Consider the following 993,355-nt stretch of genomic DNA (forward strand, 5'->3'; position numbering starts at 1 on the left):
CAACTCTGCAGCTACTGTAATCAGAAGGGAAGAATGTCTTAAGCAGTTGAAATCCCCAGGAACCTTAGGCAAGCCAAATAAAATTACTCTCTTGGAAGTTGGCCCTGGCATGAGAATAGCCACCAGCACCTCAGGGAGAACTGCATGACATTTTTAGTAAGAGGATATAGTAAAACATTAGTTTCTCCTTCAAAAAATCATCACATTTAAATCCTTTGAGAATAGTGCAAGAGTTCGCCACTACTTCCATCTGAATATAGAATTACAGAATTTTTTTTTGAAATAGACAGAAGCTGACAAATTCACTGAGCCAAGGGCTACAGCATCCCTCAGGGTTTCACTTGAATACTCATAACAGATGGATGTCTAGACTGTTTTCGAACACCCCAGGGACAAAATTCCACAGTTTTAATTATGAAAACCATTTATGTAATGCATTAATATGCCTGTACATGATTTTCCTACTTTATATAGCAATATGAGGATAAAATGAGATAACATGCAGAATGTTGAACACAGAGTCAAACATTACAGAATTTAATACATTTTGCTTTTACTTCTTTTTCTGCCACCAAAAGTAAACAAAGGTAAATAAATTCCAAAGATAGTAAGTTCATTGCATGGACATTTTTTTTTCCTAATAGACTAGAAGTCTTTAGAACAGACACTATCATATTTCTTCCTGCACTCTCTGTGCCTAGCTCAATGCATTGCTCAACAGTAGGAAAGGGTATGAGGTGAATGGAGAAGAAGGGAGGGGGGAAGGAAGGAAGGAAGGAAGGAAGGAAGGAAGGAAGGAAGGAAGGAAGGAAGGAAGGAAGGAAGAGAGGGAGGGAGGGAGGGAGGGAAGGGAGGCAGGGAGGGAGGGAGGAAAAGAGAAGGTGGGGGATATCAAACAGGTAAACAGGCTTATATTTCTCCAATAGTTTCCTGCCACTTTCAGGATAGATAAACATCCACTTCCATAGTTTGCTTTCCAGGACAGTTCTTGCTTATCCTGGAAACCTCCATAACCTCTATAAACATACCTCATGTTCAGCTTCAGTCACACCCAATTAATATTAATTCCTCGAATACACTGCCCTGAGCCTTTGTATACATTATACTTCTAACTAGAACATGTTCCCCACCCCCTTATTTCTGTCTCCTTGTGAGCCTAGCTAACTTCTCCTCATCCTTTAAGCCTCAGCTAATGCATTTTATATAATCACAGCAAGTAATTTTTTTTCAATTCTTTCCCCTTCTGTCTCTGCCTGTTTCAATAAAATGTTTTGTCACTTTTTCTTTCCATGTGTTCATACATGATAGCATATTTGCTTCCCCAGGATGTACCCCAAATATTTTTTTGTTTCCCATCCTATCTGATTCGTTTATACCAAAGGCACATATAAAAAGTTTAACTATAATGTGTGCAACCTTTTTCATCCTAAATGTTGCTGGGTCCCTCCTAGTCTTTCCCTGCTAGGCATTTAGGAACCAATCTTGCAACCCCCTCCCTTAAGTAGATTATATCCTTTTGACTTTGGAACTCTAGAATATCCGGTAGGAAACTTTTTTTTGTTTTGTTTTGCTGCTTCAAAACAAACTTCTTGAAGGGCTGCTTCAAAAATTAAACTTTTTATTTTACATAGTTGTAAATTCATATGCAATTGTAAGAAACAGCATGGAGAGATACCTAATACCCTTTACAACATCACAACTAGGATTTTAATATTGATATAGTCAGGGTAAAGAACAGTTTCATCACAAGGATTCTTTGTGTTGCCTTTTAAACTACAACCACTTCCATTTCCCCAACCCTATCCCTGACAGGTGACAACTACTAATCTATTCTCCACTTCTTAATTTTGTCATTTCAAGAATGTCATAAAAATGAGATCATACAGTATGTGACATACCAGGATTGGCTTTTCCATTCAACATAATTCCCTGGAGATTCAACTAGGTTGTTGCATATATCAATAGTTCATTCCTTTATATTGCTGTCTAGTATTCCTTGGTATGGACATACTATGGTTTGTTTAATCAGTCACCCATTGACTGGTTGTTTCAAGGTTGTTTCCAGTTTTTGGCTATGACAAATAAAACTGCACATTCATGTATAGGCTATTGTTTTACATACATTTTCATTTCTCTGGAATAGATTCTCGGGAGGACAATGTTGGGGCCATGTGGTATTTCCATGTTTGGTTTTATAAGAAACTATCACTTTCATTCGTAGCCACAATATTACTATCAGCAACATTTACAAGCCCTCCAGCAACAGCACGAGAATTCCAGTTTTTCCTCATTCTCACCAGCATTTGGTGTTTTCCTTTAGATATTTTAGTAGGTACATAATGATATCTCTTTGTGGTTTTAATTTGCATTTTCCTAATGGCCATGATGTTAAACATCTTTTCATATGTGTTTGCCATTTCTTCGTTTGCTATTTGCCACCTGTATATCCTCTTTGGTTAATTGTCTCTTTATGCCTTTTGCCTATTTCCTATTTGGATTTATTTTTTTTAACGTTGGGTTTTAAAAGCTATTTGTATTAATATTCATTACCATATTAGCATTAATTAAAATTAATTTGTAATGATACTAGTTTTTTTGTTGGTTATATGGTTTGAAAACATTTTCTTCCAGTCTGTAGTAACATTTTCATTCTCTTAACAATGTCTTTGGCAGAGCAAAATTGTTTATTTTGCTGAGGCTCAACTTACCAGCTTTTTTTCTTCTATAGGTTATGTTTTTAATATAAAGTCCAAGAACTTTCTGTCTCCCCCTAGATCCAAGTATTTTCTCCAATTTTTTTTCAAAAAGTTTTATAGTTTTATGTTTCACATGTAAGTTCATGATCCATTTTAAGTTAATTTTTGTAAAAGGTGTTAAGTGTAGGCCAAGATCCTTTGTTTTTGTTTTTGTTTTTTTCCCTGTGGTTGTCCATTGGCTGCAGCATAATTTTTTAAAATTTTATTTATTTTTAATTTGTTTTTTGAAAGAGAGAGAAAGAGAGAGACAGAGCATAAGCAGGGTAGGGGCAGAGAAAGAAGGAGACACAGAATCTGAAAGCAGGCTTCAGACTCTGAGTTGTCAGCATAGAGCCCAACACAGGGCACGAATCCATGAACCATGAGATCATGACCTGAGCCAAAGTCAGATGCCCAACAGACTGAGCTACCCAGGCATCCCATGCAGCATCATTTGTTGAAGAGGCTACCTTTCTCTCATTCAGTTGTGTTTGAATCTTTGCCAAAGATTGGTTGAGCATATTTGTGTGAGTTTATTTCTGGGTTGTGTAATATGTTCCATTGATCTATGTGTCTATCCCTTCCCCGATACCACAGTCCCTGATTTTTATTACTATGTAGTAAGTTTTAATAGAAGATGGAGCAAGTACTCTCACTTTATTCTTCTTTGTCAAGATTGTTTTAGCTATTCAAGAGCCTGTTCCTTTCCTTTCCGTTTTTTGTTTTTTAATATTTATTTATTTTTGAGACAGAGCGAGAGACAGAGTGCAAGTGGTGGAGGGGCAGACAGAGGGAGACACAGAACCCGAAGCAGGTTCCAGGCTCTGAGCTGTCAGCACAGAGCCCGATGTGGGCTGGAACTCACAAACCGTGAGATCATGACCTGAGCCGAAGTTGACGCTTAACCTACTGAGCCACTCAGGCGCCCCAAGCCTGCTCCTTTTCAAATAAATTTTAGAATATGTTTGTCCCTATCTACAAAAAAGCTTGCTGGGATTTTGATAGAAACACTAATAAAACTATAGATCACTTTGGAGATAATTGACATCTTTATTATGTTGAATATCTCAATACATGAACATGATAGGTCTCTCCATTTGTTTAAGTTTTCGTTAATTTCTTTTATCAGCATTTTGGAATCTTTAGTACATAGTTCCTGTACATGTTTTGTTAAATTTATATCTAATATCTCATTCTCTTTAAAGAGATTAGAAGTGGTATTATACTTTTAATTTCAGTTGCCACATATTCATTTTTAGGATATAGTAAAGCAATTGATTCATTTTTATTGAGAAGTGATTCATATATCATAAAACTCACCATTTTAGAGTGGCATACATTTCTTTGAGTTTATCTTATTTGGGATGTACTCAATTTCTTGAATCTGTAGTTCTATTTCTTTTGTTAAATTTGGGACAATTATTACCTTATTATTTCTTTGAATACTTTTTCAGTCCTCTTCTCTCTTTTCTCCTTCCAGAATTCATATGATATGAATTTTAGTTCTTTTGTTATTGTTGCATAGGTCTTTAAGACTCTGTTCATTTTAATTTCAGTCTATTTTCTCTCTATTGCCAGGGTTGTATAAATACTATTGATCTGGCTTCATGTTCCCTAATTCTATCCTTTCTAATCTCCATTTTACTATTGAGCCCATCCAACATTAAAAAAAAAAAAAAACTTTATTATTGCATTTTTCAGTCCTATATTTTCATCTGGTTCTTGTTACGACTTCTATATCTTTGTTGAGATTTGTAATTGCTAACTTCTAAGCAAAGCAAACAACTACCAAAAATAGGAGAAAACTGTATGCGAAATTTTTAAATCACCTGAAATCCCATCTTAAGGAGTTTATCTATGATGAGATCAAATGAATGTTTTTGTCTTTAGTATATGTTCACATCTGTATGCCTGTTGTGGTGATCCATTAAACAATGGAAGATGATGTCCAAAGTTGGCTCACTAAATTTCTCTTTACTACATTGCACTCCTCATTCATTCATTCATTCATTCACTCTCTCATTTGATTTATGTCTGTTGACTACCTAATATAATCCCCAAAACTAGGGATATAAAGACTAAGGTATGTTTTTGCCCCATTTTTCCTACACAGCTTAAGAGATGACCTCTGAATTTACCCAAAGGCCCTTTTCAAAAATTTGGATATATCTTTGACTCCACCCTCTTGATTAACCCCACTTCCTCCCAACCCATTAACAAGTTTAAATTTTTCTCTCCAAAATAGATCTCGAATCCATAGAATTCTCTCCATATTTATACCAACATCTTTCCTCTGGGCTTTTTACCCACCTTTCAGGATGATCTCTCAGCTTCCTGTCTTAACCAGCAACCAAGTGATCATTTAAACATGTAAACAGGAACATGTCAGTGCCCTCTTTAAAATCCCCCAATGGCTTCTTATACATGAAGAAGAAAATGCAAATTCTTCATCATGGACCTCAAGGGTTTGTCTCTTTTTCCACTCTATTTTGTATCACTCTACTCTCTAATCTCTACACTTCTCCTACTTGTCCAAACTCTCAACCTCATTTCTACCCTGAGTTCTCTGTCCACATAGTTTTCTCAGGCTGAACATTCATTACCCTTCTCTGGCAAATTCCCATTCAATGTTTTCCACTTCTTTTTGAATGCAGAAACTCAAATATTATCTTTCAGTTTCTTCATAAGACCTCCCTATACCCCTAGTCTAAATGTGTAACTCCCACTTATTCCCTCTTGTTCCACTGTGTTATTTTTCTCAGAGTTCTTACCTCAGTATGGAGCTACAAATTTGGTTTCTGTTGGTTTAATATTTATTTCTTCAACAAGGACATATGGACTATGAGGACAAGGGTTATTACACCATTATTTATAAATATACACTTAATGAGCATCACAGTGCTTGGCACAGAGTAGGTGCTTGATACATATTTTTGAATAAGGGTCAGAATCTTGTCTTCAATTTATGATCAAACTGAGGAGAGATATACACAAAACCTAGATATTCTGAGTGCTATATTCCCTCCTTTCTACCACATAAGGTGTACATCTTGCAAATATATCAAGGATGGGAAAACAGCAATTGAATAATTCTGTTCCATCATTCCTTGTGCCTGGTGAGTCCTGTTGTTCAATGTCTCCTCTGGGTCTCTCTGATCTAATCACTGCCAGAAACTTCTGACAGCTCCACTCTTCTAGACTTATTTCCCTGAAGTCCCTCAAGGCCGTCAACAATTTATTTATTGAGAGCCTTTATTCAACAATTATTTATTGAGCATCTCCTGTATATCAGGCACTGTGTTTGGAGCTGGAGGAAAAACAGTAGACAAGATGAAGAGACAGAGTCTTAGCTTCTGTGGACTTTATATTCTATTATTGAAGACAGTCAAAAATTAACAAGATTTCAGATAGTCATAAGTAGTATAAAAATATAAAAAGTGATGTGGTAGAAATACACTGGTGATATGGGGTAGAATGGGGCTGCCTTTGACTAATGGATTAGATATGATCTTTCCAAGAAAATAGATTTGAATTGAGCTATGAATACTATGAGTGAACCAACCATGTGAACATCCAGGAAAGAAGGGCATTCCAGGCAGAGCAAATAACTATTATAAACATAGGAGAAAAGTAGGTATGTTTGGAGAGCAGATGGAAGGTCATTATGAGCTATGATGATTAACAATGAAGTTGAGGAGGTAGGCAGGATCCAGCTCATGCAAGACTGTTCAGTCCATAATGGGCATTCAGAATTTATTCTGAGTATGCAGGGAAGCCCCAGGAGGGGTTTAAAACAAGAGTGACACAATTAAAATTTTATGTAAAAAGGTCATTCCGGCTTCGATGTAGAGATAGTTTATAGGTGGGCAAGAATAGAAAGAAGCCAGTTATAATACTGTCTTCATAGTTTATGACATGGTTTATGTCATAGTGATGACAACTTGGTGGGGAAGAGAGAAGAGGTTTATTATAGTTTTGAGGTCATACCAGCACTCCTGAATCCCCCTCATTCCTTCTCCAGTTATTACTCTCCCCCCTATAGGGAAACTACTGAATTCTGACAGCATAGACAGGTGTTTGTTTGGTTTTATACTTTATGTGATAGGAATCACGTAGTATGAGCTCTTGTATCTTTCACATTTTTCCACATTGTTGCATGCATTTGTCATTTAATCTTATGGCTGTATATTATTGCATTACGTGATTCTATCAACATTAATTTATTCATTTTGCTGTTTATGACATGTGAGTGATTTCCCACATTTGGGACTATGACTAATAGTGCTGCTATGAACGCTCTGGTGCATGTTATGCGGTGACATGGAGTAGAATTACTAGGGTATAAGATATACATATGCTAGCTTAGAATATAGTTGCAGTTTTCCAAGGTAATTGCACAGGTTTACAGTCTCACTAGCAATTCTAGTTACTTGGTATTTTCTGTGTTTTTATAAATTAGCCATTCTGGTGGGTGCAAGAGGCATCAATTTTTATTTTCTTTGATATATTTGTTCTGTGTTTTTACTTTCTAAAGCTTTTTAGGCCCTTGGCTTGTATTCTCTTTATTTCTTTTATGTTTAGACAGTACCTTCCAAATCTGAATACCTTCCCTTTCATTGATAGGCTTATCATCCTCTGTTAGTCGGTGCTGCCGGACAGAAGAAAACACTTGCTTTCAGATTGTGCCTTCATATGCCTTGTTACCATTGAAATACAAAAATATTTCATTTCCAATAATCTCACATTGTCTTACAGTGATCATAGACTCTAATCATTATTTTGTGAATTCCACCAAAGTGTCATCAATAGATGGTTTCAAAGTCTCTTATCTCTTCAATTATTATTCTATTTGAATAATTTTCATCCTTCCTTGTTTTTGTGAGCCCATTTTCCCTTTAAACCAATCTCTACTTGTTTCTGCCTCAATAGTATTTGTTCCCCCTTCCTCCACCCATTTTTACCTAGTCTAGGATCCAAAGTAACTCTTAGGCATTTTTTCTACTTTGGTATGAAGTTGTATTTTATACATGAACTTAATTTCCCAGAAATTTTAGAAGAGTTGTTTTACCTAGAGAAAAAAAGGGTCATGGAATGGAAATTATTCTTAAACGCTTTGAAAGAAAGAGGCCTTCAACAACCAACGATATTGAAGACTATTTTCACAAATATGGTAGAATTATGACCGACTTGTTCCTAAAGTAACTTGTGACCTAAGAGTTAAACACTTCCTTACAAACAGTAGCCAATCAAAATGATTAATGTTTCTGGAACTTTGCTAATCATGGCACCATGTCAAAAGGTTAATTAGTTCAACTGAAAGTTATGGTCATAGTAATTTAGGATTGGATCCACAGTGGTGCTTGTGGGAATAGCCATTGACTCAGAAAATAAAGGACAGTAAAGATCTCCTAGTAGGCCAATTGAATTCCTTTGTATGTGTGTCTGTAAAAACATGTTTTGTGTGATATTGCCACCAGTTAATGAGATACGGAGGTGCTATCTCTTGAGTCCCTGTTGTCACATGGTTCTATGTTCTACTTCGTTTTTTTTGTTTTGTTTATTTTTGAGAGAGAGAGAGACTGAAAGCTAGGGAGGGGCAGAAAGAGAGGGAGACACAGAATCTGAAGCAGACTCCAGGTTCTGAGCTGTCAGCGCAGAGTTCAATGCAGGCTCGAACTCACAAACTGTGAGGTCACGACCTGAGCCGAAGTCAACACTTAATCAACTGAGCCACCCATATGCCCCTATGTTCTACTTCTATATGATTATAAACTACATAGCACAAATCTCAGATTAAGCTATTACCTTTTTACTGTCCACTCTTGGGTTCTAGGCATGGTTACATAAATTATAGAATAGATCTGCTGGAGTTCTGTAGTGACTGAGAAGATTTCTGCAAAAGAACATAAACTGTCTCCATTGCTGAACTTCAAGCATATGTGATAATGCCTGATGAATCAGTGCTCTGGTTCCAAAAAAGTCAAATTATGAGCAGGAGATTAAGAACTGTATGGAAAGAGTTCATTCCAAACGAAGAAGAAACCAGGCAGTTGGCTGAGGTCCAACAACAAAGCCTTTAGTCATCAGAGGAGGAGGAACTTAGTGTAATGTTTTAGCCGATCGATACATGATTTCATTCCAGGCTCAATTTCAAGGACCTATAAATTAAAACAGAAAGACTTCTTTTACTAAGTGCTAATACGTTGTGGCATAAACAACACTAATTTTCACCACCGTAACAAAAATTTGTTTAAAAATATTCAGAGGGAATATTTTTAGCTCCATAGACCACAGACACCTTTGTTGTGACTGAGGGCTCAGAGTGGACTTTCAGAAGCCGTGGGTGCCCAGGAAAGCTGCAGGAAAGACTGCCGTGGTGGTCAGCAACCTCAGCATCCCTGAGGATGGTAAAGGCCAGTAGGAGGGAAATGGATGCTGGTGGAGCATCACGTGGAGCACACAGTGCCTATGCAACCGTACGGACGCCATATGTTACGTCCTCTTCCTGACAATTTGTGAAATACTTCCAGGGGTGGGGAATCTCAGACTTATTTGTAGCCAGGTGTGTACAGACAGTAGTAGAGAAGGAGGTGGTTCAACTACAGGCGAAAGGATTTTGCAGAAGTTGGATTTTGTTATATTTAGCAGGTCAAGCCAGAGACAGAATAATTTAAGTTATAATAAGATAACAAATTTTATATTAGCTCTAATTTTGAAATTTTTCTCTGCATAAGTGCAACTATCCATCTATATAGTCACACATTTATACATTTTATCCGCATTCATTGACTGCCTTTATTTTTTCCCTCTGAAGCCAGAAACAAACAAACAAAAATATTTGTCATTGTGGTTGTGTAGCAGGATTCTCACTCAGAGGGACCAGACACTGAGGCCTTTTTTTCCAGGAAGCAGATTTATTTGTGCTAGCACGGACTCAACAGGCTAAGACCCCAAAAGGCTGAGCCCGGAACTCAGCAGAGTGTAGCCTTTTATGCAATTTCTATTTCTTTGTCTCCCATATATGGTGACACATATCTTCTGATTGGACACTGTTCAAGGTGCAAAACCCTGTCAGAGTTATGCATACATGTATAGGAGTTGACTGGGCTTTGTTGGCCCCCTTTTATCTGAGAAGGCTTTCACCACATTCCTTAGGGAGGGGCTCGACCTCTACCACAGTTGGGCTTGTTACAAAATTTCTGCCATTTTTTGGTTCTTTGTCTTAATTAAAGTCAATTCTAAAGTTTTTTCTTAGGTTCCCATCTCTCTTTGGTTGAATTTTGAAAATTGTTCTTAGAACCTTAAAGTAACTATATGTTTTTTTAAAAACCGTATCAACAAAAAATGGACATATTTGTTGTATAAATTATTAGTTACTAAATGCTCACCATCCTTCCCTCCTGATTCTAGTTAATGGAGAATAAAATCAAGGGACTAAATAAGGAACAAAACTAAGTACCAACTTTTTTACTGGTAGAGCTGAATTGAGAACTCAACCCGGATCGGGGGCCAGAATGGCACTTCTCATGGTCAACCCCCTGAACCGAGATTCCTGAGCATAAGACAAGCTGAGGGTAAAGTACAAATAACTTCCCCCCTCCAACCCCCCCCCCCAACACTACCATAGATGGGATATGTGTGATATTCCTCAGGCTCTCCTGGCTGCCCAAGAGCAAGGAACAGAAGGAAAACAAATGGTTAGCTGATAGAGATCACTGTCATGCAGGCCTCATTCTCCATCAGTTTACAAATATCTTAGTAAATTATAAGAAAAAGGCAATCTTATCAACAGCCTAATCTCCAGAAACCTATAGACTCAGTTTCTTGGAGCCCCAACATCACCCTCCCCTCCACAGTGATGTGGAGAACAAAGGCAAGAAGGAAATGGTAGGTAAGATTAAATTTCTTTATAACTTGCAACCCATTGACAGATACTTGAGATACACTCAGAGTATAACATTCCTCCAGGAACTCCCTATTGTCTTAATGTTAATGCCTTACCAGAGGGAAAACACCTTAGCTTGACAATAACAAGGTCTCCAGTATCTTTTCAGTCCTCTTTAGCTTTTGAAAGTCCTTCTGGAGGCCTCCCTTTTGTCTTTATCTCCCCCAACTTTATAACCGGTCACTGTTCACCACCCCAGTGTGGCTCTTTCAGCCCACAGGTCCAGTCATGTGCTTTAATAAAATCACCTTTTTGTACCAAAGACATCTCAAAAATTCTTTCTTGCCCATCAGCTCTGGACCCCACCACTCTAAAACCATATCACAGGGAAGTATTCATTCATTCACAGGCAATATTCATTCATTCACATTCATAGATGCTGGATTCATTAGATGCAGGATCCACCAGGACACTTTTTTGGTTTGGTGATCACAAAGGTTGTGGGAGTGCAAGATGGTCAGACTCTCAGCCCTTGAGGATACATGGGTGATTAGAATTGGTGGCTGAGGAGGATTAATTAGCAATGCCACGTTTCAACACAGTAGCCCTGCCTTCCAATAAATGTGGCCAACAGATGTTAAGTTCACCATTGGGATATTTTACCTCTGCTCCAATGTGTGGAGTATGTATAGACTGTCCTCTCTCCAAGGAAAAGGGTAGAAAGAAGTCTTCCCCAATACTCCCAAATTTTGTGCTCGTTTACTTGTGTTTAACAACCAAGCCTGTGGTCAGCAAAGGTTGTGGCTCTACCTCTTTGGAGGACGGTCTAGTAGAGTATCAGAGACATCCCACTCCCCATCACTGCCCCTCTGGTCACTCTCCTTCTGAGTCAATAGTGAATAGTTCAGTTTTTGTACCCAGGAAGCTCCAACAAAGCTCCAAACAAACCATTAAGTGCTGTAACTCACAGAATACAATGTACTCAAGGCCAAAAACTCAAGGCCCATTCAATTTGCAACCTCAAATTATGCCCAGCTTCATTGTCAAATATTTCCTATTAGAAACTAGACAAAAAAATCCATACAAAAGCAAGAGTACCTCCAATAATACAGTATAGCTTTACAGTATCTGACACAATTGAAATTCCTCCTATTATTAGAAAGGAATTAAAGACCAAAAGCAAAATCTGATTCAAGTTAATTAAACTTCAAGGAAATCAAAAGTCCAAAATGTTGCCTGTTCAATATGTTTCTATTTTCAGGAAGAAGGAGCTCAGTCATATGCAATCTGGGTTCTTTCAAGAGCAGATTGTCCTTTTTTCTGTGGGTATAGGAGTAGCCCCTTTGGCAACTTCAGAATTTAATTACTCCAATTTCAAGTCACATTCATGTGTGACATGTTATCAGACAAAGAATCCAAAGAGTCTATAGGACATGTAAAATGATCTCAGCTGCAGCCCTCGCTCATACAATTTAGAAGAGACAAGATAATTTCAATCCTCCTACAACAGTCATCCCCATCCACAATATAATGTCACAGTGCAATTGCCAGCGTTGAACCATAGCAGAAAAAAAAAAAAAAAATAGAGTAGATTTGACTTCAGTCTTACCAGAATGCCCCGGTAGTCTAGGCCAGTTCATTTTGAGCCCTGATACCAGGGACTTACATTCAGTTATGAGAATGTTTCCATTAAGAGGTTAATTGTGACATTGTTTCCCACATGTGATATACTTCTACATTTTGCAAAAATTGTAAATTTGCTGTGGTGGCCTCTCTAGCCTCCAGGCCTTATTTGAAGCTTTCTTCTTTCACTTTATGTGCATTTCCCCTCTTTTCATTTCCCTATCTCCTTTGAGCCATGGGATTCTGGCATGATGCTGGCATATGGATGCTGAGGAGTGAGCGCTGCCTCACTGCCTGGGGATACAATCTCCATTTCCCCTTGAGAGTTGGGTGCCCTACATTTTAAAAGAGCCAATGCTCCAGAGTGCATTGCATTACATCCTCCACAATGTCAATCTTCTGCTCTTTTTCTGGATTTCTTCAACTTCAGAAACATCTAAGGGCATTTTTAGCTGTGTACCATTTGCTGCTCCTGCCTCTTCTGGAATTCCTTGAGCCTGGGAACCCTGAGTGTTAGGGGGATCTTTCCCTTGTCTTCACATCTGCCTCAGCTGGAGATTTCCCTTCAAAATATTCCTGAGCTGAAGCTCCTATTGATTTTTCCAATCTATGTACCCTTAGTGGATGAAGAAGGGAAAAATATATCCTTTCCATGTGTACTTCATCCAGTGCTGTATTCCCAGGGTTTTAAAGCTGGTAGCACCTGAACCCCTTCCATAGTATCCCAAACACTGCTCCGTGGCCTCTCTTTTCTCATCATTTTCCATTTGCCTCCAGTGTTCGACTCTTCCAGCCAGGCCCGGGTGAGCTTTTAAATTTGTACTCGCTCCCTAAACTATTCTCTTTCTTCCTCTAAAGCAACAATCACAATATTAATTATAACAACCACCACTTATTAAATACTTATGGGGTGCCAGATCCTGTGCCAAGATATTTAAAGATAAATGTGTTTATTTCCCACAATGACAATTTTGAGGGTTAATGAGGTTAAGATATTTTCTGAAGTTTATAAAATTTAAATTAACCTAAATTGAGAGGGAGGGGGAGGGGCAGAGAGAGAAGAGGAAGAAAAAGATGAATTATCCACTGTCCACATTTCAGTAGAACATCTCTAGCCCTAATAAATGTGCCCTAAGTTCCTCCCCTTACCAGTCAGTTAATTTACTCTTTCTCCAATAGAGAAGAAGAAGCGAGGGGGTAGAGACTGTCAGGAAATACTTATTCCAGTGCTGGAGAAAGCTAATGCTTCCCTTGTGGTCAAGAGCCCAAGGTCCCTAATAGAGTTGTTTGTAGAGACTAAATGATTTCATATAAGTTAGCGCACATTACTAAAATCAGTTATTGCTGCTCCTTTTTTCAAGAATGTTCCAAAATCTCCCCTCTCTGGACGTGAGGAAGAGGGAATAATTGTGTTCTCCACTAATACCCAAATTCAGGACACTCAGCCCAGGGTGTGACTACTTACAATTCGAGTGGGAGGAGAACTTGTTGCTTCTTTCCAAGAGTATTTCTCTCTATCCTACAGCACGGAAGAAGAGGACGCTGGTTAGTGTTTAACTTGTGATGATTATGTCTCTTTTATGTTTTATGACAATGGTTCTCAATCAGTCATTTACTTGCAGTGTTACATATAAACTTCAAGGATTTTATTTTTCCTAAAAAATAGCTTGATTGTTTTTATTTCGAATATAAAGCATGTGGAATTTAAGAAATGAAACAGATGAACATAGGGGGGAAAAGAGAGAGGCAAACCATAAAACAGACTCTTAACTATAGAGAACAAACTGACGGTTCCTAAAGGTGAGGTTGGGGGTAGAGGGTTAAATGGGTGATGGGTGTTAAGGAGGACACATGTTATGATGAGCACTGGGTGTTTTATGTAAGTGATGAATCACTAAATTCTACTCCTGAAACTAATGTTACACTACACGTTAATTAACTGGAATTTAAATAACAACTTAAAACCAACAAAAAACAAATATAAAGCATGTCATTGCAAATATTATATACAACACTTAAACAGGGGAAAGAAAATAAAAATCACCAGTTATTCCACTTCCAAGAGACAGTTACTGTTAACATTTGTGGCAACTTCTCAGGGATTTTTCTGTTTATATAAATTCAGAACCTTAACAAAAGGTAAAGTGGGGCATCCATTCCACAAGTTCTAATTTGTAAGAATGTAATTTTTCCCTTAATAATATATCACTGGCAACAATCCATGTTAACACATAGACACATCAACATTTTAAACATCTTGAAATAGTCCATTGTAGGTAGGGGCACCTGGGTGGCAGTTGAGCGTCCAGCTCTTGATTTTGGCTCAGGTCATGATCCCAGGGTCATGGGATTCAGCCCTACGTCAGGCTCAGGCTGAGCGTGGAGCCTGCTTAAGATTCATTTATTTCCTCTCTCTCTCTCTCTCTCTCTCTCTCTCTCTCTCTCTCTCTCTCTCTCCTTCCCTCCTTCCTTCCCTCTCTCTGTTCTGCTCCTCTCCCCCAGTCACACAAACTCGCTCTCTCCTAAAAAGTCCATCGTATGGCTATGTCTTCATTTATATACCTATTCCCCCATGAATGGGCATTTAAGTTCATTCCAGCGTTTCGCTATTAAAATATGTGTTAAGATGAATATCCTTGCCATCTTTTAACCTTTTGCAGGTGTATTAAAATTCTGGGACATTTTCTGCTACATATAACCTCTATGTTAATTTGTCAGAGACAACATGTATTAAGGAGCTATTTTGTTTCTCAAGGCAAAGAGGACTTAGTCATGAATTGCTACTCAATTCAGCTTCACTAAGATTGTAATTAGCAGAATTTCTTATAAGATTTTGGAACTAGTTTGATTATAAATCCAGTTTCCAGTGTCATTATAAACTTTTCTATTATTTCTCTGCTTTCACAGGTTTTTAAATTATTTTTTCATAAAAGTATGTGGTTTTAAATAGAATTAAAAATAAGATAACACATATAATGATTTTTTGAAATTATTCAAAAAGTATGTGGTGTCTTTAACTTCTTAAGAACAATCTGTTATATTCTAAAGCATTTTTCAGTTTGGTTAGAAACTATCTCTAGGTTAATCAACTACTAGTTAAAGCAATGAGGTCAAGGAGAGCAATTTTCTCCTGGATTGTGTCACAAGGAAGAAGATCTGTATACTTTTTAAAGGGTAGAAGTATGTGCTCTAATGATATAGAAGTAACCTTTTCCTGTGGGACAATAGAAGTAGATTCCTATAACATAGAATGAGCTCGTTGCCTTGCCCTTGCCCATGTTTTGCTATGGACTCTGTTCAGAACACAAATTAAGAACAGAAGGAAAGCCACTAAAACAAACTCAAAGGCTGAAAAGAAACAGCTATGAATTTTTAGACATTTAGTATTTCAAGGTAACAATTCTTAGAGGTATGTAGCATGGCTAGCCTATAAACCTGAACTAAAATATATATATTTTGTTTTTTTAATGTTTATTTTTGAAAGAGAGAGAGACAGAGACAGAGACAGAGAGCATGAATGGGGGGGGGGGGGGCGGTCAGAGAGAGAGAGGGAGAAACAGAATCCAAAAAGGTTCCAGGCTCCAAGCTGTCTGCACAGAGCCTTGACGTGGGGCTCAAACCCATGAACCATGAGATCATGACCTGAACTGAAGTCAGACTCTTAACTGACTGAGCCACCCAGGTGCCCCAAAGTATATATTTTCTAATTCTCAATTTTGATCTCTTGTGTCTAACTTAAACATCTATATTTTATTTTTATTCATTTATTCATCCATTCATTCATTCGCTCCATAAATATTTATTGAGCATTTATTATAGTTCAGGTTATACTGTAGATTCTGGACAGACATCAGCAACAAAAGAAAAAGCAGTTGCTGTCCTCACAATTAATTGATGAATATTTTGTGATTCAGTAAGCTGTCTCAGATATGCCTGGATATCTAATACATATAATTCAGTCTTTCCAATTTTCTAACATAATAGGGTTTCCTGACCTCCTCCAGACTTGATAATTTGGTTTTTATGTTTGACTCCTGACTATCCTAACATGGACAAACCCCACCATGGCCATCAATAACAAAGACATGACTACTTTATTAGTGCACTCAATCAAATTTTTGATATTTACAAATGAGTCCTAATTTACATCCACAGTAAATGGCTTACTTCCAATAACTGATGTAATATTTCTTTAAAACCATCTTACTACTGCCCTCACCAACTTTGGGGAGCAGGGAAAATATAATTTGGTTTAATCCAATATTTATATTGATCAAATAATTTAAACTTTTCCTTTAAGTGAGAGTCTTATTCAAGTAAATTGTCCATCATTCAGATTTCCTGTGCTTCTCCCCTGCCCCTTCCCCATATATCCAAGATGGTCTCGTTCAAGGTAGAGAGGGCTACACCCACTGTGACTGGCAGGTGAGAAGGGACAGCTCTGCGTTCAGGTCCTCATATAGCTGCTGTCACATTATGCTAAAGTTTGTGGTTGGGGAATTTCCTGCATCCTCTTTGGTTTGATCAAGACTAGAGATTCTCCTCTCTTCAGCCAACTTACCTTCACTTGTTGGTGCTATGTGGTCATGGCTGCAGGGTCCTGTAGTTGGGTATAGTTGGCCACAGTACACTCAGTCCCAGCCAGGCCTCTGCAGAGCTTCTGGAAGTTACCACTGCTGGACTCCAAGCTATCTCTCCATCCCCACATCAACTCCACTCTAGAGTATGTGGTATCTTCCAGGTCCTTTCCACGGCACACAGGAGTCAAAAGTGCTCAGGAATTTTGTCTAAGGCTCTCATTCTGCCTAAAGACTGAGGGAAGGGTAGGAGGGGCACTCTGCAGCTATGTCCTCTTCAAGGCAGACTTGTTCAAACAGTTCTTGACTCAGGACTCGGTTCCAGCTGATTTTTTCTCCATCTTACTGTAATGTTTCCTGTTTGGTGTGACAGACATGTATACATGAGTCAGGTATGGCACAAACCCCATATTCCCAGCTTGTGCCAAAAATGTTTTTGATTTTCCTTGGGATTTTTCCATTTAAAAATTGACCTAGCTTAGTGAGGTACGTAGGCTAGATGATCTTAAGTCACAGTCCATAAAGCAAAACTACCACCAATAAGTGGCTACAAAAACATTTGGCTAAAGCTGATGGGGAGGTTGATACAAACAAGTGTAAGAGAGATATATCCTTTGGCAGGTAAAAAGGTATCTGGATCAGCATTACAGGATAAACGTGGTTGCCAGCACTCTGTATTTTCTCAAGTCATTTGCAATTTTAGAGATGCCCAGTTTGCACTAAAGCATAATGAAGCCCATGAGATTTTAACATCATCGGCCCAGTTTTAAAATGTAGTTAACTGACTTGTTAATGTAGTGTGAGTTCCTAGGACTGCATTAGGCCAATCGGTCTAATTAGGTTGCATACCCACTGGGCATGGATTGTGAGTGCTTTACTAAGTTTTTCTTTGAGACTTAGTGCGTTTTTAATCTCAATAAATTTCGTCCCAATAAATTTCAAAAAGTGGTATGCAAATCACCACTTAAATACTATGGAAATAAAAGCACATGATTTGTGGAACTAATACTTGCACTCGATTTGAAAACTGGTCTCTAACTTTATGAAAGTGCTTTGCAACTGTTACATAATTTTTTTTTTTTAAACAGTGAAGGAAAAACTCTAGTGACACCTGCATACATTACATTGTTGTTAGACTACTGGATCCCTGTAGGACTCTATAATTCTATGTGTATACAAAGACATTTTTAAAAATTATTCTGTATTATTTCCATCCAAAGTTTGGTAGACTGATTTATTAGTTGTTCAGCTGTTTAATCAGTAGCTCAAGATTCCCTTAGGAGTTTCCACTTCTTTAATAGGTTGAACTGATACAACATTGGTCTGTGTAAACATTACTATTGTGCTTCATTGATAGCTAACTTTAAAATTTTTATCAGAATGAACCATTTTCTACTCTCTACAGCTATTTTTTAAATGTTTATTTTTGAGATAGAGAGAAAGAGTGCAAGCAGGGAAAGGGGCAGAAAGAGAGGGAGAGAGAGAATCCCAAGCAGACTCCCACTGTCAGCATAGAGCCTGAGGCCAAGCTCAATGTCCTAAACCCTGAGATCATGACCTGAGGTAAAATCAAGAATCGGATGCCTAACCGACTGAGCCACCCAGGTGCCCCTGTCTATGACTATTTGTATCATATATATATATATATATATATATGTATATATATGTATATATATATATATACATATATATACATATATATATATATATATATATACACACTCAGAGGTAAAATATTTTTCAAGAGAAACTTTCTAACTATATGCCCATATTGTGCTATTTAGACTATAATACTCATGAGGGTACTTCCACACCTTTTCCATCTTTGATTTACAACAGAGTCTGGCACATGGCAAGAACACAACCAAATATGAACAAATAAATACCTCATTGAAATCTCCTGGAAATAAGAAACATGCAGTCATGTGTTCATGAGCTATCTCCTTGGGAAAGAAAAAGAACAGTGACTGTAAGGGACCCTGCCTGTGAAGATTCTGCCTTAAGAACATCAGTCAGGAGGAAACTCATTCAAGATTGAAAGATCTGTGTAGGCAAACATTTCCCTGCCAACAACATACCTGTATTTTGCTTTTGGTCATTGCAACTTTAGTTTCCTCGAGAATACCCTGCAGATTTCACAAAGTCTATATAAAATCCATATGAAATGCACAAATGAGAAAATAAACTCAACATTTAATAAACATTTTACAGTATCAGGTAATCCTAGAGTTGAAAAGAATTTTAGAGGTCATCAGGCCAAATTTCTACCAAAATTTAGAGATACTTTCCCAGCCATAGAAATTACTCAGCCTGAACCCTTTTACTAATAAAGGAATTATGTACTTTATAATTACATACTTATATGCTTATAATCAAAACAAAACAGATCCAGACCTTAGAGAAATGAGTGGGCCTGAAGAAAAGAACTGTACATGTGCGACAGAATAAATGGTTCCAGATAGAACAGAAGAAAACTGACTTAATTAGGAATAAGAACTATACCTGGACCAAAGGCAAACATGTTTCAGTAGCCAAAATTAATTAAGGAGACCAAAGCTATACATATGTGCGGAAATCGTAATTTCAAAGATAAGGTATCTTTCAGGCCATATCTGAGATTGCTAACTGAAACCCTCAATCCATTATTATTTCTCATCTTCATTTGTATTAAGAGTATTTTAACAATAAATATAATAACATTAACGGTAAGATAATCATTCCCTTTTCTAGCCTCCTTTGCATTGCAGTGTGACCATGTACCAAGTTCTGGTCTAAAGGACATGGATAGAATTTGTGTATGTAACTTCTAGGTCATACCCTTAGTAGGAAGAGGCATATTCGCTCCTTTGCCCCTTTTCCCCTTCTGGCTGGCTGAAATATGAGCATGGTGGTGAGCCATCTTCCATGTGGGTGAGAACAACCACCCAGAAATGGCAGAACAGCAAGATGGAAGCCCTAGATTGATTATGCTCAGACTATTACAAAAAAAGAGAAACTTTCCACTTCTTTAAGCTCCTTTTATTTTAGAGTCTTCATTAATACAGTTTTCCAGGTTGACAAATTGCAAAGCATCAGAATCTAATAATACAGATATAAATTTGTTTAAGTGATGTATAACAAACTTAAGCATCCTACAACAGATGCAATGCTTTCTCTTCATGAGCTGATGAAATATTTTCAAATTTATTATATTGTCACAGAAAACTTTAAAACTTTACCAAAAGTAAAGTTTGTGCAGATAGTTTTATTTGATCAAGAAAACAATAACAACAACAAAAAAGAATAATAGTCAAAAAACATTTGACTACATGGAAAAAATTTTTTAAATATTTATTTATTTTTGAGAGAGAGAGTGGGAGCAAGTGTGAGTAGGGGAGAGAGATAGAGAGGGACAGAGGATCTGAAGCAGGCTCTGTGCTTATTTATTTTGAAAGAGAGAGAGAAAGAGCAGAGAAGGGGCAGAGAGAGATAATCCCAAGCAGGCTCCACGCTGTCAGCACAGAGCCCTATGCTGGGGCTGAACCCATGAACTGTGAGATCATGACCTGAGCCAAAGTCAGATGCTTAACCAACTGAACCACCCAGGTGCCCTAGACTACGTGGAAGATTTGTAAATATATCTCTTAGGACATAGAAGAAATTAAAGTTGTAATTATAGACTATTCAAAAAATACAAGAACAAGAAGTTTCTTTTAAAACTTATGAACTAGGATCCCAGCACTGTGATTGTGGTCTCTGGATGGCATTTTCTACTGAAAGGAATCAGGACTCACTGAAGAAAGCATGTTGCAAGGCTAGGTCAGGAAATGTACAGTATGAATCTAGAACATTTTTCATAACAGAAAGTAAGAAAGCTCTCAAAGTATACTGGATTAGTGTCATAATGAATCAGGAACAAAAAGAGATTTCCACTGGACAAAAGTAAACATTTTGAAAAACAATAAGAATTAAAAAAAAAAAAAAATCCCATGTGGTTGAGTCCATGAGTTCATAAGGATAAATAACTTCCCCACTACTCACATGCCCAGGAAAAAAAAAAAAAATCACTGGAGATTTATAAAGATACTAGGGAACTGACTCAATATTTTTAAAAATATAAAAAAAGAAAATAATTAATGATTCATTCTGCCCTTCCCATAGGAACTATACCTCAGAATAACAAAATAATTGATGGGTGCAAGTTTCTCTTTATGGAAATTCTGCAGCTAATAAATGAAGAAGTAAAAAAAGTGTCAGTAACCATTCTGCAACCCCTAAAGTAAACCTAAGGTGAACGATCCACACAACCATCAAGAACAACGATAGGCACAAAATGACAGTATGACAAGAAGACAATAGACACTACATGTCTTTCGATGGAAGTATATAACTCCACCTTTGATTGAAATAAAATCTGCTCTGATAAGCACCAATTTACAGGGAAAATGACAGAGAAAACATGGTAAATGATACCCAACAAAAATAATCATCAAAATCCCTTTGGGAAACTACAGAATAAAGGAATAAAAAAAATCAGGTTTCTTCAATAAAAGGAAGGAGAGAGAGTGGTCTGTAGAGTATAAGACACTTTTATCAAGTTACCTAAGAATACTTAAATTTTAGAGGTTCGTATGGATGAAATGATCTGTCTCAGGTTTACTTCAAAACTTCCAATAGCAGAAGGTCCCACTGGAGATCTATAAATGAAAGAAGACTGGCCATCTGTTGAAACAATGAAAACTGGGTAATAGGTATACATGTGAGTTCATTACACTGTTCTACTTCTGTATATGCTTAAATATTCCTAAAATTAAAAAGTTAAAAAATTATGGAACAGGAACAAAGTATTTCTCAGAGAAAACATCTTACTCTGGAATATCTTCATTATTAAACAAAACATAAACTAATCATTTGGCTCAAGAACTTCAAAAAGAATAACAAAGCAGATGCAAGGAAGATAAGGCAAACTTAAAAATTAAAGCAGATATTAAAATTTCCAAAAGTATGATAACTTCTAGGTCATAAATGTTCTCTAGTACAGTAATTAGTCCCTAATTTCCTGTCTAACCTGTGTGAGGGCAATTAAATTAAACAGTCTCAGGGGCACCTGGGTAGCTCAGTCAGGTAAGCATCTGACTTTGGCTCAGGTCACATGATCTCACGGTTTGTGAGTTCAAGCCCGGCATCAGGCTCTGTGATGACAGCTTGGAGCCTGGAACCTGCTTCAGGTTCTAGGTCTTCATCTCTCTCTGCTTCTCCCCTGCTTGCACTCTGTCTCTCTCGCGCACTTTCAAAAACAAATAAATGTTTAAAAAAACTTTTTTAAATCTAGCTTAATAACAAAATCTAATGGAATTCAGTCAGAATAGTTTCCTCTCTCTCCATTTACACCCCTCATTCCTAAGAATATGTGGACTTCTTATGAGTCCTGGTGTCACAGAATCAACAGAGGTGATGGTAATGACTTCTTGCAAGTCAGTATTAGAGTCCCAGTCTGTTTATGAGACCTCATAGCTTTAATCCTAGAACTATTGATTCTCCTCTGACTGGAACTCTTGCCAATAACCCAAATGATAACTCACTGTAAACTTTCAATTCACTAGCAAACACCAAATTCTTCAAGAAGGATTTCTAGTCATGCTGTATATAGCTAACTATTGCCTTCCCTCCTACAGATGGTTTCCTGACCCCAACCCTCCCCCCACCCTGCCCCAGCCTTTTCCCCTGGTGCCTCTCTCCCCTGGTGCCTCCCTTTGCTACCTCTGTACAGGGCACAAACATCTGTAAGGCAAACTTTTCATCTGATAACTTTCTTCTGCTCAATTCGGGAATCTATCCCAAATAAAAACCATCATATAAACATCAGAAGATGATAGAATCTTCCATGTATAAGGGACCCTGATGTTCAGCTAGTCAAATGTTTGATGCTGAAAGTCACTTTATAACTTACGCTATAAGTAAACAGCAAATGTGCAAATATGTAGCCACTGTTTATGATATATATTTTCAATATATGGAATCATTTATTTTTCTTTAAAATTTTCTCCTTAAATTTTTGACTGGCCATAGCTAATGTAGGCAATATTTTATGTATCTATGCATCTAATTATTTGCCCAAGGATATATACAATATTGCAAATATATTTTGTTTCTGTGAGGCTGAATTTTTTTTGTAGGTAATACTCGATAGCAACACTTCATATTGATGTTCTGTGAATTAAAAAAGACAACAATGTAAATGTTCGACATAGTGCCTGATGCATGGTATACACACTGTATATCTTAGGTTTTCCTTAACAATTAAAAAAGGACAAACGTTTAAATATGAAATATGTACCCCTTATGAGCTGTATATTATTATGCCATTATAGTGGCAATAGTAAGAAATTTGGGTAATAATTCTTTAGTCAAGACATTCTTTTTCTGCTTTAGTCAGAACATTCGTTCCACTCATAATTTAGAGGAAAATTTTAGAGAAAATCATTTATAAAAGAATATAATTTACTTCCCAAACCATAAGAGACTCTTAATGGTAGAGAATGAACTGAGGGTTGATGGAGGGAGGTGAGTGGGACAGGGGCTAGATGAGGGGTGGGTATTAAAGAGGGTACTTGCTGGGATGAGCACTGGGTGTTATATGTAAGTGATGAATCACTCAATTCTACACTTGAAACCAATACTACACTATATGTTAACTAACCAGAGTTTAAATAAAAACTGGGGGGCACCTGGGTGGCTCAGTCGGTTAAGCGGCCGACTTCGGCTCAGGTCACGATCTCGCGTCCGTGAGTTCGAGCCCCGCGTCGGGCTCTGTGCTGACAGCTCAGAGCCTAGAGCCTGTTTCGGATTCTGTGCCTCCCTCTCTCTCTGACCCTCCCCCATTCATGCTCTGTCTCTCTCTGTCTCAAAAATAAATAAACGTTAAAAAAAAAAAAACTGGGAGGAAAAAACAAGAAATACAATTAAAATTTTTCCCCACAACTTAATGACAAAGACATTATACATTATATATACCTAATAGAAAAAAAAATGTCAAACAAAGAAAATAAAAATGAGGCTATTAATGGTGGCATGTTCATGTGTTATTGATTATGCTGATATAATTATGCAGAGATACAAGATTTTAGAAGGAAGAAAGAGTTAAAGGACATCAAATGCAATTCAGGTCATCTTATTCTCTGTACTTGGGAGCATTATTCATTTTCATTCATCCCAACAAATAAAATCATAAATGTGTCCGTCCTCTGTTGAGACACTTAGAAATAGAAATTTGACACAAATTTTGAAAATTTAGAGGAAAACCTTTTGCTATTATTTCAATATTTCTTTAATTTCTTTAATGGGATGGTGTGAGGAGTGAGAGGGGGGATAGGAAGAGACGAATAAGAATATAGTTTTAGGTTCTTCTAAGACATAAGCTAGAATTATTATTCCTCCACAGCATCAAATAGAGAAAGTACACAATGTATTTATATTAAAAAAAAAAAAAAAGCAGCAGCAGAAGAAGAAACCTACTAGAATGCATCTTGGATCACACAGTTGCCTAATCAATATCATTTTCTACTGATTTGTTTCCTTCAGGGAACTCTAAAAATTGAAATCTTGCCCAAACAGATAAAGATTCTTTTTCCCAATCTTAGTTTAGTTCTTTAATTTAGCGCAAATTTTCCAAACCCAGAAAATGTTTGAGTAATATGTACATAAGGGGTGCATCCAATGGGGTTTTCTATTAGATTAAGAGTTTACAGTTTTTTTCACGTGTTACATTAGACAGCAGTCAAATGTCACCAAAATTCATTCCTTTTCAGTAAGTACACGTTTCTCTACCTTCCCTCCTTTTTATCACCACCCATCCCTGTCTACTCCATTGAAAATATTTCCATATAATATACAGGTCAATTAGATCCCTCTATTTGGCAGTCTGTGGTTCTTTATCTCCTTAAAACTTGTTTTTTCATAATTTCCTTCTATTTGGAGAAACTGTTCAAACATTCTGGCTACTCAAGATTGCGTGTGTCCCTCATTACATTGTAAGTTTCATGGGGACAGAGACAAAATCTATCTCTAGGCTTTCTGTCCCCCATAGCAAGGTCTATACAAACCCAGCATCTATCTCAATCCATTTCCTGCCAAGAAATCATCTCTGATTTCTCCATTTGGAATTAATATCTCTTCATTGTAATTACTTGTGAAAACCCTAGCCCTGGTTAAACTCAGTTTTCTGACTTCTCTTCTTCTGCCCCAAGCAGCTGAACCTGGCTGGAACAAGGCAGGCATCCATGCTGAGTATAATTTTAAACTGTCATCAACACTTGCTTCAAATTACCAGCAGTTCTACCACATTTCCTCAGTTAATCACTCTCTCGTTCTCTTAGGTAAAGATTTCACATTTTCTTTTCTCTCATAAAACTCCAGTAACCCCTTTCCTTCTCTCATTTAATTTCCTTGATTCCTGTGTCATTGAGAAAATATAATCAACAAGAAGAAAATGTCCACATGCTCTTACTACTGAATTTATCAGTTTACTTGAATCTGTACTCGTATAACCATCCTTCCTGCCTCTGGCAATGATGAACTAATGGTGCCTCTATCTATGAATAAGCCTTTCCTTTGTGCATAGGATTCCATTCCTCTAATTTACTCTAAGGGATTATTCCTGCAAATGCAATTGGTCCTCTCTCTCCTGCATTGTCATTTTTCCTCTCTTATTGGATAATTTTTATCAGCATAAACGGCTACAACATCTCCCATATTAAGAAAGGGCCTTTCTTTACCACACATCTCCTCCTAGCTAATACTACAATTTTCAGTCCCTCTTTATAGCAAATTCCTTTAGATAAGTTTCTCCATTCTCACACCCTCCATATGTCCTTGTATTTTGTCTTAAATTCAAGAGCCATCAGAAGAGTGTTTGGCTTTATTTTCAAAAGATATCCAAATTTCAACAACTTTTCACCCCCTTCACCCTTTTCCAAACAGCCATGCTTGTTTACCTGAACTAGTGTTTCTACCTCCCAGCTGCCTTCTTCCTTCCTTCATTCCCAGCCCCCAAGCAGTCTGAGTGATGCATTTAAAACATTTAGTTAATCAGATCTTGACACCCTTCTCCCCAAACCCACTAGGGTTTTTGCGTTTAACTCAGAATAAAGTCCAAATCTGCAACATGATCTGAAAAGCTCCCATGATCGGGCCCTCCACAAACTCCCTGCTGTCATCTCCGACTAATTTCTCCTTCTGACCTCATCTCAATGATTCTACTCCAGCCACATTGTCCTGCTTGGTGATCCTGGAGCACGCTGAGCATTCTCCTGCTACAGAACTCGCCACTTGCTCTTCCCTTATCTGAAAAAGTTTGCCTCTCATTTCCTTTAGTCTCTGCTCAAATGCCACTCCCTGATTAGAGACGCCTTAGCTAACCACTCTGTTTCATCTCTATCCTTCTCCCTGCCTTATTCTCATTTCACTACCTGAATATTGCATAGGTATTCACTTACCATTAGTTTTCCCCTGCTAGAATGTAATCTACAGCATACTTTTTCTGTTCACTTCTCTATTTTCGACATCCAGAGCTGTACCTTTCATGTAATCACACTCAATAAATATTTATTGGCTAAATAATAATAGCGTTGCAGGATTTTTTACCTCAATACCTAGGGTTCATTGTCTTGTGGCTTCGAAGAATGAGGAGGTGGACACAAAATGAACAGCAAATTTTTATTAGAGTATAAGATTAGAAAGTAAAAATAGTAGGAAAACTCTCTTTACAGAAGGGGGCATTTGAAAGTAAACGGCCGTGACTATAGGCAAGGGTCCTTGTTTTACAAGGTTCTGGTCATGTCTCCCTTCCCCTTGTTCCTTCTCAGGTTTTACCATTATTGGCTTTATAACTCTAGGTGCTGCACTGTCCATTCCTGATTAGCTCATTTCCATTATAATGAGGGGTGGTCTATGGCCATACTTAGGTCTTTTGTCAAATTCCTAAGGGAGAGTAGGTGGGGTCTGTTACATTCTTAAGGGGAAACTTATGCCTGAGGGCGTTTCCTGTGGTCAGACACTCCCAGCATTGTTCCAAAATTTTTGTTTTTCCATATTCAGGAACCTCGGGTCCTAATCTTTCCATCTTTGTCTATTTTATCCTATCTTTTCGTGTCATAATAGCACACACTTAATCTTCCATTATATAATTTATTATACTTTATTTGCACTATTTATATAATAGATATGTACACTTTTGTTTCCATATACAAAGTGTATTTTGAGAGCAACCAGTGATGCCTAACCCTGCACCTGGATTTTACGTACATTATCTGTTTTAGCTCTTAGGACACCTCATAGACAAGGGTAATGTTATTCTTATTTTATAGATATGAAAACAAATCCAAAGAGGTGAACACTGCTGAACATGGTCACCATTCACAAACCCCATCCCTAGATCCCCAAACTGAAGGCTTTCCCTATTATTTTACATTTGAGTTTGCTTTTCTAACATTTAGTCCAAACAGTGCTATTTGCTGAAAATTTAATTAAATTAAGTAACAGGTCAGTTACATGTAAGTATCACTTATATACCTTTGAAACCTGGATCTATAGAAATAGCGGTTGAATTAACTATTTGACAAGAACTATTTCCCATTTTCCTTTATTTTCTTCATTCATTAATGAAGGAACATTTAAGTTCCATGAAATAAGGGAGTTGACGAAACCATTGGACATGAAAGGCTGGAAAATTGTGCTGTTTTGAGTTCAGTAGGACACCAACATTTCTATTTTTAGAAATATTTTTGGAGAGAGTAAAGCTTGATGAAGTACATGAAAACTTGAGCCTAATGTTTTATTCATTGATCTAAATTTTTAAAAATAAACTAACCTTAAGATTTTTTCAGATGTATTTCTATGTTACTAATTTTCTATTACTTTCTACTCATCTTCCCACATCCCCTCCCCCAGGCCTTTATATATTTTTAATTGTGACAGATACACTGTAGCTTAGAACAAATAGATGGGGAAGAAAAATAAAAATTCACTTTATAAGATCCTTTCTGTAATTTTCTAGATGTGTTTCTCTGCTCCCAAATTAATTACAGTTCAGGAAGTGATGTTGCTAAGACTCCAGCATCAATGTATGAAGATGCAGACATGTGAAAGAAGCTGGACTCCACATAGAGTATCTTTTCTGCACTGCTCTGCCTCTCCCTGTCTTATTCATCTCTGCGTGGTTGTGCCATCTACCCAGGGGCAGGATGTCTATTTTTACAATGCCCAGATATCACCTTGGGCATCTCTTTTCCATCTCTAGGCTTTCTGTCCCTCACGTCGAATCCGTCACTAAATCCTGTTGACTTTACTTCCTAAATAATTTTCTAATGTATGAACTTTTCTCCCTATTTATTGTCACAATCCTGGTCCAAGCCTCTGGCTCATGGCAACAGCTTTCAAACATGTCTTCCAGCTTTCAAACTCTTTAAATAAACAGCCAGTGTGATTTATTTTAAACAAAATCAACTCATATCTATGTCAATGTCTTCCCATTACAGTTAGAAAGAAAATCAACTCCTTTCTATAACTGCAATATTCTTTTTGATTTAGCCTGGCTAACACCGTTGTCTCTCTTACTATCTACCATCCAACACATGGAACTCCATCAGAACTTTGCAGATAGACTTCCCTGTGCCTAGAATGCTCTTTCCCAGATTCTTCATGGCTGGCTTCTTGCTTTCAGGTCTCAGTTTAAATTACTTTTCTTCAGACAGGCTTTCTGACCACCCAAAGTAAAGTAAGTGTTTTTATTGTATTCTCTGTCAAAAAATCATATTCATTTTCTTTGTAATACTTTTTGCATTCACAATGATGTGCTTATTTGTTGATTGCACGTGTCTCTCATTAGATTGTAAGTTTCATGATGTTGTTCTCCAGTGTATACCCAGGGCCTAGCATGGTGCCTGGTATGTGGTAGCTTCCCAATAAATAGTCGTTAAATGAATGAATGAACTACTACTTGAATTGTTTAGTAAACTTAGCTAACCAACATTATTTGGTTCAGACTATTTTACAAGATGTTTAAGCCAAATAAGCTTAATTATTAGATAAAACTAAATTATATACAGTCGTATTTTTACAATAGTTCTTTACATTTTTGATAGTACATGAGTAAATTTGTCAACAAAACATTAGTTATCAGCAGACTATAAACGTTGGGCTCCTTAATTAAAAGTGAAGGCATAGCTGACTCAGCACCGTGAGTGCCTTCAATGTCCCTCATGAAAGTATCTCCTTCAGTGATAACTTTTGTTCCCCTCCACAGGGCTAGGATTTATTTATGTTGTAGTACAGCTCTGGGAAAAGGACACCACATTGCCCACCTGCATTGCCCTCAAATTCTGCAATGATTCAAATCCACTCATGCAAACAGATGTCTAAAAGCAGTCAGGTCCATCTCCACCATCTCAGTGCGTAGATACATGTGAATCTTGGTTTAGGGTCAACTAGATCTCATATCATGTATACATCCACATGGCACAAAAAATGTGGGGTTTTTTTAATTCTTAAAGAGAAATTTTAATATAAAAACTTAAGCTTAAACACAGGATACAAAATAATGTGGAAAATAAATTGTAGGAAATTTGACTACAGACAGATTTAAGTGACATTATAATATAAGAAATAAGATAACATTTAGACTTATCATCTATTCACTTTTCCAAACTGTTGCTGAATTCTGGGAAGAACATGGAGAAAATAATAAGTTAAACGTTTTTTTAACATGTTTGTTCATGACAGAGAGTTTTCCAAGCATTTTATATGCACCAAATCACTTATGCACTACAAAAATTCATTGAGGTGGGTAGCACTACTTACCCTATTTTACAGATGAGTAAACATGACATGGAGATATTTTACATAACCTGTACAAAGTCATATAGCTAGTAAGTATCAGGAATAAGATTTGAATCTAAAACCTCCTTAAATATTGTACAATACTGCCTCTATTAAATTATAGTTCAATCCATTCTTAAAGAACTTACACATTAGTAAAATAGAAGATGTGCAGAAACAAATTACTAATCCTTTTATACAATTAATATTTATAATTTCAAAATAATTTAATATATTATTACATTAATGCATATAGGTAAAAAAAATGAGCATAATACTTAGTATATAGGATATATGTTGAAAATGTGTTCTTCTTCACTGAATCCTAAGCTCAGCTCTGTGAAATAAGAAAGTGTAGATATCAGGATGAGATAAACTTTCCATGATCATAAATTAACCTGGGAAGTCCAGTGACATATTCAAAACCTTATTTCTCACCCGTGAAAGGTGCCATGTGGGTCAACAAGGGCTCTTTTTCAAGCACAGATCAGAGAGATTACAATCTCTGATCATGATTATCAGCCAGAAGCCTCAGTCCTAGTTCTTCCATCTCAACACATGGCTCTGGAGCAAGGGATAGGGTTCAGCCAAAGAGGCACAGCAGCTCATAACTCCCTCAGTCTAATTCAACACAAGTCATTTCTGCTCACATTTTCTTGATTGGAACCAATCATATGACCTGAATACAAATCCAAGAGAAGTTGGGAAATGTTTTCCTGTGGCCCCATAAAAAAGAAAATAATGTAATAAACAAAAAGCACTATTTCTGCTATCCATACTAATATTCCTCTTATCAGATCAGTATAATGAGGCACATAAAGGTACAGAGCCCTGTTCTTGCTCATGTAGTCGGTAATGTTGAAATAGAACATTAAATAGGCTTTATCCATTTTAAATTAGTGGTCATTATACCAAGTAGCATAACCAAATAGTTTAAAATTTCAGGAAGAAAATATTTCTTTCAGTTGAGATTTATGGAAAGCCTTCATGGAAGAGGTGCCATTGAAATTATCAATAAAGGATAGATAGAATTTGTGTCTGGATAAATGGGGTAAGGGAATCCTAGGCAAAGCCTTATGAGCAGAGTAGTAGAAAGTATATATAGGAAATAGGAATTAACTCAATTTGACCAAATCAGAATAATTATTTTAATGTGCATAAGATTATACTAAGTAAAAAATTTTACCTTAATGTTATTCATACGAAAATCTAATTGCTCAGTTGGTATGGGCATTAATAAAGACACTTCTTTTTAATTTATGATTTGATCACTTTTCCTCCTTTTATTTTTAATGTAGACATAGGCTTGGGTTCTGAAACGTACCTATGATACCTGAAAACTCATGATTTATTTTAAGTTTGCTAATGGTAAAATGCTTCAAAATATTCCCCCAATCTCAAGTACTGTCATTAATGATTAAAACATTGGCATATATCTGACAAAACAATATGAAAGACCATATATGGAAATATTAAGTTTAAACAAAACTAATTTACATTTATTCATTTATTTACTCATTTGACATTTATCTTTCAAGGATTTGTTGTGTTCTAGGCAAGTTACGAGACGCAGGGGAGACATGATTGACACAAGGTCACTCACATTCTTTTTACTAGTACACTCAGCATAGAATTAAAATGAAAAAGATTTGCAATAATAAAGACATGCTTTATAAGTACTTGTATTTTTCCCCTTTTTAAAATAATTCAAATGTTAAACTAGCAATAAAATTAAGTACAATTATACTGGCATACAAAAGAACAGACTTTTATTTAATTATACCTGGAAGGGTTTAATGTAAGTAAAGCAGAGAATCCGCTTTTTCTCTCCGTCTGTGTATGATATCCTGAATGAAGGGGAGATTCTGAAGTGGTGGCAGCGGACTTGCAAAAGAAGCATGCAAAATATCCCTAGACAAAGTCCTAAAAAGATTTAAAGCTTTTATTTCTATATGTGATAATATTAGAATGAAGTAGCCAAGAGCACAGAAAACAACAAAAACAATCTGGCTTTCTATTTGTGTGCATCTTAAACACTAGGCAAAGAGGAATCACTCATGGGCAGATCAGCTACACAAAACGCGGCACCTGGACCCAGTTAGAAGGCACTTTAGTGTTCAGATTCTTTGGTCTCTGTGGTTACAGGAAGCTGGGTCCCATGAAGATTGTCTTGCCTTCATCTTTCTCACAGAGTGAAGAGTAGTAGGCAGATATTTGCCCAGAGTTTTACACCATGGGTTGTCGGGGAACTAGGAGACTGAGTATCAAGGATGACAAAATATCATCACAATTTTCTATGAAAAGTTTTCAAAAAACAAATTTATTTTAGGATCTTTGGCATATGAAGGTAATAGGTGGATTTTGGTATGACTTATATAATGTGTTATAATTTAAAACGAACTGTGCATTCTAGGAGGCACTGCAGGATTAAAGGAAGTTCCAACAGTGAATAAAAGAAAATAATCTAAATAATGTAAGTGCTCTCTGGGGTTACATTTTTGTAACTTCATTATTTAGTGGAATCTTCTGATGTGGGAAGCCAAATTATTCACTGGAGATAGATGGTGATATATGGAAACTCTAAGAGGCAGAATATTTCAAGTGGGACTTCAAGGTTAATTAGAAGAAGGAGGTCAGAAATTTATAAACCTAAGAAATAGTCTCCAGATTTTCTGTTTTAAAAACATAAACAAACAAGAAATGTATTCATAATCAAAAGACTGTTTTTATGGAGCTCTTGTTGTAGACAATGAGGGATATTTAAAAGAGCATGAGAACACATTATACCTGTTCTCAGGGGACAAAGATACCAAGTGATGAGCACTAGTCTTTGTCAGTGCTGAGCTGAAGTCCTACCAGCTGAAGCAGGACTGGAGACTGTCACACAATAGTTAAAGAGTGATATAAGTTAGGGTAAGATAAAGATCTAAATTTTTGGTTTTCAATCTTCTTTTTATAGAACTTTGGAGAAAAGACTCTCTCCAAATCCAAGGTTAGACAGAAAAACTGCAGGAGAAAACTGAGGCTTGAGTGGAATTTAGGAGAAGGGAAGGGAGATATTGAAAAGGAAAGGGTAGAGAATTCCAAGACAGGAGATCAGCTTGAACAAAGACATGGGAAGAAGAGGACAGACTTGGGAGTCAGCACCAGGGAGGAGTGGGAAGTTGTTGAGATAACTTAAGGAGGACCAGATAATGAGATAAAATTTTAGAGTTGATATCTTTAGCATAGAATCAATTGGAAGTCATTTTATAAAAAGTGAAATGTGATAATTACACCCAGTGTCTTCTGATGAGTAGTCTGGAAGGATTAAAAAAGACAGCTAGGAGGATGAGATAGGAAAGTCAGGGAGACCACAGATTACACTCATTCAAGTATAAGGTAATAAGGCACCAGAAATACTCTACATTATACAAAGGGCAAGGAGGGTCTTCTTTGACTGTTAAAATTAACTCCCACAATCACCCTCCCTAGTCTTTTCATGCATTTCTTTTTTTCATAGCTTTCTTAACCACTTTATTTTTATTTATTGCCTATCTCTCTCCCTGTAATAGGTAAGCTTTTTTTTTTGTTTTGGTTTTTATTCTTATATTTCTACAACCTAGAACAGTTCTTGACATGTGATAGCTGTTCAATAGCATTTTTTTTCTCATATATTAACGACAAAGATAAAAATGCTGAAAAAAGTACTACTTAGGGGCAGATTGAAGAGAAAGAAAAAAGTAAAATAATAATTTCAGGTAATAGTGCCTAAATTTTTTTTTCAAGTCACAGGAACAATTGGAGAGTTTTTATCCAATGGAGGAAATTTAGAGTTGGTTTTAGATTGGAACCTAAATGATATTAGGAAAGTATTATTCGGTTAGTGCTGTCTTTCCCACACCTAGCCCAGTGCCTACAAGATTAGTATTCCATAAAAAGGCTTTGAAAGAATACATGTTATTTGAAGATTGAGAATTAGTAAATGTGTTCTGTTTGGAGTCGGAAAGATAGGACTGAAGTACAGGAAAAAAATAGGAAGGATAGATGAGAAGTTTCAAGTTGGAAGCTAGATGATGGGGTGTGGCTGAGGAGTTTTCCGAAATTGGAAATGAATAAATAGTTTAACATGTTCATGCAATTTTGTGTAAGAATGGTTATTCTCATTTGACTGAAAACATGTCTTGGCAAATTTAGAAATTAATTTAAGAAATTTGCAGCCTGGAGGCAGAGCATACAAACACTAGACTTTTCGATTAATTTTATGCATACGTGTCATTTCTTCAGTAGGCAAATTTCTGAAAAGTTTTGTGCAAATCAAATAAGGGCAAACCTAATTACATTGACTTGCAGTAGGAGAGCTATTTTATTTGCATTTCTGATTGATTTGCAATTGGCACTGCTCCATATAACACCTTCATCAGTTTTTGCCCTTCAAGATTCTCTGTGAATCAGTTGATGGACCATCAGCATTCAAATTCATCGAGGGCTTACTATTTAAAGGATGTTTGTAATAAATGTCTTAGTTATATGCGAAAAACATATCTGGATATATTGAATTTTATAAAGAACAAGGAACATATATCATAAAGTCTCAGTTTTAGTATCATAAATAGAAATAAAGCATAGAATTTAAGAGTTGATGTGAGCTAGTTCATTAAATTAAAAGTAAGGTATATGATATTTTTAATCACTGTGAGAATTTGACCAGTTATTAAATCTTTGATTTCAAATTTTCCAAAACTAGGGACTTGATATGAAAACTTGGAAATGCCACTGATACTTTTCTTTTTCATTCTCTCAATATGAAGACAAGGTGAATATTTTTATAATGGGACTATTGTAATTATGTGCATCTGTGTGGGTGTGCCTTCAGTATATAATACACACACACACACACACACAAGTAACTACTCAATTTACCTTTCTTTTTCTTTCTCCTGAGAACACCTATAGTGCATAGTTTGAATCCACTTGAGCTAATTAATATCTTTAAGAAATTATTTTTTTACACCATCTACATGAAAACATGAGGGAAACAAATTTGAATACACGTTGAACCTGCTAATGGTATCTGAAATCAGTGACCTCAAGACCAACCTGAGAGGGAAGAACCTGGAGAGAAGGAATTCTTGCCCAGGCCTCCCTCTTAGATCTCCACAGCACTAACTAAAGTGTGCAGTTGGGACTCAATAACTAATAAGTCCTCTGCTCCAAAAATGATCAGATTTATTGGACTGCATATGATGTAGTCATTTCTGCTTCTTCCTATCTTCTGAAAAAAATAAAGTAACAGCAACATGAGTCTGTCGGGCCTTAGGCACTAACTCTTTTCAGATAGAATCCTCTTCCAAACTAAATGCATTTCTCATGTTTTTCTTCACCCTGTCTCAGCTATTCTTTTTTTTTTTCTCACCCAAATTCACAATTTTAATGCTGATGGACTAAATTCCTTTCCCTAGACATTCCTGCTGAAGATACAGGCAGAGCCAGCAGGATCATCACAGTATATTACTGTTCACATCTTTGATCTTTCTGTGGATTAAATAATAAGTAGGAATGAGAGTAAGTTATGTAAAGAAATGGCATCATTTGATTCTCACATATAAATAGACTCTGGTTATTATTTAAGATAGAGTAGAATGTGTTGCAGTAACAAAAATCCTTAAAAATCTCAGAGGCTTTCAGCAACATAAGGTTTGGATTTTGTTTGTTTGCTTGTTTGTCTTCCTTGCTCCTGCAACATGTCCATGTCAGTGGTGAGTGCTGTTCTGTGTTGTCTTTACTTAGGAGTGCAAGGTATTGCTTCATGCTGAGGGGAGTCAGCACCATCTCCTAAGGGCTTCCATCTGGAAGTGGTGCGCTCAGCTTCCCTTCACACTGCATTGCTCAGCCTCAAGGGGCTGGGAATATGGATCCATCAGGGCCCTGGAAAGAAGAAAATTACAAATCACAATTCATCTTATAAGTCCCTCACCTTGAAATAAACAAAAGTTATGCATATACAACTTACTTTTAATATACATTTTCAGCTTAAATTAGCTCATGTGCATTTGGGAAATTATAAAATGCAATATAAATATAGGTGTTAAAATTAACATATTTTAGATAACATAATCGTTAGAATGGAGAATTGGATACTTATGATAAATAGCTAGTTTTAAAGTGTTCCTTGATTTTTTTTTTTTTTGCCTTGATACAAATTTATTGAGTACCTTCTATTTTTCTGGTACTAGGTACATAGATAAACGAGACACACAGGGGAATTATAATCCAATAGAAAAGAGGTACTAGTAAATCAACGCTTTTGATAGATTGCATTAAATGTGATGACAGAAACAAATACAGGACGCAAAGAACTTACTGAAAAGAGAAATTTCACAAAGTGAGGTCAAGATGACTCTGTATACCCAGAGAGATTGCAGAGTGGTGACTTTGACAGAGTTTTAAATACTGAATAAAAATGTGTATGGATAATGATGATCTGGACAAAGGAAATACCATCTCCCAAATATAGAATATGAGAGTTTATATGATGGTGAGAAATTTCAAATTCTAAGTGGCTGCAGACTACCCTTGTGGGGGCAAAGGATACACACAGCAAACTATAAAGTGAGAGAGGTAGGCAGGTAAATGTGGGCCATGTTAAAAATGTCAACTTTATCCAAGAGATAATGGTGAAGCACAGGAGTCTTTCTGCTTTAGAGAGAACATTCTGTTGGAGGGTGAAGAATGAATCTTCACTACACAGTACAATACCTGGTACATAGTTGGCACTCAATATAAATTTTGAATGAATAAGTAAATGGTAGCATGTAAGGTAAAGTGAGATTATCTCACTATAATACATTAAACAATTTTTTAATTAGAAATTAAATTTGCAAAAATTTGGAACTATCACACATTCAAACTGCTGGTAATATTTATACTGAGTGTTCCTAAATGAAGTAATGATTTAGAAAGGCAGCTATTCATTCATTTATTCATCCATTGACTTGTTTTCATTGATTCACTCATGCAAAGGATGTATCTTCTATGTAAAGCACTTATTAAATGACATGAGAAGCAAAGATACCTGTAATACAGATTTTTTTTTTCCTGCAGGAACTCTGGGGTCGAACAAAAGATCTAAGACTCATACTCAAATAATTACTGCAATGTGGTCTATGGAAACAGGAATAAAAGAAAAACAGATTGGTGCTTATTTTGAGGTCAGTGGTTATAAATGGCTTCTGGAATAGGTATTGTTTAGGCTGGCTTCTTGACAGATATAGCTTAGACTTTCAGAGATAGTCAAAGTAAATGAGGTAAACAGCAATACCTATTCCAAACAATTTGTTCAATTTTGTTTTTTATTGTTATTGTTTACTTTAATCTGTCAAAATTATGAGACAGACTAATTTTTAACTAAGAAGCTGATTCAAGTAAAACAGTCAATCAGATAACCTTGAATTTATTTTGCATACAAATGAGCTCTCAATGCATCAGCTATTCATATTTAGTTACCTCTTCTGACTTGTGGAACAAATATTGACAGTCTCTTTTTTAATCACCAGAAAATTAAAATTTAGCAGCATTCCAAACAGGTTTCCAATTTTATTCTTTAGAAAAGAAGTGGTAACACAGCGGTTAAGTGCACATACATATTTTGCAGAAAATATGTTACATTTTATAACCCAGAAGTTGATAAAATGTTTTCCATTATATCATATTTCAATAATTTATTAACCATTTGAGTATTTATTGTGTTTGAGAAAATGTGCCAAGTCATTAATAATAATATTAGATTCATTAAGCTTTTTGATTTGACAGGCAGTGAAATGTTTGCTTTGTACACCTTATCTCATTTAATCCTCAAAACGACAATATGAGAGAAGTATTATTATCCCCATTTTACAAATGAGAAAATTTAAGTGTAGAGAACTTAGGTAACCTGCTCAATGTTACATAAAAAATATGTGGGGAGGGGCGCCTGGGTGGCTTAGTCGGTTAAGCGTCTGACTTCGGCTCAGGTCATGATCTCGCGGTCTGTGAGTTCGAGCCCCGCATTGGGCTCTGTGCTGACCGCTCAGAGCCTTGAACCTGTTTCAGATTCTGAGTCTCCCTCTCTCTCTGACCCTCCCCCGTTCATGCTCTGTCTCTCTCTGTCTCAAAAATAAATAAACGTTAAAAAAAATAAAAAAATAAAAAAAAAATATGTGGGGATTATGTATGCTAAGTAAAATAAATCTGACAGAAAAAAGACAAATACCATATGGTTCTACTTACGTATGTCTAAAAAACAAAACAAACCAGAAACAGACTCACAAATACAGAGAACAAACAGGTTCAGAGAGGATGGGGTTGTGGGGAATGGGTGAAAATAGGTAAAGGCGATTAAGAGGTACAAACTTCCAGTTATAAGATAAATAAGACATGGGGATGGAAAGTACACCACAGGGAATATGGTCAATAACCTCGTAATAACTTTTTATGGTGATACATATTAAGTATACTTACAGTGGTGAGCGCTGCACAATATATACAGTTGTGAATCACTATGTTGTACATTTGAAACTAATATACATTGTGTATCAACTACATTTCAATTTAAAAAGTAGAAATACAAGATTCAAACTCAGATCTGTCTTTTCCAAAATCAGTGTTCTTTATTGCTATACATATTAAATAGGAAATAGTAAGAAAAAATCTGATTCCACCTTAATGTCAACCAGGATTACCAACATATAACAGAAACAACAAGAAATGTAATCCAAGTGTTGAAACTGGGATTGGGAGTTCTGAGAGGCAGAGGCTGTCTTTTCCATTTTCAAATCCCAACATCTATCCTTGTTTGTTGATGTGTAATAATTGCTTAGGATATATTTATTGAATTAACAAATGAATGACTACAAAGAGATACAAGGAGGAATTGAAGCATCAGGAGACATTTTTGTACAAGAAGAAATTGAGAGGTTAGATGTTCACCCCAATGCCGAACATCTACCTAATCAAAATGTCTTGAGTTGAATCCAAACCATTCAATTCTAACTCTGTTCTTTTCCATGGTACCACGGCTGCCTTTGGCACTGTTTCAGGAAGATGGCACATAGATGCAGAGATGACACCTGTAATTTACTAAGATGATAATATCCTTGAACTCAGGTTTTGCCTTACATCTACTCTAAAGCTTCAGTGTGCTATTGTTTGCACTAGGGGGCAGTATATAGTGGTTGAGACTCTGAGTTCCTGGTCAGGCAGAGTGGGTTCAAATTTAGGTTCTGTCCTTTACTACTTATCGTGTGATACCAGGCAAGTTGTTTAACCTCACTAAACCTCAGTGTTATCATGTATAAAATAAATTTATAATAGTACCCACAGAACCGTGAGGATTGAATGTGAAAATCCATGAAAAGTGCTTAGCACAGCATTTAATGCATTTATTATACAGTCTAAAAGAACTGACTATTATTTTGCATTGCTGGGTGTATTAGTTTCCTAGATCCGCTATCACAAAGCACCAAAAATCGGGTGGCTTAAAACAATAGAGATTTATTCTTTCACAGTTTTGGAGGCTACCAGTCACAAATCAAGGTGTTGCAAGGCCATGCTTCTCTGATGTTTCTAGGGAAAACTCCTTTTTTGACTCTTTTGCCTTCTGGGTTTTATTGGCAGTTTTTGGCATTCTTTGGCTTATAGATTTATCACTCCAGTCACATGAACATCTTCTCCCTGCGTATCTCCACATCATCTTCCTTCTGTGCATGTCTGTTACTGTGTCCAAATTTCCCCTTTTTATAAGGATACCAATTCATACTAAATCAGAGCCCACTGTAATGACTTGATCTTAAATAGCTTACCTCTGTACACACCCATTTCTACATCAGGCTGCATTTTGGGGTAATGGAGGTTAGGACTTTAACATATTTTGAGGGGGACATAGTTCTATCTATAAGACCAGGCATCTACTTTTAATATTGCTTCTTAAAGGAGCCAGGTACGTTGAAATCCCCTGACCCAGAAGAGTGTAAAAAGCACTTCGCTGAGAACTGTCCCTTGTGTGTCCTACTTTTCTTCACCTAGCTTCACAGCCATCTCCTGACAGCCTCAATTGACAGTTGCCTCTTGGGTCTGGTTTAACTGTCACTCCTGGTCTAATTAGGAGAGCCACTTGCTGACCTGAAGCTTCCGTCCCCAGTAGGCCCCTAGTTCTGCTTTTCTTGCATCACTACCTGTCTCTGGTGATAGGATTGCGTCTCCTGGAGACTGACCTTGTCCTCATTTTACCTTCAGTAATCCTCTATTGACATAGATGATAGCGGTAATAGTTTGTATTTATTGAAAGCTCTTAGGAGGCAGGGGTGATACCAAACACTCCACAGGCATTGCATTATGTAATCCCCACATAAGTCCTATATGGTACGTTGGCCAGTGTACAGATGAGGAACTGAGGTTCAGAGAGGTTAAATGCATGAAATAGACAGGAAATGATGAGGCTGAGGGAATGGAAGAGAGAGCAGGCATAATCCGTTGCAAAATGAAATAACTTCCAAGCTTCTGGTCTGGTGTTTGGATGGATACAAAGTCATACTTTTTACTAGAATAGGGGACGAAAAGGAAAACCAGGTGTGGGGAAGGTGGGAGGTGATCATAGCTTTAACTGCAAATGTGTTCTGTGTGATGCTTTAGATTATGTAAATGACGATGAGGCAGTTGGATGTATGGGCCCAGAGGTTAAGGGATCCCTACTGTCTCTTCCAAACTGGTCTCCCTGCTTCTGCCTCTGCCCTTCCCCATCCTTCTACAGTCTATTTGCTATACAGCTACATTGAATCACCTCTCTGTTTCCTAGCAATGGCTTCTCATCTCATGCAAAACAAAACCCAAGGCTTGACCGTGACCTACAAGGCAAGACAGAATCTGGTGCCCTATGAACCTCTCTCCCACTCCTGCACTTCACTCTAGCCATACCAGCCCCTTTGCTTTTTTGCAAGGCAAGCAAGTTCTACATCAGGGCCATTATACTTGGTGTTTCTTCTACTAGAATGTTCTTACCCCCAGATATATGTATGGCTGGTTCCCTCACTTCCTCAGTGATGCTTTCCTTGACCACTGTATCTAAAATTTCAATTCCTACAAACTAACATTTAAAATCCTCTTTCTCAGCTTTATTTTTTCTCCTTTGTACTTATTACTATTTAACCTACACTAAAATTTACTTACATACCTTGTTTATTTGCTCAAATGTAAGCTTCATGGGGGCAGGGATTTTGTCTGCTTTGCTCAATGCTGTAACTCCAGTGTTTAGATGATTATTGGCACAGAGTATGCCTGCTATGAATATTTATAATTAAATGATTATGTAGGAAAATATGATCAAAATATAGATTTTATTCATTCATTCAGCAATTATTTCTTGAATATCTGTATTATGTACCAAACATTGTTCTAAGTTCTGGAAAATAACAAAATAGATCATATGTCTGCCATCATGGAGCTTACTTCCTAATTAGAAAGAGCAAAAATAAACAGTTAATTAAATATACTGGATACCAGATGGTGACAAGATTTAGGGGGAAAATAGTGAGCTAAGGAAGATGGATTTCAGAATCATGAACATAAAATGTTGGAGTCCCATGTGAAGTGAGGATCATACATAGTTTGTGACGTGAGGAAACATAAACATTAAAGATATAAGTAAAGGAAGAGGAAGCCTGTGAAGACATCTAAGAAGGAAATGACAGAGAAATGGAAGGAAAGCCAGGACAGTGTGGTATCATGAAAGTCAAGGAAGCAGAGAATCTCATGAAGGAAAGAATATAATCAATAACATCAAACATCTAACTTGCAGAGGTCAAGACCTATAAGGACAGAATGTATTTGTTAGCATTTGGCATTTATATGAATTTACAAAGATTAGTTTCAATGGAACAATGAAATAAGAAGCGAGATTACTGTGAGCTAAAAAGAGAATGGGGATATGAGACTATCAATAGAAGGTGATATGACCCACTCTTTTTCAACAAGCTCTGCTTTAAATTTAAAAAAAGAAAGAAAAGATAAAAGAATTAAGAAAATAGCTAGAGGAACCCATCAAAACTGTATTAGAACTATTTTGGATACAATCAGGATCTTGAAGATAGCTCACTTTATCTCTCTCTCTCTCTCACATACACACACGCACTCCACATATATACATTCCACACACACACACACACACACACACACACACACACACACACACAAACACAATATCCCCATTCATTAGTAATCTTAATTTTCAAAGAAAACAAAGTTCCCAGAAGCTTGTATATTTATGAAAGTTTGGTCCAGGATTTGTGCTCAACAAGTTGCAAGTCCAATTATACCCAGAGACTTAATGAAAACATAGGTCAATTACAAGGTATGTATTAACAATAAGAATAATAGCAGCTAACACTGGTTGATTACTTACTTGGGGTCAAATACTATGACAAGCGTGTTAAATTTATTTGTCCTCACTTTTGAGATGTGGAAACTGAGGCTCAGAGATGTTAAATAATTGCTCAAGGTTATAGGGCTTACAAAAAAGCAGAGCTGAGATTCAAACACGATCTAACTCTCAACTTTATGATTCCACTACACCAGGCCACCTAAGCTAAACAACACTTTAGTATCTTACACTCATCCAACTTATGGATAACTCCATGTGAGTCACAGACCAAAATGTAAAATACTAAGCTATATAAGTACTAGAATGAATACATGAGTAAATTCTTCTATAACCTGGTAGTAAACAAAACTTTCCTGTTATCCAAATTGAGAAAAATAAGGGAAAAGATGGAAAATTTTGAGTATTTTATTTTATGAAATAAAATAATTTCAAATCGGGAAAGTACTTAAGTTACAGACAAAGAGATAGTAACTCTAATATAAAAAGAACTTCTAAAAATAGAAAACTGCCACGGACCTTATAGAAAACTGGGCTAGGCATAGAAACAAGAAAAGAAGTGTATTAATAATCTATTGCCAAGCAACAAAGTATCCCAAAATTTAGCAGCCTAAAATGATGAACATCTATTATCTCACAGTTTGTGTAGGTCAGGGATTCAGACACAGCTTAGCTGAGTCCTCAGCTCAGGTTCCCACACAAGGTCAATCGAGGTGTCAGCTGGGGAGGTTGTCAACTCAAGGTTCCATGAAGGAAGGATTCTCTTACAATTTACTCTGTAAATAGTTTATATACTATGAACCAAATCAGAAGGGAGAAAGCAATCTCTAAAACTTCAAAGCAAAATGAAAAGAAAGAACCTAACTAGGTTTCAAGTTGGTGGTATAACCAAATAGGGAGGAACTATTTAAAATAAAATGACTTTAAATTTTTTTTTTTAATATTTATTTATTTTTGAAGGAGAGAGAGAGAGAGAGAGACAGTGTGAGTGGGGGAGGGGCAGAGAGAGAGGGAGACACAGAATCGGAAGCAGGCTCAGGGCTCTCAGCTGTCAGCATAGAGCCTGACTCGAACCCACGAACTGTGAGATCATGACCTGAGCCGAAGTCGGACACTCAACCGACTGAGCCACCCAGGCGCCCCTAAAATGACTTTAAAACACAGGAATATGTCTCCACAGTTGATGGGAAATACCCTAAAAACAAACAAATACACAAACAAGACTGACCCTACCCAAAAGGAAAAAAAAAAACACAACAAAAACCTTTAGTTATTGACAGTGTTGAAAAATACATATAATTATGTAGGTGTGCTCATGAAGCAGGATTTTCAGCACCAAAGAGATGAGGTATAGATGCAAGACCAAAGAGCTTAAATATAAACCCTGTATTCCTGACACAGAATTGGAATCTCAGTATGAACTCACGGTATATTTTCTCTAAGAGAAAAAAACAATAGCTCTATCCATTGAAAAAGACTATACGCAGTAACAGATCGGGTGGCAATAAAGCAAAGTTTATTGACCAGATTTTGGTCTCTAAGTATCATTTCCTCCTGAAGGGAACAAAGTAACTTAGAAAAAGAGCTGATTCTAGGTCTAGGGCAAAACATGTATGAAATGATCCTGGAACATTTTATTATACCAGAAGTGAGGAAACTAACCATGATAGAGTTACATCAAAAAGATCCATGAAACTAATGTGAAGACAATCCTGCTGGCTAAAAATAGGATACCTGTAGTACAAATAAAAATAATAATGTAATGAATTGAAACATCAAATACGTTTAAATCCATATATTTATAATTATATAATATTGTATATATTATATTATTATTATATATAATTATAAGATAATAATATATAATGATGAATATAATCTTAATAACATTATTGCAATATATTAAAATAGTATATTAATAATATGACAATATATTAATAGTATATAGATAATATATATTAAACTCTCCTTCACCTTTGGAATATGCTAAGAAGCCAATTCATGTTTTTAAACTGGTAAGTAAAGGGAACTAATCGAAAATGTATCCTGCCTTTTCTGCATAAATTGTACTATTTAATAATCAAATAGTTGATTAGGTGATGTTTCTCTTTATAGAGGTATTAGAGATAATGAATAAAGAAGAAATGATAAAATTAATATTTTTCAGTACCTAAAAGAACTAACAAATCTAGGTAATAATCTTCAATGGTTGATAACAGCACTAACAGAGGAAAATAAAACAGAACAAAACAAAGCAGATGTCATGTACACACCTATGAAATATTCATGCAAAAAAAAAAAAAACCCAAAAAACCAAAACTGGATCTACCTTCCTATACACAGAAATAGAGGGGATAAGAACATGTTAACTGACCCTACAGAGATGCAATTATCAAAACCTAGACTATAGGGACTTTATGGGTTAAATGACTGATTTCTTTAATAAATTCAAAGGAAAAAAGTTATGGAAAGAAAAGTTACAAATTAATATAGCAATAAGAGACATCATAACCAATTGCAAACTTTAAATCTTATTTGCATTTTTATTTGAATAAACTATAAAAAATAAAAATTACACAATAGGGGCAATTTAACTACTGAGTGGACAGATATTGGATGATATTAAACAGTTATTAAGTGTCATTATTCTAATTTTGGTTTGTTTTTTTTTAAAAAGTACTTATCATTATATAGAGATGTGTACTGAATTATTTATGAATGAAAGGACATGTTGGGAATTTGCTTCTAAATAATCTAGAGGAATGGAGAATTAGAGCAAAGACAGAACAAGTTTGAAGTGATAATTACTAAAGGTGAACAAGGACAGAAGGTTTTATTATACTATTCTCTGTAATGTTACATAGTTGTTGGGGTGTCTAAGTGGCTTTGTTGATTAAGCATCTGTCTGACTCTTGATTTCAAATCAGGTCATGATTTCAAATTCAGTTGTGGGGTAGAGCCCCAACTTGGGCTCTGTGCTGGGTGTGGAGCCTGCTTGAGATTCTTTCTCTCTCTCTCTCTCTCTCTCTCTCTCTCTCTCTCTCTCCCTCTCCCTCTCCCTCTCCCTCTCCCTCCCTCCCTCCCTCCCTCCCTCTCTCTCTCTCTCCCTCCCTCTCTCTCTCCCTCTGCTCCCCCCCCCACTCATGCACAAGCTTTCTCTCTCTCTCTGTCTTTAAAATATATATATATACTTTTACAATTTTCCACAGGAATTCTTTAAGCTGAGTAGTAGTGGGTCCACAGGTTTTTAAAAATATTATTTTTGTACTTTTCTGAATGTCTGAAATGTTTCATAATACAGGAAAAAACAGGAAATTGGAGCTCTTATCACATTCTGAAAGTAGCCAGTACCCCTCTATGACACATTTTATTTATGGTTTTATGTTAAGAAGTTCATTTTCAAATGATACTAACTTGCTGATTCCAGGGAAATCATTGAATTATTTAATTCTTTTTGGTCATCCATTTTCCTGTGGATGGGAACAAACGAAAATTGTTAATTAATAAACTTTATTTTTCTGTGCTTCATGTTCTTTGAAAACAAATCATTATTAAAAAGGAATGGTTTTATACCTGACCAATCTTCACACCAACTATATTGCTTTGGCCTTTTGTTTTTAATACAAAACTTTTTTACTGTACATTTTGAAATGTTTTCATCTTTCTCACACAAAAAAAGAGGGTAGTGTAACACATTACTGATTTTCACTGACAGGTGCTAGACTATGTGAAAAACCTTGTGGGATTAATTTTCTGTTTTGCATTTTTCCCATGCTATGCTGATTGGACGTAGCCCATGACTTAGTTCAGCCCCAAAACATGGCACCAGATCAATCAGTGGGTTTGGCACAACTTTAGTTGCTCTGGTATAGGATTCATTAGAAAGAAGTCATATTCATAAGATAGTTTAACTGCTAAAAGAGAAAAAATAAAAGTGTTTTGTATCCTTGCTGTTTTTTCCCAAAGGGAAAGGGAAGAACTGGTGTTAGGGGGAACAGAAAGAGTCAAGGGAGTGGAAGCCATGTTTCCTAGAGCCTTCAAGTCTGCCTCTCAACCTCAAGAATAAGCTTTGTACTCTTAGGAGTTTGGCTTTCCAAATTGGGATACCAAGGTCCTTTCACACATATATATATCCTTCTAAAACTCTGCTTTTCAATTGCGCTAGTGTGTTCTATTTTAGAACACTTCTCACTCACTCAATAATCCAAAAGAGAGACTTTGATACCAGAGCTAAATTAAAGAGGGAACAGTGCTTGTTTTCAGATAAAGTGAGAGTTACCAGCCTTCTTGAGAACATTATGTTTTGATTGATCTACTTTCTCACTGGCTCTTCTCTCTCAGCTTCCTTTTGGTAGAGGACCTCACTAGGTTCTCATCTCTGTTTTCTAATGGGGTTGCTATATCTAAATTCACCCTCTGGTCTCAGTGAAGGAAGATGGGTCCACAAAGGCTGACCCTGTTGCTCAACTCACCTTCTCACTCTTTTGTCTCTTTCAAAATCTATCCCCATGAGTAGATTTTCCAGGCTCTGGCCTCTTCATTCATTCATACTCCTATGGGTTCTTAATCATCAAATATGTGCACTGATCTGTCCTTTATTTGGAAAGAAAAACACAACAAAATAGGCTTTACCTTGTGACCTTCTCCAGCCACCATTCTATCACCCTCACAATTCTGATTCTCAAACTACTACAACAAATAATTTGGACCTGCTGCCTCTGTTTCTCTACTGCCTTCTGAAATCTGGCTTCCTCTTTGACCATTCAATGTAGAACAAAATTGTACAGGTGACCGGGTACCCAATCACCACATCCAGTGGCTCAAACATTTCCCTAAATCCCCTTGTGTGCTTGGCAGATTTCATCTGTGCTCCTCTTCCATGTCCTTTGTGAACTTTTCCTCCTTGGTCTCCTTGACACTGGGAAATCCTCAATATCTTCAAGCATTTTCAATGATGAATTCTCTGTTTCACTGGCTGCTCTATTATCCTTCACCTTACACTCCCTTTCTAAACATTTCTAGAATATTGGAGTTCTAGGGGGCTAATATTTAACACCCATTTGATTCTACTGCATAATATTGAACCAACTGGAAAACTAGACTAGGAGATCAGCAAATGGATATTAACTGTTTCTATAGATCAATGACCAAAAAAGGATGCTAATATTCTCTGCCTCTCCACTTATACCAAATTCAGAGACTGAAAGAACCTATTTAAGGAGACAAATTAGACTCAAAGAGCAGACTTACCCAGAATTGCTGTCTTCCAAAAAATAGAGGGTGCTGAATCTCCAGAATCTTTTAGCCTTTAAATAGATAAGATTTACCCAGTGGAAAGGCATGAACCAGTGAATGTCACTGTCACATGAAGTCAGATAAATCATGCTCCTGCTTGGGGAGAAGTCAGTAAGATATATCATGAGTGTTACTCTAAGCTCAGGAAGCTATATATACACAAGCAGTGTGGGATATTCTTCATTCTTAATCATCCTTTTTATGTAGATAAATCCCACATCTATGTCTCTGAGTCTGCTGTATTTCTACCTTTACAGTGTTAAACCTACCTGCCCCCCTCCACTTCATGTTCCCCTTTGCTATGGCCACTGGCACTAGCTCTCCTAGCCCTCCAAACAAAAATCTTTGGCATCATCTTTTATTCATCACTCTCCTTTGTTTCTATGGATTCTTTTAAAATGCCTATCCTACTCTTTCTCTTCAATTTGTACCTCTACCACCACCCTATTCGACTTCTTATTTATCATGTGTGCCTTAAACAACTACTTATTAAGTACATACCAGGTGCCGGGACATTTTTTAGGCAGTGGAGATATAAAAGAAAGATGAGACATTGATTCAGCCCTCATGGGGCTGAGAAGAGTGAACAAAGGGCTATCAAGCTATAACCCAAACAAATGCATGACCTCAACATGGACAATTGTAATACCTGAAAGGCACTTGGTGCTTAGCATGTGAGCCTGTAATGGGAGGATTTGGGAGGTGGGAAATAGGATCTCTGGGAAATGACACTCACACTGAAATATGAAGTATAAGCAGGGGTTAATTAGGCAAAGAAGGCAGAGAGAAACATTCCAGGCAGCATTCTATATGTGCAAATGCCTGATGATTGACGATAGCATGGTGAGTAGAGGTTGTCGTAAACAGTGTGTAGATTTAGGGATAATGTGGTACAGAATAGGGGAATTGGAAAGGTAATTAAGGGGTTATGCCATGTAGGGCCTTATACATCAGGTTAAGGAATATATATATATATGTACATATATGTATATATGTGTATATATATATATACATATATGTATATATGTGTGTGTATATATATATATATATATATATATGTATATATATATATATAATTTTGAGATCAAATAAAGTGACTGAAGTGTTTAAACAGGGCGACACGATTAGCGTTGGAGTTTTGAAAAGATCACTCTTATATTTTGGATCATTACCTTTGCTTCTCAAGCGATCATTTGTGTGTCTCCCATTCCCCTACTGTGTGAATTATTAACCAAACCAATGTTCAAATAATCCTCACTTTGTGCAGTTTGAAACTTGTCTGCTTCTTAATAAAATGGTATAGATATTCCCCATTATTTTTAATATAAAGCTCAGACTATTAGATATGCTTTTTTCTAAGGCTTGTTACCATCTGGGTTCAATCTCCCTGTCCAAAATAGTTTCCCACTTCTCCCCAAGACTGACCCTCCCTTCTAGATAAGCTGATTTCCCACCTGCCTCCAAAACACACCAGCCTTACTCTTGCCCCCTATTTGTGAAAGAAATGTTCTTTGAGATTTTGAAACTCTTGCTAAAATTTTTCCTCTTACAAAATTCCAAAGATAATCAAGGTTCCAGTGAAATTCTACCTCCTCTGTAAAATGATTGCTAACTACACTGGACCATGAGTTATGAGTTCACTCATGCTAAACTGATAGTATTTGTGTAGTTGTGACAGTTAAATAAGAATGAGCATTGCATAGGCAATTTCCTTCATGGGACATGATTCATTTTTCATTTTAGGTATCATCATCTTGGTTTGATGTGTTCATTTAGACCTCGATTATAGCCTTCCCAGTGATATTATTTTGTTATGCTTTGTTTTTCCATTATTAAGTGATTTTTTTTTCTAAAGAAAGATTTAGAAGTAGAGAAAAAGTGGAGCATCATAAGAGAATCTGAGTCTAGTTCTAATAAAATAGTCTCAATATTCTTAAAAATTATTTGGTAACATTTTTATGCTATTGAGTTGCTATTTCATAATTCACTCAAAAATGCCCTGTTGCTAGAGATTTAAATACTTCCATTTCATCATGTTTTAAATAACGTGGCAAACCATTATTTCTATTCTTAAGTTCCACTTATTTTCCTGGGATAGAGTTAAAAATATGTAACCAAGGATCCATTTGTTGTTGTTGTTGCATCTAAGCTAAAAGGCTTCCAATAAGGCTGTACTACAAAGTAGTGTATGAGAATGTTCACAACACATTCTCACTAGCATGGGTTTTTATCATTGCATATGTCATTTGTAATTCAATGTTTAAAAAAAACAAACATCCCAGTATGTTGTTGTTTTGATTTGGATATTTGTAAATAATGAGATGTGTCACTTGTCTCTTTGTTATTTGAGGGAGTATTAGGGAAATGAGTGTAAAAAAAAGGTGCAACTGAACCCCAGTAAGTGGAAGACTTTTTGATCTGAGGCTAGATTCTTTCATTTACTCTACAAATATACAGAGTGTCAAATATACATAGAGTATCAAGTACTATGCCTTATGTCAGATCGGCCATAAAGTAGTGGTTCTCAAATTTTGCTACACATTGGGATTGCCTAAGGATTATTAAACAAAACAAAACAAAACAAAAAAACACTACTACCTGGCTCCTATCTTGATCTAACCAGTATGGGGTATGACCTGGACAGCAACAGTTGTAAAAGCCTTCTAGGGATTCCAGTGTGTAGCAAAGTCTGGGAACTATGTCAGAGTAAAGAAGGATGGAGTCACAGAATATGGTCAGGGATGCAAGTGCTCTGAAGTGTATAAAAGAAGACACACACACACATACACACACACATACAACCACAATGTTTTGAGTCTGGCAGATTTTCTCTGCACTAGGTTACCTCAGACAGTGGCTTTGAGCAGTCCTACTTGAATGACTTCAAAGGGATATGATGAAACATTGGGCAGAACAAGACAATGATGATAAAACCAACAGCTATTTACTATCTTAGTCTGAATCCTAGTTTTCATTAGAGAAGCTTGGGGGCCGTAGATGCATCAAATGTGACATCCTCACTCTCCCTTCTGAATCACTTGGGTAGAAAGGAGCTCTGCCTAGGAAGTTCATTGTTACAGAATTCAAGCCTGTACCCAGTATGCCTATAAAAGAGATTGGCATAATGTTGTAAATATATTTAATATTTTGATATATGTGAATTATGTCATTTTAAGATAGTGTATACTTCATTTCCTCTCTGAATTGCTCATTATAGAGTATCTCTCTTTTAGAAAATATATGTAAAGCGTGTGCAATGGTTTTTATCCATCTCATTTTGATTTAGTTATCAGAACATACAACATCTGCTAGAGCTGAAGCCCATAGTCTTGGAAATTTTTCTTTCACTGCACTCTCAGTCTGCACATCATTAGTACAATTCAGATGGAAATTCCATAGAGATGCAATATTGCTAACAGATTGTACTTCCCTAGAAAATTTGACCCCCCAAATTTGATTTATTTAACATATTTGCATTTTAATGGATTTTTCTGAAGGGGTAATCTTATCAAGATGGGCTGCTGTGGTTTTACTGAGTAATTCACAATTTTCAGCTCATTTATATGTGTTTATTAATGTGCAGTATGAATATGTGCACAATGTGCGGGCACATATGGATTATGTCTACCTGAAATACATGTTTAAAAATTTTAAAGACCGAGCATTTGGTATTTTGGTTACCTTACAGATTAATCCTCTAGTTTAATATATTCCATTGAGTCAGTCTCCCCGCCTCAAGGTTAATAATAACTAGTGCTTCTGTGGTACCCTACAATTTATAGTACTCTTTTCACATACATTAACTCATTTAATAACATGCCCGAAGTCTTGGGAAAGCACGGTAACCTTTTGAAGCTACAGCAGAACTGCTTAAAGGGCCAGCTCACCCTCTGCAGCCTCCCTAACCTTCAAGGATGCAAGTTCCTAAGCCAATCCTGACGAAGCTATAAGTTTTAGGTATAGCAAGGGGATGTTGTCAGTGGATATGGTCAGAGGATGACCTGTTACCTGATGTGACCAGGTGAAGGCCTGGTACTCTCTCCTTCCACCAGCTCCAGCCTCTTCCCAAACTCCATTTGCTAGGCTTAACTGGCACAACTGTGTTTTTTCCAATGTCTCTTTCATAGTTCTTTAGTTCTCCATGAGAATCAGTGTGCTTTCCTCTAATCACTGGGATAGGGTGCCTATTTCTGCCACCAACTATTGTGGGAAATGGCTCTGGCAGAAAGATTTATCTACATTATCCCCCCACTCCTCTATTGGATGGGATGTTCCTCTCAATACACTGAATTCTAATTTTTTAATGTTTATTTATTTTTCAGAGAGAGAGAGAGAGAGAGAGAGAGAGAGAGAGTGAGAGCGGGGGGAGGGGCAAAGAGAGAGGGAGACACAGAATTTGAGGCAGGCTCCATGTTCTGAGCTGTCAGCACAGAGCCTGACAAGGGGTTCAAACCCATGAACCATGAAATCACGACCTGATCTGAAGTCAGACACTTAACCAACTGAGCCACCAAGGCACCCCTTAATGCACTGAATTCTTATCTGAAATGCTCACATTATTCCTTCAGATATAAAACATATATACCAACTCCAAGAAACTTGCAAGTACCTATCAGTCTCCATCATTCCTAAGCATCACATTTTATTGTCTTTGAGATACAGGTAAGTCAGAATATATGCTTTTCTCTATGGGATTACAAACTCTCATAAAACATGCCACCTTTATGTGTAAGAATAAAACTATTAAAAAAAACCCAGAAGTCTTATTAGAAAAATATCTGCCATTTTTCACCCTTTGAATATTTCCTTTTCAAACATTTTTTGAGGTCTTAGTGTATAGTTCTATGAATTACATCACATGTGTAGTTCAGATTATTGCCAAAATTGGGATGCAGAACAGGTCCACCACCCCAAAGAACTCCTTAGTGCTACTCCTTTATATCATACCAACACCCACTCCTAGTCTCTGGCAACCATTGATCTGTTCTCCATCACTGTAGGTGTGTCTTTCCAAGAATGACATGTAAATAGACTTGCATAGTATGTAACCTTTTGAGACTGGCTTCTGTCACTCAGCATATGCCTCTAAGATTCATCCAAGTTATGGAGTTTTATTCCTTTTTACGGTTGGGTAGTATACTTTAATATGGATATACCACATCTTGTTTATCTATTCAAATATATATTTTAATATATTTATATTAAAGATAAATGGTATTTGAAGAATTGACACAGCATATGTCAATATGATGCAATCCAGCCAGATCTAGATTCAAACATCAGTTCTGCTACTTATTAATCATGGGAAAGTGGGAAACCCTCTCTGAGATTGAGATTTGGCAAAGGCAGGGGGGAATGATACTTATTTTACAAAGTTCTAGAAATAAATAAGATTAAAGCATGAAAAGTGTTTAGCAAAATAATAATAATAAATCATGTCTGTTTTCCCTCCCATCTTCAACCACATTAAGGTAGGACAGTATATATTTTTAGAAATTTTTATTCTCCTGGTTTTCAGGTGTGGGGACTTGTAACACTGACTTTCTTATCATCTGTTTTATGAGCAGATGGGAGATAATCTGTTCTGCTATTCCTAGGTCAGATCTTTGTAGAGTGTAAATTCTTAATAAATATGTTTCTAAATAAGTGAAAACACAAACTTGCATGCTTTTCCAGTACAAGGTTATCTTATGGGGCGAGCGCCTACAGGCAAGGAATTTGGGAAACTTGTTTTGAGCAACACTGACAGAACTGGGGGTCCATGTAATCTGAGGATGATATATGATAGATGCATTATTTTCACTGGTCCTTGTAGGCAGTCATAGCCAGCTGGAGAGAAGGAGGCAATACTTAAACACAAAGAAGGCTTGGGTGATTCAGACAGCACTGGTAAGCCTTCTGACGAAAATGATTCCTAAGCATCCTTATCTCACTTGATACTGGACTCCATTACTTGTCAGTAATTGATTTGTTGCAATTCCTGGAGCATAGCATTCAGCATCCCAATCTATATGAGCAAGAAGAAGCAATTAAATTTCTGACCCAAAGACAAAAAATATATGTGTGCTTAGCCCAAACTCCCTAATGTTTATTCATTTTGTACTTCTGGCTGCACAACTGAGTAAGACTGTCCTTCAGTTTTAGTACAGTTGTACTGCCAAGTAAGTCGTTAAAGTTATGTGCCATTGATGTCATTTTAACTCATGCTTTCTGACTTTTACAATGAGGTAATAAAAATACACTTGGTCTCAAACTTAACTTTTAAAGAGTTCAACTGGAAATCTATCAGATTGGGAGGGCATGGATATCATTAAAAATGAGTAAATGTAACTTATTATTTCTTAATGTGATAATTTATGGAATAATCATCTGGATAGTTCAACAATCAAACATATTTGTATTGACCTTGTATAGGTTAATCCATTTGAAGTTGCCAATAATCAATTAGTTGGCATCTGTAGAAACGGCAAGTTCATATGGTTCAACCTAATAAAACATTCCAATGTATTGAATTGGGAGAGCAACAGGAGTCTGTTCTGGACTGCATTATGCCCCTCCGAAATTCGTATGTTGAAGCTCTAGCCTTCAATGTGACTCTATTTGGAGATAGGACCTTAAGGGAGATAACTAAGGTTAAATGAGGTCATAAGGGTGGGACCCTAATCTGATTGGATAGTTGTTCTCATAAGGAGAGGAAGAGACACCAGAGTTCTCTCTCTCCGTGCAAGCACAGAGGAAAGACCATGTAAGACCACAGTGAGAAGGCACTGTCTACAAACCAGAGAGGTCTTATCCAAACCCAACTGTGGTGGCACCTTGATTCAGACTTCTAGCCTCCAGAAGTGTAAAAATACAAATTTCTGTTGTTTAAGCTATCGAAGTCTATGGTATTTTGTTATGGCAGCCCAAGCAGACTGATACAAGCACCAATCCCCAATCCTCCCTGAATCTTCCACTCCTAGGTTAGTAGCTAAACTGGATCGTCAAATGTTAAAGGGATCTATGGGCATATACTCCTGAAGCCTATGGTCTCATTTCCAGGTCCACTAACCACCAAAGTGAAAACTCTGTGCCACTACAGAGCAGCTTCCATTTTAAATTGCTATTGTAGAATTACAAATAGGTATCTTGATTAGTAAAAACCTGACTTATTCAAATTGGACCCCACACACCCTGAAAGCCTCAATTAGGTGGAATAGTTCTAGTGGTAGTATCTGCACACTACTTTTTAGGCAAACTATGACTGGTGCTGCCACACCTCACCAGTAAATGAGGGGTAGTTGTGAGGTTCAGAGGTATGAGAGTAAAACACTTCCCCTTGCTTCTAGCATAGAGTAGTTGCTTAATTAATAGTTTTGTTGTTTCAATAAAACAAAAGCACATTTCAAGAAAAGCCACTACTGGGCATGGAGTACCCCCATGCTATGCACAGGCTGGGGAGTTAATTCATAGTGGAGGCTGAGGACAGCTCAGGGCCCTTTGCAAACCAGACAGCCAGTTTGGGAAACTGAGAGCAGAGTGGAGCGGCTCCTCCCTCTCCCAGGCAAGAGAACTACAACACAGCTCCACCTGTGGAGACACTGTGGGGAATTATATTTCGCCTCACCTGACCAGAAGGGCTGGAGACAACTACTGGAAACTGTATGGCCCAGGGGCACTCGAGCCAAGAGGCAGGCAGGCAGAGATGATAGTCCACTGAGCAAAGCCAGTAGCCTGGTCAGTAAGGGAACCAGCTCGAGTTGAGACAACAAAGAGTTTTACTGGCTTTACAGCTGCTTCTACTACTGCACCTGCACAGGGAATCTAATTTGTAGCCCCACTCAATGCTGAGTGCGGCATTCAGCCTATCAACCAGGGAACCTAATCAGAGCACACAGGAAGCTGTATTGCCTATTCTACAGGCCTACACAGAGTGTCACTTGAACAGAGAGGACAGTGCCTGGCTTCCCCCTTACACAGAGCAAAATCAATGGCCTCAGCTGACCATGGAATTCAGTGCCCACTCTGGCCTGATTCATGTCCCCAGACAATGAGCTTTGCAGACCTTGGGTTGTATCCTGCTGACGTGCCAATGCAGGGAAGCTAATTCACAGCCCCATCTACTACTGAAAATAGTATCCAATCCCAGATATCTAGTAAGCCTGAACAGAGAATGCAGGAAAATGTAGAGCCCAGCCTAAACTTCTCTTGGGTAGAGATCCAGCCAGCAGTCTTATCCAGCTATTCTCAGCCAGTGGCACAACACCCTCATTCCCATCTTCAGACTCAAACTTTTGCCTCACCCCAAAACAGACCATAATAGCAGCCTCCACCTGCCCAAAGACATTACCAGGAGACACCCAGAAACCCAACTGAGCTGACTGGTGAAGAACTGTCTCTGCCAAAGCAAACCTGTAAAGTCTGGGAGAGGGGCCCAATTCCTCAAATGTACACATACCAACATAAGGAATCAAGGATCACAAAAAATCAAGTAAATATGACAACACCAAAGGAAACTGATAAAGCTCCACTAACTGCTCCAAGAAATGGAGATCTATAAACTATAAAGAATTCAGAATAATTCTTTAAGAAAGTTTAGTGAATAAGAAAACACAGACAACCAAACAAAATTAGGAAAATGCATGAACAAAATGAGAAGTTTGAAAAGGGAAAAGGAACCATCAAAAAAAAAAAAGTCAAACAGAAATTTTAGAGTTGCAAAATAAATAACTGCAATGAAAAAGTCAGTAGAATTTCAAAAGTAGACTCAACCATGCAGAAGAATTACAACCTGGAGAATAGGATATTGAAAATTACCCAGAAGAGCAAAAAGAGAGAAAAAGAGTGAAGACAGCTATGGATTATAGGACACAATGAAAAGAACCAACATTCACATCATGAAAATTCCAGAAGGATAAGAGAAAGAGAAAGGGACAGAAAGTATATTTAAAGCAATAATGGCTGAAAACGTACCAAACCCAGGGAGAGAAATGCACATTTAGATCTATGAGGCCCAAAGAACCCCAAATAGGTTGAACCTGAATAAAACAATATTGAGACACATTATAGTTGAATTGTGAACAATCAAAGAAATGTAAATAGACTATAAAGATACAGTCATGAAAACAGTATGGTACTGGCATAAAAACAGACAGACCAATGGAGAAAAGGCAGTATTTTCAATAAATGGTACTGAGAAATGGAATATTCACGTGTAAAAGAATGAAACTGAACCCATATCCTACCCATTGCAAAAATGAACTCAAATGAATTAAAGATTTAAATGTAAGATCTGAAACCGTAAAATTCCTAGGATAAAAACTTAGAAATAAACCTCCTTAGTATGTTCCTTGGGAATGAATTTTTTAACATGATACTTCAGGCACAAACAACAAAATCAAAAATAAACAAACAAGACTACATCAAACTAAAAAGCTTCTTCACAGCAAAAGAAACCACCAAGAAAGTGAGAAGACAACCTACGGAATTGGAAAAAAAGTATTTGTAAACCATATATCTGGTAAGGCATTAATATTTAAAATATGCAAAGAACTCAAAAAGCCAAATAATCCAATTAAAAATGGGCAAAGTACCTCAACAGACATTTCTCCAAAGAAGAAGGCTAACAGGTACATGAAAAAAATGTTCGACATCACAAGTCATTAGGTAAATGCAGATTAAAACCACAATGAGCTATGACCTCATGCCTATTAGAATGGCCATCAACGAAAAGACTAGAGATAACAAATGCTAGTTTGTGGATGTAAAGAAAATGCAATACTTGTGCACTGTTGGTGGAATTACAAATTGGTGCAGCCACTGTGGAAACTAGTAAGGAGGGTCCTCAAAAATGTAAAAGTCGAACAACCATATGATCCAGCGATTCCACTTCTGAGATTATATCCAAAGGAAATGAAAAACCTAGCTTGAAAAGATATTGTACCCCCATGTTCATAGCACGATTATTACAATAGCCAAGACATGGAAACAACCTCAGTAGCCACTGATGAATGAATATTCATCATAATAGAATATTATTCAGCCATAAAAAAAAATGGATGGACCTTGAAGACATTATGCTAAACAAAATAAATCAGAGAAAGACAAATACTGTATGATTTCACTTACATGTGGAATCTGAGAGCAAGCAAACAAACAAAAACAACAACAAAAAAACAAGCTCATAGAGGAAGAGATCAGACTTCTGGTTACCAGGGGTGGAGGGTGTGGGGACAGGGAATTGAAGAAGGCGGTTGAAAGGCAGGAACTAGTTAGAAGACAAATAAGTACTGGGAACGAAACGCACAACTGCATGATACATAGGAAAATTAGGAGAGTAAATCTCAAGAGTTCTCATCACAAGGAGAAAATTTTTTCTTCTTTCTTTTCTTTTCATTGTATATGAGAAGATGGATATTAACTCAATCTATTGTGGTATCACTTCACAATATACATAAATCAAACCACAATGCTGTATACCTTAAACGGTGATGTACATCAATTACTTCTCAGTGAAACTGGAAAAAAGAGTTCCTCCAAAAAATGTGAAGGGTTTCTATTAATAAAAGCAGTAGTTCCCCCAAGATACCCTATTTTATGAGAATTTTATGAAGTTAATTAAGATTTTACTATTCATGTTCTTCTATTTTTATTAGAGATCCACAAGAGCCAGAAGAATATTAAAGGAAGCCATCAGTGAGTGGAAAACAAACTAAAATATTTTATTCTTACCCATTACATTAAATTGAAGACATCATTACATTTGAAGCATTGGTTATAATAAGGATAAGGTTGATGTAATAAAATATGATTAATCAAGGCCTGATTTAATAACAAAAAGTGATAATCAGAAAAGTACACATAACAACATGCACAGTGATAGGTTTCTCTTCCAAAAACTTCCCCCAACTTTCTTTCAAGGTGTTACAACATGTAATACTTATATTTTAGAGGTAATGCTTTCTGCTACTTATTATCTTCCATTGCAGCAATTAAGATCTTATAAAAAAGTTCTTTGTCTTTCTTTTCTTTTCTTTCCTTGACCAAAACTTTATTTTACTAGCTTATTTTGTAAACCCATAAGGTGAAAACAATCCAGTAATTTAATAATCTATCCAACCAAGTATGACTAAATTTATACCAGAAATTCATTAAGCCAGAAGTTTTCGTGCCCTCACTAAAATAGCATTCTAAAAATTGTCTGATTCTAAATTAATAATTGATTATGGTCCATATATGAATGTAAGGAACCATTTTTGTTTCACCGTATCTTTGTTTCAATCATTATCCAGTACACTGAAGGACAACTAAACAAATGCTTATTACCATTCACAATCTGTACCTTTGACAAAGGACCTGCAGCTGTCACCAGCATAGTTTGCCCCACATTTTCCATAACACCTCTAAAGAAACTCCAGTGTTAGCACAATTTGTGATTTCATTTAGGACAGTCCTCATTTATCACAGCACAAGTAAGGACTTTCAGGTGTCTTCAAGTAACATGATGTTACATAGACAGTTCAGCAAAATCTTACACAGCAAAATCTTATGCAATGAAAGTTTTGCTGATCCAGCAGTGGCAGGATTAATTATACCAGAAGAGTAATAATAACTATAATGATCATTTATTGTCATGAATGGCCCAGACTCTGTGCTACAACTTGGTGAAGTAGGCAGCATTATCCTCATTTTAGGGTATTACAGAAACTAAGAAACTAAAATGACTTCACCAAGGTCCCATAATTATGAATCTACAGAACAAAGATATGAGCTCGGTTCTGTTGAGTCCTCAGTTCTTGGGCTTGCTCACCCATCACTTCACTGACATACGCCTATGTCCTTATCCTTAATAATTGTTTAAAGTTATTCTCAGGGAACTTGAATATTTTGAAACTTCCCCCAATGTCATGGACCCATGGATTTATATTTAATCAAGCAATGTGAGTTTTTTTTAAATGATGGAAACATATGGTAAATAATCCAGTATTCACCTGTGTGGAAACAGAACAGATAGCAAATAATCAGAGTTTTTTTTTTTAAATTTTTTTTTTAACATTTATTTATTTTTGAGACAGAGAAGAGACAGAGCATGAACGGGGGAGGGGCAGAGAGAGAGGGAGACACAGAATCGGAAACAGGCTCCAGGCTCTGAGCCATCAGCCCAGAGCCTGACGCGGGGCTCGAACTCACGGACCGCGAGATTGTGACCTGAGCCGAAGTCGGACGCTTAACCGACTGAGCCACCCAGGTGCCCCAAATAATCAGAGTTTTTTGAGTTGGAACTCAGTACTGGGGAGAAAATTCAGCTCTCACTTAGATTAGGCATTTTCTCCTCCTAATTTATGATATACTTTCTAATGCAGAGTAGCCCAATGCTTTGATATTTTCAAAGCATTTTATTAATATAAGCCTTTCAATGTCTTTGTAAAGATTCATTAACCCAATTTTACAAATGAGCAAACTGAGATTCAGATATGCTGACTGCCACGGCCACATAGTATTATCATCATGTTCCAATTAACTCTTCCTAACTCAGTAACTTTTTTATTTTAATATAGGAGTGTTCAGTTGGTAACATATTAAATTTTTCTATTCTTTCCCAGCCTTAATGTCTCACAGATGTTAACTCTTTAATTTAGTCCATCAATTTCATGCCATTGATTTCAGTGATATATAACTACACTTAATATGTGCTCCAATAAAATATGTACTTGGTTTGTGATAACTGTTTTTAAAGTGAAAACTTAAAATAATACTGGAAATGTAGAATAATAGGATCAGCCGTGATGTAGTCACAGAGTAAGGCACTTTAAAGATACCTCAGGGGTCTAACTGAAGATAAATACTTCTTGACCAGGTCAGAAGTTTCTGGCCTTTGAGATAAACATCCCATTACAGTTGGAACCTCAAAGACAGACATACAAATTACTACACTAGCTTGTTTTTCCTTCTGTTTTCTTGAGAAAGCAGCTACCTCCTACAGCAAGCACTGACGATTATTCTGTGAGGAAGCAGTGTACTATAATGTCAATAATAAGAGGTCAAGGTGTAATCCCAAATGTCCTTAGCTTTCTTTAGTTTGCCTTTGAGGATGCTGTATCTTTGAATTTATATGAACACATTTAAGCACATTTCTTGAGTTAACCAGTCTTACATCTCCATCGTATCTCTTATTCAAGTTTCTGGGATGTTCTCTGTATTGAATTGAGAGTTAGTAAACTCATGTATTTGCTCCTTCTCTGGATCCAGTTCAATGAAGATCTGTCAAGATATTGCCTTTTGTAGTTTAATAACTATTAGAATGAATTGCCAGATGCCTTTACTTATTCTGAAAGCAATTACCTGGCCTATTTAAAAAAACCACTTTCCAAATCTATTCCCATTAGACTTTCCACCAATCTATATGTTAATATTTAAAGTTCCTCATTAGTACAAAGTCATCTAACTTTTCATGCTCATGAATCTCCTCCAACATCTCCAGCTCAAGTTTAGCATTATGCACATTCTTGTTGTTATTGTCACTGATTTTGTCATTGTTGTTGTCAAAAGGAGGACTTTGTTCTTTTGGAGAGGGTGCCCTAGTCTGTCTTATGTAAAGTCTTCTGAATCCTTCATACCTCACCATCTCAGCTATGCATTGACAGTAATGTTATTTTTTTTTTCTTTTCTATTTTTGCACCATGGAATGAGAAAAATTCAGGAAAATGCCTCGGCTTACCTCTGAGTTACTTGAAACACATGGAAACCCAATGTTTAATATTCTGTATCTTCATTTGTCCTTGGAAATGCTCAGTCATCTTTGACAAAATCATTCTGTCTATGAACTAATGAGGGCCAAACCCTTGGATGTTAGTGGAAAATCTCAGTCTGCCTCTCTTGATAGTCACAGATTTATTGTACAGAACCCAACTGGTAATAATTTTGAGGACCTAGGTACATTTCCAGTTCCCTTCAAGCAAGCCCCTTAGATTTTCAAAGTAGAAGAAGAATATGTTCATTTATCTAGCTATCCAAAAATAGTCAATGCATGGCTTCCCAAAGACCATTCATTCAGTTGGTCTTTACACTGCTACCAGCATAAAAGTCCACCCCCAATTTTTGTGCATTTGTCTTCTGCCTGTGGACGAAAAGTTATAAACCATATAGACAAGGATTACATCTTCCTGCTGGTCTAGCACCTTACTAGTTCTTATTAGAACATTAGTATTGAGGTGGAAAGATGAGAGATACTGCAAATGATAAACGACTCCCACAAGATTTGTCTCCGTATTTATCATGGTTCATGTTTTATGGGTGAAGAAACACAGTAAGATCGTAGTGGTTGTTAAGACATGCAAATAAATATAATGAGTCACTGGAAGTTGGAAAATAAAAGTTATAAATACCACAGTTTTTACTAGATTATCCTCCTTGGTAGGGGCTGAGATGGGGAGAATTTGCAGGACAGTACAATGTTTCAAGAAAGACTGACTGCTATAATATATTTGAAAACACAATGATGTGCTTAAGAATTAAGTTAAACTAAGAATTTAGGCAAGGATTCCAAAGGATTAAATATGAGCAGTGCTGTTGTTAATCTAGAAACAGTAAAAGGTAGATTACGTGGTAGGATTCCCAAGGATTCTTTGAAGTTGAAAAGATATATTTTGGAAAAGAATTAGGTTAAATAATTTATAAGAAAATAAAGTGAAGAATCATACTAAACAAGTACCTTCTTTTGGCTGGGTACTTTATATATTCTCACTTAATTGTCAAAATAAATAAGAAAGACTAGTTCACTTTGTCCTCGAAAAAGCTCAGACTCAGGAAAGTAAAGTAACCAGCCCAAGGGTACACAGCTCACGCTCTTTCATCCACCTCACATCATTTCTATGAATAACCAATCTGCTCAAATATTCATGGAAGTTGAATTTAATGTTGGTATCTTTATAAAGTGAGTTAAGATTCAGTATTAACTCTGATTTTCAGCATTGGATCATTAGTCAACCATAAATCAATCAATAACGCTATTTGACTATCTATGTCTAATGTGGACAAATGATGGAGATATTGAAGATTCTGAAGGAAAATAATATCTTATTCCTGAGATGGATGGCATCTCTTTCAGATGTGCATAAATCTATGGAAAAATATATACACCTACAGAATTATGGATACACCCAGAATCATTTTGTAAGCCAAAAATCAGAAGGAAGTGACTGGTGATAAATGTTGGAGTGACCCGAGTTAAAGTAGTCCAGATATGTTTATGTCTAGGAATCAAATTTTATAAATTTAAACGTGATATAGGTGCTCACTATGTGCCAGACATAAGTGACCATCATTAATCCTCATACCAACCTTGTAAAGTAGGTACTAATACTATCTTGGTCTTACCAGTGGCAAAACTAAAGCAGAAAAAAAGAGTCCAGCATCTTGGTCAGGTTTCCAGAGCTGGTAAGTGGCAGAGCTGGGATTTAAACTGAGGCAGTGCCAAAGTTGCTGCTCTTACATTCACCTTATACCTTCAATGTCAGTATGCCATGTAAGTAAGCAGTCTATATTTATCTTAGGACATAAAGATTAGGATTCCCTAACCCTTGCTATAAATCTTACATGTGAACATACTTCACCATTGTTCTTAGAGGAACACATTCATTAATTTATTCAACATATTTACTGAATACCTACAATGTGGCATACACTCCTCATGTGGGGGGACAGAACAGTGAACAGGACACACAAGGGCCCTGCTTTGTTACACTCACAGTACCAGGCACTCAATACATGTTAACAGTGTAATACAATGCATTTTAATTTCAAAAATAATGTATGTTTTCATTGGCTTGGATAAATTACCTACATCACTTTCCTTAATCCAAGTTACCCTTAAAATCTACCTTTAAAAATTAGTACCATGTTCCCAAAATTTCTATTAAGTAGAAAGGTTTGGGGGATTCCTACTTAGAATCAGAGGACTAGTTAAAACACTCCTACAGTCTTAAAATGATTCTCTGAATGGGTCATTAAATCATGTACCTTTGTAGTAGTTATATTTTCATAATAAGGTATGCCACTCTTGTCCACTTAAGGAACCATTCCCTCCCACTGCTCCAAACTGCTTATTATACATGTTGTTCAGTGTCTTTTATCCAGTAAGTAGCTATTAAAGGATGTTTAATAACATATGGAGAATAAGGTATCCTACATTAAAGAAATTCACACTGCCATTACTTCCCCAAAATACCAATCATTTGCCAAATTTAAATGGCCTTAGTAGCCTACCAATGTTGCTTTTTCCTATTACAAAGACCCACCTCTAAAAATCATCAAGTACAACCCATTAAAATGAATGAATATTCTAGAAACCTGCTAAAGTAATCTACATTTTAATGAGACGGGAAGGGCTCTAGGAATATTTCCATTCCCTTGTCTCTTACATATGTTTCCTTACCTGCCCTCTAGAGTGGAGGATGTGAGCAGTGTCAGGCTCCGCTAAGATCCTCCCCCACCTCCACCCCCACCCCCAAGTTTGCTGCCTAAGCTTGCACGCAGGGACCCACATGGCATCACGGAATGGGCTCTTTACATATATGCAGTGCCAAAGCTACTTACAGAGCTATGCACACGCGTGTATGCCCATGTATGGGTGTGCTTCGTACGCCTGTGATGGGACCCGCGTTGGTCTCCCTCTCCTTTCCACCTGACCGGTGGGGAATCCCAGCAATTCCCCGGAACTCAGGGAATAGTGAGATGAGGTAAATAGCTCTTTTCCCTTCCCTGGTGGCAGGCACCGCTGGGTGCCAGGAATCTGCAATGCCTCTTCTCACAAGCAGCTAATAAAAGGAGACTGGGAAGATGAGCAAGTGGAGAATACATGAACGATGAAAGGGCCGTTGTACGAAAGATGATGCTTCAGGAGCTACCGAACTATGATTGTGTTTCTACATTACAAAGCCCTAGGAAGCTAGAGGGGAGGCAGAGAAACTCCGAATCTAAAATGCTCTGAGATCATTTTTCTAATTGTGCCTGGAAACCACCGCTTGGCGTGTGTCCTGCGCGGGGTTAAAGAATCCAAGCGAGCGCCGGCTGAAACTCGCCGCGCGGCATCCGGCACTTTGAGCTTCGGTGGGGTTTGCGCTCCGAAGACGCGTCCACGCACCATTTTCCCAGGCGTTGTGCGGGTTTCTTAAACAGCCCAGCTGCTGCCTCAGAAAGGAGTTTCTAGAAGCTCCTTCTCTACTGCCTCCCCTCCCCCATCTTTTTTTTTTTTTTTTTTTTTTGGTTTTTACCCCCGCGAGGAGCTTCTCCGGCTCCACTGCGTCCGCCCTCCAAGGGGTACAGGTGCCGCTGTCCCGACTTCTGCCGCTCCGTCCACCGACGCCGCCTCCTCCGGGCGGGCCTGGGGGCTTCACCCGGCGCTGCTGCATCGCGAACAGTCTCTCGCTGGGCGCTGCGGCCGCTGCCCGGCGCCCGGGACTCCCCGCCCTCCCGCGCGACCCCGCGCCCGGGCGGGCGGCGCTTGCGGCGGGCGGGGGGCGGGGAGGGGAGAGGGGGCTCGTCTGGGGGTAGCCGCCTCCTCTGCAGCCTGCTGGCGCCTCGAAACCCGGACCTGCCTCCGCCTCTTCCTCCAGCGACTCCATCCCTCCTCCCGCGCCTCGTCCTCCCGCCGCCCCCGCCGCCGCGCCCCCGGTGGCTGCCTCGGCGGACCCGGGAGGGGGCCCGCCGCGTCCGCCGCCCGCTCGGCTCGGCCCGGCCCGGGAGGCGTGCATGCCCCTGCTGCCCGCGGCGCTCACCAGCAGCATGCTCTATTTCCAGATGGTGATCATGGCAGGGACGGTGATGCTGGCGTACTACTTCGAGTACACCGACACGTTCACCGTGAACGTGCAGGGCTTCTTCTGCCACGACAGCGCCTACCGCAAGCCCTACCCGGGCCCGGAGGACAGCAGCGCCGTGCCCCCCGTGCTCCTCTACTCGCTGGCCGCTGGGGTCCCAGTGCTCGTGGTAAGCCCTGGGGGGCCCGCCCTCGCGTCGGACTCCCTTCTGTCGCCCCTCACCTTCGGGGTGGAGGCCCCGCTGAGGGTCGGGGCGCGGCAGCTTTGCCTTCTAAGTTCCTCTAAGTTGTGGGCAGCCCCTTCCCCAGAGGACATTCTTCTAGGGCGCGTCAGGGGTGGGTGCGAAGGAATCCCGCACCTCTCCCCACATGCCACCCCCGCACCCCCTGCTGCGGCTGCAGTATTGGGTGGCGGGGAGGAGGATGAGAGGGAAGGGGGCCGTGGGAGGTGATGGGTGGGGGGTCGAGGCTGGGGAGGAGGTGAGCCCTCGGGTTGAATTTCTACTTCCTCCACTCAGTGGCCTTGCTCCGCTGGCCGCCTGCTCTGAGATTGCCTCTGGAAGATGAGCAGCGGCGGGCCGGCGAGGAGGAGAGGGCATCAGTTGCTGGGGTGTGGAGGGGACTCCTGCTTCCTGAGTCTGGGCGCGTATTCCCGTTTTACCACCGCCTTCCCTTTCACATGAAAGTGCCAGTGGGACTAAGCTGACCAGCGAACAAATAGCTAAAAAAGAAGGTTGAAAACTGCTAAGTGGAAGGGTCCAGCAGCAGTGCTTGCTGAAAAGCAGGAGCTGTGTCCAAATTACAAGATTCATTTAAAGGCTGCTCCAGTCTAGTCTCTGGGCATCTTAAGTCCTTATCTCTGATAGCTTTGCTTAAAATGCCTTGGAGGTTTTGGGACTCTGTGTGTGTGTGTGTGTGTGTGTGTGTGTGTGTGTGTGTGTGTGTATAAGGACATACACGCATATACACACACGTATAATTATTAGAAGGATTATCACATAATAATTTACATATGTGAATATGGTGCAAAGTTATTGGTAGAACTGGTGGTGTTTCTTAAAGAAAACATTATGGTTCCTCTGTTACTGTCAAAGTATTGGAGGTTTCCTTCCAGTGGTACCGCTTCTCTCTCTCTCTCTTTCAACTCTCAATAGATAGCAAACAGGAAATTGGAAAATGAAGAGGACAGGGAAAAGGAAGTTTTATTTTAGTGCTGAATGTGTACATTTTAACAATGAATCTTGAGTACATCGATGATATATCCTGGGTTTGGATATTCATGTTTGCTTTGATTTTAGGGGAAATGATTTAATATTTTTCCAAATAATGGGAGGTTCCTAACACACATAATGGAATCCCACCAAGTAACTTCTTGATAACTTCAAAGTAACTTCGTTTATCACAGGTACCATGATAGTTGATTTGCACCAGAAAGCGTTTTGTTTTGTTTTAGTGTTGTAATTTTCTAGAAATCCACCTTCATGTTTGTGTTCTCTTCCATTTGAAAAACTGAAAAAAGAAAGAAAATGTAGTCATTGGAGGGATTCTTTCTGCTTTCTGCATTTGTTGGGTTTTCAGGCACATGTTTTCTGGGTGACTAAATAGCTCAGGGTTTTTTGTTTTTGTTTTTGTTTTTTTTTTTAAGAAAAAAGCCTGTCACTTTTAGGTCACTTGTTTGGTTGCAACCATAATCAATAATGTCTGTAACGCTTCCCTTGGTAATTACTGTTCTGTGTCTTGTTTAAATGAGATAGCACTCTTCAGATCCTGACCACCCATCCTTGGTGGCAAGTGTCAGTTAGAGACAAGAACATATTGGCCCAAAGATGTTGATTATTTCCTACTAGGAGGAGAAAGGGAATTAGTCATTACTGAGTGCCTACTTTGTGCTGGGCACTGAAGAGTCATAATAGCATTTAGTCCTCAGTGCATTCCTCTCCAAATAACATTTGAGGACGCTGAGGATCAGATAATAAAATGGAAGGAGCTGAAAATAAAAATGAGAGGTGTGGTGTTTTTATGCCCATGGGACTGGCACCAAATGTCATGGTACTTCTACTGCTTCCAGAGAGCATGTTCTCAGAAAGAGGATGAGAGGGCTGATGCGGCAGGCATGGAGAATAAAAATTGAGAGGTTTTAAAAGGGAAGATCTCACTTGATTCCCATCATATTTTGACGTTCAGTCCTTTAGTTGCAAGAAAAAGAATTTGGGGGGGTCAGTCTGAAGGGAAGGAAGTGTTGGCATTTAGAGGCTACCTTTGCTGCTGGCCCTTGTTTTCCCTTCTGCTTTTCCAAACAGTACGTTCTCATAGTAATGGCAGTCCTGCCTTTCCATTCCTCTTGAGAATACTGGCTTGGCATAGTCACTCTATGTGAAAGTGATGTTATCAATAATAATACTAGTAATGCCCATGATTTGTCGTGTTATATACCTTATACCCATTTAATATTTGCATTATCTATGAAAGCAATTATTATTCTTGTCACCTAACATTTGCAAAAACTGAGGCTTAGAAAGGTAAACTAATTGCCCAAGGACCAGGGCTAAAAATGTCATACTCAGAATTGTAACCCTACTTTGTTGAACTCCCCAGCTGGAGTCTTTTCTATTATAATATACAAATTCAGCTTACTCTTAAGTCATGCTTCTGAATAAATGCCTCAAACAGTCTCTGTCCCCATCTCTTACATTTCTTGGACTGTAGTGATGAAGCTTCTTCATATTGTATATTTTTTTACCCTTCAAACATCATTTTTAATTCTTTAGATTAATTTGAAAAGTAGCTCTCCTCACTACCACAGTCAGTGGCTTTGTTTCACACTTGCTAAATTCATTTATCTAAAAATCAAAAGCAATATGTATTTTCACTTTTATCATTTTTATGTAGTATTGTTTTGGGGCCCAGGTTAGGAATCTAACAAATTTGGATTCAGATTCAAAGTACTTCCTGCTACTGTGTTAACTGTTGGGAACCCTACTTGCTGTGTAACCTTGAACAACTTTGTTTAATCTTGTTAAGCCTCAACTTCCTAAGTCTCAGGATTGTGCATATTAAATTAGATGTAATACATGAATGTCATCCTCTGGCCCATAGTGGATACTTCATAAGAGATAAGAGATCAGTAAATCATCGGCATTATTAATGAAGTGATAATTCAGTAAATGTTTATTGAATTCCTGTGTTTCAAGACAGAGTAGAGGTTATAACGAGAACTTCAAAAATAAACCAAACTCCTAAGGAGTTTACAGCCTAATTTGGGAAATCAAGTAAATATGCCAAGGTCATAGTATAAATCACCATAATAGAAGTGTGTAGACACACACACACACACGTACACACGCCACAAAGACTTCCGGTGGTTCAGAAGAAAATAAGATCATTTTTATTTGGAGGGGTGAGGAAAGGCTTCATGAAGAAAGTGGTGGCATTTGAGATGTGACTTGAAGAAGAGTCTGGAGTGGAGTTTGAGTTGGGACATCACAGAAGCAGCTACCTGGACAGCCACTTGGTAGCAGAAAATGCAGGCTGTACTCTTGAAGCAGCAGTTGGTTTGTCTTGTTTCTCAGAGTGTTGTGTGGGGAACATAGAGGTTATATGGCTAAAGAGGAAGACTAGGGTCTCATTAGTGAGTCCTGGAATGGCAGGCTGAAAGTTTTTCTCAATCTGTTGGGAATGGACTAGGGACATTGTCTGATGGGTGGTGTTTTAAGACATTTTGGGGACAGTAAAAACACCAAAAAAGAATTTTGAACTCTTATCTACAAGCCCATTTTGTGTTGTGAGATATTAGTTTAATTGTGTTTTCAGAAAATGCCTATAATTTGGGCTCATTTACAAAGACATATTGTATAAGCTCTTTGAAAATGTCCTGTTCAGTTTGATCTGTGTAGCATTTGCGAAAGCACCACATATGGAATTTATAGATACAAATTTAATTAGTGATCTTTGATTTTTTTCATTGATTGAAAGAACTGGTGATGACAGTGGTTTCTGCTCCCCAAATTTGGATACAGTGGCCATGAGCAGCTATTTATTGCTCCTTAGATCATTAAGCAACATGGGTGATTTGAAGGAGACCAAAGCTAGAGCGTTCTTCATAGAGCCAGAACCAAGGCAGAGAAAATCCAGCAGGGAGCAGGGTGGGTTTGAGGGTTAGGGAGCATCTCTAATTCCTATATCTGCATTCTCAGGAAACTCCCTTTGGACTCTGAGGTTCCAAGGGATATAGCTACTGCTGCTATCCCAAGGGTATTGCATCACTAAATGTAGCCGAGATACATGATGACAGAAAGGCATTCTGTATCCAGGGCTCCATCTTGTTAGATCAGAGTGCCTAAAACTTTCCCATAGACCTCTTCTCCTGTGAACCTTACCTTGAGTGTTCGCTCCCATTTCTACTGCTAGAACTCATGCCTGTGGCCTGGTGCAGGAGCAGCATGGATATGGATGTCAGACAAGTCTAGATTCTTATCTGCATTTCTCTCACTTACTATATGTGTGACCTTGGGCAAAATTTTCTTATTCATAAACTGGAGATAAAAATGCCTACCTCTTGGAAGGCAGTGCATGTAAAGGTTAAGATCACAGACTCTGGGAGTCAGACTGTTTGGGTTTGAAGCCCAGATCTGCCACTTTCCTGCTGTGTGAAGCTGAGCCAGTCTTTCTAGGCTTCAGTTTCTTCCACTGTAAAATGGAGATAATATGAGTATTGGCCTCATAGGATTATTAAGAGTATGAAATGGGTTAACATATATGTCAGAGTAGTGCCCAGCTAAATACGTGTCACCTACCATTAGTCCTCTCCAGGTTGTGATGATTAATCAAGATAATCTAAGGCACCTAGCAAAATACATTTGTTAGTGGATTCCAGGGCTGATGAAATATTAGATGTGGACAGAGGCCACCTAGCTCAGTCCACTCACCCACAAAAATTGGGGTGTCTGAATAGCAAGAATAGCAAAAATCAGAACTCTATTATTGACCTCAAGTAATGATTCCTACCTTTGATGACTCCTCTATTTTTTCAAGTAAGCTGACACTAGCTAATATTTCCTCTGCACCAGAAACTGTGCTAGATACGTTTAATGCTCACTATTGTAGTACTTTCTTTAAACACAAGTACTGTCATTAAATCCACTTAAAAATGAGAAATAGGATCTTTAGTGGGATTATGTATCAGGCCTGTGTTAAGTTATTTAAATCCATTCATTAATTTTTACCTTCAGCTTATGAAGGATAGTGAAAAGGTTGGAGTGCCAACCAGGAGTCCCATGGTGACAGTGCCAGAATCATGGAAGCCCGTGCCTCTAGTTCTTTACCTTAACACGTTAAACAAATCGTTTAAAGATTTTTGAGTCATAGTGATTCAATACTAGAAGAGTCAACATTTTCTCAAGTCATTTATCCTCAATTTCAGCTTTTCTGGTTTGATCAGAAGCTTTGTGTTCCAGTGTAGATAATGGTTTCAGTGTGTGGTGTAGGAGATTGTTTTGTTTCCTGTGAAGCTTGAAATGTTGTGGAGAGGTGGGTGGTGGCAGAAGGGATTCAGAGATATTTCTGTTATTCTGATCTGAAGCCATCTTTCTTATCTGTGTAGCATGCACTGACACAGTGCTGCAGGCATCTGCATTTAGGTGAAACCACCCTCCAGTTCTAGACCTGGCGTATGGAGGGCTGAGGCGGCCTTATTTTTGAGGAATGTTTTTTTAAAATGGGACCTACCACTAGATTTGGGGTGCAGTGAACACAGTGAAATTGTGTATAAATACTATGTATACACATATGCACATTGTATGCAAACACACACACACGTTTTCCTAGTAAGAGGCTCCATAGCTTTATCAGATTATCAGAGATATCCAAGATTCCCTGAAAGGTGGATCCACACTTTGAGGGTTTATGAATCTGGTTAAACTCCTCCTTATGTCTCTTAGGACCTTGCTTCACTTAGATATTCTCATTCATATTCATTCATTCATATTTTCCCTCCCTCCCTGTATCCTTTTTGTCTCCCTTTTTCCACAGATCTCCTCCACTTTGCATACCGTTGAAGAGATGGTGATGCTGAGGGAAAGGCTGAAGCTGGTCTGAAAACCAGCTAGTTTTCCTCTGCTTCTCCTTCTCCTCTCTCTTCCCCTTTTCCTTCTGCCTCTCCTCCTCCCCATCCCTGTCTCCCTTTTTCTCTTCCTGTCTTCTTTGCCCCCGCCAATGCCTATCACTTGGTAATCCTGTGGTTTTTCTGAGCCAGTTACCTTATCTGAAAAATGTTGACTCTTTTCTTCCTACGAGCTGTTGTGAGTATCAAATAGGTGAGAATACACTTTGGAGACAATATGAGGAAAACATAATGTGAGTGGATTACGTGAGTTACATACCCAGTTTGTCACTGGAGATGATTACAAAACAAATATTTCCAGGGAGCAATATGGATACCATCTATTAAGTTGGCATTGTATCATATTAATTTTTAAACTTGCATCATCCCAAAAAGACGTTATTTAGAAAAGTTTTAAATGGTGATAACACACCTACTATGTACTATGTATGCTCTTGCTTGAACTTGTATAATGAGTAAGGCATATTACTGACCTTCAAGAGTTCAGATATTATGCGTGAAGTTACAGCTTCAAGCCTTCGTTTTCTTGTCTGTGAAATTGAAGTAATGATACTTAACATGATACCTTATAAGAATTAAATATAAGCATTCAATAACTGATAGCTGCTCTTTTAGCATAAATGCTAATAGTATTTATTGATAGTGCACAGCAAAATGACATCATAATCATTTCTTTTGAATGAATGAGATAAACCATTTACATTTCACTTTAACCCTTTCATAAAGTATATGCATTAACACATCTAGGGAGCTTAGGCAATTTACTCCAGCTGGTAAATGACACATCCAGGATCTGAATCTATTACTTTAAGTCCAGTGCTCTGCTGACTACATGCAGTTTTCCACTAATTTGATTCACAACATAAAATGGCGGCGTTCCCAGAAGGCAGGGGTGAGTTAAAACATATAGATTATATATCAATGTGCTGTTTACAGTATCAATATGTTTGTTAATGTACAACCAGATATGAAAAGGGGATGTTCAAAAACATGTTCAAAGACAAAACTTCACTGGCTTTTAGAATCAATGGAGTGACCAGTAGAACAGCTCAACATTCCCATTCATGCAAGAGACAAGTTCTGATCTCAGAGATCTTAACCTATAGTTAGGAGGATCCTTTTAACAGACTTTGGAAAATCATAAAGAATATCCTTTAGATGGAAGATATTTTAAACTATGTGAAACGGAGTTATATTTCCAGTACTATTGAAACTATTTCTCAGAATGCCAGTTGTCACTCAGCAGGCTGGTTATGTTTTTAGCCCTATTATGACAGATGTAGTTTGAAAATCTGTCAGTAAAACCACCATTTTGTTGTTGTTGTTGTTGTTGTTGTTGTTGTTGTTGTTATTGTTATTGCTGTGAAAAACAGAGTCCTAAAGATTTTTTCCCATCCAGGTGCGTTTAAAATTCTAAAGGCAGTGTTTTGGTGGACATTTCTCAATGAGACAACATGTGTGAGTGAGTGTGTGTGTGTGTGTGTGTGTGTGTGTGTAGTGAATATATATAAGAAATTCCAAGCTTATTACATACACACACACACACACACACACACACACACACACACACACACACACATATATACATGGTCTGTAATAAACTTGGAATTTCTTACATGGATTAATTTTTATCTCCCTTGCTTCTAATCTATATAATGCTCCCACATCCATTCCCCCCTAAAAAAAAAAAAAACAAAACAAAAACAAAAAACAAACTTTATGGAACATTCTGCAATATCTGTTCGGACCTAGCACCACCTCTTCTGAGCAAATCTCTTGGACACCCACAGATAAAATAGGTGCATTCGCCTCTATGGTTCCTTAGCTTCTTTAACAAATTATAATATTAAAATAACCTAATATTTTTCATTATATTTGCATTATTTTTATTTATGTTTCCGTCACTAGACTTGAACATCTCAAAGTCAGGGTATTATGATCTGATTCAAGCTAATTTCATCCTACCCAATCTGTTTGGTTATTTTTGGTAGATACGGTATCCAGGCACCAACTGAAGTTTACAATGATGAGGTTATAATGACCAAATTCTGCTGAGCACGTAGTTACATAACCATTCATTAAAATAGGCAAAGTAGTCCATATGCCCTGTCCTGTAAGTTCAGTGAACTGGCAGCTTTTTATCCTTTGAGGTGTTTTAAGTGTATGAAACCCTGTATGAAAGGTTCAGCACAGACAAGGTGGAATTCTGTGCCCTGTCATGACATGCTTTATGCAGAAATCTTCCTAAACCAATGGCTGGACTCTAGATGCACTGAGAATAAGCCATTGGGATATAGGTTATAGGCCTCACTGGAGGCCTATAGTTTGTTCATTCAAGATTGGGAAACTATTTTAGTCAATCCACATAGCTTGAAAATATTCAGTTTCATCAGTAAAGAGTCTATTTTTAGCATTCATCATGTTAATTAAAAGTAATTGCTTTCATCAATAAAAAATCATTTTTATATCCATAATGTTAATTAAATCAGTTATTAATTAACATACAGATAGCAAAAAGACTTGTAGCAGCCTCTTTGGATTGGGACTTTTCTGGTAAAATGCTGGTGACTTCCCAGGACTTCCTTCCTCCCTATCTTCCTCATTCCTTCTTTCCCTGAACAAATATTTGGTGGCCACCTTCCGTGTATAGTATACCTTGAAAATAAGGCTAAAAGAGTTTACTTGACTTGGCTGCAAATCCCAGAACCAGGATTAAATTTCATCTCTCCCTTCTTCAAATCTTTCAAAGCAGTATCGTGAAATAAAAGACTTATGAAATCATAGGTCAGTTAAATACAAATGTAGTCCTGACATATCTACGTAATACCAAAATAGCTTGTGGCATTTCCTCTCTAAGAGAAGCAGGATTTGTGTTGATATAACCAGAACCTCTATTCTGAGTAAATTGTGTATTGTGTTTCTCATGTGATGATCCCCCCTTTTTAAAGAGTGCTTTAAACCATGCCAGCAAAAACTGTACTTTTCTATCAAGACTTTTTATTGAGATTTCAGAGTTAGCATTTTCTCACACTGGGGTGCACAGAAGCACTTTTCACACTGAGAAGCATCTTATATTTCCAGAGATCTCATCAAAGCAGAATGCCAAGTTTTCACAGACACCAAAATTGAGCAGTCTTGGATAGAGATAGTGCACCTGGAGCTTCATCTTGTAATTTAAAATGAAGTCCTGACATTTCCAATTAAAAACCAAAACAATATCTTTGGGTTGGTGACAATGACCTCTTCCTTCACAAGTGCCTTTACAGTGTTGGGTTCGCTCAGTTACTAAACTGAATGAAGAGACTTAGTCAAAACTACGTGACAACCCTTTTGGTCTTTCACAAAGAGACCTTTGTTTCTTCTTCTTTCTGGCTCCTAATCACATGATGATTTGGGGTCCCCTTTTTATTTCTCCTGGGACTAAGTCTAGAATACAGATACAGGAATCCAGTAGACACTTTATTCAAGCCACACTATCAGGTTCTTTCTGCCATTCTATTTTTGGAAAAGATTTGTGAATCCAGTGTTAGGAGATGCTTCTTTGTAGCTGGAATATTTTAGTCATGAAAACAGCCTTAGAGATCATGTAGTTTGATCTCTTAATTTTCAAATGAATGGCCAGATAAATTAAGTGACTTGCCCTAGGCCATACAACTAATGAGGAATTACACAAATAGCTGTCATATTGGTATATGTCAGGCATTGCTGTAAGTACTTTACATGTATTAACTAATTTAATCCTCACGTCATTGGAGATAGACACTCTTGTTATCTCAGTTTGCAGATGAGGACACTAAGGCACAAAAAGATTAAGCAACTAAGCCCGTGACCCCCCAGTAAGGAACTGGCATAACTCAGCAGAATGGCAGATATGTGTTTTTAACATAGGGATGGTCCTTGTCCCCTTACCTTTTTTTTTTTTTTTTTTTTTGCCATCTCTTGGTGGGGCTAAGTCCATCTGCAAGTAATCGCTTTGCAGAGCAGTATCAGTTGGGAGAGAGAAATTAAGGGTATGTGATTATTACAGTAGCTTTCTCTTTGTGGCTTTAAACTGTTGACTGAAAAGATTTCACTGAATATTATAGTTAGAGTTGACGTAGTCTGCGATAGTGAAGAGGTGTTGTAATAGATAAGGAAAAGAGTGCTTAGTTCTCAAATCATTTGGTTCTATGATGTCTTCTTTTGCGCTCCTAACATCAAATCTTTTCAGACAAAAAGTAAAACTACACTTGAAGCCTGCTACAAGTAGATGTAACAGAAACCTACCCATTTTTGAGAGCTTGTTTGGAGGTTCTAGCAGGGGAGCACAGCTACTCATATACCCTTGACTGAAGAAGGGTCCTCCTCTATCAGGGAAGGTTGTCCTCTTCGACTGAGTGAGCTTCTAGAGGGACACACATGGAGCAGTGAGGGAGGAAGGGGACACCCGCCTAGCCAGCCAGATCAGCTGAATCAACCCTGGCGATCAATGGGGTGACAGATGTCACAGCCAGATCGCCCTCACATCCAAAACCTACATGTTTTTGATGCACAGATTCCAAATTCTTATTGTGTGATTTTAACATAACACAATATAATGTAATTATAACACTAAATGTAATTAACATATAGCATATCTACTGCACTCAAGGCAGAGTCATTACGTTAAGTTAGGCAACTAGTTAGAGGCATGGAAGAAATACTCAGTGATGTGTGTGTGTATGTATGTATGTATATACATTTATTTTATAAAATTAAGTATATATATTTCAAGGAAGAACATAGACTTTATATATTTATATATATTGAAGTCCTTTTTCTTTGAAGGGACTTAGAAATACTCCTAAAATGATTGTAGAAATTTTGGGTCCGATCCTGTACTGCCATTTTCTGCGAAACAGCAGTGACTTAAGAAATCAGTTCTCTGCTGTGCTTTATGATATTTTCCCTGCTCTTCATTCCCATTTGCTTAAATACTTCCGAGCCTTTACTTTGGGTGACTCAAATCCCACTTTTTTCATGACTCTTCCTTTGATGCCTTCTTATCAATAGGGATCTACCTTTCTTTTAAAATCCTTTTTGAATAATAGTCTGTCCTCTTACATCTTCCCATAAAAGTGTAGTTGCAGGTGTGGGATGGGGCGCTGCAGAGAAAGCAAAATGAAATAAAAGGAACAGTAGCAATAATGAATGTATTACTGTATGGAAAGAGTGAATGCTATTGGTCGGATTGGTAATAAATTTTGTGTATGCAGGTTTTATGATGATCTGAAATTAAAATGAATGAAAGAAGAAACAAAGAAAGAAAGAAAGAAAGAGAAAAAGAAAAGAAAGAAGGAAGGAAAGAAAAGAGAGAAAGAGGGAAGAAGGGAGGGAGGGAGACTCACTGGCCTGATAGGCTATGGCCTTTGCTCCTAACTTTGCTGCTTACTGACCTTGAGACCTTGAGAAACTCAAGTAGCTCTCCAACCTCTGTATCATTAGATATCTGGTGTGGAAGGGTTTGAACTCCACCTGGGGCAGGAGACCGACTGACTCATGGCTCCTCAGATAGCCTTTTATGTGTATGAAACAAGTGTCACTAGAACACTTTACCTTACAATGCAATAAAGTCTGTTTCTCTGAGTTGTCTGCTCACAGCCGTCTCAACATTTGAAGCCATATAGAAAAACCTAGATGTTCTCCCAATGTATGATGTTATTTTTCACTTTTTTTGACTCTTGTTTTTTTGAGACTTACGAGTTTTCGTCTTCATATGGCATTGATTTGAGTCCATTTTGCCATTCTGGCTCTCACATTTGATCTCACTGGAGATGTGCTATTTTTAAGGCATGGCACCGGCCCTGAATGATGAATTTCAGGTGTACTTTCACCCCTGGCAAATACACCAGAAGTTCTGCATAGTGTTTTCTTTAATGCATTAGCCTTGGGGTCAGTATAAAGTCTCCTCGTAGTCAATCATCTCATCTGTAAAGGGAGTAAGTTAAACTTTTCTTCAAGTAGACAAAAACACTGCATGATGATGTACACTGTCTCCCTCCCATGACCACAGCAGACATTGTTAAAGTTTATGGCATTTTCTTTCCAGTTGAGACTGACCTGGGTTTCAGTCCTTGAAGTAGAATTCCAGGCAACATCTTCTAATTGGATTTGCTGTCTTGCAATCAGAAGATTACTAAAATGCTTCCAATTGCATGTAGCATACACAATGTAGTGTATTACATAGGTATGTATTATAATTATACATACATATTTTGGCCATCAAAAAATTATAAATTCCTATAGATCTGCATATACGTCTTGTATATTTTTGCCTCTTGCTCATCACATAGTGCCTAACATAATGCCTTTCAAATGGTAGATATAAGTATTAATGTATTTTAAGAGAACAGAATTGGAGAAGCAGGAATTAAAATTATTTGCGGTAACCATTCACAGATAGTTAGGCTATAAAGTTGAAATTATTTCTCTAAAACCCAAGTCTTAATATTTAATTTACTTACCAGTCATCTCTGATTTCAGATATTTTCCCCATGTACACTCATTTTAAAAAATTTAATCAAAGTTATATAAAATATAGTCCAAAATATTTACTTCAAATGAAGAATATATCAAACACTTATTATTTTGTTTTAAAAATCTTTAACGTCATTGTATTTTGCTTTTGTAACCACCATTTCAGTCTTTCATTGTCCACAGCACATACTTGTATAACTTTAAATTGTCACTATGTAAGCATTTATGTAGTATATGTTCTTTCTTCAGCAGGTGTGACACATTCTATATTTCATTATGTTCCCCCTTCCTGCCTTTTTTTAAGAATGAATTGGTGGATTTAAAGAGCACATCATCTTCCATTCTGTTTTGTAAATCAACGACAATACATTTTACATAGGAAATTTGTCTATATGGTAAATTACAAAACTATTTTTGATATTCTCGTGTAGGATTCAGCTAGCTGGCAGAGTTCTAAGTGAGATAAGTCATGATTTTATTGTCACTTAGATCTCTGAATCATACTCTGTACATTTTCATTAGTAATCATAAATTAAGAGTTGAAAGATTTGACTCAATACATGGAACTATTTTTGAGAAGAGTTTATTTCCTTAGAGAGTGATAAAAATTAGTGGTACTTTAGAAAATGACATTAATGAGTAAAGAACGATTTAATGCTGCTTGGGCAGGCAAATCACTTACAACTTCAATTAACTTCAGAAGGAAGCGGGAAAATGAAATTAGGATTTTATTGTTTATGGATACTTTTCGTTGAAATTTGGGATTTTCCAATTAGCCAATGGGTGCAAATGACATAGCCTGCAAGCAATCACATTAAAGCACAATGACCTGGCATTCAGTAATTCATTCCTTCATTTATCCATTAAAAAAACATTTACTGAGTTCTCCCTGGACAAGGCTTTGTGTATGTAATGGGCGCTACGTATTCAAAGATGGCGGAAAGGATCCCCGTCCTCAAAGAAATCAAAGTTCAATGTCAGTGAAGAGTGAAAATATACTAATCCTAAAAGCTGGCAGTGAGCCTGGGGGTGGAAGATAGAAGGAAGGATGAGAGACATCTGAGAGGAAGTGACGGTTAGCTAGTCAGGGAAGTGAGAGAAAGGCAAGAGCATACATATACAAAGTCATTTAGACTGGAGAAACCTTCCCAGGTTGAAGGAACTCCAAGAATGTCTGGAATGGAAAGGTGTGTAGTACAGAAGTAATTAGGCTCTTAACATAAGGATGCTTAGTAGAAAATACATTACAATAATTCTCAGAGACTCCCTTACCAGCCTGAAGAGGTAAACCTTTGACCCACATTCTAACTCTAAGCCTCACTTTTGCTACCTGCAAAATGAGACATCTAAATCTGCCTGTCTTACAAATAATTCTACTTCTGTGACTGATTTTAATTTAGGAAAAAACATTAGACTATTGTTTTAGAGTTTTAAGGAATCTAGGGAAATATTCCTCACATCAATCTTGGCTATCAAGTGTGTTCCAGAGGGCTTACGTTTCCCTACTTTAAAATAAAAATACTGCCGTGAAATAAATTAAAAAAAATTTTTTAATGTTTATTTATTTTTGAAGGAGAGAGAGACAGAGTGTGAGTAGGGGAGGGGCAGAGAGAGAGGAACACACAGAATCTGAAGGAGGCTCCAGGCTCTGAGCTGTCAGCACAGAGCCTGACTTAGGGCTCGAACCCACAAACTGCGAGATCATGACCTGAGCTGAAGTCGGACATTTAACTGACTGAGCCACCCAGGTACCCCAATAAATTTTTAATTAGTTACTAAGATTACCCCTCTGACACACATAGTACATGACTTTAAATCATTATATGCAACATGGACAATGGTGAAAGATCGACAATTAGTACAATTATGAAAGCTTATGTTGATATGCACAATCAAAATTTAAAATGGCAAGGATATTTTTGTTGCTATTGCTATGTTTTGCTTCCATAATAGGACATCTTGACTTGCATTTTCTAAGTTACATAGCAGGTGTGCTTACCTATGTAGTAAATATCTTTAATTTCCTAATTTTAAATTGGAAGTTGAAGTGAAATATATGCATCTATATGTTGCTCTAGAAATTTGAGGGCATGATATTCTGGTTCTTTTAGAAAGCATGGATTAAAATTTATGTGAAACCGCACAATACTATTCTTGGTAGGTGAAATTCATATTTTCCAGTTTATGGTATTAAGGATTAAATGTTCTTGGTTTTCTTGCAAGATGCTCTATCCTTCTAAATTTAGTCATCTAATTAAGATTTCCATTCATGGGAAGTGACTTTAAAGAGCACATAAGACAGGCTTTTATACAAACAAGCTTTGATTGGATTAATTGGATTTGCATAAATTTTATGATGTGAATGTGCTAGTGTCTTGGCTTCATTCACTTAGAAGGGATAACTTAAAGGAATTGGAAAGAGGAAACACATTAAAGGTTGCAAAGGAAGCATGTAAAAGCAGTCAGGTTAATGGCATGGCAAGAATAAACCATAAGGAGCTAAAGCAGCCCAAGCTTTAGCAATATAGAAACTGGCCAAGCCTAGAAAAGCTGAGCAGCAGGAAAAAGAGGTGGGAGATTCAGACAGACCACAAAATTTGGCTGCTTTTATTTTATTTTTTTTGTTTTTGTTTTTTGTTTTCTCGTCAGAAGATGGGTAGGCCTTGCACCTGACATGGGTTTGATTACAGGGACTAGGGGCTGTTGGTGCATTTAGGACTGAGAAGGCCAAGGCAAGGATGGCAGCTTGGACTGTGGGCAGTCAGGCTTCTGGGAAGTAGGTCTAATAGAGGGTCACTTGGTCATCAGAGACCAGTGCTGCCCCAGGGTTACAGAAGAGATGGCAGCCTAGAACTGGGACACTGAAAAGTAGGGCAGAGCAGGGCCGAATAGAGGAGGCAAAGACGTGGTGAGGCCTCATGTGAAGGCACATGAGTGAGACAGGGCAGGCTGGTCAGAATAAGCAAGTCCGGGGGACCGAGAGACAGAACAGGGTGGTGAGATGAGGCTCCAGGCCACACAGTCTACAATGCTAAGGCTTGGCAGCCCACATCAGGATCACCAACAGCTCAGATCAGGATCCCTTCACAGCAGGCAGTAATCAGAGCTCAGAAACCAGTTCTGAGCAGAGTCTAACAACAAATATGGGGTAATAGAATTAAGAGAGCCTTAGTGTAGAACCAAACTTTGGACCTTACAGCTGCGAGTGCAGAAGTGATCTGCAGATCGTTCATTCTGGTATTCATGAATTCATTAACAATAATGTAAATCAACAGTAGCAACAACATGACCCCTTACATTTGTGTAAAGCTCTGTCATCCACAGGATGGCTCACAATAATCATGCAAGATGGTTATAATCACTTAGAGATGATAAAACCCAGGCTCAGAAAAATTAGATTTGCTCACAGTCCTGCAGCCAGACAGTAGCACAGCTTAGAATAGAGCCTGTTCCTGGTGTTTTCAACCTTTGTAAAGTACATTGCAGTAAATAAAGAAAAGGGCAACAAGTGTGAAGATAATGAGAAGGGCTCTTCTAACCTCAGGAAGTTTACAGTCCAGTCAAGGATCCATGCTCTTGTGGAAGTAACTTTAACATTTCAAAAACTCCTTCCAGGACTAGGAGAGTGCCCGAGATTTAGGAGGCACTCAGTCACTGTTTAATGTATTAATGAATATCTAGAGAAGTGTTGTGGTACCCTACTGAAGAGAAGAATCAGTTTGGACTTAGGCCATAGAGAAGGCTTCTCTGAGAACATGGCATTTTAGCTATTCACTGACAGGATGCTTCCTTGAGAGGCAGGTGTGTTTGGATTTGGTTGGAAAGGGCAGAAAACTAATATTTATTGAGGTAGATTTAGATTCAGACATTACCTGGGTTTGGGTCCTGGATCTCCTACTAATTTGTATAACACAGGACCAGTTGCTTGACCTCATTGATTCTCAGCTTTCTTTTAGTAGGTGCTCATGGTATAAAAGCTAGTGCTTTTGCGCATGGTAATTTTGGGAGAAGCTAATTTAATTTTCACAACAGTTCTATCATTTTGCATTATTATCATGCTTTTGCAAAAAGAAGAAACTGAGATTCAAAAAACCTTAAGTGATTTGCATTAAAGTTACGTAATTTGAAACCAGAAAGTCTTCCTGGTTCCAAAACCCATTCTTTAAAAAAAAATTTTTTTAATATTCATTTTTGAGAGAGAGCATGAGCAGGAGAGGGGCAGAGAGAAAGAGAGAGAGACAGACAGAATTCAAAGCAGGCCCCAGGCTCCAAGCTGTCAGCACAGATCCCAAAGCAGGGCTCAAACTCATCAGCTGTGAGATCATGACTTGAGCAGAAGTCCGACATTTAACCAACTGAGCCACCCAGGCACCCCTAAAACCCATTCTTTTTCTACCACCCTCCAGTGACATGCAAGTGATGTATTGGGGGGATCATGGGGGAGTTTTTCTTCCCTTTAGTCCTTTTGATTGTGTAAGGAGTTTGTAGAAGGAAAGAGTTAGGAACAAGTGAAAAGAGCAATAATTTATGTGTAATTGGAACAAGTTTGAATATAACAATGAACCATCACTGATGGAGAAAAGGATGCTTAGGGGATGAGATAAAAATTCCATATGAACATCAAGTAGCTGAGATGCCAACTGAAAATGTAGCATTGTAAAGTAACATGAGGTAGTTCTAAAAATATAAACATATTCAACTAGTGAATCAAGATAATATTGGATTGAAATAAACAAGCAGAAAAATGTATGTCTTGTGGGTGTTTTGAATTAGAGAAAAGAGCTAGACCAGTAAGCACGTTAAATAGGAAGGAGATGAAAGGAAACTGTTTTTTTCATATCTCCTTTTTTAAATTCTGCTTTTCCCAAATTATTTTTTTGAGTTTATTTTATTATTTATTTTGGGGAGGTGGGGGAGAGATAGAGAGAGAGAATCCCAAGCAGGTCTGTGCTGTCAGCACAGAGCCCAGTGAGGGGCTCCATCTCATGAACCATGAGATCATGACCTGAGCCGAAATCAGGAATCAGGCACTTTACCAACTGATCCACCCAGATGCCCCTCAAGTTATTCTTAATTAATGTAGGATCCCAGATAAACAGAAATGATGAAAATGTAAATGTGAGGGTTGTGGATTCTCAAAGTACGATAAAAGAGAAAGCTGTCATACTACTGGATATGTGATATGAATAAAGATTTTTTAATATATTAAAGTATTAGCAAAACCATACAAATTGTCTGTATATGAATGTGTGGAATGGTAAGGAAACACTGACACTGAGGCATGGCCATAATGTCAGGTACACAAGTGTCCCAGTCAGATCCTACATTTGTCATAGCTAACACCATTCATTCAGATGGCAGCTATTTTGTTTGTGATTCAACCAGTCCAAGCCTCTTTTCATTTTTCCCATACCTCTCTCTCTTCCTCCCACTCTCTCCTTTCCTCCCTTCCTTCCTTCCTTCCTTCCTTCCTTCCTTCCTTCCTTCCTTCCTTCCTTCCTTCCTTCCTTCCTCTCTTCAGCAAACCTTTACTGTCTGTCTCTCTGTGCCAGGAAATAAGAGTCAGGAATTCATAGTTGAGACTTGGGCTTTGTAGACCTTAGAGGAATTTAACTCATTTCTGCTTTTCTCCTTTTGCTTTTGATAAACAAAAGTTTAGGGCCATCAAAAGATTTTACAACCTTTGTTCAAAGTTATATTTATGACCTATTTTGTAGCTTATAGCATCAGAGGTAGTTTTGATTGAGTTTTGCACAGGCATTTTGAAAGAGCATTCTTGCCCTTCCACTATCCTCTTATCATTTGTTATTTTTGGTTACTGGTTTGTAAGACTGATTTACAGGTACTTTCCAAAAGCTTCATCTGTTACAGTAAATGTATACACTATATTGATGTCAATGTTCTGTAAGAGCTCTCTCTATGCAGAAAACAATTCCCTATCAGATGATTAGCCATCCCTTCCTTGGCAAATTATCTCCAAGTATTAGCCACTATTTATAGGGAAACTAACCTGATTAAAAACATACTAGGAAGAAGGTATGCTTAGATAATGTCAAGATGAGGAACTAGATAAAGGAAGGAATTGGTTCACTTAGAACAGTTTATTGAGGGGCGCCAGGGTGGCTCAGTCGGTTAAGCATCCGACTTTGGCTCAGGTCATGATCTCACAGCTTGTGAGTCCGAGCCCCACATCAGGCTCTGTGCTGACAGCTCAGAGCCTGGAGCCTCTTCAGATTCTTTGTCTTTCTCTCTCTCTCTACCCCTCCCTGCTCACATTCTGTCTCTCTCTGTCTCTCAAAAATAAATAAACATTAAAAAAAGTTTTAAAAAAGAACAGTTTATTGAACTTGCTGCATTTAAATAGCTGGGTCTATAAAAAGGTTACTTAAGAATCCTAGTTGATCAGCAAAAAATCATGGGCAAGAAAAACCAAATTGTAAATATATTAGCACATGTTCATAGAAAGAATGGTAACATTGCTTTCAGAAAGGAAGGTAGAAAAAATAAAGGAGACAAATTTTGTGAGTTGATTCCTTTGATTTGTTTGTTTTAATTAGAATACATAGGAATAATGGATAGTAAATGGGTTGTTGCAGATGTGATTGACATGTCAGAGCTGGATCTAATCTAGGAACATGATAAACAACAGGGCAGTTTCATTAAAATACCCATACAACAACTAGAGTTTCACATGTATTTATTTAATCCATCGACAAATGTATGCTCGGTTGTTTAGTGGAACCTGTGTCATAGACCATTTTATCTTTTAAAGGTTAAGACACTGTAATAAAGAAACATGATAGAAAGTTTTCTAAAAGCTCTGCTCATATTTAATTTTATATTTCTACCTTACAAGATCAATTAGATATGTATGGTAAGTAAAAGCTTAAAAATCTGTACCCATGATGCCTGTGTAGCTCTTCCCTCTGCTCTGGTTCCTCTGAAAACCCAGGATTTGGTGAGCCATCTGCAATAATGATGGGCCAAGGGATATTAAAGTAGAACTTAGCTCCATAGTATCCAATAGAAATATAATGCAAACCATATTTTAAGTTTTATAGGAGCCACAATTTTAAATATTAAAAATTAAAAATAGTTGAAATTAATTTTAATAATATATATTACTTAACCTTATATATCCAAACTATTCAAAGGTAACCAATATAACAATTTACCAATAAATTATTTCCCATGGCTCTTTGTACAGTCTTTGAATCCAGTGCGTATTTTATACTTACTGCACATCTCAAATTGTACCAGCCATTTTTTGAGTGATCAGTAGCCAAGTGCTCAAGGCTAGTGTCAACCATATTCACAGGGTACAAATATAGCCTTTTTTGCCCCTGTTATTTTAGAGAAACTTAGTCATTTCCTAGTCTACTTTTTCCTCTAAGTGAGGGGAAAACTGTTGGACTGATATGCATCATTTTGATCTGTCCTTGAGAAGACACACCTGAAGAGATTTTTGAAGGTGTTTTCTCAAATTAACAAACACTTGGTTTACTGTAACTATTTACAATATGATTTTTAAAACACCATTTTGTTCTTTTTAATATTTTTCATGTTTATTTATTTATTTTGAGAGAGACAGAGAGAGAGAGCACGAGCAGGGGAGGGGCAGACAGAGAGGGGGAGAGAGAATCCCAAGCAGGATCTGCACTGTCAGCACAGAGCCTGATAGGGGGCTCAAACCCACAAACTGTGAGATCATGATCTGAGCCGAAATCAGAAGTCGTATGCTTAACTGACTGAGCCACCCAGGCACCCAAAACACCATTTTAAATAAAATACTTTTTTTTTCAAGGTTAGGAAAGAGAGGGGGATATGAAAATATTAGAATACTTTTGAAACTTAAACTTGGAACAGGGCATTTTACAGATTTCCTTTCCATATTGTCTAGCTATGGGAGGGAAAGATTCATGGCTGTGGTGGATTCTTCCCCATTGACTCTTCCTTTTGCTAACTCTTTGTATATGTTAAAGAAGCTGTGGGGAAAGGTTATTCATGGGACCTGTTAGGCATTCTTGTTTTTGTTTTTTTTTTAAATAATAGGATTATGTCTTATCTTCAGCATGAATAGTGGCAGCAAGTGCCTTAAAGACTGCAGTTCTATCATAGTCATATATACCTACCTACTTTCCCTCCTTCCTCCCTCCCTCCCTCCCTCCCTCCCTCCCTCCCTCCCTCCCTTCCTTCCCTTTTTTCTTCTTTCCTTCATTCCTCATTCATTCACACAACTCTTAGTGGATATCTGTTATATGCTAGGCAACTTGCTAGACGTGGAGGTTAAACAATAGAAAGGATCTCACAAATGCAGTGGGAAAATTGTGTAGGAAAGTGACAGACGTTAACATATGATGTCCATCACTGTCCTCAAGAAGACATATTATTTATTCTTTGTTGGTGTGGTAGAGCTTGGGCCCAGGTGTCTTAGAAATAGGGAAGCATTCCTCTCTTCCTTCATTTTATGAAAGATATTGATTATGTTCATGTTCTTGGGTTCCAGCCAATCTTTTTTCCAAGAAAATACAAGAGAAGCTTATGTCTGTGTTTATGTTCAGTTACCAGAGGCATCAGATCAGATTAGGTACACATCCGGAGAACTTAACACTTTACTATTTGACATTATGCATGGGCTGTGTTTGTGCTTTTATTTCAAGCATTGTCACCAAAATATCATTGTTGACAACTTTATTCGTACTGCAAATATTGGCACTGAAATACTGCTGCAACCTTGAATGCATCTGTGTTCATGGATCAGTGCTTCTCTCCGCTTCCTGTACATTTCCAAGTACATGAATCACACGCCATGATTTTTGTTAATGGATGAGGATAGGGCAGAATCTGTTTTCTTCTGGTACCAATTTACAAGTGTTCCCTCTTGCGTGGATGCCCTTTGCAAAGGTGAGATTGGATACAAAAACCTATTACCATGTATCAGGTAAGGCAGAGACCCACTGTGTAACCCAATGGGATAGATTAAGTCAGGAAGAGCTGGAGCATAGAAATTGAGGAATGGACACAGAAGGGTAGACTTCCTTCGAAGGTGCTTTGGGTATCTTCTCCTGCCACAGAACATGGCCGATGGAAGGAAGAGCTACAGAAGACAGGTATTCTGGGAAAGTGTGTCAGGGAGGCCAGTGGGGAGTAGTAGCATGGTATTGGACACAACACAGGTCCGGGAATGTAGGAGCCAGTGGGTGTTAGGAAAATCTGTTGCCGCTGTATGGAGTTAAGCAAAAGAATTCCAATGCCTGGAAGACAGATGGGAACAGGTAGTCTCATCCTTAGAGGGACTAGGGGTGTTGACTCGGTGACCAAAGCAGAGTCTCAGGAACAGAGATCAGCTAGTGGAAACCAGGCCCAAAGTAGGAATTGTATTTCTACTTCCACCTGAATCAGCAACAAAGATTTGATACTGAATCACAGACCTTGGGCTATAGTTGTGTCAATCCCTCCTGCCTAAGGTCAGGGTTTTCAGAGATCAGGTAGATCTGAGCTTAGTTTGGGGACAAAAGGGATAGAAGTATTTAAGTGACTCTGGCTTTGTGAAGGGGGTGATGCAGAGCTGACAGTGAAGTGGGATGACACACCTGTAATCTGTGTCAGAGCCCTACCTGCTACTCACCGAATTGATTTCATTATTTCAGTTGAACCCACTGTCAGGTCTTTTAAGGTTGAACTGTTTGGGGAATTGCTGCACTGATTCAACTAACAAGATTTTCTGAAAGGCAAAGGAAACATGAAAAAGTTTTATGCTTTCATCACTGTTAAGCCTTGTCTTGGAGGTCACCAACCAACAACCTTCTTGCTTGGACATTCACTTCTTCCACTTCTTTGAAACACCGAAGCCCTGTTCAAGGATCACCTTCCCACCCTTCCTTGAAATTGTCTCCTGTCCTGGGCTAGTTGATGTGATCATTTTCTTCCATCTCGCTGACACTCCTGCTCTATGTCCTTCGTTTGCTTCTCTTTTCCATTCTCCAGTTGTAGCAGATCTCAAAATATATCCTTAAGCCTTTCTTTCCTTCTGCTCTCCTCTCCTCATTATTGGCATGTGTCCCTTTGCTTTTCCACTGCTGTAAGCCCGGATCATGACCTGGAAGGATTACTGCAATAGTGACTTACCGGACTTCTCCCCCTCTTGCTAGTCTCCTCTGCTTCTGGATTGATTTTCCCAAAGCAGAGGTCTGGTCATACCTCTCCCCTGCCCAGAAATTGCATAGCCTCCCACTGTGGACAAAATGAAGTACTACCTTCTCACTTGGATCTCAAGAAATTTACATAACTGTTCCATGATAATCACCCACCAGTCCTCATATCTAGTCTACACTCAAGCCAAATTGGCCATTTACTGTTTCTCAAGGACATCCTATACTTTTCCTCCTCCAAGGCTTTATTTATGTCTCCTTTGGTCTGTAATTGTGTCAACCATGTGTCCTGGTTTGCCTAGGTCAGTCCCGGTTTATTCCTGTTGTTTTGATATCAATATTACTAAGCTTTCATTTCACATTCCAAAGTGTAATAGTTGGGATGATAAATTATATTGTCACGCTACCTGTAAAGCTCTTTTTCCTGTTCCTTCTCTCAGTCTTATTCCCCAGTCTGCACTCAAATATATTTAAGTTTGCTTGTGAAACATAGCTCTATCCTTTTAAGTTGTGTGCCATATCAATAACATCCACTTCCATGAGATTTTCCTTCTACTCTCTACCCTACCGTCATCAAGATCAAGGCCATACTCTTTGTATAAATTAGATTGCTTTTTCTATACAACTTAACCGCTTAAACAATAAGGAAAATTTATTATGTCACACACAGGGAGTGCCATTAGGATGGCTCAAAAAATGACTAATTCAGTATCTGAACAACACATCAGAGATCCAGATCTCTCTTCTCTTTCCACCCTGACATAATATGTGTCTGCTCTGCTCTTGGCTGGCTCCTCTCATGATTGCACAATGACCACCCTTGTTCTGGAAATCACATGCAACGATGATGATGTCTAGCAGAAGGATAAAAGCAAGAACCCATGTTTGGAGGCACCATTCCTAGCAAAGATCTCCTCATCTTCCTTGAGCACAATTTCAACTCATGCCCAGGCATAAGTTAGTAACAGATGGAGCCACCAGGACTTGACAAATCATTCATCCTTTGAGGCTAAGGATGGCCATGATTCCCTGAAGACTGTGGCTATAATAGAGAAGGTTGATAACTGAACAAAATCAAGACTCTGTGAGGAAGATGGACAGTTAACATTGATTAGACAAACAACAAAGTCTGCTACATGTAGGTTTGGGTTCAATCAATGTTTATTAAATAGGGGTTTAGTTTTCTTTCAGATATGAGGAATTTGAATTCACTTGAATATTCTAATACTGTCATGAATTATAAATACTGATATTAAATAAACATTTAAAATGATCAGCCCCGCACGTAACAGGTTCATTTCAATACTATTTTGCTTGAGTTCATATGGAGAGATTATAATTAAGATTTTGAAAGAAAACTTGATTGAGATTTTAATAGCCATCTAAAACTGCCGGCCAGCAAACTGTGCTCAGAATTGCTCATTAAGTAGAATTGTTTCCTGTTGCTTTTTGAGGGAATGTTTTTTCAAGTATTTGAGTCCTGTATTCATTGGACTCCTATCTATATTCATTGAGTCATATTCCTAGGACTCAAATATTCACAGGATTTCAATTACCTGTTACAAATTTACCTTTTGGTACTGAATTGCGGAATTCTCAAAATGTCTGCCAATTGTGAAATGTGAGAAACAGTAGATCAAAAAACTGTGATTTTGAAATGTGCTATGACACTAAGGGGGGCTTGCAAAAAGACTGCTAACGGAGGATCTTCTTTCATGCCCAGGACGGGACTTTCATTCTTCCCACTCAGGGTCTATTCAGGCTCAGCACCTCCCAAGATCCTCTGTGGGAAAGTCAGGTGGAAGCCAAAGTGTTCAGAGCAGTGCTTGTGTACTTTGCACAGTGGTTAGGAGCGGACTGTACAGATGGGGGCTTGCTCTACCTTTTGAAATGTTGTCACCAGGCCACAACACAGATGGTCTCAATGGGGGGACCACAGGAGTCCCAGCACCCCCTGGGCCTACATCAGAAAGAGCCAACACTATTAACATGAAAATATTCCATGCAATAAAGGATCAGAAAGACTCATTTGGTTTCTGAATAAAATAGAACAGAACAGAGGAATACCATTTCTAAACTCTTCATTGGATATTGCTGCTCAGAGTTATGGATCTTGGTGCCCAAGGGTTGGGGCTGGCATTTTATGTTTTCAGCAACACTCTTGCTAACTGCTGAGATGTGATGACTCCAAATATTTTGACAGCCTACAATGGGACTCAATAAAGAAGCAGAATTTAAGATTATGCATGGTTTGGACATTTGAAAAAATTTTCCAAAGGATGAAGGGGCTAGATAAGATTGAATTCCGTCCAAGAGTAAAAGTCAAGGGTTCAGTCTTACCTGAGGGCAGGTTTTTACATGCACATTCAAATACCTGTGTAAGATAATCTGAATCTTGTAAGGAGTGGTAGTGGGAAAATAGCACAGAAGCTGAGTAAGTTATATATGGAACAGATAGTGGACTTCAAAGTCATACTTTCTTCTCCCTTAATAATTCAAATCAACAGGCTTTCACATCAGTTCTGTAGACTTCTACTAGTCTATTCAGCTTCTGAAAATAAATATTTAATCATTATGCCTTTGAGAAATAATATAAATCTATAACTTTTCTTCAAAATTTTGCCTTTCTTAAAATGAACTTCCTGTTAATGTTATCTGAACATCCCACCAAACTATCCCATCACCAAGCCTTCAAAGTAACATTTTGGGGTAACAGGCTGATTGTAAAAATAAATTGCAGCAGATTGAGGACACATTTGGAAAATTAATATTCCCAGCTCCACTGCACTCTGTCCTCTGTAACTCTGTCCTCCACTTTTGTTTGAATAAATGTTACTGTTTGTTGGACAGTCTTATCTGTAAGCCCTATTTTTTTGGCTATTTTTTTTTTTTTTAAAGAAGAGACTCCTATCTTTGTGCTTTACATAGAAAAGCATATTAGGGGAAATTATATCCATAAGTACAAAAGTTTAGATAAAAAGGCTTTAACTCCTAGACTTTCCTTCCTAAAATAAAGCAAATTAATAAAATAATATCAAGGTTGGCATCGAATGATAAGTAAGTTAATATGTGTTTCATAAAGTGCTTTGGCTGCATTCCTGAAAAAATCTTTGATGATAAATATAATACTAAATGTAGAGTCACACTGCCTGGGTTTGAATCTCAGGTCTGCCAGTTACTACTTATGAGACTGTGGGGAAATTACTTAACCTCTTCATGCCTCAGTTTCCTTACCTGTAAAAAGGAATAATAATACCTACTTCACAGGGTGGTTGTGAGGACCAAATCAAATCAATATACATAAGGTGTTTAGAATAGCACCTGGTCTGTGGTAAGTGCTATATGTCACTTTTAAAAATGACAACAAAGGAAATATGTTAATGAATTTATATAATAAACATGTATCATAAGCTTAAATTAAAGGCATTTGAGATAAATAATAATCTGTTTTCTAAAATGTACTTCCCATTATATATTGGAAGCCCTTAAATTGGCTTGCTTAATAAATTCAGCTGAACCAGAGCTATTAGGGTTTCACATTTAAATTATAATTATACCTTTTCCTAATACACCATGAGCAGTAAGCTGGAAAGTTGCACTCATACCAAAAACAAATGAGACCAGACTGCAAAATGAGTTTATGTTCCAAGATTCATCTCATTCATTTATTTTTGGGTCTCAATCATGCTTTTCTTTGTGCGTTCTCATCAAACAATTTTAATGGCTTAGTAAAATATAAGGATTTCCTATGTAATCAACATTTACTCTTTCTGTGAAAGTGTTTTAAAAATAAAGTCCTTCAAATGTCTAGTCATTTTTTCCAGTAAAAATGAGTGGCCTTAAAAGACATTTGTTCTGGCAATCTGTTTAAAGATGGGAGAAATGAAAGCCAAGAAAACCGGAAGAAGATGGCCTCCAGGGAAAGATCTGTATGATGAATTTGAAATTGCAAGGAATGCTCTCTCTGCTTTCCCAGACAGAGCTGTCACCTCAAAAGCCTAATTTCATGAAAAGGAGTGTTATCGGAGTATCACAGTTTAGTCTATCAGGTGCATATTCCCTTAATGTGGGTAGGGTGCTTGAAGATAACCACTAATAACTCAGTCCTGTTGTACAACAGAAACTTATATTTCAATGCAGAAGAAATCTGAAGCATACAGCAGTATAGATTTTCTGAACTAGCAAAAAAAATAAACATTAAAAAAAAGTCAGGGGTGGAGGGCGCGCCTGGATTGCTCTGACTCTTGATTTCAGCTCAGGTCATGATCCCAGGGTTGTGGGATTCAGTCCTGCCAAGGGCTCTGAGCTGAGCTTAGGATTCTTTCTCTCTCTCTCCCTCTACCCTTCTCCCCAGCTCGCTCTCTCTTTCTCTCTCTCTCCTTAAAAAAGAGGGGGTGGTGAAATAGAGATAGAAATACTGTCTGCCACAAGGCAATTATGAAGAGCTACCACACTGGCTCAGGTCCCTTTGGTGGTTCTCCCCGGACTCAGCTGCCAGCAGACACCCCAGGGAAGTCCAGCGGGGCAAAGTATGACTCTTCTGTGCTGTAGGAAAGGAATGTTATTCTTGGATTGGAAAGGTCAGGTAAATCCCACTGTTGTTCCCTAGCCACTTTGTGCTGCACTTAAATGCCTTTTTATTTCCCACTTGTGACACTGTTTAGAATAATACTTTTCTCTCTTGTGTGACTTAATACTTGTCTTCTTTTGTATGAGCTATTATTTTCTCCTCTTCCTAATAACCAGAGAAATGGTGAATGAGTTTGTCATCACTTTATAAAGTTAGCCTTCTTCAGCTTTTTCTGAAGAGCCCAAATGCTTTCATTTAGTTATAAATAACTATACTAATCTTTCCTACATGTGAATTTCTCTCCTCTGAAAAGGAAGACTTGCTTTTACTTACTCTCCTTAGTGTTTCTGGGATACTAGCTTCACCAAATATTTAGGATTGTCCCTAGAACAAAGATTTCTAAGATCAAATGAGTTTAGGAAACACTGGGCAGTAAAGTTAACAGTTTTCTTTAACAGATTGTCATGCTTTTGGTCATATGGGAAAGCTGATTGGGAGAAAATTACCATCTTAAATGCAGAAGCTCACACAAGAAGGCTTAGACTGCCAGACCTTTCTTAAAATAAAGCAAAATTAAAAAAAATACATTGTAATGTCAAGTTTAACTCCACAACTAGACTACATGGAGTTGAATCCTGACTTTATAACTTATTAGCTGAATGACCTTAGTTAAGTCATGTAAACTCTCTGTGCCTTAGTGTCCTCATCTGTAAAATAAAGACAGTAAAATAATGCTGTCAGGGGGCAGCCAGAAATTATGAATCTTAATGTGCTAATCTGCACTGTGAATCTCTGAGGAGGATTAGAATTTGTAGCTTTTAGCTGATTTTTTTTTTTTTTTTTTTTTTTGGACCAGGAGTATCTCCTCTCCCCCCAAATCCATTTAACGTCCTGCTGCAAATAGTTTTAGAAGCACTGACATAGGGACATCTAATTATTGCTTGTGCTTCAAAGGCTTATTTCTGAAAACTCTATTATCTCAAATTCCCAAAGAATATTTGAATTTTATCATGTTTTTTTATTGTTGATAAAGAACAGGGGAAATTAATTTGAATGTGCATTTTAGAAGAGCTAGAAAGCAAGCCAATAAGCTGTATACTAGTTTTCATTAATTATGAATGTCATTTTGAGGAATGACAGATACATCATAACAGTACTGGCCTACCTTAGATTTGTGACCATGAAGATTTTGATGTTCTATATTAAATTTTTTAAAACTGCAAGTATGCAAAGTGACTTTGAATTATAGTGTTCTCATAATTCATTTTTCTTTTTTTTTTTTTAATTTTTTTAATGTTTCTTTTTGAGAGAAAGAGACAGAGCATGAGTGCAGGAGGGGCAGAGAGAGAAGGAGACACAGAATCTGAAGCAGGGCCCAGGCTCTGACCTTCAGCACAGAGCCTAATGCGGGGCTCAAACTCAGGAACCACGAGATCATGACCTGAGCCAAAGTGGGATGCTCAACTGACTGAGCCACCCAGGCGCCCCAGTTCATTTTTCTTATAGCTCATGTTCACTACATTTATGTAAATGGTTGGGCAAATATAAAGATCGAGTACAATTTAATTAACTAGCAAAGGAGTTTTTTATTGGTTTGCACAAACTTCTCATCATTAAAAATAAAGAACGTGCATAGTGTAAATCTGTGTCTTGTCATTAGACCAACCGTGCTTCCTTTTTCTGTATGATCATGCTACTTCCCCCCTCACCCCCAGCCACATGTACACACACGCATGCAGTACAAAATTAGTGTCAGGACTTTCACATTATCCTAACATGTCAAACTACTCTATTATCCTATTCCAAGCATCACAGATTTCCTTACCACGAACACTAAGCCATCACAGATCTGAGTTGGCTAGAACATTCAGGATCATCTAATAACAGCTAAAATTTGCAGAGTTCTTATTCTATCTGTGCTAGCTCCTGTTCTAAAAATTTTATAACAATTCTATTATTGAAGTCTTACAACAGCCCATGGTGGCATTATTTCTATTATCTTCATTTTATAGATGAAGACACTGAGGCAATGGTTCATACTATCCTACTGTGGAGAGACAAGTGCTTGGAGCAAAAACACTCCAGGTGGTCCTTCTCCATGGTGGGCTCCAGCCAAGTCCTCGGGCTTGGGGGGCTTTTAACATTGACCACACTTCCTAGATGGGGTTGAAGAAGACTGGATCCCTTTCTGTAAGATTATTCCAGAAAGGAACCCTAAATTTGGCCACTTGCATACTCAGTCCTCAGTCAGTACTTACTTTTCTTATCTCCTGCCTTCTTTAGTCATTCATCAGTGTAGTGAGTGTGTCTGTACTGGCAGATGTGCAGTGAGCTTCTCTGACACCCCCAGCATTTCAGCCATGGTAAGAAGTGCACGATTTGGCATGGTGAGAAGTAAGCCAGAGGACGAGCATGTGCTGGGGCGCTGAGCAGTGAGTGGCTTGTCAGGACACTTCATCTCTCCATGTCTCACTTAAAACTGACTGTGGAAAGTCAGAACTTCAGGTTTTTGTTTTTTTTTTTTAATTTTAGGTTTCATTTAACCTTGCCTTCTATAACCCCACCCTTCACTACAATGCCTAGAACAGCTCTTTGCACCCTACAAATATATAATAATTATTTGTTCAAATAAATATCTAGAAATTCCTTTAAAAATATCCCTGAAAAATGTAACACATGTGGTAATCAGGACTTTTAGAGCCCTTGAAGTATCCAGTAGAGAGCTTATTAAAACACAAATGGCTGGACCCCACACCCAAGGCTTCTGAGATGGTAGGTCTGCGGGGAAGCCTGCAAGTCTGCATTTCTTTCAAGTTCCCAGGTGCTGCTGATGCTGCTGGTCTGGGGACCTCACTGGAAAACCACTGCCTATAGAGCATTCTTAAAATTGACATGTACCTATCCTCTGGCTTCACAAGTTAAAAATGATTTAATAAGCTTGTCCCACACAGTGGTGGGGATAACAGCTTTGTGTGTTTCTTATCCTATGGGATAAGTTCTCCCATTTGATAGGTTGCCTATCATGTATATAAAATATACTATGTATATTTTAGCAGGAGTCTCCTGAAGACTGCAAACCTTAATTCAAGGAAACAAATCCAGTTCCTGGCCTCATTTCCTTCTCTGTAAGCTGCCTTTTGACCCACTGCTTCACTAAAGCCCCCAGAATGTGGGGGCCTTCTGGTTGCCACATGTCTGCAGTCTTAACCACCTCCACTACCATGTACAGATTAAGAGCATGGGTTCAGAAGATGAACTGCCTTGGGTTCAGATGCTAGCTGTTCACTCCACACCCAGTCCTCGAAGTTTACTTTATCTAGGCCTGATTTTCTTCATCTGTAGCTGGATTTTAATAACAATACCTACCTTATAGGGTTGTTTTAAAGATTAAATAGGTAAGTATTTGCAAAGTACTTAGAACAATCCCTAATACCTAGTAAATGCCATGTAAATTAGTTTCCTTTTCAATCTTTTTTCTTCCCAGCTTTATAGAGATATAATGATATATTGCATAACGTTAAGGTGTACAATGTGCTGATTTGATAGATTTATGTATTACTTCAAAATATTAACACCATAGCATTAGGTAACACCTCTGTCCTCTCACATAATTACCATTTGTGTGTATGTGTGGTAAGAACATTTAAGATCTACTCTTTTACCAACATTCAAGTATACAATTCAGTGTTATTAGCTGTAATCACCATGCTGTACATTAGATCCTCCAGAACTTGTTAATCTCGTAACTGGAAGTTTGTGCCCTTTGGCCAGTATCTTTCTACTCCTCCCCTAACCCCCACCCCTGGTAACCACCATTCTGCTCACTGTTTTTATGAGTTTGACTCTTTTTTTTTTTTTTTAAATTCCACATATAAGTGATACTATGCAATATAGGTCCTTCTGGCCCTCTGATTTATTTATTTAGCATAATGCCCTCAAGGTTCATCCAGGTTGTAGCAAACAGCAGGATTTTATTCATTCTCATGGCTGAATAATTTTCCATCGTATACACCACATATTCTTTATCGATTTATCCATAGACAGACACTTAGGTTGTTTCCATCTTAGCTATTATGAATAATGCTGCAATAAACATTGGAGTGCAGATATCTCTTTGAAATCCTGATTTCAGTTCCTTTAGATACATACCCAGAAGCAGGATTGCTGGCTTATGTGGTAGTTCTGGTTTTAATGTTTTAAGCTATTTTCCATAGGGGCTGTACCAATTTACATTCCCACCAACAAGGGTTCCCTTTGCTCCACACCCTCACCAACACATATTATTTCTTATATTTTTTTCCTTTATTTATTTTGAGAGAGAGAGAAAGCGAGTGGGGGAGGGACATAGAGAAAGGGAATGAGAGAGAGCATCCTAAGCAAGTTCTGCGAAGCTCAATGTGGGGCTTATCACCGGGCTTAAACCCACAAAACCCCGAGATTGTGACAAGAGTCAGATGCTTAACCAACTGAGCCACCCAGGTGCACCTATCTCTTGTCTTTTTGATGATAGCCGTTCTAACAGGTGTTAAGGTGATTATCTCATTGTGGTTTTAATTTAATTTCCCTAATGATTAGTGATTTGAACACCTTTTCATATACCTGTTGACCATTTGTAGGTCTTCTTTGGAAAACAGTCTATTTGATTCCTTTGTCCATTTTCAATCATTTTTTGTTTAGTTTGTTATTGAGTTGTATGAGTTCTTTATATATTTTGGATTTTAACCCCTTATCAGACACATGATTTGCATAGATTTTCTCCCATTTGATAGGTTGCCTTTTCATTTTGTTAGCCTATTGGTTTTTTGTTTTTGCCACGCAGAAGCTTTAAGTTAGCTTTTATTCATGATTTCTCTCACAGTTGCATACCACCTCAACTATCACTTACCTTTTCTTTAAATCAATCCACTTTACCAACAAATTGTAAAAGAAAATATATCATTACCATAAATGAAATACCAATATCAATTTGGAAATAGAAACTAACCATAAAATGAACATACTGAAAACCAGTGTTTTTCAATTCTAGCCAGTTATAATTTTCAATGAAAACTGAGCCTGAGATTTGCTCCCTCTTTATTAAAAAAAAAAAAAAAAAAAAAAAAAAAAAAAAAAAAAGACATTAGCAAGTTCTCACTGCTGTTAACAAGAAGTAAACCCCCAAATCTCACTGTTGTCACACCTTAGAGTTTATCTTTCACTCATGTAATAGTCCACTGTAGGGCTACTGATTGAGGCACTTAGACTCCTTCCATCTTATGTCACCAACAACCCCTGGACCCAGAGAAGTCCCTGCTTCCAGCCAGCAGATGGGGAGAGAACATGGAGAAGATACACATGATTTTTCCTTTTTGATCTGAAGCTGACATACACCATTGATCCTAATGTTCCTTTGGTAGAAGTCACCCAGCACCAAGCTTGCAGAGAATGCTGGTCCGGACTAGGTAGCCACTTCCCAACAGCAACTTTATCATATGAAAGTAAGAACACAAGTTTTTGTGGTCAAATTATGAAATATATGTACTTACAGAAAAACATAACCATAGTTTCTTACCTACTGTTAAGGATTGTGCAACTATTGTATCAGTAACTATATTACTTCTTCAGTAATTCTGAATTCAACTATATTAAAACATTGGATCATGAGTAACTTGTTCTGTGAGCGTTCCACAAGACAAGCAAACATTTCTAATAAATTTTAACTTGATAAATGAGCTATGTCTTGCAATACAAGTAGTAAGGGACGCCATGATCACAACTGAGCCAATGGTTCTTGAAATCCACTTTGATATATGAGTGCTTTGATTTATAAGCATGTTTCTGGAACAAATTATGCACACAAACCAAGGTTTTACTATGATTCTCCTCTCTCCTAACCTCAATTCCATTCAGAAACTATATTTCAAGAAGTTAGCAGCTACCTTAGCAAGAGTTTGGGAATCCATATACACACTAGAGAAACCTTAAATTCTCTGCATCATAACACAAATTTAAAGAGATAGTACCCAGTGTAGCTTTTTTTTTTAGCGATTATTTATTTTTGAGAAAGAGAGAGAGAGAGAGAGGGAGGCAGAGCACGAGTAGGGGAGGGGCAGAGACAGAAGGAGACACAGAATATGAAGCAGGCTCCAGGCTCTATCAGCACAGAGCCTGACATGGGACACGAACCCACAAACTGTGAGATCATGACCTGAGCCAAAGTCGGATGCTTAACTGACTGAGCCACCCAGGTGCCCCCCCCGCCTCCCCGGGGTAGCTTTTTACCTCTTGGTATGGCTTAGAACTTTCCTTGGCTAGCTTGAAATTGGTGTTGGGAAATGAGATCTCTCTTTACATGTGCCTGTGTAATAACCAAGAATGCATAATGTGTTTGATAGGAACCTAAATATAAATTCAATGCCTTCTTACATTTTAAAATTTAAGTGTGTCCCATGACTATACTTTTATGGATAAAGTTGCTTTTCAGATACTATTTCACATATAGATACTATTTCTCACCTGAAATATGAGACATGCCACGTACCATCACACTGATTGCATGGACTCTATACTGCTGCATTACATCTAAAATGTTCTGGTACCAATTTCAAACCAATGATGCACGGGTATCTTTGAATTATCACCAGTTGAAAGAGAGAGGAATTTCTAATTGTGGTTTTATAAATGAAAACGTAAAGCTATTTGGAGTTTGGCATTTTTTTTTTTAATGTTTATTTATTTTTGAGACAGAGAGAGACAGAGCATGAATGGGGGAGGGGCAGAGAGAGAGGGAGACACAGAATCAGAAGCAGGCTCCAGGCTCTGAGACATCAGCCCAGAGCCTGAAGCAGGGCTCGAACTCACGAACTGTGAGATCGTGACCTGGGCTGAAGTCGGACGCTCAACTGACTGAGCCACCCAGGCGCCCCTGGAGTTTGGCATTTGATGAAAGTCTACAGTGATTTCATCTCCCTACAAAAAACCTACTTCAGTATTTTGTCATTAAGGAATGTAGATAACAGAAGGTCAGCCTCTGGGAATTGAGATATGAGAGCAATGTTATGTTTATAAACATTTGTATTTGAGGATTTATGATTTGCTTCTGCATTTTTGTAGGTTGCTATTCATCAGCAAGATGAGGCTTTTTACTCACTGCCAAGCAGGGTAATAGATAAGATATCGGGCCACATACCAGTTCTCTCCTCAAAGATGGGATGAACATGTGGATGGGTCAGTTAGAAAGAGGGTGTGTGTACATCCTGCTTCGTAAGTGAAGTAGGACTCAAGTGACTCCAGGTTAAGAACTCCTTCTTGATAATGGTGAAAAAATAACCAAACCACCAGTCTTTGATTCCACATAAGAACGAAGGGTATGCGGAGGAAACATGAAGAAATTTCATTGAAAACGGAATCTCAAAAAAATAACAGAAAAGTTAGAAAGGGTAGCAAAAAGCTCCTTTGGAATTTGTTGGAAGTTTGGTAGGTATGTCAAAAGGATGAGGAAAGTCTTTTTCTAAACTCAATTCGTTTATATCTGGAGACCCCAGGATTCTAGAGGTCCTTATGAGGTGCTTTGTGCCCCAACACATCCCCTTAAAACTATAGAAATGCTAGGGATGGGGTAGAGCTCCAGGGTGTGACCTAGAATGGGGACGGGGGCTAAGCTGGCTTAACCTGGGAAAATTGGAAGAAATGCTTACAAGTTTCTGGGCAGAGGCTGTGGCCAAGATAGCTCTGAACTTGGATTCAGATTCTGGCTGTGCCAGTAACTGTGTGATTCAAGCATGTTTAACTTCTCTATTTATTTCTCTCTGGATATGTGTTCTTATCTATAATATGGGCAGATCGAGCTGGGTTTCATTCATTCATTCCTACAGCCATTCACATTAATTGCCAGTCACCGTGCTTTAATACAAAAGTATAAAAATAAACATTATACAGTCCCTGCTTCTGAGAAGCTGTCAGTTGAGTGGAAGAGACAGATGTTACTGATAATTATAAAATCATGTGAAAAGTACCATAATAAATGTACAAACTGCTACTGGAACACACAGAAGGAGGGATGGGTTGTACCAGGAATAGACATAAAGTTGCAAGAGAGAAGGCAATATTTAAATTATTGCCTTGCCTAACAAGGTATACTAAGCCATAGACCAAGTATAAAAGTCTGGATGTATGGGGGCGCCTGGGTGGCGCAGTCGGTTAAGCGTCCGACTTCAGCCAGGTCACGATCTCGCGGTCTGTGAGTTCGAGCCCCGCGTCAGGCTCTGGGCTGATGGCTCGGAGCCTGGAGCCTGTTTCCGATTCTGTGTCTCCCTCTCTCTCTGCCCCTCCCCCGTTCATGCTCTGTCTCTCTCTGTCCCAAAAATAAATAAAAAACGTTGAAAAAAATTAATTTAAAAAAAAAAAAAAGTCTGGATGTATGGAAATGCCTGGTATGTTGGGGGAATTTAAATGTTTAGCTATGGCTAGAACATGCCATGTGTGGAGGCTGTAAGAGTTGCAGAAGCTGAAAAAGTGGGTTTAGGCTCAGCTGTAAACAATATTTTATGACAATTCCTGTTATTCCTTTGGCTGTGAAGACACACTGAAAATTTTAAATAGGAAATTTGGATTGCACAAATTTGTTTTCAGTACATCAGTCTGGCAATAGATGGCTTGAAGACCACAGAAAAATGGAAGCACAGAGGTGAGTTCTGAGGATGCTATTAATGCAGGAAAGAAGTGATAAGGGACTGAATTTTAAAGTGGCAATAGTGATAAAAATGGACATATTCAAAATATAATTGAGATACAGAAGCAACAGGATTTAGCAACTGATGGAGAGAGGCAAATGAGGGGGGACATGGGTGTCAGCATGGTGTGTAATGGTATGAGGGTTTTAGCCTGAGTGTCCCACTGAAGGACTATGGGTTAATTGAGATGGTGACACGGAGAGGCAGGAGGTTCAGGATGGGAGAGATTAATTTCATTTGGATGGGAAGGTTTCAAGAACTTCAGTATGCAGATCTGAGCATGTTGAGATATTGCCGTTTGAATAAGTAGTTGGAGACCTGCTGTCCTTGTCTGGAGGTCAAGGAAAAGAGAAATATCTAGGATTCCTTGGAGTGCCAGGGGTTAGGAATACCTTAGGTGGAATAAAGTCCTCCAAGGAGGGCTTCTGACAGGACAAGAGAAAAAGAACCAAAATAAAATACCAGGGAACATAGAATTTAGGTTTGTAATTTACTGATGAGACCTTTTGCCCTCAAGGCAGACTCAGTCTTCTCTAGCTTCTGTCCAGGCCATGTTGAGAGCTACTAGGAGGGGCTACCTTCATGCCTCTTCTAACACTGCCTTCCTGGTTAGGCTTGTGTCTAAATCCTCTTCATCTATCAGGTAACATCTGTCCACCCTTTCTTTAAGAGTGATCAGGATTATGGGGCACCTGGGTGGCTCAGTCTGTTGGGCGTCCGACTTCAGCTCAGGTCACAATCTCATGGTCCGTGAGTTCGAGCCCTGCGTCGGGCTGTGGGCTGATGGCTCAGAGCCTGGAGCCTTCTTCTGATTCTGTGTCTCCCTCTCTCTCTGCCCCTCCCCCGTTCATGCTCTGTCTCTCTCTGTCTCAAAAATAAATAAACGTTAAAAAAAATTAAAAAAAAAAAAGAGTGATCAGGATTACACCTGCCTTTCTTTGATGGTATGTTAATTTGAATTCTCCTAGAAGCAGGCCCCACCAGTGATGAGATGCACAAGAGATTTGTCAGGGGAAACACCTATAGAAGATAAAGGTTTGGGGAGAGGTAGGCCAGAGAAGGCTGGGAGAGCCTTCAGACTATGATGGAGGTGTGACCCCTGTGAAAGAAAGCGGGGGTGGGGGGGAGGAGAATTGGGTGGCAAGCACCTCAGAATACAGCACGGTTTCAGGAAAGACTTGGCCAGGCTGATAGGCAGTTTTCAAACCAAAATTGCCAACTGGAGGTATCCCACATCTGAGGAATAGGCTTTCCTGCATACCTCCACCACGCCTACTTAGCCATTTGCTAGGAGGAGCCTGCAGGAAGTGCGGCCATAGTGGAGCAGCAGCCGGGCCCCTGTGCTGGAAAGCCTCCCTGCAGTAGGAGAATCTGAGTGGCACATTTTACTACCACCTCACATGCCCTCAGTGACTCAGTAACATTTCTTCCTAAATGTGCTACTGGTGGTTATTGTCCAAATTAGTTAAAACTCAGGCTTGTACCATTATTAATTATTTCATTTGTGTCCACCCAAGTAGATTATAACGCTTTCTTTAAATAGCAGTGAGAAGCACTAAGTTTTTACCTCAGAAGTCATCTAAGTATTCATTCTAAAAAAACTTGTTTTCTTTTCATTACATGAATTTGTCTGATAGTAGTAAACAGTGGGAGCTTTGACTAAGGAAATTGGCATGGGGGGAGGTTAAGAGAGAATATGATTTGGATGAGGAGTTCCACAGGTATCATAAGGAAGGGGGCAGAGCTAGAGCACGTGAAGTAGACACACCCACTGGAGGAAAGCAGACACTGGGGTCTAGGCACCTCCGTTTGATGAAATGAAGTCCTTGTAGGCACACAGAACACAGTATCCAGAGAACATGGTGGAAGGGGCTAGTCTAGAGCAAGAACTATCATGGGGTGAAGTCCAGCAAGATGTGATGGATAAGAATTGGAGTAGACATCACTGCAACTCCTTTTTTTTTTTTTTTTTTTTTTTTTTTGAGAACTGTGCTTTCTACCCACAGAGGCAGTTTTCATACACCGTGACACATCTTCTTAACTTTGGTTAATTGTTTGAGGAGAAACACCCATCCCAAGCTGACTCCCTTCTTAGAATTTGGAGTTGGGGTTCAGTAAATCTAATTAGTTGAACTTTCCCTAAACTGAGCTGATACATTCAAAACAGGGCTCTTGGAAACCATTGGGGCCATCATATATGCTAGGAAGTAAGGAGAACTGGCTTGCAGAAAGAATGAGTCAGGCACTGAGAGAAGAGCTGAGGTAAGAGGCAGTGTGACTCCAGAGACAGGGAGGGAGGCTAGGAGAATAGTTGCCTGGACTCCTGAGGAATTTCCATTCCTGGACCTAATGCTGAGCCCCATCCCTTGAGTTCTGAGATAACCTTCCAACCCTAGAGTAAATTCTCAGTTTTGCTTAATCCAGTTTGAAAGAGTTTCTTTTAGTAGCAGCCAAGCAATATTGACTGAGACAGCATTTTGGCAGATATGCTGAAGACACAAATAGGAAATTCGGAAGTGCACGATGTGCTGACATGCAACCAGGCAAGGGGTTAGCATTAGGAAAACTGGGAAGTGTAGCCCTGGGAGGAGGGGCCCAGACAAGGCAGCTGTTCGTCCAGTAGGAACCTGGTGACCAAACGAGTTATCAAGTCAGGGCCTGAGCATGAAGGATCTGATCATAGGAAGGAACTAAGGTGTAGGGTAGAGCCTTCATCACAGCACTGAGGCAGAAGTTGGTTATTGGGAATCAGGCAAAAGGTCAGAGGCTAACTGAGACTTTCTGATCTAATGAGGATGAAATTTATGCATGCATTTAGTAAGAATTATTGGGTATCTATTACATTCTAGGGAGTTTCGTGTATTAACAGACCTCGTTGGAGGGGGTCAGTGTACTAGGGGGTAGAGCCAGCCTGCGGTGGAGACCCCACTGATACCTGCTGTGAGGAGAGACATCTGAGAGGACAGAATCCAGCAGGGAGCTGGGCAGCACATGATGTGGAGTAGATGATAGGTTCTTAAAGTCTGGAGTATTCTAGGGCAAAACACACCTGGAAGAAGGTGAAACTGAAAACTCAGAAAGTAACTTCTTTCAAAGGGCAGCAGAGGAGTGATTCAGAAAGGAAGATAAGAAGATGTCAGGCACACAGCTAGTCTATTTGTCAGTTTCTCCTAGGACTCTGGTGGCAGCTAAGGAACCCATAGAAAATACCTCTTGTGCCTCTTTAGGCCGGATGAACCATTTCATCACACACCTGCTCTACTTTACCAAAGTTAAAAATTTTGGAATTTGGGAGGCTATAAACTCCAGCCTTTTTCCTAATTCAATCCAGGCTTACCAGATAAGCAAGACTAGATTCCTTTAATATAATTGAGCTCAATCCCTGATTTAACCTTGAACCCTGACCTCCTTGGAAGAAGAGATATAGTAAGAAAACAGGAAAAGTTAGAAAGAAGAAAAATTAAGAAATGCTTTATAAGTACTTATATTGGGGTAGAATTAGGTCCAACATCTAATCTCCTATGACTTCCTTCTTTATCTCTCACCTGTAATTTTGAATATTTTGTAATTACAGATATTACTTTTCATCAAGACCTCAAAAGCATTTCTCCAGAAGATATCAGGGACTCCTCATATAGTACCTTTACTTACCCCAGACAAGATGTACTGAAAACTAACCTTGACAATAACAAATGAAGGAACATACAATTGGCTCCAGTTTCTTTTCTCTTAATCACATTTCTAGTGTTGTTGACCATAGTGTTAAGTAGAGTCAAGGGGCCCCTGGGTGACTCAGTGTCTGACTCTTGATTTCTGCTCAAGTCATGGTCTCACAGTTGGTGGAATCAAGTCCTGCATCGGGCTCTGTGCTGACAGCGTGGAGCCTACTTGGGATTCTCTCTCTACCTCTGTCTCTCTCTGCTCCTCCCCTGCTCATATGTGCATGCTCTCTAACACACACACACACACACACACACAGAGCATCAAAAGATCTGGAGCTGAGTCAGCAATTTCTGCTTAGCTTCTGATTGGCCTGATGGGGTGCAAATTATTTAACATCCCTAAGCCTTCATTTCCTCATCCATAAAATGGAGTAATAACACAGGCTTTAATACCTTTCTGGGTGATTTTACAGGCCACTGCAAATGGTATAAACACCAATGGAAAATAGGCAGCTTCTTTAATAAATTAGCAGGTCCTTTAATAAATCAGCATTGTAGAGCAAAGAATCTGTACCAGCACCCAATTTTTCTCCTTACTGGCTCTGTGGCTTTGGGCAATTCATTTGAGTTCCAAATCTTGTTTTTTTTCAATTATAAAAGAAGTATGATAATATTTCTGTTTCATGTTTTTTTATGAAGATTATAATGACACAGGTATACTAAAGTATAAAGAATATATTAATGACTATAATTTTTAATACTGTCTCAGAATAGAATAATGAGATTTTGGTGAAGGATAATCTCAAGGCCAAACTTGAGAATTGATTTTTTCTTGTTATAAAAGTATTAATATAATTTTACCTTAGGATGTCTTTATCCAATCCTTTCAAGAATATTTTCACAGAAAATCATTGTGATTTCTTTGGCAGTGGCAAATTTAAACAAGACAATCACTTAAAAATAAAACATGGAATTCATTTACATACCAAAAATAAATGAGTGTGTCCTTAAAGCAAAGATCCTTTGTGTGTGTGTGTGTGTGTGTGTGTGTGTGTGTGTGTGTGTGTGTATTTTAATGAAGTCTTTTAGAAGACAAAAATGGTATGGTCCATTTGTATTCATAATTTATCGGTTTAATACTCTCTTGAATTAAGAGAAAGATGGCTTGTGTATATAAAGTTCTAATAAAAGAGTTTAGTTAAGCAAATATGATTCAGTTTTATATTGAGATTGTTACCACTCAAAGGAGTTACTTTTCTGCATTTTTTAAAAATAAGGTTATTCTACAGTATACTTGTTAAATTCTAATGTTCTTTAACCTTTTATTTCCTTGCAAGATAATAGTTGGAGAAACTGCTGTGTTTTGCCTACAACTAGCCACACGGGACTTTGAAAACCAGGAGAAAACTATTTTAACTGGAGATTGTTGCTATATAAACCCACTGGTGCGGCGAACTGTACGATTTCTGGGTATGTGTTCATTGAATTATTTTTATTGTTGCTGAAACCATGTTTATGTATAAGCTAACCCTTAAAATGATCAGCATTTTAGCCCTATGCAAATATTGGATTATATTTTATTTGAAATGTTTCAGTTTGATTTAAAAAATAATATTGCATATGACGTTCTCTCATATTGTATGACTCTACTTCAGGTGTCATTTCCATATTATTTTAAGGAAAAAAGAACACCACACTTGGATGTTTTCATATTCTTTAAGAAACTAAAAATTATATAATTAAAAGAAATTATTTACTGGGCTTATGAAACTTCAGAAACAATGCTTAAAGAGAAATGATAATCTAGTCATATTGCTGAGCATCATGAAAGACAAGAAAAATAGATTGGCAGATAAAAGATATGTTGTATAGTGCGCCTGGGTGGATCAGTGGGTTAGTGTCTGACTTTTGATTTCAGCTCAGGTCATGTTCTCCCAGTTGTGAGACTGAGCCCCGCATCGGGCTCCATGCTGAGTGTGGAGCCTGCTTGGGATTCTCTCTCTTTCCCTCTCTCTCAATATAAATACATAAACTTAAGAAAGACACCTTGGTGCTCCTGGGTGACTCGGTTGGTTACGTGTCCATCTTTGGCTCAGGTCATGATCTCACAGTTGGTGAGTTGGAGTTTGAGCCCCGCATGCGGCTCTCTGCTTTCAGTATAGATTCTGCTTTGGATCTCTCTCCTGCTCTCTCTCTCTCTGCACCACGCTCCCTCACCGCCGCCCCCCCCCCCCCCCGCCCCCACACACACACATGCACTTTCTCTCTCTCCCAAAAATAAAAAATAAACATTAAAAAAATAATAACAAAACATATGTTTATTTTTTAATTACCATATGTAGCTCTCCATGTTGCATTACCTCTGAGCTTTTTTTTTTTTAAATGTCAACAAAAATGCATTGGTGATTTTATTAGAGGAAAAGATTTACTATCACTATATGGGACACCTGAAACTAACATAACATTGTATGTTAACTATGCTGGGGTTAAAGTTAAAAAAAATATAAAAAAATTTAAAAAGCATCTACTGATGACGTTAACCTTCAATCTGAAATTCTAGCACTAATACATATAAGTATTGATAAGTTATTGCAGATCATTTCAATTCAGTAGAAATTTGGCCAAGACAAATTTTTAACTGACACAGTAAAGTTTAATATAAATTATTATTTCTTGTATTTATCAGATTAAAAAGTATTTCTGTATATACTATACTAGATAAAATTTAAGATAAATTCTGATCTGTATTTAGATTAAGATTAAGGATAGTGTACCCTTCAATATACTTCTTATAGCAGTGGGATCAAGATGAAGACTTTGGAGATATTATGCACAGATAAGCAAAGCTATATATAATCCTACTTAAAGACTAATCAAATGTCATCATGCCTATGAATCTCTCTAAAGATGGGAGGTTTTCATATCTAAGACTGTTCTTTTTATTGCCCTCAAGTTATACATCTCCAGAGCCCTCATTTATACTGTCTAAGTGATAACTTTTCTATGAAACTTTACAGTTATTTTTTTTTTTGCATACATCGATACTATGTTCTTGACTCGTTTATCTTTGCATGAGAGACATTTAATAACAAAATAAGCAATAATATACTCTAAACTAAAAATGATGAAATTGACACTTTCCAAAATACTGTTAAAGCAAATTTTATTATCCCTACTTAAGTAAATATTTTTCAGCATTTTCACACATATTACTAAGGAATATATACAGTAAAGCATATTTCTAAAGACTATACACAGTAAAGCATGCTTTAAATCTCTGTATGTTTCTTATTATATGATTTTATGAAATATTTAGGATTGCTTGGTTTGTTTCTTTTCCCTTGTTCATTATGATTTGGATGTTTCTAGTTTGTTATAATGGGAAGTTTATAAGCAAAATATTACTGCATCATAGGGCATCATTCTTTTTTTTAAGTATTATTTGATTTGATTTGATTTGATTTTATAGAGAGAGCATGAGCAGGGGAGAGAGGGAGAGAGAGAGAGAGAGGGAAAGAGAGAGAGAGAGAGAGAGAGAGAGAGAGAGAGAGAGAGAGAGAATCTTAAGCAGGTCCCACGCTTAACACAGAGCCTGATGTGGGGCTCAGTCCCACAACCTTGTGATCATGACCTGAGCTGAAATTAAAAATCAGCGGCTCAACCAACTGAACCACCCAGGTGCCCCAGGGCATTGTTCTTTGTACGGACTTTATTCTGGCGGTCAGCACAGTGGATACTGTCACGGGATCTCACTTTAAAGTATCTTTATAGTCAACTACAATACTGGTCTTGGGCCTGATGCACTGAATATTTTAATTCAAAAGCACATTTGGGAACTTTGCAAGTATGAAGAGACATTTCCATATCCGTATCAAATACTTTTCTCTACTTTAAACGGGAAAACTTATTACAGCAGATAAAGAGAATGGTTTGGTTAAATAAAATGAGTACATCTTAGCCTAGATTCCAGGGGAGTAGAGATGAAGACTTACCATTTAGGTTTCCATGCTGGGCCATGATGGTTGGAAGGAGAGTTTATGTGCATTAACATTTTATTGAGTTCCATTTTCTTTCATTTCTCTGCGTCTCCTAAATTTCTTCTTTTGCTAACATTTACTTGTATGACTCATGAAATGCTGGGAAGATGTAAAGAAAAAGCTTTTTATTATTTGCTTTTAGAATTTTTAGACAAAGGGAGAACTAAGGTCTTGTCTCATTGCCATTTGTATACACATAGAGTTTTGCTATGTGCAGGTTTGTGTGCATGAACCTTTTATAATCTTATATAATATTTCAAAAATTAAAAGGATAGCCATGCATCTGATACTGGAAAATTATTTGATCCTGCACAACTTTCCTGGTGACTTCCTACACAACCGCCAATGATTATGTAAAGATTTAGCAAACAAACAATCCTGAAATGTAGAACTAAGAAGAAAGCTGTCTGATTATTATAATAGAACTATATGGCTTTTTAATAAATGAACTGTTTGGGAAATATTCTTTTGGTATAATTTTTTTTTTATTTTTTTATTTTTTTAAAAAAATTTTTTAACGTTTATTTATTTTTGAGACAGAGAGAGACAGAGCATGAACAGGGGAGGGTCAGAGAGAGAGGGAGACACAGAATCTGAAACGGGCTCCGGGCTCTGAGCTGTCAGCACAGAGCCCGATGCGGGGCTCGAACTCACAGACCGTGAGATCATGACCTGAGCCGAAGTCAGCCGCTTAGCCGACTGAGCCACCCAGGTGCCCCTCTTTTGGTATAATTTTAAAATACCTGACGGAATTTTATTTCCCCAAATTATAAAAGAATAAATCTCTTTCACATTGGTACCACATCCTCAAAGGCTGTAGCTGTAAGTTTAATTGAAAATGATGCCAAGGAATGTATTTTGCCTATGCTACCTGAGGAGAAAAATAAGTTTTGGTTCTAATGACCAATGGCATTGAATGTGGAATATTTTTTAATTTGAATAAATTGTCAAGTTCTTCACAAAAGGGGACAAAAATTCTGTAAATACTTAATTTTATACCTTCAGATAACCAAAGCAAATAAATTTTAATGCTGTGAAGATAATTGAAAAATTATAATTTTGTTTGCATTATTATTTACTAAATTGCCCAAAATTTGATAAACTAAATTCCAACCATAAAAGATAAGGTGGGACTAAGTTACTAGCTGTTAAGTGGCTTTTTAAGATGTTTTTGTGAAAGCAGTGTAGAGATTAATCTGAAACATTCTTCTTTACTTAAGATTTTCCATGACATTTAAATGAAAACTAATGCTGTTGGATTTTACTGCTAAATGGCATCTCCAGCAGAGTTAATATCAGTCCGAATGGGTTTAAGAGGCATAATCAAAGGGAGACAACTGCTTTGCTTTATGTTTGTAAGGTGTGAAATATTTTCAAAATAGGGAAAAATAAAGATTGCTAACATTAGTTGAAGGTGAGAGACTGAGCCCTCTCCAGAGAAACGTGTCTCCTTTTTAAAAATCACATTATCCAAACACAGTCTTAGAATATATCTTCTTCTTTTATCTTATAAACCTGCCATGCATAAAACTGTAGCCAGTGGTAGACAGCTCAATATGTTAAATAACTTAACTCTCCCACCACTCCAGAAAGCAAAGAACTGGAGAGAAGTGGAAGTGGAGGGAACCATATGTTTGTAAGTGTATTTTATAGTTTCTAAAATATTTCCATGTTGGTTTATTGTAAACTGAAATACAAAAACAAAACAAAACAAAAACAAAAAACCCCAAAGAGTTAAAATGGTTTGTTTTCTTCCTCAGGTATTTATACATTTGGGCTATTTGCTACAGATATCTTTGTAAATGCTGGGCAAGTAGTTACCGGGAATCTGGCTCCACATTTTCTTGCCCTGTGTAAGCCCAACTATACAGCACTTGGATGTCAGCAGTATACACAGTTCATCAGCGGGGAAGAGGCCTGCACGGGCAACCCAGATCTCATCATGAGAGCAAGGAAAACGTTTCCATCCAAAGAAGCAGCTCTCAGTGTCTATGCAGCTATGTATCTGACAGTAAGTAAGGATTATTAACCAGTCTTAGTCTGTCCTTCTGTTAATTCTCCCAATGAAGAAATTATTTTTCTCTGCCATAATGGAAGTCACATTAACAGCTTTCTGTAGGCCATTTAATTTATTTTTAATAATAGCTGTTTGTACTGTGGATAAAATTAAGTCAGTTGACTCTCATGAGATTATGTGTGGGTAGTGGTTGCATTAAAAAATATAGCCATTAGCATTTCTATTTGCGAATATGTTTGTCTTTATGTTAAATAGGGTTTAATGGAAACAAATTTGTCCCATAGCAGTCCCCATAATCTTGCAATAGCCCAATTAAGAAAACTACCCAGGCCTCTCAGCTGCCTACTCAAGCTCTAATATTCTCTGGTGGTGGTGGGGAAGGGAGCACTCTTTTTTTAGAAAGATTTTTTTGTTTCATTATTGGTAACTCTGTCATCATAATATCTCAACCAGTGTTTTAATATGTTCTCACAGAACTAGCCAAAATGTCCTTATAAATTATTTTTTCCTTTATTCTTGAGTCTTTGCCCTCATTTTAGTAGTGAGAGCCAGGCCCCTGGTGTAGCTATCTGGGACCTCTAGGTGGAAGTAAGTGGTGATGGTCGAGTGCTTTACTGAGACGCAGGAGCAGAAACAAGGGGAACCTTGGCAGGTAGCTCTTGGCCCCTGCATTCCTGCCATCAGCCTTTTCCTCCATCACCACGATCTGCCTTGCAGCTATGGAGCTGGGCTCCAGAAAGCGTGCTCTGTAGGCTTTTCCATGGCTACAGTAAGAGGTTCAGAGAATTTAAATGCCTTCAGGGGTTCTCCTTTCTAATGGTGCCCATAGCTACTTTCTTCTGATTTTAGCTCATTGACAGGAGATCACAAACAAAATTTGAAACCAAATTTTATCACTGCTAATGACTTGAAAAAACTCAGACTTATTTTTACCCTCAAAGAGGTATTTGATTATGGAAATATCTCTGATATTCTTAATGCAATCATGCCTGCTTATCTCTAAAAACAAACAAAGAGCCAAGCAGTAAAATACCCCATGACACCTCTACTTGAGATTGGAAATAAAATTACTAAATAAGCAACAATTTAGGAGGGGAAATTTAGCATTGTACATAACATTTGCAGTGGCAGGGTAATTTTGGAGGCCATGAATGTATGCATTTTAACATTTCTAAAGTTTTCAGGCCAAGCTAATTCTATCCCTCACAGCCTGGACTTTTTAAAAAATCCCATCAAACAGGATTTTATAGAGTTAAAGATCAAATCCCATCCTATCCATTTTCTCTTCCACTGTCTTCTGACTTCTGTACAGTTTGTTAGTTACAACTCCCTTTTTCCCCTCTCGGTGTGCTCCCAACTCCGTTCCTTTAATTTCCCCTGATTTCTTTATTCCATCAGCTTTACTTTCTGTTTCCCATTCTCAGGTACTTCTAGACTTGATATGAAATCTGTTAATCCATGCATATTCTTTCCTATGCTAACCTGCTTGATGACATGTTACACCTCTTTTAGAATATGAAGCATTCAGCCTTAAAATGCAGATTTAAAACTTGAGTGAATCAGAAGTCAGAAAATAGTTTTCATTCATTGTCATCACGTCTAAATCTGACACTGGTATTTGTATCTGAGTATGAATTGCAAATGTACCTGCATATACATATGTGATCAAACCAATGGCTTGAGACAAATTCTAGAAGACTCTCTGAATCCAAACAAATCCTGTTACATTATTTTAGCACTTAATAGATGGTAGATTTTGCTGTATAACCAGCATTTGCAAATGGTGGCAAATGTGCTAGTATTGTAAATACTTGATCTTTTTGTTCTGCCAAAATTGTGTTTTCAAAGGCATTGCTTTTAGGACAAGGCATTATCTTTTTAAGTACTGGCGAAATCTTAATATCTTACCTTGCCTCTAGTCAGCTGGCATGTATTTTAGCAACTTCTTAGATATACATACATATATATATATATATATATATATATATATATATGTATAATAGATACATAATTATCTGTATAGTATATAATAATTATTATTATAGAAAATATTCATTGAGAATTTGTTATGTATCAAGCACCAAGTGCTTCACTTTTACTAATTCATTTAATGTATTACTAATTCTTACTGATGTCTTAAAATTTATTCTTTATTGTAACTACTATTTAGGTAATGATTGATTATTGGTACTAATTTTTTGAATCCTCATAAAAACTCCTTGAAGTATGTGGCATTATTATGCCCATTTTATAGATGAGGACACTCAGAAAGTGAAGTAACTCGTCCATATCCATAGAACCACACACTTTCCTGGCTACAATGATTCCGAGTATTCCAGAGAAGGAATCACTGAATCATACTAGCCCTAACGTATGCATGATCAGCTGAATTTCCTCCTGCTGCCACATAATCTCAGCATCCATCAAGGTTATGGTTGAGGGTTCAGATGGTAGATATGTTTAGAGAAAAAACATTTAACAACACTGCAACTCTTGGAAATCTTCTAACATTAAAACGTGGTTCAGACTAAAAGTCAGGATTCCTACTTGTAATTACATTGAAGGGTACCTCTGTATTTTTAACAATAGATTCTGTTCTCTACTAACTCCTTTTCTCTCTTCCCTACACCCATTTATGAGTATGTGAGTGTGGGTGGCTGCCATGGCAACTCTGAATATAACTCCTGCTGCAAATGTAGGCATTACAGTCAGGTTTTGCTGTTATATTTGATCCCATATACATATATATTTCTTCCCAGTTTCACTAGAGACACCTTGGGAAAACTTTATAATAGAAGTGTCGGGGTATTTTGAGCTAATACAGTCTCGTGAAATGCTTGCCAGAATTTTGATGAGTAGGTATATAGGAGAAAATAGCCATATAATCAGTATTTTCTGTGGAAACAGGCTTATTGCTGTATTTAGATATATGTTTGTTTAATGTTGTGTAAGTGTGGTAAACATATGTACATACATAATAAAAATAAATAAGCCATATTATGAAGTATATGAATAAGAACTGAGAAATATTTTTCTGATGTTTCTCTTTGTGGATTAGTAAATAAAATTAAGGAACTTGAAGTCCCCTTTAGCATTCGACTTTAATTAAGGCTTTTGGGGATAATTTGATAACAGAGTTGTTCTCTTTTGCTTTACTGAGAACTTTCAGGGGAAAAAAATCCCTATGCCTATTTTTGCAAATGTTGTTGGTTTCCCAGGAAAACATTCTGAAGGTTATTTAACCCTCAACCATTACATTTATAATTCAGTGTTAAGTCACATTAGAATAATATTTAAATTTAGCTTTGTGTTATTCATTTCATATGAAGTGAGCAGTTTTTCTAATTGTAAAATGAACTTCAAAGTTGAGAATGAGAAACAGTGTTTCATGACTTTCCAGTTGATCTTATAAATCAGTGACAGGAAGACATAAAATGATCTCCTTAGGTTACTTCCAATTATGACCTTATATTGACTCTCTGAAAAAAGAAAGAAAGAAAGAAAGAAAGAAAGAAAGAAAGAAAGAAAGAAAGAAAGAGGAAAGGAAGAAAATGAAGAAGGGAAGAAAGAGAGGAAGAGAGGGAGGAAGAAAGAAAGAAGAAAGGAAAGGAAAAAGGAAAGGAAGAAAATGAAGAAGGGAAGAGGGAGAGGGAGAGAAGGAGCAAGAAAGAGGAAAGGAAAGGAAAAAGGAAAGGAAAGAGGGAAGAAAGAAAGAGGGAGGGAGGGAGGAAGGAAGGAAGGAAGGAAGGAAGGGGTCAGCTACACTTGTTGGCCTGTTATTATTTTTGGTTGTGAACAAACCACCCTTCAAAACAAGAATTTGCTGTCCTCAGGATCCTGTGGGTTTTACTGGTCCTTAGAACCTTGCTTCTCTCATGTGTTGTGTTCAGCTAGGGGTAGATGGGGATGGGACAGCTCAATACCTGGGCCTCTCTCATTCTCAAGAGATTTTCTCCGAGAGGATCTGAGAGCAGCCTTCCAAGAGAGCAGAGACCTGAGCTACAGGGCGTCTTGAAGCTTGTGCTCCAAAACTTGTTCACCATCCCCATCTCTGGACTCTGTTGGTCCAAGCAAATCCACAAGGCCAGCCCAGATTGATGGGAGCAGAGAAACAGACTCCACCTATAAATGGGAGGTGCAGTACAATCAGACTGTAAAGAAGTTGATGTACTAGCAAAAGAGGAATTTGTGGATATTAAACAACTCACTGCAGTCTTTTCCCAGAATATTAGCGGAAAGCTCTGAAGTATCATTACCCCCCACCTTGTTGGTGTCCAGTCTTTGGCATCTACATGCTCTTGCTGCCCACACAGCCACCTTTTATAATAATCTCATGAGGTCCCATGTGCACATGGGCAGCCACAGGCTGCCAAGACGAGGGTTAAATAAACACGACCCACTGGTATCTGTTTGGCCTTCGTTTAGTAATATTTTACCTAATCTGTGTAGGGGCATGAACAGCTCCTCAGTGTGGGGTACAGGAATTTGGGGGATTCATGGCAGTTTTCCTGCAGCCTTTGATTTCATGAGACTGGTCAGGGATTGTGTTTGAAGGCGAAACATCAAAGTGGGTGGAAGGTAAAGCTCTGGGCTGCCCTCATGTATTTGCCTTCAGTGACTGATGAGATCTGGCTGCTATCACAAGGCCATTCCTCTAAATCTTCCCTGCTCAGAAGTAATTTAACGCTGAAGTGTGTACGATCCCTGTGCTCTAGATTTCAAATGAGCAAATCTGTGGTCTACTAGATAATATATTAAAAGGTATTTAGTGGGCACTCGCTCATAAAGTGACTGCTATACTATTACTGTGACTACTGTTGCCGGGACCACTGGTATTAGTCGATGGACAATTTTTTCCTGTCAGCCTTCAGCCAAGTGTCATAGGGGATGGGGAGGTTACCAAAGACATCTGCAAAGTACCCATTTAGTTCCAATGTTTTCGTTACCATGGCCCCCTTTTATAATTTACCTTCTTCTACCACACTCCTCCATGAACTTTATATTTCTAAATCTTCTGTCTAATATGATGCTTTCCCATCTCAACTTAGGCCCAGATATTATTTTAAAAAAAATTTTAATGTTTATTTTTGAGAGAGAAAGAAGGAGTGCAAACAGAGGAGGGGCAGAGAGAGAGGCAGACACAGAATACAAAGCAGGCTCCAGGCTCTGAGCTGTCAGCCCAGAGCTGGATGCGGGGCCGAACTCACCAACCGTGAGATCATGGCCTGAGCCAAGGTCAGACGCCTAACTAACTGAGCCACTCATGCACGCGTAGGCCTAGATATTAAACAGTGGCCCATGATAAAAAATATATAATAATGCTGTTTTGAAATTGTACACATACAATTATTAAAATGGCACACATACAGCTATTAAATATAAAGCAGTAAATGATTAAAGACGCCTGGATACTCTGCATCTTTACCTTAGTTTTATCTGGCTTCTGTAAGTGCCACTATAACTGGGTATTCTGGGATTGACTAATCACTTTATAATGGTTTCTGGTTCCCCAGTCACATCCCAGAAGTCCCTGTGTCTTCCACAATGTATCAGAACCAGTAAGCAGCATGAGATCACCATTGCTGCCAACTGACTTAATACAGTTCCGGCCAACAGCAAAGAGTACTGACATTTTAGTTAGTGCCTGTGGGTGGGCTTCTTTTGGGTAAATATACTATTCTATTAAGCTCTTACAAATATTGAAAAGTATGTCATAGAATTCCGTTAATATGTCTGGGGCTTCCTAGGTGCTCACCAACTCCAGGTTCGGGATTTCTGGCAGCACTAGCACATTCTATTTAGGAAAACAGGACTTACTCGTATAGGACAATATCAGACAGAGTCAGCCCTGTGTTATGACTTTTGTAGGCCCTAGGCACTTGTGTTTTCAGGACCTCCTCTGCCATTGAAAATATGTATATGCTTTACAACCTCATTGCTATAAAAACAAATTAATAACGTATATTAAATATTTTCTTCAACCTGAATGTTCACTTTTCCTTCTGATTTTAAAGGAAATTATAACAGTTTTATTGGTCCCTACAAGTATCTGGGATCTAAGTTCCATGCCTACTGGATAAGTTTTCCCTAGAGATAGTGCATAATAAAGTTCTAGATGGAATATGAATGTTAGTGTATCTGGTGATGACGGTGAGAGCCATTCAGTATCCAGGAAGGAAAAGATCACCGTGGACAAGTACCATCGGGGAGTGCTTCAGTGGGAAGTGGCACTTGGCCTGGGTCTTGAAGATGAATATGATTTGAATAGGTAAAGAAGAAGCATTCCAGAGATGGGGACAATGAAAGCAAAGACAGCAAGCAAGAAACAGCAGATACAATTAGGAACTAGTGAGGGGAAACCTCAGATGGGGAGTATATATGGGATTTAAGGATTAGCAAGAATAAATAAATCAGAAAGTCACTGTAAACCAACTTGAGGCTTAACATTTGGGTTAATAAGTAAGACGGGGTTGAAAACTGACATTACGGCAGTGCTTCTGAATTATTTTACTTAATTCAATTCCATAAATATATATGGAATACCTATAACGCATTAAGCCTGAACATACTGATATCAACTCCTTCTGAAGCTTAAAATGGTCCGATAGAGCATAAAGAGGGAATTAAAAGGGAGAGAAACTAAAAGTAAAGGGAATGTTATAAGGAGATTGTCAAAGAATCTCAGATACGAAATAAGGATTTAAAGATTGACAGCCCAGTGCTGATGAGACCAGAGTCAGATGAAATGAAGTGAGATGAAATGAAATTCCTAGTTTCTGAGAAATGGAATGAGCTTGGGCACCATGAGCTGCCATCAGCCTGAGCCACGGCAGACTGAGTATAGCTTTGAGTAGTTGGGAATCCCTAAGCATTTTCTCTTAGAGCACAGGAATAGGAAAGCCGGACCTAGACCCACAACCAGTGCTCCTGTATGCATTGCAGGGTTTACACACCGTCACCGCTTACTTCGATGCTTTGGCTAAACTTAGCCAAATCCCTGGGCCCGAGTTTAGTACTGTGTCCTGCTCTTAGATTTCAGCCCTCAGTCCTCCGGCTTCCATTTATGAGAAAGTAACAGTCTAGCCTCATCCTAAGTACTTTTTTTTTATAGGCCTTAGTCTTCACAGTGGCTGGAATGAAAGTATGGCTGTCTTCATTCTACAGGTAACAAAACTGAAGATGCAAGAGGCTAATTAGCTTGCCCAAGGTTATATAGCTAGTATTTGCTAGAACCAGAAATACAATGCAGGCCAGTATTGACTCCAAAGCCAGTATTTGGTCTTTTATATCACACTACTTCCTGGCATGTGCCCCAGTGAAAAGGAAGCAGCCTCATGCCCAGTCATGAAGAAAACTGGCCAATTGATTTTTTTAAAATGTTTATTTATTTATTTTGAGAGAGAGAGAGAGAGAGGGAGAGAGAGACAGAGAGCATGAGCAAAGGAGGGGAAGAGAGAGAGGGAGAGAGAATCCTAAGGAGGCTCTGTGCTGTCAGTACGGATCTCACAAACCATGAGATCATGACCAGAGCCAAAATCAAGAGTTGGATGCTCAACCGATTGAGCCACCCAGGCACCCCTAGTCCATTGATTTTAATTGAACATCACACGATATGAATTAGGAAGGTTGTTGAAAAACTGTACTCCATAAATTCCTGTCCCATGTCCTATTTTCCAGATAGCCAAATTGCTCAAACCCTAAAAGTAATATAAATGGTCATGATTATTGGATTTTAATTGTACTTTTGATTGTAAGTGTTTTATTTTTATGATTCTTAATTTTTAATATTCTATGTTCTACACATCATTTGTGATGCTAAAGAACTTTAATTGCTTTTGAAATGACAACTTTTATGTTACGTTTTACTTCTTTACGATGTACAGTAATTGGATACATAATAACCTAACCAGCATTGGCAGTGCTTAATGCTCATTAGACCTCCGTGGTAGGCACTATCGCTTTGACGGGGTCCAACAGAACCCAGTTTAACAATGGGGAGCTCTACATGTGTGGTCAAGCATTGCATCTCTTTCATGCCCAATAACACGCCCATACCCATTTTTTAAAAGATGCATCAAGCTTTGCTGCAGAAGGCATGGCCTTGCTCCTGAGCTCCAGGAGCCAACACGGTGATTCTCATAGCTTTGGACTGTATGCTTTCTGCCTCGACATCTCAAGCACCATAGAACCTGTGGATCCTGTGGCCCAAGTAGCAGGGCTGCTTGCCCTACAGCCTGTACTTGTTGTAGAGCCCTTTTCTTCTCCAGGCCCCACTTAGAGCTGGCAGCTTTTCATGTCATCCGGTATATAGGCCAGAACAATATTCATAGGTATGAGATGTGTTTCCCCAAGAACACGTAGTGATCTGAGGGTGTTGTGCTTCCTTTTTTGCGGTAGTGGTACAAGATGCAATAATTTGTCTTTTGCTTTGAGGGGATGTTTAGCATATCCCTGGCCAATGGATCCCTAAAAATTTTACTGATGTCCCAGGCCCCTGAATCTTACAGGGTTTATCTCCCAAGATCTGGAATGCGTGTATCTTTCCAAGACCTCCAGTGTGCTGACCATCTTTTATCTTGCTTGATCAGCATGATATCTTTGATGCAAAGAATCAATACGATGGTCTCTTCAGACTATGATCTGGCAAAGAGCAGGAGAGTTAATGCATAGGACTGACATACACCATGATGTAAAACTTTGCCTGTTCTATGTGAATGTGAACTGTTTCTCATCCTGTTTCTTTTTTTTTTTTTTTAATTTTTTTAATGTTTATTTATTTTTGAAGGAGAGAGAGAGACAGAGAGTGAGTTGGGGAAGAGCAGAGAGAGGGAGACACAGAATCCAAAGCAGGCTCCAGGCTCTGCTCTGTCAGCACAGAGCCTGATGCGGGACTCGAACTCACAAACTGTGAGATCATGACCTGAGCCAAAGTCAGACGCTCAACCAACTGAGCCACCCAGTCGCCCCTCTCATTCTTTTTCTTGAACAAGATAGAAAATAATGCATTTGACAAGTCAGTGGTCACTACTACTTAGCTAAGATTCAGGAGACTGTAGTTTTTCTCCAGGATTTGTCCAGCCTGGTTAATTAAATGGAGGTATGATAAGAACCACTACCCCTACATTCTTGAGATCCTAAGAGGTAGATAAATCTCCACCATCCCCCCTTCCTTAATGCAGTATTGTTTTTGATTCACTATCTTGGCAGGAGTGGGGATATAGTTTCATAAGCTTCCTATTAAATTCCCCCAATAGTCTACCTGCCAAGGGGAAAATGTCCACTAGATGTGTTCACAGACCTAGTAGACTTTGGCCCAGGTTCACTTACTACCTAGTCCCCATGGGACCTTGAAGCAGGGAGCCATGATGATGCTAATTCAGGTCTCCAGGCAATCAGTGTCCCCTTAGACTTTTTGTTCAATAGTCCTCAAAATGCCTGGATATTCTCCTCCCCCCAATATGTAGTCACCTGAATAAATGGTCATAGGTCCTTTTGGGGAAGGACTGGGAAAATCATTACAATACATACTTTCTGTAGTGTTATAGGGTCCTTCCCTCTAGGGACCTGCTGCCTCTTCAGTCAGTGAGTTTCATTCCAGTTTGGTAACTGCACAAAGGATTGAAACTTTTATTGGGGCATCCACTTTCAGCTCTGCATTCTTGTCATCTTGTGGGTATGTATTGAGTAGTCTTCTGGGCTCCTTATCTATTTTGCCTCTAGGGCACACTATGTTCTATAAATCATCTCCAAAACTTTCTGCAGGTCAAGTCACCTTGCCTGTCACTCAGGGCCTTATGCATTGTTATGATAATTGAGACACAGCCCCCTAACCCCTACCACTGCTCCTACGATTAAGCACTGGTCACTGGCTTCTGTTTCTTCAGGCATTCCATGGTCTGCATGGATATAAAGGACCCAGCTCTGTGGTAACCTCCCCTACCAACGACACTGGCTTATGGAGGAGAGGCACCCCTCAACTCCTGCACCCTGCTACTGCCCCTCTCACTAGCACATTCCTTGTGCCTCAGTGAATGGTACATCCATGAGGTCCTCCCATGGTACATCATCCTCTGGTGGGTCCTTGAGGCTCATGTTACATGTCCATTCCAGCAATGTCACTTCTCAGAGCCTTTTAATTCCTTCTTCCACTGTCTGCCGAAGCAATTCAGGCATGTCAGCTTCATCGAGAAAAAGTAATCATTTTCTCCAAGCTTTTAGGAACCTGCGCAGCAAGGAGTTTTTACTGTTCCCCAGGGGCCTTGCAAGAGTATTAAATCCCATATCCCCAGGGAGAGTGTCCTCATGTCCACAAACTCTCCCTTATCCTGTTTCTGTTTCAGCATCCTTGATAAAGCACCTTCAAAATCCCACCACGTAGGTCTCCCCTGACTCCAACTGGTATGCGCTGGCTAATTCTTGCAGCAGTTTTGGGGCAGAGTCGCTTTCTTTCCTTATTCCGTTTATCACATCCTGGCAACTAAGCCCCAGTGGTTGGCCTGGCAGCCAGGAAAAGAGGTGGGAGCAGATCATGAGCGGACCCCTATTGCACTGGGGGAAAGAGGCTTCTCACTTCCCCACTCGAAAGTCCCTGGTATGGGTGGGGCTGGGAGGAGTGCTAGCCCTGAATAGGTGGGGGGTGGTAGCCACGTCTGAAGGCTCTGAGCGTTTAGAGGAATCTGATGAACCAAAATATTCATGTACATCCACTCAGATTTCCCCATCCCCATGTCAAGGTGTTAGATTTTTCTAACTAGAGTCCTGACCTTGGTATAATGGACCTGCCTTAGCTGAGCAGTCAGTGATATTTGAAGGTCCCTTGACTCTTAGTTAGTAAGTGATAAGTTTGGACTTCAGCTTTTTTTACTCTGAAACTCCAGAAACAAGAGCTTTTTTTCTAAGTTCCCAAAGAGGAACTCTGGCCATCACACTCAGTTTTCATTTGTTCGTTAACTCTCCTCAGCTTTTCATTTTTCTTCTGTAGGGTGCCAACACAACTTAGTAAGAGTTGGCCAATTTCATTATCCCTCTAGTTAGTCATTGTTTCCATGGACTTCTCAGCTTCCCATGTCATTGGCCTGGTTAAGTCATTCCTCCCAGTTAGGGTGGCCAGCCATCAGACTTCATACTTCCAGTGCTAAAATCAGGAAAGTTTAGTGTAAACCAGGTTAAGTTGATTACAGTGTCTCCACCAGAACATTCTTCCAAGTCACTATTGGTGGGTTTTAGCAGTTGGATTGTTACCCAGTGCCTCCATATACTTCACAAGATGGGGTCCTCATTTCCAGCAAGGACATGTCCCTAAACCCCATCTTATCACCTGTTTTCTTAGATCATCCCAATTCTTAGGATCCTCCACAAAGTGGAAGGCTAAGATAGAATTAGGAGCAGTATTAGAAATACAATTAGGAAGTTACGATTTATGGGAAGCTTGGAGGGAGGTAACACTTGTAAAAGATAGAACCTCTCTGAGAAGTGAGATTGGAGAGGGGGAGTCTCAGAGTGTGGTGCATATCTGGCAAAGTCTCAACCAATCTTCACCAGAGGTTGCTCATTGGAAAAGCCTCATGTTGGGCATACATGGCCAAACCTTAGTACCCCTGCTGTGCTCCATCACTGGTTGGGGGCTGGCCAGAGAGATTGTGGCCTCTGCTCAAGCACTGTGAACTACACGTGGACATTCTCAGCTCACTGCCCTCCCTACAGCAGAATGGCTGGCTCTTTCCTGAAGAAAGAGGAGAGCAACTTACCTCAGTGGCTTGCCGCACTGCCTCCATCTTGTTCTCAGAGAGGTTCTATAAGCTAATGCACAGCAAGGGGTTACTACTGTGATGCATTATCTTCCGTGATTTTCTCTGTGCCAAAAATATTTTGAGTGCCTTAACATATAGGAAAAAAATTATGGCACTGTAATTTCAGTCATCAGCTCCCCCACCCCTAAATTGAAGATATAGTTTAAATCAAGGAGATTTCTTGGCACCTTTTCCGCCATCTTACAAAAGAAGTTACCTTCTCCTGTGAACACAGTCTGCTTTGAGCCATTTGTTTATTTATGCCATCTAAAGAAAACCTTGGAACGGGAACAAAGTATTTCAAATAGCAAGGAGAAATCCCTCTATAATAATATAGAAATTTAGAATATAAAAATAACTATTATTACTGAATGCTTACTGTGCTAAGCACTTTACATACATATATTTATTGCTTTCTCTCCTTTGTCAAACATATTAATCAGGCATCTTTCTATACATAAAAATGTATGCTATTGGAATAGTTTATGTACAATGTAGGGAAATGTGATTTCCTTAGACTTGCTAAAATTTCCACTATCAAAGAACAAAATCAACAACCACACAAAAACCTTCCATTAATTTGAGCCACCATTCCATTTCTGAAAGAAACTTCTAGAAAGATTAGTTTATATTTCTTCACCTTATCAACCAGTTTCAACATGGGTTTTGTTCACCCACCACCCCTCTGCCTGCCGCCACATACACTCTAATAATACTACTCCTTAGACTTCATCCACAGTGATCTTATCAAAAGGCTCTTCAGGGCTTTGTCTTGCTGACTGTCTCAACAACATGGAGACTCTAGCTCACACCCACCTATCCCAACTTTTCTCTTGTAAGACTTTGAGAACGTTATGTCCCAATTTGCTTCTTCCTTTATTAAGTGCTTTATTGCAATGTTAGAAGACCATCTACCAGTATTTACCAAGTCTCTGTTCTTGACCTTTTCTTCCTTCTGTTATCCTTCCCAAGTGCGAGCTCATTCATTAACCCCTCCATGTCTTCAGGCGAACCCCAAACTCCTTCACTGGTCTTAACATCTCTTCTGAACTCCAGACTGTTCCTAACTTGAACAGATCCATGTGGTGTTCCATCAGCTCTTTACACTCAACGTTTCAGAAACCAAAATCATAATCATAATCTTGCCATTGCTCCAAATGTGCTCCTGCTTTTGTCTCTTCTGATTTGATTATTGGCATTCCTACCTTCCCAGTTACCTAAGCCTGAAATCTCTGAGTCACCCTCAACCTCTCCCACTTCAACACCCCCACATCCAGATGCCTGATTAATTCTGTTGGTCCCACATTTGGAATATCTTTCAAATCCAAACTCTTCTCCACCCTGCCCCCCATACTCCTACTGTTTGAATTTGGCTCTTTTGTGTCATCTTGCCTTGACTGTTGCAGGAGCCTCCCAGATAGGCTTCCTGAGAAAATCCTACTCTCATCCGTCCATACTACATTCTGCCCCTGGAGTCAACACTCCTAAAGCATGAGTGTTAAGCAAGTCTCTCTTTGCATAAAAGCTTTCTGTAGCCTGCCCTCACCAGCCCTTCAAGGGTCACACTCTTACATGTGGCAGATGAGGCCCTCTTGGTCCTGGCTAAAATTTATCTTTTCCTATGGTATGTACTGAATTGCGTTTCTTGCCCCACTCCCCAATTCCCTACCCACCAACTTCGTACGTTGAACCCCTAACCTCCAATTGATGGTATTTGGGGAGGGAGTCTTTGGGAAGTAATTAGATGTCTATGAGGTGATGAGGGTGGGGTCCTCATGATAGGATTAAATGCCTTTATAAGAAAAGATAGCAGAGAGCAAGCTGTCTATTTCTCTTGGCCATGTAAAGACACAGCATGAAGGCAGCCATCGGTAAACCAGGAATAAGTCTCTCACCAGAACCTGACCATGTTTGCCCCTGATCTCAGACTTCCTGCCTCCAGAATTGTGGGAAATAAATACCTGTTGTTGAAGCCACCTAGTCTGTGGTATTTTGTTATGGTAGCTTGAGCTCAGACACCTCTCTTATTTCATAATCCCTCTTTTTTTTTTAATGTTTATTTATTTTTAGAGAGAGAGAGAGAGAGAGGGAGAGAGAGAACTGAGGAGAGGCAGAGAGAGAGAGAGAGGCAGAGAGAAAGAATCCAGAGCCCAACGTGGGGCTTGAAGTCATGAACTGTGGGATCATGACCTGAGCCGAGATCAAGAGTTGGATGCTTAACCAACTGAGCCACCCAGGTACCTCCATAATCCCTTTTTTCATGAGTTTAGTTCTCAGTTCATGGGAACTCCATTCACACTGGACCATTACCAGACACGAACCACAATAGTTTCATCTACTCCAGTACTTTTGCTATTCTCTCCATCCACAGTATTTCCAGTACCTGCAGATACCAGTCTGGTCAAAATTCTATTCACCTGTTATGTATTTGTCAAAATTCTCTACTATAAATAATAGAAAGCGAGTCTGGCTTTAGACAAAATGAAGTGAAAGGGCAGGCTTAGAATCGAGGTTCAGAGAATGAGCAGGAGCTGATGGGGTCTGAGCAGCCAGAACCGCAGTCAGAATCAGACCGCAGGAAGGGTGTGGGGAGGATACGCTGCTCTGACCGCAGGACCACGGACAGTCCCACTCCTGCACCTCTTGATGCCTCCGCCAGCACGGCTGCCAGTGGAGCGGATGTTTCACTTTATCTACTCTCTGTGTGACTTGCAGGCATGTCTGGTTGACTGTGTGTGCATCATGTGCTAGCAGCAGCTGCTTGCCAGGGCTTGGAAGGAGACATCCACCTTTGTGTGGTTTTGGTGGTGGGAAGGAGTATATGCTTCTCATACTGTGGAGTATGTCCTAGTACCAATAAAGGGTCGAGATGCTCTGTAGTGAGAGAGAAAGTGCTCTTCACCTTTGTGACCCAGATCAAGGTTGGTCTTTTTGATGTACTGTGTCATCTTTTCAACTGAAGTTAATCTCCCCATCTTCAGTGGCGTACCTAGTATATTTGACACCAAAGCAGATAATGTTTATATATTTTCCTCTATATGGAAAAAGTATTTTCAATTATAGTTATGTGATAACAGTAGTAATCATTATTTTATTGATTCGTTTTTCAGTTTTAAAATAAGCAAGAGTATATTTTAATTTTAAACACATAAAAATTTAGAACAGTATTTCATGGATTTCTAAAATTAGAACTTAGAAACAAAAATACCATACATTCATATTATTTCATTAGTTCATTGTAATGGAATATTTCATTGTTTCATTATATTATTCCTTAAGTTAAACATAAAAAACTCTCAAGTACTGGGGCACCTGGGCTCAGTCAGTTGGGCGTCCAACTATTGATTTCAGCAGGGGTCATGATCTCATGGTTCGTGAGATCAAGCTCTGTGGCAGGCTTTGCACTGGTGGCATGGAACCTGCTTGGGATTCTCTCTCCCTCTCTCTCTGCCCCTTCCCCTCTTGCTTGCATGTGCATTCTCTCTCTCTCTCTCTCTCTCTCTTTCAAATAAATACACTGAAAAAAACCCAAGTAGTCACACAGATTGGCAGAATTTGAAATCACCCAAGTTCTATTTTGTCATCTTTACAATTACAATCGTACCATGGGTTTTTTCCCTCTCAAATCTGTTTAAATGTAGCAGCATTGCAGTTGGAGATATTCTGTGGCCAAAGCATGCTTAAGTGGCTCCCAACCTTTACAGATGTACTCTGTAGACAAATATGCGTAGCTGAGTCCACATGCCAGAAGTCAGATGTATAGTTTGGAGTTCTTCAAATTAACTTCCTTAAGTTCTTCAAATTAAAATATTAATTAAATAATATTTATTAGAGATTATGCAATAAAATGTGCTCATCTGAAGCTTACATACATGTTCTTAACATTCAGTGGTAATTGCGGCAATTAGCTCAACTTAGACCAATGTCCCACCTACCATTGTTTCATAACAAATCACCCTAAACTTGGTGGCATAAAACGATTTACTATGTTCACAGATTTGCAGGTCAGATGCATGAAAAAGACACAGCATGGCTATCTTGTCTCTGCTCCACGATGTTCTGGCCTCAATTGGGAAGACTCAAAGTCTGACAGACTGTGTCTTGATATCTGGGGCATGGAAGATTGCTCATTCAGGTGTCTGCATCTGGGCTGGGACTTGAAGACTAGGGCTGCCCTCACATGGCCTTTCCATGAGCCTTGGCTTCCTCCCAGCATGGCAGCCTCAGTGGTCTGATTTCTCACAAAACACCAAGCACAGGTGTTTCAGAGAACTAGGCAGAAGTTCATAGGCTTTTATGAGTTCATAGTGTCACATCTGCTGCCTTTTGCAGGTGACAAGCAAGTCACAAGTCTGCTCAGATGCAAAGGGAGGAGAATTTGACTTCACCTTAGTGGGGGAAAAGCAAGGGAGCAAGGGGTTGGGAGACTGTTGCAGCCATCTTTGAAGGATACAATCAGCCACCCCAACAAAAGATTCTGGGGGGCAGGAGTGTATTATTACTACTATTGTTTAGAATTGCCTGGCAATCATAAGGAGCAGATAGAGATTTAGTAGGCTTTCTTATTGCATCCCTTTATTGCCTGCATCTGGGGCCGAATGTTGCCACTGCCCCACCCATTGTGTGCCACTGCTGGTGGTCTAATCTGGGAAGGCCTTAGTAATGTTGCATTTAAAAAGGGTCAAGATTACCATTGTTGTTTTATTATTTATGTATTTCTGCCTCCAGTAGAGTACAGGTTCGCTGAGGTTAGAGACCATTCTTTATAGTACCACAATGCCAGCAGTAGCATGAATATAATACAGACTTAGAAAAGTATGTTGATTGGTTCAAACGATGACAACTGTATCTTAAATGCCCACTATTTGTAACTAGGAAATTTAAGTAGATGACTTGTCCTTGTCCCCTAATAAATCTATAATCTCAAAGTATAGTGATGCAGAAAATGGTACTCAGATTGAGAGGCTGTGCTTACTCAAAGCACTGGATCAATTCCTCTGATAAATGGGTCTAATTCCTTAAATAAATTAAGCTTTTGCATTATTTTATGGAAATTTTTTTAGAGCCAAGAGAGAAGCGAGGACTTCTCGCTTGGCACTTATATAAGGCCCACAGGTCCTCCCACTGAGGCTTTTTGCCACTCTAACCTCAACTGGGAAAATCTTTAATCACCCTCATAATTGGAGATGATGCCTGAATGGGATCTATGCACATCCTGTGGGCGGACAGGTCCTGGTGCACAGCTATAAATGATCCTAGTTACCCTAGTTATCCATGCCTGTGGACATGGAGGCAGCTGTATTAGATTCACAGAGATGGTGGCTGGTAAGGTCCCTGTCCCTAGCTGAGCCTATGATTGTTCACCGCTGTGTTCCCACCATTCTGCACAGCTCCGCTTTGGACCCTCTTAGTGTATAAGGAACCCTAAAAAGCCCTAAAACTTAAGACCCTTGGCTCTTGTTTTCCCTAAAAAAGGGATACTGTATTTGTGTGAACAGCTGAATAACAAGTAACATCCTTTCACTGTGTGTGTTGGTTCTGTGCTAAATATTTTTCATAGATTATCTTGTTCAGTCCTCAACTTGTATGCCATAGGTACTATTACAATTCCCAAATTAAAGATGAGAAAATTGAGGCTCAGAAAAATTTAATAATTTGCCCAGAGTACACAGCTGGTATATGCTGGAGCCAGGATCTGAATCCAGAATGTTCCTTCAGTGTGCTCTAAACCACTGCTTTCCACTGCCTCCCCAGTAACTCAAGTACACATCCTGGAGTGCTGACCATGCAGAATTCCAGGTCTCTTAACCTTGGTTCTGTGTGGCTCACGTCTCTGTAGTTTCCCAGGAGTGGAGTTTTGACTCACATCATGGTCCCTTGCTGCTCACATGACAATGGCATAATGCCATGTTCTAGCGCTGTTGGCTTCTTAGAGTGAGCCAGAAATCACAGTGCATTCATCAGATAAGAACACTAAAGGGAGCCACCACACATAAATCAGGCATATTTTTTATATTTAAGTGCTCTTATATGTTAATTGCTATTATGTTTAACTTACGATGCCACTCACTAATTCATCTGGACCATTTTTTAACATGGAATCACTTTTTTTTTTAAATCACAGGTTTAACTCATTCTGTAATTGATTTTTTCTTATTCCATAAAGTTTTCTTGTTGGGTACTTTAATTTCTTGGAGTTAATGTGGTGTTAAGATTATAGTTTTGGAGTCATTTACAAATATGAAGAAGATAGGGGAAATTATTATTATTATTATTTTTAATGTTTTTATTTATTTTTGAAGGAGAGAGAGACAGAGCATGAGCCAGGGAGGAGCACAGAGAGAGGGAGACACAGAATTTGAAGCAGGCTCCAGGCTCTGAGCTGCCAGCACAGAGCCTGACGCGGGGCTCGAACTCACGAGCCGTGAGATCATGACCTGAGCTGAAGTTGGATGCTCAACTGACTGAGCCACCCAGGCGCCCCAAGATAGGGGAAATTAAGTAGCAAAATTGGACAGTCATAGGAGGTATTAACGTTAGCATGATAACCCTTCACTCCCACTCTACAAACTTGGTTCAGCCCCTCATCCTCACTTGCTGGGATAATCAATAAAATTTCCCTAGTATCCTCTCTTCTTACCTTTTGTGATCCACACATTCTTCAAGTAATTTTCCAAGTACCTGTCTAAACTGGGAATGATAACATGCAGAGCCAGTCTCATGGGTATATGAGCTTTGTTGTCATGTAGGCTCCAAGCTCAGGAGGGCCCCACACTTGGTGTAATACCCTACTGTCACCCTCTTGACATTCTTAATGATTTCTCAACAAGGGGCTTCTCATTTTCATTTTGCCTTGGACCCTGCAAATTAGATAAGCAGTCCTGGTACCATATAATCATGCAATCCACCCTCCTTCCCCACTTCCCTCCTCATAAAAGCTCTAGAAGCTCCTCTGTGAATTTCCTAAGAATTCATGAAATACCATTTAGAAGCATCTGGACTTTCTGTAAACTTCCTTCTTTTACAGTTCTATGATTCTGTGACCATAAAGCACTTTACAAATGTAATTATTAAGGGATGTCAGAGATCTAATATTTACACAAACACCCCAGAAATTGATCTAGTACTGTTTAACCTAAGATGGCATTAAATTTTCTTTATTTGGTTTGGTTTGTCTACTTGTTGTTTTATCAGACACATCACAATATTGACTTGTATTGACCCAGTGGTCACACAGTTCTTAGGATTTTTTTTTTTTTTAAGCAGTGACCTTTATCTTTTCCTTTAAATTCACACACCTATATTGAGTTTTCCAGTAATTATCAGTGTCATCAATTATCTTAGTGTCTGATGAGAAATGTCTGAAAGGGCCCAAAATAAAAAAAAAAAAAAATCTTGATTCACTCCATTTTTATCTTAATTCATGGCGCATGTATCACATTTTAAAGAAGAAATTTAGATTAAAAAAATCAAACAATTATAAGTTGGTTTAATTCCAAAACACTGAAAATAACAACTGGTTCAATTATGTATTAATCCATTTAACAGAAAATTATTGGGCACCTATGATGTGCCCAATTCATCACATTCAAAGACAATGACACTCAGCCCCTGGTCTCAGGGTGCATGCTTAACACTTAGATGTGGCTGGGAGGTGAAGGGGTATATTAATCTGCTAGAGCTGCCATAACAAAATACCCCCAGAAACTTATTGTCTTAAACAGCAGAAGCTTATTTTCTCACAATTCTGGACACCAAAGCGCAAGATCAAAGTGCTACCAGCCTTGCCTCTAGTGAGACCTCTTTTTGGGATGCAGATAACCACCTTCTTACTGTGTCCTCCACATGGTCTTTTCTCTGTGCTAGTGTGGAGAAAGCTCTGTAATATCTCTTCCTTTTCATATAAGGACACCAAGCATATCAGTTAGGGCCCCACCTTTATGACCTCATTTAATCTTAGTTATCTTCCTAAACATCTTATTTCTAAACATTGGGGGCTAGGGTTCAACATATAAATTTTGAGGGGACACAATTCAGTCCATAACCAGTGAAGTACCCCACAGTAGCAATAAAATGTGTACTGAGTAGTGCTTTCATAGATAGAAATGGACATAAGGTGGTGGGGTGGCCAGAAGGTTTCCAGGAAACAGAAGTGATTTCTCAGGGGAAGAGAAGCGGGGAAGGATGGTAGGTGTTTGAGGAGTGTATTAGTTTCCTACAACTGCCATAATAAATTGCCATAAACTTGGGGGTTTAAAACAGAATTACATTCTCTCACAGTTCTGGAGGCCAGAAATCTGAAATTAAGGGGTCAGCAGGGCCATGCTCCCTTTGAAGTCTCTAGGGGAGAATCCTTCTGTGCATCTTTTAGCTTCTGATGGCTCCAGACATTCTTTGGCTGTGGCAGCATACCTTTAATCTCGACCTCTGCCTTCACATGGCCTTTTCCTGAGTGTATCCCTTTCTTATCTGTCTGTATCTCCTCCTCTTACGAAGACATTTGTCGTATCTTAAGATTCCTGACTTAACATCTGCAGACACCCTGTTTTGCAAATAAGGTAACATTCACAGGTTCCAGGGATTTGGACTTGGACATATCTTTTTAGGGTTCACTATTCAACCTACTACAAGGACTCAGAGAGATGGGATGACAGAATGTGGTGCTCTGCGGGGGGATTTTAAGCAGTTTAGCATGGCTAAAGCATAGACTCTGGGAAGAGAATGAGAAGACAAGGCTGGAGAAACAAGAAAAGATCAGTAAAAATCGGAGCTTTATTCCTAATGCAGTAGAGAGCTGTTTGATTACTTGCCCCCACTGTGAGCTTTCTGCCATTCTTGCTTGCCCATTTAGAGATGTATACTGGTGGTGCACACCTTATCCAGCTAGCAGATGCATCTGTCTTTGTCCAGTATGTTTTTTTAAAAATGCAGTTACTTCCCCAAGAGTTTTACTTGGAGAATTTCATATCAGAACAATATAGCTACTTATTTTTTAAACACTAGTGGTATGATAGCCCTGGACCATATTCACCAATAACAATGGTTGGCTCTCTGCACAGCTCCCCACTCTAGAAGGCACATGTTCTCTTCTGTTGGCCTCAGTTCCTCTCCTTCATTGTCTTCTCTGCATAAGACTGAGCCCATTTACCTCAAACACTGTTGCTGTTGGCTTTTTCTCTACTTGGGCATTGTGACTCATTTACATTACCAAACTTGCTCTTCAGGTTGATGCATAAGTAACCTCTTTGCACAAGGTTTCCTCCCTTTTTTCTGCCTTAAATTCTCTTCCCCTCCTTTTCCTTTTCCTGTCTCCTATCTTTAAGTCTTATAAAAAAGCCTTCACAGGAAACTGCCTGGCTCTCCCTCCATGTCTGCCTGGGTTGTTGCTTCAATTTTACTGGAGGCAAGCAAAAGGTTTTGCATGCCATTTTATAGTCAGGATCTAGAAAAAAAAAAAAAACAAAAACTATTGATCAATTCGACTTCTATTTTCTGTTAATTCTTTCTGTGTATCCACACCTCAATTATTCTTACTATTGACTTGTATTATAATGATCTTTTTACATGTTTCTCTTTTTTCTTAAAGAGCTCCTTGATGTCAGCATTTAAAGACTTCCCTGTCTCTATATCCCTACCCCAAGCACATTGTCCAGAATGCAGTAAAGGCATGGTAAATGTTAATTAAAAATGAATAAGGGGGGGCTCCTGGGTGGCTCAATCAGTTAAGCGTCCAACTCTTGATTTTGGCTCAGGTCATGATCTCATGGTTCATGAGATTGACCCTGCATTGGGCTCCATGCTGTCAGCAAGGAGCCTGCTTGGGATTCTCTCTCCTTCTCTCCCGCTTGTGCTCTTTCTGTCTCTCTCTCAATAAACAGACAAATGAACAAACAAACATTGAAAATGAATATGGAAATAAATGAATGAATTCCATCCATATCTCTTTCCTTGTCTTGAGGCTTCACCTCCTTTTTAAACTTTTACTTACAACTTTTTCTGGCAGATAATGTGTTTTTAATAGAATTCTAGGAAATCTTTTCTTGCCTACCCAGAAACATAGCCTGATTTCCCTTCTTTGCCACATTTGCCCTGGGGACAGCATACTTGCCGGACACCAGCTTCTATCCACCTAGGAGCACACTCCTGCCTGTCTGTCTACTCCTTCTTCTGTCCTCTTCACTATGTCCTGTTGCCACTGAAGTTCCACGTCCCAGAAAAGTGAAAGAGTTTCAGAAACATGCGTGTGAAATAACCTCCTGTCTCTCATGTTCCCATTGAAGTTTAGATTCAATGGTCTAAACAGATTGCCACGGCTCCTGATTCCAACTTGCGTGCCCCTGATTCTGCCGAGAGTCCATCCTGTCTGCCTCCTATCTTCCAACCCCTGTGGAGCTTCTGTTGTACCACCTGCCAGGCACATCTTCCTCTAGTGCCGTAGGCACCTATGATACCTGTCTTCTCTCCTCAGGTTGAGTAACCTATTCCTTCACATAGTTTTCAAGGCCAGGTTTTCTCAACCTAATTCTCACATTTTATCCGGATATATCTGCTCACTCTTCTGAGACCGTGCCTTACTCTGTAGCCCTTGGTGCCTTTGCTCACTTCCCTGCATGCATCAAAATGCACTCCCAGCTCTGGCTCTTTCTTTACAATAAAAAGCCTTCCTAAACCATCCAATATATTTCCACTATTTGAAAGGTCAATGTGTTTTTAGTACTTTTTCATTTTTCAAAGCTGGATGGGAACTATCCCATATTTAGTCACAGCCTGTCAGTTGCTATAGCTGGAATTACCAAGAAGTTGGAGCACCAGCTTTGGCTATGTGAAGCTCATTTCCTCATCTCTGCACTTGGCCATTAGTAATATCATTATTGCATCTGATTCTGGTCTTCAGAACAGTTCACAGTTTCACAATCCTTTATTATTGGTTCTAAATTCTCCAAAACAGAAACAAAAACAAAAAACTATAAAAGCGATGTTATTTTTTTATTTTGTTTGTTTTTTGGGTGGTTGTGATTTTGTGATTTTTAGCACATATATATTTGGTCTCTATCCATAGTTCCTGGCCCACAGCTCTGAAAACTCTTGGAATTTCTTGTGACAAGACCGATAAATGTTTCTTTGTTACATTAATAAGGTGCCTTTGGAAAACCCTAGGTAACCATAAGACCTGGCCTAGTTGCCTGGGGAACCATCCCTGTGATCAAAAGGTTGAAACTTTCAGTCCAACCCCCTGACCTCTGGGTGGAAAGAGGGACTAGAAGTCCAGTCATTGCCATGGCCAATGATTTAATAAGTCATACCTATGTAATGAAGCCTACATTAAAAACCCAAAAGGATATGGTTCAGAGAGTTTCTGGGTTGATGAACATGTGGAGGTTTGGGGAAAGAGGCCCCCTGGAAAGGCCATGGAAGCTCTGTGTTCCTTCCCATGCCTTGCCCTATGCAACTCTTCCATCTGGCTGTTACATCCTTTTATAATAAATCCGTGAACTAGCAAGTGAAATGTTTCTGTGAATTCTGTGATCCACTCTAGCAAATTAATCTAACCCAAGGAGGGGGGTCGCTGGAACTTCCAATCTGCAGCTGGTAGGTCAGAAGCACAGGCTATAACCTGGGCTTGCAATTTGTGTCCTGAAGTGGCAAAGAGTGTCAGTCTTGAAAGACTGAGCCCTTAACCTGTGGAATCTGGTGCTGTCTCTGGGTAGATAGTGTCAGAATTGAGTTGAATTCTAGGACACTTGCTGTCTGGAGAATTCTTGTTGCTGGTGTGGGGAAATCTCCCTGCCAGCCCTTCCTCAGCCACTCACCAATGGAATTGGTGCTGATGCCCGAACCTTTTCTAATGGCAAACCTGATCTGCCCTGAATTAATTTGGTGAATGAATGTGAAGCTACTTAGAGTCTTATGTATTCTCCTTAACTGTGAATGTCCATATATTTAAATGTAGAAGTGTGAGTATGTTTCATTGTGGGTGTGGCATTTGACCCCATTGTGGGTATTGTGTAATGAACAGTACATGCCTCACTTTACCTTTCTAAAATCTGAAAATATTCTGAATTCTGGAATACTTCATGACTCAGTGGTTCATATGAGGGATTACACTGCTGCTTTTCACATTTGACCAATGATTAAACTAGGCTCAGAGAGAGTAAGTCACTCAGTAATGTCATATCCCCAATCTACTGGAGTATTAAGACTGGAACTCAGATGCTCTGAGTCCACTGGGGACATGACCCTCTCACTATGACCACCAAATGCAGATGCTTCCTGCAATGTGAAGATGGGAGAGAAAATAGATTCTTTTACCATAGCCATTAATTTTTCAGAAAACCAATAGAATTGTGGAAAACATACAGCTTCTTGGAGATCATTTCTGAAATATAAAAACTACTATGCACATAGGAAAATAGCTAAAGTAACACATAAGGTAAAAAAGTCAGAGTTAGATTATTTATTGTGGAATTTGCTGTAAGTTTTATATATATTTTTGTTCCAGTTAGATGTTACCAGTGTAATATAGACACAAGTCTAGTTTCCAAAACATTATGTTGATTCATTCATTCATTCATTCATTCATTCATTTATTCAGTGCTTCCTAAACTCTCAACTCTTCTTATGTTCCCAGCCCCTGTAGTGATGTGCGTGTTGGCTGCCATGTCCTGCATGGAGTTTTGGTGCCTAGATCAGCCTTCAAAAACCTGTATAGCTCATTAATTAATATACTTAACATGTAATTACAAATAGTGCCGTAGGACTCCCATGGAGTACAGTGTTTCCATGAGAAAACAAGTAAAACATTTTGATTATTGGTGTATAAGTGCACATAATTATCCTTCCAGGTGGGTATATAGATTTTCTCACTAGAAACTTTTGTTGGCTCTTGAAGCTGGGGACTAGTTGTACTTTACTCCTCCTTCACCTTACTTTCTACCCCCACTGATCTCCATTCAGTTCAAATTCATCTACTTGAATGCATACACAACCACCACCACCCTCCTTCCACACACACACCTAATTAGCCAATGAGTCTTACCAATTCAGCATACTAAATATTTACCCAATCTGTTCATAACTCCAGTTCAGGACATGAGGCTCCAACACCCGGAACCACTTGAGCCAAAGTGACACTTTAAAACTCAGATCTTCTCCTCGTGTTGCCTTTAATGGTCCTCCATTTCCTTTTCCTAAAAATCTAAACTCCCTCACTTGCCCCACAAATCCTTTGGTAACCTGGCCCCTGTTAACCTCTTTATCTAAATTTTCTGCCACTCCCCTCTCTGCAGGTACTTCCCAGGGCTCACCCCCAGCCCCACCCACAGAGCCTTCTGTCTGACACAGGGAGTTATTTTCAGTTCCTCCAGTGTCTCCTTTGTGTGTGCTCTCACTCCTGTTCAAAGAACTCCTTGAGCCCCATCCATCCCCCACAGACTGAGGCAGAGACCTCTCTATTCATACAACCTCAGGGCAGTCAGAGCATGGACTGCTAGTTAAACTGTTTGAGTTTGGATCCCTGCTTCATCACTATTAGCCCTAAGTCCATGGGCAAGTTACTTACTTAACCTTTCTGTGTCTTACTTACCTCTCCTGTTAAGTACCAATCCCACGGGCTTATTTGGATTACATAATTGGTACATGTGCAGCTCTTGGCACAGTCTGATGCCAAGTTTTAACTTTCATTATGATTATTGAGAGTGAGTCATGCTGGCTGCTGAAATGACAAAGAAGAAAGGGTGTTTCTATCCCTCATAAGCTAGCAAAGGAGAGGAAAAATATATCGTTTCAATACAAAAATGATGTCTTTTCACAGTAGTTATTATGAAACCTAAAGCTGGATAGCAAGATGAGAAGGAGATCACTCTCCCCCAACACCTGAGACCCAGACTGAGAATGTGATTTGAGATGAAGAGCAGGCATCTGGGAGAGAGGGATGTTTTGACATGTGACAACTTGGTTGCCCCAAACCTAGACCCTTGGGGTGAGGGGTAGAGGCTGGAGGGTGTGGGAGAAGAGTAGCCAGACACAGGAGGTCATGCTTTCCACTTCCTATCTTCTTCTTGAGGGAGACTGAGGTGAAAGCTGGAAATGGGATTAGAGTACGATAGGATGGATCTAGGCAGCTTTTAGTTAAATGAAAACTGAGGGAATGAGGGAGGGAAACCTCCAACACTGAGAGCTGGGTAAAGAAGGTGCCTCCCAAGATCCCTGGGTGACCAACTAGGAAATCTCCTGACTCCTGTGATTTAGCCACAGATGAGTGTTAGGAACTAGGTCAGTGATATCCTACAAGTACACTGTTGAGTTACCTCGAAATATCAAGCTGTGGTTAATATTTATGAAGTTTATTGAAATTAGTGTAAAATTGATAAAGTACTTTGTTGCTGGTTGCATATATATATATATATATATATATATGCAATGTAATATATATACGATATATATAATATATGATATATATATATGCTGGTTGCATATATATATATATATATTTTTTTTTTTCAATTCACATAAACACAATGACTATGAGACTGTGTGTGTGTGCATGTCTTGTGGCACACATTTCTTGTCCTCATTGTGATAGGACATTTATCTGTTTAAGCTATGATATGAATCTTTTCCTGTTATTGTATAATTTAAGATGATATCTCAAGATGTGAATCCAGGGGCGCCTGGGTGGCTCAGTCGGTTAAGCGTCCGACTTCAACTCAGGTCACGATCTCGCAGTCCGTGAGTTCGAGCCCCACGTCAGTCTCTGGGCTGATGGCTCAGAGCCTGGAGCCTGCTTCAGATTCTGTGTCTCCCTCTCCCTCTGCCCCTCCCCTGTTCATGCTCTGTCTCTCTCTGTCTCAAAAATAAATAAACATTAAAAAAAAAAAATTAAAAAAAAAAAAGATGTGAATCCAGTTCTTAACATTTAAAATTTGTCTGATTCTTTATGTTATATAGACATACATAGCGCACATCATACAGAGATCATATATATGAATAACCAATCACACATTCGTAATTATAGTTTCTTTCCTTAACCGAAGAAAGTCTGAAAGACCATGTGAATCCTAAGATCTACAAATTCAAACACTTTTGAGGATTAGGCAGAGATATTTGAGATGTGCTTTCACTGTTTTACCCCTGATTTCTTGTCCCTGACATTAAACTGAAGTTTATTTGTGTATTTTAAGACTCTCGCAGGTTCTGTTTTCTTCATTTGCCTTTAAGTTAACTAAAACTGATTCTTAAATTCATCTAGCAGTCAAATGCACACTTTTGTAGTATTTAAAGATCTCCAGATCAGTCTTTTACATATTAATTTTAGTTCCTTACTTATTAGCCAGCAAACTTTAAATCTTACAAATGCCAGAGTTCTTCAAATCATAGGAATCAAATATCTTTTTCTTGCATGTAACTCCTCACACATGGCATAGCTTTCTTTTCCTTGCGCATCACAATCAGAAATAAGATGGCAGCCTATCTTTATTTAATTTTTTTTTAATGTTTATTTACTTTTGAGAGAGACAGAGAGTAAGTGGGGGAGTGGAAGAGAGAGATGGAGACACAGACTCCAAAGCAGGCTCCAGGCTCTGAGCTCTATGCACAGAGCCCAACATGGGCCTTGAACCCATGAACCGTGAGATCATAACCTGAGCTGAAGTCAGATGCTTAACCAATTGAGGCACCCAGGCTCCCCCCACCACATCTTTATTTAAATATCATCTTACTTTTAATGTGGTCTATGGAAAACAAATGTTAAATGGTGAATATGTACAGTTCTTAATTTTATAGATGACACAGAAAATGTCAAGTAAAAGTGTTTTTTATTTTTCTAGCTGATAGATGAAGTGCCACGCATACGATATATTTATCAGGGGATCACAGAAATGGTCTCCATGTAAAATCAGCCATGGCTGCACTTCAAGGATAAGGTAAATGTGTCAGTGATGAAGGGGCTGCTATTTACAACCAAACCATCAATTGGCCATTGTGCTGGGGGCAGCTGAGTCACTGAGCATATTCTGATCTTAACTGCACGTACCAGCTGGTCCTGAACACTGAGGGTGTTGTTACTTACACCACATTTGTAACTCCCTACTGTTGCCCATTCAAGGGCATCAACTACATGATCAATTCTGTGTTCGTGATTATGTAATCTTTTGTTAGGTACCCACTAAGTGTATTGTAAGGAAATGGGTGACTGCCCTTCATTTTTCAATGACAATATGTTTGAGGACCTTTACCCCCATGCCCATATGGGAGGTAATTGAATTTGTTATTTCTCCCAGCAAATATATAGTTTTAATCTAAATAATATCTTTTTAATCCTTTAGGTATATTCGAGCCACAAAATAAACAAAAATCTTCATGGTGCCAAAACTTATATTCTTTGTGCAGTTTCTGTGCTAAATCCTACAAACTGTTATTGTCATTTTCATTTTACAAAGGATATAAAAATAAGACTCAGGGAAGTTAAGTATCTGTCTAAAGTCACAGAAATAATCAAAGGTAGATTGACATTTTAATCTAGAATATTAAACTCATAAAGTTGAGCTTTTCCTCCTATGGAATCTTTCAAGTACCTAAAGGGTATCTGTAAAATACAAAACAAATGAATAACTTGATGAGGTCAAACATTAAAAAGTAGCTGTTAAGATAATTAGAACCTGAAAAAAATAGACTGTGACTCTGAAATTCAAAATAATTCCCAAATATCACTTTACTACATTATGCTATTTAAGCTGTAATATATTAATAGGTATACAAGATAAATACAGATACAAAAATATAAATAACTATTGTCTGATAAAGCACAGGTGCCCTAAAAAATGGTTTTAGGTTCAGTGCCCAAGCCCAACCAAAGTAATAATAGAAATAACAAAGTAGAAATAAATGCTGAAAAGCATACAATCTTTTTTTTATTTATAATTAACTGATATATTTTTCATTTCCCTTAAATCATGACACTTATTCAGGTCAGCATTATCCAATAGATTATACAGATTATCCAGTACAAACACAAAATGAATCACATATAGGATTTTTAATGTTTTAGTAATCACATTTAAGAAGTTTTTAAAAAGATGAGATTAATTTTATAATATATTTTGTATAACTGAGTGTATCCATATTTACCACCATTTCAACATTAACGTAAAAATTATTAATGAGATATTTTGCTTTCCTTTTTTGGCAAAGTTTTCGAAATCCAGTGTATACTTGACACTTGCAGTACATCTCTATTGAGACACTAAATTTTCATCTGAAATATTTTATCTGTAATTTAGATTTCATAAAATTTACAGTGTAAAAACTAGATGCACATACCCAGCTTGCTCCAAATTTTTTAATTTGGAATTTTTCAGAGGTGTGCCTGGGTGGCTTAGTAGGTTAAGCATCCAACTTTTGATTTTGGCCTAGGTTATGATCCCAAAGTCATGGGATTGAGCCCTGAGTTGGATTGGAGACCTGTTTAAGATTCTCTATTATCTCTCTTCCTCAGCCCTGTCCCCCACTTGCACTCTTTTTCTCTAAAAATAAAAAAAAAATTGGAATTTTTCTAATTTAAAATTAGAAATTTATAATTTTTTTAAATTAAAAAAATTTTCTAATCAAATAAAGTGCCAGTTTTGAAATTTAAATTAGCTAAAGTTAATTAAAAATAAAAATTCAATCCCTTGGTTCCACTAGCCACATTTCAAGTGCTCAATTGCTATAGTAGCTAGTGGCTACCATACTGAACAATATGGCTCTAGGATTTCTCATCTATTCTTCAGTGCCTTTGAGAAGGATGGACCATAAGACAAGGGCCAACATCTCCCCATCTCCCATTTCCCCAGTTCCAGGATACTACCAGTCTATTCACTGCTCTGTGAGTTTGACTATTTTCGATTCCGCATAGAGAGATCATGCAGTATTTGTCTTCCTGTGCCTGGCTTATTTCACTTAGCATCATGTCCTTCAGGTTCATCCATGTTGTCACAAATGGTAGGATGTCCTTTTCCTTTTTTTTTTTTCCAGGAAGAATAGTATTCCATTGTATATGTACTATATGTACCACACAGAGATTTAAGGTTCAGCAATGTGACTATAGTTCATAATACTGTATTGAATACTTAAAATTTATTAAGAGGGCAGGTAGATCTTAAATGTTCCCACCGCACACATACATACAAAATGGTAACTGTATGAGATAATGGATATATTAGTTAGCTTGATTGTGATGATTACTTAACAATGCATACATATATCAAAACATCAAGTTGTATACACTAAGTATATACATTTTTATTTACAAATTATACCTCAGTAAATCTGGGGGAAGGTGGGAAAGAGATGAGACAGTATCGATCGAAAAGGAAGACACTGTTTGGTTTTAATAATCAAATCTCTCTTTGTCAAAAGAGAAAAGGAATTTCTAAATTCCAAAGCTACCTTTACATACCAAAAGCAACATTTGAAGATCTGAGTATTATAAGACAGTAATAGAGAGAACATAGGATATAATGTAAGAGATGTTATCGTCAACCTAGGTGAGGAGAAGGTGCATTTCTGGGCCTAGGAAGTGGGAAGATTGGAGGAGAGAAAGGACAGAATGGCAGATGTGATCATTTGGGTGAGTGCCCTTAGGTTAGAAAGCCTGAGAAGGAAATTGAATAGATAATAGATAACAGATTACAGTTAATAGATAACAGATAATAGAAACTCCAGAAAAGTTGAAGAAAAAAAAAATAGTTGGGCTTATACCTCATTTCTGGCTTAAAACTGGAAGAATTCAATCTCGATGCATCTCTAGAGCAGGTAGTGCAGGCAGCAGAAAAGATAGGCATCATGGAAACCAGAGTACCGTGTAACATAGCTGGGGAGCACAGATAACCCACCTGGGGCTAGAAAGCAGATGTGCTGGAGATACAGAGGATTTTTATAGCATGTGAGCCTCGATGGAACAAGTCAGTATGGGCTCACAAGGACATTAGCAATAGTTGTCATTAGAGCAACCTGTGGAGACCAAGTAGGAGATGCACAGGGCAGTGGGAACCAGCAAAGATGAAGAGGCCACTCTGTGGGACAGCCCTGTGGCTGCTCTGAGATTGCCTCCCCACTTGGGCCACACAGTCCTGCAGCTGGAGTGCCATTTTGCTGGAAAGGGAAGAGTGAGAAGCTGAGAACAACTGAGGGTTTATTAAACATTCCTCCCTCCCCTATTTCATTCCTATTCAGTCTTGGATGGATGCTCATGATGAAGTTTAGGTCAGTGATGGAAAATAAGGTAGCTGTATGCTTTATACAATCTAGATTGTTGTATATAAAATTTATGGCTTCAATATACTACTGTTCATTGCAGTCCCCTATCGCAGCCCTGAAAGGTCTGAATTATGTGAACACAAATCTGTCTGCTGCAAAGTCTATGGCCTTTCCATTATCACATTACCTCCCATCACCATTCTGTTATATGCCCTGTCAGGCAGCTTCACATTGCTGCTTGGCAAATCTATGAATGTGGATAAGTATGGATGCAACAATAAGACTTTCAGGACATTGCACAGCTGGCTTAATAAATGAACCTAAAAGATGGTGTTCAATGTCCCTGTACACATTTGCTACTAAATCTCTGGTGGAGTGCCATGAAGTTCCACCTTTGATGCTGTCTTGTTAGCGATGATCTGTATGGAGCTAACGAGAAGCTCAGAGAAAGCACTAATATGATGGATGGCATCCTAAAAGTTCAAACTGGTCTTGACAGGGCAGAATGTAATTTTGCAAACAGTTAAGAAGTTTGATTTTTTGAGTAATCCCAGGAGTCCAAAATGAGGGGAACTTGCTAGGGCATCAGTCCATAAGATAGAATCACAAACGATTTAGTAAATCACAAACACTCTGACCAGTAGTGGTATATTGTTGTTAAAAAAGAAAAGCAAAAAAAAACCAATTCCTTTTTTAGATTGTACTAATCAAAATAGTCAAAATGTGGAAATCAGTTTGAAGATAATCCAGTCCTAACCTAATTGTGAAATATAGATCTACGAGTAAGACCGTAGGATGCAATCCAGAAAAGTTACAGTTGCACTCCAGGCTGATCAGAGTGGATATGCACTGGGGACTTAATTTTGGACTCTGCATTTTGGGAGGAGGACTATAATATGTCAAAAGCACTAGAAAGAATGTCATGTTGCTGAGGGATCTGGCCACAGAGTTATTTCCATACTGATGGGTGGAATTGAGGCCATTTAGTCTGAGAAAGAAGAGGCAAAGGATAAAGTAGGTGGCAACTACCTGCAAAGAAATAGTGGCTCTCTTTAGACAGAAAACTTAGAAGAGAGGGAAAAATGGCAAAATGGCATATGGAAAAAGTGCAAGAAGCATAGAAACAAGAGAAGAAACCAAGTTCTCCACATGCTTGATCACAGTGACACCAAAAACCCAATTATGCCCATTCACCAGGCACTGCCTTCACCGTCACACAGCACGATAGGTCCTGGGCTTCCTGTGTTCTTCAGCCTTGCCCTGACTTCACCCCTACAGTTACTAGGCACTCACTGTGGGCCAAGCTCTGTGCTAAGAACTTTACCTATATGATGTCATTTACTCCTTTCAACTTTACTCCTAAAGTTCCTAAGAACTTTACCTATATGATGTCATTACTCCTTTCATATAGGTAAGAACTTTACCTATATGATGTCATTTACTGTGTGGTGATACTTTCACTAGCATTTACCTTTTGTACATAAGGAGACCAAGGCTTAAACAAGGCTTATCTACGTAAGTGGCAGAGATAGTAATTAAACCGCGTCCTATTGGTTGCAAAACAGATGAGCTACTCACTAGGCCACAGTTCTCTCCTCCTCAGGATCAGTTTTACAAATCCCAGTACATTTTTTGATTCACACACTGAGCAGATATTGATTGAAAGTAGTAGTTTTCTTTTGACATCATGACAGATTACCACAAACTTAGTGAATTAACCCAAATTTATCATCTTAGAGTTCTGCTGTTCTGAAATCCAACATGGGTCTCACCGGGATAAAATCAAGGGTTCAGCCCAACTGCACCCCTTCAGGAGGCTCTAGGGGGGAATTCATTCTTTGATTTTTCCAGCTTCTAGGGTTTATCGGAATTCCTTAGCTTATGGCTCCCTTCCTCTGTTTCATAGGATTAGTGTGTGGGAACCTTCAGGGAGCTATATTTCTCTTATCATAGGTGCCTCCCTGCACCAGGTATGGCTCCAGGCAGTATGAAATAGACAAGAAGGAGAAAGACAATAGCAAGTAAACAAATACATGCACCAGACAATTTCAGCTAGTGATATGTACTTTCAGACTATATAAGAGTTCAGAAATTCACTTTTCCCCAAGCATGCCATTCATGCATTCATTCATACAATAATTTTGAATACGTACTATGTAGAAGGTGATCTATACATATCAGGCAGAATGGTGAATGGATGTAGGTTCCACCTAATGGAATATTCTAATGGAGGGAACAGATAAACATATATACATAGAAATGGATAACATGATTTCAGATAGTAAAAAATGCTATGATTGAAATACCCTTTTCTCCTTCCCCTGCACATTTGCACTTTCATTTTATTCATTCTTTTATTCAGAAAGTCCAGTAAGGCTTTATTGAGTGCTCACTGTGTGTCAGGCAAAGTGCTAACTTATCACAGTGTTTATAATGCAGAACCCAGATTTCACTTCTGTATCTTCACTCTAGTGAAGGAAACAACTAAAATGAATAAACACCATACATGGTGGTAAGTGTTCTGAGAAAGGACAGACAAGATTCTTGGAGAGCACATAGCAGGGGTATCACTGCTGTCCCCTGGGTCTAGGACACCTCCCCCCACCCCCACCTAACCCCCGCCACTTCCCCTTTACTGGGAACTCTCATACTCATCCTTCTGGATCTCACCATAGATGTCTCCTCTTGAAGTAACAGTTTCAGGTGTATAGGAAGTAGGTGCTTAACAAACACAAATGTTTGTCTGTTTTTATTTACTTATATAATAGTATCATTTTTAAAATTTTATTTATTTATTTATTTTGAGAGAGAGAGAGAGAGAGAGAGAGAGAGAGAGAGAGAGAGAGAGAGAGAGAATCCCAAGCAGGCTCCATGCTGTCAGTGCAGAGCCCAATGCAGGACTCAATCTTACAAACCATGAGATCCATGAGACCTGAGCCAAAATTAAAAGTCGGACACTCAACCCACTGAGCCACCCAGGTGCCCCTATAATAGTCATTTTAATATTATATGGTACTTTCTCAACTTACCCAACAGATGGATGTTTATTATCCGAAGTGAGTCAATTCACATTACTGAATAACATGGGCATTATGATTACATTTTAGCAAAAGCAAACAAGCACAACCCCTCTATATGTGTGTGTAAGTTATTGTATCTATTTGTAGGCAAAGAGAAAGGTGTAGAAGAATATATATCAGGCTGTTAGCAGAGAGCAAATGATCAGCTTTGGCTTCTGCATCTTTGTGCTAATAAATACTCATGGAATGGACGAACAAGGACTACTAATAATGTTTAGATAATGGGGACACCTGTAAGGTAGTGAGCATCCACTGACCCTTAAGGACTGAGTGGATTTCCTCTTGCTCAAATCATAGTCTTCTGTTTGTGTTTTATTTTAGCTACATGTTGACATCTGGTTAACCTAGATGGTTTCATAAGTGAATTAAAGACCAAGAGAGCATAAATAATCAATTTCTGTACTGTATCCAACTTGCTTAATAGATTCTTATGGCATAACTTCCTCTTCTGCAAATTAGGAATAATAGACTTTCTTTAAGAATAACACAATTAGACTGGGTAAAAGGCATTTACATTCATAAAGTACCAAAGAGTTGTTGAGTAGAAGTGAAAACTCTCTAATTTTTCTTTTGTGACATCCATGCTGATTATGTGCCAGAAAAATCTATGTATTATAAAGCAATGCTATAATCCACCTTAAAGTTGAATGTGTTTGAACAAATGTCACCTTTTCCCATAACTTTTAAAATGCAATCTTTTTCCGTTCTGAGTCTGGACATTAAGTGGGAATCTGTGGAGGAAGAGCCAAATTCCCAGGCTATTCCTCATAAAGGAGCTTTTTCGTGAGTTTGCGTAGTGGCTAGACTATATCTTTGGACTTCCTATAACCAATGCTGAGTCATTAGAGCAGTTAGAGCAAACACTCAAAAGAGACTTCAGAGAGGCATCACCCAAGCTTATAGATTACTATAAGTGTACACAACTTGGACAAGTATCTGAGATGGCCTTTGAGGATGAAGGGGAAGACAAATGCTTTCCAAAACCATATAGATTCTGTAGATTTTCCATACACACCATAGTTACATTACTTTTTTTTTTTAACGTTTATTTATTTATTTTGAGGAAGAAAGAGAACATGAGTGGGGGAGGGGACAGAGAGAGAGAGAGAGAGAGGGACAGAGAATCCCAAGCAGGTTCTGCTCTGTCACCATGGAGCCTGATGTGGGGCTCTCCCACAAACTGTGAGATCATGACCTGAGCCCAAGAGTCCGATGCTTAACCAACTGAGCCACCCAGGCACCCCTACATTACTTCTTATTTCTCCCTAATAGCAGAGTATAGACGTAACCTCACCTTATGATACGAAAGCAGCCTCCTTTCTCCTATCTTTGACTTCACCTCTGTTGCATTCACTTATACTCAGCTTATGTCCATTGGCCATTTCCTCCATGCAAGAAATCAGTAAAGAAAGAAGACAGAGAGACTAAGAGGTGCCTTATTTCTCATTTACATTCTCTGTTCTCAACAGTGCCACCCCAATAGTCAGATTGTGTTTTCTTCAGTATAAGCTTTATCTTGATTCAATTTTTTTCATCTATAACATGAAGGAAATGATGAGATATGACTTATATTGCTGTTTCAAGAATTTAATAAGGTAATTAATGTAAAATACTTAGAACATTGCAACAGGGATCACTCATTAAATCAAAGCTACAATGATTATTAGCAATATTAGTACTGATCAATTGTCATTCCACCTTATTTTGTCTTAGTAAGGATAGGGTATGTTTAGAGTTCTGACAAATGTGAAGAAATGCAAAAGTAAGAAATAATTAATTAGCCGTATAGCTATGTTAAGGAAAATCTCACGAGCAGCCCAAATTTCACTCCCTATTTGTGTGCACTAGTCAAATAAGGAATTATTCCATTAGATGCATCACTGGAAACCTGAAGTAGTGTGATATCCCTGCCTTGTTATTTGTGTGGGCAGAACTCTTTAATACCTTCTCTCGGGATGGCAGAGTATCATTTTCTGTTTCTTGTCTCTTCTTGTTTCCGTCTCATGTATACTTATCTTTCGTAACTGAAATTATTCAGCTCTTCCAAGCACAGGCTTAGAATATACAGACCTAAGGTTGCAAGGCCAAGATGAAACAATTCAGCTTCCCACCCTCCTCTGCCCCCCCCCCCCCCCCCCCCCAGAATATTGGGACCTGAGAGCGACTGCAAAGGGCTAGAACTTGGATAGATAGAAGCCTTGTATCACATGGGCTGTTTAAATATTCATGCAGCCTCTTCTGGCAGCTAACAGGGCTGCAAACTTTGCCCAGAAAAAAAAAAAAGGCGGGGTGGGGGGGGAGATAATTACTGGATTTCATAGCATTCTGAAATGGCTGCTGTGAAGTAAAAACTTAAGCGCTGATGTTTGGTTTAATCTCTCAGGCAAGTGTATTTTTTTTATTCAACACAGAACAATAGGCAAGTGATTAAATGCATCTCTAAGTATTTTTTCTGAGTATATCATCAGTGTTAGATACCCACTGACATCAACAACATAACAATGTATTGTACTGTAAAAGCTACCTCCTTTATAATTACTTTACTAATGACTTGATGTATCAACTGACACACTTCCCGTGCAGTCAACAGCTTTGCTTATGTAGTAACACAAGGTTTAAATTATCGGCAATTGAGCTATACAATAAATAAGAATGAAAGAAAGACAAAATTATTCTTGAGTGTGGTGACTTTTGCAACTTGAGGACATTTCATTTAGTGCAGTCAATTGGCACTATATGCTCTTCATTAGCATATGTGAAGACACCAAAAACGCAGGTATCTATTAATTGTTTTGTTTGTTTTAAGGAGACATTTCCCCGGTTGTAATTAACTTTCTTTCTTGTCCTAATTCTGGCTGATAAAATTTAATTAAAACAAAGTAATTCCACAATTTCTAATAACAACATAAGAGCAAACACTGGCCCTGCACTGAGCCTCAAATTCCTTCTTCAACGTACTGTCTAGACATTTAGTGAAAATCAACCTTATTTTATTTTTTATAGCTACATTCACAAGTTCTGAATTATCAATTATGCATCATCCCAATACAGCATACAAAAATGTAAGCATTAAAAACACTTGTTCATCAGTTTGTCCCTTCTAACAGTAGTGATCTAAGATGTAAATTCAGATAAAACAATAGTTACATTAATCATTAAATATTAATAGTTTAATAGGTACATTGAAAATTTAAAAAAATCACTTGGAATATGAGTGTTGAGTGTTTCTAGATGATTAATATTACATAAGAATTGACCATTAGTAAATATCAGGTAAGTAAAATGAAATAATCACCATTCCTTTTTTTAAAAATATTTTTTAACATTTATTTATTTCTTGAGAGACAGAGAAACAGAGTGTGAGTAGGGGAGGGGCAAGAGAGAGAGGGAGACACAGAATCCGATGCAGGCTCCAGGCTCTGAACTGACAGCACAGAGTCCGACATGGGTCTTGAACTCACAGACCGTGAGATCATGACCTGAGCCGAAATCAGATACTTAACCGACTGAGCCACCCAGGCGCCCCGGCCATTCCTTTTTTTTTTTTTTTTTTTTTTAATTTTTTTTATTTTTAAGAGAGAAAGAGAGACAGAGTATGAGTGGGGGAGGGGCAGAGAGAGAGAGATAGGGAGAATCTGAAGCAGGCTCCAGTCTCTGAGCTGTCAGCACAGAGCCCAGCACGGGGCTTGAACTCATGAACTGCAAGGTATGACCTAAGCCGAAGTCAGATGCTTAACCAACTGAGCCACCCAAGCACCCCAAATAATCGCCATTCTTAAGTTTTACTTCTGTGAAACTTCCTTCAAAAAATTCATAAACTCTAGTTAATTATTTGGACCATGTAGGCCTAGATATGTCTGTAAATATATATGTGTACATACACATATATCAGATGTATATCATAAAAAGACCTTCATGAAAAGCTATGTTTTTCATTTAATGTTTCAGATGTACATCACCAACACAATCAAAGCCAAAGGAACAAGACTTGCTAAGCCCGTTTTATGTTTGGGCTTAATGTGTTTGGCCTTTCTTACTGGACTCAACAGAGTAGCAGAATATCGAAATCATTGGTCCGATGTGATAGCAGGCTTTCTGGTTGGAATATCTATAGCAGTATTTCTGGTAAGTAGAAATTTATTTGGATTTCATTGCATTTTTAAGAAACCTTCTATAATCATCTATGACAATACCAGTGTGAATCACCAGGTTTGTCTAAATGTGGTAGGTCAAATTATAATATGTACATTTGAAGTCATTCATTTCTTCCTCCTCCCTCATTTGTCCTGCCTAAAGTCAAATTTGGAGATGAAAAATATATAAATTCTACACCTAAAGGTGAACAAAATATTTTCATATAAAATGGAATGGGGCTAAAATGCTCAGTCCTCCTTGGGTACTTTTTAAGATTGGATTGCTTGGATATTTTAAAATTTCCTCAGGCCACTTTTCATCCCGGAGTATCTAGAGCATCCCAAAGTGCCCCCAGGGTCCCAGCACAGTCTTCTTGAACTGCCATGTCAGAGCACTTGGTAACAGGTAAACCTTGTTTGAGAGATGAATTGGTTCCCTTCAGTAACTAGAAGTCCATGGGTGGTTTCCAAAACAATACCATCTCAAGCCAGATTTTGTCAACTAGTGAAGAGACTATGTAGTGATTTCTAATGAAATAAGCACGCCATCTCTACTACTATTATAAAATCTCCTTGGAATATGACTATAGGTTTTGGTTGTTGGAAAATACATTTTAGTCCGGCTTTGGAAATAACTAATCCATTATAAGTATGAGTGTATAACATTTAACTCAGAGGGAAAATGTGTAGACTATAAATCAAAACATATTTTGGCATTGACGCATTATAATAGAAAAAAAACCCACTTTATTTCCATTTTGATTACATTTAAATTGCTTCTCGCGCTTAACTTCTCTTCTTCAGCTCCTTTCCCTAGTTTAGAACCAGTAAGCAAAAACTTGTATGAACCTTTCCAGCTAACAATTTTGTGTGCCAGGCATTTTAAGCAGTTCTTTTCTGTAGAACCTCCTGTGGTTAGAGTGGTGAGTATGACCTCATCTCTGCCCCACACTCTGTGCTACTTCTCTTCCTGATGTCACCCCCGCTGGTTCCCCAGGTACCTGGGAGACTCAGGCCCACCCCAGTGTCTCTTTCAGAGATATCCTATAGCCTCAGGAAAACTGGGGCCCAGACTTGGTCCAGAGCCTTTTCCTTCCTTTCACTCACCACAGTTTGAAACAGATTGAAACATTTAAAACAAAATAAAACCAGACCAACACCTTACATAAATCCTATGAAAAGAAATAACCAAACATCAAAATTTCAAAACACTAGTGTCACATGTAACTGCATTTCAGCCTCATGGGTCCAGAGAATCTTCACTGGCATCTTATCAATCTTCCTGTTTTATCTTCCTGTGGCTGTTGCCAACTTCCCTTTACTTCCAGTGACTATATTAACACCTTGCAAGACCAAATCTAGAACCCTAGTCACTTCCTCATCTGAGAAGCATGTGATGAACGAGTTGGACTGTGGATCCCCTTGGGCTCAAAACCCGCCTACTGCACATATTTAGAGTGTTCCATAATGGCCCTTCAGACATCCCCATACACCTAGACAATGAACTTATGAAAAGGTCATGTGAAAATAATGCTTTAACTGTAGTAACTAAAAAACATTTGTTCCTTCATGCACAACCACTTCTGAGTGTGTCTACAGGTGTGAAGTCCTGTGCTAAGAACTGGGGGTGCAAGGAGGCTCAGATAAACATGATCTATTTCCTGTGGGAGTTACAGTATGGTTCAGGGGTCAGACAGTAATAAGTTATTCCATCAAATATTCCCTTCCTCTTTTCCTTCATAGCATAAACATTTACTGAACCCTTGTTATAATGCAGGCACTGTGCTTGATGCTGGGGATAAGTACATGAGAAATTTAGAGCCCATGTACTTAAAGAGATCACAATTGGGTGGAACAAGATAGACACAGAAGGTTTTATAGAGGGTTAAATGTAATGACATCAGTGTGTATACTCGAGAGATCTCTTTTGGGATTAGGGATAGTTAGAAAAGGGAGGTGATACATACACTTGAAAGGTCTGTGGGGCATCTGGGTGGCTCAGTCAGTTAAGCATCCAGCTCTTGATTTCGGCTCAGGTCATGATCTTGTGGTTCGTGGGATCAAGTCCCGAGTCTTGATGCTTGGCATTTTTTCTCTAGCTCTCTCTGCCCTCCAACCCTCGCTTTACATGTGCACACACATGCATGTTCTTTCTCTCAAAATAAAGAAATAAACACTTTTTAAAAAAGAAAGCTTTGTAAAGTAGAGAGGTCTAAACGATGGCATAAGGAATGATGGGCAAAAAGCACAGTGCATAGAAGCAATATAAAATGCTTCATAAAAGAGGCATTTATGGAGCTATTAGTCAGTTGTAGGCCTGGGCACAGCATGCACATGAGAGGAGGTGGCATCCTGGAGTGGCACCAATTGTCCAGTGTCAGTGACAAGAGTGGGAAATACAAAAACACCGGGTGAATGTCCTGAATGGCCTTGTAGGTTAGAATAAGCTGGGCTTTTTTATTTTTTATTTTTTATTTTTAATGTAGGTGATTTGAGAACCACTGTCAGAATTCAGGTAAATTAAAGCTGGTTGAATCGCAGCTTCTTTTTTTTATTCAGTTTGTGCCTTTAAGCAATTTACTGAACCTTTCTGAGCCTCAGGTTCTTCCTCTGTAGTTTTTTAATGTTTATTTATTTATTTTGAGAGAGAGAGAGAGAGAGAGAGAGAGTGCACGATCAGGGGAAGGGCAGAGAGAGAGGGAGAGAGAGAGAAAGAATCCCAAGAAGGCTCCGTGCTGCTAGCACAGAGCCTGACACAGGGCCTGAAATCACAAACTGTGAGATCATGACTTGAGCCGAAACCAAGGGTTGGACGCTTTACGGATTGAGCCACTCAGGCATCCCTCTTCCTCTTTAAATGAGGCCAGTGAAAGCCTCCTTAAAGCTTATGAGGATTTAAAACTTTAAATAAAATAGTATATGTTCAACGAATGGCTACACGAATGACTGACATTAGTTCCATCAATGATAGTTTGCTTCTTTTCAGCTTCTTTTACTCTATGATACAATTTGTGCCTTGAAAATAGGTTTGCTGGAAAGTGAAACTCCAGGTGAGGATAGAGGAGGTAAATTGTACAGAACCAGGGAAATAAGATGGCACAAATCGGGCCTGTGTGAGCACAGAGAAAAGGGAGGGTATCTGAGAGGTTTGTGGAGGTGGAAGGTTTGGAGTTCGATGGCACACTAGAGAGGATGGAGGCGAAGAAGAGGGAGCAATCCGTGATGATTCCTGAGCTTCTCATTTAGGCAAGTAGAACGTTTATTCTGAGCAGCATCTACAGCTCTGGCCTGCAATGTCCTGGGGTGTCTCCAGTTTTCTTGCAGTGTGTGCAGAACTCTGAAAGTATTCCAGAATAAACGAACACTAACGTACTCCAAGCCTCTGTGTTTCAGTTAAAAGCATCCACATCCCCCAGTCACCCAGACCCAATGTCTAGCATCTGCCTTGACTCATTCTTCTCGTTCATTCCCCACGCCCGGTGATTCATCTGGTTTCAGTTTATTTCTTACAAAATACCTCCTCCACATCTTATTTCTTGGCCATTCTGACCATAACCTCTCAATTTTCAAGATCAGCACTTTACCCCTCCTCTGTCTCTCGGTTCCTAGCTGCCTCACTTCAGACTCTCCTCCAAATACCTCCCATTCTGCTTCTCTCCTTATTAGAACATAATCTGTTGCTAGTAACAAGACAAAAAACAAAACAAAACAAAACAAAACATTCCTGCTGTGCTCTTCCCAGCCAAGTTTATTTTCCCTCCTTCATATCCACTCAGTTTTCTTTGCATCACAGAAGGTTCTGTCAAGTCTGTGTTTGCCTCAGCAAGAATGCCCATTCCTCTGTATCAATTTTATTTTTTTAAAGTTCATTTATTATTTATTTTGAGAGAGAGAGAAAGTGAGTGGGGGGGGGGAGAGAGAGAGAGAGAGAGAGAGAGAGAGAGAGAGAGAGAGAATCCTAAGGAGGCTCCACACTGTCAGCAGAGAGCCTCATGTGGGGCTCCAACTCACAAACCATGAGATCATGCCCATGGCCAAAGTTGGACACTTAACCAACTGAACAAACCCAGTGCCCCTCCTCTGTATATTTTGGAGAGCAAAACAGAGTTCTGGGAGTCATGTGAACCTAGGTTTGAATCCTGCTTTTGCCACCTGCTATGTGTGTGACCTTGAACAGGTCACACTTTAGCTCCTCATTTTTTCTAACATAGTGGGGTCTCCCTGAACTGTATTTAAAATGTCTTTCCCTCCCCAAGGAATCCCTTCCTCATTCCCTATTCACTTTTCTCCATAGCATGTTCCAACTTTTATATACCGTATACAATATTTTTGTTTTTGTGGGTTTTTTGCTGTCAAGCTTACTAGAATGTAAGCTGTGCATGAAGAAGGCATTTATTTATTTTCTTCTCTGTGTATTTCCAGTAGCCAGTACAGGGTCTGGTATATAGGGGTTTCTCACGAAATATTTGATGGATGAATAAATGAATGGGGAACTGTTTTATTATCTCCCACATCTCTTTTGAGGGTTAAGTGAAATCCCATATGTCAGAAGTGCAGTGAAGCGTGTGGTGCAGAGAAGAAGATGCTGGTTATCATAGCCCTCACCTTTTTTTTCTTTAAAGGTTTGATTTATTTTTGAGAGAGAGAGAGAGCTTGAGCGGGAGAGGGGCAGAGAGAGAGGGAAGCAGAGGATCCGAAGTGGGCTCTGTGCTGACATCAGGGAGCCCAATGTGGGAGAACTGTGGGATCATGAGCTGTGAAATCATGACCTGGGCTGAAGTCATATGCTCAACCAACTGAGACACCCAGGTGCCTTGGTCCTCACCTTTGATGACTATTCAAATCCTTTTTGCACTTGAGATTTTTCTTAAACAAGGGCCAACTTGCCCAGAAAGTGTCCCTGACTACCCAGTTCTCCCATTTTTCCTGAATTTCCACTGTACTCAAAATCTGGCCTGTTACATTTTAACAAGGAATAATAATCTGTCCTGCTTATCACTCTCTTCCCGTGTGCATTTTCTTTAAAGTTAAAGAATAGAATCCCTATGCTTAAGAAAATACAAAACAAATACTAGCTGAACAAAAGTTGTAGATTGGTTAATATTCTTTTATACAAATGTATGCTTCAGAGTGCTTTCAAAAACGAGGGACTGCGTCAAGTCATGTAGTTCAAGTTACTGAGCCATAGAACTATGTGTAATGTAGTAATAACAATAAGAGTTATTTGAGTAGTCTTTATTATATTAATTCAATTATTCCTCACAACAGCACATTGAGATGTGAGTATTGTTGTCCCCATTTTTCAGGTAGAAGAAGAAGTCTAGTTTTATTGAGTTGCTTGCCCAGGCTCACAGAGTGACTAAATCAGAGAGCCCAGGATTAAGGCTCAGCCCTATTTGACCCCCGGAGACCATGCACTTCACCCCATGCAATAAATGTTTTACTTGCCACAAGGGAAGAGGGAAAATGACCACAAATGGATCAGATTAATTTATTAAAACTACTGGAAAAAGAAAACAAAACTATATGTGTAGTGGTGACTTATTAGTGTCATTTTTGTAGAACAGGGTAGAATTATAGAAGCCACTAATGTAAAAATAAAATGCTTCAGAGGAATGTCACTTTAAATTATATAGGAATATCAGAAAATGTGAGAATTTTTGGCCTAGACACTTGCTCATTCATTAGTCTATTCATTCACTGTGGCACTGGGAATACAATGGTGAGCAAAAAAAGAGAGACAGCATCTCTGCTTTCATAGAGCTTACCACCTTAGAAGAGATCCATGTCAACCAACGTGTTATATGCTAACAGCTGTATAATTTCATTAGGAATAGGTGCTTTCATGAAAAGCATCAGAGATTGATGTGATCAAACAGACAAAAACAACCTGGGGTCAGAGAAAACTAGTGAAGAAGTGATACTGAGATGAGATACCACAGATGAGTAGGATACGGTGCCTAAAGGGTGTGGAGATGAGTATTCCAACCAAAATGCAGTGAAAAGGAACAGAAGGTGTTTGGGAAGTGCAACAAAGGAAGGCTACAAGGTGGGCAGGGTTTATTTACACTCTAAGAGAAATGGGGAGCCAGCCACAATGGTTTTAAGGAGGGTGACATGATCCAATTTGCATTTTGGAAAGAGCATTCTTATGCCACTCTAAAAATGGATTGGAGGGAGCCAAGATTGGATTTAGGGAGACTTTAGAAAGTGGTGGTGATTGCTTAGTCTTTGGAGTTGGTGATGGAGGTAGAACAAAGCAGATACAAGAAATCAGAATTTTTAGGAAGGAAAATTGAGGAAATTGAGTAAAGGGTTGTGTGTAGGACCTGTAAAGGGTAAATCTAAGTTTTCAGCCTTGTGCAGTTAAGGAAGTAGACATGTGGGGGTGGTTTTCCTGAAAAGATCCAGAAAAAAATCAAGCTTTAGGGTAGGGTAAGAATATGGGCAGATCTTGGGGCACCCGGGTGGTTCAGTTGGTTAAGTGTCTGACTCTCGATTTCAGCTCAGGTTGTGATCTCGCGGTTTTGTGAGTTCAAGCCCCACATCGGGCTCAGTGCGGGCAGCGCAGAGCCTGCTTGGGATTCTCTCTCTCCCTCTCTCTCCACCCCCACTGTTTCTGTCTCTCTCAAAAGAAAGAAAGAAAGAAGGAAAGAAGGAAAGAAAGAAAAAGAAAGAAAGAAAGAAAGAAAGAAAGAAAGAGAAAAAGAAAGAAAGAAAGAAAGAAAGAAAGAAAGAAAGAAAGAAAGAAAGAAAGAAAGAAAGACGGGCAGATCTTGGGTTTCATTTTGAACATTTGCTGAATGTTTCATACCTTTGACAACCAAAAGAATGGACTAACTTGCTAAGATATTGCAATCTTTTCACTTACAATTTGAGAAAACTCAGACCCAGAGACTGTCCAAGAACATATAGACTTGGGATTAAAAACCAAATTTCTTTTACCTACGAGTTTTTACCTATGAGCATTTTTCTAATAGGAAATCAGTTCCATACTTGTGAATGTTAGCAAGCAAGACTTGTTAAATATTTGAATATGATTCCAAGGAAGATTTGGCAATTTCCTGCCTTATAATTTAAATAATAACAGTAATGAAGAATAATTATTATGCTAATAGATACTATTTAATGAATATCTACTATGTGTTTAAATAGTTCGCATATGAATTCTCAGCTGCTTCAGTGGTGTTGTCCTAACCCTCAATTAAGGCAAAGAGATAACTGATAAAACCTTTCAAAGAGTTTACCAAACCTAAATCACAGAAAAAGCAGTGACACTCATTTCAGAAGCCCATACTAACTCTAGATCAACTTTTCTTCATCTCATGACTTCTGTATATCTTCCATATATCCATATATCTAAAATATAGTTATTTCAACAAATTTCACTTCACAAGAATTTGTATCAGTTTTTTTTTTCATCTGCCCAATTTTTCATTAATTTAGAACATTAATGAAAAGGGAAATGTGTGTATATATTTCATGAAGTTAGTGTGAAACTGCTTGCTTGTTATGTTGTTATTGGTGAAACTTCTTGATTATATCCTTTGTACTCTAGGCAGTGGTCAATTGGCAAACTACAGCCCTTAGGTAAAACTTGGCCTGCTATCTATTTTTTTTTTAAGTTATAGTGGAACACTGACATGCCTGCTCGATTATGAATTGCCAATGGCTGTTTTCACACCAAAACAGTAGAGTGGAGAAGTTGCTGCAGAGATCATGCCAGCAAAGCCAAAAATATGTACTATGTAGAAAAAGAAAAGAAAAGAGAAGGGGAGGAGAGCGGAGGGGAGTGGGGGGAAGGGGAAGGAGAAAGGCCCCTGGGTTGCCTCAGTCAGTTGAGCTTCCTGCTTCAGCTCAGGTCATGATCTCACAGCTCAGCTCCTGGGTTCCAGCCCCATGTCGGGCTCTTTGCTGACAGCTCAGAACCTAGAGCCTGCTTCAGATTCTTTGTCTTCCTCTCTCTCTGTCCCTCCTCTGCTCAGGCTCTGTCTCTCTCAAAAGTAAATAAACATTTTAAAAAAACATGTACTGTGTGCCCCTTGCAGCCCAAATTTTCTGACCCTTCCTCTAGAACAATCACTATTAGTTTTTTGTAGGGTCATCATTTGATACTGGGTTTATCAAGTACCTATCTCCAAGCCTGTACCATTCCTTACTTTAAAGATCGTGATGGCATGATAAAGTTGATATATCAGATTATCAGGCTTTGATCTGTGTTTCTGATGTGTAATTATCCATGGAAATGGAAGGGTAATAAATATACCACAACTAAGGAAATAATTTTTTTGTAAGATAAAGTCTCATAGTATGTTGTTATATTTTGTAGATTTGTAAATTTTATTTAAAACCTGGAGAATAACCAAGGTCGAATTGGCCTTTGAAATTATTCAGTAATGAGCCCTACTAAGGAAAAGGCTTTCCAATGGAGCATTTGTGAAAATATACAATGTAAATATGTAATTATATAGTAAGCATTTATTTTTTAAAAAAATTAATATTAGGGGGTGCCTGGGTGTCTCAGTTGGTTAAGCACTTGACTCTTGATTTCAGCTCAGGTATTTGATCTCACAGTTCTTGGCTGATAGCACAGAGCCTGCTTGGGAGTCTCTCTCTCTCCCTTTCTCTCTGCTCCTCCCCTGCTTGTGTTCGCTCTCTCTAAAAATAAATAAATATTTTTTAAAAAATGCATGTTAGGTGATAACTGCAAGTAAATTCTGTCTTTTATTTTGATAATAGACTATAAAACCCAGAAAAAAAGGCTGAAGAATATTTTACCCACTACATAATATAAGCAAATAATAGCAAGAAACTTTCCTTTGTTGTTTTATTCACTATTTCTTAAAGTATGATTCATCTGCATCAGAAGATTTTAGAATATATTTCAAAAAGTGGCAACTCCTAGGCCCCCTTCTTCATCTACAAAATTGGAATCTTTAGAGGAAGGCTTAGGCATGTGCATTTTTAACAGTGCTGGGACTTTATTTTTATGTACACTGGAGTATGAGAACCTCTGATTTAGTTCAAATGCTGTCACCTGTCTGGTATAATCAGTTGAAACTAGGGTCAATTTCCTTTATGTAAAAGGTCTCCTATTTCACTTGTAGCCCCAGTAAGCTATTGTTAAAATGCCAAGTATACATGGGATACAATAATAGACAATAAACTAGGTTAATTAAAGGGATGCTACTAAATTAGAAAGTGCCAATTGTAAAAGGTTTATTATGAATGTAATGATCTTGAAGCATTGGAAATAATTAGCATTTAAATTAAGTTGTAGGTTAGCCACATTAGGAAAGGTTAGCTTGCTATGAATTTTTATAAGGCTATGATGTTATTTATGGATTGATTTGAGCATTGACTATAACCTAATTTAATGAAAATTTTGGAATAATAAAATTGTCATTATTAACTGAGCTGCACATTAATTTTGAAATTTTCTTGAACACATTTTCACTGGAATAACTATTAAAATTTATGCAAGATAAATATGGATGTAAAGTTATATATGTAATATTTAAGTAATTTTAATACTTTATTACTATGATTAGATATATTAAGCTACTCAAAAGGGTCATAGTCACCAGGAGTGTGGCTTTGTTTCAACTGTATTTTTTTCCTGAAATTTTAGGTTGTGTGTGTGGTAAATAATTTCAAAGGAAGACAACCAGAAAATGAACATCTCCACATGGATAACCTGGCACAGATGCCAATGATCAGCATTCCTCGCGTAGAAAGTCCTTTGGAAAAGGTAACATCTGTACAGGTGATTCATAATTTAAATTCTCAAATGTGATTGTTATCTAGAGCAAATGCATAATCATTCCTGCAAGTTCCTGCACATTTTTGATTTACTGAAACAAATTTAGAGTCTAATGTGGTATTTAGCAAGAGTTTAGTCACTGAAGACATCATCTTAGAAGAATGCATATCACATTGAAAATATTTCTTTGAATACCACATGCTAAGAGCTGAGTATACATGGAATATATTCTGTACTTTGCCATAACTTTGAGATAAGGAACATTGTGCAATGGTCTCATACAGGGGGAAATTACAAGATATTTTTATTTGAGAATACATGCATTTTTTAATATATTTCATTCTTTCCAGGCTCTATTTATGTGAGAAACTGCTTAGTATAATGCCTAGGACATAACAGTGCTCAATGAATTTCGTTGAATCTCATTATAGAAAGGTCTGGTCTCATTATAGAAAGGTCTAATGACAGGAAAACACCGATCAGGCCCTTCCTAATCAGGGAGGTACTGAAGGAAAGATTGGGAAGGATGGAGCCAGACCAGGCTGCTCTTTGAATGGCAAGTCAAGGCTTCATTAGACATGACAATGAACACAGAAGCCAAATAGTTAACAAAAATTTTTCTTGAGACTTTTTCTTGAGACTAATCTTGTGAACTAGAGAGGGTAATATTTCTTAAATGAGGATGCAGTTATGTACATTTGTAATTGGTTAAAAGATTGCTCCGAGGGTTACTAAAAGTATCCTCATCCCTGTCCATCTCCACATTTTGATCAATACATTAGATGAAGAGATCAATTACATGCTAATCAGGAGCTTCGATGGTGTCAATCAACGAGGGATAATTAATACATCAGTTGAGAGAATAAAAGAGAGACTAGATGCAATTAACAACTAGAAATAAAGCACATGTTTTGTATTTGGATTTAAAAAGAAGTTCATGTAGGGTAGGGTACATCTAGGTTAGCTGCACAAACAAAAACAGGCTCAGAGGGTATTGTAGGTTACCATTCAGCATGTGTCAACCGCATGTTATTGCTGCCAAGTTATATGATCTTACGTTCCATTTAGGGAAGATAATATCCTGAATGAGAGCATTAATAGTTTGCTGTGCTCAGACTAACTTGGAATACTGAATACTGCCCTTGGTGGCATAGTTTTAAGGTGGGCATCATAAAATAGAGTAGTCGGTACTCAAATATTTGTTAAATGAGCAAATGAATGTGCCCAAGATGGTGGTGCGTGGACTCAAAGTCATGGATTATGAAAGCCTGTGGAAGGAACAGAACATGATTAGAGAAAAAGAGAACTCATGGAAGACGCAGTAACTTTCCATATATATCTGAAGGACTACCGTATGGCAGAGGGATGTGATTTGTTCTGCTGGGGCCTCAGAGGTCACAATTAGGTTGAAAAGAAAGTGTAAGAAGACAAATAATGTCAAGAAAGAAGGAAAAATTTTCTAAAAATGGAATGGCTTCCTTAAGAGCAACGAAATTTCCTTTTATGATAAGGATCCAAGAACAGTTAAATAATCACTTGTCCATTGTACTATGGAGGGAATTCAAGCATCACAGTGAGGATAGAGGTTCTGGATCATCATTATAATAATAATAATAATAATAATAATAATTACCATTTAATTATCATTCATCATGTGTTAGGTACTATGCAGATTGCTTATGTAAATCCAACAAATATACTCCTATGCTCTGCAAATACAACTTCATTCCTTACAACAATTTTATTTATTTATTTTTTTTGATAAATTTTTTTTTAATATATGAAATTTATTGTCAAACCTTACAACAATTTTAAAGCTGGGTGTCATTATAGTGGCAAATGCTAATAGTCCAAAGAAGACCTTCTCCCCTTCTTTCTTTTAGTAACTGAATTCCCCAATCCAATTTTAGCTACATCCACCACTGCCCAGCCATAATCTGTATTTCCCAGCTACCATTGCAGTCAGACGTGACCGTGCAGCTAAGTTTAGAACAATGGGATGTAAGCAGAAGTGGTAAGCACAACCTCTGGTTCGTCGCTTGAAGATTCTTGTCTCTGTCTCTTCTCCCTCTTCTCATCAAGTGGAAAAGGTAGTGACTAGAAGTAATCTTTAACTTTTTTAAATGACCAATCCATTTTGACAGTGTAGGTTCCTGGCTGAGCTCATGAAACAGTCCACATACACCCTCTAGGTGGTTCTGAAAAAGAAATAAACTTCTTTCCTTTCTGAACCATTGGATTGCTTTCATCTCTTTGGCACAGTGGCTTAGCTGATGCCATATGACAATAAATGTCTCCATTGTAGAGTTACGGAAACTGAACTCCCAACTAGTTAAGCAGTTTGTAAAAGTCCACATCATTGATGAGCAACAAATCTATACAGTGTGACATTTCAAGATACATGTATTGTACAAAATTAGATCTTTTTTAGCTCAAGAAATAAAGATAGAAAGCAGCAGAATTTAGGAAGAAATATTAGACATATTTGGAAGACAATGGTCTGGGTAGCAATTAGTGTTCATTTTATATACCTTGGAAGTTAACTTGAACATTAATTACTATCTTCTGTTTAACATATTTATTTGTATAAGGATTCTTTAGTGGCCTCCTAGCATTGCCAAACATTCTGATACACCATTACATCCTTCTATATATACAGTGTATATTATATACATATGTATATATATATAATTCCTGTTGTTGAATTTATGCAAATTGATTTTCATTTATAGTGATTTTTAAAATATGAAAGCAAAAATATTCTACTAGAATCTATGGATTTCAAGATATCCGTGTTTATTAACTTACTTCTTTCATTCAGTTTTTGTTTGTTTATGACAAACTCATGTGCTCTGTTTTTACCTTGGTGGTAGTTAGGGAACAAAGATGATTTGAATCTGATTCGGTTCTCCCCTTTGCCCACCGAAGTGCACTGTCACATGCCTTGCTGAGCTCCGACTCTGCTTCCCACTCTATTCCCCGTTTGCAGGCAGAATGCTGTGTGCACAGGGCAGGGTCTACTCCTGCGACACACAGATCACACACAGGAAGACCATGAATCAAGGTGCTGGGGACACATCTCAGGCTTCCCTGTGGAGCTCTGCTGCTAAGACGACATGTATTTGTGCTCATTAGCTGGAAAGGGAGGAAGGCCATCACTTAAGGAAGCCCACAATGTTTCTCTTTCTTTTATGATAAGGAGTACTTGGAGTAAATATATTGCTTTTCATCATAGCTCACGATGGGAAACAAGTGAATGCAAAATTCTTCCCAACAGTTTGATCTTAGGAATTGATAGTTGGAGGGTGGCATTAGGTTCTTAAAGCTGGCCCTCTGAGGAGAGAAAGGGAGTCCAGTATTAAAGTTCCAACTGCAGGCACGCCAGTCGTTTAAGCACTGTTACGCCAAGCTGTCGTTTTCTGCTTGTCATTTTGTGCGGGGAAGGCAAAGGGTTTCTTTCCTTTAGAAGTTGTGTACTTATATAACCTCTTATGTTCAAAGTACATGTTTGATAAACTGTAAGCTACAGAGTAATTACAGCATGCCAGCATTCTTTATTTTTATGCCAGCGATTTATCCCTTAATTATAGGGAGTTTGTCATATAGTTAATTACCACAGTTTATGAGAAAAGTCATGATTTTTCTGAAAGCTAAGTAAATCTGAACATTCATTACATTTGGTTTTATGAAAAGAATTAATCATCTATGGAAGCTGGCCCATCATATCTCATAGTCCAGTAGATTTTTAAGTTGCCAATAACTTCATTACCGCTGTTTATAATAGCAAATCATAAAAGTCTAACTGTGTATCAGCCGTGAATGATTAAATCAATGTTGGTACATCCTACAATGGAATCTGGTGCATTATAATGCGGTGTTTCAGCTCACAGGTTCTGGAGGTAGACTAGCTGGGAATTTGGGACAATTTTGACCTTGGGCAGCTTATTCAAATACTCTGTGATTTAGTGTTCTCATTCCTTGAATGGTCATTGTGAGAGTTGAGCAAGCTTATAGTAAAGCACTGAGAACAGTGTCTGGAACCTGTAAAGCCCTTAACCATTGCCAGTGATAATTATTATTACCATTTAGCAGTTGAAATGGATAAGGTAAATCAAGATGTGGAAAGTTTTGATACATATTGTAAAATTTATCTTTTAAGTTGATATATATAAAATGTGTGTTATAAAATGTGTGTGTGTGTGTGTATAATGAAGCCAGTTATGCAAATTACCACACAAGATAATTTCTTTCTAGTAGGATCATTTATTTCTAGAAAAGAGCACATAGATGAGAGAGAGAGAGAAAAAGAGAGAAACTAGTTACCAACCTGAGAGCAATGCTTAAACCTAAGGAGGCAACTGAGAGAGTGGATCTGATTTCTTCTTTCTTTGCCTTCCTTCCTTCCCGTCCTTCCTGCCTCCCTCCCTCCTTCCCTTTCTCCCTTCCTTCCTTTCCTTTTTCATTTGTTTTCTCTTTTTCTTTCTGTAATGAATAATTGTATAACAAAAGCAATTACAACTTTTAAAAATTATCCAGTTTTCTTAAGCTGCTCTAAGGAGGTTCTGGTCATGCTTCCTCAGATTGACTACCACTGTGTTCAGATTTACCAAAGTCCCTTGGAAAGATTCCCTCAGAGCAATTTAAATCCTATGCTCCTTCCTCATGACTCACACGATCCTTTTTAAAGTGTTTGGTTTATTTTTATCTGCTGAATTGGGCATGGAGGCCTTGGTGTGGCTCAGATGCCTTTGTGCCCTCATGCCCAGGGTCCCGCTTCCTTTGGCACACCTGCAGCCAGCCATCCCCATTTCAGATACTGTATGTCCTGAGAAACCGCACACAAGCCCTGTGCATATGCCTTTTATTTATGGGATCCACAAATTCACACCCCACCAAGGCCCCAGAAAACCAACTTTGTTCATAGGTTGCACCACCCTTTCCTTTCAGACTCATCCTTTTCTGGCTCCTTCCTTTGAGGGCCCATGCATCTCAAACAAAAGCCTCAGTGGTGCTGGCTTCAGGATGTCTCCAAATACATGAAGATGTTCTTAATTACTCTTGGGAGTCCAAGAACCAAAAGTCTGACTCTCCTTCTAGGAAGTGGAGATGGAAACATTTACATATTCATTATCTTTAGTTCCTTATTTTAGCAAGAGCAAAGAATTAACATCTTAATAGCTGTGTTACTAGGAAAAACTAGATAGAGTAAAATTTTAGTCATTTCTACTAAATATCGTATAAATCGATCCAGTTTGAAGGATGTCACCAAAGGGCAATTAAAATGTTTCTTTGTCAATAAAGAAGCTCAATATTGCAGAATTGGCTAAAATCCTATAGAATCCCAGTAATACCCCAAAATTTCAAAGAGTAAAGATGAGAGATAAGAGCAATCTCTGAGAGAAGGAGTCTATTCTATTTAAAGCATAATTCAGCACCTTGAACCAACACCATTTTGAGACTGGATGAGCAAATAGGCAAATACACAACAAAAGAAAGTCTTCAGGCAAGAAGCTGTCCCTCTGGTCAAGCTTCTCATTAATATTGATTCATGGCAAATGAAGGAGTACTTTTCCTCAACTGAACGGGTGCTATAAATAGGGGGGAGAGTTGTCTTTATCTAAAAAAACCAAAAAGCTAGCTCCAATACTTCACCATCTACTTAGAGTAGAGGTTAGACTGAAGTGACTAGCAATAGTTCTGATGGTCCAACAACCATGAGAATGAAACTGTATAGGAATAAAGTGATAATCCTATAGTCTCAACTTTTTCTACCATTTCACTCATCAAATCACCAAAATTCTATTATAAAACTACACCCTCCATCTTTTCAGCTCAAGATCTAAGGTAAGGATTCCTTGACTATTTGTGGAACAATCTGGGGATAGCTAAATCTATTGGTCTTCCAGTGTAAATAATCAGGACAATTACTTAAATCCTTTATATGATATCATGACATAGATGAGAAAGATAGACACATTTTACGAGTTAGAATATGTTTTTGAAAAAAATTAATTACAAAAAATTTAAATTCATTATTAATAGTATTTTCTTTCCACTGTCAAGGAAATTAAAGAAAATATGTGAAATGAGAGATGAAAGGTAGGTGACACAATGGCACAATTAGGAAACTAATGTAAGAAATCAAAGAACATTATGACAGAATGGAAACCAATAGTAGAAACCATAAAGAACAAAATCCACACTGGAGAAAGACTTATCAGTATATTAAGGACAGGTTTCAGCATATGTAGTAAAAGAACAAGAATATAAAATTGACCAGAGAAAAGAACAGATACAGAAGACATGCTACAGAAATCTAACATGAATCATTGTAGTTCCAGAAGAAAAGGACAAATAGAAGTATAGCAATATTCAGAGATATATATCAAGGAGACTTTTCCTTCAAATAAATACCTTCACTCTAGAAGAGTTAACTAGATACAAGGTAAAATTAAAATATATACTAAAACTTAGATTGTATTTCTCAGTGAAATTTTTGTATTTTATTACTGAAGAAAGAGTCCTATAAATTATGTGGGAGATGTTATTATTATTCCCAATTATTAACTATCCCCTTCCTTAGGCAGAGTATCCTTCCTGCTCCAATTATCTAGGATTTGGTCAATAACATCTGAATGAACCTGATTTATACCCCATTAGTCAGAAACCTGTAGAGACATCAAGAGTTTTGTCAACTTTGTTGCTTCTGGGCCTCTTTCCAGGAAAAGTTCATTTTCCTGATAGGGGCTGTTCCTTTAGCCTGGATCCTAAAACGGGAAGACAAGGGAAGCAGAAGGGTACCCAGCCAGCAACCTGGAGCAGATCTATAGAACCTGCCCACCAACATGTGGTATGAGGGAGAAATACATATTTGTTGTTGAAGCCACTGAGCTCTTGAGGTTTTAATATAGTATACCTAGTGAAAACTAACACACACACACCAAGGCAGAAAAAGTTGGTTACCTACCAAAGTCTGACAGCACACTGGGCTCAGACTTCTCTCTCTATAATAGTAGATGCCAGAATAGAAAGGAGTAGGAGTAGTGTTTTCGGAGTTTTCAAAGAAAAAGTTTGTGATGTCAGAATTCTGTTCCCACCCAGGGGTGCCTGGGTGGCTCAGTCAGTTAAGCATCCAACTTTGGCTCGAGTCATGATCTCATAGTTCGTGGGTTCGAGCCCCATGTCAGGCTCTGTGCTTACAGCTCAGAGCCTGGAACCTGCTTCAGATTCTGTGTCTGCCTCTCTCTCTGCCCCTTCCTCCATCATGCTCTGCCTCTGTCTCAAAAATAAGTAAAACATAAGAAAAATTTTTAAAAAAGAATTCTATTCCTACCCAAAAGGTCATTTAAGTATTAAGACAACCATAAAATATCAGATATGTAAGAATTCAGAAATTACATTACTCATGAAAAGTTACCAGAAGATTTTTTACCAGTTAACTGAGCAGCACACCAATATCTAGAGCTCTCAAGTTAGAAAAGTCATTATAGGAGTGAATGGGCAAAAAGAATGGAAACCATTTACATAATTAATTAGAATTGACTATAGTAAATATAGTAACATAGAGAAAATTATAATTTTTAAACAGAAAATATATTTAAAAAGAAAATAATATAACAATGACAAGATGAGACAGAAATCCTAGATGTCAACAAAAGTAAAATTATGATAATTTCCAGCTTTTATGAAGGAGGGACTCAGCATCAATCTTTTGTTCTTGACATTGCTACCTAGAAAAATATAGATTCAAGCATTTTTAAAAGTAAAAGTTATCAAAAGTAATGAAAAACACCCTATAAAATGCCAGTAACAAAGTGTAAAGTATCAGCAACATATGTGTTAAAAGGTTAATGTCTGTAATATATGAAACATCCTAATTGAAAAATGGGCAAAGTTTATAAATATGCAATTATTAGAGATCAAATACAAATGGGAAATAAATATATGGAAAAGTATTCTCTGTCACCTTTTTCTCCTTTTTTCCCCTTTTTCTTCTTTTATTGAGGTATAATAGACCTATAACATTATATTAGATTCAGGTGTACAACATAATGATTTGATATTTGTGTATATCCCAAAATGATTACAATGAGTTAACATCTGTCACCATAGAGTTACTAATATTTTTTCTTATGATGAAGACATTATTTATAGTCACAATGCTGCACATTGTTCCCATGACTTATTTTATAACTAGAAGTTTGTAGCTTTTGACTCCCTTCACCCATTTTGCCCATGCACCACCCCTTGCCTCTGGTAATTACTGACCTGTTCTCTGTATCTATGAGTTTTGTTTTTGTTTTTGTTTTTTTTAGACTCCATGTATAAGAGAGATCATATGGTATTTGTCTTTTTCTGTAAACTTATTACTTAACAGTGTACCCTCAAGGTCCATCCATATTGTTGAAAATGGCAAGATTTCTTTCTTCTTTACGTTTAAATAATAGTCTGTTGTGTATAAACTTACCACATCTTCTTTATCCATTCACCTATCAATGATTACTTTGTAAATAATGCTGCAGTGAATATGGGAGTGCATATATATTTTCAAGTTAGTGTTTTCATTTCCTTCAGATAAGTACCCAGAAGTGGAGTTGCTGGATCATACCATAGTTCAATTTTTAACTTTTTGAGGAAACATCATAGAATTTACATTCCCGTAAGCAGTGCACAAGAGTTCTCTTTTCTTAACATCCTTGCCAACACTTGTTATTTCTTGTCTTTTTGACAATAGCCATTCTAACATGTGTCAGGTGATAGTTTCTTATGGTTAATTAGATTTTCCCAGACAATTAGTTATGTCGAGCATCTTTTCATGTACCCGTTGGCTATCTGTATATATTCTTTGCAAAAATAACATTCATATTTTCTGCCCATTTTTTAATCAGATTGTTTGTGGTCTTTGCTGTTGAGTTGTATGAGTTTATATATTTTGGATATTAACCTCTTATCTGATATATGACTTGCAAATATCTTCTCCCATTGAGTTAGAGGTTAGCTGTGGGCTTGTCACATCCGGACTTTATTATATTGAGATACATTCCCTCTATACCTATTTGCTGAGAGTTTTTATCATAAATGGATGTTGAATTTTGCCAAATGCTTTTTCTATATCTATTGAGATGATATTATTTTTTATCTTTCAATTTATTAATATGGTGTGTCACATTCATTGATTTGTGGATGTTGAACAATCCTTGCATCCCCGGAATAAATCCAACTTGATTGTACTGAATTATCCTTTGAATGTGTTGTTAAATTTGCGAAGATTTTACTGAGGATTTTTGCATCTATATTCATCAGGGATATTGAGCTATAATTTTCTTTTCCTGTAGTATCCTTTTCTGATTTTGGTATCAGAGTGTAAGGCTGGCCTTGTGAAATAAGTTTGAGTGTTCTTCCCTCTTCTGTTTTTTTGGACTTTGAGAAGAATTGGTATTAATTCTTTTTAAAATGTTTGGTAGAATTCACCAGTGAAGCTTTCTAGTCCTAGACTTTTGTTTCGGGGGAGGTTTTTAATTACTGGTTTAATCTCTTACTAGTAAGATTTTCTGTTTCTTCATGATTCAATCTTGGAAGACTGTGTGTTTCTAGGAATTTATCCACTTCCTCTAGGTTGTTATTTATTGATGTATAATTGTTCGCAGGAGTCACTTATGATCCATTTTATTTTTGTGGTATCAGTTATAACATCTCTTTCACTTCTGGTTTTATTTGAGTCCTCTCCTTTTTTTTTCTTGATGAGTCTAGCTAAAGATTTGTTATCTTTTCAAAGTTCTGTCACTTGTGATGAAAATTCATGAAGAGTCTTTTATGGGATGCTTATGAAGTTGGTTCTCACCCTGTAAGCAATGGGGAGCCATTAAGGAATTTAAGAAAGGAAATGCCATGTTTAGAATGGAGAATGAATTAAATAAGAGCAACACTGAGCAAAACAAAAACCAATCTGGGAGGTTATTGTACAAATCCAGATAAATTATTAAGATGACATAGACTGGATCTCAGGACAGCCATGTCATCTCATTTTGACTGACCAGGCATCATTTGGCAACGTCTGTTTTCAGTCAGATGCTGATTCTGATCAGAGGAGTTGCCTTTAGTCTGTTTAGGCTGCTATAACAAAGTGCCGTAGACCAAAGGACTAATCAACAACAGAAATTTATTTCTCAAAGTTGTGGTAGCTGGAAATTCCAAGAGCAAGATGTCAGCGAACTCAGTGGCCCATTTCCAGTGTCCCATATGGCAGAAGGAGTCCCTATTGTAAGGGCACTAATCCCATTCATGAGGGCCCCGCCCTCATGACCTAATCACCCCCAAAGACCGCACTTCCACTTACCACCACATTGGGTTTCACCATTGAATTTGGGGAGGACACAAGCATTGTCTATAGCACGGGTTATCTAACTATCCCAATGATTCACAGTGGAAAAGGGCTAACTGCTAGCCAGGCGTCACTAAGAAAACTGTCCCCCTACCGTCACCCCCAGAAACATGCTGACCTCTCATCTGTGACATTTGCCTGTCTTCTCCTCAGAGATTTCTCTTATTTATAATGAATGAATAAAGAGTAGATTGGCATTCCTTCCAAGGATCTTCCTGGGTCAGGCTGCATTCATCATAGTAGCAAAGCTCTGAGCCCTTTTGTCTTTTACCTCTCTCTTTCCCTCTGCTTTTCTCATAGCAAAATGCTGGCATTCAGATTTGCGTAGGTAAGCACATGAAAATAATAATGTGTGCATATGCATTATTGATTTTAACTGATGCTATACAGAAAATCTAAGGAGAGGAATACTTTAGCAAAAGAACAAAAACATTTTTAAATAAATATGAAGATAGATGGGATTTGATAGAAAAGGGTATATTTCTAATAGATCTAAGAATTCATGTCTACATAGTTTTATTAAGGCAGTTAGACAAGCCACTATAATCACTTATATCTAATTTGGGATAATTTCTAGAGTTAACTTAGTGAATATAACCTGGTATAAAAGATGCTTTTTGAGAAAATAATTTTATTTCTATCTAAACCTAGGCATTATTTTTTCTTAGATTATATGATCTAATCAAGTGGATCAAAAGGAATTCCCTTTTGCCAATGACACAAAAGGGAAGATAACTATAGGGGTAATTTACAAGATTACAGTTTTGTCTTTTAGGTAAAGGGCTTTTCACCAACCTATACTACCCAAGAAATTCATACTATAAAAGCACACTCTAACAGAAGCTTCACTTGAACGGAAGTGGTTAGCAGTGGTGACAGTTCCAAACATCTAGAAATGTCATAATGAGTGGATATTATTACAGATAGAAATTACCATGTTTAATTCCTGTGGCTATCGCAAAGGGAAATAATATGGATAGGAAAACCCTAAGGGAAATCACAATGACCCAGAGAAGCATATGCATTGACCTTTACATTTACTGTTTTGCAGATAATAAAATCACAAGGGTCGAGGAGAGCCTGACTTGAATTTTAGGCAGAGTGGGAGTGGGGGACAGATGGGAAGCCAGGCTTCTACAGCTGGAAATTCTGAGTTTGAAGCCTGGTGTGGCCACATAATAACTAGGCGGGATAAAACAAATTACTCCTCCTTACCTGAACAATTGGTACAATAATGATTCCCTTTTAGGGTAACTGTTGGAATTAACAAATCACAAATAAACTTCTTGGCACATGTGGGTGGTTAACACAAATTAGTTCCCCCCTGCAACAGTGATTCCCTTAATTGGATTTTCATCTTTTCTCAGACTAAGAAACCCCTATAGGTGTATTTCACAGACTTAAAAGTTTATACAGATTGTCTATGTCATACATAGCACATGTGGCAGAAAATATTATAGCTTAAAATGTTGCATCTATTAGTGTCATAGCAAATAGCCAAACAATCCTGTGGCTTCTTGCCAAGACGGATATGATTATACATTACCGTGCTCTCTGTGATAAATTCCTTCGAGGTTTCAGAATGCTATGCATGAATAACTATGGCAATCTAATTTCGGATTTAGTTGCTTTTCTATAATGCAAATCTTTGTTTTACAGAACTGCTGAACTGTAGTATAAATGTTACATAAGACCTTGTCAAAACAACTTTATTAGTGATTAGATATTGGAACAGTTAGTGAAACTAAATATATTCATATTTTAGGCATTTCTTCCTCAATCTAAGCTTTTGAGCACTCATGAAAAATATTTGAAGTAAATGAGTGCATGCTGTACTCTGTCCTCATTTGTTAAGTTTAATTTGCTTTAAAAAAAAGCCAATTGAGGATGGACATTCCATCAAGCATCAACATTTTAGGTCAGAAAAACTAGCATATTCTGTTATTACTTTGCCATTGTAATTTTTCCTATTTGTGCTTCCGTATATTTAGTATTTTTTTCCAGACTATTAATAAATACTAATATATTACACAAGGAATAAAAGCCAGATTTTTTTTCAGTTATATAAATGGCCTTTTATAAAAGCATCTTTTCAGTAAATTACTTTTGAATATAAACATGCTTCCTCATCTCATTTGTGTGAATGAATATAAAGTTGATGACTGCATTTTTAAATTAAATGATTCCTATAGTCATCAGTTAGGGAGAGACTAAAACATGATGGATCAAAAAATCGTTCTTGACACACACAGTTATACATGGGGAACTGCTCCCATCCATTCATTCCCCTCTTCTCTCAGATTCATTCCTGTATGGTGGTCTGTCCTACAGATATTTATGGAGGCCTTCAAAATGGAGCAGGAGCGCCATGACATTATGAAAGTTTTTTGTACAGAAAAATGTAAAATGTTATTTTGCTAAAACCGGGAAAATAATGAACTCATTCACAGTCTTCTGAAACAACCATAATTTTTTGTTGTTTCTGTTAAAGAAGCAAGTAATTTGTATATATTGTTTAAAATGTGAAAGTCTGGGCAAGCAAGACAAAAGTGGGTAACAGTATCCATATACTAACCACAATGATCACTGGAAACGTTTTCTAAAAGTAGCCTTGATGACCCCATCCATAAGTGTATGTGTGGATTTGTGGATAGTATAGGATCTCCTTGGATGTTCTTTTCTGTAGCCTGGTTTTGCTTGCACAACCAGTCATAGATATGGTTAGAGTCAATAAATATACTCTATCAGCATAATAGTAAAAGCTAATCTTAAGGGGAGCCTAATTTGTGCCTGCAAAGAACTTCACACATAAAACATCATTTTAGTTTTTATAGAAACCATTTGAGTATATCTTATTTTTCTCTATTTTACAGAGAAAAGAGACATAGAAAGGTTAAGTTGCCCAAGGTCACACACCTAGTCTGTGTTCTGAAACAAGAATACAGAATTGTATCTTCAACTTTCCATTTCCAAATATGTTTCATATTTATCACTTCAGAGCTAAAACTCATAATCACTATGCTATACAATATCATACAATTACATTGAAAACATTCTAATTCATACAAACTAACCATTACCTTTGTTAGGCATGGAGAATTCTTTCCACTTCCAATTTCCCATAATTATAAACAGTACTAGGGTAAACATCTCTACAACAGATATCTTGGCAATTGCCATTAATAATTTATTAAAGATATATTCATAGAGTCAGAAATGCTGGAAAAGCAAGGATGAGTACTCTTCAGGCTGTTGATTTGACTCATATCTTTATGTCCTCTCCAACAATGGAGAATATTATTTTTAATAATCTTTACCAATCTTATAGGTCAAAAATATATGAAGTACTTCATTTAATTTGTATCTTTTAAATACCCTCCCATATATTTATTTGATATTTTTCCTTTGAAACAAACATTGAAGCAGTAATTCAAGAATTGACAAACCAAACTCTAGATACCACTTGGCCTTTAGACTTAATTCACAATGTAGCTAATGGTCTCAATATATCCCCCCCACCCCCCGCAGGGTTTATTAAAGGCATACTTTACATTCTATAAAATTCTCTTTTTTAGCATACAGTTTTATGAGTTTTGTCAAGTGCATGCCATTGTATAATCACCACCATAATCAAGTTATACAACATTTCCATCACCCTAAAAAGTTTCTTCCTTTCCCTTGGTAGTCAACCCCTCTTTCAACCCCTAACCTCTGCAACCACTCATCTGTTTTCTGTTCCTACAGTTTTGCCTTTCCCAAAATATAGTATAAATGGACTCATATACTATGTAGCCTTTTGAGTCTGACTTCTTTCACTTGGCATAATGCATTTGACATTCATTCATATTATTACCTACATCAATAGGGTCTTTTTTTTCCCCTTTTTATTGTTGAGTAGTATTCTGCCTTATTTATGTACAATTTTTTAATCCATTCACTCTTTGAAGAACATTTGAATTTTTTAAAGCTTTTCACAATTATAAATAAAGCTAATATAAAAATTCACGTACAGGTTTTTGTGTGCATACGTATTTTTCCAAATCTTGGATAAATACCTAGGAATAGGAATTGTGGTTTTAGGGTAAATGTATATGTACACTTACCAAAATTTTCCTAAGTATCCGTGTCATGGTTCATGGTATTTATGGTTTTGAATGGGTCTGAAATGAATCTTGATGTGGCTCATCCAGTTTTTACTAACTGGTACCTTCTGGTGAAAATAGGCAAGTTTAATTTTTGTATTTTTTTTTTCAAATTTTTATTTAAAAACTAGTTAGTTAACATATAATGTAACATTGGTTTCAGGAGTAGGATTTAGTGAATCATCACTTTACGTATAATACCCAGGGCTCAACACAAGTGCCCTCAGAATAGGCAAGTTTTAAAATGAGGAGTTTGGGGGTGTCTGGGTGGCTTAGTTAAACGTCCGACTTTGGCTCAGGTCATGATCTTGTGGTTTGTGAGTTCGAGCCCCGCGTGGGGTTCTGTGCTGATAGTTCAGAGCCTGGAACCTGCTTCCGATTCTGTGTCTCCCTCTCTCTCTCTGCCCCTCCCCGATTCATGCTCTGTCTCTTCATAATAAATAAACATTAAAAAATTAAAAATATATAAATAAAATGAGGAGTTTTAATTAGATCCTGATTATACAAGAATTTATCATACACTTCATCCACTACCCACATCCTCTGATTCTTCCATCAAGTAGATTTGCTTATTTAGCAAATCTAAAGCATTTTAAAAAGTTAAAAAGAAATGAAATAAATAAGAATCCAATTAGTTAGGTAGCTTAAAATACCAGTGTAAAATAAGGCCTGGGTACAATGTATGGATAAGTTACCTTTTTTTAATCATCATCGGTTATATATAGTAAAATTTTATTTGCAATTAGATTTGTAATATATGAAATATGTAACAAATGTCAAATAAGAAGCATTATGGTACATTTCCCAGGATTCATGAGCTTACAGTCTAATGGGGGGATAGATAATCTTATAAGCAAATACAGAACAGGGTGGTGATGGCTATGCTGGAGGAGGACATAAAGGGAGATCTACCCAAACATAGCAACGCTTGCAGCGTCTTCTAAGGGGACATCTGAAGAACTGTTAGCTAAGTGAAGAGATGAGAAGAATGTTCCAAATAGAGGAATCAGCTTGCACAAAGATTTTGTTTGGCAGGTGAGGTAAGAACAGAGGCAAGAAATTTGAGGGTGCCGTTAAAGAGTGTTCAGGTGGGGTCCAGAATAAGGGTAAAAGAAATAGAATTAAGAAGGGGCAAGTGGGCTGGGCCAGATGGACAGATTAATGGCTGAGAAATTTCAAAAATGGCCAAAGAAACTTTGTAGTATGAAGGAGGTGGGACAGGAGGTAAATTGGGATTTTACACTGCTAACCAATCACTTTTCTACAACTTTAGGCAGTGGTTCTCAGACTGGTATAAAAGAGATTCCTTACCTTACAGCATTTGCAGAAAGGGCACATTTCTGGGAAGCATGCCCAGAAGGCCTGGGCAAATGTGGGCCTGGGAATCTATAGTGTATCAGCCACCTCAGGTGATGTGGATACAGAGCCAGTGTTGGCCTGGATCCAGCTGGGCCTGCCAATCTTCTGAAACAGTAGTTTTCAATATTAGCTACACATTAGAGTCATCTGGAGAATCTTTAAAACTACCATTGACCAGGCCACACCTCCGACCAATTAAATCCAAGTCTCTGGTGTGGTATCAGTATTTTTTCTTAAAGCCCCCCAGGTGATTCCAGAATGCAGCCAAGATTGAGAACCCATGCTCCTAAATATTCATTGTGGAAAGACTTAAACTCCCTAGCTCCTCGGGACTTGGAAATATGTCATATGATCTATAGCTAATGCTCCAGTAAAAGCCTGGCCTCCCTCTGGTTTAATTAGCTTATCAGTGAAAGCCTCCTGGAGAGTTCTCCTTTCTCTGGAGGGTTACGATTCTCTCAGAAAGTAGCTTTTAGCCCCTGTCTCCAAATAGTACAAAAAAGAAATTCCTGAAGAGAAACAAAATTCTGAGCTCATGTTAAACCCTGAACTGAAAAGAGAACTATGGCAAAGGAAGAAATGGTTCAAAACAATCCTCTTTCCCAAGAGAACTCTGGTTTTATCACATTTCAACTTTTATGCCTTCATAACCCCAACTTCTTAAAACATGAAATTGTTTAAAATGAATTTTTCAATCTGTTTCATGGCCTAAGTTTGTAATTCTCTAGTGATTTTTTCTCAGGCGGACCTAACATTATTTCTCTGTTACTAAAAATACCAGCTTCCCAGTCCACCAGAAGGAAAACTGAATGTGACCAAGTAGGGTTCTAGAGAACACACTCCAAGCATTACTCCTTTTCCTCCGTCTCTTTTATGCCCACTTTGCCTTCCTCAAGGGATACAATGAACAAACAAAGGACGCAAATAGCGAAATACAATGTTTAGGGGCTGGCATTCACCTACCTTCCCCTGATAAAATGTAGGCTGCATCTATATAGCTTCAGAATCATTGATTATTATAGGACCATGATTCTTTGTCCTAAACCTTGGTGAGATATGTTTTCCAGGATTCAAAATATTTTCTATTTTAGGGCAAAATACTGTGTGTTCAGTTACACAAGCAGGGTCTTGGGCAGCAAAGATAAATATTTCCGTAGCACAACATAGAGTATATATCACCTCACAGCAATTCACATTTGGTTTCGCCCACCAATTCACATTGGTTTGCACCAATCTTGTAAGATAACATTTGGTTTTAAAGTTTGTGCGGACATTAGAACTGTAGACTACAGCACTGTGAAATTCCAACCAACTATCATGTATATTTTTTCCTTTGTATTTTTTCTTTTTCTTTTGTTGCCCTAGCTTTTATAGACAATTATATATGTTTGAGTAGAGACAAGGACCTTTGTGCATATAATCTCATTTAATCTTAACAAGAATCCACTCAAATAGGCATTATTATTTCTCTTTCACAGATGAGAAAGCTGGGTCTCTGAAAGGTTAAATTGCTTGTGAGAACCTCCAATGTTATGGAGCCCACATTCAACACTTGACATTCATACTACTTGACTGCAGCATCCACTGTACCTCACAGCTTCCTTACCAGTAGATCTGAAGACAGGAATCATTGAATTAAAGACACTGTATGCACAGATCTCAAGTTGCAACCTCAATTTACGTTTAGGTTAAAAACCTAAGCTGACTGCTGACAACCTCCTATTAAAACACAAAAGCTGTTTATAATCACCTTGAAAGAAAGAAAAACTGAACAGTATTTAACCTCAGCGTTTGGTTCAATAATATAACACAGAACTTTAAGTAAACTAGTCCTTTGTCCAAGTAAATAAGTCAATATTAGATAAACATTTAAATAATGAATGAAACACATTTTGTAGGTGTCCCGAATTCAACCTATTGAGAATGGTCAAGAAGAAAATTCACAGGGAAGGTCCTTTAAAGACTGTCTTGCAAGGCTCTTCAGCTGGATGCTGGGAATAAGCCACTGTGAACATCTTCAATTAAGGCAATAAACGTATGTGCGCTACAGCGCACTGGTGTTGGAGTTGGGTTGCAAAGCTAAGGCAAATACAGAAAAATGTCCTTCTGTGCAGGTTCTAGTACATCCAAAATTCTAGGTACTTGATTGTTGTTATTATTATTTTACCCCTCAAATGTATTTTATTTTTTAATTGATTTTTCACTTCATGGGAATTTGACATTCCTCAACCAAATAGCCCTTAATAATAATGGGGTTTTTTGGGTTGTTTTCTTACCTGAAGTGCTCTTTTGGCATTTTCCCCTAGTTTTTCAAAGCGAAATGGTGAGTGGCACATCTTATCAGGTGACAAGTCATTGCCACATTGTCATAAGCAAATGATCATTTGTTTTAAATGGTGTTAAAAAAATCAGTATAATTTCTACAAAAGGAAGGATAGAATAAATAGAAAAAATAGAAATTTTTATGTAGAACTTAGAGCTTCAAAATTTGACATACTCTATAGACTTTAGAATTTACCAAATTGAAGAATCCAAAACTACTGTTCTCAGGAATAAGTGCTTGTTTTTCCATGGGACCTCTGCACTCAAGGACTGGATTCAGTATTTGGCACGTTGATTTGCTGTGGACTTGAGTGATCACTTTCTAATGGATATAGCACATTTTAATCTTCAACTCTCTGGGCTCCAATTCTGCCATCTCTACTCTGCATGTGTAGTTGTGAAAGGCAGTAATTGCACTGATCAGTTACATGACCACTTTCTTTGCGTGACTGTGAATGCAACTTCTATGCATGAGTTTCTGGTTTGTGTACTATGTGTTTGCAGTATTATCTCTTAGTAGGATTTTAGTATTGCAGATTAAGAATTCAAACAGATTAAAAGGAGAAAACCCATTGTTACCTAGTTTGCCTCATAAGAAGTCCATTTCTCAAGACAGGTAACCTGAAAATAATAGATGCAATTCTGGCTTTTTATGTTACTAAGAAAGATGCTGAGGGAAAGCGAGCACTGCCATAACTTCCTGCATAGGAATTATTCCATTTGCATATTTCAAATTACCCATTTACATACATTGTGGATGTAATTTTTATAACAGAATCATAGTGTCTTATGGATGGTAAGGACCTTAAATAATTACCCTTATTCTTTCTCTGGATTCCTTCAGGGGAAATCACCCCTATGCTAGAAGAGAATTAATCTTAGTTTTTAAATCTCACTGAAATAAGTAATCCATCTCCTTCATTCTATGGTGTGGGTTCATTTGCTCTTAGACAGTGAAATTAATGAACAGATGGCCCCATGCTCTCTGTATACTCCTTTCATGTACTTAGAACCTGTTATTAAATTTCCCCTTAATTTTCTCCTCCCTATGCACAGTCACTTTAATGTTTTATTTTCATCTGTTTAATCTGTGTGCTAATGACAACCTTTAGATGATAAGCCCCAAGCAGAATCCTTCTAATTCCAGTCAAATAGAAAAAAAAAAAGTCATCTCAAAAGTTAAAACTTAAGTGTGATGTAAAGCTAAAAGGGTGCTAATTGGAAAAAAGCAGGAGACTTGGGATCTAAAAATGTAGTCCATCTGGAAACTGTAATTTAACTTGGTAATGACTTAGCGTAATGAAAAGGGTAATATTGTTTGTACTTGACAAAGGATGAAAGAGAATCTCATGGCCACCAAAACATGATTTTTAAACTCCCACCCTGAACCCAATATTTCCTAGTTCTCCATAGCACACTTAGAGTTACACATCCAATGCCTTATTTCTAACATGTTCTCACGCCCCTGTTTGGGGCAGTCCCAGTTTCAGCCTGCTGCTCCCTGTGTATTATTAGCAACTCTTTTCCCTCAATATGTCTGGGTTTAGATGGTAATTTACAGGTTGCCCGATAGTCATTGCACACTCTTTGTCACTCTCTTCAGCTTGTACTTGTCACTTGGTTTTTCCTCTGCCTCTGTCCTGCCTTGCATTGATTATCAGTGATTTATTTCCAATACTTTCTTTGTTTTATTAAGGTCTTTTAATATTTCAGTTCTACCTTCCAAGGTGATGGGTGTCTCCTTCACTTAGGATCATCTTCAGCAAATTTAATGAGCCATGCAGACACTTGATTATCTAGGTCAAGGGAACAATGACACTTAGGCCAGTGGCCTTCGGAACACCATCCATTCTCTCTCTTTTATCTCCTTTTCTTTACTTCTGTCACTTTTTCACTCCTTCCCTACCACCATTGCCATTGAGTGGTTAATCTTCAATTTATATCTTAACATCTTTCCAGCAATTACTATGTGCTAGGTCCTGTCCAGAGGTATGACAATCCTGCCAGTTTTATACTAAAACATGTGTATCAGATTGTTTTTTATCAGTTCCCAAGATTCAAGTCCCCATGGGGCCACTGGAAATACAATTACGATGTACTATTGCCACAGTTCTGATGGCTTTTATTCAATCAGAGTACATTATGTAAACTGTGACAATATTTTTTGTCCTAAAGTCATGCTTGTACTTTTGTAAGGAAAAAAAATCAAGAAAACTCAGAGAGGAGCTGCTGAGTTCCCCAAAATTTTCATAATGCATTTTTTAAATGAGAAATTACAGTTTCTATGGTGTTCTTGTTAGTGAAAAGGCAGCATGTTCTGCTCACGACTGATTCCTACTGATACTATTTTTCTCTAGGCTTAAGTGGGTCAAACCTAGAACATAATGCTGTAAGCACTAGTCAGTGATAACCTTCTAGTTCTGGTTTAATATGCCTACATTTGGTGACGATAAATTTTAATTTCTTCACACACATTTCCTAAATGTTTTAGCTAGTTTAGACACTAACCTGAAAAGAACTACATATACATGGAAGCAATCTCATGACATGCATTCATTACGTGAAATTCTATTTATGATGTCTTTCACATATAAAGAGTCAATACAGAAACTGCTATGAAAAACACTTAAAGCAGGTAATATGATAAAATTCTTTTGTAAATGTTGCAGTTATTGGTTAGGACTGTCAGGATGTTACATCTTGACATAACCCTATAGGTAGCATAATTATGTCATATCAATTGTCCACTGTCATATTACAGCAGCCATGATTTGGCCTGCTACATGTTTGAATCCATTTAAATATTAGCCATTCCATAGGCTTTTTTTGTACATAGCTCTGTTGCTTTAAAGGAGGAGGAGAAGGAGGCAGAAGAAGAGGAGGAGGAGAAGGAAGGGGAAAAGGAAGAAGTCTAGGCCCTGTAAGGAATTCTATGATTGAAGTGAACAACAGAGATTGCAGTCTATAGTCTGGACTCATGCATCAAAACTGAAGTATTTGGAGTGACATCACCAGAATGACAACACAGGTTGTTCCTGATCTTGCTTCCCCCAAGAAGAACCAACAACCGTTTAAGAACAAGACACCACTGAGAGAATCCCAGAACGTGGGGGTGAGGCTGAAGTACCCCTGCTTTGCCACAGAGACCAAGATAGATTGCATTACAAGTGTAAGAAAAGCAGCTGCGTGTTGGCCCCGCTGCTCCTTTTACAGGCCAGCACAGCACCACCTGGAGAGGTCTCCCCTGAGCCTTCAGTTCTCCCAGGGAGCAGAGAACCCAAAAGGGACAACCAGCTACCCCCAGCATTGTGGGCTGCTTTGCAGGGGTCCCTACTCTGATCTCACACCATGGAAATTGCAGGGGAATCAGATTCAACCCCTGGGGTTCTTCATGTGTTAGAGATGGGGCAGGGGGCTTGCAACAACCAGTAACAACCAGCTCACGGATCTTAGCACACCAAATTCAGACCTGCAATGCCCAGGTAGTAATCCCAAACAGCAGTTTTACTAACCTACAGAACCAAAGTGAGGACGCATTCTGACTAGGGAACTTGGCAGTGCAGATCTGCCTGATACAGATCCTCAGTTGAGGAGTTTTGCCAGCCCTGGAGCCTGGTTTCTCCACAGCCAGGTGAGAAACGAAGTGATAGCATCACCTATTACAGAGAGTTCTTCCAGCCCCCTTGGTCCAGAAAGGCGGCAACAACTCCTGGAAGCAGAGCAGCCCAGCTGTGCTTGCTCCGAGAGGTGGGCAGGCAGAGCAGACACAAAACCAGCACTGAGCATGGAGGATTCCTGTGCTCTGCATAGGCAGGGGGATTAATTCACAGCCGAGACTGAGGGTAGCTTGCTCCTGGTCCCTCACAACCAGAGAGCATGTTTAAGAAATTAAGAGCAGCCTACAATAGTCCCTCCCCCTCCTACGTAGGCAAGGAAGCCGCAAAATAACCTCACCTGCTGTGAAGGGTGTGTTTTGGTTCTGTCTACCCAGAACGACTAGAGACAACTCCTGGAAGCTGTACAGCCCAGTAGCATTATGGCCAAGAAGCATGTGGGGAGAGCCAATAGTTTGCAGAGCAAAGCCACTGGCGTGTTAGGTCAGAGAACTTGGGGGTACAGGTCAGCTTGAGCTGTTTCTCCTGCTGTGCCCAGGCAGAGAATCTCATTCATACCCCACTCATCACTGAATATAGCCTTTAGTCTGTCCAACCAAGAAACCTAACCACAGCACATGGGAAGCTGCATAGCCTATTCAGTAGCCTTGTGCACAGAGCACTTGAACAGAGAGCACAGCCTGTGGCTTGCCCCATCTGCAGAACAAAACTAGTGGTCTCAGCTGACCAGAGAATTCAGTGCACACTCTGGCCTGATTCAGGTTCCCAAGCAATTAGTTGTGTAGGCTGTGGGAAGCTACTTCTTAGCCCCATCAGCTACTGAATATGGTACCCAGTCCCAACCATCTAGAAAGCCTGACCAGCAGAGCCTACCCCACAGCCTCACTTGGGTAGGGACCCAAGCCAGAAGTCCTACCCAGCTGTTCTCGCCAGTGGCATAACCACTCCATCCATGTCCTCAATTGCCTTGCCCCCAGATAGACCATAATAGCAAGCTCCACCTGCCCAAAGACCTACCATCAGACAGAACCAGAAATCCAAACTGAGCTGACTGGTGAAGAACTGTCTCTGCCAAAACAAGCCTGTAAATTCTGGAAGAGGAGCCCAGTTACTCAAATGTGCAGATACCAACATCAGGAATCAAGGATCACAAAAAATCAGGTATATATATGACACCACCAAGGAAACTCATAAAGTTTGAATAAATAACTCTAAAGAAATGGAAATCTACAAACTGCCAAAGAATTGAGAATAATCCTCCTAAGAATGTTAGTGTACTACATATTATAATTAAATCTAGTCATAGTTAGATTCTGCAATATGGTAATAGTGGTGTATTCAAAACTCTAGTTTAAAAGTTAAAAAAAGAACAGAGTATAAATAAGCATAACTATAATCTTTTATTACAAAATATAAAACATAACTTGTAATAGCAATAACCTAAAATGTGAAGGAGAGGAGAAATAAAGGTATAAAGGTTATAAATTCTATTCAAGTTAACTTGTTATCAGTTTAAATAAGTTATAAGTTTAAGATATTTTATGCATGCCTCAAGGTAACTGTAAGAGAAAGTTCTGTAGAAATTACACAAAGGAATGCAACAAAGAAGTTAAAGCATTCTGATACCAAAAGAGGTCAAAACACAAAAATGGTAGCAAGGTAAAAGTAAGGAACAGTGGATCTATTTAAAACAATCAACAAAATGGCAATGGTAAGTTTTTACCTATAAACAATCGCTTTAAGTATAAGTGGATTCAGTTCTACAATTAAAAGACACAGGAGGGCTGAGTGGATTTTTTTTTTTTTAAATATCTAAACATAGGCTGCTTACAAGGGCCTCACATTAGCCTCAAGGACACTTAGGGCACCTGGGTGGCTCAGTTGACTAAGCATCCAACTCTTGATTTTGTCTCAGGTCATGATCTCATGGTTCGTGGGTTTGAGCCCCACATCAGGCTCCACACTGACAGCACAGAGCCTGCTTGGGATTCTCTCTCTCTCCCTCTCTCTCTCCCTCTGCTTCTCTCTCTCTCTCTCTCTTTCTCAAAATAAATAAAGAAGAGACACTCACAGACTGAGAGTGAAGGGATGGGAAAAGACTTTTCAAGCAAATGATAATTTAAAAGAGCAGAGGTAGTTCTGTTTATATCAGACAAAATAGACTTTAAGCTAAAAATGCTTAAAAAAGACAAAAAAGGTCATTATATAAAGTGGTCAATACATCAATAATATATAAACATTTTAAGTATTTATATATCCAACATTGCAGTACCCAAATATATAAGGCAAAATTTAAAAAAGCTAAAAGTATATATAAACAGCAATGCAATAATATTTGGGGATTTAAATATTCCACTCTCAACAATGGATAAGTCTTCCAGACACAAGATAAATAAGGAAACAGCAGATTTTAATACTACAGACCAAATGGACCTAACGGACATATACAGAGCATTCTATCCAACAATATAGCAGAATACACATTCTTGTCAAGTGCACGTGGAACATTTTCTAGCATAGACTGTATATTTTGGCCACAAAACAAGTCTTAGAAAATTCAAGAACCTTGAAATCATACCAAGTATCTTCTCTGACCCACAATGACATGTAACCAGAAATCACTAACAAGAAGAAAACTGGAATTCATGAACACATGGAAATTAAACAACACTTTCCAGAACAACCAATGGATCAAACAAAAAGTTAAAGGAGAAGTAAAAAAAGTTTCTTGACACGAAAGAAAATGGAACTGCAACATACCAGAATATGTGGGATGCAGCAAATCAATTCTAAGAGGGAAGTTCACAGCAATAAATGCCTACGTTAAGAGTTAAGAAAAATTCCAAATAAACAACCTAACTCACTTTAAGGAATTAGAAAAATAAGGACAAACAGCTCAAAGTTACAGATCGGAAATAATCAAGATGAAAGTAGAAATAAATGAAATAAAGAACAGAAAAACAATAGAAAGTATTAGCCAAATTAAGAGTTGGTTCTTTGAAAAGATAAAGAAACGTGACAGTCCTTAGCTAAACTAACCAAGAAAAAAGAGAAAGGACCCAAATCAACAAAATTGTAAATGAAAAGAAGACATTACGATGGATACCACGGAAATTTAAAGGATAAGAGCTACTGTGAACAACTGTATGCCAAGACTGAATCAGAGAGAAATAGAAAATCTGAACAGACCAATTATTAGTAAGGAGATTGATCAAAAATCTCCCAATGGTGAAGAGCCCAGGACCAAATCATTTCACTGGTGAATTTTACCAAACATTTAAAGAATTAACAGCAGTCCTCAAATTCTATCAAAAGATCAAAGAAGAGGAAAAAACATTCAAACTCATTTTATGGGGTGAACATTATCCTGATAGTAAAACCAGAAAAGGATTTACTGGAAGAGACAACTCCAGGCCAATATCCCTGAGGTATATACATGCTAAAATTGTCAATAAAATACAGGCCTACTTCATTTTATTGTGATTCTCTTAATTGCAGTTTAAAGATACTGTGTTTTTGGGGGGATTGTTTGCTTATTTTTACAAGTTAAAGGTTATTGGCAACCCTGCATCGAGCAAGTCTATCAGTGTTGTTTTTCCAACAGCATATATGTCTCACATTTTCATAATTCTCACAATATTTCAAACTTTTTCATTATAATTACATTTATTATGGTGATCTGCAATTGGTGATTGACTCACTGAAATATCAGATGATGGTTAGCATTTTTGGCAATAAAGTATTTCTTAATTGAGGTACGTACATTGTTTTTTAGACATTATGCTATTGCACACTTAATAGTCTACAGTAAAGTATAAACATAACTTTTATATGTACTGGGAAACCAAAAACATCATTTGACTCACTCTATTGTGATATTTGCTTTGTTGTGGTTGTCTGGAACGAAACCTACCATATCTTCAAGGTATGCTTGTACTAGCAAACCTAATTCAGCAGTGCATTAAAAGGATCATTCACAGTGATCAAGTGGGATTTATCCTTGGGATGCAAGGATGATTCAACATATGTGAATCAATCTGTAACTTGAATGATACATCATATTAATAGAATGAAAGAAAAGAATCATATGATCATTTTAATAGACACAGAAGAAGATTTGACAAAATTCAGCATCCATTCATGATAAAATTCTTAATACATTAGGTATAGAAGGAACCTATCTCAACATAATAAAGGCCATTTATTGCAAGCCCACAGCTAACGTCAACTCAGTGTAGAAATGTTGAACACTTTTTCCCTAACATCAGGAGTGAGACAAGTATACCCACTCTCACCATTCCCATTCAACATAGTCCTAGAAGTTCTAGCTAGAGCAATTAAGCAAGAAAAAGATATAAAAAGTATCAGAATTAGAAAGGAAGAAGTAAAATTGACTCTATTTACAGATGACATGATTTTATATAGAGAAAACCCTAAAGACTCAACCAAAAACTGTTAGATGTAAACAATAAATTTAGTAAAGTTGCAGAATGCAAAATCAACATATAAAAATCAGTAGCATTTCTATACAATAACAATGAATTTTCTAAAAAAGAAATCAATCCCATTTATAAGAGCATCAAAAAATAATAATAAAATACCTAGGAATAAATTTAAGGAGGTGAAAGATCTCTACTGTGAAAGCTACAAGATGATGAAATAAATCAAAAAAGACACAAATGGTAAAGTATCTCATGTTCATGGATTAGAAGAATTAATATTAAAATGTGAATACTACTAACAAAAGCTATCTATAGATTCAGTGCAACCCCTATCAAGATTTCAATGGCATTTTATACAGAACTAGAAAAACACTTCTAAAATTTATATGGAAGTACAAAAGACCCCAAATAGCCAAAGAAATACTGAGAAAGAAGATAAAAGCAGGAGGCATCACACATCCTTATTTCAAGCTATACTATAAAGAAATAGTCATCAAAACAGTATGAGACTGGCAAAAAAACAAGTAGACCAATAGAACAGAACCAAGAGCTGAGAAATAAACCCAAGTGTATACAGTCAACTAGTATTTGACAAAGGAGACAAGAACAGTCAATGGAGAAAACATAGTCTTTTTTTTAAAATTTATTTTGAGAGAGAGAAAGAGAGCATGTGCAGGAGAGGGGCAGAGAGGAGAGAGAGAATCCTAAGTAGTCTCTACGCTGTTGGCACAGAGCCTGACAGCACTGGGTCCACCATGGGACTCTGTCTCGCAACCCATGGGATCAAGACCTGAGCCAAAATCAAGAGCTGAACACATAACTGACTGAGTCACCCAGGCACCCCAGATAGTTTTTTAAATAAATGATGATGGATGTTCACATGTTAAAGAATGAAACTGGACCTATACTTACACCACTTACAAAAGGTAACTTAAAATGGATTAAAGACTTGAATGTAAGACTTGAAGCCATGAATATCCTAGAAGAAAACATAAGAATAAAGTTCCTTGAGGAGTCTTGGTAATGATTTTTTGTATATGACACCTTAAGGATATGCAGCAAAACCAAAATTAAGCAAGTGGAACTACATCAAACTACAAAGCTTCCATACAGCAAAAGAAACTGTCAACAAAGTGAAAAGAAAACCTATGGAATGGGAAAAAATTTCAAGCCATATATCTGATAAGAGGTTAATATTCAAAATATATAAAGAACTGATACAACTTAAATAGCAAAAAACAAATAATCTAACTTAAAAATGGGCAAAGGACATGAATAGACATTTCTCCAAAGAAGATATACAAAAGGCCAACAGATATATGAAAAGATACTCAACAACACTAGTCATTAGGGAGATGCAAATTAAAACAACAATGAGATACCACCTCATGCCTGTTAGAATGGCCGTTATCAAAAAGACAAGAGATGCTGGCATGCATGTGGAGAAAAGGGACATCTTGTGCACCGTTGATGGATTGTAAATTGTTGCAGCCATTATGGAAAGAAAACAAGATGGAGAATCCTCAAAAAATTCAAAACAGTACTATCACATCATCTACCAATTCCCCTTTTGAGAATATGTATAAAGGAAACAAAAACACTAATTCAAAATGGTATCTGTACCCCACATCAATAGCAGCATTATTTACAATAGCCAAGACGTGAAAACAACCCTAAGTGCCCATTGATGGATGGATGTGTAAACAACTTGTGGTATATGCATACAATGGAGTATTATTCACCTTTAAAAATGAAGAAACCCTACCATGTGATAACATGGATGGAACTTAAAGGCATAATGCTAAATGAAATAAATCAGATAGGAAAGACAAATACCATATGATCTCACTTACATGTAGAACTAAAAAATTTTTAAAAATTAAAGAAAAACTACAATCACACACAGGAAAAAAAAAAAGATTAGATTTGGGCTATCCAAGGTGAAGAGTGTGGGGGAGGGGGAATGGGAGGAAGGTGGTAAAAAGATACAAACTTCCAGCTGTAAGGTAAATAAGTACTGGGAATGAAATGCACAACATGTTGACTATGGCTAACATGGCTGTATGATACACAGGGAAGTTCTTGAGACAGTAAACCCTAAGAGTTCTCAGCACAAGGGAAATTTTTCTTTTTTTCTTTCAGTTGTACCTATATGAGAAGGTAGATGTTAACTAAGCCTATTGTGGTGATCGTTTCACAACATGTAAATCAAACCATCATGCTATACACCTTAAACTTATACAGTGATGTATGCCAATTATTTCTAGAAAACACCAGAATAAAACTAGAAAAAAAATGAAGTATTTAAGGAGATCTTTGTCAACCAGCATAAGCCTTTCAGTCTGAGCATTTCACCAATTTGCTGTATTCCATCTGTCTCACAGGGAGCAATTAATCTGAACCTCCAACATACAGCATTAAAATTCCATTAACAGTGAGCAGAATATTAATGTGTCTGGGGTTGCCATTTTTATCTCTCCAAATTTCAGTGTTAATTTTCAATATAACACCTTAATCTATTTGGTTAATTAAGAATATTGAATGAAATATATAATTAGCAATTACATGGACACAATAATACATAGAACTTAAATGTATGTTTCTGCAACTTAAACATATCCGGGCTGCAATTTTATATTAAGCTAATGATTGTTTGTAAGAGCACTATATTTTTTACAAAGCCAGCTTTCCCAGGACTCTGATTTTGTAATTCCTTCTTTTTCAGAACCACATCACCGCCTTTGCAGAAGTCACATGATATTGAAGCAGACGGTTTGTCACTGCATTGGACATCGTCCCTTTTCACCATCCATTCATAACACCCAAAGTTTGTTTGATTACAAAAGAAGTTTATAAAATTGTCTAATAATTTTTATAATTTTAAAATCAGTGTCAACTTATCTGTTTCCCCCACTAGACTGTGAGCTCCTCAAGGGCAGGACTGTGTCTTCTCTGTATCCCCAGCACCTACAACAAAGCCTCGCACAAAGTAGGTGTTAAATAAAATGTGATGACCGAATGAAAAAATTAATTCTTAAATAAAACATTCACTTTAGTTTCTCACAGAATCACTGAGACTATGTGAAAAGAACCTTTATACAAATCATATTGTATAAGAAATCCCTCCATTTGGGGCTAGTTAAATTTTTTTAGTTCTTATACCTATTCAGCAGTATACCACATTTCATTTGAAGTGGACTTTGAAAGTCATGGGGGTTTTATGTTATTATTCAGCATGACATTATTTCCATCCTAACAGATTTCAGTGTGTGAAGTTACTTTTAGAAAATATGTTCTATACTAAAATAATGTTTGCACATAATATTATGCTATATTTCACTTAAAATACCATTCATACTATACATTCTAAGACTGGTGCTTCTGCTTTTGAAGGGGAAAATGCCAATTTTTACTGTAATAAGTAATGTATCATAATTAAAAATTATTTATTTGGACTTTTGTTCCTGACAGTTGTGGTTTAATCGTTGACTTGTAGCTTTTGAATAATGCAGGCAGTATTTAGGATATTTTAAGTGACTAAATCCAGCAATGGTTGCTTCATATTGAGCAATTTTCCACTGATAAAAGCGTCTCAAGAGGGGTGAAAGTCTCCATTCTTAGGCTTTTTACTAGTCAAGATTCCACATAATTTAAAACAGGAAGGAACCACACTCTGACACGAAATTTAGAATCTATAAATTCCAGAAATGTGGTTAATGCATTGTACTTTCCATTTTTATAGTACTTTATAGTTTACAAAGTACATTGACATTTATAATTTTATTTAATCCTTACAGTAACCCTGTGTAATCATTGAAAATCGCTTTAGTTTATAAGAAAAATAAAGCCAAGGCAAGGTAAATAATGTGCCCAATTCCATACAACTAGTAGGAGGCAGTTAAAACTTAAATTCAGGTTTTCTGACCCTGAACTCATATTCTTTTCAAATATACCACAGCTATTGTATCATTTTGGATACATCAAAACCTCTCAGAGTCCTGGACAACTACCTATGTTTAAAAAAAAAATGAAGAAATACCAAAATATAGTTACAAGAGCTATGTTGTATTTTAAATATTTATGTTTTAAGAATGAACACTTTTCAAATACACAATTATATGGTAACCTAGTTTTAATTTTCTTTAAAAATAATGTCAAGAATCTAGATGTGAGGTCCTTTGTAAAATCAAAACCTAAATCAGATATCTCTCCTGCGATCCTTACCCCCGTGCTCTAAACCCCAGCCCACAGGAGAGGCCCAGAGGACATACTCACACTGAGCATATGGAATGAAGGATGAGATCACGTCAATATAGGAAAGATGACAGGGCTAGAATTACACCATTAAATGTACTCCTTTACAATAACTTCACAATCTTTAAAGTGACCCTGGGTAGCTTTGTCTTATATAAGCAGTAGTTAATTGATTGAAATGAATCTTCCTAACCTTGACAGTATTAAAGAAAATAAACTTTAAATTTTCTCTGTAATTTCAACAGAAATCAGCAAATAAATAAAACCAAAGACTTCTCCATTATTCCCCAAATAGATTTTACTTGCTCTTTTCCATCACTAGGGGAATTAAAACACTTTTGTAGGGCCAAAGGCAGAAAAATCAATATTTTTACCAAATTCAGACTTCTATAGAAATTCAACTTTGTTGGAAATTTAAAACACGAAAACGGTTAGAATGCCTTCATTCTCTTCAACGGGTTTTTTAGGCAATAACAGTAATGGGGAATTCACTTACAGGAAATGGATATGAAAAGGATGATTATAATGTCTTTGGAGGCAGGATTACCAGTAAGATTTCTGGAGTTAAATCAGTTCTATGGGTTCTGGAATCAGTTTTTCAAGTAGCCAATTTGGCATGTTTTTCCTGTTGGAAGCCTTAGCTACATATTCATATGCAAATGTTGTGTCTTTGCACCTTGCTAAACCTGGTCCAAATGCAAGAGTTATAATTTCCTCAGAAACCCAGATTTTATCCAGGATCAGAGTAAAATCATCTCTAATATTAAATGTCATGGGCCCAAGATTGGACATTGAATGATCCTGCCATGAAAGAAATCCGGGAGAATAAAAAGATACACATGCATAGGGCAAAAGCCGGCCAAGAGCCCTGAACCATGATGCTATAACTGAAAATAATGAAAAATATGTTTAAGAAACTATTAATTTGTAAATATGTACATATGTAGTTTAGTAAAAGTAGGCAAACACATACTTTTCTGATAAAGACATCTTTTTATTCTACTTACTTGGGGCCCAGGTCAGTATAAATTGGTCAGCCTGAAAATTTTAGTAGTCTCTGTTTGCATGGCAGAAATTCTGCACATGTTTTATCTGATTCCTAAGATCATTTAAAAGGCTCTTTTATGTTAAAAGAGAGGTGAACCTTCTTTGACAGACTTTGTCTTTTCCACTTCTAACTGGGCCTCTCTTTTCTCAGGATCTATCCTAGCCAAATATCACAGTTACATTTACCATAGTTTCCTTTGTGAAAGAGCAGTAGGGGAAGACAAAATTCTCTGCTGTGTATTGTATTTTTAAAATAAAATTTTAAAAATTAAAAAAATTAAGTTTTTTTTTGTAAATTCTTTCTTAAGGGTATATGAATAAAGAATGTGATGTTATTAATGTGATGGAAGTCAGACTGTCTGACTGGAGAATGTTTGCAAAGGGATAACAATGGCTGACATTAGACCAGTTCTCTGGGCAGCTGCATCTCGTGGGCTATCCTGGGCTCTCTTAGCAACTTCCTTATTTGCAAATCAGAACCTGCTAGAAACTATCTGGGACACTGAGCAGGTATACAATCTACTATGTAATCTGCCTCCTATGTATAAGCAGGTTGCTAAAGAATAGATGTAAATGATCTTATTCTTGTCTCTAGGGCACCATTTATTAAATTTTGATTGCATGTTTTAAAAAAGTTTCCCTGGACATATGCCAAATGGTTCTGTTTATGCCTTAGAAACATTAATCTTCTCACAATTTGCCAGACATAGGCTTTGAAATGAATTTTGGAACTTTGGATTCTTTTAAAATATCAGTGAAGGAAATTTCTTCCAATTTTAAGTGAGTGATTCTCATCTAAGAAGAAAAAATAAGAGTATTTATGTTCTTCTCTATCCCCTTTACTTTAGATTATAGCTGGTTCTTAGTCTGATAAACCTTGGGACACAGTCAAGGTTTAATAAAAAAAAAATTATGTCTTCCCCCCCACGGCAAGCTTTATGAGCCATGGATGGTTACAGGATTTAAGTTCTAAACTCAGACTGACATTTTCAGATCTGTGGCCTTGCTCACAAAGACCTCCAGGTAAGAAAATAAAGATGAGTAGACACACAACCACCTTTAGTGTTCAGATGAAAACTCAAAGTTCACGTCTCAAAGATGCTATCCCTCACAAACACCATCCTGTGTCCTATTTACCTTCATATTATTGCATTTATAAATGTGTGTCCATTTTCACTTTGCTCTGAAATACTTTCACTTGTACAAAAGAGGGAAAAAAACCTTTCTTCCCAGGAGGATAAAAAAGGTATATTTTAAAATTGATATTAGATACAGAAAGAAATATCTTTCCCAACTAGTGAGACACTTTGAGTATCAATCAAGCTTCTCTAGAGGTACTGCTCTTACTCAAGAAGGCCTTTCACCCTTCTTTCATTCAGGAAATAGTGACTGATTCTGTACACCAGATACTTGGCAATATGCCAAATAAACAGTGGTTGGAAAGACAGACCTGGTCCCTGCTGGTCCCTGCTCCTTCAGATTGGACAGTTCAGCAGAACCAACACTGATGTTACCCTAAGAGGTCTGCTTAAAGTTAGGATGGGAGAATTGCCTTGGGGTTAGCCAGCTACCTACTCTCAGGACTAAGCAAAGAACACTTTTATAGATTACAGCAACAGCTAAGGTGAATAAAAAAAGAATTGCCTCCATAAACAACATTGTATAACTTGACTACTACTGAAATTTAAAAAAAACATTTTTATGTTTATTTCTGAGACAGAGACAGAGCATGAGTGGGGGAGGGGCAGAGAGAGAAGGAGACACAGAATCCGAAGCAGGCTCCAGGCTCCAAGCTGTCAGCACAGAGCCCGACGTGGGGCTCGAACTCACAAACCATAAGATCATGACCTGAACCAAAGTCGGTCGCTCAACAGACTGAGCCACCCAGGCGCCCCTGACTATTACTGAATTTAAAAAAATGTAAAGTGCTATAATAATCAGCATTTGCTACCCCTCACAAATCTGTGGTTCAGTGGGTCCATTTTTTCTAATCTCACCTGGGCTCATTCATGCATTCGTGACCAGACTGGTAGCTCTGCTGACCTTGGCTAGATATTCTCACATATATTGGGGTCATCTGTAGGCTGGTCTAGGGTGGCTTCATTTGAGACAACGGAACTTTTCTCTCTGTGGTATCTCAACCTGCCTCAGACTAGCTAAGGTCCTTCACATAGGGGGCCAAGACAGAGCAGAAGCATGCAGGCACTGACACATTGTCACTTCCATCTCATTTAGTTGGCCAAGGAAGTCCAAAGACCAGCCCATATACAAGGATTGGGGGAGCAGCTGGCAAGTCACATTGCAAAGAGGCGGATACAAAGATGGATGGAGAATAAGGGCCATTTAGCATTCAATATACCATAAACTCTTAACACAGCTAAACCTTAAAAATGTTTAAGCAGTGCCCCCCTGAGCTGAGCTTTTGAAATTATTAAGGGAAGATTTTTTTCTAACAAGATACCCACAAGACACCCCCAAATAACAATAGAAAGCAAGCTCATTGTATGTGAGCAAAAATGGTCACCCATTTGTTGGTCACCTATCACCCACTACACTCCAAAAATGTCTTTGTGATAAACTGGCTAGAGAATTACCCACCCAGTTTTTAACTGAAAGCAATGGGAATCTTGCTGAAGCTTTTCTAGATTTTCCCAGAAAGACTTTCTAGGTCTTCTCCTGTAGACAGTAATAAAGGAAGTAGTCATAATTTTATAAGAAAATGAAGAGAGAATAAGAAAAGCATATAAGCAGAAAGAATAAAAGAGAAGTTGAAGCAAAAGAATAAAACCTGAAGAAGTAAAAAGAATAAGTGAAATTGAAAACCAGGTTGTGAGTGATTGATTGTGTGTATGTGTATTGTGTATGCACCTACTTTGTGCAATTTTTATTTTCACAAATTTCAGTTACCATGGTGCTATGGACTGAATATTTGTGTCACCTAGAATTTGTATGTTGAAGCTTGGATCCCCAGTATGATGTTATTTTGAGATGGGGATTTTGGATCATGAAGTCATAGGTCATGAGGGTACAGTCCTCTTAATATTGGTGCCATTATCATAAGACACAAGAAAACTGTCTTCCCCTCTCTCTCTAAGGAAGAGAGATATGAGAAGACAGCTACCTGCAAACCAGGAAGATGACTTTCCTCAAACACCAGATCTGCAGCACCTTGATCTTGGACTTCTCAGGTTCTGCAACAATAAATGATTATTGTTTAAGCCACACAGTCTATGGTCTTCTGTTACAGCAGCCCAAATTAAGACATTGCTTAGTTTAATAACACCACTCCCCCATTAACAGGGTTCAAATTTTAGTTACCATGGTATAACAACTATGAGTTATTGCATAAAGTACAAGTATTGCTGCTAGTTCTTTTGTTCTCAGATCGCAATGTGTACACATATGGATGATCATCAGTGGCATTTTTAGAGCCTTCCAATGGTCACTGCAAATTTGTTATTTGGTTCATGCACAGACAACAAAGCACGCAACTGTGTTGATTCCTTGTCTCCCTGTGATAATTCCATGTGACAGTTTTAAATGCATAATTAAAAGAAGGAAGCAGCCAACAAAGGTGGAAAGGCAGCAAAGAAGAAAAGGCAATAATGCTGAAAATGAAATGCACATCAAACATACATATGGTTGTAGAAGACTTAGCTGACCGGGAATGTCGATACCACCACCATCATCAGGGATCAGATCCATACCATTTCAGAAACCTTTACATTTATTCTGAATACTTGGTTTTGCTACTGAAATGCTAAAGGCATGTAGACATACCAGCTGGGCCACCATCAACTGAGACTGAACACTGTTCGCTTTAACAGCCAGAACAGTTGAGGGAAAGTGAGTGTATTAATGAAAATGAGAAGAATTTGTGATGTAAAAGATAAAGATGTCTCAGAGGAAGCGACTCGACAAAAACACCCCACTTCACATAAAAGGTACTCTTGGAGATATTTCACAACACTGAAAGCTGCAAAGGATAGCTGATCCAAGCTAAGAAAGGAATATGACAATTAACCAAGGCATAGAAAATAATACTCCCATGTCATAAGTTAATATGACAGGAAGAAGGCAAGCACTGTTCAAGCTGTTCTGGATAAATTTTTAATAAAGAAATAAAAAATTTATTTTCAATGTTTCTAATGTTTTAAATTACAGTGTACTGAATAGATATTAGTTTTGTTATTTTTTATTTCTTATATATTCAAAATTGGCAGTAAGAAAGTTTTTAATGTTTTGACAAAAAAATTTAAGGTAAAAGATAAATTTTAACTTTTCCCATTGCTTATTAAGATCTCTTTGCACAGGGGCTCTTGGGTGGCTCAGTCAGTTAAGCATTTGGCTCAAGTCATGATCTCATAATTTGTGAGATCGAGCCCCATGTCGGACTCTGCACTCACAGCATAGAACCTGCTTGCGATTCTCTCTCTCTCTCTCTCTCTCTCTCTTTCTCTCTCTCTCTCTTTCTCTCCCAAAATAAATAAATAAACATTTAAAAAATATTTCTGCACAAATTCAGGTTGCACGGTTATTTTTTATGGTCCCACACTTCTGTACAAAGTAAAGACTACTTGTCTACATGCATATGTATACATATATGTATACGTATATAAGCTGTATATTATATATAGAAGCATATAGAGACCTTTACAGGGATATATTTTTTTTAAATTTTGTTTAATGTTTACTTATTTTTGAGACAGACACAGACAGAGCATGAGTGGGGAAGGACACAGAGAGAGAGAGACAGGGGAAACACAGAATCTGAAGCAGGCTTGAGGCTCTGAGCTATCAGCACAAAGCCCAATGCGGGGCTCGAACTCATGGACTGAGAGATCATGAGCCGAAGTTGGTCACTTAACCGACTGAGCCACCCAGGTGCCCCAGGATATATATTTTGTGTGTGTGTGTGTGTGTATAAAATCCCTAATATATATATTAAAGCTTTATTTTTGAAAGAAATGTTTTCTATGCTTTATATTAATACACAACATTATAATAGTCTCATATGTATTCATTATTATATAGATCTCTTTTTAAAAATTTTTAATGTTTGTTTTTGAGAGAGAGAGAGAGAGAGAGAGAAAGAGATACAGAATCTGAAGCAGGCTCCAGGCTCTGAGCTGTCACCACAGAGCCTGACACAGGACTTGAACCCTCAAACATGAGACCATGACCTGAGCCAGTCAGTTGCTTAACTGACTGAGCCACCCAGGTGCCCCTATATAGATCTCTTTTTATTGTAATTATTTGGTCACTTGCTTTCTATGGCCAAATTAACAAATATTGGCCTTATGAAAGGATAGAAATGTATTTGTATTAGAGTGCCATCTCAGCTATACAGACTCTTCATTAGAAGGAATAGAAGGGAGTGGGGGAAAAGTGATTTTTTTCTAAAGAACTCAAGCTTAATACTATAGGTAATCTTTCCAAATTATATTGCATATATTCTGCCTTAGTACATAAATATAAATAATTTAACCCACTTAGCCTTTTGAGCATGAATCATTTTTTGGTGCTCTAATAAAGTAAACCTCTTGGGAGTTATGAAGAGTTATGAAGTTATATAGGAGGTTTGTTTCCTTGATCTAAGGATTATTTATTTTTTTTCCTATTTACCTTCTTATAATTTTCTCTGCCCTCTGCTGTTTATTCTCATTAATTCTTGTCTTGAAATCTCTCTTAACAACCTTCTGACCTGCTTCCACTCTGCTATTGTATTAGTCAAGTCAGTCTGCTACAACAGAGGATCACAGGCTGGGTGGCTTAAACCATAGAAATTAATTTTCTCACAGTTCTGAGACCCAGAAGCCCAAGATCAAAGTGGTATTTGGTGAGGATTCTCTCTTTGGATTGGAGACAGCTGCCTTCTCTGTGTGTCCTCACATGGCCTTTCTTTTGTGTGCACGCAAGGAAAAACAGCTTTGGTGTCTCTTCCTCTTCTCAAAAAGACACTAGTTCTATCAGAATACAGCCCACTCTTAGGACCTCATTTAACCTTAGTTGTGTCCCAAGAGGCCCTATCTCCAAGTACAGTCACATTGGGGTTCAGGGCTCCAACATATGAATTTGGGGGACAGACAAATTCAGTCCATAACAGCTATCCACTCCGTTAAAATTTCATCTTCTATAGTTAAGTCCTACTGAGTAACTGAAGGATGCCAATGGAACGCAGATGACAAGGGTGTTATTATATGTAAAATTAAGTCAATTAGGATGAAGTGGCCTCTACTCCTCTCTCATAAGATAAAATGTATAGGCTTTGTGATAAATGTTTTCACTGCTGCTACTCTGACTTAATTGCTGTGCTACTGATTTCAGATGGTCTTCTATGGTTCAAACTAAACTCATCTGGTCATCAGAAGTGGGGCCATGATTCTATATTTGTTGTGGGTAAGTGTATTTAAAATAGTGTACTTTTTCCCCACTACTGAAAGTAAGAAAGTATAACCTGAGATTCCCAGATGTTATCTTATGGCATGATCTGCAAGAACCCAAATAGATGTGAAATGATTACATTTGCTCTCTTAGAGAATGCTTTTAGTGCATGGTTCAATGTTAATACAATTTGATTATAAATGAAATTTGAACTTTTGAGATCCTAAATTGCAATGATTCAATGTAAAACTTCAATGTTATGAAAATTTCAAGCTGTTTTAGCCAGATTGCTTTCTTTGTGATTTGGTGCTTTGTGTTAAGGAAGATCACCTTGTATGTTAGACTAGATAAGCCAAATAATATAGACCTGGTATTTTTAAGTGAGAAATTCTTAAGACATATGGTGACAGCATCTGGGATCATATCCATACCATTTCAGATGCTTTTATATTTGTTCTGAATACTTGGTCTTAATCTCAAAATGCTGAAGACATATGGACTTACCAGCTGGGCCACCATCAATTGAGACTCTAACATTGTTCACTTTAACAATATATATTTTAAAAAGATAGCATTGCTATTTTTCAACTCCATTTTTTTCCTCCATTATTGCTGCCTCTTTCTAATTCAACAGATTTCCAGGAACACTGGAAGGATAGCAGAAGAATAGTAAGCTAACTTCTCTTCTATCTAGGTTAATCTAGATGTAGTTACAGAATTGTTGTATACTGTTTATACCCTGAAATAAATTAATAGCATGTGTCAATTATATAATGATGCATATATTATAATATATTACATATATAATTCATATACATATAAAGTACAGAAACATAAAATATTTACTCTAATAATATTAAATGTTAAATATAATAATAATAATAAATATTACTGTATATATACATTGTATGTATATAATTTAATTTTGGATAATAGACCAAGAAAGCATTTCTGTTCTGATTATTCTAGATTGAATTGTGTCCCTCTAAAATTAACTTCCTGAGGTCCTAATCCCGAGTATCTCAGAATGTAAACTTATTTGAAAATAGAGTAGTTGCAGATATAATTAGTTAAGATGAAGTCATATGGGAGGGGAGTAGGCCTCCAATCTGACAAGATTCATGTCCTTATACAAAGGGGAAATTTGGACACAAATACACACAAAGAGAACAATACCATGTGAAGATGAAGGCAGAAACTGGGGTGATGCTTCTCCATGCCAGCGAATTCCAAGGCTGTCGCCAAATTGGCAGAAGCTGGGCAGGAGTCATGGAACAAACTCTCACTCGCAGCTGTTAGAGAGAACCAAGTCTGTTGACATCTTGATTCCGATTTCTAGACCCTAGAATTGTGAGACAATAAATTTCTCTTATTTATGCCACCCAGTTGGTAGTATACAGCCCTAAAAAACTAATATACCTTATTTACTGCCTGCGGTTTTCTGCAGTAGTGGACAAGGCAGACAGAAAGTCTTGAATCTTTGCTTTTCCATTGCCAGTTCTATGATTTAGGCCATGTTATATAAACTACTAACCTCTGTATCAGTCAGGTTATACTAAATTTTACTACACAAACAGTCAACTCCCAAATCTCAGCCCGAAGTAATTACTGTTTGTTTCTGGTTCATACATGCCCACTGAAGGGTCACTTGGAGGCTCTGATCTACTTAATAACCAACCTAAAGCAAGACCCAGGCTGGCAGAGGAGATTTTATTTGGAACATATGTATTCACTCTGGCAGAGGGGAAAGAAACCAATGGTGAGTGTGCCTGGCTTTTCAACAGTCTATCTCCAAAAGACACACATCACTTCTATTCACTTTTCATTGGCAAAAGCAAATCAACCATTGTTTGAATATGAGAGAGTGGAGTAGTACTCAGAAAGAAGAAACAGCACCAAATATCTGTAAACAGTCCCAATGGCCATGTGTCAGGGTTGATATGATCATAAACTACGATTAATTAAATCCTTCATATTTTCATTCAACAATGAGTTCTGTATGCCAGGCACTTTTCCAGAGAGCAACACACAAGACAAAAACCCCCACCTTTAACAAGTTCTCATTTTACTGGAGGAGTTAGTAAAATAAAGAAGAAGGTAAATGTGTAATACAATTTCAGATACTTATAAATGTTACGAAGAAAAGTGAAGGAGGGCAAGCTTACTGAGAGACACTGGAGTAAAAAGTAAGGTCGATATTTTAGGCAATGAGTACAAATTTCCTAGCATGGTCCATAGCAAGTATAGGCACCCAAGAAATGTTTCTTTTCCCCCAGCACCCTAGATCATTGGCATCAACAACAGAAGACTCAAAGTGAATTTTGTGACTATTAAATTATAAAACACAGAAAAGGGATTAAAATGCCCAATTCTGGCAAGGATGCAATGTAACTGATACAAGCATACATTTCTGCTGGCAGTATAAATTCCTTTGGAAAGCAATTTGGCAATGCATTTCATGATCCACTAAATTGCTCATAACCCTGACTCAGTAATTTCATTCCTATGAATCTGTCTCCAAAAGTAATATAATTTAATAATCACAAAGATGATTATTGCAGTGTTATTTGTGATATCAAAAACAACATGAATATGCAGCAATAGGGAAATGGTTAAATGGAGTATGACTTACCAACTATATAGAATATTATGTAGTAATTAAAATGATAATTATGCACATTATGTAGCAATAGGAAAAATGTTTATGATATAATTTTAAAAGGATGCAAATTATACCCTATAATTATGTGATGTAAAAATCATATATGTAAAAAATGCATAAGATTAAAAGAAAACATGGAAAAGTGAAATCTAGAATGCATAAATTTGTACTAATTAAAAAATGTACTTCATTCATTTTGTTACCTTTATCAAATGTTTAACAAGTACTTCTAAAGTATTGTTTAAATAACAGATTCAAAATTATAATTAAAAAAGCCATGGAGAACAATGATTCCCCACTCATTGGATTTGATCTTGACTGAAATCTTAATATCTATGCACTCTAATCTAATAATTGGAAACATCGTCACAACTTAAGGAAGGGGATTATTCTGCTAACATCCAATGAGTAGAGGCTAGGGATATGGCTTAACATCTTACAACATACAGAACAGCTACAGAACAGCTCGCATAACAGAGGATTAGCTGTCATTAATACCCAGGTTAAGAAAATCTGAAACAGGCAGTGGGAAGAATACAAAGTTGACTGTTAAGAAACCCAACTTTTAATTTTATTTTCACTACTCAAATGTTGACCTTGAGGCTAGCCATGTAAATTCTGTCCCTCAATTTACTTATTAGCAAAATGAAAGTAAATATTTATCCTACCTCATGGGACAGTTCTGAGAGTAAAATGAGAGACATAATGTGATAGTGCTTTAAGAAGTTGAAGTGTACCATATAAATTCTATCATTATATGTTTCAAAAATCTCTTTGATTACAAAAAATAAAGGTAGAAACAATTATTCAATGGCTTATGAATAACTGCTTTTGACATTTTTAATTTGTCATGTTTCCCCAGAGAATACTAATGAAAACCATAACAAAATACTGCCACTTTACCAATACTCTCCAAATAAAATAGTTTCCTTAATCAATTGTCTGTCCCCATCCAATGTCTTGAATTTCTTCATTGTCATTGGGTTCTTGACTTTAGCTACAAATGTGCCCAAGATCCTCGGTGGATGATCGAGACTCCACTTCAGGTTACCACTTCCACTCTACCATTTACTACTTGTTCCAACCAATTTCTCACCTCCCTTACACTCCACTACCAACTGGTATATATATAACCCATGCGTTTCTTCATTGCAACTGCTCTGCTTCACCTCAACCTCCCTTATGGATTTCTGGTAGCTAAAGAGAATGCCTAGAAGAAATGACACCCCAGTAGGTAGAAACTTCACCCTCATGGAGACAGAGCATAACTCCACACTCCTTAAGTGGGGACTAAGCCAAATGACTTTCATCCAAAGAAGACAGTATGGAAAAAGTGGAAAAAGAGTGACTTTACAGTTAAGAAAGTTGACAAATATTACCTCAGCCTGGTGATCAAAATTAACAGTCCTAAATCATTTTATGGTATTTACCTTTGATTTGATGTGACGAAAATGGCACTTTACCTCTGTGGTCTTCCAAAATCCATTAACCTACTCTAACCATGAGAAAAATATCAACGGATGTCCATCAAGAGACATTCTACAAAATGCTTAATGAGTATTCCTCAAAGCTATCAAGATATCAAAAACAAAATAAGTGTGGAAAACAGTGAAAGCCAAGAGGAGTCTAAGAAGTAGGACAAGTAAATGCAATATGGTATTCTGGATGGGATCTGGAACAGAACAAGGACATTATGTAAGATCTAAGAAAATCAAAATAAAGTATGGACTTCAGTTAACAATGCATTACTATTGGTTCTTTAAGTGTGAAAATGTGCCATACTAACGAAAGATGTTAATTAATTGGGGGCACTTTGGTGGCTTGGTTGGATGAGCGTTGGACTTTGGCTCAGGTCATGATCTCATGGTTCATGAGTTCCAGCCCTGCATCGGGGCTTGGAGCCTGGAGCCTGCTTCTGTGTCTGCCTCTCTCTCTGTCCCTTTCCCTATTCTCTCTCTCTCTCTCTCTCTCTCTCTCTCTCTCAAAAAAAAAAAAAAAACATTAAAAAATTAATAAAAAATAATAAAAATAAAATTAAAAAAATATAATAGGGGAAATTGGGTGTGGGTATATGGGAACCCTCTTGTACCATCTTCACAGCTTTTCTGTAAGCCTAGGTATTCTGAAATGAAGTTTAAACTTAAAAATAATGTTTTGTTTTGTTTTAAATTGTTCTCAGAGATTAGTCAGTGCATCTTCTTTGCTGAACTAACTGAAAGTCATAGACAGAAGATGAAATCCACATTCCATACTATTTAGACTTTGACTTCATGTATTGCCTATTACTAGTTATTCAAATTATTTTTTAACGTTTATTTATTTTTGAGAGAGAAAGAGAGAGAGACAGAGCACGAGTTGGGGAGGGGCAGAGAGAGAGGAGACATAGAATCTGAAGCAGGCTCCAGGCTCCCAGCTGTCAGCACAGAGCCCGACTTGGGGCTTGAACTCATGAACCCTGAGATCATGACCTGAGATGAAGTCAGACACCAGCCAGGCACCCCAAGTTATTCATATTATGAATAATGTTCACTTGGCAGCCTTTCTATGTATATTAGTCTACATATCAATTAAGAACTAGAGATATTTGATTTCTTTAAAAAGAGGAAAAGCTTCATGCTTCTTTAAAGGAACAGAGTTTACTGAGTGGGCTGCAACAAGGTGGATCTGACTGAAGTATGGGGGCTGAGGGAGCAGACATAATGGCTAGTGCTTGTCCAAGATAGAATGCCATTCTGATAGGTAATAATACAGTAACCCCTCAAAAGCAGGGAAATAGAAAATAAGGGGTAATCTAATATGTTAGTCTGTCTCAGAAGAGTCCAATAGAACAGGATTCAAGAGTAATTGTTATGGTAGATATGAACAGGCAGTTGCCAATGAGTAAATCTATCATCAGGGCAATGGTTCAGAAACCACTGAGCTAGGTGGGATATTGGGAGTGTGCCTCTGACATCCTTCTCCTTGGATGTGAATAGGCATGAAAACATGAGCATCAAGACAAGAATTTGATTACCAGTGGAAATATAAGATTAGGATCAGACACCGGGCATGAAGCAGAAACCCAGGTTTATTTAACAAACACAGAGCACTTGCGTGTCAGGCTATTCTAAAGCACTTCAAAAGTATTAATTCACTATATCTTTATAAAATAAGATAACTTTTCACTACCATTTTATTCTCAATGTCTGGGATGGAACATGGATCATAATAGGCCATTAGTAAATGTGTTTTGTAAGGAAGAAAGGAAAGGAAAGGAGAGGAAGAGAGGAAAACAGAGTAAGAGGGAAGGGAGGGAGGAGAACAAGGGAAAGATGGAAAGGGAGGTAGAGGAAGGGAAGGGAAAGAGAGAAGGAAGAAGGAGCAGATCACTGCCCCTAAAAGTCTGGGTTGAATATCTGAAATATCTCTTGTCCAAATCAAGACTGGTTGTAGGGAATTAAATTTAGCAGAGAATGGAGCACGTGGGGGGGGGGGGATTGAGAAGGTTATGGTATCTTTGAGGAGGGGATGGAGAAAACAATAATAACAAAATGGCTAACATTTATTGATCACTGTGTGCCAGCATTGTGCATGGATTACCCTTACAAGTCACTTTTATTATTAATATTATTATCACCCATGTTATAAGGAAAGTAACACATTTCATACCTTACTCTAGGTAACACTGGTACTAAGGTTCAATACTGAAACTCAAACCCTAGCTTTATTCTCTGCTCTTACCACTGTGTAAAATCTAGGCTAGGCACAGGCAGATCCTGACAAAGTAGATCAAAGAGTGGGCTCATTTTTGAAGCAATCGTGTTGCCTGTTTTAGGCAATCAGGTCCACTTGTAAGTGTAAGAAGCATGTTTTATGGAGTCAATACAGTCAGCATTTGTGAAAATGAGTCAGAAGGGTGTACAGGGACATGGTGTGCAGAAGGGAGGTGTTGGAGGGTGGAGAGGATAGGACAAAAGGCCTTGGCATTTACATCATATAAATCAATATCTGCTTTAAAATCTTGCTGATGACTGTGAAAGGCAGAAGATACTAAACAAACTCTGTGATGTAAGTCAGATATATACAACAGCAAGTAAAATAGCCTATTTTACAAGTCCCTTTATATGGCAGGAATTTTGAGAACAATTCAAACACAATGCACACTTGTACACAATTATTCTCTAGTCCAAAAAAAATGATTTTTGTCCTCAAGCAATACCTTGACCTGGGGGGGGGGGTGCATTTTAATAGTAAAATATTAACTGATCCAAAATTAAAGAGCTCAAAATGTCAGATAGTATAAGGTCCCCTTTAACCCAGTATCAAAAATGTAGGCATTTTATTCAGAGCATTACATCTTTAATAGTCTCAAGATGCATTAATGGGAACAGAATCATGAAGCTCTGGAGATGGCCTGTGCCCTGACTTCTTGTATCCTTGTCCTTGAACTTCAGCTCTTCTCCAATCTTTGTTTCAGCCCCAGAGCCGGGTTGTTAGCCTCACTCTTTTGAACTCGGTGTCAAAATTGTGCTATCTCAGAATCTGGTCTCAGACCAGATTAGTCAAATCCAGCCCAATTTCTTAGTAATTGTTATCAGTGTTGTTCAGTGAAGGCTGTGAAGCAGTATCCAGGCTGTGCAGGCGGGAAAGAATCCAGTGATTGATCAGCAATGTAGACCAGGATGCTGAGGGGAGGACTGGAGAACTATATGCTCTATCTGGCCTCCATGTCCCCTCGAGGCTTCTTTTTCTAGCACAGCCTAGCAAGGACCTATTTGTGTGATCCTCATACATGTACACTGAAAACAATGGATGAGTTCACCAACCCTCTGCCAGCCCTGGAAACCTGCTCTTCTGCACATAGACTGGGAGTTCTCCTTACATCTGTAGAGTGAACCCAGGCCCCTTCTGCCCTGAGCTACCAATTCTCACTTCCATTTGCTTTTGTCAGTGAGATAAGCCTACTCCAAGATCTGCCAAGTGTCCTGGGACATTGGCCTGAAAACTTGCCTATCTCTTGCTATTCTTGCCCTAAACAAATAGGTCAAGATAATACCCTTAAAGGTAGCATTATGATAAATCCCTCTTGGTCCAAGTTGCCAAACTTTATCTCCCACCATCTATAGCCCCTCCCCCAACCCAGACTTTGCTAATCCATCACCAAATGCATTTTCACTGAACCAGGATGCAGCTGCAGAAGCAAGCTTAACTTGGCAACCCAGAGTGGATAGGGAGGGGACCATGTTCTCAGGGCTAGGAATCCGCTGAATCTCTCCTCCCCATTACCAGAGGAGCAAGAATCTCAGCAGTGTGATTTACTCTGATGACATTACGTCAACTATGGGAGGGGAAAATTTAATTCTAGAGACAGACGTAGAAAGCCAGTATATCCTGAGCCATAGCCAGGACTGATCAGACAAAATTGCCCAGAAGACAAAAATTCAAGTTTCTTTCCATGTCTCCCTTTTAGTTTCTTCACAACCCAGGCTGCCTAGAGTCCCTCACCAGGTCCTCCCTGGCATTTTTTGTTTCTTCTAACAACTTGCTCCACTTCAAAACTTAATAAATAATTGTGTCGTTCCTTCAAAAGTAAGCTCTTAGCCTGAGTTCATTTTAGGTACTTGAGAAATGCTGGCTGGCTGTCTGATTGGGGGGTGGGGGCTGGGAGGGCCAAGAAAAAAATGCCCATTAGATACAAGGGGTTCCTCCCAGTAGGTAATGAATTAGAACCTTGTGAGGTTTTGTATAGAAATACGGGGCAGATTGTGACTGCTTGGATAAACCTTACATGTAACAGGGGTATGAAATAGTTAAATAGCAAGTCCCAGCTAGGTGGCACTGTGTTTTAAGTAAATAATTTTTAATGCAACTACAATAAGCTTGCTGGGAAGTTTGCTACACAGATAATGGCTTCCAAATAGTAAGGAGCAATTATTCAAGCTATAGTGCCTCATTAAAACAAATACTGCTTTATGGGCATAAGGTCACCAGATTTAGGAAACTAAAATACAGATGCCCATCTGGCTTTGAATGTCAGACAGACAATGTATAAATTTTAGTATAAATATGCCCTATGCCATATTTGGGACATATTTACAGAAAAAAAATTTATTGTTTGTCTGAAAATCAAAGTTAACAGTGCAACTTGTATTTTATCTGGCAACTCTATAGGGGCATCTCTTGTATATCTGGCATAGCATTAGTATTAAACACACATTTTCCTGTCTCTTACACCCGTATTCAGATACCCAGCCCTTTACTATGCAATTCCCAAGTTTCCCTGCAAATCTCCAGGGTGCATTTCATATGTGCTAAAAGTTACTCTATCACACTATATAAAAAGACAGTTGTCTTCTCTCTCACTTTCTCTCTTTCCCTCTCTCTCTCTCTCTCTCTTTTTCATTGTTTTCCTCTTTTGACAGGATGGTCTGGCCACAACATCAAGGCAGTAATGTTGATACCTCACTCCGGTCAGCTGCCACATCATCTCCTGGGTACCATGCTGTTCCTTAGGGGGCTCTGGCATCAACAGGTATCAGCTGAGTGACACCAGGGGCTACAGTGACCTCTGCTGAGGAGCGCCACATCCACCAGGAACCATCTCATCCACCTGACTTCGAAGCCTCTCGGGAGTGTTGTCTCCTGCCAGCTGTGTTGCTACTTAAGTCAAAGCATTGAAGGGGTTCCTGGGTGGCTCAGTCAGTTAAGCATCTGACTTTGGTTCAGATCATGATCTCATAGTCCGTGAGTTCAAGCCCTGTGTCAGGCTCTGTGCTGACAGCTCAGAGCCTGGAGCCTGCTTCAGATTCGGTGTCCCCCTCTCTTTCTGTGTCCCCCTCCCCTGTTTGTGCTCTGTCTCTATCTTTCAAAAATGAATAAACATTTTTTAAAAAAGCATTTAAGCCAGCTGTGTTCTCTGCAGAAATACACAGAAAGACTCTCCAAACCTCTTAGATCTGCATTTTCTCATAGGACCTCAAAACATTTGGCTTGTGTTCCCATATCTTGAAGAGTTGGAAGTTGAAAGTAAATAGCACTTTAAACTTTTTGCTTCCAATTCACCCTGTCCTATTGCCCACCACCAACATAATTCCACATAATTCACAGTAGTCAGATATGAATTCGATATGGGACTGAATTTGGCTTATTCCCACTCTGTGTTCAGAAATCTCTCCTCTGGAATGCCTGGGTGGCTCAGTTGGTTAAGTATCTGACTCTTAACTTTGGCTCAGGTCATGATCCCAGGGTCGTGGGATTGAGCCCTGTGTTGGGCTCAGGGCTGGGCGTGGCGCCTGTTTGAGATTCTCTCTCCTTCTCTCTCTGGGGAAAAAAAAGAGAAACCTCTCTCCTCTCATATACAAGGAGGCATTTGTTACTGGGTGAAGCATGTGTACTTATTCCTTCCGCCCAAATGAATTTTCTCCCAGGAAGCTCCACAATCACACAGAAATGGCCCCTAGGGGTGAATATTTAATCCTTGATTATATTTAATCCTAATACAACCAGGTGAGAGAGCTATTATGTCCCTCATCTTACAATAAGAAATCTGAGATCAGAAATATACCTCAGTCATAATCACTTGCTGCTGTCTGCTTTCACTCTGCTTTTAGAACATATCAAGGTCCTTCTTGCCTTTATATTTGTTGTTTTCATTGTCCAGAAAATAACAAACTCCAGGCTGACTCCTTAACATTCAATTTTAGTCAAGTGTCACCCTCCCAGGAGGCCTTCTCTGACCTGCCTCTCTACAGCAACTTCTCAGCCATTACTCACTCTCCCCCCCACCACCCTCTGATGCTTCATAGCTCTTACCAATTTGCAGTATCATTTATTTGTTTATTTTTATAATGTATCTGTTATTTGTCTTCCCAACTAAAATTTAAGCTTCAAGAAAGAAAGAACCTCAAACCTACTTTATCCCCAGAAGCTAAATAAATATTTGGTGAAATAATAAATCTAAACCTCAAGCTCTAGATGGTACCTCACAATTAAATCTGGGAATAATTATAAAATTCATTCTTCTTAGCTACTAAGAAGATATTTTATAAATATGTAAATACACACATTTGCAAATTTTATAGAGGATATTATAAAGATCAAACAATCTGGTGATATCGTTCAATGTTGAAGAGAAAGAAAAGGAAAATGGCAAATGTAGCTTTTTTTGGCCCCAAATAAAATTTGATCACTTGATAATTTTGCCTTAGATAGGTCCTCATAATAAAATCTACTTAATCTAAGGCAATTGAGAGCCTCTTTTCTACATAACAGTCTTCATACTGAAGACATTTCTGGAAATCTGTCATTGTACTTTTCAAAATAAAAAATCCCAAGCCCTTTAGCCTTCTCTTAGGGGTCCTATTGCTTTTCCTTTATTAGATCCAGATATGAAATACTCTGGCACTTGTGACTTTATTTGCAACTAAAATCAAGTACTGCAAACTCAAATGCCTACAAGGCTAGGAAGATAATAAAAATGAATGATCCTTTGGTCTTTGTGTCAATATATTTACATGGTATAAATGAGGGGTGGATGCCTAGATACAGGGCTGGTGGCTGCAATGTGCAGTTCCTGTCAGTTATTGCCATTGACCTTGAGTCGCTGGATCTTCCAATATTTCAAGAGAAGCCAGAAATCCAGATTTTTATGAGAAAACTTCTAAACCACTTTAGGCTATATACGCATGTTTGTGTATCCAATGCTAGCAGTTGTTTGTGACTCTAAGATAATGATTCTCTAGTTGTTTTTCTCAAGACACATGCAGCCTTTGGCTCTCTGAGACCTTTAACTATCTATGTTAGGACACATTATTCTACCAGACTGTGGGGGAAGCAACATGTCACATGGCATCCTCGATTAATAATGATTACCGTCCTTTCTCCGAGTTCATGTAAATGCCTGAGGCAGTCCTGGCAATTGACAATACTGAATAATATTAGAATAACCTTGCTTTTCTTCTGAGTTACATATTCACTTTTCTATATTGGGTTTTTTTGTGTTTATTCTTTATTACAGACCTCCCTGCTTTCTTTTTAGTTTATTGGCATTTGAGCCACCAGTATACCCCAGTCATATCATCAGATAATGATTCTCAATAACCTAATGTATGAAGTGTATTTTTTTTCCTTCAGCATTCTTCCTTAACTAGTATTCTAATGCATTATTTTAATTTGGCCCACTCACTGTACTTGAACAGCATACTATATATTCAATAACTGAACTATAGATTATATGTTAAAATTGTCTCATAAATCCAGCTCTTCCCCTTTACCAAATCAATTCTAGTTAGTTTCATTCCTTCTTACCCATTTCAGTAGGCTTCCAATTATTTCTTTACTTTAAGTTTCATGCCCATTTTGCCATTAACAATGTTGCCCAAATAAATATTCTAAGACTGTGGTTTTACCATAATCAGATAAATGTTCATATCTAATTATCTATCTTTTAATAGTCTCTCCAACAATCTAATATTTAGTCCCAAATCTTCAAAGACCACTTGTTTTCATCCCTGTCTGACTTTGCCAGACCCTTGTATCTTTCAGACTCTGGTCAAACATCTATTGATATCATGCAGAAACACTTGAATATAATATATAATGAGGGTCAGAATGGTGTCTGTGGTCAGGTAACCAAGGAAAAGAAACTAGCTTATAGAAGAACAAAGGGTAACTCTATGCTATAACCAACTTAGATACTCAGGTCTCTGGCCATATACTCGGCTGGAGACCAACCCACACATTAAGCTTGTGAAAAATGCCCTTAGCCATGCACTCAGGTGAGAAAGAGAAAGAAAAAGGAAGAGAGAAAATAAAATTCACTACCCTATAGACCAAAAAAAGGAGAAAAAGCAAAACAAAACAAGTTTACCACTTCATTCAAAGAGTAAACCTTCAAGGAGAGCATAAGAGTAGATATGAATCTGATGTTTCTTCAGGCGGCATCCGTCTCCCCTCCCAGTGAAAGCACTAAGTGTGACCCAGAGCTTAAAGATACAAATTTTCTTACAACCACCAACTTTTTCATCTGGTGCTCAAAGAAGTTGACTCTGGGGCTTTCTGAAAGGTGGTATGTGAATCTCCATTCCAAGGAGCACTCAATGAAAATTTGAAGAATATACAGTTGATGTCTTAATGCCAACTTTAGAACTTACCTTCTATACCTGTACATACCCCAACACTACCACCACCACCAACACTTAAAATGTGGTTTCACTAAATTCATTATTCACAATTTCTGCAACACATTTTTCTAAGACAGAAAGTATGCCATTTAAAAATTTTTTCCTTAGGGAAGAAATTAAAACTCTATTGAAAATATTTAAAAATAACAAAATCATGATTCAGTTCATGATCGAGGAGCTAGTATTAGATTTACCCTCATGTAATAGAAAACTATGCAACGGGAGAAGAGCAAACTGATTTCAAACATTGAAACATGGACAGTATAAGGCTGTGACCCTCGAAAGAAGGAAAGCACATGAGGTCAATTTCCCATTCATGCTGGCTTGTTGTCGGGAGAGATTTCCAAATCATTTCTGAGAAAATTGAAGAAGCAAAGAATTGCTATCTGGCTGGAGGGAGTAAAAAGTAAGTGGGTAAAAGAAATGGTTATTAGGCTTTGGGGATTCTAAGGCATCTGTAATTGTTAGGGCAGGCTCTGGAGAGACGAAACCACTGAGAGGAAGCCTGAGAAATTAGCATAGAGATTCCCCTCTAGTCGTTGGCCAGATTCTAAGCTGTGCTTGTGCAGGGCATGAGTCTGTGAGGATAAGCAAAGAACAGCTGCTGGGGGACTGAGAGGTGAACAGAGATTTCAGAGCCGCGGAGTGCGGGGGAAACATTGGCATTCCCATCCCAGCCAGATGGAGATATGCTGATGAACAACTTGAGCATTCAGTTGAGAACTCAGAAAGCCTATGCCTTAGGATTTAGGACCGCAGCCTAAGATCCTTATTCTTGCAACGTGCTAGGACTAACAGCGAATGAAAGCAAAGGGATCTGCCACGAATTTAACTTTATTTCAGGACAAAACCCCCTCTTCACAGGAAAATGACATCACCTAGAAGCTCTACCAGATATGCAAAAAGCAAGATGACCTGTGAGACCCATTTCAACAGAAAGTTGGCCAATAAAAGATTCATAAATGATTCAAATGTTGAAATTAGCAGTGAAGGAATCGGAAGAGCTGTTATAAATATGGCAAAATTTTTAGTAGAAAATATGGGCAAAATGTATGAACAGATAGAGAGTTTCAGCAAAAAGTTGAAACTCTAGAAGAGGACTGACTGGAAATTTTAGAATTGAAAAGAAAGTCTCTCCAAAACAAAGGATTTATTGAAATATTTAATGGACTTGAGAAAGCAGAAATTTTCATAATCCCAAAGTCAGTGATTTCAATCTATACAAACTATCTAATATGACCCAGAGAGGAAATATAAAAGAACGAAAAATGCAGGCCAAAGTTTCCATACATGTTGACTAATTTCAGACAGTTTAACATACATGCAACTACAGTCCAAATGGAGTTGAGACAGAATATGGAGCAAAACAGAAAATATTTGAAAAGATAATGGCCAAAAATTATCTACATGTGATTAAAAATATCAATCCACAAATTCAAGAAGTACAGCAAATTCCAGGAGAATGAATAAATATAAAAACCACACTGGGGCACATCAGAGTGAAACTTAAGCATATCAAAGACAAAGAAGAAAATCTTAAAACCAGCAAGGGACAAAAAACATATTATATTCATGAGTACACCAATAATTATGATGCTCTCTTCTCATCAGAAAGAAATGGAAGCCAAAAGAAAATGGAATGACATCTTTATTGACATATTCAAGGACTTAGAATCATATATCCAGCAAAAATATGTATCCAAAAATGAAAGCAAAATAAAGATGTTTCAGATAAACAGGTGCTTAATGCCTTCGACATTAGCAAAGTCACACCACACAAATAAAAAGGAAGTTCTTGGGTTAAAGAGAAATGTTCCTAGATAAAGTCTGGACCTATAGGAAGTAATGAAGATCGCCGAAGGTGGTAAATATGAGGGCAAATATAAAAGGTTAAATTTAAATTTTTTTTCCCCAAAGAACATGTAACAGATGCAAAGAGCAAGATAGTAAGTTTGAACACAACCATATCAATAATTACAATAACTCTAGGTAGACTCAACCACTCTATTTAAAAGACTTGCCGGGGGATTTGGGTGGCTCAGTTGGTTAAGCACCGGACTGATCTCTGCTCAGGTCATGATCTCACAGTTTGTGAGATCGAGAGTCACATCGGGCTCTGCACTGACCACAGGAAGTCTGCTTGGGATTCTCTCTCTTTCTTTCTGTCCCTCTTTCCCTCTCTGCTCTCTCTCTCTCAAAATAAATAAGTAAACTTAAAAAAAAAACATTTTTTAAAGACTTGCAAGGTTGGAAACAAGACTCAACTAAATGCTGTTCATAAGGGATCTATTTTAGGTATAAGGACACAGATATGATGAAACAAAGAAAATTATGTGGTATGGTTCAAAGTCAATGTGTATTAACATAGATAAAGAGGGAGAATTCCTAATGACAAAAGTGTCAATTTATTAGGAAGATACAATAATCTTAAATATATTTAAGTGAATAGCACAGTTTCAAAATACCTGAAAACATGAGGAAAAAAGGAAAAGAAAAAAATAGGCAAGTCCACAATCCCACGTAGAGATTTTCACATTTTTCTCCCAGTAATTAAAACATAAATCAGACAAGAAATTCAGTAAGGATACAAAAGACTGGAAGAACACCACTAACACTTGATCTAATTGACATTTACAGTGCACTATGCCCAACAACTGCATAAAATATATTACTTTCAAATGTAGACGGGAAATTCATCAAAACAGATCATATGCTGGGCTATAAAAATGAGCCTTAATAGGTTTAAAAGACAGAGAATGTTCCTTAAAAACAATGGGATTTAAACTAGAAATCAATTTGGAAAAGTAGAAATCGCCTAATATACGAAAATTAATTACCACACTTCCAAATAAGCTATGGCTCAAGGAATTAATTTGGAAATTATGAAATATTTTGAATTCATCTGACTGTTGTTTAAGAATAGACAAAGGGGCTGGGGCGCCTGGGTGGCTTATTTGGTTAGGTATCCGACTTTGGCTCAGGTCATGAACTCACCATTCCTGAGTTTGAGCCTCATGTCGGGCTCTGTGCTGACAGCTCAGAGCCTAGAGCCTGCTTCTCATTCTGCGTCTCCCTCTCTCTCTTTCCCCCTTCCCCACTCTCACTCTGTCTTTGTCTTTCTCAGAAATAAATAAACATTTTAAAAAAGTTAAAAAAAAATAGACAAAGGGGAGAAGGCAAGGCCAGAAACAAGGAGAGCAGTTAGGTGGTTATTACATACATCCACATGGCGTGATGTGGGTGGTAACAAGGTGTGAGACTTGGTCAGGTTCTGAATATGTTTGAAAATATAGACAATAGAATTTGTGACAAATAAAGTATATAAAGTATGCATGTATTCATACATATTTAGTATTAACATATTGATATTAGTATGATTAGTATTTAGTATTAAGTAAATAAAGGTAAATATGAAAAGAAAGAGAGAGGTCCAGAATTAATGTGAGATTTTTGCCTGAGTATGCAAAAAGATGGAACTGCCATTAACTGAAATGGGGAAGATGGGAAGAGAAACAAGTTTGGAGAGCAAATAGTGTAAGCTGAGTTTTGATCACAGATACTCACTTTAGATGCCTATTATCCATTTAGAAATGTCCACTAGAAATGACTCTGCTATTCAAGGGAAAGGTTGCAGTTAGGATATATATTTTAGAAACATATAAAATAATTTATATCTGAAATAAATTCTACACTATATGCTTGCATGCTGAGATCACTAGTAAAGACTTATCCCTGAAGCACCCTAACATTAAGCGTCCAGATAGATGAGAAAGAATCATCAAAAACCTCTAAGAGATGACCAATGGCATGGCAGGAAAACCAAGAATTTGATGTTCTGGAAGTCAAATGAAAGTGTTTCAAGGAGGAGAGATGACCGAATTTGTTAACTTCTAGTTGTAGGTCAAGTAAGATGACAACTGTGAATTGATCTTTGATTTAGAACGTGTAAGTCAGCTGGTGACCTGGAAAAGATTAGCAGAAGGGGAATGTTGTGGGTGAAAGCCTGACTATTGACTTCAAGAGAAAATGGACACAGAGTAAAATATGGACTTAGAGTAACACAGAGTATTTAGAAGTGAAGTGGCAAGAACTGGGAAATTCTCTTCTAATCGCTTCATCAGGAAGACAAGGAAAGTGTTGGCGATTAGGAGTGTGAGGAGAGGAGAGGAAGTATAAATTAGTTTATATGGGAGAATGGGAAAATGAGCAGGAAATGTGCTATTATTGTTGAGCAACATTAACAGCCAGTTAAAGTAATTCATTATGAACTTAAGTGAAACCAATCATCACGGTTGCTTGTTTTTCTCTAGACATTTTCATTTGAGCAGGTACAGGGATAAGGCAGAGATTTACATTTAACCAGGATTGGGACTTTTGCCACTTAAATACAAGAAATATAAAGGTGTATTCAAGGAAATGATTACAATGATTGACAATGGAACCTAAAAAAGAGAGGGACAACATGAAAATAAGTAAAAAGCTGGTAGAATCAGTGAATTTCACTATGGAGGGGATTGAATGAGCATCAGAACAGTAGGAGTAAGCAGAAAGACTAAAAGATGCTGTTTAGAGACCGTAGTGCTTGGCTGAAAAATTATAGAGGGAGTTCATGATTGGTGCTGTCAGTGGGAATGAGAGTCTGTGGTGGTTTAGAGGAAAAAAGTCATTGAATGACAGCAGTTAAAGAAACTGAAATTTTAGGGGCTTGGGAAAATAACCCAAATGAATATTGAAAGCACCCACTGTTATGACAAGGGTAGTGTTGGAGAGCATGACAGCAAGCCAGGAGCTAACATCTTCGAGGAATAAGAGGATGTTGGCTGGCAGATGGGTTGGTAGATGGGTTGCATACGGGTACAATCTGTTGGCTTAGAAAGGAAAGAGAACAGTCTAGAAGGGACATTTAGGAGCAAGAAGGATTCTTGCCTCACCTCTAATACCTGAAGTACCACAAGTTCAGGAGGGAAGACAGACACCCCCAAAGATATCCAACCCCAAAATGATTTCCTCAGCAGAGAATCTGCTTTCAAACTTGTTCTTAATGACAGAACAGTCCTGGTTTCTAGAAATAGCCCTGGAGAAAATGGTTGTCACTAAATCTGCTTTTCTGGCTGTTGAAGTGTCTGCTCCGTCTTGACACTTCCTTTGGTGCCATAAAAAAAGTGTTACTGCTGCATCTCTGGTAGTCTCAACCAACCCTCAATCCACTCACAACTTTGAAGATCTCACACCTTTCGACAAAATTAGTTTCCATGGGATGAGACAGAGGTTCTCTCTTGTCTTTTGCAGGGGAAGGATAAGCCAAGAGATGATGGGCTAGTTTAAAGCACACTTGGCTACTGTTAGAGGCAGAAGGTAGGAAAACTATGCTGTCAGGAAACACTAAATATAAAACTGAAGTATGCAATTTATCAATACTCTGGAACACACTAATAGGACTATGTGGTGGACCCTGAAAGCAACCAGAAAGTTCTGAAAGGTGAACCCTCCAAGCTGGGAAAATGTCAGAAGACTATATTAAAGAAGAAACACAATCAATGCACAAATGCTCATCTCCCTCATAATTTGGCATGTTTTTCCTTTTTAAGTTGGTTTTTCAGCAGAGGGAAACTCTTCTTAAGGGTTAACTTACTAGACTATTACACTATAGTCAGGAATGAATTCCTAACATCTGATGAATCACCTCCTTATGAGAAGGAGGAGAGAGTCAAGTGAAATGTGGAAGATGTCACAATGAAAGCACAAGATGGGAGCACTGACAAGGCAAGACCTAAGAAGGCAGACTCTAGAGACTGAAAAAACAAACATACAAACGAAGAGAAACGAAAATTGATTCCCCAGGGAAGCCTCCAGAAGAAAAGCAGTTCTGGTGACACCTTGCTTTTATTCTGACCTCCAGATTTGCAGGAGTATACATTTGAGTTGTTTCAAGCCACCAAATTTGGGGCAATTTGTTACAGCAGCAATAGGAAATTGAAACAGTAAACTGATACTCTACCACCAAGAAGTCAAAACAGTGGTTGATTTCACTACTTTCTCTTACAAAAGACTCCCTGAGCCTAGTGGAAAACACGTCAGGCTTCTGTTCTGAATAAACGCACTCCAAAGGTTGCAACCCTTAAAATAAAGATTCAAATGACTTTCATCATTTAATTAGGAAACTTGTTTGACAATGCCAGACCTCCTGCACTTTCACCCGAAATGGAAATGAAAGAGATTCTGTTTCCAGCATGAATTCCATAAGTATTTGTTGGCCATGATACAGAGCAAAATTTACCAAGAGAATTTTTGGCAATAAAGTAAATTGGAGATCTTTGGGTACTTGTTCTTTCCATAAGTGAATTTTATGCAATCTGACCAATGGCATTGATCTGATCTGTTTTCTTTTTCTTTCTCTTTTCTTTCCTTTTTTTTTTTTTTGGAGTGATAATAACAAACCTAGTACTTTGCCTTTGTACTTTGCCTAGTACTATAGCCTTTGACAAAATGTTTTGCATACATGTCTCAGGTGATTATCACCATGTTCTTAGGAAGTGATTGAGACTTTTATTTTTTATTATTTTATTTTATTCATAAAAAGCCTAAGTTTCAAGCAACATTGACTTCTCAAATGTCATCCAACTATAAATGACAGAGTAGCAACAGAAAATCTCTCATTTAATTATGAACACCGTATATCCACATGCCTCTTCATTTTATGCTGTGCTTTTCTGGTGTAAAATTTTTTTAAAAAGCAATGATGTGTTCTTAGCAAAATAACTGGATAAAATGTTTATTATTCTAACTTTTTCTTCTGATATATATATATATCATATATATATTATAATATATTATATATTATAATATATATAATATAATATATATTAATATATATTAATTAATATATTATAATATATAATATATTATAATATATATGATATATGTATATATAATATATAATGTATGTATAATATATAATATATATATTATATAATTATATAATTATATAATTATATATTTATAATTATATAATAATTTATATATATAATATATATATTATATATAATTTATTATATAATTATAATTATATAATATATAATATATAATATAAAATAATTATATATATAATATATTATATATATTATATATAATATAATATATTATATTATATTAATTAATATATATAATATAATATATTATAATATATATGATATATGTATATATAATATATAATGTATGTATAATATATAATATTATATATTATATATATAATATTATATATTATATTATATATATTATATCATATTATATATTATATAATTATATATATATAACTTTTTCTTCTGATATATATATATAATATATATTATATATATATTATATATATATATTTTCCAGGCACCAGGTCTACAACAGTGAAAAAGATGAAATTCCTATCCTCAAGATGTTCATTGTGTAGAAGAGACAACATGGTAGCTTGGTATTTGCCCTTACGGTTGGTGGGGGCTATGATAGGGGTAAATACTGGGTCAGAGGAGCAGAGAACAAGGGACACTAATATAGGATTGGGGACATCAGGGAGGACTTCTCAAAAGCGATAATTCAGATATGTCAACTGTAGCTGAGAAAATTAGTCCAGCAAATGGGAGATGGGGGTGGAGAAGATGTTTCAGGAAGAATAAATAAAGCAGGCTGGGAATAGGTTTCCAAGAATGTTTCAATAGGGCAGAACTGCCTTCTCCCCCAACACTGGGTAACACATTTACTATTCAACAGATGCTACCCAGATGCCAATGGGACAGTGTTGCGTCTTACTGGTCTTTCCAGGAGGCCACCTGAGTAGAAAGATTTTGTTTTTCTTTCCTTATTTTTCTTTTCTCAAGAAATCACTAGAACTTTCTGATATCAAATGTTAATTTGTTCACTTCATATCTAAAATGAGTTTCCTGATTCCTTCTAGGAGAACTGCTAAAACACACTTATCTTTTCAGACTTTTAGCTCTTGTCCATGAGGATACCCTTCCCTGAATCTTGCCAGTTTCCCTGCCCTGGAAAGAACAGATGTGAAAAGAACATCTTAAAATGTCATTACTACACCACTTTGCAAATTTCTTAACTCCAGATGTATCAGGCCTAGAACGTATAAAGCATTTTAACAGCTTAGAAATGCAAAATTAATGCAAAGCAATGTTATGTTAAATAACAGTTCACTGGTTTACCATGTTGTATGTTGTATGTAACAAACAGTCCAAATTAATTCACTAAGGGTCATGCTGGGGACTTAAGAAAAGAAAAAATCAGTTGCTTTTCTAACATGCAAAATTTACCCCTAGGTAGAATAAATTAATTTATTAAATATAGCTTCAGAATTTATTTATTGTGCAGGGTTTGGAAAATGGGAGATAGGTACACTCTTTTAGCTGTTTAAAACATGGGGTTGGGGCACCTGGGTGGCTCAGTCAGTTAAGCGTCTGACTTCGGTTCAGGTCATGATCTCACAGTCCATGAGTTCGAGCCCCACGTCAGGCTCTGTGCTGACAGCTCAGAGCCTGGAGCCTGGTTCTGTGTCTCCCTTTCTCTCTGCCTCTCCCCTGCTCATGATCTGTCTCTCTCTGTCTCAAAAATAAATAAATAAAAACATTTAAAAAAATTAAAAAAAATAAAATAAAATATGGGGTTAAGACGTTAAAATAATTTATCAAGAGGAGAGCCTGGGTGTCTCAGTCGGTTAAGTGTCCGACTTTGGCTCAGGTCATGGACTCACGGTTCATGGGTTTGAGACCTGCATCTGGCTCTGTGCTAACAGTTCAGAGCCTGGAGCCTGCTTTTGATTCTGTGTCTCTCTCTGTCTCTGTCCTTCCCCACTCGCACACTGTCTCTCTCTCTCTTTCTCTCTCTCTCAAAAAAAATGAATATACATTAAAAAAATGTTTTAATAATTTATCCAGAAAATTCATAAGACTCCAGCGGGGTGCAATGCACAAAAGGTGCCAGTGAGGCAACATGACTTTCGAGCAGGACCTTATCTTCTCCATTCATTGCTTACTTTCCTGCCACCTAAAACAGTGCTTGGCACCCAGTAGATGCTTAGTAGTTATATATTCATTAAGGGAACACATGAATACCTGTTATAGTTTGAATTATGTCCCTGCCACCCCAAACCCATGTGCGAAGTCCTAACCCCAAATAACTCAGAGTGTGACCTTATTTGCTGACAGACTCTTTAGAAAGGTAATCACGCTATAATGAGGTCATAAGAGTAGGCTTTAATCCAATACGACAGGAATCCTTCTAAAAATGGTAAATTAGGAGAAAGATATGCACACAGGAAGAACAGCATGTATTGATGAAGGTGGAGATCAAGGTGAAGTTTCTACAATCCAAGGAATAGCAAAAATTGCCAGCCAGCCACTAGAATCTGGGCGAGAGGCATGGAATAGATTATCTCTCACAGGCTTGCTGAGATCTTCATCTCAGATTTAAGCCTCCAGAACTGTGATATAATAGATTTCTGCTGTTTAAGCCACCCAGTTGTCAAGCCCTAACATACTGATGTAGTATCTTTCCAGTTATGTCTTGAATATCCAAGTTATCAGCTATCTTTATTTTAATGTTCTATATGACTTGCATAAGTTCTTCAGTTGTGTTTATGTCAGCATTTGACTACCTAACTGCTCTGTAAAATAGATCAACCTACTAGCTTTGTGTTTCATATATCATAAAACTGTTCACTGTGCAAGTGTTCAGAAAAATGCTTAAGTGCACACAAGCTATAAAATAGTCTCATCTCTTCCATTAAGTATCTTCCGCATATGCTTGAAGATTAAATGAGATGAATTTTTGCAACATATATACATGGCCCAGAGAAAGCCCTCAGGAGATGAAATTTGCAAAGATAATGGCTTAATTTAGTGTAAAAGCATGATGTGTTAAAATTATATATTATGGGTTTAAACTCTTACTAACCATATGACCTTGAGCAACCTACGCAATCTGTCTGTGTTCTTGGAGAGGTTATGTTTGTTCATGTTCTCTTGTAATGATTTTGTAATAGGATATAAAGATGATTGTGTTAATATATGAAAATCTCTTAGCATAGTGATGACCACATAGCAAGAATTCAATAAGAGATAGTTTTGTTGTTACCCATTGAATATAAAAACACTGTGCCAGACACTGCGTAGGAGTTGAAAATATAAGTGTCAAAAGTGAACAAGTTTTACTTCTTAGTAAATTCAAAAAAGCGTATGAAACTATTATGGTTAGAAAATGCCAGATACTGTAACTAATAAACCACCAAATTCCCATGACTTACCTCAATAGAAGTTTACCACCTACTCAAGCAAAAGTCCAAGGTGGCTGTTCCTGTTTGGCAGGTGTATCTTTCCTTTATGCGGTGATTCAGGGAACTAGACTCCTTCTGCCTGTGGCTCTGGATTCCATTAGGACCCCAGTGTCCTCTGCCTCCAGCCAGCAAAAAAGAAAAGGGAGAGAGTATAAGAGATGTTGGAGAAGCATAACTACTTTTCAAAAACCCAGATCCAAGAGGGACCATCCCACTTCAGCTCATGTCTCATTGATGAAAATCATTTGACCTGGATGGGAAAAGTCTAGAAAATGTAGTCTCTGGCCCAGAAGAACTCCCAGCAACTCATACAATGAAAGTGGGAGATGCAGCTTTGCTGCAACTGTCACAGAGCTATGTCTATGCACAGTGACAAAATGGAATGATCCCAGGGTGAGGAGGAAGTATAGAATATGGTCTGGGTGTGAAACCAGACATTCTCAAGGCTCCATATTAGAACTCTGGAGTTCTGAGCACTTTTAAACCTACTGTCTGTCATATAATAAACAGTAGAAACTCCTACTTGGTGGTACAGGCAGGAAAGAAAAAAGAGTGATGGGGAAATACTGTTAAATCCTACAGGAATTGATTACTATGATAGGACTCCAGAGTGATAGTCTAATGAAAGAATTTAAGCTTAAGGTTGAAGAGTTTTGATGTAGTTTTACTTCCACTCATCCCTGATAGTTTGAGGCTGTACATGAGCTAGAATATAATTACTTGGTGCAATCATTCTTCAGTAAACACAAATGGCTGGAGTGCGTTGGGCCTGATCTTATGAGGTATGATTGAGCTTTCTGCTTTTTGTTATTTTGCTTAATAAAAGATCAGTAAAACAAAAGCATTCAGTAGCAGAACTTAGCTTTTCAGAAGATCTTTTGCCCAAAACTAGCTAGGTCAGCAGCACTACTGCACAATTTTCTGCTGCACAGTAAGAGTTTTCAAATTCGATGCTGAAAATGCCATACATGGAGATACAACGCACAGAGCAGAGATATGTAAGAAACTTTCCAGGTTGTGAAAGCATTTTCTCAGAACTAATAAACCCAACCAAATGGTTGATGGCTGGTCTCCGGCTGGGGGAAAAAAGCTACCCAAAGGGAATTGTGCACCGACCAGCATTAATTTATCTGTGAGCCAACTGTTCCATATTAAAGGCAGTCAACAGAAAATGCTTTCCTAGAGGACTTAAATAGGCTTGGATTCAATTTGAAAATAATTCATTGTGTTAATTTTTTATTAAAATTATGTCTTCATAACAGAAGGGCAGAGTTTACTCTTATTTCATGGGTAAATTTTTAAAATTGCATAATTTAACAATGTAGAGTTTTTTCCTTTTTAAATATCCATAATTAGTGATGAAATCACAGTGTAGCATATACTTGCTATGGCTGAAATATTTCCTCATTTGTATTATTCAAAATGTTATTCTCTATGAGTAGTTATTTTTTTAAAAAGATATCGATAATTTTATCAGCAAATATTAGGGCTGTGGGTCAAATGATACTCAGAGAACACATGAAATTTCTATGTGCTGCCTTTGCTTTACAGAATATTTTCATATTTAATGGTAGGGTCTTCTTAAAATATTCAGTATTGATTGAAGTTCTAAAGCTATTTAAATATTCCATTAAAGTTCATCAAAGAAAAATATGAGCACTATAATTTAGTACAAAAAGGTTGCTACTAATACATGAAAATTGGTGTATCAAAAATAATGATAGTGATGCAGTTGCTTATAGGAGATAATGTTTTAGAAGTTGCATCAAATGGCTAGCTGTTTTATTTGCTAGGTCAAATGAGACGAGTCCAATTTATCTAATGCTGTTTGTCTCTTATATGACTAAAGCCTTGTGTATTTAGGAAGATACAGGTTTGGGCAATAAAGCAGGGGCCTACCTAAATGGGCCCAAGCAGTTAGTGAAAGTCCATTTCCATGGCAAGAAAAAGAAGACCTTTTACCAAAAGGGAAAATCTACATGATAGTTTATAAATTACAAGGAAGAGTATTTAAGGTCTAAGAATGAATCCTCTGTCCAGTAGTAAAAGGCAAAACAAAATAAATGAAAGAGATTATCACAGTCAGGAGAGCTTTAACCAGTAATTTATCCCAAGAGCTCCAAATATTAAAAATATTTAGTTTCTAGGGACTAGAAACTAAAAGGAATAGAAAGAGGAGTATAATAGTTTCATCGTCATCACAACTTTTTAGTGTTGACTTTCCAAATTGCTTTAATTTTTACATAAGAGAAGAGCTCAGTGGAAGGGGAACTGGTTACTGATTCTGGGAGACATATAATATGTGACTTTGGAAAAATCATGTATTCACCCTTGGCCTCTATTACCTGAGAGGTAAAATAGAAGGTTTAAATTCAATGACTCAAATCTGTCTTTTCCTCCAGTATTCTGAGCCTCTTGGCCATTCTAGTGCTGGGGCTCCCAGTTCAGTGACATAAAGAAGAGGCACCTCTTTCAACCTAGGGTTGGTCCAGCAGTCTGACGTTCCCCAGACACATTTATGGTCCAGAAACACAAAAGAAGAAACACCAGCTTGTGGTAAAATAATCACTGAAGCAGGAACTTTTAAAAAGCATATAGTACCCCAAATTCAACTTCAAAGCCAGACAGAACAGCAAGGTGATATTACTGTAAGTGATCCCCACTTCCATATATCATTCTGTAGTTTAGCTTCAAGAAAGACTTTTTATATCACAGCAAGAAAAATTAACCAAATGTTCAGAGAAACTATCCATTACTGAGAATAGATGACACTTTACAGAGTTGACTGATTGGCTTAACTGACATCTCATTCACTTTTGCACACAATCATAAAGTAACAGTTTTTCTACACATTGTCAGTGTGTAAGCCATTAGTTCCCAACTAAACCAGGAGACCTGTTTTAAAAATGAACCTGAGAAGAACCATTTCATATTATATCATTTTTTTCTTGCACAGTAGAGTAATATGGCTTCATGTTTGCCAAATGCGTTATCATGTTGGAGCCAAGAAAACTAACAAATAGTTATTCTACTGTAAAATTAATCTTGAATGAAGGAATTCAGATGGTCATAAGTAAGCATTTTCCCAGGCTTTATTCCAAAATCAATAGTGAAGTTTGATGTAAAGACTAAACGTATAGATACCCTATCACCTACCTCAATTCAACACGTTTCAAGAAGCTGAAGTAAATAAATTGTATGAAAACTACACATCTGTAGCACTCATTATCTCCATGGGCACTCAGCCCATGTCCTGTTATGAGATGAAAGGGGTTTGGCAGAGTTGAAAGAAAATTTGCAAATATGTCACAGAGCTCAGCTTTTCCTCTTACATATGACTGGTTGGCACTAAATTATTGGGTCCTTTGTCCCATCATTCACCTTCATCACCACCATCCAGGCCTCAAAGCTGCTTTCCTTCCTGCAAAAGTGTCTTGATATCCCTTTCCAAGAATTTCTCACAACAGGGAGATGAAATCAGAGACCTAGAGTCTGGCCATTCCAGGTTACACAACTTCCTCTTGCTCCCAAAAGAAAGGAATGAAAGGTTACTGATAAATGAATGAATTCATTAGGAATACCTGTAAGAATGGATAGAAAACAATCTTCCTGTCCTCACTTCCAATTAAAATTGGAACAAGACAAAGATTTGCATGGCCCCTATGAGGATGACATATAAATTTGTGAAGTATTCCATATTTTGGGGAGGTACAGGCTTTCAGTTATGGAATTAATAAGTCATGGGAATAAAAGCACAGCACAAGAAGTATAGTTATTGGTATCATAATAGTGATTACCTAGGAGAGAGGAGTTAAGATGGTGGAGTAGTATGAGGACCCTAAGCTTGTTTCGTCCCTGAAACTCAGAGCAGTGTCAAGCCATTTTGAACACCTAGGAAATTGATCTGAGGATTAATGCAACAATCTGCATAATTGGAGCCAGAGAACTTGGCAGGTACGTAGTGCAGACAGGTGAATTGGGGGAGAGAAAAGCTGTGCAGCCATGGAGGGTAGGGAGCCATTTTCTCAGAGAGAGGACAGAGAGAGAAAGAGAAAGGGGGAGAGTGCAGCATATCAGAGAGTGCACAAGAAAAGCAGCTGGAGAGAAAGAGAGAGTGAGAGTGAAAACACTCGCAGGGGACTGGACAAAAAAATCTGTTCCCCAAAACCAATGATGGGGAGAAAGAAGAGGGTTTCAGTGCTACCAGCATTCTATAAACAGTGGCGCGGAGTCTGAAGTTTCAGAACTCAGCATCTGGTGGTGCTCTGGTGAAGAAGCAAGGCAAATCCCCAGCAGCAGGCAGCATGGTCTGAGGGGTGTGTGTGCCACACAGGGACAAGTGGTTCTCCTGACTGGGGTACATTTGGTAAAGGCCTTAAGGCCTCTCCACGGGCAAAAGTCCTGGCAGACCACAGAGAGCAGCCATGTTTACTGATACTGGAACAAAGACACCAGAGGGCAGCAAAACTCGGCGTCGGCTGTGTGTTGTCATTTGCCATATACTCTGGGCCTCTGCTGCTGCACGACTACATGCACGTTTTCTGGGACAAGCCAGCACCTGGCCATTGCTTGGCAAGACCCTCCCCCAGAGAGTCAGTGCGGGTCCAAGCTGCAGGGGTCTCTGAAGTGTGAGGTTTTGAAACATTGCCCCATCTGAGATAAAATTCTGGAGGGAGGTGCCACCTGGCAAGCAGACAGCTTGGACATGGACAAGGCAGAGGCAGGAAACAGACAGAGGCCTAGACAAAGGAGGGGTGCTTGATTGTGGGTCGGTAAGAGTAACTTTTATTACTTAAAAAGTTTTAAATTTTTTAAACTTTTTTTTTCCTTTCTCTTTTTTCTCTTTTCTATCAAGTTTCTCTCACAAACAGACTGACATATACCTAGGATCTAGCTTCCTTTCTTTGATTTGTTTTGCTTTTAATTTTTAACTTTTATTTTTATCAACAAATGAGTCCAGGGTTGGATGGCTTCCCACGGGAATTCTACCAAATTCTAAAGAAGAGTTAATACTTATTCTTTTGAAGCTGTTCGACAAAATAGAAGTGGAAGAAAAACTTACAAACTCATTCTATGAGGCCAGAATTATCTTGATTCCAAAACCAGATAAAGACCCCACTAAAAAGGAGAACTACAGATCAATTTCCCTGATGAACATGGATGCAAAAATTCTCAACAAGATACTAACAAACTGGATCTAACAATACATTAAGTAATTATCCACCATGATTGAGTGGGATTTATTTCTGGGATGCAGGCCTGGTTCAATATCTGCAAATCAATCAATGTGATACATCACATTTAATAAAGGAAGGATAAGAACCACATGATCCTTTCAATAGATGCAGAGAAAGCATTTGGCAAAATACAGCATTCTTTCTTCATAAAAACCCTCAAGAAAGTAGGGATAGAAGGATCATACATCAATATCATAAAAGCCATATATGAAAGACCCACTGATAATATGATCCTCAATGGGGAAGAACTAGAAGCTTTCCCTAAGGTCAGGAACATGACAAGGATGTCCATTCTCACCACTGTTATTCAACATAGTGTTGGAAGTCCTAGCCTTAGCAATCAGACAACACAAAGAAATAAAAGGCATCCAAATCAGCAAGGAGGAAGTCATACTTTCACTCTTCACAGATGACATGATACTCTATGTGGAAAACCCAAAAGACTCCACCAAAAATTTGCTAAAACTGATACATGAATTCAGAAAAATTGCAGGATATAAAATCAACGTACAGAAATTGGTTGCATTTCTATCCACCAATAGTAAAGTAGCAGAAGGAGAAATCAAGGATCGATCCCATTTACAATTGCACCAAAAACCATAAAATACCTAGGAGTAAACCTAACCAAAGAGGTAAAAGATCTGTACGCTGAAAACTGTAGAAAACTTATGAAAGAAATTGAAGAAGACACAAAGAAATGGAAAAAGATTCCATGCTCCTGGATAGGAAGAACACATATTGTTAAAATGTCAATACTACCCAAAGCAGTCTACATATTCAATGAAATCCCTATCAAAATAACACAAGCATCCTTCACAGAGCTAGAACAAACAATTCTAAACTGTGTATGGAAACAAAAAAAAAAAACCTGAATAGCTAAAGCAATCCTGAAAAAGAAAACCAAAGTCGGAAGCATCACAATTCCAGACTTCAAGCTGTGTTACAAAGCTGTAGTGATTAAGAGAGTATGGTACTGGCACATAAACAAACACACACCTCAATGGAAGAGAGTAGAGGACCCAGAAAGGGACCTACAAACTTATGGCCAACTACTCTTTGACAAAGCAGGAAGATTATCCAATGGAAAAAAAAAAAAAGTCTCTTTAGCAAATCGTGTTGGGAAAATTGGATAGTGACTTGCAAAAGAATGAACCCAAACCACTTTCTTATTCCATACACAAAAATAAACTCAAAATGGATGAAAGATCTAAGTGTAAGAAAGGAAATCATCAAAATTCTAGAGGAGAAAACAGGCAACAACCTCTTTGACCTCGATCACAGCAATTTCTTACTAGACATTTCTCTAGAGGCAAGGGAAAGTAAAGCAAAAATGAATCATTGGGACTTCATTGAGATAAAAAACTTCTCACAACAAAGGAAATAATCAACAAAACTAAAAGGCAACCAACAGAATGGGAGAACATATTTGCAAATGACATATTGGATAAAGGGTTAGTATCCAAAATCTATAAAAAAACGTATAAAACTCAACACCCAAAAAACAAATAATCCAGTGAAGAAATGGGTAAAAGACATGAACACACACTTTGCTAACAGACACATGAAAAGATGCTCAACAACACTCATCATCAGGGATATACAAATCAAAAACACAACAAGATACCACCTCACACCTGTCAGAATAGCTAAAATAAACAACTCAGGAAACAACAAATGTTGGCAAGTTTGCAGTAAAAGGGAAACTCTTTTGCACTGCTGGTAGGAATGCAAACTGGTGCAGCCACTTTGGAGAACGGTATGGAAGTGGAGAACGGTATTGCTGATTCGAAGGGGCATATGCACCCCAATGTTTGTAGTAGCACTATCAACAATAGCCAAATTATGGAAAGCCCAAATGTCCACTGACTGATGAATGGATAAAGAAGATGTGGTATATGGCATACACACACACACACACACACACACACACACACTGGAATGTTACTCGGTGATCACAAAGAATGAAATCTTGACATTTGCAACAATGTGGATGTGACTAGAATGTAAATCTAGAAAGAAATCTCATTTTACTCATATGTGGAATTTAAGAAACAAAACAGATGAACATAGGGGAAGGGAAGCAAAACAATATAAAAACAGAGAGGGAGGCAAACCATAAGAGATTCAAATGCAGAGATCAAACTGAGGGTTGGTGGAAGGGTGTTGGGTAGGGGGATGGGCTAAATGGGCAAGGGGCATTAAGAAGGGCACTTGTTGGGATGAACACTGGGTGTTATATGTAAGTGATGAATCACTAAATTCTACTCCTGAAACCATTATTACATTATATGTTAACTAACTTGGGTCAAAATAAAAAAAAATTTAAATGGTATTGTAATAGTGTTGTGTTGTAATAGCATCTTATGGTGATGGTAGCTACATTTGTGGTGAGCATAGCATAACATATAGACAAGTTGAATCATTATATTGCACACCTGAAACTAATGTAACATTATGTGTCAACTATACTCAACTTAAAAAAAAAGTTTAAATAAAGAATCTTCTTCCTAAGTCCTCTGAATTTAGAATCCTCAATAGCTCTATGTTCTTGCCTAAAAATGAACTAACACATAACCGAGAGCTCCATCACTGAGAAGTTGCTGAATCCAAAAGGACATATTTGTACTTAATTGCTCCCAAATCCTTACCACCTTACCCCAACTACACCATTGATAGGGATGCTGAGGATCCTGAGAAGATGGCAGTGTAGGAGGACGCTGGGCTCACCGTGCGTCCTGCTGATCACTTAGATTCCACCTACACCTGCCTAAATAACCCAGAAAACCACCAGAAGACTAGCAGAACGGAGTCTCCGGAGCCAAGCACATACGAGAGGCCCACGGAAGAGGGTAGGAAGGGCGGAGAGGCGGTGCACGCTCCACGGACTGGCGGGAGGGAGCCAGGGCGGAGGGGCAGCCTGCCGGCCAAGCAGAGCCCCGAGTCTGGCTTGCAAAAGCGGAGGGGCCAGACGGAGTGTGTTCTGACAGCGAGTGGGACTTGACATCTGGAAGGTTATAAGCTAACAGCTCTGCTCGGAGAACGGGAGGGCTGGAGGACAACGGGAGGGAGAGTTGTTGAGCCCCGGAGGACAGAGGGCAGCTTGGCAGGGAACAAAGGCACTTGCCAGCACCATCTTCCTCACCCATCCCCCAGCCAAAATCCCAAAGGGAACCAGTTCCTGCCAGAGAACTTGCTTGCACCACGCAAACACCCAACGCTGTGCTTCTGTGGATCCATCCCTCCGGCAGGTCTGACTCCCTCCCGGTGTAGCAGGGCCCCTCCTGAAGCAGATCTCGGAAGGAAAAGCGAGCTGAGCCTGCCCCTCCCGCCCCTGTGCACCTTGCAGATCCACCCCAGCTAATACACCAGATCCCCAGCACCACAAGCCTGGCAGTGTGCATGCCACCCCACAGTGAATCCTGCCCCTAGGAGAGGGGAAGAGAAGGCACACACCAGTCTGACTGTGGCCCCAGCGGTGGGCTGGGGGCAGACATCAGGACTGACTGCGGCCCCGCCCACCAACGCAACTTATTCAAGACAGGACAGGGGAAGTGCCCCGCAGTTCCCCACCACTCCAGGGACTATCCAAAATGACAAAACGGAAGAATTCCCCTCAAAAAAACCTCCAGGAAATAACGACAGCTAACGAACTGATCAAAAAGAATTTAACAATATAACAGAAAGTGAATTTAGAATAACAGCCATAAATTAATCACTGGGCTTGAAAACAGTATAAAGGACAGCAGAGAATCTACCGCTACAGAGATCAAGGGACTCAGGAACAGCCAGGAGGAGCTAAAAAATGCTATCAATGAGCTGCAAAATAAGATGGAGACAACCACAGCTCAGACTAAAGAGGCAGAGGAGAGAATAGGTGAACTAGAAGATAAAATTATGGAAAAAGAAGCAGCTGAGAAAAAGAGAGATTAAAAAATCCAGGAGAATGAGGGGAAAATTAGATAACTAAGTGATGCATAAAGAGAAATAATCTATGCATAATTGGTATTCCAGAGGAGGAAGAGAGAGGGAAAGGTGCTGAAGGGGTACTTGAAGAAACAATAGCTGAGAACTTTCCTGATCTGGGGAAGGAAAAAGGCATTGAAATCTAAGAGGCACAGAGAACTCCCTTCAGACGTAACTTGAATCGATCTTCTGCACGACATATCATAGTGAAACTGGCAAAATACAAGGATAAAGAGCAAATTCTGAAAGCAGCTAGAGATAAACGTGCTCTAACATATAAAGGGAGACCTATAAGACACGTGACCGATCCCTCTACTGAAACTTAGCAGGCCAGAAAGGAATGGCAGGAGATCTTCCATGTGATGAAAAGAAAAAAATATGCAGCTGAGAATCCTTTATCCAGCAAGTCTGTCATTTAGAATAAAAGGAGAGATAAAGGTCTTCCCAAACAAACAAAAACTGAAGGAATTCGTCACCATGAAACCAGCCCTACAAGAGATCCTAAGGGGGATCCTGTGAGACAAAGTACCAGAGACATCGTTATAAGCATGAAACCTACAGACATCACAATGACTCTAAACCCATATCTTTATATAATAACACTGAATGTAAATGGACTAAATGTGCCAACCAAAAGACATAGGGTATAAAAATGGATAAAAAAACAACACCCATCTATTTGCTGTCTACAAGAGACTCATTTTAGACCTGAGGACACCTTCAGATTGAGAGTGAGGGGATGGAGAACTATTTATCATGCCACTGGAAGTCAAAAGAAAGCTGGAGTAGCCATACTTATATCAGACAAATTAGACTTTAAATTAAAGTCTGTAACAGAGATGAAGAAGGGCATTATATAATAATCACAGGGTCTATCCATCAGGAAGAGCTAACAATTATAAATGTCCATGTGCCGAATACCGGAGCCCCCAAATATATAAAACAATTACTCACAAACATAAACAACCTTATTGATAAGAATGTGGTAATTGCAGGGGACTTTAACACTCCATTGACAGGGATGCTGATTAGGTGAAACTATTAAGAGAGATTATGTGAATATAATAACATTGATCTCAACTTCTATATGAAACATTAAGCTCTGAAAAATATTTTCTGGTCAGGCTAGAAATAGCTGGATCTCAACTCTTCATGTCAAAACAAAAACAAAACAAAAATATTTCATTCATTTATTTTCTTTTCATCGGTGGCAGTTTTTTTTTTTTTAAAATGAATGAAAATTCTTTGATACTGCTCCCATAGAGGAGTCTGCTCTATGTCCCCTCTCCTTGAATCTGGGTAAATTTGTGGCTCAGTTATAACAGAATGTAGAAATGATTCTGCAAGACATCCAAGGCTGGATCAGAAAAGATAACATAGCTTCTGTCTTGTTTACTGGTATACCTGTGCTTAGGGTTTGGAACTGCTATATAAGAAGTCCTATTTCTCCCAGACCATTATGCTAGAGAGGCCACGTGTAGTCACTTTAGTCAACAGCCCAGTGAGGCCTCAGCAATTCACACTCACTTGAGTGAGCCATATTAGACACTAGACATTGCTCAGTTGGTCTTTCAGATGACTGTAGTCCCAGCAACATCTGACTGCAATCACATGAGACTCACCAAGCAAGAATTGCCTGATGAGTCCTTCTCAAATTCCTGACCCACAGAAAAATTATGAGCAAAAAGAAAATAGTTATTTTGATATGGGAAGTTTTGGGGTGCCTTGTTATGTAACACTTGTAAACAGAAGATGTCTTTTCCTGAAAAGATTTACAGCAATTTACAAAGGTAGAACGACAATAGGGTGGCATATATTAAAATTTACTTTCATCATACCACGCTTTTCTTTTTTGAATTTAATATTCATATAATTTTTAGAAATGCAAATGAAAATATTTTGCTTATTACTGGATATAAATAAAGTAATATGTAATATATAATATGTAACTTCCCAAGATGTATTTATTGTCTAATTTATTTGCATATTTATTGGATGACAAATATAAGGGTATATTCATTTAAATTAAACTATGATCTCCATATGAATCTTTTATTTTAACTGGGATAAAATTTACATACAGTGATTTTATGTGGAAAATTTGATGAGCTATGACAAGTGGGACATGCCCCATAATTACAGACCAATAATGATACAGAATATTTCAACCACTCCAGAAAGTTACCTGTGCCCTTTTTGGGTCAAACCCTACCAACCACAGTTAACCACTGTTTTGTCTATTATTATACAGATTAATTTTGTCTGTTCTAGAGCTTCTATAAGTAGACTCATACTGTCCATATTATTATAGCTCATTAATATGTGTTCTCAATAGAGGTATCATCTCCAAAGGGTGAAAATTGGTTCTTGGTAATGGATGAAAAAAATCTTGGATATTACAATGGTGAATGACACCCTAAATTTCAACCTAATCTGAAAAAGTTTTATTACTTAAGATGTAATTTATCTTATTATGGAGAATTTTAATTTAACTTTCTTCTGGAAGAGGGGAATAATAATTTTTTAAAATGTCAAAAAACACTGATCCATAGTAAACTTTGAAGTCATATAGGATGAGTCTTCCAAATCTGTTCTTTGGCAGGATTTTTTTGGCTATGCTAAGTCATTCATTTTCATATAAAATTTAGAATCTCATCGAATTCTATGAAAAATAATTTTGAGATGTTGTTTGGTATTACAGTGACTCTGTGGATTATTGGGAGAATTGACATCTAAACAATATTGAGTCTTCTATTCCATGAACACAATCTTTCCATCTAATTCTTCTTTAATGTCTCACAGCAAAGTTTTATAGTTTCCAACATATAAGACTTGCATTTCTTTTGTTAAAGTTATCCCTATGTATTCTATGTTGTTACACACTATTGGAAATGGTGTTTTTATATCTCATTTTATCATTGATTACTGCTAGTATACAGTAATAAAATGTATTTTCATAAATTGGCCACACTTATTGGTGTGTGTGTGTGTGTGTGTGTGTGTGTGTGTGTGTGTGTGTGTGTGTGAGAAATGCACTTTAGGATTATTTATATAACCAATTGTATTGCCTGTGAATAAAGATAGCATATCATTCCTTATTTGTTTCCAATCTTTATAGTTGTATTTCCTTTTGGTGTCATATTGCACTGGCTAGGAACCTCCAGTATAATGTTGAATAAAAGTGCACTGTTCCCAACTATAGGGGGAAAGCATTTTATAGTTTTTCATTAAATATAATGTTAATTATAGAGTTTTCATAGATGTTCTTTATCAGGTTAAGAAAATTTCCTTCTATTCCTGGCTTGCTGAGAATTTTTTAAAAATCATGAATATGTATTAAATTCTTCAAAATTATTTTCCTGCATCCATTAAAATGATCATAAGATTTTTCTCATTTATTCTGTTAATATGAAGAATTACACTGATTGGCTTTTGAACGTAATCTAACCCTGTATTCCTGGAATAAGCGCCACTTTTTCTTGATATATCCACCTCTTGTAAACTTTGATGAATTTAATTTTCTAATTAAGAAGTTTTACATATATTTCTATGGGGAATATTAAAATAGTTAATTCATAAATTATTTAGAAATTAGTGCTTCAATTTATAAGTATTTAGGGGCTTTCTATATTCTTACCATTATTGATTTTAATTCCATTGAAGTTAGAAAACACATTTGGTAGGATTTAAATCCTTTGAACTTTATTCAGACTTATTTTATAGTCCAGCAAATCATCTATCTTGGTACCTATTCCACTTACATTAGACAAACTGTATTCTGCAATTTTCTGTAATGTTCTAAAGATATTAATCAGGTTAAGTTGCTAAAGTCTTCTATGTCCCTAAAGATTTTTTTTTTTTGGTCTACTTGCTCTATCAGTTAGAGCTCTTCTGTTGTTAGAAGAATGTTAAGTCTCTATCTGTAATTGTGGATTTGTCTTTCAATTTGATCAACTTTGTTCATGTACGTTGAGGTTTTACTATTAGGTGCTCTGAAATCCCAGTCCCTCAGACCCCAAATCTGGAGTCACTTGGGCTAATATCATTATGTCATACCACACATCTGTCAACCTAAAAAAGGAGGTAAACTGAGGCAAGCTCAAAAAGATGAACTTATTTGGGAATAGCAGAGGAACTGAAATTTGGGACATGCAAACTGTAGCAAGGTATACATAAGTCTGCTAAAGTTTTGGGCTAGGCTGTTTTTATGGGCAGAGAATGTAAAGAGGGGAAAATTCAGTAGAGTCTGTTATAATAAAAACAAACGGAAACCAGCTTTAAAAATTTCCCAAGCAGACAAAACTAGTACAGTCATACAAGCAAAAGTTCAGTTCAGCTTGTTTTGGGAGACCAAACCGACCTGGGTTGTTTCTTCCTCTTGCCTCTGTAAACCATAACCCAAACTTTCTAAGGTTTACCTGAGGCAATTCCTTATCATTTAAGAAAATTCCAAATATTACCAGTTTTCTGTAAATCAGGCATATACAGGACATCTGTTTCTCAGTTCTTAAGCTGTTTTTCTGAGGGCACATGTGCTAAGATTTTTTCATCCACTGGTTCCATGTTAGATTGAGATTCTTTATACATCCAAGTATTGTCAATTCTGTTGTTCTGGCTTCAAAATATATCCAGAATCCAACTGTTTCTCACCCCCTTCACTGTTATCACGGTGGTCTAAATCATGGTATCCCTAATCGTTGCAAAACCTTTTATTGGGCCCTCAGTTTCTATCCACCCTATCATTTTTTCCTATACTCAATGGTGTTTTTAAAAATAAAATCAGACCTTGTTACTTCCCTGCTCAAATTATTCCATTGGTTTTCCATCTGTCTTATATAAAATCCAAATTTCTTACAATGACCCATAAAGTCCTATATGATCTGTTCCCTATTCCTACTTCATCTCCTATTACTTTTCCTCTCACTACATGGGCTCCTACCAACTGCTTGCTCTTCCTAGAGTACACCAGGCATGGTCCTGCTTCAAAGCTTTTGTATTTGATTTTCTTTCTGCCCAGAGGGGTCTATTCAAAAATATCAGCATGATACACTCCTTCTCTGTCTCTCTCTCTCCCATCTCCTTCAGGTCGTTATTCAAAATACATCCTATTTAAAATGGATTTTTATCTCCTTTTCTATTCTTCCTCGGTTTATTTTTGTTTTTTTCAATTTCACTTATCACCATCTTGAAAAAAATTTTTTTTTACATTTTATTTATTTTTGAGATAGAGAGACAGAGCACAAGTGGGAGAGGGGCAGAGAGATGGAGACAAAGAATCTGAAGCAGGCTCCAGGCTCCGAGCTCCAAGCTGTCAGCACAGAGCTCAATGCGGGGCTCGAGCCCACAAACCCTGAGATCATGACCTGAGCCAAGGTCAGTTGCTCAACCAACTGAGCCACCCAGGCGCCCCCACCATCTTCAATATTATATTTGCTTATTATCTGTTTCTCCCACCAGCATGTAAATACAATGAGAACAGATATTTTTGTGGTATTTACTGTTGTGTGTTTAGCATTTAGAATAATTCTTGACATGTAATAGCCATACAATAAATATTTGTTGATGAACAAACATACTTTTTTCTTATAGTACAATGGTTCTCAATCTGGTTCCACATAGAATCCTCTGGGGACCTTTCTAAAAATATTGATTATCAAACTAAACCTGACTATCTAGGGTGTGGTTAAGGTATGGATAAGCTTGAAAGTCTCCTTAGGTGATTCTGACAGGTAGTAGGAGGTGAAACTACTTACCTATTGCAATGCCTACTCCATGTTAATTGCTCAGTAGACAAATTGAATATTGACCTGAGTCTATGCACTGGATCTCCCAGTAAATTTGTTTAGAAAGAGTCTGAGCATCAGGTTGCCTGTAAAATAAAAACAATACCTCTATCTTACCTTAAGGGATTACATAAGATAAAATAGAAAATAGTTTGTAAACTATAAGGCATCCCCCCAAAACAAGTTATTTGATTAACTGATTTTTTTTTAATGAATTTGAGCTGGGTGTCAAGTGAGACCAAGATTCTATCCTGGTTTTCTGGGTATAAAACATTGGCCAAATCATTCACTTCTCTGGGTCTCTTTCTTCACTGGGAAACATAGAAGGTTGAAGAGCTAGAAGATAGATACTCCTGGTTTGGATACTTTATGATTCTGCAATATATAAGTTGAGTATTATAACATTCTATTCTTATATCTCTCAGTTTGGTTGATAAGACTTCACTTAGAAATTTCTAACACATGAGGCACCTGGGTGGTTCAATCAGTTGAGCATCTGACTTCAGCTCAGGTCATGATCTTGCAGTTCATGAGTTCAAGCCCCACATTGGGCTCATTACTGTCAGTGCAGAGCCCATTTCGGATCCACTGTTCCCCTCTCTGTGCCCCTCCTCCACTTGTGTTTTTTTCTCTCTCTCTCTCTCAAAAATAAACATTTTTTTAAAAAGAATTTTCTAACACACATCTGTAAAGTCCATGCTGACTCAGAGAGTATGAGCAAGCAGGGAGAAACTAGGCATCCATGACTCTATCCCCTCAAATAATGTGCATGCATTTAAAAATGGTAGTGAGAATCTGTCATTTGTGACATACACATTATTTCAGTGACATACACATTATTTCAGTAACAATTTAGTCATTCTACTCTCCTTAGTCATTCCACTCTCCTTATAGGCATATCCCACTGAACAAAACAAAACCAAAAATAACAAAACACAAAAACCAAAAAAAGCGACTAAAGTGGGGGGGGGGGAAGTCCTCAGTTATAAACCTTCAAGTCGGTACTCATATTATTATTAAAATGTGTGTACTACTCAAAAATGTTTTAGTACAATGTTGCAATCATGCGCTTTTCTTCTTCACTCATGTAAAAATATACTGCTCTTGTACATAGATTCCACCAAATATTTATTTTAGCAGATCATATTCTCTTACAGGTAGCATGAAGAAGGAGATCCACTTAGAAGCTGAGAAACATTTGGTTTCAATGATTTCCATGTCCACAAATTCCAGGTGGAATTCAGTTTTGATTAGTAAAGGTCAAAATTTTTGAATACTGATTATTATCAACAGATCACGCCCTTGCATGCCCTCATTCTCTGAATCAAAGTGCCAGGTAGTATCTGGCTAATATATTTCTCACCTAGAATCAGAACACATATTCTTTTATAAATTATAATGAATAATCTTGATGCTTAGTTAAAAAATAATGCTGCATTTTTATCTAGATTTTTACTTTGCAACACACTCTCTCATTTGACCTTGGAGGATATTGTAATGATAATTTTTCATTGCTATGGATTTTAGTCTCCACCTTGCCAAAGTCAAAATTCCAATTGATTATATATGTACCTTCTAAATGTATTAATGTACACTTGTATTTTTAATCCTGTTTATTTCTCCTCTTTTATGGTCTTAACTATTTCATACTCATAAGCATTTATATTCATGATATTTCAATCAAGCTTTTGCACAAGAGAAATACTTTTTAAAAATAATGACTTCTAAATATTTAATGAATTTTTGGCTGATAATAAAATAAGCACACTATTATTTTAGAAAATTGAGAACACAGACAAACTGAAAAAGTAAATAAAAAATAATGATTTTATGGAGGCTCACTTTATACATTGCTCAGGAGAAGTTGAGTCTTGCCTTAATCTTATAATGAATCCCTTAGTTCTGGTCTGTTCTTTTCTTCTAAATGTGTGACATTTCTGTAGGTTCAGTGGAAATCCCAAGGTGTTTGACAAGCCTGTCAGGAATATAGGCACACTTTAGCAGATTAATTCTGGCTCATGGTCTCTAATGAGGTGGCTTTTGGACAGAGCTGTGGTCTCATCTGAAGTTTCAACTGGGTGGGTGCAGGAGTGTCACCCATTTTCAAACTCACTTCTATGGTTATTGTTGACCTTGGCTGCCTCATCACATGGCAGCTCGCTTCCCCTAGGGTCATAAATCAAGGAAGAATGGGAGTGAGAACTGACTTCCAATATAAAAGACCCAATCATTTTATCACTTAATTTCAGAAATGATAGCTCATAACTTCTGCCATATTCTATCTTTACAACAGAATCGATAAGTCCAGGCCATACTTAAGGAGAAGAGGATTACACAAGGAAGTGAATACCAGGAGGTGGGAATCTTTAGGAGCCATCTTAAAGATTGCCTACTACTCCGTGAAAGCTTTTTTAATTAATAAAGCACAGAGCAACATTTTGTCATTGTGTACCCATTTTTAACTAGTTGGTTTGACACATTCTCATCTTCACAATAATGCAGATTGGCAAAACTAGTCTCAGAGAAGAGACGATCAAGATATACATAGTCTAAGTGAGTTGCTAGCTAAAATCACAACTTTGGTCTTCTAAATTCTTTCTTGTATAATCAAAACGTAGCACATTCGGAGGGTAACTCCTTCATATTTTTCAGGTTTCAGTTGAATCATAATTTTCTACAGACAGATTCCCCAATTCTCCAAGACTAAATTTGGTATACACTTCAGATACTATATAAGTCTCTGTTGTTGTCTTATTACAGTAGTTAATAATGTGTATTGTAACTGAAACTTACTTGTCTGAATAATAACTATAATACAAACTCTTTGAGGGCAGATATGGTGCCTTATTCATGGTTGCATGCCTTTTTTCGTTTTTCTACCAAACCTCTGTGAAGAACTTACCTGAGGGTCAGAAATGTTGATTTCTATATACCTCAGAGGGCATCCTATCAAAAATAATTTTGATGTTTGATCAGAAAAGAAGGAAAAAAAAAGCCAATGTGTGGTATAAAAAGATGGGAGAGAAGAGTAGAAAAAAATTTTTTTAAGAAAACTTTCTCCTTTATGATGCCCTTTTTACCAGATTTGCTCACTCACTAGCTTGAGAATTATTTAGTCTTAAAATGTATTTCCAAAATGAAATGGAAATAAGAATGCTAAGAACAGGTTGCACATTAAGAGGGCAGTGAATCAGTGTACTGTGGCCTCTCCTCAGTTACTGGGCCTTCCTGCTGAGGTAATTTGAGAAGTCATGACAGGCATTGACACTCCAGGAAGGTCATTTTTGACAGTCAGTAGTTAATTTTCTGACTTATAGTGCTTGCTTTTTTTTTCTTTCTAAATCTGGAAATGATGATTCTTTTGTATATCCTTTGGCTTTTCACTCATTAGATTCTCTAGGATTGCCAGAGAGAATTGTAGAGTCTTTGGAATGACAACATTTCAGCACTTTTTCTGAACATTGAGGAATATTGTTGCTGGGGCTTTTAGAGGATGGATTATTTTCTTGGCAGGTAGTATGGCCTCCACAGGGCTCATTAGACTTTCTGTTGGGAAGATCTAAAGTGCACAGTTGAATACTGTCATAAAAAAAACCCACAAAAACGTGGTTTGGGTCTAATTCCTAATGGAGCTGCAAAGACTACAGCTCCTTTTTGATCTCTGAATTCCAAAGTAAGCCTTTTACAGTTGTCATATTATTGACTGCTCATTCCAGAGCCATGGTTCTTTTTCTTTCTAAATCTTTTATGCTCAGAATGTTATTTTGATGCTTAGTACACATGAGCAGATTTGGCACCCTCGTGTATTTAATAATATCAACATTTTCTTCTGATTGTGTATTTCTGACAAAAGGACTCTTCTTTTTGCAGGACCTAGTTTCTCCAGGTTAAGCAGTCATACATCAAACTCAGTTGTCTTGTCTCTCTATTCTTTGTGTAAGCACTAAGTTACAATATCCCTCATTTGATCACTGACATAGAAATTTTAACGTATGATGTTCTTTTGGTGGTGTGGATGCAAGGAATTATTTCACATTTCTCATTTTTGGTATAAAGGTGATTTGCAAATTTTCTTGAGAATGAAAGTTAAGGGCAATTTTGTGTTCTAGATGATGACAGGGCTGCAGAGAAAATGACAAGGCCACTATGTGTGTAACCTTTCATTTCTTTCTCATTTATAACTGTTTCATATTGCTTTAGAAAAGTATAATTTGAAGAAAAAATAGTTTTATTCCACTCATGGAATAAGAAATTTATCTATTATTAGTTTTCCTCTCTGTTGCAAATAACTAATAGGTATGCACTGAACCACACAGCATGAGTTCAAGAATTATAACAACACAACATTACTATTTATATACATGTCACAAATTAATAAGTATATAGTGAGTGGTAACATTTTAAAATGTAGGTTTCTAAAATGAAAAATAAGATGTAGAGAATATTTTTTAAATAACTTCAAAGCATCATTCAGTATTTACTTAGATTAATAGATCTGATTGTGACTATTTCTTTTTTCCTTTCTATTAATAATTATTTCTCTTTTAGTCCTTTTCAGTCTTGTAGCATGTCTGAATATCTACAATCTATACCTCATTTTTGTTTATAATTGTTAAAAATTAGACTTGCCTGGATTTAATAGTTTGTCATAACATGAATGAATGGAGAATTTTTTTTTTAACAAGACGATAAATGTAGTATGAACTGAATGACCGAATGCCTACACAAGGAACACAGAATACTGGAGCGATTCCAACGATGTCATATCCATTCTTGTACAGTAATCCCAAACAGTGTGTTCACATTTCCAAGATAATCTTTTTGTCTTCTAATGGCACCAGACTATATTATCTCACCATTTAAAAAAGAAAAACAATAATGCTACACCAGTTTTGTATGTCATTTTGTAAAAGGAAAAATAGCTATTTATAACTCTGAAATCTATCTATTCTAGTTTTTGCTAATTAGCTTCTAATCTTTATCTATTTGCATCTATATTTTTTACATAACATACATTCCACTTAACATTATATCCTATACACTTAATCTCCATGCTTATTTTCATGAGTCTAACTTTTCAAAAGAGACTACTTATGTTGATAGCTAAGATGTTTGTTTCCTTTTCTAATACTTAAGGAAAAGTACAAAGTTAATACCAATTAGCTACATAATCACTGATGGGGGGTTGTTGGCAAGATGAAGTTTTAGGCAGACAATTTAAAATGCTGAGTTGGCTGTGCTGAATTGGGACTTTCCTTCAATCAGTACCTGTAACTACAAATGCCACACTCCTGTCCTTGCAGGCTCCTAAAAGTAAAGATTGCAATGCAAGCTCAGACTCTGTGAAGATCAAAGGAGATCTCTTTATAATCTTTAAAACTCCGATGGACGTGTTTTAAATTATGGTGATGATTATTAGGATTATTATTTTGTCACTAGCCAAAGTATGAATCAGTAGTAACAATAGCAGCAGCAGCAGCAGCAGCAACAACAATAACTAATAATAACACTTTCCTTGAACATATTTCCTTAAACTCTGAAGAGTCACTTTGAATGATTTAACGTTACTAAAAATGTATCCATGCACTTGTTGTGATGAGCATCAGGTGATGTATGGGAGTGTTGAATCACTATATTGTGCACCTGAAACTAATATTAACTAACTGCATGCATTAACTAAATGCATGTTAACTAACTGGAATTTAAATAAAAAATAAAAATAAAATAAAAATAAAATGGGGGAGCACAGCATAAAGTACAGATATGATGAATCACTATGTTGTACACCTGAAATTAATGTTAACATTCTATGTCAACTATACTCAAAGAATTAAAAAAGAAGAAATGTATCTATGCAAATATGTACTGTTTTTTTAACTGACTTTATTATTTCATAAGTAAAATAATTGCTTGTACTCTGTTGACAATGAAACATAATGTTTATTTTATAAACCTAGTCCCAATGAGAATAGAAGCCTCATAAAATTAGCTATAGAGCTGTCTAGGAGACAAAAAATGGGATCAATGTAAACCATTCATTGATATATTCACTCCCTACGTGAAAACACCTTTTTTGGTATGTGGTAAGAGTATAACAAAGACTAAAACTATACAGATCCTTACCCACATAAACTTAAATATTCAAAGTGAACCACTTAGGAAATGGAAGCCAATGAACCACATAGTTCTGTTACTTATTATATGATTTAAGAGGAGAAAAGAAAGGAATACAATAAACATTTAATTTCCCTGTTTTCTTGTTCAGAGTATAGTCCTTGTTAAGGCCTGTCTAGAAAATTAAGAGCTCGGGGTGTAAATATGTAAATGGATTATCTTCCTCAGGGGGGTTGGATAATCTTAATTTAACAAGAATTTCAACTCTGTGGTGGTGCTCAGCTCCCACTGAGATGTTCCTTTCTTTGCCAGAGTGATCAGCTTCGACCATGCCAGCACAACGTGTCTCCATCTGGGGCAGATGGTGAATGTACCTCATCTGCAGGTATATCTCATCTGCAAAGAGGCTACTTTGATAACATGGCACATATATTTGCAATTTTAACAAATATCTTCCTACATATGTATCCACACTCATACTCCAACTATGGGTAAGAAAGCTCCATGTTTGTAGTAAAGGTGGAGTCAGTAATATCTTCTCTTTAGATATTGGCATCTTATACCATAAAGTCTAAGGATCAGAACAAACCTTTGTTCTCTTTCTGTATTCATATCAAAAAGACACTGTACTACTTACAGTGTTTCCTGTGATAAATGTGCTTCACTTACTTTCAAATGTGAATACTTTTAATCCATCTTCAAAGAATGAACCTAATTATTGTGAATATTTTTCGTGCCAGATTAATAGCATACAGAGAAAATCACATGGGAATCTTCCTCCAATCAAAATCACTGTTGGGGGGCCCCTTCATCCACTTAATCCATATTTTTGTTATTTTTCTTCCTGCTGGTAAGTAAAGACATTCAATTGTAAATATACTCCAAAGCAGCTTTGAAAGACCAGGGAATTACTAAATAGATAATATGAGAGACAGTAGATGTGCTTGTTATAATGATGATTTCAATTTTTTAAAAATTTTATGTTATGCTCTACCTAGTTTTCTTAAAGTATCTATTGAAGACATAGAATTCAAAATAAAAATAAAATGAAGTACAAAATGTGATTCTCCCAATTAAGTTCAAATTTTAGCTGAAAGAAAGATAAATGCACATCTCTCTAGATGCCTTATTTAAACCCAAACTGGAAATTTGGTAATTTGTAACATTGGTGGGTTGGAAATGCTTAGCTGGATGTGGCTCCTTTGTTGAGTCAGAATGCCAGTGGAGACAAGTTCTAGATGGAGCAGGTAGAAAAAATCTTGAAAATCCATCTTCTGAGCTTTGTAATATTTCTGATATTACCCTCTGACAGACTACTATACATTCCCATTGTGTTTATGGTGATAGTCACTGATTGATTTCTGATTCTGAATTAATCCTTTTCCCAACTGAATCTGATCTTTCCACATTGAAGCCAAAACGATCTTTCTAAAATGTGTCTGATTCTTAAATCCCCCTGCTTAAAAGCTTTGATGAATCCCATTGCTTTCATAATAAAGTCAAAACCATGAATATATTTTATAGGGCTCTGAATGATCTGGGCATTGCCTACCTCTCAGCTCATCCCTATTCAGTGCCCATTCACATCCCAGCCTCTGGTAGAAATGAGTTCCTGAGTCTCTGAATGCACCATGCTTACTGTTGTACTTGGGCCATTGGCTTCTCTCATGCCGTTCTCTCTGCCCTGACACATCTACCCTCAGTTCTCCTCCAACCAGGTTGACTCTGAATAATTTCTCAGACCTTGGATCAGGTACCTTTTCATTTAGAAGGATTCCTTCTCTGTGTGGCTATAACTGGCATGAACAGTACACTTCTAATATCCTATTTTAATTTTCAATTTACCTGCCCACTAGTCTCTAAGCTTTGCAGGTGCCTCCTTGTAACAGCTGATAGGAGAAAACGACTGTACAGGAAATGTAGCATAGTTAATGAACTATATGGCTGCCATTCAAGGTTTTGGGAGGTGAGGGTACTGCAAATTCCATCCTATAAGAGATAACTGAAAGGTTAGAAAAGCAGAGAAAAGGGTCACAGTTTCGGGGAAATTCAAGCAGTTGAAAAAAATACTGTGGGAGTAGCACATAGCGGACAACACAATTAGAGTTGACCAAGTTTCCATGCACTCTTCGAAATTTCCCAGGGTCTCCTGCAGTTAGGTTATGGTCACATGACTAATTCTGGCCACTGGATCAAGTCACGACGTGTCACTTCCAAGTACGAGGCAATTAACAACAGATGATTTGTTGTTCCCATCTCTTTTTCCCTCCATCAAAGTGATCATGAGGACCACATATTCCAGAAAGCATAGTTCACGAAATTCAGAAAGGCATTCTGACCCAAATGAGAAAGAAGTAAGGCTTTACTGTGATAAGCCACTGAGATTTCAGGGTTCCTCTGATATGGTCACTAGAGTTAATTACTCTAATACAGGGAATAATGACTACCTTCAAGTATTCTGAGAAGCTAGTCACGTGAAAAAGTAACAAATCCCTGAGGAAGAGAATTAAAACTGAAGATAAAACACAGAGAAACAAATATTTTTAAAAGACAGACCATTTTGTAATAACCAGAGCTATACAAAGATGAATTTGACTCTGTTAAAAAACAAGCAATGTTGGTGTTTGGACACCATGGCAACCTTGCAGAAGGGACTGAAGCATTTCAAAGATGACTGGACCAACACTCCAACAGAGAGCCATATCACTGTGGAAGGAGCAATAGTTTTTAAGAAGAGGAATGATCCCCAGCAAGGCTGCCTGGGAAGTCCTGTGTTATTACTCTTTAATGGCAGCAAGAATATATATATATATGTGTGTATATATATATATATATATATATATATATATATACATACATACACACACACACCTGTCTGGGACCTGCTGCCACCTGGAAATTTACCTCTCATCTTATCACTTCATTTGATGAGCTTGGAAGCTACCTCAGCACCCAGATTATCCCTCCGATCACCCCTTCACCAGTGCTCACAGTTTCTCATACTGGCATCTTGCCTCTTCTGCATTTCCATTCATACCAGTCTCACTACTTTCTGGAGTCTCTTATCCATTATGTTGGAATTTCCAGTCATAAACATGGGACCTTAAAGCAATGTGACCTTGTACCTCCCAGACTAAAACTCAGATTAACTTGGGTGCTATCTGCCAGAAACAGGAAATTAGATAGTTTGGTGCTTCTGATCTGTTCATTTTTCACTCGCTACATGCTACAGTGACAAGGGAAGAACTTCCTTGAGGTAAATTTGCAACTGCCCCTTCCAGGGAGCATCTTGTTAGGAAGTAAGTTCAGTTTTTACCCATTTTACTGATTCTTAACTCAATGCACTTTAAAATGGATAGATTCAGTAGGCAGCAAGATGACAGTCACTCATTTATTCAAAATGTATCTATTGAGCACCTACTATGTACCAGGTAAGCTGAAATTATATTTGCATAGAAATAATACAGTTCCTGTTCTTAGAACTTGCATTCTTTAAAAAAAATTTTTTAAGTGTTTATTTACCATCAAAAGAGAGACAGTGCAAGCAGGGGAGGGTCAGAGAGAGAGGGAGACACAGAATCCGAAGCAGGCTCCAGGCTCTGAGCTGTCAGCACAGAGCCTGACGTGGGGCCCGAACCCATGAACCGTGAGATCATGACCTGAGCCAAAGCGGGACACTCAACCGACTGAGCCACCCAGGCGCCTCAGAACTTGCATACTAATGGGACTATAGAAAATAAATAAGTTGGGGGGCGCCTGGGTGGCTCAGTCAGTTAAGCGTCTGACTTCAGCTCAGGTCATGATCTCACAGTCCGTGAGTTCAAGCCTCGCGTTGGGCTCTGTGCTGACAGCTCAGAGCCTGGAGCCTGCTTCGGATTCTGTGTCTCCCTCTCTCTTGCCCCTCCCCTGCTCATGCTCTGTCTCTCTCTGTCTCAAAAATAAATAAAAACATTTAAAAAATTAAAAAAAATAAGATGTGGGAATAAAAAAATAAGTATTGATGAGCAATATGAAGGAGACGTACACAACGCTATAGTAGAATGTAACTGAAGTACTTCATTTATTCTGGGTGGGTTGCTAATATCCCAGTTAGGCTGTTTGACTTAGCCAGGGACCTTAATAATTAGACTCTTCATATCACCCACAGTCTATCTCATAAGCTGCCATATTTTTATCAGACAATTACCACCAAAACCCCAAACATAGTGATGCATATTGTTGGATCACAATCAACTAGGATAGCAGACTGGAAAGAAAGAGAAGATGTAGCATCTCTCTTGAAAGAGGAAAGTAGAACTCTTGCCAATGCAACAGCCAAGATTCAAAATTGAAGACATTTTCAGAAAAAAGGACCAAACAGAGCTGTTCAACCATAACAGCTTATCCCAGGCAGAGAAAGGACACAGATGGACAGGGGATTACTGCCATGTGCAGCCCAATGCCACCACCAGGTCAGGGCTCAGCAGTGCTCCAAGCCGGCATGCAGGAGAACACCCAAATGCCATACGCCATAGGCAGCCATATGCAAACCCCACTGAAAGGCCGGCTGGTTGTCTCTCTACTTTTTAAAACTGGCATTTAAAATCACTCTGGCAGATGGAAGAAAAGTATGTAATAAAAGTTGACATTTCATTTTACTCTGTATGTTTGTTAAGTTAATTCTGTTATCATTCACTGGGAGATCAGTACTGAATGGTAATCAGACTGTGACAGCTTGTAGCTAATATAAAGAGTATACAGTTTGTAAGGGCCAAATAGATATGAAATGATAAGCAACAATTAATCACAAGCATGTCATTACCTTACGAAGTTCCAGGGTGACATAAAAGGTAAAGACAAAGGTACTGAAGGCTAAATCTGTGTTTGGTCATGTATATTTTACCATGCATTTTCTTTAAGTTGTACATTTTAAGAAAGGAAGCAAGGGGAGAGGAAGAGAGTGAAGGAAGGAGGGTGAATTTCTATTTTTTAATTTGGTCAGAACTCTCACATCTCGTTTTCTGGACTAAACTAGCACTCTCTTTTCCAGTACCTTGTCTCTTTCATTCAAAAAGGCAGCTTTTAAGTAGATAACTCTTAGCCAAAGTCTGTTACTTCTAACTCAGAAATACGCCACTTCACACATTCAATTCAAATAATTAAATATGAAATATGAAGTTCTAAATTATATTCTTTGACCCCCAAAGTTATAATAAGTGTAGCTGGCTTTCCAGAATCCTTGGGAGTTGTCAAAGAATTAATTTTTCCTCCACAAATGGATTTCCTTTTTTTCTTGCTCCATTTATGTTATGCTATTCCATCTTTCTAGTTTTTCTTTTCTTTTCTCTTTATCCAATATGTCACTGTAGTGGATGCCACCAGAGCCTTGCCTCTGTACCTTCACCCACCACAGAGGTGTGCAGGTCCTATACATGCCAATGGCTTCTTATCTCAAGCCCCTGCATTCAGGGAAGGCTGGAAGAGCCAGAGGGTTAATGCCATCAGAAGTAACACTCATCCCTGGGGGGGGGCTTGACTTCATGGCCCGATACCCCGGCCTCCTCGTCTCTTGGTGGGAATATTCTGAGATGTGTTTTTTAGAGCCCTTTAAAGAACACCAGATAAAGTGAGATCCACTTGTCCACATTGGTAACCTCACTGTAGCACCATCTTCCCTTCTGTGTCCCACTTTCAAACTATCTCACTCTGCTTGTTGGAATCCCTTCTCAAATAAGCTATTAGGCCCACATCCTCTCAGAGACTGCTTTTGGGAGAACCCAAACTTAGACTATCACTAATGAAAACTAGTTCATCAAGCATTTAAACAAGCACTTATTATATGCCAGGCACTTTCCAATGTTTGCATGTAAGAATTACTTACTCCTAGAAGTTCTTCCCTTTAAATGCTTCACCAGAACAGTATTATTCCCCACACCCTTGGCGGGGCAAATATAATGTCCTTATTTTTGCTTGATATATTCTTTGATCTCTTTTATTATTTACTCTCCTATGTGTGACAATGAAAGCCCAAAGGACTTGAGTCTGCCCATGTACCTTAGCCACAGCACACTTCTTGCACATGTGCTGGGGATGGCTACCTCAGTGTGGCCCACTGAAAATCCACACAAAAGGAATATTCTAGGGGAAAAAAAACATTGGCAGTGGATATGGTAGATAATAGGCTAATACTCTCAATATACAAAGCACATATACAAATCAAGAAGAAGTCAAATATGAAGATTTCTTAAAAGGCAATAAATAACTTATAAAGGGCCCATAAACAGGAAGATTTTTTTTCAACAATACTAGTTGTAGTAGGCTGTTTGTTCCAAGAATAGCTGTAACAGCATCTCCCATTCGACATACTCTTCCAACAATATGACGCTGATGTTCCTCAAGCAATGTTACGTGACTTCTGAGGCTAGGTCATAAGAATGCCATGCATTTCCACCTTGCTTCCTTGGAATGCTCAGCCTTGGAACCCAGCCACCATGCTGTGAGGAAGTCCCAGAAACACACATGAAGAGGAGAAAGACCTACAGAAAAACCCAGAAAGACCTACATGAAGAGGAATTAAGGCCCCTGGCTGCCACCTCTGGGTCAATAGCCTTGACTGAGTAAATCTTCATGAAAATGGATCCCTCAGGCCACAATCAACCTGTCCTGTTCAATGCTGCATAGAGCAAAGATAAGCTATCCCCACAAAGCCCCACCCTAGTAGAGTTGTGAATAACATAAATGATTGTTGTTGTTTTAAGCTACTATGATTTGGAGTAATTTGTTATGCAGCAATAAGTAGCTGATATCTAACTTGATATCTGGAAATGGGTGCTGCCATAACAAAACCTTAAAGTATGTGGTATTGGCTTGGGGCTGAGGCAGGGCATAGGAGCTGGAAGGAGCTTGATAAGACTTAGTGAGATCTTAAAGGGACTTGAGGAGAGTGTTAACAGGTACATAAAGGACCTCAAAGCACAAACATTATTGGTGAGGGCTTAAAAGAAAATAAAAATGTTATGAATGAATAAGAATGAAATGTTATTAGAAACTACAGAAATGGGTTCCTTGTTATGTAGAGGCAGAAAGCTTAGCAACACTACTGCCCACTATAATGTGAAAAAATAGAAAATGTACCCTATGAGCATAATGCTCTAGCTAAGGGGATTTCCAGGCAAAATATTAAAATTACCACCTGGCTTCTTCTCCTAGTCTTTGATAAAATATAAAAAGAACAAGTTGAGCTAAAGAAAAAAACCTGTTAAATATCTAAGATTCAGGACTTGCTGGGCTCAAAAATAAAATTATTTCTCATTCCCAGTCTCTCCAGATGGCAAATGATTCTCAAATTAAGTATCACAGCAAAGATCAAATCCTGGATGGGACTATAAGCTTTTCTGTTGCCTTCAGAAAGTTCTAATATAAAGTCTTATATTAAAAAAAAAAAAAAAGTTACCCCATGGTCCAATAATTGTACTACTAGCTGTTTATCCAAAGAATACAAAAATGCTGATTTGAAGGGGCACATGCATCCCAATGTTTATAGCAGCACTATCAACAATAGCCAAACTATGGAAAGAACCCAAATGTCCACTGACTGATAAATAGATAAAGAAGATGTGGGGTGTGGGGTGTGTGTGTGTGTGTGTGTAATAGAATACTACTTGGCGATCATAAAGAATGAAATCTTGCCATTTGCAACAATGTGGATAAAACTAGAGTATATTATGCTTACCGAAATAAGTCAGTTTGGTGAAGACAAATATCATCTGATTTCACTCATATGTGGAATTTAAGAGACAAAAACAGATGAATAGAGGGGAAAGGAAGGAAGAATAAGATAAAAAGAGAAGGAGGCAAACCATAAGAGCCTTAAATACAGAGAACAAACTGAAGGTTGCTGGAGTGGAGGTGGGTGGGGGATGGGATCAATGGGTGATGGGCATTAAGGAGGGCACTTGTTGGGATGAGCACTGGGTGTTATATGTAAGTGATGAATCACTAAATTCTACTCCTGAAACCAATACTACACTATATGTTAACTAACTTGGATTTAAATAATAAAAAAAGTTCAGACAAACAAGGTCACTTTAACTACCTTAAGAGAATGTCTTGTAGATTTCACCAAAAAATGGGGCTTGTAAGAATATAAATTAAGTGTTTGGTCATTTAGTTTCTTTTTAGGCAGCCCAAGGTATAAAAGAACCAGCCTTAAAGACACTTGTACTTGTGGCTTTTGTGTACTAGATGCAACCTCAAGAATTATAGAAAAGTCACAAGATTTTAAAAAGAATTGTTTTGGCACAACCGTTGCCATCATAGATTCAAGAGGGCAAAGACAGTACAAAATGAAAAGAAACTCTGTACCAACATCATTTTATAGGCAAGAATAAGTGAAGAAGATTTGTGAAAAAGAAAGAACTTAGGGAACAGGACTAGGAGATCTTGAGAACCCCTATAGGGTAAGACTGAGCCCTAATAAAAGAACTGGCAAAATGTTTCTTGCTGGATTTCAGAAGTGCTGGGAGCCAGTGGATACTGTGTGCTTTTCATATCCCCACTTTTGTACAATTAATCTTATTCTTATACCACAATTGTACGTTTGGGGGAGAGGGAGCTGGAGGACATAATGCGTCCCTTTTAATTCATAACTCTTTAGATCAAACTGTAGCGAGTTGCTGTACATGAGGAGACTAAACCCAATTTAAATGATATAATACTGGACCTGAGCAGATGCTGTCATGGGATGAAACTTTGGAAATTTTGGAAATCCAGAGGTGATGTAATTTGCATGTGAAAACTATGTGAATTGTTATGGCCAGATGGTAGACTGTGGCAGACTGCATTTTGCAAAGATGGTTATCATCAGTATCTCTTATCCCACGTGGTCTTCTTACAGTGCCATCCTGATGCTCCTCCCATTGAGTGGTGACATCTATGTTCCCTCCCAGGGAACAAGGGCAGACCTTTGTAATTGTCTCAACTGTGGAAGTGATGCTAAGTGTCTTCTAAGTATGGGTGATAAAACTCTTCCTAAAGAAAGAATGTAGTAACAGAGGTGGAAATATCATCATGGGCCATAAGAAAATGGAAAACAGAAAGGGATTTTGGCAGTATATTTTCAGCACTTTCTAAAGAAAACAGGCAAAAAATCTGAGAAAAACAGTTCTTACTCACTGGAGAAGTGGAATGTGCTATGAACCAAGGCATCACCCTGGTTCAGGAAAACCATCCACAAGACATTTTATTTCTCTTTCTCTGGTTCTATGTCTACTGAAAAACATCCTAAATGCCAATTCAACAACCTCAGACTCTGTCACTGGGGAGGAATTGACTTGGGTAGAAGAAGGATATCCTAGTTGCTGGAAATGAAAATCCCTCAGGCTTCATTAGTGAAATAGGCATCTGGTTTACTTAAATTTGGTTAATATGAGTTAATATTTATTATGATCAATGAACTATGGTTATGTCATTGAGTTACTGGATCTCTAAAGGTGAAAAAAATAACCACTAGAATGTAAAAAAAGTGCTTGGGAAACCCATTCTAGAAGGCTTTCTGTCTTCCCTTTCCATCTTTTCATTTGAACATTATTCAATTTTTAGACTTCATGAAATGGATTTAGAAAATGTAGTGTTTATACAACAGGCTGAGTTGAAATGACAGGCAAGGGTAGATACAGGCCAATTAGTAGGCATTTATGATGTTAGAGACCTTAAATAGTGGTTTAAATATTTTCTCCAAAGGATTTTGCAATAAAAATAGGCATCTAAGTATGTAAATTGTATTTGTTATTTTAATACATTCATTACCAAAAGCCTGTCAGATTTACCACTCCAGTATCCTTTTGGTTGGACATTTCGTAGTCTCTGGCAAGTGAAAATTGTCTTTGAACATCTGCTAGAAAAAGAAAATAATTAAATCCATATGGTCTGAAACCCCATGAGAAATTTTAGGATTTAGAAAACAGCACCTAGATCTAGTAAATATATACCTGATTTTTTTCTTTACCATTTTGTGATTCTACTCTTTCCTCTTTGCGCTATCTGCCCTTATTAAACTTTTATATAGATACTTAGAAAATGACCATTAAATTATCTTCAGAAACTTTCCAAATTCAAATCCAGAATCAGATATGCAGTAAGGATATTTGACAAAAGAAAACCATGAACTTTCATATCAAAAAATGAGAGATATATCTCTAGCATCAACTATGCCCCCACCTTGAGCTCCATAGTGGACAGCTACATTCACCAAGCACAACATACTGACTCCCTTCTCTGTGTCTGGGAATACCCTGGTACCTCATAGTCTGCTTGATAACCTTCTTCAGCAGAATGGCTCGCTGGAAGTGAGTATAACATGTACTATTCTTTCAAAAGGAGATAACCTTAAAAATATTTTTTTAGAAAGTTCCCATTTACAGGTTAATACCTGATTTTCTCTTCTTTATCTTCCAAAATGAAACAATATAAACTTTAAGAAATACATAAGGAATTATCATTCATATTTAAACTCTATGAAAAAACATCATGATGCCAATCCCCAAATCTCAAGATGACAATGGTTACTTTTTTACAACCACAGTACTCACTACATGCTCTTAGCACATTTGTAATATTTCATTACTGTTTATTAATTCCCCTTGTCTTTTTCAGACTGAAAGATTTTTGAAGGTGGCCATGTTTCCCTGGCCTACAACACAGTCAGCATTATTAAATATCTTATGAAGGAACAGAAATGAAGAGAAAGGGGAATAAGAACACAGAGGCAGAGTTGAAACTATTTTATTCCATACTCTATATCCTATATTCTGGCCAAATATAAGCAGTATTGGCTTAGAATTATTTCAGGCTTGATGGAGTATGGAATAATTTATTAGTTTCCAGAACATCCCAGAGAAATGGTCATGGTGAATATTGGATGATTTCTGGGTCACTCAGAATTGTGTTCATTAGTTAGTTAGTTCTAACTAACTAAACTGGTTAGTTTCCAGTTCATCTTACAGATTATTTTCAAACCTGGACTACTGCACCTAATTTGAATACTTTCCAGTGATGGGAATTTCCAATTAAATGTCTGATTTCAGATGAAATCTCAAGGTGAAAAATTAATTCATTAAAATAATAATTAAGCAGCTACTCTGGGGGAGGCGCTGAGACATAATAGAGACTGAGACAACAAATGGGAATCCTGGTCCCCTCTCACTCTTGGGCATGGCCTAGGATTGTCTGTTTAATGGACAGATTGGGAAAGCAAGGAAGAGCTTGCATCATCTACTCCCTGTCCACTTTGCTCCAAGAGCTCCACTGTTGAAAACTGACAAGTTAGCTGGACAAGGACCTGTCGGAAGGCTTGGGGTCATCATACAAGGATAAGACTCACCTTTTGTCATTCAAGTTGACAAATTGCAGGTTATTTGCAGAAACCTGTTTTCTGTTATCTAAGCAACAAAAATTACCCTTCAATTTTCAAAGAATACAAAGAAATAAATCTGTGTTTGAATGCCTTTAGAATGGATTACAAAGCATGCTATATTTTCTGAGTAAATACGCTTTTCTGGGCATTACGTATAAGAAAACAAAAAGTCCCAGTTTATTATACACCACCAGAAAAGAATGTCTCTTAATTCACAAAAGCCCTTCTAAGACGAAGTTTATGTTCAGGAAACTGCAAAGGCCTTCAATGTCAGTCCCTGTATTTTCCAACCTTCAGTCTGGCGTGGAATTTTCTTCTCAGTGGTAAAGAATTTGTGTCCTAATTTATGTGTTTAGAGAATAAGAAAACAGATGCACAAAAAAATGAGGAAAATACCTTTTGAAAAAATCTAATATTTCAGAGAGTATCAAAGCAGTCCTCAGCACATTGATCAGTTTTGCCAAATGTATTTAAATGATTACTATCGCTTTCATTTCAAATTGTCACACTGAGGGCTTTCGGATTGCAGTCAGATGCTGGGTAGTAAAGAAAACAGAGACTTATTTCCTCATTTGTAAAGGGAATATATTTTGACTCACTTGGGGCTGGGTGTCCAGCCCCTTAAGTCACCCCCCTCTCCTGTGAGTTACTCTTACAGAACTATTGAACTCATGGCTCCACCTCTTGTTCCATTTCATCCTTACAGGGATGAGTAAATACGCTTTCACTTTCTCTGTTCCTCACTCCCATCCATCCCATTTATGCCTATGGATTTTAAATTGGAGTACAAGACCAGTAATTCACTAGAACCGTCAGAAGTAAAATTCAGGAGAGAGACAAAGTGGGAGACCTGGACCTGGAGGGCGAGAGATAGAAAAGCCATGCTTCGAGAAGAATGCTGGCGCAATTCTGATTGGGATTGCATTGAATGTGTAGATTGCTTTGGGTAGCATTGACATTTTAACAATATTCATTCTTCTAATCTGTGAGCACGGAATGTTTTTCCATTTATTTGTATCTTCAATTTCCTTCATAAGCTTTCTATAGTTTTCAGCATACAGATCTTTTACATCTTTGGTTAGGTTTATTCCTAGGTATTTTATGCTTCTTGGTGCAATTGTGAATGGGATCAGTTTCTTTATTTGTCCTTCTTTTGCTTCATTATTAGTGTATAAGAACACAACTGATTTCTGTACATTAATTTTGTATCCTGCGACTTTGCTGAATTCATGTATCAGTTCTAGCAGACTTTTGATGGAGTCTATCGGGTTTTCCATGTATAATATGTCATCTGCAAAAAGTGAAAGCATGACTTCATCTTTACCAATTTTGATGCCTTTGATTTCCTTTTGTTGTCTGATTGCTGATGCTAGAACTTCCAACACTATGTTAAACAACAGCAGTGAGAGTGGACATCCCTGTTGTGTTCCTGATCTCAGGGGGAAAGCTCTCAGTTTTTCCCCATTGAGGATGTTATTAGTTGTGGACTTTTCATAAATTGCTTTTCTGATGTTTAAGTACGTTCCTTCTATCCCAACTTTCTTTAGGGTTTTTATTAAGAAAGGATGCTGAATTTTGTCAAATGCTTTTTCTGCATCGATTGACAGGATCATATGGTTCTTATATTTTCTTTTATTAATATGATGTATCACATTGATTGAGAAACTTAATAGAAGACCATGGGGAAGTGGAAGGGGGAAAAAAAGTTAGAGAGGGAGGGAGGCAAACCATAAGAGACTCTTAAAAACGGAGAATAAACTGAGGGTTGATGGGGGTGGGAGGGAGGGGAAAGTGGGTGATGGGCATTGAGGAGGGCACCTGTTGGGATGAGCACTGGGTGTTGTATGGAAACCAATTTGACAATAAATTTCATATTAAAAAAAAAAAGAAAAAGAAAAGCCATGCAAAGCAGTGGAGAGATGCTTGGGTTACCAAGGGCTTTCCTGTTGCCATTTCAGTACATTATAAGACCTCACCATTCATCCTGCCTCTCAGTTTTGTTAGATTTCCTTTCCCCTTGTAATAAATCTCCCTTTACTTAACCTACTTGAGTAAGTCAGGTCTCTTGCTACCAAACAATTTCTAATTAGGGCAGGATGAAAACTATCTGTTAAACACAGTTGTGAGACTCAAAGGGAAATAGGGCTTGTTAGAAGATAAAACACTACTAAAACTGTTATTAAATATTTTTGTTATTAATATGATTAAAGTTTCATGCTCTTCCATCACCTTTTTTTTAAAACTGGAGTGGTGGATTTCTATTGTTATTGTTATTATTTCTATTATAATTAGCTGGTCCTATCAAGAAGGGAAGAGTGCATATGCTCTCAATGGTGCTCTCTTCAAAAACATGTATGTGAATATATGTAAATACACACACACACACACACACACACACATATATATATATATACAAGCACACAATTTATTTTAATCCAGATTAGAGCCAGAGAATTTAGGAAGGGATCGCTTAAGTGAGATGATAATATAAAACCAGAATTTTGAAAGCCACGTTTAATAGGTCATTCACATGCTTCTCTCTTTTGTTAAGCAGAGTTTTACTTAGCCAGCAGAGGAAGTTTTACAGTTTCAAAAATATAGGAATCCCATAATTTCTTTTTTAAGAATATCCAAAAAATGAGGCCATTATATTTCTCAAAAAAATTAAGATTCTTATATCTGATCAACCTCTTTCATCCATATTTAAAACACTTTTATTTTATTGTAATCAATGCCACCAGATCATACCTACATTTTTAGTCATTTCTAGGATAGATTGAGTATAATCAGTTATAGTAACCATGAAAGAGCTAAATTTAAATGTTAATGTAGCAATGTTCTTTCTCCCTCTTTTTTCTCTCTCTGTGTGTGTGTGTGTGTGTGTGTGTGTGTGTGTGTGTGTGTGTTAGAGCCCTTCACCTTTCACCAACCTCTCCAAATAATTCAAACCCTTTATAATTCTCATTCATAAATTCTGTGTTTATTATGTGCATTGGCCATTGAATTGATCATCGTTTCTCAAATCTGCACAATGCGCAAGCCCACTGCATTTTTTTATTTTAGGTTACAAGCAGAGTAGAAAACAGGCACACTTTTGTCATTTTAGGTCACAAGCAGAGTAGAAGACAGGTGTGCCCTTGGAAGGGAGCCTGCAACACACTCCACAACACACAACCAAACGGTAGAGTACATGCATTTAGAAAAATAAGGTAAACTAACCTTAAATGCAACCCAGAAGAAGTATATAGGAGAAGGAGGGATACAGAGACACATCCAGAGCTACAGCCACGTACTTGGAACAATTAATGAACACGAATAGAGATGTTATGAAATTTAAGATCTTCCCTGAGGAAACTGCCTGGCACACAAAAAGGTGTTGAATATATACATGTCTATTGGTAAAGAGAAACATTAAATACTCTCTCTCATTTTTCTAAACATGTTAAACATGTTAATTTCAAATTCTGATTCTGATCATCCTAGCACTTGCTGTCTTTGGGCCTTTGATTCTGTAGACTATAGTTTCTGCTGTCTGTCACTGATGGTGGCTTGTTTCCTTTTGTGTTTAAGGGAACTTAACTGTGACAGGACTTCGAGGCCTCTCTGTTCAGAGAAAATTTATGTTTACTTCTGCTAGGTGCCCAGGGCATTGCCAGCCATAACCACTTTAAAAGGATTTATTGATTTAGTATTTGGGGAGCCATACAAGAGGATTCCATACTCTGAATCCAGGCTTGTGGAAAATAATTCCTAAAGAAAATTGCTTTTTTGCAAGGGTGGGGTGGGTTGGAATAAGACTCCACGCTCAGCACAGCCCAACATGGGGCTCAATCTCACAACCGTGAGATCATGACCATGAGATCATGACCTGAGGTGAAATGAAGAGTTGGACGCTTAACTAATGGGCCACTCATGTACCCTTCTTTTTCTTTTTCAATGGAACCAGAGAGCAAGTTCACTCCCACCTTCAAGACTTTGCATCTGCTGTTTCTTCTTCTCTAGAGCCTCATGTTTGGTCTTCTTATCTTCCACGTTGTAAGTCAAATGTCATCTCCTTCCAACTGCAATTATTTTCACTGATTGAATTTTATTCTTCACACCCGTCACTCCATGAATCCACAAAAGTACAGTGTCCGTAACTCAGAACACATTTGTTCAATTGGTTACTTAAAGCAAATAAAATTTCCGTCTGTGATTACATCCGTCAAAAAAAAGACACAAGGATTTTCACCAAATTTACAGAATTTGTTAGAGATGATGAATCCACATTTATGGAAAGGGACATATGCAAAATGAACTTTGTGGAGTGCAATTTTGCTAATATTTTCATTTAAGTTCCCATTTCCTTTTATCCAAGATGGACTATTAACATCATCTATGTTATTAGACACCTAAAATAGTTTATTTATTATCAAACTTAAGAATAAAAGCAGAGACAGTTTATACAACCCCATGACAGGATATCACGAACTCCCTGAAAAGTCACACCTCTACATATGGATGAGTTGGACTAATAATTTCATGTACATTTAAAACAATATTTCAAAAAATATCTGCCCAAGAATAATTTATTGAAAGGGAAAAGTGCCTGGGTGGCTCAGTTAGTTAAGCGTCTGACTTCAGCTCAGATCATGATCTTGTGGTTTGTGAGTTCGAGTCCCATGTTGGGCTCTGTGCTGACAGCTCAGAGCCTGGAGCCTGCTTCAGATTCTCTGTCTCCTTCTCTCTCTGCTCCTCCCCCACCCATTCTCTCTCTCTCTCTCTCTCTCTCTCTCTCTCTCTATTTTGAAAATAAGTAAACATTAAAAAATTTAAAAAAAAAAAAGAAAGGAAAATGTCTCTTTATGCCTCTGTCATTATAGTTAAGACAATTCAATCACATACCCTGGGTGCAATGTAATATTCCAACTTAATTTGGAATCTTCTTTTCTTCTGTAGTTTTCCTCACTCACAGTTTACATACACAGATATAGAGGTAACTTATAAAGATACATTACAAAGTCCTGTTCAGAATATCATTGACAGTTTTCTCTTTTTTTGTCCTTTATGTCAGCAAAAAAAAATTTCACCTTCTCATTAGTTCTTCCTCATTTTTTAGTTTCTTTTGGAATTTTCTAAGTCAGAAAACACCTCAGTAGGCATATTAAACAGTTTAAAGTTTAGGGGAAAAATGACTAGTTCTCACTAAATGCACTATCTCATGCATTTTTCAATTTCAGCTCTAACTGCTGACTTTAGGCAGCTGTCAATTGGCTGTTCTCAGAATGTTGTCACCTGTTGAAAAAAATCTCAACAGAAATCCATCAGTGGTGGCAAGGAGTGTTTTGTTTTGTTTTAGTTTTACTCCAAGATGAGGTTCAATTTGGCAGCAGCTAAACTACGAGAAAGAAGCCAACTACAAACAGAGTTGTGTGCAGAAACTTGAATTAAATGACACTTTGTATTCAATTCACTGTAGTTGTTTTAGAGTCACTTCCATGTTGATGCCTCAGGCATCTTTTCGTTTGGCCCTGCCCATCAGCCCTTGCCCTTTGATCCATAAAGTGTCCATAGATTACCTTCTTAGCTTGGCAATACCCTCATGCTTGATTTTCTCCAGAATCTAAGCAATGAATTTAGCCATTGTTGTTTCTTCTCCATCAGGAAGCAAAATACCAAAGCATCAGTTACCAATACAAGGGCACCAACTTACATCCACATATTTACTGCCTGGTTGGTTTGGAGTTGGGTCTAGTGGCATAGAAAAGGAGAAATAAGAATGGACAAAGGGTTGATGCTAAAGGAAGGGAGAAAGTTCACATATGTATGTGAACATTTACAATCCATCTTCTGATAAGGTAAGTCCTAGATCCTAGAGCCAAGCTACATTGGATTGTCTGATCCCCTCTTTCTTCCTCTACCCTCCCACCTTCCCCAGCAGTCTGGCTCATTTGTTGAGACCCCACCATGTGCCAAGCACTGTGTTTTATCTGTAAGCTTATTTTAAAATACAGTACCATGAGTTATATATTTTTATACCCATTTTAAGGATGAGGAAATTCATGCCAAAAGAATCTCTTTCTCAGAATATCACCTCTAGCTGGTCTTCAAATCCATACATTCTTAGTTAGGAGAATGAGACATCTAAGACTAAGAGAATGATGACCATACATTTTGAGCCAAAAGTCCAGAATTTTAAAATGAGTGAGGTAGATTTACCATCAGAATCAAAGCTGTAAGTAGGTGGAGTATGAGTTCAGGGGAAATAGGAAGATCCTCTTGTCCAATAAAAAAAATCTCCTATGACCAGTGATTTCTGAAATTTGTTTAACAAACAACAATGAAAATAAAACATAATAAAAAAGGATAGAAATTTTAAAAAGTAAATATACATGAGGACTAAGGACTAATAATACCACTAAGCATGTATTTAGTTCTTACCATGTACCAGAGACTATGCTAAGCACGGATGAATTGTTTCATCTGTAATCCTAGTAACAACTATGTGATTAAGGTATTATTTTACTCATTTAAAGGTCATGAGAATGATATCAGCAAGATGGCCACATAAGATGTCCTTCATGATATCCCTTCTCAACAGCAACAATTTGGCATCTGTCTATGGACAAAAGTCCCTTTGAGGATCTGTGGGATCCAGCACCATGCACCAAGGGTCCTGGAAGCATCTTCACACGCTCCAGACTTTGGTCCCAGCTGTGGACCCTGAAGTGGCCTGGAACCACCTCCAGGACCTTTTGGCCATGGTCTGGGAGCCTCTGGAAAACACTGTTCTAGACAGCTACTCACAGATAAAAGAGCCTTTGTGAAAGTCCAGCAGAGAAGTTCCAGCACACCACTAGAGGAACATAACCTGAGATTGGACACATTGGAGTCAGAGGGAATTGTTGGACTCTCCCAGGTCACCCCTCCCCCAAGGCCATACAGTTTAACACCAAGACAGTGCTTCTCAGGCTCATGATTTCTCCTCGGAAGAATAGTGAGAGGATGTGAGGAAACACCTGGCTTTCTCAGCTGTGCAGAATGCTGCCAAAGAGGCCCATTTGCCTTGTTCCTCATTCAGAGTACAAGTCATGAGCTACATGATGGGGCTAGGGTAAGGGGCAGGGAGGGACAGGGAGAGTGGCAGCCAGGGTTTGGAATGAAAGAATCAAAGAGATGCAGAGCCTTCTAACCACATTACAGACTCCATGGGGAGGTCTGCCCACAAGCCACTAGGTCACCTTCAGATCCTCCCAACTGGCCTACACGACACCTCCAGAACCCCAAGTGCCTCACCTACACACACACACACACACACACACACACACACACACACACACACACACACCAACCCCATCAACCCCATGGCAGGCTCCTTGTGCATGCTCCCAATCGTAGCAAGAGCAAGATGCTTCAGACAGCTAGTAGGCATGCTCAGAAAGCCACTGATTCAGTGGGCCTGGGAGACAACACAAACCTGAGCATTTAGCACCAACCTTGGGAAACCGAGAGGGAGGCTGTCAGCATTCAGCCTGGTGCTTTGCAGGATCTAGAGAAGGCATTCAAGAGGGAACAAAAAGTGTGGAGCAGGTATATCCATAGAAGGTTTGAGAAAGCCTCAGAATCCCTAGCAAGGCTGAAAAAGATATTTTTCTCCTGAAGCTAATCAGTAAAGACTGGAGGAGGTGACAGCTACTTCAAATGCAAGGACAGCAATGCAAGACTTCAAGGAATGTGAAAAATCAAGGAAACATGACACTAGTATAGTATCACAATAATTTTCCAGTAACCAACCCCAAAGACATGGAGATGTGCAATTTACCTGATAAATAATTCAAAGCAGTTGTTCTAAGGACGCTTAATGAGGGGCACGTGGGTGGCCCAGCGGGTTGGGAGTCCAACCTCAGCTCAGGTCATGATTTCACAGTTGGTGAGTTCAAGCCCTGTGTCGGGCTCTGTGCTGACAGCTCAAGCCTGGAGCCTGCTTTGGATTCTGTGTCTCCCTCTCTCTCTGCCCCTCCCCCACACATGCTCGCGCGCTCTCTCTCTCTCTCAAAAATAAATAAACATTCAAAAAAATTTAAGGACGCTTAATGAGCTATAAGAAAATACAGATAGACAATTCAATGAAATTAGGGAAACAAAAACAAAGTAAGTTTAACAGGGATAAAAATCATAAAACTGTGGTTATTCCAGCACTATTCACAACAGCCAAGGTATGGAAACCACCTGAGTGTCCATCAATGAATAAATAGATAGAAAAAGGATGCCATGGTATGTATATTTATAATATTCCTTTATATATTATGTATAATATTCTATTATACATATACATAATATTCCATTATACATATACATGAATAATATTCCACGGAATATTAGAATATTATTCTGTCATGAGAAAGAAGAAAATCCCGCCATTTGTGTGACTGTGAATGGACCTTGAGAATATTATGTTGTGTGAGAAATTAGAGAAACATAAAAACCGTATGATCACTTATATGTGGAATCTGAAAAGCCTGAATCATAGAAACAGAGAATAGAATGGTGTTTCTCAGGGGCTGGGGGCTCTGCAAAGGGGGGAGATGGTCAAAGGGTACAAACTTCAAGGTATAAGATGAATAAGTTCTGGGGATTTATGTACAGCATGATGACTATATTAACAATATTATATTACATATTTGAAAGTTGCTAACAGAGTATATCTTAAATGTTCTCATCATTCAAAAGAGGAATTATGTGAGGTGAGCAAAGGGTTAACAAACCCTACTGTGATCATTTTGTAATATATTTGCGTAGCAAATCATCATGTTTTACACTTTAAACTTATACAATGTTATATGTCAATTATATTCCAGTAACGGTGGAAAAAAATAATTATTAAAACTGAGGTTTAAAAAGGTTAACTAAACTTCCTAAGGTCACTGAGTCACTAAGTGTCATAGCCCAGGTCTGCATGACTCTAGACCAAGTGCTTCAAGCAACAGAGCTAAACTACTTTGAGAAGGGGAACCAATGACTATAGCCTAGGTGACCTAAGTCACTATCTAAGTTGGAGGCCAAGCTCCATAGAAGAGGATTCCCAAGATTAACTGAACACTCAATGAATCACATCATAAAAACCATTTATGGAGCAATCTTAACACTGTACCAGACATTAGGCTACATGCTTTATCTGGATTATTTTGTGTTTTACTTACAACAAATCTAAAGGAGAAATATTAACATTATCCTTACATTGAAGTTGAGGAAACAGGTTTACAGAAAATCAGTATGTTGCCAGGACTTAAATCCTAGACTCTGGGAATCATATATTCTTAATCATTTTATACTACTTCAAACATCTCTTTAGAGTGAGAGCTCTAATTCCGTGTCCTTGATACCCTCGTACTTGAAGGGTTCTGCCCTTCCATCTGAACCAGTCTTGGGTGAAGCGGAGCTGAGTGGATGGAGTAGCCTCCAGCTCCTCCTAGTGGCTAGAGTGGCCACTAACATTTTCTGAAGGGTTTAAGTACTGAGAATCAAGGCATACCAGGAAACACCAGCTTGTGGCTATGTCTAAAGGCCCGGTAGGCATTAAACACCTGCAGTCAAACCCATCCTGAGCCTCTGAGGCCTCATTAAATGTCTGACATCTGGTAAACACCAGGGTACTTTAGCAACTGGGGAAGAGCATCACGCAGATTAAAATGATAAAATTACCCCCAAATTAGTTCGGCAGATGTGGAGCAGAGACACCAGGAGTTTTGTTTTTCAGTTTCTTCCTTGCATTCCACAACAATAAATATCCATGCTTGTTATCCCAGCTAATTACACAGTTCTCTAGCACCAAGGAAACTCCATTTTCCTTTCATTTCTGACACACAGCTTTACAAGCATCTCCTCTAATGACCTGCTTCTTCCTCTTTTAAGAACAGAGTGCTACAGCCATCCAGCTAGTAATTCAAAACTAAAAGCTACTCCATCCTCCAACCCGTATTCTTTTTAGGGTTAATTTTTAAGGCATGTCCTAATTACAGGAATTTTCAGTCTTTAAAAAGTGGCTATTTTCAGACCTGTTTACAAGACCACAATCTGAAGCATCAGTCAAAAACAGCTTGAACTGATTGCATCCTTCTCTGGAACAGAACATCTAGCAGCAGAACATCCATTTGTAGCTGGTCCATCTGCCCTGTAATTAAGGTTGCGTTGCAGCTCTGCTCCAAACTTATTTCTGCAGGAGAACAGCTGAGATTCCCCTAGATAAGATGTCAGAATATGTGCTACTGGAATTGCATCCAATTTGTTGGTTAACATTATCAGAGCCAATTTAGTGCTGAATTTAAATCACCAGAAATGTTGGTGATACGGCAACATATATCCACAGTAGCTTTTGTAAAGTCAGTAATCGCTGCCTTGCTCTCCCAGGAGCCACTTGAAAATCCTCTTCATAAGACCCATTCAAAGCTCAGGGAAAGAAACATATTGCTGTTGAATGGGAAAAAAATGACTCATTATGTACATCAATTCTGTATTGTGCACTTAAAGGCTGTAAAAACCAACCTTTCCAAATCACAAGTAATTTTTCACCATGAGTTCATTCTCGTGCCATTATTCACACAGACATATAATGTAATATGCATTTTAAAAACAAGAAATCAACTTTAGGGATCAAGTAGTTCAAGGATGAGAACAGTGTGGCTCAAAGGACTCAATGCCTCCTCTCAGAGTGAAGTGAGAATCTCTTAAAATAAGAACATTAATATCGGGGGAAATCTTGGGAACAACTTTTTTTTCATTAAAACAAATTCTATGAAAACAAGCAGCAAGTGTTTTCAGAGGCTGGTATACTAATATTATGTGAATCATATATTGCTAATATATGTTTATGTGTTTTTTATCCAAAAGTATAATGATTAAACAGACCCAAAGAATTCCTCCATGTAAAAATAGAGAATATAATATCAGACTGACAAAATTTGCTGAGAAGCTACTATGTGCAAAGCACTGTTTTGCTCTGAGGTACATAGTGGTATAAAAATTTGATACCAACTGCCTGCCCCTCCCTGTTTGTCTAATTTAGAAAATTCTTTCCCTGAAAATATGATGCCCTTCTCTCTTCTGGCTGACAGCCTTACATTATCCCAGAGCCTTACAGCCCTGAGATTTAGATTCAATTTTTGAATCACCACAATACTACCAAGGGAGAGGTAGGTAAAAAAGATGGATCCTGTCCTAACACTCAGGAGCGCACGTGCACATACACACACACACACACACACACACACACACACACACACCAGATTTTATGAAATCATTCCCCAAACCCTCTCTTAGAATATTCAGATAAATTAGCTTTTCCATTTAGCTCCCTCTCCTGACAAATATTTTAGGAATCTAGCTCCATACAAATGCTTTTTGTTTTCTCCCGAATGCAGAACCTATGAATGAGCATGTTTTCAAGTCAATAGAGACATACATAATTTATAAGGGGATTTTTAAAAAATCATGCATTTCCAAATGCAGTCATTAAGGTTACAGAAAGTAATAAAAATGCAGAGAGCATCTTGTGGTAGAGACAGGCATTGGGAACACCCTACTGGCTTAGCCAGAGGAAAACCACCCCACTGGTTCACTTAGCAACAGCTGTGGGATCCAGATTACAAATTCCTCCCAAGGCAGTATGAATATAAGCTTTGAAATATTCATCTCTCCTCCCAATACAAATTTGCTGATGCATTGCTGTCTCAATATTTCTATAAACTAAAACACCCCACCCTCAGAGCAGAGCAAGTTGAATCCTAAATTCTTAAGAAATAGAGTGTACGATGCTCAAGAAGGCACATATGAAAAGATTTTCCTTTGGAATCTCAAAACAAGTTGGCAGTTGGTAGCAAGAATGAACACAGAGATAAAATCAAAGACTCTATCACTATTTTAGGTTCTTGAATCCAAAACACAAACATATTTGTGGTTGGATTAATAGTTTCCTTTCAGGAGCCATCTCCAGTGAAATGCAGGGACATTATTACATAATTTAGACGAATATCTTATGTGTTGATTTACAAACATCACTACAGACTTGGACACAAACAAACAAACATCCAGACTAAACTATATGAAATGCATATTCACAGTGACTGGGAAATACCTAATGTAGATGGAAGGTAAAGTTCTGAACTACTAGCCTTAATTGAAACTGTGATAAAAGTGAAGTTTAAGAAACAGACAGTTATCCCGATTTGTATTCTAATTTTGTTTCAACAAGTATTGGATATATTCTGTATCCTAATAATAATAATAATAATAATTCCTAATATTACATCAAGTGCCAGAAATACAAGGATAAAATACACATGTCCTGTCCCCAGGAAGCAGAAAATCTAATGGGAGACATATATACAATAGAGTCTATTGTGACTAACAAATCTGCATACAGTAAGGACTACTAGGCTGTAGGTAAAGGAATTTAACCTGTTATTCAGTTAGCCACATTTTCATAAACATAGGCAAATAATTAACTTAGCTGTTATTTTTGCATTTAATAATTGCCACCATTTTATTAACAACATACTTTAACATGAACTATTTTATGCACTCTTCACCACAATTCTATAAAATAAGCAGGTAATGAAAAAAACTGAACTATCCATATATCTTAGATTTGGAAGTCACGTTTAAGATCTTTGAAGCCCATCTGTTGGTATTGAACATACATGGTGTTCAAGAAGGATTCCAAGCTCATGTTGAGGCTTAACGGGAAAGAAAGCCGCCATTGATTGAAAATGCCTGCTAGGGCACTCAGGACAGTAAGTGGCAGCATAACTCTTCTATTTGCTAATCCTTTCTGTCCTTTTTCTCAGCTGCTTTAAAAAACTACAATGAGATACCACCTCACACCAGTCAGAATGGCTAGGATCAAAAAGACAAAAAATAACAAGTATTGGCAAGGATGTGGGAAAAAAGGGATCCTCGTGCACTGTTGGTGGGAATGCAAACTGGTGCAGCCACTATGGAAAACAGTATGCAGTTTCCTCAAAAAATTAAAAATAGAAATACCTTATGATCCATTAATTTCGCTACTGGGTATTTACCCAAAGAAAATGAAAACACTAATTTGAAAAGATATATGTACCCCAATGTTAATTGCAGCATTATTTACAATAGCCAAGATATGGAAACAGCCCAAGTGTCCACTGACAGGTGAATGGATAAGAAAGATGTGGCATATACACACACACAATGGGATATTACTCAGACATAAAAAAGTGCGATTTTACCATTTGAGACAATACAGATGGACCTAATGGATATTATGCTAAGTGAAATAAGTCAGAGAAAAGACAAATTCCATATGATTTCATTTATATATGAAATCTGAAAAACAAAGCAAATGAAGAAACAGAAAACAAAATCAGACCCATAAATCCAGAAAATAAACTGATGGTTGCCAGAGGGAAGAGGGGTAGGGGATAGTCAAAATGGGTGAAGGGGAGTGGGAGATAGAGGTTTCCAGTTATGGAATGAATAAGTCACAAGGATTAAAGGTACAGCATAGGGAAAATACTTAACAGTGTTAAGTTATTGTTTCATGGTGAGTGATGGTAGTTACACTTTAGGTGAGTAGAGCATAACAGATTTATCGAATCACTGTGTTGTATACCTGAAACTAACGTAACATTGTGTCAATATACTCAAATTAAAAAAAAATTACTAATAGTATTAATGGCCCCTTAGTATGTAGCTTCCAGCTGCATTCTGGACACTGAATATTAGGTGGTCTTAGGTCTCTCCACCTAGATAATTCTGAGCCTTTACTCTAGTACAGAACAAGTTCCAGGATTTTTTCCTTAGCTCCATCATGTCCACAGTGTTATCCCATTCAGAGTGAATAATCCATCTTTTAATCATTTTAAAACATTTCACAGTAGTGAACCAAAGAGTGCTCAATGTAAGTTTTATTTGCCTTTTCATTGACATCAATATAACTTTATTATCCATAATGTGTTTGTTCAGCCAAGATTTTAATTTGCCTCTGGCTACTCTCACTTTGATCTTTTGCTAAGTGCTTCCTACTTCCCTACCCATCAACACTACTGATTTCTCAAATATTTCCAATAGCATATTTTCCCATTAAGTTTTTTTTTATAAGATCTGAACTTTGTGGAAGAAAATTTCTATGCACATTTTAAACATAAAAGCTACTGACACCATTATTATTTTATGATATTCTCATATATATGTACACATATATACACATACATATGTACACACACACACACACAGAGAGAGAGAGAGAGAGAGAGAGAGAGAGAGAGAGAGAGAGAGGAAGGGAGGCTTTCTTTGCATACTAACATTAACAAGCTCAAATTTTAAATTTGGTTTCATCTCAGAAACCATCATTAAGAGCAGCAAGGTAGACATACAGTCATTTCTATTCCAGCCATACCAAGAGTTGGTTATTATTTAGCACATGAATGTCTGGTTGAAGTTAAACTGACTGCTGTGGAGGACACTGGGAAAACACACAAACCCAAAGTATGAAAGAAGCCCTCAGGCAGAACACACATAACACAAACAAGTTAAGTTTTGGGGGAATCAAAAGTTATGTGTGGATTTTTGACTGTGCAGGGCTGGCATGCCTAACCCCTGTGTTGTTCAAGGCTCAAGTGTAATTTCATTCTAGAGAAACTTCCCCAAGAAACTAGTTTTATGCAAAAGGTGAATGCTTCAATATTATTTATAATAGTAAGCCATTTAAAACTATGTAAATGTCTAACAACAGATGGGTGATAAACTATGGTAGGTCTAAATGATTGAATTTATGACAGCCATAAAAATCAGAGTTTAGTACAAAAATGTCTTCTGTAATATCAAGTGGAAAAAACAAGATACATGATTTTACATTGTATTCTGACAAGTAAATAAGATTTTTCATTAAAAAGTGCAGGTAAATTATGCCAAATATTAATAGCAATTATAACTATATAGTATACATAAAACATTCTTTTTTTTGCATTTTCTAAATTTTTCTGTAAGAAATATGGATTGCTTTTTTCATGAGAAAAATATTTTTTCCATGAAAAGTTTTAAACTTCCCAAATTGAAGAATAATTTCTTTGGTAAGAGCATGGATTGAATGATTTCTATGCTGAAGAGTTAGTTGCACAATGATATGTCAGTAGGTGAGTCACCACAGAGAAGGTTTTTCTTCTATTGGTTTCCAGGGCTGAGATGAGGAGGAACAACATATCTAGTTATTGGCAAAACAGCAGTCCCGTAAGAAACATTCCATTAAAGAGGTTTCCAAAGTGATTAAAATATTTATATGCAGAGATATTTAGTCAACAATTTGTATCATGGAATAAAATAACAGTAATGTCAATGAAAAATACATATATATATATATATATATATATATATATATATATATATATATATATATATATTTTTTAATTTTGCCACTGTGAAACTGTCCTTCGTCTTTTAAGGCAGCACACTCCAAGCTAGAGTGTTAACAAGGGTGGCGAGAGAGAGAAAGGTCTGCATTCCTAAGTGTACTCATTTTTTTAAACAGCTTTATTGATGTAAAATTAACACACAACAAACACTGCATGTTTAACATGCATAATTTGATGAGTTTTGACATATGTACACACCCATACAAATATTAATACAATCAGGGTAATGAACATTTCCATCACCCACACAGGTTTCCTTGTACCTTTTAAAAATCCTGTCTCTGGCCTCTCCTGATTCCGCCCACACACTCTCTACCTGAATTAGTCTGTCACTACAGAATACAGATTAATCTGTCACTAGGGATTGGTTTGTATCCTAGAATTTGACAGAAATAGAATCATATTGAGTACATACTCTATTTTTACTTGCTTCATTCATTCAGCAAAATTATTAGAAGATTAACTCATACTGTAGAATATCACTAGTTCATTCATTTTTATTGGTGAACAGTATTCCCTTATATAACTTTTGCATAGAATAATAACATTGTCTACATGTGTAAAATCTAACCGTTTGCTTATCCATTCATCTGTTTTTGGGTATTTGATTTCTTCAGAGATTTTGACAATTAACCATAAAGCTTCTCTGAACAGCCCTGGACAAGTATTTTTATGGACGTGGACTTTTAGTTCTCTTGAGTAAATATCTAGCCATGGAGTGGCTAGGTCATAGGGTTATGTGCGACTTTTTAAGAAACTGCTGAACTCTTTTCCAAAGTGGCTGCATTAAATGCTTTTATATTCTTTTTTTTTAATTATCATCAGCAGTCAATGAGAGACACCTGCCACATAGGATGCTCAGTCCTTTCAATTTTAGCCATTCTCCTAGTTGTGTGGTGGTATCTCATTGCTGTTTTAATTTGCATTTCTTTAATGATAGATGGAGTGGTATATTGTTTCATTTGCATATTAGCCACAGTAGTATATCTTTTTTTGTCTATTCAAATTTTTGCTCATTAAAAAAAATGAGTTGGGGCGCCTGGGTGGCTCAGTCGGTTAAGCGTCTAACTGCGGCTCAGGTGATGATCTCGCAGTCTGTGAGTTCGAGCCCCACGTTGGGCTCTGTGCTGACAGCTTGGAGCCTGGAGGCTGCTTTGGATTCTGTGTCTCCCTCACTCTCTGGCCCTTCCTCTCTCTCTCTCTCTCTCTCTCTCTCTCTCTCAAAAAAATAAACATTAAACAATAAAAATAAAAATAAATTAAAAAATGAGTTGTGTTTATTGAGTTTTAGGAGGTTTTTGCATATTCTGGATACAAGTTTTCCTATCCATGATTTTAAGAATTTTCTCTTCATTACTAGTTCTTAACCATTGGGTCATGATGTGACTTACAGTTGATTTCTTTGTATCTTGGGCTTGAGATTTATTGAGATTCTTGGATCTGTGGGTTCATAGATGTCATCGAATTTGAAAATCTGTTAGACTTTATTTCATCAATTTTTTTTTCTGTCCTTGTCCCCTTTCTTTGGCCACTTTGACTACCAGTATATTAGCTAGCCACTTTTCAAGTCTCAGATTTTGTTGTTTCATAGTTCATGGATTTTCTGTTCATTTTTGAAAAAAAATTATCCTTCATCTGTGTGTTTCATTTTCATAGTTTCTATCCCGAAATCTTCATGCTTACTAATTTTACATCTTCAATGTTGCATTTGTCATTAATCCCAACCAGTGTATTATTCATTTTGAACATTTTAGTTTGCATTTACAGAAATGCAATTTTTGTCTGTTTTATATCTTCCATGTCTATACTTAACATTTAAACATATAAAATAGAGCTATGATAACTATTTTAATATTTTTTATTTGCTAATTCTAACATCTCTTTCAGCTCTGGTTCTCAATTGATTGATCTTTTCCCCTTCATCATGAGTTATATTTTTCTATTATTTTGCCTAGTTGATGATTTTTTTATTGCATACCAGGCATTATGAATTTACTTTGTTAAATGCTGACATTTTTGTATTGTCCTATATATTTTTGAGCTTTGTTCTGAGCCGCAGCTAGTTTACTTGGATACTGTTTGAACTTGCTTTTAAGATTTGTTAAGCAAGACCAGAGAAGTGTTTAAAACTAATTATTTCCTATTCTTGATAAAGACACTTCAGTGAGCTCCACCTGATGCCCTGTGAATCATGGGGAAAGGGGCTATTTTCAGCTCTGGGTCACTGGCAAGCACTGTCACCTTTACTCCATTCAGGTGGTTCTTTCCCTGGCCTTGGAGTTTCCTCACACCACACACTCACCTGCAAGATGCTAAAGACATGAAGAGTCCTGCTCAGATCTCTGGAGTTCCCGTTCTGTGCAGCTCTCTCTTCTCCAGTACTTTGCAGAGGCAAATCCTAGAGTCTTTTTGTCCTCAAACTCTCAGCTCTGTCTCTTCAACTCAGGGAGTTGGTCAGACTCTGATTGGGTTCTGCCTCCATACTTTATGACAAGAAAACTCTCTCACTCAAGACAGTAAGCTAGGGAAGTCATATGGTGCACATTATTTCCCCCCACCTTTCAGGAATCACTGTCTTATGTCACCTGAGGCTAGTGTCTTGATAACTCTTCCCTCACCTACTTTGTCCATTTGTTTATTTTTTCAGCTTCAGTGGAGAGTCTGTTCTCAGTTACTCCACCACAGTTGGAGGTAAATATACCTAAGTATATTTATTCTAATCTAAAGTGCAAAGCTCAGCATTCTGACTAGTGAATAGGCAACTAAAATGTCTATACAATCATGGAAACTCAAATATTCCTCTGTGAAATAATTCATACAAAAAGAAAAAAAAGATGGCTTGATCAAAATTGTTGATGTCATTGAATAGACATTGCTTTCAGTAAATATTTTGTACTCTATCTTCTTAAAAGTTGTTTTTAAGGGGTGCCTAGGTGGCTCAGTCAGTTGAGCTTCCGACTTCGGCTGAGGTCATGCCCATGAGTTCAAGCCCTACACTGGGCTCTGTGCTGACAACTCAGAGACTAGAGCCTGCTTCGGATTCATTCTCTCTCTCTCTCTTTCTCTCTCTGCTCTTCCCCTGCTTGTGCTCTGTCTCTCTCTCTCTCACAAGTAAATAAATATTTTAAAAAATCTTTTAATTGCTTTTTAAAACTAACATTATTCATATTATTCTTTAAAAAAATTTTTTTTAATGTTCATTTATTTTTGAGAGAGAGAGTGAGCACGCGAGCATGAGTAGGAGAGGGGCAGAGAGAGGGGGAGACACAGAATCTGAAGCAGGCTCCAGGCTCTGAGCTGTCAGCCCAGAGCCCAACACAGGGCTCGGACTTGTGAACCACAAGATCATGACCTGAGCTCAAGTCAGAGGCTTAACTGACTGAGCCATCCAGGGGCCTCTTATATTATTTTTAACTAGCTACAGTTGTTAAGGTGCCGTGTGTCAATTTTATTTTTCACTGCCATCTTAAAGCTTTTCTCAGTAGATTATAGAGATAAATCTAGAAATTATTCATTTTGCAGTTCTAGAAATTCAGGATATTTCCATGTAAATTTAATTTTAGAAGAATATAACATAATAAAACAATAGGAATATTTTACAATAAGGAAAACATAATTTTTGTGTGGATAAAATATCCAAATATGGAACTTCATATCAATCACTTAGACTGTACCTACAGGTAAAATCACTTTAATTGCTTTGTTTGAGTTGATTGCTTGGTTGTTTCAAACTCCTTGGCAATTCAGTTAAATTGGTTGGACTGTTATATAAGATGAAACTGACAGGTTGTTTCACTGAACTGACTCACCACGTCAATCAAAAATGGTTGAACTGGTTGTATATGGAGACATAAGACAATCTGGGAATAGCAGTCTTACATTGGATTCTATGTATGGGTTCTGGACAGCACCAAGAAAACATATTTGAATTATTTCTTTTCTTGCAATATTTTTATCAAATGGCTCTGAAGTTAAAACAATATTAAAGCTCTTAGATATAAGATGTCTTTGTTGAGGAAAAAAATAGTAGTGATTACGAATAGTTTATAGCATGCATTGTTTGCACCATAGAACAATGTGAGGAAATAATAAGTAGAACTTAGAATAACCCCCTGTTTGTATCATAGAACACGCATATTAACTAAGTTAAATATACACTACTAAGAAACTGGCCTAATATTTACCCAATGACCCCTGGTAAAGCTGACATAGAAACCTCAAAGGCATTCAAGAAATAGATTAGTACATTTATGCTGGATTTACAGAGAATATCATGGCACTTCTTGCCATTAAATGTCAGTAAGCATTATAGGAACAATAGCCCTTGCTTAAAACTTCTTCCTAATAGTAAGGTTTTTGGGGTTTCTGCTTAGAATGTTATTTTGTGGATTAAGAATCTTCGGCAAAGATTAACATGGAAGAACAGCAGTTTCTTTGAAATCTTGTATTTCAAAGTGGCTTTGACAGTAGCATATCCACTATTAGCATATCCACTATTCTAGTTCCCTCCTGAGTCAGTATGTTTTCATTAAGAAAGAACCAATACAGGCTGAACTGAATTTAGAAAGGAAGTAACATGGTGTAAGATGGAAATTGGAGTCAAGTTAAGGAAATCTACGATCTGAATGCCATGTCTCATAGACCCTCATCATTTTAGAGGTAGAAGATACTTTTAGTCAGCTAATACATTCCTTCATTTTGCCGACAGTCTAGGAAATGAAGTGACTTCACATAGAGACAGGATAAAGGCCCATCCAAGCAGGTCTATTTTTGGTTAGTTCTCAACATCTTACCTAGTAAATCACCACAATTGTTGACAGGGGTATTTCCTCCTCTCTGCCACTCAGCAGAGTTTCTAAAGGTGAGAGACACTTGCTGTGGCCACAGTCGTGGCTCTTCCTCCCTCTATGTGGTGGGGTTGATACCCTCTCACTTTTCCAAGGGACTTTGCTGAGAGAACTCCACTGTTCCCAGCACCACAGAACTAATGCTTCAGGGAAATGTAAAGTGGTTTCTGCTTATTAAAAATAAGCAAAAGCGCCTGGAGTTCTTAAATGGGGAAGACAGTTTAGGGTAGTGGTTAAGAGCACAGACCTTTGATGTGAATCACACTGATGGTCACGTGAGATCATATAAGCTGTTTGATTTCTCCAGGCCTCGGTTTCTTATCTGAAAAAAACGTAATAATTGTTTTGGTCTCATAATATCAAGTAAAGACTAATCACATGTAAAGTGTTTGACGTAGTATCTATCAAAAAATATTCATTGTTACTATATAATCAAATAGGATTGTCCATCCCTATGTTTCTTTTCCTGGAAGAGCACTGTGATCTCAATATTCATAATGGGAAAAATGATACTTTTATAGCTTACACCTTTATTGAGGCAACCCATGCTTTCATGTATCATATATGAAGTATTATAAACACCTCATCTAAGAATCAATACCAAACTGTTACCCAAGTTCTCCTTCAGATTCATCTGGGGCCACAGGTGTCTCAAAGGACCATGGTCTTGGAAATAAAGCAAAAACGGAGCTTCAAAGCCAGTGTGCTGGGGAGGACACTCACTCAAAAGTATTTGGAATTGGTGAGATAGCTTTTTCCACCTCTTCAAACCCCCCACCCCTTACACTCTTTTATTCCTTTCAGGCAAGCTGAATTCAAAGGACTGGGATCCATGTGTCCAGCTGATAACAGCTCCTGAAAGCTCGATGTAACTGTTACATCAGGGGGAATGAAGTAGTGAAGAGGAAAGTTTGAGAATCCCTGAATCAATTCAATGTCAAGTCTCTCTTTGCTCCTTGTACTAGAACCAGAGAAATGTATGTTGAAATAGTATATAAATAAATCATTTCCCTCTTATTTGTTTTAAAAGATCTTTTGATGAATGAATTTGAATTATTAAGCTAATGAATGAAGGTAAGGAAAGGGGAACAAATCTATTCTTCTCTGTAAGTTTTGTTTGGACATGCTGCAAAGTGAATGGCTCTCAGCCTTCAGAGAGAGTGTTCTTCCCACACAGTGTGCCTCTCTTTTACTGCTGTGCCACATATGACACAAGACACAATGAGCCTTTCATTTGGGCTTTGCATTTTTCTGATCTTCTAACAACTGGGTGTCAGATATCTCAATGTATAACCACCCACTCACAACAAGATTATACATTAGATTCTTCGTTATCTAATTTTATGAAAGATTTCTGAAAGCTAAAAGAATAAATTAACTTTGCCAAATCTGTGATAAAGTTTCTTTCTCTTACTGTTAATAGTATTTCCATGACTGTATAGTTAATCCCCATCCAGGGTAAGATACTTACATAATCCTAAAAGGAGGACCCTGAAAGTTACATGCCATACATTTTATTTGGGGAGCTATGTAGCCATATTTGTTATAGACTAAATATTATAATAGTATCTAACAGCAAACTGTTAAATAGCTATTAGAGTAAATCTTTCCTAATGTCATGTAAACATAAATCAAGAATGCAAAATCAAATATAACACTGTTATTTACATCTGTCACATTTAATGATCTTTTACCTAAATTTTCCTCCAAGTGGTAGTTTAGTGTTAACATTCCTGTGTTCATAAATTGTAGAGATGTGTAGTCTGGTGACTGCTTGTGAGCAGAGATGATGTTTCTCTTTTTTGCCATTAACATCACAAATAGATATTCAAAAGACACTTGTTTATTTCTAAATGAAACAGTACATAAATCAGAAACTGTGGAACATAGATATTAATGTATATTTTAAATAAAATAGTAGCTACAATGTTTGGAGTCATCTTGATGTTCCAGGCTGCTTTATGTACTTTTTATCTTTGCAAAGTCATAAACACATGACATGTGCTTTCATGATGATTGTGAGGGTAAGAATCTTGATTTCAGGCTTCTCACTTCCAGAATTGTGAGAAAATAAAATTCTATTGTTTTTTTTTTAAATTTTTTTAATCTTTAGTTATTTTTGAGAGAGAGAGAGACAGCGTGTGAGCAGGGGAGGAGCAGAGAGGGAGACACAGAATCTGAAGCAGGCTCCAGGCTCTGAGCTGTCCGCACAGAGCCCGATGCAGGGCTCGAACTCACAAACTGTGAGATCATGCCCTGAGCCGAAGTTGGACACTCAACTGACTGAGCCACCCAGGCGCCCCAAATTCTATTGTTTAGTACACTACCCAGTCTTTGGTATTTTGTTATTGTAGCCCTAGCAAACGAATACACTATTCTTACAGAAAAAAACAAACACAAAACGCTGACACTCAGAAAAGTTAATAGATATGTCTAAATCAATTAATAAATGATTGATTCAAATCCATGTCTTAACCTCAGAGTCCTCACTCTTAACCATTAATTAACAGAGCATTTGGTTCTCTTATCTGCATAACTAGATGGTAAGGACTCCTGAGGCTTTGATTGTATTCAGCCCACTAGGTGATCAATACTTAATAATTGGTGATAAATTTGTTGATCAATCTCTTTAGGATTATCAAGGAAATTAATATCTAGTGGTACCAGGCTGTAGAGGGAAAATATTGCTGTAAGTTCAAAGAGGAAAAAAAAAGAGTATGGGCATTTATTTCTTAAGTGATGTTAGTATGGAGAACATTCTTGAGAATTTTTTTTTTAATAAGGAAAGTTTTGAAAATTTCCTGTGACTTAGTAGCCCAAGCTGCCCATGTGCTGAGACTAAGTTTCCCTGACAGACAACAATGTAAAAAATGAGGATAGATAGATATATAGATAGATGATTCCAACCTTACAAAGGAAGGAAATCCTGCCATTTATGACAATATGAATGAGCCTGGCATAGAAAGACAAATACTGCATGGTATCACTTATATGTGGAATCTTAAAAAAAAGCAAAACTTACAGAAATAGGAGAAAAGTGGTTGCCAGGGGACATTGGGGACATAGGGAGCGGTTGGTAAAAGAGTACAAACCTTCAGTTCTAAGATGGATAAGGTCTGAGAATATAACGTATAAGTGGTAGCTAGTTGATAACATTGTATTGTATACTTGAAATTTGCTAAGAGAGAACTTACACTTTCTCAGCAAAAGAAATAGGAGTAACTATGTAAGGTGATGGATGTGTTAGTTAGCTCAAAGAAGGAACTTCCACAATGTATACATACATCAAGCCATCATGCTATGCACTTCAAATATCTTACAATTTTGTCAACCATACCTCAATGAATATTTTTAAATTAAACCTAGCTATAAACTGCCATGGATGATGGAAAGAAGAATGACTCAGAGATAATACATTAATCAAAGATTGGGTAATATTAAGGTTAGTCTCTGTCAGCACAGAGCCTGTTGTGGGGCTCAATGTCACCATGAGATCATGACATGAACTGAAATCAAGAGTTGGGCGCTCAACTGACTGAGCCACCCAGGCACCCTGACAAAAAATGTATTTAAAATATCTAGGATTAAGCACTTTATCAAAACCATTTTAATGGTAAAGGTTAACTAAAATTAGCAATATTAAAAATTTCCCAAACCCTACTGTAGAACGAGGTGCCTCTATGTGAAAGAGTAAAAGTAGTAACTGTCACTGAATAAGTTTAGGTAAAATCTGTCTACACTTTCCAGAAGCCGAAAAGCGAAGAAAGACTATATGAAAACAACATAGACAGTGGCTAAGTATGTCACCTAGAAGAGAAAACCTTCTGTGATAAGCATAGTCAGCAGGCAGCCTCCAGATGCCATGTAATGGGAGCCACTGTGATGTCCACAAGGACATCATGCTTTCCCCAGGCTGCTCACAGCCAATGGCTGAGCCTGGCAGAGGGAATAGAGCCAGGCCATTTCTGCTAATGCAAGACTCTTAATAGTCATCTTTTCTCTGGGGCCCGCTCCTGGCCTGGGACTTTCTCATGGCCATGCTACATCCCGAGGCCCTTCCAACCTAGACCAGTTTCCTTTCCTTTCCTTTCACCTCTCCTTTCTCAGGTTCAGATCCGCATTGCAGGCTGAAGCCCTTCCTTTCTCTGCTCCTCTCCCCTCTCTTATAGGTACTTCCCACCTGAATCTTAGATGTTTCTAATTTTGTCTTGGAGTGTGCCTCCTTATCTGATATTAATATTAGGGTATGAAATCCTATCTGGTTTTTTGCTTTCGAAAAATTGAGAAGGATCTAATCAAATGGTCCAGAAACTCAGGCAAATTGTTGTATAACAAAATTCTCACAGGGATTGGTTCCAGGTGCCCATACATTCCAATTTGGAGAAATGAGACACAAGGAAGTTTACTGGTTATTCTGGAAAAAGACTTTTCCTATTCTTAAAAACAGGTAACCATGGGAAGACAGTTTCTAGTTTCCTCTGGATATTGTGTATGTGAATATGAACCAAAGTCATCATTTTCATTCTGTGAGATAAGCAGGCAGAGGATAGGCCAACAAGCCAAGTGCTCAGGAGCGAGGGTCTGCAGAGAGGCAAAGGTGGGGAGACCTGATTAAGCTGGTCCTAAAGCACCCTCTCCTTCTGGACTTCCTAGTTAAGTGAGGATACATCTCCTCCTCATTTAAACCCAGTAGAGTCAGTTTCCTACTTATTACAGCCAAATGGATCCTACGTCTTTGTCCATGTTAGCTTTCCATTCCTCTCCGTGTGTCAGAACCTGTCCTGCATCCAACTTGGGCCAGTTCTCTCCTGCTTGGAGTGCATCCACTCCTTCACACCTTGGCAGCTCTCCTGGAATTGGCATGCAGTTTTTCCTCTGCGAGAAGCCTCCAGCTTCTCATACTTCCTCTGTGGAATGGGACTAATTTTGATGTGGGTATCAGCCTGAATCAAGATCAACATGGTGATTGCTGGATTTTCTGCTACAGAGTTCACCTCCCCAGCTACATCTCTGTCTCCAGCCTCTATAATCCCCATCTGCCAATGCTGATACTGATGTACACATTATTTCAGATTTACTCATTACTTATATATGGCACCTGTCTCCTCGTTAGACTTTTACCTCACTGAGGGCAGGTTATGTTTATTTTATTGACCGTTATTGCTTACAACAGCACAGATGAGGGTGTCTGGCACCTATTAGTGGTGGAATATTTATGGAATTAGTGAATTACTGAATAAATGGATGCATAGATGATGATATCTGAGTGCAAAGTGTTTCAAAAGATTTTAGAACCTCAGATTGTTCAAATAAACCACTTAAAGCAATAATAATTTAATTTTAACATCAGTAATCATAATACTTCAAGTAGGAAGAGAAAATCTTTTATGCATAATTATCAAATGCCTCATTTAACCAGCTCTGATCAGCTATTTAAATTGCATGTTCTGGGGTGATTTCTCTTAAAATGAGAAAGCATTGTTCTTTTAATATTACCAAAAGATTACCTTAACTGTCATGTTTTAGAAAGAAATACAAACAATCTCTTCAATCTTCACGACTTACATTAAGAGAAATATAAATAGGAACTGTGGAAGTTCCATTTTTTTCCTCTTGAACATATGCAGTTACAGCCTTAAAGAGCCACACATGCTGGGGCGCTTGGGTGGCTCAGTCATTTGAGCAGTGGACTTCAACTCAGGTCATGGTCTCATGGTTTGTGAGTTCAAGCCCTGAATCCAGCTCACTGCTGTCAGCCCAGAGCCTGCTTTGGATCCTCTGTCCCCCTCTCTGTCTGCTCCTCCCCAGCTCAAAAATAAATAAAACATCAAAAAAAAAAAAAAAGTAGAAAGAAAAAAGAAAAAATTACGCATGCTAAAGTGGTGGCAAGACCCACAAATAACTGTCCCATTTTAAAGGATCTCATTGCTCAATAACCTTATGAACATAAACATATTTTCAAATCTGGGAGAATTGTAATACATGAAAAAAGGGAGGAAGATAAGTAATAACACGCATGCAGTTGGCTTCCTGCTCCAATGATTTTAAATTCATATGTATTTCCACTAATTTACTATACATGTTCTCACACCACATGAGCATACACACACACACACACACGTACATTAATATGAACTTAAATATGTATCTATATCTATTTATATTCATACATATGCATCATGTTCTGAATCTTTCCTACTGTAATATACCTTAGTCACTAAGGCATTAGTTTGCCTTATCTCAGGATATCCCAAATTCATGGATGGGCTGTAAGTTTCAGGTATTTGGGGGTAACAAGAGGAAGCTGATGTAAAATTTAATACTTTTTTTTTTAAAGAAAGTAGTCAAAGTCAGCTGTGTATAATTTATTCTTGTACTTCCCAGCAATGTAGATCTTGGCAGATTAATTTCCCCTTTCCACAGATGGGAAATTGGGGCCTAGAATACTTAACTAACAAGCTCAGAATTTTAAATGCTAAAATGCCTTTTTTTCCTTTTTTACAGTATGCTCAGAATTTAATTCTACCTCTAACAATCTGAGAGTTTATCTAAAGCCATTATTAAACACAGAAGAACATTATTTCTACATTTGTAAGCTAGATGTCAGAATTGGGTTGCCAGAAAGAATGTGTTTCCAGGTAACTTTTATTTCTCTCTGAATTTAGGTTGCTCATGGATAACGTTGCTATAACCCTACATATCTCTGGTTAAAAAACAAAAAGCTAGAAATTAGGAACGTTTTCTTGATTAGTATAATACTTGTGGGTTTGTCAGTGCCTAATAGTTGCATGTTTCTATTTTAGATTATGTAGCAGTCAAATTGATTTTCCTATTTAGGAAGAAGCCTATGCTGTAAGATCGATCCTAAGATCCTTTTATTTTTTTTTATGCTTAACCTGTGGCCTGAATATATACAGACCTTTCTTTGCATACAAAATTTTATGCAGCATCATATTAATTAGGCATTATTATTAGTCTTTCTATAGAACAGGTAAAGGAAATTAAGTAATTTTCCTAAGGTCACACAACTACAAGTGATAGAGCCAGACCAAAGAGTGACTATAAGGTTCAAGTAAACAGAGGATTTTATATACATCATGTAAGATATTCTCACAGTGTGCAGCTTCCCAATAATGATATAACCTTGAGAATTCACAATGCAGTCTTTGGACTGGAAGCATTAACATCCCCTGGGAGCTTATTAGAAATGCAGAACCCCAGACCCCATTCAGACCCACTGAATCAGAATCTGCGTGTTAACAAGATCCCCAGGTGATTCTAATGCACATTAAAGTTTGAGAAGCAGTGGTATAGGACACAAGGACATTGAGAGGAGACCTGGGTTATCCTTGCTTCATTACTTCCCAACTTGGTCGTAATGGATAAATTTTTCTAAGATCCAGTCTGCTCTTAAACAATGGAGATCATAGTACTTCTGAATTTGAAATGGTAAAAAGTTTAAATGAGAAAATGAAAAAAATGATAACCAAGCTTGGCTGACACATATAAGGGACTTAATAACTGATATATATTATTAACTATCTCTTAAAAGTGCACTTAATTTATGCTTCTGATAGGCTTAGAATACCTGAAAAGATTACATCTCTTCTTTTAAAATAATTAATCATATAGTGGGGCAGTATATTGGAATACCTATTAAAATATCTCCTTCCATCTTACAGTATTTAGCCTTTTCTCAGCACCATTTAGACTTAGGCACCAATGGCCACAAGAATGAGATCATATGGTTGGTTAGCAGAGAAAACTGAGTGCACAAGTTTAGGGCCTGATGGGCTTAAGGCAGAAACAACAGACTTACAGGAATAGAATCAGATTGATCAAGCAGGGTGGAGTAGAGCAAAATTCTAGGCTTTTGGATTTCCCCAACTAGTGCAATTTTTTTACAAAATAAGTGAAGAAAAAATAATGGTGTTCTCCAGAGAAACGGAACAAATATGGTGTGTGTGTGTGTGTGTGTGTGTGTGTGTGTGTGTGTGTACGGAGAGAGAAAAGAGAGAGAGTTATTATAAGGAACTGGCTCATACATTATGGAAGCTGACAAGTCCCAAGATCTGCAGTTGGCAAGCTGGAGACCCAGGAAGACCCAATGTTTCAGTTTAGTAGAAAGGCATGAGAAAAAGCCAATATCCCAGTCTGAAGGCAGTCAGGCAGCGGGAGTTCTTCTCTTAGATTTGTTGTTCCATCTAGGCCGTCAACTGATTGGATGAGGCCCAACTTACTTTAAGGAGGGCCATCTGCTTAACTCAGCCCATGGATTTACATGTTAATCTCATCAAAAACACTTTCATGGAAGCACCTAAAATAATGTTTGACCAACTACCTGGACACCCTATGGTCATTCCAGTTGACAAATAAATAAATGATTACAGAGAGTTAAATTTTTATTTTATAAAATGAAGGACATTAAAATTATCAATACCTCATAAAAGAAGAGGCAAATTTATGACTTTAACAAAGACCCAATTTCTAAACAACTCATAAATTGAATTAAGTTTGGCTATGTGAAAACTATAGTACATTGTTTTTAATTTTCTGATTTTAATATGAACCAAAGAAAACTCTGCCAGAATGAAATGAGTCAGAAAATTGTGGCCTGGAGACTTCTGAGAGAGAACCTGCAAGGGAGTAAAAGGGGAATCTTCCAGGCATCATGTGACAAAGATCTGATTTTCTGTTAGTGAGAGTATGGAAGGAGTGGTGAAATTGTTACCCTAAAAATAAAAATGCCAGTATTTTACCAGCAAAAAACAGACAAACAAAAAAGGATTTATTCAGGAATAGCAGAGAATTACAATCTAGGACAAGCAAGCTATAGCAAAACCATAGGAAAGTCTGGAGAATAAAGGAGAGGAATACTATTTTATAGAGGAAAAGGGAGAAGTTGGAAAGGCTGTTATAAACAAAAAGGGCACTGAAGTAAACTGGGAATTGAAAGGATAGTGGCTTTTCATTGGCTGAGTTGTAACAATCTCTCATTGGCTGGGCTGTTGCCAGGTGGAGAAGAAAAACTTCTCTTCCTCTGGCTGGAACAGTACAGTAGTAGCTAAAGCACAATGTATTTGCAAGGTAAGTCACTTCTTGTTGGGTCTGCAATTGATGACAGGTTGTAGGACATGAAAGCTACCCCTTCTGGCCTCCAGATTTCATCTTAAATGAGGTTTCCTTTTATTAATTTTTATAAAATTCAGAGGACAACCAACTGAGAGTCCCTATGCTCCTCTGAACTTTGCTTTTCTCATATGAGAAAGGTTGATTGAGATATTATTAAGATCTCATCAAATGTCATGATTCTAGATGAAGAAACTAAGTACATCTGTGAGACGACAAAAATGAAACAACTTGTCAAAAACTTATGCTTAGGGACCTAATGAATGGTGGTGCTATGGACAAGAAATTTTGAAGTCATACTATACCTACCAGGTGGCTCTAGTCATTATGCAGTAGTAAGAAATCCATAATTTGTTCCTTTTATTTTCAGAAAAGAAAGAAAATAGGGCTCAATCTTATTTTTAAAAAGCAAAACAAAATAGGGGTGCCTGGGTGGCTCAGTTGGTTAAGCATCTGACTTCAGCTCAGGTCATGATCTTGTGGTTTGTGATTTCAAGCCCTGAGTTGGGATCTGTGCTGACAGCTTGGAGCCCAGAACCTGCTTCAGATTCTGTGTCTCCTCTCTCTGTCCCTCCACCACTCGTGCCTTGTCTCCCTCTCTCTCAAAAATAAATGAAAAAAAATTTTTTAAATGTTAAAAAAAGCAAAATAAAATAAAACAGCAAATTATGTCCTTTGCAAAGTATCTGTAGAGAATGAAATATATGGGCATGATACTACTGCTTTAGCTGTGAAAGTGCTTTTTAGGTCTTGTATGTTTGTGCAAGTTTCATTTGAGATATAATGAAAACATCAGTTGCTTTCAAATCGACAATCATCCATTATCTGTCACAGGTTGCCAGAATAAAGTGGTAAACTGCTAAAGGGGGGGCGGGGAGGGGAATATAACATGGTAGAGGAGTCCAGGAACAGATTGATTCATTACAAGATCAATTATAAACGTAGTCACTTACATTTAAATTAAAGGTGCTTAACTGCCATTTTTTTTAGGTGCTAACCTGGTTTAAAAGATCTGGTTATCTCCATACAACAGATTCATTTCGTTATTCTTAAATTTCAAATCTATATGAAACAGTGAGAATACTGAATTGATCTTTAGTAACAGTCCCTCCATACTCCATTCATGTAAGATGATCGTGTATTTGAACATATTTGTAAAAGAAAGCATCATAGCTTTGTTACTCAATATATTCTTCACATCAGTGTACTTTGATGGAGTCTCAATGCTTTATTTCAACATATGAATATACTTTATACACTGGGCTCAATCAAACCTAATCTAAAGGTTGTAATTTCAATACAGATGAGTGCACTAATGATTCAATTTCACAATCTTGTGCTATTTCTTAGCCAATAAAATTATGATTAACCTCCTATATAATTATATGTCCTGGACTAATGGTTTATTTACACTTGTAATCTCTAATTCATGTTCTTTGAAGAGCTATTTTTACTTCAGTCCATTCTCGTTGAAAAATTTTAGGCATAAGAACAGAATATTGTTAATTATGTAAATGTATAGAACTTGAACAATTTCAAGTGAATAAAATTGTATCTCCATTTTAAAATGAGAGTGTGGACAAAATGTTTTATCTTCCCCATATTCTTCTTTCTTCTGCATAAAGTAGCCCTTTTCTTTTGGCATGTGAACATCTAACATGTGGTCTGAGTGAAAGTTGCCATCTTCCTTTGGTCTTAACCCCTGCCTGCTGTGATTTGTCTAACAGTGAGAACCTGACCAAGGCTGTGTTGGTAATAGTATTTCGGCTCCTAACCACAGACTGGCCTGGGGCAGGGCTGAGGTGGGATAGGGAGGCATTGGCTGTAACCCAAACCAAGCCTTCCCTAGGGACTTTCACCTAAATTAAAACTGGAAGGGAAGAGCTCTTTCTTTCCTAGTACATAGCTGGGAACTTGTGATCTAGGAGGTACTAGTAGACATTAATCCAGCCCAGGATTTCTCCTCAGCAGTCTTGACATTGGGGGTCAGATAACTTCTTGTTGTAGAGGCTGTCCTAGGATGTTTGGCAGGATCCCTGACTTTTACCAACTAGATGCCAGTAGGACCCTCCTCCCATAGTGTGGTATGAAAAAATACCTTCAGATATTATATTATTTATTATATATTATATTATATTATATTATATTATATTATATTATATTATATTATATTATATTATATTATACCATACTGTGTTATTAGACTCTGCTAAATATCTCCCAGTTGAGAACCACAGAATGAACCTCCTATAAAGGTAGCAACAGGAGAAAAAAGAGGTCAACACTTTCAAGAGAAATAGGAAATACAGACAGAAAGAGAAATACACCCGTTCAGAACCAATTATACCCAAATATACCCTTTTCCTTTTTGGTTATATTAGTGCATCAATTCCTTGTGATCTAAAGTAGTTTGATTTCTCAACTGAGATGATAAAAATCCTGAAACAGTAACAGGAAAAGACAAGTGGAGGAACAGAGCTAAAGCACAATAAAAAAATCAATCCATAATAGGGCTTAATCAAGGCATAGATTCAACTGTTGAGTTTTGAAAAAAGTACAATAACTTACAAACCTATTTAAAGCAAAGACAAGATAAAGAAATTGATTATGAAATACATGGTCAACAACAGCATACATGGACTTATCTTTGTTTAAGAGCCTCTTATCTTCAAGGTAGTCTTCAAAAAAAAAAAAAAAAAAAAAAAGAAAAAGAAAAAGAAAACAAGCCCAGACTTGTATTTGTATCTTCTAGGGACTATAAACATGTCCAGTGATGATTTCCAATTTAAAGTGTGTCTGTGTGTGTGTTTGCAGTTCTCTAAAAATGGAGCATATATGTTTCCTAGTCAATCAACTGCTGGTAATACAACAACAAAAGCACACACTGGACCACACAAGTAATATCCCCAAATCGGATCTTATACCTGTGCCCACTGACTCCAAAGCTCACGAGTCATCCTCCATGATGATGAATTTCATCCAAGTACAGCCTCATTTCTCACGAACACAGGAAATAAGTTTCTTTCTCCCTAGGATTTCAAGTCAAAACTACAGAGAAATTCAGCATTGATGCTTCTGCTTTGAATAGCCAGTTCAGGTAAGAAAGACTTAATTTCCCTCTAGGAAACTGGAATGCAAGGGGGGAGGGGTGGAATCCTCAGAATAAAAACTAGTAATACCTGGCTACAAGCAATATTACAAGATGGACTTAAACTATTTTCAAAACATACTAAGTCTATTACCAGGTCTATATAACAGCTACTGGCACATCGACTTAAAATCCTTCTTTGTCTTTTTTGAAAGGCTATATGGCTCAGAGAAAATTAACTGAAAACAGGGAATCTGTTTTGGGAAGCAGTTATTGAAAGAAGGCATGTGTTGAATGAAACGTACATGTAAACTTCAGGGTAGATCTTTCTTCCAAGTAAGAATCAAATGAGTTATTTTGTTGTTGTTAAGGAGTTTTTTATGATGAGGTATGCAGGAGTCAGATTTCCATATTAATAACAACCACCACCATAGCACACATCACAACAATCAGTTCAAAAGCTGCACCAGGAGATCCACTTCTAGGACAACAACATAAGGAGTTCCAGGGACTCATTCCCCAGTGGTGAAAATTATGATGGTCCCTTCAGCAAATAGTGTTGGACAACTGGAGAGCCTCATGTAAAAGAATGAAACTGGGTCTTTCCATCACATCATATGCAAAAATTAACTCAACATGGATCAGACCTAACTCTTAGAAGAAAACATAGGGGTGAATCTAAATAACCTCAGATTTGAGAATGGATTGCTAAAAATGACATTAAGAGCATAAGCAACAAAGGAAAAAAAAACATAAACAATGAACTTCATCAAAATTAAAAACTTCTATGCATCAAAGTGCATTATCAAGAAGTGAAAAGAAGTATTTGCAAATCATAATCTGAGAAGGAATTTTTTTAAATATGAAATTTATTGTCAAATTGGTTTCCATACAACACCCAGTGCTCATCCCAACAGATGCCCTCCTCAATACCCATCACCTCCCCCCTCCCCTGCCTCCCACCCCCCATCAACCCTCAGTTTGTTTTCAGTTTTTAAGAGTCTCTTATGTTTTGGCTCCCTCCCTCTCTAACCTTTTTTTTTTTCAGAAGGAATTTTTATCTAGAATATATAAATAATTCCTACAACTCAACCATAAAAAGACAACCTCACTTTAAAAATTGGCAACAGATCTGAAAAGACATTTGTCCAAAGAATATATACAAATGGCCAAGAAGCACATGAAAAGATGCAATAGGAAAAAATCAAAAGTATGAGATACCACTTCACCCAGTAGGGTGGGTATAATACAACAAAAACAAACAAAAAAACCCCAGAAAATAACAAACATTCATGAGGATGTGCAGAAATCAGAATCTTCATACACTGCTGGTTGAAATGTAAAACAGTGTAGCCACTTTGGAAAACAATCTGGCAATTCCTGATATGGTTAAATATAGCTGTGATACAACCCAGCAATTCCACTCCTATGTATAGGCCCAAGAGAAATGAACATATATGTTCTCACAAAATGAATAAACCATTTTTATAGCATCACAATTCATAATAGACAAAATTGAAAATAACCTAAATGTCTTTCAACGAAAGAATAAACAAATATAATGGATAAGCAAAATGTATGGTATATCCATAAAATGGAATATTTCTTGCCACTTTTTAAAAAAGAATAAAGTACTGAGAAATGCTACAATACTTGTAGAACACATGTTAAATGAAAGAAGCCAGTCAAAAAAGATCACATATTATAGGATTCCATTGATTCATAATGGGAATAGGCATACTAGTGGTTCCTGAGGCCTGGGGATATGGGAGGTGGTGAAGGTTAGAAAGTGATGATAGCCAAAAGGTATGGGGTTTCTTTTTGAGGTGATGAAAAACTAGAAGCAATATAACTTTAATACAGTTTAAATAACTGTAAACAAGAAAATGTCTGCATAAATTACTACATATTCATAACATGATATGTTGTAGGGCCATTTGTGCAATGTTTTAGAGTTATTCTTGACTTTCAACATTTCCATAAGATACTGTAGAATGACCAAATGAGACGCAAAGTAGCATGTATAATAGGACCTCATTTTTATAAAAACAAATTTTAAAACTATGTGTGGGAGTGTTTGTGTGTGTAAGTCTTTACCGAATACTATGAGCATAGAAAAATGGAAGGAAGGATATATACTAGTTAACAGGACTTACCTGTGGGTATGCATGGTGTGTCTGGGGGATGGCCGTTGCGTGGATAGAAAAGAAAAGAGGGAGGAAAGACATGCAAAACTAAAGAGGAAAAAGAAAGGCACTAAAAATAAAGCATTTTTTATGTGATTCCTATTTAAATAATTAATGACCTTATTGGCTACCAATTCTCTGGCAGGTGTTCTTTCTCTCCCCAGTTTTACTGAGATATAATTGACATCTAATATTTATGAGTTTAAGATGTATAACATAATGATTTGATATATGTATTTACTGCAAAATGATTACCACAATAAGATTAGTTAACATCTATCACACAAACACAATTACAACTTTTTTTCCTTTGTGATGAGAACTTTCAAGATCTATTCTCTTAGTAATTTACCAAAACACAATACAGTATTGTTAACATATAGTTATCATGTTGTACATTGTATCCCCAGGACTTATCTTATAACTAGAAGTTTGTACCTTTCAGCCACCTCCACCTAATTCCCCCACCCTACTTACCTCTGGTAGGTGTTCTAAGCTTACTGTATCATTTTAACAACCTGTGAATTAGAGATCATTATTTCCATTATCTCTAGATGGCGAAAACCTGGTTTGGAGTAGTAAAATAGCTTGCAAAACAATATGGTTGGGGCCATGCTGATAAACAGGAAGGGTTCTCGCCCGAAGTCAGACCTCAAGGCTAGTAGTGCCACAAACACACTAAGATGGTATGAAGAGGTTCACTACTTACAGAATGAGGCTTTCTGGGGAGAGCAGGGCAGGCCTCTCGGGCTGCTCTGAAAATGGTTTGAGACAGCTAGAGAAGGAGAATGGCTTGGGGTTCTTGGGGTGGTTGAGGGTGTGGGTTCTTGCAGGGAGGAGGTATGTGGCAGTGCCAAAGCAGGGAAACACTGGTGCTTTCTTAGCAGGCTGCCCAGATGTGGGAAGACAGGGAGAAGGGGAAGTTTGCTTAAAAGCTACCAGGGCTCAAATGTCAAAAAAATGGGAGCCAGATTCTTTATTACAAATGGTTTAATAATTATGCATGCCAGTATTTACAAAAAACGTTTAGCTTTATATCTGCATTTGTGTATCTCTTGTTTTGATTAAAATAATTTAAATGTCTAGGTTCTTTTTGTGACACGGATTTAAGTGCTAATACCCAAATGATACTAATTCCTCAAGGTTCGGTCTTGAAAAATATCTATTTCAAAAAATTAGCAAATATTAAATAACATGTTCAGTTTCTAAATACATCCATAAAATAAATACAAAATCACTTTGTATGGTCAATCTTACTAGATTACTAGATTGTATAGGATTACTAACTAATAACTCAAATAGTAATTTCAATCTACCTTGGTAACTTTTTTTTTTTTTTGGAGGTGCTTGTGTGGTTTTTTTTTTTTTTTTAATTTACATCCAAGTTAGCATAACTTGGTAACTTTTTTTAATTGTGTAAGAAACTTTGTGTAACAACTTTTGTGTAAGAAAATTGTGTAACAACTTTTAATTGTTTAATTACTTTACTTTTAACCAAACCAAAATGTGAACAATTATCATTAAAGTTTTATAACACTAAATAATTTTTGTATATTTACTTCAAGTTTCTAATGTCAGAGAGAATAGGATTTTAGAGAAAATCATGATGAATGCATAGTATGCTTGGTAACACAGGCTTAATTCTTTTTTTTTAAAATTTATTTATTTGAGAGAGAAAAAGAGAGAGTGACAGAGAGAGAGAAAATGCATGAGCAGAAGAAGGGCAGAGAGAGGGAGAGAGAGAGAGAATTCCATCAGGTTCTACACTGCCAGCACGGAGCCCAGTGTGGGGCTCAAACTCAGGAACTTTGAGTTCATGACCTGAGCAGAAAACAAGAGTCAAACACCAACTGAGTCAGCCAGGCACCCCACATACATTGAATTCTTGTCAGAATCTGCTTCAGAGGCTTGAGCGACTAGTACAAAAAGAACACACCATAGCCAGTCATTTTATATTAAACTTTTTATTAAAACTGAGTCTTCATGATATATTTAAAAGGACATGTTCCACAAACAAATATTTCGACAAAAAATTTTCTATATGTAATTATTGGCACATAAATTTAAAATAAAAACTAAGCTAAATATTTATATATATTCATGTATATGTATTTGTGTCTGTGTATATATATATGTGTGTATATATACATATATATACACACATATATATGCATATATATGTATATATGTGTGTGTGTGTGTGTATATATATATATATATATATACACACACACACACACATATATACATATATATATACACACACACACACACACGAGTATATCCAATTCATGTCAATGATCTGGAATACCTGAGTTTCAAGCTGTTGGTTTTCCAGATAGTGCTAAATGTTTTTCATCCACTTTATAAAGGACACAGTCCATCCAGAAAGAGTAACTTTGGTTAATAGATGCTGTCTCCCAAAGATAGCACAGAAGTCCTCAGTGGGATTCAGGTTTATCTTCAGAGGTTTCTTCCAAGTGGAGGTCAGTCTGTGATGCAAGGAAGGATTCCCATGTAGCAAGGCACTGAATAATGGAAATACACCACGAGGAAATCAGCAGTTGTTAACTTTCAGCGGTGAATGGATTAATAAATCCTTCTGTATCTGTTCCTAGAGCAATTTGCCCTGCTCCTTTCTCCCACCAGCATGCCAGAATCCTTGTCGTTTTCTACATGCGTTAATTCCTAATGTGGGAAACTATTGTTAAATAAGAGGAAAACATAAAAGGTTTAAAGATGAGCATGGATTAGTTTGCTGAAATAATCCAGTATTACCCCACTGTCAGGAAAGAAAACTGCTCTAAATTATGGAGGAAAAGATGGATATTTGGATCTGAGGAGGTAGGCGTTAAGCATCTAGACAGAGCAGTGGGATGCAAACGTGCCTCCATTAGATTTCAATCCCACTACAGCAAATGTGAGTTCGGGCAAGTTGATGAATCTTTACTATGGCTTCTCCAGCCATAAATTAGGTTAATAATAGTACTTACCACTAGGGCAACAGTGAAAATTAAATTTCCATAATCTGTATAAATCTCTGTACAGAATTCCCAGCCCAAAGTAAGTGCTAAAAAAAAATGAGCAATTATTGTATTATGATGGTCTGTTGGGACTAGGTGGTGAAACTTGCTCACTAATGTGCCACAGGAAATGAAAAAGGATTAGAAGTGACGAAAGGTGGTGGGGACACACAAACAGGAATGTGGCCACTTTTGTGATGTTGTCTAGGACTGACCTGCCTACTAGCCTTGTCTCAGTTATCTGCATGATGTTTATCTACAGCATAATGTTAATAGTTTGCAGATATTTAGGATTCTTCTAAAGCACACTTACTTTAACATATATTCAGCCTGAGATGAAATTAATTAGGAAAGAAATCATGTTTTTTTTTTTCCAAATCTATATAGGATACACTGCTATTTACAAATACATATGTATGCATTTTTGATACAATACACTCCAAAGTTGGACTGATTAACACTGATTTACTTGCCTAAACTATTTTCACATCACTTCTTTATCCTCTAATCCCTTTGCAGCTTTACTGTGTGCACTTTTGACAACAAGTACTAAATGACAAACCGGTGGTTTCCCAAACACCATACAAACTCAAAAATTTAAAGCGCCCAAACTATAAACGTGCTGCATTCCAAAAAGCCTGTATGTATGGATTTATGTATGTATATACATATATGTGTGTGCATATAATATTTTTTCAAACTGAAGATTTAGAAAGTGGGAAGCATTTTGCCAAGTTAGGTTTTTATAAAGGTTATATGCAGTGATTTGATTGAGACAGTCTCGAGAGCCTAGGAAATGAATACTATGGCTAAAAAATTGGGTATTTGCATGAGAACAATAGGAGATACTGTTGAGACTTAATTGTCAAATAAAAAAAAAACTGAGTAAATTACTGGGTAATATACTCAGTATTTTGTGATATACTTATTTTGAAAGTTGGGCTTGGAATAATACAAATCTCATAAGAATAATCAAGTCCATCAGGACTTTAAGGGCCATTTTTGATTTAAAAACTTTAGAGAGCACTGGAAGCCAAGTTCCAGTATAAGCCAAGTATAAACCAAGTATAAATTTCCAAGTATAAGCCAAGAAGCATAATTTTAATCCCTGTGATGAATCAGTTCTGGAATCTGCCTTTATTCTTCAGTAAGTTACTAACTTTCTGATTTTCTACTTCCTTAGATGTAAAATTATGATACCTGTCTCATAGGGATGAAAAATAACAGAATGAGGGATAAGGAAGGAGAAGACAGGGAAAAAACAGAAGTCCAGGTTAGGACAGGGACCACCAAGAGTGGCCTCCTCTAACATGGTACAGGAAAAGAAGCCAGATGTCTTTATATCTAAATGTTTATCCTCATGAAAGGGCATTAAAGATAAATATCTCACATTTGATACATGTTTCAACTTTTAGACTTTAAGGCCTTTATAATTGGGGGATTGACATAAAATATCCATTCACTCAACAAGTATTTTTGAGTTCTTACTATGTCAGGCACTGTGAAGGTTCTGGGGCGTAATCCTGGACCTCATGGAACTTATGATTTAGTAAAAAAATACAAGTCAGAAAATATAATCAACTACAGGGTCTATGAAGTTACAGCATATGATGAAAATAAATAGTAGTGGGATCTAGATCAGACTAGGATGAGTTAACTAATGTTTCCTACTAGGAGTGAGCCTATAAATTTCTGTGCATGTCTGTGGAAGGGAAATGTGTGGTGGTTAATAATAAAGTGGTTAAGAACTTGGGCTCAGAACTTCTGCTGCTGGCCAAGATAGTATGATAGGGACTAGATTCACTCTTCTGCTAAAAGATGATTGATAGATAGATAGATAGATCAGAAAAAAATAATATGAAACAACAGTTTTCAAGACCCTGAACATCAGGCAACAAAGGACAGTGATCCCTGAGAGACAAGATAAAAACAGTATGAGCTCTATGATTATCCTCATGTTATACGCAGAACTTTATCCCCCCAAATTCATTTGTTGAAGCACACTGTGAGGTACTTCAAAGTTCATGTGTTGAAGTACCATAGAATGTAAAGTATTTGGAAAGAAGGCCTTTAAAGAGGTGACTCAGTTTAAATGAGGCTAAGATGGACCCTAATCCAATCTGACTAGTATCCTTATAAGAGGAAATTGGTCATTCAAGGGGACTATAGGAATGACAACACAAAGAAAAGATGACATGAAGACCAGGAAGACGGCTGCCATCTGCAAAGTCAAGAAGAAAGGCTTCAGAAGAAACCATGAAGCCAAGCCTGTCAACATCTTGATCTTGGACAACTAACCTCCAGAACTGTAAGAAAATCATTTTTTGTTGTTTATCCACTAAAGTCTGTGGTATTTTGTTATGGTAGCCTTAGCACACCAATACACCACTCACTGCAGTAAGAGAATTCCCAGGCCATGGCAGAAGCAGGGTGAACTTAGATTTAGCCAGGCAGGCACTCTGAGTTGAAGAGATGGGGCTAAGAGTCTATAGAAAAATGATGCAGGGGAAGTTTGTAAAGCAGAGTACCAGTGAAGAGAGAGCACTCTGGAGATCTGTGGAGGGTCTCCCTCTGGTATTCAGTGGGTAATGATCAGTAAAAGCATGTGAGAAAACTACCTAAGGTCAGGAAAAGAAGTAACCAGTGAGGATTAGAGTGAGCAGCGTCCATGTTCTCACAGGGCCTGGAATAGTACAGAATCCCACCAAAGAGATTGGAAAATCCAATAATTCATAAAATATTGGATAAAATACAAAGAAGGGTCTTGCCTCAAAACTGGGAAATAATTTTCCATCTATTACAATCTGGTCAAGAACCATCTAACAAATCTTGAAGTGAGACCCTAAAGGATCAAGGTGTGTCCAAGCAACTTCACTAAGTGCTACAGGAATAAAAAAATATTCAACAGACAACAAAATTCACAGTATCTGGTATCAAATTAAGATTACCAGGATGCAAAGAAGCATAAAAACACAACCCATAATGTGGAGAAAAAATCAACCACTTGAAACTAACACACAATGGAATATTACTCAGCCATTAAAAAGAACAAAATCTTGTCATTTGCAGTGACATAGATGGAGCTAGAGAGTATTGTGCTACATAAGTCAGTCAGAGAAAGACAAATAACATATGATTTCACTCCTATGTGGAATTTAAGAAACAAATGAACACAGTGGGGGAAAAAGGCAAATCATAGAACAGACCCTTAATTATACAGAACAAAATGATGGTTACCCAGGAGGTGGGTGGGGGACAATGGGTGAAATAGGTGATGGGGATTAAGGAGACCACTTGTTGTGATGAGCACGAAGTGTTGTATATAAGTGATGAATTACTAAATTATATGCCAGAAACCAATATTACACTGCATGTTAACTTACTGGGATTTAAATAAAAATCTGGAGAGAGAGAGAGAAAAAAAGGAGAAACTGACCCAGAATTGACAAAGATGTTAGCAGACAAGGACATTAAACTATAAAAGTGTCCTAGATGTTCAAAGAGTTAAGTAGAGGCAAGGAATATATGAAAAACAGATACAAATTGGACTTCCAGAGATAAAAATTACCATGTGGGCGATGAAAAATACAAGGAATGGAATTAATAACATACAAGAAAATGAGGAATAAAAAGTCAACATGAAGGTACAGCAATGGAAAGTATCTCAAAGGAAACACAGAAAGAAAAAAAAGATCAATGAAAAAAAAAAGGAAAAGAGCATCAGTGAGCTATGGGACACAGCTTGCAGTAGTATACTATACATGTCATTAGCTGAAAGGTGGAGGGCCAAAAAACTTTTTGAAAACATAAAGGCCAGAATTTTTCCAAATTTAATTAAAAAAATCAGAAACCCACAAATCCAAGAAACTCAACAAACTCTAAACATCAGAAACATGAGGAAGAGAGCATCAAACTACTTTATAACCAAATTGTTCAAAATCAGTGATAAAGACAATCTTTAAAGAAGACAGAAAAATCATAATGCTGCATACAAAAGAAGGAAAAATAGGGATGACAGTATTTCTCATCCAAAATACTTTAAGTGAGAAGACAACAGAGTAACATTTTTAGAGTGAAAGAAACAGCACTGTCAGGATAGAATTCTTTCTATGCCCAGCAAAATTATCCTTCAAAAACAAGGGTGGAATAAAGATATTTTCTGACAAACAAAAGCTATAGAATTTATCACTAACAGACCACACTACAAGAAATGTTTTAAAAAAAGAAAAATTCCATCAGGCAAAAAGAAATGAAACCAGACAGAAATATGAATCCATTCAAAGGAATGAAAACCACAGAACATGTCAATGATATGGAAACATATATATTTCTCTCATTATTTAAATTTATTTAAGATATAATTGACTAATTAATAATAACAGTAACAAGATCTGGTGAGGCTTAGAATACATGTCCATATAAAATATATGAGAAAAGAACATAAGGGCCAGAAGAAAGAGAATGAAGAATATAATTGTTGGTTCTTAAATGATAGGTTAAGTGGTATAATATTACTTAAAGGCAGACTGACAAGATTAAGGTGGGTCGCCTTGGTGGCTCAGTCGGTTGAGCGTCTGAATTCAGCCCAGGTCATGATCTCATGGTTCATGGGTTCGAGCCCTGTGTCAGGCTCTGTGCTGACAGCGTGGAACCTGGAGCCTGTTTCAGATTCTAGATCTCCCTCTCTCTCTGCCCCTCCCCTACTCACACTGTGTTCCTCTCTCTCTCAAAAATAAATAAACATTAAAAAAAAAAGATTAAGGTACATACCATAAACCTGAAAATAACCTCTAGAAAATAAAAGATATATCTAATATAACAACAAGAGATCTAACGTGAAATCATACAAAATTGTCTATTATCCCAAAGAAGGCATAAAGAAGAAAATGGGAGCAAAGAACGGATGGAACAAATAAAAAACAAACTGCAAAATAATAAACTCAAACCTAACTGTATCAATAATCAATTTCAATGTCAATAATCTAAACACTTCAATAAGACACAAATTGCCCTTAGTAAATAAAAATTAAAAAAATAATGGCCAACAGGTACATGAAAAGATGCTCAACGTCGCTCCTCATCAGGGAAACACAAATCAAAACCACACTCAGATATCACCTCACACCAGTCAGAGTGGCCAAAAGGAAAAATCAGGAGACTATAGATGCTGGCGAGGATGTGGAGAAACGGGAACCCTCTTGCACTGTTGGTGGGAATGCAAACTGGTGCAGCCACTCTGGAAAACAGTGTGGAGGTTCCTCAAAAAATTAAAAATAGACCTACCCTATGACCCAGCAGTAGCACTGCTAGGAATTTACCCAAGGGATACAGGAGTACTGATGCATAGGGGCACTTGTACCCCAATGTTTATAGCAGCACTCTCAACAATAGCCAAATTGTGGAAAGAGCCTAAATGTCCATCAGCTGATGAATGGATAAAAAAATTGTGGTTTATATACACAATGGAGTACTACGTGGCAATGAGAAAGAATGAAATATGGCCCTTTGTAGCAACATGGATGGAACTGGAGAGTGTTATGCTAAGTGAAATAAGCCATACAGAGAAAGACAGATACCATATGGTTTCACTCTTATGTGGATCCTGAGAAACTTAACAGAAACCCATGGGGGAGGGGAAGGGAAAAACAACAACAAAAAAAGAGGTTAGAGTGGGAGAGAGCCAAAGCATAAGAGACTCTTAAAAACTGAGAACAAACTGAGGGTTGATGAGGGGTGGGAGGGAGGGGAGGGTAGGTGATGGGTATTAAAAAGGGCATCTTTTGGGATGAGCACTGGGTGTTGTATGGAAACCAATTTGACAATAAATTTCATATATTAAACAAATAAATAATAAAAATAAATACATAAAAATATTGCCCTAGAGGAGGCTATATTAGATAAAATAGATTTTAGAACAAATATTATTATGAGAGATAAAGGTTATTTCATACTGATAAAGGCATCAGTTTATCTTGGCATAACTTAAAATATATATAATGAGAGAGCTTTAAAATACATGAAATAAAAACTGATAGAAACACAAGAAGACAAATCCACAATTACCATTGATTTTGGTATACCTCTCTCACAAGAACTGAGAGAATTTATGGACAGAAAATCAGCAGTGATACAGAAAACTAAAACAACATGATCAACCAAGTCGACCTAATACCTATAGAAAGGAAAATGCACATTCATTCATATGCACATACAACATTTACCAAAATAGGCCATATTCCAGGCTAGAAAAGAAGTCTCAATAAACTTAAAAAGAGTTAAGTCACATGAAGTTTATCCCCTGAACATAATGGAATTAAATTAGAAATCAGTAATAGAGAGATATCTGAAAAATCCCCAAATATTTGAAATCTAAGCAGGAAACTTATATATGTATTATTACCCTCTGTGTCAAAGAAAAACTCAGAAGTAAATTTAGGTATTCTGAACTGAGTGAAAATAAAAACATAACATGTGAAAAGTTCTGGGTCACTAAGGCAGTACATAGAAATTTGTAACACTAAAAGTCTATCAGAAAAGAAGAAAGGTTCATGATGAGCACTGGGTGATGCATGGACATGTTTGAATCACTATTTTGTACACCTGAAATTAATATAATACCATAAATTAACTAACTGGAATTAAAATAAAAACTTAGAAAGGAAAGAAGAGGAGCTCCTGGTTGGCTCAGTCAGTACAGCATGTGACTTTTGATCTCTGGTCATGAGTTTAAGCCCTACGTTGTATGTAGAGATTATAAATAAATAAACTTAAAAAAGAAAAAAAAAAACCAAGGTCTTAAATTATTTCAGTTCCTACCCTAAAAACTAATAGATGGATAGGTAAAACAAATTAAACCCAAACTAGGGAGAACTAGAAAGAAAAAGAAAGAAAGAAAGAAACAAACAAACAAACAAACTAAAAAGAACAGAGTGTGAATCAGTGAAAAAGAAAAGAGAAAAAATATTTAAAAAATCTATGAGACCAAATGTTAGCTCTTTAAGATGATTAATAAAACTGGTAATCATTAACCCGACCGATCTAAAAGAAGAGAGATGACACAAATTATTATCTCTTAGGAATGAGAAAAGTGACATCACTCCAGATTCTACTGAAGGAAATAAAGGAATATTATGGAAAACTTTACACCTATACACCGAGAGCTTGAAAGAAATGGACCAATTCCCTGAAAGACACAAACTACACAAACTTACCCTACAAGAAATAGATACTCTAATGAATTTGAATCTGTTGTTAAATATCTTCCCACAAAGAAAACTAGGCCTAAATGCCATCACTGGCAAATTCAATCAAATAATTAAGACAGAAATCATTTTAATTCTATACAAACTCTACTGGAAAATTGAAGACATAGTAATGCTTTTCGATTTACATAAACCAAAAACACTGTAAGAGAAGAAAACTACTAACCAATATCTCTCATAAACATAGATATAAAAATTCTAAACAAAATTTTGGCAAATCCAGCGATCTACAGAAAGAATTATATATCATGACCAAAAGGGATTTATCCCAGAATGTAAGATTGGATTAACATTCAAATATCAATCAATGTAATTGACTACTAATGTAAGAGCATCTCAACAGACACAGAAAAGGCATTTGCCAAATTCTGTCCATTTCCGATTTTAAAAAAAATTCAGAAAATTAGGAATTAAACTTCTACAACCTCAGGAAGAACATTTACAAAAAAACTAAAGTTAACATCATAAGCAGACATGCATTAAATATTAGCTGTTATTAGTATTTTCTTTTCAATGCCAAAAAAAAAAGAGAGAAAATAACACTCAGTTTTATAGATAGTCAAAAATCTCCTTCACCAAATTTTAAGTATGAAAAAGGCAGGAAATTAAAAAAGAAAACAATATACAAATCACTTTAAAGCTCTATCCACCGTGTCTACACAACAAGCAAAGTTATCAACTGGGACTGAAGGTCTGATAGAGAGCAGACCATACTTTGCATTTGGGGAGAGCCCCATTTCCCCTGGAACCTCATTTCTTCTAGAGCCCTCTGGCATCCTCTGCAAATCCACACACAATTCTATCTGTTAACCCTGCAGGGCAGCCCAAAGCAATTACTACTTTTAGGAGATAGTACATCTTTTTGATAACTCTGCCAAACTATCATTTGAATAAACTTCTGAAGTCCTCAAGGTAAAATTCAAAATGTAATTATGAGCAGTCTGTTCTATTTAGATTTCCTGTCAAATAAATGATCCAAATTGCACCAAAGACAGCATTAATTCTCATATGAAGAAATTTCTATTGTCATATTCTGCTTCAACCATCCTTAATAAATGTCTAAGGAAGATATTCAATAGACATCCATGCTGATTAGCATTGTGAATTAACATTTTCATTTCTTTTTTCTTTTTTTTCTTATTTGAGAGACAGAGTGTACAAATGGTGGAGAGGGGCACTGGGAGACAGACTCTCAAGCAGGTTCCACTCAGTGTGGAGCCTGCTGCGGGGCTCTGTCCCACAACCCTGGGATCTTGACCTGAGGTTGGACAAGAGTTGGACACTCCACCAAGTGAGCCACCCAGGAGTCCCCATTTTCATTTCTAAAATAAGTCCTAATGGGTCAGAAAAACTTAGTAAAAAAGACAAATTAGCCACTGAACTATCTCCTTACCATCTACCATACTAGAGGCAGAAAAACAATTTATGTATTTTGAAATATGGGTTATAGAACATCAGCATAGAAAAACAATAGAAATAACATGATACCTGCTATATGTCAATATGAATACTTGCTCAGGCATTGTACTGGTTACTTTATTATATATTACCCTCATATTACTACCTAACAAAGACTGTTATGATATTATATCACAGATGAGAAAGCTGAGGCACAAATGGTTAAGTACATTTGTGATATTCCAAATCTGATAAGTAGTATAGCTACTACTATTTATTCATCAACAAATGGAAAGTAACCAATTTCTTGAATGACCACCAGGGTACATTTAATAAGTCCCTGGGCCATCACAAAATACCTTTCTTTTACATAGTGGAAAAAGGACAATTTTGGAAGAGGTAGGTAAGAAAATGTATGCCTGCGGGGGCGGGGGGGGGGCATCACGCTGATCAAATTTTAGGAAAATGTACATATGCAGTTTGAACGTGTAGAAATTGATTCCCTACATACCTCTTGGAAAGTCTATATATTTCCAGGAGCACATACTCTTTGAAGATGACTTAGTTAATACATGCCAGACATACAATAAATACTCAGTAAATGCAGATGATTATGGAGAAAGAATGTAAAGAACTACACATTCAAATATGCTGGTTGTCACAAAAACTGCATTTTTCAATCTGAATATTTATCAATTGACATCCTGGCTTCTATTGCTCTCTAAAGTTGTTAATGCTGTGTTTTGCCATAAAAGTCTGATTCCCACTCAGGCTGCTAACCAATCAGGCTTCTCAGCCAACAAGGCTGAAGAACTGACCCTGAACTAGGTAGCTCCTCCTGAGGACACCAGACCTCTTTTGGAATTTTGATAGTTTTTTCTAAATAAACATGGGGTATTAACTGTCCCCTCCCACCAAATTTAGTCTTAAACTGTTAACTGATATTTGTATACTTATCCAATTATTGTACACAAATCTATTTTAAAATAATAAAAGATAACCCCTAAAACTCTTTTAAAAAGCTCTTTACTCTTTCTTGCTTTTTTAAGTAGGAAAAACCAAGTAAGACTCAAGACTCAAGAAATGGACTGTTTATACCACATAGTTAAACAGTTAGTTTACATTAAACTAATAAACATTTAGTTCGGTATCTACTGTGTCCAGGACTGTGATGATTGGAGGAGATACAGTCATCAAAACAACAACACAATCTCAAAACCTATCGTGAGACTTGTTTATAACTATAAATCATGTTGTTTAAAAGATATTTCTGGGGAGACTTAGGTGGCTCAGTCCATTGAGCGTCTGACTCTTGGTTTCGGCTCAGGTCATGATCTCACGGTTCGTGAGTTCGAGCCCTGAGTCTGGCTCTGCGCTGAGAGCGTGGAGCCTGCTTGGGATTCTCTCTCTCCCCCTCTTCCTCTGCCCCTCCCCTGCTTGTGCACGCTCTCTCTCTCTCTCTTTTTCAAAATAAATAAATAAAAACCTTTTTAAAAAGGAAATGCATTAAAAAAATATTTCTGTTATTTGGCTTCTCATTGCTTTCTATTGAGAAATTGATTTTTCACACTTTTAAATCATTACAATTAGTGAGGCAAGCAAATGTCTATCAAAATTAGAGTAACAATCAAACACACTCACCAGTATCACTGTTGGCCTGACCTTCAACACCACCCAGCAGCTCATTCTAGCTTTAGATTCTCGTATTAACATCAGAGAATCAACAACAGGAATTCTGTTAGTTGAATACTGTGTCATAATCTTCCACATATATTTTATTTGATATAACAATTTGGAAAAAATCAAGTAATTTCATCTTAAGATGCAATAGTTGAGAAACCTGTGTCTACAGATTTCAGTACTTGTTTCTACTGCTTCATGTTCATCACTGCAGTGAAAGTGAGCCAATAAATATGCTGTGCATGCACGCTACTAGGCAGGATGTTGGGGGGCCAAAAAGAAAGTTTATCACAAATCTTCATTAATTGAGAATCCAGTGCACATTTTCCCCAGGTGGCTCCAGTTTGTAGCCAAAGGCCAAAAACCTTAGTTTGTCTTTGAAGGGCATGAATGGAAAACAAAGTTGTAGTTAGGAAGGTGAGCCAGCGCCCGGGGAAACACATCCAACAGGTAAACAAAAGTCTTTTTGTTCCTACACACATTCTTAAAAACTTCTTAAATACACACACAGAATATTTAGAAAATAAGTTTTAATTCCAAAGCTAGTTTTGAAAGTAAATCTGTTGCTACTTCAGCAAAGATGGTGATGACACTATGCCATTAGAAAAGATAACTGATTCTTCAGTTCTTGTAAGTGGGTAGCAATCCTATAAGCAGAAGTGACCAACTTTTCCAGAGAATAAATGATGACAAAAATGGTGTTTCAATAGATACAATATAGCTTCCAATGAAAGCCCGTACATTTAAGAATCAGTATTTTCTCAAGCTGGGGGGCGGGGTATGAAGGGATTCTGTCCTACAATGTGACTTCAGGCAGATATCTTCACTGCTCTGGACTTGTTTACTCATTCACAAAATAAGGGGCTTGGTCTATGTGTATCCATTAAGTGTCATCCTAGAACTAAAAAAGAATTCTTCCAGGGGCTAACTGTAGCCAACAAGATGTTGAGAAATGAGATTACATACAATTTATAATTCTGTCTTGTTCTCTTTGGCTTGACACAGTGTGGAAATGCATCAAACAAAATTTTACCTCTTTCCTCAGCATAATTACCTCAGATAATTACCATTATAACTAATTTCCAAAGAGATGCTTCATAAGTTAATGAGAAAATACATATTACATATATATATTTTAATACCCAAACAAATCTGTGATGTTGGTACTATTATTTTTAGCATGTCATAGACAGGGATATTGAGGCTCACTAAAATAAAATCCTCAAGGTCTATCAGTTCGAAGTTACAACTTCTGCCTGTCCAAAGCCATGCTCTTAGCCAATATGCAATAATGTCAACATAAAGTTTGATGTCTCCATCTATAATGCTACCACCATGTTTGTGGAACAGCTAACAGAAAATTTAGTTTTATCCAAATTATCACATAAGTCAATTAAGAAAACATTATTTATATATTTCTATAATAATACAGTAAAATAACCATAAATTTGCCTAAAATAACAATGAAAGCTATTAGAAAATGTGATGAGTCAAATCTTACTATATATTTTTAAAACCAGAAATTTCCACATTAAACCAAAAGTTGTCATGCTTCTAGTTTTTTCCCACTAATCTAAAAATATCTTTTAGACAGTACCATGAGAATTGCATGTCTTTTAATAAATTAAAAATGAGAAATATGACTGAGTGTCCTCTATGTATTCTAATGCTGTGTCAAATGATCTTGGGCACAAATGACATCACCTACATTTGAGGAAATACTGAAGCTCAAATATGTAAACATCTATGTACTAGGCCACTTGGATGTGCAACATTTCAATAACTGCTTTTTTACCACCTAAACCTAAGACTCAAAACAGTAATGAAAAGTTGTAAGAAGTGTATATTTTACATTGTGGATGTAATCAATCCAGAAAGAAATTAGAGATGATGTTGCTAGAGGAAAGCAACTTCTATTATTTTGTAATAGCTTAATGGTACCCATTATATTTCATTTTTGGAAAAGTCTAAATTCAGCTTCTTGGAATCATCTGCCAATTTGTAATTTTAGAACTATCAAAAACTTAAAAATAACAGATTTTGCCTATTTTTTCTAAAACTTTTACATATCTGTCAAGAATATAAGTAATAAGCTCAATTTGTAAATCCTGCAAATACTTCAAAGACCAACAGAGTTAATGCAAAAGGACTCATTATCTACAAACGCCATCTTGTGGTCCATGTTTTTATTATTTTGTAGTAAGTCTGGATTTCTAACTCAAGATCTGCTAAAGATAGAAAGAGCCCTGGATATAACTTATTCCCTTTCTCTAATTTTTACACATGGGAAAATTGGAGCTCCAAAAAGTCTAATAAATTGGAAATCTTCAGAGGAAGAATTAATACAAGAGCCAAAATTTGAATTCAAATCTTTTCAACTCATACTTTTCTATACCACATCATTGTTTTTGACTAGTAACAAGCCAATTACATGAAGTCTGTCTGGTTTGGTATTAGACACTTCAAACACCAAGCTCATCTGTGTTTGCTTAACCATACCTTGAAAGTACGGCAAACTATAAAGAAGAGCACATTTACCTTTGAATTACTGGAAAATTATCAAGGCACAGCCATGTTGTTTTGCATTATTCTAAAGCATTTCACACATTTTTAAAAAATTTTATTCTCCTAGAGATTTATGAGGGCAGTGTGTGGATGGGGTTGGGAAGGGGAGGGTTATCAACACCTCTACTGACAGATTAGAAAACTGGGTTTAGAGAAGACATGATTAAAATTTTACAATTAGCTAGTGGCAAGCATCCTGATATCCAACTTTAATTTTTTTCCACCTCTTTACTTCATGATGTTGTATCATAACAGTGCATACACGCACATGTATGTGTTTTAAATCCTTTGTTCCATTTCTTTACAGGAACTGCTATATTCATTGGCCCATAGACTACAGTCTGTCATTTATGAAGCATAATAAGATGAAAGTCCTTGATTCAGAAACTAGATACTTCTAGAAGTTATAAATATGTAATCTTCATTCAAATCTTTGATTACCTTAATAGCAGAAAAATTTATCTAATCCAAAAGATGGCAAAGAGGCACAGACTGTCTATGCTATAGTATAACTGTCCATCTCACAGCTAAACTCAGCTTCATTTATATAAAAAATTGAGAAATAATATCACAGAATATGAGATTAATGAGAATATTTTGAGAAGTTTTTAAGAAAGCAGAAATCTAAAAATAACAAAAATATTCAAGACTTCTATCAAACATAATAAAAGATGTCCATGGTTATGTGAAAACATGAGCTCCAGTTATGGCTTTTGAATGTGCAATTCAGAACAGAAATTATCACTTAATAAAACAAGAGAATATAGCTGACCCTTGCATGACACAGGTTTCAACTACATAAGTCCACTTACATGCAGATTTTTTACATACAGTGCTGTAAATGTATTCCTTAGGGGTAAATGAAAATCATACCCTGCTGCATTTAAACTTAATTCTATAATTGACTGTGTCTTATATACTTTATATAATAGTTGAATATTAAGTACATTATAAAATTTTGTGGCACCTGGTGGCTCAGTCGGTTAAGCATCCGACTCTTGACTTTGGCTCAGGTCATGATCTCACAGTTTTGTGAGTTCAAGCCCCACATCGGGCTCTGTAGTGACAGTGCAGAGTCTGCTTGTGACTCTCTGTCTCTCTCTCTGCCCATCTCCCTCTTGTTTTTCTCTCTCTTTCAAAAATAAACATTTTTAAAAAATAAATTATAAACTTTTAAATGAGAAAGGACACTATTAACTGTTAAGAGAGGAACAGACTCTTAGAAAACAAATGGAACTTCAGAGCAGTGCTTCTCAAACTACCTATGGTAAAGAACACAACTTTTTCTTTCAGTGTCCAAGGACCATTGAATAAACCTACTGAGCATGACTCATCTGCAGTGTATATCACATGAATCCCCACAAAAGCCAAGTAATACCCAAACTGGCAGATACTTAATCGGCATAACAGGTCTACTAATCATCTACTTGGATGTCATGGTTATGTGTAATTGCTGCAGAAGATTTTAATTGATTACTTTCAATTGCTGATTTATCTTGTTACAAATCTGTAATAAGCAACTTATGGACTGGGCATCAGTCCACATTTTAAGTAGCATTACTTTAGAGATCAACATAATTACCCAAGTTTTCCCAAATTGTGTTCCATGATATGCAAACCTGCAAGAAGAAATGCTGATCTAGTCAAGGAAATTATGTCCTCAGACTCACAAACCATATAAGCAAATAAAGTACCTAAGAACTTCTTTAGGAAATAAACCTGTTTAACTTTATTTAATCCAAACTTGACTACAGAATCTTTTCTTTCAAGACTAACACTCATTAACATTACAAAAAACTAATTTTCTATAAAATGCATTGAGAGATCCTAGTATAGACAGAATTACTGATTTACATTATTCAACAGCTGTTTAAAAATTCCCAGTGGCAAGGAACTCATTTCTTTATAATGCGATATAATATAATATAGAAAATTTTAATGCATAGGAAATAATTTTGTGTGAGTTCAAATTATACAATTTGTAAGAGTTGGTTTTAGACATTTTCTGAAGCAATGACAAAACATGTAATCCTTCTTTCGTTGACTGCCCTCCAAATACCTTTCTTCTTTTCTAACATTTTGGATGAAGATGCATTTCTAAGACCATTATCATCATAAATTTATTCTGATTATATCTTAGTTTGTCAATGTTACTTTCAAAATGCATCATCAGAACTGAACTCAGTATTTTGAATAGTGAAAGATGCAGATACTTTGCTCTTTTTCTTTTTTTTAGTCATAAGTGTCTTCTAGCCTAACAAGACCTTAATATGATTCTCATAAAACTTAAATTTTGAAGAGAGCATATTTTAATGTGGTCACCAAGATAAAGACCTAGTGAATTAAATGAGTTGATTTCTGCAAAGTATACTATCATTTCACATGCTGAAGAGAATTTTATTGCAAAACAATTGTCACTTGAGAATAAAGATGCCTTTGGAAAAAAGACTAGTTAGAGGTAGATTTATGACTTGGAATATGAAAGCAGGACCCTGTCATCAATATAGAGGATAATATTTACCATCTTATTGCAGTGGTAGGAGAATATTTACCTGTGTCACTAAAAACCTGTATCAAATTACTAAGTTCAAAAGGTAGTTGGCTACAACAGAGCAGTCTTTTAAGCCAAGTAGAATTGAAAGTTATTCTAAGAGTTCACGGTTACCTAAACTTCAGATGGTTTTACAATAAAGGCTCTGATGAACATTAAAAAATCTTATATTTCTATTAGTTACATAGCTTTTTCTAAAAAAAATATTTGTTTTCCATAAACAGCTTCTGCGAGCAAATAAATCTGAGACATTACACAAAAGTGAACAGGTTTTTTTCCCCCTAAAGAGTTCCTGGGAAATGTAAATGTGCTAAGGTACATTGCCAACCTTGTACAATAAAATGAAACAGTGTAACTAGATGGAAGGCACTTGGCTATTAAGCTGTCATACCCAATGATAGCTAAAGTAAAATCAATGGAAGTAAATGGCTGTGTGATCAACCATGCTCCCAAATATACAACAGTTAGAGACCCAAAGAACTATACCCAGAGACGTCCTCTGATATTTGCAACAGTTGATTTTTAAAAAATTATTTATAAACTATCGTTTAAAAATTTTTTTTAATGTTTATTTATTTTTGAGAGAGAGAGAGAGAGAGAGAGAGAGAGAGACAGAGCAAAGCAGGGGACAGGCAGAGACAGAGGGAGCCACAGCATCCGAAGCAGGCTTCAGGCTCTGAGCTATCAGGACAGAACCTGACGTGGGGCTGGAACTTACAAACCACAAGATCATGACCTGAGCCGGTCAGATGCTTCACCTACTGAGTCACCCAGGCGCCCATAAACTATCTTTAATGTAGTTTTCCCTCAGCTCAGATTCTCACCTCCTCACTTATCCAAGATTCCTGGTAGAATCTATCAAACTGAGAAGGCAGCTTCCTGGCCTCTGTGGTAGCTAATCTCCAAAGATGTCCCTCCCACAACCATTAGAAAACTATAATAGTCTCCCATGAACATCCCAAGCAGGTTTTCACTGATGATTTTAATTCCTTAATCAATGGTGGAATCTCTCATCAAACAGTAAGAATACAAAGTTTTAAAATCTTAGGATATGGCACAAAAACAGACACATAGACCAATGGAATAGAATAGAAACCCCAGAACTAGACCCACAAACGTATGGCCAACTCATCTTTGACAAAGCAGGAAAGAACATCTAATGGAAAAAAGACAGTCTCTTTAACAAATGGTGCTGGGAGAACTGGACAGCAACATGCAGAAGATTGAAACTAGACCACTTTCTCACACCATTCACAAAAATAAACTCAAAATGGATAAAGGACCTGAATGTGAGACAGGAAACCATCAAAACCCTAGAGGAGAAACCAGGAAAAGACCTCTCTGACTTCAGCTGTAGCAATTTCTTACTTGACACATCCCAAAGGCAAGGGAATTAAAAGCAAAAATGAACTACTGGGACCTTATGATGATAAAAAGCTTCTGCCCAGCAAAGGAAACAACCAACAAAACTAAAAGGCAACCAACGAAATGGGAAAAGATATTTGCAAATGACATATCAGACAAAGGGCTAGTATCCAAAATCTATAAAGAGCTCACCAAACTCCACACCCGAAAAACAAATAACCCAGTGAAGAAATGGGCAGAAAACATGAATAGACACTTCTCTAAAGAAGACATCCGGATGGCCAACAGGCACATGAAAAGATGCTCAACGTCGCTCCTCATCAGGGAAACACAAATCAAAAATACACTCAGATATCACCTCACACCAGTCAGAGTGGCCAAAAGGAACAAATCAGGAGACTATAGATGCTGGAGAGGATGTGGAGAAACAGGAACCCTCTTGCACTGTTGGTGGGAATGCAAATTGGTGCAGCCACTCTGGAAAACAGTGTGGAGGTTCCTCAAAAAATTAAAAATAGACCTACCCTATGACCCAGCAGTAGCACTGCTAGGAATTTACCCAAGGGATACAGGAGTACTGATGCATAGGGGCACTTGTACCCCAATGTTTATAGCAGCACTCTCAACAATAGCCAAATTATGGAAAGAGCCTAAATGTCCATCAGCTGATGAATGGATAAAGAAACTGTGGTTTATATACACAATGGAGTACTATGTGGCAATGAGAAAGAATGAAATATGGCTCTTTGTAGCAACATGGATGGAACTGGAGAGTGTTATGCTAAGTGAAATAAGCGATACAGAGAAAGACAGATACCATATGTTTTCACTCTTATGTGGATCCTGAGAAACTTAACAGAAACCCATGGGGGAGGGGAAGGAAAAAAAAAAAGGAGGTTAGAGTGGGAGAGAGCCAAAGGATAAGAGACTCTTAAAAACTGAGAACTGAGGGTTGATGGGGGGTGGGAGGGAGGGGAGGGTGGGTGATGGGTATTGAAGAGGGCATCTTTTGGGATGAGCACTGGGTGTTGTATGGAAGCCAATTTGACAATAAACTTCATATATTGAAAAAAAATAAAATCTTAGGATAACACAAAGTTATTCATCTCTGTTTTCCTTGCTCTGATCATTATTACTGTGTAGCTTTACATTCTATTTGAAATAGGACTGACTGCTCACCAAAAACTGATTTCCATAGCACAGATAGTAAAAAGACAAGATTAATCATTAATTAATCAGTAGTGTTGGTCTATAGATTAAAAAATACAAAGGGAAAGCTCCTGGGTATTCAGTGGATTGCCATTGATGACAGTAAGAGAAAAACTTGGTGTTTTCTTTCTGATGAAGATGATCATTCCTAAATGAACTGACTGAATGGTCCATAGAAAAGTGGTGTGATGTAGCCTGAATTTGCTAATCCAGACTTTAGACTCACCCAGTGAGTGTCTTCCGGTAAATAAGTAGATAATGAGGGCACAAGAATGTAATGAGTTGCAAATTTTAACTGGTATGAAAATGTTTAGGCTGATTAAAAATCTAAGCATATTAGTTTCTCAAGCTGGTGTGTTGCTTTCCAGGAAGTCTAGTCTACGTATAATGTGAATCTATTCAATCCTGGGGTCTATAATGTAGTTCTGAAACATTCTTCAAAGAGTTTCAAAGATACATACACTTCTGAAGGGCTGTTTTAGCACCATCAAGAAATCTGTTTTCTTGGGTCTAGAGATCAGATCAGGGACCAGCTTGAGTAAATGGTATGGGGCATAAACACAAAAAGAAACGTCCCCTGACTTGTATTCAAAAATCCCTTTCTGAGATAACTGAATTATTCCCAGCTATTCTTATGATTAGGGAGTTGAGACACATTAACTTTAAAGAGAGTATCTGATTACTCAGTTTCATCCTAAGAGATTGTCAATATAAAATATATAACTTAAATGGTTCAATACAGACCATTTATTATGCCTCTGACTCAACATTTCAAAGGAAAGCTCAAAACCTACCTGTCATTCCTTGGGATCAAAATTACATTAAATAACTCTATCTGGGTGGATCCTCTGGCACTCCCATCCTTCTCTCTACAAGGAAGGCTGTTCACAAAGACTTTATTGTGTGATTGTACATGGTATATATCACAAAATACAGAGGTTAACTATTTTGGAAACAGGTGTCATTTTTACAGTATTCCCCCAAGCTTTCTCTGAAGCTAATTTTAGCATTTACCTAGCAATGAAAAGTAGTGTGCATTCTCCTGGGTGAGCAGAAGAAGTCTCCCAATCTTTCCAAAATAAGTCAGTTTAGGATTGAGGGTTACAACTAAGGCTTTGTGAGCACTGTTTTTGGGGCTGGTAAAGGAAGAGCTTTTGCATTGTTCGTTGGAAAAGAGAAAATACCTAGAATTTTCCTTTTTGTGGCAATGGATAGCTGTTGATTTAGTATCTCTTCAAATATACTGGATTTTAGTTACCTTTTATTTATATTTGTCTAAATCTTTCCACTTATACTTTCATTCTCCTGGATGGAGAAAACAGGAATGAAATAGAATTGAAGTAGTCCTGTATTTTCAGCTTCCATAACATGGTTTCCACTTTATTCACTTTAATAATTTTATTAGCTTATTAATTCCTAGCTTTCTTGAATCCAAAGAGGCTCCTCACACCCAATTCCATGTGACTTTGATACTACTTGGAAGTCATTCACTTTTTTTTCCCACCCAAAAAAACTTACTTCTTCCATTTTGAAATGTGCCTTCTGACACTGTTGCTTCTGTCTTCACCTTTGACCGAATCCATCTCTTTGTATCTTTGCCTTTCATAGTCCATGGTCCACAGATACAATTTTATCTGATTTTTTAACTGCTTCGCTTTTTAAAATTGTTCACTCCTTTTACGTCATATTCTCTTTTTGAGTCTGTGACTTTAAAATGACAACTAAATTTTCTGTAACTTCTTAAGCCACTTTACTAAATTCTACGGAATATGACTGAGAGTGGCCAGAGTTTTCTTCCTTTGCTCTTATGTCCCAGATTTTGAAAAGGGTACTTTCTCCAGGTTTCTCTCATGTCACGTAACAGTTCCTCTGTGTTGGATGGGATGAAGTGAAGGAAAGTCTTTCTCCCTCACTGTTTCTTTTAATTCATGTACATGAGCACAGAGTCCGTAACTTCTCTGACTCCCAGGTTTTAAAAGAAGAATGAAATTTTGGATAGAAATCTAAATGCCACTCAGAATCCTGCTTAGTTGGCAGTTTTATAATCACTATCAATACACATTAATGTCTTAAAGTCACAATGCTTGGGAACTATCTTTCCCTGGACCAGAGTGTTTTAAGTTTACAAAATTTACAACATGTTCCAAACTATGTATGCATCACTGAATTTAAAACAACTCCTTTGTTTGAATTTATTTTGCCATTCTCCAACGTAAGCAATACATTTCTAAATAAATACAACTATACTTCAAGAACTTCTAGGATGTTCAACGTTCATCCGTTACTTACTCTTTATAGGACTACTATATATATATATATATATATATATATATATATATATATATATATATATATATACACACACACACACACACACATATATTTTAATTTCCCTAATTTTTAAGTGGTCCATAAGTAACTGGACTTGGATTTTATGGAAGCATTTGGTGTATTATTCATCTGGCTAGATGGTGTACTCTTGCAGTAATTTTGTTTCTTTCTTCCTTTATTTTCCAGAAAATGTCCTATATTATAATCACTTTTTGCTTCCTAGATGTCCATGTTGATATATATATATATATATATATATATATATATATATATATATACATATACATATATATTTGTATTATTCGGTAGTGATAGAACCCTTTGATTAAATCTGTTCATTACAAGTCAAGGAAATAAAACTAATTTAAACGTTCTTTCCTTAAAAAAAGTTAATACATGGTAAAGCTGTAGTAATCAAGTAAAAAATATATATACTTATTATTCTTCCCCAGTAAACTGTAAGGTCCCAAATAACAAGAGTAAAAGTTTGAATCTGGATGCTCGATAGTGCTTAGCACAGGATTTTGATGTTAACAGAATTTTAAATGAATGATTTCACATGAGACAGCTTACATTTTTAAAGAAGGTTGATATCATTTGAAATGAACTGACCTCTGATCCGGTAATTTCTTAAAATTCTTATCCAGAAAGTTTTTAAAGTCTAATGTTCATAATTATTTTTAATAGTATTATTTGTGAGAGCAAAAAAATACCATAAAGCCTCAACTGTTCATTGTTACCTTTGCTAATAGAAGTAAACTAACACAATGTATTATATTAAGATTATTAGATAGGAAAGTAAACAAATGAGAAATATGGAGCTCAAAATAACATATATCCACTGTAATCATCATGACACAAAATAGATAAGTAATCATGTTTTTATGCTGACACATTCAGAAAGGGTCATGTAGAAATTTTAAAATATTTTAATCTGAAAATAGCAAATTATTTTTCTATAATTGTATTTAAGTATACCACTCTCTCCAGGAGAAAAGGTTACAGGCATTCTTTATTTTATGTTAATGTACCTAGCTTTTGTTGTTTTTGTTTGCTTTTAGTGTGCATGTATATTAATTTTATAACGACAGAAATAAGGCTATGCAACAAGGACTTCCACACATTAATAATTAAGTGAATATAATACTTAAGTGAATGTAATACTTAAAGTCATATAGTTTATTCCTTTGCACACTTTACTTTACAATATTAAACTGCTTTTTGTGGCAAAAGTTAACATATGATCTTTTCATTGTATCAAAATTAAACTTTCAAAGAGTGTATTCTTTTAGTTTGTAATACCTACCAAGCATCACTTCCTTTCAAATCCCCACCATCATCATAATCATCATTACCATCAGCATAAACAACCATATAAACAGACACTCTTTTGTACCTAATAGAGAGTAATGAGAAAATGTCCATGCGCTTAATGCTGCATGTCATGTTTTATGGTTTTAGCATCCCCTCACATTTTATCAGGAAATAATTTGCTTTGGTATTTGGGTACCAATATGCTTTGAAATTATTCACCCATGCTCAGTTGGATTTTTTGCTGTAGTGTCTTATTAATTCTTGTCTTTTAAAATAACTCATGGGGCGCCTGGGTGGCTCAGTCGGTTAAGCGGCCGACTTCGGCTCAGGTCATGATCTCGCGGTCCGTGAGTTCGAGCCCCGCGTCGGGCTCTTTGTGCTGACAGCTCAGAGCCTGGGGCCTGTTTCAGATTCTCTGTCTCCCTCTCTCTGACCCTCCCCCGTTCATGCTCTGTCTCTCTCTGTCTCAAAAATAAATAAACGTTAAAAAAAATTTAAAAAAAAACCTCATATTTATTCTTAATTATTGGCCTTATAGGACAAAATGGAAATAACTTTATTTTACTTACTTGAGTTTACGTGGAAGTGCCTGTTATATATTTGGTGCTGTCTCCAAATAAATTCACACATCTAAGTACTACATTTCAATGTGACAATAGCTATCTTCTGATACAGACCCATGCCTCATATTTATAATCTGATTTTCCTGTCACTTTGATATTTAAATTTTAAGTTATAAATAAGCTGTGACCATTTCACTTCATAAAACAAGTCCAAAGGCAAATGTTTATACCCCAATTCATCTATCATACTAGGAACAAACCCTTATGGAATTTATATTTGCAAACGTTGATGAAAAAAGAGGTATTTCTGGAAGAATGTGATTAAATTAAAAAGGAAATGGAAAGATTCTGGAACATTTCACTTCTCTGTATATCTAAGAGATTCTGAAGTTAACAGATAACAGCAGACTGTTACTGTTTCAGGCCACACAGTCTGCATGCTAATTAGAAAGCCTTGATTATTTAAGGGCTCCAACTTCCTAATTATGCTTGGACTGATATAGCAAATCAGTTAAAAGTTATTCACTCAGGGAAAAAAAACAACAACAACAACAAATAATTGAAACCACAGGGTTTTTTTGAATTTAAAGAAAACCAATGATTCCTTCAAAGATACACATCTAAGATGCAGTACACTTGACACATTTTTAGTAACATTTATAAATATAATTCACTTGGAGGAAGAGTTAAAAACATACTGATATTAAAACTGCTGTGAAGAACAAAATTGGCAAAATGACACAGTAATGCTAATTTAACTGTTTCTAAGAAAGCAATATTTTATATAATTTGAAATCAGTCTATGAGACTGACAAAAATGTGAATTTATGTGACAGGTAGAGTCAAACCCAAACATTTCAGTTGGGAGTTCAGTGGAATTGCCATGAAGATTTTCCCTTAAAAAATGAAGTTCAAACTTAGAAAAAAAGTTTGCAGAGCCTATCATTTAAAGGAAAATATAATCAGTGCATGTGAAAATATAAACAGTGTCATGTGATACTTACACCCTAATATACTTATGTTTTATAACTATAATTACTTATAGTATATTGCATATTTTAGTATTTGAGGCATTGTCCATAAATTATTTTGGTTGACCGTCATAACAATTCTGTAACATCAGAATGGACAGGTTGTAATGTAAAGGAGACAGAAAGTCTTTTTGTGGATTGAAATAGTTAAGTGGTAAGAAAGCCATAGTGACAAATAAATAAATAAACAAATAAATAAATAAATAAATAAAGCCATAGTGATAAATATCACCATAGTGATAAATGTCATTCAACAAAATATTTTATTTATTTTCGTTTTCTACTTTCATTTTTTTAAGTTTATTTATTTATTTTGAGAGAGCGGGAGAGACCGTGCACATGAGGGGAAGAGGAGCAGAGAGAGGGAGAGAGAGAATCCCAAGAGGCTCTGCACAGCTAGTAGAGAGCCCAACGTGGGGTTCGATCTCATGAACTGTAAGATCATGACCTGAACTGAAATCAAGAGTCGATGCTTAACCAACTGAGCCACCCAGGTGCCCCTCAACAAAATAGTTCAAATCATTTCAAAATCTGAGACTTATGGGAAATTCCTTTGAGATACTTGAATTTACTTAAGGTTGTTAATGCAGAATAAAAAAATTAAGGACAGAAAATGATCTTTTCAATCACTTGAGTCTCTAGGCCACCACCATGAAATCCCTATGTCAGTTCGCATCTCTGTCTGGTACCACAATGCTCCCTATTAGGTCTCCTCATGTCCAGTTTTGTTTCACTCTGAGCCATATAAGCCAGAGTGACCTTTCTAAAAGGCAAATCTGATAAATATTGTCACTTCCCTGATGAAAACTCAACGGCTTTTCCTATTTCCCTTAGAATGAAAAATAAAAGACTTATATTACGATGCCCTCTTCAGCCCAGTGTGGTTCAGGATGAACAGCAAAATAAGGCATCTAGGCATATTGAATATTTTAAGCTGAAGGAGTCTGAGACTATGGCAGAGGCAGGAAGGTCACTTTGATCTTCCATAACCCTCAGCCCCTGGTGCAGGTGGTAAAACCCTCATGAGAGTTGTTCTCCTTATATCTGGAGGAAAGGAAGGTACTTATCAAAGGAAAGGAACACAGAGAAGACACCTAACAAACAGGTCCTGTCATGTTTCTGCAGTCTATTATATACACCTCATACTCCTTAATCTACCATATTTCTACATGGCTGCCCACCTGTCATCAAACCTAGCAAAAAATATTCACATCTGCTTCTTAGTCCCTATGTCCTTATGAAGGCTTCTGTGTCACAAAGAACTTACATTACATCAATCTGTATGCTTTTTTTCCTGTCAATTTATCTCTATCATTTTAATTTCAGACCCAGCTAGGGACTGTCAGAGGGTTCAGGAAAACTTTTTCCTCCCCTACAAACCTCATTTTTCAACTCAACACTACCCCTGCTTCTCTAACCTCCAAAAAAGAGCCTCAGTTATTTGAACATATTCTCTCACTTCTAGGGATTTTCTGCATGTATTTTCTCTAACTCGAACTCTTTCTCACATCTTTATCTACCTACTTCTTATTCATCATTCAGGTTTCATCTTAACCACATCCTCTGCAGAACCTTCCTCATTCCTTCTAGATTAGGTTAGATTCCCTTGTAATGTCTTTCTACGCTAGAACATATTATACTTTATTATAATATTTTGTATTAATTGGCTGTTTCCCTTGGTGACCGTGCCTATGTAAAAAGGCACTGTATTTGTGTTGCATGCTATGGTCTCTCCAGGGCCCAGCACAGTGTCTGATGGAAGTAGAGGCTTAAGAAATGCTTATTAAATGAAAATAGTTAATCTTTTCAAAATATACAATATTTTACAGTCTGGCATGCACTATAGACTATAAAGCATAAATGTATCAATTTCATATAGTCATTAATTTAGTCAGAGATAAGGTTAGAGATGTATGTTGAAAATGCACCTGCTAGAAACAGTATGTTTAGAATATGCTTGATTAAAAAAAAAGGATGGTATAAAATTCATTTAAAATGATAACCACCTTGGGAACTGTTAGTTGTAAAAAAAAAAAAAAAAGATGAAAAACAATCATCTGAAATCAAAAGGATGGCTAGGTTCTATCTTGAACTAAAGGAAAAAAAGAAAAAAAAAGCTGAACTAAACTAAACTGAAATAAAAAGAAAGAATAGCATGCTCTTTTGTTGAGGTTTTGAACAGCTATAGAAGGCAAAGTGGAAATGGAAGGGAAACAAGGTACAGGACCTGATTTGATTTTCTGCTCATTGAAACCTCTGGTCCTTTTCTCATGTTGCAAATACTTTATAACATAAGAAAAGGAGAGGATGAGGGGAATAAGATGGGAGAATCAGTAGCAAGCATTGCCCAAGTGCTTTTAAAAAATTCAAATTCTTCTAAAACAAGAAACTGTGGGGAAAACAAACAAAACAAAATGGTAGCATAATTCTTTCCCACAGTCAAGGCTCAAATTAGGCACCTGGGGCATACTGTATAAGAAGGAAGACTCTTCATCCTTCCTCCACACAAACATATTTGTTTCAGTGGGTGGGTTCGGCATTACTCGATTAACTAGCAACTCCACTGACACTGAGCCACCAAGGAGGCTTTTGAATGTGACACTTGGTTCCTTAACAGACTCTTTCAACAAAGGACAGAAAGTAAAAGAGAGGACAACTTTCATAAAATGAAGCAATATCACATAGCACTAATTACCTGTTCATAATACTGGATATTCTCCTCAGCCATATCTGTAAATGCTGACTTGATATCATTTTGCATATTATGTCTCCATCTTTCCCAGTCTGCTTTCAGGGCGTTATTAGCGCATTCAACTTTATCTTCAAGTTTTCCAATCTCTTCTGTAAGCTGAATTAGATCACAAAGAGAGATAAATTGATCTATGTATTCTTGTTACTAAATGAATTCATCAAGTCTAAGCTGAACATTATATCAAAACATCTTAAGAATAATTCTTTGGAAAGTCACCAGCACTTACCATGTGTAATAACCAGTTATAGTAAAAAGAAGACTGGGCTCAGCCAGAGATGCTAACTGGAGTTCTAAGATGAACCATCAATTAACATTTGACCTTGTCCTAAGTCTGTCAAACCTTGGGCTTAGGTTTCACTATTTATAAAACAGAGCAAATTGAACTACAAGTTATCTTAAAATTCTTCTGTACTAACTCTCACTACCACTATTGTTTATGGTGATAATATTTATGTTAAAAGGCATGGTTTCATTAACCAGCTTCCTATTCCTGGGCTTCATTTTTCAGTTGTTTTTTACTAGAAAGATCAATTAACTCACCTGTTACAACGTCCATTCAGATTATGCACTCTAACCTGGAGGCCGAGGGGATCAACTTGACAAATTTCACCACACTGGTGCTAGGAGCAGGTTTATGTCTGAAGACACCTAACACCTAGTCCGTGCATCATTACACAGGCTTAGCATGATATTTACACCCCCTCACCACTTCACCTGCCAACCTTAGAGCATGTAATCCAGCAGTTTATTGGCTTGTATTTTGTGTATTTACATATTAATACATATATTTATACATATATATTTATTCATATATTCAGCACATATTTAAGTGCCTTCTCTGCACCAGGCATTCTTCTAGGAGAATTCAGTAGTGAAGACAATAGACAAAATCTCTGCTTTTACTCAAATGGAGAGAGACAAACCAAAAGCAAGATAAATAAAATAGGGACTATCAACTGAAAATTAATGCTAAAAAGAAAAATGAAGCAGAAATGTAGATAGGGAACATATGATGATGCAATTTCACATGAGATGACAGAGGAAAGCCTAAATAAGAAAGTGTCTTTTGAATAAATATCTTCAGTCCACAAGAGAGTAAACCATGGGGGTTCTCAGTAGAAAAGTTGTTCCTGGCAGAAGAAACAAGGGTAACAGACTGGAGGCGGAAGCATGCCCCGATGGTCCAAGAAGAACATGGAGACTAGCACGGCTGTAGCATATAGTGGAGTGAACAAAAAAGGGAAGGTTCTAGGAGATGAAGTCACATAAGGAATGGGTGACCAGATCTTACTGAGGCATGTAGTCTGTGGTGAGGTTCTTGGATTTTTACTGAGATCCAAAGCCAGGAAATTACATGCAGAAATCATACCATCTCTCTCATATCTTAAAAGGGGCATCATCATTACCATTGTGGTGTGATTGAAAGTATTTGAAAGAGACCATTATTTAAGAAGATCCACATTTCAGAGATGTTGAAATGCAAGAATGTCTTAGAATAAAAATGGGTTATTTTGCTTCTAATGCTTATGTGAATTATTACTCTAACATCATCATCACCATCATCATCATCATCATTATTGCTATGGAATTTCACCTTTCTGCCCTTATTCCGTCGTATTTGTTTTTATTTCCTAAGAATAGACACTTGGTATTACATAAATCTCTGATTATGAGATATCTATTTCATTAGTAAGGTTGACTTTCATGGTTTTTTTTTTTGGGGGGGGAGGCAGATATTTTACTTTCTTGTTTTGTTTGTAAACTATCTCAGGGAAGCCATTTATTATTTTATGAGTATGTGTACTCTTTGGAGTGATTATTTTGTTACATCTTAGAAAATTTGTCTAATGAGTTGTTAATGGGATGTCTGATGGTGGATGCCAGGGGATAAACTAAGAGTTAAACTGCTAAAAATGCCAAACCCAAACAGGTTCTGGGTCTGCTGGAAAAATCATAGGGGCTGGTTAGAAAAATTCACTCCTCTGGGTTGTTGGATGGAATCATGCAATTTTCAAGGTCAGATGGAAATTATTAGCATAATGTCTCTTTTATGTAGGATCAGGAGGTACCTACACCAACTGTGAGTGCACTATTATTCTCCTCTGCTTAGCATTTTTAGTCTAAAATTGTTATGCACTGGAGTGGGATTACTGGCAGACTGCTCTACTAAAATTGGCTTTCGGAAACAGAGTATCTGAATCATATATTGTATCTTTCTCCCCTTCATAACAGTTTAACATGATGTCCCTGCCATAAAGGGTTTACAACATAGTTTTCCCTTTGTCAATCTGTAACTCCCCCTCATAAAAGCCCATGAAGTGGTGGCCTGCCTGGTTGGTGCTTCTGCTGTGACAGAGCTACTAGAGAAGTCCTGTCCTGTTCTCTCACCTCACTCTCACCTACAGGAACGTTTGTAGGCTTATCAGCACAGAACTAGGATTAAGAAGACTTATGAAAGGTTAAACCAACTTCAGTTTAAGTTCCACTTCCATCTTTAAAAGTTATGTGACCTTGGGTAGGACTAGCTGTTGAAGCCCTAGTTTCTTCAACTATAAAATAGATATGAAAAAATACCTATCACATAGGGGTTTTAGATGCATGAAATAATGAACACTAGTTGACTTAAACAGTGCCTGACAGTTTGCCTACTAAATGTTATGTATTACCATCACCACCATTACCACTGCCTCGATGACCACCACCATCAGCACCATCATCATTAACTGGTGAAACTCAAGTTGATTCCCTCTTCTATTCCAGTATTTTGATTTCTGGAAGTACTGTATTCCTCTGCCAGGGTCTAGGTCTTAGGTTAACTTCTAGTGCTAGTTCTCAATCCCTTCTCACCAGTAAGGAAGATGATGCATATGCTTTAAATATATATGATCAATTCTGATCTTTTTTTGTAGCCAAATATGAGTAATTTTTCTTTCTTTGATGATTTCATCATTATTTTAGTTGGAAAAGGAGAAAAAAGACATTAGGTATTTCCCCACACTGAATCATCTTCCCATAATTTCAATTCTAGGAAACTCTAATTGATAATAAGCACAAAATATCTACTTCAAATGGAGAAGGAGCTGGACTATATCTTTCCTAATAATTTACAAAAGCCTAATATACACTTTTTCTTAGTTGACTTCAATTTAGCAGGGACTTAAATACCATTCTTGGTATAAGGAACTATGGATTCAGAGGGTGCCATCCAGGCTTTGAACATATACAGTCAATGAAAGTTAACTGAGGTGGGAGGGTAAGGTGTTAGAACCTGGCAGGCCAAAGAAGCCCCTCTAGCCACACAGCAGGTTTCAATAACTCGAAAAGTAGGAAATTTAATTCATTTTCTCTACTATAAAATAGCACAGAAAAGATGGAATTAAAAAGGATTAAAGCTTAAATAATTGTTTTCACAAATCCTGGAAGCGATTTGGTCCTCTTTTAGTGGAAAAATTTAAGAAGCAAGCAATCCTTTTTGCCAGGAAAATGTTGTAATACCAGAATAAGTAATACAAGATTGTAAGATAGTGGGGAAAAAAAGGGAAGATTTATATTTAACAGAAAGGCTAATGGGTAATTTCTAGCTTCAGTTATATTCAGCCAGAAATTAGCCACGCAATTAAATGAAAACCATTAATACTAAGAGCTCAGGCAAACAAAACAAAATCTTTCTCCAAAAGTAACTTCCTACTATAGTACCAGTAATGGCAACAATAATAATAACCATTTATTGCATTTCTGCCATGGGCCATTGCATTAAGCTATATACTTTACATATATTATTTCATTTAATCTGCATAATAATGTTGCAAATTTGGTATTATTATCTTCCTTTTACAAGTTAGAAAAGTGGGAAAAAATGAAAGAGATCTCATAGCTTTTTGTGGCATAATAAAGATTCAAACGAAAGTTCGCCTAAGTCAAAGCCCATGTTTTTTCCACACTGACTAAATAGCACCAAGCTAGTATGCCTGTGGCTTTCAAGGCTGAAATGATTCACCTTTAACTAAAGGAGTCTATAATCTATTAGAATACACAGATGCAGGTGGTACTTGGGTGGCTCAACAGGTTGAGTGTCCAACTCTTGATTTCAGCTCAGGTCATGATCTCACGGTTTGTGAGTTCGAGCCCCACATTGGGCTCCTCCCACTGATGGTGCAGGGCCTGCCTGGGATTTGCTTTCCCTCTCCCTCCCTCTCTGTCCCTCTCCTGCTTGTGTCCTCCTTCTCTCTCTCTCTCTCCCTCTCCCTCGCTTTCTCTAAATAAATAAATAAACTTAAAAAAAAAAGAACACACATATGCAAAAATGAAATAAAAACTAAAGCTATAATACAAAGCAGAATGTAATATATACCACATTAAGGAAAAAATTACAGTAGTATAGAAAGATACAGAATGTAGGATTAATTTTGATTGGGATAGGGGATGTTTTGACTGCCAATTCAGTAGGCAGGGACTGGGGAAGAAATGCCTGGATGAATGTAAGGCATAAACAAAACCACAGAGATGGCATGCTACAGACTGTGACGACAGAATGGATAAGAGGTAGGTTTGGAGTCTGGAGGTGGGCAAGTGGAAACAAGAAATGCTGCCAGGTAGGCTGATTGAAGATTCACTGCTTACAGGGTTTGAATGACATTGAGCATGAAATGGATTCTGCAGGAAATGGTAAATCACTAAAAGTTTTTGACCAGAACAGAGCTGTATTTCCTAAGTCAGATATAGAGGGATGGTTAAAAGAGAAAGGAAGGAGGAGAGGAAAAAGGAAACCAGTTAACCTGCACTAGCATAATGAAGAAACAATGAAAAATGATAAGGAGGATCTAGTTCATCCCCACTCATTCGCTCATCCAGCAGCATTCACTCAGCATCCATCTAGTTTGTGTTAGGAACTAAGATAATGGGTAGTGTAGGATGACCATGAACTCACCTCCTCCCATGGACATGCTGAATCTTTATCTATATACAGAGAAATTCCTCCTGAGGAACTCAGGGCTGACTGAACAGCCAGACAAAAATACCACCAAAAAAGAAAATTACAAGCCAATATCCCTGATGAATATAGATGTAAAAATCCTTAACAAAATATTAGTAAACCAAATTCAAAAACACATTAAAAGGATCATATTCCAGGATCATGTGGGATTTACTCCAGATGCAAGAATGGTTGCATCAATCAATGTGATACACTACATTAAAAAGACAAAGGATAAAAATCATGTGATGATCTCAATAAATGCAGAAAAAGCATCTGACAAAATTCAACATCTATTTATGACAAAAACTCTCAACAAAGTAGATATGGAAGGAATGGACCTCAACATAATAATGGCCATATATGACAAACCCACAGCTAACATCACACTCAATGGTGAAAAGCTGAAAGCTTTTCCTTTAATATCAGAACAGGACAAAGTGGCCCACAATATGATTTTTACTCAAAACAGTATTGGAAGTTCTACCCACAGAAATTAGGCAAGAAAAAGTAATAAAAAGTATTCAAATTGGACAGAAGTAAAACTGTCACTATTTGCAGATGACATGATACTAAATATAGAAAACTCTAAAGACGCTACCAAAAAAACCATTAGAACTAATAAATAAATTCTTTAAGTAAAGTCTCAGAATATAGTTAATATACAGAAATCAATTGTGTTTCTATATGCTGATAACAAACTATCAGAAAGGAATTAAGAAAATAACACCATTTATAATTTCATCAGAAAAAAGAAAGTATCCAGGAATAAATTTAACTAAGGAGGTGAAAGACCTGTACACTAAAAACTCTACGACATTGATAAAAGAAATGAAAGGCAACACAAATACTTGTAAAGTTATTCTATGCTCACGGATTGGAAGAGCTAATATTAAAATGTCCATACTACCCAAGGCAATCTACAGAGTCAATGAAATCTCCATCAAAATACCAATGGCATTTTTCAAAGAACTAAAACAAATAATCCTAAAATTTGTATGGAACCACAAAATTCTCCAAATAGAACAATCTGGAGGGAAAACAAACAACCAAAAAGAAAATATAAAAACAAAAACAAAGCTGGAGGCACCATGCTCCCTGATTTCAAACTATACTACAAAGCTGTAGCAATCAAAAGTTTGGTACTGGCCCAAAAAGAGACATAGAACAGTGGAATAGAATAGACAACCCAGAAATAAACCTACATATTATATGGCCAATTAATATATAACAAAGGAGGCAAGAACATACAATGAGGAAAAGACAGGCTTTTCAAAACATGGTATGAAGAAAACTGGACAGTCACATGCAAATGAATGGCACTGGACCAGTATCTTACAACATATACAAAAATAAATTGAAAACAGATTAAAGACCTGAATGTAAACCTGAAACAGAAAATTCCTAGAAGAAAATCATAGGAAGTAATCTTTTTAACATTGATCTTAGCAATATTTTTTTGGCCTCAGGTAAGAGTCAACAAAAGCTAAAATAAAACAAATGGGACCTCATCAAATTAAAAAAATGTTTGCACAGTGAAGGAAATCATCAACAGAACAAAAATGAAACCTACTGAATGGGAGAATGTATTTGCAAATCATACATCTCATAAGGGTGTAATATCCAAAATATATAATGAACTTATACAATTTAATATAAAAAAAAAACCTGATTGAAAAATGGGCAGAAGACTTGAATATATATATTCCTAAAGAACACATATAGATGGCAATAGGCATATGAAAAGATACTCAACATCACTAGTCACCATGGAAATGAAAATCAAAACAACTATGAGATATGACCTCAAACCTGTCAGAAAAGTTATTATCAAAAAGATAAAGGGGGGCCAAGATGGAGGAACAGCATGGAAGTTTTTTTTGTATCTCTAGTCCCTGCAATACAGCCAGATCAACACTAAACCATTCTGCACACCTAGATAACTGATTTGAGGATTAACACAACAATCTGCACAACCTGAACCAGAGACCTCAGCAGGCACGAGGCATGAAGAGGTGAACAGGGGGAGAAAGCCGCAGAGAGAGGGGAACTCTTTGGCTTCCAGATAGAGGATGGAGACGGGGGAGAGTACAGAAAGCATCCTCCCCGCCTAAAAGCAGCTGGGGAGAAAATAAAGAGTACACAAGAGACTGAACAAGAAAGGGAGAAAGGAGAAAGGAGAGGGTTTAAATTCCATTAAGACTCTGTAAACGGGGAGTGCAGAGTCTGAAACTCCGCAGCTCGATACCTGGCAGTGCTCTGGTGGGAAGGGCAAATCCCCACAGAGAGCGAGGTCCTCGGGGTCCTCAGGCCACACAGAGAGAGGAAGTTCCCCTGCTGGGAGGGCATTTGGTAGAGGCTGGTCCCAGCAAACCCCAGAGAACAACCACATCCTTTGGTGCTGGAACACGAACGTTAAAGGGAAAGCCCGGTGCCAGATATGTGTTGTAATTATCCACGAACCCTGAAATGCTACTGCTACAAGATCACGGGAACTTTTTCTGGGGTGGGCTGGCACCCAGCCACAGTCTCTGGGCATTGGCAGCAGAACAGTCCCACGAACGATCCTGGGGGTGAGCTGGCACCTGGCCCATTACTCACTGAGACCCTCCCCCAGAAGGTCTGAGTAGGTCAAAGCCGCAGTCCCTCAGAAGTGAGGGGCTGGGAAACACAGCCGCATCTGAGATAAAACTCAGGAGGGAGTTACCGCCTGGCAACCTAACGGCTTGGTCACAGACAGTGTAAAAGCGGGGAGTGGACGGAAGCCAGAGACACAGGAGGGGTGTGCGACTGCTGGTCAGTGAGAGCACAGCGTTCTGATACTAGAGACTGGGTAACTGAGTGATGCCATTTTCATCCCTCCCACGCATATGCATACACACCTACAGGCGCCATAACAATCTACCCCAGTAATGGAGAATGGAGCCATTACACTAAGCCCTGCCCAACTGGGCCAAACTCACTCTTCAGGAACACAAGTCTCTCTGCCTGCTTAGTTTACTGACTATAATGTGCTTCATAGTTCAACGTCTAGGGGAAACTGATGCAATTTCAATCGTACTTCAGTCTGTTTGCTGGTCCATCTATTCAATTTTTTTCTTTTCTTATTCTTAGGTACAGAAAGAAAAAATTTATTTTTTATTTTCCATTTCTATTAAAAATATTTTTTCTACTATATTTTTTATTTTTGTAAATTTTTCAAATTCTATTTTTTTACTTCCATCATTTCATTTTATTCTATTTCATTGTATTCACTTTTTCAAATTTTCAAACTTTTCTTTTTTTTTTCTTATCTTTCCCTTTTTCCTCTAATCTATCAAGCTCCTTTCAACAACCAGACCATAACATATCTAAGATCTACCATCCTTTTTTGCATTTTTTTGTGTTGTTTTTAATTTTTTAATTTTAGATTTTTTTCTACCTTATTTATTCCTTTTCTTCCTTCAAAATGATGAAATAGGGGAATGCAGCCCAAAAGAAAGAACAGGAAAAAACGACATCCAGGGACTTAATCAACACGGATACAAGCAAGATGTCTGAACCAGAATTTAGAATGATGATAATAAGAATACTAGCTGGGGTTGAAAACAGATTAGAATCCTTTTCTGCGGAGATAAAAGCTAGTCAGGATAATATAAAAAAAATGTTATAACTGAGCTGCAATCTCAAATGGATGCCACAGCGGCAAGGATGGATGAGGCAGAGCAACAAATCAGTAATACAGAGAACAAACTTATGGAGAACAATGAAGCAGAAAAAAAGAGGTAGACTAAAGCAAAGGAGCACGATTTAAGAATTAGAGAAATCAGTGACTCATTAAAAAGGAACAATATCAGAATCATAGGGGTTCCAGAAGATGAAGAGAGAGAAAAAGGGGTAGAAGAGTTATGTGAGCAAATCATAGTGGAAAACCATGCAGTTGGTGGGAATGTAAATAATTGTAGCCACTATGGAAAAGAGCATGGAAATTCCTCAAAATATTAAGAATAGAACTACTGTGCAATCCAGCAACTCCACCTCTGAGTATTTATCTGAAGAAAATGACAGCACCAATTCAAAGACATATATTCACCCCTACGTTCATTGCAACATATTTACAATAGCCAAGTGTCCACAGATAAATGAATGGATAAAAAACCCACGATCTATATCTATCTCTATCTCTATCGATATTGATATTGATATCTATATGTATCTATATCTATATATTTATATATAGATACACACACACATATATATGTATATACATACATACACACACACACACAATGGAATATTAGCCACAAAAAAGAATGAAATCATAACATTTGTGACAACAGAGATGGACAACATAATATCAAGAAGGTATTATGCTAAGTGAAAGAAGTTAGTTAGGGAATGACAAATGCTGTATGATTTCACTTATATGTGGAATCTAAAAAACAAAACAAAACAGAAACAGATTCATAAATATAGGAAATAAACTGTTGGTTACCATGGGGGGAGGGGTTGAGGGATTGAGGGTTGGGTGAAATAGGTGAAGATGATTAGGAGACACAAACTTGTAGGTATAAAATAAATCATTGGGATGTAACATACAGCATAGGGAATACTGTCAATAATATTGTAACAACTTTGTGTGATGACAAATGGCAACTAGATTTACCATGGGGAATACTTTGTAGTGTATAAAAATATTGAATCACTATGATGTACACCTGAAATTAGTAGGATATATGTCAACTGCACCTCATTAAAAAATAAATAAAATAAAAAAAGAAAGAAAAAGAACTAAGTTGAAGAGTGAATAAACAGACTTTGTCCTCAAGGACTCATACCCAAGAGGAGAGATTAAAAAATCAATCATATGAAGTAAACGTGAAAGGCATTTCATGTAAAGCAAATAGTAGTATGCAGTCCTAGAAGCATGTCTATTTGGGTGTTTCTAAAAAAATTACAGGTGGTTCGTTAAAGTTGGTACCTGGAGTGTGAGTAGGGGAATTGCAAAAGATGAGGAAAGAGAGGCAGGCAGTTGCCAGGTCCTAAAAGGATATCCTTTAAAAAAGACAAGTGAAATAACTGAGAGGGGCTAAGGAAAGGAAAGGAAAGGACCTGGGGACAGCAGTAACAAATCAGATTCCTGATGCAGGGGTCCTTTAGGAGAAAAGGTAAATGCTGGGAGACAGAATCAGCAGGGTTTGTCAACTGATAATATGTGGGCACTGGGAGAAGTCTGTTTTGCTGGTAAGATTAACTGGAGGAATAGGTCGAGTATCACACTTAAGCTCTGAAACTTCCAAAGTGACTTGGGTAGTTTGAGCAAGCAGGGAGGGGATAGGGACTTATCAGTTACATACAAACACATCTAAGTACTTTCAATAATGAAAAATTAGAACTATATGTTTGTTGAGGACAAATAAAACGGTAAGAAAAATACCCAGAGAAGTGCTCTGCATCTAAGTGCAGCTGATGTACATTCTCTATCTTTTGGGCAAGACTTCTCTTTATTACCAAGGTTTTTAGCTTGATATTTTAATGATGCTTAAATTGCCTTAGAATTCTAGAATAAAAAATAGTGATGTGGTTCATTTTTGAAAACTGTTAAAAACACTTGTTCCTGCGAAATAAATACCTAATCCTACTCATTAAAACACATAAATATATAACCCTAGTTCTATTTTTTGCCCATATCCTCTTTTGATATAATCAATTGTTTTATTGCACTATGCTTTCAAGATTTTCAGGAAACTATAAAACATTTACTGGTTTAAAGTAAGTAATTCAAATGTCATTCAGTATTTTAACTGAATTAAGTAGAAATTTTAGGTTTAGGGTACCTATAGAAGAATCAAGTCTTGGGGCACCTCGGTGGCTTGGTTGGTTAAGCATCTGACTCTTGTTCTCAGTTCAGGTCATGATCTCATGGTTTGTGAGTTTAAGCCCCACATCGGGCTCTGCACTGACACTATGGAGCCTGCTTGGGATTCTCTCTCTCTTCTTTCTGCCCCTTCTCTGAGTGCTTGCTCTCTCTCAAAATAAACAAGCAAACTTAACAAAAAAGAAGAATCAAGTCTTCTTCAGGAAATATCACATGTATAGTGATAGAGCTATGAGAAATTTGATACAAAAACAACAGAAAAGTTTTCTGTTAGAAAAGGAAGGCCATTCAGAAGTGGTTCAACATCAAGAAACACCTTCTAAGAGTTACATACTGAAAAGATGACAGTCTTTATTTACTAAGTTCATAATTGTTTATTTCTTGCCTACTACGGGCAAGGCACATGGTAAATGTTTGAAGAGTAGAAACCATGTAATGAGCACACAATTTCTTTGAGGCACCTGCAGCTAAATAAGTCTTACAAAAAGAAGGATTCCTATATTTGGGGTTTTCATTTGTTCTAGAAAGAAGCTTAAATTAAATCCAAATTGTTTTTTAGTTAAAAACTATTTTTCCTGAAAGATGAACATGACCAAACATTGGCAACTTTGTGACATGTTTCACTAAGAATTCTTACAAAGTGAATGAAAAATGTGCTGATCGCTGAGAAGGGACAAAGTCACAGAGGAAAAAATTAAAGAAAATAACAAGAAGAAAAAAAAATAATCACACTAAAAATAGTCTACCACTAACATCAACATATTAGTGTTAAAGTAGTATTTAATTACTCTTTCAATATTTAATTCCCTTTCATGAAAAGTACAGTCTAAGAGAAGGATGTCAGGTGGAGGAATAAAAGACGCATAAAGTTCATGTCATATCCCATCAACTTGGAGGTATTCTAGCTTCAGCTGAAGGGAACTTCCCTTTGTTAGGTTGGCCTTGTTTTGTTTCTTTGGTTCAGTTCAAGGTTATCTAGAGAATAGCCTAATGATCAAAAGGGCCGTGAACGGATGCACTGGGTTCCATCAACACCAGCTACAGCTTGAACCCTGGTCATCATGCTGTGAATGTTTGTCACAAGGCATGTGGGAAAGCCGGTAAAATAATCTGGATGAATCTATGCAGATCATTCATTATGCTAGAAAATAAAACCTACATTCTATTGGCATAGGTCTATGGACCATTGTTACAACTGTAGACTATTACACTATCTTAAAGGTAGTCAATTTTTGACACCCATGTCTGCTAATGCAACCACAGGTGCACTCAATTCCTCAAACTCACTTAACCACATTGGAGGTTTCCCTCCTTATTCCCTCAAACCTGACTTTGGGTGAAACCAATGTAGAAACCCTTTAGTATTTTAATTATGTTTATATTACTAAATATTTCTATTTATAGATTTTATGGAGTGTAATTTTCTATTACTTTTACAAATTTAAATTTGTAAGAAAATACACATTACAACCATCAGAAATAGATCTACCATTAGAGAAGTTATATAAATCCATGAAATATGGTTTATTAGCTATTTGTAACCTAATTATTGACTGAAATATAAAAAGAAAAAAATTAATTCTTTAAAATAGTATTTTGGTAACTTTATAAAAAAATGTAACAGTACATTTTAGAATCCTATAATTTTTTTTTTGTGACAAAATGTGATCCTGGAAATTATAATGTAAATATTTATTTATAAAGAAAATATTACAGATGAGGAATGTATTCTCACAAAGTTAGGGTTGCAAATAAGATACTAAAAATATAAAAATGGGGCACTTGGGTGGCTCAGTTGGTTAGGTGTCTGACTTAGGCTCAGGTTGTGATCTTGCAGTTCGGGAGTTCGTGCCCCGAATCGGGCTCTGCACGGACAGCACAGAGCCTGCTAGAGATCTGCTCTTCCCCTCTCTCTCTGCCCCTCTCTCCCTTGTGCTTTCTCTCTCCAAAAATAAATTAATTTCTAAAAAGCTATACAGCTTTAAAAAATATATTGTTAAAAAGAACATACTCCACAAATATAAGTCTTTAAAAATATTTTATAATAAAATATGGAAATAAATTCTGTAAAATGGGATTACCTGTATACTCATCAAATACATAAGAGGCAAATAAAATGTATCCAGACTACATATGTGATCTAACACTAAACATTTGAAAATAAGTGGACTTTTCTTTTTAGAAATTAAAGCATATTTAAAGATGACTGAGTAGGCTTTTTGCTCTTAAGACTTAAGTTTGATCTTTTGATGCTGTTGCTCTCAATGCATTTCCATTACTGAGGCAAGAACTTTTAAGTTTACTAACAGAAATAACCATTATTCCACTGAATTTGCTTAGCTAGCCTATGTCCTCCCACAAATGGACTTTGAGAGCTTCTTCGGACTTTCTGGCAGGAAAGTACAGCTATTTAGGAATTACTTTAGAATAGCTCTGGATTTGGCAAGGGCTGTGAAAAAGAGCAATTAGCTTTTAGAGGGATGGACACAAAAAATGGAGACCTTCTCCCCAGCCAGCAGAGTGAAATCACCCATTGTTATTAAGGGGATGACAAACAGTCCTAACTCCTTTACGTTCTTGAAAGCCTTTAGACCATCTTTCTTCTTTCTTGAACACTATCAAGGATAGCCTGGTAGTAAGAATAAGAGGGGAATTCAAAGGGGTGTCTTCAAGTCATAGTGAAGAGTGGAGTTAGGAAAGGGAGTCATGTACCTGCAAGTACCTAGCACATAGCAGATTCTTAATATCTGCCATCTAATTTAACACTTCTGAGTCCCTACCACAATCAGGTCCTGTGCTATATGTGACATACAGCACCTCATTTAACTTTCTCTATAACTCTTGGAGGTAGCTTTCTTTTGCCCAAATCTAGCTGGCCTAAGTTTTTGGTAATGCTAACAAAAATAGAATTTGTAGATGATGTGGATCCCTGGAACACTATATTCTCAATAGCCTTAGGCCAATTCTCAAAAATTTTTTTTTCTCCTGAAATGTGTGGCAAACTCAGTCTAAGTTTTTCTTTATATATATATATATTTCTGTCCCATAAATTTTACTTACTTGTGCTCCTTAAACCTCTATTCTCTTCCAAAATGCAGTTTCTTATTACCCTCAATGAGATAGAACAAATAAATTGAATATTAAACATTAATTTAAAAAATCTTTACATGCTTACTATGTGCCAGCCATTGGCTCAGGCACATGACCAATGGCACAGGCATGAACACAAGAGGGAAGGTCCCTGTCATTGGGAGTGTATGATATAGTAGGGGTTTAAGACACACATTGTACTAGGCATCCGCTCTTATTTTACCAATTGTTTTCCAGTCTATCAATAAGTTTGTTCTTTTTTTTTTTATATAAAATAAAGTACTTCCCAAACTAAAGTTTAAGCAATCTAGAATATCTACATTCAAAAATTCCTCTAAAAAATGAAATGTCTTTACATCCAATAACTATCCTTACTGCACTAAATATCCACTTGATGGAATTAAGCTAAGCATTGATATAGAGAAGTAAACAATCAAATTGTAATCAACTCAGAGAGGGTAATCACCTCATTTCCAGAACATTTCTGTATGTCCAGTGCTCTGCTGCATGTGGGGAGCAAGACATGTACCTGTTACAAGGGAGAGTGACCTGCCTTAGTGATAAGTTCCTTGCTTCCTAACAACAAGATGCTTTTGCATCTAGATCAACCTGGAGTCCACAAGTACTGTCTACTTAGGCAGCTTCACTCTGAACAAGTAACATTTCATCTTTCTTGGTTGCCTGAGGGTATTAATACATTGGTTTGGGCTCTTCCTCTTTTCTTGTCCTGAATTCTAAAAACTTCATAATCACACACATGTATAATAGACTCCTTAATAATAAGTCTACGGTTTGCTAATCCATAATATGAGGAGGAAGAGAGTACCTACTTAATAGGATTCTTTTGAATACTGTGTTAGCAAAGAACCTGGGACTTAAGCATTTAGCACACGTTAGGGTTAGAGGTGCACTCTGAAAGGATTAGTCTAAGTGTCTCAGAAATATCCTGAATGAATATGTCAGGCTCACTCATGTGCACTATATTAGAGACTCCTTACCGAGGACCTGCATAACAAAAGGAACAGCAATCATAAGAGAAACAGAGACACTTTGTTAATGGCTCAGAAAGCTCCTTCCAAAACCTAATGTATCTGAGAGTGCTGATGGCCATACTGGACGATGTAGCCAGGCCAAAACGTCTAAGTAAGGCCATTCTAACAGGCCTTTCTCCAAATCAGATACGTGGGGCCAAAAAAAGTCCAAAAATTACCTCCATTTTAAGGAACTAGGTTGCCATGTCACATTAATGGGTTAATGTTAGTATCTTGTTAATTATGAAATAATAAAATCCTAAAACAGAAGATGCCAACGGACCTTTTGCTCCCCTGACTCTGAAGGCACTTTAGAGTATACTTCCTATTAACTAAAAATACCTTTTCAAGCAACTGAAGAAGATCCACCATATTTCCAAACATTTTCTCCCCCCCCCCACCCCCAACATTTTCTTAGGCCTTTAGTTTTTCTTATTTATCAGATATTGGTTATTAGTTTTTAGGAAATGTATTAGTTCAGTCAACAGCTAGTTGTTGAACACTTGCTATGTGCCAAGTATCACGTTAGGTCCAGTGCCCCTGTGTGAAATATTTACCTTCTTTTCTCACTCATTTTTTGACATACTGATTTCATAGAGACAGATCTTTACCTGACATCAGAAAATTCTCTCAATTCTGATACTATTTCATGATGAGACTAATATGAAATGCCTTAATCTATGTTTCTCAAATTGGGATTCCTATATCCGCATTAATACTCAGAGATGGTCCAGAGAATTGCTTCTCTGAATAGTCATGAATAAACATGGTACAATCTTTTATCATATTTTATGTGGATAGTTATTTTATGGAGATCATATAAAATATTCTTAAATTAACACAAACATAATATGGAGTAATGATATGCAAATAAAACTTCAAAACAAAAGAGCTTAAAAAAATTTGAGCTTACATTGCCCATTAATGGGTCCCTCTCAGACAACTGGGGTATATGTTCCACCTTTTCTACATCAAAGAAAGTAACTCTTTTGGTAAAAATGTTTGAATTACACACTACATTAAAATGTGTGTTAGAAGCAAATCTGCTTGACTGCTGAACTATATATTTAATAAATAATTAATATACTTTGGCATGATAATTCTAGGGGAGTTAATTGCCATGATTACCAACAATTTGTCAAAGTATCATTTATTAAAATTACAGATTGAGAAAGCAGCTTCCTCACAGCCTATTTCTCCAGGAATAGCTGCCAGGATGATGGAAGAAAATACTAGTCAAAATTTTTTCAATCACTGTGATCTATCACTGTTAAGTAGCAGTCTAGGGGGGATTTCACTTACATCTCTAAGAATCACTCTCACTGACTATTCAGTCATCCATCTTTTATCACTCATGTCTTACATTATAATCTGGCAAGGAAACATCCTTTTCCTCACCCCATCACTGTCTCCACTTGCAAGTACAGTAGCAAGGACAAACAGCACAATTAAAATTTAGAGTCTCTCCAGTATTATGACTAGGCCCCTAATATCAAAACAGCTTATGAGGGTCTACTCCAAAAGCATTATTGGAAGAATTTTTTCTTCATTAAAAAATAATGGCAATCTCACAAAACTTAGTCCAATATGAAAAATTTTATGAGATTAGCAAGGCCTTGATAAAAAAACTGATGTTCCTGGTATAAGCAATAGTAATAACAAATCTTTCTTTTTCTTCCCAGCTTTACTGAGATATAATTGACGAATAAAATTGTGTATGTTTGAACTGTACAAGATAATGATGAATATCATTCTTATTCAGAAATATTAATACAGAAGTCCTAAAACACTGAGCAAACCAAATCCAGCAATGGCCAAGCTGGATTTTCCCAGGGATCCAAGGATGGTTCTGATGAGAAAATCTCTTAGTATAAGTCACCATATTAAGTGCATAATGGAGAAAAATCACAGAACTGAATGAGTAGATAATAGACAACTATTTAATAAAATTTACCACCCACATATGAGTCAACCTCCCATCACAGAGGATAAGAACTGCCTTAGCCTGATTAAAAATATAGCAGGGGGAAAAGCTATAGCAAACATCATTACTAATGAAAAAAATCTTGAAAGCATTTATTGTAAAATCAGGAATAATACAAGAATGTCCCATCACTAATAACATTATAATGCATTTTTAGCCAGCTCAGTAAGAAATGAAAAAAAGAAATATAAAGTATAATGAGTGAATAAATATCAAATACCAAGTAAATAAACAAAACTATCAATATGCACCCATGATGGGATCTTCTACATAGGAAATCCCAAAGAGTCCACAAATCACTAAAATTAAAACAAATTTAGAAGATTATTGGATATAAGATAAATCTGTTTAACTGAATTACATTTCTATACACTCATGCTGAAAAAAAGTTATAAAATAAATTTTTTGGATTTATAATTTATGATAAATACAAACAAAAAAATAAGGTTCTTAGGAATAAATTTATCAAAAAATGTAGAACTTTTTGGAAAAGACATTTTGAACTTTATTGAGAGATATCCAAGAAGACTTAAATAAATGGTGAGCATCTAAACAATCATTCTGTTTCATATGTTCTAGTTAGTTCTCTTTCCTTTCATTTCAATTTAATTATGTTTCTCAGATAATCCTTTTCAGAAGAGCATTTAGTACAAAGTAGGTTCTTTTGCTATTCTCTATTTCAGTCTACTGTTCATTTCCTTAACATTTATCAGAACTAACAATTATTTTTATTTGCCTATGTTGAAATGTAAGTTGTACCATAAGAGCCATGTGTCTATCTTTTGACCATTACATCCCCAGTACTTACACCATATGGGAATTTGATAGTTATTTGTAGAATAGATGAATTACTTTAGAAAAGTGAAATATTAGCAATGAATCTAGGCTTGTTTCCCTACTGCCTTTCCAACGATTATTTCTTTATATTTTTAAATACCACACAAAACTAAAATGTGCCCGTACCAAACCCTAAAGTCATATTATCACCAAAATTTCGAACAAAAAAAAAATACAATTTGAGAATAATAGCTATTCTTTCTTAAAGATATCTTCATTGTTTTCCTTTTAAAGTGGCTTCTCTATTATTTCCTTTTATGGAAAAAAAATCAACCATTCAATCTATTTATTCAAATGCTAAAAATTTCTCTTCATCATCAGAAAAGCTGGGAAATTATCATTTCCAAAAGTTCTTGAAAATAATATACCTAAATAAAAAGAGTTAGATTGCCACTCCATCAGAAGACAATAGAAAATTCAAAAATCTAATTCTATTCTGACAGCCATGTCTTCTTAACAAGTATTAATTAAATTGCAGGGGAGAGATAAGAGGGCTCTTAACAATAAAATTATATTATTTTCTGATTCGTGAGAGAGGTAAGATGTGTCTGGAGAAATTAGATGCTTGATTATATAATGCTGCTCAGGCATACATGTGATTACTAAGTAGTACCTTTTTTATATACTTTACAATACACACGTTTCTTAAAAAGTAGAAACCTTTCTCCCTAAAACCCATTGCCAATTTTGTCATCCAAGTGTAACATGCCCAGGAAGACACAATGAATTTTCTAAAAATGACAATTTGAGTCATAAACACCCACAAATGTAGTTGACACATCACCTTTCAAGTCAGCATCTCCAGCACCTCTAATACTCCTCAAATAAAGAATACGTTTTCCTGTAACATTAGAGGCAAAAAAGCCAATTATTTAAATATTCTTATTTTTTAAAATGTAGTGATCTCCCTTGAATCTTCTGCACAACAGAGGCATAGTAAATTCAGATTGGACTGAGGAAGATTTATTTTGAAGTGCTTCCATGAGTCTTTTTAATATAAATCTTTTTAAAAGGAATGATGTGTCTCCTTAAAAATTAAAAAGGAAGTCAAGGTCTTTGACTCTTTAGATGTAATAATTTCCTGTATTTGTTTTGGAAAAACATAATCTAAACTTAGAAAAGCAATATGCTAGGGATGCTTGTGTGCTTCAGTCAGTTAAGTGTCTGACTCCTGATTTTGGCTCACGTCATGATCTCCAGGTGCGTGAGATAAAGTCCCACATTGGACTCTGCACTGACAGCACAGAGCCTGCTTGGGATTCTCTCCCCCTTTCGCTCTTCCCCTCTCCCCTCTCAAAATAAATAAATAAATTTTAAAAGAAATAAAAGTAATATGCAATATTATCATTAGGTTTTACTGAGGTTAAATGTTATTTCAAAGCCAAAATCTAAACTTATGTATTTTACAGACCTTTACAGGCTCCCCAATTTTCTGTCAAGAAATACTTTTACTTTATTCACTGCTTAACCAAACAGTGTCTCACATATTATCTCATTAAGCAAGCAAGAGTAAGGCTCTAGAGGTTTCAGTGACTTTTTTGTAACTTCTTCCTGGAACCTAGGTTCTCTAACTCCAACCCCCAACATACTACTAAATCCTATTTTGGAGTTTACATGCTCATGAATTCAGAAAATGTACAAATAACTTACAGGGCTACCTACACACAGGAACTTCCATTTATACATAACTCTTTTTGTTAACTGACCTGTAACATAACCTTAGTTTCAGGTGTACAACATAATGATTCAGTATTTATACATACAGCAAAATGATCACCACAATAACAAATCTGGTTAACATCCATCACCATTCATAGTTACACACTTTCTTTCTTACGATGATAACTTTTAAGATCTACTCTCTTAGCAACTTTCAAATATACTCTACAGAATCATTAACTACAGTTACTGGGCTGTACATTATACGCCCATGACTTATTTATTTTATAACTGGAAGTTTGTACCTTTTGACAACCTTATATTTAACTTTTATTCAATGTTTTTAAATTATGTGCATAGTTTATAATATAGATACAATATACAAATTTAGCAGTATGAATTGATAATCTGTGAATTTAAAATGTACATATAGCAGGGTGGTATGCTCAGAAATATTTAAGTGATGAAGCATGTGATCAAAAAGTCTAGTGACTACAAGTCATCTTTGCTGAAGTATTGTGTACATTAATTACACTTTTACTCAGGTGAATTCTGATGTTTCAGACATTCATCTCTTTTCCATTTGAATTCCTACCAAAGCTAAAACCTCCATTAGATATAACCTTTCCTCTTTGACCCAACCAACAAAACTACCATACATAAAAAACAACTCTTATAGTTGCAACATATTCTAAACCAGAGCTAGCCAACAGAACTTACTGTGATGATAGAAATGTTCTGCTCTAGAGTGTCCAGACAGTAGCAATAGCCACACCTGACTACCAAAACAGTTAGTTCAACTGAGGAAATGAATTTTAAATTGTATTTAATTTTAAGTAATTCCAATGTAAATGTAAATAGCCACATGTGACTGGGTACTATATTATACAGAACAGCTCCAGAAAGCTGTGATTAATATAGCTGGAATAGCATTTATGCTTCAGTATGTAAGTTAGAGGTTCTCTCCCCAAAAGGTATCTTTTAATAAGGTTTTACTTGTTTTCCTAAAAAGCCTCTCATATTATTGAATATTTTTTGAATTACTTCATTCTTTTTTAAAGTTTTATTTATTTTGAGAAAGAGAGAGAGCATGAGCAGAGGAGGGGCAGCAAGAGGGAGTGAGAATCCCAAGCTGGCTCTGCACGGTCAGCACAGAGCCAGATGCAGGGCTCAAACTCATAAACTGTGAGATCATGACCTGAGCTGAAACCAAGAGCTGGACACTTGACCGACTGAGCCACCCAGGTGCCCCAGTTTTTTGTTTGTTTTTTTTTTTTTGAAGGTGACAACACAATAACTATTTCTAGAAAATGATTCATAATTCAAGTGTTTGATTATCATTACAAATAAGTATTTTAAAGTCTACTTTTAAAACACTGCACACAGACAGACAAAAAGAGCAACGAGTGAAGAGAGACAAGTCCCATCATACATAAAATATATTCTAAAACCTCCATTATTGAAACAGTATGGTTTTGGAGCTTAACCAACAGGCAGATTAAAGCAACATATAAAAAGGTCTTAAAATAGGTGCATATGAAAACAAAAACTATCAAAGGTAGTATATTTCACAGGTAGCATCAAAAATTACTGGGGAAAACATGATTATTCAATAAATAGTTTTGGCACAACTGGATAGTTACTTAGAAAAGTATATAGTTGAATCCACACCTCACATTCATAACCAGACTCAATTCCAATGGCTCAAAGATTCAAATATTAAAAAAAAAGAAAACCACAAAAATTAACAGAAGAGACATGAGACAATATTTTAATTACCCTGAAGTAGGGGAGGACTTTGTCACATGTTCTTAAAACTAAAGTCCTTTAGAAAAAGATAGATAAATTTGACTTTATAAAAACTAAACATTTCTGCATAACAGAAATCACTATAAAGAAAACTAAAATATAAATGACAACAAAAAAAGACTAAGAAGATTCCCTAATAATGCCAAGAATAGAGAAAATCTAATGATCAAAAATAGAAAATCACCAAAAAGAAACACAATTTTACATGAATTGAATAAAATTTAATAAATTTAATAAAACTAAACATATAAAAATGCTTGATCCCACTCATCATCATATAAATGCAAATTAAAACTACTACTTTCCATTTATCAAATGGGAACATTGTAGTTTAACAATGACGAGCCTAGGGTGGAGGGTACAGGAGTAAACAAGCAATCAAAAACATCCCGGAGAGGGGCACCTGCGTGGCTTAGTCGGTTAAGCATTGCATGCTTGGTTTCTGCTCAGGTCATGATCTCATGGCTTCTTGGGGTCAAGCGCTGTGTTGGGCTCTGAGCTGATGGTGCAGAGCCTGCTTGGGATTTTCTGTCTCCCTTTCTGCCCCTCCCCTACTCATGCTATCTCTGTCTCTCTCAAAACAAATTAAAAAAAAAAAAAAAAAAAAAGAAAAATCCTGGAAAGAATGTAAATAGCTCTCCCAGTGGAAAGCAATTTGGTGGTAATAATAATAACAGTATCAACAATAATAACAAATTCTTTTAACCCTTTCTTTGTACCAGACACTATTTTAAACACCTTATTATATACACTAATAAATACATTTGGCCCTAGGAGCTAAGTACTGTTATTTCTATTCTACAAACTAAGAAACTAAATCAAGGAAAAGAAGTTGACGAACTTGTCCAAGATTCCAACGCTTAGTAATGAGGTATCAAAATTGACTAGCCTCTGATTCAGCAATTTAACTTCTAAGTATTTATCTATAGATCAACTGGTATACTTACAAAATAATATTTGCACAAGGTTATTCACAGAAGCACTGTTTATATCAGCAAAAGATTAGAAGTAAAGGGTCACCAGTAGCAGTCAGATTAAATAAATTCTGATACTTCCATACAACAGAATACTATGTAGCTATAAAAGGTCAGTGACTGTAATGATGCCCAAGATATATTAATAAAACAAAATGCTGAAAACTTTATAGCATACTACATTCATTAAGAAAAGGGACATCAGAATGCATTCTTGTATTTGTTTACATCCATGGAAGGTTAGAAAAGTGGCTAACAACAGTAGGTACTTGTAACGTGGGTGGCAGGACCTGGGAGTCATAGGATATGAGGATGGGAAGAAGACATTTCATTAAATGTATGTTTTAAGACTTAGGAATTTTGAACCATGTGAAGGTATTACCTATTCAAATAAATCAGTTTCATTTTTTTTAAAACAACATCCTAATTTTTTATGTTTAGAGATAAAAAAAAATACATGTTTGGGAAAATATGTATTTTGAAGTTCCTTATGTTGTATAAATGAGTACTGACAGTTGGAGATAATACCTAGAGGGATATATCACACAGGGATTCAAAAGTAAGGCACAGAAACAGACTCTAAGCTCCTTTTTCCTGATTGTTATCTAACCCTTCCAATGAAAAGGGATGTTAGATGATGCAAGAGAAATGTTAAAGATGCAAGTGAGAGTGGAAAAAGGTGATATTTCTACATTAACATATTATTTTAGTTATTAATTCTAATATTCTTAATATTAGAAAACCACACATTCATATACGTATGTGATCTTAAATGTGTATAACTAAATTAATCTAAATGTTAAACTACAAATTTGACATTGGACAAAAACCTTGCCTTTTAGTGAGTGGTCTTTGTTGGGAAACTTGTGTCAGGGTAGCCTTACATTTGCATTTCTACATGTGATAGTGATGACCATATCTGGTATGTGTGCACGCCCCTTTTGTATCCTCCTTTATGGACTACCCATACATGATGTATCCAGCATTTCCCCTGTGAAAAGGTCTTTTAATACATTAAAGATTTGTTTTGAATGGATTTCTCTGTCCTCTTTCGTACTCATTTCAGATTAAAAGCTTCTAGATCAGAGGGTCTCCTGGTAAGGGCAGACCCTCTGGAAGTTTGTATATTTTGAAAATGTCCCATTGATCCTGAACTCTTACCTCTTCCAGGACACACTGCTATTGAGAACCATGGACACACATTAGGGAAGAAATTGTGCCTCCTTAATTCATTTCACACCCTCTTTTTACTGCGAGATAAGCAAAGCAGGTCAATTAATACCATGAAAACTGCTGGTTCGCTGTGAAATAATATTTCAACTCTCCACTAACGTTTCAAAGCAAGAGTGGCGAATAGAATTTATCACACATGCGTACTCTAACTGATTGATATCAGTTATCTGAAGCATGTTGATAAGCATCTTTTCAAGTGTTGCCCTGGAATACAGTTTTATAGCTAATATAATCTAATTGGAATACAGTTTCTAGCACACATTCTGGAGTGCTGCTTTGACAACTCCAACATGTGCAATACTGAGCCAGTAACTTTACCTCTCTGTGCCTCAGTTTTCACGTTTGTAAAATGAGGAAGTAATAGTTCCTACTGCACTGTATTGTGTGAGACTTAAGTGAGATAATACAGATACAGCACTTAGAAGCACAGTGTTTAAAAAATGTTAACTATCATCATCATCATCATTTTTAGCATAACATACCGATCTTGTTAAAATAAAATTCTATATGATAATTCCTTCAAAGAAGAAAAGAAAGAATTTCAACTTTCTGAGGTCATCACAACTCTGTATGTTTCAAAGTGTTTTCAAGTTGCAATTTCCAATGTATTATGAATCCTAAATATGATTTTTTGGAGGGGATAAAAGGAGAAAGTGCTAAACTCTTAAAATTCTTTTCTGTTTTGATTTTAGTAGACAATGCTTGTTATTTGTCTTTAAATATTCTGAGCTTCTCCTCTACTCTCAGAAAAAAAAAAAAAATAGTGTTTATAAGAGACCAGGGTGTGCGGTGCCAGGTTATAGGTCTGGATCTGCTATTTAACTAGGTATATAACTGTGGACAAATCACTTAACCTTTCTTATGAAAATCTCCACTACTACCGCCTTAGGTTATGACATCATCATCTTCCTACTGTACGGGGCTCAGCAGGTCTTTTTGTTTCCCATCCAGGAAACAGAGTGAGCATTTGAAAGCACCTACAAGTTCTTCCTTTTCCTTTCTCTTCCTGAACAATTCTGTCCTGAAACTTATTTGGTGGGATAGAGCAAAGCTGGTGTCCATGCCGATGGAGGAAGGGAGACAAAGTCATGGTGGCCCAGAGCAGGATATCAAAGCATCTGCAACATGACGAAGCAGTCCCTGCAAAAAGTAGTCTGGAATCGGAAGTAACAGCCCATTCAGGTTGAGGAGGGTGCCTTATTGCGGGGGAAGAGGAGGGCTGGCATGAGGAAACAGAATCCTAGAGTGTAAAGATGCTCTTGCATGGGTGTGGCCCAGCATACAGTGAAGAAAAAAAAAAAAAAAAACAAGCGGAGTGAGGTACTTAGGAAAGAAGATGCCATGTGAGATTGGTTACAAACAAGGGATTGATCAAATAAGTAGATACCTGAAGGATAATGGGAACCTGTTTCTCATTGTCAGAAAGGGGACTACAAATAAGGATAGAATGAAAACTAGAGTGAACGCTTATGATACCGAATTTTAACTGGAGGCATTGGTATGAATTGTGTTCAATATATATAATTAGACAAATAAATACAGATCTAAAAATGGGGGGGGGGTGGCTCAGTTGGTTAAGCATCCGACTTCGGCTCAGGTCACGATCTCATGGTTCATGGGTTTGAGCCCTACATCAGGCTCTGTGCTGACAACTTGGAGCCTGGAGCCTGCTTCAGATTCTGTGTCTCCCTCTCTCTCTGCCCCTCCCCCACTCACATTCTGTCTGTCTCTCTCAAAAATAAATAAATGTTAAAAAAAATTTTAATGTGTGTGTGTGTCATTATACAAAGATATATTCCCTATCTCTATCAACTCAGGTCTTGGAATTAGTGACACCTCAATAGCAACAAACATATCTAATGCCAAGATCCTGTATTCTAAATATAATTTTTTCCACTAAAAGTAACCAAGGCTTGTTAGAGAAAAGGTTGATTCCAGGGCTGGGGCAAGAAAAGTACACAAAGAGGCTCAAATGTCTTGTTGTATGAGAAAGAATGATGGGAACGTGTCAAAAGGGAAAAAAAAAAAAAAAAAAACAGCTTGAAGATTGCCCTATTAGCCAAATTGGGTGTAGTCTGCATGTCAAAATACACAGTGACAGTAACAGACCCACTGACTAACACAGAATACCACAAACATACACACAACACACACACATGTGAATCAACTGGAAGTTTAAAGTATGATAAGGAATAGTGTAATAATATAGTCTCAAAGTAGCTCCGCACAAAATGTTTATTACTTACAAAGGGAAAGGAGTGCAAAGCCTGAGCAGACATCACCTTAATCAAGTGATCAAAGAGGACATCATCATTAATGGGCCAAATAAGAATCCTATGCCACCTGACAGAGATCAATGAACAGGCCACAGCTTCACTTGAGCAATATTCCCGTCAAAGACTGATAACTTAAATCTAATCCTAAAGAAAAATCAAACAAGTTGGTATTGGAGGCGTACTACACAATAAGTTGCCTCTAGGGTGTAATGGTCATGAGAGTCACGGAAAGATTAAAGAACTGCTCCAGACTGAAGAAGACATGCAACTAGATGCTGTCAACAACATTATAAAACACTGGCAAAATTTGAATGGCGTCTGAGCATTAGATGAGAGTCATGTTTCAATGATAATGTATGCATATTGCTAGTTGTATTATGGCTACGTAGAAGAGTTTCCTTGTTTGTGAGAAACATGCACCATCAAGGAGTCATGAGTATAAGGATTGCAAAGTACTTTCCAATGGTTCAAAGGGAAAAAAAAAAGATTTTTGAGCTGTACTTGCAACTTATCTTTAAGTCTGTCAAATCAAGATTTTAAAAATTCCAAATTTAAGAGCACAGGACATTTCACATCATAAGTATTCCCTGCTTGGAACTTCTCGGTGGCTCTCGCGGCGACTAGAATAAAACCCAAGACCTAAGTTTTCTTACCCTGCTTTTTCAGTCCTCATTTCCAGACATTGCTATATTCCAGCTACACTAGCTATGACTATGCTCCTGGAACATGCAGGGCTCATTCCCATTTCAGAGCTTTGCATGGATTCTTCTTCTTGGAACACTAGTGCCCAGATCTTGGAAAGATTGGTCCTTATCAGCATCTAGCTGTCCTTTCAATGTTACCTTTCAGAAAGGCCTTCTCTTCTCTTCCTTGTATCTCTATCACATCACCCAGTTTTATTCTCTTCATAATTTATTAAGTTATTTATTATTAAATAAGCTAAATTTATTTGTTTATTAAACCATCGAAATCATTTATTTATTATTTTTTCTTTTATTTTCAGTACCCCTCAATTAGACCATAATTACCTTTAGGATAAGGGGCTTTGTCAGTCTGTCACTGCAATTTCCCCACAGCCAAGTGCTTGGACAGGGAGGCAGCTAGTAACTCTCGGGTGATTGGCAATCTAGTCCTTGATTTTCTCATCTATAAAATGGGAATAAACTACTACCTACCTTATCGTGTTGTACATTGAATAATATATGCAAATGATTAACACAGTGCCTGGCATACAATAGGTACCATATAGATGTGAAATATACTTACACAAGGGAAAACACCAATTTGGATCTAGAACCTCTTTGAAAGTCCAATAAGTATCTCCTCCTAAATTTACTGCCCTATTGTCTATGATTTAATAGCGAGAAGATGCTCACTTTTCAAAGCCTAGAAATATAACAAATCAAAATGCACTTAATTTAGTGATAACAGCACTGTGCTGGAAGAAAAAACTACTGGTTCTATTCTTTGCGTAAATATATATGTATTTTTTATTTTCAGAAGTGCCATTTAAATGATTCATACTTTGAATAATATGCTTTATGATACCATTATATATTCCCTAACATATTATTCTTTTATACTTTCTTCCTCTAACTTACCAAAATTTTTACTGACACAAGCTCTAGATTTATAAACATTAATTCATCTTCAAAACAATTTTCTTCAAAGTAAGCATTATTTCTGCATGTTCATGGATAAAGAATAATTAATGTCTGATTAAGGTCACAAGTTAAGTAAAAGTGAATCAAAGCCCTCTCCAGGCTTCAGACTCCCAGTGTGTTATTGCTCTAAGCATAATCAAATATTTATTGAGTGCCCAGGCAGGGCCGGGAGTGAAAGAGATATGTAAGACAGACCCTTAGGACACATTTCTTATTAACAAAAAGCCTAAATTAAAAGGAAATTGAATCTACTTTGAGTTTCTATATGGGACAGCTGTTTAAACTATTATATCTATGGTGGGCAGAACTCCACAAACAAAACCACAAATCCACAAGGGCACCATAAGAAAATGGCACCATAAGAAATTCTATTCTTAAATCCTGAGAAGAAACGACTAGAATTTTAAATCACTTCTCTTACTTATCCATTTGTTACTTTTTCTGTTGCGGTTAGGACAGTGGGGGGAAACATGTTCCTGGAGAAAGACACAGAGCTAACAATCTTCCTTTAGAAAATCATCCACAACAATGTTACACTGCCTCTGTTTTTCTACAGTCTTCCATTGTCTCTACCCTCCTTCCACCCTCACCCACCACAAACATACACAAGCCTTATTCATCAAGACTGTCAGTTTATGTGTTCTTTTTTCAAATAAGTACACATTAATATGCAATACATTCCTTAAGCGAATTTCATAGGTAAAAATTCTGGAAATAATACAAGTTTTTCACTTCACCTCCAAGTATATCCTAATTTTCTGAGTAACAGTTAACGTGAGCCAGTCAGTGATTAAGTTTGTATTCACAACAGACATGCTGGTGTTTGTGGATCCCCCCCCAAAATGACTAAAAACATGTGGTTTTTTTTGGTTGCATATATATTATAAAAATGTGTTGATTTTTGAGGTGATTTGAAATACTTTACCTCTAGTCCTTATTTATTAATACGCTTCTCATCTGTGCCATATTAGATTTGAGATGGCTTCAAAATGTTTTCTCTACAACTAGCTTAAACACAGTAAGAAGATAAAGGCATTAGTATAAAGGGAAAATAAGAGTAGGGAAAAACCATGGTAAAGCCTGGGTAAGGTTGACACACAAAAGGCACAGTTACTTGCTAGAGAGAAGTGGATCTGAATTGGGGCTGTCAATAGCCTATGGCAAAAAGTGGGATGGGATCAGGTATAAAACCCAAGATGCGTATATGCTGAAAACAAGCTAATGGCTGAGGAGAAATTAGATCCTCTTTTGCTGATGCTGAGACATAAATGAAACTTTTCTCAAGAATCCTCATAAATGAAAAATAAAATGTAGTTAGTGCTATTGACATTTATCATAAAGGATTTGTGGTTCTTCTTAGAATGTTCCTCGTTATAAATAAATGGTATAATATCAGGTATAGGTTAGTTAAAATAACTATGGAGTCCAAAACACAACTTGTTGATAGTCTGTATAAATTTAGATACATTTTAAAGTATCTATTCAATTACCTAGAGTGACTAGGTGGGGCCAGTGGGAGCACTTTTTAGCCCAAGATAATTGCTGCCTCTTTAAGAAAAAAAATTTTTTTTACTGTTTATTTATTTTTTAAGAGACAGAGAGACAGAGCATGAGCAGGGGAGGGGGAGGGGTAGAGAGAGAGGGAGACACAGAATCTGAAGCAGGCTCCAGGCTCTGAGCTATCAGCACAGAGCCCGAGGAGGGGCTCGAACTCACAAACTGCGAGATCATGACCTGAGCCGAAGTCAGACACTTAACCCACTGAGCCACCCAGGTGCCGCCCATATATATATATATATATATATATATATATATATATATATATATATATATACACACACACACACACACACACACACACACATATATACATATATATACACATCTATATACACACATATATACATGTGTGTATATATATGTATATGTATGTGTATATATATATATACATATATATATATATTACATTGTGAAGGTCTAAGAAGCAAAATTATAGCTACCACTTACACTTTGATCTAGAAGAACAAAACACACAATGTATACTTGAAAGAAAGTTCTTCTAATATTGCTTATAAAAATATTTACAATCTAACACTAATTAGGCACTGGGCTAAGAGTTTTCAGATGCAGATTTAAGAACACTCCAGGGAAGATATTCCCCACAACTGTTACAGTTGAGGAAATTAAGGCAAGGAGAGTGTAAGTAACTTGCCTAAAATGACACAGGCACACAGTGTGTGGGTGAAATCACATGAAACTCTGCAACTGGGTTTAAGAAGACCTCATATTAAATACTTTGCAGAGGCAGCTCTACTTAAAAGTGGCAGGAGCATAAAAACAAATGACAGAGGGGAAAAGTAGTATGGCAGAATTTCTAATGGAGATCCTAGGCTCAACTGACTCTTATTGATAGGGTAGACACGCCGTTTTACCATTGAATTAAATATCCATTAGCATCCTTTACAAGTTTATATAAATAGGAGTACCTGTTTCTCCCCCACCCCACTCAAACCAATGATGCCCTGAATGAGAGGCCTGCCAATGAAGGTACAGAGGGAGCAGAATGCTAGGTACTGCCTGGTACTTTGTTCTGGGAGGAGAGGCTGCTGAGGGCCTTCTTGATTACATAGCCTCACCTATTCTCCCATCCCTAACTTCCACCCAGCTGCGGTATACTACTCCAACATGTCCCACACTGTATATTTGTGGCACATGCTTATTAGTTGTTTACCCAGAATCAATGCTGCACTCCTCTTCTTACTACCTGAAAGGGCCCCAGTTTTTTCAGGTACTTGCATCAGTAGGCATACTGTTGCTTATCTAAGTCAGTTCTGATGGCTACATTCCCACTCCAAGTAACTGACTTGATCATGGATTTTTCACAACTCTGGCCAGTAAGAAATGAGGAAAAGTCTGTTGGATGCCTTCTAGAATAAATTATAAAATGAATACACAAGAAAAAAGTCCCTTTTCTTTCCACTGGACAGTGTCGTGTCTTTTACCACAGGAGGAGTGTGGTATGTGTACATTTGTGTTCCTGCATGTATGGGAGAGACACACGCATAGAGGCAAACAGCCTAAAAAGAAGGACAGAGAGGAAATGAGATGCTAAGAAATGAGGCATATAGAAAGGAATAAATTTGTAAAAAGGTCAGGGGAGAGAGGTAAGACAATAAATATCTGAGAATAGGGAGAGGTGACCTCCGCTCCCCTCCCACCACACAAAAAAAGTTATGTCAATACTGTCATCTCCTAGAAGCTTAGAGGAAAGTCAATCTTTCTCTGTGCAGCATTTAGTACACTATCAAGAACATCTGAAAATTAATAGCCACTATTTGGGGATAAGAGTAAAATACCGGTTCAAAAATAGCAAGTCATACAGAGCAAGGACCAGCTTGAATAAATTTGGTATCTGTTTGCATCTACTGAATGTGGCTATATGCAAATGCAGATCATAATGATCTTATGAAAATGCATTTTTTTTGCTCACATAAATATACTGCTAAACAGCTATGCCATTATATCTAGATCCAACTTTCAGATTCAATGCACATATTGCTAAATGTCAAATGTATTCATATTCATTTATATTTGAATGCTGCTTTGAGTGGAAAACTATAAATCATCCATTCAAAAATAAAAACAAAAATAAAATGGAAATGCAGCATTATTTAGCACCACAGATGAACCCTTATTTATCTTGCAGTTAAGCAGTGAAGTGAATAAGCATTTTCAAACAGAAGCTCTGACTCTGAAATCTTAATAACTAAACTGCAAAAACCACAAGTTCCTCTAAATATCTGAGTCGTCCTCATTATCTTGGTTATTGCTGTGCTTTTATCTCCATAGTCAAAATTCTCTTACTTTGACTGAACAATATGTATTTCATTGAGTATCTTCTGTATTGGAGCACATAATACAACTTTCGATTTCTCTTGAAATAATTTCTTATCTATACTTATCTTAATTATTCTCCATCAGGCTGTTTTTATAAATGCCTCATAAATGGAGAAGTGGTTAAAAAAATTAAATGACCCTAAATAAATCTGTTGAGTTCATCTTGTTGGCTCCATCATTTACCACCAGCCAAAGCTATATAAATTCCCTTTCCTTCTCCTCACCAGCTATTCCTTCTCCAGTTTTTAATACTGGAATATGCCAAGGCTCAATCCCACTAAGTCCTGGGACCTCTTTTTTCCCCACCCATTAGCGACTTCAACAAATCTCATGCTTTGAATACTATCGGCTAACATCTGCCAAATACGTATCTCCAGCTGAATCCCTGCCTTGGCCTCTGGATTTTTATAAGGATTTTTCTATGTACCTCCTTATTCAAAATCTCCACTTGGGTATCTCATAGGCACATCAATCTTAAATGTCCAAATCTGATTTCTTCATCTTCTCCACTAAACCTGTCCCTTCTAAAGTCTTCCTTGTTTCAATTAATGCCAATTCTTACCTTCCAACTACTCAGTCCCAAAACCTTGGTATCATCCTTAGGTGCTCAGAATCCACAGTTCTCCAAATAGCAAAGAGCTCTACCTTGAGAATGTACTTAGAATCTGACCACTTCACACCATTTTCACCCTGATCCAAGCTATCATGTGTCACTGGGATCGTAAGAGCTGGTCTCCAGCTGGGGTGTTCTCCTATCCCATGCACACACCACATACACGTTATGTCCTATCTTTCCTAAGCACAGTAATTGTTTTATAGCTTATGTCTGAATGTGTTACTCCTCAGTTCAGTCGTCTTCCTATTTCACTGAGACCAAACCTCATGACCTGACCCCTCTGACCTCATTTCCTCCAACTCTTTCACTTGCTCATTCTATTCCAGTAACACTAGTCTCCAGGCTTTTCCTGAAACGTGCAAGCATATTTATACTTTGCACTTATTGACTCTGCCTGAAATGCTCTTCTCCCAGATATTCATATGGTTCAACATCTCACCTCTTTCAGGTTTTACTTAATCAACTTCTTGGTAGTACCTTTCCTGACCCCCAATATTAAATTGCACTATTCCCAAACACTCCCTCTTCTCCACACTTATCACTACAAGACAGTCAACTTAAATTTTAATTAATTAGTTATTTATAATTGTCTCCATCCACTAGAATGTGGGCCTGTTTTCTTGACTGCTATATCCCCAATGCTTGCAATGGTGTCTCTCTTATAGTAGATACTCAACCACATTTGTGGACAGCTTTCATTAAGTATCTCTATCTTAAAGTTCATCTTATCATGATGTGAAGTTGTAGATCTCTAATTTTTTTCTCCCTTTTATATGCTATAATTTAGTCTATAGAGCCATTATTTGCCCTAATTTTCTTTTTTTTTTCTTTTCATTTTTTAAGTAATCTCTCTATCCAATGTGGGGGCTCAAACTCACGACCCTGAGATCAAGGGTTGCGTGCTCTACCTACTGAGCCAGCCAGGCATCCTTGCCCTCCCTGCAAGCTAGCAATGTGAAGAGTCACTAACAACTTGAAACACTGGCTTCCCTTCCTTCTTAAGTGCTACAGATTCGATCTTTCACCTATATTTCTCTCAAATTTATTCTCATCTGCAACTCCACTACTACCTCATCAGTCCAGGCTCTCACTGGATCCACACTGCCCAAAGGATAAAGTCCATATTCCTCCTGCTGACAAATAGCAAGTCTCTCTTCCTATCTGACTATGCCCTTCTTTTACAGCCACATCTCATCTCCCCTGTTATCTGTTCTCTATATATCAGCCTAGTTTTCTCATTTTGGCATGCTTTTTGAGCTTTTACTACTTTTCATAATACCAAGTCTGCATGAAATATGCTCCTTGCTCTCCAAGGAACAATGCTGAAGTCATTTTACAGGAGCCATCTCGAATATTACTTCTATAAAGTCATCAAAATAACAACAGCTAACAACCACTGAGTGCTTACTATGATTTAAATGATTTACTTCCATTGTATCATTTAATCCTTAAACAAAATCTAATTAGAAAGGTACTACTAATTTCCCCAAATTATACATGATAAAATAAGGCTACAAGAAGGTAGGAAACATGTTGTAGGTCACAGACTTAAAAATCAGATGAGCTAGGATTGGATCCTAGGTCTAATTCCAAAGCCTAAATGTCAAAAATCTAAATAAACAGCTGAATTGACCTTCGAATAGGTATTCTGAAAGTCTTTACTGAGTTTAGGTCATTTTGCAACCATTAATTTTATTGTTGTGCGAGATAAGAACTACAAACCACAAATTCTGGGGTGCCTGAGTGGATCAGTCGGTTAAGCGTCCAACTCTAGATTTCGGCTCAGGTCATGATCTCATGGTTTGTGAGTTCAAGCCCTACATCAGGCTCCACGGTGGCAATGTGGAGGCTGCTTGGGATTCTCTCTCTCTCTCTGCCCCTCTGTAGCTAACTCTCTCTCTCTCTCTCAACGTAAATAAATAAACTTAAAAAAAAAAAAAAAACAACAACTCATAAACTGTAAGCTGTCACTTTACAACTACCCAGATGATGAATAAAAGAATTCACTCTAAAACACTGTTTCAGTTTGCAAGAAAACACATCATTTTTGTGGGTATATTTTTGTGATAAGAAAGAGTAACAGTAATACCATTACTGTCAATTTACAGCATTTACAAAATTACAGGCAGGGTAAAAGACCAGAACCCTATTTTTGTACGCCACAAAGCCCACATAGAAGTCACCTGGTATGTCCAAAAGGACCTCTGGAATGTTACATCACTACTAATTTACTCTCCTAGTTTTTGCCCTCCTTGGTAAAACTTCATTTCACTGACCTTTTCATTGTGAGTTGCTTTGCTGGGTATGCATATAGCATCCCACCCAAAGGTGACTTTGAGGAAGCCTCTAAAGGCAACCCTGGCAGGTCTCCATAGAAATGGCCCCAGGGTTGTCTCCAAAGTGGCCCTGCTTGAGTTGCCATGGTAAACAACCAGGCTAGATTGCTATATTCAGTTCTCTGCCAGGGTCGCCATGGTGACTGCAAAGGATGGCTCCTTGGAAGGACCTCACAAGGGCGCGTTTCCATGGTGACCCTATCCTGCATATTTTAAGCAACTTCCCTCTGGTTGTTCTGTGACCAATCATGGCAGGTTCATTTTGAGAGTAACCCTGGAAGGTTTCTCCCAAAGATACCGTCATAACACATAGGGATTTGGAAGTGAGGCCTGTAAACAAACTGCTTGAAAATGTAAATGGTACCATTCATAAATCATTAAATTAGTCCTTATATGTTTTAGGAAGGATCTGTTTTGATGGCTAACAAAAAAAAAAAAAAAAAAAAAAAAAAACATTTGTAACGTCTGTTAAATGTGCCTGTTTCAAATCTTCATTTAAAATATCTTACAGAATATAATGCAGATAATTAAAGTTTCAAAGTTCCCCAATCTTACAACATAACGGATAACTAGGTAAAAAATACTTTATAGTGGATATGACACATACACATAAAATGAAATCATAAATACAGATGGATCATTAGGTTATAATGAGATATCAAGGAAATTTTTATAGAGCAAAAGACAAAATATTTGCAAGTCAAATGAAAAAAAAAATGTGTTTTTTTAGTTGAGTTGGGAAAGCCTAGCCATATTTGGGCCCAAGCTATTTTTTCCTGTATTTTTGTGGTTGGAACCATCTCAACTACTCTTCCTTTCAATTTAAAATATGAATATAAACCATTCTGAACAGATGCTTGATTTTTAAGCCATTTAACTATTCTCCTGAAACTTTAAAATACTGTACTTTTTCTAGTATTTAGTCAAGGGCAAATTTTATCTAATTGCTAATTTCAGTATCTTTAAAAATTACTTAATAAAAATAATCCACAGTTCAAAAGATACAATTATAATTTCTGCACATGTGCCCACTTTTTGTTCTTGCCAAGTGACTCTTTAAATTTATACACACACACACACACACACACACACACACACACACACACACACACACACACCTTACTGTGAAGAAAAGGTTAACCTTGGCTTTCCTCTTTTTTCTCCTAATCTTGAGTACTAGCTCCATTGGCTCTACAGTTTCCATTATTTATTTTCTCTCTCAGATGCCATTCTCCTACTCTGTCCACTATAGCCCACCACTGCCCATTCACATTCCACTCAGGAGAATGAACTTGAGTTTGAAAAACAAAAATAGTCTAGAAAAACAAGGATATTCATAGTCCCTTCTCAGTGAAGTCTCAGTGTTCTACACAAAGTCTGAATTTGTAGAGACTTCTTGCTTTAAGCCTTCAGTGTGTTTTTGTGAATCAGAGTAGTCACTGCCATTTTCATTCATTCATTTATTCACTAAATATTGATTGATTGATTGATTGATTACCAAGTATAAGGCACTGTTTTAGGGGCTGAGAGCACTTCAGGGAACAAATAAAAAAATTCATGGCTTTAAACTGCATACATAATGGACTGGGGGAAAGAGAAAGAAAGACAATACAAAGAAAACCAGTAAGTATGAAATCCTATCTTCTGTTAGAAAATGATTAAAGTAAGGGTGAAAATTAAAACAGAGAAGAGGGAGGCTGAGTCCCAAGCCAGGCTGGGATGGGGGCTAGGATACTACAGACAAATGGGTGGTTTCAAGAACTCCCCACTCACCTGCCATATGCACACTCAGTATCGTACTCATTACTGATCAAAATCCTTAAATTAAAAATAAAAAGAGTAAGAAGGTCTGCTTCATAGAGAACTCAGGAGAAGTTAATCAAAGTAATACTCAATTTTCCCCACATCTATACTTGCTCTCTGGGAGGCAGCAGGCTCTGAGGATGGCAAGTGATACCACCACCTCCAATCCAACTTCTGCTTCAAGAACTATATGAACTTGGGCAAGTTACTCTACCTTGAAAGCCTCTTTCTCAATTTTAAAGTGAGAAAAATAATTCCAAGCTGAAAGTAGTACCCTGAAGAGACGCAAAGACAATAAAATATAAACACTAAAATATTGTGGGTGATAATATAATGTTTGGAATTTACGTGGGAACATTTCAGAAAAAAAAAGGTGAGGAAAGAGAAAGATGAAGAAAGTTGGACAACATTTTGGACATTAATGATGCCCAGTGATGGGTACACGAGTTCATCATATCACTTTTTATGTTTGAAATCTTCCATTAAAATGTATTGCAAGGAAAGGATAAAACTTGAAATCAAAGACACTTCCTCCATAAAGGTTTTTAAAATAACTAGAAAAAAGTGTATAGGAACACCGACCTACTTTATATAACCGTTTGCTTATAAAATGAGCAAAAAGTGGATTTATTTACTGAGTGCTCACTAACCTTCTGGAACAATACTAGGTGCTTTCCATAGCTTCTTATAATATTCTAATTTAAAAAAATTAACTTCATACTTTACTTATCATAAGAGACAATGTAAGACAGGCAGAAAAGCATCATTGTTAAACTTGTAGATTCACTGGGTATTCAACGTATAATTTGTTTTCTAGAAGAAAGTTTAGTATCATCTACTGAATCCTTAAAAGCAAGCACACAATGGAGCTTTACACAGCTAATAAACATTTTAGAAAATGAATTCTATATGAGTGTATCAAGAAACTTAAAAACTTACCAGATCAGTATCTGCCTTTTTATAGGTCAAAGCTTCCACTTTGGAATCCAGTTCTGCTTGTATTTGGTCTCTCCTTTTCATAACACCCTTCATATCAAAACACAGGGATGGAATAAGTTGTACTTTGGTTTAATAATATTTTTATGAAAAAATATACATTTTAGAATATAAATGGCATCGCTTCCCAACTCATCAGTCATTTGGGGATATAATGACAAACAAATTTGTTTAATCTCTAAAAGTTAAACTGAAAGCAAGTATGTAAGAGAATTTTTTTCATAAACTTTTTATGAGTTTTCCCAATGCACATTTTACTGAAGCACTCTAGACATATACAGTTCTTCAAAAAGAGAAAAAAAAAAAACAAATAATCAAAAAATCAGTGGGAGCACTGAAAATATATACTATGGTGTAACCTGGTGGCAGTTGAGAGGTCACACGGGCCTCTCACCTAAAGTGTCTATAATAATTTGCAGCACACTTATTCAATTCCAAAGACATGGTTAATTAAAGAGTTTTTAATTACAGTGGGAAATCAGAAAACTGAAGTGTGAACTCACATTTTGAGATTTTATTTTAGCTTAAAATATATAAATATTAGTCAATTAGTCAAGCTTTTGATGAGAAATTATAGCCTCTTCTCTGAGAAGAGTTCCATCCTGTTTTCTCAAATAACCATGAATTCATGTTTCGGTATCCTTAAACTTTAAAACACCCTTGTGAAGGAATTTGAGTGCAGATTTCACCTTCATCTTTTATAATGTTTGCCAGCCTTTTACAATGTGTTTCCCCTGGTGACTCATTTTTCTCCCAAGACCTGCTACTTAGGCTTTATAGACACAACGACTCTTTTTATTTGTACTCATCTTTCACAGGTTTTCAAAATATTAGTTGAAATCATAAAATTGTGATAATGAACACAAGAGGCCTAAAGAGGTTAAGGAAAAAGTTAAGCTAACTCCAGGTAAGTAAAAAATTCAAACAGAAAGGGTGAAAGTACAGCATATATGAGAAGAGCCTTTATGAGGCATAGGTCTTTCAGGTGTTTTCAGGGGAAGGGGAGAACCTACCAACAAATCAGTTAAATGGAGGCAAGATAATTTGACAGAGTATGTGGGAACTGAGAGGCATTAAGGATAAAAAGCATCCTCAAAATTACTCAGTCTAGTTTTGTGCCTGGCGGAATTACTCCTAAAACACTCAAAAGAGATAAGCTTTTCTCCTGTTTTCAAAGAAATCAATAGAAAATTCAGGTAATTACTACATACCTTTTATATTTATTTCAGTGTTTCATTACCATTAATATCGGGAACCCCTTCCTATCTCTAACCCAAATGACACATACTACAATTTAGTCTCATTTATTTAAGGTCTGTTTTCATAAATATGAAGTACTGTGCTTCACATAGGTAGAAATATTTTAAGTAAGAGTTTGCTTCAGAAGACAACTAGTAAGATTACACAAGTTTAATCATTTTGTCAAGGTCTATACTTCATCATTTTAGCTCACATTGAAGAAAACATTCCAATATAAAACACAGCCAGAACTGCAATATAAATTGCTACTGATTATGCTTTAGGAGTCTACAAAGTAATATAATCAAATGAGAACCTATAAAATAATTCTTCTGGTTGCTATTATAATTTTTCCACACCTTTAATGATATATGACTTAAATTACATAATTTTCATCTTGACATAATAAAGAGAAAAACACATCTAATTAAGGGAGAAGAATATACTATTTTTAATTATACAAATCAGATCTCTTTGAACAACCACACAAGGGGGCTATCAATAATGAGGTAAAACAATGAAATGTAGCCAAGGAAATTGATGGAGACAAGGAGGAGACTCCTGAGCAGTGAAATGTTAGAGGCCTTTGGGAAGCAAGAAGTGTTTGTTTATAGAAGACCCTAATAAAGTCAAGTAACAGCAGCAACATGAAATATCTACAAAATATTTAATGACTGTGAAAGAAAAACCTAACCGTGAGAAAGAGGCAGATCTCATGCTGAAAGGCTAAGAGAGCTTTTCTTACCAAGACAGAAGCAAAATTAAAAAAAAAAAAATCCCCAAACCAAGAGTACATGAAAACAGACACGGCTCCAAATATAAATAGCAGAAGAAATGGACTATATCTGAATGCAAGTGGGCTCCTTCTCCCATTGCCACGCTAAAACACAACAACCCTGAGGGTATCAGTTTGTGCAAGGTGCTGTGAGCAGAACATAATACAGGATGAAAAACATTAACTTTGCAGATAGCATTGCTAAATCCCAAATATCTGGAAACCTTAACTTGAACTGAGGAGGTTAAATACAAAACTTTGATATAAGAGGAATAAAAGCCTTTGCAAATAGTGAAAGAAAACATTTTAACTTGAAGGATTTCTTTTTAGAAGCATCCAGAAGACAGAACAAACATCAAAATCCTACTCAAGTACTTTGTACATAATGATAGTAAATACATTGCTAAATCAAATGTACCTAGAAGGGGTAAAAGAACTCTTTCATGAAAAGAAATCTCTAAAGCACTAAAAATTTTTTAAGTAAAATTTTAAAGGCTTGGAAAAATGAATCATATTCTCTATATAAATCTTGACTGAAGATGTTTCAAATCTATGTGTAATGTACATTATTGTGGCTGAGTATTCCTGTCTTTTATTAACATATACTTCTACTTGTCATATCATTCACATAGTGAACTAATATTTATTGAGCATCTATATGCAAAGCATTCTACAGGATGGGAAAATAGTGGTGAAAAAAACTGAAATAGAAACTACCTTTATAAAGCTTATAATCAGGTCAGGGACTAAGGTAAAAGTATAAGGTGTTCTTACCATTAACATTTCACTATAAAGTACATACTCATGTACTACAGGAAGCAGGGCCTCTGAGAGTCCAGACATCCGTTTTTCAGTGGCCTTAGAGCATTTGTCAATGCAGCTGGCAATCCCTTTTAGAGTATCAACCAGATCTTCTTCTGACGCTGACCACAGAATATGAATTGGGCCATATTCTCTCATTTCATCAGAATATTCTAAAAACAAAAATTAAGCTCCTCAATTTACAGAAGTTTTAAAAATCTGTGAATTATAGACAGTAAGAAAAGACCTTATTTTTCTCATCGTGCATATGTTCTTCTAAATGAACATAAGAAGATGGCTATCAACTTTCATTAAATTGGCAGCAATTCCAATCCACTCGGGTCAGTCCTTGAATGACTAGTGTCTATGTGTAATCAGCAATAGCATCCTTTTTCATTCTCTAAAGTATCCTGGCTTGGAAGACAGATTATACGATCACCATATCTATCATGGAACGCTGCCTACCAAATAAACTACACCTGAGTGTCTCATAGGCAACATTACCTAAACAAGCTTGTCTTCTTTCTCCCCTTCCCCTGATTACATATCCTAGCTAAGAGTAATTGTTTCCAGTGATCTCAAAGCAAAAATGGGTATCATCCTATACTCATACCTGCACAGAGCCAATCACCAGTTTCAATATTTCTTAATACTTATCTATCTATCCATCTGTCTATCCATCCATTCATCCATCTATTTTTCTACCTATCTATCCTTATTTCCACTGTCATCAGCTCATCAGCGTCTGTAATGTACACTTCTGTAAGGGACTTATAACTATTCTTCCTCTTTCAATTTTTGTCACAGTATATAACACTGAAGCTTCTTAGCTAAATTAGAAAGTCCCTACATTGTCTCTCTGGGTCCAACTCTTGAGATTCTTCCCCCAAAATAGTTCGATTCAGGCCATGATAATTACTCATTCATAACTATCTCATGATTTCTCATTTAAACATTACACATACCCCTTTGCCTTGCCCTTTACCATTTCTACCATTTGACAAACTACTTCTAATCCTTTAAATACTAGCACAAATACTAGTAAATACTAGTACAAATAAATTCCTTCGGATTCTGTTCCAAAACATTGTATATGCTTTGTCCCCAATGAGCTGATCATAATCTTACACTTCTATTAAAGCCTATCATAATTTTATACTTGTATTATCCCATTCTATTATAATTGCTTGCATAAATCATATGCTCCTAGGCCATATGCTCCTTAAAACAGGGGCTGGGTCTCATTTTCTTTTATCTCAAAGCCTGATGCAGAATGTGTTCAATAAATATTTTTGTATTAGTGAATGAACAACAAAAGACTATTCAATGCTTGATAAGCCATTAATTCAAAAATTTGTATTTCATTTCAAAATCTGAATATTTTTACACTTTGCGTTTATAATATCATCCCTCTTTTTTTTAAAGTTTATTTATTTTGAGAGAGAGACAGAGAGGGAGAGAGAACACATGCATATGCAGGGGGAAGAACAGAGAGAGAGGGCAAGAATCCCAAGCAGGTTCTGTGCTGTCAATGCAGAGTCCAACACAGGACTTGATCCCAAAAACCATGAGATAATTACCTAAGCCGAAGTAAAGAGTCAGACACTTAACCAACTGAGCCCCCCAGGCACCCTGATATGCTATCATCTTTCAAAGATGGCTTTTTATGGTAGAGAATGTAGAAGTAGTGAATATTTTTTCTCTAACATCCATCAAATACAATGAAATTCTCTCTATATTTAATCATCTTACTACTCATTAGAGTTAGTTGAAATCTGGCATATTCCTCTAAATTAAACTATTAAAATGTCAAAAGTTTGTATGATCAAATAAACTGAAATAGATTAAAAAAATTTAAGACACTGGAAATATCAGTTGTTACCAAATAAAGGTATCAGGTTTAATAATCACTAGAGCCTTTCCAACTGCACCCACTTAATCAAGGCCTATCCTTTGTTTTAAATAATGGCCGCACTACACTAGCATTTCTAGAAAAATGTTCTCCCTTATCTCATTTTCTCAATTTGTGTATACATAAGTGTGTACCATTGAACCTTTGTAACATACATTCATTCATTTATTTGTTTGTTTATTTAAAGTTTATTTATTTTGAGAGGCAGAGTACGAGCAGGGAAGGGGCACAGAGAGAGGGAGAGACAGAACCCCAAGCAGGGGTTGTGCTGACAGCACAGAGCCCGATGTGGAGCTCGATCCCATGAAACGATGAGATCATGACCTGAGCTGAGATCAAGAGTTGGATGCTTAATCAGTTGAACCACCCAGGTGCCCCTGCAATATCTATTTTTCCACAGAGAGCTTTTATAAAATTCTAAACTGCGCTTACACAGCTCTCTGATTACATTTGTATGCAAACACTTACTGAGTTGCACTGTAATTTGTCTATTAATATATGTCTCCCCAACTAGACTCTGAGCTCAAGGACAGGTACCAACTTACTCCTCCTTTAATCTCCAACACAGAGAAGCAGTACAGCATGTGGTCAGTACAAATGTGACAAATAAACTGGGGAGCACAAGATATAACAAGATCAAAGAAAAACCTTGAAAAAAATTTTTAAATAGAAACCACTAGTTATGATCACCATATCTTCATGATTTGAATACGAATGAAATATCCTATATAGCTTAGGCTCCCAAGCTACAAAATAAAACATTCCATCATCTTCAAAGGAATCTGACAAGTGGGCTTCACACTCAAAAAACTAAGAAATCCCTCCAATTTGGGTCAGTGGCAATCATGCCCTGAAAATCAGAACTCAAATTTACAAAGTCTATCATCAAATCCACTTTTCCTTCTGAGCATTTCACAAACATTAGAGTATACCGAAGATTTTAAAACTATTTCTTTGCACCAGCAAATGTAAAGCAGCATACTGATGTTCTACAAAACTCGTAGGTCTCAAGAGTTTCCAGGAGCTTCTCTGAATTGCTATTCCACTTAACTATGCATCAAGAATATTCTTAACAGAATTGGAATTGTGGAATACAGTTAAAACAATTAGCCTCTTGAGATTTAAAAAAAAAAAAAAAGACAAATGATAAATAACAAGGGTGGACCAATAAGTCCTAAAAGAAATTATTAAACTATATTCAGTCACCACAATGACATCACCAAGTGCCAATGCATGGAAAAAAAAAAAAAAACATAGAGGGAAATGTACATTCAGCTATGACAACTTTTTCTATATTTCTTTTAACAACCAATCACTAATGATAAAGCAAATTTCCTACCACCAAATCATATGTTCATTCCTTTTTTTCAATCATTGAACAGCTTTTGTTGAGCACCAACTATGTGCTAAGCACTATCTAGATACTAAAAATAAAACAAATCTTTTCCCTTCTTTTCCTCATAGAATTTACTATTTAATAGGGGACATAGAAAATTAAAAAAAAATAAGTCATCAATATAGAGACTTAAAGTAGTTCATCTCTAAAACCAATTTATATTAGGAAGTATATTCTTTGACTTGGCCACCTAGTTCTAATGTAGTTAAATGCAATTAGAAAATTAGCAGAAAGTCATCATGGAATTGGAAAAAAAATCATCATGGAATAAAGTCCAACTTTTTTTTTTAAGGTTATTATCATGTTGCTATTTTATTTTTAAATGTTTATTTAATTTTGAGAGAGAAAGAGCACAAGTAGGGGAGGAGCAGAGAGAGAGAGAGAGGAAGACATAGAACCTGAAGCAGGCTCCAGGCTCTGAGTTATCAGCGCAGAGCCCGAAGGGGGCTCGAACTTACGAACTGTGAGATCATGACCTGAGCAGAAGTCGGATGCTTAACTGACTGAGCCACGCAGGCGCCCCTGAAGTCTAACTTCTAAAGTAAAATAAAAATAAGAAAATTGAAAAAAGGAAATGGTGACACAAAATAGGAAGAAGGACCTAATTTCCAATATATAAATTTCTCTGCCACGCTTGGACAGGTGTAATATAGAGTACTTTTTCCAAAAAAATCACGGAAAATGTGGAAACCCTATTTTCTGATACATCACTTCTTTGATTTTAAGCTATGATTCACATTGTACATTTAAGACCAACTTCATACAACTACAAAATCTTAAGCTCAGGGCTTACTTTGCCATTATTACTTATAAATGGGAACAAGAACAGCTAATAATTGATTAAAACAAATGGGGACTGGCCATGACTACCTTCAAAATCATATAGAAATCAAAAATTTTCTCAATATATCTGGGTATAAGCCACACACGAAGGTGAAATTCTATCTTAATGTTATGTGATACCTCATGTAAGGAGCTTGGAAACCACTACTCAGTCTGAACAAGTAAAATGCTGAATAGACTGAAAAATGAACAACTTTTCTTGGATCTGCAAAACAGGGGAGGACACAGGAAAAACCACTGCCCTCACGACTGGGAAGACAGATGAATACAAGGAATTGTGGGTTACTGGGCACACACTAAAGAGAAGAAACCACCTCTCACCACCCACTGCTGGGGTAGGGAGACTGGAACTGTAATTGATGAACTGCTGGAGGCTCAGTGTAGACAACTTTAAGAGTTAAAAGCCCCAGGGGGAACCCAGTCATGGGGTCAGTATTGTGAGATTTACTCCCAGAAGCTCAACTAGGTTCACTGTAAATATTGAATAAAAACTACTCCTGCTTCTTGCAGAGGAGAATTTTGAAATAGCCAGAGCACTGCTCTTCTTAACAAAGGCCTGCCCTCAGAGGAAAATAGTTAACCAGAGCCTAACCTGCTCAGGTATCATCAGAGACTAACTTAGAGAAAGGGAAATACTCAAGTCCAGCCGACTCTGGCCACTCTGGCCCAAGTAAGCAAGGAGAGAAAACTGAGAAACTCTTGTGAAGTTCACAGTCCAGAGGCACAGGCTCACTAAAAGACTGAGACCTGATCACAAAACTGTACAACGCTTCAGGAATAAAAGTTTTTTCTATATTTAGATCGACATAAGTTTTCTATATTTAAAACTATAGAACGCTTCTCCTCCCCCACACCTTACCACATTACTAAAGTCCTGTTTACAGCAGTTCCTTTTACCCAGTATCATGTCTGGTTATTAAGAAAAAAATCCTAATAAAAGGCAAAAAAGACAATTTAAAGAGACAGAGCAAACATCAGAATCAGACATGGCAGGGGCGTTGAAATGGTGAGACCAGGAATTTAAAGCAATGATGATTAATGTGATGAGGGCTCTAATGGACAAAGTAAGCATCACACAAAAACAGATGGGGACTGTAAGCAGAGAGATGGAAACTTTAAGAAAGAACCAAAAAGAAATGCTAACTTAACATTGCTTTACTACACCAGCAAATGTGAAGATCGGTCAGAAATTGAACAAGTTGGTAATCACATTCTAGTTATTCTACATACCCCTTTCTTCCTTGTAAATTCTCTGAGATATTTTGTCTATCAAATTTATTTTCTGGCTAAAAACTTCAATAAAGTTATTCATTTCCATGAACTCTTCTGGGCGGCTTTTTACTCCTCTCATTGACAGTGCAACAGCTCTGACTGTCTGCCCCATCCTGCTGAGTAATCCAGGCCCTTGCTTCTTGTGAGAAGAGAGCTCCTAGAAACAAACAAACAAACAATTAAATATTTGTGGTGAAGCAATATTCCCAACAAAAGGAAATGTAATTGGAAGGATAAAGATGATAAAAATGTTTCATAGACTTTTTTTCATGTAGTTTGAAGCAGGTGAATTTTATTGGGGTACAGTTCTTCCTCTATCTCCTTGATACTATTCCTTTTCAAAGTACTCGTGTAAAACATGTGTGCAGCTTTCCTCTCAGCATGGATCTTTAAAAGAATAAGGTTTAACAGCAGGAATTGTGCTTAAGGAGATATTGGGGAAGATGAGAGGACAATATGAGATGCAATCTATATTTTATAGCAGGGATTTAATAGAAAATGGTTGAGAGAAGATCTCTTAGGGTCTAAACTGCTCCCTGAAAAAAAAAGGAAAATTTTATTAATTCTTTAGTTATAATAATAGCTAGCATATATTGAGAGCTTCTAGGCACTACACACACACACACACACACACACACACACACACACACACACACACACAAACACACACATATGTAAACTCACCATAACACTTTGAGGTAGGTTCTACTATGATCCTCATTTTACAGAAGAAAATACAAGCACAGCAAGGTTAAGGAGATTGCTCAAAGTCCAGGTGAAATTAAGTTATGGACAAGGATTGATCTGATTCCAGAGTCTTCACTGCTAAGCACTAGCCAGCTCTGTCTTCTTAATGTCACTATAAAAGTTTGTAAATAGATACTCCCTGACCATAACTCTCCAACCAAGTGAAGTAGCTAAACTGTGACACTACCTCCACTGGCTGGCTGGCTGTAGAGAAAGATTTTTAATAATATATGTAACTAGCTCTTTCATAGTTAATCTGGGAGGGAGGAGTATAGACGAGCAAAATAGAAGAACCACTATAAAAGGATACACCACACAAAAGTAACCCTTTAGAAGTACAGCGTATTAAAAAAGAACACCAAGAAGAAGACCACATGACTCTGGTGATGGTTATAGCACTCGTTGAAATATAGGTTTGGGATCAAATAAAAGGTTACTCACAAGAAACAAAAAAAAAGAATCTATAAATAATAATGCCGACTACCAAATCCACAGATAAAAATATTATATATTATTTATCCAAATATTAAATAATATATTATCTTTCTCCAGATTTACTTTCCTACAGGTCTTACACAAAATAACACATATAAAGTAAACTTGTTTATTTCCTAGGCAGCATGATTTTATGTGTATATAATAACGGATGTCACCCTTGACCAGGTAACACATCTATCCGGGAGTGCTACAGCATCACTTGATAGAGTAAACATTATCAGAGAGAGCATAAGTCACAACTGGCAAGCTATTACTGAGAACTGACTATAGAGAATGCTTCCAGCAGCTTCTAAGGTTCTGGAGTCAGGCCACAAATTCATTTCACATAAGTCTCAAAGGACTTCCAAATAGCAGTACTATTTGTCAAGATTGAGATGAACCACTTTCTAGCTTCTATCACTTTGGCAACAACTGAGAGATACAAAACTCAACATGAGTCAGTAATCATTTAATACTGACCATGTTTCCTATCCATTTTCTTTCTTGGTGAGTTATATTTTCATAGGTGAAAAGAAAAAAGAAGAGCATATAAATTTTCTGCATTAGAAATAGATTCACTCTTCCCATTAGGTAATTGAAAGAAAAAATAAGAAAATTGTATTATCTATTTGGCTATCCATCCAACCATCTATTCATTTAATAAAGACTTTTATCCTAACTTGAATAGCCCTAACCCATTTTAAAAGCACACTGTATATGTTCAGTATTGGCTAAGTATGCAAGGAGTACCCTGACATTTAAAAAAAATTCAGCTACCAAAAGAAATATGAATATGTGTATGTGAGGAAGATAGAAGATGTCTGTAACGTTTATATGTAGATTTGACAGAGTTAAATCTTAAATCTGAAGAATACCTCTCCAGTGTTCGATAATCCATCTTAATTCAAGGACAGTGCTGATGGATTCATAAACGAAAACCAGAGGAAGCATACAACCAATATACATAAAGACACTAAAGGATTATATGAGTATAAATCAAATTTCTTTACCCAAGCTTGTGCAGTAAGAAATACTTTGAAGTCTTCATTAAATGTTAGAGTCGGGTGATCAGCAATTCGGTTCAGGAACTTATGTAGTGCCTTCCTTCGTGTTTCAATGAAGTCATCATTAAAGCGTTCCACCATACCTTTCACAATAAACTTCTCAGGCAATGGCTGAGGCAAAAAAGTTTTAAAAGGATCTGAGCATTATGTGGCATGGGATTATAAGGAATTCTACACTCTTCCTTTTTGGAAGACTATTTGGGCATTCATTTCTTATAAAAATAATTTTTCAAAATTCACACTGGAACCAAAACCTGCAAAATCTTAACATATTAGAATAGTTTAGAAAAACAAATCCGGGGGCGCCTGGGTGGCTCAGTTGGTTAAGCATCCCACACTTGATTTCGGCTCAGGTCATAAACCCATGGTTCGTGAGCTGGAGCCCTGTGTCCGGCGTGGAATGAGGGCCTCTCTCTCCCTCTGCCCCTCCCCTGCTCACTCACTCTCTCTCTCTCAAAATAAATAAACATTAAAAAAAGAAAAAAGAAAGAAAAAGAAATCTGTTACATAGATGGCAAGTTTAAAAGCAAAGGTTTCTGGATAAATGAATTACACTGATTTAAAAGTCTGACATTAGTTATAAGCATTCTAATGATTCACAAGACAAAATGGTAGCTACTCTATGGGAAAAATATGTAGACTTACTGGAATAATCAGAGTGGGGTGTGCTTCTTCAAGTTTTCCTTTCAACCAAAGGAAATCTTGATAACGTCTCCTAACTTCAAATTCACTGGAGTCAAATTCCCCACGAGATGTCTGAAGAAAGTAGGAAAAAATAACGACACATGCAATATAAGACAGAAGACATTTGCCTAATGTTATTTTAGATATGCTGAAATAAATGGGTCTCTAAGAAAAATTAACAAATTCTAATTATTCAGTGTTTGTCAGCCTGTACTTTTTTTGCAGTCATCAATTCATATAGCAGATGAAACAAAGCAAACTTTCCAGTATTTCCAGAAAGAAAGCAAACATCATGCTCAAATTTAAAATCCAAACTGAAAAATCTGTCTTAGAGCAGCCATCTGCCTTCCACAAGATTTTAACTACTATTATATTTGGCATGACTTTCTTGCTAACAAGAAAGTGTGTTCTGAATTTAGGTTTCAAATATATTTTTTCTCAAGATGATTAGAATTCAGAATTTGAGGAAAGTCCTATTTTTGTAATTTGGAAAATAACCTGAACATAACTGAGAAAAAATGTTTTCCTGGAATTTGCTCAAATGAATTGCTTTGGTAAAATTTGCTTTTAGTATATGAAAATTCTAACATTTTACAGAGTGATTTTACCACTGTTTAAAAATGTTATTAACGAAGATTTGATGTGAAAAGAAAATCTTCCTGTCATTTCTCAAGGGATTTTGAGTTATATGCCTAAACTCCTAAAAATTAAGCAAATAAATTAAAATATCTGTTCTCAACAAACCAAAAATCTATGCCAACACATATGACAAAAATAACATGGATACAATATCAACCTCATTTCCACTGCCTGAATCCCAAGCCAAAAAAAAAAAAAAAAACAAAAAACATTATCTGATGCACACTCACTCCCACCAATATCTTATTAACTAAATTTTTGCATATTAAAAATTATAGAGTGATATGAGCGTGAAATTTTCCTGGAGGAATAATGATGGAATAACACATTGCATACATATTTTGCACTCACCCAAAATATCAATCATCCACACAGATGAATGCAATTATAAAATTAAGTAGTTCAAGTCATAGATGCAATCTTAATTGTCTTGAAATAAGGTTCATAAAAGTTATTCTTTCCAAGGTTTATTCTTTTACAATGAATGTTTATAATATCATACAATATATTTTATCAAAACATTTCCTTTTTAGTGGGAAAAAGTGGAGGTAAATGATATGCAGAAGTCTAAGGAACTAAATGTTCACAAAACACTCTGAAATCTTAACTATGGGTACAAGTTATGGAAATGGTAAAAATAGGAAAACTAAATCTAGTAGAAACACAGTTTAACAACATATATATGAGTTGGTATGTGTACATATACATGCAAATACACACACATGCATACATATATATGCACACAAAACATGGTTTATAATCACTCATTAAACTTTACTTACTGAACACCTTCTTGTACCAGCCACATATGTATAGGTTTACCACCAATTTCCAAAAGTATAAATTGGCACAACCAATACTAAAATACTCAAAAATTGGGCAGTTCAGAGCTTTATATGTCCTGGAGAATTTTCAACACTTTAAGTAGAATAATCTGATAAAAATTCCAGCAAGAGGAAGATGTGAAATCAAGTCAAAGAATTGGTTGATTCTGTCCCCATCACTCTGTCTTTGACTTAAAAGAGTTTTCTAACATACTGCAGTAACACAGGAAGAAAACAGAAGATGTACAAATAATGCCTCTAATACAGAATCGTTTTCCATGGAAGCTATATCATAAATGGTCTTTAATTTTTCATGTCTGACCATAAAAGCTTGGGTAGTTGAAGTTTAGGACTAATGGACTCATGTGATCTACACCCCAAAATGCACTCATTCAACAAACACTGACCTTTGGTCAAGGGCAGTTACTCTAGGCTCTGAGGACTTAGAAAGCTGTTTTTGAGGGAAAATGAATTTTACAATCAGGAATATACTTTAATCCCTACTCCATGCTGGCAGGCATTTATGGGTTTGTCTTCATGATGTGGATGTGAGAGAGAAGACACTCATTAAATCTCGAAGCTCTTGTTTCTATATGTAGCAAAGGAAAGCACATCTCTTGATCTCCAAAAGAAAAAATACTTCTTTAGAATAGTCACTTCAGATATTTTAACCTGGAGAATAAAGGGCAATTTCTCATAAGGAGAACAGATGCTAGGAACATGGGCTTCCTCATACAATCATTTACAGCCAGGCCATTCTTAAGTATTCTTAAGTAGGAGATTGTCAGTGCACATATGTGCACATGTATATGTGCATTTATCCATATAATCTTAATGTCTATAAATGTAAATTTTAATAAAACTAAAACTTTCTCAGGGAAGCCACCTCTTAACCTCCACATTAGATGGGGTGCTCATGCTCATAAAATCCTATATTTTTCTCTCAGAGCATTTATAACTATAATTAAATAATTAAGCATGTAATTGTTTAACATCCATCACCCCCCTAGATTGAGAGCTCCATGAAGGCAGAGGTTATGTGTGTCTTGTTTGCTGGTGTAATCTCAATATACACACACAGTACCTGGGACATAATTGGCACTCAGCAAAACTTCACTGAATATATGAGAGAGTGAATAAATGATAAAAAGTGATTAACAAATCAGGACACTTGGGTGGCTCAGTCAGTTAAGCAGCCGACTTTGGCTCAGGTCATGATCCTCATGACCTCAGTGATGAGTTCGAGCCCCATTTCAGGCTCTGTGCTGACAGCTTGGAGTCTAGAGCCTGTTTTGGTTTTTGTGTCTCCCTATCTCTCTGCCCCTCCCCTCCTTGCACACTCTCTCTCTCTCTCTCTCTCTCAAAAATGAACAAATATTTAAAAAAATTTAAAAAGTGATTAACAAAAAAAAAGACTATATTATACATCCACAAAATGTTTATATATTTGTATCTGCAATGCATATTTTAGTATATGTAAGCATAGTCCATATATTGGATGCAATAAAAATAATCAAAGTAGAACAAAGGGACTTTTTCATAACAGTGAAACTGAAAGACAGTGTGCCATAACCATAAAGACATGCACAAAACTATAACAGAAAACACGCATAGTGTGAAGGCAAATGGTCTGGATTTAAATCCCAGCTCAGGTAATCACTATAGTGTGTAACCTTTGGCAGCTTACTGAGCTTCGATGTCCTCATGCACAAAATGGGGGTAAATCATAACATCTAGGTCCTAGGATCATTGTTAGACTTTAAACAAGTGAATATGCATAAAGCGGTCAGAACATTGCCTGGCCCAAAGTAATCACACAATAAATGTTAGTTAAACACACTGTAATATTATCAATATCTACTACTACTACTATTGCTGCTGCTGCTGCTGCTATAAGGGCAATACATCATTTAAAATATGGTGTAGGGGCGCCTGGGTGGCTTGGTCGGTTAAGCGGCCGACTTCAGCTCAGATCATGATCTCGCGGTCCGTGAGTTCGAGCCCCGCGTCGGGCTCTGTGCTGACCGCTCAGAGCCTGGAGCCTGATTCAGATTCTGTGTCTCCCTCTCTCTCTGCCCCTCCCCTGTTCACGCTCTGTCTCTCTCTGTCTCAAAAATAAATAAACGTTAAAAAAATTTTAAAAAAATAAATAAATAAAATAAAATATGGTGTAAATACAGATATTATATGTCTGTGATTAGAGTAAAATTCACAGGGTAGCTTATAAAAACAGTGTCTTTCTAAAAGAAACAAATAATGATGGGAAAATAATTCAGCTACACAAATTCTTTGGCAGGAAGGATGATGACAATGGATGCTTTTAATTAAAATAGTAATACCAGGAGAAATCTGGTCCTATTTTTAGCAATATGTCTGTATAAACACATTAAATATTCACAACAACCCTCCAAGCCTAGTACTGTTATCTTATTTACAACTGCGGAAACTAAGCATAGAGAGGTTAATTAAATTGCCCAAAAGACATAGCAAGAAAGGGGAGTAATCAAGATTGAATTCCATGCTATCTTGTTCTACAACCTCTTGATAGGAGTATGATACTATAAATTTCTTCACTCACCCATTGACCAAAAAGTTAAATTGCTTACTCACTACATCTAAGAATTGTGTTTGGAAATGTGGATAACTGAAGATATAACTACCTTCCTTGAGAGGCTCACATACTTGTTGGGAATAAAATAAACACACAGTTATCTACTCACATACAGGTAGGTGGCAATTACTGAACACTTATTATGTGTCAGGCATTTTGCTAAGTGTTATATGTCGATGACCAATCCTAAATCAATTCTTACAGCAACTCTACAGAACCAGGTTTGATTGTCATTTCCATTTTTTAGATTAAAAAAAAAACAACAAAAACCTTGAGGCTTAGAAGGATTAAATATAGGCTTAAAATTTCTTTGCTATACTGACTCCAGTGTTTTACATCCTTTAAGAATTCAATTAGAACAGCATGAGAAAACAGAAGAAAGAAAGAGGCTTCCAGCCTACAGATGCAGGGGGCAGGGCCATCGCATGCATTATCTCCAGTTGTGTCTTGGAAAATAAACATTAGTTCTTCTGTTTAGAAGAGGAAGGGCATAACAGAGAGAAGGAAAATTATATGCAAAGTCATGGGAATAAGAAATACCCTAGGGTATTCAGGTAACAAAAATAGGTCTAGATGAGTGGAGGGCAGGGGTATTAAAAATGGGGAGTTAAAGAGAGTAGTCTTACAGGAGTAGGTTGGCATCAGACTGAGAAATTCTTGATATGTCATACAAAGGAATTTGTACTTTGTTCTGTAGGAAATGAGGAACCCGGAAGGGTTTTAAGAACCTGAGTGAAGAGATCAAATACATGCACTTTTTACGACACATAACTAGAAGTGGTGTAGAATTTGCACTGGGAGAAGTGATTATAGGAAGATGGTCCAAAACCTTCTCAACTACAAAAGGGATGTAGGGTGTCACCTCAAAAAGAGAATACTATATTTTATGAATATAATTGCTAAAGGTTGCTATTACATGAAGGATTTTAAAAAACAGTTACCTGACTTGGTTGTTTTATTCTGGCAGAAGTAAACTCTCTTTTTGCAGAGACTTGCCCTAGGATCAAGGAGAGATTTCGATTCTACATTTACTCTGCATTTGAATTAGTGGACAACTAGTGGTATCTTATACATAAGATAAAGTGGCCACTGGCTCTTATTTGGAAAGAAAATGAAATTATATTTTGTAATCTTCAGAAAAAATGCTACATTAAAATATCACATCATGTTGTTAACTAGTTTTCTTTATTAGCAACCTGAAGCTCTTCTTTTCCAAAGACATTTCTTTATATTTTTTAAACTAAAAACAAAATGTTCCTGTTTAAAAAAAAATTAATGCTTATTTATTTTTGAGAGACAGAGACAGAGACAGAGAACAAGCCAGGAAGGACAGAGAGAGGGAGACAGAATCCGAAGCAGGCTCCAGGTTCCGAGCTGTCAGCACAGAGGCCAAGACAGGGCTCAAACTCACGAGCTTTGAGATCATGACCTGAGCCGAAGTTGGATGCTCAACTGACTAAGCCACCCAGGTGCCCTAAATGTTCCTGTTTCAACATGCACCACTGCTAAAAACAATGAGTGACTGCGGCGCCTGGGTGGCCCAGGGGGTTGAGCGTCTGACTTCAGCTCAGGTCATGATCTCATTGTTCGTGAGTTCAGGCCCCATATTAGGCTCTCTGCTGTCAGCCCAGAGCCCACTTCAGACCCTCTGTCCTCCTCTCTCTGCCCTTACCCCACTTTCTCACATGTGCACACATGCTCTCTCTCCCCCTCTCTCAAAAGTGAATAAACGTTAAAAAAAAATGAGTGACCATATGTGGAATTTGAGAAACTCAACAGATGAACAAAGGGGAAGGGAAGGAAAAATAAGATAAAAACAGAGAGGGAGGCAAACTATAAGAGACTCTTAAATACAGAGAGCAAACTGAGTGCTAATGGAAGGGAGGTGGGTGGGGGGATGGATTAAATGAGTGATGGGCTTTAAGGACGGCACTTTTGAGATGAGCACTGGGTGTCATATGTAAGAGATGAATCAGGGGGTTCTACTCCTGAAGCCAAGACTACACTGTATGTTACCTAATTTGAATTTAAATTTAAAAAAAAGTGTTGAAATTTGAATTTCACTGATTTCATACAGAACAAGTACAGATTAGATGCAACATCTTACCAAAAGTTCAGAGAACAACTGATTCAAGAAGGTGCTCATTAAAGATTTACCTTAGTAATAATCCTGTAAGTAATGAAAGTTTCAATTGTGGTAACATGGCTTTCAGGTTCATCAACTGTAATGAAAAGATCTTTCAAATCTGGCTCATCTTCAAACTTGATTTGGTTAATCATTGATAGAGGGGACGTTGGCATCATAGGGCTGAAGGAATTCATGTCCATCAACGAGGCATCCTAAGAAATAAAACACATTCAAAAATTAACATCTATGGAAGATACAATTTAAAATCCTGTTTTTCTTAGACACAATGAGTACTAATGAAATATGTCAAGAACAAGAAGGATGATTGGGTTCCTGGTTAAATATGGTATGTCAAACATGTATTTTTATCTCTGCTTCCTCTTAAAATCCCACTATAAAAATGACAACAAAGAAATAAACAAATTAAAGCAAACTAAGACAAAAAGGCATAAAAGACATAAACCCTCGAGGTAAAAAAAGAGGGAGACAGAGAGAGATGAAGCAAACAAAAGCAACTACTTTTTGGAAACTAGAAATCTGACTGAGGGGTAACTGAAATAGCAGTGCAAAGAAAGCTGAACAGTAAACCTAGGAGTTAATGGTAAACCTAGAAGGCATGTTTATAAGACAGAATCCCAGAGAAACTTAAGAATTACAGGCACCAGAAACCCATGGACACAGAGTGCTGACAGAGCTAAAACCAGAGGACTGGTTGAGAAGCTAATAAAACAAGAGAGTCAGTACCTTAGATTCCCTCACCTACCCCAAGCCACCGGGTGACATTTCTTCCCCAGTTTTGCAAAAAAGTGGAAGTTTACTTTCTGAAATGTCTCTGAAAAGGGTGCCAGGCAAAAGGGAGGAAGAGATAGCAAAGAAAAGTCCTACATACGAGATGGGAAGATAGCCAACTCTCTCCCCTCATCTGGCCCTATGAATTCTGGCATCAATGCACAAAATTCCACCCAGTGGTTGGAGGGTTCCTCTCTTAGCTTGACATTCCAAGAAAAAAAACTAACAGTTGCAGTCCCTGATGAGTGAGCCAGGTCTCTGCATAATCACCCTGCTCTGAAGCCCTTACCGTACATGATGAATATCTACTCCGCTTTTTATTACCTGATGTAGAAACTACGAAATATCTAAATATGCGAAAAGCCTCTGATATGAAAGAAAGATTCACAAACAGAAGACAGGAAGCAGTTAGAGAACAGAATGCTTAAAAAAAATGGATGAAATCATCAGAGATAAGAATGATATCAAATTCATGAATAAAAACAGGAGTTATATTGTTAAAAAATTCAGAAAACAGCAGCAAGACAATAAAAAAGGAGGCTCATGAAAATTGAAATATGATAATAGGATAACAACAGGAAGTTTGAAAGATAGAACTCAAGAACTAAGTTGAATTAAAAGGACAAAAGATGGAAAGGAGAAGGAAGTGTTTTTAAAAATTAAGGGATCCAGGCAGGTAGTGCCTGAATAAAACGAATTCCATAAAATGAAGAGGAAAATGTGCTTTGAACTGAAGTGTTTCCAGGTTGATAGGGCTTTTCCTGCCTCCTCAAAATGAATGGGGGCAGTGGTGGGGTCGGAAGTGCTCCTGCAATTACCATGACATTGCATAATACAGGTTAGCTTCCAGAGAGAATATAAACAGGTAAAATACAACAGAAATCTCAGGAATCAGAATGGCTCCAGATTTCTCAATGGTAACACGTGACACTAAATGACAATAAAATATCTTCCAAATTTTGAGAGGAGAATATCTTCTACCTAGAACTCTATATAGCCAGACAAATTGTCATTCAAGTATACAAGTAGATTAAAGTCATTTCAGATATAAAAGATTTCAAAAACTGATTTCCCATCCATTTATTCTTTGGAAGCTTCTTTAATTTTCCAAAATTATATGAAGGCATATAACAAGAGGAAATAGGATCTAAAAACAGGAGATTCAACAGAAAAGAGAACTACATGAAATTCTTGGGATGATCATGAAATTATGTTCCATGTTGACAGCTTTGCAGCAGAACTAAAGAACAACCTATACAGACTGGGTCAGGAAGACAGAGTCACCAGGGAGGCAGGGAGATGAACAGGGAAAAAGAATAAGGGAAGAGAGACAGGAAGGGAGGTGGACAGAGAGAAAGAGACAGGGGAGTGAGCAAAGGAAGGAGGAAAAAAAAAAGAGAGGGAAGGAAGGAAGGAAGGAAGGAAGGAAGGAAGGAAGGAAGGAAGGAGAAGGGAAGGGAGGGGAGAGGAGAGGGAGGGGGACAATGGGAGGGAGTGGAGGAAGGAAGGAAGGAAGGAAGGAAGGAAGGAAGGAAGGAAGGGAGGGAGGGAGGAAGGGAGGGAGGAAGGGAGGGAGGGAGGGAGGAAGGGAGGAAGGAAGGGAGGAAGGAAGGAAGGAAGGGAGGAAGGAAGGAAGGAAGGAAGGAAGGAAGGGAGGGAGGGAGGAAGGGAGGGAGGGAGGGAGGGAGGAAGGGAGGAAGGAAGGAAGGAAGGAAGGAAGGAAGGGAAAGGAAAGGAAGGCAGGTGACAGAGTACCTGATATGTTTAAACATGACAGGAAGCATGCCATGTTAGATATTGTGATGAATTGTGATGGGTGCAAAGAAAGCCAAGATGGAAAGAATGCAAGAGAAGTAGAAAGGAGGGATAGAGAAAATGAATGAATGAAGGAATAATGAATGGTGAACTCTCAAGAAAACAAAAGGTGTACAAGATAGAGAAAATGAATGAATGAAGGAATAATGAATGGTGAACTCTCAAGAAAACAAAAGGTGTACAAGAATTAAAATGTAATCATAGTTCACTCTATGGCCTTGACTTTGAATAAAAATAAATTGTTCTTAATTTTGAATTTAACTAAAAATGGTGATATAGTTATACTTATGGTCAGAAGAAAAAATATATATACTGTATATGTTTGAGGGGAAGAGACATTGCCTATAAAATGCTTCAAAAATGCAATTACTATGATGGAAAAAAAGGAAGATGAGCAACTATTCCAGACTGAAGACCAAAGAGACATAATAGCTAAACACAACATGTGATCTTGAACTGGATTCTGTACCAAAGGAGGAGAACCTTTGTTTTTTTTCTTTCTGAACTGTTATTGGGACAACTGGAGAAATGTGAAAGGATCTGTGGATGGGAATGTGGTATTGTGTCAGTATGGTTTCCTGATTTGTATATGCATACTGTGATTAGGAGAGTGTCCCTATTTAAAAAAAAAAAAAAAAATACACACAGATCTATTTAGGAGTAATGAAACAGCAAGTCTCCAATGTACTCAACTTAGCATACAGACAGATAAAGCAAAAGTTATGAAATGGCAATAATTGGGAAATCTAGGTTCTTTGTGATATTCTTGCAACTTTTCTCCCAGTTGGAAATTATTTCAAATAAAAAAGTATATTTATAGTCTTTAAAAGTCAAATAATTCTACAGAGTTTAAAATAAAACAAGACAAATTAAAAATTAAAAAGCAGCTTCCTCTTCTCCAGAATTGCTATTCCCATGTCATGCTTCTCAGAAGCAAATGCAGAACTCTATTTGCTGTTCTTTTTCCTTGTTACATTCCTTATTTGAAAATAATATACGTATTGCTTTTTTTTTTCAATTTTGACATTATCAGGTTTCCTACTAAGGAGAATAAAGAGTATTTATTTACTTAATTATGTGAGTATAGACTCACAATTCCTATGTTACTCAATGGGTTGTAATCCATAAATACTGTAATTTATTTTGATGTTGTAAGCATCCAAACCTGCCTAGTGGGAGCTCCTTAATGCTGGCACCTCTGTGTTTTTGATATGTCTTCATTATTCCAGAGCACTTTATATAACATAACTTGGCAAAATAAGATGTTTCAGGTTTACCTTATATTTTCCCTGACCCAGTTATAGAATCAGATATTTCTCCAAGGAGCTCTGGTTCCTTTTAGAGGAAATTGGAATTTGGAAACCAAGATATGAATGATAGGAAATGTATGTATAACACACACACACACACACACACACACACACGCAGATACACATCTGGATGTAGATATATACAGATCGATAGAAATATAAATAGATATTAAATCCTATGAGTTCACACTGATACCTCCAATTACAATTTGACACCATTTGACTTTTCCAGCCTCCCCTCTTTCCATATTTGTAACTCTTCTCCAGCAGAGAGAAGCCTGGCTCCCATTATCCTGAAGATATTTACTTATATGCTCAATCTTCCTACCTGTAACTAATCTCCTATCCAGTCCAGCTGTCTTCTCAGACCTGACCACATAAGCCAAGGCAGCCTATATTCACTCACAACCACACTGGATCCCTTGTCAGCCCCAATCCTACTGGCTACTTCCTTGGACATGCTGGTTGTCTCCTGAGGCATCATTTTTTTTTTAATGTTTATTTATTTTTGAGAGAGAGAGAGAGACAGAGTATGAGCTGGGGGAGGGGCAGAGAGAGAAGGAGACACAGAATCCAAAGCAGGCTCCAGGCTCTGAGCTGTCAGCACAGAGCCCGACGCAGGGCTCGAACTCGCAAGCTGTGAGATCATGACCTGAGCTGAAGTTGGAAGTTTAACCAACTGAGCCACCCAGGTGCCCCATCCTCAGGCATCATTTTTAAAGAAAGGGAAGGGAAGGCTAGATGTTATTTTTTTAACAAAAAATTTTAAATGAAACCAAAGGATAATATGCAGTAAATGTTAAATACATCTTTTCAGATGTAAAGATAAAACTAACAGTATCAATATGACATCTGAGTTATTTCTTCAGTAGTATATAATGATGTTTCCAACTCTATACTTTCTCTTTTAAATACAACTCTTAGTCTCCAAAATTAAGAATCCAGATTTCAGGATCAAAAATTTTGTCTTTTGTTATGTTATGAACAGACTAAAGTTAACCAAAACACGTAGAGATGAATTCTGCAATCAAGTCCATCAAACTTAGCAACAGAGTTGGCCAGTCCTAGCCGGAAAAACAAAACAAAACAAAACAAAACAAAACAAAACAAAACAAAACTACATTACATTACATTACATTACATTACATTACATTACATTACATTACATTACAAAGGAGGCCAAAAACTAGGTTCTAGTTCTTTCTCTGACACTGACTAAACAGGTAACTTTGAACAATTAATTCAGCCTTTCAAGGTTAAATTGAGGAGATGGAGCTAAAAATCTGCAAAATCTCTCCCACCTCAAAGGCTAAAATAATACAACTTCTAAATGCATTAATATAGGAAATTGTAGCAGATCCTGACATTTTAAGAAAAGGAACTTTCTTGCAGTACTAGGAATGAAAAAAGATTGAAATCATAATATGGACTTATTTTTCCCCTCAAAACAAATCAACTTAAATCCTTTGGAAGCATCAGTTACATCCAGAGCCCTGTTCTCAAGGCTCTTTCCACACAAAAAGTTAGTTATGTGAACTACAATACAGCATTTGGTTAACCCCTCAATGCAATAATACAGGAGATATTAGGGTAAGACACACCAGGTGAAGAGATAAGAACAACAGTTGCTCAAATTAAGAACGTTCAGATTAGGGGCACTTGGGTGGCTCAGCTGGTTAAGCGTTGGACTTTGGCTCAGGTCACAATCTCACAGTTCATGGGTTCCAGCCCCACATCGGGATCTGTGCTGACAGCTTGGAGCTCAGAGCCTGCTTGGGATTCTGTGTCTCCCTCTCTCTGCCCCTCCTAAGCTTGCACTCTGTTTCTCTCTCCCTCTCTCTCTCTTTCAAAAATAAATACGCATTGAAAAATTAAAAAAAAAAGTTCAGGTTATTGTGATTACAAAATGATTTGTGAAAGGAAAAACATTGAGGTATGACTTAGACCAAGGAATAGAAGACAACTAAGACAATAAGTGGGTTAATCAGACACAGAAAAACATAGAGACAATAAATGTTTTGCAACAAAAGTTTAGCAAAATAAATTATGGTATATCTCTATGATAGGCTACCATAAAGTCTATCCATGTGATAGAATACAATAAAGTGATTAAAAGTAATGTTTTAGAAGTAACTTAGAATACAGTTGCTGGAAAAAGGTTCATAGTATGTTATTAAAAGAAAAGAACATAAAATTTGTGTACAGTTAGATTCTTATGTGTATATGTGTGTTTATTTGTGTGTGACAGAGAGGATAGGAGAAACAGAAAGTGAGAGAGTGAGAGAGAGGGAGAGAAAGAGAGATAGCACAAAGTTACAAGCTATACCAAAAAAGTTAGCAGAAGTTATTTCAGGTGTTGGAATTGCTGTTGAGGTTAATATTTTTCTATGAGTTTCTATATTTCCAAATATTCTAAAATAAACATACATGGAGAAAGATATCAAAATTGCTAGTGTCAACACTGTGCAAAATATGTTCAAAGACAGTAGGAACTACTGGAATAAGTTAAAACAGTTGTCTATGGCCATTGGGCAAAAAAAACTCGGAGTATATTTGACTTCTTAACTCATCAATGCTGCATAATTAAATAGGAAATTTAAAATGTCTGGGATCACATTGGGCTTATCAAAATAAATTATGGAATGCTAACACAATGGAACACTAAACAGCCATTAAAAACATAATTTAGAGGTTCCAAATAAATGTGCCATCAGCATGCACAAAACTCTCTATATACAGTATATATCGAATACAGTATAGCCACTTCATTACTTAAGTACACGTTTTTGCAATCCAAAGAGGATTTTCGCTCACATGGAAAAAGGGGAAAATAGTGTTCAGTAACTGTTCTGCAGCAAGCCCTCATAGAGGTAGTGTACATCCCAAGCAGTGAGGGTGGCGCCACCAAGCTCCTTCCCCAGGAACTACACTCAGCATTGTGGCATCAAACTCCATGACTTGAACTGTGCCTATGTGCATCTGTGCTTTATCCCAATTTATTTTGTGCATCCTTTAGCAAAATGTATCCTAAGCTTTCGGAAAAGCCTAAGAGAGGTTGTTTTTTGGGTCTTGGAATGCTCAAAAACTTTCTGCATAATAGATTAATGGAAATTGCTCCTTTGCTTTATATCATTTTCGCTTACAAAAGGTTTCACAAGAATGCTCTACTTTGAGATAGTAGGGTGTGGGGGTGGGGGTAAAGGCTGTAGTAGCTTTTAAAGCTGACAAATTTTAATTTGATGAGCAAACGTACTTTAAATTTCCCTGACACTGCACACAACTGTGTGCTTTGGTATTCTTTGTAATCACCCTCTTAACTCACCACAACCCATTTCTTATACCTACTACATAATTTAGCATTCTATTTCTTTCTGCTTAAAATGCATCCTTTTGTAGAGTGGGAAAGATCTGCATGAATTTCCAAAGGCTCACAATTCCAGTGAGCATAGTGTGGTGTCAAAAATATGCTTCAATATCGAGCAGAGGAAGAAAATTACAGGCTGAAATTTAGCAACATCCAAGATTTCAGTAGAAGGATTTAAATTACTATGAATCACTCAAGAACATTCTTAAAACCTCAATAAAACTGACTATCTGAAGAGTTTTATATTCACTTCAAAAAAAAAAGTTAAGAAAATATAATGACAATACTTAAAAGATTTACATTTGGACAGGAATAAGAGAAGAAAATAAGTGTTTGAGAAGATCCAAAGAAGCAATTAACCAAAAAAGCCCTCCACTTAACCTTTTGTAGTGGATGCTTTTCAGGGGAAATGGATCATTAAAATTTGTTCTTTATAAACAAAGGTCTCGCCCCCACAATAATGTGGGCTCCTTTCTCCTGTTAGCTATCTCTTTCTCTCTCCCCACCCCCACCCCCAAACTTTATTTATGCATTCATTTATTCTTAGCATTTAGATAGATTATTATCTTATGATGTTTTGGACAATGAAAGTACATAATTTCATTTTCTTTCCTCAAGAGATAAAAGCAGAAGGGAACTTATCTGTGTGGTAATTCTCTACTTCTTAAATAACATTGAATATCTTTCTTACAGCTAGCATAGTGAAAACACACACGTGCATGCACACATACCCCAAAAATCTTGGGATGATTTCAGGGTGAGATGTGAACATGTATAATAGTGAAGCCAAATTATTGCAAGAAGTCACTGTCTTTTACCTTTACTCCAAACCAACACATCCATCTAAAGAGAAACCACTTAAATGACTTTACTGAAATAAACAGACATTAGTTAGAATTGTGTTAACATGATATTGAAATGTATTGACACAATCACTTACCAACTAAGTATAAGTTTTCCTTGTTGTTACTTTTTTTTTTTTTTAATTTATTTTTCAGAGAAAGAGAGAGAGAGCGTGAGTGCATGCCCGTGAGTGGGGGAAGAGGCATAGAGAGGAAAGAGAGAATCCCAAGCAGGTTCTGCACTGCCAGCAAAGAGCCCGACGGGGTTTCCAACCCATGAACTGTGAGATCATGAGCTGAAACCAAGATATGGACGCTTAACTCACTGAGCCACCCAGGCACCCCTTACTTTTGGTTTATTATAAGCATTGGTTATAGGTTAAATTGTGTCCTTCCAAAATTGACCTAACACCCCATACCTCAGAATGTGACCTTATTTGGAGACAGGGTCTTCATAGGGGAGATCAAGTCAAAATGTGGTCATTGGGGTGGGTCCTGATGCAATATAACCAGTGTCTTTATAAGAAGGACAAATTTGGACACAGAGACATGTACAGAGGGAAGACAATGTTAAGGAACGCAAGGAGAAAACAGCCATCTACAAGTCAGGTTGAGAGGCCTGGAACAGATCCTTCCCTCATTGCCCTCAGAAGGAACCAACCCCCTTGACACCTTGATTCCAGACTTCTAGGTTCCAGAACTGTGAAAAAAATAAACGTCTCTTATTTCAGATACCTAATCTATGTACTCTGTTATGGCAGCCTAGCAAACTGACAGCATTTCTATACATAGAGTAGTACACAATAAAGATCTAAGGAAGGAAGCAAGGGTAGAAAAGAAGGAAGGAGTGATGATTACAGTATTTCATCCTTGCTCCATTCACTCATTTTCTTACAGGTTAGCAAGCAACTCCAATAATTTCCGAGAAACGTTTTTGCCTCTCTCCTTTAATGCTCTCAGATGGTTTCAAAGTTCTACTACTGAAATAAATAAAATATATAGCTGAAATTTAAAATAAACAATGGCTTGCCAATATTTGAATACTCAGGAGATAAATACTAAAGAAACAGGTTAAAAGGTTAGATATGACCTTCCTAAGAGTTGTCCTTCCTATCTCTCAGTAAAAGGCTACTTGGGAACATCTCATAAATATAACATGAATTACTCTGATAATACTAAATCCTATCCACCATCTGTGCACAAACAGCTATTTTCTTTTTACAAGTAGAGGGAAAAAAATCAATGTGAGAAGTGTGATAAATCAGAATCATGGCATGAAAAGGCCATGCAAATAAAATTTGCTGATGCGTAAGAAACACGCACACCAAGAGACATCTGGTAAAAAAGCAACTTAAAGTGGAAGGAGTTTGAGAAACTGTGTTATGAGGGACACTCATCCTGATGGGCCTAAATTTAGACTTACCAGCTGTGTTTTGGTTTACAGCTCCTTCCAATCTGCCTGCTTATAATAATAATAAAAAATCAGAAAGGCCTTCTGTGGAACACTGTTGAAAATGTGATTGGGGGAAAAGCCAGCCTGTGTCGTGTTCTATAAAGGGGCATACAACACTCTAATCTTGTTTGACATAATTTCCAGGGCTATGTAGTATATATACCCTTGTATGCATATACCATAATTTATTTATCCATTTTTCTGTTTCTAGCATTTCTATTTTCTAACAGTGTTGCCTTGAATGTACTTGGACTTCCTCAGGTTTTGTGCACTACAAAGCTATATTCTAACCATAGAAATTTTTCAAATCATTTTATTTGACATAACAAATGATGTTATTTGTTATCAGTCCACCTCCCCCAAAATGTAGTGTACTTAATAAAAGAGTTTCTAGTAGGTCAGAGAGGTCATATCTCACCTTAGATCATAGAAGATTAAGGAGAGGATTAAAAAATATGAATCAATGTGTTATACACATCACTTGCTTGAAAGTTTTATATGAATTATCTTATGTAAACCTTACTACAAATTTAGCAATTAGTGATATGTGTGCAGTATGATACTCTCAGGTTGCTGGACAGCAGCGTCCCAGTTAGCCATATCATCACAAAGGTAAATAGTCAATATACTTACAACCATGCTGTACCCATACAACCAATCTGTTTTTCACTTTCAGGACAGTATTCTACAAATTTATTATCTCAGGTCAATGAGATATTCACCACTTTATTATAAAATAGGCTTTGTGTTAGATGATTTTGCCCAACTGTAGGCTAATGTAAATATTCTGAGCATGTTTAAGGTAAGGTAGGCTAGCTATGATGTTTGGTAGGTTAGGTGTATTAAATACATTTTTAACTTATACTACTTTCAATTTACGATGGGTTTGCCAGGATGAAACACCAACATAAATGAAGAAGAGCTGTATATATTTTTGCATGCATGAAAATACTCCATAATAAAATTCATTTAAAAAGTTATAAAAGGTGTGTCCAAATAAAATAAGGTATATTCTTTACACTCAGACACACACACACACACACACACACACACACACAAACTTACTGTCTTTACTCACCTCATAAAGAATACTGCATATATAAGCAAGGACAAATAAATAACACGTAAGATGTTAAGGCTGAAAGGTGAGGCTCCCTCACTACGTGTGTCCTCCAAACCACTGGTGTACCTGTATGTGTGCCTTACCAATATGTCATATTACTGCATGCTGAAGCCATTTAAAGCCACTAATGTTAAATCCACAAATGACAAAGGTCTCCTAAACTTGTCTTAAAATAAGTCTGGGGTACTGGATAACATACTAAACACAGTATCATACAGGTGTACCTGTATGTGTGCCTTACCAATAAGTCATATTACTGCATGCTGAAGCCATTTAAAGCCACTAATGTTAAATCCACAAATGACAAAGGTCTCCTAAACTTGTCTTAAAATAAGTCTGGGGTACTGGATAACATACTAAACACAGTATCAGCCAACTACCTATTATAGATGACTAAGCAGAAGTGGAGCAAGCCAGGAAAAGAATTATTCTAACCAGAATTCCTTGAAGAAGTTGAAAATATGTCTTATGGGCAGACAACACTGCAGATTCAACTCAGGAATGTAATAATAAAAAAAAAAAAAGGTACAGCATTACCAATTGACTGTACACTTCACAGGCATGACCAGGACAGATTCTGGCATACACTAAATTAAAACTACTCCCCTACACCAAAGCTCCATCTTTATAAATAGTTTCCAGAGAAAAGGCTGAGTTGCCTTGTTACCTAGCCACACCAACAACCTTAAGGGCATTCCTGAAGAGACTTAATCTATGCTTATAATGTATCAAGAAAACTAGTAGACAGTTAAAACACCTGTACCAAGAATACTCTTATCCCCTGAAATAACATGACTAATACTATTTATCATGAATTACTCAAATGGGGAGCTATACACACACAGGCACACTTCAGAGATATTGAGGTTTCAGTTCCAGGCAACCACAATAAAGGGAATATTGCAATAAAGTGAGTCAAATGAATTTTGTGGTTCCCAGAGCATATAAAAGCTATGTTTACACGAAACTGTAGTTTATTAAGTGTGCAATAGCATTATGTCTAGAAAATGTACAGTACATACTTTAATTACAAAACCCTTCCTTGCTAAAAAATGTTAACCATCATCAGAGCTTTTAGTGAATTATAATCTTTTTGATGGTGGAGAGCCTTGCCTTGATGTTGATGGCTGCTGACCTATCAGGGTGGCTGCTGAAGGTTGGGGTGGCTGCAGCAATTTCATAAAATGAGACAACAGTGAAGTTTGCCTCATCAACTGGATCTTCCTTTCATGAGCGATTTCTTCTTAGCATGGGATGCTGTTTGATAGCATTTTACCCACAGTAGAACTTCTTTTGAAATGGGAGTCAGTCTTCTCAAACCCTGCTGCTGCTTTATTTACTAAGTTGAGTCATATCCTGAATACTTTGCTATCATTTCAACAATCTTCGCAGCATCTTCAGCAGGAGTAGTTTCCATCTCAAGAAACCACTTTCTTTGCTCTTCCATAAGAAGCAGCTCCTCATCTGTGAAAGTTTTATCATGAGATTGCAGCCATTCAGTCACATATTCAGGCTTCACTTCTAGTTCTCTTGCTATTTCCACCACACCTGCAGTTACTTCCTCCACTGAAGTCCTGAGCCCCTCCCAGTCATCCAGGAGGGCTGGAATCTGCTTCTTCCAAACTCCTGCTCATGTTGATATCATGACCTCTTCCCATGAATACAAGTGTTCTTAATGGCATCTAGAATGGTGAATCGTTCCCAGAAGGTTTTCAATTTACTTTGCCATCAGATCCATCAGAAAAATCACTATGGCAGCTATGGCCTTATGAATCATATTTCTTAAATGGTAAGACTTAAGGAGTTGAAATTACTCCTTGATCCATGGGCTGCGGAATGGATGTTGTGTTAACAGGCGTGAAAATATTAATCTCATTGTCCATCTCCATCAGAGATCTTGGGTGACCAGGTGCATTGTCAATGAGCAGCGGTATTTTGAAAAGACTCTTTTTTTTTTTTTTTTCCTGAGCAGGAGGTCTCAACAGTGGACTTAAAATATTCTGTAAACCAGGTTGTAAACAGATGTGCTATCATCCAGGCTTTATTGTTCCATTTATCGAGCACAGAGTAGATTTATAATTCTTAAGGGCTCTAGGATTTTCAGAATAGTCAATGAGCACTGGCTTCAACTTAAAGTCACCAGCAGCACTAGCCCCTAACAAGAGTCAGCCTGTCTTTTGAAGCTGTAAAGCCTGGCATTGACTTCTCCTGTCTATACCTATGAAAGTTGTACATGGCATCTTCTTCCAATAGAAACTTGTTTGTTCTACATTGAAAATATGTTGTTTAATATAGCCACCTTCATTAATTATCTTTACTAGACTTTCTGGATACTTTGCTGCAGCTTCTACATCAGCACTTGTTGCTTCACCTTGACTTTGATGTTATGGAGATGGGTTATTTCCTTAAACCTCATGAACTTATCTCTGCTGGCTTCAAACTTTTCTTCTGTAGCTTCCTCATCTCTCTCAGTCTTCACAGAGTTGAAGAGCGTTAAAGCTTTGCTCTGGATTAGGATTTGGCTTAAGGAAATATTGTGGCTGGTTTGATCTTCTGTCCAGACCACTGAAACTTTCTCCATATGAGTAATAAAGATGTTTCATTTTCTTATCATTAGTGTGATCACTGGAGTAGCACTTTTAATTTGCTCCAAGAACTTTTCCTTTGCATTCACAACTTGGCCATTTGGTGCAAGAGGCAAAGCTTTTGGAATATCTCGACTTTCAACATGCCTTCCTCGCTAAGCTTAATCATTTCTAGCTTTTCATTTAAAGCGAGAGACATGTGCCTCTTCCTTTCACTTGAACACTTAGAGGCTACTGTACGGTTATTAATTGGCCTAATTTCAATATTGTTGTGCCTCAGGAAATAGGGAAGCTCAAGGAGAGGGGACAGCAACAGGGTAATGACTCGTCAGTGGAGGAGCCAGAACACACACAACATTTATGTATTAAGTTTGCCGTCTCATATGGTTGCAGTTTGTGGCACCCCACAAAAAATGACAATAACAACATCAAACATCACCGATCACAGTCACCATTAACAAATATAATAATAGCTAAAAACTGAAATGTTGCAAGAATTTCCAAAATGTGACACAGAGACACAAAGTGAGCAAATGCCGTTGGGAAATGGTGCCAACAGATTTGCTTGACACAGGGTTACCGCAAACCTTCAATTTGTAAAAAATGCCATATTTGCAAAGCCTGCAGTAAAGGAAAGAGCAATAAAATGAGTAAGCCTGTAATAAAGCATTTAAAAGACAATACCAGGGGCACCTGGGTGGCTCAGTCAGTTGAGCGTCTGACTTCGGCTCAGGTCATGATCTCACAGTCTTTGAGTTTGAGCGCCGCATCGGGCTCTGTGCTAATAGCTCGGAGCCTGGAACCTGCTTCAGATTCTGTGTCTCCCTCTCTCTCTGCCCCTCCCCTGCTCATGCTCTGTCTCTCTCTGTCTCAAAAATAAATAAAAACATTAAGAAAAAAAGAATTAAAAAAAAAAAGACAATACCAGAATTCCAGTAGCACTCTCAATAGTAACTAAAAAATGTACAGGAACAAATACGTGTGTGAGTCTCTGAAGATCTCATTACAAGTGCAAAACAGATGCTTATAAAACTTAAAAACATTAATCTTATATTTATATACCATAATAGCAAATACTGAAATTTTCTAAATAGCAAATACAGGACAGCGACTGTGCCTTTGCACCATATACTTACTCTATTTCATTTCATCATCTCAATAACATGATGGAAGTCAGTGCAATTATCATCATCTGCATTTTATAAATCATAAGTTTATCAACCACAAGGGATGATAATAAATCTCTGATCTCAACTGGCAGAGCCAAGGCTCAACCATCACTTCCAGCACATGTGCGCACACAAAAAGCACCCAGTACAGCAGCTTTACTTCATTCTACAAATGTTCACTGAATGTCAAGCATGTGTCAGGCACTGGATTGGGGCTGTAACAGCAGCCAAGACTGGCATGCTTCTGAGGCTCTTATGAAGTTTACACTTTAGTTAAGTGGGAGGGTTGGAGATAATAAGTAAAGATAGAGAAAAAACAAGAAAATCCAGATATGAGTAGGTATTGACAAACAAGGGAGTAAATTCCCCAAAAAAAGTAGGGTGGGTTGCTGGGGTTAAGGAGTTAAAGGTAGGGAGCAAGGGGGATGCTCTTGACAGAGCTATAAGTGGAAGTGTCTTTAAGGAGGTAATGTTGAAAAGGAGCCAATCATGAAAAACACTGAGGGAAACGGATTCTGGTCTGGAAAACCAATGAAGTCTATGACAGGAAAGAACTCAGAATGCGGGAGGACCAGAAAGGTGGCAAATGGCTGCAACAAAGCAAATAGCTTTGAAGGTATAAACAACAAAACTCATTTTAACATGAACTGCCTCAGAATTATTAAGTATTCACATCCTCATTCTATAGGTCTTGAAAAACAAGATGGGAGAACTCCACGATAAATGAATGTTCCACATTCATTGTCCAAAAGCAAGAAATCTGTTGTACAACTAGAGGTTTTTAAGGATCCATATGGGCTTGAGACTATCATAAGCATTAGCTGATTGGACTAATGACTGGATAATTTCTTACCTAGTGGACAATTTCCTTTTTTGTATTTAATACCTATAGAAAAAAAATGGTTTTACTTATTCAGAGAGGTCCAACATGCCGTTTGCCTATAACTTTGTCATTGTGGGAGATGACATGATTGTTCCCAGTGACCCTCTGTCTTCCTATGAGAGGATTATATCTCCTAGTCAACTGCCAGGTGACTTTCAGCACCTCCTATGGAAGGATTAGTTTCCCACCGCAATGGATTTGATCAGTGACTTATTTGGATAATGGTATATATCTGGGCAGATTTGAAAGCCATTGCCTATTTCCACCAGCACTCATATTCTTTTCCCTCTGCCAGAGGAATGTCATGTCCCAGTTAGGAGTCTCTCCTTCAGTCTTGATCCCTAAATGAAGAAGACATGTGTAACAGACTCAAAACTTGGAACAGACTCACAGTTCAGTTACAGTTGACAGGTTTACGAGAAAGAAATAAGCTTTTATTATAAGCAAGCCACTGAGATCTTGTGGCCTGTACTACAGCATAACTAGTGAAAGTTGATGAAAATAATCATTCAGTGTTCAATTAAATATATAAAAATGCATTTATGTATGTATGCATATATGTATGTATGTACATACACACGTTTAACTTTCTCAGAGTTAGTACCAAAGAACAAATTAGGGATTTTTTTTCCCTCAATTTTGAAGATTCCTATACCAAGAGTTTGCCATTTGTTTTTGATCACACATAATAAGGCTTTCAATATTAAGTAGAATTTCTCTTTCTAATGTTTTATTGTAAATGATTAACCTTTTTCATTTTTTTTAAATGTTTACTTTATTTTTGAGACAGAGAGAGACAGAGTGCGAGTGGGGGAGGGGGAGAGAGAGAGGGAGACACAGAATCTGAAGCAGGCTCCAGGCTCCAAGCCATCAGCACAGAGCCTGACGCGGGACTTGAACTCATGAACTGTGAGATCATGACCTGAGCCGAAGTCAGATGCTCAACCGACTGAGCCACCCAGGCACCCCTAACCTTTTTCATTTTAAAATAGAAATTTTATTTCTTATACCAAAAAATTAAAGCCATGACTAAAAAATAATAAAATTACAAGAAAATGAACCTAAAGTATTATGCTAAATGAAAGAGAACAGAGACAAAAGACCACATATTGCCTGATTCAATTTATATGAAATTTCCTGAAAAGGCAAATCTGTAGAGACAGAAAATAGTAGATTAATGCTTGTCTATGACTGGGAGTAAAAACAGAGATTAAATGTAAATGATGTGATGGATTTGGTGGTGGGGGGGGAATATAAAAGTGGTCTAAAACCGGTTTGCAGTGATGATTGTACAACTCATTAAATTTAATTAAAAAAAATCATTCACCTCTGGATGAAGTTTATAGTATATAAATTATACCTCACTGAAGTTAGTTTAAAAACAATCACAAAGAGTATGTTATACCAAAGCATTTCTCAAAGTAAAACAAACATATGTGTGTGTATATATATATATATACATATATATATACACACACATACACACTTGTATATATATATAATTATACATACATATGTGCATTATATATAAATATATAATTATTTCAGTTTTGATTTTTAAAACTACTGGTTTAACCTTCTGTTTTATCATAAGTGCATTTTACTGATTTTTTTACATCAGTATTTGCTAATAAATTTGATTTCCTGACTCTATCCTTTTTTATTAGCACTATAGGTATCAACATTGTGTTACCCAACATGATTGGTATATGCAGTTCCAGAGCTACTACAATATTCCATTTAAATCAGAAAATCTTTCAAGCATATAAATTTTCACTTGTTTATTGAGAAAACTTTAACATGCATTCCTAAAGTGAGTAACTGTAAAAGTTTATTTTAACTTCACAATTAGTCTTATTACAGCCTCTTCTGTCCTCTTTGGAAAGTGTGGGATACAAATAAATACAAGAATAAAATAAATTTTGAACACTACAACCGAAAGCTATTGAATCTGGTTTTTTTGATCACACTCATTTGTAAAACTGTAGCAGGTTATCAGTGCAGAGTTATACTAGAATATCCTCTCAGAACCTCAAGGATACAGAAATAAAATTCCACCTTTAAAACTCAATACAGTAGGGGCGCCAGGCTGGCTGGAAAGGCACGGGACTCCTGATCTCAGGGTCATGATCGAGCCCCACATTACGTGTAGAGATTACTTAAAAAGTATAAAAACCTTTAAAAATAAGAACTCAATAAAGTATACTTTTTATAGTATATTCTATTCAAATCTGGAGACTTTTGAAATCATTTTCCAAAAATATTTTTAATAATACTCCCCATTGTCATGGACCAATAAATAAATACTGTTGTCTGCATAAAAACCTTTGCTAAAGGTTCCCATGGATTTTTATCTTTTGGCTATACAACATCCAGTCCCTCTTCCAAATATAACATTGGCTATAGTTTCTGCTGGTGCCTATCCCTTTCTGCACCTGCATTTCCAGCCTTCAAATCTACTCTGTGAGCCAGCTAATATTCACCATTTCATTCCTTTCCTGCCATAATTAGTTTCCATTGCTTGCAACTGAGCTTCCTGATTGAGATAGGTGCTACTGGCTTTAAAAAAAAATTATTTTTCCAGGTGAAAGAAGGTTCCTAAATGATTCCCTTGGGTTTTTGGTTTTGTTTTGTTTGCTTTGTGTTTATTTCTTCTAATACAATCCAAACAGGATATTTTGTCCAGGAGTGACACTTAACATAGCTCTGTGTCATCCAGCAATAATATTTACTGACCATTTATTAAGACCAATTTGTTTTAATTCTATTTGGTTTAGTATCCTGATAGGAAAGACCAACAAAATACAAACTGAATTTACTGAAAACAGATCATTGGCAAATTACTGTAATAACTGGGTCTATACACAGGGGAAAAAAAGTCACAGGCCATATCATTCATTAACATATTTATCCCATAAATATTTAAAGTTCTTATTCCCTTACCATCAAGAATTGTAATCTATTGGAGACAAACAAGCAATCAAAATTTTACAGATAAGAAATAAATACCTCTTCATAAGACAATGTAGTATTACGAGATTGAAAACAGTATTATGGGAAGCACACAGTGAAGAAATTAATTCTAGCTGAAGAATGAAGAAACTCTTAGGTAAGAGAAAACTTCACATTAGGCCATAAAAAACACAAAGGAATTTGTGAAACAAAGTGAAACAACCTACATCAGTGCTTCTAGATCAGTACTTTTCAAATTGTAAGGTGCAAACAAATCACTGGGGAGTCCTGGAAACCTATAGATTGATTCATTTGGCCTGGAAAGTGGGTTCTGTGACTGCATTTCTAAGGAGCGCCCAGGTGATGTGATAGATTCATAGACACTTGAGTAGTAAGGCTGTAGAGGACACAATCTGGAGGCAGGAGAGCCAGCGTGCAGCCTGATCAAGCCCCTCGAGTGGCAAAATGTGTGCTCTGGAAACATCAGCATACTTGTGAGCATGTGGGATAGACTAGAGGCAGAAGATGAGAAGACTCAGACTTTATGAAACTATCTCAGCAGTTCTCAGAAGTAGCTGTAGAACAACTCTGCTTGTAGCAATGGGAACAGAAAGAAGGCACTGATTCCAGAGATACCAAGAAGATAAAACTGATGGGGACTTTTTACATGTCGGGACATGGAGAATGAATGAAAGGGTAAGTAGAAGGTAATGCTAAGTATTTTATCTGGGCTATTTAAGAAATTGTCACATCACCAGCAGAGAATTAAATGGAAACAATAACCAATGTGGGAAGAGAGAGATAAAAACTAGGTAGTGGCAGAACATAGTTTGATTTGGGAATTAGGTTGAAGAGAGGAATAGGATCATCTAATTAAGACTTTCCACTGCTCTTGCCATTGAATTTAGTAAGTTAAAATTCCATTTGTAACAGCCTCTTAATAGTGGAAAGGGATGGTCCGATGGTCACACCCTCCTCTCCTCTGGGACAGTTAGTCATCCAGCTTGTGCTAAAACTTTTTTAGTGGCAGAATTCACAGCCATGCTGAGTCATCCCTTTTCATTTTGGAGACTTCAATTAGAAAATCCTTCTATTGGAGTGCCGAGGTGGCTCAGTTGGATAAGCATCCAACTTTGGCTCAGGTCATAATCTCAAGGGTCTGGAGTTTGAACCCTGCATCAGGCTCTCTGCTGTCTGTGCAGAGCCTACTTGGGATTCTCTCTCTCCCCCCCCCCCCTCTCTGCCCCTCCCCTACTTGCTCGCTCGTACTCTCCCTCTCACGAAATAATAAACATTAAAAAAAGAAAATTCATCCATAAATGAACCTAAAACTTGTCTCCTCATATTTTTGACCTAGCAGTTCTAGTTTCACCCTTCAAAACTACAATCATCTAACCAACCTAGATCATAACAACTCTTCGTAAAGAATTAACCGAAGTCTTTTCCAAGCTAAACTACTTTTTGTTCTTCCTCAGCCTTTCTTCATATGTCAAAACACAGCATCAGTGAAACCCCTTTGTTTATTCTCCTTCACAATGGCACATGTGTGGCAAGACTTGCTGGGGCAGCCTTCCCCAATGCTCATGCTAGTGTAAGACAGTGTAGATGGATCCAAGCCCTCTGTCTGCTAACAGCCCAAACAAGATCTCAGGCTCAGTCTCAATACAGCATTCCAAAGAATCAATAACAGGGCACTGGCATCTGGATGAGATAATATATCCCTCTGCCAATTTCTGATAGAGACATTGATTTCCCTTTAAAATACAGAGAATGGAATGAAACTTCAGAAGTGGCATGGATAATTCAGATTACAGACTACAACTAATACTCCCTACGACCTTGAAAATATGGTGTCTGTTTGGATTCAATATCATGTCATTTCTGTAAACTGATCTTTCTTTCAGTCACTGAAAACCACTAGGAAGGTTTGTACCTAAAATGATCCCATTCAAGGTCTCCCTAAACTTACTCCAAAATTTACTTATTTATTTACATTCTATTGCTGACCATATATGCTTACACATAAGGAGAATTTGAGGATTTTTTTAATGTTTATTTATTTTTGAGAGAGAGAGAGAGAGAGAGAAGGAGTATGAGTGGGGAAGAGGCAGAAAGAGAGGGAGACACAGAATCTGAAGCAGGCTCCAGGCTCTGAGCTGTCAGCACAGAGTCCAACACGGGGCTTGAACTCATGAGCCATGAGCTCATGACCTGAGTCAAAGTTGGATGTTTAAATGACTGAGCAACCCAGGCTCCCCAGATCTTGAGGATTTTTTAGCTCCTTTCTACTTCACTCACCATTCTTCCTCCTCTGGGAGGAATGTAAGAGTACTTAACATGTAAGAAGGCTATGATGGTAGATGGTGGAACCTGTAGCGGTAGGTATAAATGTCCTAGATCAGTGCTACTTTCCTTTGCTTTATGAGTTCCTCTTTTTTTAACCATCAAAATGGTAAGACCCACTGAGGCAGGATCAGGATGTAGGCCAGGGAAAGGAGAATACATGACCTGACTGCTATAATCCTACATTCTAGATTTTAAGTGAGTTAGTTGAGAATGCACACACACATATACACACAAATATTCACATATATTCATGGATGCTTGCACACTATATGCACACACATAACCTATACATACATATACATTCATACATTCACACATTACACACATATGTATGCACATATGTGTGTGCATATGTATGTACAATATGTGTGTTGTTTTGTATATTTCAGTGCACATCACCAAGGGAACTCACTCATTTATTCACATTTCTTGAGTAACCATAAGTTAAGCCAGTAATAAAATAATGATCTGTTTAGGCTTCTGCTCAAACTGATAGTCACTAGCCACAGTCGACAACTTCTATTTTTATTTTATTTTTTTTTACTTTTTTTAATGTTTGTTTATTTTTGAGAGAGAGAGAGAGACAGAGACAGAGTGTGAGTGGGGGAAGGGCAGAAAGAGAGGGAGACACAGAATCCGAGCTGTCAGCACAGAGCCCAATGCGGGGCTCCAACTCACAGCCTGCGAGATCATGACCTGAGCTGAAGTCGGACACTCAACCAACCGAGCCACCCAAGTGCCCTTACAGCTTCTATTTTTAATTAAATACAATTAAAAGGTCAGTTCCTTAGATGTACTAGTCACATGTCAAGTGTTCAAAAGCCACATGTGACTAGTGGCTGCGACATTTAGACAGGCAGATATAGAATATGCCCATTATTGCAGTTCTTTTTGGACAACAGAATCCTATGGTGCCTGTGCATAGCTGCTGAAGAGTCAACAGTGCTGACTAAAGGCAGGAACTATTCACAAATTCTTTACACATAGTAACTCATTTAATTCTCATGTTTATTATCAGTCCTCATTTTACAGATGAAGAATCTGAGGCATTGAGACGCTAAGTAATTTGCCCAAGGAAACAAAGCTATTAAGCCGTGGAGCCAGGATTTCAAATACAGACATTTCTTACATATCAGATCCAAAAAGCACAGTGTCCCGCTGGATAAAGCACAACCTGCACTGCCTTTTTGAATCTAGCCTTGGGGGCTGCACAGTATCGCCTCCACCACACCTTATTGATCAGGCAGTCGCAATCCCACCCAGATTCAAGGAGGGGGCAGAGATCCCATCTCTCGATAGGAAGGTGGAAGGTCACAGAAGAGCATATAGGATGCATACAGGATAGGAGATAGAGATGTGGCTATCTTTATCCAAAGCTACTGGCCACATTTTTGTACTATGTCTTATGCTGGTTATTCTTTATTTTCACCCCCAATCTGCCAGCTCCCACCATCTATCTACTCTGTGCTTGGGAGGCCAACCCCTACAGATAACATCACCTGAGTGGCTTGCCCAGAGAAGGTCACAAGCAGGAGATCCAATAGCAGGAGGAGAGGAACTCAAGGAGTATACTGCCTATTTCTTCCTTCCTTTGGCACCACATTTCTGGCAGAGGCACACTTCTGGCTACATCTCTCTGTAAATACAGCTCCTGTGAAAGTGGCCCCCTTTCTACAGATCCAGCTTTCATCGGATTCCAGCAACACTGTATCTGTTCTCTTCCCATTAAACGCTAGGTGCCAATGGATTTTTTTTTTTTTTTTTTTTTTTTTTTTGGCCTCAGCAAGTTTCTAACTACCTCAGTATCCTTCGTTTGTTCCTGAACCCTGCCCCAAATTCTATAAGTAGTTCTTGTGTTAAACATTCTTCATTTCAGTCACTGTAGAGAATTCTGATTGTTATCAGGGCCATAACTGAACAGAGACAGTTCAGGGAACAAATATGAAAAATTAATAACCAAACTTCCATTATCTTCTTCTATGTATCTGACAGAATTGTTGAATGGAATAATTATGTCCCTCTATCACTATGTTGGGATTGACAGATTTCCAATATACATAGGAACTGGTTGTCTCAAAAGCTATATTCTATTATTCTTTCAAAAAGAACGTTTTTCACAAAAATGAGTGATTCTTTCAAAAGCATTGTTTAAATAAACATGCTCATTGTCGTATTTCTGATTTATCATAAAAACAATTTTCTATCCTTCTTATAAAACCAGATCACCTCTCTCTTTTCAAAGTGTTTATAAACAAAATACTAAAAAGTTCTATTGCTCTCATAGCTTTGCTGGAGACTGAAATTAAGCCTACCTATACCTTCCAGAGCTTCCTTTTTGCCCATTACATTAAAAAAACAGTTTTGGGGGCGCCTGGGTGGCTCAGTCGGTTGCGTCCGACTTCGGCTCAGGTCATGTTCTCACAGTTCATGGTTGGAGCCCTACATCGGGCTCTGTGCTGACAGCTCAGAACCTGGAGCCTGCTTCAGATTCTGTGTCTCGCTCTCTCTCTGGCCCTCCCCCGCTCACACTCTGTCTCACTCTCTCTCAAAAATAAATAAACATTAAATTTTTTTTGAAAAAATAATAAATAAAATTTAAAAAGGATTTTTTATTTATTTTTTTTCTTTTTTAGTTGTGGTGCACCAGCCTACAATCCATGTCCCCTCAAAGATGACTAGTGGTGAGGATAATTCCATCTGTAAATTGGCAGTTTATCTTAGATGATAATAGATCTCATTTTGTAGACCCAAATACCTTTTAGAAAGACCAATAACAAGATCTATCATTTACTGAGTACCAGGTAAGTACCTCAGTGTTTCACTGTGACCTAGCTACCTTTGCTATGTTTCAGTTACTCCTTCTACATATAACAGTATTTAATAAAAATAAAGGCTATATATTTTATTTTCATATGTTATTTCTTTAAAAAATAACTTTTTTAAAAAAATAGAGAAACTGGACTCTTTTCTCTAAATTTTTTTGCAAGCTGCAGGTCATTTTGGCTCAGCTCTAACACTATTACAGTATTATTATAATGTTTGTCCTTTTTGTGTTTTTGAATCATTGGTCATGTTCCCCTACCTTCCAACATATATATTGACTCTTTGAAGTCAATATCGTCTACATTCCCTATGGTCTCTTGAGATTTGGTATCATTTTTCTCCTCACTGGATTACTTGAAAACTCAGAACAATACATTGTTTTGTTTTCCATCTCTGCTGATTTATGTTGCCATTTAGAACTTCTGTCACATCTTCCACCTGGACTCCAAGACTGATAGCAAGAACTGAATCATGTATTTCTTTTTTCCAAATACTTAGCACAGTATCTTACACAAAAAATATTTAACATGTATTTGTCATGCACTTCCATCATGGGAAGAAAAGAATTAATAATAAGCCAAAGATGCCACTCTTTAAAAAACTTCTGGAGGGGAGTGTGACACATATTCACAAATAATCTAAGGGAAACGAACGCTAAATATGAAAGTAGTGGATCTCAAAGTACTAAAGGGTAATGACAGTATACTTTAGAAGTAATTGTTGAAAGCACCCCAGGGTAAACTGGTCAGTGGGAGAGTTCTACAGAGGAGCAGGCTATGAAAAGGGAGTGGTAGAGACAACAGGCCCAATGGAGAGGACTTTCTTAAATCTGCTTGTCTAACTAACTGTGGTTAATGGTTGTAAAATTCAACTAAATGAAATACAAGTAGGTAGCTAAAACTTAAAATTTTTCCAAGTATTGTTTTCAGACTTTAACAAACATTATATCTTTCTTTACCTTAACCTATGCGGCCAGCCAGCTTCTACAAAAGTGGTTCTTAACTTTTTCTAAGTGTCTACACGTGTAGTTATACACTAACAAGTAGGGCGGGTCCAGGTGTATGGAGCTGAAGCTTACATCCTTATAAAAAAAAACTTACAGAACAAAATTAGAAAGAAAAAACAAATGTTCATCTAGAAAGAGAAAAGAAATCTCAACAGCTCTTTGGAGCCTTCGAGATCTAGATTCCTTTCTTCTGAGATCTCTTCTGAGATCTTCTGAGATAGCTTTAGGCAATTTACCAGACATGCTAACTTAGAAATGTTTCTGGGTGCAACCTAGAACATCGACAATTTTCAGTAACTTTCAACATTTCCAGAGGCCTAAAGCAAAGGAACATCTGAAGTTTAAATTTCAAATAGCTTCTCCTTAGATCTGCCTCTGACAAAGGGGGCATTTGTAAGAAGGGGCTGGGAAACTTAGAATCTGGGGAAAGAGAAAGCACAGGACAAAACAATCCTAGATGATTGTGATACACAACTGCCACTCCCAACATTCTCCCTACCCCATGCTGGAAGTTTCACAATGCAGAGCCCTACACCAATACGCCTAGACTCATAGTTTCTTAGAAGGCATTGCAAAGCACTGGCCAATTGTCCTTGGTCTGAACATACAGTATGTGTGGAATATAAAAAGGCAGTGTTAATTTTTTTTTTTACAAGTGAACATAAAATAATTCCAATGCTTTAGGATTTAAACACATTGAAAGGTCAAATTAACTTTCTCAAGAGCACAAAGCTGATACTCTCTGAACATCTAGAATACAATCGTGCCTACCATTGCATTCAATCCTTAGGGGAGAAAGGAGTTTTGCATATCCCTCTCTGGGGCCACAGTCTGTTTGTTCAACTTGGTAACTTGAGTTCACTCTCCCAGAATATAGCTGTGGTTAGGAATGCTGCTTTACCTAACACCTCAAGGTAACTAACATGTAAGTACTGCACAGACTTCTTATCAATTAATGCACTGTTGTCATCGCAAGTCTTCTATCAGCGGCAACGTTAAGAAACTGGGTTGACATTCTAACAGCCCTGCAAGAAAGGTATTTTTCTTTTCCTAAAAGAAATTACAACCACCGGTCTACAAGCGCCACAAGCCTACCACTAACCATCAGTTTCCCTGCAACTATACTACAAGTTAAGAGGGCCCTTTGGTCCTAGATTTCCCCGGGGAAAGGAAAAACGAAAGCGGCTGGCGGTGGGTTGGGTAGCAGTTGCTGGCCGAAAAATCCTCAACTCCGTAACAGAGGAGCTTCCTGTTGGACCCAGGAACCGTTTTCTCTGAAGAGGGGATTCCCATGCCACCTCTTCTCGCTGGGCTTGAGACTCACCTCGGGTGTCAGTCACCCCGGCCTGAGACCCACAATCAGTAACACTAAATCAGGAATCATTTCTCTAGACTAGGATGAAATCTCTCCCAGAGTTCGGGGCTGGTTGCGCCCGAAAAGAAGCTGCTAGGGCGGGGGCACTTTTCGGGCCACTGCCTCCCAGGTTCGGAAACCGTCCGGATGAGGTGTCCGCGTCAGAGAAGAAAAGGGAAAGAGAAAAAGGGGGGGCGGGGGGGGGGCGTAAATCACAACTTTGCAGACGCGGCAAAGCCAAGGCCGTGCCGAATCGAAGGTCAAAGTGCAGAGGAGGGAGCGGCTGTGGTTCGGGGCCCGGCCCGGACGCAGCCCCGGGTGCAGCCAGCTGCCTGGCGGGGCTGGGCGGCCGGGGGAGACCCCACCCATCTGCAGCTCCGAGCCTCCGCCGGGGACGCGCCAGCGCGCCGGGGCGGCCGCCACACCGCGGTGCCAACTCCTGGAGTTGACTTGGAACTTTCCCGGGACGCGCCGCCGCCGCCGCCCTCACCTTACTGAACACCTCCAGGTCGTCCTCGTCCTCGTCCAGATCCAGCACCTCGGCCTGGAGCAGGGTGGAGGAGCCGCTGCTGCCCAGGAGGGGGGCGTCGACCCCCGGGCTTTCCCCACCGGCGCCCCCAGCCGGGAGGCCGGAGGAGCGCGCCGGAGATGCCAGGCGCTCGCCCTCCATCCCGAGAGTGCGCGCCCGGCCCGCCGCGGCTGCCAGCCCCTCTCCCCCGAGCTTGCCCATTGGCTCCCGCGCATCCTGCACCTCCCCGGCCGGCCCCGCTCCAGCCCCTCGCCCGCTGCGCAGACGCGGAACTGCCGGGGCGAGCGCAGGGCCGGATCGTCCCCACCTGGCCTGGGGCCTGCGGGAGACTCGGGAGTGGGGCTCGCGGGCCCTGGCGAGGTTGGGGAAAGGGCCGCTGTGCGCTGCAGGAAAGGCGAGCACTCCCAACTAGGACGGGGGCGTCCTCCCACTGCCCTGGCTCGGGGATTGCCTAGCGTGGGTTTCCGCGGGGGCAGGGGTTTGGGCTTGAGCGACAGAGCAAACCATCAACTTCAGGGAATCCGCAAGGAGGCTGGAAGGCAGCCGACCCATCCGGCCCAGAGAAAAAGCCCATACTGTATTTCCTGTATTTTAAATGGTTGTCTTTCTTCTTGGTTGTGGTTTTGGAGGCTTTTGTTTGTTTTTTGTTTGTTTTATTTACTAAGGCTAATGCAAAAATAAAAGACCTGAAAAGCACCTCTGTTTTTGTAATTGATTTTTGACCCAGTGACCGGACTGTGTGGTCATCTCGCTGTCAAGCCAGGGAAGTTGGATTTAAAAACTATTTTCAGACACTTTCCAATGTGCCTTTACTTCTGGAAGTCTTCCTGAAGTTAATGAGCAGGAACGTTTCTAAGAGCCGAGGACAGCGAGCAGGACTGGACCTTGCCACCAAAAAATAATCTTCAAACTTTGTGCTGCCCAGGCGAAGCTATAATTTAGTTGTTGACTGCTTATTATTATTTTTTAAAAAAGTAAGTTCCAAAAATAATGGAAAATTGAATACAAATTGATGTATGTTGGGACCATCTCCACGTTTTATTATTTATTGCCCTCAGTCCCAGCCAGCTCTATTCTCCATCTGCCCTGGAAAGAATGTCGAATAAGTTTGGACATAGTGAAGGAGGAGGCTAGGTCAGACTTGACTTCTGGCAAAATATTTAACCCAATGTTTAGAATTTTTAACTTCATAAAATTGAAAGGTACATATAAGATATTTGGGAGAAGTAGAGAATTTCTCTATTTCTTATTAGGGGACAAGGCCTTAATATGTGCTCACTTAGCCATTCAAATGTACCTCCCTTTGTACTTCTTCAGTCAGGCTGCTCAGCTGCCCTGTAAATGTACAGTCTTCTTCCTACACTTTATGGTTCCTGTGCCCATAATACCATTTCCTGCTCATCCTTCAGGAATTAACTAGAGTCCCATCTCTTTCAGGAAGACTTTCCAAATAACACAGCCTGTTCCCAGTTTAGCATTTAATTTTATGCCATCTTACAGACTGTATTTATTTATTTCATGTAAATGTCTTACATTCTTTAGTAAATGATAACATTTCAAGGTAGGGATCACATTATTTATTAATAAGCCACAGTATCAGATATACTCAAAAAAGGCTCTATCCCAAGGTCTAAAAGGAATACAAATTATTAAATGACCATTTTTTTTCCTCTCTAAGCTCATTCTGGCTAGTGAGAGATTCAAGGTTTTCCAATTGGAGTTGTTATGCCCGAAGTTCTGAAACCTCCCACAAAAGACCACCAGAGTCGTAAGTCAAAGCCAAGCGGCAAGGGTCATTTATTGCAGGTTCGAACCTGGACCTCCGCGCACTGGTTGCCGGTGTCGCTAAGAGGCAAGGCTGACCGATCGGGACCAACACTCTTGATAAGAGTGTGGCAGACCGATCGGACCAACACTCTTGATAAGAGTGTGGCCCTGAACAGCCGGGGTACAGAGTTTTTAAAGCCGATCACATCGTTTTATCATTATCTGGGAACAGAACAGAGAAACAGTTTCTAGATGAGTTAGAAATAGTTGCCAGATGAGTCAGAAACTGTTATCAAATGAGGTGATTATTTTAGACTTTCTGCCACTAAGTTGCAACCAGTGGATCTCTTTGACCTTGTCTCTGACGCTCTTTTTTGAGGTTTTGTTTCCTTCATTGGTAAAGCCTGATTCACAAGAGTATGAAGTATGATTTTCAAGAGTAAAAGCAAGGTTGTTATCTTTTGACCTTCAGTGTCAGAACAAAGTTTTATCTTTCAAGCTAAGCGTTAGCCCTACAGTACAATTTAACCCTTACATAGTCTGAACCAGGAAATTCTTAAGGATACTGTGACTCACACAATTGCCAGAAAGCATAGTGACAGGCTCAGAAAATGGGCAGAACAAACCAAGACTACACAGCTTGGATCACAACCAAAACCATGCCAGAGAACTAATGTGAGGACATTGCTGCCACCATTGCTGAACTCTGGATGCTATAGTATCTGCACATACTGCCATGAACACTGAGGTCACTGGACTTTGAGTACTGTCACCAACATGAGTACCACAACTGCCTCTGAGAAGTACCTCTGCTGTTGCTGACACACACACACACACACACACACACACACACACACACACACACACACAAATGCCCCCATAGTCCTCTTTCTTGGTGTTAATAGTTCTAGTTTCAAAACCCTGGAGGAAGGGTCTGCTGGGCCCACCTGCCCAAGTCCCGCAGAGATTTCTAATATAGCTCAGCTTTGCCTCAAGCACTCGGGAATATAGTCCTTAGCTCCCCAAATCTATTCATTACTGGTGCTGTTCCAAGTCTAATATGTCTATTCCTCCCACAGTTCTGCAATCCTGTTGATATTTTGCAACTCATGGACTAAGTTTTTTAATTTAATTACCAACATGCCATGTCTGCTTATTCAATGGCATGAAAAATCCTAAACTGATACATAACAGTCTAAGCTTCCCATTAAATGGGATCATCACTGGGCTCTATAATGGAAGAATTCTTATTTGGGTGCTAAAGCCTTTAAAATAGCATATTTCAAAATTTTAAGTACAGGTATAATACTAAAAGGAGGACAGGGTGCCTGGGTGGCTCAGTCGGTTAAAAGGAGGCCTACCCGGTCCTGTCCCTTGGTTCCTGGACTCTTATGCTCATTATAGGAGAAATAGTATCATATATTAAATTTTGGTTCTGAGAACGTACATCTTGTCAAAAACCTTCCTCTCTCTCTCACCTCCTCCAGGTGGAATCTCCTGAGACCATAACTGAGTCTTTCATACTACATTCAATCATCCATAAAGTTAACTGGTTCTGGTAATGGAATTCACGATAAGACAAGTCATGCCTTGGGCATTGCCCAGTGGTTTTGTTTCTTCTGCTGGAAGATGATTTAATTGATTAGAAGAAAAATGCTATATGCAAAGTCTGATGGGAAAGCAGTCAGTGAGTTCATGGATGATCATGTTGGGAGAAACTGAGCAGGAAAAGCAAACCCAATGTATCCTTGCCACTAAGGACAAATCATGGTATGCTCTAGAAAGGTAGCAGAGAGTGGACCAGAAGTAATTGCTATTGTAGCAAGACGAACACTTAGCCATAGAAGTAGCCAGTTCTCCTTTAGTGCGTGGGAAATCCATGTTACTAAGCTGGTGCATAGCATGCATCCCTACCATCATGGCTACTTGGTATGTGAGGCCACAGAACAAGCACAGCAGTACCTGGAAAAGCAACAGCATTAGCCTCCACAGAACAAGAATTCTTATCAAACATACTATTTGATCATATAAATTCATCAAATGGAGTTTTGAAAAACATTGCCATGGGCTATAAATATGCTTTTATTCTAGGACCATTCCAAGAGGTCCATCCACAGACATTTTCTCAAACCTCCTTGACTTCTGGATCCTACCTGGTTCCTTCTAAGTTCCACCCAACAACCATTTAGCCCATGTCCTTGAAACAATATAGAATCTTTATCCCAGCCTCTCTCCTTTGAAGATTAGTAGCCATTGCTATGTACCATGGAGAGGATTTCTCTATTCCATTTCCCTTTTTCACAGGAATACACTGATTCCTGAATCTGATAAGGAACCATCTGTAATTCAGATTTATAATTTTTACCCCCTAGTTAACTGCTCAAATGGAACTCCCTATGTGATCCTAACAGTATGCCTGTTGGGAGCAAGAGCCAAATACTCATGCAATGTATACTTTTAGGACTATTTTTATACATACCATTTCTACAAAAGTATGGTTTGCTGAAGGCTTATCTAATTTTATGATTTTTTTGGTTTAATATAGCACCTATTTCATGATGAGCTGCTCAGGTCACACAGTCGCACAATGTCCCATTCTTAGGTGTTTAGTGTTTGTCAAAATCCCACAGCAAGCCAAGGGCTGGTTTCCCACATGAAAAAAGGAGGGCATGTTTTGCCTTAAAACTTTAGTGTTTTTGATTCTCTTTCAAAACTTATCACAGGTTCCAGAGAGCATCCTTGTTTCCACAGGCTCATCAATAAAATTATTAATAGTAGCTAATTGGTACCTCCCTTGAGTCAGACACTGTTATTAGTACGTTATGTATGCTCACTCATTTAATTGTCAAAAACACCTTGTGAGAGGTGCTATTGTTAACATCCCCATTTTATAGACAAGGAAACTGAAGACCAAAGAGGTTTAGTAACTTACCCAAGGTAAGGAATAAGTGGTAATTTACTCTCACTGAAAGACAGCATTATGTATGTTGCCTTAAAAAAATAGAAACAAGGAATTATAAAGATATTTTGGGATTCTTGGTTCTTGAAAGAATAAGACTAAACATTTGAGCTGACACTCTGCCTGCCCCCAGGTGGGGTGGTAGGATTGGCCTGTATAATCTAAAAGTTTGAATTATCATGAAAGAATAATGGAAGTGAAAATTTGTAAAATATGCACTCAATAATAAAACTTTTCTTCATCAGCCTGGGCTCCAAGTGGGAAAGATATCTCCCCCAATATCCTAACCATGGTTCCGCAAGTCACACTTCAAAAAATTAGTGTCCCTGGGTTGATGATATATACCTGGGACCTTTGGTGCAAACAAACACAAAATCTCTCTCTTCAAACCACTTCTGACAGTGTTTCTATAGATAAAACTGTACTGCAGATGAGATCACAATTCAAGTTAAAAACATTCTAAAAACAAAAAAGTCTACCATGTGCCAGAATCACTACATAAAACTATTAAAAGGATTAGAGTCTAAGGAACACAAAAGTATAAATCCTTTAATAAATAAAAAGAATAAAAATAACTCTAAGATGTTATAAAAATAACTAAATATTGAGAAATGAAAAATACAGTCATTGTGCTGATGGTTAAATTTTTGCCTCTTCACTCCAAAGCATCTCTTGTTGCCCTGCTCTGTAATAATGGCATTGACATTTATCAATATTTCTGCTTTGCCACCTGGCATGATGTTAAGCCTTATCAATAGAGGACCTGGAAGGGCACTGGAGAAGGAAGGATTTTCCTTCCTTTTACTGGTACGCTCTCTTACCAGTGTCCTGTGGAGAGCCCTTTTTCCTCCTTTGTTTACCCCCTACAAAGTTTCTCTAGTGTTAAGTTTCCTGCACGTCACAGCTTTTATGGTGTTTTACCCACTATCAAACACATACAGCTGTGGTGGCATAGTCTGGAGACCCAGATATTGTGAGCCTGCCCCTGGCCCAGGTTGCCACACCCAATATTGTCTTCTCAGTCCTAGGCATGGACAGTCCAGAGGCACTGGAGTTCTGCCATCCCCTGACCTTTGTCCTGCACAGCCAGTCCAGAGCTGACCCAGTCTGAACGGAGCATGGACATGCACTGGACTCCTAAAGAGGGGGACCTCCCAAGCTCCTGACTCCAACAGTGTCCAGCAGGTTTTGGTGCCTAACAAGTTCAAGGCTTAGCACTTCCCAGAGTGTGGATTTTCAGCAGGTTCTGCTAATGAAGCACTTTGCTGACTTCACCATTCAGGAAGCCAACATGGTACTCTTTCCAATGATATCTGGATCTCAACCCTAACAGCGGAAGACCTTTACTTGGGTACTTATCTCAACACTAGGGGTAGTGGTCACATCTTATACATCTGCTATACTTACTTCTTTACCTTTCCTTTAAACACTCATTTCTTGCTCCAATCCCAGTTCAAAAATAAAGCTTTATATTAAATTTCCCCTCTCAGGTGCACCTGGGTAGCTCAGTCAGTTAGGTGTCCAACTTCAACTCAGGTCATGGTCTGGCAGTCCGTAAGTTCGAGCCCTGCGTCAGGCTCTGGGCTGAAAGCTCAGAGCCTGGAGTCTGCTTCAGATTCTGTGTCTCCCTCTTTCTCTGCCCCTCCCCTGCTCACACTCTGACTCTCTCTCAAAAATAAATAAACATTAAAAAATAAAAAATAAAAAATAAAGATTTTAAATTTCCCCTTTCAAATGACCATGTGGTCCTATCTCCTGACTGGACTGTGAACAATACAGTCTTGGTACTAGGAATGTTCCTAGGAGAGAGACCTACAAAAATGGCATTCTGGGTATCTTCTTACAATCAGTTGAATGAGTTTAAAAAAAAACAAAAAACAAAAAAACAAAAAAACTTGAGCCTGGTCTACAGATGGGTCTTCATGATATGCTAGTGCTACCTCAAAGTAGCAGCTGTTAGCACTATACCCCCACTCAAGCGTAAACCTGGAGGACAGTGCTGAAGGAAAATTCTCTTAGTGGCCAGAACCTCAGGTATGAAATTTGGTCATCTACTATGTATGGAGTGAGAACTGTCCAGAAATATAGGTCTATATTAATTCATGGGTAGTTTGTAAATGGTTTGGTTGGATGGTTACGGACTTGGAAAGAACAATAGTGGTAAACTGATGAAAAGGGAGCTTAAAAAGAAATATATGGTCAATGGACTTTTCATAACGGGCACAGACTGTGATGATATTAGTGAATGTGAAATGTCCACCAAAAGATCTCTACTGCAGAGGAGATTCTTAATGATCAGATGGAAAAACTATAGATTCTAGAAATATCAATTATCCTTTTTCCCTAGCCATCACATTCCTAACTTAGTGGGCATGTGAACTAAGTGGCTATGGTGGCAGGAATGGAATCTATGCATGAGCTTGATCACACGGACATTCCTTTTCCAAAGCTGACCTGACTAGTCTTGCTGTTTCATGTCTAATCTGCTAACAGCACAGACCAAAACTGAATCCTTAATATGGCACCATTCTTGGGATATGTGAAGGCAAGCCAGTCATCTGGTGGCAGGCTGATTACAATGGATATATGCCTTCATGGAGTAGGTGGAGATTTGTCCTCACTGAAACAGAAATTCTGGATGAGTTTTGCTTTCCTGCCATGTTTTTGCCAGCACCACCATTGATGAATTCATAGAGTATCATTCCATCATAGCATTCCATACAGCATTCCACCTGATCAAAATTTAAAAACTCATTTCACAACAAAGGAAATCATAAGCTCATTCACTTGGAATCAACTATTCTTACCATGTACCCCATAAACTGTATGTTTTCCATCCCATCACTTCTGGCCCCAAAGTGACTCGTATCTCTTTTGCTCACAACTAATTGGTCAGAACTGGTCACATGGCTCCATCTAACCCCAAGGGGTCATGAAGTACAATCGTATGTTCAATAGGCAGAGGGTCAAAGATACTTGATGAATAGCACAAATTACAGTCATGGCCTACAGCCTACATGTGGTTAATTTTAGGTAATTAACATGAGACAAAGACAAGATGATGGAAAGCAATAACCCAAGTCTGTGATTAAACCCATTTATTCTGCAAGATACAGTTCTTTAAAGAGAATTCTTTACTGGCTTAAAAAACTCAAGCAAGTATTTTAAATTATTAGCTTCAATTTTCTCATCCACAAAGTGGGGTAATTAGTATATACTTCAAAGGCTATGAGGATCAAAGAAACTAATATATGTGAAATAATTTGTGAAATAAAGACATATACAAATCTTAATTGTTTCATTACTATTAATGTTATTAATGTAAGCAGTAGCACATGATTGCCATATTTTGCCCATAATTTCATTTAGACACCCAACTAGTAATGTTTGGGTTAGCTCCCATAATGTAACATAATGCTTTGCAGTTTGATTAGAATATGTGGGTTTGATTTTTGTTTTTAAGGTTTCTCTTACTATTTAGGAGCACTGGCAATTTTCAAGTTCTCTGTCATTTATTGTGACAAAGGAACAAATACATGTGTTAGAATAATAAGGCAACATGATTTTAAACATCTTTAATTCATCAAAACCCAAAGGATATGGAGTAGGTATGTAATTCCATGACTAATAATGGCCTGCTTTTCTGTTGAATGTAAATCAGTGATCCCACTATCAAAGGTAGGATTTCATTGAAAACAAGAAGCAAATTTACTATCTAACATAACTAGAAATACAGAGGTAAGATGCATAGTAAGATAATTGTTCAATAATTGTTACCTAATTAACTGGATGAATAAACTGATTTAAAAACAGTTTATTATGGCCAATTTTTTTTTAAATGTTGATGTTATAACCAATGATCAGTTTCTCAGATCTACCATACTCCGTTCCTGTGGACAGACACATCAGACAGATCATTGCTATCACTGAATTTCATTTAAATGGTACCCAGTATAATGGGAATTTATCTCCATCTCATTTCAATCCTAGAAGGAAAAGATTATTTGAAGATATTTGCTTTAAGGAAACTAGAAAAAAATGTTCCAACAAGTCATATGTGCTTGGTAATGTTTTTGAATGAAAGGGTTATTGAAGGAACATAGAGAAGCCATATCTTAAAAGTAAGACTCAGACATTTTCTTTTTCTTTGTTAAAGAGAAATAGCTTAAATACTATAGTTTTACTGAGATATAACTCACATACCATACAATGCATCCATTTAAATTATAAAAGTCACTGTTTTTTTATATATTTACATATAAGACAGTTCCATAACCCCCCAAAAGAAACCCCTACTTCTATTAGCAGGCACTCCCCTTTAGCCCAGCCCCCAGCCCATGGCAACTACTAATCTATTTTTTATCTCTACAGATTTGCCTAGTTCTGCTCATTTTATATAAGTGGAATCATATAATACTATTAAATCTTTTATCCATAAACATGGAGTCTCTTTCTATTTAAGTCTTCTTTAATTTCTTTGAACAATGTTGAATAGTTTTTAGCATGTAAGTTTTGAATTTCTTTTATTAAATTTACTCCTAGATATTTCATTCTTTATTATACTGCTATAAATGGAACTGTATTCTTAATTTCATTTACATATTTTTCATCATTACTATATATAATTAATCAAGTTTTTAATTTTGCTGTTGTACCTTATAACCTTGCTTAACTTGATTATTCAGTTTAATATTTTTTAGTGAATTCTTCAAGATTTCAATATGCACAATCAAGTAATCCTCAAATAGAGATAGTTTCCCGTCTTCCTGTCCAATATGGTTGCTTTTATATCATTTGCTTCCTGTCTTAGTCGGGGTTCTCCAGAGAAACAGAACCAATTATATAATGAGCAATTGGCTCACACAATTATGGAAGCTGACAAGTCTTAAGATCTGCAATCAACAAGGTGGAGTTCTACAAGAGACCATGGTATAGCTCCAGCTTGAAGAACAGCAGGCTCAAGACCCAGTGAGAGCCAGCATTCCAGTTCAAGTCCAAAAGCAGGAAAAAGCCAATGTCCAGCTTGAAGGCAGTCAGGCAGGAGTTCCATTTTACTCAATGGAATACACTTTCCCCACCCCCCCCAGTCCTTCAACTGATTGGATGAGACAGACTCCCATTAGTGAAAGCAATCTGCTTTACCCAGTATACCAATTCAAATGTTAATCTCACCTAGAAACACCCTCATAGAAACATAACGTTTAACCCAATATCTGGACACCTCATAGCCTGGTCAGTATGACACATAAAATTGACGATCACAAGTTCACTCCTTATCAATATGGCATCCATTCACATCTCTTTAAGCGATATCTCATATGAAAATCAAGAAAATAACAGGGTCATAATTCCACCCAGCGTGGTACAACTATCTTGCATACAACCAAAAATGCCCCTCCTCCTGAAGAGGAAGTAAAGTCCTTGAGTGATGTTTACTCCTTTCCTCGATGTTCCATAACCTAAATACTATAATGTTAAAATTAACAATGCTTAAATACTGTGATATAAAGTCAATACACCTAGAGAGGAAAGAAATGGCAAACATCTTTGTTTCTTTTATATATGCATATACATGTACACACAGACACGAATATAACCATAACAAAACAAGGAATAAGGATGGAATACTCATGACAATTAGAGTCCTCATTTTTGTAACCGGTCAGGTGGTCAGAGCTGATATTTATAACTACCCTCTTCTGTTACTCATTCTGTATTCCTTTTGTATTCTCATTCCTGAGAAAGAACCCCTGTACATTGGCTGCACTGCCTCAAATCTAACCTCTGTAACATGAGAAAGGGGAGGGGAGGAATGGAAATGACGTACCTCACAGGGAGTTATACTGAACTCTTAATTGTAGCTGGGGAAAGAGGGATCCTTGTCTTCTGAGGTACACTCACCTGGAGTAGAGCTTCCATCACCATGAGCTGGGAGGGAGAAAAGAGAGCATGTTGTGTCTCAAGTGCAACAGACTCTCACTGTTCTAACAGAGATTTAGAGATTTTCTTGAATAAATGTTTTTGCATTTCCTATATGCTCTTAGGTCAGTTACCATTTATGGTTGCCTCTTGGGAGCTAGGAGAGCAGGCCTGTAGAGGTCCTCATTCAGCTATTCGGGAAGTTGTCTCTAATGCTTACTTTCTGTGAATAACACAAAGTCAAAAAAATTGCTCAGAGCAAGAGTAGTTTTCACCCTCTTCATTATGATGGAATTCATTATTTGGAAGACATGAGTTTTGTAATGTGGCATGATCCCAGGGAAAGCTTCTATTTCTTTGATTTTTCTTAATTAAACTTGCATTTTCATTTCAAAAAAGGAATTTGTCAAGCAATTTCCTTAATATCAGAACTTAGTATCAACACGTTGGCCTGGAGAAATATTTTTAAAGATCTACATTAGATACAGTTTAAGAAAATTAAAGTGTTCTTGTCTAAAAAACCAACTCTTTAAAATTCCTACTGGGTTGTAAGTAAGGCTGATGCAAAATAAACATATAAAAAAGACATAAATAAGTCCATTAAAACTCCCACATTTAATATCTTCAGGAAGAAGAACATGTGGAGCGAATATTTAATGTACTTTAAGAACAGAGGCAACAGTGTTTAATGTTCTCACGTATGAAACTATGAAACACAAGTTTTAACCTCCACCATCTCCTTTTGAAAAACTGCAGTCCTTATCATGAGATGGAATATTGCTCCAAACATGTTACATAGAAGTTTGGTCTTACAATATGGGAGAACCAGGTGACCCTACATCTTCGAGGGTAGAAACCCTAGCACATAGTCTTTCATAAAAATCTAAAGAGTATTTGTTAGCCATGTGATCTTGCATATCAAACTCCATTGAGGCATTTGCCCCATTTGGATGTAGCATACTCTCCCTATTTTTGGTAATGCCATCTACTTACTTCTCCATTGCTCCTTTTAATATATAACTTTTTTGGGGCATCAGATGCACTGCCTTTCTTTATGCTCAAAATCCTACACTCATCCTGAGTAAATCTATTCAGCATGATTACCTCTAAATTCCTTCTCTTCTTCAACTCTAAAGGTTTCCTTGACCATTTTGACTCAGTTATGCATATCTACTGTCAGAAAAAAATATATATATAATACATATACATATATTATATATATAACCTGATTTTAAGCATAAAAAAAGATACTCAAACCCAAAGCTAAAAGATATAGATAAAATTTACAGTAAGTTCCAGTTTTTTATCTATATGATTGTGCAAGATCTCAAAGTTTACTTTTTCAAATTTTATTGCTTGGAGAATTTGATGAATTCGATAAAGCTTCTTTAGAAAGAAGTTTGGTGAAACTGAGAACAAACTGAGGGTTGATGGGAGGTGGGAGGGAGGGGAGGTGGGTGGTGGGTATTGAGGAGGGCACCTTTTGGGATGAGCACTGGTGTTGTATGTAAACCAATTTGACAATAAATTTCATATACTGAAAAAAAAAAGAAAGAAAGAAGTTTGCTGATATTTATCAAATAAAAATTGTACATAGATTTTATCACTAAATTGTGTCCTTCTCCCAGCCCTCTGTGACTGTTTGAAAATAGGGCCTATCAAGATGTAACAAAGATTAAATGAGGTCACAAGGTGGGGCCCTACGCTGATAAGACTGGTGTCCTTACAATAGTATGAAAAGACTCTAGAGCATTCTCCATCTCCACATACGCACAGAGGAAAGACCATTTAGGATATAATGAGAAAAAGGCCATCTATCTACAAGCCAGGAAGAGAGGTCTCACAAGAAACCACAAGCCTTACAGCACCTTGATCTTGGACTTCTGACTTCTGGAATGGTGAGAAAATAAATTTCTGTTAAATCACTCAGTCTCTGGTTTTATTGTGGTAGCCTGAGCTAACTAACACAATACATTTTGACTCAGAAATTCCAGTTGTAGGTCTTTTCTCTAGATAAAGACATGGAGACACAAAGGAGGATGCTCATTACAACATGTTTGTAATTGCTAATAATTAGAAACAATTCCAGTGCTGCCCTTCTGTGTTAAATATTGTGAATCTGCTCATTCACATTTCATTTTACCACCTATTCTTCAAATTTGGAACCCTAAGAACTTTATTTTCCAGAGACCATAGCAGCTAGGATTCTGGGTACACATTAGGTCAATTACTTAGATGCATTCATATGGCATTTGGAAGGGAGGTGGATATTGTCTTCTTGCTTTTACTTGGTGATTTCCAAAGCTCAGCAAGGTGGTAGAAATGTACAGTCATTTTGCTCTTGCTGTGGTTGGTTTATTGACTGTTCCCAGAGCAGTAGCATTCCAGGATCCATTCCCCAGCTTCCTGGATGTTAAAAGGAGGTTGTGGTGGAAGCAATAGAAGCAGTGTTGGCATCTTGATTTGGGTAGAGCTTCAGAAGTGGTCTCAAAGGTAATGGCTATTTTAGTTGGTCAATTCCATATTGTTTTGGAAGATATTCTTGAAGGGCCTGCTGAGAACCCTCTTTGTAGCCTTTCTAATGCTTTGGTAAGCCCTAATTCCCTATATGTTATCTCTACCTGCTTTCCAAACCCAACACGGAGTGATGTACCTCCAGTAAGAAAATGACAAAATCAAGCATAATATATTCAAATAATGAAATAATCGAGGTCAGTTGAAGGAATGAACAAGTACTCCATGTATCAATAAACTCAGATATGATTGTTAAACATTACTAAATGAAAAACAAGTAGCAGAATGAAATGTACATACAACAAATACATAGCCATATACCTACATATATACCCACAAACCAATAATATATATTCTGTGGATATGTATGTTTGTACATGGAACACACATCAAACTGTCATTATGGTTTACCTTTGCAGAAAGGGAAAAAGGATATGGGTTGCCAAAAATGGCTTTAGCTTTTACTCAAATACATCAAGACATTTGGTTTTTCTCTAAAATTTAAAGGGGAATGCATACCTGTTTCCATGCTTTATGAAGACTTAATTTTTAAAAAGCTCCTCTGCCACCGAAACACTAGTTCAAGCATTGCGTTTCCTAAATACAACCTTCTATTATTCTAGCTTATTCTTTCCACTGTTCCTTCTGTGATTATTCTCATGTCTCCCTGGGCCCTCAGATCTTCGCTCTTACTACCTCTCTAATACATCACCATTCAGTTGAGATTTCCTGCTCCTTCATTTCAGTCATTCTAGTATTTATACCTCCCACCCCTGTTTTCTTCTTTTGCCTGGGCCTCTAATGCCCTCAACCTGGATAATTACAGCTATTCATTTCCCCAATATTCACACATGAGTAGCTGAATGAGAATTACTGAACATGACACATTGTTCTCAGTGTAACTTCATAATTACCTACCTCAACTGGGTCCTCACCGATGCCCAGTTATTCTACTATTTCTTTGTTCAACTCCCATTCTTACTCCCTGCTATGACTATTTCAAAAGTTGGATAGAACTCAAAAGTTCAGAGAAGACTCTGAACCTTGCTTGCATAACCTCCCTCCTTATTCTCAGCAGGCGACTTTATCTCCTACTTTGTAAAGAAAATAGTGTCAAACATACAGACTCACTCACTTCTCCCTACATGCAATCCTCCTTCCCTCTCCATTGGAATACTTGTCCTACTACTGAAGCCCTGGAAGTTACTGGGTCTCGATTTGACATCTGGAAATGTTGAGCCCATTTTGGGAGTACAGGAGAATATACCCTAAAAACAAAACCCACAGTATAAAGTTAAAAGACAGAGATGGGAAAATATTTGGATCCATAATGATAGTATTAAGTTTTTATCAAGCAAATTCAGAAGTGTCCTTATCAAAGATTCCATGGTAGTGCATGCAAATTGAAATGATAGATGTCTAATTGCTTAAGTTATGTGAGTCATTCTTTTTCTCTTGTTATTTACATTCCAAAGCCATCTATATTCTGAAAAAATATTAAGTTCAAGTTGACTTGAAAATGGCTACATGGGGATTTCACTTCCAGTCTACTCTTACCCACTCTATTATTATGGAATGTGAGATACATGAGATGGGTGCTCCTGTTAAACCCTTCATATTATATAGGACATGAGATTTCTTATCTACTTCTATGAGACTGGAAAGACTAAAATTCTGTTTTTCCGGGTTGCCAAATGCCTTAACGACAAAAGCACATTTGGGGGAACCTGGAAGTCTCAGTCAGTTAAGCATCCAACTCTTGATCTTGGTTCAAGTCATGATCTCATGGTTCATGAGTTTGAGACTCACATTGGGCTCTAACTCATGGCAGCATGGAACCTGTTTGGGATTCTGTGTCTCCCTCTATCTGCCCCTCCTCCTCCAGTGCTCTCTTTCTCTCAAAACAAATAAATAAACTTAAAAAAAAAAAAGACAAAAGCACATTTCCTGATTGTAAGTGTGTCAGATACAGGGCTAGGAATGTCATGGCAAATATTCTGTCAAGATAGAACACTAAGGAAAGAAAAAACAAGACAGTGTGCAGGAAATGAAGCCAGATACCTGGAGACTGAGGAAGCTCCTACAGTCCTGGGAGAGGTGGCAAATGAGACACCTCAGGGATCCAGACAAAGCATCCAGCGAGATAGCCCAGCTGTCTTGCAGGAGTTTGGGTGGGAAACTGCCTTGATTAAGTTGTTTAAGCTTTAGACTAGATCAGAAAGAGTGATGGCAATTTACAATCTCTGCTGGCTTGTGGGGCAGCTTTATTAGGCTGAGCAGCTGCTTTGTCACTGGCCTTAGGAGAAGAAAAGGTAGCTGAGAATCACTGGATAGAGTTTGATTTAAAGGTCAGCTTACTGGACAGATAAAGTGAACTAATTTTATTCTCATGCCCTTTAAAACCAATTTTGAAAGTTTTTCACATCAACATATTCCATATATGACAATTTCCATCATGATTAAAAAACCTTTATCGAAAACATTTTCATGACTCACACTGTCATTTAATGCAATTATGAGGCATTCGTTTGTATTTCAAAAAAAAATTTAGTATAAATTTTTATTAGTTAAAAAAATCAGTTGAGATTGTAAAAGCAGCGACGTATTTTATCTTGATTTAATTTGCCTTTGACAATTGAACAGCTTTTATTTATTTATTTTAATTTATTTTTTTAATGTTTATTTATTTTTTGAGACAGAGAGAGACAGAGCATGAACGGGGGAGGGTCAGAGAGAGAGAGGGAGACACAGAATCTGAAACAGGCTCCAGACTCTGAGCTGTCAGCACAGAGCCCGATGCGGGGCTCAAACTCACAGACAGAAAGATCATGACCTGAGCCGAAGTTGGACGCCCAACCGACTGAGCCACCCAGGCGCCCCTTGAACAGCTTTTAAAAAGCAATTAATGTTAGTTCTTTAGGAATTGAAATATTGTGGACAGATCATGTGAGAGAAATTAAAGTGGCTTTTGTCTTTCATTAGTACCTATAAGTCGGGGGAGGGGGGGGAGGAGCATACAAGAGTGGTATAGAATCTGTATATAATATATATATTATGCAAATATATAATAACATCCAAGTCTGAAAAATAATAGCAGTCTTCTCAACAAAGTTTACTTTTGAACATGGTATCGTATTTTAAATTCACAAAAGAAAAAACTATTCAAAAAACTATGAATTTATGTATATATTTATGTATCCACCTAATTAATATGTAGGCAATTTCAATTTTCCATTGTTAGTAAGTTTGATAGTATCTCAGTAAAAATAGTTTCAGTTTAGTGTTAGAGTCCAATTGTTTCTTCCAACTTTACAATGTTCTATTATAACAATTCATCTTGTTTCAAACTTACAGCAACATTCAAGTTTCATTCCATGGAACTTCCATTCATTCCATTTTAACACATAACATAAAAATGCTATTTATTCATTCATACATTTAGGATGAAAACACCCTTCCCCACAAGACTATTTAAGAATACCTTTTCATAGGAGACATGAGAGTATAGTGATTAAACATATGGGCTCTGGATTCAGAATACCGGCCTTAAAATTCTGACTTTGCCCCTTACCAACTATGTGGTAATTATTTAACACCTTCAAGCCCTAGTTTTCTCATTTCTGAAGTGTAGTAATAGTTGTGAGAACTGAATGAAATAACCCATAAGAAACACTTCATAAAATGCCTTGCAAATAGTAAGTACCAAAGGAATACTAACATGCCTAGGTTTAGAGGGCCCCCTGGGAGCATGTTATGATCTGACAGTGTTACAAACCCTTTCTACCTCCAAACAGCTTTTGGCTGCAACTAAAGGCCACATGGTATATGAACAATACACTGACTACATCAGAAAACTCAGATGTTAATGGAATCTGTCTCTTACAAACTATATGACTTTGGGAAACCTATTGAAAATGTCTACACAGGTTAATTTACAGTGCTATTGAAAAGATCTAAGTGGATCATATATGTGAACCACAAAGGATTTTATTATTAATAGGGTTGGACATAATGGTCACAGACAAGTTCCCAATCAGGTTGACTCATATCTTTGGATTAGGGCATTACTTCTTAAACTTATCTTCTTTTAGTCTGAAGAATTCCCAGCTCAAATGAAATTTTACAAAACTACAGTTAGAAGTAGATCACTGTAAGTCATTAGTCACTTGATTAAAATGGGTTGTTTTAGCTCATTTTTGCTTTTTAAGGTCCATAAAGTTCTCTCTAGCTTTCCTACATATCCTTTAAAAATTAGCTCCAATACCACTTTTTTTCTGTAAAGTCTTTCCACACCATCTCCAGGCAGTACATAATAATCACGGGTCCAGTCAACAAAAATAAATCTTTTCTAAATCAGCCAACTAACGTATTTCATAAAAAAGACTTAGCAAAAAGAACTAGTTACACAGATGTTCGGAGACTGGCAAATCAAAATACAAGACACGAGTAAGGAAGAAATAACACCTGCAGGAAGCAGCTAGCACACAAAGGCCAGGTAACAAAGGGAAGAGGTTGGGGTTATCAGAATGAGAAGCTCAGAGATGACGTCCTATGGAGCCAAATCCTTCTAAGGAGGGAGTCATGGCTGCTACTGATGGCTCATAGGAAGGCCCAAGGTAAGGATGATGCCGGGAGTCTTGAAAGAAGCTGGAATCTGAAACCAACTACTCCTGGCTGTGGCATCACTCCATGGCCGAGAAACACTGTCAAGATCAGCACACATGACATAAGGGAGGAAGCCCCTTATCTAACTCCTCTTGCCTTCCAATCTTTTTTTTTTTTTTTTTTTTGGCAAAACACAGTTGTAGTCCCAGAGTCACAGAAAAAGTATAAAAGGGTGAATCTGGAGCTGAGAGGTAATAACTGAAAAACTTGCACATAGAATTAGTTCCTTCTTCCTTCTTTACTTTCTAGTTCTGCAACACTTTGCTCCTTTCTTGTTAACATCTCTATTTTGCCATATCATATCTCTAGATATATTACTCACTATACTCAGTTCAGTAGAGTTTACATGAGTTCAATGAACACTTATAGAGTGGCTATTATGTTATAACCAGACAAATGAGGGTGATATAAATATAATGCAATTCTGTTCTTATAATCTTGGCTTATAACCTGATATTTTCAGATTTTCAATACAACGAAGCAAACACAATGATCCATCAGACATCAAGAGATCCAGAGGAAGACCAATTTGTCAAGCCTCTAACAGGAATAAGAAGATATGAGAAAGGGAAGCTTGAATGGGATTGAGCTTAATCTTAAAAAATGAGATGCAAATGTGAATAGCCTGAGCAATGTGACTTTTATAAAGCATAAGATGTAACCTAAGAAATGAGAAGAGATAAGACTGGAGAGATAGGCAATGGATTGTGCTTTATTTCCACATGGAACCCCAATAATTAGTGTAATGTCAAGCACATAGTGAACACTCAATAAATACTTGGTGGACATTGGAATAATGAAGGACCATTTATAGAATTATAGCTCATCATTAAATACCTAGGGAAGCGATAGCTAAAGAAGTATAGTGGAATCACAAACATAAACTTCAAACAGGTATTCTTCTCAAAATGAAAGTTGCTTAAGAGATAGCTATGACCAATTTCCAGACAATCAGCTAACATCTGGAAGGTGATTTAACATTAAACCCACTGTTCTGTCCAGAACAGAAAGAGTAAGCAGGGAGCAAACTGGAAGGGAATATTAGAAAATGTTCTTCTGACATTGGCTCCAACTTTGGTTGAGGCTGCAGGTGAAGCCTGGAACAGTACCTCAGACTGATGCCCACTGACATCCACTTAAGCATATGAGAGAACAGAAAAGTGAAATTGACCTACTGCACCATAAAACCCTGATAGATAGATCTGCCTGTATTTGGCTATTTCACAGGTAATTCCCATGAAAACTAGAATGAAAATTATTTTAGGAAAGTCTCTTTTGAAAATTAAGTACATTTTAATTCTCTGGCCAACCATTTGTAACATTTAAATAAAATACATGGACAAAGATAAAGAGAGAGAGAGAGAGAATGTGGTAATTACCTCACCCCTCATAAAAGCTCGGCTTAAATTTTTTCATGAATAAATAAAAATAGATAATATTTTGCATTCAGCTTGTTTTAGTTTTTTTTTTTCTTTTAGTTCCAATGTATTTCCTTGTTAATTAAAATTTTATCTCCTCATGAAGTTGTTTAACCTGGTTAGCTGATCAAAGGGAATTAAATTTCTTCAATGACTAAAGACAGAAATCTCCTGAAATATATAGTTAGGACATATTCAGGCTAAAAATAAAATCAATATAAGAAAGTGAGAAAATTTAATTACTTGTTTTGAAGAGTCAAAAAAAAAAAAACCCCACAAAGATGATAGTATCTTACTATGAAGCCCAGGAATATATTTAAAGTCAAAGTGGACTGAATCATCAAAGATAGTGCATTTTAATAGAAGTTAAATACAGAGTAATTTTTATGAAGAATTTTACTAATGCTTATTTTTTCTCCATTTCCAGAAATGACAATAAGCTTAGGTAAGAAGGAGAGAAATCTATAATTGTTATCAGAAAGAACACAGTTACAACATCCAAAGTAAAGAAGATTTGAATTGATGGCTCTTCTAAAAAATATATTAAATTGAAAACACGCATTTTCTGATTTTATATTAATGGCATTAAACACATTTTCTATTGGATGAGTTGAAGTATTTTCCCCAGAATGCAGGTGACTTTTGACTTTGGCTTTTGGTGGCCTCTGGTGTGACATTTTTATTGTTTATAAAGCAAATCTCTTTTATACTCAAAATAAATGGTAATGCTTCTATTGTTCTACTATAATGGTTAAGAAGCATCCTAGCCTAGTTCCTCCATATACTCTCTGTAAAAGTACGTTTCTTTATTTCTAGTGCTGAATGATTAATTGAAATAAATGCCCAAATAAATGCTAGAAACTACTAAAATTACCATTTTACCATTGGGGTAAGATATATTCTTTAATACATACTTCTCAAAAACATTTTAAAAATAAGCAGCGGCTGTTGCGTTGTATTTAATACTTGTTTAAGCACAACGTATTGGTTGTAGAAAAATTTTAAAAACAAACTGCTAAATATATCTTTAAAATAATTTATTTAAGATGTATAAATATTTATGTAAATAAACTTGTGTATATTATTCTTTTCTACATTCTTGATTGATTTGGATTTAGGATTATCCTAGATCTGTCAAGTTAATAAGGCAGTTCTATATTATTTTCCTTAGACTGGAATAAATTATGCTAGGATCAGAAAAACCTAATCTTTAAAATACAGTAAAACCTTGGTTTGTGAGGATAATTGGTTCCAGAAACATGCCTGTGATTATGTGCCATTTGGTGTCATGTACTAGTGATATTGCAAGGCATCACTCGTTTATCAAATTAAAGTTTATTAGAAATGTTTGCTTGTCTTGCGGAACACTCACAGAACAAGTTACTTGCAATCCAAGGTTTTACTGTGTTAAAAACTCACATCCATAAAACCATATGGCCCAAAATCTTTGGACAGTGATAATTATAATTATATAATACTTTTTCCTCAAATTTTCCTTAAGTAGTCTGTTCAATTAGTAGCTATCTTTCTTTGTCAATTATGGTAATTTTTAAATTTCTACAAAAATATCTATTTCATTGAGATGCACTAGCTTGGATTTGTATGTAACTTACCTTTAAATTAAAACAACAACCAACTATTGTTAACTTACTTGCTTTTTCATATTATTTTTATTTATTTATGTATTTATTTATGTTTATTTAATTTTGAAAGAAAGAGAGGCAGTGTGAGCGGGGGAGGGGCAGAAAGAGAGGGAGGCACAGAATCTGAAGCAGGCTCCAGTCTCTGAGCTGTCAGCACAGAGCCTGATGTGGGGCTTGAACTCATAAACCATGAGACCATGACCTGAGCCAAAGTCGGAGGCTTAACTGACTGAGCCACCCAAGCATCCCTTCATATTACTTTTAAATTTCTCATTTTTCTCAATTAGATTTTTCTTTTGAGTTTTTTCCAATATTCTTGTTTCACAGTTAGTAATTCCAATGTTTTCATGATTTCTAGTTTTTATATATATGTCCAAATCTTAATTTATTTAAAAAAATATTTCCCTAGAGCCTTTTTACATTTTAAGAATAACGTGTCTTCCTGAATATTTATGAATAAATTTTTCTCTTTGTTAAAAAAGAAAAAAAAGAAAAGAATTGAAGCTTATATATATTTCTGTATGGTATTTTATATGGTTTCTGTCTTTGATCTCTCTACAATTTGTTTTGATATAAGTTATGAATTAAGTATCTAACTTTTTTTTTCTACTAAGTGTACCAAGGGGTTGCAATGCTATTTACTTAATCAGTAATTTTCTTTACTGACTTGAAACACTACCTTTATAATAAAATAATGACATAGTTGTGTAGATTTTTGTGTCTGTTTAAGGGCTTTTTATTTTATTCAACTGATATATCTGACACTATACCACACTTGCAATATTTATGTCTTAATATCACTATCTGGAATCAACATTGATATCCTTATACATGTCCCCTTTTCTTTCTTATTTAACCTCCCAGGATTAGTCAACAAATTGTTCTCTTATATAGTCTTGAATAATCTTTGACTTTCATTATTTCACATTTCACATTCTCTTGGTTTTACTTTTGTTCTTCTATGTATTCATTTTTTTTCATCTGCAAATGAATTCTTATGTGTAACAATTAAACATGTTTTCTATAATGGACATATGTGAAAGAAACTGAATTTAATATTTGTGTGTGTGTGTTTATGTGATGACAATAGTAAATAAAAAGTTATTCAAAATGCCCACACTTCAGCTAACTCAGATTTCCACTTTTGGCTGTTAAGAGTTAACTTGCATTAGACCAATATTCCCACAATGGACAACCGTAAAAGCTTTCTAGATAAAAAGAAAACCTCTTCATAATCTTTAGGAAACAGCCATGGACAGCATTCAGAACTGATCCTGACAGACCAGGATCCCTGAGAGAAGGAAAATGCATTGAGCTCAGCCTAACATTTGGTGTCACTATTCTCCTTGAAGTGTTGTTGTTTTTAAATTGTAGTTAAGAGTGAGAAGTCAAGCAGAAAACAGCAACTAAAAAGCTGAAAAGCCTGGCAAAATTTTTAGGACTCATGGTATGAGGAAGACAAACTTCAATTCAGGACCTGCCAAAGATGAAGTCCCTGGAAGGTACCCTAGATATTCAGTTGGGATTCCTGCAGGGTTACATCCTGCAAATCAGGATAAACAGAAAACAGATTATCTCTCCCAAAGATTGAAACCTGGTTTTTCAACAGCTCAATCCACACTGGATTAAGGTGATCTACTCTTATATCAGGCTGACAGCCAGAAACGAAATGTAAATCTTCTATGAAGAAAGAAGACATCATCCAGATCCTCAATGTGCATACACATTGTCTGGCATTAAAAGCAAAATAAAGTGAAATTCCTATAAGATAGGATACAGTATTAAATAACTGAAAGAAAGAGAGAAATAGGCAGTATAAACAGACCCATAGGTGATACATACATTGGAGTAACTAGACTTAGACTTTAAAATAACTTCATTTTTATTTTTTTTAACGTCCATTCATTTTTGAGAGAGGGAGAGACAGAGTGAGAGTGGGGGAGGGGCAGACAGAGGGGGAGACACAGAATCCAAAGCAGGCTCCAGGCTCTGAGCTGTCAGCACAGGGCCCAATACAGGGCTCGATCCCACGAACCATGTGATCATGACCTGAGCCGAAGTCGGAAGCTTAACTGACTGAGCCCCAAAATAACTTTAATATCTTTTTAAAGATATATATTAAAATATATACTTTCAGTAGATAGCTGAAATCCATAAATAAGCAAAATGGATGCCCTAGAATGCACAAATAAAATAATTCAAATTAAGAAATTAATAGATTTAATATCAGATTAATACAGCTGAAGAGAACATTAGTGAACTTGGAGAAAGGTCAATATGAAACATCTGGATTGAAGCACAGAGAGGGCAAATAAGATGACAAATTCAGAAAAAAGCATGCAAGATATATGTAAATGCTTTTTTAAAAATCCTAAAGTATTTGTACTAAAGTATCCAGGTAGAGGAGAGAATGAAAAATAGGCAATATCTGAAATAGGTAATGGCTAAGAATTCTACACATTGAAAATTGGAGTCATCACTGATAGATTTAAGAATTGTTACAAACACCAAGCAAGAAAATAAAAAGAAAATGGCATTAAGGCCTATCAGACAAAGAGAATATTGTAAATTGTCAAAAGGAAATGGATGCAATTCTTTGCGACAGAAAAATAAGAGCTTCAAGACAAACAAGCCAAAACAAGAAGCAAAGTATTAAAATGTTGAAAGAAATCTGCTGCTGAACAATGAAATTATTTTTCAAAAATGAAGGTAAGTTTAAGATTTTTGAACAAACAAAACCTGAGAGAATTCTTTCCTCATAGATTCACAAAAAACTGGTAACTAAATTCTGTAAGCCAAGGAAAAAGCTGCATAAAGATGTTGAACAATTTTTTCGCTACTACAAAGTATGTCATTACATGGGTGAACCACAATTTATTTGACCATTGCTATGAACTGAATTTTTATGCCCCCCCCCCCCAAGTTCATATGTTGGAGCCTTACCCTCCAAAGTGATATTATTTGGAGGTAGAAACTTTGGGAGACAATTAAATTTGGATAAGTCATGGAGGTGGAGATATAGCCACTATGATGGGATTGGTGCCCTTATAAGAGGATGAAGAGACCCAAATTCTTGCTCTCTGACATGTGAGTAAACCCAGAAGGAGGCCCTCACCAGGACCTGACCACACCGGCACCCTTATCTCAAGACCCCCTGGCCTCCAGAAGAGTGAAAAATAAATGCTTGTTATGTGAGCCACCTAGTCTATGGTATTCTGTTTATAGCAGCCTGAATTGGCTAAGAAATCACTGCTGGACATTTATATAATCCAGTCTTTTGGTATTAAACACAACGCTTCAGTAAACTTGTCCATGTGTCATTTGGCAATTTTGCCAGTATAACTGTAGATATTACTCAAAGTTGAGCCACTAGGTAAAAGAGTGCACGTTTCTAATTTTGATAGACCTTACAAAATTGATCTCCAAAAAGTTTATGCAATTTACACTCCTACTAGTAGTGTCTGAGAATGCCTTTTCTCCCATCTGCTCTCCAACAGTGTGAGTTTTCAAATATCTCTTCCATTTCTTAAAATAATAGATTAAGAAGTGATATCATCACTTTCATTTAGCATATCTTTATATGATAAAGCAACTTTTAAAAAATATTTAAACACCTACTGTTTTTCATTTTCTGAGAATTGCCCTCTGTCCATATTTCTTTATTGCTGTTTTTTATCATATTGATTTGAAATATCTCTACAAAGATGAAAGAAATTAGCCATTAGTCAAATGTATTGTACTTTTTCTTATTTTTCTTCTTTAGACTTCATGTTTTTATGCAGATTTTAATTTTCATATGGTCAAATTAATCAGTCTTCACCTATGGTGTCTGGGGATTATACCTCATAAAGCATTCCTAATTCTGCAATGATTGGGGAAAATATTCCCCATATTTCATTTTAGATGTTTTATGGTTTTACTAAATCATTGATATTTCAAGCTTTATCTGATAAAAGGAATGTGGCAGTGTTTATTTTAATCCATCCTTTCTCCACCTTTATTGCATATATTTTTATATTAGTGGAATTTTAATTGCTGTGATATTATAACATCTGGTAGGATTAGTCTTTCTTAATTTCCTTTTTTCAAAGTTTCTGGGTGTTCTCAGCAACTTGGTTTTTCTAAATAAACTTGAGAATTAGCTTTCCTGATTTTAAAATTTAGAGAACTGCCATATTTACAATATTGTCTCATCTTATCCAAGACTATAATAAATCTTGGCATTTATTCAGATCTTTTTTAATGTCCCTTAGCAACATTAAAAATGTTTTGTTATATAAATATACTACCTTTCTCATTAAGTTGTTTCTTTAGTGTTTTGCACGGAATGTTTCTTTTAAATTTGACTTTTATTTCTATTATATTTTTAACAGTGTGCTGTTTATATATAGAAATGTCATACATCTTTATATATCTAGCATACTTACTGATTTCTTTGTGCCTAATAACTTGACAAATTATTATAATTTTAACATATAATAATAGTTATCTGCATGAATGAAAATATTGCATTCTCCTTTTAAATGTTATGCTTCATATTTCTTTCGCTTGCTATTTACCTTGGCTAAATCTGCCAAAATAATTAATGATGGTAGCAATAATGAGCATGTTTCTTCTTTTTGGTTTTAATATGAATGTTTCTATTGTTGAAACATTCAATCTGATGTTAACTTTTGGACCGATGTATATACAAACACACATATTAATGTTAGTGTTTTATATTTTACGTACATATACCTATGTATATTTATTCATCATAGTAAGTAGCTATCTCTGTGTACTTATTTTAATGGGAATATTTGAAATGAATGTTTTAAATCTTATCTAATACTTTTTAGTCTATGAAGATAATAATTTTCCTCCAGTCTGGACATACTAAATGGTGGATCCTAATAGATTGCTTTACATGAAATCATCTTTCCACTCCCAGCAAGAGTCTACTTAATCATGGCAAACATGTACTTTCAATTTTATTTGCTAATATTTTATTTAGAATTTTCTTTGGATTGATATCTCATGGTACTATCAGTCCTTAAACTTACTGTGTCAGGCTGGTTTGGACAATAACAAAAGGAAGCATTTTCCCTCCCTGTTGGCTGCTATGAACAGAGCAATATCACACAGGTCAATCTGGTATAGCTGTTTTTGTGTGAGGCCATGTGTTATTCAGCCTTTGTGTCTTTGAAGAAGGGGAGAGCAGGCATCAAGAACCACCTTGCCACACATGATTTCAGTCCCATTCTCCCATTCTGCTGGCTTTTTTTCTTTTTTTTTTTATGGAGATGATGCTTCCTTGCATTTGCTCTATTTTATTAGTCTCTCTCACCTCCCCTGATATCAGTTATTTATTTTTATAATGTCTACGATTTTACTTTTTATTTTATTTTATTTTTAACTTTTTTAACATTTATTTATCATTGAGAGACAGAGAATGAGCATGGGAGGGGCAGAGAGAGGAGGAGACACAGAATCCAAAGCAAGCTCCAGGCTCTGAGCTGACAGCACAGAGCCTGACGCAGGTCTCAAACCGTGAGATCATGACCTGAGCTGAAATTGGACGCCCAATTGACCGAGCTACCCAAGCACCCCTATGATTTTACTTTTTAAAGTGCAGGCCTAGTTCTGCTAACCCATTCTCATTTCCTTGCATTATTTCTCTTTCAGCCATATGCCTTTTCATTTCTGCCTTTACTTTCAACTGTTCCTTGATTATAGTACACTGTGAAGAAACCTATTTGAGTTTTGGAAGACACGAAGCATATTTATAAAATCTTCTTCTGTTTCCTATGTTAAGACATTTTCAAAGTTAGTGTTTTCTCCTCAGTATTCTTTTCCCTTGGCAGCAAAATGTTTTCCAAGGCTCTGTATTGTTATCCTTGTTTCTGTTTCTTTATTACTCATTTTCAAATAGAAGAGATCTATGCAGGTCTTACATTTGTTGTCAGATAAGATAGATGCAATATTCTTATAGCCCCTTATATTCTGCTGATACAGTGGCATACTTCATCTTCTTAGATCTAGACCCAGAAACTAGGCTCATATTCATATACAGTCAGTCTTTAGCTACCTTACAATGTCAGAAAGTTAGAGGACAGATAATTTGAACAGCAGACTTGGAGACCTGTAACACTTTCCTTGACTTTCCATAGGAATGTCCTTAAAGACACACACACACACAGACACACACACTGCATGTGCACTTGAAAATAAACAGTAAAAATAGACCCTCCTTGGAAATTTTTTACTTGCAGTATTTTCATTGAGGATTTTTTTTTTTTTTGGTAAGAATAAACTAGTAGTATGTATGCCCTTCATTCTGAGCCAGAAAAGTATTATTGGCCAAAAGCAGATATATAAAATTTTGAATGACCTCTGGAGATAGCATCTAACATTTGGTTGCAGAAGTCATTCTATGCATAAACAGTGTCCTTCCCTCACCTATCCTCTTTTGCCATAACAACATGTAGTCTCTTCCCTTTCCTTTCCTTCCTTATTCCACCAGCATCTACTCTATTTGTACATCCATTAGAAGACTACAATTTCCAGGAAGCAAATGCTGGAAATAATAGATGATACACTGTGCATTATGTTCTTGAAAATGTAGTCTTATTAGGAAAAGTGCTATTCATGGGGCATCAAGAGGAATGCATCCTTGAGAGATGGGTGGTTAATGAATACATACACACAAACACACACAAATACAAGTTTAGAGGCACAATTTGGCCTTCATTTATTAATATATCCTCACAAAAGTGAGTATTTTTTTCCTATTTGAGAACATGCTGTGCCAATGTTAGAAACACCCAGAGTTAGAACACATTATACTTCAGTTCATTATAATTCAAAGAAAGAAGTTGTTAGCTTAGTCTATGACATCTAAAAATAATAAACTTATCACATCTCTTAATTTTGTGTGAAAAGCCTATTTCATTCAATCTCCAACTTCACATTTTCTCCCAATTAAGTGGATATAAGAATATGGAGCTAGGTCACTGGCAAGTGATGATCCAAAACTTAGAAATAATTGCATAGTGCCTCAAATATATAACTTTATATAAATGCTATGAGAAGCTGTAAGCAATGAATAATCCATAAAGAGTATTGGGTTTATACTTCCATTAAAGGCTATGTTCCCTCAAGCCTTGAATATTCCATGAACAATTCAATTAATCTTTTATATATAGCAGACACAATAAAAATACTGATATGTTGTACACAAAACACTGCATAAAATAAGATTTTTAAAAATTACTTAAATTATATTTTAGCTCACCTTTTTATTTTCAAAGTGAATTATTTTCTTCTCAGACTGTAATCTAGGTTTAGTTTCATGTATTTTTAAAACTTAGTGACAGATGAACTCTTTCTAATCTATTATATATCATACTTTTCTATCTTTTATATTGTCATCCAAAAGCGAAACAGGTAAGTATAAATTTCTAGTTAGTGGGTTTTACAAAGCACACTGGTCATGTCAGCAATTTCAGTTACTCTTTTTACCTCCTCCTTTTCATTCCAAGTTCTTCATGATCTTCAGTCAAACTTATGGATACATTTCCTCATTGGTGCCTCCTGTTGGGGTTCTGTTAGCCGTATGGGGATGGGAAAACTCTGTGGTCTGGTTTTATGATAAATTTGAGACTACTAGGGGGCTTTCAGCCTGTCAAACTGAAACAAATTTTTCAGCATCAAGTATGAATATGTTTCTGTTTCTATAGTATAAATATTATTATCCAGTTATTTACATATGGATACATATTGCTACAATAGTGCCTAGAGAATCAGGAGTAGACAGCTGCCAACTGCTTTGATTTAAATTATAAATGATGGCACTAAAATAAACACCAAAAAAAAATTAAAGTCTAAAGAGATGTATCTCATCTATAGAAAAAATAAGTACCTGGTACTGAGGACATTTTAATCAGCATTTTCAGGCTAACAGGGACATCCATATAAAACAAATTTTTCTCAGATGGCTGAAAGATTGAAAATTGAAACACAAAACTTTTAAAACTTTTTAGGATTAAATTTAGAATGATTTTTTGGAACATTTTGTAAAAAATAAAAGCATTATTAAAATAAGTATGTCAAGGGTGCTTGGCTGGCTTAGTTGGTTGAGCATCTGACTTCAACTCGGGTCATGATCTCACAGTGCATGAATTCAAGCCCTGAACTGGGCTCTCTGCTCTCAGTGTGGAGCCCGCTTTGGATCCTCTGCACCTCCCCCCCCCCCCCCCCGCTCCTAACTCTGCACCTCCCCTGCTATCTCTCTCTTTCTAAAAAATAAATATTTTAAAAATAAATAAATAAAATGGTTAATTAAAATAATAAAATAAATATATCATTGGTCAAAGAGCAATATCTGAAGCAGAGTATATTTAAATCTCATCTACTGCTGTAAATTTGCTTCAGCTTCCTCATCTGTAAAATAGAGGCAATAATCTTACCTACCTAAAAAGTTGTTATGAGGATAGAATTTGCTCAATTCAGGTAAAGTAAGGAGGACAACATCTACAATACAACAATGTGTGAGTCAACTGGGACCCTGATTGAGGGGTAGCAATTTTCACCAGCCTGGTCTTGTTATGGTCAAAAATGGAAGTACTCAGAAGGACAAGTGGAAATATGAGGGTGCCTCCATTGGCCAAAACAAGTGACATAGCCAAATACAACTTCAACATGTCAGGGAAATATACAATTCCCATGTAATTGTGGGGTAAGGAACACTTATTTTGGAAATATTATCAAATATACTATACTTGGTAAAACCACCATTTGCAAGATTGGCTCTTTGGGGTTTGGTTATATAGAACCGTGGTGTGGTATGGCTGTTTGAGTAAAAAAGGTCAAGGTTTTTGTGCATAGGCTTAATTTGGGATAGTTTAAAAGAAAGAACCATGATATCATTTGCATTTGAGGAAGTGATAAGAGATTTTAAGAAGTGTGATTTTGATCTCTGTCTGCCGTTCAGTTTTCAAGAAAAGCAAATAAGAAAGAGTTATTTTGAAAATATTTTTTCTTTGCTGTTTCTTTGATTATGCCATCAGTCTGGGCCTGGAATGTATCACAGTAGCAACCAAGTCACTGAAATGTTAATAAGCTTTTTAAAAGAATATACAAAGTAATTTTTAAAATATCTTATTCAATTTGCCATACACATTCATCACACATATGTAACTTCTGGTGTTGGTTTGGCCTATAACCTTGTTAAGTTTTCTCAAATATATAAAGACATATCCAAATACACCTAATTTTAAGTGAGAAATGTGCATGTATTTTTATATGAGAATATTATATTAATATATAAATACATATTGGTATATGTGTATATAAGTATAAAGTATTCATTTAAATATGTCGTATTTGTCTTTTTAGGTCATTATGTGTAGATCTACCTAATTCTTTCTAATAGCTGAATACTATTCCATGGAATGAATGTTCCATAATATATGCACTAACTTCCACCTAGTGGAACTGCTTACATTTTTTTCTTTTGGAATTGCTTACATTTTTTTTGATATTTTGCATAATGTTGAAATCATGCATCTTTATATACTATTTCTATAGTTTTTAAGGGAGAGTACTTCAGATGGAATTGCTAGACTAAATAAATAATTTAATAAATAATATAAATAAATTAGATTTTTTTACAAGTGTTTGTTGTCACAGTATTTTGCAAAAACAATTTTTATAATTTTCTCTCTCAGTAATTATGTTTGAGATTATATGCTAGTACTGGGTGTACTCAACTTTTTAAATGTTTTTCAGTCTGATAAAAAAAATAGTATCTGGTTTGTTTTATTTTGCATTCATAACATTTTCAGATGAAAATGATCTTGGCACTTACTACCATTTCTCCCCATTCTATTTTCTTTTTTTTTTCTTTTTTCTTTTTTAAAGTTTATTTATTCTTGACAGAGACAGTGGGAGAGACAGAGCATGAATGGGGGGAGAGACAGAAAGAGTGGGAGAGACAAAAATCTGAAATGGGCTCCAGGCTCTGAGCCTACAGCACACAGTCCAACGTGGGGCTCCAACCCACAAACCACGAGATCATGACCTGAGCAGAAGTCAGAGGCTTAACTGACTGAGCCACTCAGGGGCCCCTCTATTTTCTTCCTTGTAACACTAGATACTGGAATTCTGAGAATTTGGAAGGTGTAAGGTAAGCAGAAGTTGTTCTTTGGTCAATGCTAGGCAGATGCATGAGCTTAACTCAAAGTAAGGGTGTAGTAGTAGGAGGACCCTATGCTTGCCTCATTCCTTGAACACAGCTAGATAAATATCAAATCATTCTGAATGCCCACAAATTGATCTGATGACTGACAGAACAAACTGCACACTAGAGGGAGAGAAGAGGCCACATCATTGAAGGTAGGAGGTGTGGAGATGTGGTTTTGGGGAGAAATGGATTGGGGCTGCTGTGGAGGGGAGAGAGCCCTTCTTGTGGAGAGAGGCTAGAGAGAGAGGAGCATGCAGGGTTTTGCACAAGGAAAACACTTCCCAAAATCCATTGACTGGAGAAATGAGAGGGGCTGATTTTTGTGATTTTTTGCAACTCATGGGGCTCAAAGACTAGAGTTTTAGAGGTCCATGATGTGGTTGGAATACAGCATGGAGGGCATTGCAGTGCTCCTGTAGAGAAGGCAGGCAGGTTACACAGAGATAGATGGGGCAATCTGAGAATCCACAAAGACACACTGGGAGAGATGGTTGCCTCTTCTTGGAGCACATCTGAGAGAGGGGGCACTGCCTCTCTGAGGACAAAGGAGCCAGTGGGTGCCATTTCCCTCTCCAGCCCCTCAGCATAAACCAACTTCAGTAAACAGTACAGCACAAACACTAGCTGCCTAAACTGTTTACATCAAGTCCCATCCTTCTATGCTCTGCTAGTACCACTTTTCTTGGGCAAGTATGCCTGAAAACCAGCACTGTGGGCCCATGCCCCAGAAGATCAGCACAACCCCCGCCCCCCCGCGACACACATTGTGTCTACTGACCACAGAGCTCTGCAAATCTTCAGCTGTAAATAGCATTCATCTGGAAATAGCATCTGATCTCTTTTAACAAACAACAAGAGCACACCTAGGTAAAACTCACCACACTTTGGACAAGGTCCAAAAACTCCCCACTGCAGGAGAAACTATGCAGAGGACTAACCTGGGGGATAGAGCAGCCATAATACAGCAGAAGAGTGCACACAGCATATACCAGAGATACTTCCTGAGGCACCAAGCCCTGGACAGCATATAAACTCTTCTTCATAAAGCCATTACTCTCAGAAGCAGGAAGCATACCAGGCTTTTCTAACACAGAGAAGAAGACAGAGACCTACACAAAAAGCCAAAATGGAGGAATTCATACCAAAAGAAAGAACAAGAAAAGATCATGGCCAGTGATTGAATCAAAACAGATATAAGCAATATTCCTGTCCATAATTTAAAGCAGTAATCATAAGGATACTATCTGGACTTGGGGAAAACATAGAAGACACCAGGGAGTCCATTACAGTAGAGATAAAAGAGCTAAAAACTAGTCAGGTGAAAATGAAAAATGCAACAACTGAGATTTGAAACTGACTAGATAGAATGACCACAAGCATGGAAGAAAACAGAGGAATGAATAAGAGATATAGAAGATAAAATTATGGAAAATAATTAAGCTGAACAAAAGAGAGAAAGAAAAACTTTGGATCACCAATATAGACTTAGGGAACTCAGTGATTTCATCAAACATAATAACCATTTGTATCATAGGAGTCCCAAAAGAAGAAGAGAGGAAAAGGGGGGAAAAGGTTTACTCCCAGAAACTTCCCTAATCTGAGGAAGGAAACAGACATTCAAATCCAGGAAGCATAGAGAATTCCCATCCAAGTCAACAAAAGCAGGCCAATACCAAGACATATTGTAGTTAAATTTGCAAAATATAGAGATAAAGAAAAAATATTAAAAGCATCAAGACAAAAGAAGTCCCTAACTTACAAGGGAAGACAGATAAGGCCAGCAGCAGATCTTTCCACAGAATCTTGGCAGGGCAGAAGGGAACGGCATGATATATTCAATATGCTGAATGGGAAAAATATGCAGCCAAGAATACTCTATCCAGCAAGACTGTCATTCAGGATAGAAGGAAAGATAAAGAGTTTCCCAGACAAACAAAAGCTAAAGGAGATTGTGACCACTAAACTAGTCCTGTAAGAAATATTAAAGAGGACTCTTTGAGGGAGGAAGAAAGACCAAAAGTGACAAAGACTAGAAAGGAACACATAAAATCTCCAGATGATTACTCTGAATGTAAATGGCCTATATTCTCTAATTAAAAGACATAAGATGTCAGAATGTATTAAAAAAAAAAAGACCCATCTACATTCTGCCTATAAGAGACTGATTTTAGAGCTAAAGACACCTGCAGGTTGAAAGTAACAGGATAGAGAAACAGTTACCATGCAAATGCATGTCCAGAGAAAGCTGAAGTAGCAATATTTATATCAGACATACTAGATTTTAAACCAAAGACTGTAACAAGAGATGAAGTAGGGTACTATATCATAATAAAGGGGACTATCCAACAAAAAGATCTAACAATTATAAATATTTATGCCCCCAACTTGAGAGCACACAAATATATAAAACAATTAATAACAAACATAAAGGAATTCATTGATAATAATACAATAATAATACAGGACTTTAACACCCACTTACAGAAATGGACAGATGATCTAAACAAAAAATCAACCAGGAAACAATAGCTCTGAATGACACACTGAACCAGATAGACTTAATACATATATTCAGAACATTTCATCCTAAGCAACAGAATACACATTCTTTTCAAATGCACATGGGACATTCTCCAGAATAGATCACACACTAGGTCACAAATCAGGCCTCAACAAGGAAAAAGGATTGAGATGATACCATGCATATTTTTAGACCACAATGCTAAGAAATTTGAAGTCAACCACAGCATCCTCTGCAAATCTCTCACTTGTGCCCATGGCAGCTGTGACTATCAGAGATTACCACAGTCCTGGCCTTGGCAACAGCAGCAACTTCCTCATTCACTGGAGCCTAGCGGTGAACCTCAGAGCCTTGAGTGGCCTTTCCTGACTCTCTCAGGTCTTTCAGTGAGTGTGTAAGCACTTGATTTTCTGTAATAAATTCCTTCCTGTTAGAAATGCCTGTTGTGATTTCTGCTTCCCTTCTCTGAACACTATCTGATAGATTATTTTTGGTGATTGGCCATTTATATTTCCTTGTTTATCAAATACCTATTCATAATCATGGCCCACTTTTATTGTTCTTTAAAATTAATTTTTGGAATATTGATTCTTATTCCTTTTTGTGTTACTCCTTTTTCCTGTTTTTTTTAACTTTAGTAAATGTTCTCTTGTCATACAGAAATTTTCATTTGTATGTATTCAAATCAAGTATTTTTTTCTTTATGACTCCCAGTTTCCTCTAATGCTTAGGAAGATCTTCCTCACTTCAGGTTATAAATATACTTGCCCATATTATTTTTCATGCTTTGTTACTTTATTCTTTTTTTTTTCTTTACTAAATTTGGAATTTATTTTTAAGTGTAGTATAAAATAGGGTTACATACTCATTTTCTTCTGAATTAAGAGCCAATTGTCCTAAAATATTAATTATAACACTTTCTTTCCCCCTTTCACATGTGAATTTTGTATTTTTGAATTTCATTGAATTTCATATGTGAATCTATTATTAGGACTTCTATTATCTTTCACTGATATTTCTGTATATATTTTTTTCATCACTATATATTTTTTAATCACCATTGCTTTTTAATAATATTTATTCTCTGGTAATGCAATTCTCTTGAAAATTCTCACACATCTATTTTTTTCTATGAATTTTGGAATGACTTTTCCAGTTCAAAAAATTTTGTTAAGCATTATACCAAATATGATTTAATTGCATTAAATAGACAGATAGATACGTGGATAGAGATAAGTACACAAAAATTTGGAAAGGATTGATACTTTAGGACTATTAAGGACTATCTAAAATCAAGTACTGAAAGAGCATGTTTCTGAATTTATTCAGATTATATTGCATGATTTTCAAAAAATCTCATAGTTTTCTTCAATAGCTTGTAGTTTTCTCATTAAAGTGCCTATAAATGGGACAATATATACCATGCAATTACATCTTTCTAGTCACTAAAATAGTGAAATGATTTATTCACTTATTCATATATCTCACTGTCTTTCATGTAGTAATTAATGAACCCAACGATTTATTACTTGAGAGTTTGCCCTATACTTTATATATATACGTGTTGCCCTACTTTATATATATAGGTGTATATATATATATATATATACACACGTGTATATATATATATATATACGTGTGTATATATATATATACACGTGTGTATATATATATATATATACGTATATTTTATATATATATATACACGTGTATATATATATAGTCACAAGGGATTCAGGAACCCTTAGAAACTGTTATATACGTGTGTTTTCAGGGGAGGGGAGTCTCAACTTTCAGGAGATTCTCAAAGGACCCCTTAGTTCGAAAAAAGGTCAAGAATCATCAATATAATAAAAAAGAATGAAGTATTAATACATGGTACAACATGGATGAACACTTAGATGATAGATTAGATAGATAGATAGATAGATAGATAGATAGATAGATAGATAGATATACACAGATGATAGATACAAAGATAGGTGCAGATGTAGATACAGTGTATTGGTTCTATTTCCCTAGAGAATTTTGACTAAAAAAGTTTTCAAATATTTGGGGATTTTCAAGAGATCTTTCTATGTTTGATTTTTAATTCATTCTATTATAGTCAGAAAATATACTTTATATTTATTGTATTGTGTGTATAGTCAGACAATACACTTTATATGATTTAAATATTTTTTAAACTTAGTGAGAATTGTTTCTGCCTCAAATATGACAGTCTTGGCAAACATTATGTGTGCATTTGAAACTAATGTGTATTCTGCTGTTTTGGGGTAAAATGTCCCAGAAATGTGTTTTAGGTCCAGTTACTTGATAGTGTTGTTCAAATTTTTATATATTTACTGATGTGGTATTCCATTATATAGGATACTTGTTTTGTCCATTTTGCAAGAGGGAAGCTGAAATCTCCCACTGCAATTATGAATTTTCCTAGTCTCATTACAGATCTGTCAGTTTTTGCTTCAGTATTTTCAAATTCTGTTCATAAGTTTATAAATGTTTAGGACTGCTATATTAATATTTGAATTGACCCCTTGATTTTTATGAGATGACTTTATGCATGACTGTATTTTTATTGATGTGAAATCTACCTGTTCTGATATTAGTATCGTCTCTTCAGCTTACTTTTGAGTAGCAGTAGCATTTGCTTTCTATTTATTCCACCTCTTCTTTTTTCTTTCTTATTTGCTTTCTATTTGTCTCATCTGCTTTTTCTCCTTTTTCCCTCTGTCTTCTTTTGCATTGTGTATTTTTTATTATTTCTATTATTTCATTTCATCTTTTTTGTTCATTTACTAGTTATAACATTGTCTTTTGTTACTTTAGTGATTGGATCAGCATTTATGGAGTACATCTTTAACTCATCCTAGTCCATCTACCTGTAAGTAATGTTATCCCACTTTACCTTGAGCATAAGTTCCTTACAAGAGTATCCTTTGATCTCTCCCTTCTGGCATTTGTGTTGTTGTCCAACACTTACTTCCACGCATGTTATAAACCCCAACACACAAAGAAAAACTGCTGCCCTCCCATGTTGTTATTCATCCAAAGCTTACACAATAGATTACTACACTCCTGGGAAAATGGTCCCCTTTCTCTATAAATGAAAAAAGATGGCCTCTCTCTGCCTACAACTAGAGACATCCAGGTTAGAAGAGGACAAAGTAATGTCTCTTAATGCTTTCAGGAAACCATATTCTTTTTGAAATAAGTATTTTTAACTTTAAGTGTGTTTTACCAAACTTTAGCTGAGGTTGTTTTCTTTTGATGGTGCTAAGCAATAATTGCACCAGCATCTAATGATCTTGTGGGGAAAATACAAACCATATACACATGATTTACAGCATACATGCCATTTTATATCCTAACATTGATAATAAATAGGTGATTATGTTTATGAGCACATATAAATATGGTCTTTATAATTCAGTATTCAGATTTTACCTTGTGTAACAGCTAATGTCAACTATTTTGCATCTTAATATAATATATAAAATGTTTATAAAAGGTACAGGCACACTGGGATATCTTGGTTCAGGTAACTTTATGAATGGGTTTACAGCTTTTGGAAAAAAAAAGGAACATAGTCACAGAGAAGTATATATATATATATATATATATATATATATATATATATATGTATACACATACATATATATAGTTTCATATATATGGTTTCATATATATGTATATATATATGTATATATGGTTTCATATGGATAGACAGATAGATAGATAGATGAAAGAGAGAGAGGTTTTAAAGATTTAGCTCATTGGCTCATGTAATTGTGGGGCCTGGCAAATCTGAAATCTGTTTGTCAAGCCAGCAGAGTAGAAATTCAGGTAAGAGATCATAGTGCATTATTGAGTCTGAAGCCTGGAAATTCAGGAAGAATTTTTATGTTGCAATGTGGAAGCAGAATGCCTTTTTTGGGATACCTGTCTTTTCTCTTAAGGCCTTCAACTAATTGTGTAAGGTTCATTCACATTATGGAGGATAATCTATTCATTTGTTTTGTTTTGTTTTAAAATATAATTTATTATCAACTTAGCTAACATACAGAATACGTACAGTGTGCTCTTGGCTTTGGAAGTAGATTCCCAGAATTCATCACTTACATACAATGCCCAGTACTCATTCCAACAAGTGCCTCCTTCAATCTGCTTTATTTCTACTCAACTGATTGTAAATGTAAGTTACATCTAAATACCGTTACAGCAACATCTAGACTAGTGTTTGCCCAAACAGACTATGGTCACTATGCCATAGTCTAGCCAAGTTGACATATAAAATTTACTATCACAGAAAGTAAATAACATATATCTAAATTACCTATTGGTCAAAGAAAAAAATCAAAAAGAAAATTAAAAATATATTTTTATCTGAATGAAAATTAAAACACAATATGGTAAAATTTGGGGGATGAACCAAAAGCAGTGGAATATTATGCCACTAAACATTTATATTGGGAATGAATGAAGATCCTTAATCAATTGGTTCAGCTTCCACCTTAACAAATTAGAAAAGAAAAAAAGTAATAAAGCAAATGAAACACAAAGTAAGCAAAAGAAAAGAAATAATAAAGGTCATAGTGAAAAATCAATGAAATATAAATCAGATCCAAATGCTAGTCCTGCTCTCATATTTGAGAAGATCAATAAGATTGGTAAGCCTCTATTTAGATCAATCAAGAAAAAAATAGAAGACACAAATTACCAATATCCATTCTGTCCTATTGATCTGTGTGCATATTCTTTCACCAATGCCATATATTCGTTCTTCTCTTTATTATCATAACTTATATGTAGTCCTGAAATCAGGTAGTGGCAGTCTTCTTATGTAAATATTTTTCAGAACTGTTTTGATTATCCTGTTTCTTTGTCTTTCTGTTCATATTTTAGAAGTAATTTGTAAATACTAAGAAACAAAAAAACAAACCAAAAAAACCCCCCAAACTTTGGGGGTTTGATTAGAATTGCATTGACCTACAGATTAAATTGAAGAGAATTTACATCTTAGCAATATTGTCTTCAAAACATAAACATAGTGTATCTCTCCATTTATTTAGGTCTTCTTTGATTTCTTTCATCAATGATTTTTTTTTAGTTTTCTGCATATAAATTCTGTACAAATTTTGTTAGCTTTATTCCTAAGATTTCATATTTACAGTGCTAGTGTAAATGGTATTTTTAAAATTTAAAATTCCAATTTTGCTGATAATTAAGATTGTGATTGACTTTTGTATATTGATTTTGTATCATGAGGCCATTCTAAAAATAGTCTTTAGTTCCAAGATCTGTTTTGTAGACATTGTGGTTTTCCTACATATGTAATCATATATTTGGATATTGTAACTATGTAGTTACAAAGGTAAGAAATAGTACTATGTCATCTAAATAATTCATATTTGGAAGAGACAAAATTATCCTCTTAAAAAATACATACAAAATTCTAATCACGATAAAACTGTAGCTTAACTGATGTTTGTAAACATATCTAAAGAAAATGTTAATAGACAGGAAATTTAGAAAAGATAAGCCAAAGGGCAAAGTGTTGACATTTAGAGACTAGGAATTAAACAACCACCACATTTCAGGGATGATAGACACTGAATTTTAAGGAAAATGAGTAATGTTTCTGTTGTAGACAGGAATGACCCATCATATCTGAGCATGGCCTGGATGAAAATACCTCCATTTGTCTGATTTCATTTCCTCCAAACATCATATTGATTATCATTTGGCTTCAGGTTCTAAAGTCAGAGTGCTTTGGTTCTCTTCAGCCCCAGCATTCAAAGGTTAGCTGCAGGCTTTTCAATATCTTTAAGCTCTACTTCCTTCATTTGCAAAATAAAGGTAAAGATAGCACTTCCCTCATAGGATTGTCATGAGAATTAAATAAGATAATACAGGCCAATTTGCTAAAGCAGGCATTCCTAAGTAAAAGAGACATGGCAGATATCTGAGTTTCCACTGTTTTTCCTGGCACTTCTCTTAAAAACACGGCCAGATCAGAAAACCCCAGTAGCCAGAGGCTATGGAGTATACTGTTGCTTCATAAACCCCAGTAGCTTCCCAGGTGTAATCCCAGAAGGGTAGAAAGAGGGCTGGGAGACACCAAAGACAGAGGCCACTCAAGATTGGTAGGTGGTAGGTTTAATAAGTCAGGGAATTTAATTAGGAGGCTCATCTTGGGCAGCTAGAGATGAGTAGATTTCCACACCTGCCTGCCAAATCTTAACAGTTTATATAGAGGCCTTAACTGGATTCAGTCACGTATACTATCCAAATGGTCTCAGCAACATATTGCTCTCTTAAGGCTATGTCCTTGAAAATGGCTCCCATTGTGGGAACAGGGGAGACAGCTTACATTTCAAACACTGGGGAGGGATGAGGACACTCTTACTGCCTGGGTCCAGTTGTTCAGTCAACTGACATCACATAACAGTTACCTCCTCTAACCCGCATCAAGGACTGTGGGAGCATAGGGGGCTGGAGATCACGGAGAGTTTTCTACATGAGGAAAGTGAACAGTAGCAATTAGACTCCTCTCCCGGGGCTTCCCAAATGGCTCAGTGAGAAGCAAATGGGCACCTGCTTGTGCTGAGGACATTATCAACCAAAAGTGGACTATAACAGCTAGTAAGACCTTCCTTTACCCCTTCTCTCTAATGCTTCCTTTCTTTTCCCAACCAAGGAGATGCTGGAAGGAGGAGAGACATTGTGGGGCAAGAGGAATGAAAATGTCCACCACATGGCAACTCCTTTCCATTTGCTATCTTGCAGGCACTGGCCGTGAGAAGGTGAGCACTGAATTATCTATAAGATAGAATCAACTGGATTTTTAATACCTGAAAACAAAATCAAGCTTATATATCCTACCCAAAATGTCTTAAGAGACCAAAAAGGAAAAGTAAATTATTGAAGAAAAAATATAACATGTTCATATTTGTACTCTGCAGGAAACAGACTGGGCAATTAACAGGTTTTTGTAACTGGAAACATTTTTTTCCTAATTGGGAACTCTTATTTTTTAACCTTTTCATGTAAAAAAAAGGCTTTATTTTCCTTTTATCATATTAATGAAGTGTTGAAAAAATATGTGTAAAATGTGAAGCATAATAATAAAATTCACAACACAAACCAGCTGAAATTTAAGAACTAGAAGGTCACAGATATTATCTACTAAGTGCTCTCCCCTATTGCACATACCTGTTTCTACCCTAGAAGTCATTGTTCTCTTCAATTTGTGTTCAAATTATCATTGTGTAGCAGACATCGTCAGTGCCCCACCTACATTCCCTTGGTATTCACAATTCCTGTAAATGCAGATGGAGTATTCCTGCAAGTGTATATGTAACACCATGCCTAGGGGATTTCTTTGGAGTGGATAAGGCAGGCTAGAAGTTCCAGAGAACTTGCTTTTTGATCTTTTTTAGTATCATTTAACACACACACACATACACACACACACACACCTCTTAGCAATACATTGTTCAGTTTTGTGGTATTATATATGTGATACCATATATTATATAGTTTTCTGACTCACTTTTTTCACTCAACATCGTGTTTCCAAAATTCATCTTTTTTGGGCATATTTTGTAATTCATTAATTTTATTACTATGTATACTGTCTTGTGAATAAAGTTGAATCAACATAATTTTTTTGGTTCTCATTATTTATTCACTGATGGATATCTGGATTGCTTCCCTATTCTTTCTGTTATGAACACAGTGCTACTATGAACATAGTTATATAAGAATCTCAGGGCACCTATGCAAAAGTTGTATCATAGTAATGTTCATTCCAAAGTGGTTGTAGCAATTTACACTCCCTCCAGTATAAGAATTCCCATTGAACCAAATGCTCTGCAACATTTGGTCTTGACAGCTTTCTTGATTGTTTTGTAGTGCTGCCTTTATCATACATTGAGTTCTCATACATAGATAGGTGTGTCTGGACTCATTGGAATAGTCAGCGGTTCATTTACATGGTATTGCACCAATAGCATATAACAGTTATTACTCTTTTGTAGAATATCTTAATATATCTGGTAGAACAAGTTTCCCTCTTGTGTTTTTAATCTTTTATGTTTTTTGAATTTTAAAGTACATCTGTTTAATTATATTATAACCATTAATGCAATATCTGCCTCAATAATTTCATTCTGACAATAAAAAAAGATGGCATAATGATGGTTTTAAAGCTGGTTCAATCACAATTTTAGAGGCTTATTTATCAAGAGTGAAAACAGAAGACTATTAAAAATAGCTAAAAAGGTAACATGTGTCATAGTGCTTAATGTTTCTGTAACTGTTGGTAAGGCTTACACCTACGTCTGATGCAGAATTCTTAATGACACTGAAATAGTTATTTTCTCAACCGCAAGGTATGTACTGGTACTGTGGGTCTGGGAGAGACTGGGGATGGGTACTACGCCTCGTCTCCAGTTGTGACTATGCAACAGGAGCAAGTGCGCTTTGTATCTATTCCAGAAGCCCGTCCCCTCCATAAATAACATCCTCCAGATATGTAGCAGCTTCGTGGCTTTCTTCTTCCAGCTTGTACAAGCTAGCAGCCTGTATGTAAAGCAGCTGTAGATTCTTCACTGAGTAATGAATGGATCAAAACATCCATGTCTTTTGCTGTTCTTGCGATCAGTGCGGCAAAAAGCTAGACGTATTCTTCTGTAGGATTAGTTGGCAGATCTTTGTTCTTTGCTGTCTGAGCATCAGGAAAGGGGGCGGGAGGGCCACAATGCTGTAACACTCCAATGGCATTACAAAACTGATCTGCAAGGGCACTCACCACGTCCTGCAGCTGTGTGAGCCTATCAGCCATGTTCCTCCACGAGCTAAGGGAGGCCAGAGACCCTCTTTTGTTTTTACAGGTTAACTATCTGTGGCTCATTTCTTTTTCTGAAATAAATTTTAGAGTAATCATTCTTCAAAACATACAACAGATTTTGTTTGTGGTTCCCTTGAATATTTATTTAGGTTGATTTAGGCAGTAGTGACTTCTTATAATATTGAGACATACGCAAAAGCATGAAACACCTCTTTATTTAAATCATCTTCTATGTTATTTACAGCTTTGAGGTTTTGTTCACAGAGGTCTTATGTATTCTTTTAAGAAAGCAATTTATTGTTATTGTTGCTATTGCATTATCCTCTTAAAGTTAATTTCTATTTGGCTATCGTTGGTCTAGAGAACCAAATTTCTCTTAAATAGGTGTTCACATTATCTGCAAATTATGTCAGTTTTATGTCTCATCTTCTATTGCATATATTATTTATTTTTCTTTCTTTATAGTCTTTGCCAGAACCTCCAATAGCATGTTAAATAGCAGCAGTGTTAGTAGACCTTTTTGTCCTGTTCCTCGTCTTACAAGGAACACATTAAAAGTTTTTCCATTAGGTACAAAATTTGTTGTAGGTTTTGGTATATATATCTTACAAGTTAGTCGTCTTCTATTCTTAATTTGCTAATAATGCCTTTTAGATAATGACAGCTTGCCTATTATCAAATACGTTTTTTGCCTCAATTGTAAAAATTACATAATTTTTTCTCTTTAGTCTATTAATATCATGAATTATAATTGATTAAATTCAATTTATTTTAAATTATAAGACTATTCACTGGATGTGAAGAGAGAAATATGACATTTAGAGCTGCTGTAGTGTGGGCAAAGACCTTGTTTAACAGTGAAACCAATACACGGAAAAACAGCAGAACAAAACTAAGAGATTAAGACAACCAGATCCTGACAATATTGTATGCATTGTGGCAGGAAGCCACACATGAATTCAGTACTCCCCTAAACATTTGTTGGGTAAGCCAATAAATTATCTGAAACCAGTGTGAGTTTGCTTTTGAGGTACTTAATTTGAAAACATTACTCACATAATTCAGGGTTTGTTTTCTTTCCAGCTGTCTAACACTATTTATGAAATAGTCAATTCTATCTTCATAATTTTGGATGCCTCCTTTACTTTGACATCAATTTGCAAAAATTTATGGGTCTGTTCCTTAACAGCGCTCCACTTCTTTGTCTGTTTGGTTTATTCCTATACCAGTGGCATTCTCTAGCTCTTCAGAGAGCTAGAACAAACAATCCTAAAATTTGTACAGAACCAGAATAGATCCCAAATAGCCAAAGCAATCCTGGGAAAACAAAAACAACAACAGCAACAGCAACAAACAAACCAAAGCTGGAGGCATCACAATTCTGGACTTTAAGCTGTATTACAAAGCTGTAGTCATCAAGACAGTGTGGTACTGGCATAAAAACAGACATACAGATCAATGGAACAGAATAGAGAACCCAGAAATGGACCCACAGATGTATGGTCCACTAATCTTTGACAAAGAAGGAAAGAGTATCCAACGGAAAAAAAGACAGTCTCTTCAGCAAATGGTATTGGGAAAACTCGACAGCGACATGTGGAAGAATGAACCTAGACCACTTTTTTATACCATACACAAAAATAAACTCAAAATGGATGAAAGACCTAAACATAAGACAGGAAGCCATCAAAATCCTAGAGGAGAAAAGAGGCAACAACCTCTTTGATCTCAGACACAGCAAACTTCTTGACTTCTTTCCAGAGGCAAGGGAAACAAAAGCAAAAATGAACTTTGGGACCTCATCAAGATAAAAAGCTTCTATACAACAAAAGAAACAATTAGCAAAACTAAAGGGCAACCAGTGGAATGGGAGAAGATATTTGCAAATGACATATCAGATAAAGGGGTAGTATCCAATTCTGTAAAGAATTATCAAAATCAGCACCCCAAAAAACAAATAATCAGTGAAGAAATGGGCAAAAGACATGAATAGACACTTCTCCAAAGAAGATATCCAGATGGCTGACAGACACGGAAAAGAATGCTCAACATCTGGGAAATACAAATCAAAAGCACAAAGAGACACCACCTTACACTTGTCAGAATGGCTAACATTAACAACTCAGGCAACAACAGACGTTGGTGAGGATGCAGAGAAAAAGAAACTCTTTTGCACTGCTGGTGGGAATGCAAACTGGTGCAGCCACTCTGAAAAACAGTATGGAGGTTCCTCAAAAAATTAAAAATAGAACTACCCTACGACCCAGCAATTGCACCATTAGGTATTTATCCAAGGGATATAAGTATGCTGTTTCAAAGGGGCACATACACCCCAATGTTTATAGCAGCACTATCAACAATAGTCAAAGTGTGGACAGAGCCCAAATGTCCATCGACAGATGAATGAAAAAAGAAGATGTGATATATATATATATATATATATATATATATATATATGATGTAATATTACTCAGCAATCAAAAAGAATGGACTCTTGCCATTTGCAACAATGTGGATAGAATGAGAGTGTATTATGCTAAGTGAAATAAGTCAGAGAAAGACAAATATCATATGACTGCACTCATATGTGGAATTTAAGATGCAAAACAGATGAATATAAGGGAAGGGAAGCAAAAATAAGATAAAAACAGAAGGGGGATACAAACCATAATAGACTCTTAAATACAGAGAACAAACTGATGGGTGCTGGAGGGGAGGTGGGTGGAGGGATGGGCTAAATGGGCAAGGGGCATTAAGGAGGACACTTGAGATGAGCACTGGGTGTTGTATGTAAGTGATGAATCACTAAATTACTAAATTCTACTCCCAAAATCATTATTACACCTTATCTTAACTAATTTGGATTTAAATTAAAAAAAAAATATATATATATACATATATATATAAGTATATATATATACTTATAAGTATATATATAATAATTATATATAATAATTATATAAATATATAATTATTATATAATAAATATTATATATATATAATAATTTTCTTTTTCATTTCTTTTTGATCAACAAATTTTTAGAAATGTATTGTTTAATCTCCAAATGTTGAGGTTTTCTAGGAAGCTTTCCATTATTGATTTTTAACTTAAATTTGCTATGGTTAAAAAAAACAAACTTTATGACTTCATTTTTTTTAAAATTGCTGAGATTTATCTTATGAATGAGCATGAATATGTTTTATCTTGGTGAATGTCCTATTTACACATGAAAATATTTATATTTAACTGTTGTTGGGTAGATTATTTAGATATATAATAATTTCATATAATTATTTATTATTATAATTATATTATTTATTATTATACCACCTATTTTATGTATTCATAAGGTCCAATAGATTGTTGGTGGTGTTATTAAAATATTCCATAACTTCATTTGCTTTTCTGTCTTATCAATCACTGAGAGAATATAGTTGAACTTAAAGTATAATTGATATGCCCGTTTTCTCATTTTAGTTGTCAATTTTTGCCTCATTTGTTTTGAGGTTTGATGATTGTGTATATAAACATTTAAGATTGTATGTTTCTGGTAAATTGATCCTTTTGTCATAATTAAATGAATATATTTTTCTCTGGTAATGTTTCTTATTTTGAAATCTACTTTGGCATTAATAAAGCCATTCCAAATTTCTTATGCTTAGCACTAACATGGTATATCTTTTTCTATTTTTTTTTTTACTTTTACCTATTTGAGTCTTTATATTTAAATAGATTGCTTTAAATCAGCATGGAGTTTGGTGGTTGTTTTTTTTTAAATCAATTCTGATAATCTTTGTCTTTTACCTTCAATGTTTACCATTTTCATTAATATAATTATTGTTATCTTTGGGTTTACATCTGCCATATTGCTATGAATTTTTTTAATTTTCTTGTATGTACTTTATCCCTTTTACCCTCTTTCCTATAAGTTTTATAATATCCATTTTAACTTCTCACAATCTACCTTCAAACAATATAATGGCACTTCATATATAATTAATAATCTTATAAGCATGTAATTCCATTCCTCTTGTAGTTTTTTGTGTTATTTTTTTGTCATACTAAGTCCTACTAAACTACATTGTTACTATTATTGCTTGAATCTATCAATTATGTTCAAAGTTAATTTTTTTAAATTTTATTTATTTATTCATTTTGAGAGAGAGAGAGAGAGAGAGAGAGAGAGAGAGAGAGAGAGAATGAACAGGGGAGGGGCAGAGAGAGAGAGAGACAGAGGGAGAGAGAGAGAGAATCCCAAATAGGCTCAGCACTGTCAGTGCAGAACCCGATGCGGGGCTCCAACTCATGAAAGGTCAGGAGATGAACCCTTAACCAACTGAGCCACCTAAGCGCCCCAATGTTTAAAATTAAATAAAAATGTTATCTCTAACGTATTTAGAAGTGAAAAAAGAATGGTTCCCCCTAATATTAGGAACAAAGCAAAAGCAAAAATGTCTCCTTTCACCATTGCTGTTTGATACTGAACTGGAAATCTTATTCAGTGCCATATACAGAAAAACAAACAAACAAACAAAAGGCACACAGATTGTAAAGGATGATAGAGAAGTGTCTTCATTCACAAATGACATGAGAATGTACATAAAACTGCCTATCTTTTTTTTCTGATGGAAAATTAAACTTATTGCCCCTATTGAAATAATTCCTATTTTAAAAGAAGAAGGTTCAACTTCTCAGCTCTGATCTTGGGAAAAAAAAAGATATTCTAAATAAATACAAAATTTATGTTTCCATCCTTAAGAAAATATTTTTCTTCTTGTTCTGGTTTTGTTCTTCTTCTTCTCCTTTTCCTCCTCCTTCTTTCCCTTCTCCTTCTTCTTTTACTCTAGTTTCTTGACCAGTTTCTTCTGAGAAGGAATGAGAATATCTTTGCTAAATTCAGGAACTTCATTCAGAGATTATATTTTGTCTGGCACGTAATCAAGAGTGCCATCAGAGAGGACCAAAAGGCTAAGCTTGGTATTTTCTCATCCACCTTATGTGAGGCAGGCTATTTGAATATTTGTTGAAGCATTGGAAATCATTGCATTTTCGGCACATTTAAAGATCCACCACCTACACCTGTGGTGAGCATAACATAATGTACACAGACTTGTCGAACCTCGATGCTGTACACCTGAAAGTAACATTGTGTATCAACTACAATTCAATAAAAAAATAAATAAATTACATATAGAACAGAAAAACATAAAGACCCACCATCTTCGCCTGTTATTTTCTAATGAAAATTAAACTTACAAATTCTACTTAATATGCAGAAAAGTTTAACACTCCTGGGGAAAGTTTTATTTCTATAAGTACTTGATGTATCACCTCAATTTTTATTTTATTCTAATATGAGTTGCAAAGAGTTGAAAATAATATAATCATTCTTTGTGTGTAGATGAACTCATGCTATACAAAAGTAGTAATAATGATGTTAATTGCTATGAAAAGGGCTTAAACAATGAGAATTCCTGCTAAAACAATAACAGTGGAGTTATTTAATAAATGTAAAGCGGGGCGCCTGGGTGGCTCAGTCGGTTAAGCGTCCGACTTCGGCTCAGGTCATGATCTCGCAGTCCGTGAGTTCGAGCCCCGCGTCGGGCTCTGTGCTGACTGCTCAGAGCCTGGAGCCTGTTTCAGATTCTGTGTCTCCCTCTCTCTCTGCCCCTCCCCTGTTCACGCTCTGTCAATCTCTGTCTCAAAAATAAATAAACGTTTAAAAAAAATTAAAAAAAAATAAATGTAAAGCAACTTGAGATATATTATCAAAGACTGAAATTATACTGGCATATAATCTCAATTTGTGTTTAAAGATCTTATTTCTTTTTGTCATAGTTTATCAATGTTTAAGTGAATGCTGTCAACATGTTTGAATGCAACTGAACTCTTCTCTACTATAGCACTTAGATGATCATTTATGAATTTTGACATGACTCTTGAGGATTTCTATTTAATAATGTTTCTTTAAATGCATCTCAGATGTGAGGTAAATTCTGGAGGCTGACAGAATCATATTTCTAAAGGGTTGCATTTGTCCTGTATTCTTGCTGTTTACTTTAATGTTAAGTAAAACCATTAGTCTACCTTTAAGATACAGCTTATAATAGAGAAGTAATAAGGTTTTCTGAACATTTTCCAGTATTTGCCTCACAAAAGTGACAACAAGAACAGATCATTAAGATTCGAGCAGTACTATGATCTAGTAGGTACTCTTCTGTATTTTATTACAAAGGATTGTCCAGGAGAGCTAGTCTACATTTTGGCATATTATTTTGAACTTACTTTAGAACATTGCTGTTTAAAATAGTGCTTATTAAAACAAACACCTCATCTTATTGCAGCCCCCTCTTCACTTTCACTGTAAGAAGACTTTACAACATAGTAATTGAGAGGGGTCTCAGTGAGATTTTCTGGTTTTGTCACTTCCTAATTCTGGGACCTTGGTCAAGTTCCTTGAGCTCTTTGTGCTCCTGCTTCCTTACATAGAAAAAAGTAATGATAATAGGATTCATTTCTTAGGGCTGTACTTTATGAAGTAATTTATGTCAGGGTTATAAAATTGACACAGAGGTAACACCTAAATTAAATTAGGAACTCATATTACTCTGAATTCATAAAAAATGTTTAGTTATACATTGTTGCCATATTTGACAAAGAAAAAAAAAACACAGGAAAATAATTCTTTCATTCACTCAGTAAGGAAATATTGAGAGCTTACTATCTGAGAGCACACAGGGCATGTACTAAGCGTTGGAGAAAGGATCAAACACTGTTTCTGACCTAAAGGAGGTCACTGGCTGTGGGCAGACAACTGAAATGACAATACAGGATGGTCTCTTCTAGGATGAGGTAGAGCTGGGATCTGCAAACTTTTTTCTGAAAAGGGTCAGATAGCTAATATTTTTGGCTTTTTGGGTCACACGGTTTTTGTTAAGTACTCAGTTCTGCTGTTGTGCTACAGCAGCCATAGACAATTGTCCGCAAATAGGCATGGGTGTGTTCCCCTAAAAGTTTCTTTATAGACACTGAGATTTAAATTTTATATGATTCCCTTGCATCTTCTTTTGGTTTCTTTTAAACCGTTTGAAAATATAAAAAACATCTTTCTCTTGGACTATACAAAATAGGTAGTAGGCCATATTTGGTCTGTAGACCACAGTTTGGGGAGCCCTGAGACAGAAGAAAGATTAAGGTTCCTGTGAAAAGTGGCTGTAAGTAAAGTCTTCCTGGAGAAAAGCATGACTGGCTGAGGTTTAAATATTGAGTAGGGATGATTCAGGTGAAAAAGTGAAGGAATAACATTCTAAGCAGAAAATAACGTGGGTAAATAACAGCCGCCAATAATAGTCATTAAAACGGAGTACTTATTTTGTGCTATGCACTTTAGATAAATTATTTAATTAACTCATCCGAATCATCCATATAAGACAGTCATTATTATATCTATTTTGCAGAGCAGAAAATCGAGACTTAAAAAAAAAGTACCTTACTATGGACATGTAGATAGTAAGTACCAAACAGGCATACTGAGATCAGATGCAAATGATTCCATGCATGAGCTCTTAAATATTATATTATACAATCCCATTAGATTTTAAGCTATTTAGAAACCAGCAAATACCATGTACAAGGCACTGAATAGATTTGAGTTGGTAAAGAAATGGAGCAAGATCGGTGCTCTATTAATGAGTTTGGAATTTATCCTGAGGTGAAGAAAGAACTATCACAGGATTTTAAGCAACAGAATCTCATGATAAGACCTGTGTTTTAGGGAGTACCTGGGTAGCTCAGTCCGTTAAGTGCCAGACTCTTGATTTCGGTTCAGGTCATGATCTAATGGTTCATGAGATGGGCAACCCCCACCCCCGCGGCTCTCCCCTCCCCTCAGCCTCTGCACTAAAAGCACAGAGCCTGCTTGGGATTCTCTCTCTCCCTTCCTCTCTGTCCTTCCTCCATTCAAGTTCTCTTTCTCTCTCCCTCAAAATAAATAAATAAACATAAAAAAAGACATGTTTTAGAAAAATGATTCTAGCAACATGGTGGAGAAAAACCCTTTGCCAAGCAAGGGCTCCAATAAATATTTGTTAAATAAATTTTTAAAAAAGGACAGTGTATGAAAAGGGTTGAAACAGGATACACGAAAGGCAGTTGGAAACTACAGCAATGATCTAGACAAGAAGTGATGGGGTCTAAATGCAGACAGTGACTGAGGGAATAGAAGAGGAGATAACAGACATATCGTAGTTCTCAAACTTAATTCCATAGCATAATTACTGTGGTGCTTTTAAAAATTACACATAGTTAACCTCATCCCTGGAAATTCTGATTCAAAAGGTCTGGGTGGGTACTAAGCATGTGCATTTTGTAAGGTGTTCATGGGTGATTCTGAGAAGTAGGCACTCAGGAAATAGAATGAGGGTCACATAAATAACGGCACATTGACTAAGATTAGGAATAAATGAAGGAGAAGATAAGTTACAGACTAAAGAAACTGCAGCAGAGTCATTGTGGTTGCTTTCAAATGGTGACATAGGACAAACGCTAGAGTGGCCCAGAGCTCTGGAGGAGAACCAGACAGCTGATAGAGAGAGGGAAGTCAGTAATCATTCACAGAAAGAGGATTAAACACATGTTCTTTGAGTTAAGTAATGTCCCATGCTGAATTCAAGATCAGAATAGCTCAGAGGGCAATCAGACATTTGAACTCAGGCCTACTGGCTTCTCAGTATCTTTAAAACACATCACATTTCAACTTTGGGGTTGTCCTTAATTAGGGTCAGTAAGGTTCTGCATGCCAGCATGGCACCATAAAATTTCCAGAAAAGAGGCATTTGCTAAGACTGTAGTCAAACACGGAGTATCAGCTGAGTTGGCCAAGAGGAGACAATCAGCAGCAGCAATAACACTCAGTGCACACCAGCTAATCAGTGGCACCCTGGGGAATGCAGTTGCCACAATTAGCGAAACTTTTTGCAAAGCTGAAACAGAAGCTGGTACAAGAGAGAATGGGCTGCACACTTAGTCAACACCTACAGCAATTTCTAAAAATGTTTCATTTAATAGAAATAGTCCATGCCATCAGTATGAAGGAGAATATCTGTCTTTTGTCTGTTGGAGAGAAAACATACATATAACTCTCATAAAGATAACTAAAACAGTTTTGATTAAAAAACGGAAAGCAGGGGCGCCTGGGTGGCTCAGTCGGTTAAGCGTCCAACTTCAGCTCAGGTCACGATCTCGCGGTCCATGAGTTCGAGCCCCGCGTCGGGCTCCGGGCTGATGGCTCAGAGCCTGGAGCCTGCTTCTGATCTGTGTCTCCCTCTCTCTCTGCCCCTCCCCCGTTTATGCTCTGTCTCTCTCTGTCTCAAAAATAAATAAACGTTAAAAAATAAATAAATAAAAAACGGAAAGCCACAGGGGCGCCTGGGTGGCTCAGTTGGTTGAGTGTCTGACTTCAGAAAACAGGTCATGATCTCACAGTTCATGAGTTTGAGCCCCTCATCGGGCTCACTGCTGTCAGTGCAGACCCAGCTTTGGATCCTCTGTTTGGATTAAAAGCTCTCTCTCCGTTTTATCCTTCAGTCTTTCTCCTCAGAAACAATAATTTTTCAACTATTTCTAATTTTTTCCTTGTATTTGTATATAATACACTTCTGTTGCTGTCACTTGGCTTAATTTTTAATATATTATTTGCTTTATTTTATACTCGTTCTCCTATCCCCCATTGATTCTCCTCTGCGTCTTTTTAAAAATAGCTGTATCACAACATTTAAGTCAATCGGCGGTGCTTACCTCATGTTCATATGGATATTATTCATGGCAGAGCCAAGTAGCATATCATGATTGTTTCCTTTCTAGTACAATCTTCTTTATCTTCCACACGCCCGGAATAAATAATTCTCTTGCTTTTTCATTTCATTTACTTTAAGCCTGTGTTGCTAATTCTTTACAATAGAACCAACAAATTCCTATGGCTTTCCAAATGCTCATACAACTAACCTCTCTCTCTCCTTACACACACACACACACACACACACACACACACACACACATACTTTCTTTGTGGAGAATGTCCTCTAGACTCTTCTATTTATTCTCTGTTCTGGACAGGATTCATCTATTGCACAGATATCCCTTTGGAGACTTCTTTTCCTATTCTTCTGCTTTAGACTCCTGTTTCCTGGATCCTATAGTTTCCTCCTTATGGATTGTTGCCTTTTTTTTCTAGATGACATTCTTCACTAGCTTTCAGAGAAATGGTGCCTGACAAAGTGTATTTCTTAGTCATACTTTTTTGAAGGTGTTTTTTGCCATTCCATGGAATTTAAAAATTTTGGTTATCGTATTTTTAGCTTCAAAGTATTTTTGGGGTGTCCCTTTATCATAGCATATCTTTTGTGCTAGAAATGAAATAAATCTTATCTGTTTTGGTGATATTAATTTAGTGATTTGCCAAAGTTTTCTTATTTTTCCCTGCGATACTGCTGCGGTCAACATACTAAGAGAGTAAGTCCAGAGGTAACAGGTGGTGGCTAGAGAATGGAAAGGTTTAAAATGGGGTTATGGAAGGACTACAGTTATTGGTAAAGACAAGAGAACAGTTAGCTGAAATTGGGTTGGGGGCAAAGCAGTGTAAGAGCTGGGCATTGTTCCCTCTACTCCTTTCAGATAATTCTCTCCCCAGCCTTGTGGGTGTTTCCTCATGTGTACCTATTGATCTGTAGTCCACAGAATTCGCTGTAGGACCATCTGTAGATGTCCTGTGTTCCCTATCTGTGCAGTGCTCATTTGTCTGTCATTCTGCCCCACAGTTCCAGTTGCCTTAGTGTTTCCAAGCTTCAGCTCTATCTCCTCAGCTCAGGGAGTCAACTGACTCTGTCTCCATTCCCTCTTCTAGCACTGTCTCCCAGAAATTCAAAGCAGTAAAGCTATAGCAATTGTGGGGCTCATCTCTTCTGTTCCCCATGTCTTGGAGATCATTAGCCTTTGTTGTATGGTGTAAACCCTTGTTTTATATGCATTGTCTGTTATTTGTTTCAAATGGGGGGAAATCTAGTCCCTATTACTCCATCTTGACTGGAAGTAGAATATTGAACTGCACAATATCTTGAAAACTGAAAACAGAAAAATATTATTAGGTGACTACTTAGGAATCATGGAGTGCCTGGGTGGTTCAGTTGGTTAAGTATCTGAGTCTTGATTTCAGCTCAGGTCATGATCTCACAGTCATGAGATTGAGCCCCATGTCAGGCTCTGTGCTGAGTGTGGAGCCTGCTTGGGATTTTCTACCTCTCTCTCTCTGCCCCTTCCCTGCAAGCTCGCTCTCTCTCTCTCTCTCTCTGTCTCTCAATAAATAAATAAACATTAAAAAAAGTTAGCACAAATAAAGTAACAGTGAGTATCTGGATTATGTTTCTGGGGCCTGAATGCACAATTTGAAAAGTGTTTTTGTTTTGGATGGTATATATAATTTTTTAAGTTTTTTTTTTAAGTTCATTTATTTTGAGACAGACCGAGAGAGTGCAAACGGGGGAGGGGCAGAGGCAGAGAGAGAGGGAGAATCTCAAGCAGGCTGTGCACCATCAGTGAGGAGTCTGACATGGAACTCAAACTCATGAAACTGTAAGATCATGACCTCGGCCAAAATCAAGCGTCAGATGCTTAACCTCTGAGTCCTCCAGGTGCCTGTGAATGGCATATGCAACTTAAGTCTACTAGATGTAGAGAAAGTGGTTAACTGAATTCTAGTGGGAATTCTTAAAGAAATTATTTATCTATCTATCTATCATCTATCTATGTATCATCTATCTATCTGTCATCATCTATCATCTATCTATCTATCTATCTATCTATCTATCCAACTATCTATCATTATTATTATTATCTATCTACCTATCTAATCTGTTCTATGTATCAGCCATCTGACTAACATGCTTGGTAAATGAGTTGGGATATTTCCCATTCTGTTCTTTATAAAATATTATAGTGCCTATGCTTTATACAAAAAATAATTTGTATGTCAAATTTAAGCAATACTTATTTTATAATTTAGTTTTTGCTACTTTAGTTAAGGAAAGCTTCCTATTTTAGGTGCATAAAATTAACCTCATATTTTTTCAGTTATTTAAAATTTTCTTATATTTAGCTTTTTAATCCAACTGGAAATTATTTCTCTGCATAGTGGCAGTAATGCTATGATTTCACTATTTTTCCATAGAAAAAAGCCAATTGGGCCAATGCTTTTAATGGAATATAGTCTATTCTTAATTAATTTGAAATGTCCCATTTGTCTTAGAACAGGTTTTGCAAGGGTTGTGTATCTTTCTGGGTTCTCTATTCTCTTCTATTGATATACCTACCTACTGTTGTGCCAAAAATACACTGTTTTAATGCTTGTAATTTTGTAATGTGTCTTGATATATAAGATCTTTTTCTACAGTCCTTTCAGAACTTTATAATTTTATGTAAGTTTTAGAATGATTTTTTCGGTTCCCTAGAATTATAATTTGAATTTCCATTGGTATGGCACTGAATTTATTAATTAATTTGAGCAAACTGACGTCTTTACAGCTTTGAATCTTCACATTCATAAAAAATGTTTCATTCAAGTTAGATTTTTAAATATTATTTAGTAAAATTTTATAACTTTCTTTATAATGTTATTATTTTTTCCTAGTTAGTTTATAGTTTTTATTGCTAGTGAGTACATGATCTATGTTTATATTACATTTTCTCTTAGGTTATTGCTAGTATATAGGAATACTTGCTTTCATATACTGATCTATGTTCAGAAATCATGCTGAGCTCTCTTAATGTTATTTCATAGTTTGTCTATGACTTTACCAGCGTTCACTATGTAGAAATACATATATATATACATACATATACATATACGTATATGTATATATATGTATGTGTGTGTGTGTGTGTGTGTGTATAAAATCTTCAAATAATGGTGATCTCATCTTTTCCTTCCCAGTCCTTATGTCACTTATCTCTTTATCCAGTTTTTATTACATCAATAAGGTCTACCAATATAATATTGATTTGCATCAGTGATAGTAGATATTTTTGTCTTATTTCTAATTTAAGGAAACTGCTTCCAAAATTTCACCAATAGGAATAATATTGGCTGTATGTTTTTCAAGTTGTAGAAATGTTCTCTTCTCCTAGTTTTTTAAATGTGGTAGACCTGTCTTGTTTATATCTTTGGGTCTTATAATTTCTAGTCACATCAGCAGTACTTCCAGCTTCCAGCATATACATCCCTTTGTCTAAGGACTTTCTCTCTTTTTCCAGTGTTTATGGCAAGTCAGGATCACTGGACATTGAAAACATCTAGAAGCAACCTTCTACCAATGACTGATAGGGATTGTTGGATAAATATCCTGATCTCTTGCTCCTTAAGTGGGCTGGCTTTGAGATGGCTATTCTGTCATGCTTCCTAGAATTTCCTGGTGAAATTCAGTTCAAGCTGCCTACAGCAAAAACTTTCTTGATAATGCATAATTTACTGGCTTGCTTCCTTCTCTGTAATACTTCCCTACTCCTCTACTGGTGTTTTCTGAGGTCATCTACTAAACAACAGATTTCTACTAAAATGTCGGTCTCAGGATTCTTCAGAGGAAATGTAAACTAAGATGCTAGTAAATATCTATACATTATATGTCTTTCAATGAAATAAAAGGGATTTGAATTTTAGTAAATACTCTTTCTGAATTTAATGAGATGAGAATGTTACTATACTGAATGGTTTGATATATTTTTGTCTTAAATCTCATTTTAAAGACTAGAGTTTCTTTTTTATAGTAAAATTTATTAAAAAGTTCAATTTACACTTAATAAAATTCACCCTTCTTGGTTGTACAGTTCAATGAATATATTGAAAAATGCAATAATGGTGCTACTATTATAATCAAGAAATATAACATTAATTGCTCCAAAAAGTTCACTTGTGACACTTTGTTGTCAATCCCTTCCCTGCTTTATAGTCCTTGACAATGACTGATTTGTTTTCTTTCTTTCTTTTTTAAAAATATTTATTTATTTTTGAGAGAGAGAGAGAGAGAGACAGCATGAGTTGGGGGGGGGCAGAGAGAGACACACACACAGAATCTGAAGCAGGCTCTAGGCTCTGAGCTGTCAGCACAGAGCCCAACAAGGGGCTCGAACTCACAGACCATGAAATCATGACTTGAGCTGAAGTCAGATGCTTAACCGACTGAGCCACTTAGGCACACCTAATGACTGATTGTTTTCTATCCCTACAGACATTCCTTTTCCAGGATATCATATAAATGGAATAATAAAAATATATAGAACATTTGAATATAGTTTCTTTTACAGATCATAATGCTTTTGAGATTTACCCATTTTGTTGCATGTATCAATACTTTATTCCTTTTTGTTACTCAGTAGGCTTCCATTGTATGAATTTGCATATGTTTATTCTCCAGTTGATGCATGTTTAGGCTGTTTCAAGTTTTTGATGACTGAATAAAGCCACCATAATTATGCTCATACAGGTTTTTCATATGAAAATATGTTTTCATTTGACTTAACACTTATTTTGCGGATTGATGATTCATATTGTTTTTAACTTCATAAATCTACAAACCGTTTTTATTTTTATTTTAAAGTTTATTTATTTTGAAAGTGAGAGAAAGAGAGGGAGAGAGAGAGAGAGAGAGAGAGAGAGACAGAGAGAGAGAGATCAGGAGTGGGAGAGGGGCAGAGAGAGAGGGAGAGAGAGGAAACCAAACAGGCTTTGCACTGTCAGCACAAAGCCTGACTTGGGGCTTGATCTCATGAACTGTTAGGTCACAACCTGAAAACAGACCTGAAGTCTGTTTTATGGTCCAATATCTTCTGTTTTGAAAAATGTCTCTATGTACTTGAGAAGCATATGTAACCAGTTTTTGTACAGTATAGTGTTCTATTATGCTAATTAGGTCAAGATGGTTGATGGTATTGCTCAATTCTTCTATATCCTTATTGATATCTGGGATATATATCCTACCAATTGTTGAGAGAGAGATGTCCAATATTTCCAACCATAATTGTAGATTCGTCAATTTCTACTTTCAGCTTTGTCGGTTTTGATTCATGTATTTCCAGAAGTTCTGTTGTTAGATGCATATACATTTAGCATTATTGTACCTTCTTAATGAATTAATTCTTTTACTATTAGCAATGATAACAGTTAACAATTATGTAATCTTTCTATTTTTGGTAACCTTGTTTTGAAGTCCACTTTGATATTAATGTAACCGATGAATTTTTCTTTTGACTAAATTTTACAAGGTATGTCTTCTTTTTCCATTCTTTTATTCTTAACATATCACTATTTTTATATTTAAAATTAGGTTCTTGCACTTCTGCCTTTTAATTGGAGTGCTTATTAGGCCATTTACAGTCAATGTAACTATTGTTATTGTTAGATTTAAATCAACACTTTTAGTTTTTTTTTTCTATTTTTCTTGTCTGTTATTTGTTTCTTTCCCTTTATCTTTTCTGTATCTACTATAGGTTTTTACTTTGTGGTTATTATAAGACTTACATAGGGGTGCCTGGGTGGTTCGGTCGGTTAAGCGTCCGACTTCGGCTCAGGTCATGATCTCGCGGTCCGTGAGTTCAAGCTCCGCGTCGGTCTCTGTGCTGACTGCTCAGAGCCTGGAGCCTGTTTCAGATTCTGTGTCTCCCTCTCTCTCTGCCCCTCCCCTGTTCATGCTCTGTCTCTGTCTCAAAATAAATAAACGTTAAAAAAAATTAAAAAAAAAGACTTTCATAAAACAACTTATAGCAGTCTAAGTTGGTAACAAGTATGAACACATTCTAAAGTTCTACATTTTTATCCCCCCACCACACTTTATGTTTTTGATGTCAAAATTTACAACTTTTTTATCTTGTGTATCCATTAACAGATTATTGTAGATACAGCTATTTTTACTACTTTTGTCTCTTAACCTTCATACTAGCTTTCTAAGTGATTAACCCACAAATTTTGCAACATTAGATAATTCTGGATTTTATGATACATCTACCTTTACCAGTGAAATTAATACTTCCTTATGCTTTCCTGTACGAATTACTGCCCTTCTGTTTCAGCTTCAAGAAGTCTTTTTAACATTTCTTGTGAGGCCTGTTTGTTTCTCTTGTCTTCTTTTTGTGTTTTTTTATTAGTTGAATATTTCCTATGATTATACTTTATCTCCACAATTGTTTTATTAGTTAAACTACTTTCTCTAATTTTGTTTTTAGTGGTTGCCCCAGAGTTTAGAGTATGCATCCTTAATGTATTGCAATCTAACTTCAAATATTAAATATCACTTTGTTTATCCTGTAAGAAACTTTTAACAATATACTTTCAATTCCTCTTTCCTTTCTGTTGTGTTATTATAGCCATACATTTTATTTTACCTATGTTATGAATTTAAAAATACTGTTAGTGTTTTTTTGTTTTGTTTTGTTTTTCACTTTAGGTAATTTTAGATTACAACATTTAAATATATTTCTTTATATTGATCATAATTTCTACTATTTCTAAAGCTTTTCATTTTTTTATATATTTCCAAATTTCTGTCTGAAGGACTCAATTTAACATTCCCTAAAGTGTATAAATGCTGGTAGTAAATTCTATTATCTCTTGTGTATAATACAAAATCTTTATTTTTACTGATATACAATTATGGGCTGACAGGTTTCTTTTCTTCCTGTCTTTCTTTTAGTACTTTAAAGATGACATTGTCTTGTGGCTTGTATAGTTTCTAATAAGGTCTGTTGTGATTTTAATTTTTGTTCCTCTCTGTAATGTGTCTCCTCACCCCCCTCCAACCATCAGTCTTCACATTTTCTCATTATCTTTATTGTTTTTTCTCTTTTAACAATTTGAATATGTATTAATTTGGGGATTCAAAAATTATTTATACTGTTTGGGTTTCTCTGAGGTTCCAGGATATGCTGTTTGTGCTATTTTCCTATTTCAGAAAAATTTGTGACTATTACCTGTTTACATATATTCTTTTTATTTTTAATTTTTTTAATTTTTTTTATTATTTAAAAAAATTTTTTTAACGTTTATTTATTTTTGAGACAGAGAGAGACAGAGCATGAATAGGGGAGGGGCAGAGAGAGAGGGAGACACAGAATCTGAAACAGGCTCCAGGCTCTGAGCAGTCAGCACAGAGCCCGACGCGGGGCTCAAACTCACGGACCGCGAGATCATGACCTGAGCCGAAGTCGGACGCTTAACCGACCGAGCCACCCAGGCGCCCCTACATGTTTCTTCTGCCCTAATTTCTCTCTTCTTCTTTCCGGACTTGAGGTACACATTTGTTAAATAGGTCCCACAACTCTTGAATGCTTTTTATTGGTTTTTTACACAATGAATAATTCCTACTGACCTTTCTTAAAGTTCTCTGATTCTTTCCTCAACCATTTCCATTCTATTGAGGGATCTGTCAAAGAAGTTCCTCATCTCTAATGCTGTGTGTTTAATGTCTAGAAATTCCATTTGATCTGTTTTGTTTGTTTCTTTGTTTGGTTTCTATTTCTGTGCCAAATTCCATACCTGTTTATACATGTTGTCCACACTTCCATAAAATGTTTATTATAAGAGTTATACTAACTTGAAGCCCCTACTTCCTGATGCTAGCATGTGGGTTTCCTGAGTCTTGGTCTGTTGGCTGCTTTGTGTCTTGACAATGAGTTGTTTTATCTTCCTTTTCAGTGTCTCATAACTAATTAAAAATTTAAAAATGTAATGACACATATCATAAGCAGAACAGTAAAGACAAGGTAAATAGCATTTATGATTATAAATGGACACTCTTCTTCTGTCAGTTAGTGTGGGGGAATGAGTAAATGTAGTCATGAAAATGAGTTTGATTTTGGTACTGCATGGTTATCTACAATGCACCACAGACTTCACGTTAGTCTAACAATACCTTGTACTTAGGGAGCGGGCTGGAGTGCTGGTGGATTTTCCTCAATGTCTGTGCTCTACCCTCAGTATTTATGCATCCCTGTACATCTGAATCATGGGAAGGGGTGGAGTAGGGGGTTTCTCCAAGGTCTTGCTTCTCCCTAGTAGTAGACTACTGTCTTTTGTTACTCCAGTTTTGAAAGCCTAACTGTGGTCACAAGGAAGGTTTTCTGTTTTGCTGGTTTAACATGAGTCTTAGTTTTGCTCTGTTCCTAGGCCTTAGAGGCTGTATTGCCTGTGTTACTAACCATTACATTTTACTACTGTCCTGTTTATTTGTACTTTTTGAAAAAACAGAACTTCTCTGTTCTTTATTTTAATCAGAAATTTCTGAGAGTCATTTTGTTTCATAATTATTTCTATTTCACACAATCAAAAAGTTTTCTATTATCTCTATTTTGTTACTTTGAGATTTTGCATCACTATTTTATTGTTTCTATTGTCTTTAGTTTTACTCCCTAGTTTACTGAATGGAATCCTTTCCTCATTAAAAAAAATTCCTTTTTTGTAATAAATGCATTTAATACTACTTCTTCTAAGAGATGCTTATCTATATCCTGCAAGTTTTGATAATAATGCTTTTATCATTTCCATTACCATTTTCCATTACCATGAGTTTTCTCATTTCCATTACCATTTCTTTTTTTTTTTAATTTTTTTAATGTTTATTTTTGAGAAAGACAGAGACAGAGACAGAGTGTGAGTTGGGGAGGAACAGAGAGAGAGGGGAGACACAGAATCCGAAGTAGGCTCTAGGCTCTGAGCTGTCAGCACAGAACCTGGCACAGGGCTTGAACTCATGAACTGTGAGATCATGACCTGAGCTGAAGTTGGATTCTTAACGACTGAGCCACCCAGGTGTCACTCCATTACCATTTTTTAAAACTCCTTTCCATTAAGATTTCTTCTTTAAGTTGTAACATTATAATTGTAACTTTCAAATGGGTTTTTTTAATGTTGCTGAGACTTACAAAAGGGGGGGTCCCTGTTAGCAATGGGAATGAGATTTACACAGCATAATTCCTGAAAATGATAGCCAGTTTTATATATTCTCTTTGTAGCAAAACTTGGCCTTGTAATTACAGTCTTCTATTGTAGGTGCGCCAAATATTCATATTCAAGTTAGTGAGAAGGTATAAAATAAAACACAGGAGAAGCTAGGAAATACAAAAATAGAATAAAAAATTAGGTTAAGAAAAAATTTAGTCCGTCAATGTCCTAGCTGTCATCCTAAAGCTGAACTTCATGGTAGTCAAAATATAAATAGTGAACACTAATCTAAATTTTCCATGAGGGAAATAGGAACTTATTCTTTTGTTTTTTAAATTTTTAAAAATGTTTATTTATTTTTGAAAGGGAGAGACAGAGTGCAAGTGGGGAGGGGCAGAGAGAGAAGGAGACACATAATCCAAAGCAGACTGCAGGCTCTGAGCTGTCAGCACAGAGTCTGACACGCGGCCTCACAAATCACGAGATCATGACCTGAGCTGAAGTTGGATGTTTAACCAACTGAGCCACCCAGGTGCCCTGGAACTTATTCTTTAGAAATGATTTTCCCAGTAGTTAGGTAACTACTTGTCTCAAAAAATTTTTCACAAAAGGGGCAATTTCATTGTATAAATGAGCTCCTCAACAACTTCCCTATAATAAATTTAGTAATGGTATCATATTTCTATTTCCATGCTTCTATGCAAAGGCTTCTGCAATTGATGTCTGTAGGAGATATCATTTGCAATGCCTTCTATGCCAGTGGCTCTCAATGACATTGGGCAGAACCCATGGTGCTCAGCTATACATATAGGCCCTGAGATATGTAGGCCAAGGCCATAACATGGAATACAGCTTAGGAGTAAGGAGTAATTCTTCAAGAGATAAAATTATTGTGGTTCCTGAACAATGGTCCCAAAACTAAAGGCAATGGGAAAACTCTATTATGCAGAACAACCTAATTTCTACCTGTTCTAAGTGGCTCCACAATTGTTTTTTGAGGGAGAGAGAAATAGAGTGTGTGTGTGTGTGTGTGTGTGTGTCAGCAGGGGAGAGGCACAGAGAGAGGGACAGAAAGAATCTCAAGCAGACTCTACACTGTCAGGACACAGCACGATGCGGAGCTCAAACTCACAAACATGTGAGATCATAACCTGAGCCAAAATCAAGAGTTGAATACTTAACTGACTGAGCCACTCAGGCTCCCCAGTGGCTACAGTTTTAATAGCTGTGTGGTCTTGGGTGAGTTACTTAACCTTTTTAAGCCTCAATTTGCTCATATATTATATAGGGATACTATTTATACCTTCTTCATAGAGTAGTTTTGGGGTCTACATGAGAACAATTATAAAAAAACACTGAACAAAATATAAAACTATTATTTTTTTTAATTGAGATAGTTCTTAGACTTCAATACATAGGGATTCCAGATGTTACTGGAAATACAAATATTTAATTTTCTATACTCTCTTATATCAGTTTTACTTTTAGTAAATGAAGAACTACTTAACTAAATGCAAATGAGTGATTAACTCTTATAAAGGAAGTATATCAGAGTACTAACACATGCCCATATTTAGCATAGGGAAGTTATTGGTGGTATTTCCTCCCTAGAGAGGAAATCACAAAGCCCAATTTCAAGTGCTGCTAGTGCTACTTAGTAAATGTGCATCCTTAGGTGCGTAACTTAATGTCTCTTGGTTCATTGCTTCATTTGTAGACCTGAGGGATTTGGGTGGATGATTTGAGGTCCCATCTGTGCATTTACCCTATAAGACTCTTTGCCTCTTATGGTGTTACTTTTTGAATAGTTCAAAACAACAGCATCATCAAATTTGGAATCCATCATGTCCCAGAAGTCTAAGATTAGTAGGATATGTGGTAGTAAAGTTCCAGTGTATCAACAAATCAATATCTAACTGCCATTTTGCTGTCTTCAAAATGTAGCCCTTTATATCAACAGAATGATACAGAGCTCTCTTTATTGGAAAGCAATCTAAGAAAGAATGATTTAGACAGAAAAGCTCAAGGAAAGATAAGCAAAGTCAAGGAGAAATACAAAGGTGACTTATAAAATTGACCCAAATCAGGAATCAAATTGATGTTAGGATTTGACCTAATATTTACTAGTTGCTTAGAAAAAAATTCCCCTGCAAAAAGAAAACAATGTTTGAAAGGATATAAATTTGTTAGATGTCTATAAGTATCTATAAAAGGATATGGAAAAAGAAAAAGAAAAAAGAATTGAAAGCCCTGAATCTCTTAGGTTATTTTAGAGTAGAAATTAAATGCACAGATTGAATGAGGCTTTTTGCATGCAGCTGAAATAGCCACACCTACCCAGCATTTTCCTTTGTTCCTCTTAGACAGTCTAATTGTTTCATAGAATAAAAACATCAGAGTTACTTTCAGGTTTTTTTTTTTAACTTACAAGCAAAAGATATCATTAGTGTTGCTAATAATCCCTTTCATATTTCATGAACAAATAAGTTGTGCAGGTGTCCAATCAGAATAAAATAATCCTGCACCCTAGGGGAAATTCCATGTAATTCTCTCACATTACCTTGCCTCTGTGACTCAGCTTTTTAAGCAGAGTTCACATATGTGTTCTACTTGTTTTTTATTTCCTGTAAGTGATAAAATAGTGATATGGGATAATGTAGCAAGTTCCCTTCTAGTTTATTGTGAGGGGTAGATCTGTGTTGATATATGGTGAGCTGACAGGCGAAAAAAATGAACACATTTAACTGATTCCAAATGTGTTATTTTCATTGATGATTCCCTGGTTTTAAAGTCAAGATATTTTGATTGAGCCTTAGAAGAATTGGACTTTTCATTCTTTAGCTTACCACAGAATTATCGCAGCTGGGGATCCCAAATAAAATTTGTTGTTTGTTCTTGCCTTCACTTCCTGTAGATTTCAAAGAGAAACACTGAAGCCCTGTGGGGAATGGTGACTGTCATTGATTTTGAACCAAATTATCAAATATGCCACTGGGATGAGAGATAAACCTCTAGCAGTTGAATATTACCCTCAAAATGGCAAGGCTAAAATTTCTGCAAATCCCCTCAAAAACTCCGAACACATAAAATCAGTGTCAATCAGTTTTAAGAACTCACTCAACTTGTATTATTAGAGAAGCTAAGTTCACATTTTCTTATTTCGTTTTTAGCATAAGAAGACGATATGCATCCTGCCTTCTGACTTAGGCAGTTCTTTCATAAGTATGATTGTACAGCTCATTTGTATAGATACTACTTTTTTGATACTTTGATTCTGCAAATCCTTTGTCCATCAATACTTAGAGGTTTTGTTTTACATCTTCTTAAATGGAAAAATCTGACAAAACTTAAGCTTAAAATGTTGGCCAGGTGAAATGCTCCCAAGTCCTTTTTTTTTTTTTTTTTCATTTTTTGGCAGGATCTGAAAACATTTGCTCTGACCCCCTAGAGCTAGAAGTATTGATTTTTTAATGGGTACACTTTTCTCAAATGGAGTCCATCGCTTAAATCTAACATCCGCTCCTCTATTGAAGGAGCAGTTTCTTGATTCCAAGTAATTACTGTTCCCCTTATTGCCATTGATATTGCTGTGTTTAAGAATCTATATATTCTCTCAAGGAAATTTAAAGTTGTTCTTCCATGCCAGAAAACAAAGATGCAATTGGATATTAATAATTTATGTTATTATAAAAGTTATAACAAAGAATTTTAAAATACAGACTTTTGTAACATAAAATTTTGAGTTTCATTCTATGAAAAACATACCTTATATCTTTTGAGATCAGGTGGGTGTATCTCCTCAGATTGGGGTACATAAGTCCCCACTATGTACAGATTCTTTCAAGAAGTGAAGGATTGCAGAGACTGTCATAAATTAAGATTTCTTACTTTACCTTTATAAAAAAGAAGAAAAGCATCTTGAGAGTCATGGTATCCAGTTGACCACAAATTTCAATGACTTGCATTGTTCATATAATCACTAGGCCATCTGCCAATAATCTAAAATGCATGATGGTAGATGGTGATAGAAGATGGTGACTGAATTTACAATAAGTTTATTGTCTTATGCAGTGTGGAGTTGAGACTTGTCTGTTCTTAGTTCCTTTAGCAACTCTGGACAAGATCATCCATCATTTTGACATCTACCTCCTAACGTGGCTTTGCTCATAGAGTTGGGCTACTGGCCAATATTCATTAAGTAAAAAATAGCTATCTGAGGGGTGCCTTGCTAGCTCAGTCAGTTGAGTGACTGAGTGACTGACTCTTGATTTGGGCTCAAGGCATGAACCCAGGCTCATGGGATCAAGCCCCACGTTGGGTTCTGTGCTGAGTCTGGAGCCTACTTAAGATTCTCACTCTCCTTCTGCCTCTCTCCCCTGCTTGCACTCTCTCTCTCTCTCTCTCCTTAAAAAAAAAAGAAAAGGAAAGGAAAAAAAAGCCATCTGACACTTTATTAATTGAAGGACCATTTGTTCTGGCACTACACAGTTTTGAAAGAGTATTTCAACCAGAGAGAGTTGAGACCACACACTATGGTAGAAAATCACAAAAAAGTCAGTGGATCTAAACCATAGCATTTAAGAGGTTCATTATGAGAGATGAAGCTGGAGAAGTTTGAAGGAGGGGTCAGCAAAAGATGCAAGGCAAATTGTTAGGTGTCATATATATGCTCTGGGGAAGAGGCTGGACTTGATTCTGAAAGTTGGAGAGCCACTGAAGTGACACTCAGCAGGAGAGTAACATATTAATGAATTGTGGTTTTTTGTTTGTTGTGTTATTTGTGGTGTAAATGTCCATTCTGGAAGCTCTACAAAGAAAAGCTTAGATCAGAAGGCACTGGAGTCCATCTGACCAGTTAGAAAGCTCTGAAATTGACTTATTTAAGAAATCTGAATGCATAATGAAAGCAGCAACTGTGAATTGATGTAAAAAGATTGGAACGATGTTGAGAATAGAATAGGTAACATTTATTGTTTGATTAGATATGGAGATATAGAAAAAAGTTGATAATAAAACTGACTACAGTCTCTGATTTGGGTAATTGAATGGAATTTGAAGTCTGTTTATCTTGTATACTAACACACAATCTTTCAAAAATGTTTAAGGTGGCTTACAAAGATTCATAATTAAGATGATTAAATATCAGCAGAAAAAAATTTTTAAAGGAAAAGGAAAAGAAAAATAAAAAGATCCAAATAGAAAAATATGGTCTTTTAATAAAATAAAACCAGAAATGGCACGAGTACATGAACAAATTTAATGAACACCTATAAACTTGTTAGAGATGGGCCACAAATCAATTTAGCACAAGATGTTTAGTAGGTTATTCAGTAAGAGGAACATGATCAGTTACAAGATCCAGGCAACTGCCTGGAAGGTAGCAACAAATCTACTGCTACAGAAACTCATAACCACTTCCAGTTCTGTAACCAGAGAAATTCACGTCCAAGAAGTAGTGCCGTTCCTTGGAAGAGGAAAGAGGGAAAGAACAGACTTTAGAGGGAAACAGTGCTAATTCAATCTAATCAATAACTCATGCCCTCTTTATTAAACAGATTTCTTACTTCTTCCAAAGACTCTTTCCTTACTGTCTAACACTTGTGTTCTTTTTGACCCCTGACTTAGTGGACCATGAAACAAGCATTTTTTGAGCATCTATAATATATTTTGCCAAAAAACTTTCTCTTGTATCAACTGCTTCTCTCTTTGCCTTAACAGCCCTGTTCTCCTTTAAGTCCTGACGCATTTCCTGTTTTTTATAGTGTAAGGGATCTGTACTACATTTTAACAGTTGTGTAGGCTGGGCCCCATAGGCCTTAAATATTTGAAGTCTTCCCTCTTGTTTGTTATTATCTCCACCACCAAAATTCTGTAAGCCAGCTTTTCTAAAGTGAGAAATGTGTCCCACTGGTAGTACTTGAAATGACTTTGGAAAATACATGAACATGGTCTTAAATAAGATGGAACCACATAGCAAGAAAATACTACTCTTTCAATTCTCTTTCACATACTGAGACTAATTCAAGAGAAAAGCCTCATTTTTGTTTGTTTTAACACTAATTTCCTTTGAACCAAAAGCTCACTCTTTGAACCAAAGAGGATAAGTGGATATCCTCTTAAAGCCTTTTAACTGTCAATGTTATGTAGCTAGAACTAAATAATTTATTGTTTTGGTTTTATTGTATTACTTTTTATTTTCAAAAAGTGATTTTTTTTAAAAAAACTTAGGGCAGTGAAATAGAATTTCCTTTCAAAATACATTTATTTCATTTAAGAGGTGAACTGAGTGATTTAATGATGATACTAAGGAATTAATATAAATGATATGCAAATATGGAAAAAATCACATGAAAGTTTTAATACTTGCTTCATAAATATGCCAAAAATCAGAAACCTGAGATGCAGGTTTGGAAAACATAACTATGATCTCCACCAAGCCAGACGACTTGCCTTTCTGCAAATATACTTTGCTGTTTTAGACATTTATGTCTTTGCTGTACTGGCACTTTAACTTCGATACCTCCCCCAGCCTTTTTACTTAACATAGCTTCTGCGTCTCCTTCGTCTCCTTCGATATGAGATCAAGATGCCTGGATTACAGGATGGTAAGCATTGCAGAGGGATGGGGTACTATCTAGGGACCGAGTAAAAAGTCTGTATACTGAAAGACAACCTGTCTCTATTTCCAGAAAAAACGGTGTGGGCATTTAATCTCTTCTGAAGAAACTAAAAGTTCTAAGAGAAAGGATCTTCCAATTCTAACAAATTGTAAAGTGGGACTAGCACTAAATTAAATGGTCAGTTTGCTGCCTAATTGGTCATGCTAGGATGAGACCTACCAGCCTTGACTTAATTAGATTTTTAAGAGCTACATTTTAAAATATGAATGAACAGGGGCACCTGGGTGTCTCAGTTGGTTGAGTTTGGCTCAGGACATGATCTCGACTCAGGTTTGCTACTGTCAGTGTGGAGCCCGCTTTGGATCCTCTGTCCTCTCCCCCATTCATTCTCTCTCCCTCTTTTTCTCTACCTCTTGCTCTCTCTCTCCCTCTCTCTCTCCCTCAAAAATAAATATTTTTTTTAAAAAATTTAAATAAAATATGAATGAACAGCCAGAGATAATCAGATATTTGAAGAGAACCTCCAAATGAATGAGGGATAATAAAAAAGAAAGAAAAAAAAAACCATAGAATAAAAGGATTTCTGAAAAAATAGAGATGAGATAGGAAAAGCTAAAAATTTCAAAACAAACTTAATAAGGACCATGACATCAGGATGGTAAAATACCACTTCCATCAAAGATGAACATGAAGCCATGAAAAAATAATCAGAAAACATGAGGGAGATAGACAAACCAAAAATTTAAAAGGAGAGTGGAAGATAAAGCTAAGCAAATCTCTCAGAGAGAAAGAGAAAATGACAAAGGGACCATAGAAGGGAAAAAAGTCTGTTAACTCTTTGACCAAGGGAGGTCCAGAAAAGCAGACAAGAGAAAATGGAGAGTGGTGTTGGGGATTATCAAATAAAGAATAGAGGAAAATTCTCCAGAGGTGAAGATCAAAATCATCAGATTGAAAGCTACCATTGAATATCACCCCACTACCCCCAAAGCTAAAGCATCATCAAAGTTTGGAACATGAAAGTTAAAGAGATTCAAATAGCATTCAGAGTAAACAAACATAAACAAGGATGGGAGTTGCATTAATTAGAAATCAAACAAACAATAAAATAAACATTTCTACCTTCATGAAGCTTATACTTTATTTTTTTTTAACGTCTATTCATTTTTGAGAGAGAGAGAGAGACGGAGTATGAGCGGGGGAGGGACAGAGAGAGAGAGAGAGAGAGAGAGAAGGAGAAAGAGAGAGAGAGAATCTGAAGCAGGCTCCAGGCTCCAAGCTGTCAGCACAGAACCCAACGCGGGGCTCAGACTCACCAACTGTGAGATCATGACTTGAGCCGAAGTCAGACGTTTAACTGACTGAGCCACCCAGGCGTCCCATGAAACTTATACTCTAGATATGAGAGACAGAAAACAAACAAAATGAGTAATTTATGCTAGATGGTGAGAACTATAGATAAAAATGAAGCAAAAATGGAATGGAGGGCACATAGGGAATAGGCATATCACACATAGTATGGTTTAGAAGGATCCCAGTGGACTTGTTCATTTCTCATGTCTTACTTGAGATAAATGTAGTGAATATAAATCTGAATTTATTGTATTGTATTGCATTGTATTGTATTGTATTGTATTGTATTTTAGAGAGAGAGCATGCTCACTTCAGCAGCACATATACTAAAATTAGAGAGAGCATGCAAGCAGGGGAGAGGGGCAGAGGGAGAGAGAGAAAACCCCAAGCAGGCTCCATGCTCCATCCCACGACCCTGGGATCATGACCTGGGTCAAAATCAAGAGTCAGATGCTCAACCAACAGAGCCACCCAGGTGCCCCCAAATCTGAATTGTTAAGAAAAAAATTTTAAATGTAAGCAAAGTGCTTATCATTTGGTGTGCAGCAAATGAACACTTAATACAAGTTAGCTAAAATATTAGTTATTCTAATTTCTTTCTTTAAATTTGCTCTCTTAGAGGTAGCATTTTTTATGGAGGAATAAGAATGAACTTTGGAGACTGAGACACTGGATTCAAATCTGAATTCTACATCACAATAGCCAGGTAGGTTTGGGTAAATTACATAACTTCACTAAGGCTACTTTCTCAGTTGTAAGATAAAAATACTACTAATTATCTGATAGCATTCTGGGAAAGATGTGTAAGGACAGCATACACATGTGCCCAATACATTGACTGGCTCATAGTTGGAACTCAAATATGAAGTTTTGCCCCTTCATCTTTGCTTTTTTTCTTTACTGTTGACATGTCTTATTATCCTATTTCAACCTTATTCCACACCTCTTATTAAAAACAATAAAGGATACACTTGTCATGATGAACACTGAGTAATATATAGAATTGTTGATCACTATATTGCACACCTGAAACTAATATAACACTGTATGTTAACGATTCTGGAAATAAAATAAAAAACTTAATAAAAAATAAAAATAAAAAATAGAAATAATTATTGTTAAGTCTTTCCCATTACTAGAGAGAACTTATTGGTGATTAATTTATGCACTCTTCCATCAGATATTTATTTCTTTCCCCTATATTTTCTGTCTTTAACTAATGTTTTACTACATGTATAATTAACCAAAATGTGATAAAGTAGAAAGTTACATATAGGAATCTCTAGCTTAACATTACTAATCCATTCAGACACTCTTTGCAAAATAAGGGGGGGGGGGGTGCGTAGAGAGAGAGAGAGAGAAAGAGAGAGAGATAAACCAAGAAACACTCTTAATTATAGAGAATAAACCAGTAGTTACGGGGGGGGGGGGGGGGGAGGGAATGGGTGAAATAGGTGCACCAAGTAATGTATAGAATTGTTGCATCACTGTATTGTACACCTGAAAGTAATATAACACTGTATGTTAACTACACTGGAATTAAAATTAAAAACTTAATTAAAAAAAAAATCTAGCCAGGAGGCATTTCTTTAAAAGGGAAAAATGTTGCTGGTCAACTCCAAACTCCTATCAGAGTGAGGGGGAAAAAAGGACGGTATATAATCACAAATTCTTACATTAAGAATACAGAAACCAGGGGCGCCTGGGTGGCGCAGTCGGTTAAGCGTCCGACTTCAGCCAGGTCACGATCTCGCGGTCCGTGAGTTCGAGCCCCGCGTCAGGCTCTGTGCTGACGGCTCGGAGCCTGGAGCCTGTTTCCGATTCTGTGTCTCCCTCTCTCTCTGCCCCTCCCCCGTTCATGCTCTGTCTCTCTCTGTCCCAAAAAAAAAAAAAAAAAAAAAAAAAAAAAAAAAAAAAAAAAGAATACAGAAACCATCACTTTGAAACCATCAAACAACATGCTTGTAAAAAACAAAACAAAAACATCTTTGTGTATGTAATACAATGGACTCCCTTAATACCGGCAGCACTTGAGATGCATAATCACTTTACTGATGTTTTGTTGACACTTTTCAAATAATCTATAGTTACTACTAATTATAATTGGATTGTATTTCAAGACTTTTCCCATAAAATACTTTTTTAATGTTGTATTGAGTTCCAAGGATGTCAATATATAATTTCCATATGTAAACATTAAGTGAAAAAATTACTGAAGAATATTTACATTCCGGGAAGTTTGTGTGTTGAAACTAGGAAGGGTTTTACTGGGAAAATATTAATGTGGAGACATTCTGCCAGTATGCAACTACACAGGCTCTGACAGTTTCACTTTAAAGAGCAAAGTTTGAATGGTTGTTTCATTGATGTTTTCAAACATAAAAATTGAAATAGATACCTTTATGGTCTTATACAGTCTGAACTTTTATACAGTCTGAACTTACTGTTTCAGAATCACAATTTAGGCAACTGATCTAAGGTGACACCTTTATTATATAGGATAAAATTGAGGTCCACTGGAGTGAACTGATATACAAAAGACAAGTATAAATTAGTGGAAAAGCTGGATATTGCAGTGGAAATCCTTTTTCTGTGCTCTTTCTTGTAAAACACGATTGAATTATGTTAAATTTTAAGGGAATGTTTTAATTGGAACCACAGTTTATAGATTAATATAATTTTCTGTGATATTTTCTCCTTTATTCAAGAATTGCCAAAAATTACAAGGAAAAAATATTTACACTCATTTTTAGAATTATATTTCCACTTTGAAATGTAATATATTTAGGACAAATATTTCAATGAAAACTGTATAAGTTTTCTTAAAAAGATAAGTGGTTCTTAAATAGTGATTCTTAAAAAGTGATTCTTAAAAAGATAAGTGGTATTTCAATTTTACAAATTTATAAAAAGTTTTCAACCTTAAAAATTAATTAGGTTTTCAACTTTCAGCTTGAATACACTTTAAAAGTTCAGGTATTTATTTATGATCTTTGACACTACCTAAAGCTCAGGCAATATACTATTTTCTCTTAATGTAGGTAACTTGTGCTTGATTTTATTTTAATTTCCCTAACAACATCAAAATCCATCCTAAAATCTTAAACCTCATCAAAGGCACTTTACCAACTGAATTTCTATCAATTTAAAACCTGTACCCATTCAATACTAAGGATTTTTAAAATCATAAATGTCAGTTTGAATGATTAATTTTTTTAAAAAACTGAACTTGTTGCATAAAAAAAATCCTTGAATAATATAAGGGATGACGTTGCCACTGCAACACATTTCAATATATCTAATATACCCATGTGTTTAAAATCATACATCTGTGGTATATAGGGGGAAATGCTTCTTTATAATCCTACTGTCCATCTCCTGTGTTTTAAATGAAGAAACTGAGGGTTACAGACATTATGTGGCTCATCAAGGTCACAGCATGATGGGATCAATTTAAAGGGCTGCTATACTTGAAAGTTAGTAAAAATCCTAAAATTGATTTAAAGCTATTCTGTTCTTTCTTTTTATCCATGAGAAAAGAGCAAAGTCACTTAGGGCATCAAGTGACTTCTTTTTTTCTACATTTTTAAAATGTTTTAAATATGATCGAATTTGTTTTTAATGGGGCCATTTGATTCCCGAAATGTCAAAAGTGGCAATCATTAGTAGCAATAACAAATACTTATTGAACACTTACTGTTGAGATCTTTGGTCCTGGGGACAATGGGTTTTATTTTGATCTTAACACTTTTTTCTCTCCCTCAATCTTTTTAATTCTGAGCAGACAAAACCAGGTAATCATACAAAGCTCAGTTTAGCTTATTTGGCAAGGCTAACGTGACCTGGGTCATTTTTTGCTGTGTCTCTGTAAATGATAAGCAAAACTTGAACCCTTTCCTAAGGCTGATATGAGATAATCACTGAAAATTCTAATATTGTAGCCAATCACCATGAAGAATAAATGGCCACTGCTCTCTCATGATACAAGCTGCTTTAAAACGATATACCCCTGAGCCTCATTGCATGTTCTGGTCTGAGTATTCTCAGTTTGCAAACTTTTTGGTGTATGCACAGTAAATTTTTACTAATTACTATTTCAGTGATTCATTGGTTTTACTTTGGCTATTTTGAACCTTTGATTGTAATACTTTTCTTAAAAGCAAGAACAAATTGTTTGCTAAGCTGGAAGGGAGAGTTGGAGGGAAAGGGAGACATTTACTGCAAACCAACCAAACAACAACTTTCTGGGATTTCTACCTTATGTGTGCTACTCATTCCTTCATCCATTTTAAGTTTCCAATGCTATTTTGTTTTAAATACATGTCGTCAAAGGAAAGTACAATATAGAACAAACTCTGATCCAATCATCCTGCTCCATCACTCATGGGAACTTTGGCAAAGCCTAGAAACATGTGGGCTAACAAGACTGAGAACAGGTGGTGGGAATGTTACCAGACACATAAGAGTACTCAGAAATCAAAGTTATTAGAGGAAATCTAGGAGGACAGAGCAAGAGCTTACCAGTGGCAAGTGGGTGGACACTGGGAATTAGAGTCATGCATGGTTCAGGAAATGAGGTGGACAAGACAAAAACTGAAAGAACACTGATGAGAGGTCAAGGCCAGTAGGCAAGTATGTCCATAAGAAGCATGAGGGCCTTTGAGATAATGTTGAAGAAAAATGCATGTAAGGCACTGTTCTGTACCAAATAGGAATTTAAATAAATGTCAGTCAGTAAATCAATTCCAGGTGTTAGGCTAGAGCCACTGGTGAGAGCAAGTAATAGAGCTAACTGGGATGAAAGAGGGCTGATGAGGGATCCCATGAGATTCTGGAAGTCCTGCTTCATGTAGGATCTGGTGGTTGGCTCTCCTTGAATACATGGTGTTTGCTTTGTTATTATGAGACAGTATTTGTGTGGCAGTCTCTGTAAATTTTTCTACCCGAGGCCAACTTTCTCAGACATAGTTTATGTGGTCAAGTCTCATGGTCTTAATATTATTTATATTTGTAGGTGCACAGATTAAAAATCAAAGAACTTTACATTTTAATAGCTAGATGTTCAGCAAAAGATACTAGGACTGTCAGAGTGCCAAGATAACTTCCTATTAAACACTGTAACATAACAAGCACTTGGTTTATTTGTCATTTGCTGTCCTAATTTTTGCACCTCTTTAAAGATTTTTTTAACACATGAAAAATCATCTCTACTATTTTCCAACCAACACCTTACAGTGGTGGTCGGAGGAAAAGTACAATAATCTCTATTTCTCCAAAAATTAAACTCATGAGTTTTATTCAAATTTAGTAAAGGAGTAAAGTTAGATGTATGATTAATTCGGCCTCTTAGGATAAATTCTTTTATTCTCTCATGCTAACGTTCTTAAGTGTGTAGAAATGTACTGTGTTTATAAAGCCAAATGCATATTTGCTGTCCAGGGACACTGACCAATTCACCTCATCCTTCTTTAAAAGACCAATTTGTCTCAATGTAAGATTTTGTTGCTACTGCGACAGGGTCTTGGGTCTTGCGACAAGACCAGGGTTTGGACATTTTTTAAATTGGCGGTGAGTGTGACATCATAATTTCTAATTAATGCCTTGTGGCATCCATTAATAGGTGAATTGAAAGCAGGTATTTATGTCAAAAAATGAATTTTTTTATAATCTACATAAAGGGTTTGATTTTAATCTGCTCTACTTTGAATTATAAAAGATTAGCTGTGTTTTGGGGGGCTCTTTTGCCTGGAAAAATTAAATATGAAAAATATATATTTTTTTCCACAAGAAGGTTGCTGTTAAAGAATACCATTTATTGGCAGAACAAATGATTCAAATTTTCCTCATAAAGAAGAGTGGAAGTATAATCTCAGGATAACTATGTAATGTCACTATTTACCTCATAAGCGTTTAAGTGACCTGGCTATGTGGAGACTACAGGACTGACAGGTGTGAAGTTAATCAATATCCAGCTTTAGCAGCTACATATACTTACAAGAATTTTAAGAAAGAAAGAAAGAAAGAAAGAAAGAAAGAAAGAAAGAAAGAAAGACAGAAAGAGAAAGAGAAAGAAAGAAAGAAAGAAAAGAAAGAGAGAGAAAGAAAGAAAGAAAGAAAGAAGAAAAGGGAAAGAAAGAAAGTCTGAAGTTAGACAAGGAAAGTTTTTACCAAGGTCACTAAACAGGATAATTAAAAAGAAGACTTTATTTTAGGCCCTCATGGCATTTTGCCAGGCAATATTTTTAGCTCTGCTTCACTTCAAAGGATTAATTCAGATCACTCATAAACTACGGAGCCTTGGAATAAAAAATGTGACTTTAGTAAGAGAAGACTAAGAAAGGCTGAGAGACAGGAGTGCAGGAAGGTACCAGCACTTAGAACTTTGCACTAGGGCACATGGTAGACATTCAATAAATACTTGAGCATGAGTGAATAAATACATGAATGGAAGAATAATAGTTAAGAGAAAGAAAAAAAAAGGAAAGGGTTGTGGACAGAGAGTGGCCATGAGGGCTGATGGAAAATGTGTTCTGAGAAGAAACAGTAAGAAGGGAACTTTGACCACCATACTGGCTGCAGGGACTCTACCGGCATTCAGTGGAGTACTTTTATTATTATTATTATTATTATTATCATTAATGTTTTATTTATTTATTTTTGAGGGAGAGAGAGAGAGAGACTGCAAGCCAGGGAGAGGGGCAGAGAGGGGGAGACAGAGAATCCGAAGCCGACTCCAGGCTTTGAACTGTCAGCACAGAGTCTGATGCAGGGCTCTAACTCACAAACTGAAATCATGACCTGAGCCAAACTTGGTCACTCAACCAACTGAGCCACCGAGGTGTCCCTGGTGTACTAGCTTATTTTTTAATTTTTTAAAATTTATTTACTTATTTTGAGAGAGAAAAGATAGAGCACAAACGGGAAGGGCAGCGAGAGAGGGGAAGAAAATCCCAAACAGGCTCAGCACTGCCAGGGCAGAGCCCGACACAAGGCATGAACTCACAAACTGCGAGATCATGACTTGAGCTGAAACTGAGTCACAGGCTCAACTGACTGAGCCCCTAACTTGAGTACTTTAAAGCTGGCGAGAAAGAGGCTCTACAGGACTGGGGGAAACCTCAAAAATAAAGGGGTCTTAGAGGCCTATACAGGAATAACACTTGTGAACAGGCTCTCCTTATCCTCAGGAGATTTGTCACAGTGTCAAAGAGGCTCCCGATTCTCCAGGAATAAAAAAAAATGTAAATAGGATATACACAGTCTTTTGAAGCCAAACAGATTTGGATTGAAAACTGGACTCCGTTACTTCATAGCTGTATGATTTATCTCTAGCGAATGACGTAACCATTCAGAGCTCAAAAGAGGAGACTACATGTCATATGCAATGGTCTAAGATATTTACTGGTAAAATGCTAGGCATTCAATAAATGTGTACTTAAGCAGTGTTTACATATAAATTTCCACTGAAAACAGCATCTTTACATTCTATAGACAAAACTTTCCTTTACATATTCTGATTTAGTTTGATTTTATTTCAGGTGGTTCTGGGCTGTTTTCTACATTGATGAAAAATTTTCCAACTTCTGCTGACCACATGTGCAATTAACAATATCATTCTTTGTTAGTTTTGTAATCAGGTAAGTCTATAGATATAAGGGATTTATATGTAATTTTAATTATGATTATCTGCTGAAAAAAAAAATTAGTGTGAAATAAAATCTGCTCCTATTACTGATATAAGAAAATTTTGATCATAGAAATGTATTTATTTGTGAATTATTTCATAAAAAGGAGTTATCTACCCAAATTAAATGCTGTTGATCATGCCTCCAAGCATCCAGACCCAATGAAGGCATTGAACATATTTATTTTCATGTTTATGAAAACCATTATTATTAGAGGCTACATTCAAATTATTAAATCTTTTCTAAGCTAAAGTTTTATTTCTTAGTTTTAAAAATGGAAATCTTTTCATGATGAAGACTCTCTGATGATTTCCTAGCAACTTTAGAGCTTGAGTTATTTACAAGTTACTGAGATTTCAATGTGTCTGTTCAAATAAACAAATAAATATCCTGTTTCACAATTTAAAAGCCTAATATTATAATGATATAAACTCCAGCCAAATTAATTTTAATTATGTAATCCTGATCACTTCTCAATATTATTAGAACTTGGTAAATGATCTGAAAGACTAAACATGCTTTACCAGCCAAGATATTTTGAAAATGAAGATTAATGAAGGAGGCTGTGTCTTACCAGATATTAAAAATGTATCTTAATGTTATAATATTAACACAGCTTGGGACTGTGACAGATATAGAAAGATATATAGGAAAGAATGGAAAATACAAAATCACACTCCAATATACAGCCTGCACAAACATACAGCATTAATCCCATACCAGGCATGTTTTTAAGCCTCTGACTATATTAATTCCTTTCCTTCTCACTGCAACTCTGTGGGATAGGCACTGTTAGCCCCTTGTTTATAGATACAGCTTGGTAGGATGTAAATAAATTTCCTGAAGCCACACAACTTGGTTATGGAGACTCGATTTGCATCCAGGCAGTCTGGTTCCTGGAGTCCATGCTCATAAACACTGCATTAAACCGGTTTTACTGTAAAGCTAAAGCAGAGGTCCTTAAAGTGTGCGTTGAGGATTTCTCGGGTCCCTGAGACTTTTCCAAACATAAGATCAGCAATGTTTTTATAATACTACTAAAGTATTATTCTCCCTTTCACTCTCATTCTCTTACAAGCATATAGTAGAGCTTCCAGAGGCTACATGGCATGTATTATTACAACAGATTCAATGCAGATGCAGGTAAGAGAATCAGGCTACCTTCTATTAAGCTAGACATTAAAGATACTTGCAAAAATGTAAGACAAAGCCATTCATCTCACTGAATGCTTTTCTTTTGGAAATATTATTTTTATGAAGTGTCATTTATATTAACATGTAATGGATCTTTTATTGTTTTCAATAAATAAATATTATACAAATTTCTGAGTTTTCATCTCTAACTCAGTAAATATTGAGAGATGCAACCTGTTTTTGTTATTTAGAGTCCATAAACAGGTCTGTGAGGTTGTCAAAAATACTTAAAGAGCGTAAGGGGGTTCTGAGACCAAAATGGTTGAAAATTGCTGTGCTAAATTAAACATTTCAAATCACACAGCAGAGAAAGTTTTATTGAACAGTTTAATGAACACATGGTTCAACCATTTTGAAAACTAAAAGTTGTATCCTTCCAAACAGTCTACAAACGTCTGATAGGAGTAGAAATTGGCAACAGTCTTTCTCTGGAGGATTCTGGCAATAAAGAACAAAAGCCTAAAAATGACTCTATTTAATTTATCAGTTTCAAGGTTAGCAACATATCTTAAAGAAATAATGATTAATTAACTAAAATAATTTAATTAAAATAATACTTATTATTGCTCTCTTAAAATGCTGAAATTTTAATTATACAAAAATAGGAGACATTAAATAATTGTGAGATAAGTAAAAAAGTTCTAAGCAGCCATGAGAATAATATAATCAAAGACTATTTATTGATGAAGAAATACTTCCTTAAATACTGTTAAAAAATATATACACACATACATACATGTGTGTAATATACATGTATATTTACTACTATGTTTTCATAAACATTTTTATATAAATCTCTACCACACACAAAGCATAGCAGAAAGAATATACATCAACATGTAAGCAGAGCTATTCTTTAGTTTTTGTCTATATTTTCTGATTTCTATATTATGAAACATTAATTTTATGTTAAAAATATTTGAATTTAAAATTTTACTTATGACAGCACAATGATCTATTACACAGCAACCAAAATGTTCAGGAAAAAGCGTAAAACTAAATGCAATGAATGATGTGTGACTGAATTTTGCAACAGCAGAACAAAAAATAACAAAAATAGCTATAAAGGACATAGTTTGCCTAGTGGGGAAAATATGGATATAAACTCTAGGCATGGTAGATACCAGTATTGCATACATGTTATATTTCTTTGGTGTAGAAATGGTTTGTAGTTATGTAGGAAAATGCTCTGTATTTTTTGGAGTTTTGTGCTAATGTATTTAAGGGCAAAGTATCAAGAAGTCTCTAACATGCTTTCAAAGGGTTCAGAATAAAAAGTGTGTACAGATTAAAAAAAAAGGAGCAAATATGGCAGAAGATAACAATAAGTGCACATAGGTGAAAGGTATATGGGTGTTTATTGTACTATTATTGCTCAAAATAATAGGTTTGTAATCTTTTCAGAATAAACTGTCTTGGTGGGGAGAAGAGGGTGAATAACGCTAAGGGTTGCAATAAGGAGGGACAATTAAAATGCAGAGATACAGCAGATAGCAGTTAAAGAAGGTCAGGCTAGTGAATCTTTTTAACCTTCATTGAGCACCCACTACATTTACTCAGTAAATGTACAAGTGCTGTGGAAAAATGATCCAGAGAAAGTTTTGGCAACAGGAGGAAATTTTAGGCAGCATATAAAACAATTTACAGTATGTATCATTACAGTTATTAAAATAATTGACAACCATATATGCATAGAAAAAGACTGTTAAGAAATATACCAAGCTGTTAGGAAGGATTATCTCTGGAAGTTAGATGCTTGGATAATTTTTATTTATTTTTCTATATAGTTCTTTATCTTCCAAAATTCTGACAATGATTAAATATTACTTTTCTAATAAGAAAAAACATAACTCTGAAATTAAATGCACCAAGCCATCTGGAATCTTTGCACTCCTGATTCATACCTATTACATTTTATTGAAACAGGATGGTGATAAACCATTTTCCACTCTCTAGCTTGTGAGAGCCTAATGGCCATAGCTGAGAAGTCACATTTCCATGAACTTTTCCATCAGTTTGTGAAAGTTTATGTGTGATAAAAAGCCAGCAAGTGCTGTGAGGAGGCTGTACAGAGAGATATCTGGAACAGATAGGCTAAATAATATTTTACTCTGAGAATTAAATCAGTTAGACAATAATCTATTGGAAATAAGAAACTCCTCTTCACTGTACCTTAACTATCCACTGCCATTAATGTAACCAAAGAAAAATATCAGTATGTGACAGTGGCCAGTTTACAAAGGCAGTGGTGAGAAGTAGATTAGCAGATTGTCCTTCATAGTCCAGTGAAAGCTCTATGGTCATCAAGTTTTCCCTCTTAATTGGAGCAATGAATCTGAAATCAATTACAGTGATCATTTTTATCTTAATATCTTTGCTGATAGAATAAGTTCAACTTTGCATGTGCAGTCAGACACAAAGGATGGATTGTGGTTGACGAATAAAAGATGGTTATGAATTTACTGAAATGGGAGCATAGTGTTCATGTACTTAGTTGAAAAATTCTACCTATTTATGGACCAGAGATTCTGGTTCAAGATGAAAATTCTTGTTTAAATAAAAACAAGAGAACTTATGGGGTGCCTGGGTGGCTTGGTCGGTTGGGCGTCCGACTTCGGCTCAGGTCATGATCTCAAGGTCCGTGAGTTCGAGCCCCGCGTCGGGCTCTGTGCTGACAGCTCAGAGCCTGGGGCCTGTTTCGGATTCTGTGTCTCCCTCTCTCTCTGCCCCTCCCCTGTTCATGCTCTCTCTCTGTCTCAAAAATAAATAAACGTTAAAAAAATTAAAAAAAAAAAAAAAAACAAGAGAACTTCTACTTTTAGGATCAGACTTTAGAGTTGATGTTTATATGTGTCTTGGTCTGTCTCTTTGGGCTGCTATAACAAAATACACAAACCTGGTAGTTAGAAACCGCAAAATATATTTCTCAGAGTTCTGGATGTTGGAAGTCCAAGATCAGGCACTAGCATAGTTGTGTTCTCTGGTAAGAGACCTCTTCCTAGTTCACAGCTGGCACTTTTTCACTGTGTAGAAGGGGCTAGGGATCTTTCTAGAGCCTCTTTTATAAGGCACTAATCTCATTTGTGAAAGATTGGCCCTTACGACTTAAGCACTTCCCAAAGGCCCTACCTCCTAATAACATCAACTTTTGGGGTTAGGGTTTCAAAATATTAATTTTGGAAAGACACAAATACTTATTTATTTTTGAGAGAAAGACAGGGCAACCATGAGTGGGGGAGGAGCAGAGAGAGAGAGAGACAAAGAATCCCAAACAGGCTCTGCACTGTCAGCACAGAGCCCTACGTGGGGCTTGAACCCACGAATGGTGAAATCATGTGTTGAGCTGAAATCAAGAGTCAGACACTTAACCTACTGAACCACCCAGGTGCCTCAAGAGACACAAACATTTAGACTGTAACAACAACATGATAAAGGAAATTGAACTACATTCCTTTTTATAAATAACCACTGCCATTATCCACAAACAATCAATTACAGGTTTTAAATGTAGCTCAACATTGGCTAATAATAAAGATTTGAGTCATCTGATGATATTTCTTTAAATTACAAATAGTCTTTTTTACAACTTACTGTGTATATCTTACTTTTAATATGGTAGGTCAGATCAAGATGAATCTTAGTTTATATTTTAGTGTGCCAAATTTCATCAAACTCTGTCAATATTATCCAAAGTTATACCAAAAGAATCAGACAACCAAAGACACCAAACTAAATGCAGAAAAAGCAAATCTTAAAATTGAAACAATAAATTCACATTTTACTATTTGGTTAGTAATTATCACTCAAAAAAAAAAAAAGAGAAAAAGTTTATATTTAGTCTCATTATTTTCCTCTGCAATTTTCCAATTAAGTAAATGAATATTTATTAATTACATTTAGGAGTTTTTGTTTCATTTTGGCCAAATGATCTCTTATTTATTTATATGTTCTAATGAGGTGATATTCTGAGTAAATGTGGACTACAAGTGAAGGGCATTAAGATATATTTTAATATATTTCTTGGTAAGAAATGGATGACAATCTATTATCTAAAAAGTGAGCATACTGACTATAGCACTTATATTATTTATGAACTGCCTTTTCTAAACATCAAATTGTAAAATTTCACCTAGAAATTTCAACTCTTATAGTTTAGGCTAGACAAAATCAGGAAAATGAATAAAATGTATGCACAGAATATTTATTCCAGCATTGTTAGTAATATTTTAAGAAATGGAAACGATGTTGACATGGAAATTGATTTAACCAATATTGAGCTCCATAAATATAATGTGTGTTTATATTTATATTTTTTTGGTATAAATAAAGGCCCATTAGGAGTTTTAGTATACATGGAGAACATTATTATGGTATGAATTTATCTGAAATGTTTATGTGTGTTCATGATATTTGATAGAACAAGTTCTGTCAGACATCCTAAATTGTTAACAGCATAGTGATTGTAGGGAGATTGTACTTTATATTTTGTATATCTTGTACTATTTGCATTTTAAACCAAACCAAAATCATTTTATAATTATAAAAAAGTAGAATTCCAACAACACTAACAATACCACCTGCTCTCTAGCCTATACTGATTGATAATGTGAGATATGTATATTAATGGCCTAAAGAGTCCTTTATTCCATCTCCAATCTCATCCTCATTTAGTTTGTTCCTCCTCACCTTTTGACTCAATGTAACATCACTTCCCTAGGAAAACCATCCCTGACATATCTAAGCAGATTAGGCTTCCCTGTTATAAACATGTTGCATTTATATTCTGTAAGAAAATGTGCAATTGGGGGTACCTGGGTGACTTAGTTGGTTAGGTGTACAACTCTTGATTTTGACTCAAGTCATGATCTGACAGGTTCATGAGTTTGAGCCCCACATGGGGCTCCACACAGTGTGGAGCCTGCTTGGGATTCTCTCTCTCTCCCTCTCTCTCTGCCTTTCCCCTGCTCATGCTCTCACTCTCTTTCTCTCAAAATAAGTAAATAAATTTAAAAATATATACATATACAACTGAAGTTTCTTGTCCCTGTCCATTTTCTTTTCTGGATCATAAAATTCATTTTGCAATGACTCAGTCTCTGATAATCACTGCTATATCCCTAGTGCCTAGCCCAGTGCCAGGCTCATAGGTAACTATCTATTATATGTATCAGTGAATGAATTTAAAAATGTGATGAATTATCTGAGAAAGGATAATTTTCTTGATTTCTAAGTTTTACATAAAATATTACAACATATTTATATTAAATTCATATTTAATAATTTAACTTAACTATAAGAATATGTTCCACAGACTTGTCCTGAAATAGTGTGTGTGTGTATATTTTTATAAAATGTCTCTCTCTCTATATAAAATGTATCTAAGCATAGCACTGAATTATGTTTGAATAAGATTATTAGATCACTAATATATTATAATACATAATATATATTTAATATACATATAATACATATAAATTTTAATATACCAAATATATATTATATATAATACATTATATACATGTATCTACATATATATGTATATATACACATACATAATGTCTCTAAACATAGCACTGAATTTTTTTTGACTGAATAAGATTATTAGAACACCAAATCCACAAAGTAAACCCAGGAACATTTATAGAAATATAAAAATATCTAGGACCTTAAAAAATAAAACATATAATGATTAACATTGAACCCCAAATGACTAGACATTCAAAGAAACAAAAATAAGTATCATAATAGGAAGGAGAAAAAAAATCAAGTAATAGAAACTAAACTTAAAATGAAACAGATGCTAGAATCAGTAGACAAGGACTTTAAAACAGTTTTTAAAACTGAATCTTATATGTCAAAAAAATGTAAAGGAAGTGAAATACGGAAGATACATTAAGTGATACATGTAAGATAAAAAAAAAAAAAAAACACAAAAAAACCCAAATCAACCTCCTAGAGATGAAAAACACAATTTCTTTAGTGAAAAAAAAAAAATAGATAAGATTAACAGAAGATTAGCAACTGTGGAATAAAAGATTAGTTAACTTGAATGCATAGTAACAGAAACTATCCACAATAAAACAGAGAAAAAAGACTGAAAAAATGAACAGAATGTGAGGTGTAGGACAACTTCAAACAGGCTAATGTACATGTAACAGGGGCTACTGAGGCAAAAGAAAGAGAAAATAGGAAAATATTTTTAAAAGTTACGACTGAAAAGTTTCAAATTGATGACAACTATAAACCTAAAGTTGCAAGAAACAAAAAAAACAAGCAAACATAAAGAGGACTGCTGCAAGGTACTTCATGATCAAATTATAAAAAGCAAAACGGCTAGAGAATGACACATATGATAAATATAAATCAGTGGCTCTAGACTGCAGACAATTTACCCTCCCTAGACGACACTAGACAATGTTCAGATACATTTTTGGTTGTTGAAACTGACAGAATGAATGCACTACTGGTGTCTAGTGAGTAGAGGCCAGAGATACTGTGTAACGACAACTTCTTGTCAAAAGTAATACAAGGCAAGGATAGTGGGGCAACAACTTTAAAGAACAGCTAGGAAAACATAGTCAACCTAGAAATCTACACCAAGCAAAACAACGGTGGAATACAGACCTCATCAGACATAAAAATGTTGAAAGAATTCATTACCATGAATTAGCACTACAAGAAATGTTAAAGGAAGTCCTTCAGGCAGAAAAAAAAATAATAATACCAGAGAGAAAACTGGATCTATAAAAAGAAATGAAGAGCACTGGAAATGCAAAGCATGTGGGTAAATATAAAATTCGTATTTTACTACTTAAGATAGCTGCTTAAAGCAAAAATAATAACAATGCATTATGGGGTTTATAATGTATATTTAAGTAAAATATATGACAACAATAGCACAGAATCTGAGATGAGAGGAGAAAAGAAAATACTGTTGTAAAATTCTTATATGCAAAATGATAGATTACTTGAAGGAGGATGCAATAAGTTAAACATGTATACTATATGCCTTTAACAACTACTGAATAAGTAATTGTAGCTAATAAAAAATGAGATAAAATGAAATAAAAACTATGGAATTGGCCTACAAAAGCATAAAAGGTGATAAAATGGAATAAAGCACAGATTATATATGAGAAGCAAGAACTAGCTCTTGGTTGGAATCCTTGATCAATGAGGGGCAGGAACTGATAAATATATTCTTCACTCTTTCTCCATGTAATGCAGAATGTCCCAAAGCACTGAATAATTAGTAAAACTTGGAAGTAGTCAGGTCCATGATACATCCTCATTTTGGCTCTCCCTAATATCTGGCCTCACTTTCCTATCTCTCATTCTTTATCCCTAAGATAGTGTTCCATAATAAAATAATGGAAAACAAGCTCCTTGCCTCAGGTTAAGACAACACCCAAATGGAAATTTCTAGTAAGCAACTAGATATACGTGTCTTGAGTTTAGGAAAGAGGTCTAGAAATAGAAATTTGGGGGTTGTTAGCATATAAATGGAATTTAAAGCCCCAAGACTAGTTAAGAAGCCTTAGAGAATGAGAGTACATAAAGAGGTATGAGGACTGAGAGTTGGGACACTATATTATTCAAAACTTACAAGACAAGAAAATACAGCAAAAAAGGAGGCTAACAGGGAGTAGTTAGTAAGACTAAAACCAAGAGAATGTGTGGCATCTTGAAATCCAAGGGAAGAAAGTAATTTAAGGAGAGCATGTTTAAATGTGTCGAATGCTACTGAAAGCTTGAGTCTGATGAGGACTGACTTTTGACCATTTTGTCAGTATGGAGGTATTGCACTCGTGGCAAGAATTTATTTGATGGGGTACTGGGATAAAATTCAGATTAGAGTGTGGCTTCAGGAGAGAATGAGAAGTCTGAAGTAGATTCATTGAGTACAGATAACTCTTCCCAAGCATTTTTCTCTCTAATTTGTTTGCATAATTCCCTTGGTGACTACAACCAGTCTAAATGCAATAAATATCATCTAGATATTGAAAATGCCCAAATGCATAAACCCAGCCCAGACTGCTCACCTTATCTATGAAAGTATATTTCTAATAATACCTTGACATATCAACTGGGATTTCTAATACATAATATAAATCTATCATACTTAAAACAGATTCCTGAACTCCTTATCTTCTCTCAGAAACCTTATCCTCTTTAGTCTTCCATATCTCAGTTAATAGGCCTTTCATTCTTTCAGGTTTTATGTGCTAAAATCTTTGAGTCATCCATGACTCCTCTCTACACATGTAACAATTTGTCAGTAAACTCTGGATTCACTTTTTTAAGTATACCCAAAACCCTATCAATTTTTCACTTCTTCCATGGTCACTATCCTGGTCAAAAAATCATCATCATCTTTTAGTTAGTGAGACAATTGCAAAAGCTTTCTCTCTGACATCCCTGCTTCATTCCTTTCTCCCACTTCTTTTTCCAATTTATGTTCAATAGAGCAGCTTGGGGTAGTCTGAAGAATAATTATACTCAGTTCTATCCTCTGCTCAGAACCTACTAATGACTTTCCCTGTTGGAGTAAAAAGTCAAGGTCAGTTCAATGGCCTTATAGGGCCATATTCCTTCAGGCCCTTCTTACTTCTCTAAGTTTATCTCAGGCTGCTTTCTTCCTTACTATACATTAGTATCCTGGCTGCTTCTCCAAAAATAGGCAAATTCTGGCCTGGGGGCCTTTGCCTTGACAGTTTCTTCTGTCTGGAAGGCTCTTCAGCCAGATAACCTGAAAGAATAGTTTCCTTACTTCTATCAAGTCTTTGTCCAAATGTTACCTTCTTACATTTGGATTTTTTTTAAATTTTATTTATTTTGAGAGAGAAAGAGACCACGATCAGGGGAGAGGGAGAGAAAAAGGGAGAGAGAGAATCTCAAGTAGGCTCTGCACTGTCAGCATGGAGCCCATATGGGGCTTGAACTCAGGAAATGTGAGATCATGACCTGAGTCAAAGTCAAAAGCTGGACGTCTAACCAACTGAGCTACCCAGGCACCCCAACCTTCTTAAATTTGTAAATATTAATACTGTAACCCCAACTCTGGCTCCCTAGTGTTCTTATCCTGGTTTATTTTTTTCTATAGTACTTAACTTTTTCTAACATGTTTATAATTTATTTATTATGTCAATTGGTTGTCTTCTTCAAGTAGAATGTGAGTTCTTTGAACAGAAATTTTTTTATGATTTATCCATTATTGTATTCCGAAGATCCAGAATACTGCCTGGCATAGAGTAGGTACTTAAAACATATTTGCTGAATGAAGAAAAACTCTTACTGATACATCTATATCTATGTATACATGTATGTATATATGTATGTATGCACACATGTATGTATATGTATACATGCGTATGTATATATGTGTGTATACATATGTGTATATATACTGTATATACTGTATATATGTATATATACATATGTATGTATATGTGTATATATACATATGTATATGTACATGTGTATGTATATGTATAAAGATTTCTCAGGCAGAAGTGTTGATAAAAATTTTTAAACAAGCTTGATATTATCCATAGTTGAATCAAACTCCCTTGATTCACTAGCTTCCTTTAAAACTAATGTAATCTTTGCATTGATGACATAGAATTTTTGATGTAAATGTTCAAAGGTGTGTACAAGTTCCATTCCAGCATGTTAGAATGTTCTTACTGATGTAGAGAGCCAAAGATAAGGCAACACCAAGAACAAGATGAAAAGAAAGGTTTAAGATGGGGATATTTTGGAACATTTGCTGATAGAGCACAGAATAGGGGTATGTGGATATGAATTTCTTATTCAGAGCCAGGTTGAGCAACATGACCCTTTGCCAATGCTTCTTACACTTTCTTTGGATTATTGATGTGAAGCTTCTGTTTTATTGAAGCTTATGGTGATAAGAATGTTGGCCCAGATTAATCTAACATCTCCTTTTTCCTTGAAATCCAATGAAAGCATTTTATCACTTAAAGGAATATCATACTTTTGCATTCAGATGAAAAAATGAGCAGGAAAAAAAAAAAGCTTTTTACTATGGGCATTCTGAACTAGGTATCAACCTATCATTGTCAGAGAACATTTTCTTCTATTTTTTTAAACAAAATGTTATTTCCAAAGACATGCTTTATTTCTCCTTAGAGATGTTCTGAAACTGAGCAGAGAAAAACAGAATGTGAGCACATGACTTAAAAATAAAACAACAAAAAAGTCTCTAACACAATGTCAAAAGACAACCTAAGAAAATGTGCTGCCTTGGATTTTTAGCTTGCTTAGGTTAACAAATGATGACTTTAAAACCTAGGAAATCTTCCTTTCAAAAAATTGTTAGCAAATTTAGAGAAAAAATTTTAATGTTACATAAAAAATATATATAAAACTGTAGGTGGATGAATGGCAAAAACAACCTAAAATTTGAGATCAATGACCTCTATTGTTATTCTAGAATAAACATCTGAAGGAAAATAACCATTCATTAGACTCAACAATAGGCAGAAACCACAGCTGGCATGAAGGTTGTATTTCCCTTATGCAGAATCTTTAAGTAGTGCTTTAGATTTGCTTAACAAGACAGACTGATTTACATTTCCTTACATTTCTTTTTCTTTCTTGGCTTTCAAGAGAGTGTACTGTTGGGGCCATTTTTCCTTAAATTTTAATTTGTTTTCTGATATATGAGTTCGTTTTCTGAGTTGAAGGAATGGAACAATGCCCCCAACACAGTGAAAAAATGAAGCTTTCAATGAAGAATCCAGGTTATTGAGGAAAACAAATGGCAATATGCTTAATAGACTGCCATATCCAAATATGTTGAATGGCCAAATTATTGAACATTTTAGTCCCTATTACCATTTTACTTTTTTTCCTTGGTGATTCTTTTTTCTCATTTTTTTCTGTTCTTTTTCTCTGTAATTTCATCAAATACTTTTATTTGTCCTTTGGGAAATATGAATTTGACATTTAAAAACACAAATGCCTTTAACATTTATAAACTTGAAATCTATCACAGGAAAATGGTTGGTTTAATTAAAAATATGATTACTTAAATATATAAAGATCCTATTATTCAAAATGACTACATTATTATACAGTGCTTTTATGAATGATTCTATATTATATCAAATATATTCAAAGTATTTTATATGTTCATTTAATAAGAAGAATTATTTTTAGACTTGGCTATAGCATATAAAAAGTTATTTCTATATTATGTAAATATTTGCCCAAGTAATTTGTATACTGAGTCCAGTTCTATGCAAGATGAAGTAGGCACACTCTATCTGTCTCTACAATTGAATGCAAATATAAACTCTGAACAGAAGACATAAATAGATAGTATCTGAGGACTTAAATGGTAGCAAGCAGATTTGGGAAGGAGTGCAGAATTGGATGTACCACCAATATGGTGAATATCGTTTTTTTCCACCTTTTGTTATCACCAGACATGGACTGAAAGGCAACCTGAAACCCAGAAAATGCCACCTAGAGAGAAAAATATATACATAAAAATATATATACACATAAGTATATACAAAAAGCCTTATATATAGAAAAGGCCTTATTTTCTGTACTGAGAAGCCAGAAAAAAGACACCAAAGTCCAGTCTTTCTCTTCTCCACCCTTCCCTCCCCTTCCCTTCTCTTCTTTTCTCCCATCTTTTTTCTTTCTTTCCTTCCTGCCCCAGCCCCCAGGTAATACCTCAGTGACACAGAAACTGGGAAGTCACCTTAAATACTGAAGGAGGGAAATTTACTTTATGACCAAAGAGACTGGGAATCAAAAAGCAAGGGAGGAATTTACTTTGCTTTTTATTCCTGTCTGTTCTCACACTGCTTGGCTCCAGATACAGAATCAGTTGCAGAAAGTGGAAAAATAGAGAAACTAAAGGCCTGGGTTTCTGATTAGAGGACCATAAAATGAGGACCCTGAGAACCAGAAGCACTGAGGAGATTACAAAAGAGAAGGGAACTCTAGAGAGCTGTTGCATAAACTGGTGTATAAACTTCTGGGCTCACCTCCCCATGCTGCACATGCAAGGATCTGGTCCAAAAAAGCACAACAAATGCTTTGAGAACTATGGCCCTAGACTGGCTACTGAATTAGTTGTGCAAAAGATTTTCACTAGAACCAAAGCCTATGAGAGGAGGGATGGAAATCGTAGCCTGAGTCTAAGTAGGTTGATTGCCTAATAAAACGAAACTAAAAAATTAACTATCACATTGGATTTAAACAAGATGCAGAGTCTCATAATCTAATATTCAAAATGTCCACAGATACAATCCAGATGAAGAAGCAGGCATATAAAGAACCAGCAAAATATCAGCTCACAAGGGGAAAGACAATCAATAGATGTCAATGCTGAAAAACACATATCCTGGAATTTCAGACAAAATCTTCAAAGAGGCTGTTATAACTATGTCCCAAGAATACTTTAAACAAATGGGAAGAATAGAAATCTCAGCAAAAACATGGTCAAATAAGGTTTTCTATATATGCAGATGTAATACATATGAAAATCGCAACATAAAGGGAAGGTTGAAAGGTCCTACATGGTGGTTAAGTTTTCTATATTACACTTGAAGTGATAAATATGAACTATAAATAGAATTTAAAAATGTAAGTATGACAATGATAATCTCTAGGGATTTCACTGAAAAAAAATATCCACAAAGAGAAATAGTAAAAAACCTAATAAGTAAATTAAAAATTGAAATATAAAAAATTAAATATTTTTTCATTATTAAGGAGAGGAAGCAAGGAAGAAGAAACAGGGAAAGGAAAAGAGAATAAATAAGCAGAAAACAAATACCAACATGATATAACTAAATTCTAACATATCAAAACACATATCAATAAATATATGTAAATGGTTTAAACACACCAATGAAAAAGACAGATTCCTGGATGAAGGAGCCATTTGCAAAAGTTATATGCTGTATGATTCCATTCACATGACATTCTCAGAAAGGCAAAACTACATGTTAAAAAAATAGATTGGTGGTTACAAGGGATAGCCATCAGGGGAGGATGTGACTACAAAAGGATAACACGTTGGAGAGTGCTGGATCTGTTCTGTATCCCAATTGCAGGGGTTATATAAATCTATACATGTGTTAGCACTCATAGAATTACTCATGAAAAAAGTTAATTTTTAACATCATACTCAATGGTGAAAAACAGCTTTTCCTCTGCAATCTAGAATCAGACAAGGATGTCCACTATCACCATTTTTATTCAACATTGTTGTGGAAGTCCTTGCCACAGCAATCAGAAAAGAAAAAGAAATAAAAGCACTAATACTGGTAAGGAAGAAGTTAAACTGCCACTACTTGCAGATATCATGAAACTATATATAGAAAACCTAAAGACTACACCAAAAAACGATTAGAAGTAATTAATAAATTCAGTAAACTTACAGGATACAAAATTAACAACCAGAAATCAGTTGTATACACTAACAATAAAGTAGAAGAAATAGACACTAATATACACTAATATATACTAAATATACACTAATAATGAAAGGTTAAGAGAAATTAAGACAACTCTACATCTTTTTGCCTCAAGAAGAATAACATATTGAGGAATAAACTTAACCAATGAGGTGAAAGACCTATGCTCTGAAAACTATAAAATGTTGATGAAAGAATTTGAAAACGACACAAATAAATGACAAGATAGTCCATGCTCATGGATTGAAAAAATATTGTTAAAATGTCCATATTACCCAAAGAAATCTACAGATTCAATGCAATCCCTATCAAAGTTCCAACAGCATTTTTCACAGCATTTAGGGTTATTTTCATAAATAACCCTAAAAAATGTATGGAAACACAAAAGTCCCAGAATAGCCAAAACAATCTAGAGAAAGAAGGAGAAAACCAGAAGTATCACAATTATAGATTTCAAGATATACTATGAAGCTATAGTAATCAAAACAGTATGGTACTGGCACAAATACAGACATATAGATCAATAGAACAGAATAAAAAACACAGAAATAAGCTCAGGATTGCCTGGTCAAATAATCTATGACAAAGGAGTCAAGAATAAACAATGGGGAAAGACAATTTCTTCAATAAATTATGCTGAGAAAATTAGTCAGCTTCATGCAAAAGAATGAAACCAGACCACTTTCTTATACCATACACAAAAATAAACTCAAAATGGATTAAATGTGAGAGCTGAAACCATAAAAATCCTAGAAGAGAACATACCCGATAATTTCTTTGACACTGGCCACAGCAAAATTTTCTAGATAGGTCTCCTAAGGCAAGGGAAACAAAAGCAAAAATAATACTTGGAGTACATCAAGATAAAAACCTTTTTCACAGTGAAGGAAACTATCAATAAAACAAAAAGGCAACCTACTGAATGGTAGAAGATATTTGGAAATGATATATCCAATGAGAGGTTAATATCCAAAATATATAAAAACTTATATAACTCAACACACAAAAAAATCCAATTAAAAAATTAGGACAGAGGGCCTGAATAAACATTTTTCCAAAGAAGACGTGCAAATAATCAAAAGACACATGAAAAGATTCTCAACATCACTGATCATCAGGAAAGTGCAAAGCAAAACACAAAGAGACATCACCTAATACCTGTTAGAATGGCTAGAATAAAATAGACAACACATAATAAGTGTTAACAAAGATGTGGAGAAAAAGGAATAATCATGCACTCTTGATGAGAATGTAAATTGCTACAGCCACTGTGGAAGACAGTATGGAGTTTCCTCAAAAAATTAAAAATAGAAATACGAGGGCACCTGGGTGGCTGAGTTGGTTAAGCGTCCAACTCTTGATTTCAGCTGAGGTCATGATCTTGCAATTTGTGGGATCAAGCCCCACATGGAGCTCTGTGCTGACAATATGGAGCCTGCTTGGGATTCTTTCTCTCTCCCTCTCTCTCTGTCCCTCCTCTGCTCATGCTCTCTCTCTCTCCCTCAAAATAAATAAATAAGCTTAAAAAAAGTAGAAATACCATACAATTCAATAATTCCGCCAGTGAATATTTACCAAAAGAAAACAAAACACCAATTCTAAAAGATATATGCATCCCTTTGTTTATTTCAGGATTACTTACAATAGCCAAGATATGGAAGCAACAGATGTCTATTGATAGATGAATAAATAAAGAAGATGTGGCATTATATATAATATTACTCAGACATAAAAAGGATGAGATCTTGCCATTTGAGACAACAAAATGGACTCAGAGATTATTATACTAAATGAAATAAGTCATGCACAGAAAGACAAATATCTTATGATCTCACTTATATGTGAAGTCTAAAAAACAAAACAAGTGAATAAAGGAGAACAACAAAATAAGCAGAATCAGACCTATAAATGCAGAGAGCAAATTAATGGTTGCCAGAGGCAAGGAAGGTGGGGAGATGGGAAAAATGGGTGAAGAAGAATGGGATATACAGTCTCCTAGTTATGGACTGAATAAGTCATGGGAACTACAGGGTATAGCACAGGGAATATAGTCATTGATGTTGTACTAGTGTTGTATGGTGACAGATGGTAGCTACACTTGAGGTGAGCATAGCATAACACATAAAGTTGGGGAACCACCATGCTACACACCTAAAACTAATGAAAGTGGTGTATCAACTATACTAAAAAATGTTTTAAAAGTCAATTTTACTATATCCAATTTAAAAGACAAAATTAAAAATAATAGCCATATATTTAATGCTTGTTGTATGCCAAGCACTTTTAAGACATTGTTTTGTATAGTCTTTAGAATAATCTAATGAATTATATAGATTCTTCTCTATTTCACAGGTGATAAAGATTCTATAGCTGAATGCCTTACTAAAGTTTAGTAAATGATTTACAAAGTTCACAACAGAATATAACCAAAATCTTTTTGATTCCAAAATCTTATTTTCTATATGATGATATTTATTTACTTAGAAGCAGTAGTTTACTTCCAAAATGGAGGGGAAAAAACTTAGCTTTCACAAATTAGAAAACACAGTGAAACAAAGACATTATAACATAACAACATAACATAACACGACATGACACGACACGACATAACATAACATAACATGCATGTCTTCTACTAAATTATTTTTATTTTGTTGTACTCTGTTTAAACATTAAGTAAAGATTCTATAGGATACTAGCTGTGTAGGAAGTATCTATTTATTCACTTAATAAATATTTACTAAATTCATAATGCAAAACACACTGAGCACTATAGTAGATTAAAAATGAGTCAGATACAGACCATATTGTCATGGTGCTTATGATCTACAACGGGAATTAGAACATGCCTATAGAAAATATTAACTGTTTTGATCATATCCCCATGTGTAACATACCACACCAAACTTGGAGACTTTTAGTGACTTAAAACAAAAATGTATTATTTTCTCTGACAGTGATATTTGTAAACTAAGATCGGCTGGGTGGTTCTGACTTGGGATCTGTGATGTCATTTGCAATTTGTCATCAGCTGGGCTGGAAATATCTAAAGGTTACAATCTATTGGGTTTTCAGATGCATCATCCACATGGCTACCAATTGATTCTGGCTACTTTTAGGGAGCTCAGGGGGGCTATCAACAGAAATGCCTATACATGGGTTCTCCATGTTTCTTTAGCCTTTCTAGCATGGCAGCTGGATTCCAAGTGGGAGTATCCAAGAGTGAATGTTTCAAGAGGCCCAGGTACAGCTACAAGACTCCTTGAGACCCACCTTTGGAAATAACAAAGAATTATTTCTTGTACATTCTATTGGTCAAAATTCTGAACCAGCCCAGATTCAAGTGGAGGTGTTGTGAATATGGAGACGTGTAGCTCATTTTCAGACTATTTTTGTAAACTACTGTCTGGTCTTTGGTTTCCAGCAATTTATATCCTTTATAAATGTTAAATCTATTCATCCCCCACTGAAGACCTGCAAAGTCTCATCCTATTACTGTATTGGTTCAAGCTTGAAGTTGAGCAGCTTATCATTTAAATTAGGTCTAGGCACATCATCCTGTTTAATTTTTAAGTCTTCTGAACTAAGGACACAAGTTCCCTGTCTCCCCAACTAATAACTTAATTCAACATAAAATGGTGACAAGTATGAGATACCCACAGTAGAAACTTGCATCCAAAAAGGGGTGGGAGAGAGAATTTATCACTGTTTTACCGTTCTGAAATCCTGGCAAGCACACATCACCAGTTCCTTGTTTAGGACCCAGTCATGCTCCCTGAGAGTGATTCTCTACGCTTCATTATGAATCACCCTTCATTCTTTATTATAAATGGCCTGTGTTTGCCACTGAATATCGTTCTCAGCCTGCTTCTGCCCATGAAAAGCTGGAGCCTTAAAAGCTCTTTTCATTTTAAACTGTCCTTTCCAAGTTGGTGGTGCTTCTGCCAATACAGTTTTCTTAAAACTCTGTGAGTTTTTTATGAATATTACTGGGATTCAGTCTTGGGGGGGAAAAGCCTCAACTACAAAATCTTTTCAAAGTAGTTTATTTTCTATCTTTGGCTAAAAATCATTGGAGTAGGGGCAACGCCCCTAAGATTCTTTTAAAGCATGCCTTAAAAGATGCTTTTTTTGATGTGTTCTAAAAGAGCTTGCAGCCATACCCTTGGGGCTATAATTTGCTGGCAATGCCCTGGGTTTGATACATGCCCTAAGGCATTTCTTACTTTGAGAATCTTCTGCTGGTTATAAAGAAAGAAAGAATGAAAAATATATTTGTTTAAACCCAGCAAGTCCTAAGTCCTTTATATTTTCTACAATCTGTGTTAGAAAACTGAATAAAATTCATCTTAGTTCATCTCTTCTATATTCACACCTTATCTATGGCTAAAAACGTTGGCATTTTCAACATAAGCTGGAAAGTCTCCTTACCCAAAACTATCAATTCTTAGGTATATTTTCCATTTGTAATGCTACTGAAATGTTTGGCACTTAATCAAAAAGATGTCCTCATTGCCTCCAATAACAATTTTCTCACTGTCTTGCTCAAGAGTTCGTGGTCTCCTTAGGGCCTGTGTAGTTTCCACCTACCACTAAGATTTGGGGTTGTATGTTGCTACAGCACAGTCTAAACTCTCCTGGGTGCTACATTGACATCCATCTCATTTGATTCTCACAAAAAGCCTATCAATAAAGATGTGTCTCTTATTCTAGTATGCTTTCTAACCAAGAGGTGGTTGGGGGCTCTGCCAACATTACCGTGGTCCTCAATATCGGGAAGAGCTAGTATCTGGAATATTGCTGGCATGTGGCAGAAAGAAAAGAGAATTCTACAGGATTGTACACAGGCAGTTAATGCTCAGCCCACGTCATGTCACTTCCACTCATAAGTCATTAACTAAAGAAAGGGAGATGGGCAAACTGAATTCAACAAAGTAGGAAAGTACAATCCTATCTCATATTCAGAAGGAGAGAAATAAATATTTGTGACCAATCCAAATGACTACCACCTCATGAAAAGCTCCCAATATACTTCTTGTCATAAAGTGGATACTCAACAAATAATAACTGTTGCAGCCATTATCATTATGGTTATTGCATCTGCTATGGTCTACTCTTAGGCATGCATACTGCTGGCCATCTGTCTCCATATACCCTTGTGATATGATATGAAATAAATGGAATTGGTGTTTGAGTCTGAAGTTGGTCATTTACCAGCTACATAAAAGTGAGCATATCATTTGATTTCTGTGTACCTACATCTAAAATTTATTTTGCTGATTTTAAAACATGATACAAATGTAGGTCAGTTCATAACACACTGAGTCATGCATCACCTTGAAGCTCTGCCTAATTTTGGATCTTATTCTCCCAATGTAACTATTGCCCCCATTAGAGCTTTGGGGTAAATTAATTCTATTCTATTCTATTCTATTCTATTCTATTCTATTCTATTCTATTCTATTCTATTCTATGTTATTATTTTATTTATTTATTTTTTAATTTTATTTTTTAAATTTACCTCCAAATTAGTTAGCATATAGTGCAACAATGATTTCAGGAGTAGATTCCTTAATGCTCCTTACCCATTTAGCCCATCCCCCCTCCCACAACCCCTCCAGCAACCCTTTGTTTGTTCTCCATATTTAAGAGTCTCTTGTGTTTTTTCTCCCTTCCTGTTTTTATATTATTTTTGCTTCCCTTCGCTTATGTTCATCTGTTCTGTGTCTTAAAGTCCTCATATGAGTGAAGTCATATGATATTTGTCTTTCTCTGACTAATTTTGCTTAGCATAATACCCTCTACTTCCATCAACGTAGTTGCAAATGGCAAGATGTCATTCTTTTTGATTGCCAAGTAATACTCCATTCGATGGACATTTGGGCTTTTTCCATATATATATATATATATATATATATATATATATATATATATATTCACATATATGTATATATATATACCACATCTTCTTTAACCATTATCCATCGATGGACATTTGGGCTCTTTCCATACTATGGCTACTGTTGATAGTGCTGCTATAAACATGGGGGTGCATGTGTCCCTTCGAAACAGCATACCTGTGTCCCATGGATAAATGCCTAGTAGTGCAATTGCTGGGTCATAGAGTAGTTCTATTTTTAATTTTTTGAGGAAACTCCATACTGTTTTCCAGAGTGGCTGCACCAGCTTGCAGTCCCACCAGCTGTTCATAAGAGATCCTCTTTCTCCACATCCTCACCAACATCTGTTATTGCCTGAGTTGTTAATGTTAGCCATTCTGACAGGTCTAAGGTGGTATCTCATTGTGGTTTTGATTTGTATTTCCCTGATGGTGAGTGATGTTGAGCATTTTTTCATGTGTCAGTTGGCCTTCTGGATGTCTTCTTTGGAGAAATGTCTATTCATGTCTTTTGCCTATTTCTTTCCTGGATTATTTGTTTTTTGGGGTGTTGAGTTTTATAAGTTCTTTATAGATTTTGTATACTAACCCTTTATCTGATATGCTATTTGCAAATATCTTCTCCCATTCCATCGGCTGCCTTTTAGTTTTGCTCAGTGTTTCCTTTGCTATGCAGAAACTTTTTATTTTGATGAAGTCCTAATAGTTCATTTTTGCTTCTGTTTCCCTTGCCTCCAGAGACATGTTGAGTAAGAAGTTGCTGCGGCCAAGATCAAAGAGGTTTTTGCCTGCTTTCTCCTCGAGGATTTTGATGGCTTCCTGTCTTACATGGAGGTCTTTCATCCATTTTGAGTTTATTTTGTGTATGGTGTAAGAAAGTGGTCCACGTTCATTCTTCTGCATGTCACTGTCCAGTTTTCCTAGCACCACTTGCTGAATAGACTGTCTTTATTCCATTGGATATTCTTTCCTGCTTTGTCAAAGATTAGTTGGCCATACATTGTGAGTCCATTTCTGGGTTCTCTACCTGTTCCACTGATCTGAGCGTTTGTTCTTGTGCCAGTACCATACTGTCTTGATGATTACAGCTTTGTAGTATAGCTCGAAGTCTGGAATTGTGATGCCTCCTGCTTTGGTTTTCTTTTTTAAGATCGCTTTGGCTATTTGGGGTCTTTTCTGGTTCCATACAAATTTTAGGATTATTTGTTCTAGCTCTGTGAAGAATGCTGGTGTTATTTTGATAGGGATTGCATTGAATATGTAGGTTGCTTTGGGTAGTATTGGCATTTTAACAATATTTGTTCTTCCTATCTAGAAGCATGGAATCTTCTTCCATTTTTGTATGTCTTCTTCAATTTCTTTCATAATCTTTCTATAGTTTTCAGTGTATAGATTTTTCACCTCTTGGGTTAGATTTATTCCTAGTTATTTTATGGTTTTCAGTTCAATTATAAATGGGATCGATTCCTTGATTTCTCTTTCTGTTGCTTCATTGTTGGTATATAGGAATGCAACAGATTTCTGTGCATTGACTTTATATCCTGCAACTTTGCTGAATTCATGAATCAGTTCTAGCAGTTTTTTTGATGGAATCTTTTGGGTTTTCCATATAGAGTATCATGTCATCTGTGAAGAGTGAAAGTTTGACATCCTCCTGGCCGATTTGGATGCCTTTCATTTCTTTGTGTTGTCTGACCTCAGAGGCGAGGACTTCCAATACTATGTTGAATAACAGTGGCAAGAGTGGATGGACATCCTTGTGTTGTTCCTGACCTTAGGGGGAAAGCTCTCAGTTTTTCCCCATTGAGGATGGTATTAAGTGTTGGGTCTTTTGTATATGGCTTTTATGATCTTGAGGTATGATCCTTCTATCCCTACTTTCTTGAGGGTTTTTATCAAGAAAGGATGCTGTATTTTGTCAAATGCTTTCTCTGCATCTATTGAGAGGAATATATGGTTCTTGTCCTTTCTTTTATTGATGTGGTGGATCACATTGATTGTTCTGTGGATATTGAAGCAGCCCTGCATCCCAGGTATAAATTCCACTTGGTAGTGTGAATAATTTTTTTAATGTATTGTTGGATCCGGTTGACTAATATCTTGTTGAGGATTTTTGCATCCATGTTCATCAGGGAAATTGGACTGTAGTTCTCCAACAGAGAACAGAGGACTATAGTTCTCTGTCTGGTTTTGGAATCAAGGTAATGCTGGCTTCATAGAAAGAGTCTGGAAGTTTTCTTTCCATTTCTATTTTTTGGAACAGCTTCAAGAGTATAAGTGTTAACTCTTCCTTAGATGGGGTAAATTAATTCTTAACCCTTCCAGAAAACAAACACTACTCCCTGGAATGTCTCTTTCCATAAGTCTTTGGTGATTCCTTGAATACTACCCAGTGCAAATTACTTCTTTCCATGTTCTCTTCCCACTATGCTCTCGGTGTAAGTCGTTTCTACTAGGCCTGAAATGATTCTCTAAAATGCAACCTTTTATTGTGAGTAAATTTCTCAATAATCTTGACTTGGTACAATATTCCTAGCTGATGTACTTTAGGCATTTCTTGACTTTAGCACCTGATACAGTTTTCCTGTCCAAATCAGCTCAGGTATCATTCTTTCTCACATCAATGTTATCATTTCTACTAGTATCAAGACTTTATAGCTCCTTTCAAATCTCCATCTTCTTCAAATTTAACTTATTTACTTTCATCTTCGTTCAATTCCAGAGACCATACCATCAACCCTCCTGTCAAAGTACCAACAAAGCCACTTAAAATTACAACTCTGCTATGAAAGATAAATGTATTCTGCTGTAATTGTGTATAATAAAGGAATTGACCTAGTTAGGGAGGTCAAAGGAGGGTTTCCCAGTGAAAGCATGATTAAACTCACATTAGAAGAAAAAATGGGGGGCGCCTGGGTGGCTCGGTCGGTTGGGCATCCGACTTCGGCTCAGGTCATGATCTCACGGTCCGTGGGTTCGAGGCCCACGTCAGGCTCTGTGCTGACCGCTCAGAGCCTGGAGCCTGTTTCAGATTCTGTGTCTCCCTCTCTCTCTGCCCCTCCCCTGTTCATGCTCTGTCTCTCTCTGTCTCAAAAATAAATAAACGTTAAAAAAAAAATTAAAAAAAAAAAAAGAAAAAATGGGAAGAAAAATTACACCTTGCTATTATTTACTGTTGTTCCAATTCCATTATCTCAAATGTGAGTTTCCATTTGACTACAGTCATATATTACCTTCTAATGGCACTGTTTTTTAATTACCAAATCTTTGTTTTTATTTCAGACTCCAGACCCTAAACTTCTCTATGCTTTCCTTATATACCTCCCACTTGCTTCACCATCTAAAATTGGCCTCTATTGTTAACAATGTCATATTACATGAAAGACTGTCCCAACGGGATGAACTCCCTGCCAATCTCCAAATTCCTCAACCTATCTAATATACCCACCCTGCCCCCAATTACTCTTTATTATGCCAGCCTATTTCCTCACAGTAAGTCACGGTCTAAAAATACCTTTTCTTTAAATCTGTTTATCCTATTTAATATGGATTCAAGAGCATCTAGAATACTTCCTGGCATTCAGTATGTAATCACTAAATACTTGTTAAGCAAGTGAATGAATGGATGAACGAATGAATGAATGAATGAATGTTCTTTCCTTATTCTTTCACAGAGAAAGTGGAGAAGGTTGAAGGTTGAGAGTACCATAAATGTAAGTCATCTCCTCTCAGCCGGGTAATTCAGTTTTCTTTTTAAGTCTACCTACTAAGTCTCCTTTGCCTCTCCTACATCATTTGTTCCTAGAAATATTCATGCCACTCTCCCTTCCACCAAATGACTTCTAATTTGCTAAGATCCAAATGAGCTCCTTCAAATTCCTTCCAGTTTTGCTTTCTTCATTTTTCCACCACCAGTCTTGTCTGTTTGAGCTATTCTCTTTAAATGAGCAGGAAAGTGGAAGCCAATTTGATATAATAACCTCAACTTTCACTCATTTCACTTATTTGCTCATTTATCAAAAATGTTTTGATGCTCCTTTGTCTAGGACAACAGGGATTATCCCTACCATTAAGAAGCTCGTAGAAGGGTCATGTTCTGTAGTAACTGCATGTTCAAGGCCCTGCATGGTCCGCCTGTTGTCTTTTCTCTGTATGCAACTTTTTTCTCCTATGGCCTAGTCCATGTAGTATCCATGCACTTCCCACTAGAGCTTTCTAAGAGGATGAAAATCTTTTCTTTTTGCTCTATCTAAAACAATAGCCACCACCCTTACTTGACCATACAGCACTTGAAGCATGGTTAGTGACACCGAGAACTGGATTTTACATTTTATTTAATATTAATTTAAGTTTAGATTTAAATTTAAATACACATGTGGATTACTAATCTATTAGGATGTTTCTAGCCAGTCTGCTGTTTTATCAGTTCTATTAGTTTCTTTCACATAGCAAGTTGTTTTCGTTCTCAAGATTTTTGCACTTGCCATTTTCTCTACCTGGAGTGCCTCGTGTTTGCCCCTGCACTCTTATAAAACTGTTCACATGGTACTCATTCTCTTCCGTGAGAACTTGGCTTAAGGGTGCTCTCCTCTTCTTCCTGAACTTCTCATCTAAAGCAGAAATCTCTTCACATTTTGACCCTTTATACTGTCTATCTCTCCCTTCTGTTTGCTATTTCCTTTACAACACTTACCAAAACTGGAAGTATTTCACGTATTTGTCTGCTTTCTTGATTATAGTGTCTCCCCCAACAGAATATAAGCTTAATGAAGGCAGAGATTATGCAAATCCTGTAAATCCTTGTGATTCCACAGACTTAAACAGTGTCTGTTCTATAGTAGACATTTATAAATATTTTTGAATTATTGAGTGAGCAAATGATGGCTATAATTTTAGCATATATAAAGTATGTGGGAGTATGTGAAGTAGTGAAAAAAAAATCTCCTTAAAACAGAAGCAGGGATAGAGTTCAGTACAGATTTGTATGAGCTAAGTGGAAAAGACAGTGAAGAAAATTCTAGGCAGGAGAAACATTCTGTGTAAATGCATAGAGGCATAAAAAGCATGACCTGTGTAGGAACAGTGAGAAATTATATGCAACTGAAGTGTTGCACTGTTTCTTCACTTGAGACCTTCTTCTCCTTCTCAGGAAAAAGAATTATTTATTTCCAAGAGAAAGTCATCCACCAATGTTCTTGGTCTGATACTTTTGCCATTGCCTTCTGGAGCATGTCTCATCAATTATCCTTTTATATTTGCTCAATTTCTTTATTCCCACTTTCTGGGCTGCCTAACATATATGCTTGGGTAACATTCATGGTGGGGGTTGGGGTGGGGAAATCCTCTCCATGAAATTCATGTAGTGCCTTAAAACCTCTATATTCTTTCTCATTATGCCTACCACCCTTGACTTGCTCACCTCTTGGTGATGTCTTTTGTTCCACCACTTGACTAAACTGCTTTCCTGGAGGCAGTACATCTGTGGTCATTTTTCTTGCTTGACTAAAACTTTGAATAGCCAGCCTTTTAGAGTCAGATGGATAAAGGGCGAACTTTCAAGCTTTGAGTGTAAATCACACTCCACCCCTGAACAGTTCTGGCTTCATCTTTCAAAATGTTTTTGAAACTATTACACCATCATGTAGTTGAAATGGACTATTTAGTAATGTACTCTCCATAACTGGTGAGCTTGGCTGTTGCCACGTTTGAGAAGTCATTCCTGACCTTCCTAGACCAAGCCTTTTCATGGCAGGAACTATCTCCCTGCTTGTCATTCTATTTCCATCCCCTAGTATGAGGTCAGCCTTATGGTGAATAAGTGATGATGCACTGTATTTAGAGCCTGATTTTTGGTTCTCAGGGAAATTTCCCCTGTGTATGCCTAACTCTCAGAACTTGGAGGCCCTCGGGAATATCACAGGGGAAAATGCATCATTTTTTACATTCTCTAAATGAGAATAGGTGCATAGTTTTGAATAAATGAGTGAATACATGAGAAATGAGTGAGAAAAGAAAGGCATAACCACCTTCAAATATGCTTTGTTCATATTAATAGGCAGTTTGCATTTGATTTCAGGGAAGAGCAGGAGAGAAAATAAATAAATAAAAAACAAGGCAGCCTCCCTATTTGTAATTTAAAATTTGTTTCAGATTCTCCTACTGTAATTAAATAAGTATGCATGGCTTAAGAACTCAATTTAGGCTGACTCTTGTGTTAGGTACCACGGATAACAAAAGAAAAAGAGAACCTTAATTTAATGATAAAGGTGGTGATTTTGATTTGAACTTGAAAGAAACCAAATTCATGCCAAGGGTCATCTCATGGATTTGTGAGTTTTAACAACACTCCCTACTGCAATTTGTCAGAATATCATTTTATACCTTTAATTAATAACTTATCTCAATTGCTTTTTTTTTTTTCAATTAAAGATACTTTCAACCTCACTGGCATAAAAATCTATCATACAGGTTACTACTGCTACTCCCTCTTCTTGTGTTAAAAAAAGAATGCTTAATTTATTAGTTTTCTTGTATGAAAATTATTGTATTGGGTTGCAGGTTTGCCCTCTCCATCTTTTTTGTAAAAATTTGTTTAGCAATCTCTCCTTTCCCTACTGCTTATTTCAAATATTTCCTCTGAAATACACTACCATTTGCTTACAATTATTGTTTATCCAGGGCGCCTGGAGGGCTCAGTCGGTTAAGTTTCTGACTCTAGATTTTGGCTCAGGTCACAACCTCACAGCTCATGGTACAGAGCCTCGCATTAGGCTCTGTGCTATCAGATTGGGATTGTCTGATAGATAATTCCCATTATCTTGGGATTATCTCTCTCTGTCCCTTCCCCACTCTCTCTCTCTCTCAAAATAATAAACATTAAAAAAATTATTATTCATCCATCCTTCTCAGTGTACTGAAAGGATGGGCCAGAGAATTCTGAGTAGAGCAGACATTCTCTTTCTTGGGCTTTCCATATGGGAAAGTCATAAATGGAATCAGAAAGTTTATGAGAATTTGTTCTTTTCTTTTTTTAAATGTTTATTTATTTTTGAGAGAGAGCACATGTGTGCAAGTGGGGGAGGGGCAGAGAGAGAGGGGGACAGAGCATCTGAAGCCTGCTCCCTGCTGACAGCAATTTGCCCAAAGTGGGCTCAAACTCATGAACCAAGAGATGATGACCTGAGCTGAAGTCGGACATTTAACTTACTAAGCCACCGGGCACCCTCCGAATTTATTCTAGTCCACTGAAGAATGTTTTTTGAATACAGTTTTGAGCAAAATAATAATAATGATAATGATAAGAATAGTAGATATATGAAGATTTGGTATAAAACTCCACAGCAACTTTTTATAATAGTATACAGAATAGTAATTCTACAGTTAAAGATGAGAACCATGGATACCATCATGAAACTTTTATATCATGAGTAATTGCTGACCTGGCAGAAAACAAAACTTACTAACTTGTTCACTCTTTCTCTGGGCAATTAAACATCATGACTGCTATGGTTTTAGGAGCTGATACTGTCCTTAATGGTCAAAAACTCTGTAATTGGCTGCTGGGTCTAGAAAGCAGCCACATTTTGTCAGCAGTCTGTTCATAAGCATTTCTAAAATTTTGGAAGCAACGCACCAGAAGTTCTGATGGCAATCCAGGCCAGGATCTTGTGCCTTTTGTTTCCTCAAGTCTAGGAGAGAGACAGATGAGAATTTAAGACTAGGATTATATCACACCTCATCTTCAATGCACCCGCTATCGTTTTCCAAAAGGATCATTTGCTTTTAGTGAAGGTGAAGGTAGGGGTGGGAGTGTGTAGAGGGCGGGGAAATTAAAAATGCTACTTAAGGAGCGACTGGGTGGCTCAGTCGGTTAAGAGCCCGACTTAGGCTCAGGTCATGATCATGTGGTCCATGAATTCGAGCCCTGTGTCAGGCTCTGTGCTCAGGGCCTGGAGCCTGTTTCAGATTCTGTGTCTCCCTCTCTCTCTGACCCTCCCCAGTTCATGCTGTCTTTCTCTGTCTCAAAAATAAATAAACGTTAAAAAAAATGCTACTTAAGGAATGCAAAGAGAAGGAAGGAACTCATCTCTAGGATTCAAAATAGATTATGTAATAAATCAATTTTCTTACAATCCAGTCTACTCCCCTGAGGGAACATTTTCTAAATGTCTTTATCTTTAAGCAATCCCAGTTTAAGCCTGGAGGGTTTCTCCCAAAGTATAGGGGAAGATACTAATATCAACTGGGACAGCAAGGCCAAGAGGCATCCTATTGTGTGGCAAAAGTTTGTGGTGATAGGAGAAGGGAGTGGTCAGACTTGTGACTGATAATTGCCTCGGAGAGCTTCAGCTCTGACTAATTGTGTGTGTGTGTGTGTGTGTGCGCGCGCAGCGTGCGCGCGCACGTGCACGGGGTTTTGGGGTCGGGGGCGCTGGGAGGAGAGCAAAAGGGGAACAAAAAGGTGATAATAACTCAGTGAAAGAGGATAATGGAAAGCTCTTGTCCTAACTCCTCATTTGGGACTCTGGGAGGTGGTGGGCTTGGAGTTGACCTGATATGAATATGGTTTTTAGCTTTCATGAGGTGCCTCTGTTTCCTGTGTGTATAAAAGGAGCCCAATATAAGAGAATCTACCTGGAGTGCTTGTGGCGGTGGTGGGGGCGGGGAAGGGGAGACATGTGAAAGAGATGAAATGCCTCTTTAGAGAGACTACAGGGCGATCAATCCAGGAAGAGACTGAATTATGTATTGTCAGACCACAGAGTCCCTGAGATGAGGTAAGATCAGCCCAAGCCAGCCAGTGAGAGCAGCTTCAACCAATCTGAGAGAGGCTCCTACCTTAGATTACTTCAGCCAACACAGACACAGGTGCTGGTTGCTAAGCAGTGCACAGACAGGGAAGGATGCCTCTGTGGGTCTAGAGGAGCTTGCAAACATGCCTTGTGAGAACCTTTTCACCTGTCCCATGAGATTGCGAACACTTAAACGCCATCTTGAAGAACTCTTGGGTTAGGGGTAGAGTGTTTCGGAGGTAAGAAATACCAAGTAATATGCAGCCAAAGGAACATTTTACATTATAAGACTAGGCTAAGTTTGAGGTGCTACATATGTTCTGCATTGTAGAATCACTCACATCTGTGATGGGGTTTTGGCGAGGTGGTGAGGGGTCCAGAGCCAAAAGCCAAGAAAGAATTCTTGAGACATCTTTGGTGCAAAAAAGGTGATTTTCTTAAAGCATGGGGACAGGACCTGTGGGCAGAAGGAGTTGCACTAGAAGTGTGAGGAGGGGCTGATTATATACTTGGGAGTTGGGGGAGGTAAAGGCAAAAGGGAAGTTTCCAAAAGGGCCTTCATATGCTAAAGCGGACTCACAAGATACTGGAGGCCTTGTTATTTCTGAGCTATTTTTCCTCTAGTAAGGTATTAACACTAAGACAGTAGGGAGTTCCTGGAGGAATGTTTTACTCTGCCTATCTCAAGCACTTGTCAGTGGGCTGCAGGTTATAAAGAAATTTAATTTTATTTATATTTTTGTCTTGCTTTGTTCCCCACATCACCACAGAGGGGAGGGTGATGTTAGGGCTCCAGGAAGCTGAGTCTATGGCTTTCTGGAGGTTAGGCTATTGATAAGATTGCCTTTTTCTTGTAATTTACTATGACATTTGTAAACTGATGGGGACTCATGTCCTGAGTGACTGTGATCTCTATTAGTTTACCATTTGTTTTTTCCTTTCCTTTGTTCTTGGGCAGCCAGGAGAGCCTGAGGGTTGTCACACATATCCTACCTGTGGTGGAGGTGGTGGCCTTGCTAGCCTGTGCTTTGTCCTCAGCTTGCCTTTGGCTCCCTCATCATTTGTTGTCCCATTACACTTGTGTGAGTCAGTATAGATGAACACATGTTATTACATGCATTTTTAAGACTTTTCTCTTAAAAGATTATAAGAAAATATTTGCCAAGTGGGTGGGTAAAGCACAGTCATCAAAATTGGAGGACCTTTGAGAGAAAGGGTACTATTAATAATTACTCCAACATAGCAAGCAAAAACCAAACTATCCCATGCCATCTGGGACACATCCTATAAAAGGAGCTGAATTCTGTTGAAGATGAACAATTTTGGGGGTGCTGGGGAGAGAAGAGAGAAAACTTTTACTTTAATATATACTTTTGTTTTAAAAAAAATTAAAAAGGGGGTGCCTGGGTGGCGCAGTCCGTTGAGCATCTGACCTCCACTCAGGTCATGATCTCACAGTTCGTGAGTTCGAGCCCCGCGTTGGGCTCTGTGCTGACAGCTCAGAGCCTGGAGGCTGCTTCGGATTTTGTGTCTCCCTCTCTCTCTGCCCCTCTCCTGCTTGCACTTTGTCTCTCTCTCTCAAAAAATGAATAAACGTTGGGGGCGCCTGGGTGGCGCAGTCGGTTAAGCGTCCGACTTCAGCCAGGTCACGATCTCGCGGTCCGTGAGTTCGAGCCCCGCGTCAGGCTCTGGGCTGATGGCTCGGAGCCTGGAGCCTGTTTCCGATTCTGTGTCTCCCTCTCTCTCTGCCCCTCCCCCATTCATGCTCTGTCTCTCTCTGTCCCAAAAATAAATAAAAAACGTTGAAAAAAAAAATTTTTTAAAAATGAATAAACGTTGAAAAACATATATATATATATATATATATATATATATATATATATATATGTTTTTAAACTGATATTTCCTTAGCTAAGACAGTTTATACAAGTAAGAATTAAACTGCTCTAAGAAATAAACATAAATTCAGTGGATGTAAGTTGGCTAAAAAGTGGACAAAAGAAGAGTTCTCTAATGGAAAGAGATACTTGAGAAAATAGTAATTTAGCAACTAGAAACTAGATTTGAGTGGGGAGGGACACAGCTGGCCAGAAACTGACATTGCAAGGATACTTATAGCTGATATGGATTTTAAATTTCATCTGAACTTTGCTATGCTACTATATCTATCCATATCCAGCATTCCAAGCCTCTGGAAAATCTGGAATGTCCTTCCATTACTGGTTTGGTGGATGTGAGGGAGGGAATGAAGGCATAGGAACTGTCTGCAGTAAGGGTGAAACCAATGCAGCATGAAAATCACTCATGAAACCTAAGAACTAAGACTTAGTGGAAATTGAAAATCCACCAGAAGCAAGACCTCAGAGAAAGATACAACCTGAAAAAATAAGCCCCTTGTGAATTTAGGAGCTATCTGTGGGTACAGGGGGTGGGTATGGGTTTCTACACACAAAATTAGGGTTCTGGCAGATCTACCAAAATATTCAAGAAAAGGCTGTTCTCCCATGCCTGGAAACCTAGAAATAACTAGGCTGTGGAAATCTAGGTGAGATACATTTTACACAATTTTATACAATTAAAATATAATTTTAGTGATCAGTCAGTAACATTTATTAAGTAAGTCATTCCAAACAGAACTGTTACACTCTATGCAATGAATACTCACAAACTTAGTTAGTTCTGTCATATAAAATAAAATAAGGAAATTCACAATGGCATTTTCTCTGTGATTATTGAAATGGTTGTTCCTTCTCATGCATTAACTATAAATAAATAATACCAATTTTCCGTTCTCAAATTGTTTTTATTATTATTAAAGTAACTACAACTTACAGACAGTGGCCTAGATTTATACCCAACTTGTTATTTAAAGTTCATGAAATGCCTTCAGCTCCCTGGAGAACACGCACCAAATATGTATAAAATAATAATAAAATAATAATATGCCCAAGGATAAACTGTGTTCCTCTATTTTCATACTGTGAGCATCACGGGCATTTTACAGCACAGGTTGTTTATAAATGAGGCCCCCAGCTGTTATTGAGAGACTCAGGCAGAAAACGGGAGTAAACGGAGGATAATAATCCTGATTATAATAGGAAGCTGTTTCTATAGTGACCCAGGGTGAGTTGCATTCTCCCTAGGAGTAAACTGCTCAGTCAGTAGCTCCTACGAAGTACCATGTGGTAAATTACCTCCTTCCAGGTACTAAATGATACCTTGATGCCTTGGAAAAATTAATGGGTGAGTGGTTTACTTTGAGAGCATTTATTCCCTCTGAGTCAACATAGGATTCTGCCCAATTAAGTTTTGGAGGGCAGAATTTGCCCTAGAAAGAGCAGTTTAAAGCTTTAGAGTTATCGAAGCAATATAAAAACTAGTCCCTGATGTATAGTAAAGATAGGACTTCTCACCATGGGTAAGACTTTCATTATCAGCAGAGTTATTACATTTCCCTCAGTGGCCAAAAGAAGGGGGGGAAAGGGTTGGGAGTTACCATTAAAATATGAAATACAGTAACTTCTTCTTTTTGCATTTATTTACAGTCAGCTATCTCATGGTCACTTCTGAAACATGCCAAGTTATTGGGCCGATTACAGTGTCTCAGACAAATCAGACTGTTGCCATATCAGGTAAATAAAAGTTGCTGTTTTCTCTGGAAATATATTTTCTTCATTTAACGGATTATATATTCACTGATACAACATAACATTTAAATAGGCTGGAGGCATTATTGGATTTTGAACTAATTTTTTTTTTTAATAGAGAAGGCCAAAATGCCATTTTGTTCAGCATTATCTAATTATTTCTCAAACTCTGTTCTACAGTCAGTTAAATTAAATTAACAAAATTAAATTAATGAAGTTTTGAGAAGGGTTTTCTTTTAAAGAATCAGATATTATTGAGGTTATTTAAACAAAATGGATGTACCTTTTTATATAGTAAAAATGGTTAAAGTGTCTTTGAATCTAATAAGTATAAATTATTGAGTACATATTCTAGTAGTAATTATTTCTGGTGGACTTACTAGGTGATATTAACATTATCACATTTATAAAGCACTTTTATTTTCTGTTAAATTATGAACCTTTTACTCCAGTATTTTAACTGTTATCAAAAGGCAGCTATGAACTAGGGAGAAGTGCTGGAAATTCACTTTTTTACAAAGTGAAGTTCTAGGGGTAAAAGCTCATAAAAAACTTTCTCTGACTTCTTCCTGCCCCTTTAATGAAGCCTTTTTTCACAACTTTTAAAGTACATTTCAAAGATGAAAATATCATCATGAAACTTGTAGATATGGACATGGATAGAAATAAATATAAGTGTACACATTTGTTTTTATTAAAATGATGATTGAGAAATAAATTACACAAAGTGTAGCTTTAATATTCAGAGTTGGATTGCTTGGATCTCTCTCCTGTCACAGCCACTTAGTAACCATGTAGCAACCCTGTGAACTTTAGATTTCTCATCTGTAAGATGAGAATAATACTCACAGCTACCTGGTGCAGTTGTTCCAATGGTTAAGATTTTTTGACTAATTTAAAACAGTTAGCACACTGCCTAGTGATAACAATCCTCAAAAAAAATTAGACATTATTGATATATTGTTGTTGTCATTATAATTTTTATTTTAGTTTTGTGACCAGCACTGGTCAATGTTGTGGAGGGTATAAATGATACAGAATACATGGTGTTTGCTATGTTAGGAAATTACCTCTAAACAGTGGGAGAAAATATTAAGAAAAAAAGCAGGAAATGACATGTTGTCAAATATAAGATAATATAGTATAGATAATAAGCACTATAGACAATACATTTTATATTTATCAGCATCAGAATCCAGTTTTCACTTTTGCCACTGAGCATATCGTATCAAAACACATTAATTCATTCAATCGGCACATCCTTAAGTAGCTACAATGGACCAGATACTTCTGTTCAGACGTGGACAAAACTGGTAAGAATTCTTCCCCTCCTGGAAGGGGAACACCAAGTAGTGTTAGAGACAGACTTTTAGCAAATAAGAATAAATAAATAAATAAATATAAATAATTACATACATAAATAAATACATAAATACATAAACAAATACATAAATAGACTTCGATTAACGGTCCTGTGGACAATGGACAGTGGTACTTATTTAGATTAGAGGAGCAGGCAAGACCTCTTAAAAGAAGTGACAAATACAATGATACCTGAATAATAAGCTGAACTTGCCAAAGGGAAGTGTCTAGGGAGACAAGGCTCCAAGGTAGTACTGGGCCTGGTGGGTTTAAAGAATGAAGAGAAGGGAATTGAGCCTAAAATTCTGCTTCAAGTTGCTTATTGTGGTTTAGGGGGAATATTTGTAATGAATAGGGGCAGCCCCAGGTCATGTGTGATGTAGCTGCGTTGGAAAGATAGCTACATCACTCCATTGGTTAAAGGAATGAGCTGTTGAGTGTTGGGAAATGTGTGAGTATATTTTGTGCTTAGGAAGTGGTGGAACAGGAACATTTTGGGTAGAGGGAGCAGCAGTAGCAAAGTCAAGGATACATGAGACAAACTGATGTTTCAGGAGCTTAGGTTGAGGGTAGGGGAGATGGAAAATGCCGAGATAAACCTGAGAATATAGGCGGGAGACAATTTTGAAGCCACACTGTGTAGCTGGTAGTTTTTTCAGAGGCCATGGAGAATCGCTGTATTGTTTTAAGCAGTGAAGGGCTGTGATCAGATTCTGATTTCTGCAAGTTTATAACACATCAGATTTCTGGGAATGGGGTTTGGAGATCTGCAGTTTTACTAAGCATGCCAAGTGAATCTTGTGCACTACTAAATGTTAAGAGTTACTGTTGCTGTTGTTCAAAGTAGTCTTAAGAATTTTGATAATTAAAAATAAAAAGGAGAATTCCTCATGCAGAGGAGCACAGGGAAACCTTTGGGGGTGTTAGGAATGTTCAACATAGTGATTGTGGTTGTAATGACACAACTATACACATATGTTAAAATGCATCAAAATATACACCTGTAATTGAAAAATGTTATTGCTTATAGATGATACCTTGATTAAGCTATTTTGTTTTCAAAGGCCAGTGGACATGGTGAACAGCAAGGTAGTGTTACCCTTCAAAAGAGGGATGTCATGGGTATACAGAGTCACAAAACTGCAAAGGGATAAATGAAGAAGATAGTAGTAGAAACACCAAATACTCATTTGAAAAGTCAGGTGACATTGAGAAGGAAAGAGACAGGAATGGGAAGACAAGACAGTAGCTTGATAAGGTAGGATGACTGAAGAAAAATTTTCCAGATCACCCATGTAGGTAAAGGAGGTAAAACCAGCAGAGAACAGGAGAATTAAGATGCAGGGAAAAGAAATCATTACTAAGGTAGTTACAATGAATGGGATTCAGAGAATAAATGGCAGAATGAGTCTAATCAATGAGAGACTGCACTTTTCTTCTTCAATAATTGAAACAAAGAAAGCAATAATGAGATCTGCTCCTACATTTTTCCAAAGTACTACTTTTCTCAGTGGTGTAGGAAACCACATTCACGCTTACCCTGCATTCACGTGGACCGGCTCTTTTTTGCCTCCAGTACTAGGACACAATTAAGTCTCTTCACTTGTTTCCACAAAGAATCCACTTTCAACAAGCTCACGGGAGTTAGAGTTTTATTGAATGCCTTGCCTTTGATATGGTGATCATGAGCAGACGTTCAAATCTATTCGTCATGAATTAAATTCCCCAGGCAACACTGTGCTGCTCTCCCAACTCTGGGAGAATGGGGGCTACTATCCTGCAGTAGACAGACCTGGATTTGAATCCAGACTCCACTTCTTACCAGTTACAGGCTTTTTTGAGCTTCTATTTGCAGGATTTTGAATAGATAGCACATGTGGAGTACACTCCCAGGTAAGCATTCAATAAACAACACCTGTAAGGACAACGATGAAGAAGAAAAAGAGCAAAGGAGAAGGAGAAGGAAGAGAAGAAGCAGCAGCAGCAGCAGCCACCTCGTCCTGTAGCTGACAGGTGGTAGGCTCTCAAGTTAGCACACACAAGCACAATCATTATTAACGTTAGTATAGCATAATATTATTTCAATATAAAGCAAAGGTTTTTATGCTGACATATGTTCACACAAAGAAAAAGATAAAGTGAGTATGTGTAGGCGAGTTGTTAAGGGGGTAAATCCTATGGGTTTCCATCATAAGGAGGAATTTTTCCCCCCTTTTTCTTTTTACTGTAGCTATACAAGAATATGGATGTTAGCAAACCTATTGTGGTAATCATTCCACAATATATGTAAATCAAACTAGCATGCTGTATGCCTTAAACTTATACAGGGATGTTTGTCAATCACTTCCCAATAAAACTGGGGAAAAAAGTATGAGAGAACAAAGGTGCATTTTTTTCCATCTCTTTAAATTAGCAAGCTTAATGGCAACTAGAGATAAAACTCACATTTGAAAGAGGGGCTATAATCACAGCACTCTGTCCATTTCCAGAAAGATATACTGGAGTCATTAGGAAACTGAGGTCAGAAGATAATGTGACCCATAAACTACTTCTCCTAAAATTATTTGTAATGAACATGGACATGGTTTTCTGGTAAATACAAGTGTGAACTATTATCAAATATCAAGCCATGCTAATTCCATGACTAGCTAGGATGTGAAAGGTAAACCTTCCACAAGACTTTTGACCCTGTAGAAAAATGTAAATGTGAATTGTTCTCTGGATTGGTACAGATATAAACCCCAGGATTCTTTGGGGGGTGTTTTTTTTTTTTGAAATTTTCTTAATATTTATTTATTTTTTGAGAGAGAGAAAGGGAGACAGAACAAGCAGGGGAGGGGCAGGCTCTTCACTGACAGCAGAGAGCCAGATGTGGGGCTCGAACCCCTGAACCATGAGATCATGACCTGAGCCAAAGTCAGACACTCAACTGATCGAGCCACCCAAGTGCCCCGGGGATGGGTTTTTATTTCATAAAGAAGTTTTGGTATTTAAAGAATACTTCATAACAGACCCCATACTTCAAGGAATCTATAGTTGACAGAATAAACAATGAAGGCAAATGACACAGTTTAACACAAATAGCACCTTACCTATAAATACCACTTATGACAGAGGCCAGCCCATCTTTGCAGGAAGAACTTTTTGTCAAATTCTCAATTAGTCATGCAATTATTCAAAGATTAAAGGTCTTAAATGTCTCACTATTAAGGTGTATGTGCAATATTATTATTTCTAACAACACTAACCAACGACCAGGTAAAGGCAAGTTAGCACCATCTAGCATGGAGAAGCATGCACATGATTTTTCAACCCTCCTTTGGTTTTCTTGGTTGAAACCATCTTTTAGATGTTTATTAAGGCACTAATTGATTCAAAGATGTTATGTACTTTCCCTTAATAATTACTGATATTATATTATAAAAAATTGTTTTCATTTTAGATGCATGCTTCAGAAATATAAATTCATCACATTTTAGGTGTACATAATTAGGTTTAACTGTGAAAATAAACTTGCAAATTCTTATTTTCTTGTCAAATACGATTTCTAGTATATTCAGATTTCTACTGTATCTTTTTTGTTGTTTTTCCTATATTCCAGCTTTCCTCTCTATTTCTGTTTAAAAATTCTAACACAGAATTTCATGCCAGAAAAAAATTTTTTTCTCCTGAAGCTGGAAGAAATCATTTCAAGTTTCAAGACTGTGAAAATTGACTATGCCTGACTTTTTCCAAATTGTCTCGTAATGCTTTTTGCCAGGCAGATTCTAGGACCAGTTAGTTTATGATCAAAACTTACAGATGGTACTTACAGAAGACTAGCCAGTAGGGCATTTTTCAAGAATGTCAAGATCAAAAACTATAATTAAAGGTTATTTTGGGAAAAGCCAGCGTCCCCATCACTAACTCTACAGGAGAAAAAAAAGAAGAAACGATTTTGTGACAAAGTAATTGCTGACAAAAATATTGTAACCCAATATGTCATTTGAAAACAATTGAATTTCTGGTCTTTTCATTGGGGAACTTTAGCTTGGAAAGTGATAGTTAGGGTTATAGTGTATAATGCTGACTTTTCCTTAAGATCATAGGTTATTTCACAGCTGTCATCTTCCCTGTCACCAGTTACTGTAGCTCATCCTTACTGGTTGATATCTTTATGCCAAACCCTCATAACATTTAATCACCACAGGCCGAGATCACATGATGGTAAACCTATGATGAAATTTTTACCTCTTAACAACATACAAGTGAAAATTTTATGCACTGAGGCAAAAGCAGGAAAATAATGAATATCTATAGTTTAATTTCCATGCATCACTGCTTGTGGCAGTGAAATAAATACCAGGGTGAAGTAATAGAGTAGTTAGAGGAATGGGCTAGAGGTTTAAAGAAGAGAATTAATATCCATGATTAAAATTGCATGTATCATTGCCAACGGCTGTGAAAATATGTCAATTGCATGACTATGTCTGTTTCAGTTCCGGAGAAGGAATGTTTAAAATGTAATAATAATTGCTCTGTTTCCTTGCATAAAACAAAGGAAAGTCTTTACTCCAAAGTCTTACTGATACTAAATGAATTTCATGGATATCTGTTTTTGAAAATGATCAACTTTAATAGTACATATATTTTTATGTACTGGTAAGTAGTTTGGTTTTTCAATCTCTTTTTTATTTTAAAAAACAACCTAATGTTGCATATCTACAGGTTCATCTTTTTTTTTCTTACTTATACTGTAAATTCTAGATAGCAATTCTATAATTATAATTTAATTAGTCCTTGAATTAATATTTGTAGTTCAAGTTTATACTCCTTGACAATGATGATGACTTTATAATATCACATTGCTACAAAAAATGGCACAGTATATTTTCAATATTTTTTATTATGGGTTAGGTTTTTGTAAGTAATAACTGTATATATCCTTAAATTGTAACATGTAAAATGTTCACATGACAGACAACTTATTGGGGTAAATTAAGAATGTGTGATTGGTTTCTCTGAGAATTCATCTGATTTTTAGAACTACTACAGATGACACTTTGAAAAAGTATTGCTACTTTTCATATTCCCTACATTTCAGATGTCCTGACCTTCACAGTTGAAGTGAAAAATCAGGCTTCCCAACAAAGACTAGTTTGCAATCCTGGAAGAACATTGTTTTAAAAACCACTTAATGTAGTTACTTTTCCGAGAATTCTTAATTTGTTGTCGTTGTTGTTCTAAGTCTGTGAAGTCATCACGGAGCAGAACTCTCAAATGCAAAGCTTTTTAAACATAATGCTTTATTGGCTACAGAAGAGCTAAGATACACTAATTTTCTAGCTATTAGGAAAACAAATCTCAATCTCTCTTTCTCCATCCCCCTTCTCTCTCATACACAGCCTTCCTACAGATTCTTCTTCAGTGTTATGCTTCTGTATTTTGTCCCTTGAATGAGATGAGTACTGTACCCTTTGTTTTGCTCAGAAAGGAGGAACCATGTATTTGGTCAGCACTCAACAAATAATAAGTCATGATGACAAGTACTGAATCCAATTTGAAACTGTAGGGGGATATTTAAGTGGCCCCAAATGTCTGCGTTCTAGGAGTTAATTCCATTTGTGGGAGAGCTGCAATTCCAGATTTTTATGTTCACAAAATAATTCAAATTATTGTCTTCTATTTTTAACTTCTGGATGGGCCGAAGAGATTTTCACACGGAAGATTACAGCCATGGCTTTCACCAAGCTGAAAAACAAGCTTTAATGTGATGATCCACACAAGACCAAACCTGATGAGAAAATGTAGGGTGTTGCTATGGCAATTCCATTCGTTGGAACTTTTCTCTGTTGGCTTCACTCTGTCATTACATTCTAAAAAGAATCGTATGAAAAGGTGTGGTGGCTGTGAAGACAAACGTGAGGCCGAGAAGATGGAGCTTTCTCATCTGTCCTTCCCCAAAAGAGAGAATATCGTCACATTGTAATGCCACCCTAATGTAGTCAGAGGGCTGGCTTAGGAGGTGTCATTCTGAGATTTCACTGAAACCCTGGGGTGTATTTCTTTTTCGCTTAGGTGTCACATTGGCAAGGCCAAGGTTATGAGCAAAATTACAAGGTGAAGGATGCTCAGATTAAACTGAAAGAGGAAACAGAAGCCTTGGCTTCTGAAAGAATGAAGATCTGTTTTGTTGTTAGGTCGTGGTGGTTGTATTGTTTCTTTATTATTATTATTTTTAGTTTTTAGCAGAGGTTTGATATGTTAAAATGTCATTTAAATCCAAGCATCGACAGTGAATGAATCCGTGCGATATCTCTGATGGAGAGGGAGATTTATTAATTCACCTGATGTCATTTCTTTCCAGATAGACCTTCTTTTCAGGGGTTATAATCAATCCAACTGTTTACAACAACAACCTCAGAATCTCATTACAGGCATTGTCTCCAGCACTTTTTTTCTGATTAATTATCACTTAAACTCTTCACAAACAACCCTCTGAGGTAGATTTATTATCAACTCCATTTTGCACATGAAGAAAAGGAGATTTAGAGCGAAAATGTAATGGCTTAGGTCAACCATCTAGAAAAAAGGACATCAAGAATTTGAATGCAGAACCAAGATCTTATGTGGTATTAAACTGAACGAACTGTGCCACAATCTGATGGGGGAGGGGATTCGTAGGCAACTTACTAATGAGTAGGAAAAACTGAATTTTTACATTACTGTGAAAACATCCTTTTCCAAGGTAGAAAATACAACCAATCAAGTAAGGCTAAGGAGGTGATGTGTCATGTGATGTATCTTGTGCCTTAAAAATTCACTTTGCAGTTTTAATTCAACAGTAATAATTTATGGAGATTTTACCATATGCCGTTAGCACCAAAAGACTTCTAAGACACCAGTTCCTGCCTCTGAAGAATTTATCAGTTACTGGGAGAACACAGTCAACAAATAAAGTAGGGGTTTAGAAGTGAACCAATTAGAAGTGAACGTAGTGTATTTACCTGTAAGACAGAGGATATGAATTAGTGGCACGATGGCTGGTAAGACCCTCAGACATGTTTAATTTGACCCACCCAATGTGGTTTTGAACATTTTATTCAATGACCACATTTAAAAATTGAGAGATTTCACACAAAATTTGAATTTTCTCTTTAAAAAATCCAAATATCTGTGAACACAGAATTCATATTCCTAGTTGGCAATAATTGGCTGGAGCTCATAGAAAGTGTCTGCTTTAAGAGTGGTCTGCAGTCTCTAGTTTTTAATATTCCCCACCCCTACTCTCTCCCTGACACTGAAGTTCAGTGACAACTGTCATTCATCATAAAGCTTGTACCTTGTCTTTCTTATGTCTGTTTATATATGCTGCTTACCTGGCCTGTATAAACTTTTGAGGTGGTGACTTTTGCTGTAAGGACACCAAAAGGTATTTGAAATACATATGAGTAATAGTTAATAACAAAAAGAACACCATTCAGGTGGTCTTTTTTATGTGCTTTTGTGATATTCTATGGATGTACTTGAATAGCTAGAGATGAGAACTGGGATATGAATTGAAGTTGCCACTACTACTGAGTTTTTTCAGAGGTATGATTTATTGCAAAACTATTTTCACGTATCTAATCTGGAGAGGATGTAGGTCATTAAGGTGCCCAGGTATGGGGGTGCCTGGGTGGCTGAGTTGGTTGAGCATCCAACTGTTGATTTGGGCTCAGGTCACTGTCATGCGGTTTGGGGGTTCGAGCCCTGTGAGCTCTGTGCTCACAGTTCGGAGCCTGTTTGAGATTCTCTCTCTCCCTCTCTCTCTCTGCCCCTCCCTTGCTCATTCTCTCTCTCTCTCTCTCTCTCTCTCTCTCAAAATAAAATAAATAAAACTTAAAAAAAAAAGATGCCCAGGTGTGGGTGTGATGTATAAACATTTCAGATAAGCAGGCACAATTTATGTGCAAAGAAGATTCCAGTTGGAGAGTCAGATTAAGTAGATGAAAGATGGAATAGAGAGCTAGAATGAGTAAGAGAGAGAGAGAGAGAGAGAGAGAGAGAGAGAGAGAGGTATGGATGGGGGGAGAGATTTTAAAAGTTGTGAGATTATAGCTCCTCAAGTCCTTAAGCATTGCCTAAAGCCTTGGCCCTTTCCACCATTCATCCAGTAGCTTCTGATAAAATGGACTATGAGGTTTTTTTTTTCTCTTGCTTTTATCTCTGCTTGGAATGACTTCTTTCTCTGCAAATCTTTAATCCATCTGATATTCTCTTACTCTTACATTTTAACACCTGGTTCAAGAGGCTCATATTCTACTAAGCATTTTTGTTGCCCTTTAGAGAAAAATAATGTATTCCTTTACACTACAAATACCTTGTATATGCTTCATTTATTAGACTTAACTACATCCCATTGAAATTATGTACTTATATGCCTGTCTTCCCTAGCAGACTTTGAATTTTTGGGAAGGTGCCATGTTTTACTTATCTTTGTATCTCTATCTCCCAGCATGGTATAATAAATATTTGTTGAATAAGTAAATAAATACATTCTCAAAAGGGAGCCAGATTAAAGTATTTCACTACAATTTTCTTGACCTACTGACTAATCACATAATCTTCAGAAGCCAACATTTCACTCAAAATGACTACTTTACATATGTAATTATTAATCCAATTGATAAAAATTGTGATAACATTCTGAAGTCGTGTGTATGTGGTTTGTGTATACACCCATATCTATATATATGTATCTATAATTAGTTGAATGTGTTCTTCATCAGGGGTACTAAAGTAGACACTCTGGAGAGCATCTGAGTGAAATTTATTTACATAACTAAATAAGCATTTAATTTCATTATAAAATTTACCAAATACACCTTCTCTATCCAGTCACCCACCAAAGTTACCATGTTCTTTTGAAAGATATCATCATTAAAATATTAACTAAAAAAAGGAAAAACAATTGTTAAGTCCTATCTATAGCACTTGGCATATATATTTTTTGACTTTATTGAAATACAATAAAAAAATGCACATAAGTTTACAGCTCAACTGAACACACTAGTTGTATAAGTAGCTCCCCGGTCAAAAATACATTACCACCAGCTCTCCAAAGCCCCTTATTTCTTCTTTTGTCCATAGATCTCTTGTGAAATTAACCACATTCCAGACTTCTCAAAGCATAGATAAGCTTTTGCCTGTATTTTTAAAGTTTTTTTTTTTTAATGTTTATTTTATTTTTGAGAGAGAGAGACAGAGCACAAGTGGGGGAGTGGCAGAGAGGGAAGTAGACACAGAATCTAAAGCAGGCTCTAGGCTCTGAGCTGTCAGCACAGAACTCAGTGTGGGGCTGAACCCACAAGCCGTGAGATCACGACCTGAGCTGAAGTCGGACGCTTAACTGATTAAGCCACCCAGGTGCCCCAGCTTTTGTCTGTTTTTAATAATTGGAATGTTTGCTACATTTAAAACTTACTGCTTACACAATGCATGCATTATGACTACATAAAAAAAAGCATCTATTCTTAATTCTGCAGAGTTACAAAGGTGGAGAAGACATAATCTTGAGATTCCAGAAGCTTATCTCGTGGAGGAGGTAACACATAACCAAATACCTATGGACACAGTAGATGGTAAATGAGCTCTGAGTGACAGCAGAGTCTTAAAAAAGGAATCTCTCATCTGGCTTCATACAAAGTGTGGAATCACTACTGAGGTTCTGAAAAATGCATGATTTTAACAATACATTTCTTTCAGGTTGGTGGAAAGAAAGCTATTTACATCTCCATTATTGTGATAAGTTTATCTCATGGATAGATGTAGATCTCTGTAATCTTCTCTCTGATAGAAGCCTCTTAGATCATATTAAAGACGGGTTCAAGGAGAAAAGCTGGCAATGGGCAGGATGGCAAAACACCCTCGGGTTTTTCTTTGGAGGAACTACCATGGTAATTGGTGACCAGAAAAATGCATCATGGCTGAGTTTTAAAACTACCCTTTCATATGGATGAGAAGTTATACAATGCTAGAAGAATGCTGCTAGGGAGTAATTTTCTGTGGGATTGCCTGGTGTTGAGCTTGCACGTAAAAAGTCTTCTAGGTTACAGAGATAATAAGCAAGGTGGGTCGATAGTCTCTGAGAGGCAGAATAGCCATTGGGGACTAGGAGTGTAAACTCATGAATATGATACACTATTTTTCAGAAATGCCTTCTTTATGCTTCGATGAAAAAGTAATGCCTTTTGTCAAATCCTCTTTCTTGGAAACAGAGGGGTCCCCACTCTATTAAACAGTTGTCTGCCTTAGAATCAGTTTAATCTCCTAAATTAAAGTATCTCATCACCCAGAGCCTTACACAGTACTTTGGGCTGGGTCTCATTAGGCAATGCTTTCCTTTACGGGTTACTTGCTTCAATAGTTTGCCATTCCTGTCTTTACTCTGGTATCAGCTCAGGAAGCCATTTGTTTATCTTTCCTCTCACTGTAACCAAAACAATTCCCTTAACAAAAATTCTCTTCTCAAGAAACTCTAACTAGTATTGGAGAAAAACTGCTCTCTCACATAAAGTAGAATGTTCAGAGGCCATACTATTATTGCATAATGTTCCAAGAACAGTAGAATTTGGCCATAACTGTGCATTTATTTTGGTTTCAAAAAATCAACAGGCTGAATCCCGTCAAAACTCCAAAGGACTCAGGTTCCCAGAGTCATGGTAGAGAAGAAGTCTGGTCAGGATGGGAACAGGGCCTTAGGATGAGCGTCCCCAGGGCATAATAAGAAAAGAACCATATGCAGTTGAGCTCAAGCACTCAAGTAACATAATATGACGACATTAACTTAATGGCACAAAGTGAACAAACCTCTTCTCCCTTGAGTCTTGGAAATGGATGTTCCCTCAGCATATAAGAGAAAGTGCTTCCTCTGTGCCTTTTTGGATAGTCTGTCCCAGGACTGCCTTAGGGAGGATTGCTTTCTCTAAGCCCCAAGTCATATAAACACTAGTTCTTAGGTTCATTTGAAGGATGTGTTAAAAATAAAGTTACTTTGCGGTATAGTCTCAATTATGGAAAAACAAAAACTATATATTTATATAGTTTTAGAGAAAGGAACACACACACACACACACACACACACACACACTAAAGAAAGAAAGAAAATACACCCAGGGATTCTTCTTTCTTGTTTGAGTGTATCAACATGAATTTTATTCTTTTTTTAAAATGTTTATTTATTTTTGAGAGAGATGAGTGCAAGGCCAAGGGCAGGTGCAGAGAGAGAGGGGGACAGAGGATCCGAAGTGGGCTCCTCACTGACAGCAGAGAGCCTGATGCAGGGACTGCACTCATGAACCACGAGATCATGACCTGAGACAAAGTTGGAAGCTTAACAATTGGGCACCCAGGTGTCCCAACATGAAGTTTTTTCTTAAATCCATCTATAATTTTCCAATTTTATACATCAATATTACTTCTACAAACTGAAGTGAAACCAAAACTGTTATTAAAAAAATATGAACCAATGAGTTATTAGAGATTTTAATTTGAACTCTGGGGAATGATCAGTAGTTGTGGACCTGTCTAGGCTCACAGCAACATTATTAAAATAGGTCAAGATTGGGGTGTTCCAGAAAGGCAGGGAGAGGTGAGAGAATCCTTGCTCTGTACACTTCCTCTGCTGTACAAAATGTAGCAACTGAGTTAACTTAAATCTAGATATTGACTCATGTGTTTCTTATTTGTCTTTCATCTCCTTGAGATAAACTTGTAGCCCTAGTAAAGATCTAGTACTAATCAATGCATATTCATTAATAAACGATTGAAGGAATGGATGAATTGAAAGCATAAATGAATGACTGAATTTCCCAACAACCCCTGGTGAGGTTTTCTAAATGTTCTACACTCTGTCCTCCAACAACTGCAGATTCTAAATTCACAATTTGATTTAGAAAAATGCAGAGTTGGTGTTTCTTGATATCTTTGATTTCTTTAATTCCTTCTCAGAAGTACATATTATCTGTTCTTAGTTTCTATTACATCTACCTAAAACAGAAGTTTCTGGTAAAGTATACAGTAACTTTCACTGTAGGAAAATGTGCACTATTTGAGAGTATAGATTAGATGACAGCAATTACACTTGGGAAAATTTATTTATAAAATCAAATCAGTCTGTCTTATGAATCAAAATAGTCATGGTCAGTGCAGATGGAAAAAGAAATTGTATCATATATCTTGGACCAAGAGCCAATGATGTAATGATATAAAAATTAGTCAGTTTTTTAATAAGATACTGTATTAGTGTTTTACATATACAATTAAATTATGAGATCTTCAAGGAGTAGGTGAATTACTAAAAATAATATAAAAATCTACATAATATTAGGTAATTGAGATAGAATAATACAGAGTCATTCACTTTCTTTTTCAGAGTTGTTCACTTTTCAAAATTTATTTATCCATTATCCAATTGTAGTAGAAGAAAGCATCATCAGGTATGTATTAGTATTTCAGGAATAAAACAACACCAGGAAGAAGTAATTTGAGCAGCAGAACAATATTTTATGAGGATGTCTCCTTGTCTCCTTTTTTTCAGAAAGTGTTCCTGGTACTGATCTGATTTTCCAAGGAATCTATGACTCAAAACTAGATCAGGATGCCTGCTTTCAAGTTCATCAGATTTCTGGTTGCTCAGTCATCAAGGTCCTGTTAAGGTGTCAGGGACGTCACTTACCACTTATGAATGCAAACCAACTGATTGTGTTCCTTATCTGCTGAGTAGTACTTACAAGAGGGGTAGATTTTGAGACTGATTTTCCGGAGAAAGTTGATATTTTCATAGAAATTGAATAAATTCCATTCATCTACAGTGAAAAGTTGGTTTCTACTCATTACTAAAATTCCCGTGGAAAACAAAAGGAGGAATGGATGGTGAAGTCACAGGTACCTTTTACTTTCTCTTAATTGTACATTTGCCCTACAAAGACCTTTATTAGTAATCTGTTCTTCAGGATTTATCACAAAATCTCCTGCTTCTGTAGGAAGGGGATTTTCTCAATTCCTGGACTATTTATGTGATAAATGAGCATGAACCTCTCCGTGACATGTCTATTATCGAATTGAACTGTTATTTAAATCTTGCATTGCCATTTAATTTCTCATTTATGTATGTTTTATCTCTGCAACTGAATTGTAAGGTTTGGGAAGGTCATAGAACATATATCCTATTTTCTATTCTGCCCACGTGTCTTTCATAGTCTTTGGTAGGTACTCAATAAATATTGATGGATAGGATAAGATTCAGCTGAAAATACCAAACCTGGGCCTTGCCTGTCAGCTCTCGGTTCAGTTCTATGACTTGCAAATTTAATTTTGAGTGAGTACAAAGTACTCACTTACTCTGCAAAATAAAAAACTGTGCATATTTGAAAAGAATCTATCTTCTGCTGGTGACATCAAAATTCTAGATTTTCTTTCTCTCTGAAAGGCCCAAATAATTTGCACATTTCTACTACATTAATTTAAAAGAACTGTAATTTTAAAGCAACATTTCAAATACACATACCCTGCAAATTTGTTTTATAATAGGACATCTCTGCTTAGTTAGGATGGGTTTTACACTACAGGGAATTAGTGAATTTTACATGAGAATTATGAACCCATCAGTGTTAAGTACCAACAGCCTCCTAATTTGAATTAATATTCAATAAAAATTACATCCAGAAGACAGATGAAATTTTTTAATTAGTTTGTTTGCATTATATGGGTAAAAGCTAAAGGTAAAACCAAATAGTATTAGGGCAGGGCTGAGTCTTCCGTTTACCGAAGAAAAAATAGTCTGTTTCAAATAAATAGTCAATTTGCTAAATGCTTACTTTATGTCCAACTGGCAAATTACCTTAACAATTAGGTATTTTCTTACTAATGTAGAGGAGCATTCAGGCAAGAAGTTTCAAGTACAACATACCAATATAGCATTGTGCCATAGTTCTGTAAGGCAGCTGCCATACTGTATCAGGTGAGGCATTTAATCCCAGCAGACAGGAAAAAAATATACTGTGTCCAATCAAAGAGTGATAAATTTGTTCTTACAGTATCACTTTAACATTTTCAAGCCAAATAATATTATGCAATCAAAGATACCAAATTGGCGTAAACCATTCATTTACAGGAACTGAAATAGGAAACTAGAATTAGAGACTTGAAAAACAGAAACTTTATACTTAACAGCCTTAAATATGCCTTTTCCTTCTCTTTCTCTGCAACAAAAAAGCTTTACAACAGCATCCTACCTTAGTGGTATCAAAACAGAGGGCAAGGGGATGGGCAAGGGGGTGCTAATAGTTGCTTAAGCAATAAAAAAATTCACGATACTGTATTGTGGTTTAAAAAAATGACTGTCCATATTTATGCTGATGAAATGCTGAAAGGCCTAACTTTTGGATGTTTTTTAGACTATGCAGTTTTTCCATATTTTTAAATAAAAAATACGGGGAATCAGCAAAATTATGGAGTGTATTACAGTGCCCATTACGTACTTCCAGGATTTGATTTAGAGAAAAATTAAAGCCAAGTGGCTTTGATAAAACAGAAATTTAACTCAGAATGAATGGCCATTTTATGCTTTTTTTTTTTAATGATGAGCTTTTGAAAAGCTCTGTTTTAAAAGAGATATATTTTCTATTTAAATGTGCAAAAAAGATACTAGGAAAATGGCAAAGCTTTGGAAATAAGACAACAGAATCCCCATATATTGCCTTTGTTTTGTCATTTTGTTTGTAAGCCACTATTCATTTAGATTTAAAGGCTGAAATACTGCCCAATAATCTTTCAGCTTCAGATTCCTCCTCCTAATTGCTATACATATACTGACATCTACCTTTTACTGTAATTTAGCTATTTTCTTTTGTTCTTTGCTATCTTAAAAAAAGAAAAATTATCTTAAAATTATTTTTCTTTCTGTAGGCATAAAAAGTTTTCAGTTCCTGTACTATTCTGGAAAAAAAATGAATCAAAATGATAGCCTAGATTAGAAATAATTATTTAAATTGCCTCAGTTTCAGGAAATTGAAAAAGACAAAGCATATTTTCATTTAATACTATCTCATTTTAAACAAGCTCCTTTAGGAATCTTGGCTACAACCTGCCTGACCAATGTCCACTAGATGACACTGTTGTATAAGCACAATGAGAGGCCATAGCTTCGACAATAACTAATTTATCATATATATATATATATATATATATATATATATATATACACACATATATATATATATTTAGATATTGTCAGTGTCTCTTTTTCAAGATGAAGCTGGCTTAGCATTTTTAATTGGATGTGGCTGATAATTACAACTTCATATAATTTAAAGTAAAGCTACCTTCAAAGGTTAAAACGTAGGGAAAAAAGAAACATCTATTTCATAGCATGCATTTTTGCAATAAAATCTTTCAAAACCTGTATATTTCACAGTTAAAATAGACTATATTATGAATTGTAAATTGTGCCATTTTAAATCGAGTGACAATGATTGGACTGACAACGTTGGTTTTCAAGTAGTGTTTTGTCAGTAATCTCTCTTTCTCTCTCTCCCTTCCTTCGTGTCTTTTCAATTCTCTTTTTCTTCCCTTCTTGATTCTGGACTGGGAGCCATTCCACTGCGGTGCCAAAGTCAGGGGAAGAATCAATAGTCTTAAGCTAACAGCCACTATGCCACATTGTTGCCAAGCCAGGAAACTTCAGCCTCAGGAAAAAAACCAAAAAAACAAAAAACAAAAAAAACCCACAATCTTGATGCACTTGTGTAGACAGAGCCATTGAAGGAAACTGACTGCCTGGAATTGTACACGTATTTCAGGACATAGAGGTTTTCCTGTAAAAACCACTCTTTGAAGATAAAATGTAGATGATTGAGATTTTCCCTGATATTAGGATTCCTTTGTAATAACTTATTCTTATAGTGATGCTCAAAATCAGTGTGACATTAAGTTTATTTTCTGTGGCTTTAATTTAATAAGAATGTTGAAGTAGAAAGCATCCATGCTCTCTACTCTACATCACATATACTAATCTCATGCTCTTTACCTGAAAATCTCAGAGGAGGGGCCAGGCCTAAAAGGAAATTACTCCAAGTGTGAGTGGTGATAGAAGTGTTTTATGGTATGTCTCAGAGGGAAGCAACAGACATGTCACGTTGTTTGTTTGGGTTTTTTTTTTTTCCCTTGTTTTAAGCCAGGAATGCTGGAGCTAGGAAAGCAGAGTGAGAGCTGCCCTGCCCTTCTGTGAAAAGGCCACAACCCGCTGTAGTACCTGAACTCAGCAAAACAGGCTACATACCTTGAGTTCTGAGTTTTCACTAGACTATGTTTTGCCAACATGATCTGTGAACAAAAATACCAGAGTACGCCATTACATCTCTGACAAGGTATAGAAAAGGGACCTGCACACTAAAATTTGTTTGCAAACACATGGCCATCATGCTTAAACACCTGAACATCCTCTCAATGTGTGGACAGTGGGAATTTCGATCAGGTGAACCTCACACATACTTCATTTCCTTTTCTTCCTCTTTTTTCACTTCTCCGATTCACTTCTCTTCTATGATTTCTTTCTTGCTTTTTTTCTCCTTCTGCTTACTCCAAAAGGAAAACTGTTCCCTCTAACCTTAACTGAAAACTATAATATTACAGATAGAGGGACTTTTATAAAACCAGCTCTTCCACCATAGGCACATTATATAATCACAGCCAGCCTCAGATTTGCCCCCACAAAATTCTGCATAGGTTATTGAGAAGACCAAATGAGATTATAATATTTGCGAACTACATGGCAAATTTTGACAGAGAGGAGGTGTGCTGACCTATAGAAAGCTTCCTTAAAAAACAAAGTGCTTTCAGGGGAAGTGGATGTTAAGGAAAGAATCCAATTCAGTGGTAGACTATAAAGTCATGTTGCTTCAAGTCTAGATAGAAAGCAAGGATGTAGAGACAGGTGTGGAAGAAACTAGAAAGTATCATCAAGCTGGGGAGAAGAGGATCTGGAAATGGTGTTACAGGAAAACAGAACAAAGAAGGGGTAATACTATGACAAAAGGCATTACCATTTTTTGAGTACATGTTGGATACTAAGGCACATTTCTCATTTAATTCTCACAAAACTCTTATCAAAAGTTTTTATTAGCACCTAGTTTTTTCTAGTGGTGGCAACAGAGGCTCATAGACTTCAAGTGTCAAGTCTAAGGTACTCTTGGCTCCTAAATGGTAAAGCCTGTGAAATTTCCAAAGTACCTTACACTGCCATCAGACCACCCCACTCTACCAACACTTTACAGAGAGAGCAGACGGGACTCCAATTTCCACCTTCCTGCAATCCCATACTGATAAATGTGGCATTCGGAAATTTTATATGAACATTCATAATGCATTTTCCTCCAGGAATAAGGCTTGTGATGCTGGGTAGTTATTCAACCTTTTAAATCAAAAGCTTATTTATTTTCAAATGTAGCTGATCTACATGTTCAGAACCTGTATTCTGTAGTAGCACAAGGCAGTCTATAGAAAATTATCCTTTATTAATTAAAATGAGAAATTTAAAAGTATACGACTCTTTAATACTTTTACTACTTTCTACCACTTTAACCACAATGGAGAGAATTCATGTCTCTAATCCTCACCCCATGGATAGATTTAAGATATGTGAAAGTGAAGGTGAGGGATGGACTTCTCAAAATATGTAGGGGATGCTGCAGTACCCATCACCACACATGGCTAATTGCAAGCCATTTGTTAGGTGGGTGACCTTGTGATGGAAAATGAAGGCACGTTTTGGCAGACATATATTCCATGAGACTCAGAAGTTCAATTAAATACACAGATACAATAAATTTAGTTCCCATAATAATGCAATGTCCCTTTTGAGATCTGAGATGTCCCGGCTTGGCCTTTCCCCCTTTCCTAGCCTGCATGAACATGTCTGAAATATGAACTCTGGATTTCTTACCATTGAATTACTGTAACACATTTAGCAAAAGGCAACATGAATTCAGTAGTTGTTTATAAAACTGAACATATTGTCCTCCTCTTCCCCACACATATATCTTGGTGCCAAATGTTAGATCTTAAATGTGTCCACCAGCTTAGTGTACAAGGCTTGGAGATAGGACAAGTATTTTCATTAAGACTTCCTCCATTCTGTGGCTCTTACAGCAATGCCCTGTCATATTCTTTCCTCTTATGATAGACCTGTGCAGTGGTGATGATTGCACCAGTGGCTTGGATTCATCATTTATTCTCAGTCCACTGTTCACTATCATTGCACATGAGAGGAAAGCTAACTGATACTTGCTAGTTAAATTTTTTTCTATCTCCAGCCAAATATCTTTGGTAATGCATCTCGTGCCTCCAGTTTCCAGCCTCCACTAACATTTTCCATTCATTCTGCTGTATCCTTCCTTCTGACATTACCTATAGTCTACGATCATTTACTTTTCTGATTAAAATTTTCGCTTATCTCCCTATCTAGAAGGCCACAAGGCCCAACAAAATGTTGGGAATTTAAAATAATAAGGATAGCTATGTAATCCTAAAAGATGTGGCTCTGTTCCCACTTGCCTATTATTTTCTGACTAGGTTACCTAAAGACTTAAAAATTATAATTTAGTATATGTGACAGGATCTCTGGGCTGCTGAACGTAGAGGTGAGATGTTGTCCAGGACATAGAAAGGGTTTAACTACAGTTGCTCCATTGTAAATGTGGGCTTTTAACTACCTTCTGTATTGAACAAGGCATTTCCTAGGACTGGATTCCATGCTTTTGCCTTTGGTTAAGAAACAATGCTCTGTGTTTACAGAGAGACTTTTCTAGGGCCAATTATATCCTAGGACATTAAATAGGTTCTTCCATCTCTTTGTTCAGAATGACATTATTCCATGATCTTTGCAGTCAGAGAATTCAGATTTTACGTGAAAGAGAAATTATTTTCAGCAAAATGCTACCGATTTTAAAGCAGCACAAGTGTCCAAATGAGTAAGTAATCCTACTTAAATACAGAGAGATGAGCATGGACCGGTCTTTGCCTCCAGAACACATGGTGACGTGCTTTTTTAAAAAGTTAAAACATTTTAGAAACTAAAGCTTTATCTTGCTCTTTCATACACATATTGCTAATTTCTTGGTAATGTGTCTAATTTGAACAGGAAGGAAATGATTAAGTATCTTTTTATCAATTATCAGAAGATGTATATGACTATAAATTGCTCTTATTAAACTAGCAAGACAAGGTCAAGTGTTGGCAGCTTGAACTCACAACCCAGAGACCAAGACACAAGTTGAGATCAAGAGTCAGATGCTCAACCAACTGAGCCACACAGGCAATCCTGGTGGTAGACCTTCTGGTCCAAAAGAAGTAACCCCTTGATATTTCCTAGTCCTTCCCTTAATAATTATTTCTAATTAATCCATTATATATTTCGCTTATTTTTCTGTTTTATTGTTTGTCTCTCTCATTAACATGTAACCTCCATGGGTGCAGAGATTTTAGTTTATGTTGTTCATCAGTGTTATTTCCTGTAAAAATGTGCCAGGTACATAGTAGGTATATGATAAATATTTGTAACATGAAAGACTGGATGAGATGCTAAGATTCTTTTCTATTTCCAAGTTCTCAGAAACTATAAAAAAATGTAGTAATCCTATACATTAATAAAAAGGTTACTGATTTTATTAAATAACATGCAAATCTTACACAGAAAAGGAATCTTTAACTATCCTTGCTGGACTTCTTTGATTTAACTTTTGAGCATTTGGGCATCAACAGTGCCATTGCACTCTAGTTCCCAGATTTAAGGTATAAAGAAAAATATCAATTGCTAAAAAAAAAAAAAAAAAGAAGAAAAGAAAAGAAAACAAAAGAGCATTTACTTTGTTTCTTTCCTGACTATTCAGATTTCGTGTAAAAAGAAAATGGAGACCCTTTTGTCTACTCCACAAACATTTACTGAGCACTCACTCTCTGTCAGGCACTTGGTAAGCACTGGGAGGAAAATCTGTCCTGGAAGAATTCAGTTACACACGAGAGATACAGACACTATTAAGCCTCTTTATATGTTCTTTTCTCAGAGCTCAGAATGGAAATGACATGTGCATTTAGATGTAGTTGTGTTACGAAGCTCTGCTCCTTCAAAAGGCTTGCTAGCACGTTGGTAGGCTGATGAAATAAGCGGTGGCTGAAATATCTTCACAGACTTTAACTGATTACCTATAATATGCCAAACACTGCAAAGATTTAAGGGTATCTTCAAACTCTGGGAAAGGATGCAGACTTGTAAACAGATCATTGTAACGGTGTACGGGCACCTATCCACAAGTTGCAGTGGAAGTGGAATGGAAACAGAGGTCCACTCTGATTCAGAGAGTGGGGTCAGGGACAGCATCCTAGTCAGGATCCTAACAAGAAACCACAGGCACCCTCAGATTGAATAATTATAGAAAAGGCTTTTAAAGTAACTATTTACTGAAAGGTGAGTAACGGTAGGGAAACAAGATAGGGCAATATGCAAGAGGTCATTATATCCCAGCCTTCATGGAGTAGGGGGAGATAGAAATTCCTGTGTCCTGGAATTGAAAGAGTTGATTGGAAAAAATCTGCTTAACAGGAGTTGTGGTCTTCAGTTCAGGGATGAAGCCAGCCCTCGCCAACCCCAGCAAGAAAGCTGAGGAGATTAAACCCTCACCTCACTCTCCTCCTTTCCTCTGATCTTCTGCTCGTACTCATACTGGCTGATCCCAAGCAGAAGGCAAAGAGCAAATGAGTCCATTGATGATGTCGATACAGGTTAGTTTTCTGAGCCAGAGATCAAAAAGGAGAAGAACCATGAGTCAATGTAGGGTGAACAAAAAATAGCCAGTGGAGAAGGTTTGGATCATAGGACACACTTGAGCTGGGGCTTGAAGGCTGACGAGGAGTTCATTAGCTAGATTAACTGGGTCACTCTGGAGAAGGAATGATGTTTGAAGAGTGTCTTACTGGTGGTGGTGTGGGGACGGGGGTCTATGAAGATTGGAAAATGCAAACTTTGTGTTATTTGGGGAGGATATTCCTTGAATATACTTTTTACTGCCATGAGCTATAGCAAAGAAACTTAACAGAGTCAAAGAGGGTCTTCAAAATTTTGGAACTAAAACCTTTAACTAAAACTAAATACCAGCAGAAGCACTTCTCTGATCTTGAGATTTTAGGAGACTAGTTGAATACCTTTAGTCAGATCTAGGGTGGGGCTGATAGCTGGAAATAATGTTATTTTTATTGTATGATATGAAATCATGAAGTGATGGATGGACACTTAGACATGTGGTCAACAGAAGTCAACAATAGATGGTCAAAAAAACAAACACACAAAAGGCTTTCATCTCAAATTATTTCAGAATATGGTGGATTGTACGTCTCTTGACTGAGAAACTGTTTCTTCATTATACAATTAGCTTGATTCTTTTAGTTCTGATTCTTATGCATGTAGCATTACCATAAAGAGTGGATTTGTGAATATCGTACCCTAGCTTACTTTGGGCAACACAGTGATTTTTCAAACCTTAAAAAAATGAATTCTTACACAGAACTTCAATATATAAATGAGGTAAGAGTTAGAGTTCCCTAGCAGTTTAAATCTTCATTGTTCAGCAGAAAATATTTTATTACTTGTCCCAAATCCTGTAGCACTATCGTGGACCCTTGAGTTTCCTAGAGCAATAGTTTTAGAATCACTGACCTCAAGTTTAGGAAATTATATACAGAGGACGAACTGATGGTTGCCAGAGGGGTGGGGATGGGGGGATGGGCAAAATGGATTCAGGGGAGTGGAGGGTACAAGCTTCCAATTATGGACTGAATAAACCAAGGAGATGAAAGTTAAAGCATATGGAATATAGTCAATGGTAATGTGAGAGCACTGTAAGGTAGCAGATGGTAGCTACAGTTGTGGTGAACATAGCACAACACAGAGAGTTGTTGACTCACTATGCTGTACACCCAAATCTAATGTAACATTGTGCATCAACTAGAGTTCAACAACAAAATTTTTCAAAGGAATACAAAGAATATGTAATTACAAGAAGTGATATGACATCCAGGATTCAAATCTCAGTTTTGAATTAAATTTCCCTCTGGGAAAGCAGGGACACTTTTTGAGGGCAACAGAAATGTTTGTATTGACTTCCCTGCCGCCCTAGCCCCCAGAGGACTGATTCACAAGGTGACTCTGGGCAAGTCACTAAACCTCTTCCTGCTTTAGAATTCTTTTCTGTAAAATGGGGTTGTTAATGGTGACCACGTCCCTCCTTCATCACAGAGATGCTGTGAAGATTAATGAGGTGGTTGTTACTAAAGTCTTTAAAAGATCCTTTGAAGAAAGGCTGTAGATAAGACAAAAAAAACCCACAATATATTTTATTCGATCTTACCCAGTAAATGCTCTGAGAGAGTCCAGAAACAAATACCTAAAACTCTAAGTGGATAGTGTCAGTTCCAATTTACTTCTTTGCTTGGACTGAGGTGGTGCTATTAACACCAACCAGGGATATATACTACTGCTTCCCTGTGCCTGGATGTGCTAAAAGAAGCTGCAGAGATGAGAGCAATGAAGTTAGGAGGCATGTCTAGGCATCTGGGAACTAGTGAGATGAGGTGGAACAGGTGAAGTGGGGAGGGCAGAGGAAAAAAAAAACACCAGCAGGAGCTATCTGAGCACTGCTGGGAAGCAGAGCCATTGACGTATGTGTAAACCAAGAAGGAGCTGGTCACAATATACCAACAGGCTCTGGAAGAATGGCAGTGGTCCCACCCAGGGTGCTGTGAGGGAAGGAAGTCATCCTGATCCCATTTCACAGACGTTGAAACTAGCCAGGGAGGCTCTCTGACCCAGGTGCTTGCGTATCCTGAGCTTTAGCTATCTCACCTACACTGACCTTCATCAGTATGCACAGACAGGATTGTTTTCAGGAGAGGACAACACCATTGTGGCAGTCCCTGATGATGCACCCTCTTCTTTCCACATCCCAGCCTCGAGGTTGGGTTTCCTTTACTTCCAGCCTGAAATATTTCAGTGGCGTTCTAAGTACAGCAGCCTTTGCCTCCCATGTCTTCCTTTCTTCAGCTTCAAACTGGTGCTGGAAAATCATCCTAAAGCAAATCTGACCTCACCTACCTCTGCTCAGAAGCATTTCATCATGCTTCAACATGCATGTCAGCCTTTTTGTGTGGTTTTCAAGGCCCTTCATTATCTGAACCCAACTTGCATCCAGCCCCGAATCTTACCACATCGCTCCACTCTGAACAGCTGTTTCTCGGTACTTTCAGAATTCAATCCACATTCTTCTATTTCAATGCCTTCTCACCTACCAATGTAAATTGCCCTTTCATTTTGGATGTATAAGGAACCAGTGATTATCTTTTAAACCCTAATACAGCTGGCTTTCTAGAGATTCTTCTCAGACTTCCTGGCCCTCTTCTCCTTTAACCTCCCCCACCATACTGCTTCCATAGCAGTCTGTCACTGTATTTTCATTTGGGACACTCACTTTGGGGTCCAAAGTCTAGAGTTCATGATTAGCCCTCATCTATTGTGACTTGGGACAAGTAAGTTAATTTCTTTGAGTCTCAATTTCTTAAACTGTATGTGGAAATAAAATACTTTTAAATGAAATAAAGTATGTAAAAGCCCTCAGTACTGTTCCTGGCACAGAGGAGATACTCGACAAGCACTTACTGAGTACGTGAATGAATGAAGAAAGAAAATAAATTGATGGATTCTGTAATGATACAGCATTCTGACTGTTTTCTGGGAAAAATGGAATCCTTCATTCTTGCTTTTCAGATACAGAAGGAAAAAACATTCTAACAAGGTGTCTCTTACAAGATCAGTGCCAGTCTGCAAGTTGAATGACAGGCCTGTGAAACTTAGAAGTTGCACACAGGAGGAGCCACATGGTTTGAGTGTCCCTGTCCTCTCTCTCCTGTGATGATGCAACTTTCTATTTCTGTATAAAGTCTTTCAGGTTTGTTTACCTCAAGATCCAGTTTCCAGCATTATGTCTGCTTCATTGTTGTCCTTCTTTAAATTCCCTTTCACCAGACAAAGAGAAAAGTTTGGCTTTGAAGTCGCAGGAAGCCACGTTGTCAGTTACCGCCAGAACCCACGGAAGTACACGTGAAAGCAGGCATTAGAGGTGGTGGAGATCAGAGGGCATTTCAAAAGCTGCAGGAGCTATTCAGATTCTCTTCTTTAAAGGGGCTCTGATGCCAGAAGATGGTTGAGGGACTCTTCTGTGCTACTGGTTTGAAATGTATTTGTAGTTTAATCATAGAGAATCCTGATTTAAAATTCCCAGTTTTGGGGTGGGGAGGGGCAAATGTTTTCTGTGTTAGGGCCCTTAGATAGCAGCCCTTCCTGAGGGGCCATATGCCATACTGTTCCACCAGGTCTGCAATTCCTGGGGAGGATTTAGGAGGCAGGAGATAAAAGGAAAAGGAGAAGACGTTTGCTCTATGTATTTTTCTTGCTCCCAAGATAAAGTCATTGCCTCATTGTTGAACTTTGACACCAACATGTGCTGAAGGTCTGGCAGACATTAAGTAAATATTTGCAGATTGATCTGCTGATTTAAAGAAATGCTTCTTTACCGTGTGAGGCAGTGGTATTCTTTTTTCCACGTTACAAATTTAAAGAAAGAAATAAGGTTAGCTATGGGCAAAGCTGTACGAGAGTTTCTCTGACAACTGAGTTTGACAACTGAGAAAGAAAAGGAAGAGGAGAGGTGAATCTCCTGGTTTATGTTTCACTCTGTGCAAAGTGATAAAGTTGAGGCTGAGGCTTATTGAACTAAAACGTTAAGTTGTATGCACAGGAAAATTGAAGAAAGCGAAATGTGCAGTTGCCTCTCTCTAAAAGCCTTTTATGGGCAGGAAAAAAAAAAATGTCCCTGTTGGTCAGTTTCCCTTCCCTCCTAGATGCAGAATTCCCTCCTGCTGCACCCCATGTGACTTTTTCATGTTGTTATTTCAATCATCATAAGTACTTTGCTAGAAGACAGTGATCACTGGGTTAAAAAATGAAAATTGGTATTAAATTTTATTACTTTTGGATGGAATACACTTGAGGAAATAATCCTATAGATCTTTCACACTTGAACTAAGTTTCTCAGTTGGAGAAACAACAACAACAAAACAACATTTTGTCCTTTATTTGCATCACTGTACTATATTCTCTTTTAGGAATTAGGGGGAATATGTCTTGCAGACATAAATCAAAACACACTGGGTTGAAGGGAAACAATGATACGATTCGACTCCAACTTCTTATGTAAACTTATACCATATGATAATGTAGTTGTACTGCATATTCAATTTTGATATGTAACCTTTGAAATAAATTGGAATATTCTTTCCAGATACTCTTGGCACACACCAAGTGATCATAAACAATAATTTCATAAAGGTCACTTGCTCAATAAGTAGTGCTCACGGCAAGAAGTGTTCAGGACTACTCAGATATTTCCCCCTTTCTCTGAGACTCTTAATTTATTCTTTTTTCCTTCTTTGAAGCTCCAAACAACACAAATTTTCTTGAACCATGTAGACTTACAGAATTTCTGGAATGATTACCGTTTTCCTCTTTTTCTTGCACTTCACTCTTTTTTTTTTAACTTAAATTGGCTGATAGAAAGTAGGCAAAGCAGTTTGGGGGTGGCGGGGGGGGAGGAGGCTAAGTCATTCAGCCAAAAACTAATTGGCTATTTTAAATGAAATTATTATTTGGTTTCAATTTCTCTCTACTCAAATTAATTTATATGAATAGACATGGCTAAAATAAGTAGGCATAGATATACTTGTGATGTCTGCTTTTACACAATTTGTTCATTTACGAAATGTATTTCAGAAACCCTATGACAAACCCCAAAGAAGCTTAATATTTCTTTACCACTATAACTTCGGCTCCTCATACAAAAGCTAAAAATTGTATTTTGTTAAATCTGAGCTCCAATCATGTTAGTTGTGTCTTTTACCAATAAAACAGCCCCAATCAATATTATTCTACTTGCAGATAATAACTTTTCTTACTATATGCCAATTCCATCTGCTGCCAAATAATACAAGTGACTATAGCCCTTATAAGAAATGACCCAGAAAAGGATTTCCTTTCTTCAAACCTATCTAAAGATATTTACATGGGCCATACCCAGGATATTTGGTTCTTGTAAAGGAATCTAGAAGTTGTATGCAAAGGAGAGTCAAGACAGGTCACAGGAAACCTCCTATAGGGAGGATTTGTTTACACCCCATTAAACCCCATTCATTTCAAGTCTCTTTACAAATTGTAATCAATAATGAGGATAGGACATTTTCAGGATGAAATTAGTAAAATAAAACTTTTCATTATTTTTTGTTCCCCTTGTTCTAAGAAGAAGATTTGAAGCTTGAATAAGCTTAATTGTAATTCTAATTTACTGTAATGTGAATTTCTTCTTCTTCTTCTTCTTTTTAATCTGTACATTTAAAGACTGTCTCTTGGATGCTCTAGGGTCATTTAAGCAATGATTCTTATTCTCGCTCAATCTCTTAATCTCTCCCCTGTCTCTGTCTCTGTCTCTGTCTCTCTCTCTCTCAGAATATAAATTGAATACCATAGTTTTCAAATAAGAAGGAACTGATTTGATTCCTAGATAGAGTTATGATGAGAAGAATTATGGAGCTGGTGTCATTTGAAGTGGCCTTGAAGTAGAAGCAGATGGCAAGAGGTGCAGGCAGGGGGGTGTTGGGAAAGGTAGTGATGAAAGGCTTCTTTTTATCTTCTGTCAAACCTCACATCATTACAACATCTACAATTTACTACTGCTGATGCTGTTAGGTGGACTTCTGGAAAACTGTAGAATCTTAGGAGATGTTTCTTTAAGATCTCATCTTCTCTGATAATTAAAAATGGGCAGCTTATTATAGAGGAAACACTGACTTTAGCTAGAGCACACAGTGCTTAGAATTCTTAAAAAAACAGCACTGAATTTGGATAAATCCAACAAATGTTGCTAAAATGTGGACTTTACTGCCCACTGGATCTTTTTTCTCAGCCACTGATGTGACAGAACACAAATCTAACAGAGGCCCAGTTGGAGTTGACTTTGGGATGAAGGTGGCCTCTGGTAGGGAGAGACTGTTTTGGTTGTGGCTGTTTCCTACACACCTTCTTCCTTCGTTAATGAGTGGAAGTCAGAGAATTTAATATATGGTAAAATTTGTAGTTTATTTTTATGAACTAAAGGGTTCAGCTATTTCTTTCTCAGGATAATTTTAATTTGAAACTGAAACAAGTACAAACACCCACTCAAAACATAATAATCCAAGGTAATCCACTTTGATGTTCAATATTTAGATATAGGAATGCCTATCTTTGAGACAAGTTATGGTGTTAATATATGGTAGGGCAGATGGACCAAATATAAATTCAGAACTGAACAAATTACAGGAGCTGTGAATACATTTTACAGCATGTCTTCTATTTGTTCATTTTTTCAGCTGTTTCCCTCTTTATTATGCTACTTTAGTTGTCTAGCACCTATAGGAATGTATCTAGAAAATGTGACTTGAGTTTATAAATCCTGTAAGAATTTGCATTTATCTTTGTCAAGAGGATAACTGAAGGCAGTGAGGTTTCTGTGAAATATTCTAATTAATCCAACTCACCATATTTTTGTATTCTGAAAATCCCATCAACTAAAATTCAGTTCTCGTCTTAAGAAGGAGGAAAAGAGCAGAGGTGTCCCTGAGGAGGAAAAAAGGAGGAATTAAAATAAAAAAAAAGTGAATAGAACTAAATGAAGGAACCTGAACAGGAGATTTTTGCATAAACATCATTCATCTCCCTGCTTTCCTTCCAACAACCCTTGACCTCTACCCTCCTGGAGATCCAATCCCGTTGTCAAGGAACACTTTACTCTTCCAGAAAACCTAGAAACTTTTACCAACTTGTCTTAAACTCAGCCAGCTTGTTAGTCCGTGTCTGCGTTCTGGCTGCCTCATCTGCCATACACAGAAGCAGTCCCTAATGGCTGGAGAATGTGAGTTTTTCTTCCTGCAAAATATGCCTCACAGTACTGAGTAAAGCAAAAGAGGCCTGTTTTCTAAGACTCTGCACTTGAGAATGTGTTCGGACAATCTCTGCCCAGATGCCAGCGTGCAGATGCATATTTCAAACGTTCCTTTTCCTGATTAGCATGCAGCCAGAACACCTGTTTTGCTGCCTGGAGGAATCATATTCAAAATGAAGATACACCTGCACACTCAAATATTTTCATTGCGTTTATAAACAGAGCTCTTAGTATTGGGGTGAATATGCTCCTATCAGTCCAAAGGTGTGGGACTCTGCCCTCTGAAATGACCTCAGTCCCATTTTGTTGATGGGCCATTTTTTAAAAACTGCATTTGTAAGCAGATTTGAAGTGTTGGCACTTTCCACGGAGATTACTCTGTGTGTGTGTGTATGTGTGTGTGTGTAGAAGGGGTGACTATCCAAATCGAGGGGCAAATACCCCACTTTGGCAATAGGATAAGACAGATTCCACACATGATAGTTTTGAATGTTGAAAAGGACAGGCAGGCCATTGTCAAAATATACACCTTTCTTTGAGCATTTAAAAATATTTTAAATACAGATCTCTGAAAATTAAGCTTAAACTTATAACTATGAATATGAAATAATCATCTCTAAGAGAAAAGTAAAAAAAGAGGGTAATTGCTTAAAATTATAAATGACTATTCAAAATACAATGACAACTATACTTTTTAAAACCATTATTCACAATGACTTTATTTTAAAGCGTTATATATAAATTTATAAGTGCACATAGGATGTGTTTTATGTACATGGATTAGGTAGCTGTTTAAGCACAACAGTGCCTACCGGAAAATTATTTTCCACAAGAGTAAAGTGTGGACGATTTGAGGTCCTATTAAAATCATCTTTGGGAATGCATCAAATCTATTTAACAATACAGTTATGGGGGAAATGAAAGCCTGACTATCTTGCAGTTTGATTTAAATGATAGAATTGGGTAGCATAATTCAGTATTTGTGATTGATAAGCTTCTAGGAACTGAGCTTTTGAACCTTTTCAAGTTCATCAAACACTGCGCTCATAGGCAATGCATAGATAAATTATAGTCTTCTAAATTCCTTAGAATTCAGAACAGTGGAATTGAACTCTATCAGTTGAGTAATAACTCTACACAAGCCAGATCCCAGTCATTCATAACTAAAGTAGTGACTCTATCAGCCCAGAATAAGAATGGAAACACTCAAATAAGACATTTGGGCTGCTACAAAGAACAAAAATATAGATTGGCCCTATATTATTTTTTTCTTAATCTGTCTAAATCAATTAGACATTTGAATTGTGGTATTGTATTTCCAGGAAGCGTCATTGCTTTCTATTATCCTCATGACAAAAATAAACAATTCCTTTTGAAATCATAGAGAAAAAATGCCTCCCACTGAGTTGATGCTGTGTGCTGTTATATGCAAGAACATATGTGTAATAAAAAATGAGAAATTATGGATCAAATAATGATGTTGGAGCCACTTACACAAACAATAGAGAGCATTTTGGAAGAGCTCCAAATATCATCACTATTGTTTAATTTCAGCTCCAGTTATGCATCTGCCTAGGCTAGTGTCAAAGATAATAATCTCACCAGATAGATATAAAATGCACAACTAAAATTACATGGCCCCATTATTCTGTTTACACATAGTACTAAACCACTCTTTTCCAGCTGACTGACCCAACAGAGCATTTGTCCATTGAGTTCCCTTGCAAATTTGGTGGGCTGATGCCCATTTCTTTGTCTATATTAGGTCATTTTGTACCAATGTAGGAATAAAGTAACTAAGAAGAGGCATGAATATGTTTGCTCTCTAATGAATCTGTTCTTTACATCTTGCTCTCTGCCTTTCACACACAATTATGGGCTTTTAAAGCAAGGGAGAGCCTTAGTGGAAGTCACAAAATGCCAATTAAAAGAAATGGACAGAAGCTGAGCGCCAAATCACTCATTCTGGGAAAAAGAGGAAGACAAAGAGAGCTATGCATTTTAGCCCTCTTCACTGAAATGTCTTCTGCCAGTCAACACATGATAGAACCCTCAACTAGAAGGAGATTTAGAAAGTTACTCAGTCCAGCACTCAGTATTTAATTCAAAACCACTTAACAGAGGAAGTTTTCATGTACAATATTAGTCAAGGAGAAAGAAAGAAAAAGAAGGAAAGAAACAAATAAACAAGGAAAAAGAAACTAAAAACAAATGCTAACGAGAAATTTTCATTGTCCAATTTATACCTTAAAGTAAAGGTAATTTTGAAAACTATGATGTATCAGTGGAGAGAAATATCATATTCTTTTGTTAAGTCATGGACTGAAAGACAAAACTTTTGTCATTTATTTTCTTTGAATGCAAAGCATTGCCCTCTAAGTAAGCCTGAACAGGATCTGCCTCTCCATCACTGACAGTTAATAATTAAATCAAACATTATATTCAGCAATAGAACATATGCATCAGCTTCTTTCAAATTGCATTTCCTTCCTGTTAGGTCCATTAGTGTAAACCAGACTGCCTTTAGAAACCCCCTTATTGCTGCTGTCTTTCAGCACAGTTCCTGAAATGGATAATGTGGTACATATTATGGGCAATTACACAGAACTCCCCAGCGATAGGGTTTTAGAGTTACAGAATGAAACAGCTGGAACTACAGAGCTATAAGCTAATCATAAAAAAAAAGGAAATAGTTAAAAAAAATAAATAATCCGGACAAAGAAAAAAAATGAAAAGCACAAGAGGCTCTATAAAATCATTGTTCTTAGAGAAACTGTCTGTACCTAGAAGGATCTCCAGAGTTCACACTGCAAAACTATCTAAATCTAACCATGTTATTTTAAAAAATACATTTTCCCATGTCTTCTACACTCATGGTGTTAAAAAGCACATAACAAACAGCTAGCCAATAGGAGGTATTGGAAACAATGACATTCTTCTCTCTAGCTTTATCAATGTTGTATTTCCATATTAGTCACATTGTGAGAAATCTAGTCTTCCTTTTCAATTTTATTTCCATGAAAACATATATGGTGCTAGAAGATGGGTTTTCTATTCACTAAATGAGCCACCCAGATAATATTTTCATCTTGTTATTTTATGCTTGGTTTGGGTGTATAGTGCCTATGCCACAGAGATAAGAAATTACATAATCTATCTCTCCACTTGGTTTGGGGATTGCAATTGGAGTGTTCTGCTTGAAAAATCAGACACAAACATTAGATATATACCTAAGGGAAAAGTTTCCTATTCAAAAAGGAAAATATATATTCTCATTTCTTCCTCACAGTTTTAGGAAAGAGAGTAATAATGGGTTTTGATGGCAAAAATGTTGCTTCGTTTGGTTGTAAGCAAAATGCAGTTTTAGCTTGCGCCAATGAAGTGTTTTTGAGAATTTTCAGTAAAATTACTTTATAACTTGAGAAATAATGGAACAATCTGCACAGTAACTACTGTGAAATGAAACAAAAGTGGGTGCAATTTCAAACTTTAAATATAGCCACAAAACTATTTTCAAATTTGTTGCTAAAGTATTCTACAAAAATCTGAAGATATTAAAGCAGAATATTTGTACAACTCTTGGAGAACTATTCTTTTTCTCTATAAAGAGATAGATTACATAGTCATAGCCAGATTTATGTGGCTACTTATATACTTTCATAAGACTTCAGTAGCCAATATTTATTTCGGCAACAATAAAATGCAGCAGGAAGAAGCTGGACATAAAACATGCTATCCAGTTTGATATCCTTAACAGTCATTGTCTCCTATTTCCCTTAAGAGCAGTGATTCTTTGTTGTTAGGTTTTTTTCCCCCTTTCCAGTAAAAGCTTTATTATGATAGAGTGGAAGGAGGGGAAACAGAGATGTTAACAAGACGAAATGTTAAAGTCAAAGGAAGACTATGTCTCCTCATTATAAAAAGTAATGTTCACTTTAACAGTAAAACCCTCATTTGTTTTTATTATCGGAGCTATATTGGTGACTGTACAATATAATAAGTGAATATGTTCTGAATACCCAAACCTATTTGTTATGTAACAAACAAAGTTCAGGAGATTTAATTGGAGGTTATGTTTTTGAATGTCCCTGTTTTTCATAAGGAGGGACACTGAACAGAGGGAGAAAAGACCTAATACAAATTGCATCTGGACGGGGGAGATGGATAAAGAAACTAGTAACTGATACTTAAAGAAATTCCTCACATCTTTTTATTTCTATATGAATTTGCCCCAAAAGAAAATAAACTGTTACCTATTAATTTCTAACACAGGAAATTTCTAGAACAACACCCCTCTTCTTCATATTAAAAATAACTATCTTTGTCTCCATATGGTTTGCATTTCTGTTTAGACAAAATAATAGTCCTTAGCATATACTCATGCCAGTTCCTGAACTAAGGACTTTGTGAATATTAACTGATTTAATCTTCCTAACAACACTGTGGTGTAGGTACTATTATCTCCATTTTGCAGATGGAGAAAACAAACCAGAAGACTTACATAACTGGCCAGTGCCACCACTTTATTAAACGGTGAAACTGAGATTTGAACCTAGGTAGTTGGAGTCCAGAATCTGAGCTCTTACATATTAAAATATATTGCCTTTGAGGATAGGCATATTGCACAGCATTATGGTACATAAAGTATCAGGTCTCAGTTTGCTCAAGAATGATTCAATAGCAATGAATCATGCATCCATATTTGGAACATGCAAATCATGATTCTACCATATCATGGTGGTTACTATTGGTAAGCATATAAAATTGTCACATTTACCTTAGACCTAGTCAACAAAAAAAGACAGAGCCCATCCTGCTAATATCATACTACGACATTTAGTTTGTGGATCTATTAATTTAAAATACTTTGCTTCATTCTAATAGCTCTTCTTCAGATTCTTGGCTGGAAAGCATCTGGAAAAATACCCCCAAATAATCCAGTGAACACGAGGTATAAAAAAGTTGCCTCATTATAAAATAGCCTACCATGTATAATAAATTAAAATTTTTTGACGTTCATTATTTTTGACAGAGAGGCAGAGTGCAAGTGGGGGAGGGGCAAAGAGAGAGAGACACACAATCTGAAGCAGGCTCTGGGTTCTGAGCTGTCAGTGCAGAGCCCCAGGCAGGGCTTGAACTCACGGACTGCTGGATCGTGACCCAAGCCAAAGTAGGATGTTTAACCAACTGAGCCACCCACGTGCCCCTCAAGTATAATAAATTAAATCCACATTCAGATCTCTTAAAATTTCTTATGTTTTGCTTCTTGTAAAAGAGTTAATTACATGCAGAAGTAGTGGGGTTTTTAAAAATGAAAACATCGAAAGAAAATACAGCAAAATACTTGTATGATTTTGAGTTGGGTAAGCTTCTTCTAAGGGAGCCAAAACTCAGAATTCATAAAGAACAGGATAAGTATTCTTGAATACCTAGCAGGTTTTAAATGTATGACAAAGATACTATGATTAAAAATACACCCAGGGGCACCTGCATGGCTCAGTTGGTTGAGCGTCCGACTTCAGTTCAGGTGATGATCTCACGGTCAGTGAGTTCGAGCCCCGCGTCGGGCTCTGTGCTGACAGCTCAGAGCCTGGAGCCTGCTTCGGATTCTGTGTCTTCCACTCTCTCTGCCCCTCCTCCACTCATTCTCTCTCTCTCTCTCTCTCAAGAAGTAAATAAAAATTAAAAAAAAAATACACCCAGATTATGGACTGGAAAAACATTTGCCACCCATATATCACAGAAAGGGCTAATATATATTAGCAGATATAAGTTACTTATTACATTGGGATTTTATCTTAATGCATTATCTATATTATCATTTCTCAACTTACATAGAGGTCAGTTGGGATCTTGTTAAAATGAAGATTGTATTTCAGCAGGGTTTGGTCCCAAGATTTTGCATTTCAAAGAAGCACCATATGATGCTGATGTTGCTGGTTTACACATCACACTTTGAGTAGCACTGATCTAGACTTTGCCCAGTTCATGTAACTACATAAATAACCTAACTAATTTCAAACAAAAATTTGAGGACAACTGTCATATTTTTATTCACGGAAATTGTTTGGAATGATGTCATTTAAAAGGAATACATTTAAGCCTTGGATTAGAGAAAGGATTTCATATCCATATGACCCAAGAGTGAGGTGAGAACTATTTGTTTTCTTCATACCCTCTAAATCTAATTTTCAAAGGAAAAAAAAATAGAGGACACAACCCAATAGAAAATCGAGCAAGCGATAAAAGATAATTGACATGAAAGAAGTTAAAAGGACAAAAAATTTAAGAAAGCATTCTTCATCTTACTGTTAGTCATAAAATACAAATAAAAGAGTAAGAAAATACTTACATTTACTTATTATTTAGGCAAAAATTAAAAAGAGGGAAAATAAAATGTTTCTGTCTGTGGAGGATGTACTAGATCACAGCAGATCAACGTTCCTGTGATTAAAAAGAAAAACCTATACAAATCACATATAGCACATGAACAAATAGAGGCCCAGGGAAAGTAAGTTATCCAACATTAAGCGATATGTTGGGATAGCTGGGATATTCCCACACCTAGATTTTAATGTTACTATTGCAGTCTACTGACTCTCAACAATGTACTGATTATTTAAGGGATCTAAGTGATTTAATTTATTACTACGTGAGTGCTGCCTTATCCAATTTTTACAATAAGATTTAAATGGAATGCTTAAGGTCTAGGATTATAATGCAGACACTAAAATAAATTCAAAGAGCATTGACTTTCATGCACCTGCTCTAAATTTAAATACTGTGTATTTGATAGCAAAGCACATTGATAATAAGGTCACTGTAATTAAGAAAAAGAAAAGCTTCCACCATATATTTATAAAATCCCACCCCATAATTTATATGCTAGAAAAACTTAATTCCATTTAGATTAAAGGGTTAGTGACAAAAATTAAAGCATAAAATATTAGGATCAAATGTAGATATACTATATGACTTCAGGATGGTGAAGCCTGAAAGTAAAAGAAGAAAACAGAAAAGAATTAAGGATGCATAGATAACGTGAGAAAGAATGAAGGAAAAAATTTTGTCTCAATCGTATTTCTCTGTTAAACACTTTAAGTATGTTCATTTGTAAATTGTATTTATTCTTCCAAAAATAGGCTGTTTTTGTCCTTGATGATTTTTCTCCATTAATTTGTGCATCATATTCTTATTAATTGATAAGAATATTTTGTATTAGTGACATTAACCTTTTGTCAAGTATATTGTAAATACCGTTTCTCCATTCTTCCTTTAATTTTGTTAATATTGTGGCATTATTTTAAAAAATATTCTGATAAAAAATATAAATAGGTCCTCTATCAAAGAAGAAATATAAATGTATAAATAACACAAGGGGAAAAGGTTCAACATGATTGCTAAGGAAAGAAAATTTTTAAATGAAATATTAAAGAGCAGAAATGATTTCCAAATAATAATAATGCACAATTCTAAAGCAAATTACAGGTTAACTTTTATAGACTTCCAGTTGAAATGTAAATTTCTGTAGTGTTTCTGGAAGTCGATTAGATAATTTGTAACAAGAGTATTAAAGAATTCAATCCTGTAAAACCTCTTCATTCAGTGTGTTCAGGAAACTGTGTTAGCTCTAAGGCTTACAAATAAACATGACATAGTGTTTGCCTTTATTGAGTTTAGGATTCCACAGTAGAACAGAGCTAAGTGCTCAAGCAGATGTGGCAGCTGTTGCTGGCAGAATTGGAGTAATTCTCCTACAAAGACCCAACTATAAATTCTAGATGACATACAATCTAAATATATATAATAAAATAATATAAACACAGATAATAATATAAATATGACATAATATTATATAAATATAACATAAATTATATATACACTTATAAAGAAGATAGATTTTAAAATTTATTGCTACATACTTGCACATGGTACTTTAAATATATATATATGTAGCATATATTTTTATAATACATATATTTAAGAATAAGAAATTATTATTAAAAATTCTAGATCTGAGAAAAAGTTGAACCTAGATAGATAAACAAGCATTACAAGCCATGCTTTTTCTGAATATATTTGCCATCTGGACTAAAATTCTGTGAAACTGAGCTGGTAGTTTGTGTCTTTCCGTGAACTGGTCCATTTCATCTAAGTTGTTGAACTAATGTGTGCAGAGTTGTTCATTGTACCCTCTGATTATTCTTTCAATATCTGTGGGATCTATAGTGACACCTCCTCTTTCATTCTTGATATTGATGATTTAGATCTTCTCTCATTTTTTTGAAGTATAAACTCTATAAGTTTATTGTTTCACTGATCTTTTAAACAAATAAGTGTTTTCATTGATTTTTCTCTATTGTTTTTCTGTTTTCAATTTTATTGATTTCTGATCTTATTTCAATTTTGTTTGCTGTAGGTTTGTTTAGTTTTATTGAGGTGGAAGCTTAGATGACTGATTTAAACCTTTCTTCTTTAATAGAAGCATTTGGTACAAAAATTTCTTTCCAAGCACTGTTTTAACTATCTCCCACAGATTTTGATATGTTATGTTTTCATTTTTCTTTACATCAATCCTTTTGGACTGTTTTTTTTTTTTTTTTTAATGACATGTACCCACCATGATCATGTCATTCAGAATAGTTTACTGCCCTAAGAATCCTCTGTGCTCTACCTACTCATCCTTCCTCTTAACTTCTGGCAACCACTGATTTTTTTTTAAATATAATTTTCTTTTTTATTCAGTTTTTATTAAGGTTATGGTAGCTTCATAAAATGAAATTAGGAGTGGGGCACCTGGGTGGCTCAGTCGGTTAAGCATGCTTCTCTTGATAGGGGCTTGTGTCATAATCTTGCTATCATAAGGTCGAGCCCCATTTTGGGCTCTTTGCTGACAGCATGGAGCCTGTTCAGGATTCTCTCTCTCAAGCTCTCTCTGCCTCTCCCCTGCTCTCACTCTCCCAAAATAAACAAATAACCATTTAAAAAAATCAAATTAGGAACTTTCCTTCTTTTGTGCAGGTTTTTTGAATAATATTAGAATTCTTTATTCTTTAAAGGTGATGTAGAATTTAGCTGTGAGCCTATCTGATCCTACTATCTTATATAATGACTGACTTTTAATTACCTTTCCAATCTCTTCAATAGTTAATAGTAAATAACTGATTCAGTTTTTTATGTTTTTCCTTCATTAAATTTTAGGAATTTACATGTTACTAAGGAAACATCTATTTCATCTGGATTTTAAAATTTATTGTTATAAAGGAACATAATACTTTTTGTAATTCTTTTACTTCTTGTAAGCCATAATTACATTTCCTTTCTCCTTGATTATGCATATTATCACTTTAAAAAACACCAAATGCATAAGGACGTTACTTAAAATATTTTTTAATTGAGGTGTAATTCATATACAATTATATTAGTTTCAGGTGGACAACATAATGATTTTATATCTGTATATACTGCAAGATGATCACAAAATAAGCCAACATCCACCTTACATAGTAACAGATTATTTTTCTTTTGATGAGAACTTTCAAGATCTAGTCTCTTAGCAACTGTCAAATATGTAGTAGAGTATTATTAACTATAGTCTCCATACTATACATTATATCTCCATGACTAATTCATTTTACAACAAGAAGTTTGTACCTTTTGACCCCCTTTACCCATTTCTCCCATGCCCCAGCCCCACCTCCGTCAATCTTTCCTCTATGTCTATGAACTTGCTTTTTTGTTTTCTGTTTTCTTGTTTTTTTTTTTTTTCTGTTTTGTTTTAGATTCTACATATGAGTGAAATCATGGAGTATTTGTCTTTCTCTGTCTCATATATTTCACTTAGCATAATACCTTCAAGGTCCATCCATGTTGTTGCAAATGGTAAGATATCAGTTGTTTTTTCCTAATAAATAATACTCGTGTGTGTGTGTATGTGTGCCACATTTTTTTTTATCCATTTATTCATTGATGGACATTTAGATTATTTCCATGTCTTGGCTATTTAAATAATTCTTCAGTGAACATGAGGGTGCACTTACCTTTTAAAAATAAGTGTTTTTGTTTTCTGATAAATACCTAGAAGTGAAATTGCTGGATTATATTATAGTTCTATGTTTAATTTTTTGAGAAAACTCCATTTAAAATCTTAGTTTTTATTAGGGGACCAAATTTTGGATTTACTTATTCCTTCTAGTGATTTTTTTCTTTTATTAATTTTAGCTTTTATTTTAATTTCTTGTATCTTCCACTTTTGGGTTATTTTGATTCTTTTTCGAATTTCTTAGAAAATTACCTTTAGAAATCAAGTTATTTTATTTATTTAAAACATGTTTTTTAGAGTAGTTTTAGGATCACAGCAAAATTGAGGAGAAATACAGCGATTTCCCATATTCCCCCAAATATGTGTACTCTCCCCCACTATCAACATCCTGTGTCAGAGTGGTATATTTGTTACAATCAATGAACCTACACTGACAAATCATTATTACCCAAAGTCTACAGTCTACACTAGGGTTCATTCTATGGGATTTGAAAAAAGGTATAATGATACATAACCATTGGTATAGTATCATACATACATACATATATACAGAGTAGTTTCAGAGGTCTAAAGATCTTCTGTGCTCAGCTGATTCATCCCTCCCTCCCTCCACAGTTTATCCATTCACCTGTTGAAGGACATCTTGGTTACTTCTGAGCTGTGGCAATTATGAATAAAACTGCTATAAACATCTGTGTGTAGACGTGGGCATAAGTTTTCAGTTCCTTTGGGTAAATATCAAATAGTGTGATTGCTGGATTGTATGGCAGGAATATGTTAAGTTTTGTAAGAAACTGTCAAACTTACTTTCAAAGTGGAAATGAATTTGCATTCACTTGTATTCCCACAACCAATGATTAGAGTTCCTGTTGTTCTACATCCTCACGGGCATTTAGTTTCATGTTTTGTATTTTGGCCATTCTAATAGGTGTGTAGTGGTATTTCATTATTGTTTTAACTTATAATTCCCTAATGACATATGATGCTGGGCATCTATCTTGTCATACGCTTATTTCAACATAGTTTGAAATTTCACTTGAAACTTCCTTTTTGAGCCATGGATTATTTTTTTAAAATGTTTGTTTATTTATTTTGAGAGACAGAGAGATCAGGGGATGGGCAGAGAGAGAGAGAGAGAGAGAGAATCCCAAGCACGGGGCTCAACTCACAAACATGAGATCACAGCCTGAGCCGAAATCAAGATTTGGATAATTAACCGACTGAGCCACCCAGGCGCCCCGACCCATGGATTATTTTGAAGTGTGTTGTCTATTTTCCAAATATATAGAAATTGGCTTAGTATTTTGTTTTGTTTTGTTTTTGATATCTGGTTCAATTCCATTGTGGCCAGGGATCGTATTTTGTATGGTCTTAATTTTATAATATTATCATTGATTATACACCTGTACTTTATTCAAATTCTAGTGTTTAATCCTCAACAAAATTAAGACATGTATTAAATGTCTTTATAGAGACTCTACAAAGTGCTCTGTGGTTGGCATAAAGAGAAGAATAAAACATAATCCCTTAACTAAAACCAAAGAAACAGATGTGTAAGAGCTACAAACATAGTAGTTTGTAAAGAATTTGAGGAAACAGAATTCAGAAAATAATAAATTCTACCACAGGAATTATAGGGAACTGGGAGTCTGAGATTTCATGGCAGAGAGAATAGGACTGCAGAGTGTTGAGCGTAGAGAGGAAGAAAAGGCCTGCCAGTACTTGACTTTAAATTCTCATTATCTTTTACCTCCTAGAAGTGTTAGGGGAGGTACAGAAGAGGGTTTCAGTATGGGATATAACAAGGACAGAAAGCTAATACAGGTTCAGATTATGATTATATTCCACACATTAATATATGCTTATATAATGTTCATATTAATATATGAGCAAGAAAATATCAAAGGGGTTTCTTGGTGGGCATTATCTATCCTTCCCTGGTAATACTGTTCCCCAAGATAAAAATTTATGTGAGCCAAAGCAGATTGTTAAGGAAAAGAAGAGCCCATTTTGAAGAAGCTGTTCTGAGATGCCCGTCATGAACCCTTGTGGATATATCCAGTGTGTATAGAGAGCTCAAGTGAGGAGCTGAGTCTTAAGATATAAACTTGGGACTCACTAAGATGAAGTAACCTAGGGGAAGTGTGTAGAGTGAAAAGAGAAAAAGTGAAGGATATCATCTTGGGAAACACCATGGTTTAGTGGAGATGAGAGTAAAAGGAGCAAGAAGGACACAGAAAAGAGGGATCAAAAAAGTGGGAGGAGAGCCAGTTACAAGCAGCGTCACTGAAGCTAAAGGAGTGAAATGTTAAAGAAAACAGGAACTGTCAGAAGGGTCAAATGCAATGGGGCAATCAAGCAGGATGAGGACTGCCAAAGTCCACCGACTTTGTCAATAGACTCTGTAAAAAAACCCAGACTGCAGCTGCTTGAAGTGTGAATAGGAAGTAAGCAAGTGGACACAGTGTCTATAGACACTTTGATCAAGAATCTTGGCTAAGACAAGAAAAAAGGGAAATAGAGAGGGAGATAATATGCAAGTAGCCAGCTAAAAAATAAGGAGAAAGAAGTGCTGAAGAAGGAGCATCGTATTGTAGCATAGATAAAAACACATAAAGAGTGACTAGCTTTGACTAGGATCACACGAGCCTCTGACATCAGAAGAAAGAAAGAAATCAGAACTTGTACATAAAGTTTTGTCTTTTTCAAAGCTGTCTCATCAGATAGTTATAAAATCATTACGATTTGGCTTAGTTGCTTCAAATGTCTTAGGAATGTCCCTCTCTTGAGTTCATCCTCAGAGACAGGTGGATTTACCACACACAGATGCACACACACATTTAAGTTTTCTTGTAAATATAGGTTATGATGTTTAGAAACTGAGAAAAACTATTTTGTACCATATGATGAAAAAGGCAAGATGATAGATAATCCTTTGGTATAAAACAGTGTTTTCTTAAGTACACTTATTAACTGAAATGAAAATAAATTCCAAAAAGGGAGTACCCAAATGTTTGTTGATTAAAAAATACTGTAATAAGTGCATGACCTTTTGATCCAATACTTGTACATATTCATTTTACAAAAGTGTATAGAAATTTCACTGCATGTCAGGCATTAACCTAGAGAGTAATCTGGGACTCAACAGACATGTTCTGATAAATTGATAATAAACTTGATTTTATAACAGTATATACTAACTTGGTATGATGACATATTCTCTCACTAAAATCAGTTAAAGGAAATACTTAGCTCAAATATTTAATTCTTCCAGCAAATGTATTTATATCAATTCTGAAGCATTTGGGCATGACTCTCACTGACTTAATTTGCAATTATATATACTAACAAAAGAATTTAGCTGAATAGAGAAAGTCCTAGAATTCGATAATGTACTGCTAAAGAAAGAATTCTGGGTTCACTGAACTCAACACAGCCTGTATATATCATTAGATGTTTGGAAACATTAACTACCCACATAGAAAAGGGGCTGCCATTAATATTCAGAGTAGATGGTCTCATTGCTTTGTTATGTCTATGACAATGCTTCACTCTACTATATGCTTCAACTTCTATATTGTGGTTTCTCCAAGTGTGGTCAGATGATGAATCTGTATTTTTCATAAATTATCCAGGTAATATTTATGTAGCATATAAGTTGAGAACCACTGCTAAGGTTTGCAATTGCTGAGCAAATGTTGTAAAAGAAAAAATAAAAGGCCAACTACTGTATCTCCCAAAGACCATATGTTTTGATTTTAAAGAGCTATGCCCAGGTGATCAGGTATGAAAGGGAGGCAGGTGGCAGGCAGCACAGTACCACCGAAAATATTGATTTCAGATGCATTAGACTTGAGTTGGACTTCTGTCCAATTCTTTCTGGCCTGTGTGTTCAAAAAGAATGATTTTATTTCTTTGATCCTCAGTTTTCTCCTCTGTAAAATGGTAGTCACACACACCCTTATAAATTTACTTAAAGGGATTAAATGGGACTAGAGGTACAAGTGAATATCCTCTCCATCTCTTTATCGTTCCTATAATCATTTTCCTACTGAGTCTCCATTCCAGAGGCGCAATCTTAAATGCCTTTAAGAACAGGTCCATGGGTAATAAATAATGAACTAAGTAGTCAGAGCAAGGCAATAGAAAATTACAGAAACTATGGTGAGCTGCCGAATGTATACTCTGCCTAAAGACATTTTAATAAAAATCAAATAAGTCACTGTGGGCCAAACAAAAGCCATCCATTCGTCAAATCAGACATATGACAATTTGAATCCCCTACCTTAAACTGATATATTCAGAACCCCACTTTTTTCTTTATTTTGTTTCTTTATTTTTGAGAAAGAGAGAGGTGGTGCACGTGCACACAAGGTGAGGAGGGGCAGAGTTTTCTTTCCCTTTTTTTCTCTTTCCTTAGGGAGGGGACCCTACCATAAGGAGGGGCAGAGAGAGAGAGAGAGAGAGAGAGAATCCTAAGCAGGCTATGCACTGTCAGCACAGAGACTGATGCAGGGCTCAATCTCATGAACCATGAGATCATGACTTGAGCTGAAACCGAGAGTCGGACGCTTGACCAACTGAGCCACCCAGGTGCCCCAGACACCAAACTGGTCACTTTGATGGTAACGACTGCTCTCAATCATCTTTATATTATACATCCTCAACTCCCTCATCTAAATAACTAAACTTTATTGAACTCAATAACCACAGATTTTATTCCTCTTCTCCTTGTTTCCTCTTAGGTATACTATAGAATAGGACTCAACAGGAGAACACTATTTCCTTTCTATATGATTTTTTTCGGGCTTTATTAAAGTATAATTGACAGAAAATGTATATATATTTGATTCATAATGTAATGATTTGATACATGTATATGCTGTTAAATGATTACCATAATCAAGCTAATTAACACATCCATAATGGTTATCTTTTGTGTGTGTGTGCTGAAAGCACTTAATATCTATATTCTTAGCTACTTTCTTGTATACAATTATTAACTGTAACCACCATGTTGTACATAAGATCTCCAGAACTTAGTCATCTTATAATTGAAACCCTGGATTTTATAGCCAGCTTCACAACTTAGCAGTTTTACAACCTACATTCAACTACTTATTTTCTCTGAGCTTAAATTTTCACACTTGCAAAACAGACATAATAATTCCTATGGTACTGTTACAAGGATTAAATTAAATAATGTGTATAAAACTCTGTACCACAAAAATTCTCATCGTTTATTTTTGAAGTTTTTCTTGGTATTTAGCTGATATATTTACTCTGTAGATTCAATCTTAACCAGGCCAGTTCTAACCAAGTTAGCAAATCCATAATCAATTTCCTTCCTTTAAAAAAAATAGTTTTTAAATCTTTACTTATTTTGAGAGAGAGACAGGGTGTGAGCAGGGGAGGGGCAGAGAGAGAGGGAGATAGAATCCGAAGCAGGCTCCAGGCCCTGAGCTGTCAGCACAGAGCCCGATGCAGGCCTCGAACTCACGAACCGTGAGATCATGACCTGGGCCGAAGTCGGATGCTCAACCGACTGAGCCACCCCGGCGCCCCTCAACTTCCTTTCTTAAATAAAAAACTAGATGGATTATTTACAGTGGCCAAGATGTGGAAGCAACCTAAGTGTCTACTGATAGAAGAATGGATAAGGAAGATGTGGTAGGTATATATATAATGGAATATTAGTCAGCTATAAAAAAAAATAATGAGGGCACCAAGTTGGCTCAGTTGATTAAGTGTCCGACTCTTGATCTTGGCTCAGGTCATGATCTCACAATTCGTCACATAGAGCCCTGTGTCGGGCTCTGTGCTGTTAGCACAGCCTGGGATTCTCTCTCCCTCACTCTCTCTGCCTCCCCGCCCCAATAAAAAATAAATTAGTTAAAAAAAATAGTGAGATATTGCCATTTGTGACAACTATGGACCTAGGGAATATTATGCTAAGTAAAATAAGGCAGACAGACAATTACCATATGATTCGCATATATGTATAAGCTAAAAAACAAAACAAATAAACAAATCAAACTTTTTCAAAAAGCAGAAACAGACTCTTAATACCAAAAAGCAAACTGATAGTTGTCAGATGGGCAAAATGGGTGAGAGAGAGTGGAAGGTACAGGCTTACAGTTGTAGAATGTATAAGTTACAGGGATGAAAGTTACAGCATGGAGAAAACAGACAGTGGTATTGTAATAGTATTGTATGGTGATAGACGGTAGCTGCATTTGTAGTGAGCATAGCACAACATATAGAGTTGTCAAATCACCATGTCCTACACCTGAAACTAATGTAACATTGTATATTTCAACAACAACAAAGAATCTTGGGTGGACTGGTGGTATTCAGTAATAGATCTGAGCATAATGGGTAATACTTTGGTACAGTTTCTTGGCATAGAGTTAGGGACAAGAGAAAGCACCCTCTAGGAATTCTGAGTCAGTGATGAAATAGGCTGGAGCTGAGTAACCAAATCTAAATTAAGGCAAAGCAAAGGAGAAAAATCAAAGGACAAAGCCAAATTCTGATTATCACAGAGTGGGTGTATGGAAAGTTAAGGCAGAGATAAATGCCAAAGCTAGAGAAATACTTTTGGATAACTAGGAACAGCTTTTTACAGGAATCTTGAGCTGAAGGTAGTGTTCACATGTTTAGGAAACTAGCCTGGAAGTAGGGTCAGACATACCTGACTTGTAGCCTAACTGGTACATAATTCAGGCTTAGTATCCAATTCTTCATGGCTTTACCCTACAGACTGGCCAGCCAGCCTGCATGGACGTCTACCTATTGTCTGCCTCTGCTCCCAGAGTGGAGCTGAGTAGAAGCTCAAGCTTCTGGGTATCTATTGTTTTTTATCTGTATTTGCTTCTCTGGATTCCTGTTGACAACCTGGTTGAGTACCACAATGGATTTGTGTTTTAAGAAACCCTGACCTCTTTCTTTGACCCCAGGCTATTGTCCGGGCCCTTTGCATTGCTTCCAGCCTTATTTCTTTCAGTCTATACACACAGGTGTTAATTAAGATGCAAGTGTTAATTACTTATTTATATATTTCTGTTCCTCACTTGGGTAAGCAATCATCCTCAAGAGGATAGATTAACTCAGCCTAAACCACCTCAGGATATTTGGATTTCTTTTCTTTCTTTCTTTCTTTCTTTCTTTCTTTCTTTCTTTCTTTCTTTTTCTTTCTTTATTTCCTTCTTTTTCTTCCTTCCCTTCCTTCCTTCCTTCCTCCCTCCTTCCCTCCCTCCTTTCTTTCTTTCTTTCTTTCTTTCTTTCTTTCGAGAGGGCAAGGGGCAGAGAGAGAGGGAGAGAGAGAATCCCAAGTAGGCTCCACACTGTTAGCACAGGGCCCTACATGGGGCTCAAACTCATGAACCATGTAATCAGGACCTGAGCTGAAATCAAGAGTTGGACGCTTAACTGACTGAGCCACCCAGGCACGCCAGGATATTTGGATTTCTAACTTGTAATATCTTTCCCATCCCCTCTGCCTGTCCCATAAATTACTTCCTTCCCCTTTCCCCTGAGTTACTGAGAATATTCCTATTAAAGGGGATTCAGTGAAAATCATGGAGGCCTCCTTTTGCCTTCTACTACTAATTCTCTAATTCTGGGCTACATTTGGATGTTGAGAATCCTTTCTGACTAAATTTTCAAATTATGTTTCCTATATGTTATGAAACATGTCAATAAGATTACATATGGCTTAAACAAATATAATTTTCCTCCAAACCTATGCTAATTATACTACTCTGGCCCTTCCTCCCTGAATACAAGAAACAAATCCAATTTTAGAGGAATAGGAACAAATGTATACAGCAGCTAATGGATATTATTTATTGCTTGGGCAATACGAAAATTACACGGTGTTGCATACCACAATAATACAAATTATAGCTTATTAGACACTATGGAGGAGGGAAGATGTAGAGTTAGCACTCACTTTATAAGAATTTTATAAGAACTCAAGTTTCTAAACTTGATAAATTAGGGAGAAAGAATTTGGATTATAAAAGACTGACATGATTTTTGACAGAATTCGCTGGAGTTCTTTTTTTTTTAATAAATTTTTTAAAAAATTTATTTATTTTTGAGACAGAGAGAGACAGAGCATGAACAGGGGAGGTGCAGAGAGAGAGGGAGACACAGAATCTGAAACAGGCTCCAGGCTCTGAGCTGTCAGCACAGAGCCCGACGCGGGGCTCGAAATCACGGACCGTGAGATCATGACCTGAGCCAAAGTCGGACGCTTAACTGACCAAGCCACCCAGGCTCCCCTCACTGGAGTTCTTTAATCCACCTAATGAATGTAAAATATGGAAATATGGATTTGATTTCCAAGTATCAATAAGTATCTTTTTCAGCAATACCACAATTGCAGAGAGAACATAAGCCACCTAAAACATTCTATAAACCATGAACAGAATTCCCTGAATATCAGATACACAATGAGAATTCAAACTTATCATTAAATTACATCAATTTCTTAGTCATATTGCATTTACTTTCAGAACAGAGACAACTATTTGATTTTTTTCTCTCCAATTGTCTTTTAGTTCTTTATAATAAGTGAAAATGCACACACACACACACACACAATTTTGTTTTATTTGCAGTCAGACTTATGACTATGTTTTAGCTAAAAGATTATCTCTTAGAGTAAAAAAAAACAAAACAAAAATAGAAACATCTAGAGACATATCTTAAAGAAACAGAAATTATGATAGAGTAAATTTTAACTAGGGGTGTGTGTGTGTGTGTGTGTGTGTGTGTATATAGTTAAATTCTGAATATAATATAATTAAATCACTTTTGCTATGGCTTTTGTTATTTACATAAACAAAAAAATATGAAAAACAAATTTTACCTCCATCTCCTCACAAAAACAAAATACAGTTCAGAACTGCATCCTAATGCATTTATTAAAAGAATAAACTTTCATAATTTGAAGAACATTGGTGGTAATACTGAAATGATCAAAATGTTAAGTCAAAATTGTGATTGATATAAGGGTCCCTGGGTGGCTCCATCAGTTAAGTGTCTGACTTCAGCTCAGGTCATGATCTTGCACTTCACAAGTTCGAGCCCCGCATCGGGCTCTGTGCTGACAGCTCAGAGCCTGGGGCCTGCTTCAGATTCTGTGTCTCCCTCTCTCTCTGCCCCTCCCCTGCTCATGCTCTGTCTCTCTCAAAAATAAACATTAAAAAATTTTTTAAAATTGTGACTGATATAAATTTGCCTTCAGTAAGTAAATTATCAACATTTTGTCTTCTCATTATTATATTCTTAATTTGTTATATAAGTGTAGGAAAAGTATTTAGACAGAATTATAAGAAGAGGCTTTATTTTAAGATTGATGCTGAAATGTGGATATATGCTTTGCAACAATAACACTGGAAATTTATTAGTATCAACATCTTTTTCCAACCTGTGAAGCAAGTTTGTGTATCATTTTCATGAAAAGATTTTTTTAAATGTTGATTCAAGAGAATGTTACTATTCATATAAAAACAAGACTTGAATCAGTGACTGTAATTACAGTAAGTGTATGTTTGTATTATTTTTGTTTGTTTGAATGGTCTTCATTATATATATGGTTTGTGTACTAATTACTACAAGTTTTCTATAGGCTTTGTTAGTTTGGGAGATGTTTGCTTTTAATTAAATAATCTTGTTTCATTCACCCAAGACCTGTACCTGAAGACCTAATATAATCTTATCATTATATAGGTAGTAAATAATCTTCACAGTCTGTTTTTAAAAGTCTGGCACTATTTGAGACACTTTATATAATTTTGGAGCCTCTCAGTCTTTTAGCTGTCCAGGGATCTATATAGTCAGATGAACGCAGGAATTCTTTACATACATTGTGTCTAAGGACACCCTTTTTCCTATGCAAACCCAGGATTATCTTTCTTCACATTTGTGCAATTGATTTCTCATCAGTAGATCTCTGAGGGTGATGGTATTTTTATACCCATTATACAGATGATTAGCTGGGACTCAGAAGGGTTGAATGATTCACACAGCTAGCAAACTGCAGAGCGTGGGCTTGGATTTAGACCTTTCATGGTTAAGTTCAGTCTCTTTCTCCTTTACTCTGTGTTGAATATCTAGTATTGACTACTCCATTGCCCCACTCAGAGATTTCGTTATGAGTCATAAATATGGATTTGTTTGTGCCTTATGTTACTTGGACAAATCAAGATACTGAGTAAACCCATTCTGACAGGGCATGAATGGCAGAAAGCACACCTATTGCTAAACTCACTCATAAATATGTCTCAGCTTATATATGGATAAATATTTAACCAAATAAATTTCAAAATCATATTGCATTTTGAAAATGCTAGTTTTCTATTTAATTCAGTGAACATTTTTTATTTTTTAAATGTTTATGTATTTATTTTGAGAGAGAGCAGGTGTGAGCGGGGGAGGGGCAGACAGAGAGGGAGAGAGAGATCATCTTAGTCAGGCTCGATGCTATCAGCACAGAGCCCAATATGGGACTCACCCCATGAACTGTGACCTAAGCCAAAATCTAGAGTCAGATTAGTAAGTGACTGAGCTACCCAGGTACCCCAATTCAGTGAGCATTTATTGAGTACCTCCTGTGTGCTGGAGATACTAAAATGATTTCTCATAGAAGTCTTTTAAAAAATAACTCTACAGTATAAAGAACATATACGAATGGCCAATAAGCACATAAAAACATATTCAACATCATTATCTGTCAGAAAATTGTATATTAAAACCATGATGAGATACACTTCACACTTGCTGGAAATGTTAGAACTGACACTGGAAATATTGGTGAGATTATGGATGAACATGTACTCTAATACATCCAACAACTATGGAAAACTATTTGGCAGTTTCTTCGAAAATTAAACACACAACTACACTCTAAGGAAGAAATTCCACTTCTCGGTTTTTATCTAAGAGCAATAACATATGTTCACAAGAACATTTGGATAAGAATGTTTTTAAAAGTTCTCATCAGAAGAAAAAATTGTGTGGTGATGGCAGTTAACTAAACTTATGTGGTAATCATTTCACAATATAGACAAATATTAAATCATTATGCTGCACATCTGAAACTAATACAATATATGTTGATTATATATCAATAAAGAATAATATTTTAACAAATTTATTTATAATAAACCAAACCAGGAAACAAATGTCCATCAGTGGAAGCTATATTCATACACCAGAATACTACACAATAATAAAAAAAGAAGGAAATACTGATAACACTCAGTAAGATTAATGAGCTTCACAAAACTGAAGAACTAAAGAAGCTAGACATGAAAGATTACATGTTGTATGATTTTAATATATGAAGGTCAGAACAGACAGGGATAGAAAACAGAATGGCGACTGCCTGCGGTAGGTGGGGGTGAAGTGACTAAAAAGGGACATGAAGAAACTTTCTGGGATGATGGAAGTGGCTATACAGTAGTCCCCCCTTATCCATGGTTTCGCTTTTTGCAGTTTCAGTTACCCACAGTCTGGAAACAGATGAGCCTCCTTCTGGTAAATCATCAGAAGGTCAATAGTAGCCTAATGCTTCATCACAATGTCTACCTCATTCACCTCACTTCACCTCATCTCATAGACATTTTATCATCTCGCATCATCACAGGAAGGATGAATATTGTATAAAATTATTTTGAGAGAGAGAGACCACCTTCTCATAACTTTTATTACAGTATATTGTTATAATTGTTTTATTTTATTATTACTTACTGTTGCTAATATCTCACTGTACCTAATTTATAAATTAAACTTTATCATAAATAAGTATGCATTGAAAAAAAACAGTATGCACACGGTTCAGTATTATTTGCAGCTTCAGGCATCTACCTGATGTCTTGGAACATATCCCCTAGAGATAAGGGGTTAAGTACTGTATATTGACTTTTGCATTGACTATGTACATATACACACTTGACAAAACTTGTCAAATTGGTCACTTAAGATCTGCATGTTTGCTCTACGTAAATTGAACCTCAATTTTTTTTTAAAAGTAAATTTGTGGTAGATCTCTTGTAAAGACAAACAGAGAGGGAGGAAGGCAAACCACAAGAGACTCTTAAATACAGAAAACAAACTGAGGGTAGACAGGGGATGGGAGAGAAGGAAAATGGGTGATGGGCACTGAGGAGGGCAGCTGTTGGAATGAGCAATGGGTACTGTATATAAGCCAATTTGACAATAAATTACATTAAAAAAATCTCTTGTGAAGAAAACAATCTGTTTGTAAGCAACTTCCACCTTTTTTTGGTTATGTTAATAATTAATTTTAAAATTTAATGTTTTCTTAAAGTAAGGGATACCAAGCAGACAAGTCTGGTTGAGCCCTAATGGACACAGATTTTCAATCTATCCCTCTACACTCTAAAGTTCAAGCTCAGAATAGATTTTACTCATTCATCCACAAATGCATTCATACATTTATTTTGACAAATGAGAAATAACCTATGAGTGGAGACTGCCATTTTCCAGCAAATTGAAAATAACATGTGTTAAAGACTAGCATTGGCTTTAAGCTATGATTTCTAACCACTCCTTCAGGATATTAAACTTATTTGCCAACTCTTTCCAGGCATGAAAAGTTTGAAAAGAACCCTAGGATTCTGTGTTTATGGAAGTGCCAGATTGTGACAAGTACACAGCTCCCAAGCACTACGCAACATACACCTCAATCATCCAGAGGGGCAAAGCGAGCTTCCTGTGTGGACCCCAGCACCCCCCTGCAGGTGACTTAAGAGGGCCTCAGCCACAGTGTTTGTGGAGAGGGCTGTGCTAGTTTCCAGGAATATTCAATCTGTGGCCTCTGTGCACAGCCTGCCAAAAGCACTGCGATTGGTTGTGCCAATTGTGTTGGTGTTTTATGGCTCTGTTTGTCTTTAATGATCTGTAGCTTCTCTCACCATGAAAGCTTCTGAATCTTGGCTCCTTCCCAACTGCTCTATTGATCTGAAATTTGGCCAGCAAGCAAAATCTTTTGTTTGTTTTTGGGATTATTTTTATTATCTGGCTCCAGACAGGGAGCACAGAATGGGGTGGAGACTTCACAGAAATGAGGACATCTACTCCTTTGGTAGCACTCCTGAGGGCCTAAGACCAGTCCTCTGGTGCTATAAAAGAACACTGTTCAAAGCTGTAAAGAGAATTCACATTTGCATTGTATTGATGGCAACAACAGCTTGTTAGGCCCCCATCTGTCAGAGCAGAAGGTATTCTGCAGTTCAGAGAGTCAGGGCTCTGGGGCACTTCTTTCCAGAGTGATCTACTGCAAAACAACAGACACCAGTTTAGAGAGGACGAGTTTACACATAGGTGGAGTAATAACTCCCTATATGTTATGATTTTAGGGCTGGGAACCAACCCAGATCCTGATTTATTTAAGCTCACTACAGTTTTAAATTCTGCTAAACCCGTGTTTCCAAAACTGGGTGCCCTCAGCACCCTACCAACTCTAAATGAGAAAAGTAAGTCTTCAAAAATTTTTGTGGTCAGTTATTTTGGGGGAAAATCAACATATAATATTCATTTCTTAAAGATTTGTAACTCCTATTAACACACTAAAAACTGTGGAAAAAAAATCCCGAGAAAAAGACCTGTTTTTCTTTCTTTCAACCAGCACTTCCAAAATTTCTTGATCATGGGGCCCCATTTAGAAGAGATTTTATACAATATATCTCAGATTGGAAGATAAGAACTTTCCATGGAAAACCTTTTAGAAGAGACATTGAATGAAACATACAATAAGGTATAAATGATGACTATAGGCCTTCCCTAGAGATAGATTTTGAGGGGACAGGAATGTATGGGTATATGTGTGTGTATTTACGTGTGTGTGTGTGTGTTTCCATGTATGTGTGAGTGTTAGAGTTAACTGTCCAAGAAATCTGTTATCCTCTTCTTTAATTATAGAGTCATAGCTAGGAAGCAGCTTCACAGCTAAGGATGACATTTTCTAGCTTCCCCTACAGCTGGATATGGCCATATGATTAATATTTGCCAACCGGATATGAGCAGAATTGAGGTATATAACTTCTGGCTAAGGCTTCTACCACAGAATACAGATGACACCAAGTCCTCTAGGGCCACAGTGTATTAGTATGACTCGTAAATCAAATCTAGAGGACAACCATTTTGATAAACAGGAACAAAGACTTGCACTACTACACGAATGAGAAATGAACTCTTATATTGAGAAATATTTTGGAATCCATTTGTTATAGTGCTTCAGTCTAACCTCATTAATATTCTATTGGGAGAGGAGATGGTGAGCAATAACATTTGGGAAGATATTGGGAACGAATGAAGAGAATCATTAAGAGCATCACACACCTGAGGGACTTAAGCAGTAAGTATTTGCAGAGAAGAGAGCCAGGGTCTGATGGTCCTACATTTAATTTTGCTTTTCTCACTCTATGTAAATAACTTAGAGCACCTGCACTGGAAATAAACAAACCCACTTTCAATATTTGGCTCAGCCACTTACTAGTATGTCTTTCTCCTTTGCCAAGTCTCAAGTTTCCACACAGTAAAAAAAATGGATAATGATTTGCAACTTACACAATTATTTTAAGAACTAAATGAGAAGACATATGCAGTACATATGTGTACTGCACACATATACACATGTGTATTTAGAAACATGCACACAAAGTGGTAGTCATTAATGCTAGTCACAAATATTTTATGTGTCTTCCTCCTGGGCACATATTATGATTTCATGTCCCTATGTCCTTGAAATCAGAAGCTGTAATGTGACCTTCTAGGCCAAAGTTTTACAAGCCAGTACACACTTTTCATGTTTCCCGTTTCCTACCTCAGCAATTAAAAAGTGCAGAGGTGAATTGATCCCCTTTCCCCTGGTACTTGGAAGAGAACAGGGACAACTGGAGAGCTGGGGACTCCAGAGTACCCACATGAGCACACAGCATGAGTAAAAAATAAACCATTGTGGTGTAATGTGGCCTAATGTGGCCTTCACTGAATGGCTTAGATACTGGTTGCCAGCACTACAACTGTGCCATAACATGAACCTAAACCGTACTCAAATACTGTTTTTGCTTACCGTTCAGTTGACAGTCAGTAAGTAAACTATTATTGCAGGCTGGAAAGCTGGAGACCCATGTTATGAAGTCACAAACTATTTATTAAACCTGTTGCTGCAATGATTTAAAAGGTAAACAAGTACCTAATGAACTTGGGAGTTTTGGGAGAAGAGACTGGAAAAGCATGTCAGTGTATGTTAGAGTTAATCATGGTTGCATTTGACAAGGCATTACAAAAACAAAATAAGCACAACAAAGCATTGGCTGGCTTGCAAGCAAGAATGAAAGGGGTTAGAGGGAGCCCAGACGAGTATTTTCATAAGGTTAGAAAGATAAGTGCTTTTCAACCCTCATGGTAACAGATAAAACTGAGGAAGCTTTTGGGTAACAAACGCCTATTAAAATTAAGCCTTGTGAGGAGGATCAAATCAAGGATATGGTTCTCACACCCATGAATTAAATTAATCTCAAAGCAAAGACCCAATTACAATACTGGCAACTGGTAAATCCCTTTAATTGGAGAAAAAAACATTGATTAGAGAAAAGAGATTAAAAATCACTATGTGTTTAAACAGAGTGAGACACATGGTGTGGGGACATGGAGAAAGTAAAAAATACGGAGAAATAATAATAATTATGTTAAAAAAACAGAACAATGGATGTGATCATTTGCATATACATCTACTGTTATAAATAAGGAGCATTTTTTTTTTGAGGAATTCATACTATCAAAAAGACTATCAGGCTATATTAAAAGGGAATCTGACATATAATGACCACTGACTTTCCAACCTCCAAGCTATAATTTTCAACACTTATTTCAGAGGTGACCAAGAGGGTTAACAGAGAAGGCAAAGCATACAAGGCAGGGACAAAGGCCACTGAGAACACTGAGCATCACTCGGATATCCTGGCCTTTAAGTCTGATGTCTTGATTGGATGGAAGAGATATACTGAATTGAGTATCTGTACTCAGTGGTTATCACAAGGATTGCAGTAGTCATTACCACTGTTCATGATTTTTCTATTTCTCTTCCATTTAGACATATGGTAAGTTAAAATATTTCTGACCTCTTCGATCTGAGAGTGTCCACATGATTTGCTTTGGCAAATAAAATGGGAGTGAACACGACTACAGTGCCAACTCCCAGGGGAACCATAGAGAAATAGCTGATGACTTTGCCATATTTCTTTTTCCTACTTGGCAATAGTAGTAACACAGAGATGTAACCTCCCTCAGTTTGGGCCCTTACATGAGGATACCTTAGAAGCCTGCCATGGACATGAAGATTGACAAATAAACCACTGCAGTTTTGAGCCAGTAAGATTTTGGAGTTGTCTGTTACTGCAGCATAGTTATTCAATTTTGACAGAAAGAAATGAAAACCAGTTTTACAGGGATAGTTAATGTTATAGTAGGTTCAATCAGAAAAAGATGCAAAAATGATGTTTAGGAGCAGTGTTTCTTTAACCATGGATTGTGGCTTGTTTATTAGTGAGCTGTAAAATCAATTTGGTGGGTTTAGGGTGTAGTCTTTTCTAGAACAGAATAGAAAATATCATATAGTAAAGATTAAAGGATGATCTGTGTGTGTGTGTGTGTGTGTGTGTGTGTGTGTGTGTGTGTATAAAAGAGAAGCAGAGGTCGATATAAAGTATATTTCTTAGTGTGACTCGCCATTAAAAGTTTGAGAGTTACTGATAAAACCTAATTAATTGGAACACTTGAATGACTGAATTTAGATATGAAAGGCCATCCCCAAAGGGTTTGTGGTCTGTTAAAGTCAAAGTGCTCAGTTCTCAAACTTTTCCTGTTCAAACATTTGTTCACAGAATTCAATGAAGAGCTTATCAACTTTTTTATTGAGTTCAGATGAAATTGATAAAACAGTATTGATAATATATGAAAAGCTATGTCAAATAGCAGCTATAAGGAATAATAAAGATTAGTATATATTGTCCTGATTAAAACAAAACAAAACAAAACAACACAGGATAAAGTCGTTGACACCTATGAGCCAGTGAGTTTGGTATTGTGACAGAGAATATCATAAAATGATATATCTAAAAAGATTTAAAGAAGTGACAGCATGAATATTTTGATTAAGTTATGTCAGGTAAATATATTACTTATAACGGTATTTCTAGATATTGGCTCAGAATTACATTAAAGACTATATCAGGATGTCAGAAACTCATTTGATAGAACTTCTTAAAATATATTTGAAAAAAATGAAGAAATTTGGGCTTGTAGTTGTACTATTGGGTAGATTCATCACTTCTGTAATGATGATTTATAAAGAGTATTGCTAATAAATCCACTAATTTGGAGGGAGATGCCTAAGGACATGTTAATGACCTCTGTCCTCACCTCTTTCCTACTCAAATATATGTTCACTGTCTTCAGTGAAGAGTTTATCTAATTTTTAGGTGACATAAAACTGAGATGGATATTGAATAAAGTAGGTTAGAGGCTCAAGGTAAAGAATATCCCCCCAAAGGGTGGGGGCACTTGGGTGGCTCAGTCAGTTAAGCATCTGACTTCGGTTTGGGTAATGATCTCATAGTTTGTGTGTTCGAGCCCCGCGTCGGGCTCTGTACTGACAGCTCAGAGCCTGGAGACTGCTTCTGATTCTGTCTCCCTCTCTCCCTGCCTCTTCTCCATTCATGATCTGTCTCTTTCTGTCTCAAAAATAAATAAACCTTAAAAAAAAAAGAATGTCCCCAAAAGGGTAGAGTTATGAGTCAAACCTAAAAAAAATCTAATAAGGATAATTATAAACTTAAAAACTTAGAGTTCAAAGGCACAGATGAACCCAGAATAGACAAAATTATAGATACAAAGATATATTTCAAAGATAACATCAAATAGTAAGAGAAAACCCTTATATAGCACTTAGTGAAAAATTCTTTTGTAACTAGTTTACTTATATTTACTCATCAAAACCATCCTATAATGTGTCATTTTTGTCCCCAGTTACTGATGGAAAAACTGAAGCACCTAAATTTAAAATAACTGATCAGTACCACAGAGCTGATAAACCACAGAGACTGGATAAGAAAATAAGTAGTCCGGCTCCAGAATATATTCTATCCATCTATTGGATTCAACAGTGTGGTAAAACCACTTAGACCATGTAATGTGCTTTTGGGTTGATCTTATTCTACAGATCCAAACCAAGGCAGAGGCTATGCAATGATTAGTCTCTGAAATATTGTTCTCAATTATGGCCCACACTCCTTAAGAGAACAGTGGCAAACAAGTATGTTCAGAGAAGGACTGGGACTGGATAGAGTGTGTAATAAGAGGAAATAATCAATAGTCAAAAGAACTGTTAACATACCAATGATACTGAATCTGAAAATGAGAAAATATGGGGACTATAATAGCTATCTTAAAAGAGTGGAATCTATGTCACATAGAAAAGAGATTTGTTTCATTGTGCATGAATATAAGAACAAAGCCTTGATAGAGTTAATGAATGGTAAATTGTGGTTCAATATGTAAGTAATAATTTCCTAATAATTATAGTTATTTATGTAATAATACATGAAGAGAATCCCTTGTGAAATATGTTTTTAATGGCAGAGATGTTTATTAAAGGATACATAATAAGATACCAAGGATGTTATAAAATTTTTACATACATAATTGAATTCAGACTATATGGCCTCAAATTTTTATGAGTCTACACTTCTATGAATTAAAGAAAAAAAAAGAGGCAAAGTGGTGTCATTTTCCTTTAGCCAGAGACACACTGCATTTGACCTGAGTAGGGTTTATTGACTTGTTGCATTATTGACTCAATAAGACAGAGTTAGAAATGACTTGTTTTAGGATTTGTCTGAAGTTAGGTGATTTGGGGGAGGCTTTGAGGAACTGGGGCTTTATCCTGCATCGGACGCTAAGAGGAAGCAGAGGCAATTCTATGATTAGGTATCTTAACACCTCTTATCTAGAAGGTGAGAAGAATGGAATGAAGCTAAAATTTTGATTGGTAGTAAAGCTGTAGACACTCATGTTAGCCAGGATAGGATATTTGGTGTATTTCTGTGGTGGGGATAATATTTTGTTTTGTCTGTGAATATACAAGATTAGACAATGGTCTTGTTTTTGTCTTGATTTATTACAATCACAGAATGGTCTGATTCTGGTACTCTGTAAAACTGTTTATGTTGAACAGGAGAAGAGAAGCCTAACATGAATACTAGGACATTTCATCCCCAGCTGCCACACTGCCTGTGGCAGCATGTCCTTCATGACTTGAACTCCTGCCTGACAGGCCTACTTTGGTACCAACTTCCATTGGGTAACTTTTCTCCAATAACATTCTCAAGAGCAGGGGCTATGCCTTATTTACCTGTATGTGCCAAGAATAGAGCCTAAATACAGTAGGTGCACTATTATGATGATGATATTATACAGTATTTATTATTATGTACCTTAGAGTATATATGTTATAGAATATACATACACACTTTTTATTATATACTATTATATTATATTGTTACATTAAAATGTGGAAGTAATCTGAAGTCAGTGTTTGTATTCTGTAGCTTCCTTGACTGAATTAAGTAGAGCACTACTCCATTTAGGTGGAAGCAATGTGAATCTGAGAGGCTGAAATGGCTCTTTTTCGGTCGAATGATTTCCAAAAACTTTAGACATTATATAAGTCTATACAGATAAGTCTCTTGATGTCAAATTCAGATTATTTCACTGACACATATGCAAAACATGACTGAAAAAAGCATAGAAGGTATTGGGCTGTTTAAAATGCAAACCACACAATCAGATAGCAGCCCAGCAGGCATGTGAAAATCTGAAATTTTAACTATTCCCACTTCCTTTAATGAAAACCCTTAGATGGACTTTTCATATTGGTTGGTTGCTCTCTCATTTTTTAAATATATCAATGTCCCTATACAGAGTGAGAGCTGTGAATGAGGCTTCCTATGCTACGCTCAAAATTTACTATCCATTCATGGAAGCCCTTTTATGTTTGTTTGTTTTACTACTGTTCGTTTACTTGTTGACAATCTAGGAAAAAGTACATGAAAAGGACAGGAATTTTCAATATCCCTAAAGAGGAAAGTAGTTAGAAACATCAAGAATGATATTTGAAAGTCTTCATGGATTGCTTAGCTTATTTGTCTGGCTTCCCTACAGTTCTAGTTGGCTCAGCTGGTTAGTACCCAGTGCTAAGAAAACCAAGCTTGTGGCTTTGATCCACTTTGAACTAGAAAGATTTTTGGAGATCGTTGAGATTAAAAAACTATTCTACTTCCAAAGGCTATGAAAGGACAAATTCTAAACATGTGGTAGACAGCAGTGTGAGTGAAAGAGAGGGTTCTCAATGCAAACCAATCATTATTTCTGAATACTGCACTCAGAGGTGGGCTGGTTAAAGGGTGTAGGGGGTATCAATGACCCTAGCTAGAGTTGTAGGAATAATAATAATAATAATAATAATAATAGTAGTAGTAGTAGTAATAGAATGGGGCCACAGATTTCCTTACACTACAACCTAGAAGTATAGAAAAAAAATGCACCTTAATTTTAGGACTCATTAATTTGAATTTCTTCCTAAGCCCCAACATATTGGATATTGAAGGAGAAAAAAACCCCAAAATATTTGGTTATATGTGTTTTAAAATTTAGTCTGATCTAGAGAATTAAGATGTTCTTTTAGATAATGCTCAGTTTAACTTAGAAAAAAAAAAGCCTTTGCTTCTCATGTTTCTATGTGTTCTGCCCTTCTACTAGCTCCTGTTCCAGAAGGCATCCAGGTTCCAAGTGGAGAATGTTGAGGCTCAGGCTACATGAGGCAGAGGAAGACTTCAAGGGCAGTATCACTGGATCTTCATGTCTCAGGTATGATGTCTCTCTGGTCTACCTGGTTGCTGATTATTTTATGGATACTAATAACAAAAGTCTGTCATTTCTGATGCTGTGATACCTCTTACCTCAGTTGGGTGCACTAATTCAGCCCTTCTGCAGCTCTTGGACCACCTGAATCTTTATGTCTCATCTCCCATTGAGCCCCCTAATCAGATACAATAATCTCAGACTCTGCTTCAGGGTCATCTGGCCTCTTCCCAGGCTATACTCATTAACTTTCAACTCAGAAGAGGCAGTGGCATGGACTTCCAGCTGTATTACAAAGCTGTAATCATCAAGATAGTATGGTACTGGCACAAGAACAGATACTCAGATCAATGGAATAGAATAGAGAACCCAGAAATGGTCCCACAAACGTATGGCCAACTAATCTTTGACAAAGCAGGAAAGACTATCCAATGGAATAAAGAGTCTCTTCAGCAAGTGGTGCAGGAAAACTGGACAGTGACATGCAGAAGAATGAACCTGGACCACTTTCTTACATCATACACAAAAATAAACTCAAAATGGATAAAAGACCTAAATGTAAGACAGGAAGCCATCAAAATCTTCGAGGAGAAAGCAGGCAAAAACCTCTTTGATCTTGGCCGCAGCAACTTCTTACTCAACATGTCTCCAGAGGCAAAGGAAACAAAAGCAAAAATGAACTACTGGGACCTCATCAAAATAAAAAGCTTCTGCACAGCGAAGGAAACAATGAGCAAAACTAAAAGGCTGCCGATGGAACGGGAGAAGATATTTGCAAACGACATATCAGATAAAGGGTTAGTATCCAAAATCTAGAAATAACTTATCAGACTCAAAACCCAAAAAACAAATAATCCAGTGAAGAAATGGGAAAAAGACATGAATAGACACTTCTCCAAAGAAGACATCCAGATGGCCAACCGACCCAAGAAAAAATGCTCAATGTCACTCATCATGAGGGAAATACAAAGCGAAACCACAATGAGATACCACCTCAGACCTGTCAGAATGACTAACATTAACAAAGAAGGCAACAACAGATGTTGGAAAGGATGCAGAGAAAGAGGATCTCTTTTACACTGCTGGTGGGAATGCAAACTGGTGCGGCTACTCTGGAAAACAGTATGGAGGTTCCTCAAACAATTAAAAATAGAACTACCCTACGACCCAGCAATTGCACTACTAGGTATTTATCCAAGGGATACAGGTATGCTGTTTCGAAGGGGCACATGCACCCAATGTTTATAGCAGCACTATCAACAACAGCCACAGTATGGAAAGAGCCCAAATGTCCATCGATGGATGAATGGATAAAGAAGATGTGGTATATATATATATATATATATATATATATATACACACCACTATGTGTGTGTGTGTGTGTGTGTGTGTGTGTATCTATATATACACCACTATCTGTGTATATCTATATCTATATCTATATCTATATCTATACAAAATGGAGTATTACTTGGCAATCAAAAAAATGAAATCTTGCCATTTGCAACTACGTGGATGGAACTAGAGGGTATTATGCTAAGCTAAATTTGTCAGTCAGAGAAAGACAAATATGACTTCACTCATATGAGGACTTTAAGATACAAAACAGATGAATATAGGGAAGGGAAGCAAAAATAATATAAAAACAGGGAGGGGGACAAAACAGAAGACTCATAAATGTGGAGAATAAACTGAGGGTTACTGGAGGGGTTGTGGGAGGGGGGATGGGCTAAATGGTAAGGGGCACTAAGGAATCTACTCCTGAAATCTTGTTGCACTATATGCAAACTAACTTGGATGTAAATTAAAAAAATAAAATAAATTAAAATAATAATAATAATAATAAAAGAAGAGGCAGTGATGACCTTCTAAGTCTTATCTATACTGAGTAGTCCATGTCAGCTCAAAAAAGCTGAGCAGGAAGTTGTTCTTCAGGCTTTGTACCAGATTTGTTTACATGTGTCTGTTCCTAAGCAGTTGGGCCTTCTCAGAGTCCCAACTGGGAGTGAAAGAAAACTACCCCCACCCGTAATTCCCACTATTTCTTCTTCTTATCACTTCCAAGGTCCCAAGTGAGTAGATTCTCTCTTACTTTTTTTCATATCTGTGACACGTTAAATTCAATATTCTGGATAACTAAGCATGTTATGTTAAATGAGAGTTGAAAAAATTTAGTAAGAAATCACTTCTATACAATTCCTGACTTCCACATCCATTTTTTCCCCATTGGGAAAAATAGAGTGATCTCAAAGGTGAGTAGTTTATGGAAAACATTATCTGCAGAGAAGTTAAAATTAAATTCAAAATTTGTCTAACATTTGCAAAATTACTATACTGGTTTTCTAACACCACCAATCATTTATTAATCACTTACTATATGCTCAGAACTGGCCCTTTGATGTAATTCTTATGACAACCTGGAGAGGTATTATTCTTCCTATTATGCAGATGAGAAAACTGAGGCTCAGAGAAGTTATGTAATTTGTTCAAAGTCAAACAACTAACAAACAGAATTCTAAGACTGTCAGCAGGTCTGTCTGACACATAGGCTGAAACTTCTAACCATAAAGATACACTAATGATCATTATACTCTACTATTATTACATTTTTCAAAGAGCATATTATTTGTAGTATGTGATGAGTACACTTTATATTTGAAATAGACACAACATAACATCTTTGCAGATGGTGACCTAAAATTTGTAAATATGTTCAGCCATGCTAAAGCAGTAATGAGTGTATGGAGGAAGCCATCGGTGGTGTGGGAACATTTTCAGTACATCTGGGGCCCATCAGCATCAAATCATTTAACAGAGTGCAAACAATTTAACACCGAGAGCCTCTCAATTATCTACTTGCAAATAAATAAATGATAAAGTATAAATCTTTATCCTGTAAGCAAGTGAGTACACTTCTGGGTTGCCTTCTCCAATTTGGCATCATTAGTTGAAGAATGTTCAAAAATGCACATAAAATTTAACATTTATCTGTACGAAATATAAATTAGATAAATATGTCACAACATGGATATCCTAAAAACACCGCATTACCAGTCCAGGAGAAATGTATTGTAGATGATACACCAGACTAGATTACTCACACTCTTGCTCTGTGAATGCTGACATCATGCATCTGACTCATATCTGGGGCCCTAATACTTTACACTTTTATGGACTTTCTAGTATCATGAAAAGTGCTCAGATTTGGAAGCCAGACAGATCTCATTTGGCTCTGCATTTGCTAACTGTGTGACTTTGGTATTTTATAAACATAAGTTTTGCCATCAAAACATGGGAATAGTAACACCTCCATTCTCACAAGGAAACTTATGAGAATAAAAGGAAGAATACATGTAATATGACAGCATATAATACATATTTATGTAATAGCAGTGGCTCCTGCTAATGTTATAATCATTACTATTTACTTCAGTGCCTTATTAGTACTATTTAAGTTGACTCACTCATTAGTCCTTTGACATAAAGACTATGGTGCCAAGAAATCTCAGGCCCATGAAATAACACTTCTTATACAAAGTCATAGACATAATCTTTGTTACAGCTAGATCACAAATTCCAAATTCCAGTCAATACAGTTTTCAGTATACTATTTCTAATTTCTTACACTTTATCTTGATATTCTCTTTCTTTTCTTATGCTTAATCTCATCCTGCAGCTACCCTTCTTTCCTTTCTGTATTCTACATGGTGAATACCTAGAAAAGTTCAGCTATAGACCTTTTATTACATGTAAACCACCATTTTGAAATAATTTTTCCTTTATTCTCCTGTAAAAAAAAAAACCCTAGGATATTAAAAATTTTTTTTTATTATTTGATCATTCTAGATTTCAAAATAATAAATGATTTAAAAATTCTGGAAATATTGGTTAAATTTAAATAAAAGTTTTTCTTTTATAACAGTTTTAGATTTAAAAAATTGTTGTAAGAATACTATGGAGAGATCCCCTATACTCCATACTCAGTTTCCTGTATTATTAATCCTTAAATTTGTATGCTATATTTATCACAATTAATATTGTATAATTTTCATTATTTCATTATTCGATATTGGTAAATTTTCATTAATTAAAGTCAATGCTTTATTCAGTTTCCTTGATCTTTCTCTTAACTCCTTTTTCTGTCCCAGAATCCCATCCAGGACCACACATGACATTTAGTCATCATGTCTACTGATGTAACTTTTGGTTGTGATAGTTTTTTAGACATTCCTTGTTTTTGATGACTTTGACAGTTTTCAGGATTACCTGTTAGGTATTTTGGAGACAGTCTCTCAATTGTGATTTGTCTGACGTTTTTCTCATGATTAGACTGGGTAATGTGTTTTAGGGAAGAAGAACACAGAGGTGTTCACACAGAGGTGAAGTGCCATTCTTATCACATCATATCAAGGATACATACTATCAATTTGACTTATCACTGTTAATATTAATCTTGATTGCTTGGCCTAAGGTAGTGTTTGTCAGGTTTCTCCACTGCCAAGGCACTTTTTTTTCCCTTTTCCACCCTGCCTTTTTTTGGAAGCAAGTGACAGTGTGAAGCACACACTTAAGGAGTGGAGAGTTATATTCTATTTTCTACAGGGCAGAGAATCTACATACATTATTTGGGACTCCTCTGTATGAGAGAGTTGTCTGTTTTCCCACTATTTATTAATTTATCTAACTTTTTATTTTTAGTGTATGGACACATAGATATTTATTTTATACTTTGGGATATAATCCAATACTATGTATTCAATTGTGTATTTTTAACACAGACTCATGGGTATTTATTTTATACTTTGGGATATAATCCGATTTATTTATTTATTTATTTATTTATTTATTTATTTAACTCAACTTTTTCCTGCTTTGGCCATTGATAACTCTTTCATTGGCTCCTTTATCCCTTTGATATATCCTCACTGTTGTGAATTTATTTGTTCATTTGTTTTCAATACTTTCTGCCACTACCAGATGCACCAGATGAATTTTATATATTTCCTACACCAGCCTTAGAATCAACTATTTCTCCAAGAACCCTTGATTCCTTTTCATGGAAATTAGGCATGGGCCTGGTCTTTTTTCAGTATAGCTGAAAAAAAACAAGGAGATATATTTGTTTATACATGTTAATGTATATGTTGTGTATATTTTATGTATAAGTGTTCATGTATATGGTGTAGAAACCATATACAGTAACAAATCTACAAACAGTTCTATATGTAACCATCTGTATCTACAGTAAGGTAAATATGAGTTCACACTGATGTTTACAACTCTAACCCATCACAGCATGAAATACCCACCTTGAAATAACACTGTTTCACTTCATGTGTAGTGTAGGTATCTTTTAACATGGTATACCCAATCTGTCCCTCCATATCTTATAACATTGCTGTCATTCATTTACTTTATCCATATCCTATAGTTATCCAACATACTGTTATTATTATTAGTTTCAACTTTTTGCCAGTTAAGAATAAGAAAAATACTGTGCCCTCCTGCTGACTTGTTAAAACCAGCAGGCACACCTGTCCCTGTACTCTACCTTACCTTACTAAGTTGGTAGGGGCACCCTGGCCCTGCACTCTCCTGTTGTGTGTCTAAAATTATTGGCCAGTGTGCCCTGGCCCTGTGTTCCCAATTTCCTTTGCTAAAGCTGGAGGACACATGCAAGCTTCCCTTGAGTCTTTGCTATGGTGGCCAGTGGGGTCTGTGTTTCTGGACCCACAGAACTAAAACAATCTGAGAGATATTTCTTAGCAGGCTATCACCCCCCAGAACACAGCACAGACAGCAGACTGAAACATGACCCCAGTTTTACTGGGAATAAGGCCTATTTACTTGTCTTCCAACTTCAGCCTGAGGGACAGGCTTCAAGTCTGACAAATACCTAGAAGCTATGGAGGAGTACTCAGAGAATATAGGCCAAGAGATGCCATCTTAGTTCTCTCCATTGTCTTCGCTACAGTTTGATAAGACTTCCCAGAAAGTAGCTTATACACTTGTCTAGAACCCCAATATTTGTAACTATCACCAATGGGACATCTTCAGATCACTTGGTCTGGAGCCAGCAGGGTTCACAACGGAAATAAAATAGCACTGTACAGTTTTATTTACTTTAAAAACTACTGTTTAAGGATCTGGCTTCCAATCAGCCTGAAACTAGTTCCTGTCTAAGATCCCTCCCTTTGGATCACTGACAGGTCTTGGCACACACTCAACAACTTGGATCTATCAAGAATAAATCAGGCTGCTCAGGCAATAATAAAGGTTTGAGAGAAAAACCAAGAGCTAGGGCAAGGTGGAAGGAGAAGTTTCATCTCCTACAAAAGGCCATACCATCAAGCCTAAGAGATGCAGCTGTTTTACCTAAAACATAGAAACAAACACCACAAGTTGAGCAAAATGAGGAAACAAAGAAATATTTTCCAACTGAAATAACAAAACAAAACCTCAAAAAAAAAAAAAAAGACCTTAATGGTATAGAGATAAGTAATCTACCTGATAAAGAGTAAACAGTAAGGGTGAGCTTCTTAGCTCACCAAACTCAGGAGAGGAATGGATGAACTCAGTGAGAACTTCAACAAAGACACAAAAATATTTTAAAATTTCTAAACAGGAGTCACAGAGCTAAAGAATACAACTGAAATGAAAAATACACTAGAGAGGTTCAACAGAAGACTTGATGAAGCAGAAGAAAAGATCAGTGACTAGAAGACAGGGCAGTGGAACTTATGCAAACAGAGCAGCAATAAGAAAAAAAGTAATTAAAAACCTGAATATAGCTTACAGGACTTATGAGACAACATCTAGTGGATTAATATTTGCATTAGAGGAGGACCAGAAGAGAAAAGAGAGAAAAAAGGGCAGAAAAATTATTTGAAGATATAATGTCTGACAACTTTCCTAACCTTGGGAAGGAAACAAATATCCAGATCCAGGAAGTTCAGAAAGTTACAAAAAGGATGAACTCAAAGATAGCCACACCAAACACATTATAATTAAAATGCCAAAAGTTAAAAGATAAAGACAGAATCTTAAAAGTAGTGAGAAAACAAACAAACAAACAAACAAAAAAAAACAAGAGAAACCCCACAAAACTATAAATAGATTTTTCAGCAGAAACTTTGCAGGCCAGAATGAAGTAGCCATGACACAGTCAAAGCCCTGAAAGAAAAACAAACAAACAAACAAACAAACAAACAAATAAAAACAACAACAATATTCTACCTGGCAAGATTATCATTCAGAATTGAAGGAGAGATTAAGAGTTTTTTTGAAAACAAACCTAAAGCTAATCACCACTAAACTGTCCTTACAAGAAATGCTAAAGGGAATTATTTGAGCTGAACAGAAAGGGCAATAATCAGTAACAAGAAAACATGAAATTAAAAATCTCACTGGCAAAGGTAAATATACAGTAAAGGTAGTGGAGTAATCACTTATAAAGCTTAATATAAAAGTTAAAAACAAAAGTAGTAACAAGAACTACAGCTACAATAGTTAGTTAAGTGATATACAAAATAGATGTAAAATGTGACATTAAAAATATAAGATATGGGGCAGGGGGAGTAAAAATGTGGAGTTCTAGAATGCCATCAAACTTAACTTGCTAGCAACTTAAAATATACACATGCATACATTCATACATATATACATACGTATACATACATATATATGCAAATACATATATACACATAAATAAGCTGTTATGTGTAAGCCTCATGGCAACCATACACCCAAGATAATGAGAAAGGAGTCACAGAATAACACTAAAGAAAGCTATCAAATCTCAAGTGAAGAGAGCAAGAGAAAAAGAAAGGAACAGAGAAAAACTCTTAAAACAGCCAGAAAGCAATTAACAAAATGACAATAAGTACATACCTATCAAAAATTACTCTAAGTGTAAATGGATTAAATTTTCCAATCAAAAGACATTAAGTGGCCTAGTCAATTAAAAAACCCACTCATCTATATGCTACCTACACAAAACGATGTAAGGACACACAGACTGAAAGTGAAGTAATGGAAAAAAAGAAAGAGGTTTCATGCAAATAGAAATCAAAACAAAGTGAATTAGCTATACTTTAATCAGGCAAAATACACTTTAAAACAAAGACCATAATAAAAGACAACAATGGACATTACATAATGATAAAAAAGTCAATCCAACAAGAAAGTAGAACATTTGTAAATATTTATGCACTCAACATAGAAGTACCTGAATATATTAGGCAAATATTAATAGACCTAAATTAAGAAATTGACAACAAAACCCATACATATCAGCAGATAGATCATTCAGATAGAAAATCAAAAAGGAAACATAAGTCTTAAACAACTCATTAGGCAAGGTGGACTTAAATACATACAGAACATTCAGTATTCAAATATCTCTCCCTCTCAAACCCTCCCAAAAACTTAAGGCAATGAAAAGCTTCCAAACTCATTTTACAAGGTCAGCATTATTTTGATACCAAAACCAGACAAAGACATGACAGAAAGAAAGAAAGAAAGAAAGAAAGAAAGAAAGAAAGAAAGAAAGAAAGAAAATTACAGACCAATGTCCTTGAGGCACTTTGATGCAAAAATCCTCAACAAAATATTAGCAAACCAAATTCAACAACACATTAAAAGGATCACAGATTATACAATGATCCAATGTGATTTATTCCAGGGATGCAAGGATGGTTCAACATCTACCAAGCAATAAACATGGTACACCATATGACTACATAAAGAATAAAATTCATACAATCATTTCAACAGCTGCAGAGATAGCATTTGGCAAAATTTAACATCCATTTATGATAAAAATTCTCAATAGAATGGGTATAGAAAGAATTTGCCTCAACATATAAAGGTCATCTATGACAAGCTCACAGCTAACATCATACACAACAGTGAAAAACTTAAAGTCCTTCTTCTAAGATCTGGAATAAGACAAGGACGCCCAAGTTCGCCATTTTATTCAACACAGTACTGTAAATCCTAACCAGAGCAAGTAGGCAAGAAAAATAAATAAAAGGCATGCAATTGGAAAGGAAAAGTAAACTGTCACTATTTGTGGATGGAATGAGTTTATAAATAGAAAACTCTAAAGACTCCATCAAAAAACTGTTAAACTAATAAATGAATTCAGTGAAATTGCAGGGTACAAAATCAATATACAGAAGCTGTTGTTTGTCTATGCACTAAGGATGAACTATCAGAAAGAAAAATTAAGGAAACAATCTCATTTACAAAGGCATCAAAAAGAATAAAGTACCTATAAATAGAGGTGCCTGGGTGGCTTAGTCGGTTAAGTGTCTGACTCTTGATTTTGGCTCAGGTCATGGTCTCATGGTGGTGATATTGAGTCCTACATTGGGCCCCATGCTGGGCATGAAGCCTGCTTAAGATTCTCTCTTCCCCTCCCTTTGCCCCTCCCCCACTCACTCATGTACTTGCTCTCTCTCAAAAAAAAAAAAAAAAAAAAAAAGAAAAGAAAAAAGAAAAACCCTACAAATGAATTTTATCAAGGAGGTAAAAATCCTGTACATTGAAAACTATGGATATTGATAAAAAAATTGAAGACACAAATAAATATAAAGACATTACATGTTGATGGATTAAAAGTTAATATTGTTAAAATGTCCATACTACTCAAAGCCGTCATCAGATTAATAAAATTCCTATCAAAATTCCAAAGGAATTTTTCACACAGAACAAACAATCCTAAAATTTGTATGGAACCACAAAAAGCAATCTTAAGAAAGAAGAAAAAAGGTAGGTGCATCATATTCTCTAATTTCAAACTATTTTGGAGAGCTATAGTAATAAAAATAGTATGGTAGTGGTATGATGACAGGTATATAGATCAATGAAACAGAACAGAGAGCCCAGAAATACACCTATGCATATATGGTCAATTAATTTATGACAAATGAGGCAGAATATACAATAGTAAAGAACAGTGTCTTCAATAAATGGTGTTGGGAAAAGTGGACATTCAAGAGAATTAAATTAGACTAATACCTTCTATCACACACAAAACTCAAAATTGATTAAAGACTTGAATGTAATACTTGAAACCATAAAATTTCTAAAAGAAAATGTAAGCAGTAAACTCCTAGACATCACTCTTGGCAATGACTTTTTGGACCTGACTCCAAAGGCAAAGGAAACAAACAAAAATAAACAAGTGTGACTTCATCAAACTAAAGAGCTTTTGCATAGTGAAGGAAACCATGAACAAAATTAAAAGGCAACCTAGGGAATGGGAAAAAATATTTACAAATTATGTATCTGATAAGGGGTTTATATATGAAATATATAAAGAATACACACAACTCAACCACCACCACCACCACCACCACAACAACAACCACCCAATTAAAAAATGCTCAGATATGGAGTGCCTGGGTGACTCAGTTGGCTAAGTGTCCAACTCTTGATATCATCTCAGGTCATAGTACTGCAGTTGTGAGATCAAGTCCTGCATCAGGCTTTGCACTGAGCATGGAGCCTACTTGAAATTCTCTTCCTCTCTCTTTGTGTCTCTCTCTCTCTCAAAATAAATAAATATTTAAAAAATAACATAAGATAAAAAATGGGCAGAGAATCTGAATAGACATTTTTCCAAAGATATTCAGATGACCAAAAGGCACATAAAAAGATGCTCAACATCAGTAATCATCATGGAAACATAAATAAAAAATCATAATGAAAGATTACCGCACATATGTCAGAATGCCTATTATCAAAAAGACAAGAGATAACAAATTTTGGTGAGGATGTGGAGAAAAGGGAAGCCTCATACATTGTTGGCAGAAATGTAAATTGGTGCAGCCACTAGGGAAAACAGTACAAAGATTGCGCAAAAAATTAAAAAGAGAACCACTGTATCATTCCACAATTCCGATTCTGGGTATCTATCTAAAGAAAACTAAAAAACTAATTCAAAAAGATATATACACCTCAGTGTTAACGGCAGTATTATGTACATTAGACAACATATGTAAATTACCTAAATGTCCAGAGATGGATAATGAATAAAGAAGAGGTCATATACATACACTATGGAGTACTACTCGTTCATAAAAAAGAAGGAAATCTTGTCAAACATTAATGGTATGATGTTAAGTGAAATAAGTCCTACAGAGAAAGATAAATACCATATGATTTCACTTATATGTGGAATCTGAAAAAAGAAAACAAAAAATAAAACAAAAAAAAGCTCATGATCATAGATACACAGAATAGATTGGTGGGTGCCAGAGAGAGGGAGGTTGAGGGATGGGTAAAATGGGTAAAGGGGGTTAAAAGGTACAAAATTTCAGGTATTAAATAAATAAGTACTGGGATATAATGTACAGCATTATGTAAAATGATTGTATTGCATATTTGAAAGTTGCTAATAGAGTAAATCTTAAAATTTCTCATCACAGACACAAAAAATTTATAATTTTGTGTAGAGATAGATGGTAAAACTAGACTTATTGTGACCATTTCACAGTATATGCAAATATAAAATCATTATTTTATATGTAATATAAAGTAGCATAATTTTGTATGTCAATTATAACCTCAATAAAAAATAAAAATAAGTAAATAAAAATTATAACGAAAAATAAATGTGTAACTACTGCTAAAAAATAAAAATCATGCAAAGTTTTTTTCTGAATGAAAATAAACATAACTTTAATTATCCATAATAATTTGAAATGTTGGTTTTTATTATTAATGGGGATGTCAAGAAAAGAAGGGTAAGAAAATATTGTATTTTGCCTTCATAGAATTTTTCTCTCATACTTTTCCTTTTTCAAAATATAAATCCATGTTTCTGACCTATATAATTTTTCTTCTACCTAAAAAAATCTTTTAACATTTCTTGTAAAGAAAATCTACTGGTAGTGAATTCTCTTAGGTTTTCTTTGTCTGAAAAAGTATTTCTCTTTCACTCATGAAGGATAATTTTGCTGGATGCTGAATTCTAGGTTGTTGAGATTTTTCTTCTTTCAACGCTTTACATACTTTATCCCATGTCTTATTTTATTCATGATTTCTGACAATAAGTCTTCTGTAATTCTTATCAATGTTTATCTTCTCGTGTTCCTTTTTTCTCTATCTTACAAGATGTACTATTTTTCTTTTGTTTTCTGTAGTTTGAATGTGAAATACCTTGATGAACTTCTTTTTCTTTTTGGTATTTTCTATTTTGTATTCTTCAAGCTTCCTGTATCCATGGTTTGGTGTCTGCCTTTAATTTTGAAAACTCATGATTACTTCAAACATTTCTTCCATTCTCTTTTCTCTTTCTTCTTCTAATATTCCAATTATGAATTACACCTTTTGTGTAATCATTCCACAATTCCTGAACATTTTGTTTCTCCTTCTTTTTTCCACTTTACATTTCTGTTTGGGAACTTTCTAGTAACCTGTTTTTAAGTTCACTGATTCTTACCTCAGCCACACTGAGTGTACTAATAAGCCTATAAAAGGCTTTTTTTTTTTTTTCCATTTCTCTTATGGCATTATTTTTTTATTTCTAGCATTTCCTTTTGATTCTTTCTTAGATTTCCACTGCTATACTTACACTATCCATCAGTTCTTATATGTTATTTACTTTTCCTTTAAAGTCCTTACCATATGACTTAATTATTATTAATTATTTAAAATTCCCTATTTGATAATTCCAAAATCTGTGTCATACGTGAATCTAGTCATAATTTTCGGTCATCATTTCAGATTGTGTTTTTTCTTTCCTTTAGGCATAACTGGTAGTTTGTTGTTGTTGCAAGATTCATAAGTTGAACTGCATAATAGGAATTGAAGAAAACAGGTTTCTAGTGTGAGGATTTATATTAATCAGGCTAAAAGTTGGGTTTTAATGATTGCTATAAGTGTCAGAGGGCTCAAATTCCTATATTATCTTTGATTTTATCTCCCCTCTTAGCTTTTGGTTTCACTAAACACTCCCCGTCTAAGAATCTTTTTCCTGCATCTCTTCCAAGAGTAATCCTCTATTACTGTACTGGAGCCCTTTTAATAGGATAGTAAGGTGTGGAGGAGAGGAATAATCTTATGATTGATTAAATCTCAACCTTTTGTGTTTCTGGGCTGTGACCTTCACGGTGTTTCTACTTATATGGCTCCTCTCACCCTCTGAGGGGAGACACGAAAGTTCCGGGGAACTGAAGTGAGAGGGATGTTCTTCCCCCATGGCTTTGTTATGGAGAAGGCTCTGGACATATTTGACAAGGATTGCTCCTTCCCTCCCTCTGATAGAGCCATAAAAGGGGGTCTTTCCTCAGATGTTCATTATGAGAATCTGGTATGGTAACTGGAGGTAAAGCCCATGAAAGTGAGAGATTCTTTAAAAGGACACTTGGAATGATTGTGAGTTATTTCTCCTCACTGCTATTCACTGTATACCACATTGCAACCTATTTTACTTCCCACTCTCTATCAGCACAAATAACATTGGGTGAACATTCTCATACACGTCCATTTCCATACTTGGTGAGAGTATCTCTGAAATACATCACCAGGAATGAGGTGTCTGGAGTAAAGAGCATATACATTCTTCCAGAAATGTTACTAAATACTGACATTTCCCCTTCCAGAAGGGCTGAAATAATTTACAACCACATTAGCTGTTTATAAGAGCTCTTTTTGTGCCACTTCCTTGTCATTATGTAGTACCACCTGAGTTACTAACTTTTGTCATTCTAGTGCATGTAAAATGATATTTGTTTGGTTTAATTTGCATTCCTCAGATGACTAATAAGTTTGGCCACTTCTTCACATACCTATAAGTCATGTGGACTTTCTCTTCTAAAATGACTGCTCATTTTCGATACCCTTTCTCCTTGTGTTTTCCTTTTCGTTGGTTAAAAAAAATACCTCCACAAATCATTGTATACTCTTCCCCTCAAGAAGTGTTGCTTACTTCTCCTCTTGAGTGTGGGCTGGACTTCTAAAGAATAGAATGTAGCAGAAGTAATGCTGTATCACTTGATGTGGCTCAAACTGTTACTACCTGTATTGGAATGATTATTCATATTACCCTGTCTTTCTGTAATGTCTTCATATGTAATAGAATGAGTGTCAGGCTTTTAAAAGTTAAATGAATAAACAAAACTAACTTTTAAAAGTAAACCTATTTGTCTTAATCTTCCATATTTTAAAATGTTGACTCTTCCAATAATACCAGCTTAAATGGAATTTTCAAAAATGGAAATGCCATTATTCTCCTACAATAAAATAGAAATTTGTGTAAAAAGTTCACGTTCTTTTATTCCCTAATATACACAATATCCAAGCAATATTTAGATACTACTTATAGCACTTTGACCTCTCTACCCATAGATAGGACCCTCCACTTTCAAAGCCTTAAATTGCATGAGCACATACATCAAAATATGGCATATACCTATAGCCAAAGTTCTTCAATAAATGTTCATACAACTGCTTCAGCAAACAGGAAAGAATTCCTGATTTTTTTCCTACAAATTTTCTTAGAGCAACTGAATGGCAAAATTTATTCACAAAAATTCTTAGTCTTAATATACTTAAGCATTAACCCATTACTATATTCTGTTAGAATTGAAAAATTTTTTAAAAAGTAGATATTTTAAGTATGAATGCTTTTACAACTGTATTCTTATGTCTATTTTTGTTTTGCTCAGAGAACAATCTAACTTGTCCATCTAACACAGGGATGTAAAAGTAAAAGTAAAAGTAAAAGATCGTGATTGCAATATTATAGTATCTTCTCTTGTAATTAGAAGAAAAAATATTACATGGTAGTATTAACAGGATTATTGATCCCAGTTGGTAATTTTTCTTATAAATGGTATAGATAAGGGTTTATCGTGGATAATTTGGAGTATTAAAACACATAAGACTGTATCATTCAGGGTTTTTTTTTTTCAATATATAATAGAACATAAAGTTAAAGTATTCAAGCTGCCTGAGATCAAGCCTCACCTGAAATGACTTATTTTGATACTTCCCAGTTAAGAGAACTAAACAATTCCCTGTTTTGGTTGAGTCAGTTTAAGATGGGTTTTATGTCACTGCAACTTCAATTCTCCTAATTAAGGCATGATACAAAGCTCAAGTTAGGCTAAGATTTAAATGGTAGGCCCTCCAAATTACTTGGATTGTTTGTATAACTAACAGAATCTAAACTTCATTTGAAATACTTTGTGCTTCTAAACACATCCCAAATATCCTAAATAATCTCAAGTAGTAATAAGAAAGTGACCCATAGCCTGTGGCTGTCAAAGGATAAGGTTAACTCATGGAGAGAAGCTAACATCATAGGAAGATCAGCACACACAGCTGTAAAGGAAAACTAAGTGAGGAAATTATTTCTCCAGAATTTTCTAAGGTAATGGAGATATTTTGCTCCACTTGATATAGAAAGGAGTATAGAACACTATAAACATTTTATTGCAATTCTTTGTATGATTGTTATTTAAAATGCAGTTCAAGAAATCTTTTCAGTAGCTGATAATGGTTTGAGATAAGATGTTCTTTGTAAAGCAATTTCCATTATTTTCCATCTACACCAATTTAATGTATTCAGTTGTTTAAAACAGCTATTTTTATATTCAGTTAAATGTAATATTACAGTTCATATCATTTTCTTTTCACAGGAAAGTGACTCCATGAATCTAAATCTAAAAATCTAAATCAGGAGAAAACAAATGTAGTATTTTCACATGAAAAAATTGTGGAATAATAAATCAGTTACATGACTTAACTGGGTCAACTAATTGTTTCTGAAAATCAACCAATTATTTAATTAAATGGGTTGGCCAATTTAGTAAAAATAGTAACCCAGTTTGATTTATAGAAATCTTTCTCTTGCATGCCTTTTACTTATTTAGGACTCAGCCAGCTGACAGGTGACCTCACTCACAAGGCAGTGGACTGATCCTTTTATCATTTTACTCCCAGTTTTCCCAAGGGTTCCAATAGCATCTTGTGTTTATCCCTGTTATTGCTCTTATAATAACAAGAGTTATGTGTGGCAGGCACAGCTGTTGAAGTACGTTATCTCATTTAAACTTCAGCGAATCTATGAGACAATTTTGTTGCTGCTGGTGGTGTTTGTTTAACAAATGAAGATACTCAGGCTCAGCAAGTAAATTAATTTACCCTCAAAGTTAATTAATACATAACAAAGAGAAAGTATGATCAGTGACACAAGAGGAGAACTATGTACAGTGTTTGGTCTCAGACGTCAAAAGAAAAAGAAGTACAAGAAGGAAAGTATAGTGAAGAAAATCAAGGTAGGAGAAATAAGAGCTAAGGGCAATAATTATCATTGTATAGTTTTAGTGTGGTGTTGGTGGCAGAATCTAAATTGTGCTATAAAAAGGCAGTATGTAAAGAAGTAGTAAAGATTCAAATCTAGATCTAATTGATTTGAAAAGCTCATGGGTTTTTTCCTCTGTACTAGTAGTTCTCAAATATCAGTATGCAAAGGAAGCATCTAAAGATATTTCTGTGAATGCAGGTTCCTGTCCCAAACAGCAAATCTATAGATTGTTTTCAAATTCTTATTATTTAAAAAATTTTTAATTCCAGTATACTTAACATACTGAGGCCTTGCATTTTTAAGAAGTACCATACATGGGGTGCCTGGGTGGCTCAGTAGGTTAAGCATTCGACTTGAGCTTGGGTCATGATGTCACGACTTGTGGGTTCCAGCCCACATAGGGCTCTGTGCTGACAGCTCAGAGCTTGGAACCTGCTTCGGATTCTGTGTCTCCCTCTCTCTCTGCCCCTCCCTCACTCATGCTCTGTCTCTCTTTCTCTCTCTCTCTCAAAAATAAATAAACATTAAAAAAAAAGTACCATCCAGGTGATTCTGATGAAGTTGCCAATGGATCACACTTTTAGAAACACAGCACTATTATGCCAACTCTACCAGGGAGCTTCTTGAAGGCAAGGCCTTCATGGGTTTTCAGTAGTGAGCATAATGCTTGACTCACAGTAAGAATCTCATGTAGATTCACAGAGCTAAGCTGCACAGTGGTTTGGAACAAAAAATTGACTATAATTTGAAAATATTCATGTTACATGGACATGGCCATAATCTCCATAAACTCAAACACCCTGTTGTTTGTGTTTTGAATGTGCACACTTGGGGCACCTGGGTGGCTATTGACTAAGCATCTGACTCTTGATTTTGGCTCAAGTCATGATCTCACAGTTTGTGAGTTTGAGCCCTGCATCGGGCTCTGCTCTGACAGTGCGGAGCCTGCTTGGGATTCTCTTTCCCTCTCTCTCTGTTCCTCCCCCACTTCTGTTCTCTCCTTCTCTCTCTCTCTCAAAATGAATACATAAAAACTTAATAAAAAACATGCACATCGATGCTAAACAGTGTCACTTTTTGCTGCCTAGTAAAATCCTGAAAAGAGATTTGGATCTTTGCCCTGTGAATGGTCTCCTTACTTATTTCAACCTATAACAATTTTCATCATCTGTTATAACAATTTATTTTACAGGGCTTTAATCTTCCTTAAAACAAACTGGTTTATCTCAATCTATTTTTTAACTCTTGTGATTTTTTTCTTATTCCAAAAATAATATATGCTTATTATTGAAATCTTCAAAATTTTAAATAAGCAATAAATATATCTCATTATTCCACAATAGATGATATATTCATATGCCTCCTTTCAGCCTTATAATTATTTACACATATTTACAAAAAAAGTATGATAAAATATATATCATTTTGTAACCTCCCTTTGAACTTCATTCTAAATCATTAATAATTTTTGTACTATTAATTTTCTTTAAAACCACACTTTAAATAGCCTCATAGCATATGTAATAATTTTTAATCATTTGTAGCATATTTTTGGACTTTCAGGCTAATTTTAATGGCTTCATATTACAAACAATGTTGGGGAAATTCTTATATTTATATTTTTGCTCACTTTTTTTTATTATTCCTCTAGTGTATATTCCTAAAAGTAGAATTACGAGCTCAAACTAGAAGTATATTCGGGAATTTTTAAGTTTGCCATCTAAATTGTTTTACAATTACATTCTTCAAGCAGTATATGAAAATATCTGTTTCTAGGACTCCCACTAACAATGGATTTTATTTCTTGAAAAAAAAAAACTTGGGTCATTTTGATGGTGACAAATAATTTTAAGTAATGTTTTAACTTAATTACCAGGAAGCGGAATCATTTCTTGTTTTATTATTTGTTAACATTTATTTTACTGCCGAATGCCTCTTATAGCATTACTGAATGGAATTACTAATTTCCTAGCACTTTATGACAGACCAGAGGGATGACTTTCCCACCTTTGGTGTAAGATTCAACATTATTTTCTGATTTCATCATTGTTGAAGTGTTTCATCAAGCACTACTGATCCTCTGTTGTCAGGTCTGACCCTGAGTTATGGCGAGGATTAATGAGGTACAGAGGTAAATGAGATAAAGAAAGTAAAAGCTTGTCTCAGTAACAGATGGCTTAAAATTAGACTCTTTAGCAATTTGTACTACTAAGATTTTTATAAAATTCAGTATTATTGCACATACATATTTTATTTGCATTTTCCCTCTAAGCTTATTTAATTTCTTTTTTTAAATTTTTAAAAATACTTTTATTTATTTTTGAAGGAGAGAGAAACAGAGCATGAGAAGGGGAAGACCAGAGAGAGAGGGAGACACTGAATTCGAAGCAGGCTGCAGGCTCTGAGCTGTCAGCACACAGCCCTATGCGGGGCTCAAACTCATGAACTGTGAGACCATGACCTGAGCTGAAGTTGGTTGCTTAACCAGCTGAGACACGCAGATGCCCCAAAGCTTATTTATAGTTCTTAATATTTTCCCCTTACCATCATAAAAAATCCAAGACCAGATAGCTTCACTGATGAATTCTACCAAACATTCAAAAAAGACTTAATACCTATCCCTCTTAAACTCTTTCAAAAAACTGAAGAGGAAAGAAGGCTTCCAAACTCATTTTACAAGGCCAGCATTACCCTGATACTAGAACCAGACAAGGACACCACAAAAAAATGAAATTATAAGCCAACATTCTTGATGTACACTGATGCAAAAATCCTCAACAAAATATTAACAAATCAATTCAACAATACATTAAAAAGATTGTACACTATGACCAACTGGAATTTATTCCAGGAATGCAAAGATAGTTCAACATCTGCACACCAATCAATGTGATACACCACATTAACAAGATGAAAGATGAAAATCAGATGGGGATCTCATAGATGCCCAAAAAGCACTTGAAAAAATTCAACATCCTTTCATGATAAAAAAAATCTCAACAAAGTGAATATAGAGGGACTATATCTCAATATAATAAATGCCATAATAATATCATACTGAATGGTAAAAAGCTGAAAGCTTCTCCTCTAAGATAAGGAAGAAGACAAGGATGCCTTCTCTTGCCACTTTTATTCAACATTTCACTGAAAGTCCTAGCCAGGGCAATTTGGCAAGAAAAGGAATAAAAGCCATCCAAATTGGAAAAGAAGTAAAATTGTCACTATTTGCAGATAACATTATACCACATATGGAAAACCCTGAATTCCACCACAAACCTGTTAAAACTAATAATAAATTCAATAAAGTTGTAGGGTATAAAATTAATATGCATAATGTGTTGCATTTCTATACACTAATAATGAACATCAGAAAGAAATAAAGAAAACAATCCCATTCACAATTGTATCATAGAGAATAAAAAAACCTAAGAATAAAATTAACTAAGGAGGTGAAAGACCTGCACACTGATATGGATGAAAAGAAATTAAAGGGAAGAAAGTGAGGAAGACAAAAGTAAAAGGAAGAATATTATGTGCTCACAGACTGGAATAATTAATATTAAAATGTCCATAGAACCAAAAGAAACCTACAGATTCAATGTAATTCTTATCAAAATTCCAATGACATTTTTCACAGAAATAGAATAAATTCTAAAATTGGTATAGAACAAAAGATCCCAGATAGCCAAATAACCTTGACAAAAGAACAAAGCTGGAGGTATCATTCTCTCTTATTTTAAACTATAAAATGAAACTATAGTAAACAAGTAGTATGGTATTGACATAAAAACAGACAGATCAATGGAACAGAATAAAGAGCCCATTAATAAACCTATGTATATATGGTCAGTTAACTGACAACAAAGGAGACAAAAATACACAACAGGGAAATTACAGTCTCTTTAATAAATGTCATTGGGAAAACTGGACAACTACATGCAAAAGAATGAAATTGGACCACTATATTACATCATATACAACCATTAACTCAAAACTGATTAAAGACTTCAGTTAAGGGGTGCCTGGATGGCTCAGTCGGTTAAGTGTCCAACTTTGGTTTAGGTCATGATCTCACAGCTCATGAGTTCAATCTCTGTGTCGGGCTCTGTGGTGACAGCTCAGAGCCTGGAGCCTGCTTCAGATTCTGTGTCTCCCTCTCTCTTCCCCTCTCCCATTTGCTCTCTGTATCTCTCTCATAAATAAAATAAAAACATTAAAAAAAAAAAGACTTCCATTAAGACTGAAATCATAAAAATCCTAGAAGAAAACATAGGTATGTGTGAACTCCTCGACATCAGTCTTAGTGATGATTTTTTTGGATCTGACTCCAAAGGCAAGTGAAACAAAAGCAAAAGTAAACAGCTGGGACTACATCAAACTAAAAAGCTTCTGCACAGCTTAGAAAACCATCAACAAAACAAAAAGGCAACCTACTGAATGAGATAAGATATTTGCAAATCATATACCTGATAAGTGGTTAATCCAAATATATAAAGAACACATACGACTCAATTACAAAAGAAACAAAAACAAAAACAACAATCAGTTATGAAAAAGAGAGAATCTGAATAGACATTTTTCCAAAAAAGACATACAAATGGTGAATAAATTCATGAAAAGATGCTCAATGTCACTAATCATTAGGGAAATGCAAATCAAAACCACAGTGAGTTATCACCTTACACTTGTCAGAATGGCTTTAAGTATTGGCAAGGATATGGAGTAAAGAGAATCCTTATGCACTGTTGGTGGGAATGTAAGTTTGTGCAACTACTATAGAAAACAGCATGAAATTTCCTCAAATAGTCAAAAACAGAGCTACCATGGGGCACCTGGGTGGCTGAGTCAGTTGAGCAGCTGTCTTTGGCTCAGGTCATGATCTCATGGCTCATGAGTTCGAGCCCTGCCTCAGGCTCACTGCTGTCAGAGTGAAGCCCACTCGCATCCTCTGTCCCCCTTTCTCTTTGCTCCTCCCCCACTCGTGCTGTCACTTGCTCTCTCTCTCAAAAATAAATAAAACATTAAAAAAAATAGAGCTCCCATAGGGGCTCCTGGATGGCTCAGTCGGTTGAGAGACTGACTTGATTTTCACTCAGGTCATGATCCCAGGATCATGGGATCAAGCCCTAGATCAGGCTCAGTGCTGAGTGTGGAGCCTATTAAGATCCTCTCTCTCTCAATCTCTCTCTCTCTCACTCCCTGTCCCCCTTATCCCTCTGCCCCTACCCCACTTGCTCTTTGTCTTAAAAAAAATTAAAATTAGAATTCCCATATAATCCAGCAATTCTACTACTGGATATCTATCCAAAGACAATGAAAACACTAATTTGAAAAGATATATGTATCCCTATGTTCATGCATTATTTACAAGAGCCAAATATGGAAACAACCTAAGTGTCCATAGATGGGTGAATGGATAAAGAAGATGTGATATATATGTATATATCATATGTAGATGTATGGATATGTATATGTACACACATACATACACACATGGAATACTACTCAATCATTAAAAAGAAGGAAATCTTGCCATTTACAACATGGACATAACTTGATGGTATATACTAAGTGAAATAAGTCAGACAGAGAAAGATAAATACTATATTATTTCACTTATATGTGGAATCTAAAAAAGAAAACAAACAAACAAAACAAAACAAAAACCAGACTTACAGATACAGAGAACATATTGGTGACTTTTCACAGGGGAAGGGGATAAGGGAAGCAAAATGGGTGAAGGGAATTAAGAAGTACAAACTTCCAAAATTAGTCCTGGGGATATAATGTATAGCATGAGGAATACAGTCAGTTGTATACAGATATAGATATAGTCAATAGTATTGTATTAACTTTGTAAGGTAACAGATGTAGCCAGACTCATTGTGGTGCCCATTTTGCAATGTATACAGATGTTGAATTAGTACATTGTTTACCTAAGTCAAATACAACATTATATGTCAATTATACCTCAGTTAAAAAAGTTTAATTACCAATGCAGTGTTCTTTTTTTCATGGTAACTAAAATAGATTTTGTATTTCATATTGAGTCTGTTTTAGAGCAAATTGTATTTTTCCAGGAATTCTTACATTTCCTCTCATACAGTTATTTGTCAGGAAAAACATTTTCTTAATATTTTATCTCAATTGCAAGCCTATTATGCATTCTTCTCTTTTTATTATTGACTATGTCTGCCTTTTTTTATTTTTGACCATTCCTGCCAGAAATTTGTTTCATTAGTCTTTAGACACACTGTCAAATTTTTCCATTGTTGACCATCTATTACTTCTTTGTTTTTCATTTACATCAATTTCTGCTACTTATTAATTTTTCTTCTAGGCTAGTGATTTTTCCTTCTTTTTCTAACTTTTAAAGTGTGTGCTTAGCTTACTAATCCATTTTTTTTAAGTTTATTTATTTATTGTGTGAGAGAGAGAGAGAGAGAGAGAGAGAGAAAGAGAGCACATGTGTGCATGTGTATAAACGTGCTCTAGCAGGGATGGGTAGAGAGAGGGAGAGGGAATCCCAAGCAGGCTCTGCACGGTCAGCATGGAGCCTGACGTGGGGCTTGAACCCACAAACCATGAGATCATGACCTGAGCTGAAACAGAGAATCGGATGCTTACCAGACTGAGCCACCCAGGCAACCCCAAGTTTTTTCTAATAAGAGTATTTAAGGTTATAGTTTTCTTTTAGGTGTTGCTGCTGTGCACTGAAGTCCTTTGGTTTACTCTTTTCTTTTTAATTAATAGTCTTAATTTTTTAGAGTGGTTTTAAGTTTTAGAGCAGTTTTTTTTTGTTCTGTCATATTTCATTATAATATTTTTGAACATGTTTTTAATTTTGAAATGTATACTTTCTTTAGTTTTGTCTTTGTAATTTCTAACTTGATAACATTTTGGTAAAAAAAAACAAAGACAAAACCCAAAACGCTGATTTGTAGGATACCAATTCTTTTAAAGTTTGGAGGCTTATTTGCTGAATTTTGGTAAACATTCCTTATGTTTGAAAATAATGTATATTCAACATGTGAGTTCAGTGTCTAATATCTTTATATAAATAATTTCCATAAGGACTGGGATTTTATTTTTCTGTTGTAGTCCATGCTGCATGTATGTTAAACTGTGTCTAGTCCTTAACAGGCACTCAATGAATATTTGTTGAATGAACAAGTTCTAGATTAAGATTGTTAACTGTGTTGCTCAAATCTTCTAGACTTTAACATTTTTTTGAATTTATCAATTTCTCCTACTTCTGCCAATTTTTGCTTTATATATTTAAAAATAATACAGCTATATATCATTAGAATTGTTATACGCATCTGATAAACTCAAACTTTACCATTTAGTTATAGCTAAATCCTAGAGAAAAATGTGTATTATTAAAAATTACTATATAATCTTTAAAATATTGTTTTCCCAGTACCTTTTTTTTAATTTAAATTGTTATTTTTTCTTATGTTTTATGTGTGAATCTGAATCTTACAACCCCCAATTGGCTGAATGGCTTTTGAGGACATGCTTTTTAAATGGAACATTTAGTTTATTTATTTTAATCACTAATATAGATTGGTTTTTTCTATCATTTTCTTTGGGTTTTCCAGTTCATATTTTCTGTTTTTCCTCATATATGAAGGCCTTTTTTAAAAATATAAGTTCTTTAGTGGCAGACTGTTAGTTAAGATGAGAAAATCTATCTGAAACTGTCATTATTTCATTCAGTATAGCATTCATTGTAAGTTGAATATTGTTTTCTTTTAGAGTACTTTGAAGGTATTATTTCGCTGTTTTCTACTTGTATTTCTAACTATTAGTTTATTATTGTTCCTTTTTACATAATTTGTCTTTTTGTCTGCTTATGTTTCTTTGTTAATCTATATTTTGACTAGTGTACAAATGAGTTGTTTTTGTTGTTGTTTTTTATTGTAGTTTGGGATTTCTTTGCTTCCTAAATGTGAAGATTGCTAACTATAATCAATTCTAGATTTGTTTTTCCAGCTACATGTCTCTCCCATTTGCTCTATTATCTCCTCTGGAAATCTGGTGCCTCATACCTTCCCTCATGTTTCTTATGCTTAATTTCATTTTACCTGTCACTTTGTCTCTCTAGCCACAATTTTGAGTAATTACTTCATATCTACCTTCTAGTTCACTAATTTACCCTTTCACAATATTCAATCTGTTCTTTAATCCTTCCTTTGAGTTTTTTTTAATGTTTATTTTTAAGAGAGAGAGTGACAAAGTGCAAGCGGGGGAGGGGCAGAGAGAGAGGGAGACACAGAAATCTGAAGCAGACTCCAGGCTCTGAGCTGTCAGCACAGAGCCCGATGCGTAGCTCAAACCTACAAACTGTGAGATTACGTCCTGAAGTCGGATGCCCAACCAACTGAGCCACCCAGGCGCCCCATAATCCTTCCTTTGAGTTTTTAATTTTAATTATGGTATTTTCCATTTGTAGAAGTTGTGTTTTCCCCCCTCAAATTTACCTGGTCATTTTGATAGTCACTTGCAGCTAATTCATATTTTTTATTCATTCCTATTATTTTTTAAGCTTTTTTATTTGCATATAGTTGGCACACAATGTTATATTAGTTTTAGGTGTTAAATGATTTCTGTTTGCTTTTGCCAGATACCTTGAGATGCTATCAACCTCTGTTGACTTTTATAAAATTCTCAACCATGACTATTCGAGTTGCAAAATTAAAAAAAGATTCAAAATTTTAAACCAGAAACAAGCTTACTAAAGGCTATGATTTCTCACGACAAACTTTTGCCCCTTTTCCTCTCAGAACCAAAGCTGAGAGCAATAGCCTCTCTTGATGTCTACCTCTGAGGAAAGATGCTCCCCCAACACCCCAGTTTATCCCTTCTTGAAGTACAGCCTTTCCTGAGCCCTAGCTTTATTAGTGGGAGAGGTCTCTGATATGACCTGTGAACACTGTGATAGCCAGGGCTTTGTCTTTTGCTACCTGGCCATACACAGTAATTGAAACAGTGGTTTAGACTTCTCAAACTTTACTTCTCGAATTTAGTATGTACACAGGTCACTTAGGTATTTTGTTAAAAGACAAACTCTCAGTTACCAGGTCTGTGGTGGAGCCTGAGACTCTGCACGTCCAATGGTGATGCCAATACTGCTGGTCTGAGAAGCAGCATTGAATAGCAAGACTCTGACTATTAAGGACTGCACACAATGTACGTATTCAATGGCTTCATCAGTGGTTTACCTCCAGGGATTTCTCCTCCCAGTGTATTGCTGGCCACAGATGAATTCACTTAATTTATTACAATTTCATACATTCAATAAAAAGGATGTATTATATTCAGGGGTGCCTTGGTGGCTCAGTCAGCTCAGTGTCTGACTCTTGACTTCACCTCAGGTCATGATCTCACAGTTTGTGGGTTCAAGCCCCACATCGGGCTCTGTGCTCACAGCACAGAGCCTGCTTGGGATCCCCAGGCTCCTTCTCCCTCTGCCCCTCTGCTCATGCTTTCTCTCTCTCTCAAAATAAATAAACCTTAAAAATAAATAAATAAAGGATGTGTTACAGTTTATCTAGCATGTTTATGTGTTTTGTAGTATGCAGGTTTTAGTCTACTATGTTGTAGGAAACAGAATTCTTCACCAAATAAGGAAGAGAGTCTTAAAATCTGTGGCATTCATGCTTAAACTCATCCCATTAAGCATTTTTTTGTGTGTGAACTATAAAGTACGTTGTACTGATAGAGATTTAGTCACACATCTTCATATGGAATAGATATTGGTCATTTTAAGTGACTTTTGGATTTGCTTTAATGACACATATGAAAAGAAAAAAAGAAGAAATGAAATGAAGATAGAATGAACTTTTAGATAATTTATGCAAATGACAGATGAAAAATAGATCTCATACAAACATGCTAGAAATCCATAGCTTGACTATTTCCTAAAGCAGGGTCTCATTAGAAGATATTTACTCTACTTTTGATCACTACATTTAAAATTTTTTTTACCATGTATTTATTTTTGAGAGACAGACAGAGTGTGAGTGGGGGAGGGGCAGAGAGAGAGGGAGACACAGAACCCAAAGCAGACTCCAGGCTCTGAGAACTGTCAGCACAGAGCCCAATGCGGGGCTTGAACTCACAAACCAGGAGATCATGACCTGAGCCGAAGTTAGATGCTCAACCAACTGAGCCACCCAGGTACCCCTTGACCACTACATTTTAAAACATACTTTAAAACCCTCTCTCTCTCTCTCTCTCTCTCTCTCTATATATATATATATATATATATATATATATATATATATTTATGTATATATAGATATAGATACAGATATATGTATATATATGTGTATATACATATACACTTTTGTATATGAATTGCAACCATTTGATATTTTTCATATAAATGTTTAGATTACTTAAAAATATTCATCCAAACTCACTCTGTATTATTTTATAGCTTTGATTAGATATCTAATGATGCAGAATAATTGATTTCTGGTTGTTTCATGCCAGGCAGGTGAATTCCGCTAAAAACCTGCTCTCTAATTATTAAAGTCCCACTGCAATGACTATTTTTTAAAGTAATAAAAGGTTAGTACAAACTATGATTATTTTGTTTAACTGCCTTATAAAACAACCAACCTCTTAAAGGTTATCTTAATCAAAATCTCAAAAAGCTGCTCAAATCAACAGTGAAAACTTGACACATCGGGTGGCATTTGGATCTTCGAAGAGCTCAAGATCAGACAAATGAATGCTAAAGATTTGAATGTAGATATTATTTATAAAGTCACCTAAGATCATTTTTATTTAAAAAAATAAAACAGAATGTTCCTTATGCAAATTGTAAAGCACATTCTAAAGAAGCATAAGCCAACAATAGATTTTAAAAAAGAAAAGAAGAAATAACCCATTCTTTCTCCACACGAAACAGCGCACCAGAAACGAAACTCAAATGAGGATAGGTTGTTTCAAGTAAGGTATACAAATAAAATAAGCAAAGACATAAAGCACCATGAATTACTTGTATAGAAACATAAAGTGAATGAGAATTGTTCTCCCAGATATAGCAAAAGGAAATGATGAGATTAGCCAAAGGTAAAGTACGTACTGCTAATGAGAATAAAAACAGAGACATGAAATAAATAATACCTTTAATGGTTACTGTTCTAAGAGAGACCATCTGATTCACTGAGAAATACACAGATTCTTTAAAAAGGGTCATTGGCAAAAGAAATGCCAGGGGAATGAGGAGACAACTTGAACACACACAAATTTCCAAATCCGGATGCCACAGATTATGAAAACTTCACGAGGAACTTGCAATCATTTTCACAGACTCCCTTAAAATTATTCTTAAGATATTCTTAAGAACAAGACATGTTTGAGAGGAATTAAAAAGCAAAAATAGAACATAAAATATAAAACTGACTTAAAAACTGAGTCAAGTAATCTTGGATATGGCTTAATGTAAGTCTGCTAAGAAAAAGTAAATATTATGAGGCTATACCTCATAAGTTAAGTTCTTAAGAGTAATAAGGATTGTATCTTTTCAATAGATTTAAAAAAGTTCTTGGTGATGGTTTCTCCCTGGGATAATAGTAAAGTTTAGGGATAGAACAGATGTCAGATCCTCCAACTCAGTGTTTTAATGTAAAACACAGGGACTGCGGAGTGAAATATGAAGATCATCTACTATTTTGTCCATCCTCTGTTTGTGTTCATACATGTGGCTCGGCTAAAGAAATGACACCTATGTCCCTTCCGAAAGAACACAGAATCAAGTCACGTTTCCCTCAGTCACTCTCTGATCAAAATGGCTAACACCGCTTTCTGTGATTTTTGGTGTTTTTGCTAAGAAGTGAAGGAGGTGGCGCTTCATCACAAAAAATGAAGAGGCTGGAAATAATGTTTTAAAAGACTTTTATACAGCTTACATTCTAAATATCTCATATAATAAAATTCAAAACAATAAGCTATTAATAACCCATGTTCACATAACCTTATAAATAAGGCAGTGTACTTTGAGAATCTTAAATCACTAATGTATTTTATGCCTGTGTTTTTTTCTTCTATATGAACAGGTCTGCACTAGTCTGCATTAATTAAATTTAAGTAGGATTTCTGAGCCTGGATCATCATTAAGTCTGTGGCCCTGATTTAAATCTGCAGTAAAACATTTCTCCATTAAGTCTTGTGCTTTTGTGTCATATTTCATACACTAGTTGTCTCTTAATTAAATCCATGATGGTCCACCAACACAGACTATTAAAATAACTATACTTTGCTCTTGACATATTTATGAGACAGAGTCATAAGACTATAGACTGATACTTGAACTACTCACTAGAAATGCTAATAAGATTATGATGAAGGTAAGATTAGAACATTCCTCTTCTTTCTCTTCTCTTCTTTCTCGAGATTTATTTTTATAACTGCACACTTCTATTTCAGGTTCTGACTCTTTCCCCAGACCATCTGAAAGCTCTTTCATTGTGGAATAACTGCAAATTAATAGTCAATGGAAACCTTGTAAAGTGTTAATTTATATCACATGATGTTAATATAAACATTGAGATATAGTCTCCTCTGAGTTTTGCTCTATTCACAGCTGCAAGTAAATACATTAATCTAGACATGTTTGCCAAGCCTTTAGGTGTTCAGAGTGAAGAAAATTTACAAGGGCTGAGAAGAGAAAATAACCCTGAGTGAGAAAGCAGTTAACTTTTAGATGGGGCGAAAGGAAGTCCACATATGTCAACCTCAGATATACTGAATTTTCAATCTGCTCTCCACAAAGAATGATGGTCTCTTCCTGGGTGAATTTCCAGAGAACTTAGCATATGGTGAAAGAGAGTTTCCAGTTTCTTTTGTTTGCTTTCAGTAGCTTGAGATACGCTTTGGGTTTTGTTTCATTTTTCTTAGAAACATTTTTTGTTTGTTTGTTTGCCATGGAAGGGTAGGGCCTTTAAAGGGGGAGAAGTGTTCTTAAAAGGATCAGGAAGTTTCAAATGCCTGGAAGCTGTGTCAAAGCAGAGAATACAGACAGAAACAACAGGAGACTCTTCATCAGGTGATCTAACAGGAGCAGGCATTATCTAATACAAATACAGGGAAGAGTTCACAGTCTTTAAATCCATTTATTTGCTTCTTACTGGTATCAGTAAATGTTCTGCAGCTTTTAAAAATAATACCGTGCAATTCATCATTCAGCTCTGCTTTTTTAGCTGAAGTTTTTAAAAGTACTGCAACATGAGAGATAGACTTAGAATAAAAAATAGTTTTATTACAGCCTTGGTCTGCAGTGATCAATGCAAGTATAAAATAAATTCTAATGTCTTGTCAAGAATAGCAGCTACAGTCAGGCAGCTTCACTAAACACATTAAATCTAATAAAATCACCCTCACGTACTCCTGACACTAGTAGTAATTAAAATAACTTGTTTCAAAAAAATTGGTCCTATACATGAATACTTATTGGCAATTATTTCTTAGTTCTTCAAACCAAAGATAACATAATTTGATTCTCACACAATTTTCTTGTAAATGCGGTTCATATTGGGTTTTATATGCAGCTTAAGACTGTTAATTGCCATTTTGAGCCTCACAGTAAAATAGAGTTCAATATGTCGCTTTTCTCAAGCATAGAGAAATGTTTGAGAAATGCTTGTCTTAGTCTAATGAACTGTGAATAATTTACATCCCGAGTCCTATTTTTCAGTATAAGTGGTTCTGACTTTTCTTAAAGCTTGTAAAGCCTAATCAACTTGTTACATTCATCTGATTAAAGAAATCTATGGCAAAGTAGAAAGATGAATCCAGTGCTTCTGAAAGGCTGCTTTGGTTGTTGTTTTGATTTTCTTAAGGCCACTTTTTCATTTGGATCTATTTTTCCTTTCCCTTTCTAGACCACGTATTATAAACTAAGGATTGTACTTTCCGTATTTGTGAGAAAATATTATCTGACTTAGAATATTTTCAAAACCCCCTACCTCCTGGCAGGCACACTCGATAACTTCCTGAATTTACAGAGACCTAGCTGTTCTGTCAGAAGGAAAAAGGAGCTGTTTCAGGGTGCGAACATTTTTCATTTCTGAAAGAATCACAATTATGAGATGTGATTCCGGCTCTTTCGGAGCACGTGTGCTTAACAGAACTAGCCAAAGAGATCAAGACAGTGAATCTATATTCAACAACGACCCCTGAAAACAGCAGCTTTGTGTCACCGGCATGAGAGGGTGGTGCAGACATTTTATCTTGCCCAGGAGCTTGGAAAAGAAGTAAGCTAATTTAATATTTGCTATGTATTTGCTCAAGGATCATTTTTTTGCAAAGGCATCTTTTCAGAAGGACTTAGAAATATATTAGGGAATGTGTGAGTCCAAAGGAATTTTAGAGACAATTTGATTTTACTCATTTTGTGACAGAGGAAACTGAGATCCAGAGAAATTAAGTAACACATTTCTTCTTTCATAACCATGCAGCAGAATGATTGATAACAGAACAAAGGGAAATCAGGATGTCGATTATTTAAAACCAGGAATGTGAAAAGAAGATGTGGGAAATATCAGTGAAGGGAACTGCGAACAGTGTTCTTTCTGAGACCATTTTACGCTATTGCTGCCAATACAAGAGATCTCTGCTTGAAGCTACTTGCCTGCCAGCTATGTGATTTCCTTATCCTCAATGTGAATGTGAAAGGGCTTATATGTAGTAGAAAATGAAGGGGAGGGGAGAAAGAAAATACTTTATTTGCATTTCGAACCTGCTCAAATATTGAAAATCCATGAAGTTAAAAGGCAGAAGGGAGTCCCACTGTGTTTGCATATGTAATGCAATATATATTGTTCCAGGGCAAACCGTTAATTAGAATACGTCAGAAGAATCAGCAGACAAAGCTAGAATGTGGATATCAACCACCCAAAAAGGCCAAGGTATGGAAACTAAAACGGAGACACTGACAAGAAAGATGAGGGAATACTGGAGTCAAGTTTGGCAGTAACTGAGCAACCAGGAGAAGGTAGGCCAGGAGGCTAAAACAAGATAAGTGATGACTTACGTGTTGTAGCAAATCAGAATCTAGGTATAAATGAGCAAAATATATAATCAGGAGCTAGCAATCTTTTTCTGTAAATGGCTAGATGATAAATATTTGGGACTTTGAAGGTTATATAGTTATATCCTCCACTTTGTCAGCCATACACAATATATAAAATGGGCATAGCTGTATTCTAATAAAATTTCATTTATAAAAAGAAGCACCAGGTAGATTTGGCCTACAGACTATAATTTATCTATGCTTGTTTTAGATAGAAAGGTGGGTCTAGATAGATAGATAGATAGATAAGAGAGAGAGAGTTAGTGATGTAAATTCTTTTTCCTCTATAAGGAACACACCTACCTAGTTCTGAGTTGTATCTAAATACACTCTAAGAATGATGGAGGAATATAGACTCCTATTAAAAATAAAGAACACATGTTTGCTCCAAATAAACTCCATACCATGGCCAGTAAAACGTTAAAAATATAAATCAGAACCTATGATTAAAACCCTTCCATGGTTTCCCATTACAAGCAGAATAAAACTCAAAGTTTAGGACCATGTCTAACTCTCAGATTTCACATTTTACCATTCTCTCCCTTATTCACTACACTTTAACCAAACTGGCCTTTTGATTTTTTTTGAGCACTAAAATTGACACCAAAGTCATTTAACAAACTATCACCACTGCATGAAACCCACCTCTTCATATATTGGTACGATCAGCTTCATTTCAATATTCAGGTCATCAGAGACAGCTTCCTTTTTTCCCTTTCTTCATAGCACACTCATTAGTGTTGGAATTTACTTTATTCATGCACTTGTTTATTTTCTATCTCCCTCACTAGAATAAAACTTCTATAAGGAAAATAAATATGTCTGTGATAGTCCTCACTACATTCTAGGACTCACAGAAGTGACTAACACATGGCAGATGTTCATTAAATATTTTTAAGTGAATGAATAAATGAATGAACCTTATGGAACTTTTTCATACGTCTTCTTTTGTGTTGCTCAGAACAGCCTTGCAAGGTATTGTATTACTGCCACATAATAAAACAAGCTCTCATAGAAGTTATATGATTTGTCCACATTTACTGAGCTATAAAATGACATAACTATAACTTTAAGTTCAATGTTTGTCTCTGAACCCAGTTTATTTAACATTTGTTATCTATCAAAAACTCTATTAACATTTTACAAATATTAGCACTTTGTAAAGCCTCTGTACCATAAATACTACTATTATCATTTTATAGGTGGGAAAAGTGAGGTACAGGAGAGGTCATATAACTGCACAAAGTCTCAAGAAAAGCCAGTGGCACAGCTTGGATTCAAACCCAAGTATTAGGGCTCTAGAGTCCTTGTTCTTAACCAGTACCTCATGCTGTATTTATAAGACGTAACCTGTCCACGAGACTCTTGGATTTGAACCATCAGAAACATTATTTGCTTCCTCAAATTAGTGACTTAAAATAGCACCAACTTATTCTTTTACACTTCTGGAGATCAGCAATCTGGAATAAATCTTATGGGACTAAAATCAAGGGGTCAGCAAGACTAATTCTGTTTGGAATCCCCAGGATCGAATTAATTCCACTGTCTCTTCTAGCATCTAGAGGCCCAGTGTATCTCTTGGCTTGTGGTCCCTCCCTTTATCTTCATAATTGGTGGAAATTTCTGTTTTTGACACTGACCCTTCTACATCCCTCTTATAAGGACTTTCCTGATTGTACTAGGCCCACCTTGATAATCCAAGATAAACTGCTCTTTTTAATAAACTTAAATCACATTCAGTGTCATTCACCTTCTGAGGTAACATTAATAGGTTCTGGAGATTCGATTGTGAAGATCTTTGGAAGACTACAGCAAATAACATCTATCCAATTGCTCAATATCAGGTATTTTAACCATTTAACCAAGTAGAAGTGGGATAAAAGTCAATCAGTAATATTGTCACTGCCCAAGTATCAGCTCAGTAATGTCTACCCCGACTGACTCCTTATTCTAAATTGCCATCCCTGTATCCATTACCTGCATCTCATTTTCAATCTGCTCTAATTTTTCCCACAGCACTGCCACCATTAACCACTATAAAATCTATTGTGTCTCTTCATCTAGAACATAAGCTCTGTGAAGGAATGAGTTTTGATGGATTTGTTCACAGATATACTCCATCCCTATGCCTTAAAAAGTATCTAGGACTTGGAGCACCTGGGTGGCTCAGTTGGTTGAGTGTCCAACTCTTGATTTCAGCTCAGGTCAAGCCCCTTCTGGGTTCAAGCCCCGTGTCTGGCTCTGGGCTGACTATGCAGAGCCTGCTTAGGATTTCCTCTCCCCCTCTCTCTGCCTCTCTCTCTAAATAAATAAATAAATAAATAAATAAATAAATAAATAAATAGATAGATAAATAAACTTAAAAAATATCTAGTGCATAATAGGCACTCAATAACTGTTTGGTAAATAGCAAATCTACAAATAAACATCAGCACACAGATCAGTCTCTGAGACAGTAGGGTAAGATTGATAAAATAATAGCTTTGTTTCAATTAGTTTTTACTTGACTCTTTAAAAAATAATTTATGTGGATGCTTCCACTACAATTGTATGGTCTTACTATTAAACCCTTTGTGAGGGCAAAAACAAGCAATCTAATGTTATAATAATACATTTAGGGGATAACATAATACCTGGAACATAACAGTCACTCAATAAAATTTTCTAAATAACTGAATAGATCACAGATTTGGGTACACAAAGAGTTAACTCATTTGCTATGTTCATAGTTAAAAATGAATCTTGGGGTGCTTGGGTGGCTCAGTCAGTTAAACATCTGGCTCCTGATTTCAGCTCAGGTCATGATCTCAGTTTATGGGTTCAAGCTCCACACTGAGCTCTGCACTGGCACTACAGAGCCTGCTTGGGATTTTCTCTCTCTCCCTCTCTCTCTGCCCCTCCCGTGCTCTCTCTTTCTCGAAATAAATAAAATAAACTTAAAAAAAATAAAAATGGGGGCGCCTGGTGGCTCAGTCGGTTAAGCAACTGACTACAGCTCAGGTCATGATCTCACGTTTCATGAGTTCAAGCCCCATGACGGGCTCTGTGCTGACAGCTCAGAGTATGGAGCCTGTTTCAATTTTGTGTCTCCCTCTCTCTCTCTGTCCCTCCCCTGCTTGCACTCTCTGTCTCTCTCAAAAATAAACATTAAAAAATCATTTAAAAAGTTATAAAAATGAGTCTTTTAGTATGATAAAAAAGATTATGCTTATTGATTATACCAGAATTCTAACAGTATATTTTAATACTGTCTTTAAATATATACATCCTCTATTGTTTTTAGTGCAAACTGTGTGTTATTGTATGTGTGTGAGAGAGAAAGACAGACAGAGAAAGAGTTGGAATATCACTATAATGAAATGGAATTGTTTTCATTAAAAAAATTCAAATAGATTTTAGCTCACTTTTTTTGGTACCACAACTTCTGAGTTATTTTGACAAAAGCAAATGGGAGTCTGGAGCCCATCTACTTAATGTCAGGACTTAGAACAATCAGTTACTTTGTTATAAGCAAATATAAAAAAGACTATACTGATTCCTTTGACCACATCATGATCAAGATAAAGCTTTAAGCTGATGGATCACTGAGATGAGAGTTAAGACTGGACTATATTGCTATGTGCAAATTATCTAAAAGTCTGAAATGAGGCAGATTTTATTTAGTCAAGATCATCTCAAGAATTTTTTTCTTTGTTTTTTAAGTTTATTTATTTTGAGAGAGAGAGAGAACACGAGAATGTGAGGAGGGGAGGAGCAGAGAAAGAGGGAGAGAGAGAATCCCAAGCAGGCTCCATGCTGTCAGTGCAGAGTGAGGTTCAACTCACAAAACCATGAGATCATGACCTGAGCCAAAATCCAGAATCATGCACTTAACCAACTGTACCACCTGGGCACCCGTTTTTCTTTTACAGTTTCTAATTCAGTCAGCCATTTCCATATGAACAGATAGTAGAATTAATTTTGACCTATATCACTAGATCATCCTTATGACCTGAAGAACATAAACATTTGCACTATTGCTTGAATTTAACTTTAAAAAAAAATTAAATGTTTATTTATTAATTTTAAGGGAGAGAGAGTGAGAAAGCAAGCAGGGGAGGGGCAGGGAGAAGGAGAGAGAATTCGAAGCAGGCTCTGTGCTCATAGCACAGAGCCCACAAGGAGCTCAAATTCACGGACCATGAGATCATGACCTGAGCCAAAATCAAGAGTCAGATGCTTAACTGACTGATCCACCCACACCCATGAACTGTGAGATCACAACCTGAGCCAAAATCAAGTGTCGGATACGTAACAGACTGAGCCACCCGCCCCCACCCCCCTGTATTTAACTTTTAGAAGAGCGTTCTAGGCTGTATAGGATATAGTAGTTTGAGAGTTAACTCTTCCATCCTCCTCTAGAGTAGTTCACTTTTTGTCACTTGTGTGGGTGTCTATGAGTAACTCACATGATGCACTCCCTGCATTTGAGAGTTCTCCTTAGTCCTAACTGAAATACCTATTCAAATACATCTTGTTTTATTTTCTTTTGCTTTTAAAATGTTAGCTCTTTCTGTGGACAGTTCTTCTTCCATTTGAATTTACTAGATCACTTCATAGTTTAACTGTGGTACATAACTCTTTTGAAATTGTCCTTTAAAAAGCAAAGACCCTAACTTTCCAGAAAGCCTTTTATGATTAATGTGAAATGGCTATCTGCTGGTACAGGAGCCTCACAAGGCTCTCTGTCAGAGTGCCAAACCGTAGTTAGAAGAGCCCTGAACACTCCTGTGAATGCAGAATTGAAATTACCTTGCATTATCATTGCATTGACATGTCTTCATTTCAAATCAGATAAAGTGTCAATTCTATTTAAATAAACCTCACCCTCACAGAGGCTAGAACTGTCCTTCACTCCTCCATTCCTCCCCTATCTTTTTTTTTTAATTGAAACCACCACAAAGCTGGAATTGTGAATGTTTTACTTGAATGTTTTAAAGTAAAAGTTGAGTTGGCAGTGATGTTAAAATTTATTGGCCCACTTCAGTAAAAAAACAAAATCTACAGATGGACTTATAATATTTCACTTTTATTCTTATTCTACATAGCTGGACTCCTGCTTAAGTAGGAGGTGTGGAAATTAATTATTTTCCTCCCATGTGTACCATCCTCTTGTGGCTTCTGTCACAGATCAGTACACTGTGGGGTTTTATAATCAGAATTCTGCCTCCAAGGATGCCTCGTTAAGTGAATAATATCACCAAATCTTACTTGGCGACTGGCTCATTTGAATCATGTGACTGGCTGGCCCTCTCTTCAGTATTGAGGTAGGGTAAGGGCAGCCTCTCATTAGTTATATTTACAAGGTAGCAGAGTTCAAAATGCAGAAAGAGAACACAGAAATTTCAAGCCTAAGAGACCTGAAAGTACATGTAACTAGTCTCTTCATTTTCAATGAAGAAAATTACTCTGGAGAGTTTTAGAGCATTGTCTAGGATCCCATGGGTACTTTGAGGCAAGGCTTTCCAACTATACTGTGCTGTGTCACTGTCTTTACCCTATGAAACAGAATCCCCGCAGCAGCAGTAAAGTAGACCTACTATTAAGACACGTGTGTATGCATTAGATGTCATTTCAGAAATCTAACCACGTCACTCTATGTCTTAAAATCATTTTATGGCCTCCTCTCATTGCCTTCAGCGTAAAGTACAAAGCTGGACATTGATGTCCCTTTACAATCTGCCTCTTGACTTACGGTTTCCTGTGTTAAGACCACCTCACAGGCACCCTTATTAGCATTTCACTAAATATACCATGTTCTAACTCATATCCCCCTTCTTGAAAATAAAACTTATTGCCTCTACCTGGAGTTCTCTTTAGTCAGAGATAACCAGCTAATGACACTGTCCTTCATGAACAGAGCATTACTCTCTTGGAAGCATTTCCTAAGCCTCTATAGGCCATTTAGGGCTGCTTCTCCATGCTCTTCCCATAATACCTATTTTATATCTCTCATAACACTCTACCATTTCTGGAATCCTCCATCGATATGAGCACCACGATCACAGAGACTTTAACTTTTTCATTTCTGTATTCCCAGTGCTCAGCATAGTGTCTGACCCTGGTAGGCATGCCATAGATGTTTGTTGAATGAACAGATGAAAATAAACATGTGTTTAATTGATGATCACACACCTCTCTCCTCCCCATTTTATCTTCATTTCCACCTCTGTGCTTACGGCCATCACTACTTAGAGTTCTACCATCTTTTTTTCTTTCAGGCAGATGAGCACATTATTCTTAATAATAAAATAATTCCCAGCAACTCTTTAATTGCTTTCATTTTCAACCATAATTCCCAGGGGTACATAATAAAGACTAAGACCTTATGCAACACAAGCAAAGTGTGGATTTGGCCACTTGACCATTAACTAAATCAGTGTAGATAACCAACTCGAATAATTTAATTTCTGCAGTAGAGGACATAAGTGACTTTATTTGACATCATACTTCATATTTATGTTTCGTTAAGAAACATGAAGTATGTGGAAATCATGTGGATACTCAGATAGCTCAGATTGAGCTCTCCTTCTGTTATGTTTTCATAGATCAAATCAATGAGATGTATGTTGAACTTTCACTTTGTTTTTTGTGGATTCATTGTCTAAATGGGTAGTCTTTTTCCTGAAGGCTCATCACTGGGAAGAAGATATGAAATATGCCTCAGAGGAAAGGAGTCTTGCTATGATACTGGGGAAAAAATACAAAAAATAAATAAAACAAAGCAAGAATAAAAAACAACTGGATTTAGAACAGACTGACTAGTTCCAACCCAAATTATCATGTGACAAGTCGTGAAACCACAGATAATATTAAAACATTCTACTTGGCTAATCAGATGAAGTATGATAAAATTTTGTATATGTAATATCATGTTTTTAAAAGAGAATTAAATTTTAGGCTATTTTCTAAGTCCATTAATTTCTAGAATTAGAAAACTTCACTAATGGGAATATGGCAGACTTAAATAGAGTTCCCTACGTAAGTAGTTTTAAATGCATAGTTCTTTTTTAAATGGTTACATAAAAGTTCAATTTATAATAATATTTTGAGACAACTGGTTAATGTTGTTAAACTATTCAAATGTAGTGCTTTGTAATGATTCATTCCCAGAATGCCATACCCTGAATGACAAATGCTTAGAAAAATAAAATACAAAGAAAATTAAAAGGTAAACTATTATATAGACCTTTTTGTGAGAAATGTATTACAGATTGGTAAAGAAAACTAACGTTAGCGTAGTTAACATTAACGTAGTTAATGTTCTTGGCCAGTGAGAATAGACACAGGGGTGTATGTGTTTTGTGAATCTGCAGAACCAAAAGCAAACCATAGCACCAGGAAACACTAAAACAAATATATCACACAAAGTACTTGCATTTTTAAGATATACATTCTCTGTCAGTTTCTAAGATATCCATTTCTTTTTTTCTCGGTATCTATTATGATATATCTTGCAAACTGAGAAGATGGCAGTTTGAGAATACATGATGATTTCCTTCCATGTAGGAAACAAAGAGAGCCACCTACAAAGGGTTTTCTGTAGACTGGGGACTGTAGCCAGTTATTCAAGAAAGCTCTTCTTCCTCCTTGAAGTAGTACTTAATGAACCGGGAAAATCAAGAAACTGGGTGTCTTAATGCTCTTTTCACAGGACCCTGGACGATAATCTCAAACTCTCCAGACTAATTTTCTTCCCAAGGCCTCGTAGAATGTTTCCCACCGAAAGGTAAGAAATTATTGAAGAACGAATAATATCTGATATTCAAGGTCAGAGATATTTACAAACTGTCCCCAAATTCAAGCATATTTTTCTACAGAACTTTTCTAAATTCACTCTGCAGCTCACTAACAGAAAAGTGTGGAAAGAAGAGCATTCCCAGGCCGGGGTAGATATGTGGGGACATGTGGGGAGGAGAAGACATCATAGTCCATGATCTGCTAGGAGTAATGTTGTTGACTCTAAGAATGGCACCATATTATTTTGACTATCAAATGAGATAAAGTATAATATTCTTTGTAAACTATTACAATGCTACTAGCTTCATGTATTAAAATTATCAGTCATTGAGAGTGATCTTTGTAATTTTTGTTTCTTGCATTTTTCCTGCCACTATTCTTTTTTTAAAGCTTATTTATTTATTTTTGAGAGAGAGAGAGAGAGAGACCAAGCACATGAGCTGGGGAGGGACGGGGGGGGGAGGTGGACACAGATGAAGCAGGCTCCAGTCTCCAAGCTGTCAGCACAGAGCCCAATGTGGGGCTCGAACCCACAAACCACGAGATCATGACTTGAGTTGAAGTCAGAGACTCAACCGACAGAGCCACCCAGATGCTCTCCTGCCACTATTCTTAAAATATATTTAGTTTCTCCAGGATGTCTTGTGAGTATAAAAATTTTACTGTTTCTTCCTTTAACTTTCTCCACAGAACCTAGAGAATGTTTATTCACTCAGCATTTCTTGGTGAATGATAAGTAGTTCAACAGGTGTTATGAAAATTCACTGATATTTGGAAGCTCTCTGACCCATGCTAATCACAGGCTTCCTAACTTTCTTTTATCAGATGCTTAGAGTAAACCGAATCTGATTGTTCAGTGAAAAATTTCATTCAATGAATCAATCAATGATGCAGTTTTTCTTTTTTTGTATGAAAAGAACACATATTTACTGTTGTGACAAAGACTGCAGTTGTGAAGCATGCTAACATCACAGAAATTTCCACAGAAATTATTATTTTTTGTATTGTCATTATTATTTCAGGTATCATTCCAAGACATCACACTGTAATGAGCTATCGGGTTTGTGATGGATGACATCATTTCTTTATATTCTGATGGCTGGAATAGCCCAACTGTTCCCAATTCTGTGTCTGCACTCTTTCAGCTTTTAGAGAGGTGTCTTTTTCAGCTAGCAATAGCATAAGGCTCTGCCTCTAGAGTAACAACGATAGCATGTCAAGGAGGGAAATAGGCTTCGTTGTACCTGTGGTTTGATGTAATGGTTGTTAGGCACGGATCCACAGAGAGAAATTTCACATAGCTCAGAGATATTCAACATCTGCCATAAGCCTTGACCCTATTCTACAACAGTGTCTATAAGCTATGGGGGGAACATGTTATTGAAGGATGTCTGATTCCAAGAACCATCACAGCTGTCACTGGGGTTTATTCTATCCACTGGCTGATATGCTTATCATAAAACCACAAACCTTGTATCGACTCGTGTTCAGATCTTGACTGTTCCCATTATACAAGAAAGAGTTAGAAAATAAACACTTGTAGCAGTTTCAGCTTAATGCTTTTTGGAATTGTGTCGGCTAGACAGCAAATCAAATATTCCCCCTCCTTCCCCCTCCTTTTCTACTCTTCCATTAAAACAAACACATAAAAATCAAATAAAGCATCAGACCACAGATCTCTGTGGTCACACTGCTAATGCTTGGAACTTGAAAACTGGACCTGAGAAACAGATGTGGTTCAGCTAGTAGAGATATGTAAATCAGCACAAGCTCTGGGCTAAGAAGAAGAACAACAACAAAAATCAGGTCAGGTCTGGAAGAAATCATGCTCTTTGAAAGTAAGAGTTTAAGCAACATTGTGTCTCACAGTCTCAAGTGCTATTCTATCGATATTTATGGCTATTAGGTACGCTATCATGAAGATGCAGAACATGAAAGCAGAGAGACAGAGAATAGAAATATTTTTCAACTTATCTACTGGGTTGTTCATCTTATCTGAGAAGTAGTTTTTGGTTTCTGGTACCCCCATGTCCGAATAGCCATCAGTAGTTCTTATATAATTACTGTGATCATTTCACTGCCTCAAAGGGCCAAGACTGAGATTCTTAGGAACATCACCTCTGTTTCTGTTTAACTAGCCAGAGCAGTCCCCAGAACCATGCAGGGTTCTTTTTTCACCCTCTTTGATGTACACTTAGCACAGTGTTATGTAATGGAATTAAATACAAAAAAGTATTTCATAACAGTGAGTTAGGTGGAAGTTGTTAGACAAGGCAATTAGTCTCTTGTGCCATTTCTTGCACCTGACTGCCAGTAGTTAGGGTGTCCTTCACCTCACTCACAGTGTCTACACATGAGAGAAATGATCTGGCTTTGAGACTGTTCCCTGATATTCTTCACTATAGTGCTCTTTGATATTTATACTCTTTATTGTACTACTCTAAGTCATCCTGGGTATATATTCCAGTTTTCTCGGCTTTCTGGGGCCTTGAAGCTGCTTTGGGATTGCCTTAGCTGTGACTACTCTCTTCACTACATGGATCCTGCACACGGTATAGACTTCACAGCGCGAAAGAACACCTGAATTCCTGCAGCTCATTCTCCTCTCTATGCCAATAGCTTAGCATCGAGTGTTTTTTTGGTTGGTTGGTTTTTTTTTTGTTTGCTCTTTTGGCCAAGCAGGAAAACATTTTTGGCCTCCAAGGAGTCACAAAATAAACCGGAAACAAACAAACAAAAAGAACAGATCTCCATTTCTCTGGTCTTACTGTATCTTACCATAGAATCTACGCTCATTACCAGTCACCACTGAGTTAGCACTGCCTTCTTTTATACCTAATGGTACATTTCTCTGGCAGTGTACCATCTTTGGAAGTACTGGTTGTCATATCTCCTGTGCTTTCATACTCAAGATTCTCTAAAATGCTAAATAATCAGCATTAAAAATGTTATTTAAAAACATTTGCTGACTCCCCTTGCCACTGAGCAGGTACTCCTGCTTGTCCTAATGCTCCTGAGATCCCTCGAGCTCCTCTGTGAGATCGCTGTGTGTCCTAGCCTGACAAGTGACTCACAACAGAAACACTGTAGTGGTAAGGGCTCCCATATAAACAGCTTTGTTCCCAAACTCCAAGTTGGTCTATAAAAACAATGCTTTATTACTGTGGCTATAATAGCCATAGTTTCTTCTGCTTAACTCTTATTTACAACATACAAAAAAGTTCTCTTCTGGGTTTGAACTGCCCATGGATTCCCTGAATATCCCCACACAGATCACCATGGATCCACTGCTAATCATGAATGATCCTGATGCCATCTGTGCATGCTAGAGGCCCGGCTCATGTGGCAGAATTATCCAGAGAACCATATTAAACTGTTTATTCTCATCTCCTACCACAAACTTACTGAATTAGGATGGTCACGGCAGTGCTAAGGGAAACAATTCTCAGATGAGAAAATTGTTAACATTTAAAAAAATCTTTCATTAAAAAAAATTTTTTTTTTACGTTTATTTACTTTTGAGACAGAGAGAGACAGAGCATGAACGGGGAGGGTCACAGAGAGAGGGAGACACAGAATCTGAAACAGGCTCCAGGCTCTGAGCTGTCAGCACGGAGCCCGATGCGGGGCTCGAACTCACGGACTGTGAGATCATGACCTGAGCCGAAGTCAGTCGCCCAACCGACTGAGCCACCCAGGCGCCCCTAAGAAAATCTTTTAAACAAGACCTCTCCAGCCGGCCCAGCCTGAGTCTGCTGATATGCTGATATGAGGACCACCATTTAAACTGCACTTACCCTGTTTGAAAGACAAGGAACCTGTGTAGGACAAGATGTCAGTCCTTTGGTAAAGCCAAGGTAGCTTATTGCTGTGCTTCCTGTTCATTTTGTAGGACTTTACTCTGTCAAGAAAGGAGATTTTATATGTTTGCTAAGGATACAGTAGATGGTAATTACACCCATAAATTCATTTTGTGATGATTTTCCTGTTATTTCTCTGGTCACAGAAATTAGCAATTCGTTTTGTTTTCTAAGTATCAGAGGATCATTTATTCAGTATAAGTGATTATTTGCCAGGAGCTTACTCTATACCAGGCACTCTAAAGGTGTTCTACTTCTCCTGCTGAACACTGACTGATATATACATTGTCATGTATGATTGAGAATTAGTGATACAAGTAAATCCCAAAGCAAAAATAATTGGAATATTTGAATGAAATGTGAAGATGTTCTTGATATTATCAAATTAGCGAAGTACAAACATTTATTTTATAAAAATGAAAATAATACAATAAATCCTTCATTGTAACAGGTCTGTTGCAGTTGTCTGACCCTACATATGCAGGGTGTGGTCCCCTAGAGAATTCTATAAAGGTTGAGAGCTCACTTCAAGAGGGAGAGACACCAGTAATACACAAAGGAACCAATCACAGTGACTATACAGGAAATGACCCCAGCAGGAAAAGAAAACGTTTGGCTTTATTTAGATAGCAAGAATTCACCAATCTACACACTCAGGCCACTGAGCAGAAGAAGCCCTTGCCAGTCTGAGAAGAAATTCCTAAGCTTCCATGAAAAATACCACATGGTACCTGTGGATGTGATACAACATCTGGGAGGAGTAATATAGCATGGAAGCTTCGCTGAGGCCTGGAGACGAAAAGTATTAAAAATGTACTCAGCAAAAAATATACTGGAGCATAAAATTATTCACCAGCAAAGGGGAAATGACATTCTCAGAGCCAGATTTCTAGTAGAAAGGATCCCAACAAAAGGAAACAGGTCAGTGGACCTGCTGGAATGGCAACACACCTGGGTAAAAGAATTACATGGCCCATACCTGTGGTTCCCAACCTTGCCTATGTACTCTGTCACTGAAGCATATTCATAAAATAGTCTGGTATGACTTTAAACCATAGTGCTTGCTTTTGTTTGTATAATCTTTGCAGCTACTTCTCCATTCTTTTGCTAAAATTTCAGCTTGATAGATTGTTTTTAATATGCTTACTATTTATAATGGAAGTCAGTCTCCTGTACTGGCAGAAGGAGCAGCTGACCAGGTCTGCATGTAGAGGAGAGATACTGTCCTTAGTTTCACTTCTTCTAAATGGAGATTCCAGCACAGTGACTAAAGATGAATTCCCTGACGGCATGGGCTCTATCAAGTTATTGGCTTGTCTTTTGGACTCTACAGTTCTACCCTTAATGGTGTGCCTGTGGCTGGTGTTCAACTCCAGCTCCCATCAGGCCCCTGGAAGAATGCTGAACACATAGGAGCATAGTGTGTTATTCAAATGTTCATTTGTAGAATGAACCAATGAAGAATCTTGGCAGCCTAGAAAGAATACTGAAAATTTTAGATGCTTCAGCCAATGTGAGCTATATGTAATGGTCTTAGCCAAATATATTTATCAAACACTTGGAACTCTGATTTAATACCCAAAATTCTATTGAGTTCCTGAGGTGCAACAAATTATAAATCAAGACACTTGGCATGTTTTCTTGGCTGAGTGGGCAAATATTTACCCAAAAAAGCCAGGAAATCACTGTCTTAGTTTTTTGATCCATGAAATGGGGATAATGTCAGCCTCATGTGGTTGTTGCTATGGTTGGCCAAGACACTCTATGTGAAAATGCTATTAAAAGTACTAACAGCTACATAAACATTAGAGTTGTTGTCTTATATTACAAATGCCAGATACTGAATTGATTATTTGCTTCTCTGTGTCTCCTACATTTTTACATGTGTAAATATATGGACAAATAAAAAATGAGGAGAAAAACTACTTAAACAGTATCCAGACCAAATATTTTTAGTATTCTTTACTATGCTTCTAAATATTTAATAGATTATTAGTAGATACAAACATAGAAGACACTATTTCACATTTGCATGTTAATGAAAAATCATGAATTATACATTATTTGCTGTGTGGAGTAGTGGAAACAGTATTCATTTTTTATGGCCATAAAAACTTAGATTGTCTCCTGAAACACACATCAAATCCCCTTCTGTAATAGTGCCAGAAAGATCTGCAAGCTTTTTAAAACCATCTCCAGCGAAATTAGATAGATTTGTTTGTGCCGCTTTGCAACACGTTAGTGTGAAAGTTCATTTTAAACAAAATAGTTTTAATAATGTCATTACTAATGTATATTTGGTCATCACTAAAAAATGGGGTTTTAATATGAATGCTTCATTTTAATAAACGACAGAGGAAGCAAGTTGCCCTGAGTCAGCAGGAAGTGGTTATACACCAGAGAACAGCCTGATTGTGTTAGATTCATCCAGAACACTGAACAGCCCAGAGACGGTCCAAGAAAAAACAACTGGCTTTATTCAAATGATTAGGCTTACTGCAGCTCAATAGTGAGATTCACACATTCCCCTATTATTTCTTGACCTTGTGCCAAAAACTCCCACTTACAGTAATAATTAGAATTAGTGTTTCCAGTGCATGCCTCCATCTTCCTAACCAACAGAAAAAAAAAATGTGGCGCTTACAAACTATGCGTTAATGAAAATTTTCTTTACTTTGTTTGATTAATACAGCTTCATTTTCCTAACTCTTTACCATTATGACAAGTGTATATATACCTTCAGTTGCTAAATCCCTACAAGTGCCATCACCAGTATTGCCAATCCTACAGTTTTGAAAGGAACCAGTGTTTCTTTCTGCCTCTCATTAAATTTTAAAGAAATTCCTTTCATTTTCCTGGTCGGAGCACATATGTAAAGCTGTCTTTGACTGCTGTCAATCTGGGCTGCGTGCATTTTTTCATCAGTAAATGGAAAACTGTAAACACTTCAAATACTGAATCGCAAATGCTGGGATTAGCAAATAGTACAAATTACTGTGCCTACATTTTAATGAGAGGCACAGTTTGTGAGAACGGTCTGGAAGGGCCAATCTTCACTGATGTCCATGACATGGTTCTGTCTACAGACCTATCTGAACTACTCACTAGGCTTCCCGTTAGCTCAGTCTGCACTGTTACGATGGAGATGGAGAGAAGAGAGTCATGTCATATTTATGCATCTAGTGATTCTTGTAGCACTGTGGTTATTACCACTCACAGAAGCCTAACACATACATCCAAGGAGTTTACCCTTAGTTGGCAGGATCTAATGGGAAATCGAATAGAAATCAAAAGGTGTGAAAAACAAACAGGATAAAAATAATCAAAATTTAAAATATATAGTTAATAGAATAAATCTGATTGCTAAGCCAAGTGGGATCTGAATTCCTTGTAAGAAATACAGCTCAAGATTGGAATCCCAAAATCTAAACTGGACCCCACGGCTCCGACACTAACTAATTTTACTTGGCCTTGATGAGGCATCTAGCTGGAGGCACTTGCACATTCTGAACCTTAGTTTTCTTATTTCTCAAACTGGGAGAATAAAATCTCTACTTCCACCACCTCCACTTGTTTGTTGCCATGAACAAATGAACAGAGATGAGTCTTATAAACTCTACATGGCTACATGTTGATGCTATTTTTGAGCTCATGGCAAGAGCCTGTATTGTAAATCCATGGTCTCATTCCCCTGCTTCCCATGGAGGCCCCCCATGGCTTCACAGAGCACTCTGTTCAGGGCCTTCAAGTCTTTCCACCACCTGGGCTCTGCTGCTCCCTCCACTATGATCCAGTATGTCATACTAGCCTGGGGATAGGCCAAGATCATTTCCACTTCAAGGCCTGTTACGCGCAAGACCCTCTGACTGGGATGCTCTTTTCCCAGGTCTTTCTGTGGCTGGCACCTCTTCCTTCCAAACCAGTGAATTTTACCTCTGCAGCTGGTCTTCTTCAGACACTTGCTAAGGTGTCCTGTCCCACAACATTCTCTGCCTATTGTCTTTTCACACTCTGAAATTGTCTGCCTCACTTATTTGTTTACCTGTTGTGAGTGCACATAGAACACAAGCTCCCTAAGAGCTTAGTGCTTATTAAATTGCCTGTCATGTTCACTACTTTAAAGTTGGCACCTAGAAAAATACCCAACCCATAGCGGGGACTCAGTAATACTTGTCTGAATGATGGCTGTTGGCAGCTCACTGGGAGTGGCAGAGGGACAGAAGGGCTTAGCTGGTGTCTAAAGACCTTGACTACTTCCCTTTTGGTAAACTGTCCCAAATCTGTCCCCTGCCCTCCTACAATGGCTCCTAATCTTTCCCTATACCAGCTGTCCAGTGCCCTCTATCTTCTCTCCTAAGATTAAAAATAGTAACAGTAATAATAAGTGAGCACTAACATGTAGCTAGTTATTTCACAATACATGATCACATTTAAAACTTCAGAACATTTTACTTTCGAGTGAACAGACTTAGAGAGATCCAATAATTTTTAAAGCTCTCACCCCCAGAGGCAGAGCTTATTCTCAAATGCATGTTGGTCAGACACCCATGCTCTCTCCTGCACCCCAGTGCTTTCTGTATAGCCAAGCTCTTGCAGACAGTGACTCACAGTCTCGCTTCAGCACACCTTGACTCCCCTTTTCTCTACACTGGCACCCCCTATCCTGGGTGATGAACTGACTGAATTACCAGAGACATGAATCAGGTAGATCATGCTCATGTTTTCCCATGAAGGTCTATATCTTATCACAAGCCTTCTGAATACAAAATAACTGACAAGGGAACACGCCAGATTGATGATGATAATAACAGCTTACATTTATGGAGCACACACTGAATGTTAGCCCCTTGAAGCTTCATGACAACTCTGTGAAATGGGTACTCTTTCTATTGTCATTTTTACAAATGAGGAAACGGAAGCATGATGGGGTTTCATTATTTGCCAACTCACATGGCTAGCAAGTGTTGGAGCTGGCATTTATAGTCACTAGTGTGACTAGAAAGCCAGTGTGCTTAATCACCGTGTTAAACTAAGCCACTACGAGGGAGAGGCAAGGGCTAGTTGGCTTAGCCTATATATAAAACTCACCTCTAACAGCAACTCATTTTTCCATGGAACATCTGGTCTGAGATGAGCTTTTAAATAAATCACCTTCCATTTCTGGCAATGTTACTTAGTGCTTTCATCTCTTGATTATATTTAATATTAGAATGATTTTTTAAAAAAGCAGTCTTGGCAAATAATCTATTTTTCATTTGGTACAGATGAGCCATCAAGCTAACAATATCATTAATCACATTAATATATCTACCACCATCACTTTCTCTAGAATTGTTTCTTTCTCTGTCAAGGAGAATCATAGGAAATAAAACAACTGTGCCATAAGAAATCATGCAAAGAATTCACTGTTTCTATTTCAAGTTTTTTTTTTTTTTTTGGCTGCTGTCGTTAAGATCTCAAATCATATATTTTAGATATACAATTTCTTTAAGCCACACTAGCTTAAATAAGGGAGGATTCTAAAAGGAAGTGGAAATAGTTATATAAAAACCCATAAGTACAGACAGTTTTAATGAGAATTATTTCTTTTAAAATGAGACATTCTTTTAAGAAAGTCAACCAAAAGGAGAAAAAAAAAATAGGACAGATAGAGACTTGTGGATCAGGCGTTTTAGTAATTAACCACCAAACTTCCAGATGATATGGAAGAAAGCAAGTTATGTCTTGGAGAAATTACCCTCTGGAGAAAAAGGGGAAAAAAAAGATTTTGAGTTTGACAGTACAACCTTGTAGCAACACCAGTTTCTTCTCCTGCTGGTTCAAGGAGTTCTAAGCACCCTTCTGTAAATCATCATCTCACATCTATTTATTATCTTCCAGCTCAGTGCACAATACTATCTGTTACACATGGATACCAGCAATAATACACGAGGGGCTCCCGCATAAGAGGCAGCAAGCTCTGTGCTCATCTGCGTTCTGAGTCTCACCCTGCAATGGAGTTTCTGCTCACGCCATAGCCACCATCATCAGCAATTAGAACAAAAGTATTATGTTTGTAATATTTGATCCTCTGTATTTTACCCATGCAATGTGATGTTTGTCATCTAGTGCCATATGAATAAAGTGTTTGACTGCCTTAGAGTAGCATAGGTTGAAGACTTTGTTTTCCTTTATTTTTTTACTTTATCTTATTTTATTTATTTATTTATTTACTTATTTGCTGTTAGAGTGGGCAATTCCATAGGACTTTGGTAACCTATGTTACAAGATGCTTGTACACACAGTAGCACTGTTTCTCTTCAGTGGAGAGCTAAAATGCAATGAATCTCACATTGCCTCTACAATGCTACTAAAATGTTAGCTATTACTGCAGAAGAGGAAATCAGACTGTGTGGAACAAAAAATAACTCTAAATGTATGACGTGTTGCAGTGATTCTCAACATAGGCTATAAGAATCACCTGGAATGTTTTTAAAAAATACAGACACTCAGGTCCCTCATTCACAGGAGATGCTGATTCAGTTAGTCTGGGGTGGGGCCCAGACACTTGTCTTTTTTTTTTTTTTTTTTTTTTGAAAGCTCCTCAGATAATTACCATTTGCAGGCAAGACTGAGAACAACTGTTATGGAAGAAAAGAAACTTCAGAGTCCAATTGTTGCTTTAATACTAGCACATGGTTAACTACTTATGAGACTGAACAAGTTTTTCAGTTCCTTTGTGGTTTCATCTATCATACAGAGTTGTCATAATGACTAATTAAACTATGTAAGTGAAACTATCTTGACAAGCATAAAATGTTATAAAATATATATTTTAAGTCCCTGAAATCGAGGAATCCTGAGGTCTATTGTAGATTAAGACATGAGTTTTAGAGGCAGGAAATTTGTCTGCCATCAAGCGTATCCTTTTATATCTCTTCACCATATTTCCTTACCTGTAAAATGCAAACAGTTTATTCAACTTATCAAGCAGGAAAAAGAGAAAGATAAATGCTCCCATTTGATAAAAGTGTGAGGATTAAAAAGTAACATATTTAAGGTGCAATTTCAATGCATTCTATTTTGCTTTGGTTTTGTTCCCTTTCTTTCAAAATCTCTCTGAGGATCAAATGAGTTCATTTATGTGAAAGCACATTATAACTATAATTTATTATCGTTATGCTGTTATTATTATGTTGTTATTATGCCTCAATTTCTTCAACTGTAAAATAAGAGTACTGAACTAAATCATTCTAAAAATGTCCTCCAAGCACTAAATATCTGTGGTTCTTAAAAGGGGAGAATTGTACAACCTTTCTCTTCATTTGATTCTTGTTCAGTGTGTGAGTATGTATGTTTCAGACAGCATTAATGGAAAGAAGGTTCTTGGGTTGTCCTACCCTAGAATCATCACATTCTGTGACTTTATTCCTCTGGAATAACCTACAGGAGAATTCTGAAGAGTTTATAAGTAAAAATCTCTTTCCATTCCAGAAGCCTAAGTGCACCTTGACTTCTGCTGGTTTTAACTCACTGGGTGCTCAGATCACTTGGTTTCAAGCCAGAAGGCCAAAGGGCCAAGTCCACTGACTATATCTGCTCTACAGAGTAGCCCTGAAAGGCCCCTGTTGCTTTCCTGTGACTCACTTAGAAACAGAGCTGCCCACCTCCTCAAACAGATATTGTGTCCAAACTTCTGATGTTAGTTTGGGGGAGGGAAACACATTTCTGCATTTGGGTCAGCATTCAAGGGAAGTAACAGAAAAATGCTGCACTCTTTTAGTAGATGTATGTCTGTGTGGTCTCCTTGTTTATTGTGTGAATCTTTAAGCAGTCCTCTGTGCTGGCTCATTTCCTTTATAATATAAATATGCTCAGGTTTCTCCAATCTTAAAACAAAACAAAAGGAAATTGAAATTAAAAATCCTTCCTTCCACCTAATATAATTTTCTAGCTATCCCACTTTCTTCTTACTTTCATAACCAATACCCTTGAAGAGTTGTCAACACCTGCTGCTTATATTCCACCTCTTCCAATTCATTCCTAAATCTCCAGTAACCTGGCTTTGTCTCTAGTTTTGGCCAAGGTCAGCAATGACCTACAAGGTGTTAATTTTAAAACGTCCATTCTTCTTTTATTTGAGCGCACTGACCACCACTGCATCTCTGATTCCACTGATGGCTCCTACTTCCCCCTCTCTGCCCTGTCCATAGCTTCCTTCAGGCTCTCTGCATCTCACATAGTTCTTAAATACTGGTTCCCCAGAAATCTGTGCCTTGACCCTTCTTCTGATCACCCTGCACACACTTTCTGGCTGGCCTCATCCAAATGCCTGGGAGCGGTCGTCACTTTCCCACACCATTTAGAAAGCAGCCTGAGGGAGGCAAATCCTTACATACCATTACCTCTGTAGGAAGTGCAACCTCAGAGAAGCATGAATGAGCACAAAGGGTGAGGAGTAGGAATATAAGGAGATCGCTCCTTCGGTTTTGTGTAAAATACAGCTGATTTTGCTATCTCACTGTTGGCTTCAAAAAGACCATATAAAATCCTAGCGTGTCAGAAGAGACTGAAGAGCAGGGAAGAAGAATTTGCCCACTAATTCCTTTCCCAGTTGACAAAAGTCTGCCCCGTGGGCACCAACACCTCCACAAAGAGTTGTGTCCTCCAGACCTTTTGGGTGTTGTCAGATCTATTAGTTTTCTATGGCTGTTGTAACAAATTACTAAAAACAGTGGCTTAAATACAAATCAGAGGATGCAGAGAACCACAGCCTTACCAATCCACACAGGTACACAGAATATGACTGCTCTTTACCCAAATCCTGAAAACTCCCAAATTGATACTTACCATTCAGCCCTTCTTCTGGGTCCAATTCAAACAGAGGTCTCATATGTTCTTTGTACTAAACATATGCAATGTTAAATTCAACATCTTTTCTAACTTTCTGCTCCCATGATCTATTCCTCCTACAGGATTTCATTTCATTAACCCAAGAACCACAAATCAGAAAGCAAACAGTCATCCCTGACTCCTCTCTCTGCCTCACTACCAACCTACTCTTGACACATCAAAGTCACCAGACTCCATCTTTTCTCTTCCATTCTCACCTCTCCTGCCTCATTTGGCTTTTATTTTCTGTTAACTCTTCTCCATTCTTTCACTTAACACTTTTTCCAATCAATGCTTCACGGACATCCAGATTTACCTTTTTTACATAAGGATCTGATCAAGTAAGGTCCATGTCCTTTTGCATACAGATTCCTCACTGCCTTCAGGATAAGATTGGAAGTCCCTAGCATAATAGTCAAGAAACTTCATGATCTGGACTTGACTTCCACTTGTCATACCTTACTCCATTCCTCCTTTTAAACTTCAAGTTTAGCCATGTTGAACTACCTGTACTTCCCCCAGTATGTCATGTTCTGTTATGCCATTCTTCCTCTGAACATGCTCTTTTCACTGCTTGGAATGTCCCCCTCCCCTCACTTCCTCTCCAGGGTTATGCCTACTCATGCTGCAAGACTTGGATCATCTTTCCCATGAAACCTAAACTCACTCAGTCCCCTTCCTACAATGTAGACACATTATATCCTAACATTGCTCTTGCCACACACTCTATTATGGTGTTTCGTCCTTTGGGATTTTATTTTCCTGCAGAATTGTGAATAATTTTGAGAACAGAGACACCATATTATGTACCTTTGATTCTCTGGTAGGTGGCATGTAGAAGGTGTTTAATGAATGTTTGCCAAATGAATAAAACATCTGCGTGGTAACTTCAGTTTAATAAAATAAATTTTAATATTAGAGAGATTAAGTGGCTTAATACATTATCATCATCAACATCATATTATGAGAGACATCTAGGAAGAATTCTTTTGTAGGTAGAGGACTCTTGACTAGAGATTTCCTTTCCATCATTCTCTGCTACTGGTCTAGGACTTCCCCCTCCTAAGAGCTAAGAGTTACTACTGTGTTCCTACTGAGCTAAACCTGTTAATCCTCATACAACCTGATGTGATAGAACTATTTTATTTCCATGATACAGTGAGGACGCTATAGCACAGAGAAAGTAAGTAACTTCACCTGGATAATACTTGTAAGAGTCAGAGCTGGGATTTCATCAGAGACTCCCACCTACCAGAGCCTGCATACCACTCAACATACCATTCTTGCAGCCAGATGACTGGTTTAAGGCACAAGAAAATATGGACATCGGGAAATGTGGGTTCTCATTCCTGCTTATTTTTATCAACCTAGAGAACCCTGCCTTGTCACTGGGACTATTTCCCTACCTATGAAATGAAGAGTGGTGTTTGATTCTGATGTTCACTATGGTCCCTTCTGATTCCTATTTTGTTAATTCTATCGCATGTATCCAAATGAGCTTTAATAACTCAATGGGAAAGGGAATCGTTGCATTTCTGATGGCTAAATATCCATTTGCAAGAGGTGAAAAAAAGCCTTGTACCACAGAACTGACCAGTGAAGCGCAAGGCTGCCCACCACCTACTAAAACCCAAATGACCCTCTATATCAGTGTCTGTTAAGTGAATTCATCATCACTTCTTAAATCAGTTGATTATGGGAACAATTTATAAAATTACTTTTCATCCTTTGTTAGGCCCTCTTGGGTTTTTATCCTTTACTTCTTTTGCCAGTTAGATAAATAAAGTTACTTTCCAGAGCTGCTCAGGCACATCCTTCAGGTGTCTGAACAGGCAGAGGGAAGCCACTTTGTAGCTCATTTCTCTGAAGGCAAGTCTCCCCTGCCCCCCGCCCCATTCCCTTCAGCTAAGGAAGATACTAAACACATTATATCTCAAGGGATGCATTCAGGGAAAAATATGACTCAAAGAGAAAGCAGCCTTTGTTACACAATATGTTTCTTCTCAGTCACCATAGGTATGAGATCATGGTTGTAAATATTACCCAAGCAACCCCCAAAAGTAGGAATGAGTGAGTGTGTGTGCTTGTGTGTGTAAGGGAAAATTACATTTATGCAGAAAAGGGTACCCTTCCAATAGAAATCTCTTAAACTTGCAATTAAGTAAAGGTCAGGAGCCCTGGCTTCAAACCATGGCTTTAAGTTCAGGCTCTGCTCCTTACCAGGTACACAGCTTCCCATGTCTCATCTCTTGGAGTCTCTGCTTCATTATCTACAAAATGGGTAGGTGGACAAAGATAATCCCTTAAATTCCTTGTAGTTCTAACATTCTGTAATTCTGATTTTTTGCTAGAGTTCAGAATTTGAATTTTTCCTGCTATCCCAGATACTGCCACTAAGGTTTCTTTCATTAAGTCAATTTCATGCAGTTCAGAATTTCATGCTTACTGAAAAACATATGAAAGAAGAAACACCCAACTTCTATTCTTCTCAATCGAATTTAAGGATGAGAAACTAGAGTGCAGATGGTTCCCCCTCGGTAAACTGCAGTGTGTCCACATTCCCCTGACTTGGAATCCTCTTCTCGTGGGTCAGAACCAGACCAGTTCTGAAGGAAGTCAGTTGCATCCCTACATTTCATCTGAGTTATATTTGAATGAAAACATTGCAAAATAAAACTCAGAATTTTTTTTGCCAGAAGTCAACAAATTACTATAACTAAAAGACTGTTTGGGCTCTGAATCAACTTTATTTCTTGTCTTTTTGCTCTTTTGAAAATAAAAAATCTTATTTCCAGCTCATAAAGTAGCATTAGTTCTTATTATTCCATACATTAGAAGTCAACTGGTAATTCATACAAATTAAATTAGTGATTTTGCATTTAATTTACTGATGACAAACTACAGAATTCAGCAGTTTTGCTCTGATAACCTTTAAAATGTATTAATTCCATCAGTGATTTACATAGGGCTTTATTTCCCACTGCTACAAGCCTCATTCTCCAAAGCAGAAATGCCCCATGGTTTTTCAATTTGTTACCTAATCAGCACAACATATTCCTCCTTTTCTTCCTTTTATATTGCCTCCTAAATTTGAGACTTCAATATTTGAAGAAATTGCACCAAGGAATCTCACATGGTTTTTCTATTTCTGTGAACCTTTAAGGGAATAAACAGAGAAAAATTATTCCATTGAACCAGGGGTGCTGCTTGCAAACACAGTGGTCTTAAGATGATTGCATTCAAATGAATTTTTTTTTCAAATCATGGTACTTGGACATTACAAAAACTATTCCACAAATCCACCGAAAGCTCCTAATATCAATATATCAAAATCTCTGGGAACTATACCAATGGCAAATACTGGAGTTTTGAAAAGAAGTTGCCTAAGGTGATTCTAATGAGGCGTACTGTGTAAGAAAAGCTGCTCTCTCTACTCTCTAAATGCCCCTGTTCTGGCTCAGGAATGAGGAAGTATATTTTCTCCAGGCTTATCTTTCTTATTGTTATCTCCAGGCCAGAGGACCCCAGATATAATGGGGGTGACTCCAGAGTTCAGAAAGCGGTGCTTTGCTTGTTAGAACTCCAGTTTCTTTAAACTATTATAACCACATACTTTTGAATCTACTTACAGCTATGGAAAAACAAACAAACCAACCCTCCTTCAAAATTTAAAATGGCTTTGGAAGTGTTTGTCTTAGCTTAAAGGCAGTGAAATCGAATCATAAATTGGAAGTGCAAACACACCATTTTCCCCAAACTCAATTCAATGGAAGTGTTTATCTCACAGAAGGAAAAGATGGCAAAGAGGATCTAAGAACTACCGAAGTACCCACCAGAGATTCCTGGCATTTCCTATAGGAGGTGTGGGACATTTGGCTGAACCAAGGGGGTTGACATGGGGCAAGAGAGTTTGGGAAGAAATGAAGGTACATTTAAAGCTTTATACTGAGAAAATGGAAAGAGGTTTGGCAAATGGAGTAGAAATATCCGTGTTCTAATATTCCTTGGAAGTTCAACAAAAAAGAACCTTGCTTGGGAACTCTTATTTGAGGGTTGTAATGGGGAACTCTGGTTTCAATACCAAATGGAAAGACAAATGTGATGACAATATTAAGGGGATCTAGTAGTCTACAGGAATGAAATAATATTCGTATAAAATCATTGTATTTGAAGTCACCTTATACTGTTTTTTTTTTAAATTTTGTTTATTTATTTTGAGAGAGACAGAGATAGCATGAGTGGGGGAGGGGCAGAGAGAGAAGGAAAGAGAGAATCCCAAGCAGGCTCTGCACTGTCAGCACAGACCCAACACTGGGCTTGAGCTCACAAAATCATGACCTGAGCTGAAACCAAGAGTCTGTCGCTTAATCACCTGAGCCACCCAGGTGCTCCAGTCACCTTATTCTTTTGATTGCATTGTATTTGTTACATCTATATTTTGCCATGTTTGAGTTCTTCTAACACTGAATCTGTGATGTAAAAATATATGATGTCCTATGGATTTTTCATAACAAAGTATGACATCATAATATAGCCTATAAAATATGACCTATATATTACTAAATTTATTTTTTTCATATTACTTATCAAATGCACCTTCTTATGTAAATGTTTACATTTTCTTTGTAAACTGTTTTATAAACAACCCTGCACCTTTTCCTTAATGTTTATTTTAATTTCAAAGAGGCTCAGGTTCTATTCATTTGCTGATATTGTATGACATTTAAGCCAAACTTGGTCTACTAAACCTTTTTTTTTTTTTTTTTTTTTTTTAGTAATTCACGTTTTCTGGTTTTGTTGCTATTCTGAAGGACTCTTAGAAACCATGCCTTTTCATTTTCCACTTTCCAAAGAAACTCTCTTGATTACTGTCCTTTCTTCATTTCTTCATTTTATATTTTGCACTCCCACATTTCTATTACAACTAAACAGACAAACAAAGATTGCAGTTTAGATTTCAGGCAACTAGAATCTCTATTTCGTGAGGGCAGTGACTTTGTCCTTAGTTCCTCAGTATCCTCATTGTGTCTCCAGTTTCTAGGACAGTGCCTGTCACAGAGTAGGCAGTCAAAAATATTTTTTAAGGACTAAATTATTAAAAGCACTCTTAGGGGGCGCTTGGGTGGCCAGTCAGTTAAGCATCTGACTCTTGATTTTGAATCACATCATGATCTCACTGTTGTGAGATCAAGCCATGCTCAGTGTGGAGACTGCTTGGGACTCTCTCTCTCTCTCTCTCTCTCTCTCTCTCGCTCTCTCTTTCTCTCTTTCCCCTTCTGCCCCTCCTCTGCGTGCACTCTCTCTCAAAAAAAAATTTTTTTTGAAGCACCCTTAGGATCAGTTGACCACAAGTCTTCCCAAGAAGACTCAGCAATAATGCCAGCCCAGATGGTCTGCACCAAGGTGAGCCTGGTGGGGTTTTGCCTAGCAGAGATGAGAGCAGTCTAATGAATCCTATTCCAAGTGGGAAGCTGGAGTTCAGAGTCAACATAAACTGTCATTTTCCTAAGAGTGTGGATCAAGTGCCAGTTCTTAGCCTCTTCCTATATGTTCCATCCTGCTGTTATTAAATAGGCATGCCCCATTAATTTCTACGGCATGGCAATGTAAAAGCTGTATCTTATGATTTCACTGATCATAATGTGGATAAAGAGAAAAAAACTAAATAGCAAGATCACATTGTATTTTTGAACCACACAAATGAGTTTTAAAGCATTACTGAGAAAGCAAAAATTACCAGTGAAGTACGGTATTTGTTGAAGGAATTAGAGGTAAGCCACTAACACAGTCATTATTTAAAAATTGCACAGTAAGTTCTCAGCCCAGATAATCTGGATATTTATATCACTGAAAAAAACAATATGTATATGAATTGAACCACAGAACGTCATTTTAAAAATGTATATAAACCTCATGATAAATCTTTGAAATATTTGCTTTTTAAAGTTACATCTTCTAATGCAATATCCAATTCCTTAACACATATAAAGATATATGACACTGAAGTATTTGTATTTTATTGAAACGCTTTTGTGCAGTGTGTGTATGTGAAGAGCCCCTGGGATGTCTAACTTGGTACATTTTGGATATATTTCCATGTGGTCGTATTAGTTTATTTCAGTAATTGAAACCAAAGTTTAAATTTAACGTGTGGTAAAGAAACCTACTTCTTTATTAAGGAGATTGAGATCACAGTCTAGTACTTAAGGAACTTGACTCACAAATAAGAACCCATGTAATTTTTCCTGTAGTCTTGGTATGTCACCTCTGCAGTTTATTTTAATGCCTAATCTTTTTGCTAAACAAATTGCAAAAGTTGAATCAAGGGAGTTCTGTGATGAGATTCTGGTTGACACCAATGCAACCAATTCTTGCCATAATAAAAAAAAAAGTTTTATAAGACTTAAAAGACTAAATATACTCACTTTAATGGCTGTTTAAGATGTATCAGATTATTACCAGTGTGTTTATGATTGGGAGCAATGGGAACAAAAGTCCTCCTCTACTGGCAATTTGCAATACTCAAATCTCTAATGTCATACTGTTGACTTTTCTGTGATCGTAGTATACAACTGTGAGTGAAAAATCATAGATGTTGGAACAAGGCTATAGCCAAAAGAATAGTATAAGCCTATTCTGTACTATGTTTCAGGGCATTTAAAGTAACACAAAATAGACTTTAAAAGTGTGAGTTAAATGCTAATGTAAAAAAAAATCATAAAGTTTCACTTGGAGTTATGTTATAGACACAGAGCAAATGCTATTTCTCTGTGTCAACAACTCCTTCTCATCCTTTAAGGCCCACTTGTTGCCCAGACCCATTTTCTTTTCTTTTTAATGTTGATTTATTTGAGAGACAGAGGGGGAGAGAGAGAGCGAGAATGCAAGAGTTGGGGTTGGGGCAGAGAGAAGGAGAGAGAGAATCCCTGTCAATGCAGAGCCCAACGTGGGATTTGAACCCACCAACAGTGCAGAGCCTGACATGGGGCTCAAACCCACAAATTGTGAGATTATGACCTGAGCCAGATGTGGGGCTCAAAACCATGAACCAAGAGATCATGACCTGAGCCAAAATCAAGAGTCAGATGCTTAATAGACTAAGCCACTCAGCCACCCTGACCTGGCCCATTTTCTAAAGCAGAGGACCTAAGAAGAGATAATTACTTCCTCTTTTGTGATGTCCCTATTCTTTGTATTTTTACTAATCATGGTCTTTATGCAGCTATTTATCTAATGTCTTTCTCTCCTTTTACATTGGCGATACTTAAAGTTTGGGATTAAGTCATTTATTAGTATTTGTGGTAACAGTTGCCTAACACATAGAAGACACACAGTGAATCTGAAGACACATAGTGAATCTGACTGACTTATTGAATATACCACAATTTTAGTTTTATCCTCAAAGCATTTTTTTTAATATGGGTTGATGCTATATTCCAGGGGTCAGAAAATTTTATCCATAAAAGGCTAGAGAGGAAATATTTTAGCATTTGTGGGCCATATTTAGCATTTCTGTTGCAACTATTCAATTCCCATTGTAGCACAAAAGTCATCATAGACAATACTTAAATGGATGAGCTTGGCTGTGCACCAATGAAACTTTATTTACAAAAACAAAAACTGGGCTGGATTTGGCCTGCAAGCTATAGTCCGTCAACCTCTGCTAATCCTTCTAATCTTTTGTCCTCATTTTTCCTTCTTCCTTCAGTGTGTTTCCCCATTGCTACAATGAGTTTCTGGCCTCATTCTCCCTTTCTTTTTCATCTGATAAATACTTTCATAACTTAAGATTCAGCTCGATCAGCCACTACTTCCTGAAATATTTCTTCACCTCTTTGAGAAGCATTGCCTTTCTGTCCTTTGGACAACCATGGTGGTTCTGTTATATTATGGATTGTATTTGAGTAAATTTCCATCTCTGGTTTTAGACTGAACGCCTTTAGAACCAGATCTTACTCATTTGTATGTCTACATTACCTAGCACATGCCTAATACACAGTAAGTACTCAATAAATGTTTACTGAATTGTCAGAAATCATTGAGTGTTACCTGGGATACAAAATACAGGCTATAGAGACAGACTATAAAGCATGAATTTATCATTTCAAATAATATAATTTCACTTTTCTTATATTGCTATTTCCTCAAAATCAACAACTTGCTCATAATCTAATCAATCATGTCACGAAGTGCCAGCATTTCAGTATCTTCCATAGAAATCTCATTCTTTCATTAAAAAACATGCAATTGGGATAAAAGTGAATTCCAAGTCTGAGGGATAGCAATTAGCAAAATCAGTGTCTGGGGCACTGCCTGCATATAATTGGACTCATGGACTATTGCCTGTAACAACTGCAATAACGATACCTAACATTTACAGTGTTCAAGCTGCTTTGTGCAAAATAATCCATTAGAGCAGGCTTAGTGATCCAACAGCACTACACCACACCTCCAAGTCAACTGTGAGTTGTTGCCCATGCTGCATTTTATTGCTCCCGGTGGAGTGCACTATTCAATATCCTACGTCCCACATCTGTGGCTCCATCTCTCAGAACAGAAAGGATATGCAGCACTTACTTTCTTAGTCAGAAATATTATTTTCAGTCTAGTCAGAGCTACAAATTTTAGGACCTTTGACTCTGTGAGAAAGTGTTGAGCTTTTCTTTTCTATTAGTCGTTTCTTATATGCTGATGAGAAATTGTGGTGTAATTCTGGCTGGGCCTTCACTATGGAAGTGAAATGGATTTTGAAAGCTCTGCTAAGTACTGGCAGCTTGGCATTGCTGAAAGATCTGGAAGGACCTTTCAAGTTTGATTTAAGCCAACACCCACCTCTGAACTCCTCAGACACAGCATTTATTTCTAGTTTTCACTACCGCTTGCATTCAGGTGACTCAATCTATGTGTCTTGTTCTAATTACTCTCTGAGCACTAGGCTAAATTTGGACAATACCATAAAGAAACTAATGCATAGCCGATTTAATCTCTTCCCAAAGTCAGACTGCATCTTTAAGATGTTCCTGGGAAAAAAGCCAATTCTGTCTCTCAAATTACAGACTAACTCTGTCACTTGCTAGCTAGAAAACACCTCCTGTGTCCTGTGAGACTCCCCATTACTGTTAAAATGATCCCACCATCCTTCTAAGAGAGAGACAGTATGCTATTTGTTAAGAGTGGACTCTGGAGCCAGTTGGATTGGGTTGCGGTCGCTAGATAATACCCTGGATGTCTAATAAAATTTGAATTTCATATAAATTATCAGTAATTTTTAGTACAAGCATGCCCAAAATATTACAAAGAACATACTTCTACAAAGAAATTATTCAATGTTTATCTGAAATTCAAATTAAACTAAATGTCCTGTATTTTAATTTGTTAAATTTGGCAATCCTAGATTCTACCACCAACATCTAACCTTGGCAAGTTACTCAGCTCTTCTGTTAAAGGGGTATAATAACAGTATCTTCCTAATAGGGCTGTTCAGTGTAACATTAGAACTGGCATATGGTAAGTGTTAGTGAATTTTATTTTTCTGATCATCTAGAGCAGGGATCAGCGAACTTTATTGTAATGGGCAAGACAGTAAATATTTTGGACTCTGCAGACCATATGATCTCTGCTGCAGCTGCCTGCTTGACTCTTCCATTGTAACCATACACAATCCCTAAACAAATGGGTATGGTCATGTTCCAATAAAAGTTTACTTACGAGAATAGTCAGTGGGCAGATTTGACCTGTAGCCTATAGTTTGCTTTGATCTAGATTAAAACCCTGTAGTAACTCTTCTACTACCCCATATTGTATTCACCACCTTTTTTATTACTGTCCTCATCCCCTTTCATGATAAATTTCCTATTTTAAAGAAACTTCTGATGGACCACTATCACTTACTACCTAATAATTCTAATACGATCTAATATTAATAGAATGTGACTCATTTTTAAAGCATTTCACATGGATATGTATAGTGATATTCTAATTATATATGTTATATAAATTTTCACAACAGCATCATAAAGTAGGTTAATAAAAATTTCTTGATTCTTATTTTTAATAGATTTTACTTTTATGCATTATCTTTCCCTTTCTTCCATGGTCCCTGCAAGTCTCCTATGTTGCAATTTACCTGGACAATTTTGCTATACACTGAACATTCCCCTGCCTTTTATCTTTATGGATTCTGCATGTTCTTCCTTTATGACGATATTCTCTCTATCCCCTATCTTCTTGTTGACAGATTGTATATTCACAGAATTAGTAGAAACAGAAAGATCAAGTTGTTAAAAATAAAAAAAAAAACACTCGAGGTTGTTTCTGCTCGTTTAATAATTGTGTGTGTGTGTGTGTGCGCGTGTGTGCGTGTGTGTGTGTATTTCAACTGGTTTGTACCTTTCTCTTCATCTACTTTGAAGTCATATCACTTCTTTGTCCAATGCTTGGGAAATAACATTCCAGTGTGACTAAGACCCAATTTGGCCTCATGTCTCTTGATTCCACTCTGATTGCTGTTGTCAATGAATGACTTGTGGCTCAGCACACTAATAGCTCTTCAACAAAGCAGGCTTAAAACCAGAAGCGGGCGGGGGGTGGGTGGTTCTTTAAAGAAAAAAAATCATAACAGTTGAGAAATTAGAAGCCCTCTCTTATTATTGTATTGCTCTCCTTTCATCTTTAGCCTTCTGATGTTTTCTTTTCATTTCTTCCTTGATGCCCCAAATGAATTACCAGACATTTTAATGAGATGAGGCTAGGTCCAGCCCTGGCCAATAATTAACTCCTTCCCCTCTGTCAGATGGTTAGCATTTTATGGCATTTCTAGCCTCTGGGAGTTTAAGCATAAGGCCCAAGTATGAAAGTATATATCCCCTGCACAATTTCTAGGATAAGCTGCTTCTAAATCATCAGTGAAGAATTCTACTTAAGAGTCAACTTCAGATAGATTCCGGGGATGGGGAAACAGAAAGAGCAGGGAGATAGAGGCTCAAATACAAAGGTAATTTTTAGCCAGCCTGGAAGAAGTATGATGTGACTTAAAGAAAAGATGAGGCCGGGAAGAAGATTGCCACAACAATCACCACAAAGAGCGAGAGACATATAGTTCCAAAGTCTCAAGTGAGACAAGGATTGAAAACATTATCTATAATCCTCCTCATCAGAAAGTAAATTTCACAAAGTGGGATGTGGAGTAGATAAAGTTCAAACTTCTAATATAGAAATCTATTTTTCCTCCAGAAATATAGGTTAAGACTTTGACAAGTTTTGCCAAATGTGTGCATGTGTTCTATATCTCCACACCACTCAGAAAGCATTGATTACATGACATTTTGAAATGGTTCAATTAGGTAGCTCAAAATGTCTGCAACATAAATTATACAACAAATATTGCCCAGGGAGTCTCCATTTTGGTTTTAAAACCTTGCCTGTTATGTTCCTTTTCTGTCTTCAAATGGCTGCACTTTTCCATGGACAGCACATTACTCTTTGTCCTAAACACACTTTAATGAAATCTTCACAGTGTTTCGCCATTACCTACAATTTTTAATAGTGGGGTCTCAGACTATTGCAGCAATAAGGAGTCCAATTGTCTTCATCTGCTCAAGGTAAGGTTTGGAAGGAGATAAGCCATCATATAATCAGGTCCTACTCCTCATCCACACCCTAAGACCTTTCTCTGTAAGGTGATAGCTGAGGAAGGCACCACAGAGCACAGAGACTGCTGGGCCAAAAGGGCTCAGAGCAATGAAACAAAAAGGAAGATTAACAGTTCTCAAAGTTGCCAAATCAAAGGTGCCTCTCCAGGTCACAAGCACTTCACTGGAAGGGCCACTCACTCCAGCACAAGAGTGGAGGCATGGTGTCCCTGATGGTGATTTGGCCCCTGTTCCCCTCGCTGCTGCTTTCCCTCCTCAGCCCAATGTGTTGTAACTTCATTGATTAATCCCCTGGCTTCCCTTTTCCTTTCTTACCAGAACTTTCATTTATTTGGCGAGGAATAGCTTCTTTCCAGAGGGTAGATTCCAGTGTGGGTGAAATCAGGTGTCCTGTCCAGTCATCTCTTCACCTAGAGGCAGCCACTTGACCCATGCTCAGTCTATCAAATGATTCTGGCTTAGAATGTGAACATGAGTGCATGACACATGAAAGAAATCATGGCGGAGTCATTCACTCCGGCATCCCAGCAGCAGGCTTTGGGTGTACAGCTTTGCTATGAGACCATTTCCATATTTGCAGCTTCACAGCCACTGGAAACACTGCAGCACAGATTCACTCCCAAGCGTGGTATCTGGCTTTCTATAGATTCTGTGAGCTTCTAATATCCCTCAAGAATATTCCCTTTTGCTTAAGTTAGCCAGAATCAGTTTTTCCTGCTACAAGAGGAAAACCAACTGGCAGATCCAAGTTGGCTGCTGAAAACTGTTGAGAAGAATTTACCATACTCTCAGGGAAATTGTGTGTGTGTGTGCATGTGTGTCTATGTGTATGTGTACGTGATGAAGGGAAAAAATGGGTACAGTGGCACTTTCATCTGGTGACTGAAGAAACTAGCACACAGAGGTGAGACATTTTTTCATGCTCTTCTCTATTCAGGCTAGCAACCTCTATACATTTCTATGCTTCCCCATAAAATTATAAGGAAAAATTCATGGAAAAATGTGTTCTACTGTGTAAATATCTCTTCTCTCTTCAAACACTACCAGGAGTTGCTAGCAGGATATTCTTGGTTCTTAATATGGCATTCAGTAGTAGTAACTTGCAACCAAGTGGCAGCTTGTTGCCAGCCACTATGGCCAAGAAGGTGAAATCTTATCAGTGGTTATTGCTATTTCCATATTCACCCACATTTCAATACCCTCCTTCCTCGTGCCTGTCCTCCAATCATCTCCCCAGTGTTGGGAATGTTGGAGTCCCTTCTACTGAGAGTGTTCTCACCAAACCTCCACCTTTGCAGGTCAAAATTACTCTTCAAAGCTCCAAGCCCAAAACACAAAAGAAAATGAAATTCTGACCTTAAACACACTCTTGTAATTGCTTTCTCTATCTCTTCCTCCCTAAGTTTGACTCGAGAGGTCTACTCTAAATGACATTTTTTTTTCCTGGAAAAAAAATGCTTAAGGAAGGAAAATATTTAGAAACTCTAAATTTCTTTCAACTGTACCACTAATTGCTGTGTAACTCTGAGTGATTCAATACTTCTAGAAAATGGAAGTGAAAATATTAAACAGAAATTAAAGTTCCCTGATGTGGCATTGAATTACAATTCGGAGAATACTTGGAAAACTCTTGCCTATCTTTGATTTAGAGTGGTAGATGGGAAGTGGGGAGGAGCTAACCATAAAAATCCATAAAAATCAAACAAATCTCTGCTCAGTTAGCATTAAAAGAACAGCTTATGAAACACATTTAATATAGTTTGTAGAAATATATAATAAATACATTATTCTTCAGGAAATTCCCAAGACAATATTGGCAAAATGGCTCACTGGGCCACATTTCAAAAGCTTCTGTAGCTATTTCAAGGAAGAAAGAACAATAGGCCACCCTTGCACTTCTAATCCCTAAATGCATCCCCATGTTGGAGTTTGATATGTGAGTTATTTTAATGCCATTCTGAATATTTTAACACAGAACATGCAGTTGTATTATGTTTACATGTTACATGTAATAACTCAATAATAATGACCTTAAATGTACAAATCAGTATAGACAAATTATATTTTTCTTAAAAGGGAATTTTGAGAAGTTTTTCCATCACATTTCCTACTGTTTTTTAAAACATGTTTGGAAGTGTTATGAATACCTAGACTCCAGGGGAGCATCCAAACTTTAACCTGCATGAGTGGTGGTAGAAGGTGTAAGGAATGGGGAAGAAAAAAGTCACAGAACATGGATAGAGGTGACCACTAGATCACCCTTCCCTTGACCCCAGCTAGTGGCAGGAAACAAGTCACCGCGTTAATGTAAAACTTGTTGCCTTGGTAAGACAAAAGCACATTGTCTTACTGGAGCCTCAGTTAGTAACAATGATTACTATCTCGAAGTGACAAGAAGGAAAATTACACGAGAAAATATTTTCTATGATGTCCTCATACTGTGATCAGGGAATGAATGTTGAGCATCATTTACTCTCTTACTCAAACATTTTCACTTGAAAGTTCTTACAAATGAAACTTGCTCCATGTTTACAAATGGCAGAAGCAAAATAGGAACAACATTTTATCTGGTAGAAGCAAAAAAGGAACAGTACTTTATTCTTATTTTGGAAATTTTAATTTACACACACACACACACATACACAGACACATGCACTGCACCAAGGTTCTGGTAAGTGATAGACAGCAATCAGTAGTCTTTTTTCATGCACTCCTCCTCCTTCTTTCCACTTCCATTTCTTGTTCTCTCCTTCCTCTGTGCTACTAAGACTTTAGCTGAGCACATTTCCCAAACTCCTTTTAAGTTAGCAGTGACCATGATCATGCCTTTTTTTCCCCTCTTCCTTCTTCTCTCTCTTACTATTTGATTCTGCTTCCACACCTGAATGTGGTATAATTAAGAATTAAGTATAAAATTAGGGGTATGAATAAGGAAGCAAGGCTGCTTATAAAAGATAAAATTGGAGTTCTTGGGGGAAAACAGCAGTCTCCTTATTTGTGTCTTGTGAGGATTACTGTGTATACAGTGAATTCCATACTTTTATACACAGCATGGTTCTTATATTATCTTTCCTGGGTAGTCTTAGTTGCCAAGTTAAATTGTAAATTAATTATGCTAGTAAACTACTACAAAGGCATCCTCTATATATTTTTTTAAACATCTAGGTAATTGATTCTAAAAAGCACATGCTGACCAGATACTTGATGGTTGATTGATGGTTGATTGATCCTATCAATGAACTTGGGAGAAAGGGTATTAGATGTATGGATGAACAAAGAAATTATAGAAGGTCAGAGTTCTAGAAGATTGTATTTTAGAGGAACAAGCTTTTTATTCAATCATTCATTCATTCATTCATTCAATAAAGAGCTACTGAATTTATTATATTCCATTTAACATATTTGATCCTAGAGTAAGACAAGGATGAAGAAGCATTCCTTATCTGTATTAAGGAATTAGGTAAATTAAGGTAAATCCTGGATACTTAACCTTGGTGGTTGTATTAAAAGAGCTCCTGCTTTAGTCACTTTCTAAAGGCCCCAGGAGTAAGAAGCTGTCATGTATATTATCAGAGAAAATCACTAAAGGTGGACTGGGGACAGTCATCCATAGAAGAACCACTGGCCATCTTGAGAGTCACAATTAGGGATGGCACACAACTGCCTCCAGTTAAACCACAAAAGCTTCTGTAAGAGAAAGAGTTGGTATTAAACACCAGCCAGGTCCAGAGAGTATGAAGTCATCTTAGAATAGCACTTCTCAAAAATGAAGTATTTTCCTGATAGCCATTCCACAACCATGATGAAGGAGAGAGCAGCTAGTGCAAAGGGCTGAGAAGAGAGAACAGGTGAGGAGGCCAACCATGCCCTCTTCCCAGAAGGCCTGCAGGTCAGCCAGTCCCAGGTGGGGGAGAAGGGGACTAGAGTTGAAGTGCTGATTAACACATCGGACTAGACATTTAAAATTACTGAATTGAGGGGCGCCTAAGTGGCTCAGTCAGTTAAGTGTCCAACTTAGGTCTGGATCACGATCTCGCGGTTCATGGGTTCGAGTGCCACCTTGGGGCTGGAACCTGGAGCCTGTTTCAGATTCTGTGTCTCCCTCTCTGTCTCTTCACCTCCCCAACTTGCATTCTGCCTCTCTCTCTCTCTCTCTCTCTCTCTCTCTCTCTCTCACAAAAATAAACAAACATTAAAAAAAATAAAGTTACTGAATTGAGACTATACTTAAGGAGACTATATAGGACTTTTTATTACTTGGATATTAATGGAGAACTTATGAGATTGTCCAAGTTTCTATGGCAAGGTGAGGACAAGGTGATTACTCCCTAGGAATCCTGCTTGTTCAGTATTTAGTGCATGAGCATACTGTTTCTTCCTAAGGGATGAAATTTTCTTCTTTCATAATTTGCTCTGTATACCCTCTCAATTGTACCCATACTATAGAAGCCATGACAATATTTTTCTCCACAATGAAAATTTCATTTTTACAGTGTATTGACTTACTGCAGGTGCTAATTATGAAGCTGCAAAAATTACAATCTCAAGTATACACAGTCCCAGAATTGCATAGGACCTGGCCCATGTGCTCAATCTTCTATCTATAGCATGTAAAACTGGCTTAGAAGTGTCTAATGAGGAAGCTCTTTGAGCAATTTCTTGTATGTCTCCTAAGAAACAACTTTGACTTCCTCCTAAATGCTCCTATTCAACTCCATGGGTTAGAATTCTTAAAAGAAGAAGGAGAAGAAGAAGGAAGAGGAGGAAGAAGAGGAGGAAGAGGATGAGCAGGAGGAGGACAAGGATGAAAAGGAGGAGGAAGAAGAGGAGGAGGAGCAGGAGGAGGAGGAGGATGAGGAGGAGAAGGAGTGGCCAGAGCAGCAGCAGGATTTGTATCTCTAATTACCTTGCTTTAATAAGCACTTAAAGAAGGAATATAATATATACATCTAGGATTGGTTACAGGTTTGGCTGCTCCACTGTGACCAAAATAACTGTGATTGAAGCAGAACAAAAGTCTGTTTCTTTCACTTAGCAGTCTGAGCTTCAATAGTCCAGGTCTGACTGATGGCTCACTCCACAGAGTTGGGACTAATAAATTCCTTTTTCTCTTTCCTATGCCATCTTTAACACAGGGCTTCCCCCTTTTGATCTCAGAGAAGTGATGAAATTCTCTTGAATGAGAAGACAGACTCTTCTTTTTAAGTATGTGAATCAACAATTTTAAATATCATTTCTGCTCACATTCCATTGGCCAGAACCTTGTCACGGCTACTGCTAATTTACAAGGAGTTTGGGAAATGTGCTCAGCTAAAGTCTTATTAGGACAGAGGAAAGGGAGAACAGATGGATAATAGGAGAACAACTAGCCATCTCCCATTTATATACAAAGACTTAAAAAAAAACACCTCTATTACAAAATTTCATTTCCAAAGCATACCTGTCTTAGAATAGGTCCTCCAGAAAGTAAAGCCCAGGGCAAGGATTAAAGTGTAAATGCTTGAATCAGAAGGTCTTGACTAAGGGTGTTGAGGATGAAGCAAAAATGGTGAAATGAGGCAAGAAAAACCTGAAAGCAATGTGATTTGATGCAGCACGATGGCTCAACATGTATCATTTTTTCATTATGCAAGACTTCTCCAAAGAACTGACAAGGAGACACTGTATCTCAGTGCAGTGCACAATGGGAGGAAGCAAAGAAATACTATCTAATTGTTTCCTGCCCATTTCTCACTTTCCAATAGTCAAAGTTTAACCCACTGGGAGCTAATGCTCCTGAATTTCTAAATATCGTCATTTGGCCTCTTGAAAGGTGACAGCCAACTTGGTGTGGTTAGCAATAAAAAAAAGATGGGAAAAGAGAGGCAGTTGAAGGATTCTAAGAAGGTGCACCTAATACATCAAGACAAGGAATCTAATTTTCAGTGTTCATTCCTGATTCCCTTTTCGGTGGAAAGTTTCCATTTGAATTACAGTTTTCGCCTTTCTCCCAACTTTTTCACTTACTGATCTCCATGGAAAGAGAAGTGATTTATCTGAGATGTAAATGTGGATGAAGGGACCGGGCAGTATGTGGCTTAGGCACATCCCCACATTTTTTGGTAATCTGCCTGTTTGTGGAAAGTTCTTTGTGCAGCTTGGTGCCACACAGGAGAGTTGGTGGTAGAGGCCCTGCCACTGAAGATGCTAGAAGGCCTTTGCTTGCCTGGTGCCAGCTCTGACTAGGGAGAGTGGCAGCCTCATTCTGAAGTTGAGTACTATGAGGTCTATCATTGCCTTGGAATTAAACTACATTCTCCAGTATCTGCTTTATCAGTAGGAAAATTGATAATTTTATTTCCACCTGCCTTCCTCTCTGTCTACTGCAGAACTTTTCCTGGATAAAAGAGAGTTGATTCATTAGCTCACTAAATATTCAACAGAGGGATGCCTGGGTGGCTTAGTTGGTTAAACAACTGACTCTTGATTTCAGCTCAGGTCATGATCTAGCAGTTCCTAAGATTGAGCCCCATGTCGGGCTCTGCACTGACAGCACGGAGCCTGCTTGGGATTCTCTCTACTCCTCCCCCGCTTGTTCTCTCTCTCTCTCTCTCTCTCTCTCAAAATAAATAAAAATAAAATGTTTAAAAAAAAATTCAACATAAAGTAAGAAACAACCATCATTTTCTCTATAGGCTCTTTGCTGCTATTTAAATAGAAAAAAAATTACACGTGGTCTTTGTACTTTTATTATTACCATAGCTATAATTTATTGAGATCATAGAGTATTCCAGGCACTGTGTTAAGCACTGTGAACAATATTTCACATCATCCCTACAGCAGGCTTGAGAGTTTTACAGATAAGCAAGCTGAGACTTATTTCTAAAGACACACCGATTTACTCAACATATGTTTATTGCCTACCTACTATGTGCAGTACTGAATGAAAAACTAGGCAGGTTTTACCCTCGTGTAATATAGGGTTTAGCTGGAGACATATATTAATCAATTATTCATACAAAGAAACAAAAAACTGCTATAGCAATTAGTGGCATGCATGAGAGACACAGTGTACAATATACATAAGGAAAAATGAAAAAGCAATGACAAAACTGGGTTCTGAGCCATGCATGAGAAATAATTAGAGGAAGTGGTTGGTTGGGAGATGGGAGTGGCAGGAGAGGAGAGACTTCCAGATGCAAGTGTAGCATGTAGAAAGGCCCTTGTGGTAGAAGGAAGTATGGAGAATACAGAGGATCCTTTGAAATGGCCATTCTGGCTGGAATAAATGAGAGGAAAACTGGAGAAGCAAGGTCAGACTGTATAGGGGCCAGCTTCTGCTTTTAGGCTCATTAAAGTACTTTTGTTTTATTCTAAAAGGAATTCAAAGCCATTGAGTGGTTTACAAATGTGTTGTGATGCACTGATGCTTGTTCTGACTGTAATTTGGAGAGTAGATCAGAGTACAAGTCAGAATGCATGCTTTTTTATGAGTTAAGGAACTTTTGCCAGCACCCATGTGAGAAAAGCTGGTGACCGAAATGGAAAGATGTGTATAAATTAGAAAACTATGTAAAGGATAGAATGGATGCTACATGAGGCCTGAGGAAACCAAGGTGTCAGGTGACACTTGGGTGTGAGGACAGGGTAACTAGCCAAGGGTCAAGAAGTTGGTGTGCCTATTTACAAATCCAAACTCTTTCCATTAGAAGATAACCATAAGCATGTCTGCTTCAAAACAGTTTCACTTGAGAGAGATAATCCGGCAATCTGCTCCACCAGGTTTACAGGAGAGTTTCTTTCTCTCCTTCTTCTTTACAATATCTGGCTTTTAAAATCAGAACCATTTTCCTTTAAGAATTTTCCAAAATATGTGTTACTGAGACACAAAATCATGCGTTACTGAGACAGAAATCAATACAAAGTTGCCCTGAGATACAGTTAAAACCTTGTCAAAATCATATAATTACTCTGAATTTCAGATACATTCCTTCCTATGACAATTAAATGTTTTTTGATGGCCAGATATACTTCGTGGACTTGGTAGACAGCACTACTTATTGTGACTATAGTGTTGAATATTTGGTGAAAGTTTTTCGTGTTAACCAATGTTCTAGTGCCTCTGCAAGGTAAGAGAGAAAAGAAAGGTGTAATTATCCAAAGGTTGGTTTTTATTTAGTGGATCCTATTTTTGCATCTTCTTTTCTCACACTGCAGATCTCTAGGACAGATATAACTTTACCAAAATACCTATTGTGCTTTGCAGCTGTGTGATACATGGTTTCCTAGTTATGGATTCACAAATACCATGTCTTAGCTTAGCTAACAAGGCTTTTTTTTTTTCTTAAATGAGGCAGAATAGTTAAGTGAAAGCCCCTTAATTTGAGCATGAGCGTTTCATTCCAATTAAGCTTGAAGAATCAAAGAAAAGAGAGTTGATTTCATTTTTTTCTGAAGTGAAAAGTAGGCAGCACACTCAAAGATGAAAACAGTACAGTAGCATCTGCAAATCGCACATTTTTATTTAGAACTTAGGTCAAATGTGAAAAACTCTATAGGGTATGGTATGAAAAATGAAACTAATACAAAATATAGTAATGCATTAACAAGTCGATGGGAAAAACACAAGCCAATGCATGTGTTATTTGCCTTAAAATTACAAGTGTTCAAAAGCCATCAATGGCACCATTTCATGATTGGCAACAATGTGCTATGCATGGCTATGCAATACTGGAAAGTTGTGTACAATTACCATCACTATTATTAATGTTTCTTCTGACCCTGTTAATAACGTCTCCATTTCTAGAAACAATTTTACTCTTTGAGAAGCATAGGCCTATAGCCAGTTAATCCGTGCTACCACCTGTATTGTTGGCTTAGTCCTATTGAGTTAATTACTACTGTGTCTAATTAGCCAAGGACATTAGTTAGGGTAGGCTAGGACATGCTGGAGAAATATATTTGCTCAGAGATCTCAGCCACTTTACAGAAAAAGCATATACGTCTCACTCATGCTAGATGTACAGCTCTGATTAGGGATGGGTGGACAGTGGGCCACTAAGGGACTCAGGCTGACACTGATACAACTGTCTGGTGATGCTGCTATCCCAAGTAGCTTCCAGCGCCTGACTCTAAGTACCTCAGACTTACATCATTTCCACTGCCAGCCAGAACTCATCATCCAACTTCAAGCTAATTTCAAGGGATGCTGGGAAAAGCAGGGAGCACGTGGAATATTTAGTAAGCATTACTGTATTTGTTACACTACATTAGCCAGGTCTGTACAATATAAGATTGACCAGATGGCAAACTTTGATTGAATTTTTTTTAAAAAGAATTTGAGCATGACTTCACAAGAGGAATGTCATGAAGTTTCAGGATTAAAAAGAGATTCTGTCTAGGCTGAAGAGGGAACACAATGGCCATAGTTATTACAGGAGATTGATGTAAAGTAATAGAAGAAAATGAAGTAGTTAAAGAAAGAAAGAATATCAATCTGAGATCCCAGACCCATGGAAAAGGTAAGTTAAATAAACTAATTAACAAAGATGGTCTTCTTGAAAGAATAAAGAAAAAATGAAAATTGAATACAACATCTTAGACCCTTAGTTTCCTCATGAGAAGTTTTGATGTCACATGATGAATCACTGGATAATTCTGAATAAAGGAATGATATCTTCAGGGAACCAAAGGCATTTCCAACTGCAGCCCCTTATTTGTTTTTAAGTTTATTTATTTATTTTGAGAGAGACACAGAGGGAGAGACAAAGTCCCAAGCAGGCTCCATGCTCTCAGCACATAGAGCCCAATGTGGGACTCAATCCCATGAACTGTGAGATCATGACCTGAGTTGAAATCAAGAATCAGACGCTTAACTGAATGAGCCACCCAGGTGTACCCCAACTATGGGATTTCTCAACCAAGTAAAGTCAAGATAATATTAAGGAAATACAATAACCTGGGAATTTGCTAAGGACTTGAAAATAGAGAAGAAGGTGTATATTAAACATAATTTTGGCAATTTAATGGTGTATATGTAGTTCAAAGAACAGGAATGAACTACAATGACCCTTAGTGGCACTTGGTGGTTTGAGAAAAAAAAGGAGGGAGAATGTGAATGTATAGAACATAGGAGAAAAAAGACTGTGAAAGAAAGAGCATTTGCTTCTTATATTTTTAAATTTGATAATAAAGATCTATATGTGAATGGTGCAAAACGTTTTCTCTATTTCACTTTTCATCACAATAATAGTGAACTAGCAATAATTTAAATTGATTGCAAAGCTCTATAGCAATTGCTTAACATACACTATATAGTTTTATATTTATAACATATTATGATCCAGCTTATGACAAGTTATGGCTTACAAATGACAAGTAACTGACCAAGATCAAAAGAGCTCATAAACTGGATTTGAGCCCAGGTTTATTAAAACCAGAGGCTGTCAATAAAACCTTTCCTTTCAAGGTTTTTCAACCTCTTTATTTTCCTTTCAACCTTTCAACCTCTCTATTTTCTATTTTTCTTTTATACCTATTTTCTTTTTCCAATTTTTTTCCATCTATATATGCCACATTCTGAAGTTCTGAAAGCACTTTCCCCTATAAAAAATAAAGGCCAAGTTATATTGCACAAATTAAATTTGAGGGAGATAAACTAGGAGGTAAATGTGCAGGTCCTAATTTTTCCTAACTCAAATCCTATTGTAAAGCTTATTGAGTTTGCTAAGGAAATGAAACAAAGACAAATAAAGAGAGCAACTACCTTCATATTCAACTTAGACATCAAACTGTGTCTTCACAATTGCTAAACAACTAGGTGAAAAGTCAGGGAAATACAAATCAAAACCACACTCAGATATCACCTCACACCAGTCAGAGTGGCCAAAATGAACAAATCAGGAGACTATAGATGTTGGAGAGGATGTGGAGAAACAGGAACCCTCTTGCACTGTTGGTGGGAATGCAAACTGGTGCAGCCGCTCTGGGAAACAGTGTGGAGGTTCCTCAAAAAATTAAAAATAGACCTACCCTATGACCCAGCAATAGCACTGCTAGGAATTGACCCAAGGGATACAGGAGTACTGATGCATAGGGGCACTTGTACCCCAATGTTTATAGCAGCACTCTCAACAATAGCCAGATTATGGAAAGAGCCTAAATGTCCATCAACTGATGAATGGAAAAAGAAATTGTGGTTTATATACACAATGGAGTACTATGTGGCAATGAGAAAGAATGAAATATGGCCCTTTGTGGCAACGTGGACGGAACTGGAGAGTGTGATGCTAAGTGAAATAAGCCATACAGAGAAAGACAGATACCATACGTTTTCACTCTTATGTGGATCCTGAGAAACTTAATAGGAGCCCATGGGGGAGGGGAAGTAAAAGGAAAAAAAAAGACAGGTTAGAGTGGGAGAGAGCCAAAGCATAAGAGACTCTTAAAAAATGAGAACAAACTGAGGGCGGATGGGGAATGGGAGGGAGGGGAGAGTGGGTGATGGGTATTGAAGAGGGCATCTTTTGGGATGAGCACTGGGTGTTGTATGGAAACCAATTTGACAATAAATTTCATATATTAAAAAAAAAAAGAAAAAAACAACTAGGTGAAAAGAAAAATGGTAACTTACCAATTAAGTAGAAATGGCTAGAGCTGCACAATCTCTACACACGTTATCAATTCTGGGAAGCAGAAAGTAATTGATCATCTTGGGATTGTAATTGTAGAGAAATTACACAGTACTTGTCTTTTTTTATCCTAGTCTTGTCCAGGCTTTCATATTTTCAGGCATTTGACTTTTAAGTTTTCACCTCATAACTTAAGCTCTGTGGAATAATATTTCATTTCATTCTGTTGTTTATTATTGCAAAATATAATATTACCTAGAGTATTTCAACTGCCTGATTAATTTCCGCCTGAAGTCTCCTGGATATTACTTTAAAATTACAAAAAATGACTTACAGACTTCAATGAAACCCTTCCTGCCTCTCCCTAACCCAAACTCCTGCTTTTCCCTTCCTTCATTTATTAAACCTTAAAGTCAATAACAACCTTGACAAATAGTATGGCATATGCAATGGACAAAATCTGATAAAAATGGCAGAAACATTGTCGTCAGTGCACTTCATGATACCTGGAACTACAGCAAGATGTTCGGAAACCCCAAAGAGGGAAAGCGATTTTACAAGTAGGTTACAATTTTTATTGACCTCCATCCTGAGTCCAATATCTTTGCTCTAAAGAGTGGAACTAGCCCTTATGAAAGAAAATCTCTTCATGTTAGAAATCCCAGCTGCCTTGTTTTCCCCAACTAAGTTATGTGTAAAACATAAAGAGAATTCTTAGATCTGCTGGGATATAGGGTTGCTAGGGTGACTGTTAAAGAAAGTGAGCCTGAGACTATCAGAGATCAATAAGAAAGGGAAGGCACTAGGGGCTAAAGTTAGAAATATTAAATCTTTGGACAAGACCTTTTTCTCTAAAGCTTAGAGATCTAATTGGTTTTCTTGGTTTTATCTCTCAGCAATGGTTACCTAACACACAGACACCTCTTTTCAGATCATACACTTGTTATCTCTCTCCGTTTTTTTTTGTATTTCTTCAAGACAGACATGAGATGAGTAAAAATTCATAACCAGGAAAGAAGTGCTGTTTTTGGCGGTTATATTCCATATCTTCTGTTATCTCATCATTGGGTCAAAATTTATCTTCTTGGCTTTTATCTTTCCCATTGCCCCTTCAAGAAAAAGAAAAATGCCCCTATGCTTCAAACTAAAACCTCCTTACACTATACATCGACATCCCCAAGTACATAAATAATTATGAGCCGAAACTGAAAATATCCGAACACTATTGTAAAAGTGTATTTGTCACTCTATGCAGTGGTTCTATGTGGTAAGGAGGAAAAACAGGAAAAGAAATGAGGAGAAGGCATTACCTGACTCTTAAAATCCCTGACTAGAAGTGACAGATATAAATTCCATTGATAAGAAGTCATCACTTGGCCATACCTGGATACAAGAGGGGCTGGGAATTACAGTCCCTAGTTGGGCAGCTGCATTTCAGTAACAACTTTGTAGTGTACAGTCTATAATGTAGATTCTTCTATAGCATGAACAGGAAACCAGAGATTCTGGTGGATGGTTGGCTATCTACAATATTATTTAAATATACAAAAATTTCACCCTTCATGAAGCTTGTATCTAGTAGGGTATAAGCATAAAGTAAGGAATATCTATAGTAAATTCTATAGTAGAATTAAAAGAGATAAGTACATGGTAGAAAAGTAAGGTGGAGAAAAGGTATAGGAAATGTGGGAAGTGAAGTTCAACAGGATGGTCATGAAGGGCTACTGAAAAGGTGCTAATTGAATAGACCTGATGGGGATTAGGGAGAGAACCATGTGCTATCAGGACAAGAGCACTTCATGTAATGGTGGAAGTGTAGCTTGTATCTACAAGAAGCAAAGAGGTCTTGTGTGGCTAGGGTGGGGTAAATAAGAAGGAGGTTCTAGGAGATAAGTTCATCAATAGAAAGAGGGTAGATCAGAAGGTCTTATATAAGGACTTTGGCTTTGACCTCAGGGTAAAAGTTCATTTGATGATTTTGAGCAAAAAAGTGGCATGCTCTGCCTTACATTTTAACAGAATCACTCTGGGTGCAGAGCTGAAAACAGACTAAAGCAAGACAAGGTAGACGCCTGTAGAGTAGATAGGGGAGTATGAAAATAATCAGGCAGGCAGTAATGGTAGTATGGATCAGGTTTCCAGCATAAGCTGTGGTGAGGTGTGGCTGGATTCTGGCCATGTTTTAATAGAGCCAGAACAATTTTCTGAGCATTTAGATGTGGGCATGAAGTAAATACAAGAGTCAAAATGATTTTTGGTCTCAAGCAACTGAGAGACAAAGTTGCCACTGAGGAATGGAGGAAAGCGGTTTCAACCAGGTTTGAGGAGTGATATAAAAAGTTCTATTTGAACATGTTGAGATGTGTATTCATCATCAAAGTGGAGATGCAGGCTAACAAATTGGTTGTATAAATATGAAGTTCAGGGGAGAGCAATTGGAAAATTTGGGCATTTCCAAGTTCTACAAGATATTGACTTCCATGAGACTGGATGAAATCACCAACAGGCTGAGTGGTGAAGGAGGATATCCAGGACTCAGCCAGGAAGTGCACCAATGCCAGGAAAGTGGAGCAAATGGCAGAATATGTATCTCATCTCATTGTGAATATCTGGAAAAGTGGACTTGGAATTACCAAAAGTTCCTGACATCATGACAACAGGCCCATCCTTGAGAAAAAATACTCAGAACAATTGCAGTTAAGAAAAGTAAGTGAATTATATGCATTATTTTGGAAAACCTGTAAATGTTAGAATACATACAATTAAGTATAGATACATAATTTCTTGGACTTCATTTTATTTAAGGAATTCAGAGTTCTGACAAATTATGACTTTCAATGAGTTACTATTGATCCATTTTTTATTTAGACCAACAGAGAGTTTCCCAATACTAGCTTACCACTAGGAAAATGGCAAATTTCCACAAGGTGGATACTACAGTACATTCATTTGCTATGATGCCATAATCTGAATGAAGAGGAGAACAGAAAGAGAACAGATTTTCCAGGCAGAGATATAAGTATAAAATCATTATCTATAAAATTTAGAGAATTCCAGTCTAAAGACTTCAATCCTCCATCACCTCTATCTAGTTCCAAAGCACTTTCATTGCCCCAGAAAAGAGACCTTGTACCCGTTAGCAGTCAGTCCCCTTAGCTCCTGGCAACCACCAATCTCCTCTCTGTCTCTATGGATTTGCCTGTTCTGGATGTTTCATATAAATGGGATTATATAATAAAAATATTAAAAAAACTTCAATCTTAAAGAATCCTATTAACTATTCATTTGACCAAATTCTATTTTCCTTTCCTAAATATCACATATTTTTCTGGCTTCCTTTATTATCTCCAATTAATGGAATTTTAAGTCACTAACACCCATGTGGAAAATGCTATGGACACTAAATCACAAAGAAGGATACTTAAATCACACCTGTGACACCTAAATCACAAAGAAGGTTACTTAAATATTAAATATAAAGGATACTTAAAATATTATTATTATTATAGCTAATATTTACTACATAATGTTTTCTAATTAGGCATTTTTCTTAACACTTTCTATCTATTTAACATAATCTTTATAATAATTCCACAAGGAAGTATGATCTGCATTTTGCAGATGGAGAAACTGAGGCACAGAGGGGTTTAGTAATCTGCCTAATATCCCACTGCTAGTAAGAAATCAGGAGCTGGACCAGACAGTCTTGCTCCCAAGTCCCAGCTTTTATCCTCCATGATATGCTGCCTCTGAGACATCATTATCGTCAGGTTTTTCATTATTTCACTTACTGCCCATTTTTTAGTCCTATTCTTTTACTTAATCACTTCTACCTGTTAATTAAAACAAAGATTTTCTTGAAAGAGTTCTAGTATTTTTGTCATTCATTGTCACAACAGATGGGTCCATTGGCCATGATTCATTAACTTCATTCACGCATCCAATTAAAAGAAATACTGACTATCCAATTTGTGGCAGAAATTAAATTAGGTAATAGATTTCGTCAGTCAAAATAATAATGTAAAGGGGTGTTAGGCATGTAAATGTAACTGGAATTTAGTTTGACAAGTGATAAAGATCTAACACTGGATCCTTTGGTATCAAAAAGAGGGGGACAAGAATGAATTATTCCAATCCCAATCTTAGAACTAGGAGAAAGGTCAGTCATTTGATGGAGGAGGAAACATAAAGTATAGGCAAAGACAATGGAGTCAGCAAAGATATGGAATGATAAACAATTACAGTGAATTAGAAAAATCCCAAATAGCTCAGCTTTATTCATATTTTTAAAATCATTGAGTACCCACTAGGTGCCATACACTGTGCTAAATATTGGAGATTTAAACACTAAGACACAGTCCCCATCCTCATGAAATTTATAATCAAGTCATGGGTAACTCTTCAGAAGGGACATAGTGTCTTTTAGCATAAAGACATTTCCAGTTGTTCCTGTTTAATACTAGCTTCTTTTGAGTAGCAAAAATCAGTATATTTGAGGACGCAGTCCTTGTTTGGAGAGTATTCACATTTCCACTTAGTGGTCTTCCCAAGACATGAAGCAGACAAGGACTTATCTTGCAGGGACTCCGTGACAATGGCTATGGGGCTTTTATCTCATCCTAATGGCAAGAGGAGACTCTGAAGGACTTAAATCTGGGACTGACATGAGATGGAAATGTCTCATGCTTTATGTGTTTTAATGTGCTGCTTCTTTAGCCATAATGTCTCTCTTAAAAAGAATGTAAATTCTGCAAAATGGATATCAGAATCATAAAACAGTAAACCTCATATAGCAATTTACTATAAAACAGAAGCTTAGATATAAAATGAAGGGAGATAAAATAGGCACATAAGTTACCCTTAACATCTGTGCCGAATAAAGTTAAAATACTGGAATTTCAGATGCTGAGAATAACAATTGTGTTTGCTAGTCAGAGTCTGCTTTGGTCCATTTGAGAAAAGCATGTCAGTCATTCTTAATGGGCCCTGCAATACCCTAACCATGTCTTTGCCAAGACTCTCATATAATAGTTACATGATAAGCCCCACTGTGCTTCACAGTAAATCAGGGAGTTCTACAGCTAAGTTACACGATAAGCCTTGCTATATTGAACAGTAAATCATGGAATTCCTCAATAAAGTTACACACTAAAACTCCCTAGCTTATTTATTTATTTTTTTCTTTATGGTATCATCTCCCAGTGGTGGATAAAGGTCACTGATATGGCTTCTGCTCACCTGCTTCCCATTATCCCTTTGGTGTACACATTTCTGGAAAATGCTTCAAGTCCCTCCTATCACATCTAGATAATGGTGAATTTTAAACTTGACAGAAACCCAAAAGACCTCAGAACTGGAGTCCACACTGATGGCTTGGTGAGGATTGGAATGGGGTGTGTGGAAAAGGTGTGTGAAGTGAGAACTCTACAGAAGGAGCAAAACTATGAAGCCTTAACATACATTTGGTTCATGGGGAATCAATGAAATATAGGTAACAGTACCATCAGTAAACACTCTCTAATGATAATGTAATAATTAGAAATTATTACATTTTCTGGATGAGGCTGTATTTCCCTAAAGATATTACAAATATTATTTAATACATAACTGAAGATACCCAGCACGTTATCCAAGTGTGACAGGGTACTAATGGGGCCTGGGAAAAATAGTAACCATAGTCTGTCCCTTTCTCCCTCCACTACCCCAGGGTACAGAATGATCATAGATATAATGAACTACACAATTAGGTAGCAGGAAATGAACAGACCACATGATTTTATGGACTAGTAAGGCCTTTTATCACGAGAGTATGTACACTTTGAGACAGATTTCCTTCTGTTTAGTTATACACAATTCACATGCACAAATATGGTAGCATAAAATAAATACAGAATACTGAGATATGAATATGGCAAACTAGTATACACTCAAACCTTACTCAGTCTCAAATATAATTATCAATTTAAAAAATTAGATATTATATCTAGCTTCTCAGAAAAGATTTGCAAGCAGAGTAATGCATTGCCTGCTCATATTACTAAAACTTCATTACTCTACAAAATAGCCTACAGTACATTTGTAAGTATACTATTATCATAAATAATTAAACCCAAACAATGCTGGTCAAAATAAATAACCAAGGTACATTTTGTACTTTAATAATCTTGTTTTGACTGTGGGTTTTTTGGAAAAATTTTTTTTGGTTTGTTTTGTTTGATTCTTATTTGCTCAAAGTGTTAATTCCCTCAAATTGGGAACCCGCATTTTTTTCTCAGTTGTCAATTAAATTTAATAAGGACATATTGTGTAGACAAATGATCTTATGTAAAATACTGTTATTGCAGCAGTACAAAGAAACTTAATAGGAATTTCAAGTTTGAAAAATTCAATGTTAAGCACATTTTTACCTAAAATGTAGGAGTGTATGTTTTTTTTCTCTATTCTTTATAAGTATGCCTCAAAAAACTTAGTCCATTTAAGTGAAGGTCTTAAGGCTTATATCTAAGCTTTAAAAAGCTTATACTGTATTTTTTTTCCCAGAAGGAACAAAAATAATAATGTGCTTAATTTCAACAATCCATATATAGTAAACACAGTAAGTAAGAGACATGCAAAAGGCAAAGATCCAGCATTAATATTATATGTCTCTCTGATTTTCGAGATGGATGGACGAATGGATGGATAGATGAATGGGCAAATAGATGCTCTTTGTTGACAAAAACAATCTACAAAAAGAAATAAGTACCATTTGTTAGGCATCTAATGGGTCAAGATTTGAGCTATGTGTAATATATGTAATCTTTAACCTTCATAATTACACATCAGTCACATTTTTTGCACATGGTCAAACAAGTCCAGGGAAATTAATTTTTCTAGTCTCACATAGCTAATGAGAATCAGAGCCAGGATTTAAATTTACAAGTATCTAGGTACAAAGTCCATGTCTTTCTCCTATGCTACACTTTCCAGTAGATGTGAGAAAGTGGTCCCATGGTCTCCCTCTGAATAGGTCAGATCTCTTAAAGAAGGAGCAGGGCCTCCCATTAACTGTCTGGTCCAGAGAGCAATGGGAAGACAAGTTCATTCACTTTCCTTTATTTGATGGGCTGGCTGCTACACATTATATCAAAAAGGAAGGATGAGTTGTTATTTGCTGCTCCTATCTGATAGTTTTCTTCCAACAAAGTGCTTATGGTACATGGTGAAAACAAACAAAAATAAACAAACAAAAATAAAATAGAAAAAAAAAGGCAACACATCTTATGAAATTTCCTAATTTAAAGAAAGACTTTCTAATTAAAAAATATTTTTCTTACACATTTTTCTTTTTTCTTTCTTTTTTGTATGTGTTTAGAGCAGTTAGCTTATCTGTATTCAGATTCAGATTGTTTTCTTAACCATGTGGCTTTGGGTGAGAATATGGGAGGAAAGGTGAAATATGTAGAAATTGTTTCTTTAGTAATTCAAATTTCTATGTACTGAGTTGTTTACTCATCTACATTCAAAGCAGATTTTTCCTTGCATGCGCCACTAGTTCAAAAATAGCCATCATCAGGACACTCCTGGAACTGGCCTAGAATGCAATGGGGTGTTTTTGCAAGGCTCTTACCATCTCTGGAATTTGTAAAAGAAGGCTGGTAGATGTCTTTTTTATTTTAAATCTAATTATTTTCCTCATTGCAACCTCATAAACTTAGTAAAAGTTTCATAGCTTCTGATGATGTCTGGCTACCAAGGAGCCATCACACTGCTTCCAACTCTTAGCAATGTGATGAAAATCTCTTCTACCCGGACAGGTAACAAGAGGTGAAGAGAGGACTTGATCCTTGTCATCTCTAACTTTAGGAGTTAGATCCCACCAGAGGCATATGGAGGTCTGTGCTTCAAAATGAGCAATATCTCAAAGGGTAGATTGCTTTGTTAAGTAAACTGAAGAATTTTCTCTGATATGCCAAGTAGTGTGTCCCTTGTATTGAAGAATGTGCACCTGCTGCTGTCAGAGGAAGGAAAAGAGGGGTCTGGGAATGTCAGAGCCCTTGCCCAAAGATCCTTACCTGTGGTGCAGAAGGCAGAAAGGGAAACTAGTTGGTGTTCACCCCCTTCTCAGGTGAGTGGAGTTACTGCTCTAATTGACAAGAGCGGGCAGACAAGCACCTTTTTGGCACTGTATGTGGACAATGCTGGATGAGTAAGAATAACCAGATATCCTGGTGGATATGCATTCCCCAGAATGCTTTAGAAGCATATTTGCCAGAAAGGAAAGAGGAGAGATGGCAGAATCAGAGGGCAGATCTTAACATCTCTGTAAGAAAGTGGCTTACATGAATTCCATCTAGATGTGATTGGCCAAAGTAAGTCACATAGGCAAGGCTGATGTCAGTGGGTGGAGAACACAAAGCTTTTACGAGAGGGATAGCAAGTCATTGGAAGCCATAATACAATACAGCACATATTTTTATATATGTTTTATAATGGGATGGATGGGTGCCCCCTGTCTCCTTTCTTGATTGGGTAAGAACTTTTGGTATCTGAATCCTGATGGGCCTGTCAAGAGGCCCCTTGCTTTGGCTGATTTAATCCTGACCACTTTACGACAGCTCTTAGCTTCATAGGTAGAGAGCCTCAGCGCACTGATTTGTTATTGCCGCTTGGTGTCCTGTAAGTAGCAGAGTTGCATAGCTCCCAGCTCAGGCCAGTTGGGAAACGTGACTGCAAGCCTCTTCCAACAGATTGTCACTCGTAAGAGCCAAGCCCTTTCATACCTTCTGGATGTGTGCTGCTGCCCAGCCCCAAAAGGCTCCTAGGAAACATGCAAAGAAAGCCATGGTGTCTGCTGGATTCCAAAAGATATTTTCTCCACATCCTGGACTTACTGATTCGTGACTAAAACACCCAGTTGTGCTATTTACAGAAACTCCGGGTTCGGTCCTCTCTGACTTTGCGTCCAGATCCATGGCAGGTAGCACACTCTAACGCAGAGGTACTGCCACTTGACTGTGCATAAGAATCACCCTGGAGGCTTTTTAAAATGCAGACTCCCCAGATACTCTTATTCAGATGGTTTGGGACTGGGCCCAGGAATCTGCATTTAACAAGCTCTGCAGGCACCTGCTGCACTAAGGGAGTTTGCAACGGTCTTAACCGTCCTGAGGGACATCCACTGCAAAGACAGGAGCAAGAAAATAGCTGCCCAGCGCAGAAGGTGCTTGGGGAGATCGTGTCCCTGTCCTAAACGGACTGTGCTCAGGGGCTGGCTGTATGGTCATGAGACATCTTAAGCAAGGGATGTAACTACCGTCTCTCCTTCTTCTTTCTGCCACACTTCTCAAGAGCAGCCACTAATGACTCATATCACCAAATCCAGAGGCCTTTTCTGAGAGTTCAGACAGCTCCACTTCTGGCAGATGCTCCAGTTTTTAGCCCCTTCCTGACGGACTGGTATATAATCCTGATTCTACATGAATTCTCTATTTCCTTTGCCACTTCCGTTTCTGCTTCCCCCACTCCACACAGTCTAGAAATCCACAGGGATTTTTCTAGGTCAGCTTTTATAAAATTATAATAGATTTTGTCCTAACTGTAAAAGTAATATAACTTACTGTAGAGGATTTAGAAAATGTAGATAAGCAAAAATAATAAACAGCAGCCATAATACCACTACCCAAAGATAAGCTATGTGGTATTACCTCTTTTTATCTGCTTATATATGCATATATTTTTATTAAAAAATGAGATCACACCGCATACTGTGGTCCTGTAACTTGATTTCAGTATAGTGAACGTTTTTCTGTTATTTTCTTCTAAAACATCATTTTTAGTGGCTATGCTATATTCCACTGGATAGTCCATTTATTTAACCAATTCTCCATTGTGGGGCATTTAGTTTCCACTTGTTTTTAATTATAAACCATGCTTCAATGAAAAAAAATAAGTATATTAGCCAGAAAGTTTTAAATATTAAAATTTTTCCTTCCAAGCCTAACTAAGTTCTTGCACACAACTGTCATATTACCTGACTGGAAAAATTAGCTTTGTTATGCTACTTTCCTGCAGTAAAAATCTCTAATATCTGCTATGCACATGCTTCAGTCTGGCATTCAAAGCATTTCATTCTCAGGACCATCTACACACTGAGCTTTATATTCTACCTGTGCTACCCAAATTCATACACTATAATCATATTCATCTATTCACTGTTTCCTGAAAACCAGGTTGTTTTCACCTCCATGCCTTTCCTTATGCCATTTCCTCTCCTACTTTGTTCTTCACTCTCCCCTTTACTTCCTTCAAGGGTGCCAAGACTCCATAAAGCCTGTGAACTCACCATCTCGACACTGGTTTCTCCCACTTCAGAGTTTGTGTGGTATTTAATGTCTGAGACCCTCATTTGGTTCATGCCACTTGCTGCCTTTTATTGTTTATCTTTGTGTAGATAGTTATTTTCTTTACTAAGATTTTTGTAAGCATTTTTCTACTCAAGATGATCATTTTTCTTTTTTGTTGTTAATTCCCTTGCTTCCAGAACCTAGAATAGTCTCTTACATTTAACAGATGCTCAATAATACGCAGGAAGAAATTAATTTAAACATTTTTAATAATGATTAAGCTCAGTTTTGACAACCATCTTTTTCATGTAGTTTCCAAAACAGCTCTGAGGAGTGTGTAATATTATCCTCACTTTCCTCACTTTCCTCATATGTAAAATTGAGACTCAGAGAGATAAAGGGACATGCTAGTATTTACAAAATTCAAAGGACACTGTATCTGTCTTGTTCCCTTCTAGATTTCAAATGTCCAACACATTCCCTTGCACATAAATAATTTCTCTGCAGTAAGTTTGTAATAACGTTGGAGGTATAATTTACCTCTAAATCCCACAATCTATATCTATGATATCAAAGAGTTTATGGATTTGGCAAATTCTAAGATATTTGTTGTGAAGAAGTAACTTAAAGCTGTTTTGCTTCTCATGAAATTTGGAAGAATTAGCTCTAAACAACAGGGTTGTTCCAAGTTCCAAGGAACTTCCACAGGATATTATTAAGTGTTCTATTTCTTCTCTTTCTTTCACTCTTTCTTTGTTGTGTGTGTGGTTGGGTGTTCTGCAATCCAATGTGTTTGGGAAATGTTGGCTTAAACAGTCTCTTTACTATGACTTATATGTGGTAAGATAGATTATGAGGCCTATCCCTCTCCAGGGATGAACATAATAAGGAGCATTTCTCAACAGCATTTAGCCATAGAACCCTTTCTCTCACAACTCCAAAACAAGCTTTGAGAAACAGTCTTACGAGTAAAAAAAAAATATGTATGAGATATTTCTTATGGGATCCTAAAGGAAGTCTGGGTGTGTTGCAATCAATTCCTCAAATTAAGAATGCTGTCAAAAATGGGTTATCTCTAAGTGCTCTTTAGTTTATTGGAGGAATTGGGCAGTATGGCCTGGGTCTAGTACATGATAATGTTTCTACTCTCATATCTTGGAGCTTAATATTTTCTGTTTTATTATCAAGTTCTCTTCCATTTATTTGGGAATCTGATTCAAGTGAGACAGTTCAGATGTATGTTTACTGTGTGCAGTGAATATTTATTGTGTTTTTCCAACAATAGCCCCTTCCCCATTCTTCTGGAATCAGCATCCACTTTCTTTGGGAGACTGCCATTTCTCATCCCTGTGTGATTCTATAGGGCCTACCAAATACACAGCCATGGGCTGTGACACAGGCCTTGCAAATGAAAAATTACATTCACCTTGCCAGTAATTAGTCTAGTGGAGGGCATATAGTCCAAGCCAGGCTAATCAGAGTCCTTCCCAAAGCTCTCTCAATTTGGACCTGGAGAAGAAGTCCTTCATGCTATGTTCTAGAAGCTGGAAGGTTATGCCTCTTGAGCTACCAGTGACCACATGCTCCATATATCAACAATTGAAAAAAGATAGCTAACCATAGGAAAAACTAAAGCTGTTCAGAGACAAATAGTGATGAGACAAAAGGAGAGAAGAACAGGAGAGAGCAAACACGAGAGAAGGAGCAAGCATGGGCGAGAGAGCAAAAGAAAAGAGCTGGACAATATTTTCCTGGATCCCTGCTTTTGGTCATGTCTGAAGCATGTTTCACCTTGGACTTCAGGGACATGACTCAATGAATCTTTCTTTTCCCCCTTAACTAGCTTAAGTTAAGCTACTGGTGCTAACAGAAAAGACAAAGCTGGTCAATGTCAGGGTGGTTTTACATAGTGTGCCAAAAAAATGCATTCCCTTAATTTGGTAAGTATCTGCGTCCTTAGGGTCAGTGTGAATGACAAGATACTGTAAGTTTTTAAATTTATAAAATAGTACTATTAGGACAAGACCTTGAGAAAAAAATATAATCCGACTCCCTGATTTTGCAGGTGAAAAAACTTGAGGCATAGAAAGCTGAAGTGACTTGTCTAAAACTGTAACATCAGCTGAAGTACCACAACCAGGACTACAGTCAAGTCCATGTTCTTTTCCATTATAATGTATTTTCCAATTTTGTCCTTTTTTTTTTTTTTTCCTTCCATAGTGAGAGTGAGTAGGTTATGGCACTGTGTATTGGGAGGCTGTTTATGTTCGTAGAGAGAATATTGAACTTAGAGTAGAAAGTGTGAGTTTGAATCCCAGGTCTGTCATTTCCTTAGGCAACTTACTTAACCTCACTGAACCCGAGTGCTCCTTACACAGAAAATGAGGCTAATAATATATATCCTGCATACTTTAAATGATGATTTTTGTAAAAGCACTTTGCAAACTCTACAACACTATTCAAAAGATATTCTAAAACTTATTCTCTGTCATCATAAATATGCTTTATTTTCTTATTTTGTAAAATGAGGTTTTTATAACTCATTTCAGGGGCAGTTACCCCTTTATCCATATAGGGTAATGACCTTATATTTTGTAGTAACTATTTCATCTTACTCTCACACTGAGAAATACAGCCAACCTAATAGCCATAGGGTATGCTTAATTCTGGATGTGCATTTCAGGATGGTAGTATAAACACATGCTACAATTGATAGGACCTATCCAATTTTTCTGATCCATATTCCTGAGGGCAGGGTCAAGTGACAAAATTTTGTTTTCTCAACAACTCTAGCACACTGATTGAGGCTTAATTTTTCTAAATAAAAAATCATTTTTACTGAAAACCTTTCTATTATAAAATCAGCATGATAATCCTCCTCTTAAGATTATCAGAGGGAGGATGGGGTACATGCCCTCAACCTAAAATCCCCTCGAAAAACTTTCAGTCATAGATCTCAAGTTGTATAATCCTAGAAATTTTTCAGGATATGTGTATGTGGAGAGGAAGCAAATTTATTATTATTTTTTAAACAAAGCCAGGATAGGCTGGCTTGCTTTATTTATGTATTTATTTATTCATTTATTTATTTAAAAATTTTTTTTTTCTTTTTCAGGGAGAGAGCACAAGCAGGGGTGGGCAGAGAGAGAGGGGGACAGAAGATCTGAAGCAGGCTCTGCACTGAGAGCAGTGATCCTGGTGCGGTTCTTGAACCCACAAACCGTGAAAACATGACCTGAGCCGAAGTTGGATACTTAACCAACTGAACCACTCTGGTGCCCCAGAAAATTTTATTATTGTTTCTGAAAGCAGTCGCCTTTTCTACAGCAGATTATTCCTCTCTACACCAATAACATTGGAATTTACTTTGTGACTTTCTTTGACCAAAAAATTTTAAGCTGAAGTGACACATGACATTTTTAAGCAGAAGCTTTAAGAACCATCAAGCTTCTGCCCTCTTTCTTTTTCCTTCTGCCATGACACTAACAATACCTCAGACTGAAGATGCTCCTTCAGCCTGAAGTCCCAGAGTGAAGTGCCAAAGCCAACCCTCAATAAAGATGTAACATGACTGAGAAATATACCTATATTAATGTGAGCTTCTATATTTTGAGGTTTTTTGTTACTGAAGTATAACTTAGCCTAAGCTCACAGACACAGTCTGTGATGATACGTTAAATACACTGAGCACTACCATACATCAGAGATATTTCCCTCTCAGTACAGATAGAGCAACTATAGCATGAGAAACTCAAACGAGAGGAAAATACAGAAACATACTCTAAGGAAAGTATACATGTGTCAATGACTTATTGTTGGTCCTTTTCATACTTCAGTTTTTTTAAATAGATAAAATTCAAAGATTCTTAATGATGATCCTAAATATTTTACAACTTCCTGTCATGAAATAAAGCTATCCCAAGCCCTGCTAAATTGAACACTCAAATGCCAATCCATCGGCATTCTTTAAAGTGAAAAATAAATCATAATCACTCAGTGGCACTACTGACTTTTATTGTATTTTACCAGAAAGAGTAACTGAAATTGCCCTTGTGAATTCCCCCACCATAAATTCCTTCACTGGGCTGTCTTTCCTCCCTCCTGCAAGTATATTTGTCCAATGTCCTTTGGCCGTCAAGAACTTCCTCCAAAGTTTCACTCATAACAGCATGCAGATTTTAATGGATCATAGATTTAAAATCCAATTTGAATAGTTATCAATTTCACATAGAAACCCTGGCAGTGCATTATTTAATCACACTATTATCTGTTCTTTGTCTCTCATTAAAAAGCAAAGAATGAACATGCTTTCCTTGCCCCCAGAAGAAAATTGATTTAAAACATAAAGTACAAAGTTTGCCTCAAATGCCCTTTAAATTAGTGTCTCCAAGAAAATCCTCAAATGGAAATCATGAGGAATATGTGGAACAATTTCCAATATAACCTATTTCTTAATCTGTGAAGCAATTTCCAATATAACCTAACTTATTTCTTAATCTTTATGTCCAGTGGCATAATATCAGCTCACCACAAACTATTCTTGGTTTATACAATTTAGGCACATTCCATTATGATTTGTTTATGGATTATATCAAGAAAAAAAGCATGGAATCATTAAAGATAAAGAAGCACCAACCCTCTGAGCTCTTTTGTTGTATTTATATCTTAAGAAATTGTGCCTTTAGTTGCGAATTAAAAATGAGTTGTCAGGTTCCCTTAATAATTAATGTTGAAATGAACAACTGTTTCAAGTACAACACATTCTATTTAATGTTAAACAGCGTTATATTTACTGTAATTCTACCTTTCATCCTAATGTCAACTTCTAAATCTTTAATGCTTTAATCACACTTCTTTTTCTGATATCCCTTGTGAGTTCCTCAAACCAATGCCCACTCCTTTGTGAGAAGGTGGGCATTTTATGCTGCAAGGGTTAGTCAGCAGCAATTGTTAATTATTAAGGAAAACAAAATGCAGCTGCTGGAAAATTGTGTTTGTTCCCAGCAGAGCATGTTACCTTTAATCTCTACTGACACTGAGGCAAGCAAAGTCATAAAAGGGAGATAATGCATTTCAAGAACATGGCCCCACAGAAAATTAAAGAATTTCCTATAAAATTAATGAGCCTAATTACCAGATAATGTCTGCAGATGCCTTTCAGTAAGTTATCCGCCTTTCTGATAGAGAGCTGGAAAGAGGGGAAGCCAGGGGGTGAGGTCCCAAGGAGCAGCTTAGAGGCTGGTTGGGTGGAGCCAGGAGAAACGGAAAGAAAGTCAAACTTTGTACCTCAAAGCTTCTATTTCTCCTCAACTGATAAGAGGATGACGGGCTAATATTTGTTAAGAATGTGCCGTCTGCGAGGTAATGTACTAGGCAATGTGTATTACAGCTCAGTCACTGACCATGTTTGGGGCCTGGAGCCATTATTCACCTGGGTTATTTCAAGTTTAAGATATTTCATGTAAAGCACTTAGTACAATGCTTGCAACCAAAAAATCATGCATTAAATATTACCAAATAGTTATTTAATTGTCACTGCGATTCTGAGAATGAGATACTGTTATCTCCACTATCATTATCTCCCAATTCAAACAGCTAGTAATGCAAAGAACACAAAAATGTGAACTTGGGTCTCTCAGGCTACAAACATTGAACCAAAATTATGTCTTAGATGTGTAAAATGGACCATTTCCCCCTGAAACAGATGAATAATTAAATAAATATTTACTCCCCTCTTTAATGGGTAAATTTTGTTTCCAACTTAGGGTTTATAGAAATTCAAGTGGGAAAGATGGCTACATGGAAATTTCAAAAAGAAAGAGCCTCAATGAACAGACCCTCAAAGCAGCCTGAATTTCCATAATCTTAAATGCCTGCTTTGCACTGCTCAAAACCTACAGCCCCATTCAGGAGTCAAAAGCCACAATTACCATCCAAAAATGAATCCAGAGTAGTAAAACTACAATAAAGACAATTGTACAAAGCTTAAAAATGCTTTCAAAAGTTTTTAGAGTTAACTGAACTTCATAATGCTTCTAGGGAGGAGGGAATCACTGGGATAGACTCTTTGGCACCCAGGATTGATAAGAATTCTCAGAATAGTCCTAAGGTGAAACATCCCTAACCATTATTGGTTCATAAACCACTCTGATAATGAATCCTATGGATATTCTACTGAGGGGGAAAAAAAAGCACATATGTGCTCAGGTTAAGAATCCAGTATGGATTTTGCTTTGACCCAGTGAATTTTAGGAGTTTAAAGTCTAAGTTAGATTCTTTGAAACCTAAATCCAAGACAACTATAAGCCAGAGCAAGTCTTTTTATACTATCCTCCGCTCATGAGGCTTCCCTGAGGATTGGAGTTGACCCTGATGTGCTAAGTGGTCCACAGCTAGCTGCTGAGTGATCACTGGGTGGCTGGGGATACCAAGAGCACAGCATCTGCTCAGAATTTAATTGGCACTCACTGCCCTGTGATATCTGGCCCAGACTCATGGTCAGGACCCCTCAGAAGCTGTATCTTTTCATCCCTCCACATATTCTGGTCAGATAAATTACCGCTAATAGTATATCTTATATAAAATATATCTTAATGTGAATTTTTACTCCCATGAGATTAAGTAGATATGAAGGCATTTTCATAAATTATAAGGTACTATATGCAAGCTATAGTTAAAATTTCTTGAACTATTTTTAAGTTTATTTTATTTATTTTTGAGAGACAGAGAAAGCATGCATGAGTGGGGGAGGGGCAGAGAGAGAGAGGGAGAGAGAGAATACCAACCAGGCTCGACGCTGTTAGTGCAGAACTCAAGGTGAAGCCTGATCTGACAAACCTGAGTCAAAACCAGAAGTTGGTTGCTTAACCAGCTGAGCCACCCAGGCACTCCATTGAACTTTTTATTTCAAGAGAAAGTGGACAAAAGACAAGGAAATTAACATTTTCCATTATTTCATGTAATACTATATAGCAACCCTCGATAACAATTCCTGCTTTATATTTAGGGAAATACACATCATAAATATTTAAAAGTTTCTCCTTAATATCCTGAAAATGTTTATCACACTTCTCCATGATGCAAAGATTAAACAAATTGCTGAGGTATGAAACTCGAGCAGAATATTCCTTAATGAAGGTATTCCTTACTGACTTTAGATTGATGTTGTGCCAATAAGAAAAAAACTTCATTCAGCAGCTGCACTTTCTCAGTTACAGAATAATATTCCATAATGATCAGAACCTGTGTAACACAACAGGACAAATCTTAGTTGTTAAAATCATAATCTTCAGATTCAGACACACCTGGGTTCAAATTCCATTGCTACTTACTAAGTGTGTGACCTTGGAAAATTTACTTAATGTCTCAAAGCCCCATTTGCTTCATTAATAAGAAGGAAACCTCTTTCTCATGAGGCTGTCATGTAGATCAAATGAGAGATGCAGGTTAAGTGCTTAGCATAGGTCTGATACATAGTAAACCATCTGTGTATGTTATCATTTGTTCTGCCATTTATCATGTACATATTACATACCTCTTATGAATAATCCCTTCTTCAGTGTTTGTGGAAACTGACATTCCAGGAGGTGGAAGTAACCCATTATGATAGGCAACTCTGTCTTTCTTTACTTTTATCTCCTTTTTCTCAAGATTTATCCCTTGGCTTTATTTCCACCCATACTGTGCATTTTCTCCTTTCATTGCTCTAAACAGAAGAGGCTTCTTGCTCAGCATTAAGGGAAAGAGATAAATAAGGCCAAGCACCTTCCCTGATGACCTCAATGTTAGTGAGACAGAGCAGAAAACGTCATGATTATTTTACATGGTGGGCTATCAGGGCCCAGAGAAGGAGCAGAGAGATCACCCCCTTACCTGGAGTGGGTGAAGAACTACAGGAAGTCTGACATAAGAAGCAAAGTATCGTGTACAGACGTGGCTGCAGGTGAAGCTAGCAAGGTAGCCAGAGGACAAACATGAAAGCATAATGAACCTCAAGAAACTGGATTTCACTCTGAAGGAAATGAAGAATCAACAATGTGGGGAGGGAAGGATGGAAGAGAGAAGGAGGAGTGGAACTGATAATTTTCAAGGCATCACTGAGGTGGGGAGCACTACATGGAAGAGCAGATTTAGGGAAAGAGAATGACTTCAGTTTGGAACACTGATCCAGAGGTTTGTAAGGCTACTGAGAGGCATTTTCTTCTTTTTGTCCATCTGAAAGGGGAGTTTGAGGTATAGAGCCCATTATTTGTTTCCCAGGCGTGCCGTAACAAAGTACGACAAATTGGGTGGCTTAAAACAATAGAAATTTATTATCTCTCAGTTTTTGAAGCTAAAAGTATGAAATCAATGTGTTGGCAGGCCATCCTCCCCTCTGGAGCATGGGGATGGCTCTAGGGGATGAGTTCTTCTTTGCCTTTTCCTAGCTTCCATTGGTTGCCAGAAATCCTCAGCGGTCCTAGACTTGTAGATGCATCACTCCAATCTCTGCCTCCATCTTCATGTGGCACCTCTTCTCCTATGTCTTTGTGTCCAAATTTCCCTTTCCTTACAAAGTTACCAGTCATTGCATTAGAGCCCACCGTAATCTGGTATGACTTCATTAAATCTGCTTATATCCACAAAGACCCTATTTCCAAATAAGGTCACATTCAGAGGTTCAGATCGACATACATTTCAGGGGGACACTGTTTTACCCAACAAAACCTCCACATACCATTTATGAGGGTGTCATCAGTAGCTGATGGGCTTTGAAGACTGAAGGCTACCATGCAAAACCACCCTCGCAAGACTAGCACTTGGTAGTAGAGGTCACCAGAAGCACAGAGACCAGAATGAGCAAGAGCCTGCCCAATAACTTAAGAAAACTTCAGCCTCTCCTGTTCATCCTCTTGCCTAAATCGAGCAGACCTTAAGGACTGAGATGTCCCAGAAGTCTACATAAACTTTTGGAGTAGGAGAGGAAAAGTAAGAGGGTTGACTGAAGCCACCCTCCTCACTTAGATGGTAGAGGAGAGAGTTTTGATTTAAATATAGTATTGAGGTTATAAATAGATTAGACTAAATTTTATTAATTGTCAGTGACTGAAAAGTTATGGAATCTTCTCAGATGTCCTTAGTGAGCAGAAAGTGAGATTAACATAATAAAGTAGAAGTCAATTATTAGAAAATAAAATTCACATCTATATCTAAAGTATGGATAGAAGGCTCCTCTGATTACAGGCACTCTGGAGGTGTCTAATTAGGCTGAAATGACACAATGAAGTCATGGTCAAAGGCCATAACAGAACTCATGGGAATAGAAGATACCTCTACAAGGAGATCTAGTATACCATGTCTGGGAAGCAGAACCTAAATGTAGCCACAGAGAGAATTTCACTCAGAATGAAAATAAGAAAGGTTGTTTTCAGGAAGCCAAAACAAGCCCCAGAGGACTTGTATTATACTGACCTCCTTTTCTACGTGTGCCTTTTTCTTGTCCTTTTACCATCTGCAAAAGAATTTAAGTTTTACACAGTAATATTCTCTATTCCTCTTCAAAGTGCTCTCTTTCTCCAATCCAGTCATGATAGTTTCTGGCAGAGACCATTTGTCCTTTTTTAAAAAAAAATATCAGTGTCATTTTTCAAATAGCTCCCTTATCCCTACCCTTCCTGCCACTGCCAGTCAAGCACATTCTCTGAAGACACTGTATGCAGAACAGGGTACTAAGAGCCAAACAGGGAGACTGAAAAGTGAAAAAGAATACTGGAGTTGATCAAAATGAGGAAACTTTGCTTAGGCATGGTTTCAATCCCCTCTGGTCATCTGAGTAGATATTCTAAGCCTACTGTTTGAACTGGGGTTCACCATGAGCTACATTTTTAAAAGTCTGCTTTTCCAGTATTATCATGCCCAGCTAGAGTTACTTATTTCATTCCGGCTCAGTAGGAATCCACAGGCTGCATAAAAATACATTAAGAAATATTTATAAGATGGCAAACAGGACCAAATGTATGGGAAAGAATAATATTGTGCATTGCTCATTACAAACATGATTATTTTGTGTATGTAACGGATGTGTTGTTAAGGCACAGTGGGTTGTTTGAAGTTTACAAGTTTGTTATGGATTGATTTATTCATGAAATGCTTTGTTTCTATGACAACTTTATTGGTTTGCCTGTGGTCTAAATACATATAGGCATGGCAGGAATTCCACGGTACAAAACAAATTACACACTCCCCCCTGAATCACTTGCTGCCTTTAGGGAGTGTAGCAAAAGGATTTCCAACCAGGGCAGACATCACCATACACAGGGCCAGCATTAGAGAGATCACATAATAAAAGGGAAAAAGCTTTTAAAAAAGAACAACTTAAAAGTCTCCAACGGCCTCCAACTCTGTAATATAAGGAAAGATGGAAATGAGCAATGAAATGCCCAACATAAGAGAAATACAATCTACCCACAATGCATGAGGTTTTTATTTAAGAAAAAACACTGATCAAAGACCCATATTTCCTCTATAAATAATACTCCTTGAAGGATACCATTAATATTCACAACAGTTGTGTAACTACAAAAGAAGCTGAGAATTGTTGTTTAGAGAAAATCATAATGGGTTTTTGGAAGATAAAAGGAAAAGGTGGAAGAGAAGAAAGGGAAAGAAAAAGAAAGATATTTACTGCAGACCAAGGATAATCAAGGAAGGAATGACTCTTATCCAGTGAAACTTAAGTCAGGGAAATCATGCCTGAGGAGACTTAGACATTTTGAAAGCTGGAAAAGAGAGAGTAGAATTGAAATAATGTTCCTCATATTACCCCAGAAATGCATTCCTATGTATACATCAGAGAAAAAAAATTAAAACTAGGAAGATTATTTAGAATAAAATTGTTGCTCTTCATAAATTCAAAGAATACTATGTTACAAGAGGAAATGTATATAGTCCTATATATAGTAAAATAGTGTGAATTTTGATTAAAAATTTACATGAAGCAAGATGCATTTTCTCAAAATCATCACTTCATATTTTTGTGAAAGCTACTTTAAATTTTCTGCTCTTATTTTCATTTCCACAGATATTGTTTTGTGCTGGTAAATGAAGATTAACTTTGAGGTGTGTGACTGCCTAAACAATCCTCTCTTGGAATCAGTTCCTCTCCCCATTTGTCTCCTAAGGGGCTGTATTAGACAACCTTACATCCACCACTTGACTCTGCCATCATGGCTGCTACAGATTAAGTCAGATTTGAACAGCAGTCAGTGGTAAAAATTCAACCAATATGAGTGCCTTGATTTTTGTGGCAGCAAAACAATTCTGTATACATTTTATATATTACACAGGGCATAATAGTCTTTGTTTATTGTATCTGATAGTGTCTAAGCAATTTGGTAGATGAAACACCCTAGAAACCATCTCTTTCTAAAAATTAGAACATATGTATATTTATATTGTCATTTACACAAACTGTATTTGTGTGATTGAATCAGGAATGTTTACATACAATAATTGAACTTTCCATATTTTGACTTTAGGCTTCAGAGTATTTGCTGTGATACTATGAGAAGCTTGTACAACAGAGTCATACTCCCACAAAGTATTAAGAGATTGCCACTTATATGCCAGTACGTTTTTCTTGAATTCAAAGCCTTCTCGAATTTGAAAAGAAATCAGTAAACACACTGACTGCACCCCATCAAAATCAGTTTCACAATTTGACTCAAGAACACACACACACACACACACACACACACACACACAAATTGAGTAGACTCCTAGGTGAACTGAATACTGAATTTTTCTTGGGGAAATTAAAGTGGCATGATCAATCAGTTATTCACGTATTCTTTTAATAAATTGTCTGAGGTTCTGCCATATTTACACACTTTTCCCTACCTTGTAGATTACCCATCCTTGGGTAAGCCAGGCAGTAAATAAGTAAATAAATCAATAAGATCCTGACAAATGGTGATAAGTGCTATGTGGGAAACCAATGTGGAGCTGAGACCGGTAAAAATAGAGAGAGGGGAGAGACATTACTTTAGATAGAAAAATTGGGCAGTGATTTTTAAGCTGGGGCTTGGAGGTTAAGAAGGTTTGCCATGGAGGGTAAGGGGGTGGGAAGAGGGAGGAACATGTTAAAACAGAGGGAAACAGTGGCTTAAAAAAAAAGTCTTGGAGCAAAAAGGAGCTTGGTATGTTTGAGAATAATAATAGTGATATTCAGAACTAATACTGTTCCAAGGGCTTCACTTCTTTTATGTCATTTAACTTAGAAAAGGCCAGTGTGTCTAGCACATGGAAAGTTCTTAATATATGTTACTTGAATAAACAGATTTTAAAAATAACTGTGTACATCCTACAGAAGTCTAATTATTTATCCATGCGACTCAAAATACAGGATTGGAAAGGGACCTGGTATGTGAATACTGAAAAAGATACTCAAGGTGTTAGCTAGACTTATCATGGTGATCCTTTTGCAATTTATGCAAATAACGAATCATAATATCATACACCTGAAACTAATATAATGTCACATGTCAATAATATCTCAATAGAAAAAAAGAAGGAAAAGATACTCAGATCACACTGACATGCACCCCTGCTATTTAAAAAATAGCACTACTCTAAGCAAGGAGTCTATTTTCAAGGTGCAGCTTCTGGAATATGTATCTTTTACTTCATTTTACAACAAGGAAATTTATCTGGATAAAAGACCACAGCATAGCACAACTCCAGGGGGCACCATTCACATCAGCTTCTTTGTGAATGGTGCCCCCTGGAATTTTGTAATGCAGTGGTCTTGCTGATTAAGCTGTATTTCCACAGAGGTCACTGGGATACAAAGTAGATGTGTCTGGCTTACCTAATTGCACTTACCTCTGAAGATAAAAAAGAAGAGAGAAGAAAAGTTGAATCTCCTTAGAAGAGGCTCACAGAGAATCCTTCTGGGGAACACATACCATATGAACATTTTATCTCAACACTTTAGTGCCTGAACCATTTTGCTAATTTGACATGGGAAGCGCTAATAAGATAAAAAGCTCAGGCGTCCTTATCCCATTAGCACTTCCTCTATAGTTTTTCTGACCCACATTCTGACCTGATCTCTCCCATATTCCCCATGGCTTGTATTGTACTGATTAAAACCTTCATCCTTTTGAAAAGATGTTGGGGAATTGACTGGATTTAACTAAAATTTCCAGCTTAAATTACTGTGTGAGTTTTAGCTGATCAGAATCCATTTAGCATAGGCGGCAGTGGCCAAGTCAGGGGATAGACGACAGAGTAGAGAAAGGGTATAAACAGAAGGAGCCAGTTAATAGGCAATTAAAGCTTCACTGCCTTCCCACCACCACAAAGCTCCTTATCTAGACTCACAAACGCAAGGAAGAAAGCCAGCCAGTTGAAAATCGCTGTTTATTTTGCTTAGCCTTTTTCAGAGTTTTCTTTCTGTTTTGTTTTTGTTTTTGTTTTTCAGATTCATCTGCATTCATCTGGAACTCTTATTTCAGACCCCTAGCCTCATCTCTCACTGACCTTTTTTAGAATTTCCCTTTATTCAAAACATTTACATTTCTCTATATTGCATGCATGCCAGTGTATTTTACAGATAACTAATGAAGGGATATGGTTGTATTCATCCCTATCACTCTAAGTGAGACATAATCTGTCTTTGCTCTTCCCCCTGCCAGGATACATATCCAGGCTTCAGTTATTTCCTGTTTTAATTACCACAACCACCTACTTCTTGGCCTTTGTTTCCCACCTTCTCTCCTTCTTGTTCTGTTTAAATCATTCCTGCCAAGTCAATTTTCCTTTCACGCTTGGGACCATGTCGGTGTATTCCTTGGATCTTGACGCAAGCTTCTTTAATATTTATGCCTCAACTTTGGACTCTGTCAGCTTCAAGATTCCTTTATTCTACTAGCACCTTGTTTTCTACCTCTCCATTCAACTTAGGCATTAGTTCCTCAGTACCTAGTCTTGTCTTTCTTCCTGTTCCCCAATTTGATGGTATCTTACATAGGTAGGAGGCCTGTCCACCCTTATTCTTTTTGTCAAGTGGAATACAGTACCACTGTATAGGAGACCTAGGGACCATCTGGCATGACTGTTCATTTCACTGAGGAGCAAACAGGCACAGGAAGCTCAGGTAGCTGGTTCACGGTCATCCTAGAGCAGCTGCAGCAGAGGTAGCATCCATGCAGCAAAGGCCAAGGTAGAATCTAGGTCTCCTGATTCCCCCTTGTGACTCTTCCTCCTCACCAGTGGTTCCTAATGTTTCCAAGCATGAGAACCCCTTCTTGATGTTACCATTTTTTTTTAATTTTTTTTTTATTTTTAATTTTTTTTTAACATTTATTTATTTTTGAGACAGAGAGAGACAGAGCATGAATGGGGGAGGGTCAGAGAGAGGGAGACACAGAATCTGAAACAGGCTCCAGGCTCTGAGCTGTCAGCACAGAGCCTGACGCGGGGCTCGAACTCACGGACCGCGAGATCATGACCTGAGCCGAAGTCGGCCTCTTAACCGACTGAGCCACCCAGGCGCCCCAGATGTTACCATTTTTAAAAAGAGACTTCTGGTTAGATATGGTAGCTTGAGAACATTTGTCTATCTATTTTTCCTAATAAAAATCTATCTGAAATTATTATAAAGAATATAAACATGTAAGTCCAGAATACCTAGTTTAGAAAAAGAAGGTATCAATGAATGACAGAATTTCACCAAATTCTGGAAAATAGAGACTGGTTTGAAGGATAATTACTGATAAGAACAGTTAGCTTTCTAAGCAACTAAGTAATAGATATTGTTTTAATAAAAAAATTATATTAAAAGAAAAACGCACTATTTTTAAATAGAGAAGTTCTGTATAGTAAAAATCACACTTTTAATTTTGAGTGATTACATGCTCAAAAGGTTAGTTCAAATTCAGGAATATTTCAAAATAAATTTCTAATTTCTCAATTAAATAGGATCTGACTATATGGGAAACAGTGTATGTGTATGAAATGTAATTCTGTCAATATATGGATACTGTTTGATACCCAAATGGTTGACCAGACTGACTGCAATAACTTGTTTAACTATTGCATTTCAGGCACCTCATCTCCAGACTCCTCTGTCAATCTGGTAGACAGCCTCACAACTAATTATTGAATCCAGTCAGGATTAGAAAGCACCAGAAGAAAACCAGATTCTTATTGGAAAACCAGGATACTTCCGTGGAAGAAGACAGCATTTCTTTGTAGGACCCAGTACAAGTAGAAGATTCAGTTGGGTTAGAGGAGATCTGAGCATTCGAGGAAGAATTAGAAGAAGAAAAGGAACCAGTGAGCAGAGAGAGTATTTGCCTCTCAAAAGAGTAGATAGAGTTCAATAACAAAACAATGTATTTTAACAAGGCAAAAGGCTCACCAAAGTCATATTTAGGGGATCTCCATTTCCTGTTTTTAAATAATTCAAATAACTCAATTTTTTCCCTCTATTCATGTATATAATAATAATTTGAGTTATTTAGGTAATTCTAGAATTTTTTTTTCCAGAATAAATTAGATAGCTGTCTCCATCCTACAATCAGTTATGAGAGAGAACGACAAGCCTGTGTCCACAGTAAATAACACTGTAGGCAGTATTCCTATTTTCTCCTACACTTTCAGTCCGGCCCAGACTTTTTCTATACCCAGTATATAAGAGACTAGACTGGTCTAGCCAACCAGCTCTAGTTCTAGCTCATCCAACTCATGCTTTTGGAATCCTCGTATTTTCATTGTCTTTGTAATATTAGGTCTCTCTTGATAGCTTTCAGATCTTGGAAGTTTTTTTAGTTTAAGAATATTGACTAAAATGGCTTAAATTTGTATTTTTTATAAAATAAAACATTTTTCATAAGAAAAAGGCCTCTCTAATATGGAATGTCTTTATATACCTTGTCTCTGATGCAACCCTGAGTTATTATTACTCTCAACTTCTTTGAAAGCACATTCCTCTCTTTCCCCCTTTCCCTCTCCCTCTCTGTCTCATCTCTATTTCTCACTGTCTTAATTTTCTGGCTCTCAAATTTCAACATTAGGTATGAAGGGTGAGATCATGTTGGAATTTTGAATTTTTCTTCACAGTGGTGACTACACCCATCTTAATCAGCAGCCTTCTAATGAGCAAACTGAGTTCTATGTAAGTGTAACTAACAAGGAAGAAAATAAGTACACCCAAACTCTTATTTGTTAGATTTTAAGAAATAAGTTGTTTACAATCAGACCAGTAGGTAAAAGGAGGCCACTTGAAGGACCAACTCAGTGAGCCAAATTTAAAGAAACAGAATTTTAGGGGCGCCTAGGTAGCTCAGTCAGTTAAGCATCTGACTCTTGGTTTCAGCTCAGGTTATGATCTCACTGTTCATGAGATCAAGCCCTGCATCAGGCTCTGCATTAAGCATGGAGCCTGCTTGAGACTCCTCTCTCCCTCTCTCTGCCCTTCCTCTGTTCTCATGGGCTCTCTCTTTCCTTCTCTCAAAAATAAATAAATAACCCTAAAAAAAGAAACAAAATTTTTAGGAAAAGTTCTCTTTCGGCAAATATTTTCTCCTTATGGATGATAACTGCCAACAAAAAAATAAAGATGAGTATTATGGAGCAGAAGGCAATTGTGGGCACAGCAGTTAGTATTATACTATAGTAATGGCTCCACTTTCTGGAAAGAAAAAGAAAAAAAAAGGATTTTGGAAATACTTTACTATTTCTTTTTTTTATCAGTCAAGACTGGCTATGGTAACAAAAAGAAGAAACAAAATAAATGAGTTCTTTTTCATGCCACAAGTCCAGTGTGGGTCTGTGGATTGGGGTTGGAGGACACAGGTTCCACTCAGGGACCCATCCAGACTGATGAAGTCTAATCTAATACACACCGCAATGCTCTCTTCAGCAGGGAGAAGGATGCACACTGGCCAGGAAGATTCTTCCTAGAAATGACACATCATGCTCCTACTCAGTAGTATTCTAGAAAATGTTCATCAGCCAGATTTTTGAGGAAAAAAACCCCACTAGTATGTACTGTTTGCAAATACCTGAGTATAAATGCTCCCATTGTGATTGATTTCAAGTCACGAACATGATCACTATGGAATAAAGAAGAAATACATACCATCATACAGCATTTTCACCATATAGATAATAGAAATACCCTCAAAAACACATGAGAGTAAAATATAGTGAAATAATGCTTTTGAGTATTTAATATATTTGTTTTAAAATTTTTTTAATGTTTTTATTTATTTTTGACACAGAGAGAGACAGAGCACGAGCAGGGGACGGACAGAGAGAGAGGGAGACACAGAATCGGAAGTAGGCTCCAGGCTCCGAGCTGTCAGCACAGAGCCCTACGTGAGGCTCGAACTCACAGACTGTGAGATCATGACCTGAGCTGAAGTCAGACGCTCAACCGACTGAGCCACCCAGGCACCGCATGTTTTAAATTTATATAATTTAGTTGATGCTTTTGAGTATTTATTATCTCTGTTTTAAATACAAATCATTTCTCAGTTTATATCATTTAGTCGTTAATAATGGCTACTTTCAATTATAGGCTCACCAAATTTGTGCTGATGGGAGTTGGTATAACCTTCAGGATACCACTGGGTCCACTTCACTGGAGAAAGCAAGTGCAGCTACTCCTAGAATGCAATCCTGCCTTGCACGTAGAATGAATACTTCAGTTTCCATGGAAGCCTTGACAACCAATTTTAAATCATATTTATTTTTCAAAATTCTAGTGAGAAATTGAAGACAGGTTAATTAGACTTAGGCAGAAGAGCAGATATTTTAGGATTACTCAGTGAATGGCTCAGTTAGCTAACACTAATCTATCAGCTACTTGAGGACCAGGAGTAGATTTATTCATCTTTGAACTCAGTCTCTAGTGCAATACCTGGCATGCATAGGTTCTCAATAAGTATTTGTGTGAATGAACTAAAGTTAGCAGTATATACTATTTTCCGATTCGTGTTTAATCTATTCTATATGCAGTAAAGTTGCTAAAATATCAGTATGTTGATTCATTATTAAGATGCTAAATTACTGGGGCTCCTGGGTGGCTCAGTCGGTTGAGTGTCCGACTTCAGCTCAGGTCATGATCTCCCTGTTTGTGAGTTTGAGCCCCGCATCGGGCTCTGTGCTGACAGCTCAGAGCCTGGAGCCTGCTTCAGATTCTGTGTCTCCCTCTCTCTCTGCCCCTCCCCCACTTGCACTCTGTCTCTGTCTCTCTCTCAAAAATAAATAAACATAAAAAGTTGAAAAGAATAAAAAATAAAAGATACACTAAATTATTTGGGTGCTTTGGTGGCTCAGTCAGTTAAATGTTCGACTTCGGCTCAGGTCATCATCTCGTTGTTCGTGAGTTGGAGCCCTGCATTGGGCTCTGTGCTGACAGCTCAGAGCCTGGAGCCTGCTTCAGATTCTGTGTCTCCCTCTCTCTCTCTGCCCCTCCTCTGCTTGCCCTCAGTCTCTCTCTCTCACAAAAATACACTAAAATTTTTTTTTTTAAAGATGCTAAGTTATTACATGCTATGAGTACTTTAGAATGAAGGAACAATTTCTTTGGCCCTTTAATCTATGAGAAGACTTATTTTTATTATTATCAATCCTAGATATTGCAGTTATAATGGGTGGGAATGTTTCTTGTCTTCCTGTGATTGTAAAAGTAAATGCTTTTCCATCTAATCTAAGCACAGACCTGGTGCATGCATTTGCTAAAGTAACAGTGGCATTGAGTATAACTTTGGTTTGCTTTTAACCTGTGCTGCATTCACTTTCCTAACGTATTGTCTAAAGTTGCCATAGATTGTTGACAGAAGGATCATTTGTCTAAAGATCTAGGGGCTTTTTTTCATCAGTGATGCCTTTTAAAGGCTATGAAATCTGACATCGATTCACTGAAATGACATTTTAGCGAAATGGTGTGTTTTTCTTTAATCGTCTTAGATGCAACAATTTCTGCCTGTGGAGTCAACAGGACTCAAATTGTAATAGTTAGTTAATTAAAAGTGTTTTCTTTTTTAGACTAAGATAACTTCTTCCTTAAAAAAATAATATACAAAAGAAAACACTCATTCAAAATATGTTTTTATATTTGATAACTAGTTATTTGGTCTATTTTAAAATCAGTTACTTATTAAATATGTTGCTGTTTTTCAAAACAATTTTTTCTTCCTTTCCTTGCTCCCTCCCTCCCTCCCTCCCTCTCTCCTTCTTTCTTTCCTCCCCTCCTTCTTTTCTTTTACTTTTATTTCTATCATGCACAGATTTTGCTAGCATACCGGTGTTACAAAGTTTCTGAACTTCTAGGAATACAACAGGCCCATGAACCTGAGCCTACTCTTCCTGCACTTCTAGTAAGAGCCCAATTTTCTTTAAAATCTTTAAAGCATTATTTTCACAGGGCATTTTTTTTCTACAAATAAAGATGTACTTGTTCCCCTCAACACCCAGTAATTTTTCAGAAGCAAAGCAATTTGCTACAAATGAAAACAAGTATTTTGTTATATGTGGCAATCAGGATTCAGCAAGAGAAGTAAAATCACCAGGGAATATATATGTATCTCTCACATATCTTTACATATAAAGGGAAGTGTAATAGAGATTTAACCTTACACAATTGTGAGAGCTGGTCCAGTATTCTCCATAAGGCTGTCTTTGTGTCTGATGTTAGGGCTTCAAGTCCACAGGTCAAGCAGTCATGAAGGGAAGAAGGGTGCAACATTCGAAATCAGACATTAACATGGAACCCTCAAGAAGAGAGTGAAACCTTCCATTTCTTGTTACCTTTGACTTTGACAGTAGCGGTGACCTGCAGAAGCCAGGGCCCTGTGTCATATTGTTACAGACTTGGCCCATGGTTGCAGAAGCTGAAGATGGATCTAGAGGCAAGTTGAGCAGTTACAGGCCCCTGTCTCAGGCCAAGAAGGTGAGTCAGCAGGTTAGGGATAGCATAGGAGCTATAAAATGGCTGCTGCTTCGTTTCTGTCTTCCAAATCTAACAAGAGTCTTTCTGTGGACTACCCTCACTAGAAACACACACAAAGGAGAACGTGGGGTAGCCAAGCTGATACATGACAAAGCCACAACAGTTAGCAAATGAGTCATTCTGTAGTCTCACTTTGCTCAACCCCACATCCAATCTAACACAACTTCTATCAGTTCTACCTCCAAAACATATTCTGAATTCGTCTTTTTCTTTCCATCTCCATTTCCACTTTCTAAAACAAGCCACCATTTTCTCCCACTTGGAGTCCTGCAAACAGTTTTATTGTTCTGCCTTCATTAGCTCTTACACGTCCCCAACTATTCTCTAAAAGGTAGCCAGACAAAGCTGGACATGCCTCTGCCCTCTTTAAAACCTATCAAATCTTCTTTTTATCCATAAAATAAAAGCCACATTTCATGGCAACAACAATGCCTAACATGCCACATGACCTCACTCAGGCTTCATCTCAGGTCATTTCCTCCTTGTTCAGTAAGCTCTGGTCACACCAGTTTTCTCTTGCTTCATTCCTTAAACCCTCTAAGCATGTTCCCACTTGAGGCCTTGGCACATACAATTCACTTTGCCAGTAATTGAATTCTCTCAGATTTTCATTATTCTGTCTTTTAGTCCTTCAGAAATGACACATTCTCAGAGTAGTGTTCGCTGAACACACAATTATAAATAAGTACTACCTTCCAATGCTTCAAATGTTTTTTTTCATAACATTATGTGTTTTTTCACTCATAATATTATTATAATCTGTAATTCTAAAGTAATTTGTATCTACTTTTTAAATATCTGCCCCTGCTTTCTCTCATAAGACTATACATTTTTATAAGGACAGGAGTCACAATTTTTGTTCCCATTATATACCTAGAATCTAACTCAGTACCTGGAAGTAAGTAGTCAATAAATGTGCGCAGCATCCATGAATGAGTGTGACATTCCTAAACTGAACGAATTTATACCAAATAATTAGCTTAATTTCACATGGAAAAAAATAGAGAGGAGATATATTTAAAATTATAATAGGAATAGCAGAGATTTCAGAGATTTATGGCATATCCACTAAATGATTGTTATGTAATCATTAAAATAATGACTTTTATAAAAAAATCATATGGAAATAGTGAAACTACTTATGAAATAGTGTTAAATTTAAAACAAAGGTAAAATATATTTAATATGATTCTGACTAGGTTGTAAAAAGATATATGAGAAAGCAAGGGAAAAGAAATGTATCAATATGCTAGTATTGCTTTATTGGAATCATAAAATTATGATATTTTCTCTTGTTTTCTACATTTTTTATAAGAATAAAAGGCAAAATAGAAATGTCTAATATTTTTTATGTCATCAGTTTATGGAATAGTTTCACAAATATTATTTTATTTTATTTTATTTTATTTTATTTTATTTTATTTTATTTTATTTTATTTATTTTGAAAGAGAGAGAGCATGTGCATGCAGGGGAGGAGCAGAGAGAGAGGGGGAGAGAGAATCCCAAGCAGGCTTTGCACTGTCAGCACAGAGCTCAATGTGTGGCTCAAATCCATGAACCGTGAGATCATGACTTGAGCCGAAATCAAGAGTTAGATGCTTAACTGACTGAGCCACTCCAGCATTCCTCACAAATACTATTTAAAAATTTTTTATGTTTATTTATTTTTGAGAGACAGAGACAGAGTGTGAGTAGGGGAGGGTCAGAGAGAGAGGGAGACACAGAATCAGAAGCAGCTCCAGGCTCTGAGCCATCAGCACAGAGCCGGACACGGGACTCGAACCCAGGAACTGTGAGATCACGACGTGAGCCGAAGCAGAACGCTTAACTGACTGAGCCACCCAGGTGCCCCTATTATTTTAAATAATACTCAATAATCCTATAATATGTCTGGAACTATACACGAAATCTCCATTTTACAATCAAGAAACTCAAGATGAGAGCTTGTTAGTTGCCAAAGTCATGCAATGGCAGTGGGAGAGCCCACACTTTAACCAAACTGGATTCCTGTGTTTGCAATTCCAAAGCCCTATTTTACCCCTCTGCTTTCTAGACAATGCCATACAATACAGTGGAACACTGAAAGCCAAGGGCTGGCATAAGAATGGCAGTTATGGTGCCACTTCCCACATCTGCACTACAGAAGAAACTACTGATCCATTGTGGTACTCTTTCCTGCGGAACCCAGAAATAACTTCAGAATCCTTCCTAACAAAACTCCAGCAATCACTACTGATGTGATATGTGATCATTACTGAGAATTCAAATCCATCTAAAAAAGAAGGAAACAAAAGCAGTGCAAGTGGATAGAAGAGTACGACTAAGGCCGAAAAATAGGGTCACATTTGTTGGAAATGAAAACAAGTAAACTTAGTGACCAAGAGATTTAAGAAATAATCATTCGGACTCTACAGAGATAATGGGAATAATAATCAAATGGTATTGGAATACTGAATGCAATAGTTGAGATGTTCGCAGGAGTGGGAAAGATATTAACAGCTATAAATTATGTAAAATGGGAAACCTATGTTAAATATTGTATGTCATACGTGTTAAAGTTGAGACAGATCGAAAATCAGTGATAAGAAAAATAAGCGCTACAGAATATGGTGAAGTTCAGGAAATGGAGAACTCGTCATGATAATCTGAAAAGCTTTCATAAGGGTATACTAGAACTTGAGGAAGACCCTGAAAGAGAAACATTATTCCAATAGGAAATAAGAAAAAAAAGAAAGACATTCCAGGTGAAGGAAGTGGCATGTAGTATGTCTAGTGTGAATTCCACTCTGTAAAGTTAAAATAAATAAGATACTCTTAGAATAATGAAAACTCTAGATCTTACAATCATAGAATTTAAGACTGAGGAGGAATTTCATGCCCTATGATCATTATCCTTGATCCCATCTCCTGATATTATGAAGGAGTCTGAAAATCAGAGAGATTGCATTATTTGACAGTGATTGTATGCCAGTCAGAAACCAAGTAAATAATATAATCCACTTCTCTTAACTCCTACTCTAATGCCTTGTCCACTTTCCTACGTGACTTTCAGTTTAGCTGGACACAAAGAATGGCAGGAGAAGGAGTAGCACTTGCTGAAGCAGATAAAGAGTTTGACTTTTGTTCTTTAACTAATGGAGAACCACTGAATATTTTAGAGCACCACGGTGATACGATGAAAATTTTATGTTAGATTATTCTGAAAGTGGTATTCTGGCATTTAAGGGTCAGGGAGAGTCCTCTGAAGATTTTGTAATCGTCCAGGTCTGAAACGGTATTTGCCTTAACTAGGGTGGAAGTTGCAAATGTTGAAAAAAGAGCAGATAAAATACAAGAAATACATCTATAAGCCCTGTAATACTTGGGAATTAGTTGGATATTAGAAATCAAGAGAAGCGGGAATTCAAATTCAAGTTAAAAAAATATACACTAGTGAATATATAAATATATATGTGTTAGTATGCTATGGGATCAAAAGTAGCAAGAATCTATTTGGTTATGAATGGTCAGGAAGATGGTGAATTTGTTTTTGACATATTTTGATTGGGATAAATTTGCCACACTCAGTATGAAATGTGGGCTAGGTTAAAAGAATAACAAGGATGAAGACAGATTTGAGATGAAATGAGCTCTTAGCTACAGTAGAATCTAGAAGACAGTATTAGTAGACCACTGAAAGTGCCTTGAAGAAAAGTACTTTGAAAGAGTAAGGGGGCTTCTAAAGTAGAAAAGCGCAAATTCTATAAGCATTTGGAAGCTCAATAAAAATTTGATTTATTTTTCAGCACCTTACTGGGGTAGAGAAAACTATATTAGTTTGAGGTAAAATGACAACATTAGAAGGCTCTGCTCTTCATACAGACATTTTACAACTCCAAATGTCTCTTCCATCTGTCACAAAAGTGGGTGGAACATACTGTACCATCTTAGGAATTCGAGGGCATTTATATAAAAAGTAGTTGGGCAAATGGCAATTTCTATCACAGCAGAAACATATGTAAAATTGTATAGTATTCTGGGAGGCTTACAAGATTTTTCCTTAGAATAAATTTGCTAGAGCAGAGGTCACAAATCTGAATGCAGCATAGAAGTTTCTAAGTCATATTTACTGAAAGGATACAAACCCTTTATTGTATTTTGATCCAGAGGAATGGAGAAGGAGTTGGCAGCAAGAAAGGGGGAAAGACCAGGAAAAGCTGTTTTCAGTGTGAAAGTTTTGGAACTGAGGTGGAAAAATTAATTTAGTTTTGCCTCTCTTAGAGGGTGTGTGAGGTACAGGAAGCCCCAGATTCAGTACATTGGCTCAGGGCAGATGGGACCCTGATACTGGGAGATCTGTCCAGTCTCTTTATATTCCCAAGGGATGGAGTAGTTGATGGACTTCTATTCTTTCCTTAAACCTAGAGTTTCTATTCAGTCTTTCACTAGCATTGAATTTACCTTAAATTTCCAGTGAAAGGTAGATCAGTATATGTGAGGAGAAAATAGGGGGGAAAAAAAGGAAACATTTTATTTCTGGTATATATTTCTTTTTGATTAATATTTGGTAATTTATAATTTTATATATACTTCTCCCTCTTTTGTTGTAATTCCTCCTAAGTTTTAAAAAGTATTTCTTTGGCCTGGGTGGCTCAGCTGGTTAAGTGTCCAACTTTGGCTCAGGTCATGATCTCATGGTCTGTGAGTTTGAGTCCCATGTTGGGCTCTGTGCTGACAGCTCAGATCCTGGAGCCTGCTTTGGATTCTTTGTCTCTCTCTCTCTCTCTCTCTCTCTCTCTCTCTCCCCCCCCTCCCTCTCTCTCTCTCTCTCTGTGTCCCTCCCTTGCTCACATTCTGTCTCTCTCTTTCCCAAAAATAAACATTAAAAAATTTTTAAAAATTATTTCTTATGGGCTATTTTTTTAAAATAAATTTAGCTAGTTTGACCCACTTTTAAGTCAAGTTCTCCTTTTCTTTTTCTCTGGAAACTAAAATTAGATGTTTGGATTTCTGTTTAATAAACACAAATATTCAGAAATGTGGTTTGTACATGAGCAACAACTTCTGTTTGGTAATTGGCATTTTTCCTCTTTCTGGTGAATCACATTTGTACAGCTGAATTTAGAAATGCTTTACTAGAAATACTGCCAACCTTAATATTATACTTTTTAATATTTTAAAAAAGCCACTGATTTAAAATAGTAGAAAGAAAAAGTTGTGGCAACTAAAAATGACACTAAGGTGATATATCTGGAATCGCCTCACTTTGTCTCTTAAACAGATAGTAAAATGACATTTGGGTCAGAGAGGCCTCATTCACATTTGATAACCTCTAGCTCTTAAAGGGTGCTCTAAATGCATTTCCATTTATTTCTGATGGAATGGTGACCATATACTAGGGGTTCAATAAATATTTTTAGAATAAAAAAGGGAGAAGAGAATCATATATATATATATATATATATATATATATATATGCACACTTTTTAAAGTGGAAATATACAGATTGCGTTTTCCTTTTAAAGACAAGAAACTCAAGAAATTAAAATGAAAGCTTTGTCAGGTGTAAACCTCATAATGAAATGTGTAGCTTGATGCCAAGTCCAATATGCTGCCAAATCACTTATCTGTGTTGGCAACTCTGTTTTTTTGTTTTTTTTTTCTAATAAGAAAACACCTTTTTTAAAGTTTCCTTTTCTTCATCCACTTGTCCTGAAAATGAAATCTGGAGGATTGATGAGTGACTGACAGCTCTGGGGTAACCTAGAAAGCTCAGACTTGCACTTGTGTCTTATCACATCCTCAAAGCACCACAACCTGCCATGTAACCACATCGCCACAGTTGGCCACAGTACAGGCTCACTGCTCAGCTCTAGTAGCAGGTGGCTGTTAACTGAAACCAAAGGCTGACATTATCGTTACAATTGTGCCTTGATCCTGTGCCTACGAATACAAGATACAGTGATTGTGTATGTGGGTTGTGGAAAGGTATTTCTGGGGCTTAGAATCACATTTACAGTTCATGTAGTTTATGTATTTATAAGCACTAGTATGTGTAAACTTTGTTATGTGTGCGTATCTATCTATAGATAGACATAGATTTTTTTTAACTAAGAAAAAAGGTTTTACACATTTTTTTCTCCTTACATTACAGCTGTCAATTTGGTTTCAAATGCCAGGTTGGTGTCTATGTCTGGTATTTTGCCATTTTACAGCAACAGCCATAAAATGAGCTTTCAGATTCTCACACAGGGAGGGTCTCAGATCTCTGGGGACATTACGTCCACGATTCTTTTGCGCTGCCTATAAAATATAGACCTAGTAATTCAGCAACTGTGGAGCTGTCATCAACAAGAGAGGGAGAGGGAGACCTAGAAGGAAGGGAAATGAATATTCATATGACAAATGCCGCCTAGAGAAGCCGGGAAAATAACTGATAAACCAATATATTTGGCTGAGGTATTTCACACGATTAAAAGAAAATATATTAAAATATGGATGGGTGGAAGGCATTTCAGGAGGAACTAGTCACCAGATGGTAAGTAATTCTAGAGATCTTTTTTCTTTGTGTCTATGACTTAGAAAATGGTCATACTGAAATGACCTATGAGAAGGATACTTTCTTAGAGGATTCTCAAGTAAAGAATAAGTTCACGTTGATGCCACAGAAAAGGTTAAGGAACACATTTGATTTTTTATCCAAGGTACCAAATTCTTTGAAATTCAGGACATAGATCTATTTCTGTGAAAAAGTCAGCCACATTTATTGTTTATGAAGGGAAATAGCATGATACAAGAGACGTAAACTAAGACTATACCTAGTGTTTCCAGAAGCTTGTTTTCCACAGAGAGTTTTGGCCCAAGGCATTTTAAAATTAACTGACTGGGTCAAGGGAAAGGTACCTTTATAGCCTGCACTGGCTAAAACTGGTCATAAACATGTCCGTGATGGCATAATAAACTTTCATTCAAAGCCACTAGGCCAAGTAACTAGATTGTGAAAGTTACATTATACTCAGGTCTAGAGTTTAGAAGCAAACAACACACTGTGGACTTTATTTCCCAGAGAGATTATCAACTTTGGATCCATATTAACTTGTGGAAGGAATGCATTACAGGATTCAAGGTTTCATATTATGCCAGTTTAGGGGAATCAAATCCTGTTCAACAATAGGTTGGGAGCCCTTTCTAATAATTGTTAAAGGATTAGGAAATTACCCTACTGCCCTGATGCCTTTTACATGGAGGGTGCACAGAGCTTTGATGGCCCTAGATTTTTCGGGTGTGGCCATCAAACTAATACCTGTCCCATCTTTTTGATCCATCTAACATCTTCTATTAAGCCTCTAGCTTCTAGATATCAAACCAATCCATACTAGACTAGGAGCCTGGACCTTGTTCCTTTTCTCAATCTGGTATCTGCTTTTCATGTTTTTGCAGCTATTCAGGCACCAATGTGAGGCTGAAATCAGCCATCCATCAGAAGCCCAATTGTGCCTGACTTTCCTCCTCAGATTGGCCTCTCCACTGGAGAACATCTCTCGCCTTGAATTTTGTCAAGTTTGCTATATGGGTCTTAGAACTGTTGACTTGGGACTACTGGTCCCTAGAAGGTTTATATGTCTGTTAAGAGTATTTTTTAAGTTCCCACTGAGAAAAGTATCAACTTTCTTCATCCAGTCACTGGGAACTTCCCAAACACTTTGGAGTCAGAGTCAGCCTAGCTATATCAAATTGAAAATCAGTTGAACTAAGTTTTGATCCTGACCCTAGTATCAACTGTATAATCTAAGGCAAGTTCCATAAAATTCTTGGGCTTCAACTTCCTCATCCATATAAATACTAAATTCTCAATGAGGTTCCTCCCCATTTTCAAAGTTCTTTGATTTTTGTGCTTATGTACCAATGGTTAAGATTAGTCATAAGAACTGAACTGTTAGAAAAGGGCCTATTTAAGTAGACCTTCCTTAGAGGTGAACAGAAACATCAAAGGAGGTTTCCTTTGAGTGTGTGTAGCCAAATAAATCCAAGCATGGCCTGAAATTTTTAGAAACATGATTACAGCCATCACTATCCTTTGTATTTGAAGAGAGTGCTACTGACAGTGATTGCTATGTTCTCTGGATGGGAAACTGGAATTATCTAAATGTGTTCAATAACCCTTTTCAAACACAGAGAAAGGTTAACCATATTTGCAGAGCTTATCACTGAAGGTAACTTCTGCCAACAGTATGAACTACCTCACCCTTCTATTACTGACCACCAAGTAAATCTGTCTAAAGCTATTGTTTGTAACTGCCCAAAGCTACTACATGATTGGAAATAGTTTTTCGTTGTGTCCCAAAGTGATTTGAAACCATTTTTATTAGAGACGTTACATTAATCTTATTACTAATGGCATTATCACTGTCAGTATTTAATTGTCTTGTTTTTGTTCACTGATAATTTTAAGCCTAGCCAAACCAAAGGTTTAAGCCTAAATAAGTAAGAAAATTGCTTGAAATAACCAGCTTCAAAGATACTACTGAAAAATCTCTCTATAACGTTTTTGGAATGATTAAAAAATTACGGAAATTTAGGTACTGAGTTCCAAACTCTTGTAGAATTAGCAACAGTTCTTCCACTTCCATAGACCCCACTACATCAAAATAATTTTAATTTTCTCTTTTGTTTATATCAGTGGGTAAGGCATATGCACCAATTAAACCTGACGAACTCACTGGATCTTCATATGTGCTGTTTTGAGCAATGAGGACCTGGGCATCTGATAGAATAAGGAATTTCTTTCAACTTACACAGCTAAAAATGCTAGAGTTCTTATTCTAATAGAAGCCTAATTAATTCACAGTTTTAATTTTTCAGCCAGACTGTAATTTTGCCATTCATTTTTTCACTTACTCAATTATACAGTACTATTCAATTACAGGAACTCTACTAAGTTATGAGACTATGAAGATAAGCAGGACAGAATCCCTGCCCTTCAGGAGATAAAAGTCTAGAAGGGGAGACAGTCAGCAAAGCAATTTCCATCACAGTGTGGTGAGGGCTATGAAGGAGGGAGCTCCATGGAAGGAGAACACAACTCAGACAGGAGGGTTGAAGGATGACCAGCTGTCTTCAAAGATTGAGAAGACATTAGCATGGAGGAAGAAAAGGGAGGAAAAAAAAAGAATGGAGTCACAGAGGCCTTGCAGATCAGGCAAACAGTTTTGTATGAGAAGAGCAGTGGGTACAAGTTGGAATACTGACTTGGAAAGCCAGCCTAGGGTCAATCCCGACGAGTGTCTTATACAATGATGATCAATTTGGATGCTATTTGGAAGGCAATGATGAGATATTGATGGATTTTAATCGGTCATAACTGTATGGAAAATAGTTTTCAAGGGAAAGAGCTAAAAACAAGATAAGCTAAAAGCATACAGACACCAGATAATGAAATTTAGTGAAGGCAAGAGGTCAAAAGATTACAGAGTGGACACATTTCGCAGATGTCAAAAAGTTACAGCACATAGGATTTGGATACTGAGTGGATATTTATAAATGAAAAGGGATACCTGGACAGACACTTACGAACATTTTAGATTTCTGGTTAGCTATGGTACAACAGAGGGAGAAAAGAGCTGGTACCACATTCCATTGTGAGCAAGTTATTCTTGAGGTATCCCAAAGTGATCTAAATCTTGGTAAACCTGAGAAACAAATCTACTCAAAGTATCTGAATGTTAGAGTCTGGCACAGACACATTTCTGGGAACTGTCAGGAGTAGATAAGAAAAGAAAATCCAGGGAACTTATTAGTGAGAAAAGAGCCATGTACACAGTCCTGAGGAACAGGATTTGTGTTTGCTGGATAAAAGGGGGCTGCTAATGACAAGTAATGACAAGAGAGTACCTGCCTCTAACATTTGCAGAACAATACAGAATAAGTTTGTATAAGATCTTACACTTTCTCTTTCAATCCTTGGCTCCATCTGTGATTTGTGCATGTGTATGGATAGCAGACACCTCTGCCTGCAAATCCAAGTTCCATCAAAACCCGCTCCCCTACATATGCCACTGTTTTGCCACTCTTTGGGCCTAGAGGGAGTGCATTCTGGTAGGATGTCCCCCAGGGAGGACAGACACAGGGAAGAGGCCCAGTTTGGTCACAGCAACAGTCTCAGAGTCATCTGGCAAATAAAATATGGTGGCCCAAGTACCTAGAGTGGGATAAGTGGGTGGGAAAGAAGTTATAAGTGGATGTGTCCCTTTGGTCCTGATACTCTTCATCCCTGTTGAGAGGTAAACATTAAAAGACACAAAGAGTGGCCTCTAATGCTCAAAAGCAAAGGCAAGATGCCCCAGAAAGCCTGGTCTAGGGGTAGTATTGGGTCAAATAAGCAGAATGAAAACTCAGAAGTTTTTTTTTTGTTTTGTTTTGTTTTGCTTTTTTTTTTTTTTTTTGCAGAGCAACAGAAAGAGATTTCAAGATATTAAAGTAAATTGCTACAGAGATGTCAAGTGTAAGATAAGGGTTAAAAGGTAAGAATGTCACGTGAAAGATGAAGTGTTCATCATTGTAAGATTATTTGATAATATTAAAATTCTTGTTCATTTTTTAGGTGTCATAATGATAATATGATTATTAAAAAGTGTTTATCTTTTAGGGATTCACACAAAAGTATTAATTATGTGCGACATGTTTTGGTGTATAGGATTTTGCTTTACAATAATCTGATTAGGCTAGTGGATGAGGTCATAGATGAAACAGGATTGTCTATATGTTGATAGGAGGAGAGCATTATATTATTCTCTTCACTTCTGGATGTTTTTAAGGGTCTTCATAATAAAAAAAAAATAAGCGTTTGTGGAATTTGACAGCTATTAAGGTATTGGTTTCATCAACAGGAGAGAATGTTCTGAGTAGGGCTGGAGGTGAATATGAGACTGAAATCAGTTTCAGAAAGAATGAGAGAGTAACAAGTAGAGATGGCAAGGGTAAAAATGAATCTCTTCTGGTAAAAAGGAGGTGGAGTGATGGATAAATGGGAGCACAGAGTCAAAGGATGGATGGGTTAACTTGGGATACATTTATATGCTGAAGCTTGAAAGAGCCTAAAATGAGAAAGAGGTCAGGCAAGAGGTAACATCATGGCCCACCTCTTTTCCTGAGTAGAGTGCCTATTCTTAGCCATGTTGGCCCTTGCCTTCCCCAAGACCATTCAGCTACTTTCACTTCCTGGTGGGGCAGCAGTTTCAAAAGTGTGGATGGCAGAGCCAATCTTCCCTGGGCTAAATCCCTGCTCTCTCACTTGCTTTCTGTGGCATCCTCATTAAGTGTCAATCATCTCATTTGAAAAACAGCAATAATAGTAGTTACCTCATATAGTTACCATGAGGATTAAATCAGTTAATACATAGGAAACCCTAGAAACAGTATCTAGAACCTGGTAAGTAATAGGTAAGCGCATTATTTTTGTTATTGACCACACTGCTCAGGACAGTAAATACTTTAACATTTTATCTCGGCCAGGATCATGTTACTAAGAAGTAGCCATACTGGCACGCCTGGGTGGCTCAGTCGGTTAAGCGTCCGACTTTGGCTCAGGTCATGATCTCGCGGTTTGTGAGTTCAAGCCCCACGTAGGGCTCTGTGCTGACAGCTCAGAGCCTGAAGCCTGCTTCAGATTCTGTGTCTCCCCCTCTCTCTGTTCCTCCCATGCTCATGCTCTGTCTCTATCTCTCAATAATAAATAAATGTTTAAAAAAAAAAGAATTAGCCATACTTCACTAATTCTATGGTCCTTTGAGCCCTCCACACCAAAACTGCTCACTAAGTCATGTTGGCTCAGTCTGTATAGTTGTTTTTCTGCCAGAATTTCCCATTGATTAGTCTTCTCCTCCAAAAGAACTGGAGCTTGTTCTGTACTCCTACCCCTTTTCTGAGGCCCTGACAAGCTCATAAACTCCAACCCCTGAGGTTTCAATCCTGTTTCTAATGCCTGTGGTGCCTGGCTTGTTTCTCCACGGAATACAGTTACCCCCAGAAGTGACACTGAATTAAACAATGTCTGTTGGTTGCATTTTAATGTCCTGTCTTCTAGTATGTGTGTGTGTGTGTGTGTGTGTGTGTGTGTGTGTGTGTGTACGTGTGTATACATGTATATACGTACACACACGTACACACACACACACACACACACACACATATTTCAGGAGAGAGACAGAGAGAGATGGGGGAAAACTCTCAAGGACAAAATCTGCCATAGTGGGACAAATGGAAAGATCCTTTTCTAGAATATGTGTCTTTACCCAACTGATGTATATATGACAAAAAACCAGAACAGTTCACAAGGTTGATATTTGACATGTTTCCTCTGAAGTGCCTGGAGCCTGGAGTAGTGCACTATGCACATTAGTACCCAATATGTATCTGGGGATGATATGGGAACCCATGGGAAATACTGTAATAACAGAAGTGCTTCCCATTTAGAAGGATGGAGTACAAGTCATAACATGAAGCTATTTCTAGGGTAACCAATAGTTCTGGTTTACCTTGAACGTTACCAGTTTTAGCACTGAAAATCTTGCATCCCAGGAAACCTCTTAGTCTTGAGCAAACCAAGACAGCCAGTCACCCTATATCTGACCTATATATTACATATAAGTGTCCAAAATTATTTTTCTAGGGTCAAGATTCTTTTAGAAAAATGCCAGATTAGCCAGAGGAATATATCTTTTCTCTCTCCCAAGATCCCAAAAGAGTTTTCTTTTTTAATTTTTAAAAAGGCAACATCTTACAGGGATAAAGAAAATCAAATCAAAAATCAAATCAATTTAGCTCACAGGGATAAAGAAAATCAAAATTTCTCTTTCACCAAAAAAAAAAAAAAAAAAAAAGGAGAAACAAGGGATCCAGGGAGCAGCTGATTTGACACAGGATTAAGATGAAAGGAAGCCAAGATAAGAGCTGTGTAGCAGGCCTAAAAATTAACCAGTACAGATTTTAGTAAAAAAAAAAAAATTTTTTTCAAAAAGGGAAAAATTGGGGACGGATGGACCCAATTGGTTGAACATCCAACTCTTAGTTTCAGCTCAGGTCATGAGTTCAAGCCCCACACAGGGCTCTGTGCTGACAGTGCAGAGCCTGCTTGGGATTCTTTCTCTCCCTCTCTTTCTGTCCCTGCCCTGCTTGTGCTCTCTTTCTCTCTCCCAAAATAATTAAATAAGCATAAAAAAGGGTGAAATTGGACTGACAGATTTATGACATGTTTTGACATTTGGAAAAACATAATTCAATGATAAATGTCTGCTAGGTCTGATAAAGAAATTTTAAATGTTCTGATATATATTTATAGTATAGTACACATGTGGAAAAAGAAGTCTTAGTAATCTCAGGGAAAAATTGTAAGGTATGAAATATATTCTTAATACATTACTTTTCTATGCAGTAAACAATATTTACATAAACAAAATAATGTCAACACTACTGTTTTAATGAAAAATTGTTAGAGTACCAACTCTAGAGGACAAGTGAGTAGGCTGGAGTGCGTAGGAGAACTAAGTCGTCATCCACCATGACAAGAAAAGCACAGATGGTATCTGAAAATAATAAATAGGGTATAATTGTGAGCACAAAGTCCCTTTTGCACCTTATAGCTGTGAATCAGAAAAGCCTGAAGAGCTGAAGGAAGCCAAGCAGTGAGGACTAGGTGGAAGGTGGGGCAATGCGGGCATGTCGAGAGTGTGTCAGGCAGAGTGAGCCTGGTGTAAGGCCCCGTGCCAGAGAGGATTGGATGTAGCATCTGGGCAGCCTGGTTTGAGGTGAGGATGGAACTCTACAGAGATGTAACATCTTGGAGGGTTTTATTCAAACATGTAAAGATTTCTATTTTAATCGTAAGCATACATCCATTAAAAAGTAATCCACAATGTGGTCCGAGGACCCCTAAAAGTCCTTGGGGCTCTTTCAGGGAGTCCCAGGGGTCAAAACAATTTTCATTAATTCTAAAATGCCATTTGCCTTTCACACAGCCTTTCTTTAACAGTGTGGAGTGGAGATTTCCAGAGGCTACAAAGACTATGATGATGTCATTTTTCTGGTGTCTACGTGTATTTTTGTGTTTTTTTAATGATGTAAATATGCGTATTTTCAGAGATTAATTCAGTACATTATCAGTATTTCTATTGGGCATTAACTAGCTATTTTGGTTATACTGGCTACAATTCTGTAACCTCATTATCTTTCAACCAATTGTTATTTTGAAAACCTTAAGTTTTCTTTCAACTGGTGCAGAAACACATAAAGAACTAATAAGCATACTTTCACGTCTTGTTTTACAATGTATTTAAATTTTGAAACTTTTTCTAAGTTGTTGATTTTTTCCAGATGTGTTTCTATTATATACCTAAATATTTTCTTCTAAAATAAAATAGCTTATTTACAATATATTTTTATTATATTTTAGGACTCATCATTGACTTTAAAAGAGATTAGAAGACTTGCTTTGTTAACCTACAACTATGCCATCTAAGTCTAAAGATGCCAAAAACAATGAAGCTGACATATCAGAGAGTTCTCTGATTCATGGAAGAGAAGAATCTACTCCAAAGAAACTAGGCAAAATTGTAAATAAGAAATGAAAATATGACAGAAGTTATATTTCTCTCAGCTTTATAGATGTTAACAGAACTTCTGGAATAGTATTATGGTGCCAGTGAAACTGTGGCATCATTTTTAGATCAATCATTTAGAGTTGAAAGGAAAAGGAATTTAATATTTTATATATAAGAAAAATGAACTTTTAGAGACAAAATTGGCTCACCACTTTGCACACCAGAATTGAAAAAAAAATCACTAAAGCATTAGGGTTACGTTATATTTCGCATCGGATGAAGGCATGCACAAAATAGTTAAAAGAACTAATAAAGCCTTATAGAGTTGCCACTGCTGAATACCTGTTGGATGAAAAGGCAGTAAAAGAAATCCTGGCGCTGACAATTTCCAATGACACGGTACAGTGTTGAATTAAAGACTTCACTCCAAACATAGAGACTGGGTTTAGGGGCGCCTGTGAAGCTCAGTTGGTTGGGCGTCCGACTTTGGCTCAGGTCATGATCTCACAGTCTGTGGGTTTGAGCCCTGCGCTGGCCGGGCTCTGCACTGACAGCTCAAAGCCTGGAGCCTGCTTAGGATTCTGTGTCTCCCTGTCTCTCTGCCCCTCTCCCATGCTCTCGTTCTCTCTCTCTCTCTTTCTCTCAAAAATAAGCATTAAAAAAATAAAAAAAAATTAAAAACTGAGTTTATATATGCTCTGTAGAATAGTATTTTTGCCTTACAAGTGAACCAATACACAGATGTGTTTGGACTGTTTGTCATTTTGTTTGTGTGTGTCTGGTGATACACCAACTTATTATTGAAAAAAATTTATTTTATGTGAATTCTTAATCACAAACACAAGTGGTACTAATATATGCAGAGTTGAATACTTTTTGTGAATTTAATGGTTTATTCTGGAACAAGCTGTATTGACACACTGGTTGTGCAAAAGCAACAGTAGGAAAACTACTGGTACCTTAGCATGAATCGAAGCTATGGCACCAAACTATACTAATATTGTATTCTCCACTGAACTCCCCAGGAGGGGAGGGAAAGAGAGCTAGTTTTACTTAAGAATATCCTGGTAAAGTAGGAAAAATGATCACTTATGCTAAATATCAACCTTTGAGTATACATCTTTTAAATATTCTATATATGAGCTGAGAAGGAAAGCATTTCAGGGGCACACCCAAGTATGGTAAAAGCATTGTGAAATTATTTGAGTTGCAAGCTGAACTAGCTGCCTTTTCACAGGACACCATTTTTACTTGAAAGAAAGACTTGTGGACAAACTAGGGTTATTCAGACCTGCTATATGGCAATTATTTTATTAAAAATGAATTAAGTGAGCCTATCACTTCAAGCAAAATGCTGATGGTTATAAATGATAAACTTAGAGGTTGCAAGTGAATTTGGGAAAATTTATATCCACTACCTTGAGCTTCCCAGCTTCCTAACACTTAAACACTTTTGAAACATATAGTAGTGATAGTAACAAATGTGATATTTTGATACTGTGTAATGTAATGTGTCAACACTGGGAACATCTACATAACTCAGTGCACTAATATTTTCCAAATGAATGCATGATGTCTAAAATCACTTATGGGTAAAAGATCCATTCACAAGGCTAGAAAGACCAATTAATTTTAACGTATCAGGGTGCAAAAAGTTCATGGGTCTGTTTTCAGATTCCAAAATGCAGCTAACCTTTAAGAAACATTTTGGTGTAATAAAAGTTCAAAAACTACCTTTTCCCCCCAAAATAAGTACTTTTTATTCTTAAAAAAGTAAAACTTGTTGAACAAAAGTTTTAGTATAGTATCAAAAAAGATGATCTGAATAGGTTATTAAGATACTTCTCCCTTTTCAAACTACTTATCTTTCAGATACAGGATTTTCTTCATGTGCTTCCATGAAAAAAAACATATTGCAATAGATTGAATGCAGAAGTGGAATATGAGAACCCAGCTGTCTTCTATTAATTTAGACCTTAAAGACATTTGCAAAATGTAAAACAATGCTGCTCTTGCCATTACTTGTTTGGAAAATAGTTATTTTTCATCTAAAAGTGTTATGTACATTATAATGTGCTAATAATTATTACTGCATATGATTTAATAAATATATTTTCAATTTCTCAGTTTTAATTTGTAATATGGTAAATTTCAATAGATATACCCACATGAACAAAAAAGGAGGGTGGGACTAAATAACCTTAAGAACATGAAGGAAGACTCCTAAGCCAAAATAGCTTAAGAACCACTGCACCAAACGTTTTATGCAAGAGTATCATTATGGGATTTATTCATTAAGAACAGTTTGTAGGATAAAGGGATACTCATAAAGAGTATAGGAGTAGGATAAAGGGATACTCATAAAGAGGTCATTGCAGTACCAGTCTACAGATGATGGTAAATTAAACTGGTGTCAGTGAAGATTGAGAGTAGTAAACATATTTGAGAAGTATTAACTGATAAATCTAAGACTTGGAGAAGGACTGGGTCTGAGTTGATTAGGGAAGCATAGGGAGCAAAATACAATGTCAAGGAATACTCCCAAGTTTCTTATTCTTGTAAAAGAATGATCATCTCCCAACCTATAAAACACAAGAAGATAAGACAGGAGAATGGAGAGTGAGGTGATGATTTTTTGTCATGTTGGGCTTGGATTTCCCCTGTTACGGTCAGCTAAATTGCATGCAGTTTTCCCCCATAATTTATCTCAAACTACAATTGACTCAGAAATGATTTTGAGTTAACAGGTAGAGCAAAGCAATTTGTAATTCTGAAGATCTGTTTAGAAGGCATAAAAATATTTGAATAGAAAGGCAAAATTTGGTGGTTGGACTTGCTTAACCACAAAACATTCTCTCCTTATTGATGGGATGATTGCATTTTTCAATGAGCTAGTCCCCATAACTGCTCAGAGTGTGCCCTTTTCAAATCGCTAAATGGTTTCCTGGGTGTACTGCCCTGCACTGATGCTGGGATATGATGTGGGTGGGATAATCATCATGTTATCTTTGGTGATACATTCTGTTAACTTGACAAATTAAAAACTAGTTGACAAATGCATAAGGCTAGTAACTTTTCTTGGATATTTTTCATAGAATATAAACTATTTTAAAATGCAAATACATTATTGATATATTTTGGTTAACAGCATCTCTTTGCATCAGAAGGATAGCGGGGGAATTGTCACAGAACACCAATGAGGTTTTAATCTGTAGTGTACATCTTCTTACAAATTCAAAATTTGTATCAGATAATCCTTTGTTTATCCTGAGAACAACCCCAACTTGGTATTTATCTTATGTGCCTGCATTAGCTCACTGACTTTCTGAAGATTATATGCTAATCATTAAAGCATTCCACCTTAGTGAGAGACAAAAAAAAAAAAAAAAAAAACCCAAAAAACAAACAAAAAAAAAAAAACGATGTGGGAACAAACAAATAGCCTGCTTAGTATACTCCAGACATCCAAGGTGGGCAATTGTATGTGAGAAGAATGAAAAAACAACTAGCAAATGCATTCCCTCTTAATTTTGAAGGACTGCTATCCCCATCGAAACCCCCTGTGTGGATGTGTTTGTACACACACATGAGTTATAAGCAAGAACCTTTTTCATTAAGGGTGCGGTGTTTTTCATGCTAGTGCAGCACCTATCTATCTTCTTTCTGGCAGGGCTGTCTGCTTTTCGGTCAGCATCTGACTAAAGATCAATGAGAGAAAGCTTTTTGAAGGTGCTTTCAGGTCCTGAGGCAAGGGAGATGATCAGAAAGCTGCCATAAGCTTCAGACCCACTTGACAAATTAGGAACTATTTTGGTGCTCTATAAACTGCTGTCACATCAGTTACAAACACTAATTAGAGATGCAATACTTTGATAGTGAAAGTGTCCAGTGCATTAAATACCACTTTTGCTTGCTGCAATTAGCTTATACATTGACTTACACTTTATAGTGTAAGACAGTCAGAGATTAAAATGCATCAACCATTATTAAAAAATTTATAAGGTAAATATGAGCTAACTGTCAAATAGCTTTTTTCCTGTTGCCCTTTGACCATTTCCGTTCTTATTTTTCAATGCTTTTGCACACAATTTTTTTCAACCTGTTTTCATTTGTCTGAACTAAATGTCATAGCTTATGATAGCCAACTATCCAGCATCAATTAATCAACTTCTGCATTCTGAGAATGAGGTGTATAAGAAATACTACCTCTGGGTTTTATGGAGCAAGTAGCCATTGGGCCATTATAGCATCCAGCAGTCCCAAATAGAATTTTATGCTTTTTCAGTGTAGTCTCAGTGATGGGATATTATTGATGAACAAACATTTAAAAATCCATCATGCTGATTTTTTAAAAACTACTTTAAAGTTTTTTTAATGGCATTTCCATTTTGGTAGAAGGATAAGTCTGCATTTAAAAAAATATCTAGCAATAACTGACAGAACTGGTATGTTTTTAACACAAGGAAAGAGTGGGAAAAAATGTCAGGATTTTGGTGCTGATTATCTCTATAGTTCCAAGAATGTTTTTTTCCCTTTAACTTTGTGTGTGTGTGTGTGTGTGTGTGTGTGTGCATGTGTATTTATGTTGGGAAGATATATTTGAAATCTTTTCAAAGATGAAAAAGTGTGTGAAATATAAACCTCAACTTATTTATGATGCATTTTTGAGATGGCATATAAAGCATTATTTTAAATCATACACTGGCTTCAGATTCCCAGATAAATTAATTAATCACTTTTGCCTTCCCTTACTCACCCAACACAGCCTGCAGGGCAGTATGTTCCATGCAATTGTTCCGAAAGGATTTGTTGAGGAAGAGATGGATATGAAGTAGTAATTCAATAACAATCTAAGTATGAAGTAAAGATACCATAACAAATTGGCTCAAATGTAAAAAAATAAGAGAGTCAAAATAAAAGATATTAAGGAAGTAAGAAAGAAAGAAACCCAACAATGATCAGTGAAATGGACACAGTTCAAACAATTGCTTTCAAACTATTTTGTGTAGCACCTTACATACATAACTTACAAAGAAGAAACTAAGTCATCCATTTTAAATGCCTAAAAATCAAATGTTACGTAATTTTATGGAAACAAGCTCTGGGATCTGAGTGTCTCTGCTCTCTCCCCACTTCAGTTTACATCAGGGAGATGGCATATGGTAGAGGATGGCCGGAGGCCTGCAAGTCACAAGTCACTCCTGCAGAAATGCTTTCAATGGCAACATTGTGAAATCCAGTCTAGAAAATGGATGCAATAATTCTCATCACTTCTCTACTTCAAAGAGGGCTGGAAGGATTAAAGAGGTAGTGCTCCAAATTCAAATTCACGTTTTCCTCCAAACCTCAGCAGAATTCCTTGTCATCCCCACAGAGATGATCTGAGTGAGAAGTGCCATTAAGGAAATAGTAGCACACTCAGTAGAGCTCCGAAGGGATTCAGAAGAGCTCTGGCAGAAGTTGCGGGCTAGATATAAACTCAGCCCAGCGCTCATAAAGCACGTTGAAATTCTCAAGTGATAGGCACTACATGGGAACAAATCATTCTTAATTTAAGAGATAAACATGCCGTATCCAGAACTAATAATGAAGGGGCTGGAATAAATATAAGACTATAATGATTATGATCATTTATCCCTAAATCTAGCTTAGTGTCCCAGTGACAGCTGGAAACATTATGACAATTGTCTGCCCTGTGCTATACAATGCTGACAATGTTCAAGGTTTCTGGTGTTGCTCCGACTGTCACGAAAACAAAACAGACAAAGCAAGGTTGATCAGTCTGTAATGGTCCAAATCTTAGCACCTATAGAAACATGCTATTCACCAGCTCTAGCAACTAGGAAAAGCTCATGTGATTTCCAACCCATACGTCTGCTCTATATGTTTCCTCAGCTAGACATTCAAGAGGCAAAATGTGTACACGGTACCACGTCACTGGTATTCAATGTCAGAGATCACACTATCTACACCTTTAAGAAGAATGACATGTATAAGTAGGGAAGAATTCCAATCTTTTTATAATTTGCCATACAATTTTTTAAGGAAAATGTTATTTTCTTTTGGTACAAGTAGTTGTTTCCGAAGACACGTGCTGTAAAAGATTATTTATTCATCATGCTAAAGTTGAAAATATAAAATAGTTTAAGAGCAAACCATCTCTACCCATAAGTTAGACTCACATTATTAATCTTGTAACATCACTTGTGAAGATAAATTTTAAATGTTCTGTACTAATTGGAACAATATGGAAGTGTGGAATGTGACTACAGAGCAATGGTATTGGTTCTGACTTATATCAATCTGCTAATCAATTGTTTGGAAATAGCTCACTTATTATGTTTGACCTCATCCATTCTATACTACTATTTCATTGTTATTTTTTCCTTTCCACACACTTGCCCTGTGACTTGCTGAAATCCAGATACTCTGGGTATACAGAATTTTCTATCTACAAATGTAGTCATCCTCACCAACAAAATGTGTTGAGTGTAATATGAGTTGTTTTCAATTCTTTAGTTAGGCCATACTAGTACTCACTAAAGTACTTGCCAACAAGTTATTGATTCATTCATTCTGGAATCTACTGGCCATTGATAAAACAGGTTGAGGTCTGATAATGTGAATGGCCTTTCATCTTTATATGAAATATTTTGCCACTAAACTAATACATTTCATATGTTGTCAATGCCACATATTGAATTAAAATCATATAATTTTTATATCCCAAAGGTTATTAACTGTGGTCTAATCTGAGTATGTTATGTGTCCAAGGTGAAGATTGGGGTTAGAGGGGCTAAATGTCTTCCCTTAACTGGTTACCATACACTTTTAGCATGAATGAGAGGAAACTACATGGCTTAAGGTCAGGATTTAAATTTGCTTCTTACCACCTGAATGACATTAAGCTTGTTACTAAAATATTATGACTATTCCTTTCTTAATTTTTTCAAATATAGCTACAACATACACCCATTTGAATAGAAATATATTCCTTCTCTCCCTTCCTCTCTCTCTATATATACATAATACATATATTATATATATATATTCAATATATATTATATATATTCAATATATATTCAAATATAATGCAATATATTTTTCTCTTTGAATATGGAGTATTTTTTAGGTTTAATACACATACACACACTTATTATATTAAATATCAAAAATGTAGTGCTTAACACTACATGGTATGGTGTTTTAACTTCATTTTTGAAAATATCAAATTGACAAGGTTCATCAAGTCTATATCACTCATTTTTGACCTAAGGGGGGAAAAACTGTATTACCTTAGAGTTATAAGACTTTTTCATCAAATTTGACTGATTACTGTTTTTAAAAACCAAAGCTTCAGGGGCACCTGGGTGGCTCAGTTTGTTAAGCATCTGACTCTTGATTTTGGCTCAGGTCATGATCTCATGTTTGTGACATTGAGCCCCCTGATAGGCTCTGCACTGATAGTGCACAGCCTGCTTGGGATTCTCTCTCTCTCACTCTCTCTCTGCCCCTCCCCCACTTGTGCTCTCATTCTCCCTAAATAAATAAACATTAAAAAAAAAAAGGCAATGCTTCATTGATTTGCATGAGGCTCACCTGTGAGTTACAGAAACCTCCAAATAACACTGACCTTCTAAATCTCTTAAAATGAAAGAATTGTATTTCTCTTTCATCCTAAGTCAGAAAGAGGAGTAGGCTTGAAGATAGCGGCAGAGTAGGAAGACCCTAGGCTCGCCTGGTCCCACCGACCCATCTAGATAACTATCAAATCATCCTAAATAACTCAGTAAATGACCTGAAGACTGGCAGAATAAATGCCACAACTATTTATGTAAAAAAATCAGTCAAAGAACTCACAAAATATGACAACATATACCTAAAATGTGGGAAGGAAAGAAGAATGGGTTCAATGTAATATAGACTGCTATATGCAGAAGATGTTATATACAAACTGATGGTAATCATATATCAAAAGCCACTAATAAATATGCAAAGAATAAAGAGAAAGAAATCCAAATATATCACTAAAAAATCAGCAAACCATAAAAGACAAGAAATGATTAGACAAAAGCTTCAGAAACAACCACAAAACAAATAATAATATGATTATAAACACATAACTATCGATAATTACTCTGATTATAAATGGACTAAATGCTCTAATCAAAAGATACAGAATGACAGAATGGATAAAAAAAACAAGACCCATCTATCTATATGCTGCCTACAAAAGACTCATTTTAGACCTAAAGACACCTGCAGATTCAAAGTGAGGGGACAGAAACATCTATCATGCAAATGGAAGTCAAAAGGAAGCCAAAGTAGCAAAGTCAAAGTAGCAATACTTATATTGGACAAAAGACTTTAAAACAAAGACTGTACTAAGAGACAAAGAAGGACACTATATAATAATAAAGGGGACAATCCAAAAAGAAGATGTAATAATTGTAAATATTTGTGCACTCAACATTAGGAGCACCCAAATACATTAAACAGTTAATAACAAACATAATGGAACTAATTGATAATAATATAATAATAGTGGGACACCTGGGTGGCTCAGTTAGTTAAGCATCTGACTTTGGCTCAGGTCATGATCTCACAGTTTGTGACTTGGAGCCCCGCATTGGGCTCTGTGCTGACAGCTCTGAGCCAGAAACCTGTTTCAGATTCTGTGTCTGTCCCTCAGTCTGACTCACCCCCACTTACATCCTGTCTCTCTCTCTCACTAAAATAAACATTAAAATAATTTTTAAAAATACAAAAATAGTAAAGGACTTTAACTCCCCACTTACATCGATGGACAGATCATCTAGACCGAAAATCAACAAGAAAATAATGGCTTTGAATGACACACTGGAAAAAATGGATTTAACAGATATGTTCAGGACATTCCATTCTAAAAGAGCAGAATACACATTTTTTTCAAGTGTACATGGAACATTCTCCAGAATATCACATATTAGGCTAACAAATAAGCCTCAACAAATTCAGAAAGATTGAAGTCATTCCATACATCTTTTCTGACCACAACACTATGAAAATAGAAAGCAACCATAGGAAAAAATCTGGAAAGACCACAAATACTTGGAATTTAAATAAAATACTACTACACAGTGAATGCATCAACCAGGAAATAAAAGAATAAATTAAAAAGTACATGAAAACAAATGAAAATGAAAACACAATGGTCCAATATCTTTTTTTTTTATTTTTTTTTATTTTTTTTTATTTTTTTTTTATTTTTTAATATATGAAATTTACTGTCAAATTGGTTTCCATACAACACCCAGTGCTCATCCCAAAAGGTGCCCTCCTCAATACCCATCACCCACCCTGCCCTCCCTCCCACCCTGCCCTCCCTCCCACCCCCCATCAACCCTCAGTTTGTTCTCAGTTTTTAACAGTCTCTAATGCTTTGGCTCTCTCCCACTCTAACCTCTTTTTTTTTTTTTTTTTCCTTCCCCTCCCCCATGGGTTTCTGTTATGTTTCTCAGGATCCACATAAGAGTGAAACCATATGGTATCTGTCTTTCTCTGTATGGCTTATTTCACTTAGTATCACACTCTCCAGTTCCATCCATGTTGCTACAAAAGGCCATATTTCATTTTTTCTCATTGCCACGTAGTATTCCATTGTGTATATAAACCACAATTTCTTTATCCATTCATCAGTTGATGGACATTTAGGCTCTTTCCATAATTTGGCTATTGTTGAGAGTGCCGCTATAAACATTGGGGTACAGGTGCCCCTATGCATCAGTACTCCTGTATCCCTTGGATAAATTCCTAGCAGTGCTATTGCTGGGTCATAGGGTAGGTCTATTTTTAATTTTCTGAGGAACCTCCACACTGCTTTCCAGAGCGGCTGCACCAATTTGCATTCCCACCAACAGTGCAAGAGGGTTCCTGTTTCTCCACATCCTCTCCAGCATCTATAGTCTCCTGATTTCTTCATTTTGGCCACTCTGACTGGCGTGAGGTGGTATCTGAGTGTGGTTTTGATTTGTATTTCCCTGATAAGGAGCGACGTTGAACATCTTTTCATGTGCCTGTTGGCCATCCGGATGTCTTCTTTAGAGAAGTGTCTATTCATGTTTTCTGCCCATTTCTTCACTGGGTTATTTGTTTTTCTGGTGTGGAGTTTGATGAGCTCTTTATAGATTTTGGATACTAGCCCTTTGTCTGATGTGTCATTTGCAAATATCTTTTCCCATTCCGTTGGTTGCCTTTTAGTTTTGTTGGTTGTTTCCTTTGCTGTGCAGAAGCTTTTTATCTTCATAAGGTCCCAGTAATTCACTTTTGCTTTTAATTCCCTTGCCTTTGGGGATGTGCCGAGTAAGAGATTGCTACGGTTGAGGTCAGAGAGGTCTTTTCCTGCTTTCTCCTCTAAGGTTTTGATGGTTTCCTGTCTCACATTCAGGTCCTTTATCCATTTTGAGTTTATTTTTGTGAATGGTGTGAGAAAGTGGTCTAGTTTCAACCTTCTGCATGTTGCTGTCCAGTTCTCCCAGCACCATTTGTTAAAGAGACTGTCTTTTTTCCATTGGATGTTCTTTCCTGCTTTGTCAAAGATGAGTTGGCCATACGTTTGTGGGTCTAGTTCTGGGGTTTCTATTCTATTCCATTGGTCTATGTGTCTGTTTTTATGCCAATACCATGCTGTCTTGATGATGACAGTTTTGTAGTAGAGGCTAAAGTCTGGGATTGTGATGCCTCCTGCTTTGGTCTTCTTCTTCAAAATTACTTTGGCTATTCGGGGCCTTTTGTGGTTCCCTATGAATTTTAGGATTGCTTGTTCTAGTTTCGAGAAGAATGCTGGTGCAATTTTGATTGGGATTGCATTGAATGTGTAGATAGCTTTGGGTAGTATTGACATTTTGACAATATTTATTCTTCCAATCCATGAGCAGGGAATGTCTTTCCATTTCTTTATATCTTCTTCAATTACCTGCATAAGCTTTCTATAGTTTTCAGCATACAGATCTGTTACATCTTTGGTTAGATTTATTCCTAGGTATTTTATGCTTCTTGGTGCAATTGTGAATGGGATCAGTTTCTTCATTTGTCTTTCTGTTGCTTCATTGTTAGTGTATAAGAATGCAACTGATTTCTGCACGTTGATTTTGTATCCTGCAACTTTGCTGAATTCATGTATCAGTTCTAGCAGACTTTTGGTGGAGTCTATCGGATTTTCCATGTATAATATCATGTCATCTGCAAAAAGCGAAAGCTTGACTTCATCTTTGCCAATTTTGATGCCTTTGATTTCCTTTTGTTGTCTGATTGCTGATGCTAGAACTTCCAGCACTATATTAAACAGCAGCGGTGACAGTGGGCATCCCTGTCGTGTTCCTGATCTCAGGGAAAAAGCTCTCAGTTTTTCCCCGTTGAGGATGATGTTAGCTGTGGGCTTTTCATAAATGGCCTTTATGATCTTTAAGTATGTTCCTTCTATCCCGACTTTCTCAAGGGTTTTTATTAAGAAAGGGTGCTGGATTTTGTCAAAGGCCTTTTCTGCATCGATTGACAGGATCATATGGTTCTTCTCTTTTTTTTTGTTAATGTGATGTATCACGTTGATCGATTTGCGAATGTTGAACCAGCCCTGCATCCCAGGAATGAATCCCACTTGATCATGGTGAATAATTCTTTTTATATGCTGTTGAATTCGATTGGCTAGTATCTTATTAAGAATTTTTGCATCCATATTCATCAGGGATATTGGCCTGTAGTTCTCTTTTTTTACTGGGTCTCTGTCTGGTTTAGGAATCAAAGTAATACTGGCTTCATAGAATGAGTCTGGAAGTTTTCCTTCCCTTTCTATTTCTTGGAATAGCTTGAGAAGGATAGGTATTATCTCTGCTTTAAACGTCTGGTAGAACTCCCCTGGGAAGCCATCTGGTCCTGGACTCTTATTTGTTGGGAGATTTTTGATAACCGATTCAATTTCTTCGCTGGTTATGGGTCTGTTCAAGCTTTCTATTTCCTCCTGATTGAGTTTTGGAAGAGTGTGGGTGTTTAGAAATTTGTCCATTTCTTCCAGGTTGTCCAATTTGCTGGCATATAATTTTTCATAGTATTCCCTGATAATTGTTTGTATCTCTGAGGGATTGGTTGTAATCATTCCATTTTCATTCATGATTTTATCTATTTGGGTCATCTCCCTTTTCTTTTTGAGAAGCCTGGCTAGAGGTTTGTCAATTTTGTTTATTTTTTCAAAAAACCAACTCTTGGTTTCGTTGATCTGCTCTACAGTTTTTTTAGATTCTATATTGTTTATTTCTGCTCTGATCTTTATTATTTCTCTTCTTCTGCTGGGTTTAGGCTGCCTTTGCTGTTCTGCTTCTATTTCCTTTAGGTGTGCTGTTAGATTTTGTATTTGGGATTTTTCTTGTTTCTTGAGATAGGCCTGGATTGCAATGTATTTTCCTCTCAGGACTGCCTTCGCTGCCTCCCAAAGCGTTTGGATTGTTGTATTTTCATTTTCGTTTGTTTCCATATATGTTTTAATTTCTTCTCTAATTGCCTGGTTGACCCACTCATTCGTTAGTAGGGTGTTCTTTAACCTCCATGCTTTTGGAGGTTTTCCAGACTTTTTCCTGTGGTTGATTTCAAGCTTCATAGCATTGTGGTCTGAAAGTATGCATGGTATAATTTCAATTCTTGTAAACTTATGAAGGGCTGTTTTGTGACCCAGTATATGATCTATCTTGGAGAATGTTCCATGTGCACTCGAGAAGAAAGTATATTCTGTTGCTTTGGGATGCAGAGTTCTAAATATATCTGTCAAGTCCATCTGATCCAATGTATCATTCAGGGCCCTTGTTTCTTTATTGACTGTGTGTCTAGATGATCTATCCATTTCTGTAAGTGGGGTGTTAAAGTCCCCTGCAATGACCACATTCTTATCAATAAGGTTGCTTATGTTTATGAGTAATTGTTTTATATATCTGGGGGCTCCGGTATTTGGCGCATAGACATTTATAATCGTTACCTCTTCCTGGTGGATAGACCCTGTGATTATTATATAATGCCCTTCTTCATCTCTTGTTACAGCCTTTAATTTAAAGTCTAGTTTGTCTGATATAAGTATGGCTACTCCAGCTTTCTTTTGGCTTCCAGGAGCATGATAAATAGTTCTCCATCCCCTCACTCTCAATCTAAAGGTGTCCTCAGATCTAAAATGAGTCTCTTGTAGACAGCAAATAGATGGGTCTTGTTTTTTTATCCATTCTGATACCCTATGTCTTTTGGTTGGCGCATTTAATCCATTTACATTCAGTGTTATTATAGAAAGATATGGGTTTAGAGTCATTGTGATGTCTGTATGTTTTATGCTTGTAGTGATGTCTCTGGTACTTTGTCTCACAGGATCCCCCTTAGGATCTCTTGTAGGGCTGGTTTCGTGGTGACAAATTCCTTCAGTTTTTGTTTGTTTGGGAAGACCTTTATCTCTCCTTCTATTCTAAATGACAGACTTGCTGGATAAAGGATTCTCGGCTGCATATTTTTTCTGTTTAGCACACTGTAGATATCGTGCCAAGCCTTTCTGGCCTGCCAAGTTTCAAAGGAGAGATCAGTCACGAGTCTTATAGGTCTCCCTTTATATGTGAGGGCACGTTTATCCCTTGCTGCTTTCAGAATTTTCTCTTTATCCTTGTATTTTGCCAGTTTCACTATGATATGTCGTGCAGAAGATCGATTCAAGTTACGTCTGAAGGGAGTTCTCTGTGCCTCTTGGATTTCAATGCCTTTTTCCTTCCCCAGTTCAGGGAAGTTCTCAGCTATAATTTGTTCAAGTACCCCTTCAGCACCCTTCCCTCTCTCTTCCTCCTCTGGGATACCAATTATGCGTATATTATTTTTTTTTAGTGTATCACTTAGTTCTCTAATTTTCCCCTCATACTCCTGGATTTTTTTATCTCTCTTTCTTTCAGCTTCCTCTTTCTCCATAACTTTATCTTCTAGTTCACCTATTCTCTCCTCTGCCTCTTCAAGCCAAGCCATCGTGGATTCCATTTTGTTTTGCAATTCGTTTAAAGCGTTTTTCAACTCCTCGTGACTGTTCCTTAGTCCCTCGATCTTTGTGGCAAGAGATTCTCTGCTGTCCTGTATACTGTTTTCAAGCCCAGTGATTAATTTTATGACTATTATTCTAAATTCACTTTCTGTTATATTATTTAAATCCTTTTTGATCAGTTCATTAGCTGTTGTTATTTCCTGGAGATTCTTCTGAGGGGAATTCTTCCGTTTGGTCATTTTGGAGAGTCCCTGGCGTGGTGAGGACCTGCAGTGCACTTCCCCTATGCTGTGGTGTATAACTGGAGTTAGTGGGCGGGGCCGCAGTCCGACCCGATGTCTGCCCCCAGCCCACCGCTGGGGCCACAGTCAGACTGGTGTGTGCCTTCTCTTCCCCTCTCCTAGGGGCGGGATTCACTGTGGGGTGGCGTGTCCCGTCTGGGCTACTTGCACACTGCCAGGCTTGTGTTGCTGGGGATCTGGCGTATTAGCTGGGGTGGGTAGGCAAGGTGCACGGGGGCTGGAGGGGCAGGCTTAGCTCGCTTCTCCTTAGGTGATCCACTTCAGGAGGGGCCCTGTGGCAGCGGGAGGGAGTCAGATCCGCTGGCTGCCGGAGGTTTGGCTCCGCAGAAGCACAGAGTTGGGTGTTTGCGCGGAGCGAGCAAGTTCCCTGGCAGGAACTGGTTCCCTTTGGGATTTTGGCTGGGGGATGGGCGGGGGAGATGGCGCTGGCGCCTTTGTTCCCCGCCAAGCTGAGCTCTGCCGTCCGGGGGCTCAGCAGCTCTCCCTCCCTTTGTCCTCCAGCCTTCCCGCTTTCCGAGCAGAGCTGTTAACTTATGACCTCCCAGACGCTAAGTCGCGCTTGCTGTCGGAACACAGTCCGTCCGGCCTCTCCGCTTTTGCCAGCCAGACTCGGGGGCTCTGCTTGGCCAGCGAGCCGTCCCTCCGCCCCGGCTCCCTCCCGCCAGTCCGTGGAGCGCGCACCGCCTCGCCGCCCTTCCTACCCTCTTCCGTGGGCCTCTAGTCTGCGCTTGACTCCGGAGACTCCGTTCTGCTAATCCTCTGGCGGTTTTCTGGGTTCTTTAGGCAGGTGAAGGTGGAATCTAAGTGATCGGCAGGACGCGCTGTGAGCCCCGCGTCCTCCTACGCCGCCATCTTCCGGAACCGGTCCAAAATCTTTAGGATGCAGCAAAAATGGATCTAACAGGCAAGTTTATAGCAATACAGGGTTACCTCAAGAAGCAAGAAAAATCTCAAATACACAACCTAACCTTACATATAAAGGAACTAGAGAAAGAACAACAAATAAAACTCAAAACCAGTAAAGGAATGAAATAATAAAAATTAGAGCAGAAATAAATGATGTGGAAACTAAAAAAACAAAAACAAACCAATAGAACAGATCAATGAAACTAGGAGCTGGTACTTTGGGAAAAAAATCAATAAAATGGATAAGCTTCCAGTCATACTTACCAAGAAAAAAAGAGAAAGAAGTTAGGTAAATAAAATCATAAACGAGAGAGGAGAAATAACAGCCAACACCACAAAAATACAAACAATTATAAGAGAATATTAAGAAAAATTATTCGCCAACAAATTGGACAACCTAGTAGAAATGGACAAATTCCTAAAAACATATACCAAACTGAAACAGAAGAAATAGAAAATTTGAACACACCCAGAACCAGCAAAGAAATTGAATCAGTAATCAAAAAACTCACAACAAAAAAAGTCCTGGACTAGATGACTTCACAGGTGACTTCTACCCAACATTTAAAGAAGAGCTAATACCTATTCTTCTCAAACTATTTCAAAAAACAGAAAAGGAAGGAAAACTTCCAAATTATTTCTTTGAGGCCAGCATTACCCTGATACCAACACCAGGTAATGACACCACTAAAAAGAGAGCTCTCGGCCAATGTCCCTAATGTACATCAATGTAAAAATCCTCAACAAAACACCAGAACACTGAATTCAACCTAACATTAAAAAAAAATCATACACCACGATCAAGTGGGATTTATTCCTGGATTGCCAGGGTGGTTCAGTACTCACATCAATCAGTGTGATACATCACATCAATAATAGAAAGGATAAGAACCATATGATCATTTTACTAGATGCAGAAAAAGCATTTGACAAAGTACAACATCCATTCATGATAAAACCCTCAACAAAATAGGTTCAGAGGGAATATACATCCATTCATAGTAAAACCCTCAACAAAATAGGTTTAGAGGGAATATACCTCAACATTAAAAAGGCCATATATGAAAAACCCACAGTTAACATCATCCTTAATGGGGAAAAACAGAGCACATTTCCCCTAAGGTCAGGAACAAGACAAGGATGGTCACTCTCACCACTTTTATTCAACATGGTACTGGCTGTCCTAGCCTCAGCAATCAGAAAACAAAAAGAAATAAAAAGAATCCAAATTATCAAGGAAGAAGTCAAACTTTCACTATCTGCAGATGACATGATAGTCTATATGGACAACCCAAATGATTCCACCAAAAAACTGCTAAAACTGAGAAATGAATTCTGTACGGTTGCAGGATACAAAATCAATGGACGGAAATCTGTTGTATATCTATACACCAATAATGAAGTAGCAGAAAGAGGAATTAAGAAAACAAACCCATTTACAACTGCACCAAAAATAATAAGACACCTAGGAATAAACCTAACCAAAGAGGTGGAAAACCTATGCTCTGAAAACTATAAAACACTGATGAAAGAAATAAAGACAACACAAAGAAATGGACAGACATGCCATGGTCATGGATTGGAAGAACAAACATTGTTAATACTACCCAGGATAATCTCTACATTATTTTAAATGTTTATTTATTTTTGAGAGAGAGATAGAGCATACAAGGAGCAGAGAGAGAGGGAGACAGAGGATCCGAAGCGGGCTTGCTCTGACAGCAGAGGGCATGACGCGGGGCTTAAACTCACGAACCATGAGATCATGACCTGAGCGAAAACCAAGAGTCAGACGCTTAACCGACTGAGACACCCAGGTGCTCCACACAATCTACACATTTAATGCAATCCCTATCAAACTACCAACAGCATTTTTCACAGAACTAGAATAAACAATCCTAAAATTGAAAACCACAAAAGACCCCAAATAGCCAAAGAATCTTGAAAACTAAAAGGAAAAAAAAAAAGGTAGAGACATCACAATTCTGGATTTCAAATTGCATTATAAAGCTGTAGTAACCAAAACAAAATGGTACTGGCACAAAAATAGACACATAGATCAATGGAACAGAATAGGAAACCCAGAAATAAACCCACAACTCTATGGTCAACTAATCTTTGACAAAACAGGAAAGAATATCCAGTGGGAAAAGTCAGTCTCTCACAAATGGTATTGGGAAAACTGGACAGCTACATGCAAAAGAAAGAAACCAGACCATTTTCTTTTCTTTTCTTTAATTTTTTTAATGTTCACTTACTTTTGAGAGAGAGGGAGAGAGAGAGAGAGAGAGAGAGAGAGAGAGGGCAAATAGGGGAGGGGCATGGAGAGAGGGAGACACAGAATCTGAAGTACGCTCCAGGCTCTGAGCTGTCAGCACAGAGTCTGACTCAGGGCTCGAACCCACGAACCGTGAGACCATGACCTGAGCCAAAGCCAGACACTTAACCGACTGGGCCACCCAGGCTCCCCCAGACCATTTTCTTATACTATACACAAAAATAAATTCAAAATGGATTAAAGACCTAAATGTGAGACCTGAAACTATAAAAATCTTAGAGGAGAACATAGGCAGGAACTTTTTGACATTGACTGTAGCAACTTTTTTCTAGATGTCTCTTGAGGCAAGGGAAACAAAAGCAAAAATAAACTATTGGAACTATGTCAAAATAAAAGTTTCGTCACAGTGAGGAAAACAATCAACAAAACTAAAAGAGAACCTACAGAATGGGAAGATATTTCTAAATGTTGTGTCTGATAAAGGGTTAATATACAAAATATATAAGGGACTTATAAAACTCAATGCCCATAAAACAAATAATCCAATTAAAAAATGGGCAGAAGATATGAACAGACATTTTTCCAAAGAAGACATACAGATGACATATAGACACCTACCATCAGGGAAATGCAAGTCAAAACTACAATGAGATATAACCTCATACCTGACAAAATAGGTAAAACAACAACACAAGAAACAACAGGTGTTAGCAAGGATATGGAGAAAAGGGAATACTTGTGCACTGTTGGTGGGAATGCAAACTGGTGCAGCTACTGTGAAAAACAGTACGGAGCTTCTTCAAGAAACTAAAAATAGAACTACCCTATGATCCTGCAATTACACTACTGGGTATTTACTCAAAGAATACAAAAACACTAATTTAAAAGGATATACGCACCTCTATGTTTTATAGAAGCATTATTTACAATTTACAATAGCTAACTTATGGAAGCAGCTCAAATGTCCATAGATTGATAAATGCATAAGGAAGATGTGAGGTAGATCTTTCTTTTCTTTTCCTTCTTTCTTTCTTTCTTTCTTTCTTTCTTTCTTTCTTTCTTTCTTTCTTTCTTTCTTTCTCTGTATCTATATAATGGAATATTATTCAGCCATAAAAAAGAGTTAAATCTTGCCATCTGCAATGACATGGATGGAGTGAGAGAGTATAATGCTAAGCAAAATTAGAGAAAGACAAACATCATATGATCTCACTCATATGTGGAATTTAAGAAATAAACAAGGAGAGGGAAAAAGCGAGCAGAGGTGGGTGGGGGGATGGGTTAAATAGCTGGTAGGGATTAAGGAGTGCACTTGTCATGATGAGCACTGTGTGATGTATAGAATTGGTGAATCACTATATTGTACACCTGAAACTGATAAACATTGTTATGTTTAAAAAAAGAAAAGAAACAAAGTCAGAAGGAGGCCATGAAGAGCTATTCTGTGACTCTGAGATTTGTGTTTCTCCCAACTTTCCATTCTGTGGTTCAAGTATCCATGACTCAGGATGGACTCCAGCACCATACCCATGTTCCGAATTCTTGCATGGAAAAAGTGGCCAAGAAGGGGCAAACGTACATTCACATGCTCTCTTTCATTAATTCACCAAGTATTTCTTAAGTACCTACTATGTGTTAGACCTTATTCCAGGTTCTGGCAATACAACACACACACACACACACACACACACACACACACACACACACAGAAACAGAAACAAAAAACAAACAAAAAAAGCCAAAAACAAAAAAACAGATATCTGCCCTCATGAAGCTTCCCTTACAGACTTATCCTACATAAGGTACATAAGGAAAATCCCAGAAGCTTCCATCTGACACTTGTCCAGCTGAGATTGTATAGAAAATAAAAGAAAGAAAATATATTTTCACCTTTAAGCTATTAAGAAATGTACACTTGACCACTCAAAAAATGTGTATAAAAAATGTTAGCAGGTTTCTTTAAAAATTCAGAAATTTTTAAATGTATTTATTTATTTTAAGTATGAGAGAGAGCTGAGGAGGGGCAAAGGGAGAGGGATGGAGAATCCCAAGCAGGCTCCACGCTGTCAGTGCAGAGCTCAATGAGGGGCTCAATCTCACACACTACGAGATCATGACCTGAGCTGAAAATCAAGAGGACACTGAAAGTGGGAAAGTATTTAGATGAATATTAGGAGAATGAAGACAGTTTGGCAGCCTCCTAACAAAAGAGAACACACTAAAGTAAATTATAAATAAAACTTAAAAATTCAAAATGATTAAAATATGAAGTTTAAGGTAAATATAGTTTGACATGCCCCCATCACCATGCATTAGATGAAATTCCAATAATTTCTGAAGTAAAATATTACATCTAATATCCATTCCCTGATAATACTTCTAATGCTAGTTTTCCTTTTCTTTTCTCCCTTCCTTCCTCCCTCCCTTCCCTTCCTTTCTTCGTCTGTCTCTCACCTTTCCTCTCTCTCTCTCCAGACTTTTAACATAAATTTAAAGCATCTGTCAAATTCAGTAGATTAAAGTCTGAGATCAAGTCTCACTTCACAAAGTTTGAGTGGCTTGGATACTCTCTAGTAACTTAACTAACCTTATTTTACACAGCTTTCACCAGAATGGAATTTGTTATGTTAGGAGACAGAGAAAACTAAAAAAAATAAAGAAAGAAAAAAATAAAGAAAACTATTTCCTTCTTTTCTGAGTTACAATTTAAAATTTAAAAACTGATAGCCTGCCTTTAAAATTCTGCAGCATGTTGTGGTGGAAAAAACAGTGGACAGGCAGTGAGGGAGAGGTTTCAGTTCTAGGGAAGCTTCTATGTATCTATATCACCCTAGGGATATTATTTAACCTTGAACCTCAGATTCCATATCTTCAAAGTGAAGTTGTTGAATATGATGATCATTACTATAGCTTATAATTCTATAACTCTATGATGCTAACTCAGTATCATACTTGGAAATGTATTCTTTAATAAGGAACAGTTTATATGTGTGTGAGAGAAAGTGGAGAAATTCCCTCATGCTACTGGATGACATTACCTTGAGAATGACCAGACTCTCCAGACAGTCTATCATAGTTCAGTCCTCTTGGACTATTTTAACAATGAATCAACCAATCAAGCAAAGAAAAGTCAGGCATACATTACTATACAGAAAAGCAGCATTGACATTTAAAAAAATCAGGAAACTGACGTGATAGCAGGAAATAGACAATTCACTGTATAAAATTTTCATGTATTATTCTTTTTGTTCTAGAAAATAGTAGATACTTATGCTATATTTGGAATTACTATCTCTACTGGTTTTCTCGGAAGAAGACCCTTATAACCAAAGTGTAGTATATAAAGAAAACATTTTTAAAGGAAAGGTAAGTGGATTTTTAGTCCAATTCAGTGCAAATAATCTCTTTTTTTTCTTATAATTGTTTTTTGATTATTATGGCCAAAGTCTGAGAATTTTCATTATCATTTCACAATTTAATATTTTATGTGTGTGTTCCTCATAGTGCCTAGCGCATGTATAACACATAATAAATATTTTGAGAGAGTCGCTAAAACAATGATTTCCCCAAATCATTATTTTCCCCTTTAAATACATATTATTTTTTGTAACCAAAAATCAAAGGAAAAACAAAACAAACCAAAGGAGTTACTAAGTGAGAATGTTAATCAATAATAAGTCAGATATTTCTCTTCAAAATGATGAACTTAAACTGTTTTAGTATGGAGAGGACACATCAAATATAATATCTGCACTGTTAAAGAACAGAGAAAAGAAAACATTTCTATTTTATATTGTGATCTAGGGAAAGGGGCAGAGCAGGTTGATTGGCCATATGTTCAAAGTCAAAATCAGAAAATGTGAATGACCATCACAAAATTTAATTAATTCATTCCTGCTTTAAAAAATATTTTTGTAAACCATGAATTGCATATTAATTTCTCAGTATAATGACATATATTTCAGACTGATAGATGACATCAATGTAAAAACTAGTAACACAAGAAGGGTGCCAACTATTACTACCAAAGTTACTATTGTTCTAAAATTTCTCAACACTGCACTATTAAAGAGAAATATGGATAGAGTATAACAATAGGAAAGAATAAAATAAAATAATTCTATTTCAAAATGATATTACAACCTAACTAGAAAAACCATGAGTGATACTTGAAAAGTGACTAGAAGTTAGAGAACATGTAACAGCCACCAGATATAAATATACAAATCAATAGCTTTCACTTATGCTATGATGAATTATAAGAAATAATGAAAAATTAACAGAACAACAAAATGCTAAAGAGTTAAGAAAAATATTAACATTTAGGGATATTTTTAGAACTAATGAGAAAAATATGAGACACAAATAAAACTTGAATAAATACTGAAATATGTTACTTAATGGAAAATCCAGTTACTCATGAAAAAATGTCAATTCTTCCCCAAAATTAACTTACAAATTCAATGCAATTCCAGTCATAATCTCAATATTTAATTTGGAACCTAACAAAATAACTTTATGCTTTGTCAGGAGAAAATTTTTGAGACTAGCCAAAACAAAAAATAATAAACATATGCATGGATGGAGCTGAAGGGTGCTGTGCTACTAGAATGTGCTTCCAATGCTAGATTTGTTTCTTCTTTTTTTATCCCTCCCTTCTTTCACAATTAACAAGCCTAATATAATGGGCATATATGAACATCCTTAGAACAATTACAGAATCTCTATGCTCTATATTTGAGGCTGTATTTGTGAAATGTCCATAGGCTCAGTACTGTTGCATCTTTCTGATAAATTTATATTTCAGTGACCCACTTATTTATTCCTGTTTTTTTAAGTTTATTTATTTATTTTGAGAGAGACAGAGACAGCATGAGTGGGGGAAGGGCAGAGAGAGAGGTAAAGAGAGACAGAATCCCCAGAAGGCTCTGTGTTGTTGGCACAGAGCCCAACTCAGGGCTTGAACTCATGAACCATGAGATCATGACCTGAGCCAAAACCAAGAGGTGGATGCTTAACCGACTGAGCCACCCAGGTGCCCACCCCCACACTTCTTCATTCGTATTAAAAAGTTGAACTCTCATTCTTTTTGTTTTGTTTATATGGTCACACCTGCTTTATTTTAATTAACATTTCCCATACAAATCTTTTTCCATTATTTTACTTTCATTTCAATCTTTCCAGTCACTATTGTTAATTTGTATCTCTTGTTAATAGCAAAGAGTATTGAATATATGCATGTACAAATACAATCAATCTTAATATTTTAACCAGTAAGTTTCTTCTATTTATGTCAATGTGATTGGAGACATTTAGATATATGCTTATCATATTATGCTGTGATTTTATTTACAATAGTTTCCCCATGCTTCTTTTTGTTTCTTTTCCTGCAATTTTTTGGGTCAATGAAATTTCTTTAATCCTTTCCTCCCATTTTACTAGTAAGGATGTTCTGCATTCTACTTCTAATTTCCAGTATTAAATTTTTAACATTATATATTTGATATATGTTGAAAATAAAATTGATCCTCTACCTACCTCCCTATAATACAAGTCTTCCTCATTGTCATCTTTTGTGTCATTTTTGTCTATAATTTAATCTTCCTTGTTTTTTAATTACCCAAATTAGTTACTGTCATTATTATTTATACCACCAATATCAACTTAGATTTGCCTACATGTTTATCTGTTCTTTGCTCATCATTGCCCCTTGACTCTTACACTCTTCCTTTTGGGTTCAAGTCTTTCTTAATGAAAATGCACTTTATAATTTTTCTAGTAAGTCCTGTGAGTGTCACCTTGTCTTTGTTTCCCTAAAATGTCATTTTAAATTTATTCTTGAGGATAGGTTATTTAATTTTAGGCTTCTATGTTGAGTTTTTCACACTTTAGTATTCTGAAGTTGTAACTCCGGTATTTTCAGTCTCTATGGTTGAGGTTGAAGGAATACTTTAGTCTAATTGTTGGGCATTTGTAATTAATTAACACTTTTCTGATACCAAAATTTCTCTGTCTTTGATGTCATTTACTTAATTATGATATTTAGGCATGAATTACCATTTTATTATTATTATTATTCCTGATTCCTGGAAATTGTGCATTTTAGGCTTGGAAATTGACTTTTATCAATTCTGGAAAATTCTGAGCCTTTCTTTTTAATTCTTCTGGTAATCTTATTAACGCATATTGAAAGCACTGTTTCATATTCCCTATCTCTTTTGTCTTTCTGTGCTGCATTATGATATTTTCCTCCCACATTCTTCTTCCAGTTCGCTTAGTCTCTCATACTTTGGGGACATCTGATCTGCTTTTTAAATCATGCATTAAGTTAAATTTATGACTATGTTTTTCTATTTTCAGAATTTGTATTTGGTACCTTTTCAAAACTGCATCTATTTGTTTTTAATCAGTCTTTTGTCCTCTTGTTTTCTATATTTTATCACATTAAGAAATTTAAATACACTTATTCTATAGTCTCTTTAATAGTACTGTTCTATGTTCTCAAGTTCTGCAGGTGTTAGTTAATTCTTTTTTTTGTCTAAATCTTATTCATGGTGAATTGTTTCATCTTGTGTGTTGTAATTTCTTTGATATTGCCTTATCTTATGTAAAGCATGGTGTTATTATGGGAATTCTAAGCATCTCAGCTTTTGAAATCTCTCTCCAGAGAGCTCTGCATTTGCTTCCAACAGACACCAGAGATGTGTCAATGACCAGAGACTAATTTTCATGTTTATTTCTCAGCATGGGGTTCTTGAAATACCTGAAAAGTGTAAAACTGAACTCCAATTAATTGGAGACACAGGTTGTAGATTTTGAATTCTCAGAGGAAATGTTTTGTGTCACCCAGAGTCAAAACAAAGGCTGGCTCAATTATAGCCATTCACATCCAGCCTTTCCATGGGAGATGGAAGTCAAGCTGGGTAGCAATACTGTATCCTGTACACCATCTCCATCACATCTAGCCTGCCATATCATCATCGGCCAGAGTTTGGCCTCTCAGCTACCTCTTTGCTCCTGGTGCATGGGGTTTCCCATTTTTGTATGCTTAATAGGTTCAGCCATTTTATTTGTTTGTTTCATTCTAAATACTGAGACAGCAAGTTTGCAAAGCTAATGTAGTCATTCATTTTATGAAATAGACTTCTGAGACTTTATGAATTAAAGAAGGACACAGGAAAAGGTCATTAAGGAGTACAAATGACTAATAGTACAAATGACTAATAAATATGGAAAATTCTATTCCATTATTAACCAAATAAAGACAAAATAAAATGCTATTTGTTCACTCATCAAAAACAGAAAACAGTAAAAAGAATAGTAAAGTGTAAAAACCATGGGCACACCCTGGTATAGTGCAAAATTTCTGAAGGACATTTGAGATCTCTCTCTCTCTCTCTCTAAAATAAAAATATGCTTATAACCAACTTTTTCAGTATTTCTATTTCCAGTATTTCTTAAGAAAGTAATCAGATTTATCTATAAAATTTTCATTAAAATATTATTTATGTTCACATTAAAAAATCCTTAGTCACCTAACTAAATCACGATATACATAAATAATAGAGGAATGAGCAGTTATTAAAAATAAAATTATACCATATAAATATTGACATGAAAAAATATTTATGGTAGAGGAGTAAGTGAAAAAAAAGAGCACAAAAAGTATGTACCCAATATGTAAAACAGTTGCAGATTATAAATTTATGTGAAAAAGATCAAGTTTATACACAAAAATACTAACAATGTGAATTTCCTAAATAGGTATGTAAGTTTATATTCCGAAAACAAAAATGAAAAGTGCTATTTTTAACATCAAATATCCTGTCAGTCCAGTAAACTAGTAGTTTGAAGCTACACAAACTTAAGTCTTTAATAATATTCGCTATTTCAGTGACCCTCTCCTCACTACACATACTGTGAGTTATCAAAAGCAGTCAGTTTTATTCATTTTTATGGTATTAATCAAAGCTCATAATAAAAGCATAAGAAACTAGTCGATAAAATAAATAAAATTAATGGGTAAACAAATTTTAAATGATAAAGTTATATAGTCAACTTTCTATAGAACAGTGATAATTTTAAAAACATAATGTAATGAATCATTGTTTTAAAATGTGTTACTATAGTAACATTCTAGAAAGTGGATCAAATATTTCAGAAATTGATCTTTCTAAATGAATAATATTTTGAAATGCAATGATTAAGTGTATTCATAAGATTTAGATTGCACAAGCTATTAATAAAATCAAATAGAAATAAAATTGTCTGAGTGTAAGAAGAATTTCAATTTATCAGTAACATCCTCATAAGCCATCCCCCCATAATACATTTCAACCGAAGAATTTAACAGCATTGCTTCTGCTAATGGCTCTTCAGTTTATGCTTTTTGAAACAACTCATAGGAGAGGAAAGAATGGGAACATTTTCAATGCATTCAATACTATACTTCCTTTCTCAGACTTAGTAAGCTCCATCATAAGTGGGTATCAAAAAGGGCTCTAAATGATCTCTGAAAAGTGCTGGCTCCATATATAAATACAGTCATAAAAACAACCCAGAAAAAAAAATTCTAAAACAAGACAGAAAAATCCTTAAGAAGCAAATTACATACTATATATGTGATAGGGAAAGCTTAGAAACACATAAAGGAAGTGCCTTCTGCTCTGCAATTTTACAATGTTATCCCACTCTAGAAGTCAGGCAAATTACATTGATGAATGCTTGGTAAAATATTGCCTTCATATTTTAAAAATTAAACCAATATTCAACAATATAACCCTTTGATAATTGTAAAGGATAAGCTTTAGGATTTAAAAGGTATGAATGACCTTGAAGAAAACACAAAACTCTACTAGGATTTTATGTTAAGTTATTCCAAAGCTCTTTTTAGTATCCGAGAGAACAAATCCATACTTCAGCCCAAAATGTTACAATAATATAAAGATAATTATACTATCAGAGTCTGGTGTGAAATTCTGTTGTTTAAATGCTGTGTATTTTTAATCAATCCAAAATCTCTGATTTGGGGATTTAATGCCAGTGATGGCTGTTAATTTCTTCAGATTAGTACTCATCATAAAAAGCATATTTCCATATGAGTTTTTCTTGCCTTCATAAAATCTTATCCCAAGAAAGCTAAAATCCTTCTGAGAGCACAAACAGTCAAACCTGGGCTCATAATGCAGAGATAAAACATTCTTTTATGGCAGCATTCATTAAGGTACTAGACAGAGTACAAAAGCAGCAACAGGGAGCTTTCCCCTAAAAGCTTTTAATACAACTCTTTCCAAGACCCATTAAATCGGACCAGCACTAACGCTTCTGGCCACTCCCATCTATTGATCCCCATTACTATGGAGCCCCCTACTCTGTCCAACTGAAGTCCAAGGTAATTTATCTTTGATGAATAGTCTACCGAAAAGTCACTAGCACAAAAGCAGCAAGTCAGAATTTAAACTCTGAGTGAGTCAATTGTCCAGTGTTGTCTATTTATTCCTGAGAAGCTCTTGCTAATATAAATGTTGTGTAAATTTCTTTCCCTTAGCTTCCATTTGACTTACCCAAACAGGCCCTACTACAGGTAACATTTATTGAACACATACTATGTAGTTGCATTAGGGATACATGCTTTAAACATCTTTATTTAATCCTTCAAGACCATGATGGACCATTTATCTCTATTTTGCAGATGAAAGAAATGAAACTGAGGGAGTTTAAGAAACTTTCCCAAATCTCAAAGCCAACAGGTGGCAGAATCACTGTTTGTAAAAACCTTATAGTGATTCTTTCCATTCACTTGCTTTATATTTTTATTTTGGGCTATGCTACCATGTACCAGGACCTGTGATAGACAGAGCTTAGCAGTGATGAACAACATGGACATGATCCCTGTGTTCATTGTGCCTCCTGGCCCATGAATGCAAAAATTGTACACAAGTAAATTCATATGAATTACAAATTGTAATAATTACTATGAAGAACAATTTTAAGTTACATATATTATTCTTTTGGCAGCATTAGTAACTCTGCAATTCCCTTTGTTTCACATTTATTTGGTGCATTATGTTTTCAATAAGGCAAACCCATAAAAGATGTTTTCCAATTTCTTTCTAAACAACAGAACGACTCATAGTGTCCTTAATTCAAATAAGCAGAAGTTGTTTTGAATTGATTATCCTTCACCCATAGGATAACCATCTATTATGGACCATACCATCCCAGTTATGCTTCTGGTCTCAATATCCCTCCCAGGTCAGCAGTTTGTCTTCTCCAAAGTATCATAGTTTGGGTAATAAATTTATACAATCACTCTACTTTTACAGTATCTAGAGCAGTTTTAAATGTACTTTGGAGAGAACAGTGGAAAGCTTAAACTAATTATGTCCTACAAACAAGCTGCTAGAATCTTTCCAGATGTGATTAGATTTAGTCTTCAGAACACCTCACGAAGTGATGGTTACTCTACTTACTTTACTGGTGAGGAAACTGAGAGAGCAAGAGACATGCTCAGGGTCACAAAACTTCAAGCTCCTTTGTTTCCATCTTTGACCATCACACTGATCATCACCCACGCGCACGCGCACACACACACACACACACACACACACACACACACACACTATACACATTTACATAGAAACAGTCAATCTCTCTTCCAAGTAGGACACAGAAATAGAAAATGGCCTTTTTTAAAGCTTATGATTGATGGCCTTGACTGGGAGAATAGGAACAGAAATGTCTTAAGGATCTCAAATACAATTTGCAAGTTATACTTCCTAAATATTTCTCAAACATTATTCTCCAAACATTGACTGAGTCCCTTCCTGGCGCCAGACATTGTGGTAGGTACTAGAATACAACTAAAAACAAAATGAATGTAATTTGTCCCTACCTACATGAAGTTTGCAGTCTAGTGGAGAAAGCAAACAAAAACAAGTCAACAAAAATAAAATAAAATAAATATAAACTGCGCTGCATGCTAGGAAATTTAAGAATAACAGTTTAATAGCTTTCTCATGGGTTATCTTATTTCAATATGCCAATGGGCCATCTCCTATGCCATCAGAAACTTCTGAACACGAACTTGAAAATGTTTCTCCATTATTTAAATCTCTTTGACTCCTCCTTAAAACAGAGCATAAGTCTATACGATGCAAACTGCTTTATGATTTTGTTTTCTGCCTATAAGCTTTTGTACCCATTTGGCTTTATAGATCTATGACTTATATTTTTTCATGATTGAAAAATTGTGACCTAAAAAATAGGCTCAAAATTATAAAGTAAATGCTACAAAATAAAAATTCATATATGATTAATTATAGGTATAAAAAAGTACCATTATATCAAGTATATATACATATATATTTTTATATGTTATATTATATTGTATGTATTTTTATGCATTATGTTACATTTAGAGACATACATTATACTTATATAGAAAACCCTAAATATGCTATTCCATTCTTTCTTTTTTTGCATGTCTGGTTAACTCCTAGTCATCATTCAAGGCTTAAAGATCCTTCCCAAAATTCGGGGCAGAATCTGATTGGTCTGCCACTAAGCCCCCATTAAGGCTTGTTTATACCCCTTGCCTACTGTAGCCCTTATCATATTGTTCTAGGTATCAACACTAGCCATTTCTAAAGGTTTTTTATTATTACATATCCCTATCAGTAAAAAAAAAAAAAAAAAAGAAGAAGAAGAAGAATGTTGCCTGCATATTCAATATGTCTACTTGTATAATTATAAATGACATACATTTACTACCATACTAATATTTATTCACACTGTATACATGTTCAAAATAGAAACCAAAATGATGAGAGTAAGATGAAAGTAAACATTATTAAAAAGTACTTTTCCTTATACTGTTAGAAAAACCTCACTTTCAATTTCACTAAAGGTCATAAAATTTAGTATTATCTTTGTTATCACAATGTGATAACATATACTTCATTTTTTAAAAATCTTGCTTAAAATCCTTGTGATATAAGAATTCAAAGATACAATTCTGAATTCAGTTTATTTTGATACCAGTTTTTAACGGTTGTCATAGCTGGAATAGATATTTCATTAATTTATCCAAAGTAAAAATTCCTTGCATTTTTGGTTTGTGTTTGTCCTTTTCTTTTTGGAGGGAGAAGCAGAGTACAGACATGGGATCCCAGTATTAGAAATTTAAGTTAATTATGCATTTATTTTTATTTTTATTTTGTCTATTAAGGGATAATATACATACGGTAGAGTGCATATAACTATACTACTACATTAGTTTAATATGCAAACAGCCATGTAACCGTAAACTGATCAAGATATAGAACACTCTTACCATTCTCTAAGGTTCCATTTAACGAAATTTAAAAAGAGGCAAAACTAACTAATGTAACAAAGTCAGTAGACTTTTCAAAAATTCTGTCAAAAGATATTCAATGAGTGTACAATGAGTGTACAAAAGAATTCATGGTCACTTCGTGTCTTATTACAAAGTATTGTAAAACAATCTTTCATTTAGGAGATTTTAACCCACAAATCCACTAAACCTGGCACAAATAAACTCTTACTTGTGGAAATAAATTGAACGTGAATAAACAAATGATAATACAATCCTCAACTCTTCCCTATCATAGAAGTCCACTCTTCCTTAAGGAAAACTTGTACCTTAGTGACATGTGGCCATCTCCCACCCAAAACAAGGTATGGCATCAATGACAATCTATATGTTGACTATCAAGAAATCAATACTTATCTGAATTTTTAGATAAAATTATAAGCAGAAATTGTTTTTTCCCAATGGACAGTTTAGTACAAGCTATGGATATGCACACCCCTTTGGAGACCCCTGGTGTGTTTGCTTATTCTGTTAGACTGTGGAGCCCTTTGAGAGCCAAAGATATATGGTTCATTGTTGTACCTCCAGTCCTTGAGTACCTAGCATGTTATCTGGATGGACCCCAGGAGGTCATCGCTGTTTGTAAATTGACTAATTGACTAAATAAATGACGGAGTCAACCAATCGATCAGTCAGTCAATGAACAAGTGCACAGTGCCTGGGACTCACAACACAGCAGTGGTAGGAACCACATAACCAAGGGACATATGGTATAGGTAATGTAAGTTACCTATGGTATAGGTAACAACATTTTCCTGACATTTCAAAGTTCAAGAAAATCCTACTAGCACTGGGGCTGTAGGGAGCTAGATCCTGAACACTGACATTTTCCTTCAGTAATCATCATTTGGGTATTTTTAAAAAGTAACTCTCACGAAAAATCCTATTTTCTACAGTACTTTTTCACAACAGTGATTCCCAGGAAACTGGCTTTCAACATTAGGGTCAGGGACTAAGTTCTGCTCTCTAGCTCTAACTAAACACACTCAGTAATACTCTGGGTTAACTGACAAATTGCTGAATGTCCCTGAACATGGTACAGGTGCCTTTGCATATGGGGTCCACTAACATAAGCCAAGACAAAGCAATCAAAACTATTTGCATCTCAAAAGGAAAAACAGGAGTCACTTTTGTAAGGGCATTAAATTAAATAAGGGCAGAAATGCTAAAAGTAGGACAAAAATATATGTTTTAAAACATATCTATGCAGCAAAAGAATTAGCGAGTTTTACTGTACTCAGTAGGTAAAACCTCTTTTTTTAATTGGTCTGGAAAATAACTGCTACTTTAAGAAAAGAACACATCTATGTGTATTACAGGAACTCTTAAAAAATAAATAAGGAGAGAAGGGGTATTGCACTCTGCCAACCTGGGAGGCTGAGAAAGAAGCTAAGCTGAGGATATGAGTGTTATGTTAGCTGACAAAGTGTTCATTTAGTGTTTACCCACTCCAGGCAAGTCAGTGAACCACAGATGGCCTCTTACAATAATCCTTCACCTGCAGTGCTTGTGGTGGGGGCAGTGCAGGGGTGTGGGGTGGGGAAGCCGGCATCTGAGAAATATACAGTGAGCTGTTGATTATTCATGTTGACTATGTGAGTCAAGTCACAGATTTATTTAAAAAATCAATGTAGATTCAACCTGATTGTCTTTGTACATAAATTTGAATATATGGCTTAGTCTGGGTTCTGAAAATTCCATCAACTTAAAACAAAATAATAAAACTATGTCATTGTATCTTAATAGGGAAAGCTGAAATATTGCTGCGTTTCCCCTGCACAGAGTTCTTCTCCTTTCATGCAGATAAGAAAGCATCCTATTTGACCCATGAAAAACTTTCATTTTGTACACTATGTATTTCCTAGATTGAAGGCAGGTAATTAGGGCTGCAGGTAATCAGAGTAAACTAAAAAGAGGCAATGCTACAGAATCAGAAAGATACTTATATGTTCTTCACTCAGAAGAAAATATATGGATGCTCTATGTCCTTCACTTGTTCTGATTGTTCTCATGATGCACCTTCTGGAAAACAGATGGGGAGGAATAGCTAAATTTTTATCCTATCTACTAAACTTTCATACAATAATTTAAACATTCCCTTTAGGCAGTATTCAAACATCTTAGGTTAAAATGTTCAACCATCTAGTTTTCCAGTGCCCTGCTCTGCTTTTCTGTGCGACATGCACAGCATATAGTGGTGGAAGAGAAGTGATCTGGAGCTTCATGCCTCACAGAATGCTTTGTAACCTCACTCATCTCAGCCAGAGATGGCCAGTCTGGGTTTCCCATGGACCAGAACAAGCACCATCTCAGGACTTCTGCTGACTTCAGATGCTATAGTCTGCTGAAGCTATATCTGTGATCCATTTTTCTTTTTTCATTTGGCTAGAATCCATCTGTATTCCCTCTTAATATGGCACCTTGGTTCTGAAGGCTCTGAAGGCAGACTACTTGGAACACCTGTCATGGCCTCCATCTATCTCCTTACTGAAACGTCTCAACCCAGATCCTCATAGCTGGGTTATGTGCCATATGCCTCAGCAGAACACTATGGAAAGGCCACAAGCCCTTACACTCACATTTTCCTGTAGAAACATCTGAGTTTTGTTCACTCCAATACAAGAAGTGAAGAATAAATTTGGCCCTCTTTCTGCCTAATCCCTAGTCCCTTTGCTGCCTGCAAATTTTACTTTGATTTAACTATTCCAAGTTGGTCCCAGGAAACCTGAGGCCAACCCTTCCCAGAACAAAAGCCCAGAACAGGAAGTAGGATTCCATGTAGTATACACCATCACACCAGCCAGTAGAAACATTCACGTGGCATGCAGATTAGCCCTTCCTTATTTCCACCTTTTCAATAGCATGTAAGTGCCTCTAATTGGGAGAATCTGATTTGCATCCAGAACTTTAGCAGTAAGGAAGCCTGGAAACGATATATTTTAATTTTCTAGCTTCTGCAACACAGGAAGACAAACTAGGAGAGTAAAACTATCATACCCACTTCAAGTAAGTCTCTAATTATGCTCATTCTTAAAACTTCACATAGATTTATGCCTAGCTAAGAAGCCTGCTTACTCTGGGGAATATTACGGACATCCTAATGGGAACTGAAGTCTCATACTACTAATATCTCTGTAAAGAAATTTTCATTTTATAGGAATAAAGGACAATGATAAATATTATTTCCTGAAGAGAGTAGGCCAAAATGCCGACAAGTCTTCTCCATTATAGTTCCTGCAAATTTTATAAGAAGGAAGAATGAACAGCCTAGACAAATTCTAGAACTTCTTCTCTGGGTTCCTCTTAGTGCTTCTCTATCTATTTAGGGCGTATTTTATCCTATTATTTACAAGCCCAAGAAGCGAGCCTGGATTTGGACTTTTGCCCAGCAAAGGCTAATGTGAAGAAACCCCAGGGGATTTTGCGCTTTCTGCCATTTCAATTCGCTAGAAATTGAAATGCCTCTCTATTTCCTGGGTGGAATGGTCCGCAATGTTTTTCCAAAAAGCCACCTACGGGAAGCGGGCCTATACTCTCTTCTTTGTGTACAATCCTGACCTGCAAGCAGGGATCACTTAGATTCAGTTTTCCACGTTCAGATACAGGACACAGTGCAATGTGCTTAATCATTTTGTCAGAAGATTTAACATAGCGATTAAGAGCACAGGTTCTTGAGCCAGACTGCCTAGCTTGAATCCTCATTCCTGCACTTATTTAGGTATGTAATCAGGGGTGAATTTCTTAATCTCTTTGTACTGCATTTTCTTCATCTGTATAATAAGGTAAAAAATAACACATAGGACTTCTGTGAAGATTACATTAGTCAGTATATGTGACGTCCTTAGAATGGTGCCTGGCTCTGTTACACTTAGTAAGATGATAAAACTCTTTCTATGAATTTTATTAGTAACGCATCCTGAAGTATCTCTTAGTGTCCTAAACTTTGCATAGTGATATAAATGTTCAAGGGACAGTGTAATCGGACTCAGAAAAAGGAAGTCTCTTCATTTAGGGCAAACCACACACCACTGCCACTTGCTAATTTTTCTCTCAAACAAACATTAATTGAGCAAGATGTATCAAGACCTGTGCAAAGGACTTTTGCAAAGACCTTTGGAGATACTCAGTATCTCCATTTTATAGGTGACACATTGAGAGTTTAGGTTATTTTCCTATGAACAAGGTCTAATAAGTTAATGAGTTGACCACATAGGATTTAAACCTAAATCTGAGTCCAAATCCAAATATTTTCCATTGCTCTTTACTGCCTTGCTAAATAACAACAAATCTGTAATTTATAGTATATAAAGCAATTGCACATACATTATTGTACTGAATTTAACACTTACAACAATTCTATGGTACTGGCTGTTAGTTAGGATCATTGAGCTGCAGGTAACAGAGAGCCTAGATAGCAGTTGTTTAATCAGAAAGGGGTTTATTCCTTCCTAGAGTAAGTCCAGACATAGTTGGTTGCTGGCATTGTATTAGTGGCTCAGTGAGCCTAGGCTCCTTCCTACTCTTCCCTCCACGATTCCAGACATGTTGACTTTGTTCTTACACTTTCGTCTTGTATTTACAAAATGTTTCTCATAGTTCCAAACAAAACAAGGCAGGAACAGGTAGTTGGAGCAGATGCTCACAAGGGATGGAAGCAAGTAGAATTTACTTCTCTTAGTGAAAAAGAGAAATTACTTCTCTTTAACGAAAAAAAAAATCTTCTCAAGAGACATGCCAGTCATGTGGCCATTCCCAGCCATAGAGGAGACTAGAAGGTGAGCAGTTAACTTTTTATAGTATCTCCAGGGGGAGGCAAGATAAGGATAAAAGAGGTTAGAAATAGCTCTTAAAGGTGAGACAACGGCAGCTTCCACTCCCACATATTATTATAAAAATTTCTCAGGGGTGTCTGGGTGGCTCAGTCGGTTAGGTGTCCGACTTTGGCTCAAGTCATAATCTTACGGTCCGTGAGTTCGAGCCCCGCGTCAGGCTCTGTGATGACAGCTCGGAGCCTGGAGCCTGCTTCAGATTCTGTGTCTCTCTCTCTCTCTCCGCCCCTCCCCTGCTTACGCTCTGTCTCTCTCTCTCTCTCAAAAATAAAGATTAGAATTTTTTTTTCTCAGATAGGGTCACAGATAAAAAGGAACTGTGATTTTCCCAGTGTCCTAATGGTTTTAAATAAGTTTTTTGACTTTATCCTCTAAAATCTCTACTGCCTCACAACAGCCACATAACTAGATAATTGTTTCACATTTTTTCATATGAATAGTAAAAAAAATGGTCCTTAAGTTCACTTTGGGGGCTATTGTTTTATCATAATTTATACCACTTTTTTCAAAAACAATGAGGATTAAAATAAAAGGTATATATCTAATAATGCTACACAAACTGAAAATTTAAAAAAAAGGAAACAATAAAGAGGAGAAACAAAACATGATAACCAAAAGAGTTATGGTTACTGAGATTTATTTTTAAAATTTTTATATTTATTTTTAATTTTTTTTTTATTTAAAATTTTTTATTTATTTTTGAGAGACAGAGAGAGACAGAGCACAAGTGGAGGAAGGGCAGAGAGAGAAGGAGACACAGAATCTGAAGCAGGCTCCAGGCTCTGAGCTGTCAGCACAGAGCCCAGCGTGGGACTTAAACCCATGAACCATGAGATCATGATCTGAGCCAAAGTCAGACACTTAACCAAATGATCTATCCAGGTGCCCCTATTTTTAAATGCTGTGTACATCTTCTTGGTGTACCTGAGAAGGGAGGAAAGAATCAAAATGGGTTTCTACAACTTTCCCACATATTCTGCAATCTAGATGGAAACATTCCAAACTTGAAAGACAAACTCTTTTCCATAATTGAATTTAAAAAATTTTTAAATAACTTATGTGCTCTAATTTAACAGAAGGTTAGAACTGTGAATTAAAGAAATGGCTAGACAGCATGTTTCTTATGCCATCTTCTGTGGGTATCACTTCTCTCAGCTAGGCTTTCTTTTTGCAGAGACATTTGAACCTTAATCACAGAAGTAACACATGCCCCATGGGAACACACACACATACATACACACACAAGCAGAAACAGATAAACAGAAAGGTAAACAAACCACCTCTAACCCTATCACCCGCAGATAACTGTTTACATGTTGTTGTCTATAGGAAGCCAATATTTTTTTTCATGCATAAAATTCATGTTTTTCTTTCCAAGGATGCTATTGTACCTTATATTCTATTTTTACTTCTGATTTTTCATTTACAAATATATGAGGAATACTATCCCTAATCAATAGTATCATACAAGATGTTTAATTACTATCATATTCCACCATATGGGTATATATTACAGTGTTTTAACCAATTTCCTAATTTTAGATTTTTAGGTTTAAAATTTCCCTCCATTATAGATAGTTAGGTACTTACCACCATTGTACATATATCTTTGCACACATTTATGATAAATTACTAGAAATGGAATTGCTATGTCAAAGTATCAGAGCATTTTTAAACCTTTTGTCACATACTGCCAAATTGATCTCCAGAAATTTATTCTCCCAATGTCTCAGCCAGGCTTTAGACAGGAGCTGGATAGCAGACAATTTGAATTACACTGTCTGATGAGTACCACCAAGAAGCACTACCATGACATTTGAAACAACCTTCCCCATTCTCTGACCTCATGTTTGGAGGTGAGATGGACAGTCCTGTCTTGGGAATCAGAAAACATGGGTTCTAGTTGAGGTATTATTATCTACTCTACCTATTTAATTGTTGTTGTGAAGATCAAATGAGATAATATATGTGGACATTCTTTCTAGATGTCCTAGAACTTTGCAAATGTAAAGAATTGGTAATTCAACAAGGGCATTCTTCTAAGAATATCCCAGAAGAAGAGACATTAATCCTGACCATAAGTAAGAGAGGAGAAAGAGAATCTCCCAGGTTATGCTCTTAGGGATGGAATTGTGTGTTCTTCGATGTGTCACTTTTTGCTTGATCTTTTAGGAAATATTTAAAGAAATGTGACCACATAAATAATTGTATAGGTTTCTTGCTGGGTGTTGGTCTGTTAGTGAATTTCTCATAAAGCCCAAGGGCTACTGGATATTAAAAGACAATACAATAGAGGCAAGGGGTAGCTCTTTATCCTTTTCTGATATAGAGGGGGAAACTGAGCCTGGTATTTACAAACTGCTGCAAGATTCCTGAGAATAAATCCTGTGCTTTATATTATTTAAAAAATTAATGTTTACTTGTTTTTGAGAGAGAGAGAGAGAGAGAGAGAGAGAGAGAGAAACAGAGAGACAGAGAGAATGAGCAGGGAGGGGCAGAGAGAGAGAGGGAGACACAGAATCTGAAGCAGGCTCCAGGCTCCGAGCTGTCAGCACAGAGCCTGGCGTGGGGCCTGAACCCACAAGCCGTGAGACCATGACCTGAGCCGAAGTCAGATGTTTAACCAACTGAGCCACCCAGGCGTCCCTGTATTATTTTTAAATGACTTTATACACTGAGTGCATTAAAAAGTCAGTGAATCTATTTGAATAGGATAATTATTATTATCACTAATTCTATATCCATTCTCAAGTGAAATCACCATTATCACCATTTTCCTCTCTGGAAGTTTAAGTTGTTTTTTTATATATTTGTAATATCAAATAGGATAGCATGTTAGAATGCTTCCTCCAAATATAAATGATGGTAAATAGTCAAAATAGCAAAATATGTGCTTGTGACAATGAAGTTTGCTGAACTTTGAGCAAGCAAGTCCCATGCCAACAATAATTCTGAATAGCTTTGCTTTAGTAAGTTGGTCAGAACATGACTATCATTTAATGTCATTTTTTGGTGTCTATCCATTTGGCAGAGTGTCAGAGCATAGTCCATTTCTGACAAAATTTGACTTTTGGCATCAAAGAATTAATAGCATGGAGTTCAAGGTAGGAACAATTTATGCACTAATGGTTTTCCATGGAATTTTCTCTTCCTGTTAAATCAGCTGTTAATATATATATATATATATATATATATATATATATATATATATACACACACACACACACACACACACACACTACTATATTGCCTGAACTTGTCACATCACATGATTCTAAGCTCAGACAACCCCTGAAATTCATAGCATTTTCCAGTGTCACATACTGCATGTCACGCCAGCTGCAACTTCAGTACTTTTTCCTCCAATATTTTAATGGGCAAACTTGAGTAATATATTTCCCAATTTCAAACCCTTCAGCACTGACAGTCCAAAACTCCTGAGGATATGAACTAATGCAAAAGGTTCTGGCAGTGCTGAGCATCTTCAGCTCTGGTCTATCAGTGTCAAGTCCTCAAGCTCTTGAGAAATAATTTTACTTATTAAAACACATTTTCCCTCAAAAATACTGTAGGAAAGACAAAGCTCTCAGTGACCTCTTAGAAAATTGTTGAATTAAGGAGAGAAGTCTACATAACTCCTCCATTTTAAAGTCTAGTGAAAGTATAATTAATGTACCAAGAAAAAGCTCTGCTTTTCGTTCATAGATTTGAATTATTGAACTGAACCTGTACCTTGGGACTATGTTGCAAACACATTGCTTGCCAGCATTTCCTTTCTCTCAAAAATAAAGATAGACAATACCAACAAGTTGCATTAAAGAACATGGCATACATTTGCAGGTTTTGAGCCAATGTCTTAGGTTCCTTTAAGATTTCCAATTCCCCCAGGAATTTCATACCCTTTAAACTGAGACTGACCCATCAGTATAGTTGTGATGAACTCTTCAACAGTATATAAAAACCCACTGTGCACAGAGTATTATATTAATTTGATTTCAAAGCATCGAACAGCACCATGGTTAGATATTTCTATTGAGTTATTGTTATTGCACAAGAAAAAGCTATTTGCATTCACTACTTGGATCTCTTAGTGATTTATATCATTTTGTAGAAATATTATATATCCTAATGATAACTCTTCACAAAAATACTTGTCGAAGAAAAATCCCTTTTTAAAAATGTAAGTCATGTAACTTGTTTTTACGTGAGTTTTTCTATCACAGAACATCAGCCTTCCTTTTAAGACACTAATGATTATTAAAAACTAGCACTGTGCCAAATTCAGGATCAATAGCAGACAAAATCATTCTATTTCCTGAAATACAGCAACCTCAGTTCTTTAAAAAGTTGCTCACTGAGAGTACTAGTAAAGACAGCATTCTGACTTAAAGATCTGATGTTATTTCCTTTTTGGAAGTATTAAATCTTTATTTGGTAACAGCCCCAAGCCATAAGTTGCTTACAGTCCTTTGGGAGGGAGTGGACTAACAACTGTGGAATAGTCAAATGAACACTAAAAAGAAAGCATTGTCTAGCAGAGCTAGTAAATTTCAACTCTGTACACCATTCTATAAAGGATGAGAAATTCTTTGATAAAACTGTCAAACGGGCAGTTTATCATCACATCACTTCATGTATCCCTGCCAATGACCCTTCCTCCATTTATTCCGAAGTCCCACCTGGAACTCCCACTCCAAAATTACTGTACTTCACACGTACCAATGTTTTGGAGGATGGAGAATTGAATAAATCAATTCTAATTTATTCTAAAGAAAGTGTCATAATATTCAGAGTTAATTATAAGGATTTCATGCAATGTTGTTTAGAAGAGCAAAAATGGGGACACAACTTAAATTTCAAAAAGAGGAACTGGGGTGCCTGGGTGGTTCAGTCAGTTGAGCACCTGACTTCGGCTCAGCTCATGATCTCACTATTTGTGGGTTTGAGCTCCACTTTGGGCTCCGTGCTGACTGGGTGGAGTCTGTTTAAGATTCTCTCTCCCCCTCTCTCTGCCCCTCCCCAACTCGTGCTTTCTTTCTCTCTCATTAAATAAATAAATAAATAAATAAACTTAAAAAAGTAAATAATTAAAAAAGAGGAGCTGATTTGTGCAATGATATATTCAAGACACAAATAATATAACATAATATACTGTAGAAGAAGATTAAGTGTCATGGGAAGATGTCCAAACTACATTGTTAGGTGAAAAAAAATTATCAAATAATATACATATAAATGATATGTAAGTTTAGAAAGATTTACATCAAATATTGAAAATTACCAAGGACAACAAAATTATGAATGACATCCTTCTGTTCATTTAGTAGTAGTTTTAGCTATTTAAAATGAATTTACTAATTAAAAAATATTTTTTAAAAGAATTTACAGTTTCCTTAAGGACTTACATTCATTAGCCAACACAAATATCAAGGTCTTCATAGTCAAGTATAGTGTTATCTAAATAGTTGTATAGTTACCTTCATCATTTTTTGGTTCCTTTTTTTTGGAAGAGTACTTTGGAAAAACACAATTGTTTAAAGCAGAGAAATAAACCTCTAACAAAGAAATTTCTGACTCCTTGACCATGATTTGGGGAGAATCTTTGGAAGGAGCTTCTAGGAACTTCTCCAAAGATCTTTCTTACAGCCCAATCTGAATCTAGTCTTATCCAACGTTTAAGCTTCATGGAGAAGAAAATTTGAAGGAAAGCTTTGGAAGTTTTTTATAGGAAGATGAGTTGGTCATTGAATGCAGGTGGTAGAGTTGGAGGCTTTTTCAGACAAAACATATTGCAGACTCAAAATCAGACTTGGTTCTTTTAGCCATAAAAGATCACTCTGCTTTTTAGCAAGCACAACAATCTAAATTTTTATAATTCTTTTGTCCTTTAATTTACTCACTCTGTAACAACTACAGAAGGATAAATAAAGAAATTATTATATTACTAGTTGGCATCAGCTCTATAATTAGGGTAAGATTTGCCATAATTAGAACACTTTGATAAAAGTGTGGAAGAAAACAATGAAGAAAGAGGAATAGGGATTTAAGGGAATTTAATATCTCATGTGGTGGGATGGTAACTGGGTTAAGAAGAAATAATTCTATGTACTGCCAGATTCGAAAAAGAAGTCACATATTCAGTTCTACAGGCATTCTGTAAGGTGTGGGGTACAAAGATTTATAAGCTGCAAGCCCTACCCCAAAGTAGTATCTGGTCATCACAACCTATAATTCAATATGTAAGGTGTTCATCAAATTGCAGTAAGTTACTGGAAACATTAAAAACCTAATAACAAATGGTCTTTTTGTGAAAAATTAGAAAGCTATATCATCCCAGAAAACATGCACCTGCCTCTATAGTTGCCATTATGTTGAGGAATAACAGAGCACGAAGCCTAGTGACAAGCATGTGTCAAATAACACAGCCCTCTGAAGTGTAGAAAAGAATGGATTTTTCCAGTACATACTGTTCCTAATCAAACAGATTCTCTCCAGGTCTCTGTACTTCAGGAGATTTGGGTCATATTACACAATTTTTAGTCAGTTGTTTTGTCCCAGATTTGTTTAAATCTATGTGTACTATAAAATTATTTGTATCTAAATCAATATAAACTAATTTGCTTTTAAAACTTAACTCTATTCTGAGCAATAAAGATCCATGAAATCATGACTTTGATGTACAAATTGCATGTCCTAATACAATCAAAATAAACATGAGTATTAAAAGAAAAAATGTTCCTCAGCATGTCATCTAAAAAGCTGTATCGCACCCCTTCAAGTAGCAAAACAGCAGAGACGCTAAGATGGAGAACCCTTGAGTCACACTTCCTGTGTCCGGATTCCAGCTCCTCCATGATTCATAGCTGTGTGACTGTGGACAATCCGTCTGTGCCTCAGTTTCCTCCACTATACTTTCTAGGTTTTTCATGAAAAATAAATTATTAGTAGAGTAAAAAGTATTTATGAATGCTAGCTGGTATCAGCTACTATTATACCACAAATTGGGGGTCTTCCAGGGACTGAGAACAACCAATACTCTCCCACAGGGGTCATATCTATTTACAACCAAGAAGATAATGCCCTAAAAAGATCTGGGTTCTTTGACATATTCAATGAGCGTGTGAGAGCCTGTCATCTGCAAGACCCCATACTAGAAAGAAATGTACTTCAGCACTGCTCCAGGAGGCACAAGTCTTGATAGTGAGGTCACTGAGAGCACACACCTTTGTCTGACTGTATCTAATGAAATGAGAGATGGTTCAAGATGTCCAGGGGTTTGTTTCTTTGCAAGAGGTCACCAAACAGAAAGCTTCCTGTTTTCTTACTGACTTAAAAAGGAGAAAACACAAAGTTCACAGCTTAACAAAATGACCTATGAGAACTCACTCAGAAGCTGACTTGTACAAAGAGGAAGACCTAAAATGCCAATCTTTTTCTTTATATCACCTTTTTTTGTTTACTTCTGCATTCACAGTTGTAGCTGCTGGTGTAAATGCAGCATATTTCCTGCCTAAGGCCAAACTTCCAATGTGTTTGTGTTTGTAAACATTGATTCACAGAGTCACTCAGACTCCAAAGTATAATTTTCTGAGTTTGAAAGTCAGGGTTTAGACAAAATAAAATGTAATCTCAAATCTCATTTGTATTTGAAAGTAATTGTATAGACCACGCATGTGACTGTATATTCAAGCCTTTGGAAAAAGAGGCTAACTAGTTAGGTGAAGCCTTAGGTACAAAATTTATTTCCAGTTTATCATCACTATTTGTTCACAGCATTCCTGATTTTTAATAAGCATAGAGGAAAACACACACGCAAAAAACCACTAAGCCATAGTTCTCTAGCAAACTTGAGGAAGGGTGGGAGCAGCCAGCCTCTCATTACACAGCTATTTCCCAACAGGCTCTTCAGGTCCACAGAAGGTATAACAGAATTTGAATGCACTGTGTACCATGTTTCTCTTCACTAAATCATTTTGCCTATTCTATAATATCTAGTAGCAATCTGCTTTTTAAAACACTATTCCAAATAGCTGAATTAAGAAGTAAGTACTCGGGGCGCCTGGGTGGCTCGGTCGGTTAAGCTTCCGACTTCAGCTCAGGTCATGATCTCACAGACTGTGAGTTCGAGCCCTGCGTCAGGCTCTGGGCTGATGGCTCAGAGCCTGGAGCCTGCTTCCGATTCTGTGTCTCCCTCTCTGTCTGCCCCTCCCCCGTTCATGCTCTGTCTCTCTCTGTCTCAAAAATAAACGTAAAAAAAAAAAAAAAAAAAAAAAGAAGTAAGTACTCATCTTGGGGCACTCATCTTGGAGCACCAGCTCAGTCCGTTGAGCATCTGACTCTTGGTCTCAACTCAGGTCATGTTCTTACGGTTGCTGGGTTGGAGCCCCATGTCAGGTTCTGAGCTGACAGCATGGAGCCTGCTTGGGATTCTCTCTCTCTCTCTCTCTCTCTGACCCTCTCTCTCTCCCCCTCTCTCAAAAATAGAGAAATAAATTTTTAAAAAGCAGTACTCATCTTGGCTACTTTGGGATATAGAAATATGAATTTTTCCTTTTCTGTGGGACTACAATATGGTATAATAATTACCGCATATACGTATATACATATAATTACACATTACATATATAATATATATAATACGAATACCATGCCATGACTTAAAAGGCTCTGAAAGATGGGGCATGTTCTGACTCCTCTTATCTCATCTTGTACCCCTCTCCTCTTTACCCCTTGCCTTCCAATCTTTAGGAATCGCTTCAAAAATCGCCAGCCCTCTTTCTAGCATTTCAAGGACTTCCATACATACTGTTCCATTACTGTTCTATCTATCTGGAAGACAGATGCCCCTGCCACATTCTGCACCTGGCTAGTTCCAACACATTTTTGTCCAGAACCTAGTTTAAATAGCAGTTCATTCATTCATAAATTCATTCATTTGTTCATTCAAGCAATAGGTGTACTGAACACATGCTAAGTTGAGGAACTCTGTTAAATGTATGTGAGCATAAGAAATGAGGTCTGCACTTTCATGGAGCTTGTAATCCAGTGAGAAAGAAAAGCAATGGATAATTACATATGATCACATGTAACACAAATTACAACTGGTTTTAAGGTACACAAGAGGGAAACTCTATGAGAGGGAAATTTTTTTAAAGAAAGATCTATTTTATATGAGCCTGGAAAGAATTGGGGGAGGAACTTTAGGAAGTCTTCTGAAAAGTGATGGTTTGGTTGAGTCCTGAAAATTAAGCTGGACAAATGACAGTGGGAAGAGCTTTCCAGGTATAGGAAATAGTGCAAAGACCCTGACCTCCTTTATAAGACCAGCTCCACATTTTATGTTCTCTGCATTCTATTCTGTTTTATAACATTAATCACAAGAGTAATTAAAGAATTATTTGTCAAATACTTGCCTCTTCCATTAGACTGTAACACACTGCCTTGTTCTCTGCTCTAGCTCAAACACTAAGCACAGTGAGGGCTTGATCCATGGTGGGTACAGAACAACCATCTGCCAATGAATTGCTGGATAAAGTAAACAGTGTTTCTTGGCTGAGAGGTCAGGATGGGAGGCGTTGCACTGTTACTTTTAATCAACATTGAAGCCCTACTCAAATATGTGCAATGCAATTAGTTCTACTCTGCTCATTAAGAAAAAGAAAGAAAAAGAAAAAAAAAAGACTATACAGTATGCATGTTGGGAGTGAGGGTGGGCATTAAACTGAAGGGGAAAGGGCAGAAGTGGAAATATTGACTCATTCTAAATTCACATATCATTTCTGGTAACAAAACCCACAATTTTGGGGGCGCCTGAGTGGCTCAGTCAGTTGAGCGTCTGACTTCAGCTCAGGTCATGATCTCGCGATCTGTGTTTCGAGCCCCGCTTCGGGCCCTGTGCTGACAGCTCAGAGCATGGAGTCTTCTTTGGATTCTGTATCTCCCTCTCTCTCTGCCCCTCCCCTGCTCGCACTCTGTCTCTCAACAATAAATATTAAAAAAAAAAGTTTTTTTAAACCCACAATTTGTGTCATTATTTCCATACAGCACAATATTCTTCTGGCACATAGTAGACACTCAAGTATTTGTACAAAGAATGGTAATAAATGAATTAACAGAAAACACTGTTAAAGTTATATTCAATTATTCCAATTCATTTATTCATCAGCATCCATTGAAATCTTTATGTACATGGAGTTCTGCTGGGTGCTTGGAATACACAGGTAGATCACAAAGAGCTAACAGTACCTAAGAGAAGGAAAATCAAGATTAACAAAAGCAGTGAGATAAGTGCTGAGAAAGCTGTAACTGTAACCTATTATGTGAGTTGGAAATGGGGAGAAAAGCAGGACAGTTAGCAAAGTCCAGGGTGGGTAGCTGACAGTTTTTTCAAGAAGGGGTGATAGTTGCTATGCTGCGTAGGACCAGCAGGAATTACCCAGCTATGCAAACAAGAGAACAGCAACCATCTCAGCTATTTAGAATTTCAGCCATCCATAATAAAGACTAAATCACTTGGCACTTCCACTTTTCCAGCCATATGGGAATTGTCTCCCCAAAATAATATGTGCTGTTGAATTTTTCGGCAAAGTTATTTCATACTGACTTAGATTAATGAATAATCTACATTACAACTGAAGATGAGAGGTTTAACTCATTTGATACATAATTAAAGGGTATGAATTGAGTATAGAAATGTATTCCTTAAAAAGAAGGTAATTTTTTGGTTTTGTTTACATCCTCAGTGATCTGCACTTTCTTTTAGACCTGAATGGATTCAGGGAGGAGTTTTTTTTTCATGGAAGAACATTTCCAAGACAACAACAGTAGCCTGAAATTTACTCATGATGCTAAAATTGTGGCGAATGTGGCAGAAATGATTCAATGTGACTGAGACCTGTTTGTTGTGAATTGCTAATTAGTATAATTATTAACATTCAGAGAAATGCAAAGCAGGAAATTTTCAGTCTTGACTGCTTATCACTCACATGACAGAACTAAATTAAAATAAAATAACACAGCCACAGAATAAGTAACAAAATGTTCTATAAAATTTCTCAGGAAAAAATGTATTAGAGAACTATAGAAGTTATTCAGCAATGCAGATTGTCATTTTATTCCATTTCTATAAAATATTTTTTTTAGAAATTTCAGAGATAGTGCTTTGTAAAAAGGAATATCTACAAAGACTGTATATTCAATTCCCTCCAGATCACGGTGCCAGAACATATCTTCAATATATGGTCTTGCTACCAGCCCCCAAATATCCTTTATCAAATATAATGTTGAATCTCCTTTATTGCTCACACAAAAGCTGAGAATTGTATTCCAAAGGAATCAATACATATTCTAAGCAGAAGAAAATTCATGGAAATACTCAGGCATGTTGGAGACTATAAAGAATTTTTACTTATGCCTATTGGAAAAGAAAGAAAAAGGGAAAAAGCACAGTTATAAAAAAAAATCCTCACACAAATACTTTGAAATTGGTTTCTATCTGAGATTCAATTCAAAATTACTAACTAAAATTAATACTTATTCTTGAGCCGGGAGTTGAATCAAACCCGAAACAGAAGTCTGATTTGGAGTAGTTTTAACTTAAATCAAAAAGTAAATTCAAATCAGTATTTTTCTATTTTGTTGAAATTCTTTTTGAACTAAATCCAAGAAAAGAATTACTTAGGTTCAAAAAGCAGCAGCTAATGAGGTTGACACCATCCACATCATATCTGTGTGGCTATGAAAATAGATATGAGATTTTAGAAAATTATAGCCTTCACAGTATAAGAGATGGTGAGACATATAAAAATGAGCTGATATGACTCTCTAAAATGCCTTTGACCCATCGTGTACATATATAGTATGAATTTTAATATCTCAGCATTCATCTAGGGCACATTCATAAAAACACAGCTTTTGGAAATACTGACTAAAGCTTCATCTCTGGTACATATAGCTAAACAGCATATGTATGCATATTAATTATACATTTTAAAGTTGGTAAGGCCCTACTTCATTTATTTACTCATTTATTCAACACTGATTGAGTAGCTCTGATATATGCCATACTGTGCTTAGTTCCAGAAATACAAAAGAATGAGATGGAGCTGATTCCTGCATTCAAGGAGTTTTGATCTAGGAAACACTCAGCATCCATTCTTCTGATAATCAAATGGTTAAATGTTCTAGTTAATATGGGTCAGACAATAATAGACTAATTACTTGGACTATCTCATTTATTTTTTCATTCTTGGGCTTCACAACTATAGGCCACCATAAAGGGCATGGAGAATGTTCAGATGATAATTACAATTGGAAAACAGAACTTCTGCACAATCATAAAGGATCAAGAAATCTCTACGTTTGAGTAAAGAAATATTATTAATAATAGCTCCATTAAAATGAAACAACCATCAGAGAAAATGAAACAACCATACCTCTATGAGGTATGCATTGAAGAATTTAGGTACAGCCATGAACAAAGAAGATAAATATAGAAGATAAACCCTAATAGAAATAATTCCTTTAGCTACATCTACCTGAAGGTTATATCATTTTATCAGAAGTGAAAGTTAAAAGCAAACCATTGATTTAAATTTGTTATAAACTGTCATACAATAGTATGTACAGTTCTCTGTAGCAGGGCTTCATCCATTCTCAATTAAACATCTCTAGTCTCTTTATAAAATCCCCAAATTTAAGAAACATGTCAGGTGTTACTGCAAACAAATGCCTGGCTCCCATTTAATCACTGTTTTAAAGCTTCCAGAGCAAGACTTTCTTATTACAGACTGATGCAGTAATGGGAGTGTTTTTGCGTGGGCACAACACATTATTTATAAATGCTTGTCTTACAACTTTGGTATTATCTAGCATCTTACTCAGTTTTGCTCATGATTTCCCTGAAAGATGTCTTCTCTGATCAGTAAACTGCCTAACTTACCCATGCATGGCACCCCAGGCAAAGAGGTAAGCTGTGAACACTCTCAAAGATTCCAACAATGTTTATAGACACATTGTAGGTTTTTTTACACATTCTTACTTCAATAGCATCTCTACTCAGCTTTGTTCAACCTCTACCCATTTCACTGGTTTTCATATCTGTCGTTGTTCAATTTAATCTGAATCTCTTGGTTGTCATCATGCATAGGCTAATTTAACCTTTCCTTTATTGTTACCCCATACAACATGGAGAGAGCTGTCATCAACTTTTAATCCTTGCACCTAAGAAACGAGATGGTGGGAGGAAAGACTGAGATCTGTGAGGGTTGGTTCCTCCTAGATAATTAACTGGAAAAAAAAATCCTATATGCACCGTGTGGTGATTTCCTTAACATGTGATTTGGTTTTTTCCTTATTCTTTTTTATTCTTGATGTTTTAAAACTTCACTTTTCTGGGGGGAAAACTATCCTTTATACTTTTTACTATTTTCCATCTTTTTTGTCATTGTACGTACCTTCTTCGTAATTTCTTCCTAATGATTGTGCAGTTGAGTAATGCTGTCCTCTGGCTGTACTATGCTACTGCTGAGCTGATCCATTGATTTCTTCATTTTGGTCATTGTATTTTTATTTCTGGAATTTCTATTTGGGTCTTTTTCAAGTCTGTTATTTTAGTCTATATAGTTTCCATTTCCTGACAGTACTTTTTTTTTTTCTGTCAGAATGTTCAAACATGGATTTCTATAACTCTTAATCTCAAGCTTTATCATTTCAATCTGTATTTGATATTATAATATGTCAAGTTTTTAACATATGTGTGGTGTTTTCTTGGTCTTTTAAGTCTTCGATTTCCATACATGATGTCTTGCTCTTTATATGCCTCCTCTACTTTGACAAGTACTAATGTCTGTGAAAGGTACAATCCTAGCAGGAAAAACAGCAGATTTCTTTTTGGAAACAATGCAAACCAGAAGACTGTGGGTCAACATCTTCAAAGTAATGAAAGAAAAAAAAACTTAAATTAGCAAAAATACCTTCCAAATACTAAAGCAAAATAAAACACTATCAGATATACAAAGCCAAAATAACTAGTCACCAGCAAACCTCTAATATAAAAATGTCAAAAAGAATCCTGCAAGCAGAAGAAAAGATAATACCAGATGTAAATATGAATCTTCACAAGAAATGAAGAGCACTCAAAATGGAAATAAGTGCATAAATTTTTAAATTTAAAAATCTCTTTAAAATATAATTGAATATTGAAACAAAAACAATAACAATAAATTGTAGGGTTTAGAATGTCTGTAAAAGAAAAATCGATAACATCAACAGAACAAAAACTGAGAGTAGATAAATAATCACAAAGTGCCTACTTAGCATGTAGTTTTATATGATATGTGTAAAGATAGGTTATGTACTCAAAGATGTATACTACATACCATTAAAAGAACTAAAAAATATTTCTAGCAAATAAGCAAATATAAGAGATCAAACAGTCATAAAAACATTTTTAAAAAGTACTCAATTCAAAAGAAATCAAACAAGGAGAAAAGAAGAACAAAGGACAAATGTGACAAACAGAAAAAAACAATTAAGATGTCATATTTAAACCCAACCATATTTATAAAAAACATTAAATATAAATGGTCAAAACACCCAATTAAAATAAAAATTTGCCAGATTGGATTAAAGGAAAGACTCAACTTAATGGTGCCTATAAAAAACAAACAAACAAACAGCAACAACAACAAAAACCACTGTAAGAATAAAGAAACAGATTAAAAGTAAAATGATGGGAAAGATGTACTTTGACAACCCTAATCCAAAGAAAGATAGAGTGACTATACTAATACCAAAAAAATAGGTTTCAAAGCAAAATATATAATTAGGGATAAAAAAGGATCATTTCATAACCAGGAAGGGGTCAATTCTTCAAGACAGCATAGCAATTCTACGAGTTTCTGCAACTAATAACAAAGCTTCATCAGTTGTACCTGAAGTACAAACTGATGCAACTACCCAAGGAGAAGTAGATAAATCCAATCAAAGTCAAAGATTTCAATATTCTTCTCTCAACATCTGATAGAAAAAAGAAGCCCAAAAATCTGTAAGGATATATAAGATTTGAATAAGACTATCAACCCACTTGGCCTAATTGGTATTTCTAGAACTCTGTCTAATAATGGCAGAATACATATTTTTTCAAGCACAAATGGAGAATTTATCAATTAATATATTGAGAGTTTAGTAAGTTGTGTGGATATATGATCAATAGATAAAAATGTGTTTATATACACCAAGCATACATTTTAAGATAATGATTTTTTAAATAATACTTACAAATATATAGGAAGAAGTATAAATGAATAACAAAAATTTTATATAAGCTATCCAGAAAAAATATAACATTTATGAAAAATCATTATAGAATGCCTAATAGATACGAGATACATGAAAAGGATAATTCTGTATTTCAAAATTTCAGGGTTTCCCAAATAATTATTTCAAATAAACTGTAATCAAAACCCAAGTAGATTTTTTTCAAGGAACTGGACCAACTGATACTAAAATTTATATAGAAGGGAAAAAGTAACAGGATAATGAGGAGAGTCCTAGTAACAAATAGGGTGAAGACAACTTTCCTCTTCATTTATAAACTTATTATACAGCCATAGTAATTAAAATGATCTAGTATTGTTAATGCAGTAGTAGAAAATTTCACTACTGCTACAGTTTATAGAGTCCAGGAACAGATCCACACACATAAGGAAACTTAATATATAAGAAAGCTGATATGGCACATTACAGGGAAATAAATAAGCCTGGAATATAGGATAATCATAAGAAAGGGCTGAAATAGAATTGCTGCTTTGTATCAAACACAGAAAATCAATTCACAATGGGTTAAAAACTTAAATACTGAAGACAAAATTTTTGGCAGGATGCAGAAGCATTAAATGAGAATATTAATAAATTTGAGAAGTAAAAAAATAAATAGATTCGTAAAAGCCTTGTTAAAGAAAGGGTGTAAATAAAGGAAACTTCTCACAGTGAAATTCCAAGTTAATGCAATCACCATAAAACAATTTAGTGCTATGTCACTATCTCAATATTCACATAACTTACAATCCAGAAATTCCACTGCTAGGAACTTTTATACATGTGCATTTCGATACATGTACAAAAATTTTCATATTTGTGAAGCTGGAAACAAGTCAAATAAATGTTCATCCACAGAAGGCACAGAAAAACTGCTATATTCCTGCCTTAGAATATCATACAATCAAAAAAAAAATCACAAACTACAGCTACATGTAACAACATGGATGAATCAAAGAAAACACTAACCAAATCTCCTAATATCACATAACAAACTAAACAATGTACCATTCTAATTTTTAAGTAGTGTTCACATATTTTCACATCTGCATCATAACCTACATCTGTTTTTATATACATTCTTTCATATATTTCAAATATTAAAAATAAAACTTGTTAAAATCTACTCTCTTCATTTTAAAATGATATTCAGATTTGGGGCACCTCGTGGCTCAGTCGGTTGAGTGTCTAACTTCGGCTCAGGTCATGATCTCACAGTTTGTGAGTTCGAACCCCGCATTAGGCTCTGTGCCGATGGCTCGGAGCCTGGAGCCTGCTTCAGATTCTGTGTCTCCCTCTGTCTCTGCCCTTCCCCCACTTGCACTCTGTGTGTGTATCTCTCTCTTCAAGTCAAAAATAAAAAAACATTTTAAAAAATTAAAAAAAATAAAATAAAATGATACTCAGATTCAAAAGCGCTGATTGTTTTCCCCAGCATCACTTCTGCAGTCAAAATTGATCAGCGTCATCTACCTGCAGTAACCTTCCATTTTTCTGCTCTTCACTGAACCAACCTCATCCTATTATCATTCTCCGTATAGTATAAGCCATAAAAAATAGAAGTTGCATTTAAGTAGGTGTTGCACATTCGGAGAGGATTACTTTCTAAATGCTTCTTGTTATTTTACTGTTAATATATCCCCAAACCAAGTGAGTTGTTTGAATAGGAGTACTCTTGCTGACTCATTTTAAGCACGCAGTCAAAGCAATAATGCCTAGCAATTTAGTTCCCATATGTATAACTTACTTTTATCACATTATTTAGTACAGAGCATTTATTTCTATCTTTTGGGGATCACATAGCTAATTTGTGAAAATCACCTTGAATCAAATGCCTATCTCCAAGTGACTAACAACTTTATTCAAATTGAAGTAGATCTACCTGAACTAAACTATCTGATCAATATACAGCAGAGAGAGCATCTGGAATTACAGGCTCTCATCCTGGTTCTGTCACTAACACGCAACAGATTCTTATTCAAATTAATCTCATACTCCAATTCTCAGTGTTGTCGTCTGTCAATAGAAATGTTGGTGTACTTCTCCCTTAGGTAAACTGCTTAATTCTGTTTCTAAAATAGTACAAATTGCTTAATGAGTTTTTTTGTAAAACTGAAAACATCTTTATAAGATACAAGGAATAGTATCTGATACTTAGAAATTATTAGCAGGATTGATACTAAATATTTGGGATACTTGTCTCCCTCCAAATGCATTCTGTGTACTGTCATATATCCATTACTATCCCCCTCTCTTAATTTTGAATTCCCAAAATCACATGCACACACACGCACATATGCGCGCACACACACACACACAAGAATACATGAAAATGTAAATCTTCTTCTTTTTTAAAATTCTAATCAAAGCTAACTTTAATTTTTTTATCCTCACACTTAAAAGGTTATCTGATGGTTTCTCAATCCTAGCATCGTTACTAGCTTACCAATCTTAAGGTAAATTTTTCTCATTTACCTAATGTTCAATTTCCATCAGTTTTAATATAGACCAGTGTAAATACCATTACTGACTACTTTGCATGAAATTCAGTATTTTACAGATCCCATGAAGTCATGGGATAGAACTAGGAGTCTCCATCTTTTATGTGAACTTCAATGGTCCTGTGGAGACCAAGGCAATTTTGCTTAGGTTAAGCAGGATTTAGTTTCCTTTGTAAGAGAAACCTCTTGAACAGGTTTATTTAATTCTCCGAAAAATGGTGGCATTCTTTCAAACTATTCTCTCAGAAGCAGTGGTTACATAAGTGGAACATCAGATTCAACCTAAAAATATGGGCTTAGTTAACATTATTCTGCATACAATCCTGATAAAAGATTAGGATATTCTTCACATTTCCAAGCAAAATCCAAATTTAAAAGCTTGTTCTTACCAAACCTCTAGAAATAGCCATTTGAGAGTAAACCAGCAGAGCATTACATCGTCCCAATGAAGCTGTAGGTTGCATTACATACACCAACAAATCTACATGGCTAGTTTCTGCATTCCACTTTTATAGATTTTATTTTACACCATTATACCAAACAGCATTTTAAACACTGGCATATAAACTCCCTAATCTGATAAAGCAAGGGCAAAAGGATTTATCTTATTAGACACAAGATACACAATCACTTACAGTCTTCAAACATATTGCACTTTAAATTTCATGATTTGACAGTGAATTCATGGAACGATCTGCAGACAACTCATTTTAACAGACAAATTAAAGAACACTTTTAAGCAGACATGACTGTCCTAAATTATTTATTAGGTAAAAATTTTACAAACATTACTTGTATTGCTGCTAATGGTGAAGCTGGAAAATATTATGTCTTCTCCATGCTGCATGGTGAGAATCACCAATAGTGTGGTGGAATTTGTGACCCTTTCCAAGGCCATGGCTCTTGTGGCCCGCAGACGTTAGCCCTAGTACTTTCCTGTGCTTGTGGACTGTTTTGCTGATCCACTGGGTGTCAGGATTTCTTCTGATAGCTTTGTGGAATGAATCAATGAGCGTAAACTCAAAGAATATGTATGTGTAATCTTCATCAATCCCGAGCTCTCAGAGCCCACAGTGGCATCCAGCTCACTTCTCTGCAACATACTGAAGGCTTCAGGTAAACTTTAGCTGGTTAGCACCATGGTGGACAGGCTTGCCATAGGTAGCACCCTTAGGAACTGGGCGTTTGTGGCCACCACATTGCACAGGAATCCATTAAATGACAAAACTTTTCTTTGGCTTTTACCCCCATCTGTGTGCTTTATCAGGCTGGGATGGGCCAGTGGCCCTGTGGAGAGTGGAGAGTTGGTGGTACTGCTACCAGCTCACCCTTTCAGCTGATGGCTACCACCAGACGTAAAGGAAAGAGCTAAAAGCTAGTTTTCTGTTCAAAAGGAAGCACAGAATCAACAGGAGGTGAGGGCACATAAGAAATAGATAGAGAACAATTACATGAAACATAGGAGAAGTCCTCTGATGATCTCAAACTGTGGCCTTCTTATCCTTGGTAAAGATGAGGCAGAGACAGGGAAATAGGACTCTCAGTTTAGTTTTATGATCTAGAAGAGAAAGAACATGTGCTTTTCTTCCTATGCCATGGAAGAAAGAACATGTGCTTTTCTTTCCTTCCTAGCCAGAAGGACAGAGCAATTATTGTAAAAAGCCCCAGCCCTCCTGTGATGCCAGAACAACAGACCGGCAAATGGCTGAATAAGAGGCCTTGGATAATGTGCCTGACCCTCACCACCATACATGGTAAGCAGGGGAACACGATAATGCTTAGATGGGACTGGCAGACATGCAGAGACCAAAGTAGGGAGAAGGAGTCAGAATCTGACGGCTGAAGGTCATGGCAGGATGGTGAACAGCACATGCCAGCATAAGAAAAGTTTACCGCAATTATAGAAAACACCAGAGGGTGGCAGTGAGGCAGACATACCCTCCAAAATGCCAGGTACACATACATAGGTACCACTGTAGGGGAAGTGGAATGTAAAGAATTTTATTTCACTGAATCATCATTTCCTTAAAAAGAAAAATTATATTTATCATTAAGACTAAGAATCCCTATAGAGAGTGGAAATGTGAAGAGATTTGCTAAGTAAATTTCTACTTATCAATGAAGGATAAAGAATTTTTAAAAGATAAGTTTACATGAATTATTATTATTATTATTATTATTATTATTATGAATTATTATTATTGTTATTATTTTTACTTTTATTACTTTTGCCACCAGATCCCTTTTGATTCTCATGTGCCTTGAACAGTTTCAACTAAAAACTCAGCTATCTCGAATCATACAGAATTTACTTGTATTTAGAATATGGAAATTGCAAACAATATCACTCTCACACTAACAACAGGAAAACAGCCAGAAAACTACAATATCATAACTCTTTTTGAGCCCATTAAAGAGTTGAGGTTTTATAGGCTATGCATTAACTTAGAATCCCACTGTAAGAAGTCCCATTTATCCACATATAAGAAACCTGAATTCCAAAGAAAGACAATCCTCTTCAAAGGGAGACAAGGCAAAAGAAATGCCGTACCTACCGCAGAGAACAGGAGGAGGAGGCAACCACAATACAAACACACACAAAAGAAGCACCTAAACTTTAACAAGTTGTTAAAAGCCAAGTTCAGGCTAACATCTCATTCTGGAACAACCAGGGGTCAGAATAAAAATACTCTCATCCTGGAGAAAATTCAAAGATTGGTCCGAAGTTCCTATAATGACACAAGCAGAAATCTTCTAGTTCTAAAGGAGAGTGTGAAACTTCTGCCCAAGACCAATCACAGACGCAAGGCAGAGTCTGGCTGCTAAAAGGTGGGTTTAAGGGTCAGGAATGTTAAGAGAATGCCACTCCCAATGCCCCAATACAAAGTGCCTATCTAAGCCTGAGGGTGGACTGGGGCATTTACTAACAAGCAACAACCATCTGCTGGTAGGGGAAGAGCAAAAGCATATATATTTATATCTGATAAATATCTGAAGGCTGCACATGGAACACAAACACAGAAATACCACCACCATTACGGCACTCTCTCTATGTACAAGGTGGTAAGTAGCAATTGATCTGGAGCCTGTGTTGAACTGAATGTAATGATAGAACAAACAACTCAAATCTCATCCAATTCCTGACTAGACTGATTCAACCCACCCCCCAAATGAAAAGGCCAAAAAGATGTACCCACTGTTATTGCCTACAATAACTACCATTTCCCTCTGTATCTTCTGTTATACCCAGGATGTCTGGAATTCAATAAAAATTGTGAGACACAGAAAGCAAAATCATTGTCAAGAAATGAAGCAATCAAGAGAACCAGACTCAGATGTCAAAACTGTGGAAAAGAGACTTTATAATAACGATGATTATAAATTGAAGTATATAATGAAAAGGAGAACACCACAAATGACTAATGGAAGAATTCCAGCATAGAAATGGAAAATATGTTAAAGATCAAATGAAAATGCTATACATAAAGAACATAATATCAGATATAATGTATTCCTAGTGATGGGTTCATTACTAGATCTAACAAAGACGAGGAATGAATCCATAAACTTAAAGATAGGTCAATAAAAATGATCAAACTTAAAGACAGGAAATAGTTGAGAGATACATAGAGATGTAGAGAATTAGGAGAGGGAAGAGAATGAGAGCACATATATAACAGCATCAAAAGTATTAAATACCCAGGGACTTAATGAGATAATCTAAAAATAAATCTGATAAATGAAGTGTAAGATATGTATACTGAAAACTACAAAATATTAATGAAGAATATGAAAGACCTAAATAAATGGAGAGTTATACAATTATCGTGGTCAGAAAACTCAGAGAAAAAACAAAGGGTTGGGACTGGGTGGGGGTGTAGAATTCAAGAACTGTGGGGAAATACTGAATATTCTAACAGTCTAAGTGAAATTGGAGTCCAAAGGAAAAGAGATATGGCCACATATTTCCTTAAAATGTTTAAAGACATCAACCCACAGGTACAAGATCCCAGAGAAACACAAGGAGGATCTACATCTCTATTATTCAAGTTAGAAGTAATTGGAGTGACATCTTTAAAGTACTGAAAGAAAAAAAAAAGTCAACCCATCATTCTGCATCCAGGAAAAATATTTTACAAAAATTAAAGAAAAATAGATAGTTTTTCCCAGTCACATAAAACTGGAGATAATTCTTTTCCAGCAAAACTGCACTGCAGGAAATGTATTATAAGTTTTATACTATATTTCTGAACTTCTAGATTTACTATACAATTGTAAAGTACTGGCACACAGAACAATGGAACAGAATGGAGAGTACAGAAATAAACTCTTACATATATGCCATTGATTTTTGAACAAAGTTGCCAAGGTACCTCAACAGATAGAGAATAGTCTTTTTAATTGAAACAACTGGACATACATTTAAAAAATAAAGAACCTAGGTCTTCATAACATATTTACAAATTAACTTAAAATGGATCATAGACCCTGTTGTAAAACCCAAAACTTTTCAAAGGTGACACAGGAGAAAATCTCTGTGATTTTGGATTAGACAAAAACATTTTACATAAGATAGAAAAATAAAAATCCATAACAATTTGATAAACTGGACATCTTTAAAATTAAAATTTCTTCTTTTCAAAAGATACCTTTAAGACAACAAAAAGTGGGGTACCTGGGGGGCTCTGTTGGTTAAGCATCCAACTCTAGACTCAGTTTCAGCTCATGTCTTGATCTCAGTGTCATGAGATTGACCCCTGTGTTGTGGAGACTACTTAAGATTCTCTCTCTTCATCTCTCTCTGCCTCCCTCCAACTTGTACATGCTCTCTCCCTCTCTCTCCAAAAATAAACAAACAAACATAAAGGCAAACCACAGACTAAAAGGAAATATTTGCAAAACACATATTTGAAAAATAACTTGTCCATGAAAAACTCCCATAACCTAATAATAAGAAAACAACCCTATTTATAAAAAAAAAAATAGTAAAGGATTTTAACAGTTAATTAAAGAGATTCTGATGGCATATAACAACAGGAAAGATGCTCAACATCATTAACCACATGAAAATGCAAATTAAATCCAAAATGAGGTACCAGAATATATTTATTAGCTAAAATAAAAAGCTCACAACCCTAAGTACTGCCATGAATGTAGAACAACTGAAAATCTCATACATTGCTCATGGGAATGAAAATATAATATAGCCATTCTGGAAAAACCGTTTTGTATTTCTTATATATTTAAATATACACTTACCAAATGACTCAGCAATTCTACTCCTAATTATTTATCCAAAAGAAAAGACAACTTATGAACATACAAAAACCTGAATGAACAGGTTTATAAAATCATAAAGTCATAAACCTTACATAGCATTACTGTTCACTGTCAATCAATGCGTTGTAAGTTCTATTTTTCTAGCTAGAAATAAAAATACTAAGAATATTGAGTCTGAGATTATCTCTTATGGAAAGAGACTGATTCTCTCCAATACAACAATTGCAACCATTTGTCATAAGTTTTTTCATAAAACTTTTAGTTGATGAAAAGTCTTTCATAATTCATGCATACTACACCTATTGTAATCCATTAATAAATAAAAAACATAAAGCACTTGCTATTTTTAAGAAGCTGTAGATGGTATCAGAACAGCATTAGGAATATGTTCAATAGGAAAGAAACTTCGTCAGAGAAAAGAAACAAAAATCTAATTTATTAGAAAGTAAGTAGCAGATACTCATTAGTGATAAAAACTGAACACTTCTTAAAAGTGATAATCAAAACCAATTTAATGTCTACTATATAACAATCTTTCAATAAATACTCATGAATGAATGTTATCTAGATGAATGGAATTAGTGAGCAAATTTTTTTTCAAATATATTAAAGTGTTAGTAGGTGTGTGAAAAACATTACAATGAACTCCCAAGTTGAGTATATTTTAAACGTTTTTTAAATTTTTTGTTTCTTTAATGTTTATTTATACTGGGGGGGTGGGCAGAGAGCAAGTGGGGGCAAGGCAGAGAGAGAGGGAGACACACAATCCTAAGCAGGCTCCAGGCCCTGAGCTGTCAGCACAGAGTCTAATGTGGGGCTTAAACTCATGAGCCGTGAGATCATGACCTGAGCTGATGTCTGATGCTCAACCAACTGAACCACCCAGGGACCCCAAGTATATTTTAAAATACTACTTGAAGGGTTCCTGGGTGGCTCAGTTGGTTGAGTGTCCAACTGTTGATTTAGTCTCAGGTCATGATTTCACAGTTCGCGAGTTCGAGCTCAGCGTTGGGCTCTGTGCTGACAGTGTGGAGTCTCCTTGAGATTCTCTGTCTCCTTCTTTCTCTGCCCTTCCCCTGCTCACTCTCTCTCTCTCAAAAATAAATAAATAAACTATTAAAAAATAAAAATAAAATACTACTTGAGGAGAAATCCTAATTCTCTTATGTTCCATTTACCATGTTCCAGTTTCTGATGGGTTTGAGACAAAGGAAGTTGCAGTTAATTATGCTGTGGACAAAGTGAGTAAAGCTTGCTTTTATCTCATTTGGTGACCATGCAAGAAGAAAACTAAAGAACTCTTTACCTAGCTCCCCTTATTGTAAGATATAAATTAGAACTATCCCTGAGTATAAAGTTCCTATTTCTTTGGCTTCCAGTACAGCTCCCTTAATGCTCTAGAAGTGTGCTGCCCAATATGGTAGCCAGTAGCCATAGGTGGCTATCTAAATTTAAATTACAGTTAAATAAAATTAAAACATTTACTTTTTCAGTTGCACTAACCCTGTTAGTGCTCAAAGGCCACAAATACTAGTGCCTACTCTATTGGAGAGTGCAGATTGTGGAATATTTCCATCACAAAAGGCTCTAATGGTCAGCACTCATCTAGAATCAATAACTTCCCATCTAAAAGTACCTACCTAAAATAATGATACTCTTCGTCCAGTTTTACTCCTCTCCCTATTCCTACCTCTACAATGTCCTTATTTTCACATCAAATTGTTCATAGTGACATTTGGCTTGAGGAACTCAAGTGTCTGTGTAAGATGTCTCTACTCCTTCATTTCTCCTATCCATAATAGATTTAGTTAATACTAAAACATAATAGTCTTTCTAAAATGGATCATTTTCTGTTCCAACTGCACTGCTACTTTCCAGAGCCCTACCCTCAAAAAAATATTGTATTAAATGCAATGGGAGTTTAAAACATCATGAAATGCAACTAACAAAATTAATTCCAATTGTCCTACATAAAAGTATCATCAAATGGATTGAATACTGGATGAAAGTCTGTGTGTAGAGAAATCATAAACAGTTCTATTTTCAGTTCAGGTTTAGCTCCTCATAGGTTGCCAAGGAGTTATTTCTTTTAGCTTGATTTTATTTAACAACTTTATTAATGATTTGAAAAGAGGGTTAAACAAGTTCCTAATGTAACTCATTGATGAAGCTGACTGGGAAGTGTTACAGATGCAACTGATGGCAAATAAATTACCTAATCAAATGCAGAGGGTAGTGAACTACTAACAGAAGCACCCCAAATAACATCCCACTTAATAAAAATTAATGCTTAATACTAAGGATGTCTAATTCGAAACAGGAGTGCCCAATGCAGACATAAGGAAAATAGTTCCTGGCCTTTGCAATATTAAACTCTGCAATATACTTACAAAGGAATAGTGGGTTCTATTCTCTTTGATTGAAGCTCTATTTTCTTTTTTTTAATTTTTTTTAACGTTTATTTATTTTTGAGACAGAGAGAGACAGAGCATGAATGGGGGGATGCTCTATTTTCTGATATAGAAAAAATAAATATTTTGAGCTGTAGCACTATCATCTTACGTATGTCTGATTAATCAATAAGTAGTAAGTTAGAATAAATTTAACTTTCTTTTGCTTAATTGATCTTCAGGTTATGTCTTTGAATTTGGTTATATATGTGAAGAAACAAATACATGCAAATTGTAAATGTAACAAGAAATCTTACTGTCTGTTCTATTCGTAGTTCCTTCTAAGGAACTCTGGCATGTATAGATAATATACACATTTTGTAATATTTTTTCATAAATTTGATGCTCATATTCAATTGCATTCAAGCAATGGTGAATAATAATACTAAATAATAAATACCAACCTCATTTATAATTATGGTTGTAAATTAGAGCTATTTTAATGTTAGGTAACATCATATTTTTCATTGTGGAAAAATATACATAACAAAATTTACCATTTTGACCATTTTTGGGTGTACAATTCAGTGACATTAAGCACATTCACATTGTTGGGCTACACCATCACCACCAACCATCTCCAGAACTTTTTCATCTTCCCAAACTGAAACTCTTGTACTCATTAATAGTTCCCCATTTTCCCTCTAGTTACCATGGCATGCACCATTTTATTCTCTGTCTCTATGAATTTTATTCTTCCAATTACCTCATATAAAAGTAGTCATAAAATATTTGTCCTTTTTATGTTTGGCATAATTCTCTTAACATGCAGTGTCTGCAAGTTTCATCCATATTGTAGCATGTCAAATTTTCCTTCCTTTTTAAAGGCTGAGTTATATTCTATTACATGTACATACCATATTTGTTTATCCATTTATTCATGGACAAATGTTTGGTCTGTTTCCATCTTTTGGCTTTGTGAAAATTCTGCTATGAACACTTGTTTGAGCCCCGGATTTCACTTTTTTAGGGTTAGAGGCAGTGGTGAATTGCTGAATCATACATTACTTGTTTTTGCTTTTGTTTCTGAGATATAAGTGACACGCAACTTTGTATTTGTTCAGTTGTACACCATATTGATTGAAGTTTGTATTGCGAAATGATAACCATAATAAATGGAGTTAACATCCATCATCATACATTCTTATAGAATTTTTTATTCTTGGGATGAGAACTTTTAAGATTTAGCAACTTCCAAATATGCAATACAGTATATTAACTATAGTGGCCATGGTATACACTACTTACTGATAACTTACTTATTTTATAACAAGATGTTTGTACTTTCTTTTTTTTTAATGTTTATTCATTTATTTTGAGAGAAAGAGAGAGCATGCATGAGCAGGGAAGGGGCAGAGAGAAGAGAGAAAGAATCCCAAGCAGGCTCCATGCTGTCAGCACTGAGCCCAACACGGAGCTTGATCTCAGAAGCTGAGATCATGACCTGAGCAGAAATTAAGAGTCAGACACTTACCTGACTAAGGCACCCAGGTGCCCCAAGAAGTTCGTACTTTCTAACTCCCTTTACTCATTTCACTCACCCTTAACTCCTACTTCCAGCAACCATCAATCTGTTCTCTGAATCTATAAGCTTGTTTTTTTTTAAGATTCCACATATAAGTTAGATTATACAGTATTTGTAAGACATATTTCACTTAATATAATACCAAAAACATCATTCATGTTGTTGCAAATGACAATACTTCATTTTTTTAATAGCTGAGTAATATTCTATTATATGTATATAAAATACCATTCTTGGGCACCTGGGTGGTTCAGTTGTTAAGCATCTGGCTTCAGCTCAGGTCATGATCTCACAGTTCACGAGTTCAAGTTGCACATCTGGTGAGCTTGAACCCACCTGGGGTAAGCATGAGCCCTGCTTCAGGTAAGCCTCACTTCTCTCTCTGCCTGTTTCTCTCTCCCTCTCTCTCTCTCTGCCCCTCCTGGGATTCTCTCTCTCTCTCTCTCTCTGCCCCTTGTTCCCTTCCACCCTCTCTCTTTCTCGCTCTCAAAAAAATAATAAAACAAAATAAAAACAGGGGCGCCTGGGTGGCTCAGTCGGTTGAGCATCTGACTTCGGCTCAGGTCATGATCTCGCAGTTCATGCGTCCAAGCCCCGCGTCGGGCTGTATGCTGACAGCTCAGAGCCTAGAGCCTGCTTCAGATTCTGTGTCTCCCTCTCTCTGCCCCTTCCCCACTCATGCTCTGTCTCTCTCTGTCTCTCAAAAATGAATAAACGTTAAAAAAAATAAAAAATAAAAATAAATAAAATACCAGCCTTTATCCATTCATCCATTGACGATGCTTAAGTTCTTTTTGTATCTTGGCTATTATCAACGTGCTTCAATGAACACTGGGGTGGAAATACCTTTTCAAGTTAGAAATTTGGTTTTCTTTGGATACGTAACCAGAAGTGGAATTGTTGGATCATATGGTAGATCTATTTTTAAGTTTTTGAGAAATGCCCATACTGTTTTCCATAGTGCCTGTACCAATATACATTTCCACCCCAACAGTGAACAAGGGTCCCCTTTTATCCACATCCTCATCAACACCTGTTACCCCTTATCTTTTCATAATGGCCATTCTACCAGCTGTAAGGTGATATTACACTGTGGTTTTGATTTGTATTTCCCTGTGATATTGAGCATCTTTTCATGTAACTTTTGGCCATCTGGATGTTTACCTTGTAAACATCTCAACTCAATTCCCCTACCCATTTTTAAAAATTTTTTAATGTTTTTATTTATTTTTGAGGCAGAGAGAGAGAGACAGAGCATGAGCAGGGGAGGGGCAGAGAGAGAGGGAGACATAGAATCTGAAGCAGGATCCAGGCTCTGAGCTGTCAACACAGAGCCCGACACAGGGCTTCAACCCACAGAATGAGAGATCATGACCTGAGCTGAAGTCGGACACTTAACAAACTGAGCAACCCAGGTGCCCCCCACCCCATTTTTTAATTAGATTGTTTTTCTTTTGTTGTTGTTGATGATGATGAGTTGTATGAATTCTTCATTTATTTTGGATATTAACCCTTCATCAGATATATGATTTGCAAATATTTTCTCCTACTCAATAGTTGATTTTTCATTTTATTGATGGTTTCCTGTGTAGAAGCTTTTAAGATTGGTAGTCCTACTTGTTTATTTTTTATTTTCCTGCCTCTGTTTTTGATGTTAAACCTAAAACATCATCAAGATGATGTCAAAAACCTTACTGCCTATGTCTTCTTATAGGAGTTTTACAGTTTCAGGTCCAGAAGTCCACTCTTTAATCCATTTTGAGTTAATTAGTGAGTAGGGTGCAAATTCATTCTTTTGCATGTTGCTATCTGAATTTCCCAAAACTACTTAGGTTAGCATTAGGGTTAGAGTTAGGGTTAGAGTTTATGTTCTCTTGGTGAATTCACTCTTTTATCAATATGAAATGTCTCGTAATATTCTTTGTTCTGAAGTATACTTTGTTTGATATTAACAAAGTATCTGTAGTGATAGCCACTACAGATATTGTGGTTAGTATGTCAAAGTATACCTTCTTATATTCTTTTGTTTTTAACTTAGCTATGTATTTTTATGTATAGTGGGATTCTTGTAAACAAGAGTTGGTTACTGCTTTTTTTATTAAAATTGGCAACTTCTGCCTTTTAATCTGTTATACTCAAATCTATTGTCTTATTATTTGTTTTCTAGCTGTACCATGTGTTTTTTGTTCATTTTTATCATTTTCTATATTTTTTAAATAATTTTCGTTTATCTCCAATATTGTCTTATTTTCTATTCCTCTCCTTTACTTTTGTGGTTCCTCTAAGAATCACATAATATATTTTTAATTTATTACAGTTTACCTTCAAATGGTACTTACAGCAGTACAAATATAGCATCAGAACCTTACCATATATTTCCATTCCTCTACATCTTCCCATTGGGTTTTTATCACTACACATTTTACACCTATTTATGCCATAAACCTGGAAATATATTGTTTTTATTTTGTCTAAATAGTTACTGTTTAAAAAAAATTTTTTTAAATGTTTACTTATTTTTGAGAGAGAGAGAGAGCATGATCAGGGGAGGGTCAGGGAGAGAGGGTGGCACAGAATCCAAAGCAGGCTCCACTCTGAACTATAAGCACAGAGCCCAATGGGGGGCTTGAACCTGTGAACCACAAAATCATAATCTGAGCCAAAGTCGGACACTTAACTGAGCTAATCAGGTGCCCCTAAAAAACTTTTTAAAATAAAAAATATATATACTTTATATTGGTAAATTGTGGTGCTATTCATTATTGTGTATAGATTCAAATCTTTAACGTGTATCATTTTCCTTCTCTTTAAATAATTTTGTATGTATGTATGTATTTATTTATTTATTTATTTATTTATGTAATACAAATCTGCTACTGAAAATATCAGGTTTAATTTTTGAGTCTTGTTTTGTCTTCATTTTGAAAGATAATTTTGCTGGATATAGAATTTTAGGTGGACAGTTGTTTTTTCATTATCTTAGAGATGTCTCTCCATAATCTTCTCACTTGCATAATTTCTGAAAACAAGTGCTCTTTCATTCACATCTTTGTTCTTCTGCATGTGTCTTCTATAGTTGTTTGTAATATTTTTTCCTTCACAGATTGCATCTAATAATTGTCTTATGATGTTACGTTTATGTTTCTTTATGTTTATTCTGCTGTTGATTGATTAAGCTTACTGGATACGTGTTTTGTGGGCAGAATAGTTGTTCCTTAAATATATCCATGTCCACCCCCAATACATGTGAATATGTTACATAATATAGCAAGTAGGAATTAACATAGCAGATAGAATTAAATTTGCTAGTCAGGTCACCTTGGGATGAAGAGATTATGGTTTTCTGAGTGAGTCCAATGTAATCACAAGGGTCCTTGTAAGTGAAAGAGGGAAGCAAAGAGTCAGTGTCAGAGTGATGCCTTGTGAGATTCAACCAGATACTGCAATACAGAAAATTTACAGATTCTGAAAAAGACATGAATTCTCCTCTAGATTCTTTAGAAAGGAACGTAGCCCTACCTTCACCTTGATTTTAACCCAGTGTGACCCATTTCAGACTTCTGACATGCAAAACTGTAATAAATTATCATTATTATTATTATTTAAAGCCACTAATTCTGTGTTATTTTGTTACAGAAACAATAGGAAACTAATTCATGTAAGTTTATAATTGTCCTCAAATTTAGAAAACCTGGGGACATTTCTTTTTCACATATTTTTTCTCTCCCACTCTTACCTCTCCTCTTGTGACTGTAATTAGATCTATCAGATAACTTGATGTTATTCCAGGGGTTATTGATGCTATGTTCATCTCCTTTTTCATTCTTTTTTCTCTCTACCCTTCATCTTAGTTACTTTTTATTAGTATGCCTTCATATTTACTGACCTTTCTTCTTCAGTGTCTAATATACTTTGATTCCATTCAGTGTATTTTTATTTTAGATATTTAATTTTACTTTTTAAAAAATCTTCTAATTTTCATGACACCATGCTTATATTTCCCTCTACCTCTTGAACAATGAAGAACATTTATGATACCTGTATTAATGTTCTCTTCTAGTAGTTCTATTGTCTCTGAAATCTGTAAGTCTGTTTTTATTGTTGTTTCTTCTCTTGATTATGGGTTTTATTTTCAGGCTTCTTTCCATTCCTGGTAATTTTTATTGGATCGCAAAGATTGTCAATTTTACCTTTTTAGTTTCTGGATTTTGCTGTATTTCTCTAAATGATATCATATTTCTTCCTGGCATCCATTTAGTTACTTAGAATCAGTTGGAGTCTTTCAAGATCTGAAAAACTAGTTATTTAGGATTAGACTCATTATTAAAGCAATATCCTTCTGAATATTTAACCAAATCTCTATGAAATTCTGTTTATGAGTTTTTCCACTTTGGTTAGTGGGAATACAAACCACTCTCAATCTAAAATGAGCTAATAAATTATTCTCTCTCTTCCTTTAGCAGATCTTCCCCACAGCCTCAGATAGTTTTCTCTCACACATGTGCCAATCAGTACTCAGGCAAATACTTGAGAAAACCTATTTGCAACTCTCTTTGAGTTTATTGACATACTATTACATATTTGTTTCTATTTTTGTAATCTGCTCATTTGTTTTTTCTTTCTTAAAATTCTTTGTTAGATTTGCTATTCTATTGACAACTTCATGAACTTCACACCCATATTGCATTTTACTCTTTCTTCTTTTCTATTTTATAAATTTAAGGCTGTAAACATTTATTTAACCATGACTTCAGGTGAATTTCCTAAAATTTGATATTTAGAATATTCACTATCATTCTACTCATGCTACTTTTATTTTTTCATTTTCTTAATCTCTTGATGGGGAGTTTTCTAATAATTTCCTCCTATTTATTTCTACCATAATTTCATTATACTAACATTATACACTCTGCTTCAATTTTAAAACTATAATTATGTCTCAGTATGTTGTTAGTTTCTGTAAATATTCTATGTGTACTTCTAAATAATATATTTTGCAGCCCTTGAGTACAATTATATACATATATATATAGTTTATATAAAATTTAAACATACATAAAATTTACTTATGTCACTATTGATGATATATAGTGTCCATTTTTTAATCATATTAGTGAAATCATATTCTACATACCACTAAAAAATATTCTATAATCAACATTTGATTTTTTTAATCTACTTTTCCTGTTAATTACTGAAAGAGGTGTGAATTTTTTTCACTGTATGGACTAGTTATAATTATTTTATTTTAATTTTCCTTGAATTATTTTGAGGCAATATAATTATGTGATATAAGTTCAAAGTTACTCTAATTCCGTGCAGTTGAAATTTTATTACTTTGAAATATCCCTCCTTACAGCTGTTCTCAATATGAAGGTTGATTCAAATCACATATGCTGCCATTACATGTATAGAACCACTGAAATGTTAATGGGTGTCCACAGAGCAAAAGATACTTTTTTTAAAAGATTTTTTAAATGTTTATTTATTTTTGAGAGAGAGAGAGACGAAGTGTGAGTGGGGGAGGTGCACAGACAGAGGGAGACACAGAATCCAAAGCAGGCTCCAGGCTCTGAGTTGTCAGCACAGAGCTGGACACGGGGCTCAAACCCACAAACTGTGAGATCATGACCTGAGCTGAAGTTGAATGCTAAACCAACTGAGCCACCCAGGTGCCCAGATCAAAAGACACTTAACTAAAGCTTCTTGATTGAGATTTAGAGGTAAAAATAATCAAAAGTGGGGAAGGGGACACAAGAAAATGGAAAATTCTTTTATTAAATCTCTATAATCTATTTTCTCTGTGACATAGATAAGGAGATATTGTGCCCAAATAAAACAGAAGAAAACATAAATCAAAGAAAATAGCAGAAAAAGAAAATGATCTTTGATCTCTAAAATCAGGAACATGGCAATCAAATTAATACAAAGAATGGAACTGGAAAAAAAATCAGGAACTCTTACAAAGAGGACAAAAAAGAAAACATATACAAGTGGTTCAAGATAGCAGCATAGAAATATTCCTGAGCTCACCTCCTCTCATGGATACACCAAATCTATACCTACATATGAATCAGTTCTCCCTGAAAAAGACCTGATAACTACATGAAAAGCTCCTCCACAACAAGGATAAAAAGACCGCATCCAGATAGGTAGGAGAGGTTGAAAATGGTCTTGCCAAAAAAAAACCAAAACACTCCCATGGTGTGTGACACACATGGTGTCCCACAACTGAGAGGGATCTCACAAATACAGAGTATTTCACTGAGGAGTGAAGGGTTCATGCTTCACATCAACACCCCAACCCTTGGGACCTTGAAGAGACAAGCCTCCAAAATGTCTGGCTCTGATAACCAACAAAGATTATATCCAGGAGACCCAAAAGACTGTAGGGAATGGAAAGTTTGCTCTTAAAAGTCTCACATACAATCTCACTCACACCAGGACACAGTACAAAAGAAGTAATTTGAAAACCACCTTCACCATGTTTAAGAGATTCATTACACAGATCTGGCTAGGATCATCCGCCAGAGATGCAGGTGTCTATTAGGACTTTCTCTAGGGAAGGAGGTGACAGCAGGCACCATTTTGCATTCCTTCTAGTTTGCTAGCATTGGCAGGCTACCAACCCCATGGCACAGCACAGACAGCAGACAAAACAAACTCCCAGTCATCCTGTGAAAACAGTCTATTTACTCAAACTAGAGCTTTAGCCTGAGAGGCACACTTCAGGATTACTAGAGACTATGGGAGAGCACTCAGAGAATGTAGACCAGAAATACCAGCTTTGTGTTCTCCCTTGGCGTCGATACACATTGCCTGTTCCTTTGCTGAAAGAAGCTTATACACTTATCTGGAGTCCCAATTTTTGCAAATGTCTTGCAAATGTTTCAAGGGGACATCTTCAAATCACCAGGTCTGGAGCCCAGCAGGGGTCAGTACTAGAGTCCCACAGGATTTTATATATTTGTATATTTTGGAAGCTGTTGCCTGATGGTCTGGCTTCAAGTCAGCCTTAAACTATGATCTAAGATCCTCCTTTGCAAACACTGACAGAGCTTGGCACAAACTAAACAACTGGAAACTATCAAGAATAAATCAGACTGCCTAGACAATCACAACAGTTCAAGGGACCAAAAACTAGGGCAATGTTGAATAATAATAAGGTTCATTGCCTACACAAGGGCACTCCTTCAAGACTGGAACAGGTGACTGGTACACCTAATACTTAGAAATAAACAGAGAGAAAACAAAGTTAGGAAACAGAGGAATAGGTTTCAGATGAAAAAAAGAGAAAAAGAAAACCGGGGGCTGGGGACATCTTAATGAAATAGAGTTAGGTAATTGACCTGATAGAGAGTTCAAAGTAATAGTCATAAGGATGCTCACCAAACTCAGGAGAAGAATAGATGAACAAGTAATGATTTCAACAAAAAGAAAATGTAAGAGTACCAAACAAAAGTCACAGAAATGAAGCATACCATAACTGAAATGAAAAATAACTACAGCAGTTCAACAGCACACTAAATGAAGCAAGAAAGAAGAAGAAGAAGAAGAAGAAGAAGAAGAAGAAGAAGAAGAAGAAGAAGAAAAGAAAGAAAGAAAGAAAGAAAGAAAGAAAGAAAGAAAGAAAGAAAAATAAGCAATTGAGAAGAAAGAGCAGTAGAACTCAAACAGACCAGGGAAAAACAGAATTTTAAAAAGTGGGGAGAAAGCTTAAGAGACCTATTATACAAAATGAAGTAGAATAACATTTACGTTATAGAGGTCCCAGATAGGAAAAGAAAGACAGGGACAAAAACTGTGTATGAGAACTAACAGCTGAAAACGTCTCTACCTTGTGGACAAAAACAGACATCCAGGGCCAGGAAGCCCAGAGACGTCTAAATAAATTGAACCCAAAAAGAACCATACCAAAAAAACATCATAATTAAAATGTCAAAAGTTAAAGAATCTTAAAAGCAGCAAGAGAAAAAAAAAAAAACAAACTTGTCACATACAAAGGAATCCCCATAACACTACAAGCTGATTTTTCAACAGAAACTATGAAGACCAGAAGGGAGTGGCACAACATACTCAATGTGCTAAAAGGGAAAAAAAAATCCAACCAAGAATACTCTACCTGAATGACTATCATTCAGAATTGAAGGAGAGATAAAGAATTCTCCTGACAAGCAAAAGCTAAAGGAGTTCATCACCATTAAACCAGTCTTACAAGAAATGTTAAAGGGATTTCAAGCTGAAAATAAAAGATACTAGTTGGTAACAAAGAAACATACGAAACTAAAAATATATCATTGGAAAGTATAAATATATAATAAAGGTAGCCACTTATAAAGGTAGTATGAAGGTTAAAAGACAAAAGTAGTAAAATTAACTATAACTACAATAATTAGTTAAAGGATAATTACACAAAATTTAAAAATGCAGGGGTGCCTGGGTGGCTCAGTCGGTTAAGTGGCCGACTTTGGCTCAGGTCATGATCTCATGGTCCGTGAGTTCCAGCTCCATGTTGGGCTCTGTGCTGATAGCTCAGAGCCTGGAACCTGCTTCTGTTTCTGTGTCTCCGTCTCTCTCTGCCCCTCCCCCATTCATGCTCTGTCTCTCTCTGCCTTTCAAGAATGAATAAATGTTAAAAAAAAATTTTAATGTAAAAAATATTAAAAACTCATTAAAAACATAAAACATAGGGGAAGAATGAACACATAGTTTTTAGAATGTGTTCAAACTTAAATTACTATTAACTTAAAGTAGACTATTATATATAGAGGGTATTATATGTGAGCCTCGTAGCACAAAGCAAAACCTTATAGAAAATACACAAAAGATAATGAGAAAAGAATCCAAACATAACATTAAAGAAAGTCAACAAACCACAGCAGGAGAGAGCAAGGAAAGAAGAAAGGAACAGAGAAGAACTACAAAAACATCCAGAAAACAATTAAGAAAATGACAGTAAGTACATGCCTATCAATAGTTACTCTAAATGCAAATGGACTAAATTCTTCAATCAAAAGACACAGAATGGATCAATGGGGTAAAAAAAAAAAAAGACCCATCTGTATATGGATTAAAAAAGGCTCACTTCAGATCTGAGAACAAACACAAGTTGAAAGTGAAGAGATGGGAAAAAAACATACTCCATACAAATGGAAATGAAAAGAAGGCTGATATAGCTATACTTAGACAAAACACAATTTAAGACAAAGACTCTAAGAAAAGAGAAAGAAGGGCACATAATGATAAAGAGGTCAATGCAAGAAGAGAATATAACACTTGTAAATATTTATGCACCTAACATAGAGTATCTAAATTTATAAAGCAAACACGCACAGATTTAAAGAGAGAAATCAACATCAATGCAATAATAATAGAGATCTAAATACCACACTTACACCAATGGACAGATCATCCAGGCAGAAGCTGATAAGGAACATGGGCTTTAAATGACACCTTAGACCAGATGAACATAATACATAGGTACAGAACACCAGATTCAAATACAACAGAATACACATTCTTCTTGATTACACATAGAATATTCCCCAAGATAGATCACATGTTAGGCCACATAACAGTCTCAATAAATTTAAGCAGACTCAAATTATACCAAGGATATAGTCTAACCATAATGGTGTGAACGTATAAAACAATTATAAGAAAAAAACCTGGAAAAATTCCCCCAAAAATGTGGAGATTAAACAACATGCTACTAAAAAAAATGGCTCAACTGAAAAATCAAAGAGGAAATCAAAAAATACTTTAAGACAAATGAAATGTAAATACAATATTATAATAGTGATAGGAGGCATCAAAAGCAGTTCTAAGAGTGGAGTTCATAAAGATATTCTTACCACAAGAAACAAGAAAAATCTCAAATGAACTTTAAATCTAAGAAGCTAGAAAAAGAACAAATGAAGTCTAAAGTCAGTAGAAGGCAGAAAATAATATAGATCAGAGCATAAATAAAGACAAAAAAATAAAAAAAAATAAATAAATAACAAGATCAATGAAACTACGAGCTGATCCTTTAAAAAGATAAATAAAATTGGCAAACTTCTAGACAGACTTCCAAATTAAACAAAGAGACAGAGACAGAGAGCAAGTAACAGAGTTCAAATAAATAAAATTTGAGAGAAAACAGATGCTATAAATGATACCACAGAAATACAAAGGATCATGAGACTACTATGAACAAATATACACCAATGAATTGGACAACCTAAAAGAAATGGATAAAATCCTAGAAACAATCTTCTAAGACAATCAACAAGAAAAAGAGAATCTGAATAGACCAACTGCCAGTAAGGAGATTGAGTTGGCAATCAAAAACTTCACAAGAAACAAGTCAAATGGGATCACGAGTAAATTCTACCAAATATTCAAGGATTTAATATCTCTCCTTCTCAAACTCTCCCAAAATATTAATGGAACACATCCAAACTCATTTGACATAGACAGTATTACATTCATATCAAAACCAGACAGAAACACCAAAAAAAAAAAAAAAATCATCATAGGCCAATACCCTGGTGAACACTGGTGCAAAATTTCTATACAAAATACTAGCAAACTGAATTTAAAAATACATTTAAAAGATTATACATATGATCATACATATGATCAAGAGGGATTTAGTCCACACACGCAAGGATGGTTCAACATCTGCAAATCAATGTCATACACCACATTTACAAAATGAGGAATGAAAATCATACAGTCATCTCAATAGATGCAGAAAAAGTATCTGACAAAATTCAGTCTATTTATGATCCAAAAAATCTCAACAAAGTGGGTATAGAAGAAAAGATCTTAACATAATAAAAGCCATATATGACAAACCAAGAACTAACATTATACTCAATGGTGAAAGGCTGAAAGCTTTTCCTTTGTAAGATCAGGAACAAGAAAATGATGTCCACTCTGGCTACTTGTATTCAACATAGTATTAGGAGTCCTAGCCACAACAATTAGGGAAGAAAAAGAAATGAAAGCCATCCAAATTGAAAAAGAAGACATAAAACTCACTATTTGCAGATGACATGATACTATATATAGAAAACCCTAACATCTACCAAAAAACTATTAGAACTAATAAATAAATCCAATTAAAATAGGATACAAAATCTGCTGTGTTTCTATATACTGATAACTATCAGAAGGAAAAACTTAAAAAACAGTCCTATTTACAATTTCATCAAAATGAAAAAAAAATACCTAGGAATAAATTTAACCAAGAAGGTAAAAGACCTGTACACAAAAAAGTATAAGACTGATGAAAGAAACTGAAGAAGATACAAATAAAATGGGAACATATTCCATGCCCATGGAATGTAAGAATTAGTATCATTAAGTATCTATAATACCTAAAGCAATCTATAGATTCAATGTAATCCCTATTAAAATTCCAATGGCATTTTTCATAGAATGAGAACAAATAATTCTAAAATTTGTATGAATCCACAAAAGACCCCAAATAGCCAAAGATATCTTGAGAACAAAAAACAAATTTGGAGCTATAACACTTCCTGATTCGAAACTATACTAAAATAAAAACATATGGTAATAAAAACAGCCTGGTATTGAAATAAAACAGATACCCAGATCAATGAAACAGAATAGTGAGCCCAGAAATAAATACACACATAATAGTCAATTAACAAAAGAGCCAAGAATATACAATGGAGAGAGGACAGTCTCTTCAATGAATGGTGTTGGGAAAACTGGACAGCTACATGCAAAACAATGAAACTTGACCACTTATTTAACTATATGCAAAGATGAACTCAAAATGGATTAACGATTTGAATGTAAGACCTGAAATCATAAAACTCCAAGAAGAAAACATGGGCTGTAAGCACCTTGACATCAGTCTTAGCATCAAATTTTTGGATCTGACCAAAAAAAAAAAAAAAAAAAGGCAACAAAAGCAAACATAAAAAAGTGGTACTACATCAAACTCAAAAAAGCTTCTGCACAGCAAAGGAAACCATCAACAAAATGAAAAGGCAACCTACCAATGGGAGAAAATATCTGCCAATCATGTACACAACAAGGGGCTAACATCCAAAATATAGAAAGAACTCAAACAATTCAATAGCAAAAAAAAAAAAAAAAAAAAAAAAAAAAAAACCAAGAAATCCAGTTAAAAAATAAGCTGAGGCGCTAAATAAATATTTTTCAAGGAAGACATACAGATGGCCAATAGGCACATGAAAAGATGTTCAACATCACTAAACATCAGGGAAATGTAAATCAAAACCACAAAGAGATATCACCTCACACTTGTCAGAATGCCTATTATCCAAAAGTAACAAGTGTTGACAAAGATGTAGAGAAAAGAGAACCCTTGTGCACTGTTGGTAGCAATGTACATTGGTGCAGCCACTCTGGCAAACAGTATGGATTTCCTCAAAATATCAAAAGTAGAACTACCAAATGATCTAGCAATTCCACTATTGTGCATCCAAGGGAAAAAAAAAAAGAAGAACTCTAATTTAAAAAGATATATGCAGTCCAATGTTCACTGCAGCATTATTTAAAATAGCCAAGATATGGAGGGTGGCTCAGTCAGTTCAGCATCTGACTCTGATTTTCAGTCAGGTCATGATTCCAGGGTTGTAGAATCCAGCCTCACATCTGGCTCTGCACTGAGTTTGGAGCCTACGTAAGATTCTCTCCTCTTCTGCTCCGTTCCCCTGCTCACTCTCTCTCTCTCTCTCTCTCTCTCTCTCTCTCTCTCAAATAAAATAGCCAAGATTCAGAAACAACCTAAGTGTCCATCAATGGATGAATGGATAAAGAAGATGAAGTATAGAAATACAATGGAATAAAAAGCTATAAAAAGAGACTGAAATCTTTCCACTTGAGACAACATGGATGGAACTTAAGGGTATTATGCTGCATGAAATAAGTCAGACAGAAAAAGACAAATAACATATGATCTCTCTTATATATGGAATTCAAAAAACAAAAGAAATGAGAAAACAAAACAAACAAAACCAATCTCATATATGAAGAACAAGCTGGTGGTTATCAGAAGGGAAGAGTGGACAAAATGGGTACAGGGCGTTGGTTAGTTGTATAGTGCTAGATTGTAACTAGACATTGTGGTGATCACTTTAGTGTATAGAAAAATCTAATTATTATGTTGTATATATGAAACTAAGATAATGTTATATATCAATGTTATATACCAATTTTACCTCAATGAAAAATAACAATTATAGAAAATAGAAATGATAAGAAAACAAGAGACTAATATAACAAAAATGGAGGCTTAGTGTAGAGGCCACAAAGACCAATGCCCAACTAATAAAGTCTAAAAGTAGAGGTCAGAGGGTGCAGAGGGATAAGTTCTTAAAAAATAATATTAGAAAAATACTATAGAAAACTGAATCTGCACATTCAAAGTATCCACAGTTTATTCATAACAATATATAGTAATACTTTTAATATACCTAGCCCCACAGAGTTTTGAATTACCAAAAATCAGATGAATTGAATTCCAAAGAGAAGGAAAAAAATTAGTACAAATGATCTGGTGAAGTCAGAGTGGCATGGAATTTCCCAGAGAAGAGTAAAGAAAGTAAATCTATGACAAGAGTAAAGGGAGACTGCAGGTGTAGTTAAGCAGCCGGCACAGAGAACAACCAATACAGGTGGGAAGAAGAGACGGCAGTACATCAAAGGAAGGTGTGTGTGAGAAAAATGAAACTAATGAATCCACTTGATACATTTGTGAATTTGGAAAAACATAAAGATATGCATTTAAACATTTGGCAAACTACCTAAGGAGATCTACAGAAATCTAAGCAAGTGAAAAGTGAAGACAATTACTGACCTCAGGAAAACAAAAAGTTGTATGAAACAAAAATTATAATCATAATTAATTTACATGATCAGCCAATAATGTTTACATTGTCATCATAATGTAATAATGCAAACACTGACTTAACTAACATTGTATTATTAGTAAAATGGGTAAATCGTGGATTCTGGTCTAAGATGGCAATGTTGGAGACTGTGAACTCACCCCCATGGAACAGACTAAACCATACCTACATATAGAACAACCCCTCCTCAAGAACTAAGGGCTGACTGAACTGAGGGCACAATAAAAGACAGAAGAGCAAAAGACAACAGCAAGAGAGATGGAGACATGGTAACAATGGGAAACTTCACCCCTGACCCTGTGAACTTCAGTGGAAAGGGACAGTACTGAGGTACTGTAGTGGATTCCTCTGTCAGTGGGCACAGGGAAAAAAACAAAAAACAAAAAACAAACAAACAACAACAACAACAACAACAAAACTACAGTTTAAAAGAGCAACTAACATAAAACTGACAGCACTAGAATTATGCCAAACAGCAGGGAAGCCGCAGCAATGCTTTCCAGGTCAGAGGGACCGGAGAATGACACTGCTTATGCACCCCCTCTTCCTTAAAAGTACAGATGGGAGCAAGATTTGGTCCCTATAACGAGTCCCAGGTCCCGAAGCTGATACCAGCCCTGGTCATTCTGGGGCACAGAAAATAAGGCCCAGGTTTTTCTTTCTTTTCCTTTCCTAACCCATTTCCCTTTTTCTTTTCCCTTCCCTTTTTTTTTCTTTTTTTCTTCCTTCCTTTTCCCTTTTCTTTTACTTTCTTTTTTCCATTTCTTTCTTTCTTTTTTTTTTTTAAACTTTAATGTTTTTATTTATCTATCTTGAGAGAGAGACAGAGAACATGAACAGAGGAGGGACAGAGAGAGACACAGAATCCAAAGCAGGCTCCAGGCTCCGAGCCATCAGCATAAAGCCGGATGCAGGGCCTGAACCCATGAACCGTGAGATCATGACCTGAGCCAAAATCAGACACTTAACCAACTGAACCACCCAGGTGCCCCTCCATTTCTTTTGCTTTCTTTTTTAAATTCTTCTTTAAAAAGCCGCAGTTTAAAACAGCAACTAGCACATAAAAGAGCCAGCCCTAGACCTCTACCAAGCAGTGGGGGTAGCTGCTGGAAAGCTCTCTCAGTAGGAAGGGGTAACACACATGGTCTACACTCCCCCTCCACCTTGAAAGCATGGACACATGCACAGTCTGCAAGTGCTAACCAGCTTGCCACCTCAGTGAGCCCTGGCCCCTACCCCAAATCAGCCCCAGCCATCCCACTAAGGTGGCTACAGGGTGGTATACACCAGCACACCCCTGGTTAGCGCTAACTATAGTTCTAGCCTTTGCACCAAGGTGATACAGACACAAAACATTCCAGAACACTTCAAGCCTACACCATTTTGGCTTCAGACGGCTTGTTAGTGCAGAGCTCCAGAACTTCTCAGCTGACATCTGCTTCAGATCCAGCCACCCAGCCAGAGTGCCCCCTGTGAGGGGCACCCAAGAACATTCCTGCCAGAATCAGCCTCAGCTCCAATCCTCCAGCCAGAGTACCCTCTGTGCTGAACACCATGAAACACCCCAACCTGTACCTTATTCAGCATCAGCTGTCTTGCCAGGTCACCCTCAGTGTACAGAGCCCCAAAACAACATGGCATGCAACCACTTCAGCTTTAGCTATCTTGTCAGGGCACATTTTTTGCAGAAAGCCCAGGGACCATACTGACCCATGCCCGTTTCAGCATTAGCTGTGCTGCCAGGGCATCCTCTGTACAGAGTACCATATGATCCCCCCAGCTTGTATCCTGCCTCAGCAACAGCTGCTCCTTTAGAGCACTTTCTGTACAGAGAGTCCTGGAACATCCGCATTTACATACACTTCAACTTCAGCTATCCTGCCCAAATGCCCTCTGTGTGTAGAGCCAATGTCCCCCTGGCTTGTACCCACTTTAGTTCCAGCTATACTTCCAGGGCACCCTCTGTGCAGAGAGCTCAGGAACCTCCAGGGCTGCATGCCATATCTTCTCCAGCCACCTTGCCAAGGCACTCCCTGCACAGAGTGCTCCAGCTTGCTCCCATATCAGCTTCACATGTCTTTCCAGGGTGGCCTCAGTGCATAGAATCTCAGGACACCTGGCCTGCATCTAATTGAGCTTTAGCTGTCCTAACAGGACACCCACTATGTGGAAATCACCACGACCAAAAGCCCATGCCAGGCACAGCTCCAACCAGTCAGCAAAAGTCACTAAGCACACACAGTCTTCATACAGGAAGATGATATACAAGACCATTCCTTCAAGCTCAGGAGAAGTACCTGTTCCACTTAATCCATAGAAATAAACACAGAAAGTCAAGTAAAATGGGGAGACAGAGGAATGTGGTCCAAAAGAAAGCACAAGCAAAAAACCTCAGAAAAGAACTAAATAAAACGGAGATAAATAATATGCCTCATAAAGATTTTAAAGCAATGATCTGTAAAGATACATCAGGCTGGAGACAAGAATGAAGAACTCAGTAAGACCTTCACTAAAGAGATAGAAAATATTAAAAAGAATCTATCAGAGTTGAAGAATACAATAATTTAAATAAAAAACACACTAAAGAGAATCAACAGTTGACTAGCAGATGCAGAAGAACATATCAGTGATCTGGATGACAGGAAACTGGGAAGCACCCAAGCTCAACAACAAAATGAGAAAAGAATGAAAAAAAATAAAATGAGGACAGGTTAAGGGATCTCTAGAATAACATTCAGTTAACAAACATTTACATTATAGGGTTCCCAGAAGAAGAGAGAAGTCATAGACAACATATTTAAAGAAACAGTAGTTCAAACTTCTGTGACACAGCGAAGGAAACAGACATCCAATCCAAGTCGAAGAAAGAGTTCCAAACAAGATGAACCCAAGGAAGTCCATATCATGACACATAATAATTAAAATATCAAATACTGGGGCGCCTGAGTGGATCAGTCAGTAAGTGGTCAACTCTTGATTTCGGCTCAGGTCATGATCTCATGGGTTCATGAGACAGACCCTGCGTTGGCTCTGTGCTGACAGTACAGAGCCTTCTTGGGATTCTTTCTCTCCCTCTCTCTCTTCCCCTCTCCTGCTAATCCTCTCTCTCTCAAAATAAATAAATAAACATTAAAAGATGTCAAATGTTAAAGATAAAGAATTGTAAATGCAGCAACAGAAAAGCAAGAAGTTACCTACAAGAAAAAACCTATAAGACTATCAGCTGATTGTTCAGCAGAAACTTTGAAGGCCAGAAGGGAGTGGTATGATATATTCAAAGTGCTGAAAGAAAAAAAAAAGAAAAACTATAAGCAAGAGTACCTGGCAATATTATTATTCAGACTTGAAGGAGAGATAAAGAGTTTCTCAAACAAAAGATGAAGGAATTTATCACCAATAGACCAGCCTTACAAGAAATGTTGCAGGGACTTCTTTAAGTGGAAAAGAAATGGGCACATTTAATGTAAGAAAATTATGAATAAAAAGATGTCAAATATGTCAGCATACATATAAGATGTGGAAGAGGGAATAAAAAGTAAAAAAATGAAAAAGAAAAGCAAAGTGTTTTTTTCTTTTCTTTTCCCGTCTTCTTTTTTTTGGGAATGTGTTTGAACTTAAATGAGCATCAGATTAATATAAACTGCTATTTATTTAGGACATTTTATATAAACCTCATAGTAAGTACAAACCAAAAATCTATACTAGATACACACAAAAAAATAAAGAGTAAAAAAGTCAAACATAACACTAAAACTCATCAGTCACACACACACACACACAAAAGACAGCAAGGGGAAAAAAAAAAAAAAGTTAGTACACAAGAACTAAAAAAACACCCAGCAAGCAAATAACAAAATGGCAATAAGCACATACCTATCAATAATTACTTTAAATGTAAATGGCCTAAATGCTCCAATCAATACACCTAGGGTGGTGGAATGGATAGAAACAAACAAAGCCCATCTATATGCTGCCTACAAGAGACTCACCTCAGACCTAAAGACACATACAAATTGATGAGGTGACTGGCTGACTCAGTCTCTGGAACATGCATGTCTTGATCTTGGGGTCATGAGTTCAAGCTCCACGTTGGCACAGAGATTACTTAATAAAAATGAAAAGACACATACCAACTGAAAGTGAAGGGATAAAAAAAAAAGCATTTACTATATAGATGGAAGGGAAAAATAGCAGGCATAGCACTATTTATATAAGACAAAATAGACTTTAAAACAAACAGTGTAACAAGACACAAAGATGGGCATCACATAATGATAATGGGATTAATCCCACAAAGGTATATAAATATCTATGCACCCAACACTGGAGCACATAAATATATAAAGCAAATATTAATGGACATAAAATGAGAAATTGATGGTAATATAATAATAGTACAAGACCTTAACACTCCACTTTCATGAATGGATAGATAATCCAGGCACAAAATCAACAAGGAAACAGTATCTGTGAATGACACACTAGATCAGATGGACTTAAGATCCATCCACAAACAACTGAATACACATTCTTTTCAAGTGCACAGGGAACATTCTCTGGGATAGATCACATGTCAGGCCACAAAACATACCTCAATAAATTTAATAATACTGAAAATCATACCATGCATCTTTTTCTGATCACAATAGTATAAAACTAGAAATAAATCACAGGAAAAAACTGGAAAAAACACAAACAGATGGAGGCTAAACAATATAATACTAAACAACGAATAGGTCAATAAAGCAAAAAAGGGAAATATACAGTGTTATAGGCCTATCTCAAGAAATAAGAAAAAGCTCAAATAAAAATAAAATTCAATACTTAAAGGAAAAAAGAACACAGCCCAAAGTGAGTATAAGGAAGGTAATAACAAAGATTAGAACAGAAATAAATGGGGGCGCCTGGGTGGCTCAGTCAGTTGAGCCTCTGACTATGGCCCAGGTCATGATCTCACAGTTCGAGTTCAAGCCCCACATCAGGCTCTGTGCTGACAGCTTGGAGCCTGGAGCCTGCTTCGGATTCTGTGTCTCCCTCTCTCTCTGCTCCTCCCCAGCTCATGCTTGCACTCTGTCTCTGTCAAAAATAGATAAACTTAAAAAAGTTTTTTTTTTTTAAAAGAACAGAAATAAATGACATGGAGAATAAAAAAAGGCAACAGAAAAAACTCAATGAAACCAAGAGCTGGTTCTTTGAAAAGATAAACAGAATTGATAAACCCTCAGCCAGACTCATAAAGAAAAATAGAGAAAGGACCCAAGTAATGAAATCAGAAATGAGAGAGAAGTAACAAGTGACACCACAGAAATACAAAGGATTATAAGAGAATATGACAGAACATTATATGCCAACAAATCAGACAACCTAAAAAAAATGGATAAATTTCTAGAAACATACAATCTTCCAAAACTGAATCAGCAAAAATAAATAAAAAATCTGAACAGACCAATTACTGGTAACAACAATGAATCAGTAATCAGAAAACTACCAAAAAATAAAAGTCTAAGATCTGATGTATTTACAAGTGAATTTTACTGAACATTTAAAGAAGAGTTAGTACCTATCCTTCTCAAACTACTCCAAAAAATAGAAAAGGAAGAAAAGCTTCCAAACATTTTCTACCAGGCCAGCATTATCCTCATACCAAAACCAAACACACCACAAAAAAGAAAAAAACTACAAGCCAATGTCCCTGAAGAACATAGATGCAAAAATCTTCAACAAAATGTCACCAAACTGCATACAACCATACATTAAAATGTCATTTACAATGATCAAGTGAGAATTATTCCAGGGATGCAAGGATAGTCCAATTCACAAATCAATCAACATGATACACCACATTAACAAAAAGGATAAAAATCATAAAATCATCTCAGCAGATGCAGAAAAAGCATTTGACAAAAGTCAACATCTATTCATGATGAAACTCAAAAAAGTATGTTTAGAGGGAACATACCTCAACATGATAAAGTCCATATATGAAAAATCGACAACTAAGATCATACTCATTGGTGCAAAAACTGAGAGCTTTCCCCTATGATCAGGAACAAGACAATGATGTCCACTCTCATCACTTTACTCAGCATATTAATGGAAATCCTAACCACAGCAATCACACAAGAAAAGGAAGAGGCACCCATACTGGTAAAGTAGAATTTAAACTATCAGTATTTGCAGATGGCATGATACTATACATAGAAAACACAGAAAATCCTAGACTCCACCAAGAAACTACTGGAAGTAATAAATTCAGTAAAATTGTATGACACAAAATTACTACCCAGAAATTAGTAGTGTTTCTACACACTAATAATGAAGTAACAGAAAGAAATTCAGAAAATAATTGCACTAAAAAGAATAAAATGCCTAGAAATAAACTTAACCAAAGAGGTGAAAACTTTAAAATGTTGATGAAAGTATTGAAGATGATACAAACAATGAAATTTCATGCTCATGAGCTGAAAGAATTAATATTGTTAAAATATCCCTATTACCCAAAGCAGTCTACAGATTCAGTGTAATCCCTACCAAAATATCAACAGTATTTTTTCATAAAACTAGAACAGATAATACTAAAATTTGTATGGGACCACAAAAGACCCCAAAGAAACAAAGGAATATTGAAGGAAAAACAAAAAAACAAAAGTTGAGGTATCACAATTCCAGATTTCAAGATATATTGCAAAGCTGAGGTAATCAAAACAGTATGGTACTGGCACAAAACAGCCACATAGATCAGTGGAACACAATAGAGAACCCAAAGAAAAACCCCACAAGTATATGGTCAATTAATCTCTGACAAAGGGGAGGCAAGAATACACAATGAGGAAAATACATTCTCTTTAATAAATGGTGTTGGGAAAACTGGACAGCTTCATGCAAAGGAATAAAACTGGGCCACTTTCTAATGCTGTACACAAAATAAATTCAAAATGCACTAAAGACCTAAATGTGACACTTGAAACCATAAAAATCCTAGGAGAGAGCACAGTAATTTCCCTGATATCAGCCATAGCAACATTTTCCTAGATAAATCTCCTATAGTCAGGGAAACAAAAGCAAAAATAAACTATTGGGACTACATCAAATAAAAAGTTTTCATACCACGATGGAAACCATTAAACAAACAAAAAGGAAATCTACTAAATGAAAGAAAATATTTTCAAATGATGTATCTAATAAGAGGTTAAATCCAAAACATATAAAGAATGTACATAATCAACACACACACACACACACACACACACACACACACACACACACACCAATCTGGTTAATAAATGGGCAGAGGACTTAAATAGACATCTTCCCAAAAAAGACATAAAGATGGCTAACAGACATGTGAAAAGTTGCTCAGCATCACTAATCATCAGGGACATGTAAACGAGAACCCCAATGAAATATCAACTTATACCTGTCAGAATGGCTAAAATCAAAAACACAAGAAATAACAAGTGTTGGTAAGGATGTGGAGAAAAAGGAACCCTCATACACTGTTGTTGGGAATGTAAACTGGTGCAACCACCATGAAAAACAATATGCAGACTCCTCAAAAAATGTAAAATAGAAATACTATATGATGCAATAATTCATATATATGTATATATATGTATATATAGCCATAAAAAGATGATATCATGACATTTCAGACAACATGGATGAACCCAGAGGGTATTGTGCTAAGTGATATAAGTCAGATTGAGACAGTACCATATGATTTCATTCATAAGTGGAATTTAATCAAAAACAAAAACAAAAAAACCCAAATGAATAAACAGACAAAACAAAATCAGACCTATAAATATACAGAACAAACTGATGGCTGTCTGAAGGGAGGGGAGTGGAAGAATGGGAAAAATGGGTTAAGAAGAGTGAGAGATTCAGGCTTCCAGTTATGGAAGGAATACACCATGGGAATAAAAGGCACAGCATAACGAATAGAGTCAATTATACTATAATAATGTTATATGGTAACAGATAGTAGCTACACTTGTGGTGACTGTATCACAATGTATTAACTTATCAAATCACTATGCTGTACACCTGAAAATAATATAACACTGTGTGTCAACTATATTCAAAACTAAAATAATAGTAACAATAATAAGTAAAAATATAAATGTGCAAATACTGGGAAATAAAATGGGAAGTATAAAAGGCTCACCAATCTTAGCAGGAAGTCAATGCCTGAAATTGATAAATCAGGAAATAATGAGATATGTATATTATTTATAAATATAGCAATAAATTAAAAAATAAAAAAAAAGAGTTGGGGTATCTAGTAGTCATAATCCAGCTGCCTCAAATTTCACTCTTCTTGATTTTCACCACTGCTTATTTCCCTTTTAATCCACTCATGTCAGCTCTTGTGAGTTTTCAAAATGTACATCTTGCCATTTTTACCCAACTCCTAAAACATACAGAGTTCTCCAGGGGGTTCCCATTGCCTTAGACTCAAATCTTTCACAGGGTGTTGGAAGGTCATGCATAGTCAAGTTCTTGCCTCTCATCACTTACCACTCCACTCTTTCCCTTGCCATCTACGCTTCAGCCACACTGACCATGTAGTAATTGGAAAATACCAAACTCCCAGCTACACTGGGGCTTTGAATATATGCTGCTCCTGTTGTTTCAAAATATTACCCTATCCCAGTTACCACATCCCTTTTACACACACACCTTCTGCTTCATGAAAGTATCTCCTTTTTCTTCTTTCAATCCCCAGCTCAAGGACTTGGTTTGGGGATAGATATTGATGACTCTCAGTACATTGAGATCCTCTGCCTAATCTCTCCTTTAGAGAACTTACTCAGTTTTCCATACTTAATTGTCTGTCCCTACATGCCTTTCTCCTCTGCCATTAGACTGCAAACTTCAAGAAATGACAGGTTTTCTCTTTCCTTGTTATTGTACACCAGTATGCAGTACAATACTTAGAATATAATAGGTGTTCCATAAATATTTTATGAATGAATGAACAAATTAAAAATAGTCTAAACATCCAACATCTAGGTAAGTCTTACATAGGTCTGCCACTTACTAGCTATGTGACCTTCAGCAAATCATTTAACCACTCTGACTTCCTCATTTGCAAATCATAATAATACACAGTTCAAAAATCTACTATAAAGATTATAAAGAGAGTAATACACATAGAAGTAAGTTTTTCTGTGTATATGCTATATAAAGGTAACCTTTTTTTTTTTTTGTTTCTTTAAATCATTAATGATAACCTTGGTATATATTTGATCACAACATGTATTCTCTAAACTTAAAAGTAAAAAGGAAATGAGACAGCACCTCATCAAGAGCAGTGTGCTTCAAGGGGCAGTAGAATATCTATGTTTCCAGAGTAAAAAAGACAAGACTTCCCTAAGCTTTAAAGTTTTCAACCCAGTTCATCCTTATTCACATACTATCACCAAAACAAGTTTAACTGCAGCACAGTTCATAAGGACAAAATATTTCTTTTGTGGCTGGAATAAATGAGACACATAATCTCATCAAATGTATATTCAGTAGGAATTTCACTCTGCCATCTGTGATTTTCACATACTTCAGTGTTAACTCTGAATTTCTAACAGAAAATCCAGCTCTCAAGGACATTATGTGAATTTGTGACATGACAGTAGGACACTTGCTGGGAAGATAAAATAATGAACAAGTGAGATTTTTTTCATCTATCTAGGAGATTCATCTGTGACAGATGTAATAGTGATAATAATTTAATCATAATTATGCTATTATGCCATATTATTATGACAGTTAAGGTTATAATTTAATGTTACACCCTTTTAATTCAATAAAAGTTATTAATACTTTAAAAATCTTTTGCTAGTAAAGGTTTACATCTAGCCAAGATTCCCTTTCTCTTGATGATATGAAAATTATACGCTCAGATAAAAAATAACCCCATGGCTTGAGTGACAAACTAGGTATTAAATTTAGATTCCAAACAGATATTAATTCTGAGAGGTCTTGAGTAAATCCTTTACATTTTCACCTATGCATTTTCTTTTTTTTTAAATTTTTTAATGTTTATTTATTTTTGAGAGAGAGACAGACACAGAGAGTGTGATCAGGGAAGGGGCAGAGAGAGAGGGAGACCCAGAGTCCTGAGCAGGATCCAGGCTCTGAGGTATCAGCACAGAGCCTGACATGGGGCTCAAACCCACGAGCCATGAGATCAGGACCTGAGCTTAAATCGGACGCTTAACTGACTGAGCCTTCCAGGGGTCCCCACCCATGCACTTTCATTCCCTTTCTTCCTCTCTGAAACACTTGTTCACTGCTTCACCAAGGGGGGCAAATTTCCCTCACCAGTTATTTATCTTTTCACTTTTACTCTTTTGACATCATCCAACTGTGTTCTCTTCATGCTCAGACAGGAGCTGAAGTGAAAACATATATGGACATAAGACATGGGTCTGGACAGAAAAAAAGAAAAAGAAGCTAGTGTGATAAGGCTGGCAGCTTGCCAAGTCTCTACTATTTTGATATGATTTCCCCTGAGCCTGGCTAGAAAGACTGCTGGTGGCTTAGCCAATCTAAATCCCATGGTAACCCCTCCTGAGCATTCTCCCTCTTCATTAGAGTACTGAACCCAGGTTTACAGACAGTACTGCAGGTCAACTCAAGCTCTCCAAAGTGAGTGAAAATACCAACTCAGTTTCTACTCTGTCAAATCAGTGACCCAGACCAGTGCTGCTGAAAATGTAATGTGATGAATCACCTGGTGATCTGTTTAAAGCACACATTCTCATTGGGTGGGCCTGACAGAGTGATGGGATTCTGCATTTCTAACTAGAAGTCCTAGACCATAATTTGAGAAAGAAGGACCAGGAATACCATCTATACAACCCTACTTACACCATCAACTGACCTGCTTCTCTAATTCTCTTTCCCACTTCTCCTAGATTTCCACATTTTTACTACTCTGTTTACATTAAAAATTTAAAAAAACATAATTTGACATGGGATGAATCACACTTATAAAATACCGCAAGAAGTATTTGATTCTATAATTTTTCTAAGAAAGAATGGCATGGTTAAACATACACTGGCTGTGTAATTATACAGAACTGGGTGTGAATTCCAATTAAAAGTTTAATAGCCAGGCAGATTTTAAGACAAGTTATTCAACCTCACAACAGTCTTCTCATCCACAGAGTGGAGATAATACCCACTTCACAGGATTTTTGTGAATAAAAATAAAACAATAACTGAATAAAATAACACAAAATAGTCCCTGAGATACTATAAGTTCTTCATAAATGGTGGGAAATAATGACCAGATATACTCAGCTCAATGGAATTACTTACTATATACAAAATTATTTTTAAGTTGGAATTTAGTGTGCTAAATATGTCAAAGTTTAAGCAAATGCTTTTTAAAAAAAAAGAAAAATCAAGGCATTATTAACTGTTATATGCTTGGCAAAGGGAGTCTATTTTTAAATTTTGAATTTCATTTGAGATAAATTATTTTGTATTATAAAGTGGATGTGTGGCAGGTTTTTTAATCAGCTTTCACCGCCTTTGAAATACATTTGTTAATTGGAAACAAAATAAGTGGCTTAAAATTTCTGTGGATGCAGCAACTTTAGATAATATTTTCTAAATGGTGCTTGAAAATAAATATGTATGTATCAAAAAGTACTTGATAAGCAGCTAAATATGAAGAAAAACACCACCTTGCCCAAATCGCTAGTGCATCAAGATATATTGATGCATTGATAGAATGGTCTCTAGTAATTTGTTGCTAATCAGTTTTAAGAAATAGATGACAGCAAGGTATTTTTAAAGAGTTCTTCTGCAGCTGACAAGAATTTAGATTATGTGAACTGACTCACCATTTAAATTCAACTATATAGAATGGTGTGTTATTGATTCAGACAGTCCTTGACCTCAGGGATAACACTTGCCCTAGCTGAGGAAGCCAACTTTTAGTTTGGAGTGTGTTGTCTTTCAGCATCTTTGCCTTTTGACAACAATAAAACAGAAAGTTCAGGAAAGCATACAATGAGTTAATGCAAACAAAGGTACCCAAATTTACTTAAAGTGTTCATGCTAGGGAAGAATTACAATCACCCATCCTAAAGAAAATCAAGTCAGGCTTAGTGAATATTTTTAACCACCACCCACTTGCACAGTTTGATTCACATTTTGAGGTAAGCAGCTCTGGTTTCTTTTCAGTGTCACTATTGTCTTTAGAATGAAAATTCAGTTTGAATTTCCTACAATGTCTTAGATTTGGGATATGAACTATGCTGCTGGCATGTGATTCAAGCTGTGTAAGGATGTATCTGATTCAGAATTGGAAAATTGTTTTTAAAAAGTTTGGAGAACATATTTCTTAGTGATGCCTTCTCTTTCACTCTCACAAATGGGAAAACAGAGCACCGTGATGAGGAGAATATGTTTTCTAAAAGGGTCTTCTCCAGTTGGAGAGATGCCAAATCCCATGGTTGAGAGCAGAGCTTTTCAGCCGAATATTTATTATTTCTTCCAGGTAGCAACAGTTTCTTGTTCTCTTTTCCATTAATTGTTTTTTTATTGCTTCCTTCGTCTTTAGATAGATGATAGATGATATATAGATAGATAGATAGATAGATAGATAGATAGATAGATAGATAGATGATACACACACATTCTCATCCTCTCTCTTTCTCTCACTCTCACTCTCAACCCCAATCATGTATATGGGTGAAGATAAAGAAGTACATTATATATCCACCAGAATTAATCTACAGGGCTTTCATCTTTGAAAGACACTATTAAGCTTGATGGTTTCCTTTTTAATGGTATCTTCTTTTGGTACATGCCATAAGATAGAAAATGGCATTTTCAGAAAAGTTTCCATAGTCTGCAACACACACACACACACACACACACACACACACACACCTGCTTTAAGATGTAGCCAACTCCTGATTATTCTGCAAATGGGAAATCATGGAATATACACATTATATATTTCAACACATTCATTGAAATCCATAGATAATCTTTAAAAGTCTTATCTAATTCAATCACTTTAATTTTCCTCTCAAATTTTCATCAAGTTGCTCACAAATAGCAAATTAATTCATTTGAAATCTAAAAGCTTTGATTATTTTCTGTCCTTTTTACAAATTCTGAAATGCCCCCCCCCCAAATAATCAGTAAAGATTTGCAGGGGGTATGCTAAATTTAGACCCAGATAATAAAGACAACAGATTTTGACCCCAAATTAAAAATGAGATGTGCTTTTCCAATCAGGGCTTGGCAGAATGGCTTCTTCAAGGAAGGGTAGTGAGAAGAAGGGCTGTTCTGCCAACCATGAGGTACTGACCAGAGAAAATACCATCAACATTCACAATCGCATCCACAGAGTGGGTTTCAAGAAGCATGCCCCATGGGCACTCAGAGGAAATTTGCCATGAAGGAGATGGGAACTCCAAATGTGCATTGACACCAAGCGCAACAAAGCTGCCTGGGCCAGAGGAATAAGGGATGTTCCACACCGTACCCATGTGTGGTGGTCCAGAAAACCTAACAAGGATGAAGCTCTATACACTGGTTACCTATGTACCTGTCACCATTTTCAAAAATCTACAGTTAATGTAGATGAGAACTAACAGCTGATTATCAAATAAAGGTATAAAATTTCCAAAAGTTAAATTAAAAATGTATTTTTATGGTTATGAATCAACTTATAACATGGCTATATGATTATATATATACATACACAAACACACATCATTTACACTAACACCTTTTTTTTTTAACTTTTTTTTTTAATTTATTTTTGAGAGATAGAGACAGAGCATGACCAGGGGAGGGGGAGGCCAAGAGAGAGTGAGACACAGAATGTGAAGCAGGATCCAAGCTCTGAGGTATCAGCACAGAGCCCAACACAGGGCTCGAACCCATGAACCATGAGATCATGACCTGAGGCAAAGCTGGATGCTTAATGGACTGAGCCACCCAGGCGCCCCTATACACCTATTTTGATAGAATTTTTGTTATGTATCAGTTCACTTCGTCTTCTAATAATGTCATTCCATACACTCTTTACCTAGAAAACCCTACACTTACATTAAGACAGCTCGACTAACATAGCTATCTTTTGCAAAGTCTCCAAGACTTCAGGATGAAAAACCTAGAAAAAAAAAAAGTACCTCTTGGAATTGTAATCAACCTATATACTTAATTTCTGTCCCCCTTCACAATGTCAGGTTTTTGAAGGACAGGGTATATATACACAATACATATTCCTAAAATTTTATAAATTTATTCTCATTCTAAGAATTTTATATGCCAAAGATCTAATAGGCAAACTGCTAAAAATAATTAAACAAATTCCTAATATTTTATAAGTTCCCAAATCCTATCATCTCCAATGATTAGAACCTAAAGCAAATGATGCCACTATTTGTGTGCATGTGCATGTGCATTTTGTATGGCAAAAGTACCCATTCAAGTACTTTTAGAAGTACTCAACATCTGCCAAAGCAAAGTGCGGCAAAATTTATGCTTAAAGAGTCATTTAAAAAGTGAGTGAGCCTTGCTAAACAACACGATACATATGGGAAAGAAACATAAATGGTGTGAAAGTACAAAGCAATCCATACTTATTTTATTACACAAGGACCTAAGTGTTATTTACCTAAGATTAGTGATATGCCGTGATTACTCTCTGCCTAGGAAATCACTACATGAACAGTTCAATACCACAACAGGGACATTGCTGATTTTGATGGGCATAATTTTAGGTAAGGTAATTGCTTCCAGTGACCTTCCTACTTTTTTGTGTATTTCATAATATATTTTCAACATAGCATTGTCTACAGCTGAAGTTCTCTTCATTATTTCCACTTATAAATAAGAATTTTCCCTGTTACGTGCACCAGCCATTTGAATTCTAAAAATTCAAAACAGTAAGTCATTTTACAACCTTAGCCACAAAATAACCTACTTATTATTTTATTTATTTGTGATTCTACATATTTTTTCTACTGCTGGCTGCAAAGAGAAATCATAATGCAATACCCCAGCTTTAAATTTAAGAAATTCAGGCAGCAATTTTCGGTAGTTAGTCTTTCTTACAGACTAGTGTCTTTTGATATATTTAAAAGACTACAGAAGCTGTTACGATGATAATGGAAGAACCTTATACATTTTCATTGACATCTAGTTGCCACTGACATCACAGAATTGACAAGGTAATGGTTTTCACACATACTTACATTGACACCATAACATCAGAAGTGTCAGACACAATGGAAGTGTCTCCTACAAGATCTATTGGTATTTAAAAAAAAGGAGAAAAATAAATGCAAAAGATTATGGTAGTATAATATTATATCTCTTAACATTTCTAATTGTCCATAAATTCATCTGATTTATAATGAACTCCTGTTGCAGACGTCAGCTTTTTCATACACACAAATTTAGGGAATGGGAAAGGTGAGAACATTGGAGGTGATGAGTGTGAAGGCTATTGTAATAGATATAAAGATAAACTTTATCTGCAGTTAACATTTATAAAGTACAATGTACAATTGTTCAAAACCAGGAACAGACTGTGGTAATAAGAAAATAGTCAAGGAACTCACACCAATTTGGTATTTTAGGTTAATTGCTTTATTATTAATACAGAGAGGTTGCACATTAGTTCTGTATAATTAGACAGAAATTATGCAGTGTTTGGTAATTGTAACAGAATTCTGTAGTTTGCTATAACTTCATGCTGAACCAATATCAAAAATAAAGCATTACAATCTTTAAAAAGAGACACATAGTTGGCATCAGAGTATTACTAGAAGCAGAAGCTGATATATGACAGATTTTCATTATTTCTGTGAGGTAAGTTAACTCGATCATATCTGCATGACAGAGTATTTATAAGATACTAGATGATATTTTTAGTGTAACTGGAAGTACCTCCAGCAGTCAGAGCTTTAACTTGTTTTCTTCCCATTTATAGGCACTTTATTTCTGTATAACCTGATTCAGTTTATATTCTTAAATTAAGACTCTTTAGAAAAGTAACTGCGACTGGATCTTTTCTGTGACCTTTGTTAAAATTATGCTTATCTGAACAATTAATTTTTTACCTCTCTTAACTGTAGAACATCTATGTTTCAAAGATGTGCCAAGCATTGGAGACAAAGAGATGACCAAGACAGAGATGGTCCCTGTGCTTCAGACCTTACATATCTCTATGGGGAAGACCAAGCTGAACCTTTAATTTCCTAGTGGTTATTTAATTGCAGCACAGTTGAAAGGTATCCTGGAGAAAACCTGGTGCCAAGAGAGCATATAAAAAGGCAGATCTGAACTAGTCTTGGAGACAGGTAAGGTTTCTCAGAGGAAATGGTATTTGTCCTGAAACCTGAAAACTGAGTAGGCTAGCTGGCAAAAGGAGGGGTAATGAGGAAAACATTCAGAGTAGAAGGACAATTCTACTTGAAAGCCTTGAGGCACCAAGTATGAATATGGAATAAGATCGTGCTGGCACTCTGTGTTCCTTTAAAAATGGGTTTAAACTGAGAACAAACTGAGGGTTGATGGGGGGGTGGGAGGGAGGGAAGGGTGGGTGATGAGTATTGAGGAGGGCACCTTTTGGGATGAGCACTGGGTGTTGTATGGAAACCAATTTGACAATAAATTTCATATTAAAAAAATAAAAAATCAATAAAAATGGGTTTATTTTCAGTCTACATATCTGAATAAAATACACCAGAGTGAAGGAAGCTATGAAGAAGGAGCATTGTTCACCTTCCTCTAAATTGGTCACTGTTGCCAGATCAATGTATCTGATCTGGAGAGCCTTCATCATGCTGCCATTTTGCCCGTTTTTACATGGTTTTCCCTATCCTCCCCACAATTTATCTCAGAATATTTCTGCTTAGAAGACCAACGATGGCTCTTTTTAAAAATTTTTTAAAGTGAATTTATTTAATTATTTATTAAATAATTTAATAAATATTATTATTTAATTTATTTATTATTTGAGAGAGAGGGGCAGAATGTGCACACGTAGGTACACACACACACACACACACACACACACACACACACACTCAAAAGTGGGGGACGGGCAGAGAGTGGGAGAGAGAAAGAGAATCCCAAGCAGGCTCCGTGCTGTCAGCACAGAGTCTGACATGGGGCTTGATCTTACAAAATGGGAGATCATGACCTGAGCCAAAATCAAGAGTCAGTCACTTAACAGACTGAGCCAACCAGGTGTCCTTACAGTGAATTTAAATCCAACTAATTACATTATGTACACCTTGAACTTACTTGTCCCTGAAATTCCCACTGAAAAGGTAGCAAGTTATTCTTGTAAAAGTGTGCCAGGTTGGAACTACACTAATGAATAAAAACACACATAGTCCTGCTCTCATAAAATTTATCATCTAACAAGGAGTCAAACAAAGTACAGCAAGCATCAATACATAAAACTGTGAAATTATGAAATATTTCCAAAATATAAATTAGATTCTTAGAAAATGCAAGAATAAGAGAATTCATTAATTCTGTCAATTTACTCTCTGACACACATTATACTAAGACCTAGAACTATATATTATATATACACAATTTCAAAACTAGATTTATTGCAATTCAACTAAAGTTTATTGAGCACTTACTGTATTAAACACTGTAGTTCTATTTTTCTTCTCACTCAGTTTCCCCAGTCCAGCCTCCTTGCTGTTCCTTGAACATGCCAGGCACCCTCCCATCTCAAAGCTTTGCACTCGTTTCCTCCCTGGGAAAGTTCTTCCAATCCTAAATTATCTCTAGGATCATTCTCTCACTTTCCTCACTTTCTCCAATGTCGACTTCACAGTAAGACATTCTTTGGTCAGCTGGTCTAAAATTGCACGCACATTCCCCTTCTCCACTCAGTACTTCATCTATCTCCATAGAAAATGTTTCATTACCATTTAACATGCTAAATATTTTATATGTTTTATATATTTGTTGACATGTATTTCCTATCTTACTTATCACTTGTAAGCTCCTAGTGTTCAGGATCATATCCTATGACAGTGGGATCATTAGCATTTTTTATATATACAGATTACAGGGAATTATTAATTAATTTGGCAGCTTGCTGGAGCTGATAATCCTTTTTTATCTTATTTACCAAAATAAATTTGGGTAAATTAAGCCAAATCTAAGTAAATAACCAACTACTGGAGAAAATGAGAATTTGTTAAATATGGAGAATAATAAAATCACACTTTGAAAATGAATTTTTAATTTTTCTTATTATAAAATCAATCATACTACAGGAAAAAATAGAAAAAAACAGATAAAATAAAATAAAATAAATACAAACCATATTCTCAAAACCCAACTATAATCATTGTTAATACTATAAGAATTTCTATATCAAAGATAGGATCATAGTAGTCATACTACTCTGTAAGGTATTCAGCCAGTGTTCTATATGCCTAGATGCTCAGGCCTCTCCTGGGTGGTCTCGGACCTGCTTCACATAGGCACACTTGACATGCCTTGGGGATCCTTACGGATGAACCCACTTAGTGTCCACCCTCACTAATGAGTAACCAGGAAGTATGGAGGAGTTAACTTCCTACAGGGGAAAATGGATCAACCGAGATGCCAGTAGATACATTCAGCCCCTTTTCTATTTCCAACCCTCATCCTCCAGAGTCTGGGTATATAGTTTATATGGCTTCTTGAGAAGGATTCAGTCTCACTGGTCCAATCATTGGTTTCACTTAGTGGGGACCATATTAGTAATGCCTTCTCTAACTATTGACTCTCCCTTCTTCCCTGGCCTCACTCTCTCTGTGCCTCATTTCTGCTTTCTGGGATTGCACTCCCTAATAAAATAATAGCACATAAATCATCTGCTGTTGGATTTGCTTCCAGGGAACCAAGTTAAGACACTTCATTTTCCCCTTAAAATATATGTTAAATATGCTTTTCTATCATTGTCAATCCTTCTATATATAATGGAAATTCAGTAAGATCACAACCCTGTTTGTCTTCTTTATTGCTTTATCATCAGTACCCAGAGTTGTGTCTGACATATAGTAGGTGCTTGATACATTTTTACTGAATATAACAGTTTATCATTGCTGTAAAGTATCTACCTTACCTAAATCTTTGCTAGATTATATATGTCTCAATATATATACTCAGACCATAACCAGACAGACAGTCAAGTTGTTTTACCTAACTTTACCCATTTTAATCTACCAAGGTTATGCAGCAAAATCTTGGCTCAGACACATGATTATTTTCCACATTCTTAACTTCTTTGGGTCAAAGGATATGTACAATCTTAGGGATGTTTTATACGCATTTGCTATTCAATTTGAATAAAAATTACGACATTCTATTTATTTTAATTTGTTGGCAATTCTTCTAGTCCACCAGGATATTTTCATAACATTGACAGAAGAAAAAGGCATAACCTGTATTCACCAGTTTCATCAATTTAAAAACCACATGCTTTTAAGGGATGACAATGGACTGATCAGTAAATTCAAGCTAGCACATTTGAAATAAAAATTTAAACCTTAAAAACCCTTGCTGCTAAAAAAAAAAAAAAATCTTTTTTTTTAATAATAGAATCTCCCCCGCCATATCCTTCCCAATAGTAATTTACTTTTCGTGTCACAGAACTCAGCACCAAACAAATTACACACCTTATCCATGGCTATAAGCTCAAAATGCTCGGACTCATGTTTTTCACTATATACCTTGGGCAAAGTGATTCGAGGGTGTTTTTTTCTGATAGTAAAAGAAATCCTGGAAACTCTTTACAATTATTCCTGCATGGATCAACGTGGCATACAGCAACAGTCCAGAGATCAGTATGAGACATATTTGAACCTGAATCCATGCTAACAGAGAAATACTTTCTATTCGCCGAATACTTGAAGTACCTCATTTCCTATGAACTGGATTATCTCTTCATAAATTGTGGGCAACAACTAAGATGAGTTTAGCTCCTACCTCTGTTACCGAATAGAGCCAGCTGATCTGTGAGTAATAGAGACAACACAGTAATCAGTTTCAAAAACCAAACATGTTTATTGTTTGGGAAAATAATCAGTCCATTCTCTGCAAGAAAGGAGAAGCCACATTCAGAAACCTATTTGCTACAATGAGTTTGATTGAACGCCCTCATACCAGGCTTGGTGTTACAACTTTATGTTGGAATTTGGAGGATTGCTCTTGCTTAGTATCAAGTTAATTATTCCACATATAAATTCAAGTTGATAGATCCCAGCTAGTCATCTAACAGCCTTTATCACACTATTTTACATCAATCAAAACAATGCCATTCAGTATCACTACAAACAGTGAAAAAAATAAAAATAATAAATAAATAAAGGCTTTTTTCTTTTCACTTGAAACATTTTTTGACTACCTCAAAAGTTCTTTGCAATATCTGATAAACATATTTAAATATATGTTTTCACATCCTCTTTAAAAGTTTCAATTAAACATGTATCTTTTAGTGGGGACAATAGAACCATTACACTGCTGAAAAATAAAATCACCAGGTATCTAACAGAAAGGTTAGTGAGTAAATCAGGCTTCATGGGCTAGATGTAAACCACAGCTAGAACTCCAGGGACTGAAATAAAACCTGTGGATGTCATCAATGCATTTGCTTTAACGTTGTTCAAACTTCTCCTGGTGTTTAAAAAAGTACATATTGAAAAGGAGAATATACACCAATGCAGTCTAAGGACAAATCCTGAGGCCTCTCATGTATAAATGTGTTCAATTTGATACTTTTAGTTCTGTGTCTACGGAGAAAAAGAAATTTATGCTCAACCCCAGCCTACAAATTTCTGTATGCCTATTGACATAATATGTAGATGTCCTTGGCCAGATAAAAAGACAAAAAGAAAACTGCCTGCCTGCCTTCACAAGCCATGAAGCACTGAAAACCCTCTCAAAGACCTCTCTCTAATCAAAACAATTCTCCAAGGCTGAATGATGGTCTGGGGGGAAAAAAACTAAGATAAAATAACAAAGAGAAAAAATCCAAGCTTGCACATTTTTGACCTACATCTGTTGAAATATAATGTCTTACAAATAAACAAAAAATATGAAACTCTGATAAAATGTTTCAATGATGTTTATTTAAAAAAAGAAAGAAAAAGAAAAGAAAGACTCAATTATGGGATAAACAATTCCAAGGGAACAAAAGCTATAGCATTCATGATAAATTGCTCTTTATTTCATTTTAAAACATAGATATGGCTTCACAATTTATATATAAAACTGTGACAGATTCTATTCTTTATAAAGCAATTCTGCTTTTTCTTATGACTGCACACATCTGGAGTCCAGTAAGTGATCAACTGATAGATTTCAGGCATATTTTGCAGTAAATAGCATCTCCAAGTACTCTGTGTAAGTTTACATCTCACTTCTAAGGTCAACTATCTGCATTAATTTTAACTTTATTTTTTTTTAATATGAAGGAAATTTTATATGAAGCTTGGACTTGATTCTTTAATGACTGAGTCCTATTAGGCTATATCCCTAAAAGGGGTACTGCCTTCAAGATTATTGAAAAACTGATTCCATTTAAATGGAGTTTTGGCAACATAAAAGAGATTACTGTCATATTCTCAAAGCTACCCTGCTTCCAGAATCATAAATGATCTTCATTTCCTAAATCAATACATTCCTTATGCACATTTTCTTGAAAATGTCAATTCTGTATATTTAGATTTAACAAATACTTTATTCTAGCTCTTTTCATTTCTTTTGATTACTGGAGATTGTTCTGACATCATGGGGAGATGTATAAAGACAAATATTAAATGTCGCACTATACCAGTCATGTCAGAACCACTACTGAATGAGCTTTTCAATGCTAAGCCACATGACAACTATACAGTTTCTGCCAGACATAAAGTGGACTTGTATTCAGTTGGCATTTCAGCACTTCTTTGGAACACAACCACTTTTTAGAATTACAAGGTTACTTAATTGAAAGCAGATTTTAAAATTATAGTAGTTGTAAAATACTAGGAGCTAAATTTTCACTTGTGTACTTAAAGCTGTTATTTGGAGCTGAATCGGGCAGGCAGTTTAACAAGCAACAGGAAATGTTTAAAATCACCAAGATCATTATCCAGTGAAATTAAAATCCCAAACCAGAGGGCTCAGCATTACATGGGAATTTGCAAGTGAAACCAGCATCATCATCAGGAACACATCTGGATAGGTAAGACTATTAGATAACACTCCAACTAGGGAGGCCAGGAAGTCCCCAGCATTAGGGAAGTCACGCTTTCTGGGGTTTCAGACATGGACTTGGATATATAATGAAGAGAACTGTCAGTTCAGGTCAAAGGGACTATGTTAGTGATTCTGTGGTGTGTGCTCATGTCTACATATGTATGTGTAGATCCTTTTTCCCAAGCCTTTTTCCTAGACCTACAGGTTGGGTAGAAACAGATGCAGAGTGTGAGATCAATGGTCCTGAATTGACAGCAGCAAGCAAGGAGCATGCTACAAAGTTGTAGGAGGCCGAATAATGGCACTCTATAGACATCCATGTCCTAGTTTCTAAAAACTGTGAATATGTTACCTTAAGTGGCAAAAAGGACTTTGCAAATATAATTAAGATGGAGAGATTATCCTGGATTCTCTGGCTGGGCCCAATAAATAGGTCCCTAAAAGGGGGCCGGAGGGTCAGAGTCAGAGGAGATGTGAAAGTGGAAACAAGAGAGAGAAGATGTTATACCGGTAACTCTGAAAATGGAAGAAGTAATCACAAGCCAAGGAATGTGTATGTTGTCTCTAGAATTGGGAAAAGGCAAAGAAGTGATTCGTCACAAGAGCCTTCAGAAAGAATCAGTCATGCTGACATCTCACTAGTGAATCATCTGATCTTCAGAATTATAGATAAATTTGTGGAAATTTGTACAGATGTTTTATGGCAATTTAAAGAGAGGCAGCTTATATTCTATCAAGAAACCTTTACCCAGTGCCCACTTTCTATACACAGTGGTGACCAACTGGACTTACTGTTCCACTCAGCTCTTTAGATATGTTTCTTCTTGATCTCCCTTTTTTAAGAGCATTTACTTTAGACAATTTGCAACTGTAAACACTTTCTCTGCCGCTTTGACATGTAAATCTTCTCCCAGCCTCTTACCAGGTTTATAACACAAAAATGTCTTTTTCAAACACCTAACAGCTACCCTTTTGAATTGCAATCACCAACACCAAAGGAAATAGTGCCCCTATCTACCAGTCTCTATGCAAGAGTAGGAACCTAACTTCCATAAGCACCAATAGCAACACAGATGCCCTAATCACATTGACCAACTTCCTCCCCAATGTCCTCCAGTACTTTTCCACTGGCATTCACAGAATTCTCTTTTATGTCTTCAATTATCTGTTTCCTCGGGTATCAGTTATCCCATTTTTTATTGTTGTCTTCTCTTTCCTATTATTGGCTTTATTCCATAATTAGAATGCTTGCTTATTAGTTGATGGTTACGGGGTTGATTAGTGTAGCTGCTAATATTCTTATTTTATTTTATTCAGTTTTCCTCTGCAGTTGTTTCAGGCCTTTTATCCTAACAGCATTCTCACTTAAATGAAATGGCAGAAGGGAAGCTCTGTGTAGACTTGCAGGTACATGAGCACAAAGTCCACAGGAAGGCTCAGGGTTCTCTGGCAATGGAGAATTTTAGTATATTTCTCTGCTATATAGGGAGAACTGCCTTTCCTTCATACTTTACTCCGTGTTTACTCGGGAATGCAATATTACTTCCATCCTGACTTGACTTCTTCCTTTCTTACACTACACAGAATCCTTTCCACTTGGTGAAATTTTCTGCAAAAAGATTATGATGATTGTGAATGTCCAGGACAGAGATGATGATGCCATCTGGGCCCAACCTTTCTGACTGCCAACCACCCCCAGCCTACTCAGGCTCTTCCTGATTTAACTTTAAGCTTCTCTGGGAGTCATTTTTAAAACAAATTTTCTTTAAAAATGTTTATTATTTTCAAGAGAGAGAGAGACAGACAGACAGAGAGAGCATGGGTGGGGGAGGGGCAGAGAAAGAGGGAGACAAAATCCAAAGCAGGCTCCAGGCTCCGAGCTGTCAGCACAGAGCCTGACTCGAACCCATGAACTGCGAAATCATGACCTGAGCCAAAGCCGGACACTTAACCGACTAAGTCACACAGGTGCCCCTCTGGATGTCCTTCTTTTAGAATTGATCTTATTCTGCTATTTTGGGCCAATGAATGACTCTTCTCACTTTCCTTCATCATTCTCCTTTAGTCTGTGAAGATTTCCTTGAAATCCTCAAGTACTGTCTGTTTTCTCTTTTTCCAGCACTTTTGTGGTATCAATCATATGTGTATGTGTATTTCTTTCATTCTGTTGGAACTTGGGGGACAGATAGTAGACCCAAATGTTCAATTTGTCATTTCATACCTGACCTTCTGTTCTTGAAATGTTCTGTTACATATTTCCACAGATTGGGTTCTTCGACCTCTCCCCCTAAACTCTTTTTCTATTCACTGATTATCATCAAAAAAAAAAAAAAAAAGGAAATAAGATTTTAAAAAGAGAGGGAAAAGAAAAATAAAAAAGAAAAAAGGAAAGGAAAAGAACAGAAAAGCGAAAATAAAAAGAAAAGAAAAGAAGAAAGAAAAAGGAAAGAAGGAAGCCAGCCAGCATCTTTCTTTTCTGTGTCAACAAATTGTGCTTTGTTTAGCCCCTATCCAGAGCCCTGGGCCTTTGTTTGCATTTCTAAAGACAGAATTCTCCTGTAAATTTCAATGAGATTTATACACCATTCTCACATTGCCTACCTCCCTCACCAGTTTCTGCTAAGGAGAGAAAGTGTTCCATCCCCAATGGTACAAGTTACACCATCTCTATTAGAGGGCAGACACAGGTACAGGTGGTTTGAGTTTTAAATATCACTTCCTTCCTCTTACATTTTATCTTATACTAAATGGAAAATCTTAGAGACAGCCTTATTATATATGATGTGGGAAGAGGTTTGTCAAAATACATTAAAAGAAAAATGCCAATCAATCCCTCCTTCATCTTTTCCCAACACAGAGACTTGGCTCTTTTGTTCACAACAATATCCAAGATCTGTTCTGACTAAAGAGCCCCAAAAGGCCAAGGTGAGCGAATGATTACTATGCATTATTGTATCTTTCCTCTGATAATTGTTCACTGGACTTGTTTCCACCTAAAAATGTGTGTTTCCTATGCACTTTCTTGGTATGTAGAAAACAGTAGGAATGAAAAATCATCTTGTCCACAGCTATCCAAAATTAGGGAATTAGAAGGGTGGGACTGAGGATGACAATGGTTTGGAGACATATATCTTAATTATCCACTAAAGAAATAAACTATTTTCCTCTTTTGATTTAGAAAGTAAAATTGCTGATTTAGAAACTGAAAAAGCCACACCCAGGTGGCTCGATTGAGCACCCAACTTTTGACTTCAGCTCAGGTCATGATCCCAGGGTCATGGGATTGATCCCTGCATTGGGCTCTGTGCTAACAGCACAGAGCCTGCTTGGGAGTCTCTCTCTCTCTCTCTCTCTCTCTGCCCCTCCCCTGCTCATGCTCTCTCTCTAAAGGGGAGGGGAGGGGAGGGGAGGGGAGGGGAGGGGAGAGGAGGGGAGGGGAGAGAAGGGAAGGGAAGGGAAGGGAAGGGAAGGGAAGGGAAGGGAAGGGAAGGGAAGGGAAGGGAAGGGAAGGGAAGGGAAATCTGAAATTTCCTAAGAGAGAAAGGAAAAAAATCAATTAATATAGCTTACTGACTTGACCTGCCAATCCCAAATCATTCCTTTCCCCTTCCTCCCTTCCTTCTTTTGCTCATTCCCCCTTTCTTCCTTTCTCCCTTCCATCCAGCCATCTGTAAATATTTACTGAGTACCTAATATGTACCAGAAATTTTCCTGGGGATTATAAACATGAAGATGAGTAAGGAAGGGCACTTTGCTTTCCAGCTCTCAGAGTCCAACAGAGCAATTAGTTATGGCCACACACAGTAATGATGTACCCCAGCAGTCTAAGGACTGACTGCTACAATTGATATTATTTTTTTAAGGTTTATTTATTTTTGAGAGAGAGCATGAATGGGAGAGGGGCAGAGAGACAGAGAGACAGAGGATCTCAAGCAGACTCCACACTGACAGCAGCAAGCTCGATTTGGGGCTCAAACACATGAACTGCAAGATCATGACCTGGCCCAAAGTCAGACGCTCAACCAAATGAGCCACCCAGGCACCCAGGACTGCTACAATTGAGGTGCGAAGAAAACACTGTGGGTACACAGTGATCACATATTATATTTCATTAAGGTTATGAAATCTGATCTTAAGGAGTTTTTTTTTTTTTTTTTTTTTTAACTAAGACACAGGGAAATCCAGAGTTAACAGTATAGTATGTGCAAATGCCTAGAGTAGTAATAGGACAAGAATTGTTTGGGGAGTAGTAAAAAGTTCAGTGTGAATGGAGCACTGAGTAAATACCTGAATTGTTATGAGCTTTATATTCGATGTCTAGGAATATGAACCATACCCCAACAAGCAAAGGTTTATAAGCAAGTAAGCAACATAATAAAATTTATTTTTTTTAATTGTTATTATTTTTTAATGTTTATTTATTTTTGAGAGAGAGAGAGAGGGGAGAGAGAGAGAGAGAGAGAGAGAGAGAGAGAGAGAGAGATGACAGAGTGCAAGCAGGGGAGGGGCAGAGAGAGGGAGACACAGAATCTGAAGCAGGCTCCAGGCTCTGAGCTGTCAACACAGAGCCCGATGCAGGGCTCAAACTCACAAACCATGAGATTTATTACTTATACCCCTAATATTTATTTTTTAGTAATGTAACTCTTAGTCTGCTCAGGCTGCCAAAACAAAACACCATAGACTGAGTGGCTTAAACAACAGAAATTTATGTCCTCCCACGTCTGGAGGCTAGAAGTCCCAGTCATGGTGCCAGCCTGGTTGGGTTCTGATGAGAGGTTTCTTCCTGGCTTGCACAGTGTCACCTTCTTGCTGTGTCCTCACATGAGAGAAAGAGAAAGACAGGGAGAGAAAGAGAGAGCAAGCATGCTTTCTGATGTCTCCAAGCATGATAATCCCATCATAAAAAGCCCTACCCTCATGACTTCATAATGAAATCACCTCCCAAAGGCCCCATCTCGAAAGGGGAGTCAGGGCTTGTCCAAATGAATTGGTAGATGGGGGGAAACAACACAATGAAGTCCTTAACAGTAACTCCTGTAGGGATGTGGAACGCAGAAGTAAATGAGGTAAATGGACTCTGGTAAAGTCAGTTTGAATGAGCATTTATTAAGTGAATAATTAAGCAAAGTGAACCAAGTCAACACGGATGAGAAGGATATTAATATCATAGTAATTTCTAAGATAAAAGTAACAGGTTTTGTTATTCATCTGATACAAAGAGTGAGAAAGAGCAATAATTTAAAAGTAAGAGGATTTAACTGAAGACACGGACCGATATCAAAAATATACGTGTGAAGTTTGTCCCTGAACTTTGCCTTCTCACCTCTTGGTGAACTCTCTAAGGTTACTTCACCACAGCATTTAATTCCCCACTTCTTAACAGTTACTATTTGGATTCAATCACCAATTCCATGACTTTTGATTAGCCTTCTTGCTTCAAGTCTAAACAAATGCAACAGTATTTTATATGTTGAAGAAATAAAACCTTTGAGTCTCGATACGGAATTCCCAACAGAATTGATTTTCCTTTGTGTTGGTTTGGAAATCTTCACTGCCTGTGCCAAATCCCATAGATCATTGAGCAGGGCCCTAGCATTCTGGGGAAGTCAGCCCAGGTCAGCCAGGAAGACAGATTGGGAATCTTGGCTTGTTGACTCTTGGCTGGATTTTATGTGCCTCTTTATAGGCTGAGAAAATGCAACTAGGTTTTCAGAGGCCAAAAAGAGTCAGGAAGAGCATGAAATCTCAACAGTTTAGTGAGGTCATCAGAGTGTTCCTAGAAAGAGAAATGAGGAAACTTGCAGAAGATTAAGTCTCTACAGAAGAGGGAGAGAAAAATGAAAAGATAGCCAAGTCTGAAGAGGTGATAGGGTCAGTGAAATAAGGTAAGTAGTTTTTGGGGAGTCATGGGTTTACTGTAAGGAAAGTTACAAGAGGATTACGAAGCACCTACTGATCTTTCCAGTTATATGCCAGTAATGCAAGAAAATACAAGAACAGTTCAAGATCTGAGCCCTCCCACTAAGGACATTTACATTTTATTCTCTTTTCAGCACTTCCAGTCCCACTCATCTTCTCTCCCCTCTACAAATCTATTCAAAGTGGCATCAAAACACAGAATACCAAGGGAACACTTTCAAATGTTTTGTACTTCTCTTCCCCCATATTCTGTATCCTATCATTTAGACCTCTCATTAATACATGTATGGATATGTAGGCCCCCTTTCATGCATTTATCTTAACTATAAGCTTAGTAAGAGCAGAGATTAAGTAAAAATAAGTACCTCCAGCCTCCTTCTAAATGCCTAGCACAGTGCCATATGCACAATAAGATCTTAATATTAACTGATGTTCAGTTCTGGCTAGGATGACTGTTAAATAACAGTTTTATGAGTGAACAATGAAGGCAAGCATTATACATTGCTATTTGGATCTCTAAAGCAGTAATATAACTCGGTTGCTTATTTTGGTACTGAGCTTTTTCATTTAAGATACAAAAAGCAGAAAATGAATCCTGAGCCAGAGATTTTTTTTTTTTTTTTTTTACTTCATTGACCCTTGTATAAAGCATCCCTGGTCCCATTATACTTTCTTGGACCCTTCTATCTCATTAAATTTATGCCTTTAGGAGATCACAGAAATACATTAATTTACCAAGCACTGTTCTTTAAAAAAATCATGTATTTTAAAGCATTATTTATTACTAGTATTTTCAACTCAATTAAATACATTTCTTTTAGAACCTACTTTGCATCATTATTTTGTTACTATGATGGAGAAACAGAAGACATGCCAGAATCTGGTTTTTAAAATTTCAGTCATGAGAAAATAAGACGTAAACATTCAAAATAAAGTTAAATATCATTATCAAGTGCTATGCAAAAATAAAAAAGCACCAAAATGCCTCTTCAACCAGAATTATATTATTAAAATAAAAAAACATACAGGGACCAGATTTGAAACTTCCCTGAGAAGACAAAGCCATTCCATGTTTTTAGTGCTCCTGATTTACAGTCCTTTTGGCATGTGCACAATCAGCCTGTATGAATTACTACTTCAGTGATTAACTGGTTTTACTTCTGTTATTGCTGAACTTTTGACATTTACTGGCATCAGAAGTGGGATGCAGGGATGCCTGGGTGGCTCAGTTGGTTAAGCAAACGAATGACCCTTGGTTTTGGCCCAGGTCATGATCTCAAGGTTCATGAGTTCGGGCCCTGTATTGGGCTCTGCATTGACATTAGGATTGTCTCTCTCCCTCTCTCTGTCCCTTCTCCTCATACAGTCTCTCTCTCTCTCACTTTCTTGCTCTCTCTCAAAATAAATAAATAAACTTGAAAAAAAAAAGAGGTGGGATCCAAAGATCTCCATGAGCTGGTACCCACAAGCACCCACTGAGCTCACTTCTTTCTCATCTCACCAAACATGGAGTTTGAGAGCAAGACTCTTCGATCCCAGCTCAGCTCTTTTCAGTTTGAACTCTGTGACTTTATTGTGCATATCCGTATTCGTTTGTTAAGGCTTCCCAGTAAGTCACTCTACTCAGTGCAAAAGAGAAGGAGGAAACATGTAATTCCCTGTATTGTGGAACACCTGTTGAAAAACATGTTCCCTCATAGTTAAGACATCTTAAGGAATCTAAAGGCAAAGATATATTGGACCTGGTCAAAACTCTCTCCACTTCTCTCAAAAACTCCTGCTTCTGATTAAGATCTTGTGCCTTTTTGTAAAATGAACTTTTGGAATTATACTAGCCACTCTGGAGAACCCATTAGCTTAAATAAATACACCTTAAGGGGCACCCTTAAAAAAGAGGATTCTAAACAACTCAGAAACAATGGAATGCATTCTTTGATTGTTATGACGAAGCTTCAAAAAGACAAAATGACTCCAAAAATAGCTCTAAAAGGATCTTTACAGCACGCAGATAAAAACAAACAAAAAAGTCTTGAGTAAAACTCTCCGGCCATCTGAGCAGGTAATCTTAATTTAGTACATCTGCCAGAAACACAATTTAGATCCAACCATTCTTTTCAGTTTTATAACTGAGACATGGCTAAAATGTTTAAAACAACAGCTATCAGATCTGTTTACTTCTGTCTGTATATTTATGTGAGTTTATGTATGTATATCATAGATATGTAACATTTTTCTACCTCCTGGTGGCACTGCCATAATTATTTTATAAAGAGCTCTATTTAATTGCTTAAAGAAAATCAAGCACTTATGTAAATCAAGTTTAGTCTCAGAAATACAGAAGCTAACCAAAATGGTTTTCAAATTCACAAAATCAGGGATAATCTTTGATAAATAAAAGCTAGTCAAGTTTGTTGGTTTAATAAAAGCAGGCATATCTTCAAAATTGCCAAGAAAAATAAGAAGATGTGCAGATGTTTGATGTCTAATATAAGCATAACTGTTAAAAGCAAGTAATTGAAATAAATGTAAATAAAAGTTTATGTTACATTAAACTATATGAGGGATATTCATTAAATATCTAAATCATTTCCAAGTAAGATAAATATTAACTGTTAAACATAAAACTAAGTTTATCTATTTTTGGCTTTTTAATTTTTTTACAAAGAGACAAAAAATATTTGGGTGCGTTAATAAATATGTTTTGCGCCACACTGAAAATTAACTATGAGAAAGAATATACTTCTAGAAATTATGAAATATATTTATACAGTTGCTCACCTACTACAGGATGTTAGTATATGACAGTTCACAATTGCCTGCTTCCTAATTTTCACTATAAGCAAAGATTACTAATAGTTAACATTTACAACATTTTACGTAAAAATAAAACTAGAAATAAGGGTAAAAGAAAATTACTGTATATTAAAATTAGGGTAAAGAAAATAGAACATGTTTGAGAAGGAAAGCCAGCGAAAGCAGATAACAAAAGGAGCCAGCCAGATGTCCAAGGCTGGATACTCCCCTTGCATGCTTTTGGCTTCTATAATCTTGCTTGCCTCTTGATCAGCTGACTGCTCACATAGCACAACCAATAAGCGCTCTCCCCCACTTTTTTTTTCCTTGAGCCTCGGCAATTCCGCCCACCTGTGCAGCTGATAGAAAGTTTCCAAGTACCCAGAAGCTGGCCAGGCAGAAAAGTAGGCCAGCGCCAGGGCTGGGGGCTCGGCCTCTGGGGATGACTCCACTGGGCCAGCACGGGTGCAGAATAAACAGTCTTTCCTGATTCTCCTAGTGCATGTCACTTGTCTCTTCCTGTGTGCTGAGTATTTGGTGTAACATGTTTTTTTTAGATAAGGAAAGGTATGAAGGATATGTTTTTTGTTTGTTTTTTGTTTCAGGTTTTTTTGTTTTTTTTTTTTTTTTTTTGCAAGAGGGAAATAAAAAAGTAATTTTGTTCTAAAGTAAAATGATTGTTCAAAAATAAGAAAGAAAAAAAATAAGCTGAATGGATATAGAAAGTTCTAGGTTTGTGGAAAAGAAATCTTAAGAAAGGGCTTTTATGAGTGGCCAAGCTAAGATGGGAATGGATTTAAGTAAGTTACAAAAAAAGAGAGAATTTTAGTATCTAAAGTATACTGATGCAGAATTACAATTTGATCTCCTCTATGTTAAAAGGGCAGATTTCTTAAATTATTGGTCTGCTCTTAATAGGACACTGTAAACAAAGGTTCTTTTTTTTGTGTGTGTGTGTTACCTTTTTATTTTTTATTTTTTAACTTTTTTTTTTTTATTTTTGAGACAGAGAGAGACAAAGCATGAACGGGGGAGGGTCAGAGAGAGGGAGACACAGAATCTGAAACAGGCTCCAGGCTCTGAGCTGTCAGCACAGGGCCCAACGCGGGGCTCGAACTCACGGACCGCAAGATCATGACCTGAGCTGAAGTCGGCCGCTTAACCAACTGAGCCACCCAGGCGCCCCAACAAAGGTTCTTTAATGTAACCCATCTAGAAAACAAAGACTATGTGTTTTGTCTTTATCAGGTTTTGATTACTTAAGAAAATTTTGTCTTCCCTATTAAAAGAACTATTTTATGTATGTTAAATTTCATTGGCAGCACTGTCAAAAAAGAAAAGATGTCAAAATAATAAAATAAAATTTAAAAAAATAAAGAAAAAAAGGATTTCAAATAAGAAAATAAAGGATGTCAAATAAGAAAGCTTTCTATAGAGTTTGTTTATAAGAAATTCCTTAAAATGTAGTATATCCTAGTGTAATGATATCAGTTATAATTTTAAATGTTATATGACAGAAATAACTAAATTCCCTTGTCAACTGCATTATAATGAACTCATATCTTTCCTCGGGACCATTTTCAAGTCTTTTGTCGTTTGCAAACAGTTATTGTTTTACTTCGAGTCTTTTACAAAAGTGTTCCTGCCACGCTTCATCTTCAAAGAGATTCATGGAAAAGACCCTGACAAATAATACTCTAAAAAGGAGGTTTCTGATAACTTTAAGATCATAACACTGAACGAGGTAAAATTAATAAAACTAACGGAAAACTGATTCATAAAGCTGTTAACCCAAGATCAAGTTATATAAGAATTAATTCTATAACACTGAATGAACCAATGAAGATGATTATAATTTTAATATTTTATTTAAAACATTGCTGGTTTTTTAATGTTTTGTTTTCCAGATTTAAAGGACCCCCTTTTCTCCTCTCTTTGAAGCTATCTATAATGTAATGGCAATTTGGTAAATTTGGTAAATTCTTTACAACAAAGGTTGAAACCTTTATTTCTTTCTTCCTACCTGATCATCCAGAATTCAGACACTGATTAAATAGTATTGTTTTTCATGACAATTTTTGTATTTGCATAAGTTCATTAAGAATCTATTCTCCTTGTAACAAGGCACAACTGAACATGTCCTTCCTAGCCTCCAGAAACTTTTGAAAGTCCAATATGAGATTCCCTATGAGAAGTTTGGCAAAGCAGATTTAAAAGAGCCCATATGGTCAATCTCCATTCTTGCAGTTCTGTAAATAATCAGGGCAAGTTTATTGAAACTAATCTTAATTTGCAAACAAATTAGTCTTATTGTGGTTATCTTTGATAGAAACGGGGATGATTATAGACAGAAAACTTATGTTTCAGGATATACCTTTGTGGACATCAGAATTTAGTGCTATTAATTGTCTTTTAGGTTCCGTTTTCTCCGTGTAAACTGAGCTGGATCTTGAATTCCTTTAGTTTCCTCCTACAATTGGCTAGAACTCTCCAAACTAATATTTCTAAATTTCTCCCACTATATTGAGCTGGAGTCACTATGAAACTAAAACTACCTTTTTCCCAAGACTTGCAAGCTGAAGCTGGACAACTTGATATAAACTTCTGAGAAATCATCACAGCTCACATGTGGATATCTTCATGCCTGTTGCTATGTGACCACTCTATGTCACTATGTGACCAGAAGGATCACAAGAAACATTCAGACTGAAAACCAAGAACATCTGTCAGATTGTCACTGCCTGCCCTTACTCTGTCTGAAGATACTTAGAACCTGATACCTAGAAATTTTTTCAACTGGGTGCTCTCCAAACTCAGAAACTGAATTTATAATTTCCTTGAACTATTAACCTTTGTTTTTCTTTTGTTTCCACAGAAATGCCTCTCATTAAATTACCTGATTGTTCACATTATATAGAGGCCTAATTTAGGTAGAAGCTTACGTGCAATACTGCCTTCTGAAATAAAACATCCTCATATTCATCCTGTGCTAAATAATCATAAGGATGTGTGTTTGCTAATACATCATGTTGTGTCTATGTAAATAAGTCAGAAAAAATTAAAACCCAACTACATATTACCAAAAAAAAATGCAGATTGATTTAGAGAGTGTAGGATTGTATAAAACCTCTGCACTTGAGAGACTCCATTTTGAAAAAAGCGCCATTTTGCTCTCTAAACAAAATGGCTAATGAACTCTGAAACTGGGCAAAAAGATCCTTGGACTAGGCCAGAAGAGGCAGTTATTTTACAATTGTTTTTAAAGTTATTGTTTTTAAAATCAACAAGACAACTGGCATCCAGACCATAAGATGGTATGGACTTTCTGAAGACAGAAGTTAACTAATGCATACCATGAATAGTTTCCTTTGTTAATATCAATAGAACAGGTGATCAATTTGTAACTAGAAGTAGGTCACCTGGTAGTACCAATCCACAATTTCTTTTCCTCTTTTATCCAAGTCATGTAATTGTCTTTCTTTCTCATAAAAACCCCTTCCTTTCACCCCACAAGCAGAACACTTTTCTGGTTGCTGCCAAAATCTGTACTCGCTGAACCGCAACTCTGAAACCCCAAATAAAGGCCTTTGTACTTTTCATGTCCCCCTCCTTTTCTTGGTTGACATAAGGGAAAACCTGAATCTGATTATGGTGTATTTGACTTATTTAATTGGTTAAATCTTGACTCCAGGGAATCTCCACTCTGGAGAACTATTCAGTTCTTGGCTATTATTTTCCTTATAGTCCTCATGTTAACCCCTCTAGTGTGATACATATTCTTTAGGGTTTTATTTATTTTTCTTCAAGTTCTTATTTAAGTTACAGTAGTTAACATACAGTAATATTAGTTTCAATTTTAGAATTTAGTGATTCATCACTACATGAGTCCTCCTTAACCCATTACCCATTTAACTCATGCCCCTGCCTACCTCTCCTCCAGTAACCCTCAGTTTGTTCTCTAAGGTTAAGAATCTGTTTCCTGCTTTGCCTCTTTGTCTCTTTTTTTCCTCATATGTTCATCTGTTTTATTTCTTAAATTCCATGTATGAGTGAAATCGTATGGTATTTGTCTATCTCTGACTGACTGGTTTTGCTTAGTGCAATACTCTAGCTCCATCCACATTGTTGCAAATGGCAAGATTTCATTCTTTTTTGTACTGGAGTACTATTCCATTATACATACATATACCACATCATCTTTATACATTCATCACTCAATGCACACTTGGGCTGTTTCCATAGTTTGTCTATTGTTGATAATGCTGCTATAAACATTTGGATACACGTATCCCTTTGAATCAGTATTTTTGTATTCTTTGGGCAAATACCTAGTACTGCAGTAGTATCTGGATCATAGGGTAGTTCCATTTTTAACTTTTTGAGGAACCTCCATACTTTGTCCAGAGGGGCTGCACCAGTTTGCATTCTCACCACAGTGTAAGAGGGCTCCCCCTGCTCTGCATCCTTACCAACACCTATTATTTCTGAGAGATGTTTAGTGATATTTTGTTGTAGTTTTAACTTGTATTTCCCTGATGATATGTGATGTTGAGCATCTTTATGTGTCTGTTAGCCATCTGTATGTATTCTTTGGAGAAATGTCTACTCATGTCTTCTGCCCATTAACTGGCTTATTGGATTTAGTTTTGTATATGGTATAAGATGGTGGTCCAATTTTGTTCTTTTGCATGTTGCTGTCCAGTTTTCCCAGCACCACTTGTTAAAGAGACTTCCTTTTTCTCATGAATATTCTTTCATGTTTTGTTGAAGATTAATTGACCAGATAGTTGTGAGTTCATTTCTGGGTTTTCTACTCTGTTCTACTGATATATGTGCCTGTTTTTATGCTAGTGCCATACTAGCATAAAGTGTCTTGATCACTATAGCTTTGTAATGTAATTTGAAGTTTGGAATTGTGATGCCTCCAGCTTTGCTTTTATTTTATTTTTCAAGATTGCTTTTGGCTATTTAGGGCCTTCTGTGGTTCTATACAAATTTTAGGATTGTTTGTTCTAGCTCTGTGAAAAAAATCATGGTGATATTTTGATAGGGATTGCATTAAATTTATAAATTGCTTTACAGATTTTAACAATATTTGTTCTTCCAATACATGAGCATGGGATGTTTTTCCATTTCTTTGTGTTATCTTCAATTTCTTTAAGTGTTCTATAGTTTTCAGAGTACAGATCTTTTACCTCTTTGGTTAGGTTTATTCCTATGTATCTTACGGTTTTTGGTACAATTGTGTATGAGATTGATTCCTTTATTTCTCTTTCTGATGCTTCATTATTAGTGTATAGAAATGAAACTGATTTCTGTACATTGATTTTGTATCCTGCAACTTTACTTACTTTGAATATCAGTTCTAGCAATTTTGGGGTAGAATCTTTTGGTTTTCTATATAGAATATCAGGTCATCTGCAAATAGTGAAAGTTTGACTTCTTTGTGAACTGGATACCTTTTATTTCTTTTTGTTGTCTGATTGCTGAGACTAGGAACTTCTAGTACTATGTTACATAACAGTGGTGAGAGTGGACATCCCTGTCTTGTTCCTGATCTTAAGGGAAAAGCTCTCATTTTTTTTTCCCATTGAGGGTTATATCAGGTTTGGGTTTTTCATATATGGTCTTTATGATGTTGAGGTATGTCCCTCTATCTTGTTGAGGGTTTTTATCATGAATGGATGTTGTACTTTGTCATAGCTTTTTCTGTATCTATTGAGGGAATAATATGATTTTTATCCTTTCTTTTACTAATGTAGTGTATCAAATTGACTGATTTGCAAATATTTTACCACCCTTGCAACCCAGGAATAAATCCCACTTGATTGTGGTGAATGATTCTTTTTAATGTAGTGTTGGATTTAATCTGCTAGAATTTGGTTGAGAATTTTGCATCCATGTTTATCAGGGATATTAGCTTGTAGTTCTCTTTTTTACTGCAGTCTTTGTCTGTTTAAGGAATCAGGGTAATGCTGGCCTCCTAGAATGGAATCTTTCCTTCCATTTCTAATTTTGGAATAGTTTGAGAAGAATAGGTATTAACTCTTCTTTAAATGTTTGGTAGAATTCCCTTGGGAAGCCATCTGGCCCTGGATTTTTGTTTGTTGGAAGATTTTTGATTACTGATTCAATTCTTTTATGGTTATTGATCTGTTCTTGTTCTGTTTTGTCCTGTTTCAGTATTGGTAGTTTATATGTTTCTAAGATTTCATCCATTTCCTGCAGGTTGTCCAATTTGTTGGCAAATAGTTTTTCATAATATTCTCTTATAATTTTTTTGTATTTTTGTGGTGTTGGTTGTTATTTCTCCTCCTTCATTAATGATTTTATCTATTTGGGTCCATTATCTTTTTTGATAAGGCTGGCTAGAGGTATATCAATTTTATTAATTTTTTCAAAGACACAGATTCTGGTTTCATTGATCTGTTCTACCATTTTGTTGTTGTTGTTTACTTTTTAGCTTCTATATCATTTATTTCAGCTCTAATCTTTATTTCCCTTCTTTAGGCTTTAGGCTTCATTTGTTGTTCCTTCTAGCTCCTTTAGGTGTAAAGTTAGGTTATATATATGAGATTTTTCTTGCTTCTTGAGGTAGACCTGTACTGCTATAAAATTCCCTCTTATAATCACTTTTGCTGAATCCCAAAGGTTTTGAGCCATTGTTTTCATTTGTTTCCATATATATACATTTTAATTTCTTCTTTGATTTCCTGGCTGACCCATTCTTCCTTTAGTAGCATGTTTAACCTTCATGTATTTGTGGTCTTTCCATTTTTCTTATGGCTGTTTCATAGTATAGTGGTCAGAAAATATGCATGGTATCAAGTTTCATAGTATTGTGGTCAGAAAATATGCATGGTATGACCTCAATCTTTTTGTCCTTGTTGAGGTCTGATCTGTGCCTTGGGAAGTGATCTATTCTGGATAATGTCCCATGTACACTTGAAAAGAATGTGTATTCTGCTGCTTTAGGATGAAATGTTCTGAATATATGTTAAGTCCATCTGAGGCAGTGTGTCATTCAATGCCATTGTTTCCTAGTTGATTTTCTGTTTATATGATGTGTTCATTGATATCAGTAATGTGTTAAAATCCCCTACTATTTTTGTATTATTATCAATGAGATCCTTTATGGTTGTTATTAAGTGTTTTATGTGTTTGTGTACTTCCAAGTTGGGGGCATAAATATTTACAATTGTTAAATCTTTTTGGGCAGTTCCCTTTACTATGATATAGTAAATGATATGATATAGTGCCCTTCTCCATGTCGTTACTCTCCTTGGTTTAAAATCTAGTTTGTCTGATAAGAGTATTGCTACTCTGGCTTTCTTTTAACATCCATTTGCATAATCAATGTTTCTCCATCCCTTCACTTTCAATCTGCAAGTGTCTTTATGTTTAAAAAGAGTCTCTTGTAGGTAGCATATTACTGGTCTTGATTTTTTTTTAATCCATTTTGACACCCTGTGTCTTCTGATAGGAGCATTTAGTTCACTCACATTCAGAGTAATTGCTGATAGGTATGTAGTTAGTTGCATTTTATTACTTGCTTTGTTGTTGTTTCTGGAGATTTTTCTCTGTCCCTTTCTAGTCTTTGTCACTTTCGGTCTTTCCTTCCCACTCAAAGAGTCCCCTTTAATATTTCTTGCCAGGTTGGTTTAGTGGCCATGAATTACTATAGATTTTGTTTGTCAGGGAAATTCTTTTTTTAATTTTTATTTTTTTTACAGTTTCTTTTTTGTTTGTCTGTTTTTTGTTTGTTTTTGTTTTTTTTTCAATACATGAAATTTATTGTCAAATTGGTTTCCATACAACACCCAGTGCTCATCCCAAAAGGTGCCCTCCTCAATACCCATCACCCACCCTCCCCTCCCTCCCACCCCCCATCAACCCTCAGTTTGTTCTCAGTTTTTAACAGTCTCTTATGCTTTGGCTCTCTCCCACTCTAACCTCTTTTTTTTTTCTTCCCCTTCCCCATGGGTTTCTGTTAAGTTTCTCAGGATCCACATAAGAGTGAAAACATACGGTATCTGTCTTTCTCTGTATGGCTTATTCACTTAGCATCACACTCTCCAGTTCCATCCACGTTGCTACAAAGGGCCATATTTCATTCTTTCTCATTGCCACGTAGTACTCCATTGTGTATATAAACCACAACTTCTTTATCCATTCATCAGTTGATGGACATTTAGGCTCTTTCCATAATTTGGCTATTGTTGAGAGTGCTGCTATAAACATTGGGGTACAAGTGCCCCTATGCATCAGCACTCCTGTATCCCTTGGGTAAATTCCTAGCAGTGCTACTGCTGGGTCATAGGGTAGGTCTATTTTTAATTTTTTGAGGAACCTCCACACTGTTTTCCAGAGTGGCTGTACCAGTTTGCATTCCCACCAACAGTGCAAGGGGGTTTCCATTTCTCCACATCCTCTCCAGCATCTATAGTCTCCTGATTTGTTCATTTTGGCCACTCTGACTGGCGTGGGGTGATATCTGAGTGTGATTTTGATTTGTATTTCCCTGATGAGGAGCGACGTTGAGCATCTTTTCATGTGCCTGTTGGCCATCCAGATGTCTTCTTTAGAGAAGTGTCTATTCATGTTTTCTGCCCATTTCTTCACGGGGTTATTTGTTTTTCGGGTGTGGAGTTTGGTGAGCTCTTTATAGATTTTGGATACTAGCTGTCAGGGAAATTCTTTATACATTTGAGGGATTCACTGAATTCCCTAAGTCGACTCTCTTGATCCATAATTCTCTCTCTTTCTTTTGTTCAGCTTTAGTATTTTCCATTATTTTATCTTCTATATTAGTTATTCATTCCTCTGCTTTTTCTATCCTTGTGGCCATTATATCCAATCTGTTTCAAATCCCAGTTGCTTAATTTTTTTTATTTCTGATTGTTTTTTGACTCTTTTATTTATTCCATAAAGGTCTCCCTGATATCTTCCATTCTTTTCTCAAGCCCAGCGAGTATCCTTATGATTGTTGCTTTAAATTCTCCATCAGCCATATTACTTATATTTGTTTCAATTAGATCTCTGGCTGTGATCTTTCTTGTGGTTTCTTTTGGTGTGAATTTCTCCATCATGGCATTTTATCTACATCTCTGTCTTCTGTGTGTTTGAAAAGTCTGTTGTATTTCCTGCTCTGAGAGTAATGACTTTATGAAGAGATCATACAGTGTCCAGGGTCTTGTGCTTTAGAGAGTGTCTTTGGTGTGTGCTGCCTGTGTTCTGCTGTTGCATTTTGGCTATTCTATCCTTCAGACCCGTCTTCTGCAGAGGGTCCCCTTGTCTGCAGTGGGTAGCATTTGGATCTTGGTCAGTGTAGTGAGTTTTAAATATGTGTGCTCTGCTCTGCTTGTTAAATGAGACCTGATGCTACTTCCACTAGAACTGAAGACTTATAGAACTCTCTGGTCAGGAGATGTGTCATGGGCAGGGTTTTCTGCTGGTGTTCTGGGGAAGAATCCTGCTGCACTGGTTCTTAGGCACACATGTCTGAGAAAAGCAGTACCAGCAGAGTGCAGTGGGGTGGGACTTGGTGTAAACAGATTAGGCAGCCAATATTGGCACTGTGTTGTTTATTGAAGTCAGTTTATGCTGCAGGGGAGAGAAATGGCACCAGCCAGCTCCTTTGTCCCTAGAGATGGGTCTCCTTGCTTGCTGCTCTCAGGGAAGCACCCCCAGGAGAGTGAATAATTTCCCCTCCTGAGTCCCAGATATTTTTCAGATCACTGTTTTCATGCAGTCTGTCTCTGGGCTGCTTGCCTGCCTGAAGCAGCACAGTGCACTTTGGGCTCCATCCAAGACAATCCTGCTGACTTTTAAAAACTCCAAACTTTAGGGATGTGTTGTGGTTGGGGTGGGGGGGAGCTGTGCTGGTCTTCTGGTGGTCTTGCCACACTGGGATGAATGCAGGTTTGACGTAGAAGGGCAGTCATGCCAGAACACGGGGACATTAGATTTGGAGTAAGCAGGCTAAAGCACCAGTGTCCAGTTTAGCCACCTTCAACGGCTATCTCTGCTCCTGTGCTGAGGGGTGGGGGAGGAAAATGGCACCTGCTCCTTTGTCCCTGGAGAAGCATCTCTGCAAATGCCAACCTCTCACAGATGCTAGAAGATCCATTAGTCTCTCTCTGTGTGCCTGAGGCAATCCTCAGATGGTGCCCTTGGCCGCAGTGCTACTTGCCTGCCTTCTCTCCAGGAGTAGAACAACACTCTCAGGTCTCTATTCCAGCCAAGCCCACCAACCCTAGAACTCCAGACTTTGATCCCTTCTGGTTGTAAAAACTCATGAAAATCAGCCCCTCTCTTTTCCCCAGCCAACAGCTTTTGGGATGTGTTTTCCTTGTGCATATCCTTGTGCACTCCACTCTCTCTCACATTTCTCTGTAACCATGGTTCCCTCCCCTCTGCAGCACCCATGATCTGTTTCTCCCCAAACCACATCTCCATACTTACTACCTTCCTCGATGTGGCCTCTTCTCTCCCTCTAGTTGTACAGTTTGCTCTGGCAGTCCTCAGGTTGATTTCTTGGGTATTCAGAATGATTAGATACTTATCTAGCTATATTCAAGGTACAAGACAAACGTAGGGACCTCCTATTATTTCACCATCTTAGCTCCCCCTCCTCCTACTCTTGAGGGTTTTAAGTGCCTGTTGGCAGCCACTTTCACACCAAATGGTATCCATCAGAATCAGACAACTGGATGAAATCAACAATAACCACAGAAATATGGAAGACAGTGACTACATGGCTCCCTTATCTGATAACTCAAATGGCAGAAAAACACTGAATATGTGACTCTTCAGCCTGACTAAATCAACAGTGTTAACCAAGAATAACACTATAGTGGTTGCTCATACTCTCTCAATCCGCTGAGGGAATGACCAAAAGGAGGACTATTACAATCAAAAAACAGAGACCAGCCTTGAATAGTCTCTGTGCAGACAAAAACCAGTTTAGTCACCCAAACAAAGCTTAATTTAAGCTTATTTTGCAAGGTTAACTTAACGTGGGTCATTTCTTGCTTATGCCTATGAAAATCGTAAGCAAAACTTAAACTGTTTCCCAAGGCTGATAGGACATAACCACTAACCAATTCTCTATCATTTAAAGAAACTGTAATATTATAACCAATCACTGTAACAGTCATTGCTTTCTCACTATATAATCTGATGTATAACAATATAGCCCTGAGCCTCATTCCATGTTTCAGTTTCAGTGATCTTATTGGCAAACTGTCTTTTTAGTGCATGCACAATAAACTTTGACTAATTACTACTTTGATGATTCATTGTTTTTACTTCTGTTATTTCTGAACTTTTGTGAGTATAGAATATAGATTTCATTGTGATACAATCAGTGAAAGCAAGAATTCATGAGCATGGTGATAACTGAGCAGATCAAGAACTGAGTAAGTAGAAAGGGACGTTAGAGGATTCTGAGGGATTAGAGGAAGTGAGAGGGGTGTGGAGAAGTAAAGGCAGAGGAAAGGTCATGAGCTCCCATCCAGCTGAGGTAATCTGGGAGGTTTTGATGGGAAAGCAGCAAATAGGTTGATTTAGGAGGCTAGAATACAAAGGACTTCTAATATTGACTTATTTTAAATGTTATTCAATAAATCAAATAACCCCAGCCTCCCAGCATAAATATTGCATTCTTCCACCATGATACTATCATTGCAGGTACCTCTTATAAATGCTTCAGAGTAGAATATAGTGATCACTCTGCTAGGGTTTGGAGTCAGGCAGATTTCGCTCTATTTCTTACTACTTACAAGTATGTGATCAGGCAAATTACTTAAACTTGTTGAATCTCATTTTCTTTATCTACAAAATGGTGATTGTATTACCTAGTTCAAAGCATGTTATAAGGACCAAATTAAATTATATGATGTTGTGATATTGTGACTTATAATAAATACATACTTGGTCTGTGTCTGAACAGAGCTCCTAAAACCACTGGAATTTCTTAAGTGATGAGATCAATAAAGGTGTCTTGTTACTTAGGTGGCTTTCGGAAAGCCCCCAAGTAAGGAAAGGATGGGGGCTGGTTGCCTAGGAAACCAATCTTAAATGGAGAATTTGGACTTTCAGTCCCATTCTCTGATTTCTGGGGAGGGGAGAAGGGCTGGAGATTGAATCCATCACCAATGGCCAATAATTTAATCAACATGCCTATATAATGAAACCTCTATAAACACCCAAAAGGAAGGGTAAGTTTAGAAAGCTTCCAGATTGGGGCACCTGGGTCAGTTATGCATCTGACTTCAGCTCAGGTCATGACCTCACAGTTTGTGAGTTCAAGCCCTGAGTCAGGCTGTGCTGTTAGCTCAGAGCCTGGAGCTTGCTTTGGATTCTGTGTGTTTCTCTCTTTATTCCCCTCCCCCACTCACATGTTCTCTCTCTCTCTCAAAAATAAATAAACATTAAAAAATTTTATTTAAAAAGAGAAAGAAAGAAAGCTTCCAGATTGGTGAACACGTGGAGATTTGGGGAGTTTGTACTCAGAGAGAGCATGAAAGTTCAGTGCCCTTTCCTCATACCTTGCCCTATGCATCTCTTCCATCTGGCTATTCCTGAGTTATATCCTTTTGTAATAAATCAGTGATCTAGTAAGTAAAATGTTTATTTGAGTTATGTGAGCTGTTCTAGCAAATTAATCAAACCCAAGGAAAGGGCTGTTGGAACCTTCAATCCATAGCCAACTGGTCAGAAGTACAGGTGATAACCTTGGCTTTTGACTGTTATGTGAAGTGAGGGATGGGGACAGTCTTCTAGGACTAAAAACCCTTAACCTGTATGATCTGACATTATCTCCAGGTGGATAGGGTCAAAACTGAGTTGAATTGTGGGACACCTGGCCTGTATCTAAGAATTGACTGGATATGTGTGGAAACCACCCCCTATTCACACACATATACATGCACACTTGTACGTGCACACACAATGGAATTGGTTACCAGAATTTTTGGTACATATAGTTTACAGCCCAATACCTAATACATGTTCAAAAACTGCTAGCTACCATTATTGCTATGACTATTATTCTCTGTTGATGAACTGGAGAAGCTACTTAACTTCCTAAAGCAACATAGACCCATTTTTTTTTTGGCTATTATCAAAATCAAGTGAAATAACTTTGAGTACCACCAAGTGCTCAGTAAATTATAGCTGTTTCCATTATTCGATTACAATTTATTTACTATCTTTATGTCTCTACTATCCACCTCATTTGATATATGTGACATAAAATGTCATAATTATGATTTAATATGTCATTATATATGACATAATACATATGACATAATTGTTGAATAATATTTTAATATTATTGAGTGACTTCTATATAAAAGCCATTGTGTTGGAGGCTACTGATAAAATAGAGCAGTTTCTGGAAAACTGTTTGGTACGTCAAATCTGGACTGACACTTCTTATTACAAATACAATTTTATTAAATCACAGCCACACCTATTTTTTATGTATTGTCTATGGCTGATTTTGTGCTACCTCACCAGAGCTAAATAGCTGTGGTAGACTATATGCCCTAATACCTAAAATATTTTTATATAGCCCTTTACAGAAAATGTATGCCAACCTCTAAGTTACAGTATTCTTACCCTAGAGAAGTTTTTGATCTGGCACACTGTACTAAATGGACATAAATATCTAAGTCAGAACATACATTTCATTAGAGTAGTATATGCAGGTTCCATAGAAGAGCCAACCTCTAAGTTACAGTATTCTTACCCTAGAGAAGTTTTTGATCTGGCACACTGTACTAAATGGACATAAATATCTAAGTCAGAACATACATTTCATTAGAGTAGTATATGCAGGTTCCATAGAAGAGGTAACTAATCCAGTAGAACTAATATTAAAAAAATATTACAGCAGTAGCATTTGGAACTGCCTCTTATTAAAGCTAACACTTACTGATTTCATTTGGTTATTTGTTCATTCAATAAGTATCCATTAATAGCCTCCCATATGCCAGGCACTGTTTTAGGTAATAAACAGAGTGAACTAAGACCTTATACTCAGGCAGCTTATGTTCTAATGGGGCAGGCAATATACAGATAAATGACTACATAATATAATGTCAGTTGCATTAAAGAAAAAAAAGCAAGGCAAAGGGATAGACAACAGTAGAAATAATGAGTACTCTTAGGATGATTAGGGAAGACTTCTTTGAAGAAGTTATATTTTGTAGGGGCCTAAGGGAATAAGTCACGCATATGTCTAGGAGAAGAGCATTACAGGCAGAGACAGCAGGTATAGAGGTCCTGAGTCAGAACTGTGCCTGATGTCTTAAGAGAAAACATATTGGTATTTACAATGTTGTACCATTGCTTAATAGGTTTAAACATTAAGAAAATATTATCGGGGTGCCTGGGTGGCTCAGTCAGTCAAGCGTCCGACTTCAGCTTAGGTCACAATCTCACAGTTTGTGGGTTCGAGCCCTGTGTCAGGCTCTGTGCTGACAGTTCAGAGCCTAGAGCCTGTTTTGGATTCTGTGTCTCCCTCTCTCTCTGCTCCTCCCCCATTCATGCTCTGTCTCTGTCTCAAAAATAAATAAAAAAAACATTAAAGAAGAATATATTATCACATCTAATTCTGCCAATAACATTATGATATATAAAATACTGTCATTCCCACTTTACAAATGTAGAATTTAGGTCTTGAGAGGTTAAGCGCCTAGCCCAAAATCATAGAGCCTTCATATGGCAGTACTTGAACCCAAAGTCCATGCTATAACTTCCTGCATTACACTGCCTTAAAGAGCATCTAGAAATGTAATAGAAGTAGACATGGTTTCTAGATGCAGAAAGAGAAAGTACAAAAGAATATATTTCTAGTTCAAGGTATTTTTATAAAAGAGCAAATTTCTTAATTTGGTCTTAATGTGAAATTTGTATGAAACATTAAATAGGATAAAACTTTTTAAAAAGTAGGTTAGGGGGGCACCTGGGTGGCTCAGTCAGTTAAGCATCTGACTCTTGGTTTCGGCTCAAGTCATGATCTCACAGTTTGTGGATTCAAGCCCCACATATCAGGCTCTATGCTGACAGTGTGGAGCCTGCTTGGGATTCTCTCTCACACTCTATTTCTGTCCCTCCTCTGTTCATGCTCATGCGCGCTCTCTCTCTCTCGCTCTCTCTCTCTCTCAAAATAACTCACTTTAAAGAAAAAAAAGTAGGTTAGGAACACATTATGGAAGACCAGAAATCTTAGGTAGAAGACTATGTTCTTAATTAAGTGGTAAAGGGATTTGGGATAGGGTAATAAACAGAGCAGTGTTTGTGAAGATCCATCTGGCAACAGTGAGTGTGCTGGATTTGTGCCAGGAAGGCTGGAGTTGGTGGAACTAGTTCAATGTTTATTGCACTCACTCAAACAATGAAATGATAAATTGAACTGGGGTGGTGGTGCTATAAATGGAAAGGAAAGGAGGTATGTTAGTTGACCTTCAGGAGCAGATTCTATATGATGTAACAACTGACCGGGTTCAGGAAGATGAAGAACTCAAAGATGACCATCACGTTTTATTTCTGGGAAAAAGATGATGTGATCATGAACAGGAATAGGGAAGAGGAACCAGACAAGAGGAGAAACTTGAGTTAAGAATATTCAGCAACAACCCTCTGGCTGATCAATAGAGAGGTTGATCAATGATCTGAGAGATGAGACTAAAGGTGAATAACTGGGAGTCATCTGTGAAGAATGACAGGTGGCACTAGATGAGATGATAAGATCACTGGGGCAGGAGTGTGAACTAAAAATAAATAAATAAATAAATAAATAAATAAATAAATAAAGGGACTGAGACCAAAAACTTTATGGAAAACCAATGTTAGGAGAAAGAAGGAAGAGGAAAGGGCAATAATAATGGTGCATGTAGTACGTTCTAGGCATGAGTCTATCTGTTCTACATACGTCAACTCATGGATGATGGATTGGGTTGGAAGGCATGGAAAACAGAGTAGCAAGAAGGGAGAGCTCTCTAGGACTCTCTTTAGAAATACCTCCTGGTCTGGCAACCATTGGGGTGGATGGATCAGCATTCAGAGCTCTGAGACCTCAACATATTCCAACTCTACCCTGTGCTTGAATTAGAACAGTTCTAATTTTGTGTTCTACATAAGATTTCATTAGGAAAAAACCCATGGGACTCTGTTTCTAAAAACACTCTGAAGTCCATTAGCTTAGTGTTTGAGGTAGGAATGAATTCATGGGCAAATTTTCCCCATAATGAGAAAGGAGTAATGCCAAGGTTGTAGGAACATTCACAGAGGAGGAGGGGGGAAAAACTGTGAAATACTTAAGGAGAAGGAAAAGGGTATGAATGACTCCTATGACAGAAGGGGAGTAAATGGGCTAGGATAATGTCTTAGGATCACATTCTTTTATATATACATATATATATTTATGTGTGGGGGGGAGTATATATGTATATACTCCACCACACACATATATAAATATAAATATAAATATAAATATAAATATAAATATAAATATAAATATAAATACACACACACACACACACCACATGAACAGAGATCAGAGAGAATGGGAGAGAGAGAATCCCAATCCCACTGACAGTACGCTGTCAGTGCAGAGCTGGATGCAGGGTTTGATCCCAGGAACCTTGAGATCATGACCTGAGCTGAAATCAAGAGTCAGATGCTTAACAAACTGAGCCACCAAAGTGCCCCTTAGGATCACCTTCTAAAGGTTAGTGGTCATGAATGTGAAATGAGAGCAGGCTGCATGTTACTTATTGAGAGCTACTCTGTGATATCCTGGGACAGGAAACATGAAAAGGTTCCTGATCTTAAGGTAGGGAAGAGAATTAGATCTTTATATCTGTTATTTCATTTAATCTTCATTACAATTATAATTATATCATATGTAAAATTAAATAATTTTATATAATAATGTTATTACATATTATATAAACACATGTTATATATGTATGCTATATATAACTATTACATATTATAATTACACATATAGATTACAATTATGAAGTAGGTACTGTCACCATATATATATGTAGAATGGTTTGGTGATAACCAGTCTCCTCAAATAAAGAACAGGTACTGAAACAGCCAGTCCCTTTAAATATAATACCCTAGGGGCACCTGGGTGGCTCAGTCAGTTGAGCTTCCGGCTTTGGCTCAGGTCATGATCTCACGGTTTGTGAGTTCAGCCCTGCGTCGGGCTTTGTGCTGACAGCTCAGAGCTTGGAGCCTGTTTCGGATTCTGTGTTTCCCTCTCTCTCTGCTCCTCCCCCGCTCGTGCTCTCTCTCTCTCTCTCTCTCTCTCAAAAATAAACATTAAAAAATAATAATAAACAAATATCATACCCTAAATTTAACATTAAATCCAAGTAAAGTCTTCTCCCCTCCCCCAGGTAGGGCCTGTCTCAGGCCTGAAAGGTTATTATGGGGAGGTAATATGGTGTTCTCTCTTCTCTTTCATTTCCTAGCTTACTCCAGTAATAAGAGTTTCAGACCCCTTTGGCTCCAGCCAAGGGAGAAAAGGGATTAGGAAGAAAATATTCAGTCTTACTTGATGTAGGGGTGTCAGGACTCTTTGGATGCAACTTTTTTTTTCCTAAGCAGGCTCTTCTTTGCTCTTTCTGAGACTCTCCTCCTGGAAGCCTTGTCCAGAGTTCTTGGATATTATAGGCAATGCTGCTCATCTCACTACACACTAACCATTCTGCCACCCACTCCTGTCCTCAGGAGTTGCTGAATCCTACAATTCACCTGCAGCTTTATGTGGATTGGTTTGTTTTTTCTATTCAGGTATCTTGCTCTAGGCTGGAAGACCTCAGGGGTCCCTTTTAAAATTATACTGGGGTAACCTTCTTCCAAGGACCGCTTGACCTATGGGAAACTCATGTACACTTGTGTTGCTGGGATATGAGTAGAGCTTGTTCCCAGAACAATCTTCTTTTTCTTTGCCCTTCCATCCCAAGCCAAAACTATGAGGAACACATTTAAACCCCCTGAGAAGGGCCCCTTGAAGCCTATTTCACTTGAGGGAGGAGATGAAACTATGGCGGTGCAAAAACTCTTTCTACAATATTCTCATTCCTCTTCAACCTTTTATATTTATAGAGACTAGAGGTGGGAGATGAAACTAGCCTCACCACCTTTTAGCATGTCCTGATTTGGTGAACTAGCTCTTTAATTTAGGACACAGGGTAACTACGTACCTTTGGTATTGTTCTCCGCCTTTAGGATTTGAGTTAAAATAAAAACATAAAGAGTCCCATTTTACCATCTTGTCTGCTGTAAAGGCATTGTAAACATTGATAATCATTTGGTAGCACACTTTGGAAGGCTTGTGGCATCTTGGTTTAAAAAAGTACTCTTCTGCTTGCTATGGCAAGTCTCTGTAAAAACATCCATTTCTATTTTTATGTCTTTTGCAACACCTTTGCCTCATACTTATTTTGCCTCCTTGTTCTCAATGACTTCTGTTTTCATGTTAACTCCATCTTCCTTGGCATCACCAATAGTTCCCAACCTACAGATAACACATTTTCTTTATAACCTCAAACCCATTGCACTATCTCAGCACTCAATCAAGGAACCTACTTCCTTTGTGCACTGAGAAAAATTAAAGCAATTGGAAAAGACTTTCCATGAACTCCCACCACTACATCTATCTATTTACCTACATCTGTACCCAGATGTTCTGCCTTTCTTTCTGTTACTACAGATGAATTATTAATGTTCCTATCAAGGCAAATTCTTACCTCCCCAACACACACACACACACACACACACACACACACACACACACACCACACACACAATTTAAATCCTAACCCACTCAAGGATATAACCAATATTTTCTCATACCAACCATTTTTCTATTTCTTCTAGCATTACAGGTATGTTATTGAATCTATTATCTTAAAAAATAAAAACCACTTCTGACCCATTATGCCCTTTTAGCTACAATTGCATTTCTTTGTCCCTCTCTGTAATGAAACTCATGATTTCATGACATGGCTCAAGAGTTCTCTGTACTCATGGTTGCCAATTCTTCCCCTTCCATTCTTCCTGGGTTCAGGTCCCCTCCACTCCACTGAATTAGCCTTTACTAAATCATGTCCTCCAAGTTGCTAAGTTTGATCAATGGTCAATTCTCAGCCTTTATCAACTGGCAGCATTTGACAAACTACTTTCTCTTTCTATAGAAGGGAAGAAAAGGAAGGAAACTTTGTACCCACAGCTTCTCAGACCCCTTTACCTTGGATCTCGTGTTTCTCACTAGCCACTCATATTCACCTCCTTCTCTGGCTTGTTTTTTTTTTTTTAATCTTTCTGGTCTTAAATGATGAACGTTCCCAGGGCTCTTTTCTTTTTAAACCTATTTTCTATTCACACTCATTTTTTAAATTATGATCCCCAGTCTCAGTACTGGAAACCTTCATACTGGTAATTCTCAAAGTAATATCTCTAGCCTGGCTCTCTCTCCTGAACAACAGATTCATTTATTCAACTACCTACTTCACATCTCAACTAAGATATCTGAGAGGCATCTCAAACTGAAAATGTCTAAAAGAGTATCTTGATTTTCCTCCAAAACCTACTCCAACTGCAATCTATACAATGTAATAATTGTAATTTTGCTTCAGTTAGCCCAGGCTAAAAACCTTGGAATCACCCTTGACCCATCCTTTCCTACAGACCCTACTTTCGAAAGACAGGCATTTTCCACTTAACATTAGTGTTTCTGAGCATTAGATGCTCTGAACACACACAAAAAAAGCTAACCAGGAGTCTATTTCATATTATTTTGTTGTAAAAAAAAAAAACTATAATAAATTATGTCAAACCAAAAGCCCCCCCACTAAATTTCTAGAATGTACCTATAACACAGCAAAAGTTTAATTAGATTGTAAAATGCTTTAAATAGTTAACAGTAAACAATATTGGTCAGGAAAAAAATACAGACAAAATTTTATGATAAAAATCCAAGAATTCCCTATAGTACCTTTACTTACCAAGTAAAGTACACACTTAAAGCTTGACAAAAGTTGAGAAGGAAGAAGGGAAAAAGGTTAAAGCTATCTTTGTCACTTGCTGTGGAAGGTATAGTGCTGACACTTTTGGTGCAATTCCTGACAAGTTAAGAGACTCAGAGTAACTGATAGATTCCCTGTCATTAGGGTATTTGCAGAGACCTTTGAAGAGTGAAGACTTACAAAAAATTGACATGCTTGGATAAAAAATTCAAAATGGAGTATTACTTACATTTCTAATGTTTTCTATCTATAAGTAAAAAGGGTGGACCCCTTAAAAAAAAGTAAAGCTTCTCATCCTATCATCGTCATGCTTAAGGACAACGTTTATCATTCCTTCTAAATATGGTTCTACAATGCCTCTCAGCATCAGCAACAACTGAGATGAACATCCTCTGTTTCATATTTGGTTGTCATTCTAATACCTACACATGATTCCAACACTCTAGCAACTGTTTTTGAGTTTCAAGTTGAGATTTCTCATGCATATTATATTTCTAAAAATGTTTTATTGAGTTTTGGGGACATAAATATTAATCTTTTGTACGTTAACATAGTCTTAAAAATGTATTGGGATATATTTCATGTGTATAGTATGGAATGTGGGTATTAAAAAATTAAGAGGTATTCTAGTGGGAAAATATTTATTATGGAGATTTTGTATAGGAAGTGCCTGCATATTCAAAATTGAACCACTTCTTTCCACATAACACCACTATCAACCTCTTTTATTTACTCTTCCTCTCTGCTTAGACTGCCCAAGTAGCCCTCTAGCTGCTCTTCTTACTTATACCCCCGTCCTCCTTCAGCTTATAACAAGCATTACTTGTTACAACAGAAGTCAAATCGTATTAATTCTCATTTCAAATTTCTATAGTGAATTCTATTTACTCAGAGTAATAGCCCAAGTCTTTAAAAGTTGCACTGACTTCTCTCCTACCCCTCTACCCCTTACCACAATACTCAACCCACAATGGCCTCTTGGCTACTCTTTGAATGGTCCAAATGCACTTTGGCCTGAAAGCCTTTGCACTTGCTATTGCATTTACCTGAATCACTGTTCCCTGGACTACCTACAGGCCTTGCTCCCTCATTTCTCATTAAAAGGCTTTCCCTGGCATTCTGTATTAACAATAACAGCCTTCCTTCTACCACACTCTCTTTTTCTTTTCCTTATTATTTTCAACAGTACTTATCATCACCTGATGTTTATAAACATTGAACATTAAAACCTAAACATAAACCTAAACCTAAACATTAAAAACCTGATGTTTATAAACTGCACTGGGACACTGAGACTGAAAGGGTTCTATTCATAACTATGCTGAGATTACAAATTCATTCTCTACTTATTTCTCTGAGAATATAAGCTCCAGGAGGGCAAACACTTGATCTATTTTACTCAAAACTGTATGACAAGATTCTTGAAGTGTCTGACACATAAGAGATGTTTAGCCAATAAATATTTATTAAGTGAATAAATCAATGAATACATGTACTGGTTTGATGTCTATTCTATTTAAAACAGAATCATAAAGAATGATCTGTGAATTTTTTTTTCCCCAGGGAGCATCCTTTCCTCTCCAGATGTCCATGCTTTCTATGGAGAAAATTCAATATGGGAGATTTTTCCTAGGAAACACAAAACTGGCAGTTTTTACACAAAATAAGGCTGTCAATCTTATTCTAATCTAGAGGAATTTAACTGAGACATCTTAATTTAGAATCCCATTTAAAATGCTAACCCAATATATGCCCATCTTTTAAGTAGGTAAATTGTTATGGTTTTATATAAAGAATTTCTTACAAATTGAGTTTTGTGTTGCATGATTTACACTAAAGGAAATTGTGATTTTCATGAGACAGTGTTATTTTTGAAACTCTTAGCCCTGTGGCCTAAGCTCTAGTATATTATATACTACAGAAGTCAAACCCTTTACTCCACATCTCAGTTTCATAACTGAAAATCATTTTATTTTTAGTGATCCTATAGTCTCCATCAAACAGCTGCACAAAGCTATTTGCTCTTCTTTATGGTGCACAAAATCCTAACCTGTTCACTCTCTGAAAGTGATGATGAATGAAATTTACTAGATGGATACCAAATGACTATAGTTCAAACAAGACCATCTTGTTTATCTGGGATTTTCTATTTAACTATTTTTTCAGTTAAAAAGAAAGAAAGAAAGAAAGAAAGAAAGAAAGAAAGAAAGAAAGTAAGAAACCGAGGTTGAAATGCCTAGACATAATTATAGCAGATTTTAAAAGAATCACTATATTCTTCACCTGGCCTGTGTTTAAATTGAATATTTAATTCCTTTAGTAGTAGAAGTTCATTAACCTTTACTGGACTTTGTGCAGTAATAAGCACAAATCATTGCCATTTCCCCCTCTGATGGTCTGCAATATTTAAAACATAATAGGACATTTTTATAACCAAAGACATTGAGAAAGACAGAACAACACATGTAAATAAGAAAAATGATCCTAAATACATTATAGTGTTATTCTATAAAATTTTTTAATCTTAATAAAAGAAACATTTAAGCTGGACTGCCTGGGTAACTTTGCTTTTATTTCACTGTGAAACAAGTCTGAAGTATTACTGTGTATATGTGCATGTGAGGCTCCTTGAGTCCATGAGATGTCATTTCTAGAAAGAGTTTAAAGTACTAAACAGATGGAGTACAACAAGGTGCATTCATTTAAAAATGCACACAAATATATGTGAGCATCTGCCTAATTTTGTGGAAATATTTCTGAAGCCCTATAAATCTCTCTTTGTGCTTGAGTAGAATATATGTGAATTTTAAAAATTCCACTTAGTAGAAAATAGCTTCTTAAAAAATGTTTATGGAATTTTATGGGTCTACTGATATTACCTAAAAATAACTGAAAAGATTATAGTCCAGTCATTAATTTTGAGGAAAACACCTGGAAATATGTAATTTCAATAAAAAGTAATAATGTAAATATGTAATGTAAATAATGTAAATATAAATATGTTACTACAATGTACAGTTCTAATTCATATAAACACAAACCATGACAATTTGTTTCCTCTAGTTTTCCCACTGTCTCAATGATATAATTGCTCCTTTATTAATCTCTAGTCTTAGTTGTTTTCATTAATATTTTTAATTTCCAACATCCAACCCACAATACTCTAACCTAGAAACATTAGATTGTGAGGAACAGAGATCATAAAAGTTAACTTGGGAAGATCAGTAAAAAGATTTGTCATAATGAAAAAATCTCAAATATTTAATATTTGTTCCTTTCCAACTTTAACTTGCACATGATTTTGTATACCTGTGATTCTGACACTGGTCCCAATGTTCGATTACCCTTGAGCTGAGGATCTAATCAATGACTAACAAAAGCTTCTATCTCTTCTTTCCACATCTCATGAAAGAGAAGAATCTGATTTGTTGCTGGTCAAGTGGTTAACCCTTTTATTATCCAAGAGAGGTAACTGAAAGTGATCACATGGCACATCAGGTTTCCCCTTAGAGAGGTTCTGTGAAGTTCAGATTTTCTAGAACACACTCTTAAAAATGGACAAGACACATTAACATTTCCAGAATACTAATCATGTTGAAAACATAGAGATGCTCTACACATAACGTGTTCCTATACAATATGCTTCAATTTTACAGATTTTTTTTTCATTTTTTAATGTTTATTTATTTTTGAGAGACAGAGAGACAGACGTATAGAACATGAGAGGGGGAGGGACAGAGAGAGAGGAAGACACAGAATCTGAAGCAGGCTCCAGGCTCTGAGCTGTCAGCACAGAGCCTGATGCAAGGTTCGAACCCATGAACCGCAATTATGACCTGAGTCGAAATTGGACGCTTAACCAACTGAGCCACCCAGGCGCCCCTACAGACAGATTCTTAATGTGGAACACCAGTTGTCAAATTGTTGTGATCCAGCACAAAAAATAGTTGCACAGGCCCCCTAAAATTTATAAATTATATACACAGATTAGTTGTTATCTTAAAAAGCACATTTTAATACAAATACAAAATTGGAGTTTTGAAGGGTGAAATAAAATTTTATATAAGTTAAAGTTTATTTTTCTCTACATATCCTTGATCAGAGACTACTTTTACTTAATTTCAGGTAATATTTGATTACAAAAACCATGTATCATACTATGCATAGAGCACCATTCCAATGCTTTTCAAATATTAACTCATGTAATTCTCTAACTACCCTGGGAAACAGGTACTGTTATTCCCATTTCACATATGTGGAAATTGACACATAGAAGGTTAGATAATGTGCCCAACATCATAGAGCTAGGAAGTAGTACTGCCAAAATTTTAATCCAGGCACAATAATAACTATTACTCTATTCTTATTAAGAATCATCTATCTCAAAAGTCATTCATCGTTAAACCAATCAAAAATTCCCAGGTGCCTTTGTGGCCTTTGGCAACTGTCTTTCCATAATTTAAATGTCCTTTTTTTAGGTTATATTTTATTTTATATTCTCCTACTCACTATTGCTTACAAGAGCATTAAATTCTCCTTGTCTCACCAGAAGTAAGGCTCTCCCACAGCATTGACAAAGCAATTAATAAGACCTCCAATAGTCAGATTAGTGCAGGGAAAAAGCAGTTGGAAGAAAACCCTCCAGTATATCACTGTAAATATAAGCATGGAGGAATTCCTTGGTGGACTGTTCTTAGCATGTGTATTAAGAAGAAACCCAGTGGGCAACATTCTGTGTAACATCTTTCCACTGTTCCTGACTACACTGTCTCTGGGACAACTTAACATGAGTTCCTCAAGATATTTCTTCTTTCTCTCCAGCAAAGAACTTGATACTTCACACATGATGGGAAGTCAGACTAATTAGAATTTTACTTTTAGACTCTACTTTCCTACTAGGAAATCTGGCAATGTAGATCCAAAAATGGTTAGATGATGCAACAAAGACCCCCTGTTAATCACCACAAAAGTGCTGGGAGTGTGTCCTTGATACGTGTTCTTTCCTTTGTCTTTATGCCATGACTGTTGCTTTTTGTTCCTGACATTATTTATTTCTTTGTTCTTGTGAATTACAAGACTAAAGTGCTTTGAGAAAATAACATTTGTTCTTCTAAGTGTTTCCATGGTCATCTGCAGTGATCCAAATTTTAGTTTGAAAGGGAGTTGGCAACAATTCCAAAAGCTGAGTAACAAATGCTTATTAACCTATTGGGCTCACTTCCGGCTATTTGTACTGGGGACAAATCGGTGCTGCCATGTTGGCCTCCATACTGTAGAGGACACTGGACACAATTCTCTTGCCTATCTCACAACCTCTACTACTTCTCATGCTGTCTAGAGCCTGTTTTAATTTATTATACCTTCTCAGTTTTTCTACCTTATCCTGAAAACATTTCTCTTACTTTCTAATTGAATATAAACCTAAATCGTTTTGTAAGGACCTTGAGAATGAGGCATGAACCACTTCTTGGTGGTTCCTTAAACAATTTCTATGACTTTTCACTGAAATCCTTCAGCTCTGAATCCTCTTGTGTAAAGTTTATGCTGCTCTTCCTGACCTATAAAGGGAAAGGAACACCTCAAAGTTGTAGAATTACTTGAATATCAGTTGAGGTAAAGAACTATTATCAGATTTCTCTAAATTCATGGATTTTATGAGTTTTCAGTTAACCCATGTGAATTAAATTGAGTTTCTCAGGTAAACAGAGGACATCTGTTCATCTAAAGGGAGAAAAAAGTCATAAAAGTTTATGCTCTTGCCCCAAAGGGAGACTGAACCTCCCACCTGAATTTCAGAAAGATATATAGCACATTTTGGGGAAACAGAAACAAGCCAAGAGGGTTGGGAAACTGACAGCTTTAAAAACTGCCAATAGGCTTCAATATCTTTACTGTTTTCCCTATAGGAATTCAGCAGCAATGGAAATAGTCTGTGAATAGGCATTGGGCTCAGATCTCTGACTCTGCAAAGAGAGATTCTACAAAGCATGGTCCCCAGATGCCAGACACAGCTTCAGGGAAAGTTGCCTTTGATATGTGCATAACATGGTATGGTGAGAGAAATAATATGAAGTTCACCCTCCATTCCAGACTAACATAATGCAACAATAAACAATAAACAGAAATGAATTTTGGAAAGTCCACAGGGAAGAAAGGCTGTCAGGAAGTGATGCTCTGGTTGGTTGTAAAAACTAGAAGAAGGAAAAGAAGGTGGCTGCAATGGAATGGAAACAATGGAAATACGTCCCCTTTCCTAAGTCAACGTTGTTGAGTTTTAAAAGAAAAAGAGGCACAAATTTGAAAGCATCCAAAGCCAGTCCCCAGACACCTGAGCCGGCCAAATTCTGGTGTTCCTGCCTAGGGTGTCATAAGTGCAAACCCTGGGGACTGCAAGGAGAGAAACTGAAAAACATTTCTCAGGATAAGGACATCTCAGTGGTATGACTTCCTACGTTTGAAGCTGGTTTACAGTAACAAACTGTCCGTTTACTTATTTATTCAAAAAACATTTACAGTTTCTAAAACAGGTGAAGCCCTGTGCTAGGTGCAGACACAAAGATTAAAAGACAAGGTACCTGTTCAGTCTTCAAGGATCTTACCCTTCAGCAGAGAAACTAATACACAAAAAAAGTTAAAAAGGGCAATGTTCTAAGGAGCACTGAAGACTGAGGAAACTGATGGAAGAAGTCAAGTTGACTTTCAGAGATGATGGAGTACCTGTACTGAGACTTTTAAATATTAGCAGAAATGTGCTTAGCTGTTGAAAAGTGAGACTGCATTTTAGTCAAAGGTACTAACATGTACCAAAGTACAGAAGGATGAGGCTGCCTGGCCCATCCCAGAACAGATGAGGAAGACTGGAAATCAGAACTATGGGAAAACAGGCAGAAGACCAAACCTTTGACAGTGTGAAGGAAATGAGTGTTTATCAGTTTTTATTACAACAACTGCTTGCTGTCTTATATTTATTAAAAATTTTAATGTGACTTTGTGGCAAAAATAAATTTAAAAATAAATAAGATAAAAAAGATTTAAAAATAAATAATAAAAAACCCTATTCTGTGGTTCTGATGTTACCAAGGGTTGGAGGGGGGAGAATATCCAAAACCCTCAATTTTTCATGAAACTGCTTAGCAGTGACAATGCATAAAAATTCAATGACGTTGTTATGCCAGTGAAACAACAGGAAATATAAAGTGCTTTCTCAAGCACATGTCTTTTTATTCATTTAGAAATTAGTTTATCCTGAAACTTTTCAAACATATGCAAAAGAAGAAAGTATAATGGTTTCTCCACGTAAGCCTCAAAATTTTGCTCCATTTGATGTAGCCATTTTTTTAAAATCTTCACTGAAGTATTCTAAATTCTAGACCTCCTTGCATTTCACTCATATATTTCAGTGTATAACTTTTCAAAAATATGACATTTCCTTAACAATTATGATGCCATTATCACACCTAAGAATTAATAATAACTCACTGCCATCATTCAATGTACACTCCATAATTATCTTCCCTGAATGTCTCTAAAAAATGCCCTAGCTATGAGTTTAACTGAATCAGGGTTCATACAAGATGTACACATTACTTTTCTTTGCTTTAAAATAAAGGAGTCCCTTGTCTCTGGTAGCTATTTCCCCATCATTGTCTCATTACAGAAACTTGGCTACTTACCCTGTAGAATGGCTCACATTTTGGATATATCTGTGCGTTTTTGTCATGTTATTTGTGTTTAAATTTTTATTTTCTATTTTTCTAGTAAATGGAAGTTAGCTCTGGAGGTTTGATTAAATGCAGAGTCCACTTATTTTGTGGTAAAAACAGTCCGTCAGTGGTGGTGTTCCTCAGGAGACACACACTGGTTGGTCCTTCTATAAAAGTGATAGCTGATTAGCAGTTCAGGTGTTATCAGCTGAACTCTCACTGTAAATTTCCCCAACAACCTTTCCTCTAATTGTCTATTCCAGTGGAAACCACTGTCCCAAAGAACTATTTCATCGGGGATTGAACGTTTATGATTTTCTAATTCTTTCCACATTTATTAGCTGTCATTCTTCTGGAGAAAAAAAAAAAAAAGAATAATTAACATCAGCTGGAGCTATCTGCTTACCCAAAAATGTACTTAGTAGAGTAAGAGTAATGCTTAATTATTTCCTTTCAGCTGCAGATTATCAGAATAAGAACTTAGTACTATTTACTTTTTGAAAAGAGAATCACTTAACATTGTCCATTCAGAAAAAAAAAATTATCTTCAGAATACTACCTAAACAAGGAAACTTGAGCTTGCCTATTTTCCCTTTCTGTATTTAATACCCCTAAAGGTAAAACTTAGGTCTATTAAATTTACTTGGGACCAAACTTAGTGGAATTACATGTGTAAATAAACTCTGAATAAAATTTTAAGCCATTTTATAGACACAGTTTTGTCACTAAGCAGTACACTCCAAATCACCAGTTTGAGCATTCTCACCCATTCTAGAACTTTTACAATGATAAGATTCCATGGAAGAAATCAGCCCCTGGTCCCACCTCCTGTTCAAAGGAGTTTAGAGGATATGGAAGCCAGAAAATATGCTGTTCTTTTCTTTTCTTCCATTGTGGGAATTGTGAGAAAATGTAAATTTTATAATATATGTATAGGAATTCATAGCATGTGCTCCAAACTCAAAGAATTGGCATTGTTAATTTGTGACTAATCTAGAAAGCATAAAGACTGCCATACTACAGGAAGAAAGCATTTGAGTGGTTTCAGAGAATAATATGGGGACCATTGCCTCAATTATATTTCTTCCAAATGGTGTCATTAATAATTGGCATTGCCAAACTCCATTTCTACCTATCCCCACATGAAAAAAAAAAAAAAAGCTTACAAGAAGTAAAAAATCCAATTTGAAAAGCAAGATCATAAATTTCTCCTCCAAAAGATAAGCAATTTCATCTAGGTACAAAATAGCTACAACTATTTTTTTAATCCTGAATATTAATGTGTTGTGAAAAAAGCATGAACTCCACAAGCAGATGGATCATCAACAAGGGGATTAAACAGCCCTCAAAAGGCTCTCCAAAGAGCCATTAAAAATTGTCAAGGAATCAGAAAATTCCATAGTAAATGACCCAAATGACTTTGAGAAATGAAAAATAAGGAAGCTGAAATAGCAAAATAATAATAGTACTTGCTACTTACATAATAGCTTTCTTGAGAGAATTCTGAAACACTTTCCAAACATTAATCCAATAATTTTTGTCATTAGTCTACACAGTACTAAGGGGGACTTTTATGTTATTTCTCACTGAGCACATGGGGAAACTAAGGCTTAGAAAGACAAAGATGGTGTGACTTTAATAGAATTGCCCCTCATATAACAAAAAGTCAATGCCAGAGAGGAAATGCAATCTCAATTTCCATTATATTACGAGATGGCATTTATTCAAAATTAATTTGTTATGTTAGAGTAAAGAGAACAGATGTAAAAATATTACCAATAGTTAGTTATCTAAAACCTAGGGAATTCATTAATACAGAAACAAGCATACCTAAAATGAAGATCTGGAGAAAATATGTATCCTACATTTGGAAAGACAGTTTTTGAAATAGAAAGATAAAGAATTACATTCATACATGTATTTTTGTTAAATAATTTACATTCCATTCTGGTCCAAATGCACTTAGGAAAACAGCTCAATAAAATAGCTAATATAATAAAATTCCAAACTGTAACTGACTAATAATGGAGGAGAAACCAGGTAACTACGACAATTTCAGGACAGAATCATAGCCTTCTGGTAGTGAATTCACAGCTTCTCTGACACAAACTCAGTTTAATATAAACAGCAAAGCATCCGAGACTCACAAACTGCTGTTGATGGAAGTAAACCAGGTAAGGAACTCTGCAGGGGAGAACAATATAAACCAGCAGTAACAGGGGGAAAATTCAGTTTGTAGTAGAAACTGTAGCAACACCAAAGAGCATCATACGTGAGAAAACAACTGCACAGTAAGGGGAAAAGGGCATGCCTCTTATTCTTTGTAAAGACTGGCAGCTGCGTGAAAGAAAAACCTATGTGCTTTTAAATCTATTCCTAAGGGACATACTCTGTTATTTCTAGGAGGAAATATTATTTCTTACAATGTGAGATTAATGAAGCCCATGAACTGCACACTGAAAAAGTTGACTAACTTTGGTGTGAAATTGGGCATATGTATAGGGGGTGTGTGAAGTTGGGTGTGTGTGTGTGTGTGTGTGTGTGTGTGTGTGTGTGTGTATGTGTGTGTGTATGTACTAAAGTGTGAGGTGGGGAGAAGAGAAGAGAGAGTTGACTATTCAACAGTCAGACTCTAGTACTTAAGATACCAAGAGTTGGGGCACCCCACCACCACCACCAAAAAAAGGGAGATTAAATACCTTTCTGAAAGAATTGGATATATTTTAAATAAGAAAAGAAATGATCCTCATGGCTAAATTCCAAGAATTGTTAGGTTTCAGTATATTTATTTATAGTTTGGCATTGTTTTTATTGTGAATTCCACATTGAAAATGTGTCATAACCTTGGTTAAGGTTCAGTCAGGATCTCTGAAGGTCTATACCTTTGCTCTGAAGCCTCATCAGAATAGAAGATTTTCCCTTAGGGGAGAGAAAAGCATCCTAGAACACTGGAGATCATCCTCTGACTATGACATCCCCAGTGTAGGAACACTGTGTGTGCCGTCATGGATTATACACATTAGAAAGAATCCAGCTTAATGAGGTCAGGCTTAGGGCTCTCAATCCATTAACTTGGGATTCTTTTTTTTTTTTTTTAATTTGGGGTGTGGGAGTCAGGGAGAGGTGTAATTTGTAGAAATTTGGCCTGGAAATCATGAGTTTCTTCTAATTCTGCAGAACCCACCTTATCTGAAGGGAAGCACATGACCCAATGTCAGACTGCCTGGCTCAACTACATACTGGTATGTATTGTATTGGGTTGATGTGATGATTAAATGTGTTAAAAAGAAGTAATACATATTCCAGATTTAAAATGGTGCATAATGGGGTGCCTGGGTAGCTCAGTCAGTTAAGTGTCTGACTTCGGCTTAGGTTATGATCTCATGGTTTGTGAGTCTGAGAGCTGCACTGACAGCTCAGAGCCTGGAGCCTGCTTCAGATTCTGTGTCTCCTACTCTCTCTGCCCCTCCACTGCCCCCCCCCCCACACACACACTCTCTCTCTCTCAAAAATAAATAAACATAAAAAAAAAATTTTAAATAGTGCATAGGGCAGAAGAAGCATTCAGTGGCATTAAATAATTTTAGGCCACTTCATCCAATACTGGCCAAACCCATCAGAGGCTATGCAACACCATTCTCTCTAATATCAGCAGATGGGAAGCATGATTCCTTCTGATTGGAAGGGAAGTGCTAGTCAAAATGCTTATGTGATTTTAGAAAATGGCTTCAACTTTTCAGACTAAGGCTATAAGCATAGGCCTTTGTAGTACACACCCATGTGCCTTGCCTAGCTTCCTGAGGATCCCTTTCACAAGTTCCCTGCGCCCCTAGCCCAGTACCACCTGTACGTCAGAGGCCTGCCCCTCACACTGAGGAGATGCACAAGTGCCTAGGGTTTAGCATTTACTGCTTCTAGGCTCTTCCCTTCCCAGTGCACTTCCCAACAGACTGACTGGTGTGAAAGTATAGAAATCCTGCTCCTTTGCCTTGTAGGGGACATACTCTCAAACTCTGAGACATAGTTTACACTCCGGGACTGGGCTGAAAAAGGTGCCCCTGGCTTGGCTTCTTCCCTTCTATATCCTGCTGCCCCCATTTCCTTAGGGGTTTCTCCAGAGAAATAAAATGACTTGCACCTCAAGCCTTGCTTGGCTCAGGATCTGCTGCTAGAAGACCATGATCTCAGACAGCCCTCATTAGAAATTATCTTGAGAGAAAAATGACAAATGAGAGAGGAGTAGAGAAGATAATATATACTCCAACTTGGGAAAAGCAAAGGCTACAGAGTCATCAGTTCATTAATTCTGTCTTTTATTCCTATTTCATGTAGTTGATTTCCTTCTCCTTGCAAAACTTCCACCAGTGCACAGGTAGTAATGGGCAGAGGCTAAGACAGCTAGGATATGTCCTGGTAATTCAATGGCAGAAAAGAGTTATATATAATTTCCTACCCTCTTCCAGAACAGCTGTAGAGTATAATCTAACTGACCTAGGTGATGCAGTAGGAAGGTAGAAAGCACAGGGAGACAGACATTAAGCATAAAATTCTGTCCTAAAGGGAGGGCTGGGGATCAGGTCAGAGAAACAAGTCCAAATAAGATGCTTAATGATAGGTAGGATCTGACATAAGGACTAGAGGCCAAAGAGCAGAGCCAAGGTGAGTCAAACAGCCTGAGATTACAGAAAGGAGTAATAATAAGTTGGTAAAAATGAACTAAAGATGATCTTGAAAAAATGGGAGTCAGGAGAGTGAATGGGTTTTCATACATTCCTCATCCTCTGTGGTATGGATACATGAGGTGGATTTGTAGAAACCCCCTTCTCCAGAATGAGACAGAGCCAGGTTTTTACTATGGTCACTTAGCCAAATACTGTAGCATATTCTATTGTTCTTGATTTAGAATATATGTGGTTATGCCAAAACTTTTATCCTCAACTGCATATGAAAGGGGTGAAGGTAGATTTATGGGGAAATAGGATTGATTACAGGTTATCTTCAACAGGTGGTTCTGGGTAGAGAGTTCTGGAAGGAGGTATGCTCTTTTTCCCTTATTGTGAGGGCTATGCATAGACTGAGAAGTGAGCATGCTGTCATCATCTCTCTTCCTCTCAGATGCCCTGAGGTAGGAACATCTGGATCTTCTTTTTTATTACCCCCTGGTAGAATGGAGATGATGTCAAAAGACTCCACTTAAATAGTCATTGATCTTGCAGCTGGTCAGGCTCAGAGTGCTTCTGGTACTGGGAAGTCAGGAAGTAGCAAGGTTCTGAGTGGGAGATTAGGTTGGTTGTTACTTGCCAATTACTAACTAGCTTGATGGGAGGACTAGCCATGTCCACCTCATGAATATAAGAGGCTGATACAGTGTCTTTCAAACTTGTTTGACAACTGCCCATAGTGGTAACATATGTGAATCATGACCCATAAGACACAAACTCACACAAAGACACACACACATAACCAAAAGAAATGTTTCACAAAACTAATACTCTTCCATATTTTGTATATACAAGCTGATGTTTTCTATTTTATTCTATTTTATTAAAAAATACTGGTCAAGATCCATTCATTTGATATTATGAGCCTTTCATCATTTGAAAAATATTGCTTTACAACCCAGATGATAAATTCCATCTGGACATCATTGGTTTTAGGGAAGGACTGGTGGTTGACAGATGGATGCAGAAGTCAAGGTTATTGGACAGTATCTTCCCAAACTGACATACAATCTATAAATCAAAGTCTGAGACAAGAGAGTGTATATGAGTTTAAGGATAACACCACAGGTGTTGGGCCCCCCAAGATGCATCTGTTGTGGAATAGGGTGTATTATTTTTAAAAACCCTCCTCTATCATGTTTGCTCCTCTCTTGCTTTTCTTGATCTCTTATTCCAAAAATATCTTTCTATTTCATCATATCACTCACTAGTTCTGAAATACCTTAGGTCTTCCTTAATGTAATCCAGGTATTATGGGTAATAGGACGTGTAAAATATGAAGGGTGGGTACTGTTTGTGTGGATAAGAATGGGATAAAGATAAAAGTACAATGTGTCAGCTCAGATATGGGAAGGGAATTTTTTTTTTAAATATGAAACGTTTTTTGAATAACAATCCTTTTTCCTCTAAGAATACTTCTTAGGAATTTTAGTGTATTTTGAAAGTTATCCTATGATTTTAAAAAGCTAACTTATAATAAGGAATTACTATAATCATCGACAAAAAATATCAAGTAACCATTTTCTCACTTTCTAGGAACCAGTTTGAAAACCTCATATCTAACTTCTCTCTTGTTTTGATGACAGCCAAATCAATTAATGCACTTTTATCATTAATGACAGGACACAACATGTTTTTGAAATTATCTTTGGGATCTTTATTTTCCATACAATGACATATTATAGCAAGCTGCCCTTATGGCCTTTTGCATCAATTATTTAAAATCAAAAAGCCATTAATTCATATATCTGTGCATCTGTAATAGTATTGTTTTAAAAGGTGGAGAGTGAGAGAAAATCTGTCAATAAAATCATTGAACCTTTCCAGACTGATATGATTTACATGGAATCATTGCAATTCTATTTAGAGTACTATGATCTCAGTGGCTGGGTATGAGAGGGTTGAATTATTCATGTTTTCCTGGTCAATATACATACACACATGCACACGCGCGCGCGCACACACACACACACACACACACACACACACGGAAGTTCTTCATTTCAAGGTTGCTTGCATGGATTTCTGAGTCTGGTTCCTTTCGGAGTGATTCAGAGTCCGTCAGTAACAGGCCGCATTCTCTGCACATGGATACCAACAGAGGCTTAAAAATAGGAGCCATGTGCACAGAGCTTCTTGTGCCAACCAACAGATTCTATCTGCATCTGCTACATATGGATTGACAGGAGAGGGGCCAAGTATACGTTGGTGTGAAGCAGCTTGCTGCTTCTGTTTTGAGAAAAGCTCATCATTGTACAAGTCCTGAACAAATTAGCCTTCCAATCACAATGCAAGGATATTGAAATAGGGTGAAAAACCTAGATGTATCAGGCAGTTCTTGCCAAATTAGTAGAGGATTAAAGAGGAAAAGAAAGTCATTTGAAGACTGATAATTAGTAAGCTAGTAAGATGTGGGGGTACTTTCAGATATGTGACTGAACCTTGAATTTAAAAAAACAAAACAAAACAAAACTTGTTGCCACTGTTGGAAAATAACTGGGGTCAAATGGGTACAAAATATCAAAATAGCTCTGAGTCAGTCTTTGGTTACGAACAAAAGAATTTCAGTCAAGTCCATAGAGCCAAGGTTGCTAAGGGAAGGTTAGGTAGAGCTCTGGATCTTGAAGTCATTTACCAAACTTCATCAGGCTAAGGAATTGACAAGGGAAAATTCAGAACAAAAAAAAATATTAAGACTTAAGTTACTGTGAAACAATTTATATGAAAGTACTCTGTAAAATATACAGGCATGTACAGATTTTATTTCCAGTTAATTTTATAATATGCACATTGAATGTTATTATCCTTTTATAAGTATACTACCTTATGCTGAAGGATAACTTAATCCTTTCCAAGTGCACAACAATTAAGCAAATTTATAAAAAGTATGTGGACAAGACTCATATTTTCATATCTTCTTATGTTTCCCGGGCAATCTGAAATATTTTTGTCTTTGTGCAAATGAAAGAGGGGCAACAGTGGATAGGGTCTGTACCCCATTCGATTTATTTTACTATCACTACCATATAAAACCTTTCACTTCATATTCTTTAAGGCTATATTTCTACCAGAGGATAAAAAATGTTCTTCAGAACAGAAGCAATGGACTATAGCTACCTGCACAGCTAGCCTGTTCACTTAATCATTAACAAGAACCATGTGAAAATATTGAGCAGTCACTATATGCCAAGCATTGTGCTAAGTACTGGCCAAACCATGTTGCCTGTCTTTTCAAATGTACAGATTGGCTGGGGAAGCAAGACAAGAAAATGGGGCAATTGCCATAGGGTGTGGTGGTGAGACAGAAGTATAGGGTGCTCCAGGAGCACATGAGAGAGACACCATGCCTGGACTTTGGTGGTCAGAAAGGCTTTCTTGAGGATAGTGACTGGAATTGAAAGTCCACACTAGGGGAAACTGCCTGGCTTAGTAGGTGAGCATGCAACTCTTGATGTCGGGGTCATGACTGCAAGCCCCACATTGGGTGTAGAACCTACTTTTAAAAAAAGGTCCACACTAACATATCCTGGAAAGAATAGGTGAACAGGTGAAAAGAAATCACCACCTGAAAGAACTAAGAGGATGGTCCCCAGCATGGAAATCATGGGCACATAGGCATGCTTGCAGTATGAGCAAGACTTAAGAACATCAGGTTTTCTACTTTAGGGTAGAAAATTTGTAAGTAGTGTCTGTCTCCCTCCCCTTCTGTATCCCTTAAAAATCCCAAAGGTAGGATCAGTGAGGAAGCTATGAAAGGATATGGGACCATGAATTCCCTGTAAGTTCTTTTATGGATACCAGACCTCAGAGGGCTCTACATTTTCTGCTCCAGAGAATATCTAACAGGTCAGAATCTGAAACATTCCTTGCACTAGAGCACAGCATATGCTGCCACTCTTTCCCTCGGGATGGAGGATTATGTAAAACAAAAATACTCATTATTAATAGCTAGAATACACTAAGAGTTTAATATGTTCCAGGCACTAAGTGTTTTATATATATTATCTATTTTAACCCTAACAACATGGTGCATAGGTCCTATTACCATCCCTGTTTTATAAGAAACACAGGAGGATTACATAACTTTTTCAAGGTCACTCACTGGCAAAAAATATTTGACCTCAGATCTCTATGACTCCAGAGTCTGAGCTTTTAAACACTCTATTGTCTTCCCATGCAGTAATATATTGCTAATATTATTATTATTGTACCTATTAGGTGAGTCACCATTTTATCTCCCTATAATTCATTTTGGAAAGCTTATCCAGTATTTCTATTTGAAAATACTGATTAAAAAAACACTAGCATTTCCCAATATCTTTTGTATATTACCTCTTGGGAAAGTTGCTAATACTGCAGAGTAAAGAAAACAACGACCAAAAAAAAAAAAAAAACCCAAAAAAACTCTCTTGTCTGAGCTAGAAGGGATACATACCGTGGCCTTAGTTATTAATTAAATGTTTTAAAACATTCTTTATCAGTGTGCTTTTTCACTGTCAGAATGCCTCAGGGCTCTGCACAGCAGGTCCTCCACAGCTTTCAGGGAAGAGCTGCCAAGAGTCTCTGCCCAGTGTTCACGGCTATATTTGTTCATTCTATTACAATATAGTATACTGTGCTTCTCCTGGTGATTTCACTTCATCTGTGTAGCAAATCGTGCAAAATTATAGATATTTAAGTGTAGTAGATAACAAAGAAACTGGGATCACGCAAATTGGAAATTTTGTCATTCTTCAAGGAAACAAAATATTTGCAACAGGCAGTTCACTGAAAAGCGGCCAAAGGAAAGGTAAATGAATGCCATTCCCCAACCTCTGCACTTTCTTAATGATTCAAGGTACAGTTACACACAATCAGTAAAAATATGATGGCATGAATAAATATTAGCATGTGGGCACAATGTCCCATCTCTTTCAGGGTCTGTATATATTCCAATAACTAGTTTTTAGATATTGTTTTTTTCTAAAAGTGCCAATACTTTTATTCAATTTACTTCTTTGTGTTGTTAGTGCAGAAGTAAGCAAAAGAAATGTTGAGCTGGTCAGCTTGCAAAAATTTTTAAACTAATGAATTATTACTGGAGTTTAAGGGAAAGAGTATATATTAACCTGTATCATCCATGTGACCATGTCAGCAAAGAGAAGAGAATCTAGCTTCTGCTTTTATGTCAATCCAACTAATAAGAAAATGAAGAATCTGAATTAAACAATTTGCAACCTGTCAAAAATTAGCAAAGATCAAGCATTTAGACCAAACTAAAAGTTTTGGGGAGCAATTTATAATAACATTTTAATAACTGAAAATTAGGGGGGGTGGGGAAAGAAGCTTCCTTCTTAATAGGAGATTCGGGATTGGCAGCATTCCATTGACAGGAAGTTCCACTTAAGGTATACCATAGAAATATAAGATTCCTGCAAGCATGTGACAAAAGCATAGACATTTGTATTGTCTATGGTCAAATGGTTAAAAATAAATTAATAAATAAATTCCTTGTAACCCTGTATGAGCATTGGCTAGTACAAGCTGAGGAATGATTGGCCAAACAAAAGCCCCACATGAATGATAAAGTAATTAAACACTACTGAAGTTGACTGAAAAAAAAAAAAAAAAAGATAATACAGTTGAGGGAAGTCAAGATTCTTGACCTTTCCGCATAAACATGCTTCACCTGGGTGCTTGGGTGGCTCTGTCGGTTAAGTATCGGACTCTTGATTTTGACTCAGGTCATGATCTCAGTTTGTGGTTTTGAGCCCAGTACAGAATCCTGCTTGGGATTCTCCGTCTCACTCTCTCTCTCTTCCCCTCCCTCTCTTGTGCGCTTTCTCTGTCTCTCAAAAATAAATCAACAAGGGCTCCTGGGTGGCTCAGTTGATTAAGGGTTGGACTTGAACTCAGGTCATGATATCACAGTTCGTGAGTTCAGGCCCTGTGTCGGGCTCTGTGGTGACAGCGCAGAGCCTGGAGCCTGCTTCAGAATCTGTGTCTCCCTCCCCCCGCTTGGTCTCTGTCTCTCAAAAAATAAATGTTAAAAAATAAATAAATAAATAAATAAATAAATAAATATTAAATTAAAAAAATAAATAAAAATAAAAATGCTTTATATATGAAGCTGAACCTAAGTCACTGAAGCTGGGCTTCAGGGAAAGGTTAGAGAAACTGAGTAGACTCAGGAGAGATAGAAATTACCTGAAACTCTTCTTTTGAGTAGTGTGACTTGTGCCTACATTAGCTTCATACCCTCTCTGCCTTCTTCTTGTAGCTCAAATGCTCAAAGTAGGAATAGGATTAATAGGACTGTTGAGCTATAGAATATGAAAGTGAGGTGGATATGCAGGAGATCCCAATTGCCAAGTGATAGATCAAAACTGTTTCTCTACATAGGTAATAAATATCATGGTTAAACACACTTCATGTTGCTTTCACTTATTTATTTTATTTTATTTTATTTTATTTCATTTCATTTTACTTTTTAGAGGGAGAGAAAGCATGAGTGAAGGAGAAGGGCAGAGGGAGAGACACAGAGAGAGAGGATCCTAAGCAGGTTCTACACTCAGCACAGAGACCAACTGCGGGGCTCAATCCCACGACCCAGCATCCTGACCTGAGCCAAAATTAAGAATCAGACACTTAACTGACGGAGCCACCCAGGCTGTCCCTTTCACATATTTTATGTGAATTTTACATCTCCAACATAGCTAAAAAGGGTATCGCTAAGTCCTGCCATGTGACCAAGAAGACTGACAATTATAACTTTACAAAAGGATTCTTCACATACTTACATTAAAAGAATGCCTACTTTTTTTCCTCTGAGCCTAGCATATCTAAATTTAACTTTGCTTCTTTCCTCACTAACAATATTTTCTTATTAAAAGAAAATCCTATTCTCAATAGGCCCTTCCAATAGAAAATATGGGTTCATAATGTGAAAGACCACACTTAACATATATAGTAAGTATACTATTCTTAAAGGAAGTTTCCCACACAACTTGGTCTCTGTCAACAGGCCACAGAAAACAACATAGTGTTAATTAAGTTTAAAAATTCTCCTTCCATTTTAAGACTAATTAGCATATAGCACTTTCATCAGGTTTATTGAAAATGTATACTAGAAAATGTTTCAACGAATACTGCTTCATGGCAAAGAAAGCCCACCCCACCCCCTGTAGCCCCAAATGCAATACACGGATTTAATGAGTTGTTATCTTACAGAAGAAATTCAGGATGCTTTAATTCCTATCACTTCTCTTCTATTTCATGTTATTGATGTCTAGTATTTTAGTTCTATTTTGTTTTTAAATTCCTCCTGAATTACTCGTCATGCCATAGAGTTTATCAGGACTGCTCCCACTGTTGCATTGAGAATTGACTGAAAGGCATCTGGGGAGAAGCAGTCAGGATTGAAATAGGAAGCCACTGCAAAATTCCAGGTCAGAGATTATGATGGCTTGGACCAGGATGAAAGCAATAGAGGTGGTCAGATGTACCTGAATACATCTGACAGGTTTCACTAGTTGGATAGTACGTTAGAAAGAAGCCATTCATGACCTTGTATAGATAGTATGTTAGAAGAAAGAAGTCAATCTTGACCCAAGGTTATTGGCCTCAGTCACTAGAAGGATGGTGTCAGTCATTTGGGAAAGACTGAAAAGAATAGTGGTGAGGAATTGGGCAGCAGGGTATAGAGGCTGGGAAAAAGCTAATCTTATGATGTCTCTGGTCAATATCTAAATGGACATGTTGGAAATTTAATTTGGGGAGTTGCTAATGCGTAGGTGGAATTTAAAGCCATGAGTCCATATGATATTAAGGGTGAGGCAATAGCTAGTTGTTGTGGAGAAGAATATTTGAAGACAGCAATTATAAAATCTGTCAAGGAGTTTTGCTACAAAGATAACATTAGATGGAGGTAATTTTAGAGTCAAGGAATTTTTTTTCAATTAATTGGGAGTTAGAGCATATTTTGTGCTGATGAGCATAATTCAATAGTTGTGGAAAATGCTATAAGAGAGGGAATTCAGTCAATGAGTGAAAATGAGATAATGCACATGGGCAGTTAGTCCTGCACAATCGCATATTCATCCTGGGTGAGAGGAAGAAAGAGTATATTTATACTCTGGTAGGTACGTAGTCAAGAGAACCTGTGCCCAATTCTTCTTGTTCTTCCAATTTCTTACTGAAAATCTGCTGAGATATAGGCAAAGGTAGAAGTCTGACAATAGTTGAGAATGCATGAAATTGTCCTCAAGACAATGGGAGGGCAAGTGACTGGGAAAATGTTACAGAATTTGATGGACACCATTTGGAATCCACTTGAAGTCAGGGATCATGAATTTGATGCGAGAACAGTTAGCATGATAGGATTTTTGTCTAGCTGCAATCAGCCAGATATGCAGAAGTTGAGTAGTGACAAAGATAGATTTAACCATAATTGGGTATTGCCAAGGGTATACAATAAAGCTTATGGACAAAGGGTTAAGTCTACACATCCATTGTCAAACTTGAAATATGTAGGCAATCAGAAATACTATAATACATAAGAGATAAATTGAGATGTGACAGGGTTGAAAGATAGTGCAAATATGGTAAAAGCAATAGATTATGGGTTCTGGATAGGGTTGAAGGATTAAAGCAATTGAGATACCAGAGGGAAAATAGAAGGTTGTAATCAGAGAGCGAGAAAATTAAAATTGAGATTACAGAAGGGTTATACCTGTTTGAATCCAAGTTTAGGATATAACTAAGAAAATTTCTGAGGTAAGGTAGAAGACAATTCCACTGAAGAAGACATAATTAAGGAAGAGGGAAGCCAAGGTATTAAAATAATATACTCAAGTAATACAACTCCTTACGAGACACATCATTGAAGGCAAGGGAAATAAAACCAAACATGAACTACTGGGACTTCATCAAGATAAAAAGCTTCTGCACAGTGAAGGAAACAATCAACAAAACTAAAAGGCAGCCTAAGGAACGGGAGAAGATATTTGCAAATGACATACCTGATAAAGGGTTAGTATCCAAAATCTATAAAGAGCTCAACACCCCAAAAAGAAATAACCCAGTTAAGAAATGGACAGAACACATGAAGAGACACTTTTCCACAGAAGACATCCAGGTGGCCAATAGATACATGAAAAGATGCTCAACATCACTCATCATCAGAGAAATACAAGTCAAAACCATGATGAGATACCACCTCACATCTGTCAGAATGGCTAAAGTTAACAATGTAAGAAACAACAGGTGTTGGTGAGGATGCAGAAGAAGGGTAACCCTCTTGCACAGTTGGTGGGAATGCAAAGTGGGGCAGCCACTCTGGAGAACAGTATGGAAGTTCCTCAAGAAACTAAAACTAGAACTACTTTACAATCCAGAAATTGCACTACTAGGTATTTACCCACAGGACACAAATAAACAGATTTGAAGGGGTACATGCACCCCAATGTTTATAGCAGCATTATCAACAATAGCCAAACTAAGGAGAGAGCCCAAATGTCCATCAACTGAAGAAAGGATAAAGATGATGTGGTACATATATACAATGGAATATTAGCCATCAAAAAGAATGAAATCTCCATTTGCAATCATGTGGATGGAGCTAGAATGTATGATGCTAAGCAAAATAAGTCAATCAGAGAAAGACTAATACCATATGCTTTCACTCATATGTGGAATTTATGAAACAAAACAGATGCACATACTGGAAGGTGGGGGAAGAGAAGAGAGGGAAACAAACTACAAGTGACTCTTAATGAACTGAGAACAAACTATGGGCTGACAGAGGGAAGAGGATGGGAGATGGGCTAGGTGGGCGATGGGTACTAAGGAAGGCACTTGCGATGTGCACTGGGTGTTGTATGTAAATGATGAATCACTGAATTCTACTCCTGAAACCAATACTGCACTGCACTAACTGAAATTTAAATTAAAAAAGAAAAAGAACTAAAAGCACAACAGTGTTGGAGAGAAAGAGATGTAGGAAGAGAGACAGTGATCTAGGAATTCAAATTTTCAGAGAATAACAGGCAACAGCTATTGAGTGCTTACAATGAGCCAGATACTAATCTATACAAATATTGACTCTTCTAGCCTTACAGAAGTATATGAGCTACTATTACTATTTTTCAAACTAAGAAATTTGGGTACAAACAACTTAAGCAATTCACTGAAAGTCACACAGCTAATAAGTTGAACTCATATTTGATCCCAAGCTGTCTAGATCCCTAATTATATTCTAAACCACTTTGCTACGCTTCACAGAACAAGTGAGGAATGACTCATGTGTTGTGTTAGACTGTAAAAGGGTGGTAGCAGGTGGAATATTTGATGACATGAGATATAAACCTGGGTATATTTAGCACTATGGGAAGAAGACTGGTTTGTGTCAGTGAAGAGCAAACAATCAACTGGTGTTTGACTCCTGCCTGGAAAATTCAAAAGGAAAGAGAAGTGTGTAAAGGACTAAAGGAGAGGTGGCTAAATTGGTCAGACTTAATGATAGAGAACAAACTATGGGATGACAGAGGGAGGTGGGTGGGAGATGGGCTAGATGGGTGATGGGTCAGAAAAACTCCTCGAGTTTTTCAGGGAAATTATGCCTAAATGTTTCTTGTATATCAAATGATGTTCACATGATCCAAGAGAGCCGATGTCAGGTTGGCCTATATCATGCCCCACAGGACTACCCAAAAGGACTTCAAAAGTAGTTGAATGAAGAAGGAGAGAACATCATTCGTCAATAAGATTTCAAGTGAATGGTCGACAGGGCTCGGGGTGGAGGTGAGCTCTCTGATGAATCCATGAAAGTACTCAGAAAGGAAAGCATAAGCTCTAAACATTAGACAGACACAGAGAGAGTGAAAGTGCCAGGCAAGTCAGAACTTTCCTATCTCAGACGTTCTTATCTTCTTCCCTCCAAGTCTCTTTCCAAGGCACAGAAACCATGGAATGGGAAGTGAGAAAAAAGTCAAGCACAACTCCTGCCCGGAATGTGGACTTCCTACATGTAGCAGGCTTGAACTTTGAATGAAAACTGAAGTCATGATCATTCTGTGGGATTGCACACTCTAATTTATGAAGTAACTTGAAGTGACTCTAAAACTTGCTATCCAAAAGTACTCTAAAAAGACACTGAATGACTCAAATTTTCATTGAAGGTCCGTGAAGAATTTGCCTTACTGATATAAATAATAAAGGGACAAGGAAAGAAAACAGAAAGGTGCTACATGATTATACATCTTGAGTCTTGTTTCCTCAGCATACTAGGTATCGTAGTCTTTGCTTCCAGTCTTGCCCCCGCTATCTTCATCCTCCATCCAGTTATAAGAGACAGATTTAAAACAAAACACACCACAAGAAACTTAGTTCTGGCACTGGCATTTCATTGCACTTAGAATAAAGGTTCAAACTCTTTTCTGTGGCCTGTAAGGCCATACATTATTTTACCCGTACCTTTCTCTTCTCCTTTCCTAGAACTTACTAAGTTCTTTCACCACTTAGGCCTTGGCCTGTGCTGTTTCCACCTGCCTGGAATGCTGGGTCCTAAAATCTCCAGATAGCTGGTCTTCCATGTCATTTGGTCTCTGAAAGACTTCTCAGAGTGACTTCCTTTGACCACTCACATCTTAAAAAAACTGCCATAGCCAGTTACCCAATCTCAGATCTTCCTTCTGAGGAAATCTCATGCAAGTACCACCCAAATCTCATGCAAGTACCACTCTTTAGCCAACTCTAACCCAGAACAGTAATGGAAGGAGATTCTGGGAAGCATAGGTCCAGCTTTGCTAAGTGAACAACCACCATAGTACAACCACTATCTGAAATTATCTTACTCATTTATTAGTCTTTTGTATATCTTCACCTCTGACTAGAATGCAAAGCTCTATATAATCAGGAATACTTTTATCTTGATTACTATTGCATCCCCAGTACTTGAGTGTTGCCTAGCAGACAGTAAGTGCTCAATAGATATTATGTAAAACATATATATTTTGATTTCAAATATATTACACTGTATTTAATAATATTTATAATGAAAAGTTCTTTACTGGAACAGAAAACTCTCAAAGGAACATTACAGAAGGCATGGCAACTAGTCCTTTAGTGAGCAATAATATTGAGGAAATTGGTCAGCAATCACACTTCTGAGGCAACGTTTTGACACGAGTTACATCAGTATACCAGTCAGAGTTCAATTGAGAAGCAAAATGACTATGAACTATGGGATAAGAGATTTACTATAGCAATTATACCTTCCATAATTGTGGGAGGAGTGGGAAATTAATGCCTGGAAAGGAAAATTAAGAATTCAGACAAGGGACACCTGGGTGGCTCAGTCGGTTAAGCGTCTGACATCGGCCTAGGTCATGATCTCACAGTTTGTGAGTTCAGGCCCCACATCAGGCTCTGTGCTGACAGCTCAGAGCCTGGGGCCTGCTTCGGATTCTGTGTCTCCTTCTCTCTCTGTCCGTCCCCGCTTGCCCTCTGTCTCTTTCACACTCAAAAATAAACATTAAAAAAAAAAGAAAAGAAACCAGACAAGTTGTAAACCAGTCAATCCGCGAAACCCAAGCATGTCCAGACATGTAAGTGGAACTCATGGAACTCACTCAGGGAAGCTGATGGAGAAGTTTCTAACAAATATTTGGTGATGAGCCTGAGGTCTCTCTTGGTCAGTAAAGTCTGGAGCAGGCAAGAGAGTTGGATCTGGGGCAGAGGATAGTTTAAAGGACAAACTGGAACTAACAAGCTATGCTCATTCATGTCACCATGAATGGTCTGTCACCATGACCAACCATTACAACCTTCAGAGAGCACTGTTATCCTTCTACCACCCAAATCTCATGCAAGTACCACTCTTTAGCCAACTCTAACCCAGAACAGTAATGGAAGGAGATTCTGGGAGGCATAGGTCCAGCTTAGCTAAGTGAACAACAATAGAATTTTATCTCACAGACAGTTAGAACTCAATTTACTTGTATGTAACAGAAATTAAATAAAGTATCCCAAAACAAATACATCTACTGTAAAGGAAATGTTGGTAGTTTTTAAAACTAAAATTTAGGACAGGTAGAAGATCAGGAACTAGAAAGCCTTCTGACCATCTCTAATCCCTATTTTTCTCTGTGTACCTTCACTCTTTCTGCAAAAGAATTTCTACTTCTTCCTTTATGTGGTGGTAGACTTGGCCTAAGCTTGCTTCACACAAGTAATCCCCATGAAAACCAACAGCTTTTCTTTCTTTGTCATCTTCTCTCCCTCTCAATTTCAAATTCTCAGGGAAACACCTCTGATTTACTTAGGTTACCTAGATACCAACCACCAATCCGAGCAACTCTGGCCACTGAGGATTCATTGTATAAAATAGATGCCAGGGACCCACTACTATTTTCATGTAGAAGAGATAGTAGTCAGAAAATGACAAACAAAAGAATGTGATAAGTATCTTAAGAGGGTGTGTGAATACACATTAACATGCAAATGTTAGTAAGAATATCGCATCCCTGGAGTAGCAGTGATATACCTGATAAACTAATAGGGCTATAAGCCTTTTGATAGTTTTGAATTATGCCTCCCCCCCATAACTAAATGGCAATAATAAATATTTGTAATTAAAGAGAAAAGGCTGGGCTCCAAAAAGGTAAATATACCTGAGATCCTAAAATGGCATAGGGTGATGAGCAGAGCTAAAGCTACAAGCCAGATGAACTTTTGATTCAAAAGTAGACCTGGGGCTGGAAGTTGCTGAGGGGCAAGAAACACCAAAAGGACCTTACTTAAGGAGAGACCAGGCTAACTGCTTATGACCAACCGGTGGCTGGGATGGAGATCCCCTGTTCTAGAAAGAAATCTTAAAAAACTGCTTCCTGGGTTAGATATCCCATGAATACATGGCCTAGACAGGCTGAAGGGCAACCCGAAATATCTCCACAACAGAACCTAAAAAAAAAAAAAAAAAATGCCTGCAAGTTATGAACTGATGATACAAGATCTCCTTCTTAACCAGTGGCCCTCTGGAGGCAGGCCAAAGGAATAGATACCAAAGAGAGATATAGACAGGGTAGTGAGAAGGAGTAAAGAGAGAGAATTTCCTATTTAAGTGAGCCTAAAACCCAAAATTACAAAAACCAAATGCAGCTTTGGACAGTCAAAAAAATTAACTTAATGCAGGCAAGAGGAAATAAAAACAAAATTAGAAAGCTTTTAAAATCAATAAGAGTAAAACCGAAATAAATGTGAGAGTAATATTTGAAAAAGAAACAAGGAATCTTGAAATCAAAACAGAAAATGATGAAATAAGAATTTATAAATATATATATTAGTTTTCTATTTCTGAGAAACAGATTACCACAACTTTACGGCTAAAGACAATACAGATTTATTTTCTCACAGTTTCTGCAGGTCTGGAGGCCAGACACAGCTTATCTCCGTCCTCTGCTCAGGGTCTGTCAGGTTGTAATCATAGTGTTATCCAAGGCTATGATGTCATCTGAGAGTCGGGACCTCTTCAAAGTTCATGAAGTTGCTGTTAAAATTCATCTCCTTGAGGCTTTAAAAATCATGGCAATTTGCTTCTTCAAGGCCATGTGAAAGAGCATTTCTGCTGCTCCCATCTCTGACCCCTAGACCTTCTTTAAAATGTCTCAACTGTTTAGGAACAGGCCAACCTGGGATAATCTCATTTTTGATTACCCTACAGTCAACAGACTGGAGACTTTGATTACATCTGCAAACTCTCTTCCGCTTTGCCATACAAGTAAACATAATAATGGGAATAATATTCCATCACCTTCCCCATATTTCATTGCTTAGATCCCATCTATCTTCAGGAAAAGGAGCTTGGATAAGACATGGGTCATTGAGGGCTATCTTAGAATTCTATTACAATATAAAAATAAATATATAAGTGGAAATTTTGAATATAAAAATATAGCAATGATGGGGAGATAAAAATACAAAAAGATGGAATAAAACTTAGCCTGGACACAGGGTCAGACAGATGAGGAGAGAGAACAGTGCAGTGGATGATAGTGCTGAAGTCTTAGTCCAGAAGGCAGCACAGAGTCACAAAGCAATTAAAACAACACCACAGTGAAAGAGTAGTTAGGAAACATGGAGAATAAAAGCGTTCCAACATGAGAGTTCTGGGCTTTAAAAAAAAAAGTGACAGAGACACAAAATGTGAAGATTTAAAATAGATGGGCATCTTTCCAAATTGAAAAAAGAAATGAAACATTAGTCCTCAAATTCAAAGTGTTCTTCACAAGATAAATGAAAATAAACCCATACCTAAATGCATCAGTGTGAAATGTAAAACCATCAAGGATAAAGAAATAATCTCAAAAGTTATCCAAGGGGAAAGAAAGATTATGAATAAAAGAATGAAGATTAATCTGACATAATATGTCTCATCAGCAGCAATACATAATAAAGTAATATTGTTAAAGTGATAAAGAAAAATAACTGTCTACATCAAATTGTAAAGCTAGGTTATGAAAAACGTTTCAGACATTCAAAGACAACATGAGTTGAAGCTACAGATGCACACTGAAAGAGCTGTTGATGTGGTATTTCCCAAACTTGTTTACATAGCAACACACTTAGAACATCAGGACTACTCTACGTCATATGGGGGTAAACAAACAAGGCTGTGCTCAACTGGGAACCCCTGGTCCTCAGATCTACTGAGCCACCTTGAAAGCCTGAGGAGATCAATACCACCCAGTGTACTGAGGCACACCAATTTGGAACTATTAATGTTACACATAATCAAAGTAAATTGTGCCCTGAAAAAAGGATGAGATACTAAAAATGAAAGTGAATGGATAAGTTCACATGCAAAAATAAGCCTAAAGCTTACTACTGGGAGAAAATATTTACAAATCATACACCTAACAAATGACTTATATATAGAATACACAAGTAACTTTTAAAACCCAACAATGAGAAAACAAACACACACACACCCCAGGCAAATAGTTGAATATATATTTCCCCAAAGAAGATATACGGATGGCAAACAAGCCCATGGGAAAAAAGCTCAAAATCATTAATCATTAAGAAAATGTAAATTAAGACGAGAATGGGATACTACTACAGTCCAATTAGAATGGCTAAAATTAAAACAATAATGATAACAGAAAAAAGAAAGAAAGAAAGAAAGAAAGAAAGAAAGAAAGAAAGAAAGAAGAAAAGAAAAAAAGGAAGGAAGGAACGAAGGAAGGAAAGAAGGAAGGAAAGAAGGAAGAAGGGTAGGAAAGAAGGAAGAATGAAGGAAGGAAAGAAGGAAGGAAGGAAGGAAGAGGGAGGGAGGGAAGGACAGAAAGGATAGGAAGGACGGGATAGGACAGAAAAGGAAAGGAAAGAAAGAAAAGAAAAATTGACAGAAAAAGAAAAGACAATATCTAAAATGTTGACAAAGATGCAGAATGACTGGAATTTTCATATGTGGCATAATTAAAATAACCACTCTGGGAACACTTTGGCAAATTCTTATAAAGTAAAACAAACACTTATCCTTGGTATTTACCCTAGAGAAATGAAAACATATGTTTCACACAAAAACCTGTTCAAGAATGTTTTGGCAGCATATTCGTAATCACCCCAAACTGGAAACAATCTAAATGTCTTCCATTGGGTTAATGGAAAAACAAAGTGTGGTACATCCATACAAGGGAATACTATTTAGCAATAAAAAGAACAGATTATTGATACATGCAACAACATGGATGAATCTCAAATACATTATGCTAAGTGAATGAAATCAGACTCAAAGGTAACATATTGTATGATTCCATTTCTATGACTTTCTAGAAAAGGAAACTGTAGGAATAAAGAACAGATCAGTAGTTGTCAGGAGTGGGTAGAAAATGAGCACACAGGGTAACATGAGGGGGTTCTTGAGGTGATGGAACTGTTCTTATATATCACCACTATATCTTAACTGTTGTAGTGGTTACACAAATGTATGAATCTGCCAACACTCACAAAACTGTTCAGAAATAACAATTTTCCTTCATGTAAGTCGAAAATTACACTTAACGAAAACTGTAGATGAACCAAAGACCTACATACTAAAATTAATGCTAAACTTTTAGAAGAAAAAAAATAAATAAAAGAATATCTTTACGACATTATGGTTCTGATGATTCGATAATTCTAAAAACCTTTAAAAAATTATAAATTTCATTAACATAAAATTGTAGAGCTGTTGTGCACAAAGGAAAAAGTTAAAAGGCAAGTGACTCACTGAAAAAAAGGTATTTACAATATCTGTAAACAAATAAAAGGTTAATATCCACAAATCAATAAGGAAAAGCCAAAGAACCCAACAGAAAAAAAAAAATGAACAAAATGAGTAGGCAGTTCAGTGAAAATGAAAACAAAGGGTCATAAACATAAAAATATGGCTATCCCTCTAATCATGAGTTAAATCCAATTTAAAGCAAGACACGTTTTTTATACCTTAATAACTGACATTACTTAAGATTTCTGAAAAATGAAACTATTCATCAACCAAATGTACAAGCCAGAAATTCCAGTCTTAAGAAAAACTTTCTCACATATGTATATTCGTATAATGAAATATTACAGTAGTTAAAATAAACTAGTGTTAAAGGTATCAATATGTATAAATCTTAAGTCCACAATACTGAGCTAAGCAGACAAATACTTATACAATGATTAAATCACATGTAACAATTCTCTTGGAGAATGAGGGAGGGAAAAAAAAGAGACTTGTTTGTAGATAAATGTCTGTGTAGATATAGTGTAAAATCGTAATTGAGATCATAATGCTTACATTTCAGAATAACAGCTACTCTGCAGTTAAAAGGAAGAGAGAGAGAACAGGGATTTTAAATGCTTCTATATTTTTTCATTATTTAAAAAAATTCTGACACCTGAAACCAATGTTAGACTATATGGTAACTTACTAGAATTTACATTCAAATTTGAAACAAAAATAACAAAAAATAAAAACCTCTAAAGTAAATTTGGAAAAATATTAAGATTCATTAAAATTAGATGAGAGACAGGGGTTATATTATGTTTTACAATAGAATAATACATGGAGTTGGATTTTTATTATCCTCCACATGTGAAGTCAACCCAACCTTTGGCCAGAGGTACAAAATATAATTCATGCATCCCAGGCAGTTTGTAAGACCAATATATAAAAAAGAAAGAAGATATTTAATTTCTAGTTATATTTCTAATCCTTAGTATATTTCTCAAATTTGGGGTATGTTTGACAATGTCCATAATCAAGAGTGAACAGAACATATGCCCACACGTGTGGGGGATGTCATAAGTTTACTAAGTGGATGGGTGGTCAAATATTTGGAGACTGTTGCTCTTGGTGTACATCTTCAGCTTTGGGGCACATTTGTACCACCTGATGGGCAGGCTTGTGTAAACATGCAGTTCTCTCCAGAAGCTATCAACTGAAACACACTATGTTTCCATTCACTCTGGGGTTAGGCCCTGAATCTACATTTTTAACAAGCACCTCAAATAATTCTGAGGCAGATTTCAAAGAACCATAGTTGGAAAACAACTGCTCTAGAACAATACTTCATAAACAAGTATCACAAATAAGGAAGGCGACAGCTTAATTTCCTTAAATTTCTTCAGCAGAGAAAGCTGTAAGCTTTCTATATGATTTCCATGACAGAATGTCACATTAGGCCACCTATTTTCCATTTCCACTGACAGCAAAAGAAAAAGATATGGCTTTTAAGATAATTTCCAGACAAAGATATGTATTTTCCTTTTTTTTTTCCACTGTGGCAGAAAAAAAAAAAAATGAGTGGGACTTCCTGCTCTGTGCATGTTCTTTTCAAATATGTCCCATGGTCAGAAGGTATAATTGGCATTATCCTTATTCCCTCTCCACTATAGACCATTGTGAACTTGTTAGGTAGAAGCTAGACAGGAGCAGTGGAAGGAACACCCCCAGGGCAGAGTCCGAAATCCGTGAAGGGGAACAATAGAGAGGTGAGCTGGAGGCAAGGATGGTGATAAACTACACATTAAAAGCCCAGGGGCACAACATCCTGACCTGTGGCTTCCAAGAACTTGGGGTGACAGATCAAGAGCCACAGTACATAGCATGGCTCTCCTCTTCCCCCTCTGCCGCAGGGTAACTTCTAGATTCATTATAATTCATTTATATTGCAGGTACAGCCTCCCACCCCCACCCCTTGGAGAAAGGGGTGCATGAGGGTTCTGGCACAATCTTTGCAGGGTCCAAAAACTCCCCCTCCCAACCTGTGGGAGAAATCTCCCAAATGATTAGAAATAGCTTCCTTTAGAGATCACCCCACCATACCTCCCAGCTCCTCCCAGCCCAGAGAGATGTAACAAATATCCAATTCCAAAATGACCTAGGGTTGGTTCCACCTCACAGAACCTGCCTGCTCTCCCACCTTGAGTGTACTTTCTTTTTAATAAGTTGCTTTATGCTTGTCACTTTCCTTCTGGCTGTCTTTATGGGAGAATGAATCCCTGTGTAAATAATCTCATGGGGAATCCAAGGAATGAGACCTCCATTCACACAAGGAGGACTCTCTCACTGGTAACAAACTTAGCTCTGTTGATCCTCCCAACAGTGTGAGATACATATCCTCATCCCACTTTACAGGTGGGATACAAAGTAACAAGTAACAAAAGACAGAATAAAATCTCAGTTGACCCAACCTTAAAGGCCTTATTGTGGTCCATGCTCCCTCAGCACTTTCCACAGGTGTGAAAAATTGTGAACACTGTTGTTCCATGTCCCCAAGATCCACTCAGAGTGACAATTCTACAGAAATGTAAAATTCCTGCAGAAAGGGGTTCAATATGCCAGGCTCCATTTTGCAACTTGTTCCTTTTAAAACTTTTGGACTTGCCTGGGAACAGCATCTTTTGGATCCAAAATCACAATTACATTTATTGGGAATTGAGAGTCAAGATTTGGGGGACAAATCTTTCTCCATATCCTCAAATCAGCCTCAAATGAAACCATATGGTTTGATGACCCTGATACTCTTAAGGTTCAGCATGCTCTGTGGAGTAACCCGCTCCTGCACTTTTGAGTTTTCACTACAGGACCCCTGAAGAGGACTAGATCTACACTTATGGGCTTCTTATTATCACCACATGAAGATTCAGAGAACAGGGGATATGTTTATTACCAGGTATTATGAAGCTCTTAACCAGACACGGCTTTAAAGCATCTATAAATGTTTCACTAGACAGACCACTTTGCTAAATGCTGAATAGATCATGGTAAACAATATGGTTTTCTTTTAAATGTTTATTTTTGAGAGAGATACAGAGACAGAGACAGAGTGTGAACAGGGGATGGGCAGAGAGAGAGAGGGAGACACGGAATCTGAAGCAGGCTCCAGGCTCTGAGCTGTCAGCACAGGGCCTGACGTGGGGCTTGAACTCATGGACTGTGAGATCATGACCTGAGCTGAAGTTGGATGTTTAACTGACTGAGGCACCCAGGTGCCCCTAAACAATACATGATTTTAAAGAGTTTCCTTCAGACTGTTGATCATGATAAGATAGAAAGATACTCAACCAGGATCCAGAACCCCTAAATTCCTGACTTACTACTTACTACCTATGGCTGCTCCTACCTGAGGCAGCAATTTGGAGGGGAAATGTTGAACAAATGCATCTCAGATTATATTACAGATTGCATTGTTATTTTTAAAAATACAAACTTCATTGACCTGTATCTGATATCTGATTCAAAGCTTAAGAAAAATCACATATTAAAATTGATCCTGAGAGGGTGAAAATACATACATGTATGTAAATATATATATTTATTAAAATGTGTATACCATATATATATATATATTAACACACATATATATACATATTACACCATATATATAGGTACAGTCCACTTTGATAGTGTTTTACCCTGTGACTCACTAAGATCTGGAGTAAAAGCAGTTATTCTTGATTGGTTCTTCCTAATCCGACACATACAAAATGGATCATTTTAGCATCCATGTTAAAAACGAGTATTCTCTTGTGTTGAATGAGATACAAGTCAAGGAGTTTTGCCATTAAAAAATATTATTAAATTATTAAATTAAAAATTAATTAAAATTAATTAATTAAAAAATATTAAAAAATATTAAATTAAAAAATATTAAAATATTATTTTAAAAATATTATTTTAAAATTAAAAAATATTATTTCTCTGCACAAAAGAAGTTGAAGACTCTTATCTAATAAGGCAAGTTCTAAGTCATCAAACTAAATTAAAGCACTTTAGGGAAAAAATATGGATGGCTCAACATAAATTTATCAGCGTATCCTCTTATTAAAGTTGTGGGATAAAGCTATAGGATTTGTGGGTAACAGTGCCCTTAGTCAAACAAGTGAAGAGCTATCTGCAAGGAGACAAATTGTGACTATATAATTTCTTGGTCTTTGAGGGGAGAATCTTGTCTTCGCCATCAAGTATACATGCATTTTTGTGTGTGTGAAGATTTGACTTAAGTAATCTCTACACCTAATGTGTGGCTCAAAAATTTACAACCCTGAGATCAAGAGTTGCCTGCTCTACCTTCGGAGCCAGCCAGCTACCCCCAAGCATACATGTAGTTTTTCAAATGTCATACACATGACAAACTTACGTTCCTCTGGGTCCCTTTTACTTAATTTCATGGTATTATCATATGCTGCTTTGGATTTATTTGATCACGGGGAGAGAAATTTCTACTGACAGAGAAATATAAAGTTTTAGAGTTAGGTCATTATGCTTTGTTTAAGCTTATTTTTAAATATGAGCTCTTTCTGGAGAAAAATGAATTTATTTTATCTAAAATATGCATTTTATATGCCAGAAAAGAAGGCAAAGGTGGCAAAAAAGTCAAAATGCACTATACCTGAAAGAAATTATATCCATGCACTTACTAGTTAAGTATATAAATTCTACTACTCACATTTTTTTTAATTTTTTTTTAACGTTTATTTATTTTTGAGACAGAGAGAGACAGAGCATGAATGGGGGAGGGTCAGAGAGAGGGAGACACAGAATCTGAAACAGGCTCCAGGCTCTGAGCTGTCAGCACAGAGCCTGACATGGGGCTCGAACTCACGGACCACGAAATCATGACCTGAGCCGAAGTCGGCCACTTAACCGACTGAGCCACCCAGGCACCCCCTACTACTCACATTTTTTAACAGATTAGTTATTTTGGAATAACACTAATTGTTCATTAAAACTGGGACAGGAGAAAAAAATAAAGACCAAAGAAGCAAAATGCTTTATGTTTTACAAAGATGACCTCAGTAATTAAGGGAGTTACCTACTGGGTATGGTCTAGGAGACAGAAGTCTACTTGCCTCCCTGTCCCATTTTTTGTTTCTATGCATTGTTGGGTATGTCTGTATTCCCTATTGACATGCATACTTCTTAGTATGTTAGGACCACATCATACTCATCTGTATACCTGCAATAACACTTAGAAGAGTAATTTGCTGAAAAGTTTATGAATAATACTATTAAATTAAAACAATATTTTAAATGAATTAAATAGAAAACAAAATGAGACAAAATTTGCTGTGATAGTTAAAGTAGAATGCTGTAGAAGAATGAAACTAGACCACTTTCTTATGCCATTCACAGAAATAAACTCAAAATGGATAAAAGACCTGAATGTGAGACAGGAAACCAACAAAACCCTAGAGGAGAAAGCAGGAAAAAAACTCTCTGACCTCAGCCACAGCAATTTCTTACTTGACACATCTCCAAACACAAGGGAATTAAAAGCAAAAATGAACTATTGGGACCTCATGAAGATAAAAAGCTTCTGCACTGCAAAGGAAACAACCAACAAAACTAAAAGGCAACCAATGGAATAGGAAAATATATTTGCAAATGACATATCAGACAAAGGCCTAGTATCCAAAATCTATAAAGAACTCACCAAACTCAATGCCCAAAAAACAAATAATCCAGTGAAGAAATGGGCAGAAGACATGAATAGACACTTCTCTAAAGAAGACATCCAGATGGCCAACAGCCACCTGAAAAGATGTTCAACATCGCTCTTCATCAGGGAAATACTAATCAAAACCACACTGAGATACCACCTCACACCAGTCAGAGTGGCCAAAATGAACAAATCAGGAGACTATAGATGCTGGAGAGGATGTGGAGAAATGGGAACCCTCTTGCACTGTTGCCGGGAATGCAAACTGGTACAGCCACTCTGGAAAACAGCGTGGAGGTTTCTCAAAAAATTAAAAATAGATCTACCCTATGACCCAGCAATAGCACTGCTAGGAATTTACCCAAGGGATACAGGAGTGCTGATGCATAGGGGCACTTGTACCCCAATGTTTATAGCAGCACTCTCAACAATAGCCAAATTATGGAAAGAGCCTAAATGTCCATCAACCAATGAATGGATAAAGAAGTTGTGGTTTATATACACAATGGAATACTACTTGGCAATGAGAAAGAATGAAATATGGCCTTTTGTAGCAATGTGGATGGAACTGGAGAGTGTTAATGTTAAGTGAAGTAAGTCATACAGAGAAAGACAGATACCATATGTTTTCACTCTTATGTGGATCCAGAGAAACTTAACAGAAAACCATGAGGGAGGGCAAGGGAAAAAGAAAAGTTAGAGGGTGAGAGCCAAACCATAAGAGACTCTTAAAAACTGAGAATAAACTGAGGGTTGATGGGGAGTGGGAGGGAGGGGAGGGTGGGTGATGGGCATTGAGGAGGGCACCTGTTGGGAGGAGCACTGGGTGTTGTATGGAAACCAATTTGACAATAAATTTCATATAAAACAATAAAGTAGAATGTTATAAATGAACTTAACAGATCAATTATTGGCATTATCTACATTTCTGATATAAAAAATGAAATTCAAGTATAATATAATAAAAATAATAAAAAATAAAAAAATAATAATAATAAATAATAAAAATTATTCCTAAAGGTATTTACAGTTGAAGGAGAGCAAATTTTACCACCCCAAATTATGCCTCTTTGGCATCTTGATTATTCTTAACTGTTTATGTTTAAGAAACAGCAAAGTGAACCTCTGAAAACTTACTAGGAATTACCCTTTCATAAGAGATGCATTTATAAGGGAAATACCCATTTGTAAAAGTGTCTCCCTAGCCACACCAGGAAGACTCAACCTCTAGAAACTCAATGAAGACAGCAAGGACTTAAATCTGCATGGACAACAACCTTATCCTTGTTTACTATTCTTTTCCTAGTAACCTCCCATAACTGACTCTCTATCCCCAACATCTTTTCTCTTTTGTCTTCTTTATGAAGGTGAAGGCTTTGGCCACTGCTCTGGAGATCTTACTCAGTTTTCCTGGCTTGGACTCCCCCATATATACAGGAGGTAAATGTGTTATTAAACTTCTGTTTTATTCCTGTTTATCTGTCTTATATCAATTTAAATATTAGATCATCCAAAGAACCTATAAGAAAAGGGAAACTTTTCTACCCCTACACAGTCATAATTTGGTAGTTTTTTTTTTTGCTGGCTTTATAACCATGTAAATCAATGACAGTAAAAAATTCCATTTGGTAGTTACAGTTTAGTTTTTCAGGCTTGTAAAGATCTGCATATCCTGGATATCTTACTCAAAATAGTGTTATTAGCTGCTACCCAGTAAGTGCCAATTTTGCTATGTAAAGGCATATCTTAAAATATTAAATTGTTAAATCATAAGTTGGAAATTTAAATCCTGTTTCTTTCACAAACTTGAAAAGATGCCTTCTTACATGTTGATGACCATATCTGTTTATATGACAAATGGATGTTTAAGTGGAGTGGGGAATTTTAAGAGATGCTTTTCATGTAAATAAAAACTGATGAGGGAGCGTGGGGCAACCTGAGGGCAAAGTACAGGCTAATAGCACCATACCCCCCCTGCGCCCCCCACCCCCACCCCTTGAGATATGTGTGATATTCCTTGGACACTCCTGGCTGCCCAAGAACAGAGGAAAGGAAAGAAAGCAAACGGTTGACTGATAGAGATCACAGTGATGCAGGCCGGGAGTCTCCTTCAGTTTATAGATAATTTAGTAAACTGTAAGAAAAAGGCAATCTTATCCATAGCCTAATCTCCAGAAATCTATAGACTCCATTTCTTGGAGCCTGAAGATCACCCTCATCAAGATGTAAGGTGATTTAAGTGTTTGCCATGGTGATGTAGGAAGCAAAGGCAAATGAAAAATTCCCTTACTGCCTACAGCCCACTGACAAGTACTTGAAACAGGCAGAGTGACCTCCCTCTAGGAGCTCAGCTGCCTCAATGATGACACTTTGCCAGGGGCAAAAGGGAATCTTAGCTTAACATCATCCTGATCCCCCAGGAACCTGTAAATCTACATTAACATATAAAAATTTCTTTGGAAACTTCCTTTATCTCAACTCCCCCAAGATATATTCTGGCAATCATACTGCAAGCTTATGGCCCCCTGATATACATCCAAAGGGTCTCATGACTGAGGTTTTACCAAACAGTAATAAATGGCATTTTCCTAGCAACAGCTAGGCCCTCAAGGTCCTGGAAACCTTGATTCCAAAATTCTTTAGAGACTTACACTGTCCCTACCCTCCTCCCAACCTGAGGGTATATAATGAGTTACCCGTCACAACTCCAGTGCAGCTGTTCCTGCCCATGGGTCCTGTCCCCATGCTTTAATAAAATCACCTTTTTGCACCAAAGACATTTTCAAGAATTCTTTCTTGGCCGTCGGCTCTGGACACCCCCCCACCATCACCCCAAAACTTCATCAAAAACTACCTATTTGTCAATGTCATTATGAATGTAGAACATGTGGAATAGAGAAGAGGTTCAACAACCTTTTAGATGTTTATGAGAAACAAAGAGGCTACCATTTCTTATAATTTCATTATGTGCTATGTTGAATGTTTTATATAAGTATCCATTATCAACTACATCTTTCCATGGTCCCTGGAGATAATAATTATTATATGATTATTCACCATTTTATAAATATGAAAACTGAGATTCGAAGATGTAACATGAATAGGCCAGGTAGTAAATCAGAGATTTGACCTCAAGAGTTTTGCTCTAAACCCTCCCAGGCAATGGCAAAGTTGATGGTTGTTTTTCTGAAATAACCAGAAAGGCCAACGGAATATGAGAAATGGAACAGGCAGAAGACTAAACCCTTTAGATGATAGAACACATGGAAATACTAGCAAAGGTTTCAGTTATGAATACAGAAACCATACCAAATAGAATAAAAAACACAGCATACTTCTGTATCCCTAAAATTGCTTGCATTGTTCCTGTTTTAACATGGAGTACAAAGTACAAGAAGGCATCAAGTGAAGGATATATCTTTCTAATGTGAAATTAAAATCAAAGTAAACCTGTTATTACTGATCATACCTGTCAGTCAGATTGGATTTTCTTTTTTAATTTCTGGTTTGAGGCTGATACATGAAGATAAATGGCACTTAAAATTTGTTCAGTGGTGTGGGTTCCTTAGAGTGAAATAAAGAAAACAACAATAACACTTACTAATTTGCATTCATTGAAAACTTATTTCTTTGTGTTTACTCCTCCAGATATCTAATGAATACTTATATGTTCTTACCAGGTTTTTTACTTTACAAAAACTAACAACTGAAAAGAATATCCAGAAGGAAGAAGAAATAAAGGAGGCACTAATGTCTACGGTTCCTGTATTTTTCAACCCTAATGAATGTTCACCCTGTAGGTGTAATATGTTCCATTATTTAAAAGAAAAAGATAATAAAAAGCATTTTCCTGTGCTTTTAAGCATTTATGAAAATACAGCTTACTTGAGATTTCTCGATTATTTACTTCAATTGACATTTCAATATAACATGAAAATTATATTTATAGTTTCCTCATAACATCTTTGGCCCTATTTTCCTGATGAAAAAATTTAAAAGTTGGCAGACCTTGGTTCTCCTGAAGAGAACTTTCCAAATCCATGAATTTGTAACTATTTAAAAGCAAAGGACTTTGAAAGTATGTATTTCCTTGTTTACTAGCAAACTGGCTAATTAACGCATGAACTACAATGATCAGTTGGCCTTTATACAGAAAAGGAGTCCATCTTGAGCATTAACACTTATCAGTTATGAATGGCCATTGGTTTCCATTAGAAAAGTATTGTGGTCAATAATAGATTTCAGAATGGGCTTGAGAGAGAGCAATCTCAGGAGACAATACCAATTTACCTACAATTGTTAAAGGATGAATGGAGAAGTAGGGTGGGGACACAGAAAATGTAAGCATTACACAGTCCCTCCAAAAAGGTGAGACTGAGCAACCCATTCCATGTCATCTTCACACCATATCAAGGAAAGGCAAAGGGAAATAATATCAAGGGAAAATCTAATATTTTATAAAACATTAAAATCTGTGAAGATGTCATTGAGGTATTATGAAAAAGAAACTAGAAAATCATTTTATTTGAAAAATACATCAATGTTATTGTTTTTAGAATTTTCAGTTCGTCCTTTAATCTCCTCCTTAGAAATATCAACTAAACTCATGGAATATTATTACCATGACCCCTACTACTACTACCATGACTACCATTAATACCTTCAATAAAATTACATTATAGCAGCCATCTAGTGATTTCTTATATAATATTTACATTGAGTAAGCAGGGATCTGGGGGTACAATTACCAATAAATTTTTGTCTCCCAGTATTTCCATCTCAAACTCATTCTATGGAAATGGTCATTTTCCTACCTCTGTAAAACCCATGGGAATCCCCATAGCATTCCTGATCACTCTAAGATAATAAAAACACTTTTAAAAATTAAGTATTTTAGTTTTCAATTAACTTTCACTTAGGTACTAGGAAGATCTCAACTCCTTAGTAGCTGAGTTGGATAGTGTGATAGTGTAGAGGCCAAGGGCAGGCCATGCCAAGTTGGGCCACTTTGGCATGAACATTATTTTGAGTTAGAAGCAATCCAAACCCAGTAGATTTGAAAAAAGCTCCTTACTTTCCCCTCAATTGCCTGCTTTATCAAGAAGAAAGCTATTAACAGAGATTCCTCTTTACCTAGGAAAGTTACCTGAATAGGGCATCTTTGTTTTACAAACATCTCCTTTTATCTTCTGGCTAAGGATCTCTCTCCCCTTTGTATCCTCAGACCGCTACCCGCTACCCATCTCCTTAGCTCATATAAGCATCATGTTTCTTGACTGTCTGTTAATCTGTCTCATGTCAATTTGATTCTAAGTCCAGCCAGAAGGATATTAAAGGGCACAGGAAATTCTTCTTCCCCAACAATAGGAAATTATATGCAAGAATTGTTTTCTCTTATATCTCTAACTTTTTTATATTTTCTTGGGTCCCTATTTTCTGGCATCAGTTTAAATTTTCAAAAATTCCTCTATTAAGTTTACCTTACCAAATGCATAGGGCTTTATCACCTGTGTTGAATTTTATCTACCTGTACCTTATAATCATATGCCAACACCAAGAGAGCAAAATTAATTTATCAAACCTAAAACTTAAGTCCATTTCACAATGGAGAGATCATCAAACATGCTGGTGGTGGCATTTTTATCAAAGGTTTGCATATCATTGGACTTTCATCATTAAGGTATAGTCTGTCGTATTTACTTACTTACTTATTTCAGGTATAGTTACATTGAAAATGCGCCTTTAAGATTTACCTACCCATGTGAGTGGTCAGACCTTCTACCTGGGAGCACTTTTTAAGCCAATAGTGCAAGAAGGTGATGCCCATGTAAAGAGACTAGTCTTGCTGAGTAGAGCAGGCAGAATGACAGGGCTACTGAAATGACTGAATTTGCAGGACAGGGCTTCAGACAGGCAGATACTGTAAAGGAGAACCTCAGAAGTCTGACTGAGGGTTTTTCACATGTCATTGACTTAGGACTAGGTGTGTTCTTAGCTGACCCCTAACACAAGACCACACATAGCCTCAGAGTCTGTTCTGAAACTAAGAGTTAAATGGAAATATGACAATTATGAAGAGATGGAAAATTTATAGTTTAGGACCATCCAGAGAATGATGAGGTCTTACTGGACACTTAAAGCATCAGTTGAGACAATCATAAGACTATGCCTCAGGATCAAAAGCTGTACCCTAGAGTGAGGGCCATGTCCCTAGGACTAAGAAAAAGAAAAACAGACACATCCTAACATAGCATAAAACTAAGCCTGACAAAATCAAGAATACCCTAATGGTAATATAACTGCCTCCTAGGACAAAATTAAGCAGCATTTAAAGGAAAACAGCAAAATTCAGTCTCCCTCCAATGTACCATTAACAATGACCAACATACATTTAAAACTTACTAGATATGTGAAGAAACAGCAAAATGGCTCTTAAATTAAGGGGAAAAACACAGTCAATAAAAAACACAGAAGATGACTCAGAAAATGTGAAATTCACAAAGACTTTAAAACTATTTTATGAATATGTCCAAGGTCTTAAAAGTAAAGGTAGATATATGAGTCAACAGCTCAGTAATGCAAACAGAGATTTTTAGAATTCACAGTACCATATCTGAAATGAAAAATACAATCACTGGACAGCCTTAACAGTATATTGGAAACTGAAGAAATTATTATTGATTTTTAAGACAGATTAAAAGAAATTACCTGATCTGAAAATCATGGTGCAGAAAGATGATAAACGAAAAAAAAAATAGTTTCAGTAACCTGTGGGACAATACTAATCAATGAATCCAAACCTTATAAATTCAAAGAAAACTACAGCTAGATGTATCACTGCCAAATAATAAAAACCAAACATGAAAAAAATTATAAAAGTAGCTAGAGAAAAGAGGAGGAGTTAAGATGGCGGAGCAGCATGGGAGACCCTCAGCTTGTCTCATCCTGAAATGCAGCTAGATCAGCACCAAACCATTTTGTACACCTAGGAAATTGATCTAAGGATTAACAGAATAATCTGTATAACTTGAAGGACAGAACTCAGCAGGTACATGGTGCAGAGAGTTGACCTGGGGGAGAGAAAAGCCACGGAAGGTAGGGAGCTCTTTCTGCAGAGAGAGGACAGAAAAAGGGGGAGAGTGCAGCACATTGAGAGAGTGCAGGAAAAACACTCCCCTGAAAGTAGTTGGAGAGAAAGAGTGAAAACACTTGCAGGGGACTGAACAAGAAATCTGTTCCCTAAAACCATTGACAGGAATAAAGGAGAGGGTTCAATACCATCCGGATTCTATAAAGAGTGGATCCCAGAGTCTGAAGTTTCAGAGCTCAGTGTCTGGTAGTGCTCTGGTGAGGAAGCAAGGTGAATCCCCAGAAGCAGGCAGTGGGGTCTAAGGGGTCCAAGTGCCACACAGGGAGAAACAGTTCCCCTGCTTGGAGAGTATTTGGTAGAGGTCATATGGCCTCCCTATAGGCAAACGTCCCCACAGACCCCAGAGAGCAGCCACGTTTGCTGGTATTGGGACAAAGACACCAGAGTGTGGTGAAACCTGGTGCTGGCTGTGTGTTGTGATTTGTCATACTCTCTGAATCTCTGCCACTGTGTGATTGCACAAATGTTCCCTGGGGCAAGCCGGCACCCCGCCATTGCTCAGTGAGACTCTTCTCCAGAGAGTTGACGGGGGTCCAAGCCACAGGGATCTCTAAAGTGTGGGGTTTTGAAACACAACCCCATCTGAGATGAAACTTTGGAGGGAGATGTCGCCTGGCAGGTGGATGGCTTGAGCATGTACAGGGTAAAGGGGGGGAGTGGACAGAGACCTAAGGCAAAGAACAGATGCTTGACCATGGGGTCAGTAAGAGTTCCAAGTCCCTGTACCAGAGACTAAGGAGCTTCATGAAGCCATTTCCACCACTCCCTTGCATCGGCATGTGCATACACACACAGATCCAGCCCAGTAAGCTAAGTAGTGCCACACCTAGTGGAGAATGGAGCCATTACACCAAACCGGGCCCAACTTGGCCCTCCAAGCACATCCCTTTAGAAGACCAGCACAAGTCTTCCTCCTACTTAGTGCACAAACTATAGAGTGCTGCACAGATTCAGTTATAGGGGAAACGGTATGTAACTTCATTCAGGTTTCATTCTGTTTGCTGATTCATTTATTAGTCTTTTTTTTTTTTTGGCTTCTGACTTTGTTTAAATTGCTTTTTTTTACCCTTTCTTTTCTTTTTCTTCAATACAGAAAGAAAAAATAACTTTTATTTTCTTTTAATTTTTAAAGTTATTTCTTTTACTTTTTACTTTATTTTTATTTTTAAAAATTTTTATTCTACTTCGTTTTTGTTATTTCATTTTATTCCATTTTATTATATAGTTTTAATTTTTAATCTTTTTCTTAACCTTTTTTTTTCTTTTCCTGCTTTTCTTTCTCTTTTTTCTCTATCAAGTTTTTTTCAACAAGCAAACCAAAACACAGTTGGGATCTAGCTTCCTTTATTTGATTTTTTGTTTTGTTAATTTGTATTTTTTATTTTATTAATTTTTTTCTTCCTCCAAAATGACAAAATGAAAGAATTCACCCCAAAAGAAACTACATGAAGAAATGACAGCCAGGAGCTTAATCAACACAGATATAAGCAAGATGTCTGAACTAGAATTTAGAACCACAATAATAAGAATACTAGCTGGGGTTGAAGAAAGCATAGAATCCCTTTCTGTGGAGATAAAAAAGTAATACCTAGTCAGGACAAATAAAAAATGTTATAACTGAGATGCAATACTGAATGGAAACCACGATGGCAAGGATGGACGAATCCTAAAGCAAAGAGGTGAATCCATGATATAAGAAACAAAATTATGTAGAATAATGAAGCAGAAAAAGATGGAAACTAAGACAAAAGGGCATGATACAAAGACTTATTACAAAGGAATAACATCCAAATCACAGGAGTTCCAAAAGATGAACAGAGAGAAAAAGGGGCAGAAGTTTTATTGTGAGCAAATTATAGTGAGAAACTTTCTTATCTGGGGAAGGACACACACATAAAAATCCAAGAAGCACAGAGAACTCCCATTAGATTAAACAAAAAAAATCCATAAACAAGGCATATCGTAGTTAAATTCACAAAATACAGATAAGGAAAGAATTATGAAAGCAGCAAGGGGGAAAAAAAAGTCCTTAACCTATAAGGGAAGGCAGATCAGGTTCACAATAGACCTATCCACAGAAACTTGGCAGGCCAGAAAGGAGTGGATATATTCAATGTGCTGAATCACAAAAAATATGCAACCAAGAATTCTTTATCCAGAGGCTGTCATTCAAAACAGAAGGAGAGATAAAGAGTTTCCCAGACAGAAACTAAAGGAATTTGTAACCATTAAACCAGCCCTGCAAGATGTTTTAAGGGGGACTCTTTGGAGAAAAGATTGTTTTAAACAAAAAAGACCAAAACAAAACAAAACAAAACAAAACAAAAAGACTTGAAAGGGCCAGAGATAATCAACAGAAACACCAACAACACAGGTACCAAAATGGCACTAAATTCATATCTTTCAGTGCTCACTCTAAATGTCAATGGACTAAACACTCCAAACAAAAGATATGGGGTATCAGAATAGATAAGAAAAGAAGACCCATCTACATGCTGCTTAAAGGAGACCCATTTTACATGTATTTATTTTTGAGAGGCAGAGAGACAGCACAAGTGGGGAGGAACAGAGAGAGAAGGAGACAGAATCCAAAGCAGGCTCCAAGCTCTGAGCTGTCAGCACAGAGCCCGATGCAGGGCTCGAACTTACAAACTGTGAGATCATGACCTGAGCCAAAGTTGCTTAACCAACTGAGCCACTAAGGCGCCCCAAAGGAGACCCATTTTAGACCTAAAGACATGCAGATTGAAATTAAGGGGATGGAGAACTAAATATCATGTTAATAGTCATCAAAAGGAAGCCGGAGTAGCCATACTTATATCAGACAATCTAGACTATAAAACAAAAACTGTAACAGGAGATGAAGAAGGGCATTATATCACAATTAAGGGGTCTATCCACTAAGAAGATCTGTAATTATAAATATTTATATATCCCAAATGTGGAAGAACCCAAATATATAAATCGATTAATCAGAGACATAAAGAAATTCATTGATAATAATACTATAATAGTAGGAGATTTCAACACCTCACTTATAGCAAAGGACAGATCATCTAAACAGAAAATCAACAAGAAAAAAATGGCTTTCAATGACACACTGGACTGGACGAACTTAACAGATGTATTCAGAACATTTCATGAAAAAGCAGCAGAATACACATTCTTCTTGAGTGCATAAGGAACATTCTCCACAACAGATCACATAAGGGTACAAAAATCAGTCCTCAACAAGTACAAAAAGATCATGATCATAACTTGCATATTTTCAGACCATAAAGCTATGAAACTTGAAATCAACCAGAAGAAAAAATTTGGAAAGATCATGAATAGTTGGAGATTAAAGAACATCTTAGTAGAATGAATGGGTTAATCAAGAAATTAAAGAGGAAATTAAAAAGTACATTGAAGCCAATGAAAATGAAAACACAACAGCCCAAACCTCTGGGATGCAGCAAAGGTGGTCAAAAGAGGGAAGTGGATAGCAATCCAGGCCTTTCTAAAGAAGCAAGGAAGGTCACAGACACACAACCTAGCCTTATACCTTAAAGAGCTGGAAAAATAACAGGATATAAAGCTCCAAACCAGCAGAAGAAGGGAAATAATAAATATTAGAGCAGAAATCAATGATACTGAAATAAAAAAAAAGAGAACATCTCAATGAAACCAGGAGCGGGTTCTTTGAAAGAATTAACAAAATTGATACACTCCTAGCCAGACGGATCAAAAAGTAAAGAACGCAAATAAATAAAATCATGAATGAAAAGGAGAGATCACAACCAACACAACAGAAATACAAACAATAATAAGAGAATACTATGAGCAATTTTATGCCAAGAAATTAGGCAATCTGAAAGAAATGCACAAATCCTAGAAACATATAAACTACCAAAACTGAAACAAGAAGAAGTAGAAAATTTGAACAGACCCATAGCCAGTAAAGACATTGAATCAGTAATCAAAAATCCCCCCAAAAACAAGAGTCCAGGGCTGGATGGCTTTCCAGGGGAATTCTCCCAAACATTTAAAGAAGAGTTAACACCTACTCTTTTGAAGCTGTTCCAAAAAACAGAAATAGAAGGGAAACTTCCAAACTAATTCTACTAGGTCAGCATTACCTTGATTCCAAAATCAGACAAAGACTAAAAAGGAGACCTACAGACCAATCTCCCTTATGAACATGGATGCAAAAATTCTCAGTAAGATACTAGCAAACCAGATACAACAATACATTAAAGAATCATTCACCACAATCAAGTGGGGTTTATTCCTGGGATGCAGGGCTGGTTCAATGTCTGAAAATCAATGTGATGCATCACATTAATAAAAGAAAGAATAAGAACCACAGAAAGCACTGACAAAATGCAACATCCTTTCTTGACAAAAACCTTGAATAAAGTAGGGATAGAAGAATCATATCTCAAGATCATAAAAGCCATATACAAAAGACCCACTGCTAATATCATCCTTAGTGAGAAAAAAACTGAGTACTTTCCCCCTAATGTCAGGAACATGACAAGAATGTCCACCCTCACCACTGTTATTCAACATAGTGTTGGAAGTCCTAGCCTCAGCAATCAGACAAGACAAAGGAATAAAAGGAATCCAAATCAGCAAAGAGAAAATCAAACTTTCACAGACAACATGATACTTTATATGGAAAACCCAAAAGATTCCACCAAGAAACTGCTGGAATTGATCCATGAACTCAGCAAAGTCACAGGATATTAAAAAATTCACAGAAATCAGTTCCATTCCTATACACCAATAATGAAGCAGCAGAAAAAGAAATCAATGAATTGATCCCATTTACAATTGCACCAAAAATCATAAAATACCTAGGAATAAACCTAACCAAAGAGGTGAAAAATATATACATTGAAAACTACAGAAAGCTTATGAAATAAATTGAAGACCACACACACACAAGAAAGAAAAACATTCCATGCTCATTGACTTGAAGAACAAATATTGTTAAAATGTCGATACTACCCAAAGCAATCTACATATTCAAGGCAATCCCTATCGAAATAACACCAGCATTCTTCACAGAGCTAGAACAAATAATCCTAAAATTTGTGTGGAACCAGAAAAGACCCCAAATAGCCAAAGAAATCATGAAAAAGAAAACCAAAGCAGGAAGCATCACAATTCTGGACTTCAAGCTGTATTAGAAAGCTGTAATCATCAACACAGTATGGTACTCATAAAAAAAACAGACACTTAGATCAATAGAATACAGAACCCAGAAATGGACCCACAAACGTATGGCCCACTAATCTTTGACAAAGCAGGAAATAATATCCAGTGGAGAAAAGACAGTCTCTTCAGCAAGTGGTGTTGGGAAAACTGGACAGTGACACACAAAAGAATGAACCTGGACCACTTTCTTACACTATACACAAAAATAAACTCAAAATGGGTGAAGGAGCTAAATATAAGACAGAAATCCATCAAAATCCTAGAGGAGAAAACAGGCAAAAACCTCTCTGACCTCAGCCACAGCAACTTCTTGACTTCTCTCCAGAGGCAAGGGAAATAAAAGCAAAAATGAACTATTGGGACCTCATCAAAATAAAAAACTCCTGCACAGCAAAGGAAACAATCAGCAAAACTAAAAGGCAACCGACAGAATGGGAGAAGATATTTGCAAATGACATATCAGATAAAGGGTGACTATCCAAAATCTAGAAAGAACTTATCAAACTCAACACCCAAAAACCAAATAATCCAGTGAAGAAATGGACAAAAGACATAAATAGACATTTCTCCAAAGAAGACATCCAGATGGCTAACAGACACATGAAAAAATGCTCAACATTACTCATCATCAGGGAAATACAAATCAAAACCACAATGAGAGGGGCGCCTGGGTGGCTAAGTCGGTTGGGCGTCCGACTTCGGCTCAGGTCACTATCTCGCGGTCCGTGAGTTCGAGCCCCGCGTCAGACTCTGTGCTGACAGATCAGAGCCTGGAGCCTGTTTCAGATTCTATGTTTCCCTCTTCCTATGACCCTCCCCTGTTCATGCTCGCTCTCTCTGTCTGTCGCAAAAATAAATAAATGTTAAAAAAAAAACAAAACAAAACAAAAAAAACACAATGAGATACCACCTCACACTTGTCAGAATGGCTAACATTAACAACTCAGGCAACAAGAGATATTGGCGAGGATGTGGAGAAAGGGGAACCCTTTTGCATTGCTGGTGGGAATGCAAACTGGTGCAGCCACTGTGGAAAACAGCACAGAGGTTCCTCAGAAAATTAAAACTAAAGTACCCCACAACCCAGCAATTTCACTAGTAGTTATTTATCCAAAGGATACAAAAATGCTGATTCAAAGGGGCACATGCACCCCAATGTTTACAGCAGCATGATCAACAATAGCCAAAATGTCAAAAGAGCCCAAATGTCCAACAACTGATGAATGGATAAAGATACACACACACACACACACACACACACACACACACACACACACACAGGAATATTATTTGGCAATCAAAAACAATGAAACCTTGCCATTTCCAACAATGTGGATGGAAAGTAGAGTGTATTATGCTAAGCAAAGTAAGTCAGAGAAAGACAAATATCATATGATTTAACTCATATGTGGAATTTAAGATATAAAACAGATGAACACAAGGGAAAGGAAACAAAAATAATATAAAAACAAAGAGGGAGACAAACCATAAGAGACTCTTAAATACAGAGAACAAACTGAGGGTTGCTGGAGGAATACTGGCTTGGGGGACAGGCTAAATGGGCAAGAAGCATTAATGAGAACACTTTTTGGGATGAGCACTGGGTGTTATATGTAAGTGATGAATCACTAAATCCTATTCCTGAAATCATTATTGGACTATATAATGGATTTAAATAGATTGGACTATAAAATGGATTTAAATTTAAAAAATAAAAAGAAGTTAGAGGGGGAGAAAAAGTAGCTAGAGAAGAAAGACATCCTATGTATAAGAATAATGATGAATCTAATCAGAAACAATGGAGCCCCCCAAATAAGTGTTATCTTTAAATTATGGCAAGCAAACCAAATTTCTATATCCAGTGAAAATGTTCTTCAAATATGCAGAATAAAGATTTTTTTTAATTTTATTTTTTATTTTTCAAAATTTACATCCAAATTAGTTATCATATAGTGAAACAATGATTTCAGGAGCAGATTCCTTAATGCCCCTTACCCATTTAGCCCATCCCCTCTCCCACAACCCCTTCAGCAACCCTCAGTTTGTTCTCCATATTTATGAGTCTCTTCTGTTTTATCCCCCTCCCTGTTTTTATATTATTTTTGTTTCCCTTCCCTTATGTTCATCTGTTTTTTCTCTTAGGGTCCTTATATGAGTGAAGTCATATGATTTTTATCTTTCTCTGACTAATTTCGCTTAGCATAATACCCTCCAGTTCCATCCACATAGTTGCAAATGACAATATTTCATTCTTTTTGATTGCTGAGTAATACTCCATTGTATATATATACCACACCTTCTTTATCCATTCATCCATTGATGGACATTTGGGCTCTTTCCATACTTTGGCTATTGTTGATAGTGCTGTTATAAACATGGGGGTGCATGTGTCCCTTTGAAACAGCACACCTGTATCCCTTGGATAAATGTCTAGTAGTGCAATTCCTGGGTCGTAGGGTAGTTTTATTTTTAGTTTTTTGAGGAACCTCCATACTGTTTTCCAGAGTGGCTGCACCAGCTTGCATTGCCACCAACAGTGCAACAGAGATCCTCTTTCTCCACATCCTCGCCATCATCTGTTGTTGCCTGAGTTGTTAATGTTAGCCATTCTGTGAGGTGGTATCTCATTGTGGTTTTGATTTGTATTTCCCTGATGATGAGTGATGTTGAGCATTTTTTCATGTGTCGGTTGGCCATCTGGATGTCTTCCTTGGAGAAGTGTCTATTCATGTCTTTCACCCATTTCTTCACTGGATTATTTGTTTTTTTGGGTGTTGAGTTTGATAAGTTCTTTCTAGATTTTGGATAGTAACCCTTTATCTGATAAGTCATTTGCAAATATCTTCTCCCATTCTGTCTGTTGCCTTATAGTTTTATTGATATTTTCCTTCACTGTGCAGAAGCTTTTTATTTTGATGAGGTCCCAGTAGTTCATTTTTGCTTTTGTTTCCCTTTTCTCCAGAGACGTGTTGAGTAACAAGTCGCTGTGGCCAAGATCAAAGAGGTTTTTGCCTGCTTTCTCCTCTAGGATTTTGGTGGCTTCCTGTCTTACATTTAGGTTTTTCATCCATTTTGAGTTTATTTTTGTGTATGGTGTAAGAAAGTGGTCCAGGTTCATTCTTCTGCATGTCTCTGTCCAGTTTTCCCAGCACCACTTGCTGAAGACACTGTCTTTATTCCATTGGATATTCTTTCCTGCTTTGTCAAAGATTAATTGGCCATACGTTTGTGGGTCCATTTCTGGGTTCTCTATTCTGTTCCGTTGATCTGAGTGTCTGCTCTTATGCCAGTACCATACTGTCTTGATGATTATAGCTTTGTAGCATAGGCTGAAGTCTGGGATTGTGATGTCTCCTGCTTTGGTTTTCTTTTTCAAGATTGCTTTGGCTATTTGGGGTCTTTTCTGGTTCCATACAAATTTCAGGATTATTTGTTCTAGCTCTGTGAAGAAAGCTGGTGTTACTTTGATAGGGATTGCACTGAATATGTAGACTGCTTTGGGTAGTATTGACATTTTAACAATATTCTTCCTATCCAGGAGCATGGAATCTTTTTCCATTTTTTTGTGTCTTCTTCATTTTCTTTCATAGGCTTTCTATAGTTTTCAGTGTACAGATTTTTCACCTCTTTGGTTAGATTTATTCCTAGGTATTTTATGGCTTTTTGTGCAACTGTAAATGGGACCGATTCCTTGATTTCTCTTTCTGTCACTTCATTGTTGGTGTATAGGAATGCAACTGATTTCTGTGCATTGATTTTATATCCTGCAACTTTGCTGAATTCATGAATCAGAGCTAGCAGTTTTTTGGTGGAATCTTTTGGGTTTTCCAAATAGAGTATCATGTCCTCTGCGAAGAGTGAAAGTTTAACCTCCTCCTGGCCAACATTTTTAGACAAACAAAAGCTTAACAGTATTTGCTTCTAGGAAAGCTATGTTACAACACTGGAGAAAGGAAAAAAACATGATACAATATGGAAATTTGTACTTACAGAAAGAATGAATAACATGAAATGATAAATACATAGTTAACCATTTTTTTTAAATACTCTATTTTTTTTAAAGGACAGTTACTATTTAATCAAAAACAGTAACATTTTACTGTGGGGTTTATAAAGTATGTAGAAGTAAAATATATGACTACATAATACAATGGATGAAAATAAATAGAACATATTATTGTTAGGTATTTATATTTTTAATAATTGGCATAATATTATTCTAAACACACTGTAGTTAAGAATGCATATTGTAATGCTTAGAGCACCCACTGGCTAAAAAGTTTTAAATAAGGAAACAATACAAAAAAATATCAATTTACACAAAAAGCAGGAAAAGACAAAATAGAGGGGACAGACAGCAAAGGCTGACTTAAACCCAACTATATTCGTAATTACATTAGATGTAAATGAAGTAAACCAACTAAAGTCGGAGATTTTCATAATGAATAAAAAGTTACTACTGTATGGGATGCCTGGATGGTTAAGCATCCAACTCTTCATTTCGGCTCAGGTCACAATCTCACAGTTCTTGAGTTTGAGCTACACATTGGGTTCTGCACTAGGGTAGACCCTGCTTGAGATTCTCTCTCTCACTCTCTCTCTGCCCCTTTCCTGCTTGTGATCTCTGCCTCAAAAAAAAATTACTACTGTATACTACTGTATATGTTTTTTTACAAAAGATGTATTTTAAACCAAAATTTATCACACACCTATGATGTATGCAGTAGTCTGTAAATGCATTTATATACCAAAAAAAAAAGGTGTAATAATCTTAATCACTTGGGGATCATAAAATCCAGCCCGGAGTTAGGTAAGGGAAGATACCATTTAGAAACACATGAAACGATAAAATCAATCAGATCTTTCTTGAATGCAAGACACTGAGTTTTTTTTTTTAATTCCCTAATGACAAATATATAAGCATCTTTTAATATGCCTTTTTGCCATCTGTATATCTTGTTTGGTGAAGTGTCTGTTTATATTCTTGCCCATTTTTTAATTGGCTTGTTTTCTGTTTTGTTTTGTTTCTTACTGTCTAGTTTTAAGAGTTCTTTGTTAACAATTGCTGTTTTAATTTTAATATTTTGGTGCTTACTGGAGGAACTCACATTAATCATACCCATCCATTCTTTAATTATATGTTGGGGGGTTTTTTTTGCATTAGTAACTGCTTAATATGATGCACCTACCACCAAGAACCTTTTAGTAATACTTTTGTACATACTAATAATAATTTCATTACTAATCACCTAATCATGAAGCACCAAACAAACTCCCTGGCCTCTTTTAATAAGTTTTCACTTCTCCACTGAGGAAGTACTGTTTAGCCTATATAATTTTGGGTTAAACTGGTACTTGGGTACTGCGTACTTCCAGCCAAACTGCCCCAAAAGAAAAGCAGATGAGAATTATGGGTTGTGTCTGGCAGCAGCAACCACAGGAGATTTTTTTTTCCTAAAAAATAAACAAACAAATAAATAACAAGAAAGAAAAAAGTTCACAAATGGAGTAGAAGGTTATTCACCAAGTAGTTCTTCAGACACACATAATCCATATTTTGATGATTTCATATTTTACAATCCCCCAAATAATACTTTAAAGTGCTTCACTTTTTATTCACATCCTCATAAATCACTCTTGCTTCAAACTGATAAAAGTGAAGGGGAAAAACACTGCAGTCATTTTTCTGAAACTTTGCTTCTTTTTTCTAGTCTGTGAGAGACTGTGGGAACTTTCCTAGGCCTCTTTTACAAGGTGTAAGAGGCAGTGTAGCAAAGTTGTTAGGAGTCTAGGCTTGAGGCATATTGCTTGGACTCTTACCAGCTACGTGACACTTGAGTAGTTGTAGCCTTGAGAAAATTTCTTAACTTCCTTGTATCTCAGTTCCCTACTCTCTAAAATGGAGAAAATAATGGTATCTACTTCATGGAGCTAATATAAAAATAAAATTAGTTAACACTTTGTCATAGAGAGAGAACACCATTCAATATCAGAAATGAAAAGGATTAGTAATCTATTTTATCCTGAATTAATAAGGGTTTATGTTAGCCAGGCACAGACTCACTCAGTAAACAAATAGCCAAACTTTTTTAGGATACTCAAGAAGTGCTCAACTTGAGGACATCTTAATTCAAGAGGCAAGAGTTATTAACATCAGCCTTAGAAATGCAGTTTGTGCTGTAGGAGTGGGTTAATGTCTATGTTGGCTTTTATTCACTGGAATAAGCCCACCACTGATTGACTAACCTTGAAGACATGATGCTATCACTGGTTTGTTGGCTTTCAGCAGCGAATTAAAAGAAGCAAACTATCATTTATTGATTAAATAAGTTTAAAACCAGTTCTGGTTTACTTGTTACCATGGTTAAACTGTTATTTTCTCCTACAAGCTTGAGGAATTCTTTGTTTTTAACTTAGATGCCATGCATATAATATTACTCAATGAACATTATTTTCCACTGTGTGGGAATTTTATTGTGATTTGGTTAACAATCAATAGCTAAGGATAATACATCTTCAGCATATTTTTACTTCCAGGTCACACATTTCTAATTGTATAGGTAGTGTGAAGAATTCAGGAGCATAATTAGGTATTTCTAGAAAGTACAGTAGTCCTATCCATTGATGTAGCTACTGTTTTCATGCAGAAGTTCATGGCTATACAAATGAATGGGTAGGAAAGAGATGGAATATTGGCCTGGCTAAGAACTATTATGTATTATGTCACATCATACATTTATAGGATATCCTTTATATGAACTTTATGAGGAGAACAAAGAAGTTATTTCCTTTGGATAGTCTTCATATACAATATAGTCATATTAGACTTATCCAAAATAAAGGATCCTGTGAAGACAGAACCCAGGCTAAAGCTACAGAAAATGGTGTGGCCAAATGTACTGGCTGTATTAATATGTACAATATATTGTATGTACTTAATATTTAATTTTATTATTGTATGCATTGTATTTAGTATTTTATATTCATTATAAACCTCATTCTACAAATCACACACAAATTGAGGCTTTCTTTTTTATTTATAATTTTGCAAGAAGACCTGGGGTAACTCTTTGTGGGTTACAAAGTAGAGAAACAGGCAGAGGGGAGTTTACTAAATCTTTATCATATTCCATTCAAGTACTAACCAGGCCCGACCCTGCTTAGCTTCCGAGATCAGACGAGATCGGGCACGTTCAGGGTGGTATGGCCGTAGACTATATTCCAAATTCCTTACAGTCCCTTGTACAAACTAAGCAGTATTTTCTTCTCTTGTTGTTATTCTTTGTTCTCAAATATTAAAATGTACTCTATGTACCTCATTCAATAATTTTCATTAATCATCATAAACAACTAAAATGTCAATTAATATTTCATTGATGAAAAAAATTGAAATAATTTTTCAAATACTAAGAAAATTAAAGTCATATAGATAGTGATGATCTTCTAATAAATCACATAAATATGAAAAGAGTGCATAATGTCTTTTTTTTTTAAAGGATCATCTTTTTTTAAAAATTTTTTTAATGTTTGTTTCTTTCTGAGAGAGAGACAGAGACAGAGTATGAGTTGGGGAGGGTCAGAGAGAGAGGGAGACACAGAATCTGAAGCAGCCTCCAGGCTCTGAGCTGTCAGGACAGAACCTTATGCGGGCTTGAATCCATGAACCATGAGATCATGACCTGAGCCAAAGTCGGACACTTAACCGACTGAGCCACCCAGCCATCCCTAATGTCTTTCTCTTAATGTTGTGAGGAAACCTAAGCATTTCAATTTTTTCTTTGGAAGAACTGTCTCTAAAGAATTTCTTTAAAAATGGGGGGGGGGGTATCTATATTGCTCTGCACAATAAGACACATATAAAATTACAATTCAATATCACATGTTGTTAGTCACCCAAAAATAATTTAACAAGATTAAAAAAGAGAAAGAGAAATATCTTGACTCTGCAATACAAGACAATTCTAAATAATTTTTCCCATTAACATATGTGTATGTGGTGAGTGATAATGAATGTCTAAGGTGATGAAACATAACTATGATGTAGTGAGGTGTTGTCAAGATATTTTTTTTTGATTTCCAATTAGTGTTTGGAGAGCTTTCACTACAATGTCATCAACTATAGGCCCGTGTGAAGGCATTTTCACTGCTGACGAAACCAGGAAAATTTTATGTCTTTCCAAGACTTGCAGAAAGTGAGAAATGTAATGTTGCATGTAGACTTTCTCAGGATGGTAAATGACATTTTAAAAAATTAACTTTTGTTCCATTGACTTTGCATTAACTCATAGATCATCACTGTTGTTCATCAGCAAGGTGGTAATTAATGAAAGATAACATATTTTTTCTGTCCTAAATTTAAACTGTTTACTGTGTTATTATATTTGGATATTGTTAATGTTACAGATAATTTTTAGTTTGCCCCTAATGAGGAGACAATATCAGGAGTTGGTATCTATAGGTCAAGGACAATTTCTTTTATATCAGGAGAAGCTAGACTTCATGTATGTCTCTCTATAGTTCAAAAGCTTGTCTAGTTAATTAATTATTGGAGATTCCCCAAGTGTTACAGGCTACAAACAAGACATAGGAAGAAAAAAAATTCTTTTATTTACCAAAGGAATAATGACATTACTATGCATATACTAATATTTCCCCTTAATCCAATAATATTAATCAACTATATAAAAAATGATTTTGAAGAAAATCCAACAATTTGGCAAAACATGTCATCTTAATTTTATTTCGGAAATTATCTTAATTAGCAAACTGCATTAAGGTATTTGGATTTATTTCTTAACCTAAATATCTGAATTCTACCTTCTAATACTATCCAATCTTCATACCCTTTGCTTCATTACTTGGCTAAATGCTGAATATCTAAACAGTTTGTTATTCTTTAAGAATAAAATATGATTTAATGTTCAAGTGGAACACATTAGCAAAAAAAAACAAAAAACAAAAAACAAACCAGGGACCTCATTAGAATTTTAGATCTAATTTTAAAGGCTACATTCAAGCCTTCCAAGCACTAAGTATTTACAATTGCTTGAATTTGCTTACCACTGAAGGGCATGTGATACACAGTCCCTTATTTTTCAGAGCTTACAGAATAGAGAGCAAGAACAAGCACATACAGATAAAATAGTTCGGCAGTAATGCAAGGTAGTATATCCTTAATCACCAAACAGAGAATATATAACTCTTAAATGCCATCATTTCTTCAAGCAGGTTAGAAAGGCAACAAGATAAAGCAGGAAGGAAAGCAAAGGGGCTCAAATCACAGGTTTGCTTCTAACCATGACTGCCTCTAACTAGGACTAACAATTTCTTTTTGTGTACAATGAAGAGGCACATTTACATAGTTTCTGAGATTTCTTTTACCTTGAAGAATTAATCAGTTGGAGCTGGGAAACTTGGAGAAGCTATGTAAATAAGTTAGGATTTCAGCTGAGTCAGGAAAGTTGGGAAAGAGTTGATGAGGGAGAAGGAATAACAGGAAATGGGAACACTCTGAACAAAAACAAAACCAAAGCTGAAAATGCTGTGGTCTGGATATGGTGTCAAGCCTGGCGAGAATGAAAATGCACATGGATTGATAGACAACAGTTGTCATATGGAAGAGGTTAAAGGTCAAGAGAAGGTTTTGAACTTTTTCCTGGCTATATAGAAACACTGAGCAGGGCAGTGATAAAATCTCTATCTTAGTTATATTAATCATAGGTACTGGATTGGTTAAAGAGGAGGAAGACCAGGGGATAAATGAAAAGGCAATTGCTCTCTCCCAGGCTAGGTGATAGAAAGGAGAATGAATGGGAAACACTGACATCAGAAAATATTTAAGAAAGAGTGGGAGGTGCTGAAAGAGAAGGAGGAGTCAAATATGCCTCCAACTTTTGGGGTTTTTTTGTTTTTGTTTTTCATTTTAGTGCACAAAAGAAGAATAATGGAACTGAAGAAATGGGCAAAAAAAAAATAGCATGGGGAGGAATGGGGTAGGGTGGGTGTCATCAAAAGACCATGAATCTTCATTTAGTTAACAATCTCTGTCCCCATACAACATATTCTAAGAAGTGGCTTCAAAAAAAGTTGAACACTAGTAGTTAGAGAGTAATTATGGAAATTCTGGGGAGTCTTGGCAGAGGCACAAGGCCAGACAAGGAGTTGTAATATCGTTAGCAAATTTCTGCTTACGCATTGAAAAGGGGTCCTTATATATTTCCTTATAACATAAGAAGGGGTATTTTTCCAGTATAAAACTGTTTTTGACAACAATTACACTGGTAAAGTTCATTAATTTAAATCATTCTTTCATGAGCATTTTCACTGTAATAAAAAAAGAAGATCAAGTTAAAACTTGGCTCATAGCTAACCACTTACTCTATATAGCATATATTTTGTTAAGCTAAAATAAATCTACATAATTAAGTTTACTAGCAACTTGTGCCATTATATTTTGTCAAAACCAAGAGGTGACATGCAATTAAACTTACTTGGCTTTGTAACTTTTCCTGTTAAAATGGGTCTTTTAAACATGTCACTGGCAACTCTTCTCAGAAGGAGGATTTTGATCTTGTAGAAGCAAATGCATACTCGAGAAAATGGTATTTGTTAGCAGAGAATCTTATTACTTTGTCTTAATGAGACTCAGTCAATGTTTACAAGGTAGAATTTATTCAATATATGAACATGAATGCAATTATATTCTCTACTTATGACACTTAAATGATCCCCTTACCTAAGGAGGCTTCTGACTTAGAGATCTTATCATCATCATGAATGAAATAAATCTTAACACCTGTAATGAAGCTATTATTCCAAATTTTCACATGGATGCACCAAAGTATAAAAAGGACAAGATTTCTGTAAGACAGTAAGTATCTTCTCTCAGAACCTACTCAACTAAATAGGTTGTGTGACCTCCTTTTACGCTTTTTGTTTCCACACAATACCAAAGCACAATTCTAAACAGAAAGTGGTCATTCAGTATTCAATTTGTGAATTGATAAGTTCTGGAAATTGTTTTTTTAACACTGCCCTCCTTTTATACCCAGGGCCAAGCAGTGAATACACGGTAGGTAAGTAGGTACCAAAGAAATATTTTCGAATGAATGAATAAGCTTTTCTTCTAAGATTAGTGTTTCTATCCTAATTCTGGGTAATGAACATCTTAGTCCAAGAGCATGATTTTAATGGTGGACATTTAAGCACTTCTGGCCTATTAATAAGACTTCTACTAGTTGCTATTTCCATTTTATATATGGTAATGTTTGAATGCAGAATTTAATATCAACCTTGGAATCAAAGCACCTCAAAAGTTTGACACCCTATTTCCCAACCCTTTACTCATTGCTCATATATGACTAAACATCCACAAAATAACTGATACTAGCATGTGGAACAAAACTTACATACTATCTCCTCCCTATCCCCTACATGCTGACTTGTTTCAACTCTCTAAGGATGAGACTCCCGCAAGATTACTAATTTATCTGAGGTCCTAAAATGAGCTCCAATCTACAAAACTAATGAGAACACCAGGAATGCATGAATAGGTTGACAGAGTAGGACTAAATGTGTCTAACTACAGGAGGGCTTGCTAGCTCCAAAGAGACATAGAGAATAAACCCACTGAACCTCGCACCTAGACCTGCTCATTTGTTGAGGAATGACTGCCATTCTTTAGCCTTCCAGGCCATTCTCTAAATAAGGAAGGATGTTAGTCTGGAGGGATGTTAGTCTGGAGGTATCCAGGATTAGGGCTAGATGACAGAACAGAAAATTTTAAAGGGAGCACACTAAAGTTAATTCATTTTTGTCTCCTGACACAAATCTTTAGAATTATTACATCAGGAGAAGGAATGTAATGAACTGAAAAAGCCACACATCCAGAGGTACAACAAAATAATTGCCAAAAATGAGCTTCTTTTACCCAGAAGATGTGCAAGACAATCCACTGGAATGTAAGGTAATATGTTAGAATTTCTACTTATGTCTTCTATAGAAAAATTAGAAAAACTACTTTTAATAATTTTTATTGCACATCTAGATACTGATACATGCACCATGGCCATATGTGATCAGCCTTACATCACATATGATATGCTAAGTAGTCCAACATTTGTTAACTCTCAGGACATCATGATTTATGACATTTTCAAGTGATTTATGCATTACATTGTCTTCTATAATGGATGCTCACAATTATTTGAAATAGGATAGAACTATATAAAAAAATGTTATCTACTACATTTATGTGCACTAGATATCTTGAGGCAATGTATTTAAAAGAATTGTCAAAATTAAAGGTTATTTATATACTTATCTGAAGTAATTCATTCAGATCCATCTATCCTCATCACTACACTCATTAATCCATCTATCCACATCCATCTATGTATCTATGCATCTATCTACCTATGAAGGAGTATACTAAAAAATGTATAAACAAGGTACACACTCAAATGTTTGGAGAACACTGCCATAGAAAACAAATAGCACAAGCTTATTCTGCTGTAACCTCATGCTGTCCTTTCAAACAAATGGATGGAGCCTGTTTTCCTTACTTTAGGATGATGGCAGCATCCATTGTCAGGAGATACGACTTCAATACAGAGAAAGCAATACCCTCCTCCAGAAAAAGTAAGAGCACTCACTGGGCCAGGCAGCTATGTGCTGAGTAGGAGTGGGGAAAGATAAGACATCTCATGGCCGAGACGGTGAAGATGTTTGTGCTGGGTGATTATGCTAGTGGCATACAAAGTTAAAGATAATTATTTATCCATTCCATAATCAACTCATCCAAAAAGTACTCATTTTGCTAATCCCTGAAATGTGAAAATGAAGATACATCCTTACCTTCACGCTGTTCATGATTAAAAAAAAAATTTTTTTTCAGGGGCACCTGGGTGGCTCAGTGAGTTGAGCGTCTGACTCTTGACTTCGGCTCAGGTCATGATCTCACGGTTCGTGAGTTCGAGCCCTGCATGAGGCTCTGTGCTGTAAGCACAGTGCTTGGGATTCTCTCTCTCTCCCTCTCTCTCTCTCTGCTCCCCTCTGCTGACACATTCTCTCTCTCTCTCTCTCTCAGAATAGGTAAACTTTTTAAAAAATATTCATGGTTAATAAAGTTTATTCACCTAAATAAAATAATTGTATAATATCAAGATACGTCTATTACTTTAAAAACAAAATAAAAAGGTGAAAAAATAATGATCACTCATTTTGCCTTTTCTTTTATAAGAAAGATTATCCACTTACATACTGTGCTATTTCTGTTAAATTGTTTGCAAACAGAAGCCTGAGACTTTTCTTATTTAATTAATCATAAAACAAACATTAAATAACAAGAAGGTAAATCATATAAATATTGTATAAAATACTTAAGTTTATATAAAACTTTTAAACTTACATAAAAATGAAATTGCAAAACACATTTTTAAACACAAAGTGCAAGAATATCAAATATCAATTCATAAAAGTGCCAATGCTCAAAACTGCCAATGTTTAATATTATAAATACACAGTTAAGCTTCCATATACATTTTAATATACTTTTGGTCCTCAAATGATATTTTAAAATGTGTTTGCCCATAAGTCATTCTTTTTCTAGCCAAATTTATCTAAAGTAAATGAAACAACCATGTTTGACATTTAATTGAGAAAAAAATCAAAATGTCTTTAATGTTTTGACTATTATTAATTAGAGTATATTAAAATTGCACTTTAGAATGAAATTTTTAAGAAACACTGATCTGACATAAAATATTTTAAAGTCACTTCTTGTCATACACTGAGAAAAATTAAGGAATGAGTGAAATACTCACCAGGAAAGGTAAAAGTTATTGCAGATGAAAGAAAAAGAGAGGAAGGAAGGAAAGAAGGAAGGAAGGGAAGAAGGAAGGGAGAGAGGGGAGGAGGGAGGGGATGGGGAGGGGAAGGTGGGAAGGAAGGAGAGGGAGGGAGGAGAAAAAGACTGCAAATCACCATACTGTAATGTGTTAGAAAGGGAAAACTGAAACTAATGTTTATTGAGCTCTTGCTAAAAAGTCAAACTCCACAATACAGACCTTCACCTAAAGTGGTGGTTCCATCTTTACTCTGTCAGGAGTAGGTAAACTTTTCCCCTAAAGAACCAGATGCTAAATATTTGAGGTTTATGATGGCTCAACTACCCAACTCTGCCATTGTAGTGTGAAAGCAGCCACAGACAATTTGCAAAAAATGGGTATGGCTGTTTTCCAATAAAACTGTATTAATGGATATGGAATTTAAAATTTTCACATCACAAAATATTCTCCATTTTATTTTTTTTCCAACCACTTAATAACATAAAATACAATTAGCTGGCCAGACCATATCAACATAAGCACCAGGACAAATGTGACCCCCAGACCACAACTGCTACCTCTTTTCTACATTATATCTCTACTATTAGGAGTAAAACAGTTTTAAACTGTTTTATCAGATGAAATGAGTCTATACTGCCAGAAGTTTACTTGCATAAGATATTGAGAAGCCTTATCAGGGGGAATTTCCCCACAAGGTTTACATAAAAAGACCTGGACAGACAAGTTTGGTCTACGGGCAGAGGAGGTATGGACCTCAAAACATTTGCTGATATTTATTCACATAGCTTTGCCTCTTAGGTTAACCTTCAAGAACTTGGGTCTGAAGTCCCAGGAAGAGTATAAGTTTGAATGTTTAAGATGAAGATAGGGGAAGGGAGCAAAAATAAGATAAAAGCAGAGAGGGAGGCAAACCATAGGACAGTCTTAAATACAGGTAAACTGAGGACTGCTGGAGGGATACAGGGTGGGGGGATGGTTGAAATGGGTAAATGGGCATTAGGGAGGGTACTTGGGATGAGCACTGTGTGTTTTATCTAAGTGATGGATCACAAAATTCTACTCCTGAAATCATTATTACACTATATATTAATTAACTTGGATTTAAATTTTTAAAAAGTTTGAATGATTAAAAGAGCTTTCCTTTGCATCTAGGAACTCTGCAAGACATCAGAGTGGAAGCAATACTGTTCTGCTGCCTACAAGAGTGCCTCACACAAAAAAGGTGAGAGCAGCATTCACCTCCACTTCCACCAAATACCTCCACACTTCGGCACTTTAAGGACTCTAGAATAGTACTGGTATTATTGTGGCAAAAAACAAAACAAAACAAAAAAACACCAAAACAAACAAAAAAACAAAACAAACAAAACAGCAGCTCACTGTGGGCAGGGTTCAGAACAAAGAGGAAGTGGCAGTGCAGGAAACAGAGAACAAAAGGAAAGATCTTGTTTATGGCCATAACTGAGGAAGAAAGAGTCCTAAATGATGGAAGAAAAGACTGTGCTGGCCTAGAAACACATATGAGGACTCCCAAAAGGGTATGTTTTCCCTAAAAGGTGAGGACAGGGGAAAGCCTGGGGTATTGGCAGTTAGGGCACTAAAAACAAACAAACAAACAAACAAACAACAAGGAAGCAGAAAAATATGGCTATTATCAAAATAATCCCATTTTAACTCAAGCTCGCCTAAGGAATTTGGGATTTCTTACTTAATTTAATCTTTACAATACCCATGGGAAGACAGTGTTCTTATTCCTCTTTTTGGCTCTAAACTAACCCGTGTAGAAAGCAAGACTAAAGGAAATGGCCTAAAGGCCACTTTTCTGCCCCCAACTTTTTGTCTGTATTTGCTACGGTTTTTACAGGGATTTTACATGTGCAACTAAGTGTATCTGCTCTAAGAATATGCTTGGGCTTTTATCTTTTTTTTAATCTAATTTAACTGAGGATGTAACAATCTAATAATCTGAATAAATATTTGAAGTCCAAATTATTATGGAAAAAGTCTATTTTCAAGATTGATCTCGATCTTCACATACAATTTTTTTACGGTATGGATTGTTTACTGAGCCCTTACAACTCAGTACTTACTTCATCAATAAAAAGGCATCTCTGAACATATTAATAATTGCATTTTACAACTCCTTTTCGGCACTGATTTCTACTGGATCATCATTTCGCATTACCTAGCAGCACGGAATGCAACACTGCCATGTTTGATGCTGTCATTCATGGCAGCTTTCATGAACACAGCAAGAAGAAAAGAGAATCATTTTAAGAGAATGATTTCAGAGAATCATTTTAAGTAATTATTGAAGTTGTGGAAATAATGCATAAATGTGTCATTGTTTTCTAATGACCACAGACATAGGCAGAGCTTTCTCCTAGCAGTGTGCTAAGAATCTCCTATTGTGCCTAAGTCACTGATCAAAAACCCTTATTACTTTCCAGTTTACCCCAATCCTCACTGTTGTTGCTTTTGTGGCAGTGATGACGTCTTTGTCCATCCCACTTGATTCTTACTTTCCTTTATCTGAACTTAAACTTCCAGATGCAACAATGTAAAACAAACAAACTAATAAGGAAATAAAATAAAATAATAAAATAATGTGGGCTTATAGCAAGTCCACTCTTCTATAAAGGAGACCATTCATGTTCATAGATTTTAGTGTGGTGGCTATTAAGATCAGTCAGTGTTTTCTTTCCACCAAGACCCACTGTGATACTCTCAAACTCTGAATTTGTGGTTAACACATACAATCATGGGATTACAAACCACTTCATCCATAACAAATTTTCAATCAAAAAACACCTAACTTATTAAGTTGCATCTCCAGCTGACTTTGTATTCCATTTTCTTCCTTCATTCAGCTGGAAGCATTCACAAATAGCAAAGTATAATACTTCCCATGTTATGTGTTGCCAGGCAATCAGGGCAGAAATAATTAACACGGAAAGTGGACTGCCAGTATCCTGCTGAATGGCTCTGGAAAGAGTTCAAATATGACAAACATTCTTAGCTGTCCCTTCTGGGACACGTGCTCTGAAATAACAGTTTGAAAGGACAACTGCCAACTCCAGTTTCAAACAGTTTGACAGCACTACAGAATTTCATTCTAAAATCTGACTCAGTTTTTATTTAAAGGAGAATTCATCTATGCACACTATGTCTTTCTGTACCTATTACTAAAAGAGTCCTTCCTGATCTCATGCCACTCTGTTAAAGTCCAACTGCCTAATGAAGCTAATTTTGAGCACCAGATCTTTCTATAAATGCAGAATTCACACCGAATTCAAAAGCGTACCTGGGTCTGTGAAAGGCCCTGTGCCATATAGGCCAAGGAGATCACAGGTTTCTTTGCAATGCCTGATCTCTGTTCAAATAAAACCTACCTAACCTACCTAACTCCGTTCAAATAAAAACCAAACTGGAAAGCCAATCAATTCAATAAACACCTTCCCACAGAGATATCTTCAACCAGGAGTACTTAACACACGAAGCAAAGTGATAGATATCTAAATACATTCTAAGAATCCTAGTTGAATTTATAGCAATTCAGGTCAATGAAGATTTGATGAGCACCTGTGAGGTACAAGGCCCCACATTAAGTGCTGGAAACTATTACAAGGACACACTCAGCCCCAGTTCTCATGTAATTTTAATCTAGTAGGAAAGACAGAGATGTAAACATTTTTTTCAGTGCACTGTAGTAAATGCTAAAATAGAAATTTAGCTAGGATGCAGCAGAGAGATCAGGAACTCAGCTGATTTAGTTTTGTAGATGCTAGTGCTTGAAGGGACTAGAGTGACTATCCGGTGCAGCTCATTTCTAACACAGAACCGCTACTCATAAATTATCACAAACTCTCCAACACGTCAGTGTGAAAAACTTGAATTCAAGTTCTGGTTCTATTCATTCATTTGTTCATTCTTTCATTCAATATTTATTAAATCCTGTTATGGATGGTAGGCCTGGGATATGAAAAAAGTAAGACCATCAAGGCCCCTGACCTTATGGGTAGAATATATTATTTGGTGTGCAGGATAGACATTTGATAAACAGCCAAAAGTGTGTTGGGGGTTACACAAAAGGAGGTACAGCTTTACATTGCCCCATTCTTGCTGTGCATTTGGGCATGCCTCCTTACTTCTCTTGGCTTTAATTCCTCATCCATAGCATGAAAGACTTGGAGAATTCCATCTCAAGGATCCCTTCCAATACTAAAGATACTATAATTTCTAGAGACAGAGAGCTAGCTGCTTTGTGAGGAAATCTGATCTATTTTGAAATCACTGAGCTCTTCTGACAACTTGGTGTGGTGGCAAGAATATGTACCTTTGGAACCTAAAAGACATGGTTTAAAATTGCAACGCCAATACTTACTAACAGTGTCACCTTGGGATAATCTGTAATATCTCTGAGCCTTCCCCGGTAAAGTAGGAATAATAACAAACTGAAGTTTGCCAAGATGATTAAAAAAAAAAGAAAAAGAAAAAGATAATATATGTAAAACAAGTAGGACAGTGTAGTGGTGGAATATAGGTTGGGATACCTGTGGTGGCTCAGTCGGTTGAGCGTCTGACTTCGGCTTAGCTCACGATCTCGTGGTTCATGGGTTCAAGCTCCACATGGGTCTCTGCTGTTAGCCCAGGCCTGCTTTGGATCCTCTGTCTCCTTCTCTCTCTGCCCCTCCCTGCTCGCTCGTGCATGCACACACTCCCTCACTCTCTTTCTCTCAGGAATAAACATTAAAAAAAACAAAAAAAGGAACATATGCACAAAATGTTGCTAGTTACCCTTCCCTGTATTTCTTTGCATCAGACCAAATTCTATCTCTCTTTCTTTTTCTCTTTCTATTTCTCTCTCTCTCCCTTTCAGTGAAATTTGATATTTATTGAATTTATTTACACTGGCATTGACTAAATGCCTATTTATTTGCAAGACATCATGATAGGTGATGAGAATAACCTAGAGTAACAAGATAGTTAATCAATTTCTACTGTCATAAAAGAAGCCTAATTTTTCTCTAGCTTATACCTTTTCTAAGGTAAAGCTCTTATGGTCCTGACCTGCTTCTCTAGGGTGCTCCCAGTCTTTCTTGGACTCTTACCAACATTCAGAATGACCCTTAGCCTAAGGCTGTGCTCCTACAGCAGCTCATCCCTCGAAGGATCAGAAGACTTAAACCTATTTTGGGGCGCCTGGGTGGCTCAGTCGGTTGAGCGACCAACTTCAGCTCAGGTCATGATCTCACGGTTTGTGAGTTCAAGCCCTGCGTCGGACTCTGTGCTCGGAGCCTGGAGCCTGTTATCCGATTCTGTGTCTCCCCCTCTCTCTGCTCCTCCCCTGCTCGTGCTCTGTCTCTCTCTGTCTCAGAAATAAACATTTTAAAAAGTTTAAAAAAAAAAAGAAGCCTTAAACCTATTTTGAAAAACATATCAAACCAACCGCTGCTTTATGCAATCACAAACAAAACTTGGCTAGTTTTTGTAACCTGGTAACTCCAAATGAACCTAATTGGACAAAGTCCCCACTCTTTGAAAACTCCTTTTATTTGAGTGTATCTCCTTTTGATGTTTTTAACTAAAATAGCCTTGCCTCGCTGAGAAATTAAAAAAAAAAAACTGTCCAACCACTTCAAATTTTCAAGTCCCTACAGGACTCACATCTTCTCTCTAGTGTCCACCTTTGAAGTTTCTTGGTCCAAAGCTCCATTCCTTTACTTAGTTCCCAGACAAAATTATTGGAGCCACCTTTATCTTTTCCAGATTTTTAGGGAAAATATTTGTCCTCTTAAGCTTTTTCCAATTACTAAATAGATTTTTTTGACCTGAGATTTAAGTTAGGTGTCCCTTTTTCCAAAATAGCTAAGGTTATGTGTGTCTTTCCCTATTTTTGAATTTCAAAAATCTAACTGGCTATCTGAAATTGATTCATCATTTCCCTCTAAGGACTTGCTTCTGTTTGTTTTACTGTTTGTGTTTTGTGTGTGTGTGTTTGTGTTTTTAAGAATACCTATGTCAAGCGTGTTGGCTACAATTTGAGTCATTTTCTTCAGGCAATATTGTTCCCACTGCTTGTGGATTAATAGACAGGGTTGCTTCCTCATGCCCCTGTAGACCCGACAATCAGTGAGCTAAGCTGGTCAATGAGCCCTGATGAAGTGTGATCAGTAAATTCTCTTATCACCATGGTAACTGGTATACTCCTTAGACAGTGCCCTATCTTGGTACCTTGGGGAGAGAGCTTGATGACACATCACTATGATCTCCCTCTACATTAACCTTGTTTGATTCACAGTCTTTGGGGACACTGACCAATTACAAATCCATAAAACTATACACATCTACAGTTCTGCATCTTATCTGCAGTGATATCATAGGAAAACTTACCATATATTTCATTGAAGTCATGTAGGTGATGTACAAATTTATTATTTTAATAATCCTTTACAAAAAGAAAGGAAGTGGTTTAGCTGAATTGTTCTTTAAAACCTCAAGCTGGGTCTTAGTGTTCTTTCTTTTCCTAAGGGCTCACAGAACATTGGTTTAATTTATATCAGAGTTTTCAGTTTCTGGTTTAATCTTGACATAAGACAGGCTTTCCTTGATTTGATTTAAAGCTTCTCTTTCTCTATTTTCCCTGAAATAATCAATATAGTTAGCCCATTTTCCAATTTTGTATAGAAGCTGGTTTTCCATGTCAGTTTCCATGTCAGTGGATATCTTTGTATGATATGACCCAATTAAATCTCTACTAGTCTCTGTTATTAGAATTCTCCATTCCAAGCTTTTATAATCACAATAATTTGCAAAATAATTTAATAGTTCAGGTGAGGTTATTTGCTGATTTATAGGGGGAGGGCACTAATTGGCTTTTAATTAACTAATACAATAAGGTTCTATCCTCTAATCCATTGTTTCTCAAATGATTAGTAGCCTCCCAAAACCATATCTGTTTCTGAGGCAGTGATTTTATCCAGACTCTTTCTTAAAGGCCTATCTCTACTGGATGCTAAACACCCCACAGGTCTTGGGAGTTCACGTTTTGCATGCACGATAATGTACGAAGTGATATACCTAGCCAAGACTAATGGCTTATCTACTATAAACCATAGATGGGCACTGGCAGGTTTTCAGCTTTCCACTCAACATTTTCACAATTTAAGGCAGACTCTAAGCAGTACTTGAATGCACTTTTTGCAGTTTACTTTATCATTATGCAGTGCCATGTGATTTCATGTCACAGACAACAAAGTGAATAATGGACTTTTTGCATTATTATTGGCCACAAGCATAACTCAAATGTTCTGGGACTTCACCTGCTCATGGTGGGTGCCAAATGGGTTGGTTCACAATCCCAAATTTTGCCACCATCAGTTATTTCTATGGGTCTGGGATAATTCATGAATGCTAAGGGCATCAGTTCTCTTGATGTTCCTTATCTATGGCCACTCTTGCCCTAAAAAGTCACCTTGCCATTGATGGAGTCTCTGCTATTCTCTGTGAGAAACGACTTTTCTGCAATATTTTTACCACGTTTTGTCCAATGCTTTTGGTTTTCTTTTTTAAAAAGCCTGCAATATTCTAATGGTACTAAACAACACTGAGTTATCTTCATTCCTCATTCCAATTGTGCCAACCAATACCTCACATTTAACTGACAGCCAAAAGCTCTGCTCCACATCCTGGGTCCAAAAGGGAAAAAACCACTCTGTCTTGTGCATCTCTCTAGATTCTGACCCCCCCAAAGCTTCTACAGTTAGAAGCTTTTAAACATTTTTATCAACCCCATGCATATCGATGCACCTCAGTGGCTGATAACAGCCCAGAGGATCATTTAGACACAATGCCTTCTCAGGCCATCCTGCTTAAAAGAATGCAAAGTACTCTTTAACAAAAAAGAACACTGGAGGAGATGGCAAAAGAGACATCAGTCTACCTCTTCTTCCTTTTTTTTTTTTTTTTCTTCCTAGCCAGGAGGAAGCAGCTTCCTTCCAAAAATAGTTAAGGGATAGTGATGCTTGTGTCTGCTCTGAAGATAAGGGTCACAGCTGGAACCATTAGACAGACATCCCCTATGACTGAATCACTGTTTAGTGCAGGTCTGTTTCTTTACTCCTAATGAATCCTAGCTTTAGAATTGCAGGAATTTATCCAACAGAAGAAAGGACTGCACTCATGTGTTATTTGCCCATGAGTGAATCACCTTCAATAGAGTCTAAATTCCATAATTTTGCATGATGGATGCTTCAGTGTTTTGTGAGTGGGCTCTGAAAATCAGGTTCCAATTTGGAAACACTGGTAAGGACTCTACAAATGACTATTTTGTTACTAACCACACATTTGTATACTTTAAAGCAATCTCAATTACAAGGGATGACATATGTAGGATAAAGTGATAACTGGCAAAATGACAAACACGAAGGCTTAAATCACTCAGGATTACATTAGATACCTGAAATAGTGAATTTTCTAGAACAGGGTTGTAGATATTTCTAGGAAATATACCTTAGTAAAGGAGGGTAATTTTCTCACCATCAAAGCATCTGTCGCACAGATGCCCTTGTTTTCAGAATAGAGGATCAACAATCATATATCTTAGAATGCTTTGAGACCAGTTTTCTTCAAGGCAGATTCCTTTGTTCTCTGATCACTATTTAAATAAGGGACAGACAAGCCAGATGGCAACCAGACAGGTGTCATGGAAACAATAAGAAGAGGAAGACATTCTACTGAACCTGAGATTGAGTCCCATGCACTCCAGCCCTTTCAGGGTGCATTAAAAAAAAAAGACAAAAAGACTAGGTAAGCCCAAATATGTATATCTTCAGGTCACATCTCAGCGCTGCTGCTTGCCTACTGGGTGCTGCCCCGCATCACAGTCAGTGGCCCTGTGTGAAGCTCCATCCTCCTTGTTTGCAACCTCTAAATTAAATTCATTCATAGTTGCTTTTTCTGAGCCAGAGACACTCCCTACAAGATAAATTACATTCACTCATTCACACCTGTTAGGCAGAATTCCATTACATTCTATTTTTGTATGACTGTTTTGGGTAAAAATGGTAATTAAATAAAACTATTTATAGTTAATCTGTAATTCAGGGTCATTTACTCTTTTTAATCTCAAATATGAACTCCTTCACTATATGCCAATGCAAAAGTTTTAGTCATTGATAAATTCAAATGTCTAGATTTACCTTGTCCAGAAAATGAAAATACTACAGATAAAGCAGTTTGCTGGTAAGTATGGGTTACAGCTGCTAAATTGAAACTTCAGCAGCCCTTTACGATAGTAATAGAAAGTCAAATATTTTTTAAAAGCTGAAAAGGGTGAGGACTGTGTTAATGTACTTCCTAATTTGCACATTTCACAGATTTTAACTAGTTATTATAGCTATTGCATGTTTAAATAAATACAGAGAAGGGATGTACTCCAGGAATACAGTTATTTGATTTCACAAATAACATAAGACTCGGATACTGTTTTTCTATCTCAAAGTTAAGCCTCTTAGAAAACAGTTAAGAATAATGAAATGGTTCAGATGGCAGGATGAATTTTCAAGAAATAAGTGAATCTACCATAAATATTCATAATCATGTTAGGTTCACTTTTTAAACAATTTCCAAGATGTTAGCTTGCTACAGTGTAACTGCTGGTCAAATCAGTGGCATAAAGGTTAGGTTATGTTTCCTTCATTAATGATTTGGCTCAATGCACACAGCAGTATAATGTATTTTATGAGTGAGGGAAATGATATTGGTTTGAGAGGTCTCATGTAACAGTCATATCCTGTCCAAATATAATTTTGAAAACAATCAGAGCCATTATGGCTCATACAGAAAGAAAGATAAAGACAGATAGCTGTATATGGGTTTTTAATAAGTAATTCACCCTGGGTCTTGAAACATCAGATTGCCAAGTAATGTTATTAATGTATAAGCATGTTGGTAAAATCATGTATTCTTTCCATTGGTTGGCTTGAGATATGTTTCCAATGCAAATATTGTGTAAATGTATTGAATCCAAGTTATGCAAATCAAGAAAGTAATTCATCTTTCAAGAATTTTACTTGATTATTTCACATGCCAAGGAGCATTTTTCTGGCAACAGTCTACTGACTATTTATATCTAACATTTTCCACTAGTGAAGTTATGCATCTTTTGCTGAATATTGGATATTAATTGTTTAACATACTGATCACCTCTCAGTCTTTGAGGTATCTTGTGAAACTTCTTTATTTGCAACTTCTTTATACGAAAATGTGTGGTAAGATACTATTGGTATCACTGAATTGGTTTTTTGCAGGGAGGAGTGTGTGTGCTCACAAATGAGAACCTAAAGCAAAGACAAAAATAAAATGTCTTATATCCAGAAGGTATGACCATCAATCATGTTGATGGAGCAGATTTCAGAGACACTCTTTCCATCTGGCCTGCTCTCCTCTCCTCATGCTCCCTAAGACACAGGTGGTCTCGTACATACAGCATTTCCTCATCTTCACACCAATGTTTCAATTTGGAAACTTAACATGGGCATTCTCATATGTAGCATGTACTCAATATCTACTCTGAGAATAACCTTCAAACACAGAACTACATAGATAAATTACCTACATTATTTGTGCACATGTTAATCTTCCTCATGAAATTGCAAGCACCTCTGAGGACCTTTCTGTGTCACAGGCATCTCTGATACTTTATTTCTACCCTGCCTTGGCTAAAAATGATCTTTTGTACGTAGCTAGTAATCATAATGCAGTGACATTTATTGAGTACTTATTATGTGCCAGATATTGTTCTGAGGACTTTACATTATCATTTCACCTACAACCACTTTCAGTATCATTATTATCCCCATTCTACAGATGAAGATACTGAGGCACTAAAGTTACAGTCCTACAGTTAGTAAATGACAGAGCCAAGGTCTGAAAGCTTAAGTCTAGCCCCTTCACTCTTTGTCAGTAAACCTGAATGCTCTCACTACATTCTAAATATTATTTAAGTATATAATAGTAATAGTAATAGTAATAGTAATAGTAATAGTAATAGCTAAATCTTTTAACCCGGGACTTTCCTGAGACATCTTTCTAATAATTTATATAGTTGTTAAGAGTTCTGCTCAGATGTAAGATGGCCTTGATTCAAATCCCAGATCCACTTCTCACTAAAACCATGACCTTGGCTAGTGCTAGTACATTCCCATTCTGTAGATGAAAAATCAGAGAGTTAAGTAACCATGGACTAATCAAAATCAAAGGCTTACATTACATTACAACATCTTCCAACCATGATTACTCAACCTAACCCTGAATCTTTCTCCTGATGAGGGGCTCTTAAGGTCTGGAAGCAGCATATGCCATCTTTGGGAAGCAGGAACTTTTGGAAGGTTCCTGCTTTAATGAGCAGAAGCCTCTTACCTATTTGCTTCTTCTCATTAATTTTAGTTCTACGCTACTAGGTAATGACCAAGTTTTATGTGTTGGGAATGAAAATCCCAGAACCCTCCAGCTTCTTCACTAAATTCCATACCTTTGTTAAAAACATTGCAAAATTAACATAATTTGTTTTCCACTTCATGATCCTTTAGGTATGTAATCATGGCCTCTATGGATGCTTATCTTTGCCAGGATAAACATCCCTCTTTCTTCAACCACACTTATTTGGGAGTTTGACTCTCCCACTGTATTCTAGATTCTGTAATTATTTTATATTTAATTTACTAATCCTCAAATGTCTTATTCTGTTTTTCTGGCCTTGAAGCTCTCCAACCTGAATACTCTCTGCCTCTGGCTCCTGGCCACTATGCCACTATGTTTAGACACATGTATCATCTGATTCTCTCATGTGTTCTGTTCCTGATTAGAGTCTAAACTAAAAAAAATGATTTTTACATGGGAAAAAAGTAGAGACTCTGATATTACTTGCGTAGTTTCATGGCTCCTAAACCCTGGTGGCAGATAATTAAAAGTTTTACAGTTTAACCATTTAGTTCATATACATAAATACATATGGTGTGTATGTAAATATATATGTGCACAAAGACATATAGTTGAAAGATATGATGACAGGATCCAAAACTGGCCTTATATTCCACAATATTTTTCATATATGCTTGTCAAATTGAAGAATCTTTAGGTAGTTGTACTAACCACTGTCCACCTCAGTTAACTGAATTTTTTTCCTATGCTTAAAACAACCTTTTTTTCCTCTCTTTTGCTGGTTTCATCCATTCTCTCTGTTTACCAACAATCAGGACATCATTTCTGTGCTCTCGTTTAGTCAGTTTCTCTTTAATTAATCTGAAGATTTCCTTCCCTATAGTTTTCCCCATGATTAATTTCAGCTTACTTCACATACTCGCCATGAGTCAGTTGTGCTACCTGAAATCCATCATTATAAATTCTTTTTTTTAATTTCGAAGACTTCTCATTTTTCAAAAGTACTTTACTAAAAGAATATTTTTTAGAGAAAGGAAACTCCTTAAAAATCATACCAGATGTGTATGAGGTCATAAGATAAGGTACTATAACAGCTTACAAGAAGGGAAAGACCTATAATGGCCTGATTCACACCTCTGCCTATGGTTCTATTATCATCATGAAACAAATAAAAAAACAACGAAAAAAAAAAACCATCTAAATGGTAATATATCCCACCTGCATATGCAATGAATTCTGCTAAAATTACAACAGAATGGAGTTAACAAAAGATCTATATATCTTGACTCCTTACAAAGGAACATAGTTACTACAATTCTGGGAGAAATCCATGGATCCCAAGGATGGAACCAGAATTATGTCTCAGTGTCTTGGCAAAATGTGGGATTTACTTGGGACTGAGAAGCATAAGCAGGAGGAGAAACATTTTTAAAAAAATCAGTAAAATGTAGTTTTCCATTTCGGAAATGAATGAGCACATAATTTGTATATTTTACATGTGCATATTTAAGACTAGGTTTTAAATTTCCAACCATTCACTGTGCAACAGTGAGATAGAGAATATGACAGACATGCTAAAGTCTAAAGAAACCCCAAAGCTGAGGCTGTAAATGCATGCATAGATTTCATGTACTAGGTACTGTTGCTTTTTTGGGTTTTGTCTCATTTTGTTTTTTGTTTGTTTTTACAGTGCTCTCAATAGTGCATTACATGGTCCAAGAGAGGAGAAAATATCCACCCCAATATGTTATTTGTACTAGTAAAATACTCTCTTGAAATTTCAAATATGATCACATCACACAAAGAATTTCTAGCTTTGAAAGCTTGGTAGGGAGGGATGGGGGGAAGAAAAAGAAAAGAAAAAGTCATAAAAAATCTTTTTGTTCAGTTATTGAAAATAATTAACACAGAAAACTAGCATGCATAAACCTCACCTATGTGTTTGTTTATTCACTCACTCATTCAGTCAACAGTGAACTCGTGATTGCCTACATTGTGCCAAGCACTACACACACATATCCACATTACAAAAAGCAAACACTTCCAAAGTGGTACAGTCTTTTTCTTTCTTTGTAGTATAGTTCCAAGGTTACCTCCTCTGGAAAGCCTAACTCTTTCAAGCACCGACAGTTCAAGTTTCTTTAGCAGCCATGGGTCTCTGTCTCTATTTTTACTACCAAGAGTACTTCCCACCACATGCTGAGATTTACCATGACTCTATGCACTTAACAGGCCTTTAATAAATGGTTACTCACTTTTGAGCTGTTAGGCATTCCATCATATCACATATTATCACACCACCACCAACAACAATAAACTATTTTACCCAGTAACTGGAATTCTGTGGAGAAAGTTCTAAGGAAATATTGACATAAAATATCAAGACCAGCATTTGTGCTGATTTTTTTCCCCATGATTGACCCCTTAGAGAAAACATACACATTTTTGCTTGTGTGCCCCACAGATGCCTTATTTCCTAAATTATTATACCTCTTCTGATAGAGACATGGGTTCCAAAGGAGACGGGCTCTCACAGGAATGGAGGATGAAGAGACACATGGAGTTTCAATGGCACATAGATGCAAAGAAATGATAAACAGCGTTGGAAAAAAGAGAATCACAAACACCTAACTTACGTCTCTTCTAGAAGCATTAAATTCATTATGCAAGTGTGAATAACAGCATATATGACCTGAAAAGAGTTGGCAGAACTGCAAGGGTGCCCACAGTAGTCTCATCCTACTTGCATGTCCAGGGTGCCCATAAAATGCAGATGCCCAGGGTGAAGCTGATCCTGTAGAGCCAGTCAACCATGGCGGACTCTGTAGTCATGAATTTACAAAACTCTTTGCACTTCACTGGCTTAATTTTTTCGTAAAATCTAACCTCCCATTACAGAACATCACAATTTTCTCCCATTCTTTAATTTTCTGGATCTGTCCTTATGTTACAAGTACATTTATATTACCGTAACAACAGACTTACAAAGCAAAAATTGACTTAGTTTCTTAATACTCTCTAACAAAAAAATAGTTTCTTTCAAGTGGCATAAGAAATTTTAGAATTTTTAAAAGGGATTATAAATGCCTGCATTACTGATACTTAATATAACAATAATGTTAAACATGAGCATAAAGGCAGAAAGTACAATGTAGATTCTGCCACTGGAGCTCCAAAATATCATTGGTAATTACTCATTCCACAGACTAAGTGAAACTCTTATATTCATAACTGTTTAGAGAGAAAATCTAGCATGGAATCTATGGACTTAGGCACGGTACATTATGAAACACCATAAAAACAGTTCCTCGTATTCAGCTGTTCCCTTCTTGTATCATTCCTTGCTTATTTTCCCCCAAAACCAATAAATTTCTTCCCCATATCGCTGAAAAATCTCTGTTCTCTTTGTCTCTGTGTCTCTCTCTTTTACACTCACACACACAGATGTGAGTGTGAATATTACACATACACAGACGTTTATGAGAGTTTGACATCTTGTCCTATGAACAAATGAAGTTCTGTTTCTTGCTTGGTTCACTATACAGGAGAGCAAAAAGCAGTTATTACTTCTAACTTTAGATATATAATACCCATGGGAACTGCACAGTAGTACAAAGAGTGGTGTCATATTTGAAACAGTGAATGGTATTCATGGTAACTCACCTGCCTAGACTACAAAGTATGGAAACCTGGAATTTGAAGGTACCATTAATATTATCAAAGCCAAACTTCTCATTTAAAGATAGGAAAGCTGAAGCGCACAAAGATCATACAGTATGACTAAGGTGATAATATTTCATTATACATTGTAGAGATGTGAATTTTGCCAGATTCCTTTAGCATAGGATTAATGACATGCCCTTGAGTCACCTCTTATGGATGTCTAACCCAAAAGTTACTATTTTTTTGGATTCTCAGTATTATTAGAGTTATTCTTTAGAGTAGGTTAGTATATCTTCCAAACTGTGGTTGCTACAGGTGTCACCAGGGTCTCAAGCTCAGGAGAAAAAAAAAAAAAAAAAAAAAAAAACTGCCCTAAAGCAGGCAGACGCTACAGGACCATGGACAGTGGGACAGTCACCCAGTTGCTACAGCTGCTGCTGCTGGGGCACCTTTTCTCTCTGACCCCACCCCTGCCCCTGTCAACATGGTTCTCCAGGCTGAACAAATACTTAGCAGTTTGCAGCCCATTAGTATTGCCATACATGGCATCTCAATGGCCCCAGGAGAGACAAGACCAACCATCAAATGTAAGTTAACTTCAAAGACATTCTGAAAAGCAAGATTTTTAATCATTTGGATATTTGTATACTATCTTACTTCAAGCTCCATAATATTTTACATGCTAGCCTAAAGAAAGAAAGATTGGCTGCATTTCCAGAAGAATGTAATGGTAGCACCAATGTGTGTGTGTGTGTGTGTGTGTGTGTGTGTGTGTGTGTATACATACATGTATATAATTTTTAATTGAGACCTCTGCTGTCCACAAATGGAATTCCTAATTGAAATAATTAAATAATTCCTTTATATTCACTTTACAAGGTGTTTGCAAAGGAGCATTTCAGAGCAAGTGGCATTGAAGACTTAATTGCAAGACAAAAAATATTAAAATCAATTTGTTTAAACTACATAATACAGACCAGATTTAGAAAAAACCTACCCCATTCTTTCATGAGCACATGGGAAACTACTTCAGTCTGCCAGCTGGTCTTGGTGGTGGTGGTGAAGACTACATTCATGACAGAGCTTGAACCTTGCAAGAAATAAGAGATTTCAGTAATCTCATGCAACATCCACAAATCTTGTGCAAAATTCAGCAATGAAATACAGGCTAGTAGCTATGCATTTTTATATTTTAAAAACAATACTTTATATATTTAAGTAACAAATACAATACCAGATACAAATAATCCTCTAAACAGCTTCAATCATAGTAGGATTGTTCTTTCAGTCACTATGTCCCTTATCTCTGCATATATGGATGTGTCAGGAAAAATAAAGTCACTGGACATAAGCTTTCTAAACAGAAAAAAAAATGTTACTTTCTCATAATTCTATGCTATATGAATATTGTTATAATAAAGGCTTCTTTTGGTTAACTTAACAAGATAAACTATTTTAGTCTTAATAATACTGGGTGTGTGTTCATTCCTGCTGAATTTTTTTTTTTTTTTTAAACACAGTGACTCTCTTCATTGTGGAATAAAAGATCAATACATGTGCTTTTTATTAATTAACTACTTGGACATTTGGCAGCCCATTTACTGCAGTTAAAAAAAAAAGAGGGGCTTAGGAGGTTGAGGATTTACTGCAGGCTTTGGGGTATAGCACTAAGTGCGGGAGCCTATCCTAATTCTTCTACCCCACTCTGGTTTAACCTCTTTAGCATTACCCAGTCTACCATAAATTACAACAAGCTGGAGCTATAGCCTATCCTCCAAAGCGACAATGTCTCTGAAAGCATTCTCTAGCTCCACATCAGTTTGAGAATTCCAAGACATCTGTGAGAGGATAAGCCAGTTTTAGGACCAGCTTCAGTTATAACTCACTTTGGAATCTCCCTTCTCTACAGGAAAACCTTAATCTAATGATTGTTCTCTAGCCTAAGGAAACATCATTTTTTCAGAAGCACAGGGATAGTTTCTAATATTTCTGAGAGTTTGGTCTCAGCCTGAAGTCTCAGGGAGTAAGTCAGGAATAGCTTGATTTAAGTAAATGTGGGGCCTTTTCATTCAGGCAGACCACATGCCACAGGTAAACTATGGCAACTTGGTGTCATCTTTACACTTTCCTATTCTGTACATGAGAACTGATGAACTATTTCATATCCTATGAGTTTTCTTCAAGCCAGAATGAGTGAGTGAGACTTGAGTGAGTGAGAGGCTAGAGAAGGAGAAAAAGTTCATGCTTCCTAAACAGGACACATCATCTTCTTCCTTTTTTGCTCAGTTGGGATGATAGTGATAGCTTCTGTCTGATTCTCCTTGTCTTGTATAAATATTCCTTTGTCTTACAGAATTATCCCTAATTTTTCTATTTGATGATAATAGCCATCCAGTGTGCCAGCAGTACAGCTTTGAAACCATTTTGTTGATGAGAAAACTGAGTACAAGCGAGGCTCAATGAATGAGCCAAGCTTGGTCAACTGCTAAAATATATCAGAGTCAGAACTTGAACTCAACGTAAGAGAGATTTGCACTGTGTAATTTACATATCATCTGTTATGTATTCTGAAACTCCTGGGACTGTGCTCAATGACAGAGTCTCATAACTTTAATTATATGATTTTTTAAAATTCTTTTTAAAGTTTATTTATTGAGAGAGAGAGAGAGAGAGAGAGAGGGGGGGGGAGGGGCAGAGAGAGACGAAAAGAAAAAGAATCCCAAGCAGAACCCACCCAAGACTGCTCGCAGCCTAACTTGAGGCGCGGACCCGCAAACCCTGAGATCATGACCTGAGCAGAAATCAAGAGTTAGATGCTTAACTGACTAGGCCACCAGGTGCTCCTAATTATATGAATATTTTTAAAGGGAAAAATACTGAGTAAACGCTCATAGTATGCACTAGTGTAACAATAAAAAATGTAATTTCGTGCTGAGACCTCCCAAACCTGCTAGCATGTGAATTACACAGCAGTAAACACAAGATTTATTTGGGGATAGCTGGCATATAGTGTTAGTGAGAACAAATATGTAGGTTTGATTTCTCACTTGGGCCAGTTGATGCAATTCAGGCAAAAGATGTACTCTACACCTGCATGGCAATCCAAGTCAGTCAGTTTAAAGATATAGGAGCACAAAGGAATTTAGGTGAGAGAATATTGTTAGCTCCATGAAGAAGACACAAGTCAGCCACTCTACAGACCAACTTCCAATTGTCAATATCCTCTTTCGTTTCCTCTAGAAGTTTACTGATTACTTTGGTATGCACGTATTGGAATAATATTATCATATGGATTTAAGCACTTGAATATATCTACTTCTTGGATTTCCAGTTCCATGACTGATGTTGATACCACAAAATTCACACCACATCTTTTTTCAATAAATGAGTATCACAGTCCCAAAGATGAAATGAATCATGGCTTATAGCTTGTCTCCATTATCACGTTTTGCATATTTCTTGAAAATCCACAGTTAAGTCTGACAATGTTATAGATAAAAATCTCTCTAATCATGCAAAATTAATGCTGGGAAGTTTGGGAAGAAAAAACTGTCACTAGTTCTTGACCTAATGTTAATCTTAGTTTCTCAAATAAATTGTGATAATTCACTTGTTTCTTCACACCCTTCAGTTAGCTCATTCATATTTTTGCTCTGAGCCATGCTTACTCATATAGCTCTTGCAAACAATTCCATACTGGGATTTCAAAGAAGGCCAGAGGTAATGGGGAAGACTGAGGCCACATTTTCACATTTGATGTTATCAACCAGAAAGGTCAGGAAAATCCAGTTCTGGACACTGGGATGACAGCCTTCTATAACTTTCCAGATTTGTGACTCATTTCCGGTCCTTCTGCAGGGAACCTCTTCTTAAATCTAGTGATTCTTATACTGTTACTTATGTAATTCTTCCTGCTGTTGGATATCAAGGAATCTCAAATCTTTTCAACACCTACCTCGTAGGAACATACAGGCTTCCTGCTATCTAGAATTAGAAAACGATTTCTAAGATTCTGAGCATCTTCTGAATATGTCACTGTGCTTTGTGGAAATCTGTGCTCAGCTTAACTGTACCTGCAGGAAAATCTCCCTGTGTAACAGATATCCTTGACACCATAATCAGATGTCTAAATCCTTTATGCTTTGGGAATGACTGAGCTATCCAGAGAAAAACTCAGATGCTGTCTTTACAAGGATCACCCTGGACTAAACAACTAGTAGATCAAGTGGAACCAAAGAAAGAGAACCAAAGAGTTGTTGTTATTATTTTTTTAAATGCCTACCACATTGTTCAGCATTCTCAGAGAAATCTGTGCAGCCTTTTATTATCTAAACTTGGCTAATACTAATTTATGACTATATCATTTAGCTCCATTTTTGACATATAGGATTCATATGAAAGTGTATTCTGAGTAAAGAACACTTGCCTTCCCAAAAATAAAAAAAAAAAAAGGAAGATTGCTTTTAGTTACTAAATAAATTTGCTTATTCACAACAGCCATCGCGTCTCTTAAGGCATCACAGTAACATTCCCCAGTTTCTGTTTTAAAATGTTGTTTTTTTCCCCTTTGACATCTCGTACCACGGCTTTATGACACAATAGGGTATGCCTGGTTGGTGTGTTAATATCACAGTTTGAAGGCAGTAAGCTATGAATTCAAAAGAGAGAAACTACAAAGGACCAGAAAGCGTACTACTGGTTGAATAAAGCACATCCTGAAGTGGTAATTCAAGTTTTATTTTGTCACTTTATTAATGATACTCATTATATTATAGGGTATTATATTACATAAAAGGAATCATATGCCCCCAACTGTATATGGATAATGCTGTAATTCCATCAAGGCATTTCAGCAATGCTGTAAACTACCTAAGCAGAGCTTGAATAGCTTTTTTATTAGTACCAGAATCCAGAATGGAATAATAGCTCTGATTTTATATACATTGGGGATACATTATATACCACAATATGTATTTATATCAGCCAGGTATACTAAATGAACACAATTAAAGTGAAAATGTGCAACGAAATAATCAATCATAGCCTTGTAAAAAGAATTACCACACATCCCTTTGGAGCTCCAAATCCCTTCCCATTTCTGTCCATCAAAGAATCAGGAATGCCAGGAAGAAAAAGGGGGGAAAGTGTACTCTGCCCAAACAAGAGAAGACTTGCTAACTTGCTTCCCCAAGTTAGCAATCTAAATGGCTGCAGCAACTTACAATTTTCTGTGCTGCTTAGACAGAACACCCAGGAGTGTGCTGGGTCTCTGCATGCTTGCTATGATGCACAGGCAGAAGGGCTTGGCACAGTGTGTCCTTCCTCCCTTCTGAGGGCCACAGACACTTGAATACTTTTCCCATGAACATCAGAGACAGTTTTACTGCTTTGAAAAATAAATCGTAAGATACATTAGCAAGGACTGAGCAGTAACAGCAAGGCATCCTTTTAGTGTGGTCACAGTCTGTGTTTATATACGGAAAGTGATGGAAATGACAGCTAACATTTATTGAATACATACTATATCCCGCACTGGGTTGAATGCTGTATATGCCTCATCTGGCTTAATCCTACAACTCTATGCACAGGCACTATTATTAACACCATTTTCCAGAAGAACCCACTACTTGCAATGGTCCTATAGCCTAACCAGGATTCCAATGTCTGTAAACATCAGTCTGGTTTTCTAAGTCAGACCAGCTCTGAAACTCTGGCACACAACCATGTGCATAGGGATAGCATTTCTTCCACTTTTCCAAACTAAGGATTTGCACCAGGACAAAGCTGCTCAGCACTTTCTTTCTTTTTTTTCCACCCTGCTGAGCACTTTCACATCCCTACTTTGTAAGCATCCCCCTCCCACTTGAATAGAAGAAAAATTCCTATCATTCTGATATTATATTTTACTTTGTTCCAACTTCCCAGAATTCTTGGTTCTTTGGAGAAGCTATCCCCTGGTCTCACAAAACTGAAAAAAAAAAAAAAAAAAACACTCCCTCGTGGCATCTTTCTAGAGGTGTTTGAGAGAAAAAGATGGGTCTTCTGGCCTGAAAAATGAGAAAGAAGATTTGGAGTAGAGAAGCAAAATTCAGGTGATGAAGCCCAAGGTCTGTGCTGAAATTTCTAAATTTTTCAGCAAGATTAATAACTAAGAAGAAGTACACAATGTTTCATCCAAACACAGAATGAGCTTTAAGATACATATACTTTAATTTAAACTAACTTCAATAAACACTAGTTATATGGTTTTAGGAATATCATTGAGTAATTCCAAATCTAAGTTTCCTCATATCTAAACATTATCTACTTCACAATGTTTTTATTAATATCATATAGGATAAGTTGTACAAAGTAACTTGTGTATGTCTGACATACTAAAGCATGCAATTCATTTCATTGTACAAATGGAGAAATGATTATCATAGGAGTGCCTTTTAGAATCTTTTTTCGCCCACAAAAATCAGAATCATTTCTGCTGTATTACAATGTGGAAATTTTAGTGAGGATTCCGAATAAGGATGCAATCTTTTGGACAATGAAAAAAGAATAACCTTAGTCCTGAGTTTGTTTTTGGCATTCATCTCTTATGGACAGAGAGTAGATTCTAACATTCTCTTGGTCTTGACCTTTAGGCAGCTAGCTGTCAAGCAGCATGAGCGTGGGCAGTGGGTTTTCTGCTGGTCATAACACACAAGGGGATGACAAGCTTAGAAGAAAAGAAGCAAAGACGTCACAGAAAAAGGAAGATGCCAGAAAACTTGGAATAGCAAGCTATATTTTTCCAAACCAGGTTATCTATATCAGTACTGTCCAACAGAAATATATATAAGTCATAAATGTGAGCCACATATATAATTGTAAATTTTTAGTAGCATCGCATAAAAAGAAATAGATTAATTTCCATAATACATTTTATTTAGTTCCAAATCCAGAATAGTATCATTTCTAAAGTAACCAATGTAACAGTTATTAATGAGATATTTTATATTCTTTTTGTATACTATGTCTTTGGAATTACATCACATCTTTATTCTAGACTAGCCACATTTCAAATGCTCAGTAGCCACATGTAGCTAGTTGCTACCACATTGGGTAGCACAGAAATGGATAAATGTGCTTGCTTACTTCTTTTTGCCAGTAGCCTCTTGTAAGATACAGTTGTGGTGGCAGCCGCATCTCGTCTTGAGCAATAAAGTAACAGCACCCTCACCCACCCTCACTCACTGGTTTTGGAATAGTATTAGCAAGGAAGTAGTGTTCCCTGAGGCTAGTGGGATGATTTTCATATTCAATCAAGAAGAAACCCTTAAGGGAAAGTGAATCACAGAGTAAAATATTAGATCCATGGTCCACACAACTTCCTCTCATCAGGAGATTCTCCTTCTACAACTTTCTCAGGTGTTAGGGAGAAGAGAGTCTGTTTTATGGTGGCTAAACAAAGTACATTTTTACAGAGTACCATTCCATTTTGCATATTAAAAATAATAATCTTTATATAGAGCCACTTACTGCCAAACACTGTTCATACATTGTATGTATCAGCTCACTCAAAATATTATTTTATGAATATTGTTCAGATGACTAAGACAAGCACAGTGAGTTCTAGGAAGTTGCCCAAGATCCCATAACTAGTGAGAGGTCCATGTGGAAACTGGACCCTGGCGGTCTGGTTCCTACTATGGCTTTATTGCCCCAGTGCCTTAGGCATATGCCTGACTCCCTAATTAATGGGAGTGGCAGCAATGACAGCCACAGTGCATGTAGTTTTGGAATAAAAACCAGATCTCCTGATCCTCAGCAGCCTGGACTTCTAACAAGCATATTAACTTACATAAAACCCCAGACCCTTCACCATATCAGCACTTTTGTAAGCAACTTATTCAGTTTAAACAGAATCGGCTTCCTCAATTTCTCTGCATATATTCAAGAAGAACACAGCTGTTACATTTGGAAGATCTTGGCAGTTAATGGACAATTGCATAAAGGAAAAAAAAAACTGGCTGAGGTGAAATGCCTTTCGTTCCTTTCCCACTTCAGTTTTCACTGCCTCTCTTACTCCTGTTGTATACTCCTGTTGTAGGACTCTAAATTTTTGGTAGAACAATTTTAAAGGCTTAGGAACTTTAGAAATATCCTCGCTCAAAGTTTTAGGCATCCCCCAAACTGGAGTGGAGAATAAGTGGGGAGTGAGAGGCTTCCCCCTCTCCAGCCTGCTCAATGAGATCCTGAGAAATTGATACGCACATCAGCCTGCAATTCCCCTTTCCTTTCCACCCTGCTCCAAGATTCACCATTGGAAAGGTTGGGAGGGATAGTTACAGAAATAACAGCTCCTTTTCATCCACCTACCTAATCTTCAGGATCTCTGCCTATTAGTGCTACTTTTCCTCTCCAAAGCTATTCACTGTGCTCAGTAAGTGAAAAAGGAATAACTTTAGAATCAACAAACCTGATTTGAATCACTGTTACTTACTAACATTGTGACTTTAGGCACTTCATTGAAACAGGTGAGGTTCAGCATGAATTGGCTACATATGGCTAATAACACCGATCTCTCAGAGTTATTACTAACACCACATGTGTATAAAATGCCAAGCACAGTGCCTGGCAAATAAGAGTGACTCTTCAAATGATAACCATTATTAATATTTTAAGGAGAGTAAGGTGAGGCATCCCTTCCTACAGATTCTTTTGGTCCCAGACTGATATTTTTAATTTATAGCATCCAGGCACTGTACACACACTGAGAAATCCTGGAGCATACCTACTGAATAGTGATCCTGCCTTTAGAGATGCCCTCCCATGGCTTTCCAAAGACAAAGCAGGAAAGGAAATACAAAACCCATGTATCAGAGTTCACGAAGAGGTGGAGAGAGTCATCTGCTACTCCCAGTATTCTTCCACTCCTTTCTAAACAGATGTGCAATTCCTTTTTGTGAGGACCTAAAATAAGTACACTAAGGATACAGAAAACATTCTGTCCTATGGTCCCTTTCCATCCCCACAGGGTGTGCTAATTGCCGGACACGGCCACACAGCCAAGCAAGCATCTCTGCTCTCCAGGTCTACGTGCCCATAAATTATGTCCAGTTCTATCCCAGAACTGCTGAGTCACTGTGGACAGCCCACACAGGTCTGCCAACCACACATTCCTCTGATAAATGAGAGCAGAAATGGTAGAGCAGGGAGCTAGGGGTCATCACCCCTGCTTAAGCAAAAGCGGGAGCAGTATTCTACCCTCTCTGCTTTGATGACTCATAGGAATACAGTGGTCATTTAGAGAATTGGGCTCTCCTCTACCAAGCTGAGGAGGTATGGGGTGCTGAGCCTCTTGCCGCACTTCTCTGGGCAGAATCACACGGGCCTAGATGCTGACCACAGGAAGAAGAATTGAGCTTCAGGTCTTTTCACAATATATTCCATCCATCCTACAATTACCCATATTACTGGATAGACACATCAGCATATGCAGTACAAGATGTCCACACCAGAGCATGAAGCCCTGCTGATGAAATCCCAAGAGCTAAAAGGACTTAACATTGAGTATGATCATGTGAAAAGTCCAGAGCGAGGTATAATACCGTGCACTTGATTTTTCCCCTCTCCTTTGCCTCGTGCTCTAAATATGTCAATTACAAAACCCTTTACTGTAAACCAGAGTAGAGATGAAATTTTAAAAACCCTTTGTTCACTCAGCAAACACTGACTAAGGACTATCGGTAGACCAGTGATGGGAATAAGACAAGGGTATTTTCTTCAAGTTCACTGCCTGTAGGTGAAGGTGGATGCTTCTGTAAACGAACACAGTACAGTGCAGTATGTGCTATAATGGAGACACGTGCAAATAGCACTAGGTTAAGGTCATTTAGGGGAAGTGTGAACTCTGGCAAATACCACAGATTAAGAACACGGATAATGGAAGAAGAGCCAACAACAAAAACTGAGAAAAAGAACTCAAGAGTTCTACTCAATTTTCAGTAGACCACTTTCCCTTCTACTTCACAGAAAAAAATAGAGCCCATCAACTTTTCAACCCCACACAAAGAAACTCTTTGCTAGATTCACACACCCTTATCTGCCTTCCTCCCACCTTAGAGGATGAGGTGTCCCTCCCACTGTCATGACTACAGTTCTGGCTTCTGCTCCAAACCCCTCCTGCCTCCTCAGAAATACATTTAAACCAATTATCCCTTCTCTCTTCTCTTCTCCAGCCTCTTTCCCAGCATTTCCCCACAGCTTATTAAAATGCTCAAGATTCTCATCTAATAAAAGCTCTCTCTTGGTGTCACATATTCCTTTCTTCACCGATTTTCTCCCAAAATACTCAAAAGTTTTGCCTACCCTGACAACTCTCTTATTAGCTCCTCAATGAAACTTACCTTCTATCGTCACCACTTGACTGAAAACACTCTTACCAAGTTCACCAAAGACTGCTTAATTTCAAAACCCAATGGTCATTTTACAACCGTCGTCTTATTAAATCTCTGTTGCATCTGCCACTGTTCAGCATCCTCCTCTTAGAATTCTCTTCCCCCTCGGTGTCTGTGGCTTTAACACTGCTGTGGTTCTCCTCACGCCCCTCTGATGGCGCCTTCTCAGTTTTCCTTCCTGGGCTCCTTTCTTCCATCTGCCATTTAAATGTCGATGTTCCCCAGGGATTTGGCTGTGCTTCTAGCTGCCTGGCCTCTGCCTGTTCCCGTCTATTTTCTAAATTCCAGATTTCCAGTTGCATCTGTGAGCGACACAACACCTCTCAACAACTACTTTTATTTTGTGACTAAATTAGCTGGAGTCAGTTTTTGTTGCTGAGAACTGAGAATGGAGAAATCTGGCTTAATAGCAAGCCTGGTGAAAAAGAACACAGAATGCAGTTGTGTATGAGCCCAATATGAATAAACTGGAGCTGCCACACAAACCAGCAAACAAACAAATAAGCACCTCAGTAGACAGACAGTGCTCAGACCAAGTAACATGCCACCTTACTCTGCAGCTGACGTATGGTGTCTAACTTGGGGCATCACACTTAAAAAAAAAAAAAAGGAAGGAAGAAAAGGAAAAGGAAAGGAAAGGAAGGGAAGGGAAAGAAGGAAAGATGCATTTAAAAAATGGACTCTACAGGAAGAATTATACCAGGGAGTGGGAATACAAAGATGAATAAGATCACTGACCTTTAGAAGCTTCTCTAGTGCGGAAGATAAATGTCATTGCTATAATAAAAGTGCTAGAATATAAAAGAAGTGCTGGTGGCATAAAGGAAGCATAGCCAAAGCTGCCTTGAGGAGCAAGAATGGTAAATATTTGGGCTAGGTGTTGAGCAAGGAATAGATTTCGTCCAGAGAAGAATGAAAAGGTGGTCATTCCAGGCAGAGTGAATGGCATTCAGAAGACACAGCGCTGACAGAGGGTCTAGGGTCTAGGGTAAAGCAAACAAAGGCACCCCCAGATGAGAAGAGAGATGAAGAGTCATGTCTGGTCTATAACTCAATCCCTAAACCTTCACAATTTGGGTATCAAAAAGCCTAGAACTAGGGGCGCCTGGGTGGCGCAGTCGGTTGAGCGTCCGACTTCAGCCAGGTCACGATCTCGCGGTCCGTGAGTTCGAGCCCCGTGACGATCTCGCGGTCCGTGAGTTCGAGCCCCGCGTCAGGCTCTGGGCTGATGGCTCAGAGCCTGGAGCCTGTTTCCGATTCTGTGTCTCCCTCTCTCTCTGACCCTCCCCCGTTCATGCTCTGTCTCTCTCTGTCCCAAAAATAAATAAAAAACGTTGAAAAAAAGAAAAGAAAAAAGAAAAAAAAAAGCCTAGAACCATATTTTATGGGGGTCAAATGAAGAAAACGGGAAAAAAAGTGTAAGGGACACAAATGTCAGCACACAACTGAAGAGAGGTCTTTTGAAAGTATGAATATGCAAACCTTTTGCCTATATGTTTACACAATTCAAGGAAGAAATTACTGATGATTAGACTTACTCCACAATAGAAAGGACTAACTTATAAGGGAAGTGAGCTCTCTGCCACTTGCAATATTGAAGCTTCAAGGAAAATTATAATTTGAATTAACTGGGTAAGAATTCAGGTTATATGAACTTTAAGGTTACTACTAATTACAAGGTTTCAACTATTTCTCTGAATTAGTTTTGCTGCCAACTTATTTGTGTTCTTAAGCAGCCAGCTTTTCAGTGAAAAACCACTGTGCATATGGCTCTCTTTCTTAAAGTGATGGGTCAGTAACAGTAGTCAGGGAAACCTATCACTCTTCTCTCATTTTTTTAGGGCTCAGAACAAAATACAGACTTCCACTCAAGAGCTCTTACTTTCATTCCATTTGAATAACCTACTCCATTCATTTTTGTCATCTTCCGCCATCACTTCAACTTGGAAGGAATAGAATCCATATATTAATGCCTGACCATAACTGGTTCTTCCATTTCAAAGAAAGTTCCTTTACCCTCTTCTTCAATTTTAGTCTAGTATATTCTGGCTTGCTTCTTTTCTTACCCAACCCATTCCTCATTTTCAGAACTGGAATTCTTACCCATCCCCATCTTTAATTTTTTGGAAAAATGATTTTTCAACCAAACCCACGTTATAAATTCTCAAACCTAAATTAATCCCAAATTTTACTTTTATACTCCTGTATCTTTGTTGTCAAAAAGACAAAAAAAAAGTTTTCTTTTCACAACTGTATCAGTTGATGCTACAACATATTTTGTGGTTGTCAGTCTTAGCTGAGCCTTCATGATGGTAATTAATTTTCTTTGGCCAGCCAATATTTCCCTCAGTAGCTATTCTAAACCTTCCATCTCTTCAAGAGAAAAGTCAACATCTGCTTAGCAGATGATCTCGCCTTGTGCTTCATGGGCAAATTTGAGGGCATTTGGTAATCGTCATTTTCTTTCCTCAACTTTCAAAATTATTTACATGAATCTTCATCTTTGCCTTTTGCATTTTGACCAACGCTTTTACTCTAGATAATCCTCTTAATCCCCTCCCATCTCATTTTGGATCTCATAACACTAATTAACATCTCCTTACTGTATCATCTCTTTCCTCTGGACTGAGAAATTCTGGTGATTTTTTTTCCTAATTTTATATGGATCACTGAATACGTTATAGGTTACATAAAGAATATATCTGAGGCTATAAGGTGACAACTAAGAGGCCTTTGTATTAGTTTGGGAAGGAGATTATAAAGGTATAAGCTGAAAAATGGCCCTAGTGATGGGGAGGCTGAAAAGATTCAATAAATAATTAGGAGATCAATTCAGCATGGTAATTAATATTATTACACATTACAAGAAGCATATTCTGTCACTGCCACTGAACTGAATGGACCACTGATGTTCTTTGCCCCAGATACCACTGCCTCCTACAGGATGTATTGTTCACTATCTTTCTTCCTGAGTCGCTAACATCAGATGCAAAGTCCTGGACTAGCACATCTGATTGGCCAAAACAAGGTCATATACCAACTTTTGAGCTGCTTGGGAACACTGCTCCAAGAATGCAAGTATTTGACATTTTGAGCTTCTGGTTGGAGGCAAACTATCTCAACACTGGAAGAGGATTAGATCCTGGAGAGAAAATACAATTGTGACTGTATTTGCACCGTATGTTTTTGAACACAAAGGCAAATTTTTCTATCAATTCCTATTAAGTAAATTTTTCAGTCTTTTACTCCCAATTTTAACATTTTTACCTTCATGCATCTTGAATATGTTCCCACATTTGGGTTATCCAACCATTTAGTTACTAAATAAAATCACCTATCCTAACACAAGCCTCTGGCAAAACGGTAGAGGGCAAGGACAAGAACAAGAACAAGAACAAGAACAAGAACAAGAACAAGAACAAGAACAAAGGTTTGTTAAATAAAGATAAAGACTCTCAAATTGGAAGTTAATCTTAACCAGTCCCACTGTGAGAGCTGTTGAATGGGCTGTAAAGATGCCTAACTATGCTGTGACCCAGCCATCCATGTTCTCTCATTCCTAACCAGGTATCTAGAACTCCTCTGACATTGCAGCCAACAAGTAAAAACTCAGGTGCACCATGTTGGCAATGTTCTTTGGACTTACTGAGATAGTAGAACTACTCAAAAGGGGGGAAGGTGTGGGTAGATAATTTTAATATGGTATTTTTTTTCTTTTTACTAAACCAAGGATGGAAAATAAGAAAGGAAAGATGGGGAAATGTTTCCTATGGGAAATGGAACATAGGAATAATCCCACAATAGCTATTAAAGAACACTGAAGCCTGAAAAAAGTGGACAATCTGCCAACATATAAGCAAGAAGAGACTGTCTGACATGATGACCTGCCACTCTACCTATTGGCATAAAGTGTCATAAAAGAGGATGTGTCAAATATCAAGTGTCACTAGAAGCCCTGGAGCAACATGTTCACCAGAAATAATTTTCCCCAAACTTATTGCTTTGAAAACCAACAGGTGTCAACTAATTCATAACTTCAGAGGGGAACCCAGAACTGCTGGCAAAAGGCCCTATACCTTTAGAATCACAATTTGTCCCAACTGGGGTCCCCTGCAGCTTCAGAACTGGCACACCAGGCGATGGCTCTGTAGCAAAAGGCTTTTTTGAACTGCATTTTTTTCAGCAGTTAAATCTGAGCTGTAACATTTGGCAGGTTTCCTTGCTAACATTTGGCAATAATTGTTTATCAAATGCTAACAAGGAATGCTGCCAAATGTAACAGCTCTGACTGAACCATCTAAAATATAATATTGAGGCAAAAGTCTACAGACATGTGCTCAATCCTTTCTGATTAATCCTAGAAATAGGATCCTGTGCCCTTGGTCATCAGACCATGCTGCACCACAGCAGGGATGCACAGGGACCAGATTCTCTTTCCTCTGCACAGTGTATTATTTCCCTTGATTTCTAAGGGAGTTCATGAGAGAAAGATGCCTGATAAACACAGAGATGGAAATTTACAACAAGCTAGAGACCACATACATTCTAACTTCATCAATTTGTATGCAAATTTGTGAAAGATCAGGCAGCAAAACCAAGGCTGGATTATCTTTGGTGAGCAAATTATTTTTTAATCACACTGGTCCTCCAACTGGTCTTGTTATCTCCTAGAAGGCCTCATGATTGTGCACATTTGATTCCTTTCTCCTAGCTCTCTGTGCATTATCTAACCTTCCCTGTCCTTGTTAATCCAAATCTTTAAAGGTCTAGCTCAAATGCCACCTCTTCTAGGAAGACTTCCCGACCCTACCTTCTCATTATTCTTTCCTACACTGTTGGGTTACTTTTATATTAAAGTTGTATTGCCTGAAGCCTTATTTGGTCCCAGACACTACTCCTTATTACTAGCACATTCTCCTAGGCAGTTCAAGTAACTAAAATCTTACCTTCCTCAGTCAGCCTACCAACATGTTGAGGCCAGGATCTGACTGCTCTGTTCTCACAACATTCCTAACTGTGGGACGGTATGAAATTCTGCAGTTAAGGATTTTGTGGCTAGTCTTAGAGTACACGTAATAGAAGAAATGCTTTTCAAGTGGTTTGGAAGTACTAATTTAATTTACATCCTGATACCTGATATGGTAACTCTAAAGGATGTTCAGCTATTCATCAAAATAGATCTTTTCAGAAACTTTCCCAGGTAATTTTAGTTTATATGGGCTAAATTTGGGGAGCGAGGTATATCTGAAAAGAATCAAACTGCTCTTCTTCAGAAGAATTCAAAGATGCAAACTTTTAAACATTTAGTGATCTTGTATTGCTGCTTCGCTAGGCCCTTGGAATACAAAAATACGAAAGATATTGCCCTATTTTTTTGGTGCCCTACTCTCATAATCTCAAAAAATATGCTTGAAAATGTCAAAATTATTACTTTAATACCTAAAAAAAATAGATGAGGGATAAAAATAAATAAATCACCCTTCTTTTATATGTTTAAGCAAAGAAAAAATGTCATTTAAGATCTCCCCTAAAGACATCTGAGGGTATTTCCTATTTTATACAAATACACCATCACATCAGACACACACACAAATCACCCATAGTACTGCAAGCCGAAGGACTTAGAAATGAGCTCACGGGGCAGAACAGTTAGAAAAACCAGAATCAAGGCTCTCATCTCCAAATGGAGGATTTGGGTACTGCAGTTAAGGTATCTAGACTCTAAGAGCCAGGAATCATTAGGTAATTTCATTAGGTTCCCAGATATCTGGATCCCTCATATTTAAAATAAGGATATTAATGCCTTCTTTGATTTAGGTCAAAGGCCTCTGCCAGATATCTCTCAGACTCTACATATAAGACCAATGAATCTCTTCTTCAGGACACTAAACAAGACCACAATAAATAACAACAAGAGTTATAAGCAGGTAAGGGTCAACTAAGGACACCCAATGATAATTTTTAAATTTCAGGGTTTTTACCTAAAAAGCATATTCCTACTCCAGTCTTAAATTGTGCCCAGGGATCAGAGCAGTTTTGTCTTATCTACGTAAAAGGAGACACAAGTGGAGTTTCCCTCGTGGCATTCTAAAAGACTGTTAGACACAAGTCATCCAGGGCCGCCAGCCAAATGAACGCTTCGTCCTATGCCTTCCTCAACCTTAACTCTATGTGAAAGGCCTACTACATAAATGGTAACCAAGCAGGAAAGTGAACCTTCACACAAAGGTTTTCAGCCCCATAAAGCACTTAATTTGGGCATGTCTTTTTGGATCAGTGCCAACAGACTGATTCATAAACTTGTCAAGGCTTGGGCCTCCTTACAGGCTGCACAGGTGAAATCTTTTTAGTGCCTCTCTAGGCTATGTTTTCTCCTGAACTCAGGCAAATCCAGCTGCTGTTCAGGCTGTGGGAGGGCATGTTGCCTTTTGGACTGAGAAGAGTGGAGTCTGTGTTAGCCAGAGGACACTTAGAAATTTGCCTTTTTACTATAAAAAGAGATCATCACAGCTTACACAGTGCCTCTGCTCAGAAAAGCACCTCCTCATTATTTTTTCAACAGATGTCTTACTGAAACATATTTTACTATTTATGTTAGCCTCCTGTAAAACATCTGAGAAAATTCAGAATAACAATGAAAAACGATTGTGTTCACAAAATCAAGTAAATCCAATAATATTTCTGACAGAATTGATTACAATAATGTCAAACACCCCTCTCCACTCTCTTTGAAAGTTATTTCAAACATAAAGATAATGAAATATGTTGCCTGTCACTTGTAAATTGTGTGCTGAAAGTCTGAAGAGATAATTTAAAGATTTCCAGGTAGAACAACACATTTCCTTTATTTTATTTGTCAAGGAAATATATTAGTTAGGAACTTTGTTCTGTGGAAGTTGGAAACCTCAAAAGAGGGTCAGACACTTAAAGTGCAGTATGAATGTCTTCATGGGTCACAATTCCCGAATTGTAGAAGCTTCTTTATGTGTGTGGTATGGAGCAGAACAGATATTTAGGTTAATATTTCCATAAAATTTAGATTTTTTGTTGTTATGGTGGTATAGCATATCAGTTAATAGCATGAATGTTCAGCATTAAAAAAACTGGGATCAGATTTCTAACTCCATCACTCACTAGCTGCAGGACTTGAGAAAGTCACTTAACCTCTTGGAGCTTCCATTTTCTCCTCTGTAAAAAGAGACAATGATAATTGCCTCATGGGTGTGTAAAGTGGATAAAATGTCTGTAATATATGTAAATCACTTTCAGGGTATGCAGCACATAGTAATCGTTCAATAATGACAGCTATTATTGTTGTTGAATGCACTAGTAGCTATCATTGTTATCAGGTATCTAAACATATGCCTTCAACTCTCTTTTCTGTTTATTTCCATTTTATTATTTTAATCTCATAATGACATAATAGTCTTATAGCCCTTCCACTTTGATTCCTCACTAAATTTTGTGAGGAGGGGCTTATTATCTTCTTTATCTCTTCACTCTCTGTCTTCCCCACTATATGCAGACTCCACAAGGGCCTGTCTTGATCATGACTGACTCCTCAGAACCCAGCACATAGCTGTCATATAGCAAGTGTTCACTGCACAGTGGTTAAATAAATGAATGCACCAGCATGTTTTTTATACAGATGAGGAAACGGGAGACTCTCAATAATTCAATAAATTGCTTAAAATTAAAGTCATTTCAATAAGTAAGTGGAGGAACTACATTCTGAACACTGATCTTCATTATCAGAGCTCCCATCCACTTTTCTGCACCTAGGTTTCTTGTTGAGCCTAGAGCTGTATGTGGTAGAGCTCTAGAAACCTAACCCACAGTTTTTCCTAACAATTTTTCAAAGCACACTTTCCCTCTACAATATTCTTAATGGAATATCAAAGGGGGCAGCTTGTAAATCTCAGTTAGTGGAGTCCTTTTGAACACCAACCACTGACATTCAAGCAGTTAGGCAATTATTGCTGCTGGATATCCAAAGGTCCAACCTGCATGTTACCAGTACTTCCATTTCTAGTGAATTTACCACCAGGGACAATAAAAAGGAAAATAGTGAAATGGTAAAGCAAGTGTCTGATGGTTAAATGTCACAATAACGGATTTCTACAGCTTAATTTTTGTTGGGGAGAAGAAGGGTGAAAGGGAATGTTCCCTGAGAAACAGTAGGGAACAGTTAGTAGTTAAGCCAATTTATACCTGTATATTTTGCTGTCATCAATAAAAGACATTTTATTGCTTAGCTCTTTTAGATACATCAAATTAGATCTTTATTTTAACAGTTTTATTGCTGGATAATAATAATAGTACACAGTTTATAGTGCTAAAATATGTTCCTCACTGCTAGTACACATGGGTTATCTTGCTGGATATTCATCACATCCCCACATATGCAAAGGGAGGTATTATTTCCCCTATTTTCCAGAGGAGGTCACTGAAACCAACAAAAGGCTAAGAGACTTCTTTGAGATCATGCAAACCAGGACTGGGGACATTACCTGACTTCTAGGCCAGTGTCTCTTCTCCAGGGTATCCACATCAAGTTTACACAAATAGGTCTGGTAGTTCCATTTAAATTTTGACTTGGTTCTAAGATATTCCTAATATGTCAAATGTTTGTTGCTTGTCAAAGAGGAAGGGAAATGGAAACAATGCTGACTTTGTACTAGCTTTTTTTTCTGTAGGAAATTCTGCAGTTTATATCAGAAGAGAGGCCACTTAATATCCTCGTCATGTTTATTTTAGAGTTTCAATTTTTCTAACTTTTAATAAAAGTCTATACATTTTATAAAAGAAAAACACAACATTGAGAATACTTTAAGGTCAGTCTCCAAATCTGATTAGCATCTTCCAATGAATACTTAGACTTATTTCATAGCCCAGCCTTAATTGTATTTACCTTTTTCAGAGCCAGAGTGTCAACATCACTCAGGTTGTTGATGTGTGGGGTATGCTGTGAAATCACAATGGACCTGTGGGGGACTGATTAGTATGACCTACTATTTATTGGGCAGCCACAGCATCTTGACATTGACCAGAACATAGAAAATAATTCCAAAGAAAATAGGGTTCTGGTCCTTTACTAATTAAATATAGGAGGGGGCTTCTTAAATAAATACCTGGTTTGTAAGAATATCTACAATTCATAGTCAAACATACAACATGACATGCTTGTGAATTTTAAAACACCAAAATGCAATGCCTGTGAAATATAGTTAAGTAGCTCACATTTATGACAGAGTAGAATTCTATTTGGATCTCTTTGTTGCATTCAAAGCAAGACCGCACGTGTTAACACAACCCTTCCCTTTGTTACCAATACTTTGCTAGGCACTATATGAGGAAACAAGATTAAGGTTAAAAGTCCTGGTCTGAAAAGAAATTGCACAGTCACTGAGGAGAAAACACTGAAACACAAAGTGTACTCGGCAGAGGTGCTCAAGGGCGGATCCATCTGATGAAATGTCTTGAAGGCTGTTTTGCCCCTGGCCACTCCCCCACCTCTACCTCAACACAGGTGGTGCTCAGTATTTCATGGCATTTTTTGTTAATAAGTCTTGCCTTTCTTGCAGCTTGGAAGTCCCTTAAGGGGACACCAGTATGATGTAGAGGGAAGATCCTGAGTTTTAGGGTTCAAAAGTTCCAGGTTTAAATTCTGGATTTCCAATGAACAGGCTGAAATATTAGGTAAATTATCTAACTTCTCTGTGCTCAAGTTCCTCATCTTTAAAAAACTGTTGCAAAGGTATACACAGGAGAGTGCCCTGCATGATGTATGCAAACCACAGGTGCCCACTGAATGTGAACCTCCCTACTTTCTTATATCACATTGTATTTTTGTATCCCTAAATACCTTGCACCCTGTATTTGTAGTTGCTGACCATGATCTGAAGTGAAAGGACAAGAATGTCATTAGGTGTCCACAAGAGTTAAGTGACAATTTTAACCCAAGGAGGAGGCCTTAATTAGATCAATTTGCAGATATGAATGTAGGCCATTCTGTCGAGATGGTGGATTATTTCAAAAGAAGATTTTCCTTTGCAGAAGGACAGAACTCTACCAGAAAACAAACTCCCTTTCATGTTGTTCTTAGCCAAGAGCAGATGTCTGGCAATATGAAAACAGAGTGGTTATTTTCACAAATGAGATCTTTCTTTCTGCAGACAGCATTGCAAAACTGACTCTGGCTCCCATATGAGGTTTCAAGATTACTCTCTGTGCAATGTTTTTAGCAGTATTCCTGCAGTTGCATTAAAAGGCACCATGACCTCTTTAAGTGCGTGGAGGATCTCAATGTGCAGTTATAAGGACTCAGAATTCATCGCTCTTAACCAACCAGCGGGTTCCCAACTCTACTCCTTTGGGAAGCCCAATTAGCCTCTGATTATTTTCAATGCTGGTGTCCCCCTCACCGCCCCTTTTAACCCCATAGCTTCATTCTACCACTGTGAAACATGTATTGGGTTTGTCAGGCCATTTTTTTCTCCCAGTGTTTCACATTAGTATTTATATGGAAAAGGCTCCAGTTTAGCTACACTCACTTGCTCCTAATGGTAGTGAAGGGTTGTTTTACCTAGTGATGAATATATAGTAATTTCAGGGACTATATTAGTATGCATTATTCAAAATTGCCTTTCTCATTGCTTTGCAGACTGAATTACCTATTGCCCAAGCTAGGAAAAAACAGCTCAAAGACACCAGCCCTGACTCACAACCTACAGTGTAGCTCAGACAAGTTCACCAGCCTCCTTTTCAGATACTGACTGTGACTGCTGGTAGACACAATGCAAGTTCCTTTTTTGTCCCTTTCTCTCATTGAGCCCAGCCTTTGGCATGGTCTGATTTGTTTAAAGAAGCCAAATACCTGTGGAAGAAACAAAGGAGCTCATGTTATATGGACTTGATAGGAGAATCCAGATAATTTACACCAAAAAGCTAAAACTGAGATAAAACACAATTTTTACATTCTATCCACATTGTATTTCATTTCAGAGCCCCTCAATTTACAAATCTTGACTAAGTGCTTTAGCCATTACATTTTCTTACCTAATCCCAACTCCCCAATCTCCCACTGCTGACTTTTCTACTTCTAGGTGTGAGTTGTAAACATGTTTAAATTTTTAAAACTCTATGGGTTTCATCTTCAGAAATTTGAAAAGCAAAACACTCTAAGGAGCCAACCCTGAAGGGAGAACTGATAGATCTAAGAAGATTCCAATCTTGTCTACAAAAATGTTTTCCAAAATTGGACAATATGTTCATTTTTTATACTGCCTAAGAGCCCATTCATTCATTCAACAAATGATATTAAAAGTTTAACAGATGCCAGGCCCTATGCAAGGTGCTCTTATTTCTTCACAGGTTAAATTAATTTGGAATAATAAGCTTCCTTTTTAAACAATGCAAACACTGGTTACCAGATAGATATAAATTAATCTCCAGCCATTTAAACACTGGGGTGAATTAACTCAATCAAAACACTTTCTGCTATCTCTAGCTTAGTCGTGAGTGGTACTGATATCCACTGTGGTTATATGAATAAGTGAGGTAAGTCAGGAACCTAGAAAACTCTGAAATGAAAATTTGTCTTGGGACTTAGAAAAAACTAGAATACTGGGTGAATAAATGTCTGAGCACAAGGAGACAGGAGAAAGATACAAAAAAGAGGAGGCAAAAGAATACTGAAAACAAACTGGCTGTTTAAATACTTTGTCCAACTTGGTCTAAGAAAGAAAGAGAAAAGAGCTCCCCTTTTTCCCCTACCCATATCATATATCCCTCTAATCTTAGCATTCAGATTACAGGCTAGCACTTCTGGGGACAGAACTGAGTTCCTCTAGAGCTAGCCTAGATACCTGACCATTGTTAAATTCAATCATCAGACATTTCATGTGAACTACATACCAAGTTCTTTCTATGAGGAAACATCTTCCCAGTCCAAATAAACACATATGTTATATTTTGGAATCCAATCCATTCACTAGCTGGATTAGTAAGATTAGAAAAATTTGTAAGATTCACTTGTTCAAGACAAGATCTACACGAAGGGCTTAAGGAATAATTGATTATTTTATTTAGGGGCTCTGTATGGCTTATTAGCCTAAATTGCCATGTAAGAGTCAACAATGCCTATCAATGTAGGGTAATACATTCAAATTTCTACTTTCTACTGTTTCATAAATATTTGCTTGAGTGATACAACTTTAATTTCTAGGTTTCACCTTCCATAGAAACCATAAAGAATGCATTCCAAAGAAGCTGCCAGGCCATGAGCACAATATAAAAAGGAATGGTTGAAAAGTGGTTACAGGACTACTGAAAACCCTCGCCTTCACCAAGGATACAATATGGTCAGGTTTTTACAGACGGAAATAGGATTTGTGAGAGGATCATTCTTCAGAGACAGCCATGGTGTGTGGTGAGTGGGTGGGGAAGGAGCTATATATCCCTCAGCTCAAGCCTGAAGAGAGAGGTTAAGATGTGTGCTCTAATATGTCACCTGGAGTTTGGGAGGCATACTGGTGAGTTATCTGACACACGCCTGAATAATCTAAAGGAGAGAGGCTCGGTTATCAATTGGAGGTGGCCAGCAGTGAGAGAGCACATGAGGTACAGCAATGTGGCTCTGTTCCACTGTTTACGAGGGCACAGATTCATAAGTGCGGGTCAGGTAAGAGCCAGACTAAAACTTGTGATAATATGACTAAAGAGGACTGTCTAGAGGGGCAAGGTAACCCCAACTGGGGTAAACCTATGAGGGGCTGATGAGGAAAGAGCCAGGCAGAGGAGAATGCATCACGTAAGTCCCAAATTACCCACACCTAGAGGGTGACATAAGAAGCTCCAGTGGGATTCTGTGAAGAAACTAACAGCCCATGAGAGGAAGAACGAGACTTAAACCCCCGATGTCACCTTACTGCACTATCAGCCAAATAAGACCTCCTTGGCCTCTTTCCTACCCTCCCTTCCAGAATTTTCACTCTGGCAGCATCAAATAAAACAACTAGCAAGAGAGGAGGAGGTAAGAAAGAGAGGAGAATTCAAAATGCTGTTCTACAACCAGCCCTTGTGAGGACAAGGAGTACTTCTACCTGTGAATGAAGCTGGAAGTTTTGCTTATTACATGAGGCCCTGGGCATTTCTGATTATTCAGTGGAGACTGTGTTTGTGACTTAAAGTGGCTGCAAGGCTTTTTATTACCTAAGAGTGAATAAAAAAATCTTTGGACTGCAAGAGTTTTTATTCAGGGTCAGAGGAGGAACTTCTCCCCACTGAATAAATTTTATTAGAATAGTGGGAGACAAAATAAAGTTGTTTTTGATTACATCCCATGAGTCTTGCTCACTGAACTTATCAGTTATACTTACTTTTTAAGACAGGGAATTGCTTCAGGGAATACATGATGATTCTTCTCAATAACTTATAAACAGACTCTAATTCATAAATTTGCTAATGGTTCTTTCTTGCTACACATTAACAGAGGGGGAAAAAATCTCTGTTTGGTCATTAGCTTTAATTTAGATATAGCCTTAGAGTTACAAGGAACATCTTGAGGACAAGCAAATGGCTCTAGACTTTATTAAAACCACACTCCAATGAAACACTCTTGAAGCAGCACCCTTTAGAAATGAATGCTGGAAATATATAAAATGCAGTTCTTTCAAAATTTGTCCAACTTGGCTTGCCCTTTTCCTTCCAGCTCATTTGCATTATCTGCCTCTTTTCTGCCTTCACCAACAGCCACCATAAGGCAGGTTCAAATTAGCAGCCCTAGGAGCCTACTTTTCAATCTCTGATGTTCACCTCCATCACACTGCACCCCAAAAGACTTACTAAATACCTATTTTTTAAACAACAAGGAGAAACCAGGCTCTGGGCAATAATACTAAGATGACTGAAACTTGCTTTCCCAGGAATACCCATTTTTAAATGAATTTAGATATTTTTAAAGTAAATCACTAACAGACACCACAGAAATAAACAATGGGAGCAGAGAAGCAGAGGTGATTAACTCCACTTGGAGAAGTCAGGAAGGCCATGCCAGAAGAGGTGTTCAAAGAGAGCACTTTGATGTCAGTCTCAACAGGTGAGTAAAGTGTTTATAACCCAAAGAGCAGGCAGGACGGCATTTTAGGCGTTGTGTGAATGGTAACAGTGAGAAACAGCATGGATTTTCTAGGAGTTGGGGAGAATTTAGAAAATAATGATAGGAGATAAGTCTAGCTGGCAGGGATCCGACGAGATGACCGATGTTGTAAATGTTCCTGTGTAGATCCTCTATCCAATATATGAAAGAGAACTACTGGAGAATTTTCAAGCTACTAGATGTCAGGTGGAAGGACAGAAAAAGCTAAAGAAGGGACTAATGACTACTGTCCGTATGTGGACAATGCCTTTCTCTTGCTCTTCCCGAACTAACAGTCGTGCACATGGTATCAAAATATCTGGGCATTTTAGTAAAACTGCACAGGAACACCCACCTCAAGTCTACCTCAGACTGCACTCTTCCAGTTTCGGACTAACGTAAAAGAAGAAAATTGGGCTATTGTGCATCATAACTGTAGAAGGACAAATTGGTAAAGGGTCAACAGCATGTTATTATTTACGGCTCTCATGACTCTGAAACAAAGCACAGAATCAGAAATACAAAAATACTGACAACTTTCTGCATATGATGACAATCTGTCTTAAATACCTGAGGCAGTTAGGGAACGTACTTTTCTTTTTTATTGTGTTTCCTTTAGTCTTGTGTCTCTCTCTACACCTCCTGCATTCGGTATTGTTATTTGTACTTTGCTATGTTGTTTATGTCAATTCTTATCAATAAAGTCGAGATTACATTCTATCCTGGGTTTACAAATTTACTACTTATTCCCACACTGTTTCTTCAAGAGACCCAAAGAACGTGGTTTTAAAGATTATAGAAAAGACAGTCCCTCCTTTGCTGCCCCTGCCTGCTGCTCCCTTGCAGTGTATTCAATAAACTTCTATCTCCTTTTTAAAAAGAAAATGAGGGATGCCTGGGTGGCTCAGCCTGATGAGCATCTGACTCTTGATTTCGGCTCAGGTCATGATGCCAGGGTCATGGGATCCAGGCCCACATTGGGCTCCATGCTGAGCATGAAGCCTGCTTAAGATTCTCTCTCTCCCTCTCTGCCCTCCCCTGCTCATGCTCAATCTCACTCTCTCTCTCAAAATAAATAAATAAACTTAAAAATAATAATAATAAAGATTAAAGATAAAATTTATTATGCTTTCATGATATTCTAAAGAGACTTCCAGGGAAAAACTTACACATTTGAGTTTATTTTCAAGTTTTTTAAAACTGTGACTGAATTCAAGAATATAAATTGTTAAATTAGTAAAAATGTAAACTATGATTTTATTACATGCTTAGTATCATGAAATATTGATATTTTTAGGTCTAATATATAAGATACTTAAAAGACATTTTTATTCTTGATCTTTTACAGATTTTCAATAATAACTTATTATTTATAATCACTTTGACCAAATAATTTATGTGGATAAAAACAGATTAGTTTATCCTATCTTATTAATAGCTCAGAGCTCATCCCCTCAGCACAGAACTTTGTTGCTATTTGTGGAAAGCACTTTACCTACTGTAACACTTCTTGTATTCATAATGACTTGTTGAATCTCTCTCCTTCAAAAGACTACTGTATAAAGAAGATGTGGTATACACACACACACACACACACACACACACACGAATATTATGTAGCCATAAAAAAGGATGAGATCATACCATTTGCAACAACATGGATGGACCTAGAGGGTATTATACTAAGTGAAGTAAGTCAGACTGACAAAGACAAATACCATATGATTCCACTCATATGTGGAATCTAAAAAGTAAAACAAAAGAATAAACAAGCAAAAAAGCAGAATCAGACCTATAAATACAGACAACAACTGATGGATGCCAGAGGGGAGGGGAATGGGGTAAGGGAATGGACGAAATGGGTAAAGGGGAGTGGGAGATACAGGCTCCCAGTTATGGAATGAATAAGTCATGGGAATAAATGGCACAGCATAGAGAACAGAGTTAATGATCCTGTAATAGTGTTGTATGGTGATATATGGGAGCTACACTTGTGAGCATAGCATAACATATAAAATCGTCAGATAACTATGTTGTATCCGAAACTAATGTAACATTGTGTGGAAATTATACTCACATAAAAAAATGAAGATATATATATATAATCCTATATATATAGGATTATATATATATAATCCTATATATATATAGGATTCATGGAATCATGACGCCATATATATAGGACTCATGATGCCAGAAGTCATATCCGTCTCATTCATCTCTTTATTTCCATACCTGGATCAGTGCCTAATGTGAGATGGGTACTCACTAAATATTTGTTAAATGAACAAAGAGAAGAAAAATCATTATTGCTTAAAGTAAACTGCTAGTTCTTTGAAGACTTCAGAATACCCATAGAAGTCATTACAACATGGAAAAACAAAAAATAAATGTTCTAGATTCAGCAGATGTTTGAATCCAGAATCCTATTATACACTGTAAAATCATGGGCAAGTTAACCTGATCAGTTTCCTCATCTGTGAAATGGGAATAACAATATAAAGTTCACAGGATGGTTTTGAGGATTTAATTAGCTATCCAGATAAGACAACTGGTATAGATTTTGGGGCAACTGGGTGGCTCAGTCAGTTAAGCACCCAATTCTTGGTTTTTGCTCAGGTCATGATCTCTCAGTGCATGGGTTCAAGCCCCGCATCAGGCTCTGTATTGAAAGTGCAGAGCCTGCTTGGGATTCTCTCTCTGTCCCTCACTGCCTCTCCTTCTCTCTCTCTCTCTCTCTCTCTTTCTCAAAATAAATAAATAAACTTAAAAAAAAAAAGACAACTGGTATAGATCTCTAAAAATTCTGATCTAATCATTTTGTTCTTCAGGCACAAAATTTTTAAAAAATGGTTTAAAGGGACAGAAATGTAAGGGAATGAAGGAAGGTGTTAAACATTTCTGTTGAGCGTAGTTTGACATTGGTCTTAAGCATGAAAATGGGACTTAAAAGGGAATCCAATCACTGCTAGGTCTTTTGCCCATACCAGCAATACAGCAATTCTCTGTCTGTCTGTCTGTCTCTCTCTCTCTCTGTCCCTCTGTCTCCTCTGCATCACCAATATTTTCCATTATTAAAAAATATATTTATTTTGAGAGAGAGAAAGAGAGAGTGCACATGAGGGAGTAGAGGAGGAGCAGAGACAGAGAGAGGAAGAGAGAATCCCAAGCAGGCTCTACACTGTCAGTGAGAAGCCTAATGTGGGGCCCGAACTCATGAACCATGAGATCATGATCTGAGCTGAAATCAAGAGTCAGACGCTGAACTGACTGAGCCACCCAGGCATCCCAATATTTTTCTTTTTAATCCTTTATTCTCATCACAATACAAACCTATTTATATCCTTTCCTTACATCCCCTTCTAACTGCCATTCCCTATCTCTGCTTCCCCTTATCAACACAACTTGTACAGGGTATTGCCTTTATTGAAATATCTCCTTTACCAAATCTGATGGTCAATTTCAGAGCTCATCTTAGCAGTTTAGACACAGCATTTGAAACAGTTGATCTCTCTCTCCTCCCCCTGTGTTTTTTCTTAAATGTGATCAAATATCAAAATGATTCTTGAGTATATATTTTTTCTTTTTTTAAGTTTATTTATTTTGAGAGAGAGAGAGAGAGAGTGAGCGCACGCACAGGCAGGGAAGGGGCAGAGAAAGAGGGAGAGAGAATCCCAAGCAGGCTCTGCACTGCCAGTACAGAGCCTGGAGCAGGGCCTGAAACACAAACCGCAAGACCATGAGCTAAGCCAAAATCAAGAGTAAGACGTTTAACTGACTAAGTCACCCAGTCGCCCCTAAGTATATATTTAAAATACTCACTAACACTCCTATTCCTATCCATTCCATTTCATACCTGTCCACTATCAACACTTCGACCATTTTTTGGTATATTCCCAATGTTTTTTTTTTTTTTTTTTTTAATTTTATTTATTTTTGACAGAGAGACAGAGACAGAGCATGAGTGGGGGAGGGGCAGAGAGATTGAGACACAGAATCGGAAGCAGGCTCCAGGCTCTGAGCTGTCAGCACAGAGACCGATGCAGGGCTCGAACGCACAGACCACGAGATCATGACCTGAGCCGAAGTTGGACGCTCATCCGATTTTCCTCTGATTTTCCTCTGGAACGTATAATATCCCTTCATGTGGGTGCACTGAAGTTTACATGACCAGCCTCCTATAGATGAATCTTTTGCTATTACATAAAAATGTCTCATTTAATATTCATTATTCATGCATAATTTCATATTAGTTATTCATACATAATTCCATATTAATGTGTTAAATAATACTACAAGTTCCTGGAAATGGGAGTACTAAGTTGAAAGATAAATACATTTGCAATTTTTAGAGATATTACCAAGTTGCATTCCAATATAGTGGATGGAAAATAGTAGTTACATTTTGCATTGCTCTTATTTTAAGTTCGTCCATCCTTTTTTTTTTTTTTTTTACATTTTTTAATGTTCATTTATATTGAGAGCACACAAGCACATGCGAATGGGAGAGGGGCAGAGAGAGAGGGAGAAAGAGAAACCCAAGCAGGCTCTACCCTGTCAGTGCAGAAAAACTGAAAAACTTTCAGGGCTCCTGGGTGGCTCAGTTGGTTAAACATCTAACTTCGGCTCAGCTCATGATCTCATGGTTCATGAGTTTGAGCCCCAGTCAGGCTCTGTGCTAACAGCTCGGAACCTGGAGCCTGCTTCAGATTCTGTGTCTCCCTCTCTCTCTGCCCCTCCCCTGTTCACACTGTGTGTTGCTCTCAAAAATAAATAAACATTAAAAAAATTTTTTTGAAACACATTCTTCACTAGACTTTCAGAGGACAATTCTGTCTTGGTTCTTCTCAGTCACTGACTAATGATTCTCTCTCTGCTTTCATGATTTCTTTCTATAGCCCAACTTTCAAATGTTGGCATGCCCCACAGCTCAGTCTTCAGAATTTTTTTCCTCCCTCACCTCACCAATTCCTAGCTGAGCATTCAGGCTTAAGGACACCAGTACCTTACTACCTCAGTATAGTATCTAATATATATTTCGAGGGGATAGGAAGATGGCGGCGTAGGAGGACACTGGGCTCACCACGCGTCCTGCTGATCACTTAGATTCCACCTACACCTGCCTAAATAACCCAGAAAACCGCCGGAGGATTAGCAGAACGGAGTCTCCGGAGCCAAGCGCAGACGAGAGGCCCACGGAAGAGGGTAGGAAGGGCGGCGAGGCGGTGCGCACTCCACGGACTGGCGGGAGGGAGCCAGGGCGGAGGGGCAGCCTGCCGGCCAAGCAGAGCCCCCGAGTCTGGCTGGCAAAAGCGGAGGGGCCGGACGGACTGTGTTCCCACAGCAAGCGCGACTTAGCGTCTGGGAGGTCATAAGTTAACAGCTCTGCTCTGAAAGCGGGAAGGCTGGAGGACAAAGGGAGGGAGAGTTGTTGAGCCCCCGGACTACAGAGCTCAGTTTGGCGGGGAACAAAGGCGCTCGCCAGCGCCATTTCCCTCGCCCATCCCCCAGCCAAAATCCCAAAGGGAACCAGTTCCTGCCGGGCAACTTGCTCGCTCTGCGCAAACACCCAACTCTGCTTCTGTGGAGCCAAACCTCCGGCAGCGGATCTGACTCCCTCCTGCTGCCACAGGGCCCCTCCTGAAGTGGATCACCTAAGGAGAAGCGAGCTAAGCCTGCCCCTCCTGCCCCGTGCACCTTGCCTACCCACCCCAGCTAATACGCCAGATCCCCGGCACCACAAGCCTGGCAGTGTGCAAGTAGCCCAGACGGGCCACGCCACCCCACAGTGAATCCCGCCCCTAAGAGAGGGGAAGAGAAGGCACACACCAGTCTGACTGTGGCCCCAGCGGTGGGCTGGGGGCAGACATCAGGTCTGACTGCGGCCCCGCCCACCAACTCCAGTTATACACCACAGCACAGGGGAAGTGCCCTGCAGGTCCTCACCACTCCAGGGACTATCCAAAATAACCAAATGGAAGAATTCCCCTCAGGAGAATCTCCAGGAAATAACAACAGCTAATGAACTGATCAAAAAGGATTTAAATAATATAACAGAAAAGTGAATTTAGAATAATAGTCATAAAATTAATCGCTGGGCTTGAAAACAGTATAGAGGACAGCAGAGAATCCCTTGCTACAGAGATCAAGGGACTAAGGAACAGTCACGAGGAGCTGAAAAGCGCTTTAAACAAAATGCAAACAAAATGGAAACCACGACGGCTCGGCTTGAAGAAGCAGAGGAGAGAATAGGTGAACTAGAAGATAAAGTTATGGAAAAAGATGAAGGTGAGAAAAAGAGAGATAAAAAAATCCAGGAGTATGAGGGGAAAATTAGACAACTAAGTGATACACTAAAAAGAAATAATATATGCATAATTGGTATCCCAGAGGAGGAAGAGAGAGGGAAAGGTGCTGAAGGGGTACTTGAAGAAATAATAGCTGAGAACTTCCCTGAACTGGGGAAGGAAAAAGGCTTGAAATCCAAGAGGCACAGAGAACTCCCTTCAGACGTAACTTGAATCGATCTTCTGCACGACATATCATAGTGAAACTGGCAAAATACAAAGATAAAGAGAAAATTCTGAAAGCAGCAAGGGATAAACGTGCCCTCACATATAAAGGGAGACCTATAAGACTCATGACTGATCTCTCTTTTGAAACTTGGCAGTCCAGAAAGGATTGGCACGATATCTTCAGTGTGCTAAACAGAAAAAATATGCAGCCAAGAATCCTTTATCCAGCAAGTCTGTCATTTAGAATAGAAGGAGAGATAAAGGTCTTCCCAAGGAATTTGTCACCACTAAACCAGCCCTACAAGAGATCCTAAGGGGATCCTGTGAGACAAAGTACCAGAGACATCACTACAAGCATAAAACATACAGACATCACAATGACTCTAAACCCATATCTTTCTATAATAACACTGAATGTAAATGGACTAAATGCACCAACCAAAAGACATAGGGTATCAGAATGGATAAAAAAAACAAGACCCATCTATTTGCTGTCTACAAGAGACTCATTTTAGACCTGAGGACACCTTTAGATTGAGAGTGAGGGGATGGAGAACTATTTATCATGCTAGTGGAAGCCAAAAGAAAGCTGGAGTAGCCATACTTATATCAGACAAACTAGACTTTAAATTAAAGGCTGTAACAAGAGATGAACAAGGGCATTATATAATAATCACAGGATCTATCCATCAGGAAGAGCTAACAATTATAAACGTCTATGCGCCGAATACCAGAGCCCCCAAATATATAAAACAATTACTCATAAACATAAGCAACCTTATTGATAAGAATGTGGTAACTGCAGGGGACTTTAACACTCCACTTACAGAAATGGATAATCATCTAGACACACGGTCAATAAAGAAACAAGGGCCCTGAATGATACATTGGATCAGATGGACTTGACAGATATATTTAGAACTCTGCATCCCAAAGCAACAGAATATACTTTCTTCTCGAGTGCACATGGAACATTCTCCAAGATAGATCATATACTGGGACACAAAACAGCCCTTCATAAGTTTACAAGAATTGAAATTATACCATGCATACTTTCACACCACAATGCTATGAAGCTTGAAATCAGCCACAGGAAAAAGTCTGGAAAACCTCCAAAAGCATGGAGGTTAAAGAACACCCTACTAACGAATGAGTGGGTCAACCAGGCAATTAGAGAAGAAATTAAAAAATATATGGAAACAAACGAAAAGGAAAATACAACAATCCAAACGCTTTGGGTGGCAGCAAAGGCAGTCCTGAGAGGAAAATACATTGCAATCCAGGCCTATCTCAAGAAACAAGAAAAATCCCCAATACAAAATCTAACAGCACACCTAAAGGAAATAGAAGCAGAACAGCAAAGGCAGCCTAAACCCAGCAGAAGAAGAGAAATAATAAAGATCAGAGCAGAAATAAACAATATAGAATCTAAAAAAACTGTAGAGCAGATCAACGAAACCAAGAGTTGGTTTTTTGAAAAAATAAACAAAATTGACAAACCTCTAGCCAGGCTTCTCAAAAACAAAAGGGAGATGACCCAAATAGATAAAATCATGAATGAAAATGGAATGATTACAACCAATCCCTCAGAGATACAAACAATTATCAGGGAATACTATGAAAAATTATATGCCAACAAATTGGACAACCTGGAAGAAATGGACAAATTCCTAAACACCCACACTCTTCCAAAACTCAATCAGGAGGAAATAGAAAGCTTGAAAAGACCCATAACCAGAGAAGAAATTGAATCGGTTATCAAAAATCTCCCAACAAATAAGAGTCCAGGACCAGATGGCTTCCCAGGGGAGTTCTACCAGACGTTTAAAGCACAGATAATACCTATCCTTCTCAAGCTATTCCAAGAAATAGAAAGGGAAGGAAAACTTCCAGACTCATTCTATGAAGCCAGTATTACTTTGGTTCCTAAACCAGACAGAGACCCAGTAAAAAAAGAGAACTACAGGCCAATATCCCTGATAAATATGGATGCAAAAATTCTCAATAAGATACTAGCAAATCGAATTCAACAGCATATAAAAAGAATTATTCACCATGATCAAGTGGGATTCATTCCTGGGATGCAGGGCTGGTTCAACATTTGCAAATCAATCAACGTGATACATCACATTAATAAAAAAAAAGAGAAGAACCATATGATCCTGTCAATCGATGCAGAAAAGGCCTTTGACAAAATCTAGCACCCTTTCTTAATAAAAACCCTTGAGAAAGTCGGGATAGAAGGAACATACTTAAAGATCATAAAAGCCATTTATGAAAAGCCCACAGCTAACATCATCCTCAATGGGGAAAAACTGAGAGCTTTTTCCCTGAGATCAGGAACACGACAGGGATGCCCACTCTCACCGCTGTTGTTTAATATAGTGCTGGAAGTTCTAGCATCAGCAATCAGACAACAAAAGGAAATCAAAGGCATCAAAATTGGCAAAGATGAAGTCAAGCTTTCGCTTTTTGCAGATGACATGATATTATACGTGGAAAATCCGATAGACTCCACCAAAAGTCTGCTAGAACTGATACATGAATTCAGCAAAGTTGCAGGATACAAAATCAACGTACAGAAATCAGTTGCATTCTTATACACTAACAATGAAGCAACAGAAAGACAAATAAAGAAACTGATCCCATTCACAATTGCACCAAGAAGCATAAAATACCTAGGAATAAATCTAACCAAAGATGTAACAGATCTGTATGCTGAAAACTATAGAAAGCTTATGAAGGTAATTGAAGAAGATATAAAGAAATGGAAAAACATTCCCTGCTCATGGATTGGAAGAATAAATATTGTCAAAATGTCAATACTACCCAAAGCTATCTACACATTCAATGCAATCCCAATCAAAATTGCACCAGCATTCTTCTCGAAACTAGAACAAGCAATCCTAAAATTCATAGGGAACCACAAAAGGCCCCGAATAGCCAAAGTAATTTTGAAGAAGAAGACCAAAGCAGGAGGCATCACAATCCCAGACTTTAGCCTCTACTACAAAGCTGTCATCATCAAGACAGCATGGTATTGGCACAAAAACAGACACATAGACCAATGGAATAGAATAGAAACCCCAGAACTAGACCCACAAACGTATGGCCAACTCATCTTTGACAAAGCAGGAAAGAACATCCAATGGAAAAAAAGACAGTCTCTTTAACAAATGGTTCTGGGAGAACAGGACAGCAACATGCAGAAGGTTGAAACTAGACCACTTTCTCACACCATTCACAAAAATAAACTCAAAATGGATAAAGGACCTGAATGTGAGACAGGAAACCATCAAAACCCTAGAGGAGAAAGCAGGAAAAGACCTCTCTGACCTCAGCCGTAGCAATCTCTTACTCGACACATCCCCAAAGGCAAGGGAATTAAAAGCAAAAATGAATTACTGGGACCTTATGAAGATAAAAACCTTCTGCACAGCAAAGGAAACAACCAACAAAACTAAAAGGCAACCAACGGCATGGAAAAAGATATTTGCAAATGACATATCGGTCAAAGGGCTAGTATCCAAAATCTATAAAGAGCTCACCAAACTCCACACCTGAAAAACAAATAACCCAGTGAAGAAATGGGCAGAAACATGAATAGACACTTCTCTAAAGAAGACATCCGGATGGCCAACAGGCACATGAAAAGATGTTCAATGTCGCTCCTTATCAGGGAAACACAAATCAAAACCACACTCAGATATCACCTCACGCCAGTCAGAGTGGCCAAAATGAACAAATCAGGAGACTATAGATGCTGGAGAGGATGTGGAGAAACGGGAACCCTCTTGCACTGTTGGTGGGAATGCAAATTGGTGCAGCCGCTCTGGAAAGCAGTGTGGAGGTTCCTCAGAAAATTAAAATAGACCTACCCTATGACCCAGCAATAGCACTGCTAGGAATTGACCCAAGGGATACAGGAGTCCTGATGCATAGGGGCACTTGTACCCCAACGTTTATAGCAGCACTCTCAACAATAGCCAAATTATGGAAAGAGCCTAAATGTCCATCAACTGATGAATGGATAAAGAAATTATGGTTTATATACACAATGGAGTACTATGTGGCAATGAGAAAGAATGAAATATGGCCTTTTGTAGCAACGTGGATGGAACTGGAGAGTGTGATGCTAAGTGAAATAAGCCATACAGAGAAAGACAGATACCATATGGTTTCACTCTTATGTGGATCCTGAGAAACTTAACAGAAACCCATGGGGGAGGGGAAGAAAAAAAAAAAAAAAGACGTTAGAGTGGGAGAGAGCCAAAGCATAAGAGACTGTTAAAAACTGAGAACAAACTGAGGGTTGATGGGGGGTGGGGGTGGGGGTGATGGGTATTGAGGAGGGCACCTTTTGGGATGAGCACTGGGTGTTGTATGGAAACCAATTTGACAATAAATTTCATATATTGGAAAAAAAATAAAAAATAAATAATAATATATATTTCAAATATAAAGTGTCCAGAATGAATTGCTGAGTTTCCTTCCACACCCAAACTCTTCACATACTATGACGTGACCAAGCAATTCTTTCAGTTGCTTAGGGAAAACTATTGAGATCACCTGCAACTCCTCCCCCTCTTTCAAATATCTTGTAAACTATCTGTCATCAAATCATGTTGTTGTTGTTGTTTTAATAAATCCAGAATGCAAATACTTCTATTTACTTCTTTGTATGACTTTACTTTAAGTTACTACCATTTCTGGCCTGGTTTTTACATTAGTCTCTTGAATGATCTCCCTGCTTCCACCACTACCAGCCTAGAATATATTCTCAACATAGAAGCAAAATGAATCTTTTTTTTTTTTCCCTTGAAAGCGTGTGAGCAGGATATGCTCAGAGAGACAGCAAGAGAGAGAATGGCAACCAGGTTTCACATTCAGCATAGAGCCTGACACAGGGCTTGATCTCACGAACAGTGAGATCATGATCTAAGCAGAAATCAAGACTTAGTGCTCAACCAACTGAGCCACCCAGATGCTCCTCTTCTAAAATTAATCAAGTTGTGGCTCCTCTCTGGTCAAATCCCTACAATAATTCCCATCTCAACTCAAAGAAGAATCAAATCCTTTTAATGGCCTACAAAGGCTCTAAACTATAGGCAACCCCCATCTTCATTTATCTCCAACAGTATCTCCTACTCCTTCTCACTGACTTGCTTCTGCCTCGTCAGCCTTTTTTTCTGCTCAACAAACATAACCTCAGGACCTTTCCACTTGCTGTCTTCTCCTGCTTCAATATTCTCCTCCACCCCTACTCCACCCACCGTGATGGTCACATGAATTGCTCCATCACTTTCTGCAGTTCTCTGATCAAATATTATCATATCTGAGACTCAGACACCAATAAGAATGGTGTCTTACTCCCACCCTGGCACTCTGTATCTCCTTTATACTACTGCATATTTCTCCTTAGTATGTGCCACCTTTAAACACAGATAACTTATTGTATGTTTCCCTTAGGTAAGCAACATGATAGCATAGTAGATTTTGTTTTCTACAACATAAGTAGAATTTGGAACAGTACCTGCCACAGAATATGTGTCCACTAAATACATGCAGAATGAATGTAATACTTTTGGAATTCAATTCCCACACAATACTGCAAGGTAACAAACACTGACCATTTTCTACAGATGAAGACACAGATACTTCTTAAAGTTAAGTAATTTGCCAAAAATCACCATTGGTAACTAAAAGTAACTAAGTTTATTTTTCTTCCCAAAGGAATAAATAATTGTATTTCACTTTGCAGATATTGCAGTAAAAGTAACTAAGTTTAAACCTAAGCCTGGTGAATCCAAAGCTAAAAGAAAGAAAAAAAATGATTGTTAAAAAGAAGTGTATTACCATATACCTATGGTGGGAACAACTGTTAACGATCTAATTGTCCTATAACAAGGGAGTGTCTAAATAAATAAACAAAATATTAACTTGGTTGAATATTATGTATCAATTGAAATGAGCATCATAAAGATTGTGTGGCAACATGGAAAATCCTTCTAATAAATTGGTGAAATTTGCATCTAGATTATGATTATAAACGATTAAGAAATTAAAATAGCTACATTTTTGGCTAGAAGGATTATGAGTCAATTTCTTTTTATTCGATTTTAGTGATCATACATTTGTTCATGGATTTTTGCGACATGCATTAAGAGAGAATAGCAAAATCACTGCTTTAAGCCTGGTATAAATGTATTTATATTTGGAAAACATATTCTTCTGAATAACAATAATCTTATGACAACATTTATTTTTTTTAAATGTTGAAATTATAATGCAAACATCACCACACCACTTCATTACACACATTGGTACAGGAAACATGCAATACATATTGGCTTGGTGTTACTTGACAACCTTAAATTGTAGATCACACACTAGAAAAATCTTCAACAAGCACGTTATATAACAATTTCTTTTCATGTCAAAAACAGATTTTTTTTTGCCTCATGTTATCATTTAAACTATCTTTAATTTGGCATCGTTTTCTTCATCCTTTAATAGAATCTTCTATAAAATGTAATATTTCCAAAAACATAAAATAGAGCTTCAGTTGCTTTTAACTTAATACTCTAAAGTTTTCTACACTAACAAAAAAAATCTAGTTATGTGGAAATTAATGATGATATCTACTGTAAATCCACAATTTTATATGTGTATCTCTGCTCATATTGTTGTTAAAATATAGCAGAGTGCAGATGGTGATAACAAAACTGATATTATCTGACATAAATATATATTTGTCAGACAAATGTGCTATCTCGCTCTGTACTCTATGAAATAGGGAGATAAACTACAGAGACTTTTAATCCAATCAGCAAATGTTTTTCAGACTTATTAATCTTTGGTAGAGAATCAAAATATTCAAATATTTAACCAAGTTTGGAATCAGTATGTTTATAAGTTCCAAAATGAATCCAATAAAATGGAGTATAATGCTACTTTCCCAGAACTTAGTTTTTCAGACACACACGTGCAACAAACACAAAAACCCTAGACAAAAAATTGATTATGGCCAAATACTGCCAAATCTGACTCCCTTCCTTATTCTGTGTTTCAGATAGTAGTGGAAAACAACAGTAAGAATAAAATGCAAAAAGGGCTTAAGTAATAACTATGGTAAAGATTACCTGAGCTCCATTGCTCCATGAAACATCCAATACATAAATGAGATCCCAGAGAAAACCATGTTTTTCCATATCTCAATTGCCATCCTCTCTACCTGACTGAGTTCATGATATTCTCCCTTCTCACCTGTTGAGGGGCCTTAAGAATACATTCATCCCCTCTTTCTTTTACATCTTCTATCTCTCCTTTTCCATGGGCTCCTCTTGTGTCAACAAATATGCACGAGTCTTCCTCATTTAGAAAGCAAAAGTAGGGGCACCTGGGTGGCTCAGTTAAGCATCCAACTTCAGCTCAGGTCATGACCTTGCAATTCATGGGTTCGCGCCCCGCACTGGGCTCTGTGCCAACAGCTCAGAGCCTGGAGCCTGCTTCAGATTCTTTGTCTCCCTCTCTTCCTGCCCCTCCCTTGCTCAGGCTCTTTCAGGTGTTCAATAGCCACATGTGGTCAGCAGATACCCTACTGGATAACACAGCTCTAATGAAATTAAAACAGTAAAGTACTGGCACAAATATAAACACACGATGAATCAACCAACAACAACAGAAAAAAAAGGACAAAAAAAAGATCCAAATGGAAATCCAATTTATTATAAGAAGGCATCTTAAGTCAGTGATATAATGATGAAAAAAAATTTAATGTTTATTTTTGAGAGAGAGAGAGCACACACAAACCAGTGGGGGAGGGGTAGAAAAAGGGGGAACAGAGGATCTGAAGCAGGCTTTGCTCTGACAGCAGAGAGCCCAAGGCGGGCTTGAACTCCTGAACCTCGAGAACATAACCTGAGCAAAGTCAGAAGCTTAACCAACTGAGCCACCCAGGTGCCCCAAAGATGAAATTTTTAATAAATGATACTATCACAAATGGGTAAGCATCAAACACAAATTTGGATCCTTATCAGATAAATTGCAAATGGATCAAAGATGTAATAGTAAAAACCACAAAAACATTAGAAGAAAATATATACAAATTTCTTAATAAGCTTGGAGGAGTAAGCTCTAATTCTAACTAAAAAAGCCAAAAACCTAGAATAAAAATTGGTAAGCTATACTTCATTTAAAAAGCACCAGAAATAATTGCAAATACAAAGAATAAAAAGGGGGGAAGGGGGAGAGTCAACTGGTGTCAGAAACAAAAAGGCTAATCCCCTTAATAAATAGCTACAAAATATGGAGAAGAAAAGGAGCAGCAATACATAAGAAATTAGGCAGTGGATGTGAATAGACAGTTCTTAGTAATCAGAACACAAATTCTCAAATATATGAAAATCAACCTATCGCTTCTTACCTATCATACTGACAAAAATGCAAAAGTGTGATAATATACTCTGTGGTCAAAGCTGTGGGAAAATAGGCACTCTCATAAACTGCTTGGGGAAGTATAAAGTAGTACACGCCCCCTGGAGGGTAATCTGGCCATATCCATCAAAGTCACTAATGCTTTTACTCTTTAACTTACTTGGAAACAAACTCAGATACCCTTTCACATAAACAAAATGGCAAATATACTAGGATATCATTGTAGCATTGCTTGTAATAGCAAAAAGTGGGATGCAAACTAAGAGTCCTTCAATGGAGAATAGTGAAACAAACTATGGTGCATATATACAACAGCATGCTATGCAACTACTACAAAAGCAAATGAAGAAACAAGAAAGGTTGACAGTCTCCATATACAGACATGGAAAGAACTCCAAAACATATGTTACGTGAAAAACTCAATGTGCAGAACACACACACATGTATACATATACATATATGTATCTCCCAAGATAGCTCTCTTTCTCTCCAAAAATACCATGTATGTGTATATCATCCACATATACACAAATATATATACACAAACATATATGTATGTGTACATACATAATGTTACCTTTTGTAAAAAAAACCGAGGAATTAAAATATTTGTTTTTATTCATGTATATTTGCATAAAGAAACACTGGAAGTGTGCCCAGCTAGAGTGGGTAGGAGGGAAGGGGGTGGATGAGGAAATGGTAGTGATTTTTATTTCTAACTGTGTGAATATATTACCCACTCACAAAAAGACAACAAAATGTCAAATGTATATGTGCCTCAAAAAAAAAAAAAAAAAATGTATACGTGCCTCTGTGTGTGTGTGTGTGTGTGTGTGTGTGTGTGTGTGTGTGTGTGTGTGTAATACTTTTTGAGATATAGGGAAATGGAGATCACTTTTAGCCATCAGGAAACTGTTCTAAGCCTGATTCCTTTGCAATTAGCTATGCTACACTGCCTCTAATTTTTATTCTGGAGTCCATTAAAATAAATGAATGTTATATATTTCAACATTGTTATTATAATGACAGTTTAACATTTTGGAGAAATTATAACTTGATATAAAATTAGAATTTTTAAAGTAAATTTTAAGTATAGGAAAATGAGAAGGAAGACTTGGAGCAGATAGAAGACATTTGAAAGAGTTGGTGTGAACAAGGGAACTGGTGTGAACAAGGGAAAGAATATCTGTCTCAAAAAGGTTGAGAGTCCAATTCAGATTGGTGACCATGAATCTGCTCAGTTGTGTGGTTTTCTCTGTGCTTGAGAAAGTGCATAGATGAGTTCATTCATTGTTGGAGAAATAGGACTACAATAGGGGAAGGGAGTATAGGATTTCATTAGAAACTGGTTGAAGCTTGGGTTGACCAGGGAAAATAAGCTGAATGGCAGCGGAGGGCAGTGGAAATTAGGGGAAATTAGAGGAAGGAATGAAGAAGAAGAAGAAAGGAGAGGGCCCATGATGTCACTGAGTGAATGAGGTGAAAAGATAAAGGTTAGGAAAAGGAATAGGGTATGGAAAATTTTCTTCAATGACATTTCATTTATAATGAGTTCCATTCCCCCACATTTCTACACGTCATGTATAGTCAGGTTGAGTTTTGCTATCTCAACTTTTTTTGCTGCTCAGACTGACTTGATTCAAATCCTGGTTCTACCACTGTGTACCTATGGGGCGCTGGAAAAGCTACTTAAATTTTTGTGCTTCAGTTACTTCATCTATAAAAGACAGGAAACAGTGATACCACCGCTCAAGTTTGTTGTCATCTTTATTATTGTGAATTAAGCACTGTCAAATAATCAGAATATGACAAAATGCTTTCTTATTGGTTTTAAGACCAATTCTGACTTCAGCGATAATAATGTGAAAAAAATAAACATCTTAGATTTGATTCTTGCTGAGTTTAGTTTGTTTCTTCACCATGTAATCTAGGCCATCTAAAGTAATATTTTTTAGACCAAATTAAACTATAACAAAATTATAATCCGTTAATGCTCATTACCACATTCCTCCCAAAAGTTACTCCAATATGCTGAAATAAATCAGCCAAATTATATTCACCCTGAATATTTTCATGGCTTCTTTAGACAATACTTACTGATAAATCTTTCTAGTAGAACAATAACCAGTTACAATGTGTACTGTCATTGTGTTTATTTAACAACTGCAGCTTACTCTGCCCATTTACTTATGACCTTTTATTTATGACACTGCAAAATTAAGGATAATAATGCTCATGTCCCCAAATGAAAAGACTGCTTATAATAAAAGAAAAGGATAAGACTCTGAAGTCAAGCTTTTCTGTATTCTTACCCTACTTCTGTTATTTTCTGTCTGTAATAGTTTGGATAAATTACTAACCTAAATAAATCTTCAGTTTTCTAATTTGCGAAATGGGCATATAGTAAATAACATTTTTGTCTATTAAGCACCTAAATATATTAGGTTTAAATATTTTTCCCTAACCACTTACATTAACCATTAACCATTGCTTTCTGCCCTGACATTTCTAACAGTGTAAGATTAAGTAACAAGGGAATGCTTAGAAGGTTGGACCTATTAAAAAACAGGGCTAGTTACTGAGATGATTCTCCACCCCTCCACACACACACATTTAGTCACTTCCTCTTTTCTAAATATTCCATCAAAAACAGTCTTTTTCTCTTTAGTTTATGATTGATTATCTGGGAAAATGCCGGTAATGCTCTTTGTGAATAATGCTACATATTGAATTGAGAACAAAATAGCTGAAAACAGTCTGAGGCAGTTCTAGTTGGCACACAGATCAATTATAGATCATCACTTAACAGAAACCAAAACACAGACACTCACTAGAGAACCAATTTTGCCCTCAACCTCTTCCTCAAAGAAATGAGAAATATATATTTATAAAATTGTCAACCTATCCCATTGACTTGTAGTAAAGGAAAAAACTACTCTAAAATATCGATATCACTATCATTTTGAGTCAGAAAAAAAGGGTTGTCTCTGTGGTATGTAACCATAGGAGTTATGTGCAGTAAGGAGAAACTAGATTCTATACAACCTTAAAGTATTATTTCATATAAAATACAGATGCAAGAACTTTTGGCATATCCACTAACACAGCTTGCAAAAAAAGTGGGGGAGGCATCAATGCTTGTCATCTCAGTGTGCACACCTCTTTGAAGTATGACTTTGCAATGTTTCTTGAAGCAAAAGGTACAATTTCTATACCTGCTTATATTTGGATGGGCTTTGCAACTCACCTTGACCAATAAAATTTGGTGGGCATTATGTCAGGGAAGTTGCAAGTCTATGTCTCAAGAGAACCTGCAGCTTCCAGTGTCACTTCCTTGGAAACCAAATGGCACCATGTTTACTAAAGAAGACTGAGCTAGCCTTCTTGACAAATAGAGGTGAGAGAAAGAGAAGAGCCCTGTCAGCAAAAGCAGGTGTAAGACCACCTCTTTAGTCCATTAAGCCTTCACCTTACTACATTCATATGCATGACCTCAAATGAGACCTGCAGAAAAGCTACCCAGCTGATCCCAGGTAAAATTGCCTTTTTTAAAAAAAATGTTTATTTATTTTGGGAGAGAGAGAGACAGTGCATAAGCGGGGGGGGGGGGGGGGGGAGGGGAGGGGGAAGGAGGGGCAGAGAGAGAGGAGAGAGAGAGAATCCCAAGCAGGCTCCACATTGACACAGGGCTCTATCTCACAGTGAGATCATGGCATGAGACAAATTTAGAGTGGGAAACTCAACGACTGAGCCACCCAGGCGCCCCCCAGCTAAAATTTCTGATCAAGAGAAACAGGAGCAAATAAAATGATTATTTTAAACTATGCAGGTTTTTGGCCTTGTTTTTGTTTTTCTGGGGGGGGGGGGAGTGACATATTTTATTAACTCTCAACAAAGTTCTTCCGAAGAATAATAAAAGCTTGATATATATTATTAGAAATTGCAACTGTGGGGTTCATGGAAAGCCAGGCTATGCCAAAATCTGTTAGCTTCTATTATTCTGGTTTACCATCCATAAGTTGTTTTACATCTTCTATTTTCTGCTAGAGCATGTGTGGAACTCCATTTTTCAGAGTAACGAATGGACCATGGCAGCTAGTAAAGAACATCGGCATGTCAGCTATACAATACCCTCCTCAGATCTTCCAGAGAGCACGTTTCCTTCTCACAGAGTTGACCATATTCTAATCTCTAACAATCCTTTACTGTTGCCATAACTTTATATTTTGTTTTGTTTCCTAAGCCCACTTCTCCTGGAGATGTATCCTCAGAAACAAGATGCAGAGAAGTCCAAAATGGCTGCATAAATATCTGGCTTCGTTAAACTCCAGTCTACATCATCACTTTTATTTGTGAAAGCCATGAAATCCGAGCTAAAAAAGATACCTTTGCCTCCTTTACTCCTCAATATCTGCTTTGCCAGATGGGAGTAAAATGCCCCGTGCCACACGTGGTGTGGGAAAATCCACAGTCCTTGTTCCTTGTCTCTAAAATTGGTATTCTTCTATTAAACTTCAAACCAGTAAAATCTGAGGTACTTTATGTTTGAATAAACATATTCATATGTAGTTCCAGCTAACTGGTGTTGAATCATGTCCTTGGCGAAACAGAAATTGAAACTGAACAACCATACATTTTACTTCTGTCACTGTTACACAGATATAGATCTCAGTCATTTGGTGACTTAGTGGCCAGGCAAACAGTTGTAAAGGTAGTCTTTATACATGTTGATAAAGAAGCTGTTCCTTAGTGGCATGCAAATTTATCACTGTGATAAAATCAATAGCAGAGCCCTGCAGCAGTGTTCCCCACAGCTTCCCCAAGCCACCACCATATGAAGTGATTTGTTACACAGCGTTAAATAACTGAGTTATATACCAAAAAGGAGTCAGCATATTGCAGAGAAAAGAAGATTGAAAAGAAAGAAGTAATCTAGGTTCAAGTCCTGGCTGCACCATAGATTAGCCATGGGAAACTGGATGGACTTCAACCTCTTCACACCACAATTCCCTCTTGCACAGAGATTTCATTGAACAATCTTTTAAGTCACCTCAGCTATAAAGCTTATTCTTCTACGTTACCGTAGATGACAGCAATTGTAGATCCAAATTAACCGAAGCTCTGATTTCAGAATATTGCTCATAACTATCTAGAAAACCCAGATTCTCACCTGCTAAAGGAAGATAGAACCTTTAACCTCTCTGAGAACAGGGATTCTGGAAAAGTTGTTGAGATAATTTCCCTTAACAAACTGAATAAAAACAATATGATCAGGTGAATAGTACTGGCCTGTATGTAGAAAACTTAGACTAAAGATGAACGTACAGAACGTTTTAAAACTTTTCCCTATTTCAAAGCAAAAATTTTTTAAACAATTCTTAGTCATGGCAATAAATTGTTAAGTAAAGAAATCTATGTAAATACAGAACTATTAGACTGAAAATGCCATGCCAAGTTTTCATAGTTCCCATTTCCTAATGTGCTCATATCATTTTAGGTAGCAAGAACTAAAAATGAATGACATTTTGTGTGTTATCCAAAATTCAATTCAATCATAGAAAACACTAATCTACTTATTTTATAGCTGACTAAATGTCAATCAAGTTTTTTAATGTAAACATTTCTCAGACAAAACATTTGTAATTAGTTTCAAGAAAGGCTATGGCATCAGTGAAAGCGTCCTGTATCTGGAGTCACATATCCAGAGTTGAATCTACAATTTGTCTCTTACCTGTGTGACCCTGGACAAACAATTAACCTCTCTGAGCTGCAGTTTCCTGCTCTATTAAAAAAAAAAAACACCAAAAAAAAAAAACCAAAAAAAAAAAAAAAAAAAAAAAAACATGATGACACCTGACCTATTTCACAAGGATATTGTGAGGATCAAATCCGAGGATTCAGTAGAAAGGTTTTCACAAATGGTCTACTGCCAATATACAAAGGAAAGGAAAAGTGAAGGGCCTAGACAATTCTCAAACCAATGCAATGCCTGAAAGTCTGCTGTATATCCATAAAGCTATAAGGTTTTGGGTAGAAATGATTAACACCAGAAGAAGACTTTGTGATTTCTTTCTTATGACCATTTTTGTTTGCCAACTGATTTTTTTCTCATTTTCCTTTTTCTGACCTTTTTCCTTTTTGTACCATATGGCCTTCTTACTCATGTCCTGAGTAAAGTAATTCAACCAACATTTATTGGACACAGAGTGCACGTGGAGGGTAGAGATGATCAAGATCTGATCCCTGGCCCAAGGAGCTCACATTCAAATGGAATGTCACACAAGCAGCATCAAGCCATCTCAAAGCAACGAAAAACAGTAATAATGAAAATATGGCCGAGATGCTAAGAGAGCACAGAGGAAGAACAAGTGTATTTTCTGAGGGGCAGAGAAACACAAAGACACAGTGGAACAGCCCCTCAAAGTGAGTGGCATAGGAGCTGTAACTTGAAAGATGAGAAGAATTTTTCAAGGAGGATAAGGGACATGTGAGGTAAATTGTAGGATTCCAGTATATGCTAAGAACTGTATTTAATAATGATAAAATAATAATTTTAAGAACTAACATCTACCAAGCATTTGTTATGTGCTATGGAGTTTAGACCTTATATTTCAAAGAAAAGGAAATACCATTTTTCATACTCTTTAGAGTATTTCATATACCAAATCTTCAATTCCTGATTTTTTTTTATTTATGTGCTTTTGGCAAATTAATCCCTCTAATTGGCACCTCAGTACCATGATGTCCTCCAATAAAAATATACCACAAGGCTATGCATTTAGCAATTTTCAAAATGCACCTTTCAGTTCAATGCAAAAGAGAAAATAATAAATGATTAATTATTAACAAATATAAGTTGTAATAATTTAACAATACTACATTTTGGGAATCTAGTCTTTCTGTTGTATATAAGGTGTTTGATCTTAAAAATTGCAAATAAAATGCTAGCTATTGGAACCATTACCAATTTAACTTGCTCTTTCTCTGACACAGTGAAAGGGTATTATTTATCACACTAAGTATATATTATAATCTTCCGTTGATAGTAAAAGATCAAAGATTACCTTGCATCAAACAGAATTATGATGCCATAACATTTTATCTTGTTACAGCTGATATCAATCACTAGGTGACAGTGAGCTGCAGAGCAGATTTTTCAGTCAATATCACTGACATGCTCAAACATCTGAAATACAGCAACCAACTTCTATGTGCTTTGGTTGTGAAAGTAAAAAGGCAGCATAAACAAATAAGTGGCTGATTGTTAATATCATGCATGTTGCTAAATACCACTTGATTTCTGAGCACCTAGCTAGTACTTTTTCCTAGAACCTCATCAAGAAAGAAAAGTCTGTGTCAATAAACGAGAAGTGGGGCATTGTTTTAAATGGAGTTATAAGAATAGTAACATCTTCGGTCACAAGATTAGGGCAAAGACCCCCTCCTGGTGTAATACTCTGGAGACACATATATTCCCACTCTCATCAGAGAGCTGTACCAGGCCCTGACTAAAGTCACAAATCTCGCAAGCAAATCCTCTTTCTCAGGAAGGGTCACAGCCTCTTTCTTACATCTATTTTGAGTTATATCAGTGCTTGCCCAGTGGGTAATCTGGGCCAACTTTACCCCTCCTCAAGATTTTGTAACTGCAGAGGACTTTTCTTCCCTTCTCATTATGTTGATGGTTTTGTCTTTAAGAGAAAGATAGAGCAGGGCCCTGGAGTTTTTGCAATGTTCACTGTGCACTCAACATTATCAAAGACTTAAGCTGTAGAAAGGAAAATATTGTAGTTGTAAAATCTTTGTTCATCTTTATATGTAAATTTCACAGCCTGCTGATTCGTATTAAAAACTCAAGACTGTATTGATTCTTTTGTTATACCTGCTTCTTTCTTAATATTTCTTTAAGTGGAATGACAGAATTTTTTTAAAAAGCTTTATTATAAATCTAAAACATTAACATTCTAAGGCCTGACTGGATAAAGTATTTAGCATTTGGAAACTATTATATCATTTACCTTAAAAACAATAGTTCCCTACCCCATGAATCATAAAATCAATTGCTGAAAAATTTTTTTTACCTATGTCAAGATGGTCATACACTACATCATAGAGAAACCTTCCCAAACTTACACGCAGCAAAACCTTCCCAAACTTGCAAAATTATTGGATGGGGGCATTCATTTTTATGCAAACTATATGCATATTCATATAAAACAGTCTGAAAAATGTATCAGATATAATTAGCATGTTTATGAATCTATTTGCTCTGCTATTAAGTAACAAATTTGTAGTAACCATGGCAACTGTAACATCACAGGCACAAGTTCTATTTTTGTAATATGAGTACCTTTCTTAAAGCAACATTCATGTTCAGCCTCTACGTTTTTAAAATCTTAAAAGAAGAGCTTGTAAAACATTATTTCATTTTTCACCACATCAAGGGCACATTTTATATTTTTAGTTTATTTTAAATTATAATTGGTTTCTTCTTTGTTGTGGGGGTGTGTGTGTGTGTGTGTGTGTGTGTGTGTATGTTTGCCAAAAATAATATTTAAGTGTAAAGGGAAAAAACAGGAAATATTAGGGGCATGTTAAGTTAACACATATGGTTATAAGATTGTTACCTTTTAAAATTCCATTTCATTTGAAACATTAAAAACATATTCATTTTCCATTTTTTTTAAAGGAAAGTCGTATGTGGATTTCCCATTTGATTTTTATTTAAAATCTTCTTCAGTCTTAATCATGATGCTTTACCAAAATCTGAGTAGTAACATTTTCCTGCACAATCAATTTGGACGGGTATTTTGGCTATCGCTTAGGTTAAAAGAAATTAATTGAACTATTACTTGCTTTTATCATCTTAAGTGCCATCACTTGTAGACATGTCACCCTGAGCATTTTATGTAACCCTCCCAAATCTCACTTCCTTGTAAAATAGAAATAATAGTACCAACATTATAGGACTGTTGAGAAGGTAAAATCTAAAAATGCCAGTATAATGAACATACGTTCCTACCCTTTTAAAATTGCAATTCTACATTCAAGTGTATTTTGTTCTGAAAATCAAATCTAATGCTGAATTGAACAGTTTCCAATAATACAGTCCCTACAAATATCTTATTTCTGTACTTTCTCAAAAAGTGGCAGAGGTAAAAATGAATGTTTGAGGAATCTGGGTGATGAGATGGGATGAAGGAAGCAACTCTTAAAGAAAAAAAAAACCTGGTGTGGGTTGTTTGAGCCTCAAATCAGCTTCTCACTAAGCCTCATTTCCCTCAACTGTGAATGGGAAAAATAATATCTATTTCCTTGCATTTTTACATGTATTAATGCAATATAAAGCAAGCATCATACTCCATGACATACTATTTGTCATAAAAGTAGCTAACTTAAACCCCACTTCATTTTAAAATGGCAGACCTGAGGAAGTAAAGTGATAGTTCAAGGGAAACTAAGAGATTCAGACAATTTAGTCTCTTCGCCACACGCTTGAAAAGAGAAAAAAACTAGAAGGGACTTTCACTAACAAAGTCTAGGTGAGCTAGGACTTAGCTGGCTTTAAGAAGAATGGCTTTAAGCTGAGCTGAAAAGGTAAACTGTGGTCCAGATGGAAAGGCTTTAGTCATCCTGAGAAGGGGCTGAGTCAAACTAGAGGGAAGACAGTGAAACCAAACGCAAAAGGCAGGCAGGCCAGTGATAGCAAGCCTGGCCTGGCCAGGGAAAGGAGATCCCAGGAAAGGGACAGTAAGCCTACAAATCTGTAATTCTCTTCATTTACCTATATGTTCAACACTATTCTCATCATTCAATTCAAAAAGTTCAGCCCTATTCTAGCACTCCTCTTCCCCCCCCTTACTCTCCTTTACTTCCTTCAGGGTACTTATCATATTGGAACATGCTAGGTAATCTACTTATTTATCATACTTAGGTATTATCTGTCTCTACCAGCTTGGATGTAAATTCCAGAGACTTGTATTTTCTTCACTGCTATGTCTTTAATGCCTACCAGACACTAAGAAGATATTTGTTGAATGAATATTTAGCACACAGTAAACACACAATAAACATTATTTGTTATTACTGCTATACTTTTTCCTTTTATTCATTTTTTTTCTCATATTGTCTAAAATTAGAATCTCCCTAAAGCTACTGATAATGGGAATAATGAAAATCTGCCTTATCCTCTTTAGGAAAAAGAACATAATTTTTGTTAGATCAATTACTTAAAAGAAAAAGTAATCACAAACACTACCTTAATCTTCCAAAAGAAATATAATCTATGGCATACTGGCTACAAATTAATCAGTTATATTATTTGGTCAAACAAATTTAGCGGTTAAGCAATTATACCAAATATCTAAATTGATAATTTGCTAAAATGAGTCTCATATTAACCTATCTTTGTAGATTTCATATGCATATTTATCTCTTTAAGACATATTCTATATTCACAAAAATAATTTGAAAAGTCTATCTCTTCTGCTCTATAGTAACCCCAAGGCTGAGCTGCCACTCAAAAGTAGATACACATTTAACTGATTTGTTATCATTTAGAAATTTAGGGAGAAAATTAATGATGATGGTAAGTGTAAGTCTAGTCTTTCTCACCAAAGTAGTAGACATACATTCTCTCTAGTCAAAGTCAGCATTTGTCAAACTGACCCACCTTGTCTTATTTTCTGTGTGTATTTCAGAGGCACAGAAACGGCAGTAATTTGCCAAGCAATAATGTAGTTAGTGATGAACTAAACAGGACTTACAATCTTCCTAATGACAGAAGAAAGTACAGACTGACAGAAAGGGGAAAGGGGTATCACCCATATGTTATGAAGAACTGGAAAAGTGACTGTGTGGAAGGGCACGTCCCTAGCGGTTGGTGACACCATCTAGATCAGATTGCAAAGTCAGGAAAATGAGAGGACTATAAGCCAATCCAGCTGCATTTGAGTAGACTCCATATAGGAAATTTAGAAAGAAAATTTCTACTCTAGTTTCATATACTAAAGAGAACACGAAGATCTGGAGACTTATAGAGCTAGTCTCATTTCAGTTGTCTCAACAGAGGTGTACATTGGCTAGAAACTATGCATCATGATGTTTGAAAAGGATTCTGTTTAGTTATGCTGTATAGTCAATGCTCTAATAAGAATATTTCAAATGCATCATGTCTTCACTTAATGTTTATTCATTCCTTCTAGAGAAAATATGTTGTTAGGGCTAAATTAGAAGATAACAGTATACATTGTGAACAATTAGCAGTTTCAAAGATAATATTAACCAGTGAATAATACACGTGCAAAGGACTTTATAGACAGGTAGAAAAATTGTCTTTAATTCTTTCTCATGCTGTGGTAAAGGCTGTTCTCCAAAGTTTCTTCTACCCCAGTAGAATCGTAGCTACATCCAGGTATACTCTTTCTTATCCTCCCTTCTCCCTTGCCTTTAGATGTAGCTTCATGACTTTACCTCTCTAATGGAATGGAAGCAAAAGTTATTGCTATGCATAAGTTATACCACTTCCAAGCTTGGCCTAGGTTCTTCCCTCCACCATGGGTAAAAGTGACAGTGATTTCAGATATCAAGCATTTAAGATGGTATCATTGTCAACCTGGGTCTTCTAATTATATTTATTCACTCAAAAAATATGTACTGAGTGCTTCATATGTGCTAAGTACTACATGGTTCTAATACCTTATGAAAATAAATAATAATAATAATAATAAACTTTTCAAACCATACATTTAGATATTATATGTGTATAGATTTTTTGTAACAAACTATTGTACTATTAATAAACTAATGTATTATTAAACAGACACTTTAATGCTTACATCTTTTATGGTATTGCATATGGTATTATATGGTATATTATATATTATTATATGGCATATTATTATATGGTGTATTATCATACGGCATATTTATGGTATTGTGTGTGTGGTACTGTATTGAAAATGTATCGGCTTTCCTACCACCATCACACACACCTCTTAATTAACATTTACATCACACTAATAATATCCTTGACTGGTATTTTCTAATGAGAATTATATGACCACATCTTAACTGGAAAAAGTTGACAGCCTTCAAAAAAGTTAATAATAATAATAATAACAACAGTAATGATCAACTCCTTTTAAACAAAACACAAAACCTCTGAACTACCTTTACTTCTAAACTTTCTACTATAGGCTTAAAAGAATGGATGTGTTAGGGGGGAAATGCTATATAATTCATGACTCTATAAAACATTATATAACTAAAGTTGTATCTATTCCATGTACACTTATTACAATAACTTTGTCATTTGTTTAATCATCTCACATGTATTATCTACTCTGAAGCTGTCATTTTGTCCTGCACAAGTTATACAGTGGTGCACAGGACGGACGCAGACTCATAGAGCTGACAGGCTAGAGCGTTAGACAAACAGTAAAAATATAGCAGACAAATAAATATCTACTTGCAAGCTCAGAAAATGCAGACAGGGTGCTGCAATGAAAGATAATAATAAGTCAGAATCTACTTAAACAGAGTGGACAAGAAGGGCTCTGGAGGAAGTTACTGAACTAGCAGAGGTCTGAGGGATATGCAAGAGCCAACCATGCAAATATGGGAGGAAACCCCATGAAAGGAATTTACTTTGTGAAGACCCTCAAGTAAGAAGGAGTTAACTTGAAATGTTTGAAGAAATAAAGTACTATGTTACTAAAGTATAACAGCATATATGGTTATATATATAATAATAATTATTAACATATATATAATGTGTAATGACCATATACATCCCAACTCCAAAATGCTACATTTGCATGAAGAATGTAATTTTCTTTCTTTGTCTTTATGCTTACTGGATAGGCTAGATAACCATGAAGTTAAAAACAAAATAAACATAAAATTTCATTAATTTCTCATGCATTCTACACATTGTCTGGCTGGAGGGGGGTGGGGTGGGAGTGGGGAAAGCTGAGGGCCTTGTTCTTCTCCCTCACTGCAGGACCCAAATGGAACAGAAAAGTTTCCCAGGTAAGAAGTGTGGCTTGCACTCTGCAGTACATTGCTCTTAAAACTTCCATGGAAGACGCAAAGCATTTTTGCTCACATTTTTTTCCCTTTCTTTTCTTTCCTTTTCCTCTTTTCTGCCTCCATCTTCCTTCCTTCCTTCCTTCCCGCCTTTTTTAAGATTTTATTTTTAAGTACTCTCTATACCTAATATGGGACCCAAACTTAAAATGCCAAGATCAGGGGCACCTGGGTGGCTCAGTCTGTTGGGCATCTGACTTTGGCTCAGGTCAGGATCTTGTGGTTCATGGGTTCGAGCCCCACATTGGACTTTGTGCTAAAAGCTCAGAGCCTGGAGCTGCTTTGGATTCTGTGTCTCCCTCCTTTCTGTCCCTCCCCCACTCATGCTTACTCTCTCTCTCTCTCTCTCTCTCAAAACTAAACATTTAAAAAACTTTTTAATAAAAAGCAAACAAACAAAAAACCAAGATCAAGAGTTCCATGCTTCACCAACCAAGCCAGCCAGGCACCCCTTGCTCACATTTTCTTGACCAACAAAGATAACATGGTCACAACTAACTCCATCCATGTGACATGAAGGAGAACAGCATCGATAAGAATAAATAATGGGAGAGGGAAGAAGGGAGGATGGGAGACAAAAAGGGCAGGGGAGAGACTGATTATGATATTGTCATGGGAAAGCTCAAAATAAAACAAATACAAACATTTGGTTCAAAACAAAACACTAGGTTTTTCCTTTTAAGGGGAAATGCATAGCTTTGAAATGGGATGAATAAACACAAATCCAAACTCTTACATTATCAAAGTCTCTAAATAGTTGATATTTTAATTCCATTGCGAGTTAGCTAATTTTGTTTCATTTTAACTCTTTCTTCTTGAACTCTACAACTCCAGAACTAAAACACCAGCAAATAAAGGCTGTTATCACCTGGATAATATACTGCCTTTCTTATTTATTTTCAATCTATTTCCACTATGTTCTTTCGAGGGAAGACAATGTCATAATCCTTGTAACTAGTTTGTAGTAACTAATTATCCAAATATGTTAAACACATTGTTAATGTTGCACAAATATTTTGTAATATATACCTACCTTCATCACAGTTTTACTCTCTTCTTTCCATATTCCATTCCTTTGCTTTGGTCAGAATCCTTTGCTCTTGTCAGAACTGCTTAGGAATACGGAAGGATCACTGATTCTTTGGGAATGTTTGTGAAGTACACCCTTTATGTCTCAACCAGGATCTGCTGCATCAGGACCTGGCTGCTATGCTCTCCCAAGAGGTGAAGTCCAGCTTCCTTGACTGGGACTCATTTTCTGTGCCTCTTATCATTGCTTTTTTGCTCATCTCAACTCTTGATTTGACTACCTTTTTACTCAAACATCCCTTAATGTATATACAAATATGTGTGTGTGTATGTATGCCTGTATAATCCATATAATTATAATTACAATTCATTTAGTTAACATATTCTAAATGAATTTAGAATAGAATGAAATGCCTATTTTTTTTTTTTTTTTTGCTATGGTAGAAATGCCTTTTTCAAGGCATTTTTTGTTTAATTGAATTGTGACAACTTCTGTTTCTCCTAAAATGGAAATGCTGTTTTCTATTTTTCTGTATATGATTAAGTAATCTATTGTTTGTTACACAGAGAATAACATCCTACTACCCAGTTGCAACCACAGTAAATAAATTCATGTATACGGGCTTCTAGACAATTCTCCATGAATGTGTGTGTGTGTGTGTATGTGTGTGTGTGTGTGTATTTAATAAAGATAGTATTATACTATTCATACTGCAATGTTACTTTCTTTTATAATTTAAAAATATATCACATGTGTAATTCAGGGTATTGACATCAGTCAAGAGATCTGTGCTAAGTTTTGCTCTTTATCTCCTCTTCAAGAAAAAATTTCCAGTAATAACTACTGATGCATTCCAAAACCAAAAAAGGAACACATTTGTCACAGAGGTACAGAGGCACTCTGATTCTTGTAAGATAATGCAGCCATGTAAACCTTAATTTCCTCACACTATATCAAAATGACCATATACAGCAACAAAGAGAAGAAGTAAAACCAGTCAAAACTCAGGCCTACAGAATAATTAGGATACAAGGAACATGACATATTTCTAATTCTGTGTTAGCCAAACATGAACAACCAAATCTAACAGAGGCAGCTCCTGAGCCCACCTCAAGCACAGACTGTATAGATGACACCAGGGAAAGGGGCGTGAGCTTCTAGGAGTGGAACACAGATACAACCCCAGAAAGAGAGCGTACAACCTTGGAAATAGGAAATACAAAAACAAATCTGAGATCTAGTCCATCAGAGTACCAACCAGTGGGAAACCAAAAGGAAAGGCGTAAGGTGCCTAAGACCAGAAGCAGCACTCTAGGGCAAGCACCATTTCTGGAAAGAAAATGGTTAGAGGCTAGGGGGTGGTGGAAAATAAGGAAGCAAGGAATGCAAGTGAACAGTCTAAACAAACAAGAGAGTCACAAAATCGAAAGACATGATCATCCACCTCCCCAAGAGAAAAAAGAGATTAATTAAAGAAAATTAATGTCACCTTATCAAAAGAAGGAAGAACTCCTGAACCAGGAAATTCATAAGCCACCTAAATGTATCTCTGTCTGCAATAAAATTGATTTCTGGTCTAAGAAAATCAAACACATTTAAAACTTTTTAAAAAGGTAATGTCAAAAAACAATGTTCATACAAAACTACCATGCAAGGAAGATAGAAAATAAACATGAAAATATTTCAGTTAATATTCTTCTTAATGAAACTCCAATAAAACAGAAGGAAACTGTATCAAATAGCCTTAAACTAGAATTCATAGATTCTATTAAATTTAAATCGTAACTTATAAAATTTATCACAGATGAAAACATTATAAAGATATGAAGTGAGAACTGACAAACCCAGAAAGAAATGTATTTTTCAAAAGATAAAGGGTGCCTGGTAGCTCAGTCGGTAGTGATCCGATTCTTGATTCTGGCTCTGGTCATGATCTCACTGTTTGCGGTATCGAGCCCCACGTCTGGGTCCACACTGACAACATGGAGCCTGCTTGGGATTCTTTCTCTCTCTTTCTGCCTCTCCCTCTCTCATGCACACTCTCTCTCTCTCTCAAAATAAATAAACTTTAAAAAAATCATCTTAGAAATAAAGACTAATTAAAGATGCTTATGGTAGAACAGATTCAACAACAAAAAACAGATTATAAACAATATTGAAAAAATATGGGGCGCCGGGGTGGCTCAGTTGGTTGAGCGTCCAACTTTGGCTCGGGTCATGATCTCGTGGTTCTTGAGTTCAGGCCACGTGTTGGGCTCCATGCTGACAGTCAGAGCCTGGAGCCTGCTTTGGATTCTGTGTCTGTCTCTCTCTCTGCCCCTCCTCTGCTCATGTTCTGTCTCTCAAAAATAAATAAATGTTAAAAAAATGTTTTTTAAAAATATTGAAAAAACACATAGAGGTATGTCAATAAAAACAAAATAAAACATAAAGTAATCAGAGAAAACAGAATTAACATATAAAATAGATATAGAACTTCTAACATAGAAATAATAAGATCCCTGGGAGGGGGGGAAGGAGATGGAATATAAATATAAAATTGCAATCATGGGGCGCCTGGGTGGCTTGGTCGGTTAAGCGTCCGACTTTGGCTCAGGTCATGATCTCACGGTCCATGAGTTCGAGCGCCGTGTCAGGTTCTGTGCAGACAGCTCAGAGCCTGGAGCCTGTTTCAGATTCTGTGTCTGCCTCTCTCTCTGCCCCTCCCCTGTTCATGCTCTGTCTCTCTGTCTCAAAAATAAATAAACGTTAAAAAAAAATTAAAAAAATAAAATAAAATAAAAAATAAAATTGCAATCAAACAAAAAATACTGGAAATAAAAAAAGACCTGACTTCCATATGAAAAGGGCTCACTCTTTACCTGGGAAAACTGATGAAAACAAATTCTAATAAAACTAATTTTTTTTTATACTTTGTAAAGAAAAATACTCTGGATCTAGGTAGGACACACACACACACACACACACACACACACACACAGGCATTCTATCTTTATCAATCTAAACAGAAAAATAAACAGATAAGCAGATAAAGATAACTATTTACAAAATGTTAATAATTGATGAACCCAAGAGAAGGATATATGGATGTCCACTGAACTGTTTTTTCAAAATCTCCATAGGCCTAATTTTTTAAAAAGAAAAAAAAAAAAATCCCTAGTAACAAAAAAGAAAAACGCAATGAACATTTTTTTACACAAATAACTTCCTAATTTCCTACATAATATTACTTTAATGGTTGTATAAAATTATTTTTAAACACTATTGTGTTTTTTTAACCGATAACCCTTGTTTGGCATTTAGGATTTTTTTCAGTTGCTGCAAATCTTCAAATTTTGAACGGAGCTAAAGGTTTTTAATGAACCAAAATGAGACGAAAAGTGAAGGCTGGCAAAAAAGTAATGAGAATAACTTTTAAAACAATTCCAGAGAAGATAACCTAAAACACTGTTTTAATAATATCAATATGAATAAAATAAATATGATCACCTTGAAAGATGAAAAGATATTTGCTATATAAATTGCATAATTTATTTTTAAAAAATAAGTAAGAAAAAGAACAAAAAAGTTAGGAAAAAAGAAAAACCTACTACTTTATAGTCACACTAAGAACAGCAAAAAATAATAATAATAATAAAATAGTTGAGCTATGGATATATCTCCAAAGATATCACCACTTCCTCTGTTTCTTTTTGCTCTCTTTTTCCTTTTCTTTCATTTTGTCTTTTCTACACATAGAGTCCAATGTGGGTAGCTGACTGACTGATTGACCCAACACTTACTGAAAATCTACCGTGGAAATCAATGATTACAAAATATATGATCCCTTCACCATATAGCTTACATTTTTTAAGGAACAAGTATGCACCTACAAGGTATAACATGTAACAAAGGCATGTACCTAAGATCTATAATATAGGTAACGCAGGCATATGCATACCTACAAAATAGGTGAAGTGTGGCATATGACATAATAGTAGCAGAGAAAGTGCCATGCTATACAGAGAGAGTGATTGACTCAAATATTGCAGAGAATGTTCAAAAACTTTTAAGCTTTTACTTATTTATGTATTCATTTACTTATTTATTTTAAGTGTTTATTTATTTGTTTTTGAAAGGGAGAGAGCATGCACATGAGTAAGCAGGGGAAGGGGCAGAGAGAGAGAGAGAGAGAGAGAGAGAGAGAGAATCCCAAGTAGGCTCCACACTCAGCGCAGAGCCGGATGCAGGGCTCAATCCGTGAGACCATGACCTGAGCCAAAATCAAGAGCCGGATGGATGTTCAACCAGCTGAGACACCCATGTCCTCCAAATGGTCAAGAACAGTGACAGGAATACTTTCATAGATGAGGTAACGCTACAGGCATGTTTGGAGAGAAGGGCTTTCTCAGAGTATTATGGGAAAAAATCTTACAGTCAGAAAAAAACAAAATAAAATAAATGCTCAGAGGCCTTTGATAATTCTTGGGTGAATGCAACAGGACACAATGTATGGCAGCAATTATCCATGACCTCACTGAAAAAAATTTTCCCGAGCATCCAGTATGATGAGCCTTAACTGACATGCTCAGGATTTCAAAATTTGTCCTTAGAAAATATACAGCATTGAAGGCTTTGAAGCAGCATGTAATGGTAATATGATGGTTATGAAGGTGGTTACATGGAAGATAAGGACCTAGTCTCAGTTCAACATCAGATGTCATATCCTGCCTTGATTCTGTACACTTGATATGCCCAACTAGTATATCTTTCATACTTGTGGCAGCATAGTGACCGCGTTAAAAACTCATTCCTGATCAAAAGTCACAACTTTTCTTTTACTTAATACAATTATCCCTAACGGACACCCAAGTTTCTCCAGAGCAGTCAGATGGCGGGGACACTACAACAATGATAGAAGAATCAGCCCCAAGCTCTGTGACACTAAATATACAAATGAATGCTGAATAAAGGAATCAATTGTTTCCCAAATAGCCAGGTGTTGGTATAGTATAGATTAATCACAGAGATAAGTGGCTCTGTTACTCATTTTTTTTTTCTTCTGCATGTTTGGATATAAAATCAGTTCAGTTCAAAGGTTACTCCAGGCTTCTAAAACATTCTTGATAAGCCTGGCAAAAATACCCACTGCATCTCATACTTCTTTGTCCTTTTCACTCACAGGGATGAAGATAGTGCACTACATCAATAATCATGACTTTATTGGAAGTAAATGTGATTTTCTGGGTCTTCTGGAAAGTATTGTACATTTAGTCGCTGTGTTTACATGATTTCAATTTGAAACCAACCTTTGAATGAATATCCTCTGGCTGAATTGCTTTTAGTTTAGGCCTCATTTGATTTAGGCAGAAAAAGAAAAATCATGTACTAAAAGAGCCAAATTTCCTGCACACAAAAGTAGAGATGTTAACCTATTCCTCCTGAGAATTAAGTGCAAAGGTGAAACAATGGGTCAGGACTGTGACACCTGGGTTACAGCCTCAATTCTGTCACATTAATTCATTCATTCACTCATTCATTCAGTAAATACTAAGCTTCCTATGTGGCAAGCACCATCCTAGGTGTTGAAAAAGATGGCATTGACCTTGGGAAGAGAATATAACTTATTTAGATTCATCCTTCACAAACAAAGCTTCTATGTTTGACTCTCTGCAGTCACAAACTTAAAGTGAGTTGAGGAACTGAGTAAGAGAATGTGTGGAACAAGGATGAGAGTAAGGTAATGGTACTGAGGGGCTATGGTGTACTGGACAATTTATACTGCACCTAAAGGGTTCCATGTTTTATCTTTCAAAATAAAACATACTGGGGAAAAATCACATTGTGGACCCTATTTGGAGGGTCTCTGGTTTCCTACCTTTTCTAGTACTCACATCCCTTTCATACTTTAAAATGAATGAATGAATGAATGAATGAGTAAACAAATGCACAAATAACGCTATTTCTTTAGAGCTTGATTCCTATTCAGTTTTCTAGATGCCCCTAGTAAAGTTCAAATTTTGGCAGGAGTACCTTCTTCTGAAAGTCTGCTCTATAGGAGTGAAAAGCAAACTTGGGGAAGTATGAAAGTGGAAAGGAAAAGGCACACTCTTGACTCACTTTGCAGTTTTGGTAAAGGTTGACCCTTTCACTGCCACACTTAGCCCAAACCCAGAAGTACCTTTTTAGTCAAAATTCTAAGATGTATGTTTTAGATTTGGTGCTAAAGAAGATACATTTTATAGCCTGTAAATTACTAAGTACAAATTACTAAATACAGTGCCCAGTACATGGTAAGTGTTCAGTAAACAAGACCTGTGAGTAGTCACATAGCAATGTATGTAAGGGCCTTGCCTTGTAGGTTAGAACTTGCTTTGAGACCAGGTTCCACGTTTTACTAGATGGGTGACCCTGAACAAGGTGTCCAGTCTTCATAAGTCTCTGACCCCTCAGAACACATCCATGAAACGCAACAGGATGTGTCATGTACCCAGCACAGAACCTGGCACTTGGCAATAACTAAAGAAACAGTGGCCATTTTGTCAGCATTCATGAAGGCACTGCTCATTTTTTAAAAAGACTCACTTATCATTTTGGAAATTGAAAAAATGAGAGTGCATTACTAAACATATTATAAAAATTAGTCTAAGGAAGGAAGCCTTGTATCCATATCATTTGTAAAAATAATTACACTTGAATGGCTCTATGAAGAGTTATATCAATGTTTTATCTTTCATAAGCCTAGTGAAAACCAAATGGCACAAGGATCAATATGAAACTTAAAAAAAATTTTTTTTTTCAGACGGAAAATCTACGTCTATAGTCAGGCACATTTTACACATCAGTGGAAGTTCCAATCAATATTTCTGAAACTTGTTGGCTGGCACAGATTTTCTTTGTAGTTGGACTATTGTATCCAGTTAAATTGTGAAATGTTTAAACAAGGGGACAGAAGGTGTGCTCCTATAAAAGCAGATAACATTTAAAAACTTTGTCACTAGCCAAAGTCCTTAATCTTTGGTCTTATCTGAATCTAGGGAAATTAATTTGGTTATTTTAAGTCCTATTTGAGTGTACTCAGCATTCACATTCTATTCATTTCCTTGAAATCAAGAAAGAATATTTTATATTTATGTGTGTGAAGGCTTATTTTAATCAACAAATAAGCATCGTAGCATCAATACTTTCATAAATACCATTTAAAACATAAATTCTGAATTTGCACATTGTTCTTTCATTATTTACTTCTGTATTTTAGAGCTTGGTTAATACAAAGCAAGACGGTAGCTGAAGATTTTTATGATGACACTAAGGAGCCACTCATCCTCTCCACTCATATCCACACCAATCATTTCTGGGCCTCAAAGCAGCTTCTTAGACGAGTAGCATCTCTTCAACATACTATTTACCTGAACCTTAAAACTAAACACTGACAGTAAAAATAATCCCTCAAGTTTAAAAACGAAAAATCTTGGAAGTGCCATAATGCTAAGGGAAGATCTCATCTCACCCTGGAATTTGCTTCACTTTATTCAGAGATGCCTCTTCTCAAAGTGGAATTCGTTTCTCCTTTGGCAATATTCTAAGCAAATTACTTTTTTTCAATTATATCAACCATAAATAAACAGAAATAAAAGAGATTAATGAGCACCAGTACAACTGAGTGACAGTCGTTAACTACAATTTTCCTTTATTGAAAAACCTCTCTCTGACTTTTGTTCCATTAAGACTATATCCTAATTATCTCAGTTTCATCCTGCCATTAATAACCTTATTTTCTTGGAAATAGGACTGATGGATGAGTTTTAAATCGTACTTTCACAAGTAAGGCAGAGTACAATCAAGAAAGGGGTTCCCCTGTATAGTTTGTGGAATACATGTGGAATGGTCACATTTCCTAAATGGTCTTGCAAATCAGACTTCAGCCAAATGTAGTACTCCATTATAAAGGACAGGAGAAAAAATTGAATGTTGGAGTTCAAATTCATATAATAATTAGAAGGGACATTTATTTCAAAATGTGGAGAACTTGACAGTAAGAAAATGACAGAAATTCAGCTCCACAGTGAATTATAAATGTCAAATTACTGGTATGCATGTAAAAAAGTATGTAGCTATTAGAAACCAGACTCTGCATTCATGTGCAGTGTTTCTGCCTTTATCATCTTCTTATATTCCTCTAAGGTGTTCTGTCATTCACTGTCAAATTTCCAGTGTAAGATTATAAGACATATGTCAGATCAGTGTCCAAAGCTTTCCAGGTTCTGGACACACCAATGCAGCCCCGTATTTTACACAATATTAAGGATATTAAATGGGAAAAGCTGCTCAGTTATTAGAAGTCAGTTGCAGAGGGTACTCTAGCATGTGATATCATCTACTCTGAGGAATGCAAAGTGCAGGGGAGGGGGAAGCAGTGTGAGTCTATATTGTGTGTGGACTCATGATGCTGTCAGAGTGTCAGCAGGATGAACAATGAAAAGGATGTTAACTAAATTTTGATGTGCAAGAACATGTGTTTAATTTGCAAGATGCTTTGTTTAATTAAAAGGTAAATACCATTTACAATTCCTCTCGCAGACAAATTTAGAGCAGCAACAACACCTACAGAGTGTTCAAATTGCCGGCAGAATTTCTTGGATGCATTTGATCAATTAAAAGGGTACACATTTGTGGAAAAATAATTATTTTTCCATTTGTTTTCAAATAGAAATGGCTTTATTTTCTATAAACAGATTATTCCTAGAGTTTAATGCCTAGCTAAGTATGGATTTTGAAAACTATATTATTATGTACCTAGTACAGAGAAAATAAACCTAAGGGCTAAAAGTTCCTCTTGCCAAACAACCTCCACTTCCAATGAGTTTTTTTTTTCCCTTCCTCCCTTTCTTCCTCTCTTCATTTCCCTTCCTTCCTTCCTACTTTCCTTCCTTCTTTCTTTTTGTCTTTCTGGTTTTCCTTCTACAGACAGTAGGCTCTAAAAGCTGTATGGTTCTCAAAGACCTTTTTACCTCTTCAGAAAGATAACCTTCATCAAGTCACTTGGGACCTCCAACATAATTGTTCCATAAGCTCCCTTGGATCTTAAAGCAGACCAAAAAGATCTCAGGCCTCATGTTTTCCTTTATTTAATTAAGACTTGCTATTTTTTTCAATGATCATGGAGGGGAATATGCTACTGCTTCTTTAGCTGGCCTGTGATCAGAAAAAAAATCGAAGGAGATTCAGATTTCCTTACTTATAACTTCTAATCTCAGTAATACAAGTAGTAGAAATAACAACCCAACAATTGTTCTACAATGCAACACTTTGTGTGGTTGTACTTTGGTTTCAGTTACTCTTGGAGGCAGGAAATAGATCAATCAGTGATTCTCCTGAGGAACCAAACTAATCACATCTTTAATTGATACTGTTAAAAAACAAAGTAAATTTGAAGATCTATTTGGCTTCACTCAACAATTCTGGAACCCGTCCAAATCCTATCTAGCAAGTAGAAAGGGAGCCATACAAAATGGTCTTTTATAGACCAAAGGAGACGGGAAAAAAAAAAATCTAGTAAAGAGTGTATTGTTTAAAGCAAGGTAACCTTCGTATGAGGGAGGTGAGGGCTCCGTCAGGCTGAAATTGCAATTAGGATAGGTATTAAGTCTTGGTTTGCTGACTTGGGACTTAATCCGAGTGACTCCACTGTGGGCCCGTTGTCTCTTTTTTAACAATACCAATGCATGACAGACAGGCAACATGGAAGAGAAATTCTGCAAGAGTTCCTCAACAGTTCACAATACAGTGAATTAGATTTTTGAGGCCCCAACTATGAAACAGTTGTTCAATAATTCACATCAGCCAGTCTGGCCTATCGTGTGACTAACATATAGAAGACCAAATGTGAAACAGCCAACTATTGCATTAAGTTAGTAACTACTATACTACACTACTATACTATCTTATTAACTATATTGTAACTAATACATTATATTTATTGTTTTATTGGAACTCAGAACAAAATGCAAACTAAATTGACAGGAAAGAGCACAGAAGAAATTTGTGGGTAAATATACTTTTTCTCCTTTCATTATCAGACAAAATTCTCCTCTCCCTGCCCTGTTCCCCACCTCTTAATTAACTAAAAATTCCATTCTCAATACCTGCCAAAAGGGAAATTCATTTCATTCCTAAGTCAACTATAGTACAACCTTGAAAAAGAAAAAAAAAAAATTGCCCCTCACTAGTGGTAAATGTGAATATAAGACAACCAGTCATTTGTTCAAACTTTGACAAGCCAAAATTCAGGTAGGGGAGGCAGCAAGGGAGGGAATTTAGGCAGTTTCTGTACCTTAATCATTTGTTTAAGTTTTTCATTTCAATGTCCAGTATATGTTTTTTGTTTGTAATGCCAGGACAATCTAATCTGTTTGAAAATGTGTCATTTTTAAAAACATCTTGTTGGATAACTTCCTCTTTGATCTCTTTATTATTTCTTTATCCCAGCTCCTGCTTGAATCTATGCATTCTCATAGGTATTTAATCCCAAATCACAGAAAGACTCTGGGACAGAGTTATCCTTGATCCATGAATGGATCACCTGCAAGGGCCCTGCTTACCTGGCTAAGATTTCCTATGTTCATATACTAATTTCCCATCAACGATTTCACTACCTGGCATTAAGGTTTTCCCCGAATTATTTTAACAGGAAACGTGGAAGAATACTAGCAGGTTTTCATCTGCCTTATAAAGTACAGTACGTTAAAGGTATTTTTTAAGAAAAATGTCTTCATAAAATGTCTTTATTACCATTTTAAGACCAGCCTTTGATTTTGTGCTACCACTAGATTGCAAGTTTCAAAAACTTAAGGGCTTTTTTTTGGATTGTTTTCCTTTTCCCTTTATTGAATTCCTAATGCCTAGGACAGTTGCCAAGTTCATGGCAATAACTAGTTGTCAAATGAGTGACTGAATCTCTGACAATCAAATAAAGGAACATGATGCTGTAGGAATGTATTGGTCTTAGAGCTTAAATACAGAAAGTCTGGGTTCCAGTTCTCACTCTCCCCCTAACTAGATGGGTGACCTTGAGAATTCTGTATTACTTCTCGAGACGTCAATTTATCCATCAGTAAAATAAAAGGCTTAGACTAGGTAATTTCAAAAAAAGCTCTTCAAGTCTAAAAATCTGTGAAAGTACAAATTCACACAGACAAGCAAGCTTCATTATATAACATAATAGTTCCAAATAGTTCCAAACTGATACGAAGAGTTTTAATGAGAGAGGGGAGAGAGAAAATTCCCAACTTGACATTAACAATCATATTCAACTAAATTAAACCTTTGGAAAAATCACAGATCCCCAACATGACAGGAGGCCATGTGGCCAAATAATTTGCACACAAATGACTGAATAGCTGAGGCACATGGGCTGTAGTCCAAGCAGTGACTTAAGGCAGTTCATCTGGCTTTTTCTGATACTTCCAGCCCAAGTGAAAATGGAGGAACCTTAAGACCGTTTTATGAAGCATATTCTGTACCTGAGCTAACTTTACAACACAGAGTAAATTAATTCTACACAGTACACTTCAGTGCACTGCAAGTGGTTAAAATGTGGGTGCCAGTCAAAAACCTCTTGCCAATTAATATCGAATAATTTTTTGCCCCTTAAAGTGGTCACTCCAGAGATTTGTTTTCACATTTTTACTGTAACCATTCACGGGGGAAAGAAGAAATACTTGAATGGAGATGAAAAGCACCAAAACCTTATGAGTGGTAAAGTCTTTCATGAACAAAAGCTACCAGAAATGTAATGTGGAATGACTTTCCTAAGGTAGGATAGGATAGGTCTTGGGGGTGGAGATCACTAAAATTGTACTGAGACAGGCCTTTCAGATATCTTTTCAACTGCTTTAACTGCTTTTCAAGTAAAGCTGATGTAGTTATTTTAGTCTTTTGCCATTTTTATGTCATTTAATTCACCACTGAGAAAAGCACTATTTCTACATTTGCATCCTTTCAGTATAAAAAGGTATTCACAATTAACGTGAAAGAAAGCTTCCTCACTGAGAAATATGAGCTCTGAGCTGTTAATGATTTACTGTTTAGCATTTCAGGAAAACACACACACACACACACACAAAACAAAACAAAAAAACCAAGAATCTTTCTGTTTGGTCAGGGTAGTTAAGAAGAATGAATACAGGCGCTTGAATCAGAAAAATCTGGTTTTAAGGCCTGGCTATGCACCTCACTCTGGTAGCTCAGCCAATTCATTTTCTCAGTTTTCTCATCTGTGAAACGGGGATAAGGAAGGCTTTTTTTTTTTTTTTTTTTTTTTTGTAACAAACACTTCCCTTTTATCAAATGTTCTCTTTTCAGAAAAGATTGTCTTGGGGCACCTGGGTGGCGCAGTCGGTTAAGCGACCGACTTCAGCCAGGTCACGATCTCACGATCTCGCGGTCTGTGAGTTCGAGCCCCGCGTCAGGCTCTGGGCTGATGGCTCGGAGCCTGGAGCCTGTTTCCGATTCTGTGTCTCCCTCTCTCTCTGCCCCTCCCCCGTTCATGCTCTGTCTCTCTCTGTCCCAAAAATAAATAAAAAACGTTAAAAAAAAAAATTAAAAAAAAAAAAAAAAGAAAAGATTGTCTTTTCTTTTTGCCATGGAAGACTAAAACTCAGACCTAAAATATTAGCTTACTACCAGCCTGAATTCAATACAAAAGGATGATTTCTCAAGATAACTCTTCTACTGCCTGCTTTCAGATCCTTGCTCTGCTGGTTACCACCTGTTGTCACCTTGGTCAAGTAAATAAACCTTCTAAGGCTTCCTTTCCTGTCCTGTAAAATGAGAAACTACATTAGTACATTATCCATAGGACTGCAGTGAGAATTAAATGAGATAATAAAGGTGAAGGCTGCAGCCTAGCACCTGGCAGTGAGTAAACAGTACATGTTACTTTTTATTATTATAGTTTGTTACTGTTATCTTCAGAAGAGTTCTAACTCTCTTTGACCTGCTCAGATCTCCTGGATTGGTGGATATACAAAGATATCAGAGCTCACTCCTTATCAGCCTTATTCCCTTCCTTTCAAGAATTAGCAGGTCAAATATTGTCATCCATCTGAAAATACGGAATAAGAAAACAGACATCATTTTAAAAGACTCTCCTAGACCTTACCTACTATAATCCCAGGGACAGTCAAAATCCTTTAGTTTCCTTCTGTGGAATGAGTGTGTTAAGAAAATAGAAGCAAATAGTAGTGATCCTTTACTGGACCTACAGTTATTATGCACCTGAAATTACAAAAAAATTTCTTTTAGCTATGCTTCTTCTCCAAAGACCGTAAACATCCAGAGGCAAACAGACATTACTGAAAGTCACAATAATATGATATTATGCCCATCTCTAACTCAAGGTTGCCTGAATAGAAAGAAACATTGTGATTTCTAATAACCTTTACCTAAGCACAGAAAAACCTGCCACTCAAGCATATAGCCTATTTCAAGGTTAAACTAATTTCAAAAAGCCATACAGAACTAACTCATAAATTGTCTAGATAAATGAAACAATCTCTTCCCCAGTTCTCTGGTGAAGAACGGGAGTAGGACACAGGAAACCCCCCAGAAATGGCTGTATCTCTGTCTTCCTTCTCAGTAAGAGGATGAAAACTTTTCTGGCCAGGCTAAAACTTGAGACTGAAAGTAGGACTCATATCCAGGTATGGGAGGGAGGATTAGACTAAGGGGCATTTTTCTTCCTCTCCCCTTTGCAATCCACAGTTAGTGCTGTTGCAAACAACCTGAAATATTAGTAAACATTTCCTCCAACAACTAATGAAATGCTTCCAGAAACATGCACATCAGTAGCCCTCTTCCGGACTGGTTAAGTGTGGATTTGCTTCAGTGGTGTGTGTGTGAGTGTGTGGGTGAGAGCGAGTGTGTGTATGTTTGATCCTCATGCTTGCAAAACGTGCTTTCAAAAGCAGCCATGATTTCTTTTTTTTTTGGGGGGGGGGGGTGATCCCTTTGTCTCCCCCAGACCTCAGCCCAGAGGACCAGAGGACCAGAGGAGGGTCAGTGAGGGGCGTGGGAAAGGCTGGACTCACACTTACCTTTGAGGAGTCGACAGGTGAGAGTGGCTTTTGGCGCTTTGTTTTGTTTTGTTTTCTGTGTCTCTGGACACGCCCCAGCGCCGGGGGCGTGGGAGGGTCGAGGTGGGTCAGGGCGGGGCCGCGGCCGCCGGGTGGAGGAAACCCGGAGCAGGGTCGCCGCGCCTGCCGCGTCTGGCCAGCAGGGGGCTCCTTCGCTCTGCCTAAAACCGCGCTTCTGCCGGCTTGGCGGGCTCAGCCCGCGGGGCCCGCGACCTGGGGAGGGCGGTGAATCTGGAGGGGAGGAAGGCGAGGGCTCGAGAGAGACCAACAGGGGTGAGCCACACAGTGGGTTTCTCCGAAAGCTCGCGGAGCCTTCCTGGAGCTGCTTAGTACTTGACAAATCCTGGAGGAGTCGAGCGTTTTCAGGAACGGGGTCCGAGCCACCGCCTTGCTCTGGCTCCCGAGTCCCGCGGCGCGGCTCCGGCTTCGGCCCAGGTCGCCTGTGGCCCCGGGCAGCCTTCCTCGCGAGGGTGTTAGGGGGTGAGCCGAGGTCGCCGATGGACCCGAGAGAGAGTGCGGCGGGGGATGCGAGGAGGGCGGCGACTCTCCTCACCCTCGCTTTCGCCCTCGCCCCCGCGCCGACCGCACCTAGCGCTTTGGGGGTTGCAAAGCGCAGGCCGTCTTGGCCCAGAGAGGCAACGGTTTCTCTACCGTGGTCCTGAACCACACCTTCGGTCTGAGGTCCAGGGTGGAGGTTGAGTTTTCGCTCCCTTGCTCTCCCTCGGGAGGCCCGGTCCGAGCCAGCGCGGGCGAGAGGCAGATGCTGAAACTAGATTCGAGGTGGCTAAAGGGAGCCCTGGCTCCGCTTCTGGGGCATCCGAGGAAAGTGAGCCGGGCCGGGGCCCCGGGCCGCTGCCCTTTCTCCGTGATGGCGCACCGGGCCTGGAGACTTGCGCGCTTCCCCTCACCAAACGAGAGTTTAGCCCCGAGGCCCGCCCGCGAGAACTGGCCTCCGGCGGGCTTCGGGACCCTCTCTCAAAATAACGCGAGCGCTGGGACCTGCCTTTAGCTGGCCTCGGTCTGGATCAGGAAGATACTCTATCTTTGCAAGGGGTCTGTCTCTCAGATCTAAGTTGTTTTGATCTGCAGTAGTGGTGATGGCCTTCAATTTGTATAAAGTTACTGTCTCTCCCCAAATCCCCCCACACCCACACACCACACTCCACCACCGCCCCCACCACTCCCATTCTATTTGCATTTGAAAACCTCTGGAAACAGACGCTTTCAGGATGAACCTGCACCCTCACACACACACACACACACACACACACACACACACACACACACAAGCAAGCGCGTGCCCGCCGAATGGAAACTGAGTTGAGTCATAGGATGCATATGAATAAGATTGCCTGGTCTTTCGCTTCTGAGGACAAAAATGTCTAATAACCCAGGATTCCAGCAATAACAGAACATTACAAGGTACCTCGAAGCCTGTTCGGATCCTTCAGAAGCAATCAGAACAATTGTGGTGATAGTAAGAGGAAGAGAATTGTATTTTTCAGGGCACTTGCGGGCAATCTGCTGTTTAGTATATGGAGTGAACTAAAAAGTAAAAATAAATTTAAAAAATTTGCCCTTGATTCAGACCTACAGGTCAAATAACACCATCTCTCTTTTCTGGACGCTAATTAAAAGCAATTCTGTCAATAAGCATTTGATAAGTATTTGAATCAAAAGAGATGAAATTTTCTGGCTCAATAGCAATGTTCTTCTATATGTATAATCATATGTAATCATATCATATATATATAATATATAATTTTGAAAGGGAGGTGAACTTTATTTCCTTTAAGAATGTACACTCGAAGACACTAGAAATGTCAGCTGCAGGCAACCAGTCGCTACTCTAGCTACAACAAGTTGTGCAATTAATAGTCCAGCAGCCTAGTCCAAAGCTTCTCTTTGCTTGGATCAAGAGTGTTAATGAACTGTAGAGGCAAAGATCTTAATTTGTGGATGTAGTGTCCTTTTGAAATTTAACAAGTTTTAAAAATGTAATAAAACAAAGATAGGCAATCAGGTTTTCGGTTTTTTGATTGGTTGCTCTGTTTTGTTTTTAGATTTGTTTACAATATGGTACAATCGTCCCTAGTTCCTATCCCATGTTTCTATTCTGGAGGATCTGCAAAAAGCACCAATAGTTAAGGTAAAAAAAAAAAAAAAAAAAATCCTTCAAGAAAGCCCTGCACTATTGTTTATTTAAGTCTTTTGTGAACATTTCAGGTAGCTCTAAGATACCAGAAGGCATTTTATGTTTCTAACTACTTCAACACAATGTATAAAAAATACTTCTAACATTTGAATGGGTAAGATTCTTATTTGATTGCTTATTTGGCATTAGAATCGATGCTCTTTTGCATAATGATATCCCATTGTTCAATGAGATCTGTATTTAAATAACAGGTAAATAACATGGCAGAGTTTTTCACAACTCAGTGTGAGTAGCCTTATCGTGACTTATGAAATACTAAAGAATCTTCCCACAAACATGAAATCATTCCCATGAACATGCTCCACTTTCTAATACTGTGGAAAAGTTGATGTAATTGAATTTCTATTCTGTCAACAATAAATTTATTTCATCTTGGCAAGGTGCCTTGTTTGAAAAGGTTGATTGTAGAAAAGGATGGGACATCAGGAGCATGGAGGTTTAAATAGTGTTTCATTTTATAATCCAGAAAACAGTGTAATTGTCCCCTATCATATCAGCAGTAGGAAGAATCCGAATGAGTTTGATTTGAATGCACATCATTGGGTCTACAAAGAGCCCACTGACATCAAGTAGTAAATTGTCCCAGATAATTTATTATTGAGAAATCATAATTCCAATTTTGTTACATTCATTTTTGAATTGTACCGGATCTTGTGCAAAAAGAAAAAGAGAAGATGAAGAAACTGTGCTAAGCGCATCAAAGTACTTCCTATGTGACAATAAAGTGGATGATGGTCTGTTCCACTCAGCAAAATTCTCAGAAGGAAAACTTTAATCACTTATCTTTAAATCCCATTCTTTTGTGATTTTACTGGATGTCTCTAAATAAATAGTTTATAATGTAAACAAAGTTAGAAAGTTGACTCAAATATTGGGAGAGAATAAATAACATGACTACCATCGATTTCCCGAAGACTTGGCCAAATTCTGCCTGCACTTTCAGCCTAACCTGCAGGGGGCAATAGCTTGACACGAATGACAACAAAGGCTGCTGAGCTATTAGTCTTGGATTTCTGACTATGACCCTGGAATGTTGTATAGGTTGGAAAGAGTGCTTAATTAATGTATATTGAAACAAAAGATCAGGTAAATTGTTTGATTTGTCTTCAAGCTATATTTTTAAACTAATCTAATTCATAACTGTTAGTTTTTTTTTTCTTAAAGAGATTATCAAAGTTTCAGTAGACATATTCAGCTATCTCAAGAATTATCCTAAACACTAACTGTTTACTATGAAATATGTAATTTATGTTCTCAAAAAAGGGAGCAAAATGAAAATGAATACAGTTTTCATGTTAAGATAGGTGACAAAATTAGAGGAAATGTAGACTATTTAGATATTTATAATGAAAGAATGTCACATATCTAGATAATAAGCTCTCTATTCCTTTTTTAATCTTAAAATTACAAAGGGATGGGGAACATTACACTATTGTTTAAAATATATTTTCTTTCCCCTTATAAAACATTAATTTTGAAAACCAGTTTATATTTAAATATCATGATGGATAATTAGTAAGTGATCTCTTTTGTTATCATAATTTTTATTACAGATAGAATTGAATTTATTGGCTATTGATAATCTACAATCTCCCTCCCCTGTCCCATATCACCACTCCTTCCCCAATCCCTACACCTCCCCCATCAGCTGATCAGGAGACTGGAAACAGACCAAAAGGGGGTTTGGCTGGAGGGAATAATTGTAGAATTGAAAAAGAAAACTCTCCCCATCTCCTCCCTGCAATCACACTTAACATTCATTATGTCAATTTTCAATAATGCAAAATGTCTTGCCCAAGAGGCATCCTGATTTCAAGAAGTCAAAAGGGTACCTGGCATTAAACAACCTCGAGTCAATCCTGGTGGGATTAACTGGGCTGCGTTTCTATAAACTGCACATGCTATGGATCTACTTTGATCACAGTAAGGAAAAAAAATGATAATAGATTTTTTTTTAAGAATTGCTGCACAGGAATGTTCCGTTTCTTTTATATAGCAGAGTTTAATCTTGATAAAAACCTTTTAAACCATCCTTTTCCCTCCACTATGGTAAAGATATGGTATCTATTTTTTGCTTTTCTTTAAGGAAGGAAAATAGGAGTTGCTTATACCGAGAAAGAAAATTTTATTCTCCAACACCCCCCCCCCCATTCTACTAAACCGTTTTAGTCGACATATGTTTGTTATCAGAGAGAGGTGCTGTGAACACACAGCCATTTTCTTAGCAGCTTTTTGACTGTATGTTACCATAGTCCCACAAGGCATTGGTCCTTTCCCATTGGGAAGTCATGAATAAGAGACTATGAAGCTTGCACGTCAGATCTTCCTCAATTAATCCACCATTAGCATGTTTGGGATCCACTACTGGATGGTTAACAGCAGCTTTTGTAACTGTATGCCGACCATACCCAATTATGCTCTGCTAAAAATGAACTCTTTGCAGACCAACCCTCTCGGGCTGTCAGTGTTTTCCGTTTTCCTATTTTAACGTTTGTGTATAGTGGCAGGCGACAGATGGTGTAGATCAGATCGATTTGATTGCATTAGATGATTTTTTTTTTCCTTTCCCCACTCCTTTCTGGAAGCTCGCATCAGCTGAAGGCTATCGCCTGGGACTCCTTGGAAGCGTGAGCAAGCCGCCACCACGCGAAGGCACTGGGGCACAGCCAGCGCGAGGCACCGAGGTCCCTTCCCAGGGCTTGTTAACACTGTAACCCGGCACTCCGAAGGAAGCAGCTCCCACTGCCCAGAGCCTACCTCACCGCTCATCAGATGACTCTGGTTTCCACACACGGTTGGAGTCCCGCTTGAAACCTGGATTTAGAGGGTAAGCACTTCAATCGAGATGGATTTGTGACAGTTACTTTGCTATACCGCAAGACAAATCTCAGCAAACGTACAGGATGTAGGATGTGTGGAAGAGGGAGACTATGTTTACATCGATAAATGTGTTTCTTTTTGTCTGAGAAGGAGAGTATTATTCAGTAAAGATGTGTATAGTGTTTTTCCATTGATTGTAAGAGTCGACTACCATCCTCCTCCCGATTTTTTCCCTCTCCTTGGTGTTTCCCCCTTTCTACTTGAGAGGGAAGGAGAGAGGAAGAGGGAGGGAGGCAAGGGGGAGGGGGAGAGAGAGAGAAGCATTTCTGCTTTAGCTTAATTGGCTTATTTCCTCAAACCGATTGCTTTGTCGTGTTTCTTTATGTATATTTGGTTGCAAATTACCAAGCGTTTAACTGGGATGGGTGTTGGAGTGTGGGGGACAGGGTGGGAAAGTAGTGGGGACTGGCAGTCAGTCGCGGTGGCCTTGGGAGATCAAAAGGTGCTGAAAACCCCTGCCCGCAAAACACACCTCTAGTTATTGGGGAGCTAGAGAAATGTAGATTCTAATAAACATGGCTTGCAGGAGTCCATGAACAAAGGTACTTAATGCGGACCTAAGCCTCCGTTGCTATTGCTCCGCTAGCGGTATCTAAATATTCAAAAGCAAAGTGTAAGTTGATCAACAAACGCCCTGATGGTATTGGGCTTTTTTCCCTTTTCTGTTTTTGTGTGGAGGGTGGAGAAGGGAGGAGGGTGGATGGGTGGGGGAAATCCGACAGCTTAAGGAGGTTTGAATTGAATATGCACCCAGCGGCAGTGGTCTCGTAGGAAATGGTGTTCTCGTAAGTCAGGCTGCCCCGCTGAAGCACGAGAGAGCTTTGGTTAGAGCTCAGAGCGTCAGTTCTGCTGCGAGTGCTGCCGGCAGTCGGCCCGGGCTGAGCTGTCCACTCGTCCAGGTGCTGAAGCTGGTGGAACATTTGGGTAGGTAGAGAAAGGGCTGGCACTGGTTACTTGGATAAAAAGAAAGCGTATCAACTACGTTGTTCTAGTTTCTTAAAGCGTGTGAGTCTGTGAGTCGGTGTGTGCATGTATTTTATTTCAATTGTAAGAAAGCAAAACTAAAGGAGATTACTCAGGAAGCATTGAAAATCTGTGCGGGTATTTATACTGTGATTCTGATATGCCATGTATTGCTGTGGATGTATGTATTATGTATATGTGTTTGTGTGCATGTGTGTGGTGTATATACATCTTAATAATCCTCTTTAATTCAAAAAAATGTTCCATTTACTAAATCAAAATGTATCTATATAATGTGTTTCTTGTTTTCCTTTTAATGTTAGTTGGGATTTAAATGGAAGAGTTCAGGAGCAAATGTACACTTTGCTCATAGACTATTGCATTACTTTCCCTAAGGGCTTTTGTTTCTAGGAGTTCAAGCTGAAGAGAACCTGTCAGCTTTCTGTGTGTGTGTGTGTGTGTGTGTGTGTGTTTATGTGTGTGTGTGTGTGTGCGTGTGTTTGGTTGTAGCACCCCCAGAGAAAAGCTCCACTTTATAGCTATGTTAGGTAATGGCAGAAAATAGTGATTATTTATTTGTTTAATTGGCATCTGTATTTTTGTGAAAGGTGTACTTCAGAGTCATCTGAAAATACTGTAAAATTAGCTATTAACTGGGCAATGCTCCTTTTCTTTCAAGTTGTTTTAGGCACCAGATATTATATATTAAACAACTGTTCATAAAACCTAGAATTCATGTTGGTTTTTCTACTTTAACATGTCAGGAAAATGATGAGTTAGTGTCTCTGGAGAAGTAATATATTTAAAGAAAAAAATTATAAGATCAAGCACAAACTAAGTGCCTTAAATTGCAACCAGGTCAGTTTGAGATGAGTTGTGGTAGTGGGAGAGATTCTGTTATATAATTACTCCTTGATGAAGAGCTATTTGCACTTACATAATTTAAGGAATCATAATGTCTATTGCCATGTTTCCATATCCCCTCCCTATTCCACCACATGGATGTACTTCCATGTATTTGAGAGTAAAGGGAAAAACAAATAGAGAACTTTCTAATGGAGCTACAACATGTCTTGGGTAGTGACGTTGCACTTGTCCATTTTATTTAGTGAACAATAAACCCTTATTATCAGAATATTCATTGCAGGGTCTTAAGACAAAGCTTTTCCAGTAAGAGCCATATTGATCTTCAAAGAATCTCTCTCTGAAAGCCAAAATTACAGTCACTTTACAAATGAGTTTTTGTTTTGTTTTGTTTTGTTTTCCTTAAAATAATTTTTTATGAAGACAGCCTCAAAGGCTTTTCTGTAGAGGTGTTCACAACAACTGCACAGCAATGTATTTATACTGTATATTAAAAAGGTGGGCTATGGAATTACACATGGGTACTACAAAACGATGCCTAAATCACATAAACTCTACCAGCTTGTCAACTTAGTGAATTCTGATACTATGGAAAATGAGTTTAATTATTTTATGCTTTGAAGCTTTTTTTCCCCTTCAAAATCATTATGTTGTATAGCTGTAAGGCCTTCAAAGGAGAGATGCCTATTTTTGTAGATCTATAAGTATTTGATTTCAAGTAGTAAATTGAATGGGTGTTTATTTTCTGTGATCTTGGGCTTGAGAAAATGCATTTCCAAAACACACTGCTGAAAATTTCACCCATGCATGACCCTATCTTTATTTGAGTCTCACTTCTTCTTAAAGCCGTCTAGGCAAATACATTTGTAATATTTGTGTGCTTAACTATGCATGTCTCTTACAGGGCTCTCTCGCTGCCATGACACTCAATCACAGCACCTAGAGTAGGCTGGCCGAGACCAGAGCGGGTACCGAGCAGAACAAGTCCAGAGGAAGGCACTGGGAGAGCACCAGGTAAACTAAAGGTTACTTGTCACGCCCACTCCGTGCCCAAAGAGCCTTCCCACATCCTCCTTCCTCACTGGGAAGAGAGCACTCTTCTCCTGTATTAAGTGCTTGGTTTTGTGATTTGTCTTTCAGAATTGGAAATAGAGCAGCCATTTGGATTTGGGCAGGAAGCAGCAGAGCACAGCTTTGGATCCTTCTTTAGGGAAATCGAGTTATGGATTTATGGTCCCGGTCAAGCTCAGCCCAGCCCCAGCCAGGGGCGGGCTCAGCAGCAAGAGTTCTGGTGGCGGCGGCGGCAGTAGCAGCGGCAGCGGTAGCAGCGGCAGCAGCAGCTTGGTCCTCTGACTCTCTTCGGTGACGGGTATTCTTGGGTGGATAATACGGATTACGTTGTTATTGCTTAAGAATACGCGTAGTCGAGGAGAGTACCAGCGGCAGGCGGGCAGCGGCCGCCCCTTCAGCCCACCAGCTGGCCTCTAAACGCCTGTGGTTGCCAAGGTAGCACTTTTTTGATCTTTTCCTTTCCTCGTTGTTTTCGCTCTGGGTCGCGTGTTAGTTGATTAGTAGACACATCCCACCAGAAAGGCTCTGCGCGCCCTGCCTCTGGTGACTGGGGCTGTAGAATGGGTCCGCACAGGGGCGCGGGGGTCGAGGAGGAGGGGAGGGGCGGGGAAAGGATGGGTGTCTGCTCAGCGGAGCCTGCGCGGAGTTTTGGCGTCCCCGGCCTGCTCTTTTCCTCTCCTCGCTGGGGTGTGGCTTGGGGGAGAGACGGGGACTGAGCGAGCCTCTAAAGTTGGGAATGACTGAAAGGCCTTGAGCAGTTTGGCAGCTTCGCGAGCGAGAAGCAGGAGCTCCGCAGAGGGTCGCTAGGGGCTGCCTCCGCAGAAAGGGCGTGTCCGTGGGCGAAGGTGCCCCCGCAAGCTGCGGAAGCTCGTGACTTCGCGAATCCCGGCCCGGGGCGGTGCCGGAGCCCCACCCCCGCGGCGGTGCCACTGCGCAGCTAGACGTGGAGACCCGGGCTGGGCACTGGGGGTGGGGGAGTGGGGGGGGAGGGGGGGGAGAATGACAGAGGCCTGGGTCCGCGCAGAACTTCCAGACTGGAAGCGTGTGGCGGGTCTCCTGAGGGACCCATACTTTCTTTGCGGATTCTCCGCGAAGGGGTGGAGAAACAGAATGAGAAGCGGATTGGTTGCGGTGTGGCACAGAGCTGGAACCTTCCTGAAAGTGGTTGGGGCAGGCAGTGACTGTTCAGCCGTCCAGTTTCTTTGGGACACCTCTTCAGCGCTGTCTTCCCTGCCTCTGCTTTTAGGACGAGTCTCAAACACCAACAAACCCAAGGCATGTTCCCCCTCTCAGGTCTGCTGCGAAGGGACGAGAGGAAGAGCGAGCCTTTCCCTTTTACTACTTGCAGTTTTGTTTGTTTGTTTCGAATACTAATGGACGATAAAACCATACGGATGTGCCCCCTCCTAGTGAAGAGCAAGCAACTACCCACCGATCCCCCCCCAAGCACGCCCAGACACTCCCGGGGACAACCGGATATGGCAGGAGTTGAGATGCCCAAGATGGAGCTGGGAGAGTTGATACACCATACAGGAGGAGGAGGGTCGAGGAGGCTGGAGCTCTCAGCTCTTGCCGGCAGCGGACCACGCAGCTCTGCACCTCTCCTTTCCTCCTTGCGAGGCGCCAGGGCCCTCCCGGTCGTGGCACTTCAAAGGTAGGAGGAGAAAATGCTGGGGACAAGAATGCACAGGCGGCCAGAAGGTTCCACTAGGGTCAGCAAGAGCCTGCTGGGACTCTAAATCCAGGTTTCCTCCCTGCGTGGTGCCGTCGGTGGTGCAAGGGATGCGAAGACTGAGTTTCTGAGAAGTCGAAGCTGCAGGAGAAAACAAACAAAAACAACAAAATGGGAAGCCTGCGACGCTCTCTCGCGCGGCGTTCCCAGACCAGCTCTAAGCTGAGCTACGCCCCAGACACCTTTTCCCTTTGGAGGACGCCTTTCCTGGGCGCGACGTGCACGTACCCGCACTGAGTTCTTGCCCACAAGGGCAGTTCTGAGCCCTGGAGAGCGAGGTGCTTGGAAGAAGGCAGGCACACTCGCATGCTTTCCCATGTAGAAATTTGCGTTTCTTTTAGTACTTTGGATTCCTAGTGAGGGGTACAAGGCGCCACTCCTCTCCTGACCCTATTTCCACTACACCGTGTCTGATCCCACAGTTACTCGCGGGGTATCTACACTCACAGCTTTTGCGCTCAGGGAAAGTTGTTTGCGAGGAAAATGAGTGGGGACCTTCTGAGAAGCTCCCAGGGCAAGTCCCTTTAAGGAAGGAATTGAAGTAGAAAAGAAAGCACAAATATGCTATCTCTGCACTCGACATTCTCTCACTAGCAAGAGAATGTGTGACTACTGTTCTTCCCTTCATTGTTCCATGAATTATCCTCTTTCCATAGGGATACACCAGTTGGTGATTAAGGGCTTGTTATGTATTTAACAAAATTCAATATGTCTGCTAGTGGCATTGTTTTATTGGGAAATTGAGAAAGTAGAGAGAGCCACATAATCTAGTAACTAGGTGATCTTTGGAAAGTTAGCCTCATGCTGCTGGTTGACTAGTAAGTGTATAAGATTTGAAAGAAAGGGAGCTGGGGGCCTAGTGATAGAGTTTTCCGGAAATGAAAGGTAATACTCTGGTATTCGTTGAGAGACTGAGGAAGAACTTTTAAAAACAAGCTATTTCATTCAGTTCTTTGCCAGTGGGACTTTAGCTTATGATTGCATTTGCTTCATAAATGAATAATAATTTTTTAAGTGGAATAATTGTAAATGCTAGTGATGAAATCTAAAGGAAACCTCTACTCATCTCATGGTCAACAAGTATTTGATTTTCTTGGTTCAAGTGGTTTCAATACTTATCTCATTGCTCTCTTTCCTTTGCAGAATTATCTTCTTATAAAAGTTTCCATTAGGTGTCAGTCTGACTGAGCTGGTTCCTATTTAAATTTGAAAAGAAAAAAAAAAAAACATTTTTTAAAAACTAAATTGGGCCTTTATAGATAAGGGGGGAAGGCCCAAAACTTTATTCAGTTGAAATTGCTGTAGTTAATTGTTTTATTACAGTCAACTTGTTTTCCTCAGAAAAGAGAATTTGAAACTATATCACTACTAGCTGGTTGTCACTTTTGCCCTGTCAGTATTCATAGACAAGATTAAAGAAGTGCAAAGTGATTGTGTGTGTTTTTCAAGCTAGATCCAAGTGATTTTAAGAAATTATAATACCTGGATTTTCAGTTGATGTCCAAATACTAGAAGGATATACAACGTTTTTCTAAAATTTGGTTTCTTTTCAAAAGTGATAGAATTTCTACCTGAGAAAAGCATATGGATACAGCTTAGACTATTCTTTGATAGTAATACATAGGGCACAATGGAGGGGGAGGGAGAAAACTTATGAAAATTTCCTTTTTTTACTACTATTTTTACTTTAGTTAACTCCACCTATGTACTCAAAATTTTATGAACACAGTTTCTGGCTTAGAGGTGGAAGATTTTAGGTTTTCCATTGAGATTTGTATACTGTCTGTGAACACTCACATTTATACCGTGATATTCATTAGTAGGTGTAAAATACATGATTTTGGTTGATGGTTTACTACTGAGTCTCAGGTAAGGAGTTTGATGGAAAGTGTTTTACAAACAATTTACTGATTTTATTCCTTGTGTCTGTGAATTGTGTTCTGATACTGTTGCTTGAATAGACCTGCAGGGAGTGGTGGTATTCATGATTAAAGATCCCTTGAGGATCATGACAGCCTCTATGTGAATACTACACTGTTTAATCATGAATACACACACACATACACACACACATATGTATGTATGTGTATTAGGCAGATGATTCTGGACAAGTACATTTTTAAATAAATAATCATGTCCTGGAACCAGGATTTCTCCCCAAGTCCACTGTTTGCTTTAGAATGATATGGTTCTTGGTGTCACAGCAGTGCCAATCTAGAACCAGAAAAGAACTGTCAGTGAATGTCCAGGTAAAGGAGAGCAATGAGGAAGTAGCATTTTGATGGAAAGAAAATTCCATAAACCATACAAACATTTTTGTTTTTATTATATTGCACATCAGTAATGGTAATTTTTCAAAAATAAAAATAGACTTTTTTGTCTGGGTATATTGAGGAAAATTTTGTGTTTTTATGTAGGATACATGAGAAGGTCTAAAGATATAGAAGACAGTATAAGACCATCACAATTATTCACCAACTTTTTAATAATACAGTTTTAGTGACCATTATACCATAGAAATGACAGAATGATGATTTTACACTGTTAGAGAGTAGTGTAATCTGCATGTATCAAGGTACATTTATTTTGGTAATAAACATTTTTAATTAAAAATAAAACATATTAGTGATAGAATACTTCAAAACTTTTTTATTATTGTATTTAGCTATCACATTTAGTTATTGGTTGCTATACACTTATTAACATAAATGCTAAATAGCTTTTAAGCAAAAAGTTTTATAGTATAATTTTTAAGAAAACGTTTTGAGATTTTTCTCTTGACACCTATATTTTAAATGACTTATAATTCTTCAATTTCAATCTATAAAACACTGTGTGAATGTATAAGCTTTTTAATTGAGAAAACATTGCAATCATCCAAAACTTATCAGTTAAAAAACAGATATTGTGAAATTCTAAGTTTCTTGAACTATATTTAGTACCTGGTGATTAGTTGAGTTTGTTAAGTGTAGTTTAACAACAGAACCAATGGATCTCTAATATTTGTATTGTTGCCCAGATTAAAAATATATGACTACCCAAATCTTATGAGTTCTGAGTTCAATTATATTCTAATTAATAATGAGAGCTATGTAAGACCGTCTTCAAAATCAATAAAAAATATTTTACTAGCTGTATAAGTGCAAAGACAAAGATTTTCATTTGCTGTGTTTGTGGAAATACCTTTTGAGGCTCGGTGACATGCACACTGTCTGCAAATTTACACACCTACTACCTACAGCTAGAACCAAAAGTTAAAAAACAAAAACAAAAAACCCCTAAGAATAAACTATAAACTTTAAAACATTCAAAGGATTTTAAATAAGGTTTACTCTATTTATTTTATTAGCTTCAAATTAGTACCGAATCTCAGTTAAATTTCACACTAAAAACTATATATATCACCATAATCTATTTACTAATACTATGTTCTTGGTTAAAATACAGTTTATATCATAATACAGTTTTTAAAAAGTTGACAAATTATATTACAATAGTGGCATAATTGCATAATTCGAAAATAGTGTCTTTTTTAAAACTTGAATTAAATATGTGCTCTTAGGAGACATTGTTTCTAAAAAATATTTTTGTAACAATGATATAATTTAACTGGAAAATTGATACTCTTGAAATTTTTTGTTTCTTTAAATTTATGTCCAAATACCTGAGGGAAAAGTAATTGTTTGAGGTCTATTTTTATATTTGTGAGCAAAATGTGGCCAATTTCATAGATTTGTTCAAACAAGTCCCAAGATCAACTAAAGTTACTTATTTAGGATAGTTTCTGTATATCTACCAAACATTCCATTTATTTTTGGAATCTAAGAAGAATGAATGAATAAATGAATGTCATAACTGGTACTCTATGAGAAACATGCATGCAAAATATTTTCCTTTGTAACAGAAATATATTAGGGTAAGACTTCTAAATATTTTGGATTGTTTTATGCACAACTACAGGGGAATTAAATTTTAAAATGCTTACTATGGGTCCAGTTTCATGCACAATTTATTTACTCTTTTAAAGAGGCTTTGTAAGTGTTTACAAAGACAAAGCAAATTACAGAATTGAGGCAGTTCTATGGAAAAACCTCAAATCTCATTTTTTCCTCTGTTATATGATGCTTGAGGTGAAAAGAACTTTGGAATAAAAGCTGGAAAACCTGATTTTGAGTACAGGGTCAGTTGTGAATGATGACAATGGACAAACCACAAAGCTTGCCTGGCCCTCGGTGTCTCATGCACAACAAGGAGGGCTAGATTTATAGTCTCTCAAGGCCCTTCTACCTGCTATGGACTCCATTTCAAAGAAAGCCTTTTGCTGGGTGGGGGGGGGGGGGGGCTGCTAAATTCTTCTCTTCATTTTATATGTGGATGGTGTGCAAATCAATAGCACAACTAAGAAAGAAGCTTTAAAAAAGACAAAGCTTTCAAATGCACCCACCAGCATATTTTATCTTGATAGCAAACAGGAAAATGGTCTTCAAGGTTTTTACTTAAATTTTTAAAACATGAAATACATGGAAACATATTTGTCACTTCTTTGCCATTCAGTTTCTATTTGAAGTTTTGGCAGGAAAGAAAATCCCCAAAGAATGACTTACAGATTCATCCTAGTGTGTTATTGTGAAACTGCATGTATTCGCTATATGTGTAATGTATCTGAGGCTCTCTAAACCAGGGATCCACCTCAGAAACATTTCAACTTAAAAAGACCAAATTGCAAATAACTCTTTTCAAAGTCAATGTATATAATTGTAGTTCATGAAGAATAAGCACTGGGCCTTTTAAAATGTTTGTTCTGTGTGTAAATGTTTATGCTATTAAGTTTAATTATGATTTTTAGAGGAGTGGGGAAATTATTATTATTTTTTGCATTCTAAAACAAGAGCTAGTATCTGTGTGGGATATTTCATTCTGAAATAGCATAGCAGTGCTAAAGCTTTTAAAATACCTGGTCCCATATCTGGCACATGATAGGTGTTCAAAAACATTATTAATTTAGTAAAAGAATATTATTATTTCAGGATATGCTAATACAGAATTTTACAGTTTTCCCTATAGTTAATATCTTTTTAAAAGCAGCTAATCCATAAAATGGCTGTTGAATTGCATATATTTAAGTTTAACTTAATGTGAATGTAAATTGTTAATTCCCAATATTGCTTATGAATAGTGCACTTATTCTTTTTTTTTAAGATAGAAAACTCATTTTCTCTGATTATCAGATACAGCTTCTAAATAATTGAACAATCTATGAGAACATTTTTTTAAAGGTGCTATTCTTTTTGGAACTATAAGTAACTGTTTAATCTGGAATTATTTTATTCCATGTGAATTTTGATGTAAATATGCTACCTAATATATTTTATTTAATATTAAATGTATAAGTACTTGTAAGAATTCATAAATTTTTAACAAATAATCAACTGAAAATCATTTTAGCCAATATAATAATTACTGTGATAGATATATTTCCAATGATAAGGATTATACAGTATTTTTTCAATACTTATTAGCAAGGCAAATTTAAGATACAAGCAAAATTAAATTATAGTTTTATTTGAAAGGTGTTACTCTCTTGGGTGTTCCAAGTATAGTTAATACAAGTTGACCTTATAACCACAAAATAATATACCCATTCTCTAAGAATTAAAATAATATGGTTTGTCAGCTATAACTTTATTCAGATAATTTACATAATGTTTCATCTACAGTTTAATGATGGATATGATACTTTACATCCATTTGAGACTTTGAGAATAGGTTCAATACAAATTGTATAAAGTTTTCAAAAGCATTTGATTTCAAAAAGATTTCTAATGGTAGAAATGCAAAGTTTGGAAACTATTCATTATATTTTTATTAAGATATCTCATATTCCTTTCAGTTGCTGGATGTGGTTGTCCAAAACAACTTTGAGAGTGTTTAATACTAGATATTAGGACAGAGTCAAAATATAAGGATTCTTTACACTGAAAGAAACAGGTTTTTGTTAGTTGTGGCTGCTATATTAAAAATCGGGGTTGATGCTAAATTTTTGGGACAGTTTCACATTTAGATCTGACAATTTGTGCAGATAACAATTGAATTTGACAAGAGACAAGGGACAATGATAGCAAGTAACAATATTAAGGATGTGGACCATGGAGAGGATTGTGCAGTTATGGTGATGTGTTAAAGAAACCGTAATGAAATTATCGTTGGCTATTTTATTGGCAGATCTAGTAGCTTGTGATGGGAAGTTGACAATATTGGCTTTATATAGTGTATCTATACAGTAGGAATGCTTTCATAGTATTCAAAACTTCTTGCTTTTACTTAGATCAAAAGTCATGTGCCGGTATAGAGGTGTGAATCAATTAAAATAGAAATAGTGTCTGTGTAAAATAGGCATAGTTTATAGGTAGAAAACTGAGAAAGGAATGGACTCTGGATGTTTCACAAGTCAAAGGAAAGTCATCAGTCTTGAAAAGACAAACTTAAGGAAAATTAAGCCTAAGAGGCACATGGCTTAAAAGAGACAGCCTTTTCATCCATTTTTCTATGGAAAATGTATATGTTATATTTGAAACTGTACTTTAGAAATAAAGTAACCTAGGGGAATTTATTTAAGACTGTATTAGCACTATCTCTCAATATAAAATGCAGAATTTGGATTTTCTTATTCACTGCAATTGATTACATTTTAGGGATGAGGGTATTTGTTAATTAACCATGGCAATGATATAGGAGATTGACATGCTTGCTCTTCTCTGGCTCAGCCTGTGTATCCAAAGACACAGCATTTCCACTTGATCATTTGTTATCTTTTGATAGAATTATCTTCCAGTCTATTATCCACACAGAATACAAAATTTTGTGAGTCTTATAAGCCCATAGTAAATTCATATGATTTTTAGTTGTTATGATTACTTTCTATCTCAAATCCAGTTATTAGGTGTCTGGTCCTACATCCATGTTTTATACATGATATTTTCACAACACAGAGAATCTAAGTAACTTCCCCATGGATACCCAAATAATATTTGAAACCCATTTTCTAAGTCCTCTTTAGATGTTTTCTTTCTAATACATCACACTAAAACTTCAATATTGGAGTTTTTCTTCCAACTCTACTCTTCCTGGTATCTGGCAATAATTCTTACATTCTTCATACTAGTCAGTTATTCATCTGATTTAACCTTTTTCAAGCTTAAATATTGTATATATAGATGTGAATGTGCCAATAGATTCCAAAGGTCTTAGTGTGCTTATTCTTATATATATATATATTTTTCAAAACCTAGGAAGATTTTATAGGCCAAATTAATAATGTAGAAATCATAGAAATCATAGTTAAAGGAATAGCTTGATCTTTAACCAAGTTGCAAATATTTTAGTAAAACAAAGAAAATTTTAATGTAAGTTACATTAACTCAATTTAATGAGCTTCCAAATGAAAGTATTGGCTCAGAAATTAGAATGACAAGTATTTGTCATGAAGTATATTCAATGGAAAATTAAAAATGGGATTACCAAATGCTGACCCAATGATGTTCTCACATCAAAGAACATAAATAAAATCACATTTTAATGTATAAATTAAAATTGTATTTATGCTTTTATTCCATTTTTAAATATTCAAAGCTGTCTTATTAAATAAAGACAGACTGACTCTTGGAGCAAAATCAAAATAAAATTCTGAGTTTTATACTAAAACCTTGTCCACTGCTGTTGTGCTATTTATGCAGATTGTATGGTGGTCATCCACTGATACATCTGTGTTACCTATGGTGTTAGTCATTTAGGAGGCCAAGAGAGTGATTTCTTGCTGTGGTCACCCAACTTATCAATCAAAGAAACGTACTTCTTACACTTGAAAGACAAAAGCTCCCAAATCAGAGCTCTATCACAGCAGTAAGCGTTCACTTGAAAAAATGGTGTAACTATAATTGTTTTAAAATTTACCAAGACAAAATGATATCTTTTGACTACCTTGTCCCCATCAAAAGGTTTTCCCTTTTCTTTAATTATAAACTACAACCATAAGTAATTATACTCATTATTACTCAATTTCAAAAAAAAAAAATAAAATGTAGATACAACTGTAAGAAATAAGAGAAGTGGTGGGGGGGGGAAGAGAGAGAGAGAGAGAGAGAGACATCATTTTCTGATCTACTTTGGTGCTGGATTGAAGGTAATACAGTGGCAAAATTGATTCAGGGAAGTAATACTTAAATAATCAGCATTTTGTTCAAGGAAAGATGTTTTATGGATTCCTATAATTTGGTCAAGAACAGAAGGCTTTAAAATTTGTAAAGGATAGATTTTAATCCTCAAACCAGCTAATTAAGCTTCTTCTGTACAACATACAGTTTTAAGTTAACAGTAATTAATAGAGCCAGCTTGGAACCTCAGGAAGCTAAAGCCAGCAAGTGCTTTTTGGTTCACTCGAGAGGATGCGGTTTGATTGCTGGCGCCAGTAAACAGGTTGGGAATTGTCAACATTGTAATTAGCAGCAAGTTTCTGGATTCTCAGCCTGCCAGACTAGTGGGCTGATGCTTGGAGCAGTTGCCCCAGGGGGGAGAGGGAAAAACAAAGGAAGGGAATTTGAGCAACCTTGCAATGCTCTGCCAGCATATGCCACTGGACCAGTGTTTTTCTTGGCAAAGGTCTATTTTAAGACATCTAGCAGTGGTTTCCACAAAATATGAAACTCACCATAGCAACCAAAATGGCAAGCATCTCAAAGAACCTTTCCTTGATTGGATATCAGATCAAACTGTGTCCAGAGCTATATTGCCTTATGGGCAGTATGCGCTGTGCTCTGCACAATGTGGTTATTATGAGCATTATTAAAAGGGTTAAAATCTGTTTTGGCAGCAATCCTGAAATACTCTGCCGAAAAGCCGTCAAAGAATAAGGTTACGCAAACCTTATTAACCCTTCGTGTAGTACAAACAGAAAGGAAATGTCAACCTGAGTACCACCAGGAATCCAATCCTCAACATTTAAATGATTATTTAAATGTAGTTTTCTTAAATCAAAGCCATGGAATCATGGTGGAGAAAGTTTGTTATAGATTTGAAATCCAAACAGTATCTGCAATGCTTCTAAGACTAAGGATTAACAAAGCTTATGGGTAATTTATAACCCAACTGAACAAAAATAAGGCTAGCTTCAGGAATCTACTTGATAAAAGTTCATGCACATTAAGTGTAAAATTTCACTGATCTTATAGCAGAATATGACCTGAAATAAATGATATAGTTACAGGATAAGTACTAAATCCACCTACCTTGTGGCAAAAGCATAATAACAAATTTTTTTTTCTTTAAGGCAGCTCTGAAGTAAATTAATTTTACCTTCCACTTGAAAAAGGTCAAGGTTGCTGAGCATTGCTAAAATACACATATTAATTTCTCCCAAATAAAAAAGCTTAGAATCCTATCAGGGACATTCTTACTGTCACTTACTTTTGCCAAAATATGAGGAAGAGGCTTCGAAGAGATAAACAGGATGCAGAGACAAACAAAATAGCTTTCTTTACTGTAAAAAAAAAAAAGCGTTCTTAAACGGATCAATGTGCTATATTAAGCAATTGCCATGTGGCCATTTCTGCTGCTGGATTATCAAAAGTACCCAAGAAATGGCTGTGTAGATTTGGCACCCAGGTGTCTGGTGTTGCATTTAGTAGACTCTTTTGTGGGGAGAAGGATTACTCATATTTGTTGGAGAGAGTGCAATTCTCTAATCCTCCTCCACAACAGAATCCTTGTTGGAGTGAACCAGCAACAGGATTCTTATCCACTCTCCTCTAGACTCTGAGGAATTCTCCACAATTATTTATTATTTTCAGTGGAATTAGATGCCTACAGGTGGCCTCATAATGTGCTTCCAGGCATACAACCTGCTGTAAATTTTTAAGTTACATTAACTCAGCAGTATGTTGTCTTATAACAACAGTTCATTCAGTTTATGAGGAAAGGGAGAAGGAAGCAGAAAGGCAGTCTTTCGTGTTAAGCACCATTACAGTTCTGTTCCACCCTGTTCTTTCTTTGACGTTAGTAAAGGATATTTTCCAGAAGCAGCACTGCTGGCTTGTTAGTGTGGGCTGCACATCCTTATGGAATCAGATGGGGGGTGGGGGGGAGACACAGCCAGCAGACCTCACTATAGTGTCTCAGGGACTGGTATAGTGGGTGTCAATTAAAAACAGATGCAGAGCAGTACTTTTTCTTTTTTTTTAAGGCCTTAAATGACTTCTGTTATTAAAAAGTGTTTTGTCTTTAGTGGTTTTTCATACTGTGTTAGAAAAAATTTAGCTCTATCAAGACATTTGGGTTTATCAGGTCTTTCTGCAATTTCTCCCCTACCACACATCCTATATGCTATAATTGTTTTTCCTGGGCTTTTAGGTTACCAATCGGTGAGAGAAGGAGGGGACTCCTTCATAACTTTTCTGTCATTGATATTCATGCTTATCCTGCCTTTATAATGATGCAATTGTCCACTCAATGTATACAGCCTATCACCCCTGCACATTTTAGGCTACGATTCTCAGAACTGATGAAAAAACAAAGATAATATACTTTAGGGGCAGAAATCAGATTAACATTTTAGGGGCAATACACAGGTCTATTTAAGCCTCAGAAGTCCTACTACTAGGTTATAAAACCCTTTTTCACAACCATAAACAGAACGAAATCTGTGTCTTACCATTCTAGTCTCATTAAGCCTGTAGCTTATACTACAAGTAACGATGATACATGCATTTTAAGTATATATTTTATGTGTACAAAGTCATATCTATATTATTAAAAACAAAACTTTTTAAAATGTAGAAACATGTTTTTATTTTCATGCCTGTAGTATAGACATGGGCAAAATTAGTAACCTAAAGTCAATCTCACACTAACCAAGTTACCTGGCTCAATGCAAGGATATTTAGACCTCTCCACTTTTCATTTTATAGTATCTGACAAACATGCTGAGATCAAACAGCTTATATGTTCAAGAGGTAGGATGTCTTTCAGAATAAATCAGTGAATATCTATTATGCATGTACTATTCATGAAGTATTCAGGTCTGTCAATATTTATTAAGCCCCTACTATGTTCCTGGAATTCTTCTAAATGTTAGAGTTTTATTGCCCTGAAAGCATTCACGCCCTATAGGACAGCTCACAATTCAGGTTCTTAGGAGCTCTGTAGGGAATTCAAAAGAATGTAGAACAATATCCTCCTTTCAAGTAACTTACTAGATTGTGGTTAATAGAGCAAATATTAAATAGTGTAAATGTGACTGTTGCTAGAAGCTATTACTATTGTCTCCATTCACCAGAAGACACTTACAATCACAGATATAATAATAATAATCCTCTATAGAAATGGATTTACTCTTTTTTTTCCCCTCAGAATATAGACACTTTTTCAAAACTTAATAGACCAAGGAAGTACTCGATAGGAAAAGAATAAAATACACATATTTTCACCTCAAAGCAAGTTACTCTATTACTATTCCTATATCATTGTAACACATTTATAATTACACAAAATTATATCCTAGCAAAAATTGTTAGTGTATTTATGGTTATCATAGAATTTATTTTAGTAACTGTAAAATGATAGTGAATATCTCTAATTCCCAAATCCATTAATAATAATAGGTTCCAGAGTCAATAAATGTCTTTTGAGAACATGATAATAGCTTTATCAAAGAAAGTGCTAAAAGTACTATGCTACCGTTTAGATCAGTGGTTGTCAAAATGTGGTCCCTTGATCAGTCGCCTAGCCTCACCTGGGAACTTCTTACAAATGCAGATTCTCGGATGGCATTATGCGTCCAATGAATCTAAAACTCTGGAGGTGGGGTTCCTAATCTGTGTTTTAACAAGCCTGATTCTGATGCCTGCTAGAATTTGAGAAGCACTCCTTTCTATTGATTCAAGTCAGGTTCTTGCAACACTGATCCAAATCACTTAAGTTCTGTTGTAGATTTATAGTAACAAGTTATTATTATCAATTGTAGCAGATATTTTAAATTAAAAATCAGAACTTTACCTGACTGGCAAATTCTGTAACATTTGGGAAATGTTTTAAACTTCCTTACATAGACCCTTATTAGTATTATATAATACTTTTTAATAGTACTCTTCCTGCTAATAACTTTGTAATCATGATAGTATGTCTTGAATAGAACTTTCTCAGGACTTAAACTCTTCTCTTGATTTAAGTTATTACCATTGTGTTGGTATTATTATTATTATTATTATTATTATTGTTATTATGTGGTAATGTTATTATTGTGGTATTTTCAGCAGCTGCCCCAATTTTATTTTGGCATTAAATTGTGTCCCAGTTTAGAAGCAAGGAGAAATAGCTTCATTTTATAAAAGGCATAAAACAAGAATTTTAGATCTTATGTGCGTGTGTGTGTGTGTGTGTGTGTGTGTGTGTGTGTGAGATATGTGATTATCCTATGGACCATTATTAAAATTTTCTCATTCGTCTATGACACAAGGAATTTTTAAATTCTCATATTAAGAAATGTCCTGACCAAATTCTTTGAGCACTTACAAAATGTTCCAGTAATATAATAGTATAAAATAAATTTCCTAAATCTGTTTATTAGAACTACACTTGATAAAAATTTGCTACTTAGGTTATTATATAATGGTAAAAATGAATGTTATTGGTTAAACAATTAGATTATATCAGTTCTCCTTATGCCAGGTGGAGACTGTTTCATAGAGCTGTAGACCACAGCTTTAAGTTTGCTAGACCATAGCTTTCTATTCAAGCTTTCATGGAAACACTAGAAATTCAAAAGCTAAAATGTTTAAAATGCAGCTCTCACATGCAGCAAATTGTTTCTTGTATATGCTTTAATTTCAAATTTAAAAAGACGAGTATTAAACTATACCACTCTAAACTGTAAAGCCTAGAATAGTCCTCTGATCCATAAAAACTGACTTTTGTATTTAACACAAAATAATCTTAACCACCTTCGATTTAATGTTAAAGTAACTGATTGACAATATAACCAGGATTTTTCTCAGTCTGAAGCCTTCTTTCTATTAATGGGACACTTGTTTATATACTTGCTTATATCAGAGTATAAATTTAGTCACATACATTATAATATATAATATATAATGAAGTATTAATATTATTTTTTAGTAAAAATACATTTACTAATATGTAAAAAGAGAAGGTGATGGCCTGAGTATTAAAAATTTTTTATGGAAAATAGGTGTATCATTAAATAATAAATTAGGTAGTATTTTCCTTTATAGCTTTAATGCATTAATGAATTTTGTAAGATTCTGTTTTCTCAAATATTATCTTGTTATAGCTGTTCCATTACTTTACAGAGTAATAGAATTTTCCCTCTCTAAAAATATATTCTGACTATAAACTAGAACTGTAAGTCCATTTTAGGATATGATCTTTTTTTTTTTTTTAATCCACAATAGAGATAAGCAACACTGTCCAGACATAAATGCTTAAGTTAAGAGGTGGACCATTTTATGCACATCCTGTTTAGATAAAATGATTGACAAGAGATATGTAAGAAATCCACGTTATTCTTGTGGAGGAAAAAAAAAAGTCCATTATTTTGACAGTTCACTTTTTAAGATTAAGCACTTCAGATTAACCAGAAAGGAAAATGAAATCATTTTAATAGGCCTGTCGTTTGATGGATTTAGTTATTAAATAAAATAGACACTAATTTAATGGTTAGTACTTCAAACTTCAAACAAAAGAGTTTTGACTGCAACAGGGATGCAAAGTAAGGACCAAGTGGCTTCTATTTTGGCAGAGAAGATACTTAAAATTCAGAAGTATCAAAACAGCTTGTTTTTCTCTTAAATTAAATGTTTCAGTTTATCATTGGTCCTAGTTCTTATGTTGTATGGCAGATTCCTAGGTGTTCATTGTTATATTGTTGATTTTCACATATTCTTTTTTTTTTTTTAAAGTAAACTCTCCACCCAACGTGAGGCTTAAGCTCATGACTCTGAGATCAAGAGTCACATGTTCTACTGACTGAGCCAAACAGGCATGCCCACGTTTTCTTTTTTATCTAACAAATGTTACTTTAAACCGTTTATAAAGGAAAGGTCAATTTGAAAAAATGTTGTTAATATTACAGAGACCGTTATAATCTTTCTCAAATGAGTATATATATTTATTTTTTACCCATATCTCATTTGGCTTATTGTGGGCCTATATTGCTGATAATCTCATCATTAATTTAATATACATTAGCGTGCTGGTAGCTGGAAAAGTTATCAGATGCGAGCTTATTCATTCTCAACAATGAAACATTAATGGTTTAACATCTCTCTTTTAGAATGTTTTTGAAGTGTTTTGCAAAATTGATTTAGTCACATCTCTTGACCTTTTTATTTGTTGACTGCTACCTTATGCTACTTAGAAAGTTTTCCAATATGCTTATAAAAGCAGATCTATGAAGGAAATTGTAAACAATTATTCACCTAAGAATGTGTTATTTTATAGTTTTTGAACTCTAATTTTTAAATAATGTAAGTTTTAAAGCTGATAGTCAGTGAAATTTCACATTTAAAAAAGCTAAATATTTAGTTTATTTGTTATACATTAAAAATAAATTCAAAAATAAATAATGGATTGCATTAGGAACTATTGTTAGGATTTTAATTTATAATAGGAAACTGTTGTGATTATAATGATATGATAACTATACACTTACAAAATAATTATTAAGACTATCTTTAAAATAATTTTAATTTTAAATTTTTTTAATGCTTTATTTATTTTTGAGAGAGAGAGAGAGAGAGAGAGAGACAGAGCACTAGCAGGGGAGGAGCATAGAGAGAGGGAGACACAGAATCCGAAACAGGCTCCAGGCCCCTAGCTGTCAGCACAGAGCCCGACGCGGGGCTCAGACTCACAAACTGTGAGATTGTGACCTGAGCCAAAGCCAGACACTCAACTGAGTGAGCCACCCAGGCACCCCAATAATTTTAATTTTTATATATTGGTTTCTGTCATAGGAGTTCACAGTCTTCCTGAATTCTGCTTATTGTTTTTCCTACTAAAATTTTAAAGTAATATTTATATATCACACATTGTATTTTAAAAAAGAAAACTTGGGACGCCTGGTGGCTCTGTCAGTTAAATGTCTGACTCTTAATTTTGGGTCAGGTCATGATCTCATGGTTCGAGGATTCAAGCCTTGTGTCAGGCTCTGAGCTGACAACATGGAGCCTGCTTGGGATCTCTCTCTCCCCATCTCTCTGCCCTTACCCTGCTCTCTCTCTCTCAAAAAAATAAGTAAACATTTTAACAATTTTTTTTAAAAAAAAGAAAATTTGAAAAGTTAGCCAATAGAGGAAAAGATAATTGGAGAAAGATACTAAGGTAATAAAAGTGAAAGCACACTTCAGTCAGGTATTAAGTCCAAGTATTAAAATTAGCATGCTAAAATAGGAAATATTAAGTCTAATGTTTGTTAAATCAAAGTATCTCGATTACCCTTCCTTTCTGTTCTTTCTTTTTGATGTATAACCTCCTTTAATGCCATGACTACCTCACTAGTAAGTATCAGGTAAGATTATAATTTTAGCACTCACTTCAAATTATATGAAAACAGCATCCAAAAATGCCATACTGAAACAAGGTCTACTTTCTTGGATCAAAATAGATTGTTGTACATTATAAATGATACTCTCTGATGTTTTTGTAATGATTCATGAAACTAAGGGGCTGACATTTTAGCTCAAAGATTTCCATAAAATGCTAATAAAACAGGAAAACTAATTGCAAGTTACTTCCAAAAGTATTCAAATAATTCTAACCCTTGTCTTCTACTAATGCTATTTGTAATGCTTTAAAAAAATCTACAAATACAATTGAAAATATTTTTTGGAGCACCTGGGTGGCTTAGTCAGTTAAGTGTCTGACTTCAGCTCATGTCATGATCTCAGGGTTCATGAGTTTCAGCCCCACATCAGGCTCTCTGCTGTCAATACAGAGCCTGCTTCAGTTCCTCTCTCTCCCTCTCTCTTCCCCTACCCCGCTCGCTCTCGCTCTCTCTCTCTCTCTCTCTCTCAAAATAAATAAGTAAATAAACTTTAAAAAATTAGAAAATATTTTTAATAGCTAAATTAATGGGGATTAAGTGTTACAAATCAAAGTGAGGCCATGATAAAAAACCATCACATGGTGATTTTATATCTCTTAGGAAAACATAACTACTTATAGGCTGTCCGGTCTTCAGGGTGATTCAGCGTCTCAACCTAATGTAGAAACAATTCTAGAATACAAAGAGTTACATTTATATCCTTTTTAAATTATGATCTATTTTTCTTATAAGAAACTTTAGATGAAATTTGAAATTCTGTTAACTTTTATCCTAGTTTATCTGTTTCTTAGTCTTCATAAAGAAATCCCATGTATTTCACAGACATTTCATATACCTTAGTTGAATTTATTTAGAAACATTTAAAATGTAAAATAACCTTTTAAATAATATTTATGTGTTAATTATATTGGTTGACTTAAAAACTAGTCCTAGTGTGTCAAGGGAGCCACCAGTTATTTTTAATCAAGAGCTAAAAATCCAGTTTGACTTAGAAGATTCTAAAATGATTTCCTGAAATGATATTTGGTACATGGTGATTACTGCTTTTATGTTCTTCTTTTTAACTTTACATGTTGTTTATCAGCAGAAAGAACACTTCACTTATGGTAACAATCTGTTTACAGAAATTTGTTTTAAAAGAATTAGCTTCATTTTGATTTCTCTCCATATTTTAGTAGGAAGGGTATTTATACCAATTTTGCTTTTCACATTTATTATAATACAAAATTACACTAATTTAAGTAATAAAGTTTATATTCAGAAAAGGCATTTTTCTTTGTTTTATTTTTATCTTGCAATATACATAATTTGCTTACTGTGGCCAGACCCGTATTGCTACATAAATGAATTATTTTAGAAAAATGCATTAAACTTTAACATTTAAGTTCCTTTTGTAGCATATATTTTTCAGAACTATTTATGTATCATTAAATGTTATACATGGCTACGTTCTACATATCTACATATTTTATTTACATTTATTTATGAGGATTATTGTATTTCCACCCTGTCTTCACTGTGATTATTATATTTTTCTCCAGGATATCTAATTTTAACCAAAAAAGTAACCTGTCCATGTGAATTTCTTGGTATAGCAAATTAAACATTTTATCTACAAATAGAGGTAGATGGAAGTACACAAACTTAGTATTTAATATGGTCTCAGTTTCTGTCAATTTCATGCTCACTTATTCTCTTCATCTCTTTTTGCAAGTGGCCACTTCGTCATATGTTTTAACTGTAAGAGGATGAAAAACGCAAAAGTGCCCACCATCAGCATAAAGTGAGGCATTTTAAGCTCCACTGTGCAAAATGAAAGTGTAATATTCACTGCAGAGAAGACTTAGAATTCTATTATCTTGTCATTTATACCTAAAGGCACTTTGATTTCTGGAATAGGTTAAACAAAGGAAATTTGGAATGGATTCTCTTTAAAATTTTGTGAATTTGAAAGCCTGAGATTTGAAGACCATTGAATACGTTTAGCCATTTTCCAGACAATCCACAGATAGAGGACAAATTGTGATGTAATTAGCTATGCATGTCAAGGTATGTGAGCATTAAAAAAAAAAAAAGAGGCTGATTTTGTGACTTATACCCTAGCCACCAAGGAAGTGGGTTAGCACACTGCAACTGACTTCCCAATTCTGGAAAACTGCGCATATGCTTCTGGCCTTGAATTTGGGATTTCCTCTTGAAGTATAGGTTTATACTGTCCAGAAGGGTCAGGAACAAAATAGGCAGTGATTATAGAAACAGTATCTCTGGGTTCACTCCTACATCCTCCAATACTCCTGATGTGATCTGATCTATAATTGAACCTCACAGGGTGAACTGTTTGCCCTCAAGCTTCATCCAGTCCTGATGGATTCTGGGTCCAGGTATAGGAAGAAAGACTGTCATATCGATAATAGAATTGTTTTCCGGGCTTAGTGCTAGAAGAGACTTAAGTGGTCACTTGGTACAACTCCTCTTATTTTAAATGCGGGAAACTGAGCTCTAGAGATACCGCAACTTAACACTCTTACTAGGATAGTATTTTCTCCAGTAAAAGTCCTGATGACAGTAATAAAATTATGCAAAGTCATGAATCACATCCAGATCAACACACATATGGTTTGACCTGTGAAGTATTTTTTATTATCGTCACCTTTATTATTACAAAAGTGGTCATTATTCCAAAATACTTCTTCCTCACATGCAGCTTATCCCTAATTTTTCCATTCTTTATTCAATCACTGTATAATCTTATGAAACTTATTTAATTTACAAGCTATTTTAGTGAATTTTTGAAGTGATAAATATTGTTCAAACATAACATGACAAACAAACATTGGATTCTTTTCTGCATTATGAAACATACAGGCAGGAAGGACAACTCTATGTCTAGTTATTACTGCTAATATTTAACATTAAAAATAACTGATTTCCACATTCAACACATCTTCTCATTGGCATTCACATGAGGGCACCATCCCCTCCTTTTCTGTGTAAATCTGATTAACGGGCTGCTCCCACTGTCATTTTGCACACAAAACTTCTATTCCATTTCGACAACAATCCTATTTACACAAAGACCTCAGGGTTGAACATTTAAAGTACCTAACCATTACTGAATATTGAATCATTTCTCTCCACATAAAATTGCAAATGTGGTCTGAGAGCCAATTTCCAGATTACCTTGGTTGAGTAGTACTAATTACTTCTAAACCGAAGGTGCAGCCACAGTCTGCCAAACCCATGCTGGATTCTTCGAATGTCAGGTGAGCTCTTCCCACCAAGTGATCATGTCCTACTGTAGAATGCTGTATGATCACTCATGCTTATAGTAATGATTCTCCACACAAATAATGCTAGTGACAAATAGTCATAATAGTAATGTGTACTTTGCATTTGAATGCCTACCATGTAGCAAGGCACTGTATGCAGTATCTATTACCTCATTTCATTCATTTCTGAAAATGATCTTATGTGTCAGTTATTATTGTTGACATATTATAAATAAGATAACTGAGTTTCACAGGGATTGTCCCACAGCCAAAGTCACACAGCTAACAAGTACAAGAGCCTAGGGCTACTTTCTATTACAGCCCTCATTCACTTCTTTCCACTACACCACCATTTCTATGCCTTCCTAAAACAACCAGCAAAGATGAGTGAGGCCTGAGAACATTGGTTTGGGCACTGGTAGAACTGGGTGCTATCCTTGTTTCTGCCACTAGCTGAAATGTGACCTTAAATCAGTACTTGTGTGTCATTTCCGTCATCTGTAAAATTAGGTGGTAGAACTAGCTTTAGCCTTCTGTGATTTTTAAGTAATCTCAAAGAAGGTTCTTTTTTTTTTTTTTTTTTTTTTTTGGAGAAAGAAAATTGAAAAAAAATTGTTCACAGTTACAATACCATTGAATGATATTTCTCTGGTATTTCCCAGGTTCTCATCTGATTTTATAGCTTCAATCACAGAATAGAATCCTTGTTGATATACAAAGAAGAACATATTCTGACCAGATCAGTGAAGCACGGAGAAAGATATGAAATTGACTTAACGTGGGTCAGACTCTTACAAAGTTTGAATTTAGCATCATGCATTTATTATGCTGCATATATAAAAAAATTAAATGAATGATGTGAAGCAAGGTGGGAATACAGTACAAGCATAAAGGATATTTATAGTATGTGTGATGAAGCATAAAAATACATTTATCTCCCTCAAAAAGCAAAATGTTGGATATATTCATATGAGACACCTTAGGCTATATCAAGAACACTATACTTAAATACTTAAATGCATTTACATACTATTCATGTAAATATATTGGCCTAACCATAGCAGCTCTAAGGATTCATGATAAGCTGTGAAAATTGTCTGTAAAAGATAAGTGAATGACCCTTTAAAATAGAATAAAAATTAATTATAGTACACCAGCAATTTTAGATACATATACATACCATTTTGAAAATCTGTGCTTTTGAAATGTTAGCCGTTCCTTATGTAGTTCTCATAGAGATGCATTCATATCACATATACAGTTTCCTAAACATATTGTATTTTTCTTAGAACATCAAACATTATGTCCTATGTCAATTTTGTAATATTTTGAAAGAACAAAATATGGTATAGTAAGCTGACATATTTTCCTTCGTTGAAATATTCTTTTGTGTGTAAACTCTTTACAGATTTTTCTCACCATTTTCTCCTTTTCTAAAGTTGACAAAAATGTAAATGATGGCAAAGTGAAAAGAATTATCATTTCTTTCAGCAGTTATTACTCTATGTTTCCCTATTGCTATTGCATAAATATTGTCATAATTCTAAAAGTTTTATACTAGAAGTAATAATAAATAATACCTTCACATAATTTGTGAGCGACTTCCTGGAATATCTGATTTTTGCACACACTAAAGCATGTCACTTAAGGTGATTTTGAGCTAGTAGAAATTTTGCCAAAAAAAAAAGTGTTAAGTTTGATTTCACTCATTAATACATTCAATGTGTATTTACTGAACTCCTACTGTGTGTCAGCCACTATGCAAGTTGCTGAACCTATATTGCTAAAATGCAAAGTTTGATGCCTACATGAAGCTTCCATGCTTGATACAAGAGACCAATAAACAATTAAATCAATAGAGAGAAAAAATAATCACAAATTGTGAAAACTTTCACAGAGGAAATTAACACATTGAGGAGATAGAGATTAATTGATGGAGGCCAATCTAGACAAGGTGAAATGGGGCAATTACTGAGATCCTGAAAGACAAAAATGAAACCAAGGCTTGATGAAGTGTTCTAAGCAAAGGCACTGTTAAGTGCATAGACATCAATACATACCAAAATATTTTAGGAATACATTCTCCAATTTGTCCTTCGGTTTCACTAATTAGTATGATTCTCTGGAAATCTCAGCTCTCCTGCACAAAGATTGTCTGAAGAGATAAGCTTTTTTGAAAAGTTGTAGTAATTTGGGAAAATAAAGAAATTACTTCTAAGAAACAGCTTTAAGAATGAAAATGGGTGAAGTAGTTAATACTTAAAATATTATTCTTTACTAGATATTATCTTTTTAAGAAATTAATATCTCAGAGCAATGATCTGTGCTTGGATCTTCTGTTTATAACAGTCTATGAGAAAAATTAATGTGTTTTTATAGAATATAATTTATCTTGATAAATTTTTGTCTTTATAGTAATAATGACTTCTTATTTATGTCTCCTTATTCACAATGAATGCATTTGATTCCCAAAATATACACCAAAATAGAGGAAGACAGAAAAAACTAAAAATTGTTTGTTAAAAACATCTAAAAATATTTTCATGTGAACTTATCATTTCAGAAAAAATTACATGGAGTGTCCAAAGATTAATTTAATAAGTATTCTGTCATCTTATATTATACATAGGTGCTAGTTAGAGAGTATTTTATTTTGCTTTGAAATATTTACATTGCACCACCAAGAAATGAATTAAATAATATCTTATAAAATTATTAGAGATGATTTTATGAAAATTAATTTAAATGAATTTTACATACAAATTCATAATAATAATGGTGTATCTATATAACACCAGAGCAAATTAATGAAAAGTAAGGGGAAAATCTATTATATTCATTTTGTGTACAAAATGTAAGGATTTGCCTTTTTTATGACTACTTTGAAATTTTTTTAGGCCCAAATGTTGTTTTTTTTTTTTTTTTTTTTTTTCTTCAATGTTTATTTATTATTGAGAGACAGAGAGACACAGAGTGTGAGCAGGGGAGGGGCAGAGAGACGGGAGACACAGAATTCAAAGCAGGCTCCAGGTTCTGAGCTGTCAGCAAAGAGCACAACGTAGGGCTCAAACCCACAAACTGCAAGATCATGACCTGAGCTGAAGTCAGACGCTTAACCAACTGAGCCACCCAGGCACCCCTCTTTTTTTTTTAAGTTTATTTATTTTGAGAGAGACAGAGAGAGAGAGAGAGAGAGAGAAAGAGAGCTGGGAAGGGGCAGAGAGAGAATCCCAAGCAGGTTCTACACTGTTAGTGCAGAGCCCAGTGGGGGACCTGAACCCACAAACTGTGAGATCATGACCTGAACCAAAATCAAGAATCGGCTGCTTAACTGACTGAGCCACCCAGGTGCCCCTAGGTCCAAATGTTCTTAATTGACTGATATAAAGTGATAACAATTGAATATAAAATTGAATAAGTTCACAAAATATACATTTTTTAATCTGTTTTTTTTCTTTTTTTACTTTTGAGAGAGTGCGCACATGAATGAGAAGTAGGGGGCAGAGAGAGAGGGGGAGAGAGAATCCCAAGCAGACTCTACACTGTCAGTGCAGAGCCCAGTGTGGGGATTGATTCCATGAACCGCGAGATCATGACTTGGGCCAAAATCAAGAGTCAGGGGCTTTACTGACTGAGCTACCCAGGTGCCCCATACAAACTGTACATTTTTAGTCAGATGATAATGCTACCTGATTCTGAATAAAACTTTTAAACTTTTAGTTTTATTATAAATAAAGCTAGTATGTTTTATAAAGCTTTAGCCTAGTACAGTACTTGGAATAGTCATCATTCAGTCTTCACATTATTTCTGACAATTTTAATTCTCATTTAAGTACAACTCTAATCTGATATCAATTACATGTCATTTTTCAATCAATTTTTTAAAAATTAGAGTTTAATATGGAGCTAACACATCTCCTCTGAGATAAAAGTAACAGAATTCTAATCCACTTTGGAGAAGGTAGATTCTAGAGCGAGCATTTTGCAAAATTTGGAGATATCAAGAATTTTTCAGTAAGGTCATAAAATAAGACATGCAATAATCAAATATGGATATTAAAGCTTTCTTTAAAGTGAAAGCTAAATTCTGGTCTCATGTTAAGGGTTACAAAATAAAAGCTTATCCAAAGAATGAATGACCAGGTAAGAATCATGAACATCTTTTCCATTTTTACATAAGAAGGAATAATTTTAAGAAAGAGGGAGGGGCACCTGGGTGGCTCAGTAGGTTAAGTGTTTGACTTTGGTTCAGGTCATGGTCTCGTGGTTTGTGAGTTCGAGCCCCGTGTGGGGCTCTGTGCTGACAGTTCAGAGCCTGGAGCCTGATTCGCATTCTGTGTCTCCCTCTCTTTGTGCCCCTCCCCCGCTTGCACTCTGTCTCTCTGTCTCTCAAAACTAAATAAAACATTAAAAAATATTTTTTAAAGAAAGAGGGAATAAATAATTCAAAGGAATTTTATACATATTACACAGATAAGGTAAATTGAAAATTGTGTTCCAATTTCAGTTAGGTTGTTAGGTTGTTGAGGTTTTAAGCCAGGTAGAAATATTTCTACTTGTGTATACAACAAATGATGTCATTGAATATACATACTCATTAAATCTTGGTAAAATAAAAGTGAAAGGTAAAATAAAGCAGATATTTGTGTGCAGATAGTGATTTAGGGAAACATGTATTAATCTGGAATCCACTTGGCAGAGTTAGGGGGCTTTCTGCGGTTTCATATTTCTTTATGAAAACTTCCTGGTGCCGATCACATTTTATTGTAATTATTCACATACCTTCTTTCTCCTAAGAGCTCTGTGAATACACAGCAGTCCTCTCCAAATTACCTGTTATCTCTCCTGAATCTGTGGTAGGTACTCCATAACTGTGAAAGGAAAGGATAAATGAATGAATGAGAAAAGAGAAAGGCAAAAGAGATAAAAATAAAATTAGCAAACCATAAGATGAGAAAGAGAGGAGAAAACAATCTTTTTACTCCGTCCTACTTACAAAGCCATGGAGAAATGGAGAATGCTGAATGATAAATTAAGAAACTATACATTTTTGGTGCTCCAAAATTTATTAAAGATTTGCCTTATTTTGGTAGGAGGGAAGAAAGGGGGTTGCTAAACTATGATCTCCTTCAGGAAAGTTTATATTCACACGAGGATATACACCACAATTTCTTCACATCTTTACACTCTTGCCTTCTATCACATCTTCATGGCATCTATCATTAGGATAGGATTCCATTTTCATGGCCAGATCTTTATAGCTCTTTTGGGCTGCCTCATCGTTCTACAGACATTTAATCTCATATGCTTTCTTATTTCAATAGTTGTCCTTCAAGCAACAAAGATGATCTGCATGTAAGGATGCTGTTTCCTCTAAAATGTCATCTTAGACAGTATAGAAGGGTAAAAATAGAAACAATTTTGGATAACTAACACTATAAGAGTAGCCATCTGCTTCTCAGAAAGATACGGATGTGTTTTCTTGTTTCTTTCCTCTAACCAATCCAAAAGATTTTCTTCCTAAAATCTAAGATTATGATATTTCTCCAAAGAAAATTTCTGATATTTCTGACAAAATGTATTAACTTGTGAACACCCTGGATGAACTTTAAATAACCCATCAAATATTGCTGATGGATAGATACTACATAGAATGATCCAGCAGCCATATGGAGACCCGACGGACAATCGAGCTACCATTTTCCAGATTGAGAAAGCAATCAAAATGAGGAAAATGGGAAGAGTACCATACCAGATGGTACTCCAGCTGAACTATACAAGTGTGGGTACACAGCAAATAGTGAATACTTTCACCACTTGTTCAAAACCATATGGACACAGAAAGATAGATGTAGATATTTGAGGGACACCTATTTCTTAAGAGGAAAAAGGATAAATTAGGGTACTAAAAGCTACTACTGTGTTAACTGACAGGAAGTTGCTGATTTAAATTTTGTGTTATCT

At 36.7% G+C, this 993,355-nt stretch overlaps 3 protein-coding genes, 2 long non-coding RNA genes and 3 pseudogenes across 11 annotated transcripts; 3 read left to right on the top strand and 5 right to left on the bottom strand.

Moving 5' to 3' along the window:
- Positions 1-36,726: 36,726 nt before the first annotated feature.
- On the bottom strand, positions 36,727-65,217 carry LOC109271905 (uncharacterized). The gene is made up of 3 exons (XR_008418414.1): positions 65,109-65,217; positions 45,475-45,530; positions 36,727-36,815 (listed from the first exon to the last, which is right to left on the bottom strand). It is a non-coding gene; the product is annotated as an uncharacterized LOC109271905 (long non-coding RNA).
- Positions 64,052-188,623, top strand: PLPPR5 (phospholipid phosphatase related 5). Of its 3 annotated transcripts, XM_019457598.2 has the most exons (7): positions 64,052-64,070; positions 65,131-65,319; positions 106,194-106,326; positions 110,654-110,904; positions 148,961-149,137; positions 158,777-158,911; positions 187,894-188,623. In XM_019457598.2, the coding sequence occupies exons 2-7, from the start codon at positions 65,131-65,133 to the stop codon at positions 187,924-187,926; spliced, it is 918 nt and encodes a 305-aa protein (XP_019313143.1). In that variant the 5' UTR covers positions 64,052-64,070; the 3' UTR covers positions 187,927-188,623. The 3 variants fall into 3 exon arrangements, with proteins under 3 accessions (XP_019313143.1, XP_019313141.1, XP_019313142.1); XM_019457596.2 differs by lacking the exon at positions 64,052-64,070 and having other exon boundaries at positions 64,972-65,319; XM_019457597.2 differs by lacking the exon at positions 64,052-64,070 and having other exon boundaries at positions 64,972-65,319; positions 158,777-158,896.
- A 34,986-nt stretch (positions 188,624-223,609) lies between these two features.
- LOC128775989 (U6 spliceosomal RNA) lies at positions 223,610-223,702 on the top strand (annotated as a pseudogene).
- Positions 223,703-272,999: 49,297 nt separating this feature from the next.
- SNX7 (sorting nexin 7) lies at positions 273,000-397,149 on the bottom strand. 5 transcript variants are annotated; one of them, XM_019457592.2, is made up of 9 exons: positions 396,952-397,149; positions 370,677-370,859; positions 364,407-364,517; positions 363,708-363,872; positions 361,432-361,630; positions 356,024-356,223; positions 353,179-353,265; positions 316,145-316,297; positions 273,000-273,076 (listed from the first exon to the last, which is right to left on the bottom strand). In XM_019457592.2, exons 1-9 carry the CDS (start codon positions 397,129-397,131, stop codon positions 273,026-273,028), a joined length of 1,329 nt encoding a protein of 442 aa, XP_019313137.2. In that variant the 5' UTR covers positions 397,132-397,149; the 3' UTR covers positions 273,000-273,025. The 5 variants fall into 5 exon arrangements, with proteins under 5 accessions (XP_019313137.2, XP_019313134.2, XP_019313139.1 ...); XM_019457589.2 differs by lacking the exon at positions 273,000-273,076 and adding an exon at positions 287,064-287,205; XM_019457594.2 differs by lacking the exons at positions 273,000-273,076; positions 396,952-397,149 and adding exons at positions 287,064-287,205; positions 396,432-396,554.
- Positions 397,150-439,006: 41,857 nt separating this feature from the next.
- Positions 439,007-439,466, bottom strand: LOC109271902 (mediator of RNA polymerase II transcription subunit 21-like; annotated as a pseudogene).
- Positions 439,467-462,233: 22,767 nt separating this feature from the next.
- On the bottom strand, positions 462,234-959,971 carry LOC128775927 (translation initiation factor IF-2-like). Its single transcript, XM_053899155.1, has 5 exons — positions 959,933-959,971; positions 958,746-959,553; positions 892,031-892,123; positions 536,155-536,233; positions 462,234-462,342 (listed from the first exon to the last, which is right to left on the bottom strand). Exons 1-4 carry the CDS (start codon positions 959,969-959,971, stop codon positions 536,181-536,183), a joined length of 993 nt encoding a protein of 330 aa, XP_053755130.1. The 3' UTR covers positions 462,234-462,342; positions 536,155-536,180.
- LOC109271842 (60S ribosomal protein L15-like) lies at positions 740,996-776,859 on the bottom strand (annotated as a pseudogene).
- LOC128773925 (uncharacterized) lies at positions 851,095-853,608 on the top strand. The gene is made up of 2 exons (XR_008418415.1): positions 851,095-851,169; positions 853,410-853,608. It is a non-coding gene; the product is annotated as an uncharacterized LOC128773925 (long non-coding RNA).
- Positions 959,972-993,355: the final 33,384 nt, after the last annotated feature.

The sequence above is a fragment of the Panthera pardus genome, unplaced genomic scaffold (genome assembly GCF_024362965.1).
Source record: "Panthera pardus isolate Hobbes unplaced genomic scaffold, ASM2436296v1 HiC_scaffold_11, whole genome shotgun sequence".
Classification (NCBI taxonomy): Eukaryota; Metazoa; Chordata; class Mammalia; order Carnivora; family Felidae; genus Panthera; species Panthera pardus.

Coding starts and splice junctions, on each gene's coding strand:
- PLPPR5 (XM_019457596.2), top strand. CDS start 65,083: ATGCCCCTGCTGCCCGCGGCGCTCACCAGCAGCATGCTCTATTTCCAG. Junction 106,327..110,653: donor GCGAACTGTACGATTTCTGG/GTATGTGTTCAT, acceptor TTTCTTCCTCAG/GTATTTATACATTTGGGCTA. Junction 149,138..158,776: donor TATCTATAGCAGTATTTCTG/GTAAGTAGAAAT, acceptor CTGAAATTTTAG/GTTGTGTGTGTGGTAAATAA.
- SNX7 (XM_019457589.2), bottom strand. CDS start 397,131: ATGGAGGGCGAGCGCCTGGCATCTCCGGCGCGCTCCTCCGGCCTCCCG. Junction 363,873..364,406: donor ACCCCACTCTGATTATTCCA/GTAAGTCTACAT, acceptor TTTTTGCCTCAG/CCATTGCCTGAGAAGTTTAT. Junction 316,298..353,178: donor AAAAGGCAGATACTGATCTG/GTAAGTTTTTAA, acceptor GATCTAATTCAG/CTTACAGAAGAGATTGGAAA.
- LOC128775927 (XM_053899155.1), bottom strand. CDS start 959,971: ATGGGAGTGGTGGGGGCGGTGGTGGAGTGTGGTGTGTGG. Junction 959,554..959,932: donor TGGTGGAGTGTGGTGTGTGG/GTGTGGGGGGAT, acceptor CCTCGAATCTAG/TTTCAGCATCTGCCTCTCGC. Junction 536,234..892,030: donor TGTGCTCATGAAAGAATGGG/GTAGGTTTTTTC, acceptor TTTCCTCCTCAG/GGACACCTCTGCTCTTTTCC.